This window comes from Canis lupus, chromosome 25 (genome assembly GCF_003254725.2).
Source record: "Canis lupus dingo isolate Sandy chromosome 25, ASM325472v2, whole genome shotgun sequence".
NCBI classification, from domain to species: domain Eukaryota; kingdom Metazoa; phylum Chordata; class Mammalia; order Carnivora; family Canidae; genus Canis; species Canis lupus.
This window is the reverse complement of record NC_064267.1, coordinates 13,168,783-14,322,215: the sequence shown is the minus strand read 5'-3', so window position 1 is coordinate 14,322,215 and position 1,153,433 is coordinate 13,168,783. Positions and strand designations below refer to the sequence as shown.

Sequence of the window (1,153,433 nt, the reverse complement as noted above, 5' to 3'; positions counted from 1 at the left end):
GTGAAGAGGTGGGGAGGGGAGTCCTGACACGAGCTGGGCATCTCCACAGTTGGCCGCAGCTCAGGAGGGGCTTTGCTTCCTTGTCTTTGGGGAGCCCCATCCCAGGCCCTGAGGGGTCCAAGGCCCTAAGCACCCAAAACATTACAGCGCCCCCCCCAAGTGGACGAATAACTCAGCGCATGAGACACAGTTGCACATTTCTTGACACCAAAATAGCTTTCTGTATTTTCATTGCCATATCAAGACTTCAGTGGATGAGATTCATCCCTGCACCCTCCATCCTGCCAATGCCCCTACCGAGAGCCCCATCTGCCTTCTGGAAATCCCAGCCCCTCCAGCCATCCAGGATTCTCATTTTCCTTAAGAGTCTGGTGCTCTCGGCTGAGCGGCTGGGCCCTTCCCTGTTGCCCCAGGCTGCCCTAGGGTCCGGCTTCGTTGTGGCATCTTTCGTTCAATCCAAGGCCATCGGTGCTCACAGAATGCCGGAGCAATCTCAGCATGTGAGAAGGGACAGCAGGCCTGCATCTCTGCGGATGTCACCTGCCTTCTGTGCTATACTTGAGGTGCCACCCTGTGGCACACTTGGCCTCCACTCCCCGCATGCTTGGGAGCCAATTGGCTGGAGCTGTTCGGTCCCCTTGCTCAGTGTGGCCACACCCTGCTCACCCCACTTCCTGCCACCTCGAGAACCAGGCCATGCACACTCCCCTGCACCCCAGTGGGCATTTGTCTTTAAACCACCTGATGAGGCTTCTTGGCCTCAATTACTTCTCAGGAAAGTCTTCCATTCTTTCTTTCTTTTATTATTTCTTTTTAAGTAGGCTCTGCGCCTAGTGTGGAGTCCAATGAGGGGCTTGACCTCATGACTCTGAGATCAAGACCTGAACTGAGATCAAGAGTTAGATGCTGGGCAGCCCCAGTGGCTCAGCGGTTGAGTGCCACCTTCAGCCCAGGGCCTGATCCTGGAGACCTGGGATCGAGTCCCACATCGGGCTCCCTGCATGGAGCCTGCTTCTCCCTCGGCCTGTGTCTCTGCCTCTCTCTCTGTGTCTCTCATGAATAAATAAACAAAATCTTAAAAAAAAAAAAAAAAGTTAGATGCTCAACTGGCTGAGCCACCCAGGTGACCTGAGTTTTCCACTCTTGATTAAATGCTCCAGATGAACTCTCCCCAAACATAAGTTTTAGGTCAGGGTTAAATCCCTTTCAGGAAAGACTGTTCCTATAAAGGACTCTGGTGATCTCATTTCAGCAAAATTTATTAGGTGCAACTTATAAGTAAAACTTAGAAAGCCACAGGTTTATGGGAATGTCTAGATACACATTTAGAAATAACAAAATAAGTATTTTGCTATCCAACTTATTCAGGGAAGCATTAATATGGCAGAAAGAAGCCCAGATTCAGGATTCTAATTCCAGTTCTGCCAGTCAAGGCCCTGGGGCCTTTCCACACCTCTGCTTCATCTGAAAATATGGGGGCTGAACTAGATTTTTCACTAAAGTTCCTTTAAGTTTTATCACGCTGAGATTTTTTCTAATCGCTTACCTTCTTATGTGATATGGTTTAGCAATTAAGAACTCTCAAGCTCCTATTTGACATTGTTGTTTGAGATGTTAATAATGGGAACACTGATTCCCCTCAGATCAGCTTTGCAGATAATCTTGTGTTTTATGGAGATGTCAAAGCAGGAAGTGCTTTGCTGGAACATCTGCAGATAGCTTCATCTCTTTTTGCAAGGTCATGGTGTTCTAGGTGCAACCGTGGCCTCTTATTTCACTCTGGAAGAATTTTATTTTTATTTATTAGCCAAAGGTAATGCGGTCAACTCCACAGTGGCTTAGCCTCACTTCTGAGTTAGCATCTTTTTTAATCCGTGTTTCTTGTTTCCCCAGCAGACTGTCTATGCAGAGTTTGAAAAAGCACTTTTAAGAAGTATAAAAGGCAGGGGCAATTGGGTGGCTCTGATGATTAACCAACTGCCTTCGGTTCAGTTGCTTCCCAGGGTCCTGGGGTAGGAACCCATGTCGGGCTCCCTGCTCAGCTGGGACCCTGCTTCTCCCGCTCCCTTTGCCTTTCCCCCCTGTTTGGGTTCTCTCTGTCTCTCTCTCAAATGAATAAAAAGAAGAGAATGAAGAAAAAGAAGACAGAAGGAGAAGGAGAAGGAGAAGAGGAAGAAAAGGCAGTCCTCTAAGTGAATCCTGGACCAAGGGCAGGGGGTGTCTGCCTCCGACTCACACAATTCAGAGTCCCCAGTGCCGCTGTGAGGTTGAGCCTGGCTCAAAAGCAGCAGTTGGCCTGAGGGTGGGTCTCTGCTATGATGAGCAGGGACTTTTAGATCAAGTGTTGTCCAGAGCTGGGCTGCAGCTTCCCCACAGCAGTCCTGGTTCCCAAGCGGGGCTGTCCCCTGGACCCAACTCTGACACCCAAGAGCTTTCTCAGAACGGGCTCAGGCCTCAATCACCCTCTCCCTCTGTTTCCCGCCCATTCCCCAATTTGGGGCAGCTTCTCCTTTTAGAACCACCCCTGCTTCCTGTGCCATGGAGACACTCATCCACCCTTTAAAAGCTATGTCCCTTCCTCTGAAGGCACCTCCTTCTCCAGGTCAAGAAATAAAATCCACAGGTTGGATTTCCACCTCTTCAGTGTAATTTCTAAATACTCAGAATTTTGGCTCTAGCAATTCAATGGATGAATAGTATCTGAGAACAACGTCAACAAAATACAACAAAGTACATCACAGGTACTGCTTCAGGTCGTATCGTCCTTTATTCCTTTCTCTTTTTCTTCTCATATTCATTTATTTACTCAACAGACATTTACCTGAGCCCTTCCTAGGTGTCAGACATGGAGATCTCAGAGACAGAAGAGTTGGTGATGGTGGGGGAGACAGATGTGTAGACAACGTATACCAGGTACTGCTGGGCAGAAGTTACCGTAATGGTCCCAGAAGACTGGCCCCAGGTCCCCCCTGGCTCCCACAGTCTGCAGTTCTAGAGGATTTATTGACCCATTTTATGGAGGAGAAAACTGAGGTGAAAAGGAGGTTATAATTCACTCAATTCATGCCTTCTAGGGAGGAAGTGGTAATGTGAACTTTGTCCTTTGGGCCATGTCTAACACTGACTCCGACTCTCTGAGGAGCAAAGGTGGTCCTGATCCTGGCATGATGCTGTTAAAAAGGAAACCATGGGCCCCCAGTGGGTGTCACTGAGACCAAGATCCCAAACTGGGGGTTCATCGGGTTGCAGTTTCAAGCTCCCCTAAAGATTCAGGCATAACTAGTCAGTGGGGAGTTGTTGGTCATGCCACTGGGCATTCTCCATCCCACAGAGGAAGACGGGGGAATCTGCTTAGTAAAACCCTTTGCCTCCCTCTCTCCAAAGGAAGGGGGGCTTTGGCTAGAACCATCCTTTTCTTTTGCCAGTAACTTTCTCCCCACATCCTCTTTCCTTTTTTTTTTTTTTTAAGAGGATTCATTCTTTTTTTTTTTTTTAAGATTTTTATTTATTTATTCATGAGAGATAGAGACACAAGCAGAGGGAGAAGCAGGTTCCACGCAAGGAGCCTGATGTGGGACTAGATCCCGGGACCCCAGGATCACACCCTGGGCCAAAGGCAGGCGCCAAACCACTGAGCCACCCAGGGATCCCCCACATCCTCTTTCCAAAAACCTTCTAATTTGTACGACTCCTCATAACTCCCTCTACTTACTATCTGGGATGCTGCCTGATTCGTGAATTGTTTAATAAAACCAGTTTGATCTTTAAAATTTACCCAGTTGGGGGGCACCTGGGTGGCTCAGTGGTTGAGCATCTGGCCTCTGGCTCAGGTCATGATCCCAGGGTCCTCCCTGCAGGGAGCCTGCTTCTCCCTCTGCTTTTGTCTCTGCCGTTCTCTGTGTCTCTCATGAATAAATAAATGAAATCCTAAAAAAGAAAATTTACCCAGTTGGATTTTTGTTATTTAACCCTCACGTCTGCTGGATCCCCTTCATGGGTCCATGAGTCAAAGAAGGGAGAGGAACCCAGTGTGTCAGGGCTGGAACGCAGTATCCCATGGCTCCTGCATCAAGTGTGGGCAAACCACTTGGGCAGTAGATTCCTCAGAAAGTCTGCCCTGTTCTTACACTATTCAAAGTGTAAAAACAAGAAAAACCCCTGAAACTCTTGTAATAAAGTGACCCATTCTCTCATCCCACAAACACTCATTCGTTGAACACAGGCTTTGGGAATAAAGAGGTTGATGAACGTGTCCACCATCAGCTGGAAGACAGTGCAGACCCCCTCCCAATGCAGTGACGGTACTGACCCGGCTTAGCCAGTCCACACTCTGTTCTGCACCTGAAGGCAAGAGCCTGCTCCATTCACCAAACCAGAGGTGTCCCTCCAGGACACATGTTTAGGATCAGCATCCTCTGATAGCACCCCACTACACCCTATATCTCTCCAAGCCTTGGCCCGGCATTTCTGGGGGATGAAGGAAACAGCCTCTTGAACTCAGCATCATCTCCACGAATCTGAGGTGGCATAGGGAGGGGGTGTTTGGAAGGGGCCTGGCAGGAGGAAGGCCTCTGGAGGTACTGACCATCTGAACACATTGTCATCGCCCCCCCTCCCCCTGCCCTGATGCAAACCAAGAATATCATCTCAGAGATAGTATCTCAGAGAATATCAAGTTGATGAACAAGACAGGGAACAGAACGTGTGCTTCCTGGGTCCTAGATCTCCCTTCTCCATTCCATGAGCTGAAGACATGGAGGCGATGGTAGGGAAAGACTTGGCAAGAAAATGAAGGGGATGTGAGACCAGTAGGACCAGAGAACCCCACCTGGATGTTGGCTACACTGTGACGGTGACTGCAGAGTGCTCTGCGGGCGTGAAGGGGAAGCAATGCCGGTTGCATTTTCATGGAAGAGGCTCTAATCAAAGCACGGGTCTTGAAGGACGAATCGGAGTCCACCAGATGAATAATGACGGGAAAGGCATTCCAGATACAGGAACAGCATGAACTGGCTTATAGTTTATAGACTGGGGAGAAGTTAGGTACGATGAGGCCTAAGATATGGGCTGGGAGCAGCAGGAAGGTGATGTTGAGGTTACGTTTTCAGTAAGAGATTGGAACTTTTTTCTATAAAAGTTAGACGCCAACTAAAGCCTTTTAAAGAAAGAATTTATTTTTAGGAAAATTGTTTCGGTAGCAGTGTAAAAGCTAAATCCAAGGGGAGAGAGGGCAGCAGTGAGTTGAGTTAAAGGCTTTTGTCCTCCTGAGAGGTGGTCTGGTAATGACCCAGGATGAGAAGTTGGGGCAGTTTGGGTACAAACCTGAGATTTGGTTGACACAATTTGGAATGAGTTGAATAAGGAAGGTGACAGATGAAAGAGATTAGGGACATTTTTAGGAAGAAGAAAGCAAGTTCCATTTTTAACATGTTCGATTTGAAATACCTAACGATGTCCCTTAGGAAGAAGACATACAGAGTGTAACTGGAGCTCAATTTAGAAATGAAAATGAAGTTTGAGGTATTGATCTTGGAGTTGTCGGTAGACAGTGGTAGTCATAACTGTTTGGTGTGGGTCGGACCTCTCGGAAGGAACGGATAAAAAAAGGAGAGAAAAGGACTCTTTCCCAGATAATAAATGAGAAGGAGGTGACAGTCCTCAGGTTGAGGAGAATAAGAAAAAAGGGGCCATGGAACTCTTTCAAACCACAGATAATAACATGGCGAGGGAGAACTGGTGGCCCCAGTCGGGGGTGGCAGGGCCTGAAGGCAAGCTCCTCAGGGTGTGGGAGGCCGGCTGCCAGCACGTGGATAAGCGTGTGCACGTGCACACTCACGCAGACACACACACAGATACACACATACAGAGACCCACACTCATGCACAGATACAGGGATCCACACAGACATATAGACACATACACACATGTAGACATACTCAGACACACACAGATGCACACATATAGACATACACACACAGACACAGAGATACATACACACAGACACACATAGACACACACATACAGACAAATACACATGGACACACACATGTAGAGACAGACACACACAGACACATAAAGACACACACAGAGACATATACAGACAGACACACAGAGACACACACACAGATACAGAGACACACACCAACACACAGGCATGTGCATACAGGCACAGAGGCATACACACACAAACACACAGACACACACAGGCACATGCATAAACATACAGATACACAATGTGACACACACACACACAAACACATAGACACACGCATACAGACACACACAGACACACACATACAGCATCTAGCCACACAGTAAGGCCACCCTGGACACTCTGAGGAGACGGGCTTCCATCCTCCCGGGCTGCTTTATCGCAGCTGTGGATTGTGGCCCCTCACGACTTACAACCAAAGATGCAACGGTCAAAGTACCCTGACCAGAGCTGGTGCCCACCACGCTGGAAACGTTGGAAGACATTTATTAGGCCAGTGCTGGCAGCAGGGAGGCAGGTGGCAGGGGCCGGGGTTGGCCTTTCCCTGCTTAGGACAGCCTTCCTTTTCCTATATGCAAGTCTCCATTTGATCCACTCTGCAAGGCCAGTTCTTAAAACTTTTCTCTGAACCCTCCAGCTTGATAGGATCTTCCCCCTGATTCCCAAATCCCCCTAATATTTATTGTCATAATTATCCTTTGACCCTTAAAACTTGCTAATCACTCTCTGTCCCTCCTGCTATTATTAATACTTTACGTGCTACTATATTTCCCTAACTAGAGTATACACCTCTCCCACATAATATATGCCATAAAAACTCAGCTATGTGTTTAAATGGATGACTTTCCTGGACATTTGGACAGCCAGGAGCCTCTAGGAGTTTTGAGACTGAAGGAGGAGGCAGTCTTTGAGAATCCAGTAACTCACATCTGGCCTACGTTTGATGTCTCTGGCCCCCCCAGTGGGACTTCAGGCCAAAAGTGACAAAAGCTCCAGAGTCAGGAAAGCAACATAAGGATGTCTGATGCTTCGAAAACTAGGACATAGCACTTGCTTTGATTACGAGTGCGTGAGTGACTCAGCCATTCTTCAGGTACCACAATCGTATCAATACTCCAGTGTTGTGAGTTTGTTAGCAAAATTGGGAGACCACATCAGTTATTAGATTGATGTCCAGTAAAAAAAGTCACAGACAGGCAGGGAAGAGGAAGGAGAGGCAATGAAGACCATTCCCGGGCCACCACAGATGTCCCACTTTACAAAAATCATCCAAACTGTGGTTGTCTCTTGGCCTGAATTCTTGGACTTATTATTATTATTTTTGTATAAGGGCTGTTGCTGTGTGCTCTGCACACAGGAGGGAGGCTTGGGGCTGCCACAATTCTGCTGCCTTGGGAGCAGCACATAATGTAGAAGAACAAGTCTTGCCCAGCTAAATTCCTTAACTATATCCATTAAAGCAGACACATTTGGGGTTCTTGCAAATAACTCAGTGAGGCGAGCTTCTGTTTCCTCTGAGCTCTGGAAAATTTTTAGTGGAAAGAATCAGAAATTCAATCAAATACGGGTAATTCCATTCAAGCAGAGAGTCAGACTGATGGGACAACAGAACGTTACCTTTATTACAGACAAAGCCATTACTGGAGAATGTGGCTTATGCCTATAGAAGAGTGGGCTTCCTTATACCTGACCCCAGAATAGGGGAGCTGGGCCCACCTCGTCCGTCTCCAAGGCAGACCCTGCTAGAACCTACAGCACAAGGAACCCCATGGAATGTGCTCTCCCACCAAGGAGCCAATAATCAAGGGGAGGAGGAGAGAAGGCTGGGCTGCCCCGTCCCACCTCCCCTGTCAGGACACCCTGTAGGTGTGGAGGCTTGCACGAAGGCACCTCCTCCACATCAAGAGCGAGAAGGACTCTCAGTCCAACATATAATGTGCACTCTCATAAGTAAAACAAGAGTTTCACTACAAATACATAGTGAAACATTCTTTGTTTGATGAGCCCCCTTCACTTTGGGGTAAAAGATGGATGGAGGGTCAGGTTCTAAGACACCAAATGATAAAGACTGAAAGGTTGTTCTGAATGAATAATGAGTTCCTTTTAAGAGACGCTCATCTTAGGGTGCCTCAGTGGTGGCTCAGTTGGTTAAGTGTCTGACTCTCTGCCTCTGTCTCTGTGTCTCTCATGAATAAATAAAATCTTAAAAAAAAATAAAAATTAAAATAAAACTCCCCCTAGAGTGCCCTCAATTCTAGTGCAATAAGAAATGACACTGGAGGGAGGGGCTAGTTGCGTTTGAGCTTTGGGAAGACTGTGTAGTATTACCATGTTTTAAGTAATTGTCATTTTTCCATTTTAAAATACATGTTCATAGATCCTTCCTTCTTCTAATAACACTCTTTTCTGTTACTTTGTGTCTGGGATATACACAAGCCAATATACAGAGAAGCCTGGTGGTTCCATTTTCCTGGGTTTTAGGGGAAGTTTGAGCCAAAAGAATTGGGATGTCCTCATAAATTCATAGGATATCTGTGGCATGGGCATCTTGGAACCAAAGTGTGGTATGGAATGTGGTGAAACTGCACATGCAGTGTGGAAATACATTCACAACCTCCCCACACATTCGTTGAGGATTGACTGTATGCAAGGGATCTAACAGAGCGAGGGTGGTAGAAGTCAAGACGTGAACAAGACGTCCTCACCTTCATGAAATTATTGTCTTGAAAGAAGATGAAACCACAGGGAAATATAATACCCTGTAACATAAGCTTCTGTTTTGTTCTGTTTATTCTGGGAAGAAATGATTTTCCTCAGAATGTCATGAGATTGGAGAATGATTTTGAAAACTCTATTCATACTAGACACCTACTAGAACACTCCCACAGGAGGAGGTTCGTTGCTGAGTCACAGAAAACATGAAGAGGCAGATGGAGCTAATAGCAAGAGCTGGAATATTCTATGGGCACCAGGTCCATTTTCCATGGCTGTCATGTAAGAGAGCTGTGAAGTGGGGAGGGAAGGTATCCTTGAATAGGCTAGACCTCAGGACTAAAGGATACTTCAAACTTTAAAAAGCAAGATTTGAGGGGCACCTGGGTGGCTCAATCAGTTAAGCATCCAACTCTTGATTTTGGCTCCGGTCCTGATCCCAGGGTCATGAGATAGAGCCCCACATCAGCCCTGCATCGTGGGGGAGGGGGTGTCTACTTGAGGTTCTCTCTCTCCTTCTGCCCCACTCCAAATAAATAAATATTTAAAAATTAATGAATAAAAAGCAAGCTTTGATATGAAACTTCGTTTGGAAGAGGATGTTGAGGCAGCCTGTTGTTTAGTTTTCTAGCTTCTCAAAGTTGACAAAACCCTCCAGCTTGTTAGAAGTGCAGCATCTCAGGTCCCATTCTAGATGCACAGGATTAGAATATGCATTTTTAGTAAAATCTTCAGGTGATTCACATGCACATCACAGCTTCCATGGTACTGGTCTAGATCTGAAAAGAAGATGCAGCCTAGGATAGATTTGGAAAGTCTAGATCTGAAAAGAAAGTATGATCCAGGACACAGCTGGGAAGAAGATAGAGGGTAAACACAAGGGTTGGTGGGGGTGGAACATGTGAAGATGTTGCTATAAAGGACTGTCTGGAGAGCAAAGCCATCTTGTGTCGAGTAAACCTCTTCACTGCATTTTCTGAGATCCTGACAGGCTGAAATCACCCATCTAAATAACTATAATAATAGCTAACATTTATACGGTGCCAGATACGCTTCCAAGCACTTTATATGTATCGACTAATTTTATCCTCACAACCCATAAGGTGGTGATGAATATTCTCCCAGTTGCACAGATGAGAAAACTGAGGGGTTGGGGTGAAGTGACCCCCCCCCAAGCCCACATGGTGCAAGCCTCAGAACCAGGCTTTACACTCAGGCTATAGCATTCCTGACTTTGTAGGTTTTTTTACTGCCATGCTCTTATGCCTCGTAGGATCTTAAGCTGTTTGTATTTGCTTTTTGTTCATCTTGTTTTCCTTGGAGTATTTTGTTTTGTTTTGCTTATTTAAGATAACCATCCTAACTGTACTATTCCAAGGAGAAATAAAGGAAGGGACTGGTGAGTCCTGGGCCACTTCATCCTCCGGCTTCTTGCCCTCCCACCTGTCACTGTCACGTACAAATTGGCAGGCTCCAAGCTGAATTCAATATGTTTTGCTTCGCCATAAGTGTTTTAAAACTCAGACATTTTCACACAAAAATCTGCATATCCCCATTGCTCTCTCCAGATGGCCACAGTACCCACTCGTCCCCGAGGTCTAATACCTGGCTGCTTCAGCTTTCCCACTGTGCCCCTGTGAAACCATCTTCTCCATCTTGTCCCCTCCTCCAACTGGGAGCTCCATGAGAATGTGTGTCTTGTTTAGGCATCTGTGTTCCTTTCTGAGCCCAGTGCCACGCCTGGGGTGGTAGGAGCTGTCAGCGATGCTTCTCAGCGGGGCCACCCTTGGGCAGGAGCAGAATGGAGAGGAGTGGGGAGCAGGGGCGCCCGAGGAATGACCGGGGAGGGGAGAGCAGAAGACCCCACACGGGAATCCTTGCCTTAGTGTGGGAGGCTTTTGTGCAATGACGGTGAATCTTGGTGATCCAAAAACAAATCCTTACTTTGGAGCAAGCTGTTGGGAAAGCCCTCTCGTCTTTGAGTCAAAGCCCATGCAGCACTCCATGGAAACCTGCCACGTTATACCAAGTAGCTGATTTCTTAATAAGCGAATTCATTTCTACTATAACATTCGCTCCTTCATTCACCATCTGTGCCTTTGAGCGTGCCTTCCCGGAGCCCTTCCAAGACGTTCACAGGTTTTGATGCAGGATAAATGCGCGAAAAAACGCTCCGCTACCAGGAGGGCTGTTCTGTTCCCCACCCTCGTCAGCGCCAGCAAACATGTTCGTACCTGATCGCTGCTTCTCAGAAGCGTGAGTATTCATGACTCATGGGTGCAACACCACAACTGACTTCTTAAAGGAATTTGGTCGTGTTCTCTTTAAGTCTTTTTTTTTTAATTTTTTTTATTTATTTATGATAGTTATAGAGAGAGAGGCAGAGACACAGGCAGAGGGAGGAGCAGGCTCCATGCACCGGGAGCCCGACGTGGGACTCGATCCCGGGTCTCCAGGATCGCGCCCTGGGCCAAAGGCAGGCGCCAAACCGCTGCGCCACCCAGGGATCCGGGTCGTGTTCTCTTTAAAGAAAATACCAGTAAAGCTGGTTCCACTGTGGTTTATTGTTGGAAAGACCAAAGCCTCTGGATCTCCCACTTGTCAATTCTGGAATATAGTTACAATAATAAAGGATTTAACATGATTGGTAACTCACAGCTAAGTTCAAAAAACAAATCTTCACCTTAATGCAAGTGATTATTTTAGTCCACTTAAAGAATTCTGTAAGTATATTAAATATTCTTGGGACGCCTGGGTGGCTCAGTGGTTGAGCATCTGCCTTTGGCTCAGGGTGTGATCCTGGGGTCCTGGGGTCGAGCAGGATCCCAGGCTCCCTGAATGGAGCCTGCTTCTCCCTCTGCCTCTGCCTCTGTCTCTGCCTCTCTCTCTGTCTCATGAATAAATAAATAAAATCTTTTAAAAAAGTAAATATTCTTGCAGTTCATTTTTTTTTCTACTGGGAAAATGTCTAAAGGGAAAAATTAAGAGTCAGGTTATCATTTCTGGAGGGAAGAAAACTGAACCTCCCATAGTTGAACACTTAGACCTCAATTGAGCCTTAGACGTGAAATCTATCATTTTTCTCCATCTCTGATTCTCCTTTGCTCTCTCCCTTTTGCTCTTTCCTCTCTCTCTCTCACTCTCAAATACATCTTGCTAACTAAGCTTTAAACTGTGTATCTGGTACCATTTATGTCATTTAGTTTTATCCTTTTTAGGGTTCCTCTGTTATAGCTGTGCTCATGCTCCTTCCTCTGTCACCCTGGACATGATGGCCCCATCTCACAGTCCCAGCAATTCTGGCCTTCACGAGCTCCCAGCAGGGGCTCGCTCATGAGACACTTGCTTCTGTTCACACTCTGAGTCATTTCAAGGGATTTGTTCTTTGTTTTTTCAAGTGACACATTATGTTAATCTCTCCATAAAGGATGGATATATTTTTTTAAAATAATAATGGCTGCAGACCACCCCACTTTTATAAAATATTTTATTTATTAATTTGAGAGAGAGAGAGAGAGCATTAGCTGGGAGAGGACTGACGGAAGAAGAAGCAGACTCCCCACTGAGCTCAGAGCCAGACGTGTGGCTCGATCCCAGGACCCTGAGATCATGACCAAGACAAAGGCAGATGCTTAACGATTGAGCCACTCAGGCACCCCAAGACTACCCTGTTTTTAAGTAGTCCTCATACTTTTTTTTAAAAAAATATTTTTCTTTATTTATTCATGAGAGACACACAGAGAGAGGCAGAGAGACAGGCAGAGGGAGAAACAGGCCCCATGCAGGGAGCCTGATGTGAGCCTCAATCCCGGGATGAAGGCAGACATTCAACCACTGAGCCACCCAGGCGTCCCTAGTCCTCATACTTGTTCTGGAATCATGTATTATAAACTTTCAAGTTAATTCAACAGGAATGATATTTTGAGATAAGTGAGTTTTTAATCATACAATTCTGAGAAATTAGAGTATTTTAATATCACTTATTTTAATATTCTTTAAGGATACATTTTTCATTATGATTTGCCTTTCCAGCAATCAGCATTCTCTTCTTCTTTATCCCCATCCTTACACACCCACTTGCGAACACCTGTAGTTTCTAAAAAGCTTTCAGATGCTTTATCTCATGTGATCGTCCAAGAACCCTGTGAAGCAGGTACTGTGATTTCCATTTCTTGAAGATGCTGAGATGCAGGAAGAGAAAAGAATTTTTTTTTTTAAGAGAAAGGAATTTATGTGAGACAAGTGGCAGGTGAGCCCTCCTGTGTGCTTCCTTGCATGGTAGCATTGAGATGGGTGCATGGATGCACAAGTATGTGGATAATACCAAAAGCTCTGCACTCAGACTTCCTGGATGTGAATCCTGGCCCTGCCATTTACCATCCAGGTAGACTTGGACCAGTTTCCCAACCTCTTTGTGCCTCCCTCCTCATCTGTAAAATGGAAATTATGATGTCTACATCACCTGGGTGGCACAGTCAGTTGAGTGTCTGACTCCTGATTTCAGGTCAAGTCATGATCTCAGGGTTGTGAGATCAAGCCCTGCGTGGGGTGCTGTGCTCAGTGAGGAGTCTGGCCTTCCCTCTCCCTCTGCTCCTCCCCCTGCCGTGTGCGTGATCTCTCTTTCCAAATTAATAGAAAATAAATAAAATAAAACAAAATAAATAAAAATAATGTCTGCATGGTAGAGTCATTATAAGGATAAAATAAGTTAACACATGTAAAGCACGTAAGACAGCGTGGAAAGCACCATGCGTTTGCCTTTCGTGAACCTATCACTGTGAGTGAAGTTTCAGCATAAAAGTCAGTGTCCACACCAGAATCATATGATCAGGTGTCCATGTCTAAGTGACTAGGAAGAAAGAAATATTCTGCATAGCAGCTATCCTGGATATCAGCTTTCCTCAGCTGTCGTCAAAAGGCCACCCAGGCTAGAAGTGGCAGTGGTATGGGATTCAAATGTTTTAAAAGCTGCTGAGAGCATCCTGTCAATTGTTCATGGAAAGAGCAAATAGGATGTAGAGTAGATGGAAAGAGGGTCCATTACCCAGGGCTCTTATCTCTTGCAAGGTTAAGAAGCTCTCTGTCTCTCCTAGAATCATCATGAGTCAGTGAAATAAAGGGCGACAATAGCTTACAGTTCCACTTCCATCTTCCCACACACACAAAAAACGGTTTAATCTGATAAAGTAAAATGCTAACATATTTCAAAGCTTCCATTACATAATTCAAAGAGAGTTTAGGAGCTTTCTTTATTTCCTTAAATTATTCATAACATAAATCTTTGAAATATTTAAACTCCTTTCTCCGTAGTTAAAGGAGAAGGCTGATGGAAAGCTCTCTGTGCATGTCCCAAAGAGACAGATCCATGCTGGGGGATGGGTCTGGGGGGGTGGGGTAGGACTGGAGCCTGGAGCAGGCGGGAATGACCTCCCCATAGAACCTTCAAAGGCTCTCATTCTGCATGCTCGGCTTTCTGGAACTCGGAATGTTTTCCTTTTGAGATCAAGGTTTTACCAAATGGGATTTATTTTTTCTAATGTTGTTCTCAAGGAAGAGCCTTTAACAAAACACAAGCAGACACGTGAAGAAGGGGAAACGTCCTCCTCCAGCAAATGAAAAGTCGCTCATTAGCAAAACACCGGGGTGCTACTATCTAGACGCTAGTGCAGCTGGCACCAATTCTGAGAGAATGATTCATTACCATGGTTACTGATGCCCGAAATATTACCTTCTGCAATCAGCACACACAAAGATCCTTTAAAGAGAGTGTAAAAATTAGAGCACTGTAAACAATTAGTGAAAATTGCCAACGGGCACGGAGGCTGAACTTACACAATAATGCTTTCAGGGCATAAAAACAGAGGGGATGCACCATTGCTGCACCAGCAAATCTTGCTGGAGGCAAAAAAAAAAAAAAAAAAGAAGAAGAAGAAGAAGACACTCATGTTCAGAGAGTGAGCTGAAGAGCTGAAGGCCCCACCAATTAATATTTCTATATAAATTTGTTATCCGTCACTCGGACAATGTTTGTTTGAAAAAGACCTATCTGATTGGTAATATTTGCATGAACAAGTTCTGGTTCATTAAATCCACGGTAAGTCTTTTTTAAGTTTTTTATTATTTTTTATTAATAAACCTTATTTTTTACACCAGTTTGAAGCTCACAACAAAACTGAGCAGAGAGCAGAGATTTCTAATATACCCGCTCTTCCCACATTTGTACAACCCTCTCACCATGACATCCCCCACCAGAGCACTACATTGTTATAATTGATGCACTTATGAAAAGAATTGGTGAACTTACACTGACACATTGTCACTCAGGGCCATAGTTCACATTAGTGTTCACTCTCCTCCGTGTTGTACATTCTAAGGTTTGGGGCAACTGTATAATGACACGTGTGCACAGAGTATTTTCACTGCCCTAAAATCGCCTGTGATCTGCGTATTCTTTCTACCCCAACCCCACTCCCCCAACCCCTGGCAACCTCTGCTCCCTTCACGGTCTCCACAGGCTTGCTTCTTCCAGAATGTCATATAGTTGGAACCATAAGTATGTAGCCTTTACAGACTGGCCTCTTTCACTCAGTAATACGCATCTAAGTGTCCTCCATGTCTTTTCATGGCCGGATAGCTCATTTCTATTTAGTGCTAAATAATATTCCATTGTCTAGATGTACCATCTTATTTGTCGTTCACCTACCTACTAAAGGACAGCTTGGTTGCTTTCAGTGCCTGGCAACTACGCATAAAGCTGCTATAAACATCTATCTCTGTGTAGGTTTTTGGGTGGACAAGTGTTTGAGATCTTGAAGTGAAAACCAAGGAGTCCAACTGCATCGTATGGTAAGAGTATATTTAGTTTTGTAAGAAGCTTCCAAACTGTCTTCCAAAGTGGTTGCACTATTTTGCATTCCCACCATCAACGAGTGAGAGTCTGGTCAGTTTTTGCAAAATGTCTTGGAAAATGCAGCATGTCCTACTGTGTAATATTACAGTCCAATGCTGTTGCTTCTTAGTAACAAGAAAGGAATAAAGTAGTTCAGAGAAGAAAGCCTGGTTGCTAACTGGCAGCAGTTTCCCTTCCAACTGCAGTGGATTATTTCCCAAATCTTGAAATAGGAAACTAGATTAAGTTCCATAAAAAAACTTTGACTGAGTGGATGAGCCATTGTCATACATATTTGTTCTATTTAAAGAATGTCAACACCTTGAGGCAATCCATGCATTCATAAACTCTAGTCCAAACTCAGCAAATCCCAAAGCCCCACCCTGCTCTGCTGAAAATGGCTGCAGTAAAAACTCGATCGTTGAAAAGTCTGATTTCCGTCATGATATTTGAACACATAATGAACTGAAATGTACCTTCTGCAGCATAATTTCTTCATAAAACCTCGCTAAATCAATTGGTAGTAGAAACAAGATAATAATCTATAAGGAGCAAGTGCTTTTGTGTTTTGCGACATAATGTGCAAAGTCAGTTAAAATGTTCATGTTTATCATCTATTTTTTAAAGAAAGAATGGGGATCCCTGGGTGGCGCAGCAGTTTGGCGCCTGCCTTTGGCCCAGGGCGCGATCCTGGAGACCCGGGATCGAATCCCACATCGGGCTCCCGGTGCATGGAGCCTGCTTCTCCCTCTGCCTGTGTCTCTGTGCCTCTCTCTCTCTCTGTGACTATCATAAATAAATAAAAATTAAAAAAAAATTAAAAAAAAATAAAGAAAGAATGGTGGTTTTCCATACTTTATTAGCCACTAGTATGGTCTCAAGTGGGTAAGACTTAATAAATACATACATGTATACATTCTATACATACATACATACATACACAGAAATAGAGATATAATGTAATCTCCATGTGAGCAAGGATTTTTTTTTTTTTTTTGGTTTATATTGTCCATTGTTTTATCCCACCTGGAAAAGTGCTAGCACATAGAAGACTATATTTACATTAGAGGTTAAAAGAAGTAACCACTATATATAAATATAGTCTTCTAATACCAACATTGTCTTCAAATGCACACATACACACATACTGGTATGAATGACTATGAAGGTTCCCACTCTCTTCTTTTGATTTCAGAGAGTTGTTGATAGATCTTTGTGTTTTCTTTTTCTGAGTGCATGAGCTCCATGAAACTCCATGAAGCCTGGATTGGCTATATTGATAAGCTTACCAACACTGTAGCTCTCCAAGTTGATCTCAGCTGAAGGGACTGATATAGCAGTCACTACACCCTGATTCGTTTCTCTTTAAAAGCATTACATATGTTCCTGGGATTAACAGTGCCCGGGTACAGCCACATGTTTGCCTGAGTGCTGGGGCAGAGAGGTGAAAGACTCGTATAAGAATTACAGCAAGGGGCTTTATGGATACAGGCTGTCTCCCACAAAGTGAGGCTAGAGTTTGGCTGGTGTGGAGTCCCTGTGGAGACCCCATGTCTCTGTCTCAGTAGAGTATCCAGGACACCTCTGCCTAGTGAAGGAATCTACGAACAAAGAAAATTCCCAGTCCTACTCTTCTTCCTCAGTAGATAGCATGATGGAGCAGGCAAAAGCACTGGCTTGCAGCCCATCACAGATGGATTCACATCTCTCCTCTGCTACTTACTACTTGCATCATTTTAACTTCTCTGAGTTTGAGTTTCTGTAACTGTAAAATGGCAAAAGTAATCACCTACATCATAAGGTTCTGATAAGGATTGGCTGCCAGCGAGTATAGAGTGTGGGGTCAACAGGAAACCCCAGGCAATTCTGTCCCAACTGTTCTGTGATGTGTTATAACATGTTCTCCTATAAAATGTTATGATCATCCTAACAACTGGATGGACCAGCGCCACATGGGCTGCCTTTGTTCACTCCACCTGCCCACTCTGAGCTGACCTTAGTACTTTGACCCATCTCCAGCGGCTGATCCAATTCCATGGTGCAAAATGTGAAACACATATTTTAGTGGGGATTTTAGCAGGATTTCTTTTTTTTTTTTAATTTTTATTTATTTATGATAGTCACAGAGAGAGAGAGAGGCAGAGACACAGGCAGAGGGAGAAGCAGGCTCCATGCACTGGGAGCCCGACGTGGGATTCGATCCCGGGTCTCCAGGATCGTGCCCTGGGCCAAAGGCAGGCACCAAACCACTGCGCCACCCAGGGATCCCAATTTTAGCAGGATTTCGTAGAGAGGTCTTGGCCTCCAACATACAGCAGAAACAATAAAATTCCCCATTAAACACCTCAGTACTTTCTTCAAAAGTTTCCCTTGACTGTAATCAATTTCACATCTTCTCCTTCTCTTGAAACACAGATTACACTAGCCAAAAGGCCAAGAAGTGATGAAACACAGATTCCAAAGCCCTGACCTGATACCCTGAGCAATCCAGGCCTACCCTCAGCATCATACTGCCATACACAGGGCTGCAGTCAGCAAATCCCTGCCTGACCCAACAGCTGGGGTGGCTCTGAAGCTCCACAGCTGTGGTCCTGATCAATTCTCTCTGGGATTCTCTTCTCTCCTGGCCTCATGGGAGGAAAAAATACAAGGCAACCCCAAAGTGAGACATGACGAGTTTCATTCACAGTTTTTCCAGGGCTGCTCAAGCTTGCATGGCTGAGGGGTTCAGGGCTACCCATGTGGGCCTATGATTTTAGGGGCTCACCTTTCAGTCCTCTCCCTTTCCCCTGGGCTTTGAGCAGACAATTGGTTTTCTGTTCCCATCCTGCACTGCTACATTTTGAGGAGAATATTGGAGATGCCCAAACCAACTCCCTCCATCAGTCATGATCTAAAGGGCCCCAGAGTACGAGGCTCTTGACTTTCTACAATGAACAAAAGGGGTGGTTTCTAGGCAGACCAGCCCAGACCCCACCTCCTCTTTGGCTTACTTCCCCAGCCATCCCCTGCAGGCCTTGATCACACCTACCACCTTTCTGTGTAAGGGTAGGAGGTGGACTACAAGCTTTACCATCCCCCTGCTCAGCGTCTGAATCTTGAATTCCCCAACTTGCCAGTGGGCAAGTTTACTTAACCTCTCTGAGACTCAGTCTCCCTACCTGTAAAACTTGGATAATACTACCTGCCTCAGAAGACTATGGGTAAAAGCCAGTACCTGAAACAACACACATTCCCAAGAGTGATTATTTGATCCTGATTTGGGCAAAGCTGGATTGGGGGTTCCTGTACCTATCTGACTGGCTCTATTATGAGGGTCAGTTGAAAAGGCCTGCATGCCTTCCTCAGAGGCTGGCACCACCACACAGAAGCCACAGTCCTTCCTGTCTGCCTGGACATGGGATCTCATTCTCAACACACTTTGCTTTCCTCAGACGAGAAAAACAGGACAGTGGTTCTCAACTGGGGCAATCTTATGAAGTCTCCCACCCATCAGGGACATTTGGCAATATTGGGAGACATTTTTGGCTGGTCACAACTACGGGTGGGTGGGGTGAAACTTGTATCTGTTGGGTGAGACCAAGGATGCTGCTAAACATCACACAATGGACAACAGGACAGCCCCCACAACCAAGAATTACCCAACCCAGAATGTTGATAGTGTTGAGGTAGAAAATGTTGAAATAGACCCTGTCTCTGGAGTGTATGTGCTCACAGATAAAATGGTATTTTTAATTAAGTGAGGAAAAAAGTTGTGGGAGGCAACAATGTAAAAAGTATTCTTGTGGACAAATTCTCTGAAACGAAAAACAAGAAATGCTACTGAACGTATGATCTCAGACAATTCTCTTGCATTTTAAATCTCCCTATAATGTGGTTGGGGCCATAAGTAAAGGAAAGAAGTGAATTGTCCCAGAGTGTGGCACAGGATTCAGCTAGTAATTTAAACAAGATAACCAGCCCTTGGAAACCCACTGACCTTCAAACTCTCTCCATTCACCCAGTGGGCCAATTTGTCCACAGCCAATGCACTTTGAAAATGCATGAGATAGAATCACACGAAGAGAAATCAGCATTTAGAGGGGCAAGAAAATCCATCCATGTGAAAATAATTTAAGTAGGGTTTTTAATATTCATTTAATTTTTACTTCATTGTTCACTAAACCAGAAAATGACAGCAATCGCCATGACTGGTTAGGTCAAAAAATTTTCTAGTTTGACTGGCTTTTCCTTTTTTAAGTTTTGTTTTTTTTCCAGAAACTATTTTGACCTGCCAAGTCATGAAAAACTGCCAAAGCAATCTATGTGTAAAACAGAACCGAAGCAGAACAGATCAGAGGGAAAGAAGCAAGCACTTAGGGTACCTTCTACATTATGGGACAGATAGTTTCCATGATGACAAAAGAAAAAAAAATAGGACATTTATAATGAAATGAAGTGGCTGAACATCAGAAGACCTTCTTAAATTGAGGTGGAAAAAGACTCCAACACATAACACAAAAGGCTAATCAGGGCAAGACATTGAAAAGCCCTATTCAGTAAGGGCCAAAGGATGGCTTAGCTCCCAAAATACCATTAAAGAACTTTACAGCCCGCATTTCTTGTTAGCTGAGCATGTGAGACACAATAACTGCTCCTAGTCACTGTCAGCCCAGTGGGGCTAATTTGCAGGTAATTCATACACAACATTTTTGCAGGCAGATTATGGCATTCACAAGTCTGAACTTTTTATTTTATTTTTTCAAAGAGAAAGATCCATTGGCTAACAGTATGGACTTCTTTCAGATGTGTTAGTTATGGCAGCTTTTGTTGTTTCTGTCCCTAACCACTGGATATTTGCAAGGTCACAAATCATCCTTTTGATTTATTTATTAACACTCTGATCCATGCAAGGAAACATGAAAAATCTAACCTTTAATCTTTAAAATGGTTGAGATAGAATGAGCTTAGTTCCCTACTAGAAAATGCCAAAGTTATGAAACTATAAACTACATTATTTATGAAAGAGGAATGTGTCTTGACAAAAAATTAGCTTTCAGGCAGACTTCTGTAATGGGTACAGATTACTTGATCTGCTCATTCCATCCTGTCTAGTCTTGCTGTAATAATCTGTTTATTTATTCATTGATTCATTTATGCTGTACTCCACAAATGTTTCCAGGAAGCACACGCATACATATACTACACACACACACACACACACACACACACAGAATACTTGAGGTAATAAAGCTAAGGAAAAATAATTCCGCTAGGGAAAAATTAGAACATAGAATACATGCCACATAATGCTATGAGTTCACAGGGTGGGCTACAACTTTGGTGCCAGGCTTCTTCATAGCCCAAGCGAAAAGCACACCCCAATTATTACAAGGTTCACAGAAGAAAAAGAGTGTTTCATTTGTTCAGTGTTTCTTAACTATAAAACCTGAGTGAATATTCTCTCTTGTGCCTTGTGATAGCAATTTCTGGAGGGATTGGTTAAACAATTGTAAAACTCTTGTTTTCTTAATTGTAGTGTTTCCAAAATAAGGACTAGAACACAATTTTGCAAAATCACTGCCATAGAGAAACTCACATACGTGTCCAAGGAAGTATGCCTAAGGGCAGCACTGTCATATAGAAACAAAATAAACGTTCATCATTAAGAGAATGGACAGATTTTGATATATCCATACATGGGAATACAGCACAGCAGTTGAAATAAATAGATGAATTAGATCTACACTATTGAGATGGATAAATCCCAAAAACATAGAATTAAAAAGCAAGTTGGAATATGATACATATAATGTTAATTGACATAAATGTTTAAATCTCCTTGAATAATACTATAAAAACAAATAATTAACAAAAACATAGAAACATAGATGGCAAGATAACAGAACAACTTCAGGATGCTGATTCTCTCTAGGACGGTAGAGAGGAATATGGTGGTCATGACATTATTTGAACTCCATATGGGATGCAGGGCGTCAGGGAGCTTCCACTATCTCTAAGACTTTCCTTCCTTCCTTCCTTCCTTCCTTCCTTCCTTCCTTCCTTCCTTCCTTCCTTCCTTCCTTCCTTCCTTCCTTCCTTTCCTCCCTCTCTCCCTCCCTCCCTCCCTCCTTCCTTCCTTCCTTTCTTCCTTCCTTCCTTCCTTCCTTCCTTCCTTCCTTCCTTCCTTCCTTCCTTCCTTCCTTCCCTTCTTCTTTCTTTTTCTTTTTCTTTTTTTTTTTTTGGTGCATAGAAATAATTTTATTTCGTATTGCAGCATAGTAGACATATAATCAATATTATTTCTTAGGGTGTACAAATGTATAAATTATTCACATTAAAAAATTAAGAACAGGGGCAGCCCCCGTGGCTCAGCGGTTTAGTACCTCATACAGCCTGGGGTGTGATCCTGGAGACCCAGGATTGAGTCCCACGTTGGGCTCCCTGCATGGAGCCTGCTTCTCCCTCTGCCCGTGTCTCTGCCTCTCTCTCTCTCTCTCCCTCTCCATGTCTCTCATGAATAAATAAGTAAAATCTTTTTTAAAAAATTAACAACAGGAAGCCTTGTATGCAGGAGATATTAGAATTTGTACTTAATTTTGAATCTGTTTTTTGACAGTACACATAAAGAACTTTATAAATCTGAATGACTATGACATGATACACATTTGGACAAAGTATACATATGGATGCACTCTAGATGCCTAATTCACTACATGGCTAACTCGTTCTTCATTCGGTCATTGGGATTCCAGGAGTTGAAGCATATGTGGATCTGAAAGATACTTCCAGAAGTATATTTGTTACACAGGCATTTTAAGGATTTTTGTTTCCTCTACTTTGCTTTATAGTGAGGAGACTTTGTCTCTTTAAAAGCAAGAAGACCTTCAAGCCTGTTTTTTATTGGAGTAGTCTGAGCATGACAAGCTTCTTCTATGGCTAATCCTGTTACTAAATCAACCTCCATCCCTTGATTAATTGCTAATTTTGCCTCGCATCATAACACGTCCCTGAGGTAAAAACTCTTGCCAGGCCCAAGGCCTTGCAGTGGGCAGCATCCCCCTCCAGGTTCTGTTCTAGAACATGACTGATCAAGGTCACAGCTTTGGCTTCTTGGCCACTGGGCACACGTGCAGAGAAGAAAAGTTCTTTGGCCAGAGACATCCTGTTAGGTGAGTTACTGGGTCCCCACTAATTTCATTAATCACTGCTCTTAATTTGGAGACAAAAGGACCAACTTCACTGGGATTCATGTTGACGCTCTCATTCTCTATAAAATCCACACAGCACAGAATATCCCTGGAACTTCATTCCTGACTATTATTCCTGACTTTCCCTTTTCCTTCCTTTCCTTTCATTTTTTTTCTTTCTCTTCCCTTCCCTTCCCTCCTTCTTTTTAAGGGGGGACTGGAGCAGAGGGAGAAAGAGAATTTTAAGCAGGATCCACTCTCAGTGCCCCAAGCAGGGCTTGATCTCACAACCCTGAGATCGTGACCTGCGGGGAAATCAAGAGTCAGATACTTAACCAACTGAGCCACCCAGGTGCCCACTGACCTCAGTTTCTTATCAGATTTTAAAGCATCCACAGCTTTTGAGAGCATTTTAATCAGATTTTTACTGAATGAGTTTTGGCATTAGCTCTATTTATTCCAAGCACCACTATTCCTCAGTTCTCCTCCTCCAATTACCGCACTCACTGCCCGTCCTCATCTTAGAGCTGTAGCCCCTCCTCCAGCCTACCCTCTGGTGCCCAGCCCAGGGGCGCAGATCGCCAGACAGCCTCCACCAGGGTCCAAGCTGTGCACGGCGAGCAGCCACCAAGCGAGCACAGCCCACCTACAAGGTGCCCAAGGGCCCCGCCCACTGCCCCCATCACCTTATCTGTTTAGGACTTTCTTTACACAAAGATGTGAAACAAATAAGGCAAACCAGCAAACAGTCTAATTTTTGTCATGGGCATTGGGTGTCTATTATCCTCTCTGAACTTTCTGTGCATTGAAATCCTTAATATTTAAACATAAAAAATTAAAATGATGAAAGTTTGAGAGCAGAGGTTGAAGGATCTAGAATACCATGCCTAGGATTCTGAACTTTATTGTTTAGGCATTAAGAACATTTGTGCAGGGGCACCTGGGTGGCTCAGTCAGTTAAGTATCTGCCTTTGTCACAGCCCCTCGTTGGGCTCCTTGCTCAATGAGGAGTCTGCTTCTCCCTCTACTCCCTACTCATGCTCTATTCTTCTCTCTCTCTCTCTCTCTCTCTCTCTCTCAAATAAATAAATAAATAGATAAATAAATAAATGAATGAAATTTTTTTTATTTTTATTTATCTTTTTAAAAGATTTTATTTATTCATTCATGAGAGATACACGTAGAGAGAGAGAGAGAGGCAGAGATACAGGCAGAGGGAAGCAGGCTCCATGCAGGGAGCCTAACGTGGGATTTGATCCTGGGTCTCCAGGATCACGCCCTGGGCTAAAGGCGGTGCTAAACCGCTGAGCTACCTAAGCTGCCCAAAATCTTTTTTAAAAAGAATATTTGTGCAAACTTAATTTGAAAAAAAAAAAAAAAGACTGAGTAGAAGGCAGACTTGTCTGAGCTGTGCTCTAGAAATTACCAGCCACATATAACTTTACTTTCTTGCTCTTCCTATGATACATACTTAACTCCATCCGTAAACTCTGATGTATTCCCTGTTTATTCTCAAAATTGTCCCACAGGGATTATTAGGGAATCCTCACTGTCCCATTTCACCAGTAGGCTCAATGTTTCTTGACTCAACTATAGATCTGTGGTAGAGAAAATTCTGGTTATTGTAAGGAGTGAATGAGAAAAATTGAGACTAAGGGTGGGTATAAGTTCAGGAATCAAGAAACATCACCGCTATTAAGAATACCTTAAGGGGAGCAACATAAAATTAACACGCAGAGTTTATGCAAATGGCACGCCAGTTCCCTAGTGGCCCAGCTATTTTAAGTACTGGCTTAACTACATGTGATTAAGAGGAGCCCATCAAATCAAAAAGGCACACATGTCACAATCCTTTACTTGTTCCTCTTTGTTTGGGGATCATTCCAATGCATGTCATTACATTTCCCCCTACCCACCCCTCCCCGACCCCTGAGAGTAACTTTGCCTGCACAGGAAGCTGTAGGCCACATCTGCTGCTCTCCTGGAGTCTGTGTATGTCCTACAGGAATGCCTTCAAGGCTAAGCCAGGAATTTCCCATGAAACATGCACAGTAGCTGATGTAGAGAGGTCTGCAATGGGTATAACTGTGTAATGCGTGTATTTCTATTAATAGCTCTGCTTCTTCTCCTTAGACTGCAGGGCTGGCTACCAAGTGGAGAGGAGGAAAGAAAGAAAGAGAGAAAGAAGAAAGAGAAAGGAAGGAAGGAAGGAAGGAAGGAAGGAAGGAAGGAAGGAAGGAAGGAAGGAGAAGAAAGAAAGGAAAGAAAGAAGAAAGAAAGAAAGAAAGAAAGAAAGAAAGAAAGAAAGAAAGAAAGAAGAAAGAAAGAAAGAAAGAAAGAGAAGAAAGAAAGAAAGAAAGAAAGAAAGAAAGAAAGAAAGAAAGAAAGAAAGAAAGAAAGAAAGAAGAAAGAAAAAGGAAGGAAGAGGGACGTCTGGGTGGCTTAGTGGTTAAGCCTCTGCCTTTGGCTCAGGGTGTGATCCCAGCTCTACTTAAGAGAGATACAGAGAGAGAGAGAGGCAGGGACAGAGGGAGAGCAGGTGCCTCAGGGATCAGGGAGCTCTAGGTGGGCTCAATCCCAGGACCCAGGGACTATGACCTGAGCCAAAGGCAGACACTTAACCGACTGAGCCACCCAGGAGCCCAGAAATGAAATTCTGATGGCATTGTTGGAACTCTGAGATGCAGCCCTGTCCCTGGACTTTTCACTACATGAACCAGGTGTTCCTTTTCAGTTACAGTCTGTTTGAGCCAGGTTTTCTGTGCCTGCTGTTGGTCAAGACTGACACATCCAGTGTCCTTTCCCATGCTCCATGCAGCTTCTGCAGTTCACCACACAGACCTGGTCACGACCCCACTCCCTTAGCAGGTGGCCTGCCTCCTGCTCCATAGAGAAAGAGAAGCCAACTTGCACAAAGTCCACAGCTTCTCTCTGACTTCTCATGTACCTTCACCTCCATCACTGTTGGAATATCCTCAGAGGAATACTTCCACCTGTCCACAGTGAGCTGGGTTCCCCCTGCTCTGGATCCCGTCCCCCCTTCCCCCCTGCCCTCCTCTGGGACTTAGCTTTACCAATCACTCCCTATTTTATCTCCAATCTCTCTGCTCCAGTGGCTCTTTCTCTTGAGCAGACAAACTAAAAAAGAAAGAAAAGAGAGGAAGAAAAACAATTTTCCTTCCGGAAAATCAATCTATCATCACCATTCTTGACCTCACAATGTGTTCGCTTCAAAAAATATTCTCTACTCCCTGTACTTTCTTATCATTCATTCACTTCTCAGTTCACTACTGCAATTAGAATTCCTTCCCTCTACTTTCCTGGAACTGCCAAGTGCAGTGGCCTAATTTCAACATTTCACTCCTCTGTAACAGTTTATTCTGCTGATTTATTCTCTTCTAAATGGCCCGTTGAGCATTTCCCTCATAGATCTTACAGCTCCTTTTCAGTGGTTCTTCTCCATTTTCCACCCCTCCAGTCAACAAATGTGTTGCCTCTTCTGGATAACAAAACCTGTTGAAAAATTGACAAAGCCTATGGTTTGTTTCCCTAGAAACGTATTTTTTTGCATAGTATCGATCAAGGTTGTTCGTAACACACTGGAGAATATACTCCAGCTAGAAGAACCAGAAAGGGCTTTCCTAAAATCTGCGGTGGTTCACATAAAGGTTTAGGGAATGAGAAACTTCCAGGAACTTTAAACACACAATGGAACTCCTCTGCCGGGTGAGAAAGCTCTCAAAATAAAAGCCACCACCCGAGCTGCTGGCACTAAAACTACAGCAGCTCTAGCAGGGACTGTGCCAGCAAAGTGGTGCCCTGCACCCTGCACTTCTCTCCTCGTGTAACTCCATCCAGAGGGAGTCCCTCACCAGGTCCACTGTCTTCAGTTGACCCAGTTTCCAATCAAGGTCTTTCCCAAGCCCATCTTCTTGGGCAGAGCCTAAGTCTCATGCAGAATCCTGACTTCAAAGGGAGTGGGAAATGTCTTTTCCACATTTCCAGCTCTGCACTGTAACAAGAGGTGAAGCAGGATAGTGTTGGGCTAGTCAATCTACTGCATCGCTGTGTGTGTAAATGTAAAACTCAAAGACTAAATTTTATCTTTCATTTTTAAAAAAATATTTTATTTATTTGTTTGAGAGAGATCACAGAGGGAGAAGGAAAAGCAGACTTGCCACCGAGTGGAGAGCCCAATATGAGGCTCAATCCCAGGACCCTGAGTTCATGTCCTGACCCGAAGGCAGACACTTAACCAATAGAACTACCCAGGCATCCCAAGAAACACATTTTAAATGTTAATGTTAAGTCTTCGGTCTTTTTTTTTGGTCACAAGTGTCAGATCACAGTTGAAATTGCCTTTAATAGGAGAAGGAATTTATTGGCTCAGACAAAAAGTTCAAAAATAGAGCTAGCTTTGTTAAAATGTGTTCATGATCTTGGGCACCAGAATTTGCTCACTTAGGATCTCTCTCATTCTCTTAGTTCTGTTCCCACTGCTTCTCTCTTAGGCAAGATCTCCCTGCACTGATTGGCCAACAGCAATTGCCTATTCATATTCCTACCAGTACAACAACCCCAGCAGACAAAGAGCCTCTTTTCCCAAATAGTTTTAGCAGATCTAGAGTGATGTCTCGTTGGACCAGTGAGTCAGGTGCTTCTCCTTGAATCAACCATTGTGACCTGGGGTTGCAGAGCTCTGATGGACCGTGTTTGAATGGTGTGCCCAGTCCCGAGTCCAGCATGGGAGGTGCATCTCTACATGAACAAGTTGAACTGAGGGATTGGAATAGAGGTGCTCCCCAGAGGAAATAGTATATTGTTTGCCAAAGGAGGGAGAATGGATGCTGGAAAGGCAAATTCAAGAGCTATCCCTTACACCAGAATTCTACTTCCTGCCTTCTGTTCCAGATTCCCTTTGGATAATCTCACTTACTTCTGTGGCTTCAACTACTTCCTTGGCTTAGGACCCTGGTGTCTGGAATAAACCTTACTTTGATTATTTTCATCCAATGAAATGGGAAGATCAAGTCAATAAAAGATATAGCCCACTTGAAAGGAAATTTTTTTAAAGATTTTTATTGGGGATCCCTGGGTGGCTCAGCGGTTTAGCACCTGCCTTTGGTCCAGGGCGTGATCCTGGGGTCCTGAGATCGAGTCCTACATCAGACTCCCTGCATGGAGCCTGCTTCTCCCTCTGCCTGTGTCTCTGCCTCTCTCTCTCTGTGTCTCTCATGAATAAATAAATAAATAAATAAATAAATAAATAAATAAATAAAATTTTATTTATTTATTCATGAGAGACCCAGAGAAAGAGAGGTAGAGACAGGGAGAAGACAGGGAGAAGCAGGCTCCATGCAGGGAGCCTGATGTGGGACTCAATCTTGGGACCCCAGGATCATGCCCTGGGCCAAAGACAGGTGCTAAGCCGCTGAGCCCCTTGGGCTGCCCTGAAAGGAAATTTTTAAAGGGATTTTTTAGAAGGAGGAGGGGCACTATCTTTTTCTTCCCGATCCAAAAACATATTAAACAACATTCTGAAATGACTCACACTCCTTCTGGTCTTCTACTGAAAATGGAATTGTTTGCTGTCATTTTGTCAACATGGTGGACACAGACATTTTTGTTGAGGAATATTTTTAAAAATGTATTTATTTATTCTTCTTCTTTAGGAACAGAATTCTTGATCCTTGGGCTCATCAATTGAGATATCTAATTTAGCTCATCTAAGGAAGTTTCAGTGGTCATATCTCACCTCAATTATCTTATTTCCCAGCAAGCATGATTTTGAGCAATTCTATCAGGGTTATATTTTCTCTTCTGTTAGTGTAGTTTATCTTCTGGGGAAGAGGCATACAGGTCTGAGTAGGTGACTACCTTAAAACAAGCTTCTTTTTTTTTTTAATTTTTATTTATTTATGATAGTCACACAGAGAGAGAGAGGCAGAGACACAGGCAGAGGGAGAAGCAGGCTCCATGCACCGGGAGCCCGACGTGGGATTCGATCCCGGGTCTCCAGGATCGCGCCCTGGGCCAAAGGCAGGCGCCAAACCGCTGCGCCACCCAGGGATCCCAAAACAAGCTTCTTAAAACATGTTCCCAAGATAGAGGAAACAGTGAATTATGACCTAGTGTTATCTGGTGGTATCCAAAAATGTTCCCAAGCACTATCCCCACCCAGACCCAGTTACTTAATATTCATTTTTTGTTCAATATTCCCTATTATAATTACTATCAATCTTTCAACAAATTAGAAATGTCTCAGTCGCCTGTCATCTCTCTCTCAGATCCAATTGGTCATCAAGTATTGTTACTACCTCCTGAATCTCTCTCAAATCTGTATCTTTCCATCCTCCTCTGTGCCTACCTTAATTAAGAAGGCCCTTTCCAGGAATTGTGGACAACTTTCTGGGACTTATAGCAAAAGCCTGAAATGCTTGTGTCCATTCCTTCCATCGCTGGAAAGGAGAACCAGACAAGGATTTGACTTTAGCTCTGGCTTTAAATCTGTCTCCTCCCGCACCATGGAACCGGACTCACCAGGAGGAAATCATTTTTCCTCAGTGTCATCTGTAAAATGAAAGGGTTAGACTACATAATCTCCAAGGTCCTTCCAGCTCAAAAGTTTTGGAATTCTACTTCCAACAACTCTGTCCACACCCCATTTATCTCACGACATTAGTGGGAAAATTAAAATTATTGTACTTTTAGTGCCGGTTGGAAGTGACACTGATGAATTCATAGTAATGAATCCTATCCCTAGAGATTTAAAGCCTCATAAGTCAGAGATTTCAAGCATAGTCACATATATTCAGTCCAGGGAGTAGGGCTTTGGGAACCATTTCTAGTCCCTGGGAAGGACTGGGGGACAGCTTCCAGGTAGGTCTGGAGAGCTAGTTCCAATCAGGCAGGCAGGACTTCAGAGAAGGTTGTGTGTCTGAGTCATTATTAGCCTCAGCACTAGAGCAACAGATTCCCAGGGGACCGGGCCAGGGCTCTTCTAGCATCTGGCACAGCCTCCTTCTCTTCACTCCTTTATCGTTTTCTCTTATTTAATTACTTAGATAGCAGGGGTAGGGAAATTGTTTTAGTAGGCAGCACCAGATTTCTACCAGTGAGACACCTGTTTAAGACAACCCCTGAACCAGACTGTCGGGGGACAGTGAGGGAGCGTGCTCATGTAGGAGGTGGGGAAGCCAAGGGGAAAATAGGAGTAGGTAGTGGAGAGAAAAAGAAACCCAAACAGCCAGCAAATATAGAAAAAGCTGCTTGGATTCCCAGCAAATGGCTGACTGGTGAGGAATACAGAAGCCCTGCTCGCCTCAAGGTGGGATGGACTTCGCAGTGAAATAAATTCTCCTGAGTTCCCTGTGGGATCAGGCTGAGGGAACTTTCCTGAAACTACCTCCTTGCTTAACTAGATTTCCAATTGGAAGGATGGCATTTTTTTTTAAGATTTTATTTATTTATTCATGAGAGACACAGAGAGGCAGAGACATAGGCAGAGGGAGAAGCAGGCTCTCTGCGGGGAATCTGATGTGGGACTCGATCCCAGGACCCCAGGATCACGCCCTGAGCCAAAGGCAGATGTTCAACCACTGAGCCACCCAGGTGCCCTGGAAGGATGGCATTTAGGCTCAGAGGACCAAGTGACCCCAGCTGTCACTTACATTATGTTAGTAACATAACACAACTGTATTGCTTTCTGGCTTTTTAAAATTAAAAATATATTAAGCCTCTGTACTGACCTGTGTTCACTACTACATATCACACTAGAATCCACAGAGATTTATTAGGCTTCTCACAGGGAGCCTGCTTCTCCCTCCGCCTGTGTCTCTGCCTCTCTCTCTGTGTCTCTCATGAATAAATAAATAAAATCTTAAAAATATATATTTAATACTGACTTTCCATAAGACTATTTAATAGAAATTTTTAATTTTCTTAAAGATCTTTATTTATTTGAGAGAGAGCATGTGAGAGAGAGAGAGAGAGCATGAGCAGAGGATGGGGTAGGGGGAGGAGCAGACTCCCCGCTGAGAAGGGAGTCTGACCCTGGGCTGGATCCCAGGACCCCAAGATCATGACCTGAGCCAAAGGCAGACATGCAACTGACTGAACCACCCAGGCATCCCCAATAAAACCTTTTAAAGAATTTTACTGAGGAACCCAACCTAGCTCTCCTTGCACATGGCTTGCCCCTCAGGTTTAAGCCTTAGCAGTCCTTTTCTAAACCTTGAAAGTTACCATGGAGGAGGAAACATGTTCACCCAAATGGGTGATAAAAAATTGAAAGCCATTTTGCAAACCTTTCAAACATTTATAACAGTTGAAATTAAGTTTAAAGAGTCTAACAGCTCCTTCTTTTCTTTGATCAGGGCAAGTGGATGTTGGACCCAATTTGCCTTTTTGACACGAATGACTCCAAAAGTGGAAACTCTCCTTTGTGTAGCTTTCATATATGAGAGCAGTCACTCAGAGGACAGCGAGTCTGCTAAAAGTGCCCTTGGCCAGAAGCATGCTACCCGGAAGGACAGAAATTGGGGCCCAGCCAAGCCCTCCCCTGCCCATGCTCAGCTGTGCCTGGGGCAGAGGAACCCTCCCCTTGCACCTTTCCAGCACAGGCTCCACTCATGTCTCTACTCTTTGTCAAGTGGGCAGCAGTGGTAGAGGTGGATTTCCAGGGGCTGGATCACCTTGCTTGCATTTTCTAGCACTGCAGGGAGTCCCAGGCTTTATTTTCTGTTCTCAGGCCCATGAATACTGTGGGATTCAATACAGTGAATACTGTGGGATAGGCCCTCTACCCTCTGCCCAAGCCACTCTCTGGAACTCCAGACCAGGGTAGTGCCAACCATTCTGGGCCCTGCAGGAGATCAGCTCCTCTAAGCATACCTCTGAGGAATGTCAAGTTAAAGCCACAAGCAGGGAGTAGAAAAGTAATTCTTTAAAGGTTCAGAGAAACAGCCTCATAAAATAAGAAACAAGTGTAGCTGGTAGAGCAATTGGGCATGTAAGTTATGAGACTATAGTATCAATTTTAATTTCTTTACTTTTTTTAAAATAAATTTATTTTTTATTGGTGTTCAATTTGTTAATTTCTTTACTTATAAACACTATAACAAAAATAACTTTTGAAAAGTGTTAGTTGGGCCTGATAAAATTAACCTCCCTCCCCTTCCCCGCATCCCTGAAATACTGCAATCCAATTATGATGCTAGCCACTCTGAGTCAGCATAGAAGATTCCACAGGTTAAGTAAGGGCATGGTCCTCAGCTGTCCTCATCTCAGATGCCTGCCACAGGTTTGGTCACCTGCACTTCTGACTAAATGGCTACCAGTTTGGGGGGTTCCCAAGACCTCTTCAGGGTTAAAGAGTTAATTGATAACTCATTAGAATGACTCAGAGAACTCAGGACTGTACTGTACTTAGAAATTATGAAAAAGGATACAAGTCAGGACCAGCCAAGTGAAGAGTCACATAGGGCAAGTTCTGAACAGTCTTAGGCACAGAGCTTCTGTGTCCTGTCTATTGGAATTGGGGTTGTCACCCCTCCCAGAATAACAATGTACTCATAACAAGGAAGCTACCCTCAGAAGCCTCAGTGTCCAGAGATTTTATTGCGGTTTCATTACTTAGATATGATTGATTAAACCATTGGCTTCAAAGTTGAACTCAATTAATCCCCAGCCCCCTTCTCTTCCCTGGGAATGGAAAGGTCAGACTGCAGTCACAAGGCTTGGGGCCCTAGGCTTCTAATCACATGGTTGGTCTCTCTGGCAAGACCAGTCCCATTCTGAGACACCTCCATAGCATAAACTCACATGTGGATGAGCAGCCCACTAGGAATAACAAAGACATTCCTATCATTCAGGAAATTTCAAAGATTTCCAGGTTATCTTTCAGGAAGCAAGACCAGATAAACTCTATTGTAATCCCTAACAACATTAATTTATTGATACAAGACTCTCAGGATAAATCTCCCAGAAAAAGCAGGTATTTTATGGATTTTTCCACTAAAAGAGAACAAATGAACTGTTGGGAAGATAATTCTGGGCTAAATGTCGTATGAGAGCAGGTCGTTAGGAGAATAAAAGACAAAGATGGCAGGAAGAAGGAAAACAAAACCAAAATGCACAGTCATAAAATAAATGATTAAAAAATGCAAGTGCTTGGGGTGGGGAAACTATAAACCATCAGGAAGAATGGAGCCAAGTAAGGTTTCACTTTTTATTACTATTTAAAGACCTATAGGTTGAGAGGTATCACTATGGGAAGACCAATATTCTTTTGAACAAAATGTAGGATGTGGACTTGCCAGTTGATGGGGCTCTCCTCCAACCACTTAAGAAGAAATCTACCTAACACCCACCGGGCAGGCACAAATTGATGGCTATGGTCATGCATCAGGCTGGTGCATATCTGCCAGATTGAGAAAACAAGATGTGACAAGAATCTTCTGAAATGTAGTCCCATGGGCAAAAGAAAGATTTAGAAGCTTGTTAAAAAACACATTACCATCTGGAAGTAAGTACAAGACATAGATCTATGTGAAATTGGTGTCTTGTGGGAAACACTGAGGTGCTAGCAGAGAAAGATCTTTTTAGATTGTCACTGTATTCTTGCCTGACAACTTGGACAGCCTGGTAAGTGAAGCAAGATTAGAGGCAAAGATGTCAAATGTACAGGCCTTCATTTTCTTCAAAGTGGGAAGTTTGAAAACTAAGCCTGTATATAGTGTGGATTTTTTTATGTTCATTTCATGAAAAGTGCATAAGTCTGTACAAAAAGGAATATACAATTTTCCTAAACATTGAGACCTTAATTGTACCTGTTTAATATGTTCTTCACTAAATATTAGTTGCTTCCAAACATACGGCATTTGGTATACTGTAGACTCCACGTTTAGATAACTATTTTTTCACAGAAACTTTCACTTCCCTGATAAGTGAAGAATACTATTATTAAAACTTTTAACAAATACACCAATATTACATCCTTTCTAAGGTGCATATTTTCATGATTTTACATCTCTAAAACTGGGTACTTATTTGAATCAGTGGTATATCACAATTATAATTGCAAGGATTATTTTTTCTTTATGATACATAAGAGAATATGCATCTATAGAAACTTAGATTGGATGAAATATGGGCAATTGCTTAAAATAATGTTATTGGATAAAACATTTAAAGTTTAAAGAGCCCCATTGTCTTGAACAGCTTGAATGCTTTAAGAACATGACAGGAATTAGCTGTCCAAATTCTAGAATTGTTAAAGAACCTTAAAAAGCACCTTTGGGCATGTAAATCTATAGCTTTAAGATATCATATGCTTCTCATTTAATCTCTTAATGTGCTAAGTTATAGTAATAGACTTTTTTATGTTGAACCATATTTCCATTTCTGGAGTAAACCCAATATGGTAAGATGAGCATTGGTTTTATAGACTACTAGATTCAATTTTCTAATAGCGTATATGGAAATGTTGAATTCCATAATAGAGATGTGGCTTTAATTTTCCTCAGATATATGCAACAAGGAATGGTTCCTCTTTCTCTTAAAGACATTGTGTTACATTGGAATTATCTTATCATTAATTGTTTGTTAGAACGTTGGTTCTGCCACCTGGTTTTACTGGGAGGAAGAGTTTTCCCTACTAATTCCATGTCTTTATAATAGTTTTAGGACTTTCTACGTTATCTATTTCTTCTCAAGTCACTTTTGGCAATTTATATATTTTTTGGAATTTACATATTTTGTCTAAAATTTAAAGTTATTGGCATGGCTTTATAGCTAGCACTCTTTATCTTTTTATCTTTGGCACACAGAAGTCATCTCTTGCCATTCTTTTTTTTTTTTTTTTAATTTTATTTACTTATTCATAGAGACACAGAGAGAGAGAGAGAGGCAGAGACGCGGTGGGAGAAGCAGGCTCTATGCAGGGAGCCCGACGCGGGACTCGATCCTGAGTCCCCAGGATCACACCCCGGGCTGCAGGTGGCGCTAAACCGCCGAGCCACCGGGGCTGCCTGTTTCTTCCCATTCTGAATCTTACTTGTATCATCTCTTTTTCTTAATAAATATTATTAGATGCTTTTCAAAAGAATTGATCTTTTCTTTGTTGATCCACTTTAGAGTATCTTTGTTTCCAATCTCATTACTTTCTGCTAATTTAAATCCTTATTTATACCTTCTAGGGGCTTATTCTGTTATTCTTTTTTCTAACTTCTTAACATTTGATTAAAATGGATTATTAACTCATTAATTCTAGCCTTTTATCTTTTCAGATCGAAGCATTTTAAGCTGTAAAATTCCTTTTAAGTAACCTTTAGCTATATTCCATGTTTTAATATATAATGTTTTCATAATTATGCACTCCTAATTGTTTTCTAGTATCTAGTATCCATTCTCATTTATTCTTTGATCCATAAGTTATTTAAAGGCACATTTAAAACTAAAAAAAAAAAAAAACTTTTTCCAAATGTATGGTGTGGTTTTAGTTATCTTATTTCTACTAATTTCTAGCATATTTATAATAAAAGAACATGTTCTGCATGTAACTGATTTTTTTTTAAAGCTTAAGGCCTACTTCATGGCTTAGGATGTAGCCAAGTTTCATAAATGTTTTGTTTGTGCTTGAAAAGAATGTGGATTCTCTAATTGTTTGATCCAGGATTATATGCATCCAAATATATAAGTGTTTCTCAAATCTTTATCCTTACTGATTTTGTGCCTGCTTGATCTTTCAATTACCAAAAAGGCCCACAAAACTGCTCTTCTGCTCTGATTGTGGATTTAACTGTCTCCTGTATGGTTCCCAGCCCATTCTTGGACCATGGAACTGAAAGTTCTAGGCCTCCAGGAATCAGTAATAACATCCAAGGATTTCTGGTCTCCCTCCTGTAATAATAGCTCAACAATCCATGTAGAGGAAAAAAAATGAACTTTGTCTGTCATCTTTAAGAGTTCTGTACAGGAGATTTTTAAAACTTTTATATTGCCAGAAACACGTAAGATCTCTAAGCCTCACTTTTTCATTGGAAAATGGAAATAATAATATCTGAGGTTGAGGGTCCCCAGGAAATGACACCAGGACAGAGATTTGTATTCAGGGAGTTTGTTGGGAAGTGTAAGTGGCCTTAGCAGAGAGTGTTATACCTCACTCCCTCATACCCATCAAGTTGAGCATGAACTGAACACATTAAGTAGTTGATGGTTCTTGAGCTAAGCCAAATGGCATGAATCTATTTTCTTTTTAAAGTTTTATTTATTTATTTATTCATGAGAGACACAGAAAGAGAGTGGCAGAGACACAGGCAGGGGGAGAAGCAGGCTCCATGCAGGGAGCCCGATGTGGGACCCAATCCCAGGACTCCAGTATCACACCCCGAGCCGAGGACAGATGCTCAACTGCCAAGCCACCCAGGCCTCCCATGAATCTATTTTCTGGCACATATAATGGATATAACTATTTCATGGGATGGAGAGCTGCAACTAGACTGTGACATCGGGCATGGGACCACTGGAGCACCTGGTAAGAGTTGTCCCTGACTGAGAGAACAAGACTCCTCTAAAAAGTGCCTACATCCCTTGGGTAACAAGCCAACATGCAGGCAGCTTCTGGTACTGAGAACAACTATCAAGGATTCTCAGTTACTTCTGAAAGGCCACTTTACACAGAGCATGGGGAATCTAGAGATCTCAGGAGCTGAGAAGGACATTAAGCTTACACACCTAGAAGCTAGAAAAGCATAAAATCTTAAATGATCTTAAGTGGGAACCCTCTTCTTGATGGAACACAAATACACATTTTGCTGCTTCCACCCAGGGAACAAGGAAAAGGGGATGTGTCTACAGCCCTAGGTCCTAGTCTTTGCCCAGACTTCTATTTGTTCTTGGGAATGTCCCTTTCTTCATCTTACTGCTGGTTCATGAGCACCTGACATATCCTGGAGTGTGCAGGAATTTGTGAGTACAAAGCATAGGTGGATAGGAAAATTCAAGGGCAGTTTTCCATTGCTTTGTTCTCTTAGTTTCGATTTATGACATTAAACTCTTCCTTCTGAGACACATGTTTTTAACTCCCCTTTGGCTTGCAGTTGCTTCCTCAGGATTCTATACATTTGGCTTAAAGTTCTGTGAAAACAGCATAAAAGGAGAAAATTGTGTATGCCCTTAAAACTCTCCCGTGAAGGGTCACAATGGAGACCCACGTCTATCAGTATGTTCAGTGTGGCCAACTACTCTCTTCCTGTCAGAAATAGATGAGTTTCTCGGATTGAGTTTGGCTGCCATGTCAATGAAAATGTTATTATCATTAAATCCCAGAATCCCACATCCCCCTGAGGGCAGAGAGATGCTCATTCTGTGAGAAGTGCTTAGGAACTGAGGCTGATTCAGAGCACAGGCCTTGCTCGTCTGTGGCTTGAAATGGTAGAAGCTATTGCCCACTTGCTTAAATTATTTTCTATCTCTTAAACCGATACAGTAACTTTTTTTTTCAGGTTAAGGACATCAATGATCTCTCTCTACTAAGTGGGTGTACTAAACCCCTCAGCTACCTGCCTTCAGTTATGGTTGTGCTATTTCTTACAGCCAGTTGTTTGGTGTCTCAGGGAGTAAGCTCCTTTCCAATTTCAGCACCACTGTGTCTGGTCATTGTTGTTTTAGCTGCCAACTCTCCAACCAGCTCAGCTACTGTCCTTGACTTCTTCCACAAAGACTAGGCTTTCCCCCTTAGTCTCTCCTAATTGTATGTAGGCTTTTCATTTCAAAATAATGTGTCTCAGAATAAGACACTTAAGACCACCTTGACTCCCATTTGTTTCCTTGTTTGTATATAAGCATACTTCACCACTCTACACCTCCACCCCATCCAAGAAGTTCCTATTTATCTCTATGTATATCAAAGCAAGTTCTCTGTTCAAGAAATTTCAACTCCAGCCCATAAAGTTTTAATCTTTATAAATGCTTTTTTTTTTAAAACAAGAAGAACTAAATGAACATAAGCAAAAAACATACTATGTCTTAGACACCTACATTTCTGAAAGTTAATAGTGGTACAATCACTCTTCTAAATTAAATCTTATCATTCTAATGTTATAGAATAGGAAAATGAGTCTCACAGAAGTTAAGGAAATTGCCTGAAGAACAGATAAGTGCCCAAACCATAATTCAAACCCAGATTCTGTTTGGTTTCCAAATTTGGCCTCTTTTTACCACACCTTCCTCCTTCAAAGACTTTAGGGTAAGTCTAGCATCTATGAGCTTTAGCCTCCTCATTGCCTCATTAAAGGGAAATTGAATTCAGTTATTTTGAGGTGCTTCTATGTTGATTCTAGGATAAGAGAAGAAGTGAAAGGGAATTAAAAGAGACTGTGAGAAAGGGGGAGGCACAACACAAAGGGAGTAGAAGCTTTGTGAGTTTCTTCTGCCCTTATTTGTGGTTCTATCGATGTATATTTACCCTGCTTCCTGTGACTAATCAGATCTCCCTTTGGAAGTTTACCCTCACATTCTACAGACAGATATAAAATTTTCTTGTTATTTAAGAGAAATACAAGCCAGCGCAGTGTGAACAAGCCTATTTTAAGGGAAGTATATTTCAAAAAAAATTATGCAGTCATCGATAGGTTTTTTAAAACATAAAAGGGCACAGCCTCATTAGTCTTTACACTGAATTTCAAAATACTCTGGATTTGAACTGCTGGACATATAAAGTGAAAATATAGCCCTGTTAAAAAGAAAGCCACAGTCCAAAATGGCCAACCTAGGCCAAGTCACCAAACCAGGACTTAGTACCTAACCTATGCCTCCCCCAGAAATTGTAAGTTTTAACTGGTCAGTTGGAAATTTTCTCGTCAGCATCAGAGGTTTTCTGCCACATGGGTCCTCTCCATCTCCCAAAGGAAGATGGGGTCAGCCACCTACTAAAACCCACAGCCCTTCCCCCTAAGGGGAGGTGACCTTGCATGAAATAATCTTTTTTATTTCTTTTACTAATAGGTCTTTGCCCCACTCTCCTTCCTTTGAAAACCCTCTATTTCATACAACTCCTTCAGAGCATCTCTCTACTTGCTAGAAGGGATGCTGCCCAATTCATGAACTGTTTAATAAAGCCAATTCGATTTTCAAATTTACTTGGTTAAATTTGCTTTTTAACATCCCCCCCCCCCCATAAAATAGAATAAAACCCAGAAAACAATTCTTTAAAAAAAAAGACTCCAGTTGGCTGCTCCTATCACAGATCAGTTGGCCTCACATGTGCTTATGAGGAATGGAGATTTTCTGAGTAAAAGGCTCAGAAATCAGATCCACATCAGAATAACAAGGCTTTTGAAAGGCAATTACCCAAACCGAACAATAATTTTTCACTTGTTTACAAAGTGTGAAAAGAAATACAAGCCACCATTGGTTTTTCCACCAATTTCATGCACGTACATCAGACTATCATTATCACCATCATTAGTATCAATTCTAAAAATTAAAAAGGTTGGAAATAAAATTCATCCTGGAAAAATAATAACCAAGAGAATTCACTTTAAATGTAAAGGAGCAACAAAATTTATTAACTGAATTAAACACAACAGTTAAAATGGCAGTGTTGTATTTTCATTTTAAGATGTTTGAATGAAACGAGAAAAGTGCTATTAGTCCAAGCTTCTTACATTCATTAAAAGAATGACTATCAAAAACAGCAACATGCACAATGATACATATGCACAAAATGGAGTTATATCAACAAATATACAAAATACCCAAAATAAAAATATTTACAGGTTTAAAAATATAAACATTGGTTCATTTATCCCATTAAATCATTGGAGTGGAGAAAGGAGAAAAGATCCTATTGCTATTTAGAATCCTTTTTTAAAACAAGTTTTAAAAACATAGAGTAGTTCTAGGAGACGATTTTTGATGTTTGGGGGGAATTTAACATTCTATTATAAAAATAATATCTATAAACCTACTAACAATTTTCCTCCTGTGCACAAAAATAATACAGCCAGAAGCTTGTCCTCAAAGACATGCCTGACTTTCAGAAAAACTAATTATAGAAATGGAGTTTTTCATTTGGGTCTTCTTTGTCATTATTTTCAAATAACCTGCAATTAATTCCCTATATTATACTGAGATATTTCATATAAATAACTTGGTCAAAACCTGAAGTTAGTAATGAGCCTGGTAGAGAGCTGGAGTCAAGTAAAAATGACAAAAATTTACTTTGCCTAGAACATCAAAACCATTTTCCCTGATGTTCTTGATAAAACAACTACTCTCCGATCCTTCATGTTCAGTTAAATTTGTCCTAGAAGCAATAACTCTAACTTTGTTAGAGTTTCTCTTCCTTTCTTTAGAAATAACTATAGTGGGAGGATAAATGGTTGCAATGCAGATGTTTGAAAAAGTTCACTAATTCCTTCAGGCTACCTAGGACCATTTCATGTTATGTTACAAGTTTTTACTCTCTGTCCACTCTGTTTATGCAGGCTGACCAGATATTTTTAGTATCTCTTCTTTAGCTTATTAGACATTCCAGGTAGGTATCTAGAAAGTTTAATATGTCTCCGATAACCAGTCACTTCAGCTATATTTTATTAGAAATGTTATGTTCAGGCAGCCTGGGTGGCTCAGCGGTTAGCACTGCCTTCAGCCCAGGGCCTGATTCTGGAGACACAGGATCGGGTCCCACGTTGTCAGGCTCCCTGCATGGAGCCTGCTTCTCCCTCTGTCTGCGCCTCTGACTCTCTCTCTCTCTGGGTCTCTCATGAATAAATAAATAAAATCTTTTTTTTTTTTAAAGAAATGTTATGTTCTCACACAAAGCAGAAAGTCAATCCACCAATTATTGAGTAATTACCACAAATGACCTCAGTTTACATTTCAGTAGAATGACCACCTGTTATTGAAATCTTCTACCGAGTCTCATTAAAATGAGGTCTGAAATTAATTTTAAAAGCATTTTACCAAGTGTAGGCAGGCCATATATTAGGGAAATAGTCTCGTTAATTGTGACCATGATGCAATTTCAAGTGAATTTTCCCTAAATACTGGGAGTACTAACAGAATCAGAATGGGAGAAAATTCAGGTTGCAACCTGCTGGATTCACTACTAAAACTGTGTTTGGTTTTATTATTGACAGAACATATATCAGATCACAAAATCTGTATGTAGACCTGTTTGTTTGCAACTCCAAAGTAATTGATGAATATAGTCCACAACTTTGACTGGCCCAGGTGGGAAGAAAACCTGCTAGTCTCTGACCTCTACCTTTTAGGCTTGCTTTTGAAAAGCCATCAAAGAATCAAAAAAAAAAAAAAATACAAGTTCCTTTTAACTAAAATAATCATCAGTTGGATGGTACCCACAATTATAAAAATTTGGTTTGGCTCTTGCAGTTAAGAACTTTGATCAGTTTCTTAATTAAAACAAGTTTTACAGAAATTGATCATATGGCTTTAAAAAAAGATGTAGAATTAAAGCATAAGGTATATAGTTAGGTTTCTGATTCAAATTTTGTCTGTTACTTATGAAATGGGTGACTTTGGACAAGGTATTTCACCTTTGCGAGCATCATTTTCTTTCTCTGCAGGATGGAGCCAATACCCAGCCTGCATGGTCCCTGTGAACAGTGGTGATAATAGTGTAAAAGAAAGCACAGAGCATCATCCCGGCGCAGGGCAAACACACAGTATATGTCAGTTATTTTACTTTAATATAAAATACTCAAATTTACGATGACTGACTTAATAGGTCTTCAAAAAATATTGAGTGAATTAATGAATCAGAAAATATGACCTAGGATGCAGTGGCCATAGACAGAATGTAGGATGCACTACTTTTTAAAGAGCCAGGAGCTTCTCTCTGAAGTTCAGAATTGTATCAATGCAGGGATCTACTACTCAGCTAGTAGATATTTAAACAAACCACATGGAACACCCAGAGCAAGGCTAGACTGGGCTTATTGTGGAAAAACAAGTGCAACGTGCTTGGAATGACTGACATCCTATAGGGAAGTATCACCATGACAACAGATTTCTGTCTATATTTTTTATGTTAACCTGTCTATATGTTTTATGTTAACCTCAAGGAGGAGAAGATACCATCAAAAGAAAGCAGAGTGTTTGCCTATTAACTGTGCCTGGTTTCTCTGCCAGTGATATGACCACCATTGTCTCCAACACAAAACCAATGTTCGGCTTCATGACATGGGTTAGCTTTGTTCCTATTGGAAGTGAGCTGGTCATGACATTGAGCTTAGCTCTTGTGTTCTTAGCTCTTGTGTCACTCTAAGTTACTGAAGATTTTATATTTCCATCCCAGAGGCTAGAAGAAAAGAGAAAGAAAGAGAAAGAGGGGAGTTGGGAGGTGGGTGGAGATGAGATGGGATGGGACGGAAACAAAAAGCATGAATTAAAGATGGCACACTGGGGAAATAATATTGCCTCAACCCACGCAGCTGCTAAGAGGACCAAGTAAATATTTGTAAAGCTCCTAGCAGTCACTGGCATTTAGCAAGTACTCAACACATGCTCATCATTGTTATAATTACTATTATTGTTTTGAGAGGAGTTTGTGTGGCTTAATCCATTCCATTCATATTCAAGCTCACCCCATTCTGCTCTATCCCACAAACCATAAGCAACAAATGCAAAAAAAAAAAAAAAGTAGGTAAAATAAAAGATGTTTTTAATGACTGTTAAGAAGGTCCAGTCACAGTATGACCATGTGTGAGCTCCAAACTGCACGTGTTTTTATATAGCGTATGCCCCGTAAATACAGGTTGCATCGAATTACAGTAAACATTGGTCATAAGAGTGCGCCCAGTTCCCATTCTGGAGGCTTTGTGACTATTTTAATCTTTGCTTTTTTTCAGTTTGAGAAAGAACGCCTTTCCATAATCATGAAACCATCATTCTGAATCACTCCTTAAAAAGCATTATCTGGAGTGAGATGATAACATTCCTTATAAGCAGCTATAGTTGCAACAAACTATCTCCGCTAAAGCATTAGCACAGGGCAAAGGCTTTAAGAAGCAATTTATGACAGCCATCACAAAATCCTCAGAGGCACTCGGGTGACTGCCCTTGAGGGGAAGCCACGCTTAGGGAGGGGGAGCTACTGACAATGTTACAGACACATCTTTTTATGAAGTAAATGCTTGCCTCTTGCTTTCCCACACAGGGTGTATAAGCCACCAATCTGCCATGCTAGCTTTTGGTCCCAAACTGTCATGAATATTTGTGCATAAGGAATCAGAAGTTCCTTAGGCCCAGTTTCCACAAATAAGAATGTGTGTTGCAGTTCATTGCTCCATCTGGCGAAAAGGGAGGGAAAACAGGTAGCGCCAAGGTATTCAGGTTTCTCCTCTTATTTCATGCAAGTACTTCTAACTGGTCATTCCCAGTGGTGATAAGAGGCAATTGTGGTGCTTTCTCTTTTTAAGAGTATAAAACTCTTGAATTAATTTCTTAAGAAGGATAAGGGAAGCGAAGTCTATGTGGCTAAATTGGAACACGCCTCCACAGAAACCGAGCACAGGGGACCAGTGCCAGATTATCATCGTTCAGGAGAGAAATCTGGAATGACAATCAAGAAATGTGTTCCACTACACCAGTGTCAAAAGATGCCACCATCATGAGAAGCGTCCCCTTATTGCTATCTCAGTAAGCAAACATGGTGGGGACAGGACAGAAACTACCTCAGTCTGTTTCTTCATGCAAAGTTAGTGGCAAAAAGCCTCTGAAACCTAATCTGACAAAGATGTAAATAATGAAAACTCAGAAAGACCAGTCGAAGAAATCTGGATACCTAATATAGTCTTTTACCTTCATAACTGTGTAAGCAAAGGGTTATTTGAATAGTCATCCATGTGCAAATGCTTCAAAACTGCTTCTGAGACTAATGACAAAACCCTTGAAATCCTACAGTAAGTTATCACTCTCATAGACATTAAACACTTTGTATTTAAATAAGCAGATAATTAGTAGAAAATTTATCTTACGGATAAAAGTCTTTAACGTCCCATATGTCGTTGTTGTTAGGTAAAATAATAAGAATCTGTTTTCTCTTGCAATTATTGAAAATGCTATCATAAAATTTCTCCCCGTCAGTGCTAATGGAAGAATAAAAGCCTCCAACTGCCATTAGTACTGACGCCAGAGTAGTTCAAGTAACATTGTCTGTGTAATGTAGATATTAAAGTCAGGCTGTCTTTGTGCAGAGCTATTAAACTCACTGATAAATTCAGGGCCAACGATTGATTTGACTTTTTCCTCTCTAATTTGTCCAGCTCTCTGACTAAAGAGACCTCATCAACCCCATATCTCAGAATCATATACACACACAGCAAAGGGGTCATCAGCCCATACTTAATCCTTCCCATTAAAAAAATCAGCAAGTATGGCCAAATTAGGAAATGCATTAATACTAATTAGAATATAAATATTAAAATGCTCAAAAAAAAAAAACAACACAAACAAACCCAGCAATCTCCAGGAATACGAATGAGAGAAAGTAGCCCTTGGCACAAAAAAAAAAAAAAAAAAAGCAACCACAAAGCCTTATTAGTGGGTGGAAAAGGTTTAGTTGCAGGCTTCCTGCATTGGTCCTGATTTCCCATCTAGCTACTGACGCCACTTAATTAATTGCCTGCATCTTTCATTTGACTTGTGTGGGTGGAATTCTTAAAGATAGAGAGTTTTTTAGAAAATAGAAAGCATATGGAAAAAAGAATAAAAAGAAAATATTTTATATCTTGTATAATGGGTTAATTGACAGGCAAGGGGAAATGAAGGTAAGCTTTGCTGTCATTTTCCTTTACTTACAAAAAGAAGACACAGCCTAGTGGTATAATTGCAGAAATAAGTCCCCAAAGCCATGAAAGCAAAAATAGTTTGTCTCAGCTAACAAAATAGATTTATCAATAGATTGCCTTTACCGTTATAATATTCCCATCAGTACTTCAGGTACCCTTAACTTTCCTGTACAATTGAACAGATGAACAAATATAACTTTGTCGTGGAGTCACACAGAGGAGAATATAATCCTCACAAGAAAATGAACAAGAAGAAAATAAAGATCCTTTGTTTTAGGGCTAGGAATAAAATTTACGTTCTTTACATTCACTAGGGGAAAATGAATGCATTCGGAGTCTAAATAGTACTATCAGCGTGAAATCAAATTTAAATCCCTTTCTCAAGACAGAAATAATTTGTAAAATATTTCCAAGTATACAGTAGATGCCTTTGTCTGTTAGTTTGTGCACAGTTGAGTGCATAAGCACGTGTGTGAGTGGCTTTATGAATTCCTCGTGGTGGGTTCAGAGTGCTTGCTTAAGGCTATGTCTGATTATAGGACCTCATCTATATAAGGAAATTAAATATTAAAACAGTACTTTGAAATAACATCAGGGATCTGATACAATGCAATAAAAGCCGATAATCTGACTAATAAGAAGATCCAACAAATCTCTACCACCTCTTCTAATTGAATCATTGCAAATTTAAAATGGAGAACAATTTATGCTACTGGTTCAAATTTGTTTGTCTTTGAGGTCCGTTTATTTTGTTTCTTTTGTATTCTTAAAATAGATTTCCATATACATAACTTGCCTCTTTCTTTCCCTTATGAAACAGAAAACAAGCTTAGAAAATGTAAAATATCAGTTCATCACTTAGGCAATCTCTCTGGAAAATGGGAGTTATATAGAAGTGTTTGTGCCATTCATATACATGCAGTGTTGCTTGAAAATGTCTAATCTTCCTGATACCATGAATCAACTCCTAGTAGAAGCTCTGGTCTTTTGATTAAGCACACTGAAGTGCATTTCAAAGAGAATATTATATAATCATTAGATGCTAATAGCATTCTAGGAACTGCTTCAGTTAATCGCTCAAACTATTCAGGCATATGGTAACCCGTTCTGAAATAAATGTTTCGTCTAAAAGAATAGAAAACCTATACAATATGGAAACCACTTTTCAAAAAAGAAAATCTTGGCATAGAGTGTTGACGATATGTATGCTTGCCAGTGTCATATTCTGAACATACCTGTCTCAATCATAAGTCTATAAATCAAAAGTCAAATAACATGGGAAACTCTATTTTTCTTTTCTTTTTTTTCCCATATGTTCCTCATTTGGAAATCCCCATGTTGTAGAATGGTTGAATCCAAAATTTTTATAACCAAGGTAAAAAAAAAAAAAATCTCTGAAAACCAGGATTGGGGTGAGAAGTAAATAGTCTCTTACCCAAGACAAGACAGAACCATTTCTCTGGGACATCAACCACAATAGACCCTTTTCTTTTTTTTTTTTTTCTCCTGCATTGAGAGCCAGAGAACCCATATAAAACAAAAACAGAATTTCTTTAGGTTACAGTACATAAAAGAACATCAGTGGTTCGTGGACAGTTATCATAACTAGTTATAAAACCAGATTTTAAATCCGAGGTTACTGACAGATTATAAAATGTTAACAGCTGGATAAACTGTAAAATATGCATTATCTACACATGAAAAGGTTACAGTTTATAAATGCTAGAATACTGTGTCTATTGGCATTTTAGTGGAATCTTTCCCTGATCCTTATTTCTTCACTGGGTGGGAAAGAAAAAGAAAAAGAAGAAACCTGCTCTGCTGAGCTTTTTATTTCTCCCCTAACAAATGGTCTACACCAACCAAACCAAAATGCTCCTTTATTGTCCTAGTGGTAGATATTGACCTATTTGCATACCCATCAACTGAAAGTAGGCAAGTTTTCTGCCAATGAACAACCCCTTCTGCTCATCAGGTAAAATACCTGGCTCTTTCAGCTCTGTAGGTGTTTCCCACACAGTGATACAGCAAAAAGTCTTTTTTCTTTTCTCTCTCTTTCTCTCTTTCTCTTTTTCCTGGAAAGAAAAAGGAAAAGAAGGAAGGAAGGAAAGTGTCATGGAAGAAGGGGGGCTCCTCTGGTGCTGGCAGTGGTTCCTCCAGGCCCTGTCTGGACGCTGGCACCGCCAAACATCATGGCATGATGCTCACTTGGGTTTGGTTAAGTCCTGTTTTCTGCAAAGGCAAGTAAAGGTGACTTCCAGGTGTTCAGTGCATCAAAGGAAAAAAGGAAAAAAAAAAAAGATGTTTTTAAAAGGCAAAAAATTAAAAGTGCTTGGAAATCATTCTCGGGTAGCTTATTTGAGCGGAGAATCCCATGTGTAGCACCCCGTCTCTGGTGTATCCGGGCCCTGCTGGCGTCGCCGAGACCTCCTCGGTGTGGGCTCTGGAGCAGGGATGGCCCTACAAGCCTTTCTTTAGGGGAAGCAAGACCTCTGTTCGTGGTTTCCAGGGCGGGGGGGGCGGGGGGGGAGTTGTATTCCTTGACCAGTGGTCCATCCACCTGGGCTTCGGAGACCTCACAACTTTTTGGCACTGTCGTGGCACGCCGCGGCCCGCAGGGTGGTCCCAGCCAAACCCCGGCTGCTGACCCTGCGGACCAGCACCTTGGAGACTGGGATTTTGGTTCTGGGCATCTCACTCCGGACTGGCTGCTGGTGCACCACGGGATGGCTGGACGGAAGGCCCGCCAGGTGCTTGATGCTGATGGGGATTTTGGAGTCCTTGGGCAAAGTGCCAGGTGTTCGCAGCGGGCAGGTGATGGTGACCGGAGACACAGGCTTCAAGCGGGCCGGGCCGGGCGTCTCGTCGCTGGCGGGGCGGGCGGCGGGGTCGGCGTGGGGGTCGCGGGGCGCGTCCCCGCTGGGGCTCTGCCGGGGGGCGCTGGCCCGCGGGCCGTCCTCCTCGGGCCCGGGCCCGGGCGGGGAAGCCCAGCAGCCCTGGTCGCCGTTGGGGACGGCCGCCGGGGGCTCGCGGCGCGGCTGCGTGGGCTGGTCCGGGGGCTGGTCCGGGGGCGGGGGCGGGGGCTCGGGGGCGCCGCGGTCGAGCCTCGGGTGCCTGCCCGGGGGCGCGTCCCTGGCCCCTTCCGCGCCCCGGGCGTCCCCGCCCGCCCCCGCCCCCGCCCCCGCCCCCGCCTGGGCCGCCTGGGCCGCCTGGGCCGCCTGGGCCGCCGGGCCCTGGTCCTCGGCCTGGGCCAGCATGTCCCAGAACTCCTGGAGGTAGGTGTGGTCCAGCTCGTCCGGGCTCGCCATCTCCTCCCCTCCTCCTTGGTAGGCCACCACGCCGGCGCTCCTTCTAGGGGGGCCCGGCTGCCCGGGCCCGGGGCCATGCTGGGCGCGGCCGGGGCCTGCCTCGTCCTCGGGGTCTGCGATAATATCTCCGCAGCCTGTAAGAGAGTCAAAGCTTTTCAGTGAAGTCACGTCAGAAAACATGAGACAAATAGGCTCTGCCGACGGGTCTGAGGGCGGGTCGACGGAGCCGGGGTCAGGGGCGCGGCCGCCGCCGCCGCCTTCCGAGTCGCCGGGGCGGTCCCCGGGGCTGCGGGGGCTGCGGGCGTCGTCGGCCGGCCGGCCCTCCCCAGGGCGCAGCTCCCGGGCGGCCCGGGGCTCCTGGGCTTCCCCGGCCGGCGCCGGCTGCCCCCCCGCGAGCTCACCTGCTGGCCGCGGCGGCGCGTCCCCGCTGGGCTGCTCCGGCGGGCTGGCGCGGGCGGGCGCGGGCGCGGGCGCGGGCGCGGGCGCGGGCGCGGGCGCCTCCTCCTGGACGCACTCCAGGCTGGCGGTGAGCGAGCCGGGCAGGATGAGGCCGCCCGGGGCCCCCGCGCGCTCGCCCTTGGCCTCCGCCTTGGCGCGCTTGTCCTTCCTGTGCCAGCGCATGCTGCTGAACAGCCCCTTGAGCCCTCGCTTTTGTTTGCCGCCGGCCTTGCCCGCGTCGGCCGGCTCGCCCCTGCCGCTCTCCGGCCGCCCGTTCTTGCGCAGCAGGGAGAAGAAGCTGTGGGACTTGGCCACCGAGCTGCCGCCCAGGGAGCCCGCGCCGGGCCCCGCCGGCCTGGGGGGCCCCGGGTGCGGCCGCCCCCCGCCTCCGCCGCCGCCTCCGCCGCCGCCTCCTCCGCCGCCTCCGCCGCCGCCGCCGCCGCCGCGGTCCCCCCCCCCGCCGCGCGGCTCCTCCTTCCTGCCGCTCTCCAGCACCAGCACCTCGGCCAGGCCGTCGTGCGTCCGGCTGCGCACCATCCCCGCCGGACCCGAGCCTTTCCCGTCCCCTTTGTTTCGGACCCCAAAAATGCTGGGCATGGTGCCACCCGATCTCCTCTTCTTGAACAGTTTGAAGGCGGCTTTGTTAATCCTCCCCGACGGCTGCTCGGCGGCCGGCGGCGTCTCGGCGGCGCAGTCACAGTGCGAGTCCATGTCTGCCGCGAGGGTCCCGGCCCCGGCCCCGGCCCCGGCCTCCGCCTCCGCCTCCGCCTCCGCCTTCCTCCTGCAGCCCCCCGCGGACGCGCCGCCGCCGCCGCGCTCGCTGACAGCCTGGCCGCCGCCGCCGCCGCCGCCGCCGCCGCCGCGGCCCGCGCTCGTCTCCATGGAAACCGAGCGGGCTGAGCCGCTTTCGTCAGCGCGGGCTCGCGCCAGCCCGCTGTCACCCGCGCCCTCCATCAACCTGAGCCGCTCGCGCCGCCGCCGCCGCCGCCGCCGCCGCCGCAGCAGAAGCGCGCATCAAAGAGCGTCTCCCCTCCCGCCCAGGCCTTATATAATACCCTAACCCACTTCGGAGCCGGCTCGGCTTTGTGCTGCACGGTCTGCGCGCGTGGGGCAGGGGCAGGGGCAGGCGGCAGAGCCTCCAGGCGACTGCAGAGATTAGAGCCGTCATGATGGAAGGCAGACTCCCGCCCGCCTCACCCACCTTCGGGTCCCTCCTCCTCTCCAGAAGCCCGGTGGTGGATCGCAAAAACCACCAGCACCCCCCCACCACCACCACCACCAAAATAATAAATGAATGAATGAATGAATGAATGAAAAATAAAAAAGGAAAAGGACAAAGAAATTCACCCCCAACACAAAATGGTCATTGCTCTCAGCGCCTCTCCTGGACTTCACAAGTCTTTGTGTCTTTCCCAAGCCTTTCACCTCTGTCCTTATCACTTGGGCACCAAGCCCAGCAGGCATGGAGCGTGTCTTGTTGACATCTGTGGCTTGTCCACTGCTGAGCCACAGTCTCCAGGTCGATGTTGAATCCTTAGCACTGCGGTTCCAGATTCTTGCTGCAAAAACACCAGCCATCCGCCGAATACCAATTAGCAACTCTCCGCAAGCAAAGAAGTGCAGTTAGTTCTGTAAACTGGAAGGTGACTGGTCCTCAGAGGCAACTGTGGCTTTTATCCCACACTCCAGGTCCTGGGGCTCAGGTCACAGAAGCCACGGCCTAGCCTGCACTTGATCACAATGGATGAGTGGAGGAGAGAGGACACAGTTTGAGAATCTCAGGTCCACTCCACAGGTGGTCCTTGGAGTTCAGGGTCTGCCTTCTTTCCCCTTGGGCAGGACAAGGGCTTTACTCCCGATCCCTACTGCTGCCACCCCCTACCCACTTCCACATCCCCAGGGCTTCCTGCAGCCCCCTCTGGGACAGGGAAAAGCCTGGCAGGGTCCCTGAGTGCCGGGGAGTCTCTGCAATTGCTCTGACCCACATCATCTGGGCAAAAGGGAAACCTTGCCCCAGGGAATGGCCCGATCTGGGGATCTTTTCTGTAATCTGACTTCGATGGTGACTGCTAATATTATAACCTTGACACCTAATTTCCTGACCCTAACTGAAGGTTTATTAGCAATGGAAGAAGAAATTTGGAGAAGCATGCACATATATTCATGTCATATATACATGAAAGAAGAAATTTGGAAAAGCATCTACACATATAATTTATATGTATCTAATATTTAATAATATGTGATAAAGATATAATATTAATATATGATTTATTTTGTTCATTATTATTGTTTAGCAATATGTGATATTTATGTATACGTGAATATCCATCTTTTCCCTAATCATCTTGAGCTTCATTTTTTTATGAGTTACATGCATTATACCTGGAAACTCCATTCTCTATGGGTTGAAGTCAGAGTTTTACTAATAATGTGTTAAGCCACTGCAGCTCCTGTAGCATGGAACACAGTTGGTTCGAATTTAGGACTTGGGGTTGTTAGCTGTATACTTGCCCTTTTCTGTTGATTTTTATCAAGAACATTGTTTTATAAAATTTTTAAAATAAGCGGTTTGGATTCAGGAGAGGTTTTCATTCTCAGCATTTGTTTTTTGTTTGTTTGTTTGGGCTTTTTAAATATTTTATTTATTTATTCATGAGAGACACACAGAGAGGGAGAAAGGCAGAGACATAGGCAGAGGGAGAAGCAGGCTCCATGCAGGGAGCCCAATACGGGACCAGATCCCAAGACCCCCGGATCATGCCCAGAGCCAAAGGCAGATGCTCAACCGCTGAGCCACCCAGGCATCCCTTTTTGTTTTTTGTTTTTTAAGATTTATTTATTTATTCACTTATTTTATAGAGAGAGCATTTATGCAAGTGGGGGGGAGGGGCAGAGGCCGAGGAAGAGGATCTTGAGCAGACTCCCTGCTGAGCTTGGAGTCTGGCAGGGGGCTCCATCCCACAACCCTGAGACCATGATCCTGAGATCACAACTTAAACTGAAACCAAGAGTCAGACACTCAACAACTGAACAACCCGGTGCCCCCATTCTCAGCATTTGAATCTGGCCAGGTCTCTGCCACTCATGCCACACATCCCTCCAGGACAGGGTTTAAACCTGAGACTAGAGAGGCCACTGCTAGTTTTAACTGACCACTTGCCACTGTGAATCAGGGTTCTCATTGCCCTGGGGAGGGAAGAGGTGTGAAAAACTATAAAGAGAAATGCATTTGTTACTTCTTCACAAGCTTTTGAAGGCAGTTGAAAATCTTTTCCAGTTCTTTCACACACACCATACAATTGCTCTGATTGGTAGGTTACTACATAACTGTGTCAGTCTGAAAGAGTTTATGACTGGGGTCAGGAAAAAATAAAGCAGTCTATAAAAAAAATCTCCCCGTCTCCATCCCTGAGGCTGACGTTGGGAGAAGGTGGACTGCTTATCCACTGCAGAGCTCTGACTTCCCAGGACAGGCCAATGTGAGTCTCATTTACATGAGAATCCTTGCCTCTCACCCTCACCCCCACTCCCCACCCCCCTCCAGGAAAAATATGGCCAGGACTTTGGGATGGATATCATTCCTTTGAGACACAGACACTTAAAACAAAGAGAAAGAGACAAAGCAGTCTTTAATCTAGGAAGATGCTGTGGTGGCCAGTCCCTGGCCCTGAGGCAGAAGAAGGCAAGACAGTTAGACTCATCCTCATCTGAAGGCCCTAGGCAAGGGGAGCTTTAGAAGCCATGGTGTGAATGGGGACCTTCAAATATTCTCCAACCCCAGGTCCTTGCTATGGGGACTATCAAAAAAAGGAGAGTGTGGCCAGCCTATGGGGACCTTACCAGAAGAATCAGGCACATGGAGGGAGAGCACCCCCTTTCTAGGGCCCAGGAGCCAGCGAGGGAGGTAGATGGTTGAGTTCCAGCCCAACTGCTGGGGGTGCATTTTGAAGCCAAAGGCCATTGCTATGAATCATTGCAAAGGTTTACAGACACCTTAAATCACTCTTCACTGTCAAGAGTAGGGGAGGCAAAATCTGTATTTGCACAAAATGGCGACTATTGTCCCTGAAAGACAGATCATGACGGTGAGGATGATTTTACCAAAAGTATGCCTGTTTCATTCTCTCTCCCCTACTTCACCAGTGCCCCCACGCACCCCCCAAACCTGCCATCTGAGAGAGCAAACAGAAAATTACAGTAGGAAGGAGCTGAGGAGAAATGTTTCAGAAAAAAAGCTATTCCAGAATGATAAGATGCTTCACAAATGTGAACAGCAAGCGGGTTTTGCTGGAGACATGTGCATGCTTTTCTTTTTTGGCACAAGGGAGTGTTTATTATTCAGTCAGGGCTTTTTTCTCTGGGTAGCAAGCATCTTTGGAGGAGGTTAATCAAAAGAAGAGAAAAAAAGGTAAGAGAAGCCCAGGACGAATCATTTGAGAGCTTACCATCGTCGTCGTCATCATCATCATCATCAATCCCCTCTTCAGGGAGTCTTCTGACCAGCCTAACTCTAGTCTGTGTCCTGAGCTTATTGGGTGGAATTTTCTATCTGAGGGGAAACACCCAGAACATTTTGCAGAAAAGGCTGGGGGCGGAGCTGCCCTTCAAGCCACGGGCTGGCTATACTGTGGATCTCCCCTTATCACGGCATTCCCGCTAAGGAGGCAGCTGGCTTCACCGTATGTCTGCCTGAGGTCTTTAAAAGGATAGTTTCATCAATGACATTCGGAAATGATACTTGAACTGGGATCAACACCTCCCGTCTCCAGACCACTTAGCCTGCTCTGGACCCCGGCCCAATGGCAATGTCGCCTTCCTGCTCTTGGCCATCTCCACCTCCACCCCCCGACCTCCGCCCACCATGATTATCCTCGAAGGCCAGAAGAGTGAAGATCCTCAAACATCTTTGCTATGAGGATGATTGAGGGGAGCTCCAGCCTTGCCAACCTTGACCCTCGTCCTGCAGTTAACTCTGTCCACGTGACCAAGGTCCCTCCTTGCCCTACAAGGGATGCCACGGGCCTCCATAAGCTGAGACTACAAGGTGAAATGTACAGTGGCCAGGGGAGAAATGTGTGAATGCCCCTTGCTAGTGAGCCTGGCCCAGGGGTCCACACTACTGACATATTTCTGTGCCCTCCTTTCCACGGAAGACACGGCTCTAGGTGAGCACTTGGCAGAGGACTACAGAGGTCTAAGCACAGTCGGCTGCGGCTAGACTGAAGTTCTTATGTTCTCGTTTGCATATTTTGATTTTTAATCTGTCCTAATGTGGGGTAATAGCTGTTCTGGGTATATGCTTACACAGAGAAGAAATTCATTTCTAATTAGTAACATGCAATGTAAAAACCGCCCCAACTCTCAATTTTCCATATTAACCCTGGAGCACAGCTGAGGCAGCAGAGGGGAGAGAGCTCATGTCTAGAGGAGAGAGAATCCCATGTTGGCTCTGGAATGGCCCAGAAGCTCAGGGAGTGAGGTGTTCTGGGTTCCACGGGTCACCACTCATAAGGTGTCACCTTGGCCCAGCCCCTGTGGGTTTGTACCTGGATTGTAGAGCAAGAGGGTATGAAGAAAAGACCAAACAAAAGCAAAATGAGCACTTGTCTGTAACTTTGGTGGTTTGAATAAAAGTCATGATAACAAGCATCCTTATCATTAGATTTTTTTTGGGTTACATTAGATACATGGGTTGAAATTATGTTCTCCTACTCTATGGTTTGTCTTTCAGTTTGGTATGTGGCATCTTACATAGATGTGTTTTTAAATTCATGTAGTCAAATGCATTAATCTTTCCCTTTATGATATTTATAATCTATATCCTAAGAAGATTTTTCCCCCTCAAAGTCAAATGATATTCTCCTATCTCAGGGAGCACAGGCCATGCAGAAGCTGTCAATGCTGGCATCGGGGTAGCTCCTAGGCCTCTCTCATACCTTCTGGTTCTTGCTGGTAATCACTGGCATCCCTTGGCTTCTAGACACATCATTCCCAAACACCTCCATCTTCACAGGGTGTTCTCCCTCAAGTGTCATCTGCCTGTGTCTCCTCTCCTTTTATGAGAGCACCAGTTACGTTGCACTAAGGGCTCATCCCACTCCAGCATCACCTCAACTTAATTTTATATCTTAGTCACAATTGCAAAGATCCTATTTCCAAATCAGGTCACATTCGCAGGTATCAAAGGGTTAAGACTGTGATGTGTCTTTGGGGGGTCACAATTCAACCCATGACAAGCATCACCGCCAGTGATGGTGGTGGCATCCACCTCACCTTTACCCTTCAGTGCAGCCGCTAGTGCCCTTGACACAGACAGTAATGTGCTTAGACTCACTTTGGGGGGTTCACATTGGATGTGGGCTTCTCCAGCAAGTGTAGACACTTGGCAGATTTCAAAGTCATTTCAAGGTCATGGAGGGCACTCAGAGGGTTGCCAACTAGTTGTTGGCACACCTACATGAGGCTTCTGGGGTCTGTTGGGACCGTCCAAGAGGAACCTAGATGGCTGTCTGGATGGGATAGAATAAGAGAAACACTGTGGTTATTCTTGTTCTCTGATTTCCTACACATGAGCCAGAGCAGCCTGAGAAGCAGATTACACCATAACCATTAATCTGCTCCTCCCCATAATTCCCCTTTTCCCTGGCCTGGTATTTGGCCAAAGCTACTCTTAGAAAATATTCTGTCTCAGATTGCAGAGTGGCGTGGGGTCCTTCCAGCTGTCAGCACCAAGGTGAGCGCAAGGAAGCCAAAACTGGGCAGAATGAGGTCAGACAGCTGAGGCCATGTGGACAGGATGCCAGGGCTTGGGGCATGGATGAATGCATGCGAGGGAGCGGCCAAACTCAGTGGTGGGAAGCATCTGATCCTACAGAGGGTGTGAACTAAACCAGAGTCCAAGATGAGGCCTGCAGGTGTTAATGAGGCAGAGGAATTCCAGAGTGAGAGCCTAGAGAGGCTATCAAAAGTGAATTAAAGCCCAAGCACCTGCCCCTCCTTGGGTGTACTTGCTCTCACCTTAGAGAAATTCTACTGTGTCTGCTTCTCCGACATAGAGCAGTATCACACACAGGGTTGGTCCAGCCCTCTCAGCAGACAGAGAGTGAGCATGAACCAGTCCATGCAGCTAAGGAAGGCCCTCTGCCCAGGTTTGTCCTTCCCACCTGGTTTCCAGTCACACGAGCAAGCTGCTCTCCACCACAGCATCTCCTCATCACAACCGTCACACCTTCTGGATCGCTGGCTCCCTTTCTCAGCTACTTCAACCTCAATCTCTGAAACATCAAGAGTTTGTTTGCTTTCCCATGCCACTCTGGTTCTGCCCCTGCTCCACGTCATAACATCTGCTCCCCTGGCCCTGCATGATGGCACAGGGGACATACATAAGAGCTCCAGACTGATAGTAGCAGGGTCCTTCCTAGTCTCAGCTCCTGAGCCCATGGTGACATGGGGAAGTGTGTCTCATGCCCACTTCTTTGGAGCTAACTTGGATGGAGCAGAGCCCGTTCTTCTTAAAGACCCTAGCACTCTTTCTTTCTCTTCCATTCCCCAAAGCCTTGGGGTCTTGAGTAGTCTGGGCCAGCGAAACATATACATGTTCTTTTATCACTGAAGTTGGAACCTTGGCTCGTAAAGTTTAAATAACGCTACCTCATGCAAGTAAAAAAACCCTTATACCTGAAGATACTGCCATGGGCTTCAAAAGTTTATTCTGAACTTCAAAAAGAGTTATCTTGTTCTTGTTTTCTTTTTTCTGCATCTCTGCCTACTTTTTCTACTCTAATTTCCCAGCTCTGTCCCATCCTTAAACCCCTATGCACAAGAAACAAACACACTTGCTCTCATGGTTTATATTCCAACAAGCCTGAGCAAATTCCCTGAATGTGTCACTGTCCATCTGCCTGGTCCACACTGTAGCTATCCTTTGGAGTACTCTTGCTTCACCTGTGCAGCTAATGTATCCCATGCGTTCTCTATGTCATGGCTGGAAGCCGGGTTCCTCTGTGGCTCTAGGAGGTGTGGCTGATTCCAATGATACGTCACACACAATCAGGCGTTTTCTGTACAACCTCAATCATTGTGGTGCCCCAGGGCCCACTTCTCATAAATTGACTCTGGCTTGGACGGGCTAAGAATTGTGTTGACAAGGAAGAGCATAGTTCTTCCCTCTGTGACAAGCAGAGCTGCCAACCAGCAGAGCTGCAGGTGAGTTGCTCAGACATCCCAGTCAGAGGCTAATAACTCACTTTCTGGGGCCTCTTCTCCCCTTTTTGAGCTACACGGGATGAGGGCGTTACTTCCCTTGGTATTCTAAGCATTACTTAGGATTGTCTTAGCTTTTGTAACAGATCCCCCCCAAATAATGACTCAAACCAATAGAAGTCTATTTCTTGGTCACCTACCAGTTCTAGGAAGGTATCTAAGTCAATAGGGCAGGGGTCTCTTCCTTGTTCATCCACGGTCTCAGGCTTCATGCCTCACAACTCCCCTGGGGTCTTGTCTCCGTCCACATCTAGTCGGTTGTTGGAAAGAGATCCTAGAAGAAGCTTTGACTCAGACATGGTGTGTATCACTTTCTCTCATATTGCAATGGTGACAAGTAGTCATAGGGCCACATGTAGCCACAAGAAAGGGGGAAATATGGTCTCACCATGTGCCTGGCCACATCCCTATTACTATGGAAGGAGAGAATAGATTACAGCAGACAGCTAGCGGAATTTGCTAGCAAATCAGCCCACTCTACAGCCATTCAGGGAAAGGAAACATCCCACATCCCCCAGTGGGCTCACTTTCCTCTATATGCTTCCCCCTGCCACAGACCGTGCATTAGACCTCCAGACCCCCACATTCCGGTCTCTATCATCCGCTCCTGGCTCTCTCCATTTCCTTTAGCCTTCTCCTTTGGAGAGAATATTTTTTGGTTAAAGCAAATACATTTCGCAAATGTTTGAAATAGACTCAAGTGAATACCTGACTGTGGCTACTGCCGCATCCAGACTGTTTTAGGATGGTTCCCATATTGTCTGAGCTGCATCAGTTAGCATTTATTGAGTGTCTACTGTGTGTTGGGGGATGGCATGAATAAGCTATGACCCTGCCCTTAATGGCAACCGGGAGACGCCCCGCTGTGAGCCTTGGTTCAGTGTGAAACCCCTAGCCGACTGACTGACAGCACCTTTGTTTCCTTCCAGGTGCTAGGCCAGTGTCATCAGGCCTCTCGGCAGCTTAAATGTTCATTTTCTCTCCCTTGCAAAAAAAAAAAAAAAAAAAAAATCTACATTTTCCTCCATGATGGGTTAATCCCCAAATAGCCCAGAGCCTAACCACCTACTGGGTTTTCTGCATGGGCTTTAGGTTCAGTCCCTGATCTGGCTTCATGTGGCTTGCATTTATGTTTCATTTCCAACCATCCCAACAAGGTTACTTCTTTCAAAAGACAGAAATCTCAGCAGATGTATTCATTCTGGGATGTTTCCTGGACACACACCAGTGAGCTCATTAGCCCAAGCTAACCATGAGGCTTTTCTCCCTGTCTTTTCTTCTCTTTCCTCTTTTTTTCTCCCCCCAGTTTGCAGCACAGAGCAAGATCATGTGGTCTCCTAGCAGCTCATTCCTATATGCACAGGGAGCTGGGACTGAAATTACCCTCAAGAAGGAGGGCCGTGCTTTCTAAACATGTGTACTTCTTCAGCGGGTCTGTTTGTATTTAGCGAAGACTGAAGCTCAAATAGGGAAACTTCTAGGTCAGCTATACTTTGCTCTAATAAAGGGAGAATCTAGCCAAAAAGAACAGCAAAACTATGGCCTGAGCTTTTTGGAGTGTCTTGTCTGATTACCCAATTATTATATTACAACTCAGATTAGGAAGGGATTAGCCTCCGAGGTTGGACAGATGGAGAACACTATTAAAATACCCCATGTAGGGTTTCAGAGTGAGTGGCAAAGTGACCACCTGTCCCTGTTTCTTGGGTCAGTCTGTCCTCATTTAGAGCCCTAAGATCGCTGTCTTTGATGCCAGTGGGTGGAGAAACTCAAGAGCACAGGAAGCAAGCTGGGGCCCCTGCCCCCATATCACCCGGAACTTCTGTGCTCCTGTTTCTCTCTCCCTAGCTTGTGCTCTGACCTAGAATGTCCTGGCAAGAAACTGTCAGCTGAATTGCAAGTGACTTGGGGTTGTTATCTCTCAGGGCCCTTGGGATCAGGTCTGGGACGGTTTCTTAGTTCATAACGTTTCCATTCCAGATCTTCTCTTTCTTTGTTAACTTCTGAATGAGCAACTCCTCCTTTCTTGAATTTCTGTAATTCAGGAGCTACACGGGGTGCTTCTTGATTTCAGAGCTGGAGAGGAGTGAAGTTAAGATCTGTACTGTGTCTCTGTGCCTTTTCACCCCTGTGTTTGGGGAGCTCGGGGTGGTCTCTGTACCACTTTGCCGGGCAAGGAAGCTGAATGGCTTGGGCCTCATGTTCTAGTCTTGAATTCACAAGCATAAAGGTGCTCTAAGCAGTTTGTTCAATAATTAATAAGCCACTTAGCTCTTCTGCTTCAAGTCCTTTATCTTACAGGAATGGTGTTGCTAACCTCAGAAGGATATGTACAGGAACATTAAAGGTTGATGAGAAAACATTATGCCAAGTAAAATATGTTGGTAATCTCAAAATTGTAATGATCTAGCCAGATGAACAGGCCTTTCTTACATATCTAGCTCAAGTCAATTCAAGAAAAGCATATTGAACACACTGAGTGCCTCCTCCATCAAAAACTTGGCCCCAACATGACAGGATATAGAATCTTAAGGTTGAAGGAGTCATCAATTTCCAAATTCTACAAACAGCCTCCCATTTATGATTGGAATTCACCAGCCAAGGGGGCTTCACCACATCCAGAAGCAGCTTACACCGTGTTTGGACAATTCCATTAGAGAATTCTTTAAAAATAGAGTTGTGAATTACTGTGTATCTTCATAGTGGGAACCCCTTAGTCCTATTATTACACTAGTACTGATCAGTCTTTATGGACTAGGTATTATTCCAAGGGATTCTCACACGGTATTTAATCCTCACAATAATCATGAGGTTGGTCTTCCCTATTTTACAGAAAAGGAAACTGGGGCAAAGAGGTTAAATGATTTGCTCAAGATCTAACAGCTAGTAAATAGTCTGGTTCCGTAGTCTTCCTTCTTAATCATTATTTTGATTATCTGTTGCTGAATAACATACCACTGCCACGCTAACACTCAGTGGCTTCAAACAATGACCATTTTATTTACTCAGAATTTTGTGGATCGGGTATTTTGTCAGGGCTCAGCGAGGTGGATCTCCTCCTACTCCAACTGGCATCAACTGAGGTCTGTTGTGGATGGCCGTGGAATGGCGGCTAGAACTGGACCCTGAAGCAAGCATTTCAACTGGCAAAGGTAAAAGCTGCATAAGCGAAGGTCCAGCTTCAGAAGTTAAACACCATCACATCTACCAAATTCTACTGGTCAAAGGAAGCCCCAGGGTTGCCTAGGTTCAAGGGGAGGATAACTAAACTCTATGTCTTTGTTGGAGAGTGCAAGATCATAGCATAAAACAACATGTGAATGAGAAAGATGATGATGACCATCAGAGAGAATACCGTCTACCAAAACCACAATTTCTTTTTTTCTAGGAAATAGGTTCATGCGTACTCCCAAATGACACCTCTTCTGGAAACGGCCTCCAGGAGCTCTGCAACTTCAGTCTGTTGGGTTAGCCTTCTTTGCTCCTGAGCTGTTCCTTATCATCGTATCCTTTTCCCGTGATGTACCCCAGAACTTAGTGTCATATTCCAGGGTGTGCCTAGGCTGGTACAGACCAGAATGACCATCACCTCCTGACTTCTAGATATGGATATTGAATCAAATGGGATTTTTAAAAAAGATTTTATTTATTTACTCATGAGACACACAGAGAGAGAGGCAGAGACACAGGCAGAGGGAGAAGCAGGCTCCATGCAGGGAGCCCAACGTGGGACTCGATCCTGGGACTCCAGGATCATGCCCTGGGCTGAAGGCGGCTCTAAACCGCTGAGCCACCGGGGCTGCCCCAAATGGGAATTTATGACTGCCACACAGCGTCACATAGAAATTCTGCCACCTGAAATGTGTTGCCCCTCACTCCACACCTGTGCAATTGTTTCAAGGGACTCAAGTTCCATTTCATTTTATGGAATGTGGCCTGGTACCCTGATTCATCAGGCTTTCCTCGGTCCTGATTTGGTGTCCCGCCGTTTTCACACTCCTCTCCAGGTTTCTATGTGTGATGCATGACTTACCTCTTCCTTCCACATCTTCTTCCAAGTCACTGACAAGACTACGGGCCCACTCAGAGACAAGAAGGAGACTCTGAAAAATACCACTTAAAAAAAATTAAATTAAATTAAATTAAATTAAATAAATAAAAAAATAAAAACCTCTCTCCACATTGACATCTAGCCATTGATCTGCACGTTTGCTAACTGGTAGGGCAGATTTGTTCAGGCATCTGTGGATTTACACCTTGTCCTGCTTTTCATCCAGCCCACTGTTTTACACCCAGTTGGCCTCAGGAGGGTGGGACGATCCACTGCTAGCACTTTCACTGGGTTCTGGAAACTCCCAGCTCTTCGCCTTTCTCTAGTGTGCCACAAGCATAATACTGGCAGCAAAAGAAATTGGGTCAGTCCGAATTTTCTCACCGAGTCCCTGCTGACTCCTGGTGATCACAGCCTCCCCTTCTGAAATCATTCTGCTTGCGCTCCGTGCCAGAATCTGCACCCCCACCCCCACCCCTGCCTGTTTCTGAACACCAGCACACTGTTCACCCATTTGCAGCCTTCTGGTACTTCTCTGTTTTCCAGATTCCCCCAGAGATCACCTCAGTGGTGTAGTCACAGAATTAAATCACAACACCTCTTGGAACCTGATCCTCTTATGAATCTGGGTCAGCAGACACAAAGTCAGTGTCAGGTGCTGCCCATTGTTTTCAAGAAATGCGGGCTTCTGCTTCCCTACAACATTGATTGCACCGCAGGCATAAGGAAGGCACAGTCTACACCCTCAGACCACTTATAGTATAGTTCAAGGAGGAGGTGTGTATGCTAATGACAGTAACATGATCACTGCCTTTAGGGGATGAAAGTGAGGCATTACAAGGTTTATAAGACAAATTATTTCTACTTGGGCAGGAAAAAGTTTCTTGGAGGTAGTGGCATGTGGAGTAGATCCTAAGTAGCAGGTGAATGCTGGCAAGGATGCCAAGAAGTGGCTCTCACATTGCCTGTTCACAGACATTCTTGAAAACAGCCAGGTAGTAGTGTACCAGATTCCTTTAAGATGCTTCTATCATTTGACCAAGTGCTTTCAATGTCCAAGGAATTAACCCAAACACAAAGTTATTCAAAATGTGATTGAAGTGATAGTGCCCTTTAATGGAACACTAGACAGCCATCAAAAGATTGAGAATGTCAACCTGATATCAGCTCAGGGACTGAAGAGGCCCTCCCCTTGTCTCACAGATATCTGATTACCATGCCCTGATTCTCCGCTCCACAGTTCATGACAATGCAATTCTTTCCCACTAATTATTTAGATTAACGAGAGCTTCCTTCCTTCCAAGGACTTTTTTTTCTGTCAACGCTCTGTCCAGGGCTGCCTAATTCAGCTTCCATTCTCCCCACAAGCATTCTGTGATTTGGATGATTTATTGTCGTTGTGAGGAGCCGTCAAGGGGGCTCAGATTAAGCAACCCAGCTCCCCCTCACTCTCACGGGCTTGCTCCCTCAGCTCCCTGGAGCAACTGACAAAGGATGCCCCCTGCTTCTCCCCAGAGCTTTCTTCTCAATAAAGGCACATTTTTCCCTAAAAGGAATTCTCATATCAGTTGCTAATAATATACATTTCCCCCTCACATTACTGTACGAGAATTTTTTATGACATGAGAAAATGCTTATGATAACACGAGCTAAGCAGGAAAAAAGCAAGATACAATCCTACAACGATTCCCAGTATAATCTCAACCATGTAAAACTATATGCATTAAGGAGCAGATTTAATCTAACAATAGCCGTGGCCACCTCTGGTAAGGGGGATCTGAGATTTTTGTTCTTCTATACCTACATTGCTATATTTTCCGAGTCTTTAAAGATAACGAAAATATTTGGAGCCCAAGTACTTCCAAATATCACCATTTGGAAAAATGAAGGCCAGGAAGTGAAGAAAAGCCAGGGCAGGACAGGAAAGGCAGGCTACCACCCCTGCCCTGGCACAGCCGGTGCGCTCCTAAAGGATGCCCGGCCCTCCTTGCCCTTCGAAGATAGCCACCTGCCTCCGAGTGAAAGCTTGATTAGTTATCTGACTTCTTCTCATCCTGTTGCCAGACTGCCTCTGTGACACCTGGCACTTAGGCAGGATTTCTGGGGGGAACAGAGCTTCCTCCCCACTGGACCAAAGGACACCTGTGGCTGTGATGCCCAGGATGCACCTGCCGGTTTCCTCCTGGTGGCACTCAGGTGGCAACTTCCCTCCTCGCTCGGACTTACATGGTCAGGGGTGCTGCTCGGCTTCCATTTTCCTGCAAGACTACGGGAGTTAACCTGGGCAAATTCTCTCTCTCCTCTTTTTTTTTTTTTTTTTTTTTGCCTCTGCTAAACATTTAGCCTCTAACTAATCCACAACCATCACCCAGGATGTAAACAAGGAGGCTCTGTACAGCTCACCGGCCTGTTTCTGGAAGAAACATGAGGATCCATGAGCATAGGGAAGGGCCACTGGTATTTCCATCTGAAGTCATTTCTCTGAATTTTCACAGAACTACCTCACAGCCACACACAATCTCGCTGCCGGGGATGTCTGGGAAGCACAACAGCTATTCACAGCTCGTCCTAGGATATAGACAGTGAGCTTGTGGGTGGGTGGTACTCCAATTCATTTCTCTCTTCTCTCCCTCCCTCCAACAACATGAAGCACTAGAAGAGAATGTTTTCCCCATTAATAATGTGCATGAAATTGCTTGTAGGTGGTGCGAGCAGACACTGTTCTTTTATGTCTTTAAATCATTACGAGAGGTGGGTTCTCTGCATAAGCTGAGAAGGATTTCTTCTTGCACCTGTGAAAATGATAGCACTCTGTCACCCCACTGTCACTCCACTCATTCATGTGTAACACATTGTGTTTACAGAGTTCGGCTCCTCTCACTTTGTACATAGATCTGATCTCCTGAGCTTGCCTCCGTTTCACCCCACTCCCCCTTGCAGGCAAGAAGTCAGGCAAGAAGTCTCTGTTCTTGTACAGACTGAGGGAAGTACTGGAAAAGAAAGGGACCGAGGGTCCACACGCTACCCCAGAAGGAAGAGGGAGGAAGGCCAGCACAACTGAGAGTCAGGAAGGGAACAAACATAAAAGAAGAGAGAGGGAGCAAGAGGAAGAACCCTCTGGTAGATTCCAAGCCATTTTAATTCTTCCCACCTCACACACTCCAGTTGGGAACCAGGTCCCAGCAGCCATATGGTTTGGGGAACACTACCTTTCTCTGTCAGCCATCCTGAAGCAGCCTCAACACTGCTAAAGAAGCAGTGTTCTTGGGGCTCAAATAGGAGCATCTAGACATCTAGTTTCCCTTTCTGACCAGATTAGGACCAAATCCCTTCCTCTATAGAAAGTCTGGAGGATTCTAAACAAGGGGGTGATGAGAACCAACATATTTTCAGAATACCTCCTGGCCAATAGGTAGAGGTTAGATTTGCAGGACAAGGAGGACATGGGGAAGCCAGTTAGGGGATCTTCGGCAATCCAAGTTTGGACTAAGGTGGAGGCAGCAGAGGCAGTGGGGGAGGCAACGTGTGCTGCAACATGTGCTAACCAATGCATTCTTAGCCCTCAATGTTAGTGACAATCCTCCTAAGTTAAACATTAACCATTGCAAAGCTGGAAGTGCCGTCTATGATAACCATTTCTACATTTAATCACTACTATTTCGTCAGTAATGTATTGAGCCCGGTAAAGGAAAATAAGACAAAAGGCCTATCTTTAAGCTGCTTGTAAAAGCTGGAATGGAAGGTTCTGCATCTGACCAGATGCGATGAGCGCCTTGAGAAGTACAACATAGAGGAATTCAGATCCTCCAACGGGGAGACATGATCACTGCCTGGGACAATCTAGGAGTGCTTCCATGGAGCAGGCCCAGATGTGTTGAATTGCGAAGGATGAGGGTCTTAGTGATTGTACGAGGGGAAGAAGCCTCTCTGGGCAGTGTTGGCAAATGGGATAGGAATAGCACAGGGACTGGAAGGTATTAAGTGTATTCAAAAGTCCTAAGCGGTGGTTTGGGCTGGAGGGTAAGATCCACACAAAGGATCATGTGTGACACATTTCTGGAAGAGAAAGTTTGAGGGTAGATTAAGATCAGTTTAAGGAAACTATAAAGACAAGTGAAAGAATTTACTCCCGGGCTGAAGGTTTTGAGCAGAAGAGTATTGCAGCTTGAGAGAGCTTACTGTTTTGTCCATCGCAGGTGGCTAAAGGAGGCAAAGTCAGGACTGGGAGGTCGGTCACAGATGGGTCTGACTCTAGACAGGAAAAGAAACTAGATTGGAGAAATACTTGGGTGTCGAGCTATGATTGTCATTATCTGGTTGAATATGAAGAAGAGAAGAAGAAAGAAAAGGGAACTAAAGCATGGTTTCGTGACCAGAAGGGGTGGGGCTGCCATTGGTTTCTAGCTAGCTGAATTTCAGGTGCACCTGGCACGCAAGGGTGGAGGTACTGCACAGGCAGATGGAGGTGCATAGCTAATGCCCAGGGACACCAGGGCTGGGGTCCCTCCCTGAGCCTCCTCCTTGGAGGTAAGACTCAAAGCAAAGGGGTACATGAAATTGCTGAGAAAGGATAATGTAGAAGCAAGGAGGAGGGACTGAGAAAGGCCGCAGGTAAGGAACAACAAGGAGAGCAGTTATCAAGATAGTTGGTTGACACTTTGCGCCCCTGACCTTTAACTTGCTTGGAACTTAATGCCACCCGGGCACATTGCTGGCTTGATAATGTCCCACGGTGACCTCTGGCTTGCTTGTCTGGGTAGTCTGTCTCTACTTCATTCGACACTATGATGCCCAAGGAATAGAATTTACTGTTGCTAAGAAAAGTCTTTGACAAAATTTCTGTTGTACGATTTGGTCTATGAGCTTGCTAAACCTCAAGTTTTCAAAATCAGATGATAACTCTGCAGTTTAAGGCTTCCAGAACTCTATAAATAGTATTTGTGTCTTCCAGGCTATCTCAAAGTCATTCAATGATATTCAAACTCTAGACTGGTGTACTTTCTGTTTTTTTTTTTTTTTTTTTTGATTTGTGATAGTGCATTGCCATTCATGAATACCACTTTTAGGATTGTATCATGCTGTATTTATGTATACCAAGATTTAAAAAATGGTACCCACCTGGTAAATAATCCAATCGTGTACACATTATGTACAAAATTAAGGACCTCAGCCATCATTTCCTGAGTTTGGATCTTCATTCACTTATGTTTTTATTTTATTTTATTTTATTTTCTAAAAGATTTTATTTATTTATTCATGAGACACACACACACACACACACACACACACAGAGGCAGAGACACAGGCAGAGGGAGAAGCAGGCTCCATGCAGGGAGCCCAGCATGAGACTTGATCCCGGGTCTCCAGGATCAGGCCCTGGGCCAAAGGTGGCACTAAACTGCTGAGCCACCCGCGCTGCCCTTCGTTCACTTATGATGGGATTATGTCCCAATAAATTGAAAATGCATTTAATACACCTAACATATTGAGCATCATAGCTTAGCCTAGCCTATACAAAGGTGCTCAGTACATTTAGATCAGCTTCCAGTTGGGCAAAATCATCTAACACAAAGCCTATTTAATAATAAAGTATTGAAAATCTCATGTAATATATTGGCTTCTGTACTGAAAGTGTCAAATAGCGTGGTGGTCTGGGTTCAGAATGGTTGTCAGTGTATTGGTTGTTTAGTGATGATGTGACTGAACTAGGGGCTGCGGCTGCTGGCCAGCATCAGGAGAGAGGCTCTTGCTGCATTATCACTAGCCCTGGAAAAGATAAAAATTCAAAGTTTTCCTTCTACTAAGTGCATATCAATTTTATACCATGGTGAAGTAAAAAAATCCTAAATTGAACCATCCTAAGTGGGGACCTATGTGTAGAGGGTATGTTGGAGCCAGAGAGAAGGAACCACATCTTAGATGGTAAGTTTATGAACAGTTCAGGCTGCTGGGCAGAGCCAGCTTCTGGGCGTGTCCAGCTGCACAGGGCCCGTGCAGGGCTAATGTCCTGCTGCTGCGTCTTGAAACTGTTAACATTTTTTTTTTTTTGTTAACATTTTTTGAACAGGGAGCCTTGCATTTTTATTTTGCAGTGGGGCCCCACAGATTATGCGGCCAGTTCTGTTGCAGAGCTAAACACATGTCTCAGTAATAATGGAAAAGGTCAGTGGGGTCTTTGCTGGAAACAATGTTTGAAATGGCTCTTTAGGTCAAAGCAACGCAGGACTATAAGGCTGAGGCCCCATGGGCTTCCCACAGTGAGGTCAGCTTTGGGGCTCACCAGCCATGCTGGGAGCTCTACCTTTGAGGTCGGCGCCTGGCAACAGCTGCTCACCCTGAGTGGCTGAAGAATTTAGCTGCAAAAATCTAATTTGGGACTCCCTAATTAAGCTAATGAAGTCAGATCATTTTAATCTGTTCTTGGTCTAGCCCTATGTCTAATCCCAGAATAAATAGATAATTGTGACTTTGTGGCATATGTGCCCTATTTTATGATAGATGAGCCAAGCAACAACTTTCCATAATTTTTTTCTGAAAATTTTAGGAAAGGAACTGATTTTTCTTAGCCAAATTGAATGCTTCAGAGGAGACAAAACTGCAATGCCTTTAAAATAAATCAATCGTGCTCCCATTTTACAACCTTTTACTGACTACTATAAATAAGTGGTGTCCAAATTACCCCTTAGTCCTGAAAGATCCTATATGATCCTCAAATTTTTCTTGTTTTATGAATAATAAACGTTACCATATACAGATGTCTCCTGAGACTGGCTGAAGTTGGTGAACTGGGGACCAAACCATCTCTCTCATTTAGCCTCATAATCTATAAACTAGGGAAATACACTATTTCACCTATAAACTACATCAAATTATTTCCCGTAGATACATATATCTTCATAACAGTAGAAAAACCTTTAAAACCCAGAAACTGAAGGGATCATTCTGTTTAATCTGTCCATCTTCCACCAATCAAGATTGTTCTTTATGAAGTATTTCTACTGCTTTTTCAAATAACTGAAGTAAAGTCATTCTTCCCTTTTAGAGTTTATGGATTCATTTACTGAATCTTTTAAATATTAATCCAAATCTTAGGCTATTTTCAAGTATCATCTATTCCCCTCTTCAGAGGGCTTTTTGTTTCACCCACAGAATTTGACTTCCTCTAAACACATTAGAAAACACAGGCCCCATTTACAAATAGACTGGTTGGTTACCACTAACACTAATAATGATAGGGGATAATGTTAGATGCTTGCTCAGTGCATCAAGCCCTATGCCGAGTCCTTTATTTATTTATTTGTTTGTTTGTTTATTTTTTGGGGGGTACAGTATACTTTATTGATGGTACATGACAAGGTAGGGCTCCCCAAGCCCTTTCCCTTCCTTGGGGTCTGGGATGTAAATTGGAGCTCAGGAAATTCTCAGTGTGTTGGGAGATTAAGTTGGGGCAGGGACTCCCCAGCAGCTGAGGGCCTCTCTCTTCCTCTTGTTCTTGCTGGGGCTGGTGGTCCAGGAGGCTCTTACCCCTTGGAGGCCATGTGGACCATGAGGTCCACCACCCAGTTGCTGTAGCCGAATTCATTGTCATACCAGAAAATGAGCTTGAGAAAGTGGTCATTGAGGGCAATGCCCACCCAGGTGTGGAAGGTGGAAGAGTGGGTGTCACTGTTGAAGTCACAGGAGACAACCTGGTCCTCAATGTAGCCCAGGATGCCCTTGAGGGGGCCCTCTGATGCCTGCTTCACTACCTTCTTAATGTCATCATATTTGGCAGCTTTCTCCAGGCGGCAGGTCAGATCCACAACTGACACGTTGTGGGTGGGGACATGGAAGGCCATGCCAGTGAGCTCCCCATTCAGCTCAGGGATGACCTTGCCCATAGCCTTGGTGGCACCAATGGAAGCAGGGATGATGTTCTGGGCAGCCCCTTGGGCGTCACGCCACAGCTTCCCAGAGGGGCCGTCCACGGTCTTCTGGGTGGCAGTGATGGCATGGACGGTGGTCATGAGGCCCTCCACGATGCCGAAGTGGTCACGGATGACTTTGGCTAGAGGAGCCAAGCAGTTGGTGGTGCAGGAGGCATTGCTGACAATCTTGAGGGAGTGGTCATACTTCTCGTGGTTCACGCCCATCACAGACATGGGGGCATCAGCAGAAGGACAGAGATGATGACCCTTTTGGCCCCACCCTTCAAGTGAGCCCCAGCCTTCCCCATGGTGGTGAAGACTCCAGTGGACTCCACAACATACTCAGCACCAGCATCACCCCATTTGATGTTGGCGGGATCTGGCTCCTGGAAGATGGAGATGGACTTCCCGTTGATGACAAGTTTCCGTTCTCAGCCTTGACCGTGCCGTGGAATTTGCCGTGGGTAGAATCATACTGGAACATGTACACCATGTAGTTGAGGTCAATGAAGGGGTCATTGATGGCGACAATATCCACTTTGCCAGAGTTAAAAACAGCCCTGGTGACCAGGCGCCCAATACGGCCAAATCCATTCACTCCGACCTTCACTATCGCGTCTCGGGGACACAGCTGGTCCTGCACCAGAAGTTGCGGCTGGCTGTCGGACGGGGAGGAGCAGAGAGCCGAGTCCTTTGTTTATATCATCACTTTTAATTCTCACAATCACAAGAGAGAGGGAGCCACTGTTGGACCTGAGGAAATTGAGGCACAGATTGGCCCTGCCTTTGTCCAGTGGGTCCAGCTGGCCAGTGCGGGAGGATCTGAGCCAGGGGGTTCCAGAGCTCGAGGCACCCCTCAGATTCTTTTACATAGGAAAGATCTCAGTCCTCTGGCTTCCAATTTACCCTCACTCAGTTATGTATTATATGCAAGGTTTCCATTTGAGAACACTGCTGAGCCAGCATGATGGTCAGAACATATGGAAATCTTCTAAATTTCCTTTACAGAGATAGCAACCAACCATCTCAGTTCTTCTGAGATTGAAATATGTGTGACTTTCAATTTGAAAATCAGGAAAATCCTTGCCATCCCAGGATGATGGGTCATTCCACTAATAGAAGAGTAAGTAGTATCATGTGTATTTTGAAACAAAAATATATGCACCCCTGTGTGTGCATCCTATGTGAACACACTTGTGTACACCCCAAGACCACAGAGGCTGAGTGAACCACTTCAGTAAGCAGTATGCTCAAGTCTCACATCTTGAACATTGTGAGTCCCTAAGGACCCTAAAGTGAATATGGTCAGACTCAGGGAAAGACAAGCTCAAGGGAGGACCTTCCAGAAGCCCTGTGGATGGGAGTAAGAGGAAAATATGGAGGTGCCTGCATGGGCAGGAGTGCTCTGGGAGGAGCAGGATTGCCCCAGGAGCACCATTTACCTTTTTCTGTCTCTGGACTCACCTCTACCAGCCCCTAATTCTCCCCAGTGACACTTGACTCTTTCAATAGCAGGCAGCAGGGACCAGCGCTCTGCTTGGCCACTCCAGTGCCCTTTCTGCTCCCCATTCTCCTGCTGATGACCGCAGCAGCATTGTTCTTGCAGTCTTGGCCTATCTCCCCACACTCTGCTATCTCATGTTGGGGCAGCTGGACATTTTCAATAGGGCGACATGCTGGAGGGAGTACATTTTCTTCCAAGACAGAGGCTGCTGTCTCTCTCCAAAGAAACCTTTAAGCATTTAGGTGGAAACCAATACGGTGGAGGGTTTTCATGAGGACCTATGAAGGAATCCTGGGGAACTAGAAAAAAGAGAAAGACACAGACTTTTTTCTTTTTCTTTTCTTTTTGATATTTGTTGCTGAATAGCTCCTTGTTTACAATCCTTTGGGCATGCATTCAGTTCCTATGACAATGCCTATGGCGGAGCCAAAATGTGAAATCAGACTTATTGTCAACCACAGATGTGCTGCCAGAGTCTGGGTGGGGCCACGCAATGAAGGAATATGGCATCAGCTGAGCATGCAACAGTGGCACGCTCTGTGCTGTTTGCTATAGTCCAAATGGGGAGCTTTTCACTCAAGGTTTGAAAATCCTCAATAGAGAAGATTCTAGGGAGAGGAGAAGGCAGTTAAATTTGGGTCGCTGAACTTAGTCCAATTTCAGAAAGAAACCACACTTTACTGCTGTTGAGTCATTTGCTGAGCTAAGGATGTGTACTTGAGCTTGACACATAGCACTGTCCTCCAGGAGACAACAGATGCCCAAATCATATTAATACTTAAGCCAATTTAAGATTCATATTAGCTCGGTTCAAGTGTGTCATTAGACTAATGTTTTTTACTTCTATTTTAACTTTGAGGTTGAAATGGGAGCAGTTGAAAACAAGCATGATATTAATTTCCCTATAATCTCTTAGTAGGAATATGACATCAGTATCATCACTTGCATTGAAGGAGTATTTGGCTCAATAAAAATTGAGTGTCAGGTACTACATTAATCCTGTGGAAGGGTGAATCTCCCAGTAAAATAATCACCCCATTTAATTTTTACTCCCCAATCATCTGTGTTCATGGCTGGGCTGCAAATTTCATGAGAATAGGGGCCACGTCTGTCTGTATCTCTCATGCTTCCCACAATGCCCCAAGAGCATATAGTAGCCACTCAATAAATATTAATCAAATGAACGAACATAGTTCAATTGAGGCAGGATCTCCACCCTTAAATTGTGGTAAAGGAAACAAACATAAAACTGACTGAGTTGGCCAGGTGCCCCAGTCTTTTATTAACTAGAATCTGAAAGGATTTTTAATGCTATGAAGAGGAGGGAGAGACAGAGGAGGAGATAAAGGGTGAGACTAAGGAGGAGAGAGGGGAGAACTGTGAGTGGGAAGAGAAGAGGAAGAGAATTTGAGAGGAACAATGAATATAGGGAAATGACAACTGATCAGAAGGAAAGTGTGGAACAAATGGAAGAGCACCAGATTGGCATTTTAGTGGGGTACCAGAGCAGCAGAATGTGGCACAATTATTTGAGTTCCAAGGTTGGAGGTGTTTGACCATCCATGGGTGTTGGGAAGGACACTGGCTTCCACTGCTGGGTGCCAGAGCTGAGGAGAAGCTCCTACTGACATAGACACATGGACACAATTCAGGTAGAGTCGTGATGGCTATTCTCCTTCCTATGTCCTTCCCCCAAACACCTGCCCTGAGGCAGAGCCATAGCAGACCTGTGTAATAGGTGCTGTGTGGGGCTGCTGGAGGGCAGGCTGGGCACTGATGGGCTGGGTCCTGGAAGAAGACAGATTCAGATCGTCAGTCATGGAAAAGACCCATCAAGAGTTCCCTTTTCCCCTCCAGCCTGGCCCTGCTTTTTTTTTTTTAATTGGAGTTCAATTTGCCAACATATAGCATAGCACCCAGTGCTCATTCCGCCAAGTACCCCCCTCAGTGCTCATCACCCAGTCACCCCAACCCCCCGCCCACTTTCCCTTCCACCACCCCTTGTTCATTTCCCAGAGTTAGGTGTCTCTCATGTTTTGTCACCCTCACTGATATTTTCACTCATTTTCTCCCCTTTCCCTTTATTCCGTTTCACTAATTTTTATATTCCCCAAATGAATGAGACCATATAATGTTTGTCCTTCTCCGATTGACTTATTTCACTCAGCACAATACCTTCCAGGTCCCTCCACGTCGAAGCAAATGGTGGGTATTTGTCATTTCTAATGGCTGAGGAATATTCCATTGTATACCTAGACCACATCTTCTTTATCCATTCATCTTTCGATGGACACCGAGGCTCCTTCCACAGTTTGGCTATTGTGGACATTCCTGCTATAAACATCGGGGTGCAGGTGTCCCGGCGTTTCACTGCATCTGTATCTTTGGGGTAAATCCCCAGAGGTGCAATTGCTGGGTCATAGGGCAGGTCTATTTTTAACTCTTTGAGGAACCTCCACACAGTTTTCCAGAGCGGCTGCACCAGTTCACATTCCCACCAACAGTGTAAGAGGGTTCCCTTTTCTCCGCATCCTCTCCAACATTTGTGGTTTCCTACCTCGTTAATGTTCCCCATTCTCACTGGTGTGAGGTGGTATCTCACTCATTGTGGTTTTGATTTGTATTTCCCTGATGGCCAGTGATGCGGAGCATTTTCTCATGTGCTTGTTGCTGGCCCTGCTTTATCTTCTAGAGCTGCTTCCAGGGCTCTCTTTCTATAGGCGAGAGGCTCCAGCACCTGGAAGGGGCTTTCCATCACGGCTTCTGGGCATTTTTTATTCCGGATTACAGAGACAGGTGTAGCTTTCCATTGTAGGCAGCTAATAACTTCACTTGCTTCTCACTTGCCTTGATCTCTCTGGATTTAACTCCTTAGGACTGTCAGGAGGTAGTCAGGAAGCCCCAGGTCCCCTGGGAATGTACACCATTGACCTCAGTTTGTTTGCTTCCTCGGTTCTTTATACTTGGGCTCCTGGTTCCCGAAATCATCCCACCAGGAGCATGAAATGCCTTTAGGACATCTCCGTGCTCTCTCGCTATCCTATCAGAATTCCTGCTACCCCTGTGGAGCTTGGGGGCCTGGGCGCTCATGTCAGCATCACCAGGGCCATTTCTCCTGCGTGACAAACAGCCTTCCTTTAGCAGCTCTGAAAGCTACAACTTCAGGGGTGTTTCTCTAAGTCACAAATCAGAAAATGATTAGCCCCAGGTGTCACAGCTGGTGATGGCCAAGCTGAGGTTCTCCCTGGCGTCCGGAATGTCAGCGCTACCCACTCAGTGGTTGCTCCAATGATCAGACCCTTGCCAAGCCTTTGCATATGTCTAACAAGTAGGTCGTGAGTGAATCATTTTTCTACATGAAATCTTTAATTTCCTTTTTTATGAGGGCTGGATATTTCCTGAATAAAACTCTTTAATCTGGCCTCTGGCCGCTTTCTGTTCCTAGTGTGTTTCGATGATCTGTTGGTGCATGACAAATTGCCCCAAAGCATGGGGGCTGAAGACAACATTTTATTTCTCATGATTTCATGGTCTGACTGGCAGTTCTTCTCACTGCAGATCTCACTTCTCACTTATGTGTCCGTGTGGTGCACGGGCTGGCCTGGGAGGCCCAACAAGGTCTGTCGCATGATGGAGGGCTGGCACCAAGTGTCTGTTAGTGCCTCAGCTCACAGCCCCCCCAAGCCCGCCCTCCACACACGTGCTGTCTCCTGTTCCAGGGCCATCCCATGTGGCCTCTCTCCAGCAGGCCAGCTTGGGCTTCCTCACAGCATGGTGGCTGGGTTCCAAGAGCACAAATGTGAGGCTCTTGGGTTCCCCAAGAAGGGACATGGTGACACATCAGCTGCGTTCCATCAGCCAAGTGAGTTTTAAGGCCAGCAGAGACTCGTGAGCAAGGACTGTCGCCTCTACCCCCAGGCAAGCACAGTGTCAAAGAGGCGGTGGCCCTCTTTAACTGCCCAGCGTGTCACAGTCCTGTCCTCACACTTGCAACCCAGGGGGAAGGACAAACAAGTGATTGTCACTCCAGCACTGCATATGTCCTTGTCAGACACCCCACCTGGCCGCACGAGTGCTCCAGGTGGTGACAGCTGTTAAGAACCCTGAGGGAAGCTCATGAAACAGGCCCTTGCAGATCCCAGCACCTCAGTTACTAGTGAACTCCTCACCTCCTCCCTCACCTCCTCCCTCACCTGCTTCTCAGGTGAGTAACGGTTCCACCTGTTGTCGTCTCCTGCTCAACATGTCTTCAGGCTAGGAGCCACTGACTTGGCATTTGTTACAGGTGTTCTAGCTGGCAGTACAGCCAACCTCTGTTGTGAAGATGATCCCTGCCTTCTCTCATTCTAGGTAAGGCCTGTGGTGGTGAATTTTATGTATCAGCTTATCTGGGCCATGGTACCCCAATATTCGATCAAACACCAGCCTGGATATTTCTGTGAAGACATATTTTAAATGAGATAAACATTTTAAATCAATAAGCTTTGAGTAAAGTGGAATACCCTCTGTAACATGGTGGGCCTCGTGCAGTCAGTTGAAGGAGCTAAGAGAGGATCACTGAAGAAGACTGAATTCTGCCTGGTTTGCCTTCAGATTGAAGCTACAACTTCAACTCAAGCTCTTAGATCAAATGTTGGTGCTTTCTGGACTGGCAGGTATTCAAAGCTGATTTTGAGGGGTGCAGGGATAAACTTTATGTTAATTTTTAGACACTCTTCTTTGTTGGGGCTCTTTCACCCACAGGCCCCTTAGTGTGGGCAATGCCACCTCAGGCTGGCCACTTATCTCCCCCAGCCCCACAGATTCCGACCTCCCAGCAGTGCAACCCCCATGCACACATGCAGACTCTTGCTGCCCCAATGTTTTTGCCTGTGGCTTACTCAGATGAAGTCCTCTTTAAGATGGCTCCAGTCCAGTTCTTTATTCTGTGTAGATCACATCCCATTCTAGCCTGGTGCCCTAGCAACAAGATAGAGGGTGTTCCTTAACTTTGCGGTCCCTTTATTTGTTTCTTTCCCAAATTCTCTCAAGAGAGGCAAGTAGGTACTTTTGACTGAGGTGGTAATCTGGGGATGGGGTGGGGACAACAACGGATGGTGACATTTCTTGGGGCAAGGGCTACTGTTATTTCTTGGCTAACAATGATCAAAAAGGAACCTGTTCCATCTTTTCCTATCATTCTTCCTCTCTGCCATGTATGCAACAAGCTTCTCCTGACCAAATCCACCACTGTGGGCCTCTCCCAGAAGGTCCTAAGGTATGTTGGTGCCTAATATACCAGTCAAAGACCTTTTGGCAGCAAGTAACAAAATATCTAAGAGTGGCTTGAGCAATAAGGGTTTATTATTATGTATAATAAGTATAGAGGTAGAAAGTTCCATGTTGACCTGGTGGTTTGATTATATTAGGGCTCTAGGTCAACTTCTCTGCATTCTCTTGATATCTTTCTTGTGAGCTTCTTGTTCACAAGATGGGTGCCGCAGTTCCATACATCACATCATCCACCATAACAAACAAAGACAGGAAGGGAAGGATAAACTCACTTCATGTACTTCTCTTCTGAATGGAAACTGTTGCCCCAAATTCTCCAACAGGCTTTCCTTTACTCATTGGCCAGAGTAGGATCACATGCCCTCATTCATCCATTGCCCAGACCCAATCACTAACAAAAGGAATAGGGTTAGTCATAGACTTGTCGTGATTCATCCTCTGGAGCTGGTTCCCTCTTCCTCCAGTCAGCCAATCCTAGAACACAACTGAGACTTCATTAGCAGGGGAAAGAAATGACCGGGTGTTGGTAGACCAGCATAGTGTCACTACAGGCACCAAAGACGAATGCCACCTCCTTCTGCTTCATGACTCTGCCTGGGGGACAAATCATGAGACAGCAGATATCAGTCCTTCTTAGAAACAAAACAATCACATGTATGAGTGAGTGTTCTGCAGTTCAAATAGGCTGGTTCCTACATGCAGTGTGCCTCTGAAGTCCCTGAATTGGAGAGCGGGAGCCACTGCAGGTGCCACACCAAGACGCATGCCCTGGGCTGCAGGGTCGGCCACCTCACCTCGGGGTCCATCCTCCCAGGTGCCCTCCCAGGTGCCTCCCCTGGGCAGCGCTGCCAGCCCCCCCTTGACTCTCTCTTCCACTTTCTGGGGTGGGTGCTGCTGAGGACTCGGCGCTGCGATGTAGTAACAGAAACAGGTGCTGTTTAGCGTAAGCCCAGGAGAGAGGGGGAAGCAGGAGGGCTGGGCCACGCTGGGAAAACCAGCCAGAAGCACCGTGAGGGGTGTCGGAGTTCTAATCTTTTTTGTTTTTTTTTTTAAGATTTTATTTATTTATTCATGAGAGATACACAGAGAGAGAGAGAGAGAGAGAGAGAGAGAGGCAGAGACACAGACAGAGGGAGAGGGAGAAGCAGGCTCCATGCAGGGAGCCCGAGGTGGGACTCGAACCAGGGTCTCCAGGATCATGCCCTGGGCTGAAGGCAGGAGCAGAACCGCTGAGCCACCCGGCTGCCCATGGGTGTCGGAGTTCTGACAGCATGTGGCAGGGGCTGCCCAGCCCGGGGACACCTTACAGCCTGTAGCCGGTTAAGTAGATGGAGGCCGGCAGGAGAAGGAGGTGGAGAGCTGGGGCGGGCGGCGTGCTGGGAGAGCTGCAGACCTTACCTCTAGTTCTCTTTCCTGCTGCCTCCTGATGAACACTCTGGCAGGCTAGCGTGTGCCTGGTTTTAATTAGTTTGAATATCCGTGCTCTGGGTTTGGGGGTTAATTTAATTTTCACCACTGTCATAGATTAATCCAATTCCCCTCTTGGGAAGTTTGAATGGGAACACAGGGATGGAGTTAACAGATGAAAGAGGACGCAAAGTGCAGGACAGAAGGCAGGCCGCAGAGACCATCAGAGGGCCGGGAGCCTGCCAAAACAGGGCGGGGAGGGAGCAGTGGCCAAAAGAATCGCTGGAAGAAGTTGTTCTGTGATGGAGATGAGCCTGCTAGCATCAGAAACTGGGAACTGATCACCTGGGTGCCGGGGCAGGGGAATCCAAGCTCAGGATGCTCCCACTGGCAGGGCGGGCTATCCTGTTTCCAGAGCTGTTTTTTCCAAAGAATGAGGAAGTCCACCTCCCACCCTGTCCTCTGAATCCCCTGCCATGGGACACACACCTCCTTTATTTCCTCACACCTCCCCTCCATAAGCCCTCCTTACACAAAGTAACCAGATGAGGACCTTTTTATAGCACTGAAAGAGCTCATTAGGATCATTGTTTAGTACTTGACTATTCTCTAACCTTCTTCAATTATTGCTTCTTAATTTTGACCCCAAATCAATAAGAACATTTTTCTTTTTTTTTTTAAATTTTATTTATTTATTTATTCATGAAAGAGAGAGAGATAATCTGTCCAATTATCTGAATGACACATGGGGGAAAAAAATACCCAACAACTCACAAAATCACAGTTGCTTTAATCCTAGGCTCCATGCAGGGAGCCTAACGTGGGACTCGATCCTGGCACCCCAGGATCATGCCCTGAACTGAAGGCAGGCACTACACTGCTGAGCCACCCAGGGATCCCCAAGAACATTTTTCTGATGGTGAGCTATGTCCCAGGTCTCTGCACATGAATGCCATGAGTGAGGGCTCTGGTACAGATGGTGTGTGCCTGTGTCGCCAAAGTATAGATTCATTCATTCATTCAACATATATATTTAATCTCACTAGGTGCCAGGTTATGCAGTTTCAGGATGAGCAACATGGCATGAATGTGTCACAGTTCTATCTGGAATATTTTATACCTTAGGAAATAGTATAGAAAAACTGAAACCAAAAACAAGTGAATTATAGAGGAAGAAAGGTAACGAAAATGTTCGCTTGCCTTATGGAAGAAGAAAGGACCACAAGGCCCTTCTGAATGGAGACGACTTCCTGGTGGGGGTGGCAGAGAAATGCAGGGATGACCCAGGGATGACCCAGGGATGCACCTTGGGTCTTTGCCGGGCAGATGACAGCACCCGTCTTCAGTGCCACTAGGTCTTCTCCAGACAGGCAGCCTGGCCCCAGGACCACCCAAAACTCTCCTGCCAGCACCCCTAGTGGAGAGCCACCCCTCAGCCCCAGGGCTGCCAGCACATGGAAGCCAACCCGAACCAAGCTCTGTGTGCTCCTCTCAGGGGTGTTGAAAGCCCCAGGCAGCCGGGACAAAGCCTACATTCTGGACATTGGTGGCTGTGTGTTGCCTTTTAAATTTGAAAAATAATAAAGGTGTGTGAGGCCAAGTGTGACTATAACAGGGTCATAAATGATTAATCCAAAAGAGCCATGTAGATGTGAGGGATTTTGTGTGCCAGGGTTTCAGATGCATTCCAAGGAAGGGAAATGTGACTTCTAGAAAGGTGCCAGGACTTTTTAGAATGAATGATTGTGCCGAAGCATTTGCTGGTTATATTTTGAATAATCAAGAAGGATCTGCTGCTGCTAATTGGCTAGCTGATTCATGGCCAAAATCAAAGACTGGATGGTGGGTTCAGGGGGACATCACTTATTTTTTGGGGGAAGTGGCATCATTTGGAATCTAATTGATGCATGAGTTCCATCAGAATCCTTCAACCCTGTTGTGAGAGATATGCTTTTAGCACACTTTCAAAAGGAGGGATGATGTTTCCTACTTTATGCCCTATCTTTTGGACATTACACTCCAAGAATTATTATGTGCCATATTTACTATTTTTATATCACCACTGGACTGTTACACACTGCATGGGAGCCACCCAAAGACAGTGGCGACTGTTATCATCTGTGCAACACCTTTTTCCACACCTCCCTCAACAGCCCATTCTTGGTACAAGTGAGAAGAATTATACCCAGATCGAAATCCCTCATGAAGAAATGTGGATCCAGGATGGAAAACTCCTGACAGGAAACAAAGCCTTTAACTTCAGACTCACGAGCCTTTGAAGAAATCATCCTAATCATCTGGGGGGGGAAATAGAGCACAAAAATAAGGCATTTAGATAAAGACTTTATGAAGAGTTTTGACTCTCCACAATGACAAAATTCTCCTCACCACTCTGGCTGAGTTCACCTGGCCTCAGCTCTGCTTCATTTCCTTCCAGAATGTACTATGCACTTGGAGAGGGATGTTCCATGAGGGGAAGTTGGCCTATAAGTTTCCCTTATAGTTTGTATGTTGACACCCCGGACATTTCTGTCAAGCAGAAACAGCCATTGGTCTGCAAGGACAAAAGTCACCACTGGTCTCTCCGGAAACTCTACTTGGTACCCAGCCCCCCGACACATCCCAAATAGGAAACAGAGGGTGTCCAATTATCTGAATGACACATGGGGAAAAAAAATACCCAACAACTCACAAAATCACCGTTGCTTTAAAAAGAGCTCTTATATCTCACCAAGTAGCAACTGTCATTATGTCATTACCCGCAGGAGGGGCTCAGTAAGTTCTGTCGAATGGACGACTCAGGGTTCCTCACAGATGACTGTCCCGGCCCCATTAGCTGTGCCCGGGCCCCTCTAGGTGAGATCACCTGTACCGGGGGCTGGTGGTGCTACAGGACGGGCGGGCTTCCAAAGCCAGAAGGGGTGACAGTAGCTCCACACAGCCCCACAGGCGGCTCCTCTTCAGAATGGTGAGATTCTGAAAATGAAGCCCTCCCCGCCCCATTACAACCTTCCAGTCATTTCCCAGTTTTCTTAGGACGACCAAGTCTGAAATCCTTAACCTAGCCCACAAGTCCCTGCTGACACAGCCCCTGGTTTTCTATCCTACCCAACTTCCTGCCACTGTCCCCTTGTCCAAGGCTCCAGCCACCTGGCCCCAAGTGCTCACCCGCCCCTACCTCAGTCTCCCCATACTCCAGCTCCTTCCACCCCACCCCCCACTTCCTGCTCCAGGTGAGTTTGGGGCTCAGCTCGTTAATCCCCAGAACCTCCTAGAGAAGGTCCCTTGCTAAAACCCTCATGCACCCTGTACCTTCACAGCATGTCCCTCTGCTGGAAACATGTGCTCATTGATATAATGGTCTCTCCTTTTATTTTTTTTTTAAGATTTTTTAAAAATTTATTCATGAGAGACACAGAGAGGGAAGCAGAGACACAGGCAGAGGGAGAAGCAGGCTCCAAGCAGGGAGCCTGATGTGGGGCTCCATCTGGGGACTCTAGGATCATGCCCTGAGCCAAAGGCAGCTCAACCGCTGAGCCACCCAGACGTCCCAGTCCCTCTTTAGACTAAGTTTTGTGAGGCATGACCTCATCTTTCTCGCTCATCTTCACCCCCAGTAACCAGCACACTAGCTGGCGCCAGCAGGCTCACAAGGAATGGGGTTGGGTGGGTGGGGGGAGGCCGGAAGCTCCCTCTCTCCTACCCACTGACTTACAGACATAAGGACGGGCCAGGAACAAGCTGATGTCTTCAGCAGGTGACTCATTTCATACTCTACAAGGAAATAGTCATTTTAAGAATTTTTCTCATAAAACTATTGGTTTGACCATATTAATTACATTTTAATATTAGTCCATGTCATTAAAGATGAATATTCTCAAAGGCTCTCCACCAGAAAAATGCCCTGATGTGGAGAGCAGTGTGAAGCCTCTTAAAGAAGCCATTTCTAGAAAATAAATTCTTTCCACATACTGAGCATAATGATGTAGATTCTCTGACAAGAGAATCAACGCGAGGTCTGTTGGAACCTGTTTTCTCCTAGATTTACATCCAGAGGCTACCTTACCCCCATGGGACCGGCGGAGGCATGTTCCAGATCTCCTGGTTCTGTGTCACAGATGAGAGCTAAAAAAGATTTTTTTTTTTTAATTCATTAGGGACAGAGAGAAAGAGAGAGAGAGACACAGGCAGAGGGAGAAGCAGACTCCCTGAGGGGAGCCTCATGCAGGACTCGATCCCAGGACCCCAGGATCACAACCTGAGCTGAAGGCAGACACTCAACTGCCGAGCCACCCAGGCACCCCAGATGAGGGCTATAAAAGTGGGCGCTACTACTCTCCCTGCTGGCCTCACCACATGCCGGGCACCCCCAGAGGCAGGACTCACGGTGAAAGGGCAAGTACCACCTTTCCCCGCTTTGCTGACCGGTGACCTCAGGAAGGGACCTTGCCCCCTGCACCCCCACTTTCTCCTTCATAGAGTGAAGACTGTACAACTACCTCCCTCACCGGGTTGTAAGGACCAAAGGACAGGATTCATGTCAAATGTTTAGCCTGTGGGAAAGCTCTCGGTCTGGGTTACCTGGTGTTACTGTTCAGCAAACCATCTCACCACATCCTCACAGCAAACGCAGGGCAGACGTGTGTGTGGCGTGCACACGTGTATTTATTCATTACATCCCCATCGTCCAAGGAGGAAACGGAGTGGGGGGTAAAAAAATCACCTTTCAGGAAGCCAGCCTGACCACAGCAGATTGTGGGGCTAACACTGGGATGCTCACAGAGATCGATCAGTCCGCTAAGCCCCATCCTACATCACTGCCCTGATCTGGAAAGAGAAGAGAAAACAACCCCATTGACGGAGTAGGGCATGAAACTCTGGAACCAGGAGCCCCTCAGCCAACCTTGGTACGACCAGGTGGCACTTCATTCTCCCAGGAACTGGGCACCACAAGGCTGCCAGGATCAAGGGTCAGCACCAGCTTTAAACTGGGAGACTGGTCTTTCTGAGCTTCCCATTCTGTGACTCAAAGGAGAATAATATTTCCTGCTATCCCAAATCTATAGGAACATGGTGAATATGTACCCTGGTACCCACGTAGCAGCCTCACAATAGGACCCTGATCCAAATCTCGGGACCTCTCAGGCTCCTCCTCCTCATTTGCACCATGGGAGTCACCACACCCCCTCCCTGGGGGAGCTCTGTGACCCTAATACTCTACCCAAACATCTCATGTCATCATTCGCTCTGGGGGTGGGGAGCCCAGCTCTGTTCTTCTTCCTTCCATGGAAGGAATTTCCATGGGGAAATTGGTTTGCTGCGTGCTCCCAGGCAGGAGGGAGAACTGGACCCACTGAAGGTCTTTTCCATTTCTGTTTCAGACTTCATCTCTTCTGTGCCCAATACTGGTGCTGATGGCACAGAGTGGAAACCAGTGTTTCCTTTCTGAGGGTGGCTCTCAATACCACAGCTCTAGGGCTGTGCACCGGCTTGCCTGTTGCATGTGTACCCCATAAGGCTACACGCATAACTCCTATCTCATGAGAGAGATTTCAGAGAGAAAATATATGAATGATAATATACTTCCGGAATAGTGATTCTTCAGGCTTTGATATAAAATAATATTTATGAAATCTTCCAGGCTTTGGGTTGAAAGTGAAACATGAAGGTCATAAATCTATCATCTATCTCATTAGGCAAGCCACGGTGCTCGTGTCACATAAAGGATGTCTATAGCTCTGAGCTCCATTCATCACATTATTCGGTGATTATCTTGAAACCAGTGGTGAGTCCCTTCCATAAGAATGATGATTAAAGATGAAATTTATAACTAGGAAGCGCAGAAGTCCATCTAGACTGTTGATGCTTAAGGGAGTGCTGGGCACATGAAACTTAGAACGTGATTTTGGGATCCCTCCCTCCTCCCCTCCCCCCCAGTAGTCATGGCAGAGATGAACACTATACCGGGGGTGTAGGAGGGTCCATGTGTACCCCTGCCCTCAGTTAGGCAGAGAAAGTTGGCCTCTGCCTTTCTCTATTTCTGAGCTGCTCTTCCTCAGGAGCCCCATGCACTGCAGGGAGGGAAGGTGGGGATCGGAATTTCCCCAGACTCAGTAAATTCAGTCTGACGTAATCAATCAAGTGTTACCTTTGCTATATCAGTCCCTTAAGTAAAATGCTGAGGCTCTCAGATATTTCCCCCTCTTCTCACTCTCCTCCAAGATGGTGAATGCGAGGTGGGGGTAGCTAATGATAGTATGTGGTGCTGGGGAATCTTGTCTTCCTTGGCACCTTCCAGGGACTTTCTGGTCATGACTCCAAGAGGGGCTAATGTGGCCAATTCTAGATTTGCTTAGGATCCCAGGACCTGTCTGGATTGGGAATGGGGTGGGGATGTGCTAACACTCTCAACAGGGGTCCTTGTTACTGCCCCTGGTACTAAGTAGGCTTCCACCTGTCAGTGCACTCGCTCGCATTAGCACACTCTCAGGGGGGCTGTCCTGGGCCATGGCCTCATGCCATACCAGAAGGGCTCCCACAGGGGACCAGTAATAATTACAAAGATACCTTCATAGAAAATGCATCTGTTTCTTAGCAATGGCGATGGGAAGATTGACATTATTATAGGCCATATATCCTACGGCAGAAGGTTTATTAAGGATAGTGATGCAAAGGAGAACAAGCAAAGGGGTCATGGTTTGGGCCCCTTTCACTCACAGAGAGAGGTGGGCAAGCAGGTCACTGTCAAAAAGATAAAATAAGAAAAATAAGATGAAAATCCTAGTGATGAGCTCTCCCCTGGCTCAGTCCTGGCTCAGCGGGAACCTGAGGGCTCCCTCCCCGTGCCCGGCCTCCAGCACAGGGCTCATTCTTCCAATACCATCACTCAAGCATCTACACACAGTACCACCTTGGCCACGGCACCGGCTTCCCTGGTGATGACCCCAAATTTCCTTTCCTTGATCCCTCTTTAGAATTCGGTAAAGTGTTGAAGTTATGATTATCTTTTGAGCCGGGTGTCCTCCTGGGGCAGAGGTAAGGGGCCCAGCCCCTGCAGTCACTCCTAAGTCAGGAGCCAGGAGGGTTCAGGGGAAGCTAGACCACCCTCTGCCACGCTTTCCAGCCACCCTCACTCCAGCCCTCCCGTCTCCATTGCTGCACAAGACAAGGACAACCTCCTTGACCAAACTTCAATCAGGCTCCACAGTCCTCTTCTACTCAGCTTCATCCGTGGCCCCTGTCCTTGGTCTAGGGAGTCCAGGTTTACTGACGATGCTTAGTCAGTTTATTGAAAAACCCCCATCCTTGAGATCCAAGCAAACTCCTCTTCCTCACCCTGTCAACCTCCACAGCTAACCATGTAACCCCCTAGTAATTTCCCATCTGCTGCCTCATCCTGCCAATTGGTCAGAAACCCCCACCTGTTCCTATTGTATTCCCAGTTGCATTCAATCTCTCTCCCCTACTGCAATCAATAGTCCCCTCCTTTTGCAATTGTTTTGAATAAACTCTTTATGCCATTTTCACATGTGTCAGAATAATTTCTGTTTAATAGTTCTAAGATGACCCCAACACTTCCTCTCCGGAAATTACCATTTGATTTTGCTCACAGGGCAGGGAAGGCAGAGCTGAGCAATCTGTCTCTGATTCACAGAGCATCAAGTGGGGGGATGGAGATGGAAGGAGCCACTTCCAAGGCAACTTCTTCACACCCGTCTAGTACCAAGGCTTCCAGGCCTCCCCCTCTCTACCTGGCATCTCATCCTTGGGGGACCCTTCCCTGGGCTTGGGGTGGTCTCAGGGTAGTCAGATTTCATACACCCCAACAGAGGAACATCCTACAAAATACCTGACCGGTAGTCTTCAAAGCCATCAAGGTCACAAAAACCAAGGAAAGATAGAGAAATCATCATGGACCAAAGGAGGTCACAAAGACAGGACACTGAAATGTCTTAATTACTATATTAGTAATCTAGATAGGATCCTGAACAGAAAAAGAGCATTAGGAAAAAACTAGTGAAATCTGAGTAAAGTGTACAGTTAAATAGTAATACTCTAATGTTAGTGCCTCAGCTGTGACAGAGGTGCTGTAAGTAATGACAGAAGTTAACGACAGGGGACAGTGGGTTCAGGGTATGGAAGTCTTTGTGCCATCTCTGCGCCTCTTCCATAAACCTGAGACTATTCTGACATCAAACGTTTTCTGAGCCTAAGTTATGGCAATATTAAGTCATGAATGAGACTAAGGAATGGAAGCCTCACGACACCTGGATCCTGCACCTCCAAAACTAGTGAAGGCAACACAAACGGGATCAAAAGAGCATGATGGCATTACCCAACGCTAATTACCTCAGATGTGTGGGACTTATGATTTTTAAATTATCAGTGACAGTACACGGAGTAATTAATTATAAAAAATTAACCAGGCTATGATTCAATTTAAATTTTGAGTTGCAGATTGTGCTCCTTTTTCTTCGGGTAATCCCAGTCGAATACATCTCTGAACTGTGAATTGCATTTGCAATGACACCAAAGGATTGGGAATCAGAATGTTTTCTTCCCTAAGATGACTACTGTTCAGCAAAGGATGGCCAGTCAATACCTCGGCCTCTCTCCTGCCCTCAGGCTACCCGATGAAACTCACCATGGACAGCAACTAATCCTAGGTTATGGGAGCAGAAAAGTGGATTCAGTCTTAGAGCTTTAACCCTGAAAGTGCTGGTGAAGATGATACTGGTGACACTGGCCAGAGCAACAGCATTTTCCCACACTGGCTTCCCAGTGGAGATGGTACCCAGACGGCCTGTCTGGCCATGGCAACGGGGTCACTGACTTCCAGTCACGCTGCCAATTGAGTGGCAGCTCAGTGGGGAACCAAGCTCAGCACAATGGAGGGCCTGCTCTTCCCTGGCCAGCTCAGCCTTACATGTAGCTCTTTTCCCAGGCCTTCGGAGGAGAGGAGAGGCCAGGCCAAGGGCACTATGAAAGTACCCCTTCTTTCCGCCATCCCACTGTTCCATTTCCCATCGCTGTCTTTTTCAATGAGCCAGCATTCATACACCAGCAGCGGTAATATCATGGTTTTGACAGTGTATTTGATTTTGTGTTCCTAAGAAAGGATTCATGGTGAGGACAAAGGTTCTTTTTATCACATTCTCACGCAGCACAGGCCAGCGGGGAAAAGCCTACACATGCAGTGAGGGGTTTAGATTTATTCCAAGTGCACTGGGAAGTCACTAGAAGGTGCTGCCGTTCAAGGACAGTGTGTGCTGGCAAACTTAAGAGACCTGCCTGGAATGGGGGGAAGTTTATTGGCTCTGTCTTCTCCCTCGTAAATTTTAAGGATGTGTTAGAAAATTGGGGTCAAAGGAAACAATTCCCTAAAGTCTTGATTTCCTGAAAGGTTTACCCCACAAGCAAGCTGTTTTCATGGGATCCTACTGTAAGGCAGAATCAAGGCTTAATTCAAGAAAAGGATCTTGGCACGCTGGCCCCATCATACAGCACTTTTTCATTTCATCAATTAGTAAGTACTGATTCAGTACCAGCAACGTGCTGAGCGCTGTGCTAAACGCCAGGAATAATGATGATCAAGACTCAGCCCCTGCCCTTAGGATGCCTACAGCTTAGTGTTGGAGAGAGGCAGGAATGGGTACTGGTTGGGAAAGACTCCTTCTAATTTCATCTAGCTTTTATATGTTTCATAGACTCACCCCAAGTTAGAACACTTATAGACTAATACCCAAATTTTCTCTGGTGTTGAGATCCTGCAGCTTTTCACGTGTGAAAATCTCCTTCAATCATGTTTAAAGTCTGTGCAATTTAAGAATGACTCTTTCGGTTGATGATAGTGAATTTACCAAAGTCAACACTCATCCACTCAGATGCCTGGAAAGTTGGGACACTGACCAATTTTAATTCGGTGATTTCCTGTGCATCTTTCTATATCCTTTCTACTCTCTTTAGAATTCCAAGCTCTCTCATTGTCTCTCCCTCCACTCCAGCCTTTCAGGAGAGAATCTAAAACTTACCCACACTGAAGTTTAAGGAAGTGATGAAGCTCAAAGTGTGTTTCAATAGGGGCAAAGTTGTTTGTTTAAAGATTTTTATTTATTTACTTGAGAGTAAATGAGTAAATTTAAATTTTGAGTTGCATGATGAGGGAACAGGGCAGAGGGAGAAGCAGATTCCCCACTGAGCAGGGAGCCCGATGTGGGTGGGGCTCTATCCCAGGACCCTGAGATCATGACCTGAGCCAAAGGCAGATGCTTAACCAACTAAGCCACCCAGATATCCCAGAAAGCTGTGTTTTGTTTTTGTTTTTGTTTTGTTTTTTAGTTTTGGCCTAAGACCCACTAAATTCCATGATCAATTAATATATGTTGAATAAAGGAATAAATGAATACATAAGCCAACAAAAATAAAATGAAATAAAATAAATAAAAATAAAAATAAAATAAGATGTACTGGAAAAAGTAAAAGGGAAAGTAGCATTAGGCAGACAGGTAAGTAGCATTCCATGACTCCAAGTAGGGTCATTAAGCAATTAGCAAACAAAAGCAAAGAAAAGAGATTATAACAGTTGAAAACGTGGAAATGACATATTCTCAGAAACAAAGATCATCCATCCCAGGAGAAGGCAGTTCACAACCTGATCCAAACACATATGTACACACCACACTGTCCTTCAATCATCTTGTCAAATACCAGGAAAACCTTACCATGTCCTGAAGCCAGCAGCAGCCCATAGGCTAGCTGGTGTTTGGGGCCCCAGGCCAGAAAATGACCCTTCTGACAGAAACTCTCTGACTAGGAGGGATACCGCAATGAGAAAGCAAAAGAAATTTGCACCAAATGTGTGTGCTTCTCTTTTCTTGGAAGCTGAAGCCTCTGATTTGCAATGTCTGCTACAGTAAAAGGTCAAGACTACTAAACTCATAGACTCTTGATGCCTTTGCTTGGAAAGAGGGTGCCACCCCTTTCCTTCCATTCGATTTCACTGCCTCATGGGGTTCATCATTTCCAGAGATCATTTAGCTCTGGATTTCTTGTTCCAAAAAGGAACACTTAAAGGTCTTAAATTATTCAACTTGCACCAATTGATATTGACCCCTTGGGTAATTCTTTTTGCGAGCCACCCTTTACACAGCACGAGGACACTGTGTTGTATGATCATGCCCCCACCCCCACCCCACCCAACACACACACCTCTACTTTATGTAAGTAGCTCTTACCTTTAAGATTTAGAGCTGTTTCCTTAGCCTCCAAACTTCTCTGTAGGGTAGTGGTATGTGGTAGAGTGAGGAAGAAAACAAAACCACAATCAATGAGGAATGATAATATCTCTTAGTGAGGGCAACCCTGGTTACACTTTGGAATTATGTATGACAAACTAATCTGTTTCAGATCAGGTAAAAAAAAAAAAAAAAAAAGCAACATTATGCTGGTATAGAAGCAAGCCATCAATTTTTTGATATTTATCTTGCATTCAGCCACTTTGCTGATTCTTCATCAAATGAAATGTTCTTTAATTGATTGTCTGGCACTTTCTTAAGTAGACAATATTGATTGCAGTTTTTTCCTCCTTTTAAATAATTATATATCCTCTATTTGATATTAATTGTATTGCCCAGAACTTCCAGGTAATGGTGAATAATAGTAATGGTAGAATTTTTGAGGTTCCTCCACAATTTTAATAGAAATACTTCTGGGAGTTCATATTTAAGGGAGCTGTGGTTCAACAGAGTTACATATTCTATCCCAAATGTGCATCTTCATATCCCTAGTGTTTTGAAGATTTTTTTTATCTCAATAGGACAAGAAGAGCCTTGAATTTCACAAATATCTTTTCAGCATCTTACAAGATAAAGTTTTTCCTTTTTAAGTTATTGATTTGGTTTATTAATATATTTTAATGTAGTTATTCTTGCATTTCTATAATAAATCCTATATGATCATAATAAATCGTTCTTTAAATGTGCTGTCAAATTTAATTTATTAGCATTTGATGTAGGATTTCACATCTACCTTAAAAGGTGAGTCTGGGGGTGCCTGGTGGGCTCAGTCGGTTGGGTATTAGACTCTTGGTTTCCACTCAGGTCATGATCTCATGGATCATATTGAGCCCTGCATGGGGCTCTGTGCTGGGCGGGGAGACTGCTTGAAGTTTCTCTCCCTCTGCCTTCCTTCCACTTGAGTGTGCCCTCTCTCTCTCTCTCTCTCTCTCAGAGAAGTGAATAAATCTTTAAAAAAAATAAAGGTGAGTTTTCTATTCTGGAATTTGGGGGAGATACATTTTTAACAAATTTTTAAAATTTATTTTTTATTATAGGTCTTATCCAAGTTTCCCATTTTGTTCAGTTAAAGATTTTTCTTTTTGTTAGCATTTACTGTTTTTTAATAATCTTTCAATATTACTCTATACTTAGTCATTTCTTGCTTCATTCAGTAAATTGAACCTGACTTAATAGATTCTATTCATAATAAGATGTCTGCCACAGAGACTTCACAATTAAGGGATATAATCACTGTGCCTGGTGCTGATTTAGCTGCTGGTGACACAGTCATGAATATGCCGAGAGAAGTCCTTTCTGATGAGAGCTTACATTCTAGTGGGGGAAACCACAGATGAAAGTAAACAGATTGGTTGCGGTGGCAAAAAGATGGTAAGACAAGACCATGTGATGGATGTCAGCCAGCCTCCCTGCCTGGAACACAGTGGCCAGAGGAGCTGAGATTTCATGGGAAGAAGCTTCCAAAGGCCAGGGGGCCAGCACTGCCAAGGCTCCAAAGTCAGAATATGCACAGCAGAATAAAGAGCAAAGATAGGACAGTAAGAAAAAGCAGGTAGGTAATAATAAAAGAGGCCAAAGAGGAAAGCACATGTGAAATCACTCAACCATCACACATCACATGGGAAGATACTAGAGGGTTTTTATCATGGTTGGGCATGATCCAATGCATATCTTCAGGAGATTTGTTTGGCTGATATAGAGAGTGTTGGGGCAGGGAATAAGAGTGGCAGCTGCAGCTGAGAGACTAGTTAGGTGGTTTTGTGTCTGCCCAGGAAGTGGTGTAAAGTGTTGCCATATTCCTTTTTTCAGTATGTTTGAGTTGTCTTTTTCTCCCTTGAGGAGATATTCTGGAAGTTTGCCAATTTGATTGCTTTTGTCTAAGAAACAACTCTTGGGTTTCCTGACTTACTCTTCTGATGTTCTCTTGTCAATAATTCATTAATGGTGTTTTTTTTCTTCTTCTTTCTTTTCTCTTTTTCTTCTTCTCCATTAATGGTGTTTTGACCTGTATGACTTTTTCTACTTTTCTTTTTTACTTTTTGTCCTTTTGCTCTTTTCTGATTCTTAGCTCATTGGTTTGTTGCTTTCTTTAAAATCAAAGTCATTTAGAGACTTCAGCATACCCCCTAAACCTGAGAGGAAGCAAAATCTTAGTTTCAGCAGACATTGCCAGTTGGGAGTACTAATTGCATCACATAAATGACTCAAATTTCAAGGTTCCATGTGGACATTTGTCATTCTTTTTGAAACCTAGTATGTGTGAGGAACTCCTTACCGTATGAAACACAACCTGCCTACCCTATATTACATGGAAATCCCAGATACTTTCCTACCTCCCCTTGCATTAGGACACAGACACTAGGCTTTCAGTTAGAAGCCAGTGCCAGGAAGAACCAGTGGCTGTGAGAGCCCTCCTGAAATGAGGCAACAAGGGCCACAACCACACACAGTAACAGAGGAACTTAACAGAAGCTGAAGCAGAAAAAGTTCCATGAAAAGGAGGGATGACTAAACATATTCAATGTTCCTAGAAAACCAGATGAGGGGAGCAATGAAAGCTGGCCATGGAAGGCAGCAACAGGGAGATTGGGGGTAGTTGGAAGCTAAGGTAGCTCTTTCTGATGGCACCTTAGTGAGTGGAGAGGTCAGGCCATCATCTGGGAGGAAGGAGGCAGAAGGGAATGTTGGAGGTTGGAGGAAAGGTAATGTGTGGGCCCACACTGAAAGGGGGACCATCACCTACTGTTGTTGGCATCTTTTTGAGATTCCTTGAGCATTTGAAATTCCCTCAACATTTCAGAGTTTCTGTAGCAGTAAATCCTCCTAGCATGTGTGTAGTTTTATTTCAGAGGATGTAAGAATGAAAGCTGGATAAACTGCACTCTAAAGCTGGTACTGAGAGAGAACCCCAAGTAGCTAGAGTGGTCTACCAGCTGCCCAGAGTCTATAAAGGGATTGCTCAGATAGACAGGTCGAGCAGGCTGGGCAGTGGGTCACCCAGCAGGGACCATAATCCTGAGTTTCCTAAGCAAAGCAGAACCATCCTCCTAGACATGGCCTCATCTTCTATGAAGAAAATGGACTTAATATGTTTGGAAATTATTTAAATTTGACTGATGTGGACCTCCAATATTTTTTTCTCATAAATATCCTTAAAATTGCAAAACCTAGTGAAGGCTATTTTACATACTTGCTTTTGCTTTTACTGAATAAAACATGCTTTTACTGAATAAAACATGCCTCTTCTTTCCTGAGCACACATTTTTAGCATTCCCCATCAGGGACCTCTATCTTTCTCTGTGGTTTAAATGCTTATCTTTGAATGTACTCCTATTCTATGGATGAATTGAATAGAAGTCAAGTACATAAATATTTGAGATGGCTAAAAGCAAGCTTTCCTTGTCAAAACAACTGTACTTTACCACCGAAAAGTGAATCCCAGGACTTAAAAGGCTTCCTTGTAGCCTGTTTGCCCCGGACATCATCTCTAACCTTTCCTTTGGCTTTCTGATGACTGACTGTCACTCTTGAAAGAGTGAGACATTTTCCTTTTGCACATTTCCTGTAACGCCAAATCTCTATGACAGATACCTAGTTATGAATTGAATCTAAAAAGTGAGTGCCAGAGACTAGAACTCTAGATTAAAGGGTTTCACCACATTACTATTTATGAAAGGACATTTGACCTTCTTTCATTTTCATGTCAATGTTAACTGTGAGTTGTACACTATGATAAAACAGACACAAGAAGTCCGTATTCCAAGAGTGAACTACTGTATTTAACTTTGGATCTGAAGCCACACCATCAAGTGGGGATGTTTGCAATGCTGCATTTGAGCTCTGGGATGGGACTCTTAAAGATAATTCCTTAAATAGCTTATTCCCATCTATTTTCCAAACACACTCGTAAAACCCTTGTGGAGAACAATGGAACATTCTCCACATCAGACCTTGAGACTATAAATAGAAGATGACAAAAATAGATAATTCAAATAAATAAGAAAAAATTCTTCATAGCTTTAATTTTAACAGTGCCCAAGAGACAGAAGCCAGAAGAGATAGACTTTCACAAGTAAATAAGGTGGCCAGAGGAGGATGAAGATGGTTTAATTTTAGAATCACATGGAAAATTTGCCTTATACTCAGAAGTTTCTTTATAGCAACCATCATCATGGAGAGGTTACCAAAGTCAAAGGTTCTTTTCAGGGCATATTTTCTTTCACTGTTCTGTTGCACTTCACATGGTGATCCACTCTCCTTTCCAAACCTTGATGCCTCTTGACTTCCTATATTCACTGTCATTTTACCAATCCCAGAGTGCCCACTTTACACTAAGCCCCTGGGTTATGTCATGAACACCTTTGTCTCTTGGAGCAGATATGTTCAAGGGAGCTACCTGAGAGTTTAAGAGGGCTATGCTGCAACTGGATCAAAAGGATGGGCATAAATGGGGGTGCAGGGAAGCCAGTGTCTGCTCTCACCCACTCTCACCCTTGTTCCTCAGGCCTGCCAGGCAGCTCCTGCTGTGGGGCCTTTCTATTTGATGGCCAACTCCTCATTCCCTGTCCATCTTTGCTCCCATGCCATCTCCTCCTTCCACCATTATCACCCTACGCCACCCACAGCCTTCCCTTCCTCCTAAGCCCTCTTTTTTTTTTTTTTTCCATAATACTTCCAGTTTCTACCATACCATCTAAATCACTTGCAGGGGTTATAGTTTATCAACAGCCTCCTTCCTTCCTAGCAGCCCCTTCTGAGTCTGTTCCAGTATCTCTTGTCCTACTTGTTCCTTACATATTCCCTTGGGTGTCACACTTACTTCTCTTCAACAATGATTTAGTGCCTGTGATATGTTAGATATGTGGGCATTGAGGATATAAAGCTGAAATAAGCCTTGGTCCCTGTCCTCAAGGAGCTTATAATACACTTGAGGCATATAACACACTTGTGAACATTTTCATGATGCCATGCTGAAGATATACACGAATTTATCTAAATTGCTGGGGGTTCCCAGGTAAACCACTCCTGTTTGATCATGAGTTCAAGGATTCACTGGCCTCAGAGGAAGTTTGAAGGATGAGAAGTTAGCCAAGAAGAAAAACAAGGGGGAGTAAAAACAAGGGTTACACTGACAGAGCAAATAAGCGGCCCCACTTCCAGGCAGGTCTCTGCAATGGAGCACACACCATCTTTGGATGGCGGCATTCTCCAATAACTTCCTCGCACACCCGAAATAAAACCCAAGCACCTAACCTGTGAGCCTGCCTGTCTGCCCTCATTTCCCTTCTGCACTGCTCTCAAATGTGATCCAGGGACTTTGCCATAAGTCCCCTCCTTAGGAAGACAAAATTTATTTATTAATTTTTATTTATTTATGATAGTCACAGAGAGAGAGAGAGAGAGGCAGAGACACAGGCAGAGGGAGAAGCAGGCTCCATGCACCGGGAGCCCGAAGTGGGATTCGATCCTGGGTCTCCAGGATCGCACCCTGGACCAAAGGCAGGCGCCAAACTGCTGCGCCACCCAGGGATCCCGGAAGACAAAATTTAAATAGAAAACTATGATGACATAACTTTTAACAAATGAACACTGTCTTAGTAAAAACAAAAACAAAAACCAAAAGCAAAACGGTGAAGGAAATAGGGGGTACTTTCAGGTCACTTGCCTTTTCCTCTCAAAGTCTGGGGAAAGAGCTACATTCAACTGATATTAGACCCTCAATAAATGTAGGTGCCCTCTCCTTCCTATATGCTCATGATTCACAAAAGTGCCAGGTACAACTGACCTCTTTCCTGAGCTCCAGACTCTTGAATCCAACTTCCTCCTAACCATCTTTGCCCATGTTTTCCACAGTGTCTCAAATTCTTCTAATGAGAAGTAGAACCTATACTATCCCCCACATACACTCCTCTTAACAGCTTTATTTCTCAGCTTGATTAATGAATGACATTATCCTTCTCAGCAGTCCAAGAGACATCAGAAATCCCTCCTTCTTCTCCACCCCCCACATTGACCTGGCATCGAGATCTTTCCATTCTCACTCCTACAACCCTCTCCACTCCTTCCCCTATTTGACATCCTGGCAATTAATATTTTGCTTTGGTCCTTTATCATCTTTACATGAACTATTGCAAGAGCTTCTTCTTTGGTACCTTCTGTCACAGCCTGGTGTTTTCCTTCCTCCCCTAAGGCAGAGCTTGATTAGAACCTGCTCAAGGCAGTGGGAATGAGGGAGCTGAGTGATGGGAGCAAAAGCCAATATAAGGATGAGCAACTAAGACCACCTCTGTGGGTAGCTAGGGCTTGATCTCACTCACAGGCACACACAGATTTCCTCTTGGAATTATTCACTGAAGAGAGACCAGAAGAAGCATTTACCCACTGGCTCCTAGTCCTTACTATGAGGGTGTTAAATTGACTACACTTGAGAGCCCAGGTAAAAGGGTATTGGGCCAGGTACCAGAGATATCTGACACCTGCCCTGTTGAACCCACCTTTCTTTATAATGTCTTTCTAGAATATGAATCTGATTATGTAATCCCCCTGCTTAAAATCCTCCAGTTCAGTGAGCTTACAACAAAACACCATATCCATTAGAACACAGTATACAGCCTGCATGAAAGACCACTGTGCGGCAGCCCAGGTGGCTCAGCGGTCTAGCGCTGCCTCCAGCCCAGGGCATGATCCTGGAGATCCGGGATCGAGTCCCACGTTAGGCTCCCTGCATGGAGCCTGCCTCTCTCTCTCTCTCTCTCTCTCTCTCTCTCTCTCTCTCTCTCATGAATAAATAAATAGAATCTTAAAAAAAAAAAAAGACCTCTGTGAGGGGCCTTTTTTCCTATGTTTTCTTCTAGGAGTTTTACAATGTCGGGTCTTACATTTAAGTCTTTAATCCACTTCAAGTTAATTTTTGTGAGTGGTGTACATACATATTTTCTGAAATTTGTGATGATTGCCTTAAGTTACATTCATTAGAGTAGAATAAATAGGCCAAGTGAAATGAACTACAAGGTTCTTGTTTCATATTGTCATACTGTGTTCTAGATTAAAAGGAGGAATCCTGGGCAGCCCAGGTGGCTCAGGGGTTTAGTGCTACCTTCAGCCCAGGGTGTGATCCTGGAGACCCGGGATCGAGTCCCACATTGGGCTCCCTGCATGGAGCCTGCTTCTCCCTCTGCCTGTATCTCTGCCTCTCTCTCTCTCTCTCTCTCTCTCTGTGTCTCTCATGAATAAATAAAATAAAATCTTTAAAAAAAAAAGGAGGAATCCTGACCTCCCCTCCCACCTACCTATTCCTACCAGTGCCCCTGGGCTCCAGCCATACCATCTTGGACTAGTCATGATACTTCTCTGTGATGTTTTCTCATCCTTTCATCTTAAATGTTGTTCTCTTCCTGGTGAATTCTTACTTATCATCTAAAACCCAACCCAACTACCATTTCTCCTGTAGAACCTTCCTGATGCCTACCATGTACCCCCAGCTCGGCCCACAAAGAAAGACTAAAGCTCCCCTCCTTTGCTTTAAAAATAGATAATTACAAGGAAATGTTATAGGGAGAATAATGTACACACTTTGTAATTTCACCTATCCTCTGGTATTACATGTCTGCACCCCTTCCTCGTTGTCTTGTGAGACTCTTGAGGTCAAGGGCCCTATTTAATTTTGTATTTTCAGTGCCTTAACCAGTGTTTGACCCAAAGATCATTCACTTGATATTTATTGAATTACAACACAGACACTTTGCTAAGCATTTAATGCATGTGTCATGTAAGTTCATGGAGGAATCAAAAACTTGCCCAAATAAAGTACACCTGAAACTCTGCCATCATGTGGTCCAAAAAGGATCAAATGAAGAGCTGACGGTTCCATCCCTCTACCGCTTACCTTCTCTACCATAGACAGCAGCTTGCTCTTTCTTCTTATCTGTGATACTTTAAACTATGGTCCTGTGAGAGCAACTGCTGTAAATATTACTAGTTCAGAATCCCCAGAAACGTGAAAATGGACACTGAACCAGAGGCTTCACAGACAGCCCAGGAAAAGTGCAAATGGAGACAATGGCTCAGCAGAGTAAGAAACTGGATTAAAACATTCGGTGGGAACAGCAGGGAATACAGTGCCAAACACAAGGTCTTCACAAAGAGGACAGCATTTTGTAGCAGCTGCATGGGAAGGAGGAGCATTAAACATTTATTAAAATTGCCTATTTTCAGAAACCATTTGGCCAAGAGCCACCTGGCCTGACTCTGGGAGCAGTGGTCCCAGCCCCACCTGCTAGGAGGCTGACTTCAGAGCACAGAAGCCTTCTAAATGGAATCTCTGCCGAAGGGCACAGGACTCTAAGCAGCGTTAGATACATCCCCGATGTTCTCACTGTCCAACAGCAACATACAAATTTTAAAATCCTAACTTACTTCCAAGCTCTATCAGATGCTAAAATATTTAGATTAAATACTAGCATGGAATTACGAGGAAGGGAAGAGAGAGCTTATTAGAAGAGAGAGAGAATAATCCTGGCAAATCCTGGAAAAAAGAGGCTATTTGAAAATTAAAACCATCATTCTTGGTAAGTATCAATATTTTAACATGGTTCCTTTTAATTCCCTTTCTTTTAACTCCATCTGAAATTAGAAAAAATAACCTTAAAAATTCTAGGCCTGTAAAATAAATAAATAAATAAATAAATAAATAAATAAATAAATAAATAAATAAATAAATTCTGGGCCTTTGTGTCCACCGCCCACCCAATCCATAAAGCTATCCTGCACAATTGCTGGATGCCCGGCAACATGCTCACAGGTTGTGGATAAAACGAGGAAGACACTCCTTGCCATCAAAAGGCTTGCAATCCAGGACCAAAATCCCCTTTGAGACATTTTTTTTCTTTTCTTTTTCCATGTACATTCCATAGGATATGTTCATTTGGACTTTTTAAATCAGTCATCTTTAATAATACTTCAATTCTTTCAATAGAAGGGTTTTACAGGTAAGTTAAGAAATTCTTTTCTCCCAATTATAAGTATAGTTTCTAGTCATGGTCTCTATTTGCTCACCTCCCATTCAGCCATAAATTTAATTTCTGCCTCTACAATCTAATTTCTTTTCTTTAAATTATCTCTATAGCATTTGACACAATAAATAGTTTTCTCAGACTCTTCCTTCCTGGAACCTTCTAACTCTGGTTTCCCAGTGCTCTCTCTGTCCTGCAATTTTTTTCTTGGGTATCTCTTCTTCTGCTTCCTTCCTAAGATGTCAGTCTCCAATCTCTCATTCTAAGGACTCCCAATAAATTTTATGCACGCCCGTATCTTAATCCTCTACTAGAAACTGGTGGTTTCCAGAATTTCTTTTTATAACTGAGGACTCTCCTCTTAATACCAGCTCCATGCTTCCATATTTTAAAAAATATCTTTGCTTGGATGTTCCATAGACATCTCTAGTGTAATATAACTAAGCCCAAGGGCATCTTTCCCCCGACATACTTTATTCTCCCCTTCTCTTCCCCACCTAGATGAATGGTAGTCCCACCCAACTCAGTTACCCTTCCAGAGAAATCTGGAAGTCATCATTGACTTGTGCCTATGCACACACTCAGGCACTCAGCAATGTATTGGTCAGCAAACCCAGTCTATTCTAATTCTCTTCCTATTTAGGTTGCACCTTATCTTTCATTAAAATCTTATGTCAGGTCTCCATAGCTTCTCTCTTGGGTAATCTCAGCAACCTCTTTTTGACCCCCTCTGGTCCAGAGCAGTCCTTCCAAAATACAAATCTGGCCTTATTCCACTCTCGTTTAAAACCAAAACTTCAAGCTGCCTTTCCATCTTCTTCAACATAACATCCAATATCAACTCTTACTACTCTCTAGTAACACTTTTCACTGTGATCATATTCTGAACTATTTGGAGTTCCCTGCAAAAGCCATATTCTCCCCTATTTCTGTGCCTTTGTTCTAAATAGAATATATTCCCCTTTTCCTTCCATGGCCAAAGCCTGTACATCCATCCCAAGCCTACCCATTCGTGCAAACAATTTAAAACCAACCTTTTGATGGCCCCTCCCTAAGCTGGGCTAGGATTTCTCTACATTATTATAGTAATAACTCACAGCAGCAGCAAAAGTAATAAAACAACTAATATTTACTGAGGGCTAACCAGTCACAGTGGTTCTCAAATCCAAATGTGTATTAGAATCACCTGGGAATGTTAAAATGATAGTCTCCAAAGCTCATTCCAATATTCAGATTCATCAGATTTGGGACTGGGATCAGGAACCTACATTTTTAACAAAATATTCAAACTGATTCTGACACAGTTGATCTAGGAACCATATTTTGAAAAGTACTTAACATCAAACTGGCTTCCTGTCAATTGAGTCAATACATTGCTCCCAAATTAATATTCATAAAGTATCTTTTATAATTTCAAAACATCAAGTACTTGGCACCAAACACAATTATGTGCCTCACATATACCTGTCAGTTATGTTAAGCTCAGTGAGGTTGGTATTATCTATATAGATAAAGAAATAGAAGCATATGGAGATTAATTTGATCAAATTCACAGACAGGAATGATAGGATTTAAGTTTGGGTCTTGTTCCAGGATATCATATCTTGAATCATTCACTGACATACAAAAGCAATAACCAAAAGTTTCAATCATGTCTCCATGCCATTCAACTAAATTAAATCCTTGGCTTGGGTTTGAAGGCCTTTAAGGGTCCTGCCCCTTGTGATGGCTAATTTTATGTGCCAACTTGACTGAGCTAAGAGATGCCCAGAAAGCTAGTAAAACATTATTTCTGAGTATATCTGTAAGGGTATTTCCAGAAAAAATTAGCATTTCAGTTGATGGACTGAGTAAAGATGTTCCTCCCTCATGTGGGTAGGTATCACCCAGTCCATTGAGGATCCAAATAGAACAAAAAGGCAGAGGAAGGGTGAATTTACCCTCTCTTCTTGACCTGACACATCTCTCTTCTGCTCTTGGACATCAGGTTGAACTTTTACCTGAGTCACATCATCAGCCTACCTTTCCCCTTTTCTCACATCTTTAGACTCAGAATGAATTACAGCACCAGCTTTCCTAGTTCAACAGCTAGAAGACAGCAGACTGAGGGACTTCCTGTCTTCTTCTACTGCATGAGCTGATTCCTATAACAAATTTTCATATTCCATATACATTTTTATGTATATATATATATTTTTAAAGATTTTATTTATTTATTCACGAGAGACACAGAGAGAGAGAAGCAGAGACACAGACAGAGGGAGAAGCAGGCTCCATGCAGGGAGCCTGATGTGGGACTTGGTCTCCGGAACTGCGGGACCATGGACCTGAGACAAGGCAGATGCTCAACTGCTGAGCTACCCAGGCGTCCCATATATGTATATTTTATACACACACACACACACACACACACACACACAAACACATCTCAGAGATATTACAGGTTCAGTTCCAGATGTACTGTATTAAAGTGAATATCACAATGCAAGACAAATGAATATTTTGGTTTCTCAGTGCATATAAAGTTATCTTTACACTATATTATAGTCTTTTAAGTGTACAATAGCATTATATCTTAAAAAATAATGTACATACCTTAGCTTGAAAATATTGCTAAAAAATGTTAACCATCATCTGAGTTTTCAGCTAATCATAATCTTTTTGCTGGAGGAAGGTCTTCCCTCTATGTTGATGGCTGCTGACTGATCAGGATGGTGATTGCTGAAGGCTCAAGTGGTTGTGGCAATTTCTTAGAAGACAACAATGGAGTCTGCAACATTGAGTAACTCTTCCTTTCCTGAATGATTTCCCTGGAGCTTGCAATGCTATTTGACAGCATTTCACCGACAGTAAACTTCTTTCAAAATGGGAATCAATGCTCTCAAATTTGGCTGTTCTTTTATCAGCTAAGTTTGTGTATATTCTAAATCCTTTATTGTCATCTCAAGAGTCTTCACAAAATGTTCACCAGGAGTAGATTCCATCTCAAGAAACCACTTTGCTCATCCATGAGAAGCAGCCCCCCATCCATTCAGGTTTGATCATGAGATGGCAACAATGTGGTCCCATCTTCAGGTCCCGCTTCTAATTCCAGTTCTCTTGCTGTTTCCACCCCATCTGTAGTGACTGCCTCCACTGATGTCCTGAACCCTTCCAAGTCCTCCATGAGGGTGGGAAACAACTTTTTCCAAACTTCTGTGAATGTGGATATGTTGACCTCTTCCTATTGTTCTTAATGGCATCCCATTCCAGGAGGGATTCAATTGATTTTGCCCAGATCCATTGGAGGAATCACTCTCTATGACACCTACAGTCTTATGAAATATATTTTTATTATTTTGTTCATTATTTTTATGATTTTATTTTGAAATGCAGGATGGATATTGTGTTAGCAGGCATAAAGACCACATTCATCTCACTGTACATCTCCATCAGAGCTCTTGGGTGACCAGATGCATTATCAATGAGCAGTAATATTTTGAAAGTAGGTTTCAACAGTGGTCTTAAAATATTCAGCAAACCATGTTGTAAACAGATGTGCTGTCATCCAGGTTTCATTGTGCCATTTATAGAGCACAGGCAGAGCAGATTGAGCATAATTCTTAAGGGCCCAAGGGTTTTGGGAATTGTTGATGAGTTTGGCTTCAACTCAAAATTACCGGCTGCATTAGTCCCTAATGAGACAGGCAGCCTGTCCTTTGAAACTTTGAAATCAGGCATTGGCTTCTTCTGTCTAGGTATGAAGGTCCTCATTGGCATTTTCTTCCAACAGAAGGCTGTTTCATCTACATTGAAGATCTGTTGTTCAGTGTAGCCACCTTCATTACTATCTAAACGAGACCTTCTGGGTAACTCGTAGCAGCTTCTATACCAGCACGATCTGCTCCACTTCGCACTTTCTGTTCTGGAACTGACTTCTTTCCTTAAACCTCAGGAACCAACCTCTGCTAGCTTCAAACTTTTCTTCTATAGTGTCCTCACTTCTCTCAGCCCTCAAAGAATTACAGAGACTTAGGGTCTTGCTCTGGATTAGGCTTTGGCTTAAGGGAACATTGTGACTGGTTTGATCTTTTAGCCAGACCACTCAAACTTTCTCTGTATCAATGATAAAGTTGTGTCACTATCTTATCACTCATGTGTTCACTGGAGTAGCACTTTTCATTTCCCTCAAGAACCTTTTCCTTTGCATTCACAACCTGGCTTACTGTTTGGCACAAGAGGCCACATTTTAGGCCTGCCTTGGCTTTTGACCTGCCTTCCTCACTAAGCTTTATCATTTCTAGCTTTTGATTTAAAGGAGAGGTGTGCTACTCTTCCTTTAACTTGAACACTTAGAGGCCACTGTAGGGCTATTAATTAGCCTAATTTCAATATTACTGTGTCTTGGGCAAAAGGGAGGCCCAAGGAGAGGGAAAGAGATGGAGGAAGGGTCAGTAAGTGAAGCAGTCAGAACATACATACTTATGAATTAAGTTTGCTGTCTTATATGGGCACAGTTCATGGCACCCCCCAAACAAATTACAATAGTAACATCAAAAATCACTGGTCGGTCACAAATCACCATAACAAATATAATAGTGAAAAAGTTTGAGACATTGCAAGAATTACCAAAATGTGAGCCATAGACACCAAGTGAGCAAATGCTCACTGACAGTCCCTGCTATGAACCATCTATGGAAAGATGCAAAATACCATCTGCGTTAGATCTCCTGATTAACCAATTATAAGAAGGCACTAAATGATTCAGTATATAACCTTTGGAACATTTTTGGGAAACTAAGGCATACAACATTGGTGATTGATCCTAATGTCACTGGACAAAGTGCTCAAAGAAAAGGATGAACGACTTAATCCCACCACATGAATGCCTTCTAATAATTTTCTAATCAACATTCCCTCTCCTGTTATATTTTTATAGCTCTTCTCTAATGTCTTCTATAACTGCTGCAGATACTCAGATCTTTCTTAAATAAAATTGTTAGATATTGGAACTATGAGAAGATTCAATAAGTGTTGCCCTTTACATTACATGTGAGGAAAGTGAGACTCTGTGGGGAAGACTCTTGCCTGGGGGTACAGTGGCAAAGCTAGGACTAGGTCTGGCTTCTCCTGGCCCTTGGGTCAGTGTTCCTTCCACATCCTTTCATTTATCAAGGACACAAAAACACTTTGCTCTTAATAAGAAGGATTTTTATGGAGTGATGAATGTATTCTAAAAACTGGATTAAGGTAAGGGTTACACAAGTCTATATATTTATTGAAAATCATTGTACATTTAAAGTGGTTGAATTTTAGAGTATGTCAGTTATGCCTCAATAAAGCTGTTAAACAATGAAATCTTATCCATAGGGAATGGCATTTGTTCAGAGGCATGCACACAGCAGACAGCAGTAAATTGAAGTTATTGCCTATTACTGTTTCCTCTTCCAGCTGAGGTCTCCATCCTTCATTTAGTGTCAGACTTCCTGCTTGCTACTAAAAGGTAAGTTTCTCAAGGGCAGGGGCTTTTTATACCTTGTTGCCTTCTATAACCCCAGGTCCCAGAATAATCCTAGAGTAATCTGTGGTACATGGTACATGTCAAATATTTGCCAAATGGATGAATGAATGAAAAACATGCAAATCTCTATGTTCTTACTATACTCTCTACTGCACTCTCTCTACTGCATAGAATTTGTCTTCTTCCTCCAGGGAAGGGTTGACAACCAGCCCAAAGTATACAGATACTTAAGGGCTTGGGGGCAGAGCTGGGATCAGCCAGGCTCCAAAGTCTGTGCACTTAATCACTGCTCTATACTGCTTTCCATTGCACTGAATAAATGTTAGCTGCTCTTATTACCAAATCTGTAAATACTAGCTTCTCTACATCCCAAGAGATGGCCAAGTTGACTTGTGTAATTTCTTCTTTTAAGAGGGGGATGTTTTTTTCTAAAGAAGAAGAATTTTTGAATAGCAGAAAGAGCATGAATTTTGGAATCATAAAGGTGAAGTGTGAATTGGATCGCTAGCTGTCTGATAGTGGGCATGCCACCTAACTGCTCAAAGTTCGTTCCTTCACAAAATGAGGAAATGCACCATCCTTGCAGGGTTACTGACTTTAATGAAACAATGTGATATACCCAGCATCCTACCTGGCATGCACTAGACACTCAGCTAATGCCAAATGCCTGAAAGAAAAAAAATGGGGAAAAGCACTGAAGTGAGAAAAGCATCAAAGGAAAAGATAATGAGAAGACAGCAGGAGTGAGACAAAGGTAAGAAGAACAGGCAGGAAGAAATACTCAACACACTTACATAAATGTAAAGCACACACAAATTTTAAGCACAAGAATGACACACATTAAACACACTGAATGGATATTTTGGGGAGTGGCATATAAGTGAGGTGAAAGGGAAACAGCTCAAGACAGGGACTTATGTGAGCTGCTGTTGCTACTGTGTACCTGGAATCCAGACACCCATGGTTCTGCAGGGAAGAAAGGCCAACTTCTCTGCCCACTCAACTTTTGTTCCCAATCTCCCTGATGTTTTGTTCCCCTATCTACCAACTGCTCAAAAAATCTACCTCCTGCTGGATCCAGTGAGCCTAAAATCCTCAACAAATTCCCTTAGGCCCTCACCTGCCACAACTACTTAGCCACCAGACCTCCTTTCCCCTCCACAAATGCCAAGATTGCTTGCCAAGGATTTGTTTCTTGACAATCTGTCCAATGTCGGCTATTTCTAAAGAATATGTCATTAGAGAAAGACTTCAGAATTTATACCTTCCTATAGAACTACCTTGTATAAGAGTATACAGTTGTTAAGAACAGAGAGCAGAAAAGCTAACAATTCCATCTGTCAAGCTCTGGAAAATTAACTGTTGAGCAGATCTGGACAAGTGAAATTCCACTTAGATTTTTACTGCCCAATATGGCAGGCACATGTAGCTACTGAGCATGTAAAATGTGGTGAGTCCAAGTTCATATGTGCTGTAAATCTAAAATATACCAGATTTGGAAGACTTAGTACAAAAATATGTTAAATATCACATTCATAAATTTTTATATCAATTACTTGTTGAAATTATTATATTTTAGATGTATTGGGTTAAATGAAATATATCATTAAAGTTAATTTCATCTGTTTCTTTTTACTTTTTTAAATGTGGCTCCTAGAAAGTTTTAAAATTACATATATATATAATTATATATATATACATATATTTCTATATTTCTATAGAAGAGTATTTAAAAATTTTATTATTTATTTATTTATTCATTTATTTTTTAAGATTTTATTTATTTATTCACGATAGACACAGAGAGAGAGAGAGAGAGAGAGAGAGGCAGAGACACAGGCAGAGGGAGAAGCAGGCTCCAGGCAGGGAGCCCGATGTGGGACTCGATTCCTGGTCTCCAGGATTGTGCCCTGGGCCAAAGGCAGGAGCTAAACTGCTGTGCCACCCAGGGGTCCCCTAAAATTTTTTTAAAATATTTATTTATTTATTTATTTTAGAGAGAGAGTGTGTGTGAGCAGGGGGAGGGGCAGAGGAAGAGAGAGAAGAGCATCTCAAGCAGATTCCCCACTGAGCACAGAGCCCACCCTGGGGCTTGACATGCAGCTCCATGCAGGGCTCACCCTGGGATTCAATCCCCCAAACCTGAGATCAAGACCTAAGACAAAATCAACAGCCAGATGCTTAACCAACTGAGCCACTAAGGTGCCCCTCTCTACAAGAGTATTAATCTGGATTTTCCTCACAACTATTTCTCATTCAGGACTTCACCACTGATAATAACATCAGATGATCTTGTAACTTAAATAGCAGCTTCTCATTCACCCAATTTCATACTTGTTTGTGCTATTCAATTTGTCTCCAACTTCTTTACTTTACGATATTCTGTGTTTGCTTTCATATAGTTATGAGTCTAGAATTTCTCATACATTTTGCCTGATCCTTTTGGCCATGTTTCTTATTTTAATTTTCATATTTTTGGTAACCATATCAAAACAAAAATTTAAGATGAGTTGAAGGATGATGGCTCAGTTAATGCAGCTGAGAAATGCTTTTCTCTCTTTTTCCTTGCTGAAGTATCAGCTTTTCATGGTGGTCACTCTTCCTTTAGTTTTTCAACCTATACCATGCCAGCACTAGAGAATAGCTGGGCTAAAGCCAAATATACCATAAGAAAAGAAAACAAGAGAGCAAAATGTTTTATGGACATTGATTCAAAAGTCCTCAGCAAAATACTAGCAAACTGAGTTCAACAACACATTAAAAAGATTATAGACCATGACCAAGTGGGATTTATTCCTGGAATGCAAAGATGGTTCAATATACAAAAATCAATCAATATAATACACCACATTAACAAAAAGGGAAGAAAACCACATGATCATCTCAATGCAGAAAATTCACTGACAAAATTCAAGTCCCTTTCATGATAAAAACACTAAACAAACTAGGAATAGAAGGAAATTTTCTCAATATGATAAAGGCCATTTATGCAAAACCCATAGCTAACACCATACTCGATGGTGAAAGAAAGCTTTTCTCCTAAGATCAAGAACAATGCAAGATGCCTGTTTTCACCATTTCTATGCAACATAGTACTGGAAGTTCTAGCCAGAGCAATTAGGCAAGAAAAAGAAACAAAATGTATCCAAATTGGAAAGAAAGAAGTAAAATTATCTCTGCTCACAGATAACATGATCTTATATGTATAAAACCCTAAAGATTCCACACACACACAACTGTTAGAGCTAATAAATGAATGTAGCAAAGCTGAAGGATGTAAAATCAACACACAAAAATCAGTTAGGTTTCTATATACTGGCAATGAACAGTCTAAAAAGGAAATTAAGAAAACAATTCCATTCATAATAGTATCAAAGAGACAAAAATACTTAGGAATAAACTTAAACCAACAGGTGAAAGTCACTGAAAACTATAAAACATTGCTGAAAGAAATAAAACTCAAATAAATGGAAAGATACCCCTTGTTCATGGATCAGAAGACTTATTACTGTTAGGCCATTTATACTATCAAAAGCAATCTATAGGTTCAATAAAACACCTATCAAAAATCCCACAGCATTTTTGGAGAAATAGAAAAGAACATCCAAAAATTCATGTGGAATTTCAAGGGATCCTAATAACCAAAAACCTTGAAAAAAGAACCAAGTTAGAGGACTCACACTCCCTGATTTCAAAAATTATTTATTTATTTATTTATTTATTTATTTATTTATTTATTTATTTATTAAAGATTTTATTTATTCTTGAGAGACATAGAGAGAGGCAGAGAGACAGGCAGAGGGAGAAGCAGGCTGCCCAAGGGAGCCTGATGCCAGACTTGATCGCTGGACCTGGGATCACAACTCAAGCCCAAGGCAGGCACTCAACCATTGAGCCACCCAGACGTCCCTCAAAAATTATTTCCAATAATCAAATCAGTGTGGTACTAGCATAAAGGCAAATATGTGGACTACTGGGGTAAATTATAGAGCCCAAGAACAAAGAAACAAACCCTCACAAATATGGTCAGTAGATTTTCAATAAGTATGCCAAAGAAAAGAGTTTTTTCAACAATGTTGGAAAAACTGGGTAACCACATGCAAAAGGATGAAGTTGGACACTGATCCTACCATAAAATTCACCAAAAATTTACTCAAAATGGATCAAAATGAAATTATGCTAAATGAAATATACCAGACATAACAGGACATAAACTGCATGATTATAATTACGCAAGGTAACTAAAATAGTCAAATTTATAGAGACAGAAAGTAGAAGAATGGCTTCCAGGAGCATTGGGGAGTTGTTGTTTAATGGCATGTTTGGGATGATTAAAGACTTCTACAAATGGACAGGGTGATGATTTCACAATACTGTGAATGTACTTAATGCCACTGAATTGTACATTTGGACAGGATTGATGATTTCACTATACTGTGAATGTACTTAATGCCACTGAATTGTACATTTAAAAACAACTGAAAGGTAAATTCAATGTTATGTATATTTTACCACAAAAATAACATAAAAAGAGGAAATGGACTTCTGGGTTCCCGTGGGCTAACTGTAGCTACCTCTAATTAGAAACAGAACCGATAGGATATATACAGAGAAAGAGATTTATTATGAGAAATTAGTTCACATAATTATGGAGGCTGAGAAGTCCCATGATCTGCCATCTGCAAACTGGAGACCCAAGGAAAGCCAGTGATATGAGTCAGTCCACATCTGAAGGCCTGAGAATCAGGGGGACCCAATGGTGTAAACCCCAGTCCAGAGGCAGAGAACACCAGTGTCCTAGCTAAATCACTCAGGCATAATAAGAAGGTAAATTTTTCCCCCACTTTTCATTCTACTCAGGCCCTCAGTGAATTGGAAGATCCCTACCCACGTTGAGAGGGCAATCTGCTCTACTAAGTCCACCAATTCAAATGCTAATCTCATCCCAAAACAGCATCACAGAACACTTAGAATAATATTCAGTGAAATGTCTGGGTATCCATGACCCAGTCAAGTTGACATATGAAACTAACCACCACACTCCCTTGTCAACTTGGCACCATACCCATCTCCTTAATCTCTAAATAGAGAAATAACGGGTCATATTCTGCCTCACATGATACAATGCTACCACATACAACTGTAAAAGCACTAACCCGGGCAGCCCGGGTGGCTCAGCGGTTTAGTGCCACCTTCGGTCCAGGGCATGATTCTGGAGACCCAAGATCGAGTCCCATGGAGCCTGCTTCTCCCTCTGCCTGGGTCTCTGCCTCTCATGAATAAATAAATAAAATCTTAAAAAAAAAAAAAAAAAAAAAAAGCACTAACTCCTTCCCCAAAAAAAGGAAATAAAATCCTTGAGTGATGTTTGCTCTTTACTTTGATGTCCTATAACTTAAATACTATGATATAAAATTAACAGTACTTAGATACTAAAATACAGTCAACACATTATATGTTATATAATAAGGGAATAAGACAGGGAAAAAAACAAAAATATTTGCTTCATATGTATTCACACACAGATGTATTCATAACAAAATAAGGAAATACTCATGACAATTATAGTCCTATATCTATAACTGGTCACATGGTCACTACTGGTATACCTAATACTCATTCTGTAGTCCCTTTGCCTTCAGCCAGAACTTCATATGGTCATGGTTCTTTACCTGGTGGAGTGACCCAGACCTATCTATATTCCTGAAGTGTCTGGGCTGTTAGTATTCTCACTGGATTGATTTGTTGCAATTTTCCAATGATCTTAATCACAGGCCATGGTAATATTGAGACATCCCTGAGGATCTCCTATTTTTTTTTTTTTTTTTTAAGATTTTACTTATTTACCCATGAGAGACACACAGAGAGGCAGAGACACAGGCAGAAGGAGACACAGACTCACTGCAGGGAGCCTGATTCAGGATTCAATCCCGGGACTCTGGGCCACACCCTGAGGCCAATGCAGACGCTCAATCACTGAGCCACCCAGGCACCCCGAGGATCTCCTATATTCTAGATATATTTTTCCTTACCTCTCTTGTGTAACAACAACCCAATTTCCTCTTGGTAGTTAGGATCAATCACTCAGCCAGCACAGCAACTCCCTTCTTTGTCTGTATATTCAGAGGCATGAGGAGCCCAAAGTGCTGCTCAAGTAAAAGCAAACTATAGTAATACCAAAATATAATTAAAGGAAGTGCTGATATGATAAGCAACCACTGATCATAAATTCAAAAACTCAGAATGGATATGGACAAAAATATGTAAAGAATTAACGAACTTAAAAAAGAAATTGAAGCAAAAGAAAAAAATTCCAGAAACAAAGATTACATTGTAAGTTTCCAAAAGGAGAATATAATTAAGCAGCATAAAGAAAAAAATGTAAAAATTAAACAAATGAACAAAAATGGTAAAAAAGAGAAACTGATACAGAAAACTTAAAAAGATCCAACACTTTACTGAAGAAGTAAAATCAAACAATAAAACTAACATTTAAAAGACAATTCAAGAAAACTTCACTGTCATAGAAGATCTACATTGGTATGTTGAGCTGGGCCCTAATATACCTGGAAAAAACTGATCTGGAGGAGGTAACTACAAGACATGTTTGTAAAATGACTTGACTTTAAGTAGAAAAAAATGCACTGGACCTTCATATGTATAAAATGAAAGGACCAAGTCACTCATAAAGAAAAGAAATCTGGCTGGCACCAGACTTCTCAATAATAAAGAAACAAAAGGGATGCCTGGGTGGCTCAGTGGTTGAGCATCTGCCTTCAGCTCAGGGTGTGATCCTGGAGTTCTAGGATCAAGTCCCACAACGGGCTTCTTGCAGGGAGCCTGTTTTTCCCCTGCCTCTTTCTCTATGTCTCTCATGAATAAATAAATAAATCTTAAAAAAAAAATAAAGAACATTTTCAAGAAACTTCAGGAAAGTCTGAGCAAAGGATTTTATATTCAGCCATTCAGCCATGCTACCCTTAAAGAATAAAATCTATAGAAAATATTTGAACACACAAGAACTAAAGAAAGATTGTATCTGCAAGCCGTTTTGAAGCATCTTATAGGTGATAAGCTCCACTGGGGGAACTTTGGCAAAAGTCTGGTGTTGAGCATCGAAGATACTTAGTGAAGCATTCTAGAGTACAACATAACTGAGGATAAAGGTGGGAGGTAATGTTGTATGCTCTGACAAAGTGGAAATAACACAGCTGAACCAGGGAGGAGAAGGGAAGAGTAGAATTGGCTCATTGACTGACATGTAAGTAAGATGGGAGCCAAAGGTTATTACAGATAGCAAAATTAGAAACCTAAGTAAGGTAAAAAATGAACTAGATGCATCATATAATGTATCACTAAAAAGGCACCCACTTGAACACAAGTCCAAATGTGTAATTACTAAAAGAAATGTTTAAAACTATTTTTTAAAAGAAGACTACATAGTAAAAACACAGCAAATATAAAAAGTTGTAGCAAAAAAAATTGTAGCAAATGTACACACAATAAAGTAATAAATTATGACAATGCTGACACCAAAGATGAGTCTGTTAATATAAACAAATTAATAAATTGAAAATGAATAAATTTTGATGATAAAAAGGATTGTTTACATAGGCTCAAATTGCTTTTCCACAAAATACTAGTATTACTACTTTTAAAGAGAAAAAGTAATATTACACTGAAGAAATCTGGGACAGACCACGTTTAAAATTTTTTTACTTATTTATTTTTAGAGAGAAAGAGTGGGAGGACAGAGGGAGAGAATTGTTTTTTTAAATTTTATTGAGAGAGTAAAAGCAAGCAGGGGAGAGCAACGGGAGAGGGAGAGTGAGAATCTCAAACAGACACCGCACTCAGTATGGAGTCCAACGTGGGACTCCATCTCACAACCCTAAGATCATGACCTGAGCCAAAATCAAGAATTAGAGGCTCGACCAACTGAGCCATCCAGGTACCCTGGGACATACCACTTTAATCAAAGGATCGTAATAAATACCACCCAGTAGCAGAATAAAATGATTTCACAGTACAAAAGAACTCGTCATGAAATTCAAGGAAACACTGAGAAATGGTTCCCGATTGAAGAAGCTAATGAGAGAACCAAATTCAACATGTGGATTCAATAGTTGGATTGCCTTTTAAAATAAAGGTAATTTATTAATTTATTAATTAGGTAAAGGTATTTATTAATTTATTAAATATTTTATTATTTACTTTTTAAAGATATGGAAAGGACAGCTGGAAAATTTGAACGGTAGTCTGAGGATTATAGCGTGGTTAACTTTCTGGTTTTGATGGCCGCACTGCAGTTATATGAAAATATCTTTGGAAGGAAAATACACTTAAGTGCCTAAAGGAGATGGAGCAACATGTCAGCATCTTACTATCAACAGGGTTCAGGAAAAAAAGTTTCTTCTATCCTTGCAACTTTTCTGAATAGTTGAGATTGTCTCAAAATAAATACTAAAAATATTTAGTAAAGAAAACCCTGAGAAAGAAAAGTGACAAGGCAGGGTTAGCTTTATTATGTAGCCTTGATAAATATAGCTGTATGGCTTTAGTACATGAATAGACACACGAACGCTAAGGAAGAGAATCCAGAAGCACATAAATATGACATCTCAAATCACTGACAAGAAGGTGAATTTACTAACAAATGACTGAAATAACCAGATAACCATTTGGGAAAAGATAAATTTGGAGCCATATTTCTTTTTATATACCAGAACAAACTTCAAATCAGAGTCAAATGAAAAAACAAAATCTTGTAAGTACTAAAAGAGCATAGGTGAAGTCTTTTATAGCCTAGAATCAGAAAGTCTAACTATAACTCAAACGAGAAGCAATGTAAGATTAACATAATTCCATCTCCAAAATATAAAACTCTGTTGCATGGCAAAAAGCACCAGAAGCAAATGACAAATAAGAATATATTTAGCACATTATATCATAGAGAAAGAGTTAGTCTCCCTAAAATATAAAAAGCTCATAAAGATAAAACAGAACCTGTTCAGAAAAAAATGGGCAAAAGAGATAAATAGACAATTCATGGAAAAGTGCAAATGGCCTTAAATATATGAAAAAGAAAAAAATATACTGATACCTTATCCAACCACCTACAGTATCTTTACAATGCCTATCTATCTATCTATCTATCTACACACACACATTTTGAATTATTTGGGTAAAATGGCATTTCTGAAATCTGTTTTAATATATGCCAATAACAAAAAACAAGAGTATCAAATATAATTAGCAAACTGCCATTAATAATTGATTCTACAGAGATACATGGTTTCATTATATTACTCTTAATTTTGAACTTTTGGACATTTGCATGATTAAAAGTTTAAAAAAATAGGAATGACTTAACTAGTATAATAAAATCTATACAATGAAGTACTATGCAGCCATAAAGAAGCAATGAGCAAGCTCTATTTGTAATGATACAAAGTAATCTCCAAGATTCAGTTAAGTGAAAATAAAAAAGCAAAGTATAGAATAGTATATATAGTATGATCTATCCTTTGTTCAAGAAAAAAAGGGAATAAATATATATATGTATATACATAAGTATGCACATATATACATATTTTCAAAAAGAAACATTGAAAGAGCAATAGAAACCAATAAAAATGGCTACCTATGTGGGAAGGATAGAAGGGTAGAGGGAAAAAAAACAGGGTGGAAGGGATGGTAATAAAATAAGACTTCTGCATACACTTTTTAAAAAAAGATTATTTATTCATGAGAGACACAAAGAGAGAGGCAGAGACAGGCAGAGGGAGAAGCAGATTCCCCGTGGGGAGCCTGATGCAGAACTCAACCCCAGGACCCCAGGATCATGCCCTGAGCCAAAGGTAGACGCTCAACCATTAAGCCACCCAGGTGCCGCTGCATTTACCTTTATACATAAGTTTGAATTTTTAACTATGCTTTATCTATTTAAAAATCCACTAAATGAAAAAGAAAATTAGTATATCTTAAGTTTGAAAACAAAATGTCTCAGTTGTATTTCAAATTAGTACAGACATACCTTGTTTTATTGTGCTTAGATTTTTTTTTTTTTTTTTTTACAAGTGGTAAGATACTCTATTGCTGTTCAAGACATCAATGCAAAGGAAAGTAAGGGACTGTTCAAGATAAGAGATTTAAGAGCTACAAGGAAATGCCATGCATGAACCTTCATTGGACAGGAGTTGAAAATTAAGGAAAAAGCCATATGGAGTCAGTGAAAGACTGGATTTTAGATGAAATCAGTGGATTATTAACGTCTTAGGTGTGCTAATGGTTTCATCATTCAGGATAAACTAGGTGATGCTATAGTAACAATGAGCCCAAACACAAGTTTATTTCTCACCCCTCTCGTGTAGCATTTTGGTGTTACGCCAAGCTATTGCTCTTCACCCAAGAGTAATTCTGCATTTCCTTTAAGAATAAGAGATGCTTACTGATCAGGGTCATGGTTTAGAGTGTGATTCTCCTACCATTAGGCAGCAGAATCTCCAAAACATATTTAATGCAAACATATCTGAAAATAGCTTTGTTACACATTCCACTGTCTTACGAAAGTCACTGTGCAGAGATATTTTACTTGCTTAGAAATAACTACAGTAGCACTAATATTGTTTATATAAATAGCAGAAATTAGTGTTTTATTTTCTTAGAATAGTATATATCCTGTTGTTTAGTCAATTATTTTAAATTACAGTCTTTTTCTAGAGACAGATTTCTAAAGCTTAGTCTGTATTTTTAAAAAGAGCTTCTACATTTTAACTAACTAAAACATGTGAACGCCAATTAGACTACTGCATGGAAAAGCCAACAAAATAGCTAAAACTTGGCCAATGAAAATAGATCGATATCACTGATAAAAGTCTACAACTGTTCTAAACAGTTTTGTAAATGAACAGAATTTCACCCAACTTAGAATGCCAATGGAAAATGTTTCAGTACTCTAAAGCTGACCTGGGGAAAAAAAGAAAAAAGGTAGAAAAGGCTATTCGAATAGCCAAAATGCAGAACACTGGAAACACTGAACACTGGTGAGGATGTGTGGCAACTGGTGGGGATGCAAATGGTGCAGACACTTTGGAAGACAGTTTGGCAGTTGCTTACAAAATTAAACATGCTCTTACTATACAACCCAGTAAGTGCACTCCTTGGTATCCACTCAAAGGAGTTGAAAACTTCTGTCCATACAAAAACCTGCACACGGATGTTTAAAGCAAACTTTATTCACAATTGCTGTAACTTGGAAGCAAGCCAGACATCCTACAATAGGTGGATTTATAAACTGTGGTACATCCAGGCAACAGAATATTATTCAGTGCTAAAGAAGTGAGTGAGCTATCAAGACATGAAAAAACACAGAAGCTTTTTCAAATTTCTAAAACTTCAAGTTTTAGAACTTGAAATGCATTAAGTGAAAGAAGTCAATGTGAAAGGCTACACACTGTACAATCCCTACTATGTGACACTCTAGAAATGGTAAAACTATGGAGACAATAGAAAGATCAGTGGTTGCCAGAGGTAGGGGGATAAGGAGGGACGGATAGGAAGAACAGAGGATTTTTTTGGGCCATGAAAAATACGTTGTATGATACTATAAAGGTCATCATACATTTGTCCAAAGCCCACAGAATATACAACAGTAAGGATGAACACTAAGGTAAACTATGGACTTGGGGTAATGATGATGTCAATGCAGGTTCATCAATTGAACAAATGTAGCACTCTGGTGGGGTATATAAAAAATTTCTGGACCTTCCTCTCAATTTTGTTGTGAACCTAAAACTACTCTTAAAAAAATAGTCTTTAAAAAAAAAAAGGGAGGGGTCCTGATACTACCCCCTGCTGCCCTGCTACTCTACCAAATAAAGAGAACTTAAAAAAAAAAAAAAAAATTTCCCTCCATCGCTATTTAGTCAAGATTCCCTGAGCTACTTCTCGCCTAGCTAACCTTTCAAAACACTCTCATATAAACTTTTTCCTGTAAGTCATTTTCCTTGTGTTTATCTCCAGATCTCTAGATCTGCCTTTGGGGAGACATTTTTACTCTGAATGTATATACTCACTAGACACTGCCTTCCACCAAAACTGTGACATTATCAACTCTATCTGCTGAAACTTTTAGCCCACTATACCTGTTTTAAATATTTTGGAAATTATTTTTATATATAAGTTATTATTTATCAAGATCGAACTTTGGGAAAAGGAATTGCTCAAACCCTATACTGTTTAGATTAGTATAATGTGCAGGTCCAATTGCCTACTTGAGCAAAGAAAAAACCAACCACAACTTGATTCCATTTGTTTTTTTCCTCAAAAGAAAAATATCCAAAGTAAAATATGAATATTTAATTACCTTTAAATAATATATCTAATAATTTACATGCTATACATCCCCAAACACACCGAACGTAAATTTTATATGACATATACACAATCTGCTTTCTGCCAACATATACTCTGTAGGTCACTTAAGATGTTAACTAATTTCTCAGTCCATGTGTGAGCACATAAACACACACACACACACACACACACACATATATATACATATGCCTGAAGTTGAAGATAATAAACCAAAAACATGTGAATATAAGAAATCTGCTAAGGAAGATTCTAAAACCACAATCAGTAACTGGAACCAAATAACAAGGCACAAAAGCTTCCCTTTGTGGTCACAAAGATTAAGTTTCCTGTCCCAGTGCTTAAGTATGGAAATAGGCTTGGCTAAATCACAAACTATATTTAATAGTGCATTTCTGTTACTGTTTAAAAAGGAGTATTTTTCTTATTACATAATGCATTACACAAAAGCATTGGAAAAATAAACAGGATAAGTTCTTATACAATAAAGCTTTTTTTTCATTTGAAAAAGATATTTGCTTATGCTCAAAACTAATGTAATAGATATAAGTATAGTAAAGAGAAGCATTAGGGATCCTATCCAGGTTTCCTACTACCCCTACATCATACCTCTTGCCAGTCATGTTACTTCAACCTTCAATTTTAAAGTCAGCTGGATGATACTGTGAATTTTTTTTTTTTTTGTCATTTAAAGATATGTTCCTAGCACACAGAACGGTTAACATAACATTGGAAAATGAAACTTTTCCTAGCATTTAAGTTGTTTTTGCTAAACATTAGCTTTGCACTAGGCTATCCTTAATTTTCCCTTTTTTTTCCCTATGTTAACAGAGAAGAAAAAATGTTCCACATAGAAATGGCTGCTTTAAAATTCATGCAACCAAGCGAAATCTAAACTATTTGTACTTCCCTTTTGTTTAACCCCCAAAATTGGGGGAAACTGAAAGTCTGTCCTAGGAAGAGTAACTCACTGAAAGAAAACCATATACATATATACTCTTCATTGTCTTTTAAGAACAGTGTTACAGTCGCTTTTTAAAGTTTCACAGTTATCAAGGGAATAAAGCCACCACCAAGTAAGAATCAAAAGAATGCAGTAATCTATGCATAAAAGACAGTCAAACATGTTTACACATATTCAAGAAATCAATACTCTAAGCTGTAAATAATGTCATCAAATGTAGCACTGCACAAACTGTCATCAGAATAAAACGTTCAGTTTCATTAATTTTGAATATGGACATGGGACCAGCCAACCATGAACTTAATGGTGCACTTCTACATGTTTGCACAGGAGTATTGTAGCATGCAGCCCCTGCAGTAATGACAGTGTACTTCTTTAAAAATCAAACAAGGCTGACCAAAAGAAAAAAACAAAAAATCCAAAAACGCTCTTGGCTATAAAACTTAAGAGTAAAGGATGAATTGAGATTTTAAGGCTTTCTTAGAATATTTTTCATGGCACTTCTACATTAAACATCACCAATTGGCAAAACATGTAAATATTCATAGTTACATAGTTATGTAATCAAAAGTACATGCCATGTCAATTATTAAGTAAGGGAGAGCTTTGTCAAGTTTTGTTTTCTGGCAATTAAGTTATAGTTAAGGAAAGTTGTTCATGTTTGGCTGTAATTAACATATAAATCATACAGAAATGTCAATTCACTAGTTTATAGTACAAATTGTGTTTTGAATAAATCTGCCAGTACCACTTGTTTCTTAAAGAACTGAAAGTCATTCCTTGCTGGAAATGCAATTAAACTGACTTATTTCTCTCATAGGAGGAGTTATTACCATTTCTCCAACTATTAAACTCTAAGATCGTTATCAGACAAATTCCTTTTGGTCATGCACACTGATCATCTTCGCAATAATCCATTTCTTGCACCACAGTCAGTCCAGAACAGATTTTATGGATCTAACAGGTCATTCTTGCCACACCATACTCTAGGCTGACCACACCGGGTTCTGATTTGGAATACTCTTCAGCATATTCACTGTAACGATTATCTGCTGGGTTGCTGCCCTCTATAGTTCGAAGAGCATGATTCACAGGTAACAGAGTTTGCTCCTTAAAACACAAGGAAGTTTTGAGGGTAGGTGATTCAGGATGAACTGAATGTAACAACTCCTTGGTAAGAATTCCATCTGTTTGCTTACTTTTACGTTGCTTAATTTTCTAGAACAAATCCAAATTTGAAAAAAATTAATTATACATACCACATATTCAATATAGGTTAGAAAAAAAATGATCTCTTTATGAACAATACAAAGTTAAATCTCAAAAAAATTAATAAACCTAGTGCAGAAGAATAAGACATGGTTGAGAATCCTAATTGTGTACAACTTTTACAGTGGAAAATGGTTATTACACTTGACTGCAAAAGATCATTAGGCTTTCATATCTGAAAAGAGCACACATTACCTAGAAAGTATAAAAAGTAAATATCTTATAATAAAAGAAGTATGTATGAGACTTCACCTAGAATCATAACTGTATAATGTAATAAGCACACACTTATTTATTACCTAAAGGTTTTATTGCCTAAATAACTTTCTTACATGGTTCCCCTACAATGACTTGTTAGATAAACACAAAAAGGTAGAATACAACAAAATTTTAAAAAAATTTTTATTTTTTGAAATATTTATATATACATTTTTGAGAGAAAGAGAGAGCAGGGGAGGGAAAGAGAAAGCATTTCAAGCAGACTCTCTGCTGAGTGCAGAGCCTGACAAAGGGCTGTATCTCACAAGCGTGAGATCATGACCTGTGCCAAAAGCAAGAGTTGGCCACTCAGCTGACTGTGGACCACCCCAGCGCCCCAACAGAACTTTTTTAAAACATAAGATTTTAAAAGTATTCTTTGGCAGAGTATCACACTCTCCAAATCCTTGGACTGATCTCTAGCCACTCATGGGCTTGCCTCTCTTTTGACATATTTTCCTACCTTCTCTTCAAGCAGTCATTAATTACCTTCTTATCTGCTTGAGAGACAGACATGACAGTCTGAGTTACAACAACTGTCTAGGATTTTTAAAGTATGTATTTACTGATCCTCTTTGCTTATATATGATGACAGAGAAAAGATTATAAGAAAGTCTAACAGTGGAGAGAGACTTCTTACACAAGATACAAAAGGCACAAAACATAACTTGACTGCATTAAAATTCAAAACATCTATAAAAAACATACCACAAATAAAATGGAGAAGATGAGAACAGACTGAGCAGAGCCACTTGTGAGTTACACACACACACACACACCTCTAATAAAGAATTAATGTCTGGTATACAAAGAACTCTTACAGATCAATAAAGAAAAGGCAGATATGCCAACAGAGAAATGAATAGAATTTGGAATAGGCCATTCAGAGAACAGGAAAAATCAAATGGCCAACTAAATATATGAAAAGTCATTCAACTTCCTTTGTTATCAAGGAAATCCAAAACTGAAAACAATATGCATGTAAGAGATTATATAGTAGATATTAATAAAACATATAAATTAAAGCTACATGTATCAACATGGATAAATTTTAAAAACAATGTTGAGTAAAATAAAGCATCATGGTATAACAACCTTTATACAGTTTTTAAAGCATGCAGTTCCTTAAAAGCTGGGTGAAGGGCACATATGCATTCATGTTGTCTGTTGCTCTTTTATACCTTATAAAAAATATATTCTTTTGTATTTTTTCAATATATAATAAAAATATTTTAAATCACACAAAATAATATTATAAATCGTGGATAAAAACATATATAGAAGTACAAAAATATGCACAGGACCAATTAACACCAAATTCAGCCCAAAGTAGGTGGGGAGGGCTGAGCAGGAGTATACTTCTTCAAATATATCTATCATGTTTCATTTCTTAAAACAAAAACATGAAAAATCTGAAGCAAATATGATAAATGTTAAAATCTCACAAAGCTAGGTGGTAAATACCCTGATATTTATTATGTTCTTATCTCTACTTTTCTATATACAGCTGACCCCTGAACAACACAGGGGTTGGGGGAAGCAACTCTCCATGAAATAAAAAATCCACATATAACTTTTGACTCCCCCAAAACGTAACTACTAATAGCTACTGTTGACTGGAATTCTTACCAATAGCATACACATTGATACAATTGACATATATTCTCTAAGTTATATTAATAATATAACTCTTGACTGGAATTCTTACCAATAGCATACACATTGATACAATTGACATATATTCTCTAAGTTATATTAATATTAATAATATAACTGTTGACTGGATTTCTTACCAATAGCATACACATTGACACAATTGACACATATTCTTTAAGGTATATTAATACCATATTCTCACAATAAAGCTAGAGAAGAAAAAAGTTACTAAGAAAACCATAAGAGAAAATACATTTACAGTATTGTAATTATCGAAAAAAAATCCACTTGTAAGTGGACCTGTGCAGTTCAAACCTATGTTGTTCAAGGGTCAACTGTACTTCAACTACTTCAATTTGAAAATTCAGGGAAAACAATTCAAACTAACCTATTGAAAACAGAGATCTGATTACTTTGAAACAATCATGTATACTTCTGAGGTTTCCATATATACTAATTTACACTAAGAATATAAGTAAGGAAACACATTAATTTAGTATTCCAAATATATTAGATACTTCAGAATACTTACAGATTCTAAGTCTTTAATATCGTTCTCTAACTGTTCATTTTGCTCATTCATATTCATAATTATATTAAACATGGACTGTCTAGGATGCAATGTTCGATCAAACTGGTGGTACATGTTTCTCCAAAACCTTTATGACAAAGACAAAAACAACAACTCAATAAATTGTGTTTGAGAAAAATAAGGTATAGATACCTCAATGATGTCAACTTACTTAAAATTGAAGGAGACTGTATTTGGCTCCAACACGGCAAATTTTGGAGATTTGGAACTATAGAGGGGATTTAAGTACTTCTTTTGGTCATCCAGGAGAAATGGCCACAGGGAGTAAGTCTTCTCCTTTAACCTTAACATAATGAGAAAAACCAAGATGTTTCCCACAGATGCTAATACTCATTTTTATAAACAGGCAATTGTTTCCCAAGTAGATTTCAGTTTTAATTTTTCCTTCTATTTGCAATCTGACCTCACCTTGTCTCTGAATTCTGTATTCTCCCTTTTCTCCTTTATCACATATAATCATGAAATAAATAAAACCAGGTCTCTTTGGACATAACATAGGTCTACCATTTTCTCTCACAACCATACACGTTAAGAGATTCCTTTCAGCTCACATAATTTCATAGACATGGTCTCTGTTATACCTATTTCAAATCAGCAGACGCTTTGAGTAAGACACTTGAATCACTGTATCTGGGTGTAGCAGCATGTATTATAGAGCAGGGACAAATTTAAGTGCAAGTGAATAGCAAAAAAAGGAAGTAGGAAAAATCAGGATGTTATTCAACAGTAAAAAGATGCCAATTATATTGCAACTCTAAAAGTTACATGAAGTAAGTGGATAAAGGGTAGAATGGATTAGGCCAAATAACCATAAAATAGATAGGGGACCAGGGGAAAAATGGAGTCTGCTCATTTCTCTATGACTCCTAAGATGACCGGTAAGTAAATTCTTAGAGAAAGACTATTAGGAAATAAATGTTTTTATTATCATCTTCCTTTGTAAGACGATGTTTGGCACTAACTGAGAAGAATAGTTTTTTTTTTTTTTCTAAAATAGCTCTCTACTTTAAGAGTCACTTGCTCCAAATTATAATAAGCTACTATGAATTACTATAGCACAGAGCTAAAGTCTTAACGCTCTTTGATTTGTTCATCTCTGTCATACTCTTATTTCACTTGTAATTCCCTTTACACATCTTTAGAGTCTTCCAAGTGCTCTCACTTCTGCCTTCAATTCTTTTTTTTTTTTAAATACATTCATGAGAGACAGAGAGAGAGAGAGAGAGAAGCACAGACACAGGCAGAGGAAGAAGCAGGCTCCCCATGGGGAGCCAGATGCAGGACTCAATTCCAGGACCCCGGGATTATGCTCTGAGCCAAAGGCAGAGGCTCAACCACTGAGCCACCCAGGTGCCTTCAATTCTGTTGAGAGTGAGAGAGTATGTGGCTGTCTTCAAACCACTACCAGATTTAGCTTCTCTAATATGTCACTTGGACATTTAAGAATCTACAACTGAAAAAAAAAAAAGAAAAAAGAAAAAAGAATCTACAACTGTTCTTTATTGACTTGTAAGAAATCTAAAAGTTAGAAACCCAACCTAAAAAAAAAAGTATATAAGAACTTTTCGCTGTCTTATCCTGCATCTCCTTTGCAGCAAAATTTAGCGAGAAACCCCTACTCCCAAAGACTGGTTAGGAAAGAAGAGGTTTAAGACCCAACTCAGGGACACACTGCAGCCAACATAGATAGATCTATGTTCCTCAACCTGCCTAGAAGTGTGAGGAGAACTGGCCTCATCTTACCTTAAAGCCTACAGTTTTTAAATCCTTTACCAAACATTAAAGCTTAGTGATTAATACTTTCTAGGAAATGAAATACTGTTAAGATTTTTCTGTTTTACACATATATTCAGACCAGCAAGGAGTAGGAGGGTGGTTTCCAGGGTGTTGGTAAAGGTTTCTTGTTCTAGGTACTGATTACATAAATGAATGAGTTTCAGATTTATTGAGCTTTATACTTATGCTATATTACTTTTCTGTATGTATGTGCTACATTTCAAAACAAATTTTTAAAATGTGTTTTTACTATCAACCTGAGGATGTGAGGGAAAGAGGGCACTTAGCTTCAGAAATACAATAAAATCTTTACATTAAAATTCAGTTTTATTACATACTGTCAAGATATTTTATGTTCAACCATGATTTATGTTAGAACTCAACTAAGTAGGAAAAAAAGAGCCCACTGTATGCAAACTATCTTACTTGAGCTCTTCTCTTTCCTTCTGACAATTTCCAAGGAAGTTTCCAAATTGGCATGAATGAATATGTTCATGGATCTGAAGAAGAAATGCTTCATTGAATTCAAAGGCTTGTGGGAACTGTTCGGTCAAATGCCACACACACTCCAAGAACTGAGTAAACACCGGTGAGACTTCCTTTGGGTCACCATCCAAATGGCCACACCTAGCCCCACAGAAAGTATAAGCTTTTAAAAATGCCTCTGGAAGAAGTCAATTTGTTCAGGTATTATCAAATTTAAACATACACACAGGAACCTAAAACATTCTATCTAAAAAAAAAAAGCATAATGTTTTTACTAAAACAATTTAAATTTAGGAGGTTTTCAACCACAACATTAAAGGGTCTATTACCTTTTAAGTACCACAATCCAGACAAAAAAGAAAGGTAACAAGCTGCCATGAAAATTAACAAAGGAAAAAAAAAAAAAAGAAAATTAACAAAGGTATGAGAATTGAAAGAGATGACAGAAAAAAATTAAATCAATTTTCATACCAAAAAAAAAAAATAAACCTATTGGCACTCTCATCTGCCACTGGACATGCGAATTCATGAAGAACAGAAATATCTTCGCACTCTAAAATGGTCTTATTAGTTTTACAAAATACATAAATGTAAAACTATGACTCACCTTTCTGAAAACTTATGTCCAAAAGAGATCCAATCCTTTTCTATTAAAACCTTAATGACAAAAAGTAAAATCCAATTTACAACTACTTTCCATTTCTTTTGTCTAAAATGGATTCAATTCTATTAACAACATTTATCCTTTTAACTTAAGGTTGTAAACAAAACAAAACAAACTGTTGTTTAATTATAGGTAAAAGACAGTAAGAACCTGGATTAGAGGTTGGTTTAACAAAGAGTAAAAATGACACATAAAAGAAAAATACGGTAGTCTTGGGACTTAAATCATTTTGGTTGTGTTTATTACCTTTTAAGTGAAAACTACATGTTATAAAGCACTAGCACAATTACATTTTTGCATATCTAATGATGATATCTGCATAGAAAAATGGCTAGGAAAATGTAAATCAAAATGTTCACAGTGTTAACTGGGGGTAGTATAAACTGGAGTGTATGCTTTAAACCTTTGGTTTATTTGTACATTACTTATATAATACTTACCAAAAAAAGAATGATAAAGAGACCAATAAAAAGTGTATATTCAAATTCAGATGGTGATAGCTAATCTCTTGAATGGACTATCTTAATCTGTTTTCTCTGAGTAATAGGCTACTGAATATAATTCTACTGAATAACAATAGGCTTCTAATTTTTTTCAGTCTAATTTATACATTGTATCTTCTTAGTATTTAATGTATCTTGTAATTTCATTAAATAATCACCAAGCACATTCTTTTCAGTGTCAAAACTGCCACCTTTAGAGGGGAGCTAAGATGGCAGCAGAATAGGAGGACTCTAGGCTGGTTTTGTCAGTTGAACACAGGTAATTATCAAATCATCCTAACACCCCCAGAAACTGGCCTAAAGACTGATGGAACAAACTCTACAACTATGGGGAGAGAAGAAGCCTCATCGAAGAAGCACTGAGTGGCAACATGATCCTTACTTTCAGCTGAGCACTCTCTGGTACAGGGAGGTTAAATTCCTACCAGTTAAAATGATGAGACAGAGAAATTTACCCCAAAAGAAAGAAGGGAGGTAGTATCCACTGCCAGGGATTTAAAAAAAACAACCACCTTTAGCTTCTCTTTGTTGTAAATCTCTTCAGAAAGCCACATATTGTGACAGGGTAAGATTCAGTTTCTGGGGCCATGTTGCCTAAGCTCAAATCCTAGCTTCACCACTTCCACCTGTGTGACCTCAGGCAAGTGGTTCTCAGGCTGGAGCCCCAGGTTTTACCAAAGGTCCTCTGCTGCTCCTCTACACACCCACATTTAAAACCTAACTCAGTATCTTTCTCACTCAACTTAGACTTCTACTTCTCTCAGTAGTGACCAAGAGAACAGCACAATCCATCCTAGCAACTGAGTCCAGAGACAGGAAATCATCCTGGAAGAGAGCTCCTCTCTTCTCCACATCCAATCCAAGAACAATTCTTACTGATTCTACTTTCTCAGCATCCCTGGAGGCTGAACCTACTACCTCCTCTTGCATTTGTGTGGTACTGCCTTACTCCTGGGACCTCTTTTCTCTCCAGAGCTATTCTACCAGTTTCTACACTGGTCTTCCTGCCTTCATGTCCATGCCCCTCCACTTTGAAGATAGCAAGCCATCATTTTACAAAGCAGATCTAAGCAAGTTACCATTTCTTTTATTTGAAGCTCTTTAATGGCTCTCACTACCCAAAGAGGGTAAAGGCTAAATTCCAGTCTTCATCCTAACATATCCTTCTGCACCTAAGAGCCTTGCTCTAAAACCCTGAATTCCAGCCATCACACATCACCTGCAGTAAGCCTACAGAGCTATGCTTTGGATTGCATTGTTTCTTTTGCCTGGGAAGCTCTCACATTGTCCCTAGGCACTTATTACATGATTTCATCTGAATGTCTAGCAAGCAATTAAAGCCAAACATGGCAGAGAAAGTATTCCTTGTCTTACATTCTTAAGGTAAGCTGTATGTAATTTTATTTAGCAGCACTTTCATTCCGTCTGTCCAAGACTCAATATGCTAGTGCCACCAAATAATGGTGCTGAAAGGCATCTAGTGATATTAAATATTCCCCTGCTTTAAGATGGCACTGCATTTAATTAAATTAATGGAAACTTTTACTTGCCATGAATTAAGATGTAAAATTTGAAAACATAAGTTAATCTGATTGTATATTAAAAGACAAATAAAAAAACAGTAGCCAGGGCTTTAACTTCACAAAGCAGAAAATCTATTCAACTAGAAATTTAATCTTCAGATATAAAACATGCTTCCTAATGTGTAATTACAATTAACAAATGAAGGAGTTTTAAACAGAAAGTTTACTCTAGAGTAAAATTTTTAAGTATTCTTATTTGTGCCTTGTTTTATATCACTCACATGCATTGGATAAAAATGAAGGAGAAAATACTGAATATTTCTACTATAACATTTTAGGGGGAAAAAAACGTTTAAAACTAAAGAGGTGGAAATGGAAATCAGTCTGACTCAGAGTTTTTCAGCCTCAGCACTATATACATTTTGGGCCAGATATATCTTTGTTGGAGGCTAACCTATGCAATATAGAGTACTGGCAGCATGCTGGGCCACTACCAGCTAAGTGCCAGTTGTGTCCTTTTCTTTGTACCAACCCAAACTGTCTCCTAACATTGCCAAATGTCTCCTGGAAGGACAAAAATCACTCCTATTTAAGAATCACTGGTCTAGCCAAATCACTCCTTACCATGAATCCTTTGATTGTTCTGTAGTAGGAATCCAATAAAAGAGAGCCAAGGGAACAAACCTGGGAAGTCCTATCCCAACCATCAGAACAATGTACCAGCACACTTGCATTTTCCACCATTATCGCCTGCAAAGAAAGATCACATACTTCAATTACAGCAGAATACATTTTAGGTAGATCAATTAAGTTCTACTTACTCAAAAACTATACTAGCAAATATTGCATTACAAGGAAGAGCAAGGACTGCAATGATAATGCTGCCACAGTATATTTTTTAAAAAACAAGACAAAACACAAAGCAAAACCAAAACAAAACCAAAACTGCTATTTCCAAGTGTCTAGGGATCTCACGTAAGTCCCTAAAGTGCTACATGATTTTTTAAAGCTCAAATTAAAATAAGCCTTATTAAAGAGGTAAAACATAAAAGTTATCTGACTGGAAAGGGTACCAGCACCCAACAGAATAAATGCAATCCTTCCCAACCATTAAAAATCCCCAATCAAAAATGAGTGAAGAAGAGTTACTTTGGCTAAGAAGATTGCAGCATCCATAACAGCTTTGATGTGGCGAAGCCATCCTGAGCTCTCCAAACCAGAGTAGAAATCACTGACAGAAAGCCCTTTGTTACCATTGACTGAAAGGGGGAAAAAAACATTTCGATTAGAATGCAGCCAGAGCCTCCACTTCTCCTATTCAAGCTCCCTGAGTGAGTGAATTGGGGGGAAGAACACAAAATAAAATGCGAGACTCTATAAATGAAAAGATGCTATTAGAACCTCAATACTGGATTTTCTGGGTACATTTTTTTGGTCATTCCTTGTGCTTAAAAAAAGCTCCAATCTCTTCTTTAAAAAAAGAAAAATCTACAGTACAAAGTACTTAATTTCAAAGTCTGATATTTTGGGACACCTGGGTGGCTCAGTAGTTGAGCATCTGCCTTTGGCCCAGGGCGTGACCCTGGAGTCCCAAGATCGAGTCCCATATCGGGCTGCCTGCATAGTCTGCTTCTCTTTCTGCCTATGTCCCTGCCCCTCTCTCTCTCTCTCTCTCTCTGTGTATCTCATGAAAAAAATAAATAAAAATCTTAAAAAAAAAGTCTGATATTTTAATTTTTAAAATTCCACACTGCAACTGGAAAGATACCTTGATACTTATATGGAGCATTATTATCAATTAAGCTTCATTGTACAGACTAAGCAAGACTATCTATATAATAATAACAATTTTTTTTTGCAAAACTATTAGAAATGTACTAATACATCAGCCACTACCCAAAGTGACATGTGAATAATCTAAACTGAAACATGGTGTAATAGTATCAAGTACACACTAGTCAATTTCCAAGACTTAAAAAAGACCTAAAATGTATCATTACTAATTTTTTATCTGATTACATGTTAACATATTTTTAATGCATTAGGTTAAATATATTATGTTAATTTCAATTTTTTTTTTACTTTTTATGAATGTGAATATAGGAAAAAGTTTTTTTTTAAGATTTTATTTATTTATTCATGAGAGAGACAGAGAGAGAGGCAGAGACACCGGCAGAGGGAGAAGCAGGCTCCCTGTGGGGAGCCCAATGGGGGATTCAATCCTAGGACTCTGGGATCACACCCCAAGCCAAAGGCAGATGCTCAACCACTGAGCCACCCAGGCATCCTGGAAAATGTTTATTTATTTTTACTTTTTATTTATTTTGAAGATTTTATTGACTTATTCATGAGAGACACAGATAGAGAGGCAGAGACATAGGCAGAAGGAGAATGAGGCTTCTCGCAGGGAGCACAATGTGGGGACTCTGGGATCACACTGAGCCAAAGGCAGAACTCAACTGCTGAGCCACCCAGGCGTCCCTGGAAAAAAAATTTTTTTTTTTTAAGATTTTTAAATTTTATTTATTCATGAGAGAGAGAGAGAGAGAGGGGCAGAGACACAGGCAGAGACACAGGCAGAGGGAAAAGCAGGCTCCATGCAGGGAGCCTGACGTAGGACTTGATCCCAGGTCTCCAGGACAAGGCCCTCGGCTGAAGGCAGGCACTAAACCGCTGAGCCACCTGGGCTGCCCCCTGGAAAATTTTTAAATTACCTAATTTTAAATTTTATAATGTGACTAACATATTTCTATTAGACAAAGTTGCCTCAAAGGCAAACAATAATCATACCTTCCAATAATTTCTGAAGGCTGGACCGCATGACATGAATATTTTCAATTCCAACAAACTGAAATCGAATGTTAGAATAGTTGTCTTCATTTTCATAACCTTTTCCAGCTGCTCTGTTGGCCATTGCATTCAGCTAAAATTTAAAATTTTAGAAATTTATGGACAAATTGTTTTTATCTCTTAGTTTACCAAAAACATAATGGAAATAAATACTAAATAAACCACATTTTAGTAGAATTTAAAGAACTCTTCAAAACTGAGTATGTTACTATTTTTTAATAAGTAAAAGTGTCACATGTTATTAAGAGTAATGAAGGACACTTCATATAAATAACAACATGACTGCTATAAAATGAAAGGTCAGACAAGAAGTTTCCCACAAATAATTTATGAAACTAATTCACTTATGGTTTTAGACAGTTTTCCAAATGTTTGTAATATTTCAAAAGTTAAAAGTTAAAAAGGAAAGAAGTATCTCTTATCTGAATCCTAAATAATTCAGAGGTGAACCAAGCAGGGAAGCTTTTCTGTTACATAATGAACCTATTAGATTCACTTCAGAGCAAGCCTGTGGAACACCTGATCATTCAGAGAGCCATGGGGACTCTGAGGAATCATCTGAAATACACGTGAGATTATTCAAGGTCCTCCATATTAGAGATTACTGGAGGCCCACATAGTATATACCGTGGCATATCATCCAATAGCTTGATACAGCTCCAAGACTTGGGCCAATATAAACTGGCCCCTAAGGGAAAAACAGACTGCCAGTAGGCCCATGGTCTTTGGTTACTAGATCACAGGTTCGTTTAAGATTTGGTATGTTTAATTCTTTCAAATAGGATTTCATGTTGCACGTTACTACAGTTTACAGAATATTCTTATGAACCTGGATGTAACAACAGCTAAATTGGAAGAAAAAATAGCTTTTTATTCAGTAGATGGGGTTCCAGGTTGGTAATAAGAACAGTTCAATTCTACCTACTGTCTCACTGGTTAATTCAGCACCTATGATGGCTAAGATGAGTTAGATATTCAAATACTTCTACAATATTACTAATTAGGTTGAAGTTTAAACTAGTACAAACAATCAAAGAAATGCCTATTTGCTGTGTAGAAATCAATTATACAAATAAAAGATACTAGGTCCTGGGAAACAGATCGCCTTAGGGCCTCATATTCAGAAAGTCTCAGATTACAATTATCTTTTATATCTAATATCACCTAACAGTAGTTCTGACCACTGAATTCACCCAGATCGAACAAGGAAGAAAAATAAAATTTGTCTTACAAGAGATATCATCAACATTTCTGACTTCTAAGAAAGTCTTTTCTTGTTAACAAGATAAAAGATTATCAAATTATCAATTTCTAGTTTTTAATGCTTAATTTACTCAATCTCCTCTTCTGTTTCCTCCATTATATTTTATGAGAATGCATAATGATGAGAATAACTTCTAAAACAGTTATCAGTCTTTTCAACAAAGCTGCCTAAAATTGTGCTCTATATCGCTCACTCGCTTTTTCTCATCGCTTTCTCTTATTTTCTCATCATTCCAGATTTTTGAAGAAATCCTCACTATAATTCTGCCAATGTCCTTTTGTGTAGCCCACCAGCTCTGCATTCGATGCTATAATAAAAATCAAAAGTAATGTTAGCTATTACCATTGAGGATTTTAATTACTTTAGTTTCAGGATCCTATATGAATGAGTTGTTTAACCATGTTTATTAAAAGAAAAAGGGATTCTGACATTGGTCTCAATGATAAAAACTGAACCTAACATTACAGATGCCTAACAGAACAACTATTTCTTGTTCACTATTTATAATTCTCTAGTTCAATGCTTCCTACCTCACTATTTTCCTTATTTTCTTGAATATTTCAAATTGAGGCCCATTATTTTAATACAAAGTGTTTTGACAGTTAAAAATTCTACCAAAAAAATTACTAAGATTTTCTAATTTTTCACAACACACACTATTTAATATTTCTTGACAATAATGTAAGACTTATACATCATCAAGAGTTCCCAATATAAAATTCTGTTTTTCTAGATTTACATATAAATCAGAAGACATAAGAAATCACCATCTGGGAAATTGGTCTCCTAAGTTGGTATCCTTTAAAAGATTGCTCTCCTCAGTATCATTAGCCTCAGTTAATTTAAAACTGGGATTCAGATAGGTTAAATACGGGCAAATTGATCAACTCTCATTAATTAAAGTAACAAAGATAATTAAACTAACAGATTGTACTACATTCAAGACACATACTTTGGGCCTGGTATCCATGACATACATATAGCGATTGACCGGATTGGCTTTACTAATGGCTTGAAGCAAATGTTCATCCTCCAGGCATCTGGCACTGAATCCTGATAGTGGTTGACTACATCGACAAATGGCAGCCTAATTTTAAAAGGACAGAAAACAGATTATCCAAAGATGTCTAAAACATGTCTGAAAAATGCTTAAAAGAAAAACAAAAGTTAAAATCAAACATGTAATCTGTTTAAAAGTTGGCAGGACAATTAGAAGATATTAACCCTGAAATCCTATTTGAATTAAACACTATTTGAACATCCTGATGTCACATAAGTTTTCCCAATATTCTCTTCTGAAAAACTGAAATGCCTCCTTATGTAGTTTGATGAAAAAAATCTTAAGTTCTAAGAAGCAACACTTGATAAATTCTCTACCATATAACCTACTAAGATACTCGCATGCTATGTTCTAGATGAGATACTTTCCACTGAAATTCAAGTAAGGGATTAATCAATAAAGATAGAACAGGATTTTTAAAAATAGCAACATTTGAGTTCTTATAATGTATTATTTTAGCTTTCAGATCTCTATTTAGAAATCAGCTATCTTTATATAAAATGAGACTACAATGAAAAAAGTGAACTTCAAATTTGAGTTAAAATATAAATCTAAGTGTGCAAAAATATCTGTAAGAAGTAGTGATTGTTGGATTAGATATTTACTATTGTTCAAAGTCTTAAAAAAAGATTAGAAGATTTAGACCGAAATACTTTTTTTACAATCTCATTCATACCAGCTCCAACTTAACCCTACCCAATCATTCAAACCATAGTATCATAAAGGGAAAAAAGTATACATAAATTCACACATAAAACCATGAAAATTTAAGAAGATAGAAGAAAATGAAGATTGCTTTATAAAATTCTTTTCAGATGTACTTTTTGATTTCTTAAATTGGGCACTGAATATCTATTTTCAGCCCAACATTCCAATAAACAATGTATAAAAATATGGGTGTGTCAAACCGAGGCCATAACCAGTACTACCTCCCTTCCTATGACTTTTTTACGAAGAACAGACTAGGAATTTCTGTTCAAAGTTTCACTTTCCACCTCTGGTTTCCCAAAAACCAAGTAAAATTCTAATAAAGACATCTAAAATGTATAAAATTGGAAGATCAAAAAGGATGGAAAAGGAGAGAAAAATAGAGTAGAGATTTTTTAAAATTTTTTTAAAATTAAAAAAATTTTTTTTGCATCCTGGTGATCACATTTATTGAAAGAGTTGGAAAAAAATTAAAATGCCCTTTAGCTTAAGAATTTTTGAGTTATCTGCAAATCAACTCATTTCAGGAGTGGAAGAATCCTTAGTCATTTCTTAATATCAAAATGAACGCAGGTTTCTCTTTTGGATGTCTTCTACATTTAAAGAGGCAATCATACAAAATCTCCTATATTCCATACATGATAAACTCTGTTTCAGCCAACTCTTAATGGAGGAGCAACTAGTACAACACCATCTCCCCAGACAAAAAGCATTGGAATATTCCGTTTTGTTGATTTATTTATCTCTTCATATGTTTCTTCATCAATTTCTATAGTAGTCACAGTTTCTTCCACATCTCCCAATATCATATTTAAATGCTGATCATATGCATGTAATCTGCCTCGAAGCTCTCGGTCATTTCTCATTTTCACATAAATTCGCTCATCCAGGCTGAGCCTGATGAGATCCAGGGGCTCTTCTATGGTGTTGGTAGTTTGTTGCTCGCCCACGTCGTCCGCCATCTTTCAAACCCTGTGCCGTTTCCCCAGAGTAGAGATTTTAATAAAATTTTAGGAAATGAAAGCAAATAGACAAGTTAGTAATGACCAATTTACCAGGACAAAGAAAGGTGCCAAGTTGTTATGAGTCAACAATAAGCAAGCATCTTGAGCAGCAAAATCCCAGAAAGACTCAGGATTTGGTACCTCTGAAAGCCTGAGCTGGAGTATAACTGAAAATAGAACTGGTTGAATATCCATATAGGGACTAGTAAAGGCTCCCAGATCTTCCCTCGCCCTGAAGACAAAGTTTACTCTATGAAAAGGATTAACCTGAAGACTGGGGACAATATGCATAGTTGTGGGTAGGAGGGAAGCCCTGTACCCCCCAGAACAAGAGGATTAAGTAAAGCCTACAAAACAAAATGTGAGATCCTCCCATCTGCCTTCCCCCGCTTGAATCCTGGACAGAACTAACACACCATATTGGGATGAAAATTAACAGAAAGAATCCAAAGATAGAGATCACTCATGCACACAAACTTCTAAATAGTTTGTGGTACCTCACTCGTTAAGTATGAGAGGCCAGCCAAGAATCAGGTTTTTTTTTTTTTTTTTAACACTGTGTTTTTTGTTTGTTTGTTTGTTTGTTTTCATTTATTTATGATAGTCACACAGAGAGAGAGAGAGAGAGGCAGAGACACAGGCAGAGGGAGAAGCAGGCTCCATGCACCGGGAGCCCGATGTGGGATTCGATCCTGGGTCTCCAGGATCGCGCCCTGGGCCAAAGGCAGGCGCTAAACCGCTGTGCCACCCAGGGTTCCCAAGAATCAGGTATTTGAAAGACATGAAAAACAAAACAAAAAGAAAAAACTCTGAGCAATAGACAACTAATGTGGAAAGCAAAAGAATTCTTTTTAAAAAGTCCTTAACATCTTCAGAGAAACCAGTCATCACGACCATGAATACAAAAGTGTCTAAGAAGTTCAGAAAGTAGGGAGAGTTCTTAGATTTTAAAAACAATATAGAAAAAATAAAGAGATGGGCTGGGAACAAAGTTGAAGTAATCTTCTAAAAACTAGAAAGAGATGGAAAATAGAGAAAATTAAGAAAAATGGAGGTTTACAGAAGCCCATTTGCCAACCAACACACACAAAAACACACAAAAGTGCAAAACAAAGTAACAGAAGAGAGGAAGTCACCACAGAAATAGAGAAGTAACTTCTCAAAAGTGAATTCCCAGAATCTTAAAAAACGTACCAAGGCACTTCATTGTGAAATTTCAGAACTCTGGGGAAAAAAGATTCTAAAAGCTTCCTGAGGAGAAAAAAAATCAGGTCACAAAACACTGGGAGTTAGAACTGGCATGGAACTCCATAACCTACTAGCTGTTAGATTTAGGGAGAGTGATTTACCCTCTCTTCACAAGTTGAAAGTTATAGGTAATTGGCAAAGCCTACCTTATAAAATTAACATGAGATTACATGCATATAAAGCATCTATAACATACTGACTTGTGGCCTATTGTTACAAACTACAAGGGAAAATTTTGCTGTCGTAATACCTATTATAGTACCTCAGTATAAAGATACTTCCTCCTCCACCTCTTCATATTGCAAAATCCTTCTGATTGAGAGAGCTTTCTAGAAAAAGCGAGAGCTGAAATATAGCTGGCTTTCTTCTTTTTCTCAGTAGTTGGTTTGTCTATCTGTTTTTCCCAAATACAAGCAGGATCAAAAGAGAACCACAGGAAAGAAGCAGCTATATCTGTTCACTAATCTCAGTATTTCAAGTCCCTACCAGAAGCAGGACAAGACTGAAGGAGGGTAAGGGAGGAAACAAACAGGACAAGTATGAGAATCTCTACATTTCAGGGTAATTTTAAAATTTCAAAAACATACTCAAGAGAAAAGCCAACACTCTCTATCAGCAATATTATAATAATGACCTCCCTATATAAAAATGAGTGTTTAATTGGATACTTAAACCTGAAGAGAGGTTATACCACATTTGTAAAAGAAAAAAGGAAACCTTCTTTTCTTACCTCTTTATTTTGATGATAATAGGAAAGAACCGGGAATCTTCCCTTGCTCCGGAACTTGGAACTACCAACAATTATTGGTTTGCTTGCTATTCGGGGAACATAAAGTTCTCTGGGATAAGTTTCACAAATCTGTAAAAATCAAATAAAACATAGCCATTCTATCCACAGTTCAAAAATCATGAGGTTAAAAATCACCTTTAAAAAACTTTACAATTTCTTAAATGCAACAACAGTACATAGCAATATTGAGACAACATGCTACTATGACACTCTATCTCAGTACTAATATCTGAATTTCTCCAAAAGGTTGCTAACTCAAAATATGTCAGTCATACAAACACAAATACCATATGATTTCATTCATATGTGGAACTGAAGAAACAAAACAAATAAGGGTTTGGAAAAAATAGGGAGACAAACCAAGATACAGACTCTTAACTGTAAAGAATAAACTGATGGTGACCAGAAGGGAAGTGGGTGGGAGGATGGGGGGAATAGGTGATGGGGATTAAAGAGGGCATGCACTTGCTGTCATGAGGACTGGGTGCTGTGTAGAAGTACTGAATCACTATATTGTACACCTGAAATTAATATTATATTGTATGGTAGCTAACTGGAATTTAAATAAAAACTTAAAAAAGACTGCTAAGTTACCTTGTATTCTCGGTTGGCATCAGACAGCTGCCAGTTTGAATTTGGCACTCCCATCCTCTTATATTCCTCAGCAAGGTCAATGAGCTGCCAACCTTGTAGTCGTTCCGAATCATTTTGTTTGGGATTATAAGAGAATGCATAGAGATCTTCATATTTTGCTATAGTTTACAAAATACACAAATGTTACAATCCAACTTCTAGGACTTAAAACTCTACAAATAATAGTAACTTTTCAGTTTTATCCCTCCATTATTTCTTTAAAATTTTCAGAGATAACTAATACCTGAACATATTTGAACTTATTTTCTCAGTTATTTCAAATGATTGTATCTAAAGGCATGCATATCAATCTGAGATTCACCTATATAATCAGCAAAAGCTAATAAACAATACTTTTATATTAAATACTCTAGTGTAATAATTCCTTTTCTTAAAAAGTAAATTTTAATGACAAAGACAGACACAGACACTTCTCACCCACCACACTTCCCAAATGAGATATAAAATGGAAATACTAATGCTGTGATAAAAAACTAGAGGTGGCATATAGAACATGAAATTTCATATACATTCTTATAGGACAGTGTTGACCAAAAATGGCAATAGTTGCACAGAGTTCCAGAAACAACGTGGTAAATGCTATAGGCTTTATGTATTAGGAGAGAAGGGTGTACATACACCTGCTCCTAGACCACTGCAGTCTAGGTGTTCAACAAAAAAAAGTAACATTCAGTCACCAGTGTGGTTTGTCTCCTGGAGAGATCTACATACTTCAAATCATGCTGGGGGAAGGAAGTCTCCAGATCTCAAAGGCATAAATAATGATGGGTTCCTTTTTCGGAACTACACGACTTTCACTTCTACCTCTAGTCAAGTAGGATTCAACCTCTACTTTCCCTCTGGTCATCTCCCTTATGCTCCACTCTGATCAATTAAATTCATTGGTCTCACTGCTACCAGAGGAACCTGTCCTTCCTTAACTTTTCTTTTAGCAATCAATTTCCAAGTCATTCCCCCTGGTTTGTGGATACCCATGTGAAAAAAATAAAAAATAAAAATAAAAAGCTGTGCTGTTGGCTACCAACAAACTTTAAAAACATTAATATAGGGCAGCCCCAGTGGTGCAGTGGTTTAGTGCCGCCTGCAGCCTGGGGTGTGATCCTGGACACCCGGGATCGAGTCCCACATCGGGCTTCCTGCATGGAGCCTGCTTCTCTCTCTCTCTCTCTCTCTGAATAAATAAATAAATATTTTTAAAAATTAATATAAATCTATAGTTTCTAAAAACTGTACTCTGAATGTTTATTAACCTTCTCCTTACTCTAACCATTCTTACAATTCAGATCAGAAGCATCTAATTATTTCCAAACCAAATTTTTGGAAATAGAGTGCATAAGAACTTAAGGGTTACTTCAAGTATAAAGTAACAATGGCATATTAAGTATCTTAGATAACCCATCTTAAAATTAAGTAAGTTTGTCTCTAAAAACAGTACCTTGTTTTGAGAGTTGTAGCAAAGAATTGTAAATATCATGGCAATCTCTTTCTCTGGGAACAATGAAATGCACAATCCTGAAGTTTTTGCACTGAATCACAAGTGGGCATCCAGAAGTAGTCAAAGCTAGTTTCTCTACTAAGGCAATATGGTGGTGCAATATCTACAGCATGAAAAAAACATGTGATCATCATCATAAAAAAGTGCTCAGTATCGTATTCTCTTCCAGAGCATATATTAGAAATGCCCTCTTCATATAAAGTATTCAAAACCTGTCTACATTAGAACTATGCTCTGATACCTCTTCCATCACTCCACATATTCACTACATCATCAAACCCCAAGAACTGCATCTCCTACATATCTGTAACCTGTCTACTTCTCTCTTTGTCCGCTGTCACTCCCCCAGCTGCAATGCTGCCATCGTTTCTCACCTAATTAATTGTAAGTAGTCTTACAAAAGCTCTCCCTGTATCTACCCTTGACCCCCTCTAATCCATTTTCTAAAAGGCAGGTGAGTGACTATTAAAAAAACAATAAAAAAAAAAAAAAACAATATAGGGATGCCTGGGTGGCTCAGTGGTTGAGCATCTGCCTTCTGCTCTGGGGATGATCTCGAGGTCCTGGGATCGAGTCCTACAACAGGTTTCCCTCAGGAAGCCTGCTTCTCCCTCTGCCTATGCCTCTGCCTCTGTGTCTCTCATGAATAAATAAATAAAATCTTTCAAAAAATAAATAAAGATTAAAAAAGCAATATAGTTTATGTCATTTCCCAGACTCTAGGCTCAAACTCATCTCAAGTACCTCTTCACATCAAGTGCAAGTGACAGTTCTCTTTTGGCTCCGCAAATTCACCAGTCTCCTTTACATATACTGACATTTCCTACTAACTAGGAAATTATAGATCTACCTCTTCACCTAGGAACTTCTATTATTTCTGTCTGGCCTTTATTTAACCCTCATCACCAAGTAGAACACCCTGACAACTCTCATGGCCTTTCCCAAGTAAGTTAGGTCCCCCTCCATTTTCTTATGCCTTATCAACTATATTTTTCCTTCACAGCACTTAGAACATGAATAATTCCTTGTATAGTGAATGTCTATTTTTCCAGCCAGATGTTGGGAACTTTGTAAGGAGCAATACCACAGCTAAGTTGAGCATCATTCTATCTGTAGCACCTAACACAATATCTGAAGCATTATAATGACCCTCCTCAAAAAAAAAAAAAAAAAAAAGTTTAAAATGTTGTATCTCATAAATCCAAACTTAAAATTTGACCAGACCAATAATACAGGTGTCATTGCTTCTACCTCCATCACAATAAATGTTTACTGAATGAATGAAGAAAGTCCTACTAAAAACTCAACCCATAATGGCAGTTTAAATATATGATTATCATTCATAGCAGTTCTGATATTCTCTTTGCTACTAAAAAAGTTTTTTTTCTCAGTATCATTCCTATGAATTTAAAATATTTATGGAAAGTTTTTCTAGAAAGTAAAAGATCCTAGAGTTCCTGAATAAAACTGAATCATGGCAAGAAATTCATTCCAAATTAATCTAAAACTTTAACATAAGTTTGATAAAAAGTTCCAAACTGCTTTTTGCCTTTTTCTGTGGCAGGGTAAGAGATTATTTATATCATACATCATACATATATATCATACAATTATAATATTAAATGCTAATACTAATCATATAAATTATATATAGTGACTAATGTTCACATGTAAGATTAAATGTACAAAATAATCAAGAAAAACTTTAAAAAGACTAATTAGAACTTGTTCTACAGACATTAAAAGTATACACTACACAGATATTTAACACACATTGCACATATATAGCCCAAACTTATGGCCAAGATTTAGCACTATTAACATTTATATTAGCAGGCCTGTGCCAAGTTACTCAAAATGATCTAATAGTAACATCTAAAGAGAGTAAGAGACAATAAGCTACTATAATATCACTATTATGATTCTAATTAAGATCCAAAATTATTTATAAGAAGAAAATGTTGAAGAGACCTGACTGTGCCACTAACTAGTTATGTGATCTTGAAAAAATAATTATCTGTAAAATGAGAAAAAAGATAAAGTTAGTAAGTCCACTACTAGATCTAAAATATTTATTTCTATAGATCTAGGTTACTAAACATTTAATTCAGGAGAGACATATGGGAATATACTGATAAAAAGGCATTTTAAACACAGTAATAGGAGAGAATAAAATAGATGCTTTTCCACTGCCCCTCAAACTATTTTCCCAACATCTGCAAGAAGAGATCTATGGGAAACTTCCCTGTGTATCTCAGGAGATGAAAAACATACTGAGAAGATATTAAAGCAGACGGACAAAGGAAGGGTGGACAGAGTGGATGATAATATGACTAATCATTTTATAAGGCCCTGCTAGGTGAAATCCTTAACAGTTTCCGGGCCAACACTAGATGGGGATAAGCTTCAGTGTCTCAAGGGAATACAAATTCTCTGAGATCAACATCTCAGGTAAGTATCTTGACTTACTTATTGCAATCACATATCAACTGGATGGCCTTCCTGGGAAAATCAAGAGAGTACAATAAAAGAGAGATTGTATTAAAAAGCTAGAATCAATAAAACAGTGTGCTATTATACAGTGGAATCAATATATCAAAAGAACAGAATAGAGAGCTCAAAAACAAACCCTTACTTTGTTTGACAGAGTTGATACTACACATTAATGCATTGAAACCATCAATAAACAATGCCAGTATCCATATGAAAATAATGAAAAGGATAAAAGTTAAAATGAATCCCTAAGTTATATCATCCGAGAAAATATCTTCCATATGTATTAACTAACAACTTATCCTGAAATACAAAATGTAAGCTTTTAGAAAAAAATACAGGAGAATCTTTATGACTTTAAGAATCCCTTAAGTAAGAAAACAGCATAAACCATAAAAGAAAAAATGAAAAATCTAATACACTAAATTAAATTTCTAATACACTAAATTTGAAACTTTAATTCAAAGATGTATATACACACAAGACAAGCCACACACTGGGAGAAGTTATCTACAACACACATACCTGACGAAACATTAAAAACCAGACTCATAAAGCCAATAAAAGGACAAACAGCCCAACAGAAAAAGAAAGCTAAAGGCCAAAATATCCGAAAGGATGATTTCCTTGTAATCAGCAAATTAAAATCACAACTGCATATCCACCAGAGAGGCAAAAATTTTAAAGCTGATAATATCAATGTTGCTAATGATGGCAGACAACACATCACACTCTACTGAGAATAAACATTTTGAAACAACTATTTTGGCAAGGGCCACATTTAGTGAAGGAAAATATGCACTTTTCTAAGACCTAGCAATTTTACTCGCAGGCAGATACCTCTGAGAAATTCTGGTGCATATACAGGAAGAAATATATACAAAATATCCATTACTGTATTGTTTGATCTACAATCAATCAATTAAAAAATACCATAATTGCAAGTTGGTATAAAAATACCATGGATAGGGTGTATGTGTGTGCTTTCTCTCTCAAATAAATAAATAAAATCTTTAAAAAAATAGCATGACTGTCACTTAAACTGTTAAATATTAAACACGTACATATACTATTTATATTTTTAAAAATTAAAAGGAACAAGTAGGTATTTTATAATTATTAATGCAGATAAAAAATTCTTGCTATAACCTATAAAAGAGTTCCACATTCCACATGGTATCCTTGTTTTATTAAAAGGGAGGGTAGAAGTGATGAGGCGACTGAAATAATTTTTGTTGAAACGGGTAACCAATGATTAATTTTTTTTTACATGATCAAAATGAAATACAGCAATAGGCCAAATCCATTATTCTAAGTATGGTAAGCAGTATAGCAGATGCCCTTCTTACCCAGGTTTCTTTCTGATGAGAGTCTATAAATAATAGATGTGTGGCCGTAAGATAGAGTGTTCCTGTTAGTGACTTGTTGCTGGTACTGAATCGGTCAAGTAATTTCACTTGTTCAACCTAAAAAAAAAAAAAAAAAAGTTATTTTTCATTTCAAAAGTAATGCAAATTCTTTATTATTATTCTTTTAAATGGTACATTTAAATCCTGGGATAACATTTTCTTCTTTCTATTAAAAAACATGAGTTTATTTAATGTTGAACATTAAAGTTCATGTATCTTGGGGAGTATATAAACCACAAGTAACACAAGTACTATTTAGAGTTATAAATACAACCAATAAAGGAACTCTGTAAAAAAACAACATAAATATTAAGGAGAACGGGAAGGAGACCCACGGTATAAACAAACAAATGGTTTTCATATCCAAGAGTCCATATATATTTTTTATTTCAATATTATTTAGTTAACATATAGTACAATATTGATTTCTGGAGAAAATTCTGTAATGATCGCTTACTTATTAACACCCAGTGCTCATCACAAGTGCCTTCTTTAATATCCACCACCCATCTACCCCATTCCCCACCCACCGCCCTCCTGTTCATTCTCTATTGTTAAGAGTCTCTTATGGCTGGTTTCTCTCTCTACTTTTCTTTTCCCCTTCCCATATGTCCATCTGTTTTCTTTCTTAAATTCCACATATGAGTGAGGTCATATGGTATTTGTCTTTCTCTGACTGACTTATTTCACTTGGCATAATACCCTCTAGCTCCATCCACATCATTGCAATTGGCAAGATTTCACACACATCACCTTCTTTATCCATTCATCAGTTGATGGACACTTGGGTTCTCTCCATAGTTTAGCTATTGTTGATAATTCTGCTATAAACATTTAGGATGCTTGTACCCCCTTTGAATCTGTATTTTTTAATCCTTTGGGTAAATACCTAATAGTGAATTTGCTGGATCATAGGGTAGTTCTATTTTTAACTTTTTGAGTAATCTCCATATTGTTTTCCATCCTATTCTCCAGGCTGCATCAGTTTGCATGCTGTTTTTTGAGGAGCCTCCATACTGTTCTCCAGGCTACACCAATTTGCATTCCCACCAATGTGCAAGAGAGAATTCCCCTTTCTCCATATTCTCATCAAATCTTGTTTCTTGTGTTAATTTTAGCCATGCTGACAGATGCAAGAGTCCATACATTTAAGTTGGCAAAACAAGTAATAAATATATAAGGTTATTATCTAGCATCATGGAGTAAACTACCAGAAAAATTAAATCAACAGTTAAATGGTTGCAAACTCCAACTTAATCTCTATATTCTCCTCACCACTCCACCCAAGACATTGTTTTGTGGTCTGCTCTATGCTTTTACTCATACCATTCTCCCTTCCTAAAATGGTCTCTTCTGCTTAGCTAAGTGCTAAGTAAGCATTCTCTGGGGCTCACTGATACCCTATCTCCTAACTGGAATCCTTTCTCAGAAAACTGACTGACTTACTTAAATGTCTCAGTTTTGGGATCCCTGGGTGGCGCAGCGGTTTGGCGCCTGCCTTTGGCCCAGGGCGCGATCCTGGAGACCCGGGATCGAATCCCACGTCGGGCTCCTGGTGCATGGAGCCTGCTTCTCCCTCTGCCTATGTCTCTGCCTCTGTGTGTGTGTGTGTGTGTGTGTGTGTATGTGTGTGACTATCATAAATAAAAAAAAAAAGTCTCAGTTTCATCGTTCCTTCTGGCTCTGAATTCCCTATCACAGATTATATCACATGTTGCCTCTGTGTCCTGTAGTGGCTGAGGCAGTAAGGTACCTAGTACTCCTTTATTAATAAACACACATACACACACACAGAGCTGCCACTGGAGAGTGGGGTTAGAGTTGGCCACTACTACTGTGGGGTTACTACTGAGTTGGTCACTCCTACTGTGTAGGAGACTACTGTTTTGAAAACATAGTTATTTATTGCTGTACATTCTTTTTGGAAGGGGGGAAAAAAGGTAAAACAACCATTTCCCACTAAAAAATTTTAATCCTGGGCAGCCCCGGTGGCGCAGCGGTTTAGCGCTGCCTGCAGCCCAGGGTGTGACCCTGGATTGAGTCCCACGTCAGGCTCCCTGCATGGAGCCTGCTTCTCCCTCTGCCTGTGTCTCTGCTTCTCTGTCTCTATGAATAAATAAATAAGTAATCTTAAAAAAAATAAATAAAATTTTTAATCCATAGCCGTAACAGGAGGTTGCAGATAGTTCTTTAACTTCTATGTCTAACAATTATCTCACTAATTCTGTACTTTTCCCCCACATATATTTCCTTTTCCCTTACTAAAATTGAAGAAACAAATGCCCCTAATTATGAAATTATGATTTCCACAATAATAACTACCACGTAAAAAGCTAATTAGCTCCCTTTGAAGAAATTTAATTCCAAAAGTTTTTTTTCTTTTAACAGCAGCTGTTCAAATAAGTTAAAATTTAACTGTAAAATTGAAATACCTGTTGTTGACACAAAATTTTATTTGTATGGGTAAGGCAATGAACTGAGTTTTAACATTTTCTTCTGGAAACTTAGATACGATCTAATTTATACAGCTCAGATCTGACAGTTGATTTGACATGTAAAAGCTATCAGATAATTATACACACTATCCTTTAAGACAATAGGAAAAGACTATATGAAGATTTCTCTTGGAGATCTGCATTTATTTCATTGTTTAGGACCATTTCTTCCTTTTAAAACATAACTCAATTATATAACTCACATTGAATTAAAATTTAAAATTTTTAAAACAATGAAATCAACTACTGTTTACTCTCCTTCAATTGTGCTAGACTTAGTTGTAAGGACACTACAGCCAACCAACAGTAATACCGTAATATAAACCTCACCTGCCTTATCTCCAAAGCAATTAAAGCAAAGTGTTAATGTTTCTAAAGAGAATTAATGAATACATATAGAAATAAAGGTTACTACAAAGTATTAACCCTACTCAAGCAATTAATGCCAATATCATTTTGCAGCACTTCACATACTACTCAAAAAATTAAAAAAAAAAAAGGATATTGGTAAGTAATTTAAAGGGAGTAGGAGCTGATGTCATTACTACTTATTTAACTGAACAGTTTTTTTTTTATTTCTAAGTCCATATGAAGTTTAATCTGTGGACTTTCAAAAGATCATAAATATTTCTTATTAATCATATATTATGTATTAATCATCATAAATAATTTCTTTTTTTAAGACTTTATTTATCCACAGAGACAGAGAGAGAGAGAGAGAGAGAGAGAGAGAGAGAGAGATTGAGAGGCACAGACACAGGCAGAGAGAGAAGCAGGCACTATGCAGAGAGCCTGACATGGGACTCGATCCAGGGTCTCCAGGATCACGCCCTGGGCTGCAGGCGGCGCTAAACCGCTGCGCTACCGCGGCTGCCCCATAAATAATTTCTTGACAAAGCACAAATTCTCTACATGCACTTATCTACATGCAAAACAATCACACTACTTTCATTTGGATTTTAACTCTCTTCGGTCCATCTCCTATTTGTTACCCTTCTTCCTCAGGGGCCCCATTCTCTATAGGCAGCTTATCCACTGTCATTATTTTAACCTGTATGTGAATGACTCTCCAAACTAAATGCCCAACTCTGAGCTCTCCTGAGTTCATATTGCCTGCTATACATATAATGACTACAATCATTCCTGACATAGTACTCAAGTCTCATTATATACGGAGTACTTTGGTAAGTGCTTAACATACAGTATTTCTTTTAATTTTCACAATTCCTATCTAGTTAAGTACTATTAATCTCTGCATAGAAACTGAGACTTAGAGAAGTTAGTTAAATGTCCCAACACCAAAGCTAGAAACAGTAAGTGGAACAGCAGAGTAATAACCCTATGTCATAGGTCTGATTCCTTCCCACCATGCTATACTGCTCTACTTGGATGTCTTAAGACTCATGTTAAGCATACTGAAAATGAAATGGATCTTTCCTCACTCCTCACAAATAGGTTCCTAATCCTGTATTTCTGATGTGAATTAATATAGGACTCCATCCTCATCTAGTCACCCACATTAGAAATTCAGGAATCATCCTATGACTTCCTCTTGACTCCCAATATTCTTTTTTTAAAAAGATTTTATTTATTTATTCATGAGAGACACAAAGAGAGGCAGAGACACAGGCAGAGGGAGAAGCAGGCTCTATGCAGGGAGCCTGATGTGGGACTCGATCCCAGAACCCCAGGATCACACCTTGAGCCAAAGGCAGACGCTCAATTGCTGAGCTACCCAGGTGTCCCAACTCCCAATATTCAATTAAATCACCAATTCCTACCAATTTTATAGCCTAAATATTTTAAAAATCTGCACCTTTCACTACTGTTAGAGTAGTTTCTACATTATAAAACATCTGTTCATGTCCATCTCTCCCACTAAAGCTATGACATACCCCAGGGCAAGAACTGTCTCTTATTTATGTCTGACTACCTGATGACTAGTATAGCATCTGATACAATAAGTATTTGTTGGACTAGGGTGATCAGCCATAGACACATTTTCCACAGGGTGAAAACAGAAGATGCCCACAGTTTACCAGTGGTCTCTTTTGCTGACATCACCCAAGAGATTTATTATATAAAATTCTACTTTGTAACATTATACTGTCCTTCATTTCTCTCTGCCACTTCTTCCTTACATAAAGGGTAAACAGTAAATAGTCATTCAGTAATTTACAAATAGATGAACTTAAAATAAGTAGAAAAATTACTAATAGTGTACAGTTATAGATCAGCTTTTTTGTTTTTAAAGCCACATGTGGACACTCAGTCTGCTATTCCCACCCCAACACCCAATTAAGTCACTCTTCCTCTAGAACTGCCTAACACTACACAGTTCTTTTGGGCTTGTCATCTATCAAGATTGGAAATTCAGGTTAAAAATACTCTCCCTAACACTCTAACCCTATTCCTTGATTCTCCCTAATTTCTATATCCAAAATTAACTTGAGATTCCATTTATTAAATCTTTAATTCTTCTTACCTACATAAAAGTCCCAAAGTCTAGCTGTTCATCTGAATCACCTCTGAAACTGCATAAATACAAATCTTAAGCCCCACTCAATTTCACTCAGTCGTCTCAGCAGACAGGACACCAAGAATCTGAATTTTTAAGAAGCTCACCAGGTCATTTTTATGCAAATAGTATTCCTTCTAACTTTAATTAATTAAAATTAATTAAATTCCAAATTAATCCCTCTTGCTTTTTTTTTTTTTTAAGATTTTATTTATTTATTCATGAGAGAGACACACACACACAGAGAGGCAGAAACACAGGCAGAGGGAGAAGCAGGCTCCATGCAGGAAGCCCAATGTAGGACTCAATCCCGGGTCTCCAGGATCACACCCTGGGCTGAAGCTGGCGCTAAACCGCTGAGCCACCCGGGCTGTCCCCCTCTTGCTCTTAACTCTTAACCAGGCTAGGTTCCTTCTCTATCTTTATGCTCTTTTCCTGAATATTTAAGGTCCCAGCTTGTATCCTCCCACTTTTTAAAAGAGCTTCTTATAACTTATGGCCCTTTAAAATATACAACCACATTATTGGCATATGCATACACCCTCCCACACACACACATCTTTGAAGAACATCCACATAAGTATACATTTTCAGAAAGAGTTTACTAATTCACTCCATAAAAATTCACTGGCTATCAACTAACCAAATTGTCTGGGTCTCACTTTCTTTATCTGTGAAATAAGGACAACAATCTCTTCCTTGAAAGCTGCAGTAAGACTGGATAAGACATGTAGGTACTTTACCCCAAGTTTGCTTGACAAACAGTAAGCAATAAAATGCTCATGTTTGCAAAAATGACTGTTAGTAAGTTAGTAACCTGATGAGGTAAGTTGAGCCCTGACAGTCCTCTGTATTAAACTAATGCCAAGTTCAAATGGAGAAAGGAAGGAGAAGGCACACGGACTTTAAAAGCAAATTCAAGGAATGTCTGGGTGGCTCAGTGGTTGAGCATCCGCCTCTGGCTCAGACTGTGATCCTGGGGTCCCGGGAGGGCTCCTCGCAGGAAGCCTGCTTCGTCCTCCGCCTATGTGTCTCTGCCTCTCTCTGTGTGTCTCTCATGAATAAATAAATAAAATCTTAAAAAAAAAAAGCAAATTCAATATTCTAATGTGTGATAGAGCTGGAAAAACCTGTTTTTTCTAATATAATACTAGAAGCAAAGCTCAGCAAAATTTTTCTTAATACACAGAAAATACAGAATTCCCAATAGAAGAGCTAGAACACAAAAGGGGAGAGGCAATAACATTTGGTGAAAAAGAAACACCTGCTAGGGTAGAGCATCTGCATTGTAGATAAAAGGATACAGAGGACTTTTAAGCACAGTAGCCCATGACCAGATATGGTTTTTAAGAAGATCTTTCCAATGATAATGTGGAGAAAATGTTGAGTAAAGAAGACACAGGAGGTGAGTAACCAGGTAAAAAGCTAATAATCTAGGAGTGCCTGGGAGAGATGTGATAAGAGCCTGGATTAAGCTGCCATAGACAGGTTAAAGAGGAAGCCTATCTTGAGATGACAAAACCAAGCCCATCTTGAGATGACAAAACCTATGTGAGAAGGAAGGAAAAACAGAGGCTAGCTGCCATTCAGTAGGATAAAGTATAAAAGGAAATGTAAGTCTGAGAGAAAAGAGACTATATAAGACTTTAATAAATTGAGGATTATTACCATAGTAATCATATTCAAGAAAACATAATAGAAAACTCATTACATGATTGCTTCAATATGCCACTGTTATATGGATATGACTGATAATAAAAGTAATCTGAACATTATTCCAAAACATTTATTTATTTAGCACTTTAGGTTCTGGAGAAACTTTAGGTTCTGAGAAAATTTACTGACTATTCTGTTCTAAACTGAAAATCCTAAGATAAATGTAAAAAAAACAAAGGAAAATAGGTCTTTTTCTTTGCTAAAATTATCAGCATACAAATTTCAAACCAGAGACTTAGTCAACTTCTAAGCGCCAACTGCTGCCTCATATTTCCCTTTCACACCAAGGAATAGAGTATTTTACAGATGTTGCTACAGATTTTTCCATGTGTTCCTGGAAATGTTTTAAGCAGGTATTTAGAAAGCAATCACAACTCTTTCAGGTCATGGACACTGACGCATTACAGAAAGAGTGTCAAGACCCTTTAATTCTAGGTATTACCAGAGGGCCCCCCCCCCCGCCCCAGAAAAAAAAAGAATGGGGAAGAAGTAAAAGGTTTTGGGAAAAGAAGAAACAGAGTAGGGAGAACAGAACTGCAGTGTGGTCACTATGGTAAGGATGGGAAATGCCAACATATTACTTTGAGGGCCATTTAGTTGAATTGTTGCCAACCTTGGGCCTGCACTAAAGGTACCCTAATGGTCTCTCAACAGAAGTTCATATTTCAGCTGATTACAAAGCTAGAAATGAAAAACACAGGAAATCACGCATACTCAGCATTTATATCCAGAAAATTCAGACACCAAGTAGACTCTGGGACAAGAAAGGACCAATGCCCCATCCTCAACCAAAGCCCTGCAGCTAACAGTTATATTTGACAACTACATGACAAGGGCTACTGAAGCAGAAAACACACGGTCAGGGCTTCTCTGATTTGCTGTGAGCAACCCCTATAACAAGACACCCATTCAGGACTCTTAGTACCATTATTCCACACTCCATAGCATGGATCTCTTTCAAAAAGAAAGAGCATCAAGTTGCCTTTGCGAAGGGGAAGGTAAACCTCAAAAGGGCAGAGATTTTAATCTTTCTTTGTTCATGTATTTCCAAGTTCTACAACAGCGTCTGGCTGCATAAATCATCAAACAAAACAGATCATAAATCCAAGGACATTTTTCAGTCTTCTCTCACTTTGCTTTTCTGCAGCATTGGCACAGGTGACTTTCCATGAATGGCTTCCTGTCTCACTCAGTAAAAGCCAAGATTTCACATTAGCCTGCAAAGGCTTGCCCCTGTTTCCAACTTTTCATTTCCTACTGTGCTCTCTCCTTCACTCACTCTCCTCTAGCCACACTGGTCTTCTTGCTAGTTTTTACTAACCAGGTATGACCAACATAGGGATGTTGCCCCTGCTGTGCCTTCTGTTGAGACTCTCCCAGCCACCCCTCCCCAACCCCTACTGCTGTGAAGATGGCTTGCTCCCTCACCACTTTCACTCTCTACTCAAGTATCATGAGTAAGGGCTCCCCAAACTACCACATTGACAGCTGTTCTCCCCCAACCTCACCCTGGCACCCTCCATAGCACTCCCATCTACTGTATTATGTATTTGGCTTATTAACTTTGTTTACTGTCATGTCTCCCTCAACTAGAAAAGATGTTTTGGAATGGCAGGGGCTTTTGTCTGGAAACTACCATTTCCCCAGTACCTAGAATAATACCAGGCCCTAAAAAAGGAGAGAGAAGAGGAAGAAGGAGCAAAGAAGGAAATTAGAATAGGGAAGCCTTCTTTTCTTGTGATTCGTCTCTTCCCATTTTATCCCTAACACTCTTTCTCTGACTCCTCTTCCTCTGCTTGCCCCTTGTAAGTACTCCTGGGGCTCTAACATTCACTCTTCTCCACCACAGAGCCTCTACATGTACCTTGCACAAAATCATCCAGAAAATACCGTGATTACATCAATAGATTACTCCCAAATCTATTCTTCTGGACCACACCTTTTCCCTAACCCTACACCTTCCTAATCAGCTACCTACTGGACAAAATCCTACCATCTCAGTTCTTCTCCTCCATCCCCTGCCTTTCTTCCAGTCCCAATAACACTGACTTACCTCACTATTCAAATCTCTTTATTTTAAAAATATTTTATTTATTTATGTGAGCAAAAAAGAGTGTGCAGAGGGAGGGGGCACAGAAGGAGAGGGAGAAGCAAGCTCCCCAGTGAACAGGGAGCCCAGATCACACAGGGTTCGATCCCAGTACCCTGGGATCATGACCTGAGCTTAAGGCAGACACTTAACTGGCTAAGTCACCCAGGCACCACTCAAATCTCTTGATTAGACAATTACTCTGAGGAGAGGAGTGTTATGGTTAAGAGAATAAGACTAGTATCAGAAAGATCAGGATTCAAGTTCCCAGCTCCACCTCTTCCTTAATAGAACTATCTGTTTGAGTCAGGACACATTATTTAGTTTCTGCAAATTTCAGTCTTCTCACTTGTATAATGGGATAATATTAATAAGTCAAAATAGTGCTTTACGTGAGGAAAAGCACTCAGATACTCCCCACAATCTACTGGCTCTTATTCTTAGTTTGCACCTCTTTCCCTCTTTGTAACTGATTACACATACTTGTATACATACACATGACCGCACATCCTAATGACAAAAATGAGTAGCAGCTAGGCATTTTGCAATAATTCAACTTGAGCCCCAATGGGGTCAGATTTTCATGGGACATTCCATTCTTTAACAAACTCTAGAAAGCAGTCTACCATATATAGTTTAGGAAAACATTCTTCCATTACATTCTGTAAAGTTCCATTCACAAACAGCACATCATTCGACATCAACAGATGATGTCAGCCAAAGCACTAGAGCCTGGCAGGGAAAGGAGAAAGACTGCATAAAGAAGAACTGTCTCTGCATATTTCCCATTGTTTCTTGGCAAGACTACCTCATTATGGAAAAATTAGAGCTCAAAGTGATAGGCAGAGCTTGGAAATAGTCTTTTGGAAATTCAAATTCAGTCTTGACATCTTTGGCGATGCTATACAGTTAGTAAACCAAATATGACCAATTAGGATGGTGTATCTGCTCCTGAATTTTATAACTATAAAGTCATTTAATCAGTACTCAGCTAAAACAGTTTATCTTATAAACCTCAGGTTCATAAACAATAAAAAAACCCCACAATGATCATAAACAATACAAAAATAATGCCACATAAATATTTACTTACGTCAAGAAGAGGTTTGGGGAGGAAAAAAAGCTCTCAGAATTATTATTAGGATTCATTTCTGAATATTAATACATTTTAACAATTAGATTAAAACCAGAGAAGTAATGAAAAAAAATTATGACAAACCTTGGTTTAAATCTTAACTCTAGGGACACCTGGGTGGCTCAGTGGTTGAGCATCTGCCTTTGGCTCAGGGCGTGATCCCAGGGTCCCAGGTTGCACCCCACATCAGGCTCCCTGCATGGAGCCTGCTTCTCTGAACTCTGCCTGTGTTTCTGCCTCTCTCTCTCCATGTCTCTCAAGAATAAATAAATAAAATCTTAAAAAAAAAAAAAAAAAAAACACCTTAACTCTAAGGGCGCTTGGGTGGCTTAGTGAGTTAAGCATCTGCCTTTGGGTTAGGTCATGACCCCAGCCAGGGTCCTGGGATCAAACGCCACCCCCACCCCCCACAGTTGGGCCCCTTGCTCAGTGGGAAGTCTGCTTCTCCCTCTCTCTCTGCCCTTCTCCCCACTGTGTGCTCACTCATTTTCTCGCTCTATCTCAAATTAATAAACTTTTTTTTATTAAAAAAAAACTTCAATCCACCCCTCATGAGATAATTTGCAGATTATTTCAGCTCTCCAAGCCTATTTCCTTCTCATCTGCAAATGCTGATAATATACCCAACTGCAAGGTTATTTAAGAAATTAGTGACAATTTTGTATAGATTAGCATAATTGTGAAATTTTAAGTATTGTAAAGTAATACTGCACAGTTGGCTACACTGACATAGAGTTCTTAGGAAATATAATTATTACTTTTCAAATAAACCTGTCTCAGCACAGAACAAACCAATAGTTACACAGGATACTCTACAGTCAATTTTTTATCATAGTGACTAAACTGTATAGTTCACAACAGCTAAGTAAAGTTAAAGCAACTCATTTTTAGTGTTGAAATACAAGCATCTTTGCAGTAAATTAACTACATCCAAGTTAGGTTATGCAAAGTAGTATAATTATGCAATAGGCTATATTCATGTTAATCTTTTAAAAAGTCATAATTTTATTGTTTGAAGATTTTATTTATTCATTCATGACAGAGAGAGAGAGAGAGGGAGAGAGAGAGAGAGAGATACAGACACAGGCAGAGGGAGAAGCAGGCTCCATGCAGGGAGCCTGACGCGGAACTTGATCCTGGGTCTCCAGGATCACACCCTGGGCTGAAGGTGGCGCTAAACCGCTGGGCCACTGGGGCTGCCCAAAAGTCATAATTTTAGAAAATATTATAGTTCGCACAATTATCAGAACGTACAGTGAAGTCCAAGTCTATTATGCTCACTGCTCTATAGCCAGTGCTGGTCTGTGCCTAGCACATAACTGGGACCTAGTAAGTATCAGTTTAATTGCAGCCTACCTACAGCCACTTAGGATTATTCCAGAGTACTGGTGGTCCTATGTTAGAAGAATAACTCAAAGTACACAACTTGAAAAGTAATTTTAATAGAAAATTATTCAGAAATTTCCTGCTCCTTAAAAAGTCATAAAAGGACCTTACTAAACCATCAGGACAGGCCCATTGTGAAAAGCTACTATGGTAATACACATTTGGAACCTCCCAATCAGGACAAAAATCTGGTCTGATGCATCCTCTAGGCTGCTCTTCCACCTCTGCATTTTCTACTAGTTGGGTTATTTACTTAACTGCCCTTCCATTTTCAAACTTAAAGTGTCAGCAGCTTGAATTATACAGTTAATTTAACATTCTCTTTAAAAAAAAAAAGGACATTTTTAAAACAAGGATTAGTTTTTAGCATCTTCAATTTTATTATAGTATGTGCAGTGTCATAAACAAGTTCTAACAAAAAAATCCGCGGCACCTTAAAAAGGCTTGTGAAACATTTTAATGAGTAGACCTCAAATTCTCCATGGAACAAATGGGGATAACGTATGTCTGCTATTTTTTTTTTTTCTTTTCTAAATTAAGGGTGACTTTAGGATTCGTGGCAACTGAGAGATGGTTTCAGCAAGACCTGAAGAGTCAAGATTCACAGTGGGTCCTCTTCCGGAGTCTGCTAGGCTCCGGGCGATCCCAACATCGTGTTATTCGATTCTTCTTGATTTATGTTTTTCTCCCTCCCTCAAATTTGAGGCCGAACTTAACTGTTGGTAACGTAATTCGGCAATATTTTGACGCCACTTCCCTCGGTTTCAACATTTGTAATGGAGTTATACGAACGCTTGTTCGTCCTTAGAAATCAGTGCCTTTTGCAGGCAAAAATTAAGCATGAGATTTAACAAGATTAAGCGAAAAAGCGTTGCGTCAGACACTTTACGGTGTGGGATGCCGCGCTCTCCTTGTCCCTAACCCCTCTCAACTACTGACACGGACAAGGAAGTGCTGAGCCCTGAGCCGGCGGGCCCCGTTCAAACCACCGGGCGCCGAGACCGAGGCTGACCTACCTCGGCGCCTCCAAAACTCGCATCAAGGCTGTCACGCGGGACAGTGCAACGTGAACAAGGAAAAGCTTACACAGTATCAGGTGCTAATCTGAGCGCTCGGCCGTTTTCCGGTCTTGGGGCGGCGAAAGCAGCCGGAGGAGCCTGAGAGCAGCCGGAGCTAAAGCAGCCCCAATTCTGCCCAAGAAGGTGCAGCGCTCAGAGGGCAGCGACCAGTTTCATGGGACTCGACCTCCAGCAGCCCAAATCACCCACATCCCAGCCATCCCAGGCTCCCGTAGGTCCCCACCCGGGCCCGAACTGCCCCGGCCCTCCCGGACAGGGCCCCGCAGGCCCGCAGCCCCGGTCCAGCCAGCCGAGCTCCCGTCGCCTCCCAGCCCTGCCGGGTCACGCCACGGCGAGCGGCGGGCTACCTTGGTCGTACGGATGTGCTCCATCCCCAGGACGAGTCCGCCGGCGACGGGGCTCACAGGCGTACCATGGAGCGGGAGAACCGGGGCGGGTACACCGACCCGGGCACAGCAGACACCGCCAGCCAGCCAGCGCCGCGGCCCCTTAGCCCGCCCTCCCCGCCCGGCAGCGTCGACCGCGCAGGCGCCGTCTCCTAGAAACACTTCCTCAAACCGGCGGCCGCGGAGGGAGCGGAAACCCGCGGGGCAGAGGGTCCTGCGAGGGAGAGCGGCGTCCAGTTTTTCCCGGGCCGCCGTCGATCCTAGAGCGCCCCCTGCTTGTGGAGGCTCGCCATCACCACTTCTCCCCCCACAGCAAGAATCTTTTCTAAGGATGATCAGATACATTTCCTGCAGCCTTATTTGAAACAATCAGAATTCCCAGTACTACATACACACTAGTTATCCATTAAAAAAAAAAAATCATGGAGCAAATCTTTTTTTTTGGAGCAAATCTTAAATAAATAAATAGATAAATAAATAAATGTTCAATGGGAAAACATTTTTTTATGCAGTAGATCCTAACAAGTAAAAGCTGAGCAAACGGAAAAATCATCAACCTTTCCTAGATTTGCAAGAGAACCGAGGTCACAGAGCAAACTGCTACCCCCAGAATTAGAGAGGAGTCAGGCAAATACAGAGAATCACGACTTAAGGGAATACAAACCCACAAGCAGCAACTTTACTGGGCACCGGTGCTGGGCAGTTTCTTTTACCCAGTATATCAGTTCCAACAATCCAGAAAAACTTAGAAGCCATACTAAAGGGCATAAAACACTGTGAAGAGACAGAGCAAGCATCAAAACCACATATGGGTATGACAAGGATGTTGGGATTATCAAATTGAAATTTTTAAACTGGATTAATATGCTGAAGGCTCTAATTTATCCAGATAAAGGCAACAACAGGCAAGAACCAATGGACAACATAAACAGAGACTCCTAAGAAAGAACTGAAGAGAAATGCTAGAGATAAAAAAAACACTGCAACAGAAAAGAAGAATGTATTTGATGGGGTTATTAGTCATTGGGACATAACTGAAGAAAGAGATCTCTGTCCTCAGAGAGCTTGAAGATACCTCAACAGAAATCTCCAAAACTGGAGAACAAGGAAAACAAAAAACTGAAACAAACAAACAAACAAACAGAGCAGAATATCCAGGATCTACAAAAGATGTAATATACATGTAATGTATATCCCAGGAATAAAGGAACACACAAGTATTTGGAACAATAATGTTGAAATATTCCCTCGAATTAATGTCATACACCAAAGTCAGACCCAGTAAGATCATAGAACACCGAGCAGAATAGATATGAGGAAAACTGCATATCATTCTCAAACTATAGAAAGTCAAAGATAAAGAAAAAATTCTGAAAAAGCCAGAGGGAAAAAAAATCGTCTACCAATAGAGGAGCAAAGATAAGAATCACGTTTGACTTCTTTTCAGATGTGATGAGGCTGCAAAAGGAAGAAAAGAGTAAAGTGAAATACTTTCTCAGATTAAAAAAAAAAAAATGAGCAAATTCGTTGCCAGTAGAGCTGCCTTGGAAAAAAAATGTTAAGTCTTTAGAAAGACGGAAAATGATAGAGGTTGGAAACTTGGATCTACACAAAGAAAGGAAGTGCATTGGAAAAGGAAAGTAAATGAAAGTAAAATAAAAACATTTCCTCACTTTTAATTGATCTGGTAAGAAACATTTGGTCTAAAAGAATAATAGCAATAATGTATCTGATTATATATGAGTGTGCACACTTATGTATAAGTGAAATGAAGGGAAGGACAAAGGATGGGAGGGAGGAAGGAGGAATTAGGATTATTTGGTTATGAAGTACTCACACGACCAAAAAAATTATGCTGTAGAGGAATATAATATAGCAAAAAAATATTGATGCTGTATTACTGAGTGAAAATTAAGCTGGCTATAGAATGATAAGATCAATGTGACTCTCATAATTTTTATTTATATAACAAAAAGTTTGCATTTCTAGATGGGAGGATTGTAATTTTTGTAATTCTTCTATTTCAGTGGTTCTCCATCTGAAGTGATTTCGCCCCTTCGGGGATATTCGGCAACATCTGGAGATGTTTTTGGTGGTCACAACGGGTGCATGTGTGGAGAGTGCTACTGGCATCTAGCGGGTAGAGGCTAGGTCTGCTGCTGAATGTCCGTCCTATAGTGCACCAAACACACTTTTCAAAGAATTATCCAGACCAACATGTCAATTTTGAAAAGGTGGCAAAACCCAGCTTTATGTTTCCCAGGTGTTCTGCACCTAGCAGTTCCACTTATAACTAGAAAATGCTATTTGTAAAACATCATCATCATTTTTACATCATCTCTCTCACTGTGTTTGGTGCTGTAAAGGCCTAACATCTAGCTTTTATTTTCTAATTAAAATTTTGCCAGCATTTCATTCACTTATTTTATTCAACTTGTCTTGCTGTTGGTTTGTTTTGGTTTGGTTTTTTTGAGTGCCTGCTATGCTTCAGACAGATTGCCAAAGCAAGGGCTTATTAAATACAGCAGTCTTTGTGATGAAATTACTGACTCCTGTAGGTAAATAGGAAATGAGAATAAGACAGAGTCTCCTACAAACCAGTCTTGATACAGTATCAAGGATGCACAGTCTTGATACATCCAGAAGAAACACAAATCCTGCTTCCAAGAAAACAAAACAAAACAGAAACCATATTGAAAGCCAATATAGGGAGACACCTGGGTGGATCAGCGGTTGAGCTTCTGCCTTTGGCTCAAGGCATGATCCCAGGGTTCGGGGTCGAGTCCTGCATTGGGCTCCTTGCATGGAACCTGCTTCATCCCTCTGCCTAGGTTTCTGCACCCCCCGCCCAGCCATGAATAAATAAATAAAAATAAAATATTTTTTTAAAAATGAAACTAAGGTAGGTCGTTACTGAAGATCTTTTGAGAAAACAGAAGAGAGTGAATTATATTGGATAGCAACATCAAGACTTCCTTAATAAAACTTCTTTGTATACTGTTTCTCCCACATTTTTGTCATTTCTCCCTCTTCCTGTTCCCATACTGTTTAACCCTCACATACCAGGTTATCCTTTCCTTTTTTTTTCTTGTCATTTCTCACTTTTTCTCTCTCACCAATTTTCATAGAGAGGTAATAACAATAACTAATAGTGATTATCAAGAGGCAGAAAGTGTACCAAATGTTTCACCTGTGTTATGAGGAAAATACTATTCCTTTCCTCAATTTAAAGATGAAGAAAGTGAAATACATGAAGTTAAGTAACTTGCCCAATATTGCAGAGCAGGTAAAGCCTAGATCCATGATGCAAAGCGAGCCAGTCTGACTTCAGAGTCTGTACTCTTAACAACTATTCTATACTGGTTTGTTTTTCAAAATCTATATAGAAGTTCCATTTATGATAATAAAATAGGCTAGGAAATGACCTTGCCTTAAAAAATTTAGAATAATAGGCAAAGTAGAAATGAAGCTCTGTAAAGCATCAGGTAACTGACAAGTTAGTGAGACCATACCAATGCAAACTATAAGGGAAAGTGCATACCCAGAGAGGTAAGCAGGATACTAATATTGTGGCAAGAGGGCCATTTCCATTTCTTGCAGGGCACAAAATTCAAAAGTCAAAATCCAGGGCCCACCCCAGGTAGGGAGTCTAATAAGGTACTCTTGCCACATAAAGCCAGGGCCATATGGAAGCACAACCAACCCAATCTCTAGAATATTTCAGGAAATTTGCATTGACCTGAGAAAAGAAGGGCGTGTAATAATTGCCTGTCTTGGAAATATTGCAACCACAAAAAAAAAGTTAATAGATGGATTTACAGCCTAGATTCATACCACCTAAAAAACTTCCCCCAAATGCCAGGCTGTGAATATAGTTGAAAATGTTTGCAATTAGCGGTGCCTAGGAATCTTATTATAGCAAATACAAATCCTCGTTGGTTGCACCGTACCTGTATGATATAGGTTTCAAATAATTCTTACAATTAGTTTTCAAAGGAAAATAATTCATCACAATAAAAAAAATTGCACACAAGGAAACAGTGCTCAAGAGATTATTGGCAGTTACAACACAATGGCAATATGGCTTTATAATTATCGGGCTTTGTTTATAAAGCAACTGTTTTGTTTAAAGAAATGAAAGACATTTAAATTACTTGCAATATACGGGATTTTTTAATGATATAGTAAATATGAAGAAGAACCAAACGTAACTTCTACAAATGAAATACAAGAATTGGAATGGGAAGCCCATTGGATTAGACAAGTTAAAAGAAAGAATTAGAGATGCCTGGGTGGCTCACCGGTTGAGCACCTGTCTTTGACTCAGGGCATGATCCCGGGATATGGAATCCAGGATCAAGTCCCACATCGGGTTCCCCGTGGGGAGCCTGCTTCTCCCTCTGCCTATGTCTCTGCTTCTCTATCTATCTACCTATCTATCTATCATCTATCTATCTATCTCTCTATCTCATAAATAAATAAAATCTTTAAAAATAACAAAGGATAAAAAAATAAAGGATTAGAAAACCATAAATTAATAAAAGAAAATTATCGACAAACGAAAGGAATACAAAGAGACAAAAAGATTATATAAAAGAGGTTAAGAAAAATGAAGGATAGAGTTAAATATCTAATATAAACCTAATATAAAAATCTAATATAAACCTAATAGTTTCATAAGAATAAGAGACAGAGCGAAAGAGAGTGGGGCAAAGATAATATTTGAAGAGATAATGCCTGAAGATTTTTTCAGAATGCATAGAAGACACCAATTCACGGAATAAAGCAGCCAACAAATTCCAAGTATGATAAATAAAAAGAAATCCATCTCTAGACACGTGATAGTGAACTATAGATTCACTATGGTGAATTCATTATGGCAACACCAAAGACAAAAATGAGGCTCTTAAAAGCATCCAAAGTAGAAGTACAAATTATCTCCAGTAGATCAACAATTAAATTTACAGCTGACTTCTTATTAGTAATTGTAGAAGTCATGGTAACTCCCATATACAGAAAGAAACAGCTGGCAATCTAAAATACTTGTCCCTGGGGCACTTGGCTGGCTCATCAAATAGAGAATGTGACACTTGATCTCAGGATTGTAAATTTGAGTGCCATATTGGGTGCAGAGATTACTTAGAAAAAATATTTTAAAAATTAATTTAAAAAATAAAGCACTTTTCCCAGGAGAAAAAAATCTTTCAAGAAATGAGAGTAAGGGGAAAAAACCCTCAGACATCTTCCAAAAAACAAAAAGACTGAATTTGCCATGACCCATATTAAAGCAAGTTCTAAATAATACTTCAGGATAAGGAATATGATCACAGATGGAAGATCTAAGACACAAAAGAAATGAAGGGTTTTTTTTAAATGTAAAGAAATGAGTAAATGTAAATCAACACTAACTGCATAAGACAACAATAATAAAGTTTTGTAAAGTTGAAAAACAATTCAAATATATGACTGAGGAGTGAAATAAAGTATTTTAGAATCCTTGCATCACCTTAGAAAAGAGTAGTAGTGCTGGTTAACTTTAGCTTTAACAAGTTGTGCTTAGGGGCGCCTGGGTAGCTCAGTCAGTTAACTATCTGACTTTTGATTTTGGCTCAGGTCATGTTCTCACGGTTGTGAGATCAAGCCTGTTTAAGATTCTCTCTCTCTCTCTCTCTCTCTTTCTCACTCCCTCTGCCCCTTCCCCTTACACCCTCCATTCCTCGCTCCCTCTCTCTGTCTCAAAAAAAAAAAAAAAAAAAGAGTTATGTTTGTATGTTTTAATTGCTAGGGTAACTGATACAATAATAGAAACAGCATATAAGTTCCAATTTAGTAGAAGATGAAAATGGCATTTTAAAATGATATATTTGCCACAGCATGAAAAGAATATTAAATGTCAATGAAAAAAATTAACAAAATATATGTAAGATATTTATAGGGAATGTTATAAACTCCACAAATGGAGAGATGGATAGATATACAGAGATAGATGAATCACAATTTCTCTCTCCCTCCAACACACACACACAAGAAGACCTAAATAAATGGAAAGATGCATTATGTTAATGGAAAAGAGACTCAATTTTAAAATATTTCAATTCTTTCCAAACTAATCTATCTATAAATTCAATGCACTCCCAATCACTATCCTAACAGGCTTGGTATATGCATTGCATATATTGTGGGAGCGTGGGAGAACTGTCAGTACGTATGTGTGATAAGCTGACTCTACAACATATATGATAATGTAAAGGACTAAGAATAATTCTGGGGAAGAACAAGAAGGCAAGATTTTCCCAAAGGAATTTTCAAGCCATTTTAAATTTATAGTAATTAAATTGGTATGTTGCAAGAATAGGCAGTCTTGTGGAACAGAATGAGAATCCAGAAATAAAGCCACATATATATATATAGATACTTATGAAAAATGTGATATTGCAGAACAGTGTGGGAAAAGGGACTTTTCAGTAAATGGGGCTGGGAAAATTTGATTTCTATATGGGTCAAAAGATGAAATTTGATCCTTACGCCAAGACCCAAATGTGAAAAGCAGCATAATAAACTTTCAGAGGGTAGGTAAGGATATTCTCATGACTTTATTTTAGAGAAAAATATTTAAAATAGACCATAAAAACATTGTAGATAGTAAATTGAACAATATTTAAATGCACATTTCTATTCCTAAAAAAAATGATAAGGCAGTACAAAGACCAACTGGAGTGTAACACATAATATATAAAGGAATCATGTTCAGAAAATATAAAGAATTCCTACAAATAAATTAGAAAAAGACAGAGGCTCCACAGAAAAATGAGAAAAACATTTGAACAGGACTTCACAAAATAGGATAGCCGAAAGTTCAATAAATATATGAGGGCAACTGTGTGGCTCAGTTGGTTAGCCATCTGCCTTCGACTCAGGTCATGATCTCAAAGTCCCTGGATCGAGCTCCATGTCAGGCTCCCTGCTCAGTAAGGAGTCTGCTTCTACCTCTCCCTCTGCTCCTCTTCCGGCTCAAGCTCTCTCTCACTTGCTCATTCCCTGTCTCTCAAATAAATAGATATTTTTAAAGATATGTAAAAGTATTTAACTTTGTTATTAATCAGGAAAATTAAAAAATGTGGACAGCGACATGTTTTGGCAAGGATATGTAGCAGCATGGACTCTCTGACCATGGTTGCTGTGGGAATATAATTTGTTACAAAGCCTTTTGAAAACAGTTTTTCATCCCCTTATACAGTGGAACATTACATAGCCTAGGAATCATCAACTCATTCCTAAATGTGGACTGTAGAGAACCTTAAGCATAAGAAATAGGATACACATATAATAATGTTTATAGCAGTTCCATTCTAATAGCCTAAAACTACAAACAATAGCAACAATAAAATAGAGGGGTAAATGGTGATATAGTCATAAAATGGAATACTATGCAGCAATGGAAAGGAATAATCTTCGGTCACATGTAACAAGGATGAAACTCACAAACATAAGCTTGAGCAAAAGATGCAAGGGATGCCTTGCATCTGGGTCAGTTAATCATCTGATGCTGGATCTCAGGGTAGTGAGTTCAAGCCCTGCTTTGGGCCCTACACTAGGTTTTTGTTCTTCAAAAAATAATTTAAAAAAAAGATACAAGGCACAAAATGATGCATATGGTATGATTTCATTTGTATTATAGTTCAAAAATAGGCAAAACTCAACTATGTTTAGGGGTGAACATGTAGATGCTGAAACTATAAAGAAAAATAAAGAACATATTCCTATAATAGGATAATGGTTACTATTGGAAGGGCATAAGAACTTCTAAGTTGCTTGCAGAACTCAGTTTCTTGGTATGAATGGTAGTTACAGTCTGGTGTTTAAAGAAATGAGAATTTTTAGTTTATAAACAGTACTTACATACTTTATGCATTCTTCTCTAAGTATAACATTTTGACAATTGGGAAAAGTCTATGAAGTGGAAAATTTTAACTTTTTTCCAAAACAATATATAAGGGTTTTAAAAGTTCAAGAGTAGCAATAAGCTTATAACAAAATTTGGTTATCCCATGCTTCATCACCATTTCCACTTCCTAAAGCATTCATTTTGATTTTTGTCTTTTTCCTGTTTTTAACTCCATGTGTCTAAGTAACATAGTTATGGGACTCCTTCTTGACATTTTTTTCAGATTTAGACAATCTCTGTTTACTTCCTTCCCTGAAGGTCAGAATTTCGCTATTTTGCAACTTCCCTGCTCTCAGACTCACATTTCTCCCACCTCTTGTCCTCCTAGAGTTTTAACACATTAAAAAATTTAAATGTGGGATGCCTGGATGGCTCAGAGGTTAAGCTCTGCTTTCGGGTCAGAGCATGATTCTGGAGTTCAGGTATTGAGTCCCACATCGGGCTACCTGAGGGGACTCTGCTTCTCCCTCTGCCTATGTCTCTGCTGCTTGCTCTGTGTCTCATGAATAAATAAATAAAATATAAAAAATAAAATAAAAATTAAAAATTAAATACACATTCACGTTGTCATTATTATTCTTTTATACTGCTCCCTGTTAATACAAATTAAGTACTCACATTTCCTTTATTATATAATTAAAATTTTTTTCCTGGCTCAATTGCCTCTTGGAGTCATTTACTTAGCCTACTTTGACACTTGTATTAACTAGTCTCACACCAGATTCAGTATTCCTCATGGTTAACACTGGCCGATAATCTCAGTTCCATTGTGTTTCCTTGAGACATCCTTCCAGAGGTACCTAGATATCTCCAGGAGCCTCTTCTCTTCTTCCAGTCTGCTCTAGTTCTCTGGGCCTACCAAACGGGTATTATCTTTGGGACTCCCTTTCATCCTCCACTAGGGAAATGTCCTAATTAGTATTTATGTTGAATTCCTAGATCTTATGTTTTATTCTTCTTTATTTGCTTACTTTGCTATGTTTTGTTTTGGTGGAGTATACTCTTTATTGACTTCCTGAAATAAAGTGAAGGGCATCTTTGATGGATAGTTTAGTTAAGTCTAAGATCCTGTGCTGAAAAAAAATTTTCTCTTAGGAGAAAATTTGAGCTTTGAGAGCTCCCAGAAACACATCCTAACTCCCAAGGTACTTGTTTGGAAATCTGATCATTTCCTGGTGTCCCTTTGGGTGTCCTTGCTTTATTTTCTCAGGAAGCTTTTTGGTCTGAAATTTTAAAATAAGAAAACTTGGTTTTCTTTTTTATTTACATCCAGTGTATTTCGCACATGCTATCTCTTTTAATCTAAAAACACTATTTTCTTTGATTCTGGGAAATTTTCTTGTATTATTTCTAAGATAATTACTCTTTTTTCCTTTTCTGTATTTTTTTCTTCTTCCTTCTTTTGTTCCTCATTGCTCTTCCTTCCTATTTTTCTTTTTCTTTTATCAGATATTGAAACTGCTGGTCTGATTCTAATTTTATTATCCTTTTATTCCTATTCTCTAGGCCTTTGTCTTTCTAATATACTTTCAGGGAAATTTTTGCAACTTTATAGTCCATTGTTTTTGATATTTTTTAATTGCTGCAGTTATATTTTTAATGCCCAAGACCTCTTTTTAAATTTTAAATAGGCCTTATTTTTAGAACACTTGCAGATTTACAGAATAATTGAAAAGGTAAGGTGACAGTTCCCACTCATTTATCCTTTCATATCTCATTTCTTCTATTACTAGAATAATGTGTATTTGTCACAATTATTGAACCAATATGGATGTTATTGTTAGCTAAAGTTCATATTTTATTCAGATTTCTTTAGTTTTTATCTAATGTCCTATTTCTGTGCCAGAATTCCATCCAGGATACCACATTACTTTAGGAGTCATGTTTATCTTGACTGTCATAGTTTTTTATTTTGTCTTTTTATTTATTTATTTTTAAATTTATTTTTTTAAAAAAGATTTCACTTATTTATTCAAGAGAGCCACACAGAGAGAGGGTGAGAGAGAGGCAGAGACGCAGGCAGAGAGAGAGGCAGAGATGCAGGCAGAGGGAGAAGCAGGCTCCATGCGAGGAGCCCGACGCGGGACTGGATTCCAGGTCTCCAGGATCAGGCCTTGGGCCGAAGGTGGTATTAAACCGCTGAGCCACGGGGCTGCCCCTTCTTTGTCTTTTTATAACCTTAACAGCTTTGTAAAGTACTGGTCAGGTATTTTGTAGAATGCCCTCGTGTTGGAATTTGCCTAATGTTTTTCTCATAGTTAAACTAGGGTTAAGGATTTGGGGGAGGAAGATCCCAGAGATAAAATGTCATTTCTATTACATCATATCAAGGGTACATACCCCCAACATAATTAATCACTGTTCATGTTCACCTTAATCATTTGACTGAGGTAATGTTTGTCAAGTTTCTCCTCCATAAAGGTACTATTTCCCCTATTTCTGTAGTGTCCTCTTTTGAAAGAGATTGCTATTCACATTATACACTTTACAGAGTAGGGAGTTAATTCTTCTCTTGTAGGGCAGTATTTCTACATATAAACTATTGAGAATTCTTCACGCAAGATACTTTTCTATTCTCATTCATTCATTCCATCTTTTGTTTATATCATTATGGACTCATGGATGTTCATTTTATACTTTTGGTTATAATCTGAGAGTTCCTTATTTTCTTGCTTGAGTTGTTCCAGCTTTGGCCATCAGGAAACCTTTCCCTGGGCTCCTATGTCCCTTTGACATACCTTATAGGTGGGGCTTTTTTTTGTTTTTATTTTTAGCACTTCCTTACTTTCTGGCACTAAAATATGTCCCAGTCTCATCTTGCATCTTTTCTACCCCAGCTCTTAGAATTAACAGTTTCTCCAAGGAGATCCAGTCCTTTTCATTGCAATAATAATAGAATCCAAGATCTGAGCACTAGGTGTGCCTACTGCTATGGAACATTGTTCCTTCCAGACTGAGTTCATTTGGTTACATACATTTTTCTTTTTCCATTGTTTTTTTTTTTTTTGGTAGCACTTAGTTCTGATTTTGTGAATCTCATATCTCTAGGTATTAATTTATTTTTGTTCCTCAAATTATCTTTATTCCCTCTAGATTCCTTCTAGGTTTGTTGTTTTGGTTTCTAACTTTCATGTCACAACTGTTCTCTAATATCTGATGGTCTTTGACCATCCTTTCAATAAATAAAATGTCAATTAGGAGGAATCTTTGTAGGAGAGTTTGACAATTGGCAAGCCAAACTATAGGATGATAAGCATTTTGTTGGGGATCCCTTGTATCACGATTTGAAGGGATTGTGAAATTTTTTTTGAATTTTTTTTCTCATTAAAATTTGTTTCAATGGGTCTCAAAATTCTGTGACAGATTTCTGGTCAAGTTGTTTCCATTAAAAAGTACTGATTTTAAAAAACCAATAACTTAAAACTGTCACACACGCAAAAAAAAAAAAAAAAAAACCAAACAAACAAACCCCACAAATGGTCCACAAAACATTCTCCTTTCCTTCTGAAGTTTTTACGATGCATTGCTCTCATTAACCAGTCTTTTACTATTAAACTTAAATGGCCAATTGACACAAACAGTTCTGAGACCGTTCTTCCACCACTGATTAAGACTGGGGTGGCAGGTATTGGGGATAATATTCATTTAGCCTTCTGAGCTTTCTGGGCAGACTTGGTGACTTTGCCAGCTCCAGCTACCTTCTTGTCCACTGCTTTGATGACACCCACAGCAACCTTCTGTCTCATGTCACGAACAGCAAAATGGCCCAGAGGAAGATAGTCAGAGAAGCTCTCAACACACATAGGTTTGCCAGCAACCATATCAACAATGGAAGCATCCCCAGATTTTAAGAACTTGGGGCCATCTTCCAGCTTCTTTCCAGAATGACGATCTATCTTTTCCTTCAGCTCAGCACACTTGCAAGCAATGTGAGCTGCGTGACAATCCAGCACAGGTGCATATCCAGCACTGATTTTGCCTGGATGGTTCAGGATAATCACCTGAGCTGTGAAGCCAGCTGCTTCCATTGGTGGGTCATTTTTGCTTTCACCAGCCACGTTGCCACGGCGAACATCTTTGACAGATACGTTCTTGACATTGAAGCCCACATTGTCCCCAGGAAGAGCCTCACTCAAAGCTTCATGGTGCATTTCAACAGACTTTACTTCAGTTGTAACATTGACTGCAGCAAAGGTGACCACCATGCCAGGCTTAAGAACACCAGTCTCCACTCGACGCACTGGGATAGTACCAATACCACCAATTTTGTAGACGTCTTGGAGAGGCAGACGCAAGGGCTTATCAGTTGGATGAGTTGGTGGCAGAAGGCAATACAGGGCTTCAAGCAGTGTGGTTCCGCTGGCATTCCCATCTTTACGGGTGACTTTCCATCCCTTGAACCAAGGCATGTTAGCACTTGGCTCCAGCATGTTGTCACCATTCCAACCAGAAATTGGCACAAATGCTACTGAGTCAGGTTGTAGCCAATTTTCTTAATGTAGGTGCTGACTTCCTTAACAATTTCCTCGTATCTCTTCTGGCTGTAGGGTGGTTCAGTGGAATCCATTCTGTTAACACCAACAATTAGTTGTTTTACACCCAGTGTGTAAGCCAGAAGGGCATGCTCACGGGTCTGTCCATTCTTGGAGATACCTGCTTCAAATTCACCAACACCAGCAGCAACAATCAGGACAGCACAGTCAGCCTGAGTTGTACCTGTAATCATGTTTTTGATATAGTCTCTGTGTCCTGGGGCATCAATGATGGTCACATAATACTTGCTGGTCTCGAATTTCCACAAGGAGATATCAATGGTGATACCACATTCACGTTCAGCTTTCAGTTTATCCAAGATCCAGGCATACTTGAAGGAGTCTTTTCCCATCTCAGCAGCCTCCTTCTCAAAATTTTCAATAGTTCTTTTGTCGATCCCACCACATTTGTAGATCAGATGGCCAGTAGTGGTAGACTTGCCCAAATCTACGTGTCCAATGACGATGATGTTGATGTGAGTCTTTTCCTTTCCCATTTTGGTTTAGGTTTAGCGGTTTAGGTTTGGTTTAGGTTTCACCTGTGTTCTGGTGGCAAACCCATTGCAAAAAAGGGGGATTGTGTATTTAAATGGGCTCAAGGAAGTCTGGGAACAGATATCTTGTTAGCAGCAGCAGAGATTGAGTACAAGCCCCGGTTAGGCAGCACACACAGATCCAAGGGATCCAGGCCATTAGCTTCTCTGTCAGTAGTTCTACCCCTGGTGATTACTGCAAGAAACAAAGAGCCTCAGTTCCTGTGTCACTACAAAAGGGCAGTTCACTCAAGGGAAATAAAGAGACACTAGAAAGAAGAAGAGTTTCATTCATTTAGATGTGTTTTATTTTTATTAATGTTCATCAAGCATATGGTCCAGTTTAAGAAAATTTCAATGTGTACCAGTGGTCTTAAATCCTTTCCTTCTTTAAAAAGTGGAAGCACAATAAAATTAATCAGACTAAGTATTTCCTACTGTTTTCATCTCATCACTTATGCAAACAGGGGTCTTATAATAGTTGTAGTTTTCAATGAAGGGGCCCACTGAGGCTAGTCTGAAGGAAGACCAGACAGCCAACAAGAGATCTGTTTCTTAGGGTTAGGCTGGTAAATATCAAAATATCAACTTAATCACTGACAATGAGAAATAGAAGTTTAAAGTAAACAGTAATGAGTATCTGCATGTTCTCTTCCTATAAAGCTATGCAGACATTTTACATTTGAGAAGTTTACTTAGCATGAATTCAGAGCAAGGAAAAAAATGTTATAGATTGTCGTCATTCAGGCAAAATCTTGATGTATCTGTAAATCCTATTGAGATGTACCAATATAGTGGTGTTTCTGGGCCAGGGAAGCCCCTTGAGGCAGCCCTAAAGGTTCATTATTATAGGAATATATCAAGTAACCCTAATTTAGGCTTTATTGCTGGAAAAGCCCCCTTATGAGGGCCCTGTTGTTTCTTTATGCCAACTAAGTTCCTATCAAGACATGGTGTAGAAGCCATGCTGTCTTTCTATGGAGTCTTTAAGTATTTGTGCTTTGATTAGTTTTGTTTTGATGTGTAAAGCTATAACTTCATCATCCAAGTGGGTTTTGCATTAAAAGTAACAAATATGCAAAAAGCATTAAACAATCATGATGCTTTGAAATAATAAGGAATCAGTCTCCTAGATTCATTTCTCCCTAATGTTTAATGTTTGTTTTTACACTGTTAAAAAGAAAACACTTAATTCCCCTACAAAATGTGTAAGAGGTGTCTGATACTATGTTTGTCATGTGAGATAACATTTCATATTTTTAAAATGTTGTTGCTTTTGTAATTATGTTTACTATTTGCCATCTAATGGGATGTTGTAAAAGCAATTATACTTCTTAATTTGGGTGCTTCTTAAATAAACATAAGCCACTAATAGAGCAAGAATATTTCGTTTGACTACAGCTTTTCATTTTTCTCAGCTTTTATTTTTAGGCATATTATTGCAGAAGATGAAATCTATGATCAGAATTCTTTCTGGAATCAAAGCTATGTAAATTCAAATCTCCTTTTTGCTATTCACTATCTGTGTGAGTTTAGTAAAATTACTTAATTCCTCTCTTAGTTTATCTATCTGTAAGTAGTAGTACTTACCATCACCTTCTCCATTGAGTTATTTGTTTTAGTTATGTGAAGTAATGAGAAGAAATGTTCAAGCTTGTAGCTGGTCTCAATGAATGCTCAAAAAATAATAGGTGTGTGCATGTGTGTTTTAAGAAGAATGCATCCCTGGGATCCCTGGGTGGTGCAGCAGTTTAGCACCTGCCTTTGGCCCAGGGTGTGATCCTGGAGACCCGGGATCGAATCCCACGTCGGGCTCCCGGAGCATTGAGCCTGTTTCTCCCTCTGCCTATGTCTCTGCCTCTCTCTCTCACTGTGTGCCTATCATAAATAAATAAAAATAAAAAAATAAAGTTGTTTTAAAAAAAAGAAGACTGCATTCCTAAAGATGTTTGCATACCTGCTATCCTCATTCTAACTCTTTATCACTGAGTTCAGAAATTTAAGGGGAATGGATGATAGATGAAACATTTGTTCTTATCTGAGTGAATTATACACTGTATGCAAGTGATCACATTATATATTCTAGAACTCTGCAGTTGAGGACATGTACCTGGCCCAGCAAAGTGCCCATAGCCAAGTTAGCCAATATGCCTCCGTCTCATACTAGGTGGGAGGGTGAAATACTATGTTTGCAGGTTAGTGTGGTTCTCATTCCCTCAGGAGTTGGGGATTTGGAGGCTTGCTCCTCATTCTATCTTAAAGAAAAGTACTCATCATTTTTCAGTGTATCCTGATTGTGTGACTTTCTGAGTCCTTTACATAAGTGAATCTTGATGATTTACCCAAATTGTATCCATGTCTGGTCTTTCTGTCCATTCACTCTGGTTGATACAATGGTCGGTTGTGTTCTATTCTTTTTATTTTTTATTTTTTTTTTCAATTTTCATTTATTTATGATAGAGAGAGAGAGAGAGAGAGAGAGAGGCAGAGACACAGGCAGAGGGATAAGCAGGCTCCATGCACCGGGATGCCCGATGTGGGATTCGATCCCGGGTCTCCAGGATCGCGCCCTGGGCCAAAGGCAGGCGCCAAACCGCTGCGCCACCCAGGGATCCCGGTTGTGTTCTATTCTTTGTAATCCCTTCATTGAACACTGGATTCTTATGAGGTGAAATAGATAGCACTTTTTTCTTCACAGTTACCCTTCTAGGTGGCTTTGTTGGCTTTCCCTTTACCTCTTGACAACTTTGTACCTATTACTCTGGGTTTTAGAAAAATAAGATTTTTAGGAATCTGAGTTCAATCTCACATAAATTTACCCCTTAATCCTATTCAAAGCTTCTTTTTCCCCATACCCCCCAGGTTTGATAATAGTGGGTTTGGAGGTGGGGACAGAAGTGAGGGGAATCTGTTTTGCCAAGTTTGTTTCACTTTCTCCCTGCTTGCTTACTAGCCTTTGCTCCTTGGAAGTCGGGTCTCAGATTCTTGTGTGGCAGATTCCCAAATGCCCCTCTGTCTCCCTTGGGCACTCAGGGAGTTAACCATTCCTCCATCCTCTGGGACTTCCAGATCTTCTCAGTTCTCTGAAATAAGTGTAACCCTCTCCAGTTCATTTCTTATGAGCTAGCTGTTGCTTTCTGATATACTTGAGGTCTGGCTATTCCTTTTCTTCTAGACTTACTTCAAACTTCTCTGTATTCCAGGCTTGTCTCCCATGTCTCAATAACAAGACTACCAACTCTGTCTTCCCGTGTCTCCCCCACATACATACACACTTGTGCTTAACCTACTTTGAGAGGGTTTCTATTCTTTGTAACCAAAAGAGGTCTAACCAGGCTATGGGAAAACTGATCAAACAGAATTGGAGAGGTTGAGGGAAATTTTGTCCTTGTTATGGAACAGTCATATGAATGTATTACTGCTTCATAACAGTGGACACTGGGTCCTTCAGATATAGTGACTTGTTTCCTTAAAATATGAGAATAAGTGCAGTCACATTCTCCCTCTTTGGCTCCCGTGTTTTTGAAACTAGAACCTGACTGTGCCCTCAGCTAATCTAATCAATTAAATAATGATTAGATAACAAGTTATTTTGTTGTTGCCTTTATCACTATATTCTGGTCCTATAGATAGTCCTTTGGTCTTGGTTCATTTTGGATATTTCCTGTTTCTTCAGTAGCACATATAACATTTATCTTTTAGTGTGGGTTCCTACTTAAATTGGTATATTAAATTTAGCTATGAATAACAGAGACCCAACTATGATGACTTAACACAGAAGATGATTTTTCTTTAATTTAAAAGAAGTCTGAAGGGGCGCCTGGGTGGCTTAGTTGGTTTAGCGTCTGCCTTTAGCTCAGATTGTGATCCTAGGGTCCTGGGATGAAGCCCCACGTGGGCTCTCTGCTCAGTGTGGAATCTGCTTCTCCTTCTCCCCCTGCCCCTCCCTCCTCTTGTGCTCAGTCTGTCTGTTTGTCTCTCAAATAAATAAATAAATAAAATCTTTTAAAAAAATTAAAAGAAGTCTAAAGGCAAGCAAACCATGGCTGGTATGGTGACTCTATACTATTTTTCTGCTATACCTTCCCACTCACCCTTCTGCTACACCCAACACCCACCTCCTAAGACTTTCATTCTTAAGGTCTTCACAGACCAGGATGGCTATCCATGACCTAGCCATGTGTCTAAGTCCCAGGCAGCAGGAAAGAAGGAGGAGAATGGTAAAAGGGATATATGGTAGCTACTCCTTTAAATGAGTCATACTCATACCTGGGGTGAATCTCAAGTCTTCCTCTACACTCAACTGGCCACAGGTAAATAAATGTATGCCACTTTGAACAAAATTGGGATTTTTTTTTTAAGGGAAAAGGGAAGCATGAAAATTAATGACAACAAGGTAGCTTCCCTTATTTATTTTATGCCGACATTGCCAAGATTCTTTTCCTGACCTTATTCTTATACAATATCATTATCAGGTCATGAAAACAACCTTTTCGAGTCCCATAACCCACACTCACCAAAAGGAAGGACATAATTTCAAAACAAATGACCATATTTAAAATTAAATATAATTAGCTTCAGGCTGCCTGGTTATTAGTTCAGTCAATAATAGGTCATGTGGGAAAAAAAAATAGGTCATGTGACTCTTGATCTTGGGTTTGGGAGTTCGAGGTCCATGTCAGTATAGAGATTACTTAAAAAAAATAAAATCTTGGGACACCTGGGTGGCTCAGTGGTTGAGCGTCTGCTTTCGGCTCAGGACGTGATCCCAGAATCCGGGATCAGGTCCTGCATCAGGCTCCTGCATGGAGTCGGCTTCTCTTCCCTCTGCCTATGTCTCTGCCTCTCTCTGTATCTCTCATGAATAAATAAAATCTTTAAAAAAATAAAATCCTTAAAATAAATACATATAATTAGCTTCATGTAAAACTTCCTGTATTGCTTTTTTTTTTTTTTTTTGATTTTTTGGGTGATAGGTAAAAGCTATATCAGGAAACAGATCATTGCTGTTCTGATCTACTGTTGGAAACTTTTGTTTTAGCTTTGGACTCCGACTTATTTTGAAAAATTTCAAACCTGTAGAGTAGTTGAGAGAGCAGTACAATGAACACCCATATATCTTTCTTGTAGAGTCACCATTTATTGACATTTTGTCACAGTTTCATTGATCTATCTCTCCATAAATTTTGTTGTTATTAGATCTTTTGAAAATTTAATAGGATTTTTAAAAAGGAAGGACACTACCTAAATCTTTAAAGTTAATAGATTCCCAGGAATCTATTATTCAAGATAGGAATCTATAAATTCAAGACAGAGGTCAACTGCTTATACATAGGCTCTAAATTATAAATTCTCTCTTAGTTATTTCAGAGGATCAGACCATAAATATTGCAGATCCTCTTAAACAGACTTACAATTCCAACTTCCTTTCTATGTTAGAGCCTCTCAAATGATACTTCTCAAAGAGTTATCCTGATCTGAACATACCATGGAAACAAACCTTTTTAGACATTTTAATGCAAGTCGAAATTAAATTGTTTTTTACAGGGCAGCCCCGGTGGCTCAGAGGTTTAGTGCCTCCTTCAGTCCAGGGCATGATCCTGGACACCCAGGATCGAGTCCCAAGTCAGGCTCCCTGCATGGAGCCTGCTTCTCCCTCTGCCTGTGTCTCTGCCTCTCTCTCTCTGTGTCTCTCTCATGAATAAATTAATAAAATCTTTTTAAAAAAAGTTTTTACAGTGCTATTGCCTTTCAGATAATTCAGTTTATGACATCAACAATGTCACCATACAGCCAGTAAATCAGCAAAAGATGGGGTTTCTTAGCATGATTCTCGTAATATAAAAAACAAGGGGAAGCAAGATGATTTGCTATGTAATTTAGAATCTGAATCATTTGCTTCATCTATGGAAAGCAGTAATTCACATAGAATTGATACATGGGTTCAGGTCCCACAATGTCAAAGAGGAATATTTGAAACATCCTTTAGAATAGGATATGTACGCTAAATAAGAATGGTTAAGCCAAATTCCAGTGCTCTATGGTTTTGCCTGGCTGCATAGGCTTTCGGCTTAAATAGGCATGAAGCTTATATCGACATTTTACTATCAGGCTTCCCATTGAATAAACAAACAACTGGCTTATAGAAACTGCTTTCTTTGGAGATTTATTTCTGTAGAAGAAAGGATGAAAAGTGTTTTCTTTTTTGCTAATAGGACAAACAGAAGAAGGTATATGAAAAAAGGTCTTTCAGGTCCAGTCTCGCACTCAGTGTATCTAGGGCCATGTAATAGATGGTAACACTACTATTTGTTAAGTGGTCCACTATCTATCTCAGTAGTGCTCCTCTCTGTAGCATCTTGGAGGTTACTGCTGCATAATTTAAACTTGTATCTGCCAGGTGGCTCAGTGGTTGAGTGCCTGCCTTTGGCTCAGGTCATGATCCCAGGGTCTTAGGATTAAGTCCTGCAACAGGATCCCCATGGGGAACCTGCTTCTCCCTCTGCCTATGTCTCTGCCTCCCTCTCTGTGTCTCTCATGAATAAATAAATAAAATCTTTAAAATAAACAAACTTGTATCTGCCAGATACAAGACAAGAAACGCTGTACTAAAACTTTTGTAAAGTTAAAAGAATGATTTGCTTGTCAATTTGAGTGGCTTCCCCAAAACTTAAACTTTTATCTACATCATATTTCTCACTATTTTCCTTTATAAACTTACTTTTATTTTATTCACTTAGTTTTTTGAAGGTAGACTCCACACCCAACATGGGGCTTGAATTCAAACTGTGAGATCAAGAGTTGCATGCTCTACCAACTAAGCCAGTCAGGGGTCCCATATAAACTTATTTTTAAAACTGTTTTTTAAGCAGGGGTTGTTGGGAAGATGTCAGAGTAGGAGGATCTTGGGCTTACCTAGTGTGGCATGGCCACCTAGAGAACACCTGCATTGACACAAATGACCCAGAAAGCAACCCAAAGACTGGAAGAACAGACTCTCCACAGACACAGACAAGAGGCCACAAGAAACAGATCCATCTCCTCTGACACACTCTTGGCAAAATCCCATCAAAGCAGTGCCACAAGCCTGGCAGTGTGCAGGCATCCCAGACAAAGGCCAACACCACTCCAAAGTGAGTCTTGCTCTAGGGAGAAGGGAAGATAACAAAACACCAGTCTTTCTGCGACCCCAGCAGTGGGTTAGGGGCAGGCAGCTACTCTAACTGCACACCCTATCTACTAATAAAAGCTTCTCAGGGGACAACACAGGGAAAGTGCCCTGCAGTTTGGTGCTACTTTACCTCTGGCAAACATCTGGTCTGACTTAACTCATCCAAGGCAGCCCCAGACGGCACCGGACTCCACCCACAATAGGCAGAGAGCCATCACAGATTGTACGGACAGCAAAAAAAAGCTTGGCCACAACAATAGGACACCCCTGTAGCAACATACATAGGAGACATCCCCAAAGCACCATTTCTGGTAAAAAGGAGACATTGCACTGTGGGGCACTACAGGACCTCTTTTTCATAAAGCCACTACTTTCAAGTGCAGGAGACATAGCTGACTTTCCTAACACATAGAGACACAGAAACAGACAAAATGAGGAGACAGAGGAATATGTCCCAAATGAAAGAGCAGAACAAAATCACAGCAAAAGATCTAAACAAAATGGAGATAAGTAATAAGTCTGATATTTATTTATTTATTTATTTATTTATTTATTTATGATAGTGGATTTAAAGTAATTCTCATAAAGACACTTGGTAGAATTGAGAAAGGAATACAGGATCTCCATGAGACCCTCCACAAAGAGATAGGAGACCTAAAAAAGAACCAATTAGAGATAATGAACTCATTAAGTGAAATTAAAAATAGACTACCTGGAATAAATAGTGAACTAGAGGAAGTAGAAGAATGGATCAGCAACCTGGAAGACAGAGTAATGGAAAGTAATCAAGCTGAGCAGATGAGGGGAAAAAATATGCAAAATGAGAACAGACCCAGGGAACTCAGTGACAATGTCAGACACAATAGTCACATGATAGGGAGAGAGAGAAGGGGGGGGGGAGAGAGAGAGAGAGAGAGAGAGAGAGAGAGAGAGAAAGTAAAGGGGGCAGAATATTTATTTGAATAAATAATAGCTGAAAACTTCCTGAATCTGGGGAAGGAAAGAGAAATCTGGATCCAGGAGGCACAGAGAGCCCACAAACAAAACCAAATCAAAGAGGTCTGCACCAAGACATAAAGTAAATAAGATGGCAAAAAGTAGTGATAAAGAAAGAATTTTAAAAGCAGCAAGAGAAAGGAAAGCAGTTACTTACAAGGGAAACCCCATAAGAGTATCAGTGGATTTTTCAGCAGAAACTTTATAGGCCAGAAGAGAGCGGCATGATATATTGAAAGTGCTAAAAGGAAAAAAATCTGCAGCAAAGAATACTCTATCCAGTAAGGTTTTCATTCAGAATAGAAAGATAAACTTTCTCAGAAAAACAAAAGTTAAAGGGATTCATGATCAGGAACAAAAACAGCCACATCCTGGTCACACATGATGCCATTGGTCTGTGGGTCCCAAAGTCACAGTCCAGCTGCCCTCCTGCCTGAGTCAGCATGCACTGCCAGCTAGCTACCTGCTCAATGTCAAGTCAACACATCTTCACCTCAAATCAATACGGACTCAAACTGACACTCTTTCCCTCAAATTCCAGCCCTGGTGCTCAAATCTGTCCACAAAAGTGGCCATAATGATGACAGTATAGAATGAAGCAACTGGAATAGTGACACTAATTCTGTGGAATATATAACAGATAAAAGGAGTGTTCTAGGCTGAGAACATCTCCAACAAACACATCAAAGAACATAGAGCGTGATCTTGGTTACGAAAAAAAACGAGCCTGGGGAAAATAAAACAAGATGAAATCAGAGAGACAAACCATACGAGACTTAAACATAGGAAACAAACTGAGGGTTTCTGGAGGGGAAGTGGTGGGGAATGAGGTAACTGGGTGATGGGCATTAAGGAGGGCAGGTGATGTACTGAGCACTGGGTGTTACAGAAGACTGATGAATCACTCAACTCTACCTCTGAAACAATACACTACATGTTAATTAATTGAATTTAAATTAAAAAAAGAAATCTCCCCACCCAAAATAAATAAAACTGTTTTAGATTTACAGAATGATTACAAAGATAATTCCTATATAGCCCACATCAGTTTCCCCTATTTTTTTTTAATATTTTATTTATTTATTTGAGAGAGTGAGAACTAGAGAGATCACAGAGGGAGAGGCAGAAGCTCACTCACCACTGAGCAGAGAGCCCAATGTGAGGCTTGATCCCCAGAACCCTGAGATCATGACCCCAGCTCAAGGCAGCCACCCAACCAACTGAGCCTCCCAGGTGCCCCTAGTTTCCCCTATTATGAACAAAAGTAGTCCCTACTACATTTTTGCACACTCTTTCCATCCAGATAATCTTACGCGTTTTGTTAATAATATATAAATTGCACGTGCCAGGCATTTTGATCTTACAAATTTTATGCTGGTCTGGTATTCTTCAAAAGTTTTGGAAAGAATGGAATTAAAAGATGTAGGGAGCCATATTTTACCTTCCTCCAAAACTCATCTGGTTCTTTTTTTTTCCCCCAGGCAAAAGTACCCTAGATTTCCTCTCTAGTCCTCTTATTGACCATCTTATTAGTAATCACTAATAGCATTCTCTAGATCATTGAAGATCTAAAACCCTCAATATTTTTTTTCTCCTCCTGTTCAATCATTATGAAATTTTTTTCTACCATAGTTCAAATGTCTCCTTTTAAATTATTCTTATGGTAACCTCCATATTTAAAATGCTAATTAGTTTCTTAATTAAACAAATACAGAGGTGATGTATAAGTGCTTAGACTGCCATAACAAAATACCACAGACCGGGTGGCTTAAACAACAAAAATTTACTTCTCACGATTTTGGAAGCTAAGAAGTTCGAGATCAAGGTGCCCATCAGCTCTTTTCTTAAGAAGGATGCCTTTGGGATCCCTGGGTGGCGCAGCGGTTTGGCGCCTGCCTTTGGCCCAGCGCGCGATCCTGGAGACCCGGGATCGAATCCCACATCGGGCTTCCGGTGCATGGAGCCTGCTTCTCCCTCTGCCTATGTCTCTGCCTCTCTCTCTTTCTCTCTCTGTGACTATCATATTTAATAAATAAATAAATAAATAAATAAATAAATAAATAAATAAATAAAAAGAAGGATGCCTTTTAGCTGTCTCCTCGGAAGTGGAGAAACAAAGAGTTCTCTGATGTCTCTTCTCACAAGGGAATTAATCCCATCATGGGGACCCCACCCTCATGACCTCATCTAAACCTGTTTACCTCCCACAGGCCCTACTTTCAAATACCATCACATTGGCGGTTAAGGCTTTAACACAGGCATTTTGGAGGGATACAGTTCAGCCTACGGAGGCAGCAATGCCTGTCCAACCTCAACGCCGGAGAAAGAGCTGCATTACGAGGCGTCGTGAGAGGTGAGCTTAGAAATGTTTGCCATATGGAGGGTGAGTGCCAGAATACAGTGTTCCATCAAGGCAGTGCAATGGTGAGAGTTATGTTTTAGGAAAGCAACTCTGGTGGTTGCTTAGGGGATGAATTTTATTGGAAGAAATCACAGACCGGAAAACCCATTTGCGGGAGAAATGTAATAATCCCTGAAGGAAAAACAAAGACCCACATTATCACAGTACCTCAAGTGCACCACTGACACGGGAATCTCTTCCTTAAATCTACATTTTTCTTATCTTTAAGGGTTGCTCACGGAACCCTTGAATTCCACACTATCCTGTGCTTGTTTCTGTACTTCTCCCTTCCACCTTGCAGCTGCTCTAGCAGGTAGCAGAGAGGTGTCAGCAACGCCAAGCCCAAGGCCAGAAGACAGCCACGACGGGGGGCGGGGGGACACCTCCCGCGACCGGCCGGGCTCCCCAACACTACCCCGCGGGACACGCCGCAGCACCTCGAGCTTGAGCACGTCCTCGGACTTCCAGGGGTTTGCGCAGCACCCCGCCCCCCAGAGGCCGCTCTTTGAGCCTTCCTGTGCCTAACGGGCTCCGAACACCGCGGAGCGCGTGAATGAATGATTATCGATCGGTTTCCGGACCGTCAGGGCGCAGACAGCTCCCCGTCCGTCTCCGGGAAGAGACTGGGCTCGGACTGCTCAATCGGGCCTTCCCCGCTCTGGGATTCCGCGCATCCCCGGTAGCAGTAAGGACAGAGGCAACAGAGGTCCAGCAGCCATAAAGTACAGATTGCGCCAACGCATATGCAATTCAGAGCTGAAGGAAACGGCTGGGCTCGTGTCTAACGCGGAGCGCCCACCTTGGCCGGGAGCCGGCGGCGCGCCCGGAAGGCGGCGTCCCGGGATGCCCCGCGCGGCGCGCCGGCCCTCCCAGAACGCCCTGCGCGGCGCGCCCACCCGCTCCCATCCCAGGGTGCCTTGCGCGGCGGGCTCGCTCCCGGCGGGCTCCGCGCGCGCGGCGGGCGCCGAACGTGCTCTCGGGTGGTTGCCCCACCCACTTGGGCCTTGTCTCGTCCGCGGCCGGGGCTTGAAGTTCCCGCCAGGTCGCGCCTGGGCCAGAGCGATGCTGCCCGGCCGGCCTCGGCTTTGAGAGAGGAGCGTCCCGCACCCCTTGCCGCTCGCCGACGGCGCCGAGCCTCCGCAGCCATGTCCACGGGCTTCTCCTTCGGGACCGGCACGCTGGGCTCCGGTACCGTAGCCGCCGGCGGGAGCGGCGCAGGCGGCGGGTTCTCCTTCGGGACCGGGGCGTCTAGGTAACCGCCCTTCCTCAGCTTCCCGGCCCGGGGTGGGCGGGCCCGTCCCTCTCCCCTCCCGCTGGCTTCCGTGCGGCGGCCCGGGCGGGCTCCGGGCTGGGAGGCCCCCGCGTCCACGCGCGTCCCCGCGGGTCCCCGCCGCATCCGCACCCGGTGTCCACCGCCCGGGCTCTGGCTGCGGGAAGGGCCTGGGGTCTCCCGCCGAGCCCGCGCCGCGCGGTCCGGCAGTCTGAGGCAGAGGCGTGTGAACGGCATCCTGGCTTACTCGGGGCGTGCGGCACACGACGATTCCTAGAACATTTCAAGGAGGGCAGTTAGAAGTTTACCTCTGGTGATTCAGTTCCCGAAGCGGGGTGTAGGTAGGGTCTTGGACATCCCAGCGCTTTAATGATTTCGTGGTATTTTAAACGAGCTCGAACCTTCGTACCTCACGAAGGTACGAAGGTTCCTTTCTTGCTGTTCTTTCCTGTTTTAAGTAAGTCTTGCAGCATTCACTGGTGGTAATTTGGGACATTTTGTGCAAATTAGCATACGTGAGAGCCGTGTCGTGATGACTCCCATGGTCTTCTGCTGATACCGAAAAAAATGTCGGTAGCATATTTATCGTTTTTGTGCAACCTGCTGAACCACCGCTTCGGGCGGTGCCGACGTACGTACAGCTAGCGGAGGTCCAGAAAGAGTCCGTGAGAAGAGCTGAAAGTCAGCTTTGTGGTGAGAGATTGCATCTTTAGAATTCAGTCTTTTAGAGATAGAGGTGGAGCTCATTAAATCAAGAGGTGTGCACAGAAAGTGTTTCAAGGTATCGCCTGAAGCTTAAGGGATATGATTGCAGATTAAAAAGGCAAAAATACCTTTGTTGTTTTAAGGCGGGGGGGCAGAGACTACATAGTCAAGTAAAAAATCTGGGGATTTCCTTTAACATCCACTTGTGGATCCCTCTGCACCCTAATTAACAAGGCCTGATAATTGACTTCCCATTGGTTTTGCTCCCAGGGCCACCACCCTGTTTCAAGCTTGTGTCATTCATGGACAGATATTTATTGAACACACTCCTGTGTGCTAGACTCTGTCTTAGGTGATGAGATAAATTAGGGTCCTGCTCTCCTTAAGCTTACATTCTTATGAAAACACTTAGGATATCTTCCAGGTTTTCATCCAGTAACCCTTCTCGTATTTGATGACAACTGTTTCTCATCTCCTGCTTTGATTAATTCAGTGGAGATGTCAGTCTTTTTTTTTTTTTTTTTTTTTACCACATTATAGTCAGAGTCACTTTTTAAAATTCCCATTGCCTACCTTTCATGATTTTTCATTATCCTTGGAATGAAGTAAAAATACATCTTACCATTACACATAAAACCCAAATATTCTGGAATCTCTTCAGACTCACTCTAAGCCCATCTCCTCCTTTCAGTTTGCTCCAATTCAGTAATACAGAGCTTCTATGAAAAAAATAAGTTTACATCATTATCCAGTACAAAGAAATAACTGAAACAGAGTTTCAAAGAAAGATATTTACCCTTACTTTATGTGATGCACCTTGATATTTCCTGTTCTGTTCCATTTTATTTTTTAAAATGCTGATTGTGATTGGCTACATTGATCTTATATTCCTAATGGCTCTTAATCTTAGGTTGAAAAATGCTGCTGTAGCAACTAGTGCATTTTCTCAGTTTCTCAGCTGGGCTTGGCCAAACCGCTTCCCATTTGGGGGCAGGTCCCACTGATTGGAATTCTCCTCCCACCTCCTGCCTTACATACCAAGCTGGTGTATACTTCTGGGACTCACATGTTGACATCTCCAGAGAGGTCTCTAGATCTGCAAATGTAGAGGAGGTTTCCATCCTCATTGTACCTTGTAACATAGTACCTATCACAGTTGTATCAGTTTACTGTGTTTTTTGTAGACTTACTTTCTGATCCCAGCGATAGAATGGAAGCTCCATGACAGCGAATACCTTTTCGTACTGTTTTTTTCTGGAGACACAGTGGAGCTCAGTACACATTTTTTGAGAGAATGAATGATTGGTTAATCTCTTTCTCTCTGACTGGAAACTTCCTGACGTCAGAATCTGAGTCTTATTTACCACTCCATTCTCAATCCCTATGACAGCTCCTGTGGAGAGGACTTTAATAAATATTTGTTGAATGAGTAAAAGATTTATTAGTGATCAGCTATAAACATGTACATAGTCTTCGGAAGGGCTTAGATAAGGGGTGCCTGCTTCAGTCAGAACAACATGCAACTCTTGATCTCTGGATGGTGAGTTCAAGCCCCATGCCGGGTGTAGAGGTTACTTAAATAAAATTTAAAAAACAAAAATTTGGGCAGCCCTGATGGCGCAGCGGTTTAGTGCCGTCTGCGGCTCAGGGTGTGATCCTGGGGACCTGGGGTCGAGTTCCACATCGGGCTCCTTGCAGGGAGCCTGCTTCTCCCTCTGCCTGTGTCTCTGCTTCTCTCTCTCTTTATGTGTCTCTCATGAATAAATAAATAAAAAATCTAAAAAATAAAAAAATAAAAATAAATAAACAAAAATTTTAGAAGGGCTTAGATAAATGAAAGGAAAGACAGTCTAACACTTGTCTGGTGGAATACTGGTTTGGAGACCTAACTGCCCCAAGTGCCATCTGGTGATTTGGTCTCTTAAGTAAATCATTTTAGCGAAGTTACTCCCCATGCCTCAGTTCCCACATCTGGAAAAGGGATATATTTATCTCACTGAGTTGTTGAATGAGGTAAAGCGTATAGAGTACTTAGCATCATATCTGGCACTTGGTAAGTGTTCAATAAATGTTACTTTTTAAGTCCACATTAGGGCATGCTGGAGAAGTTAAAACCTTATTCCTGACCTGCTGGAGTCAACTTGGCTTTTCTGTAACACATTCTGATGAGTTATTGGCAGATAATAGTGGGTTGAGGCAAAAATTGTTCCTGTCTGGGGGTACCTTTTGTTAAAATAAGTAAATTTCTCTGCCACAGAGGAAGTTCTCTTTTGCTTTTCTAATACCACTTTGATGTATTTCTTTGGTAATGTTTTCACCTTTAGTTATGAAACACTTCATAGTGTCTTCAGTTATCTTAAGTTGTCAAGAAATTTTAGGTATTTTAATTGTCTAAAAATACATAATTTAACTGTACATCTTTTGTATATTTGTGGAATAGCAGTAAAACCAAATGGGATCAGTGAATTATTTGGGAGGAAGGAGAGCATAATAAACATTTTCTTAATTTGGGGTCTTCAGAATTTGCCAGTGTTTATTAAAATACCCTTTTAATTCAGTTGATTAAGTGTTTAAAGATTTGTGCTTTGTTGGTGAGACCTTGTAGCCTTGTCCTGCTAACCCTCTGTACTTCACACACCTATTATGCTCATAGAGCTTGTTTTAAAATAAGTGATAAACTTAGGGTATGCTCCCTTTTTTCCCCTCCTACTCAGTTTTGATGACTGATTCAGGTTCTGTTCTCACAGTGCTTGGCTGGCATAATACCTTGTATATAATGTGTTTAATTGAATTTATAAGTGTTCCTAATGACGAAAGTAGTAACAACATTTATTAAGTGAATTCATCATGCATAATCTCTTAATCTATTGCAAAACATCTGTTAAGTGGGCACTATTATTCCCATTTTGCACACGAGGAATTAGAGGATGAAAAAGGCTAAGTGATGTAACACAGGACCCAGGACATTGGGGAGCTGGTACTGGAACACTGCTGCCTCCTTAAGTTGAAATGTCTCAGACTTTTAAGCTTTTTAAAATTGATCTTGGCTTCTCTTATGGAGATTGTGTCTGTATGGAAGAGCAGGCCGACCTAATAAAGAAACCTATGTAGGATGAATGGATCTCCCATTATGTTATGTGTTGTTATAATCTCTCTTGACTCTTCCACACAATTTTTGGAGTGTCAAATTGTCAAGAATTTTTATTTTTATAATTTGCTCTCCCACTGTAGATAGCAAATATGAGTCCCTGAGTTTTGATGAGAACAGTTGAAAGTTGTGAACTTTGTTCACATCAGTTGTTATTATCAGCTGTTCTTTTTAAGCTTTCAAAAACTCTAAAGTGTATTTCTGCTGATGAACACATAATCTGGATAGAGGGTAATCTTACTTTGCATTTTACTCTTGCCAGGTTATGTTTAGTCGTCTTCCTCTTCCCACCCCTACTCCAGTTCTTATTGCTGTTTTGGTGGCAAGAAAAGTAACTGCAACCCCCTCTTCCCCCACCCTACTCCATGAATATGGTGATAAGTAACAGAGAGGTGGCAAAGGGAATTTAGGATAACTTTTCTATTTCTGAGTATGTTTTATTTTTCCTCATATCATTAGTAGTTGGGGAAGAACAGGTGAATTTAGAGATATAAACTGTACATGAGTCATTTAAGGGGAAAATGACCTACATTCATAGGATTTCCTTGTGGCCATATTAAAGTATGCTAGCTTTCAATAAAACTTATGAAAGCAGTATATGTGTGATGCTGTTTATGATTATTTGGGACCTGAAATCTTAATTGTTATGGATTATGCTTTTTTTGAAGACCAGTCTCATATTTTTTGAGACTAATTTTGTGTGTACTTATTTTAAAAGAGAACAGGAAAATATTTGAATTTGATTGCTTAAAAATAGTTAATCCCTTTTGTATTCTATGGAGATATATTAAATATGTTAAATGAAAGAAGGTACTTAATGGCTCTAGTAGACTTTTTTTGTGTTTTTTATAAACAAGCAACACTTCTGTGGGGCTCAATTTTGGAACTCTTGGAAGCACTGCAACTCCTGCAACTACATCTGCTCCTTCAGGTGGTTTTGGAACTGGGCTCTTTGGATCAAAACCTACCACTGGGTTCACTCTAGGAGGAACAAATACAGGTAAGGAGGATTGTCCCACTTGCAGGGAGTTGGTATGGGTATTCTTTTTTAAGTTCTCTTTTATAACTCTTTCCTTTACAAGGATTGTCATTGGCGACAGATCTAAAAAATGGTAAATAGTACGATGAAAAAATATAGAGGGATGTGGAATTAAGGGCCAGTGATAGGCCTAACATTGGTTATAATCTATTTTAATGTAAAGAAGGAAAGCACACATTTAGGGGTGCCTGGGTAGGTCAGTTGGTTAAGCATCCAACTCTTGATTTCTGCTCAGGTCATGATCTCATGGTCTTAGAATGAGCCCTGTTCAGGCTCAGTGGAAAGTCTCCTTAGATTCTATCTCTTCTCCTAGACCTCTGCCCTCCTCGCTTGTACACTCAAGCTCTCCCTCTAAAATAAATAAATAGGGTATCTAGGTGGCTCAGTTGGTTAAACATCTACCTTCTTCTCTGGGCATGATCCCAGGGTCCTCGGGGAGCCTGCTTCTCTCTCTCTGCTTCTGCTTCTCTCTCTTTCTCTCATGAAAAAAGAAATAAAATCTTAAAAAAAAATCTGAAAAAGGAAAATATATTTAAAGAAATAAGATCTCTCTTTGTTTAATAACTTTTTTTGGAGTATACTTTGACAAAAGACATACCTCTTTAAATATAGTAAATTAATTTTTATGTTAGATTATATAATGCGGTGTTTTACCTTAGTGACGATAAGTTTACCAATTTGGACATTGATTAATTTGCATATGTAGGACCAGCAGATCCTGTCTTGCTATAACATAATTTACCTTCCTTAGAGATGTGTTAAGTTTTTGTATTATTAAAACAATTGTTTCAATGAGAAAAGGGCAAGAGGTCAAGTTTTCTGGTAGACGTTTCAATAATAAAATCCTGTTTGTTTTTTAATACTTGAAGATATTTTGTTACTAAAAATACCTTTCACTGGTGCTGCCGTTTAAAAAGTTTACTTCCTTGTTTACTCTTTTGTTCTCTACCCTCAGGGCCTCTTGGTCTCTGTTACTGCTTTTTGCATTGACCCTCTAGCTTTGAGTTGCATCTTTTCACAGCCACACATAGAAAATGAAAGAACTGCAGGAGTAAATAGACCAGCCAGTGAACTACTTGATACAATTCTGTGTGCCAGTGTTTGCTTGGAGTAGCTTTTTTTCCTCCTTGCCTAATGTTGTTATAAGCAGGAGTTGTTTGCATTTATAAATATTCCCTAATTTATCAAATTATATACAGCCTGTAATATTGAAAGCCAGTGCTATAGGAAGAACATTTGTATTAGTGGTTATGGTGGAGGATACTGGTTGTTGTAGTGTTATTACACTCTGAGGATGACTCCAAGTCTTGCCATTGTGATAAACCCCAAAATATGCCATCTTCCATTGACGATTAAATTTTATTTCTTTTTGTCCCCAGGAATAGCAACAACTATAACTACAGGATTAACTCTGGGTAAGAATTTTTGAGGAAAGATCCCAGAAAACCACAGGGTTTTCTACTCTTCTCTTAAATCTCACAGAGCTGGGGTATAGATCACAGACACTGACTCACCACAGAACCTTTTGATATTGGAGTTTTTTTTAAAAAGTCCATTACTTTTTAATTCAGAAAGAAACCTTAAATACAGAAATGGTTTTTCTGTAGAGATTTATTTCACATTGTATTTTGTAGTCATTGCGTCCTTTTGGGAGGGGGGGGGAAGCAACAAACTATGGGCCAGAAGTCTTGGAATTAAACCCTGCTTGTACCTCAAATCATTGTGAGGTCTTAGGTAGTCATGTATCTGGCAGCTTTTAGTTATCTATAAAATGAATGTATTGGACTAAAAAGTTTTTGGATTCCCTTCCAGCCCCAAAACATCATTGTTCGCTGTAGTGATATGCCAAAGAGGATGTGAGTGAGTAGGATGGCAGTTAATAATGTCAAAGGAAATGAATGAATGAAAGGACAGTGAGGAAACTCAGTTACAATTAAGTAAAATTAAGTAAAAAATTTAAATAAACTAAAGATGGTAGCCTTTCTTCATTTGGATGATACTCACCTGTTATTAGCAGAAAGCGTAACACATCTATTTACTACTAGAGATTTGGACAGGATTGGCTTCAGGGGGAAGCATTTGGATTCTCTTATTTTTCTGAGATTGTAGAACCTCTACAGGATTTTAAAGCACTGTATCCTGGCAGGAACTTCTGGTTGTGGTAAGGGCAATCCAGAAGTTTTAATTTCTGGCAGCTGCTTAGTGCTTTGAAGAGAAGCCAAAATGCAGGTCTATATATATATATATATATATATATATATATATATATATATATATATATATATATATAATTCTTTTAAGCAGCTACTACTTCCTGATTCTTGCCTTAGGTATACATAATACTTTGAACATTTCCTATTAGCTGTAGGTGTGGTGATGGTACTGATGGTGAGGATTGTACTGATAATGTCAAGAACTGCTGAGTTGCATGAACAAGGCATTGTTCATGGTTATGAGGTGAAGGTGATTTGCAGGTATAGTAATATGTTCTTATATGCTCTAACAGATAAATGAAAGGCATCAAGGAAGGCAGAGGAAGAAAAAAGCAGGAATTTATTTTGGGGACAGGAAACATTGCTGATGGAGGAGTGGAAAGGCCTAATCATAAAGGGATCCAGGGGAATAGGAAAAGTACTTGGTTCTTGGAGTTAGGATTCAGAAGTGGGAATAGTAGGGAGAGGGGAAGTGAGGAGTATGTTAGGACTAGATAGGAAAGGTGGTTGTGTGCCAGGCCTTTAGATGCTACTGTAGAGATAGTATAGAGCTAGTGAGAGCTTTCAGTCAGGGAGAATCACCAGGGTATTATTTTTTTTGTGTGTGTTTTCTTGTTTTCAAAGTAACTGAACTAATTCCAAGAACATATGTATTAAAGGTTAGGCTGATAGCACAGAAACAAATTAAGAGGTTATTATAATAGTTCTTGAGAGGGAGATGACCTGAGCTAAGGATTTTTGTTTTTGTTTTTAAAGATTTTATTATTCATGAGAGACATACAGAGAGAGACAGAGACACAGGCAGAGGGAGAAGCAGGCTCCCTACAGGGAGCCTGGTGTGACACTTGATCCCAGGACTCCCAGATCATGACCTGAGCCAAAGGCAGATACTCAACCACTGAGCATCCCGGTGCCCCTGAGCTAGTGTTTTTGCGGATGCTTGTACTCCAGGGATATTTCTGCAGTAGAATTGACACGATTTGTGACTAATAGAATACAGGAGGAAGGGACCTCGGGGTCATATGGTTTCTGGCTTGAGCAACTGAGTGGACCATGGCAGGGGATTCAGGAAAGTATTTGTATAGAGAGATGTAGAGGTGCAGAGGGAAGAGATATCCAAGTAAAGCTAACCAATGGAGGCTCTGATAGGTGTACATTTAGACTCATGTTCCTGTAGTTGGAAATCTGCAGTTAGGAAGTATGGGAGCAGGCCTGGAGCTGTAGGCAGTATCATTTAAGAAGTGGATGGAAGAAGGAGATGGACAAAAGCAGTCTGAAAGGTGTGGTAGCAGGAGCTGACAGAAACAGAAGGAAGAGGAAGCAGTGGAGAATGGTTCAAATATTTTTGGAGGGGAGGAATATCTTTCTGCTAAGTATAGAGAAAGGAAGGATAAATGCTGTTTTGGGTAAATCCAGGGGTAGAACTAAAATTGGATTTTAATATTACCACATTGATTGGACTGATTTTTGCCTTTCTTAAATCACAGGGTCCTGTTTTAAGTATTCAGTATGATCTGGTCCCAACTTTTATGTTTTCCTCTTTCATACATATACAAATACATAAATCTTTCTTTTATCTACAAAAGTAGAATCACAAACTTTTAGGGATCCTAATCGAAACTGGTATAATACATACACAGTTATGGTAAAATAGGATTTGTCTGTTTGTTTGACCTAGGAACACCAGCCACTACGTCTACGTCTACAACAGGTTTCAGTTTAGGATTCACTAAACCTGCCGCATCTGCCACACCATTTGCTCTACCTATTACTTCTACCTCAGCTAGTGGTCTTACTCTTTCGTCTGCTCTGACATCAACTCCATCAGGTGAGGCAGAATGCAAAAAGTGACATTTTATGGTTGAATTTTATTTTGTTTTTGGCTCATGTATATAGATATCCACCTTTATTAAAGATAACTGATTTTGGAAAGTTTTTATTTCAATCATTCAGCAATTTTGACCTACTAAATGGCAGCTGGGGCCATCTTGGAAGTTGGTCTCTATTTACAGAGCAAAGCAGGGACCAGGTGAGAGGTAAAATGTAAAACTATTAATATCCACTTTGTTTTCAAGGAGTATTTTGATGACAAGAAAGGATAAGGAGTCTGTATAAACCTTGCCTGGCTTAGGATTCATTCCATTTTGAAGGCGAAATTGGTATCCTGGGTTGAAAACTCTTTATGACAATCCAGAATCAGTTACCTGATACCAGTCTAGTATTACCCAGAACTCTTACTCCTTTCACTAGCTTTTGCTTTGAAGGTACTATTTTTCTTTATTCTTAAGTATATATAATTTTATCTTTAGTGAGTAGTTTTTCCCAAGTGTGAATTTTATCATGGATATGAGGTTGGCTGATTTGTTTGTTTTTGGTTTTTTGTTGTTGTTGGACATGTTTTGTAGTTTTTCTGGTGTTCTTAGAAATGTTGTTTCCTTCTAAAGCCTTAAAATTTCACTTTTTATAGCATCTACAGGATTTACCCTAAATAATTTGGGTGGAACAACAGCCACAACTACTAGCTCCTCAACAAGCCTTTCCTTAGGTGGAGCCTTAGCTGGTTTGGGAGGTTCGCTTTTCCAGAGTTCAAATACAGCAACATCAGGTAATTGATGATATTCATTTTCCGAAATTGTAAATATTTATTTTAAAATTTACTTTGTATTTTGACCTTTTGAACAGATCACTTTGTCTCTTTAACCTGTATGTTTTTCGTTTAGTATGAAAACTGAATTATAAAATGTTTTCCATACATAATTGGACATCTTACACATTGTAGAATTGAATTTTTCTGCTTCCCAATATTGACTGACTAGATAAAGAAGCAAAGAAGGGCCTGTTGAAGGAGACTGTAGTAAACTATTCTAGAGAAACTTGTCTTTTTAAAAATGGCAGTTGCATAGTCTTGGATCATTGAGTATCTAAGTTCATTGTAAAACAACTTGACCTTGTAAGTCCTGGTTTTAAGAATGGCTTTCCATTACAGATAGACTGAAAGGGTATTAGCATGCTTTGAAGGCAAGGTTTTAGAACACCTGTATTAAATTCATTACAGTCAGGCAAAAAAGCCTAAAGTATCAGTTCTCTAGGCAGAGAATCTTTAATATTTTCTATCTTGGATTGATTTTTCATTTCATGCTTATTTTGAAATTAGTTTCATGTTAAGGATTCTCCAGATGTTTTGAATATTGGAAATAAATAATAGATTAAACATGATAGAATATATATAATGTAATACAATAATATAATGTAGCAGTGAGAAAAGCTTTCCTCTGCTATGAAAACATTGTGTAATGATCTCAGATAGCAATATAACATCAAGAATTTCTGTTTAACGATTTAGTTAGGAAAAATTAGTAAGATGTTGAAATCACAGAATTTCCAATAATACATATGTTTATTTGCAACAGCTATTTACTTTCAGAAGTTTTACTGAACACCTAATAGATGTCTAATACTTGGTTGTGTGGGAGAAATGGAGTATGGCCTGGTGTTTTAAACATAGGGTTCTTGCAGGTGCTCTATTCAGATACTAAATTTAATGAAGGAACTCTGGGCCAGTGAATGGGGAAAAAAGTTGGTGAAGATAACCTGTAAAAATTTGTAGTGTTCAAGTTTACATTGATCTTTCAAATATTTATCTTTGTCACTATTGTCTAACCTTGTAGGTATTCAAAATGTCCCTAACAACCAAATCTTTGGATGACTGTAACATACATTTCTTTGCAGGATAAGTACTTAAACATCCTTCCCAAAGATTCCTATGAGAGCAGAACATAAAATTAATAGAAAGGGGAGGTAGAGGATTGTTTTTGCTCTGCTAATGAGTTTTTAGGTCTGTTCTAATTTTTGTTAGGCTCTAGACACACGTCAGTATTTAATTTATGGCTTTTCTAACCTAAAGATGCCGTTGACTTTTTAAAAAAATTAACGGTAAGCTGTATTTTTTTCACACATTGCCAGTATTTAATCTAGTTTTCAGTTATCCGATGCTCTTACCCAGTACATCCTACTGCTTCCTCTGTTTTAAAAGGGATCCCTGGGTGGCGCAGCGGTTTGGCGCCTGCCTTTGGCCTAGGGCGTGATCCTGGAGACCCAGGATCGAATCCCACGTCGGGCTCCTGGTGCATGGAGCCTGCTTCTCCCTCTGCCTATGTCTCTGCCTCTCTCTCTCTCTCTCTCTGTGACTATCATAAATAAATAAAATTAAAAAAAAAATAAAATAAAAGTAGATAGCATCTTGTCCAAAAGAGCCACAGTTGTGTCAGCTTGGGTGTGCATGGACTTAGATGATTTACCAATGCATGGTTTTTAAAATTTTGCAACTTGATTCACAAACATACATTATTGACTTAAGATTAACTATATAGTCTAGCGCCTTCAATTCCTTTTGTCAGTGAGGTAGGATTTAAATAAATGAAGTCTACTTTGTTCATTAAAGTTTTGTTAAAAATGCTTGGAGTATGAAATTTGATGATATTTGAACTGTAAGGCTTCCACCAATCAGTTTAAAATTTAATAGTAAAACTATTTGCTTTATGTTATACTGAAGTCTTACAGATCATTATTATATTATTTAATTTATCCATCACCAGCTTTATTGCGGTATAATTGAGAAGTGAAAATTATAAAGTGTAGAGCATGATGATTTCATATATACATGCACATTGTAAATGCCCATCAAATGAATTAACACATCCAATTCTAGATTATTTTAAAAGTATGTAATTCCAAAGCCTGATTGGAAGACAAGAAGTATTCATCTGAAAATAAACAAACTAAAACTGCTTTTTTAAGAGAGGGTTTAAAAAAACAAGTAAATTAACATGTCCACATATATTGAATTAACAGATACACTCTGACCTTTTTAGTAAAGAAAAATTGATAGACCCATCAATATATAGATCAAACTGATGTTTACCAGATAGGGTAGGTTTGGAGGATAGGCAGAATGGGCAAAGGTGAGTGGGTGGGGAGCACGGGGTACAGGTTTCCAGTTACGGAGTAAGTCAGAAGCATGAAAGGTATAGCCTAGGGAATATAGTTGGTGGTATTGTAAAAAGGTTGTATGGGGTAGTGACACTCGTGGTGAACATAGCATAGTGTATAGACTTGTCAAATCACTGCTCTATACTCATGTGACGTTGTGCATCTACTACACTTAAAAAAATTACCTAAAAAGTAATTAAAATTACATTATCCAAACTACATATACTATTGAATCCAGCTCCAGACTTACTCCTTGTTATTTGCTTAAATCCAGTAAGAAGAAAAATAGGATCCAACTTAAAACTATTTGAGAGCTTTGGTCTCTAAGGAAAAATCAATATAAAGACTTCCAATGAACTTTGTAAATTATATTTGGCTTATTTGTAGGACTTGGACAGAATGCGTTAGGATTGACTTTGGGAACCACAGCGGCTACTTCAACTACAGGCAATGAAGGCCTTGGTGGTATTGATTTTAGTAGTTCATCAGATAAAAAAAGTAAGTAATGTTACGTTCTAACAGTAACTTAAATTCCTATGTCAGGAAGATTTTTAGTTATATTCACTAATAAAGTTTTTACTTTTAAATTTGCTTTATATTCCACAGATTTTGTGTGTTTAAGATTTTATTTTTGTAGAAAATTGAGTTTTGTACGTGCATCTCTTATGTAGCTGTCTTAATATGTGTATTAATATATATTCTTAAGTTGAGATGCACAAATATACGGTATACAAGTTGACCCTTGAATACACACTTTGAACTGTGCAGATCCAGTTGCATGTGGATTTTTTCCAATAAATAACAGTGGAGTACTATAAATGTGTTTTCCTTATGATTTTCTTAATATTTTCTTTTCTCTATCTTATTTTATTGTAAGAATACAGTATATAGTACATATAACATACAAAATGTGTGTTAATTGTTTATATTATCAGTAAAATTTCTGGTCAACAGTAAGCAACTATTAAGATTTGGGGGGGGTCAAAAATTATGTGTGGATTTTCAGCTCCCTGGGGAATTGGGACCCCTAATACCTACATTGTTCAAAGGTCAACTGTATTGCTTTTTAACCTGTTCTTTCTCATGTGTTACAGCATTATTTCCTAAGTATTTGTCAATTCCGTAATTCTTTAGAAATATTTTACTGCTGCTTAAACTTTTTTTTTTTTTAATTTTTTATTTATTTATGATAGTCACAGAGAGAGAGAGAGAGAGAGAGAGAGGCAGAGACATAGGCAGAGGGAGAAGCAGGCTCCATGCACCGGGAGCCTGATGTGGGATTCGATCCTGGGTCTCCAGGATCGTGCCCTGGGCCAAAGGCAGGCGCCAAACTGCTGCGCCACCCAGGGATCCCTTACTGCTGCTTAATGTCAGCTCTGTGAATGGATAGATATTTCAGTCTACCATCATTCTATTATTAGTGTTCATTTTCATTTTTAATTCTAGCAAGTATCAACATATTGAGCATCTTTATAGGGAGAGGCAACATGGTATTGTAGTTTAAGGGTGTAGACTTGAGCTGAAATTGCCAGTCTTCAAATCCTATTTACAAGCTCTGTGACCTTGTTATTTATCCCTCTGGTTTAGTTTCTTTATCTGTAAAGTGCAAGAAAATAACAGTACCTACTTCAGTGTTGGTCTGAGGATTACTATTTATAAAACCTCAGAGCCAGGCACATAGTAAATACTCTCTAGGTGTTTGCTTTTCTTATAAATTTCCATTCATATTTTTGGTGAGTTTTTTTTTTTTTTTAATACCTAGAAACTGAATCATTGGCTTAAAGAGAAGGACGGTCTTGGAGATTCTTGGCATATATTGTCAAATTACTTTCCAGAAATGTTTTACCAATTTATTTCCCACCAACCAGTATGAAAATACCCTTCTTGTTGCGCTCTTGCCATGCTGAATATTCTTTTTAAAAATTACCAATCCAGGGGATCCCTGGGTGGCTCAGTGGTTTAGCATCTGCCTTTGGCCCAGGGCGCGATCCTGGAGTCCCGAGATCGAGTCCCACATCAGGCTCCCAGCATGGGCCTGCTTCTCCCTCCTCCTGTGTCTCTGCCTCTCTCTCTCTCTCTATGTCTATCATAAGTAAATAAATCTTAAAAAAATAATAATAAAAATAAAATAAATAAAATAAAAATTATCAATCCAGGTTCATTTTGAAAAGTTTTTTAGTTTTGTTGAGTCTCTGCTTGATTTTTTGTTTTGTTTTGCAATATCTCTTCTGCCTCTGATGAAAGCCTGTTTCACTAGGGTATATTCATGCATATTGTATTAAACTCTTATGGAGAACTTAGAATGAGGTAATAGATGAAGGTGTAAAAATGCTGTGTTTATATGTCTATGTAAGAATTTTTTTATTTGGATGTGGATTTTATTATATAGAGATACTATTCTAGGGTGAAGTACTGTTTTAAAAGTTAGCAATCCTAAAATCCTTTTAAATTTTGAAAATTTGGGATTATTTTTCTTTGGAAATTGATTTTTAAACATAGGGGTTTCTCTCTTGTTTTACTTAGTTTTCTTTGTAGCAACTCCAAAATTAGAAGAATAATCTTAGGTGTTTTAGCAGCTTATTTGTTACTCTGCTGGAGCAGTCTGGGTACTGTCCAACTACTTTTATTTTAATTATGAAACTGTTTCTTTATTGTAATCGCTTTTAACCTTCATGTTAAAAGAACCAATTGAGGCAAAAGAGTAAGAGAAATGGAAAGAGTTAATTTCTCTTCTTTTCCCCCTGCCTCCTCCCCAATTGTCTTCCTCTTCTGTTGTGCCTTAGAGTTGAACAAAAGGAATATGAAGAATAAGTGCATGTGACTTGAAACTGATGTATTATGTCCAGTTCCCTTTAACCTCCTCTGTGTATCAAGGGATTCTTTTTTAATCTCAAGGATTTCTTGGTTTCTCTAGCAGCTATATCAGTTAGTCTTGACCTGCAATATTGGGTTTGATCAGATAAAGAGTAGTAGGAAACAATGATCTGTGAGTGGCAGCATGGAGCAAGACCTAGAAATGAGGATGATCTTTGCTCTTTTGAAGAACTGCTGGAAGACCAGCAAGCTACAACAGAAAGATCAGATTCCAGAGGTCGGCAAAGGGCCGTAGGGCCATGTGTGCCACATTAAGCAGTTTTGGAATTACACTGAGGACAGTTGAGACCCACTAGAGTTTTGATATGAGATACATATTTGAAGAAGAGCATTGTGGTAGCCATGTGGAAGATAATGTGCAGGAAAGCAAGAACAGATACGGAGTGCTGTTACGGAGCTTTTATAGCAGTCCAGGTATTATAGACACAGAGCGAGACAGACTAGTCAGGGCCCATGGTAAGCTAAAAATAAGCCTAAATTTTATATACTCAGGTCTATCTGTATATAAACTTCTGTAAATACAATGAAACAGAATATCAAAGAAAGAGCAAAATAGTACATTAATCAGTAAAAAAGTTGAACTATTTGGAAAAAAAAATGAAATCCCTACTTTATATAACTGTGTCTTATCCAGTCGAAGACACCCATCTATAGAACATGGGTCCAATTTCAGAAATGTTTAACTATGAGTGAGAAAGATCTTAGAATCAGTGAAATACAAAATACGGAAAAATAAATTGTAGTTGGACTAAAGAGGCAAACAAAACAAAGCTGATGGACAAAGGCAAACGGTAAATGGCAAATCAGAAGTAAAATACTTGATTTCTAGGTGCTCAATTTTTTACATTTTAACATCTGAAATTGAGATGTATCTTAAAATTAGTGTCTGATTCTAGAAATAGACACGTAATATACATATATATATATGAGATATGTATATGATATATATCTCATATATATATATGACAATTCATATGCTTAATGTTGAAATAGCTCTTAGAAGTCAGTAAGAAACATATCTCAAAGATATACAAATACCCTGATTGGCCATTCACTAAAGGAGAAATAGACTTGTCTAACATTTGAAATGTTTTGCTTAGTGCTGTCAGAAGTGTGAATTTAGGTTATAATGAAGTGGCATTTTTCATTTATATACTGGCAGGAATTGTTTTAAAAAAATATGTTCATTGTTGAGGGTGTGATGGAAAAGGTACACTTATAGTAGATGGGAAGATAAATTGGAACAATTGTTTTAAAGGATCAGTTTGATAATATATCAAAGGCTTTCCCTGATATAATCTTTGACCTATAAATTCCTCTTTTTTGGAATATAAATAAAGTCATGACAAGTATTTGGAGATTTAAAGACATTGACTCTAGCACTATTGTTTATATAGTGAATGCTCATATGTTAAGAAGAAGGTTGTGCATAAAGGTTCTGATACAGCTATGTTATCAGTATCCTGTGATCACTTAAAATCATGTTAAGTGACATGGAAAAGACTTAATGCAGCATGCTGAGAAAATATGTTAACATAACTTACAGTCATCCTGATTGCTTTTAAAAATGTGTGCATAGGGGCACCTAGGTAGCTCAGTGGTTGAGTGTGTGCCTTTGGCTCAGGTTGTGATCCTGGGGTCCTGGGATTGAGTCCTGCATTGGGCCCCCCACAGGGAGTCTGCTTCTCCCTCTGCCTATGTCTCTGCCTCTCTTTCTGTGTCTCTCATGAATAAATAAATAAAATCTTAAAAAAAATGTGTGTATAAGTGCAGAAATAGGTTGTAAGAGGATCATTGAAATTTTCTGGTGGGATGAAATTTTGTGTGTTCCTGTATTTTCTTAATTAAGCAGGTTTTATTTTGTAACATGAAATACATTTTTGAAAAGCAGAAAGTGAATCACTGCATTTTGCTGATGGAGCATTTTTACTTTTCTACTTTTAGATATATACTATTAATGAACTATTAAACAGATGTTAGAAAGTTGATATATCTACACACATTAAAAACTTCAACTTTAAAAAAATTGCTTTTGTTAAATATTTAGAGACATCCAGTAATCTGACATCTTTTAGTGTTCTAAACTGATAGAGAACCTCACTCTGAACAGTTAAACTGCGCTACACAAGAATATTTTTCATCAGAGTTGAAAGAGGAAGATTCTTGCCCTTGAAAGAAATAGATACAAATCAGCTATGTAATTATCTATATGTACACAAACATATCTCCATGACATCATGACCTCACATATATGTAAGAGGCAGTCTAAGAAATACTTAGCAGTTTTTATATTTATACCTTAGTTTGTATTAAATTAAAACTTGAATTGGGAGTACATTGTTAAATGACCTGTTTTTACATGAAACTTCTTAAATTTTCTAGGTGATAAAACAGGAACAAGACCAGAGTAAGTTTACAATTTAACTTTTAAAACATTTTCATTGAAGAATTTTATATATTAAATTATAGGCAAATGGTATGGTTGTAAGTAAATGAAACTTTATAGTCATTTAGAAGAAAAAATATTTGAATCAGTTTTTGTCTAAACTAAAATAAACATAAGCTCTGGAAAGATTTTGGAAGGTTAAATCTGTAGTTTTTAATCATTAGGAAAATTTATAACCAGTTCTTTCTAGAATGTTTTCTACCTAATTTTACATATATATACCTTTTATAAATAACTATACTAGTACCATTTATTTTCTGATGGAGAAAAAGCCTCCATATACATCATATGTGTAAAGATCACTATTTTTACTACTACTTATATTTTCTCACCTAATTTATATTACATTAAATACAACATATATAAATAAATGATCCAGTTCATACCTCCAAAACAACTTGTTTAACTCTATTATATGAATGAGGAAGCTGGAAGAGACTGAGGTTTGCCAAGTAGCAAATCTGTGACTGAAATTTATTTCATAATTACATTACAACATGTCAAGTTTCACTTATTCCTATCTCATTAAATATTTATGATTCTGTTAAGCTATTCCTAGGTTTCATTTTGTTGAACAAATTGAATTTATTAAAATAAAGTAAAATATAGTGAGCATCTTGTTACAAGAAATTTTATAGACCTTCTTTAATGAATGCTTTGATTTTTTTAACTAAATATGTCAGTCATAGAATTTTTGAGAGGGAATATTTGCTTTATTTTCTTTTCAACATATGCTCTAGTGAAACTCAGCTGTCAGCTTTTTATACTGTTAATGCCTTTAATACATCTGTGGCTTTTTTCTTAGGGATAGTAAAGCACTGAAGGATGAAAATCTACCTCCTGTCATCTGCCAGGATGTTGAAAATCTCCAGTAAGTGTGAAATATAATTAGATAAGTCATATTGAAGAATAGTAGAATATATTTTAGGGGGAAAATCGCTTCTTCCTCTTAAATATTTTAAGTTGGATAAAAATTTCAATATTCCTATAAACTCAAGAGAAAACAGAATAACAGGAATTAAAATTTTGTTACTGTCATTCTGAAAAAAGCATGTGAACCGTAGATGGATTTTTAATATTTCCTTCTGAAACACTAGGACTCTGACCAACCTATCATAAATGTACTTTTTTCCTGTGGGAAACCAATGGTGTATTTTTTTCTTAAAGTTCAATTTTATGTATCTTTTTAGGAAATTTGTGAAGGAGCAAAAACAGGTACAAGAAGAAATTAGTAGAATGTCTTCAAAAGCCATGCTTAAAGTACAAGAAGATATTAAAGCTCTGAAGCAGCTTCTGTCACTGGCTGCCAGTGGATTACAGAGAAACACCCTCAATATTGACAAGTTGAAAATAGAAACTGCTCAGGTAAACTAACTTAGAATAATTTTATCATAGAGTTTCATTTTGTTTTGTTTTATTCAAGTGGAAATCAGTCTTTTGTCAATTATAAGACAATACAGATAATGCTGTAAGAAAACTGTATAGCTTGTGTAGTTTTAAGTTGCTGTAATAGTAATAGTTACTGGTTTGTATTGAGTGCTTACTATTTATGAGGCAGTATTTTAAACAATTTATATTTATTAGTCCAGTTAATAGACTAATAGCTGTCCTGAAAACAGCTCTATGAAGTAGGCACTCTTTTCTTTGTTATATAAATAAGAAAATGGGCAGAGAACTTTGTTAGTAAATGGAAGAGCTTGGATTCAGACCCTGGTAATCCAGCTCTAGAGTTGATGCTCTTAACTGGTTTGCTTCCTAAAAGTGCTTGTTGGCTAAATTGCTATATTACACAAGCTAGGCAGAAAAAGAGGTTTTTAAAATCTCTCAGCAATTAAATAAAAACTGTTTTGTGCTTTATAAATATTAAGTTCTGATGACTTGCTGGTATTAGATCTTAGTTAAAAATGTTAATGAGGCTCATGTTTTTTGTCACTTATGTCTGTTTTTTTTTGTTTCCATTATGGTATAATATATGTATAATATATAGTTTTAATCTACATTGTTGGGAAAGAATGATGGTAGAAGATTTATTTTTGTTTTGTGTTTCACAATTATAAAATATACTTGATCTGATCATGGCAGGTTAGAAATCTTTCCTTAAGTTTCCCTTCATCTGTTAATGAACTATGTGATATACCTTTTTCTTGTTTAAAGGTTTTACTTATTTATTAATGAGAGTCACAGAGAGAGAGGCAGTGACATAGGCAGAAGGAGAAGCAGGTTCCATGCAGGGAGCCGGATGTGGGACTTGATCCCAGGACTCCAGGATCACACCCTGAGCTGAAGGCAGACACTTAACCACTGAGCCACCCAGGAGTCCCTGTGATATACCTTATTAAAGATATATTTGTTTATTTTAGAGAGAGAGAGAGATAGCACCAGTGGGAGAGAAGAGGCAGAGGCAGAGGGAGACAGAGAGAGAATCTCCAGCAGACTCCACACTCAGCAGGGAGCCCAATGCAGGGCTCTTTGTCTTGACTCTGAGGTCTTGACCTGAGCCAAAACCAAGAGTTGGGCACTTAACGAACTGTGCCACCTAGGCACTTCTATGATATATGCCTTTTTAAAACATGGGCTTATGAGAGTGCTATGCTCTTCATAAATGAAGTGATAATAATTTAAATAAAAATTTTAAAGGTGCTTATATGTCCTTTTTTATTGAAATATGAATGACATATAAAACTATGTTAGTTTCAGATGTGCAGTGTTATGATACAATATTTGTATATATTGGAAAATGACCACAACTAATCTGGTTAACATCCACCACCATACTTATTTGGTTCCCCCTGAGATGAGAACTTTAAAGATCTACTGTTTTAGCAACTTGCAAATACACAATACAGTATTATTAACCATAGTCACCATGCTATACATTTCATCCCCAGGACTTACTTGATTTTAAATTAGACATTTACCTGTGCTTATGAAAAGTCAACTATTAGAGAACACTTTGTGATATTTTTAATAAAAACATGTTCACTGAAGGAGCTATTCTAAACTCTGATGTTTCAACGGAATTAAAAGTCTTTATTGTCTACTCTCAGATTTCCTGGTTGCCTACGAACTCTTTAGTTAAATATGATTAAGATATTCTCCCATATTTCTTTTCCACTTATTTCTTCTGTATGCATCATCAGATATGTATGTATCATCTTTTTCGGAGGAAGGAAATGTTATGATTTTAGACAGTGAAGAATGCCAAGACTGATTAAACATTACACAGAATTATATAAATTATATGGGAAGGGTCATTAGCACACTAATAGAGGAGGCAAATTCAAGAAAAAGAGTAATGTATGCTATAATGTGGTCCACTATAACTAGCGGTGGATGATTCTATTTATAAATATTTGTGGAATAACTTTTGTGTATCAGACTTGATACACAAACCCAACTCCAAAGACACTAAAAGACTAGGGTACAAATGAAATAATAAAAGATTGAGTGTAGTATAAAGATGGCAAATGAAGAAGAGGATGAGTCAAAGAAAGTTTCCTTAAGAAAGAAGTCATCAAGGGACACCTGGGTGGCTCAGTGGTTGAGTGTCTGTCTTTGGCTCAGGGCATGATCCCAGGTCTGGGGATCAAGTTCCACATTGGGCTCCCTGCGAGGAGCCTGCTTATCCCTTTGCCTGTGTCTCTGCCTCTCTCTCTCTCTGTGTCTCTCATGAATAAATAAATAAAATCTTAAAAAAAAAAAAAAAGAAAAGAAAAAGTCATCTCAGTTTAGAAAATGTTATAGGTGATATCAAAGAAATTTGATCTAAGATTATTCTTATTTCTAATTCCAGGAATTAGTGCTCTACCCACAGTTTAGGGAATCATCAGTTCTGACTCCTTTAGTGAAGTAGTTATCAGTCTTCTTTTCATCTTGAAAACCTTTTAGGGCCACCTGGGTGGCTCAGTGGTTGAGCATCATCTACCTTGGCTCAGGTAGTGACCCCCCGGGGTCCTGGGATTGAGTCCAATATTAGACTACCCATAGGGAGTCTGCTTCTTTCTCTGCCTGTGTCTCTGCCTCTCTCTGTGTCTCTCATGAATAAATAAATAAAATTTTTTAAAAAACAACTTCTTTTTGGGAAATACAGGCAATTCTGAGGAGCAGTGTTGTGACTGCAAAAACCAGAACTTTATGGAAGCAAAGTCTTTTAAATCGTTTTTTGGTTACATGACTCGAGTTTAAATAAGAAGGGCATTTAAACTTCTTCTTTTTTTGGGTAGGGCAGGTGCCAGTAGTTTGTTGAGGTTATATTGCTGAGTCCTTGTAGTCAGTGAACATTTTTAAGGATCTGTTATACACAGAGCATTTGAACAGAAGTGTTTGGATCAAAAGACTTAAAATATACCGTAGAGAGAGTTATATTGGTTGGGTAACATGTTCCCGGGTACAAGGTATGATGATAGAGGCACAAAGGGCCAAGTGGGCACTTTTATCATCCATCCATAGTAGGATACCTTTGTGCTGAATCTTGAACATAATGAGTGTTCACCAGGCTGGTAGAAAGAATACCAAGCAGAGGCATGGAGCCGTGAAATAGGCATGTTTGAGGATCTATAAGCAGTTTGGTATCATAGGAACACTGTTTATGAGTGTGGGCCTGGCAAGAGGTAGGCAGAGTTCAGAGTTAATAGTTCAGATCTTTTTGGGGCATTTGTCCTGAAGTCAGGTAGGCTGGAAGACTGAGATGCTGAATGAAAAGGAAGCGGAAAAACAGAGACTGTTAGAGACTTAGTTTGGCAGTAAAATGAAGGTAAGAGGTTGCTGCAGGAAATATAAAGTAAGGTACTTTTTTTCCCCCCTCTAAATAAAAGAACTTAAACAGAGGTTGAAAATCACTGAGGTAATAGGAACGTGGGATGTAAGGTAGTAAAACCAGAGTATTGGTCTTGAAAAACCACTGTCTAAAAGATAGGGTTGGCATTGAGGAATGATAGAAGGCAATATAAGAATGGTTAAGTTTGTAAGTTTTAAAATTCTGTGTAATCTCAGGTCTTCCAGCTACATGAGTCTGGACAAGTTACCTCATGTCCTTGTAAGATGCCCTCTTCATTGGTTAAAAGGGAGACATGTACCTTATAAGTTTGCTATTGAAGATGAACCTTGATACAGTACACATAATGCCTTAAGTATAGTGCTTGATACCTAGTGAGTTACAGAATGTTAACTGCTGCTGCATTGCTTTTTTAAAATAGCATTTTCTATATTTGTGTATTAAAGATTTTTAAATGATAGCATCTTTTGCTATAGATGAATTCATAAATTTCACAGAAGTCCATTGTTCTTACAATAGATCAGCTCATTATAAATTTATCATAAAGTTTGTTAAAGGTTTGCTTTGTCTTCTTGGAGAGAGATTTTAGCAACTTGTAAAGCAGGTTAAATATAGCATGTTCTTCTAATAGCATAAGAGTGGCATTGAAGTTTCAGTCCAGAGAAAATTGGTATTTTTAAACTAATATTTAACCCGTCTTTTTTTTTTTTCCTTCTTTTTTTTAAACCTCTGATCTATTAGGAGTTAAAGAATGCTGAAATCGCTTTAAGAACCCAGAAAACACCACCTGGACTCCAACATGAAAACACAGCTCCTGCTGAGTAAGTTACTGGATTTTCTCACTTTAATAAAGCAAAACAGTACAGTACACTGGCTAAGAATTTTTAGTTTACTCTGTAGCAAGCCTGGGTTGAGTAGCACTTGACCTGGATTCCTCCATTTAATTCTCATAATAACCATAAGAAGACAGTTCATTACCTTCATTTTATTGGAGGGTAAGTGACAGCTAAAATTTGGGCTTTTAATCACTATTATGCAGTTGTACCTTATTTACCTGTTATGTACAGGGCCTATTCCACTGTATGAGATTCTGCACGTAGTAGAAACTTATGTTTTTATCAATAAGGATTTTTTAATTGAAAATTTTTTTTATAATGGTCTCTTTCTTAAATAGGGCGTTCTAGAAATAGCTTAACACTTATTGCATAGTTTTAGTCACATAGATAATAAATTTTCAGAAAGAGTAATCAGAAAATGTAGGTAAGTTGAAATTTTAAAAAATCCACCTGCATTCTTGTCACTTAGATTGTGTATTTGTACGGTTGCCATGTGATCTCTGTCTTGTCTCTTTTCTTTATACCCTTTTTGTGTTGCTAGAGCTGATAATAGCTCATATTTATCAGATGCTTACCATATGCCAAGCAATGTGCTTAGCACTTTATGTGCTTTATCTCATTTTCCACAAAACCTCTACAGCTGTTACTATTCCAGTCTTACAGATGAGGAGCCTGAGGCATGAAGAGGTGAAACTCTGAGCTTGTGAGTGATACGGGTCTGACTCCTGGTCCCTCACGTTCTTTTTTCTTATAACTTTTTTATTATGCTATAATTTCAGTTTTATAGAGAAGTTTCGAGAATAAAACAAAGAAGGGGTACCTGGGTGGCTCAGTGGTTAAGTGTCTACCTTTGGCTCAGGTCGTGACCCTGGGGTCCTAGGATGGAGTCCCACATCAGGCTCCCTGCAGGGACCGACCCTGCTTCTCCCTCTGCCTATGTCTCTGCCTTTCTCTCTGTCTCTCGTGAATAAATAAATAAAACATTTTTTTTAAAAAAAGTATAAAACAAAGAATTCCCGTATATCTTTTATCCAGTTTCCTTACATGTTAATAATATTTTTACAATACTTATTTTGTTCTCTGCTCTCTATATGTATATACATATTTTCTCCCTAAACAGTTTGAGTTATTTGCAGACATGATGCCTTTTATGCTAAAGTGCTTCAGTGTGTATTTCTTAAATATAATAATCTGTTACATAACCACAGTTGATCAAAATCAGGAAATTGACAAGGACAGTGATACTCTTATCTTTTTCAGATTAGCACAGTCTGTGCTTCCTCACTGGACTTCCTCTAGTATTTTATCCCTCTGTCTTGTTCTCCATGCTATCATCAGAGCTAGTTTTGAAATGGGATGAATTGTTTGATTTTCCACTACAAGAAGCTTTCATAGTTCTCCATTTCTTATAGGATAACATTCAGCATACTTTGCATGCTATTCAAGGTTTCTTTTCTTTCTGGCATTCTCTGGTTACATTTATCAGAATAGTGTAATAGTATTGCATCCTCTTTCTATAGACACTATAGTGTTTTCAGAATATAAGAACCGTAAGTAATTGCTTGTAAAATCTGGTTGACAATTGCACTTTTTAAAAATACTTTTTATTTTGAACTTATTTTAGACTTACAGGAAATTTGAAAAATTGTAGTACAAAGAATTTCCTTATATCCCTTCCCTTAATGTTAACAAACTGTGTAACCACAGTATAATTATCAAAGATAGGAAATTAACATAGGTGTGATATTATTAACCAAGTTACAGAACTTATTTGAATTTTATTGATTTTTTTCATTAACGTGCTTTTTCTTTTCCAGGATCCAATCTTTTTCACTACTGTACTTCTTCCATTCCAGAATCCTATTCACTTTGCATTTAGTTGTTATTTCTCCTTTATCTCTCCCAGTTTCTTTTTTTTTTTCTCTCCCAGTTTCTTTTTTTTTTTTTTTTTCTCTCCCAGTTTCTAATAGTTATTTGGTCTTTGTCTTTCATGACCCTGATATCTTGAAGAGTATCAAGTTACTTTGTAGATTATCTCTTCATAGATATTTTTCGCAATTGAGATAAGGATGTGCGTTTTTTTTGATACCTTGATAATTTACAAGTTTTCGTTTTGGTATTTGGAATGTAAGGAAAATACTAGTTTTAAAACTTTGATCTGACTTTGTAAATGTTTTCGTATAGCTACTTCAGAATCTTGGTTCAGCAGTTTGAGGTACAGCTTCAGCAGTACAGACAGCAGATTGAAGAACTAGAAAACCATCTTGCCACTCAAGCAAATAACTCACATATAACCCCTCAAGGTAACGTGCTTTCTGTGGTGATTTTTTTTTTTTCTTTTTTTGGATAGCATTATTTTTTGGTGAGAGAGGTTAAGGTGTTATTAATAATAGATATTATACATAACTATTAGTTGTCTTAAGCTGCCATAAGAAAATTTCCTTAAGGCCTTGAATAGATCTTTATTCTCTAAATAGAAAATGCTTTATTATGAACTGTTACAGAAGTCTCAGGGCCTTCTCCCTCCCTTTCCCTGATAACTGATGCAGGCACACTGCTCTCCGTCTGCTCACTGTTCTGTCTTCTCTTATTCATGCAAATATTTATTTAGTTTTTTTCCTCTTATACTTTAAACTATACCAAAAATTTGACTCAAGTAATAGAAAAATAATACTGATTGTTACATATATATATTTGTGTGATAATATAATTTTCTTTTATAGATTTGTCAATGGCTATGCAGAAAATTTATCAAACATTTGTAGCTTTAGCTGCACAACTTCAGTCTATTCATGAAAATGTAAAGGTAAGTTCATTACCAGTTCACATATCTGTATATCTAGACCCAAGTGAAGTATTTATTTGTGGGGCACAGCATTCATGCTTATTATGGAACAGCTGAAATTACATATAAGTGAAAAAGACTAAAAGTAAAATAATCTGCAATCATGCTCAGGCACAATCACAGATTTTTTTTTTTTTTTTTTTTTTTTAAAGATCCAGGTGTTATATGCATTCGGCTCTTTTAACTTTTTTCAGTTTATTGTTGTAAATAGTTTTCTGTGTTAATACACATGTTTCTTCAACATTTTTAGTAGTTAATGTAGCATTTCATTGTATATGTGCATAGATAGTTTATTTAACCCATCCTCTTTTTTTTGGCCATTTAGGTTTCCATCTCTACCACTGTAAGCAGCACTACAGAAAATAAACATTCTTAGTAGCAAAAGCATTTTGCACTGCTCTAATTTTACATATGTTTTAAATACGTATTAGTCATCAAATGCTTACAAGCATTTTTATCAAATTTTCCTGAAATGTAAAGGTCTATAATAAATATTACTTTAGTTTTTTTAAAGGGATAAAGATGATTCCCTGTTGTCTCACAGACTCACATTTATCCCTTCTAAATAACAGGGAACTATTTGTGTTTATTAAATAATATAAATAAAATAATTTGTCACTGAACATTTTGAACCTTATTTAAAGCTTTTAAAATTTAAGTGAAATATTAAATGTAAGTATGCTTTTTCCAGCTAGTCAGGCAAATACAATTAAATGCTTTCTTGGAGTTATATAGTCTTAAAAACTTAAAATTCAAAGTGTTCAAACCTGAGTCTAAGTGAATTATTAATTGCATAGAATAGAGTTTGAGATTACTATTACTTTCATTTTTATTTTATTTTATTTTTTATTTTTTAAAATATTTTATTTATTTATTCATGAGAGACTGAGAGAGAGAGGCAGAGACACAGGCAGTAGTGAAGCAGGCTCCATGCAGGGAGCCCAGTGTGAGACTCAATCCCAGATCTCGGGATCATGCATTGGGCCAAAGGCAGACACTCAACCACTGAGCCACCCAGGCATCTCTTCATTTTATTTTAATCTGGCATATTGTAATGCATTTTTTAAAAAGTTGACCACTTAAATTATACAGTGTTTGGAATGAGCATAGTTTGGACCTTTTGCTTTAATATGTTTAAAAGTCTAAACCAAATTTTTAAAATAAGTTAGTATTAAAGGAGGAATTTTTATCAAATTTTCCTGAAATGTAAAGGTCTATAATAAATATTACTTTAGTTTTTTTAAAGGGATAAAGATGATTCCCTGTTGTCTCACAGACTCACAGATGAGTCTTGCGTTGTACAGATTTTTTTTCTCAATTACTATTATGAAAATTTTCAAATATACATTCACAAAAAAGTAGGGCACTATTATAATGAATGCCCACATACTCATCACTCAGCTTCAACCATTATCAAGACCCTGCTGGTCTTAACTTTATCCATCTTCTACACAGAGATGCTAGAATATCTTAAAGCAAATTCCAGACATGTCATTTGTAAGTACCCATGCTATTTTTTAATTTTTTTTAAAGACTTTATTTATTTATTCATGAGAGACCGAGAGAGAGGCAGAGACATAGGAGAAGAGGTAGGTGCAGAGGACTTGATCGATGACCGATGCAGGACTTGATCCCCGGGATCATGCCCTGAGCCGAAGGCAGACACTCAACTACTGAGCCACCCAGGCATCCTATACATGTTTTTTTAATGGCAGTTTCTCCTCTCTGATTTGAAAACTACCTTTTTCAGTAACATGACCATAAAACAGTGGGACAGATTCACACAAAATCACCTCTGATCATGTTGGATAAGCTTTACATGACAATTTGACCTACTCTTTTTTTTTTTTTTGGAATTTACATTCCTGAGAACCAAAGGATGTTTTGTGATCAGATTGACTATGTTGCCAATTATTTTCAGCTGCTTTTAGTGAGCAAACTAATTTCTGGACTCAATCGCTAATAAAAATCTTACAAGAGGTGGTTTTTTATTTTTGTTTCTTGTGTATTGTTTTTCATGAGATAATCTCCTAAAATTGGCTTAAACTACCTGAGCCAGCCTGTCTTTAGTGACATTAACAAAATTGGACATTTTATCAGTAATTATACAAATTGTGGCTGAGGTCAGTTTTTTGTTTTGTTTTGTTTTCCCTTAAACCAGTTGTGTTTCAAGTCTCTTGGGCAGGTCATTATTTTCTAGTATCCGAAGTAGAACGGATATTTATAGGCTGTTATGTCACATTGCATGGGTATGTGCATTTAATTGTACAGAGAAAAGGGAGGATGGATTAGGGGGAGATCAATTTTAATATAATTCATTCTTGTGATATCACATTCCCTACTTCTGACTGCATATCCCACGGTTTTCAGTTCTTGGCAGGCCTGCTTCAATATGTTAGGAAAGTTTGGAACCGGAAATCAAATACACACAAAAGGGGTTGATAACATTTAAATATTGTAAATAACAGTAAGATTTCTAAATGTTCTACCTGTTAAGACCAAAAAGATTAATGTTTATTAATTTCTGTTGAGAATGGTAGGGAGTCTGAGAATTCTACATCTCTTTAAAAATTTGTTTAAAACTGATCTAAATTAGATTAAACCTTTAATGAAAGTTATTTAGTAATTCTGATATGAGGTAGAATCATTCCTATTAATTGCCTTAATCAAGGCAGATGTTGCACTAGGTGAACCAGCCCACCTTATGAACTTGGTACTTTTTCTTTCTTACTCTGAAATTATAAACTCACTCACTTCCCCTCTATATCCCCCCCTCCCCCCGGTTTGGTTACACAAGCTCAACATGAGTCATTCTCGTTGTAAAATAGGCAGATCATATTGATAAAGTAAAAGCTGTCTTTATACCCCCCAAGCCCTCTCTACTAAGGTAACCTCTTGTTTTAACCTGTGTCACCCAGGCCTTTTAAAGAAGACATTTAACAAATATAGATTTAGTACATGTTTTCAGCTTTTTGAATCTGAAAGTTTCCAAAAGGTCGAATACTGGAGGAGGAAATGTGAAAAACTGGAATATTGAAACTGGAATTTTATTTATTATTTATTATTTTTTATTTTTTTTGAAACTGGAATTTTAGATACTACTTTGCTTGATTAAAAGCTGAACTAACTCATTTTAAAGAGGGCCTCATGAGTGGGGCACTTGATGGGATGAGCACTGGGTGTTATTCTGTATGTTGGCAAATTGAACACCAATAAAAGATAAATTTATTATTAAAAAAAAAAATAAAGAGGGCCTCATGAAGCCAGAATATATTAGGCAATTTATTGTAAAGACATGACAAAAATAGGGAAGAAAATACTCAAAGAGTAATAGAGCTTGCACACATCATTTCCCACACCACGCATCACTAGCACTTTGATTTGCACTTTAGGGAGAATGTTTAATATGGCAATATTGGCAGTGTCTTTCATCTGTCTGCTTACCTCCTTACTTCCTAGTTAGATTATTCATATATTACCAAAGTCAACAGAACTTCTTAACCTCTTTTTTCTCTCCTTTAGGTGCTAAAGGAACAGTACCTTGGCTACAGGAAAATGTTCTTAGGAGATGCTGTAGATGTATTTGAAGCCAGGCGAGCAGAAGCCAAGAAGTGGCAGAATGCGCCCAGAGTTACTACTGGGCCCACCCCTTTCAGCAACATGCCAAATGCAGCAGCCGTTGCCATGGCTGCAACACTTACACAGCAGCAACAGCCTGCTACAGGTCTGAATGCATTCAAGTTATAGCTTCTTACTGTTCAAATGCAGAACATTGATGTGCATTTTTAAAAGTCTTCCTTTTGTGTTAGCACTAAAGAAATTTCTATGAGTAGCTGTTCCAATACAATCTAAAAATTGTGATGGACACAATTATAAACATACCTGATAAAAAATGCAGGGTAGTCTTAGCAATAATTATACATCAAGTAGATACTGAATATTGTGAATTACTTAATGTTATTTGCTGTATTGCTATAAATGCCCTTTAGAACATGGTGTTTCACTACCGAATTACATTTAAGAATATTAGATTCTAAAATTGTGATTGTATCATTTATTGTTTTAAAAGTCAGAGATAATGCAGCCATACATTGCATTTTTCATATAATACTGATAGATGGTGCATTCTCCTTTCCTCATACATAGTGATTACAGAGTACCCCACATCTAGGATGAAGTACATTGTTATGACTGAAGGCGTGTTGAAGATGAGTTGGTTGTTTTTATGCATCATGACTGAAATCAGAGGGCAGGTCCTTTTAACCAAATTTGGAAGAAAGTACATACTAGAATTCTTTGTACCTTTTCAGAATGAACAGAACAGTAGCAAGAGCAGGAAAAAGATGTTTTGAGATGTTCTGGATTGCATATTAAGAAGTATGAACTGGGAAGCTGGGCAGATGATGAAAATAATTAATGAGATATGGGAAAGCAGATAATTTCAGTCCTTGGTTTAATTCCACTTCTAATGGGAGAAACATTTTTATGGTCTAGTTCTGCAGTGTGGAGTTTGGTCCTATGTCTTTTGAAGATTATTGTCTTTACTCCTCCAGTCTCTTTTTTTGTCAGGCTTGAAGTAGGATGTAGAAAATATAATCTTAATGGATATTGACTTTTTTTTTTTTACTCGTTCATAATTTTTGAGTAATGCTTATTATTATCCTATAGCATGTGTCTTTCTGAAAGTTCCATATAGTCCAATAGTAAATTATAGTACAAAAAGAGTATTGTATTCAGGCTGCCTCTACTAGGGAAGCATTCTCTGGTTTTCATTACTGGCAGTTTAAAAATTGTTCTTCACATTTGGAGATGACAGAATTGACTTACCATCAGTGAATGGCTGATGATTGGTTTATGCCAAACCATCCACATTCCATGGCTGGACCCATGTGAATAGTGGCTCACAGTGGCACTATATAATAGTTCTCTAGCTGGCTGGAGTGTAGGATTCATTCTCAAGTTATGGAGGGGAAAAAGTCAGTATGTGGCTGATTGCTGTCAAGTCAGTATAGGAATCAGCCCCGTGATAATTAGGATTATCAGTTCTCATGATTATTTAGCTAATGAAACCAACATAGTACTGATTTACTTTCTGGAGCCAGTATTAATCCTAAAATAGATCAAATAAGCATGGGTTTTGGTAGTGTGTTCTTTAAAACTTAAGAGATTTCCGTTTTAATAAATACAACTTGAGAAAGGTCAGTTACGTAAAATGTCATAGTATAAATGAATTATCTTCTGTGGTGTATAACTAAATTTAAAGCCAAACCACTTGTCAGGGTTGTTCTTAATTCTTTTATGTAGAGAGTTTTGAGAGGTCATGCATTTTGGACTCATGAACATATGAAGATATATGTTCATTCTATAAATACAAGTGAGTGCTTACTATGTGCTAGGCTCCAAGGATACAGAGGTAAACAATACGAGTGGAGTATGGTGTTTGCTTTCTGTGGTGGTGGTGAATGTTAGCTTAATTTTGAGGAATCATCTTGAGGAGGCTTTGTTCATTTAATTTTATTTGTGACTTTTGCCAGGCTCCAGGGAAACTTGACTGCTTTCTAATGTTCCCCATAATTTTGAAGCCTACAATAAGGCTTCCTGATTGGCTGGCAGGGATTATAATTTATCAGGCTAAACAGTCTTACAGTGTTTTCATTTTGTGTTGTGTGGATTTTTAGAACTGAGAAGCTAAACAATAATAATAACAGTTTTGTATTATGTCTTCTCTTTTTCCTTTTATTTCTTTGAGGTCCTCCCCAGTTCCATAGTGCATTCCTTTATGCATCTGATAGGATGTTAGTTATTCCAGTCATGTCACCACTACAGTGAGATGGATGAGGTCTCTTAGATACATTCTGATTTCATGAGTTACAGCCTGTTGAGAAATTACTGCATTGTGCTCAGTGATTGTTTAGGTCCTGCAACTTTGAGGACATTTTTTCTTTTTAAGTGTCAGTAACAAATTTTAAAGACCATCTAGATTTAGTTAGGTAAAGCATATGTGCTGTTATACATCGCTGTTGATCTGTGCAAGATTTGAGTTGTCAGGGGTTTTTTCTTTAGGTTGCGTATGGGTTCTTCACTAATGTAAAAAGTGCAGATAGCTTCTTAGGCTGCTACCTTCTGAAGGTGGTTTCTGCGTAGTCTTGAAGGTGGAAGTATGGATTGAAGTGACTTCTTAACTTTTCTTTGGTGTTTTTTAATGAAAAAAAAATAATAGAGATTAGGCCTGCATGATTTATCATTATTGCTTCTGAAGGCTGAAGAGAATTGATGAAAAATCAGCAGGCTAATTACATATCAAATAAGCATCAGTACATGGGTAAATGACATATTAGTAGATCTTGAGTATACTTGTCCATCAGTGCTTTTGAAGCCTCTTAAAAAGCTTAAGACAATTACATTAGGATTATCAATATAATTTTAATTTAGGATAGATTGTTTTAAGCTAATGTACTGGGATTAAGTTTTGCTGTTGTGTTTTGACACTTTTAAAAGTTCTTAATGTTTACATAATAAGACTATTCTCATGTGACTTAGCTGCTATTTTTAAGGAGAGCTGAGACATTTTGTTAGGAATTTCTAATTTCTAGCTTTTAGTGTAGGTTTGAACATTTAAGATGTAGTGTTAAGTAGGAAATTTTAAGTATTTCATTTTAGTTTCTTGTAGTTTTGTTGTATTAAACAACCAAAGGAACATTCCCCATTAAATCAGTAAGTAAAAATTTTCAAATTGGGGAAAAAAGGCATTTTTTTGTTTCTAAGAAAAATTATTTTTAAAATATGACTTAGGAATAATCATACTAATTACATTAGGTATTTTGAGTAATTATTGAAAATTATTTAAAAATTTTAGCACTTTAGTCCTTTTCCTGTGAATGCAGTTTTACTTTTAAGAAAGTAGAATTTATTCTGGAAAATATGAATTACAGTGCTAAACTTGATTTTGTTGTGTGTGAATATATTATACGGTAACTTTTGTAAAATGTTACTCTACATGAAGATTTCACTTTAGGCAATTATTGGGATATATTACTACTAACTAGGTTTTATTTATGGAACTAAGCCTCTCATTGAATGACTATTCAGATTCTGAAACAGATTTCTTGAATTGTTTACGTGACTTTTGCCTGAAGGATTTAGATTCTGCTTTCTAATAGTGAAACTAATTTATATGGTGGCCAGAGTGTAATATATGCTAATACTTTGGCATGGGAGATATTTATCATGAGTTTTTAATATTAAAAAATGTTATACATTTGCCTACTAGTTTTATAAATGATGTTGCCTTCAGAATTTGTGTGAAGGTACAAAACTCAAAGTAATCATGTACCTGTTGTGCAATGGAAAGTCTTGTCATTGTCAGAGTTCTTGATTACCTATATCCTGAATATTGATGATTAGGGTTACTCTTAAAAACAGACCCACACACAACAAAAAAAGCATGTTATTTGAGTAACTCTTACGACTTGTAGGGTTGAGGGCTGTGGTGTGCATTATTCTTTAGGGTCTTCCACCAGCAGTGCCTCCTATTAACATGTGACACTTAAGTCTCTCAGTGTTAAAGAAACTGGACGTGTGTTTTCTATGTATTATTTTTGTTCAAAATAAGAGAGTAATATGCTTAGTTTCTTTTTCCTATAGTAACATTTTACAAAAGAGCTGCTAGGCAGGTATTTTATTCTCAAATTAATCTCAAACTGGATGTAAAAATTTAAATCCTTTTTTAATTTATTTTTTAATAATAGTATAAGAACTCCGGCTGCTATTAGTTCTTATTCTTTATTTTCTGGGTAGAAGCTATTTGAAAAGTCCAGTTTCTGTCCCAGTGTAGCAAAATGCAGTTTCCTCAGTTTTCTTTTTTTTTTTTTTTTAATGCTTTATAATTTTACACTACCTTTTGAATATACAAACCTCATTCTTCATTAAACAACTTGAAGGCTTTGATTTTTTTTTTTTGAAAAGTTTAAATTTCAATCTGTATATTACTTTGGCTGGTCCCTCAACTTTGAGATGCACTGATCACTGTGCTTGAAAAAGACAAGACTGAAGATTGTACTATGAAATTTATTGAATAATTTTCATAAATTATTTATCAAATGAGAGATTTTTAGATTTTTGTATTCTGCTTAAAGAAAAAAAAGTAGTTAAAAAGAGAGGCTAGTAAGTTTGATGCTATTCTTGCCAAACAAACTCAGCCAAAATCTTTAAAGTAACAAACGGGAAAAGGATGACTAATTGTTCTGCATCTGAGTACGTTTTCCAAAATGTTGGAAAGAAACTTCTGAATTGAAATCTTGAATGTATTGAATCTGTCAAGGTACACAGCGGTGCCTTTGTAAATGTTCATTATCTATCTTATTTAATCAGGTGATAAGTGGTGTAATGTAGCAGAGCTTAATAATAGAACTCAATTATCACTTTTTGTGAACAAGTTGGAATTGTCATGTTACTGTGTAATTGATTTGCTTTAAAATGAACAATAAATTTAATAAAATAAAACATTGTCTTGTTTTTTATCTATTTATTGTATATATCATTTATATTTCATATAAAAAAGTGATGCCTAGTTTTTTGGTACTTACTCTTATGAAGTAACATGATAGTTTTGCCATGTTAGTGTCAGTCTCTTTGATCAGTTGAGACTTGACTCTAACGGTAAGGAGCTTGTTTTAAAAAGAGAAAAAAAAAACCTTTACTAATTACACCAAGTAATTTTATCAGAAAACAAGTGGGGAGAGCTAAAACCATCCTAGAAATAAAATTAAAAGAATTATAATTTACAATACATTAAAGATTTCAAATTATTTAGTAGGTTAAACTAACAATCATTTTTCAATGTGGTAAGCCTCTTAATTGTATGGCGTGAACAAGTCACTTAAAAACAATTTTTTTTTTTGATAGGTAAATCCATTGGGATAGATAAATCAGGCTGGGGAGACATCCTGAAAACTGAATTTTAGCAAATAGAATTTGTCAAAATTAATCACTGTTTATTTAAAAAATAATTTCATAAAGAAACTTTAATCTTGAAAGAGTAAGGCAAATTTGTTTTTTTTTCCCCCCCGTTTTGTTTTGTTTTGTTTTTGTTTTTGTTTTGTTTTGTTTTGTTTTTTTGTTATACCAGGGCCACAGCCATCTCTGGGAGTTAGTTTTGGAACGCCATTCGGCTCAGGTATTGGCACTGGCTTGCAATCAAGTGGCTTAGGTTCTTCAAACCTTGGAGGTACACTTTCATTTTTCTAATATTGCATTGGACTATTATACATTTGAATTGATACTAGCCTGTAAAAAATTTCTAAGAAGCTCTGCTACTTTGGAAGTTAAGGTTCCACCTGACAAAAGCAGTTCTACAAACATAATCCATGCTTTCTAGTATTAGATTTAGAACTTAAAAAAAATCATTTCATCTTCGGTGAATAGTAAATATAAAAGAGTAGTAAGATTAACCGGTAGGGATGTTCATATTTTCAGAGCAATATGCTAAAATGTGAACTTGAAAATTACTTAGTTTTAATAAATTTAATTAACTTTAAAAAATCAGTGGTCTTAATATCAGTTTGGAGTCCAAACGACTTCTGGACATACATCCTAATCATTATCTTCTTTTTCTGTAAATGAACACTTTAAATGGGGAAATAATTTTATTATAATTGAACAGCTCAGCTTCTGTCTTTTCCTGAGCATTTTGGGCATATTTGCCTTTATGCATACTTGTATATATAGTGATGAATAGTTTTATAAGTTAATTCTAACTAGTAAGGTAAGTGTTCTGTAAGTCGTCATGTTAAGTAAAAACATATTCACAATTCTCTGCTATGGGTATTTGAAAGAGTGTACTGTGGCAAGTGTATTGTCATATAATGAATTAAAGTTCCTTTATTTCCACTAAAATGTATCATCATAAGAGAGAAGCCTGCGAGCAATCAAGATTACTTAATGTAGTAAATTCTATTGGAATTACTAGAATTATGGCAGACAGCATATTTCCTATGATCTATAATCCAATTTGCTATTACATATCTTAGCTTTATAGGCCATCATACTATCAAACTCCTTATTTTAGATAATCTGTTGCAGAGTAGCCTAAGAAGAGTTGAATTTTATTTTTAGAGCACCTGACTTTTAAGAGAATGGAAACAGGTCTTTCCTTATTAGAATCACCTCTTTTATATAATGAAATATATTTATTTAAATTGTGGACTATAGTATTAGAAAAATCATGATGATCCCACTCTAATTTTCTCAATTGTAATATCAGCTGGTATATGATAGAAGTCTACCGTTAACTGAGTATATTTAACATGATTGTGTTGTAATGATGCAGTTTTTCAATGGTAAAGGTTTGTAAGTGAAAATGTTTTGGTAAAAAGCAGAATAAAGTTTTACCTTATGGTACTTGGTGTTTAAGTTGTTGTGCATGTCATACTTTTTTTTATAAATTTAGTCAGCTTTTTTTTTTCCCCAAAATGAAATATACCTAAGTAGATATGTTTATACCTGTTTGACTAACATCATATTCGAATGATCACTAACATTTCTAGTCCATTTGGGAGAGAAAATACTAATATGATCTTGTTTCTCTATGGCTTTGTTCTTTAAAAATTGCTGATGGGTCATAAATTTAGTCTAAATACATAAAAATGTTTATTTCAGATTAACCTGATTCTTCGAAAAGTCTGTGAAAGAGTAAATAGATTTCTGTAATAGCACTATATTTATTAGACCTTTGATAATTTTAGGTTTTACTTGTCAGTATCCTTTAACCTGTGTTTTACATACCATTGTATATTTCTCTATTACCCTTCCACTAGGATTTGGAACTAGCTCTGGTTTTGGATGCAGCACCACAGGGGCCTCCACATTTGGATTTGGAACAACAAATAAACCCTCAGGAAGTCTTAGTGCAGGTTTGTGTGTTTTTGGCCTGAATTTCAGGCAAATTTAAAGATGCAAATTATTTAATTTAAAAATATAAGTATTGTTATTTCCAGTATCCAAAAACAATCCCTGATTCAGTTTCTATCCCCTGAATGAAGCATGCAAGCCTAACAAATCATACAGTTTTCTCTCTCTTATAAACTAAAAAGTCAGATTTGTGAAATATTTCTAACAAGACTTATTAGTTTGATATAATAAGTTATCATTTAAGTAGAGATTCTTTTAAACCCAGACTAGTGTCATGGTTAAACAAGTCTCTTCATTATTACAAAAATGAACCCATCATAAAGGTTTTAACCCAGCCTTTACCGTTTTTTATTTAGGAAAATAATTTCTCTCCCAAAGAGATGTTCTTTAGTTATCAGTTCCTTTGGTTTTTAAGAATGCCAGTATTAGAGATGATGATTGATTGGATTCTTTGTTCATTTGGAATAGATATGTAATCTTTTGTTCTAGTAGAAAATTCTAAATTTCTTCTCCATTTTTCTCTATATGTATAAATAATGGCTTTTTTTTTTAACATGCAGTGCTTAGAGATAAATAGCATGTCTAAAATAATGACATATAATACATTTAAAATTATGTTTAAATTGAGGGAGTTTTAAGGAAATTCCATTTAATATTAAGTGGTATTTAAAATCAACAGTTCCAAAAGAGTAAGATAAGAGCATTCACTGGTATGAGGAAGTAGGCAGTGATAGTACTTGATCTTAGTGATGCAGGGGTTCTTACAAAATCAGAACAATTGGTACTACTCTTTCATGTGTTCATTGACCTGAAAATTGTGGGTTAAGGCCTTCTTAGAGGATTTAGGATTATAGGAATGGGTCCAAAGGTTGTGAAGTCTCTCTTCTAACTGTTAATATGTTTTAGAGGGGCTGAAGGAGGAAGGCACCGTGACATATTTAATTAACAGGAAAGTATCTGGCAACTTGAATTTTTCTGTAGAGTTCAGATATTTGTGCTCAGGCTCTTTGGGCCTGGATCACTAAACTTCTGTCTTTAAAGGTGCCTCTTAGTTGTTTGCTAAATTATTTTCCTGTAAAATTCCATGTTACAAATTTAGGGTTCTAAGATATTTGCTATTTTTATAAATTATATATTCTTTTAGCTAGAAATTTACCTCTCTTCCCCATTTTTTATATTTGTTTTTGTGATTTAATTTCTGATATGAATATTTTCTTCCCTAAACATAAGGCTTTGGCAGCTCAAGTACATCTGGGTTTAACTTCAGCAATCCTGGCATCACGGCGTCAGCTGGTTTGACATTTGGGGTGTCCAATCCTGCCTCTGCAGGTTTTGGAACAGGAGGACAACTCCTTCAGTTGAAGAAACCTCCAGCTGGAAACAAAAGAGGAAAAAGATAAACATATGGGTGGATGTGGTTGAGAGAATTCATAGCAGCATCGTTCATTCTATGAGTCTATTTTTCTAAAATCGATGCAGTAATTAAATTGCATCCCAGGAGATTTATAAAGTTTTGATATTTTTCCCTACTCTGGAATCTGAACTTTGTTCTTATTTGCCATGCTAAACATCTTTTTTCTTGTGAATTTGAAACCCAGTTGTGTATTTTTCATTATTTTGATTGTCAGTGTAAGAATTGTTCTGATTACATCACTAATTAGTAAAACCTATTTAACCTAGTGTCATAGCAATGTTTTTGTTGATAAGGTTTACATGATGTGAATTATATGCACATTTGTTTCTTATACAGATGGTATAAACTTTAAGTCCTATACTAGAATCAGTTTGTTCCTTGATAAAGGCCTTTTGAACTACACTGCAGGGCATCTTGTGAATACATATGTAAATATATACAGAATAATACACACAGTTGTGTGTTCATATAAAATATATATTTACAGACCTACAACTTTTGCCTCAGAATTTTTTCCCTTTTCTAAGGGTATTCTATTTTTCACCTTTTAAGCTTCAAATCCTCAGTGCTTGTAGAATGATGAGCTAGAGGTATCAGGTCATTGCAGTTATTTGCTTAAAGACTTAATGAAATAATTACTGGTGTAAATATTTGACCAACTCTGCTTCATTGCCCCCGGTCTTTTTCATTTTTGTTTCCACCTTAACCTTTAGCAGCTACTCTGAAGGAAGAGTGCTGTAAGAATCATCAAATAGACTTTAACAACTTTTATTATCCATATACCCTCATTACACCTATATGAGATGTTTTCTCATATTGAGCTGAACCTTCAAGAGCATATTTGAACTCCAGACTAGTGTCTGGAGGCAAAGAGCTATAAAGCCAAATTGATTCTATGCAGGTGAAGGATGCACTATTACCTTAGTGGAAACTTTTCTAGCTGTTCCAATACAGAGTTCTTTCTTACAGGGCTATTGATATTGACACCAAATGGAGTGGTTTATCAGCCTCTTAAATGTCTTAAGTAAGTGCTTAATGCTTAATTTGGAATAGAGAAACAATATATTTTAAGAAAAAAAGTATTCTTTGTAGCAACTATAAACTATCCCATTTTAACAGTGAACAGAACTCCAGGTAGTGACACATAGGCATGTCAGATTGCATCTGTGTAATATTTGTCTATATTAGTATTAGTGACAGAGTGGGTGAAAAAGAGGGCCCTTGGAAAGAGAACTGCCTTAGCCATGATTTCAGTCAGAAACCGTTAGGTAGACCTACTTATCTTTCAAGTACAGTTTTAAATGGGATATGAACATGGAATTTCATTGAAAATAGTTTAATTTTTTATATAGAAGGTTTTGTACATAATGTGCATCAAGTGAATATTTTCAGAATCATTTTCACCAAGGCACCTTTTTTTCTAAAATAGGTATTGCATATATATATATATATATACACACACATGCACACACACACACATATATATTTTTAGTATAATGTTAGTTGGGTTTGATTTATTAAAGTGTTGTTAAATCTTTTATTTATCTGCATATAGCACTGATTGGCTTTTTGGGATTGAAACTTTTGCGCCTTGATGCATTAAAATAAGGAAAATGCTTTGTTTCTGAGCACTGAAGTTGTTTTTATTTTTGCATACTTCTCTAATACTGCTATCCCCAGATCCAGATTTTGGGGAAGGGTAGGAAAATGCGAGGTTTTGTGTTTTGAATTACTGTCAGAATTAAATACCCAATTACAGCAAACTTTTTTTTAAAAGGACGTTGCATTGTGCTGCAAAAATCTAAATATTTATATTTCTTATTTTTTTCTTTATATATTTTACATTTTAATATGTTGAACCACTGGAAATTTGTTACAGATCAATTTGTGATAGGAGTTTAAATGTGTTGTCATTGTCGCCATTGTCTTCACTCTGTCCAGAGCCTATCATTATGTAAACAATAAAATTTATTGTGTCAGTTGCTTTGAATCTTATAGGTGTCAATAGTTGTTCTTAATATGTAAGTTTCTTTTTACTGGTCTTTTATTCTCTTTGGTCAGTTTTTAGTGTTTTCTTTTTACCAGTTTATGTATCTTGCTTCTTTTTGTAGAGTGAACACAAGATAGTAAGTTGTCCCTTGCTTTTGTCCTTTCAAGGTTACAAAAACATAGTTATATAGAAGAATATTGAGTAGAATGTGAAAGTCCCCTTCAATTCCCAAGCCCTGATTCTACTTTCTTTCCCTGAGTATCTACTCGTCATAGTTTGGTGTGTATCCTTTTGAACCCCTTTAAAAAATGCAGTTTTCCACATACGTGTACATATGTTCATTTTTTCTTTTTTTCTCTTTCTCACATTTTATCATTCTCAGATCCTTCTTTTTCTAACAAATGAGTTAAAAATCTGTATACTCTGATTTGCCTTTTTTCCCCTTTAATGATAGATCGCCAATGTTTTTCCATGTCAGTCCATGAAATTTGCTTTTATGTGCCATCCCATAGCATATTTTCTGTGGTTGGGCAATTCGATTCTTTCCAGTATTTCAGTTTTACAGAAAAAGCAGTGAATATCCTTGTACTTGGCTCTTTGTGCTTATGTTTAATGTTTCTTTGGAATTGATCCTTGAAGAGGAATTGCTGAAAAGGCATACAAATTGTATTTCTTAATATTGGATTGCCTTCTAAAATTGCTGTGTAAGTAATGCACTTCTGCAGCGTGTATGAGTACCCATTTCCTAGTATTCTCTGTCACCCTATATATGATCAATCCTAATAATAAGTAGTAGTGAGGTTGAGCTTTTTAATATATAGTTAGCCATTTGCATGTTATTGTAATTGTATGTTGATATCCTTTGTCCATTTTTATACCAGTTTATTTAGTAGTGTTTTTTTCTTGATCTCTGTAGGTAGTGGACATTAATATTTTTCTTGTGAGGTAGTTTGGACTCCTCAGCTGGGTTCAGACCCTTGCCTTGAGCCTATGTGATCTTGGGCAAATTAACCACTTTTCTAGACCTTAATTAAGCTTTATCATCTGAAAAGTGGGGATGATAAAGATGGGTAGTCCTATTAATTATAGAATCTATTATTAATCTATTAAAGCACTTGAATGGCATGAACTCCTGATACTTCTTAAGCATCAGTGTTGCACCACACCAGTACCTCACTGCTGTTAATCAGTATAACTGGGAGCTTTATTTTGGTACGTGATAGGGAAGATACCTGTTTTTACTCGTGTGTGTGTGTGTGTGTGTGTGTGTAGGGTGGCTATTTTAAGACACCTATTCTTTAAGATAAACTTGATACCTATATTTTCCTTTAAAAGATCTTATTGGGATTTTGATTGGGTTTATACAAGTAAAATACATTATGATCTGGGGAGAGTTGACAATATACATAGCATGATGTATGCGTATATTAGGTCTCATTCTTTCAGCAAGGTTTTACAGTGTTTATTTGATATTTGGTTAATTGCTTTTCCTAACAGCATCTTGATTTTATTTCTGAGTGGATTTTTATCCTGCACTTGGTACAAGGTCATTCACATTATTACAGAAGCAGATTAACTGTTCTTTTGTGTTGGTACAGTAAACCTAAGTTAATGTCTTACTAGTCTCAGATAGTGTTTTTTGGCTACAAGGGAATTTGAATAGTCCCTTTAGAAATACTGTAATGGGTTTTTTTTTTTTTTTTTGTAATGGGTTTTTTTACATATGAAATATTTGGGTTTGAATGATTTATCACATTTACTTCAGCATCCCCTCCGTGCCTTGTTCCAGTCTCACCGTTTGTAAACCTGACTGCACTGTAGTTTTGGGGGCTTACACCACCAAGTTATTAGAGGATGCGTCCTTAGGACTCTGTAACCCAGGGTCAGTGTCCTGAAAGTCTGAGCTGGAGGGGCTAATTTGTTTATTTAATTTTTAGATTTTATTTATTCATGAGAGACACAGCGAGAGAGAGAGAGAGAGAGGCAGAGGGAGAAGCAGGCTCCACGCAGGGAGCCCGACACGGGACTCGATCCCGGTTCTCCAGGACCACAACCTGGGCCAAAGTCGGAGCTAAACCGCTGAGCCACCCGGGCTGCCCTGGAGGGGCTAATTTAAATCTCTTTCACAAAGCCCCCTTTGCCTATGGGGACCTCCATTTATTGAGTGTATAGTCTGTTCTGGGCACCACACTCACAACTTTATATACTTGATGATGTTTAATCTCACTATCATCCTATAAAGCAGAAAACTCCAGTTTCTAGATGAAGAAACTGCAGTTGAACTTTGTTTACTGGAGGTCGTGTGGCTGTCAAGTCATAGAGCTAGGTTTATTTGTGATAACAGGAATAGCACACTGATTTTCATGGCTAGCCTCTCAAAGGCACCAAAGGTAATGATATTGCATGATTTACATGAGGGACATTCCAAGTATACAATAAAGTATAGATGAAGGCAAGGTAAGTACAAAGGGCTATGGGACTTGAAGGTGAATAACCCTATCATGGGTGGAAGGAGGAAAAAGCAGGGCTACTATTAGCCACTATTCCCCGCTGCTTCCCTATGAAGAGGCTCAGAGCGGAGCCAGTCATTCCAGCATGAGGGGTGCTCTGCTCATCCTGAAAATGGTAAGGGGGAGTAATTTGGGCTATTGGGATCCTAGGAAGGTAAGTTTAACAAGAAAGCCTTTCCAAGAAGGCTTCCCTGACTCCTGTTCCCCCAGAGAGCACTGCGTGCTCAGATGGCATGAGACTAGATCCTTTTCCTGCCTTACAGAGCGATGAACCTCATCTGGCCCAAGGAGACCATGAAAATAGGCAAGAAGCTCAGGTGCTAAGAGCACATAGAGGAAGGAGTAGGAATTACTGGAAGAATTGGTCACGGTCCAAGTTGTTTGCCTTTTCCTACTCAATCTAACACACGTTTTCTCTCTATGTAATCTGCCAATTAAGTGCAACAAATACCCAGTTCACAAAGGCTGCCATGCTGAAGAGTAGGCTGTAAGTTTAACTTGCAGAGACCTTTTTTATTTTTTTTAAAGATTTTATTTATTCATGAGAGCCCAGAGAGAGAGAGGCAGACACACAGATAGAGGGAGAAGCAGGCTCCATGCAGGGGGCCCAACGTGGGACTCGGGGATCCGGCCCTGGGCTGAAGGTGGCACTAAACCGCTGAGCCACCTAGGCTGCCCAGAGACCTTGTCTTTGTCATCCTCACCCCTCTGAATCCCTTGGTAGCAAGTCATTTTAATTCATTTCATTTAATTCAGCAAACATTTGTTACTATTTGCCATATTTCAGTCACTGCTGGGAGTTGAGAGGAATATTACTATGAATAGGGTATTTTCTATGCTCAATAATACCAGCTGACATCCAGTGCTAAGTGGAGGCTATGGTCTACCTTTGAGAGCTTTACACGTATGAACTTATTCCTCAGTCCTCTTGAGATGGATATTATTATTTCCTTTTTACAAATGAGCAAACAGGCACAAAAGAGTTCAATAACTTCTAATGGTCACTAGTAAGTAGATGGGCCAGCATTTTAGGCCAGGCTATTTTTCTAGAGTCTAAGATCCTAATTCTGACTATATGTAAGTAGTATAATACAATTTGAACTTCTTACTAAGTGATAGGATAAAGGTACAAAGAAAATTGTTGAGAGCACAGAGATGTTAACTGGCTTGAGGAAGCCCACCTCCCAAATTATAATAGGTGGTTTTGAGCAATGCATAAATATAAGATTTTATTTATTTACTTGAGAGAGAGCATGAGAGCAGGGTGGTGGTGGTGGGGAAGGCAGCAAAGGGAGGAAGAACCTTGGGGCAGACTCCGTGCCGAGCGTGGAGCCCTACTTAAGGCTGGATCTCCTGACCCTGAGATGACCAGAGGAGAAACCAGGAGTTGGACACTTAACAACTGAGCCAATTCTGGGGCCCCAAATTATGATTTATTTTCAATGAAGTATTAGCAATTTGAATTTAAAGAACCACATTGTTTAAAGATAAATTTTGCATTTGAGCAACATAAAGGAATAAAGGCAACTAATACTTCCCAGAATAAGTTTCTGTTAAATCTCTTTTTATTCTAATACCTACTGTTTTTCTTCATAGCTGCATAGCATGTATGTCCACACTGTGTTTGATAACCTATGTGTTTGGGTGAATATTTAGATTGTTTGTCTCTTTTCCTTTTCCTTTTTTTTTTTTTTCTATATTAGAAATAATTCTAGTAGGATAGGTAAAAATGGTATCCAGTTTTATTGACATTTCCTTAATTATGAGGGGGTTTGAACATTTTTGTGTATTATTAGCCATCTTTAAAAAAAATTATTTGTAAGAGCTCTTTGGATGGAATCACTTTTTGTCGAGATGTCAAGATAATTAATTTTGGAAAAATTAATAATTTTAAACCTTTAGTCTTGGATCCATGTTACTTTTAAAAATGAAAATTATATCATCATCTCCTCTTCATATTGCTTTCAAACTTTCTTTTTTTTTTTTTTAAAGATTTATTTATTTATTTATGATAGACATAGAGAGAGAGAGAGAGAGAGGCAGAGACACAGGCAGAGGGAGAAGCAGGATCCATGCACCGGGAGCCCGACGTGGGACTCGATCCCGACACTCCAGGATCGCGCCCTGGGCCAAAGGCAGGCGCTAAACCGCTGAGCCATCTAGGGATCCCTCAAACTTTTTTAATATTTTATATTATTTCTCATATATTGCAAATGTTTTGCAGCTAACCTTTTCACCTGTTTATGGTTATTCTTTTTGCTGTGTAAAAATTTAATTTTACCAAAATTTACTAGTCTTTTTTTAATGACTTCTGGGAATGAGTGAGAGGTCAATGAGAAGACAAAAGAGATTAAGACATTTTAACTTCTACAATTTATAGTCTTTTTTTTACCACTACAACTTCGTAATTGTATGAAGTGGTCTTTAGAAGATTCAGCTAGCTGGCTGGTGCCAGGTTGTAATTAGAGGATGGCAGAACTGAAAGGAGACTTCATGCACACCACTTTCCAGAGTGCATTGACAGTAATGGAGTTTCTGAGCATTGCAGTAACACTAAGGTAGGTGATATCATCATTTATTTCTCTTTAGAGATGAGAGACGAACCTAAGGAATTTGCTCAAAGTCCTAAAGTCCTAAGTGAGGATTCTAAAAACTCAAACTCCAGTATCACAGGTGCTATTCTAATGAAGTCTTTTAGAAATCGATTATCAAATAATGGCACTTCCAGCTCAGTGTCATTTCCAAAGATAATGCCTTCTATATTGTTATATATTGAGAAGGCAGAAGAAAAGTTAAATGTTGTGGCCAATGCATTTTTCTTCTAAAAAATTTTTCTCCTAAATGGACATGAGAACTTAATTGAAGGACATCAACTCTTAACACGAGTGACAAGTTCTATTTTTTTTTCTCTTGCAAACTGTATAGATGCCACTATGAAAACTGAAATAAACTATCTTTTAATTGGACCTTCTAGACTGAGCCCTTGTTTGATGTAATGATTTTATCATATTTTTGAAATAATCTATTAGGTTTCTAAAAACTGCCACTTTTAGATTCCTTATGTAGTGTTGAGCCTATGTGATCTTATTTGTATTTTTTTCCCTAAAACTGTAATTGTGTATGAGGTGCATGTATCTGTGTCTGTGTGTATACAAATATAATTAAAATCATTTGTATATAAGATGGAAAATATATCATTGAAAGTTATCCCTGTTTTTGATGACATATAAACATTCAAAGATATATTTTAATATATTTTTGTATATCAATATTATGCCCTTCTGACTTAATAGTTTAGTGAATTTCTTACTCTTGAAAACAGAATTTTATTTTTTAATTTTAATAATCCTTATTTTTTATCAAAATCACATTACACAGTTTAAAGAGACAACTGTTTAGATAGCCTTGTTACAAAAGCAGCAGTCTCCCTTTTCTCCATTTGGAAGTGACTAATGAAATTAAGTGACCCCTTAAAGCTTTTAGTCAATTCTGTTTTTAGTCCCACCTTCACCCCTACTTACAAAAAAGTATCAGTAGCTTCCTGCTCAGCTTTCCCCACCATAAGTAAAAGCTTTCTCAGGGCACTTGGGTGGCTCAAGCATCCAACTCTTGATTTCGGCCCAGTCATGACCTCAGGTTGTGAGATTGAGCTGGGGCTCCATGCTGGGCCTGGAGCCTGCTTACAATTTTCCCTCTCCCTTTACCCCTCCCTTCTTCTCTAAAAAAAAAGAAAAAAGAAAAAAAAAAGAAAATTAGCCTTCTTGATCTGCTAAGTCAGTTCATTTTCCACTCCAGTTCCTAGAATTTCTTTGCTATTAGCTTTTTTCCTATTCTCATTGTCTTTGTGGTTTTAGACTACCTTTTAAAAATGTTGATCCTTTTTGGTAATTTTATTGAAAATTCATTTAATTTTACATTTTGATTTTATTTTGTGGAAATTCTCACTAGTCCTTTAAAAACTATGCCTGGTCATTTGATAATCTCTTATCCTTACTTAAACTTTCTTTTCTTTATGCATTTAATATACTCATTTTATATTTGTCATTGACAAGTCCAATATCTAAAGTCAATAGAATCTGATTTTTTTTCTGTTGATTTGTTCAACATGACTTGTCTTTCTCCTTGTGTGTTTTATAATTTTTATCCTTGATAGGAACTTATCTTTGGGAATTATCTGAGGCTGAAGATGTGTTCCTCCAAAGAGGATTTGCATTTGCTTCTGTTAGGCACCTGACCCAGGTCCACTTCAAAATAACATCTCACTCAGGATTATTTAGGTGACATATATAGTGTAAATTGAAACCATAGTCCCTTCTGAGAGTCAGCTCTAAGTAATGAATTCTCAGCAGAATTTTCTTTCATTTCAGAGAGCCAAGGCTACAACAGGCAAATTTTATTTATCAGACACTTTCTTATTATTTATGTAGTAGTATGTTGACAAGGGGTTGGCAAACTATAGCCTGTGGGCCAAATCAAGCTCACTTCCTGTTTTTGTACATTTATTTTAAAAAAAGCAACCATAGCCATTTGTTTACTTATTGTCTATGGCTGCTTCTGGTATGCAATAGCAGAATTAACTCATTGGGACAGAGGCTAAAAAAAAGCCTAAAATAATCACTGTCTTCTGGTCCATTAGATAAAAAGGATGGCTCCTAGTATGGACATTTGGTGTCCCTGTTCTACAGATGTGTTTGTGTTGAGGGGGGAGGGGTTCCTCTTACTCCTTAATTTGCATGGCTCATATTAATTTGGATATAGGCAAAACTGCTTAATTAAGAGACCTCAAAATGCAGTGGCTTGAACAAGATAGCTTCTTTCTCTTTCATATGGTCCAAGTAGCAGTCCAGGGTGATTTGGCTGCTCAGCAGACTCAGAGGTCCAGACTCCTAATAGTGTTGTTTGCTATTTGGACAGTGATGTTCTTGTCTACACAATGGAATATATTTGCATTCCAGCTCATGAGAAGAGGGAAAATGTGGCGAGAACACCTCTTTTCCTTTTAAGAGTGTGATCTGGAAGTTGCACATGTCACTTCTGCTCACATCACAGTGGCCAGAATGAGGCCACATAGCTACAAGTGAGGCTGGGATATGTCTTTTTCTTTTCTTTTTCTTTTTTTTTTTTAAGATTTAAGAGGACTTGCAGTCTGTTTTTTGTTTTGTTTTTTTAAGATTTTATTTTTTATTCATGAGAGACAGAGAGAGAGGCAGAGACACAGGCAGAGGGAGAAGCAGGCTCCATGCAGGGAGCCTGATGTGGGGCTTGATCCCGGGTCTCCAGGATCATGCCCATTGGTAAAGAAGAAGGGGACAGTGTTTTCTGGGGGAAAACTGTTAGACTGCACGGGGTCCTGGGCCTTGGCCTATCTCCTGAACAGCTGCTAAAACCTTTAGATCATTGGTAGCTGCCAGACTCTGTGCTTCTCCTTCCTCAAACTTTCACTTCAATTGTTTGACTTCTAAGACTTTGCCTTTCCTAGCTAGTTCAGCTATGAGTCTACAAGGTGTTTTTAGGGGCACCTGGTGGGCTCAGTCAGTAGAGCATGAAACTCTTTATCTTGGGTGTTGTGAGTTCAAGCTCTACATTAAGCATATAGCCTACTTTTAAAAAAAGTGTTAAAAAATTCTACCCATCATTTTCAGTTGTTTTGTAGTGGGAGTATATTTTAGGAGATCTAATCCAAATATAGTTCCTTTTTTTTTTTTTTTAAGATTTATTCACTTATTTGAGAGAGAGAGAGCATGAACGGGAGAGGCACAGGGAGAGGGAGAAAGAATCTCAAGCAGGCATGGCACAGAGCATAGAGCCCCATGTGTAGGGCTTGATCTCACAACCCTGAGATCACGACCTGAGCCAAAACTAAGAGTCAAACACTTAGCCAACTGCGCTACCTAGGCACTCCCAAATAGAGTTCTAAAGAGAGGCCCTTTACTTAATTGTTACAGGTACATATTCTATTGAATCTATCTTATTCCTGATATGGATGTAAGCTGACCTACATTGCATCTATCCCAGCAGTGATTTTACTTTTTTGTCTATGATCTAGTTTGTATTATCCTTTCTTCAAAATAACTATTCTTGACTAGCTTTTACTTTAACTCTGTTTCTGGTGTTGCTCTTTATTTTGACCTTTTTTTTTTTTTTTTTTTAAAGATTGATTGATTGATTCAGAGAAAAAGCATGAGCAGGGGGAGGGGTAAAGGGAGACAGAGAAAAGCAGACTTCCCACTGACCATGGAGCCCAACACGGGACCAATTCCACAACCTTGAGATCATGACCTGAGCTGAAATCAAGAGTTCAACACTCAACTGACTGAGTCACCCAGGCACCCTATTTTGACCTTCTGTAACTTTATGTTCAGAGGGTGCAAACTAGAGACATGTAACTTGATCTGTTTGGTCCACAGAATGTTTGCTGACTTTTAAAAATCAGACTTTACATGAAATCCCACATCTCTTTCTTGTAAACAGACTGTGGACAGATTTGGCAGCAGTGACTGGCCACCCCACCTACTCAGGGAGCTGCACCTTTCAGAGCTGTCATTGACCTTCCAATTTACCCCAGTCTCCCTGCTCCCTGCTATCTCCTGCATTCACATCACTTGTTGAATCACCTGCTGTACCAATATAATCATTTGCTCTGTTGTACACTGGCTTTGTCCACTCTTCTGTCTCCTTTAACTATCATAGGAGTCTTCTCTACATTCTCCTTCACTAGTGCCATGACTGGTGGGGAAATTAACTCACAGAGATCCATGCCCCAGCCTTCCCTATTCAGAGAGATGTGAGAGTGATGATGGTTAGCCTTTTCTCAAATAATCCTTAGGAAGGAAAATGTATTCACCACCTGGCAAATTTCTCAGAGCTGTGGAAAGCCCCAGGCCATCCATCATCACTGAATGCAGTGAATCCAAAACTGGAGCTCTGCAGTGCAGGGCAGCTGACAGCACGGGGCAGGGGAAATGATTTTCCTTCTGCCGGAGGAGAGCTAGTTAGATATTTCATGTACTATTATTCAAGGCACAGTGTGTTTCCTGGCCTGTGAGAATTGTTTTTTGTCTTTTACTATTTTGTAGGTAATTAATAACAAAGAATAATTCTTTCTAATCATTGTTTACATTTTCTATGTAGCTGAACAAAAGATTGGTCTGAAGAAAAGTTCTTTTAAATAATAGGCAAAATCAATAACGTGCTGAGCATTATTCCTTTTGGTTTCCAAAAGAATTCCTCTCATACACTGTTTTATTTGTATTTGATTTAGAATTAGTGATTCTCTATTTTTTTTAACCATATGCTTCCTGATAGTAACAAACACATTTAGTGAACACCTATGGTAAGCCAAGCAGGAGTATGTGGAAAGTCATCCTGCCTTCATTCAGAATTAGTACTTCAATCTGCTCTGTATAAAATGGTAGCCACTCACCATATGTGAGTACTGAGCACTTGAAATATGGCTAGTGTGATTGAAAAATTGTGAAAAATTGAATTTAAAAATTTCATTTGGGGAGCACCTGAGTTTGAACAGTCAGTTAAGCCTTGGATTCTTGGTTTTGGCTCAGGTTGTGATCTGAGGGCCATGAGATCTTGCCCAGTGTCAGGCTCCATCAGCTTGAGATTCTTTCTCCTTCTCCCTCTGGCCCTCCTGTTTGTGTTCTCTCTCTCTCTAAAAAATAAATTAAGTAAATATTTTTTAAAAATTTCATTTGAATCAATTTAAATTTGAAATGGACATTTAATTTAAATATTGGGCAACATTATAAGTGTGTTTGGAGCAACCTGGATACACGAGTCTACTTTTTGATTGTAAATGTTATTTAATCTACATGCAGATCAAGTAGTTCCAAGCAAATTTAGCACTTGAGAAGCTTTTAGTTGTAAAATCAACACTGGATTTTGAAGTCTTGGCATGAAAAAAGAATAAAATACTTCATTAAAATTTTTATGTCAACTTCATGTTGAGATGATAATATATTGGGTTAAATAAAACATTAATTTCATGTGTTTGTCTTACTTGTTTTAATGGAGCTCCTAAGTTTTAATTTAATTTAATTTAAATTTTAAATTATATATGTGACTTGACTTGCATTATATTTCTTGGACAGTACTGCTTGAGATAGTACTCATCATGGTCCTGGGACCACAAATGGCTTATCATAGACCTAAAAAGAGAAATAAATTGCAAAATTTTAATGTGTTTCTTTAAAAAAAATCTATGTCTATTGCTATAAGGCCTCCCAACTGCCACCTGTTTCATTGTCTGTACCTTTGAAAGTGATCGGAATTCTTTTTTTTTTTTTTTAAGATTTTATTTATTCATGAAAGACATACACAGAGAGGCAGAGATGCAGGCAGAGGGAGAATCAGGCTCCCTGAGGGGAGTATGATGTGGGACTCGATCCCAGGAACCAGGGATAATGACCTGAGTCAAAGGCAGACACTCAACCACTGAGCAACCTAGGCATCCCAGTAATTGGAATTCTTAGTTACCTCCTCAAAATGCAAATAGGGTTATGTAAACCCCATACACTTTGGTGCATGTGTGCCAAAAGACTAACTCAAACACGTTAGTCTAACACACATGGTTCCTCACACTCGGGCGTCTACTTTACCAGCACTCTACTGGGGCTCTCACATACCAAGGCCATTCCAGGACACTATGTTCTTTCATACCACTTTGCATTTGCATCCTGTACTTCCTTTGGAATAAATGGCCTCTTAATGCTATCTTTCCTCATCCGTCCCCATATCCTCCAGCAAAATTAATATGCACCTCTTCACTCTGGTTGGACTTTGGACCTTATGATACAGGCTTACCACATTATATTTTTGTTGCTCAAGAATATATTTGTCTCCCACATTAGATTATGTAATTCCAGAACAAGAGCCCTGTTTTATTTTGGTTTGTTTTTGTACCTTCATTTGATCGGACTCCATTAATATTTATGAATTGAGTGATTACTGCCATAGGAAAATGGTTAAGTCAGTGACCCACTGCTGATCTTTCTCTGTATAGGTGTTGGAACCATGCTGCCAGGGTTAGAATCTCTGCTCTACCACTTAGTAGGTATATGATCGTGGCCAAGTTATTTCCTGTCTTTTAAGTATCCCATTAATGAAATAGAGACAATAATACCTATCTTATAGGTTGACTGTAAGGATTAAGATGATCTAACACACATAAGATGCTTCAGTGTGAAGCGTGCAATAAATATTAACAATTTTAAGTGTCACAATACAGTCTAAACTATTTTTCTTTTTCTCTCAGGCAACAAATCACAGGTTTTAACTGGATTTCGAAAACCCAGTGTTACAGAAACCAATGAAGTAGGAAGAAAAATCCAGTTCTGAGCAGTCTTTGAATCGACAAATATCTACTTTGCAAGGAACTTCTGATTATTATTCTATGAGTCTCACTATTTAAGAATAGAACTATAAGGCTTAGGGTGAGTGTGGTCAAGATGTTTTGAATTCAGTAAAGAAAACTTGCCCTTTGATGTTTAAGGATGATCTAATGGATCATATACCAGCTACTGAGAATGTTTTTAAAAACTAGGAAGTTGGCCACTAATTCAGTGTATATAAGGAACTGTGGAAAATTTACAGAAGGAGCTGACCAAGTATAGTGAATTAAATATTTATCAACTTTAATTATGCAACTCATTTTTTTAAAAAAACAGCTTTACTGAAATATAATTTATATACCATACAATTCACCCATTTGAAGAATACATTCAATGGTTTTTAGTGTATTCACAAAGTTATGCAATACAACAATTTAATTTTTGAATATTTTTGACCCCTCAAAAGGAAACCCCTTACATATGAGAACTCACTCCTTCTTCCTCCTCACCTTCCTTCCGCCCCAAGTCCTAGGGAAACTTTAATTTCCTTCCTGTATATGTGTATGTATATATACACACTTGCCTATTCTGGACATTTCATGTAAATGTGACTGGGATCTTTCACTTAGCATAATGTGTTCAAGGATCAACTGTATTGTCGGATATATCAGTACTTCATTCCTTTTTTACTGCTGAACAGTATTCTTTTGCATGGATATAACACATTTTGCTTATTCACTCATTAATTAATGGAATTTGAGTTGTTTCCACTATTTGGCTATTATGAATAATGCTACTATGAACATTTATGTACAGGTTTTTGTGTGGATGTATGTTTTCAATTCTCATGGACATGTACCTAGGAAAGGAATTGGTGGGTCACATGGTGATGCTAACATTTTGAGGTATTACCAAACTTTTCCAAACATTTTACATTCTCACCAGCAATATATGAAGGTTTCAATTTCTTTATATCCAGTTATTGTCTTGAAAAAATTATAGCCATCCTGGTGGGTGTGAAGTAGTTATCTCATTGTGGGTTTTATTTTTTGAAAAATATTTTATTTATTTATTTATTTGACAGAGAGAGAGCACAAGCAGGGGGAACAGGCAGGCAGAGGGAGAGGGAAAGGCAGGCTCCCTGATGAGCAGGGAGCCTGATGCAGGACTCAATCCCAGGACCCTAGGATCATGACCTGAGCCAAAGGCAGACACTTAATCAACTGAGCCACCCAGGCACCTCTCATTGTGGGTTTGATTTGAATTTCCCTAATGACAGATAACACTGACCATCTTTTCATATACTTATTGGCCATTTGTATATTATGCACTTCATTCTTTTTTTTTTTTAAGATTTTATTTAGTTATTCATGAGAGACATGGAAAGAGAGAGACAGAAAGGCAGAGACACAGGCAGAGGGAGAAGCAGGCTCCATGCAGGGAGCCCGACATGGGACTTGATCCCGGGTCTCCTGAATCAGGCCCTGGGCCGAAGGCAGGTGCTAAACCACTGAACCACCTGGGCTGCCCTATGCACTTCATTCTTATGAAGCATACACCGTTCCCATGTTCATTCTATTAACAAATATTTGTTGAGCAACTATTATGTGCTGGACACCTTTCTAAATGTCAGAATAGGTAAATGAATACATCAAACAAAATATCCAGCCCTCGTGGAACATATATATTCTAGTTGGAAGATACAGACTATGTAAATAATAATAAGGTAAATATGTAGAATGTGAGGTGGTGATAAGTACATGGAAGAAATAAAGAGGGAAAGAGAGATAGTTCTGGGGGTAAGGCTTATGATGCTAGATGAAGTAGCTGCAGAAGGCCTCACCTAGAAGATGGGGTCTAAGTAAACCTAAGAGATGATGGTTGGGGGCCATGCGGAGACATGGGCAAAAACAGGCTGGGGAAAAAGCATGAATGTATCAAAGGCAGGAGGGTTCAGTGGCTCACTCAAAGAGCATCGGTATGGCAGGGATGAAGAGAGGGAGGAGAGTAGAAACCTATGGGAAAATCAGAGGTAAAAAGCCATCAGATTGTGTAGGGCTCTGTAGGCCGTGATACCGGCTTTGGCTGTCAGTCTGAGTGAGATGGTAAGTCTTTGGAGGATTTGTACAGAGGAGTATATGATCTGATCTCTATCTTTTTTTAAATATTGATTTTATAATATTTAGAGAACACTGATAAAATCAGAAATGTTTAATAGTTATACTTTTGGTCTTGGGAAAAAATAACACTGAAGTTTATTTGACTTAAATTTAAAAAGAACATAAAGCTTGGAAGCATAAAATTTGGCTGTGAGATATAGCTGCATGTCATAAAGCATGAAATATGTAAAACATTTAGCAATTTACAGGAAGAAGATAAATTTGAGAGATTTCCTTATTTATCAGAAAACTTTAGTAAGTTCAAGGATCAATAGTTTTTTTAATTGAGATATAGTTCACATATTAATTTTTGGTGTACAATGTAATGATTTAGTAGCAGTATATGTTGTGAATTGATCACCACAGTAAATGTAGTTAGCATCCATCACTACATATAGTTACAACTTTTTTCTTGTGATGAGAACCTTAAAGATCTATCCTTACCAATTTTCACATTAATGTTGCACATTACATTTCCATGACTCATTTATTTTATAACTGAAAGTCTGTGCTTTTTGATCAACTACACTAATTTTGCCTACCCTCCCACACCCACTTTTGGGAAAAACTACTCTGTTCTCTGTATCCATCAGGTTTTGTTTGTTCATTTAAAAAATTTCATGTAGAAAATAGCATTTGCCTTTCTCTGACTTAATTTCACTTAGCATAATGCCCTCAACTTACATCCATATTATCACAAATGGCAAAATTTGCTTCTTTCTTTGTGGATGAATAACATTCGATTACAAACATATACACATTTTCTTCTTCATTGATGGACACTAAAGTTGCTTTCATCTCTTGGCTATTGTAAATAATGCTGCAATGAACATGGGTTGTCGCATATCATTTCAAATTACTGTTTTCATTTCCTTTGGATAAATACCCAAGTGGGATTGCCAGGTCATCTGGTATTTCTATATTTAATTTCTTAAAAATCTCAAAAATTTCCATAGTGGCTGCATCAATTTATATTCCCACCAACAGTGCATAAGAGTTCCTTTCTCTCCACATCCTCACCAACCTTGTTATTTCTTGTCTTTTTGATACTAGCCATTCTAACAGGTATAAGTTAATATCTCCTTGTGGTTTTGATTTTCATTTCCCTGATGGTGAGTGACCTTGAACACATTTTCATATACCTGTTGGTCATCTCCTTGTCTTCTCTGAAAAATATCTATTCAGATTCTCTGCCCGTTTTTAAGTTGATTTGTTTGCTTGCTATTGAGTAGTATGATCTTTTTAAAATACATTTTGGATATTAATCCCTTAACAGATATATGATTTGCAAATATTTTCTCTCAATCAGTAGATTACCTTTTCACTTTGTTAGTGGGTTTCTTTGTTGTGCAGAAGCTTTTTGGTTTGAGGTAGTCTCACCTGTTTATTTTTTATTTTTTTGCTTTTTGCTGCCTTTGCCTTTGCATGTTGAATTCAAAACAATTCATCACCAAGACCAACGTCAAGGAGCTTGCTACCTGTGCTTCATTCTAGGAGTTTTATGTTTTCAGGTCTTACATTTCAATGTTTAATCCACTTTGATTTAATTTTTGTGTGTGATATAAGATAGTGATCTAATTTTGTTTTTTTGCACGTGGTTGTCCAGTTTTCCCAATACCATTTAATGAAGAGACCATCCTTTCCCTATTGTATATTTTTGGCTTTTTTGTCATATATTAATTCATCATATATGTATAGGTTTATTTCGTTTCTGTTCCATTGAGCTATGTATCTATTCTATGCCAATATTATACTGTTTTGATTACTATAGCTTGGTAATAGAGTTTGAAATCAGGAATCATGATGCCTTCAGCTTTGTTCTTGTTTCTCAAGGTAACTTTGGCTATTCAGGATCTTCTGTGGTTCCATACAAATTTTAGAATTGTTTTTTCTATTTCTATGAAAAATGCCATTGAAGTTTTGATAGAGATTGCATTGAATCTATAGATAGCTTTGGGAAATATGGACATTTTAACAATATTAATTCTTGCAATTCATGAGTGTGAAATATCTTTCTTTGACCTCCATCTTAACAGGATGTTTAGAGATGCATTTGTGCATGCATCCTTGGGTGAGAGGGTATTAGTTGTCACAGTGACTGGGGACCAGAGGTACTAAACATTGCAATGCACTAAATGTCAATAGGAGCAGTGCTAGAAAACACTGGTGCAAAGAAACAGGAGGTTAGTGGAGAGACTATTCCTGCAATATAATTAAGTAATGAGGGTGACTTAAATCAGGCTGAGGCAGTGTGAGTGATAAGCTCGATGATTTCGAATGTATTTTGAAGTTGGAGTTGACAGGACTTGCTGACAGATGGAATATGAGGTAAAATTAAGAGAAAAATCGAAGGTGACTTCAAGGATTTTGGAAAAAGTGAAGTTAGCTTTCACTGGGAGGGTCCGACTGAGGAGGAGGAGGGGAAGGGGAGCTGAATTATGGGTACAGCCAGATATTTTAAGTTTGAGATGCCTTCAGACATACAAGTGGACACGGTAAGTAGGCAGTTGGTAAGTCTGCATTTAAAAAGAATCTTGAGGGGTGATATAAATTTTGGAAGTTTTTTCTTTAAAAGATTTATTTATTTTAGAGAGATAAAGAGCATGAAATATGAGCCGGGTTTGGGGTAGAGAGAGAAGGGGATAAGCAGACTCCCCTCTGAGCAGAGGACCCAATGTGGACCTGGTTCCCAGGACCCTGAGATCATGACCTGAGCTAAAACCAAGAGTCAGATGCTTAGCCAACTTAACCACCAGGTGCCCCTAAATTTTGGGATTTTACTAGGCCAGGTGATTAACAAAAGAGTGAGTTAGAAAGGGGACAAGCTATGGGCTTTCCAACATAAAAAAGTCAGAGTAATGAGCAGGAACCAGTCAAGGAGACTAGAAAAAAATGCCTGGTGAGGTAGAAGGAAAAAGGAGTTAGCTGTCAAGTAAGAGGCAATCTCTGGTCACCTTTAGCAGCACAGTTGGGTGCAGTGGTGAGGAGGAAGACCTGCCTGAGGTGGGGTCAAAGGGAAGTGGGAGATTCCTATTCTGGTTACTATGTTCTTTCCCCTGATAGCACATTCCTCATGCTGACTACGCATATAAACTCTGTACAGAACACAAAAACACTACACAAGGATGTTGAAAAATATGCAACAGAAGGCAGATTGTTGAACAGAGGCCAGTTTCCTTTTTTTTCCCCTCAATGTTTTGCCTCCAGGGGCAGGCCATAGTAGCATATCAGTGCATTTTAGGAAGCTGACATTCCAGGCAAAACTCCCCAGTCTTTCTGGCCAGAGGATTCATGTAAAGGAGCCCCATGAACTGGAAAGAGTATGTGTGTAGTCTGTTGAGGGGTGGTGGTGGTGGAGGGTTGGACAGATCTGAGAAGGAAAAAAGTAGAGAAGGAGATTCCTTAACTCTGTATATGAACCTGCATAAGTCTCAGATCAACCCTGAACCACACGTGTGCAGGGCAGACCCAAGTCAGGGTTCCAAACACTTAGATAACAGAACTCAGACTGAAATCACTGAAGGCAAAATGGAGCTATGGTCTGAGGTTAACCAGTACAGAAATAAAGTAAAAAATAAAAACATCAACATTCTCTAGAGCATTAGAACAGAACTCAGAAGCTGTATGCATTAATATTGACACTGTCCAAGACACAATACAAAATTACATGACATTCAAAGAACCAAGAAAATGTGACTCATTCCTAATGGAAGAGACAATACTGAGATGCTTCACAGAGTAAAAGAAAATTCACTTGAGATGATTAAAAGATAAGAAACCTCAATAGAGAAACAAAAACTATAATGAAAAACCAAATGAAAATTTATAACTAAAAAATACATTTGAAGTAAAAAATATGTGGGATAACTGTTGAAATTAACAATAAAATAAAATGATAAAGGAAAGACAGTGAACTCAGAGATCAATAAAAATGATCAAATGTGAAGAACAGAGAAAAACAATTAAAAAAAAAAAGATGAACAGAGCTTAGGAACATGTGGCACTATCTTAAAAAAATTTAATATATGTCTTGTCTGGGACAAGAGTCCCAGAAGGAGAGAAGATAAATGGTAGAGTAGAGATAACATTTAAAGAAATAATAGGAACTTTCTAACTTTGATGAAAAGCATACATTCATAGACTCAAAAGGCTCACCAAACTCCAAGCAGAACAAGTTAAAATATGCTATGCCTAGGTATATCATAATTAAACTGCATATGATTAAAGATAAAGAAAGGTTTAAAGTAACTACAGAAGAATGACAGTTTAAATAATCATGAATTTCTCATCAGAAACCAAGGATGCCAACATTCACTGGAAGAACAGCCTTAAACAGTCTAAAGAAAATATATGGAGATGTAATACTTATAATAACTGTAACACAAAGTGCATTGTGGGGAGAATAACAGGATCTCTATAGTTGCAAGATTTCTACGATTAATAGATTTGAAAGTTTAAGTATGTAAATTGTAATCCCTAGAGCAACCACCACAACCAACAACAAAAATACAGAGATATAACCAAAATGTCAATAGATGAATTAAAATAGAATGCTAAATATGCTCAAATATTTAAGAGAAGTTACACAAGGGGAACAGAACAAAGCTTATGGGATTGAAGAAAATATTAATTTGGTTGTGCACAAGTGAATACATATGCCCAGCTTTTTCAAATTGTGCACTTTAAGTATATGTGATTTATAGTACACCAATTTTACTTCAAAAAAGTAAAAGAGTATAGGAAGAGAGAGACTCAGACATTCAGAATTTCAGCAAGTAAAGGCAACACTTTGGAGGAGACTGTTGAAAAGCAGGGTAAGAATTCAAGGGAAAATTAGAATCAAGAATTCTCTAAGATGTCAGAAATAATGGTATGTAGGTATGCTGACAGAAAACCCAATGGACAGGGAAAAATTGGTGATGCCAGGGATAGAGGAGAGAATGCTGGAATGAGGTCCTTAGTTAAGTGAGGGGAGATGGGACCTGTCTCAAGAGCAGATGATCCATTATAACTCAAACGAATGCAGAGCTAAGGGGAGTAGATGTAGAATGGGGTGTCATGGTAGAACTTGTGAAAGCTGAGTGTGCTGATGCAGGTAAGGTGGAGAGGTTTGAGAAGAAAGAAGATATAAAATATTTACCCTGTGATAGAAAGTGAATAAATTAGATTGCAAGACAATACTTACTGAGTACCCTTTTGAAGTTGGCATTCAACAAGCCCAGTCTGGAAAGTTGGGCATTTTTCTTTTCCACATTCAGATAGTCAAATTTTGATGTGTAGAACGCAGAGACTTGGATTGAATCAGGTAAAATGAAGCTGGGGAATCATAAGGCATTTAGGATTATAGAATTCCAATTGTGTAAAGAGGGAAATTATGCAATGAAATAATTGTAGAGTCAGTAGGTTTTTAGCTCCTATGGTGATGAAAAAATTATCATAGATGATGTTCAAAAAAATGTGCTGGAAAATAGCTGGTAGGAAAATGTGATGATTGAAATTAAAGTTGTAGAGTAGCTTTCCAGTTACTGGTATTGACAGTCTAGAGCTGTGCTTTCAAATAGGCTTGGCTGGCTATTTAAATTTAAAATAACTAAAAGTAAACAAAGTTAAAAATTCAATTCTTCAGTCATGCTAACCCCATTTGAAAAGCCACATGAGACAGAGGACCACCATATTAAACTGTACAGATACAGAAATTTCCGTCATCACAGACAGATGTACTGGGTGGTGCTGGGCTTGTGACCATGAGGATGAATGCTAATTAATGTTGGTGAAGATAAACATCACTGGAGGAAAGGAAGTTAAGGAACTCTGAGGCTAGCGTACTGGATAGATCATCTACATGGACATTGGAGTCACTAAGAATCACAGCAGGAGTAGCACTGGAGAGAGTAGGGAATCAGGAGCTAAAGTCTTCAAAGAAAGGTAAAGAGGAATGATCTAGGGTAGCCAGTGGTGTAGTCAAACGGCCTGAGTTTTGAAGTTCAGGGATTTTTTGGAGAAGGAGAGAGAATGGCCTGGAAACAGCAATGAAGAAAGGACACTTTCACCATCTCCTGGCCAGGTGTATGGGGGATGTGAGAGAAGGCAGCAACCCTACATGAAGGCTGCTGGGAAGAAGTATCCCCAGGAGAGAGATGAATATTCCTGACAGGAATATTCAGAGTTTGAGGCCATAAGGGATTTTGCTGATGATTGACCTAGCCTTGCAGACGACATGGGATCTAAGAATTGAGGAAAGGAGGGTGATGAGATTGCATCTTTATGCAAAGTTATATAGAGTTTGAATGTGGGAATTGAGGGGTAAATGGGAAATCCTAGGATCGTGTGGATCCTAGGGCATTATAAACCTAGTTCTGATGGTGTCAAAGCTGTGGGGTTGAGTGTTAGATGAACTGGGAATCTTGCCTGGAGCATGCAGAGTTCCAGTGCCCCTCTTAGGGACTGTTAGTGGAGATTTAGGGCCTGGGGCAAAGCTGTTCTTACTCTGAGCATATGGTACACACTCTTGACTCTTGTACAGGGCAACTTGGACCAAACCCACAGGGTTTTTTCATTTCAAAAGTGCATTATATGCTATCTGATACATATTAAAAAAGGAAGTATGAGTTATGTGGGATAACAAGATAAGGCATAATATAACAAGCACATAATAAAACAAATAAGTATATTAATATAGATATACATTATGAGTAGTAATGATAAACCCTCATGAAATCATCATCCAATTTAGAATCAGAACATGATCAATAATGAAGTTACCTATGTGTTCTTCTTACCCAATCCCATCTTCCTGGCTCCCTGTAGAAGTAACTACTACTCTAAATTTTCTAAAATTTCTAAATTTTCCCTTGATGTTTTAAAAATAGTTTTTTAATCACATATGTACATTTCCCTAAGCATTGTATTTTGCTTGTTTTGAATATTACAAAAATGGTATTTATATGTAGTCTGCAAACTGCTTATTTTCACTTAACATATTTCCAAGATTTATCCGTGTTGTATCTAGGTGTATCTAGACTCATGAATGTTCCCGACTACACAAACACTCATTGTGTAAAATTAAATATCCCTTCTCCTGAGAGTGGGCACTTTCTACATTGTTTTCTACTATGAACAAATGGTTGTGATGTGTACTTCTGCATGTGTTTCCTGACACACCAAATAAGAAGTCCTCTAAGGCAGTGTTTTTCAAAAAGTGGGTTACAATTCATTAGTAAGTCATGAAAACAAATTTTTAGAATGCCACCAGCATCTACAGATTTCAACCAGAGGTGCGATATATCTTTTAGGGGTTCCCAGAATGGTGAATAGGGGAAAAGAGGAGGGACTTTGTACAAGTTCCCCGGCCTTTGTTAAAAACATGGAGTTGCTCCTTTGGCTGCATACATGGGAATCCATGAAAACGTTTATATTGTAGACATGAAGGGGATAGAGCTTATTCTAAAAGGAAGGCCCTGCAAATGTTATTGTGACAAACCTGGAAAGAATCTAGAATGTCAAATACCACACTCTGAAATTATTGGATCAAAGAAGATACTTGCCAAAACTAATGTGATGTGTGCATATTATAAGCACTCTAATGAACTGAGGGAGTTTACTGAAATGTGAAGAAAAATGCTCAGACAAAAATGGAAGTCAACAGAAAAAAGCGTGGGGTTTAACTGGGACACCAGCTTGATCTATGTAAAAATAATGCTTTTATGAAGGCCCAAGGTCAGAGGTTTAAACTGCTGGGACTGATTATATAAACTCATGGCAGGGGCACCGGGGTGGCTCAGTGGTTGAGTGTCTGCCTCTGGTTCAGGTCGTGATCCCGGGTCCTGGGATCGAGTCCTGCATTGGGCTCCCCAGAGGGAGCCTGCTTCTCCTTCTGCCTATGTCTCTGCCACTCTCTCTGTGTCTCTCATGAATAAATGAATAAAATCTTAAAAAAATAAATTCATGACAGGATTAGTATAAAAGAAATGAAGACTTTTGTATGAAAAAATAGAAAATATCAGTATATTAGGTAGAGCAATTATTGCTTTCTTACACTATTTTCACTTGTGTTGTTATACTGGTTTGGGATATAAAATACATGATTGCAGCTCACAGTCACAGATTTAAAGTCATTCTTCTATAGAGTATTTGAGTATGCAAATATTCAAATAGTCTTTCACATGAGTTGTTTAAATTTACATTCCTACCAGCAGTGTTTGTGACTATCTTTTTCTGAGTCCTCATTAGCAATAATAATGAGAAATTCCTTAATTTTTGCCAATCTAATTAGTATTAAATGGTATCTCCTGGTGGTTTTAGAATTTAATTACTAACTGACTAATAGGGTTGAGAATATTTTCATGTATATGGACCATTCATATTTTTCTTTCCAATTAAATATCAGTGATATCTTTTGCCCCTTGTTTTTCTATTGGGTTATCATTTTCTTATTAACCCATAATTCTAGCTGTCCATCCTTTAAAGTGAGTACTATCATCACCTTCATTTTACTGATGAGGAAACTGGCAGGAATTAAGTAATTTGTCAGATCACACAGCTAGTCGGTACCCGAGTAAGGAATCACACATGACACTCTGCTTGCAGGATGCATGTTCTTAACTGCTATATGATATGACATGTCAATAACTCAGGGAATTGAAATCTCCTCCAGGCCTGACGTATCTGTCGATTTCACACTGATGTTCTAGCAAGTTTTCATTATACACATTAAGGCTATTATATTAGGTGAATTGAATCTTTTATCTTTAGGCAGAACCTTTTTACCTTTAGCAATATTACTATTATCTGTTTTGTCTCATTAACAGTCCCTCTTGCTTTCTTTTTGTTAATATGAACAATGTAACCTTTCCCTTCTTTTGCTTTCAAAGTTTCAGTGTCCTTATATTTTTGGCATGTCTCTTATAAATACCACTTAGCTTAATAATTGAAAGTGAAAATTTTATCATTATCTTTAAAAGTATCTCATAAATTCTGATACTAAGGGCATTTCAATAACTTTATTTGGTAGGAATTTTGTAATTTAAAAAATTCCCCTTTCACCTGAGAGTTGTTAAATACAAGGTTTCAAATTTCCACGGAAGAAAACTTTTTTTTTTTTTTTTTTTTATTGGTGTTCAATTTACTAACATACAGAATAACACCCAGTGCCCGTCACCCATTCACTCCCACCCCCCGCCCTCCTCCCCTTCTACCACCCCTAGTTCGTTTCCCAGAGTTAGCAGTCTTTACGTTCTGTCTCCCTTTCTGATATTTCCCACACAATTCTTCTCCCTTCCCTTATTTTCCCTTTCACTATTATTTATATTCCCCAAATGAATGAGAACATATAATGTTTGTCCTTCTCCGACTGACTTACTTCACTCAGCATAATACCCTCCAGTTCCATCCACGTTGAAGCAAATGGTGGGTATTTGTCATTTCTAATAGCTGAGTAATATTCCATTGTATACATAAACCACATCTTCTTTATCCATTCATCTTTCGTTGGACACCGAGGCTCCTTCCACAGTTTGGCTATAGTGGCCATTGCTGCTAGAAACATCGGGGTGCAGGTGTCCTGGCGTTTCATTGCATTTGTATCTTTGGGGTAAATCCCCAACAGTGCAATTGCTGGGTCGTAGGGCAGGTATATTTTTAACTGTTTGAGGAACCTCCACACAGTTTTCCAGAGTGGCTGCACCAGTTCACATTCCCACCAACAGTGTAAGAGGGTTCCCTTTTCTCCGCATCCTCTCCAACATTTGTTGTTTCCTGCCTTGTTAATTTTCCCCATTCTCACTGGTGTGAGGTGGTATCTCATTGTAGTTTTGATTTGTATTTCCCTGATGGCAAGTGATGCAGAGCATTTTCTCATATGCATGTTGGCCATGTCTATGTCTTCCTCTGTGAGATTTCTGTTCATGTCTTTTGCCCATTTCATGATTGGATTGTTTGTTTCTTTGGTGTTGAGTTTAATAAGTTCTTTATAGATCTTGGAAACTAGCCCTTTATCTGATATGTCATTTGCAAATATCTTCTCCCATTCTGTAGGTTGTCTTTGAGTTTTGTTGACTGTATCCTTTGCTGTGCAAAAGCTTCTTATCTTGATGAAGTCCCAATAGTTCATTTTTGCTTTTGTTTCTTTTGCCTTTGTGGATGTATCTTGCAAGAAGTTACTATGGCCGAGTTCAAAAAGGGTGTTGCCTGTGTTCTTCTCTAGGATTTTGATGGAATCTTGTCTCACATTTAGATCTTTCATCCATTTTGAGTTTATCTTTGTGTATGGTGAAAGAGAGTGGTCTAGTTTCATTCTTCTGCATGTGGATGTCCAATTTTCCCAGCACCATTTATTGAAGAGACTGTCTTTCTTCCAATGGATAGTCTTTCCTCCTTTATCGAATATTAGTTGCCCATAAAGTTCAGGGTCCACTTCTGGATTCTCTATTCTGTTCCACTGATCTATGTGTCTGTTTTTGTGCCAGTACCACACTGTCTTGATGACCACAGCTTTGTAGTACAACCTGAAATCTGGCATTGTGATGCCCCCAGATATGGTTTTCTTTTTTAAAATTCCCCTGGCTATTCGGGGTCTTTTCTGATTCCACACAAATCTTAAAATAATTTGTTCTAACTCTCTGAAGAAAGTCCATGGTATTTTGATAGGGATTGCATTAAACGTGTAAATTGCCCTGGGTAACATTGACATTTTCACAATATTAATTCTGCCAATCCATGAGCATGGAATATTTTTCCATCTCTTTGTGTCTTCCTCAATTTCTTTCAGAAGTGTTCTATAGTTTTGAGGGTATAGATCCTTTACATCTTTGGTGAGGTTTATTCCTAGGTATCTTATGCTTTTGGGTGCAATTGTAAATGGGATTGACTCCTTAATTTCTCTTTCTTCAGTCTCATTGTTAGTGTATAGAAATGCCACTGACTTCTGGGCATTGATTTTGTATCCTGCCACGCTACCGAATTGCTGTATGAGTTCTAGCAATCTTGGGGTGGAGTCTTTTGGGTTTTCTATGTAGAGTATCATGTCATCGGCGAAGAGAGAGAGTTTGACTTCTTCTTTGCCAATTTGAATGCCTTTAATGTCTTTTTGTTGTCTGATTGCTGAGGCTAGGACTTCCAGTACTATGTTGAATAGCAGTGGTGAGAGTGGACATCCCTGTCTTGTTCCTGATCTTAGGGGAAAGGCTCCCAGTGCTTCCCCATTGAGAATGATATTTGCTGTGGGCTTTTCATAGATGGCTTTTAAGATGTCGAGGAATGTTCCCTCTATCCCTACACTCTGAAGAGTTTTAATCAGGAATGGATGCTGTATTTTGTCAAATGCTTTCTCTGCATCCAATGAGAGGATCATATGGTTCTTGGTTTTTCTCTTGCTGATATGATGAATCACATTGATTGTTTTACGGGTGTTGAACCAGCCTTGTGTCCCAGGGATAAATCCTACTTGGTCATGGTGAATAATTTTCTTAATGTACTGTTGGATCCTATTGGCCAGTATCTTGTTGAGAATTTTTGCATCCATGTTCATCAGGGATATTGGTCTGTAATTCTCCTTTTTGGCGGGGTCTTTGTCTGGCTTTGGAATTAAGGTGATGCTGGCTTCATAGAACGAATTTGGAAGTACTCCATCTCTTTCTATCTTTCCAAACAGCTTTAGGAGAATAGGTATGATTTCTTCTTTAAACGTTTGATAAAATTCTCCTGGGAAGCCATCTGGCCCTGGACTCTTGTGTCTTGGGAGGTTTTTGATGACTGCTTCAATTTCCTCCCTGGTTATTGGCCTGTTCAGGTTTTCTATTTCTTCCTGTTCCAGTTTTGGTAGTTTGTGGCTTTCCAGGAATGCGTCCATTTCTTCTAGATTGCCTAATTTATTGGCGTATAGCTGTTCATAATATGTTTTTAAAATCGTTTGTATTTCCTTGGTGTTGGTAGTGATCTCTCCTTTCTCATTCATGATTTTATTAATTTGAGTCTTCTCTCTCTTCTTTTTAATAAGGCTGGCTAATGGTTTATCTATCTTATTAATTCTTTCAAAGAACCAACTCCTGGTTCTGTTGATCTGTTCCACAGTTCTTCTGGTCTCGATTTCGTTGAGTTCTGCTCGAATCTTTATTAACTCCCTTCTTCTCTTGGGTGTAGGATCTATTTGCTGTTTTTTCTCTAGCTCCTTTATGTGTAAGGTTAGCTTTTGTATTTGAGTTCTTTCCAGTTTTTGAATGGATGCTTGTATTGCGATGTATTTCCCCCTTAGGACTGCTTTTGCTGCATCCCAAAGATTTTGAACGGTTGTATCTTCATTCTCATTAGTTTCCATGAATCTTTTTAATTCTTCCTTAATTTCCTGGTTGACCCTTTTATCTTTTAGCAGGATGGTCCTTAACCTCCATGTGTTTGAGGTCCTTCCAAACTTCTTGTTGTGATTTAGTTCTAATTTCAAGGCATTATGGTCCGAGAATATGCAGGGGACAATCCCAATCTTTTGGTATCGGTTCAGACCCGATTTGTGACCCAATATGTGGTCTATTCTGGAGAAAGTTCCATGTGCGCTTGAGAAGAATGTGTATTCAGTTGAGTTTGGATGTAAAGTTCTGTAGATATCTGTGAAATCCATCTGGTCCAGTGTATCATTTAAAGCTCTCGTTTCTTTGGAGATGTTTTGCTTAGAAGACCTATCGAGTATAGAAAGAGCTAGATTGAAGTCACCAAGTATAAGTGTATTATTATCTAAGTATTTCTTCACTTTGGTTAATAATTGATTTATATATTTGGCAGCTCCCACATTCGGAGCATATATATTGAGGATTGTTAAGTCCTCTTGTTGAATAGATCCTTTAAGTATGATATAGTGTCCCTCTTCATCTCTCACTACAGTCTTTGGGGTAAATTTTAGTTTATCTGATATAAGGATGGCTACCCCTGCTTTCTTTTGAGGACCATTCGAATGGTAAATGGTTCTCCAACCTTTTATTTTCAGGCTGTAGGTGTCCTTCTGTCTAAAATGAGTCTCTTGTAGACAGCAAATAGATGGGTCCTGCTTTTTTATCCAGTCTGAAACCCTGTGCCTTTTGATGGGGTCATTAAGCCCGTTCACATTCAGAGTTACTATTGAGAGATATGAGTTTAGTGTCATCATGATATCTATTCAGTCTTTGTTTTTGTGGACTGTTCCACTGAACTTCTTCTTAAAGGGGAATTTTAAGAGGCCCCCTTAAAATTTCTTGCAGAGCTGGTTTGGAGGTCACATATTCTTTTAGTTGCTGCCTGTCTTGGAAGCTCTTTATCTCTCCTTCCATTTTGAATGAGAGCCTTGCTGGATAAAGTATTCTTGGTTGCATGTTCTTCTCATTTAGGACCCTGAATATATCCTGCCAGCCCTTTCTGGCCTGCCAGGTCTCTGTGGAGAGGTCTGCTGTTACCCTAATACTCCTCCCCATAAAAGTCAGGGATTTCTTGTCTCTTGCTGCTTTAAGGATCTTCTCCTTATCTTTGGAATTTGCAAGCTTCACAATTAAATGTCGAGGTGTTGAACGGTTTTTATTGATTTTAGGGGGGGATCTCTCTATTTCCTGGATCTGAATGCCTGTTTCCCTTCCCAGATTAGGAAAGTTTTTAGCTAGAATTTGTTCAAATACATATTCTGGCCCTCTGTCCCTTTCGGCGCCCTCGGGAACCCCAATTAAACGTAGGTTTTTCTTCCTCAGGCTGTCGTTTATTTCCCTTAATCTATCTTCATGGTCTTTTAATTGTTTGTCTCTTTTTTCCTCAGTTTCCCTCTTTGCTATCAACTTGTCTTCTAGGTCACTCACTCGTTCTTCCACCTCGTTAACCCTCGTCGTTAGGACTTCTAGTTTGGATTGCATCTCATTCAATTGATTTTTAATTTCTGCCTGATTAGCTCTAAATTCTGCAGTCATGAAGTCTCTTGAGTCCTTTATACTTTTTTCTAGAGCCACCAGTAGCTGTATAATAGTGCTTCTGAATTGGCTTTCTGACATTGAATTGTAATCCAGATTTTGTAACTCTGTGGGAGAGAGGACTGTTTCTGATTCTTTCTTTTGAGGTGATGTTTTCCTTCTAGTCATTTTGCTCAGTGCAGAGTGGCCAAAAGCAAGTTGTATTGGGAAAAAGAGAAAAAGAGAGGAGAGAAAGAAGGAAAGAAAAGAGAAAGAGAAAAAAAAAGGGAAGAAAAAGAAAAAAAAAACGAAAAAAAAAAAAAAAAGAAGAAAAAGAGAAAGAAAAAGAAAGGAGAAAAAAAGGGGGTGGGGGAAGGAAACAAATCAAAAAGCAAAACAAAACAAAAACAAAAACAAAAACAAACAAACAAAAAAAGAACCACGGGGGAGTATCTTCTGATTCTGTGTACTTTAAGTCCCTTGGCTTCCTCTGGAAGTTGTCAGTCAGTCTAGCTGGTCTTCTGGGGGAGGGGCCTGTTGTGCTGATTTTCAGGTGTTAGCAGTTGGGGGAGCTGCTGTGCCCCTGCCTGGTGCAGGGCTCAGTGGGGGTTGTTTACCCCGTGAGGCCGCAGGAGGAACAGCCCCAGTGGCGGGGCAGCTCTGGAAACCTGGATTCAGCTCCGGCAGGAACTCCGTCTGCAGGGCCTGGAGGCTCCGGGGCGGGGCCGCTGATCTGCTCAGCTCGGGGCAGGAGCGTCCTCGCTGTCCTGGGCCCTCCCGGCCTCTGCCTGTCCCGGGGGAGGCGGGATCCTGGGCTGTGTCCCGGCGCCCTGTGCTCCGGAGCCTGCGCTGGTGGATTCGCGCTCCCGGGCCGCGCAGCCCCCTCCGCGGAGCCGCCGCCCAAGCCCCTCCGAGCTGCTCCTGGAACCGCGCAGCCCCCTCCGCACGGAGCCTCTTCCTCTGCCCGAGCCCCCCCAGCTGCTCCCGCCCCGCAGCCCCCTCCGCGGAGCCGCCGCCCGAGCCCCTCCGAGCTGCTCCGGGTCCTGCCGTGCGCGCTGCAGCCCTTAGGGAGCTCGGCGCACTCTCCTGGGCGCGCAGTTGCTGTTACTGTCCCCGGGAGCCCGAGGGCATCCTCGCCCTCCTGGGTCCTGCTCCACCTCCCCGCGAGCCCCTTTCCCCCGGGAAGGTCGGTGCAGCTCCTGCGTCTCCGGGACGGGGCTCTCCTGTCCTGGGGACACTCGCCCCGGCCTCAGCCCGGCTCCTCGCGGGCCCCTCCCCCTTGGAGGCCTTTGTTTCTTTATTTCTTTTTTCCCGTCTTCCTACCTTGATAGAAGCGCGAACTCTTCTCACTGTTGCATTCCAGCTGGTCTCTCTTTAAATCTCAGGCCGAATTCATAGATTTTCAGGATAATTTGAAGGTTTTCTAGGTAGTTTGGTGGAGACAGGTGATTTGGGGACCCTACTCTTCCGCCATCTTGCTCCTCCCCAAGAAAACTTTTAAAATATGTTTGTTGTGCCAAGACTTTTAAAGATGAAGAAACATGCAGGTATACACTCAAGCCCACTATCTGACTTTAATTTATTGCGTATGCTACATTTGGTTAAGTTTCATCAAATCTCCCAATAGAATTTTCAGAGGAAAAAAATTTGTACGTTGATCCTACCAGGCTCTGTAAAATATCACCTCACCAGTTTCATTGGTAACCTGTTTGTTCTCCTTATTTAAGACCCTGTTTCTTGGTTTGTCTCCTTCTCTCCCCACCTTGTTTTTCCTTTCCTCATTTGTTTTGTTTCTTAAATTCTGCATATGAATGAGATCATATGGTATTGTCTTTCTCTCACTGGCTTATTTCCCTTAGCATAATACTCTGTAGTTTCATCCATGTCATTGCAGATCACAAAATTTCGCTCTTTTTTATGGTTTTATAATATTCCATTATATATATATTCCATTATATATATCTTTATCCATTCATCAGTTGATGGACACTTGGGCTGCTTCCATAATTTGGGTATTGTAAATAATGCTGTAAACATAAGCGTGCATGTACCCCTTCAAATTAGTGTTTTTGTATTCTTTTGGTAAATATCTAGTAGTGGAATTACTGAATCACATAGTAATTCTGTATTTACTTTATTGAGGAACCTCCATACTGTTTCCCACAGTAACTGTACCAATTTGTATTCCCACCAACAGTGCACAGGGGTTCCTTTTTCTCTACATCCTTACCAACATGTTGCTTGTGTTTTTGATTTTAGCCATTCTGACAGGTATGAGGTGATATCTCATGGTAGTTTTCAGTTTCCCTGGGGGCACATCCATTTTTCACTATGAAGTAGAACTCTGCTAGCCACAGTGTAAATTCTAAAATTCCTAGACTTTAGACTGAGTTCTGTTTTTCAGGGCTTTAGACTGAGTTCTGTATTTCCCTATGCTTAAAAAGATTTGTTAAAGTCCTGATATTATCAGATCTATAATTTTCAATTATTGAGATTTACAGAGCACTATCAACCCCTTATAATGGCTAGAGCTTACAATTAATCACTGAGTGCTCACAGTATGCAGGAAGTAAACTCAGTGATGTACTTAATTTAATTCTCTTTAATTTTGTATTACAGATGAGGGAAAGGAAAGTTATCACAATTGAACAATTGCTTAAGCTCATTGAGCTGATACATGGCAGAGCTTATGCTCTTAACCTCTGTGCATTTACTATCTTGAATAATGAAAATCTTCTGTTTGGGACACCTGGGTGGCTCAGCAGTTGAGCGTCTGCCTTTGGCTCGGGGCATGATCCTGAGGTACCAGGAACAAGTCCCACATCAGTCTCCCTGCATGGAGCCTGCTTCTCCCTCTGCCTGTGTCTCTGCCTCTCTCTCTGTGTCTCTCATGAATAAATAAATAAAATCTTTTAAAAATTCTGTTTGTATATATTAGTTTTCATAGCCATATTTAATATCACAATTAAATGGTGATATTTCTCAAAAAAAGTTTGTTACTAATTAACAGTTTTATTACACTGTAACCAGAGTATCCTTTATGTTATTTCTCTTTTATGGAAGTTCTTGATGTTTCTTTATTACCTAACATAAGATAAACTTTTGTGATTGTTCCACGAACAGTTGAGAAGATATATTCTCTCGTATTAGTGTATGAGGTTCTACATATATCCCAGAAGTTCTACTTTATTGGTGATATTGTTAAGTCTTCATTATTTTTAGCTTTTTATCCACTTGATCTAATTTGTAATAACAGCAGGATCTTAAAATCTCCTATTATTAATGTATTTGTATCTATTTTTTCTTGCATCTCCTGTACCTTGTATGTTTAAAGTTGTTTTTTCTGTAACCCTTTAGCTTCAAAGAGTTTGGCTATATCACTTTTGGTTTACATTTTCTTTATATACTTTGATTCACAGTGTTTTTCCTTGAATTTCTCTAAAATGTTGCTCTCATGTTTATGTTACCTCACACTTGTCAGAATGGCTAAAATAAAAAATACAAGAAACAGCAGGTGTTGGTAAATATGTGGAGTAAAAGGAATCCTTGTACACTGTGGATGGGAATGAAAATTGGTGCAGCCACTGTGGAAAATAGTATGGAAGTTCCTCAAAAAATTAAAAATAGAATCACCATATGATCCAGTAATTTCACTACTGGACATTGACCCAAACAAAATGAAAACACGAATTTGAAAAGATACATGCACCCCTATGTTTATTACAGCATTATTTACAATAGCCAAGATATGGGAGCAACTCAAGTGTCTATTGACAGATGAATGGATAAAGAGGATGTGGCATGTACATATAGTGGACTATTACTCAGCCATATAAAAGGATGAGATCCTGTCATTTGCAGCAAGATGGAAGGATCTAGAAGGTATAATGCTAAACAAACTATGTCAGTCAGGAAAAGACAAATACCATATGATTTTACTTGAGGGTTTCCTTTTCTCCACATCCTCACCAACACTTGTTATTTCTTACCTGTTTGATATAAGCCACTCTGACAGGTGTCAAGTGGTATCTCCTTATGGTTTTGATTTGCATTTCCCTGAGGATGAGTGATACTGAACATCTTTTCATGTGTCCCTTGGACCTCTCCATGTCTTGTTTAGAAAAATATGTATTCAGGTCCTCTACCCATTTTTTATTTTTATTTTTTATTTTATTTATTTATTTTTATTTATTCATGAGAAACACACACACACACACACACACACACACACACACACACACAGAGGTAGAGACACAGGCAGAGGGAGAAGCAGGCTCCATGCAAGGAGCCGGATGTGGGACTCCATCACTGGTCTCCAGGATCACACCCTGGGCTGCAGGTGGCGCTAAACTGCTGTGCCAGTGGGGCTGCCCCTCTACCCATTTTTTAAATTTGGATTGTTTATTTTTTTTGGTATCATAGTTGTAGAAGTTCTTTATATATTTTGGATATTAGCTTTTATCAGAGGTGTCATTTGCAAATATCTTCTTCCATTCAGTAGATTGCCTTTTTTGTTTTGTTGATGTTTTCTTTTGCTCTGCAGAAGCTTTCTATTTTGGTGTGTCCTAATAGTTTATGTTTGCCTTTCTTTCCCTTACCCGAGGAGGAGACATATCTAGAAACATGTTGCTGAGGCCAATGACCAAGAGATACTTCCTGTGTTATTTGTTTTTGTTTGTTTGTTTTTCAGGAGTTTTATGTTTTCAGGTCTCATATTTAGGTCTTTCATCCATTTTGAGTTAAATTTTGTGTCTGGTTTAAGAAAGTGGTCCGCTTTCATTCTTTTGCCTGTGGCTGTGTGGTTTCCCCCTGTATATTGTTTCCATTTATTTACTTATTTATTTATTTATTTATTTAATATTTTTAACATTTTTAAAAATTTAAATTCAATTTGCCAACATATAGTATAACACCCAGTGCTCATCCCATCAAGTGCCTTCCTCATTGTCCGTCCCCTGATAGCAGTCTAATTCTCTTGCCCCTCTAAGTTATTTTTTTGCCTGGAGGCCCTGAGGATTTTTTTCTCTTTATCTTTAAAGTTCTAACAGTTTTATAAGGTTCTCTTAATTTTCCCAGGTATCTGATTGATCCTCTCAGTAAGTATATTTAGCTTTTCTTCTGCCTCATGAGAGTTCTCTTAGAGAACAATCTTCTGTATGAGTTCTGTGAGAGTGCCCTCTTTTTCCTCTTCTTCCTTATCCCTCCTCCACCAACAACTTTCTCTTCTTCTCTGTCCTCTTTACTCCCACGTGTCCTCTTTCTGTTCCAGGGTTTATTTTCCTACTTTCCTCTGTGAGGGGCTCTACTTATAACCATGTTGGATCTTCTCCTGTATGCTGTGTAAACCATTTTCTCCTTTTAAAATCTCATCTCATTTTTTTTTACACTTTTTATACTTCTTTAATGCACTTCTTTAATGCAAAAGAAAGTAGACTTTCTTTTGAGTCTATTCTCTGAAGCACTGTAATTTAGTCTTCATTTCTGATATGATTTTGTCTTTTGCTTTCATTTCTTTCCTCATTTTCATCAAATTTTCCTTTTCCTTCTTTGGTTTTGAATCCATTTAATTCCTTTCTTTTAACAAAAATTTCTCAAGGGTATTTTTTTCATTTTCCTTAATGGTTTTGAGATTATTTAATTCTGTCTAGAGCACTGTGTTAGCTGTTTGCTTTTGCCAAGGAAAAACAGTTCATTGGGCTCACTAATTGAATCCTTTAATTCTTACCTTCTGATTATTTTTTTCCCCATTATGATAGTTTTGTATAGAAGAAGACAGCTTACATCTATTCATTTTAGGGGCAAGTTGTGTGTGTGTGTGTGTGTGTGTGTGTGTGTGTATTGCCAGTTATCTTTTGCTGTAGAACAAATGACTATAATGTTTACAGGCCTCAAATAGTAACTTTAGTGGTTTGCAGGTGTGTATTGGCTACTGGTGATTCTTCAGTTGTCTCACCTGGGCTCATTTATGCAGTCACATTTAGCTGATGGGCTGGCTGGGGTGGGATCAGCTGGGGTGGACCACTGGGACTCTTCTGGAGTCTTTTATCCTGAAGGCAGTATTCTATATGGGTAAGCATGGGAGCTGCAAGGACTCAAGGCCTGGGCTCAGACACCACAGAGTGTCACTTCAGTTGCATCCTACTAATCGAAGCAAATCATGAGCTTAGCCCAGATTCAAGGCAGAGGGGAAATAGAGTGCTAAATCTCTGCAAAGGGCACATACAGATGGATAAGAGGAATTATTGCATCAATTTTTGTGAATAATCTCTACAGAAAATCACTAATTCCAAGAGAAACCTCTTCTATGTAAGTGAATATGTGAGAAACTACTGTTTTTTAATGAATTTTTTTTTTTTTTGAGAAGAACAAAGGAGGCTGAGGGTGTGTGTCCCTCAACTGTTAGTTCACTTTTATCTTTGAGGATCCTAAAATTCCCCCTCTCGTTTATTTTTTCCTTCACTGCTAAATCTCCAAAGGGGCCTTGCTTATCTTTTAAAGCATTTTTTCCAGCAGAAGTGGTGTTTTTATGTGACTGCCACCTTGAGCCTAATGTACTTTTAAGTTCCATCCCTGTGGTTAATACTCTGATGTGCTAGGATACTTTTTTCAATATTTTCATTCTTGAGGTGGAGTTTTTGTGCCTTGGGGAGCTTTTAGGTGAATAGTAAGCCCTTTGTTCCATTAGTTTCTCTTTAGTGGAGACCTTCCTTCCTCTCCACAGTATCTTGAGTTGAGAATTTGAGGTATATCTCTCTGGAAACCATTGTTTATTTTTTCACACACAAGTGATTTAAAGTTTGTAATCTCTATCTTCTAGTTATGCTGACAGCATGGGATTCAGGCTATTTTGTCTTCATGCTGTTTACTTTACTGGAGTATGTGTGGGAATATTCAGCATAGATGACCACCATGACCTCAGTGACCCAGAAGTTTGCTCTTGCTGTGATTCTTAATGATTAATTTGTTCCATCTCCTTGCTCTCTATGCTGTAATTCTGGATAATTTTTTTTTAATTTGTTCATTAATTGCTTTTCTCAGTTTAAATTGTCATTTCAGCTTCAAGTTTAATTTTTCCCTTTGATGGCCTCAGCTAATAGGGTAGGGAGGGCAGGGTTTAAGGTTCAACTCTTTAACTTTGTGGTGGGCTTCAGGAGGTAATGCTGCTTCCAGGGCAAAACTGGTCAAGTTTGTTTGCTTGTTGCCTACTATTCTCATTTCAGCTCCCTGTGTTGTTGTTGTTGTTTTTATCCCAGGCTTCCCCCAATACTACCTTTTTTGATAGCTTTTTAAAAAGATTTTATTTATTTATTTATTTATAGACAGAAAGAGGCAGAGACAGGCAGAGGGAGAAGCAGCTCCCTCCCTACAGGGAGCCCGATGCAGGACTTGATCCCAGAATCTGGGGATCACGACCTAAGCCAAAGGCATATGCTTAACCACTGAGCCACCCAGGTGCCTCTTTTGATAGCTCATGATGCTTACTTGTGAACTCAGTAATACTTTAAAAGGTATGATGATGGCAGTGTCTACATGCTTCCAGCTGAAGGTCCTAAAGTGCTCAGTTAATTGTAGTAGATTTTAACTCTTTATATGAGTGTTTATGTGAGTATTAACCTGTGACATGAGAGAGACCAGATAGGGATTACATGAATGCAGATCTAGAATATGCATAGTATGAGATGTCTCTGTGAAAGTGGCAGCAAAACTTAATTAATTTTTTACATCAGAATCCCATTTGGGAATAAGGGGGAGTTATCCTTGATATGTTCATTTGCTTTCCCAATAAACAAGCTTGATGACAAATACAGAGGCTCATCATCTATTTATATTTCTACCTAGCAATGATTGTGACTTTATTTACTTTGACCCATAAGGGAAGATATTTTAAATTCTTCCTTTGAGCCTCACCTTAGGTTCTAAGAGCCTATTCACTGGGTTGTAGGCATTTTGCTGGGTTAAATTTATAATCTTTCAGTCTTGGGTCTTAACTATCTACCTCTGACTCTCCACATTTCCAAATCACAGACATTTTGTCTTATGTAGACTTGAACTAATCCTTGTTTCCATTGTCCTTTTTTTTTTAAATAAAGATATTATTTATTTAATAGAGAGAGAGAGGGAGCACAAGCAGAGGGAGTGGCAGGCAGAGGGAGAGGGAGTCGCAGTTTCCCCACTGAGCACAGAGCCCCGGGGTCTCAATCCCAGGACCCCAAGATCATGATCTGAGCTGAAGGCAGACGCTTAACTGACTGAGCCACGCAGGAGCCTCACACTGTCCTTGATTTCCAGTTTTATTCACCCTTTTGTTTATATAATTTGCCTTTTAATACTTAACATTACATTCAAAATTTGAACCTTCCAATTTCCCTTCAGGATAGGATGATTAATGTCCTGTGCTGAGAGAGAGAGAGAAATTTGTTACTAGTCTCAGTTCACAAGCTGGGATGTAGCACAGCTAAACAAATCTCTGACAATACTTTACTAGTTGGGCTCATTGCATGGCTACACTGGAAAAGTAAGAGAAATGCCTCAAATGGGTTGGGAAAGGGTCTTTTTTATTTTTATTAAATTTTATTTATTTATTCATGAGAGAGCAAGAGAGAGGCAGAGACACAGAGGGAGAAGCAGGCTCCATGTAGGGAGCCCGACATGGGACTCGATCCCGGGTCTCCAGGGTCATGCCCTAGGCTGAAGACAGGCGCTAAACCACCGAGCCACTGGGGCTGCCCAGATCCTTTTTATGTAAATCTGCTTTTCCCTAAAGATCTTTCACTGAAGGTAAATTGGCTGATCTATGTCTTTAGACTGACTCTGAAAATTTCCATAAAGAATCCTTTCGGAAAAAAAAAAAAAGAATCCTTTCGATGGTACAGGGGAAGAGGGGAGAGAATCTTGTAAAACACAAATCAGATTCTGTACCATAGAGATGGTTCCATAAAAGAGACAGACTGAAAATGCAGAATCAGAATCTTTAAGCTGCCTATTGTGCACCTTCACGCATTCGACCCCCAGGCCAACATTTAATGAGCGCTGCCCACCTTTTCTGCTTGAGTGATCTCCAGCAGGAGGAGGGCCCATTTGTGTAGAAATAGCACTCCGTGTGGAGGGAGTTGCTATAATTCACTTGGCGGTGGCAGCTGCCTTGTTGAGGGTCCTCTTCAATCTTGGTTTAACATTGAAAAACAAGGAGCAGGGCTGTGTGTGCTAGATTGTTTTCCAAGAAGGTCAGACACATCAGGTCTCTGAAAATGCCAAACATCCAGTTTCCAAAAGACAAGATAATGATTGTCAGTGGCGATTGTGTTTCCAAGTTTTAGAGAAAGATGTGACTTTTCTGTGAGCTATTTTTAGTGGAAGAGTACCCTTACATTCTGAAGAACTCTGCCCTTGTGTTAATTTGGGGGCTCCTTAATTATTCTCTGCAAATAGGATGTTATTTAAGGACAAAATCTTTAAAATACCAAGAATGGTCTCTATGTTTCTGCCTTACAAAACCATCACAGGGGTGCCTGGATGGCTCAGGTGGTTGAGCACCCCACTCTGGATTTCAGTTCAGATCATGATCTCAGCATTGTGAGATCGAGACCCGTGTCAGGTTCTGTGCTCAGCAGAGTCTGCTTGAGATTCTCTCTCTCTCCCTCTCCTTTTGCCCCTCCCTCTTCTCAAATAAATAAAGAAGATCTTAAAAAAAATACCATCATGTTTCTTTTGCAGAGTTCATAACATTTCTGGGCATCTTTTATCTTTATTTGGTTTATTTATTTATTTTTTTTCTTTATTTGGTTTAATTAGTAACCCCAACATCCCTGGGAGAAAGGGACATTTTTTTGCAGATGGATTAAGTGAATACATGAAGAAAATTGACCTACAAAATTTGTACATTAAGTGATCAAGTTCCAGAATATAATCATTACTTTTATTTTTTGAAAATATTTATTTATTTGAGAGAAAGAGTAAGGGGGAGGGGAGAGAGAAAGGGAGAGAGAGAATCTCCAGCAGACTCCCACTGAGCCGGACTCGAGACTCAATCCCCGACCCTGAGGTTGTGACCTGAGCTGAAATCAAGAATTGGTTGCTAGCCCCCATCATTATTTTTGGGAATAACTTTTACCAAAAAATATTCAAAAAAGTTTAATATCTCTTAGCTGCTACTTATAGAATTAATACATGCCTATTGTGAACAATTTAAAAACACACACGAAAGCCCAACACTCAGAAATAATACTGTTTAAAATTTCATCATATTTTCTTTTATCCTTTTTTTTTTTTGTGGAAAGAACCCACTTGCTAAAATACATTTTAAAAAGAAACAGAAAGGAAAATGTTACAGCTTTATGTTAAAGTTTTATGTTAAAATGTAAAGAGTCTTCAAATTTGTGCTATCAATCCCAAAGAATGTTAAATCAGACAAAATATAATTTGGTCATATTGGAAGATGATGTGGATCCAACCAATATTTCTTCAGTTCATGACCACAGTAGAGTCAGAAAACACATAACAACACAGAAGGCATATCAACAGAAGGGATTTAATGTGAGGAATTGGTTACAGAGGTGCTGGGAGCAAAAGGAGCAAAAACTGAAGACAGTAAAATCTCCAGGAAGGAGCTACCATGCCTAAATTGAGGGAGTTGAAGAGATAGAAAACAGAAATTTGAAAGGGAGACCCACCAAGTTGGTGCTCAGACCTCTGGGGAGGGTACAGCCAGCTGCCACTTCACCTCAGGAATGTCTCCAGAGTTGAGAGGAGTAAATTGCGCATGTTCTCCTCTTGAAAACTCTACTCATGGACATAATCCAGTCAACGAGATATAAAGTATGGGCAATCATTATGGTGAACAAACCTGAGTTTGTTTCTAATTTGTATGTGTGTGTGTCTCTTACTTTTTTTCCCTTTGCTTGTCTGTTTTGTTTCTTAATTCCACATATGAGTGAAATAATATGGTATTTGCCTTTCAAACTGATGGTTATGGTAGGGGTGTGGGGGAGATGGGTTAAACAGATGATGGGGATTAAGGAGTGTACTTGTGATGAGCACAGGGTGATGATGTGTGGAACTGTTGAATTACTATATTGTACAACTGAAACTAATATAACACTGTACATTAACTAACTAGAATGAAAATAAAAATTTAAATAAAAAGATGTAGACTATACATATATATAGAATATATACATGGAATATATATGGAATAGATGTGGAATATATATACATATTTATGTGTATCTATACATATATACATATATAGAATGTATATATATAAAAGAAAAACTTAAATAAAAATATATGGAATACGTATATATATATATACACACACACACATACATATAAATAGAATATTACTCAGCCGTTAAAAAGAATGAAATCTTGCCATTTGTAATGACATGAATGGAGCTAGAGAGTATAATGGTAAGGAAAATAAATCAAAGACCTATATTTGAATAATTTTTTTAAGTAACCAATATCATTTATATTTTTACCCCTTTGACATTAGTGTGGCAAGGTTTTTATTTTTTATTTTTTAAAATATTTTATTTATTTATTCATGAGAGACACAGAGAGAGGCAGAGACACAGGCAGAGGGAGAAGGAGGCTCTATGCAGGGAGCCCAACGTGGGACTCGATCCGGGGACTCCAGGATCACACCCTGGGCTGAAGGCAGATGCTCAACCACTGAGCCACCCAGGTGTCCCTGTGGCAAGGTTTTTAAACAGATTTCCTAATAATGAATAATCCTCATCTTCTTAGAATAGCTCCATCTACTCAAGTGGTACCATTTATTAATATTCTACTAAATTCTATTTGCTAATATTTTGCTAGAATATCCATTAATATCATGGATGAGATTGTTCTATAGTTTTTTTTTCTGTAGTTTTTCTTTTCTTTATTTATTCATGAGAGGCACAGAGAGAGAGAGGCAGAGACACAGGCAGAGGGAGAAGCTGGCTCCACGCAGGGAGCCGGATGTGGGACTGGATCCCAGGTATCCAGGATCACACCCCGGGCTGAAGGCAGCACTAAACCGCTGGGCCACCAGGACTGCCCTGGATGCCTTTTTTTTTTTTTTTAATCTTTTTCTTGTCTGATGGCTGTGGCTAGGACTTCTGGTACTATGTTGAATAAAAGTGGTAAGACTGGACATCCTTGTCTTGTTCCTAATCTTAGAGGAAAAGCTCTCAGTTTTTCACCATTGAGTATGATGTTAGCTGTTTTTTTCTTTTCATATATGGCCTTTATTATGGTGAGGTACATTCCCTCTAAACCTATTTTGTTGAGAGTTTTTATCATGAATGGATGTACTTTGTCAGATGCTTTTTTTTGCATCTACTGAAATGATCATGTTTTTTTAATCCTTTCTTTTGTTTGTGTTTTATATCATGTTGATTGATTTGCAAATATGTGTCAAATGTGTAATACAGGGGAGTGAGCCATGTGAATTGGCAGCTAGTGTTACATTAGAGTTTTTCATCCAGGGATAATGAGAAGATGAAGAATTTGTTTGAGAGATAGAAGGCTCATGGAAAGACAGAGCAAGTATGTAGGGGAGAGAGATGCAAACCCAAGTGATCATTGGCAACCCAAGTGATCTTCTTACCCCTAGGTCTTAGATAATCTCCTTGACGCATCGTGCAAGGAAAAAAAGACAATTGCCAGACACCAGATGTATTTTGTCAACAACAACCAGTGAGAGCGCTGGCGCACAGGTAGCAGGTGCCTCCCCAGTCTCCGGTTCCAAGATAAAGATTGTCCAGAATAGTTGTAAGGAAGGCTACAATGCCTTGTAATGCTAGAGTTTTGAACCAGGAGACCAATTGGGCCCCAATTTTCTAGCACTGGTCCCTCAAATAATGGATTTTCAGTAAAGCTGGTGCCCCAGATCAAATCAAAGCCTTTTCCAATTTGTACACAAGGATGGGAACATACAGGAAAGTTAGGTTTAGAATAATTTTTTCCCAATTTGATTTTACCCCCTACCCGGGAAGTCCTGATGAATATTGGATATTTTACCATCCTTATACAGTCCGTTCCTGTAAAGATGCAGTTTATAAACCATCGTGGTTGAAAAGGAATACAATAATTACTGGCTGTATTGTACACTACAGCACAGAAAGTAACTGTTCAGTAAAAAAGAAAAAATCATGAGTGAGTTTATGCCATCCACTGTGGTACCCAAGTTTGTTGCAGAATTTTCCACAGCCCTAAAGGGGGCGGGAAGGCGGAGGCCAGTTACCCCCTGTGTAAGTGGTGTTATTGGTGGAAATGGGGAGTTTAGGGTCCCCCAGGAAAGGAGGTCAAAGACTGGGGGGTTCAAGATATGTGTCCAATAGGTGTGATTTCCTATAGAGATAGGAAGCCAAGGAATCCCCATAACATGAACAGCACAGATATCTTGGGAACTTGGGAGTTAATGGTTATGTTTGCAAACATGGAAAAGAGTAAATTTTCAGGGGTCATAGGTATTTCCACGATTTCTAAAGTTTTTTTCTATTTATGTGGTGAGTTTTTTCAGGTCACCCCACATTGGCCCAGAGGACTGCATCGTGGAGGTTACAGATTCCACCCTCCTTTTTTGGTCACCATCCCCAGAGGTGGCTGGACTGCAAACTGCCAAAGTTCTGGGACTGGGTTCTATACCTGTAGATGCCATGGGAGGGTTCCATTTTTTTTCATCGGGGATCTGCTTTAGCGCAGGCCGGTGTCTCTCCAGGTGCTCACCCAGGTTCTCCTTTGTTGCCCACGCCCCACGCGTACCCCTGGGGAGCACTAGATGGCGTGGGCCCTTGGGGCTGCTGCCCTAAATCCACAATAAAGCCTTTCTGATGCCCCTCAAAAAAAGGGGGGGGGGCTTTAGTCTGAATCCAAAGGGGTCCTGAAGGAGACAACAGAGAAGCATACCCTCTTCCCCACATTAACAATCCCACCAGTGCCTGCCATTGGGGTCCTTGTCGGAGATGCCGATACAGGACTAGAGGCTTGGGCGTTTCCTGAGCCGTAACAAAATGTCATTCTATGGCTGTAAGACCTGATGCCTTGGAATTTTTAAAATTTAGAGGATATAGGGATTTATAAAGTTGTTCCTGAGGGGAAGTGTATCTCTCCATATCCCCCCTTTTTTGTCTACATAGCTGTGCTTTTATAAGGCCATTGGCCCATTCAACAATGGCTTGTCTGGTTGGGTTATATGAGATATTGGTTACATACTTAATGTTCCATGTTTTGAAAAAGATTGCAAGGGCAATTGTCAATTTTAATCTGTTCAGGAAGGCCCAGTTGCAGCAGTTGTAGATAGGATATGTTTTTTAACATGTTTACTAGTTTCTCCTGATTGGGCTGTGGCATGGAGTAGGCCAGAGAAAGTATCAATAGTGACACTGAGGTATTTAAGGTACCAAAGGACTCCTAATGGGTGACATCATTTGCCAGATCTCACTTTTTGTTAATCTTTGTGGATTAATCCCTCCTTGTGGAGCAATTTTGGAGTATCGTTGACAGACAGGACAGGTTTTAATGATTTCTTAAGGCTGCCATAAAGGTATCTTATAGGTTAGGGCCAAAGCTCTGGTGTCTGTGTGGAAAAATTGATGAGAAGCGAGTGCCTCCTGAATAGTTGTAGAAAACATCACTAATTTGTCAGCTCTATCCTTACCTTCTCCTAAAGGACCTGGCCGGCCAGAATGAGATCTGATATGAGTGAGATAGACTCACTCTGTCCTGGTCTGTATCAGATGTGGAAGGTGTCTAGACATATCTCATCGTTACTGTCACAGATAAGGGCTGTCTCAATGACCTGAATAGTACCAACTACATAAGCAGAGTCTGCAACAATATTTAAAGGGTGGTCATGAAAATGTTGAAAAGCTGCAATGACAGCACTAAGTTCTGCCCAATGAGTGGAGCTGCAGTGTATAGTAAGAAAATGTCTCCAAGTATTTTGTTTGAGCCAAGTGACAGAGCCCTTACCCGATTTTTTTGACCTTTGACAAAGACTATTAAGGCATCAGGAATAGGAGTGGCAGATGGGACAAGTAAAAGGGTCAAGGGGAAGGATTTGAAAGCCTTGCAAGATTTTGTCTCAAAGCAAAGAAAAATCAATGTTTCCATGATAATCAGCTAATACTATTTGAAAGATTTCAGATTGGCAGGGCACTGCCTAAAAATCCGTCTTATTGATTCCTGGATTAATTATATCTGGGTCTTGCCCAGTATTTGACATTGGTGCCAGCCCTGTTTAATTAGTAAGCCTGTTGTTCAAATTGAGTACATAATTTCTTTTTGGGGTGATGGGCTTGAAATATCCATTCTAGGATCCCAAGATGTGGGGGAAGTTGACAGAGGAAGCCTGTGGGACTGTGAGGCATGTTTAAGATTATTAAATGTATCAGACTATCAAGGGTGACTCGTACTAAGTGACGAGTACTGAGCCATTTAGTTATTTTCTTTAACTCCTCCTTTGCTTGAGAGGACTCCAGGAGAAAGGAGGTCGAGGTCCCCCTTTAAGGTGTCGAAGAGATGCTGCAGGCTATAGGTGGGAATGCCCATAGAGGGGCTGAAGCCAGCTAATAGTCCCTAGCAATTTTTGAAGGTTGTTAAGAGTCATAGTCTCCTTAATTGCCAAAGTGACTCCCTGTGATCAGATGTGTCTTTAAGTAATAATATAACCCAAATATTTCCATGGATCCATCTTCTGTACCTTTTCAAGGGTGATTTGTAAGCCTACCGGCTGGTATGATCTACCAAATGGGCGTATATCTTAGCCAAGGAGATGGTGTCTGGTGCACCAAGAGAATATTATCCATATGGTGATATATCAGAGCTTTAAGGAATGTAGCATGGGTGGGCCATAGAGCACGGTCCCATGAATACTGACAAATACTGAGGCTGTTAACCATTCCTTGAGCTAGGACCTTCCATTAGTACCTTTTTAGTGGGGCTCCTGAATTGATACAAGGCAAAAAGAAAGCAAATTTTTCTCTATCATCCTGGTGCAGAGGAATAGTGAAGAAGCAGTCCTTTAAATCGATTATGAGGAGGTGATGACCTTTGGGAATCCATGCTGGGTTTGGAAGACCTGGTTATAGTGTGCCCATGTGGACTATATGGGCATTTATTTGGTGGAGATCATTCCCAACTTTTTAAGGATACAGAAAATGGATGTGTTCCAGGCACTATGTGAGGGCTCTCTGTGGCCTTTTTAAATTACTCTTTTTTTTTTTTAAATTACTCTTGAACTAAGAATGTTGCTTGTTGCATTTTTTTTTTTCCCTTTTAAAGGCCACTGTTCCACTCAAACTGGTGGGCCAGGGACCCATTGTAGGCGGAGTGGTGGGAGAATTTTTTTTTAATTTATTTTTTATTGGTGTTCAATTTACTAACATACAGAATAACACCCAGTGCCCGTCACCCATTCACTCCCACCCCCCGCCCTCCTCCCCTTCCACCACCCCTAGTTCGTTTCCCAGAGTTAGCAGTCTTTACGTTCTGTCTCCCTTTCTGATATTTCCCACACATTTCTTCTCCCTTCCCTTATATTCCCTTTCACTATTATTTATATTCCCCAAATGAATGAGAACATATAATGTTTGTCCTTCTCCGACTGACTTACTTCACTCAGCTGGTGGGAGAATTACAGTGGCCCTTAGGATAAATTTGAAGGAGTGCTAATGCAAACATTTCGCTAGGTCTCAGCACCATGGAGTTATGGGAAGGTCTAAGACATACGGCACAGTCATGGCAATCTGACCTTCTGGTCTGGTCTATTTGAGTGTTTTTTTTAACTTTGGTGGTCGTGGTGGTGGTGGGTTGTTTGTGCTCCACCCAACTCTGCAACAGTCATAAAAGAGTAACTTCCTTCCATAAAGGAAACCAAGTCTTTGGAAGCAGTGATGGTCATATCAGCTCCTGAGTCTAGGAGTCCAATGTAGATCTCTGTTCGACAGTAAGAGTTAGAAGAGGCCTCCCATGAAAGAGTTTGGTTATCCAGAAAGCCCCAGTGCCCCCAAATTCCTTGGGGCCTTTTGTTTTCTCTTTATGGGCAGGCACTAGAAAAGGAAGCAATGGGGTTGTGTCAATCGTGTCGCAGTGGCAAAGAAATGAAAGTGCTTGTGATCATGACTTTGAATTGACCAGTACAATCACAATCTATTAGTCCTGGAGGGACTGGAATGCCCTGACAGATGACATTTGATCTTCCCAATATGAGGCCAGCACAGCCTTTTAGGGGGCCTCATATTGTGCTAGGAACTACTTTTACTTGATTAGCATCATCTAAAGAAGGTCCTCTGCAAGAGATACGTCCAAACCAGCACTGCCAGAGGTTTCTGTTTGTAGTTCAGCTATTTGTGACCAGAGAGGGTGACCCTGTTTGAAGGGTCTCTGGGTCCCACGAAGGGGCATGCACATTGCAGGCCTGACTCCCAGATTTTATTGGTGCTCGGAAGCTGGCACCCCACTTCCTGTTTCCTGAAATGTTGTTCCCCTCTGAGTCAAACTTTGAATGACATTGATTGGCCCAGTGAAAACCCTTCTTGCATTTAGGCCATTTTTGTTTGGGTTTAGGGGCGCTTTCTATTTTCTTTTTACATTCCTTTTGCAAATGTCCTTCCTGAACACAAATGTAGCATCTCTGAGGCTGGAGAGCTGCTGCAGGACTTGTGCCTTAAAAGTCTCCATACCAACAATTTCATAGGCCTTTATCATTTCCGCAATGTTATGATGGTTGCCTCAAAGTAGGGCAAGGACCTTTTGGCAATCATGATTGGCATTCTCATAAGTCAACTGCAGCCCCGGGACCTCAGCTACTTGGGGTATCGGCTTGCCTTATGGCAGCATTTTGTAGTCTATTAGTAAAGTCAATTTAAGGGTCTGTGGGATTTCGCCTGATTGTGGTGAAGGACCTGGTGGGTATATTGACTTCAGGAATCTTATTCCAGGCTCTTATGGCTTCCTGAGATGTCTGACTAAAAATTTGCCTTTGTAACTGGGCCTGGGCATGAGGATCAACATAAGGGGCCAGACCCAGTGATCATATCAAACCCTATAGGAATTGCATTCTCCAGATTTTTCCAGAGATAGCGGTAGCTACATCTTTTAAGTTTTTGTAACCAAACACTGTATTAGGCTGTGGTTAAAACTGTGTGGACCAAAGTCTTCCAGTCCCAGGCAGTCATCTCATAACCTTGCCCCATGCCTTCTATCATCCCCTTGGTAAGTGAGCTGGGCATCCCATCATCAGCTCTGCTCTTCCTAAATTCCATAAACACTGCAAAGGGTAGGATCTCATGTCTGGGGCCTTGCTTTCCTCCCCTTACTATGGGGAAGGCTCGCAATACCTCACCTTGGGTTTGCAGTCCCTCCGGAAGGCACCATTCCAGGACAGGTTCATAGGCGGTGCTCTGCGGCAGGGGGCGGAGGGCCCGGAAGGGGGGACACGAGACCTCAGAGTCTTTGTCTAAGCACGAGGCATTAGGGTTGGAAGGTGATGACTCAGGGGCGAGAGAGGGAGGGGTGACAAGAGGGGGTCTCTGGAGGGGGAGGAGGCGGCGGGAACAGAGCTGGTGTCTCTACTCTGCAGAGCGGTTCTTCTCTGGTCCTTGGACGGGCCTCAAGGCTGTTCTGCATCCATAGGCTCCAAACCCGGAGATGTGAAACCTTCCCGGGCCCTGGAGCTCGGCGACGCCCACGGCTGATGCTGCCCCGGGGCTGCCGAGCGTGTTTTCCCTCTCTGGGTGCTGGGGGCACTGCCGTCTGACAACTTCACTAATTCAGTCACTTGTTGACCTGAGACTTTACATCCCGCTGCCTTCAGCGGACTAAGCAATTGCGATTTATGTTGTTTATCCCCATGAAAAAGAGAGCCGCGCATTCCGGCGGAGGAAAGGGCTGCAAAGAAGAGGAGATGCGGAGAAAAGTTAGCCAAGAAGACAGTGGGGAAAAAAGAAGCCTCGGGCTGAACAGTCTACCGTGACCTTGGCATAGGCCCTCCACGCCTCACCGGGATGCCAAGCGGTACCCGTTCCCTGCCCAGGCCTGGAGGGGGATGTCGGGGTCCGCACTTGCCGCGGGGGGTCTTCCGATGGGAGACGAAACGACGCCTCCGAGTCCCGTATCTCGGAGCAAAGAGAGGCCCGGAGGGGCTCCACGGGCGGGCGGGCCCCGCCAACAGGTGCAGGTGCGACCTGAACCCCGAGTCCGGGGCCGGGGGGCGGGGAGGGGGGTCTCCACCGTCGGGCCCAGAAGATGAGCAGGTGCGGGATGAAGCCCCGGGTCCGGCAGGCGGGCGGGGGGGGGGGGGGGCTCGGTTTCATTGCCGCGGAATGTAAAGTAGGTGGAAGCAAGGAAGGAACAACCACGCAAGACAGTGATCACGTGAGGGCGCAGGCGGGGGACCGACCCCCTGGGCCCCGCCACCCGCCATCACCACCATCACCTGTTTTCAGCACCGACGGATGGCAGGAGGAATGGGCCTTTGCCACAGGCTAGAGCTGCGCCCATTCCTTTCTTCCTTTTTAAAAAGGCTTGCTTATTGATTTATTGATTTATTGATTTATTGATTTATTGATTTACTTACTTACTTACTTACTTACTTACTTACTTACTTACCTATTTACTCGTAAGAGACACAGGCAGACAGAGGCAGAGGGGGAACAGGCCCCCTGCAGGGAGCCGAGGCGGACTCATCCCAGGACCCCGGGATCACGCCCTGGGCCACGGCAGACGCTCACCCCTGAGCCCGGGCTCCGAGCTGCTCCCTCCGGGGCCTCTGCGGGCCCCCCCCCCGTGTTCTGGTTTCTCTTACCGCAGAGGGCCTGCCCTCCCGCACACGCACCGCGCTCTCCGTCACCAGGGGGTATCTCATAGACTGGTTCTTCAAGGTTCAGCCCCAAACCACCTGGTGTGCCTGCCGCCGTCTAGGACGCTCGCGGGCCCACGCTGCATCTGCTGTGCAGACAGTGCTCGGCGGTCATCACGGGAGGGGGCACGGCGGGGCCGCAGCGCGGTAGGGACGGACGCCTCTGACACCTGCGGCGGAGGCCGCCTGCCGCCCGCCACTCCTGACCCTCCAGAGCCCACAAGGGCGCTCTTCTGTCGGTCCCAGCCTTGCCCTCTGCCTCCTGCCTGGAGCAGACCCCCAGACGCTGGCTCCTCGCCTTCCCTTGCGCTTCTGCCAAAATGCAACCTAAAGCATTCTGGCTGTTAAATAATTCAGAAAACGTCCATCTATCTTTGCCCCTCCTGTTAAATGCAGAGCAAGAAAGTAGAAAGCAGGAGAAAAACGTTGAATGTGATGTGAGCATTAATGTTTCTTTCTTTCTTTCTTTCTTTCTTCTTTCTTTCTTTCTTTCTTTCTTTCTTTCTTTCTTTCTTTCTTTCTTTCTTTTCTTTCTTTCTTTCTTTCTTTCTTTCTTTCTTTCTTTCTTTCTTTCTTTCTTTCTTCTTTTCCTTCCTTCCTTCCTTCCTTCCTTCCTTCCTTCCTTCCTTCCTTCCTTTCTTTCTTTCTTTCTTTCTTTCTTTCTTTCTTTCTTTTTTCTTTCTTTCTCTTTCTTTCTTTCTTCTTTCTTTTCTTTAGCATCAATGTTTCTAAAGTATCTTCAGCCCACAGAGGTGATAAAGCAGATAAGATAGCAAGCCAAGTATTCAATGTTAGCCTCCCAAAACATTGTTTTTGAGTTATGCTCAAGCAACTAATTCTCCAGGATTCTGGAGCCCGTTTGCCAAGAGGGTGTTTTTGACTTTGATCATGTCAGTGAGATCCGTCTATATCATAGCTGTGTTAATACTTATTTCCTTTTCGGGGAGCCTGTGTGGCTCAATCAGTTAAGTATCTGCCTTTGGCTCAGGTCCCAGTCTCAGGGTCCTGGGATCCAGGCCAGTGTAGAGCCCTGCAAGGAGCCGGGCGTGGGCTCCCTGCTCAGCGAAGAGGCTGCTTCTCCCTCCCCCTCCTTCTCCTCCCCTTGAGGACAGGGGCGCTCTCTGTCTCAAATAAATAAATAAAATCCTTTTAAAAAATACTTATTTCCTTTTCATTGCCAAATAGTATTCCAGGTATGGACACACCACTTTTTATTCATCTTTTCAGCTGTCAATGGACATTTCATTTTTTTCCGATTTGAGGCTATTATGAATAATGCTGCTATAAACATTGGGGCACAAGTTTTTGTATGGATGAATGTTTTCATTTTCTTGGTGGATTCCTAGAAGCAAAATTGCTGGGATTATAAATTTATCTTTACCTTTTTAAGGAACTGCTAAAGGGATAGCCTTCTGGTTCTTCCTACTCAGAATCACCTCTCTACCTGGAGAGTAAGCCTCGTTTCCAGGTAGACTTAGTCTGATTTGTCTGTGTGGTTCCTCAGGCCACTCCGGTGGTAGCAGGTGTGGGCTATGATACTGTTAGCTCTTTCCCAATCACTTGTCATGGACAGAGAGCAGGTCATAAAAGATGACAAAGCAACAGATGTTCGTCTGATGAACTTCAGAATTTAGTAAAAGTGAGTTTTTACTCATATTGTATATGAAAGGGCATGTGTTCGAAGCTGTGGCTACCTTTGGTGGTCTTTGGCCAGCAGCTGTGGAAGAAAATCTAGATACTCGATTAAAGCCTTTCATTCTGTTTATATAAAAGTATGCTTTTGGTTCCTGTTATTATGACTGTCTAGAAACACTTTGTTTCTTTTTTTAAAACATTTTAAAAAGATTATTTATTTATTCATGAGGGACACAGAGAGAGAGACAGAGGGAGAAACAGGTTCCATGCAGGGAACCCGATGCGGGACTTGATCCCATGACTCCAGGATCATGCCTTGAGCCAGAGGCAGATGCTTTAACTGCTGAGCCACCCAGGGATCCTGAAACACTTTGTTTCTTTTCTTCTTATTTATTTATTATTATTATTGTCTATTTATTTATTTATTTATTTATTTATTATTTATTTATTTATTTATTTTTTGACTTTTCTGTTGAAAGACCTCTTTGGAGGGTACAATAATTATGAATGTGGCCTAGACACAGAACTGACAACCGCTTGCCTTCTAACTGCACTTACTACCTACCTATGTGACCTTGCGGAAATTACTGCACTATTCTAACCCTGAGTTTTCTCATCCATAAAATGGGGAGAATCATGTAGTTTTTTCTCCATATTGTTTTGGAAATTACATGGTAAAATGTAAGTCAAGCATTTAGCTTATTGCCTGGTGCAGAATAAGCACTTAAAAATGCTAGCTGTTTTTATCATTATGATAAAACTAGTTCATCTGCTTTTTGACTTGTTCACTTGTCATGGACTCACTGTGTTGGCTGTTGAATTCCCCAATACTCTGCAGCTGTGTCGCATTTCCTAGATATGCTTTATTCTGTTATTCTGACATCCCCTCTGGCCCCCAGCTCTGCTTGGCAGCAAACACTTGCTTTAATCACTCTGACATTCATCCTTTGCACATGTTCAGCCAACTGAAATTGTAGCAAAGCAACAATTTTAGGCCAATGGACTCACTATATTCCTACACTTTAAGGAGAATGATTTGTACAAAATTTGAGAGAGTATAAGATGGAAATTAAAAATCATCATCCAGAGATAGTTACAGTTAATATTTTAATACTTCTCTCTCTAGAAAGCTATACAAATATAAATATCTAAATATACTTGTATATATAAATGTATATACATGTACATATGTATATAGAGAGATCACAACATATATACAGTTTTTCATCTCTCCTTTGTTCATTTAACATCATATTCTAAATAGTTTCTCAAAAGTTTCTCAAGCCATTACATATTTTTTGAAAATTTTATTTTTAAAGAGAATTAGTTTTTTTAAAGAATTTTAATTTACTTTCTCATTCTTTTGTCATTGGGCTTGTTTCCCAAGTTCTTACTATTATAAAAGACATCATTATGAGTATCCCAGTGCAAGCATTTAAAAACTCACTTCCTTTTATTAGTATTATAAAAGTTGAGGTATAGTTTATAGTGAAAAGTGTAGATCTTAACTGTATAGTTTGGTGAACTTTGGAAAATGCACACACCCAATGTCCACTCCTTTGTCAAAAAGAAAACAAACAAACAAAAAAACCCCCAAAACAACCTTTTTATTACTCCAGGAAGTTCCCTTGAGTCCCTTTTCAGTGAATCTCTACAACCTGACCCTTAGAAATTTTTTTTTTGCCTTTTCTTAAGCTTCATTTAAAGGGAATTGTGAAAAAGAAAGTTTCCCACAGATGATTTACAATCCACTTACTAGATCAAGTAGGCTTTTATCCAGCAATTCATGAATTAAGGAGTGTTCTGTCTAGCAGGTTAAAAGGCAGCTTTAAAGAGCTGTACAAGGCAAGAGATTTTTTATTGAGGTATAGTTGGTATATAGCATTATATTTGTTTCAGGTGTACAACACAATGAGTCAATATTTGAATACATTGTGAAATGATTAAAAGAAGTCTAACATCTGTCACCATACAGTTACAAATATTTTTTCTTTGATAAAATCTTTTAAGATCTACTCTTTTAGCAACTTCCAAATGTACAATATAGTATTATTAACTATAGTTACTAGGTTGTACATGACATCCCTAGGACTTATTTATTGTATAACTGTTAAGTATGTGCCTCTTGACCACCTCTACTCATACCATTCCCCACTCCACACCCCCATATATAGGTTTACCTTGTCTATTGGCCTTTACTCTGTCCTCCACAGATAATCATGTTTCTTACAAATGAAAAGTGGAGCAAGTCCATTGGCACCATTTTCCCAACAGCATTTGCTCCCTTCAGGTCTTTGTGTCACATTTGGTAATTCTTGCAATGTTTCAGACTTTTTCATTATTATTACATTTGTTACAGTGATCTGTAATCAACAATTACTATTTGCTGAAAGCTCAGATGATGGTTAGCATTTTTTAGCAAGTGTTTTTTAACTAAGGTACACACATTTTTTTTAGACATAATGTGACTGCACATGCAGCAGACTACAGAATAAACAACTTTTATATGTACTGGGGAATCTAAAATTTCACTGGAATCACTTTATTGTGATATTTGCTTTATTATGGTGATCTGGAACCAATCCTGCAATATCTCTGATGTATGCTAGTATGAGTGAGATCATATGGTCTTTCTCTGTCTGACTTATTTCATTTAGCATACTGCCATCAAGGTCCATCCATGCCTAAAACAGCAAGATTTCCTTCTTTATTATGGCTTGGTAATATTCCAGTATATGTATATGTGTATGTATATATATATATAAAATGGTTGTTTCCACATCTTGACTATTGTAAATAACACTGCAATTAACTTGGTCAGATATCTTTTTGAGTAAGTGTTTTTATTTCTTTCAGATGAATACCCAGAAGTGGAATTGCTGGATCATATGGTATTCCTATTTTTTAAAATTATTTCTTTATTTGAGAGAGAGCGTGAGTGGGGAAGGACAAGCAAACTCCCCACTGAGCATGGAGCCCTATATGGGGGCTCATCTCACAACCCTGAGGTCATGACCTAAGCTGAAATCAAGAGTTGGACACTTAACTGACTGAGCCAACCCCAAGCCCCTAGTATTTCTATTTTTAATTTTTTGAGGAACCTCCATACCATTTTCAATAGTAGCTGCACCAATTTACATTCCCACCAACAGTGTACAGGGGTTCCCTTTTCTGTGCATCCTCACCAACACTCGTTGTTTCTGGTCTTTTTGATAATAGCCGTTCTAAAAGGTGGGAGGTGCTATCACACTGTGGTTTTGATTTACATTTCTCGGATCACTAGTGATGTTGAGCACCTGGCAAAAAATTTTATAGGTCGAGGTGAGCAGGAACAAGGAGGTTGTACTGGGCATTTGCTGATTGGTTAAAGCAGGGTTACTTTCCTTGTATGGAGCAAAGGAACATCTTGGAACAACATTAGGTAATTTGTCCTGGACCTTTCTTTTCTGGGGAAGCCAAGCACAGAGCATAGAAACATAGTTAAGTTTTGGGTTGCTTATGTAGGGCTTAGCAGGAGGAATTTCAAGTTGGACCTAATCTAGTTACTCTAATGGAATCAGACCGTCTCCCCCCTTTTGTGTCTTGCTTTCTCTCAGCATAATGTTTTTTAGATTCATGTATGGTGTTATATACATTGGTAATTTATTCCCTTTTATTTCTGAGTCATAGTCCATTATATGGCTATATGACAATTTATCCATTTACCTGGTGATGGATATTTCAGTTATTTCCAGTTTGAGGCTATTATGAATAAAGCTGCTATTAATATTTTTAAAGTCTTTTTGTAAATATGTGTACATTTCTCTTGGGCAAGTACCTCGAAGTAGAATTTCTGGGTCATAGGGAAGGTGTACATTCAACTGCTATAGGAAATTACAAGTTTTTCAAAGTGGTTATAACATTTTACGCTCCCACCAGCAAGTATGGATTCTGGTTGTTCACCATCTTTCTACAGTATTCAGAGCTTGTTAATCTTGATTTCAGCATCCTGGTGTGTAGTGGAATGTTATTGTGTTTTAACTTGCATTTTCCTGATCATTAACAAATTCAATTTGTCTTTTTAGTATTGAGTTGTAGTAGTGACATATATTCTAGAAACAGGCCTTTTGTCAGATGTATGCATTGTGGATGTTTTCTCCTGGTCTGTGGGTTACCTATTTGTTTTCTTGGTGATGTTTTTTGATGAACAGAAGTTTTATTTTATTTTTAAAAGATTTTATTTATTCATGAGAGACAGAGACAGAGAAGAGAGAGAGAGAGAGAGAGGCAGAGACACAGGGATAGGAAGAAGCAGGCTTCCCGAAAGGAGCCTGATATGGGACTTGATCCTAGATCCTGGGATCACACCCTGAGCTGAAGGCAGACGCTCAACCGCTAAGCCACCCAGGTGTCCCCAGAAGTTTTATTTTTGATAATGTCCAATTTATAAGTTTTTTCTTTTATGGTTAGTGCTTTCTATGTCTTGTGTAAGACATATTTTCTCCTAGAAGAGAAAGTTAGTTTTTTTAGACTTTAAGTTTATGATCCATTTTGAATTAATTATTTGGTATGGTTAAGGGATCAAGGCTTATTTTTTTTCATAAGAACATCAAGTTGTTATAGAACTATTTTTTAAAGCTTTTATTTATTTGAGAGAGAGAGAAAGCACAAGTAGGAAGAGGGGCAGAGGAAGAGGGAGAAGCAGACTCCCTGCTGAGCAGGGAGCCCAATGTGGGGATCAATCCCAGGACCTGGAGAACATGACCTGAGCCAAAGGCAGATGCTTAACTGACTGAGCCACCCAGGCATCTCTGTAATAGCACTATTTATTGAAGATACTATATTTTCCCTATTGAGTTGTTTTGGTGTCTTTGTCAAAATTATTTAACCATATATACATGGATCTATTTCTGGACTCTATTTTAGTGATCTGTCTATTCATGTGTCTACACTACACTATGCTGACCAGAATTCACACTACAGTTAAGATTTGAAAACAGGTAATGTATGTCCTTCAATTTTGTTTTTGGGTCCCTTATTTTCAATGTCTTGCGTGTCTTTCATTAATTTCCATAAAAATTTTATTATTTTGGTGCAATTATATTTTATTAAAATTATTTGTTGCTAGTTTTGATAGATTGTACTTTCAAAAATGGCTGCAACAGTGTTTCCAATCCTTACCGTCTAGCAGAATCTTGCCCCTTTTCCATCAAGAGCTAGAGTCTATTTCCTGTCCTCTTGAAGTGACTGGGCCTTTGTGACTGCCTTCACAGGTTGTGGTAGGGGTGATACTGCATGATTTCCCAAGCTAGGTTAGAAAAGATGCCATAGCCTCCACCTGGCTGTCTCCTGGGACTCTTGGAAGCAGCCACCATGCTGTGAGGAAGCCCAGGCTACCTGGAGACGACACGGTGAAGTATACCAGATGACAGCCCCAGCAAAGATTCCAGCTGCAGCCAGCATCAAAAGCCAGACATGAATGCTAATAAGTCATTGAGGGGGAAGGGTTCTAGGGCACTTGCCCCTTTCAGTCCTTATTGACTGTTCTACTGAATATTTCTTCTTTGCTTCAATTTGGGATATGGTGTAAAGCGAAAGGAATCTGGAGTCATCAGAACACATTTACAGGATGTTGTAGAAGCCTGCCATAGAAGAATAAAGTTTTTTATTAAATAATCTTCCTTCCTGGATTCTTTGCCCAATACTATCAGGGTTGCTTTGTAGCCTGTTTGTAAATAACAACAGGGAAAGAGGAAAGAGGCCCTATGAAGAAAGCCTAAAAGGAAATTGATATGGGGACAGAGGGAAAGGGAAGGCGTTAGAGATTAGTAGTGCCTTCCGCTCTGTCTATATTGTTACCTAAACTGGGGACGTAGGTACACGGATGAATGCTATATGCATCTCTGTACCTTTTTATATGGCATAGATATGCAATTTCCTTTTTAAAAATGTTTACCTCTGTATAGACATATATGTACACACATAAAAGGGATATACATATATGTATACATGTATGAATATTTTTTCATGTGTAAACACTTTAAAAAGAAATAGGGTTTTAGTTTGAAGAAAGGAGCTTAAGGAATGGCTCAAAATCTTAATTTATATGAAAGAACTCGAGAAGGATGCAAGCTGATTGCTCTCTAGAACCATGAAGATTAAATAAGAATGGGCTTAAGTTAAAATAGAATTTAAGATGGTCATAGGAAGAACTGCTTGAAAGCCCTAGCTCCTTAGCATCAGACTGTGCTGCCAAGAAAAGTTGTGCAGATTTCCTTCCTTGGAATCTTGAAAACATGCTCAGCCTTTCTGCAGTCACACCACGGTGTGTATGTGTGTATGTTGGTGGGGGGGGGTTCTCTCTCTGGGAGATGGGTGTGTCTTGGCCCATCTCATTGCTTAGCGAGGGGGCAGAGAGTATAGAGAGGATGGAGAAACTCCAATTCCTCCTTTTATTCGACATCATACATTACGACGAAAAGAGCTACTCTGACTTAGCTCAGTGATATTTATCAACCCACAGTGCTAGGGGCTTGGTGTATCCTGGTTGGCCTGTCTTTGGAGGGATTTTCTTCTCCATGCTGCTTCTGTCACCTGACTTGTAAATGCTGGAGGTGGTGACTCTAGAGAATTGAGGCAAATGCTCTTTCTTGAGAAGTTCTTGCTTCTATAGGATAGAGACAAAAAATAAATTTCTCTATCCCTATTGCTCTGATTTTGCATTGCCTTTTTTTTTTTTTTTTTTTTTTACAAGTTTCTTGCATCTCCTTTGGTTCTAGCCTAGGCTGCCTCTGACGCAGATGGATGTATTTCTCCCAGAGGTCACATACCAGTTCCTGAATGATCCATATTGGCATTTGGATTCTAAGACTAATAGTAAATACTGGTCATCGGCTAGCTTTTGTTCTTTGTGCGTGTATGTCTGTAGAAGATCTCAAAGATAGGAGTTTGGTCTGGATTCCATAGTGAAATGCCATCCTTAAGTTCCCAAGAGAGATGCCAGCTAGTCAGATCAGGGAAATTAACCATGGCAGTCAATGAGAGAACACAAATTCAAATGAATTACCCATTTATTGCTCCTTGCACCTACCATGTCATCTTCAAAGTGGGCCCACTGAATCTCAATGCTCTACCAAGTTGTTAGGGAAGTTTTGGTTCTGAGAAGCTACAGAAACAGAAGTGCCCCTATTCATTTCATGATAAGGATGCACAAAATCAGGGCAAGGCACTGGGTCAATCTGTGGTGGTCAAAGCAATGTTCTATATTTAACATATTCAGCTTCTCAAAAATGAAAAATAACTTCTATCTACTCTTTCTTTTTCCATCTGGTTATGATAGGAACATTTTTCATCCTAAAATTTGGGGTTGAAAAAACTCCATTTTTCACTCAAGTCCTTTTCAGTTCTGCTTAGCCTTCAAAGGGTTATCATCAATAGAAAATTGACTGAATTATTAGAGACAAAGTTTTTGACAAAGTCACTGCCAGGATCAAGCGGCTTGAAGTTTACCTTCAGCAGCTATGAGGACCCACTGAGAAAACATCTCCCCATCCTGAAGTTCAGCTCAACAATTTAGAAAATTTTCTTCTTCAACATCCTACTGAAAACTCATTTCTTATTAGAACCACTTTGTTTTGTTTTGTTTTGAGAGCCCAGAAGACACAAGCAGGGAATCCTACTTGGAAGCTAAAGTTGCCAGCCTACTGTCCATCCCTTCTGCTATTTTTTCCTAAGAAAACTCGGAGCAGAGATAGCCAGTAGGAGGTTGAGGGGCTGCATAGGTGTTTTCTCATGGGGCACCAATTCTTTCTGCGGAACTCTGTCCTTCTCATCAGCCCTCCATGTTTATGTTAAATTTAATGTGATGAGCACATCAATAAATGTAAGGTCGGACTCTTCTTGAATCATCTTTGTTTTCATTCTGAGGTCAGAATTTCATCAGATATTAAACAGATTCAGCCTCCCCCCCCCCTTTTTATGGAACTGTGCCCAGAAGGACCAAACGCGGTATAAACACTGATGAGTAAAAACAAAAAATGGATCAAGTGACCTTGGACAATTCACCTCACCTCTCATGGACTTTGTTTCCTACGGAAGGTGTGTCGGGGTGTGTGTGTGCGTGTGCGTGTGTGTGGCGCGAGCTGAGCAGCATTCCTAAGGGCTCCTTACAGTTTTAACATGCCACCAAATTAGAATTCTAAGCGGGTTGGGGGTTAGGAGTCCGGGGGCTCAGGATTTCTTTTAGTTCCAGGCCCTGCGTCTTCGAAATACCTGTCCCTTGAAGAACGGAGACCGAGCGCACCAAAATGGACCCGGGGCAGAAACCGAGAACAGGAAGGACGCTCTGAGCCCTGAAGGGCTCGCACGGGACACCTGCACCGCAGGACGAGTGACAGGTAAAGGGCGCAGCGGACGGGCACAGGCCGAGAAGGGCCGGGAGGCGCGTCGGGTCCGGGCAGAGCCCCCGCCCCGAGGGACGCCCCACGGCCCCCGCGGCCCGCGCCTCCCGCCGCCGGGCCCCTCCGCGCCCCGCCCCGCCCCGCGCCCCCCTCCCGGGCCCGCCGGCCCGCAGCCGTGGCGTCCGCCGGCGCCGCCGCATTGGCCCGAGGCTGCGGCACGGCCGGCGCGGCGTCCTCGGCGGCGGCACAGGCGCGGCCCCCGGGCCCCTTGCCCCCCGCGCCCCGCCGTCCGGCCCGGGAGCGCGCCCACCCATGGCCCTCGGGCCGCCGCCCCTGCGCCCCGCCCAGCGCGCAGCCCCCGCCGAGCGCCCGGGGCCGCCTCGCCCCCGCACGGGGCGCGATGCCCAACGCCTCCGGCCTGGACGCAGCTCTTAAGATGTCCCTGCCCCGAAGGTCGCGGATCCGCTCGTCCGTTGGTGAGCGGGGAGGGGCGCGCGCGGGGAGGGTCGGCCGGGCGGGGGCGCCGCGGGCGGGGGGAGCCGCCCCCGCCCCCGCCCCGCCCTCCGCCCGCCTCCCTGCGCGGGGCCCCCGCGGCGCGGCGCTCTCGGCCCCTGGAGCGCGGGGCTGCCCGACACCTGCGCCGCCGGGAGGGGCGGGGGCGCCAGAGACCCCCGTCCGCCCGCGGGCCCGGGGTGCGTGTGCGCGCTCGGTGTGTGTGCGTGTGTGTGTGTGTACGCGCGCGCGCGTGTGTGTGTGTGTGCGTGTGTGTGTGTGTGGGTGTGTGTGTGCGCGCGCCAGCCGCCGCGCGCATGCCCTGCCGCCCTGCGCGGGGGTGCCGGGCCGCGGCTCGGGGGGCGCTCAGAGCGCGGGGCGTCTGCCCCTGCCCTGCCCCGCCCCGCCCCGCCCGCGCGCGCGCTGCTGCGCAGAGCCCCGGGGAGCCTCGGCGCACAGGCTCGGTCCCCGCACGCCCCGCGCTCGCGCGTCCGCGTCCCGACGCCTGCTGCTCCTCTGGAGCCCGCAGTCCTGGCCTCGCAGCACGGCCCCGGCCGCTCACGGCTGGACTCGTGCATTTCGTTGGTTGCGAACATATTTAGAACCCCGAGCGTGTTAAGCTGGATGCTCCCTGATTATGATCCACGCTGCGTTACCCAGATCCCTCCCTTACATGGTGAACAGTTGAAAGAGAGCTTCAGAGGGGACCAGCTTTCCGACTGTCTTAGGACTCCCCGCAGATTTGCAGGCGGCTCTTTGGTAGGAGGAGGGAACAGGGTTTGCAGTGTGGGGCTGGGGCATTTGTAGTCTCCGTGAGGCTTTTGTTGTTCTGAGAGGATAGGCATATGAAAATTAACGACTTGCCGATTTCTGCAGCTGAGTCATGCGACATGGAAAGCGCTATCTGGTAGTTCAGACCTGTGCTCCTGAGGAACGGGGCACCTTCACATCCACCTGAGGAGAACCCCGGTGTGAGAGGACCATGGGGTTGAGGCTAGATTGCAGGGAGTGCAGGCTGAAGCCAGAGACCAGCTGGGAGGCGACAGCAGTAATCCAGGTGCCAGATGGTACCTGTGGCAGTGCTGGGGGGGGGGGGGGGTTAGTGGGCACATCCTCCATATGTCTGAAGGGAGAGCCCACAACATTTGTTCATGATTTGGATGTGACGCTTCAGTAAAAGGAGAACCAAGGGATGGCTAGAAGGAAAAAGAAAGTGGAAGAACATGCCACTCACTGAGAGGGGGGGAAAGTCCAGAAAGAACAGGGTACTTATTTGTGGAGGGGGAGGTCCATGACTTTGGTTTTGAAGTGCCTGCTAGAGAGAGCAGAGTGGAGATGTTTAAAAGGAGTCTATGAGCTTCTCTGATTTATGAGCCTGGAGTTCAGGGGAGTGGTCTAGACCAGAGATGTAGATTGGGGTCCTCGGCAGGACCAGCTCCCTAGCTGTGTGACAGAAGAGTTGCACAGAGCCCCACTTCTGGACGAATCCTGCGTTTGTTCTAATGCTGTGCTGAGCTGTTGTGGTGTTGGAAGCCTTACTAATTTTTGAGTGAGGGGCCTGCTTTTTCATATTGTCCTGGGCCCTGCATATGATGTAACCAGTGTGTATACATGTGGCCCAGAAGAGAAAGATCCTTGGACAGAGGCCTGGGTACACAGACAAGTTCAGGGAGGTTAAGACAATAGCCAAGGGGCTTAGAGGATGGCCAGCGAGGTCCCAGGCAAAGCCCAGAGTGGCGCTCTGGAGCTCAGTGAGCCAACTGTTCAGAAGGCAGGGGATGCTCAGCTGTGCCCAGTGCTGCTGGGAGCTCAGGAAAGGCGAGGCCTGAGAACAGTCCATCACAGAGTACAGGTGACCTTGCAAAAGCTGTGTTTGTGTAAGCGTGGGCGAGAATGTCTACAGAACAGCCTGAGAGAGAGAGAGAGAGAGACGTAAGAGGACAGATACTGAAAACAGCAAGTCCAGGCGCACCTGGATGGCTCAGCAGTCGAGCGTCTGCCTTCTGCTCAGGTGTGATTCCCAGGTCCTGGGATCAAGTCCTACATCGGGCTCCCTGCGGAGAGCCTGCTTCTCCCTCTGCCTGTGTCTCTCATGAATAAATAAATAAAATCTTTGGGGGGGAAAAAGGAAACAGCAAGTGCAGAATACTCTTTTGGGTGGATTTTGTAGCAAAGGGGCAGAGGTTAAGTTGAGTGGTAGCTGGAGTCGGGAAGATGTGTTTCAGACTGTTTTATTTGAAGGCTAGTATTACAGTCATACAGTTGGATGGAGTGTCAAAGTAAGGCGGTTTTTAGGAAGTAAGGAGGGACAGTGATCTGAAATCAACAATGAGGAGCAGGGTCATCAAAGCAGAGCAGTGAAGGCAAGAAGTCCAGAGGTAGGGGAGATAGGATATTTGCTGATGAAAGGCTGCAAGTTCCAGAAGACGGGAAGGTTCTAAGAGGTGGTGTCTTTGTGAAGAATCTGCATATAGTGTGAGGAAGAAGGGGGCCCTTGGATTGTGTGGGCTCTGTGGGGACACTCCTATAGAAGAGGGTGAAGGGCCTGATAGACTGAGTTTGGATGATGACCAGGGCAAGCAGAAGTGCTAGGGCTGGGGGTGCTGGGAGGTTGGTCTAGGAGTGTCCTGAGCTCTGAAACCACTTCTTTCCATTGACAGAAGTGTGCCGCCATGAATGGGACATTGGCATCAGCACAGCTAGCACTCAGAGCTTTGGGTCCCTTTGTCACCCATTCTGCAGAATGTCTTGACTTCTTTTTTTTAAATAAATTTATTTTTTATTGGTGTTCAATTTACCGACATACAGAATAACACCCAGGGCTCATCCCGTCAAGTGCCCCCCTCAGTGCCCGTCACCCATTCACCCCCCTCCCCCTCCCTCCTCCCCTTCCACCACCCCTAGTTCGTTTCCCAGAGTTAGGAGTCCTTATGTTCTGTCTCCTTTGGGTCCTTTACTCCTCCATGTGTATTTTTTTATTTATTTTAAAAATATTTTTATTTATTTATTCATGAGAAACACACACACACACACAGAGGCAGAGACATAGGCAGAAGGAGAAGCAGGCTCCATGCAGGGAGCCCAACATGGGACTCGATCCTGGTACTCCAGGATCACACCCTGGGCCAAAGGCAGGTGCTCAACCGCTGAACCACCCAGGCTTCCCTCCATGTGTATTTTTAAAAGAACCTTTTCTAAAATGAAGTGAAATAAAACAACATCCTGATAGAATTTGGGTTAAATTTGCATTAAATTTATAGATTAATCTGGAGAGAGTAGACGTTTAAAACAATGTCCTTTTAACCATAAACGTGGTATTTCTCACTATTTAAATGTGTCCTTTAAGTCTTTTGTTAAACTGGTATAATTTTTTCCCTAGATTCCTATGCATTTTAAAAGGTTTATTCAGAGATACTTGTTACTAGAAAAAAATGGGGTTATTCAAAAATTACATTTTTAATTGGATTATTGCTGATGTTAGGAAAGCTATTGAAATTTTTTGGTGATTGTGTATCAACAACCTAGTGAACTATCATAAATTTTGAAAGTTTAGGATTCGTTTAATTTTTTTGTGTAGACATTTGCATTATCTGCAAATAATTTCATTTATTCCTTTATAGTTGTAAGTCGTAATATTTTTCTTATTTGATTATATTTGCTAGTACTGCCAATAAAAACTTTGACCGGAAGTGCTATTCTTGCTTTGCTCTTAGAACATTAAAGGGAATGCTTCCAGAATTTCATGGTGAGGATGATGTTTGCTGTTGGTAGCTGCTCTGTGTTACTCGAAGGAAGCACCCTGCTCTTCCTACCCAGTACTTCATTTAGGGCAGAGGAGGATTTATTATGCCTATTAAGGTAATCACAAGGGATCAGCAAAATACTTAAAGATACCTGGGTGGTTGTGAGGCCTTTCCTTTTCCTCTCTGGATCTTTGTGTTCATTAAAAGTGAATCGCAGCCCACATATCAGAATGGCTATAATAAAAAATAATGACATCAGCAAATCCTGGCAAGGATGCAGAAAACTGGATCACTCCTCCGTTGTTGCTGGGGGCAGAAAATGGCACAGCCACTCAGGGACAGGATTTGGCGACTTCTTTGCTTGCTTGCTTTTTAAAAATTGAAGTAATGTTGACACACGGGGTTACATTGGCTTCGGGTGTACAGCATAGTGATTCGACATCTCTGTATGTTACGCTGTGCTCACCCCAGGTGTCGCTACCAACTGTCACCATTCAGCGCTGTGCACTCTACTCTCCATGCTGTGCTTTTCATCCCCGTGATTATGGGATGACAGACATTCCATCACGGGAAGCCTCTACCTCATCCGTTTTGTCCATCTCCCACTCCCCTCCCCTCTGGCAACCTACCAGTTTGTTCTCTGGATTTATGGGTCTGTTTCTGCTGTTTTTGTTTGTTTTGTTTTTTAGATTTCACATGTAGGTAAAATAATATATTGGTCTTTATCTGACTGCTTCTACTGAGCATAATACCCTCTAGGCCAATCCATATGGTAGCAAATGGCAAGATTTCATTCATTTTATAGTTGAGTATATTGCATTGTGTGTATGTATATCACATCTTCTTTATCCATTTCAATGATCAGTGCACAATTATCAATGGACAATTAGGTTGCTTCCATTTCTTGGCTATTGTAAATAATGCTGCAGTGAACATAGAGGTGCTTATATCTTTTTGAATTAGTAATTTTATTTTCTTTGGGTAAATATGCAGTAGTGAAATTACCGGATCATATGGTATTTATATTTTTAATTTTTTGAGGACCATCCATATTTTTTTTACAGTGCCTGTACCAGTCTTCATTTCTTCCAATAGTGCACAAGGGCTCCTTTTTTTTTTTCCATATCCTCACCAACACTTGTTAGGTCTTGTCTTTTTTGTTTTAGCCATTCTGACAAGTGTGAGGTGGTATCTTATTGTGGTTTTGATTTTCATTTCCCTGATGATGAGTAATGTTGAGCATCTTTTCATGTGTCTGTTGGCCATCTGGATGTCTTCTTTGGAAAAATGTCTATTCAGATCTTCCACCCATTTTTAATTGGATTTTTTTTTTGGTGTTGAGTTGTATAAACTCTTTATGTATTTTGGGTATAGTAGTTTCTTATAAAGCTGAACATGCAGGTGTCCTTTGATATAGCAGTTGTAATCTTGGGCATTGATTATGGAGAAATGGAAACCTTTATTTCCTTCTTTATTTTTTTTTTTTTTTACATTCATATATGTATTATCATGGGCTGTGAACTGGGAGCATAGGGGCTGTGTTAATAAGGGAGAACATTAAACCAGATGTCCAAAGAAAGGGTCTGGGTGCAGGTAGCAATTCTGTTCATCTTTCTAAGGGAATTTTGATGAGGTGATCTCTAAGATCCTTTGCAACTCTAAAATTCACAATTCCCCTTTGGAGTCAGACTCCCGCATTTATCTTTAATTCAGTTAACTTAATTTGCACCATGACTAGCATCCTAGTAGCTGATGCTTATTTTGAATGCAGACTTTCTTGTCAGTAACCTTGTTGTCCTGATTTTGGCATTCCATTGTTCATTAAAACATCGTTCTTTTCCAGACTTACACATGAGTATCCATAGCGGCTCTATTCATAATAGCCAAAATTTGGATGTTGTCGATGGCTGAAAGGATAAACAAGCTTTGGTATATTCACAGCATGGAATACTTTTGAGCACTGAAAAGGAGCCAACCACTTGGATGGGTTTCCAGGAGTTGTGCTGAGTAACAAAAATTTCAATCCCAAAGGCTACATGTTATCTTATTTATATGACATTCATGAAATTGCAAAATTACAAAAATAGAGAACAGATGAGTGGTTGCCAGGAGTGAAGGAAGGTGGTGATGGGAAGGATAAAAGGGTGACCTCAGGGATCCTTGTGGTGATAGAAATGTTTCATATCCTGACTTATCTGCTATCAGTGTCCTGGTTGTGATATTGTGCTATAGTTTTGCAAGATGTTTCCATGGGGGGAAAGCTAGGTAAAGGGCACACAGAATCTCTTTATTTTCTTACAACTGCATGTGGATCTAGAATGATACCAAGATAAAAAGTTTAGTGGAAGAAAGGTAAACTATAGTAATTTTTATCAAAAGAAAATAGTCGTCACGTTTCAGGTCTGGAAATACACTCTCAATTCAAGACATTTGAATGATATCATTGTAATTTCATTGATAGGCTGTTCCCTCAGGGCAATTAAATTGTAAACCACCTGTTTTTGTCCACAGCAGAACCTCTGTGTTTGAGAAGCTTCGTGCTCGGCACATTAGCGCCTGCTTGATGTATCTTGGTAGGGTCTAGGGTAGGGGTGAACTCAGACCTTGGTGTACTACCTTACATTTATTTTCATTTTTAAAAAATAAACTCACGGTGAAATTTGCCTCAAGATTATGTGCTGAGCTGCATACTGTTTATTAAAATAATTCTGAGATTATTATTTTTTGCTTATGAGATATCTTTGACTCCTTCCTTAATCTGGGTATTCAGGGGCACATTTGCCAATTCTACTTTTCTCCAGTTAGATACTTTGTGTTAGTGTGTCTCAGTCATTTTACCAGATGATGGGAATACAAAGGCTAATAAGGGGTGGTCCCCCTGCCCATATGAAGCTTACAGTTGGCTCAAGATTGAGCCTTTTGGTCCGGTAAGGGAGACAGTTGGAATTGGAATTATTGATTTGAACAAACGAATGTTGAGTGCCTACTATGTGCTGGGTACTACTCTTGGGGCTAGAGATGGAGTGGTGAGCAGAACAGGTGTGCTCTCATGAAGCTTGTCGCACTGTGGATGGTTACAACCCACGGGTTCAGTGTTCTCAACTCCTATCCTGACTTGCTGTGACACTCATGAACAGTGACACTCATGGATGGTGCACACAGTTGAATAGTGAAGTGGGGGTGTGTGTGTATGGGTGTGCGGAGGGGGGTGGAGGTGAACGGTGAGGACAGAAAGGAAGAGGAGTTGTTTTTTAGAGATATGATGTCAGCAGTTTCTAGGGAAGAAGCTTCCTCCCTATTTTATTAGGTTTAGGGATTTGGCTTAAATGACACCTATTAGCAATGAAGAGCTAGTGGGCAGTAAGCATACAGGCCAAATACAGAACCTGGAGGAGTATGGATCTTCCAGAAGCTGCCCCTAGTGTCCTCGTCCAAATCCCGTGTTGGACCTATCCATCTCTTCTGTCCTCTCCTGGTCAGCAAAGGTGCTTTTTTGCTGTGTTTTATTTAAAAAGTGTTCCCACCTGGACTTAGTTTTCCCATAACAACCTGCCCCAAGTTTCAAGGGGGTGTTGGAAAATTAGGGTGGATGAAAGTAGAAAGAGCTCTGATACTAGAACATGAGGGTGTGTTGGAAGCTAGAGCTGGTCTATTGGGTCTAGAGTATGCAGCTCATGACCTGCTGAGAGAGGCCCAAGGTGCCCACCTGCGGTCGGCAGGCAGCTGCTCAACACTCGAGCGCCCGCTTTGGGAAAGCGAAGACCCTCAGGCTCATTTTGATCGAAGTGCAGTTTCAGTACACTTAACCAGGGAAGTGGTCACAAGACTTATTACTTACAAAGCCCAGAAATGGGATGGGGGTGCAGTGAGCTGCAGGAAGGGCAGCCCTCCAGCCCAGGTCAGGAGTGAACAGGAGAGAGAACAGGGTAGCAGGCACCTATTACTTAAAAGGCCATCGGGCAGAGGGTACTAACTTTTCCCCAACCTTAACTCTAAGCGCTTATTTTAAAAGGCACCTGGGGAAAAGCAAAATTTAGTAGTGCCCTCCTAAACTCAGGCCTGTATCCACCTGCCCAGACCCCAGCTATGAGTCGGGTTGTCAGACTGTAAAATACTTAAGTGGTGACTCTGAAACACAGATGTGGTCTTTCATCGTAAAGGGCTGGATGGCATCTCAGAAATGGCTTCATCCTCTGGTTTCACAGAGGAAAAAAATAATTCAGAGACACTCCTTGCTTGTTGGTTAGTTTCCAGCAGGACCAGGTAATCCCCAAACCCAGCGCACTGTCGACTCCTCCAGTGCGCCTGGTTCAATATGACACCCAGGTTGAACAGAACAAGTTCTGTTTCTGTGTTCTGTTCCTCAAATGGAAACACATAAAGAGCTGGGCCTAATTGGCTCTGCTTCGGTTTTCTGTACTGTCTACCCTGTGAGTACTCAATAAAAAACGCTCTGACTGAGCTCTGTCATGGATTAATTTTCGAACTTGGCCTAACGGTCTAGATTATGTTTGGAGGGTTCTTTATGGCAGTCATATATCAGGGTTAAAACACCTCGCTTTGGGATTGGAGAGAATTGGATTCAGTTCTGTATGATATTGGAAAGCTTCCTTTATTTCGATTACAGATGCAGATGAAAATAAATTTTGTACCCCACAGGGTAGTTGTGATGAGTGAGCAATGTGGATAAAAGTACGCACGGTAATTATTTGATGCATTTAGAGAACTTTGTGATATAATCAAGTTTATATTGGCAGCATGTCAGATCTTACTCAGGCTGCCCATCACTATTCAAGGTAAACTCCTGCACCCAGATACTTACCCTTCATGCCATCAGGATGGGAGGAAACTTCACCTGTCATTATTCCCCCTCTAAATCTCACCATGGAGGCCTGACAAGGAGTCACTGTTGGAGCATTTAGGTATCCTTCGTGTGCCATTGTCTAGGTGTGTGTGATCACCCACTAAGCACTCAGATTAGGGATACATAATTCATCCACCAGTGTCTCTGGAGGCTTTCACCTTCTGTCCACTTGTCCTGGCTTCAAGGCCATTCTTTTCACCCTACAGTGGCCAATAAGCACCTCAGTTGATGGCTTAAGTTGCTTAATAATTGATTTTCCTTTCACAGCGGATATTTTATCTTAAACCCTTCTCTGACAGAGGTGCCAGCTAGATCAAAGGGTTAAATTAAATTATTCTAAAAAAAGTTTTCAGACATTATGGGAGGATGTCTACAGAACACCTTTAAAGATGAGTTTCTGCCTTTCCTCCTCAGATCTTTGCGTTTACCAAATATAACCTCTGGTCAATACCATCCTGGATATAAGATATTATTTACATCCATTTAGGCCAATAAAAGTGCTCGGGACGAATGTTAATAACCATTAAGACTAAAAATAAAAGTGACCTCATATCTATGCCCAGGGAGTTTTTCTCCATCATTAAGGGCAAACTCAGGAACGAGACCTGGGAGAGAGCCCTTGCCAGGACAGAGCACAGAGGCCATGGGGATGGCCAGTCACCCATGCAGAATACCTTGACAGCCCATGGGGACGCAGTCACGCGTGGATGCTGGGTCTGCCTGCAAAGCTGTGTTCATAAGAGTGCATGAATAATATTGTTCATTCATCAGCAGGGATTGTGGAGGGCTCACTATGTCAACACATTACCGTAGGTGGTGTATGTGTGTGTGTATGTGCACACGTGCTATTTATGTGTGTCTCTTGCTCAGACACTACATGTCTTACCTTGCTCACTGCCTGTCTGTAAGAATCAGAATCTGATATAACATCACATTTCACCCTAAAAAGTGATCTAATCCTGATTAATTTTGATGTAGAGGTTTTACATTTGCAAGTAAGCTTTCCAGTCTTTTATAATCTTATGCCAAATAATAAGCAAATGTTACATTTCACACATTTTGGTGAAGTGTTTGGGGGCTGCTTCTCCCTCTTCTGTCTCTAGAGATACTGTGTTAGCTGCAATCAGCGCTGAGGCTCCCAGGATTACTGTAAACATTTTAAGTACATTACTGAGATTGGTCATATGGGAAATGGGGCTAAGTGAATACTACATAGAGCAAGGACCTCTCTACTCTGACATTTAGAATCTCATTCCAGATCTTAAGTTCAGGGAGCATTGCTTTTTTCACCAGCCTTAAATGATGCATGCATATCATGGAGAAGCTCATTCACATTCAGAGGGAGAAAACCGTGGCCTGCTGGTGAGCTGTTCAGCTTCGTGCTCCATGGGATCAGCCTCTTATGAACTATTTTTAGCTACATAACGATTATCCTTATTTAAGACTCGTTTCCATTTTCTTTCTGTTTTCTTTATTCCAATGCACTGAGGCGACAGAACTTTGGTTTTGAAACTACACAGTTTTTATCTTTGGACCCCCAAAGAGGTAGTTACTGTTTATCTAGCAAACACACAAATGGATCTTTTGTCCTCTGGGATCTTGGGAGCCTGGCTCAGCAGCTGAATTTAACTGACCGAATTGCTAAGAGTGTGAGGTGGTGTGCGGTGTTTCTGTTCTGTCCTCAGTCCCCACAGTCCTTCCCCCAGATTCCCTGCGCTGTTCATTGGTGCTGGCAAGAAAATTACAGATACTGCTCTCTGGATCCACCCCACATTCATGTTCCTGTTGACCCTGATGCTTGAAAATACGTCTATTCAACTCTGTTTGACTCTTCTACTGACTGGGTTTCAGATGTTAGGGTGTAGGCAAATGTTCTGGGAGGGAAGACACCAGTGTGGGCAAGTGATTGAGGGGGCCCCAGGTAAAAATAAATTGGGCTGGGTGTAAACACAAGGGATCAGTAAAGATCGCAAATGAAGTGCACGGTAAGGGGCTATTACAGTATTCCAGGTGAGAAATAATGAGGGCCTGGTCCAGGGCAACACCAGAGATGCAAAGAGGGGAGTAACTGTGGGAAGCAAGGCTGAGTTGTAATCAACAAGGTGTAGAGATGGAACCAGGCAGATAGAAAAATCTGTCCATCCTTGCCTGATCTTTATTTGTCCTTTGAGAGCGTACTTTGCAGAGCATCAGCAGTACTTGGAGAGTCAGACATTATCAAAGTCAAAGGTGACTTTCTAGATCTGTGCGGTCCCAGATGGTGGCCACTAGCCACAGTGGCTACTGAACACTTGAGGAGTGAGTCAGAATTGAGCTGTGCTCAAAGTATTGAAAGTATCATGGAGTTTGAATACTTACTATGGGAAAAGAATCTAAGCCATCTCATTAGTATGTTTTATATTTACTACATATTGAAGTAATATTTTGGATAGGTCAAGTTAAATAAAATATTCCAATTTTTTAAAAAAAGATTTATTTATTCATGAGAGACACACACACACACACACACACAGAGAGAGAGAGAGAGAGAGAGAGAGAGACAGGCAGAGGGAGAAACAGGCTCCCCATGGAGGATCACGCCCTGAGCTGAAGGTAGACACTCAACCACTGAGCCACTCAGACAGCCCTAAAATATTCTGATTATTTTGTTTCTTTTTACTTTTTTCAGTGTGCTTACTAAAAAATTTAAGATGCTCTATGTAACTTGGACAACACTGTCATGAATGGTCTTGTGCCAACATTTGTGATTTGCTGTTCGTGGAATTGCAGACTTTCAGAAATAAAATTGTCTGGGAGCCCAACACCCTCCTTCCTTGGGGAGGAAACCAGGCTATGGAGGGTTACATTCTGGAATTTGCCCAGCATTCCAGGGGTAGTGACAGCCTGGAGCCCATGTCTTTCCACTCCTCCAATATTCTTTTCAGGGTTACTTTGTCTTTCTCTTACATGGAGTGAAAATCTTTCTTGGGCACCATCTAGGCAATCCATCTTAAGTTTATTCTGAAAATTAATTGGTTCGTGGTACAGTAGTGCCCTTCCCATGTCTTCAGTTTTGCTTTCCACAATTTCAGTCACCGCAGTCAAAATGCCATCTGGAACCAGGTGATCCTCTTTCTGGACAATCAGCAGAGGATCCATAGTAGCCTAAGAATACATCACAATGCCCGTGTCACTGACCTCATGTCATCTCATCACATGGGCATTTTATCATCTCACATCACAAGAAGAAGGGTGAGTGCAGTGTAATAAGATATTTTGACGGAGAGGCCACATTCATATCATTTTTATTATCATATATTGTTATATTTGGTCTGTTTATTAGTAGTTATTAATCTCTTACTGTACCTAATTTATAAATTTGACTTTATCATAAGTACGTATGTATAGGAAAAACATAGGATTTATGGGGCTCGGTACTATCCAATGGGGGTGTTGGAACATGTCTTTGTGGAGAAGTGGGGGGCTACTGACTATTATATTTCTTTGAACCTAACATCTAATAAGACCTACTTGAGTGTTTGTAATCTGAGTTTATCAGTCAATATTTGCAGAGAGGATCTTCAAATATTATGCACCTGCAATTTATGATTAAACAAACTTTTGACCACGTGCTGCACAGTCTAGAGCAAGCAGCTGGCAAATCTTAGCCACCTAGATGAGAATCTCCTTTATAACCAGCAGGCATCTTGGTATATAGATCTCGTCTTCCCAAAGGCCAGTCAGTAATTGGAGTTGAGTTTTTTAAAGAAACACATTTTAAAAATAATTCCCTCTTAGTGAATATTTTCTTCACAACTTTCTCAAAAGTATATCCCCCAGAAATGGAGAAAGTAAACAAAAAAGAGAAAATAATCCAAGGGCTGTGTTCAGACTGTGTCAGTGGCAGCCTGGCATTTTATTGAGAAGACAAGTAGGTTTTATTACCAGGGGATGGGGATCCCTGGGTGGTGCAGCGGTTTGGCGCCTGCCTTTGGCCCAGGGCGCGATCCTGGAGACCCGGGATCGAATCCCACATCGGGCTCCCGGTGCATGGAGCCTGCTTCTCCCTCTGCCTGTGTCTCTGCCTCTCTCTCTCTCTCTGTGACTATCATGAATAAAAAAAAAAAAAAAAAAAAAAAAAAAAAATTATATTACCAGGGGATGAAGCTGGGCTTTTTAGACTGTTCCTGTACTTTAAGTTTTTAGGAATTCCTTTTAACATTGGTGAGATTATGGGCTGTGGTACTCAATACAGGCTTGGCAACCGAGATGATACTTGTGTTGTTGTTAGCAGTCTGATATCTTGTATCAGTGGCATGGAGTTGGTTTGCTTTAGGGATATGATTTGACTCAGTCTGTGAGTCTGTATAATGGAGAGCTGTGTTGTCTGTTGTCTAGGATATATTTCAGTAGAGGTCTTGGCTTTATGAGCATGGCTGTAGAGAATGGCTGAAGATACCCAGGGTAGGGGAGACAGTCCATAGTTGCAGTCTACCATCCAGGCTCTTTTATGCAGAATGGTATGTTGACAGGATATACCAGGGCAATGCCAGCAGTATCGTGCCTAGGCAGGGAAGATGCCATCGTGGATGTGGTGACGTCTCTGTCAACACTGAACTCAGTGCTGTGGTGTCATACCCTGAGGCTGGCACTGCAGTGTTGCACCGTGACAAATGTATCATGACATGCATCCAACATTAGAGTATCACACAGTATTTTCACTGCTTTGCAAATCCTCTGGGCTTTACCTATTCACCTCCTCTGTCCCCAACCCCTGGCTACATTTTTAGTGTCATCATATTTTACCTTTTCCAGAATATCATTTGATTGGAATCCTACAGGGTGTAGCCTTTTCAGATTGGCTTCTTTCACTTAGTGATAATGCGTGTAAGGTTCATCCATACCTTTTCATGGTGTGATACCTTTTCATGGACTATTTTTTTTAGTCCCTGAATAATATTCTGTTGTCTGGATGTACTACAGATTATTTATCCATTAAGCTACTGAAGGACATCTTAGTTGTTTCCAAGTTTTGGCAATTATGAATAAATATGCTATAAACATCTGTGTGCACGTTTGTGTGTGGACATAAGTTTTCAACTCCTTTGAGTAAACTAGATTGTATAGAGTATATTTAATTTTGTAAGAAACTACCAAACTGTCTCCCAGAGTGGCGGTAGCATTTTACATTTTTACCAACAGTGAGTAAGAATGGCTGTTGCCCCGCATCCTCACCAGCACTTGGTGTCCTCGGTGTTTTGGATTTTAGCCATTCTAATAGTTGTTTTAACTTGCAGTTCCTTAATGACACTTGATATGGAGCACCTTTGCACATGCTGATCTGACTCTCTGTGTGTTTTCTTTGGTGAAGCCCCTATTCAAATCTTTTGCTCATTTGTAAATCAGGTTAGGTGTTTTATTATTGTTTGAAGAATTCTTTCTATATTTTAGAGACAAGTTCTTTACCAGATATGTTTTGCAAATATCTTCTCCCAGTCTGTGGCTTGTCTTTCATTCTCTGAGTGTCTCTCCCAGAGCATGTTTTTAATTTTTAACAAAATCCAACTTACCAACATTTACTTTCATGGATTATGCTATTTCAAGTTATTTCAAGTTTTTCTATCATAATATTTTTCCTTAGCTTTTTGAACCTTTTATGTGTAAACTTCTTATTCTAGAGGGCACTTTTAAATTGCAAATTACATATATTTTTTTCTGCTAACAGAGGCGAGAATTAATCAGTATGTGTATCATTTTCCTCTCCACAACTGAGCCCTGCAGACAAAAAGAAGACAAAAACGTTGGCCGTTTGCCTCCCTCCCTGTTCTCTTCTCTGCTGAAATCCCCAGAGTGCAGTGCTTATGTGTCATTCCTCTTGTTGGAGTGGATCCCTCAGGATCGCCCAGTGACCATCTGTGACTAAAAACTGATTCTTCATGTCCCTGAAAATGTTTTTATGTCATCCTCCCCATTAAGCAATAGTTTTGCTGAATACAGAATTCTAGACTCAAAAACTCTTTTCCTTAAGCACTTTAAGGAGATTGCTTCATTATTTTCCCATACCCAGATTTGCTGATGAGAATCTATGTCCATCTGATTCTTGTTCCTTTGCCACAAAACTGTTTTCTTTTTTGATCAGTTTTTAAATTTTTTTTTAAAGATTTTACTTATTTATTCATGAGAGACACAGAGAGAAAGAGAGGCAGAGACACAGGCAGAAGGAGAAGCAGGCTCCATGCAGGGAGCCCGATATGGGAGGCAGGCGCTAAAACCGGTGAGCCACCCAGGGATCCCCCGTTTTGATCAGTTTTTAATGATAAATGTGTCCTTGATGTTCTTGAGTTCCAACGTGATTGATGGTCTAAGTATTTTCTTTTCCCCATCAAATGCTCAGTGCTGGAGGGCCCTTTCAAATCTGAGAATACGGTCTTTACTTTTGGGGGAATTTTTCATCTTTTCTCCGCCTTCCTGCCTGCAACCTCCTCCACATGGCTGTTGGCACGTCTGTCTCTCCCTGAAGGTTCCTTAATTGGTTTTATACTCGTTATCCCCTAATGCTCCATTTTGGTGTCATTGCTTGGTGTTACCTTTCAGTTCACTAATGCACTCTTCAGCTTTGGCTTTCTTTTCTTTTTTCCTCCTTAGTTTGAAATATCTGTTGAGTTGTTATTTCAACAGCTATGTGATTTCTTTCCATGGTCTTGGATTCTTTTTTCAGAGCAGTCTAGAGTTGCCTAAGGTATGGGACACTCTCCTTTCCTGGGGGGTGTGAATTTCACGTTTCAAAGTCTTTTTCTGATGGTTTCATCATCTGAGCATTGAGTTCTGTTTGTTTTCTCCTTTGCATGCTGTTCATGTACTTTAAGTACCTTGTGATTCCAGAAATCATTTTTTTTCCCCTCAGTTGAGGGTCCCCGGAGAGGGCAGAGTAGAGCTGCAGGAGTGTCTGCACCGTCTTCAGTGAGCACACGGGGGTGGGGGTGGGAGTGGGGGTGGGGTGGGTGGGTGAGGGTGGTGGTCAGGACATGCTACCAGGTGGGCTGCCTCCACTGATAGTCTGCTGAGCCTGTTGGCTTCTCATTCCTTCCACACGACCAGCTCTGGGTCCCATGAACAGGGAAGCTGTCTCCAAAGGAAAAGGGCTGGTCACTTTCCAAAGGGCCAGTGTGGCTGTGGTTTAACCCTTGCCAGGTGTCCTGTGGGACCACAGTAGCCATGCAAGGTGTTCCTATTGCTCTTTCTTTTGCTTAACTGCATGCCTGCTGGCTGCAGAGGGAAGCCACCCACAGTTCTCTATTTTCATTTGATCTGTGCTGTGGTTTAGGCTGAACTCAAAGTCCTGACTTCAGGCAGGGATACAGCCCAGATGACTCCAATCAGAGCTGCTTTAGAGTTGATAATATCCTACCTCGCTGATTGCTGAGAGTTCTTACACAGGATACCATATGGAGCACCTACTGCTACCAGAAACTTCATGTTATTCATTAATTATTATAAAATTAATAATTAAAAACATTAAGGCATAAAATGCTACTGTAATTATTTCAAGAGTAATATGCTAGGGATATAGGGCTCTGACCTTCTCCCATTTTCTTTTGTCCATAGGTCGACTGTTAACTTTTCTCCATTTAATGTCAATTTCATATAGATACCAAAGTCTGTCTGGAAAGTCAAATGACAATTGTAATGGGCTTAATTTTTTTCTTTTCAAAGATTTATTTCTTTTAGAGAGAGAAAGAGGGTGAGCATGGGGAGGGGCAGAGGGAGAGGGAGAGAGAGCGCCTCAAGCAGACTCCCTGATAAGCCCAGAGCCTGATGTGGGGCTCAGTCCCATGACCCTGAGATCACGAGTTGGGCTGAAATCAACAGTCAGATGCCTAACCGACTGAGCCACCCCGGCTCCCCTGTAGTGAGCTTAATTTTTAAAGAGCATGACAGTTTCTCCTTGTATCAGCAAATGCATGGGGGAATCTGTCTCTTCTTGAGAAAACAAGCCAGTTTTTTGCCTGATGAGGGTGCTTTTAGAGGAATACCGTGACCCTGCAGAGCCCTGCTACCCAACCTCCCTGTGCCCACGCCGGCCACCGGGAGGGATATGGGGCACGCCTCACTGGCACCATTGCAGACTTGCACTTTTTAATCGAAACTATGTTAAGCCAAATAGTAGTTTGAGCATTAATAGGGATGGGGTTTTTTTCCCTCTTGGAATCCAAATTGTCATTTCCTCTCACCACTAAACATGTAAGGTGTGACCACTTCATACATTCCAGATTCTGAAACAATCTAATGGCGTCTCTCTCTCTCTCTCTCTCTTTTTTTTTTTTTTTTTCAGTTTTGATTTCCACCACAGAGCACATATTTCAGGGGCCTTCTGGCTTCTCAGCTGATTGTATAAACGCAGGATTAAATCACTTTCTCTGGACCCTCAGGGAGAAATGTTCCTACTCTTTTAGCATCAGAAATATAAAGAACAGGCTCATTCTGTGCTTGGACCGAAGGCACTAAGTACCCCAAGAAGACATTGCTGAGGTGGTCAGAACCTTGAGAGCCATTGAGAATTTCTCAGGGCAGCATGAGCAGCCACGAACCTCCATCTGTGTGTTTTAGCAGGAATTCAAACTGTGCAGACGGTTCTGTGTGACAGGGTCTTAAACAAACATGTTGTTTCCACATCTTAAACTTTTCCCTTTTTATGGAAAATTTTATATGTTTATATGTACTTATTTCTAAATACTTGCTTCTGCTGCTTTTGTAGGTCACACTGAGGTGGGCTGTGGGTCAGATGCACATTGTACATTGGCTTTAGCACTTTTCTGCCTGGGAGGTGAAGCTCTGAGCAGCTGGAGAGAGACCTTGGGCCAAGCCCTGGAGGTGTTCACCTCGTAGAGTCCATGCTTCAGGTTGGTGGGCACTGGGTGTTTATGCAGGCTCCTTCAAGCAGACTTGCACAACCTCACTTCACTGCTCTCTGAAATGGGAATAAATAAAAACCTTTTCACCAAGTTACTATTGAAGTACCTGAAACATTACTTTGAGCTGTAACTTCCTAAAACTCGAACAGTAATTTTGTAATTATAAGAGTTTCTGTAAATGAGAAAAATAGGTGTTTCTTTTCTTTAACCTGAAAGTATTTATATATATGTGTATATACGTATATATTTAAAGATTTTATTTATTTATTCATGAGAGACACAGAGAGAGGCAGAGACATAGGCAGAGGGAGAAGCAGACTCCCTGTGGGGAGCCTGACATGGACTCGATCTCAGGACCCCAGGATCATGACCTGAGCCAAAGTCAGACACTCAGTCACTGAGCTACCTAGGTGTCCCAGTATTTTTATATATAAAATGCAATGTAAATATTTCTATACATTGATTTTTTTCTCTTTATTAATATTTTAAAGTATTTTTGTGGTCACGGTTGTTTGTGCCTAAAGGAAATGTTGCTCTACCTGTTTAATGGAAAACAGATTCACCAAGGTGGCCAGGAAAGATCTGAGAGGAAACCCATTAAAGGTGAGGTCAAAGCCCTGCAATGTCAAAGAACAGCATTCTGCTGCTAACATGGGGTTAATGAGCACAGGAAAAACTACTCTCCTTCTCCCCTCGCCCCAGACTAATGAAGATTAAATTTCCTTTTAAAATGATGTGGTAAGACAGCAATTTAATTAGGATAGTGTCTCTTCATGAAATTTGAGGGAATATAGGGAGAGAAGTGGCCATTGTTTTATTTTCAGGAACTGACAATAGGCACGTTTGGAAATTGGAAATCTCAGCATTTTAGACGTAAGGAGAATGAAATAGAAATTGTTGGATTTTGTAATGTTCAAACAGGAATGTGATTCTGTTGTGTCTGATAAGCTCTGGGCTTAATTGAGGTCAATAATCTTGGGAAAGGAGGTAGCAGCACTTAGTCTAAGCACTTTCTGGGAAGCGTCCTCACCTTGATTCAGGTTCATTTGGAAATCTTTGGTGTCATATCTTATACCAGTGATGGATCAACCAGAGAGCTCCTGGGGGTGAAACATATGAATGATGTAGAGAATCCAGGAGGCTGCAGGAAAAAGTGTGTTTGGTAATTAGCAGAGAAAGACACTGTGCAGCCTGTTTATCATGGTCAAGTTTGAATTGAAGATGTATGCAAAATAACTTCATACATTCCAGATTCTGGAATGTATGGTTTTTGCTGGTTTTTGCTGAAATCAACGAATTATTATTCAACCTTGGGAATCCCTGGGTGGCTCAGCGGTTTAGCACCTGCCTTCGGCTCAGAGCGTGATCCTGGAGTCCAGGATCGAGTCCCACGTCGGGCTCCCTGCATGGGGCCTGCTTCTCCCTCTGCCTGTGTCTCTGCCTCTCTCTCTCTCTCTCTCTCTGTGTGTGTGTGTCTGTGTGTGTGTCTCTCATGAATAAATAAATAAAAATCTTTAAAATAAAAAAAATAATTATTCAACCTTTCACTTGTGTAATGTGTCAAGCAGTGACCTGGATACTTTGTGGCTAAAGGAGGCACAATACTACCAGGTTCTTGTTTCCAAGGGATTTGCCATCTGGTTGGGGAGATAAGACCTAGACATGTAAAGAGGAGGTAATAAAAATAAAAAGTATTTCAAGATGATAACAGAAGAGGTGCCCACAGGGCATGATTAATTGCTGAGTGAGTTACAAGGATGATAAATGAACACTTGAAGCAGAGCCTGGTCATGGGATGCTTTTCAGAGTTGGACTTGTGTGAGATTTTTGTTTTTTGGCTTTTTAAAAAGTCAGGGTAATTAAGGTATAATTTCCCTACAGTGAAATTCACCCTTTTTATGTGGGTAGTATGGCTTGATGATTTTGACAGATTAATACAGCTGCATACCATCTCGACACAGACCAATTTCATCACCCCTGGGTTTCCCCCTCTGTCCTTTTGTGGCCAGTTCCCTCCCCTCTACCAGCTCCTGATAACACTCGTCCGATTTCTGTTCCCACAGTTTTGTTTTTTCCAGAATGTCAGACAAATGGAATCATTTGTATTGCTTTCTTTTATGTTTGGCTTCTTTTGCATTCTGCTTTTGAGCTTTATCCATGTCTTTTGTATGGCTGATGAGTGCTTTTTGTACGGAGGTACCACAATTTGTTTATCCTTTTATTCATTTCCTTGAGTTAGATTTCAAGGATGGACAGATCTAAGTGGAGGTGTGGTGATGGGGAGGAGATGGGGAGACTCAGAGGTAGAGTGGCACAAGTTAGAATAGGATGAATTTCTGAGATATAACCAGTAAATCAGAGAGGCTTTATCTGCATTTTTATTATAAGTCCGGCTTAAGTCTTTCCTCCATCTTCATTACCAACTAGCAGTAATTTCTCCCTACCCTGGACTCCCATTATTTTATCCATTCTTTGCTCATCTATTTGTCCATCCATCCATCATCCATCTATCATTTTATCTATCCATTCTTCTATCATCTGTTTACTTATTCTGTTCATTCATCACCGAGCCTTCTAAGTGCTAGGCACTGAGTTTTGATCAGGTTAAACAAATTAAAAATCATACTCTCTGCCCCCAAGAAGTTCTTAATCTAGTGGAGGACATAACAGGAACATCAACAGTTAGCAAAAACACTTATCACATAATAATTTGAATTGTTACTTAACTTCCAATCTGGGTCCCCTTAGGGCAGGAAGATCACCTTACCCTCCATTTTGGTGCCTTGAATGTCCTGATATCTCTCAAGTATAAAAGGTGGTTGAGAAAAAAAAAAAAAAAAGGATGGTTGAGGCTGTTTAGATTACTTTTGGTCTTTGGGAAAGAGATGAAACCTACTTGTATCAATGTTTATGTTTTTGCCCTGTAGGTGCATTACAGAAGAAACTTTGGTCAAGATGGGGACCTTTGAGCAGGCTATTTTAGCAGGTGTGGGGCTCAGGGAAAGTCACAGCTTGTAGCAGTTACATTTTACTTGATACCTATCTGTGGTTGAGAAAACCGTTTGAAAATGCCAATAAGCCAGTCTATCGTAATGTACAATAGTTAAGTCCATGAATTAAAAAAAAAATAAAACTATCAAATTCCATTATACAAGGCATTGGACAAAGGCGACCAAGATGCCCTTGGGTCACATGTTTAGTGCTGAGCCAAGGCGATGTGAAGTGTGGTCAGGCTTAGGCCCCTGCCATGGTGAAAGTTGGTGTGGCACTAGTGATTGATGGTGAGTCCTATACTGGCAAGTGTCTGACACTCCAATTGAAAGAAAATTCTCTTCCTTTTACACATACTGTGCTTTTCCTTTCCATATCTGCACAGGTCCATCCAGATGCCAATGTCTCCTCCATGGAGCCCTTCATGGCTGATCAAAATTAATGAGCTTTTCTTTCCCTGAGCCACCCTGGCATTTTATTTGCACTACTTTTGAATTCTTTTTTTTTTTTTCTTTTATTTACTCGTGAGAGACACACACACAGAGAGAGGCAGAGACACAGGCAGAGGGAGAAGCAGGGTCCATGCAGGGAGCCTGATGTGGGACTCGATATTGGGACTCCAGGATCACACCCTGAGCTGAAGGTGGCGCTAAACCGCTGAGCCACCCGCGCTGCCCTACTTTTGAATTTTTGTATATATATTTTTAACCTTCTCAGAATTATTTACATACTTTATATATATATATATTATTTTTAAGATTTTATCTATTTATGAGAGAGGGAGAGAGAGGGGAGAGAGAGAGTTAGTGAGAGCACGAGCCAGGGGGGCGGGGTGGGGAGAGAGGGAAGTAGGCCTCCCCCTGAGCAGGGAGCCCCATACGGGGCTCAGTCTCAGGACACCCGGGATCAAGACCTGAGCTGGAGGCAGATACTCAACCAACTGAGCCACCCAGGTGCCCCCCTACATACTGTTTTTTATATTAGACACCTTCATGGGTGTATTTCTAACTGCAGGGTTTCTTTTCTTTTTTTCTCTTTTTAAAGATTTTTAAAAAATTTTTGCGTAATCTCTACACCTAAAAAGGGGGCTTGAATTTACAACCCCGACCTGAGATCAAGAGCTGCACGTTCTACTGACTGAGCCAGCCAGGTGCCTCCGGGGTTTCTTAATAAATTATTTCCTTTGAATAATTCTGGAATTACAGAAAAGTTGCAAAGATAAAGAGGGTTTTGGTATGTCCACAGGAAAAAAAAAGTCAACCTCAAAGTAGGTTAGAAAATGCTATATCCGCTATCTTAGTGAGGACAGTAGCCCAGGAGACAGTATGTTGGATCGCTCTGCAAGAACTGCTCCAACGCTTGTTGATTTACAGTGGATTGTATGCAAAACGGGGAAGGGGTGTGCGTGCTTGCCAGCGGTTCTCCAGAGTGTAGTTACCCCGCACAAGGTGTGTTGGGTTGTAAAATTAAGACTTACTGATTTCCACCTAGACATGTGGAAGACTCTTAGGCCGTCGTAACAGTACCTTTCTGCCATATCCGATTGTTCAAAAATATTGCCTGCTTGCCTCCCCTCAACTGATTTTCTGATTCTTCTTGTTTTTGGTTTCTCCTTGAGGTCACTGGAGACGGTCACAGGAGGCTGACAGCAGTCACCTGCTGCAGTGGGTGTGTTCTTCCCCCAGCTTCCCTTATTTTAGTATCTTACGTAACTGTGATGCATTCGACAAAATACTAATTAATTAAACTACACATTTTATTTGGATTTCACCAGTTTTTTTCCCTAATGTCCTTTTTCTGCCCCAGGATCTTGCCCAGGATCCCATGTTGTGTTTAGTGACTGTCGCTCTTTCATCATCTCTCATCTGTGACAATTTCTGTCTTTCCTTATTTTTTTTTAAGATTTTATTTATTTATTTATTCATGAAAGACACAGAGAGAGAGAGGCAGAGACACAGGCAGAGGGAGAAGCAGGCTCCATGCAGGGAGCCTGATGTGGGTCTCGATCCCGGGACTCCAGGATCACGCCTTGGGCTGAAGGCGGCGCTAAACTGCTGAGTGACCCAGGGATTCCCTGTCTTTCCTTATTTTGTAATGACCTTAGCACGTTTGAAGAGTACTAATTAGTTATTTTATACAGTGTCCTTCTATTTGAGTTTGTCTGTTGTTTTCCCATGATCAGAAACTGCCAAACTGTCTTCCAGTGTGACTGGTATTAGCATTTTGCATTTCCACCAGCAGTGAGAGTTCCTGTTGTACTCGGTTTTGTTGTTGACTTGAGCCATTCCAGTAGGTGAGCAGTGGTACCTCCTTGTGCATTTGACTTGCGTTTTTCTAATGACAAATGATATTAAGCATCTTTTCATAGGCTTATTTGTCATCCATATACCTTATTTGCTGGGGTGTCTTTTTAGATTTTTGGCCCATTTTTAAATTGGGTCATTTGTTTTCTTCAGTTTTTTTAAATTGGAACATGGTTGATATATATTAGTTTCATGTGTACAACATATTGATTCAGTAATTCCGTACATTACTCAGTGCTCACCATGATAAGTGTAGTCACCATCTGTCACCATACGATGTTGTTGCAATACAATGGTCTGTATTCCCCATGCTGTACTTTTCATCTCATGACTTAATTTATTTTGTAACTGGAAATTTGTACCTCTTAATCCCCTTGATCTATTTCACCCATCCTCAACCCTCTGGCAACCATCAGTTCTCTGCTTTTAGGAGTCTGTTTCTGTTTTTTTTGTTTGTTTGTTTGTGTTTTAGATTCCACATGTAAGTGAAATCATGTGTTTGTCTTTATCTGATACGTTTTGAGCTTGCTGTTTGACTTCATCATCTTGAAGGAGTTCATCTGGGATTCATTACATTTTGTATGGGCCCTGACTACAATAGGTGCTCAGTACACATTTATTAAAAATCTCATCTTGAAAAAATAAAAATAAAAGTCTCATCTTGGAGTGCCTGGATGTCTCAGTTGCTTGAGCGTTCAACTCTTGATTTTGGCTTGGATCGTGATCTCAGGGTCATGATCTCAAGGTCATGAGATCAAGCCCCATGTTGGGCTCCATGCTCAGCACAGTCTGCTTCTATCGCTCTGCCTCTGCCACTTCCTCTGTTCACATTCTCTCTGTCTCTCAAATCAACCAATTTTTTTTTTTCAAAGAAAAATCTCATCTACAAGAAAATAATTTCCCCTCCACCCTTTTAGGTTCCTCCCCTTGTGATAAAAGATCAAATAACAGAAGTAAATAATGAATTTTAATTACATGTGCATGTGTACACAGGAAGTCCACAGAGATGGGAGACTCAGAAGGCAGCCAGATGACTAGTTCCTAAACTAAGGAAAGATCTAGGGCTTCAAAGAGGGGAGCCAGTTCACAGGAAGGTGAGAAGAGGAAATATTTGACAAACAGAGGTTACCCCTCAGGTGATGAAGTTATTTCTGGTGGTAGCTCTCTTCCTGGCACCACCCAATTTCTAATGTAAGTTTCCCTTCCAAAAGGGTCACTGCTATTCTGTTTTCAGAGATTTTCCTGTCTCTGCAGTTTCTCAAAATAATCAACTCAAAATAATTCTTATGCCAACAAGGCATATTCTGGGGTGGCGTATTCTGCTGCCCTTCACTAGCAAGGCAGTGGAGTTAAACAGGAAGAGTCTAAGCTTCCATATCTGGCGGACTGAGCCTGAGATCCCAGAGTCTGGTCATGAGACCTTGGGAAAACTATGAAACTTTTCACACTCAGGCCACCAACTTAAAACATGTGAATACTGTCTCAAGATCAGTGAGAGCAACTAGGCTATCTGCACAGCACCTGGCTTTTGGTAGTTACTCCATAAATAACTGCTTTTATTGTTTTGGTTGTTGTCAACTAGTTCAGCAAGTGATCAGTATAGTTGTCATCACTTTGTAAGTTATATCTTAACAGGTTGGAAAGATTCTAGTGTGGGTGGTTTTGGTTTTCTGGGTCTCCTTTCTGGGCTGCAGGTGGGTGGGTGTGTCCTCTGCACTGTGATTAGTCATGGCCTAATCTGGCCACAAGTAGGCTTGAGAGAAGGGGGGACAGTCTGGGGGATGGGGGCTCCTAGCTCATTAGAAATTTGTGATGATGTAGGGAACTGGACTTCAGGCAGACATCAACAAGGGCGTTGCTTTCAGATAAGTCACTAAGCCATCCATTTGCTTTGTGTGGTTTTTGGTATCTGTGTTTTATGTTACAATAGAAAACAAAAGCCAAAAAAAAAAAAAAAAAAAAAAAGAAAGAAAGAAAAGAAAAGAAAAGAAATATAAAGGAACAAAAGAAAAAAGAAAACTGAAAAAGGCAAGACAAAAGAAGACTGCAAGTCTGACCGACCTGCAGCAGGCTTACCCTGTGCCCCTGCCCCCACCCCAGCCCCCAGCAGCCTGAGGGGCAGACCCAGGTGGAAGCAGGTCAGCAGAAAGCAGGAGATTGCACAGACCAGTTGCTGGCCAGGTGATGACACAGGTAAGATCTAGGCTTCATAGGCTTGACATTTCTTCGAGCCACCTCTCAGTAGACCACTGGTCCCCTCCACAGTGTGTCCACCCCAGAAGCTAGGTACCAAAGCCAAAAATCTTATCTCCAGCCTGAGGGAATCTCTCTTTTAGAGGAAGGCCACAGGGTTCCGCTTGTCATCCTCACCCTTGGCTCTGTGGCTTCTGTCTTGGCCTGGACATCTAGTAACGTGAGCTAATGTGTCCTTGACCTCAGATAGCCTGTGACAGTGTGAGTGCTCTCAGATGCATTAATGTCTTCGTGTTCATACTAGCGCAGGATTTCTAATCTTTTCGTGCCTGTGGTTCTTGGTCATGCTGCTTCAAAGAATGAAGAAGTAGACCAGATGAAGATTGGTGGGCAGCAAAGCAGAACCATTGATCAATAGTACAAAGCTCCCCGGGACAGAGGGGACCTAAGAAGATTGCCCTTGGAGTTTCTAAGTTTAGGGGTTTTTATGAGCTCTTTTTCGGAACAATCTTAAGCAACCAGGGTGTGCTGAGTCGTGCCTGCCAATCAGGGCTTTGACCACGCATTTGTCTAGCTTTAAGGTTAATATTTATATTCAGATGGTCTTCTGGAGCTGACATCTGGGGGGCTTATGTCTTAACTGCCCCTAACTTGTGATAGTGACAAATACTTTGTGGTTAATTGCTTTATTTTGGGATGTTTTACAGAACTCATTTCTGCAAAGGCTGCAAAACAGAATGCTGGTGGGCCCTGTCTGAGCTGCAAAACAGGATGTCAGTGCTGTTTGATCTTAGCCCTCCTGACTCCATATTTTCTTGTTGGGGACCCTGGCCTTGACTACCTAACTGTCCCACTAACTCCTAACAGTAGTAATATTACCATGGTTTTTAACACTGAGCCCCAGCTATCGTTGGAAAGCCTGCTTCTAGCAAGTGTGCATTTCCTTTCCTTTCTACTTTCAGACCAGGAAACTGAGAAAAAAGCTTGTCTGTTGCTTATAGGACCTTCCTGAAATCTGCTAAAGGATTCCAACACCACTAACATCCTGATACTTTTTTTTTCCCCGAGTCTTAAAGCGCCAACCTCTCTGGACAGGTGGTAGAAATCCAGAGATGCACAGGGACCTTTCAACCTGCTTGCTTTGCTGCCGTTCAGGATGATTGCAATTTCCTGATTGGGCATTGGAGAAGGGGGGGTCCTCACTTCTCCTTGGCTCAACTCATGGCTCACACTTTAGGACTGGCAGCTTATTTTTTAAAAAAGATTTATTTATTTATTTTAGGAAGAGAGAAATTGCTCATGCACGGGGGAGGGGCCGAGGGAGAGGGGGTGAGAGAGTCTTGAGCAGACCTCCTGGCTGAGCATGGAGCCCTATGCACAGCTCCAGATCATGAGCCTGAGATCACGACCTGAGCTGAAACCCAAGAGGTGGATGCTCGACCGACAGCACCACCCAGCACTCCTCGGACTAGCAACTTATAATATTGCACTTCTGGGAATCAATATCTCTCTTCACTGGTATTCATTCTTCAGTTTGGACTGCTATAACAAAATATCATAGATTGGATGGATGAAGTGCAATAGGTATGTATTTCTCTCAGTTCTGGGAGCTGAGAAGTCCAAGATCAAGGTACTTGGTACTGACTGACTTGGTTCTCCAGTGAGGATCTGCTTCTTGATTGGCAGACAACTGTCTTCTTGCAGTGTCTTTACATAGGTGGAGAGAGAGCGAGCTCCGGTCTTTCTTTTAAATTCACACCCCCCTTCACCTTATCCCCCTTCTACCCTATGCCCCCTCTTCCTCTTCTTATAAGGATACTAGTCCTATCACAAAAGCACCATCCTTAAGACCTCCTTAAACCTAATCACCCCAAAGGTCTCACTTTCAAATACCATTGTAATGGAAGGTAGGGCTTCAGGATATGGATACTGGGGGGACACAGACATTTCAATCCATAACAATCCGGAATCTTTTTTATAACCTGCTGGAATTTTCTTTATAATTAGCCACTCCATGTGTAGGATTTCTGATTGCCACCACTACAGGCCGTAGGTCCACGAGAACAGCCTGTGTCTCCTCTGCCTCACCGTTGTGTCCCTGGTGCTTGGTAGATGCTCAGTAAACATCATTGACCGAAAGCCCTGTGCTGAAAGCTGTGGAAATACCAATTTAAATTGACTTGTTCAAGTCAAGAACAATTGAGTTGTTCTCGAGAACAAGAGGAGGAAGATCTTTCTAGAGTACTTTCCATACAATGTGATAAATTTTATTAAAAGATATGTGTGATTTTGAGGGGTGACAGGGAAGAGAAGAGTGTTCATTCTGCCGGGAGTGGGAGAGATCAAGAAAACTTCGCAAGAGAAAGTGATACTATTATAAAGTGTCCTCATGTAACTGAAGTAATGAATGTGGAAAGAAGGCGGGGACAGACATTATACGCCTAAGGCTCTGTGGATTTGTATAAATATGTATAATAAGATATCATTACTTTAGAAGTCTTTACCTCTGCTTGAAAAGTTTGCTGCAGTTTACAGCAGTGACCACCAAATGCCAATTTCTTTTTTAAGATTTTTATTTATTCATGAGAGACACAAAGAGAGGCAGAGACATAGCCAGAGGGAGAAGCAGGCTGTCTGTGGGGAGCCCGATGTGGGACTTGATCCCAGGACCCAGGGTCACGACCTGAGCTGAGGCAGATGCTCAACCACTGAGCCACCAGGAGTCCTCCAAATGCCAGTTTGAAGACTGGCTGAGTCACAGTCCCAGGAGATGGAAGCTGGGTAGTTAATCTGCACTTTTGATGGGCTCCCTGGGGGATCTGACATACGGCCAAGGATGGGGACTGCTGGGGATGAGCAGTGATCCTCAAACTGAAGCAGGCACCAGAATCACTTGGGAGTTTGTCGAAATGCACATGGCTGCTCCCTCCCCCACAAAAAGTTCTGATTCGGCAGGTCTGGGGTGGGGTTAAGAAGTTATATTTCTAACAAATCCCAGGTGATGCTGCTGCTGCTGGTGGTGGTCTGTGACCCACTTGGAGAATCACTGGTGTGTAAGATCCCCCCTGATTTATGGCTCTTCTGAGGAACAGAGTGATTGGTCTCCACAGGAGTGGTCCACAGGAACGACTTACCCAGGTAATGAAAACTTATCCCTCCAAATGCCAATCCTTAATTTTTTTTAGTCATGTTAGGAGAACACTTTCCAAAATGAATTCTGCATTCCTTTATTTCCTTAATGAATGGTTTCTGAACACCACTGGACTCTGTCTGGATGACTCCGGATTATCATCATGAACATTTATCCTGGTTCTGTTCAGTAACGCAAAGGGGTGATATTTGAACCGATTAACAAAACAGCAGACGCCCTGCTGGTCAGCACAAGATCCTGTCTTCCAGTGGAGATGCATCCTGGAGGCCTGCATTTTGGCAGGCACTTATCTTGCAGTCCTGGTCCATGGGGTGGCCCTGGGGTCCCGAGAGTGTCAGAGGAGACCAGGGCTCAGAGGCCCCCTCAGGAGGTTGGGATGGTGGCATTTTACTGTTGGTATGGGAACATTTCCATATTTTAACAACAGTAGTGTTGTATTACACATAGCAACCCTGAACACATCGGTTCTGTGACTGCCCAGCTCAATACTGGGCAGGTTTTATTTAGTGTTTTCTTCTTATTAGGCAAATCCTTAGCTATCATTAATTGTTAACTTTGATTCATTCATTAAACAACTGCCAAGCACTTTGGGTTCATACAAAGATGAATTGGGCATATAGTGAGTGTGCTGCTCAGCTGGGAAATTGCTCCGGGCCCACCACTTCTCTGAGACTCAGTGTTTTCATGGCAAAATTTGGTTGTGTTCTTGGCCTTCTGATATTCCAGAGTAGTGAGGATAAAACGAAAAATATATGCAAAAGTGCTTTTTATTTTTAAGGATTTATATTTTTTAGAGTGTGTGAGCAGGGGAAGGAGTGGAGAGAGAGGGAGAGAGAGGGTCTCAAGAGACTCCCAATAAACATGGAGCCTGACTCGGGGCTTGATCTCATGACTCTGAGATCATAACCTGAGTGGAAATTGAGTCAGATGCTTAACTGACTGAGCCACCCAGGTGCCCTGCAAAAGCTCTTTAAAATGGTTAAGTATGATACAAATGAAAAATATCTTTTTTTTTTTTTTGGTATTGGATGCGTTAAAAATAGGAAGTCCAGATCAGTGGCATCATGCTGTCATGGAAGTGGCACTTTCTCAAAAATGTTCAGCCTGGTGCCCTATAGCAAATGCTCTTATTTATCAAGCTATAAAATGAAGGACCAGAAGCAATATTATTAATAAACGCTTGCTCAAGATGTCATAAGAGGGCTCTTGTTTTCTCTAAGTGGCAGCCAAAAGCTTTATTCTCCCAAAATAACCACTTTTTCATTGCTATTCTCTTGCTTCCAGCTGTTCTTTATTTAGTGATGAATACAGTTTAGGCTAGATTGTGAGTGACAAAGATAAGTGCTTTTTGGTTGGGGGTGGATATGAGGGCAAGGTATATCAGCCACAAACTGGCCTTATGGCCACTGGTCCTCTGTATGTGACAGTCAGTGTGTCTTTCTGCATGGGCGAAAGGACAGGATTGATATCTTTCTCTAAAATATATATATCTTACATATATATATATGCATATATGTTATATTTAATATATGTATTTAAATATAATATATATATTTAAAAGTTTTATTTAAGTAATTCCTGCACCCACTGTAGGGCTCAAAATCATGACCCTGAGACCAAGACTTGCATGCTCTTCCAACTGAGCCAGCCAGGTGCCCCAGGACAGGATTAACTTAAAAGTGTCCTTTAAAAATAGCTTTTCTGGGGCGCCAGAGTGGCTGAGTTGGTTAAGCATCTGCTTTCAGCTCAGGTCATGATCCTGGAGTCCTGCTCAGTGGGGAGCCTGCTTCTTCCTCCCCTTCTGCCCCTCTGCCCTGCTTGTGCCCTCTCTTGTGTACTCTCTCTCAAATAAATAAATAAAGTAATTTAAAAAATAAAAATAGCCTTTTTTCTGTGCTGCTTTGCTATGGTGCTGGGTCCTGAGTCTTTGTCCCAGCAAGCATGTGGTTTATGGTCTAATCTCATATTTTCTTTGCCTTTCAGGAGGGTGTAACTGAATCAGGCTGGGCACCAGTTAGAAGGACAATAGAGGGGCTTCCTTGGTGAGCTGGTTCTTGCTCTGTGGAGTGGTCCATCTTGGCTGGTAATATTGAGTTAGAAGACACTGGTTGAATGCAGCTATGAAAGTAGAGCATCAGTTGCATGAGAGAATATATGGGCAGAAACCTCTAAACAGAATTCAGGCTGGTTTGTAAATTCTATCTCTACCTTTGCCAGGAACTCACTGGGTGATCTCAAATAAGTTTTCAGCTACTCTGCATCCAGAGTTTTCAGTCCGAGCCAGCCTTTTTTGTACAGAGAGATTGGAGAGCTAGCTCTGTATGTGTGGCAACCACATTTCCCCAGAACCCAATAGGAACGTGGGTCTGGAAATTGTTTTTTTCTCGCCTCGATTTCTTTTGAATTGAGTATGGTCTCCTGATTTGATTCATTTGGTTGCTAGTTGCAGCCACACTTTGAAGTTTAAGGGTTTAGAAGAGTGGAGAGCTTGAAATTGAGTTGGTCAAGAAAAACCTGTGGTATGATTGCTCTCATCGGCATGAAAGTTATCAGTGTGCTTTATTTGTCACAGGTAAGACATCCTAACAGCATGAGGGATGGGGGGGGCTGCTGAAAGGAATCCATTTATTTATCCATCTGTTTGAATGTTTGTTTACTGGTTACTTGGAATGTGCAAGGCACTGAGTTAGGTGCCGGTAATGTCCTGACTGGGGCGGGGTGGGGGCGGGGGTGGGTGTGGTGAACTTCTGGCCCAGTGGAAGACACAGACAGGTAGATAGGCTTTTCTGGAACAGTGGGAAAGATTACCACAGGGAAGGTAGAACACATGCGAACTGCCACCCCCCAACCCCAGACCAGGAAGACAGAGAAGGCTTCCTGGAGGGAGCGGTGTCCGGGACCAAATGAAGTCTGAGTCATGCATACAAGGGTGCTGGGGGCGTCAGGGTGTTTGGGGCAAAGGGGACTGTGTGGGCAGAAGCCAGGAGAGGACTGAAGCCTGCAAGGAGGGCATGGGGCATTCCACACTGGCTGGCACTGGAGAAGGGAGACAGAATGTGCTGGAAAGCCTGGCCTTGTTAAGTAATTTGAACTTCATGACAAGATGGTGGAGAGTCCTCTCCAGCATTCTGAAGTGCTGCAGTGAGATCTGCACTAGAGAGCTTTGACTCCGGTTTCGCCGTGGAGAGTGGCTTGGAGAGGAGAGTGATTACCAAAGAAACATCGATGGGAGAAGAGTGGAGGGGAACGCAGGAGGGTGGCAGAAAGGGTGAGGGAGGTGGCTCTCACGGGGGAAACTTGACGGAAGGTGACACTGAGGGAGAAAGAAAGGCCAGCGTGTTGCTCAGCCTCCTTGTTGGGCAACTGGGTGGATGAGGAATAGGGGAGGGGAGAGATAAGTGCTTTTGTTTGTTGGCCACATTGGTTTGACGTGGCTTTGAGACAATAAAGGGCAGGTGTCCAGTGGGCAGTTGGATCTGAGCATGTGGCCCTGGGATGTGACAGATGCACGTCATTGACTGGTGCTCATGGGACCTGCGGCTTCAGCGAAAGATGAGGAGCCCCTGGGAGGTGACAAAAATGTGTCCCGGAGAGAACTTTCCTGAACCACAGCATGGCAGGAACAGGCAAGGGAGGAGAAAGCTATAAATGCGCAGAGAAGTGACCAGGGACGTTGAGGGAAAGCGGCGGTGTGGTCTCCCAGAGGCACAGGGAGGGATGCTCCGGAGGGGAGCAGTCAGCAGGGCCGGGTGCGGCCAGGCCCGAGGAAGGCAGGGGCCGAGAAGGTTGGTTTCCGCCGCCCGAGGCCCGGAGGCCATGAGGGGAGCTGCTGTGTGGAGCTGGATAGCGGGGCTCAGGGGCCGGGGAGAGGGGAGAAGCCAGCGGCCCAGCATAGCCAGAGCTTTCAGAAACTCACTTTCCGGGGGGCGGGGGGGGCGGAGAAGAAGCTGTTGAAAAATGAGTCAAAGTACAGAAAATGGAGTCTCAAAGAGGAGCGCTGCCTGCCACACAAGACTGGTCATGTCTTGTAGGCCAAGTTAGAATACAGACCTTCGTAAAATCCGTGTGCCTCTTTCATTCTCCCTCAGCCCACTTCTGAGCTTTCTTCCAGAAGGTCCCCTTAGCTCAGAGCTCTGGCAGCCCGCAGCCTCTGCTTCCCATCCCTGCACACCCCACTCTTGAGCTGCTCCCCCGGGCCTTTGGGGTCTGAGTGGGACTCTCTGCACTGAGGCCCTGCCCAGGCCTCACATTGCACCGCTTTTTCCTGGAGAGCCTGGCATGCCCACAGATAGGGCTGGTTCAGGGCCACACCTTCTGGATCATGAGTTTTGAATACATGGACAGAATCCTAAACATCATATACTAAAACAGACTCAGGATATAATGTTCTGTGCACTGTTTTGTTGTATTTTTTAGGTTTGGTAGCTACGTGTACTTCCAAGTGCACATTCTGTGTGGGGAAGATTCTGGGGAAATTGAAAAGATGAGTTAGATACAGGTACACAGCCTTCCTTCCCTCTGTCCTTTAGCCACACTCTGATTCCCCTGACCTAGCTTCTTTTTTGCCCTAGCTTCTCTCAGCCGGCTCCTGGCCTATTGGGTCATGACTCATTCATTCATTCATTCATTCATTCATTCTCTCCTTCAACAAAAAGTATTTTAAGGATCTGTGTGCCTGGTGGTGATTAGCGCTAAGGATTCAAAGATGAACAAAATGGGACTTTTGCCCCGTGAGGGCAATGTGACAAATCCTCTAAGGAGACCAAGCACATACTTCAGTGGGAACCTGCTAGGAGGCCTGGGAGCACACAAAGGTCAGGGATGGCCTCTCGGAGGAGGCAAAGTTTGAGTCTAGCCTGGAGAGGAAAGTTGAATTTCTCCAGGTGGTTTGAGCTGAGCCCGTGCTTGGAATCCCCTTCTGCCTTTCCAAATCCATCTCTCTGCTCTGCACCCATTTCATCCTTGGATGGTCAGATTCTAGGTTATGGAGTTGATGAGACGGTTTTGTCCCCCTTCCTAGAAACTGTGTTATATCCTCCAGGTAAGATATTTTTATTTTAACAATGCTGCTGTATGGCTAATGCCTCCATCTAAGCAGTGGCTATAACAGGGGTTGTGTTTTCAGGCTGCCAGGTAGTCGTGCCTCTCAGAAGGTCATGCCACAGGCAGAGGCACCCTCTTGATTGGTCTCAGCCTGTTACTCCTGCTGCCAGATTGTGGCCAAAGCGATGGCATTATTGAGAAGGGACCATTTGCCTGGTAGCAGAGATCTGTAAGGGCCCTTATAGACCCCGTGACTGGGTTGAATTCAGAACCACAGAAGAGTGTCTCAAGTGTAATGCTAACATTCTGTCAATTCAGTTTCGCTACAGAAAAGCTGCTATCTTTAAATCTAATCAAAGTGGGGAAATTGATAACTTTAGAAGATAATTGATGTCCCATAATCCTGACTGCATGATATTTTTTTTTGTGTGATTGTTTACTTTTATTTTTTGGGGGGAGAGGGAGTATGTGTGCAAGTGGGGTGGAGGTGGAGGGAGAGGGAGAGACTTCTAAGTAGGCTCTACAGCTAGCAATGGAGCCTGATGTGGGGTTCGATCTCACGACCCCAAGATCTTGACCTGAGCTGAAACCATGAGTCCGATGCTTAACTCGCTGAGCTACCCAGGCGCCTGTTGGTGAGATAATTTAAAGGGTAATTTACAAGAAAAAACCTTGGGATCCTTTCTGGGCAGTCTTCTTAGATAAAAAGAAGAATGTCTTTGAATTCTGATGCAAGGTTTCTGGAATTGTTTCTAGACTACTTCAGACAAATTGGTCTCAGTGAGATAGGAAACCGGACTTTGCAAAGGATAATGTGTAAGGCTACACATTCTGGGATATAGCAGACTCATGATAAACCTTTGTTAAGCAAATGAGAGAATGAGTGAAGGGAGTTTCCTCTGATTGGGGTGGTCAGACTGTCCTGAAAGTTGAAGGTAGCACTTTTCTGCTTTTCATTAACCCCAGACTCTGTCTCTAGTTAGTACCTACAGACGTACTATCAGTAAGCAGAGTGGGTGCAGCTGGTTTCCTCTCTTCTTCAGAGCTGAGTCTTTTCATCTTAGGACTTGGCCAAATCTGTCTTTATGGGGAGACTTAAATTAGTTTCTGCTACCTGGAACTCTCTGGAAATCATACATCCTCAAGTAATTGCAAGACAGTGTGTGGTGAGAAGTCCATGATATCTTTCTCTTCTGGCATTTTCTGGCTCTTTCTTGCAGGCTTTATTTGTCTGGTTGCACCCTGGTGGTTTAGGAACTGGTCCTTGTGTAAGGAGGTAACAAATAATCTTCTTCCCCAGAAGCTTTGGGGAGCCCTGATGTCCAGACATGGCTGATGTCATGATCAGGTGGTAGGTGTGGGTAGAGGAGAGACTATGGTTCATCTCATCATTCTTTTAGATCTGAGGTCCCCTATGAAACGTAAACACCTGGAAAGAGTCCCCATTTAGCAGAGATGCCCTAAGAGGAAGGTGCGGGAATGAAAGTAGAGCAGTCTTCTGTCAAATAGAGATCCAAAAAAAAAAAAAAAAAAAAAAAAGAAAAAACAAAACAAAACAAAACAAAAAAACAAATAGAGATCCAGATTTTCAAGTAGCTGCTTTTGGAAACTACTACGATGGAAGACTTGCTGTGTTGCCTTCAGATGTTAAGCCTGACTGCCTGATGCTTCACCAAACTGTTCCGAGATGCCTTCCTTCGAAGTCAGCCTTTCTAATTCCTTCTGATAGCTATGCTGGTATTCCAGATATTTTATGTTCCTCTTCTGTTTACCCACGAACCTTTTCAGGAATTCTAAGAGATCAGTTTCATTCTTCTGAGAAGCCAAGTTCTGCAGGTCTTGCAGGAGCTTGTGTAACCCATTTTCCAACTCCAGAGCCATCACTATAGCTTGCACGTTCGTTCCCCAGTACTCTTTGTCAAGCCTCTTAACCACTGGAAGGCAGACTTTACTCTTACGCTCCTTCAGGTATCTTATGAACTGCCTTGCGTGTCCTTTCTTCACCTCAGCTTGGTCTTGGAAAAAGGGGACATAAACAGGTGCATAAACAGGACATAAACATGTTACTTCTTCATTGAAGTAACAGACCATAGATAAATAACCATCACTGACGTTCAGCTCATAAGATGCTATACGGCACGTGGGCCGCAGGGAAGGAGGGAAGCTGTGCTGTCTGGGGCAGGCCAAGGCCTCAGGGCTTTGCTTCTCTCCCCTGTGCCCCGATGCTCGAGTAGAAGGCTAGTTGACTTTTGTGTTTCCTGTAAGGACCCTTACTCATTATTAAGTGTTAAAGTCCACCTAATGAGGAACAAATTTAAGGAACCAGACTCTTCCAACTTTGCCTGTTTTGGAAAATGCAATTAGAGCTAGTGATGGTAATACCGAAATGTCATCTGAGTCAGCAACTTGTACTCCAAATATCCCATGAAGTTAGTGAGGAGTGAGGGAAAAGGCATCTTTACCTTCACCTCTACCTCATATTGAGGTCCAGGGAAATGGGTGTGGGATTGGAAAGTGTGGATGATTTGATTCAGGGGAGGAACAGACAGGTGCATTAAGAGGAAAATAATAAGCAGATCTTAAGAAATTTCACAGCAGGGAACAACCAAAAACAACCAAAAGGCTTGAAGAAAGCAGATTGAAATCAAAGAGGATGTTTGGGAAGGCTTCCTGCCTTTGCAACCCCTGGGAGGCTCCAGGTGGGTTTCCAAGAAAATTGGCTGTCTCTCCTTCTGCAAATAATGTGGATACATATTTGGTGGACGGCATCATGCCAGTGCTGTGGGGCGACCATAGGCAGGGTCTCTGACCTGTGGGAACCACAAAAGCATGCCGTGTGGAATGGCTTGAGTCGAGGGGCATAGACTAATCCTCTCTCAATGCCATTCAGTCGAGAGGAGTTACTCTTATATAAAACAGTTTTCAAAAATCAATACGGCAAGGAACACTTTGACTACATGGTTTGTAGTTGGCCCAGCTAACATTAACCACACCAGTCTCTCTTCCCTCCAGCTGTCTGCATAACCTTTTCCTGTATTCTCTGGGCTCTGGATCTGGCCCGATCCCACTTCTCTATCTCTGTCAGTAGACTTTATTTTTCAAGTTTACAACAAAATTGGTCACCAGTATAGAGTTCCTTGCCCCAGCCCCTGCCCCAGCCATCCCCACCATCAACCTCTTACACCATAGTAGTATGTGTTTTACAGTCAGTGACCCAGCACTGACACCTGAGTATTTGGCCAAAGTCCCCAGGTTAGTTACATTAGGGTTCTTTGTGGTGTACATTCTGTGGATTTTGACAAACATGTAGTGATATATATCTCCCATTATGGTATCAATAGAATAGTGTCCCAGGGGGATCCCTGGGTGCTGCAGTGGTTTGGCGACCTGCCTTTGGCCCAGGGCGCGATCCTGGAGACCCGGGATCGAATCTCACGTCAGGCTCCCGGTGCATGGAGCCTGCTTCTCCCTCTGCCTGTGTCCCTGCCTCTCTCTCTCTCTGTGTGACTATCATAAATAAATAAAAATTTAAAAAAAAAGAAAAAGAATAGTGTCCCAGGGGACGCCTGGGTGACTCAGTGGTTAAGCATTGGCCTTTGGCTCAGGTCATAATCCCGGGGTCCTGGGATCGAGTCCCACATTGGGCTCTCCACAGGAAGCCTGCTTCTCCCTCTGCCTGTGTCTCTGCCTCTCTCTCTCTCTCTCTCTCTGTGTGTGTTTTTCATGAATAAGTAAATGAAATCTTAAAAAAAATAGTGTCCCTGCCCTAAAATCCCTGTGTGCTTCCTATTCATTCCTCCCGCCTCCCAACCCTGGTACCCACCCATGTTTTTATTCTCTGCAGTCTTACCTGTTCCAGAATGTCATATAGTTGGATTAAGACATCGTGCAGCCTTTTCAGATTGGCTTCTTTCATTTAGTGATATGTGTGTAAAGTTCAGCATGTCTTTTCCATGGCCTGATAGCTCATTTCTTTTTATGGCTAAGTAGTATCTCAGCTTCTTTTTCAGACCCTTCTGAGCTCCCTCAAGCTGCCTCGAGGCCCAGAGTGAGAAGTGAAGGAGAGAGAGACATTGAGGGAGTCAGTGTCTTCTGGATCCTCAATTTGATAGTCACTCCTGGAGAAAAGCTTCATCCCTTTAAAGCTCCACCCATTATGAAATTTTTGGATTTTTCAAATCCTGTTTGAATGGACAGGTGAATTTCCTGTTAACTGGAGGGCCATATCATCCTACCTTCGTAGCAGCCTGGCACAGTTCTCCCTGGTTTCAGGCTCTGAGTGCCCACGAGCAGAATGCCTGGAACTCATTCCCACTCCTGCCTCCCCCATTCAGACTCCTCCCTCCTCGGCCCTGCTTTCCGTGTTGGCTGCTCAGATCCCACCTTTGTTTCTGCTGCTGTTGGGTACCACGCTGCCACTTTGTGGCCTCTGTTCCAGGAGATGAGCTGTTGCAGCAGATGACGTGAGCTGGCCTGGATGCACTCTGGTTTTGCTGTCACACAATTGGTGTAACTTGTCTAATTTGACTGTTGTAGAGCTCGTGTCTCTTGTGGCCAAAGATACTCCCACTGGAGTCAGAGAGGGCCCTCTCTTCTCTGGTGTTAAAATGGTTGATCAAGTTCCCAGAATAAGTTGGCCCTGCCCTCTGGGGTGCTAATGGGACAGGATAGGGGGCTCTGGAGATGCTTGCTGTGAAGATGCTGTTTCCTGTGACAGGATCACCATGTGCTATGTAATCTTGGTAAAAGACATTTTTTCCTAGTCTGCAGTCAGTGGATATCTACTCGGTACTAGGTTTGTAGAATAGCAGGTAAAAATTTTCAAAGTATACTGTTGATGTCTTGAGTTGTTAATTTTAGCCATTCTGCCCAGTGTGAGGTGGTATCTCATTATGGTTTTGATCTGTATTTTCCTGATGGTGAGAGATGTGGAGCATTTTTTCATGTGTCTGTTGGCCATTTGTATATCTTCCTTTGGAGCAGTGTCTATTCATGTCTTCTACCCATTTCTTGACTGGATTTTTTGTTTTTTTGGGTGTTGAGTTTGAAGAGTTCTTTGTAGATTTTGGATACTAGCCCTTTATCTAAAGAGGCATTTGCAAATATCTTCTTCCACTCCATAGGCTGCCTTTTAGTTTTGTTGACTGTTTCCTTTGCTGTGCAGGAATTTAAGAGATAAAACAGATGAACCTTGGGCAAGAGAAGGAAAAATAAAATAAGATGAAAACAGAGGGAAGCAAACCACCAGAGACTCTTAATCATAGGAAACAAACAGGGTCACTGGAGGGGTGGTGGGTGGAGGGATGGGGTAATGGGTGATAGGCATTAAGGAGGGCACTTGATAGAAGGAGCGCTGGGTGCAACTGAAGAATCACTACCTCTGAAACTAATAATATAGTATATGTTAATTAAATTAAATTTAAATAAAAAATTTAAAAAGTATATTAGTGTCTTATTAATGACTTCTACTTATGGGTTATCTAGACTAAGCCATTACCTTAAGCTCTTGTCTCTCCCAGAATAATCTTGGCCTTATTTTAAAAGACTGTTTAATTAGGGAATCCTCCTATCTCTTATGTTTTGGGACAGCCTGCATGGCTCCTTGCTTTGATAGTTCAAGGAAAATAATTTTACATCTAATAATTTTAATTTCTGATTATAAATGCAGAACGATACTGTGATTCTCTTGGACTATTGCAAATGGAGCGGCTCAAATATAGAATTAATGGGTTTTCTGCAAACATGCAAAGAATTATAACAACACTTGGAGAAATAAAGCATCATCTTGATGCTGGATTTTAGTACCCTCAGTTATAGTTTGCAGATTCACAGACCAGCTCATGGAATTGTTATTCAAAACTCTTTCTTCTTTATTTTTCTGCTCCTAGACTCTACTGGTATAATATATGCCCTTTTCTATTTTGATCTTCCTGTAAAACTCTCTTTTTATGTAAACAGTTTCTGGAAACGTCACTACTGGCTAGCCCAGCAGGTTGGCTTTCATCCCTTTTCTGCCATGATAGGCTCTGTCTACTGAAGTATTGACTTAAAGTCTGTAGGCTTGGTAATAATGTCTATTGTGTCTATTTAAAGAAAAGGAATTTGCTGGGGCTTCATTTCCTTTCAGGGAGGAAGGAGATGGTTATGGACATTTGTATATCACTCTCAGCATGATTTTTATGAAGCATGACGACGTAAAACAAAAAGATAAGATCTTGGACACCCGGGGCTCAGAATCTAAGATTAAAGAATCCAAATGCCATAGCAAATAGGTAAGCTGAACTGGGACAGAGATGGTAAAATTGATAACCTGGAAGAGTACATGGAAAAAGTGACTCAAAAGAATGATCAGGTTTTATTTCAGGTTCTTTTAAGGAAGAATCATGACCTTCAAAGAGACAAAGCACTAAGCCAGGCCCCATGAAATTTGGGTCAAATGTGGTATTGCCTTTGAATCAGCTAGGATAACCAGGGAAAAAGATGGAAAAAGTAGAAAAAAACCCCCACTAACATATGGCCACAAAACAGGATGTATTGCCTGACGGTTAGGATGCTATAGGGGGATGCCTGGGTGGCTCAGTGGTTGAGTGCCTGCCTTTGGCTCAGGGCGTGATCCCGGAGACCCAGGATTGAGTCCTGCATCAGGCTCCCTGCATTGAGCCTGCTTCTCCCTCTGCCTGTGTCTCTCCCTCTCTCTGTGTGTCTCTCATGAATAAATAAATAAAAATCTTAAAAAAAAAAAAAGGAAGAGTGATAGGCTCTTAGGTTTTGCCAGTAGAGATAATAGAATTTTCATATTGTGCTGACACCTGGTTATTTTTACAGCAAGTCACAGAGGTTAGGGCACTTTCTGACTCTAAATGGCCAAAGAGGCTGACCCCATTAGCACAGTGCTTTTCCAAAATTAATGAAATACGAAGTGTAGTCAGTCTTGCGGGTGGCTCCTGCTGCCGTGGTTTAGTTCACAACACAAACACTCCTGGCTTCGAAAATCAGGCACAACGCTTACAAGGGTGAGTGGATTTATACAGACAGGGCTGAAGGGTAGGTTTCTCCTTCCAGTTTCTGGTTATTGAATTCACGTTTGTGTTCAAGACCTTGGTCAAATGCTATTTCCTCTGTGGAGCTGTTTCTCTTTGTCTTGTCAGAAAGGATTTAACTCTTCCTAAAAGTCCTGCTGCACTGTTGTCTGTTTCTATGCAGAAGTCAAAGTCACTGTCATGTATTTTCACTTATATACCTGTCTCTCCCATTGGATTTTAACTTACCTGAACTCAAAGAGTGTATCTTGTTCTTATTTGTATCCTCAATGATCTACACACCATAAGGCACCTCCTGGGCCCTCAGAGAGTGTTTGCTAGAGAAATAAATTAATTTTAAATGAAGTAAAGTCTTAATACCTAGGTGGAGCAGATCATGTTAAATCAAAACATAGATTATCTTGTGTGTATGTGTGTGTGTGTGTGTGTGTGTGTGTTTTGCAAGAATGGTGCAGGGAATTCAGAATGCTTTATTCATGTTCACCAACTTTTAACAGTTTATGTATTCATTTTCTCAGCCTATCTATGTATATATTATAGGCATATATATATATATGCATCTGTACACATAAATACACATATTTTTATTTTTTTTTAAAAGGTTTTATTTATTCATGAGAGACACAGACAGAGGCAGAGACATAGGCAGAGGGAGGAGCAGGCTCCCTACAGGGAACCCAATCCAGGAGTCGATCACAAACCCCAGGATCTGGCCTGAGCTGAAGGCAGACGCTCACAACCACTGAGCCACCCAGGCGTCCCACACACAATATTTTTCTAAACAATTTGAGAGGAAGTTGCATACATCATATTCCTTTATACTCTTAAATACATCACTGTGTATTTACTAAATAACACATAGATTTTTACTACCCCTTGTGAAGAAGACACTGTGTGAGGGTCATGTGTTCTGCTCAGCCTTGCAGTAAAGACGAGAAGTGTTTTACCACCAATGGGCCATACTGCAGGCCCTTCCCCTTGGCGTCCACTGACCTAACACCATTCCAGGAATTCCACTTTGGGAAGTTTCCTGAACTGGCTTTGGCTTCCTTCTGGACTTGCAGCTGTTCCAAGGTTTCATGATCACTCCTTTGATCATTATCCTTGTTCTTGCTGTTAGCACTCTCATATATACACCCATGATCCTGCAAGGCTCAGCCAGTTCTGCTCTGTTCTTAACATCCCTGGTTCTTCTAGTGACTATCTTCCTGGTGTTCTGGGCTCCCGACCGCCTGAGCTAGATTATTCCCTTACCATTTGTCATCAGCGCTGTCCATTAGGACAATGTTAAAAACAGGGGCTTCTTTATAATGCTGTCAAGCTTATAAATTAAAAAAAAATCCTCTTACTGGCTTCATACTACTCATACATTTTAAGGAGGGAGACTGTTTTTGCAAAGACTGAGGTTTTCCCTGATGCAGCTGATGAGGAGTCCTGGTTGGAAGGAAAATGTCAGATGCATGTTTCCACATGGCAAGTGGTTAGTGAGAGGAGCCAGGACTATAGGAGGAGGCCTGGATTAATAGGGAGCATCTTATGTCGGTGCCCTGTGCAGCCGTGTGATTTGTGACTTCTGACAAGTCACTTAACCACTTCAGCCCTAGTTTTCTGACACATAAAGCAGGGCTAATGGTCCTTGTCTCCCTCAGAAGGTGTCATCTATTTGTCAGCAAAAATGTCTTTTACCATTGTTAGGAGACCGGGGAGAAACTAATTTAACAAATTATGTGTATCCACATAATAAGGTTTCAAGTTGTAGCTTTCTAGTTATGGCTCAGTGAGGATGCTAAAAAGAGTTACCTCAGCGCCTGGGTGGCTCAGTGGTTGAGTGTTTGCTTTTGGCACAGGGCGTGATTCCAGTGTTCTGGGATGGAGTCCCACATCGTGCTTCCTGAAGGGAGCCTGCTTCTCTCTCTGCCTGTGTCTTTGCCTTTTTCTCTGTGTGTCCCTCATGAATAAATAAAATCTTTTAAAAAAATAAAAAGTTACCCTATTATTCTATTTTACGTCAAAGAAGCATGTATGTGTCTGTACACATGCACCTGTGTATATACACACATCTGTAAAGTGGGGCAGGCCCTGGAAGGGGGTACGATGCTGTGAGTACAGCATGAGGATGGAGGCTTGGTATCATTTCGTATCATTTTGGTATCAACATTTCTGCAAAATGCTGGGATTCTGGGTGACTTTTGCTTTCTCTTTTGCAGCACTTAAAACAAATGGATAAAACGGACTCTAAATCTTCCCACCTAAACTCTTGTCCTCCTCATGCTATATAAATAAAATTCGCTTTTTGTCTGTCTGCAATTTTTTCTTTTCTTGGGTTAGGCCAAAATACCATACAGATACCTTTTTTAGCAAAATTTGCAGGGAATGTTGGGAAGCTTAAAATAGAGGCAACTTTGGAAACCGAAAATGCACATTAGCAGGGTTGGGGGCGGGGGTGCCCCTCCCACAGACAGATGGCCACCTGCAGGGCAGGTACAGGTGTGGGTCAGGTGGAGCTGCTTGGAACATGAGGAAGGACAACTTCAGGGCTGTAGCGCCGGGGCTGTTTCATGGTGGTGGTAGTCTACCTGACAGCTCTTGTAGGACAGTATGCATAAAGCAATACTGAAGATGAAGAAACTGTTTACTATCCAAGAACTATAGCTTAAGCCACAATGTTTGGGGACTGGTAGCTAAAAGGATCTATCTATCAAGCAATGTCTTTATTTCCCATGGAGACATGATTTGATTGTTTAGAGACCATCTGCCTTCCACAGCCGCAGGCTGTGCTCAACATGTATTAGGTGCCAAAGTAATCCACTTAAGGGAAGCAAAGACCCAAACTTCTTACTGTGCATATTCACTACTGGCCAGGTGAGAGCAGCCTCCATGGCTTCTTGAGGCCTTGGGACTTGAGCAAAAGACAGAGATGGTCCACTTCAGGTGTCGTGTATCTAGTTATACCAGCAAGAAGGAGCCAGAGGTCTGGAGAATGAGGCCTCTAGACCCCCAGGGGACCAGCAGAGCTGACCGGTCACCCACCAGCCTGTCTTCTCTTGGACCCCCATAGTGCTAGGGCAGGACATAACGTGGGTATACCCTCAGAATGTCAGATGGATCTATTTGTTCATTCAGTAAGCGAAGACAAAATCTAACTTTATGCTTGATTTAATGTGAAGTACTTGAGTACATCAATCACATAGTTCTTGTGAGAATATCTTCTACACCTGTAGTCAGATTTATTTTTCAAAAGATTTACAAACTGATTTGGTAATGTGATAATCTCAGTTCAAAATTAAGTGAGCCTGGTTACTATTTCTGATTCTGATTTAAGCTAAACTTGCATGGAGTTCAACTCACTCTTTTTTTTTTTTTTTTTTTTAATTGAGGAAATGGAGCCCAGAAGTGTTCTGTGACTGGCCCAGAATCAGCAGTGGTATGGAGGCTGATAGGATTGGATTAAAAAACTTCTCACCTAGGAATGTCTTCCTTGTCCTTCACTAACCAAAGAACTCGTCACCATTTCAGAATAAAGTCTCTTCATGTCCCTGAAGGATGCTCTGTTTTTATTCCTCAATATCTGTGTATTTTAATTGGTATTTCCTTGATCACTGATGAAGTTTATCATTTTCCCACAAGTTGATCAAAAATCTTTTTAAAAGCGGGTGGCTCTTCCTTGTTGACACAGTGATGTGAGCAAGAGGATGAGTTCAGGGCTGTCTATGTGGGGTGATCACAGCAGCCAGTGGAACCATGGATGGTTAGAACCAGAGGAGCCTTGGTGATCACTGGGCCTGACTTTCAGTTTCAGAGTGGGAAACGGAGACCCATAAAGACCAAACCAGACCTCGACTGGCACCTGAGACTCTTGACTCTATGATTTTTATCACAAGGACTGTGTCTCTAAACAGAAGTATCAATTGTATTAAACTTTAGAGCTAAATAGAATAAGTTTTAGGAGATGAAGCTGCCTGGTCTTTGGCCAAGGACATAATGTGAAATGTCCTTGCCAGTCCCTGGATCATCTTATGTATGCCTCTTTTCCATAAATCGAGTGCTTCCATCTAGGTAACTAAGGCTTCCTACATATTAATAACCCTAGTTGTAATATTAATTCCGTGCCCCAGAACCATACATGGTGCAGAATTTCATTGCCTGGTTTGTGGCTAATTACCTAATGTACCTTTTGTTCTGAGCGCTGCCCTTCGTTCCTTTTGTCTGTTCCCTCCTTTTGTGCCCTCGCCACTACCCAGCTGTTCTCCCATCTCATCAGCTCCTGGCGGCACAGGGTCGTGGCAAGCAGGTACTGCATAAATAATTAACCAGGAGAGTGCACCTACTTGAAATTTGCCAGGGAAGAAACAAAAGAGTGTGGTGCTTCTGCACATCAAGGAGATGCTCAAGATGGACAGCTGCTGTTAAAGCTGATGCTCTAAGCAAACAGAATATAGCAGCTGTAACAGTTTATAAGCTTTTTCAGTAGATTCACATTTCCACCATCATAGATCTTATACCACAGGATGTTATTCATGGTCACGTTTACCCGTGAACATGATGAACTCATTGGAAGTCTTGTGTATATATTAAATGGAGTGCTTCCCACTTCTGCATGTGCTCTCCTTCCTGACAAATGGCACCACCATTTATCCAGTTATGGGGCACAAATCCTTGGAGCATTCTTTGACTGCTCTCTCTCACACCCCCATCAAACCCATCCTTAAGTCCTGTGGTTTCTACTTTAGAAATATTGTCCCAAATAGAGCCACTTCTCACCACCTCTACGACTAAGGATAAGGTTCTGTCCAAGGCAGCATCATTCAAGTGGAGTCTGCACTGGTCTCCTGACTCGCTCCCTTTCCCAGCCACGTATCCTCTGACCGACATCCTTCTATGATCGAATCAGATCATACCACGTTCTGGGATGCCTGGGTGGCTCAGTGATTGAGCATCTGCCTTCAGCTCAGGTCATGATCTCAGTCCTGGAATCGAGTCCTGCATCAGGCTCCCCATGGGAGCTTCTCCCTCTGCCTGTGTCTCTGCCTCTCTCTCTGTGTCTCTCATGAATAATAAATAAAATCTTTAAAAAAATAAGATCATATCATGTTCCTGCTCGAATAGGAAGGTGTTTTCTAGTCCTACTTAGAATATAGAGTAAAATGTACCAGGGGAGGGGTCCTCATGACCAGACCCTAGGCCTGCTCTTACCAATCTCCCCGTCTTGACCTGCACTCCAGATGTACTGCGTTTGCTGCTGTTTTTCAAATGCAGGAAACAAGTCCTTGTCTTGGGCCTTTGCACTTGCTCTTTTCTTCATTGTGGGTGTGCTTTTCTCACTGGACTTCTCATTTCCTACATTTGAACTTGAACTCCTTGGTCACTGTCTCTGCCCTTACCTTTTATTTTGCTTTATTGCCTATATTATATATGTATGTGTTTGTTATTTACACCCCCACCCCCAAATGCATTGCAGGATCTATGAGATAGGGTTTGGGTTTTGTTCATTGAGTTTGTTTGTTTTTTTTTGTTTTGTTTTGTTTTTTGTTTTTTGCAGAATACAAATATTTGTTAAATGAATAATTGGGACCATCTGAGAACTATATGACAGTTATCAGCTCTTGTCCTACTAAAGCCAAGAGCTTTCCTGTGGGTTAGGACTGAAAGGGCACTGGCAACATGCAAATGGGAAAATACTGTTTTTTGTTTTTTTTCCCTCACTGTCATTGGGTTTATTTGTGCTGCTGTTGCATCCCACCCTACCCCCATTTATTTTATATAAGTTTATCTCTAGATTTTATATGAAAGTCTCTTGGAAGTTCTGGCATGAGTTAGAAGGTGAGAGCCTTGTGGGTATTCTCTTGTGTTCCAGCATCTATCAACAGCAAGCCTAGACAGTGTGCATTGATTCTGGGCAGCTTTCATGTCTATGTGTTTACCTCCTTTACAGAAATTTTAGAGTCTGTATCACTCTTCCGGACTCCTCTCAAGATGAAGAGATTAGAAACCCCTCTGGAAGCATTAGCTGTAGACCATTACTGTCATTATTTATTTCATTTGATACATCACAAGACTTCATAAACTGCCAGGGAGAAGCATAAATTGTCAATAGTTCTTCCAGAATGACCAACTTTATTAATATTATTTAATATTTAATCTCTGAATGGTTTCTTTTAGTTTTTCTTTATGATTTTCAGGTTATAAATATTGAGGCATATGTGAATTAAAGTCATTTGAATGAAACAGTAGGCACACTCATGGTGTGTACTCACAGACTGTGTCCCAGAAATGTGATGTGAGGTCTTGTACATCTTTGCTGCTTGGGATTGCCTTGTGGCTTAGAATGTAGACCACCTTGGGGGGCAGTGTGGGAACTAGATTCCAGATTAAGTGATAACATTAATCGGTACTTTAATTATGAAGTGTTAGGATATCCAGTTTATTTCTCGTTGTCTGAAAGCATGCCTTTATCCCTTGGGACCTTTTGTCCCCAGTTTTCCATAAATTTGCAGCTGTTTCTAAAGGCAGGTATGATCCAGTTTTTCCCAGTGTAGGTTGAAGCAAACATTTTGTTCCATCTTTATTTAGCCTGTTGGTATAACTGAGTCTTCACCTTCTATGAAGCTGTGTCCTAAATACACAGTAACCTTTACTTTATTTTACTCTCTTTTCTTCCATTTCTCCAGATGCATGGCCTCTGTATCCTGTCTTTTTGGCCTATGCAGGATTTTGTCATGGTCTAACTCTGTGGTCTCGGCCAAGTTACTTTGATACTTTGGCACTCAGTTTCTTCTTCTATGAGATGGTAAGTGAATTCTGTAAGTGAATTCATTTATCAACAAATATTCTATCTTCTACCATCTTCTCAGATACTGGAGAATTTTGTGCTGATTAATTCACTTACTCATTGACTGATATTCTACTTGTTTCAGAACGAATTGAAGGAAGTGGAGTAATAATCTTTGCTTTCACAGCATACAGAGCACCTTCACATATATTACCCGTTTGATTATTGTAATAGTCCTGTGAGGCAGGTAGTATAGCTCCGTGGTACAGATGGGATGAAAGACCCTTCCAGCAATCCAGATTTGATGATTGTTGCAAAAGGGGCATCAGGAGGACACGACCACTGGTGGACCAGTGAGCTGGGCCTGGGCACTCAGGGGCTCCTCACTCCTCCTCCCCTGTCCTTGGAATATGGCTGCCACTTGCCTTCCCTGCTCCCAGAAGGTGCCCCAAGGACCTCGCCTTGAGATAGTGACATGATGTTGAGAACATTTGCACTGTACACCGATGGGACTGCATTGAGGCCTCTACATAATCTGAAGATTTGTTGGGCAGGTGCAGGGATCTATTTGTCCTAACAAGCTTTGTGTGTAGGTTCTCTTGCTCACGAGGCCTGCTGCCTCCCAATCTGCAAGGTCTGCCTCCTCCTCCTGTGTCTCTTTGCCTTTCTTGTATGGGGGCCAGTTTCAGATTTCGTCTGGGAAGTTTCTGAGGTTTCAAATCCACGATTCCTTAGGCACAATGATTCCTTAGCTTAAGCTAGTTAGTGTATAAGTATTCTGTTTCAGTGATTCTCAGACTTGAGTGTGTACAAGTAAGTTTATCCAAAGTGGAGTTTTCTGACTCACTGACCCCAAGAATCTTCATTTCTCACAAGGGATGGCAGCATTTCTGATCGGGGATCTTCTGACTGCACTTGGAGGGGCACTGCCTGCTGCGCCGACACAGTAACAGTGCTCACACAGTGTAGATGGTCATCGGATGTTCGTTGGCTCAGTCTGTGGACAACACAACTGTCCAGAATAACCAGCAAAAATAGAATGAAAGCTTGCCAGCATAGGTAACCAGGTGGCAGCCTACCCACTGATACAGCGGGAAACTTGGTTTTCCAGTGGACTCAGTTATCTACCTGAAAGTAAAATTAGCTGGTGCTCTGTGCACCGTGCTCCCAGGACTCCCTCCTCCTGCCCTCCCAGTGCTTTCAGATTTTTACTGCACACACCTTTCATGCCACCCACACTCCTAATAAGCTGTCATTTCCCTGGTTAATGAACAGCTATTTCTAACCCTCTTTTTCCTCTGATGGCCTGGTGTAGGAAGCCACCAGCATCTCCCTGCTGGTGGCCTATGGAGACAGACCCTTAAATGTGGAAGAAGGGGAACTGTATAAAGAGATCCCAATATATCTCACATTTGCATAGAACCAGGGGAAACTCTGTGTTGCAGAGGGGTCAGCAGTCTTTTAAAAGCCTCTGCAGAAATGGCAGCTCTATAGCAGTTAATGATCAGGGCTGTTGCCTTCCAGCTGCCAGCCCTCCACTTGGGAGCTCTCCTCTCCTGGGGACAAGGCTGCTCTGCCTGCCTCCTCACCTATTACTTTGCTGTATTAAAGGATTTTTGTTTGCTTTTAAATGAAATCATGACTCTCATGCAGATAGTGTTAAAGAGGGAACAGGGAAGACATTACAGTCCATTCAAAGCCTAATCCAACAAAGACACATTTATAGATTGGGAATATAGAAGTGTATGTAGGGAGGGATACGTTTTGCATAGAGGCAAAAGGAGGATTTTCTGCAGAAGTGGGGAGCAGGGAACGGCCTGCTGAACTCCCTGCCTCCTGGCAGCATTTTCATGCCTGCAGACAAGAATTACCTTGAATTGCCTTCAGTTATCTACAATTTACAGAACTCAAAGACAATGAAAAGGGAAAATCAAATAACCTTGAAGGACATGAGCTCAACAGTTCATAGTTTTCTGTTGAAGCACAAATGGTGCCTACTTTGGCTTTATTTGCTTATGTTGAACAGTCAATTTGCTGAAGAGAATTTCAGCTAAATTGGGCTGCTCTCAGATTCCTCACCTAAGCCCTTGTGTTAAAACAGGAGCAAGTCAGCTAACGGAAGGAGGGGTCCTTGAGGTAGCTGACTTGGCAGGGAGGGGGAGGAGGAGAATGCAAGTGGGAGATGGCTGTATCAGAATCACCTATAGGGCTGCGTATGTGAGCGTTTGTGCATGCGTGTGTGTGTGTGTGTGTGTGTGTGTGTGTTGGAAAAGCTCTCCGCTACCTCGTTGAGATACAGGACTGCTCTAACGCTTTAGGTCTCCATCAATTCTGATCAATCAAAGCAATGACTCATGGCCTGGCCCTAGAGACCCAAAGTCTAGTCCTACTGAATTACTTACACCCCTTGGGGGCTTTGGACCAATCACTTAACTTTAGATACCTTAATCTAAAATGTGGGGAAATGCGATGTGCATGTTGTACAATGTTTGAGGATCGGCTCATGTAACACATGCTGGAACATTCTACATGTGATAATATGCAGCGTGACTGTTCTTCTGCTCATGATTTTGTGGGTTATTCCTCAGTCCTTGCTGTTGGTTTTGGTCCTTCACTACTGAGAGCAGACAGAGCAAAGGTCTAGAGTCACACCCTTCTAGCTTTCCTTGCTTGTAGGACTGACAGGTTGCTGCACTTCTCTGAGCCCTAGATGTCTCCTCTTTCAAGAGATAATAAGTCTTTCCTCCTAGGATCTCAGAGAGTTTAAATGAAAGGACGTGGAAAGTACCTGGCACTTAGCAGGTGCTCTCCAAAGGTGAGTTTGCTGCCAATTCTGCTGCCTGTTCTGGATCCACTGACTTTATCCTCCTCAACCACCAAGGGGTGGGGGCTAAAGAAGAGGTGTGAACCTGACATCATCCAAATCACAAAACTACCAGAAAGTTTAACCAACACCCTGGGTGCTCTCTCACTAGGCTCCCTGAGTTTGCAATAATAGAGGAAGTGCTGGGATTCAAATAGGGAAGAGTAACGGGAACTGTCGGTAAGTTTGTTTTTTTCCCCACCAGCTACAGTGTATTTAGTACAAACACTGATCCCGTGCAGACCTCTACAGAACTATTAACACATGATCCCATGCTTTACGAAACTTATATTTATTATATTTAACTGGAAACATAAGCTTAACAGGTAGGAAATAGTACAAAAGTAAAGCAGGATCCAGTGCTGTGAACCAGTGTCAGTAAATGATAAATGCCATTTCTAGAAAGGACTATCGTAGATTACTCATGGACAAGTGCGCCAGTGCGTGCGGGCATGTGCGCAGGTGCATCGACTGAGTGAATCACGTCATCTCCGAGGTCTCAGCTTTTTTTTAAAAAAAGATTTTATTTATTTGATAAATATTTGAGAGAGCAAGTGAGCGAGAGAGCACATGAGTGAGTGAGAGAGCAGGGGCAGAGGGAAAAGGAGAAGCAGACTCCCCGCTGGGTAGGGAGCCCAACATGGGACTCAATCCCAGGACCCTGGGATCACTAGCTGAGCCAAAGGCAGATGCTTAACCGACTGAGTCACCCAGGCAACCCTCAGCTTTTTTATTAAAGAGCCTCTGGAAAACCCAGCCACAGGAACAGCCTTTCAACCAAAGCTTCGAGAACATCTCAGAATTTCATCTTCAGGGTGGCGGAGGGCTGAATGGGACTCTTCCTTTCAGGCCCAGTCTCTTTCTTTGTGTAATTTGTTTATTTTTGCTTTGTGTTTAGAGCCATTTGTGAAGAGCCACTTTAGAATTAACTGGCTGGAAGAGGGTCAGCATGGGCAGGGCCCCAGCTAGGCGCAGTGGCAGTCCTCTTGTGACGTCCCCATACACATTCCTACCAGTCGTAAAATGGTGATAATGAGCAATTATTGGCAAGTTATTGAAACAGGCCTGCAGGTGTAGGGCTCAAACTTTGCTTTCTGGTTCTTAGGAAAGTGTAACTGTTCATTTTCTGGCTTATTCCTTAATTCTATAGTATTAAAGAGACAAAATACTTCTGAGAATCAAGAACAATATAAAGAATTCCTTAAGGACTTAAGAAATACCTACAAAGGCTCTTTGAAGGTGTGTACTGTTTATCTGCATATTTTGGCAAAAGCATTTGCTCTGTAGACTGAGATGCTTATTTGAAAAGCATTGACTTGTTTTTCATGCCTCACGTGAGGGCAGAGCCGAGGTTTGAGAGTGCATATGTGTGGTCAGCTATACACTCCACCTAGAGAGTTGTCCCTAAAGCAGGGGCAGAGGTAAAAGGAGAAGGAGACTCCCCGCTGGATAGGGAGCTCAACATGAGACTCAATCCCAGGACCCTGGGATCACTAGCTGAGCCAAAGGCAGATGCTTAACTGACTGAGTTTTTCAATGGGGGAGGGATCATTTAGTTATCTTGGCCCACACATACCATGGCATATATAAAAACGCCATTAAAAAATAGACAAGACAGGATCACTAGGTGGCTCAGTCACTGAAGTGTCTGCCTTCAGCTAAGGTCATGATCTCAGGGTCCTGGGATGGAGCCCCAAGTCGGGCTCCCTGCTCAGCGGGGAGTCTGCTTCTTACTCTTCCTCTGCCCCTTTACTGCTTGTTCTCTCCCTCTCTCAAATAAATAAAAATAAAATATTTTTTAAAAATAGACTAGACATACAAATAAGTGAAGATATCAAGGATAAATTCAGTTGCAAATATGTAGAACCTGACCTGATTCATGTTAAAAAAAAGGGCTTAGTATTTTTGAAACACCATAGAAAAAGCCCTAAAAACAAAGCTCAGCCCACCCAAGGCACTCCCCTCTCCCAGAACCAGAGTGCGGAAGTCCATGCTCATTGGCCCTCCAGATGGGGACAGAGGTGTGAGTGAAGTTGGCAGGAGGGGAAGCATGGACAGGGGTGTCAGGAGAGTGTGAAGACTTCTCAGGTGGGAAACAGTAGGGCCATGGGCAGGGCCCCCCTAACGGCAGGACATTGTCATCACATGGGGCCTCAGAAAGGTGCTTTGTCCTGTGGCACTTGGGAAAGCTCAGGAGTGGGGAGGGGTGGGAAATGCAGCAGGAAGGCGTTGGGGGTCACCTGTCCCAGGCCTGGGAGAAGAGGCTTCTTCTGAGAGGCCCAGCAAATCTGTTCTCCTAGAAGTAATTTTTATCTTGTAATAATATGTGTTGACTATGTGATTCTGTCTTTGGTCACTAGCCTCACCTGCCATTCCCTCTTCCTATATTTGTGGTATTTCTTCTATAGTTGATGGTTTTTTATTTTTTTAAAAGATGTTATTTATTGATGAGAGATACAGAGACATAGGCAGAGAGAGAAGCAGGCTCCCTTTGGGGAGCCTGATGCAGGACTTGATCCCAGGACCCCAGGATCATGACCTGAGCCAAAGGCAGACGCTCAACCACTGTGCCACCCAGGTGTCCTTGAAGCCAGTGGTTCTAAAAGCAGTTTGAATCTTACGGTCTCTATAACCACATCATCAAACAAGGTGGTGTTTGATTTTAGCGATGTTCCGATTTAGGAGTGACTTGATTGGTGGTGACCTTCTTCTGTCCCCTGTACACTGCTGGGTCCCCGCAGGAACTTCTGGGCAGAATGTTCCAGTCGTATGCACACACTTAGGTTTAACTGCTACTTCTCTTAATGTAAAGTGTATAGCAAAGCAGATTAAAGAGCTTACAGGATTTCTTTGAAACTTAATTGTAAAATACTCAGTGAAAGCTCTTTTTGGGAAACAAGTTCACTTAAACCAAGTCATTTTGTTGAGTGGCTTATGTATTTAAAAATGCATCCTGAGTTTTTTACTTGTAGACCTTGTGCATTTCAGTGATGATCGTTGCCCTGTAGCTTGTTTTCTAGCTATGGATGGTTTTTGATAGTTTCAAATACAACCCATCTCTTAAATTAAGGGCCTGACTAAAGCATACGCCCTGAAGCACATGCTCTGTGAAAGTCTCTGCAAATGGGCTTCTCTTTGCTTCCGCTACCATTAGCACATTCATGTATGTGTACCATTACTGCTGTATTTTGAATATACATTTTTCCCATTTGCTTTTCCTTACATTCTTGCCCAAGATGATCTTTCTGCTTTAAAGCTAGAAACTTCCAAAAAGAAAAAAAAAAAAAGTCTGTGGAGGACACACAGAGTGCTTTCCTGCTGAGATCTATTGAGATGTGGTTTAATAGAGGGTGAGAAGCTGGACAGACTCCTAGGACCGAAGTCAAAGTTAATAGTGTTTTGTTATTGTACCCCCAGCCCCACCCTATTTGAGCATTATTTTTCTTTTTAAAGATTTTATTTTTTTATTTGAAAGAGAGAGAGAGAGACAGAGAGAGAGAGAGCATGAGCAGAGAGAAGAGTGCAGTCGAGCCCCTGTTGGCTGGGGAGCCTAATGCAGGGCGCAATCCCAGGACCCTGAGATCATGACGTGAGCCAAAGGCAGATGCTTAACTGACTGAGCCACCCAGGTGTCTCCCTTTTTGAGCTTTATTACTGAACCTGAATAAAATGGATCTCTTGTTGTTTTTAATCTTTTACTAAGAAATCTCCTGTATGTCTTAAATTTGGGGTGTGTGTAGAGGATATAACTTGACTCTTTTTTGCTTGTTGCTTCCCTGACCCCCAAAGGTCGTCCTTCTTATTGGAGATATTAGTGAGAATTTACTCTTCAGATTTCCTTGGAAGGCAAGTGTTTGATGGAGTATGGGACATTTGAAATGGTACTGGCAACCACCAGTTTGTTCTCTGTATTTGAGTCTAGTTTGTTTGCACATATACGCAAAATTCCATGGTATTTTTTTTCTGTGACTTATTTTACTTAGCATAATAATGTTCTAGGTCCACCCATGTTGTCATGAATGAGAAGATTTCATTCTTTTTCGTGGCTACATAATCGTGTGTGTTTGTGTGTGTGTGTGTGCATGCGCATGTGACATCATCTTTATCCATGTATCCATCAGTGAATACTTCGGTTACTTCCTTGTCTTAGCTCTTGTAAATAATGCTGCAATAAACATGGGGGTGCATATTTCTTTTCGAATTAGCATTTTCATTTTCTTTGGGTAAATGTCCAGAAGTAGAAATACTGGGTCATATAGTATTTCTATTTTTAATTTGTTTAGGTTCCAGCGGAAGTAGGCAGTTAGAATCTAGAGAAGACATCAAGCGTGTTCATTCTTTGGAAGGATTCCTCCAAACTTGGTTGTTGTTGGCAAGGAGGAAAACCAGATGGTTGAATGGTTGGGCTATTCTCTATGCTGCAGCCATTTGTACCCCTTGAGTGTTTCCATTTTAAGTGTATTAATTATTGAAGAAATTGGTAAACGTAACAAACTGCCAGATGTTGTGTGAAAAGCTGGGGTCATGTAGGAACTTGGTGCCTTCAGGATTCACTCACTGCTTACGTGCCAGGTGGAATGGCAGCCGAGGCAGGAGACGTCACTTTGCCTTATGTGTTTCACACCAGTGTTCAGGTTCCTCCTGTAGCCCAGGAGGACCCAGGTAGGTGGGAGGTTCGATCACAAGCCTGGAGTGAAGGGTCAGGTGTTTGTGACCAGGGATGTGGTCTGAGCAGGACTCAGCAGGTGTGTGATGGCCCAGACTGGGAGGATGAGACCCTGGGGATGAATGACCTCAAGGTCTGTGAGGAGGAACAGGGCTTGGAGATAAAACCATTGAGTCGCCTCCCAGGCAGGAAATCAGTGATGGTTCTGATGTGTGCGGTTTGAGAGCTTGGATAAACAACACATTTAATGAGGTTTTAGAGTTGGTTTTAGAGAGTTGGAGAAGTATGTGGGACCTCTAGGTAGAGACGTCTGATCAGCAGCTGGAAATGTGGGCTCATGTCCGCGGGAGTGGTCTGGCACCTAGACCAGCTTGGAAAAGGAGGCCATAACCTCAGGTGAATCTGCAGCACGGGAGGGAGCTGTGTGGAACCTCACATGTGGAGGATCATTGGGGCGGGACTTTTAAGGATAGTTGAGCACATAGATTCCTAGAAGCCCAAACAGGGATTGTTGCCACATGGGGTAGGGGGCAGGGAGTGCTTTATAAGACTGAATGCTGCAGAGGGATTTGTGGGAACGAGCATGTGGACAGCTGGATTTGGTAGGTAAGGGGCTGCCCTTGACCTTAGAAGAGTGATTCAAGAAAGGTGGTAGCCGGAAGCCACTATAGTGGATTGAGGAATGGTGGTTAGACATGAGGATTGTTTGGGATGTTCTGAGAGATGAATAAGACAGAAGGTTATGGTATAGACTGGAGCATGTTTAACAGGAATGGAATAGTTGGTAGTGTGTCTCCTTGTGTAAGTGTATATTCTCTCCTAAAATGTATTTTACAAATAGGCATTCATTGTATATGTAATACACATGTAATACATATATATATTTATTTATATACACATTTATAACATATAAATTACACATATGATGTATGCATATACATGTAACCTGTCTCCTGACTCTTTTGATTTAAAAAAAAGTATTTGAATGGACTGGAAAACCTCAGACTTAATTTTATTTTATTTTATTTATTTATTTTTTTTTACTTCAGTGCAGGGAAATCCTGTGTAGTCACAGTGCAATGGGAAGTGATTCCATCCTCTACCCCCAAGCCCCCAGCTCCAGAAGACAACCTGAGGTTATTTGAGATCTAGTTTTTAGTACTAACTTGATTTCTTCTAATTAAGCAAAAATCTTGCTTTAGTATGAGGTGCTTCTTAGTGAAATGTGAACCTGTAGCATTTTTTAAAGTTTAATTCTTCATTGAGTTATAACCTACATACTGAGAAGTGCACGATTGTTTTTTACTGAGCTATCAATCATACATCAAATGTACTCCTTTAAAATGTACACTTCAGTGAGTTTTTAATACTTTCCCAAAGCAGCTACACCCACTAATAACAGAGCATTTTGCCCCTGCTCCAAAGCACCCCTACTACCCATTAGCAGTTACTGCTGATTCCTGACTTTTCCAGAGCAATCACTAACCTATTTTCTGTGTCTATGGATTTGCCTATTGTGGAAATTTCCTATAAGTAGAATCATCTAATATGTGGTGTTTTGTGTATCTGACTTGTTTTACTTGGCATGATGTCTTCAAGGATTATCCGTGTTGTAGCATAAATTAGATTGTTACTTACTTATGGTCAAATAATATTCCATTGTATGGATATACCACGTTTTGTTTATCCATGCATGTGATTGACTTTTTAAAAATATTTTATTTATTTATTCATGAGAGACACAGAGGGAGGAAAAGATATAGGCAGAGGGAGAAGCAGGCTCCCTGTGGGGAGCTCGATGCGGGACTCGATCCCAGGACCCCACGATCACACCTGAGCCAAAGGTAGACCATCAACCGCTGAGCCACCCATGTGCCCCTGATTTTTAATGTTTTAATTTTTGAAGCTTTGGCATTTGCTCTGTGCATGAAGGGCCACATAGGGGCCTGCACAGAAGCTATGCTATCAGCTTTGCCCACATCACTTGGCACTTGAGGTTCCTTTGCTGATGGATTTCTGAGGCCCTTATGTGTCTGCACACTTGTGTGCTCATAGCCTGGGACAGCTTGGGGTTTTATCTGCAGTGGATCCCAGGCTGGGGTGTTTATGGGGTCCCTAGGATGGAGAAGAAACCCCAGCAAAGTGTCAGTTGACTTTCATCATTGGGGATCTTTAGATTTGCATAAACATGAAGTGAGCTTTTTTTCCTGCTGGTGTGAATATTGACTAGTTTGGGAGCTTTCATGATTCCTAGCAAAATCTTGGGGCTGTATCTGATCTCATGTAGGTGACCTGATCGGGGAGGGGCTCTTGGAGGTGTGGTGAAGCCTCCTGGCAGGGATACTTCAACTAGGAGCCAGGCTTCTGTCAACCAAGGTCATGTTCCTGGGGTTTGCACAAGTAGAACCTGCTCATTTTCTTCCTGTCCACTTTTTCTGTGGATGACATGACCAACCATGTTTGCCTTTCTCAAAAGGGAGCTCTCCCAGAAATTCCTTTAAGATTCATAACCAGGAGGGCTTCTAGGTATATATGTGTTCTTACATGGGTAAATGTTCTTTCATAGAGCTTAACACTCTTGATTTTATATCTTTTTTCCCTAAACACACACATTTTACTTCTCAGTGAATGTCCCTCAGTGAGGGACAGTCGGTGATCAGAGTCCTCCAGTAGTCATGTTACGTAAAGAGGTACAGCCAACCATTGGATTTTCATGGTACTATGTGGAGTGGGGTGTAGTCGCTGTAGTGAAGCTCCTTGTGTTCTTCCTCAATTCAGGAGAAATCTAAACTAGTCTGGAGAATGTCTTCTAATTCTTCTTTCCTTTTGTTTTTAATCTGTGAGTTGTTGCAAGGTCTGAGTTCCTACCTAAGCCTTGGCCCCATGCCTTTCTGTGATTATGTGGAAAAGCATTTTGTAATATGTTTATTCCTGGATTTGGTTATGTATGGCTAGAGAAAGGAGGAAGGAGTGGTGTGGACTTCCTCTGACAATCTCAGGTATGTCCTGCGGTTCACATTGTTTCTAGCCTGTTCTTAAAATGTTCCTTATATATATGACAGTACAGTGCGTATGCTTGATCCTTGAGTTTTGGCTGCAGTGCTTATTTGCACACAGAATGCTCATGCATTAGAAATGGGAAATACAGTGTAAACCACTAATTTTTGGAACACCATTTGGCCAGAATCTTATTTATTCTTCCCCTAATTTTATCTTAAATTACAGGCTACACTAATCTCATGAAAATTTTTGCACAGTTAAAAAAATACTCTGTGCATGTATGTGTGTTCACATGCTTTTTCTGACTAAATTTAAGCTGTTGGCTATCTTTTTTATTGGTTCAAGGCCATAAACCTTAGCACTGGAGGTTTCAAATTTACCTTCAGTCACGGTGCAATAATTCGACTTAGAAGGTGTGTTCATAACCTTCCAATGAGGATCAGAATTAGTCATTTCGATTCAGAGTAATATTTTGACCATCTAGACATCATTGCTAATAACTGCTTTAACTTTAAAACTCAGATGTTTACATATTTTGGTATTTTTTTTCCTCCCAGGGATATGTTTATGCTAAGAAATTTGATGGCTTTTCAACAGATCAAAGCCCTATAAAATTAGTCTTCAAAGCTTTAGAAGCTGTGATATTTCAGGAAATAGTGTAAGTAAAATCAATAGCACTCTTTTTTAAATAAAGCTTTTCCTGGTATACTGGGGATTTGTATTTAGCATTTCTAACAGTTTCTTTCTTTTTTGTTTTTTTTTTTTTAAAGATTTTACTTATTTATTCATGACAAAAAACACACACACACACACAGAGAGAGAGAGAGAGAGAGAGGCAGAGACATAGGCAGAGGGAGAAGCAGGCTCCATGCAGGGAGCCCAATGTGGGACTCGATCCCGGGATCATGCCCCAAGCCAAAGGCAGACACTCAACTGCTGAGCCACCCAGGCATCCCTCTAACAGTTTCTTGAGGGTGAAAGCCTCACCATTAAACAGAATTAGAGAGCTACATAGCTCTAAAATACATATTTTTCAGTCAGGATTACAAATGGAATTTGAAGAAAGTACATTTTATAAAGGAAGCTCCTACTTTATCTGAAGTCTCAAAGAATGGATAGGAGAGAAGGTGTTGAAGGAGTGTTTACTCTGATTTACAGGGAAAGTGAGACAAATTTTAAACAAGTGGACACTCAGGTCTTCAAAATTCCCAAAAGGATTCTTTGCCATTGGGCAACCTCCAATTTAGATACAGAATACTATATGTTGATAAGATAAGACAGCCTTGATTTATCAATCCAATGTGAAGAAGGCAGTTTTTAAAAAATAAGAAAATCATAAGGAAAACAACCTTCCTGTTTTAATCTTTTTCTGATTATAAAATATTTTCATTTTAGAAAATGAGACTAAGAACAGGAATAAAGAAGAGGCACCTGGGTGGCTCAGTCAGTTAAGCATCTGATTCTTGATCTTAGCTCAGATGTCGATCTCAGGGTCGTGAGTTCAAGCCCTGAGTTGGGTGCCATGCTGAGCTTGGAGCCTACTTAAAAACAAAATACAAAACAGAAATAAAGAAGAAACAAGTCCTGTATATTCTTAAAGTCCAAAGAAGAGAACTGCTATTAACATTTTGGTGTATATCCTCTTAGGAAATATGAAGAGTCTTAATTCTTTTCCCAGTTTGTTATATTTGTTATTTTTCAGACTCACAATTTTAAAATCTTAAATCTGTGAATGTCTCTAAGGCATTCTGTGATCCTTAGTGGATTTTTACCTGTGAGACAGTTCAACTCTGAGGACAGATGAGAAATAAAGGAGGTTCTGGGTTGGAGATTTGCAACCTAGCAGAGTTCAGGAAATCTTTAAGAAAGATGTCCATCCATCTCTAAAATACCATATTTTCAAGAGCTTTTAAAGGTGTTATCAACTTTTTTGGATGACTTCTATAGAGGGATTTTTATCTTTTATAAATAATCTAAGACCATAAGAGATGAATTAGAAAATATAGTCTCCCAGTTTTGAACCAAATTTGTTAACAAACTCAGACTCATTTATGATGGGCTTTTATTTCTCTGTTGCTAATTATATTTCATTAGACCTTTTATGGAAGACTTATTTATCCCACAAAGCAACATAGCTTGGTATATTATTGGAAATAATTCCACAATTGGAAATAAGTGCGAAAATGGGGGATAAAAGGAAATAGGAGTAAGAGAAAGACAAAATCAGAAGTAAAAATATATTTGGTTCTCATCCTCAAAGTGGCCAAAGCAAACAGGAGGCATGCTCAGTCATGAGAATTAGTGTCCATTGGAGGAGAAATTCTGCTCTGGAGACACTGAGCTATTTCCAATAAAGAGTCCAGGTTTGGATTTCTCTTAGGAATCCCAAAAGGTGCTGTGATAAGGGACCACAGCCTTTACACCATCTCTAAAGAAAATGTAATGATGTGTTGCCTGAGGGTGCACCAGTCAGTCTGAGCTCTCCCAGCACCAGCTGTGAGCTGGGACAGAGCAAGGGCAATTCTGGCAAACAGTCTGGGCACTGTTAGCAGGCCTGGGCACTGCTACAGGGTCTCTCTAATGGGGGAGACAGTGTTAAATCTTCCAAGGAGGTGGAAGTTGCTTCAGGATGGAAAAAAATTACAAAATGGAACTCTACTCACAGTCTTGTTGATTTCTGTAAGTGTTATCCATGTGGGGCTCTAGAATCTGGTCAGGGCATTTTATAGAAGAAAGTCTTATTTTGCCATCCACTCAAGGATAACCTTGCCATTGCCTCTGCCCATCCTTTGCTACTTGGTAGGCTTTTCAAATGTCACACGATTCTCAAATACATACATACATACATACATACAAAATCATAAAATTTTAACTTTTATCAGTGAGGGTGACAAAACAGAGAGACACCTAACTCTGGGAAACGAACAAGGGGTAGTGGAAAGGGAGGTGGGCGGGGGGTTCGGGTGACTGGCTGATGGGCACTGAGGGGGGCACTTGGCGGGATAAACACTGGGTGTTATGATATATGTTGGCAAATTGAACTCCAATTAAAATTTTTTTTAAAAAAGATTTTAACTTTTCTTCCCCCACCTATTTTTAGATTTTTACTATCCTGCAGAGGGTTTTGTTATGTGTACTGAGTTTTGGGTCTTGCATACATTTTCTTCCATACAAATATCCACCCAAAGCCATCATGTTGAGAAATCTTTGCAGTCTGGAGTTTCAGGATTAAAATCCAAGAGCCATGCTATGAGCGGTGGTAACCAGGGAAAAGTTTTGTGAGGTGCTTGGGTCACCCATCTGCCCCTTCTTAAATGATGTGATGATGCTGTTTGCCTTGGTGGAGCTGAGTTCTGGGTGGAGATGGAGTGAACTGGAAGGAGCTCTGGCATGGTGCTGGGGCAGCCTGGGTCTTGGTTGTGGTTCTCCTCATAACTTGCTCCCAGGCTCAAAGATGAATCCTCAGATGTGACTTAAAGCAAGAATTAAAGCAAGCCAAGAAGCTTCTATTCATCTAGAAGTTTTACTGCAATCTAGCAAGATAGACTGATGAGTGTTCTTCAGTATTTTCTTTTGCTAATTTGGTAGGCCACATGTTACGAAAATTTTTTTTAAGATTTTATTTATTTATTCATGAGAGAGAGAGAGAGAGAGAGAGAGAGAGGCAGAGACACAGGCAGAGGGAGAAGCAGGCTCCATGTAGGGAGCCTGACGTGGGACTCGATCCTGGGACTCCAGGATCACGCCCTGGGCTGAAGGTGGCACTAAACTGCTGAACCACCTGGGCTTCCCAAGAAAATTTTTTTCATTAAAAATTGCTCCCATCTCTAACTTTCTGCTATCCCTCCTAAATTTCTTGTGCTCCAGAGCGATATTTCATGCCAGGTGAATTAGAACAGGACATTTGCAGGGCATAATATAATTCTCTCAGATTATCTTGGGGATCAGCTTTGAGCTCTTAATACCTAGACACATACGAACAGTTACGGCTGCTTTTGTCTTCGTGCACCCCATGTAAGGACTGAACGCCATGCCCCTGACCTGCGGCTGGAAGAGATGCTGTGCCATAGGTAACACATTCCATCTACAAAGCTGTTCTAATGTAGATGCAGCCTCCCCAAGGCATGAGTGACAGAGGACAACGAATGGAGCAGCAATGCTTTGAGCAGATGGTTAGCCTGTAGCTAGCATTTCTTCAATTCTCTGCCTTGAAGATAAGGATTATTCGTCCTATAGCTTAAAAAGAAGTAAAAACAGCCTAGGCGATTCAAGGAATTCTTTTTTTCTCTTTGTAAATGTTAGCCAAATATATTTTAAATATGTTCAGGACCTTAAAATAGTTTTTTTTGCAATAAAAATATTTAGGTGAAACCTTAAGATGAATTAGATGGTATATAGGAAGCCAGAAGCCCAGAAGTTACACGTGAGAATGGTCTAATAATATTCCATCTTAGAATAGGTTGTTTACCTCACTGGGCACCAAAAAGGAAAACCATGAGCTCAAAACTAATAAGCTTCTGACTGGGATGTGTGTGTATCATGATATTAACATTATTTTAAAATTACTTTTTCTTAATTTGTTCTTGGTCTAGGAGTTTTAAATATCATCCCAAATGGCCAGGTATTTAATTTGCTTTTGCAACCCTAGAATAGTGATGTAATGGCTACTGAAATACATAAATCCAGAGAACATGGATTGGATTTGGACTTTTTAGACCACTTCTTTTCACTGGTAAAAGTTGCAGCTGCTGAAAACTATAGTAGGGAGAAGAATCCAAAGCATTGTTTGCCAAGATCTGTTGCTTTTGGCAATTGAATGGTTTTGTCCCAACCTGACAATTGGAACAACGGTGGTAGGGCCCGGAGTACAGAACTGACCTCTGGATGCCAAGTGTGTGTGATGAGGAAGTCCATGCGGGCTGTGCTTCAAAGTATTCTGGGAGCTTTGCTGCTTAACTTGTCTGGTCTTCTCATTCATGACCCGTCTCCTCATTCATGTTTTCAACCTGGCTACAACATGGGGACTCAGGGTTTTGCAACTTCGACACCAATTATGATCCTCTCATACTTACTTTATATAAATAGTATTGGATGATGGGAAAATTGCCATAGTCAACAAATACTCAACACTAGAAAATGCCCGTAGGTATAATTTTTTTTCAATGGTTAGATTAATTTTTTCAGTTTTATTTTCCCCTTATAACTCTGAGGTAGATATTTTTCTTGTACTATTATGCATAACAAATGAAACCTACTGAGTAGAAATGAAAAATTTCAAGCTACAAAGACCAGGATTAATTCTAAATGCAGGTGGATATTTATTTTTACATTAAAATTATCTTGAGCAGAAATATTGTCATTTCCTTGAGATCCGTTGAAGGGCAATAGGACCTTTATTGGATTTTTCCCCCCTTGAAACCTTTGCAGACAATAGAAACTCTAATAAAAGTCAGAGGGATAGTAAATTTCAGGTAAGCTAACTTGGGAGGACAGACTGCTGCCATTTCCAGAAATGTGAGTCTGTACTTCACAACGATGGCGTGGAAATGCAATTAAAGAAAAAAAGTGCCTCACATCCTTTAAGATGGCTACTATAACATATTTTTTTAAAAAACCCAGAAAAGAACAAATGTTGGCAAGGATGTGGAGAAATTGGAGCCCACATGAACTGTTGGTAGGAGGGTAAAAGCACACTGCTGTGTGGAAAGCAGGCTGAGCTTCCTCACAATTTGTTTATTTATTTATTCATGAGACACAGAGAGAGAGAGAGAGGCAGAGACACAGGCAGAGGGAGAAGCAGGCTCCCTGTGGGGAGCCTGATGTGGGACTCCATCCTGGGACTCCAAGGTCATGACTTGAGAGCCAAAGGCAGACGCTCAACCACTGAGCCACCCAGGTGCCTGTTCCTCATGGTTTTAAATGTGAAATTATCACATGAGCCACCGATTCTGCATCTGGGTATAGACCCCAAAGAATTAAAAGCAGGGCCTTTGAGATGCTTGCACACACATTGACAATAGCCAAAAGGTGGAAACAACCAAGGTGTCCATCTGTGGATAAACAAATGTGGTATTTCCATAATGGGATGTTATTCAGCCTCAAAAAGGAAGGGAATTCTGACAGCCTGCAGCCTGGATGAACCTTGAGGACATTGTACTAAGTGAAATAGGCAGTCACAAAAGACAAGCACTATAGGGATTCTGTTTGTAAGAGGTGCCTGCAGTCAAATTCGTAGAGACAGACAGTAGAAGGGTGGTGGCCAGGGGCTTGGGAAGGGGACTGGGACTTAGTATTTAATGGGTACAGGGGGCACCTGGGTGGCTCAGCAGTTGAGTGTCTGCCTTTGGCTCAGGGCATGATCCTGGAGTCCTGGGATCGAGTCCCACATCGGGCTTCCTTCAAAGAGCCTGCTTCTCCCTCTGCTTATGTCTCTGCCTCTCTCTGTGTGTCTCTCATGAATAAATAAATAAATAATCTTCAAAAAAAATAATGGGTACAGGGTTCCAGTTCTGCAATATGGCTGTACAACAGTGTGGATGTCCTTAATGTTGCTGAACTATACACTTACAAATGATTAAGATAAATGTTTACCATAATTAAGAAACTATACGTGTAAGTTATTGCATGTGCCTGTCCTTCATGGTTTGATTTAAACAGCACTTTAGTGAGGTCAATGCCTAGACTGTAATCTGCTTGCCCCCATTCCCTATCCTCATCCCCTTTTAGAATTTTTTTTGCTATTTACTTATAAATACTATACAACTTTTTTTCTTTGTTGTCTCCTTTCCCTCTAGAGTGTAAGCTCCACGAGGGCATGAACTTCTGTTTGTTTTGCTCATTGCTCTAGTGCCAAGAAGGGTGACTGGCATATAGTAGGTGATCAGATCAGCAAATATCTGTGGAGTGATAAAATATTATAAGTAAAATAAGTCACTTGAAGGATAAATGCATTTGGGATATTTTATGTTAATGGCTTTTTGAGATTTAACATAAAGCATACAAATCTAGAGTATATAATTCAGTGAATACTTATGTATCTACATGCTTGTGGTCCATAACCAAATAAAAATGTAGACTATTTCCACCTTAGAAGATCCCTTGTGCCCCTCTGCAGACAGTCCTCTCCCTGCCAGATGTAATCACTGTTCTAATTTTTATGACCCATAGATTTATTTGCCTTCAAACTTCAATTAAATGAAATTTTATAGGATATACTCTTTTGTCTGGCTTCTTTCAGCCAGAGTAATGTCTGTGAGATTTAGTAATGTGAGTGTTTTACTGTATGATAGATCACCATTTGTTTATCTGCTTCCTTGCTTATGGACATCTGAGGGTTTTTTTTTAAGATGTTATTTATTTATTCATGAGAGACCCAGAGAGAGAGAGAGAGAGGCAGAGACATAGGCAGAGGGAGAAGCAGGCTCCATGCAGGGAGCCTGATGTGGGACTTGATCCCTGGACTCCAGGATCACACTCTGGGCCGAAAGCAGGCACTAAACTGATGAGCCACTCAGGGATCCCCCTGAAGGTTTTTTGTTTGTTTGTTTGTTTTGTTTTTGTTACTATGAATAAGATTCTTGTATGTATTTTCTGTGGCTATAACTTGGATAAAATACACAAGAGTAACTCATGGAATAGATACATACTTTAGAAGCTGCCAAATACTTTTCTAGGGTGGTGAAAGTGATTTATATTCTCCTAGCAATTTACTCTTGTCCTGTGAACATGAGGAGTATATCTCTCTCTTTTTAAAAATATTTTATTTATTTATTTGAGAGAGAGCGAGCGCGTGCGCATGGGGAAGGACAGAGAGAGAGGAAGAGAGAATCCATGCTGAGCATGGAGCCCGACTCAGGGTTGGATCTCATGACCCATGAGACCATGACCCAAGCTGAAATCAAGAGTCAGACCTTAACCAACTGAGCCACCCAGGCACCCCGCCTCTCTTTTTAATCCACACGTGTGGATGTCTAGTGCATCCTCTGTGGTTTTAATTTGCATTCCTCTAATAAGTGAGATTGAGCATCTGCTCGTGTGCTTATTGGCCATTTGGGTATTCTCTGTGAATAAGTCTTTAGCTCATCTTGTCTTTACTTCTTGTTGTTTTGTATGCATTCTTTATTTTGGGCAAAAGTCTGTTGTCAGATATACATATTGCAAATATCCTTTTCCAGTCTGTGTCTTGCCTCTTCCATTTTGTACTATCTTTTAATGAATCAAAGTTCTTAATTTTAATGAAGTCAAATTGATCAAGGTTACTTCAAAGATTATTGTTTGTGTTCTGTTTAGAAAAATGTTGCCTATCTGGAATGATTTAAAGCCATTAATACAGTTAGCACAATAAAGTGAGCTCAAATTAGAGACTCATTTGAAACGGGGCAAAGAATTAAGTTTAAACAAGTGCAGAATCCAAATATCTCTTTTAAGGGTGAGACCAAGACACAAGGCCTCTTTTTATACAGCCTTTTGCATACACAGACTTTTTTAAATTGAACTCTGTATTGCCTAATGTTAAGAGAAGATGGTCTGTTGGCCCCAGTAAGGGGACAGTGATTTGGGAGTAAGTTGTTGAACTTGGACTTGGAAACGTTGTCTTCTGTCTCCTTCACAAATTTTGGGCATAACTTTTCCTGTTTGCCCCTCCCCTTTCCCTTGTGTACTTTTTTTTTTTAAGATTTTATTTATTTATTCATGAGAGACACAGAGAGAGACAGAGACACAGAGACACAGGCAGAGGGAGAAGCAGGCTCCATGCAGGGAGCCCGATGTGGGACTCGATCCCAGGACTCCAGGATCACACCCTGGGCCAGAGGCAGGCACTAAACCTGAGCCATCCAGGGATCCCCTAGTGAACTTTTTTCTATCAGCTTTAATTATTTTGTTTTTCTAATTGTGCTAACCCAGCATCCAAAGGAGGCAGCAGCTGTGGCCTTCATGCCAGAGCCCATCAGGGTGTTGGAATGTAGCACCTGGGTGCAAGATTAATGGCTGGCAAAATTTGAGGTTGCTGTATATACCTGAGAACAAAATCTTTGTATATACCTGAATATAAGAAAGATAAAATTAAATATGACCTAGGAAAATAGAAACCTTTCCCCAGCCACCCCTTCAAAAAGACATTGTACCAGGTAATTCACTTGAATTCAGGTATATGCAAAGATATACAAAGTGCCTCAATGTAAACATTTTCTTTTTGTTATTACTTTGTAAGCATTTTTACTCTATTCACAATTGCAGATGTATGTATTATAAATCTTTTGTCAGTCAGTTGTTAGGATTTATTTTGTTCCTGTTTTTTCCCCCCTTCCGTATTTCTCTACTTTGTGTTTAATTTGCTCTTTCTAGGTTCTGAGGGTAAAAGCTTTATTAGCTCATTTATTTTAGACATTTTTTCTTTTTTAATATAAGCATTTAAAGCTTGCATTCCCTCTAAGCCACAGCACTCTATGCATCCAATGCCGGTCTTGTTTTTCTCATTTACTAGTCTCTCCTTCTACCCTGGTGGCCACCACTGCCAGGCTTCGGATCCTTTATCCATGCTCAGGATTCCTGAAGCTCTAGTTCAGATCGACTTCAGCCTCTGTGCACAAATGCCTAAATGTATACTGAATATTTCCGCTTGAAGGTAGAAACCACAAACTTAACATGTCTAAACAACAAACTCCCTCTTTCTGTTTCTTTCACGCTTTCCTCCCTTGGCATCCTTTCACCCATTCAGACACCCCAACATTATTCTTTCCACTGTGGTTGATGGTCTCCCCATCGATTGCTCAGGCCCCAAACCAGTGTCCTTCCTGGCGCTGCTTTTTCTCTTTCAGATGGTAACCCTATTGAGTCTAGTGACTTAGTGATTTTCCAGAATTCTCTGCTGCCTTCAGTTCTTCCACTGTCTCTTCCATGGTTGACCACTGTGATGATTTAACCTGTCTATCATCCTCCTCATCCTCCACAGGCTTTATTCTTCTCCCTCTCTGACTGAGCAGGGTGACTTTGCTCAGTACTGACAAGCTGATTACATCTTTTTTCCCCTCTTCAATTTTTACCTCTCAGGTGGCTTATGATATCTAGATGACCTCATATGGATTTCGAGGCCCTTCAGATTTGGGTTTCTACTTTCTGCTCTTCTCTCCCATCAATGCATGACACATACTTTGTGTTCTAGCCATGTGGATCTTCTTGCAGCCTCCAGAACATAATGTTGCATATTTGTTATCACGTTGGAGAAATTACACATATTGCTGCTTTTATCCAGAATGTCCTGTTGCACCCTGTCTTTAAATATGGGCCTAGCTATTTACCCCCTTTGAGAACTCCTTTGACTTGGTTAGGAGGCCACCTGGCGTGTTTCCAGGGACCCTGGTACTTGAGTTCCTTGTAGCACTTGATATTCTCTTTGGAAACCACTTGTTTATAGAGTTCCTTTACCCCTGCACTGGGGTATCCATGAAGGGCAGTGTCATCTCCGTCTTTGCGCCACATTATCCTGAGCACAAGTGGACACTGGTTATATTGATGGAATTGAGGTATGCTGACTTTAGTCAAGCATTTACAAAATTTCTTTGACCTAAAATATCTTTTATATCATCTTCACATATTGATATATTCTCACTATGCTCCTTAGATAGAGACAGTATAAGAGAAAGACAATTTAAATTCTAAACAGGCCATGAAAAGGTTATAGAGGAGGACTCTTTGGTCTCAGTGAGGAAGGCTCATGTAGAGCACGGCTTGGGAGGGAAGCATTTGGGCAGAGCAGGAGCAAAAGCGTGAGTGTGGCTGGTGGATTTGTGGGAAGACCAAGTGAACTTGATGGGACAAGACTGTGGGATGCCCGGAGATGTACACTCATAGAAGAACCATCTGTGGGTTCTCAAGTAGGCAGTGATGAGGCACTTGGATTCTGACTCTTTTCCCAGCTCTTACAGCTACTGTGAACTTGAACAAGGTAACCAGCTTACAAGATTCCTATATAGAAAATGAAGTTAATGTCTACCTCCTGGAGTTGCTATAAATGAGAGGATATGAATATAAAGCACAATATGTGCTCCAGATGTCAGTGTTGGTATTGCTTATACTTTGGTTTCACTTCTGTCTTGCTGGACTGCCTCCTCTGCCTGTTTCTTCCCTTATCCACATGTCCACGGCTGCCTCGTCTGGTCCTGACACGTGCAGAAGGCCAGGGTGTACAACTGCTGAAGGCATTCTTCATAACTCTTGGTGCTTGCAACACGACCCAGAATGTATTTTTATATATCTCACTTACCTCTCTCCTAAATAATCCCAAGAAAAGCAAAGAACGTTGTCATTTTAAATATTTTCATGTGTCTACTTCTCAGACTGCTGCCTTGCCTCCTGGCCCCAAACTAGAGCTGTATTTTTATTCAGTTCAAAATATTTCCTGATTTCTCTTTTAAAATATTCTTTTACCTACAATTTAGAAGTGTGTTTAATTTTCAAACATTTTTAGAGAGCTCTCTTATTTTTAATTGTGGTCAGGACACATTTTATATCATTTCAGCTCTTTTAAATGTGTTGAGACTTGTATAGATTGTAGTTCATTTTGTTGAATGGCCTGTGTGTGTTTCTCATATGTTGGGTAGAGTGTTCTAGAAGTGTTGTCAGGTTGCTTTATAGTGTTGTTCACATCTTGTTTTTCACTATTGATTTCTTTCTTTGTTGTATCAACTACTGAGAAGTATTGTAGTCTCTCAAGTATACCTGTGGCTTTGCCTATTTCTCCTTGCAGATCTAATGGTTTTGCTTCATAGATCTGTTATTAGATACATGAGTGTTTAGGATTAAATCCTCTTGGTATATTGCCATTTTTATAATTATGAAATGTACTTTTTTACCCTGAAAAATCTGTTTTGTCTGATGCTGTGATACTGTAGCTTTCTTTTGATGGTCTGTGTGATGACTTTTTCCAATTCCCATTTAACCTGTTTTATATTTAAGGTGGATTTCTTGCAGATTGCCTACAGTTAGATCTTTTTATTCAATCTGACAATTGAATAAATTGGAGTATGTCGAACATTTATAATTAATGTAGCTATCATTGTGGTTAGATTTAAGTCTGTCATCTTGCTACTTGTATCCAGTCTCTTCTTTGCTCTTTACTTTTCTACTGCTTTTTAAAACAGTATTAATTGTGCATTTTAGGTGTTCTATTTATCTTCACTCTAGGCTTATTAACTGTAGCTTTTTGTTTTATATTTTTAGGGGTTGCTCCAGGATTTCCTATGTGTATCTTTTCACTTGTTGCTTTCTATTAAATAACAATAGTGTTTTATGTCTATAAATGCCTTATTATACTATGTTTTTATTCACTCCCCCTTTATCTGTTGCACTATCCTTTTTAGTTCTTTTTTTTTTTTTAAGATTTTATTTATTTATTCATGAGAGACGCAGAGAGGAAAGAGAGAGGCAGAGACACAGGCAGAGGGAGAAGTAGGCTCCATGCAGGGAGCTTGACGTGGGACTTGATCCTGGGTCTCCAGGATCACGCCCTGGGCTGAAGGTGGTGCTAAACTGCTGAGCCACCCGGGCTTCCTCCATTTTAGTTCTAAGTATAATTCCCGCAATACACTATTATACTCTCAAATAATTTTTAGAAATTTGTAGAGGAAATATTTCACTTACCTATATTTCCAGCTTTAGGCCTTCCTTGTTTTTGTATGGGATCAATTTCCATCTGATAGACTTCTTTAGACTACAGGATTTCCTTTAACTCGTAGTACCTAAGTTCTATAAGCTTTCGCTTGTGTGAAAAAAAATCTTTATTTCACCTTCATTATTGAAAGATATTGATTGATAGGAAATTCAAAATTAACATTTAAAAAAACTGAAATACTCCATTTTCTTTAGACTTTCATAGTTTCTGATGAGAAGTATGAGAAAGTTCTTCTGTTCTTCAGTATGCACTTTCTTGGCTAAGATATTTCTCTTTATTTCTGGTTTTGTTATTTTAATATGATATGCCTTGTTGTGTTTTAGTTTATCCTGCTTGGGGTTCATTGAGATTCTGGACCTTTGGGTTTATAGTTTTTATTAAATCTGAAATATTTTTCCAAATTATGTCTTCACCTGTTTCTGTCCTTTCCTTCCTTGCCACCCCCTGACCCTTTTTTGTGCCTGGAACTCCATCTGTATATACTGTAGACCCCTGTTACTGCCTCACATGTCGTCGATATTCTGTTGATATATTTTTCTCAGTGCTTCAGTTTGGATAGGTCCGTGGCTATGTCCTCAAATTCACGAATTTTTTTTTGGATTTTAACCCTACCCAGCATCATCTCATTTCAGATATTCTAGTTTTCATCTCTAGAAGTTCTGTTTATTATATCTCATTTCTTATCTCATATTCTTTTTTCCCTTTAAATCCTTGAACATGGAATGCCTGGGTGGCTCAGTGGTTGAGCATCGGCTTTCAGCTCAGGGCGTGATCCCAGAATGCCTGGATCGAGTCCCACATCGGGCTCCCTGCATGGAGCCTGCTTCTCCTTCTGCCTATGTCTCTGCCTCTCTCTGTGTGTCTCTCATGAATAAATAAATACAATCTTGAAAAAAAATCCTTGAGCATATTGCATCTACTTATATGAGTTGTTTTAATGTCTTTGTGTTGTAATTCCACATTGTTCTCACTTACGGGCCTGTTTCTGTGACTGAATTATCTTTTGATTATGAATCATTTGTTTCATATGGGTTTTCTGTTTCTTTGCATGTCTAGTAATTTTGATTTAATACCATACATGAAAAAAAATACCATACATGATGAAGTGAGTGCTAGATTTTAGTTCCTATCAGGACTTTTGGACTTTGTTCTGCTTAGTTATTTGTAGATTAATTTGATCCTATTTAAGCTAGTTTTTAAGCTATATACAATGGGCCTAGGGTAGCTTTTCTTAGAGGCATATTCTAGTCTCACAGTTCAAACATGATTCCCAGTGTAGTCAATGAGGCCTCTCCACCGTGGTTCCTGGCACCTCTAACAATTTCCTGGCTTTGTGTGACCTCTTAAAATTATTCTTCTGACAGTTCCTTGGTAATTATTCTTTCCCTGGCCTTGATGAGTTCTGCCATATGTATGTCCAGATTGGAATTTAGCTGAAGATTCAAGATGAACCTTTTTTTTTTTTTTTAAAGATTTTATTTATTTATTCATGAGAGACAGAGAAAGAGAGAGAGGCAGAGACATAGGCAGAAGGAGAAGCAGGCTCCCTGGGAAGCCCTATGGAGGACTTGATCTCCAGACCCAGATCATGCCCTGAGCCAAAGGCAGACACTCAACCTCTGAGCCACCCACGTGTCCCAAAACTGTAAGGTTTTTTTGGGGTTCTCTGCTCACTGCACTTTGGCCTGGAAATTGTTTTTAGGTAGAAAGCTATGATCATAGTGCTCACCTTGTTTGTTTCTCTTCTCTCAAGGATTACTTATACCACCCACCTGTCACTTGATATCAGAAAATAGTTGTTTCCTATGTTTTCTCTAGTTTTCTAATCATTAGTGGAAGGGTGCTAGTCTGGACCTTTTTATACTCCTAAGAGTCAGAAACAGAAATCCAATTGGTGTATTTTAAACTATCAATTTGTGAGATAAGATTTCATTTTAACTTATATTTCATTGTTGATGTATATTTGTTGTCTTCTAAATTAGCTTACACTTCTTCGGCTTACCATGGAATAGTTTGAGGGAGCCAGTTGCTTGGCCATCATCTCACTGGATGGTTCTTACAGTAGCAGGAAGTCACACACTACCCAAAACACAGACATCATGCTGGGTTCAGGTTTTAAAATCTCAATATAGAGTTTAAAAAAGGAAGAGCTGTCCTCTTCTGTAAGCAAATACATCTTCATGAATTTAAGAAGTCCACAAGTTTTAGAGAACTTAGTGGAAGCACACAGCCTAGCTCAAGTGGTAGTCACACAAGTGACAGCTGTGACACAAGGTTTGGAAAAGTAGGTGACTGCTGCACACTTAGCTCTGGCATCGTCCCTTTTGAAGGTAGAAAAAGGATGTTACATTCTATTCTTTGTATGCCATAGAATATTATCTTGATTTTTTTCTACTAAATTTTATTTAGGTGCTTTTCTTCCCTTATAATCTTATGACTGGTTTTTATGTCCACTATGACTTTTTGTATAAATCAAATATCCATATAGTATGCTTGAGGTATTAAAGATGCTAATTATTAAATAATTAAATAAATACTTATTAATTATTAAAGATAAGAGGTATTGAAGATTGATATGCTACTTAAGTTTGTATAAGTACTAAGTAGTAATTCACTGGCTATAAATGTATTTATAGACATGGATGTCTTTATAAGGTATACTATTGTATATTGTTTTAAAAACTTTATATTTTTAGGAAGATCTTAAATATTTAAAACAGCAAATATTTTCTTTAGCTTTACCAGAGATACTAAATTAAGTTTTTAAAGTTGTTTAAAAATGTAGTTTTGGGGCACCTGGGTGGCTCAGTGGTTGAATGTCTGGGATCAAGTCCCTCATCTGGCTCCTTGCTTGGTGGGGAGCCTGCTTTTCTGTCTCCCTCTGCCTGCTGCTTCCCCGCTTGTGCTCTTTCTCTCTCTGTTAAGGAAATAAATAATATCTTTTAAAAAATGTAGTTTTGATAAATTAACATTGTTTTGAAAAAATATTTATCCACACGTAATAGGAAGCTTTCGAATTAAAAATAACTTTGGGCAAAGCATCAGGACTCCTAGGAAAGTGTTGCACAGACTTTTCTTTTCTTTTTTTTTTTTTTAAGATTTTATTTATTTATTCCTGAAAGAGAGAGAGAGAGAGAGAGAGAGAGAGAGAGAGAAGCAGGCTCCATGCAGGGAGCCCTATGTGGGACTTGATCGCGGGTCTCCAGGATCAGGCCCTGGACGGAAAGCAGGCGCTAAACCACTGAACCACCCAGGGATCCCCTACACAGACTTTTCTTAAGGACTCAAATGGTCATTGTGAAAATAAGTGTTTATTGGGTGTTTACTTAGGGGTTGTCTTTGTGGCTGGGGTTTTAGGGCTACATACTCTCTCTAACGTATGGCCTAAGGATTGCTGTGTGTGGTACACCTGTGGGGCCTGTGAAGTTCTGTGCCCTTCCTCGCTGTGGACAGTCACTTCTAACTGATGTGTGGTTGACTATAATGATCTTTTTTCCTCTAATTGTCTCTAATCTGAGTTATAGGGAACGTCTAATTTGTTAATCTTCCTAGAAACAAGAATAAACAAAATATGGGCTTACCTCTAAGGCAGAACTAAAGTTTTTGTATAAGAAAACTGTTAAAAAAAAAAAAGGAAAAGAAAAAAAAACCTGTTTTGATATTAGTTAAAAACTCTTACATCAACTTGGGTTTCTCCACAGACAGGCATTTTGGTGTCTGAATCACCGCTAGCGGGGTATTTACCAGTAGGCTAAGTTGTAGCTAGAGAAAGTGCTGGTACTCAGCATTAGGCAGTGATTCTGGGTATAGATCTATCTTCCCTGTTAAGTTTTCCTGAAGCTGGTATTAAAATTACTTTTCCGGGGTGCCTGGGTGGCTCAGTGGTTGAGCGTCTGCCTTCAGCTGAGGGTGTGATCTCAGGGTCCTGGGATCGAATACCCCATTGGGGAGCCTGCTTCTCCTTCTGCCTATGTCTGTCTCTCTCTCTGTGTCTCTCATAAATAAATAAAATCTTTAAGAAAAAAATAAGTAAAATTACTTTTCCTCCTTTAGATACATGTTGTGAGTTTGAGGGGTGAGGCGGGCTATGCACTGTGTTGACAGGTAAGATAATAATGAAGTTACAACTGCCAAGCCAGTGTTGTGAAATAAAAATCTAATATGAGCAATTTGTACTTTAACAGTGTATTTCTTTTAAGTCCATATATCCCAAATGTTATTTCAGTGTGTAGTCAATATGAAAAATTGAGACATTTTACTTCCTTTTTAAACATAAAAATAATCAAAATCTGCTGTGTATGGCTGTTGTGATGAGATTGTTGTATTAACAACATCAGTGTCAGGTGTGTGGGCTTTCTGTAGAGTTGAGTAGCTTTGTATTTACTGTAAGACTGTGCTTCTGGGGATCCTTGGGTGGCTCAGTGGTTTAGCACCTGCCTTCGGCCCGGGGTGTGATCCTGGGGTCCCGGTATTAAGTCCCACATTGGGTTCCCTGCATGGATCCTGCTTCTCCCTCTCTTTCTGGGTCTCTTGTGAATAAATAAAATTAAAAAAAAAAAAAGACTGTGTTTCTAACCTACGGGAGCAGCCACTTGGCAGATGAGTGCTCCACACAATAGTAGGGACAGTGAGAAAGAGAAAGAGCACTGACTCGGGCAAACACATATGTGGAGCGAGGCCTTTGTGACGATGAGTCATTGTATGTTTCATGTATAAAATGTAATTCTATATCTTCTTCAAAGAATTCTCTTTTGGGGTTGGCTATAGTATTTTTTATTTTCCTATAAAGCAGTCTAATTTGCTTATTAGATCATTAGCTTTTGACTTTGAACTTTTGCTTAATGTTTCTTCAAATCTCTGATTTCAAGTTGTCCTCAAGGTAATCACAAAATTCAAAATGGGAAGTAAATAAGCCTCATTTTGAACGTTACATAGGCCAACTAAGAAGCCAAAAAGAACTGTTCTAGCACGTTTATTTTCAGAAATTATGTTTGGGTAAATTGTTTGACATAACTGACCAAGTAACTTGAAACATGTGCAGCTTTGTCTCAATGTGGCTGCTTTTTCAAACCCTGTCTTCTTATTTAGCATATTTCTTCATGTTGCCAGAACTTTTTGTTGCCCTTTATTCTTACATTTGGACCACATTTGGACACAGGTGTTTGTTTTATGTTCTCCATGGCGTTGATGGGTAATGCATGGGCTTCTGCCTATTTCAGAAATGCAGGTGGGCACCACGGGGACACTCGGAACACCAGAAGAACTCCCCTGGCTGCCTTGTGTGACTTGATCACTCTCTCACTGTGTCATTGTGTTTACATTAAAAATTCTTCCATTTGCTCCTGCCAATAATATTATATAGATTCTTGGATGACTTTTTTATTATTATGTAACATCTTTATAAAACAATATTGTCTAATTTCAAAGCCTGATCAATGAAATCAGGCAGAACTAGATCTGAACTTTGGATATTATCACCTATGAGTTAAATGACCTTGATCAGCTCTTAAACCTCACAGGTCCTCAATTTTCTCATCTGTTAAAGGGTGACGATAACTCTCAGAGGGTGGTTGTGAATTAAATATGGATTTATATGGGCAGCATCTGGCAGTTGGTAGGGAGGTCTTAGGAAATGGAAGTTTAATTATTAGCACACAGTCACTAATGACTGTATTCTGCGATTTTATAATAACTTCCTTATTTTATTACAGAACTTTGTAGTTTACTTACCTTTTTCAAACTCAAGGTCTCAGCCTTAGCATTATACAATTATTAGGCAAAGTAGGTATTATTTTCATCACTCAGATAAAGGGGTCAAATCTTATATATTAAGCTTTAAATTATAGATAAAACATTATGGGTTTGGGAAACTAGTAAAGCAAGGCCCAAAGCCTGGCCTACCAAGTGACAATATGTCTACTTACGGTGATAGTGAAAAGAAGTGATGATAGGGGTAATGTTGATATATGCCAGGTGATTGATGAACCTTAGCAACAGAGTTGGGTAGATTTGCTAAGACTTGTTCAAAGCAGACTGAATTCATCGAATCATTCAAAAGGCAAGTACCAAACACATGTATCAGGCACCAGAGGGAGAGCAGAGAACAAGAAAAGCTCAGCTAATGCAGCTTAAATTCTAGAGGGGTAGACAGATGACACGTGGATAAATGATACTTATAAGGGTTATCACTACTCTAAAGAAAGCCTGGATAACAAATGACCAAAGGAGAGAACTACTGTAGACAGCATGATTAAAGAAGAATTCTTTAAAGATGTGACATTTGAGCAGAGACCCAAGCAATAAGAAACCAGAGAAGTGAAGTTGTAGAAGAAGGGAGTCCCACCTCTGGAACTGTGTGTCTGGGATAGAGCCTTGCTAGCCCATGGTGGGGAGTTTGCTTGCTACTCAAAACGTAGTGGAAAACTGGTTCACCAGATCTGGGGTTGCATTTAAAAATATGAGTCTGCCTCCTGTGTGGAAGGCAGGAGGAGGATGGGTTAAGAAGTTACTGCAGTGCCCAGGTGAGGAATGGTGACAGGATGATCTGGGGCAGCAGGAGCCTACGGGAAGAGAAGTAGTCTTAATTCAGGATCCTTTCAGGTTAGGAGTGGGGGTAGAACTGATGGTATTTCCTGACTGCCTGGATGTGGGATTGAAAGATAAACCAAAATATTTGGGAAGTAATTGCAAGGGAGGATGCTGAACTACTTCTAATTCAGGCCAGTCATTCCTGGAGGGATTTCCTGCCCTCCACAATATAAAGACAATCCATTTATTCAATTTGAGCACATGGTAAATGCCAGAGAGTTCTAGGGAAATAAGACAGTCCTTGACTTTAAGGACCCCAAAGCAAGACTTTCCCTGAAAGTTCAAGTTGTCCTCTAGGAGGAAGAGAGAATTAAAGCCAACAGAGGAGAAAGTTCTGGCAGAGAAAATATCCAGGGGGAGGTATGGTTTGAGAATGGAGAGGAATAGGAAACACCATGGGTGCCATTGGCTTTTATGAATGTGTTCCCCTATAATCCATGGAGTGAAGACTAAAGTTACTTTTTATCATCTTTGTCAAACATTACATGTTTGAATTATGTGGCTTCTTTTTTACATCATATGCTTATATTTTTGTTCTCTGTACACATTGGCAATGATAAAGCTTAGAGATGCATGTCCTATGAAATGTACAAAAAGAAGGAATTTACATAAATAATATTTCAGAAAATTAAAGTTGAGAAATATTTTCCACATCATTAAAGTTCACACTATTTAAAGTAAATCAAGCTTTCCCCCTTGGATTTCATACTATATTGTTTCAGCAGAAAGTGGTAAAAATCTAATCAGGAATAAAATGATCAGGTTTCTTTTTATTCAGTACATGAGTATGATACATTGTTTTGGTATCTGGCTGGCTGCTTGTGTGCTGAGGTTACTGCACTGCTTCCACCTTAGCCCTGGACTACGTAAGGCCATGATCGCCCTAAAATAGGTTTTCAATAGAGAGAAAGGTATTACCAGCCATAATAGAATTTTAGTATATATGCTGTGGCCAGGATGATGCCTCCAGTCAACTGCTTGGCCACCTGACATCTTCTGTGCACTCTGCCTCAATGCCTGGAAGTCTCTGGGTCAAGATTTGTCTGTCTTCTGAAAGCACAGATCAAGGTGGACCTAGCAATCTGTTGAGAGATTAATGCAACCAGCGGGGAAGAGAAGCAAGAGTGGGAAGGGTAAAGGTGCATAGGAAGGTGTGCTACAAATGCAGGAGCTGGGGAAACATGGGGAGGCAGGGTCCCAGCACGGGCCCTTCTGTGGCTACTGTGTCCTATATGTCGCTTCCCAAGTGAAGAAAGAATTAGGAGCCACGGGCGTCACACTGTGATAAAGAGAACTGACCTCATTCAGCTGCTGCTAATGGTCCAAGAAGTCCCAAGATTGAGTGATCGCTGCAGCAGTGAGAGATGAGGCTGGACAAGGGGATGTTTGAATCTAAGCAACACCTGATATATTCTGGGGAATGAGGTTAAATAAAGCATCTCTACTTACAAAGATTTGAGGCAATACATTTCAAACCATGCACTTGAAAAGCATTTGTGCTTTATTTGCATTTTTCTTAAGAAATATGTCTTATGGGGCACCTGGGTGGCTCAGTGGTTGAGCATCTGCCTTCCGCTCAGGATGTGATCCTGGTGGCCTGGGATCAAGTCCTGCATTGGGTTCCCAGCGGAGAGCCTGCTTCTCCCTCTGCCTATGTCTCTGCCTCTGTGTGTCGCTCATGAGTAAATAAATAAAATCCTAAAAAAAAGAGAAATATGTCTTAAGAAAATAAGTTCCAATAACCTTATCCCTTGCTCTGCCAGCTAGCTTTGAGGGCCTTCCATGTGTGTCAGGGCTGAAGATCGAAATTGAATTATTTCCTCACGGAATGTGTACTTCTGATATTGGCCTCGTTAAACACTTGGAGAGCTTCACTGGTGATTTGTCTTTCTATTCCTGGATCCTCTGGATTGTGCCTCTCTAGGGTAAATGGGATGGTCTTTTTATTACTGGTGCTCGATCCTTTGTTGCCTGGCTATCTCTTTGCAAGTACTGTGTGTTTCACTTTGCTGTTGGTACATCTGTCAATCCACTATATAGCAGTTCAACCATTGCTGTGATTATTCACATGAAAGTAGAAACTGCTCTTTCTGTGAATGGAAAAATGGAAGTTGCAACTAGGGCACACTAGATCTAGGGACCATGGACACTGAGATGGGGTTAGGAGTAGAAGAGGTTTCTAAGGGGCAATGCCTCTGAAAGATGAAAGTAGAGGTGGGGTTGCATGGGATTGAGCTGAGAGAGCCTTCTTACAGCAGTGTTGATCTGCTGCCTGTCACAGAAAAGAAGGAAGGCAGCAGAGTTGGTATGGAAGAGCCTTGAGCTGTGATGCTGGTCCAGTGGGAACCTCTAGAACTAGGCTTGGCAAGTTCCAGCCTGTGGGCCTGTCACCATCTTACTGGCTTGGACTAATTGCAGAATTTTAAGAGCTATTCAGGTCTTAGTCACATCATATTTACTGATCTTTTGGAGAGCTATTTTTTTGTGTGTGTGGGCCTTTCCTCCCATTTTATAAGTCCACTTATCTCCTTCCAAGAGGTCTATTTCAGAGGAGGTCCCTAAATTCTTTAGTGGTATGGTCCCTTGAATAGTGTTCTCTCCCTCTCCCCAACGTCTTCAGCCACAGGTATATATAGAACTGAGTTGGATTGTCAGCAGAGTAAAAGGTAATAAAAGGAAAGCCCTGGAAACAATATAGGATTCTGGTTGTGACCACCTTTGCTGCTAATGCATCGGCAAAGGATTTGCAAGCGGAGTATGCCACAGAAACAGTTATGATCCAGGATTGTATGTCAGATGTTAGTGAGAACTTGGGATAATTCTGGCAGGTTTTTGTAATACTCAGTCTATTTAAATAATGCTTTTGGTAGGTTGAACTCTTGTCCAAGAGTGGTATGTAATGCTTTTATTACTTGGGCCTCAAATTCTCATCTTTATAGATTTATTGGTCATAAGGATATCCTACTACAAAGGTAGTGTATTTGATTGCATTAACTTTACAATTTAATAGTCAATTGTGAAAATCTTTTCATTCAAGGGGAAACTAATTGCTTAAATGGTCAGAAATCCATAGGTAAAAAGGAAGAGCATCAGAAATTGGCAAGCCTCTGCTCTTTCCTTCTTCTGTCATCCAGTCACTTGCAAGGCTTTGTTATTAATTTATTTAATCTGCTTCTAAAATCAGCTGTTGTCCTTCTGGTGCCCAAGGCTCACTAACTGACAGCTAGAGACCCTTCCTCTGTGTGAATACCTTCCCCAATGTGTAGCTCTATTACAGCATTTTTTACTCTCCACCTGTGTACTTTTGTACATGTTTTCACCACTTGGTCATTGAGCCTCTTACACCTTGTCTATCAAAATGGTCTTTCCAGGGATCCCTAGGTGGCTCAGCGGTTTAGCCTTGCCTTCGGCCCAGGGCATGATCCTGGAGTCCCGGGGTCAAGTCCCTCATCAGGCTCTGGGCATGGAGCCTGCTTCTCCCTCTGCCTGCAGTCTCTGCTTCTCTCTGTGTGTGTGTGTCTCTCATGAAGAAATAAATAAAATCTTTAAAAAAAAAAACCCCAAAAAACAAAATGGTCTTTCCATTCCCTACTCTTTGCTCTGGTCTTCAGAGACAGTGTTGTATAGGGAAGCAAAACTAAATGCTGTTGTTGTTCTTCTGTATCTGTCCAGGTATGGAGGGGAGTAGAACATATTCCTAAGAGGACATCCCAGAAGGCTGCATGAGAGCTGCTCACATCACATATTTACCCATGGCTTTGTCTTACTCTGTGGACGTCCTTCTCCATTGTTTTACCCTTTAGAGTCCTTTATATAGAGCTCAGTTGCTAGCTTTTCAGTGAGAGACCTCCTAAATCTCTCCAACCAATACCACCCCCCTTTCTACTCCACTTGGAAGTACTAGTCTTTCTCTTAGGCCCCACATACCCATAGTGTTCACTGTTCCTTCTTTCCCTCCCAAAGATGCTGAGGATAGTAATATCAACAAGGCACAGCCTATACTTTTCCAATTGGAGACCTTTCAATCAGAAAGATCCATAAACAGTGACTATAACATGGAAAATGCACAAACTAAACAGTTGCATATCGTTATATAGGTTATGTAAAACAGAAAAATGCCCTCCTGGAGGAACTGAATTCACTGCCTGTCTGTATCTGAGGAGGGGCATCTTATCCAACCTGGGGATGTGTGAAGAGCAAAGACTTCTCAGAGGAGAGAGACCCTGAGCTACAGCTTAAGGATGAGTTGTTGGCAGGTGGAGAACACCCCAAAAGGAAGAAAATCCAGGAGAAAGGAAACCGTTCACATCGTGCACTGTGTTACTCTGCATCCATTTGTTTTCATCAGATTACAAGTTCTCTGAATGCAGGGAGAGAGTTTTGACATTGGCATTGTGCACATAGAATATTCTGAACCTTGGATGTATGAATGACTTCCTGTCTGCCTCAATCTTTTTTGCTTGCCTGCTTGATTTACTGCTTTCTTGTATATATGTTCCTGCCTTTGGGGCACTTGAATCTCTAGAGACTTGGCTTTCCTAGTTTAAGCACCCAATCTCATAATCACTATTGTCACCTCCATGCTACCTGTGAACTTGGCATTTGGGGGAGTTTTGTTTTGCTTTGTTTTATGCATAGACTCTGGGGATGTACTTTCAGTTAAATAAAAAAAATAATAAACCAAAATCTATTCAGGTTAAAGAAGTCAACAAATATTTGTCTATTTTAGGAAACTCCTTGAAGCCCTCCCCCCCCAAATTATTTACAAGGTAGGTCCTATAAATGACTCGTATAGTAGGGAACAAAATTCAACTCATAGATACTGAGCTAGTTGGTAAATTACCTCATTCTCATTATTTCCAAAAGAAACATGCTCCTCATGATTGTTTTGAGAATTATATGGGTTAATACATACGGAGTGCTTAGACCAGGCTCAACAAGATATTGTTGTGCTTCTTACCATAACTATTTATGACCTCTCAGTGACATGGCAAAGACAGCTGATTGGTTTGGCAACACAAATTGGTGGAGGATGCTGGGGATTTAACGGACTCCATCTGTATTTCTTTGGCATTACTCCTCCTTTTTAAAGATTTTTCTGTATTTGGAACTTTCTCACTTCTGTGTCTGAGAAGAAACGTGATACACAAAATGTCACATCAATAAGAAAGTCAGGAAAAGCCATCACACTGGAAAAGAATGTTGTTTTAGTGGAAATAGGAATTAAGTTGCCCTCTTTGTTGGCTCTTCCAAATCTGATTGCGTGTAATTTTGAAGGTTACATTAAGATTGTTGATAGAAGTAAAAGGTGTGGGGTTCACATGACCAGTGGAGAGAAGCAACATGACAGGCAGTTATACATGTGAAGCAGGATAATAGTTGGAGCAAATGAATGTGCCTTTCTCTTGTTCTTGACATTTGATTTCCATGCATTTGGAGCCTCCACCACCAAGAGAAATATCAAGGTGTCTTCACTTTGTGCCTTTCAGAAATGGCAGTGATAAGCAAGCTAGCCTTTTGTTTATAGAGACTAAACACATTTTTAAAAAAATATTTTATTTAAATTCAATTTGCCAACTTATAACACCCAGTGCCCATCCCGTCAAGTGCCCTCCTTAGTACACATCACCCAGTTACCCCATCCACCCAACCTCCTCCCCTCTGCAACCCTTTGCTTGTTTCCTAGAGTTAGGAGTCTCTCATGGTTTGTCTTGCTCTGTAGTTTTTCCCCACTCAATTTCCCTCCTTTTCCTTATAGTCCCTTTCACTATTTCTTATATTCCACAAGAGTGAAACCATATGATAATTGTCTTTCTCTGATTGGCTTATTTCACTCAGCATAATACCCTCCAGTTCCATCCACGTTGGTGTAAATGGTGGGTATTCATCCTTTCTGATGGCTGAGTAATATTCCATTGTGTATTTAGACCACATCTTCTTTATCTATTCATTTGTCTAAGGACATCATGGCTGCTTTCACAGTTTGCCTATTGTGGACATTGCTGCTATGAACACTGAGGGCGCAGGTGTCCCATAGTTTTTCTGCATCTGTATCTTTGGGGCAAATACTCAGCAGTGCAATTGCTGGGTCATAGGGTAGCTCTATTTTTAAATTCTTGAGGTTTTGTAGATTAATTTTTCCTCCTTTTATAGTATTTAAAATAGAACTTAGAGGGCTTGACTTTCAGCATTTTCTTCATTGAAGAAGAGCTATCTCAGTGGGTTTGTAAAGGATTGTTTAGAATCCAGAAAGAGAATGATGTCAGAGATGTACACTAAAAAGCTTGCCTGTCCTTTTGATCTTTAGGAGGTGAAAGGACGAAAGGTGGAGAGAGAAGAAATCAATCCGAGAAGAAACTTCTTAATTTTTTCCTCTCTGAGGGAAGTTTCCCCCAATCAAAGGGGAGACATATGACATTCATGAGGATAAAACAGGAGTAATACGAGCTCTCATTTTCCTGAATTGGCCACCTATACTTCTCATGTGGTCTGGGAGCAGATTTAAAAGCCATTGGGCCTTCCAGGGGCTGATCCTGTCAGGGCTTCTGAGGTGGCTGATGACCTCAAGCAAGAAAGAGGTTGGTCACTGATGACACCGGACAGGTGAGCTGGCTGTGAGACAATGTTCAGTGAATCTAAACACCCCTGGCCAAGGTGTTGTGTGTCTTCCAAATGCTGTGGAGAGGCGAAGCAACTTCAGAGAAAACTGCACCTCTCCTAGGATTCACTGTTCAAAATCTGCATTCATGCATACTGAATTGTGATTTTTAAGGTTGGTGTCCTTAATTTGCACCCTATTTCCTGGCCCCAGGAGTAACGAATATCTATCCTAGCAACACAGGATGCTGCTACAGAGAACCCACTGGGCTTGTATTTTTAAGCCGTAGCCAATCCAGTCCATACAGAAAAATCCTCTGAATTGAGTATTGTAAAACCTAGGATGTCTTGTGGGTTGTTTATGCTTTTAGATATTAAAGATATTTCCTTAAAAACACATTTGCCTTCACTACATTAAAATTCCTCATTTGTGAATTATCTAAGGTATAGAATGGGTTTTGAGGAACAGAAGGCTGATTTGTTCTCCTGTACTTACTGGAAACAAAACCTCAAATTACTGTGGCTCCACTTTCACCCATGGTGCTGAAGCCAATGAGGTTGTAAATAAAGTATCGCTGGCACGTGTTTTTGCTCACATGCCATTATTCCTGGAACACTCTTTTTCCACACAACCAAATTATACCATCATACTCGTTTTTGTAAGCCTAGTTCAAGTGCTTCATCCATGAAGTCACCCAGTTCTTTGGCCCTAGATGGGACTGGCAGTCATCTCTGTCCCCTGGATTCTCCTATTTCTTGGTCTCTCTTGTTTCTTTTGCTTCTACCAAAGTGTAAGTCCATGGCTATGCTGTGCACCTTTCCCTCCCACTACCTGGCAAAATGCCCTAGATCTAGGAAGGGCCCAATATGTGCTTACATAAATGTAGCAGCCAACAATATTTCAAATCCTAAGTAATTCAGGGCCAGTTACTTCCCTCTCTCACTTTCTTTATCCCTGAAAAAGAGAAAAGAGAAGCCAATAAGTATTGGCAGTAAAAAGTGTCCCTCTCTCTTTGTTTTTCTTTTCAATTCTTGGGTGGAAATGGATCACAGATGCTATATTTGGAGAGATGTAGTTTGTTCAAAGTGGTGTCTAGAAAAGACCTTTGAAATGTGTCCGCCAGGGCTAGAATAATCACATCTTGCCTTTGCACTGCATTTTCATTTTGTTCGTTTGATTAGGAGAAATAACCAGCTCAAGTGCTTCCCCAGCTGCTGGACTGCTTTGTGTCTGTGTTCTGAAGGATTATGAAGCATCTTTGTAAATATAGAGTAGAGGCCAGAGTTGAACTTGAAACCCTTTTGGGAAAAGGAGGTGTGTGTGTGTGTGTGTGTGTGTGTGCATACACGCACACCTGTGCACACACACATGCTTCTTGTTATGAAGCTCTATGATGATCGTACTGTTTTTCTGGAAATTTTTCTGGAGGCAAAGAGAATAACCTTTTACATACTTTTAAAGTACATGCAAAATTAGGAGATAATGCATAATCAACTTAACTCCAGTAACCAAAGTCCGAAGAACCTGTTTACTAGGAGTTTTATGCTCTGTTTTGTTGATAGGGGAGATATTTAATATTTCCTTAAGGTAGCAGTTAGGATATAATCGTGTTGTTAACTGTGAAGAACTTAGTTTATGTGAAGGTTCAGCAAACTATGGCCTGTGGGCCAAGTCTGGCCTGTGAGTGAAGAATGGTTTTTATATTTTTAAGATTTTTGTGTCTAAAAAAGAGAGGCTGTATGTAGCTCAAAGCCTAAAATATTTACTGTCTGACCCTTTATAGAAAATTTACCAACCCTTGATTTATATCATTGATTTCTGTTTATGGATGAAGAAGCCAGGGCTCAGATGGTGTCCTGACTTGCCAAAGCTCATAGAGGCAGCGTGTCCTAATGGAAGGAGCATTGGATTCAAGTTTCTGCAGATCTGGCTTTTAATCCTATCTTGTGTTTGACCTGATATACTTCTGTGATTATTCGTAAAGTTTCCCTTTTGGTTCTGTCATTCTAGAGTTCACAGAGTAATGTCTGCAGTTCAGTTGTAATACTAAGTACCCAGAGTTAGCTCAGACTTCACAGGTTAAGGGCATAATTTTCTAGAAGACCTCCTTCACTTCGGACAGCAGCTTCAAGCTCTGGGATGCCTAGACTTTTTGTACTTGTGGCCAAATAGTTACAAATTCAAGGATTCCCATTACCTCTTCAGTTTGAATAATAAGCTAGAATAACTGAGAACTCAGAAAAGCACTATATTCAGGATTACAGTCTTTATCCTAAGGATACAAATCAGGACCAGCCAGATGAAGAGAGACACGCAGGATGAGGTCTGGGAGGATCCCACATAGGAAGCTTCTGTGTCCTTAGAGCATCTCACCTGAGCTTTGGTGTCCATAGTTTTTATTGGGGTTTCATTACATAGCATTATTAATCAGATCATTGGCCACATGGTTGAATTCCAGTCTCCAGCCCTCCTTCTCCACAGAATTGGGAGGTCAGACCCCAACCCTCTAATCACATGGTTGGTTTTTCCATGGCATGGTCACCCCCCATTCTAAAATGGTCTAGGGGCCCACCAGCGTCACCTTATTAGCATAAAACTGAGTGTGGTCCCAGGGCCTCACCACAAATAACAAAGACACTCTTGTCACTGGGGCATTTCTAAGGGTTTAGAAGCCTCCCCAGAAAGCAGGACAGAGACCAGCCAAATTCTCTATTCTACAACAATGTCTAGCCAAGGTCTGACTTCCCACAGAGCTAGTTATAGAAGTTCTGGGGAAAGCCTCCACACTTTAATGGGTTTCTCATTTAGGAAGCCTAGAGCATTTCTTTCCCAAGAGTTTCTACTGTGAGATAGTGAGACTTCTTTGCAAGGGATGTGGACTAGATAAGTCACCAGTATATTCTGAGTTAGAGAAAAATATGGCAGCTCAGAGTAAAGGATTTTATTTCTATGTTGCTTAAGGCAATGAAATGCTTAGTAAAAATTGACCTTATATTAACTCCCCTTTTGTGTTTGACCCTCTGAGGTTCTTAACTCCCTGGACCAATTTCATTCACACTAATATGTATAATATATAAATAATCATAAAATAACATATAATTAATTAGATAGGAACAAATTTCAGAAACCTGTTAAGATTTTTCCTTCTCTTTCCAGAACGCTCTCCATGGAATTAATTTATGTAATGAGTAGACATGAGGCATTGTCCTCACTTTTGTCTGCTGCCTGCCCGTGGGAGGCCTAGCATTGCCCTCCTTCCTAGCTAGTGACTGCCCATCCCTATGTTATGTGAATGAAATGAGAAATTTGGGCCATTTAGTAAAATGAAAATACTCTAAGGACATGAACAGAGTGAGTAGGAAGAGATTAATAGGCAAGCTAGAGCCACAGTGTGGCTGGGGCCTGTGCAAGAGTTGTTGGTGTCAGTGGCCTATGTATTAGAACTAGTCTGGTTTTCTCTTTCCCTTCCCTATTCTTTATCCATCCTCCTTGAGAATGCCCTCCACCAGGAGACATGCCTGTCATCTATGTCTGTTTCTTAGAATTGTTTCTCCTATCTTGGCAGAAAGTCTGAAGGGAGGAGGGTCTTCTTTATTTATCCAGTCACCTTCCAACAATTTCTGGGCCTTCTCCAAACCAACCAACTTAAATGTTGCCATGAAGATGTTCCACTGTTGGGTCTGGCTTCCCTGAGTGTGGGTTGTGGCATCTAATGGCACCTGTGCTAGAGGCACCTAAAACCCAGGGTGATCTATAAGTGAATACATATTTATTCTTCCTCTTTAACCTTACTCACTCATCTGTCTTAAAGGGAAAACATAGGTTCTCTGTGAGCTCCCTTACAGTATTGGTTGGCATTTATGGTTATTCAGGGGTGAGTCATGGAACCCCTGGCTAGGGTCTAGGAGGGGACTTTACCCAGAACCCAGGGAGTTGTTGGGATAGTTTCTGTTGCTCTCCATGAAATTGCTTCATCTTTATTCCAAAAGAAGGCCTTTATTTCCCTGCCTACTCCATGGGTAGAAGATGGCAATTAGAGACCCAGAGTGTATATATTAATAGAGCAGCCACATGTAGAAACCATCTTTCTTAAGTCCCCCTTCAAAGTTTCCAGAAGACTCCTAATGGTCTAGCTTGGGCCAAATAATTGTCCCCCGTGCAAAGAGCTGTGAATGGATGAAAGGGACTGCATTTTTAGACCTGTCTGGGGGCTCCCTGGCCTGTATGTAGGAGGGTAAAGGTTCAGTGACCAGACAAGGGAGTCTGAGGTTCATTAGCTGGGTAGGCAACCTCAAAAGGCACCTGCTACATTAGCCCTTTATTTATCTGTGTTTACAGACTGCCTACTGTGTGCCTGGTATTTTATTCAGGATGATGGTGCTAGAACCATGAGCAAGGCAATATTCCTGCCCTCGTGCCCTTGGCCAGCAGCTGTCTTGTCTGCATTTCTATTTTGTAATAGGCAAGCTTAGTGCTTGTCCATTTGCCTACTCTTGTTTCTCTTTATCCTTTTTTCTTTGGTTTCTTTCTCGACAGATATTTATTGAACTCCCACTGTCTGCTGACACTGTGCTTGTTTATATGGGGGAGTTGTAAGCATCTCCTCTAATTTTGCATGGTGGTATTTTCAAAATGCATTAGCTCAGAATTCATCTCATGAGTCTGAATTTGAAACCTTAGTCATAACGTGCTTCACTATATATGGTATAGTGTTTTCTTTAGGCGATACATTTTCAACAGATGTGTGATATTTTGAAAAGATTAATGTTTTTCTCCAAAGCAGGATTGGGTCAAGATGAGGCCACTGAGGTAGAAGACAGTTATCACAGTCTTAGGGAGGGGGGAACTATAACAATTGCTACCTAGAATAAAACTCTAGGGCTGGCCCTGTTGTAGTGTAGAAAGGTGAGCTGGCCTCATGCATGGTAGGTGCTTGGGAGATATCATTTCATGTAATTCTATCACTAATTGTGTAATTATTTTGCACCCCAATATTTGTTATCCAACACTTAAATTCTTGTTTGGGAAAACTGTTTCCATTCTCATTTCTATCAGAAATGCTTTTTTTTTTTTTTTTGTCCCAATCTTCTTTTATTCAAATCCCAATTACCCAATGGTTTTTTTTTTTTTTTTTTTTTTTTTTTCTGGCCCACACATTCAATCCAAAAAAAGTCTTGCAGGGTTTTCTTTTGAGATGGTTCTCCTGTCTATTTTCTTTTTCTTTTTACCCATTCTCCATTTAATTTTTGCTTTTTAATGTCTTGCTTCTAGATGTAGAATTAATTTCCTACCTGGATCTCCTTATCTGCAAATTCTCCCCTCTTTCTGCTCCTACTTGTATATCCCTGCCAGGTGCACTTGTTCCCTGCTTGGAGACTGTCTGGGGCTTCATATGACCTTCAGGATGGAGTTGAAGCTTCTTTGCCTGGCATTGAAGTCCTTCCCAGTCTTTCCCCCCTCCCTGTCCCTCAATGGCCCTCCCCTCTCCTCCCTGCCAACCTGAGCTTTCCTTCTATTTCCCACTCTGGACCTTCAGTGCTGATTTTAAGTTTGTTTATTTTAATTGGCTTCTTATACATCTTGTCTACTTGGGATTTTGCTGAAGCTCTTTCTTGTTCTCACCCCAACTGTCTTTGTCCTCCTCTTTCCTAATAGAAACCTTACCCATACATTAAGGCTTTTATATCCATCCTCAAACTCTGTTCTGATCAGCTCCCCTCAAGCACAAACAGGCTGCTGACTCCTGACCCTCCTTAGCGTCTTCAAGCCTGATCTTAGTCACTTATCATAAACCGTGGCTTACTGGTAACCATGGTTATACTTTAGCACCTTAAAGTTTTTGAGAGCAGGAGCCAGGTATTTTATTTTATTTTATTTATTTTATTTTATTTTATTTTATTTTATTTTATTTTATTTTATTTTAATTAATTAATTAATTAATTTTTTTTTGCGTTCCCAGCAGCATTTAACAAGTGATTCTCAACTGTGGCTGCCCACTTATAAGCCTTAAGTAACATTATTATTATTATTATTATTATTATTATTATTACTATTTTTAAGTAGGCTCCATGCTTTTAAGTAGGCTCCAGTGTGGGGCTTGAACTTGCAACCCTGAGATCAAGACCTGCGTTGAGACTAAGAGTCAGCTAAACCGAGGGAGTGACCCAGGCCCCCACCTCTTAAGTTACTTTATTTTATTTTATTATTTTTTAAAAGATTTTATGTATTTATTCATGAGAGACACACACAGAGAGAGGCAGAGACATAGGTAGAGAGAGAAGCAGGCTCCATGCAGGGAGCCCAAGATCACACCGTGGGCCCAAGGGAGGTGCTCAACCACTGAGCCACCCAGGCATCCCTTAGGTTACTATAAAACAGAGTAAAAAAAGTCGGAATCTGTGGGGGTTGGGCCCAGGATCTATTCATTATGGGAGCTCTCTTGGTGGTGATAATGTGCAGCCAGGATCGAGAGCCACTGAGTGAACACAGTCTAAGCAATGAACTCTTCTGACCCATACGAGTATGTGGCATTTGAGCCCTCTGTGCATATCACTGCATCTCTGCCTGGAGAATTCAAAGTGACCCTTGATAAGACTTGGGTGCAAATGGTTTATTCAACTAGCAAACATAAATGCCCATTATGTGTCAGGCACTGTTGTAGGTGCCGATATGACTGTAGTGAACAAAACATGTCCTGTTGTCCTGGAGCCATGGGAAGACAGACCGTAAATAAATAATGTCAAGTAATGATGATAAATGCTGGAGATAAACAAAGAGGGATAAGTGGGCAGGGAGAAGAGCAATATTTTTATATAAGGAATATTTTGAAACTAGCCTATCTGCCTTAAATCAGAAAATGCTTTAAAACCTAACCTTAAAAACAAAAACAAAAACAAAAACCTAACCTTCTCTGACTGAAGTGAGCTCTCAGGCCAGCCAGTCTTGAAGTGAGGACTTCTGCTCCCTGCTGCCCCTTGTCACTAAGCAGAGGGCAGAGTAGTCCCCTGTGGAGCCAGAGGAGCCTGGGAGAGTGGAGGCTGGAGGAAGGGAGTGAGGATCTGAGGTTGGAGTCCCTAAATGGAGAACAGCCAGGGTGCTGTGACCAGGGACCTAGCTATGAATACTCTCCAGGCTACTATGTCAGCTCTCAACCGATTTCATGTTTTGGTTGTCCCTCTCTTGTGATAAGGATTATAATAGGATTATAATCTCTTTAAAACGATGACATACTTGAGTAGCCAAGACATTCTATTCCAAGATTTTTCTCTGTCAGTGAATATTCCTTGTAGCTGTGAAGTAGATGTTTATTGAAATGAGATGTCCAATATCAGAGTGAAAATACACGCAAGGAAAAGGAGAGAAGGCTGCCTCTGCAGGCGATTTATTTTTCTGTGATCCTGTACTTCAGACACCCTCCCCCCCCCCCCCCCCCCCCCCCCCCCCGCCCCAAGGTCCCTTCTAGAGGTGGGTTGCCTCTTGTGAGGAGGGACAGAAGTTGTAGCTGAAGCATGTGTGTCCTCCGGTGTGGTAGTGTGAGTAATGGGTGTGTCATTATTCTCCATGCAGACACCTCCCTACCTGAAGGTTGTGGGGAGGTTGAGCTCACAGAAAGCCTTGACTATAGAACTGAAATCAACTCTTAAGGAGACAGACTTGCTTGTATCTTAACCACAGACGCCTCACCGGAGCCATAAGTGAAAGATCCCGCATCGCCCCCAGAGCTGGGATTGGTAGCGCTACCGCTCGCTCGCAGGTGGCCGCGCGCCCCTGGGGAGGGAGGAGCTGGGCGCTCCGGCCGCGGTGGAGCCGAGCCCATCACCCTGAGGGTCGGGCAGCTCTCGTTTGTGGGGCGCGGCGATGTGCTTTCTCCATCCTTTTATGCGGCGACTGAAATGCAGGGCGCATCCCCTCTGCTGGTATCTTTGTCCTAAGCGCAGTCGAAGCCGCCCGAGAACCGGGCCCCGGAGCGCAGTCCCTGGACCCAAAGGGGGGAGCCCGCCCGGGCAGGTGGGGCGTGGGGGGAGGCCCCAGCCCGCGGCCCCGCCGCCCCCCGCCCCCCAGCCGGGCCTCGCGCCGCAGCCGGGCGGGGGGGTGCGGGGCGGAGTCGGCGGCGGGAGCGCTCCCGGCTCGGCGCCCCGGGGACCCGGGCGGGGGCGGGGCGAGCCGCGAGCAGCTGCGGCGGCGGGTCTCCAGGGGGAGCCACGGTACAGAGGCGGCCCGGCCTCGCGCGGAGCATCCTTCCCCGGGGCCCCGCCCGCTAGCCCGTCGCCCGCGTTCGCCGCTCCCGCCCGGCCTGACTTCTTTGTGTTTGGTTCTCTGCCCGCGCCCCGTCTCTGCAGGACCTGTTCGTCCTTCTTCGGGCTACAGGAAGGCAGAGGATGAGATGTCCCGGGCCACGTCTGTTGGAGACCAGCTGGAGGCGCCGGCCCGCACCATTTACCTCAACCAACCGCATCTCAACAAATTCCGTGACAACCAGATCAGGTAGACGCGGGGCAGGTGGCGGGCAGGTGGCCGGCAGGTGGCCGGCAGGTGGCCGTGGCCCTCCCCCGCCGCGCGGCCCCGCGCCCCTGCCCGCAGCCCCTCCCCTCCCCCGCCCTCTGGCGCCCGCGGTCCCTCTGCCTGCGCCCCGGTGGGGTCGGGCGGGTACAGCCTTTATCTGGTCTCCGTGGGATCCCTTCTGGGCTCGGGCTCGCCGTGAGCCCCGAGGAAGTTTTTATTCTCGTGTTCCTGACAAAAAATGAGGTCTCTCCTTATCTTTTCATCCCTGGGCTCCCTTCCAAGAATTTCTCCTAGACCTGTTTTAAGCCAGATGATAGCTCTCCTTATCAATTTGCAGACCATAATATGGGGGAATGCTTTATTTTTATTTATTATTTTTTTGGTGCTGGTGGTGGTGGTGGTGGTGGTGGGGAATGCTTTATAAAGGAATCCCATAGGTCACGGGGACTCGCATTCAGCCCTAAATGGTCCCCAACATTGGTTATGAGGTCTCTGTTTGCTGGGAAACTTTGCCCAGAGTTACCTTCCATCCATCTTTCTGTTAACATGCAAGTGTCTGCTTTTTGCTGGCTACTGTGTCCAATGCTTTAGTTTTACTAGATCAAGGAATCCTCGTAACCTCTCGAAGGCATTACCTTCAGATCAGGAAACTGAGGTAGAAAGATGTTCAATAATGTACTGGTCATGTGGTCATGTGGCTACTAACTAGCAAGCTGTGAGTAGCAACCACCTTTTCTGACTACTATAGCTAAAATTCTTTCTGCTGTGCAAAGCTAGATCTTTAGGCATGGGTGTTAGTGCTTTTTCAAATTTCATTAAACTTTCTGACTTAGACAACTTTATGTGAGTGACTTCAGAGGATATACTTCTGTGAGTGGCTCAGAGCATCATGCTCAGGTGTAAAGAAGTTAAATGATCAGGTTACACGTAGATTATTGACAGGCTTGAATTTCAATCCAGTGTTTCTTGAAAGCCCTGATTAAAACTTCATTGCATGTTTAAGTATTGCACTACAGCATTAGCGCTTACATAGGCTGCTTAGGCTGATATCTTTATTGAAAAAGGATTGGCTACTGGGCATGACTGTAGCTTGACAGAATTTATGGTAGAATAATGATGCATTTTATATGGAGATGATACCTTCATTTATTAAGGGAGTATTAGATTATCTTGGCTTTATTTTGGGTTTTAGGAATGACCATTAGGGCACATTCTTCACCTAAAAGTGTAGCCTAGAAGAGTAGCTGAGGTCCCATTCAAGAATGTGTGGGCTTGGTTTAAAATACAGAGCAGCACCCACAATGAGTTACTACTTCACACACTCACATGGCTCTAATAAAAAAAGATAACAGGCATTGGGTGTTGGCGAAGATATGGAGAAATTGGAGCCCTCCATATCTTGATAATGGGAATGGATAATGGTGCAGCTGCTTTGGAACACAGTTTGGCAGTTTCTCAAAAGGTTAAATGTAAAATTACCATGTGACCCACCAACCCAAGATCAAGGAGAACCTATGTGCATACAAAAACATGTACACAAATGATCAGAGCAACATTATTCACAATAGTCCTGAAGTGGAACAACCCAAATATCTATCAACTGATGAATGAATAAATAAAATGTGGCCTATCCATGCAATGAAATACTATTGGCCATAAAAAGGAATGAAATACAGATACATGCTACAATAGGGGTGAGACTTAAACATTTATAAAATGAAAGAAGCCAGTCATAGAAGGCCTCACTCATTCCACCTACGGGAAATGTCTAGAGGCAAATCCATTGAGACATATATTAGTGACTTTTAGGGCTAGGAAAGTGGGAAGAGGTTGAGAAATGGGAGTGACTGCTAATGTACATGGGGTTTCATTCTGGGCTGGTGATTGCACAACTCTGTGAATACACTTAAAACCATTTGGAATCCTGCATTGCCAATACAGTTCCATTTCTTCATACCTTATATATGTTTCAATTACTTTTAAAAAGATGGAAAGGTTACTTTAAAAAGGATCTGATCTTGTCTCTTTTTTGCTCGATTTTGGGATTCAAGAGATTTATATGTAGTACTGCCTTTTTCACTATATTATGTGCTTTATAAACAGTAAATGTATTAGGCCAATATATATATGTATGCATATATGTATTTATGTACACACTACATAAGAAGGATATAGAATTGAAGATTTTTTAAAAATCTTAGGATATTTTCAAGTAGTACTTTATCTTAGTTCTTAATGTCTTTGACTTTGGTATTCATTTAAGCATGCTTAAAGTTGGGAAAATAAGGGTCTTTGTTTTGTTTGAATTATATGGAAGATAAAGATTTTTAAAAGTCTTGATAATGTGGCTGCACTATACTAGTGCAAAGCTGACTTTTGAGGCTGATTTTATTATCTGAATTTTTCAACTGGCTACCTGTTGTATAGTTTCAGTTGTACTTTTTTGGAGTCAGGGGAGGAATAAGTATGGAAATAGACATACAGTGGGGTTGGCCACGAGTAAAATAGGTAGACACCAACTATTCTATTTAAAGTCTTGTATAGGAATATAATTCCATTAGTTAAAATATATCATTAAATATTAAAATTCATATAGTTTCTAAGTTCTTGGCTTATAATGTGAACATGACATACTCAGACCCACTGAATAGGGTCTACAAAATTAAAATGTGGCCCTTGCTATTTTGTAAAATGGCTTTTGAGTATTCACTTCACCTCAACTCTATATTTAGGGGAATTACTAATGGTAATGTGAATTCTAGTTCATTAAGGAACTGATTATAAAACTTCTTGACATTAAAGCTTAAGGATTTTGCAAAATGTTGAGCCACATTATTTTTGTACTTTAATATTGCTGAGGTCAAGTCTTATAAAAATATTGTCTTCTTAAAAAAATTTATTTATTTATTTGACAGAAAGAGTAAGAGAGCACAGCAGAGGGAGCAGCAGAAGCAGAGGGAGAAGTGGACTCTCTGCTGAGCAGGGAGCCCAATGTGGGGGCTCAATCCCAGGATCCTGAGATCATGACCGGAGCCTAAGGCTCAGCCACCCAGACACCCCAAAACATTAATTCTTTTAATAACACTTTTAGGGATCCCTGGGTGGCTCAGGGGTTTAGCACCTGCCTTCGGCCCCGGGGCGTGATCCTGGAGGCCTGGTCTGAGTCGCGCTCCCTGCAGGGAGCCTGCTTCTCCCTCTGCCTATGTCTCTGCCTCTCTCTGTGTCTCTCATGAATGAATGAATAAGATCTTAAACAAACAAACAAACAAACAAACAAACAAACAAAAAACCACTTTTAGTCTTGGCCATGAAAATTTGCTAAAAGTTGATAAAGCTATACAAAGGACTATTTTCATAAAAGGAAGTTGATAAATTATTTTTTTTCTTAATTTTTCTTGAGAAAGGGTTAAGGTTTTGTTTTTTGTTTTTTGTTTTTGAGGCAGGGACATGGAGTATGTATCCTGGATTTTTTGCTTCTAAATCAGTTTTTGAAAAGAAGGGAACAGGGGGACAGATTAGATTCATTCTAGTCGAGGAGTCAAGGGTGCTGACTTTGTGGCTGCTCTACACCTCAGGAGGCTGGTGTTCTTACTTCCGCACTCCAGGCCCTTTATGGCTCAGAGCCTTGGATCATGGCAGTTGCTCTGTGACTGCATTTACGGGCACCTGGCACTTTGACTTCAGAAAAGAGATCAGAGTTTGCTAAGGAGGGATGTGGTTGTCCAGCATTGGGGGAAGGTTGGTGAGGGGCTGAATGGTACAATTTAGGACAGGCAGTGAAAATTTGGGCTGTTGTTTCAACTAATGTATCCAATAAAGAGGCTGGGTCTGGTGAGGAGGAGTAAGGTCACTGCTGGAGTTGACTGTGGCCTTGGCCCCCTGGGGGAATATCAGACATGGTAACTCCAAATCCCAAGCAATTCCTTGAAATTCCAGGAGGATCTGCCCTATGTCAGTAAATGTCTCTTTAAACCCTGTTCTTGTTTTTGACACTGAAAATAATAACACTAGTGATTGATTTAAAGCTGTGGTAGGTGTAAGTCAATTTTAGAATTATTGAAGCCAGTGAATTTTGATTATTGTAATCATGAGAAAATAGGTCTTTTTCTCCTAAGCATTGATTTTTCTAGGGCCTTAATTATGAGTAGTAATTAATGGAATATTATAATGTACATACAAACATGTGTAAGATTCTGTATATACCCACCTAACAAGATCTCTTTTTTTTTCTGGTGTACAATCTCCTTATAAATATTTATAATAGCTTTATTGAGATATGGTTTACATACCATATAATTAATTTACTAAAGTATATGGTTCATTGCTTTTTAGTGTTTTTCAGAGTTATACAACCATCACTACAGTCAATTTTAGAACATTCTCATCACTTCCAGAAGAAATCCCATACCCTTTAGCTGCCCTCTTCCTACCTCTTCTTCCAGCCCTGAGCAACCACTCATTTCCTTTCTATATCTGTAGATTTCTCTATTCTGGACATTTCATATGAATGCTATTATTTCATCTTAAGTGTTTTAACTTAAATATTAAATGCTTATGGAAAGCTTATTATTTAGAGCAACCTGGTGGTGAATCTTTAATTTCGTATATCTAAATTTTAAATAATGATTAAAATTAATTTTTTTTCTGGAAAATACCTTGAAACTTACTGATCAAGAAACAAGGATTGAAAATTGTTTCAATCAAGATCAGGTGTATGCAGTCCTTTTATGTGACTATCAGCATGTCATTTGAAATAGTTCCAAGGCTGTGAGGCAGTTTGAAGTGAGGTCTTCATAGCAAGTTAGGAATGTTTACAGATACTCTATTTCAAATGAATCATTTAAGGTGGGAGTTCTAGCTAACAAAAATCTTCATTAAAGCAATAATTTGAGCTTTGTCAAGCTTTGCATTTCTTCTTGGTTTGTCTTTTTTTTTTTAAATTTATTTATTTATGATAGTCACACTCCGAGAGAGAGAGAGAGAGGCAGAGACACAGGCAGAGAGAGAAGCAGGCTCCATGCACCGGGAGCCCAACGTGGGATTCGATCCCGGGTCTCCAGGATCGCGCCCTGAGCCAAAGGCAGGCGCTAAACCACTGTGCCACCCAGGGATCCCTCTTCTTGGTTTGTCTTAAAGGAAAATTGCTTAATATTGTTTTTGCTAAGATAAGTTTAAAATGGAATTTTGCCTTTCTAGAAAAAGGAATTGAGCATTGTGTGGTAGGTTTGAGAGTATCAAAGTTTTATGGTATTGTGCTGGGATCCTAATGTTTGAGGGTGCGTGTTTGTCAAAGGAACGAGGGGCACAGAATCTTGAGATGCCAGTTTGTGCTGGAATAGCCATGATAGATGACATACATTATTCTAGATCTAATATTACTGAGTGCTGAAAGGATGGAGGATTCTCTTCCAAAGCTTGAAGAATTTAGGTAGCATCTGGTTGCAACACTTAAGCTTGGCAAAAATAAAATATGTAAAATATTCATCAAGAGTAATTTGTGGGGCACCTGGGGGCTCAGTCGGTTAAGCATCTGCCTTTGGCTCAGGTCATGATCTCGGGGTCCTGGGATCAAGCCCCATATCAAGCTCCCTGCTTGGCGGGGTGTCTGCTTCTCCCTCCCCCTTTGCCCCTCTCCCGACTCATGTTCTCTCTCAAATAAATAAATAAAATCTCTTTAAAAAAAGAGTAATTTCTGTTGAGAGCATTCTTGTTACCTGCCTCAAAACAGCTTCAAGGTGTTCTATGTACACTGTTTATGTACACTGTTTTTATTGACTTATTTATGTATTTTTAATTTGTATATATTGAAAATGTACAACATGATTTGATGTGTGTATACATAGTGAGATGTTTAGTCAAGCTAATCTCATCTCCTCACTTAGTGACCATTTACTCATTTCTTCACTTTTTAGTTTAGAGGTAGATACACTTGGTTAATCTCCAAACCAGGCGGTGTATTTTCTGCACATGAATGTCACTGCATGTTGGGAGTTCTTAATTTGTACATACCAGCAGCAACTAATGCCGTAGAAGATTCTTGCTATTAGAACGTTATCAAGTTTACACCCTTGGACGAGGCTTTTGAGGCATGGTACAGATAAAAATATTCAAATTGAGGAAACTTTAGCACTGTATTTCAGGTAACCATTGAAAGCATGGGCTTTCCTGAAGTGTATTTTTAGAGACAGAAATGCGTGTCAGCCTTGGGCCAGTTTTGTATTTGATGTTTGTACAGAAGCAGCACGTGTCTAGGAAAACAGACTCAAGTGATAATTTCTTTATCAAGCTGACCCTTGTATGGATGGATCGGGAGCATACCTTGAATTCGGTCCAAGACACGTCTATGCCATTCTTATTGATGAAAGTAGGTAAAGGCATTTGGCTTGAGAGTTTCAGTTAGTAACTTATTTCCCTTATCCTCTACTCTCAAATTTTATTAAGTCTTACTGCCTTCTGTGAGCTTGTGAGCATTTCTGATTCTTACCAATACAAAGAATTGAATATCAGAATTTGTGAAAAAAAAACAAGTTAAAATTGAACCAGAAGTAGAGGAGACTAAGGACCTAGGGCAACTAAATGTAGTGTGAGTTCTGAATCAGATCTTGGAGCAGAAGAAGTACATTAGTGGAGAAACTGAACTTTGAATAAATGGTGTAGCTGGATTAGTATTGTGCCAGTGTTATTTTCATATTTGTCTTAGTAATTTTTTTGAGGTAGGTGACATCCAGTGTTATTAGTTTTGATCCTTATGCTTATGGTCATATTAACCTTGTGGGGAACCTGGGTGAAGGATATATGGCAACTCTTTTATTATTTTTGTGACTCTTCTGTAAAGACAGTTACCTCAAAATATTTGAAAAACTAACCAGAAGTGTCTGGGGGAATAGGAACTGAATACTATAGTCCTGTCTTTGTGTTGGTGCTTTGGGACATGTTTGGGTCCTCTATTGGAGACAGACATAGCTTTGAAGGGTTGATGGTCATGTATACTGGACCCATCTCTTGACATGTTTGTTATGCTAATTAGATGGGAGAATACTTACTCCTTGGGTGTCAAACAACATTCCTTAGATGACAACACTGAGAGTCTGTTTGCATAGCATCTGACCTACTTGTACAGAAGTTGAAATTTACAGCAAAGTAAATGCAGAAAAGTCTGTGGTCAGAGTTTAGTCACGTGAGCCTTTGTATAGTTCTCTAGAAAGTAGCATCTAAGTGCTTATTCCACTTAGTGGCTGAGTCACTCAACAGACAGCAAAAGCTTACTCAGAAATGCTAATCAGCATCCCTTTCAAGAGAGACAATGCTTACAGAGAACAAAAGGAGAGGTCTGACCATTGTTGGGGTCAGACATGCAGGGCTGTTTTACAAAGAAATTTCCTGAAATCCATGAGGTTGGGTTTGATCATTTAAATGCTGATCGGAAAAAAAAATAAATGCTGATCGAACCTTTTCTCTTAAAGCAGCTCTTGAATTCTATATTTTTAGCTACCCTTACTGATTTATATTACATACAGTTAAAAAAGGATTTGGGGTTGAATTTGGGATGTTGCTGGTCATTTTGAGAATTATTCTATATATCTTTGGTATTTGTTACATAAACTATCACTCCAAAGGAGTGTTGGCCAGTTTTAGTTTCAGGACTGCCTGAGAAAAGACATCCACTTGAGAGTGGGCTTAGTGTTCTCATCGAAGTTCTAGGTTTAGGTCCATGGTCTCCAGACTGTTTCGATCACATGTCCCATTAGTAAAACACTTACCATGAAACTTTAATATGTATATTAAGTATCTGTACATATATTACTATCATTAGTTTTTATCTCAAGACTTAACATGTATTTACGAAGGTTCTCAGTTAAGAATTAGATGTAAATCTATGTTAATAATTTTGATTATTTTGAATACTTTTGGGTGACTTAATCAGATTTCATTAAATTGTCCCAATATTTAACCTGGTAGAATGGATTTGAAGAGCTTTTATTAGAAAGGGGACTATCAGGTCAGTTTTTGTGTTTTTGTTTGTTTGTCATTTGCTTATTTTCAATCTGTGGTTAGTTTCATTGCATGATTCTTAAGCCACTTTTCCTTGCGAGGGTTAGTTGAGCTGAAGTTAGCTAAATTACTCCATATACACACCTAACTGGACACAGAAATGGAACTATGTAGTAATAAGTGGAGCGAACAGACAGGAGAGGGTACCACTGTCACTCCCTCGTTAGTCCTCTGAGGTTGCCGTGAGAATGTCTTCTGAGGTTGCCGTGAGTATACATAGCCTAGGTGGCTTGAACAACATTCTCTCATGATAATAAGCACTGTTTTCCCTGCAGTTCTAGAGGCTTGAAGTCCAAGACCATGAGTGGCAACATGGCCAGGTTCTGGTGCATGCCCTCTTCCTGGTTTGTAGATAGCTGCTGCCTTGCCATGTGCTCATGTGGTGAAGTGAGAGACCTGGCTCTCTGGTGTCCCTTCTGATAAGTGCATGAAGCGCATCATGGGGCCCCATGCTCATGACCTCAGCTCCACTTCATCACCTCACAGAGACCCCATCTCCAAGTTCTATCACATTGGGGGGCAGGGCTTCAACATATCAATTTTCAAGGGACACAGTTTAGTTCATTGCACCACCAACTCCCTCTCTCCTCCTTTGAGAGCTTTCCCTCAAACCACATTACATAGGACCATGTTGGGGCACCAGTGCCAATCCCTTCAATAAACGTTAAATCTTACTTGTTTGGAAGTGCATATACACATAAAGCTGATGACCTCTTCCTGCCTTCTACTTAGGAACCACCAGTTTTAGGTTATCTCCAAAGAAGATAGTCTATCTGGTCTGACCCATTCTGGTTTTGACTTCAGACCCCAGCAGCACTGAGACTGATCACAGCAGTGAGACTTAGCACCATATCTGGCCCTGCATTTGATATATACTAGAAATGCACCTCAGTCCCTTTTACCAAGCATACTTAATTGGGGCTGGGTGCCTGGCTGTGCTGCAGGGAGAGGCAGGAAGCAGAATTGGGGGAAGCTTGCAGGTGGGTGATTGGTGAGCTGGGCTGGAAGAGAAGTTTGAGGTCAGCCTGAAAGACAAGGTGTGGTTCATGTGGGGAGGGTGTCCTTGGCATGGGGCACAGCACATGTGAAGGTGCAGAGAAGTAGAAAAGCCGAGTGTGTGTCTTTCCAGCAAGGATGTGGAAGCAGTCAGAGATGATGGATGATATGCTTTGAGAAGCCTGGCTACTAGAGATGGGTTAGGTGTAGCCAGGAAAAGCTTTGAAAAGCACAGTAAAGTATTGTGTTTGTGTTTGAGAACCTTCTAGCACGCTGTGGTATTTAGAGCAGAGTTTAGTGTTGTAATTGTCCGAGGTGAGGTGTGGGGCTGTAGTGTTTTAGAAGCACAAGTCACTAGGGGTGGTCAGATGGGAGGTCATGAGTGTGTGGAGGAATAGATAGGCATGGTCCTCAGGGTTCCGGTTTGGCGACAGAGAAAGTGCTAACAATGTTTCTCATATTCCTGAGGGTTTTTTTTTTTTTTTTCTAAACTCTACTGAACTGAGTTAGGGACAAGGTCAGTGACTTCAAAATAGCACAAACTTCCCTTTTGCTTAGTTACTCCACTCCAGGGGATCAGAGGTATATGTGGTGACCTCTGTTAGCTGAGTCATCAAGGCATAGAGCTATCATTTTGTCTCCCTCTTTCAGCAAGGTGGGAGTGGCATCAGCTCAACAGAGTCACTTCAGCTTCTGACAGATCTTTCTCTACCTTGAGATAATGTTTGATTCCAAGATATTTGACTCAGTAACCAGAAAGTATAGTGCTGTACCTCATAGACTGGTAGGAATTTGATGAGAATATGTGTGTGTGTGTGTGTGTGTGTGTGTGTGTGTGTAAAACCCAAAGTGTATATAGATATACTGTGGTGGTAACCAAGGTGGTATTAGGTATACTGTGTGCAAAGAGTAGCTGAAAATCTTAGTTATCACTAATGTTCTTTTATACAACTTACGTTGCTCACTATCCAATTATTTGAGAGCCAGAACATAACTGGGGGGGAAGGGGAAGGAAGGTGTACTTGAGTACTACCCTACGTAAGGGACTAAGGGTACTTGAGGAGTGAACATGCAAGTTAAAGAATAACAAGGTGGATTTGGGGTGTGAGGGGCTTCTGTGTATGTTTCCTGGTCTGCAACTTCTAAGGCAGGCATGCTGTACTGAGAGCATAAGACAGGGCTGAGATGTGTTCGTGTGTATGTGCATGTGCGTGCGCGTGTATATCATCATTACATTAAGAAATGACAGCTGCTTTTGGCTGTATGGAGAGAACAGAGTCAGGTTCTCACTAAACTCATTGAAGCATCCACCTGCAACCAAACACCAATGAAGATTGGTGACCACAGAATGGCGAAAATCATATTCCTGGTCCAAATGGAGAACTAGAATGTTATGGAGTTATGAACATAGAGTCTGTATCTTTCTCTCCCTCCCTTTCCTTCCTTCTTTCCTTCCTTGTTCTGGACAGTCAGCTTTTCAGCCATTTGGACTCTGCTTCGAGTCTCCCTAAGGAATGCTGTGTATCATATTTAATTTGAACACTTCATTGTTATTCAATTATATAAAGGAGTATTCTTATCCAATCAAAAATATTACTCCTTTGTTTGTATTCCAGGAAAGGTGGAGGTCTTGAAAGTATTACTGTCTCACATATGAAATGCGTTTCCAAAGCCCTGACAATTTAAAAATAGAGCTCTTTATTTTGAGACAGTAAGGTTGTTTGCTGAGTAGTATTGCAATTACTTACCTAGTATTCTGTCTTTGTTAAAACTGCCTCATATTAATTTTTAATGTTACCTTTATAAATTAGAGTTCCTTAATCACTCTATTGTTGATGTATCAGTTTAATTATTTCATATAATGACTATGCCAAGGGCAGACAGAGACATTCACTTCTCTCAGTATTACTGTTTTGCCTGCTACCAGTTGTCGGTTTCATTGCCATTTATATTTTTATAAAGTTTTGTTTACTACATAAGCCGAGACATTATGAGAGAAATAATTTTAAATACAGGATGGAGTGTGTGTACCATATCACTGGTATTCTCGATATGGAGATCTTGACCTGGGTTAACCATATTTGTAAACCAAGCATTGTAGAGATTATAAAGTCGTAGAACTACAAAGCAAAAATAAACTAATGAGAGGTTCCTACTAATTCTTTGACCAGTTTTCTTCCACCACTTTGTTTAAATGTATTCCCACATATACATACCCTGAAATTCTTAATGCTCATAATTCATTTGTCCTGCAACATGAACATGTGTCTATTTTGGGAATGCATTAATTCACCTGGTAAACCAGTCTAGACCATGCTCAGCTGATGGGGAAGTTCTTCCTTTACAGTGAGGCTTCTTGTGATTCCCACGTGTAAAAAGCAGCAACTGGCCCATAAGCAGCCATAAATAGTTTTAGTCACTATAATAAAATATTCTAATATTACATCTGAATTAGTATTGATGAACTGTCATGCATTTAATAGTGCCCTTAATGTTTAGTTAATAGTCATAGACTCATCTGTAGAGATAAGGTTTTTAGTATCGTTTGAATTTTGGGAAAATGCTGAGACAGCTGGATATGGTCAGTCAGCAACTGACAGTATTTTCATGTGTTTCTCTTCTAGTTTCTCAGGACCTCGTATTTCTAGTTTTGGGTCCATTTGCTAGTATTTTCTTTGGGTGGTACAAGGGCACAGCACAATGTTTCAAAAAATACTTTATCATATGTCATATACTTAATTAGACAAGCTGTTTTTAATACAGTGTTAGCATTTGCTTGAGAGTAAAGTAAGTGTCATATAGAAATCAGCCCATCATATTTAAGGATTTTGGAATAGTAGACTGCTTTAGAAGGAACTTAACAGACTTTGATTTTAAATCCTAATACTTACATAAATAGTTGGAAAATATTGATTTAACATTCTTCACAGTCCAATGTTTTCTCACACAGCAGTTGAAGATAAGTTGGTTTTTGAACTATTGTGCCAAGGGACCTCACTGATTTTTGATATTTTGAGATATTACCAGTAGAAAAAAAATATAATAACTGGGGTACTTGGCTCGCCCAGTTGGTGGAGTGTGCAATCTTGATCTTGGGGTTGTGAGTTTGAGTCCCATGTTGGGTATTGTGATTACTAAGATCTTTAAAATATATAATATCTGGCCTTTTAAAGAAACTCCTATGCTATTTATTTTCTGAAAATACACTGAGTATTTAAAGAAATTAGAACAGCCTACAAGTGAGTCCATATACATTCATGGAATAATTTTTATGAGATAATAGAGCTGTGGTTGAGTTCTATAAGAGTGCTGTAGCTATGTAGTAACTTCTAAGATGTACTCTCTGCTTGTTGAGGTTAAAGATAGTATCTGATAAAAAGTGCATTGTCTTAAAATCTTTTTGCCAAGGTTTATGTACCTAAAAACTATCAAGTGTATTTTTGTGGAATCCTCATAAAATACTATCCGTGCTGATTATTCACTTTTGCCCTCAATTTGTCATTCTTGTCATGTTTGCACGCCACAGGCTGTGCTGTGCTTCTCCTTTCCTGTTGCATGAATGTAAAAGTCACTCGGTTGGTGAGACCCCAATTGATGGTTCACTTTTTCTAAACCTTGCATTGCATAAGAAAAATCTAAGTTTATTTGGTCTGGGGCAAGGCTGATTTCTAGGGGAAATTAACACTCTAGGGGATTTTGTTAAAGATGGTCCTCATTTCTAGTCATCTCCGTCCTACAGTGCATATTTCATAGGATTATTGTGAAGATTAGTTAAGTGAGTTAATATGTATAAAGCACTTTAAACAGTGCCTGGCTGAGTGCTCTGTAGCTTTTGAAGTTACTGTCATTTGTATTTTAGATTACATGTTTGGCAATAACTCTCTCACCAAACTTGTTACATATCACTTGAGTTAAAGACAACCAGGTTTTGAATTGCATTCATAGGGATTAAAAAATAATGTGCAAATTGAGTAGAAGGAGTGTATTTAAGGAACAAACACATTCTCTTTTTGCAGCAGCCGGATTAACTTTAGTATTTGCCTGAGGTTATCATGGATAATTTTAAATTGTTCAGTATTTACTGGAAAAACAGCAATGGAATAAACTAGCAGTGTAAACTGTTTTGTTTGTTTCTTTTTTTTAATTGCCAGAGGGGGAAGGTAATTGGGTTAAGTAAAAGGGTAAAGGAAAATTGGTGTAGAAGTCTTAACTCTACCGGTGACTAGCTGAATGACTTTTCACTTGTAATTTCTCTGAGCTGTGTTTTCTCACCTGTTGAGTGGGAAGCAGACTTTCTTTGATGGCTTGTCATGTAGTGAAATGAGGTTATAAATGTGAAAATGTCTAGAATGTACTGTACCACGGATATTGTATATCCCATCTTCCATAACCTGGCAGATAGGCTTATTGCTCTTTTTAATGGTGGTAAATACATACGACATGAAAGTTACTATCTTAACCATTTATGAGTATAGAGCTCAATAGTATTAAGGACATTCGCACTGTTGAGTTACCAATCTTCAGAACCCTCTTCATCTTCTCACAGTGAGACTTAATGTCCTTGAAACAAGTCCCCATTCCCCCATTTAGCTAGCTGCTGGTGACCACCATTCTCCTTTTGGTTTCTATGAACCTGATACTCTGGGTACCTCATGCAGTAGTCCTGTTGCTTTTTAAGATCGCAATTCTCCACCACTATGGGGAGTTCTGGTTCTCTAGCAAGTGGTCAGTTTCTGTCCTTTAATTCTTGTTTGATTTATCTCCTTGCTTGCTGTGTACCACAGTAAACACCATTAAAAAGACAGATCTAAAGGTTTAATGGAAATTCATATTATTTTTTTCCCTCTCCACTTCAGCAGTGTGGTTGATTTTATCATGCCCATCCTTCCCACCCTCCTGGGAAAGGTGAGAGATTCTGGGACCAGGAGAACCAGAGGGCTGAGGAGGGAACGTGGTGGTAGGGATGGGCAGGGGGTTGGCATGGGGTTTTAAGCCAGATCTGCTTTGTCAAGTAGGTGATTTCTATGGCACTGCTTCAGGCTCTGACTTCTTCACTCCTACCATGATCACTGGCCTCCACACCCTTTTCCCTTCCATCTAGATTGTTGGAGGTTACGGGTCTGCAAGTGGTCAAGGTGCTATGCTTGTCCCTGTTCAGTGACCATTGCTACTTATTCTTTTGTCTTTGGTAAGACACATGAGGCTGGGATGCCTGGGTGGCTCAGTGGTTGAATGTCTGCCTTTGGCTCAGGTCATGATCCCGGCATCCAGGGATCGAGTCCCGTATTGGGCTTTCTGCATGGAGCCTGCTTCTCCCTCTGCCTATGTCTCTGCCTCTCTCTCTCTGTGTCTCTTATGAATAAATAAATAAAATCTTTATTTTAAAAAAAGGCATGTGAGGCTGTTCTCCTTCTATCCACATTGACTGTCCCATGTCCCCATATCCCTGCTCATCTGGCATTCTGGCAGCAGGGAGTACTCCTGGGCCTTGACTCACAGTAATTTCCCTAGAGTGCTGTCTTCTTCTACAAAGCTTTTCCACCTAGTAAGATCTGTCTTTTAAGGCTCAGGTCTCCTATCTTGTAAGCATTTTCTTCTTGCCCTGTGTCCAGATCCTTTACAGGTTGAGCAGCTCCTATACAGCTGCACACAGCTTTGCACAGACTCTTGTTGTGGAACTTAGCAAGGTGCATTGTATCTATTTTTATGTCTCTGACTCGCCAGCTCTGCTGTATCATCCTTGATGGCAAAGTCTGTCTGTTTTATGTTGTGTTCTCCCAGCACTGAGCACAGTTCTGGCCAATAGGAAATGGAAAATCTTGGCTAAATGACTTTGCCCTATAGGTGAAGGTCAGAATTGCACAGAAAATAGGACTTGGCTTAATGTGTTGTTCTAAGATTTCCCTTCACACTTAATTGCTTATTGAACAAAGCAGAACCCCCAAAGCAGTTACTTAAGCCTCAAAAAATTGATGTATTGTGTGGTTTGGATGTGCTTTTATAAATAAAGTACTCTTGCAAGGGGGCTGCTGAGTTAAATGCTTTTAATGTCATTTCTTCAGATTTAACAGATTGATGTCTGCCCTCAAATGCAGGTGCCTTTGGGACTTAATGTGATTGCTGGCATCCTTAGTCATTTGTATCAGTTGAAGTTTAAGATTTGTTCATTCATCAAATTTATTTTTAGTACCTAGTACACACCAGTCACTGTGTTTGGTCTTGGGGATATGGTAGCGGGAATGCAAGGCAGCTGTATTTATGATCCTAATTCTCTTGTTACTATTTTTTCTCCTCTTTCCCCATAGTTCTCTTTAGCTTTTTGGGTAGGTTTGAGAAAGAGAACTTAGAGAATACATGTGTAGCCGCCCCCCCCCCCCCCCCCCCCCCCCCGGCTTTTGAGCCCAGGCCCTTAGCCTCTTAAAAGAGGAGTTACAGGACAGAAAGTCAGAGCAATGTTCAGGCATGTTCTCCTCAGCCATAGGTGGGGTGTGCCATTCCTCAAGGGCTTGCCCTGTTTGTACTTTCATTCCCATGGCACTTTCTCTTAGGCTCACTTTGAGATGCAGACAGATCCCAGGCTAGAGAGACAGGGCTCCCGCACCTGAACCTGCACCCCCCTAACAATAGGTCAGAAGGGAGGAGTGGGCTAGGCTGAGCTACTCTTGCCAGCTGGTGTTCTCACCTCACAGCTGGGGAAACTAAGAAGAAGAGGTTACATGACTTGCCCAAGACCCCACAGGCTGCCCAGGACTTGGGAGTGACCTACCTGAAGTGTAAACAATGAAACTGCCTGAAAGTCAGCATGCCTTTTATTATCCTTGTGCACCAGATACTGTAAGCAAGGTTGGCATTAAAAATACTCTCCCTCAAAACGTCTTCAGTTGAACTGAGTTCTAAACCATTGCCCTGTTTTTTTTTGTTTTTTGTTTTTTGTTTTTTTTACAGATTTTATTTATTTATTTATGAGAGACACAGGGAGAGATAGAGACATAGGCAGAGGGAGAAGCAGACTCCCTGTGAGGAGCCCGATGTAAGACTCAATTCTGGGACCTTGGATCACTACCTAAGCCAAAGACAGAGACACTCAACCACTGACCCACCCAGGTGCCCCAATTTCCCTGGTTACTGTTAATCTGGAAGATTTTATATGTAGATGTATAGTATATACATATATATGCTTCAAATGAGTATATTTTTATTTTAAATAGGTTTTGTACTCTAGATAGAAGTCATTTAGCAAATCCAGGTAACCCTCTGGCCCCCAGTATACCTAGACTATGTGTAATAATCTTAAAATTGGGGCACTTGGGTGGCTCAGTCAGTTAAGTGTCTGCCTTCAGCTGAGGTCACGATCCTGGGGTCCTAAGATCAAACTCCATGTCAGGCTCCCTGCTCAGTGGAGAGTCTGCTTTCCCTCTGCCCCTCCCCATACCCAGTCTTGTGCTCTGTTTCTCTCTCAAATAAATAAAGTCTTTTAAAAAAATCTTAAAATTGAACTTTTTTTCGTAATTGTTCATGGTTTTGTTTCATTTCATTTTTATTTTTTTAGAGAGGGGAAGTGGGGCAGGGGAAGAGAGAATCTCAAGCAGGCTCCATGCTCAGTGTAGAGCCCGATGCAGGGCTCAGTCTCCCAATCCTGAAATCAAGATCTGAGCTGAAATCAAGAGTCGGATGCTTAACTACCAAGCAGCCCTATTCATGGTTTTAAAATAAAAAACTCAACAAGGGCAGTAAAATGTAACATTAGTGGTATTATATAGTAGTTGTCTAAATTACACCTTTTGTAGACATTTTGGTTTTGTTAAATTTCATTTTTCTTGATAGTTATTGACATAAATATCCCAGTAGCCTATGACCAAAGGATTAAAGTTTGAACATTTATGGTAGAAAAAAGATCTAATAAATAGTTTTGCTTTTTTTTTGTGCTACAATAAAAATTTATTGATATGATTACATAAAATTTAATATAGACAATGTGTGATATCTGTTTTTTTTCCTGGTAAAGTTTTGTTTTTATTTCATGATTGTTACTGAAAGTAATTTTGTGTATTAAGGAAGGGAGTGTTTTAAAAGAAAAACAAACCAAACCATTCTCCTCCAGGTGTCAGACACATTGGTAGGTGGATCACTGCCTGCAGCTGACATCATGGTGAGCCAGCCTTGAGCCTTGACCTGGCTCTGGACTTTCATTAACCATGGAGCTGCAATTCCCCCTGCCCCTGTGTATGTATATTTAGATGTAGCACCCTATCTTCCAGGCCTTGGTTTCCTCCAGACCTCTTCAAGGCCTCTTCCAGTTTTGAAATCCTGTGGCTGAATGGATCCTAAGCTGGGGGACGTGGCATGAGTGGAACAGTGTTTAGGTTGACCTGTTGGCCAGCTCTTGCTATGACACCTTCCACTCCTGCTGATCCCCAGTGTCCAATGCAGTGGCAGCCAGTTTCTCTTGCCCGTTGGCAAAAGTTCAACTTAGTTCATGGATGTGGTCATCTCTTCTCTGCTGCTTTAATCTCTGAGACTAAGCATGAGGGAGTTATTCTAGGTTTCCCTCTGCACTTGGCAGGAAGATGTATTCTCTATAGGATCCAAAGTTCATTTGTCGAGGCTTCTTAATTACATTTTCCAAGTCTATATTCTTAGTCTATTCAATTAGTCTAGTAATAACATTAGTCTCTCGTTACAAGGTTTTTGGTCAATTTGCTTATCATTTTTGTTTTACATGCTTTTCCTGCTGCATAATTTAATACATAGAATTTGTCCTGCTGGTGGTAACATGGCTATAATTAGTATTTTGGCCTTTGCTTGTTATTTTGGTCTTAAATTTGATTGTATGTTAATATTACTATTGTAGCCTTTGCTTGCTTTTTTTTCACATTTGTGTTGTATGGTTTTGCTAATAAATATTTCTGTATTGAATAACAGAATCCCTTCAGAGATCCTTTTTCCATTCAGGAGGGGCACTTGACTTATTTTCATAACTTCTTGACCATTCTGTTATTTTTGTTTGCTTACTTTTTCCTTGACTCTTGGGCTTGGTTGATGGAATTCATTGTGGGATTACTAAACCAAGAAACTGGGGGCAGAGCCATCCATTTTGGCCACATTGACCTTGCAGTCTGTGAGCTAGGACTCAGGCAGCTGTGTCCAGAGAGGCCTTGTGGTAGAGGTTGAGATTGGAAGTGGATTCAGTGACCGTGGGCATAATAGTGGTAATTTGAACTGTGGAAGTGGAAAAGATGGGTTGGGATGTTGAATAAAGCCAAGGGCAGAGCCTTAGGGAAGATCCCTGTTCAGGGATCCAGCAGTGAAAGAAAAGGAGCCATCCAGGATGGAGATGGAGAAAAAGAGGGCTGCAGAAGCCCAGGATGGCCCCTCAAGATGGGAAGTAATGGTGTCAGATGTGGGCAAGAATCCCTCCATTGTGACATTCTGGTCATTGAGTGATTTCTGTTAACAAGAGTGTCAGAAGCCAGGTCGTGGTAGGTTAAAGGTTAAATGCTAAGTGGAGAGATGGCAAGGTAGAATTGTCTTCTTGGATGAAGTTGGTAATAAAGGGAGATGTGGAAAAGCTGAAAGAAGCAGAGAAAGGGAGATATTTTAAGAACTGTCTTTTTAAAAAAAGAACTGTCTTGCTGAGAGTGGTGGAGAAGGGAGGTAGGATGGACTAAGGATATTGGGCCTGGGATGTCAGATCCAGAGCTTGGGTACAGAGTGGATTTGTTCCCTTTCAAAGATAGGAGAAGGGCTCCTGGGTGGCTCAGTGGGTCAAGCATCCAACTCTTGGTTTTGGTTCAGGTCATGATCTCAGGGTTGTGAAATTGAGCTCCATGTTGGGCTCCGCACTCAGTGTGAAGTCTGCTTGTGATTCTTTCCCTCTGTCCCTCACCCTTGCTTGTGCTTTTTCTCTCTCTCAAATAAAATAAATGAAATCTTAAAAAAAGGGGGGGCACCTGAGTGGCTCAGTGGTTGAACGTCTGCCTTGGGCTCAGGTCACAATCCCAGGATCCTGGGATCAAGTCCCACATTGGGCTTCCTGCAGGGAGCCTGCTTCTCCTTCTGTCTATGTCTCTGCCTCTCTCTGTGTGTCTCTCATGAATAAATGAATAAAACTTAAAAAAAAAAAAAGATAAGATGGAAGGGGCTAAGGCGGGACATGCAGGCAGGTTGCATATATTATGGGGATCCAGGTGGATCAAGTTCAGTTGACAGGTTTCTGTATACACCAGACATGGGAGGGGGTACAGACTCTAAGTGAGGGGGTGAGGGTAGGGTGAAGAGTTTGAGGAGGTGGAAGGGTTGGATCAGTGATTAGTGATTGAGAGAGGGAGCTATCCAGGCTCTTTGGCACAGAAAACTTAGGTGATGTTGGAAAATACACATAGGTTACTCTATGTGAAGGGGCCCACTTAATTTTGCTTTGTTGAATAATATACTTTAGTTTTTAATCTTTTGGTGGGAGGAAAATACCAAATGTAATCAGTTGGAATCTGTTGCTTTTTTGTGTATTGTAGGTATAATCTCCAAATGGGGACTTTGTGTATATTGGGGTATGAGTGAAAGCTTTGACCTTTCTGCCATTGAAGAGAATTCTTGCTGCCAATATTGAATCATTTATAAATATTTTACTAGGTTTCCTAGGAGCAAAACCACGCTGCAAAGGGTATAAAAGCTTGTTTGGCAGAGATGAATACAGGATGGATTTATGATAAGAGGGGGAGAATGTAGGGAACACAGCCGATTGTTTTTTTTATTATTATTTGTTTTTAATTTTTCTGTTTTGTTTTTAAGGGGCAGGAATGAAAAAAAAAATAAGGGGCAGGAATGCTTGGTATCTGCTGGTTTTTAGAAGAGCTGTTCTGGGACTCACTGGTCCTTCATCTGTGTTTAAAAAACTGAAAACTTAAGGCTAAAAATTGATCTCAAGTTTCTGACACTTTTATAATTGTTCTTAAGCGCAGTTCACTTTTATCCTATTATCTTCTCAGACGTCTTCTGCCTGAATCCTTCTAGCAGTAAGGTTGACGATGATAATTTCGATAGTGATGTCAGCAAACACACAGACCTATGGGTTTAGCCGTAAGTGCTACCATGTTCTACCAGTCCCCTAATGGGTCTTTGCTAAGTGGCATCCCTGGGGTCAGTCTTCCTTTTCTTCAGAGCTTTACCTCTCCTATCTGTTTACTGTTTTCTTTTACAAAGTGAGTTAGGTGTTTCCTCAGATGTCTCTTGAGCTAACTGTCATCCACATGTAACACCAATGTGGGCCTACATGTTAATGAAATATTATTGTTTATATTCTCTATGCTGTGCCTGGCATCCTCATGACTTATTTATTTAATAACTGGAAGTTTGTACCTCTTGATCCCTTTTACTTATTTTGCCATCGCCTTCCCCGCCATCTCTGGCAACTACCAATTTATTCTGAGGAGAATAAAAGCATCTGAGTCTTGATTTTGTTTTAAGATTCCAAATAGCAGTGAAACCATATGGTATTTGTTTTTCTCCGACCTATTTCACTTAGCATAATATATCCTCTAGGATCATCCATGTTGTTGCAAATGGCAGGATTTCCTTTTTTATGACTGAGTAAAACTCCATGATAAATAAATAAATATATATATATGAAATATATATATATATCTCACATCTTTTTAATCCATTCACTTATCGATGGACACTTATCTCCATATCTTGCTTATTGTAAATATTGCTTCAATGAAAATTTCAGCTTTTTTTTTCTTAAAAAAACTAGACTTTTTCTTAAAAAAAGTTTTAAGTTTTATTGTAAAAGGCTAATTCTACAATTAAAGACAATGCAATTGCATGATGTCCTCCAAATGAAAAGTTGTTGAAGAGAAGACTATATGGGGGAAAAAATTGAGGGTATCTTTGAACATGGAACCACCTTGAATATGTTATGCAGTCCAGTTGACCTCTGTTTCTCTGGACCTGCTAATTCTTTGCCATCTCCCACTTGATTGTTAGACAAATGAATAGTTTTTCTATTGATTCTGACTTATTTCAAATCCCTGCATGGGGGGATCCCTGAGTCGCTCAGCGGTTTAGTGCCTGCCTTTGGCCCAGGGCGCGATCCTGGAGTCCTGGGATCGAGTCCCACATCGGGCTCCCGGCATGGAGCCTGCTTCTCCTTCCTCCTGTGTCTCTGCCTCTCTCTCTCTCTCTCTCTCTACGTCTATCATAAATAAATAAATAAATAAATAAATAAATAAATAAATAAATCTTAAAAAAAAAAAAACACAAAACAAATCCCTGCATGAAATCTGTATTAAAAAGGAAAAAATATTTTGTTCTCACATTAGTTAGCCCCTGACAGGAACAGTTTTTAGTTAAAGAAATTTGAAAAAAAAAATAAAGGCAGCTTAATCTGAATGGACTTCCTCACTAGAGAAAATGAAGTTGATTTCATTTGTGAAGGGATTTTTAAAGACTAAATACATGATGTAAAAAACATACACATGCAAACATGCACAGAGAATAGTCCCTGGGACACTTGGAATCTTCTGTCAATGCTGTTGTTACTAGTAAAATGGAAGGTGATGGGAGCTTGATAATTGCCATGTGATAGGATCTCTGACAGTCCTTTGAACAAAATTCCATTTTTGAGAGATGTTTCTGTCAACCTTTAAGACAAAATAGTTATTTTATTAGCAAAATGAGTTTATTTGGGAATAGCAGAGGAATTGCAATTCGGGACAAGCAAACCATAGGCAAGAGACAAAGGGAGGGTCAGCTTTTATTAGATGTTAGAGATAAACCAACCCAGATTAATTGCCTGCTTTGAGAAATTCTTTGAACTCCAAGGCAGACCATTAGTATCAGAAAAAGATGGAGGGAATATTATGTGGTGATTAGAGACATTGAATGATCTTTTATTTCTTGTGAAGAGTACAGGCTTCACATTTCAATGTAACACCTATTTAGATTGAATTAAACATAGAGTAACTAAAGTTACCACTTTCTAGGTTTGGTTTAGCCATTCAAAATAATGGTTAGTGTTAAGATGAATCATTGCCTACTCAATTTCTGCCTAGGGAAAGAAGTTTTAACAGCTGAATGAAAATTGAATTTATAATGCCTAATTTGGTTTGGACAAATGTTTATTCAGATTTAAGGGAAGAATAAACTTTTCTTTCCAGATAAATTCTTAGGAATGTTTTTAATTTTATTATATTTTTTCCTTTAATGGGAGAACTTGTGGGTGTGCTAAGCCAATGAAAATGAGTATCTGTAGTTTAGACATTGGTTTTTCCTGGTCTACTCTCCCTCTTGATGATAGTGATATAAAAATAAAACTTTCATTCTCTGGTACTTGTTCTTCATAATTGTTTCCTATTTTACCTGACTAAAGCTGTATACCCACACACACAAATATGCACGGTGAATACAAGTTGAACATGGTGGGTGCCCACTATGGCCAAGCATCGTGCTCTGCACTGGGGATCCAAAGGTCAATAGGTTGAGACTGGCATGATAGGAGGGAGAAGCAGAAGCTTCAGCCATGGTGTGATGGATGCTTGTGAGAAGAGTGTCAGTAGGAGTCAGCAAACTTAGCAGTGATATTTGTATGCCTGACTGGAATTTTAGATGGCAGACTTTCATTAATAGAATTTGAAATTTTATCTTTAGAATTTCCCATCATAGAAATCAGTAAGCTTCATAATTTGTAAAAGACTCTCTTTCTTCAATAATCATCCTTCTCAAAAAGATGTTCTTTTTATACACATGAGTGTTTCTGGTAATCACAAATTCTCAAATGATACTACAGATTCACTCTCTCAGACATGGGCTCTACGTTTTTCTCGTATTGATGATGTGCTTGACAGTTAAGCTTCTCTATAAAACTTTCCTTTTTGGTTATGGGATTAGCTATGTGGATAATGGTGGCTTTGTCAATAATATACCTTAGCCAAGCTCAGAAGATGATGTTAGGTAAATGAAGCTAGTTTCAAAAGGTTTTTTTTTTTCTTTCCCTCTAGGTGTGTTTGAGTCAAAATTTGAAGGTAGAGGTTTTGGAGAATAATAGTAATAATAGTTAACATTTGTTGAGAACTTACTGCATGCCAAACATGATTTCTATTGAATCCATATTTAACTATGCTATTTTATAGATGATGAAACTGAGGCACAGAGTGATCAAATGATGGGCTCATGGTTCTTTTAGTGTTGTGGAGGAAAAAATTTTCTTCTGCTCTCTTAGATACTTTGGCTGGTCTAGTTAAGTTGACATAATTAGATTAACAGGAAAAAAAAACAAATTTAATTTTGTACTTATCGAATACCCATAAAATATGGTGTCCAAGTGTAAGTCAGGCAATTGAGGCTTATATCCCATCCTGAGGTGAGGAATGGGATAGGGGCTTGGGGCTTCAAAGGAAAAGAGGGTAATCCATAGGACAATAAGAGCAGATGTTCGGTAATTAGATATTTGCCCTGCATACAAATAGGTCATTCAGATAAAAATTATCTCTAGTAATAGTTCTCTCTCTGAGCCAGGCCCCCTACCTAAGTTCTTTTAGTTAAGGGAGAGAGAAAGGTTTGATTGGTTTCAGCTCAAAATAATCTGTATGCCCAAATGGCATATTTTGGGTTCATATCTTCTGCTTTCCTTCACAGCAAACCCAGCTGTCTGGCTCCAGAGCTCATGCTTTTAGCCACTATGCTGGATCCATTACTAGAATAATACTGAGTCCTGTATCCAGAGATAATTCATATATAGGCAATGCTGATATTTCATTCAAATCAGAACATGAGAACATGGACACTTTGTTTAAGGAAAATCAGGAATAAAATAATAGTACCACATGGGAGGGGATAAATGTACCTCAAGATCCATTCATCATTGCTCATCCCCATGCTAACTGCAGCTCCCATATTTGGCCTAGGTAGGTGGTATTACTCAGTCCAGCTAGGAACACAGACCCTAAAATATAGTAACTGCCATAGATTAAATGCTTATTTCCTTCAAAATTTACATGTTGAAACCTAATCCCCAATGTGATGGCATTTGGGGGTGGGGCCTTTGGGAAGTCATGAGGGCCTTAGGGATTTGTGCCACCTTATAAAAGTGGCCCCAGAGAGCTCCCTCATCCCTTGTGCCCTGTGCAGATATAGCTGGAAGATAGCTATCTATGAACTAGGAATCTGGCTGTCTTCAGACAATGGATCTGTGAGCATCTGAGTCTGTGGTATTTTTGTTACAGCAGCCTAAGTGGAATACGATAGTGTTGCATCACTGAATTGCTTCCATAATGTTTAAGGAAGTCTTGGTGCAAAGGCCAGTGTATTACAATACAGCAAAAACAAACAAACAAACAAAAAACCCACAAAGGAATATGGACCTTGGTTGTGGCTTGAGAAGGTGTAGGTTTTCGACCCTACTACAGACGTAGTTCCTAGTTCTTTTTTTTTTTTTTTTAAAGATTTATTTATTTTTTCATGAGAGAGAGAGAGAGAGAGAGAGAGAGAGAGAGCGTGTGCATGAGCAGGGGCAAAGGGAAAGGGAGAGGGAGAGAATCTCAAGTAGACTTCCCATTCGGTGTGGAGCCTGGTGCTGTGATCAGTTCCATGACCTCATGAGATCATGACCTGAGCTGCAACCAAGAGTCAGATGTTTAACTGACTGAGCCACCCAGGCACCCCTGTAGTTCCTACTTTTTAATCCTTGTCTATGTATTGTTTCAGAATATGAGATTTGGAACTAAACATACTTGGTTTGAATCTTAGGTGTTGACTAGCTATGTGATCTCAGGCAAGGCCAGTACCTTCTTTGAGAGTATTTCTATCTTAAAAGTTAGCACCCAGAGAATAGATTTGTTCTAAAGGTTAATTACTTGGCATATGTTAATTACTGATGGCAACAATTTCTCATATGGGCATTGTCTTCTATTATTCAGGAACTACATAGCTACTTTCTCACCCTGCCAGAAAAGGCACCCATTCTCCTCTCTGGGGTATTCTTTAATATTTGCTGAATACTTAAGTGTCTGATTTGGTTAGAAATATACAGTAAGTGGTAAGCTTCAGATTGAAACAGAGGCTATCAGGAAAATAAGGGAACGTAAGGAACAGTGAGGATAGGGTGGGGGATGATCAACCAGTGTCTCTCTGGAGGCAAAGTGTTTGTCAACATACCAGGAAGAGAAAGGACCAACCACCTAGAGAAGAGGGGTGGGGAGGATACTGATCAGAGGGTAGGAACAGAAAATGAAATAACTGAGCATGGTGAGAGTGGGTGAAGGGCAGGAAACTGGGGAGCCTCTGTCACCTTCAGGGTTACCCCAGCTGTTCACAGCAATGTGTTCTTGCCCCCATGGTCCTAGTGCAGGAGAGCCAGCACTCCCGAGTATGACCACCCCTTGGTCCACCAACATGTATGTATCCTGGTGGGGAAGAGTAAATTATTTCCTTACAAACCTATCCTTTTAAAGATATCCAAGTGCCCTCCAAAAGTGCTTTTCCTAATGCTATATTACTTTGCAGTATGGTAAAGATAAGATTTCCTTTTCTTTGAACTTGAAAAGAAGACACAGCATAGTGAATGAGATGAGTTATTAAAAGTTACTGGAGTGTCCAAGCCCCTTATTCCTGTAGAGAAGCCAAATGAACTCAATTATATTATGATAGAGCTTTCCTGAAGGTGTAATTGAAATACTTAGGTGTAACATGAGAGGACACGCATAGAAGTTTTATATCATTTTAAAAAAACACTGTTAGACTTGCCAAAGAGATTTAAATGGCTCAAACAAACAAAAAAAATTCCTTGGTGTTACACTGGGTGCATAGATCAGCTCTGAGAGATTGTTTCTGCAGAGGGCTCGTGCGGCTCTAGAGAAGAAAACTAGAGTGGAATTAAAGCAGAAATAGACTCTGAGACTAACACAAGGTACTTGAGGTCCAATATAAAATATTGGCTTGAAATCTTTATATTTTGATTCTTTTGAGGCATAGATATATTCCATGTCATCCTTGATTTGTATCCTTTAGGTATATGTTCACATCTGAAAACTTAAACCTTCAGATCTTTTTGCCCCAATCCGTGTTTGTATTCCTTTGACATATTTGACTCCCCCTCTGACACTTTTAGTTGTATGTTTGGGTGGGAAGGGGAAGTCCGTAAAGCGACACAGTTTATGTGTTTTAGTCAGGTATGGTGAGACAGGCAGACACAGAAATGATGTGAGAAGGAAGATGTTTGTGCTCACAGCTCTCAAGAAGCAAGAGATGGGGTGTGCCATGCGGGGCCACACAAGGAAACACCGATGTCATTCTTGTGACAGTCTGGTTGCTCTGTGTAGTGTCCCTGGAACGGGGTACTGGTTGAGGTCAGATTGGTCATATATCCAAGTGGGATAGTCCCCTAGAGAGCTGAATAAAAAGGGAAATAATCTTACCAAGTGTAAGGTTGGAGAAGGAGGTCAGCATATTAATAACAAATGAGCTATGGAATAGTACTCATAAAGAGCTTTCCAGGTTTAGGAGTTGTGTTGAAGTGGACGTTGGCTTTTTGGGTGAAATACTTGGCATTGATTCTGTCCTTAGACAATTGGACCCAAATACATGAGAACTCAGCATCTTTTTACACATGGAGCCAGGGCAAGGTTTCATTTGCTCAGTAGAAAGACATAACTTCCTCTTGGAAGTAGTAAGATGTTCAGAAAAATAATTAAACACTCTGGCTACCTTCTCTTGTGGATCTTTCAGAGTTTGAATGCTTGCCACCCACCCTATAATGCTGAAATGGATAGTCATGCAGTAAATTTTGAAGAAAATTTAAGACCTCAGGTCAAAAAACAAGTCACAAGGATCAAGACTGAATACTTAACTAATTTAGGGTGCCATGTAGCTATGAGCCTGTTGCTAGGACTCAGCAAATAATGGCATGAAGATGAGCAGGTATATGCATACTGGGCACAATAGAATAGCTCATGGCCAAACAAGGTGTGTAGGTCTTTTAAAAATATCTTCTCAAATATGATATTGAGATCATGGATTTGTTGTGCTATAAGAGAAGACGACTCCATAGTGCACACAGGTATACCTCTATACTGGAAAGCATGTTAGGAGCATCTGATGTGGATTTGTGGTCACATTCCTCTACTTCATGCCAATGGAATGTTGTTCAGTGGTATATTTTGTGTGCCTAACCACCTCCCCCATAGTCAGGTTTTGGACTGAATATTGTCACTATTCCATATTGTGTATATGAAAGGTATGAGGATTCAGTATTGGTAGAATTTTTCAAAGATTGGTGTAAGATTTTGAAAGGGCATGACTGAATTGGTACCCTACTCTTTAAAAATTCTTCTTCATCTGACATCTATTCTATATGTTTTTTTTTTAAAGTTGTAGTTACAGGAAATCTCTTGTTAATTAAGTGTACATTTTATTTTCCTGTGCTTTAAAAAAATATTTGCTATTCAGACTGTCACTTTGTGATATGATGAGAAAGGCCACGTGTAATTTATAACCCCCTTGTTAGTAAGTGCATGCTCATAAATTCAGCTGTTCTCATTACTTCTAAAATCTTTGCTTTGGTCGGCAGCCATGAGGCCCTCTGAAGCTATTAACTTTGGCCTATGTTCTTAGAATCACACTGTGATTGAGGACTGATGGTTAGTTATTAAAAACACTTCTCTGTCTTCCCATGTGGGGTAATATCCTGATGGTAGTCACTTCACCAAGAATAGTGTGTGTCAGTTTTAGGATGATCAGATTGATTGTGTCTGAGACTGTCTTGTTTCAGGCCTTGGTCTCAAGCTTGCAGCCAATAAGACTTGTTTTCTTTAGTTTAGCAGGATTTCTCTCTCTCCCTCTCTCTTTTTTTCAGTTTCTTTTGTTAAAGCCAAAACATTGATTTACATTTCCTCATAAGACCATTGTTTTCCAGCACATAACGTTAATGTCTGGAGTTAGTTATAAAGTCAGAATAGTAAAACCACCTTGCACTGTACAGCTAGTAATGTGTGTCAAAGACCCCCTCTCACATCTGATTGTACCTCAGGCTTCTTAAAATACAACCTACTATGAATTTTTTACCTTTTTAGTTCATTCTCCGCTCTTTATATTTCTTACTTTCAGTATATCTAACCTAGAGATACTTTATCTGCAATATATGCTTTTCTGGCTCTTAGCTCCTCAGGTCTGGTGAACCTTGTTCATGATGAGAGCTTGTCCATCTATATCCCAATGGAAGCCAGCCAGCTTCCATTGTTCTTGTTCTACACATCTTATTTTATATGACATATACTACATAAAACTCTTATTTTTCTTTCTCTTTTCCTATACAGGTATTCTTTCTTGCCCTAGAATTATAAAATTAGCCATACCTTCCTAAGGCCTGTGACATAGAAAGGGAAAACAATAGTCTTTATTTTTGTTTTAAAGATTTTATTTATTTGACACAGAGAGAGATAGAGCTATAGAGGGAGAGGGAGAAGCAGATTCCTCGCTGAGCAAGGAAGGAGCCTGATATGAGACTTGATCCCAGGACCTCGGGACCATGACCTGAGCCAAAGACAGATGCTTAACAGACTGAGCCACCCAGGCACCCTCATAAAAGTAGTCTGTGCTTACAGGTGTAGAAAGGTCAAGTGGCTTTTCCTGGCTGGAGATGGGCTTAGAAACCAGCTTTCCATACTCCCTGAATGGGACTTTTCCTCCTTTATTATTCAGAGGAAACTAGATCTAACAAATAAATGCTTGATGACTTTTCAAAATAAAGGACAATGGCTTTTAGTTTTTTAAATCTCTAATTCTGTGCTTATCATAGATAATACCTAATTATTATGTCCAGGAGCTTTTCCTGCTTTCATCACAGAAAGTTGGTTATTTTCTAGCTCAGTGCTCATTTGAGGGGATCAGACATATTATTTTCACCCCTGATTTCATTGTATGGATATGGGCATATGATTTTTGTCATTCCCCAAACCCAAACCACTAATATTTCTACTCTTTGTTAATCTAATCATTATATTGAACAGTCTCAGTTCAATTCCAAACCTCAGTCCATCCTGACTCTCTTATTGGGCTTGGACTGGGGACATGTGCCACCTGGCTAACCTGCCATTTATAAAACCAAGAGGCTACGAAATGTCTCAGACTTTTGCTTTCCTCAGAAAATGGCATTAAGATGGATACCACCTGCCAGTTTTGTTCCAGGTGTGTAAAAATACTTGGAGGTAGGAATGGTTGTGAGATGCAGCTCTGGCCAATAAGACATGGACTGAGGGTGCCTAGGGATGTTCTACTTCTCCATAGAGGTGCAGAGTCTTCTGTGTGGAACACAGATATGAATCTGAAGGGGGAGTAGCTATTTTGTGACAATAGGGTGGCAAAATGTGAGAGGACACCCAGGACGTTGACATTTGTGGAACTGCTGCACCCCTACTGGATTGCTTACCTCTGAAATTTCTGTTCTGAGAGGAACTCCCTCCCCCCAGGTGACTTAGGTGGCTTTGGATAAATCTTTGCTATAAGGAGAATTCAGTTTCTAATTAAGAATATTTTTTATTCCAACCAAAGTATCTGTTCCTTTTCTAAGAATTCACATGCATTCATAGGTTTGCCTTTTAAAAAACTTTTTTTGGCAGTTTTTCTTCTATTTTCCTTCATTTTCAATACAAAGAATTTTCTTAGTAATGGTATATAATGTGGCTTACATTTGAAAATTTGCAAGATTGAGAAATTGGCCATATTATTGTATAAATATTGTGGATCGGTCTTAGATTGACTTTTTGTTTTATGACCATGACCATGTGACTATTTTGCCATTTGCTCATAATAACTTCCATTCTCCAAAATATATTCTATTTATCAAAACATTACTACTAAGTAGAATTATTAATCATGCAAAAAAATTCTAGAGAAATGCAGGTGTATTTCCTTAAATGATGACTTAAAAGATCAAGGAACCAAATCCCCACCTGGGAATTTGTACTACAGCACAATGCATATGTTTGTATGACTTGAAAAAAATAATAAAAGGCACTTAAGATGGAATCACTTTCTCTGTATTATTTCATCAAGTGATCATGTTCAAATCTGCAATAACCATTTAAAAAAAAATAGATTGGGAGGGGCACCTAAGTGGCTCAGTTAGTTAAGTGTCTGCCTTTGGCTCAGGTCATGATCTCAGGGTCCTGGGATCAAGCCCCACATCTGGCTTCCTGCTCTGCAGAGAGTCTGCTTCTCCTTCTACCTCTCCCTCAGTGATCTCTCTCACTCTAGCTCTCTCTCAAATAAATAAATAAAATATTTTTAAAAATTTAAAAAATAAAACAGGAAAACTAATGCTCTTCCTTTTGCATCTTTCCTAATGCATTTCTATTTGTGGTGTTAATTTCCCAAGGACAGCAAGACAATTTTGGGAAAGAAGAATATCAAGGAGGAGTTACCTTAGCAAATATTGGAACATATACAAAACTACTGTGAATCAAAATGGTATTGGTTTGGAACCGATAAATATATCTGGAGAACTAAATACATGCCAGTGTATTACAAAGTGATATTTCCATTAGGTGGAATAAATAATTGTGCTGGTGTCATTTATTAAATAATATGCCCATCTATAGGGATAAAGACAAAATTGAGCTCCTTGCTGTATCATATGTAAAAATAAATTCTGATTACAAAAAGATTGACATTAAAATAATTTAATTTCTTTTCTTTTTTCTTTCTTTCTTTCTTGAAGAATTTCCCAATACTAAACCAAGATGCTATAAATTTTGGGGGAACATTTGCATTGTCCAGTACCTCTTCATATGTTAGAGATTCCTTTAAAAAACTCACCATATAAATGAGTTGTCTGGAAATCTATTTTATATAAATTAGACTTAATTTGTACCAAGAATTATTTCAAATGGACACTGAAAATACTACCAGGCTGATAGGAAAATTGGCAAAGTCTCTGAGGAAATGATAGTGGAGCAAAGCCCCATGGCCCACAATGTATGAAAATATGTTCAACTTTATTATAATCGAGGAAGTGCATGTAATTCTAACAACGATATGTTATTTGACAGAAGACCGATGCTGTAAAATTGACTGTTGATACCTATTATTGGCAGGGATATGAAGATAAAGAATATTACTATATATTGCTGGTAGAAATAATGAACTTTTAAAATGCTTTTGGGAGATAATTTGCCATCTATTGAAATTAAAAATTTATGATTCTCTTGGAACAGAAAAGGCACATTAGGAGCAACTTAGGAAATCTGAAGTGTGGGCTTTGGTTAATAATTTTAAGAGGTACATGATCCTTAGATTCTTGATCTCTCTTAAGGTAACCTATCTCCTAGCAGTAAACTCACCAGCAATCATGGGTATGCAAACATGGCTATTTACCATGACAGTTTTAGGGCATGAAAGTCAAGAAATAAAGTAAATGCTCATCATAGAATGATTAAGTAAATCAAAGAATATTTTATAGTCATTAAAAATGAATTAGAGCAGGGGTGCCTGGTGGCTAGTTGGTTAAGTGTCTGACTCTTGGTTTCAGCTCCAGTTGTGGTCTCAGGGTTATGGGATCAAGTCCTGTGTCTGGCTCTGTGTTCCACAGAGTTAGCTCGGGATTTTCCCTCCCCCTGCTCAGGAGCTCTCTTTCTCTAAAATAAATAAATCAATCTTAAAAAATAGAATTAGAGTTGTACCTTTGACTTTCAGGGATTTTGCCATTTTGAGAAAAGCAAAATTCAGAAAATGGTATATTGTTCCATTTTTGTGGAACATGGGCAACTGTACATGTGTGGCTATGTGTCCATGTCTGTATAGGATTTTATAAACTTGGAGAAAATTATGAAAGGGCATATAGGTTGTTATTTAAGTAACCAAGTGTAGATTGCTTATGTATTTGTATTGTATTATGTATATATCCTCAGAGGCAGATTTACTTAAGCTAATGGAGTTTAAGCTTCAGGACATCTGCTCATTCCCAGGCCTGGGGAGGGAGCATACCACATGTTTACATGGCCAGTGACTTTTGTATAAGACATGGATTTGGGGGCACCTGGGTAGCTTAGTCGGTTAAACGTCTGCCTTCAGCTCAGGTCATGAGCTCAAGGTCTTGGGATCAAGCCCCACATCAGGGTCCCTGCTCAGTGGGGAACCTCTTCTCCCACTCCTTCTGCTGCTCCCCCTGTACAATTGTGGTTGCTCACTTGCTCTCTCTCTCCAATAAATAAATAAAATCTTTAAAAAAATAGATTTGAACTCTGATCAGATAAGACCACTATCTCTTTTTATTTGGACATCACCCTTTATGACACTTCTTTTGTTAGATGGCATTGGAGCGGCATTGTAGGGATCTGGGTAAGGAAAAGTAGGAAATAACATTTTGTGTGGGTTTAGAGATACATTTATGTGGTGTGCGGTCACTTTCGTGAATAAATTATCAACTGTCCTAGCATAGGAGAAGTATCAGAAGTGTTCCTACTGCCACCACCTCACCTGGGGTTGTGGGAGGACAGTGTAAAGTTAGAAGTATCAAATTACACAAAAGTGTGTGGGTCATAGTGCAGGAACAATGTTTGAAATGTACAGGGCCAGAAGCTGGTCTGTATATATAGCTTCCAGATTTTAAATTTCATTCGCAAAATAAGTTTGATAGAAGTTTCTTTGAATTTGACAACAATCATACACATTTTGCGATATTACTATTATTCATGAATAGTGAAATAGAAAGAAACATTATCAAAAGATCAGTGAAAAATAACTTCTAAGCCATAGAGGAAAGAATGAATTATCTTTCTACAAAAACTATTTCAAAATTGTCCTGTAAGAAATTATCTGAGCCAAAAGAAATAAAAGAAATACAAGCAAAAAAGTATTATAGAATGCCAGACAGATAATAAAAGTACTGTGTTTTCTGGATGTTGCAATATAGTATATTTCAGGTTTTATGAATTATGTTGTGATTTTTCCCTCATTCTAAATATTCTTTTTTTTTTTTTTTTAATTTAGGAGAGAGAGAGAGCTAGAGAGAGACAGAGACAGAGATACAGGCAGAGGGAGAAGCAGACTCCATGCAGGGAGCCTAACATGGGACTCGATTCCGGGTCTCCAGGATCACATCCTGGGCCAAAGGCAGGCGCCAAACCGCTGCGCCACCCAGGGATCCCAAGGACCAATTGTTAAGAATGAAATACAGCTTTAATATTCTTCCTTAATCATTGCTTCTCTGACGGTTTGCCTTGGAAAATTGCCGAGGGACTTGATTTTTCTCTGGCCCCGAGGTGCAGCTCCAGTGGTTTTCATTGCAAAAAACATTGCTATGAGGCCTGGCCAGCAGGGGGCACCATGCTGCCAGTCTAGGTGTGCTGTGAGCTCTGCCTGCCAGGCCCATTGAAGTGTTTAAGAGAATAAATATTTGATGGGAATCTCCAGAGCTCTGTGTGCTTGTGTAAGAGGAGAAGAAATGGCTTTCTCTTCCCTCCCCTGCTCCTGCTTTCTCTCTCTTTCTCATGCACACACACTGAGTGTTAAAGCGCATGTATTACAGATCGTGCATTGGGTAGACATGATCAGGGAAAAGCTTGCTGGAGAAGATGACCCCTTGGGCTGTTGGCTTAGAAGTGGAGAAGTGTGTGGTTTGATGAAAAGAGGAAAGAAAGATGTTGTAGGAATTTGGCAGGGGACTAAAGGAGGCAGGAGAGCTTAAAAAGCGAATAGTCTTCACCATAAAGTGATTCCTATTTAATGTGGGGAGGAACTTTACTCTCATTTTTCTGGTGGGCTGAGTTGCAGGGTAAAGACTCGCGTGCTGAAAGCCAGACTGCTCTTTCCAAAGGAACAACTGTGTAGAAAGGTTATACTCTGAGTGTCACACTGATGTTTGTTTCTTGTTAGATTCAAGTAGGATGGATTAGAATTTCCTTGCGTATCGTAGGGCCTGGCTATGGCTGGCAGAAGAAAATGACCGTAGGGATTAATATCAGATATGGGTGGTTACTACAACATTTGTGGCAGGAAGCACTGTAAAAATAAATTAGGGCTTATGCCTAATTTCATGTTCTAAATAAACAGCTCCTTATGTGTGCCATTCCTGAAATTAGCTAAAAACAAAAGAACTAATGGTCGCTTGGCAGTTACATCTAGATGCTACTAATTTTTATTTAAAATATTTAGTTATTAGTAAAGTAATACATGTAAGTTGTTAAAGGTTGAATTAGTGTGGAAGTTTACCATGAAAAGCTGTAGCCTCCCTCCCCATTGCTGCCATTCTGGTTCTGTTCTGCCAAAAGCAACCACTTTGAACTCATTCTGTTTTTAATTCTTTTATGGTTTCCACCATATTTCTAAATGAGGTTTAGAAATGAATTCTAAAGGTGAACTTCTGGGCTTTGGTGCCAAGTAGTGACATGGTATATCGTGTTTGTTTCTTTCCTGGTAGAATGTGCTTTTTCTGCTTCATTTTTCTACTAGAACACTTTTTCACATATCCTTGTTTCTCCTCTCAGATCACTGTCTATTATATAATCTCTCTCTCTCTCTCTCTCTATATATATATATATGAAAAGAAGCTCTCAAAAGAGTGTGTCAGTTCTACTTTTTTTTCCCTGGAGACATCCTTCCCAGGTAAAGTGGCTCTTGTGTGGATGTGTTGCAAAGCTATCATACTAGAACTGTCTTATTCTTTTGTTGAGTTGAATTCCTGTTTTTTTGGATACCATGTGAGAGTGTGTTTTATTTATTGATTAATCTCTAGTATTGTTGAAGCCCATCTTGCAGTAAGCAGTTTCCTAAGAAAGCTTACATGAAAATTAAATTTAAGGATCTGATAGTTTGGCTAGGTATAGAAATATAAAGTATTTCTCTAGCTGTTTGTTAAGTTCAACATGATATTTTCCCCCTTTATAAAGAAGTTCTTTTTATAATCTTGTGTTTTTTTAAAGAAATATTTGGTATTCTGTAATTTCCGATTTTGGTATAAGTCTGTTGTTTTATGTTCTTGGGGAAACTTTTCAGTCAGAAAAAAATCTGAGGAGTTTTCGTGTATGTTTTTAAAAAATGTTTTCTTTCTCTGACTTTTGTAGAGCTCTTAATGGTTGGATATTGACTTTCATATCAATATTATTAGGTCTTCACTTTTCATCTTGTTTTTTTTTGTTCTACTTTTTTGGGGAGGTTTATTTTATTTTTTATTTTATTTATTTTTATTTTTCACTTCTATGGTTGGATTATCTGAGGCTATCACACTTCTAGTTCCTAATAGCTCTTTTATTCTTTTATATTTTAAAAATAGCATCTCGTCCTGGTTTTGTATGAATGTATTAACCCCTGATAACTCTGAAGATGTGAGCATTTTAGGAAATGTTATTTTTAAAGTTTGATGCATTGTGTTTCCTCTTCTTTTTTCCCTGTTTTCATTTTTGAATCTCTTTTTCATTACGAGAACTTTCTGCACTTATCTGATAGTTTTCCACAGAGCATAGAAAACCAAAGGGAGCTCTCTGAGCATGGGTCAGATAGCAAGTTCGATTTTAGGTGAAGGACTTTGAATGTCAGTATGGGGAGGATTTTTTTCCTGTCTTCTTGTGAGGTTTCAGCATTTGCCCAGGGCATGATTTTTGGCTCTGTGGCCACAAGTGTAGAAAGTTTGGCCATGTGAAGTTTCTGTGCAGCCAGAAGAAGGGGGGCTTATGAGAGAAGAACAGTGCTGCTTTTCTTATGCCTTTGCTTTTAGCCCTTCATAGTTTATCTCCTAAATTTTCCGATTCTTAACCTTGATCTCCTGGCTTGGCTCACCTTATTTTCCCTCCGGCCTCCATTCTTTATCGATTGCTGGTGTTTCCACCTCCTGAGCCACCTCTGTTTTGTAGGCGAATGCCTCTCTCTTCCTGTCCACAGGCCCCTCTGACACACCGGGATATGCATACCTCTGCCCTGCCTGCTAAGTGATGACGATTGCTTATTTTATGTATATGCCACGGAATGCCCAGACATTTGGTCAAATATTATTCTGGGGGTTTCTGTGAAGATGATTTTGGATTATATTAACATTTGAATCATAGAGTAAAGCAGGTTTCCCTCTCCAGTGTGGGTCGGCTTCATCTAGTCAGTTGAAGACCTACATAAGAAAAAAAGGCTAAGTGAGAGGGAACCTGCCCTCACAGCCTTTGAACTGGGACAGGGTCCTTTCTCCTGACTTTGGTCTGGAACTATACTACCGGGTCTCCAGCTCACTGACCACGAATCTTGGGACTCGTCAAAATCTATAATTGTTTGAACAATTTATAATCTTACTGTCTCTTTACATATACATTCTGTTAGTTCTGGTTCTCTGGAGAATCCTGACAATTGCAGAGATGCTCTTACTTGTACTGAATTACTCTGGATTAAAAAATGGATTGACTTATCTCTTCAGAAAGGTATTGTCTTTCTGTTCTGAATTTAGACCCTATTCTTCTCTCAGCCTTTCCCCAAGTGAGGAAGTGGGAGTCCCCTCTGGAGATTTCCTCTCACTGCAGGTCCTGTTCAGAGGGTGTCTTAGGGGCATGTGCTCAACTATCTTGCCAAAAGCAGAACGGTGTCTATTTTAGGGGGGAAAATCTCCTTTGCTGATGATTCCATTCCTTGTTTATAAAACTGTGATTGTATATTTTTATATTACTTTCTGCTAATTTATAGTCCCTGAGTGAATGAAGATGATAAATGTGTGTGTCCATCTTACAATTGTGGGTCCGATGCCAGGTACTTTTTAGGTTGGTCCTCTATTGCTATTAGATGCTATTAGAGCCCCATGCATAAAGTCTTATCTTCCTCATGTCTCTATGTGAAATTCCAAGTAGACAACTACATGTCTCTATATGAAATCTTTCACTTTATGTTCACTTTATGAAAATTTAAGCTATATGCTTAGTTCCTCATGCATATGGGAAAGGGCAGAAAACCTAGCAGAAAAACTTGAATTAAAATTAAAAATTTGTGTTGGTGAGGATGTGGAGAAAGGGGAACTGTCTTGCACTGTTGGTGGGAATGAAAGCCAGTGCAGCCACTCTGGAAAACTGTGGAGGTTCCTCAGGAAGTTAAAGATAGAGTTACCCTATGACCCAGCAATTGTACTACTACTACTCTAAAGATACAGATGTAGTGAAATGATGGGACACCTGCACCCCAATGTTCATAGCAGCAATGTCCACAATAGCCAAACTGTGGAAGGAGTCCTTTGGCAGATGAATGGATAAAGATGTACTATATATATTACATATATGTATTATATTACATATATATATTATGTTACATATATATTATATTACATATATATTACTATATATATAACATATAATGGAATATTACTCAGCCATCAGAAAGGATAAATACCCACCATTTGCTTCGACGTGGATAGAACTGGAGGGTATTATGCTGAATGAAGTAAGTCAATCAGAGAAGGACAATCATCATATGGTCTCACTTATACATGGAATATAAGAAATAGTGAAAAGGACCATAAGGGAAGGGGGGACTGAGTGGGGAAAAATTAAGAGGAAGACAAACCATGAGAGATTCCTAACTCTGGGAAACAAAGAGTTTCAGAAGGAGAGGAGGGTGGGAGGATGGGGTGACTGGGTGATGGGCAGGAGGACACTTGATGGGAAGAGCACTAGGTGTTACACTATATGTTGGCAAATTGAATTTAAGTAAAATTTATTTTAAAAAGAATAAAAACTGGTAAAAAAATAAATTAAAAATTTGGGGGTGCCTGGGTGGCTCAGTCAGTTAAATGTTTGCTTTAGCTCAGGTCATGATCTCAGGGTCCTCAGATTGAGCCTCACATTGGGGCTCCCTGCTCAGTGGGGAGTCTGCTTCTCCCTCTCCCTCTGACTTTCCTTTCCATTTGTGCTCCCTGTCTCAAATAAATAAAATCTTTTAAAAATTAAATTAAACATTTGAATAAAGCTTGGCAATTACATGTGATTATAAAAATGACACTGCTTATCTTGGGTTTTGATATCTATAAACTCCTTGGACTCTATATAGCACACGGGACTCACAGATTTTGCTTTATATCCAGACCTGAATGGAATTTCTGTGCATTTCACAGTAGAGAACTCTGTACCTCCTGCTAGTTTCCCAGTTTGTCTGCTTTGGCTAGCATCCCATGTAGATCTGGTTCATCAGTGGTGTTCATCATCAGGCTCTGCCTGCTTGGGAAGTGAGGTTTTTTTTTTTTTGACTAGTTTCAACCTCTGCTTGCAACCAGCTGTATAAGAGCAGCAGCCACTGTGGCGCATGAGCAGGATGTAGGCACTTCTACTTTGATGTCTCTATTTCAGAGTCCTGTCACACTTTGTTTGACTTGTAGTCTGTTAGCCTCCAAGACAGCCTTAAACTTTCCTTTTGATTGGGTTTACTTCCTGTGTACGGAAAGAATATATTGAATTCTGAGTAAAGGACCAGAAGTATAATTAAATGCAATAGATTTTGACCTGTTTTGCTTCTCCTGGGGGCAGTAGCAGGATCGGGCTTCATTTGTGACTCTTATACCTGTGCCTTTAGCCCAGGCATTTTCATAATATTGTTTCTTTTTATTGAAGATAGAATCTCATCAAAAATGGTCCTTTTTGCTTATTTTGAATGAGAGTCTCACAACTCATTTTCATTTGATTTTATATCCTTGAATTCACAAGTTTTCTTAATAAAGCAATTGAACAAAATCTGCTTTTCAGTGGTGCCATATTTAAAGATAGTAGCTATAAAAGTCCAATGTCTTGCATTTTAGAACTTCTTATCTAAGAGTTATGCATGATGGAAGATTTCCCTGGCAGCATGCCTTGCACTCAAAATGTTATTGTATCTTTATTCTCTTATTCCTTGTCTGCATTTTTTTAATGATTTCATTTATTTATTCATGAGAGACAGAGAGAGACAGGCAGAAACATAGGCAGAGGGAGAAGCAGGCTCCCCACAGGGAGCCTGGTGCAGGACTTGATCCCGGATCCTGGGACCACGACCTGAGCTGAAGGCAGGTGCACAATCGATGAGCCACCCAGGCATCCCTCTGTCCTCATTTCCATGAAAGCATTGAAATAAATGCTTGATGTCCAGGGTATTTATTGAATAATACAGTATCTGTAATAGAACAGATTGGAAAATATGATAGGAACAGGACACTCACACTATTTAGTAGGAATTATAGAGAATCTTTAATTGATGCAGTTATGTTCACAGGTGTATTTATAAGTTGATTGATTAGAACTCAGCTCGTTTTTTCTCATTGGATGTGTATTATAAAGAATATGCTAAAAAAGTCTGCGTAAGCTATAATAAAATGCTATAAAGAAGTATATTACTAATAGCACTGGTCTGGTCCAATTATTACATTCTGGGAATAGGCTATTAGATAAGGCAGTATTTTTCACCAGCTATAGACTAAGAAGTAGGAAAAGTGTTGAAAATAGAAGTATCATTGTTTTCAAATGAGCTTCTTAACCTTTATTTGCAACTGGTTAAATTGCAGTAGTTCAGGCAAACAACGTGAAAATTTCTAGCGAAGTGGTCGTATCCCTTTTTATCTGCAGGAATTTCTATATTGGAGAGGATTTCCAGAATATAATTTGGGAGTCCATGCTAGATAGACAGGGAGGGCCACAGGCTTTGCTGTCCATTGGCACGTCCTCCTGGGTGACTCCCAGGTGTTCACTGATGTCCATTGTCAGCAGGCGTGGCTGGGGCTCTGCTGGCCTTTGCATTTAGTGTCTCACTCACTCTTGCTCTTTGCTGTGAATTAGTTTAATACACTAAGTGATAAATGAATGAAGCTATTTATGCAGACATGACCAACCTTCTTAGGACACTGTGTTTTCTTGTCTTCTGTGCAATAACCCAGAACTCCTTGCTGAGTGAATACTTTGAGAGGAGAAAGGTGGATGGCATCTTACAGGGCCTGAGTAGAATGGAAATTTCCAGAACATGATCATGGAGGACTGGCTTAGCTCATAGTCCGCCTTCCATGGAGAGTTATTTAAAAGAGCCCTTGATTCTTTCAGTCAGTATTGAACACTTACTGTGCATTGGGCACGCAAGAAAAGTATTTGCTCGTGTAATGTAGGAGAATAAAAACAATGCTTGCTTTTTGGCTATATGTATATGTCAGGTGGATTTTCCGCTTACATTTCAAAGATGATGTTAAGCTAGTTTATGTTCTGGGTTACGGGAGGCTTGTTTTAGGGGGAGGTTACACTTTGAGCAGTTACTGCATTTTAGGTTTGCCTTTGGAGAACACTTGTCAACTTCAGTTTTTCTCACTACAAGAAAGTCAAGCACAAGCAACATGTCTGGGTTCTTGCTTTGTGCTGCATCCTGGAGATCAGACTTCCACATTGTTTCGTGATTTGTAGCATGCGGAGCCCCAGACCCACATTTTTGCCAGTCCCTATTTTCTACATAGATTGTTTCCCATATTCACCAGATCTTTAGAGTATCCAAGAGGAGCATGCCTACCATACATATAACTGAGTTCCACCCCTGCTGAGCCAAGTTCCCCAGAGGAGGGAGTTTACTGGTTGCTGCTGTTGTCAGGTTTTGTCTTCTTAGAATCTGGAGGCTTCTCGTTCCTGAGAAGAAATGGCCAGCATGTGACCATGCTGGTCTCTTCATACTTCTCCACATAGCTCCATCCACATTGTCCCTTTCCTATCCCTCCCACAGAAGGAACAACTCAAGCTCTCCCACTGCGCACTTTACGGTTGCTGTTCTCTTACTCTGTGACGCTCTTCCCCTGTGTCCCCACGTGGAGGTTCCTGATGATTCACCTCCTTCAGTTCTTAGCACACCCATCACCTTCTCAGTGGAACATTCCCTGATCATGCCATTGAGAATTGTGCTCCTTCCCCCAGCCCCATACCCCCACCCCTGGACCCCTCTGTATCCTCCTTCTCTGATTTATTTTCTTCCACACTACTTATCACATCTATCCTCTAGTATATTTTTTCCAAACCTATTTTTCCTCTAGAATGTAATTCCCTTGAGGATATATATTCTTGACTGGTTGGTTCTCTGCAGTGTCTGGCACAGTGCCTAGTATATAGATGGGGCTTAGTAAATATCTGTTAAAGGCAGGATGGGTGGATTTTGACAAACCCATGGCCATTCCTCATGTCACTCAATTTCAGGAAACACTGGTCTAACATGTTTAGAGGGAACCTGAGTGAACCACAGGAAATGCTTGTTTTCTCCTGATCATTTGTTCCCCTTTCCCAGGCTCTAAGATGTGCTAAATACCAAGGACTGCTTGCACCCAGAGCCTGTCCTTGTTGTTAACAGCCATGCCGGCAGGCTTGCTGACATATGTGGTTTGAGTGGGAATCTTTTGAGGGTGACTCATTCCCTGTGAATATTTCTTTCCCCTGATACAGTGGATGGTAAATGGCTCTTATCCTTTTATGTCTTAATAGTGTTCAGCTGGATTGACTTCAAATAGGAGATTTGGACAGATTTACCTGTTCAAGGATGGTCAGAGTGTGAACCTTGGGCCAGCAGCATTGGCTTCACTTGGAACTTTTTAGAAATCTAATAAAAATCTCAGGCCCACTCAGAATGGGCCTGAATATAGATTTAATGGCTAATTTCATATGCAACTTGACTGGTCATGGTGCCTGGATGTTGGTCAAACATTATTGTAGATGTTTCTGGGAAGGTGTTTTTGAATGAGATTAACATTTAAATTGTTAGACCTTGAATGCAGCAGGTGACCCTCTGATGTGGGCGGACCTCATCCAGTCAGTTGAAAAGCCTGAATAGAACAAAGTCTGACTGTCCTAGACAAGAAGGAATTTTGTCATCAGGCAGCTTTGCTGACATATGAAAGGCAACACTAGATCTTCCCATGGGTCTCCAGTCTGCCAGCCCACCCTGAAGATTTTATACTTGTCAGGCCTCCATAATCGTGTAAACCAACTCCTTAAAATCTCTCTCTCTCTCTCTCAATCTCTCTCTCTCTCTCTCTCTCTCTCTCTGCGTGTATACATTCTTGTTGGTCCTGTTTATCTGAAGAACTCTAATAAATTTTAACAAGATCCCCAGGTGACTTGTATGCATCTTTAAGTTTGAGAAGCACTATCCTAAACTCTTCTGGTAGAATGATGGGTGCTGCCTTTAGCTGATTGTAGTTTTGTGTGTTTTAAACAGGACACATCAGGTTGTATATCAAGATTATTATTTTACTATACAGTAGCCATCTCTTGGATGAATGCCAGTTTCTCTAAATTATTGATTATGCTCATTCTATTTCAGTTTGAAAATATTTTAGACTCATTTTTCTATTTCAACTAGAATAAAAGTTAGTATGCTTTCCTTCCCCATCTTTGGTTTTCTCACATAAATGGGATCTCTTTCTGCTCCAAACCTTTAATTTTATGGCATTTCAGAGACATGTGGGTCCCATTAAACACACTTAAGCACACTTAGTACTTTACTCAAGTCAGAAATGTTCACACATAGATGGGGTCATGTGCCAACTGTATGTGTGCGTGTCTGTTTTGTACAGATGGAATGTAGGGTTCAAATATTATAGTCAAACTGCCATATAAAATGCTTTCTAGTCTTAGAGTGTGTGAATTTTCATGTTTTCTTTATGATAAATGTTGTTTGCTTTATTTCAATGGTCAGTACACCATAAAGGAATGCATAGAACTTTGTACCATGAGCTTATTATGTACATGAATTTGATATATTTTCCCTACACTTTAATAAGCTTGATTTGAGCCAGTTTCTTCTGTCTGGCAAAATTTTACAGTGTTGGGACTCCTGGAGGGCTCAGTGGTTGAGCATCTACCTTCAGGTCAGGTCATGATCCCGGGGTCCTGGGATTGAGTCCCGCATTGGGCTCCCTACAGGAAGCCTGCTTCTCCCTATGCCTGTGTCTCTGCCTTTCCCTCTGTGTGTCTCTCATGAATAAATAAATAAAATCTTTAAAAAATTTTTTTCTACTGACATCTTATACCCCAAAGGCTTCCTAAGTGAGTAGGGGCTCCATGCAAGCACATTTTCTAGCTAGTTAGTGATATCCTTTCAAGTGTCAGAATCTTTAAGTTTAAACTGTCTTAACAGTGGTTTTAATATATTTTTTAATATATATATTTAATACCTTAAGCAAAAGAAGACCCTTTGCTCTTCTATTTTGGTGCTTCTAATTTGTTGTGTATTTGAAACCTGCTAGGTAATCTTGCTACCATCTATTTCAGTTAAGGCTTGGCTCAGAATCATGTCCTCAGAAGGCAAGCTAGGAGTCAAGCAGGTATTTTTATGGATAAATCTTTGAGCAGCCAAAAGACCAATGATTTATTTTGCCCCTTCAGATTCTCAGTTTATGCCTTTGGATTATTTCATTGTTCGTTGATTATCTGATGTGTGGTGGGAACATACAAAGTTGAAGTAAGCATTCTTAATGTTCCCAGAATCTATTCTGGGGATAGATAAATAAAATATAAAACAAAGCAGAGACCAGTTAATGTCTGGTCGTAAATACCACCCTGTGGACTTAGAGGAAGAAGAGTCTTTGTGATTTTATCAAACTTAATGGAAGATATGTTTGAATGGGAGAGTAAAATGGGAAGGGCAGTTTAGTTATGGAGAGACCATGTAGGTGAGAGAGGATGTCCCCAAGCAAAAATGTGAACATCTATAATTCAACATAAGCTCTATCAAGATTCTAACAGCATTTTTTTACAGAGGTAGAAAAAACACTGCTAAAATTATGTGGAACCACTAAAGACCCCAAATAGCTAAAGAAATTCTGAGAAAGAAGAACAAAGTGGGAGGTATTACACTTCCTGATTTCAAATACTATAAAGCCATAGTCATCACAACAGTATGGTATTGGCATAAAAAAAACAGACAAATAGGCCAACAAAACAGAATCAAGAGCCCAGAAATGAACCCAAGCTTATATGGTCCCCTGATACTTGGAGAGGGAGCCAAGAATCCTCAAGGGAGAAAAGACAGTCTCTTCAATAAATGGTGCTGGGATAATTGGATTTTCACGTGTAAAAGCATGAAACTGGATCCTTATTTTACACCATTTACAAAAATTAATTTGAAGTAGATTAAAGACTAAAACAGAGGACTCAAAGCCATGAGACTCTTAGGAAAAAAACATAGGAACAAAGCTCCTTCAATGGGTTTTGGTGATGATTTTTTGGATGTGACATCTAAAGCACGAGCAACAAAATAAAAAGTGGGACTACATACAACTAGAAAGCTTCTGCCCAGCAAAAGAAACCATCAATAAAATGAAAAGAAAACCTTTGGAATGGGAAAAAGTATCTGCAAACCATATATGTGATAGAGGGCTAATATGTAATATATATAAAGAACTCATACAGCTCAATGGCAATAACAACAATCTATTTAAAAAATGGGCAAAGTACTTGCATAGACATTTGTCCAAAGAAGATATATGAAAAGTCAAGAGGCAAATGAAAAGATGCCCAGAATCATTAGTCATTAGAGAAATACAAATTAAAACCGTAGGATCTATCACATCACACCAGTTGAGATAGTCATCATCAAAAAGATAAGAGATAACAAATGCTGGCATTGATGTAGAGAAAAGGGAACACTGTTTGTGGGACTGTAAACTGGTACAGCCACTATGGGAAACAGTAAGCAGTTTCCTCAAAAAATTACATAGAACCACCCTATGATTTAGCGGTTCAATTTTTGGGAATATATTCAAAGGAAATGAAAACACAAACTTAAAAAGATATCTCCACCACCATGTTCATAGCAGCATTGTTTACAATAGCCAAGACATGGAAACGGCCTAAGTGTCCATTGATGGATTGGAGAGGTTGTAATATATTCATAAAGTGGAATAATACTCAGCCATAGAAGATGAGGGAATCCTATCATTTTCAACATGGGCAGACCTTGAAGACATACTAAGGAAATCAGAATGGCAAGACCTGTCTCACACATGGAATCTAAAGAAACAAAACAAAACAAACCCAAATTCATAGAAAAAGATAAGACTTCTGATTCCCAGAAGTGGGAGGTGGGGTGGGGGGTGGGAAGGTGATACAAAGTACAGCTTTGAGTTGTAAGATAAATACGTACAAGGAATGTAATATACAATATGATGCAGTAGCTGCCCCTACTGTATGATATATATGAAAGTTAAATTCCCCCCCCTTTTTTTTGTACCCATGTGAGAAGATGGATATTAGCTGAACCTACTGTGGTAATCATTTCACAGTTATGTAAATCAGATCATCCTGCTCTACACCTGAAATTATGCAATGATGTATGTCAATTATTTCTCAATAAGACTGGAAAAAAATTCCGAACAAGCATGAGCAAAGGGTGTGATAGGAATAGAGTTTATTCAGGGTGTGGTTGAACAAAAAAAACACCCCTGGTAGGTATCTGGAGGGACACATTGACCTGTTATACATATGCCTGGGACCCAGGGCATCCTTTATGGAGTTGACTTGCTATATGGAATCAGTGGCTTTATATTAAGAATTGTTACACATCACAAACCCTAGAATAATTCTACTTGCTTGTGTGAATCACTTAATTGGTGTTTCTATCTCACTCTATTTCAGTGTTCGTGTCTTTTGCTATATTTGGAATGTGTACCTCTTTCTGTTTTGGGATTCTTGAAGCATATCTTCCTTTAACAAATATTCTTTTTTAAAAAAGATTTATTTATTTATTTTAGCGAGATAAAGAGAGCAGGTGCAGGGGGAAGGGCAGAGGGAGGAGAGAGAAAAAAATGTCAATTAGGCTCCTGCTGATCACAAAGCCCCACATGGGGCTTGATCTCACAACCCATGAGATCATGATCTGAGCCAAAACAAGAGTCGGACGCTCAACCGACTGAGCCACCCAGGCACCCTAACAAATATTCTTGATATGCGTACTGTAGCTCCTGGAAGGCGGGTAAATCTCTCTGCTTATACTGTGTGAATAGTAAATATATCTAAGTTTGAAAACTTAGAAGATTTTCTTGTCAGGTGTGTCCTTTTACTAAATCTTTGAGGGACAGGGCCAGCATAGCAATTTTCTTGTCATGATTCTGAAATATTTTATTCTTAAAACCACTTGTAAAACTCTTGAAACTTTTCATTTTCTTTTAAGAATTTACATCTGTAGCTGATAGTAGTATTTTCCTTTATACTTCTAGTACGGCCAAGTACAGTGTGTTGACGTTTCTACCTCGATTCTTGTATGAGCAGATTAGAAGAGCTGCTAATGCCTTCTTCCTCTTCATTGCCTTATTACAGGTAATGTTTTTAAAGAAGTTATTTAAAATTCATAAGGTTAATTACATGCAAAATGAGATTTTGCTAAAAGGTCGCTTAACTGAAAAAGCGTCATAATACTTAAATGTAATTTGTCCCCTTATCCAAACATCGTTTTCGTGCACAGACAGTATCTCTGCATAAAGGCTGACTTCTTTAGATCTTGCCATAAGGATAATTGCAGTTACTAAAAGAGGCATTGAAAAATTACCATACGGTCATAATTTTAACCCCTTTTCAGTTCTAAACAGATATACAATGTTAGATAAAATTTTTAAGATATGTAAAATGTGTAGCTAGTTTTTAAAAAGAAGATAATTACTTTGGTATAACAGAAATGTAACAGAATTTCCAAAAAGTGAGTGGTGTCATATATTTTTTTGTAGGGAGGATTTTGATTGAAAAATTTTAATTTGTCAACTTCCCTCTTTTGGTCTCTTGTCTTACAGCAAATTCCAGATGTATCTCCAACAGGAAGATATACCACCCTGGTGCCATTGATCATTATTTTAACAATTGCAGGCATCAAAGAGATTGTAGAAGATTTTGTAAGTTTTTGCTTTCATATAATAAAAACATTGTATTGAACATAACTTGTAACTTATTTGTTGCTTTGGTTTTTTCATTGAAGTTAAGAAATTGGTCAATAGCTTAACTGACTTCTCAAGGCTCTTGATGGCATTTTAGGGGAAGGGACATGTACACACAGTGTCTTAAATACTTAGATAGTATTTCAGTAGTTCAGACTGTGTTTTCAAATGTTAGCTCTGTGAACCCTCTTTGGTTTTTATTACTGATGTTCCTTATATCCTTCTTTACAGCTTGCTAATTTGGGTAGCAAAAGGATGGTATTGCTGCCTAGTATCACAGCATTGGGCTGGCTGTGCCTGAGGTCATTTTATGAGTCCTGTCTCCCCTCAGACTTATCTTGGTGTATTTCCAGGCTCATTGGCTACAACCATATTCGTGCTTTCTTCCCTTTTTCCTATCTGTGGTCTTGTCTGCAGGGTCTTTCTCTTCCTCCCTACCCCTCCCTCCTTCCACCCTTTCTCTCTCCCTCTTTCTCTCTCTTTCTCCCTCCCCCACCCCTGTGTCTCTCTTTCTCACGCACACACATACACTCACACACTTACATTTTTCTGGGAATAGGTGAATAAATGGAATGCAATTCAAAGGTACTTTACGTCCAAAATTCTTTACCAATAAAATGAATTCAGTTGTTGCTGGGTTTATTATCCTGAATAATTCTTTTAGTCTCATCTTAAACAAATAAGGAGTGAAAAGTTTCATACTTCAGAGTGCTTGTTCCTTGTTGGAGCCAAAATGTCATGGTTGACACTAGCATAGACTGCATCCATGTTTGCTACATTTGTTTGTGGATTAGTGAGGCTGTTGGGTCACAGACCTCTAAGCTGAGTCTTGCAGCCTTACCATTGCTGCTAGTCCGTTTCCTTGAGTCCTGTTTCTTTCCTGATCTGTTGTTGCTATTTCAATTATTCATTTGGAACTTTTGAATCTAAGAACTTTCTTTCTTTTTTTTTTCATAACAGAAGCGGCATAAGGCAGACAATGCAGTGAACAAAAAGAAAACGATAGGTAAGACACCAGGCTGAATCACTTTTTCTGCTAGAAAACTTAAGGCATTTTAAATAAGTAGCTAATGATATTGAGGTAAGTTGAGGGAAATGATCTATAAAATATTTTCAAGAAATAGCAAAAATTACAAACCAGTCCAACAAAATGTGAGTCCTGGCTGTGAAGCTTTGAATAGAATTTGTGTCTTTTAGAAGTTTGGAAAAGGTGGAATTTTCAGGCCTATTTTAGGTCTATAAAAAGTCCATGCATTCACATCCTTGGTCTATAATTGCTCCTTACCTCTATTTTTTATTGTATTGATTTTTAGGTCTGTGTTGTGTGTACGTATTTAATCTTGTAACAATAGGGTGATATTTTTCTTCTGGGATAAATATAGCTAGATTTAACTTATATGCATATACCTATATTTATGTGTATGCATTAATGTATATATGGTACATGGCTTGGGGCTCCATTTTGGGGACTGCTGTGATGTGCCTTTATGTCTCAAGATATGGTATGTTGGAATTAATAAGTGGAATTTTGAAAGGAGCCTTTTAGATTTTGGAAAGCTGATTTATTTTGATTGTTACCAATATTAACTGGTACATTGTTTTTTCTTTTTCAGTGTTAAGAAATGGTATGTGGCATACCATTATGTGGAAAGAGGTAAAAATTAATTTTAAAGATCTGCAGAAAGTACAGGTTTGGGGACTTGTAATTAATTGCTAGTATTGACTGCAATAGATAAAGCTCGAGTTAAGACATTGGTCATCCCTAATGTAAATTTTACATTGTGGAGTTTCCCACGAGATTTAGGTAGAACCACTACATGTTGACTTAGTTTCCCTGCTTCTTCTGGAAAGTGCTTACTGTTTCCGTTTTCAGTTGTGAAATTTGTTGCTCCTTGATGGATATTTCTGAAATATCAAAGCATTCTCTAGTTTCCAATTCCAGTCCAAGAAATCTTTTCCCTGGTCTTCTCTTAGACTAATCTAAATCAAGTTTTTAAAAGATTTTCTAACTTTGGAGAACCTCACTTTTTTTTTTAATTTAAAGATTTTATTCATTTATTCATGAGAGACACACACAGAGAGAAAGAGGGGCAGAGACACAGGCAGAGGGAGAACCAGGCTCCATGCAGGAAGCCCGATGAGGGACTTGATCCTGGGTCTCCAGGATCAGGCCCTGGGCTGAAGGCGGCGCTGATACCACTGAGCCACCCAGGCTGCCCAGAACCTCACTTCTAATGTTTTTGGTGGGAAGAGTTTTGGGTTTAGGATTACTGTGAAATGTAAGCAGGGGTGAAATAGGCTTGGAAACCATCCTGTGTGGAACCTGAAATTGGTTGTCATGACCAGCTGTCACTGCTCTTTACAGTAGTGAGAAGGGTTTGCCTCCACGTCCCTGGAAACATGAGGTTTTGGAGGGCTTGGGGATGGATGAGGGTTTTTTTGTTTTATTTTGAGGTTTTTTTTGGTTGTTTATAGTGATGAGTAGAAAAGGTGGAAGAAATATGCTTGTGACATCTGGGTGTCTTGTATCTGATAAAGTTAGCTTTTTAAGTGAGCCTCTGTTTTACCTGGACTTTCTTAATGGTCACAAGGTTTTTTTGGAGAGTGACTCTAATGACTTCAGTATTTGAAGCTGATTAACGTAATTTTGAAAACAAATTACTTTTTGAAGCCTCACTTAACAATAGTTTCTCTTGCTAACCATTTAATAAGCAGCAATTAAAAATGCTTCTATGATCTTTTACTCTGCAAAATGCCTGTGATACATTAACTACAGCCCTTGGTTTAGTTTTTGTTTTGTTTAAGAGAATTATGAAGTCTCTTTATAGTGTTTCATGATAACACCTTAACCTTGATAGCAGTCTTGAAGTCCTATAAGGCAAATACTTATTGACCTTCCTCTTATTTGGAAGTCTCCGGTTCCTGGTCAGGTGGTTGGAAATTCTTGACCTCACAGAAGTTAGAAATGCTCCCAGTGCTATGAGGGTTCAAGGATTCCCACTGCATTTAGGAATGGCTTCTGTTTCTCTAAGTTCTTCCTGCCACCCTCATGCCTCAGAATGAGTAAGAGTAAAGAATGATTTAGATTTGGGATGTTTGCACTCTTTGAAAGAGTAGAAAATGGAGTGATAATCTCTGAATTCTGGGTTGAGGAGTCGATGGCCTCACAGACTCCTAAGGCTCATTACCACTTCCCACACACATTTGAAGTTAAAAAAATCCCAAACTCAATACCTGTTATATGCTTTGTCATGTATATTTTTATTTCAACTAAAATGCTTTTGTTCATTTAAATAGAACTGTTAGTATGTCCTAGAGATGGTGTTAAGTACTGGAGATGCAGTAAAGCATAACTAAATAAAGCATGGCCCCTGCCCTTCAGAAGCTGCCTACCGTGGTTCTCAGCCTTCGCTGGGCATCCCATCTGCTTGACTAGCCGGTCTAACAATGAATGCTGTGTGGGCTGATTTTGGGAGTTCCATTGGGCCCTAAAATTTGCATTTGTAACAAGTTCCCAGGTGAAGCCGATGTTGCTGGTCCAGGGATTACACCCCTAAACCACTGATGCAGTGGGAGTGGCAGGCGGCTGGAGAGAATGCAGTGCAGGTGCTGAGCTCTGTGTAGGGGCATGCTTCAGGTGCTTCTGGAACATATGGGAAAGATGACCAGCCTAGATCCATCAGTTCAGATGAGCAAAGGCTTCCCTTGTGTGATGTTCTGGTGTTCTTTTGAAGGATGAATGAGGGGTAACTATCTTAAGGGAAATGCTATTCAAAACAGAGGGAAGTGGGTGAAAGTCTGAAGTGTTTGGGAAGGAAAGCCAGGCACATCTGCAGTGTGGCTTGAAACAAGGATGAGAATATGGGAGAAGACAGGCGATGAGAGATATCAAACACCAGAGATGTCAGGCAAGGTGGACCTGGCTATCTTTAAGCTTCCTAAAGTGATACAGCTCTAATCTGAAATGCTAAAGCTTGAGTTGGCAATCCCCTGGGCTATAGCCGGATAGTTAGTGAATGCTGGGAGGCAGTTCTTTGGTGCAGCTCGATAGCTTTGCTTGACTTTGAGAAGACCTTTGAGCTTATTTTTCAAAATGAAGAAGCTTGAGAAATCCTCTGAGGCTAGAGTGGATTCAGGGATCTACAAGGGGCTCCTTCTCACCTTTAAGAATTCTCACTCAAGAAAGTTCACACACTCAAGGGACAACCATGCCCAAGAATGCCAAATAGAAAATCATTTTCAAAAATGTTTCCAGCTAAGTAGTTTTTTATGCACATGAAACTTCTTAGTACTTTGTTACTGGGATGTGAATATTTCTTTATTCAAGTAACTAAGATGGGAGAAAGCCATAATTTCCGTTGTCCTCCCACTGAATTAGCAAAAAATCCACTGCCCTTTTTCTTTGGAAAACATGACCAATTTTCCTTTCTAGTTTTTAATTAACTGCTTCTTCTGATTTTTTCTATGTAATTAAACTATTCACATAAAATATTTCTACATTTAAAAACATTTTCAATTTTCCTAAGCATTCCTTGCTTTTGTACTGGTGGTTGTTAAGATAGCTCTGTAGCTTCTATTCCCTGATATTCTCTTTATTGTAGAATATGGAATATACTTATGTACCTTCTTTTTGCCTTTAAGTTGATACTAAGTTCAAATGTACAGTGGATCTGGAATTTAACACCCCCCCCTTCTAATATCGAGCCTAATTCCTGACTTCCCTACATACATGCTTTGATAAACGATTCAGAGCACTAGCAGGAGATATTTTTAGTAAACCTTCCTTTTTCCTAATAAAAAGTTAAATATAGGCACCTGCCAGGCCCATTCTCCTACCTTACAAGATCCAGTAGTCTTTCATAGATATTACTTTCATAAGTATTTCGTAAGTATTCTGTTTGAAATTCTTGATTTCTGAGAGAATAGTAACTTGTGTTAGAATAAGAAGCAAGGCCTAGATGCCCATTTTGAGTTTTGAACTTACTCATGTGTGGTGAGAACAGCCTTTATTCTTGTGCTGAGAATCATGGCCTCTCTTTCACACTCCTAGTGTCCATTTGGTTACACTCCTGCTGGTAGAGACTAGCAGTTAGCACATGCCTGTTTCATTCCCGGTGCTTGCATATGCTTCCTTTATCACTGCACCAGGCCTACAGGTAAGTATTGATATTTCTCCATTTTATAAGTGAGGATGCTGGAGCTCAGGGAGGTGAAGGGCTTGCCAAGATCCCAAGGCTAGTGTGTCCATGAAGCTTGGATTTGAACCTAAGCCTGCCTGACTTGAAAGCTCATATTCTACCTAACTGGGTGCTTTTGTGATGTCATTTAAAGCATTTACAAACCCTTGGGCACAGTGTTCATGTTCAGCAGGTTAAGGCTTTTTTTTTTTTTTTTTTTTAAGCACCTATGCTGTTTCCCTAGGTGGTCTCTGATTTTGGCTGTGACTCTTTTTTTAGGCAAGTTCTTGATGCTGTACAAATCTTCTCTGTTTTAAGAGGCATATTTCCAGGGGACCTCTTAAATGCACTGTTGTTGGATGAATTTAGTATTGCCGTATAATCGACCACTGGCTAGTTGCTTGGTTTTGAATCTTGGGCCTAACACTCATTGGCTGTGTGACCTTGATCAAATTCTTTCTCTTTGAGTCTCAGTCTCCCCATTTGTAAAATGGAGAAAATATATGTGTTAACTCAGTTGATCCTTGCAATCACTGCATGAAATATGTGATGTCAACCTTTTTTTATATATAGATGAGAAAACTGATGCACACAGAGTTTACATAACTTGCTCTGGGTTACACAGGACTAGCAAAGAGTCCAGCCGGGGTACTTGAGTACCAGTATTCAAGCTGGCTCTGGAGCTGTGCACTTAACCACTCTCCCCTACTGTGGACAGCTGTAGGATTGTTCCAGAGTTCCAGAGTGGAATTTGCAAGTGGATGGAATAACCGTAACAAAATGAAACCTTAATAGTTGTTCTGATTCTCCTCTTTTCTTGCTCTCCTTTTCTGTTTTTGTTTTTTTTTTTTTCTTTTTCATTCAGTGTCATAGTGGAAAGGCAGTGTTACCATTTGTACTGAAATATTTTCCTTCTGTTCTTGTCAAGGAAAATATTTTGGGCTTCTGTCTTAAGCTTCATGACATAATTATATAGAAATTTTTTCTTCAAATATTTAGCCCCCTTAATCACTGTGCATTCTTGTTTTTCATGCTCCTCTGTCCTTGTCCCTGGTTTTCTAGGTGGCCGTGGGAGACATTGTGAAGGTCATCAATGGACAGTACCTCCCAGCAGACATGGCCCTGCTCTCCTCCAGGTCAGGTGTGCGAGCGGCCACAGTGTTTGAAATAAATGTGAAGAACAATTAAGCATTAGATGGTGACTACAGGAATCACAAGCACCTCTTTTCTTTCCAACCCCCAGGCAACAGTTTTCTCTCTCTGGAGGGTTCTTCTGTTACTTGTCATTTGCCTTTTTGTTCCCACCTTTCTTTCTCCCATTCATCCCCTTGTGCTTTGGTAGAACACTTAGATTTATTGATTTATTTTAGTCTCATAGGGCTTCTAGGCTATTCTTCATTCATGTGATGCTCCAGAGCAGTGGCGTGAGTCCATCAGTAACACGAGATTGCATGCAGCTTTTCTGAGGCTTGAGAACCAGTCTCCTGGTGAGTCCAGCTAGGAGACTTCCCATGGAGCCAGGGACTCCTTTACTAACTGCTCAGAGATCCGGGCCATGTTTGTAGGCTAGACATGACCTGCAGTTGGTGTTCTCCCTTCATTCGTCCACTCTGTGTCCCCCTTTATGCCCAAGGGCTATTGCTATGTTCTCCAGGTAATTTTGTGCTGGAAAGGTATCACCAATCACTAAGTGACATGAATAATGGACCATGCAGTCCTTGACTTTTCCTTGGCTTGATATATAAAAGTATATATCAAAGAGGGTATGCTACAATTAGGACATGAATAAACTTCTTTTTATGAGTTCAAAATTAAATTTTATGCTAAGACTAAAACTTCTGTGTTTATATGCTGCTGGGAATCCTAGATACTCATACTGTTGGCATTTTCTTTGAATGCAGACAGTGTTTCTTTCATTGGATTTGATTTTACATTTTTTTTATGCCTTAGCATGAATTTTCTGCTCGAGATAAAAGGTTTAAAAATAGGATCCCAGGCCTATAAAGAAGGAAAAGCACCATATACATACAGCAGGACTCATATTTATCCCTATTGATTGGTAACAACAGAAATAGTGAAATGTGGATCACTTGACAGTTTGGTGTATGAGCTTTCACTGTAACCCTCAGAAAACCTAGTTCTAATATGAGTTTGTTTGAGTGGATAGGGTGTTTTCAGGATGCTTATTAGTGTTTGAGTCTGTACATTGTGCTAAGCACTCTGCTGAGTACATCATCCCATCTAATCTTCCTCCAAACCCTTGCCATCCCTACTTTATGCACAAGAAAATAGAGATTAAACAACTTCCAAGTCCATACAGCCTATAAAGGTAGCAGTAGGGGATTTTTAACTTAGCCAGTGGGTTGCAGACTCCATTCTCTTAACCACTAACTCTGCATCTAACCTCGATGATTGGAGGTAGCAATACACAGTATCTGCCATTATTATTGCTTTTCTTTAAAAAAAAGATTTTGTTTATTTATTTGAGAGAGAAAGAAAGCATGAGCAGAGGAAGTGGCAGAGGGAGAGAGAGAAGCAGACTCCTCGATGAGCAGAGAGCCTGACAACAAGGCTCTATTCCAGGACCCTGAGATCATGACCTGAGCCTAAGGCAGACACTTAACCAACTGAGCCACCCAGGCACCCCTGCCATGTTTATTGTTATTCTTCAAGTGTTCTGTCCTTAAAATTAGGTGTTTTGATTAAAAAGTTACCTGTTGACATAGTAGAAGGTGCCAGGAAGACAAAGCCTGTCAAGCCTGTGTCTTCATTCCTGAACTCTGGCTGTAATGTTTTTCAAAGGATGTGTTTGTACCAGCTGTGTCTAGGGTAGCTATTTTGGTCAGGAGCAGGCCAAGTCTCAGACTCTAAGGGTCACTCAAACACAGTAGTGGGGTCTGAGTTGGCACATACTGTGTTTCCCTTAACCCACCAGTCCTCTTCTCATTCTTTTTCAGTTATTTCTGCTACCTAAGTTCAAGTAGCCATTATATGGGGGCCATAAAGGTGGATCATGGGGCAAATAACTTTGTGTTGGTGTTGAGCCTCAGAGACGAGTGTCTTTCTGGTCACTTACTACAAAGGTTGTTGAAGGCCAGTCAGCAGACACAATTTCCATGGTAGAGACTTTGTGAGCTATGAATTTGTGGAGGAGACATGACTAAACTTTGACTTTTTAAATTTCTCTCTCCATAGTGAACCTCAGGCAATGTGTTATGTTGAAACAGCTAATCTAGATGGAGAGACGAACCTTAAAATACGTCAGGTAAAGTAATCTTTTATGACTTGCGTTGTTATGGAGGTCCAAACTGTGAATTTGGTCTGCTGTACTAGTTAGTCTTTTTCTAGAGAAAAATGGTCTGTTAGAGTTATGCCTTCACTGTAATAGAACCCATGGGAAACATGTGCCTTTAGTATGAAGGGAACCCCTTGAGAGGGACAGCAGAGTTAGAAAAAGTGAGCTTCACTCATGTATGGATTACAAAGGGTATCTTGCCTTAATTTATGTCTTAGATCTGTGTCTGTTAGTGCAGGGGGGAAGAGATCCCATCATCTAGGTTGAGCCATGTGGTGAAAAAGGCATCAGCTATATGGAGAGATGCTCTAGACAAGCTCTGGACACCTTACTTTACATTGTTGTTGTAACTGAGACTTTAATTCTAGAGAGTAATATATTAGACACAAAATTTCTATATAGAAGTACAGCCTTAAAGCTGTTCTTACTATATATTTTAATTCTAGAATGAAAAATGTTCTTTACTATAATATGAATTTTAAGCATTTGGCATTTAAATTTTCTGTTACATAAAGTTGAATTTGATAGTTCTGTCCACCTGTCTTTCTTTTCTACCTTAGATACTTGATTTAGGTAGATTTTGTTTGTTTGTTTAAAGAATTGCTAAGTATTAGAAATAATACTGGTACGAATAAAATACTATATTAAAAGAATGCTTTATTCTGTTTTTATGAATGTTTTTGCGTTTGTATTAAAGTAGAGCTAATAGAGTGCTCTGTGCAAGGTGCTTGAGTACGTGGTTCCTTGAACATGGATGTTCCCAACATAGTGGGAGAATCTTTGCACTTCATTAAATTCTTTGTAAACTTTTGCATTAGGTGCTGTGGCAAAGGCTGCCTGGAAGTCTATATTGAGGCTCTGGGAGCTTGATTTGTTACCTTTCCCAGTTACTCCTGTTTTAGATGATACATTATTTCCTTTGGATTAGCAATGGGGATGCTGAATGTTGTCTTTGACCCTGGAAGATTGTATTCAGTTTCCTCTTTTGGTTTAATGTCTTAGGGTTTAAGTCACACTGCTGACATGCAAACAAGGGAAGTATTGATGAAGTTATCTGGAACTATAGAATGTGAGGGACCCAACCGCCACCTCTATGACTTCACTGGAAACCTGCATGTTGATGGGAAAAGGTAACACTTTAGTTTTTCTTCGTTTTATTTATTTATTTATTTATTTAGTTAGTTAGTTAGTTAGTTCTTAAATGGGACCAGGAATTACTGGAACCTAGGTAAAATATCAGTTTGTTTTTTTGATTTCATAATATTTTAAAACCGTGAAATTTCTTGGTTTAGCTTAGATATGAGAGACTGAGCTTTTCCTGAAGCACAATTTCCATCAATATAAACCTTCTTTCCCTTAAATTTAAGGAAAAAACTGATTTTTGTCAATAAAAACAGCCTGGGTCTGTAATGAGATTATCGGCACTGACTGTTTTTCTGTGTGTATTTACCTACCAGGAAGGAGAGGTGGTTTGGGCTGCGTAAAACTTTCTAGAAAAGCAGAAGAGAAGCATGTCAGGTCTATAAGAGCTAATCTGTTTATTAGAGAAATATCTTTTTTTTTTTCCTTTGGCTAGCATTCTTCTAAGAGCATTTGTTTTTATTGAGTGGAAGGAACAGCAATTACTCTTCCTTTGGAATATTCACTGCCCTGTGGTCTCTATTCTGTTGTCTTCGTCCTCTTGGCATTTGTTTGATTGTTGGAGAGTCATTTTTGTCATTATGTTGGGGTGCAGTTTCTTCCTTCTGCCTGTCTTTAATCTGTATGCTCCTTACCGATTCTTCCCACCTTTATATTTTGAACAGACCCAAAGGGAAGGACCTGACTGTGGGAATCAACCCAAAATAACTATGGCAGTTGTGACTGGTTTCTTGGTTTTCATTTAGCATGCAGAGCCATTTTGAATTTCTAAATTATCACTCAGCCCTTTATTTAACCATTAAGTCATCCTTGACAAATTTGATATTCTAGCTTTATAGTCTAAAAACTAAACTGAGTTTTCTAAATGAATAAGCTTCTGGTTATTTTAGCAATTTCTTTTTTGGGTGTGGAGTTCTATAACTGGGTTATAAAAGAATACAAATCCCTCTAACATTTTCTAAGAAAACAATATATGATAATAATATATACATATATTTTTTTCTTGTAGTGATGAATTGATAGGATAAAATATTTTTTTGGGTCTTTTTTTTTTTTTTTTTTTTTTTTTTGGTAGATGAAGGCAGTGGTAACCTTTATTGCTCCTGTGTCTCAGTGAAACAGTTCAAATTTGACTAAAAGAAATGATCGAATTAATTGGTTAATTGTGGGTTTATGTTTAAGGGGGAAAGCTCATGCTCATTTATCAAACTATCATTAAATATAAATGTTGTTTCTTATTTTTAGCCCTGTTCCCCTTGGGCCTGACCAGATCTTATTAAGAGGTACACAGCTTAGAAATACTCAGTGGGTCTTTGGCATAGTTGTTTATACTGGACACGACACCAAACTCATGCAGGTAAAACATTTCTATGCTGAAAAACAATGCTGATTTCAGTCTTTATTTTTTTCTTTCCATTTTTATGGAGTAGAGCGTGCAAATACAGAAACTGCATTTAGGGAGTTCAACTTTGTCTGTGAACCTAAATTCAGAAAGGAAGTACCTATTATTTCTGATGCTGGGGTAGTTTTTCCTGGATTTCCATTATTGTATCAGATGTTTGTTACCTCTTGCTTGAAATATCAATGGTCTTAATTTTCCAGATTTAGGGGGACAATCAGTTCTAGCTTATCCTCTGGACTTAAGTGGGGATTCATTCTAACTTCTTTATTTCTCTGCTTCTCTTCCTCACTCCACAAATTAGGATTTTATAGTACATTGTTCTTTTAATTGAATCATCGGCAATTTAAAATCAGTTATTTTTGAACTAATGTTTATTGTTCATACACACAAAAAAATTAAGTTAAAATGATTTTGCTCTTTCTCCCTGTTAATGATTTTTAAATGATTTGTGAATTTATAGCAGCCCTCATTTGTATTATTATTATTTTTTTCCTCATTTGTATTATGATATATTTTGCCAGACAACTTTTGAAATTCTGTATAAATCAGTGTCCCAATGTGTCATTTCTTATATTTCTTTGGTATCTTTTGGATCTTATTTTGCTAATGGTTGCTATTCATGAGAATCAGCTTTTGAGCTTGTCTGCTCTTTTTTTTTTTTTTTTAATCACTTCCAAAGCATGTATTTGACTGTGTTGAACCAAGTCTTGAAGTAGGCTGTGTGGATACAGTAGTGAAAGGCTCAGCTCTCAACTTCTGGGAGCCACGCAGACTAAGGAATTGCCATGTAGAATGATTACTGCAGTATGTGTCATGACAAAGTGCTGTAGATGTTTACAGAAGGGCCAAACAACCCAGGGTTGGGGCTGTTAGTTGACTAGATGCTCAAAACCCATTTTAGATGGAGTGTTATAGAGGGAGGTTCTGTGTTGGTACACTGTTTGAGGTAAGATGATGGAGGAGGAGAGAGTTAAATGTTCATTATTTTAGATGAGGTGATAGACCCTATGTTTACCCCAGCTGGGAAATGCAATATAGACAGGGTGGTGGGTGGTGGGGAGTGTGGGAGATGGTGGGCATGAGAAAGCTTCAGAGACCTGTGACATTTAGACTGTTGGAGTTGCCTCACGACAGGTTGATCAGTGTGTAAGGTGCTTGTCTTGGAGTTTCTGGGGGTGAAAAGACCAGGGAGTGAGCCATGGGAGTAGAAGCTAATGGTAGAGCTAATGCTAGGAGGCCATTTCATGCTGGGAAGTAAAGGACTGAGAAGACAATGCATCTGTGCTCAGTGCTGAGATTTTGAAGATGGATAATGGCAGAGCCAAGGCCAAGATGGATACCATAAGCTAACTGCTCACCTCTTCAGAGGGTGAGGGTTGTGGCTGAGAGGTTGGTAGCTTTATTGAGGGAAGAGTCAGAAGGCAGTGTAGCCAAATGGCATGAACTTCATGAGTGAATGTTTTAACACAGCATCAGAGGCATAAAGTGTCAGAAGTACTACCAGCTTCAGATTCCAAGACATGTGAGTCTTCACTGGAGCATCTTCTGCACAAGGGGCTTCAGGGAAAGAGTGCCCTCAGCAGGATGAAAAGCTCCGGAAGGAGGATGAGGACATGGAGAATTTTCGGTCCTGGGATGGGAGGGTGTGTTGCTGCAGAGGGAGTCTGTGCGCCAGGGTGGAGATCCATTGCATCTGGGAGAACAAATTGTTGGTGAATGCTCAGGCCCCTCTTGGTTGGATCAGGATGATTGAGTATATCTGAAATGTGTCTCATCTGTCCTTCCTGCTAGATCCTCACTGGTTCAGAACTGATTGGAAAGTTTAAAGTTTGTTGGTTCTGAGTAGCTTGTATATGGAGGCTTTATCTTGAATGGTTTAGTGCTCTCCATCTAGTAAGAATTCTCTGACTTCCCAGGCCAGTGCCAGCAGCTATGTCTGATAGTTGGAGGTCCACTCACATGTCACTTCAGTTTTTATGATGAAGTGTCCGGCAAAGACTTGGCTTACATTTAAGTGGGCCACAAGACCTGTTTTGAGATTGTGCATATTACAAATTTAACCACTCTCCAAGGTTCCTTGTATACCAGTTGTTTTTTTCAGGATGACACTGGAAGTGCAGCTTTTTAGCTAAGGTGTAAGAGATAATTAAGTCACACCTAAAAATGATCCCATCATCTTTTCAGTGAGCAAGGCATGCACAAAATTACCTCATGGAAGTTTATATCTCGTGAGTGAGATAGGCACTTCTCTTTGCACCTGCATGTGATAAACCTGTGCAAGGCTTATATGTATAGAATTAATAGTATATAGAATGACGGAAAGCCCCAGAAACATCTGCGCTAAACTTGCTGTGCCTTTAGAACTGAAACACGAAGTAAAAATAATGAGCTTTCAAGAGGAATATAATAGAACATGTAGAGCTGGAAGCTATCCTGTTTGTGAAATAATATTTTTTTGTCTGTACTTGTTCTGCTCGACCACAGAGAGGAAGCACCATTACTTTAGGGTTCTTCTACTTTTTTTGTTTGTTCTATAAACTCTTACCTGTCTTCTACTCTTCAAAGTTCCCTTATTTCAAGTTCACTGTAGTTACACTTGGAAATATTTTTAATATTACTGTTTCTACTGGTTGATTTAATGGGGAAAAGGTATCATCACCTTAATTATAGCAAATATTTAGTGCCCACATACCTAGTTCTAAGTAATCTGCATATATTAACTCATTTATTCTTCATAGTGGCCCTGTGAGGAAGATGCTATTATTGTGTTCCTTTTTAGATGAGGACAATGAGACCAGGTGTCTAAGTAAGTTAATGAAGTTATACACCTACCCAGTAAGAGTGATTTGGGATTCAAACCTAGGCAGTCTGACTCTTGAGTACACGTTCTCACTAGTTACTCTACTGACTACTTTCTTAGGAGGGCAAAAGTGTATAGAATTCAGATCTGTTATAAACTTTTCAGACTCTAACATTTTTGGCTTTTCTTTTTTTTTTGTAACTATGAGTAAAGTTTTAATTAAATACACTTATAAGCACTGGTTTAATGGCTGTTTGTAATAGCAAAACATTCTAGGAAACCTAAATGACAATAGGGATGATTCTGGAATTATATATAGCCAATTAATTAAAGTTTTGATTACTTTTATCACTATTAAAATTTTGTTAAATTAACAAACCATGAATTTTAATAGTGATAAAAATAATCAAAACTTTTTTTGGCTATATAACTGTATGTGTTTTAACATGTGTATAGATTCACATAATTACTAACATATTCATGAAAGATGTTATTCGAAAGATGCTTATTTCTATTAAGAACTCCATTACTCAAAAGCAGCAATATTTTCTAAGAATTGTATAGAAGAATTTAAAATGCTAGTCTGAATTTAACATTACCTGCTCATCATTGCATGTTGAAATGTTCAGGGAATGGGAATAAGTAGGCAGAGGTTGACTTTCTACAAAGTGCATGTGATAAAGTTTTGGGCTCTTACATTGGAGGAGTCCTAACCTTGTTAACTGGCCAGAACTCAACCACTGGAAAAGATCAGAAGCCAGTGAACTAATGGAGTCATAGAAATGATGCTTATTATAATTTTTTTTCTGCCTGTGCCTACAGTGAATGTGTGTTAAAAATGATAAGATCATGTGTTTTAAAAGCTTGGGATAGGCACTCTTGGAACTGGTCTGTTGGATTCTTCGGTGAGAGCAGAGGTAGTATGTTGTCCCCATCAGCCTGTAGATGGGATTTGATTGATGGATCAGCCTTCACTAGTAGATTTCCATTTAGAAGTTTAAAGGACTTTTTAAAAAAGTCTGTAAAGGACAAATAATTCAAAGAACTGAAGTGAAAGGGAGAAAAGTGAATATAAAGAAAGATACTGTTGTTCTGTTTAAATGTTGAAACATTTCAAAACTTCCATTAAACGGGTTCTTACATGTCTCTGCCCCTGCAGAAAACTAGGCCAAGATTGTAGTATTTGTGGGTTTGGGGATAGAATTCAGAAAACTGTTTCAGTGATGTGGTATGAGCTTCTTGAAGGAACTTAGGGATGAATTGCTCTCTTTCTTTTTTTTATTTTATTTATTTATTTATTTAAAGATTTTATTTATTCACTCATGAGAGAGACACACACACACACACGCACACACAGAGAGATAGAGAGAGAGATAGAGACAGAGACACAGGCAGAGGGAGAAGCAGGCTCCAGGCAAGGAGCCCAACGTGGGACTCGATCCCAGGACTCCAGGATCATGCCCTGGGCCGAAGGCAGGCACTAAACCTCTGAGCCACCCAGGGATCTCCACTCTCTTTTTATTTGATTTTATTTTCATGTTGTGACTTTATTCATATTCTTAATTTTTGGAGGCAATTTTCATCCTAGCTCTTTTAACGATCAGACAAGTTGAGAACAGTGAAGTGTGCTGACTTAAATTTTGCCCAAGGCACCATTTGTATGGCTAGTTAGTGCCTTTCGAGCTTCCAAATCACCTGATTTTTGCAAATCGGTGTTAGTAGTAGAGAGATCGGTTTGTGATTCCTGCAGACTGAAGCTCCTGTGTCCATCTTCCCCTATCCAGTTCTTGGCTTCTGATCTAATCCAGGCTCTGTTCACCTCTAGGAGTGGATTATTACCATCTTCTGGGTTACTGTGTTAGTTTCCTATTGCTGCTATAACAAATTATACAAATTGATAGCTTAAAATAGCACGAAGTTGTCATGCTATCAGTTCTGTAGGTCAGAAGTCTGATAGGGGTCTCATCCATATCACGATGCCCATAGGGCAGCATTCCTTTCTAGGATACTCTAGGAAGTTCTAGAGGAGAATCTGTTCCTTGCCTCTTCCAGCCTTCTTGAACCGTGCCCGAATTTTTTGGCACATGACTGTCTTTTTCTATTGCCAAAGCTGGCATATTGCATTTCTTGGGCTGTTCTTGTGTAACCACATTTCCCTCTGACTGTAGCCAGGAAAGAATCTCTTCATTTTCTGTTTTTAAAGGTCTATGTGGGTTAAATTGGACCCACTTGCATAATCCAAGATAATTTCCCTAAGTCATATCCTTAATTTTGTTAATTTAAACTTTCTTTTTCTTTTTTTTTTTTAATGAGAGAAAAAGTGACTGGGAGGGAGGAACAGAGGGAGAGGAACAAGCAAACTCCATGCTGAGTGTGGAGCCTGACACATGGCTTGATCCCAGGACCCTGAGATCATGACCTGAGCCAAAACCAAGAGTCAGATGCTCAACCTGAGCCACCCAGGTGCCCCAGTTGTATCCTTAATTTAATCACATATGCAAAACCCCTTTTATCACGTAAAATAATGTATTTACAGGATCCAGGTATTAGGGCATGGCCATCATTTGGGGAACCATTATTTTTCCCACCACGACAATCAGAAAATTTTTAGTAAAGTGACTTCAGGTGCATAACTGTTTAGTGAAACTAGTTCCATTGACTTTTCCAACACTGAGAGGATATAGTTTCAGATTTTCCACCTATGTGCAGAGGTCCTCGAATCTGGCTTTAATGAATCTTTCTGATTTCACTTGCCAATACTGGATTCTCTTCCAGCCGGGATTATCTCCTCATCTGCCATGAGAAATCAGCATGTATTTTTATAGATGGTTAGGCTGTCTTCCATTTTTGTTTTACTTTCCTGTCAACATTCTGTTTATAATTCAAGAATGCACTCATGTTTCTCACATCCACTAGAGCTTTCCTGCTTGTTTCCTGTTCACACACATTTTTCCAAATGAACTTTGTCCATTCATTTATTTTGATACCTATTGATGTCAACACCTATTTTGCATTTTTTATGTGTATGTGTTTGTGTATGTCTTTTTTCTCAATTTTAAGAGGAAACTATACTGCAAAAATAGTTCTTTGTATATTAATTATAGAATTATATTATTTTGAAGATTCAGTCTAGATTTTTATGGTACAGAATCTTTAAGTTTCTAGTGTCTCTTGAATTAATAACATTCTGATATCTTTTAAACTGATTTTAAGTAATTTAGAACTTGTTTTCTATGATTGCAAAAGTAGCTAATTTTAAACTAAAATGTAAATAAGTACAGATTGAATCATGAGGAGTCAAAATGTGTTCTTTATTCAAAACTAGCTGTTCATTCAGAAGTATGGTGCATGTTTTAATTTCATTGGTTATTTGTCAAAAGTACATTCTTTCACTTTTTATTTGTTGAATTTGGTTAACTTACCTCCTTTTCTCTCAACTCTTTAACTCAAGCCTGTTCTATGACTCTTATTCACTTTCAATGCTATTGTACAGAATTCCACAAAGGCACCTCTCAAAAGATCGAATGTTGAGAAAGTGACTAATGTGCAGATCCTGGTATTGTTTGGCATCCTCTTGGTCATGGCCTTGGTGAGCTCAGTGGGGGCCCTGTACTGGAATGGATCTCAAGGTGGAAAGAACTGGTACATCAAGAAGATGGGTAAGTGTGAGGATCGAGTGACTGTTGATGTAGGATAAAAGTAGGACCACTTTTGGAAAAGTATGGTTTATGTGTGGTGGCCATGCCATCCTTCATTATTTTGGCTACTGTATAAAAGGCCAGCCTCCTGAAAGATTAGGAGTTGTGGGATGAAATGAAGATGGACATATGGAGTTGTTTTATATTCAGATGATTGTATTTTTAACAATTTTTAAAATTATTTTCTTCGTAGTTGCTCTTGGGGTTGCAATAAATGTCTTAATTTATCAGCATTTGCTTCAGATGAATACTAACTTAATTACAGTAAAATACAGAAAATTTACTCCAGTATAGATTCATTTCTTCCCTTGCATTATGTTATTGTCATATCTATTACATATATGTTACTACTCCAGTATACGTGTTATAATTATTGCCTTACATTTTATAATGTCTATTTAAGCAAAAAGAAAAAATATCCTTACAAAGTTATTTTATATGAACATACTTATCATTTCTAGTATTTTTCATTTCTTTCTGTAAATTTAAGATACCAGCTTGTGTCATTTCTTTGCTTCATGTAGCTTTGTCCTCTCATTCGTTTGTGCTGTCATTGCTGTCATATATATTACATCTGTATAAAGTCCAATGATGTACTTTTATATTCATTTTTGCCATATTTTTTAAATTCAAAGGAAAGGATAAAAATATGTAATTGTCTTTTATAGGTGATTGTGTTATTACCTTTACTGATATCCTTTGTTTATGTGGATTTAATTCCCATCTAGTGTCATTTCCTTTCATCCTGCAAAATTTCCATTAGTATTTCTTGTAAGGCAGATCAGATAGCAACAAATCCTCTATTTTTATCTTGGGATGTATTAGTTTCTCCTTTTTTTTGAAGCACAGTTTTGCTAAGACAGTGTTCTCAAGAATTGTAGAATTCTTGGTTGATGTTCTTTTCCTTTTGGTACTTTGCATATGCCATCCTACTGCCTTCTGGCCTCCATTTTACTGATGAGAAGTCAGCTGTTAATCTTACTAAGTTTTTACCCTTGTATGTAAGTCGTTTTTCTATTGCTGCTTTCAAACTTGTCCTCAGTTTTCAGTAATTTTGAGTTTGTTTAGAGTTTAGTTGAGCTTTTTGGATATGTACATTAGTATTTTTCACCAAATTTGGGAAGTTTTCAGCAATTATTTATTCAAATATTGTTCCTGCCACATTTTCAAACTCCCTTCTCTTTCTGGTAATTCCATTATGTACACTTTGGTCCACGTGATGTGACCTTAGTTTGTGTTAATTTTTCCTTATTCTGTTTTTTTTTTTTTTTCTGTTCTTGAGATTGAGTAATCTCTTTTGATCTATATTGAAGTTTGTCTGTTTCTCTCTCCTGCTAGCTCACATCTACTCTTCAGTTCCACTAGTGATTTTCTTTTTCTTTTCAATTTCAGAATTTCTGCTAGGCTCTTTCTTTCATCTCTTTATCAGTGTTCTCTGATCAGTCATTGTCATCATAATTTCTTTTAATTCCATAAAAGTTCCTTTTAGTTCTTTTTTTTTTTTAGGATTTATTTATTTATTTATTTATTTATTTATTTATTTATTTCTGAGAGAGAGAGAGAGAGAGAGGCAAAGACACAGGACGAGGGAGAAGCAGGCTCCATGCCAGGAGCCCAATGCGGGACTCGATCCCGGGACTCCAGGATCGCGCCCTGGGCCAAAGGCAGGCGCTAAATCCCTGAGCCACCCAGGGATCCCCTCTTTTAGTTCTTTAAATATATTTATAATAGCTTCTTTGAAGTCTCTGGTCCATCATTTGGGTCCCCCTCAAGGGCAGTTTCTATTGCTTGTTTTTTCCTGGTTCTTTGTATGTTTCATATTTTTTCGTTTTTTTTTTGTTCTTGAAAACTGGGCGCTTTGGATAATATGTTCTGGCAATTCTGGATTCTGTTTCCTCTTCCTCGGGCTTGTTGCTGTTTTTGTTTATCTATTTAGTGACTTGCCTGGAAAAATTCTATGAAGTCTGTTTTCTCCTGCAGTGTATAGCCTCTGCTGTTACTGCTCAGTTTTATTTCCATGTTTTGACTTTTTAATGCCTTTAAAATGTATAGTTTAAAGTATAGAGTGGGTTTTAGTATTTTCACAGATGTGCAACCTTTACCCCTTACATACTTTAGAACATTTTCAGCGCTGTAGAAAGAAACCCTGTCCTCATTAGCATTCTTCTTGATTTTATTTTTTAAGTCTGGATTCCTAAGGGTAAGCATAGCTTAGAGGTTAGCCAGTGATTGGTCAGAGGTTGTTTGATCTATGTATGCATGGCTTGTGTAATGCCTTCAGCTTTTGGGGAATTTAAAGTCTGCTCACATTCATTCAGGGAGTAGTAGTTCATCAGTACCCTGTCTGGTCTCTCCTAAGCAGCTACAGCCTTGTGCATGGACATGACCTTTGGGACTACCAGGATTCGGTGTGATCTTACCAAGGTTTCTTTGACCATTTCTTTCCATGGATATCCCTGTTTAATTTCTGGCTAGTCTCCTCCTTTGTTTGCTCCTACTGATTTTGTAAGATATTTGTCTTCTCTGATTATTAGCCACTGAGATCTCTATTATTTTTGACAGTGCCCCCGGCGTGTCTTTTTTTCATGCTATGTTCCAAATAATGTCATCTTCCTCAGGCTGTTCCTGTCCTAACAACCTGCCTTATTCTGGAGCAGCAGCCTGCCTCACCTTGGGATAGAATTTCTGCAATATGGAGCAGGGGTTGATGGGGTGGGGGATGCGAGCTGCCAGTCACAACCACCCATCCAGAACAGAACTTAAGCATCATGGCTCAAGGGGAAAGGAGAGAAAAATAGCTTCTGACATAAATGCCAAAGGTTTCCACTTACATTAAGTAGATTTTTTTGAATACATGCTTTTGAATTTTTTTGTACGCACTGTGATCAATTCTCAAGCACCTTAACTGCTAGTTTTTGATAATTTTGTTCAGCTTTATTTCTTCCTTTTTTGGAGAGATTTGCCAATCTCCTTACACAGCAATTCCATTTAATGGAATTTATTTAATGACAAAATATTTTGAGAAATAAATTTGAATTTTAAAACTTTGGAATCTTTGAGGTTTCTGTTACTCTTTAAGTATATTTTGGTTAAATCGATCAAAACAGTTTTTCCCTTTTCTATTTATTTCATGCAGAAAAATCAAACACTTTTAATTGCCTGGGAGAACTATTGTTGCCACTTTACAAATATGTCTGGGACTCATAGGTTGGATCAAAACCTTTGGTTTTGGTCCTTAAAATTTGGATTTGGACCATGTTATATGTCTAGCTTCAGATATGCAGACTAATACTTCGTGTACATATATAGTTTCATAGTTTTGACATTAGGCAATTTCAAACTCCAGTATGAACTGCATGATTCATGATGAAAGAATGGTCTTTTTGTCCCACCCATCATGCTGTCTGCTTTGATTTCTCATGGAAAATTTGGAGTCGCTCTGTTATAAAGCCATCAGACTTCACGTTCTCATTGTCACTGTTGGAGCTTTGACTTCAATTTCTATCATATTCTGTCCTCACTCATCTCTACTTGATTGTTCTTATTTAGCTGAATGAACTTATATACATAGGGTCTTTCCTGAATATGCTTTGCTTATTGATCACCTGTATGATGGCACAAAGCTATTTTGGGCCTGTATTCAAACCTGAAATTTTAAATTTCTTAATACATAATTCTAATTGGCAGATACTTGTTCCTAAGCAGATTATACCTCAGGGACATTTGTTAACTGTGGTACTTAGAGATCCTATTTAGCAACCACTTAATTCAAAAGAACAAGATAGCAAAGTAGCATGTCAGAAAGAAAAGAAGCAATCAGCAGGAAGCCTTAGTAGATGAAAAGTAAATGAAAGGATGGTAGGAAAATAAAACTACTGACTAGTTTTTGCCTATTTTACTTTCCCAGCCTCTTATCTTGCCATCACAACTACCCTCCAGAACTCTCAGGCTGTCAAACAACCACCATTTGACTAATTTCCTGGGGGAAAAACTCAACTGTGGTTTGAAAAACTCAATTGTGGTTTGAAATTACTAATTTCCAATCCTTGCCTTTCGCTATCTTGAAATACCAGTTTCCCTCAAGAGGCATCGTTAATACCAGTCAAACCTTTAGTCTTCTGCAGTCCCCCCCTCCTCCTGCCAAGATCCTACTACTTTTTCCCTCAACTAGTGTGTCATGATCATCAGGAAAATAACTTTTCTCTTTCGATATAGACCTTGTACCTCTTTTCCCTCTCCTGGTTCCTGTTCCTGTCTAAGCTGACCCACTTCTGTTTTGGATTCTGCCCCCTAGGGGTCTTGATCCATCCTTAGGGATCCTCTTATATTAAGATTTTCTTCTGTTATCTTCAATAAATAGGCTTCAGTCTTCCTGCCTCCCTCTCCTGCTACCATTGAGACTTTTGGGAGTATCCCAGATAGACTCTGACCTTAGTGAGGTTGTAGATATTCCTCACAGCCATTTGAAATGCCTGTATTCTTTTTATGCTTTTTTTTTTTTTTTTTTTTTTTTGTTAGCTGTCTTTTTCTGCTAAAACTAGACTAAAGCCTCTGTTCTTCTGGCTAGCCTTTGGTGACCATGCTTTCCCATTAAAAAAACCCTCCTGTCCTGGTTTCAGCAATGCCCTATGAACTTCTCTTCAGTAGATGTATGCTGCTGCATGGTCAGTGAGGGGCAGGCTTGCTCCTGCTTACTCCCCTCCCCTACAACCTCCTGTTTGAAGCCAACTCTTTATTAGGAGAGATTGTATTAATAGTCATTGTATTCGCAGGTCATTCCATATAGTAAATAGTCAATAACTGGTTTAATTCAAATCTCTAAATTTCTACATAAGCAACTCAAATCTCTAAAATTTCTATGTAAGCCAGTAGACTTTTTTTGTGAACATCTTTTAGAAAAAGTTCCCAATAATAAAGTAAAAGGAAACCGAATGAGACAAACTGAAGCTATACAGTTACTCTGGTTTTTGTCCACAGACACAACCTCGGATAATTTCGGATATAACTTGTTGACATTCATCATCCTATACAACAATCTTATTCCCATTAGTCTGTTGGTGACTCTTGAGGTTGTGAAATACACTCAAGCTCTTTTTATAAACTGGGTGAGTATCTCAGCAGAGCTTCAAAGCTGAGCTGCCGGAACAATGCCAACCACGTTTTCTCATATTCTCTCAGAGCATCAGTCCTACAGCTGAGCCCCCAGAAAAGGAGGAATATGGATAATTTATGATTGGGTCTAGGACTTGAACTAGCCAGAGAACTGGCAAGGGATCTCTGGCAAAGCTATCATTGAGCTGGTGATGGCAATGACTAGTTACCTGTCACCTCAGCTTTCTGGTCAGTGAGACAAGAGGATATTGGTGCCTGTTTATTCATGGGGTTCTTATGAGGATTAAGTGAGATGATGGAGGCAGAGTGCTTAGCAGATGCATGCCTTCTGGTGAGTGGGGATAAAATGACTGCAAATGCTTCTGCTTTTACAGTCTGATTAGTGCTGCACAAGAGGTCTCATAGGCGTTGTCTGTTTCAGTGTGCATTATATATCAAAGGTTATGAGGACCATAGACTTGGATTTGGTTGCAAGAGTGGAGGTGGAATTTTAAGGGAACTGCCCTGGCCATTAAGCACTGGACCTCAGCAGCCAATATTGGTAGACTGGGCACTTTCATGTGCATTTTTATTTGATCCTCGCAACAATCCCATGAGGGAGATATTGAGCTCAGAAGTATGGGTTAGTGTAGGTCATGCAATAATCATCTAGAAACCAAATCTTCTGTATGTAAATTACATGTTTTCTTCTATTACGGCATTTCTCTATACTAATAGCCACTGTACTATCACCCCCAAATTAAAAATGAGCATTAATATTAAGTTATCTGTTGTAGCTTCTTTTCTGTGTTAGTCTAAATGAAGGATTAATTGTATATATTTTCTGAAGCTCCCTCACCCCTTCTCTCTCTCAGGACACAGACATGTATTATCTAGGAAATGACACTCCCGCAATGGCCAGGACCTCAAACCTTAATGAAGAGCTTGGGCAGGTGAGAGCCTCTTTGGGACCTGTGGCAGTGGTGGGTGACTCTAGCATCAGGGGAGCCCAGTGTTAGAACCACAAAACATTTTGGAAAAATAGTTCTCTATGTAGTTTTGATGTCTAAAGAGCTTTATATATAGCATTTGAAAGTTTTGTGAAATAGAAATGTTAGTTGGCTTTGACCTGCTTTTTGAGGCATTGATGTGTTTTATTATCTAGAAGGTGCCTGCAAAAAAATACGAAAAATAAAGTATAATATTATTTTAGACATTAAAATTGTTTATCAGGAGTAAATGATAGGGAAAACAGTGGTTCAGATCTGTAGGTATTAGGTAATCTTACAAAACATGGAGGAGCTAATTTGAAGGACATAAATCTACTAAATTTCTCACATGTTTTAGATTTTGTTTCTGGAAAATCCCAGGGAATAAGTTTCTTTTTTGTCATCACCCTTGAAACCATGTGTCCTTTAATGAGTTGTTTTGCATTATATCTTCATCTTCTGTTGAAATTACTGTAAGGACTATCCTTTTGAATGCACTGCAATTAGAGATGATAATTTCATTTTATACATCTTATTTAAACCTCCCAACAGCCCTACAGGGGTGGGTGCTATATATGTCAGACTACATTTCTCTTCTCTTTGAACCCTTTTTCAGTTTTTCGGGTAGAGTAAATTTATCTTTCTTCTAGGTCCCCGTACCAGTATCCCCAAATATGAATACTGTAAAATGAGAGACATGATAGTGATGTGGTGTCTATTTTCTCCTGGAGCCTTTTGAGCCCATTTTGAGGGTGTGGTTGTGCCTGGGATAAGGTCTTTGGCTGCCTTGGTCAGTCTAGCATAGTGCTCAGTATACTATTGTTCTCAGGACCCATTCAACTAGATTCCAGTAATTAAAGGATTAAAAGTGCTCCAGTTCAAAAAACAAAACAAAACAAAACAAAACAAAAAGTGCTCCTGTTCTACCCAGGATAATAATTCATCCTAATTGGGAATATGGGAAAACTTTGCTTGCTCCAAAAGTTTTGAATTGGAACTTAAGGATAAGTTAAAATTCAATAGGAGAATGAGAGCAAATCTGGATAATTCTGTATTGGAAATTTTGCATTTTTAAACATTTGATACAATCTTATAATTTTTTCTAAAAAGGGGCAGAAAGACATTGTTTATTGGAAAGCTGAATCTATTGAATTTTTTTGTATCCCTAGACTTACTTCATGTAAAATTCATATAAAAACTTATTTATAGTTGGAGCATTAATGACCCATACTTTTTATATCTATGTATTATTTGACTTCTTTAGGAACATTAATAATTTTCCTTTACCTGACAGCCCTTTGATTGCTTTAAAATACTTCATAGTATATTTGCCTATATTGTCTCATTAAAAAAAAGTACAGAATAAATAATTCACAGTATTAATCCCTCTTCCATAAAACAGTAAAGCATAGCTTCCATTTGTGATTTGTGGAGTACATCCAGCAGCAATCATGGGCTCTCTTTAGAAAACTGTGAAGAAACTGGACATATTTTTCCAGGATGTTACACATAAAATTATGTTCTGTATCTTCTGGCAAAATTCTTTATTTCCTAGATGAGGAAATTGGAGCCAAGAAGGATGAGGTGACTTTTCTAGAGTCCGTCCGTATGATGCCTTAGTATTCGGAACCTACCCTCTTGTGATCTTGAACTCTTCTCCTTCTTCCCTGTCACATGATCCACTGGAGAGAACTTAATTCACACAGCACATAAGCATTTAGATTTCATTTCTTTTGCATTCAGTTAATTATGTCAAAATGCTTAGATTGTTGACCTCTAGAAATTTTGTCTTTTCATCTTTGTATATTGAGAGCTTTGTGTATTAAATTTGTAAACCTTTGAGTTTCAGAAAGTTATATATAATCTATAGCAGTCCTATGTTGTCTTCATGTAATCTTAAATGTTATTGTGACGGGAGAGCTTTGTTTGCTCTGTGTTGTTTTAGGATATGCTTTCTTAATCCAACTAGGAGTGTAGTGATAAAAAATATTTTAAGAGTTGCCAAAGCCTGAGCTTGTTGTCTTGATATATTGAACACTAAGAGTGAGGTATGAGATGGTGGGAATAGCTTGGAGACTGATCTGTGTCTTTGAGCTACCTTGTGGCAGAACTTAGTGCTTATGCTTATAGGTCGACATGGCTCCAGGGCTGTTTCTGGAGCCTCCTTTGCACATTTCCACACAATTCGATTCTAGGCTTGGTTAGTGGAAAAGATTTTTAAGTGGTCTAAGCATTAAAATATATTAATTTTATAATAACATAAAATTGTAACATATATAATTATAAAATTTATTTTACTTTAAAGAAATTTGCCTTTTAAAATTAATAGAAATTTTGAAAAATATAGAAGGAAAGACTGTCTATTGGTCTCTGCATCTTAACTACTTTTTTTTTCTTTTTAACTACATTTTTGATGCATGTTTCTTCCATTCTTTGATGTAGGTAAAATACCTATTTTCTGATAAAACTGGAACGCTTACATGCAATATCATGAACTTCAAGAAGTGTAGCATTGCTGGGGTAACCTATGGGTAAGTATATTCATCACTTACTAAAAATTTGATTTGTATTCTTCTAACAAAATGAGTTTATTTTTAGTTGCTAGCCAAATGCCTTTTTGATATTTTCGAAGGATATTTATAAGAGGTTTAGATATGTAATTACTACTGAATGTATTTAAAATTTAATGGGTCCTGGGGATGCCTGGGTGGCTCAGCAGTTGGGCATCTGCCTTTGGCCCAGGGCATGGTCCTGGAGTTCTGGAATCGAGTCCCACATTGGGCTCTCTGCATGGAGCCTGCTTCTCCCTCTGCCTGTGTCTCTGCCTCTCTTACTGTATCCCTCATGAATGAATAAATAAAATATTTTTTAAAAATTTAAAAAATAAATAAAATTTAATTGGCCCCAACTTTGAACAGTTAGCCAGTTTATTCTGCAAATATTTGCCTAGTGAGAAATCCTTGGATTTAATGCTATAAATTTAATTTTAAAACCTTAATTCTATTAATTTATCTTCTATATATTTATATTTATAATCTAATAATTATAAATGCCTTACTCATATTTTGATCTGAATGCCTGTCTTTTTTATTGATGTTTAATTGATATGTAACATTATTAGTTTCAGATGTACAACATAATGATTCAGTGTTGGTATATACTGTAAAATGGTCACCACAATAAGTCTAGTTAGTATCTGTCACCGCATACAGTTACAAAATTTATTTTTTCTTGCAGTGCAGCTTTTAAGGTCTGTTCTTTTAGCAACTTTCAAATATGCAATAGTATTTATTATTAACTACAGTCTCAATGTTGTTTGTTAAATCCTTGCAACTTACTTATTTTATAAGTGAAAGTTTGTACCTTTTGCCCCTTTCTCCCTATTTGACCACTTCCTACCCTCTGCTTCTGGCAACCACTAACCTATGCTCTGTGGCTATGAGCTGCTGCTGCCTTTTTTTTCTTTTTTGAGTCATGTATTAAGTAAGATTGTATGGTATTTGTCTTTCTCTGTCTGACTTATTTCACTTAGCATAATATCCTATTATGGATATTGTCACAAATGGCAAAGTTTCCTTTTTATGGCTCAATAATAATATTCCATTGTGTGCATGTACCATGTTTTCTTTATCCATTCATCCATTGATTAGAGATTGAGGTTGTTTCTATATCTTGACTATTGTAAATAATGCTACAGTGAACATGAGGTGAGTATATCACATTGAGTTAGTGTTTTCATTTTCTTTGGATAAATACCCAGAATTAGGATTCCTGGGTCATATGGTAGTTCTATTTACAATTTTTTGAGAAAAAAAAGAAAAAAACTATATGGTTTTCCATACCAGCTGCACCACTTTACATTCCCATCAACAGCACACAAAAGTTTCCTTTTCTCCACATCTTTGCCAACACTTGTTAATTCTTCTAACATTTTAACAGGTAGGAGTTGATATCTCATTATGCTTTTGATTTTCATTTCCCTGATGATTAGTGATGTTGAACACATCTTAGTGTACCTGTTGGCCATCTGTATGTCTTCTTTGGAAAAATGCCTACTCAGATCTTCTACTCATTTTTAATCAGATTGGCTTTTCTTTCTTTTTCTTTTGTTTTGTTTTCTTTTTCTTTCTTTCTTTCTTTCTTTCTTTCTTTCTTTCTTTCTTTTTTTTTTTTTTGCTATTGAGTACTATGAGTTTTTTATATATATATTTTGCATATTAATCCCTTATCATGTTATCAGGTATAGGATTTGCAGGTGTTTTCTCCTATAGGTAGGTTGCCTTTTCATTTTGTTGATGATTTCCTTTGCTGTGCAGAAGCTTTTTAATTTGATGTAGTCTCACTTGTTTATATTTGCTTTTGCTGCCTTTGCTTTTGGTGTCAGATCCAAAAAATCATTACAGTGTCTGGGAGTTTACAACCTATGTTTTCTTCTAGGAGTTTTAGGTTTCAGGTCTAACATTCAAATCTTTAGTCCATTTTGAGTTAATTTTTGTATATGGTTAAAGATAGTGGTTCAGTTTGGTTATTTTGCATGTAGCTGTCCAGTTTTCTCATTTATTGAAGAGTTCATGATTTTCCCATTAAAATATTCTTGAGACTTTTGTCAGAAATTATTTGACCGTAAGTACATGGATTTGTTTTTTTTTTTTTTTTTTTTTTTTTTTTTTTTTTTTTTTTTTTTAAGTACATGGATTTGATTTTGGACTCTCTTTTCTGTTCTGCTGATCTATGTGAGTCTGTTTTTATGCCAATACTGTCTGGTTTTGATAACTATAGCTTTGTAATAATAGTCTGAAATCAGACTATGTGATGCCCCTAGCTTTGCTTTTGTTTCCCAAGGTTGCTTTGGCAATTTGGGTCTTACGTAGTTCCATACAAATTAGAGTTATTTATTCTATTTCTGTGAAAAATGCTGTTGGAATTTTGGAAGGGATTGGATTGACTCTGTAGATTGCTTTGGGTAGTATGGACATTTTAACAATATAAATTCTTTTAGTCTAAAAGCATGGAGTATGTTTCCATTTATTTGCATCTTCAATTTCTTTCATGTCTTACAGTTTTCAGTATACAGGTTTTTCACTTTCTTGGTTGAATTTATTCTAGGTATTTTTTTTATACAACTGTAATTGGGATTTTAAACATTTCTTTTCTAATAGTTCAGTATTAATGTATAGAAATACAACAGACCTTTATGTATGGAGTTTGTATCCTGCAGCTTTACTGAATTCACTTATTCTAAGAGTTATTTGGTGGATTCTTTAAGGTTTTCTACATATAGTATCATGTTATCTACAAATAGAGGTAGTTTTACTTCTCACTAGTTTGGGTGCCTTTTATTTTTCCTGCCTGATTGCTGTGGCTAGGACATCCAGTACTGTGTTGAATAAAAGTGGCAAGAGTGAGCATCTTTGTTTTGTTCCTGATCTTAGAGGAAAAGCTTTTAGCTTTTCACTAATGAGTATGATGTTAACTGTGGGCTTGTCGTATATAGCCTTTATTATGTTGAAGTATGTTCCCCCTGTACCCATTTTGTTGAGAGTTTTTATCATAAATGGATGTTGAATTTTGTCAAATACTTTTTCTGCAACTAGTGTAGTGATCATATGATTTTTATCTTTTATTTTGTTAATGTGGTGTGTTACATTGATTGGCTGCAGGTGTTGAACCATCCCTGTATCCCTGGAGTAAATTTCAGTTGATCATGGTGTATGATTTTTTAAATGTATTGTTGAATTCAGTTTGCTAATACTTTGCTGAGAATTTTTGCACCTATGATCAGCAAGGGTATTGGCCTGTAATTTTCTTTTCTTGTGGTATCCTTGTCTGATTTTGGTATCAGGGTAATGCTGACCTTGTAAAACAGATTTGAAGTTTCTCTCCTATTGTTGGGAAGAGTTTGATAAGGATTGGTATCCTTCTTTGACTGTTTGGGAAAATGTCACCCAAATGAAGCTGTCTGGACCTGACTTTTGATTGTTTGGAGGTTATTGATTACTAAATTAATCTTCTTACTAGTAATCAATCTAAGATTTTCTGTTTCATCATCATGATACGGTGTTTGTTGCATATTTCTAGGAATTTATCCATTTCTTATAGGTTGTCCAATTTGTTGGTATATAATTGTTCATAGTAGTGCCTTATGTTCCAGGTATTTCTGTGTTATCAGTTTTAATATCTCTTTTTTCATTTCTAATTTTGAGTTCCCTTTTTTTTTCTTATTTGTGGATCTAGTTAAAGGTTTACCAATTTTATCTTTTCCAAGAACCAGCTCTTAGTTTCATTAATCTTTTCTATTGTTTTTTTCTCTTTTTCATTTATTTCTACTCTAATATTTGCTACTTTTCCCCTTTACTAACTTTGGGTTTCATTTGTTCTTCTTTTCTAATTTTTTAGGTGTAAAATTAGGTTGATATTTTTCTTGATTTTTGGTGTAGGCATTTGTCACTATGAATTTCCTTCTTAGAACTGCTTTTGCCTCATCCCATAAGATTTACTATGTCATATTTCTATTTCCTTTGTCTCAACATATTTTCTGATTTTCCTTTTGATTTCTTCTTTGACCGATTGGTTGTTCAGTAGCATATTATTTAATCCCACATATTTGTGAATTTTTGGTTTCATTCTGGTTGATTTCTAGTTATACTATTATAGTTGGAAATGACGCTTGATAGGACTTCACTTTTCTTAAAATTATGCAGACTGTTTCATGGCCTATGATCAATCCTGGAGAATGTTTTTATGTGAGTGCCTCTTTTGATCACAGTTTTGTGACCACTCTATTTCCCTCTTTCTGGCAGTCATTTTCCAGAATTGACAAGAGAACCATCCTCAGATGATTTTTGGTAAGTAGATTCTAGCACTTCTTGATGTTTTAGTGGAAAAGAACGATTCTGTATTGGCATTTTTACCTGAATATTTTGTAAATAAAATTTCATTTGTTATTCTAAAAGAGAATCAAATTAAAATTTTTAATATGAATGTGGTTTTAAAAGCATAGTGGAACTACAAGAACTAAAAATAGCCAGTCCTTGGTTTATTACTTCCTGCTCACTTCCCATTTCTTAGCATAATATCTTCAAAGTTGTATTGTATGTATTGTAGCATATATCAAAATTTTATCCTCATTAAAGGCTGATTAATATTTCATTTTATGTGTATACCATATTTTGTATATCCGTTCATCTGGTGATGGGCGTTTGCACTTTTTTACTTTTTCTAGTGTGAATACGGCTGTTGTAAACCTAAGTATCTGAGTCTCTGCAAACATAAGTATCTGAGTCTCTGCTTTCAGTTCTTATGGGTATATACCTAGAAGTGGGATTGATGTGTTGTGTGGTAATTTTATGTTTAACTTTTTGAGGAACCACCACATTGTTTTTCACAGTAGCTGTACCATTTACATCCCTGTCAATAACACACAATTTTCCCGTATCCTCATGACACTTGTTAATTTCTGTTTTTTTTTTTTTTTTTTAATAGCCATCCCAGTGGGTGTGAAGTGGTATCTCATTGTGGTTTGGATTCACATTTCTCTTGGGATTAGTGATGTTGTGTGTTCATGTTTTAAGATTTATATACTAACAAAGCTGATTGGTAGGGCTGTGTGTGTAGGGAAGACAGTGTATTGATGACTGACTGGATTCCCTATGGGATGATCAGCCAGGACCTACTGTTTTATTAATGGATCCTTAGATGTCAGCATCTGTCTTTCTTTGTGAACTGATAAGTCTTCTTCTCATGAGAAGAACTCTCCAGGCTATACATCTGGCTGTAGCTGTTATGGGAGCTGAATGGAGGCAGAGGGCTGGTGATCATACTTATCAGAGTATAAAGATTTCACATAAAACTCCTATCTTGGGAGAATTCCCTACCCTAAACCTACTTGTATGCCCAGTGTTGCTGGGTCCAAGGTTACTCTAATTTAACTTCTCTAAACGATAAACCTTCTATGGCTTCCTGGGTGCAAAAGTTTCGGTTACCTGGCTACAAGAGATGAGGGAAGGTTTCTGCGGGCTGAATCTTTCTCAGATGAATCTAGACCCCTCCTGCTTCCCACTTTCCCCTTATCAGACAGGTACCTCAGGCTGCCATTTCCTCAGCATTCTCAAAGTTCGGCTGGGGACATCAGCTTGTGTTCTAGGTGCTTCCTCTCGTAAACTGCTGATTTCTGCTGCACCAAACTCTGACATCCAGAGTTCAGATTGATATCACCTTGACTGTGGTCATTTCTTCCATTGTCTTTGTTCTGAAGAAGGAGTGGAAATATAGGAATATACTTAACTGTTCACATTTTCTCCAGTTTGATAGCTCACAGCAATCATATCAAGTTTCCTTTTCACAGTTATTTGCCTCCTTTTCTCTCCTGCGTATGAACTCTGGCCATAAATCATTGCGCAGATGTGATGCAATCATTCCTCAATTTTTTCCTGCTTTGAGCAGATACTCAGAAATTTTCCCTGGTAGGAGTTACACAGAGACCAACCAAAGTGACAAAGTGTTGACTCCTGAATGTTTCTTCTCCTTGTAACCATGTTGTTGTTTATAATAACTTATAAAATATTTTGCTTATAGTAGGGCTAAATTTTTCTGTCTCATGGTTTGAAAGAATATAGAGTATTCCAAATCTTTAAAAGTTTAATATAAATTGATGGGCTTTTTAGGTTTACTTCTTCTTAAAGACAGATTCTTACAAGGTTTGGGCTAATTTTAAAGGACCTTCTGAACTGAATTCGTATTTCCTGTTCTTTCACAGCCGGATACCTCCTCCCCCCAGTGACTCCTGTGACTTTGATGATCCCAGGCTCTTGAAGAACATCGAAGATCATCACGTAAGGCCATCATTTTGCTTCTAGGACATTACATAGCTTATAATGCACTTTTATTTATGTGTACATGCAGTGTCTTGAAATTTGCAATTTGGGACCTTAGGGAAGATGTGCAGTTTTACTTTTCTAGCGTTAATATTCAGGGAGGTGATCTTAAATAAATGCTGTGTGGTTAATGCTCAGTGTAAGTTAATGAAAAGCTGAATTAAATATGTGGTGAAGATTGAAAGTCTCACCTCAAGATTAAGATGAGTCTTACCATGGAATTCTCTAACATTGTGAATTCTCTAGCTCTTTAAGATTTCTGAAGTACTATTTCTTCACAGTTGTGAATTTAAGAGGTCATGCATTTTGAAAAACAATCACAGTGTGCTTGGATCAGGATAATTTAGGGAAGAAAAATATGGCAGGACATGTAGCATTTATAGCATTCTGTTGTGTGCCAGAAATTTGATGTGTATTTCCTTTAACACTTGGGTCATGCCAGAGAGGTGATAGGAAGCTGCGTGGAAATACTGACTTGGCCAAGAATTACCAGCAGACAAATCTAGAAATGAGACTCAGAACCTTCATCTGTTGGATTCTTAACTAGGACATCACATTATCTCAACTATTCTAACAAACCAGGATTAATTGTAGGATTGCCTAAATTCATTTTAAAGGGTACTTTGAAAAATATTGACTTAGAAGAGTATTTAATGATCAAAATGTTTTGCAACCAGTTTAATCAGTATAAATTAGATCTAATATTTTTTTCTGAAAAAAATTTAAAGTTAGGTACACTTGAGCAAAACTAAAACTTAATCATTCCAAAATTTCATTAAGATACAAATATATATAAGGATTTCTCTGAATTCTCAGCAAGGAAATTTCCTGTTTTCTACTGCAGTTACCCATTTGTTGATGCTAGAACCTTCCCAGCCATGGTTCTCAAATGTGAGCATGTAAGGTACCTATATCCACAGGCCAGGATCCGGACATTCTGTCTCAGCCCCTGGGGATGCTGCTGATGTGGTCCCAGACCACACAGTAGGTGCTGCTGAAGTCATTGTTTTGTGTTGCAGTTACAGGCATCGATGTGGTCTTTTTTTTTTTTTTCGAATTTCAATGTTAGAGGTAGGTTCAGCTATGAGGCTAGAGGTTCTTCAAACAGAAGAGTGGTATCTGAGAAGAAACTTCTGTGGAGGAGGGTAGCTTTAACCAAGGATGTCAGAAGATACTTGGACCTTGTGACAATTTGCTTTTTGAAAAGAGGACTTAGGTATTCTCAAATAGTATTTAGATAGTGTTCAGGTTGACTAAATGTGTCCGTTGAGGTTGGGGTGGTGAATAGGAAGAAGGTGGAAAGGCATCCTAGAGGCTTAGGAAACTGCTCTTAGTCTCCTTTCATGAATTTTGTTTTTTTGGCCCAGATCAGTAGGTGAGAAAGCAGCAGAGGAAGTGAGGTGAGCCTAGTGCACAGCCTAGAGCCTCAGAATCCCAGTGTAAGCTCAGGAACAGTGTATACAAGTGGATCCTTGTTTAAATAAGAGACTCATTTATCTACTCATTCATTTAGTAAACAGTTTAAGGGCCTAGTTTATATCAATCACCTTGCTAGGAAGTAGGGGAAGAGATGAATAAAAAATACTCAAGGGATTTCTACTAATTTGCAAAACAGATGTAAAATCATTAGGAGCCATGGTATACCTTTGCATCATAGGGATAGGTATGATACCACACCCTGAGAAGGCGATTTTGTTTTGTGTAGATAGAGGGGTCTGATCTCTTTTGTGGGTGTTAGGGCTAACATAATTGTTGAAATGTGGGCATTGTGGGCACTGCACTGAATGGTATTTGCATTCACCTAAAATTCGGGTATAGAAAATCAGTGGACAGGGGGCAAATCTCATTTGGAGTAGAGATCTTTGAGAGATACACTATTTGCTCCTGGGATCTCCATTTTTGAAATCTTGAAATACTGATTTACAGTTAATTTATATACACATACAGATGTTCTCTTCAAAGCTGTACCCATGAGTGTGTGCTGGGTTTTTGACCACTGTTCACATGCTCTTCTCGAGCCTGTCCTCTTTTAACCTTTGAATGGAGAGGATCTTCTAATGAGCATTTCTTGCCTATGGCCAATGGCAGGCATTTTAGGAAGGAATGTCACCTTTAGAGAAGTTAGTGAGCTCCTTTCTTCCTTTTCCTTTTCACCTACTACCCTACTGAGCCAAATTTCCTTTTATTCCAGTGGGAAGGCTATCAGGAGTAGGGGCAGATGCAGCCATTATGAAAAGGAAGCCCTGACTTAGGTTATCCTAAGTATTGATGAAAACATGGAAACTTTAAAGGATATTTTGATCATCTGGACACTCACGGTTCATTAAATGCATAATGTGGCTATGGATTGGAGAACTTATTTTCTAATTTTTTAGTAAAAGCCTGCTTGCCTACGTTCAACATTTTTTAAGCTATGCTTGAAGCTTTCTAAGGTGGTCTTCATCTTGGCTACTATGTGAATGATCCCATTGACATTTAGCATTTAGCTCAACTATAAATAATGAAGACTATAGGCTCTAATATTTTTCTTTCAGAAAATGTGAGATTGGATTAAGTGTACCTAATAGATTTTTAAAACACTTTAAATACAGAGCTTGTTAGATCACATGGTTATTTTGCCAAAATATGCTTGAGGAAAGGGAAGAAGCATTTCTGGATTTTAGCCTATGGATATCCCACATTCTTATCTAAACTGTCTTGGGACCATTGACTGAAATTAAAGCATTTGGACCAAGAAAATCTTTACTTTCCTCCCAAGGGAGTACTTCCATCTGCTACAGAATTTTTGTTTTTCATGGGTCATCATTTTTGATACTCTGGGCTCTTTAGGACTATGTTTTAAGCTTTGTGTGAGCCGATAGCCAAGATGGAATTTGCCTATTAAAGAATCAACCTATGGAAAATTTCAAGGAACAGTTCACGTGGTCCTTTGGTTACATTGCTAACCCATGACTTCCTATTTGTGGGATAAGTTCCCAAAGATTTACCAAGGAAGAACATACAACCTTTTTCTTTTTTTAATCGTTATGTCTGGAACTTCTGATGAGTCTTCAAGAATAATTATTTGTATATGTATATATAAATACTTTATAGGTGTAATTTGGTTGCCAATTTTATACATGCCTAGTTTTCTATTTTTTTACATTCATCACATAAAAAGTACTTTTTTTCTAGATATATAAAGCATTTTGTGTAGATTAAAATCTATTAAATGGAAGACAAATATTTTATGATTATGAGGTACCTAAAATAGTAAAATAGGCAAATTCATAGAGACAGAACAGAATAGAAGTTATTAAGGGCTAGGGGAAGCTGAGAACAGGGAGTTACTGTTTGATTGATACAGATTTGTTGGGAAGATGGAAATTTTGGGTATAGATATAGTGGTGGGTACAAAGCAATGTGAATGTTTTTAATACCCCTGAGTCATGCACTTAGAGATGGTTAAATGATAAAATAGTGTATGTATATTTTTCTGCACATAAAAGCTTTAATTTATATACATTCTCCAACAATCAGTTCTTTCAAGTTATAAAAGGTTTTTCTTGTAAGTTATAGAAAACAAAGCTTATTTTCAAACATGGAGCACTTGTTTAAAATAGATTACAAACATCCATAGGCTGCAAATGGAATTTGTCTCCTTTCTGTAATTTATTATAGAATGTCAGATTAACTAGAGAACCAAAGTTAGAATGTTTTTGTCTGAGGGACTTTTTTTAATCTTTAAAGAATGTTGTCTGGCCTACTACTCAAAGTGGAAACTTAATTTGAGAGTGTGTGCAACTCTTCTTTATAACTCTCAGAAATATTTTACTATTTGCTATGAAATCAAAGACTCTCTTTCATGTTTCACTGTGGGATGAGGTGATGTGCTAGCTCCATAGCTCTCAGATGCAGGAGGAAGCAATTCCCCACCCCCTCACATACTACATTTTTATATATGTGTTTTATTTCATTGAATTGTCTGTGGAACTGGTTGTTACTAATTACCATTTATGTCAAAGAAATAAAACAATAAGCCCAGGTCAATTAATTGCCTATGTAAGGCACAGTATGGAAGCCAGAGTCATCTTTGGCAGCCTTTAAAGATTTCCTTCAGCTCCTGCTACTGAGGCCAATACAGCCAAAGACCAGGCCCAAGATCTAATTGTAAAATTGGCAGAACTTCTTAAAAGGCTGAAGTGGCAGCCTCATGAAATCATCTGCACCAAAGTCTAGTAGGAAGGAGACATTGGGACTAGGGTTGGGGTCTCCTGGTAGATGCACTCAAAAACCTGAGAACCTCAGTTTCTTCTGGAACTTTGGAGCCAGTGGGTATGGTCTACTGCCCTTCATAGAAGATGGTAGCTTTCCTTGCTCCCATGACCAGGTCTCATCTAAAGCAGATGTCTGGCCAGAAACTGCTCATCTCCTTCAGGGTCTGTCTCCACCTTAGCCACTAGATCAAGCCTAGGGCACATTCAGCATGGAGACTAGGGTGAGGATGGCCAGTTTGGAAGAGGGATTATTCACTGAAGGAGCTGCAGGTCCTGGTAATTCATACCAGCAAGGACTGGGAGAGTGTGCCTGAGAAAGGGGTGTGATAGCTACACAAGGGAGAGTTTGTCGAAGGTAGAATTCTTCTCTTATTGGCAGTCAACAGAATGTCCCCTCTTCTAGAGCCAGTTCTCTAGGCTGCTGTGATAACTCTCAGAAACTTGGAAGGAGTGGTTGCCTCTACATAAAAAGCAATTTAGTTTCATTGTAGGAAGCTCTGAGAATGAAGAGAAATATACTTTTTAATCCTGTAAATCTCTTTTTATCCTTTGCTGCAAAGTACTGTTAACATTTCAATCTGTCCCTTTCCATATACATGTGAACACTCACAAAAAAACACACTACACATATTGAGATCATACGGCATATAAAGTTTTTTTTTTATCCTGCCTTCTCAAGAAATTAGCATTCTGTTGTAAATATGTCCCCCAAACACTAATAACTAATATTCCTGGAGACTGTCACTTTTAACTTTAGCAAAAGATTCTACTACACAATGTCAGGGTCACCGTGGCTGATTCTCCAGTACCCTGTTGGAAGAGACTTGGGGAGTTGACTCCAGCACCAGTGCTTAGGTCAGGGGTGTGGACGTTGACACAGTTTTGTCCAATGAGATATGAGGAGAGGCTTGCAGGTGGGGAAGGCTCTCTGGAATCAAAGCCCAGGTGCCACAGTGCTTTTGGATAAAATTCCTTGGCATTTTGTAGTGTAGACCTTGGGGAACTTATAAATAAACTTACTTGATTTCACTGAACTGTAATTGTGTATTTCCTTTTCCTGAAAGCTGATGAGAAGTGGCCACATGAGCAGCTGTATTTGCTTCCATACAGCTGCTCATAAATCACATTAATAGGTCAGAGGAGAAACTAGAATGTTGTAAATATTAGTCACCATCCATTTGTGACTAAAAAGCAAAGACAAAAACTCTGCAAAAATTGGAAAACACAGAATTGCTTCCTGAATGTGCAAATACAAAATCGATCTCCAATGCATAGCCAGTTGCCTGTTGAAAAGTGAACTGTTAAAGACTTTGGTGTTAAGATAACCTGAGGACAAGAAAGCATGGTGTCACCCTTGGCTTTGAACATCATCCTGAAAGCATTAGACCAAGTGGACAAGTGAGAACTCAAGTGTATATATTAGAAAAGAAAAGGAAAAACATCCTCATCTGTGGATGATACAATAATTGGCTGCCTTAAAACCCCAGAGAGTCAGCTAAACTTGGGAAACCAGTAAGAGGTTAATTACAATTGGATATGAAATTCATTTATAAAATTCAGTATTTTTACTTACATCTGAATAGACTCTTGTGAAATATAATAGAAATAAGATTCTGTTCATGATATGAAAAGCAATAGATAAAAAGCCTAGTATGATAGATAAAAAGCCTCACGTATGGTAGGCATGTAAATATTTTTTTAATAAAAGATTAAGAAAATATGCCATGACCTATATTTAGAAGTATTAAAAGCTTTTAATAAATAGGAAGGCATTCTGTATTCTTAGATGGGGAAACAGTATTAAGATGTCATATTCTGATCCCAATGAAAACTTACAAGGAATGTGTGTGGAGATGGGAGAAATTTATTAAATACATATCCAGGATGATTCTTTTTAAGTAATAAGTGAGGGATGCACTGCCTTATAGGTTTTAAGCTATTATCAAGTTAAAGGACAGACATGATGTAGAGTAAGTGCCAGGACAATGGAAGAGAAAGCCAGAGACTCACCTGGCTTTTGGTGAATCCGTTCTCGGTATATTGATCCAACATAGATCTGGGTGCCTTCTGTCTGTGGGGCCTGGGGTTACTCTGGTGAGGAAGGCAGATGACCTGCTGGCACTCCTGGAACTCACAGACATGGGAAGAAGCATGTGAGCCCCAAGACTGAAATGTTGGAACAAGTGAGGCCGGTGCTGGAGGAACCCTGGGAAGGGCACATGCCTCTTTGTTCTCACATGACCCCAGGGTTAGCAGGTCAAGAACAGTATTCCAAGATAGGGGTGATAGTGGACTTCTCAGAGGAAGCAACCGTTGAATTGAAGCCTGGAGGATGAGTAAGAATTGACTGCACGCAGGTGGAGGGTGGTGATGGAGCAGTGGGACAGGTCGAGCCTTGTTTGAGGAACTACAGAGCAGAGTGGCTGGTGGAGCATGCAGGAGGGAAGAGGCAGGAGAGCTGGAACTGTGTGGTGAGCAGCTGCCAATCATGGGGAACGTGGAGTGTGTGCTAGGATCTCGACCTTTGTTCTAAAGGGAGGGGGAAGCCAGCACAGGGTTCTAAGCAGATGGTGGCTGAATCTAACTCTGGTTTATGTCAGCCATGTTTTAACAGATGATCTTGCCCTTTTGTCTGTAGCCCACGGCTCCATGCATACAGGAGTTCCTCACCCTTCTGGCTGTGTGCCACACGGTCGTCCCTGAGAAGGATGGAGATAACATCATCTACCAGGCCTCCTCCCCAGGTGAGGGCTCTGGGCTGCGTGTGCCCTGCTGTCCCCTTCTCTGGAGACTTGGATGTTTGCAGTTACTTGTCAGGTGTGCTGGGGAGGCATGCCCCACAAAGACCCCACTGTTTACCTTTGGCCTCATACAGTTTCCAAATGATAAACCCACAGAAAGGTGATGATGAGCCCTCCTGACTCTGTAACACTGGGACCACAGGAGGAGACCCCAGGCCAGCTTGCATCTCCTAGCAGAAGACACTGTTCTAGACAAAACTCTCAGGGGAGGGTGGACTGGCTTCTTTGTTCACTCAGAGAAGATGTTTAGTCAGCAAGTCATGGGAATGTTACTGATATTCCTTAGGGAGAACTTGACCCCAACCGAGAATAGTAGGTATGCCATCACTCTTGTCCAGATGACTTAGTTTTAGGTCCTGTCTTCCCACCTAACAGAGGTGCTGCCCTCAGGACCCTGGTGGTGGGAGTGAGTGAGTGCCTCCTAAATCCTGAATCCTTACCATTGTGCATTTAGGCCAGGCCACTCCAGCTGCTGATCTGGTTGATTTGAAAATAATAATAATACATGCTCAACAGGATTCTACTGTTACCTGTGATTAGTTAATGCTTCATCAACTCTATTGACAGATGAAGCTGCTTTGGTGAAGGGAGCTAGGAAGCTGGGCTTTGTCTTCACAGCCAGAACACCGTACTCCGTCATCATAGAAGCCGTAAGTGACAAGCCTGGGCACCTCTTGATGTGGTACATCACCTGCCTTTTGAAGACTTCTGTGTTTGAAATAGCGTGTCCGATGTAAATACAATAGCCATATTTCTGTGTTTGTTTGTTTTTTTTTTCCTGTGGGAAACCAGATCCATTGCAAAGCTGCAGGTATCACATGATTATATCAGCTTATTCATGTTGTGTTTGTGTTGCAGGCAGTTTTCTCTCTCTCTCAGAGATGCTTCTCCATGAGGCTTTCATATGCTGGTGTGACTTGTAGTAAAGGGCCTAGCAAGCCTGCTCTTTGTTCTGTAACAGGACATGGGAATAACCACATGGCCCACTTGTCTTGAGGGCAGGATCTGCAGCTCTGTCTTTGCAGCCTTAGCACCTGGAGCACTTGCTCAGTGAAGCCCTCAATGCTTTGGCTTCAGTGTCCCCAGCTGGGGGAGAGGTGAGGTGGCACTGAAGATCTTTGTTATCTGTAGGAGTTTTTCTTTTCCCTAAGGTCAAAGGGTTTATTTATCTTATAATTGATTTTTGAGTTTCCCTGCTCAGGAAGCCTGAGAGAGAAATGTGGTGATTGGAAAAAATGTAAATCAAGAATAACATCCAGTAAGAACCACTGAGGTGGGAAGTGGGGGAAATTGCTGGGTTAGGACTGGCAAGGTGTTGGCGTGTTTCGTGCTGGCCAGTTAGAGGGGCTGCATTTTGCTATAGGATGGGTTGATGAGGGCCTGGAGGCTGTTACTGCCTTCCCTCACTCCTGCCTTCCTCTACCTCTCAATTTGGGGAGGATTCATGGATTTTAACAGTTTTTTTACGTTCATGCATCCTTGTGTCTCTAGGCCTTGGTGATGCATTTGAAATTCACTTCTAACTTATGTAAAAGTTGTTACTGTTTCTGACTCGGCACAGTGCTCCATTTTTCTTGTACGTATTTGCAAAACCTGGAAAATATCAGGCCTTATACAGTGTGCCCATTTCTTGGCACTTTCAGGTTCTTGTCTTCTGGAGAACAAAAATCAAATCATAATTGTTTTTACTTGATTTTAAAGTGAAAGAAAGTAACTGAGCATCGAATCTCCCTCTCAGAAGCTTTTCACAAATGAAGTCTTTACCCCCCTTCAGTATGAGGAGACTCATTAACATTTGCTCTGGGATTTTCTGTTGTATGGGTGCTACTGTTTTCTCTGCATTGCAGTGATAGGGACTGGGGGTGGGTGTGGACTGACAGGCCACAGGAGAGTCCGAGATGAGGAGAACATGGCTGTTTCTGCTTTGCTCACAGTACCAGACAAATATGGAGAGCTAGGGAGAGAGCCCACTGGTGTCATTATGGCAGTAAATGCTGACAAAAAGCGAATTGGCATCCCTTTTTGTCATTTTATTAACTTATTAAGGCCATGTTTCTGGGAGTAAATAAGACTACCTGACTAGTTAAGGTTCATAATAATAACTTTAAAATCCTATTTAATCATTAATACCAGAGTATCCTCAAACTATGCATTCTTGAGTTGGTTACCAGCTGTTTACACGGTGTGGCCCTCTTGGTCATCCTAATGGCTGAGTCTGTGGGCTGCATGTGGTTGCCTGGTGGTTGATGGGATGGCAAAGAGGGGTTGGCTCCTGGCAGTCACAGCACTCGTGCCCATTTGTGGGGTGTCAGTGGGCACATTTCTGAATGAGCGTCTGACCAAGTTGAGCCAGGCTGAGGAGAAAGAACTGATGATTGCAGAAAGAGAGGAACAGAAGCCTATGAAGATTGGATGAGGTGGTTCCCTGAGTGTATTTCAGGATGTGAGGAGAAGGGGTGGGGAGTTGTTGACAGAGCAGTAATGGTGACCTGGTGCCGCTGGGTGTCAGTAGTGCACTTGGTAATTTGCGTGTTGCTTCATTCATTACTTCTCTCAAACCCACGGGACAGGGCTACCACCATTCATAAGGAAGGCACATGCTTAGTGGCAGATACAGAATTCGAACTCATATGGAACTCCAAAGCCCATATTCTTTCCACGGTGATGTACTGGGGAAATAGAGAGCAGATTTGATCAAGGAGTTTGAAAATGATACTACACACATAGTCTGGAACCTAATGGAAAAATTGAGGATGATGAGGTTCCAACTTTGAAGAACCTGATGTAACATTAGATTAATTGCCCTAGAATCTTATGCAGATCCATCATCTTTATTTCTAAATCCAAAATCCAAGAAGCTTTGAATTCTAAAAATTTCCCCCCCATATTTGGGGAATTAGGCTTTTTGCAGCAAAATGTAAATGACATGAGGCCGTTTGTGGTCTTAGGAATCTCAGTGTTGCCCCAGACCCCTCTGGATAATTATGGCACATGATGTATGCATATATTTTTATAAAATGTGTAAAATTTGGAATTTAGAAGCATGACCTGTCCCAAGGTTTCAGGTGGACCTGTGTAGCTTGTGTCCTGAGTTTTCCTGTCCTGGAAGGGACTGTGTCAGCCAGCTGTTGTGACGGTCTGGAGAAAAATGAGAAGCTTCTACCAGAAGGGGGAGCTATGACCCCACAGACTGGCTTGTGGGAAAACCATACCTGTTACAAAGGCCTTTGCAGAGGGAAAGAAGATGCAGAGAGAATGAGGTGGAGAGGGAGAGCAGGAGAGAGAATATATGTGTATATATTGGATAGGGAGAGAGTTATATACATGTATCATATACAGAGAAAGAAAGTGCTGGAAGGAGAGGGGGGCAGGGAGATGTATGTATAGAGAGGTTTATGACTGGGGAAACTGTTGTTTTGAGATTTTAATCCTTTGCACCTCAGGTAAGAGCCTGCTTTTCTTCCTTTAGATGGGACAGGAACAGACATTTGGAATCCTTAACGTCCTGGAATTTTCTAGGTATGTTTCTCTTTTGTGCACTTGAAATAAAATACTTCCATATATATTTAACAATGTCATCACCGTGTTTGCAAGATTGTATAATATGGTTAAATATAGTACCTAAGTATTCAATTTAGTAAATATATCTCCACAAGCCATTTCCTCTCTGGAATTTGTGACTTTCATTAAAGAAAGTAAAGTAGGTCATCTTTCTTTTTTCTTTCTTCTTTCTTTCTTTCTTTCTTTCTTTCTTTCTTTCTTTCTTTCTTTCTTTCTTTCTTTCTCTTTTTCTTTTTCTTCCTTCCTCCCTCCCTCCCTCCCTCCCTCTTTTCTTTCTTTCTTTCTTTCTTTCTTTCTTTCTTTCTTTCTTTCTTTCTTTCTTTTTCTTTCTTCTTTCTTTCTTTCTTTCGAAACGTTCCGCATCCATATCCTCCCTTTCCTTAGGTTTCCAGACCCTCTGACATCAGCAGCTACAGACACGTCTGCATAGTTTGGAGTATGTGATGAGGGCCTTATTTCTGTTGTTTTTTCCCATGTCCCATGAGGTTGTGCTCGTGCTCCATTTGAGCGCTCTCATGCCAGGCCTGGGAAACTGACCAGCAGAGGCCGATAAGATCAGTCCATCCCATCAGAGGCTTTGTCCAAGTTGGGCAGTTCTCCTGTATATATTCAAGCTTGTTCTCCCCCAATGTGGTTTATTTAAGGCCCAGGAATATTTGTTGGATTATTTGTTTCCCTTGTCATCAAAAAAATCTTAATGTTTTGTTTCTTTCCTTCTTATCATTGAACTGTCAATACTAGAGCAAGGTTCTGTTGCTACCTCAAAGGCATGTTTCCCCTTGATTAAAATCGGTTTTTCCAATAACCATTGTTAAACAATTCACACATTATTTTTGCCATCTGCTTTATAAACTATCTGAAAAAGATCAACTTTTAACCCTCTTGTGGGAAATGCTTTCCAGCCCTAGTCATTGGTTGTAGGACTGAAAACTTGAAGCTTTGGTGGGTCAAGAGCCCTTGAGGATGGGTGTTGAGATGGAAAACATGATGGTTGATAACAGTAGTGGTTCCTGTAGGGGAGTAGGGCCACTGTCCCTGTGTGTATAGGTAAGGGACATTCTAGACATTTTTCCAGACTTGTGCTCCATCTCTTGTTGATGTCCTGATGACTGTGCTGTTATGTGGCTGTGGCAGCTGGGACCAGCAGTTATTACAGGGAGAAGGAGGTAGATGAAAACAGGTGAATCCAGGTAAAAACATGAGGATGTATTAAAAACTTCTGGGAGAATATGAGGAAGTAGAAAGGTCATTGGTAGTTATAGCTGTGGTTCTACTTCTTTTTAGTTAACTCCACTTTTTCCAGATGCAACCTCATGCTGACAGCACTCCTTCACAGTACTTAGTGGCAGCCTTGCTTTATAGATTCAGGAACTGAGATGCCAGGTGAACAACTGTGTTTGAGAGTACCTGGCTACTAGCTAGCTGAGGGAGGAATTCAAAGCCAGGCCAGACAGAGTGCTATGGGTTAGGATGTGGGAATTTATACAAAGCTGGAGAGAGAATCGTTCAGTCTTGGGAGCGAAGAGTCCATTGGAAATCCTGTGACTGGGGTGGTTGGTCTGGGTCCCACTGTGGTTGGGATGTGTCTCAGGGGGATGAAACGTCTGCAAAAGGCAGGGACAGGATGTAGAGGAGGAGTGTGGTGTGTGTCCTGGTGTGCTGGAAGCCTGCAGATGAATGGGAGGGTAAGTGGGTGGGGGTTGAGGCCAGGCTGAAGAGGTGAGTGGAGGCCAGCAAGAGTTGGAATCTGTAGGCAGTGGGGAGCCATCGAAGGCTCCATGAGTGAGCATGGGTCACAATGAAAGAAGAGTGCAGGAGTGTCCGTGTTGGAGTAGGGAGGGCAGTAATAAGGCACACCTCGGCGCTGAATCAGGAGTGTTCTATGCATTTCTAATTTTTTTTCTACTCCAGTTAAAAGAAGACACAAGGGACTTTTGAACTAAGTGGATTTATATTGAAGCTTCCACTCCACTACTTACTGGGCAGATTACTAACATTTTGAGCTGTAAAATAATACCTGTATAGAGTATTATCAGAAGTAAATTAGATGTGCATAGTAAATGGTCACATTTTCCGTTTCTGCTCTTCTGCTATAAATAACCATACTAGCAAGTTTTCATGGCAGGGAAAAAAATAGGTTTATGTCCATTATATAGAAATAAAAAGAGTAGTAGATATACACTTAAAGTTCAACTTTGAAGGAAAAGGTAAGGAAAATGGAGTTTTGCCATTTTTAGGATGGCCAGATCATCTTTAGATTTGTCTGGTGCTTAATCATAGGGCATGGGTCCTATAATACAGACCAATGACAACTATTCTCTCTCTCTCTCTGTCTCTCTCTCTCTCTTTTCTTTTTAACCCTTACAGTGACAGAAAAAGAATGTCTGTAATTGTTCGAACTCCTTCAGGCCAACTTCGACTCTATTGTAAGGGAGCTGTAAGTACCAGCTCAGTGTTTATTGTAAGGGGGCTGTAAGTACCAGCTCACATAGCAGGACACCCCTGTTGGCTACTTTGTTTATCTGCTACTTCTCCTGACCGCTGTCCTCATTACGCCCTGAGACTTTGCCCAAAGTTGAAAGACTCTTTCAGATTGGCCATAAAATTGACCTGAAGTAAAAGCCCATTGAAGGGTAGTAGTAGTGGTGTTCAGGCCAGTGTAGCGACGATGGCCCATGAAAAGCTTGCTTTTAGCCAATAGTTGGTTTCAGAAATAGCAGTTTTCTGTGTTGTGAGAAATCCTTGGGTCATGACTTCTGATTCTAGTTTCATCACCAGTGTGTTATGACTTTGGAAAGATAGAATAATTCATATTGACCTGTGATAATCTTCAAGTACTTTGAGATTTTACGTATATGTGTGTGTACATGCGTGTGTGTGTGTGTGTGTGTGTGTTCTCTAGCAGCTCTTCTTAGTTGTGGTTTGGTTTTTCATCCTGAGCTGTGTTCCTTAGCTGAATTGTGTTCAGTGGCTAGTGGGTTGTGTACTCCCTGGTTATGAGCTCCTGCAGTGTCAGGAAGCAAGAGTATATTTGAGCAATTTAGAATGTGCATGTTACTCTTCCCATTTCTGCATAAAGATGTTATAAACATAGGCATGTATTATGCAAATTTAGGTAAATGTAGGCACCATTATGTCCCCGATAATTCTCTTGACACTTAAGGTTCTCCCCAAAAAGTTTTTGTTTGGATACATCCCTATCCAGTTTGTTTTCCAAAACTCGACTGAGTCTGGTCAAGGCTATATTTCTACTTGCCCACTCAAGTATTCTCATGCACACTGTATAAGCTCCATTAAAACAAAGCTAGGTTTAGAATACTGACTGGAAGGCTTACTTAAGGGATTGCCAGTCACAATGTTTCTCTATTTTATAGGATAATGTCATTTTTGACAGACTTTCAAAAGACTCAAAATACATGGAGGAAACACTGTGCCACCTGGAATATTTTGCCACAGAAGGTAAGTGAAATTTGGAAATGTTTTTCCATCGAAATTGTACTTTCACGTGTTTGTAGCTGATGCTTGGGGTGAGTAGTCATGTTCTGAATGGATATGTCCCTTTTTTGCAGTACTTGGTTTGCTTCGTAGGAGTATACTTTTCTAGTGCCCCCCCCATGCTCTATGACAGTGACAAGATGTGCACCAGAGTCTACACTCAGCTACCTATATGTGACTCTGCTAACTCTTCATCAGAAGTATGAAAGGAACGGGCAGCCCAGCTCACGATGGGTAGAATCACTTTGTAGTTATTCCTGTTCTCAGAAAACTCATGTGCTTATTTCCCTGTCCTCCTCATGTTATCCTTATGACACTGGCTTATCCATGACTTGAGGAAACAATAATTCATTGAGCCCATAGAGAACAGGAAGGGAGTTCTGTGAAAGGCCTCAAATAACACTGATGTCAGGGTTTCCAGCAAGTGAATATGATGAAAGCTGGAGCCTTGCCTAAGTGCTGACGGCCGCTTTCTCAACTTCGTGCGGTCCTGCGGCTATGTGCGTGTGTGTGTGCATGTGTGTGTGCGTGCACATGTATATATGCTTGAAAGCCTGGATCTTTCACATAATGGCACACTGAGCTTTTATTACTGTCTTGAAATGTACCTCCTGCCTCCTCTACTTGCTGCTACCTGCCCACTGCATGTAAGGGTGCATGTGAATAAGGCTTATGCCCAGCTCCTGTACTTCTCTGCTGTGGGGAATTCACTCTGTGGCTTCTCACATACTCTCAAATTTATGCACGAGGGGCTTTATAACAAAATGAAGTAGAGCTCTTTTCAACTCCCTTTTTAGATGTGTGAAAGTTGAATTAGAGTGACCTAAAAAAGCAGATAGTTTCTTCAATTTTTTTGAGCATGCTGGTATAAAATGGAGCCTCATGATGTCACCTAAGAGGGAAAGTATACTGCTTGCTTCCATTGCTGGATACACTGTGGCTGTTTTTGCAGGCTTGAGGACCCTCTGTGTAGCTTACGCCGACCTCTCTGAGCATGAGTATGAAGAGTGGCTGAAAGTCTATCAAGAAGCCAGCACCATATTGAAAGACAGAGCTCAACGGTTGGAAGAGTGCTATGAGATCATAGAGAAGGTAATTACATGCGATACAGTCATTGCATGCCCAGTGAGGGGCTCCGTCAAGGACTGAACAAAGTCTTTGGACAGGAATCATTTTGCCATATGGCCACACTCCCTTTTCCTGTGCAGATCTTAACCATTGGCTTTTAATGATGTCTTTCTTGCTTTAAGAAACACTTAGTTTTTATGGGCTACCTGAGAGGTCGAAGCACCTTTAGCTAAGCGTTAATGGTGTCTTAAGAAGTATCAGGTCAAAAACAGTGTCAGTGACTTTCAGGGCTTACCTCAGGTTAGGCTTAATGAGATTGCTCACCCTATTGAGTTACAGGAGCCTTCAGAATGTGTAGGCTGGTTGGACATTGTTCGTTCTAAGCATTTTCACACTTACTCTAATAATAGCCACCTTTGCCATAGCTACTCCACATTGCTTACTTTGAATTTCCTTGTTGTTGCTGCTCTTTGCAGTTTATCCCAAGGCATTAGGTAGCTTTCTAGGTATCAGATTCCCTCAAATCTGGCAGCTGGATTTTACCTTTTCCTGTTTCATATCAGCAACCACTGGCCCATTCATCTTCCTTCCAGTTTCTAGAACTCTGAAGTCATTAGCTTTTCTTATTCCTTGTGTTTTTTAAAATTACTCTTGACCTTTTTTATACTACATTTTTAAGTTTTATATTTACTTGTTTGTCACTTTAATGGAATTTGGTAGGAGTAGAGCTGGATTCAAGTGTTCGTTTGCTCCACTTCACTGGAAATAACCAAAATTACTTTTAGAATCAGAAAACGATTGCTTAGGTGATGGTCCCGTGCGGCACCAAGCCTGTGGTGGCTGCTCGGGAGGTACTCTTTACCCACAGTTGGGAAATCAAGCGATGGTGCCCTATCAGAGGAGGACTCGGGAGGTAGGTGAGTGCTTAACAGCCCTCTGTGCAGGGGCTCTGCAACCTGTCAGAGCAGCAGGCAAGGTCAGGGCTGCTGATGCATCTCCATATCCTTGTGAATCCACACCCATCCTCGCTGTGAACTGGCCCTCCATGGGCCTGGAAGAAGTGTAACAGGGGCCACATTTGATGGCTCTTCAATCTTAAGATAATTTGATATTTTCTTCTCTGCTGTTAAATTGTTAGCATCACCTGTCTCTTAGGCTTGTATTGTCAGATAAGTATTATCATCTAGAATCAGTTTTTCTCCTGTGTCAACCAGAATATAATATGTATGTTACTCATTAGTGGAGTGAGAGGGAAGGGCTTACCTACTATGAATGTCCTTGGGATGACTGGCCCATAGTCTTTACTGCTAGGTGATTTCTCTTCTAACATGCCCAGGGACCAAGAAATACATGATGAATGCTGGGTTGCCTATGTGTCTCGAGTGGTTCTAACATTGCAAATAGTTTTGAAATGCCACACATGAAGTTATCAGCAATTAATCAGCAAATTAATTATCTGCAAACAAAGTATTAATATAGAAGAAATAAGAGAACTGTTAGAATATTTTGACTGCCTTTTGGCATCAGTTTTGTCATTCATGTTGCTCTTAAGTATGGACCAGTCATTAATTGAAGTTCTTTTTCTATCTAGAATTTACTGTTACTTGGAGCCACAGCCATAGAAGATCGCCTTCAGGCAGGTGTTCCAGAAACCATAGCAACGCTGTTGAAGGCAGAAATTAAAATCTGGGTGTTGACAGGAGATAAACAAGAAACTGCAATTAATATAGGTAATTAATTTTAAAATTTCCTGATGCTGGTTTCATATTGTTTTGAAAACATCTTTAAAAGTGCCTAAGGTTTCCTCAAATGCATTGACAGATGATGTTTTAAGGCCAAGAAAAGTTTACCTAAATCAAATGAAGATGTTTTAGTGAGCATTATCTGCCTGTAACATTAAAACTATTGTATCTCCCTGAAATGTATTAAACAAATTTATTTATATAGGATACAGAATTCAAGATTTGATGAGTTTTTCTTACCGCTTTCTTCACAAAATTCTAGTCTGAGACTGAGATCATGTTTTTGCTAAGTGTAATATGCATTATAATTTTAAATAATTATAAGCACTTGAATTATTTTACCAGCTAATGGGTCTTCCAAGAATGTTGTATCTTTCCTTCCCTTCCCTGTCTGGATTGGTAACCTCTTTGCTTGCTAAACATCACAGAAATGAGAATTGAAGAAAGGGAATTTTAAGACCAGATAACTTCATTGATGTTAAAGAGGCACATTTTCAGCGTGAAAGGAGTTGAAATGACTAATTTGAAAAGATCTCATTTTTGTTATTTAAGTTACTCAAAAGTTATCTGGTACTTCTAGCACCATCATGGCATGACAAGCCCTGGTGCATATGTGATAAAATGAGTATGTAAGGACCCTACCCTCTGAAGTGAATTTTTTTGTTGTTTGTTTAGTAGACAAGAGTCATTTAGTCATTTCTTCGCAAGGTTGGGCTCATGCAGTTGGGCTCCCATACAACCAAAATTAAAGTCATAGGCAAGTGTTATGTGATTCATAAACAGTCTCTGAAGCTTCAGGTACAGACTTTGTCTATTGATTTGTATTGTCTTTCAAATGCATGTTTCTGGACAAAAGTCCATGTTTCTGTGCAGATCCCTCACTACTACTAGAAAATAAAAACCCAGAGTGTGTAGCCTTTTGGTGATGTCAGTGATGTTTTGTAAAATGAAGGTGAACACCTGCTTTTTGTATAATGGCCCCCTCTCTATGTATATATGTTGTCTCTTCAGGTATGATTTCCCATATAAATTTGGGCTAAAACACCTGCTACTGATATGTGGCTCCTGTTGTTCATATAGGGTACATAAAGTTGGCCGCTGCCCTGAAATGCTGGAAATTTAGGGGAGTGCTTTCTGCTTTCTGAGAACAATATCAAAGAAGTGAGTAATGCCTTGAGTTAAAATTGCACTGTAATGATAAGATCTGGAAAACAGAGCTTGAGTGTTCCTGCTGGACTAACCTTTTTATGCATCTAGCCCCAGATGCCTTCCTTAAGTGCTTTCTTGTGTTTGTTGTAAGAAGCAAATGTGAGGGGCGCCTGGGTGGCTCAGTTGGTTAAGCGGCTGCCTTCGGCTCAGGTCATGATCTCAAAGTCCTTGGATCGAGCCCTGCATTAAGCAGCCTGTGCAGCAGAGAGCTATTTCTCCCTCTGCCTCTCACCCTGTTCTTGCCCCTCTACCAAATAAATTGTTTAAAAATCTTTTTAAAAAAAAGGCGAATGTGAGTGCACTGGCATTGTACTAGCTGGAAAAAGGCCACTGTCTGTCTCATGACCTCTCTGCCCTGGGGCAGCACACACATCCCTTTTCTTGTTTGTTCTTTTTGTCATACCTGAGTGTATCAGAGTCTGGAGGAGTTTGGAATGGACACAAATGAAAGCAAATGAATTCATGGGTTTATAATTCATAAAGGAAAGCTTGACTCGAATGCCATAAGGCTTCTCTGAGCCTTACAAGATAATTGATACCCAACCAAAGACTTTGTAAAAATAATGGTTATATTATTCTGTACTTTTTTTTCAAAGAGAGTATAGCAACATTTGTAGTTTGAGTACTGGAAGCATTCATGGCCATTGGATATTTTAAAATTGAGCTTTCTTAGCAAATACTCTGTGCAAGACCACAAGAAGTTGATGCTTCCTGCTTATATATAATAATATAAAGCTTTATATTATATAAATATAATAAAGCTGATGACTTTGCTGAAGTCTTGTATTCTGAAGGCTTTTTTCTACTCCCATTTTTTTTCTAGTGTATCAGGATTCAGACATATCTTTGGTGTTACTAAGTATGCAGCCAACAGCCAGGGAACTGATATTCTTTGAAAGAGCTTTGCCTGAATTACTTTTTCCCTTTGTATTCAGAATTCATTGGTAATCCTGGGCAGTGTCGAGGAATTAAATGTCATTTTCTGATTTAGGATATCTGTTGAGCCTGCAAATGATGCCGAAGGCTCAGCAAAGTGTAGACATCCAGACGTTGTGTTAGACTTGTCCATGCCAGACCACAGGTGACAGCTATAAGCAGCATGAGGTCATGCTCCAGATACAGTATGGATTGTATGCCTGTTTACTAATCATGTTCCCATATCCTGGGTAATATGAGCCATTATTGATCTGTCTTCCATAATACTGGATATTCTGTACATTGTAGTGCATTCTATCTGCAGTTTTGAGCACTCAGAAGATACTTGGGAGAAAGATCAAGTGTCTGGCAGTTCTACTTCTCCATGAAAGGAGGACAAGAGAGCAAATTCATGGGATGTCTGCTGAGTGCCAGCACTCTGCTAGGAGTGCCTTCTGAATTCCATCTTCAGTCTACATACGAATGGTCTTACAGCTCAAGGGGGGAAATTCAGTGTTTATGAAGGTTATATTCTATTTAATGACCAAGTTGGTATGAGGTCTCAGGACTCTTCACTTCTGCTGCAGGGCTCATTTTAAACAGAATCACATGGCTTTCATATAACTGTTCTCTGAAATTTGAAGACTGGGAGACAATGGTCTTGTGTTTCAGCCCTTCCAGGATGCACATTGTTATCATATGTCAACGTCCCTGAGATAGAAATGTCTTATGACTGTTGACTCTTACAACTCAATCACATTTTCTTAGTGTATGTATAGTAAGAGTTCACCTTTAGAGGTGACAGTATGTTTGTTGTTTGGGGTTGTTGACTGTCTTCAGCATTGCATTTATCTATCACAGTTTAAGAGACATTTATAAAATGTAACTTTTAGTTGTAGCTTGGAAATATTTAGTCAAATTAAGTTCCAGGGTATTTGTGTGTCTCTTAGGAGCCAATGAATACTATGTAGACAGTCCTCTTGCCTGTGGGGTTTAGGTAGTTTGGAACTGGCATGATGCCAGAATCCTGCTGTGCTGGGCTTGAATGTATGCTAACTAGCTGTGTTTCAAGGAGTTGGCAATTTTCTTTTTTAGCTTAAAAATTTGGCATCCGTTAGTCTAAAGTGAAATTTCAGATGTAGCCTTTGTGAATCGTGTCATTTCCTTATTACCACTGAATAAAACATCTATTAAATAGGTATACAATAGATGTGAAGTCTATGGAATCTCTAATTTTTTTCTAATGGATGTAGGATGAATGAGAACAAAATCCTAGTGTGTATTTCATTTTGAAGTCATTAAGTAGGAAAGAGCTTTTATTATAAACCATTTCTAAATTGTTGTTACTCATTTAATACTTTTAAACCACATCTTACAGTCTTAGAAGTTTAATTTTTTAAAAAGTGAATAAATATGGTGCCTGCTCCTCCTATTATTGCCTGTAGCTTGCCTTGCCCACTGAAAGGAAGACAATTCTGTTTTCAGTGAAGCTGGGACATTGGTGGTGGTCTCAATCTGAGTGTTGCTTTTCACAAAAAAGTCAGCCCCGTTATTTCTTGATTACCTGCAGCTGGGGCATTGTTGCCAGATGCTGTACTCTAGGCTCAGGGAACTCACATTCCCTAATTGGGGCAGGAATTAATTCTGAGACAAAGCAGAGAGTCAAGTAGATGAGACAGTACTAATTGTGCAGGATAGATATTAAGTATGACTAGTGTTAATAATAGTGAATGTTGGCTATAATGTGCCAAATACTGTGCTCAGTTCTCTCTGTCAGTTTTATATTTGATTCCTTGGAGATAGCCATCAACCCTTTTTTAAAGATAGAACTGAGGCACAGAAATACCAAGCAACTTAGCCTAGATCACAAAGACTATGAAAGTGCTGAACATCTGAGCATGTACCTGTGACAGTTGATAATCGACTTCCCAGAAGGATAAATATATGAGTCAAAAAAGACCAGGGAAGCTTCATAGATAACATAGGTTTAAAACTTGAGCCTTTAAGAATTTATTTAAAATAAAAGGCATTAAGGAGGAAATGTGATGTGATGAGCACTGGGTGTTATAGGCAACTGGTAAATTATTGAACTCTACATCTGAAACTAGTGATGTACTATGTGGTGGCTAATTTAATTTAAATTGAAAAAAAAATGAAGTAAAAAGTCTGAGCATAGAATGGGTCAGGACAGTCTAGTTTGGTGGGGGGAGAGGGTTCGTGAGGCAAGGCTGAGGACATGTGCTCTTACCTGTGATGCAGCTGTACTGAGAAGGATCTGGAGGGAAAGCTGCCTAGATATGTGGTTCTGTGGATGAGTCCTTAGCTTCCTGGCTCTCTGGATTATGGAGAACTCTGTACTGAGCCTCTTTGACCCCATCTGGAATAGATTAAGAATACCACCTTTTATTACCCATTCCTGATGTCTGGCAATGTGTTTCATACCTTTATCCTCAAATATTGATCAGACTGTCTCTGAAAATATTTAGGACCAACACACTTACTGAAGGTTTAGAACCATGCTGAAGCCTAGCAATTGGTAGCTTTTTTAAACTGACCCTAAGATACATGGTTAGTAAGGACAAACTGTTCCTAACCCTTCCAGAAATGTCTCCAAAGAAGTCTGGATTTGAGTATCTTTGACAATGTGAATTTATCTCAAAAGAGAGAGAGAATGACTGCAAGATCTGAGAGATTTGGTTTGGTGATACTTTCTAGCATGGATGATTATTTTCTTAAAACGAAGTCCTGTTCTAAGTACCATTAAGTCTGTAATGTTTTGATTGCTTTGAATATTGGTTATACTCAGGTAGTAGAAAGACTAAACACTTTTGTAGTATGCTGTTAATTTCAGCTACAGTAAAAAGTGAAATCCCAGAGGTTCTTCTCTCATTGATTTTTATGGTCGTTTTTTTAGATTGCAAGATTAAAGAACTAGACCTCAATTTACAAGTGTGGATTGACATTTCATACCTGGCTCTTCTCCAAGAGTTGATCTCATTTTATCCACAAACATTAGAAATCAAGCACACCAAACTGGGGTTGACATAATTTAATTTGCCACATTAGCTAAGTCACAATTAACTGTGTTTAACTTCCATGTTCTGTCACTGCAGGTGTTCTGTGTGATAATTCTCTAAGCAGAATCTCACTTCATTTTCCAAATTAAAAAAAAAAAAACACAAAACCTATTTCCAGAAACCTTTAGTTTTGTGTTTTTAAATTCATGGATGTGTCAGTGGTTTTATTTCTTGCCTTTCCTGCAATGACTAGAAAAATACTTAGAGTTTTTCCATAATATCTTTGTGCAGCTTCAGTTGTCAAGCAGCATTTTGCTGAAACTGAAAAATAGAAAATAAAGCAACAAGCTAGGGTTTAAAAATTATAGCTCACTTCTGCAGCTGTTGTTCAAATCTAAAACTACTGGCAAATCCTTTTGCATTAGTTATACTAAATTCGTAACAGTCTATGTTGCATGAAGTTGCTTGAGGTCTCTGGGAATATAAAGAAGGAGTAGTCCTCCCATAGTGGGATATAAGTAAAGGTGCAACATCCCCTATTGTAAATGAAAATAAAGTGTAGACCTCCCTTCTGGACCTGATCTAAGAATTGATAGGAAAAAAGAATACATTTGTAAAATTTTAATGGTAGACAAAGACTTCAATTATGTCAGTCCTATCAGGCAGAACTTTGAATGGCATTGTGGGAAAGTCTCATTTTTACTCATCATTTTTGTTAAAATATGGACTTGAACAAGTTTGAAGATGTATAGAAAATTGTTTTGTCTTTCTTCCCTTTATTTTGTCTTAGAGGTTAAACAGGCATTTGCCCATGTGGCATTATGATTTTAAATCATTCAGTTTGTTTTAGTTTTTAAGATAATGTATAGTGGTTTTAACAAGCAAAATAATCTCATTTCCTTGAGGTAACTACTGTTAACGGTCTGGACTATATCTTTATGGTATTGCTTTAAAAAATATTTGAATGAAAAACCGTAAGTTTGTGCTTAAAGACTTGTGTTCTGAGGTGATCTACAAAGTATTCTTCTGAAATGGCAGTTGTTAGTGAAGAATATACTTTGTACATTCCAAAATAAACAAATATTTATTGTCTCTCTCCTTCCTAAACAACAACAGCAAAACAAGTTTTTTCTTGGTCTTAATTTTTGTGTGTCTTGAATCTATTTGGTGCCTTTTAATAGGGTTTCCTCAGCATAGGAAAAGCCCTATTGAGTGGAATTGTCACTTAAATGCAGCAGCTCTGGGACTTGCCATTAGTTAAATGCCTGATTCCTTTTCCACTTAAATATGCCATCTGTGGGAATGGATATTTTAGCTGTTCTGTGGAGGAGGATCCAGGGTCCTACTTGCCTTGGGACAGCACTAGTTGAGCCCCTTCCTTGAGATTGTCACCCAGATAGATACTTGCTCAGAGGTTGTAATTCTCTGTGCTGATGATTCATTTCATGTTTCTGAGAATCATTAATCTTTTATCTTCAGGTGCTGAGGGGGAAAAAAAAAACCTGTGAGTGCCAGTTTTCTAGGTGGAGGGATTCTTTTCTTGCTTTTTCTCAATGATATAAATTGAGATTGGAGGTTGGTGAGAAGTGCCAGCTCTCTCAAGGGACACCGAGGGTAGCTGGAAAGAAAGAGTCCAGTCCTGACAGACATCCCAGGTCTTAGGATTTGCTGGACCTGCTCTTTTCTAGTATGCTACTTTGAGGGGGGGATCTCTCATCCTGGTCTGTGGTATCACACAGTGTCTCTAGGTATTTTGGAGTGGATTGCAAAGCCTGAGTAGGGAAGTGGTTCAGAGGAAATATGTTCACCTTCTGAGAGGAAAAGTAGAAGAGTATCTTCTTTAGCCTATAATGATAATTATTTTTAAATGTGATGGAAATTATTGATAAGAATCAGTTTTGGAATATGTACTTTTGTTCTAAAGCTTTTTTTTTTTTTAACTAAGGTTTAATTCTTGAAGTAGGGACTGCTTTGAACTTGGGTAGGAAAAGTGATTCCCTTGATGTACGTAGTATTCCTTTGAAATCTGTTGTGAGAGTTACCTACTTTTTAAACAAACAAATGAATCTTGATAGTAGGGTAGACTTGTTTATGCTGATTTGGAAGCACCATTAGATTCCATGTATCTTCCTAAAGTGTTAGCTGTTTTTAAAAGATAATTCAAAACTTACACTGATGTTATACAAGCATAAATAAAAATCCACAGAAAATTGACAAATACTTGTTTTAGCCAATAGTTATGAAGACTTCCCCAGCTAGCTCTATTCAAGCTGTCTGCAAGAATCAAAATCTACTTAAAGAACTTATATTTCCTACCCTGCCGCTTGTCCAATTCCTTTGTCTTCCCCAACAGGCTTAAAAAGGTAATAAGAAAGCTGTAAGAAGGGAGGCTGAATTTAAATAGCTATTGAGGGACGCTTGGGTGGCTCAGCAGTTGAGCACCTGCCTTTGGCCCAGGGAGTGATCCTGGAGTTCCTGGATGAAGTCCCACATTGGGCGCCCTGCATGGAGCCTGCTTCTCTCTGTGTGTCTCTGCCTCTCTCTCTTGGTCTCTCATGAATAAATAAATACAATCTTAAAAAAAAAAAAGCTATTGAAAAGTGATGAATTCAAGGAAGGAATGATAAACTAACTCACTTGTGTTGCTCTTTATTCAACTCTAGGATATTCCTGCCGGTTGGTATCACAGAATATGGCCCTTATCCTGTTGAAGGAAGATTCTTTGGATGTAAGTGGTTTTTCAAAAGTAGTGTTTGTTTTTACTGTATTAAACTCTTCGTTTATTTATTTCTATTGTAACTGATAATGAGAGTTTTTCTTTTTTAACTAAAAAACAATTATAAAACTTACTCTCTTTTGTTATTTATGAATAGTTGTCATAAATTCCTATCTTTAAATACCAAAAATAGTAAATTTGGAACACTGCTTCATGATGCTTTCCTTTGTTTATCTAGAATTGTGCATTTAAAATGTGAATGGGACCTATTTTGATTGGCTAAACGGTGATGGTTCACTCCAGAATAGGTTACTAAGGAGACTTGTGGGATTTTCTTTCTAGCACACATTTTAACAAAGGTAATACTCATGTGTCAGGTTGTTTGAATTTATATAGGAGTAGGCTACATATACACTTAATTCCCCTGACATTCCAATGCCACATGGAGGATTGAACAGCATGGTTCTCTGAGCATTTTATAGACCTGTACAGGCCCAGTCATGACCTAAAGCCTCTGATGAGACCAGGGGTGGGAACTGATTTGAGTTTAACCAGTGACCTGGGAAGTAGTTTGATATGGAGAAACCATCTGAGCAATGAGATTCCATTTGTCAGGACTTGTCACAAGGGCTTTACTTCTTGGAACCCAGGACCACCCTTCAGGCAGTATATTTAAAGCCTCTTCTAAGCGCAGATGACAGGGTTAGTGAAAGGAAAGAGATATGGTGCAGGACATTTATACTTGTAGATCTGGGAGGCCCCGAATCCAACTGTGAAGGCCAACACATGCTCTACCTCTTCAGGACTCCAAAGGCAGGAGTCAGGGGGTGAGTCTGTGTACTTTCCAAAGCACCATTGGCAAGATACTGCTCCATGGCTTGGGAGCTTCACCCTTGAATGAATCTACATAGCCTATGAGCACACCCAGAATATCTGTGCCAGGAGCTCCCTTGTTTGCTGATGATCCTCTAGTTCCAAGGCATCCACAATCTTAAATTAAGTCTCATATGGTCATAACTCAGAAGTGAGGCTATAGTTTCCTTTCATGCCAGGGGTTCTATGGAATCCAAGAGATGGACTTTGATGTTACATAGCACTCTAAGGCCATAGGTTCAAATTTGGACTTTTGGTTGACCTAGATCAAGGAGTAATTTGTGAAACCAAATAAGTTTCTTGGGATGTGCCTGGTTTCTCTTGACAACCTGTTAAGAATTCTTCTTCCTAACCAGTGTTAAACATCATCTTTTTGTATAATGACTTTCATGTACTCAGTATATGTTGAACAGAGGCACAATTTCTATGTACTTTTTTCTGTTCCATACTTACATTTTACATATTTCTAACTAGAGTCCTTTGCTTCTTTCCCCTTCCCCTCCTCCCCTTTCATTTTGTTCCCTGCACCTCATTCTTTAGTCAGGGTGAAGGCATTCCTGTTCTCAAAATATTTCATTTGGTAGGAATGGAATAAAAGCAGAATACTAGGGAAATAAATTAGGTATATAGTAGATCCTTGTGAAGCTCCCAAGTTGAGCTTTTTAGGTTGTAGAGCTCTGAGGTTGAAGCAGATGAGAGAGAAACAAAGGAAATGACCCAAGAATTAGAAACATTGGATCTAGCTTCTCTCACTTCATCTCACATATAAGTGCAAGCTCATCTCATTTACTTCACTTCTTAAAAGGATCCTAGTCCTGAGTTTCCTATCCAGTGTTTCATATTTATTGTTTCCAACTTTCTAGCTGTTTACAAGTCTGGTGTCGCAGTTACTTTTTGATGTCTAGAAGCAGAATTTGATAAACCCACTTCCTCCTCTGTCAGGTCATCTTTAATAAATACTAATTTCAAGTTTGAAGGTCTGCACCACTTGACTTTTTCTTTGCTGCTCCTGGAACTTGGCCAGTTGTCTCTGATTTTGAGAACTCTAGGGTAACAGCTGGCTCAGAAAAGAAAAGAAGAGTAGGGTGTTCTAGGGAAGAAGCAAGAGGATGGCTGGAAAAGCAGAGAAAGAAATATCATAGATGATAATTTAAATAACTGCTTTGATGCTGCTTGTCATAGATAACTGGCATTTTTTCCCCACTGGTGGTAAGATCATCTTCTTCCTTGAGGATCCTTCACTGCCTTGAGACCCAAGCAGGTGAGGAAATCACTACTGATATTCCAGCTTACCACACCCATGCAGCTGGTACTGCGGGGGTAGAATGTAGTATACTTCCCCTGGTGAAAAGGAATAGCTCTCTTTTTTCTATCTTCCAAATCTTACACAAGTGTATCTTGTTGATAGAATCCACCCTGAATCCTGTTAATAAGGGAGTCTGGGAAATGCTGTCTTTAGCTTTGCTGTCCTTGCAATATAGAGAAAAACATAGAAGAGGATGGAAAAATAGATCGTGAAAATCCGTCAGCAAACAATATTTAGTACTGGCGAATTTGTAGGCAAGAAGGGGGAGTCAGGAGTACCCAGAATGCTATGGGACCTCACTGATGTGGTTGATTTTATAAAAGGTCTTTAACATACAACAGATCCTTTACTTTGTAATGACATGTAGAGTCACCGTGAACACTTTGTGTGCCACTCAGAAGTTTGTTTCTGTTGTTCTCATGGCAAAGCACAAAACAGTTGTCAGACTTAATAGCATATAGCGGTTAAGGAAGCAGGTTCTGGAATGCCTGACTTCGTTCAAATCCTGATTGATGTCTGTGCTTAGAAAAGTCTTTGACTCACAGCAAATTCTCCTAGTAAGTCATAGTTACTATTTATTTTCTATTTTTCTTTTACAAAAACCCACTTTTCTAGTTTGGTCTCTTTTCTAGTGACAGGTGGCTCCATCGTAAGTTACCTAAAGTACGTTTACAATATGTAAGCACACATTCGTACCCACAGTATATACCCACAGGTATACTGTCATTTGCTGCTTCCAGATGAAGGTGAAATTACATTCTTTTTTTTTGGCCGAGTATGGCCAAAATATTGGTGTGTGTGTGTGTGTGTATGTACCACATCTTCTTTATCCATTTATCTGTTGATGGACACCTGGGTTGTTTCCATGTCTTGGCTATTATAAATAATGCTGCAATAAACATAGGGATGCATTTATCCTTTGAGTTAGTGTTTTTGTTTTCTTTGGGTAAATGCTTAGTAGTGGTTTTATTGAATAATATGGTATTTCAGTTTTTACTTTTTTGAGGAATCTCCATACTGTTTTGTATAGTGATTGCACCAATTTACATCACCACCAATGGTTCACGGGGGTTTGCTTTGCTCCATATCTTTACAAACACCTCTGTCTTTTTGATACTAGCTATTCTGACAGGTGTGCGGTGATATCTCCTTGTGATTTTGATGTACATTTCTCTGATGGTTAGTGATATTGAGCACCTTTTCATATGTCTGTTGACCATCTGTAAATAAGTCATAGAGATGAGAAGTCTGAGAAATAGCATAGGGGATACAGTTAATATTGTAATAATGTTGTTTAGTGACAGATGCTGACTATACTTATCATGGTGAGCTTGGAGTAACGCATAGTATTGTTGAATCAGTGTTACATACTTGAAACCAACACAACATCATATGTCAATTATACTTCAATAATTAAAAAGAAGATGAAGGTAATGTTTTAATGCACGCTATGATGATGGCTTTTTTTTTGGTAGGAAGAAAACACTTGAGAAAGATATGTTTAGAAATGCTTGCATTGCAGAAAATGTGAGTTGTATATCTTAAGCTGTGGACAAAACCGCTTCTCCAATAATTAAAGCTCCTGTGTGTTGAATGCTTCTTTGTGAGTGCCAGATGCTCAGTGTGAGTTCTCGCTCTCAAACTTCCTAGCAATTCTTAAAAGTAGTGAAACTAAAAAAAAATAAAAAATAAAAAAAAAAAGTAGTGAAACTTTCTTCTTTCTAAGGCTGGTAGTAAGATATTTTTTAAAAAATTCCTCTCCCTTTTTTCCCCCTGCCATCCCAATAATACTTATGTACTTGGTAAGATCATTTATAACTATATTTTTTCTTCAACATCTTTTTTGTGGTATACTAGAAATGTTGCATGAGCAAGTTTTTATCTGATTTAATTTAGTCATGTTAAATTAATAATTATTTTAATCCTCCAAAGGTACTTAACATTTAAAGGGCAGAGAGAGGGATGCCTGGGTGGCTCAGTGGTTGAGCATCTGCCTTCAGCACAGGACCTGATCCCGGAGTCCCCGGATCAAGTCCCACATCGGGCTCCCTGCATGGAGCCTGCTTCTCCCTCTGTCTCTCTCTGTGTCTCTCATGAATAAATAAATAAAATTTAAAAAAAATAAAGGGCAGAGAGACTGTTAAGTTTTTGAGGAATATAAATCAGGATGAAGGGAACATGAAAAGCAGAAAGAGCAGACATTACTCTGTTACATAGGTTGGTTGGTAATTCTCTCTGATAGGATGGTATTTGAGCAGAGGTGGAGGGTGGGAGCCTGGGTGCTTGTCTGGACAGGGGACTGCACATCTCCCTTTGCCTGGGATAGTTTCAGTTTATACCTGTTGTCCTGGCATATCATCATCATTCTATATCTAGGGACTAGTGTCCCAGGAAGGTGGTTCACCCAAGTTCCAAGGCTGGTGCCTTCCTACTCTCTTGAGCAGCAAGTTCAGCTGTGGAGTGTGTGAGGGAGTCAGAGAAATGGCAGGAGCTTCACCTTGTAGTTTTGTAGGTTGTTATTATGACTTGGATTTTATTCTGAATGAAATGGGTGGTCATTGGTGGAGTCCGAGCAACAGAGTGATAGGATGTGATTTACTTTTTGACAGTATCTGGCTGCTAGGATGGGTGTAGACCTAAAGGGAGGTGGAAGCAGGAACAGAGTGCCCAGTTAGCAGGCTGTTGTGCCAAGCCAGGTAGGAGGTGATGGGGAAAGTTGGATCAGAACATTGGCAGTGTTGGTGATGGGAGGTGGTGAGGTTCTGGGCATAAAGTATTTTCACAGTAAAACTGACAGGATTTGTTAATATATTGATGTTGGGATTTAAGAAGATAGGACTCTAAGGGTTTAACTCTGAGCAACTAGAAAGATAGAGTTGCCATTTCTGAGATGAAGACTGTAGGAGGAGCAAGTGTAGTTGAGGGAATCAGAAGTCTTTTCTGGGCATGTTAGGATTGCATGGTGATGAGATATTGCCAGGCAGTTGAACATACAAGTCTGGGATTCAGAGAACAGGTCCAGGATGGAAAGAGATTCTTGGGAGTAGTCAATAGTCAATGTACCATTTTAAACTCTAAGACTTGATGGGACCCTCAGTATTGATTAGAGATGGCAGAGAGGTTAAGAATTAAGCTCTGGGGTTGTAGGGAGGCCTGGGTGGCTCAGTTGGTTAAGCATCTGACTCTATTTCAGCTCAGGTTATGATCTCAGAGTGTGGGATCAAGCCCCCCATGAGGCTCCACACTCAGCGGGGAGTCTGCTTGTCCTTCTCCTTCTGCTCCTCCTCACCAATCTAATGCACTTTCTCTGTCTCTTTCAAACAAGCAAACAAATAAATACATTCATTCATTCTTTTTTTTTACATTCATTCATTCTTTTTTTAATATTTTATTTATTCATAAGAGACACAGAGAGAGGCAGAGACATAGGCAGAGGGAGAAGCAGGCTCCCCGCAAGGAGCCCGATGTGGGACTCGATCCTGGATCCCGGGATCAGGACCTGAGCCAAAGGCAGACGCTCAATGGCTGAGCCACCCAGGCATCCCACATTCATTCATTCTTAAAAAAAAAAAAAAAGGATTTAGCTCTGGGGAAGTTTATTGTGTAACAGATTAGGAGATGAGAGCCAGCAAAGGAGGCCAGACGGATGTGGCCATTGAAGTAGGAAGAGAAATAAGAGGTTGGTATCTTGGAAACCAAATATAGAATTAGGGCTTTAAAGGGATCCCTGGGTGGCTCAGTGGTTTAGCGCCTACCTTTGGCCTAGGGCGCGATCCTGGAGCCCCAGGATTGAGTCCCACGTCGGGCTCCTGGCATGGAGCCTGCCTCTCCCTCTGCCTGTGTCTCTGCCTCTCTCTCTCTCTATGTCTATCATAAATAAATAAAATCTTGGAAAAAAAAAGAATTAGGGCTTTAAGAAGGACAAACAACTGTATCAGTTGCTACTTTACAGATCCAGTGATATGAGGTCTGAGAATTTGTTACTGGATTCAGCAAGTGGAGGTCAGCAGTGACCTTTTAAGAGTTGTTTGGGGAAAAAAAAAAAAAAGAGTTGTTTGGGGGGTGTTATAGAGGTAAATGTCTGATTGGAGGGGGTTCAAAGAGTTGGGTGGAGAAGAATGGGAGAAAGAATGTATAGAGATTACTGTGAGTTTTAACGGAACTTTTGACAGAACTCTGGTTGGTATGGTGACCTCTTTCCTTATTCTGATAAGCAAGTTTATGGGTAATTTATTCTTCTATTAATCTATCATAAAATGTGATATAAAAAATAAATTATCAACAAAAAGAATATTCTTTTAACATTTTCTGTTTAAGTGAAAGTGGTGGGTATTTGTCACAAATGGTTTTGAAATAATTGATTCAATCAGAACTTTAAACCTACTTTTTTTTACAAAATAGAGTTGGTAGTACTCTTTTGTTCTACTGTAGCTATGTCAAAAATCATTCCCATCCAATGGGTTTATTTACGGTGATCCATGTCTATGCAATCCAGCCTTGATGGGAGTGAATGAGAAGGCTTTGTCCACCTCTATTGCTAATGGTATCCTTGAAAGCATCAACAGCATAGAGAACAGGAAGGCATAACCTGTCAAGGTCCCTGATGACTCTTAACTACTGCTGACTGCCTAAGTGGAGATAATCGGTAATTGCATGGTGTATCATAAAGGTATATCATGACAACTGCTTAATGATGGCATTCTTAGCCTGAGATAACAACTTTCTTTGCTGTGACAGTGCAGCCAGAGTATCATAGGAGGAAAAATTACATCAGAGGTTTAAGTCTGTCAAATTCCTCCATCAATGAAGTTGATTCTGTGTCTGGTTTCTAAGCATTGTTGTTCCATTATGAGGTAACTTAGATAGACCTGAGCATGTTTTGCTTGGAGTGACTTCCAAGGTGTATCTAAGACAGAACCTTTGATGAAGTTCACTTGATTAGTGGGAGTGTTTATCACCCTTTGTTCTGAGGCTAACTTAGATTTTATGGTAATCTAATAGTTTTAAACCTCATTTACTCCCTTTCTAGAATCAATCCATTAAATGTAGAAAAATAAATATAAACAACAACAAAAAAAATCGCTTGGAATCCCACTACCCAAAGAATTACAATTAAAAATTTGGTCAAGAGTCTAAGAACTTTTCTGAGGCAAGTAGAACATCTATTTTATTTCTGCATACACATATATTTACACCCACATAAATTTTTATTTATTTCTCTGTATAGATATATACTTATATATGTGTGTTTATATATATTGGTAGACTATATCCACATATTTGTATATTAATGTATTTATGATATTTATATTTTTGGTTCTCTTCATTCACAATGCAACATACGTGTTTCCTGATTGTTGTTGATTTTCTAAAACATGTTTTGAAATGTTAAGCATTATGGAAGAAATGGGATCTATGGCTATTTTGGTGAGATACAGAGTTAAAATAACAGATTTCTCTACTATAAGTTTATGCAATCTTTAATAAATTTATTGTACTGTAAATCTTAAAGAATTAGATATAGAATATTTTGTTAACCAAACTTATTTGAATTTCTTTTTTGTTGAGTAACTCTTGTGACAGGAACACAGATTTAAAAATGCTGCTTTTAAAAATAGGGGGTTTTCCTCTTCATTGATATAAAAATAAAAACCACATGAAAGAGAATGCTCAGAAAATAGAGAAATGTATGTTTAATTTCCAAACTTATATCAACAAATATTTGAGTGCTTTTAATAGGCCAGATTGCTGTTATTATAGACATAGTTATAAATGACAGCAGGCAAAATACAAAACTGTCAGCATCAGATTGAAGGAAATAGAAAACCCCCACAACTATTAAAGATGTGGTATCACTACTTAGAATCTTCCCTAGGAAGAGAACACCAGACAGTCTTGCAATGTTTATAGTCTAGTTTTATCAAGCATTAAAAGAAACAGTTGCAATTTTATAGAGAAATCCTCCAGATAAAGAAGATGTGGTTTATGTATACAATGGAATATTACTCAGCCATTAGAAATGACAAATACCCACCATTTGCTTCGACGTGGGTGGAACTGGAGGGTATTATGCTGAGTGAAATAAGTCAATCGGAGAAGGACAAACATTATATGGTCTCATTCATTTGGGGAATATAAAAAATAGTGAAAGGGAATAAAGGGGAAAGGAGAAAAAAATGAGTGGGAAATTTCAGAAAGGGAGACAGAACATGAAAGACTCCTAATTCTGGGAAACGAACTAGGGGTGGTGGAAGGGGAGGTGGGCGGGGGGTGGGGGTGACTGGGTGATGGGCACTGAGGTGGGCATTGACAGGATGAGCACTGGGTGTTATTCTATATGTTGGCAAATTGAACACCAATAAAAAATAAATTTATAAAAATAAAAAAAATTAAAAAAAAAGAAAAATCTTCCAGAAAATAAGTCTCACTACCTTTCAACATAGTTTGATGCTAATGTAACCTTTGAGTCAAAACCAGTAGGCACAGAATGGTAAAGAAAAATTATAGGCCAATCTCAGCTGTGAACTTGAGAGGTAAAATTCTTTAATAAAACAATGGCAAACCCAATCCAGGAATGTAAAAAAAAAAAAAAAAAAAGAAAGAAACAAAAAAAACCGTACATTATGATCTAGCTGGGTTTAATTCCAGAAATGTAAATGTGTTTTCTTAAAAAAAAATCTGATAATATACTTCCATCTCATTAACAGATAAAAGAAAAAAACCCATGCAATTATCTAATTAGATACAGAAAAAAAATTTTAATGAGGATTTATCAGTAAGCAACAAACTTTTCATCCTGAAATAGAAGTAGCCTTTCTTAAACTGATAAGATGTATCTACCAAAACCAATGGTGATAGAATATTCCTTTTAAAGTAAAGATGAGGGCAGCCCTGGTGGCCCAGTGGTTCAGCGCCACCTTTGGCCCAGGGCATGATCCTTGAGACCCGGGATCAAGTCCCGCGTTGGGCTCCCTGCATGGAGCCTGTTTCTCCCTCTGCCTGTGTCTCTGCCTCTCTCTCTCTCTCCCTCTCTCTCTCTCTCTCTGTGTCTCTCATGAATAAATAAAAAAAATCTTAAAAAAAAATAAAGATGAGATAGTCACATTCCTTGCTAACAGTCCTTTTTAACATTATATTAAAGGTGCTATCTCCAATGTGACAGGATAAAGAAACAAAGGATGAAAATAGACAACTTTCATTAATAATATAAAATGATTGTCTACATATAAGATGCAAGAAATCAGCAGATGAATCATAACTAGGAGATAAGAGAGATTGCCAAAATGATTTTAAAAGAAACAAAACATTACAGATAATTGAAGGGCTGTTAGTTCTCTTCCTTTATCCCAATTGCCTGAGAGGAAACCACCCTCTGGAATTTTTTCATACATTTGCCATACTTGTGTATATATCCATATGCTATATGTAAATTTATCTGGCATTTTTCATGTTTATGTAAATGAAATCCTATTGTATGTGTATCTTTGTGCTGTTTGCTTTTTTCACTCATGTTTTTGACACTCACGTTCATATATTTAGTTCTAGTTAGTTGCTATTTGGGATTTAAAACTTGGTGGCAGACATTTTGGATTGCTTTGCATTTTTTATATTATCAGAAATGCTGCCAAAAACATTGTATATACTTGTCTCTTAGATACATGTGTAGGAATCTCTCAGGTATGTGCCTAGAAACAGAAATTGGGCTAGTCAGTATTACATAATTTTTCACCAGGATGGTTCTACCAATTTTATTTTCTGCAGGAGTGTGTACAAATTTTTATTGCTCCATATCCCTGTCAACATAGGTGCTCAGTCCTTAATGCAAAAGGAAGAAAAAGATGTCCATTTTCTCTGCTATCTGTATAAGGACCGAGGGTGAGTTTTTAATGAAACTTACTCCTACTGCTTGTTGGCTACTTGGGAGAAAAATCTGAAGCAGGTTACTTCACCCTGATTTACCAGAAGTTTACTTGCATCTGTATGAAGAATTGATATCAGTGTTTGAAATGTTATTTTCTTCTTATGGGTCTTGAGCCCAGGATGCCTGACATAACTTTTTGTTGGCCTTCCCTCTTCCATTTTTTGTGGGTAAAATTGTTCTAGAGCAACCCTCTTTCCCCAAATACATGAATGTGAATCCTTTCCTTGTTTTCTATTCTTTTTTTTAATTTAAATTCCAGTTAGTTAATATATAGTGTAATATTAGTTTTAGGTGTACAATTTAGTGATTCAGCACTTCCATATATAACCCGGTGCTCATCACAAGTGCCTCCTTAATCCCCATCACCTATTTCACCCAAGCCCCACCCACCTCCCTTCTGGTAACCATCAGTTTGGTTTTGTATTCTATTTTTTAGTGATGACTTAATGAAATATAAATTTTCAGAGCAGTAATATTTGGTACAGCTTATTTGTCAGATTCTCCCAAGTCCCTAAATAGTTACCTGTTTTGGGATTTCAAGAGAAAGTGCTACTTCTAGGATGCCTCACTTCCATAACATTTATTTTGTTTCTGAATCATGAGTACTAGGAATCACCCTTTGTTCCTTGAAAAAAACATTAGCAAAATCTGATAGATTGAATTAGCTCATAGGGTACAAATTGTTGTGGCCGACTGGCACATGTGGCTCCTATTGAACATAATAACCAACCCTTTGACATGTGTGGCAGCTGCTGCCAGAGTCTGCAGCCAGGATCTGAGCTGGAGGGTGGTGCATGTGTAATTTAAGCAATAACATAGAGATTAAATATGTAATTGAAAATGATTTTGCAGAATAAAACTGAAGTCTGGTGTATCTTGAAAAGGAAATCATTGCAGACATATAAATAGCTTACTGTTCAGTTTCATTATAGTTTTAGTAGTAGACAAGACTGAATTGATAAATCTCCACAAAGGGATTCAAGTAGGACTAAGAATCCTACTGCATTTATGTAGAAATAACAAAAGCTATAATGCCAAACTGAATGTAAAAACAGTTTCATTTCATTAAAGCTAATTTTTATTATAATTACATGGTAAATTTTTATTTCATGGCTATATACAACTACTTTAGCATTGTCTGAGTTTGAAGGTCTTCTATTTGTTATTTATGTGGCATTTGCAGAACTTAGATAATAGATTTTAGTTTTAGGGGCTGATTATTTTTATATCTCTATTTAAATTTGGGATTTTCTGTTCCATTGAATCCATGAGTTATAGTTTATGTTATTTCAGTTCTCTCTTTAGAGAATTGACAGGATAGCTTTGTGTGTGGTAAATGATTTGAAAAGTTTAGCAGAATAAAACTAAAATCTGATTTATCTGACAAAAAAACACTTAGGGACAGAGAAGAGAACTTAGATATTGACCTTGCAGACTCAATTCTTAGTCAAAATATGACCTTGACTTTGTTGTTGATGGTGGTTTTCTTAAGAATTTCTTGAATTTATTTTTCTTAGAATTCCATTATGAAACTTACTGAATTGCTTCTATTTATCCATGGTTTCCTTTCATTCCTGCAGAATTGGAAAGATCAGAGCAGTCCTGAGGAGCATGTTAAGAAACACTCTTCCTTTTTTATTCTTCCTTCTGGACTTGCCTTCATCAGTCTCAATATCTACACTTAAAATACACACAACAGATAAGCAAGTCCTAGAGGGAAAGAGAAGAGAGGTCTTCTTACATTTTTGCAAGATAGCAATTGGTGATGTGATATGTGTGTTTAGAATTTAATATGCCAAGCCTTTTTTTAATCCATTCAATCTACCAACTCCTCATGACACGTTGTTTGTATTAGCTAATTTATGGGTTGCCATGTTTATATTGTTAACTTAAATCATACAGAAATTTATTATTGGCTTGTAAGTTATGTGCAAGTCCTCAGCAAATAAGCATGTTAAGTTCATGAGAGCAGTGTTAGAATTTGTGGCAAGGTGCCGACCCTATAAAAATCTCTTTAGAAGCTGAAAGACCACATGAGCATGTATAGATACTTACAGTTTTGTAAGGAGATTTCTCAACATACTCAATATGTGGATGGCATAAGTCCCTATATTTAATTTCACTTAGATTTCTGATTTTGTCCCTCAGTACATGGGCATCAGTGGCACTGCCCTGCTCTCTAGGACTTCAGTAATTTTAAATGTTAAAATAGAACAGGTGAGTTGAAAGTGACTTTGGTACCTGGCCCAGGGTTAGTTAGGAGCATATGCTTTTACATCTTGAGCGTAATCACGTGAGCTTCCCTCTGCACAGTGAGCTGAGGAATCTAGGGGGGAAAATGTTAGAAGACACTGGAGTAGATGGTCCTTTTTTTTTTTAAGATTTTATTTATTCATGAGAGACACAGAGACATAGGCAGAGGGAGAAGCAGGCTCCCTTTAGGGAGCCTGATGCAGGACTTGATCCCAGAACCCCTGGATCATGACCTGAGCCAAAGGCAGACACTCAACCACTGAGCCACCCAGGTGCCCCATGAAGTACATGGTTCTTCATGCAAGATTTGATACTGCTTCCGAGATGACCTTGATGCTATCTGGAAGATTTGTCATCTTGGGGGAGGGAGTGTGCTGGAATGGGTATCAGGCGGGGAAGTGGCATGTGATTGGCAAATGTTGGCTAGCTGTATGTTTATCTTGTAAGTATGCTCATTTAGGATACTGGAAAAACCATCTCGTTAGGAAATTTGTTTGTTTTAAGCTCTAGAGCAATGAATAATTACATTAATAACAATAAAATTTGTCCAAAAGGGAGACCATGTCCTTCTTTAGAGATTGTAGGATTTAAGGTTTTGTTAATAGTTAAAATTTCCTTTTTCTAGCAGGATTCCCTATGTGAGGCAGAGAGATTTCATGCTGGTAAAAAGTTGATGCCTAGTGGTAGTCAGTAGGTGCTTTAAGACCTTGCAGGAACATGTGGAATAGCATTCTCCTGGACTACATCCAACATGCATTTTTATTAGGTTCTTGGATGATGAGAAGGAGCTTGCTTAACCAGCCTCTTAACATTAAAATGGAAAGAACTCCCAATTCTCTAAATGTAAGCCATGTAATTAAAGACTTGCACTCCAGTTTGTTTTCCAGTAATGGTAGGTGAGGTTACCATAACCAGCTCTCCTACTGAAAAAATCCAACAGTTTACTACAAGTAAAACTGTTGGATAAAATATTTTAAAAATATATTTTAAAAAGTACTGAAGAGAAGACAAGATAGTAAGGGATTCTCAGGAAAAACTGAAGGAATTATGGGAGCCCAGAGAGGCATGAGGAGTACTGGAACAATGAAGCTGCTTTGTGTTGGGGCCCTTGGAGGGCTACAGCCCCAGGATGAGAGTGAGGCACAAGTAAAACTGGCTTCCTGTGGATTTGACCCCTGGGTTCTCCTTACAGTGTAGAGAGGAGGAACGAGAGAAAATACAGAAGAGGCTGAGGGATAAAGGACAGAAGGAGAAAGTTTGCCATGTGCTTAATTAGTCCTAGAAGGTAAGAAAAGAAAGAACAGGCCAGAAGAAGTGTCTGAGGAAATAATAACTAGGAATTTTCCAGAAGTGATAAAAACCTCTTTCCATAGATTTGAAAAGCCTAGTAAACCCTAAACAAGATCAGTGAAAACATCCTCACCAGGATACATCATTGGGAAACTACCAAACACCATTTGGTATTTCCAAACACCAAGCACAAAGCAAGATTTTGAAAGCAGGAGAGGGTGTTAGGGGAAGGGTAGAGATTACTTCTTTAGGAGAAACAGGTGACTTTCCACCAGCAACAGTGGGGCTAGAGCATAGTGGGATGGTGTTTTCAATGCTGGAAGGAAATAGCCGCCAACTGAGAGTTGTAAAGGCAAAAATTATTTCAAGAATGATTTAAAAACAAAACAGAAACAAAGCTGAGAGTGTGCTACCAGCTGACCCTTACTAAAGGAAATTGTAAAGGCTGTGTTTTACACAGAGAGAAAATGATTCTGGATGGAACATCTGAGTTAGGCAAAGAAACAAAAAGCAAAGGAAGTGTCAAATATGTGATAAAACCTAGATTAAAATTGAATGTGTTCAACACTATCTGTAGGAGGAAGTGAAGTCAATTTGGAATATAACTATAGCCTACAAGTGGAGAAGAGTGGAAAATAGGTGTTTAAAATCCTCATGTTTAGAAATAACTTTCAAGCACAAACAGCTTTACAGTTGGTAGGAATCGTAAGGCTAAAAGCCATTTACTCCATATTTAATAGAATAATAGAATAAAATGTTAGAAATAAGCACTGTGAAGCCTATTGCTTGATTCCTATTATCAAGGGGAAAGAAAAGGAAATCAGTGAACCAGTTGTGGTCTTTTACTGCTTTCAATAAAGTTGTATGAAACCATAGAAGGAAAAGAGACCTAAAATTAATAGCAAAAACCTCAACAAGTCACGATGATCATAAGCTAGTTTGAGGGAGATTGAGTTGAGAATTGAGCAGTGTGCTTGCCAATGGGAACAGAAGGGTTGTTGACATCACTGTCTGGCATCTGTGTTAGTGTCGCCTTGCTGTTAGAATTCTTGATCCCAGCGTCCTCCCCACTAGATTCAGCATCTAGGAAAGTCCTTTTTCCCTGGTCCTTTTCCATCCTCTTCTCCAGAGCACAAGCAGGTACTTTGAGATGTGTCAGGAGATATTTACCTCATAATTTGGAAAGATATTCTTTGTATAACTTTTATGCATTAAAAACTATGAGATCTTCATAAGCATGTCAAGTGTCAGATTTTTTTATTTACTGGGCCAAGTGTTGGTGGAGACATCAGAGGATAAATTAGCCATGAGATTTGGCCTATTTTTTATTGTCTGTCCATTTCTCTACTTTTATTTTCCTCAACCTTTTCTGCTGCCTAGTGTTTTCTTATCATTTGGGTTTGTGAAAGTTCGATATACTTAAAGTATTATCTGAGGCTGATAATGTCTGTAAATGTTGATCTTGGAAGTTCTTGAGGTACCTTACCAAGCTGACAGATCAGATCCTTTCTCTAAGTACAGTTTTTCTTGGGCTTTATTTAATGCATTCTTATTTTTATTGAAATATAATTCACAAACAGTACATTTACCATTATGCATTTTTATTCTTGTATTATAAGACATGTGCATTTGGAATTTTAGTTTTATGCTTAAAAGTTCCCAAAAAAGGGCAATTATTCTTTCTCTAGTCTTGTAGATTTTGTTTTCAATCGCATGCATGTGGCAAACACTCATTAACTATGAATTCAGTTCATGGAGCAAAATATATTTGCTTCATGTGCTTTCCTATAGGAACCTCACAAGGCATTTCTAATTCTGAGTTTGTATTAGAGTAATGAGTAAATGATCCAAAATATCGTATATATCTTATCTCTGTTTTTTCCAGCCCAAGGGGTTATTTATACATTTTCATAATGTGTGTGTGTGTGTGTGTGTGTGTGTGTGTGTGTGGTCAAAAACCATCCTTTTTAGAGTGAGCCCATTTTTCTTCATTCTGGCTTCATCCTAGCTTGATATTTACCAGATCCAATCTTAATATCACCAAGAAAATTGGCAGTGGTAGAGGGAAGGTAGCTTGCTTATGTGACAGTGGATTCCCTTGTAGGAATGTGGAGGTTGTTTTTGTTTGTTTGTTTTGAAGTATTGAAAGGTTGTAATCAAAATCAGATATGGTAGAAAACAAATTTGCCCTGAATCTTGAGCAAATTTATCCCAAAGTTTGGTATCTTTAATTTCTACCACGGGCCCTGAATTTTGTCCTGTGGATATAATGCAATCACGCATTGAGACATGCATTATTTTTATAAATTAAGACCTTCAGGGAACTTGTATACCAAGTGGGAAGTGTGTAAGTAAAGCAGATTTTTGGCAACTGGCAAGTTTAGTTTCTTAAGAAAAAGAAAGAAAGAAATGGGAATAGAATGAGATAAACACCATGATGAGCAGAAGCAAGGAGAAGGGCTATCACAAGAAAGTAGGAATGTTGAGTTATAAAATTGCTGTGTTTTGAAACCTAGAAAAGTAACAAATCCTGTCTTATCCTGCCTTCTTCCCCCTCCCGTACTTTAGGAAAGAGTAAAATGATCTGAAACAAATATTAACTGTAGAGTCATTACAGATCTAAGTCATCATACTGGTTGAAGAGAAAAATTGTCTTACAAAGTTGTGCTCGTTTAAAATTAGATATCTAAGTCTATTAGAAATCTAAAGCAAGTATCTTTAATGTTTTGTGAAAATTAAGTTATGAGCAACTGAATTATAAATATATTCTAAAATGCTCTGTTCTTCCCTCCCCACCTCCCCACCCCCAAATTAAACTTGAACATAATAGCTGGGACCATGATTTTTTTTTTTTTTTTTGAAGGTTCTTCTCAGTGTCAAATCAGAAGTGATGAAAGAGTTTTTTGGTTTTTGTTTTCCTTAATTTGTTTTTGCTTTTCTTTTAAAGGAAGGATTTGAATGATAAAGGAAAAAATTGTATAAATTCACTAAATATATATTGTGCTATAGAGTTTTTCTAATTAACTAGTTTCATTTTTCTGATTATGTTATTATCTGTTATTCTGTTATTATCCCAATTTCTTTGTTTTGGATTCATCACCTTCATGGATTTTTGGACATTGGTGGTTTTTACCTTGATTGAAATAATATTGCTCTAACTATTCACATAGTGTAGGAAACTTACCAAAAGATGGTTTAAATCTATCTTCCCTTGCTTTTTCTCTACAATTCTGTTTAGATGGTTCATTAAACAGACCCCTCACCATTACATCCTCAGCATCTAGCACACCGCCTAATATGCTGTTAAGTACTCAATAGATTGAAAGCATGAATTTAACACTTTGTAAGTTCTGTTTTCCAATTCCCCTAAAACACCAGCCCTAATCCTGCTCATGGGAAATATTATTTCTTTCTGACTTATTTTGCTTTGTCTACCCATCTCTCCAACTAGATTTAGATCTTCATGTACTTATCTTAGGGGGTATATTCTACCCTCTATTAATGATACAGTGGAGTTTTGCTTCATTCCTTTCCCTGAGCTGAAAGCTTGTTTAAGACATCATTCTTTTTGTATTAGAGAACTTTAAAATAGTTTGCACATAAGTGGTGCTCAAGACACACATTGAGTTGAAATCCTTAAGAAGCATATTGTCTTTTTTCTTTAAAGATTTTATTTATTTATTTATTTATTTATTTATTTATTTATTTATTTATTTATTTATTTATGAGAGAGAGAGAGAGAGAGAAAGATGGGCAGAGAGAGAAACAGGCTCCCTACAGGGAGCCTGATATGGGACTCCATCCTGGACCCTGGGATTACCACCTGAGCCAAAAGCAGACACTCAACCGCTGAACCAACCACCCAGGCATCCCAGAAACATATTGTCTAATGGCAAACTTTCTCTACTTGAGTAGTTCATATATCCTTCATGTTTTTTTCTTCTGCTGGTCCATGTGAGTCCCTAGTATATGGCATTTAAGGCTTTGGAAGAGATCACAGGTTAGGCCAAGAGGCTAGACTTCCTTTACTACCTATTTATAGCTCATGATTTAATAATACAGACAAGGAAAAGGAGAGAAATTTGGAGGAAATTTAATTATTGAAATTGCCTCAGGCTGATTGAGTTATAAACTTAAGCCTCTGATTTTTGTAACTGTAGGCTGGTGCTTTACCTTTTAAATTTCAACTCAGTTTGTGTTTTACTTTGTTGTTAGACCTGGTTAACTTTAACAAGATACTGAATGTTAGTTTTTCAGTGTATTTTCAATGGCACCTGTATTCTGGAATATTGCATGAAGGTTGAATGACATACTTTCCAAGCACAAATTACAATATTTCCCCAATTATATGCACAAAAGGCAATTAGAGTATGTATGCAATTATGTGTTTATCACGTTGCTGATTGGCTATTAGTTGGATAAGTACAAGCTGTGTGAATTATACTTGCCCAGAGGTGGTCTTGCTAATGTGAACTGCTTTCCAGAAATAATCAATTTACCCAAATAAAGTGATGAGTATAATTTTCCTGATGACCACCTCTGTGTTTTTCAGCTCCTGGAAGTTTTACAATGATATCATTTAAAAAAGAAATCCCTTCCATTTGCTTATTTGTACTGCTTATGGCATACTTGAATCAGCTGAGATCCATAAGGTTTTTGCGTTGGAATTGTTTCTAAAAACATGAAAAGGTTATGTTTTTATTTAATGGCCCAAGGAAAATGTACAGCAACAATGGGTTGTGTGCAACCTATTATAGGTCTTACATTTGGGAGGGATAAGAACTCTAAGTAAGCAAGGTGGGTAATGAGACAATAGACATTTAGTGATGGAAGGCAAAAGATTGGTTTTCAATCCAAAGATGGCTCTTGCTTCAACAAGCAGAGAATTGGAGACACTGTACGTCAGGAGGGACACAGTAATCAAGAGATGTGAGACGTGTCCTATAAGAAAAAACTTTTTATTCTATCAGATCCCTTTTTGAGGAAGGACAAAGACAGTCTTTGAAAACATCAAGTGTTCAGAAAAGGGTGCAGAAATGCAGTGGTGCAAATGTGACTTAAAATACATGCTCTTTACATTTGTAGTTTTCTATACAGTGTGAAGTAATTGTCTAAAATTACAAGTGCTACTATAGTGATTGAACTGCAGCTACTAATTGAGCCTTCAAGTTTAAAAATACACAGGCCTCAGCAATTCAAAGATTATTAAATTACACCTTCTTGTGGGAACCCATATTAATGCATTTGAGCAGTGTGTAGTGAAGGTCTTTGGGGAACAGGGGCGATGGGTGTCTCATTACAGCTTTGCTACTGCAGAGTTCTTATGGGTTGTCGCTCCCTCCTACTGGAGATTTTTGTTAGCACTTTATAGGATGCTTAAAAAAGCAGAGATCTCTTGGATCACTTGATAGTATTGTTTTGTGTTCATCTCCGAATAACTAGAAATTAGGTAAAATTACTTATGAGCTGAAGATGTTCATTGGTACATAACTCAGTTGTTTCTAATGCTCACCACAGCTTATGACATGACTGGCTCTGTCTCTGTTGCACACACAGCTCTGTTGGGCTCAGAAATGACTTATCAGAGGTCACACAAATTAATAGAATTGCTGAGACTAGCTCTGCTGGCTCCGAATGTTTTTTTGTTTGTTTGTTTTTTTGTTTTTTACTATATCTGAGCTGTTCTGATGTTTCAGATATTTTATAGTCAAAATTGTATCTGAAGCAATTTTGATTTGCCATTCCAAGCTCAAAGAATAAAGATTGGTCACTCATTAAACAGGAGGTTTTATTCTTTGGTTCAACAAATGTATTGAACACCTGCTGTACTAAGCACACCTACAGGCAACTGGGAGTAAGTGGTTGAAAATGGCATAGACAGTCCTTTAAGTGGAGCTCCAAGTTTCGTTGGATACATGTGGACGAAAAACGAATGAATTAACAAGAATGGCGTAAGTGCCTTGAAGGCTGGTGTGTTAAGGAGTGGTTTGGGGATAAAGGAGAGTGCCTTCTGATCAAGGACTCTCTGTAAGGAGGTGACTTTTGGCCTGAGAACTAGTGGAGATGATATGGGGCAGGGGAGGAGGCTGCGAGACAGAGAAATGGCCAGTGAACCCTCCCTTCTCCAGATAGCACACTGGGTAGAACCCAGAGGCAGTGGTGAAGCAGAGCCTAGTGAGCAAGATCTCCTAGTGCTGGAGGAGGTCAAGAAGCAAGCGAGGGAAGAGCATATAATACAGGTGACTAAAGGACATGGAAGGAGACGAGGCTATTCTAGATGCAGTGTGGCCTCTAATTGTTGGGTACTGCCATGTACTCAGATGGGGAAGTTGCTGGGGTAAGATGAGGAAGTTGCCGGGGTGAGTGAATCTCCTTTGGCCACTCTGGCTGAATGTCTAGATGTCAGTGTTCTGGTTGGGTTCAGACACGGCCATGGCTCACAAGTTCTTCCAGTCAGGATGAAAGTGAAAATTCTTTGTGGAATGAAGAGAAAGAAATCCAAATATATCACTAAAGAAAATCAGCAGAATATGAAGGAGAGACAGAAAGGATGGAGAAAATCTTTAGAAATAACACAAAATAGATAGTAAAATGACATAAAATACATACCTATCAATAATGACTTTGGGGCAGCCCTAGTGGCTCAGCGTTTTAGCGCCACCTTCAGTCCAGGGCGTGATCCTGGTGACTTGGGATTGAGTCCCAGGTTGGACTCCCTGCATGGAGCCTGCTTCTCTTTCTGCCTGTGTCTCTGCCTCTGTGTGTGTGTGTGTGTGTGTGTGTCCCTCATGAATAAATAAAGAAAATCTTTAAAAAATATAGTTACTTTGAATGTAAATGGACTAAATGCTCTAATCAAAAGACATAGGATGACAGAACAGATAAAAATCAAGACCCATCTATATGCTGCCTACAAGAGACACATTTTAGACCTTTAGTTATTTAGACTTGAGGACTCATTTTAGACCTAAACCTGCAGGTTGAGAGTAAAGGGATAGAGAAACATTTATCATGCGAATAGATGTCAGAATAAAACTGGAGTAGTGATAAAAAAAAAAACAAAAAACAAAAAACAAAAAAAAACAAGAGAACAAATCAATGAAACCAGGAGCTGATTCTTTGAAAAAAATCAGTAAAATTGATAAACCTCTGGCCAGACTTATCAAGAAAAAGAGAGAAAGGACTCAAAATCACAAATAAAGTGGGAGAAATAATATCCAACAGCACAGAAATACAATTATAAGAGAAAAATATGAAAAACTACGTCAACAAATTGGACAGCCTAGAAGAAATGGTTGAGTTCCTAGAAACATATAAACCAGCAAAACTGAAACAGAAAGAGATAGAAAATTTGAACAGACCAATGATGAGCAAGGAAATTGAATCAGTGAACAAATAAAAGTCCAGGACCAGATGTCTTCACAGGTAAATTCTACGAAACATTCAAAGAAGAGTTAATACCTATTCTTAAACTATTCAAAAAAAAATACAAAGAGAGGGCTAACTTCCAAATTCATTCTGTGAGGCCAGCATTACCCTGATACCAAAACCAGATAAAGGCAGCACTAAAAAGAGAACTACAGACCAATATCCCTGATGAACACAGATGCAGAAATCCTCAATAAAATACTAGCAAACTGAGTCCAATAATACATTAAAAAAAAAAAAAACAAAAAAAAAAAAAAACCTTTTCCAGGATCAAGTGGAACTTATTCTTGGGTTGCAAGGGTGGTTCAATATTTGCAAATCAAACAATGTGATACATCAATAGGAGAAAGGATTTCAATAGACACAGAAAAAGCATCTGACAGAAAGCATCTGACAACATCCATTCATGATAAAAAGTCTCAATAAAGTAGGTTTAGAGGGAACATATCTCAACATAATAAAGGCCATATATGAAAAACCCACAGCTAACATCCTCAGTGGAGAAAAACTGAGAGATTTTTCTTTAAAGTCAGAAACAAGACAAGGATAGTCAGTTTTCATGTATGGTGTAAGAAAGTGGTCCATTTTTGTTCTTTTGTATGTGGCCATCCAGTCTTCTCAACACTATTTATTGAAGAGACTCTGTTGTTCTGCATTGTGTGTTCTTGGCTCCTTTGTCATAAATTAATTGGCATATGTGCATGGGTTTATTTCTAGGTTCTCTATTCTGTTCCATTGATCTATGTGTCTATTTTTTTGTGCTGTACCATACTATTTTGATTACTGTAGCTGTGTAGTATAGTTTGAAATCAGTTTGTTGTCCAGTTTTGTTCTGGTTTCTTAATACTATTTTGACTATTTGGGAGTCTCTTATGGTTCTATACAAATTTTAGGAATGTACTATTTCTGCAAAACATGCCATTGGAATTTTGGTAGGGATTGCATTGAATCTGTGCACTGTTTGGGGTAGTATGGACATTTTAACAGTATTCTTCCAATCCATGAGCATGGGATATCTTTCCCTTTATTTGTGTCATCTTCAGTTTCTTTATGACTGTCTTGTAGTTTTCAGTGTACAGGTCTTTCTTCTCCTTAGTTACTTTTTTCTAGATATTTTATTCTTTTTGATGTAATTATAAATGGGATTATTTTCTTATTTTCTCTTTCTGATAGTTTGTTATTATTGCATAGAAACATCGTATGTTTTTGTATTTTTCTGTAACTTTTCTGAATTTATTTATTGTAACTTTTTTTTGGTGGAATCTTTAGGGTTCTCTGTATATAGCATCATATCCTCTGCAAATAGTGACAGTTTCACTTCTCCCTTTTTGATATGGATCCTTTTACTTTTTCTTGTTATTTAGTCTTGTACATAGTCTTCAGAAATACCTTTCTTATAATCTTTAGTAATATTTTTTCATTTTGAAATAACTCAAAATATCTTATTTCATCTGATATTTTAAGAGCTGCCAAATATTTTGTATTAGGCTACTTGATCCATATAATATGTTGAAGACCACAATGGGTTTTGGAGAGTGTTTGCTAGTGTTCTAGTGTAAATGAGATGGTATAAACTAGTAAGAGGGCCCATCCAAGTGTTCTCCTATGTTCTTGCCTTTCCTCAATGATCACCCAACCCCTCTCCCACTCACCCACCCATTTTCCCTCTGCTTTATCTCTCTGCTTATGCTGGTGTGGCTTCAATTTTCTCGTATAAAGCCCCTGACCTCAAAGGAACAAATGCTAGATTAACACAGCATAAGTTGGTCTGTTTTCTATGACAACTTTATATTAATACTTTTATTTTGACAATTGAGAGAGAACTTAAGATGTGGGGAAGATGGGGTAATATAATATTGCAGTTCACATGGCAGCCACAGTTTAATTTTATGGCAAAATCAATGACTTTAGAAATGGTGACGTATTTATAATACTGAAAGCTTTGTGTTGGCAACTTCTTTCAAAGAAAGCAATTATTATTCTATCATAGACGTGCACACCACCCTCATGCTGTTAAAGACACTTTTTTTTTTAACCTTCCCTGGGCAGGGGACAGGGAGGGAAAACCAGGCCTGGGGTTTTTTTTTTTGTGCTTGCTTCTAATGTTTTATTTCTAAGTGAATTGAGACCATATGGGCATATAAACCCAAAGCTAGGGGGTTCAGAGATTTAATTTTGTGGCCTTGAAATGTTTCTAGTTTTGCTTGCAATTAGTGGAAAATAATGTGTTCATAGAACAATTTATAACTCACACAGACCCATTGGCAAAAAAGGCCCAGTCCAGGTACAGTCATGTATCCGAGAGAAGTGACTGATCTCCATAGAGATGACTAATCAATTGAGAATAAGCTCGTTCCCTTGTTCATATGACAACATTTATTTGGTGTGACACTTATTTCACAGTGTCAATTTTCCCTGCCAATATGCTCAGCCCTAATCCTCATTTCACATGCATCAGTGTTCATCCCCTCATTGATGAAGCTTGGCTGCAGGCTAACAATTTTAAGTGACGGAGCTGTGGTTTGCTAAATGCAGCTAGCTGCTGCTTATGTTCGCTTATGAATAGAAAGATCTTCCAAATATTTCCTTGAGGGAATGGTTCTACAGGAAATCTTGAGACAGCTCTTATGTTGATACATGTAAAATATGTTTCTTAATAATACATGTTCATGATAATCAGATAAATGGAGTGTTGACTGATAACTTGAGCAATGTGATTGGCTAATGAACAGGATGTTTATTCTCTATTAGTACTCTGGACATACCAAAGCAAACTGCATCATCTATTGAAGAAAAGGTCCTTAGAGTCCTATCTCTCATTCTTCATTTTAATTTACAAAAACAGTGATTGCTTCTGGGACTGACTTTGGAGTATTTTCTGGGGATTATGTCTGATTCAAAGACCTTTGGCTGTGCCAGAGGCTATAGGCTTCACCTGTGAAATGCCAGGGTGCCTCTATTGTCATAGCTTAATTACATTATTTGCATCTTGAACTGTTAACTGTGGGTTTCTGTGACTTTGAGAGACTTTTGGTTTTCAGTTTCTGACCAAGCAAGCACATAACTTTTACCAGTTAAGCAAATAATTGTTAGATAAAAGAAAACTTTACTTGTGTCTTCTGCGTGAGGAGAACTAGTCTTCAGAACTTAACAACAGTGCTATCCAATAGGACATTCTGCAGTGGTAGAAATGATCATTTGTGCTTTAATATGGCAACCTATGGTCAAGTGTGGGTGGTACAACTGAGGAACTCCTATTTTTTTTATTAAATTTAAATTTAAGTATAACTAGTCTCATGTGGCTAGCAGCTACCATATTGGACAGTGTAGATTTAGAGTATTTTCTACCTGGTGGTTCAGAATAAATTTAATGCACTTAGCTCTTCTCCAGGATAAGTTTATATTTGTGGTCTTAAGCTGTTTTGAGAAGAAGCTTATGTTTTCCAAGTCACCTAAACTTTATATTGATGCAACATCATTTTGTCAGTTGCTGGTTGATGATTACATTGACCCTAACAGAAAATGCTGGCTGCTTATATGTGAGAAATAATTTGGTGTTCTCTGGCTTCATTTACAAGGTCAAGAGGACAAATGTATACCTGTGTTAGGCATTATGCTTTCTCAGCTGATGCTAATTTACCTTATAGTGACCCATGGGACATTATCAGTGTTTTTAAAAAGATTTATTTATTTGTTTGAGAAAAGAGAGAGAGAGAGAGAGTACATGAGTGGGAAGAGAGGGGCAGAAGTAGAGGGAGAGAAATCCTGAAGCAGACTCCCCACTGAGTGTAGGACCTCCCCCCCTTGCCCCCTGCAATGTGGGGCTTGATCCCAAGACCCTGAGATCATGACCTGAGCCGAAATCAAAAGCCAGACGCTTAACCAACTGAGCCACCCAGGTGCCCTATTTTTAGTGTTTTTAAAGGTATCTTTAAAATATTGCTACCATCAACATAGGAGTCATTCCTCCACTTTCAGCTTTACATAATATTCTCAACTAACCTGGCTTTTGCCCTAAAGCTCCCATCCTTCACCTCATGCTGTGTTTTGCCTGGTTGGCTTCTGAAGGCTGTGCATGAATCATAGCACAAAAGTAGCTCATTGGGTAGGGTGAGAGTTACATGAAAGGTAGAATCCTGAGCCTCTATGTGGGGTACCTGGTGGGGGGTATCTTTAATTTAACAGAGATTCAGAGGAAGAGTGGGAATTGGTGTCTTCTGTGATGAGGCACCTTATTAATTCTCCACCTCAGCTGGGAAGCTGCTCTTGTCTGTGGAAGAGGTTGTGCTCTGCTCACCTCTCCAAGTTTTTTGTCACTTCCGCAGTGAGAAGACTCTGGAAGGCACCCTCAGAACCACATAGCTTAATTACTACTGGTAGTTTGGTTATGCTGTTATGTCTGAGCGATAAACTGTTTATAATTCAACCGCACTGAGTCATGGGACTATAGTTCTTATCTAAGAATATTTCCCTGGTTCCCAAAGTACTGAAGAAGATCCTGGTGATGTTTTCAAGCCTCTACTTATTCCCATTACCAAAGAAGAATGAAGTTAGATTTCTCTTGAGCCTGGTGATAGCCTTTATAGTAACCTTCAGAGAGTGATGTAGATCTGGCCAAATATGCTCTGTTTTACAGAATCAAGATTTTGCTTCTCGAGTATACCCAGCAAGTAAGTAATCACTGCTCTTTAAGAATGGCATGTAAAGAAATTCCTTCCTTCCTGGAGGATTCATTATATATTCCATATTCACTGTTTGGGAGTATGTTTTTAAGGGGAGTCATCTTATAGTATGATTTCTAAGAATCTAAGGGTAAATAATATACATCATCAGCCTCAGAATACCTCATTTGAATTCCAGCTTTGCTTTTTTTTCCCCCAAAAAGAGAAAGAGAATGCACCCGAGAGTGTGCATGAGATCAACCCTTTGTCTTTTTAGAAGTCTTACATGTGGGCATCAAACTTAATTTCTTACTATGCCCTTTCAACCACAGCAATAAAATAACCATGATGACAATGAATATGATGATGATGTAACAGCCACTTTATGCAGACAAGTCTGTGGGAAATCTCCGTATCCCGCGAATTTAGGTGTGAGAGAAGGTGGATGTAATATAGCCAACTAAATCAAGATGGGAGTGAAATCAAGAGCACTTTGCAAATATTTTTTTTTTGTTCATAGAAAAGCCACCTAAATATTAAAAGTGGGTAGGGGAAAAATGAACTTAAATGCTATATCTACAAATCTACTGAAAATTTCACTAGAAAAATGTAAGAATTTAAAGTCAATTAACTCAGTCAAGCGTGACACACACATGAGCTGTCTCTACGTTTAGGGTTGTTTCAGGAGACAGCATCTCAAAATGAGTTCTCAGAAAAGCCGTCAAGTTCTCCCGAGGGACTCTTGCTACAATCAGGAACTGTGCTCCTGATGGAGGAGGCATCAAATAAATTAGACCCATGAATATTAATGATTTCTTAAAAGTAAGTATCTAGTAACTCAGCATCACTAGCCCTTTAAAATGGGAACATTATGCTCTGTTGTAAGTGCTGTTAGAGTGTGTGTGTTCATCAGGCCCAGAAAGTGATCATTTGCAAGTAAAGTTCTAACAAGCCCTACACTCATCCTAAAACTAAGATACAAAAATTCAAAATGTAATGAGTCATAGTTTGTCTTAAGGCTTTTAAATATGACTGAAATGATCTCTTAAGACTCCCCTAGGAAGTGTGAACTGATGAAGTTTTCTTTTAAATTTTCCTGTGCCAAATGGTGATGTTGAAAATAAGTCTATGCACCTTTGTGATAAGTCTACGCATCTTTGTAATAAGTCTACGCATCCTTGTTCTGCCCTTGCCTCCCGGGGTGGTGGGGTTGGTTGGTTGGTTTTTAGTGAAAGACATCTGAAAGAAGATCTGTACCAAACATTTCTTCCTTTTTCCTCCTCTAATTTGGTTTAAGTTTATTTAGAATTGCCTTTGTAACTCTCTGGTCTCTGACCATGCATAGGCCTCCCAGAAGGTTACGGCCATGAAGGCTAATCGCCTTAACGCTTACCATAGTGGTTAGCAATTGGTTTAGAAGCCATAAAAACCATCATCAGATCATTAGTGAGCACTTTTTTTTTTTTTTTTTAAGGCTGAAGAATATCTCCCGAAATTGTTCTGAGGAATGTTCTTTCTAATTTAAAAGAAGTACAGGAGCAAAACTAGGGGGAAGAAGTGAATCCCCACAGAACATTAGGGAGCATTCTCCTTGTTTAAAGAATCATGCAAATGTATGTGTGCTATTTCAATGTCACTAGTGTCTGACAATTTGTGCTATGTGCCAGGAGCTTTGCTCTGTGCTGGGGGTGCAAAACCAGAATTAGCCCACTTACAGAGTTCAGTTGAAGGGAGGAGGATGCACATAACATTTTAAAAATGAAAACTCATAACCAGATATTTAGAATGCTGCGGGAATAAAGGGGGAATTCAGGACAGGAACCTTAGTTGGGGAAAGTGAAACCTGACAAAATGAATTGGAGAGAGAAGCACACAGGGAAAAATGAGGAACAAGAAGCCATTCCTTAAAGGACATTGAGTAGTTTGGGGGGGTGTTTAGCTGGATATTTGGACTGCAGGCTATAAATATGTGTTCTGTGTGAAAGGGTGGCTGTGGTTAAGTGAGCTTGAGGGTGAAACATCTCAGAGTTCCTTTTTGGAGATGCTCAGAGTACATAACCATTTTAAAGTCTCTGAGGTGTCCGCTTGCCAAGAAACCAGCTTATGTTGATTTAATCCAGCATTTTCTAAATTTAGTTGTACATGGAATCCTTGTAATATTCCACGGAATGGTTTCTGCTCAGTGGCTCAGGAAGTACTGTCTGCTGGTGGTGGAAGAGGGGCTGCAAAACTTGGCCCAGGCCAGACGATAGGAAGTCTTATAGGCCATGCTCCAAGTTTGAATTTTTCCTTTGTGTAAAAATGTTAGTGTCTTCCCATCCCCTATCAGAAAGAGAATTGCTGTAATTACTCTGAGGCTCTCTGCTTTGGGGAGACATAAAAGGAAGTGGCTGGCCTCTTGATTCCCTCCAGGGACTTCCAGCTTAATGGAGAGTCAGCAATGTAAGATATCTTGATACTAGGGTCTGTTTGTTGTAAATGGAGCTTTTGCATGATTCTCTAAGCAAAGAGAGAGCTCCCTAATGTTCTGCTGGGATTTGGTGAAGCTTCCGTGTCCTGATTTGCATATGCCTGGAGGCTGGGTCAGAGCAGGCAGGATGAGGACCAGGTGGTACCAGGATTACCAGATGATGGAGCTCCAGTGCTAAAGCCTCAAGGACTGATGGGAAAGATGTAGAAGGATTGGGGAAATGGATTTGGAGGCTAGAGAAGGAATGTCTTGGAATTCTGAAAGCTTTTTGTCTTGAACAACTTAGTATCAAATATTCTTACTTGGAGCAGGGCCTTTTTAGAAACTCCCTGCCATGTCTCTACCTGGATGCTTGCCTGGCACCAAATAGATATCAAGAAATATGAGTTGACTGATTAAATTATATTTTATAATGTATAAGGACATTTTGCTACCTCATATTAATGACTACTTTCAGTTCACATGAGTAATGTCAGTGTATGGATATGCTTGTGCAAACCTCATGAAAGTCTCATGGTGAATATTATTGTTGCTACCACCAAGCCACATTTAACCTCGCTTATAGGTAGCCATGTTGATTTTACCTCATGTTTTTAGTTTTCCATCTTACTGTTTTTTTAAAATTATGGTATCAGTGGGCACAAAGTAGATATGGCAAGTTGTGAGGTCTAAGCAGCCCTGAACCCAGCACCCAGCTAGGGCTCCTTCTGAATCCACCTGCGTGGTGTTCCCTACCACCATCTCCTCTGTATTTCTACCCCTATCCTGAACTCTGTGTTTGTTTTCAAAAGCCAGAGAATGATAGTTTCACCCACATTATATATGTCTTCCTAAGTAACATATTGTTAGCTTTGCTTGTGTGTGACCTTTACAAAATAAGTTGTATGGGCTCTTCTGGATTTGGCTCATTATCAAAGTTAGGCTGAAAAATGTATCTGTGTTTTAAAATAGGTATAGTTCCTTTTCCCTACTGAATATTATTATTGCATTGTAGGATAATGTTTTCACACTTTCTCCTGTGATGGACATTTGGGGTGCTGTTATGAGCAATGTTTTCCTTGAACATCCTTGTATGCAGTCCTTGCTGTGTACAGGTTTCTCAGCGTAAACCCATGAGTGGAATTGCTGGGTCATCATGTTTGAGTGTATTCAACTTTGTGAGATGATGCCAACGGCTTTTCAGAATAGCGGTAGCAATTTATATGTTTTCCTGTATTAGAGTTTCTGTTGCTTCTTTTCTCCAGCCCTTGGTATTGTAAGATGACTTAATTTTTGCCAGTCTGCATTTGGCAGCGTCCTTTGTGAAGTGCTTGTTACTGTTTTTTTCTGGTTTTTCTCTTGGGTTGTTTGTAATTTTCTTACCAATATGTAGAGATTCTTTTATATATTTTGAATATAAAATTTTATTAATTTGTGCATGTGGCACCTTTTCCATCCTTGTGGCTTGTCTTGTACTCTGTGGTTTCTTTTGATGGAGGAAAGTTTGTAATTTCGATGCAGTCAGAATAATCAATGGTTTTTCCTTTTATGGCTTGTTCTTTCTGTTTCTTAAGAAACCCTTTCCTTGAGATCCTAAAGGTAGTTTTATACGTTGTTTTTGTTGGCTTTGTTTTCCATATCTAAATATTGAATTGATTTTTGCACAGGATGTGAAGATGCAGTCTGATTTTATTCTATGGGCACAAGCAATTGTGTGGAATTGTATGAGCACCATTAATTGAATAGTTATTTGTTCTTTCCCTGATTATCCTAAACACCAGCTTTCTTATCCGTGAAGCGCCCATATGTGTGCATATGTTTCTGACACTTCTGTTCTTTTCATTGACCCTTGTCTTTTCTTTTATATAGGTATTCTATTGAGATTTCACATATAATTACACTTAGTCTATAGATCATTTTCTGAACATCTTTGATATTAAAGTCACATAGTGCATGACATTCATCTAAATATTTAGTATTTCCTTAATGCCTTTCAAATAAAATTTTATGGTTTCTCCTTTTTTAAAATTTTTTTATTGGAGTTCAATTTGCCAACATATAGCATAACACCCAGTGCCCATCCTGTCAAGTACCCCCACTCAATGCCTGTCACCCAGTCACCCCAACCCCCCACCCACCTCCCTTTCCACTACCCCTTGTTCATTTTCCAGAGTTAGGTGTCTCTCATGTTCTGTCATATGGTTTCTCCTTAAAGAGCTCCCATATAGTTTTAGATTTCTTTTTTTTTTTTGTTAGTTTTAGATTTCTTTCTGAGTACTTGCTGTTCATATGCTATGATAGATAATAACTTTTCAAGAATTTTATTTTCTACATGTGCATTGCTGGTATTTCTAAATGGAATTTTACTATTATTTTCTAATCCAGGAAACTTGCTAGACTCAACAATTTTAATATGTAAATTCCTTTGGAATTTTAAAAGTAAATAATAATACAGCCTTTGAATGGTATTTGGGTACATCTTTCCAGCCCTGGTGGTTTATTTTCCTTCCTTGACTTATCTTGCCAACTAGGGCTCTCCTGTGCATTGCCAGGTACAAGCAGTCATGGGGCTACTTTTGCTTTTCTCTGATCTGAATTCTTCTTATGTTTTACTTTTAGAAATGATGCTTATTGTAGATTTTCTATATAATGTTTAAAAAATCTTTTGATATTTGAATTACATTTACTAGTTTTCCAATATTGAACCAATCTGGCATTTTCAGAAATGGTCACCTTGATCACGATGAATTACTTTTTTTATTCATTGTTGACTTCTGTGTGTAAATATTTATTTAGAATTGTATGCCTGTCTCTGGGTATAATTTGTTTATAATTTTTGTTTTCCTGTGTTATCCTTATTGGATTATGACATTGGACTTCTGTAACTCCCAAAGGCTTTGAACTTGTTTTCTGTTTTTGTCTGCTCTGACTTCTTTTGGATAAAGCTGGGATTATTTCTTTCTAGAACTCACCTGGAAATTTCTTTGTGGAAAGATTTAAACTAGAGTCAATTTTCTTAATCGTTATAAGATTATTCAGGTTTCTTTTTCTTTGGAAGTCAGGTTATTAGGCTATACTTGCCCCACCCCCTCTGGGTTTGTTTATATCATTAAATTTTCAACTTTAGTGACTTGAAGTTGTTTGAAGCTATGATCCTCAGCTTTGTGATGGTAGCACCTCTCATTTTCTTTCAATTTATTGTTTATTTGAGATCTTGTTTATTAGAACAGTATTACTGAGAGAATTTGTTAGACTTTTTAAAGAACAAACTTTTGACTTTATTTGAAAGCTGTTTGGGGGCTAAATTATACATGTCTATTTCTCTTTTGCCAATTATGATATAAGTATTTTTCTTATTTCTTACAAGTTATGTCTTTATATATGGAAGATATTCATCATCTAATAGATAACTTGGGTATAAATGATTTTCTCTGGTTATCTTTCATTTTTATTTTAGTTAAAGCTTTTGTTTGTATTTTCTTTCATTGTTTTTAAACTTAGAAAAATCTTCTATCTAGAAATTCAAGATTTAAAAATTTCTTCTAACTTAATTTATTGTATCTCTAATAAAACTCTATTTTGAATTTTAATCTGACCTATAATGTGAAATAAGACTCTAAATAGTGATTCAAAGTTCCAGCTTCCTATAAAGAACTTCACCCAGTCCTTTTCTAGACTTACTGAATCCTACATTTGGAGATAAGGTGGGGTGGTAAGATCTTAGAATGTTTGCTTCTTAAAAATATCACAGATAGTTGTGATATGCAACCAGGGATGGGGATGACTGACTTAAATGTATATTTCTAGATAAAGATGTATTTTGTTGTTCAAGCAACAATTATGAAGCAGTATTTTCCTTCATTGCTGGTATAAGATTCCTCCCTTCCTATGTGTGTTAAACTCCAGGGTATCTAGGGACTATTATAAGGCTCTGTTTACAGTGTGATCTTATACCAGTATCACAGACTAAAAGAGGAGGAGAGCTTTAGAATACATTTGCCTATTTGGTGAGGCTGCACTGCCCTTTTCCTCACTCTTATTTTTAAAAAACATTTCTCATTTCTCCACTCAGAATAGTGTAGTATGTGTTCCCACTTACACATGTCATTCAAGACAGGGTCTGTTATACATTATCACCTTTTTTTGTGTAATTTTCATTCCTTTTTTGTTAAGATTATTTCTTCTCCATGTGGACTTTCATTGTCATGGAATTTTCTTTCATTTTCTCTTTGAGTTTATGAAAAGAATGACATTTTATTGATTTTAACTGTCTATTATTGGTGCATAGGAAAACCATCGATTCTCTTTTAGTAGAACGATGAAAGTACATGCTGCATTTTGGCTCCATTGGAGTCCTTTCAGTTCCTGATCTGTGTCACTTGTCCTTGAATTGTGCTAATGCTCCTTTTATATGTGGTCCTCTCCACTGCTTCCCCTACTCTCATTCCTGATTATTCCTCAAGCTCTAGATTTCAGCTGCACTGTCACTTTCCCTCAGATGTCATCTTGAGCTTTTCACTAAGTTCTGTCTTCTGCCTGTATACTTCCTAACAGCCTATGTTCCATCCTGATGGTTTATTTCAGTGCAAACACTCATCCAGTGTCACTCGTTCCTGCTAGACTGTAGCTCCTTGAGGGCCAGGGAGATTCTGGTCTCTTTGCTGCCATCTCTCAACACATAGTGCCCAGCACACAGTGGGCACTCAATCCGTTGGTTAAATTAGTGCACGAGCCAGTGTCTTTGCAGCATCCATTTGGCAATGTGGAGACCGTGATAGAAGAGGAGAGAGAATGTCAGGAATCCTGGGAAGGTCTGCTGCAGTTTTCCAGGCAGAGGAGAGTGTGAACATTAGGTAGACTTCCTTAGAATGGAGAGTAAGGATTAGATTTCAGAGTGAAGAGGTGTGATTGACATTTTGGTGCCAGTTAGATGCAGGTGTAGGAGAGAGAGCTGAGTGAATCAGGGTAGCTGCAGAGGAACTGGCCATGGGGGACCATAGGAGAAAGGTGGTGATATTTGCTTTTCCCCCATATCCCCTGAAGATAAGGCATGAAGCAACATACTTTAGGAATTGGTATCTACCTCAAAATCTAACAAAATGGTTTTCAGGTGCAAAAAGAGAGTAGTTCTGCTTTGCTCATACTGCTTTTAAAGACTATGACAGTGTTTGGGAAGCCTGGGTGGCTCAATCAGTTGGGTGTCCAGCTCTTGATTTGGCTCAGGTCATGATCTCAGGATCCTGGGACTAAGCACCGAGTTGGGCTCCCCACACAGCAGGGAGTCTGCTTGAGGATTTTCTCTTTCTCCCTCTGCCCCTCCCCATATACTCCCTCTCAAATAAATAAATCTAAAAAAAAAAAAAAGACTGACAGCATTTTGAAAATAGTTCTTATGATGTTAAGCCACTGCACCAAATCATTAGGCTATCCTTTGGCCTTAAGATAGAAAATGGTGGAATTCCATCTTCAGACCCCCGCTAATGTATGGTTTCATCTTGGGTGGACAGATCTTTGAATGGAAGAGTTTGTTTCTGCCCCTCATCTGTGCTCATGGATTGTAGGCATAGAAGGATGTCTCTCTTTTTCTTTTCATTTTCTTTCTCACTGGGATCCACTTTTAAGTCTCTCTGCAAGTGATGTTGTACAGGTGGTTTATTGAAATCCTCATCAGTGGAACGGTTTTGATGATCCTATGACCCTGAGGAATTTTCAATGAACATCTGCCCTATTTAGGGTACCTTTTGGCACCCCACTGTGTTCAAGAGAAGTCCCCAGAATTGGCACCAGTTCAGGGTTACATGAATTGCCTGGTTTATCAACAGTAATGTAAATGGGTGGAAGGAGACTAGGATTAACTGCTCAATGAACCTACATGTTTTATAGGTGATGTCTGAGGTGAGGGAAGAATTGGAAAAGCTTCATATTCTCCATTGGTGAAATGCGCTATCACTGGTGATGCATCTCATTTCCTTGCTTCCTCAACAGAGTTCCCAACGTCATTAGAATATTACTGTTGCAGTTGATACCAGCAGGACTAGAGATGGTGGGAAATAGTGAGGTTCTGCAGTTGGTGAAATCCACGCTCCTCCCTACCTGCCTCCCCCGAAATGATCCCTCATGGTAGACAGGTGAGACACAGCTGGGGAGTGGCTGAGCAGCTCTCAAATAGTTCTGACTGGAAAGAGATCCCTTAGATTCCTTAGAGCTAAACCGGAGCATCAGTATGTTGCTTCCCAACCTCATGGCCCCAAACACATCACTAATAGAAATTGCCAACTATATTAGTAATTATTTGACTACCCATTTTTTATAGTTTAAATGAATCCTTGCCAAACTTCATTATAGTGAATGCGGTATGCACCCTATGTGATTTATATTTTGTTCTAGAACTACTTGTGTACAAATGTGCAGGATGAATTGGGAGTTCCAGCTGTTGTGCCAGCTCATCAGATGTCACTGCTTAGGTCCCTTGATTTCAAGGAATGTTATAAACAGGCCTTTCTTTCCAGGTGCAACACGACTTACTAATTTCTAAGAGTCTTTCAACAAATGAAATAACAAACAGAAGGTAGAGTCAGTGCCTGGATTGAAATTGTGACTCCATGTTCTGTATCTTGGGACCGCAGTAAACATTTTTTTTTTTTTTTTTTGTAAAATGGGAATAATATTGGTACTCTGGGGAAGCTCTGAGGACTAAACAGGTTCATGGAAAAGCTTGAAGAATTGTATCTGATAAAGCATGAATGCTGAAATGTTACAGCTTATGTTATTATGAAGTCGTTCCTAAAATGTAGCTCTCACTTAATGACCAGAATGCTAACTTAAAATAAGTGATTCTTAGTGAATTATACTATTTAGATTTTGATTATTTGTTTCATTAAAAGGCCTGTTGGGTTCAGATCACTGAAATCCATAATCTCTTATTAAAGTATGTTTTATTAGTTAATTCAGGATATTAAGTGTCCAGAGAGGTTGGGAAAAAGCTTTGACATAGGAGCTATATTGCTTTTTAACCCTAGAGAGCCATATAAAGTGAATTGAGAATTGATCATTGGCATTTGGGTCAGGAAAGCAAGGTGTGGACACAAGAAAAAGTGCTTCTCTTCCAGAGGCTTGGTCTGGAGATGTGCAGGGTGCTGAGAACAGGGAAGTCCTAGAAGCAGCAATTTTTAAAGAGTACACAGTAACACTGGAGAATCTTATCCCTCCCATCCTAGAAGCTGACTTTTTGCCTCAGTGTCCTTTTCTGCAAAGTGAGGGGGTTCTCATGCTCAGACAGCTTCCAGAGCAAGACAGGCAAAGTATATGACTACAGTGGTCTGGGACAAGAGAAGACTGAAATCCAGATTTTTACATAAAATCTCAGATTTTGACATGTTGGAAATCAAAGTTTTAAGAGTTCTGCGTGGTCCAAATAAGTCCTGTCTTTGGATTAGGCTTAAGGCTGCTAGCTTTCAGACTCTGAAATGAGAAGAAAATGTTTATGATACATGTAGCACACCAGTATTGAAGGTGGTAGGGAATTTTGCTAGAATCTCTAAGTAAAAAGATATCTGGTGGACTAGTTAAGGTTGTCGTATGATGCTTGGTTTCAGTGATTCAGGGCATACCTACTGTAGGAATCACTACCTACTATAGGTAGCATGTTCTTCGGAGGGAATAGACTTGGCCCAGAAACTATAAGTTATCATTCTGTAAAATATTTGGAATGGTTATCTTTTGCCTCTTAGGTACTATTCGTTTGATAAATGAAACATTACTTCTGGTTCTTCTGTTCTTTCATATTCAGATGATAATGTCATCTCCTAAAGAACATTAGTTTTATGGCTTGGGGGTCTAGAGTTCAGGAAACTTTAGGAACTAATGGAGGTAGCTGAATCTGTTGGATCACTGGCCCCCAGCCTGCTGGTATGGATGTGCCTATTTTCTTCTGCATCAGTGAGAGTCAGTTCAACCACTGAAGCATATTACTTGCAAAAGTTCTAAGAATTTGTGAGTTTACCATATAGGCAGGTATACATCTAGAATCACCTGTGTCCCAACCATAAAAATGACCATTCTCGTTTCCCAGCTGATATGAGTGATTACTACTTCTTTACTCATTAACAATTTAGTTTTTGTTTGGTCTTCCCATCTTCTAGATGAAATTACCAAACACCCAATCACAGGTTTTATTACCCTGTTTTCTGATAGTTCCAGTCCAGAGCAAATGATGCTTCTGTGAATTTTTCCTAAACTCACGTAACAGAACCCAAATCGGTAATAAGCCACCCCACAGGCCCTCACAGCCTGGCTCCCTGATTGCAGCAAGCCAATAAGCCCAGCGTGGTTCTGCCAATCTGTCCTGGTGATCTGTGGATGAAAGGTATTAATACCTATGTAAGATTTCATGATAATATGCAGTTATTTACTTTTTGATACTAAAAGCAGAAGACATGGGAAAGTTTATAAAGGGGGGCTAATGTTAAAGACTGAATGATCCATTGGAATCAAAGCTGTTTCACAAATTGTATTCCTTTCCAAGTTGGGTATATGGTACTGCTAAGGCATGTGGGAAAGCCTGTCAGTGTCTATGGGCAGATATAATGTGATTCACGTTGCAGATTAGGAGGACATGACCCTTTGAAACCTAGTTAGAATAAGCTCTTTCCAAAAGCTATAGATTGTGCTGATTATGATCCTAGCAGGCTTCAACCTGCTGTCCGAGTCTGGAACTTTAGACAAGTTAAGATCAACAAGCATTTTGCGGTCAAGTTTCATTTAATTAGAGTTTGCTGCCAAGTCATGGTTTGGAGCCTAACTTCCAAGCCAGGTGCCTTTCGACAGTCTTCAGTCTGAGCTGTGGAGAACCCGCAAGGAGGCTCTGCTTTTTCTCCAGGCCAGCTTTGTATTAGACCAAATCCCAGGGCTTTGCTCTGGGATAAGCTATCTCTGTGCCACTGGTTATAGATAGAATGCTTTGCTGCTAACGCATGAAGGCAACACAAAGCATATAAGGCCGTAGAAGTTAGGGGTTCCAGTTTAGTAGGTTTTTCCTAAAAGTGAGAGAAAAGCATTTTCAGTCCTTTATCAGGACAGTTAAAAAAACATAACGTAAGCATATTTTTTCAGGTCACTCTTCTAGGAAACATGCAAAGTTCTCAGGCACTGCTCTCGCCTTTTGTGAAGCAGACATGAAGCTTTCCCTTGCCAGCTTTATTATGTCATTGAATTAATAATGTTGTAAAGACTAGATCAGAAGTCAATTTGGCAGCTGTGCCTTTAGGGAAATTTTTGGAAGAGTGACCTTCCATTTTTAATAAGCATGTTATTACATTTAGAATTAAATTACCGAGAGCCAAGCTACCCTCTTGAATTTGCTATTAGCCAGTTTTTCCCTTTTATTTTTAATGAACTAGAACAAGTTGAAGCCAGTTGTTTCACAGTACGCAGTAAGAAAGGAACTCACCATCTTTTACTATCAGGCCCTCTATTTTAGGCCAGTTTTATTGTCCTAAATGTTAGCATTTTAAGCCTTCTCCAAGGTATCAAGTTTTTTGTGTGGTTTTTTTTTTTTTTTTCATGTAGATTGGGAAAATCCATTATGTTCCACTTTTATATGTAGATGCCGCTTCATGCTTGGGTTTTCTTCCCCAAAGTAAAATGTACAGTTTTCATTGAAATTTTGTGATTCTAAAATTTGTGCAGAAAATAAGTAGAACAGGAAGTCCAACATCTAGCAACAGATCTGGGGAACGGGTTGTGTCCATCAAATATTAGAACTCAATGTAAAACATTAATCCTTAAGTGCTGGGGCTGACATAATAGAATCCCAGAGAACAGTAGAGAACAGTAGAGAATCACCAGCTAGCAAATTTGGTCTATTTTATTATCAAATAATACTCTGAGCCAGACCCAAGAATTGTTCACGTATGATGTTGGCATAGATAAATGGCAATTAGGAGCCAAAGTTTGGATCCCACAGTATAAACCTAATACAAACCAAGAGGATGCTCCAGATTGACTAAAGATGACAAATTCGTAAAGTGTAGGAAACATAGTAGAACAATAAAAAAGATACCATGATCTGGTTGAGGCAATAGGTCAAGTCACAAATCCAGAATTATTCCCTTGTTGCAACAAGGCCTCTTTGAGAGTTGAGCCTGTCAGGGTTGTCTTTTGATTTCTGGCACCTAACACAGCCACTTAGTAAAAGCCCACACCTTTGCTAAGGTAGGTTAATGAATGCTATAAATGAAAGTAGCAGTGTATGAACTGGTTTGTGTAGGTGTAAAGAAAAGGTACAATTTTTTTTTTAAATGAGCTAGGGTGATTACATTATGGGTGCTTTTAAAGAAAAATCCCTTTAGCATATTTTCAGCAAATCAGGGCAAATAGTAGACTTCTAATATATGATTATATATGCATTTTAGCTGATAGAAAGTCTTTGACCCCAGCAATAAGTATGTATTTCTATGTATTTCTCAGTTTAATGGTAACAGCCCTGTTATAGTAATGGACATGATTTGTTGAGTGCTTACGACATGCTGGGTGCTTTTAAAAGAATTATCTTTACTCACAGAAAATGTATGAGATGTATTGCATTTTTTAATATATGTTAATAATAAATCTGTAGTGATAGCTAGTTTGTGGGTCTGGGGATATGGGGAGAGTTAACTTTATATGTGTGTATGGTATTTGCATTCCTCTGCTGGAATGTGAGTTCCTGGAAATCTAAGAATATTATGGTACACAGGTTCTCTGACAGAGGAGTGTAATCTGGCCTACCTATCAGATGTTGTCTATAGGAATCATGTGTTTTACTCTGTTTCCGAAAAAACGTGCTGCTGCCTAAGGCTATCCCCACCTAGTTTAAATGTCTATATAAACTGAAAAGAATGCATGGCAGTAAGGGTCAAATTTATTTTTTACTTGTACCTTTCATGATTCAGATGATATTCATTCTTTTTTAATTCATATATATTCTTGTGTTTTAAAATTTCATAATTTTTTAAAGTTTTATTTAAATTCCAATTTGTTAACATATGTTGTTATATTAGTCTCAGGTGTACAATACAGTGATTCGGCACTACCATACATCACTCAGTGCTCATCACAAGTGCCCTCCTTAATCCCCATCACCTATTTCCCCCATCCCCATCCCACCTCCCCTCTGGTAACCATTAGTTTGTTCTCTATAGTTAAGAGTCTGTTTCCTGATTTGCTTTTCTGTCTTTTGTTTTGTTTTGTTTCATTTCCATTAATTAGTCTTTTGGTCCTGGTTAGGATAGATGCACAATTTTTGGTTTTGACTATAGTTACTCATCATTGTGTGGAACCTAAGATTTATCTTTTCTCTCTTGCTCATTAGCTTGTGACAAATCAATTATATACTAAGTAAAGTGAAATTTGCTTAAGAAAACAGTGGGGAAATGATTAGGAACTTAAACAGGATTAAATCAATTTGCATAGTTCTGGAGAGACTATCTTTCCTTGTATTACTTGTGTAAAGCGAAATTTAAAAGATGTGAGACCTAATATCTAAATCATGACTTGTACGGCCTACCTCTAGGTATTTTTAACACCCTGATGGGCACTGAAATTTGAGATTTGAGTAAGCACGTTCTTTAGGGGTGATGAGTCACTTTGTTGTTTGTATAAAGATAATTTAAAAAATATGGCATCAGATTTTAAAGTAAAAAGAAAGGATCAGATGCTAATTGGAGTGATTGTATGAAGCTGTGATTTACATGCAGGGAATCATTTATTTGATGGGTGGTGAGAACAAGTGCAAACAATGAAGATTATTACCTTGAGCATTGTTTCCAGAACTCTTGAGGCAGCACAGGGGAGTGGTTAACACAAGCATTCTAATTTGAATCCTGGTTCTGTTGCTTCCTCTCTCTGTGACCTGGGACAAATCATTTAAATTTTGTGCCTAGACTTTCCTGACTGTGAAACACCTACCTCATAGGATTATTGTGAGGAGTAAAGTGCATTAAAAAGAATGCATAGCATATTGTAAAAACCATAGTTGTTGGTTTCCATTACTCGCTATGATTAATGGACAGAAATTTACTAGGACACAGAGGAGGCTCACAGCCTCAGAGATGAAGTTATTTTGGGGCTACATTCTTGGCAAAGTTTAGAAGGTGCCCCAAGATGGTTCCTCATGTTTTAGAAAGAAAAACTTTAAAGGCTAATCATGTGATTGACTTCAACCTCAATTCAGACCACCCCTGAATGGGATTTTGATTCCCCAATTAACTTCGTTTTTCTCTAGCTTTATCTATAGAATTTTTTCCCCTAATTTTTATTGAGTAGGAGAGAGGTCTTACCAATTTTTAGGTTCTTCTGTATAAAAATAAAAACATTCTTGAGATAGTCTGTGTAACTGACAAACACCTGACTGGAAATTAGCAGTGAGCCACTTCAGACTGAAACAATTATTCTGGGAAACACCATTTCACAATATAAAGTGAATTAGTGATTAATCTAATCTGGAAGAAGAAAATGAGCCCTTGGCAACAAATAAACCTTACACATCAGGGTATTTATGTGTAGTTGTCTTTAGGCTTCGGCTACTGCAAATGTCCCCTTAAAACTATTAGCTAGTGGATCTAACTAGGTGCACTTGAAAGTCTTAAAGAAACCTATGTCTGTGCTAAGGTTGTATCCAGGTGCAACGTAATATTTGCATGCAACATCCTTTCGTTATGGAGAAGAAAATCCTTAGACACAAATATTAACTTATTGCCAAGCGCCCTGTCAGTGAACAGAGGGCAGCAGACCAAATACAAAGGAAAAGAGATAATCTATGAACTTAAATAGCAGGCATGGAGTGAAGTGGACATTTAACTGCTTGCACTGGCCTGTGCTTTGTGCTGGGTGCCATTAGGTGATCATCCCAGTGAACATGCATAGGCATCCAAAATAGGGCGTGGTTTCTTCATTTGGCCCTTTGAAGAAATCGAGACTTAGGGGAGATAAATACCTTGGCCAGGATCACAAACAGTAAATGACGGAGTCAGGATTCAAATTCAACTCCAGAGTTGATGAAGTTCCTGAATATATGGGTTTAATAATAGTCGACTAATGCCTCTAAAAGTTAATTTGGTGCAGATGGACTTTTACATCAATATTAATTCAGTTTTTTATTATGCATTATTTCAGTTTCATTATATTATAAAATTTGGATTGAAGTTTTTTTTTTTTTTTTTTCCATTACTAAGCAAGTCTCATTTATGAGTTTAGGGAGAGGTATTCTTCCAGTCACCTTTGCAATAGAAATGGAGTAACTAGAGTAAGAATGTCTCAATTTAACCTCATTACCTGATGTAATATTCAAATAGCCTTGTAATCCACTTTCTTTTATGTTTCACTGAAAATAAATTGGGCTACTCGCTTTTATCCCTTAATCTCCAGAGTTGTGTCCTAAATTCTCTATTTCAAGGTTGCAGACAAGCTTCTTTTTCAGGACTAGAATCCTCCTTGGTCTAGACCCATTATTTGGTAATGTAAAGAGATAAAGCGTCTTTGACCTGGTTCACATCTGGCAGTAGGACCTTATTGCAACCCATTCTGTGCAGAACTAATATGACTTTTGCCTCTATTGTAGCCCTTTGCTTAAGGTCAAAGACATTTTTGGAGGTCTCTTTAAATAGGAATCTTTGCTAACCACAGATGTTTGAAAACCATCGTCAAACCTCAAACTTTTAGGAATTACCATAGGATGAGAAGGGAAATTCTGAAGTTTAATTAGAAACTACAGAAGTTACAAGATGAATGATTAAAATAGTAATTTACTTTCTTGCATGCTGAGTGAAAGGCCTGAAATGCTGATTAGGTTGTAGGGGAGAACTTGAAATTAAAATGATGCTAATACTTGAGATTGTTTTGTTGCCTTCCCCGCCCCCACCTCTCCAGGGTGACAGTGAATCACATGACTCCTGTCCCAGCAGGATCATGGAAATCACTGTAAGGAAGTGTCTGTAGTCCTGCTTGTAAGGGTTCTGATGTAGAGTGACTCAGATGAGCCATACCATCAAGAGTGCCCTGAGGGTGCCTGGGTGGCTCAGTGGGTTAAGCACATGCCTTCTGCTCAGGTCATGATCTCAGGGTCCTGGGATCCTGAGCCCCACATTGGACTTCCTGCTCAGCAGGGAGCCTGTTTCTCTCTCTCCCCCACCCCCCCACCTTCTCTGCCCCTTCCCACTGCTTATTCCCTTTCTGTCTCTCAAATAAATAAATAAAATATTAAGAAAAAAGAATGCCCAGAGATACAGACTTTCAGTTACAAGAGTAACTTCCTAAGGATCTAATGTACAGCATGACAACTGTAGTTAAGATGGTGTTGTATACTTGAAGGTTGCTGAGATCGTAAGCATTCTGACCATACAAAAATAAAAAAGTTAACTGTGTGAGGTGATGGGTATGTTAGCTATCTTGATCTTGGTATCAAATCATGTTGTGCACTTTAAATATATACAATTATATTTGTCAATTATTTCTCAGTAAAGTTGGGAGAGAAAAAGAATGCCCAGAGAAACTGTTCAAAACCAAGTGCAAATGCCAGGGGCAGGGATTGGTGGAGTTGGAAAGCCAAATAAAGGTTAGATCTGTTTGGCTATGATGGGTCCTGTGAAGCCAAAACTGGGGGGGGGGGGTGGCATGGAGAGGGAACCCCAGTTGATCAAGTAGATATAGAGAGACCCAAAAATATCACCAAAAAGCTGTGAAAGGTTTGTCCACATTCCTGTTGCTGCCTCTAGTTATTGGCTTCCTGAGGTTTGGCATTCATCTTCTCCTGCATATCTAGTGACTGTACACCCTTTACCTTGAGGGAACATGTGACAGCACCCACATGTTCTTGGATGGTAGAGACAGCCTTAATTGTGAGGAGAATGACACTTAAAAAGACATCTGTTCCATGCACTCAAGAAAAAGATCCACACTCTGGTCTAGAATGTTGGAGAATTGAGAAAATAATTTCTTGTGGCATTAGAGATAACCAAAGTCTGAGATCCTGGGAGCAGCATGGTCATGATTGAAAACCAGAGCGCAGCTGTCCAAAGCAGTAGAAACTTCAAAGGCTGTGTCCAGCAGAGTCCTGGGTGATGGAAGTCTCTATGCTCTGTGAGGTGTTTTCCCTCTCAGGACAGGGCAACTGTTTTTGGGTAAGCATTGATTTTTATTTTTTTTAAAGATTTATTTATTCATTTATTTATGATAGACATAGAGATAGATAGATAGAGAGAGAGAGAGAGAGAGAGAGAGGCAGAGACACAGGAGGAGGGAGAAGCAGGCTCCATGCCGGGAGCCCGATGTGGGACTCGATCCCGGGTCTCCAGGATCGCGCCCCAGGCCAAAGGCAGGCACTAAACCACTGAGCCACCCAGGGATCCCTAGCATTGATTTCTCAAGTTAATATCCAGCTCTTCAGGATTATGTCATTATACCCAGAAATTGTGACTGCTCATTCATTCAACTCTTTTGAGGATTTTAGGAAAAATAGATCAGAGTTGGAACAGTTTATTATTTTTATCAATCATAGAGATGCTGCAGGCAAACTTTCATTCACTGGTGCGTGACTTTGATTCTGGCCTCAACAGCATGTGGGAAATGTGGACACATTATGGGGTTCATGGAGAAGAGCACTAATGTGTTTGCACAGTCTTACTGGTGCCAGGTAAGGGCTTAATCTGAATCCATTCATACCTCCTGTCATTCAATCTTGAATTCCAGAAATCATAGATTTTAAAATTGCATACAATAACTACATTGGCTAGGTTCTTTAATCCAGAGCTAGGTTTTTAAGCTTATATATTAATAAAATGTGTGGCAGAGACTTTAAGATTATTAATGGGTGTTTCTATCCTTTTCTTTTTATTGGCCAATGGGAAGGGCATCAGTGAGTTGCAAGCCAAAGTTATAAAATGTTTATCCTGGCCATGGTTGTTTTGCCTTTATGTTTCCAAATACTGGCATGGAATCGCATAGGTTTTAAACTTAATGGGAAGATGCTTTTTCTTGGCACATTTTGATTACTGAGTCTTAAAAACATTAGTTTCTAAATTAATGACTTCAGGTTAAACTTTGCTATCTGAGATATTGGGGTTTATTATAACAATTATTTGAATTTGTAGGCTTAAAAGGAAGTATTTTTGGTATTTTCTCTCTTTTCCTTGTTATTTATGTGAAACTCTTGGCTTGATGACACCAAGCTTCAATATGACAAATGAACATACATTTTAACTTTGCTTTCAGAAAGATGAGGGCAAAGGTGTAAAACTTCCAAATGGATTTGCAACTAACCTTAATCTAAGGTTTTCTGGGTAGAGGCAAGGCTGAGATGATTCTAAAATTACTACTAGTGTCTCATTCTTTAGAAAGACCATTTTGTTCAGTATGTTCTTAAAAGGGATAAGCTTTGGTTGGTTGATTTTTACTACTGGCAGAATGAAAACAAAATTAGAGGTATTTTTCTTTTTCCAGCTGACTTCCCCCCCCCCCCCCCCACCAAGGTTAAATTCACATAAAATTAACAATTTTAAAATGAATAATTCAGTTGTGTTTAGTACATTCACCATGTTGTGCAACCATAACCTCTGTCTAGATCCAAATTATTTTTATCACCCCAAAATAAAACCCTGTGCTTATTAAGGATTTACTACTCTCCCTCATCCCCTGCCCTGTGGGAAGTCCACTTTGTGTCTCTCTTTACTTAGTAACCAGTGCTGCCCTCTTTTGTGCTTGATTTTTTTTTTTTTTCTAGTGTATCTTTTTGATGCCATCCCTGCTCTGGTCTGAAATTTTGTGTCCTCCTTTCTCCCATCCCAGGCCTCCTCACCATTCATAGGTTGAAATCTTAATTCTCAATGTATTGGTATAATGAGGTGGGCCTTTGGGAGATGATTTGGTCCTGAGGGTGGCGTCCTCATCATTGGACCCAGAGGCCCTCAGCCAACCATGTGGGCGCCCCCAGAACTGTGAGAAATAAATTTCTACTTTTTTATAAGCTGCTCAGTCTATGAAATTTTCTTACAGCAACCTGAGAAGACTAAGATATGTCTCATTTACCTTTCCATTTCCATATATTATTTGCTTAGTGACTACTGTGGGGATTACAACCAACATCATAAATTTGTAACAGTCCAATTTAAATTGATAGCAATAACATAAAAATTTCTCCTAGACAGCTCTGTATCCTGTCTATATTGTTCTTATCATAAATTTCATCTCTGGATACTATATACTCATTAATATAGATTAATAATTATTTTTTGGATTTACCTTTTAATAGGAAACAAGAAGAGCTACAAATCAAAAATATGCTAATATTGGATTTTATGTTCTACCTGTGCAGGTAACCTTTATTGGAGACCTTCTTCATAAAGCCTCAAGTGTCCTTTTAGAGCCAGCCTGAAGCATGGCTCTTTAGTAATTCTTGTGGGGCAGGTATAGTGATTAATTCACTTTTGTGAATTTTGTTTTTCTGGGCATGTCTTCATTTTTCTGGTTTAATTTTTAGTTTTTGGTTTTTAGTAATCTCTACACCCAATGTGGGGCTCATACTCACAACCCCAAGATCAAGAGTAGCATGCTCAACCAACTAAGCCAGCCAGGCTCCGCTTTCCTTCATTTTCTTTCCTTCATTTTTTCAATGATAGTTTTGCCGAATACAGGATTCTTGGTTTGTCAGGCTTTATTCTTTCAGTACTTTAAATACAGTTATCCTCCTGCCTTTTGGCATCCATGATTTCCAGTGAACAATTGGCAGTTAGTTTTGTTTTGTTTTTTTTAAGATTTTATTTATGAGAGAGAGAGAGAGAGAGAGAGAGAGAGAGAGAGAGGCAGAGACACAGGCAGAGGGAGAAGCAGGATTCATGCAGGGAGCCCGACGTGGGACTCGATCCCCGGTCTCCAGGATCACGCCCTGGGCTGAAGGCAGCACTAAACCACTGAGCCACCCAGGCTGCCAGGCAGTTAGTTTTATTAAAGATGCCTTATGCATGATGAGTAGCTTCTCTTTTGCAGTTTTCAAGATTCTCTTTGTTTTTGTCTTTGACGGTTTGATTATACTGTGTGTTAATGTAGATCTCTTTGAATTTATCCTGCTTGGAGTTTGTTGAGCTCTATGGACATTAGGATTTTTCAGCCATTATTTCTTCTAATATTTTTTTCTTCTCCTTTATTCCTCTCTTCCCACCCACACCCCCCCCCCCGCCCCCGCCCCGAGACTCTCAAAAGCATATGCTGTTGTGCTTGATGGTTTCCTGCATGTCCTTCTGGCTCTGTTTATTTTTATTCATTTTTTTTCTGTTCCTCAGTCTATATAATTTCAATTGTCCTGTTTTCAGGATTGCTGAATCTTTCTCTGGCTTATTCAAATTGACTATTAAACCCTTTCAGTGAATTTTTATTTATTTAAAAAAATTTTTTTAACAGATTTTATTTATTTATTAATGAGAGACAGAGAGAGAGGGGCAGAGACACAGGCAGAGGGAGAAGCAGGCTCCATGCAGGGAGCCTGACATGGGACTCGATCCCAGGTCTCCAGGATCACACCCTGGGCTGCAGGCGGCGCTAAACCACTGCACCACCGGGGCTGCCCTCAGTGAATTTTTAATTTCAGCAGCTATACTTTTCAGCTCCAGAGTTTGTATTTGGTTTTCTTATTACAGTTTCTACCTCTTTGCTGATATTCTCCATTTGTTATACCTTTTCCTGATTTCCTCCACTTCTTTCTCCATGTTTCCTTTAGCATTTTGAGCATTTTTAAGACAGTTGAATTAAAGTCTTTGTCTAGTAAGTTCAGTGTTTGGGCTCCTCTGGGATGATTTCTTTCCTTCTGAATGTAACACTCTCTCTTGTTTCCTTGTGTGCCTTGTTATTTGTTGTTGTTGTTGTTGAAAACTGGTTATTTTAAATATTGTAATGTGATAGACCTGGAAATCAGTTTCTCTGCATAACTAGGGTTAGTTGTCAACTGTTGAGTGCTGCAATTTGTTTAGTGAGTTTTCTAATCCATCTTGCAAAGACTGTGTTCCTTGTCATGTGTTATCACTGAAGTCTCTTCTGCTGATGTGTAGTTATTTAAGTCTCCACTCTATTTTCTCATTGGTCATCCAGTGACCTGTCAGATTTCCTTAAATGTCTGGATCCAAAAAGAAAATAAATATTTTCTCTGTATTTGCAGCTTAGCTGTGAGCTGGGGTAGTCCTTTAATGTTAAACTAGGTCATCTACAACTCTAACTTTACCTCTTGTTTGTAAAGCACTGACAGAATTGCTAGAAGTACACACTTTGGTCCTCTAACATCTTTTCTGATTGTGCATCTGTCGTGGGTGGCCCTTTAAAGCCCTTACTCATTCAAGAGACTTCCTTCCCAGGCTATTGGATCTATCTGCTGCTTGCCCCCTCTGCTGTTGCTTATCCTAGGTAGACATGGGGAGTATATCTTTAAATCTTGCAACAGATGCCAACACCACCTGGAAAGCCACTCCAGCCCAAGGGAACAGGGTGGTATGAAACAAAGGTCAGCCTATACACCAGTCCCTCCAGGGAACCACAGGACCAGTCAAAATGCACAACTGCAGTATTATATGAATAAGATTCACATGAGCCCCTTGACATCAGCAAGGTGTACTATGAATGTGGGCTATCATCCTCATGGCCACAGCGTGGTGCCAGGGAATGGGGACTGGCAGGCAGGGAAGCAAAAAGGCCACAGTACTCTATTAATGAAATTCAGCCACCTTTATCTTCACTAAGCACTCCCTAGTTACTGTAGGTTTTTAAATTAAATCCTAGAGTTCCAAAAACTTGACCATGTCAGTATTTTCGTCTTAGTCTTTGCTTCAGTGGAGGAACGATTTCTATGAGCACCCTATTCCATGGTTTTCTGGGACATAACTTGGGAATAACTTTCTTCTTTGGTCATTTTTAAAAGCTGATACTTAAAATTTTTTTTAGAGCAGCTTGTGGTTCACAGGTGAATTGAAGGAAAGGTACAGATTTCCTATATATCCCCTATCCCTTCACATGCAGAGCCTCCCCTACTATCACTATCCTTCACCAGAGTGGTGCATTTTGCATTTGTTACAGTCAGTGAACCCACATTGACCCATCCTTGTCACCCAAAGCCCATGGTTATTATAGGGTTCATTCTTGGTGCACGTTCTATGGGTTTGAACCAATATAGAATATCAAGTATCTGCTATTATAGTGTCATATAGTGTCACTGCCCTAAAGATCCTTTGTGTATCATCTGTTCTTCCCTGCCTTCCCCAACCCCTGGTAACCAGTGTGGGTTTTTTTTTCTCTGTCTCGGTAGTTTTCAATGTTTCCAGATGTCATATAGTTGGAATCACACAGTATGTAGGATTCTCAGATTGGCTTCTTTCACTTAGGTAGTACACATTTAAGGTTCCTCCTTGTCTCTTTATGGCCAATAAGTAATTTCTTTTTATCACTGAATAATATTCCTTTGTCTTGAAATATCACAGTTTATCCATTTACCTACTGAAGGACATCTTGGTTTCTTCCAGATCTTAGCAGTTATGAATAAAGCTACTATAAACATCCAGGTGCAGGTTTCTGTGTGGACATAAGTTTTCAACTCCATTGGGTAAATACCCAGGAATGCAATTGCTGGATTTTATGTAAAAGTATGTTTAGTTTTGTAAGAAACTGCCAAACTGTCTTCCAAATTGGCTACACTGTTTTGTATTCCTACCAGCAATAAATGAGAGTTCCTGTTGCTCTAAATCCTCACCAGCAGTTGATGTTGTCAGCATTCCAGATTTTGGCCATTCTAATAAGTGCAGGTAATTACTTTTTGAAGGATGATATTCCCACTTCAAACAAATCTGAGTAATAATATTTTTATCTAAACATGCTGTTATTAAAGCTGCCTTTCAGAGCCTGGGAATCTTTTCCTGCCTAGGAGTTATTAAATAAGCTGTTTTGTACAGCAGCCTCTCACCCCACTGTCAAGGCCCTGCAGCTGTGTGGATTGAGTCAGAGGGGAAATGTGTTCTTTTCCTTCTCTCTTGCTGCTGTGTTCTTAGTTGACTCTCCCTCAGCCTTCTTCCTGTGTTGTCATTATAGCTTCAGGCCCCTTACTTTTCCATTCTTTACTGTTCAGTGTTTTAACCCATCTAATATTTTTAAAGCTACTTTGATCTGGTGACTTTTAAAATACTTTTTAATAATTTTAGAAGGAAGCTTCAACTTCTGGGGCTCACCTTCAGGATGCTCCAATAAGCTAGCCTGGTCTTATTTGCCCACCAATTCCCATTATATTTCTTTCTACTCCCACTAAATGAAGAGAGTGACCATTTCTGGTATAGAAACTGAGGGTGCCCATTTTGTGGTTTCTTTTACTCCAATTTCCCTCTTTTTCATCTTCTTTTCTTCCTGTGCTCATAATCTACCACTCTGATAAAACGTAGCCCAGATGTAAAGGCTTTGTTAAGTTAATATCTACTTTAAAAAATCCTTATTACTTAACTTTACTTCTTTTTGGCTCTTAGTACTTTAGTACTTTGTATTATAGTTATTTTTGGTATATATTCTATCTCTTAGACTTTAAGATATATGAAGATAGCATATATTGGTTGACATTCTTTTTTTTTTAAGATTTTATTTATTCTTGAGAGACAGAGAGAGAGACAGACACATAGGCAGAGGGAGAAGCAGGCTCCCCACAGGGACCTTGATGCAGGACCCTATCTCAGAACCCAAGGATCATGCCCTAAGCTGAAGGCAGACTCTCAACCACTGAGCCACCCAGGCATCCCTGGTTCAATTGACATTCTCTGAAAATCTTGGCATGGTGCCCTACTGTTTTAAATGTTTACTATTATTTGCCAAATAAATGAGTATTTGAGTTTAGCTACATAAAAAGAAACTACTTTTGGAAGAATGTTTTACCATGTTTTAGCTGTCAACTCCGTATTGCCAATGGTGTGATTTTAAATTTAAATAAATTTGCTGAGCCTGACTGGGAGAGCTCTTAGTTTAGTTTGACTTCCTGAGGGGAAAACCTGGTAACTAGCAACTCTCAGTGTCTTTAAGGATGTATGTGTTCCTACTTATACTTTAATGAGAAGCTTATAGATTTCCTTGCAGTCTGTGTGCTTAGATGCATTATTTTATTCAAGTGCTTCACCTGGATTCACAACCTGATGGTTTTCCAACTTGCATTAGGTCCCTAACACTGATGGCTTGGACCATATGTGAAATCATAGTGCTCTTACCTTGTCCATTTCATTACTGAAAGTTGGGTTTTGTTTGTTTGTTTGTTTGTTTGTTTGGTTTTTTACTTCACTTCTTATTCATATTCTATTGTATGTCATGCCTTAGTTGTGCCTCAGCCTCTGGGGAGGTACCAAGGAGCATGGTGCAGTTTTGTTCAACAGGGGACTTTGTTGGCCATAGCACCCATCTTATATGGGCATCTACTAGGAGTTAGTGTCTGCCTGTTTTTCTGTCTCTCATCTCTTTCTTTGCTGCTTTGCGTGGTTTTGTCTTGTTTGAGGATTTTAGTTTTTTCCTAGAAGGGAAACACAAGATATCCAGGGATACTGATTCCATTTCAGCTGTTCTTATAAGGTACCCTAAAAAGGCATCCCAAGTCTTTGTTTTTTCAGACTGTAGCATCATAAACTTTTTTCTTAAGTATTGGATACCTCCTATGGCATCATTTTTATGTGTTGGTGTGCTAGCAAAGTCTTCCCATTTCTCTTTGAGGATGGAATTGAGGGTGGGAAGATCATTTTTTTTCTAGCACATTAAGCAAGGGAAGTTAAATCCAAAACTATAAGAAATTCATTTTTTGAGGTTTATTTATTTATTCATGAGAGACACACAGAGAGAGAGGCAGAGACACAGGCAAAGGGAGAAGCAGGCTCCATGCAGGGAGCTGGACGTGGGACTCGATCCTGGGTCTCCAGGATCACACCCTGGGCCAAAAGTGGCACTAAACCACTGAGCCATCTGGGCTGCCCAAGAAATTCATTTTTTAAATGTATACCTTTTTTTTTTTAAAAAACAAAAGCACTAACTTTTCCTCTTTCCTAACTTTTAATTCTAACTCCCATTTATTTTCTTCATTTTCTAAGTTTGTTTTGTAGAAATTCTGGAGCTGCCTATACTGGTTGGCAGGCACTGGTTTTATTCCTCTTAGAGTAAAGATAAAGTTGACTCTAGGACAGGGTCAAACTCTGTTCCAGTACGTCTCAGTTCTGCTGTTTTGCACTAATATATTCAATCTAATTTCCCTTGCATATGATAGCTATTAAAACATTTCAAGACTGTGAACATGCTTATTTAAGACCGGAAAAGCCCAGGTCACAGAGGAAGAAGGAGGCAATTACAGAGTAGGAGTGGACAGACTTGAGTGGTTTGGGAGACTCTGGGAGACAGAGATAATATAAGGCATTGCTGGAAAAGATGAAAGGAGCAGGACAGAGACAAAAATATTTGTTCATCTGGTAGGTTTTATGATCAGTATTCCCTGAAAATAATTTTTGCAGGTTCCTTCTTCAGAATGAAAATATGAAGTGTGTTTTAGCTTGAAAAAGCCCAGAATTCCTGCATTAGCACTGCCTTTCCATTCCAGCCCTGCCTCTTTCCCACCAGGATGGAAGAGGCAAGGAGAGGAAGGAGCAGAATACATTCTTCTTTACCTCTGGTTGCCCTGTGGCTTCTAGATTGCACTGTTGGCAGAGTTCTATAGGAGCTATTCCCAGTTGCCCACTGATGGCCTTCTATATATTTGTATGGGACTGTACGTGATAATTATTGCTTAACTTCACACAGATTCTGGATGGGTTACAAGATCACCATGATGTGGCAAATGAGACCAATTGCTGTAGCTGCAAAGCAATGACTCTGGTTTCTATATTCCACACAGGAAATCGAGTCTCATTACTGTAATCCTGTCCTACATAAAACCGATGTAATTATAGAGCTAGAAGAAAAAAAAAATCCCAACAAATGTGATACCAGAAGTCCTGCAACCTTACTAATTTACCCTAATTTCGTGATATTTTACAAATTAGCATTTATTGCTCCCAGTCTACCCTGCTGGTTCCTCTAGTAAGTTCACTTCTTACCCCAGACACTAATTTAATTGTGCCTCTCCATCTATCTCATCAAAACAGCTATCAGTGAGTAGTAGAGAGAATGGTTTAGTCTGGTAAAGGATGACTCATGACAATGGAGTTTAAACACCTGGGTGACTTAGTCGTTGAGCATCTGCCTTAGGCTCAGGGCATGATCCTGGAGTCCCAGGATCGAGTCCCACATCCGGGTCCCTGCATGGAGTCTGCTTCTCCTCCCTCTGCCTATGTCTTTGCCTCTCTCTGTCTCTCATGAATGAATAAGTAAATAAAGATCTTTAAAAAAAAAAAAACTGAAAAATAGCTACTGAACTAATGTATAAGAAAAACCCCATTATCCAAAATGTGTATTTATTTGCTTGTGTGGTCCTAGTTATATTGGGTTTCACATAGGGACAGGAGAAAAAGATGAAAAGGATTTTAGGGGAAAAAATGAAAGATGGTACAGAACGTTTAGTTGAAAATTATATAGTCAATGTGCTATTGTGTCATCATTAAGCTTATGTTTCTGAAACACATTGTGGTTTGTTTGTTGTTGTTGTTGTTGCAGTTTAGCAGATCATAGTCAAGAGCTTGACTGCAGTGTGGAATCAATTTGATTCCACTGCAGCTACATCCCCCCAATAGAATGAATCTGTGGAATGGTTTAGCAGTTTTCATGATGTTGATGTCTAATGTTGATGCCCAACCATTAGAGGATCTCCATTTTCTTCCCAAAGTAATGTTTCAGCACTCAGAGAAGCCATCAGACCTCTGTCTCTTTTTGGGTTATTGTGAACAGTTCATCCTGCTCATGGTGTCTTTTCTGGGTTCCCAGTGAGGGTTCAGATGCTTGCCCCCAAGAAACTGTTTGTGAGTATCTAGGGCACTTTCTTCTGTCTTCAGTTGTGCATGGGATAAAGCATGCAAATTCAGCATTTTTATAAATTATGCCCCGCAAATAGTATGTTGTTTCCATTCCAATTAGTTTTAGGCTCCCAAATCAAGGTATTAGGCCTTGAATTATTTGAAAGAAATTGGTATTGAAATGTCTCCGATTCCTGTTGTCCCACATTTTTCAGCACATGAGGGTTAGAATGGGCTCCCTGCCACACTTGTCCTCCCATTTCTTTCTCTGAATAGTTAGTAAATTGTTGCTTTACAATCCCTGCAACAGACTTGAGTTTCTTATTTATTCTGTCTCTAGACTATGAAACTCCCATCAGACTTGGAGAGTAAAATGAGAGTAAAATTTCGTGAGAAAGAGTGTTGATTGACTGTTCTTCCTCACTTTCAAGTCCTGACCAGTACATTTCTTTCCATGTCTTGGCTATCAAGAAAGTAAAACTTGAGTAATTTTTCAAAATTGCAATATGACTACAATAGCAAATAGAATTGAACTGGGAGACATGGTGAAGCTAACAGTTGATTGTGGGCTTTAACCATGTCGTCATTGTTTCCCTCTGGTCTCCAGAAGTTGATCTTATTTTTGAGGTGGGTTTTTTTAAATATTTGATTGCTTGCTTGATTGATTTGGGAACGTGTGTTTGTGTGTATGCGTGCACACATGAGAGCAAGGGGCGTAGGCAGGGGCAGAGGGGGAGAGAGAGAGAGAATCTCAAGCAGACTCTATGCTGAGCATGGAGCTTGATTCCAGGCCCAGTCCCAAAACCCTGAAATCATGACCCGAGCAAAAATCAAGAGCTGGATGCTTAACCAACTGAGCCGCCCAGGTGCCCCACTAACAAGCTCTTGAACATACCAGGTTCACTAATTATTCTTCTGAGTAATTTAAAAGCAAACTGTAGTCACCAAGTGAATATAAGACAGCCTTAAAGGATGCTTTATTTTTTTCTCTTTTCTCTTTACTTCTCTGTTTTTATGGGAGTATTCTGTAACTAGATGGAATAATCCTGTTTTTTCTTACTCCTCTGTCCCTAAATTCTGATCACTTCACCGAAGTGTGCCTTCTAGCTTGTTAGCATTCAGGTTTTATAATAAAGGTGAACATATGAAATAAACACAGCCCTCTTGAGGTGACAGAGAGGCCCTACTGGGACAGAATTTTGGGAATGGCAACAATGTGTACGTCTGTCATGTTGGCTTTGTCCTTAGGATTTGCATCGTGTGACCTGTAATGCCGGGTGGCTGAGCAGGAGCCAAGTTAAATTTCTCTGGGGCCACTGTCCTGCAGTTGTCAAACTCAAATGCTTAAAAATGTCTAACATTCTTCTTTTCCAGAGGGCATCCTGTGTTTACACATTTATGCTGTTGAAATAAAGCCTGGTCGATAGAAGAGTTGTAGAACAGGACAGACAGAAACAAATCAGGCCAGGTGCAGAGCAGTACCTTGGGAAATACCTCCAATTATTTTCAGATGCTGGCAACTCTGTGGAAATTATGTGCTTTCTGAAGTAGCTTTCTTATTTTTATATTTTGGGAAATGTGATGAGACAACATTTTCTAGTTAATATCTTCTGTGTTTCTGATAGAAAGTGAAAACATTCCACTATAAATAGGGAAGAATTATGAAAGAATATCATACACACAAGTTTTAGAAGATGTGGGCAAATAATTTTGTTTTGATGAATATATTTGAGAGAGTGAAGGTGTTTGAAAGTAGTTCCTCAGGCTCTGCTGGAGTTCATGAGCTGGATGAGCTCACCTTTAGAAGGCAGGTGGGCCAGATTGCTTCCAATGGGTTGATACAGAGGCCACAAAAAAGAACATTTTATTTTATTTTGTCATTTATTTTATTTTATTGAAGTGCAGTTGACACACAACTTTACATTAGTTTCAAGTGTACAGTATAGTAACTGGAGAAGTCTACACATTATGCTACACTCACTGCAAGCATAGCTACCATGTGTCATCATACAACACTATTGAAATACCATGGACTCTACTCCCTGTGCTGAACCTTTCATCAAAAAAAGAACATTTTAAATGGAAATTCCCTGATTAGTGTTTTTTCCTTTTGATTTATATTATATAAATCAAATTGATATGATTAATTAACTTATCTATTTGTTTAAAAAATCAGTAGTGCCTTGGAGGATAAGTAATCTGACAAGTAGGTAGTGATTATCAGATAATCTGATTGGCAGTACAGATCAGAGGATTGAAATTTCAAATTAAGGAATATGTTTCTAATTTGAGAGCTTTAAACATATCTTCAAATGTCCTTACATTTCACAGATATCTGAGGAAGGATGAGCTAGATTGTTCTTTTTCCCATCTGGCTTAGATATTTCTAAATTGGCTCTATTCAGTAGCTCTCCCTCTGAGTTGAATTGCATTGGAAAGGTACAGACCACTGTGTGAGGTGGAGGATAGAAAGGAAATAAGCAAGTCATTTCAGGGCTCTGTCGAGAAGTCTGAGATGTAATCTGGTTCGGAGACCACACGTGAATTCTCCCCTAGGACATTCTAATCATTTCCCTGGCAACAGGTTTATTTTTTGTGAGCATATCGTAACACCCTACTATCTCTCCCCAGCCTCACCATGCTTCATCAGATATCTATTGTTTTATATGTGCCTGAACAAAAAGTTTTAATTTTGCCAGAGTGAAAAGGAAAAAGTAGATAGCATATTAAATGATTTTTCATTTTATGCATTTTTCTCCAGAAAATAATTAGTTTGACTTGATGAAACTATGAACTTCTCATTGGTAGATAGATATTCAATAGGAAACTCAATTTGACGAGTTAAAACTTGCAAACAAAAAGATGTCTTCTGTAGTTTTTTTTAAATGGGATTTAGAAGCCTCTTACTCCTTTTTTGTGTATGTGCTTTTCTTTTCCTAGTGCTTTGGTGATGGGGCAGAGTCATGTATTTCTTCTCCTTTCTAGAGAAAGGAAAGTATCCCACCCAGATCACTTCCAGGGATTCCTAGCTAGATAGTTTCCCTTGCTGTGCACCCAGCACACTGTCTTCCTTGCTACTGCATCAGACTCACCTTTTTAAACTCTTCTACCATGGCATCAACTTAATCTAGAAGTCTGCTCACTATGGTTGCCACTAGCCACACGTGACTATTTAAGTTAAATTGAAGTATTTGTTTCTTCATTGTCCAAGCCACATTTCAGGTTCTCAGGGGCCACATGTGGACAGTACAGAAGAATATTTGTATCATTATAGAAAGTTCTATTGGGCAATGCTGGTCTAATACCCCTAAGAGTTTCCTCCTTTTTAAGACCCTCAGCCTGGCTTCCAAGCTTCCCAAAATCTTGCTTATGTGTGTACAGATTGAATATAACTGATTGGAAGGTTGTCACAAAAATCCTTGTGATCAGGGAAGCATTGGTGCAAAAGGAGAGGCATTTTAATCCTTTTGGAAGAATGAATGGTCTTCCAACAGGCAGGAGGTGGTAGAAGAAGGTTTTGGGAAAATATATGAATGTGAAGATCATTTGGAGAGTGTAGAGGATCTCTGTCTTGGTGAAGTATAAAGTGAATAAAGGGAAGCAGGTGAGAGACAGGTGGCCAGTATCTTCTATTAGGGGTTTATATAGGAAAGTGCCTCCACATGGTCTTTTGCCAATGTTTGAAGTGAACCATCTTTAATGATCTTTAATTTCTTCTGTCATCGAAAAGAGAACATGAAAAAGATGATTCAATATTTGCAAAGAATATGGGGACAAGGGTGTTGGTGGATAAACATGTACTTGAAAGGAAGGAAAGATGATGGTGGGAGTTTAGAGGTCCAAAGGTTCTGGAGAAATCACTGGCTGATGTGGTGCAAAGGGGATAAGAAGTGCAGGAGAGACAGAAAATGTTACAGGAGTATGAGGCAAAGTGATATCTTGAGGGAAAGTCAGATTCTAATCATGACCACAATGAAGGGATTTAAGAAGTTTAAGATGAATGGAAGATTATCCATGGTAGCTCAGACCACATAGGTTGCAATGGATAGGGAAATGGAGGTACAGGTAGTTCATGGTTGGCCCTTAACTTTGTGTCCCAAGGACCTGCAAAGCACTTGATGATTACTGGATTGCTATTAAATGTTTGTTGCCTGTTGCCAAACTGAGTAGTCATGGAGTATGGTGTCAAACACATATCCATACCTGGGGTGGCAATTGCAGTTGTGAAATATGGAGGTGGGAGAAGAGTAAAGGTCTTTAGTGATGGGTCTGGTAGCAGGTGGAGTATGTGGCTGGGAGTATTGCTGAGTTTATGGACTTAAAAGGACCCATTGGAGAGTTGCTGAGTTTATTGCATTACCTAGACCCAAGGTGCCAAAGTAAATGTTGCTGGTTCAGCTACAGGCATTTCCCTCCCAGCCCTGGCTCTGGCCTGAGAGCAGCTCCAGTGGATGGGGTTCTTCTGAGGCAGGAGGGCAGGACTGGTGGAACTGAGTAGAGGTGACAGCTGCTGTAGCCATCTCTGGAAGACATCTCCTAGAGGGTGGCTGGCTTGTGAGCTCATGTTTTATGAAGAGAATCAGAAAAACTCTTTGGGAAGATGACTTTGGCAGCAATGGGGCTGGTGGTCTCTGCAGTTGAAATTAGTATTGAATGAATGGTTGCTCTGCTGCTACTTGCTTGGCACTTAATGTCTCAGGTCATTTCTGAGAAGACTAATTCTTACTCTGTCAATCAATGTAGGCTGATGTGGGGATGAAAGAAATTTTTGTGAAAGTATTTTATAAGCTCTAATAACATGCTATAAAAATTTAAGTTATAAATTGTATTGCAGTAGTAGAGATCTGAGCAAAGGAAATTTGGTGAAGATATCTTTATAATAATCACAGTGAATTAATGAGAACATGGATCCAGTCTATGGAGATAAAAAAAAGAAAGAAACAAACAAACAATGAATATAAATTTTTCTAATAAGAATTTAAAACTTGAACTTGGAAGCCAGTTAAGCACTGGGTCAAGGCAGCCAGATGAAAGAGAAGGAGGATACCAGGATTCTGAGTTTGAATGACTGAAAGCATAGTGGTAGTGAGGACAGTAGTGCAGGGAAAGACTGGCAATTGAGGGGATGGTCTTTGTGTTGGGCTTACATGAATTCCAGGTACTGCTAGAACATCCTGCTAGAAATAGCCAGGAGAAATCTAGTTTGAAAGCACAGAGGGAAAATGGAGGCTAGGGTTGAGTGCCAACCATTGGAAACAGCGTTGGCAGTTTTGGAATTGAATGCTATCACTAAGGCAGAAGAATCAAAAGAAGGCCAGGGTCAGACTCTTGGGGGAGATAATTTAAGTTCCTTTGATGTGGGTCTTCCCTACATGCCTGAGGCACTTAACACTACATGTTTACTTGTTCATATTCCTGATACACACTTAATTCTGGGAGGGAGAGTATATTAATCTTGTGTACTATTGATCTTGAACATAAGCTTAAATGCCTAGATGCATGCAGTATTTGTAAATATTCTTTTGAATGAATGAATGCTCTGAAACTAAGGCATGATGATGGAAGATCAAGAGAGGCCTGGCTCAAGGTTACCATACTGGGCCTATTCCAGGTCAAGTGATATTAAGTGGGACCAGTTGGTATTGCTAGTGTCTTTCTCCTTTGATGGTCTGTAGATTGAGAATGAGTTGAGAATATAGATTGTTGATGGTGGATTAGGAAATGTAGAAATATGAAGGTCAAGGGGATTGGGACAGCATCAATATTTGTGAAATCCAGGTTAACTGGAGAACGACCCAAGCCAAGAAAGGCCTAAGAGGAAGTCTTCAGGGGCTTATGGAACAAAACACATGTTAAAAACAAGGCAGGCAGTGTTGAGGTGGGTAGAAGAAATTGAGTAAGAGGGAAGGAAAGGGAAATTTCATGTTATAGTTTCTTGGGTGTGGCTGTGCTAATTGTGTGGCTTTAATGGGTTGAGGTGTGTCTACCCCAAAAGATATGTTGAAATCTTAATCCTCAGGGCCTCAGAATGTGACCTTGTTTGTAAATAGGTTCATTGCAGATGTAATTAGTTAAAATGAGGTCATGTTAGAGTTAAGCAGGTCCTGTGCAATGACTGGTGTCCTTATAAGAAGAGAAGAGATGAATGCATACAAGAAAGGGAGCCATGGCAGAGACAGAAGTCACTGCAGCTACAAGGCTGAAATTTCTGGCAACCCACTAGAAGATAGGAAGGACCTAGGGGCTAAGAAGTATTCTCTCCTACATGTTTTAGAGAGAACATGGCTGTGCTGACACCTTGCATTCAGACTTCTAGCCCTGAGAACTGAGATAATTTTGTTGTTGTTGTTTTCAGTCACCTCATTTATGGTCAGTTATGGCAGCCCTGGGAGACTTATAGTGACTAAAGGGAATTTAAAATGAAGGTCATGGAAACCAGGGTGGTATGAGTTATGGTTGCAGTGTTCAATATTTGGAGAATAGTGGCGAGAGATGGAGCGAAGAAAACAGTGTTGAGTGCTAAAAGCCTCTAGATGAGGGAAGTATTCTGTGGCCTCCATAGCTAACTGGCCATGCCATCATGAGCTCTTCCTACCTCAGTTTTTTTTTTTTTTTTTTTTTTTTAATAAAGCAATGAACTTTCGCCATCCTCATGAAGTTCCTTCTACATTTCAAGTTTTATTCATCTCAGTCTAGGTTTGTCAGTTCCTGGCTATTTGAGTTTGGGTTGCACTCAGTATGGACATTTGGTTTCTTTGAAGGTATTATGAAAGGGGCTCTATGCATCTAAATAGGACTGAAGTCTTCAGGTTGAATGGGTTCAAGGTGCCAATCACTCCCTGCCTAAGTTCTCCTTGCAGAGAACGCAATCTAGCAGTACGCCCTAGTACATATTCTGAAGAGAGGAAAACAGTTGGTATTCAAGTGACTGATTCCTCTTGCAAGGGTATCCACGAAAACTGGGAATTCTAGACTGCTTTCTAGAGAAAAGAGTCTTTGAAGATTGGGAAACGGGAAAATTTTAAAAAGAAAGAAAAAGCTATGCCCAACGTAACCAATATTAAGAGCAGAGCAGTGGCAAAAGGCCCTACGGGGTTCCATTGCCTGTGCTTTCAACACTCCAGACAGTGTGGGTATGAAGAAAATGAATGTCTTTGATCTGTTACCCTAGAGTTCTTGTATCAGAAAATGAACTTGGGATTAGTGCTAATGTTTTAGAATATATTTCCCATGTTGGAGGCAGAATGAAATGTTTGTATGCCCCTCACTTAGTGCTTATTTTGGTATTTCCACACTCCTAATTTTTGCAGATTGACAGGTACATGATTTTAGGTAATGGCATGACCTGTGTGTATTCCTCCAGTCCTGACTGCTGTGGGGTTCAAGATAGTGGTTCCTGTTGCTCAGTCCATTGCCAGGGAAGTAAAGCTGCAGGGAGCCCTTCGTGCAATTTCCAGTGTACTTATAGGAATGGTGGTTGGCTCCTGGTGGAAAAGAGAAATAGTGCCAGTGTGAACTTGTGGACAGGTTTGTTTCCTTCTCCTCCTTAGATACAAGTATTTAATTTTTTGCTTTTTACCTCCCTCCTGCCCCTTATTAAAACAAAGCAAACACATCTTTGAGGACACCTCAAAATGATTTATTTGCTGAAGATATGTGAAAACCGTGATCTAAGAGATTGGAAAAAAGAAACCTCAGTGGTTGCATTTTGTGTATCTTTTTTTTTAATTTAATTTTTTTATTTATGATAGTCACAGAGAGAGAGAGAGAGAGAGAAGCAGAGACATAGGCAGAGGGAGAAGCAGGCTCCATGCACCAGGAGCCCGATGTGGAATTCGATTCCGGGTCTCCAGGATCACGCCCTGGGCCAAAGGCAGGCACCAAACCGCTGTGCCACCCAGGGATCCCTCTTGTGTACCTTTTAAAACAGATGGGAAAAGAGGAAAACTTTGGACTGACTGCTTGGGATGTGATCTGCTTCACCTTCTGATAGAAGAATGAGTCTTTACCAGTGACTGTGTTTGGATATAATCCAGGCCAAAAAAACACTCTGGTCTTTGGCTAGCATGTAGAAGAAAAACGTCAAAATGAAGCAAAATTACTGCATATCAGTTTCCATGTGTAACTATATGTGTGTAACTATAGCTGAAGCAAAGTGAAGTTTGGAAAAAAAATGATTGCCACTCCTTGTAATTTAGACCCTATTAGTAAGAAGTACCATGGAGTATTAGCGAAGATGCTAGAAGATTTAGTGAAGAGTTTGTATCAGCCACACTCCATTTCCAAAGTATGTCTTCTCAACCTTCCCATGGGTTCCTATTGTTAGTTGGATCCTCCCTCTGTATTCCTCTCCAATCACCGTATAGTTTTGAGAGGTGGTAATCAGGCACAAAATCCTTTCCCGTGGTCTGGCTCTGGGACCCTCATCACCTTCCAGACTGAGTGACTGGAGCAGCCTGGCGCACTGGCCCACAGTTGTTTTTCTTAGTTGTATTGCTGCTTTAATTGGCCACAGTTCTCTTCATCTGTCATGAAAACTCTTAAAACTCACACGAGAGTCATTTTCCCCACCTTCTTTATTGCGGGCTCTTTTCTCTCCGTGGGGCATACTGCTGGTGATTAGGCCCGCACCCTCTGGTACACTCCTCTGCTAGCTTTCTTCAGAAAGCAGTCGTTTGTGAGTTTGTGCAGGCTGACTGATTGAGTTACACCCTAAGGAATGTGGAACCTGGTTCTCAGCTGCAGTATGTCTTTCCCAAAAGTTCTTGTACTGCGAAGCCCGCTTTGAGGATTCACATGTGTGTATTGGTTTACAGCAACATTAAAGCTTTCTCCCCACCATAGATGGCTAAGTTACTTAGGGAATATGAGGTAGTGCTCTCCTGGGGCCAGGAGCTCAGGGTTGGCCTGTGGTACAGGCTAGGTCCCTTCTGGCTGGTTTCATATGCATTTATGACTTTCTTTTATATCTAATAGTCTTTCCTTGGATTTGAAGGAGAAATTCTTAATGCAATGAGAGAGATTCTGTGGTTGTTTGCTGTAAAAGGTTGGAAGCTCTAATACGGTAAACCATAAAACAAGAAGAGGAAACATTAAATTGATCTCCAAATATTGCATTTGATAGGACATAAATTGACACCAAAAGACCACAAACAGAAAAATGATGAGCTAATAGTGCAATTTGAGGTTATTTTAGTAACGTGTGTGGGATAAAGTAGACAAAAAGATTAGGAGGAAAACTCTATGTAAACACATTGCCCTGAGGCATGAAGCTTGTGAGCATAGCAATGTCCAAGGTGAGGCTCTGGTTGATAGTGTAGGTGAGTGGTTTTTACTCCGTCTCTACATCAGGCCTGGGTGTATGGGCTACAGTTGGTCCTTTTGCTTGTTGTCTTCTATATACATAAGGTTCTCAAAATGCTTGAATTGGTGGAGAGTAATATTCTTCTATTGGATTCAGTGTGTACTTTTGTGGGTGTGTGTATGTTAGTTCATATGTTTACTCTTTGTTTCAGTCGACAGATTTTTTATTTTTAGATTATTTTTTAAAGATTTTATTTATTCATTAGAAACACACACACACACACACACACACACACAGAGGCGGATACATATAGAGAGAAGCAGGCTCTTTGCAGGAAGCCCAATGTGGGACTGGATCCTAGGACTCTGGGAGAATGCCCTGAGCCAAAGGCAGATGCTCAACTGCTGAGCCACCCAGGCATTCCTAAGTCTACAGATTTGTATTTGATTCTTATCATTAGAGCTCTGAAATGATTGTAGGTATGAGTCCTCATCTCAACTGAATTGTCCAGAAACCATTCCTTTCCTATAACCACTAAGAGGGTGATGTTCCATCATAAGTGGTGGCATCTGGGAAAGCATGTTGTAATGTTTGTTGTTCAGAAAAATTGAGTACACTTATCATGATGAGCACTAAGTAGCATGTGGAATCGTTGAATCATTGTACTGTACACCTGAAACTAATATAACTCTGTGTGTTAACTTTACTAGAATTATTATTTAAAACTTTTTAAAAGATTTTATTTATTTATTCATAAGCAACACAGAGAGAGAGAGGCAGAGGCATAAGCAGAGGGAGAAGCAGGCCCCATACAGGGAGCCCAACGTGGGACTCGATCCTGGGACTCCAGGATCATGCCCTAAGCCGAAGGCAGGTGCTCAACCACTGAGCCACCCAGGCGTCCCTATTATTTAAAACTTAGTAAAAAATAAATAAGATACACTAGCTTGCATAGGAAAAAAAGAAAAAAGAAACTTTCATCATTTTGGAAAAATGCTGTATGAATCATCATTTCCTTTTTTTTAGTTGTGAGTCTCTGATCATGCTTGATTTTTGTGTCAAATTGATAGTGGGCCAAATGCAGCATGTAGTAGTGTTCTGTTTGGATAGCACTGTGAATATTGGTGGGTGGGACAGACATTTCCCAGTTGGCTATAGACCCCACTACTTCTTAACGTTGTAGCTGTTCCTTTATTACCTGTTTGGTGCCCTGAGGTCCTTTATCTACCTGGTACCCAAAGCGCATTTTCAAATTCTTCCTCAAACAGAAGCAAATAGCTTGTAAGGCATACATCTGTTTGATATATATTTGTGTTTTGTCTCTCTGTCTTCTGACAATGGTTTAAAATGAGCAGTGAAACACTCAAAATTGCTAAGAAATAGATTAAGAAGGTTTAGGGCCAGGATTATATATTAACTGCCTAATTAGCCCTTAAATCTGTGGCATTGATCTTAATGACTGCATTTAGCAGAGTGGGAAAGCTTGTGTGTTTCCCATTTCCTGAGTGAACAGTCCTGGTATTGAACAATTCTGGTTTAACCTTTTTCAATCGGACTGGAAACATTTTTGCTCCTAGGTCTCCCTTACTCCTCAAACGTTGCTAAATTAACATGGGCTTTAGAAACCCCCGAAGAGTCATCTCCATTTCACATACTTCTCATATTTGTTCTATTGAAAGTGTTGATCACAAGACAAGCTGAAGTCTGAGCCTGGATGGCATTGATCTGATTGATTCCTCTGTGTGCTCTCTCTGTGGCCATGGGCCTTCTTCTGGAAAGACCATATCGAGTTCGTCCACTGTTGTGAATGAAAATAATCAGCTGGCGAAAGCATAGAATTAGAAACCTCTTGGTATATTTATTTCTGTGTCTCAAGAATTCTGATTTAAAGCAGACTTTATTTCAAGTAATGTGAACAGTAGGTCGTTCAGGAGTCTCCGATGAATCAATGTTTTCTTCCCTCCTCTCCAAGAAAATCTATTTAAAGCAAAGGTCAAATCTGTGCTGGATTTAGAGCCTATTAAATATAAGTCTGGAGAACAGAGCCACTTCTTTTTTATTCTCTACATAGTTTCAAGCACTAGGGACACTCTGGTCTTCTGCAAATCATCATTTCCCACATTTTTCTGGTGTTTGTAATTTTGTTGTTGTTGTTCTGGATGATAGAGTGTTACCTGTAACCTTTATGCCTAGGGAATTTGAGCCCCTGTGAGTCTTTGGGCTTGTGAAATTTAGGAGTAACTTAAACTTTAGCAGTTACTTTGGAGGAGTTTATTAGGCTCTGAGCTGTTTCTAAGAAGGATATATTAGTACATATGTTAACGTGCCTTAATTAACATGCTCAGAAATTGAACTGCTGTGCCCACCCTTCCTCTCCCTTCTCCTTCCCTCATCCCTCTGGCCTTGTCCATCTCCATGAAGGTTGTCAAGCTTTGCCCATGTTACTGACTCCCACCCACACCCCTCACACTATTACCAAACCCTGTACATTCTACTCCTGAAAGGTCCTCAATCCTGTCACTTCCTCAGTCCAGGCCTCACCGTAGGTGTAGGTGTTGGCATGGTGTCTAAACTTGTCCCCCAGTTTCCCATGGCCTTTTACTCAAAGATTTGGACAAATAAGTGCCCTGAGGGAAACAAAGCAGGAGAAAGAAATGTGTGTGCCCAGGAGAGTGTAACTTAAAGTAGGGTCTTTAAGAAGGATCTCATCGGGAAGAGGGGAGGGGCCACTGGAAAGCTCTTGCTTCTGCTAAGCTTTCCAGTATTAAGGGCTGGAAGGTAGCAGCAGGGCATATTGAGTAACACCAAGTTATCAGTAGGTGCTGTGGCCTGAGCCATGGTGAGAGGGGGTGCTTTGCCCTGTGGGGCATGGTAAAGCCCCTGGCTTTTCAGAAGCTTCCAAAGATGGAACAGAGTGACAGGATCTGCCTTGTTACCAGGACTCTGTTACATTAGGAAGAGAGTGCAGGGTGTGCGTGGGGGGTGGACAGCAGAGGGGAGGCAGTTCAGGAGCCTGCTCTGATGGTCTGGGGGTGATGTTAGCCAGGCCCTAGTGGGATGGGGCCAGGTTCTACATGTGTTTCAAAGACACAGGTGGTGTGTTGGCTGATGGATTGATTATTTAGGGTGTGCAAAAAAGAAACAAGAATAACCCCCATATTTTTGGCTTGGGTGCCTAGAAAGTTGGAGTTGTCCCCGCTCTGTCCCCATTTTTTATATTCTCAAAAGAGTTAATGCAGGCTCGGGAAGGAGAGAATCAGGAGCTCAGCCTGGGCATGATCTGTTTTGCAGGGCCTCATAAGACAACCAACTAGAGATACCAACTTAGGTGGTAGATATTCAGGTCTGGAATTTGGGGGAGAGGTTCCACCTGAAGATATAAATTTGTAAGTCTAGGGGCACCTGGGTGGCTCAGTGGTTGAGCATCTGCCTTCAGCTCAGGTCGTAATCCCGGGGTCCTGGGATCGAGTCCCACATCAGGCTTCTCTCAGGGAGCCTGGTTCTCCCTCTGCCTATGCATCTGCCTCTCTCTCTCTTTGTGTCTCTCATGAATAAATAAATAAAATCTTAAATAAAAAAAGAGAAATGTGTGAGTCTAACATATTTAAGGACATAAGACCAGCTGAGATCCCCAAAGATGACAAGTAGGAAAGGTCCTTGGACCTCATGAGCCCTGAATTGTTTATCTTATAGAATTCAGAAATTCAGCTTTCTTACTGCAGGGTTTCCTCCTTGTCCCAAGCCCAGCTTTCTTGAGTGTCTCTAGCTGTTCCTCTTAGATACACTGACAGGTGAGGTCAGTTATCAAGCTGCAGTTCTTTTGCAGAATTGTTTTCCTTGACAGAGTCCCTTTTGTCCAGTTTTCCCTGCTCTTACCCTTCCCCTATTAGAATCTATGTCTTTGTCATGTACATTCTCATTCTTTTCTTCAGTCTTACATAATATAGTACTTAGCCTGGTTTTTCATTCATGTGCACCTGGTGGGAGGTGAGGTGGTTCTCCATCTTTTTGTCCCGTACTTTCACTATCACCTGTATGTCACAGCATAGAGTTTGTAGAATTGAGTTTAACTTCTTAAGATTCACAAAAGTGGTTTCTGCTTTATATTATACGTACACACACACATATGTATGTAATATATACGCATATATACATATATACACATATATTTGGTAGGGTAGATAATATATATTTTATAATGAAGATTTTATATATTTTATGCCTTTTCCACAGTATATCAAATACATAGTGTATGTATGTATATGGGTATATATGTGCGTGTGTGTGTATTCATATGTATTTTTTTTCTCAATAACTTTCATCTCTTCTCTCAAACATTTAGGACTAAGACTTAGGAGCCCAAAAATGTATATATGAATGAAGAAGTTCTCATAGGCAGAGTCAAAGTTATTAACTCCATGCAATATGCCATCTTACTAAAATTTTCAGTACTAAAACTGACACTTTGTTTTTCCCTATAGAAATGCTAGTCATCTGGAAAATTGTGTGTGTGCATGTGTGCCTTTATGTGTTAAAGGTGAAATCTCTGCAGAAAGCAATTTAAGAAGCTTCAGGAAATCCTCATTCCTCCTGATAGCTTTTGGGTTTTAAATCTGGGAATTTGTATGTTCTCTCAGTATTATTTGTTTAATTTTAGGGACTGAACCTTTATCAACTGGATAGAATAAAGGCTCCAGCACCATGCCTGTATTAGCAACTGTCCATGACAACCCTAATGAGAATCTGCACAGAGCCATGGTGGGATCCAAAGTTACGTTCCATTAGAAATTAAAGAACAAGTGCTCACAAACTTGGGAGGCTATGGCACAGGCCCACAGGGCCAGAGACATGGTAGGAATGCTAATGGAGCTCTGTGACCCCTCACCAGGAAGCTCTGGCATGCCCTTGCACTTCTTATTTCCACTTTTGATGGAGGTGTGGGTCAGAGCAACAGAGTAGCACATGCCCGGTGACCAGTGACACTTGGCATTCCAGTACTGGCAAGGCAATAGGGACTGGGGCACTATGGCCAGGGTGTACTTGTTGAATATAGCTGGGTACTGCTTTGTAGGAACATGGGCCAAGGGTCCCAGGTACTGTAATTTTTCAAGAGAAGTTGAGTATCAGAGTTTTCATGTGAAATCACCTGGCTTTTAAATTTTGGCTAAAAAAGTTTTTTTTAAAAAAAAAAAATAGGAGATGAATAACTAACCTAAACTCAACCTATTGATTTTATTTCCTGGCCATTCAGATTGACCGTTGAGACCTTTTGTCCAGTTAAGCATAAACTGTTGTAGTTCTGCCTATAATCCAGTCTTGGCCTTCTTGAGACCCATCCTCCCGAATTCCTGATGGACTCCTGCTTCCTAAACCCTACCTGACTTTCTTCCACGGCATGTACAACATGGCATGTATTAGTTGTCTATTTGCTTCATACCTGTTTCCTCACCAACATGTAAGCTGCTTGAGAGGGGGGTCTTCATAGTTCCATGCATGGCTGTGTCCTCGAAATTGGCATGCATAGCTACTTACCATGTGAGTGGTCCAACAAGCTAAGGTCTCAAATACTTTTAAAAAATATGAATAGAAGGCCATTGTCACAAGGCAAATGCAGTGATGTGCAAAAGGGACCAGCAGAAGCAGAGAAGAGATGATTCACAACAGACAGTGAGCGATTGTTCTGGTCAGGGTCAGGAGTTCAGGAAGCAGCAAATATCTCCCAAACAAGGGGTGGCAAGCATTTTCTCAGCACCTGCTGTATGCTGAGTGATTTGTTTGTTTGCTTTTTTCACCCAGAGGGAGTGGTAAGGAAACTACCCAAATGGTTTCTTTTTCCATTCTTCAACCAGCATTGATTGAGAGGTTATATGATCCACAAAGGACAAGTGATGGCTGCCGGATGTTCGCTCAGAGCTCTGCAGACATTGATGGGGGTGCAGAAGTTGGAGGGACTTCTGAGTAGCAGTGTCCCTAGAGAGCAGTGTTGGGTGGTCCAGGGCCGGAGAGGCTCCATAATCCCCTACTGTCCCTGCAGGCCTTCTCACCAGTTTTGCATGGACTAATAGCTTGCTCTTGAACAAAAGAGCCAACTCTGTACATGAAGTCAAAATGAATTATCTTCTGACCCCCCAGTCATAGTCTCCCACCTTCCCCAATCCTGTTATGTCCCCTTCCCAGCAACTGACCTCTTTTACCTACCAGGCCAGACACTGCTTATCCCCATACCCTCTCTCCGCCCTCTGACCACTCACCAGGCACTGTGTCTCCTTCTGAAATGCATTTCTTGGTGTTGGTCTCTATTATCCCAGTCAAAGCTGAGACTCATCATCTGAAGGCTCCTTGCTGGTCTGTTTCCTATTCCAATCCATCATCTCTACCGTTGGTGGGGAGCTTCCACATAGGAACGTCCGAGTGTGGTATTTTCATATGTAGAAGCCTCTACTGGCTCCCTATGGGCTCTGACAGGATGTGCAAATGCTTCCTGTCCTGTCTCGTGTCTTCCCAGCCTGCCCACCCCCAGCACTTTCCTCACTGTGCCTGTTTCCTCATGCCTTACAGGCCACATCAGTACCTGCTAAGGTATTCACGGATGTCCTGGGCACACAGCAGTCTTTGGCTATTGGGTGCCCTCCTCGGAGGAGTCGCTCCTTCCTTGCCTGTGGGCCTCTCCACTCCTAGAAGTCTGTGCACATTATAGGCTCTCATAGCTAAAGGTTAAGTGAAGGATTTTTTTTTTTCTTTGCTCTATATTTCAATGTAAACTTCTGTCTACCTCTGTAGCCTTGAATCTTTGCCTGGATATGTAGAGAAGAGAATGGTAAGGTGTATTCCAGCCTGACTCTGAGCCTGCCCTCACCTACCCTGTTTGGCTATGGAGTCTGCACAATTAGGGGAACCTTCTGGCCAGGTCCATGTGTTGCAAGTTCCTCCTTGCTCATTCATCATTGTGGTGGTCTCCAGTGAAAATGGGACTTTCTCTGCACTTTCTGGCTTATTTGGTTTCATTTTGAAAATCTGTGTGTGTGTGTGTGTGTGTGTGTGTGTGTGTGTGTGTATATATATATATATATATATATATATATATATATATATAATGTATGCCACTGGCTTTTCCCACTGGAAACTATCATTTAGAAAGTACTCCCAGTTTTAAATGTGCTAACAGTGTTCCACATAAACATGAAATATTTCCTAACACAGCAGAGGATTTGTATACAGCTGTTCTTTCCTCTCACATAACTCTCTCTGTACCCCTAACTCCTACTGATTCAAGGAAAATAGAAGAAGTCACACTGGCAGGTGCTTCTTGGAACCTGCCCATGGTGGCTTAGCTGTAGCCTGGGGAGCTGTGGGTGGTGGCCAGTCTCAGCCCTGTGTGTGCAATCTTTTTGATTTGATAGGTACTAGTGGTGAGCCCAAGAGCCCAAGATCGCGTTTTCTTCACGTGGCTACAGCCTTCAAGATATTCTTTTATTCCCTCCAACAGCTGACAGCTGCCACACATGGATTTGGGAAATTTTTTTTAATGACCTGCCTTCACTGTCTCTTTCAGAATTTTTCTTCCAGTTCTCATTTGTTGTTTGCACAAGTTGAACACAGTCTGGGCACATTGTAATTCCTCTCAGAGTCAAGAAGACTTTAGAAAGTGCAGTGACTGTATTATTGAAATATTAAAGTTAAAACTTTAAGTCCTTAAGGGCAGGAAATTAACTAATTAAGATTATTATATTCATTTTTTTATGGCATCTGTAAGGATTGTTCAGAAAGTGAGCATATGTTTTTTTTTAAGAAACTGGTTTTATCATAAAGCAAATAAGTAGTTCAGGAATTGAAATTACTTTGCATTGCTTATGCTGTGCTTTCTAGGGTGATATAACAGATTCCAGTGTTTGTCACTGTAAGCCAAATGTAGATCTCTGGTTTGCAACTGGTAGTTTTATCTTTCTGTGTGAGACCAATAGCGCTCCATATTCCTTTGCTAAAGTTTATCTGACATATGTAATCACATAGTTCATTAAAAACACTGCAAATTTTAATTGTCTAGAGATTATTTTCTGTAGTCATTTCTTTTTTAATTTATAAACTCGATCACCATTGTGTTTGGTCTGGGCACTTTATAATAACCCCAAGAATCAAGAAGATTTTAAAAATAGTGCAGTGACTATAACATTGATACATCGAAAGTTAAAAATTTAAATCCCCAAAGTCAGGAAATTAATTAAGGTAAAGTGGTTATGTTCATAGTAGAATTATTCCTAGTTAGTGTGATATCAACCGTGGCATTGATTCATTGTTGTCTCTGAAGTATACAGTGACTCCCAAAGATCCAGTCTGGACAAATGTGTGACAAGCATCTATTCCATGAAATTATGGAGGGCCATTTTATACAACAGCTGACTGATCACTTACAAATGCTGATTTTGCATTCTTCTCACAGGAGGGTCACACTTCAAAATTGTTTTCTTATAGGAAAAGGGTTATCTCCTTTAAGAAGAATTCCACATTTTTTTAAAAAATTGCAAAAAAAAGATTCATAGTCAAGATTGGAATAAGAATGCTTCTTAAAGCATATAAATTATTTTTTATTCAAGAATATATTTGTTCAGCATATAAAAGGATTCCTAGTACTAAAATCAAAATCTAGTTTCTTGAAAGAAAATAAAGTAAGCCTAGTAGGTTTGCTATTTAATCTTCTTTGTGAAAAGGAAAATACATATTTTCAGGGATTTTTATGACGTCAATGACTTGAGCTCAGTCACAACTGTTAGTCACATTGTCTTTCAATAAATAGCAGTGATTTCAGGTTTTCAGACTTTCTCTAGGCTTTGAAGATTATGTGAATAAAAAGTCTCTCTCTTTCTCTCTTTCTTCCAATAAATGATACTTGCTCACTAACAGCTGCTGCCAGTTTTCTTCCATATCCCCCACCTCCTGACTCACTCTTCTCATACTGCCTAAGACACCTTTCCAGGGAAATGTGTAGATCTTTTAGAGATGTGAGATGTAAAAAGAAGTTGCAACATAGGGTATCCCAGCTCCCCTGAAGAGAGGTTATTGGGGCTTGTTTGTGAGTTCACAGCGGTTATCACTCTGCACAAGGATGACCCCCATTATACTACCTGCATTATTCCACTTTGCTTACTTGTATGTCTTAAAATCTCAGCAAACAAAATCATTTAATTTGTAAGCATTAGAAAAATATTCCACACCATTCATCATTTGGGAAATGCAAATACAAGCTATTAATTGCATACCCATGGGAATGTCTAGAATTGAAAAGACCAATGTGCCAGTGTTGACAAAGATGAGGAACAACCAAAGCACACACGCAGGACTGGTAAGAAAGCAAAATGCCATAACCACATCTTTTAAAGTTAGAAACAGCCTCACCATCTCTATAAAGTTAGACATACACTTGCTCTGTGTGTCTGTAGAGGTGGCGTAACAGAGTAATTCCAGTCTTAGGTGTCTACTCAGGAGAAATAGGAGCATATGTCCACACAAAGGCTAGTATACTCATATTTATAGAATTATTCACAATATTCTAAAACTGGAAACAACACAGATGGTTAATGGCAAGTGAATGAAATAATTTGTGGTATATTTATACAGTGGACTCAGAAACGAAAAGGAATTGATAAGCACAGAAACACTGGACAGATCTCAGAGCCTTAGGCTAAATGAATAGGCCAGGCAGAAAAGACTGTAAAGTCTGATTCTATTTATATGGCATTCTAGAAAAGGCAAAACTGTAGTGACAGAGTGGATAGGTGATTGCCAGGGGCCGGGTAGGGGAATGGGATTGCCTGCAGGATGGCAAGAGGGAACGTTTTGAGGTGTTGGAAATGTTCTGTGTCTTGGTTATGGAGGAGGTGACGTGACTGCACACCTTTGCCAAAACTCATTGAATTATATGCTTAAAATGGCTCAACTTTATCGTATGTTTAATTATAACTCAATGAAGGTGATTAACCAAAGCATAACTTCTATAGAGGCTTATATATATTACTGAGAATTCAGTAAATTGGGTAATATCAGTAATCTAAGAAGATAAACAATTTTTTTTTTATCAGAAATAGAAACATTTTGTGGGGGGGTGGAGGCAGCCCATGTAGAGAATGCCTGATTGAGGGAGAGGGGGGTTAAAGGTGACCTGAGGGTACCAGCTAGCTATGTGGGTGCTTGGTGACAAGAGGCCAGATTATCTTTTAAGAATGTTTGCTCAATGCCTGTGACATAGCATCCCATCTTCCTTGAAATTATTAGTATTGTAGGAAATCTTGAAATATTACAAACTTAACAGAGATTCCTCTTACTTCCTAATGAACTTTAAGTTTAGAGATATTCATTGATTAGAACAAAGCAATATCTAAAGCGAAAAGGTCGGCAACAGCTGCCAGTAGGGGCCATGAGTAATTTGCTTGTTTTCAGCCTTCACCTTCTTTATTTTCCTATAATGGGTTTGCTAGACTCGTGCTTTGTCTTTAGCTTTACAAAATTCTGTGCCCATTAGGGTTTATAAATGCAAAAGTATTGAGACTGTTAATGCTGTCAGGAAACAGGTGTGATTATATTGGAAATGGAAATGATAGTTAAAAAAAAATGGAAGTGGCAAGAATAAGGAGATTGCCACTGTGGCCCATCTGGGAGGCTGGACGGTGGGAATGACAGGAGTAGTAGTAGAATAGAATACAGTGGTGAGAGAAGGCACACCTAACAGTTGGCCAGGGACAAGAAAAATGGATGATTGGAATGGAAAAAAACAACAAAACCATTTTGAATCCATGGTCTAGAGGGTGAGCATTATGGTTAGATACTCATTAGCCTAAGGTTAATTCAGGAGAAAGGAGTTTGCTCTCCAAGGCGAAGTAAGACTTGGCTGAATTGCTGCTCATGAAACTTGAACCATCCTGGCTTTCAGCATCGTCAGCTCTGAGCCCGTTGGAATTTGCAGAACATCAAAGTGAGGTCTGAGGCAGCTGCTGCTAGCTCAGCGTCTAAGAAATTCCTTATGACACTGCCAAGCTCGTGGAGGGAGAGGGTCACCTGCCTCGACAGATTTCAGTGTTGCTGGAATGGTTTCATTTTGAGGAAAGATTCCTGCTACCTGCAAACTGGTAGACATGCATCCAGATTCTAGAAATCTCCATCTTTCCAGTTTATTAAATCCAGAATGACTGACAGTAGAGCTACCTTTCGGGTCCCATCCACACATAAGTTGGGCAGGCTGAACTTCCAGTAAATCTCTTATCTCTGAGCAGACAGACAGCTGTTTCCTGAACTTAAGTGTGGCACTATCTGTGGTGTTTATGTGACCTTGTTTAAAAAACTGGAAATGCAAAGGCAAATACTGAGCTTGCTGCTAAAAAATGTAGGGTTCCCAGTACGGTACAAGCAAGGGAGAGGTGAGTGTTCGGTGTGGCTTTGGGAACAGTCTGTCATTGCACTTGCTCATTTTGGCTTTAAGTCATGTGTGTTTTTAATCGTGAAGGAAAATAAAATTGTAGAACACGTATGAAAACCTGGAAATAGATTTTTTAATATTTATGCCTAATAGGCACATTCTAATGAAGGATTTTGGAATGCTCTGTATCTTTCTGGGAACGAAACTCCCGGTCCCAACTCCCTATGCCCCTCGTAACAGCTAAGTCCATTGTAACTTTCAGTAATTGGTTTTTTATTAAAATAAGAGACTGCAGTATAAATTTTAGCGACTAGGCTAAGTAGGCATTAACAGGTCCTGGGATCCAACCACAATTTGTAACATCGTTCCTCTGGGAAAATAGATTCTAAGTGCCCAATAACTAACTTACAAATAGACTTTTGAATCATAGTCCATTTGAGAATAAGGAACTGTTTGTGATAGTAATTCCTTCGATTGGCTTGCTTGAGAACTGCACAGAAGGGACCTATATTCTACCACACATGTGCAGGGAACCCAGCTAGTCTGGGTTTGATCAAAGATTATTGCCGAGCGGGCACTGGAATGAAAACCAAAGCAGGGGCTGGAGAAAAGTCAAGGGTGGAGCAAGAGGATGGATCTGGAGAGGTTCTGGTGGTAGGGGAGGTTTCCAATCTCACAGGCAAAGGTGTGATTCTGCACAGACGAAGTGAGAGGAGAACAGGATGGTTCAGGTAGGAGGTGAGGAGCAGAAAACATTGCAGGCAAGAGGAATGAGATATGAGGAACAGGAAGGATCGACCAGGAAACAGACTCTTAATGGTAGAGAAGAAGCTGAAGGTTACTGGAGGGGAGGCGGGTGGGGTTGCGGGATAGAGGAAATAGGTGATGGGGATTAAGGAGGATACTTGTGATGAGCACCCGCTGTTGTAAGTGATGAATCACTGGGCTGTACCCCTGAAATTAATATTATACTGTATGTTAACTAACTGGAATTTAAATAAAAACTTGAGGAGGGGAGGAAAATGTAATGCAAAATGTACCAGGAAGGCTGAATGGCCCACATAGTAACCTAGTAATGTCTGGTGGTTTCTCTGCATCTGGTAGCTTCTTGTAAGGGCACTAATCTCAGGTGAGTGCTTCCCCCTTGTGACCCAGTTACCTTCCAAAGGCCACACCTCCAAATACCACCACACCAGGGATTAGGGTTTCAATATAGGAATTTGGAGGATACAAACATTCAGTCTATAGCATTTTTTGTGGTTCACCCTGAAAATATTTCAACTTAGTATCCTCCATGTTCCCCAGACCACTGTTGGCCTTTGCATATGAGTCTCTCAAGAAGAGGGGCCATGTGTGCAACTCTGTGTCCTGCCTCCCACAGTTGAAACTCCAGTTCCCTCTTGAGGTCCTTCCCTGCACAATTTGTTGGTTGACCAATCGTAGAGGGACAGGGAAGATTGTATATGTCTCAGGAACTTGGTTTCCTCAGTAGCTACATTTCTGCCATTCACATTCCCAGTACTGGGCACCCTCTCTGCTCCTGCCTCAGAGCCTCATAGGTGGTGAGCTGCCAGCACTTGGGCTGAGGAAGAAGGGTCCAGTCTGTCTTCATGATTGGGCCAGAAATAACCCTAAGTGGAGAAAGTACCCTTCATAATATTACTACTGCTGCATATCTTCATTTGTACTGTGCCCCATTACAAAAAAAGCCACAGGCAGGGGTCTCCTCATCTCAGGGATTTGTATTCTTTAACCTTTTCCTCCATAAGTCCATGGGGGAGGGGGTGGCAATGGAAGTGTCCTTCGGACAGTAGGCTAGATTGTGCTTCCATGACAATATTGGCATGTTGTCCACAGACCAGGTCTGCATAGCTTGCCTCATCTCTTTCAGTAAAATATTTCCCAGGGGGTTTTTCTGTCTACCATGACTTGACCCCTGGCAAGTACACTCTTCAGAATTGCCCAGACTTGTCTGAGTTCCCCCGTGAGTACACCCAGGATGCCACACCGGGATTTCCCTGGGTGGGTGGGATTTTCTTCTATCTACCCAGATTCTAAAGGGCAGGCTGTTTGCACAGATAAGGTAAACATAGATGTTTTGTTTGAGATTCAGAATTAGGCAACTAATTAAGAATTCAAAAAGTATAAAGTTACCTGTAGTTTTACTAAAAGTCAACTTTTATTCTTAGGACAGTATTCTATCAATTATGCTTCTGTTATTACATTGACAAAGAAGGCATTGTCAGTGATAGCATTTATTCACTGCCTGAAGTAGCACAACTGTGTATTTTCCTAGATGTAGGAAATTCTTAGTGAATAAATAGTAACCAGAGGAAGAATGAGCTTCATTGAGTGCTTATTATGTCCCGAGACCAGTGTTAAGCAGGTGGCACTGATTAGCTCATTTGTTAGAGACAAAAGTGCTGTGAGGTACCTATTCTTAGCTCTGTTTTACACTTAAGAATTGCTGTTTAAAGAGGTGAAGTAACTTGCCCAAGGTCACAGAGGTAATAAGTACAGAGTTAGGACCAGATCCTGGGCCATCTGACCACAGAACAGGGCTCTAAACCACAGTTATGCCTGAAATACATCTTTCCGATAAGTGTTGTCTCAAGTCTCTTGTTGAGAATGGAAACTGAGCAGTAAGACAAAAGAATCTGTGCCTCACGTTGTGATGGTAGCAGATCCTCAGCTTAACTAGGAATAGAAAGATTCCTGTTCATTCAACATATTTCTTTAAGACAGTAATTCATGTTATCGGGTGGATAAATTATTTGTAAATGTAGCTTAATAGTCAAAGGACAGTTGTCCAAACAGAATAATTTCAGCAGACTTTTGTGCTTCTCAGATTAGCTTAAACCATATTTTTTATTATGATCCAAAAATTTAATTCTTATATTTGAACCAGATATCCTATTCATAGTCATAAATTCACTGGGAAATCAGACATACTTTTTTTTTTAAAATCCAATGATTCTGTGCTTTAATTGCATAAGAGACATCATACCAACATACTTACTTAGGCTGGTAGTAATGTCTTAAAAAGTACTGTTTTAAAATGTTTAATTTTATTAGATATTTTCTGTAACATGGAAAAAATGATCAATTTGGGTCTTCTTCTGGTGACCCATGGGGAGAAGTGGTTTAATCTGTGCATCTCAGCAGAGGACAGAAATTAATTTTTTGTGTTAATTTTATATCCCCTAATACTTCTTGGGGGCTTTTAAAGATTATCTTTAGCAAACTGAGAAATGTTTGCCATTTTTTAGCAACTTTATCTTTTGGAAAAAAAATAACATCACACATTTGTTTATATGGAGTTTCCTGTTCCAGAGACACCATGAAGGGAGAAAAAGAGTCATAAGAACCTTAGCAATTAAAGTTCCAAAGGAGAAGAATTTGGATGCTCTAGTTCAGCCTAGAACTGTAACCAGACTAGGTTATTGTAAATATCAAATGTAAATATCATTAAAGGGGATGTTTTCTTCCATAAAACAGACCTAGCTGAGTGAAGTAAGTAAGTCAGTCAGAGAAGGACAAACATTATATGTTCTCATTCATGTGGGGAATATAAATAATAGTGAAAGGGAATATAAGGGAAGGGAGAAGAAATGTGTGGGAAATATCAGAAAGGGAGACAGAACGTAAAGACTGCTAACTCTGGGAAACGAACTAGGGGTGGTGGAAGGGGAGGAGGGCGGGGGGTGGGAGTGATTGGGTGACGGGCACTGGGGGTTATTCTGTATGTTGGTAAATTGAACACCAATAAAAAAAATAAATAATAAATAAATAAATAAATAAATAAATAAATAAAATAAATAAATAAAATAAATAAATAAAAAAAATAAAACAGACCTAGCAGGCAGTTCAATGGAATTTTAATGTGCATTTATATATACTCACAACAAGTTGAACGCTGTGTGTTTTACATTAGAATGGGCATGTTCTCACTTTAAGGAACTTGTGATTTTTTTCTTAAGTTCTGTTTTTGATATATCAAACACATAAAAACATGACCGCCTCCCCCCTTCCACTCTTGTTTCAGGCGACAAGGGCAGCCATTACCCAGCACTGCACTGACCTCGGGAATCTGTTGGGCAAGGAGAACGATGTGGCCCTCATCATCGATGGCCACACCCTGAAGTATGCTCTCTCCTTTGAAGTCAGGAGAAGCTTCCTGGATTTGGCGCTTTCGTGTAAAGCTGTCATATGCTGCAGGTAGGCATGCACAGGCTTTTCGTGGTTCATGTTCCAATGTGGCTGTATCCTGTGTTTTTATTTTTTAAAAAAATAGTGCATTAAAAGTATAGGGATAAAGTTTCATTTAAAAAAACCAAAATAGGGGATCCTTGGGTGGCTCTGCGGTTTGGCTCCTGCCTTGGGCCCAGGGCATGATCCTGGAGTCCTGGGATCAAGTCCCGTGTTGGGCTCCTTGCATGGAGCCTGCTTCTCCCTCTGCCTGTGTCTCTGCCTCTCTCTCTCTCTCTCTCTTTCTATCTTTCATGAATAAATAAATAAAATCTTTTAAATAAATAAGTAAATAAAATTTAAAAAGCAAAATAAAAATACTAATTTAACCGTCCACAGATTTGGGGGGAAGAAGCAGTTAGTGATTTTTGCAGTTTTGTTTATTGTCATCTGAGAAAAGAAGAGCCAGGGCCTCTCTCCAGGGAGGTTAACTAGAATAAGTCTGCCACGAGCAAGTGTGGAAAGTTAGAAGAGCCCTGCATACTTGGTTCCTTGACTCTGTATATCTGAGCTCAAATTCCAAGATTTATGGGATATACAGTGGATATTTCTATTCAGTCAATAAGGAGCTTTGGTTGGCAATTTTTGTTTTAGGACCTACCCAGACAACTTTGTTGAATTTTTTTTAATGTTTTATTTTAATTCCAGCTACTTGACATATGGTGTTATATTCGTTTCAGGTGAAGGACTTTGTTGTTCTTTTTTTTTTTTTTTTTTTTTCATGAAATCTGGGAAGGTTTTTGAGGGTGGACATTGCAACATTCCATTGACTACTGGCTATGCGAGGTCCAGTTCTCATAGAGATTTGAGTCAGAATTATAAAGAAAATAAACTACTAGAGCAATGAGCAGCATGACCCCGATTATGCAGCAAACAACTTGAAAGGTGAGAAGAGCTCTGTCCATTTCTGAAAATGCTGTGCTTAGGTGGTACCTGGTATGTGATTAAATACACAATCCGTATCGTTGGATTAATAATCTCATTTGTGCTTGCTTTTTTATGTTATAGTTATACATTTTTTCGTACCTTGTTTTCTTGGATATTTTGTCAGAAGTCAGTTATCAGGATGCTTTTAAATTCCTCACTTGGGCATTAATCCTTTTAGAACTCCTCTTTCGGATTCAATCATGGTCTATTCAGAATAATGGTTATTACAATGACAAGATGGTCTTGCTCTTTCTGCTTTACTAAAAGTCCCTTGGCACATCATCTGCCATGCTACTCTACCCAGACCTCTCATGACACTGCTTGTTTGGGATGACCAATAAGTCTAGGGGAGAGCTAACAGGAAAGTCTCTCCTTGTCTCTCTAACCTTGCTTCCCACTCCCAGTTGTTCTTATTTTAGAGCAAACAATTTGTTGCCATTTTTCCATCAATACACCTCCCTACTCAGAGCCCTGAAACTGTTCACATGATGATAGTTCTCTATCATTTTATGCTGCTCTCTTGATCCCTTTCCATAATTTGGCCTCATCAAAGGCCAACGAGAGCTGGAATGGTGGCTGGTGGTGCCCTCATGGTCAAAAGGAGTATAAGGAGTGTAGCTGTTGTGCTTGGTTGTAGGTTGTTCGAGGACCTCAGGGTGAGGAACAAATTCAAATGTGTTTGAAACAATGAATAAGAACTTTGTGTTTCTTCTAAATCAGGAAACTTAGTACAACTAAATGGGACCTGGGATAGTGAGGAATGACCAGAGCAACTAGAAATGAAAGACCATGTTTCCTGGTTTTCTCTCATTCTCTCTCTCTCTTTTTAAAACAATTTTATTGAGATATAATTTACATATCATACAATTAACCCATGTAGAATGTGTAGTTCAATGGTTTTTAGTATATTTAGAGTTTTGTAACCATCACCACAACCAATTTTAGAATATTTTATTCACCCCCAAAAGAAACCCTCTTATCTATTATTAATCAATCCCCATCCTCCTCTACCCTCCCACAGTGTCCCTCAGTACTAAACAACCACAAATTTGCTTTCTTGTCTGTACAGATTTGCCTATTTGGGGCATTTCTTATGAATGCAGTTATATAAGATGTGGTCTTTTTATGATTTCTTTCACTTAGTATGTTGCCAAGGTTCATCCATGTTGTAGAATATATCAGTACTTCATTCCTTTTCACAAGTAAATAATATTCCATTGTATGGATATACCACTGTTATTCATCCATATTGATTAGCATTTGGATTGTTTATAATTTTTGACCATTATGAGTAATGCTGCTATGAGGATTCATGTACAAGTTTTTGTATGGCCATCTGTTTTCAATTCTCTTGGGTATATACTGAGGAGAAAAATGCTGGGTCAGCTAGTAAGTCTATGTTTAATGTTTTGAAGAACCACCAGACTGGTTTCCAAAGTAGCCACACCCTTTTATATTCCCACCAGCAGTTTGTGAGTGTTCTAGCTTGTCCACATCCATCTACTTGTTATTATCTGTCTTTTCATTGTTTAGCCTAGTGGGTGTGAAGTGGTATCTCATAGTTTTGATTGCATTTCCCTAATAGTTAATGATGTTGAATGTCTTTTCATGTGCTTATTGGCCATTTGTATATATTCTTTGGAGAAATGTCTATTCAAGTTCATTTTTAAATTGGATTGCTTGTCTTTTATTATTGAGTTTTAAGAGTTCTTTATATATGCTGGATACAAGTATCTCATCAGAAACATGGTTTACAAATATTTTCTCCTGTTCTGTTGGCTGTCTTTCCATCTTCTTGAAAGTATTATTGGCCGCACAAAAGATCCTAATTTTGATGAAGTCCATTTTATCTGTTTATTCTTTCACTCTCCTTTGTTGTCCTGTCTAATGGCTCCCTTTTTTAAGTAGCTGATACTGTGCTTTCTTTGCTGTGTTCCATTTGGACAGGTTAGCTCAGGGACATGCAAATGGCAAGAAGGGGAGGAACTGTAGTGAAATGCACTTTTCTCCTAATTTCCTCTTTGTGTCTGTGTTGTGAAGCTGCTGAGTAGGTACCTGATTTCTGTGAGGTCCTCAGCACAAGAGGTTGTCTCACTCAGAGCCAGAAGTCATGGGTGAGGGAGTCCCTCTTCCTGCCAACTGCCAGTTGGTCAAGAGGCCGTCACCCTGACTTGGTGAGCAGAAATAAGCAACAAGAAACAACATGGAAAAGTCTGGTAAACTGTAAATCAAAGCAAACGTGCTCCAACTTCATGGTTTTTCAAAGGGAAATCAAAACGAGGCCGTTTGGATTCTCAGGGGAGAGCAGGAATGCCTTCAAGGCTTTACAGGAACACTCTCTTTGCTTGCCAGGTGCTTGATACTAAAGAAAAACATCTTTTTCCCCCTTCTTTCTTTGGCTGCTTTCAGAGGGCTTTGTGTGTCACATAAAGCTGTACACTCAAAGACTTCACAGGAAGGAGTTCAAACTGGAATTGGCACAGAAAGAGGAAATTTCAAATTAAATACTGTTACTGTCTACAAAATAGAAGCGCTAATTGAAAAAAGGAATCTAGGATAGTGTACTACTTTACTGCTCCAGGAGACATTTCTTGGCTGGTCTCACACTCAAGATTTAAAAAAAAAAAAAATCAACACATACTTTTTTTTTTTTTTTTTAATAAAAGCACTCGTGTACTTCAGATGTTGCTTACTATTCATTGAGAATTTAAACCTAAGTTAAATTTAATATGACTTCAAACATAAGGTTGACCTTAATTCTCACTTTTCATCTTTAAAACTCAGTCGTTGTTAAGGTTACCCTTTTCTTTAATAATAGAAGAAAATAATTTCTTTTGGGAAATAAATCAGTGAAATCATGAAGCACTGTCTGCCATCAATATTGATTCAGAGACTGGTGAATGTTTTATAAAAACTGAAAAATACTTGTAAGCTAAAACTATTTTAGGCAGAAAATAGAGGAAATAATGTAAGAATTTGTTAAATATTTTGCTGACATTAGACTCAGACAATTTAGCTAATTATATATTATTATACCCAAATATTTTCCATGTAGTTAAAATCCTAGAAAGGTCATAATATGGTCAGCAAAACAGGTACTGGTCAATACTTTAGTGTGGTTTACTATTGTAGCTGTCAGGAACATTGCCACATGATTTGTTGAGGTATAAACCGGTTGGTCTAATAACATTTTTGTGGTAAGCTTGGTATCTGTACTGTATGTTCCTGAGTGTCATGAGATAGTGAATAAGAGTATATTACAGTTCTCACCTCTCTTCTACTTTGCATCTCATATAGGCCTCAACTCCTTGAAAGCAGGGCCTCAGTAAAGCTAGCAGATCCCCAGACTCTAGTGACCTCCATCTTGCCATATGCAACAAACATATTCTTGATTCCTCCTTAGCAGCTGATGTCAATGGCTCCCCCCACTGGATTCTCATTTATTTCCATGGCACCTCTTTTTCCTCCTATGTATCTTTCTTATGGGATCTTCTCAGCAGCCTTTGAAATGTATTTCCAAGGTTTTTTGCCTTTGGCCTTTTCATATTCCCACCCATATCTTCTCCTTGGTGCATTCCATTTATTTTCATGGCTTCATTCATCTTCAACATTAATGATTCTCAACACCAGATTTACACTTAATCATCTAGAGAACTTAAACAATTTTTTCCTCAAAAATTTAAATGTGGGATTATCATATGACACAGCAATCCCACTGCTGAGGTATGCAACCCACAGAATTAAAATTGGGTAATCAAACAAATATTTGTATTTCATGTTCATAACAGCACTATTCACAGTAGTCTAAAAGCGGAAACAACCCAAGTGTCCACTAGTAGATGAATGGATAAACAAAGTGTAGTATATTCATACAGTGGAATGTTATTTGGACATAAAGAGGAAAAAGCACAGGTACACATGCTACAATATGGATGGACCTCAAACATATACACAGTGAAAGAAGCTGTCAGAAAAGATCACAGATTATGTGTGATCACATATTCCATTCATAAAATATTTCACAATAAGTAAATCCATCCAGACAGAAAGCAGATTAGTGGTTTACAGGGCCTAAGGGATGAGGAATGGGGAATGACTGTTTAATGGGCACAGGGTTTCCTTCTGGGATGATGGAAATGTTTTAGAAGTAGATAAAGGAGGGGATCCCTGGGTGGCTCAGCAGTTTAGTGCCTGCCTTCGGCTCAGGGAGTGATCCTGGTGTCCCAGGACCGAGTCCCGCGTCAGGCTCCCTGCGTGGAGCCTGCTTCTCCCTCTGTCTGTGTCTCTGCCTCTTTCCCTCTCTCTCTCTCTCTCTCTGTGCGTCTCTCATGAATAAATAAAATCTTAAAAAAAAAAGTAGATAAAGGTGATGATTGTACAACATTGTGAATATACTAGATGCCATTGAGCTGATAAACACTTTAAAATGGCTAGTTTTATATTATGTGAACTTTATCTTAAAAAATGAATAAAAGAAAAAAAATTAATAAAAGAATTCATCCATGTAAACGAAATATTTGTTGAATGAACAAAACAGAATGTTGAATGAAATCTGGGTAGAAAGAAATAAAAAAGACACTGATTCCCAGGCCCTACCCCAGGACAATTATTTTTTTAATTAAATTTATTTTTTTACATTTTATTTAAATTCAGTTTGCCAATATATAGTATAACACCCAGTGCTCATCTTGTCACGTGCCCTCCTTTATGCCCATCACCCAGTTACCCATCCCCCCACCCATCTCCCCTTCTGCAACCCTATATTTGTTTCTCAGAGTCAGAAGTCTCTCTTGGTTTGTCTTCCTCTCTAATTTTTCCGCATGCAGTTTTCCTCCTTTCCCCTATGGTCCTCTGCGCTATTTCTTATATTCCATATATGAATGAAACCATATGATAATTGTCTTTCTCCGATTGAGTTCTTTCACTCAACATAAATCCTCTAGTTCCATCCACATTGATGTAAATGGTAGGTATTCATCTTTTCTGATGACTGAGTAATATTCCATTGTGTATATATATATATATGTATGTATGTGTGTGTGTGTATATATATATATATACACACACACACACAATGGAATATATATATACAATGGAGATATATATATACACACACAATGGAGATATATATATATACACAATGGAGATATATATAGATATAGATATAGATATATAGATATATCTCACATCTTTATCCATTCATCTGTCGAAGGACATTGTGGCTCCTTCCACAGTTTGGCTATTGTGGACATTGCTGCTATGAACATTGTACCCCAGGACAATTAAATCAGAACTCTAGGGATTATACAATAGTCCTGGCTGATTCTAATGGGTATTGATATTCAGGGTTGTGAATAGATGGCTTCCCTAGTTCATTGGCATGTCTAGCATGACCCCTGTCTTGAGCTTCACCTGTATCTGAGACTTTTTCACACTGACGTTCTTTTTACATCTTAAATTCAAAATGTATAAACTGAATTAGTCACAATGCCCTCATCTGTGCATCTCCCCATTCTTTCTGATCTTTTCCACTAGTTTACTAGTTTACTGTCTCAGGTGATGGTACCATGCACCTCTCAGCTGCCAGAGCCTTTTGGTAGCTTGATTTTGTATTTAAGGAACCTATCAGAGACTAAATCATATAAGCAAATTATAATATTGAGTCAGAAATTATACTCTCTTAATTTGTTGATCCTTGGTAAAAATTTGTTTTTGTTTTTTATAAATGAATAAATAGAGGCCTCAGAAAAATTACATTGTCTCACCCATGGCTTCACCGAGTAGTAATGGAGGCATTGTCAATTTATCCTAGGTATGAATAGTATGAGGGCCTGTGTTCTTATATTATGTAGCTGGCTGCGGCAGCTAATTTATATAAATATGTGTTTATTACTGTTAGTACTTGAGTTTTATATGAAGTTTTTGCTTTTAACATATTTTTCAAACTGTAGAATTTGTTTGAATGTGTTTTAGCATAAAGTCTTATAGTATCAGAAAGGGAGACAGAACTTCCCAAGACTCCTAACTCTGGGAAATGAACTAGGGGTGGTGGAAGGGGAGGAAGGCGGGGGGTGGGGGTGAATGGCTGATGGGCGCTGAGGGGGGCACTTGACTGGATGAACACTGGGTGTTATTCTGTATGTTGGCAAATTGAACACCAATAAAAAATAAATTTATTATTAAAAAAAGTCTTATAGGATCTGTCTTTCTACAAGAAGTCATGTAGAAAATGTGTAAACCATTTTTTATGTGTTCAAGAAGGGGTTCTCTGTTCTGTCTTCCTTGTGTCCTTGGAAATACCGTCTTTCATGTTTTCTCATTTTTCCTTTTTCTTTGAAGTTCTTTAGTTTTATTAAAATGGAGATAAATTTTATAGGCACAGACTTAGGATGGTGGGGTTGGGAGGCAGTCTTTGACCTCTTGAGAACGTTCAGAAATCTTAAAAGTCAATGTGTATTGTCAGGAAAAGAGTCATGAAAGCATCATCAGGGTTCCCCTTTTGAGGAAGTTGGTTCACGGCTCCGTCACAGTTCCCTGCAAACACAGGTGATGCTCATTGTCCCCAGTGCCGCCATATTAACAGACATGATTTATGGCTGTATGTCTCTGGGCAGGAGATGGAGTAGGAGGAAAACACCACAGCAGGGATTTCCACTGGATGTGCAAATGAAGGGTTTCAGAAGACATCATTTATTTTCTTGGATATATTTCAACTTCTGTCTTTCAGGGTAGATTCATAGATAAATGTATGAACCTTCTGTGATACCATAGAAATAGTCAAGAGAAGAAAAAAGAGTGGGCACAATGAATGTTTCTCTTTTGGGGTTTATTTTTCTAACTTTAATAGTAATTTCTATTATAGAAAAAACTAGAAAATTCAGATAAGAAGAAAGAAAAAAATTCACAAATCCTATCAACCAGAGTTCATCACTGTTAGCAATTTATATTTTAATTTAGATCTCTTTCAGTTAAAATACTTTTTTTTGGAAATAGGTTAGATTATTCACAATATACGAAATGCAAAAGGTTATAGGGGAGCCTGGATAGCTCAGTCAGTTAAGCATTTGACTCTTGATTTTGGCTCAGGTCATGATCTTAGGGTCTAGGGTTGTGGGATTGAGCCTCACAACAGGCTCCATGCTCAACAGGGAGTCTGCTTGAGAATTCTCTCTTCCTCTACCCCTCCCCTTCATGCTCATGCTTTCCTCTCTCTCTCTCTCAAATAAATAAATCTTTTAAAATAGGTTATAAAGGTTTAATTCCTGTGTCAAATAGCATTATAAAATGTTTTTAAAAAGCTTGCTACTATTCTGCTATATGAAAACACAATCAATTAATCTCTTCCTAGTTTTTGGATATTCAGGTTAACAAGTAATTTTTTACTAGTATAAATATCACGGCAATATGATTTTTATAACTTATTCTTTGCAAAGACATTTGATGATTTCCATAAAATAATAATGGATTCAAGAGCAAGCCACAGAGAAATTGGCAGAAGGGTTTGTATCCTTCACCTGAGAAAGTGAAGTTGTTTGATTTGGACTGAGAGAGCTGTGGTCAGTAGCTCACTCCCTGCTGGGACAAATGTGTTCTCCTCCATTTAGTCAGCAAAGGCTGGGGTTTATTATCCTCACTAAGAAAGAGGAGCAGTTAAGAGATTACCTTGTGACAGGATATGTATAGGAGTAGAATCCGAAAAGAAACCAACACAGCATTTTTATACACTGATGGTATATCATTTCCATAGCTGGCTCAATCTTACACTCATTTTCTGGACTCTCTTAAGCCTGTGACTCACTTCTTCTGTGTCCAAAAACCTGCACATCTGTCTTACCTTCAAACTACGTAGGGTAGAAAAGAACTGGCTCTTCCAATTTGTTCTTCACTCCAGCTTAGCTTTTTACATTAATGAGGCTTGATGGATAATAAGAAATCGTAGAACATTGTGCATTTTGTGTGTGGTATCTTTCAGCCTGTGAACCACACACAAGAATGATATCAAAACAGAGTTCAGACACACTAATTAGAATTGTACCACCGATTGTGTTTTGGTTGGCCTCCACATTGGTAAGGGGTCCAGGCATATCCTTGCAAAAATAAAACTTTTCTTTAGTTTCTTTCATGATACGATTTCTCAGCATCATACATGTTTTAGTTATAAGTCAGCTTCCTCCTTTGACACTTTATTCCAGAGAACATTATTAACTTGTCGAGGTTGTAAGCCTATCCTTGGATTGTTTGGATTACAGCTTAGCATGTTTGCCCATTTGTTGATTACATGCAATTAAGGAAGAATTTGTTCTTAGACGAATTCTAAGGGTTGTTTTCTTTTTTTTACCCGTTTAGCTCTAAAATGAATGCTATTATTTGAATGATTGCAGTGATTTCATTTGATACTAACTGGCCCTAATGTTGCACTGCTAAAGGTGAGTGTGCTCAGATGTAACAGCTCCTTAGCATCATGTTGAATAAAAACAATATCCAAGAGCCCACAGTTTAAAAAATGTTCTTCCATCCACAGGTTTGGCCATTATTTATTCAGAATGAAAATTATAATGATGTAAATTCCGTGCTATGTAGAAATAGCTTACTAAATCATTGTATAGACTGGCGTATTTGGAGACTTTGCAGTATTAATACAAAGTAGAACAAGGAATCCCTAAGTAATTCTTTCTAGCTTAGAAAGAAACATTTATTAAACTTTTTGGAATCAAAGCCAATTTTGATGATTACTTATGTTTACAAATGGAGGACTATTTTCATCTTAAATAACTCTTGTAGGAAATAATTTATACCAATCACTCTATAATATCAATGCTTGACTATTAAGAATTTCTGACAGTTTTGATCTTTCTCCAGCCTTTAGAAAGTTACATATCATCACAATTTATATAAAACTCCTTCAGGTGAGAAATAGAAAAATAAATTAACCCGTCACCTTTGTTGCTTGCATCCTGAACTAGCCAAATACTTTGGTGGGGAGATACCGTACATGTTATGAAATGCAGGCACACATTTTAATAAGATTGAGAATACAGAAAGCTCTTCTTTAAGAAAATCTTCTGTTAAGTAATCCACATTAAAAGCTAGCACTTGTTTGTGGCATGTTAACATGACAGAAATCTCTACCAGGGGGCATTTAGTAATATGATTTGATAAATGATGATATGCTGTATAACTGGGAGCACATTTCTTAGGAAACCCCCTTTTTTTTTTTTTGGTTATAAAACTGGTCTTATCATACCACTTTTCTTCTATAGGAGAGCTATCCTTCCTAAGAGTTCTGAGAAGTGATTTCTGTGCTAGAAGTTCCCTTTGGTTGGCCATCCTCACACTAGTGGGTGGTCGGTACAGACACCCAGATACAAAATGGACTTCGGAAGTAGCAAGACCCTCTCTTCTTCTAAGGCAGTAGTCTAAGGATTATGGTAATAAGATCTGTGTGATCTCCCATCTATCCACTCAGATGCTCTCAACACATTGGAAGCCACAGGAGATGCCAGAAGAGCTCGTAGACACATCACTTTTCAAGTTTTTTCCTGTGTTTCTTCCTCTTCCTCTTTTCATGAATGATTAACTCATCAGTGCGTGTCATGTTTGACATCAGTGCCTGCCAAATGAAACAAGGTGATGTTAGGTCAAACCGAGGTCCAAAATTCTGAAGTAGAAGCTCATAATATTTGGCATCTTTCCTACTAAAAAAACAAACCGTGAAAAAAAAGTCAAGAATAGAGCCTAACTAAACATGTGGAATATGTCATGAATATTTATATCGCCATGTCTTGCCTTGTGATAGTATTTGTATTTAAGGTGCCTTTTTTCTTTTTCCTGTGAAGTAGTTCAGAATGTGTTTCATTAGTACAAGTGCCGTGTTAACTTTCATTAGGAAAAAATTCACTTCTTCTGACAACATTGACACCTTTCCGATGGAGAGTATGCAAAGTAGCTCTTATGTTAATTGGTCCCAAAGAAAATTATGTTTTCCAGTTTCCTGTCTATACATCTGACACTTTCCCTCATTTAGTACTTGCTGAATTATGGATGCTTTCCCTTTCCTGATTTTGACAGCTAGTATTCCTCCTATGACTTTGAGAACCATGAGGAAGCTCTAGAAGCCCTGCTGTCCTCTAGTGTGAACAGGAAGCAGCAGGATTATAGTTAGCAACTACACATAGACTGAAGCCTTCTCTGGCTTTGTTTGTTTGTTTTTCTAGCTTTACTGAGGTATAATTGGTATACAAAAATATTGCACATGATCAACATATACAATTTGAGTTTGAATACACACACACACACACACACACACACACACACACTCTTGTTACCATCACCACAGTCCAGGTGATGGGTCCAAGTAATGACCATAGCCATCACCTCCGAAAGTTCCCTTGTGTCCCTTTGGTTTGGGTAGTGTTTGCCTTTTTTTGTTTGGTTTTGTTCTGTTTGTTTTCGGATGCAGTAAGATGCATGAAATCTACCCTCCTAACTTTTTTTTTTTAAGATTTTATTTATTTATTCATGAGAGACACACACACACAGAGATTGGAGAGAGGGAGAGAGAGAGAGAGAGATTGAGAGAGAGGCAGAGACACAGGCAGAGGGAGAAGCAGGCTTCATGCAGGGAGCCTGATGTGGGACTCCATCCTGGGTCTCCAGGATCAGGCCCTGGACCAAAGGTGGCGCTAAACCGCTGAGCCACCCAGACTGCCCCCTACCCTCCTAACTTTTTAGGTGCACAACACCTTAGTGTCAGCCACCGGCCCTATGTTGTACAGCAGATCTCTGGAACTTGCTCTTGTGTAACTGTACCTTTCTACCCATTGAGTAGCAACTCCCCAGATCCCTCTCCCCTACCCCCTGAAGACCATTTGTCTACTTGTATACCTTTGACTATTTTATATTTTAGATGTTTCATGTAAATGGAATCATGCAGGGCAGACCCGGTGGCACAGCGGTTTAGCACCGCCTGCAGCCCAGGGCGTGATCCTGGAGACCCTGGATCAAGTCCCACGTCAGGCTCTCTGTATGATGCCTGCTTCTCCCTCTGCCTGTGTCTCTGCCTCTCTCTCTCTCTGTCTCTATGAATAAATAAATAAAATCTTTAAAATAAATAAATAAATAAATAAATAAATAAATAAATAAATAAATAGAATCATGCAGTATTTGTCCTTGCATGACTGACTCATGTCACTTAGCATAATATCTTCCAGGTCCTCCCGTGCCATCACAATGGTAGGAAGGCCCATCTGCTTGAAGTGTCTCTGATTCAGTCTCTTACTTATTTAACTTTCAAGAAGAAACAAATGACAAGAAAGGAATGTTTCCATCTTTGGTTTGTCAGAGTTTTTAAATAATACATTTAGCCCCATTTTGGGCAACAGGTAAATTGTCAACAGGAAGTATGTCACATTGATGGAGCTAACTTAAGTTGCCAAATTTTGGAAGCTGGACTTGGTTTGAGTTTTATGGTTGGTGATTCTTGAGCTTTATTTCATTGTCATCTGCACAGCTTTGCTGGGTCAGCAGAGACCAAGAGCATCTGCTGAAAGATTTGGTTTCTGTTGTTTCTTGTTAATCAGGTAACTGAGCTCTGTTGGAGTTCCAGGGCCATGCTGGCTTTCGTGGCTTAGTTCCTGATAGGCCAGCAAATGCAAAAGAGGTAGGCAGACAGATGGATGGACAAAAGGACAGCCAACCTCTCTCCCACTATTCCATCAAAATCTTGACACTTGGGTCATTTGAGAAAAACAGAGCCAGCATTTTTCTCCTGCTAAGCAAGTATTCATAGCAGTGTCCTTTCACCACTTGGACATACCAGCCATTAAAGACCAGAGTAAATATACCAGTTTGAAGATAATCCTTTCTCAAATATACAAGTGCCAAGTTAAAACCATCTGTCAATCATTTGTGCATTTTTTTCCTTACTTTTATTTGTTTTAGTGGGTAGGTGTTGTTTGAAAATACTGGAGCTTGAGAAATTAGCAGTCCCATGTTATCACAGTATTTTGCCAGTTCACAGATAACTGAACCTTGAGTTCGTGTTTTCTCTTTGTGAAATCATGACGAATACACATTGAATTTTTTTCCTCACAGGGATTGCTGCTTATTTGTAGATTATTTGAGTATATGGATATAGAGACATATTCAATGGTTTTTCAAACTCTGTACTCACATCGAACTATGAATTTTGAATGATCAAATCTGGAAACAAATATAAGAATATCATAGAAGGTAGTGAAGCCTTTTAAAAATGAAAAACAAATAAGTGCTGAGTGATGTTCATTTACTTGAACAACACTTGGGGTCTGAATTTATATTGTTGTGTAGCTGTAATTGTATGTTAACACATGTAAGTATAAACATAGCTACATAAAGAGTAATAAATGATGGATGCTTTAGTGCTAATACCAACATCTCATCAAGTCTGAAAATATTTATAATCATAGAAGTGAAAGAAATAAGGTAGAAGTTTGCTGGGGTTCTGCTTGTATTTCCTTTGTTTGAAAACCACTTCAAAGAGTCTCGGGTATGATTCAATTGTTGGGGATCTTGCATTTCTACATTTATACTCAAGACTGTCTCAAGTCAAAGATTTCTTTATATTAAGTATTGAGTGTGTTTAAAGTGTGGAGAAAAACAGGACTTTCCCCACATCTTACAGGCCTATTTTTAGATCTCTTTTGCTGTATTTGATCCTGTTATTATTTGGGAATAAGCCGGTATCTGTGTGATGGACCACATAACGGCACCACCCCAGGTCAGCTCATTAGCCTGCCCAGGCTCTGTGCTGTGGCCTGGCGGAGGATGTATCTACTGATAAAGGTGGATGAGTGAATGCAAATGGCACAAACTTTTCCTTCCAAGAGGATTCAGAGTAATAGGAAGGCCAGGCAACCCATCAAAGACAAATGGTAGCACAGATCATAGTGTGAGGTGCTGTAAAAGTCAAATCTAGGAAGACGAGGGGTATCATTAGCACAAGGGCTGGCTTTCTGGTGGGAAATACTGATGTTATTGGCAGTAACACTCAACTTGTCTTTGTGTCCAGACTGTCTAGAAGCATTTAATATCTATTACTTTGGAGAATCCTTAAAGTAGTCCCACAGAGAGGAAACTTAGGATCCTTACCTTATGGTTTGGGGAGCACAGACACAGAAGGCTAAGGACATTACCCTGAGTCCCTTAGCTGTAATGAGTAGGTCCGAGGTGTGAACCCTGGTAACCTAACTCCAGAGTTGATGGTGGAAAACAACTCTAAAGATAATGGGGAGGAGCTGCAGTGTTTTATCCAGATGAGCAGAGCTCACACGTGTTTAGGGAAGACAACAATATGAAGGTCAGCATAGACTGTGTATGTGAGGCATGAGGGCCTTTCAATTCTTCAACTTCGCAACAGTGGGGACATCAAATAGGGTGGTGGTAGCCTGAGTCTCTGACACAAAGTAGGTATTCATCCAACTGTTGGACTGAATTTCCAGATTTTCTGGAGTGGACTGTGATCCAACTTAGCAGCCATTAAGGAGTTAGAATCAATAACTCCTAGTGAGTGAGTGAATGTAGTTGGAGCTGGTAGGATGGGGGAGACGTTAAGACCCACTGTAAGATAGGCCATGTCAGAGGGGATACTAGAAGAGGAATTAATTTATTTCCAGCCTTTCTAGGTGCTGTATAATCTCTAGCAGCTGCCAAGGGTTCAGATCTGGTACAGGTGGGTGACTGCCAAGTCCAGATTCCTCCAGTGACAGGCTCTTGATCTGTATGAAGCTATAGAAAATGCCTTTTTGGCTATTTGCTTTTAGCTAGCATTTATAGAAAGACCATTTTGGATCAGTCCCTATAGTCTGTGCTGCTATGGAAGAAAAATGAGAAAGAGTCAGAGATATGGTTTCCCTTAGCCTGTGGTTCTTGTGGAAGAAAGTAATATGCCTTTAGAAAATACATAAAACCACACATGTAGAAGACAATGATTGAAAATTTACTATAAAGCTGTAAGTTCTAGTACTTATTATTGGAATTTGTCCAATCAGGGAAAGTTTTCCAAATGCAGGTGAGCTTTCTGCCTCTTGCAGATGGTGATGGAAGTTTTCAAACATGGGGAGAGGCCCACACTTGCCTCTGAACCAGGCTGGATGAACCAGGCTGGATTTGAGAAGGGCAAGCCTTTAGAAGGAATATAACTGTCACAATTGGAGCAATCTAGGAGCCTGGATGACGTGTCTTTTGGGGGCACTAGACGAAGTGATCATCTTCATTCATAGAACATATTTGTTACCCTTTTTTTTTTTTTTTTTACAGGCAACGGAAATCTGAATGTTTTGTAGTTGATTTTGAGGAGGCATTTCCTTTCCCATGTTAATTTTCTTGTGATGTGAAATAGCACCTATATGCAGTCACTCAAAATACATGCTCTCCTCTATCAACTTATTTTGATGTTTGACTTTAGGTTCTGAGCCAGGGCTGTGTGAGCAGTTCTCCCATTAGAAAAAGATTCTTGAACCCCCCTTAGTTTGCACAGACTGTGTAGGTCTTCACCTTTGAAGTGTTAAGATGATCTTCACTGGTTAGTGCTGTGGCCTCTAGGACTCCAGAGCCCAAGCAATGGCTTTGTAGGAAATCCCTCTTTCTAGGGACACATTCAGAACAGGAAAAAAAGTTGAGGAAAGAGAAGGTTTTCACATAACTCAGACCCTCTGTCAAGGTGGCTGAGAGGCAGGGCTTTAGGTGAGGTCAGACTTGCTTGAATAAGAAGCCCACTCAGGGTAGAATCCATATGCTGCCATAGCAAGGCCAATCATGTTTGTTTGCCAAAGCTCTGAGGGCTCAAAGGGTCTAGATGATACTAAAAAGGATCTAAGTGACTCCCCTAGTGCTTGCCCAAGACAAAAAACACAGTGAAAGTAAATCTGATACTAAGTGCTGTGAACTTGAGGCACCTGGGTGGCTCAGTGGTTGAGCATCTCTACCTTTGGCTCAGGTCGTGATCCCGGGGTCCTGGGATTAAGTCCCACATTGTGCTCCCTGCAGGGAGCCTGCTTCTCCCTCTGCCTATGTCTCTGCCTTTCTCTGTGTGTTTCTCATGAATAAATAAATAAAATCTTTTAAAAAAAGTGTTATGGACTTAATTGTGTTCCCCCCATATTTCTATGCAGTCTTAATCCCTAATGTGACTGTATTCAGAAATAGAGCCTTTAGGAGGTAATTAAGGTAAAATCCGGTCTTAGTGATGGGGTCCCGATCCTATAGGATCAGTGTCCTTATACTAAGAGACACAGGAGAGCTCCCTGCCATGTGAATACACAGTTAAGAAGGCAGCCATCTGAAAGCCAAGAAGGAGAAACCAGAAACCAAATTGGTTTTTGATCCTTGGACCCCCAGCCTCCAGAGCTGAAAAAATAAATTTCTGTTATATAAGCCTCCCAGTCTATGGTGCTTTGTTATGCCTGCCTGTGCTGACTAATACACAAGCTTGGGTTTGTTTCTACATTGCCTAATCTAATTAATAAAATCCTCACTTCTTTTTAATCAGCTGGAATTACCTTAATGAATTCTGAGTTTGTGAATCTGGAAGGATTGGAAAGGGGGCAGTGAGTGACAGGTGGGAAGAATTGCATGAGCAGATGATAGCCTTAAGAATATTTCCTTGCAGAATAAGCCTGGGAATGCTTTGTATTTAAAATTGTGCCATTCCAATAAAGGTTAAGTCCTTTTACATGATAAAAGCAAAAGTAAGGAATATCTTTATGGGGCTAAAATCTTTAATATTATATTTAGTTTACTACACCCATTTTCCCTTAAAACTATCCTAGGATTAGCCTGGTTGATTTTGTTTTAAAATAAGTTTAGCAACTTAATCCCTAAAAAATATAGATGGTGACCATTGTACAAAATCCCCTTTTCCCAAAATTATGTCTGTTTCTCTTTCATTAAGTTCCCAACTTTGTTCATTCCATATCTCAGTTTTGATGTAAGTTTTAAAAAGCAGACATTGCTTCTTTTTCCAACTTGAAAAGCATTTTTTTTTTTACAATGGCATGTAACAAATTTCATCATTCTCACTAAGTCTGTTGTTTCAGATAGGAGGAAGAGGCAAGTTTTATTGGCTTAGAAATGTTTGCTGGTTTTCATGCATCATACTGTTTAAGCAGGTCTTTCTGTATGGAAGGAGAGTGATTTAGAACATGTGTATTAGCCCGCTTCTGAAAATCCTTAAGTTAACCAGTGTTATAATGAGTGCTACAGCTTTTATTTGGATATTCTATAGAAAAATTTTAAAAGGTCCTCATTTCCCTGAACAGAGATTCTCAGTCCCAATTCTAGAAAAGCCCAACTTGAACCCAGTAGCTGTTAGCGATTTGTTAATTTTCCTGTTTAGACCTTAGTACATTCTCTGCTGCTATTCCAGCAAATGGAAAAGTCTCCTAAGGATTATTTCAAATGTAGGTCACACTGTGCTTCTTGAAATGAAAATCAAAATGAGATCTGCATATATGCTAAATGAATTAAAGGTATGTGTTACAAAAATGTTTCCTCCCAGATACTTCTATGGGCTCCTGGTTTGTCCCGGGGAGATAATTATCCTGTGGGGACCAAGATCAGCATAGCCCCTGTCTCTATGGTACTCATGGTCTGGAGAAGGAAGGGCCAACCATAAAAACTATGTGGATTATATAATTCTGAATTTACTACTTAGTCTCTAGTATTTCAGCATATAGAAGCTTTTGATCTCTGGTAGATAGAATTCTTAACTACACCAGCTTCTCTAATGCTGTAGGCCCATGTCGGTTCTGTGGCTACCCTTAATGATCAGCTTTGATTGGTCCAAAGTTTGGCTAAAAAGAAAAAAGCTATATGCTTCTGCTAAACAAAACAAAAACTCTTCTAGAGGCTCCTCATCTCTCTGAGAATAAAATTAAAAGGCCTTAACAGGATATTGCTTCCCCCTTGCTTCCCATGCCCCAGCCACATTAGACTCTCTCTCTACCTCTGCAATCTAGACAGGCCACCAGCTCAGGACCAATACGGGATCATTCTCTTTGTCTGTAAAGCCCTTACCCCAGATGCCACATGGCAAACACACTCCCTGATTGAGGTGTCTAGTCAAATACTAGCTTTTCAGTAAGAGTGTCCTTGAATTCCTGGTTGGATTAGTGCCCCTTCCTTTTTCAAAACTTAGCTTTATTTTGCTAGATAGCATTTATCGCTACCTGACTTACTCTACTTTTAATTATCAATACTCTCTCTCCCCCCCCAACAGAATGTAAGTTCCATTAAAGCAGGGATTTTATTTTGTCTTTTTCCCCCTGCTCCATCAACAGTGCCTAAAATGATGCCCAGCACATAAGTGAGTACTCAATAAATATTTGTAAATGATTGAATGGTGTGATAGCCTCCCTAAACCTTTATTTTCTGGGAGGCAGCTGACTCCCTTTTTGTGACAATTGCTGAAGTTAATGCTGAGAACATTGATGATGTAACAATGAAAAGAAAATATTTATGGTATCACAGTCAACTCTTTTCTCCTTCCATTAATTTTCCAATTCAGGGCACCTGCTTAGCTGGTTCACCTACCTGCATATAGAAAATAGACATCAGTGTAAGAGAATATAAAAGCTCTTGGAGAAAACATAGCCTTTTATATCTGAATTAGCATGTAGTTCTGAGTTCAGCATGCTTATGGGATCTCCACTTGGGCACTAGAAATAGGAAAAAAAAGCATTGACTGGACATGAATAAATGCTTCTTTGAAGTTACATTATTATTTTTCCCTTCCTCATGTACACATCCCTTCCTAAGGGTAAAGTTAACTTCAATGACAGCTGGTACCACTGAATGCTACCATAAAATTGGTTCATTAAGCTAAAGTTTATGAAGCAGCTGCTAGGTGCCTGCACTGTGTTGAGGAGAGTGAGGCAAGATGAGGCTGGAGAAGCAGGCTGGGGCACAGTCACATGGATCTGTCAATCACAGTGGGATTTGATCCTCAGCACAGTGTACAGCCTTAAAAAATTTTAACCAAAGAATGATGTGATCAGATGCATATATTTTTTTTAGAGAGAGAGAGTGAGAAAGAGGCAGAGGGAGAGGGAGAGAGAGAATCTTAAGCAGGTTCCGAGCCCAGCGTGGAGCCTGAAATGGGGCTTGATCTCACACCGAGATCATGACCTAAGCTGAAATCAGGAATTGGACGCTTAACCAACTAAGCCAACCAGGTGCCCCAATAGGTACTTTTTAATAATGTTCTACTGAGAAATAATTCACATGTGGTACAATTCACACATTTGAAGTGTACAATTCAGTCCTTCTTGGAATATTCAGAGTTGTGCAGCTATCACCAGAATCCATTTTAGAATATTCTCATCACCCCCCAAATTTTCATCACCTGTTAGTCAATCTCAGTTCCCCTCCACCCTCAGCCTTAGGCAACTGCTGGTCCACTTTCTGTCTCTATATATTTACCTATTCTGGATGTTCCATATAAATGGAATTATATAATATGTGGTCTTTTGTGGCTGGTTTCTATCACTAAGCATAATGTTTTCAAGAGTCATCCATACTGTGTCATTTTACTTCTTAGGATGGATAGATCACATGTTGTTTATCCATTCATTAGCTGGTGGACATTTGGGTTATTGACACATTTTGACTGTTATGAATAATGCTTATATGGACATTGATGTTTGTATGAATGTATATTTCCAGTAGTTAGGAGTACGTACCTAAGAGTGGAATTACTGGGTCATTTGGTAAATCTGTTTTCTAAAAATAAAGGAACTGCCAGATTGTTTTCTAAAGTAACTATATCATTTTATATTCCCACTAACAATGTCTGAGGCTTTAATTTCACCACATTTTTGCCCAAACCTATCAGTCGTTTTTATTATAGCCATCCCAGCAGTTGTGAAGTGGCATCTCATTGTGGTTTTTCTTTGCATTTCCGAAATGATTAGTGATGTTGAACATCGTTTTATGTGCTTACTGACCATTTTTATGTCTTCCTTGAGAAATATCTACTTAAATCCTTTGCTCATTTTTAAATTGGGTTGTCTTTTTATTATTGAGTTGTAAGTGTTCTTGATATAGTTTGGATACAAGTATTTTATGAGATACATGATTTGCAGATATTTTCTACCACTCTGTAGATTGTCTGTTCACTTTCTTGATGGCATTGTTCACAAAATAAAAGTTTATAAATTTGATAAAACCCCATTTTTCCACTTTATCTTTTGTCCCTTATGCTTTTGATCATGTCTGAGAAGCTATGGCCTGATCCAGGATCGTGAATATTTACACCTATGTTGTCTAATAAGAGTTACAGTTTAGCTATTACATTTAAGTCTTTGATCCATTTGAGTTAATTTTTGTATATGGTGTGAGGTAAGGTCCAGTTTCTTTCTTTCTCATGTAGCTATCCAGTTGTTCCAGTACCACATGTTGAACAGACTATTCCCTACTGAATGGTCTGGGCCAGATTTCTATTTTTAGAAGTGTACTCAAAATGGCAGCAATGTGGCTTAAAAGATGGTAAGAGTAGAGAAAGGGAGGTCAATTGGACAAATACTTGTTTAGCTTTTATCCTGTGTTAAACAGGTACTGGAACTGTGGTGATAAACAATATGGTCAGAGGTAGCCCAACCTCGTGCTGGTACTGAGGACAAGGGTGCAAATCTAACAGGAAAAAGACCAAAGGAAATGAGATGATTCTAAATTGTGAAAGAAGAAGCAGGGATGTTGTACACAGAAATGATGTGGCTATTGAATTGGTAAAATGTAAACTTTTCGAGTTTTTTTTCCTTTTAATTTCAGATATGTCTCTATACTTTGGTTGAACATGCCAAGTCACATGAGTTGGGTGACTATGGAAAGAAAGATGTCTTTAGTGTCGTTGCGCCCTGTGTGCTACTTTCCCCTCTGAGTTTTACTTAATGTGTGTATCCAACTGCTGGCAGCATTGCCAAACTGACAGATTGAAAGAATGACCACTCTTTCATTCATTCATGTATATTAGATTAAGGAGGTGAAAAGAAACAGATTTGAGGAAGGTCTAGATATAATATGGAGAGGACTTTGTAATCAATTATGAAAGATAAGAGTGAAGAACAGGGAATTGTCAAGAATGGGATCAGGGATTCAGTATTTTCATGGTGATGATAGCTACTTAATGCTGAGTGTGGTCTCTCTGTTGAGCACTTTCCAGGCATTGTGCCATGCAGTGCTCAAAAAATTCCTCTGAAAGTAGGTACCACCACTGCCACTGTAGACTTGCCCTTGATCACAAAACTGTGAAATTTAATAAATAACAGTGCCTTTTACTACTGTCATAATGCTTTTACTTTGTCAAGCTTTTTTCAAAAAGTATCTGAATATTGAAAGAAAAAGTATATAATAGTTCTAATTAAATAGTTAACAAAGAAAATTCCAAGGGAAAACTGATCAAAGCACTTAAATTTCCCATAATCTCACTGACTCTATATAACAAGTGACTATCTATTGGTGGATATGCTTCCTTTTTGAGAGAGAAACCCTCTTCTGAACACACTTTGTGTAATCGATCCTAGTCTTTTTTTTTTAATATTTTATTTATTTATTCATGAGAGACACAGAGAGGGAGAGAGGCAGAGACACAGGCAGAAGGAGAAGCAGGCTCCATGCCAGAAGCCCGATGTGGGACTCGATCCCGGGTCTCCAGGACCACACCCCGAGCTGAAGGTGGCACTAAACCGCTGAGCCACCGGGGCTGCCCTCGATTCTAGTCTTATAGGGTGTGCTCGATGGACAGGTCCTTATGGTGTGGTGAGTGCCTCATGCATACAAGTTGAATTTAAGAAATGAGCTTAACCTTGCTTATCTTTGGCATTTTAATTTCTTTCTCTTACTACATGATGTATGCTTTTTATTACAGTGCTTAAAAGTCTAGGCTAATGAAAAAAAGACGCGATATTATCAGTAATACCTGGGGTTAGGTGGGAGAGGTGACAGGAGGACTCTGGGGTGTGGTGCATGCTGCCTGTTCATAAATTATGTCACATTCATCCTGGCACTTTACTCCCTCGATGTTGGAACTGGTTAGGTCATCAGATTTTAATTTGTGTAGTGGTGTACTTTTTTTAGAGCAGGTAATGACATAGGAAAGTTGGATTGAGATCACTCTTTTGTCATATTAATGAAGTACAGCAACTATTTTAAAACTGACATTTGTATAATTCCTTAAGTTGGAGCCATTCTCTAATTATAAAATGTTTTAAGGAACATTTTAAATCTCTGAGACTAGGAGCAGAAAAAATACAAATGACTAGAAATATAAAAGTCTTTCATTTACTATTTGTTGACTTTTGTTTCCTTTTTATTGCCATATTTTTCTTAATCTTTTGGTTCTTTTTTTTTTTTTAATTTTTTATTGGTGTTCAATTTACTAACATACAGAATAACCCCCAGTACCCGTCACCCATTCACTCCCACTCCCCGCCCTCCTCCCCTTCTACCACCCCTAGTTCGTTTCCCGGAGTTAGCAGTTTTACGTTCTGTCTCCCTTTCTGATATTTCCCACACATTTCTTCTCCCTTCCCTTATATTCCCTTTCACTATTATTTATATTCCCCAAATGAATGAGAACATATAATGTTTGTCCTTCTCCGACTGACTGACTTCACTCAGCATAATACCCTCCAGTTCCATCCACGTTGAAGCAAATGGTGGGTATTTGTCATTTCTAATAGCTGAGTAATATTCCATTGTATACATAAACCACATCTTCTTTATCCATTCATCTTTCGTTGGACACCGAGGCTCCTTCCACAGTTTGGCTATCGTGGCCATTGCTGCTAGAAACATCGGGGTGCAGGTGTCCCGGCGTTTCACTGCATCTGTATCTTTGGGGTAAATCCCCAATAGTGCAATTGCTGGGTCGTAGGGCAGGTATATTTTTAACTCTTTGAGGAACCTCCACACAGTTTTCCAGACTGGCTGCACCAGTTCACATTCCCACCAACAGTGTAAGAGGGTTCCCTTTTCTCCGCATCCTCTCCAACATTTGTTGTTTCCTGCCTTGTTAATTTGCCCCATTCTCACCAGTGTGAGGTGGTATCTCATTGTGGTTTTGATTAATCTTTTGGTTCTTATCTGTTTATCACTTTCGTGGTTGTGGTTGCCAGCTGGTATACAAAACTGAGAGCCTTTTTGTTATCTTTATGCCAATCTGTTGTGTCTGGAGGAATATAGATTTTTTTTTTTTTTTTTTTTGCGCAATGAGCTATGAAAATCAATATGTACTAAAAAAGAGAGAGACAGAGAGAGAGATGCTGCTAAAAGTCTAGCAGCCATCTAGGAAACATCTGCCAAGAACACCAATACATAGACTCAGCCTCCTGAGACAGAATATGAATCAGGAAAAGAAAACTAGGTTGTTTTTTTGTTTTGTTTTTTTGTTTGTTTTTTTTACTGAACCAAGTGGCTTTATTGGGGAGAGCCAGGATTACAACGGACCTAAGAGTTGGCATTGGGGCCCTTCTTCTTGCCAAAGGTGGGCACAACGTTGACAAAGCGTCAGTTGTACTGCATTTGTCGCTTGGCTCGGCCTGTCTTCTTCTTTTTCTCCTGTTTAGCCACCTTGGGAGTCTGCCCTCTTACTTTCCCAGCACGGGCCAGGGAACCATGGACTTCACCTCCAAGCATGTGGCCAGCTACCTCCAGGGTGGTCAGAGCCTCCACTCCGCACTGACTAGGGTAGCCTCATCCTCTAGAGGTGAGCCTGCCAGGAGCAGGACTTGATCTTCCAGGGTGATGCCCTCCAGCGAGGCTACATGAGCCTTGCCTTGATCTGGGCGACTGTCTCCTGGCCGATCACCTCGAGGGTGTGTAGCTCCTGGGCGCAGACAAAGAGCTGCATGTCGGCGACAACCACGGACACCGCAGCAGCTACCACGAAGATGGAGTTGAGCAGTTTGTTTTTATTAAGCCAAAAATTAACAATGAAACATTAAAACATCAGCAAATAGCTTTAAGCTATTTTTAAAAGTTGTTTAAGAGTAAAGGCTTACAAATATGTACCATTTTATATAGTAACAAACGAAATTTGGGATTCTTCTGTTGTAACTGGCTTTTGGCATCGGTCAGAATGAATGAATGGGCAGATGGACAAAGTTGGTGCAAAATGGCAGAGGGACTCAAAGAGAATGGGCCATCATTCATACAAAACGTACCTGCATGCAGTGGATACCCAGTGACATGTTCTGTGGATTGCAGGGTTTCAAAAGACTTTTGCCTTGTTCTGCCTTTTTGAATTTGAACTTGTGTGTGAAGCTCATAGGTCAATTTCTGTGAATGCTTTTCCACATGGACTTCCTCAGCTAAGCACTTAGATTTCATGAATCCGATTCAGTGCCAGGGAAAAGCTTCATGATTTGGCTCTAGGCTTTAATTTTGAATGTCTTCCCATTTCATTTCTTGCAAAATAAAGCAGTTCCACAGCATCACACCCCTGTGCCTGTTGGGCAGCTGCTCGTTCTCCTTCAGAGATTGCCAAAAACATTTTAATTAGTCCATTCACGAAGGAGAGGGAAAATCAGATTAACTGTTTTTTGGCATGATTGACTTTCTCAAACCCAGGGAATGAGTTTCTTTAGGGGGCCCCAGCCTGCCTGGATTTATGTGGACAGTCAGTGAGAGCCACTGGCCTATCAGCTCTGAGAGTGAAGTGAACATTGCCTCTTAAATGGGAAAAACTGATAGATTATGTAGGTACAGGGATGGACAGATGAATGATTCCCAGGAAAGCATTCCAAGAACATTTACTACCTCACTGATTTTAGCTGTTGTAATTTTAAGATGTTGCTGACGACAGTCTCATTTTACCTGCCCACCCCCCATCATATGAGTCCTCAGTGTTTTGTGTTACTCCTTTTTCTTATTCCATTAGCAGTTCTTGATTCTTGTTTTTTTTTTTTCTTTTAGATCTAACTTTTCCTATCCATTCAGTCTTCAGTAAATGTGCTATAGCCTCCTCTAAGAAGTGTATGTACATTCTCTTACTAAGTCCTTGTCCTAACCCCGTGGAGGCAAGTATGGAACAGCGTGTCCCAGGGCTGGAGAGCAGAAGCTCAGCTGTGTCTTCTGTACCAAACAATTCTGCCTTTTTAGGTGTACTGTTCAGTGGATTTTTGTGTATTCACAGATATGAACAACTACCATCACAGCCAATTGGCAAACATTTCCATACCCTCAAAAAGAGATCCTGTATACCTAAAATCCCAGCCGTTAGCCTAAGCAGCCCGGAATCTACTCTCTGTCTCTCTAGATTTGTCTATTCCAGACGTTTCATGTAGATGAAATCATGAAACAATCTTTTGTGACTAGCTTCTCTCACCTAAAATGTTTTCCAGGTTTATCCATGTCACTGTCACTAGGTATGGTGAAGTCATATTCCATTGTATGGAGACAACCCTGTTTGTTTATTCATTGGTTGATGGATATTTGAACTATTTCCACCTTTTTGCTATGACAAATAATGCTGCTGTAAACACCCATGTTCAGGCTCTTATGTGGGCATATGTTGTCACTTCTCTAGAATGTGGAATCACTGTATGCTTCCCTCTTTGAGTACCCATCAGAATGCTTTCCACAGTGGCCACACCGTTTGACACCCCTGCCAGCAGTGGGCAAGGGTCCCACTTACTCCACGTCCTCCCCCACACCTGTTATTATGGGACATGGTCACTGCAGCCATCCTGGCGAGTGTGAGTGGTATGGCCCCATGGGGGCTGTGGGCTCTGAACCCCCACAGCGCTCCCTCCGCCTCTATGTGCCTTCCCCTTCCTCTTCCACAGTCATGGGAGTCCGCATGGCTTCCCAGCACTGCATCAAGATCGCCCTCTCAGAGCCTTACTGACATACTGTGTGGTCCCAAGAGCTTCCCAGAGCAGGATGCTCAGGGGCATCCCCATTTCCTGCAGGGTGCTGTGTATACTTCTTTGGGGTTACAAACACACTGCTGTTGACCTCGGCCTTGCATTCCAGTCTTCTTTTAGGCAGAGTAGAGACTGTCTAACTAATGAGACTGGTATATTTATTATAACCTGCTTGTGCTGAGTATGTTCATACTTCTGGACCTTTGTTCCTGCAATTCTTCTGTTCCATGAGACCCTTTCTGCCTCTGCCAGATGGAATGGATTTCTTCCATGTTCCTTCAGTGTTTATTATTACCAACACTCACTTGGCACCAATTTTTTGCTTGGCGTTTGTTATCTATTTGGGCTTTTGTGTGTACATACCAAAAATGCATATCACATAGAACAGCCACAATAAAGGCCACTATTTGTCACTCCCTGGTTAAGAAGCCAGGCCTTACCAATGCTGTCGAAGACTGCTTTGTACCTAGGATCACATCACCCCTTTTATCCCACAGAGGTGACTATTCTCATCAATTTTTTTGGTCTTTCACTTGCTTTCTTTCGTAGTTTCTACCCATCTATGATTCATATTGTTTTCCTTACATGTATTTGGATATAGAGGAAATGGAATTGCACTGCAGTCTCATTTAGTTTGTTCAAGGTGGTTTAGTTTTAATCCATGTTAATTCATGTGGCCTTAGTGTGTTCATTCTCTCTGCTACATGAAGTTCCATGGTGTGAATGTTACCACAACTTACTTTATTATTCTCTTGTCAGTAGGTATTTGGCTTGTTGCCAGATTTTTATTATTACACACAACATGGCTGAGAAAATAGTAAATGTCTACTTGTGCATATGTGCGAATATTTTTCTAGGGTATAATACTTGGGAGTAGAATTGCTTGGTAGTGGGGAATGTGCATTTTCAACTTTACTAATAATGCAAAATTATATTCTTAAGTGGACTGCCAACAATTTATAAAAGTTTTCCCTAATCCACATCTTGGCCAAGACCTGTATTTTTTAAGTATTTTAATCTTACCAACCTTGCAAGTGTGAAACGGCTTATCTCCTGGTTTCAATTTTATATTTTCTCACTTGTTCATAAGGGGACTTTATTATTAGCCATCCTTTTTTGCCTTAGTCTCATATCTGAATTAACTTGCCTATGATGACTTTTCTTTTAGTTAGCATCCTCCTAGCACATCTTTTCGTGTCTTTTTACTTTTGGCTTTTCTGTATTCTTTTTAAACATCCTAGCTGGATTTTGTTAGTTTTTTGTTTCTAATTCCAGTCGGAGGTTTCTGTGAAGCTGGAGAATTTTGTCCATTACTACAGAGACTCTAGTGATTGATTGTTGTTTGGGATTCATGAATAATGGGAGAAATGAGTTTGCATGTGGCCATAGTACTAGGCAGCATTCCAGGATGATCCTAGGATTCTCTGCCCCTCTGATGGATACTCCCTACATAATCCCCAGGACTGAGAATATAATGGTTTTACTTCCATGATTAGGTTATCCTTTATGGCACAGTCAACTTTAAGAAAGAGAAATTATCTAAGTGGGCCTGACCTATCACATGAGCATTTTAAATCTGGTTCGAAAGGTCAGAGATGGGGCAGTTGAAGAAATTTAAAATGTGATGAGGATTTGATGGGCAGTTGCTTCTTTGTAGCTGGAGGGGAACCACAGAGCAAGGAATATAGGTAACCATCAGAGCTGGGAGTGTCCCCACATGCAGCCAGTGGGGAGATGTGGACCCATTCCCACAACTTCAAGGAACTGAGTTTGCCACAGACATATGAGCTTAGAAGAGATCCTGAGCTCCAGAGGAGAACCCAGCCTGGCCTATCCCTTGATTTTAGTCTAGGAAATGCTGCAAAGAGAATCCAGTTATCCTGGGCCTGGACTTCCGACCTCCAGGGTAGGAAGGATTTGTTATACAACAGTAAAAAACTAATACAATCACGTTGCAGTTGAGAGAGCTTCGGGACACTGTTCAGGCATTTTCAGAAGGTAATTGGGAAAAAAACACCTCTATTTGAGAGGAAGATCTAGTCTGGGATAGATTTACAACTGTTGCTATAGAAACGTGAGGACAAACAAGGTGAATCAGAAAGCAAATAGGTGAAGAGCATCTAAACAGAGCACTTGAACAGCACCCCCATTTCCAACCGTGGAATTGTGAAGAAGGGTCTGATGGGCAAAGAGGTAGAGCTCAGAGCAATGTAAGTTACAAAAACTGTCTAAGCTTTATCTCAATGGCAAATTGTCACTGCCTTATGAGCTGAGCACAGGTTATGTACTAACCACTTTCAGAAATACACAGTGGTCTCACTGTTTTTTCTCCATTTAGAAAATTCACATTTTCTGGTGACTTTGGTGAGAAAACTCACCAGCATATACAGACTGCTGCCTTGTCCACAGGTCGTTTCCTGGGGGGTAGGGAAGAGAAACAAATGTCTATTGATCTCCCTTTTGGTAGGAATACCTTATGTTAGGAGTGGAAAAAATGAAGAAAAGCAGACCCGTATCTGTTGATGTCCTAGGATGGTAACTGGAGGGCGAGTGTGCAAAGGGTCAGGATGGTCAGGTAACCAACATAAGGAGAGTGGATGTAAGGTTCAGATGAATTTCATCCTATACCAAGCCCAGGAAATGATTGACCATCCTGGTTTCCAGGTGTCTTAAATAAACAGGTGTTCTCAGAATGAACAAGTGATTGAAGTACTAATTATTCAGCAACCTTTGTGCTAGCACCTGGATATTAGATGTCACCCAATATAGGTGTTTCCCTGCCCTCCCCCAACCCCCATCCATCTGGCTGGGCAGCAAGCATGCCAGTACCGTATAGAGGCCTTGCAGTGTGCTGGCTTTTCTGTTACATCACCTTTGAGGACCATTGCTCACCTGGAGAAACAATCCTCCTCTACCAATAGGAAAAAACACAGGAACAAAACTAGCCTGGAACTAAAAAACTTTCCCTTAAACCCACAATTTTTCTTAAATATTTTATGCTTTACTTGTCTTCCACAGTCATGTCTGGTACATCAGACCACAGGGATCCCCCCCACCTGTTGCCAAGGAGGATGGACTTAGATGTCTGCAGTAAACTCTGAGTATAGAGCTACATGCTGATCTTGCACACCAGGGTTAGAAGCAATGACAGTTGACCAGGGTGGGATCTTAGGTCCTTTACAGGCCAGTGTTCAATCTGTGCTGATGCTGGCCCTCCAAGGTGGACCTTCCTAGACCTGAAGGACCAAAGACCAGCAGGAAGGATACCAGCAAACTTTCTCTCACATGGGTGTGAGGGTGGAGGGTGGAAAAAGTGAGCCAGGTCTTCTGAACCCCTCTTGTCACTTTGTGCTGTGGGTAGATAATTGAGAGTCTGCCTGAGGTAGCCAGGCTCCTGAGTGTGACTCCCAGACAAATCTGGGTAGACCAGGGCAGCCCCCGGTTGTGCAGTGGTTTAGCGCTGCCTGCAGCCCGGGATGTGATCCTGGAGACCCCAGATGGAGTCCCACATCGGGCTCCCTGCATGGAACCTGCTTCTCCCTCTGCCTGTCTCTGTCTCTCTCTCTCTCTCTCTCTCTCTGTCTCTCATGAATAAATAAAAATAAAAATAAAAACTTTAAAAAACAAAACAAAACAAATCTGGGTAGACCAGCCTGGTGACCCTCTGCTTGACCAGAACTATCAAACACCTTGGTGCATTAGCCAACCCTAGCTGTGTACACTCTGAGCCTGCCTCACTGAATGCTTTTCTGACTTTATTACTGGGACGTTGCACTTTTGCTCGGTTTACTTCTGGACACTGCTCCCAACCTTGCTTTTACTTTCTTTCTCTATATTGTTGACTCTACCCCAGTTTTGCTCCTAATGTCCACAATACCCATAGGTCCTCATTCTTGTTTGGGTTCCTGCATTGTAAATGACATTTTTGTTTCTCATGCAAAAAGAATTAATTATAATAAGCCCAAGGGGAAAAAGAGCCCGAGTCCACATGTGGTAAGACTAGAAAGAAATCAGACTGATTTTCTTTCTGACTTAAGTCCTATCTCCATAAGGAACACAGAAGATCAGTCTGAGGACCTTGTGGCTGAATGTCACCTGCTGTGGCGGTACTGGTACCAGTACATATTGAGCACTTATTATGCGCCAGGAGTTTATACTAGGAGTTTTATATGTGGGGTTTATTTCATTCACATGGCAACACCAATTTTCTGGTAAGAAAACTGAAGTGTAGGAAGAATAAGTAACTTGACAAGCAAATACTGTTGCTAAACATATGTTTCCCCTTGGGGTATAGAGAGAAATACACTTACTAGAAAGCTAAAGGTAAAATAGTGTAGACTTATTTATCTCAAAGTCATCAGTGGTGTTTTTCAGTTAAAGAAATCCTTTAATGAGCATTATTTTCCAAAGAGAATATTTTTCTGATTTGTATAAAATAAACTATAATGTTTTGTGTACATGAGCCGAAGTACCCTTGTGCTTGAGAAGGCAGATGAGAGCAGCAGAGCGTGTCTCTGTAACTAGATGTAAGAAACGTGGTGGGGCTGGGGGCAGGGGTAGGCAGGGCGATGCCTGGGAGGTGAGGGTCCTAGCTGCCAATTGCCACAAGCCCAGTAGCTGAAAACGACACGAATCTATTCTCTTACAGTCCTGGAGGCTCCAAGGGAGAATCTGTTTCCTTGCCTTTTGCAGGTTCCCATAGATGCTGAATTCTAAAGGATTTCTTTAAATAATAAATTCCTTGACTTGTGGCCCCTTCCTCCACCCTTGCAATAAATCATTCCACTCTCTGCTTCTGTCATCACGTCACCTCCTCCTCTTCTGAAGTAAAATCGCCCTCTGTGGACACTTGTGATGACATTTAGAGCCACTCAGATAACCCCAGAAAATCTCTTCATCTCGAAATCCCTAACTTTATCCACAAAATTCCTTTTCACTGGATAAGGTAACATTTACAGGTTCTGAGGGTTCAGACGTGGACATATTTAGGAGGTTGTTCTTCAGCTTGGGAGCACATGGCAATTGATCACTTGCAAGGAGTCCTTTTCATGGGAAGGCAAGAGCTTCAGGGGTCTGGAGGAAATCCCAGCCACTAGGCAGGAGTGCTGGGGGGCTCTACAGGGAAAAGCTTAGAGAATGGCCCTGAGAAGAGGGTGCAATGGCTTCATGTGGCTATCTTGATTTTCTTTTTCTTTGTTGATTTTCAGTGTAGTAATCTGGTATCTTTATCATCCCCATCCTCCTCCTGCTGGGGCACAGTGTGCACATACCTCTGTGCAGAGCTGAGGTAAACAAAACCACAAAATCTGGGGCACATTTCCCCCCCCAGATCTCAGAGTAAAGCTTTTTATATGTAGATCAGCCTAACTCTGTGGTGTGATAGAGAATGTAGAGGTCACTGGAATTTTCAAGATAAATCATTAACCTTGAAAAATATTCAAGCTCAACCCGTGAACAAACTTTGGTAATCTGCGAAACATTGTTTACTGGAACATTACAGAAAGAAGTTTGGAGCTTTTGGGTTTTTTTTTGTTTTTTGTTTTTTGGTGGTGTTTAGTTTCACAGGAACATTAGTCACCACACAGTGCTATGGACAACCAGGGAGGCGATCTTGTCATTGTCATTATTTGTATTCTCTCTTGTCAAAGCCACAGCATCCACCAGACGGTAAGAGCTGTATTTGCAATACTGAAATGCAAATAGCACAGGTCTTTGGACAACTTGAGAACTTGTGTCCTGGCTGATTGGAAATGCTCATGGCTAAAGTCAGCCATCATCCGGAATAAACTTCCCCAGAGGGAATTGTTCAGACTTACGTGGGGACCACTAATAAAACACAAACTAGAAAGTGTCCTCCAGCAACAAAAACACGTGGGATGTTTTTCTATATAATATTTCACATTAAGTGTAATTGTAGATTAACTTTTATAGAGAAAATATTTACCCAAGCCAGATATGCTTAAATCCTTTCATTTCCTCAAGTATGACAAAGCACTGGGAATATGCTCCCCTTTGTAATTTCCTACCGATTTGCCCCAGTTATGGATAGAACATTAACTCTGCAAAGTCTGCATATGGGAAACTACCCCAGACGGAAATCTTAAATTGGCCAGACCCTGACTCTGGAGTTGAGGGCTCTGTGCTGCGGTCCTAGCATTGAGGCCCACCCGTGGTACGTGGGCTGCTCACCAAGCACAGCTTCCCCTACCTTGCAGTTCTGTCCCCAGGGTGTGGTGAGGGCCAGGTCATCCACAAGGCTCTTTCCTGCTTTTAGCTCACATACGGCTTGGCTTCAAAGAACCACATGCTGGCTTTAGTTAAAGCCAAAACCTGTTTTTATAGTCTTTATGAAACGTCAAGACTTGGAATAATAGTCCTTAGTTCCTATTTTATTTAATCTGTTTATTAATAAACAAATTACTAATAATTTCTTATGGAGAATTTAATAATATCTAAATTCCTGCTGTGAATTGACTTTGAAACCATAGCGATAAAAAAAAAAAACAAAAACAAGATTTTGAAGTGAAACACTCCTGGCTTTCAATCTGGCCTCTACCATCTACCAGCTGTGGCCTTCATCCAGGAGTTGGCTAGAATCATGCCTTTTAAATGGTATGAAGTGGGGACATCTACCTCAAGGACACATCCATACAAATGGTCCTTAGTATAGTAGTTGGCTGATAACATTACCTGTTTAATAATGGCAGTAAAAGTAGCATCGAGTTCTTGCCCGCTATTTCATCTATGCTGGGCCTTGCATCTTGAGCAGAAGCCACCAATATGTAAAAGTCATATTGCTTTTCAGGATAACTTAGGATATTTCTTTGATCCATGAGATGGATAGATAAAATGTCTCTGCCTGAGGGAGAAAATAGACATTTTATGTGGTCCAAGACTGCATCACACTATTGCTAGCAGACATGTGAGATGCTCATCTGGAAATTGTGGGTGCAGCATCTGAGCCTCCAAGAAGGGGTCTCCTGTGTCGCAGGCCCTAAGGCTTTGTGTGAACAGAGCCACTTCTGTCCTGTCTTCCCTCTTGTGCTGTCTCCACAACTGTGGGCTTTCAGGTAGACGTCCTCACCACATCCACTGCAACAAATGTGGGGAAACTGTGTAATTAGCACATAAATGTGGGCAGAGAATGGTGTGCCTGAAACTGTTGTCCAGTTAGTTGCAATTGCATTCTCCCTGGGAGGTGACAGCTGTTAATACTGCCTCGGAGAACTCTTTCAGAATGCAAATGTCACTTCATCTCAGATCCTGTCACATGGGTGCCCTTCCTGTTGTGTCCATATACCCTCAGTGCTGACCCTACACAAGATTTTAGTGGGTTTATTCAGTTACCCTTACACAAGACTACGCCCTTGAATTGCCTCTACTGGTTCCACTGTGCTCTTCCTCATTTTCTCCTCTGTTTTAGGACTCTAATCTAAGCATATTCACTTATTACCACATAAGGCAGGATCAAGGTGACCTTGCTTTGATTCCCGCTCTCTCACTTTCCCTGTGCCTCTTGGCGCTTCTGTCCTACAGAGTACTGGGAAGGGAAGGGTGAGATGCCACCCGCAGTGTGGCCAGACCAGATGCTGTGCAGGTGCTTTCAGGTATTCTCATTTGACCCTAATTATCACCCCCTTGACATTCCCACTGAGCTGGAGTAAGTACTTTGTCTGCTGTTTTACAAGTAGGCAGTTTAGGATCAGAATTCGGGTCTGAGTCCAACTTACTACATCATTACTTGGAGTCTGTTGTGACACCTGGATCTTTTTCTTGGCTTGGTATTATTATTACTATTATTAGCATTATTGCCCTAGCAAGGCTTGGATGAAGTTGGTCCTGTCCTATACTTATTTGGCTTCTTTTGTCTGATTTGTTTCTTCCCCTTCACTTTTAGATGATTTTGTTTAACTAAAAAAGTTAGAATTGGTGATAAAAGATCTATAAGAGACTTAGGAACTCATCCTCCTTAAGCATTTCATAAATTACAATTAAGGGAAGATTGTACAAAGTGCTAATAATGGCACTGTGAAAGAAAGTGTTAAATTTGGTGGCTCTTCCAAGACCCTGAGTGTTTAGTATGCTCACATGCCTTGTGTCAAAAGGAAATGCAGTATATAGACACTTCTCGAATTTATTTTTGTCTGTCCATATCTCAATTTATTAGAAAGCAAACATCAGATTAAGGCAGATTTGTCTTCAAGTCCATCAAATTGCTTCTAGTTTGGAAGAACAAAAGGGAATAGTGGTTTGCAAGTCAGGTAGGCTTGCAAGTGTCAGCTGTGTGTCAGGATTACCTGCTATTATATTGGTGTTCTCTGCTTTTACTGCTGGTGTTTAAAATGTAGTAAACGTGTGAAAAAGGGCTCACGTGGTAGCTTCTGCCCTTCTCAGAATTTATAGCCTCTGGTGGTACGCTACTTCACAGACTCACAAGTACTACCCAGTGCTCCTTTCTCTTTATGGGCTGAGCTTTTTCACTTTGCTCTGTATTCTTACTTTGCAGTTTTTTCAGGTTTAATAGACCTAACATGAATGCCATAAAGAAGGCCAACTGTGGACTCCCTGCTCAATTTTCTGATCTGGGAAAAGCTTACTACATAAGGTGGGATTTGACAAGGAGTTCTTGGGTTTTTATGGTTTAATTGGTTAAAGAAAGGACTACAGATAATTGTTAAAGCCATAATAGTTAAAATATTGTCCAGTTAGATTCCTGTGCCTGCGGTTTTCCGCATCCTCTTCCCAGACGTTTTTGGCCATAGGGTGTTTTTTATTTGGAGGGACCCCTGTACTAAGTTACTAAGTTACTAAGTCCTTGAGAGCCAATGTAAGATATTTAGCATCACCCAGATGGTAAGTGGAACATCTCTGTTGGTATAATCAAATTCACAAAAGTATAATGCTCCAGTCGGCTTTTTTTTTTTATTCAGCTTTTTTAAAAAGTGGAGGGATGTGTAGCAGAATCTAACACATGACACACATGAACACGAGAAATGGGGCTCACTAGGTGACTCATATGAAGGTGTCACTTAGAACTGGGAAAACACTTTGTTTCATGTACAGCAAACTTGTTCTTTCTACACAAAACTGTGAGCAACTACATCTGAAACTTGATTTCATTTATATGAAAGGCTGTGAAAAACTTAGGCTCAGAGATAAAAGCGATTGATTTGTAATTGACAACATAAAACAGGAAAATGTCTTCCTTCATTGGTGGGCAGAGTATCCTCCCAGTTCTGGTGTCCCTGAGACATCCCTAGCGCTGTATTCCGCTTCTCTGCGCTACTGACTTTTCACCTTCCAGCCTCTTCCCTTGCCTATCCTCTAACGTTCCTCAGACATATTGCTCTATCTCCCTCAGGTCAGGATAAAACCAAGCTTTTCTCTCCCCAGCCCAAAGAGCTGGGATTTTCCAAGAGGAAAGAAATCCTTACTCCCAATCATTGGGATTAGAGGAAAGAAGCAACTTTTTCCCCAAAAAATAGTGTTTGGAAGTGGAAATACTGATGGTCCCTTGCCAGTTGTTCCTTCCAGTGTCACGGCAGAGGTGAGCAGCATTGCACTATGGGAAAGTATCTGTACCAGAACTCAGAAGATGTGGTGGTGGCCACACAGTGATCCCATCACTAGCCACCTCCAGTGCCTTGAGCAAACTGTTCACACTTCAGGCCTCCACTTCCTGTTTGTGAAATCAGAGGGATAGGCTACATGATCTCTAAGGTATTATTTGTTGTTGTTCCAAAAGTCTAGATACTATTTAAATTTTAATACCTAAGATAAATAAATGAAATGTCTCCTGAATTTATTTTTAATATATTGTTTGTGGCCAAAAATATTCACTGATGTAAATTAATCATTTAAAGAAGTGTTATTTTATTTCCTGTGAGACTATTTTACTTGAAATGTTTTATTTTTCATTGTGTCCTTTCAGTGGATTCCAATGCGTCTATGAGCTGAGTTGGTCTAACAAACTAAGTGATAACAGAATGGATATTATGTTTTATCAAATCAATCAGTCAAGTCTCAAAGGGATAAAAATTGTGAAAAAAAATACATGATTTATTCCAGTAAAAGAAGTAACTTATGGCTGAAAAAATATACCCTGTATTACTGTATTATGCTGATTCATCCCACAGGTGTAAAGAAACCTGGAAAGCATAAACATTTGGAAGTTATTGAAAATTTATTGAAAATGGAGTACAAAACTTCCATCCTTCCTTTGTTCCCATCCCAAATGTAGAATTATTGTAGTTGGCTATGGTTTTTCTTCTATCTCAGAGGTGTGATTTCCCTGCATGTGAGAAAAGTGAATGGGTTGGATCTAAGAATAATAGTACATGCCTTTATGATGAAATATAGACAGTGGGAGATGTGTGTCATGAAAGGCTTCAGTGCCTAATAAGGAAATAATCGGACTAACAGCAGGTGTTTTAATTAACAGAGAAGTTAGTTTATAGCATAATAAAGAATGGCATGAGGGATTATATTGCCCAGAAAACCAAGACAGATTGGGGAGGGGGGAATTTTTTCCTTCCTGCCCCTGTAAAAGTAATAAATATTGTTGATTTTGAAGAAAAAAAGAAGGAAATAAAAGTCACTAATGGTGTCACCATTCTCAGACAACTACTGTTATTTCCTTGTAACTCTTCTTGTTTGCATGTACCTGCATGTGAGTGCACATGTTTTATTTTTCATGGTGTACTTTGTGTATTATGCATTTTTCACAAAGTCTACTAGGTCAGAAATGGCAAGTGGAGATTAGAAACCTAGGGCAAGAGAACTCCAAACTTATATTCTTTTCATGAGGAATCTCTGCCTTTTAATTCATGCTAATTTAATAGTTATTTGTTCTGTTCTTCATACTCTGTTTACCCTCTCACTTACTGGATTTTAATGGTTATTTTTCAAAGGTATGCTGTACAGTACTTGTGAGTGTTGAGTCACTTAATCTATTTTATCCATGGGCCTACTTAAAAAAAAAAAATCAGCTGTGGTCCAAAGAGGTAGCTTGAGAATTTATCCATTCTATCTCCTTTCTTCAGCTACAACTGCCCAGATGCTCTCTATTTAAGGACCTCCTAACAATAAAATTGTAAACCACAAATAGTGTTTAATACCCTTTGATGTCAGCAAATTATTTCTTCTACCTAATTTCAATACCTTATGGCACAGCTTAACCCCTTTCTCTTTTGATTTTTCTCCATTGGAGATGAGGAGCAGCTGGTTACCTCTTTTGTAACATTGCCTTTTCCCAATGAACAAACAAGATCAAGTTACCCTCTAACTTTCTTTTCACGTTAAATTTCTTCTGAGTCCTCTTTTACCACAACAAGTTTGCTATGAAGACTGCAAACAGCACCCAACATGTGGTGCATGTTCAGAAATGAAGTTTAATTGGATAAACTTCAGTATTGATTGTGAGTTGCTGTATACATGAAGCATTGCCTTCCTTTCTAAACCCTTCCCATCCTGGTCCCCATTTCTGTTCCTGGTTAGTACTACTTGGAAAGGCCTCTGTGTCCAACTGGGAATAGGAACCAGGCCCATTGCTGAGATAACACTTGGAAAGCCTGTCTGTAAGGACTTGAAGTTCTTAGCTAAAGGCTTTTCCTCATCTCTAGTCTATGCCTGTAGTATTGGAAGTGGGGAGTAAACTGAACATAAAACATTAGGGAACAGTGGTTTATCTCTTCTGCAACTGATGTTCATGTAGTACTTTGCCATTTATAAACACATAGGATCTTTGCAAGCATTTAGTGAGCACCTCCCATTGGTGGCCCTTTACCAATGGATGAGATACTGGAGCTTCAGGGTTGTTTAAAGCAGCTCTTACCTTCAGAGAGTTCACAGACCCATAGAAGGGACAGAATGTAACAGATCATCATGAGCCATTGTGATAAGCTTTTTAACAGAGGTAAGATAAAGGTGTAGTGGTGGCAGAAAGGAACATGTGATTTGTTCTTTCTGATGGTCAAGGGAGACCCAAGAAAAGGTGGTTGACCTGGGTTCTAGCACGACACCTAAAGTATAACTTCATTTGTTGAATTCCGTGGTTCAATTCCCCCACTAGAAGCTGGGTATTAGATCTTCCCTCTTGGAAATCCTGGGTTGCTGGTTGCTGGCTAGCTAGAGTATTGGATGTGAAAGGAGACATAAGTTTAGATATATCTGAAGAGTTAGGGGCTGTGTCTTAGAGGACACTGAGTGAGAAATAAAAGTCAGAAATTTTTAAGTGAGAAAAATAACTGACAGGAGAGGAAGGATGAATGAGAGGATAGGTGAATCAGGAAAGTAAGGATACCAGGAAACGTTTTTAGCCTTCCAAGGGAGAATAGATGGTAGCCCAGGAGATGGCTGACAATAGTGGGCTGGGGCCAGGACAGGGATTTTGAGAGCAGGAGTAAGGATGACCTAACTATCACAAATGGATGTGATTTAAAGATGGCCCTTTTAGGGATGTGCTGTCATATTTCCAGATGTGAGTTGTGTTTCTGTGAGCCCTGAGTGCAACACAAGACCTATGAGACGTGAGACATGGTCTGCAGGCTGAGCCGGAGCCATAGATACAAGTGTGACTGAGGATACAACCTGCACCAAGGGCTGGCAAATGTGTCCTGGAAGGGCTAGCTTGTAAATACCCCAGACTTCATGGTCTCCCTGCACTCAATTCTGTTGTCTCACAGAAGCAGCTGTGGACAATGCCAGTGGCTGGGTTCCAGTACAACTTAGTAGCAGGAATGGGCAGTGAGCTGGATTAGAACCATGTGTCTTCTGACCCCTGGTCTAGATAGTTCTCAACAGGGAGACTGTAGTTGATCGTAGGAGTGGATCAGAGTGTATGCTGTGTAGATATGCCTGATCTAGAGCTCCAGGGAATGCAGACCAGCAAGTGTAAAGGAAGACAAACCATCAAATGAGATGCCTGTCAAGGAGAGAGGTTTTCAGTGTTTAGGGGGTGTGGGTCAGAGTCCACTGAGATGACCTAAGTGCTGGAGTAGTGATGTCATGGTATCCATCCGGCAGGAGGGTGGCATCGTAGGGACAGAAGCACTTTGAAGAGTAAACAGAGGGTGAGTAAGTAAGGGTGTGGGGTTTTATCCCAAGTTTAAATATGAGGGAACAGACTCTCACAAAGGTAAAGCAGATTACTCAGGCCTAACCCAACACACACACTCAGGAATTTGCATCTTGTTCCTCTGTGCAGTTTCTAAAAACTATCCCCACTGGGGCCTGAGGTAATTCTCTTGGTTATTTTGTAAAATCTCAAGTTAAGAGAATCCTTTCTGGTTTGACCAAGGAGTTACCTGTTGGTCTACCAGTATGCAGGTAGTAGAACCTCCCTTCTAGAAGTAACCCACAGCCTACTCTGCCCCCAGGGACTATCACGTTCACTCGCAGAGACCAGACAACACTTTCAATCAGTAAGGATACCACTTGCTGAGTCTGAGGACTGTCTCCTACCCTGGGCTGAGAGCATCAGGTGTGCTAGCTCATTTAACCTGTGTATCAGCCCTCTGATTTCAGAAGTATTATTTCCATCTTACCCATGAGAAAACCCTAGTAGAGTCCAAGATGACTCCCCCATCCCCGCCCAGAGTAAGTGGTGGGCTGGGATTTAAACACCCCTATCCCAGAGACTTCTCACAAGCAGAGGGACACTGACTGCGAATCTGAAACACAGGTGTGATGTCCCTATAGTCTCTAATCCTAGGGTCTCTGCCCCTCTCCCCCATCTCTTTCTCTGATAGTTACTATGATTTAATCTTTAGAAAGGTTGCAGGGCTGTGGAATTTTTTTATATCCTGTATTTTCATTCTGAGGTCTACCACCATGGCTGGACATGAGAATTTAGCCAGTAGTAAATGATAAAAACGTGTTGTGATGGGAGGAAGGTGGGGAGGCAAAGGGTGTGGGTGTGGGGGGAGAACCCAGAATAGGAAGGAGCAGGGATTTGTGGTGAAGGGTGGGGAGGGGGCCAGGCCTGGAGGGCCCCTCGAATGTGTCTGTGTACCCTAAACACATCTGTTTTTAGCTGGCTTGCTTCTGCTAACAGTTTCTCAATTTACATATGTAAGAACTACAGGCAAAAAGACTGGAATCAAGAAGGCATGCCACTTGGATCCCTGCCAGCTTTTATTTCAAGCTGACAACTTTCTGGATGTAATACAAGATTTATAGTTGTTTGTTTCTCCTAATGAGGTGGCAAGATAAGGCTGCATCTGTTACAGCTGTTCAGCACAGGATATGTGAATATTGGTTTCTTTTTTAGAAAGAAACATAAAAACATAAAACTTTCAAAATCCAAAATAGTGTAAATTAGTGAGCTGGTAATTGGACTAATCTCAAGTAAAAGTCTTTTACCTGGCTGGTGAGTGTGGGAGGGAAAGAGAGATTGACACGTGAAATTGGTGAGTAAAAACTCTCCCTTTTCTCTTGAACTTCTGGAGCAGGAGAGTCACGTCGTTCATTCAAGGAGGGGAAGAGAATTGTCTGGAGTTCTCTCAGATGTCTGAATGATCCCTTCCTGGTCAGGGCCTGAATGCTGGAGTGCCAGCCCTCCACGGTGCTTGTAAGCCTGGGCCTCTGGGCATCTTGGTCATGTGTTAGGGAGGCAATGGGAGCAGCTGCTGCTTACCCATCAGAGGCTTTCACCACATCCCACCTGACTCCTCCTTTACCCTGAATGGAGCTTCTTGGCCTTATGCTCTTACTTGCAAGAGAAATTCTTTTCTCTTTCAGTCAAACTATATTAAAATGGGAACAGAAAGGTTTAAAGAGTGAAACCTATGGCTGTTAACCTTCTTACTCTCTCTCTCTGGGTAAACTGAGAGATGAAAACAGCCTTTGTATAGTGTGGAAGGAGGTTTTCTTTTTCTTATTTTCTTTACAATATATTTTGACCTTGTTCCACTGCAAAATAAGTCCAACTTGGCTTGGAGCAGAGCCCCACAGATGGAAAATAGTAGAGAGACAGTAAATAAAATATAAATGGCAAGGTTACCACTTGTAGCTTGATGTTACTGGGATTGTATGCTGTATCCCATTTTATTTAAGGAGAAATAAACTTCATATTAATGAAGTTGGCAGATGATCCCAAATCAGAGGAGATTTCAAAAACCTGGAAAGACAGAAATATTATAATTATACCTTTAGGAGATTAAAAATATGGGCAGGAAATAACAAAATGAGATACAGCTTGGAAAATGCATACTCATACAACTGGGGAAAAATAATGTGAAATGCAGAATCCAAGTGAATAGAAGAAATGTGTACTAAAATGCCAAAGAATAGCAATCTTTGGAAGTATCCACTGGACCCCCACAATATACTACGGTGGATGGGCCATTAGGGGCCACCTACGTTGCTCATCCTCAATAAAGAGTTGGCTTGTTTTGTAGAAAAGATAACCAGCAGTGTTTATTTTGGTTTCCATAATTTTCCCTGTTGAAGAGCTAAGGAGACTAGAAGGCGGTCATTGGTAGAAAGTGACATAACACCAGGGAGGATAGGAATATAACAGCAGAAGTGAGGAAAATCTAAAATGAGACTATGATAGTGAGGTTGATCAAAATAGATGGACCACAAGGAAACCTAGGAGGCAAAATCAGGTTGAAGATCCAAGGGGGAGGCAAGAGAAGTTGTAGATTGCTTCATCACTGGAGCTTGGCAGAGTGGATGGTCATTGTAATACCCACAAGAGGGATTATAGCAAGCAAGTCCAAGTTGACAGGAGAGACAATGAATCTCCTATTTGTTGATTTGTAGAAGCTAAAGAGATACTCAACTAAAGGAGTTTCTAGTATACAAATAGATGTTTAGTCCAACTGGATTAATCTGTAAGCTAATTTGCTGTGTCAGTGGTTGATATAAAATGTCAATATATCATGTAGACCTTTAGATTTTATTCTAGAAGGCTGAAGAATGTGAGAATCTCAGACACCTTGCCAAAACAAGAAAGCCAATCTTTAAGAATTCCTTTTTGTCCATAAGTCTGTACTTATTCACCTGTCTTATAACTATAGTAAATCTATTTTAAAAATCAGACATTTATAACACATAGTTTTTCAAAACTACATAATAAAATAACTTCTTAAGGATAAAATGAGTTCTCATATTTTAGTTTTTCTGAAAAAAGTTTAAAAATCAACTAATTCTAGAAAACCATGGAAATTTGGATGAGTATTAGATATAATTTTAACGTTCTAAGACTGCTGATGAAGTGTGAAGTTGAAATAGATTGTTGCTTAGTGTCTCAAAATATTGGGAGTGATGGTCTCCCTTGGTAGTACTTAGCAGTTAATGAGCAGAGTATCGAGAATAGGAGTGTCCCCAAGATAGCTGAATCATACACTCAGGCAAAATTTTAGTTCTTAAATTTAAAAGCTTAGAAAAGTTTAATTATTGATTCAACTAAAATGCAACTTCTGTGAAATGCCAGCTCAATGTTGTGACATGTGCAGGAAGGGCACTGGACCCAGGAATCAGGAGAATTGTTTTCTGAGGCTGGATCTGCCCCCTTGGATGTGTGACTCTGACAAGGCTCTGGAGATGCCTGAACCCGAGTCCACCATACCTGAGGACAGGTACCCGCCTTCATTTCATTCTTTGTTGTAAATATTCAAGAGATGTAGATGATTATTGATGGAAATCTCAGCAATCTTTCTTAGAGATATTTCTAAGAGTCAAATTGCTCAACGTGCATATGAGCTATATAAGATGAGGTACATATGTAAAGTACATTGTTAATGTCAGCAATGACTGACCATGTGGCCAAAGCCTATAACAAGGAGGGACACATGTGTTTTGTCACCAGATAAGTTGTATGACAAGGTAGGGACTAATTAGGAACCAAGGCTTTGACTTATTTAAGTACCCCCTACTTTTCTTATTGGTGATGAATCTTTGGACAATTATCCTGAGGAATATGCATTGGGACCTCATAACCTGGGTTTTTTAGAGCAGGTGGAATAAGCAGTGGTTTGGAAATGACCTTTTTAAGAGAAGGCCATTGCTCACTTTCTCTGTCTCAAGTATATGGAATGTGGGGCAATGTGTAGTGCACCCAAGAGTTGTAGGGGGGGCTTTCCTGGGAGAGTCAAGTTCCTTTGGGAGGTGGAGGATTTTTGAAGAGGTGGAAGTTCTAGGGGTATTATGGGTTGAATTGTGTCTCTCATCCAGTAGGACTCCCCTTATATAAAGGGGAAGCTTGAACCCAGATACACAGCAAAAACACTCCAGTAAAGGTGGAGGCAGAAGTTGGGGTAATGTTTCCACAAGCCAAGGAATGCCAAAGATTGCTACCAAACCACCAGGAGCTGAGAGAGAAGCATGGAACAGGTTCTCCCTCACAGTCCTCAAAAGGAGCCTGCCAAGCCCTTGATCTAAGACTTCTAGCCTCCAGAACTGTGAGACAATAAATTTTCCTGTTTTAAGCCAACCAATTTATGGCATTTTGTGGTGGTAGCCCTAGGAGATTAATACAAAAGAAGATGCTGTCACAAAGGAGAAATTCTTATAGGATTCTAACAGAGTGGTAGATGGTCAGGTCACAGGAAAGGAAGGAAGCACAGGGAATAAGCTCGATGTAGAGGAGATAACAGGACTTGCTCCCATTGTGGGTGGCCACAAAGTCTGGGAACATTGCTTTGCTTTTACATATGGAATTTACCAGTCACATTTTTCATTTGTAATGGTGGAAGTTGCATCAGGTTTTGGCAGATGTGGGACTGGAAAGGCTTAGAGAAACATCAGACAAATGTGTCTTGAGGTGTCAAGCAGCACCACTGAAAGAGTTCTGCGGTGATTTGTTCTGAAGCTTTCAACAAGTTGATCAATTTCATCCACTTCACCTGTTGCTGAGTTTTTCTGAACCTTAGCAAGAATGCTAATTAGTTATGAAAACCTATATTGATGAATGAGGTGAAGGTCCTTTGAGGAACGTGTACACCATCAGTTAACAGTTGATTTATTCGTTGGTGGAATGTCCTTGGAAAGCATATTGCAGGTTATGAGGGAAGTTTTTGAAATGTTGTAGGATGTAAGTTAATCCTGTGACTACATCTATTACTTATGAAAGAAAAAGTATACGTTATCTTTTAATATAGGAGAAACTTTTAAAGTCATTAATTATCTTCTATTATGGCTCTGGTTTAGTAATTTTTATAAACCACCATCCTCCAGTATGTGCCTTGATCCTGGGAGTGGGTAAAGACTGCAGTCCATTCACCCCAAGTATGAATTTTCTCGGGCAATTGCCCAATTCTTTCTGGTTCCTCAGCTTATAAAGTGCTATGAAGGCAGTAGATGTTATTTAGCCCTGAAGCTGGAGGTAGATTTTTTTTTTTCATTCTCATCTGTCTTTACCCATAGTAAAATAGATGGTGATACTTGCATTCGCCCTCCTGCTTGCTCTTTCCTGCCTCCGCTCCATGTGTGCATCAGCCAAATATGCAGGTTTGTGGGGTCAGAGATGCTAGTGGGAAATGCATGTTGTACATACAAATGAGGTTTGGGACATTTCATTTAGAATGCACTTTCCTTGGTTCTTTTGAAAGGACTAAGATGGAGAACGGGCAGAGCTTCATTTTATACACATGGTTTCATATTTTGAGAGTATGAGATCATTTCAGTTCCGTCGGTGATATTAACAATTAGGAAATAATAGCAGGCTGATAATTACACTGAGAATCCAGATGTGAATCCAGCTCAGCTGTGTCCTTATTATGTGACCTTGGTTAGAAAACTCAAAAGCCACTGTGGTGACAGTAACCGGTCCCAGACAGTATTTGTAATAACACGCTTCTTACAAGACATGCCGTAAAACTAAAAGTGAGTTCCTCCAGAGGGAAATACTGGAGCGTTCTTATCTTTGCTACGTTGATTTTTCAGAGGAAAGAACCTTAGATGTATTTTTGAAGAATACGGTCCCATGTCCTGCAGGACAACACAAAGGGAAATCATGAAGTCAGAGAAAGACAAATACTGTATGATATCACTTATATATTGAATCTAAGGAAGTTGAACTCCTAGAAAGAGAGATGAAAATGGTGATAACCAGCAGCTGAGAAGTAGGGAAAAGAGGAGATATTGGTCAGAGAGTATAAACTGGCAGTTGTAAGATGAATAAATTGTAGGGATCTAATGTACAGCATGATCATTAGAGTTAACAATACTGTGTTATGTACTTGGAGGTTGCTGAGAGAGTAGATCTTAAAAATTCTCTCCACAGAAAATAGCAATCATGTGACTCATACAATTGTTAGCTAACACACTGGCGGTAATTATTTTGCAATCTATCTGTACCGAATCAGCATGTTGTGTCCCTTAAACTTACTCAGTGTTATATGTCCATTATATCTCAGTAAACCTAGGTGAAGGAAAGGGAAATTAACACCTTTGGAGAAATCTCAAAAGCCACTGTGGTGACAGCAACTGGTCCTAGACAGTATTTGTAATAACACGCTTCTTACAAGGCATGCCGTAAAACTAAAAGTGAGTTCCTCCAGAGGGAAATACTGAAGTGTTCTTATACTTTGGAGAAAAGTATAATGATTTCTGGTTGTATTATATGATTGAGAGGAGTATATGTAGGAGAGCACTAGAGTAAGGGACCCACCTGCTCTGATTTGGCTTTGGAATTGTAGGTATTAGGTGGGAGTATTGATAGTACATAATTCACTTCCCTACTTGTTTTCCTGAGGCGAATGACAAGCCATGTGCCTTATGCTGCAAGCTGATTGATGTCAGTGGGAAGTGTCATACTCAGGTGACAGAGAAGCCAGCCTAGAATTTAAAGTAAACTGTACAATTAACTTGTCTTTCTTTATATTCTGTTCTGGTTCTAAAAACCCTATACAAGATGTTGGCATTTGATATGGCATCATTTTCAGAACTATCTCATGAGCACTTAGAATATCTCATTTGCTTTAGTCCATCTCTGCTCTGAACTCCATATCTGCCCTGTGACTGAGTGTAGAATTTTCCTGGGGACTAGGGATATTCTGGGGAGTATACATATAGGAGTAAATATGAATTCAGCCAAGATACAGTCGATACAAAAATAGCATAATGTGGTCATATTTAAAGAATGAAATTAATATCACATGAATGAAATAAGTGTCAGGATTATGCTAATGCTAGTAGAACTTTATTATTTATGCTTTTTAAAAATAAGATGATTTTTAAGCAGATACACACCTACGTTTCATCCTCTAGTTTAGTTTTCTAGGGTTATCGTGTGTGTCTGTGTGTGTGTGTGTGTGTGTATGTGCACATGCCAAAAATGGTATTTTATTAAAAGAGAAATAGTGTTAGAATAGATTTCCCTGGGTTTGACAGAATGCTAAATATATGGCTGACTAAATCCTACATTTGTGCCCTATATTGTCTTCACCATGCTCTGGATACTTTAGGGGGTGACTTCTCATCCTTCTCCTATGAACCTTTATAAAAATGGCATTCCATACCCACAAGGATCCTCCCTTGCAAATACTCTGGAAAAGACTTTGAAATCCAGATAATGAATTTGTATTCCTTATTTTTCCAGCTGAAATTGGCATGCTCAATAACATTCTCAATGAGCTAATAGTAAAAGCCCACTCAAGACTAAAAACCTAAAAACAAACAAAAACCCCAATGATAACAAGAAGGGCTTGTGCAGAGCATTCAGGCGGTTGGAATTTACATACTGAAAGAAACAGTGCAGAACGGATGATGGGGCTTGGGCAACTTTCTTGGTTATTTAACCTGGGAAATGGGAAGGGGGTAGCACACAGGGAAATAAGTAATGAAGCTTTTAAAAGAATTCGAATTTGAAGTAGGGCTTTTTACGGTCCCTTTTTTTACATGTAATGATCTCTTTTTTAAGGAAACTATTTGAGGTTACTTTGTATACTAGAGTAACACAAGTATCTGTGAAATTTCATTGTAGTCAGAAAAAAAAAATTAACCCAGGTTGAGGCGATAATGTACCCGGCTCATTTGTTGGGGGATCTGATGATCAGGTACTGAAAGGGAACTTTACCAGCACGATCTCTCTCCTGGACAGATGTTATATATGCCTCCATAACATTTCCTCAATAGCTAAAAATCTGACCGAATATTCCAGCTGAAGAGTGTTTAGAGAGAAGTACATTTAACACTGAGCTGTATAAACAGGTCGGAGTGAAAGCGTTTTTTTTTTTTAACAACCAGAGTCAAAATCACTGTGGAGCAATTCATAAGCATTTTTTAATTCTACATTTTGATGTTGTGGTATCATCTCCAGCTTTTCTGCCTGTGCTTTCAAAATACCCCTGTGACCAGAGCTTCCTAGATAGGATGTCTGGTTCCAGCTGGGGGATCCCAGAGCCCACTGAGGCTCGTGTTCACTTTCACTATGGTCCTTTACTTCCCCTGTAAAATGAGACCCTCCTTCCTTGTGTTTTCTGATCCTACCCAGGAGTCTTTCAAGTATTTTTTTTAACAAGGGAAGGTGTTACCATCTTTGAGAGGACTTAGAATTGTGATTTTTGTGTTTCTGTATGTACAGAAGAGATCAGAAATGGGGATCAGTCGAAACATACTCACTTCAACTACAACCCATTTATCCTCTCTATTAGCAGTAATAAGGGATCAGAGCCTATTAGAGCCAGAGTGAGTAGGAAAATATACCTATATGTCTGTGTTCTTTGGGCTCATCTGTCCTCATAAGAGGGAAAGAATTGTGGGAAGGTCAGTAGAAGAGTTGGCTCTCAGGTTTGTATTTCCCAATTTTTGTGGTGTTTTCACATACAAGTTTTAAAAACATTGAAGGGATTCAATTTTCATTTTTTGGCAGAGGTAGTAAAGGGTATCATAATGTCTTCCACATACCAGAGAACCTTTGCTGAACAATATTTGCCCTTAAGGCTGCTTGTGAAGGAGCCCTTAAGATACAGGGAGATCAGTATGAAAATAGAGGAGATGAGCCCCAAACATGGAGGGGGAATTCACCACGTAGGGTTGCATTCTACACAGAGGGAATGCTCTGCAAAAAATCCAGCATAGACTAGAGAGGGAGGTAATATGGTGGTAGTGTTTAAAGATTTATCCTTTATATATACTACACCATTTAGTCTTAAAATCCTACAAGGCATGCACCATCATCCCCATTTTATAGATTAGGAAAGGGTAGTAGGGAATAGCCCCAAACACACCAGTAAATTCATTAAGATAATATTGAATTACCTAAGAAATGTTCCTTGGGGATCTAAAATTAGAAAATTGTGACTTTTCAGCAAGATGACATTTTTAGCTGGGTTGATTCAGTTATTTTTCTACAAGCATATATAAATTAAGTTTTTTGTTTTTTTTTTACAAACTAAAATAGTTTCTTACAAATACATTCATTGGGTTTTTAAAAAACTGATTCAGAAAATCTGAAGGTTAACTACTAACATATTTGTGGTTCATTCTGATTTGAGAGTCAAGTTTTAAATTCCAGTTAAAAAAATCAAGTAAAGATACATTCATATTATATTTTGACTCTGTTTTCAAAACAGTCTGTATAGATATTATTGAACATTGTGAATGGGCTAAATAATTAAGCAAATCTCAGAGAAGGTATTTTTCGATGAAAGGAGTTGTTAAGATTTTTCCCTGTGCTATATTCCATGTGGAAGATTTTTCAACAGACTGGTCAGAGTTCCACCAAACTGTGTTGAGGGTTCTTAAGGACTGACCTGATTTTTCTCCTCACTACACAACTAAATTTTCTTAAGCTTTTGGAACTTTTTTTCTGTCTTAAATGTTATATAAACTCTTCAGTTTGATCATTGAATGAAATGTTATGACATTTAAGGGGAAAAAAATCCTATAAGCATTAATCAATGTAAGATATTTGTTGCTTTTTCATTCGACCCCAACGAGCTTTCATCGTGACATACACCATCCTGGAGGCATCGTCTGCTTGTTTAATTGTTTAGTACAGAACGTGGTTTGATCTCTTTCTTGTGCTTTCAGTACTGGTAAATTAATCAAAAGAAGTTACTGCTCTGCTGGGCATTAGCATGGGTTTAGATGTTTCTGCTTTAGGGCCTGTTCATCAACGAAAATGCTTTTAAGACCCAAATGGAGAGTAAACAGTCGCATTGCGGCTGCTTTGAGGTGAGCCATTACTTGTGACCCGCTTACATTTGGGAAGGGGCCTGTTTGTATTAGCAGCTATGCTGGTTTGGGTTGTAGCATTTTCAAAATGTTTTTTTCTCCTCTTTATTATAATGTTTTTAGCATTCGCAAAGAGCCACCCCTACCAACATTACTGCACATGCACACCACAGGCATTTCCATCTCAATATATGGAAATATGGAAATCAAAATGGGGAAAGCCAGTTTGGTCCTATGCCAAAGTTTCTATGAAGTTTGAAATCTGAAATACATGAAGGAGAACCATTGTTTGTCATTAGAGGACAATGAACTTATAATGCCAACTAAGAGGTTCTAAGAGCAGTTCTTATCAACAGAAAAGTGTCGTTGGGTTTTTGTTTCCATTAGATGTTGACACTGTTATTATCATTGGGACTATTTGTGCTGTGCATTGTACTAGGCACCAAGAATACACAAGAAGATAGTCTTTGGTTTCCAGGAATTAGTCCCTTGACACATAAATGGTCATTTCAGGATGATGAGGTGAGTGTGCTGCTTAAGGGATTAACCAGGGGGCTCCAGAACATAGGGGAGACTGGCTAAGTTAGTTGGTGGGGTTAGGAGAGACCTCTCCCAAGAAGAAAGTGACTTTGAAGCCAGTCTTCAAAATGGAGTAGAAGTTAGCGGAGGGGAGAGATAAAGAGTTGGAGGAGTATTTGTCAGGAGGAAAGGCAGGGCTGTAGGACCATGAATGGTTAGGGGATGGGGCATGGGCATTGTCAGAAAGGCAGAGTCTGGAAAGGAGCCTCGTTAGGCACAGGGTGCTCAGGAAACCTCTTTTTTAAAGAAATGAGTTTGGAGAAATAAAGAGGAAATTATGTGTTTGAATTATTAGTTTACTTTGCAGCCCAAATGTGGAAGAGGCTCAGAAAACCAGAAAATAAAGTTTAGGCATACACAGGAAAACAGACAATTCTAGATATGGACATAGTGCTCCCCTCAGAGTCCATTACTATTAAGTGTTTTTAGCAGCTTTGTTGAGGTATGATGCATATTCTAAAATGGCACATACTTAATGTATACAATTTGATGTTTGGACAAATGCAAACACCCATGAAACCATCACCACGGTAAAAATAATGGACATATACCCATAACCTCCTAAAGTGTGATCAGGAAGCCTCTGGAATGGTATCTACTAAGCTTAGGCTTGTTCCTGAAGGGAGGACCCTGAGGAATTCAAGAAAGTGCAGTAGGAAGAGTGGCCTTATGAGTAGGGCAAGGCTACAGTGTGGACAGGAGTGGAGACCAACAAACCCATGGTATTTCTTCAGATTTTCTTTAATAATGAAAAGGAAATTAAGACAGTTCTGATCATTACTGAAAAGAATGAATTACTTAAGGTAACTGTGATATTGTCTCTTTCGTTTCTGATCAGTGACATCTAAGTTTACTTTTAAAATAATTATTGATGTGTAAAAAGGGCTCCTCCTCATATATATAGAATTTCTTTTTTGAAACAGTTACCCTGGAGAACCATAGAAGTCCTTTTGGGATTATATTGGCAGTCTGGTGGAGTAATGTAGTAGCAACGTAAGGTCTCAAAGGGTATTTAATCAGCTTTTGTTTTTAAGAATTTATTTGCTTTCTCGGTATAATAGCAGTACCTATTTTCAATGTGAAACAGAATAAAAATGAAAGACTAATTCTAAATCCGTTCTTGTCAGAGAAAACTACTTTGAATCATTTTCTCCTGCACTTTTATCTCTGCATGCCCACGTCTATTTAGTGCGTGTCCCACATGGACACCACTGTACGTGCAATCTCTCAGCTTGCTGTCTTCGTTCAGCAGTATACAGTGGATATGCGTCCATGGTCCATGGGGACATATTTTAGATCTATGGCATTCTTAGAGGCATTGTACTTATGGATGGTGCTCTTGGGGCTGCCTTAGGTCTGGCAGTTCATCTGCGGATCTGCTTACTTTCTTAGCATAAATTCTCTCTGTTAAATTGCCTATTCAGAAGTTATATATAGTCATATATATGTGCACAGTAGATTAGGGTGCTCATTTACTCACACATCAAGATGTGTATATTTGGTGTATTTAGTTGTTGTTGGTTTTTTGTTGTTGTTGTTGTTTTGTTTTGTTTTTTGGTATATTTAGTTTTTGACAAACTCTGTTCAAGCTGTTCCTTTCTCCTGAATGCTCTTTTGTCTGGTTGACCCACCATCTCCTTCCATTCTCTTCGAACTAGCTCAGAGAAAGATATCTATGGTTTTTGTTTTGTTTTGTTTTTCTGACTCACCACCTTTCACTGTGTCATTGGCTGCTTGCTTAGGTTCCAGCTGTCTTCATGTAATGTGCAGCTGGTTGGAGTGGTGCATAAATAGGTCTTAGTGCTCTTATGGGAGCACACAGTACCAGTCACAGCATGTGTAAGAACACTGTGTGAGCAACAAAGCAGGTAAATCTGGGAAGTGGCATCATAAACAGACGTGGATGATGCACATTGGGACTTGCAGACTGAGTGATGACACCCAGGGGCATGGCCCCTTGACTGTCTTTGGCTCCACCCATCCACATGTAGAAAACCATTTTTAGCTTATTCAGCCACCCAGCTCAGTACTGATTCATATGAATATGAGCCAGACACTTCCTCTTATCCTTAATGAATACAGTGCTCTGCCTTTTAGAGCACTGTGTTAGCTATAAATTTGGAGACTCATTCTAATGAGGAAAGAGTTTCCACAAATATTGTCTGAGTGCCAGCCATGTGCCAGGTCTTGAGGTGAACATTGGGGTATGTTGCAAATCAACGAATGTGGTGTGCTGACCTTCGTGGGGGGATCACAGAGGAAAAATTATCCTCTGCGTGGAGGAGGGATGGCCTCTGTGATGATGTTTCCCAGCTTCTGTCTCAGAGACATGCTGTCACAAGAACCGGCAGCCCTGCAAGACTCACACAGTAACATTCTGGAGTGAAGCATCTCCCTGACTGTGTGAAGGGTCTCCTTTGCCACTGTGCTTGGTAGCTGGGTGAGAAGAGAAGGAGAGGAGAAGGAGAAGGAGAAGGAGAAGGAGAAGGAGAGAAGGAGAAGGGAAGGGAAGGGAAGGGAAGGGAAGGGAAGGGAAGGGAAAAGGAAGGAAGAGAAAAGAAAAGAAAAGAAAAGAGAAAAGAACAGAAAAGAACCACCTGCATCAACACTTAGCTCTCAAAGTTAAAGAAAAGTCTGTTTCCTTAGTTAACATAGCATCTAGAAGAAATAGGGAATGGCTATTTTTTAATTACCATTAAAGTGTATTAAGCCAGCCTTCGTGCATACTTTTCTCTCCTTCAGTCACTCAAGGACTTGAAAAAAGAAATTGCTTCCCTTGCAGTCAGCATCACGTGTATATGACTTACTCCAAGAACCATTAGACATACTGCCGATACCATTTGACTCCATCAAGATTGAGAGCCTCCAGTTTATCACTGTAGCACCTAAAAAGCATTAGGCTAGTGTTACAAATCTAATTTAATTGCCAATGCATTTATATTGGTTAACTAGTATGCTGCAGTCTATGTGGCTGGATTATTTAATATATTTTTCTTTGTTCTATTAATGACCTGGACTTCATTACCTGCCAATAAAGAGTTCCAGAATATACAAAGAAAGCTGACAAAGAGTATTGGTGGCTTATTAAACTAACTGGCCCTGACCTCTTATCGCTTTACTACTGCTCAGATTATCAGAGAATAAGTCAAACAGAACATGCTCATTGCCATGCTCGCTGCCCAGACCCATCAGACCATTATCTTTTCAGGGAGCAGTGGCCTTCTATTTGCTTCTTAGGCAAGTTTCAACTTTAAACATTTCAAATGGAAAAAACTCTATGTGATTTTTTTTTTTTTTTTTTTTTAGCTTTTACTAATCTGATTGAATGGGCTTACAGCTAGCTTCTTAAAAATCAGCCAAAACAACAACAACAAAAAATCAGCCAAAACTATCTTTTCAATAATGTTGAGAAATACTTTTCTTTGAGTAAAAATTAATATGTACAATTTTAAAAGAACTTTACCTAGAGGTTTGGAGCTCACATAAAGCCCTAGGTAAGTGAATGTCTCAAAGAATTGGCTGATGTCAAAAAGTAGGCAGAGAAATCATAGCTTTAAATTTTGTGCAGATGAAATATAAACAAGTTCAAATTTTAATTTAATTATTTTGTAATATTATCATTTGAGAGATAAAGTGCTTTTTAGATTTTATTTTTTTACTATAACAACAGATCATCTGTGATGTGATGCTGACTGAAAATGGTCATCTGTTGGAAGGGCTAGTTCTGTTTTTGACTTATTCATTGGTGTTATTTTACATGGGTAGGCTTGTTTGAAATTTGTCTTCTATCAATTTCTATACCTTTTCTTTGGGAAGAGTAAAATGGATTATAGACTTCCATTTTATTAATTTTATCCCTATTGGGTTGTTTTCTGTTTTGTTTCACTTCGAGAGACAAGAGGAAGAGGAAAAACTGTTTCTAGCCCATGAATGAGAATCATACTTCCATGTTTGGTACTGTTTTAGGGGGGATCATGCTTGTGGTGGTGGTGTTTGTAACATGTTCTGATAAACAGCTGACATGATTTTACGGTATGAGGGCAGACTAAGCTAATTACACAGTTCTAATTATTCAAAAAAACCCTCTAATATTTTTACAACTCCATCTTCAGAGGTAGGCTTTCCCCAGTTTAACTCCCAACTTTACCTAGGGACAAAGCTTCTGAGAATGATGTGTTGACCATTGTTCTCTGTTCCCATTTGCTTGCTGCTCTAAGCCCCTGTGTGCTCCATTTCCCTCCCAGCATCTAGCAGAACTGCTTCTATTATTTCTGCAATGTGATCCGTGGAGGTAAACTTAGCAGTAGCCATTGTGCACTGAGCACTTTGTTGGATGTATGGACAAGTAAAAACTGAAGACGTAATCTTACCCTGCAAGAACTCACAGTCTCATTTTGTTTACACACATTCATATTCAGTATGTATGAATATTAGTGTGAATCAGTATGCAATTTAACAGTTTTGGATATAAAGAAATTATGTAAAATTATATGTGAAAACAATCTGATACAGGACTTTAAGGGAGTTGGTGGTAAATTCAAATAGGGACATATGAGCCAAAATGTTCTTCTCTGCTGTTTCTCATCCCACCTCCATCCAGAAATCCTGGGAGACTCTGAAGCCAGTAACTTAGGGGAGGACCTTACTAGCCAGCACAGGCATGAAGCCTGGATGGTGTCCTCAATGGGAGAGGTGATGAAGGCTGGTTGGCATTTAGCCAAGAGTCAGGTAGAAGCTAAGATGGGGTTTTTTTTTTTTTCCCCATCTTTCAAAATGCTTCCTCACCTTCAGCATTTATTTGGTCTTCATGACTATCATGTGAGGCATGTGGCAGTGGCAAGACCTTCAAGCTAAAAGCAAGAACCTGATCCTTCAGGTAACTTTGTGGGGCTCTTGAGTGCTGGGTGTAGATGATCCCTTGCCTGTGCTGTGTTCCCCAGCCTGGCCTGGCCCAGTGCCTCAGCAGAACTCTGTGAGCTTCTCTAGTGATGTTTGTACAGTAGCAGAGTGGCTGAGCAGAGAGACCCTGGGTGAGAGAGCTGCGGTTAGGCACTGTCTTGGCCACTTGTTGGGTTCTTTGACCTTGGGCACACTGTGTCAACCTCTTTGAGCCTAGTTTTCTTGCCCTTGAGTTGGTCAGGATGACACCACTGATTTCTCAAAGTGAGAATTAAATTAGCTAGTGCATGAAGGGTGCTTACCTCGGTTACTGATGAATAGGTAATGTGTGTTAAATCAGCACTTGTTGCTGCTGCTCCTTTATTATTATTATTGTTGTTATTATTATTTATTATATTTATTATTTTATTTTATATATTATTTATTATATATATTACTTTATTATATATTATATTTACTATTTTATTTTTATTAATAATAATAATAAAAAAGAAAATATTTTGCTTTCAGCCTAAAAGTATAGGTTTTTTTTTTTTTAAGATTTATTTATTTATTCATGAGAAACACAGGCAGAGGGTTTCCCTCTCCACAGGGAGCCGATGCAGGACTTGATTCTGGATCCCAGGATCACGACCTGAGCCAAAGGCAGACACTCAACTGCTGAGCCCCCCAGGCATCCCAGAAAGTATAGGTTTTAATGCTTGCTTTGGCAGCACATAGACTAAAATTGGAAAAATACAGAGATTAGCATGGTCCCTGCATAAGGATGATACATAAATTTGTGAGGCATTCCATTTAAAAAAAGAAAAAGCAGTATATTTAGAGCTTAAGAAACATTAGAAATCTTCATTGTTGGTCACAGAGGAGAGAAAACAGAACCAGGGAGGGTGAGCAGAGGCAAGGATGCCAGTTCTGCCCTATCTGTGGGTTCCTCTCACTTGAGGAATTCGAGCATTCTCCACCATCCCTCTGATCACACGTGGTCATTGTTCCTCTGATCACAAGTGGTCATCACCTGAATTATGTCCTCCCTTCTCCACAGCTCAAACTTGGAGCACACCGAAAACCTGAAATAGAACTAACTCAGGGAAGGGGAAGATGAGAACTATTATTTTAAGAAGGGTAGAATTTTCTTAGCAACCCACAGGATCATAAAAGCTTTCCCCACGTGTAGGTTAGTATCACCTTGGACCACAGGCCACAGAATCTGGGAGTGGGCTGTATGATTGGGGGGCGGGAAGCAAGCTTTATTGGGCACAGTACATACTTTTATCACCAGTATGTCCCTGGAGCCCAAAGGAAGGCCTGGCATGCCTTTGTCACTTTGCCTTGGAAACTGGGTTACTCTAAGTGGGTGATAGGTCATTTTGTTATATTGTTTAAAAAATTATGACACCAAGGGTATCGCTACTTTAGATTCTTTCTATAGTATATACCAATGCAATTTAATGATGTACTATGCATTCGTGTGTGAGAAATAAAAGGAAAAGAGGATATTCACCCTAACTTTGTCTGCTATGACACTGCTTTAGCCTTTCCTATCATATTCCCTTAGTTGAGGCTCAGTTTGTTGATGACTCCTATTCTCAACTTGAGTGTGGGTATAATTGCAAGATTTAAGTATTTCTCACCTTCTGCATTGCATTTCTAGACTTTTATGCCTTCTGTATAAAGCTGGGAACCCCTGCTAAAAGTGTTCCTGAAATGTCCCCTTGACTTCTCCGGTTTCTTGGCTGGAACTTTCTTCATTCTAAACTCCCCTCTGGTTGTAGATCTAATCCAAGCAGGCATGTGTGTAGCTAGCTCTGGTCTTGAGCTCCTCTACAAGCTCAGGATTGGGCTCTCTGCCCTGACAGCAGTGTGACCTTGCTCTCTTGACCACTGCATGCCATTCAAGGTGAATGGGGCAGGTGTTGGTAGCACTGACCCCACCTACCAAACCACATAATTGGCAAACTTGATTTTTATTTTTTTTTTATTTATGATAGAGAGAGAGAGAGAGAGAGAGAGAGGCAGAGACACAGGCAGAGGGAGAAGCAGGCTCCATACACCGGGAGCCCGATGTGGGATTCGATCCCGGGTCTCCAGGATCGCGCCCTGGGCCAAAGGCAGGCGCCAAACCTCTGCGCCACCCAGGGATCCCCGGCAAACTTGATTTTTAGGTGGTGGCTGTTGCTTATAGGAGGTGGTAACATGGTAAAGGTGGTAGTTAGTGTACTAATTGACTCTGAAAAGTGTAGCTACCAGGTGAACTTGAAGGTTGAGATTTGGGCTTCTCTGAACAGGCATTGTAATGAACAAATACTTTAACCTTTCTTTTTCTTTGATCAAAACTGAAAGATGATCATTATTCATTTAGTATGATAAGTATATTCTTGAACATGAAATACAAACAATTAAAATTAAGAAGGAAGACAAGGAGAGCTATGTTTGAAGTCCAAAACAATCATTGAAAAATTGGTAATTCAACAGACATTTGTTTGTTACCTACCATATTTGATGCTATAGGTTTTAAAGATGAGTAATAGAAATCCCTAAAGCCAGGTAGCTAATAGCCTAATTATGGAGACAGAAATACACAGCCAACCACATTTCAGACCAGACTTTATCCAAAGAAGTGTTACTATGGTAGTCTTAATCAATTAGAAGAGCAAGTTACAAATTAAGCTTGCAATAGATTAAGTTGACTACTCCTATACTTAGCTGTTATCATTAATTTCTCCTGTGGGTAGAGTGTCTTGGGGCTCGTGTTCTCTCCTAACATAGACCTTCATGTGATTGGTCACTGTGCCTATACTCACCCCTTCCTCACCCAGGCCCCACTATCCCATCCACCTGATGTCTGTAGATATTTCTCTGTCACTTTCCAGGACTTCTGGAAAATATATACATCTATAGCTGATGTATAGAACCAGTAGGAGTCATTTGCGTGTTCTTCTGTGGCAATGGTAGAATGCTGATGCTTCCCCCACCCCCAATAGACTTTATTTTTTAGAACAGTTTTAGGTTCACAGCAAAACTGAGTGGAAGGTACAGAGATTTTTACAACATGCACAGAGCTTCCCCCACTATCAACATCCCCCCGTACAGTGGTACATTTGTTACAATCAGCGAACCTACATTGACATATCCTTATCACCCAGAGTCCATAGTTTATATTAGAGTTCACTCTTGGTGTATATTCTATGGGTTTGGACAAATGTACCCCCAGAAAAGCATTCTCATTTCCTGCTCTTGAGATCAAGAATTAGCAGCTTATTAAGTACAGGCTCTAGGTTTGAGTAGGAATATATGATTCTTAGAAGAAGGAGCTTTGTCTAACTTCTCTGCATTTCCACTCAACAAATTCCACTCTCAGATTTTCCAGTTTGAGAGAGTGGGGCACATGGTGTTTGTCACTGCCATCCCTGTGGCTTTTAAGGTTCTTGGTTGCTTGGATTAGGCCTGGGGTAAAAGTCAAGAGGCAGACAGGCTGCCCCACTTTTTCTGGAGTACAGGTAGTTACAATTTTGCTTATTTATTGGATTGGTAACCAGATGACCTTTGTGACAGGTGAAGGGCAGGTCTAATTAAAATCATTCTATTAAGCATCTTGGTCGTCATTTACTTTCAGTGGTGCATGAGCTCATGATGCTTGGTCCTGAAGGAGCCATAAGCTTGCTCTGAAATGTCAAAACTCAAAGCCTTCTCAGGTTTCATCTTGTTCTATTTCCTATTCCCACCATCCCCACAGCAGAGGCCAGGCACGCTGTTTTGAAATACTAGTGAAATTTGCAGTGGAGAACAATAAATGTATGTTAACTCCAAGGAAGGCAGACACTCCTGAGAGAGTTGTTGGGGGCTTTAATAAAGCATTTCAAGGAAGCAGAGTATCGAATTAATGCTTTTTGTGCTAAAAACATTAAGGTATTTAAATGTGTTATTCTAATCCCTGTTTCAGCCTGGGAACAGAAGGATCTAATATCTTTTATTTAAATCCCAGCCTTCCTAGTCTGGGCCCTTCTTTTCAGCCTAGTACAGGAAGAAACCGACTATAGCCAGTTGACTTCAGTGAATATAAACCCGTATGTAATTCACAACATACGACCTATTAAATTTTTACATCAAATGCGGTTGCCCTGATCTTAATATATTCTATATCATTTAGTGGAGATGTTAGATTTTCAGAAGCTAGACTCCTGTCTGAGCGCCACTTTAATTGTTCTGTTTCCTGGACATGCAATAAAATTGTCATGGACACAAGTACAGATGCATAAATTCTGAACCCCCAAGCAGGGGATACTTATTTCAAAGTGAGCCCTTTCTAGTTGTGGAGTAAACTGATCTTGGGCAGACAGGGTGTCCTCCCTTTCTCAGAGAGCCACTCTGAAAGCCTCAGCTGCGCGGGCAGCATTTATGGCCAAAGCGCAGGCAGGATCAGGTTATAAGGTTTTTGTTCAGTGAATAAAGAATATCAAGTTCCCTCACAGCTCACAACAGTATGATGGTTGATCTCTACCTCCTAGGTTGGATAGAAGAGAATGCTCACAGGACAGTGGAGGCAGTCAGCAGTCAAATAGTAATTAAGATCAGTGATAAATATATTGCCTCATCTTCAAATCCGTCATTAGGGTTTTACCCCCTTGAAAATTCTTGTTTGTTGAGATGTTTTCTAGATTTTGAAATCAAGATTTAGGGGCCATATAAAGGTGACTTCAGGTGACTAGAATATCTAATCATAAAATCATTCATATTTAAACTCTGGGTAATGCATCCAACATGAAAGTGTGGAATACTTTGAGTAAGACATTGGCAAGGTTGTTTTTCAAGGCTCGATACTAAAAGATAGGAAAATCAAGACCATATTTTGTGCAATCTGTGTGTGTATGAGTGTGTGTAACACAGATAATTAGTGACCCCTTAAGATTATAGTATTGTTAAATACTGTAGGAGTCAAGCAAACCTTTTAAACAACAAGGAAATTATTACTAGTAATTGTTAATATATTGGTATAGTGGTAATTTTATATAAATCATACTTTTAAGGAGCTCTCACATTCTATCCCACTCCCAGCCTGTCTGGCTACCCCTCCTTTTTCCTCCCCCTTTGTGATAGAGTGTGAAGGAGAGCTCATCTCTTGTTTCTGAAAGTTGAGGTCTCTTCTGGAGTGTGGAAACATTTAACCTTAGTATTTTTTTAAGTGAATTCTTATACCATATTGAAAATAATCTTTATACTTTTAGGACGCTATGGAAATTTTAAGCTTTCTGCAATTTGAATTTAATAGATGCCCAAATATACATGTTAAATTCTAAAATGACTGTGGAATTACACCACCAAGATATAAAGCAAGATGATGACACAGCTACCTATTTGTCACCTCACCTGGCACAGTCAGACTTGTGACATTGTGCCAGCAACATGTATTCAACCTTCAGTACATCTGGGCTCTTCAGTTACTCAGCAGATCTTGTGGCATATTGGCCTGTATTTCTCTAGGATGGTTGGATCGTATCAGAGTTCATAGTTATTTCATGCAGATTTCTATCACCAATAATGAGATATAAGTCCATCATTTTACTCAGCCAGCGAGTTAAATGCCTATTCTCCTAGGCACTATGTTGAAAAGTTATTAGTAGTACAAAGGTATATAGGTATTCAAGATTGTGATAGAAGATAATTTTAGACTGAGTTGCCTGTGCAAGAAGCAAATATGTGGTGAGGTGCTTAAATATAAAGACTTTGTTTGGATGATTTGCATCGCCGGACATCCCTGAGTCCATTTGAAAAGACTTGGTAAGCCAGTATGTGTTAAGCTCTCAAAGTACTTATGCAAGACGATATTCAGGGGCTGTTGGCTTATTTAGTCAAAGCATTAGGATCGAAAGAGGCAGGGGGAAAAAAGTCCAGGCTTATGTAGTAGCCCTTCCCAAGAGAGCCCTATATGAAGCCAAGGATTGTTGCCTGCTACATGTCATTAAGAGCTGTCACAAAAAGCCTATAATAAGCCTATAATGTTTTTAAGGATATTAGAAAACAGAATCAAGACCACTGGCATATTTGATTAGGAAGTTTGCAGTGTCCATCCCCAGACCATGGGAATAGTGGGCTGTTTCTAACTCCTTTCCATGGATGATAACTTTAGATCTCACAGAGGCGCATATTGTTTTTATATTGCTTTCATTGTTTCCATCTGTGAACTGAAGAGATCTCTCAGAATTACACACCAATAGCATTGTTCCCGTTTATATGAAAGTTAATGTATTTTTTTTTTTAAGATTTTGTTTATTTATTCAGGAGAGACACAGAGAGAGAGAAAGACAGAGAGAGAGACAGGCAGAGGGAGAAGCAGACTCCCCTTAGGGAGCCCAGTGCGGGACTCCATCCAGGTCCCCGGGATCACGTCCTGGGCCTAAAGCAGACACTCAACTGCTGGGCCACCCAGGTGTCCCAAAGTTAATGTATTTTTAAGTAGAATTATATTTTTTCCTATTCTTCCTAATTATCATTAGAGATATAATTAGTCTTAGAATCATGACTTTGGGAGTTAGTCACCATTTATTGAACATTTGCCATATAAATTGACTGGTTTAGCATTTAGGTTTAGCATGCTAAACCAGTTGGGAAAGGAGGGGATGTAGATGGGGAGGGAAACAAGCACATCCCCCATAGTGGGTATAATCATCACACTGGACACATTGAGTTTATTGAAAGAGATGTACCTGCTAAATAATTCTGGGATCAATTCCTGAAACGTTGGTGTCCATGATATTCCTGCTTATGGTCTGTCATCTGTCTGCTCTTTTATGAGGCAGCTTTTTTTAATAAGGTAGTGGAAAGAATGGTAACATCAGTCATGAAGCATTTTGTAGGAAACCTCAACTTTTATATTACCAACAAATGTGGTTTAAACTTTTCAAGGATGGAAAGAAATCCTTCCACAGGAGAGCCTCCACAACATCTGAAATTTTGTAGGAAAAGCTGGGGTGGGATAGAACCCTTCACTGCTGAAGCAACCAAAGCCAGAGACGCTCATCCCTGAGAGTCTATATGTTGCTCATTTAGCAACTAGGTGTATGGTGCTACCCTCTCAAACCCATTTATCTCATGGGTGATTTTTTTCTCAGTAAGCACTCAGTCTGTTTTTGAGAAGGTGTTCTGCTCCAGCCACAACCCAATGAGGCCGCCTCTTGGTCAGGAACTGAATTTTTAAAATAAAACCTGAACCACATCTTCAGTTACATCTTTGTGAGGCATTGAGACACTATCTTTTATGGCTTCTTCACATATAAGATAGCTCCTTGCTATGTGTACATTTTTATGAAGGAGCCCTTGAGTCTACTTGAGAACCACTGAGTGAGTGAGTTTAAATTTCACTTCTTTGTGCCTGTGGATTAGCTAGCCTCAGGTACCTATTGGGTTTGCCCAGACACACCCTTCTGCCACCCCCTCTCCCCTGCAACCTCGCATCTGCCACTCTGCTCTAGGGACTGTCCCAAGCTGCCAACATGATCTGCTTTTGGAGCTAAGGCCTATGGTAAGATTCAGTGAGACTGAGACATGAGATTAAATTTGAGAGTCACATATTTTGGGTCAGAGCACAGGGATTGAATGTTCCTGAAGGGCAAACTATCCAGGAGGCCTGGACAACTGGCCCTGCATCAATGCACTAAATGCGTCTAAGGAAAGAACATAGGGTCGGAGTAGGTGTTGGTCAGTTACAGAAGCACTTATTAAACAAATATGTAGGAAGTTTAATTGTTTTTAGATTTTATACCTCTATATTAGGTGTTCATATATCTATAAACTAAGATTTTTTAAGATGTTGCAATCTTTGAAACATCTAGGATTATTTACTGCTATGAAAAAGTATATTTTAATTTTTTTAATGAAAGAATCTCTTTCATAAGGATGCTTTCTTTAAGTTAATGGGAAAATGGAAATTTTCATAAATTAAATCATAGGTATTGGTTTCTGTATCATTAAAAAAATAAAAAATATAAATAAATAAATAAACTTACAAAATCCTGTAGACCATATTTTGGTTAGTACTTTCACCCTCTTATGTGGAACACTTAGATTGGAAGACTTTTATTTTATTTTATTTTATTTTATTTTTATTTTTATTTTTTAAAAGATTTTATTTATTCATGAGAGACACAGAGAGAGCGAGAGAGAGGCAGAGACACAGGCAGAGGTAGAAGCAGGCTCCATGCTGGAAGCCCGACATGGGACTCGATCCCAGGTCTCCAGGATCACACCCCGGACTGAAGGCGGTGCTAAACCGCTGCACCACTGGGGCTGCCCCTTATTTTATTTTTTGAAGGATTGTATTCATCTGACACACGCAGACACACACACACACACACACACACACACATACAGTGCACAAGCAGGGGGAGCAACAGGCAGAGGGAGAGGGAGAAGCAGACTCCCTGCTAAGCAGAGAGCCCACCCTGTCACTGGATCCCAGGACTCTGGGATCATGACCTGAGCTGGAGGCAGACACTTAACCAACTGAGCCACCCAGCCACCCCTGGAAGATTATTTTAAGTGAAATTCCAACCTTATTTTGTACTTCCTAGATGGGAGTTAAAAGCAAAAAATAACCTGTATATACAAAGCTTGAAAGAAGGGGATGAGATTCAGTGTTCCTGCTAATTGTTTGATGTCGCTTTATGAAAATTTTGCATGTACCTTGTGCTATAATAAATGTAAGCCTAGCTAATTAAAACATTTGAACAAGAGAGATCTTGTGATCTTGTCCAAGTCAATGTTGACTACTTCAGCGTTGTCCATAGGCAAGCAGCATTGTTAAATGTGCACTTCTGAATCAGAAGCTATATTTTTACAAGTTCTCTGCTCACTTAAAATTCGAGACTTACTGATTTAGGCGAATGGTCTTCATACTTCCTTTTCTGTCATAAAGACTTTCTATATGGAATAGAGAAGTTTGAGAGTCCAATTAGTAGAAGTATTTAGTGAATCTGGTTAATGAGTAAGTGTTGTGGCTCTAGTTGAAGTTCTCTTGGATAGCCCTGGGTGGAGTTTCTTATGACTCCCTTGACTGAACTGAGTTTAGTCTACAAATCAGTAATAGAAGTCTACCCCTCTTTGACAAATGAGAGCTCTGAGACGGGAAGGGATTTACTTAAGTTTGCTCACATGATATTGCAAATTAGAATTTAGAAACTTATTCTGAGACTAGGGCTTTTGTAGATCAGATAAATTAATGCATGATCGTTAATTCTAGAAGAGTAGTTACCAAAGGTCCTACTTCAGCATTATATTTGAAATAATTTTAGAAAATAAGTTTTAAAATTTCAGGAACACAGGGGTTCCTGAGTAGCTCAGTCAGTTAAGTGTCCAATTCTTGGTTTCAGCTCAGGTCATGATCTCGGGGTTGTGAGATCAAGCCCCACGTGGTGCTCTGCTCTCATTGTGGAGCCTACTTAAGATTCTCTCTGTCTTTCCCTCAGCTCCCCCATCCTCCATGCTTGGTGTCTCTTTCTTTCTCTCTCGAATAAACAAGTAAATCTTTAAAAAATTTCAGGTACACTTATCCCATAAAATTAGATTCTCCAGGACTCTGAATTTTTTCAAGTCTCAAGAGGAAAACTTATTTTTTTGTGTTAGAATCTATTGTAAGCCAAAAAAGTAGGTAGAATATCTCTCCAGTTGATTAGAGATCTTTGATTTTGTGTTTTTATTCATAAAGCACTAAAACAGGTTATAGAACTGTCCCAAGTGCCTAGCTTAACTCAGATGTGGTCTGGAATTCTTATTTTATAGGGTGAATGTATTATATGCTGGGAATATTTAAGTGTGGCATGTGATTCCAGGTTACAAATTAAGATTAAAAAAGAGCTGGTTTGTGCTTCATGGCAACTTGGCATACTAAAATACTATGTATGGTTGAAGCGTAATGATGCCTATTCAGTTCTGTAGAAATTAGCTGTTGGACATCTGTTTTTGAACCCCTCGTGTGTGCTAGAATTATATTTTCTCAAGGCATCACAGCCGAGGGCATAATAAATCCTTGATGAGAATTTCATGCTTCTAAAATGCTAGGATATGACTCAGTTTATATACCCCAGTCAGGTTCTCTCTTTAGTCTTGCTTTTTGGGAAAAGGCAGCTGTTGGACTTTCAGAGATTTTGCTGCAGCAAGCCATCAGAACCATGACTCGATTTGCCAGAGATTCAAAGCCCAGAGTGGTAGATGTATTGAGCATATTTGACTTGCTACTTGCTTGTTGGTTTAGCTTATTGCTAAACCCCTTGACAAAATAGCAACATCTTTAACCTCAGAGAAAACCATGGATTTGTTCAGCAGCTTCTCCATTCTACCACCACAGCTCTTCCAACCTCCCATAGCACCATGTTCCCATGGTTGAACTTTCTGTCCTGTGGACTCCCCTCTTGCCCTGTAGACCTCCTGTTGCTCTACATCACCTCAGGCCACCTGATACAGAGACCAGCTTCCTCAATTACTGAGGTGGCATGTGGGATCTCAAGAAGTCACAGCCACAGGCTACCCAGTGCTATTTAAGTGTCAGTCTACTATGCCCTGTGATATGTCAGTGGACGCAGAATAAGAGTTCAAGATTAAATGGTGGTGAAGTTCTACTTCAGCACATGAATGATTGTACCTGAAGACTGAGCAATGTAACCAGGGAGAGAAGTGATCAACGCAGAGGTTCCCAGATCCTCAGCATTCACAGTACCCCAGTGTCTCAGTAATTCCTTTGCAAAGCCCCCAGGCCAAGAAATAATATGGAATAGTTTCTGTTAGGAAGGGGAGGTCAAACAATTTAAGAATTATTTATGTCCTAACAACTTAGCAGACATTTGAAACAATAATGCACGTAGCTGGAAAGAAATAATACTTTCTTTCATCCTTAAATAGCCATTATAACTTGCCAGTGCTATGGTATGTGCACCTGTTGAGCTTTGCACACCTTCTCAAACCTTGGAGTAAGCATGAATGCTGCATCCCTCATTTCCTGTTCCACGATGATTTTTCACAAGTTATTTGCTTTTTATCATAGCAGCCGTGAAAACTCAGTGTCACAAAGATGTGTCATAAAAAGGAATGTAGTTGGGTGCCTGGGTGGCACAATCAGTTAAGCGTCTGACTCTTCGTTTCAGCTCAGGTCATGATCTCATGGTCATGAGATCGAGCCCTTTTTCCAGGCTCCATGTTCAGCAGGGAGTCTGCTTGAGATTCTCTTTCTCTCTGCCCCTCCCTCTGCTCACTCTCTTTCTCAAATAAATTAATTAATTAAATCTCTTTTAAAAAAGAAATGTAGGGGAATCCCTGGGTGGCTCAGCAGTTTAGCGCCTGCCTTTGGCCCAGGGCGCAATCCTGGAGTCCCGGGATCGAGTCCCGCGTCGGGCTCCCGGCATGGAGCCTGCTTCTTCCTCCTCCTGTGTCTCTGCCTCTCTCTCTCTCTCTATGTCTATCATGAATAAATAAATAACTCTTAAAAAAAAAAAAAGAGGAATGTAGGGGCACCTGGGTGGCTCAGTGATTGAGCATCTGCCTTTGGCTCAGGTCATGATCCTGGGGTCCTGGGATCAAGTCCCATATCATGCTCCCGGCGGGGAGCCTGCCTGTGTCTGCCTGTGCCTCTGCCTGTCTTTCTGTGTCTCTAATGAATAAATAATAAAATCTTAAAAAAAAAAAGAAATGTAGCATGATTTAACATTAAAACTATGAGCTACTTTGAGCTAATATGTTGTACTCCTAGCTGAGAAATGTTGCTGTATTTTGCTTGAATATCAATAATTTCCCCTTGCAGCACCCCAGGGTACTTACTGGATTGCTGGGATGCAGGGGTTAGATGTTATGCAATTTTCAAATGTGTCCAAATTTTTTTTCCAGTAATCGAAGTTTTGCAGGTAGGGCAGGAGATAACATGTGTCTCATACTGGCAAGTTAACAATGATTTCACATAAATACATCAACCATCTCATGAGATTGGTGGTTCTCATTTTTCCAGTTTTATTCATGGAAAGACAAGAACTCAGAATTATTTCCTCTGTTTAAATAGCAGAGGGAACAGGAGAAGGTCATGCTCAGTTATGTCTTCTCCACACCATATTTGGCCTCTGCTTCTGTTGAGCTTAGAGATGAAATGGGAAATCACATTTGTGTAGCAGATTAGAATTGTGAGAGCTGTGTCTGCCAATCAGAAGTTTAATGAGAGCAGAGTGTCAAGGTCAGCCCTTGGCTCTGGTACAAGTAGCCCTGGTACAAATGTGGAAGGAAGAGCTACAGCAGTGTATGTTTAGGTGCCTGGAAGGTCAGTGATGGACAGAGTAAAGCTTTCAGTGATTTCATGTTAGGATACATTACAATAGGTGTAGTAATCTGTTCCAGGGAGATGGGGATTCTGTTCTATTCTGCTCTGCTTGTAGCTGTCTGGAAGATCATACTTGGAAGTTATTTGTAAGTTCTGAAGCATGCCTGTTAAATCATGGGTGAAAGACCTGGGACTATTTAGCTAGCAGACACTGAATTTTTAGAGGAAGGATGTGGTAAGTGTCTTTCTTCCTTCCTTCCTTTCTTTTTAAGATTTTCTTTATTTATTTGAGAGCAAGAGAGAGAAAGAGAACAAGTGGTGGGGAGGGGCAAAGAAAGAGACAAACAGACTCCCTGCTGAGCAGAAAGCTCAATGCAGGACTCTGTCCCAGGACCCTGAGATCATGACCTGAGCTGAAGGCAGATGCTTAACCAACTGACGCACCAGGTGCCCCTAGGTATCTTTCTATTTCAGCCTTTCCAAGAGTTTGAAAAGAAGAGTTATACTTGTTCTAGCCTAACCCAGAGGACGGAATTAGTACTTAGAAGTATGCTTAGTCTATCAACCACAAAAAAGTAATAATAATAATTTTTAGTGGTTGCAATTGCCCCAGGAGGCAGTAAATTCCCATTATTGAATATCACTGTGAAAAGGATAAAAAGAGATAGATCATTCAACATCTATCGTAAAGGCCTTTCAACCTGTAGATTCTGTTTTTCTAACTTGCTAATTTTTATTTCTTTGAGCAAAGGCTTCCAGGGTACCTGTGCTTTAAATTCAGTTTGCCATCTCACCAAACAGATACGTCTGTAGGTTGGTAAAATTAAATAGGTAAAAATTAAGGTAAATTTTCAGTTTTTTTGTTGGAAACCAGTATTTTGAAGGTCAGAGGTCATATAAGAGGTCATAGTTGTACTGAGTCTTTGAATGTCTCTCTTCTAGTTTACAAGTACAGTATCTATATGGGTGCAGCCAGTATACCTCTGGGAAGCCTGGACAGGCCTTTTACTATGAGAGTGCACATGTACACACATGTGGTGTATGTGTATGTGCATGAGTGTGTTTTAGTTCTTCAAGAATTTACCTATAGGGATCCCTGGGTGGCTCAGTGGTTTAGCGCCTACCTTCAGCCCAGGGTGTGATCCTGGAGTCCAGGGATTGAGTCCCACGTCGGGCTCCCTGAATGGAGCCTGCTTCTCCCTCTGCCTGTGTCTCTATCTCTCTCTCTCTCTCTGTGCCTCTCATGAATAAATAAATACAATCTTTAAAAAAAAAAAAAAAAAGAATTTACCTATAAATTTCCCAAAGTGACTGTCAGCTCACTGGTTCAGAATTTAAAACAAATCAGTCCTGAGGTACTAATAGTTTTCTCAAGTCATTGTATTATCATCTTACACTCTAAGCAGACACTTCATTATAATTAATTAACATTGCTAGGACACCTGGGTGGCTCAGTGGTTGAGCATCTGCCTTGAGCCAAGGGGGTCCTGGGATCCAGTCCGGCATTGGGTTCCCTGCAGGGAGCCTGCTTCTCCCTCTGCCTGTGTCTCTGCCTTTCTTTGTGTGTCTCTCATAAATAAATAAATAAAATCTTTAAAAAGAAATAATTAATGTTACTGTGCTTTAGACCCCATAGATATATTGGGCCTTCTTTCCAGATGACTGGAGGACTTATGAAAAATAACCCACATTCTTTGATTCCTTGCAGAAACAACCCCTTTTCAGCAAAAGCAATCTTATCTTCCCCTTTTGGACTGTGCTTTTGCACAGTGGAGCTTGGGTAGACTTTCTGTCCCTGTGACCCTCTCCGGCCCAATTCTTAATTCCTTCTGCCTTGGCTGCCTTCAGACGCTGCCTCCATTTCTGTGGAGAATGGGAAGGCTTTCTTCTTCTCTCTCCCTCTGGTCCTCTTTCTGTATTTCTCAAGCCCTGCCAATTTTCTTTCCCTTTTGTGAAAGCAGATTTTACAGAAAATTCCCTTGCCAGCCCTAGGTTGTGTGTGATGTACAGCAAAGCAACAATAAGGTCTCTGCTCATTTTTTGATTTATTTGGAAGACACTTCCTAAGACCTCTGTAACCAGCTTCCCTCCTTTATCATTAAGGGGGGTGGTGGGGCACACATGCCCCTGAGGAGTTTACATGAATGGTTCCCACTGGGCAGAGCGATTACAAACAGGCTGTGTTTTAAGTTAGTTTTGACTTGGGTATTTCATCTGTGAAGTTGGCAAATACTTGAAAGCCACAAGCTACTGTTTTCTGAAAACTTCTTTGCACATGAGCATAAAATGTATGTATTGGATTTGGAAATTGTCCAATAACTGCCCTTTTAATGCATCTAAATGTAGATTACAGCTGTTTCCTCTGGAAAGATGCATAGAGTTATCATTTCTTTCTTCTCTTACAGGGTGTCTCCTCTGCAGAAATCAGAGATAGTGGACGTGGTTAAGAAGCGGGTAAAGGCCATCACCCTTGCCATTGGAGACGGTGCCAATGACGTTGGGATGATCCAGACAGCTCATGTGGGTGTAGGAATCAGTGGAAATGAAGGCATGCAGGCGACCAATAACTCGGATTATGCCATTGCACAGGTCAGAGGTGTGGTTGACCAGCTGTCCTATCCTGTTGACAGAGATGTCCATTGGGCATGAAGTCCTGATTAATGCTTGACCTTCAGTCCAGCCCTATGAACTCTGCCACCCCTTTTGATGTTGTGTGTAAACACAATCGTCAGAGTATTCAGATTTCTCTGTGGCCTTGATGCTGTGCATTTTGAAGGCCCTGTGGTGCTGGTTGTCATGGTGGTTGTGGGGTTTTTTTGCCGGCTGTGAGTTGGCCAAGCTTTCTGTCCTTTAGGCAGGGCATCATGCCTGACAGATAGGTCTCTGATCCTGCTAATAATAGTCTCTCACTTTCAACTCCCACATCTGCTGCATGTGCTTTTCCTGGTGCCATCCCATGCTAAAGAGTGGCTGTGCTCATTACATCCATTCTCTACCATCCCCAGCCCAGAATCTGTCCTCTTTGAAGAAGGTGCTGGAACATTCTCTCATCAGGCATTTAAGGTTAGGGGAAAGCAGTGGGCTTACAACTGCCACCTTCTCTGTAGCTATAACCCACAGTCAGTAGGAAACAGTGTCCTGCTATTGGGTCAGGTTCAACCTACTCCTCTCTGGATCAGATGTTGCATGCAGAGGCTCCTGATGTGCTTTGTAGTTACTGAACAGATGGCCTGAGGATGAAAGAATTGCCTACTCCTCAATGATGGCCAAAGAGTGAAGGAAAATAGCCAACCTCCTGACCTTAGGTGACATATCTAAATCACTTGGCCTGCTTGATCATCCATAAAATCTAGACCTCACAATGGACACCAATCATTTCCTCCTGTCTACAGATTGCAGTATGTGTTGATAAAATGCCTGCTCATTTGGTGGCTAGCTAGGGTCCCCCCATCATGCTCTTCCAGTGTTTCATCATTTGAAGAATGTGTTAACCCTAATCACATAAGCACAGGTAACAATGGCTTTTTATCCCTTCAAGCTGAAATCAGGGGCTGTGTATAAAATGTGAAAGAGCTTCCAACAACCCCAGGGCTACAAGCTGGTGCTGTGCGACTTTGGGGCTCTGCCTCCCCAGAGGGGGGTTCTGCATTAGATCACCTCTCAAATTCCCTCACAGCTCATGGTTCTGCAAACACAGGGAAGAATTACAAAAATCCTCATGGCTCTGGAAAGTACGTGAAATCAATCTTGTTTCTCTGTTAATTTCAAATAAATAAATCCTCGAGATAATTGATAAAGTAGGTAGGGGAAGGAATTCTGATTTTACAGGCGGGAACGCTGGGGCTCCTTCACATTAGGTGACCTGCCTCGGTTCCGAGCATCCAGGATCAGAGAACGCCAGACCTGTACGTGACCTCGGGGACCAGCCACACACACCTGCCCATTCACTTTCCCAAGTCAACCACTTCGAGGCCTGTGGGACTCATGCTTCCTGTAGTCTGTCAGCAACTGTAGATGTTATACACCCCAGCATTATTAAATACTTGAGTTATAGCATCATGTGGCTGGAAGGGATCTTTAGAGGTTTCCTAGGAGTTCCAGGCAAATATTTGTCTGTCTTTTTCTTTAAAATGTCTGGGGAAGGGAGATTCCATGACCTGCTTTATTGAAACTGCATACTAATAGGCTGTAGAATCTGGAGCAATTGCTCTCTTCAAATTAAAAGCATCAAAGAAATGTAGGGAAGAGAGAGTTAGAGTTAAGGATTTTCTCGCCCCTCCAGTGGAATCGTCTCCACTGCCAAAAGGAGTGATGAATGGCCGCGTGTGTCTGTGGTTCTTCGTTTCTCCTGTCTGTGGTCCCGCCTATGATTACGCAGGGGCCCTGCTGTTTCAGGTAGCATTGCTTCCTGCCTTACACCTTTTCTCCCCGACACTATGCCTCCCCTACTTCAGTGAGAAGCGAGAGATGCCACACTTTCCTGAGTCCCTCTGCCCCAGTGAAATGATAAACGTCTCTGCTTGAAGTCAACATCTTGTGCTTTTGTTGCCTTGTTTCCTGTGGATGAATACACTTTTGATTGGATTGTTGAGGAAGTGCCCTCGAAGGTTATATACAGAAGAAAACAATTGAGCTCACAGTCCTTGGGGAAAATGATGAAATAGGCAAAGCTCCGGTTCTGCTTCTTTCCTGCCTGCGTGTGCTTTTATCCAGCAGGGCAGCCCTGGGACTGCCAGCCGCCCCCTGATCTGCTGCCTTGCCTATGGGCAGCCCGTGCCTGGGGCCATATGACCCTGTGCCTGCAACCCCAGCTGCCTGTTCTCCTCAGGAGGCCATCATTCCCGCCCCCTACCTTCTTAACGTTTTTTTGAACGACGTCATGAAAATAGCATTTTGATTTAGGGTAATATGTATTTTTTTTTCCTGAAAACAAATCATTGTAGCGCTACAGTTGAGTCATTCTGGATGACTCCAGCAGATGTTCTGTGTGCCCACTGAAGTCTAACGTCAGGGGGTCCGGGTCAAACGTAAACTTCCTTTTTATTTGTTTAGTCAGTTATTTTATGATTCCCCATTCCCCTTTGGAATCCTTAATGAGCTTTTATGGGGAGTTTTATTTTTCCATATGCACCTACTCCTGCCATGTTGAAGTGGCCATTCAGCTTTTGGACTATGTAGTTGAGTGACCTGCCTTACCATTATCTGGAAGAACTCATGAAACGTGATGTCATGTCAGATCAAGCTCCCTTCTTCAGGGCTAATGAAAATTATTATGTGGCTGCCTCTTGAAAAAAGAAATTTTTTAAATATTGCATTTCCAATCAGAGTCCTTCTTTCTACTGATAAATGTAATTTCAAAAGTAATCAGAAATTAATAGGAAGTTTGCAACAGCAGAATTTCTAAAGTTTATGGATGTTCTCCATCGGGCCCAATGATCTCTTCTAAGAGAATGAGCCCGAGGACTGTCCTGTGACTTGAAACTGGGAAAGTTATGTTTTAGTTCAAGGAAACCCAGGGGGATGTCAGTGCAGGTACAAGGCTAATCAATGAGTAGAAATCATGAATTTAAACATGATTGGCCTTCATACCGGAGTGCAACACCGTCCATAGAATGAACCACAACCAAATCCCCTCATTTCCTTCCATCCAGCTCATGTTCACACTTTGTGGGGTCCTTTGTTGAAGTAGGACACAGAAAGCCCCAAGAGGATTCAGGGATTTTATTGAATATGGCTCACTATTTCAAACTGCAAGAGCTGTTCCATCACTGTCACTTAGTATCAGTTAGCTGCTTGTTGTTTTTTTGTTTTGTTTTCCTTGACTGCATAGCACTCTAGTAAGAGGTACTCTGTACTAGCTGGAAGCAAAAAAAGGAGAACAAAATTGGTGTATCAGGTAATGCTGTGTATTTGTGCCTGAGTGTCTGTGCATCTCTGTGCATGTGCAGTTGCTTTTAACCTGAGGACTGACAGTGGAAATAGGCCGTGTACATATGTGCATTCCTGTTTTAAAAAGGGGTACTAGTGCATAAGTGTTCCTGTCCCTTGTTTGTGAAGTCATCATCAAAGCTGATTGAATAGAAGTATCTGGGGGCCACTGTGCTTTTCTTTTCTTGCAGTTCAAGCGACCACCTTCTCCTAAGAATTAAGGCCCTAAAAAAGTATTTGTGTAAACAGAATTCGTGAGAATAGCAATGAGAAGCTCACACTTGCATTTGGGAAAAATATTAAGTACATCGATGTAAGAGGAGATTTTAGCTGTCCTCCCTGGACCTAAGGACTCTCTCTGCCTTTAGTTTCCAGAAGTGAATGGTTTTCTTGAATTATCTGCAGAATCTGGTTTCCTCAATGACCTTATCTGTATCCAGAGGAGATTATGTGACTTTGGCTCCTAAATGATGGGCAATCCTGAACTTTGCCATTTTTTCCCCTTCAGTTTTCCTACTTGGAGAAGCTCCTGTTGGTCCACGGTGCTTGGAGCTATAATCGGGTGACCAAGTGCATACTGTACTGTTTCTACAAGAATGTGGTCCTCTACATTATAGAGGTGAGCAAGACCAACTTCTTCCTTCAGGGGGAAGAGGGCATCTTCACATATTTAAGGTAATTTCGAGAAAGGATTTTGTCCTGTAAAATTAAAAGGTGCTGCTGCTGGGACAGACACACATGACCTCTGCGAAGCGAGAGACACTTGCAGATCAAGGCCTCAGGCCAAGTAACCACTCAGGGAGCCTTTGCGTCCTTGGACCGGGTATAATGTTGTCATTTACACCCTGCTCATCCTTGGGAGGTCAGAGCCTGGGCAGCTGACGTTTGTACCTTTCTTGTGGGCACTGAGATGTTTCCAGGCAACCCAGTCATTCTTTTCTGTCCTAGAATGAAAGGTCCTCATTTCTTGCTATATTTCCCATGGAATCTGCAAGTTACCCAAGCATTGATTCGTTGCCTCTGGGATATTTGGATGATACTCTTTAAATGGGGAAGATGTGGGAGTAAGTGGGGAGTAAACAAATAAGGTAATTAAAAATATCTCGGTGAACTTATTGGGTCGTCAAGCTGGTTTTCAAGATGTTGATTCAATTACAAGCACATTTATTTTACTTATTAGAGGGATTAGAAGGGATTTATACACACCTCTCCTTAGAAGGAGAGGGGGCGGGCCCAGGAAAAAGTGGAATGGGTACTTGCTGTTTGAACTCCGTAGAAGTGCCAGCCACCTTTCTGCTCCCCTTTAGGGACCACTCTGCCACAAAGGTGTAGCTTTTGAGGCCAAGGTGGCTATTAGATTTCCATGTGTGTTTAGAAAAGAGGAAGCAGGCAGTCACTCTGTGGAGAAATAGAAAAGCAGGGATAATTGCATATGGGGTTAATATCTCATTCTGTTACACATTATTTTGTGTCTGATTTCTGAAGTTTTGGCAGAAATAATAACCAAGACATAGATCATCTTTATCTGATGTGATCCTTTAAAATACACAGCTTAGGGAATTTAGCAAGTGGTTTGCTAATGTGACTGTGACTAAACATTTCTTTATGTTCAAATTGTCTACTCTTTCCTATCAAATATTCAGGTGAAACATAAAGGTTCACATCATTCAATCTGTAACCAAACTACTAATGAATGTTTTCCTGAGTTGTGCAGGTTGTTTACTGCACAAAGCTGCCCAGCCAAAAGGGTAAATGGGACAGAAATGTAGGAAAACCCAGAAGAAGATATATATTATTCCAATTTACACAAAGAGTAGCCTACTTGCCTTGTCTGCTTGTCTTGTGCTGTAATACTCAGCTCAGTCCACTCTGAGTAAGAACTTCTAGATGTTATTTGTAAAGGATTTTATAGTTTCTACTTTCCTCCTGTCTACATTTTTTAGAGTCTTTTTTGGCACTTAAATATGTTTGTCTTTCTGTTTTTGTGACTTTTTTTGGTCTCCATGATAGCAGTCACTCCTGAATGTCACTTGGGGTCATAGATAATTAGGGCTGTGGACTAAAGGAGTGTGGGAATCCATGCTTCCACGTGCCATTCCATGTTACACATGCATTTTCAGCTCCTGTAGCAGTTGGCTTCACAAGGTTTCTTAATAATCTGGTTTTCCTCAAAAGCAGCAAATTACAGATAGTCTAGACTTCTTTATCAAGACATTTTACATGAAGCTCCCAACCCTCTAGCTTCCCAGAGCTTCCTCTGGGGCCCTTCTTAGTCATTTACACCTCCTATCTTGCCTTTTTTTTTAACTTCAAGAGGGCTAAGGATGAGAAGAGTACAATTTTTGTCTGTCTGGAAAATTCTATTTGGAATGAGGCCCTGAAAATGCCATGTGAGTTCCTTAAATTAATTAAATTAATTTTTCAATTGTAGTTGAGCCATAGTTGTAAACGGTCCTTTGTAAACAGCCTTTAAAAACATTCTTGATAAAATTTAAAAATTAAATAAAGTCCCCACCACTGTGGTCTCAGTTTTCTACTTAGTGTTGCTAGGAGATTTAATTTGGAAACCAAGAAAACAAAATCCTCAACTGAGCCCAGACAGAGCACTGACTCAGTGTCTATCCAACCTCTGTGGCATCAAGATGTACTCCAAATATAATTTTAAAAACAGGAAAGTACACTTGCATGGTATCTTATTGTGTTTTGAACCAAAAGATCAAAGATTTTTGTCATTTAATTTGCTCCTCTGCAGTGAATATTTTGCAATCTAAAGGTTACCTTGTAACTAATTGAGAATAAATTGTATTTTTTTTGGAGAATAAATTGTATTATATATTATTCTTAAATGGTTTTTATTCTTAAACGGTTTTCTTGTAACTCAGGGAGAAACCCAGGATGTTCTCATCTCAGAGGTCCTCTGATATATGTAACTGTCAGTCACTTATAGATGTAGTCTAAAAGCAGTTTGGCAGATTAAAAAAAGATGCACAAATGGGTATGTGCACATACCAATAGTCTTGGCAGTTATGAGGATCAGTATGATTTGAATTACCAAGAAAGATTGTATGGAAGACCTATGAGCCTGTAATATAATCTACTTGCTTGGTTCACTGACCTATGAAACTTGATTTTTCTGCAGAAGGAATACATGGCTCTATCCTCACTGCAATATGGAACACCATCTGAAAGTTCTCTCCACTCTCATCCCTAGCTCCCTTAGGTATATTCCTTTATGACCTTTTCCTGTGTTTATGGAGCTGTTTACATATACAAACAAATCGTTGCTTTTACATAAATGTCCTCATGCTTTGTAATATGTTCTGCCATTCATGATATACCTACCATTGTATTTGGGGGATCATTCCCATGACTACATATAGATTCATTGTGTGATGTTTCACAGTATGGTTTCCTACAATCTATTTAACCATTCCTATATTGACAGATGTTCAAGTCATCTCCCTTCTTACCCACTAAAAGCCGTGTGGAATAACAGCTTTCCCTCTCAGTAGACCATAACTCTTCTACCAGAATGACAGTGATCTAATTCAAGCATTACCACCACAGCACCTTCAGCACCTTGAACATAACACATGATCAGGGTTATGCATTATCATTTGTACCCCTGGTTCCTTGTTGCTGACAGACCTCAGTGCTATTTGATATGTCATAAAATTTGTTCAGACTGAAATAACTGTTGGTTCAAGTGATTAAAATAGGAACAAAATGATGGAATTGGTGATTTCAGGTCACCCTATCAGTAGGCAAAATGAAAAATGCATAAACCTTGACTCTCCATTTCCTTCCACTGCTGCCTTAATTTAGTACTTCTTACCTGCATGATAGCAAAGACTGCTGGCTTCACACTGACCATCATCTATAATGCACCCAGGATGAGGTTCCTGAACAAATACATGAGTGACTTCAGTGGCTGGCACAGCTTCTAGAACTGAAGTGCTCAGACCTGATGGCAGGGAGTGAATGAGTGCCACTGTCCTCTTCAACTCTCCAAGTTCCTATGGCCTCTGATGAAATCCCCATGTACCCCTGCCCATCATGGATCCCAACTGCCATCAGCCTCATCTCCCACTCCATCCCTTATTCTGTTTTCAACCAGTGCTCTGGAAGTGCCACTAATATGCAATTAGATACACCTTTATTAATTATACAGTTCTGTAAATTAAAACTGGATTTTATCATTAGAAACTAACTGGCAGTTGTCTGTTTGCCTCCGGTAGGAGGCACAAAGTGTTTCTGGAGATGGATCACAAATAGGGTTGCCCAACAGTATGAATGTACACTTAAAAATGATGAGAATGGTAAACTTTATGTTATGTGTATTTTACCACAATAAAAAAAAATGCTGAAACAGTTTTTAAAAGAGTATCATAAGTACCTTGGACTTGAATCACTGGAGGGAAACAAAAATGAGTAGCCAGACCACATGCTTTGGAGAGCTCCCTGAAGGTTTGAAAAACAAACTTGACATGTAGTTTTGTTTTGTCACAGCAATTAAATGCTAAGTTTTGTGGCTGTGACTAGATGGACCATATTTCTCAGAAGGTAAAATTCTGTTGTGGGCTAGACCATGCAGAATCTCCAAGTCTTGTGGAGCTGATGGGGTTCCCTGTGTGTCTGAGGTGGGGGGCAGGTAAAGGAATGAAATTAGCAAAGGTAAGGAGATAGGGCTGGGTGGGATATATAAATGGCTAGGGATGGGGACCTAAATAACTAGACAAGAGTTTTCTTGCTATTGGAAGCTGGAATTCCTTTTTCATTCTGAAATAAGCAAGTGACACAGTAAAAGCAATTTCAGAAAATGTGTATGTCAATATGTAGGGCAGATGGTAAGCAGAGACCTTTAATGTAATTTTGTAGTTTTAACCTTTAATTATTTCACAGAATAATTCATAAGCAGAGAGGAATGACTGATTTTTAAAACTCTGATTTTGACAATGGGAGGAATTTATCTTAAATGTAAAGATTGGAGAAATATTTCTATATATTTTTGAGGTCCTCATTTGACTGCTCTGTGATAATTCCCAAAGAGAGAAGGGTCGCTTAAATTCCTTAAAGTTCCTATGCTAATGTCCACAATAGCCAAACGGTGGAATGAGCCTCAGTGTCCATCGAAAGATGAATGGATAAAGAAGCTGTGGTCTATGTACACAATGGAATATTCCTCAGCCATTAGAAACGACAAATACCCACCATTTGCTTCGACGTGGACAGAACTGGAGGGTATTATGCTGAGTGAAGTAAGTCAGTCAGAGAAGGACAAACATTATATGGGTTCACTCACATGGGGAATATAAAAAAATAGTGAAAGGGATTTTAGGGGAAAGGAGAGAAAATGAGTGGGAAATATCAGCAAGGGTGACAGAACATGAGAGACTCCTAACTCTGGGAAACAAATAAGGGGTGGTGGAAAAGAAGGTGGGCGGGGGGTGGGGGTGACTGGGTGACAGGCACTGGGGGGGGGGCACTTGATGGGATGAGCACTGGGTGTTACACTGTATATTGGCAAATCGAACTCCAGTAAAAAAAATATACAAATAAAATAAAATAAAATAACAAGCTCATTAAAAAAATAAAGTTCCTATGCTATTTAACAAACTAGGAGTTTGTTATTCAGAATTTCCTGAATAGCATACAGAACATAACAAGGAGTTTCAAAGCATAACAGCCTCAGCATGTTAAGCATTGTCTAGGTGTGCATTTGTCCAGCTCAGACTTTCTGAACCCCTAGGAAAAGGTTATTTGGAATGGAGAAAATTTTTAGTGATGATAACACAAATAGGAAAACAATAAGGAAGTTACTTGATTTTAACCTGTATTTTAAAAAATTGTGATACAGACCCCTTAAAACTTTGGTTTTAACGTCTTAAGAAACGTAAAAAGATGCCAAATCATCTGTGAAATAGAGATGAGACTTTGAAATTATGATGATTAGTTGGTGGCCATCCTAATAAAGAGAATAATTGTAAAATAATTGTAACATATAGGTATTAATGTGAAAACCTGAGAACTTTATACTATGTAGGGTGTCTACTTATTTTTGGCAACATATATAAGAAATTCTACTGTTTTCATGGGGCCATTAAACTGGTATGGGATGCTGGCCAGGAACTGGGATGCATATTTAGCACGGAGGGCTAGAAATATTATCACTGAATGAGACAGTGCTTTAAGCCACAGCAATTTGAGACCAAATGCAACCCAAACAACAGAATTTTGTTGAAAGCTGCTTAAGACTTCTCAACACCTGACAAGCCTAAAACAAACAAACAAAAATCCTGCACTCTGGACTCCAAAACGTTCACCAGCATTTCGTTTTCTGTCTTAAAACTAAAACAGTAAAATGAACTATGGTTTGCATATAAACTGTCATTCTAATCCAAAGTGTTCTCAGAAAAGAATTTTGAATCTAGTTTTCTGAAAACACATATGCAGTCTTTTCAGTTGTATTACAGTTTTTTGTTGTTGGACCTCTGAGTGGTTTTGAGGTTTTTTTCTCCATTTTTCAGATCACTATTGTTTGAAAATAATTATATCTAAATTACTTGTAGGCAGTAATTTCTGTCTTTACTGTCTGACCAGCTTCTTATTTGTGGAGGCTTAATTTAAATATGTAAATGTGCAAAGATGCTGTGGATTTGCTCAGCTGTGTTCCAAACTGGCTTTCCCCCACACCCCACCCCACCCCCTTGAGAATAACCCAGACTGCATTGTAAATGGAGGGCAGAAAGCACTGGCCTTGGGTAGATTTTGCTTTAAGTGTTAGACTCCATAAAGAATAGATGTTTTAAAACTTTAAAATATTACCCGATAGCTTTTCCCCTTTTTTGCTTATAATGTACAACTTAAATACATCTCAAAAAATGTTTCATTCTTAATACGCAAAAGATCTCTTTATGGTTGAAGACAAAGCTCCTGATAGGTAGGCTTCTTTCTTTCTTTTGTCTTCCTAGCCAGAGTTGGCTTTATGTTTCCTGATAAGGAGTCCTTATTTGAGGGGCTAGATTGGAGTTATAAGGCTAATGGTAGCATGTTAATAAGTGAAGGTGAGTTGAAAAGCACAGTCAACATATGAAGCTATCTGTAGAGATGGTTTCAAACATGAAACCATCTGTTTTTTAGTGAAAGCTTTAAGCAGATGTCGACCCACCTCTTCTGTGGCAGGTGAAACACGAGGGCCAGGAGCCCTGGGATAAGTTCTGCAAAGTTCCCCAGTTGATGTGGGTGGTGGTGGTATGCACAACCCCAGTGGTTGTATGCACAAGTCTGTGCCAAACCCTTTCCAAGAACATCCCAGCACGTAGAGTTAGTAATTACCTAGGGGGTTCCTATTTGGGGCTGATAGTTGTTGAGCAATAATTACAATTTAATACATTGGAAGGGAAACCATTTTTAGAACATCTTTCCAGTGGGCAGTTTGCAAATGGGAATTAACTAGAAGTAGGAATATTCTGAAGAGTACTTTCCCCTTCTCGTGCATCCTCATTCTCCAGGTCAAGTGCTCTGGGGTCATAGGATCCAGATAAAGGAACCAGACCAATCCCTTGCCCTTGGAAGCAAGGAGGGGATACAGATAAGACTCCGTTACAGTACAGCTTGCTGGGTGCTGGCTCACAGGAAGACCGCATGTAGTACACAGTGAGAGCTCTCCAAAGTGGTGTTTTACAGCCGTGGGAGCCTCAGCTTTCCAGGATGAACTGAGCTAAGACCTGAAGGATGAATAGGAGCTGATTAAGTGAGGGGGACTGGAGGAGAGCAGGTTGGTGAGCCAGAGAGAGGCCCACACCTCTCTGCCCCACTTAACCCTCTCTGTTTATTCCAGCTCCGAGATAAATGTCAGAAGTCACCAGGCCCTTGGTAAACAAGAGGGAAGAAGTGTCGTTGCTGGGGTTTATGTTTCAGTAGGAAGATGGCTGCAAAACTGGCTGCACATGGGCTTAGGAATGTTCTCTCAAAGCTGACTTGGTTGCTGCCCATTTATGGAGCTGGAAGTTTATCAGCAAATGGGGAGGGAGGGGTGACAGGGAGGAGTTGTTACAAAGCCAGAGAAATATTCAGTCTGGAGGGAGTCCCCTACAAGATATACCATCACTTTGAACTTTATAAAAATAGACTCTTGCTTGCTCCCTTTTTACATATGACAATATATGCTTTTTTAATGATGTTTTTGCAGCTGTTTTACCTGAAAGGATCATTATAAAGATCCAACATTCTAAAAAAATGTATTTAGGCATTGATGTTTTAAAAATTGAGTCTCTAACTCCATAAAACCTCCCTGAGTGGGGAGAAAAAGTGCAAGTCCAAAAACAAATCAATGCAAAGAACTCGGGGTAATGTGAATTTTGAGAGGTCTATTGTGTCTTATTCTAGGGTGTCCAGTCTTTCCTCCCCTCCTAATGCTGTGGCAGAAACGAAGCAACCCTAGCAAGGGCGGTGGGGGGGGTCAGCTCATCACCATGTGCATTAAAGCCCTCACTTATTCCTTTCCATTAAGTTCTATTTCATTCAGACATTGCACCTGCATAATTTAGCATGTGTGCTTGTCATGGTGAATGTTATTTCTATTTACCAAATTTCTTCTGACTTCCCTAAGGGCAGGAACCCTTTCTTTCTGACTTTGCCCCCAGACAGGACTAAATGCACAATGCTCAATAAGGAGATAATTAGTTGAACACATTTCAGTAGAGGCTGACATGTCAGAATCTATTGGATTGTGTCTGTGTGTGTGTCTGTGTGTGTGTGTGTTTAGAATACAAGAGAAGATTATTTAAGTAGCATATTGTATTTCTGCTTTCTTTTTAGGAAATACCTTTCTGGTCTAACTTAAATCATTCCTGGTGGAATTTTCATACAAAGAACTATACCCTCTAAGTATTAGGAGATTAATTATTTATATTTAGAATTGTTTAACCTCATCCTTTGAGAAAGAATGAAAGATAATTTTGATTGCATTCCTACCTTAGACTACCTTTTATGTAGGTGAAACTTGTAGATTTTCACTCTGGTGAAGTTGATTTTACCAACTAGGTTTTTCTTGCCATTTTGCTCCATTTGTGTTGCTCTTCTATATTTCTTCTTGCCCTTTCTTCTGCTACTAGAGACTAGCTTTCCTAAGACTTTTGAAATCAGTTGTCCTTTAATTCTTAAAATTAATTTTGTGAAAGTGTCTAAGCACAAATCCCCTGATCATGCCTATCTATCCATTTTGATCTCCATGTACAGCCATGAGCACTCTTCTGAGCAGGTAAATATCAGCAACATTTGATTAAGGGTGGTTGAAAGTCCAAAATCAAGAACAGAGACTTCAGTTATAGGCTGTGGAAAAGATAAGGTGACAACAGAAAGAATACCTTCTGTAGCAGATAAGAGGAAGGTAGTGGGAAGAGGCACCTCTTACTACCCTCCCACTACGAATTCATAACGTAGTGCTCCAATGATGGAAAATAATCACATTTTTTGGACAATCCTGCATTTGCTTTGAGAGGATCGGGAGCAGGTGCCTTATCTTCTCCTTTTTTTTTCTAAATTGGTCAGCCTAACTTAAGAAGAGAAATAGATTCTAGCCCATAGTTCTAAAATACTTTTTGGCAAGCAAGTAAAATGTGTTTGTGATCATGAAATTCATCCTTCTTTTTCTTGGATTTAGGAGTCTTTTGGATTTGATCTTCAGTTAAAATAGCTTCTGTGAATAAGTATCACATCAGAGAGCTCATCTCTCCACTAGTAAATGCCTGTACTTTTAAGTGGTAAATAATCTTCATTGCCTTCTGACAACTCACTGGAGCCAGTATATTGGTTTTCATCTGAGCCAACATACTGGTTTTCCAACAGGTGTTCTGGGAGTTTAGAGTGCCCTTCATTCCTTAGTTGCAGTGCCCTGGCAGATTAAGTGAACTATTTAAAGAAGGCTCAGGAAGTGATGTATGTGCTTTCTTGCCTCATCTTTCAAAGTGAGGAGAGGCAAAGTAGGTTAGTGTTATTACATACTGCTTATACCTCTGGAGCATACCGATAAAAGAATATTGATTAAAATGTTGACCTCTTTTATCCAGGGATTATAGGATAAGGTTTATTATTGCTCCTTTAACTAAGCTGCATGTTGCATGTTGTTTTGATGACCTTTTTGTCAATCACTTGTCAATCTGCAACTTACTTCTTTGTAATATTAAGTACTAACAAGAAACTTTTACCTCCTCGTTAGCCTTGCCTTATTGGTTTCCTTTATTCCTTTGAAGGTTTTTATTAGTACAGTATACTGGTATACCACTTCCTTTTTTTGTTAGGTATAATTACTGTAATAAAATAATCCCTTTCTAGTGTACAGTCTGAATCTCAACAGATGCATACATACAATAGCATCATTGCCACTACAGTCACATACAGAGCAGTGCCAGTACTCCAAAAAACTCCCTCAGCCCCTTTTGTAGTCCTGACCCTAGCTCTACATCCTGTCCCTAGCAATGACTGGCCTGTTTTCTGACTGTACAGTTCTGCCTTTCTTAGAAGGCTCTGTGAGTAGAATCATACCAGTATGTGGTCTTCAGTGTAACACATTTGCAATTGTCCACATTGCTATGAGTATCAGTGTTTATTCTTTTTAGTGCCAAGTAGTATTCCATTCTGGAAATAGGGATTCCCATGGTTGGGGAGTTTCTGGAAGCCTAGTCCCAGGGGTTGTGAACCAGGGACCAGGATGTCATTGGACTGCAGATAATATAGTTTAAGGAATAACTTGAGTAAAATTTGACTGGAATAATACTGATCATAATAAGGCAAGATGATGGTGGTGGAGGAGTGAGTTGGCCTGCTGAATACTTTCTGCTAACCTTTCTGGGGAGGAGAAGGGCCAGGCACTCACAGACTTGTTTTCTTACAACCACTCTTCCATCTGCTGTCTCACTGGCAGTAGCCATGAATAGACAGCAGCAGGGTTAGGGTGGGGTGAGGCTCGGCAGTCAGGCCACCTGGGGGCTTTTCCTCTCCTGCAACTCTGCACATGCCTTCTCAGTGTCCACTTCTCTGTAAAGCAAGGACAATAAAGTACATACATCAAAGAGTTTGTGAGGATAAAGTCAAACCATACAGGAAAGCCTTTAGCATGGCGCCAAACCATAGAGTCAAATTAATCCTTTAGCATTATTTTAAGGTATTTAATATTTGACCAATCTTTTGACTATAGTGTTATAGGTTTGAGGCTTTTCTAATTCATCCTTCATCCCAGAATAGGATATCCTACAATAGCAGACAGTCATCCAGTCTACCCTGTACCAGGAACCTTTCAGGATGAGGTAAGTCTCACTTTTGCCACCTCCTTAGACAGTTCTACCTTAAATGTAGCCCCTCTTCTATGCTGTGACTGTCTATAATCATTGTAGAGCAAAATAACCATGATTCAATCTGGTAGATTAATAAAGTTTGCTTGCCTCTTGTCTGTGTATTGCTAACAATTCAGGTGTTAATAAGTGATTGTATTCCAGTCATGTGGTCATCTGTTCATAACTGAGGAGTAAATTTTTCTAACATCATCTGTGGCCGGATATTCTCCCCTGACCCCAGAGTGGCCTTATGGATTTCATTAATTAGCCTAGAATCCTTGATGCTCTCACACTTTACCTGAGTTCTATCAAGAACATTTAAAGGAAACACTGAAACTGATGTACTTGTCCCTTAAAACTCCCCCTAAACAGTACACTCTCTTGGAGTTTGCTGGAAGAAGTCACGTGAGAGAGTATCCTCTGCTACCAGAATAAGAATTTCACCAATTTCTTTCAAAGCCAAGCCATCTCATGTTAACTGAAACTAGTCCTCCAGACTGCGGTGGACTGAGACACATGCCCGTGTTAGTGTCCAGAGAGCACTTTCTCCAGATGCCTGCTGGTTACCTGAAAACACAAGTCCCTCTCTCCATGTGTACAAACAAGGTGGGAACTGTGCTGTCCACAAAGAAAATGTCAGTACTATAGAGGGTAGGTAAAGTGCTGTGCTGATCTTGGATATTTTTTACCTGGGCCAAGTATAGCCTTAAAGTATCCAAGAGTTCTATCAATTACACCAGCCTTCAGGGTGCTTTGAAATCCACCTGCTTTGGAACACTCCACCATAAGAACAAACAACAGTGAAATATATCCAGGCCACTAGCATGTGTTGATATGAAAGTGGAAAATGAGTTTTCCTGGACTCACTGCTGTTTCTGTTCCTGAGGTTATTTGAATCTGTAAAAGCTGGGTGCATTTAATAAATGCTGCCTTTTTTTTTTTTTTATGAGGAAAGTCTTGCCAGAGAAACTTACCCAAAAAGGCAATGCTGTGAAAAATTTCTTTGCTATTTGATAGGTCACAGTAAAGGCTACTGGTATCTCTCTTGTTCTTGATTTGTTCATAGTATCATTAGCTGATGCAAAATATACATTTGGCTTGGTCCTTCTTGCTGGAAATTTTGAAAGCTCACATTAAGTGTTCCTAACACATTATTGCATTAACCCTAAATGCATCTGAAAGGATTGGTGTAAGTAATACTCACTACAGGGAAGTTCTAGAGGAGCTCTGGATTTTTCTTCCCACCTGAATGACACCAAGCAGATGGCCTTTGTTTTTACCCTCATCTCCTGGGCCTATCTTTCTAGTAGTGCTTCCTGGATTAAGCACTGCTGAATACTTACAGGAACCATGTATATATACATGCTTTTGGGGTTTTGTTTTGTTTTCCTCTGTTCGTGTGGTTCGATAGAAATCTGTCTGTGATGGTAATACCTGGGGTGCCTCCCAAGGAAGCTCTCAAAGGATGCCTCTGCCTGCCTCCCTCTCCTTGTCGGCTACTCTTATAACTATAGCCAGCCCCATGGTTCACTTGCCTCTAGCTGGAGTCCACACAAGTAGGAGTCATGATTAATCTTTCTGCTGCTTCTCCTTCCTGCTTCTATAGCATCTGTCACAACATTAATCTCACAAGTGATAACTGCCCATATCAAGAAATGCTAATCCGTGGTTTCAAAACAATAAGCATAAATGGGGGGAGAAAACCCTAAATTCTACTTAAAACAATCAAGTCTTTATTGTTGCTAATTAAGTTGGTAGAATCATTTCAGAACAATAAAAATAATAATTAAAATCAAGCTTTTCTGCCTTCCATAAGTCAGAAATGATTTAATTTGAATATTAATCAAAAGTATAAAATACTTAAAATGAACTTAATCATATTAGAATTATTATAAGAAAAGCCCTATTGTAAAAGTGTGAATAAATAGAAAGACCTACCCCACTCTGGGATAGGAAGAAATATGTACACGTACAAGCATCAGAGTGATTATTTAAGCAAGGAAATGCTGAAGATCCTAAGGAAGTATATGAGAAGATAGCCTGGAAATCTTGAAAATAAATGTATTAATAGGATTTGTCATGCCAGATGTTACACATAGTACAAGGTGTAACAATAAAAGCAGTTTGGGGCTGTACATGGACAGACCAATAGAAACAAGTAGAGAATACAAAAACCAGTCCAAATACAGCTGGCTCTTTGGTTCATGATTAAACTGGTATTTGAAGTAAGTGAGTAAAAGATATTTTACATAAATGGTGAAAGTCATTTGGAGAAGATATTACTTTGGATTCCTAATTCTTGCTTTACTCTTTCCACCAAAATTAACTACAAATGGATTTGAGGTTTGTTTTTATTTGGATGTTTTTTTCTTAAAAAAACAAAAACAACCCTCCATGTTGTAAAAAGGTAATGGATTCACATGGTTCTATACTATAAAACCCAGTGAAAATTAAACATCATAAAATCTCCTGTCTCTAGCCCCATCCACATCATTGCCCCCTTCTCTCTAGAGGTGCCCCTGATACATCCTTTCTACATTTGTTCATGCAGACACCAGCTTGTGTGATTATTCATCATGGGCCTCTTTCGCACACAAAAGGCTGCAGTCTAGACACCTGTTCTTCCCTTTCCTTTTGTGCCCTAACAGTATATCCCAGGGTCTTTCCACATCAATGCTAGAGGGCCTCCTTGTTCTTCTTGCAACTGTAGAGTGTTCAGTTAGGTAAATAGTTTATTTAACCAGTCCCTTATTGATGGACACTTGGGATATTTCCAACTTCAACATTTTCCTTCAACAAATTCTGCTGCACTGTTGGATAAATTCCCAGAAGTGGGACTTCCATGTCAAAGGGTAAATGCATTAATAATTTTGATTAGTGCTAGCATTTTCCCTCTTTTCTTTAAATTTCTTGGAGTTCTTTGTATATTGGAGGAGATCAGCCCATTGTTAGTGGCATGAGTTGCAAGTATTTTACTTTTCCTTGTAGTAAAAGTCTGAAATAGTTCTGGACTGTTCATCACAGCCTGGGAAGGAGACTTAGATGGAGTTTAGCATGAGGGATTTTGTTAAGGAGTGCCCTTGAGATCAATGTGTACCAAGGGGAACACATAGAAGCATGGAGTAACTGGCTCAGGTAAATGAATGAAATCCTAGGTCAGATGACTGGCCTTGGGCCAAAGCCAGGGTGAGAACACAGGTTCCTCCTCTTGGCATTAGCACAGTTACAGGCTGCTTCTTTCAAAGAGAGCATCCTAAGAAGACCATGGCTCAGGATAAGTGGTTTCTAAAGAAATGAGTGAGAGCAAACAAAGACAAGCATGGAAGGAAGTTTTTCCTAGGAAGAGGGTATACAAGTGAGTCTGCAGAATTGCAAGTAGCTCCGAATGCTTGAAGGTTGGATATGGGAAGTGTAGGAGAGAAAATTGGGGTGACATCAGCTAAGCCTTGGGGATGTGTAAGTCATAGCATTTTAAGCACAGTAGTAGTGATGTGATGATACTTGTACTTCTGAAAGATCATTCCTGTAGCTTTTCATCTTGGCAGCTCATTACAGAGCAGCAGATTATATCTTCCAAAGATGGCTACACCAATATACCTTTTTAGTCCCATGCTCATCACACAAAGTTCTTCTGACACTTTTCTACTGAACAGAGAGTCTGTGTTCCCATTTTTTGTGTCTAGGTGGACCTTTGTAACAGCCTCAAGCAGTAGACACCAGATGACTTCCAATGAGTAGGTTCCCTTGGAACCCAGCTGACCTGTTGTAGGAAGACCAGGCCACACGCAGAAGCCACATGAAACTTTGTGGCCAACAGGTTCTCTCTCTAAGGTCTCAGCTGCCAGCTGTGTGAGTGTGCAAACTTCAAAGGACTCCAGCTCCGGTCTTCTAGCTGATACTGATGGATGAAAGATGCATGATCCCTGTTGAGCCCTGCCCAGTTCTAGATCTGTGAGCAGAATCATTCATGTCATTGTTTAGAATCACTAAGTTTGGGGGTGGGGGAAATAACTTGTAAGTCATCATAATCCCTAGAACATTTGGTTATACCAATTTTGATTCAAGTAAATTAATTACTGTCCCATCAGGCTGACAAGTTTCTTTATCTTTTGGGTCATGTACCTTTGAGCCATGCTTTCTTTGTTTTTTGTTTTTGCTTTTGTTTTTTTTTTTTTTTTCATGCTTTCTTTGTACAGATGATAAAGTCATTGAAAGGAAACCTAGTTTCAAGGACCTTGTCACCATGAGGTTTAATGATCAGGCACCAGGCACACTGCTCAATGCTGTGAGCACAATCCACTCTCCCTACACTGGTATCTTTTTCCCCACCTGACCATGACACCAAAACTATTAATTTTCTGGTGAGAGAGAAATATCAGATTTTGCTGTTGCCATGCAAGTATATGCAGTTGTCAAAACTCCTAGAACTGTACACTAAAAAGGGTGAACTTAACTGTATGCTACTTATTTTATTTTATTTTATTTTATTTATTATTTTATTTTATTTTATTTTATTTTATTTATTTTTTTTTTTTTATTTATGATAGTCACATAGAGAGAGAGAAAGGCAGAGACACAGGCAGAGGGAGAAGCAGGCTCCATGCACCAGGAGCCTGATGTGGGATTCGATCCCGGGTCTCCAGGATCGTGCCCTGGGCCAAAGGCAGGCGCCAAACCGCTGTGCCACCCAGGGATCCCCTGTATGCTACTTATATCTTAATTTATATCTTAATAGGCAGAGAGAGATTCTGATCATTGCTCTTAGATATTTGAATCAGGCCTAGTGCCACATCTATCAAAAGAGTCTTGTTTATATTGAACTTCTCCCCTTTCCTTCCCTTCTCTAACTGCCCCCCCCCCCCACACACACACACACATCCTCTCTCTCACAATCTCACAGTTTTTTGTAACTTGGTTTTGGGGTAGGCCTGCTAAAGGTGATTCATACATCTATGCCCAAGTTGGGATTCAACGAATAGAGCTGTGATCAAAATATTGGTTCTCTACTGTAGAGACTTGGGGAACATTTGACAAAACTAAACTTAGTCTCCCTCGAGACACTCCAGCCTGGAAAAGTCACACAGGCACTTTATGTGTGCATATGTGAACAACAGCAAGGAGTCTTCTCCCACTTGGTTTTCTCATTCCTGTGAGGTTAGGTGGCTCAAATGTGTGGGGGCGGGACTTTAGTTATGGATCACTGGGCTGTCAGAGCCTCCTATTCCTCATTATTTCTGAATTGTAAGAGTATAATTAAAATGCTTGTGTTTCTGTACCTTTCCTTAACCTTCAAATATGAATATTAGAGTAAATCATAAACCACAATTCAAAAATGCAAACCCTTTCTGTGCCCACATTTAGTATATTTAGCCAGTTTCTTTTCCGTATCCACTCAATGACAGCTGACAGAATTGCTTTGAGATGACAGATTGTCAGCAGATTGACACAGATTGTGTTAGATGTATATTTTTAGTGAGAATGAATGATTTTTAGCTGAGCTTTTCTCAGAAATATAATAGGGAGAACTCTTATTCCATGTGTCAAACCTATAGAATGTTGTTGGTTAGTGGTCAACCTACTTTGTAATTATTAACAAGTATTTTATAAAACAAAGAGGAAAATTGGAGTTCACTAAAAATATTCTAACATCTATGAAAATAGACATGTTAATAAATAGGAAAGGAAATTATCTCCATCTTCTTGGCTCAAGATAGAGAAAAAAATAATTTAAAGTACTTTAGAATTGCTCCTGGTTCTTAATCATGTTTTATTACTTAGATAATGTTTGGGAAAAGAGACTGATAAAAACTTGGTAGATAGGGCATTTCTCTACATTTATTTGTGAAAGTGAACTAAAATCTGGAGTTCACAGAATAGTATTTCCCTAACATATCTAAGAACTATGATCACTTAATGAGATCCTGGTTTCTTATGAGTACTTTATTGGGATCAGAGGCTAAATTGTGTGCTTATGACCTAGCTGCTACCTGCAGGTACTGGAAATCATTCAGTAAGGAGGCTGTGTGTTGCTTTCTGACTCTGAACATTTGGGACCATCTCTTTACCATATATGAGCCCTGAGGACTTGAGATAGGAGAGTGGGATACATGTTAAATCACTTTTAATGTAAGGAATGCCCACATCGGTTCCCAGGGGATAAAATTAGTCAAGGACTTAATGGGTAATAGAATAGGCCTGGCTTCCTAAGTAACTATCTCTCTTAAATCTTCAGCATTGGCCCAAAGCAATGTATTTCTTCATACTCACTTTGGCCATTGTACCACACAAAAACTGGCCTGCCTTAACTTGATTCCTTTTAAACTGGGAAGATTTTCAAGTAGAAATCTTTAAGAACCTGGAGCCAGGGAGGAGAAAACACTATAAAATTACTGAAGAAAATAAATTTTATTATAAAAGAAAGCAGTTTTAATTTTTCTCTGAAAATAATTAACAGCTGCTAAGGAACCCTCAGTCCTTCCAGTGCCTACAAAGAGTACTGTTTTCTTGGTGTGATCATTAGCGGAGTCTTTTCAAGTGAATCCATAAATGTCCTGTGGGAAGATAAATCTGGTTCTGTAGAACCCTAGCCCTGGGTGGCTGAGGTGCACCCATGAGATTTCAGGTTTCTTTGTCCTGTCCTGCGCCATCCTGAGCCTCACCTGGCTGTCAAACCAGGAGGCTTTTTCCTACTCTTGATGGAAGGAGGCCCCAGGGCATTATTACCACAACCTGCTGCAGGGATAGTATGGTAATATAAATAAAGATGATAATAGCAAATCCAAGAAGAATACATAAATAAAACTACTAAAACATACTTGCAGATACAAGTTCCATTCATAGCTTCACTCAGACCCTAGAAGTGGACCCCTTGGCCAGATTATGCCTTTGGTCGTAGCCTGCGTTGAATCCTTTTTAGGATGGCGAGTAATATGGGTAGGACACATTTAGAAACTTGATTTGCAGTTACTGGGCCACTATAAATCTGTATTTAAAAATCTAATTACCAAACATGTTTAATTACCAAGAAAAAGCTTTGTTGAGATAAATAGAGACAATGTTTTATACCACATAAACTCAGCTATGCAAATATATGGGCATATAAAACAGACCAGAAGGACAAACCCAATATATTCATACTTATATTTGAGTCAGTAAATGTATGGATGATTTTTTCTATGTTTTATAGATATTTTTAAATGTTCCAAAAGGAGTATGTTGATTTTATATGCAGAAAATGTCAATTTATACACATGTGAGTAGATGCCATAAATGATGGGGCTTAGGAAAAAGACAATTGGAAGTTAGAGTTGACATGAATATTAAAAAACAAAATCACCCAGAAAACCCACAGAAACAAAAGTTAGGCCTTTGCAACAAAAAATCAGGATATTATGGGAAAAGCATCACTTATGGAATCTTACATTATTATAACATAATACCTTTTGCAGTCAACATGACGTATTTATTACAAATAGTTCTCCCTGAAAGATAAATAATAGTTTTCCAAAATGCCACTCACTTAGCAGGGCTTCCTGAACTATGTCTTGGAGAGTCTTTGTGAGTTCAGAACACACCCAAATAATAATACAAACTTACCATGATGCAGGAGAAACAAAATAGCGCTGTAGTAAAATCTGTTTCAGTCACAAATTTCATATTGCTCTCTCTGAACTTCAGGTACAGTGCTCATCAGATACGGACATCGCACCCAAAACAGCTTAGTTCCCATTGCAGTCAGAGTTCTATATTAATTTGTTCCTTTCTGGTTTAAAAATGTGTACTGAAAAATTTCTACTTGAGTGGTAATTGATCATCATAATTGGCGTGAAAAAAAGCTTTAATCCAAATAACACTTTGCATTAACTAACCTGAAAGGAACTATTTAATCTATAACGTATATAGACTCTTCTATCAAGTACACATGCACTTTTTTAAAAGGAATTTGTTGTATAGGTTGCCTTATTGCTGTAGGTTTTATTTATGTTCTACTTTCTACTATATCTCTAAGTTTTGGAGGGGCTAGACTAGTTTTATTTGCTGACATGACTGTTCATGGGTGCAGTTTCCAAGGGCCACTAGGTGTTTCAGTGCCACTCATAATGGCACACTTTTGAAGTGTTAAAGTTTTGTAACATCCCATGCTGCATTCATGAGAAAGTAAAGGTCTTGATACTTAAGTGTATTCAAACGGGGAAAACAGTATAGCCTTGGCAAACTGATCCTGTTGAACTGCAAATGGTTGTCCATGGGAAGGGTGCCTTGGTAAATCTGACCCAGATGAGTGAGTTGTAGATGCCTAATTTATGCAGATTGGATCTATATCCAATAATAACAGATCCCTTTTCGTGTTCCATGGTTAATTTTATTTCAAGAATTCCCTAGCACCTGTGTTATTTTTCCTGTTTAATTTTGCCGAGACTACGTTACCCTCAGTACAAGGTACTTTTACCCTTGAGGATCTCCAGTTGACGCACATGACTGCTGGCCACCATGTCTGGCTCATGGAATGAGCTTTCAGATTAATTTCAGATCTTGTTTGTTTCAATAGTAGTCATTCTCTTGTGAAGACACTTATCACAGAATGATCAGCAATTCACATAACTCTGAAACTCCCTCCAGGAAACATCTATTATTTGTGGAAAATGTCACCTGGTTTTCTAAGAACTTCTTCAGCTTTCTCTGTATGTTTTGGGGTGAGGCACAGGAACATGATGGAAGGTATCTACACATTGTGATTTGGTACACACAGCCGTGAAGTAGTCTTGTACTTCGATGTGACTTTTGTCTACTTGGCCCACAGAAGGTAGAGGATTCTTTTTGTAGATTTTTTTTTTAAAGACTGAATGTCCAATCCTCAGTGGAGAAGGAGTATTCAAGCAGCTTTAAATGCTTAGAAAATAATATCAAATGTCTGTGCATTAAGACAGGATTTAGGAGTATTATAAAAGCTAGTTGTTAGAAGGAAGAGACTGGGAAGCGTAACTTCTGACTCAAGTGCCAATTGTGTATGTAATCTCTCTGCCCTTTGGTGTCCTAATTATAAAATGGGACTTAACCAACCTCTTAGGACAGTTGTGGAAGTTCAATTGTAACAGCTCTTTCCAGAGTCTAAGTACTAAATGCACCCCTCTCCTAAACAGAGTCCTATTAGTGGATGATTATATTGGGTATGATGGATGTTCATCACTTGAAAATGATTTTAAACCAGTCTGCCTCCTTGGAGGAAAGATGTGGACAAAAGGGTGCCTGCACAGAGGAATCCATGTGAGTTGCTCCCAACCGCAACTATATGCAGAAGAACAGGGAACTTTCTCTCTGAATGTATTTTTAAGGACTCCTTTCAATGCAAGCTCTCCAGTTAAGGATTCCAGCTGCTCTTACTGATGCCAGATGAAGCCAATTTAGGGCACAAGAATGTTCTTAATGGGAGATTACCACTCCTCTTTTGAGTGGCCCTTCTTCATGAAAACAAAATTTGGACATTTCCGATAGAGAACCCAGATCTTCAGGAAAATGTAATACATTTTCTAAAGGAAGTTAAAAAGGTGAAATATTATCTGATGACTGTACTGTATTCTATAGTAATTATAGTCAAAATAGTAGCTAACATGTACTGAACCTTTTCATGTACCACCCACTGTTTTAAGTGCTTTACACATATTATTTAATACCCACCAATGCCTATTAGATGTTTACTGCCATTGTGCCCATTTTCCATGGGGAAACCAAGGCATGCACAGGTTAAGTAACTTGCTCATGATCAAACAGTGGCCAAGCCAACATTTTAAACCAGGCATTCTGATTCTAGGGCACCAGCTTCTATCTATACCATATATTTCTCAACACAATGGGAATGAGGACTGGACATCTGCACTGACTTGGTCAGAGAAAAACTCAGGTTAATTGTTTACTAAAGGGAAGGGTAATAAGCACAGTTACCAAACACAGGCACATGATAATAAAATCTCAAATTGGATCACAGGTCCATCCTAAGAAGTCAAGCAAAAGATATACTGGAAATTACCACATAGTCACCTGAATCAGGCCCAGTATCTAACATAATCTTCTTTCCAGTGATTTTCAAAAATCTTGCATATGATTTATGGTACAGCTACTTATTTTGACTTTTGAGGTTGTGTAGAAGGTTTCTGATCACCTGGAGACACTATATGGATTTTCTCCCTTAAAAACTTGTCCCCAGGGAGAAGATTGCTCAGTTGTGAAATTGAGCATTTCACAAAGAATGTGTATGTGTCTCAGTGCCAAGCAATAGTGCCCCAACTGTGACTGTTGTTTTGTGTTTTTCTGTCTCTAAGCCATGCTCTGCCTGCCTCCCCATCTCCATTGACGCTGGAAAAACTTAACCTTTGTAAAATTCTCATAAAGCAGCAGCAAGAATAACCATAGAGTGTGATTGGACCATTGTTTCAGCAGCACAGGGACTCAGGATTCTAAGAGTTTTCATAAAAACTGTAAATTGCCCAAATCTGTATTAATCCTGAGCAAAAGCAGCAAAAAAGCATCTTTCAAGGTCCAGAAATTGTTGAGATTTTGACCCTGGGTGAAACTATACTCCCATTCAGCCATGGAACCTAAGTCTGAGCCCTAATCTTGCATTATTTTCCGATGTCTTTCTATAGGAGCATATTGGGCAATTGTTTCATAAGGCACATATAGTTACAACCAGAAAAGGGATCTGCCTTATGGAAGGAGAATTACAATTTGTTGGATGGGGATTTTTCTAGGTTCTTGTGGAATCTGTGCTCTCTCTTCTGGGATGGCTGAGGAGCCCAGAGTATCTCTCTCTAAGATGTCCTCTGTGTCTGGTAGGCTGTCCAGACATGCTTACCTAGAATGGGTTAGTGTCTTGACCCGAATAGAAATCCCCTTGTTTCTCAGTTTCAAGCCAAATTCTTTAAGGCTTCAGTATTGCTCCATCCTTCTAATCTATTGGCCAAACACATAACTCTTTTGGAAGCTCATACAGGTAAACTTTACCCAGTGCTCCTCTTAAAATCTACCTCCCACGTCCCTGCCTGTGGGTGAGACTCTCATGAAGATGGCAAAGAGTTTCAGATCAATCAGAGAGGAATTGCTTCTGGATATTCTTCCTTCCCCTTGCCAGAGTAGTTGGGATAAAAAAAAAAAAAAAAAAAAAAAAAAGCCTTGAAACTTAAGATAATTAAGTACCTGGACACAAATGTTACTTGACTATTAGTAGTGCAATCCCCATTGTGACCTACATTAATGACAGATGAATTATTTAGATAATAGAACTTTTGAAACTAGAGACACTTCCTGTTATTAAAAATAAGCATACATCATCTTAGAACTTGTCTTTACAAATATACATGATGAATAGTTGCAGTGAAAACAAACAAGGGATCAACCAAAGTACTTGAGCACCATTAGCAGCCACTTGCCTGAGACCTTGCAGACCAGTAGCTCCCGTGTTGATCTTCTTCCTCAGGAGTAGGGAGAGGCACAGGAGGACTAATTGTACTTGATAACTTTCTCAAGTCAGACTGAAAACAGCGGACTGAGAATAGAAAATGTAACCACTGGAATTCTGCTTTCTCATTCATTATTTTATTAATTTGAGTCTTTTCTCTCTTCTTTTTAATAAGGCTGGCTCATGGTTTATCTATCTTATTAATTCTTTCAAAGAACCAACTCCTGCTTTTGTTAATCTGTTCCACAGTTCTTCTGGTCTCTATTTCATTGAGTTCTGCTCGAATCTTTATTAATTCTCTTCTGCTAGGTATAGGATCTATTTGCTGTTTTTTTCTCCAGCTCCTTAAGGTGCAACGTTAGCTTTTGTATTTGAGTTCCTTCCAGTTTTTGGATGGATGCTTGTATTGCGATGTATTTCCCCCTCAGGACTGCTTTTGCTGTATCCCAAAGATTTTGAATGGTTGTATCTTCATTTTCATTTGTTTCCATGAATCTCTTTAATTCTTCTCTAATTTCCTGGTTGACCCTTTCATCTTTTAGCAGGATGGTCCTTAACCTCCACATGTTTGAAATCCTTCCAAACTTCTCCTCGTGATTTAGTTCTAATTTCAAAGCATTATGGTCCAAAAATATGCAGGGGACGATCCCAATCTTTTGGTATCGGTTAAGACCTGATTTGTGACCCAGTATGTGGTCTATTCTGGAGAAAGTTCCATGTGCACTTGAGAAGAATGTGTATTCAGTTGTGTTTGGATGTAAAGTTCTATAAATATCTGTGAAATCCGTCTGGTCCAGTGTATCATTTAAAGCTCTTGTTTCTTTGGAGATGTTGTGCTTAAAATACCTGTCGATTGTAGAAAGCACTACATTCAAGTCACCAAGTATAAGTGTATTATTATCTAAGTATGTCTTAACTTTGGTTGTTAATTGATTGATATACTTGGTAGCTCCCACATTCAGGGCATAAATATTGATGATTGTTAGGTCCTCTTGTTGGATAGATCCTTTAAGTATGTATAGTCTCCTTCTTCATCTCTTACTACAGTCTTCAGGATAAACTTTAGTTTAGGGATCCCTGGGTGGCGCAGCGGTTTGGCGCCTGCCTTTGGCCCAGGGCGTGATCCTGGAGGCCCGGGATCGAATCCCACATCAGGCTCCCGGTGCATGGAGCCTGCTTCTCCCTCTGCCTGTGTCTCTGCCTCTCTCTCTCTCTCTGTAACTATCATAAAAAAAATAAATAAATAAATATTTTAAAAAAAATAAAATAAAATAAATAAACTTTAGTTTATCTGATATAAGAATGGCTACCCCTGCTTTCTTTTGAGGACCATTTGAATGGTACATGGTTCTCCAACCTTTTATTTTCAGGCTGTAGGTGTCCTTATGTCTAAAATGAGTCTCTTGTAGACAGCAAATAGATGGGTCTTGCTTTTTTTATCCAGTCCGAAACCCTGTGCCTTTTGATGGGGTCATTAAGCCCATTCACGTTCAGAGTTACTATTGAGAGATATGAATTTAGTGTCATCATGATACCTATTCAGTCCCTGTTTTTGTGGAATGTTCCCTTGGACTTCCTCTATTACAGAATCCCCCTTAGTATTTCTTGCAGAGCTAGCTTCATGGTCACATATTCTTTCAGTTTCTGCCTATCTTGGAAGCTCTTTATCTCTCCTTCTATTCTGAATGAGAGCCTTGCTGGATAAAGTATTCTTGGCTGCATGTTCTTCTCATTTAGGACCCTGACTATATCCTGCCAGCCCTTTCTGGCCTGCCAGGTCTCTATGGAGAGGTCTGCTGTTATCCTAATGCTCTCCCCATAAAAGTTAGGGATTTCTTGTCTCTTGCTGCTTTAAGGATCTTCTCTTTATCTTTGGAATTTGCAAGTTTCACTATTAAATGTCCAGGTGTTGAGCGATTTTTATTGATTTTGGGGGGGGATCTCTCTATCTCCTGGATCTGAATGCCTGTTTCCCTCCCCAAATTAGGGAAGTTCTCAGCTATGATTTGTTAAAATACATATTCTGGACCTCTGTCCCTTTCAGCGCCCTTGGGAACCCCAATTAAATGTAGATTTTTTTCCTTCTGAGGCTGTCATTTATTTCTCTTAACCTATCCTCATGATCTTTTAATTGTTTTTTTCTTTTTTCCTCAGTTTCCCTCCTTGCCGTCAACTTGTCTTCTGTGTCACTCACTCGTTCTTCTACCTCGTTAACCCTCATCATTAGGACCTCTAGTTTGGATTGCATCTCATTCAGTTGATTTTTAATTTCTGCCTGATTAGATCTAAATTCTGCAGTCATGAAGTCTCTTGAATCCTTTATGCTTTTTTCTAGAGCCACCAGTAGCTGTATAATAGTTCTTCTGAATTGGCTTTCTGACATTGAATTGTAATCCAAATTTTGTAACTCTGTGGGAGAGAGGACTGTTTCTGATTCTTTTGAGGTGAGTTTTTCCTTCTAGTCATTTTGCTCAGTGCAGAGTGGCCAAAAACAAGTTGTACTTGATAGAAGTGCGAACTCTTCTCACTGTAGCATTCAAGCTGTTCTCTCTTTAAATCTCAGGCCGAATTCGTAGGTTTTCAGGATGATTTGAAAGTTATTTGGTAATTTGGTGGGGACAGGTGACTTGGGGACCCTATTCTTCTGCCATCTTGCCCCCTCCTCACCACTGGAATTCTGTTATCCAGTGCATGCCAGTAGTAATTTTATTCGTTAAATAGGCTTACATGCTAGATTTTAACTTAGCAATAGATGAATCTGAAACTTGGTTTCTTTGGACTTTTTAAAGATTTTATTCATTTATTTGAGATAGAACAAGTGGGGAGCGGGGAGCAGAGGGAGAAGCAGGATCCCTGCTAAGTGCGGAGCCCAGGCAAATGCTTAACCGACTGATCCACCCAGCCACCCCAAACTTGGTTTGTTTTTAATTTTGACATAAAGATAAACCTCTAATCTTCCACATGGAAATTGTTTCTCTTCCTATTATGAGAAAGAAAAATGACGTTCTGTTTCCCTTTCGTTCCATGTGCCCCTTCAGTGGTACCTTTCTCCAGGAGAAAGTTGTTATCATCATACGGCTATAAACTATTACAGGAAGTGATGAGATACATATGCAGAAAGTCAGGGAGGTGTGTTGTTTTAATGAAAACTAATTTGTATGTTTTGGAAAGACTCACAGGTGAGGGGTTTTGTTTTGTTTTGAAAGCCAGTTAGTAAGACAAATGAAAAACTTGCAAATTTTTTTTTTTATATCATGAATGATTTACATTCAAATTGTCTCTCAAGTCTTCCCCTTTACTAAAAAAACCCCTAAAACTTGGCATTTTGTAATTGAATATTATTGATAGTTTGTGACATTAAAATGTGATGGAAAAAATGGAACTTTGAACCAGGAGAGCCATCATGACTGTGGAATCAAGTTTTGGTGAAGGAATTTACATTTATATATTCAAAGTAAAATATTTATTGATAAGATTTGACTACTTTTTTAATTAACCTACTTCCTGCAAACCTCGGCTAAATCAGATGAGGGGATTGTAATAGATTGCTGAAATGAGCTTCATAATGTAATTGAAACTAAATATCAGAATTACACTTCAGGGGTACCTGGGTGGCTCAGTTAGTTAAGTATCTCTTGATTTCAGCTCAGGTCATGATCTCATGGTCATGGGATCCAGCCCTGCATTGGGTTCCCCTCTCCCTCTGCTCCTCCCCCACACACTCTCTCTCTGGCTCATTCTTGATCTCTCTAAAATAAATAAATAAATAAGATTTTTTTTTTTAGGATTTTATTTATTTATTCACAAGAGACACACACATAGAGAGAGGCAGAGACACAAGCAGAAGGGAGAAGCAGGCTCCATGAAGGGAGCCTGACGTGGGACTTGATCCCAGGTCTCCAGGATCACACCCTGGGCTGAAGGCGGTGCTAAACTACTGGGCCACCAGGGCTGCCCAATACATTTTATTTTTCAAAATTACACTTCAGTGTTTGGGGTACAAGTAAATACATGGCATAGTAATTTTTTTTAAAGATTTTTATTATTTATTTATTCATGAGAGACAGAGAGAGAGGCAGAGACACAGGCAGAGAGAGAAGCAGGCACCATGCAAGGAGCCCGATGTGGGACTCAATCCTGAAACCTCAGGATCATGCGCTGGGCTGAAGGCAGATGGCCAACCACTGAGCCACCCGGGCATCCCGGCATAGTAATTTAATAGAGATTCATGCTGTCATTTTATGGGATATCCTGTACTATATGAATTTGTATATGTATTTACTAAATAATATATTTATGAAGATTTGGCCCAGATATAAGTTTTCTTTAGCGTCAGTCCTTTACTAAATAATTATCACACAGATTATATATGCTATTTTGCTCATGCTTTTGTCTATATCAGCACCTGGAACCAAAATGCTACTTACCTCTTCTATCTTAGTATTGAAATTTTACCATCTTTCAGAAACCAGCTCCATTATTACCTTTTACCAAAAAGCTTTCCTAAAAAAGCGTTTCCTACCAAAAAGCGTTCTCTATGTGAAGCCGCATTAGACTCCTGAAACGTGTTTGTTCATAATACATTGTAGTACTGCCTACTATTTTCCTTAGAATTGGTCCAGGTACTATGATTTTTGGAATCTTATTTAGTGATGATGTACTCGTACTGTGTGTGTGTTTGTCTGTGTGCAGTACAGCATCTCCTCTTGTTCCGAACACAGTCGTTGATACTTTGCCTAACTTAGGTAAGAGCACACACATTGGAATACTGTGAAGAGCCCCAAGAACTTCCATTTATGTATCAGAAGAGATAACAGTTAATTATCACAGCAAACATAAACAGACATTTTTCTGAGGGGAAAAAAATACATTACTAATATTCTCTTGGAAGTGACTGCCTCTACATATGGTGCACTACGTGCTTTGGCAAAATGTTCTGTTTAAACTTAGAGCACCTTTCAGATTTTGTTAGGATATTCAAAAATGCTTATCTTAACTTATGATTATTTCCTGGGAAGCATGAGGAATGGTCACTTGAAGAATATTACCATGGAGAAGATTTTTGTTTCGGAAGAAGTGTTAGTAACAATTGCAATTTATACTAAAAGTGTGAAGATAGAAATAAGTGGTACCTACTTGGGAAGCTATAAAATTCAGAAACGACCTGATCTAACAAGGGATGGAGACACTAATTTTAACATGTGTTTGGGGGTTATTTTTCTATGATATTAACCAATTTCACATGGTGTGTTTTGTAGCTTTGTAACTGTATTGATCTAACAGTGAAATAGAAATGCTTGTGTCTCCATTTATAGGACTGTATGTGGCTAGCTTCTCCATTATTACTGGGTCCCCAAACTACCAAGAACTTCCCGTAAACACATTCTAAAACTAACAATATCTTTAAAAATGAACTTTTCCCTTTTTCCTTTAAGGCAAAATTTCAGTTGGCCCACATTTTTCTTTACTATAAAGGGGAGGCTCCTTAGGGAGAAATACTCTGAATGGAATGTGGCCTTACCACCAAGCTGCCACAGTCTGGATTTGGTGGCCCTGTTAAATGACTTCCTTACTTTGTGTGTAGAAAAATGGATTCCACGACCTTAAAATCAGAGTCTTTACCCAAGGGAACTTCCAGCATAAAGAAAAAGCAGAAGTTAGCTGAGGTTTAAGATGTTTATTTAGGAGAAAAATGAGGTGTTAAACAGTTAGACACTGCCATCAGATTTTTCACATTGATTAATAGTTCCAAAGTATTCAGGTCTTAGGTCCAGAATGTAACAGTTATCCAACTCACAGACATTAAACATTCAGTTGCCAGCTTCTGTTTTCTTGATTGTTAATTTTCAGTCCATATGTTTTAGGTGTTTGACTAAGGATTTTGTTAAATATCTTTTTTGTTTTGTTTGAGTTCATTTTTCTGCAAATTCCAATTTTGCGTTAGAGATAGCTTATGTTTTTCTTATTTACCCTTATTTAAGGATAATGAGGTCATGCCTTTTATTTTGTTATTAAAAAACTGTAATATGTATAATTTATTCAAAAGCCAGGTTGCTTTTGAAATTTCCGCATGCTCGAAATCTTTTTTTCTTTTCCACTTACTTGAAGTCTTAACTTAAGCATGTAGTTAAAGTCTCCACAGGTATTCCACAGTGAAAACCTTAACTGGCATTTCAGAAATTAAGTACAAGTATGTTTATAAAATGGCATGTGGCACTTAATTTGGAAACTGTGGAATTATTAAGTTACTGTCTTTATGAAGGCTACAGCTTTTACAACCCTAAGTTCTTAATGTTGATTTGAAGGCATTCATAGATACTAAGTGATTGGGAATATAAGGATTCATTTTTCTGGACTACTTAATCCATGCATATATATCTTAATACTTAAAAAAATTGCAAAAAGCAGAAACAATACACTCTTAATGTAATATAGCACTTGCTACTTTGGAGAACAGATCACAAGATCAAACTCCTAGTGAATGCCATGGGAGGTCATTTTTCATTTGTTTGAAAACTGAGTTTATTTCAGACTCTAGAGATACCTGCTCTACAAACAGGCAGAGCAAATTCCCTGCTTGAATCAAATCTTATAATTTACAGTAGAATAGAACAACAAAGAAAACTGTAGGTAGAGGAAACAAAAGATACACCACAAAAGAGAAATGAGAAGGGAGCAAGAAGGAGAGACATCTTGAACTCAAGATTTTAAGCCTTCCAGTGGGGACATCTAGAGAGAAATCTGGTTAGATAAAAAGTACCAAGATAAAATTGCAGTGTTGGGTTGGGAATTGGGATGTAATGAAGAGGTAGAGCCCAAGATTTCCAGGGCAATGAAAGTATTCTGCATGAGACTGGAATGTCATGTGGTATCTTGGATTTGTCAAAACCCACAGAACCATGTAATACAAAGAGTGAGCTTTAGTATAAACTGCGGACTGTAGTTAATAATTATACATCAGTATTGACTCATCAATTGGGACAGATGTACCACAGTGATACAAGATAATTAGAGAAACTGTGTGGATGTGTGTGTGCCGTTTTGTGGGTAGTATGGGCCTTTTGTGCCTCCTGCTCTGTTTTTCTGCAATTTTCTGTAATCTCAGTTTTTCTACATCATAAGTCTATTAATTATTTTTTAAAAATACAGTGATATAAGAAGATGGGCAGCAGCCTGGGGGTGGTAAGAGTTGCTGTAGAAACACAGTTTGAAAGACCTCAATATAGAGGGACTTTGGGGGCTTAAGGAGTAGATGAGCTCTAACTGCACTATTCTACACTCTTACCAGCAATGTACAAGGTTTCCAATTTCTCCATATCCTCACCAACACTTACTATCCTTCTTTTGGTCTATAGCCATCCTCATGAGTGTGAAGTAGTACCTCATTGTGATTTGGGTTTACATTTTTCTAATAATTAATGTTGAGCATGTGCTTGTTACCCATTTATCTATATGTCTGTTTAGAGCAATGTCTATTTAGATCCTTTGCCTCATTTTCCTTTGCCAATTGGATTATTTGGGGTTCTTTTATTCTTGTGTTGTAAGGGTTCTTTATGTATTCTGAATACAAATCCCTTACAAGCTCTGTGATTTTCAATTATTTCTTCCTTTCTGTGAGTTGTCTTTTTACTTTCTTGATGGTATCCTTTGAAGCTTAGTTTCTAATTTTCATGTAGTCCAACTTTTTCTTCTTTTGTCTTTTATGTTTTTGAGGTCCTATCTAAAAACTGTTACCTAACCCAAGGTCCCCAAAATGTATTCCTATGTTTGTTTTCTTCTAGGTATTCTGTAGGTTTAGCTCTTAAATTTAGGACTGTTGTCCATTTTGAGTTAATTTTTTATATGGTGTAAGATAGATGTCCAACTTTATTCTTTTGCATGTAGATATCCAGTTGCATCACCATGATTTATTGAAAAAACTCTCCATCATTGAATTATCTTGGTACCTTTGTTGAAAATTAATTGAACATAAGTGAGATGGTTTATTTCTGGACTTTCAATTCTATTCTATTGATCTATATGCTTAAAGTAAAAACTCTTTAAAAATAAATAGTGAGACAATTAATTTAGTCATATTAATAAATCCATGTGGAAAACAGAGAATGGAAAAGTATCTATAACCTCTCACTATAAATGTTTTGCCATATTTCCCTCAAGCGAGACTTAGACCATTTAATTCCTGTATAGTTGTTATTCTTTCCCCCCACCCCCCAAAAAAACAACCCTCTGCTCACAGTGCTCATTTCTTTTCCATATACTGTAGAAGGCAGAAGACAGAAGGAATGGACAAAGCTGCAGGATCCCTAAAATCACTTTACACACACGCACAGAGGAAGGGGTAGAGGTTAAATTTCCTTTTAATATTTTGTATTTTGTTGTTCCTGTTTCTATCATAAGCCACTGATTTACTGAGTGTGGTTCTGAGGCTCTACACCAGCTGTGCACATGAGTGCCCTTTTATAAATACTTTCATGAGAACTTTGAATAACAAGTTACCTTAATTTAAGAGCAAGAAAAGAACATTCTGAACAAAACATAAACCTTTTTTGAACCCAAGTTCACACTGGTTTTTTTGCTCCCCAAAGACTTTTTTATACCTGAAATATCTATTTAAAGCATATTTCTACTTGAAACATATATTTTTTTAAAATCCTACAGATATCTGTCCTTTAATTCCCATGATTTAACTTTTAAAAACCTCTGTGACCTTATAAACAAAGAGATCTCCTGAGAACCAAACTGGGAATCCATATATTCAGAGAACCCAGAGATTTTCCAAAAAGTTGAAAGAGATCTAAGGAATTGAAATCTCAGAAGGAAGGACTGTGTCCTAGGTAAAAGGTAGTCATGAAAAACATGTAATATTTCAAAAATTTATGGTTCCAGTGAATATTCACATGCTACATTATAAATTATCAGATTTGACAATGACTTGGCTTGTATATGAAATAATATTAGCTTAAAAAGTATTAGACAGTGGATGAGACAAAAAACCCAGACTCTTAACTATAGAGCACAAGCTGATGGTTACCAGAGGGGAATGGATGCAATAGGTGATGGGGATTAAGAATACACTTATCATGATGAGCACTGAGTAATGTATAGAATGTTGAATCACTGTATTATACACCTGAAGCTAATATAATACTGTATGTTAACTATACTGGAATTAAAGTCTTAAAAATTATTAGACTGTGAAATACTGCTTTTTAAAATGAAGTTTCTTATTTAAGAATATTTTGAGGGGGGGGGCAGCACCTGGATGGCTCAGTCAGTTTAGCATCTGCCCTCACCTCAAGTCATGATCCCATGATCCTGGGATGGAGCCCTGCATCAGACTCCCAGCTCCTCCCTCTCCTCCCCGCTCATCCTCTCTCACACTCTGTCTCTCTCAAATAATTAAATAATATATTTCTTAAAATTAAAAAATAAAATAAAACTACTTTTTTTCTTTTTTAAGTTTTTATTTAAATTCCAGTTAGTGGGACACCTGGGTAGCTTAGGGGTTAAGCGTCTGCCCTCTGGCTCAGGGCATGATCCTGGAGTCCTGGGATTGAGTCCCAGGTGGGGCTCCCTGCATGGAGTCCACTTCTCCCTCTGCTTATGTCTCTGCCATTCTCTCTCTGTTGTCTCTCATAAGAAATAAAACAATTAATTAATTAATTAATTAATTAAATTCCAGTTAGTAATATTAGTAATATTAGTTTCAGGTGTACAATGTTGTGATTCAACACTTCGTATATCACCCAGCGCTCATCACAAGTGCTCTCCTTAATCTCCATCATCTATTTAAAATCTACATTATCTTACCTTCTCAAACCTGACATGTCCAAAGACAGCTGTTGATTCTTTCTTCTCAGAACCTATTCTTGTCCCCCACATGCCCTTCCCTTGTGATCTGACCTTAAAAATGTTTCAACCTGTTTGTGCTGCTCTGCTGGTTACTTACTAAGCTTCAGCCCAAGTGCCCTCATTACTGTTATGTGAATAGACCAAACTCTCCTTTCTCTCTGAGCCATTCCATTGCCCTTTGAAAGAAAAGCTTGTTGTCCTTACCTCCAGCTCACATCACCCTGCTTATTTTCCTCAGAGCCCTGATGTTCTGATTTGTGGGATTCTTCTACATTACCTGTGTCCCTCACTTGTCCATAATTGCCTTGGAGGCAAAGATCTATCTTTTCCCCTAAATATCCAGTACCTGTGCCTAGAGCACAGGTGGTTCCCCATAAATATGTGTCCAATAAATGATCAAATAGTAGTGAGTTATAGCCCAGAATCAAAACCCTGGAGAATCAGAGAGGACATGCATATGTATAGAGCCATAATTAGTATATTGCCACAGAGTGGGCTCTCTGAACTCACTTCATAAGGGGAGTCCACTTCACAGCATCTTTGACCATTTGAATGCAGTAAAGGAAAAAGTTGTTTTCATTTTCTTTAGTTGCATTTTCACTATGCTTTGAACCCCAGAAAAGTAATTGTAACAGCTTTTGTTCCACTCCTATAGGTTGTGGCCTTCATTCTGCATGGACTGTTGTAGGAAAAGCACTTTCTCTGAATGAGGCTTCCTGTTGTTTCTGAATTCACCCCTATTTTTTATCTTATTGCTAATGAATTTACACAAGATTCTGTTTCTTTAGATAGCAAGTTAAAAATAGCAGTGTGAATGGAGGGTGCTGACCCTATCTACTGATCCTTGCAGCTGACTACTACCTTACCACTCAAACCTCAGCTCAAGCGGTCTTTCCTCAAGGAAGCTTTGTTTGAGGTCATTATCAGCCTTTACTGTCCTTAACAGCATTTATCACATTCCAGATGACAAAGTTAACGGTACATTCTGTTAGGCCCAGGCCTAGTCTAAAAAGTTCTTTGAGGCCAGAGAACATGTCAGCCTTTTTTTAAACACCTGTATCTCTAGAAAGCATTCAATAGAATAAGTTGAATCAATTAATTTTTCCAGCTTTAAAATGCTGATATCTCTGATCCATGAATCTATTTTTCAGCAGCAGTAATATGTGACTTTGTAATATTAAGTAAATTTCCAGAAACCTCAAATACAGGGGTGAATGAAAGGCTCAATGAGAGGAACAGGATAATGCACACTTGCCGGAGAAGCCAGATTTAACCTTAATTGCAGAATTCCAGGCAGGTCATTTGTTTCCTGGGTTGACCATTTGATTTTTTGAAAACAATTACTGAAGTGATTATGGTATATTAATACCATTAAATTGTTGATGAACTTTGCCAAATCTTTGGAAAGTAAATATTAAAGGAGAGAATTATGATCATGTTTACATTTTATTTCATCATTTTGTTTTCAGCTTGTCCTATAAATTTTGTGCATGATGTTATAATTAAGGATCTTAAGGGATGAATTTAATAGAGAGTTACACAAAATTTTTGCCATTTACTTCCCCTAAAAGAAAAAATATCCATACTATATTAAAAGACTCTGTCATCTTAATTAAGAGGCAGCTCTTTTCCTGTTTTTTTTTTTCCCTTTTAATTATATAAGCTACGCTGAGTGGGATGTAATAACATGATTTTAAATTGATAATTAGTGTGTGGAAGGCATTTGGCAGTGAAATACAGAGCCGTATCAGTGGCATAACTTTGGCAATAGGAAAATATAAATATAATCCAAATGTCAGTGCAGAAATAAAACCAGGACCAGATAGTTGATAATTTGATAAAATGTTTTGGGGAAATACAGTTGAATGACATTTAAATTTTTTAATCAAAACAAAATATGTAGTTTATTTAAAAGTTATAGGACCAAAAAAAAAAGTTATAGGACGTGGAGGCATTGTATGTGTGTGTGTGTACATATGTTTATACCTTATATGTATGTATATATTTCATATCATTAAAAGTAGTGATCCTCATCCCTACTTTACCTCTAGTTATAATCCCAAAAGAAAACCTTTTTTAGATGTTTCTTCTGGAAGTTACCTTCTTATCTCTAAAGAGTAATATCCTTGTGCTATCTGTTATTTTTCTATTTCTCTGCTTCAGACGTTCTTTCAACTTCCTGTTTTGACAAGTAAGGATTTCCCTCCTGTACATTACTGTTTAACCTCCCCTCCTATTCCCTTACAGTATAGCTTAAGCTATAGCTTATAGCTATTATTTTAATTAAGCAATTCAGGGATTAATAGATTAATTCAGGAATTAACCTCTTTAACAATATGTAAATAATGTTCACTGAAGAGCCAAAATTATGCTATGATAATTTTTCCTTCCTTACTCAGGTTTCAATTTCTCCTTTCTTTTTGTCTCTTACCCTAACTGAATTCCATGTACCTTTAATACTCTCCAGAAGTTTCATTATATTATGTATTTTCTTAAACTATTCACCTACCACCTCCCCGCTGAAGCCTCCTCTCCCTCTGACCCCATCTGGACTGCCTATTCCCTAGGCCTTCTGCCTGCTACTGAAGTTTGCCTCTTGGATTCCTTGTTATCATTATTCTTGACTTCTTCACTCATGTTCCTGTACCACATATGTTGGTGGATCCTTGAAGTGTTACATAAGAAGTATATTTGAGACATTGGATATCTTTATTTTATGATTATATTTGATTGGTAGATTGGCTGGGTATAAAATTCTAGGCTGAAATTCTTTTTTTCTCTCCAAATGTTCTCTGTCCTTTACCCTCCTTTTGGCTGGCTAAAGACAAACTCAGTGCAATTCTGATTCTCAACCCTTTGTATTTATACTCCAGAATATTATTCTGTCTTCTCTTTGTTTAGTGTTCCAAAATTTGCAAAGGTGTGTGTGTGTGTGTGTGTGTGTGTGTGTGCGTGTGGCTGTGGCTGTCCTTTCCTTTTATGTGCCTTTTCAACCTAAAGACTGGTTTTCTTTAGTCAGGGAAATTATATAATATCCTCCTTTTAATTTTCTGCATTTTGTCTTTCTAAACTAAGTCATGTATTGAACTTTCTGGGTTTATCTCCCAGTCTCCTTATATTTTCTGTAATTTAACTTTTTTGCCCTCTTGGAGAGTCCTCTAGCCCGTCACTGTTGAAACTTCAGGGAATTTTCTAATGTTTTTTCTTTTAAATTCACAAGTCCTTTATTTTTTTCTTCCTATTCTTATAACATTCTGATCTTAGTTTATAGATGTAATAGCTTATTAGATCTCCATGAGGATACAAAATAAAATTGATTTGAAATTTTCTTTTTTTCTCCATATTTATCTCCATTTTCTCTGGGTTTCTTTTTTTGAAAGTTCTTTTTAAATTCTCCAGTATATGCTTTTAGTCCTTCTGTAATTAGGTTTTATTTCTTATTTACATGTTTTAACATTCAACTAATAATGCGAACATTGAAATGCTGAATAGTTAATACATTTCAGATTTTAATAAAATTAATATGTGCTTATAATAATTTGGCCAAGTGATAAAAGGTGACAATTTCTCCCATTGTTTATCACATTTTCTTTTCCTCTCCTAGAAAAATTTCCAAAAAAAATTTGTGAAAATAATAGAAAATTTCTGAGCACATCTAGATAATGACAGGTACTATGCTTGCTTCTTCAGATTCTATTGTAAAAAAGAGCTTTACACCATCCAAATATAAAGAACACATCATTAATACTATATATGTTCAGACAGACTTGTATAATAACTAAGAGGACCTTCTCTGAGATGAATTCTGGAATTTTTCCCAGATGTTAATAATTAATTGTGTTGTATATACCATTCAGGTTAAATTATGTATTAGCTTATTTAGTAGAAGTCTGAGATTGACAAGTATCTGTAACAAGAAAGTATATTTTGAGAACTTAACTCCTCGTAAAACATGTACCATGCAGTAATTAGTGCCTTCAGCAACCACTGGTGTACTGTCTATATTAGTATTCTAGGGCTTTTGGCAAGATTGAAAATATATTTCTGCCAGTAGTTAAACTATTACTCTGAAACCATAAATATATACACTTAAAATGGACAAGTTAGCTGTATCAATACCTTAAAATTACATGAAATAAATAATGTTTTATTCTAAATATTAATAATGCCATAATTGGGCATAAGGCAATAAAATGGCCATTGCAGTAGCTTGATTGCTATGAATTTATTAAGGAAATGCTACTTGTTCATTTTGAAATAAAAGCTGAGTGCAAAGAAAAGGGAGAAAAGAAGGGAAAATGTGTTCAAGGATGGTTTTCCACATGAACCTCTAAGTTTAATTGACCAGCATCATTCTGCCTTATATTGGCAAATTTGTAAGCCTGGGACAGACTGGTGGTACTAGTGGAGAGAAGTGTCACTCCTGACATTGTCTCCCATTTTAATTCATTCAGGGATTGTATAGTTAAGCCTACTGAAGCAGCTCACAATCTGAGGCCTTTGAAGATGCTGCCATTTCTAAGGACCAGAAGTTCATGGCCAGAAGCATTATGTGTAACATCTAGAAAGAAGGGCAGAGTGAGTGGGAGTTTTTCAAAGTATGGCATGGTTTTAGCTTTTATTGTGTCATGTAGTTTTGCTCTGATGGGACAGACAGGGTTGTTGGACTAGCTTGACCTTGAATGTCACCTCATTTCCTGTAGCCACTCTCAGTGATTATTCCGGAGGTGGCTGTGTGACCTGGTTCTGGTCATCATGTATAAATGGAAGTCTCTGGGTGGGACTTGCAGAAGTGCCTGGCCCATGAGGAGATATTTATTTAGGGTTAAAGTAAATGAACTATAAACTTCAAGTATCATTTATAAAATTTAATGCGAAGTGCCCTTTTTTGCTTCTGTCTGTGTCCCCTGACCTATAAATGTTGCTGTCATGCAGAAGCCCATCCATGGATTTCTTCTGTCCTCCTGCATGGTTCTCTCACTGTATAACTTCTATTCTTGTTGATGTGATTATTGTCTATTTACTAATATTACATACATTTCTCTTATCTAAAACTCTCCCCTGAACATCAGCCTTGGACTTTGAATTTCTTCCTGGAAAGCCCACAGGTAATGCACATTTCACATGCCCCCAAAATGACCTCATCTACTGCCCTCTCATCAGCAAGCTTTACCTCTAATCATGATCATGACTGTGGCTCCAGTCTCCCTTCAGGGGACTCTCAGAATCCTCTGTGGCTGCCACTCCATATAAATTCCATCAAACAGGACCTCTCAGGATCTCTAAGATTGTTCCCAACTGATTCCTTCCCTTCATGACTCTCCAGTCTACAGTTTTCTATTAGGTAAACTTTTAGAAAGGTGAGTGGCTTATGCCACATTCCTGCCTGATTGCAGTTGCCAAGCTTCCTAGTTGACCTGAGAAAGCATGTTCTAGAGCAGAAAGTACTCTGGGAGCATATGAAGACTTCCCATGGGAGTCCATTCCCAGAGGTCACTTCCAGGGCACTCTCCTTCCCCACCTCCCTGTCCATAGTTAACATTTCCTAGTTTATGAAAGAAAAACATACATCTCATCTCTTCTGATTTTCACTGTGGGGCATCCACCAAGGTACAAAAAGATTTCAGACACAAACCAACGAGACAGCATTTATTGAAAAAGTAAAACCCTACCTTCTTCTACCCCCCACACAGTGGTCAGTGGCACATAGCTCCTGAGGAACTGTCCAGAGAGAATCTCAGTGTGAAACATAGAAGGCAACTGTCCCATATTTCATGTGGATACCATATTCATGGCAAGGCTCTGTTCATCCCATTGATACGTATCTGTGCCTGGAAGCTCAGAAGTGACATGCTCATCATGGAGATATGAATATTAACATGTATATTTTAGGGCAACCCGGGTGGCTCAGCAGCACTGCCTTCAGCCCAGGGTGTGAGCCTGGAGACCCAGTATCAAGTCCCATGTTGGACTTCCTGCTCTCTGGCTGTGTCTCTGCCTCTCTCTCTCTCTCTCTCTCTGTGTCTCTCATGAATAAATAAATAAAATCTTTTTTTAAAATGTACATTTTAACTGAATATCAAAGCTAGAATTTTTTCTGAGTTAGTTAATTAGTTAAAAAATGAAGATAGGTGTTGCCAGTTAGGTTTTATGGCAAAAATCTTCCAAACCTTGAATCAGCTCAATTTCCAACTCTGAGGTTTGGAAAATACTTAAAGGATGTGATAAAGAGTGACTGTGTCATGTGCTCAGAGGACCTCATGCACAGAAAATGCAATATAAGGTAGCCCCATGTGATAAAAGAAAACTATTTTATCAAACAATAATATAATAGCAATAGTGTATTAAAAATTAAAAATATTTTATTTTTCCCCAAAATAAAATATTGTATCTAAATGAAAACATAGCAAGAATATTAAAAGTTACTTGAAAATTCTTGGTATAGTCTTTAGGTATACTTCCTAGAAATTAAGATAAAGTAAATTATTGTGATGAATAGTTAACAAAATCTTGGGCAAATCAATGTGTTTTGTCTCTTTGCTCTCAGAAAACTTTAAAAAAGGACCTAATCAAAATGTCAGCACATAGATTATTTCCAATAACTTTAGTATTAGAGCATTGTGTTATTTTTTAGCAAATGGCTCAGAGATCCAACGTATTGATGGATATTGCTCTAATAAAACTTTACATTCTCATTTATTATGTGAATTAGATTTCTCAGGACTTAAATCTATAAAATACAAATGATGCTGAACCCTGTCTCAGTCTAGCAATAGGTGATACCCTTCCACAGTTAAATATACTAATGGGTAGAGAGGGTAGGTACTTGGCTCCATCTATCTCATTAAAAGATGTATTTCCAACAAAATTTTTTTATTATTTAATGATTATCAAATGTATATTTTTATCAATTGTATACTCTAGTACTTGTAATGAAAACTGAATCCAGAAGAACACTTAGAGCACTTAGAGCTATATAGCCACAAGAAATTAAAAGAAAATTGATTCTAATTTCTATTCTTATGTAATATTATAGGGTGATCAATGTAAGATTTTAAAACAAAAATACATTAAATTAGGATTAAATTATATCTGAGTCAAGTGGAATGGAAAACAAGTTCAAGACGAAAAGAATGATGTAAACTTTCTGATTGTTAGGTCTTTGTTCATGGCTTTCTTAAAGTGAGTTATAATGGGCATCCACTTGTATGTAGTACTTAGAATCCATTGGATACATTAAAAGAATGATGAAATTTGTTTTAAAATGTCAATATTTACATTATGCCATAAATTATTTTTCAACTGCTTGTCCTTATCATTAAAAATTACATTACCTTAAAAATATATTGAGACCAAAGCACTCTGCAGAGTCAATGCAATCTCTATCAAAATCCTAATGACAGTTTTTACAGAAGCAGAAAAACCCATCCTAAAATTGTTATGGAATCTAACAGGACCTCAAATAGCCAAAGCAACCTTGAAAAAGAAAGACAAAGTTGGAGGAATCACACTTCCTGATTCCATACCTTGCTATAAAGCTACAGTAATCAAAATAGTGTGGTACTGGCATAAAGACAGATGTATAGAGCAATGGACTAGAGAGCCCAGAAATAAACCCTTATGTGTATGACCAAGTGATTTTTTATAAGGATGCCAAAACCTTTCAATGAGGAAAGGGTTGTCTCTTCAACAAATGGTGCTGGGAAAATGAATATCCATATGCAAAATAAAAATAGACCCTTACTTTATACTATATAGGAACATTAACTCGAACTGGATCAAAGACCTAAATATGAGAGTTAAAACTCTAAAACTCTTAGAAGAAAACATAGAGGGGAGCATGAAATTGGATTCAGCTATGTTTTCTTAAATGTGGCACCAAGAGCAGGACAACAGAAGAAAATACAGATAAATTGGACTTACTGAAAACTAAAATTTTTGTGCATCAAAAAATACTACCAATAGAGTGAAAAGACAGCCCACAGGATGGGAGAAAGTATTTGTAAATCATGTGTCTGATAAGGGATTAATATCCAGAATATATAAAGAACTGCTACAACTCAACAACAAGAATACCCAATTAAAAAATCAGTAAAGGACTTGAATAGGCATTTTTTCCAAAGAAAGTATACAAATGGCCGAGAAGCATGAAAACATGTTCACCATTTCTATCCACTAAGGAAATGCAAATCAGAACCACAATGAGATGTCAATTCATACCCACTAGTATGTCTACTATTAAAAAGAAATAAACAAAATAACAAATGTTAGTGAGGATGTAGAGAAATTGAATATTTATGCCTTGCAGGCGGGAAAGATACAGCCTCTGTGGAAGATAATATGGAGCTTCCTCAAAAAGTTAAGCATAGAACTGTGTTATAGTCCAGCAATTCTACCTCTGGATATATATCCAAAAGAATTGAAAACAAGGATTCAAATATATGGACACCAGGGTTCATAGGTACATTATTTACAGTAGCCAAAGGGCAGAAACAACTTAAGTAGCCATCAATGAATAAATAGCTAAGCAAAATGTGGTTAATATGTGCAATGAAGTATTATGTGGCCTTAGAAATTCTAATAATTGCTACAATATGAATAAGTCTTGAGAACATTATGTTGAGAGATAAAAGACAAACACAAAGGACAAATACTGCACAATTCCACTTATATGAAATGACTAGAACAGCTAAATTCACAGAAAAAAAAAGTAGAAGAGTGGTTACCAGAGGTAAGAGGGAGGGAAAATGGGCAGTTGTTTATGGGAACAGATTTTGTTTGGGATGATGAAAAAACTCTAGAGATAGTGGTGATGGTTTTACAACAATGTGAACGTTACCTAATGCCACTGAATTTTACACTTAAAAATGGTTTAAATGATAAATTTTAAGTTATATATATTAACTATATTAACTATAAATTTTAAGTTATATATATTTTGTTACAATAAAGTAAACAAAAATCTATTAAGAGAGTTGTTCAGGTTTGGAAGTACATTTTGGCAATACATGCATAGCTGTTCACATACTTGAAGAACACCTGGTGTCCAGTGTCCTTCACAGTGTGGACCAGCCCTCTCCTCTCACTTCATTTTCTTTGTTCTAGCCACCTGGAAATTCACATCTGCTATAATTATGCACAAGTTGTTCCCTCTACCTGTAACCCATTCACCCCTACCCCCACCAAATTGATTAATGGAATCTGATACTCCAAGTACCCACCACCTTTGGAAAAGCTGTGGTGACTCCTAAAGGAGTGCTCCCTCTGTAGTGTCCCCAAAGAGCATTTTCGTGCCTCTGATTCACCCCAAACCTGTCCTCAACCAAGCTGAATTCTTTAATGGCAAGGATGATATATGCTTCATCTTTGTTACTCCCGATGAATGGCACAGAGTGTAATTTGAAGCAAGATCTTAGTAAATAGGTCAATAACGGAATTTTTAAAAGTACATGAGATTATTTCCTCATAATTCCCTGAGAGAGAAGGCACACCTTTTCCCTACTTTCCAGAGCAAGAAAGTAAGAAAATGTCACACCTTGCTCAGGCTACAGACGTCAGGTGGCTGATGGGGGTGGAGACACAGCATCAAAAATCTGCTTTCTTACAACCCAGGTCTGTGGAGCCAGGCATTAAATCTTATCGCCAATATGTTAAGAGCATTACTTTATTGGTTATAAAACACATGTTTTTGAATTTTTGCCATAGGTTTTGTCCATAAATGAAATGATCTTATACATATTCCTGCTACTCCTTCCATAATAAACCCCCCGCCGCTGTTCCAACACCACGGTTTGGAAACAACTGTGTCATTAATGAACGATACCAGATCCTAACCAATGACCTCCAGATGAAAGGCTCATTATTTCATTACTGGTCTCCAGAGCTATTTTGTTCCCTAACACTGTAGCACAGAATTTAGACTGAAGAGTTTAAGCCTTGAACTATTAAAAAAAAAAAAAAAGTAAGTAGTCCTTGACATAATTTGGAGTGATTACATTCTATTGTGCCAAGAATTCCTTATTAAAAATCAATTTAATTGTGCCTATACCATCTGGTCGGTATTATGGTCTTTTATGGGAGAGAACCATGATTTTGTATTTACCTGGTGCTCTATTGGATAAGCACATCATTTCATAAAAAGGGGGGAGTTTAAAAAAAGGGGGGGGAATTTTGTAGCACTGAAAAGTTAATGATTAAAGAAACTTTAAAAGTGTTTACTAGATTTTCCTTCACTAACTCTTGTGACTTTTGGGTTGTAAGATTTAATATTTTGTATCATTTAGGATTTTAATGGAAAATAAAGTAAGAAATGTGTATGTGTACATCATATGCTAAATTTATTTTCATGAATAGTTTCTGTCTTTGATTTTTGAAACTCTAGTTCAATTAAACAAAACTTAGATCGTCACATTAGTATTTGTGTTGTCTTTTTATTCAAAGACTGAATAATGAAGTGCAAGAAGTTTGCTTTTGATTGTCTACTAGCTTGGTTTCAATAATAACAAAGGATCACAATATTTTAGCTCACAATATTGCAGGAAAATGTTTCAAACCAGAGTGACTGCATTTTATTATGCAAAATGGGGAAGATTTTGCAGCCCTTTTTTCAAAAACACTATATATATATAGTGTTTATACATATAGTGTGTGTATATATATATACATACCCTAATGTAAAAAGGATCCTTTAGCTTCCTTACATGGCATTAGAGGCTTAAGATTTGGATAATTTTCTCAAGTTTTTTGATTTGCTTATATGCTTATAGTTGTGAAATATTGTGTTCATGTTACAATCTTAAAACATCAATGTTGTAAATTAGTAGCCATAAATGTTTGCTCAATTCTAAATTGCCTTAACTTCAATGTTTTTGTTTTTTTTTTTTAAATCACATGTTATACAGGGTCTGGTATTAACAACTACCTATTTGGTACCAGCCCTAATATCTCTTCCCTGTGCCCTGATTTCCTCATTTGTGAAATACAGACAATACTTACTTGTTAAGATTTCTATGAGAGGGGATCCCTGGGTGGCTCAGCGTTTTAGCACCTGCCTTTGGCCCAGGGTGTGATCCTGGGGTCCCAGGATTGAGTCCCCCATCAGGCTTGCTTGCTTCTCCCTCTGCCTGTGTCTCTGCCTCTCTCTCTGTGTGTCTCTCATGAATAAAGAAATAATATCTTTTAAGAAAATTGCTATGAGATTTAAATGAGATATTCATTTGGAATGTTGTGAAAATTCTTGGCACAGAACGTATGTTAGCTTTTATCATCATCAAAAATACCAAACTGACCATTCTGCAGTTTGTGGCCTTTCCATTTGTTCATCAAAAAAATAAAGCTAGGGGATTAAGGAAGTTGCCTGTGCTCATGTAGCAATTAAATGCTCAAACTAGGATGAAATATCCTTGGCCGATTTCATGATCTGTCCTGTGCTCTGTTTGAGTGACCTTACCTTTTTAATGTTAAATGCTAATATTCTGCATGTATTCGTTTAATGAACTCCTGGACTGTACAGATTCTGAGTACATAATAGTAAGCAGAATTTTTATAATTTCTGACCTCATACATCTTACACATGGTGGGACAGACCAGACAGACAGCAAGCAGTGTGACAAAAATTATAGATGTGACAAGCTAACAGAGAAATGTGCATGGTACAGTGATAGACATTAACAAGGTCTTTTTTCCTACATAATTCTTTAATGTAATACTGATTTGTTTAATAATCATAGAGATGTATAAAGAAAAATAATTTCTCATCTGCCTCCATTCCTGTCCAGGTACTCAATAGGAACAGTTTAACTAGGCTACCTTCCTTTGCACTCATACAAAGACATTAAATTTATGGCATCTTTCTTGTGATTCTACAAAAAAAATGGATTTTATACACTGGCTCAGTTCACAGAGCATGTTACTTTTGATCTCATGGTTGTGAGTTCAAGTGCCACATTGGGCATGGAGCTTACTTAAAAAAACAATTTTAAAAAATGGATCCTGTACACATTAAGACTTTCTTTTTGTTTGCTTGCCTTAAAAAGTCCTTATGAGTTTTATAAGTATATAGTGTTGGCTGTTAGCATTGTACATGTCCAGGATCGACTCAGAGAAAACTCCCCAAAGATTTTAGAGCTGAAGCCCTGCCCATTTATTACAGTAGTTACTATTTATTTTTTTAAAGATTTTATTTATTTATTCATGAGACAGACACACACACACACACACACACACACACACACACAGAGGCAGAGGGAGAAGCAGGCTCCACGCAGAGAGCCTGACGTGGGACTCGATCCCGTGTCTCCAGGATCAGGCCATGGGCCGAAAGCAGCACTAAACCACTGAGACACACAGGCTGCCCAGTAGTCACTATTTAATGGGGACCACTCCATCCCATAATTCATTGGACTGAAACACTTGAGGGGGAAGTTTTTAGAGTATCTTGCTGTTACTACTGTTATTATTATTACCATTATTATTTCTGACAACCCTTGCTCTAGAATAGCATCCTTGAATTTTTTCTTTTAATTTCCTTTCTACATACCTACCTACCAACTTACCTATTTATTTTGCCTTTTCTTTTGTCAATCTAATACTATTTCTTTGTCATACATTCCCTCACTTACATACCTATAGATTTAAAATTTTAAAAGATAAGTGCTTAATATTTTACAGACTTGCTACATTCACTCCCTAATAAAGAACTTTCAGGACTTTTTTCCCTGCGCTATTTGCTTTGTTTTATTTTTTGCTTTCCACTATTAATAATACTGAAAAACAAGAAAGGTTTTTATATGGAAGAGCTTTTATTTATGAGAATGAATTTCTAAAACTAGGAACTTTTAGATGAAGTATATGCTTATTCTTTATCCTACTACACGTTGCCAGATCAAATTCCAGAAAGACTGTGGCCCTTTGACTTTTAAACAGGTATCTTTAATGCCAGTTAATCAGCTCAGACCCTGACGTGCAAATCAGTAGATCATGATGTTATTGCCACTTTAGCAAGAAACCATATGGCTAATTTATTTAATTATTCCCTGTAGGGTACTTTCCCACCTCAGTCTTCTACCCTGGGTCTTGGAAGAACAGAGTAAATCGAGGAACAGGTCCTCCCTTTCCCAAATGAGGCAATCATCTAAGTATGTCGACTGTTAGTTGAGAACCTGAGTGGCAGCAGGTACAGCCCACTGAGATTGTGCAATGCGGCCCGGACCTCTAGACGGGAGTCTGTGCAATTAGCCAAGACGGTTACTGCGTTTTTGGCAGTGAAGCAGCAGTTAAAGCAAAGAAGGATCTTTTTCCAAGAAGGAAAAGCCATTTAATAAGTTTGAGTCAGTTTGCTCATAACAGCCCTACATTTGAGGACCAGAAACCCCAGGAGCTTGGCAAGTCAGTGCTTGGCAGGTCTTCCCACCAACTCACCAAGTCTGAGGCCGGCCAGGCAGAACTTGGCTCCCTCTGCTTTGACTGTATTCATTTAATAGCATTCCTAGTTAACAAGAAAGTGAAGGCAGGAATCTTTCTCCCCATTAATCCAGAAGAGCAAAATGTAGTGGCTCTAAGCACAATCCAAGTAACTCCATCAGCAGGGAAACAGGCTGTCTGTTTGCCTTGTGGGGTGTATGCACTGTTGGATGTATGCAGCTTGGAGGTTGTGGTCCACCAAAAATGACATTAATGTTTAGGAATCAGGCAGTGGTTTCTTTTTTATATATGAATTAACATTTGGATATGGCTACCCAGTGTGAAAGTCTGATTTTATAGTGTGTCAGGGAGCCACTGATACCTGTCTCATGAATAAATAAATAAAAACTAAGTACATTTGTATGAATTATTTAAAAATACAGTGTGTTCTCTTTCCTTTTTCCATTTCACCTATGGAACTCTTGCCAAAATGAAATCAAGTTTGAGTGTTTACAATGTAAGAGAAAACCAGTTTGTGGATTTTGAAATTAAGAGATGGATTTTTTGTTTGTTTGTTTCATTTATTTTGGTTTTAATTTCTTTTTTCTCTGCAAATATTTCTGATGAAATAAACAGGTCTTATCGTCTAATGATGGATTATTTGAATGGAGATTGAAATTGAACTGGAAATGTTGAGAACAAGCATGTTTATACTTCTCAAAAAGCTGCAGCACCACCTGCAACTGATAAAAATTAGTACAAACATATCAAAAATCTTTAGAGAGACATGTGGCCAAGCCAGTGCCAACTTGGACAGAATCAGAGCACTGGCTGCTTAGAGGAAATATCCCAACATTCAACTAATCAAGATGTTAATCCAAAGTAAAGATTAAAATGTTTTACATGGTTCAGGATTGCTTGGAGCAAAGATTAATGCTGAGAAAGAAATGGTTGATTTCCTAGGATTTTTTTCCCTTATTGTCTATTTTCCACAACATGAGTGTCTTAGTTACATGGAGTTCACTCAGTCTTTAGAATAATTTATCATTAACAATTTATAAAGATATGTTTCTGGTATAAGGATCTCAATGTGTGAAGTTCTAGATTCGTATCTGGTGCTACCATGGCCTCTACAGAAAAGAGCCTATGGTTCTATGTATGAGATCCGTCCAGGGGGGCAGGAAATGAAGCTTTCTCAACCCACAGCCTGTAAACACAAATATAAGTGTGCCTTTGTGTAATCCGTCACATACCATTATTTTGCTTATAATAAACGTGTTACACTGAGATTTCTAACTTTATCAGGTTGACTTAATAAATTTATTTTTCACCCAGTGGCAGCACTATTGACATTTGAGGCCAGATGATTCTTTGTTGTAGGGAGCTATGCTGGGCATTGGAGGATATTTAGCAAAATCTTCGGCCTCTACCCATGGGATGCTAATAGTACCCTCACGAAGGTGTCCAGCCATTGTCATTGCCTTCAGAGGAAAAATCAATCCTAGTTGAGAATTATTGCTTGAAATAGTTATGTAAATAAAATATGAACATGTTTTGAAAGGTTTAGAACTGTACAAGAAGTATGAGAGTCCATACTACCTCCTGAAGAACACTTCTGCCTAAAAATAATGAATATTATGTTTCTTTTATGTCTTCCGGAAAGTTGCCATGTAAAAGTATGTACAGCTATTCTGCACAGTCATGACCCATTTAACATATACCTTGATATTTTTCATTTTAACATATCTATGAGTTTTATATTACTTTTTGAAATGTCTGCCCAGTGTTGCATTGTTAAGGATGAACCATAATTTGTTAGACTTATTTGTTTCCTTCTTTGATATCTTATACATCTTATTTTAGCTCGTTTCATGAAAAGTCACGTTTTCTTTAGCTCTTCTGTGTTTCTCAGGAGCATTCAAGATATTCTTCTGCCCTATGACCTAGTTCCTTCTGTAGAGATCATTTCATATTATTGTCATTTATCTATCATACTATTTCATATACATATATATTTGTTTTCCTTCTTATTTTCTGATGATGTCGAGGGAAGAGGGGCTGCAGAATTGTCTCAGAACACTTTCTCATCAAATATTTGCCTCTTCCACCCTGGGCAGCTGTCACTTTGCTGCAATAAGTACCTCCCTCACCACCATTTCTTCTCCTTTGGCGAGTTGGAGGGCCCCGTATCTCAGAGTGAATGCCTGTATGTTATGGGTTTTCTGTTGGATGAATTTGCATTTATTTATTTCCAGGTTCCCTCGGTCAGTCACCACCCAGTTGATGGTCATTTAGGCTCCGTACTTTAACTACCATCCTCCTCACTTGCTTCTTGGGGGGAAACGGTGTTTGCGTGTCCATAGCCCTTCACCTTCATTTTGCTTGCTGTGCTGAATAGGGCAAGGGACCTAGGCCATGACTTGTCCCTGCTTCTAGATTTCACCTTTAAATAAGAGTTGGTTCAGCTGTTTCTTGGATTGTTTCCTATTTCCTGGAAAACTTTTTACTCTGTAGGCTTTGTCTATTGGCAGTCCCCCTTGTTTGAGGTAATCTTGTGTTTATTATTTCCGTTCTGTGTCACCTGTATTTTAATAAAGACTGTCCCATAGTTTCATTGAAAATAGCTATTTTCTATTTTCAATTATTTTTGCTTTTTTCAATCGATAGTAGGGGAAGAGGAGAGCTATAGAAATATCACTACTCTACCTTCAACAAAAGATGAATTAACTGAATTAAGCAATAAAATAGTTTGGTGTTCACTAGACATTTATTAGTGTTTGCTCACTTGTTTGAATAGGAGAATATAGAGGTAAAACGTAATTGTGAGGAAATAAGGTTAAAACTCTTGAAACAATTTACAAATATGCTTGAGTCAGATGTAGATTCAGGTTCTCATTGCACCAAAAGTTTGGTTGAAGTGTTGATTGTCAAGGCCTCAAGTGGTTAGAAAGCTGTGTGATTGGAAATGTTGTTTTAGGGGACAGCTAATATTTGAACAGATGTTGTAAAAATATTCTGAATGCAGAATACAGCACAGACTTCTGATTCTTAGTTCCCCATCAGTATTTTTTGACTGAGAACGGCCATGCCTCATGGGGACCTCTTGGGAGAGAGTTGGATTTAAGAGTGAGTTGGCATGTGGACAGATTTTTGAAGGTCAGTAAGGTCAGCAAGCTTATCTTAGGTTTAGGGGAGAACTGTAGTAGTATTTTGAACCAGGGTACAAGATCCTGAAAGCTGTGCTTACGAGAACTTCATCTGGCATTTGAATTGAGGTGTATTTCATTTGATCCCACTGGAACTCGGTGAGTCCTTTATGTTAGGTATCACACTCAGTACAGTTGTACAGTGTAGGGAACAGTTCCTCTTGCAAGAAGGAACTTGCAAGAAGGAACTTAGTCTGGTGGGTTCAAGAAGCTGATTTGAAAAATTCTGACTCAGTAACATTGCAGTAGCAGAGTTGATCTCAACTCTTACTATCATGGTGTAGCTCCTCTGTGTTGTAATTGTAGTTCTACTATAGTAACAGATTCAGTCTGTCATGCTTTTTACCACTAAGGTGGATTCTGTAATTCACATGGGATGCTTTAAAGTCTACCCCCAAATCACTGGAATCCTGTTGTATCCCATAAATTTAGATGACTTTTAAACAGAAGCATTTTGTATTCCATTTTTCCATATTCACTGCCTTCTAAATCACGTTTTCGTTCATCCTCATGATGGCTCGCCCCTCTTCTGTTGCACTCTTACTGCTCCACGTCTTCTCCTAATTATGCCTGCCTGATGGCTCCTTCTCTAAAATATTTTTATTCCCTGGCATTTTGCTCTGCAGTTGTTTTTATGTTGGTCTTGCTTAATCAATTAGAATTATAGTCCACTTGAAGACATAAATAATCGTCTACATTTTATTTATTTATACATCCCATGTTACTCCAGATGATTTGAGCATGTTTCTTCAATATTACCACCTTTTGACCTTTGCTGAAGTGGTGGACATTCGATTAAGGAGGGTCGATATTTTATGAGCTAAACACACAAATGACCAACAAAGGAGTTTTTGTTGTTTTTTATTTATAGTTTTTATCTGTTTGAAAGTCCAACAAAGATAAATCATATTTATCAAGTCAACTTTATAGGGAAAAAGAGCATGAATTTGAGACTCTTCCAATCAATGAGAAAGTGTCGCCACAAAACATATTCAAAATAAATTAAACATAAGTTGCTTTTCCGTAAATGTGTGCACATTAACAAATTGACATATGCCTTAAGATACATTTCCCTTAAAATATCGGTACATGTGATATTGGGAACTTATATTTTATGAAAGAACGACCGCCACGTCCTGTGGCTCTTTATCCCTCAGCAGCTGTGTCCAGCTGGTGGTCCTCATTCCCCCTGCTACTTCTTCAGTGAATGGAAACATTTAGGTCAATATTGATATAAAACTTCTTGAACTTTCTTCTCTTTCAGCTTTGGTTCGCCTTTGTTAATGGATTTTCTGGGCAGATTTTATTTGAACGTTGGTGCATCGGCTTGTACAATGTGGTAAGCATTCTCCATCTCTATCAGATAGCATGCAGAACTTCAGTGACATTCCTTTACTGTTTATGTCTGGGAAGTGTATCTAAGTCAATCATCTGTATACATAGCAGGCAGCACAAATATATCTTTAGAGCCTTTGTTGCTGCGACACATCCTGCAGAAGCCCGTGCTCTCCACACATGGTTTCAATCATAGCAGATCATTCTTGAATAACCCCATGAAATTATTAACCCATATATCTTGATAATAGACCCTTGTTACCTCCTTACTAAATGCCTGCACAACATTTCCATGTTTTTAGCTCAAGTAGAAACTTCTGAGCTACATCTAAACCTATTTCACTTCATAATTTTATTTCTGAACTCTTAAACATAGATACACATATATAGTATGTAATCTAGTGTCCTTTCTGTCCTTCTTAAAAGAGTATCTGTCCTTGTGGAGGAATGTTTTCTTCCACAGCTAGTGCTAAAATAATGAATGCTGACTCCCAGCTCCCATGGTGAATGGTAATCAGCTTATTAGGTATTTTTCATGATTTCACAGTTCTTTTTTCATTGCTTCACTATCATGAATTCAAAAACTGGAAACAAACATAAACGGTAAGCCAAAATGATGAAGTATAGCTACTTAGCTTCTTGTTTGGCAGGGAGAACTAACTGAGGGACTCACAGCTTGGTGCTTTAGAGACCCCAGCATGCAACATTTCAAGTTGTACTTTCTCATGTGTTTTGGACACTAATTCTGACATTGCCTGCCCTGGGGGAGTTTATAGTCAGAAGCAGCTATTATAGGTAGAAGTAGACAGAAGTTACCAGACATACAGTACACATAGTGACACTATAAATATTTACAGCTTGTGTAGACATTTGTGGCTGGATGTGCGAGTCATCTATCCACTCAATCCTTTTTTTTTCTTTTTTTTTTTGGTAGCTACAAGGCTAAGATGCTGTGTATAAGATGCTGCATGTGATAGGTTCCCCAGCCCTGTGGAGTTTGACAAGTTAAGAGGGCCAAATGAATAGACTAAGCTGCCACTGAGCCTGAGTTCAGATTTTAAGCAGCCTGAATTTAGACAGTGTTGGTCAGTTAATAAGTGTGCTACGACCAAGCATTAGTGAGTCTGTTGCTAATACTTAGGCTCAAAAGGCAAAGCTGACCATGGTGAGAGCAGGGCTGAATCAATGCCCATTCATCACCTGTGCTGGAACAGCAACCCTGACTCACCTGCCACATGGATAGAGGCTCCAGGACCTTCCCTCAAACCGATTGTTCACTTTGCAGAACTTAACTGTTTTAGTAGATTAAAATTATGCTCACTGCTCCATAATGATTTAGTGCCAGAAAGGGTCAAATCCATGCTCATAAACATATTTATAGATAGAAAGCTGAGACCTGTGAGACTGTGCTTTAGAGCTCAGGAATGAAATACAAATCACCTGGTCACATGATGCATGGAGGTTAGCCCTACTTTGATGCTCAGCCATGAGAGCTAGATTCTTTTCTTAGCTCTGTGCAGCCTTGGGCAATTCAAATAAATCCAACAAACTTGTATTGAGGACCTGCTCTGCATAAGGCGCTGATAGGCTATAAAACAGTGTTGGTCAAAATATGGTCCACACACCACTTACATTAGAATAACCAGGATTTGTTTGAAGATGCAGATTCCTAAGCCCCATCAGAGTTTCTCAGAGATAGCGAGAAACAACATTTTAAACACATTTTTTTAGTAATGATTGTGCATGTGAAAATTTAGGACCTGCAATGATTTTTGATCCCTGAAGTTGGGAATGTGTTACATGTTCTTTGTGTCCCCCAGACTTTAGAACAGACAATATTGTGGTAGAGAAGTAAATTTCAAGGTGAAATGACCCTCTGTCACTCCAGTCCACAGTACAGGTGTTGGAGTGAGCTGCCAGCAAGTGGTGGCAGAGTTGGCATGATCAAGGATCTGTAAAGTGATGTCAGAAAGGTGCTAGCCTTCAGAAGTTAGTCATGCTGAAAGGGCCGAACCCTTTGAGAACATGGAAGCTTATCCCCACAGAAATGGTTTGGTAACTTTTATTTGAAACTCAAAAATACTGCCAAAAGAGTACGAAGAACTATATTATATTCTTCAGTTATTAGCATTTTGTCCTCATTTGAATTGTCTATCCACGCATGAACATGTGTGTGCACACCTCTCATGGGCAAATATGCATACACCCATAGACATGCATGTGCGTGCACACATAGGCATGCCCCACGGGCACTCATGGTGCACACACACCAACACCGTGATTTCTGAACTGCTTGAAACTAACAAGACATCAGGCCCTTTTACTGCTTAATACTTTGGTGCGTAGATGCTAAGACCATTTACCTATATAACCACAGTAGACTGATGGAAATCTAAAATTTAGCATGGATAAAGTACTATTGTCTGATCCACATTAGTCCATATTCCATTTTTGCCATTGCTGTTCCAATAATACCTATTTAGTAAGTTTTTCGCACTCCAACCTCACGGTACAAGAGACAGTTTGGGACATCCAAGACGTTCACTAGAGCCTACCTCTTCTGGGCTGGATTTCCTCTTGCCATTTTCTCCAGACAATTTTTCAGTCTTGCTTTGTCTTCTCCTGTGCTTGCTCTTTATATTTGATTCCCCAGGCCCACTAAAGTAGCAAGTCATCATTTCTCACAGCAGATTAAATGGCATTAAAACTGACTTGAGGGCAGCCCATGTGGCTCAGCAGTTTAGTGCCGCCTTCAGCCCAGGGTGTGATCCTGGGGATCCGGGATCGAGTCCCATGTCAGGCTTCTGACATGGAGCCTGCTTCTCCCTCTGCCTGTGTCTCTGCCTCTCTCTGTTTCTTGAATAAATAAATAAAACCTTAAAAAAAAAAACTGACTTGAAACTCTTAAATCTCTCAGAATAATGAATGAATGCCATCCCATTGGATTCTCATTGTATCCATAGTCAGATTTCTCCATCATTTTATTTAATGGCTACAAGAATCATAATGATCAGATAGATTTCAGTAAGATTTAAGCTCTTATTTTATTAAGAGATAATTCTTAATGTGTTTTAAGCTGTTTCAAAATTTTATCCCATTTAATCTTATCAAGCCAGCATAATTTGAAGAAAACTGTGAGCCAACCTCACTCATAAACAAAATTATAAAAATTCTAAAAATAGCAGCAAATAGAGTTCATCAGTGTATCAAAAGAGTAAAATATTTGACCAAGTAGGTTTTTTTCAGGAATATAGGAGGTTTAAAATTTTTAAACTTTTTTTATTTTTAAACCTTTCTAAATATCATCATATCAACAGAAGAGAAAAGAAAAACCTCATCTCATCAGTGGATGCTGAGAAAGTATTTGAGGCAAGTCGGCTGCCATTCCCAAAATAAGAACTCTAAGTAAATTAGGAAAGAAAGAAGCCAATTAACTATAATCCTGACTATTTTTATATTTTAAAAAATGGCATATTGCCATAAATGGTAAAATTCTTAAACAATTTCATTTTAAATAAGAAATTAGTCAGGAATGCCTGAAATCACTATATAATTCAGCATTGTTTTTGGAATTTTCAGCAACTCTCAAGAAAATTTAACTATTACAAATACTAGAAAAAATGATATCTGTGCTTATATAAATATGCACACAAAAAGTGGCCTTTTAAATGTGTTCATATATGACTGGATACCTAGAAAACCCAAAAGATACCTGTAAAGAAATACTAGAATTATAAGAGAATTTATAAGGTGACTAGATACACAATAGATATGTAAGAATCAATAGCTTTTTTCTATCCTAGCAATCAATAGCTTATTTTTTTAACTCTAGTTGTGAGCACTTATAAATGCAAAGGTGTAATAATTCCTTTCATATACATCACATAGGAATAATTTTTATAGTACCAAATAGAAAAAAGTCCAAAATTTTATTGAAGTATACAAAATAGAGTTGAATAAATAGAAAGGCATATTATCCTTTTATATGAGAAGATAGTATCATTAAAAAAAACTCCTCTAAATTGATATATAAATTTATGTATTCCAAATAGAATCCCAGTATTGGTAGGGGGAAGGGGAGTTGCATAAAATGATATCAAAGTATAAAGGGAATTAACATGTACCTGTGAATAAATATGTAAAGTACAAAAAAGAACAATTTTAAGGATCAACTTCTCTTTCTGAAGCATCAGGACTATACTACAAACCTGTAGTAACCAAGTTAATGTGGTGCTGACAGGAAATTGGACTAATAAGTTAGAAAATCCAGAAGTAAATTCTAGTTTTGGATTCCAGATCTGTAATATGTGAGAATTTAATAAATGTTCGCAAAATTACAAATCCAAATGTCCAACAAATAAATAAAAACATGCCTGAACACACTGGTAGTCAGGGAAATGTAAATTTTTTTAAAGATTTATTCATTTATTTTAGAGGGAAAGACAGAGAGAGAGAGTGTGTGTGTGTGTGTGTGTGTGTGTGTGTGTGTGTATGAGCAAGTGCAGAGGGTCAAGAGGCAGAGGGGGAATGAAATAGAGAAACTCTTAAGCAGACTCCACACTGAGCACAGAGCCCAACTTGGGGTTTAATCCCAGGACCCTGAGATCATGACCTGAGCTAAAAACCAAAAATCAGACGTTCAACTAACTGTGCCACTCAGGTGCCCCAGGAATGTAAATTTTTTAAACTAAGAGTTAATATCTTTGATTTTTTTTTTTAGTCTGGAGAATATTAAATATAACACCCATTGCTGATAGGGAAGCAGGGACAAGATGATTGTTGTCTTTTGTGAAGAGAAAGGTAAACCTTTTTTGAAAGCAACCAAGCAGCATCTTTTAAAATTTAAAATAAATGTATCTTTTAACTCCACAACCCTGTTTCTGAGAATCCTTCCCATAGAAATAAAAGATAAAGTATATATGTTATAATATATTGTGGATGTTTAATATAATGTTTGTGGAAACAAACGAATGCCTATCTATAGGTGAATGGCTGAAAAAATACAGTGCATCAATTCTTATGTGGGCCTGAAAAAGATTGCATTAGTGTAATCCCAAGGGACTTGAAGCACATCCCATAATGTATTGTTTTGTGAGAAAAATATGATGAAGAAAAATGTATATAATGTCTTGTTTCTGTAAAAACAAAGAACGATCCCCAAACTCTATGTGTACATGATATGTTGTAAGCAGGGTGAAAATATGGTAGATCCTACTGATTGGTTGGCCACTGGTAAAGGGTGAGAAGATTTGAAGTGGGTAGAAAGTCAAGTGGAAAAGGAAAAAAAAAAAGTAAGGATAGCAGTATAAAGTATGCATTATAGCACCTTTAAGCAAAACCACAAGGGTGAGTTGATATACTGAGTGTGCAAAGCTTCTGAGTTGTTTGTTAGGAGCACTTCCTTTAAACAGGTGACTTGTATTCCTATGAGAGAGACAAGTGCCACCACTCTTGATCCTTTTATCCTGGAAATCAAGAGAAGGCTGAAATCCCAGGGCTGTTTTCCTTTCTGCTCTTGGGTGAAAGAGGAGCCTGCAAGTTTTATTGGCCTTTCTCCACCACATCTCTGATTGCTTTATCCTAAGAGATTTAGAAGAGGCTTATTTATCTGGACTCAGGCTCTCTGTAACTGGTGTACACAGAGTTCTCAGAGGCACACATCCAGTTCCCACGGGCTTGAGGGCTTGCTGGGTTTGTGGGTAGGGATTTTCCCGAAGCATCACATGCTAAAAAGTGAGTGACCCAATCTCTGACCCATTCCCAGAACCAAGTAAGAGAATGACCTGCAGGACGGCTGCACCCTGAACTAATGGGCTTATTCTAAACCTCTTCTCCAGGATCTAGCTTTCTTTTTCCAAAACACAAATATAAGCGTGTCAGTCCCTGTAGATTACAGGTAAAGGTAAAAGTCTCAGAAGCCAGCATCTTGGATAGTCAAGAAACTCGTGGTCATGGCAGGTTGCTCTGTCTCCTTCCCAGTCTTGTCTTGTTCCATGGCTCAGCCAGCCACCATCCTGGATGTCTTAGAGGTGCAACCCCCACCCCTAAACGTCCCACAGGTGTTTATACCTGAAGCTTTGTTAGGGGATGCTTGTTTCCCAGGAGTGCTTCCCGCTGCACCCCTCTCCCCAAAGTCCCTTGTTATCCAGTCCCTTACAGGCCAGGCCCTCTTTGGTCCCAGAAGCCTTTCCTGACCCTCCCTTCCCCTTCTCCATCCTCTCCCCCAGGAGTAGTTTTGCAGAGCTCTATGTTTTATGTGTTTATTTATACGGCTGCTGCCGGCTGCCCGTCTCCACCTCTGCAGTAGACCGAGTTCCTGGAGGTCAGAGACCTGCTTCTTTTCCTTCTTCTTCTGTCTTTAAATCTCCGTGCGTGTTCTTGGTGCTTATCGCAGCGTCTGGCGCGTAGTTCATTCCCAATAAATGTCTGTCAAATGAAGAAATGGAAAAAGTACCTCGTGCTTCCTGAAATTTGAGTATAAAATCAGAATGAGAAGGTGTAAAACTGTGCCACAGCAATGCTAAGGGAAAGCAGGTTGCTTCACAAAACCACCTAAATCACCGCTAAAGCCACCTAAATCACCGCTTGTTTGACAAAGGAAGGTACTTGTTAATTAAACGTGATTCATTAGCTAATCGAATATTTACGGTGGTGTTTTTCATGGTCAATGGATTCATTTTATGCTGATGAAGTAACAATTAAAAACAGTCTTTCATGTACTTGCTTTGTGTGAAGGGTGTCTGGGGAATTGTGAATCATTGAATCTCATGTTCGGACTTGACCGAAAATTAAGTCATCACTCCATAGAACGGAAACACCTAAACTTGCATGAATCGGGAAGTCCTCTTTTAATGGCTCATTGTTCTCCACACAGATTTTCACCGCACTACCACCCTTCACTCTGGGAATCTTCGAGAGGTCTTGCACCCAGGAGAGCATGCTCAGGTTCCCACAGCTCTACAAAATCACCCAGAATGCAGAAGGCTTCAATACAAAGGTATATGGTGTTATTGCAAAATTGTCCCCTGAGAAGGGCATAGGCACTGCTTGATGTCTTCCAGCTCAAGTGCACCTCCTGTGAGAGAGCTAATGCATTAGAGAGAACGTTTGAGAAGAGGTGAAACCCCAGCCCTCTCCCAGTAGACCAAGCTGGTGAATTCAAGATGCCCACTTGGAAAGGAAGCTTCCGTGTTGCACGTTCAATTCCTGTGTGTGGACTCCTTTCCTCTTATCCACATGTACCTCTGACACTAGTCTGGCCAGAAGTACCCATGGGCCCATGTACCTTAGGATCAGCTGTCAGAAACTCCCCTTACCCTTCAGAAAGCCCTACATGAGGCGGGCTGGAAGCTTGCCTAACAGAGCCTTCTCACCACCATGGCTTGGTTTTTCATTGAAAAGAAAACATTTCTTTAGCTAGCGAGTAAAATTGGCCAGATGTCAACACAGGAATCAAGTCAGTCATAGGTATTTTCTTTTTCAGACTGGAGAACCAGCAGAGAGAAATCCTCTAGACCTAAAAGGTATAAGCAATCCTACAAAGGGCCAAGCAGAAGCTGGGTTAGGTGTTACCAGGATTCCGCAGTCAGGACTGGTGAAGGGGAATCTCACAGGGTCTGCCAGTCATAGCTAAGTGGCGGAGTTGGTTGAGGGCCACTGGCCAGAAGGGAAGACATGTGCCTGGCTTGGTGCAACATGCCTGTATTGCCATGTTTCTGTCTTAGATTTTTGTGCAGGAGGGGATTAGGAAGTTGAAACAGGTTCATTTAAATATTTTAACATTTTGAGAGAGGTCAATTAAATTACTGGGCATGGGTTGTGTGCAAGATTTGCTTGGTTAGCCACCGTAGCCTTGGTAAGGATGACAAAGGAAGTCCTCAGTAAGAGAACAATCTATGAAGCCATTGTTTTGAGCCAGCTAGTCTCCCTTCAGAGCTGCCTTATTTTGAGGAAAGCGTTAGGCACATCCAAGACAGGAAAAAACAAAATGGATCCTCTTGGTTCTAGTGTCTTCCATACCAGGGAAGACTCGGATGAATAATTAGTCCAAGTATCAGTCCTTGTTTACTATTATTTTATCAGTGGGAAGTATGGCCTGTTGGTTCTGCATTCTTTACATAAATCCATTTTTTACAGAGCTTGAATTCAAAAGCCCTGTAAGATGGGAAGTAGGGAATGGACCCACCTAAAAGGTAGTAGAGGCAAGAATGCTCCAAGACTTATTTACAGATACCTTGGAGATTTTCTTTTCTTTTTTTTGGGGGGTGGAGGGGGGGAGTTAGGAGGTCAGGGAGAAGGAAGAAAAACATGAACATTTAAAATGGGAAAATCCCATTGTCTTATAATTTTTTTCATTACTTTCCATTTCCCCACCACTACTTTAAGATCAAACTATATGACAATCCCAGAACAATCTGTAGATTTTTTAAATAAATTCAAGCTGGCTTTAGTATCGTAGTTCTGTCATCTTAGTATTTAAAAAGATAATTGAAATGCATTTATGAAACTATAATTTAGAAGAAACTAAACTTGTACTCTTTTGTTTGACCTTTCAAGTGTTAAAGAGAATTTTTAAATGTGCATGATATTAACCAAACTTCTAGAAATTAACAAGTTGCTCGGGAGGGATTTTAAAAAGCAAAACAGAGAGAGAGCGCCCTGTAGGGAATCTACACTTAAAGTGTTTTTAATGCTTTCAAAAAGTCCACAGTTTCTGTCTCTTGTTAACAACTTTGACCTAATACCTTTCTGTTTCTAGATGATTGTAAAAGTTTGTTGTCTCTTTTTATGATTCTAAAAAAAATTTTATAATTCATTTTTTGGATGTGGACAGATTACATACTGGTCTGTGTATAAGTGCATATACGTTTAGGTCTTTGCTGCAAGGTAATATTATCTGGATATAGTCCAGTCATTTGTATGTAAAAATGAGGAAATAAGTATTTTTTTAACTTCAAGAATAATACGTTACTTCTGGAGCTACGCAGCACACTGCCAGTATCCTTCACAATGAGGCGTTTGTTGAGTTGCACAGAGGTCAAGAGTTGTGGGCAGCTCCTGACTCCCTTGGTTTGTTTTCCCTTAGGTTTTCTGGGGTCACTGCATCAACGCCTTGGTCCACTCCCTCATCCTCTTCTGGTTTCCCATGAAAGCGCTGGAGCATGGTAACGGCTTCATGATTTCAACTGTCAGCAAGTAGTCCCTCTGGTGCCAGTTGTTCACAATTTTTTTTTTCCCAGTTCTGCAGACTGAGAGATCACAAGAACACATTTTAGAAGGAAAACATACCTAAAATCTAATGAGAGCTAGGGCTCAGGTTTATAGCTTGTAGGTTTCATCCATTCTGGCTCTGAGAGCCTATTTTCTTTCCAGTTGCCTGGAGAGTTTAAATGCTAGGAATTCTAAACTTTATTTTTAATAACTGTTTGAATCTTGGAACTTGAAGCAAAGCACTGTACTGCAATGGAACGTCGATGCCACTTGTCCACGAGCTTGACATTTTCTGTTAATTACTTGGGCTTTCGTTTTCCAACCTCACACCCCTATATGCAGAATAACTCAAATCTTGTGAGTGTCTAAACTTACGCCTAGTTCTTGAAAGAGTCACCCTTATTTGACATACACTTTTCAAGAAAACTTAAAGTTGGAGGACTGATTCAACTGAGAGCTGGACTCTCCTCCAGCTGAAAGACAATGTGTGTGAAATGTGACTGTCTGTATTTGCTCACACTCCATAGTACATCCAAAAGGTTGCCTCCTAAAGAGACACATCTTTGAGTCTTAGAAAAGGAAAATGTATCATGAGAATGCTACTCTTTCATCCCTCTCAAATAGTAATAATCCCCCTGGGAAAAATTACTCTAAATGTTGACTAGACAAGGCCTTTTATTGTTCAGAGAACCGAAGAATATAAAGCTTCCAAGCCTCTTTGTTTCTGTGTCAATGTGTTTTGTGCTTCAAACAGAATGATTCATCCTTACTGATATTCTTTAACCTATTAAATACTGACAGAGAAAATGCATGCATAGCCAATTTATTATACCCTATGATCTGTTCTTCGAGTTTCATCTGACCTCCTTTTCCTTTGAGGGTCCCTAAGTCTCTAGATCAGGAAATAAAATTTTCTGCTTCTAACCCCACCCCTACAAAGGGCATTCTAGCAAAATCGTGTTCTTTGAACTCTAAAGCTTTCTGTGATTCATCTTTACTCAGTGTGGATTTTTCTGTATTTTGACGGAGTAGGGTCTACAAACAGAAGAATGTTGAATGTAGTTTGTTTTAGAAGCTCTGCCAGTTCAGTGATAGAAGCAGCCATCATGGCATTACGATGGACTGGTGATGGGAAGCAGTTTGTCTGATGAGTAAGAACAATTTGGGCAGTTGTCCTCTTGTCCCTGCTCTCATACTTAGGAAGACACAGGGAATAGCATGGACTGATGACAAGTACTCTCTCCAGGCCCCTTACCCTTCTTATCTAGACATTGCACTCTGTTCCTAACTCTGAAGTGCTTGCGTTTGGACTCTCAGATGATTTATTAAATGGTCATTTCTTGCGTGCTTCAAAAAACACTAATGTGGCCCATTTTACAGTAGAGGTGATGGTTTTCCAATCCTGGAGTCAGGATTCTGCACTCCAGAATTATAGCTTGCTGTTTATGGTGGAATTGCTATATAGTCTACTAGATGTCATTATGTAAATCTTCATTCACCTAGAATAGCCTATGCTTAAAAGCAGATAGACTCCCAAAAGTTACTAATTTAGCTGAGAGATAGCCCCAAGTGAATTTCAAGTTCATTTCTTCCACCCTTATCTGCTTCCCTCAAACTTAGCAATTTGCCTAGTAGCCAGCCTATAAGATGAGTTTTTCCAGTTTGTATTATCATCACTATCATCATCGATGCCATTATTTACTAAGCTTTCAGGATAGAGATTTTCTTTTAATTGTGTTGTAAACATTAGCCTCTTAAGTGAAACTATATAAATGAAATAAATTGCAAATATTAAGTATATTTGGCAGAGAATTAATTTGTGTTCTTGTTCATTAGTCTATGTCCTCTAACAAATAAATATTTTAGAATTAATTTCTAAATTCTCACTATTAAGGCATAGCAAAAATGATTGCATCATTGCCCATTAACCTTTTTTGTGTAATATTTATGTCTAAGAAACTATGGTGGATTCTAAGGGTATTAGGTGAATGAATCAATATGGGTCTTAGCATCAAAGAGTTTATAGTTTGGTAAGGGAGACCAGATTCGTGCATGGAAACTTCTAGTACAAAGTAGAAAATAATCGCCTCAAGTAAAATACAGATAATATACTATGGGATTTCAAAGGGCTGAGAGAGAAATGCCTTTCATTTGGGATTATTAATGACTGGTTAGAAGAGATAACATCTAAGCTTAGTGTGGAAGTCCAAGTAGGATCGAGATGTATAGGAATGGAATCAAGAGCTGAACAAAGTGGGGAATTTCAGGGCAGATGTGGAAAGCTGTGAGGAATTGATGCCTTCAAGGGTGGAAGACAAGAAAAGGTTTGATAAGGTGAGTGAAAGCTGGACAGCACAAGCTTTTGAATGTGAGGTTAAGAAGTCAGGACTTAGATGTTCAGTGGAGTCAACCTAGACTTTATTTTTTAAAAAAAGATTTATTTATTTATGATAGACATAGAGAGAGAGAGAGGCAGAGACACAGGCAGAGGGAGAAGCAGGCTCCATGCCGGGAGCCTGACGTGGGACTCGATCCCAGGTCTCCAGGATCACACCCTGAGCCAAAGGCAGGCGCTAAACCGCTGAGCCACCCAGGGATCCCCAGCCTAGACTTTAGATCAAGGAGAGTATCATGATCAGAGCAATTTGGGGGAACAATTGTATCATGTCCGGTAAAGTGAATGGTAGAAGGAGAACTAGTGGCAAGAACATTAAATGTGTCTCCAGGTATTTCAGGGAGTGTGTAAGGAGAGTTACATTCAGGAAATGGGAAAGTGCTTAGATAGGAGGGAACATGTTTGGAGAACTTCTTGATTCAGCAGAATCATGGCGTGTTGGTGATGTGCCAGACCCTGAGAGTGCATACATATAATAGATTCTCTCTCTCACCCCCTGGAAGCTTACAGAAGGTCAGAGCTGATGATCAAGGGGTGCATATATCACTGCTTCATGGCCAGTGTACTCTGTGCTGCAAGGACACAGTCTAGTCTAGTGGGCTAAGGAAGAGGCTTCTCTGAGGAAATGACATGTATGTTCTTGAAAGAGGAGGAGGGTATGATCAAGCAGGGCAGGGGAGGTGTGGGAAAAGGGGGAGAGAGAGCATTTCTGGCCCAACAAGGCAAGCACACAAGAATCCGAAGAGGTCACAGGCAGTATTTCCCAATATAGGGCCAAGGGGACCTGGATTCCAGACTTTGTTCAACCGCTGATGAGCCTTTCAGGATCCTGGACAGTAAATGTCAGTAACCTTCCCTCCTCCTTTCCCTATTCTTGTGCACTGTGATCAATCTAAATATGGCTTCACATATTCCCATCATCCCCTCTGAGGTCAGCAATGGCACCCCTAGGTGAGACAGCTACAGCATAGAAGCGAGAGGAGTAGCTGGAAAAAAGGGCAGAGAGGTTAGGTTTAGGTGAGGGTCAGATCAGGAAAACCTAGGTGTGGACTTTTTTCTCGGGAAGGGGTTGGAGGTAGGAAGACTACTGTGTAGAAAAACACATAATGTTTGGTAAGAGCATGAGTTATTTTGTGAGGGGGTGGGGTGGGAGGAGGAAGTAAGTTAGTGGTGGAAATCAAGAAAGATTGCAAGTTTGAGAAGACAGGGATATGATAGCAGATTGGATTACTTGTTTATGTGTGCTGATTTACTGTCTTACCTATAAATGAGTTCTTATTACACTTTGAATTACCACTTAGAATGATGTATCACCCCACCCTCAAAGAAACATTGGAACATGGTACTGATGTGTGACAGACTTCAGGCTGTCTGCCCCTAAGTCCCACCTGAAGCTGTCCCCCAGACTCCACCCCACACCCAGGGCCCTACAGGAGTTTTGCCTGATGTGCTACAGACCCTAGAGTACTTAATTTCATTTTTCCACACTTTGTGGGTTATGTCACAAAGATGGTGAATTTTACTAGTTGGTTCTCTCTCCACTATCCACGAAGAGAGGCTTTGATACATACCAGTGTTGTTCACTTTGGGCACATAATGACTGGGAAGAAACACTTTTGAGAAGGTGTGAGCCTGCATTCATTCCTTAGAAAGGTTCCAAGAATTCTGCTTTGCTTATTTTTGCATGGTTTTGGATAGACCTTTCAAAGCACTCCTTTGCTGATGGAGTTTGTGATGATTCATTTCAAGTTTCAAAATAAATTTTTCCACTCAAGCAATTCAGCAAATCAGATTTCTTCCAACCATCACAACCTTATGCTCAGTCCCATGGCCTGTCTACAGCTCTCACCCTTTGATCTGAAAGTGATTCCAGGTTAAAACCAGAGATGCCACTGTTGCGGGGACCAAAATTCATCAAGACCCTTGGTGTCAGGCCACACTCGGGTTTTCCACTAGTGGATCCAATCTGCATATTTGAGTAATCCTCCTTGAAGTGGAATGTGGTTATTGGCAAAAGAAAGTAAAATCAATTTTGACTTTAAAAAAAAAAAAAGAAATTTTCAGATTTTTCTTGATGAAATTTAAGAGGAGGGTGATGAGAAAGAAAATATACTTACCAGCAGAGAAAAATTCCTAAAACATTTGTTTCTCAATTCTTCACAGTCCACACCCTGGAAATCATTCCCACCCCTTTTCAGAAGGATATGGATACTCATTCTGTGGGCACTAATTAAGCAGCAAGGGCTTTGGAGAGTTCTGGAAAAGGCCATTTTATACTTTTTAATAAATGTGCTGCCATAAGATATGGTCTCACTCATTTGGGGAATGTAAAAAATAGTGAAAAGGAATAAACGGGAAAGGAGAAAAAAAATGAGTGGGAAATATCAGAAAGGGAGACAGAACACGAAAGACTCCTAACTCTGGGAAACGAACTAGGGGTGGTGGAAGGGGAGGGGGGCAGGGGTGGAGGTGACTGGCTGAGGGGACTGAGGTGGTCACTTGACGGGATGAGCACTGGGTGTCATTCTATATGTTGGCGAATTGAACACCAATAAAAAATAAATTTAAAAAAAGATCAGTTTCATAAACTGTGCACATGTATAAAATGTAGCCTATTCTTCTCTGCTTATGGAATTACTGGATCGTTTTAACTTGAGCTATTTCTGATCTGTACCTGGTCCTGCAAATTTAGCTATTTTATATCATGTAAATCCTGATGACTTGTCTTGCTACACATTCGGCTAAGTTTGGGCAAGGCTGCCATTGTTCTCTGAGATTGCAACTTCTTAAGCTCAGTTATTTATTCTTTAAAAAGGAAAAGCTAAGTGAGTCTATTCTCTGTGCCAGGCCAACACTGGCTTCTGGGCATCCAGTAGGAGCCCAATATTGCATTAGTGAATATTTCCCTAACCTGCCTGATGGTGTGACAGCCTGGACCCACCAGGAGAATGTGCTATTGTAGTCACAACATTTCCCAACCAAAATGCTGTATTTTCAAGGAAGGTATGTGAAACAATAAGCCAACGTTTTGTTCCACTTTAAAAGTCGCTACCACACTGCACAGATTTACAGACAGAGAGAGAGGCAGAGACATAGGCAGAGGGAGAAGCAGGCTCCATGCAGGGAGCCTGATGCGGGGCTCAATCCCAAGACTCCAGGATCCAGCCCTGGGCTGAAGGCAGCACTAAACCACTGAGTCACCTGGGCTGCCCAAACAATTTTATTTATTTATTCATGAGAGACACAGAGAGAGGCAGAGAGAGAGACAGAGAGAGAGAGAGGCAGAGACATAGGCAGAGGGAGAAGCAGGCTCCATGCAAGGAACCCGATGTGGGACTCAATCCTGGGACTCCGGGACCATGCCCTGAGCCAAAGGCAGACACTCAACCACTGAGCCACCCAGGCATCCCGCACAGATTTTAAAAGATCGAAAATTAAAAGATGTAGGGATGAACATTAAATGCTGAATGGGACAGAAAGGGGAGTGGTAAGGCCATGTGGCCTCCACCATCTGGAACTCTTTCTGAAAGGAGAGCCTAGTGGAACATCTTCACAAGACCCTGAAGCATCCCAGTGAGGTAAATAGGACGTGCTCACCAAAAGTTAGAAAGACAAAATACTTTGGAAATGTTTTCCCGGAGCTACCTAATTCCTAGAGAGAGCAAAGGACTCCCCTGCAAGAATGTCTCTGATACTCCTATTGACCAATAGAGACCACACCTCAACCATCTCCTCTGTTAACTCACACACCGGGAACACCTGGGTGGCTCCATGGTTGAGCATCTGCCTTTGGCTCAGGTCATGATCCCAGGGTCCTGGAATTGAGTCCCACATTGAGCTCCCTGTGAGGAGCCTGCTTCTCCCTCTGCCTATGTCTCTGCCTCTCTCTGTGTGTCTCTCCTGTTAACTCAAACACCAATACAATGTTCTCCCTGTCCTAAATCACCTTGGGGCCAGATACCAGACAACTAGGGATCACCTCTATAACCCAGAGCCTGCTGAAATTATTCACACCATCCAATCCATACCTTCTCTGATTTGTCCATTCCATCCCCTGAAAACCCCAGTAAAGGCTCTGGATTGTGTTCTCCCTTTGTCTCTTTTGCCTCCTTACTGACCCTGGTGCTTCCCCTTGTAGCCCTGCATGACATTCATGCCTCCTGTTTCTAGGGATCTATAAGTATAAACTTCTTCCTTCATGACAACTATTTCCACGTCTGCCTACCTTACCACATACCACATTCCACATCCATTTCATGCATGACCCCTGAATGTATATTCAGCCTTAACATTAGTAGGGGAAGAGCCAGGAGAAGGAGTGGTTGCTCTTAACCATCTCTGGCAGGAAGTCATCCCTCACTTCTGCTCATGTCTGATTGGCAAGGACTGGTCACAGGGCCCTACCCAGGAACAGGGAGCTAGGGATACAAGAGCCACACAGGTGGCTGTTTGACTTTAACATTCAAGTTCACTTTTCATCATTTTTACCACCTTTTTTTAAAATTACCTTTCTAAGATCCATTTTTAGTAAACAAAAGTGAAAAAAAAAAACAGATGGAAGTTTAAGTTTCATACCCTTGACTTTCTCCAACAGTAATGGGAGTAGAGAGGAGAAAATCCAGCAAAAGGCTTATATAACCAGGAACTTAACCCAGCACTGGTTATGAATGTAATTATAATCACTAACACTTGTATAAACTCTACCTTCTATAAACTCTTTCCAGTATTTTATACTACTCCTTAACACAGAAAGGAAAAAATAAATTTTCTCTACGTGCATACATAGCTTTGGAAGCAGAAAGAATTGTTTCAGTTACAGTCCAGGCATTTGAGTTGTAAAAATTTGTTTGTAAATTAGTTACTTGAAACTTGGAATATATCTTCACTCTTGATGTTAATCTAATAGTACCCAGTTGGTGTAGTACCTCCTTCAAATGTCTGCAGTCTTGAGAGGCCCAGAGAGCAAGACGGGGAAGAGACACCCTGTTCATATTCTGGAATAAGGGCCACTCTGAACCAAAGCAGCTGAGCATTTTGAGGCCAAAGGGAGGGAAAGGGAAAGCAGGAGAAATTTGGCATATGCTCTCCAGCCAAAATTCTTGGCAGGTGCCTGGATGTCAAGGGAATGGTACCCCTCCACCTCATTGCTCCCTACTGAGTCATATGTGAGTGAGGTGCCTGTGATTTGTAATTCAGGTGTTCCATGGATTTTTACTTCATTAAAAATGCCCACATAAGTTCACCCCATCTGTTTTCTTGATTATTAAATCCTGTCTTCTCTGACTGTACCATACCATGCTATATCTTTTTCTTCAGATTTTGCTTTCTGTCAGAGCCATTTCTGGATGCATTTATGTGGTTTAGCTGGGTCATGATGTAATGCTTTTAATGAGCATTTAATTGAAATGGCATCTTTATAAAATGTCACCAACCTAGCCCGTTGGAATATTCTGAAGTAAGTTCCTTGATCATTCCGTCTGCTCAGAAAATGAGACATACTTTCCTTACAAATCGTGGGTTTTCCCACAAATATTTTCAGAGAGGTTTTTTTCATGCAGCATTTTTGGACTGTCACTACTAATGTGGAGGGTCCGTGTGGTTTTGTCCCAGTTGTTCACAATCATCTGTTTTAGTGACTATTTTTAAACCACATTTGGCTAATCCTGCTTTGTGCTGGCCCCTGTATCCAACCAGATCTTGCAAATAATTTAAGTCTGGAAGAACAGTGTCATCCGCTGCTGTGGGTCAGTGGATTCTGAAACCCTAGCGTTACGTGGGCCTCTAAAAGAATGAGCTGATGACCTGGGACAGTCAATTTAACACTTTTGATGATATAGTAAACACCATCATTATATTGGGTTTTACATCACATGAAGCCACAGTAAAATCATTCTAAATGTGACTCTGTTTTATCAAAGTAGATGGGGAATATTTCCTACTCTTTTAGGTTCTTCACTCTATGGAAACCTTCCTGTAGACTTTGGGAAGATGCATGCCCTCCTCTCTCATCTCATCTTTCATCTGGGTGAATCTGATTCTCAATTTGCAAAAGGCTGACTGGTCCTAGTTCAGTTAAGGGCCAGCTGTTCTAGTGCAATAGGCAGCTTAATCCTTACCTCTCTCCTTGCTTATTTAAGCCTTTGTGTGCTAATGACGGGTTGCTGTTAGGAAGTGCTCAGCATCATGCTGGTTAAGATAGGAAAACAAAGGTTTGGTGAGATCATATCTCTCCACCTGCATTTTTGACGGTTCTCTCTTATGAAGGACCTTTAGAGAGCCTTGCCTGGTTTGGCCCCTGCCCCCTCACCATTCTAGCATACACCACCATGGTCCCACTCCACCTTGCTCACCCCTCCACCTGGCTGGGCGGGGGTCCCCCTCCATGCCTTTATGCAAGCTGATTTCCTCTTTCCGTTCCTCCCAAATAGCTGTCTATACCACCCCATACTGCTTTGTGTGTAGCAATGTTCTCACTCTCATTTAGACAGATGGTGATCAAATAATATTCTGAAAGCTGGCTGAGGGAACTCGACCAATCATCTGGGTTTGAGGGTTACTTTTTCCCTTTCAAAAAAAAATTAAAAAATCACTTGCAATTTTAAATATCTGATTAAAATAAAAACAGCTCAACTATAGAAAAGATGTTTTCCTTAGTGGGTTGTTGGATTCCTAACAGTGCTAGTAAGTTTAGGCAAAGTGGGAAGAAGTCATTTGTCAGCAGCATGCTTCAGGAAAACACTGGACAGTCTAAATGGGCTTTTCCATATTTGAACTACCAGCAAGCTATAGCCCATTGATACATTCATTCACAAATGTTTTCTTAGGACTTTCTCATCTTTTCTTCAGTAGTATGTTATTGGCAAGATTTAACAAAGACGATGCCCACAAGTATTCGCTTTTAACACAGATGAAATATAACCCGCAAGAGAGCAATCCACTCCATGGGTATTTCCCCAACAAGGCGTGCAGAGTGAGGATTTGTGACTTGTATAAGGGATGCTATCTTTTTGAGGCTTTTGGCGGTCCCAAGTTGGTTTAGGGATTTCTCCTTCATGGAATAATTTCTTTCCTGATGGTATTAGTTTGGAGTGGGGCAGGAGGTACTCTTTCCTCAGCAGAAAACAAGAATGCAGTCTGAGTTATCCTTCCAAAACGATGAACAGAAATAAAAGGTTGATCCTGTCTTCTCTAAAAGTTATTTTAAGCGAATTCAGATGACCACAAGTGTAATCATCATATATTAAATACCAGAGTAAAATGCCAGTGAGCATTTTAATTTTACTCTCTTGACAAGGTGGAAATTAATGCATTAGAAAACCCTAGAAGCTACAGTTGGAAAATGTCTTTTAGTCTTCTCTGCTTTCTCTCCACGCCAAGTTGCCTGCAGAGTGTTCAGCAGTCTTAAGGGTCCCTATGGAGGTCCTGTCGTCCTGGGTGAGCTCTCAGAGGCCCACAGGTAATCCCAGAGTTGGCCCACTCCTAAAGGCCATCTGGCCTTGGGGGTTGCCTCACTTTGTGCTAAAGCCTGGTGCTGTTCCATGTGTCCATGGTGGGACAGCTAGGTGTTGCCTCGTCCTCTCCTAGTCTGACCAGAGAGAAGAGGGTTCCCTGGTATGTTAGACACTTTCCCTTCAGGGTGTTTTCTGTATACTTATATATTTCCAGTTCCTCTTTTGTCTTTCTATCATTGCTTTGGTTCTCACACCAGGCAATTTGACCCCTGGGAGACATTTGGCCATGTCTGGAGAAGGTTTTCGTTGTCACACCTGGAGAGTGGGTAGTCCTAGCATCTGCTGGGTGGAGGCAGGGGTGCGCCAAGCATCTGACAATCCGCAGGACAGTCCCTCACAACAAAGAATAATCAGGAAAAGTGTCAGTAGTGACTAAGTTGAGATCCTCAGGACTGATGAAGTGCCCACCCTAACTCAGGTTATGGAGGTTGCTACTGTTTCTCAGGTCTGTGCACTGTACTTATTTCCTCTGTGGTCACAGAAATCTAATTTTCTGACCTCCATAACTCTCACCTCATTAGGTTTTGACATTTCAAAGGAGTACCTTTTTTTTTTTTTTAAGATTTTATTTATTCATGAGAGACACAGAGAGAGAGAGACAGAGACATAGGCAGAGGGAGAAGCAGGCTCCATGCACCAGGAGCCCGACGTGGGATTCGATCCCGGGTCTCCAGGATCGCGCCCTGGGCCAAAGGCAGGCACTAAACCGCTGCGCCACCCAGGGATCCCTGCCCTAGTTTTCTTATCTAAAGTATGCAGGTATGTTTTTGTATGTGCATCAGCCAACATTAGAAATATTAGTACTAAAAAGATATTCAAAAATTGTCAGGTCATGATTGTAAACTTTGATTTTCAGTTTGATCTCATACCCCTTCTAACTCTAACATCTGGTCAGCACTGACTCTAGACTCTGTTGGGGCTTAGTGTACATAGAACTTCAGGGCACTCAGCTCATTGTTCTTCATCTGTGAACATGGGCTGAGACTAGGAAATCCACCCTGAGCTAAAGTGAACAAAAAAAAGATCTGAAACTTTCTGATTTCTACCACTACACACCCTGATGTAGCAGTGAAGAGAGCAGACCTTGTAGTCTTAGAATTTTCTGTCTTAGAGGAACTTTGGTGATAATTTAGTCATTTTACCTAATAAAATCCCCATCTTATAGATGTGGGAAAAGACTTAGAACCAAACATTTTAAGGAACTAAATAATGGCAGAGCTGGAACCAGAGGACAGGGCTGGAATACAGTCTTCTAACGCTCATTGCTGGGATTTTTTCCCCACCAACTTGAGTCCTTCTTACCACCTAATTTTTCTCAGTATACTTTTGTTCCTCTCTTAATAGCATCATGCTTCTTCCTTATCTGTTTTTCCAATTGTGAATTTAAAGTGTTGACCACTCGGTACCAAGTTTTAGTGTCACTCTTTTAATCAGTATTCCTGTATTAATATGACCAGAATCAGGTAAATGCTATCACTGTTGACCTAGGTAGGTACTCAGGAAAAAACTTTAAATTACCATTGATTCCTCATGTTCTTTTCCACCCCACATCCAAATCCTAAATCCTATCATCTCTACCTTCAAAATATGTGCCAATTCCTATCACTTCTTTCCACTTCCAACATAGCCACTCTGGCCTGCAATGTCCAGTAGAACTTTCTGTGACAGTGGAGATGTTCTGTATCGGTGCTGTCCCATACAGTAGTCGCTAGCCACCTGTAGCCATTGAACATTTGAAATGTGACTAAGTGTGACTGAGGAACTGAATTTTTTTATAGCAGTTTTATCAATACATAATTCACATACCCTACAATGCACTCATTTAAAAGGTATGATTCTGTGGTTTTTAATATATTCATGTAATTGTGCAACTGTCACCTTAATCAGTGTTTGAGCATTTTCATTGCCCCCCAAAAGAAACCCCATAACTATGAGCAGTTACTTCCCATTTCCCCCCCACCAAAAAAATTTCCCAGTTCCTGACCATCACAAGTCTACTTTCTTCCTCTGTAGGTTTGCCTATTCTGAACAGCTCAAGAAGTAGAATTCTACAATGGGAATCACAAAAGATGGGCTTTTGTGATTGATTTGTTTCATTTAGCCCAAGTTTCTCAAGGTGCACCCATGTTATAGCATGTTTCAATATTTAATTCTTCTTTATTGCTCAAGAATAGAATAATAGGCATTTTGAACTTTTTCCCTCCTTCCCGTTTAATGACATTCTGCCGGATTTTCAAGTCTCTTCCCTATGCTTCGAGATCATTCCTTTGTAAGTCAGTGGCCATCTCTCTCTGTTCTCCTTGGATAACTCTTATGTTCCCCAACAGCAGTCCCATTAGGTATATAACTAATACAGCCTGTAATGTTCCTTCCTTTGCAGTTCATCTTTCCTTATAGTCACAAATTTACCTACTAGAATCAGGAGAAAGGCCATGCCCTGGAGCTCAGTCTATGGCCCAACAATGACCAGATTCTGCCTATCATGCTACATGGTCATTTTGGTGTTTTAGAAAACTAAACAGATCTTGAATCTTTAGTTAAGAGTCAGATTCTTCAACAAGCAAATGGGTAAATCAGTCAGGCCAAATATGTATGTATGGCAGCTACTGGGTTGGAAATTCGAACACAAAAATCCATATAATTCTTGGCCTGTAGGCCACAAATCTAAATTTGATTATAAAAGGAGATTAGCAGTGTCATCTAAAGAAACCATTCCTGATATCAAAACAGGCTCTGATCCCTCAAGATAATAATCAGACTTTTCACAGCAGGCTAGTTGATGGAAGTTAGGCAATTCTATTAAAGCTCAGCCTTAGTGATTGTTTTATACATTGTAATAATCATCCTTAAAAAGAAAAAAGTGGAAAAGATAAAATTAAAGCTTCAAAATCCTAGTTTGTATTTTCTAGATGTCTCACATTAGATTGTTTGCATTCTCTCAATTTGTAGACTTCAGAAGTTCTTGCAGTTGCATATGAGAACGTGAATAATGAATATCCCCCCGTATTTTGAGTTCAATAATTATGAATTGATTTGTATTCATGTAGTTACCTTCTTTTATTAGCCTGTAGTTCCAGTTTGCAAAATAAATAGTAAATAGTAAAAGAACACTCAGAAAAAGTCTAATATTGTTATTAATAAGGATAGATTATTATGTTCTTACTCTTCTCTTTGTTTAAACTAATCTTTATAAAAATGTAAATTTCAATACAGTTTAAGTGTTTGGTTCAGTTTGTTGGAAACCTGATTTTGTTTGTTTGCTTCATTTAGAGAAAATATAAGATGAAAAAATTCAGTTAGAAAGAAGAGGCATTAGAATGACAGATAATGCAATTTTTGAAATTCCCCTACAATTTGATAAATGTTTCTAAAGTTCTGCTTTCATGTTCTGAACAAAACAGGTTACAGTGCTCTTCCCCAGAAGTTAGTAATAACTTCTTTGTTTTTCAGATACTCCGTTGGCCAGTGGCCATGCCACAGACTATTTATTTGTTGGAAATATTGTTTACACGGTAAGTTTATCTCTCTTTTTACGGAACCATTCTTAAGTGGCATATGTGTGGGCTCTGCCTCTGGAAACCTTTTATATAAGGTCTTCCTTCATATTATTTGTTTTAAATCTTTAAACTATATAGTGTAGATACCTTAAAGCTCAAAATGGTTGTGAAATGCTTACCCTCATTCCCTAGCAGAGATTTTGCAGAGTCCAGATCTCTGGACAGGTGATTGATTACCAGATAGATCACCCCATTCTTCAAATGACAGTTTCACATCTACCTGTGAAAAAAGCAACACTGAAGAAGGTGATTTTCCCCAATTCTTTCCAAGCTAAGAAAAGCACAAAAGTAACTCCCACTGCCTCTGGAGGGAGACTTATGATTTCTCCTGGAAAGTAAAAATAAGTCACCAAGGATAATACATTTTCCCCAATTCCTGTTTGTTTTCACAGTATGTTGTTGTCACTGTGTGTCTGAAAGCTGGTTTGGAGACCACAGCTTGGACTAAAGTAAGTTTTCTCTGGAATCGTTTCTTTATCCACTATAGATATTTTGATAGCATGAATCTTTTTCAGCCTTGGGAAACCAATCAGCACTATGTAGCTATCTCATTTAAATTTTGCATGTAAAAATTGTCATTTGATCTTCATCAGGGCAAATTTGCAATCCAAAACTTTCTGATGATTCATTTGCTTGGCACTTACTAACAGCTCTAAGCTATTAACAGTCCTCTCATTTCAAATGTATACACATGTTGTAAAACACACACACACACACACATACACACGGAAAATACAGAAGGACAAAAGGGAGAATATTTAATTTCCATAACTTGATAGACAAGAGACAGTTACCGTTAATGCTTTTAACATTACAGACTTTGCTCCATGTGTGTATTTTTAAGAAGATAGTGCATTTCAGAACATATAGTTTTGTGATCCTTTTTTCAGTTAAAAATATATCATGAACAACAACAAAAAAATATATCATGAACATTTTCCCATTTTTCCATACCTTAAAGTATACAACTACAAAATCTTTGTTCATGATGAAGGAGTATTAAGTTTGACCAGTATCCCATCATTTAATTATTCCCCAATTTTAGACATTTTGGTGATTTGCCACATTTCAGGGTCATAACCCATGTTTCGTTTTTGTCTATCACTGCTGCTTAAATAGGATCCTAAATCTATGCAGGGAAGGTGAGGGAGAAGGCTGGAGATGAATGTGGAAATAGGGAATCCATTAAGTGACAATGGCAATTAATCCAGAGGAGAGGTGATGGTGGCTTGGCCTGGACTGTTACAGGAGGAGGTAGTGAGAAATGGTCAGAACCCAGAGGTATTATTTTTAAAAAGCTGAAAGACCTTGATGATAGATTATATCATAGAGTGCGAAAGAAAGGAAGAAGTCAAAGGTCATCATATTAAGAGGGCAAAGAAGAAAAAGCCAGCAATTCAGCAGATTTTTAAAGGATTGTTAAGATGTAATATCCAGCCCAGATTTGTAAAAAAAAAGTTCTTTGGAAAATGAAAGTAATAATTAAAGTCTCAATAAGTAAGAACATCTTGTTCTTTCTGTCCATTCAGTGCATTCTTACTGCTTTCAGGAAACATAGCTCCAGGTTAGAGCAAACACTGGTGAGGAACAGCAAGGGGCTGGCTAAAACTGTGGGGTGGATCTAGAAGGTCAGCTGTGGTGAAAGCACCTGGATCTTCAGGGTAGTTTGCAGCCACCAGTTCTTTGAATTCATCGTGTAACATTTTGAGACAAGATAATTACAAGATGGAACCTTCCAATGGCTGGTGACTAGTCAAAATATTCCCATAAAGAAAAGTGGCCTGGCCACAGGGATTCTGCTGCAGGTGGAGTTCAGGTGGCTTTCCTGTACTAGCAGAGAAGCCCCACCTGAGTGTGTGTTTCCTTTGCAGTTCAGTCATCTGGCTGTCTGGGGAAGCATGCTGATCTGGCTGGTGTTTTTTGGCGTCTACTCAACCATCTGGCCCACCATTCCCATTGCTCCAGATATGAAAGGACAGGTCAGTGCTACTAACTGTGAGTGGGCTTTCCCTGTCTCATGACACCAAATGAACTTCAGGAGTGGTTGGTGTGGCCTGCTTCCATCAAAATTCATCAGGAGGGAAACAGACCAAATCAAAACACCTGGAAGAGGTTGTCTTGTCCTCAGACATGGCATTTGAAATTTTAACTATTGGATATTATCAATTTAAATCGTCTGACCTACCTGGTACATCCATATTTCCATAATGAATTATATGTTAATTACACACAGTTCTGTTGCATACAGGTGGTTTCATGGCCCTTGGAAAACTGGAGATGTTTGAATTTTTCACAGTCCAATGACTGTTGACTGTTGATGGTGGTTGTGAGGTTAAGTGTATTATGCTCTGATAATTAGTCACCTATGAAAGATAAATCTAACAACTCTATTAACCAGATCATTAATTAACCAGACTATCTCATTATTTATCACTTGAGCTAGAGAGGCTGAGACTGAAGACCGATATACTCATTTGAATTTTTTTAGTATTTTCTTTTCTTTTGTATTATCTTTATCCAGTGCTTGAGACTGAGCTATCAATAGTGACAAACTGGATCTTTGAAACCCCTATTGGATCTGGGGAGGAGTTTGACAGTCCCAGGTTCCAAACCATCTCAATTTACAAATGAAGCTATGCAGGCCCAAACACTGTAGGCCTACCCCAAAGACCCCTATTTTGGGGTCTGCCCATAGCCAGCACTGTCCTAAGAACCTGGGAAGTGGCTGCCCCAGGCTCTGTGCTTTGGAGGCCCCTGAGCTGGCCATCCTTGGCTGGGTATGTTTCTCTTCACAAGATGAGAAGCCCATGGTACAAAGAGCCAGAACCCTCCTTCTAGTCCCTTTGCTGGATTCTTAGGATCTTAAATTTCCTTCCCCAATAGCCACAAAAGCCCATTTCCCAGGCCTTCCTGGTCCTCTGCCCCAGATTCAGGCCTTTGTGAGCACCCTTGGCCCAAAGGGCAGCTAGTTGCAAGGACATGCATTGGGCCAATTGTATGTTTGTATCTATATACCCACCCCCATTTGCATGAGGACACTCATACTATGGAACAGAACCAAAAATAAGAAGAGAAGGTCTATGGGTCAGGGGCTTCCTATGGTGTTGTTGCTCTAGAAATGCGTATTTTTGGGGGGATGGGCCTGTGCATGGCACATCTGGCTATCACCTTAGCCTCACTTACTCTGCAGAAATAAGCCCAAACTTCTGGGCCTTCCCAACTCTAAATATATGTGCAGCAGCTGTGTCATGTGAGACAATCCAGGGGTGGCACTTCTTGCCTTTTTCCCTTGGCAAATCAGTAGCTGACATAGCCCAGGGTGTCCTGGACCTCCTCAAGCATGGGTGCTGGGCAGGACAGACACACCCATGTCTGCAGAAGCAGACAGGTGTGTCCCCTGATGCATCTACAGTCTGGAAGGAATGAGGACAAACCCATAACACACTTTGCAGTTCCTTTCTAAACGCAGGTGATAGAGGAGATTACAGTGCACTGAATGAGTTGAGAAGATTGTGGAGCATTTAAAGAAATCAGTTCTATTTTAAAGCAATAGTGATTCCCATCAAAGTGGAGAGCCTGCCCTTGGAAGAGTGGCCCTCATCGTGTTGTCCATCAAAGAGGAATCGTCTCATTTCTGGGAGGGCTTGTCCCACTCTCCCACTCCAAGGCCCAAGAGGTCCTACAGCAGGCTACCCAGTGCATCTCGGAAATGCTCGTGATTAAACACGGAGGGAGGGAGGTGAGCCAGTCTTGAAGGAAACAGCACCTCCTGCCTCCTTGCCTGGATGAGCCAGAGCCAGAGCTGCTCTTCTCCGAGGGCCCCGGGGCTTCCCAGCGAGCTACCGAGCTCACTTTGCCCGGAAAAGAAAAAAAAAATCCTACTGCAGTCAGTTTTTTACATGAGAGGAGAGTGACAGCCGGCAGAATGGAATCAGTCCGTGTGTGACTGGCCAACAGGACCCCTCCTGGGGCCCTCAATAGAGAGATGCTCTAGTGTGCACCCTCTGTGTGCATTTGCAGCAGCAGCAGCTCTAATTCAATGGTGCGCGAGCGAGGCAGGTCTCTGACTCTCACTCCAAGTGAGAAGTCACTTGCCAAGTGCAGACAGGCCACATCTGCAAGGCAGACACTACTAAGGTGCCACATATTCACTATCCAGGTTGGATGCCGGTCCGTGGGGTGTTAGGGTTCAGCTTAATGGTGAAGTTTCTGTGGTTGGGGACTTTTTGAACACATTTAACAAGGTATTCCTACCATCCCATCCCAAAGCAAAGAAATGGTAATATCAAGTCATATTTCACTTTGGTATAAAATTTTTTTATTTTTTACATATTCCCTGTCATTCTGACTTTTTTGTTTGGTTGGTTGGTTTGCACGAGGCAAATGGTGTTTTGAAATCGAAAATAGCTGACTGAGACTGAGGTTCTCATTAGACGTTGAATGAGATGATTAATATAGTTAATACTCCCAGGACTTCCAAGTGGGTATTCTGCTGTCTCCGTGTAAAGAGCTGTTTATTATCACTAGTCTTCCTCCAAAGGAGACCTCTTAGTGGGGACAGGATATCAGAAAACAATGTCAGAACCAACCGAACATTCTTTCACCCGGTGTCTGCGGCCCAGTGGTTCATTCATTCTTTAAACATTTTTGAAGAAGTCCTTACATGGAGAATGGCCAAAACTAGCCTGAGGTCTCCCAAAGACTTCCTTCTGCCTTAGGAGGAATTACAGGCTATTGTAAAGAAAGATGGGAGCTGGGCTCAGGTACAGGCAATAACAGGGCTTCTTGGGATACTGTTGAAAACCTGCCCAAGCCATGGTCATCCCTTTGGTTTAGGTTGGCATTATGAACTCAGTGTTTATGTCCTCACCTCAAATTCATGTGTTGAATCCCTAAGCCCCAGTGTGATGGTATTTGGAAGTAGGGCCTTTGAGAAGTAATTAGGTCATCAAGAGGATTTGTGCCCTTATAAGAAGGGGCTAGAGAGCTGGCTCCCTCATTTTTTGCCATGTTGAAGATAACAATGAAAAGTTAGATGTCTGCACCTGAAAGAGGGTCCTTGCCATTACCAGACCATGGCAGCACCCTGATCTCAGATGCCCAGCCTCCAGAACCATGAGAAATGAATGTCCATGACTGATAAGCCACCCAGTCTATGGCATTTTGCTACAGCAGCCCAAGCTGAGACAGTTGGTGAATGCTTAGGAGTGAGGGGTACTCTGGGAAAAGACTATTTTTCTTGTTGTTGTTGTTGTTATTGGATGTTTCCAGTGATTCATATAAATCATTTTTTGTAGTTCACAGAGCAGTAGGATGTTGGCAAATGAACACAGTCCTTAGGAGCTTTAGAATTAAACTAGTGTCTAATGGCAAACGGCATTTCTCACTTGGGAGCCCGAGACAGACTCCCCACACAAAACATTCTGTCTATTCATAACATCTTCAACTGTTAAAAAGATGCATTGTTTCTGCTAGGGTTTCTTAACGGATTTGGTTAAATATGTCTTTTTTTGTCTCATCCATTATATCTGGACTCTTTCTCAAGAAGGAGAAGGCAGGTTTTCCCTCCAGGGCACAGGAGGAGAAGGCTCTAGATGAGAGTGATTTTCCACTGTCAAAGAGTCTTTATCTTCCCTCCAACACCTCATGATATGATACACAAAACCCAACCAGACAGTGAGCCAAGATGTCCCAATGGAAGTTTCTGAAATCAAAGAAGTCTGTGTACTTCCTCTCCTGAAAGTATGCAACATTGGTGGGATTTTAAGGGACACCTGTTTTTTCATTTTTCTAGGTCCAAGCTAGATCTAAAGTGAATTAAAAACTCAAGTTGTGTCAATCCTGGTTAATGCCAAAGTCCCCTACCAGGGAAAATATGTGCTGATGTTTTTCCATAGGGGACCATATATTTTTCTTTCTCCCAATAGCATAACCATGGGTTACAAGGATCTCCATAATGGGTCCCCAGAGCCAATGCTTGAAGGTAGAAAATTAGAAACTTCATTTAGCTTAGAGTTGCCTGCTGAAGGAGAGCTTTCAATTAGAGAGATGAGGAAAACTATCTAAACTAGATCGGGAAACATATTTATATTTTCTTCACATATTTCTCAAGGCTTTTTGACTTGAGTATCTGAAGGGATGCCATCTCATTTGAAGTCTGTGTAAAAGTCTAGAGACCTGACCCAACTAGCTTTGTAACCTTTGGTAAATTGCTTAATCTATGTTAATTTCCTTATCAGCAAAGTCAGGATAATATTACCCCCCCCCCAATTATCTCAGAGGATGTGTTTCAGATATAATAAGAAAACCTGAGGGAAATAGAAAACACGCCTGATCTTTTTCGTGGAGTAACCAATTATTTTTGAACTTTTACAAATAGAAATATTGTGACTTCAATTCCTAATTCTTTTGGCCAAGAATTTTAACATTGTATAGGTTCTAGATATGCTGTTTCTCAGTAAGGTCCAGTGACCTACCTGCATCTGAGTCATCTGGGTTGCTTGTTAGAAAACAACCTTCTCCCCACCCAGAGAATATATTCTTGCAATACACACACACACACACACACACACACACACAGAACCACAGTCCCTGGGTACATAGCCCCAGCCTCTGAAAGTTTAATAAACCTCCAAGCTATTCCTCCCTTTAATGTTTGAGAACCACTGCTCCAAAACACCTAAAATATTACCCTATCGCAGTGTTTGAGTCATGCAGGGTGTTCTAGGAGAAGATGGTATATTGAAAATATTCACAGATGATTTATGTCCTCTGGGCAGTGGTTATGTAAGACATGGCAGGTATCTACACCAGTGACTGCTTGAAGGCACCTAGCTTTCTAAATAGAGAATTCTACTGAAAGACATTACATCGTTCACCATGGAAAAATATTCCTCATCAACTTTGGTGTTTTTCCTTTAACGTTCTTTTCATTGCTAGTAAAAAAGAGAGGAAAAAACTTTCACTTCAAAGCCTACAAACTGCTAACTCAGTCTGCAGTGCCAAGCTCTAGGCTCCAGCCAGTTTCTGGCATATGACAGGCTTTTTTTTTTTTTTTAATCCTAAAGACAGGAATGGGTTTACATTTGAATTTTATACTCACCCTTGTGTATACAGTACAAATCCCAATGGACTAAAAGTACACAGAAAGAGGAGTGGTTGCTGCTTGGCCATCGTTGGTCAAAAGGATCCACTACTTTTCTTCCCTAAGTGACTCCTTGCTCCTGGAATTTATAGCTTGGTAAGATCTCAGGCCCAGATATTTTCCACACCAAATGTAAAAAGAGCAGTTTTTGTTTCCAGGTGGCATATGCTCTGGGAGATGAGAGAGGAGAGTAATGGCCCCATGGATCACCATCTTTGCTCAGCGGGGGTTCCAGGACATCTCTGTAGGATTAAGTCTGACCAGGGTTAGGAGAGGACTTGTGCCCAGGTTAACCTTCCTGGTGTGAGATATGGTTGTTTCGCCCCCAACATCCATCCTCTACCACCCTTTCTGAAGGGGCCTAGGATGTAGTCAAATACCAGACCTTGTATAAGAGACCCAGCACCTTTGGGGAAGTCATTTTCATCTCTGACTCCAGGGGAGAGCTTGATCCCAGTGATTCTGTAGTAAGTGATTCAGAAACCTTTCAGGAGACACAGGAGACATTCACTGGCTTCTATGTCAGAAGTCCATTTGCTCCTGAAAGAAGTCCATCAAAGAGATGGGCTTCTCTTATGTGTAATGTAGTTGCTACTGTGCTGCCCAGAGCTGTTCAATTACATGGAGGGAAGCTACCTCCAGTGTCTTGCTGCTGCCATGAAAGATGTGATCTAAAAACAAAAAACAACCAAAGTCTCTTATGTGATTGTTGAACCACCAAAAGAAAATAGCCTCAAGTCCCCCCCGACCCCACACCCATGCTTCTTGCTGCCTGTCATCTGAGTAGCAAGTACATAGGAAAGATATGCCACCCACACATAGATGTTAAGATGTTTCTTTTATAGTCATCAGCATATAGTCAATCAAGGAAACAGGTGCTTTTAAAAAAAACAAGCTTAAGGGTTAACATTATATTATACTATAGTATTATATTATACTATATTCAAAGTTGGGAACTTACAGATTTATTTAAAGATATGGTTAAAAAAAAAAGTTAGATACCCAGCAATAAACCTAACCAAAGAGGTAAAAGATCTCCAAAAACTTTAGAACACTTGTGAAAGAAATTAAAGAGGACACAAAGAAATGGAAAAACATTCCATGCTCATGGATTGGAAGGACGTATATCATTAAAATGTCTATACGACCCAAAGCAACCTACACATTTAATGCAGTCCCTATCAAAATACCACCAGCATTCTTAACAGAGCTAGAAAAAACAATCCTAAAATTTGTAGGGAACCACAAAAGACCCTGAGTAGCCAAAGCAATCCTGAAAAAGAAACAAAACTTGAGGCATCATGATTCCAGATTTCAAGCTATATTACAAAGCTGTAGTCATCAACAGTATGGTAATGCACAGAAAAAGACACATAGATCAGAACAGAAGAGATAATCCAGAATCAGACCCGCAACTCTATGGTCAACTAATCTTTGACAAGGTAGGAAAGAGTATTCAATGGGAAAAAGACAATCTCTTCAACAAATGGTGCTGGGAAAACTGGATTGCCACATGCAAAAGGATGAAACTGGACCACTTTCTTACACCATACACAAAAATAAATTCAAAATGGATGAAAGACATAAATTTGAGATAGGAAACCATCAAAATCCTAGAGGAGAACATAAGCAGAAACCTCCTTGACCTTGGCTGTAGCAACTTCTTACTAGATACATCATCCCAGGCAAGGGAAACAAAAGCAAAAATGAACTTTTGGGACTATATCAAAATAAAAACTCTACACAGTGAAGGAAATAATCAACAAAACTAAAAGGCAGCCTATGGAATGGGAGAAGATATTTGCAAATGACATATTAGATAAAGGGTTAGTATCCAAAATCTGTAAAGAACTTATCAAACCCAACACCCCCCCCCAAAAAAAAAAAAAACAAATAGCCCAGTTAAGAAATAGGCAGAAGTTATAAACAGACATTTTCCCAAAGAAGACATACAGATGGCTCACAGACATATGAGAAGATCTTCAGCATCACTCATCATCAGGGAAATGCAAATGAAAACCACAATGAGATACCACCTCACCTGTAAGAGAGGCTAAAATTAACCCAGGAAACAACATGCTGGTGAGGGTGCAGAAAAAGGGGAACCCTCACGCACTGCTGGTGGGAATGCAAACTGGTGCAGCCATTGTGGAAAACAGTGTGGAGGTTCCTCAAACAGTTAAAAATAGAACTACCCTGTGACCCAGCAATTGCACTACTATGTATTTAGACCCAAAGGATATAAAAATGCAGATTTGAAGGGATACACGCACCCTGGTGTTTATAGCATCATTATCAACAATAGCCAAACTTGGGAGAGAGCCCAAATGTCCACTGACTAATGAATGGATAGGAAGCTGTGGTTTATATATATATATATATATATGCAATGGAATACTACTTGAGCATCAAAAAGAATGAAACCTTGCCATTTGCAATGGTGTGGATGGAGCTAGAGAGTATTATACCAAGTGTAATAAGATAGAGAAAGACAGTTATTCTATGATCTCACTCATATATAAGATTTAAGAAAGAAAACAGATGAACATAGGAGAAGGGAACCACTGGATTGCCACAGTGGTAGAGAGGGGTAGAGAGGGAAATAAACCATAAGACATTAACGATAAAGAACAAATTGAAGGCTGATGGGGGAAGGTAGATGGGGATTAAGGAGGGCACTTGCTGTGATGAGCACTGAGAGTTCTATGTAAGTGATGAATCACTGAATTCTACTACTGAAACCAATATTGCCCTGTATGTTAACTAAGTAAAATTTAAATTATAAATAAATAAATAAATATTTGGTAAAGAATTACTTTTAATGTCACAGTTACTAGTATTTTAGGTAATAACATCCCAGAAACATCTAACATGAATACCACAAGCTTGTAGGAATTGTCTTATTGGAATAACACAGCAACATTGAATAGAGCAGGTCCTGTTTTCCTCAAATAATGTACACAGGCCTATGGCCTAGCTTGTGTGAAAAGTGGTCAGCCTGATAAGGTAGAAAGTCCCATCAGTAGAGACTTGCCTCTTGGCTTGAAATAACTTTCTGGCATCTTCTTTGTGCAAGCTTTCTTGTTTATTGAATTTGGCCAAATTATTTGCTAAAGCCTGATTTTCATTCTGGCTTTTAAACTCATACATTTTGTGTAATGATAAGATTGACTTGCTGTGTTTCTGGATGCCGTTTTTATCTGAATAAATAACAAAATGAGCAAAATGAAAAACTCTGGTTTCTCCTGTTATCTGTTAACTCTTATCACCTGTGATGACCAGGGCCCCCCCCCCCCCCCCCCACCTCCTCTCATGTTTGCCTTCCTTAAAGGTGCCACACACTAATTCCTGTCAGAGACAATCTCTACACCGGGAAAAATTTGAAACTAAAACCAAAAATTCTTTATCGATAATGAAAAGAAAAACAAACCTTCCCTTGATCAGAGATATCAAGATGAGTTCTCCCAGGCCTATAAATATTTGGGCTCTAAAATCAGAAAATTCAGGCATCGAATAACAGTTCCATCCTGAACATGGCCTTTGTATTTGTTTCATGTCATGCCAAGTTGTTTTTGTTTGCCTTTCCCTGATTTCTGAACAAGGGGGAAAGTATATTTTTAAAGATTCTTTCCACAGGCAGGAATGGGGCCAGCACCACTTTCTCCTGGTTACTTCTGTGCCAAGCCTGACGGGATCTGCAGAAGTAGTCTGAGTTTTGGGGTCACCAGAATCAAACCTCTCTCTTCAGTTCAAATCCTGACATTGAAAGTGGGATTTGAACCCTGTTAACCTAACGCCTAAGAATACATAAAGTTGAGTCCATTGTTTGTACTGTCTGCAACTGTGTTATTTTGAGCCTCCTTTTCATCAAGTATATGGAGTAGATAGTATCTACTTTGGAGTTAATAGGGAGATTGAAGGGCACCTGGATGGCTCAGCTGGTTAGGCATCTGCCTTAGGCTTGGATCATGATCCCAGAGTCCTGGGATGGAGCCCACATGGGGCTTCTTGCTCAGCGGGGAGCCTCCTCCCTCTCCTTCTCTGCCTGAAGCTGCTTGTGCTCTGTCAAATAAATAAAATCTTTTAAACAAATAGGGAGATTGAAGAAACCAAGGCAGGTGAATAATGGTCGGTGATGTTTACTGAGAACTATGTCTCAGACAGATGTACCTTCCTGTAAATACAGGAATAAATTGCTATACATTGGCAATTACACAGTGAATCACGTGTTAGCTCATCGGATAACCTAGCAGCCCTAGGAGAGTACAGAGGCTTGGGAAGAAAGCAGCAGCACTTTGGTCAAGCTATGGAATGGAGTAGCTGAGTCTTGCCAAGTCTGCTAGACTCCGGGGTATAGATGCCCACACGTGGTCACCATAGAGAGCACCCAGGGTGATGCATGGTCCAAGCCAGGTGTCAGTTGAATCCCCTTAAAATTTTACTTTTATTCAGTTGCATCTGAAATCACTTGCCCTGCAGTGTAGTAGAATTTTTAAAACATGATCATAGAGTCAGAAGCATACACGTACACTGAGTTTGAGCTGCAATCTTCTGGCCTTGAACCCCAGGAAAGAAGGTTTCAGACAATGTCTTTTTTTTAAGTACTTCATGGAAAGCCTAATGTTTTAGTTCCTGCCTCCTTCCCCCCCCCCCCCCCCCCCACACACACACATCCACCCACCACAACTGTTCTCTTTCTTTTGGCAGTTTATTTTATTTTGGCCTCTTGTTTCAAGGATGCTGTGTGCTAATTAGAGACCAGGCGGCTTTGATTGTGAGTTATTTTTCTCTTCAGTGAAAGGTTTTGTTGTGGTGTTAGCATTTGCCATTCATTCGGATGTTAATTTTTTTAAATATCTGTCAGCAAATTAAAGTACACATTACATGCTGATTTTGTTTGTTTGTAATATTTATACTCTGTGGTCACAGAGTACATTTGATGTGGTTTTGAACTTTTCCTTTCTCCAAACATGTGGAAATGTGTATGTGGGGCACTGGAGTTGAGAGATTCTATGCAGGGGTTGACTTACCCTGACATCTGCAGAGGAAAATAGCTTTGTCTGGGTGACCATCCTGGGGGTGCGTTGTCCTCCCGCCCAGAGACAACAGGGTTCTTTAGGTTTGTTCTATTTAGGAGGTGGAGAGCTGCCTGACATAATGGATTTGTGCAAGGAAAGATAACCTTGCAAGAAAGGTTAGACTCCATAGAATCACCACGCGCTATTAAGCGCAGGCCAGGACTTTCCTCTTTTGTATAAACAGTGATATAAAGCTGCTGTTGACAGAACCTAAGAAGATGAAAATAGTGAAAAGATTTAAAGTAGGCGAGATCTTCAGTTACGCTTGTGGCCACTGACATCACAAAATATCAGAATTCGGGGCACCTGGGTGGCTCAGTAGTTAAGCGTCTGCCTTCAGCTCAGGTTGCGATCCCGGGGTCCTGGGATGGAGTCCTACATCGAACTCCCTGCAGGGAGCCTGCTTCTCCCTCTGCCTATGTCTCTGCCTCTGTGTGTGTATCATGAATAAATGAATAAAATCTTTAAAAAAAATCAGAATCCATCAAGATTATATGCTTTTTGAACCAAGATTAACCAGCTATACTAAGTGCTTGGCATTCCTTTGGCTAAAGATGAGAAAAGAGAAACATAAGTTTCCTGTGTCTGTGCCTATAGTGCACATTCATTCATGAGTTTTGCTTTAGTTTTTTGATTACCACAACCTGATTGTAATATAGGATAGAAACTGAAAGAAGGACATGTTTAAATATGTAGACTTCTGAGCAAGTCTCACCCACTCGACTCAGCAGCAGCAAACATGCCTTTTGCATCCTAGGTGCCAGAGCATCTTGCCACCAATCCCCTGCCCTACATCCGCTTCCTATTTTTCTGGCCCCTAAATCCCTTCCCCCTTTTCCAGAATGTGTTGTTTAGACAATGCTGGTTCTGCCTCTGCTCCACCTCGGGGTCTGAATCTGCCACCGAGGACGAGCCAACCAGGATATTCATATCATGGACCACGGTGACTGATCCAGGAATGGGCATGATGACCCACACTGGGGGTTTTATTCTACAGAAACTAGTAAGGGAAGAGGAAAGCACCCTTGCTGCTGGGTTTGTTATACAGGGATGATGTCAGGCTGGAACTGCCAGTGGCCACCACAGAAAGAAAGCCTGGCTGGGGATGAACAGGGCACAGAGGAAAGCTGAACTGAGAGAGCATGGCACTGAGTGCACTGCTGAATCTAGCTCTGCTTGAAGCTGTATAAATTGATATATTCCCATTTTTGCTCAAGATCATTGAAGTTTGATTTCTAGTACTTCTGAAAATGAAGAAATTGCTAAGTCACAGACACAAAAGGTAAAACTGACTGAGTCAAGTTAAGATGAAACTCTCATATCCTTCTGGAAAATCGGCAGTCATTCTGCATATGATGCAGAAAAGCAGCTCGTGAACTTTTCTACTTTGTCTCTACATTGAGCACCAAGGGATATTGCCTACGTGTAGCTTCCCTCACCTCCTTCCCCACCAAAAACAAGAAGACAGCCTTGGGTAGAACTAATTGTTTGAGACAGAGATGTTAAGAAATGGAAGTTTTTCTGAGAGAGGTCTTTTCCCCTTGACAGCCAATAATTCAAAATGTCAGAGTCGAATGGTCCTGAGCACTGCCATCCAATAGAAACATAATGGGAGACATATGTATAACATTCAGTTTTCTAGTGGCTCCATTAAAAAAGTAAAAAATCATAAGTTAAATTAGTTTTATTAATATACTTAGCCCAACATTGAAAGAAATTATTAATGAGATAATTTATGTTCTTTTTTTGTACTAAATCTTTGAAATCCCCTGTGTGTGTTAGACGTATGGTACATCTCAAGTCAGATCAGACCTGGAGCCACCTCTGTCCAGTGGCCACTGTACTGGACGGCACAGCTCTTGACCAACTAAGAATTGGAAATACAGCTTTATTTTCCAAAGTTCAATTTTAGTGCAAGTAAGATTAAGATGTAAGGAAACCCAGCCTCAGATAAGATTGGGACCTGGGAGAAGCTTGGTCCATCAAGTCCCTTCCCTACATGCAGGGTAGGGACTACCTAACTTTCATTGTAGCTGCTTGCTCTTAAAAGGGTCTTGGCTCTTACATAATGCTTTCCCTAAAAATTAAATCTCAGACAACCAAGCTCTTAATCTATGCTTATTAATTGCTTTAAGCAGGGTTTATAAACCATGATTTATAAAGTGTGGGTCTGATTTTAAGTAGTTTTTCCAAAGTGTTGGCCAGACATTTCCTCCTGAATGTGGGAGAAAAGGGGTCAGGATCCAGGACTCTGGTCACATTTATGTCACACTGCAACCAGCTGAGCAATAATAATCTATGGCACCAAAAATAAATTAGCTCTGTTACTAATAAATGGTTAATTTGTTCAATACGTGGCAATTTCTAAGTAGGATTAGTATGTCATTTCTTTTTTTTTTTTAAGATTTTATTTATTTATTTGACAGAAAGAGCACACACAAGTACACAGAGTGGTGGCAGAGGGAGAAGCAGGACCCCACCAAGCAGAGGACCTGTTGTGGGGCTCTATCCGAAGACCCTGAGATCATGACTTGAGCCAGAGGCAGCCACTTTACTGACTGACCCACCCAGGCACCCCAGATTATTGTGTCATTTCTAAGATCATGTGAATCCTGTGTCCTTTTTTCCTTATAGAGTTCCAAGCCCCTTTTCTCCATCATGATACTTAATACAAGCCCTCTGTCATTTTAACCTCCTAAATATCTCTTACATATATCTTTCTCTCTCCATTTTTAGCCCATCCAGTTAGTTGGTGCTATAGCATTTTTTGCCTAGACTATTGCAGTAGCCTTCTGACTAGCTATCTAGCATCCAGTCTGTCTGGATCCATTGCTCTACTTATAGTCAAAACAGGCTTTCAGGACACAAATCTGATGTGGTTGTTCCTCTGCTTCTTGTTGCCTTCAGGATAAAGTTCTAGATTGTTTACCTGGTTCCCAAGGCCCTGTGAAGCCCTGACCCGCTCCTGTCCTACGGTTCCTCACTCCTCACTCCATCCCCGCCGGTCTCTCACTTCCTGGAGTGCTTTCACAGTGCTTTTGCACCTACTTCTCTCCTTCTGAATAGCCTGGTCTCTGCCTTCCACCTAGCTAATGTTTATATACTTTTCAGACCACATGAGTCATTACCTCATGAGGGTGCCCTTCCTTGCATTCCTGACCAGAATTAAATCCTCTTAGCACATGTGCCCTTAACATTACTTACCTCTCCTTTTGTTGCACTTAACCACAATGAAAAATTTACACGTGTACACAAAATAATACCTTATACCCATTAGGATGACCACTATTAAAAAAATAATAAGTGTTATGAAAATGTAGAAAAGTGAAATCCTTGTACACAGTTGGTAGGACTGTAAAATGGTGTATCACTGTACACCAGGTACAGTAGGTAGTATGGAAGTTCTTCAAAAAAATTAAACACAGAGAGGCACCTGGCAGCTTAGTAGGTAGAGCATGCAGTTCTTGATCTCAGGGTTGTGAGTTCAAGCCCCACATTGGGTGTAGAAATTGTTTAAATAAATAAACTTTAAAAAATTAAACACATAATTGCCATATGACCCAGCAATTCCACTTCTGGGTATATACCCAAAAGAATTGGAAGTAGGCTCTTGGAGAGATATTTGTACAACCTTGTTCATAGCAGTAGTATTCACAACAGCTAAGAAAGAGGAACAACCCAAATGTCTGCTGACAGGTGAATAGGTAACCAAAAGGCAATCTATGTATACAAAGGAATATTATGCAGCCTTCAAAAAGAAAGAAGTCCTGTCATGTGCTGTAATACATATGAGCCTTGACATTATGATGCTAAATGAAATAAGCCAGGCACAAAAGGGATAATCCATTATGATTCCACTCATATGAACTACCTAAAAAAGTCAAGTTTATAGAAATAGAAGGTAGAATGGCGGTTGCCAGGGGCTAGAAGGCCAGGGGAGAGATGAGGTAGTGTTTAATGGGTATAACAGAGTGTCAGTTTTGCAATATATTAAATATATCTGATATATTAAATATATCTGATATTTTAAATATCTGATATATATTAAATATATCAGTTTTGCAATATATTAAATATATCTCAATATATTTGAGATATATTGCCCAACAGTGTGAACACAGTTAATGCTGCTAAACTACATACTGAAAAAGGGTTAAGATGATAAATTTTGTTATGTGTTTTTTTGCCACAGTTTTTAAAAATATGTTTTAAATACATTGATGTGATTTCATAGTTTATATCAGTTTTTTCCCTCTAAACTGGAAGCTATAAGAGGAAAGTGAGTGCTCTTCAATATAGCCTTGAAACCTGTCTCCTGTCTTTCCTAGCATTCAGTAAATATTTAAATGAGTGAATTAACAAAATTAAATGAAACACCTCTCATATCGAATTGGGGAATGGATTTGGCTTTGTGCAATAGGTTCTTAATATCCATATGCTGAATTGATAATGAAAACAGATGCCACACATTCAAACATTTGGAAATAGCCTAGAAAGGATCTGTGCGTAATGAGTGATGGATAGTTTAATGAATTTAACATTTTTCCTTAAGTGTGCTAAAAAAGCAGTAGGCTAAAAAAATGCATTTTTCCCACCCAAAGAATAATTTCCAGATTATTAGATTTTTAGAACAGGGTGCCCAGGTGACTCAGTCAGTTCAGTGTCTGCCTTTGACTCAGGTTGTGATCTTGGGGTCCTGGGATCAAGCCCCACGTCATCGGGCTCCCTGCTCAGCGGGGAGTCTGCTTCTCCCTCTCCCTCTGTCCCTCCCCACTGCTCATGCTTGCTCTCTTTCTCAAATAAATAAATAAAATCTTTTCAAAAAAAGATCTCTAGAACATCTCCATTTAAAATTGTAGCCAGGAATCCCTGGGTGGCTCAGCGGTTAAGCGCCTGCCTTCAGCCCAGGGCGTGATCCTGGAGACCCGGGATCAAATCCCACGTCGGGCTCCCTGCATGGAGCCTGCTTCTCCCTCTGCCTGTGTCTCTGCCTCTCTCTCTCTCTCTCTCTCTCTCTCTCTCTTTCTCTCTCTCTCTGTGACTATCATGAATAAATAAATAAAATCTTAAAAATAATAATAAATAAATAAATAAAATAAAATAAAATAATAAAATTGTAGCCAGGCTACTTTAGCTACATGGGTGATATCTGGGATATAGTATTTATTGATACTGGTATTTGTAAAGGATTGATAGTAAGGTTAAATTATTTCATGGCAAGTGTTTGTTTTGGAACTGCTAGTAAAGGAACAGCAAGAATGGATAAAGACGAATTCTTGAGTACACAAGTGGAGAAAGTGCTAAGCTAATCATTATCCAGTGGTCTCAATATGGGAGATAAAGCTGAAGATAGTGCATTTGGCAGAAATGTAAGTTCTCTAACCCACTGTATCAGTGGATGGCATTTTCCTTATTATATTGAAGGGACAAATATATATTTGGAGTAATAAATATAAGTTCATAGTTAGGTTTTGGTCAAAAAAAGGTCAAGGTTAGGGAGAATTTAGGTGACAGCTGGCCTCTGATAAATCTGGGATGATTTCATGGAAGAAATTAGACCTTCTCTGTGGGGACTGGACCTCAGCCAGATGGTGGAGCATTCCAGGCTCCTTTATTGCCTTAGAAAAGAGATTTAAAGCATGAGTAGATCTGGAACCAAGAGCCAAGTTGGGGCATAGAATTTTAGTGTCAAGTAAAGTGATATTACAAGAAAAGGAAAAGTTTATGATTTGAAACTTTTTGTCTCTAACAGAGCATCATAAGTAAAGGAAAGAAAAGCAGTAAGTAAAGTGATTCTGTATCCAGTAAAACCAGAAGCAGAAGAAGAGAGGAAGAAAATGAGGGAGGGAAATGTGATTGATAACAGGGAGCACCAGAAGTCTTAATGTGACAGAGAAGGCCAGGTGGGACAAGGCAATCTGGAGAGGGAAGGTTTTCACATTTCACTGAAGGAAATTGCAGAGTTGTTGAGTTTCCCAGTTATAGTATCTAGAAAGAGAAAAATTGACCATGCATAAAAGTCCTATAAGACAGGAAGTCAGGATCTTCCCTTTTTATGATTAATGTGGGAAAATTAATTCTTAGAAACAAAAGAAAATAGAGGACATATGAGTTATTTTGTGTTAACTTACCTGACTACTAAATCATTTAAAGTGAAAAAAAAAAAAAAAAAAAAAAGCCCTTGCCTGGGTGGTAAAACACATACACACATGTACACATTAAATTCTTCCATCGTTCAAAGAGAATTGCATTAGGGCATTATGGTAGTTTTCTGTAATATAAACTTGTTGATTCTAAATGCGATTTTTTAAATATGAGATGACCATGATTTTAGAAAGCAACTTATTATGTCAGAATAGTTTGTTTTGAACAGGAAATATAAAATCAAGAAGCAATTTTAGAAAACTAGCAAATTGTCTACTTGGGGATTTGTTCATTTTGTTAAAAGAAAAACTAATCCTTTTCTTCCCCAGTGTTTTTGATGGTTCAAACATAGTGGAATAACCTAATGAAGGCAGTATTCTCATATACAGCATGAATGTGAATTCTGCTCAAGCTGAAGTCCTTCTAACATAGGTCTTAGTGATAGGCTGCCACCTACCAGATAGATGCCATTTTAGGGCTACTTTCTCCCCAAAACAACCTTTTTTTCTCTTAGAGAAATGGAATTACTCCTTTATTTCTCAATGTTGTTTATGTACCTGAAATACTGGGTAGTTGTTCTAGAAAGTTGCAGTTTGGGTTCGGGTGGTCTCCAGAGCCCACCTCTTCATTCTCTAAACTGGATGGGGTGAGATGAGCTTCCAAAACTCAAAGCTCTAAACATTGAACATCTCACTAATAATATGATGTGTTTGAAGATGTATTATTTCGGAATTTTCCATGTCATTTTGCTTTCAGTTTCATAGAAAGTTGCTTGTCTTCCTTAGTTTTATATGTATTTTGCCTTCTTTGAAGCTAGTTCTTGACTCTTTTTCCCTCTGATGTTCTGTTATTTCCACCCCCTGCTCTTCACTTTCTCTTAACTCAAGATCCCTTTCAGTAGTAGTTTCCTCCAGGATATCTTTTTTTTTTTTAAGATTTTATTTATTTATTCATGAGAGACACACACAGAGAGAGAGAGGCACAGACACAGGCAGAGAGAGAAGCAGGCTCCATGCGTGGAGCCTGACGTGGGACTCGATCCCAGATCTCCAGGATCATGCTCTGGGCTGAAGGCAGGCACTAAACCGCTGAGCCACCCAGGCTGCCCACTTCTCTCGTGTTCTTTAGCACAAGGGTTTTTCTAAGCTTTTGTCCACCACTATAATGGCTTAAGTTTACATTGTAGTTTATTGATCACAGTTTTGCCGAGAAAGCCCTTCTCATGCTGTTTCCATGAATTCTCAAACCATTTTTACAAGCCCTTCAACCCTTCAGACATGGCTTGGAAAGTAGTTTTGTTCATTAAGAGCTCATGAGGACATTACTCATTGCGTGCAGTTGCTATCAAAGGGGAAAATGCTCCTTTTCTAATGGCTTCCTAACAGAGCCCATACTGTACGTGGAAAGACAGCCTTCAAAACCTGAAATACATGTCAATCTTAGAAGATTACATAAGAAAATAATTTGGTAAATAGATTATAAGCAAAAGGTTGATAGTTGAGCCACTCACATCCACTCAACATTGGAGAAAACGAGGTTTTCAGTTCTTCCCGTGGTTTGGAAAACTTTTGAGGAAAACACAGTCATTGGCATGTAGAAGACATTTCAGTAAGCGTTGAAAGAACCAATGACTGAGATGGGAGGAAAGGGCTAGAATATAAGCCAAATGATTATATTCATCCTCCCCAAATCATTGCCAATCAGGCAATCTCAGACATTTTGGGTTGTTATTTGTTGTACAATCGTATAAAAACCAACGAGTAATATTATAGGATGGTACCAACCATATGGTTAATCTAAATAATTTTGACCAGTTCTGTGTCAGCCACTTGCTTAGCCTCTGAAATCTTCATTGTCTTTCTCTGGCTCTCATGCCTTCCCTGGTTCCTCCTCTGCAGGGGTATCACCACCCTCCACAGTCACACAGGCTTCAACCTTGAAGCTACCTTCCCTTCACTCCCACTCATCACCAGAGTTCCACCCAACACATCCAGAGATGCACCTAGCATCATTAATTTTCACTTGTGCTGGTGGGCTTGCATTATAGCATTTATAGCATTGTCCCACCAGTCTCGTGACAGATATTTTATGTTATTTTCTCCAATAGGACACAAGTGGTCTGCACACATACTTGATCTATAGGCCATGTTGAAGTGGCAAAGGAGGAAAAGGTATTTGGCATTGAGGACAAGATTTTAAGTAAACTCAAAGAATCAGGACTCTAGATATTATCTTTTGTTGTGGCTTTATTTCCATGGGAAAAGAAATCTTAAAATTTAAATTTCTTATTCCTTGCTAGTGTCTCTTTCTTCAAAATTCTTTTCACTGAACACCCAGGAAAATATCTCCAGTAGCGGCACTGAATGAAGTCTTCTGAGGGAGAGCAGGCTATTCCATTGGCCAATAGACTTGACCTTGCCTATTTGGGGCTATAAACCAAACATGCTTCACTTTGTTGTTGTTGTTTTGTTGTTGTTGTTGTTGTTAATTACACCAGTCAGGGTCCTTGGTTGCAGTGAACAAAGGAAAAGAAAACTGACTTTGACATGATAAACAGAAAAGGAATATGTGGAAGGAAGTGATGCAACCCACAGAATGTACGGAAAGGCTTAAGAACTAGGCTAAGAAGGCTGGTAGAACCTACGGAAGCCACCCTGGGACCATGTGGTCAGGACACCACCTGGCACCATGGCCATTAGCTATATACCTCTTCTAGTGATGGGCTTGGGACTCAACTTCTCCAAACAATCCTTGAGATACCTGAAGTGCAGGCAGGAACATGTGATGGACCACCCCAGTCTGCTGCTGTGCACCAGCCATTTCCTTTCTGTGGATGGTTTTTCTAGCAGATTTATTATCAGCTGACCCAAATGTATTTTATAATGATCCTGGCAGTGCCCACATTCTCCTGCAAATAACAGGAGGGAAAAACATCTTTTCCATTGGGCTTCCATATGGGAAAGAAGTGAGAAGAATCCTAGACCTTTTCTGGCACAGCTTCTCTTAGTGAGAAGAAAATTTGCTTAACTTAACAGGTAATTGGAGTATTTCTGAGAAGTACAGTCACACTACATCATACTCAGTAATGAGCAGAGACAACGCAAGAGTCCTCCCTGTAAGAAGACTAGAGTTTGGGGAAAGGCAGACCTGAGCTTAGCATGCTTAAAAATGTAGATGGTAGGAGCACCTGGGGGGCTCAGTCAGTTAAGTATCTGCCTTTGGCTCAGATCATGATCTTGAGGTCCTGGGATCGAGCCCCAGGTCGGGGTCCCTGCTCAGTGGGAAAAATGCTTCTCCTTCTCCCTCTATGTGTTCTCTCTCTCTCTCTCTCTCTCTCTCTCTCTGAGACACCACACACACACACACACACACACACACACAAATAATAAATATTTTTTTAAATGCAGATGGTAAAGAGGGGGTGGCATCCAGGACAGAAGCTGCAGGGACTGTCCATGGTGTGGCCTGTTTGGAACAGAGGCCTGTGATGGATAATCAAATCTCAGATAATCCTAAAATCAGAAATTAATGATCTGTAGATAGATAATTACCTAAAACTTATCTATAACTATTCAAATAACAATTTTCCTCTTCCTAGCGCATCAAGAATATCCAGTAGCCGATCCATAGGAGGGTTGCCCCTTGTCACAAGAGCTAAACCTTCCATCAGATTAAAAAGTGTAATTTCTTTGTTTTCTCAGTTACTATCAAGTCAGGAGCAACCAAAAAAAAAAAAAAGAGAGAGAGAGAGAGAGAGAAGAGAAAAAAATGTGATTAGCATTGCTCCGTCATATTAATTAAAACACTGTGGCAGGTTCAGCTTGAGAGACTTAGTTACTAAAACCAAGGGAAGTTGCTACCCCATTTATAATCCTGACAGTGAGGCTGTAAGTGGTAACGAAGTTAAGTTTCAGATGAACTTTGTTTTTGCAGAATTTAGGCATTTTGAAGATTCTTCTGGAATACATTCAGGTGAATACATATGCATCTGCTGGAAGAACCTTTACAGTCAGGAAATAGTATTGATAAGCTACCATTCTTCCCCCTTGCAGTAGCTACTATTTGTCATTACATGTACACTGAAAACACAACCACATGTACCCTTGCATGCCCCCAAAGCTAGTCAGCATAAGTTAATCTTTTCAACAGCAGCAGCCAGCTTTTCTAGCAAAGGAATTTGCAGTCGTTGTGGTTTGGGTAAAAAGGTGGTTCATTTTACTGGTTTCTCAGTGAAAAATGTTTCATGATAAATTCAATCTTTCCTCAGAAAAGAAAATTCCCCAAATCTACTTTTCTGTGCAAAATTCGACGTGAAAGCCTTTCTCTATTGAAGCAGCCAGATATGGAGTTGTGTGGACCTGGACAAACAGTCTGAGGTCCAAGGTTAAGGATATTTATTGCTGGAGGTATTACATGCATTCGTTTCCAGGAAGAATAAAATCCAACCCATCAACAGAGGTTTTCAAATATATTCATTTACCTTCTTTTGTTTTAGGGGGATGTTTTTCTCTTTTCCCTTTTAATCCTTTTCCACACTTGGTAGAATTTGGAAGGATTTTTGCCAGGGATAACTAGCGAAGGTATACAATGTGTGAATACACAGGAGATCTGCTGGTTTCACTGCACAGACTTCAGAGAAAGTTCCTTGCGCTCTGACTTTGGCATAGCATGCAGGAAATTCCTTATTGGTCTGCCCAATGCAATAAACAGACCTCCTGCATCTAACCACATCCACACTGAAGTTTCTTAGGTGGGGTTACTTTTGCTTTTTGGGTAAAAGTTAAAGGTCCCAGGATTCCAATTCTGCACTTTCTTTAGCTCCTAAGTTTGGAATTTGTGTAGGGCTGTGTTTAGGAGTTCATGGGACTTGTGGTTTGACTTACTCTGTTTTCTCTGTACACACATGGGAAAGTAGACAAGGTAAACAGATCCCCTATGGGGAATCTTTTGGTAAACCTCCTCTGACATCAGACTGATGGGAAAGATCAGAAGTTAGCATTTGCCTTTCGATGACTCATTGAGGACATGGCTTGTTATATTCAGTGCAGGTGAGGCCTTCAGTAACCCTGCTACTCCAGGTGTGGCCCCCAGACAGGCAGCCTCAGTATCACTAGAGAGAGGCTTTGTTCAAATGCTGAATCTCAATCCCCAACGTGGAGCTGCCAGACTAGGATCTACATTCTAACCAGTGCCCCACGTGGTTCGTAGGACGTTAAAGGAGAAGTCTGGAGTTTTGTCCATGCTAGCAGAGTGCCTGAATCCATTCCAGTAAGATCTCCATGGGAGGGTGTGAGGGAGAAAACAGGCTGGCCAGTGGAGCAAAGAGGAAGGAGAGCCAGGGAGGACATCGCCTGAGTTAAATTATGCTCATTAATTCAATTTGAGGCAGGAATGTGTGTAAATAAACGCTGGCAGCTGCGGAGGCTCTGTTTCCTGCAGGGCTCAGGCAGGAATGCAGGGGCCAGTGGCCGCCAAAACCTGACTGGGGATCAGTCAGATAGCCCTGCAACCACGAGATAATGACGGAGAAGATGGCATTATCATTATCGTATTAGGGAGGTTTTAAACGCAGAGTTAAGTGCCAAACCAAGGGGAACAGGAGAGGCTGTGCGAGGCATAGATAAAATCTTAATTATTTGAAAAGATTAAGCATGCCTGACTGTTCCCTCCTTTTTTAAAATCAGTACAGATCAGATTTCCAAAGGGGTTAAATGAGAAGGACAGTGCCACAGTCCTATGCAGCCGGTCCGAGTTTCCAAATAAATAACCTATTCAAGTCCACCTTTTCCCTATAAAATCGAGTCCGTGCGAAACAGGGCAGAGAAAATTGAGTTTTCTAGGGCGAGAGCAACTCCTATGTACCCTAAATCTGTAAAATGTTCATAGGTTTGATTTTTGGCACTTTGTGCTTGTTAACTGTTTCGGAGGCTGAGCAATCATCTCTAGTTAATATTTATTAAACCCCATGTGGCATGCTAGGCAAAGATGCTTGCCTAATCATTAAAAGATGGTTTGCATACTGTCACTTTTAGGAACTCATTCAATGTTATTTATTCCGAAGAAACATCTGCTTTACAGCTTAAAAAATCAGCCGCAAGTTCCTCGTCCCTATTCTCTGAAGGAATGGCAATATTGAGAAGAGTCCTCTTCTTTCTGGTCGTGATTCCGGGGTCCTGGGATCGAGACCCGTATTGGGCTCCCCGCAGCGAGCCTGTTTCTCCCTCTGCCTATGTCTCTGCCTCTGTGTCTCTCAGGAATAAATAAAATCTTAAGAAAAAAAAAAAAAGCTAACCAAGTGCTGGGCGCTTTATCGAATGCTTTATATATTTAATTGTCAGTCCAATTCCTATTTTAGAGATGTAAAACCAAGTCCTGGCGAAGTTAAGGAACCTACCTACCATGGTCATATGATCAGAAGGGTACCAGAGATTTGACCTTAGGCTGCAAGGGGGGGCTCCTAACAGCCATTCACCCAATGCACCCACCCAATGCACTCTTTGAATCGCCATCCCCCCTACATGCTGTCCCCCAAGTGCTGTGTGTTTCCTCTGCGCTTAGAGCCTTCTGCATAATTTTGTTATGAAAAAAACATTTTTATTATTATTATTACAAACCAATGTGTACGCAAGTCTCTCATGCACTCGATTGTTAGGAATTTTAGAAGCGACTGGCCTAGACAAGGCTCTCAGTGAATGAGAATTAATTCCTCCTGAATGACAAGCAGTGTCTTCCACCCTGTGCCTTGTTCTGGTCCTGCAGGGGGACTCACAGGTAATTGGGCTTTACCAACTCTGAGTGGCATTCTGGGGAAAAGTGGAGGAGAGCCCTTGCCTCTCAGCTTTATCCCTTCTTTAAAAGGCTTGAGAAAAGTCCTCCCCCTATAGGCCATGGTGGGTAAAACCGGAGACCACCGTGTGGGCTGCAGCACCCACATGGAACTCCCATTAACTCGGATGGATGCAGGCTGCAGGTGTAAGTCAAGGGGACACACAGAAAAATCTGGCAAGTCATTGAGGCCTTGATTGACAGTCTTGGCAGACATACTGCTTTTAGCTCAGGATGGATTTAAACTCTGAGAGGGACAGGAAGTAATGCAAGGAGTTTTTATTTCTGGTTATTTCCTCGCTTTCATACACTGGCCTTTCTCTTGGGGGAGGGGAGAGTGAAGGCAAAAAAGATGAGAAATCAAGTTCTTTGGGCCCATCTGTCTCGCCCACTCTCTGTGTTCTCACTTCCACAAGATTGTGGGAGGCTGGTTAGTGAAAGGACAGTGGGCATCTTGCTCTGCCCTGCTGTGAGTAGCCACCTCTGAGAAGGTGGGTGGCCTTCAGCAAACGGTACAAATTGAAGTCGAGTTGGCCTCTGCTCCCTTGGCCATCACAGCAGTATTACAGAGGGACTCCACAGATTGCCTCTGTCCTTGGGGTTTGGGGATGGCAGTTGAACAGTGTTGGAGGAAAAAAAAATCATCTCAGGATTTCACTCTCTGTCACTCACCACCCACACGCCCAGCTACCCAATATTCAAGGACTGATTTCTTTGTGGAGAAGTGCCATTCCCCTGCTCCTGCTCCCACTCTCTTTGCCTGCCTGTCTCTTCCAGTCTTTCCTGCTCATTAGCAGAATCTCAGAAAGCAGGCTATGGGAGGAAGCAAGAAGATGATTCTAAAGTCAGTGGCTGTGCTGGCTCGCACTTCAAGCCATCTTCCTTGGGAAGGTAGTGGGATCTTGTGTCCTGCTCACCTGAGCTGGGTCCGTGGTGAGCCTCTCCTGTCTGTTGTTGTTTCCTCTGGTGATATGGCTACTCCCACTCGCAAGCTCTTGCTCCTTACCTTGGCCTGAGAAAGTCCTGAGCATGCTTTGAGAAGTCTGATGTTTGAGGAATGAGGCCCAAGTCAATCAGAGCAGTCGGGTCAACAGAACTCAATTGCCCTAAGGCCTCTGCTTCTGTGTCACCTGTTGACCACCACCCTTGAGCCTTCTCAAGTCCCCGGGCCCCTTCTTCATCTCCTCTTATGTCTCCTCATCCCTTTTTCCCTGTCCTGCTGGCTGTTTACTCCGTTGAGACCAAGAGAACTTTCTGAGGAGAGGAAGGGGACTTAGCACTGTGTGGCATTTGCCTGTCTCTCCCAGGCCCTGGTCTTTGCAGCAAGGACATCAGAGAAGGTCAGGCTGTCCCGCTCCTGCTTCTCCCAGGACTGCCTTCCCCACCCCAGCCTATAGCCGGCTTCCTTTCATCGTCATGTTTTCTCCTGTGTCTCTTTCCTGGACCCTGCTCTTCCATCCTTCCATCCTTCTGTCCTTCCATCCTTTTATCTTCCCTCCTTCCATCCTTCCACCCTGCATGAGAGGCATGATCCTTCAAGAGGGGAATGGAGGGGATCCCTGGGTGGCTCAGTGGTTTAGCACCTGCATTTGGCCCTGGGCGTGATCCTTGAGTCCTGGGATTGAGTCCCACATAGGGCTCCCTGCATAGAGCCTGCTTCTCCCTCTGCTGTGTCTCTGCCTCTTTCTCTCTGTGTCTCTCATGAATAAATAAATAAAATCTTAAAAAAAAAAAAAAAGCGGGTAATGGAAAGGCTCATACTGTCTCTGGTAATGGTCTGAGGAACAGAATAGATGGTGGTGGCTGGTGGTAGAGTCACCTACAGCCTGAAGAGAGCAGCCCTGACCCAGAGCCATCTTAGTGGCCTGCTGTTTCCCATGATGCCATTATCTTCCGATTAGTTCTATTAGTCTGGTTTCTCTTACAGTAAAGCAGTCACAATCTGATAGGAGGGGAATTCAATCAGAGCAGGATATTTGTCGAGTCAAGGCATTGTTTTTCTCTTTTAAAATTGACCTTTTACTGAGTCACAGGGATTGTTTCCATGCATTACTCCTTAATGATATGTTTATTTACCTCGACCCACACAATTCACTCTTGCCCTATAATAATCCAGTATTAACTTGTAATAACCAGGATGCCTGTTGAAGGAAAGGATGTTTCAAAGAAAAGCCAAGTGAATTGCAGGTTCAAAATTCCTGAGAGTAACTCTGAATAAAACCCTACCAAAGATGATGTGGGAAAAGAACTAAATTAAGAGGGTAGTCTTCCAAGGTAGCAGCACTATCTCTGCTCACTCACCATTGTTTTAAAGTTACCCTTGGTCTGAAGGAAGTTTTTAAGTCTGAAAATACCACAGTAGCTAGTTCTGAAATTGGCTGGCAAAGTTATATCATCTCTTAGGTAAGGGGTATGTTTTTATGTACCTGTAACTAATCAGTAATGACACTGAGGTTTCCAAATTACCTAATATGGCACTCACTCCCCTACAACAGAAGTTGGGATGTGGGGGTGCTGATGGAGGAATAAAGCATTTCTCACTGGGATTTAGTCATAAATCTAAATTAGCTCTTTTTCTGGAAGATTCTGAGTGTGGAAATGGTGGCATTTGGCTCAAGCTGGATTTGACTGCACATGTTTTGTGTGTTTTTATAATTAGAAGGGGATTCTGTGCTTCTGGTTTATATATAGTGCCTGTCATATGTTGCCTACCCTTTTGGCCTCCCTATTTTTTGTCACATCTGCAAGCGCAGTCTGACTTTTGTAAACAGGTCACTAATTCCAGACTAGTGGCGTGAAATACAGCTGACGTCACACATGGCCTTATATGCTCCACAGGTGCTGAATGCCAATAGTGAGAGAGGGAAGGCCCCAAGGGCTCACCCTCAAGGGGCAGGGTGCCTCCTTGGGCCACTCCAGGGAACTCCATGCCAAGCAGCAGCCCAGAGCCTGTGTGCCATCTGGTAGCTGTTGAGGGCGTTCTGAGACTCAGGACCTTCTCCAGAGGGACTGTCAGAGTTACTGCTGAGAGAGCAGAAAATTATGAGAAAAATATGATGAAGCTTCCAGTTTCTAACCCCTTAGTGTTTCCCAGACCTTGTGTATGTGGTATTGCTGGTTATTCATTCTAGAATCACATTTACAAAGAAAAAGGGAATCAATGAAAAGGGGAATCAAAGAGAAAGGGAATTACACACATTGAGAACATCTAGTCAATGATCAGACACAGAACATTTTTCCATATGCTAGTCAACTATCCATAATGTCTAAGTGATCCCTATAAATGTCCATACTGTATGATTACATCTTAGAAAGTTCAAAAACTTGCAAAACTGATTTATGCTGTTTAGAGGTCAGGATAGTAGTTCCTGAGTACAGGAAGGATAATCAGGAAGTGGAAATGGCATGAGGAGATTTCTGCTAAGCTTCTGGGTAGTTTGGTTTAGATTTGGGTTTAGGTTTTCATCTGAGTGCTGTGTGCAGGTACTGACTGTATGAAATGAAAAATCATTTGAGATGTACACTAATAACGTGTGCACCTTTTTGTTTATATATTTTACTTTGATTAAAGTTTACACTTAAAAATATGACAAGCACATAAGGAAAACTTCCTTCTTCAATCTAGCTTTCATTAATTAATAAATTCCGTCGAAATGAATGAGAAGGCAGCCACAAATCAAAGTGGGTGTTTCCATGGGCAGCCCCCTTTTTAAGATTTTTTAAAATATTTTATTTATTTATTCATGAGAGGCACAGAGAAAGAGAGAGAGGCAGAGACACAGGCAGAGGGAGAAGCAGGCTCCATGCAGGGAGCTCGACGTGGGACTCGGTCCCGGGTCCCTAGGATCACACCTGGGGCTGAAGGCGGCGCTAAACCGCTGAGCCACCGGAGCTGCCCTTAAGATTTTAGTTTTAAGTAATCTCTATGCCTGACGTGGGGGCACAAATTCACAACCCTAAAATCAAGAGTTGCACACCCAACCAACTCAGCCAGCCAAGTGGGTCTTTGCTTTTAATAACTCTTCTCAAGTTTTGCTTTGTCTATTGGGTTTCCCAGTTTGCTTTTTTTAGCTTGCTTTTTTTTTAACAGGATAATGATAAATAAAATATATCACTGTGTTTTTGAATCTCAGAAGAATGCTTTTGAAAAGTGTTTCCATTGCTGCTTATGCATTGAATAAATCTAAAAAAATGTAAAAAAAATTATTTTAGTATACTGAGTTGGAAATTACCACTATTTGGATGGTAGTTAGAGTCACAGGAGTAGATGGTACTGCCCAGGGTAGATGGGCAAAGAGATTAAAAAAAAAAAAAACCCAGAACAGAGCTCCAAGCCCCCGGGAATGCTGGCATCTATAGGGTAGGTAAATAGCCTTCTGCTCACCAGAGGTAGCACAAGTTAAGTACACAGTGTACAGTGATTACTCTATAAAGACTGCCTAAATAATTCAATCTTGTTTTCTCTGTAAAAAGTGAAATAACTTTGGGGTGCCTGGATGGCTCAGTCAGTGAAACATCTGACTTTGGTTCCGGTCATGATCTCAAGGTCCTGGGATCTATTGAGACCTAAGCTGGGTTCCCGGATAGTGGGGAGTATGTTTCTCTCTGCTCCCTCAGCACCTTCCTTGTGTTTTCTCTCTCTCTGTCTCTCTCTCTCTCTAATAAAAAAATAATTCAAAGTGAAATAGCTTTGGGCTGCTATAAAATTCCTTGTCTGAAATTTTAGGTCAGAACCAAAATAGTACCCCGACTAACAATTTAGTACCATTTCAGTTTTCCTCATGAACGGACTTTTATAATGTGCCCATAGATATTTTATATAAACTTCATGAAACTGACAAAAAAAATGTCTCTTTGTTTTCTTTATCAAGCTCAGAAAAAGCTAAAAACAAAAGGGAAGGCAACCACATATGGGCTCTGTGTGCAGCACATAATCGAAAGGATCACTGCTTGGCGAACACAGTGCATTCAAGTGTTGCTACCACACTGTTCACACAGGGCATGTATAGAGTACAGGCTCACCGGCTCTTTCTTTTGGATAAAAATTCTGTTGCAACGGGTGTGTTTCTTTCCACATGTTTATGTGAAAATACTATTTCTGAAGCTTTTTTTCCATCCACTTTAACATGGCATTTTTTTCTATGACCTCTCAAGGATTATTGCCAGGAAGCAAACACTTCAAGTTCCACTACATAATAACTTCCTTCCAACATATAAAAACTTCCTTTTTATAAATAATTGTTATTTGTAGACCATCTTCAGACAATTGTTTTATTGTTTTGTTATTTTTGTCTTATTGTTGCTTCAATTCTTTCTTCTTTCTCATTTCCGTGCTAAGACCAATGTCTATTTGTTGCTGTTAAATTTGTTTTATCATCATTGGCATATATATAAATTAAATTATTTAAAAAAGAGGGGGGGATGCCTTGGTGGCTCAGTGGTTGAGCATCTGCCTTCAGCTCAGAGTGTGATCCTGGGGTCCTGGGATTGAGTCCCACATCAGGCTCCTTGCATGGAGACTGCTTCTCTCTCTGCCTGTGTCTCTGCCTCTCTCCCTGTCTCTCATGAATAAGTAAATAAAATCTTTAAAAAATAATAATAACAAAAGGTCTCATGATTTCAGGAAGTCAGGGGCACCTGGGTGACTTGGTCAGTTAAGCATCTGCCATCAGCTCAGGTCATGATCCCAGGGTCCTGGGGTGGAGCCCCACATCAGGCTCCGTGCTTAGCGGGGAGTCTGCTTCTCTTTCTCCCTCTGCCCCTCTCCCACTTATGCTCTCTCTCGCAAATAAATAAATAAGCTCTTTTAAAAAGAAAAAGATTTCAGGAAGTTGAGAATCCCCTGGCTAGAACATTGTATGAATAAGTTTTGTTTAAATCACGATCCCCCTACCCCCTACCCCATCTTGGCTACAGGACTACAGAAATGACTTCACTTCTCTTAAAAAAGAAAAAACTCTGAGATGTGGTCTGATCATAACTCTCTTCACACTTGCTTAAAGCTCAATGGCAGATTAATAAAATATTCTTTAAGAAGAACTATTATTTTAGGCTCAGCATGGAACCTTAGCTCTTTTCCTATTGGATATTATCAATACCACTTTCACATCCTTCCTCCCTAATGCAGTAACCTCTTCTTCATTTTCATAGTGGTTGATCTTCTGGCAACACTTGACACTCATTGCTTCTAGAAATTCTATCTTTTGGCTTCTGAAACATAATCTTTTCCTATCTCTCCTGACTGTGACCTTAATACATTTCATTGGTCTGTCCTACTCCATGTCCTATCCCTTAAATGTAATTAGTCTGAAGGATTATTTACTCACCTTTTTCTTTTTTTTTTAACTTTATCCCTCTGTTACATCATATGCACCAAAGGCTTTCATTTCTAGCTAAAAATAATCAACTTCCAACTATATATCTTTAGACCAATACTTTATTGTGGCCTACAACTCAATTTACTTTGAAAATGAAGACAGATCTTTTCATCTTCTGTATCTTTTTAAATACTAATAGACTACCTGGTACATAATACATAGTAGATGGATGAAAAGCATGCTCACAACAATAAAGTTTCTAAATTTCTGTGTTCAGTTTTGTGATTTCCTTCTAAGGAAAATAACCCTCAAACAAGGGTTTACCAGCAGAATGAATATAGATATTTCCTTTCCCTGATACTTCTGTCATGGTGATCAGCAGGCCACCATCACCATTGGTGCATTTTTAGCAAAAGACTCTGCCTATCAGACTTCTTGTGGAAGTGTATTTTAGGGACTGAGATGACACTTTGCTGCATTTTTTCCCCCTGATTCTTTTGGGACAGACTGATTTTGAACTGAAGTCCATGGAGCAGAAATGCTAAAACATTTGAGAATCTTTTTTTTTTTCCCCTAGTGGGAGCCTTTTATTGCCAGAAGTGCATATCCCATAGAGCTGAAGAAAGTCCTACGAAAGTTAGCTTTTAAAAACAAAGCTGTGTTTAAGTTCTGTGGAAACAGAAGGTATTGCTTAAAAATGACATGGCAGATGTTATGAAAATTTGTTTTAAAGCATTTCTCTCAGGTTAAGTCATGTTTGCCAAAGTTATAGCCTGGAACCCATTTTGACAACTCAGCAGAGCTCCTTGGTTGAGGGTCTGCAGTGATTGAGAGTGCTGGCATTGTGCAATGGGCTGGGGAAGCGGAAATGGACTCCCATTGCTTGAGAAGTAGCCTGCTTCTCTTCCTGAGTCAATTTAGTAAAGCCAAAGAGCGATGCTGAAAATGCAAGCAGTGTTGTCTTTGAGATTTACTTTCATTTAATGAAAAATGTGTCTTAAAAGATCTTGTATATTGCTGTCACTCAAGAAAACCTGTGGTTTTCTTCAAAGTGTGTTTGAAGTTTCTTTAGGGCAAAGCTGTATCACTCTAAAATGGTCATGTTCAAGCCTACAGAATTCAGAATGGAGTGGAATTGGGTTGCTTCTTAGATCTGAACCATTTTATTCCTGCCACTACCCGCCATTACTCTTATGAGTTAAAAATTATACATGAATATAATTTACATTTGGGACTCTCTGGTGGGTTCTAACTGTGGAGAGGACACACTGTAGTCTCCAGCTCTGTACTTAAGTGTAGAAGTGTTTCTCCGGGTAGAACCAAAGTGTTCCATGCTGGCAAAAGGACAAAAAAAGCAAGAAGACAAAAGTTAAAAAAAAAAAAAAAAATCCCAAGGTAACCTCTCTAACATAGATTTTGATCTGGCATTTTATTGTTGTTTGCTTGATTTTGAGGCTTCACATCCTTTTGAAAAACGGAGGTGTGTGGCCTTTTAAAATATTTCTCTTATTTTTATTAGTAGGGTGTGTTGGTTTGGGTAGCCTACCATGCAGAGCCTATCTTGGCATGGTACAGCATCTCCTTGGTTATGTGATACTCATTTTGGCTTTAGGGGTGGAATTTTCTTGATGCCTGTGGAAAATAAGTTAAAGGCAATGGAAACAACGACAGAAAACTTTGTTTTCACACACGTACCCCTTAGTGACTCCTCTTATTTCTTCCACCTGCGTTACTGAGATACTCAGGCAAATTCTGTGCATGTCTGGTGCAGAGATCTCTCTTCTTAAGGGCTAGAAGCTCACTTCTCCTCTGCAATGGTGTGTTCAGTGCTACAGGAGATTTGTACAGCGTCACAGGCTAAGTTGCCTCTGTGTGAAGCAAATAGGTGTTTTGTGTGCCGGTTGTTTTTTGGCATAGAAATGAGGACTGGATCATTAAGTGACCCCTAATTGAAAGTATTCTTCAAACACTACCCAGGGCTGAAAGCATTCAGTATTAAACACTAAGTATTAAGTGGTAGTTAATATTAGATTGGCCCAGGTTTGGGACTATTTCCATCAAGCTTGTTGGACATCTTAATCAGATATTGACTTCATACAGGTCTGGGGAAGCTTATTACTGGCAAGCATGATGCTCATTTTCCTCAGTTCGTGATGTGAATGCTGGAGCTCCATAGAGCCACAACACCTCTGGGATGGCCCACTAACGTGCCACTGTGAGCCTGTGTAAGGAGGGGCCATTTCAACCCTGCTCAGGAAGCTGCCCCTTGCTGTGTGACATGCCACAACTTACTTAACCTCCTGAGCATGTCTGACAAATAGAGGATTTAGAACCCAAGCTATTATGGATATTATGAGATAACACATGAAAGTGTCTGGTAAAGTCCCTATGATAGTTTCTTGGTACATGGCATTTATTATGAGATTCTTCTGTCTTCACAATATCAACCTGTCAGAAATGGTTTGGGAGTAATTTTTCATCAAAAACTCTGTATGTAGCCATTCAGCACAAATTCATTTATGCCTATGATGTACCAGTTACTGTTGTAGGACCTGTAGATACAACCAGATGAAGACAAGTGCCTCTGTTCTCATGGAGCTTCCATTCTGGTGATGTCAGGCAGAAACTAATGAATAATATATAAACAGGAGGAAAAACTGTATCATAGTTCTATAGAGAATTACAGCAAGTGACTGTGTACTTCCTTCAGATAGGGTAGAAATGGAGACATCTCAGGGGAGCCACCATCTTGCCTGGGATCCGAGTGGGAAGCAGAAGCCCATGGTGCCTAAGGTTGGGAGAGAGGTGCCGATTAGAAGGTGCAGAAAGTGGTATGTTCTAAATACAGAACAGCAGTCAGTTTGGCTGGAGTGGGAATAGAGGAGGGTGGCAGGAAAGGAAAGCATGGTGTGAGTAGTGACCAGACCATGGGGGTCTTTATAAAGGACAAAATAAGAAACTTGGATCTTAGTCTAAATGGAATGAAAAGTCTTTCAAGAGTTTTAAGCAGGAAAATTGGATGGTCTGATGTACATTTTAAAAGGTCAGCTTGTTGCTACGTAGGATGTAGGTGGTTCAATGGAAAGAGTGGAAGCAAGAAGGCCCAGGATCAATAGGAAAAACTTGGAGTAGGGTGGAGGGTGGAGGTGAGAGAAATGTATTCAGGACACATAGAACTTGCACAGGGATTGGATGAGGGGCTTAGAGAAAGGGAAGAATCCAAGATACCCTCTAGGTATTTCATCTGAACAAGGAGGAGACAGTGTGGTGCTGTTTAGCAAAACAGGAAACATTGTGAGAGGAGGGGGTTTATGGGAGAAATCGACTCTTCTCTTGTGTCCAGGTTAGCTGCTAAGACAGGAGGTCTACAGAAGAAGCAAGAGAATCTGGGAGTCTTCCTGGAGTGTGGATCTGGATGGGAGAAAGGGCTAACTCCCTGTTTGATACAGCATTGTGTGGAAGCATGACCCGTCATAGAGTCAGATGAGTAGTACGGCTAGTGTTGCGTTCGGAAGCGGCCCCGCATGTAGTGAAGGAGAAGCAGAGAAGTGAAGGGAGACAGAGAAGTGGGGACAGGGCTGGGAATGCACACAACTGTCTGAGGAGCTGTACTGGAAACACCAGCCCTGAGAGAAGAAACTCTTAGGCATGATTCTGCCAGCCCGGGTAGTTCTGGAAATGGCTGATGAATGGCCCTGGGCCAAGGGATTTCATAAGTAGACTTGGGGTAAGGGAGCCTGGGAGTTGGTTTGAAGAAGAAAAAGGAAATGGCCCAAACTGAAAGGGTCTTGCGAGTTTCCTGGGATTGGAGAATTTTTAAGTAGGGAGCTCCAGCAGCATCTGTGTATGTGCAAAAGAAAAAAAAAAATCCCTCAGTTCTTGGGGTTGAGAAGTGTTACATGATGTGTATGCCTTTAGAGTTAAATTTTATATTCAGTAGATGGCATACTTTAATGTAAAAATTGATCATGGCTATGAATACAAACTCATAGGTATATTATATGCACATAATTTAAAGTGTGCTTTTTAGAAGAAACTAAACTAGAAAGGACAAATTTTAAATTTTCATTATTTTTCCATTATTTTCATATATAAATCTTAGAAGCAAGAACAGGGCAGTTTCAGAAGTCAGTTTCTAGGTGTAAATAGGCATGCTTTAAATTTGCCACTAATACCAAAGATACCTGGCAAGGAGGGCTGAGGTTTCAAAATTAGATTAGATTTCACTCTTGAGCTTATTAGCTAAACTATAGTCATTCCATAGCCTGTTAGCTGGCAAACTATCTCCAACAGGATATGATGATTATTTGTTAATGATCATTGCTCTGCTGACAATAGCTCATCACTGGGTGCTCAGGGGAACCACTCCTTTTAAACATGCATATAAAGACAATTTGAATGAAAATAGCATATGTACAGAGCCTATAAACACCAGCTGATCTACCAAATTGGATGATTCCCAAATAAGGATAATTCACAATAATTTAGTTATAATAATGTAGATTAGGGATCTAATTCAGTAACCAGACTAGTATTTATGGAAAAGGATAACAAAATAAAACATTCTGGGCAATCAAATGAAACAAGAGCATGGGGTTTGAAAAAAGGATAATGAAAAAGTTCACTTAGCAGGAAGGAAAGCTTGCTCAACAGATCTGCAGGAAACCATTTTTCCCACCATCATCTCTGCATTTCAAAAGGCAAACATGATTCTAGCCAGAAGACATCATCTGACTGTAAAGTCAGATGCTAATAGTCTTATCTGGCTTTTTTTTTTTTTTTTTTTTTTTTTTTTTACTTGCAGCAAAGCTTCAGTAATATCCTTACTCCCTTCCCCAAAGCTTTGGGGGATATTGGACATTGTACAAGCAGATTGGATTATTTGTTTGAATCACCAGCATTTTCAAAATAGAAAACCCAGCTTCCACCCATAGGAATCCCCATATCTGGTGGGCAAAGAATAAATACTACGTATGGATACTTACATTTTGGATCATTTGTATTTAAAATAATCATTCGTAACTGTTTGACATGCTTGGCACATCACAACCATAACTATATGAAGTATCCATTAAAAAAAAAAAGATTCTCCAAAGTGTGTGTGTGTGTGTGTGCACACGCGCACACACATCTCTGTAGGCATTTTGCATCAGGCTAATAAAAGGTCCTCTTCCTCCATTTTCCCTTGAATGTTGAAGTCCCAGGTGCTGGTCTTCAATTTCTTCTGTCCCTCTGCTTTTCCCGTGCTTTCTTTTTTTTTTTTTTTAATTTTTTTTTAATTTTTTTTTTATTTATGATAGAGAGAGAGAGAGGCAGAGACACAGGCAGAGGGAGAAGCAGGCTCTATGCACCGGGAGCCTGATGTGGGATTCGATCCTGGGTCTCCAGGATCGCGCCCTGGGCCAAAGGCAGGCGCCAAACCGCTGCGCCACCCAGAGATCCCTTTTCCCGTGCTTTCAACCAGGGTTCTTAGTGACCCTAATCCCATGTCCAGCTCAGACCCCCCCCCACCCCGCAAGCCTCAAGCCCACATTTACAGGATAAATTTCCATCTTTTTGACCATTTCCTCCTAAATGTCTCTTGGTCTCTAGGCCTCTCAAAAGCAACATATCCAATCACTGACTAACTCAATGCACCTCCCAAATAGAGGAGGTTTGCGGTTTGCGTATTCATGTGAGCACCAGAGGTGGGGGAAGGGGAGGAGTTGGTCAGAGCAGAACTGAAACTTGTTTCTCCTGCTATAAATCTGTTCTTGGTTTCAAGTAAATCAAACCAGGAACCCAACACTCATTCTTGACCTCTGTACAAGTGATCCTTAAGCATGGCAGTGTTAACTGTGACACAGCTTTCTGACTAGTCTTCCCCAGCCTACAACCCTTGTCTCTTTCCTCCTCAACCATAGCATTGACCTCATGACTGGTCTGGTTGATGCTTCTCTCTTCCTTCCTCATCTCAGCCCTCCCTGCAGTATGTATCCAGTCTCCATCGCTTCCCACCAATTCCACCGCTACCCACTTGGTCTCCCTACTTCCATCTATTCTCAACACGGCAACCCAAATGATCCTTTAAGAACCTAAATCACTCATGTTATTCCTCTCTTCAGAAGCCTCTGGTGGCTTCTCACCTCATTCAGAGTAAGTCCTCATCATGGTCTATAAGGCCATTCATGATCATCCTTTGCTACTGTCCACCTCACACATTCTTCTCTACTATGCTGGTCTTGTCATTCAACTATCCAAGATAAATTCCAGCTTAAGGTTTATGAACTAGCTGGTCCCTTTGCCAACAGCCCTCTTCCTCAGAAATTAGTGTCCTGGTACTGTCACCCCTTCTAGGTCATTACTCAAATTCTCACCAATGCCCTCCTCAACAACACAGTATACATGTTGTGCTACACACCCACCTTATTCTTCCCATGCTTAATTCCTATTCATGGCTCTGCTCACCTTCTGATATACCTTACAATTTACATATGTCTTTGACTTGACTTCCTATATATATAAGCTCTATGAAGTCTGCAATTTTTGTCTGTTTTATTTGCTATTGGGTTCTCAGCTTAAAATATTAGGAATTAAATAGACAGTTTCAAAATCAATGAATGAGTGTCATCTGGGAAGCATTTAAAAACACTCTTGTGCAAATTCTACCTCTGTCATATTGAATCAGAACTTCAGGATAGGAAGTCCAGAAATTAATATTTGTACCAGGTCCTCAGGTGACCCCATCCCCAGCCTAGATTGGAAGCCATTGCTGCCAGAGAAATTTCTTAAACCATAGATGGCCCCAGCTTCAAACCCTCCACAGCTCTCCATTTTCCTATGGACGCCTGCCCAAACTCCTTAAGGTGCCAGTCAAGACCCTGTGCCAATCAAACCCCTGGGGGACTTTTCAAGTGGAGACATTTGTATCTTCCCTAGCATGTTACATGCTTCATGAATATTTTCTCTGCTGAAGTGTTTTTTTTTCACACTCTCTTTGAGTGAATTGCTTCTGGTTAACATTTTGATTCAAATGTCAGTGGTTAAGTATAATATTCCCTTACACACTCACTTCTCTACAACCATCCCAATAACTATGGGTCACTTTTGTAGCTCATTGTCCACCCTATCAGTATCTTACTCTGTTAGAATTGGACAGCTTCTTGGGGCACCTGGCTGGCTCAGTTGGAGGAAGGCATGACTCTTGGTCTCAGGGTCATGAGTTCAAGCCCCACATTAGGTATAGAGATTACTTAAATGAATTAAAGTTAAAAAAAAAAAAACTGGACTGCTCCTCGTTAGACTCTAAACTCCTAAAAGATTACAGGGATATCCTTTGCTTTATCTTCAATATCTGACAAATTATTAGATACAGTTCTTTTATGTACCCAAACAAAAATAATCTTAATGATGTGAGATATCTATTTTGGGTTTTCTTGGTTATTCAGTAGCTAGATACTTGAACAGATACACAGAGATATCTAGACAGATCTCTGCGTGTCCAGCCCTGGTCTCTTGGTCCTGTTCTGTTACTGCCAATTTTCCACCTTCTCTTGCCCCTAATTTAATCTCTACTCTTTCTTTCAGCAGATGACTTCCTTAGGCACTTAACATTTTTATTTTATTCATTATTTATTATTCATTCATTCATTCATTCATTCAGTTTTTTTTTTAAGTAGGCTCCACACCCAGCATGGAGCCCAATGCAGGCTTGAACCCATGACCCTGAGATTGAGACTCAAGCTGAAATCAAGAGTAAGACACTTAACCAATTGAGCCACCCAAGTACCCCACTTTAAAAAGTTTTCTAAAGGAAGAGTGCCTAAGTCTGTACTCCTTTCTAAACAGATAAGATTTTCTCTTCTCCAGATTTGCTTTCTTCCTGTTCTCTGATTCTGTTGTCCATCACTTCTTGGTAGGCCTTGATTCTGTTTTAATGCCCACTCACCTTCTCTCGTATCTCTGTCTCTCTCATGTCTGTCTCTCTCTCTCCTTTTGTCTTTTAATATTTTGGTCTCTTCTACCATTTAAACAATAAGAACAGTTAAGAAAAAAAAAAAAAAAACGGCCTGCCTGATCCTCTCGCTGAGCTTGGCCTGTTTCTTCCCTTTGCCACTTCACCCTCATCAGCTGGTGAGCTTCTGCTTGCTGCCTCTACTTCCTCATGACCCTGAATGTGGAGGTCACCAGCTGCCATCGCAACCCAGACTCCACACCCATCCCCATCCTGATTCTCCCCTGTCCACTGGCACACAGCCTCAGCCTCTTGCCTTCTGCTTCCCCAGAGGGCACCTGGGAGGCCCTGGTTCCCCTTCCCACCTCTTCCATCACTGTTCCCTCTGCCAGCCCTCCCAGCCCTGCCAGGCTGCTGGACGACGAATGACAGAACTGGCAAGAAAGCCTGCAGCCACCTAAGCATTCAACACACTCCTGTGTCTTGTTCCCAAATCTTGCTCCTCTCCTCCCTTTGTTCCTTGTTGCCCCACCTCAGGAAAACCTGTCTCTTATAAAATAACAGTTACCCCAGCTTTCTGTCTGTACTTTCCAATTGCGTGCCTGATGTGCCTAACTCTCAGCTTTGCATGTCTACACCTTTTCTTCTCTATCCCTCACCCCCTTCCAGATAACATCCTTCCTAATGTCTCTGCTTCTGTCCTTCCTCTCCTGACTCCTGTCACTGTCCCAAGCCTCTGATCATGTCGCTGGCCCCCTCCCCTCTTTGCCCTTCACAGTTGATCGGTCTCTGCACCTCGTTGACTTTCCTTCCCTCCCTGCACTGTAACCTTCAGATCCTTTAGTGCTGCCATCTTCCTGCTTTCAATCTCTCCTTTGCTGGTGCGCACAACGACAGCCATGCCTTTTCTAAGATCCCATTGTCACTCAGTTGCAGAGACTCCCTTATTTTTCTTCTAGTAACTCTACCCAGTTTTAGGCTCTCTACAGCCTGTCCCACTTTAGGGACTCCCCCAGAACCCTGCTGCCCCAGCAGTGGGGTCTCCTTCCTGGCCTTTCTTCTCTGCCTTCCTATGAATGCTTTTGTTCTTCTGGTATAAAATGCTCTCCCTCCTTCTCCCCTCCTTTCTTCTGGTTCATGTTCCTTTGTGAGTACTTTCTCCACAGGTTTTTGCTTTTCTGGTGCTATTTCTACTTCATTATTGAGATGACGAGATGAGAGTCTTAGGACAGGCTCTCTTCTGCAACTTGACAGTCCTGTACACTTTCCTGACCTGGCCTCAGACCTTCGTCTGTTTCTCCCACAGGGTCCTTAATAAATATGTTTTGTTGATGAGCAATCTAAATAGGGCAGGAAACATCCAAGGGACTGGTATTGTTGCATTTCCAACAAATGATAACTTTAAAAGGAGGTAAATTACAATCAGTCTGCCAGTTTGATAACCATTTACTAACAATCATTTGGAATCCTGGCCGTCTCCATGGGTTTCTCCATGACAGAGGTCTTAGATTTCTATCTCTTGCTTTTTTTTTTTTTGTTTAAGATTTTATTTATTTATTCATGAGAGACACAGAGAGAGAGGTAGAGATGTAGTCAGAAGGAGAAGCAGGCTCCATGCAGGGAGCCCAACGTGGGACTTGGTCCCGAGACTCCAGGATCACACCCTGAGCCAAAGGCAGACTGAGCCACCCAGGTGTCCCTATCTCTTGCTTTTTCTTTTGTTTAAGGACTTATTGACTCAGCCAATCAAGCAATCATTTCATGAATCCCTGGGATGGGGACGTGTTGATCTCTAACGACCCTTTCAGCTGCACAGTAGTGATGACATTTTCTTACCACAAAGACATTACTTGATTAGCAGGCCTCTCAGAGATTTTTTTTTTTCCAATTTTCTTTTTGCCATTATAGTCTTTCTTTATCCACCCTTCATGACTTTTTTTAATCCTTACTTTATGTCCAATCCAAGGATAGATAGATCTGTGCTTTCAGCCATCATATATCGTACTATACTCCTAGATAACCACCGTAGAATATAGAGCCAGTGTAGATTTTGTCTGAGTTCTGTGATAGTCCAAAGCATGATATGATAGAGCCAGCTCTTCAAGTAGAAGTAGGATCTCACCTGTTCTTTCCAGGAGTTAAACTATCCTATTGCATTGCTTTTTTAAGTCTAAGCCTTTGACTTTATTTCTATATCCCTGGCAGATTTTTTTTTCAGATAAGATTTTGTGATAACAGATCAGCTCTATGGTCTAGTATCTCCCCTAACAGACTCTCATAATTAAAGTAATTTATATAAATATCGTGATTTGAGATCAACCTTTGAAATCTCATTGAGAAATAACCCCTCAATGCCTAACGGCTGCCTACTGAAATACACCATATTTGTTCCTGTGTCTGTTGCAGCAGATCTTCTAATGTCATGGTTCTGATGATTTCTGAAAGTCAGCCACTGCTGTGCACTGGCAATGTGTGCAACTCTGTTCTGAGCACGTTGGGCTGTGGTAACAGTGACTTAGGTATGTTGAGCATAGTTTCACTCATCACGTTGTCTTGTCCAGACCTGCGCATGGGTACTTTCATCTCTACAACTTCTTTTCTCATGAGGAAGTAATGAAGCAGTGATCTGCCTCCCTATGCAGAATAGACAAGGGTGTCCCTGAGGCCTCAAGTCCCCCGTAGGTGTCTTGTAACAGCATTCCACAACAGCTGTTCTGTTTTAAGGCTGAGCACACTCAACAAATTCCAGACACCCCATGGCTGCTGCAGTTGCTTAATGGTTAGCTTCGGGCTTCACTTGGTTCAGGCCTCAAGGGAACTGAGTCAAAGCTGACATGACTTACTGTTCAGGCAACAATTTCCAAAGAGAGAAAACATTTCAAATGCCAACTGACTGCTGCTTTCTTCTGAAGAAACGGACTTTAGAGGAACAGCTCTTCCAGGCAGTCACAATCTTAGTTCCATTTACTTGAACAGCATTTTAGTTTCCTGGCCCTTTCATAGTGGGGACATTTGGCTCAATGATTTTGATTTTGTGTGTGTGTGATGGTTAACTTTTAAATAACAAGCAATAAAGTAGAAAATATTATTTGGATGATAAAAGGAGCAAACAGTGTTAAGGAGTGTTTTAAAAACTAAATATCTTATTCAGGGCTTGCCTTGAACTTGAAGATATTTCTTTACCAGTAATATCCATAGATTAAATCTTTATTTAAATCTGATACATTTTAGCTGAGTATGAAAGCTTTGCAAATGTACATTAGAGCTGTTGACTTATTTATCTTCTCATTTATTTAGTTTATGTAAAAGAAAACTCTAAATACATGTTGATGTTATGATAGTAATAATTATTCCAGGTAAGTAGTTTCACAAGTTTAATGATGTGAGTTCCCAGAATAATGTAGCTAATAAAAAATATAATTATGACTATCCATGTCATATTTTAGTTTATATTCTAATCATTTCCATTTGTAAGTATACAATTCATTGACATTAGGTATATTCATCATGTTGTACAACCATCACCACTGTCCATCTCCAGAATTTTCTCACCATCCCAATCAGAAAATCTGTACATATTAAATAATAATTCTTTATTCCACCTTGTCCCCAGATCCTATTATACTTTGTGTCTCTCAGAATTTGCCTAGACTAGGCACCTCATATATAAAGTAGAATTTTACAATACTGGTCCTTTGTGTCTTACTGATGATTTCACTTAACATGTCCATCCATGTTGTAGGACGTGTCAGAATTCCTTTCCTTTTTAAGACTGAATAACATTACTCTACTGAATGGTTTGTAAAAGAGGAAACAAGTTTTCCTTGATCTTCTTAGGGTCCCTGGCTAGGTCTGAAAATTAAACTGATTAACAGGATAGAAGCATACAAATTCATTTATGTAAGTTTCATGTCACATGGGAGCAATCATAAGGCCATAAAGACCCAAAGAAATGGTTCAACCTGAGTGTTTCTCTGCTAGGTTTGGGGAAGAGTGAAAGATTAGAAAGATATGATAGGGCCCAGAGTATGAGCCAAGTGTAGTAAACTGGGGGGTGTTTAACAAGGCTGTGTGTTTGAAATCTTTGCAGCGTGTCCATGTTCCTTTACTCTGGACCTAGGGAGGACACTTCTCACATGAGAGTCCTATGACCTGCTTCAGGGGAGAAGGGTAGAAGGAGGTCAGAAAGAACCTCTCTTCTACCATTTTCTCAATCTCCTTCAGCTTAAAATATTTACTATGCCTAGATGCCGTATTTTCCAGCCAGCATTTCTTGAACCCCATGACTGTATGCCACATTTTGTTTATTAACTCATCTGTAGATGAACATTGGTGTTGTTTCCACTTTGGGGCCATGGTGAATAATACTGCCATGAACACTGGTGTGCAAGTTTCTGTTTTAGTGTCAATTTATTTTGAAATGTGCTTTACTCTTTCCCTTATGATAGGAAATACTAAAGATTTCTAAAGTGGTCCAGTATTAGCCTTTTTGTTCTTTTCAAATGAAATCATCATTCAGTGGGCCTAAGCTTCCTATCTGAGGGTTTAGGTTGACTAGTTAAGAGAACTGTGTCTTCGGGCCTCATTGTAAACACCATCTCAACATGATCACAGGACCATTCTCGGCACCCAGGAATGAGTAAGTAAATACGAAGAGCAGACTAATTATCCCCCTTAGATAACACTGGGAGATTTGTGAAGGAGGTGTTTATGTCAATGTGGTGTCTTGCTTGTGGATAAAAGATTCCCCTGTTTTCTGGGAAGTTTGCCTCCCAGGCACTGTCAATCCTGAATCGTCCCGGGGCCTGGGCCCCTTGAATCACTGTGTCCAGGCTGTGATGCTGTAGACCATGTGGCCGCCAAAACGCATGCCCTGGGCTTCTGAGGTTCTGTGCAGAAATTCAGTCTTCTTGAGGCCCGACTATCACATTCCCAGCCACACGTGTGAGCCAAGCCTGAGTTAAGTGGAAAGCTAGTAGAAGGAGTTGGCAGCCTCAGATTTCTCTCCCTCTTAATTCCTGTGTTTGAAAAACATGGAATAAAACATGTTGTCTGGCCTTAGCTTGTGATTAGGTCTGTACTGGGGCCTGATGAATGTGTTTTTGGTGTTGTCTTCCAGTCAGGGAAACATACTGTTTTGCTCCCAAGGCTGAATGAAGGTGGGGGTCTTTACTCAATATCATCGAATATTAATACAGTAATAACAACTGAGCTTATAATAAAGAATTGTGACCTTTCAAATTATCTGGACTGTCTGCTGTATGTCACATTTTACCTTTCTAGAGAAGTGCTAATTCATGTTAAGTCCGCCTGAGAGATTTGTTTAATGAGCAGATTAAACGGATGATTATCCCTCTCTTCATTTTTTTTTTTTTTTTAAAGGAAGGGCTTCTTGTGATGCCCCTCCGCTATTTGGCACAGGAACACAGAGGGGTCTTTTTAAAATTACCCCTGCAGGGTCACTGGGACCCAAGCTGTTTGCTTCATTAAACCCTGGTGGCTTCCTTGGAGCCAGTCCCTTCCAAACAGCCCTGACACAATTGTATCTAAATTAGCATCTGACTGACCCTCCCCCCCAACTCTCCTTTTTTTTAAGCTCCAGCTGACAGGGATTGGCAAAAGATGTTAATTGGTTGGGCCTGGCTCTGAACAATAGACTTGCCAAGATGACAAAAGGACTAATGTTTCTTTCAATATGCACCCAGATTCACATTAAGTACCTCTTTTAATTACCAGGAATTATTGTAATGCCTGGTCAATGGAATAATTGACCCTCAACAGCTAGTGCTTATTCTGTAATAAATAATGGCACAGGCCTCGTCAGAGTAGCAGGTACTAGGGTGATTTGTAGGGACTGAAAAGGGATTTTCTCAGCCAGCGTTCTGTGATGTACCAAGACAGCCCAGTGGGAGTCTGAGACGGGACTAATTTGGGCTTACCCAGGAGGAAATGTGCTGAGAGCCATTAGAATCTATCCTCAGAAACAGAAAGGAACACATAAAGGAATGAGTTAGGAATTTGAAAGAAACTAGTTAGTAGCTTGGCAGTTTAGGACTCATGTGGTCAGTGAGAAGATCTGGGGCAAAAGGCCCCCCCACCTGGCCCAGGTAGAAACGTTCCAAAGCTTCTACACATGAAGGTTCATTTCCAGCCCATACTTCAGTCCTCCCCTCCCCCTCTTTAGAAAAAGGGACATTTGACTTCAAATGTTGGGTCAAATGAGTCCCAAAACTCGGTGTCACCTCCTTCTCTCTTATCATAAATCATAAGCTATCTTACAGGTAATTTTGTATGGTACTGAGGTTGTTAGAGAAGTGTTTTCTTTTTTTAAAAAATTAACTGTTGGGATGGGATGGGATGGGATGGAATGGCAAGGTATATACTACCTCGTAAAATCTACTTTGCAGTTTATGTCCAAATTTTAATCAAGGTTATATTTTAAACTAGCAGCCCTTTATCCCCATCATAAATGCCCACCGGACACTACCTTGTGCTTGGTATTTCACATGGAGCTTCTGTGTAGTGATTGTAACAGCTCAATCTAAGCATGAGTGTTTGTGAGACCCCTGAAAGGCTATAGCTGGGTCCTTTCACCTGTGAGGTCAGTCAGAACCAGGTCCTCATCTTACCTGAGTTACAGTCAACCAATGTGACCTTTAAAGAAGTTCCTATGGGATCCCTGGGTGGCTCAGTGGTTTAGCACCTGCCTTTGGCCCAGGGCTTGATCCCGGAGTCCTGGGATCTATTCTCACATTGGGCTCCCTGCATGGAGCCTGCTTCTCCCTCTGCATGTGTCTCTGCCTCTCTCTCTCTCTCTCTCTCTCTCTCTCTCTGTGTCTTATGGATAAATAAATAAAGTCTTTTTAAAAATTTTTTAAAAATAAAAAAAATAAAGAAGTTCCTAAAACTTAAGTTTCAGCCTTAAAAAGGAAGTAAAATGCCTACCTCATAAATGAGCTCATCTATTATTTTATTCAATATGGCATCAGGTAAGTAGTAGCACACCCTGCGCCATCTGTTATAATTATTGTCCCAGGATTGCAACGCCAGGAAGTGATGGAGATACAGACTGTATGACTGTACTGCTGCTATTTGACTCTTTAAGCCTAAGCTTTTCCAGGATGCTCCATTGTTTGTTAAGCCATCCCTAAAGTTTCAGAGAAAATTTGACAATACTTCAAAAATGGTGAAAAATAAAATAGTAATGCTTACTTTCATCTTTAAAAACAGGAGAAGAGGGCAGCCCAGGTGGCTCAGCAGTTTAGTGCCTCCTTCAGCCCAGGGCCTGGTCCTGGAGACCCGGAATAGAGTCCCACGTCAGGCTCCCTGCATGGAGCCTGCTTCTCCCTCTGCCTGTGTCTCTGCCTCTCTCTCTCTCTCTCTCTCTCTCTCTCTCTCTCATAAATAAATAAATAATCTTTTAAAATAAATAAGTAAAAACAGAAGAAGAGAAAAAATGTCAAATATAATTAAAAATTCAAAAGTACATTCTCATCTTGGTCAGGAAATTATTTTCCTTTCATAAAACTGGAAATTCATTTATTTCTAACAAGTTTCTTTCTTTCTTTTTTTTTTAAGATTTTATTTATTCATGAGAGACATAGAAAGAGACAGAGACAGAGGCAGAGGGAGAAGCAGGCTCCCTGCAGGGAGCCTGATGTGGGACTCAATCCCAGGACTCCAGGATCCATGACCTGAGCCAAAGGCAGATGCTCAACCACTGAGCCACCCAAATGCTCCATCTCTAGCAAGTTTCTATCAGGGAAAGGAAAACATTGAAGCAGAGTATTAATTGCTGGTTCTCAAGGTAGCTGTATGTTTCCCATGAAGAAAAGGTACAATTTTTGAAGAGATTGCATAGGCATATGCTAATGCCTGAACATGATAGAAAGGATCTTTTAATTTCAAATGCCTCAATTAGAGGTTGATATTTGTATTCATTTGGATGTTTGATCTTCAGGTTAATAGGTTCAGTCTTTAAGAATTAAGTTTTCTTAGGTTCTGTGGATAAATATAAAAAATGACTAACAACAACAAAAGCACCTGAATTTCTTGAAGTGACTTGAGTTGGGGAGATGATGTAGAGTACCAAGTCTTTCTGAGATTCTCTATGAGAAACCTTGGTTTTTCTCATGGAGAGCAGACTCTTGGGTGGAAAACATTCTGACTGTTCAGCAAAATCCAAAGTTCTGGTCCAGCTTTATTCAGCAGTTCTGAGTCCTTGGGCAGTTTAGCCAGTCACCCAGGCTCTGTTTCCTCAACTGTAAAATGAAGGGATAGAACAAGATGACCTCCTAAAACTCAAGTTGATGTATAAAGTAAATATCACAGCACCAGACCAAAAGACATTCCAGTCATCATCTCACTTGACATTTATGCTAGTATATATTCATGGTCACCTTCTACTTCTTAAAACTCTTTTCTCTTGACACCCAAGTTATGTCTCTTGCCTAACTTCCTATCCATGTCTTTCCACCTCATTTGCTGGTTCTTCTTTTCCTTTCTGGCCATTATGTGTGGTGTTTTAGTTCAGTTGCATCCTTCATGGGCTTCTTATCACTTCCTGTGACCATTTCTTCAATTGCTGTGCTCCAACCAAATATAAATATTTACATTGCAAATGTAAATCCCCAACCCTTACCTCTTCATGGGTACCAGGCTTACATTTTTAAGGACTTCTCACACTTGCCCTCTATGTGTTCATATGGTCACCTAAGATTCAACATACTCAAAAATCAAACTCATGGCTTACAACCTCTGTGCTTAACACATCATTATTCATCTCTGTGTTTAAACATGGAACATGGGATTTTTCATATACTCTTGCTACTCCCTGACCTACACATCCATCTTTTCCCAATCCCATGCTTCTCTTCACCAACATGTCTTGCAAATCCACCTCTCTTCACATTCTCAACTACTATCATGATGATTGTCCCCCTCATCACCTTCTGTTCAACTCTAGCAGTTACTCAGGATGATCCCCATGTCATAACCTCCTTTACTCCATGCTTTACCCTGGAATGCAAACTTGTCACTGCTTAGAAACTTGTTAATAAGGGTCACAGTTATCTACAGGTTGATCTAAGACTCCTTGGAAGGATTTCCAGGAGCCTCACAGTGGAGCCCTTCTGTACCCTGTTTACTACCTCTTTTTCTCACTATACCCTGTGTAGAAACATGCTATGCATTTCCAAGCTTTGGATTATGCTATTTTCCCTATGGAGTGCCTGTCTTCCTCTTCCCTCAATTGCTAAGGTTTGGCTCACCTTTCAAGGTCCAAACCCTTATCATTAGTGTTTTACCATGACAGGAATTTCTACCTGGGTGGAGTTTTCCAGACTTCCCAGCAAAATTCAGCTTTTTCTCTATGCCAACCCATAGCTCGTAAGTGTTTTTGCTGGAAGAATGTCTGTTATGCGTTGTTATCATTAAGAGGTTGTGTATCAGGGTCTAACCAGGAATACAGAAGCCAGGCTAATTATTTAAAATAGCATATTTTAATTCAAAGAATTGATTGTGGAAGTAATATAGGGTCTGAGAGAGAACCCAGAGGTGAACCACAATAGAAAGTCCCTACCACCGTAGGCTGGAAGACCAAAGGGAAGAGGCCATTAGTATCAGCTTAGGAGCTGGGTCACTCTGCAGAGGGGGATTCCTGATGGGTCTGTCCAGCTGGAGCCATATTCCCAGTGGAAGCATGGCCACTTCTGGAGACCTTCAGGCAGAGAAGAGAAACCCTGACTTATCTATCCCTTCTTCCCACTCTCCGATCTCTTGCCAGAAGCTCCCATTGCAGAACCCAGTTGGAGCTACCAGAACTTGCAGCCTGCAGGGGTCAGGCCTGTGAAAGACAGCAAAGCAAGGCTGTGCAGAGGGGTTTAAGTACAGGAGAGACCAAACACAGGCACAGGTTGTATTTTGTCTCCTTAACATATATAAAGTTGCTTAAAAACAGATTTCAGTTGACTTGCTTTTGTAACCCTAGTGCCTAGCACGAAGAAAGGTTTAATAAATATTTAGTGAATCAAAGTGAACTCTACAGTTTCCTTCCAAGACTAAAATTATGCTTTCACTACCAGTGTATTACCTCCATTTATCATAATGTTGAAACAAAAACATGAAATATTTCCATGAAATTTTTCTTTATAAAATCATAGGTTTTGTGTAATTATTTACTTAAACCCAGGCTTTAGTTCAATCTCAACTCTGTTCCTTTATTAACATTAAGCCCATGCTATTTATCAGCTCTGGGTTGGTTCTGAAAACTTTTCCACCAACTGTGAGTCAGATTAAAATACAGGAAGGGAAATGGAGACATTGATTTAATAAATGCTAACAATGTGAGAGAAAAAGAAAAAAATGTTGTTGTGGGCAATTTTCACATAACTCATCCTAAATATGCCTTTGAACAGGCTCCTACACTGGTCTATGGCCAGGCTCCCCTGTACCCCTCAGGATAGAGCTTCAAAAGGAGTGTAGCATCCTCACGGAGGGAGGTGGAAGGCTGGCTGGCCAGTCCCAGCGTCCCTTTTTAAGTTGTCTTGCTTTCCCTCAGAGAGTCATTCCAAAGAAGAAAGGCCATCACCACAGCACCTGTGGCTGTGGCATTCAGACGCATGTGCCTTCAGAGGTCACACTCCTGCTTAAGAAGCAGCTTCCAGTGTTACTCTTCTGGTGACTCCTGCCTGCTACAAAATCCTATTGATTGGATGGGCTGGACATAGGGTTAGAACTTCAAATGTGTTGCAGGATCGAATATTCGAGGCATATGGCCAAGCAGGGTCAGAGGACATCTTAGTGAACATCCCAAGCCCTTTGTTTCCACAGGAGGAAATGGAAGCTCAGGAGAGGTGAGGGTTACTCACAGCCCATAACTTGATGCAGCATACCAGGCCTGGAAGAGAGCTCATGCCATACCTTGCCCATGGTTGTTTTTCTTTTGCCACACAAGCTTCAGAAGTTGTGTGAAACCCTCACCTTGAACAGAATGTTGCAGTGTTGTCACTGTCCATGTTAGTGAATTAATTTGCTTTTCTCCTTTGTATGTGTCTCCCCTTATTTCTAATCGAGTTGTTTTCTGTCCCTTTTATTAGCTTATTTTAGTTTTGGACTCTGAGACCATATATTGAACACTTGCTGGGCTCCAATGTTCTGTGTCTGTGTTTCCTGTTTTGTTTGTTTTGTTTTGTTTTGTTTTGTTTTTCCCAGCACCATGTCCTTCCCTTTCAGTCCAGTTGCTCTCATCCCCAATTCCTTAAATCCCACACTCCCTCTGACTCCTTACTGCACGAACAGGCTACTAAGCTCAGAAGGGTTGCATCTAGCCACCCTGCCTGGTAGCAACCTCTACATGTAGGTGGAATTTGTGTGTCTTTGAGATTGTCATCCAATTCAACTCTTGGCCAAGAGCAGTGGTCTCCTCTGTCCCAGGAGCAGTATGGGTGGAATTCACCAAAGCTGAGCCCAAATGTTTAACATGACGACATTATAATATCCTTATTTTCTTCCTTCCAGTTTCTTCCCCTCCTTTCCTTTCTTCCCCATGTAAAGATTTCTAAACCTGCCGAGAAACAACTTTAATTCTACAGGTTACATTAGTAGATGTCTAATTCAAGCCAAATACTATACTAGTTGTTTTACATTGATTGTATCTGTTCCTTACAGTAACCCTGAAGTGCCAGTTTTAATTTCTGGACTTTATGAAGAAATTGAGAGAGTGATTAAGTAATTTACCCAGTATCACAGAGATGTTAGATGCACAGCTCTGGTTCAGTCCCAGATCTGACTGACTTCAGACCTGCTCATGACCACACTATGTTATCACTATACAGTGTTATGATACATATGATTAACTGGTAACTATACCAATCAGAATTCATATAAATCACCATAATTTCAGGAACAATCCCTAATTAATGTTGACATCAATTATTTGCTAGAAAATTCTATCTTGGCAAAGCTTAAAAACAGCATGGCTTCTACTGTGCTGGCAAGTATTTAAAGAAACCTGTATTCCGCCCCACACCCCACCCCATAAGTATAAAAATAATTTCTTCATAATGGAGTGTATTTTTGTAAAATGTTAGTTGATATTTCATAACAATGGACTGTAACAGAATAAGATAACTTATTTAATTCTAAAATCTCTTAAATATCACAGGATACATTTTTAATCTTTGAGTATTAGAGGCCCCCCAAAAATTGTGGACCATGAAGAAAGAAGATGAGAGAAAATAAGAAAAGGCGGATGTTTAAAGAGAATAATTATCTGTAGAAGGACATATGTTTTTAGATTCAGTGAATTCATCTTTTATGAAGTGGAAATCCTGGCCAAACCACATAAATGAAGTTGAACTGACTGCCAGATAAGGAGCGTTTTAGAAATGAAAAGTCACTGGTAGAGCCTGAAGGATAGGTTTCCCAATACATTCCGATAAAAACAAAATACTTCAAGATGCTAGAGGTACATGAGTGATAGATAAGAGGTTTTCTTGGGAAGAACATCAATCACTAAAATAGGAGGGAGAGAAATTTGTAACAGGAAATGAAGAAGCCAAAATGTTATATTTGTTGATTGGACTATGTATCCTTCCAGCTATGTGATGTTCCAATTACAAAGTTACTTTGTGGGTGACTACATTGTTGCACAAAGAGCAAGATCCACTGGAGAAAAAGACCAAGGTTGTGTAGACCCTTCAACAGAGTGAAAACTCTGTCTGTGGCATCAAAGGGAAACCTAAAAAGAACCTCCTCTCATATCAGAAGGAAACGTTTACATGATAAAATATTACAATGGCGTATTTTAAAGATTTGTTCTAATTTGTGGAAGTTTGAGTCCTCAACTCCCCTAAAATTGATGAATCAGTACCGAGAAGATTTGGGCACAGTGAAAGCAAGGATAGCATGAATTCCTATATCACGATTGGCACTTGTTTCCTATTAATTCCAGCAGCCTGTCGCTGGACATTTCATTTCACTTTGGATCCCACTTGTAACCTGATGTTAGGGGCTACTGTATTTGTTACTGAGATGATTTTAAATTAACTTCTCCTGTTATCATCTTAAAAGAATTATTTAAGAAAGCAAATTGCTATCTAGGGTTTGGCACTAGAAAGGAAGTTAAGCAGCAGGAAGAAGAGATTTAAAATACTATTCCTTTTAGGCAGGGATATTAATACATATGAATCCTGAAAGTCAGTATGGGTACCTGTGTTGATTGAGACTTTATTGAATTGGAGGACAGAGCTGGTTAAGATCGGAAATAATGATTTTGCTTTTTAAAACTGGACTAAGTGCTGCCTGGAAAGTAAATGAAATTCACATTTAAAGAAATGTATATTTTTCCAGATAATGAAGCCATTCGTGTTTTAAAGTATTCTCTTCCAAAACTATACATTGTCCTTTTTACTGGAAATGTTCAGGTGAGCTCATAGTCAGGACTTAGATGTAGGGACAAAAAACAACACACAAAAAGATCTTGGCTAAGGCATTCAGCATTATGGCAAATGACTCATTCTCCTTTTTTTGATTCCTTGTATTTGATCCTTGAGCTAAGGGGTAGACAAAAAGAGCTTGTGAATACTTTTCAAGAGTAAACTATAGGATCTGAGACTATAGGCACATCATGACATCTAGCTCTTGCTAAATACTCTGAAAGTAATATTTGATGAACGCTGTACATACACACACCCTTTAGTAAAGGACAGGAAAGCTAGAGCTGGTCCATTTCTTGAGAGTATTAATATCTTTACAGGTATTCATAAAAGGCAGCCATCCCCATGAGATTGGCTTCCTGTATCCCCAGGAAGTCTTGCCTGTTGGTCTGACACTAGAAATAGCTTGAGGACTTAGACCTTTGCCCACAATTAAAATGATGTCCTAAAATGCACTTTATTTATTTTTTTTTAAGATTTTATTTATTTATTCATGAGAGACAGAGACACAGGCAGAGGGAGAAGCAGGCTCCATGCAGGGAGCCCAACATGGGACTTGATCCCGGGACTCCAGGATCAGGCCCCAGGCCAAAGGCAGGCGCCAAACCACTGAGCCACCCAGGGATCCCCTAGAATGCACTTTAATAAACATTTATTGCATATCTACTATTTGCAAAGCTCTGTGCTTACAATTTAACTGACCAAGGGTTAATTTTTAAATGTAAAACTTTATTTGGTTATTATTGTGACTATTATCTTGATCACAAACTTCTTAGTATGCTTTAAATTTCAGTTTTAAAATATTTTTCTTTCAAATACTTAAATGTACTTGTTATAATATGTATATCACATATTATAAAAATTACCTAAAGCCATTGGCCAGGAATAACAACTTTTAACATTTGAGGTTGGCGTGATTGGGTGTACCACCTCCTTTTTAACTATATTCTGATCATTATACCCAGGAGATTTGAGATATTTAGATTTTATTTTTGTTTTAGGATATAAAAAATAATAATATATTTCTGTACTGAGAAAAATGGTCCAGTAGAGAGGTGCATTCTCTAAGCTCTAAGTTAGAAAGTGCAGTAAAATGGGTAGCCAGCCCTCTGGATTCTCTATCCCTACCCCTGCTATAGTCCTAATAGACCCCATGCTGTTAGAGGAAATTCGCCTTATTCAACTTTCAATTTAGCCCTTAACCTGTCACATCAGCCTACTCCTCTCATCATTCCTGTGAAACTATTCTCACCAAAGTTTGGAGCCAGTTCTTAATTACAATTTCAAAGAACATTTTCCCTTTCTTATAGACCTCTCTATAGTTTGTTGGGTTTTCTTTTTAAAACTCCTTTCTTTTGGGCTGCCTGGGTGGCTCAGTTGGTTAAGCATCTGACTCTTGATTTCAACTCAGGTTATGATCTCAGGGTTGTGAGATCAAGCCCCGGTGTCAGGCCCATGCTGATCATGAAGCCTGCTTAAGATTCTCTCACTCACTCTCCCTCTGCCCCTCCTGTCTGCCCCCTCCCCACACTTATGTGTGTGCACACATGCTCTCTCTCTCAAAATAATAATAATAATAATAATAAATAATAGAATAAAATATTAAAATAAAATAAAATTCACTTTTTTTTTTTCCTTTAGAACCATTTTCTCTGGAACTCTGTCTATACTTCAGCTAAGCCTTTGCTTCTTCATTCTAGACTTCCTTTCCCCCTTGGTAACTTATGTGCTAAAGTTCCCCAAAGTTCTGTCCTTAGCCACTGGCTCATTCTTAAATGGTCTTATCTACTCATCTCATTTCCTCGAACATCTCACATAATACTTATGTGTTTAGGAGCTCCAAGTCTAAATCTCTGAAAGGTTAAATCACTGATCTAAGTGCCAGACTCTGGGACCCAGAGTCTTCCAGACTTCCCAACTTGGATGACACACCCATACATCCTGAGTTTCGCATGTATGAGACATCTTCATGTTCCCCTGCACACCCCCTCACCTGTCTGTGTTTCTGTCTCTGTAAATGGCACCACCATCTACCAGCTCACATAGCTAGAGACCAGAATCCTCCCTTTTGTCAGGCTCCTCAATCACCAAGTATGGTAATTCCACTTCTGAAACTTGGCCAAGTCTCCCTGCATTCTATTCTGCATGGCCTCATTGGAATCTCACCATCTCTGGCCAATTTGGCCATAGGAGTCCCCGTTCTACAGCTTGGTCACTGGCTCTTCTGAATATTCCTGAATATTCCCAACATTTTCTTATTTTACTTCTACTTATTTCTGCTCAGAACAAAACTATAAGGATCCAGAGGACAGAAACTCTGTGTCTTTCTCTTATATTCCAAGAAGTAACTCTATCCTGTTTTCACTCTCCACATACACCTAAAAGCAATATCTAATGAATAAGATCTAACAAAACTTAACAGAAAGGCTAAAAGACTTTGACTCCAACAGAATAAGCTAGTGTGAGCTTTTTCATGCTTTGAGCTTTTTTCCCCTTTAAAATGTGTAAAAGATTATCAGATATTTGAAAAAAACTGAACTGAAGGCAATTTCATATTTATGTGTTCCGTTTAATTTATTTACCTGTAAAATCTTGTGCTGGCATGAAAGATTTTATTTATTTATTCATGAGAGACAGAAAGGTGTAGAGACATAGGCAGAGGGAGAAACAGGCTCCTTGCAGGGAACCCGATGTGCGACTTGATCCCAGGACCCAGGATCATGACCCAAACCAAACGTAGATGCTCAACCACTGAGCCACCCAGGCACCCTTGGTGTGAAAGATTTAAGCCTAAAAGCCAAGATATGCTATTTTGATTGATTATATATCAAAGAACAGTATAATATTTACAGTTCGAAGTATAGTTTTGGTGTTTATTTGATCAAATGTGTGTAAAAGCAAAAAGTATATTGTAACACTTCTAAGCTAGAAATAAGTTAATAAATTAAATAATTTTTAAAGGATTTATTTATTTATTTGAGAGAGAGAATGCATGAATGGAGGGAGGAGCAGAGGGAGAGAATTACCAAGCAGACTATACTGAGTATAGACTGTGATGCTGGGCTTAGGCTCATGACCCTGAGATCATGACTTGAGCCAAAACCAAGAGTTGGACACCCAACCAATTGGCCACCCAAGTGCCCTAATAAATTAAATAATTTATTGAGGAAAGAATATATTTCCTTCTGCAATTTAATTTCTTAATGCTTTTGAAATCTAAGAAGAGTGACACTTGTCAAGTTCGGAGAGTAAGAATCAACTACATTTAATTTTGAAGAGTAGGAATTAGTTGCATTTTCAGAGTTGTAGAATATACTAGGAAAATCCTGGCACAGCAATTGCATATATGATATAAAACAGGAAAGTAGAAGTGTGCCACATGATCAATAAGAGTTCTTCAACTCTAAAATTCTAATGGGTCCATCATCCTAATCAGTAACATGCAATTTTTTTAAAATCTCAATTCATTGTGCTCCTTAAGAGTTTTTATTCTAAGCATTAAGAATGTTATTCTAGGGGCAGCCCCGGTGGCTCAGCGGTTTAGCGCCACCTAGGGCATGATCCTGGAGACCCAGGATCGAGTCCTGTGTCAGGCTCCATGCAGGAGCCTGTGTCTCTGTGTGTCTCTCATGAATAAATAAATAAAATCTTAAAAAAAAAAAAAAAAAGAATTTTATTCTAGCATTCAGAATCTGGGTATCTCAAGCGAGCCTGAGAAGGGTCGCCAAGTGATTTGTAGGAGTTTAGAATAAAGGGATAATTTTACAAGAATAAGTCTGATTGGTCTTATTATTGCAGCATTGTTTCAGGCACTAATAGCGGCTGGTGACAGGATGACAGGATGATGAGATCTTTAGATTCTGAAGTTTCAGTGAACCACCAATAGAAGGAAATAAGTTGACAACTATCACATTATGGAATTGCAACTATTCCCAAAGGTGACAGAAAGGAGCATGTGTTTCCAGTCAGTGGGCAGGGCAGTTGGTTTCCTGTAGGCAGCTGCTTGCTCTGTCCATGGAAGGCCACCAAGTGTTCAGAGGTTATAAATAAGCAATTATTGGAGCCCCTTCAGAAAGCATTAAGAAGGTTAGCAACTCCTCATATTCTTTTTTTGGCCTGCTATTAGAATTGATATGCCACGTCTAATATGCCTGCATGTGTCCAAATATCCCTGACTGGGGTGTGGTTTCCCAAAAAGGGGGAGGTTTGGTCTGCTACACACATTTGCTGCTCATCTGTTCGCATCATAGGCAACTGCCCGCCAGCCGCACTTTCCGACTGTGACATGCACTAATTCTAATCCTTGTAACCTCATTCCCATAATTGTACACAGAGCCTTGCCTGTTAGAAAGCTCCGGGAACGCCTTCTTTTATAGGGAACCAGTCTTGGGCTCTATGCCGTGTTGGTCTAGATCTGAACTGGAATCTCTTCGTTTTATTATCAACTTGAAGGGAAAGGACAGGTGGGGTTAAACAGATCCAGACTCAACTACCCTGTTTACTTTAGAAAGCAAGGGAACAACCTAGAAACACATGTCTTGGTAGGAACACAGAGTAAAAAGTAATGCCCCTCCTTACATCAGAAAAGGTTGAGCAGTTATCATATTTGGCTGAATAGTATAGTAAAGTTTTCCCATAACCAGATCCACCAGCACAGCCCTGCCAAGAGAAGCAGTGGTGTTCTTGCCAGCTCATGGAGTCTTCTAAAATAGTATTTTATTAAAGTCTTTTATTTCACTTGCTGTGAACGTTTATTCTGTTTGCCTACTATAAGCCAGAGCTTCGCTAGGTGCTGCAGGCAGCAAGGGTAAGCCATGGTCTGCAGCCACTGGGGGCTAGTCCAAGCCCTAAAGAGCATGGAATGCACAATGCATGAAATCTTTTTCTGCTTTTTACCATTACCATTTTTAAGTTAAGAAAAAGGACTCTCAATGTTGATGTACGTCCAGACAACGTTTATTTTAGGAAAATGATTGAGACTGAAGTCCCAGTGATCAGGTCCAGATTCCATCCTACCATCTGCTAATATGGTAGCCTGAGATAACACAACCTCTAGCCTGAACTTTCCTTCAGGGGATGATCCTAAGTCCCCTGGTCCCTAGAAGCTACCATACTAATGACGATGGTGTTCCTGTGCTGTACTCTCATTAATGGCGCTGCCCACAACCACGATAGAGTATTTCCTGAGGGCTTTAATCTTCGTTTTTCTGTACACAGAGGGTTGGACGGTGTAAATCCCCTCTGGTTTTCTTTCTCTAAAAATATCATCTAGTCATGATTATGTAATTTTAGCATTTACCGTGAAGTTGTTCTCTGGCTGCGTAAAACACTATAGAAATTGTTGGTATAGTTTCAGTGTCTGGCTTTTTAATTGATGGATTTGTGTCACTGTCAAAGGGTACTTCTTTTCCAAATAGCTGACATGGACAGGAGAAATAAATACTAGCTAGTAAGGTGCCCTTTAACTTACTTTCCCTTGTCTTTGCAAGACTCAGGTGATAATGCTGATAATATGTACATCCCATAAAATAGTTTCTATCTACCCTCTCTTCCCTGTTTGCTGTGCCTTTCCTCCCATCCAGAACACAGTGACTGAAGGCCTGGTAAAAGCCATTAAACTCTGAACAATTGACCATCTATTAATATCTGTACTCGTTTCGTAGGGCTGCTCTAAGAAAATACCAAAAACTGGATAGCTTAACAAAATTTGTCTCCCAGAGCTGGAGTCTGGAAGTCTGAGATAAAGATGTTGGGTGGGTGGGTTCCTTCTGAGAGCTGTGAAAGAGAATATTTCCATGTGTCTGCCTCCTAGCAGTATCTGACAATCTTTGATTTTCCTTGGCTTGCCCAAGCATCACCCTGATCCCTGCCTTCATGTTCACATGGTGTTCTCCCTGTATTCATGTCTGTGACCAAATTTTTCCTTTTGTGACCAGTCACTGGATTAAGGGCTCACCTTAATGACCTCATCCTAAGTAATTATATCTGCAGTGAACCTATTTCCAAATAAAGTCACATTCTGAGGTAGTAGGTTTTAGGACTTTAACTTAAGAATTTGGGGAGGGAGATAACTCAACCTATAACAGTATCATAAATTGATCTTTCATTGAAGTATTTTGGGTTCCTATGATATATAATTCTCACTAAGAGCTAAGCAGGTAAAGACTGGATTGCACTTGTTTTGTAAATTGTTTAGCTTTCTGTAGCCCAGATGACAGGAGAATCATCTATCATCTAGATTTGGGGAGTCACAAGGACTTTCAAATGCTTGCTGTTTTTACTAAATTCAGGTGGAAAAAAATAACAGGTCTCATTTCTGTCAGGCTTTGAGCTTGGTGCTGAGAATATAAAAATGTGTGGCTATTGTCCTCAAAGGTTTAGTGAAGAAAGCAACTAGTACAATATGTTCTGTGTAATGAATGATGTATGGACTCAAGCTACAAAAGGACAAGATCAGCTTTGAGGTGGAGTCAAAAAAAAAAAAAAACTGTGGGGACTCCTTAGGGATAATCATGACTCCCCTCAACATGTTCCTGAAGAAAAATAGAGATCCCTCCCACCCCTGACCCCTTACCCCCACCCCTCCCACACCCCACACCCCCACACTCAACCACCATTTAAGAAGTGGGAAAGCATTTCAGTGGGAAAGAACTGTTCTGATAAGATATGGGAAGGAGTGGCTTATAGCAAGATAACGAATGGACTCAAAAAGAAAAATGTGGAATTGAGCTTGGGACAAAACAGTGGCTTAGGACAAGAAGAGAAATACCTTGTATCTAAGATTAAAATGAAAATAGTTAATATGGGTGTGGTTACAGATACATTTAACAGTGTAAAAAAGATTTAGAGTTGAAGATTTCAAGCTAAAATGTTCCATTGTTACAGGAAATTTCCATGGTTAAATCATCTTTCTTAAATGTAAATTGGAGTGTGTCATTTTGCTGCTTAAAACCCCGTAATAGCTTCATCTTGACATTTTGATATAGTCCAGGATACTTAACAAGATTTAAAGACCCTCCACAATCTAATTTCTCTTTGCGTCAGCTCTCCCTTGCTCTTTCTGCTCCGCCATATTAGCTCCTGGAATGTTCCAGCTTTCTCCAGCATCTGGGCCTCTGCCCAGGCCTGGAACAGGGCCGTCTGTTCCTTCCAGTGGCATGCCCCACCACCGGCCTGTTACCTGATCCATTCCTCCTCCTTCAAGCTTTTCCAAAAAGTGGGTCATTCGGGGTGGGGGTGGGAGGTTGGGGGGTGAGGTAGTTTCTGAGGGCTCCCTACTCCTGCCGCAGCTGCCATCACCCCACAGCGCATGCTGTTGTCTACTCTGTTCCTTCTGTGGCACTTATTTCCTGAATATCTTTCTTTTTCAATAGACAGGAGGCTCTGGAGGGCATAAACTGTGTCTCCCTTATAGTCTACAATATTTCTGGCATACAATACTATGTCTGGCATATGGCAGGTGTTCAGTGAGTGTTTTGCTAAATGAATGAATGAGAAACATGTAATTGATGGATCATGTCTCAGAAACAAGTTCAAAGTTAGAAAATAAAAATATTTATTACCAGTCACAAAAAAAAAAAAAAAGTTAAATTTTAAATTCTTGCAAAACTAATGCAGTTTGAGAATGCCTGGGTGGCTCAGTGGTTGAGTGTCTGCCTTTGGCTCAGGTCATGATCCCGGGGTCCTGCGATTGAGTCCCACATCAGGTTCCTTACAGGGAGCCTACTTCTCCCTCTGCCTGTGTCTCTGCCTCTCTCTCTGTCTCTCATGAATAAATAAATAAAATCTTTTTTAAAAAAACTGATACAGTTCATATTTAGTTAACTCTCAGAAATATTTGAAAGAGTAAACCAGTAAGCTGAAAGATGAGGTGGTCTGCACCTGCCTTGAAGCCAGGAAGCCATAGAGGACCACAGAATAGCAGCAGATGTGTGCTCCCTAGACTCTCCAGGCTTCTTCTTCTCCTCTCCCATCTCTCCTCTGTGTGCATATTTTGTATTTTCTCTTCCTCCTGCTCTCTCTCCACTCTTTCATCCTCTTCCCTTTCCTGGGGGTCCGCTACACAGTTTGTTCTCATGCACGTGCATAAACCCCACTTCAGTATTACTTCCACCACCCCAAATGTGTGGTGGTCCTTGTGCTGGGGAATCCTATAGGCCCCCTGTACTACTCAACACATTGGGAAAAGCATTTAATTAAAAAAAAAAAAAAACGTTAGAATTCTGCATTTTATCACCTTTGTTGGATGAATTTTAATGGTTCCATTTCAGAAATGACTTAGTGTTTGGTTTTTCTCTTTAAAAAACAAAGACAAAACAAAACAGAAATCTTGACTTTTGCAGAACCTGAATCATTCTCAATCCCAAAATAGGCTGGTAGCTGTCTCTGTCAGCGTTCTCAACTGTTTTTGTCATAATGCCAGTTAGTATCTCTCCAACTGTGGGGCTGCTCTTGTGCCAGCAGAATCGGGAAAGAAATAATATCCTGCACACTGTGGTACACGGGTTCATGTTGAGAAATGTGTATCTTGGCACTGGAAGATTTAAAAGGCTTGAATATTCATAAGGCTTCTTATCTAAGCCACTCACTGGTTATTAGTGCTTCACATTAAATTGAAGATATGTAAATCCTCATGGTATATCCGGGCTGAATAAATCTGAACCTTTGAGAACGAAACAGCGCATGGAGTTTCCAGGAGGCGTCTGTTCACTCTTCTGGGTGGTGCCTTCACGTAACAGCTCCTCTTACTCCGGCTGCCTTCCATCACGGAGTGTGGCAAGAGCCCAGATAAAATTGTGATCACTTCGTCTCCAGAACTATATTTCAATCTAGCTTTATATGTACACCATGTCTCTTCTTTTGCTTCAGACCTTTTACGTGGATGAAGACGACTTTGAAGGCAGAACACCCACATTTGGTATCACTGCATTCGTTTTTCTTACATTTTGGCTTCACTTATGGTGCTTTTAATATTCATGAAGTCTTGAAAAAATAAACATCCTAAGCTATTTCCTCTGAATGGAAATGTTATGGTTTCAAACCCCAGAGAAAACAATTGGTGAGTTCTACAAGGCCACATTTTCTCTGCGTCAGTTAGAAAGGAGCTCCAGCTTGGCGGAGGTAACAACCTGCCCAACACTTCCGGGCTTCCCAGAGCAGATGGCCCGGGGGCCTGCTTGAAAGATGAGGCAAAGAGTCAGCAGACGTGCATTATTTAAAGGTTCCCTTTGGAATAGGAGATATTAGAATCCTTTCAATTGACTCAAAATTACATCATTTCCGTCTTTAAAGAATGTAAAAGAATTATTTATTCCATCTACTTCTCTGTTCAAATGAAAACATTGACCGTTTTCCTCTGTTTTCTCTCCCTACTTTACATTAGGCCCATACTGATTGGTATTTATTTCCTTCTCTAGTAAAGGGGCTCAACCAGTCCCTTAAATATTTTCAGGAATTTTAAATTCTTGCAAACAGGGCAAGAACTGCCCACAAAGTTAAGAGCCAACCTTTTAAGAAAAAACAAAGTGATTGTTCTTAATAATAAAAAGAAAACTGATATCCAGCAGCCGCGTTTCGGTGAGACAACATTGTTCTAGGCTTTGTGTGCTAGAGCTGGGCAGCTCCTGGGGATTCCCCATTTGGCCAAAACTCTGTTTTTTTACCACAGGTGAGATTCTCATGTCAGCAGTTCTCTTCCAACTGTGTAACCCTACTCTTCCTCCCTCCCTCGTGCTCGCTGACAGGACAGTCCCATGTCCCACGGTGATGACCCACCCATCTCACCCACGCCAGGTGCATTGTTCCCTGTCTCAGGACACCTCTGTATCCCCTGTCTTCTCCTTCCTTCTCGGGAACTACACTTTCTCTTTGTGTGTAGGATAACTACCTCTTGCCCAGATCATATTCTGCATCTCTCTTGGTAATTTCAGACTGCCATTAACAAACCTTTCATTTCTACCACTTCCCACTAACGGTGCTGAAAAGACAAATGTTTGAGTCCCCAGCCTCCTTTATACTGCTACATGGCCACGTGAGCCAGAAATGGCCAGCAAGCACTAGGGTGACTTGACCACAGGCTTCCTTCGTGAGAGTGGAGCTGGGTGGGGCTACCTTCTCTTCCTTCCTTGAAGGCAGCTAGAAAGTCTTGCCACAGCAGCCACATTGGGACAGTGAAACCAAAAGCAAGAGGACAGAAAGCCAACACTAAGGGTGGTACTACTACAGGGTGGAAAAAGCCTGGGAACCTGACAGCACAAAGGAGCAAGTACCTACTTCCAGAATTATTTTGGGAGAATAGTCGCAACTGTTTTTGTTGTTTGAGCACTGTTTGTGGAATTTTTAGTTATGCATGGATAAGTACAACTTAGCGGGTACCCCCTTCTCCTCAAAACAAAGCAAGTATAAAAACCTGGCCTAATCCCGGGACTTCATGTACATTTCTAATTTTTCTATGTTTACTAGCTATTTCCCTAACGTGAGCTCGCCAAACACCTTCCCCATCCTTGGTTTTCCCCTTACAGTACTCTGTGCTCTATTTCATTCCCAAGCGTGGTGGAAGAGTGACCTATACTTGTCCTCCTATGTCCCTCACATTCCTTTAGTCCTGGCAGTGGACTTAAGCCCTCACCCCTTAACCTTTTCTCTCATAGGTCATAAATGCCTTTCTAGTCTCTGGAACTATGGGTCTTAGTCTTGCTCTTCCCCAGGCTTTCTGCAACATTTGATACTGCTGTCTTCTCCCGCCATATTGAAGCTCTCTTCTGATCCTCTAGTCTTCCTGTTGTCTTTCTTTGTTCCCTGAAATGTATGGGTACCTCAAGTTTCTGACATGTTTCTCTTCTCTCTCCCCCCACTTTTTTTTTTTTTAAGATTTTACTTATTTATTCATGAGAGACAGAGAGAGAGAGAGAGAAAGGCAGAGACACAGGCAGAAGGAGAAACAGGCTCCATGCAGGGACCCCGAGTTGGGACTCGATCCCCAGTCTCCAGGATCATGCCCTGGGCTGAAGGCAGCGCTAAACCGCTAAGCCACCTGGGCTGCCCTCTCTCCCCTTTTTCTCTGCCAGTCTCATCTATTCTAAACCCAGTTGTGATCATTATTTCTGTAACTGTGTCTCCAGTCTGTCCCACTTTGGCCCAGTGTTGAAAGTGGTCTCTGTTTCCAACTGCTAGATTATATATAGATCTTTACTTCAAGTCACCCTAGCATCTCCCTCATCCTCTTCCCACAACCTCTGCATTGAAACATCAAATCTTGCGCATTTTCCCTCAGCAAAAATTTCTCACACCTTTGCTGCAGTTTATATTTCCAGTGCTATCTGCTGATGGTAGCCTCTAAGTGTAGGAATATCCTAGTTGGCTTTTCTGTGTGAGTCTGTCCTAGTATAGACCACCACCTTGGCACCTCCCTCACCCCAACTCACACTTAATCCATCATTAGTCCTATCCAAATATCTTCCTAGTCCTCCCCTTTATCCTCATTTCCATGCCATCACCCTGGCGCAGGACACCACCTTTGGGCTGGCCCTTTGCTTCTTGTCTTGTTCCTCCCTATTTTCTGCACCAGATCTGGAATGTTCACTCAACAGTATAAAATTGTGCTCCTCCCCTCTTAAAAATCCTTTGATGATTTAGAATTTTATGTAGAACCAAAATCTTTTACATGGCAGACAAGGCCCAGCCTGACCTAGCCCTGTGCATCTTGTCAGCTTCAGCGTAACACACTGTCTGGTTGTACCGCTCATCTTTCAGTGCTTTACATTGACAAGCTTCCTCCTCCCCCTCCCCCTCCCCCTCCCCCTACCACAGGGCCCTTGCATGTGCTGTTCTTTCCATGTACAGTACTCCAAACCTCATTGCCCAAACTCTCCTAGAAATTTCCACCCCCTTGTTTGGGCTCAGCTCAAATGGTACTTCTTAAGAGAAGCCCTAGGCCCCCTCATTATTCTTTGTAATCACATCAGAACACGTTCCTTCATTGCCATGAATGACAAGAAAGTCAGTTGTGCTATTTGTGTAACATTTTATCCCTCCCACCTAGAATGTCAGCACCTTGAGATGAAGAAACTTACGTGGGTTTTTTTTTTTTTTCCTTCATTGTGTGCCCGGCAGCTAGCTCAGTGTCTTACTCATAACCTGGCCTTAAAAATACTCTTTGCATGAATAACAAATGAAGGTGGTCTCACTGTCTATGAAATGAAATCTCAGTTCTTCAGGCTCCTGCTCCAGGGCCTCTAGAGGCTGACTTCCACCAACCTTTCCCACCTCTTCCCTCACAACACCCATACATGATGTGTGATTGAGCAAATGGAGCTCTTCACCACCACCTGCATCCTTTGTTTCTCCCAGCCCTCCACCTGGACGTCCCTCCCACTGCCATTTTTTACATCATAACCCTACCCATCCTTTACTTAGTGAGGGATTACGTGCCACTTTATGAGGGATTTTTTTATTTGTCCCCAACTAGAAGTGATCTCTGCCACTCTTGCTGTCCCACAGTACATTGCTATGTTATCCTTATAGGATAAAGGAAATGGTCTATGTTTTTTTCTCTCAAAGGTGCTAGAGAAGAATGTGACCCATTGGTCTCTGCACCCAGCACGCTGCTAAACACAGGGCCTGGGTGGTCAGACTGCTGGGTAAACAGGTGGGCTGGAGCAGTGGTGCTATGCCTACTATCGAGGCTGGGAGAGCAAGCCAGGCTATCTGTTTGAAACACAGATCCCTAACTGGGGTAAAATTGGGGAATCATCTTGAAGTTCTTGGCCAACCACAGAGAAGATACTTGATAAGAAGCCCCAGGTGTCATTCAAGCTAGGATAGAGCCAGAGAGCTTAGGGTTTTCTAATAAACTTACCCTTAAGGTGTGGGCATGATGTAACTTCATTCCTCTAAAGTAAGAAAAAAGCATTAAGTATCTTGGCTCAGCTGGCTGAGTAGATGTACTGCATACGGATCTCAGAGAGGAACAAAGAGGGAAGAGTCCACTGTGTTCATTGAAAGAAGAGCACCCATCCCCAGTCTCTTGGGATTGGTCAAAGAAGAAACACCCGTCTGCCTGGGGATTCCCTGGTGCCTGTTTTGTTGCAACTTCCCACAAGAAAGAAACCTTTTCATCACTTGAGTAATCACCGCCCCCTCCCCACAAAGAAAAATAAACAGAAAATTCTCCCTTTGGGCCGGCTCTGAACATCAGTTGTAGCTGCTCTAGCACAGATCAAACCAGAATACTTGCACCTTGTGGTCATTGGCATCAAAGGCCGCAGGTTTTTCTTTCCGCCTCATTTTAATATGCTTGTGAGCCTTGGGAGGCTTAATTAAAACTGCAGGGGAGCCAAAGTCAGCATATAAAGGAACTGTTTTGATGCTTCAAAACCCAAGCAAACAGAATCTGGATTATTCAATTAGGTATGCTTATGGGATTTGTCTTGGGTGTTTTGATTGCTCAAAGCCTGCTGGGGAAGTCAGTCATGGGGTTTAGACCTGAAAAGAACCATATTTAATGCCCCCCAAATTTCACTTTTTATCTTATTTGGGTTTCCCATTACCAGTGCGTAATTGTGAGCTGTACAAGAACTATTCTTACTCCCGTTTACTCAGCTTCTTCCCCTGATACCAGATTACACGGCAGAGCCAGCCAGATCTTCCTGCCTGATTTGGCTGGCAGTCATGCTCTTGGATCCCTTTCCTGCCTTTCACTGATGGTCTTTGCTTTAATAAGACCCAGGGTTGCCCAAGAGGCAGTGCAGAGCACAGGGCCTCCCCACTAGACCACTTCCTGTCTATGTGGCCTTAGACAAGTCACTGAAATCTCTTCCTCTGTTTTTATATCATTTACAAAAAGGAGATCAGGGTGGTGGAAACTGCTGTGTTTACTGTACACTGTGTTAATTCGATAAAATAATTCATGGTAATGCACTTAGTACTGTGCCGGGCTCAGGAGGAGTGTTCAATAAATGGCAACGATTATCATGGTTCTCCCAGGACATAGGTAGACATGTCTCCATTAGCTGCAGCCAACAGGTGAGGGAAGACTGGAAGCTTTGTGCGTGTCAGCTACTCCCAGAAACATGCAATAGATAGACTCAGCTTCTATGCTAGGAACAAGCCTGCTCTGAGAAGCCTCGGGTCACGTGAGAGATTGCATACCTTGCTGAGGTCAGTGGAACGTCTGTCATGTGACCAGCTTTCCCAGCAGTCATTGAAGTGACAAGAACTACTACAGTAAGTTAAACCGGAGCCACTTTGTCTACACTATGGGACTTTTGCTCTGAAGTTACCATTCAAAGTCAGGTCTCTGGGGGAATGTATTGCCAGGATCCTGGTGGTGGCAATAAAGGCAAGCAGCCCTATCTCCGAGGGCTGAGGCAGGCCGGCCTGATTGTGGGCATGCTGCACCTCATAGAGTGTATGCTTCTAGCTAATTAGCTTAAAATAGACCCATGTGCTGAGAGCCAGCTCTAATCCCTAACTGTTAGAAAGCCACCCAGGAGGGAAGGTTACCTGGTGTTGATCGAAGAACTCATAAGAATCCAGACAAAAATATTTAGTGTCAGTTGGTAAAGATTTAAAAACAGGTGTTCCCTGGATGGTACTCATGTGCTAGGCTGTAACTTCCTTTCCAGGTGTTTATACCCCAACAAAGCAGGCAGTATCAAATATATAGTATACATGGATAGCCTGTGCAGAAAAAAGGTTCCCCTTCACTGTCTCTAGTGAGTCTGTTAATAACTGGCTGCCTGTGACAAACCAACTGCCCAGATACAGGAATGTATAGAACACATCCCTACCATTAAGAGGCTTTCAGTCTAATGAAGATGGATAAGCAAATAAGCATAATGTTGAACATAATGCAATATCACAGGGTACAGTGGAAAGAGCAGGCACTCTGGGGTTGATGGACCTGAAGCAAACAGTGATTCTTACCTTTGGCCAGCAGCATGACCTTAAAAAGATCGTGTGACCTCTCTGAACCAAACTTTCACATCTATAAGATGGAGGAGTGTTCAATAAATGGAGTGTTCAATAAATTGAATAAATTCAATAGATGGCAGTTCACAATAATGTGAATTTTCTAGGGCCATCCATGTGTATTAAATGAGGGGAGGGCAAGTTACTAGTACAGTGCCTGACAAGTAGTAGCCATGTAAAAAGTGGTGGTAATAAGATTGTTATCATCATAGAGGTACGCAGGGGAGGAAGTATATAATCCTTCTGGAGAAAATGAGGAAGGGATATTTGAACTGAGTCTTGAGGGGAGGAAGAGGAATTTTCAAAGTCAGAGCAATGGCAGAATGGGGCATTGTCAGCTGGGCAAAGAACAAGATGAGCAAAGGCCGAGAAAAAAGGACTGTTGAGGATTTGGAGACATGCAGATGGTTCAACATGGCTAGAGTGCAGGCTTCTGGTGATGAAGGGCCAAGAGCAGAGTCTTGGTGATAGACAGGAGGGGCTGGACCATGAGTAACCTCACATTCCATGCCAGAGTTAGATTTTGCCAGTTTGCAGTGTACTAAAAATTCCAGTGCCAAGTACCAGGATACTTATATATGTTATTGGATGCCCAGCAAACACCTTGCAAGAATAAGATAGCCCCATTTTGTAGATAGCAACATTTTGTAGGAGCAAACTCAGATTCAAGGAGATTGTTACTTAATCATTCAACTCACCATATTAGCTTCCAGTAAGTTAGGTAGTTTGTATATGTGAAGGATGTGTGGTCTCATTTAATATTTCATGTTAAATTGTGTTGCCTTATTTTTCTTTCTGTTCCATTATTCTTTATTATTCTCTTCTGCATATGTCTGGAACAAAGCAACACCACAAATAGGTAGAATGCCTCTACTGATCGTCAGACTTGAGTGAATTTGGTCACTTTTCCCAACTGGGCAGTTGATGGGACTGGGCAGAAACAGAGACATGGTTCATCATACAGTGTAATTCACTAATATACAAAGATCCAGTTTTCCTTTGGGTCATATTGTTCTCCCCACATAAATCAAGCATTCTATTAAGAACAGCACACTATATTTTAATTTTTTTAAATGATAGATGTTAGACTTGAGTCCAAAATAAGGTAATATGGGATATTTGTTTGAGGTTGATGCTATGGATTTCATGAAATTTTGTGTTACCAAAAAAGGAGTAAGATTCATCCTAACTTTAGATGGACCATCCTCACTCCAAATATTGGAGAAATACATGTTAACATCAACCCTAGGGATCTGAGGTACATAATGCACCCAAGTACCCAGAGCTCTGCAATCTGAACTCTTGCTATCAACCCCAACCTCTCCAATGACTCAACACCATTTATTTGGGATGACTTCTAAACAGGTGTTTCCTCTGTGTCACAAATGGTTTAAACTAGAGCCGAGCTTATGTCCAGCATGTTCAGCTGAAATCACAGGGCCAGCTGACGCTCTGTGAGCATGTTTGCTCATCTGTGTCGATGCTGACAGCCAATACTTGCCGATTCCCACGTTGGTCAGTACTGGACATAGAACAGATGTTGGGGATTATGAGCAAGGATTTGGGGAGGCTGTGGGCCTGAGTGTCCACGGAAGTAATTCATTGTGGAAACGCAGACAGGACCTGCTGAACCTTCAGTGAGAAGTTCTATGAAATAAGCCTCGGTGGGCCTGCATATCAGGACTGAAAACAAATGTTTTCCTGGTGTCCTTTAATTAAAAGAAAAATAATAAATCATCTTTAAATGTAGAACGGTGGGAGCCTAATCCCACAAATTTCCATTGAAGTTCTCATCTATGATTACTAGTGGTATCATGACACTGAAGTGTCAGAGCAGAATCCTCTAATGGGTCCCACGGGAAAGCAGTGGAAGACCATTTGTAGAATGCTCCAAGGTTGGCTGTTCCCTCCACCCCCATCCGACCCCACCTTCCAGCAAAATTCCTTCAAGGCTGGACTCAATTTACCCCCATATAACATGAAGCTATTTCTTCCTGGTTGTTTTTGGCTGTCCTGGAGTTTCTTTGTCTAGCCAACCCACCGATGGTACTGTCTGCCCAATGCTCAGCTCACTGTCCAAGACCTTCGGAGTCAGAGGTCCAAACTGTAGAAGGCTGTGGGTTATGACAGTTCATGTGTCTGCTCTGCAGAGTACTGTGATCCTCAGCTCTTACTCTAGCAGTGCTCTGCGGAAAGCTAACCAGAAGGTAACTTCCTTTTTTCTTAAGTGTTTCCAGATAGCATTCCGTAGATTTAGTGAACTTTAGCCTGATCCCTCTCATAGCAATCCAGCTGTATTCGTTGGTACATTGTATTCGTTGGTAAGCATGCTATTGGTTAAAAATCACATTATTTCAAGACCCAAAAAGAAAGGCATGATACAATTAGAACTGTTTCATCCAGGGCACCTGGGTGGCTCAATCGGTTCAGCATCTGCCTTGGGCTCAAGTCCTGATCCAAGGGTCCTGGGATGGAGCCCTGCTTCCGGCTCCCTGCTCAGTGGGGAGCCGGTTTCTCTCTTTCCATCTGCTGCTCTCCTTGCTCATTCATTCTCTCTCTCTCTCTCTCTCTCTTTCCCTCTCTCTCTCTCTCAATAAATAAAATCTTTAAAAAAAAGAACTGTTTCAACCTGTAGGGATCATCAAAGAAAAATGTAGAAATCAGGTGAAGTGTTTAAATAGGGTTTCTAATAATAATAGAATTCAGCATTGTCTCTTTTATTGGTTTCATTGCCAACTTATTTATAACCTGTTAAGGATATCAGTAGTAATAATTACAGACAAAATGGAAGTTCAGCTCTTACTGCCTTAGACTTGATTTGAGTTTTTTGTTTTTTTCCAAGAATGTAGTATATATGTTACTTTCTCTGGGTATAAACATAAAAATGTTTCTGCTAACAAGAAAGCACATTGTTAAAAGGGAGAACAGAGAAACTGAAAATAGGTTACTAGTGAATATTTTTAAATAAAAAAGAGATAAAAGAGACATAAATTTGTGTATCACTGGCTTTAAATACCATAAGCAAGCAAAATATGAGGAAAAACTTAATGGATCCTTGCAATTAATATTCTAAGATTCAAAATCTCAAATGCATTCGAATTTGTTCAGTTAGGAGGGCTTTTGTGTTTGTTTTTTTAATAGCAGCTCAAGGTAACCTCATTGGTTTTGTTTTCAAGAAAATGGAGGAGAAGGCTAATACCTAGATTTTGTTTCTCCTCTGAAAAACATCTTCATTTCTCCCAAATCAAGAGAAATATAAGAAAACAATTCTATAAAAGCAAAGAAATCCCTCAGACGCTTCAAGATTAAGAAGAACAAAGACAAAAAGAAGGTCTGAATAATTTTATGAAGAGCATTATGACATCAAATGTTGTTTACATATTAACCCGTTTTTAACATGGGAGAATGTCTCAAATGTACCAGACTCTCTGTAGAAAGTACAGTCAAAAGTATTCATGTTTGATTGCGTCTAAGAATTTTTAAATGAAGGAAGCTGTACTGAAAAGATAAATTGAGATCTATGGGAAAGGAAAATGTAGCTGAAGTGCTTCTATTAGGGTATGGTGAAAAAAATTGGATCTGTTTTATGTAAATTTTCAACAGTGACCTGGTAAAGAAAGTCAAAGTACATTAATTAAATTTACAGAGCCAAAAAAGGCAAAGACCCAGGAGGTTAGATGTAAAAAAATACAGATGGACTGAGAGAGATGAGGGGAAATAGACAGACTTTTACAACATGATATTCAGCTTGGAAATATGCAAGCTAATACGCTGGGGGATACCAGCCAAAAGACAGATAGCTGGTTTAAAGAAAAAGTTAATAAAATGTCGAGTCTGAAAAACTATACAGACCAAAGCCAGGAAATTACAAAGTTATGGATCCCACAATAACTGTAAATTAACCCCAGTGCACATATGTAGTATTTCATATTACTGTATATGGTGTTAACTTTCACGCCTGAACATGCGGGCGTGTGTGTGTGTTTCGTCTGAATTACGGTTGTAATGGGAACAAAGGTGCAAACAGGACACGTAATGGATTGCCTGCTCCTTTCACAAGTCACCCAGGAGCACTGGAGCCCAGGCCAGTCTAGCATCTTGGAGTCAAGTGGAGGAGGAGTCAGGCTTTGATTCAAAGGCCAGTTGTTCGCCAAAGGCATTGGGAAGATTCGTGCATTTCTTAACAGCTGTAAAGAAGTCATGAGTGTCCTGGGTACATGGAAGGAAGTCTATAGGACGTTCCCAAGACAACACATTGGATTTAAATGTGTCTCCACTCTGATTTCTCCTTTCCTTTCACTCGCCCCATGCAAACTACTTTATATCTCTCTAATAAGCTCCTTGCTCCTTTTATCCCTATTTCTTGCGCAATTACCATCCACTTCTCCCCTCTGTATACCTCTTCTCTTGCTGGGCTCATTACAGGAGCTAAAATGAAATGTTTTCCTTTTAATGTATCCAACCAACCTACTGACCTAGGTTGTCATTTGATATGTTATTGTTGCTATTTGCTTTTTTAAAAAAGTGCAATCAACTTATATGCTGTATATCCCAATATATCTCTCTTCAGACATAGGACCAGGAGGGAGGAATCCACACTCTTCTTCTTGCAACGTTGTACAGGCCATTTCTCTTCAACCTCATGTGTCTCCTTCTACCATCTTCTGCCCTCATCATAGCCACACACTGATTTTTCACTCCTGACTTTGGCTCCATTATTAGTAAGTTTTCTACCTACAAAGATGATTCTTCTGTTTATCTGGTCTTCGTAATCCTTTTATCTACCTCCTCAATGCCTGTGAGGTTCTCTGTGGCCACCTTCCCATTCCTTGGCCTTGCTCCACCTCCATGACTTGGTCACTGAAATCTGTGTTTTCTACAAGATCTTAGTGTCTGATTGCCCTGGACTTATGCAAGCCCTTGTTCTTCTACTGCCTCTAGATGCCTGAATCATTCCCACTGACCCTGTTGTCCACTGTCACTGTCATTACCAGTCTCTTAACCTTGTAGCCAATGTCCAGTAAATACTCTATGAATGCTCTCTTCCCCATTCTCCCAGCCTTCATCTTTCTTTTTCTCAGCTGGACTCCAAAATCAATTATTTAAGTGATTTGTACCTTCTTGTCCTTAATTCCTATGCCCTCTTTTGTTCTGAGAGTTCCACCTGTCTCTTCCCACCATCTGCTTGCTCAGCTCTGTGCTCTTCGGCTTGTCAACAGTTTTAAAGAAAGTCAGATGGTTTGTATCCTCATTAGATTCCTCTGTTTATGCTTATAGTTGACTCTCATTGGTACTGCAAGATCTGTTTATCTGAATTGCATTCTCCAAGCAGCATTTTCTAAGGTTTCTTGCCTCTCTGTGGCCACAGACTGCTTTGTTCTATATGTATGACTCCACCTTCTACTTACAGACATTGAGGTCATTTCCTACCAGTTTCTTCAATCTTCTTGCCACCCAGAAATCATGGGGTTCACCTCTCACGGTGGTACAAGGGACACCTAAATACATAAGACTTTCCCACCTCTCTTGTGACAGAGCCTGGGCTCTGGGGTCAGGCAGCTGGGTTCAAACCCTGGCTGTGCCACATGCCAGCTGTGGGACCCTGGCTGAGTCTCGTGACCGTTCTCACCTGAATTAGTTCACCTGTGTATAAGACAGGAATGAACAACAATGCGCCCCCTGCAGGATGGCCGGGAGGATGGAACGCGCCACTCTGTGGAGAGGGCTGAGAACACTGCCCGGCACAGGGCAAGCACAGAATAAGTGTAGTTCTTCTCTCTTTGTCATGGCCATCCTCATCAGTGGCCCTGTGTTCATCTTACTAAAAGCTCCACAGCCTCATTTCTCAGCCTCCCTCCAAAACCAACTAGAGTCAGTCAGCCTCAGAACCTTTGGTCCTACCTTCCCCTTCATTGCTGGCTCCTGCTGCTTCTCCACACTCCAGAAGCTTCCACCTCCTCTGTTGTGCCTCCTACCCCTGGAGGTTCTCTTTGTCTCCTCAGCTACTTCTGAGGCCCTGTTTTGGTCTTCCAGCTTCTGCCCTCACTCCGATGGCTCCTATAATCCTAGTTTATAGGGAGCCATCAGAGTTTGCTGTGATTAACGTCCCCTGTTCCAAGCACCCTCTTGTGGCTTTTTCTTGTCTCCTGAATTAGATCTAAACCCCTCAGGCCAACATGCAGGCCTCCCTCGCTACACATGGCCCAAACCCACGCACATTTTTCTGTTGCAGAATATACTCCTATCACTCCCAGCTTGACATTTTGTTCCAACTTTTCTGGATGAAGGGTTCTCATTACTTGAAACTAAATAGAACCTATTTATTGAACCTAACACAAACTTCCCTCTTATAAACTACTCTACTTTGCCTTAGATATGGATATCCTCTCCTGCTCTGCCAACCAGAAGCTGCTAGATGACAGGCCCGTTCCCTCTTGCTCCCCATGTGGTCCACGCAGCATCAAACACTGAAATGAACTTTGTGAATTCATACCTGGATACTACCCACCCCCATCTTTAAGTCTAGTGATTTGTACAAGCCACACATAGCTGCACCATATGCTGCTGCCACCACAGCCTAAAAAAATGGAATTTTCAACCTTGTGACAACTTTCCCACATAGAGACAAAGGACATGGAATAAATACCCAGCCTACTTAAATATTAATATGGCACTCGCTTCATCTCTTTCTGAAAAGAAACAAAATGTTATCCATATTGTTGAGTGCCCCTGGTGGCTCTCCCAATCTCATTCATATTGAGCTAGAAATACTCTCATGACTTTAATGTTTACTATTTTCATGCATGTATTATGTATGTATAAACCTATAGGAAATATAAACAATCCATGGTGTTGCATTTTTCAGGGTTTTGAAACTTTAGATATATTGTATCGTATATACCCTTCTTATCAACACTGGGTTGTTTTGGGGTTTCTTTCAAAATTACTTTTGATGTTTATCCACAGTGACATAATTGTAGTCCATTCATTTTAATGCTGTTTACAGTTACATAAATATGCCAAAATTTATTTATTCTCCTATTGATAAACACTTTGCCATTATCAAAAATACGTCAGCAAACTTTCCTGACCATATCTGTGGACATGTATAAGTTTCCCTGGAGTGTATACCCAGGAATGGAATGGTGTACTGGGAATCTCTCACCCTGTGGCTTTTCTTGAAACTTGTGTCTTTTAATGCAGAGGTTTTCATTGTAATGCAGACAAACTTATCTCTTTCCTTCATGGTTTCTACTGTCTTGTATCAAATTTTCTAAAAGCTAGTCAAGGTCATAAAAGTATTCTTCCACATTTTCTTCCACAAGTTTTAAAGTTTTGCTTTTTCACCACTTGAAAGTGACGTGTGCCTTGATATGAAGCAGGTACAATTGGAAGTTTGGCAACCAGACAAACAGGGCCATGCACTAGTGAGCCCTCCTTCCCCTGCTAATGCACAGGACACCCGACGGCTAGGTTTCTAGTATTTTCATATGGGATTCTACATGGCCCGCCTCTCTTGTGTTGCCTCTCAGGGGCAGGATCTGAGCAGAGTGGGGCTGGTGATACCCTGCTAGCCACACTTAGAGGAACATGAGCATGTGCCTCCAGGCAAATGGGTTTGAACCTAGAGAGCATCTGAGATGCTCCATTATCCCTGCACAGGAGACTCTCTCTAGAGAGCCTCAGAGTAATAAGACCTCTAGTATAGTTAAGCCAAAAATAGTACATATAGTATAATATATACTATATAAATATAGTTATTTTTGGAGAACTGCTGGGCCATCAGCTAGAGGCCTGGAAGCCTCCTCTCTTCACTGACATCACTTCCGTTATATAAAAATGATTATTTTCTAATCTTTTAATGCCCTCTGGCATGCTTTGAAGGCCAAGATATTATTTTTGCTTCATAGATATCAACTTTAATAAGACTTGTCCTACTGAGGAATAATGAGGAACCATGAAACCCCAACAGATCCTGAAGCCTACTTATTGTTTGTTTAAGTAATCTCTACACTCAAGGTGGGGCTCTGACTCACAACCCTGAGATCAAGAGTCACATGCTGCACTGACTGAGCCAGCCAAGCTCCTGCAGCCTATTTAGATTGTGGGCCATTCATTAACAGACATTACTTGCAGCATGTTGTTTGGTGCAGCAACACATGGCAGCTTTTACTTTATTGAGTGAAGGTACATAACTGCTTGCTCAGCACAACTGCACTGTGCCAGGGAAATGACAAATTCCCATGAAATAGGTCAATTATGTAAATTATTTAAATGTATTATTTTAAAATGTCACATTTCAAGCAAAATAGAAAAAGATAAGGGTCCAAAATGTGAAAAAGAATTAATTTATGTACTGTAAAGTTAAAGTAGGGTTTCTGAGCTAAAAATGGAAGCTGGATTATACAAACATAAAGGCTTACAATTTATTAAAAGGAAAGTTATTGAAATGTGAACAGATCGTCGCAGGATACTAGTCAATTATGAGTAGATAGCACAGCCAGTGTTTGTCAGGAATATGGCTCTCATACCATGGGACAGCCAGGCCCTGGCTCTGGAGTCAGAGAGACCTGGGTTCAAATTCTGACTTAGACCCTCACCATGTGACCTGGAGTTGGTTGCTTAACCACCAAGTCTTAGCTGCATCATCCGTAAAATGGGAACAATTAGTTTCTCACTTGCAGTGTTTTTGTGGGGCTTGGAAATAATATACATGGGGGTACCCAGGAAGAGGTGTTCCATCAAACAGAGTAAAAGCTCAAATAAAGTCATACTCACCCACTTTTGACCAAGGACCAGTGGTGTCTTTAAGGAAGATAGAAAATGATAGGGAAGGGTTGGGAAGAAGTGAGGGTTGGTTTTAGAGTAATAATGTACATTTCTATTGCTTGGGATACCCTCGCTGGGAGGCTGGAGTTATTGCAGGTTATGCTTGTGAATCCACAAGGGCATCCAGTAGCGTATACATAGAGAAGAATACGTAGCTGAACCAATGCTCTGCATTCTGTCAGTGTGCATAAGATGCCTGTGGATGTAGCCATGACCAGTGCAAAGGTTGACACTAATGAGTGCTCAAAAACTACTGGAGGAAGGAAGGCAGGTTGGTTGCTGCTGTGAAGCTTGTAGTTTTGTGAAAGAAAGAAATCCACTTGAAGAGTAGTAGAAAGCATTATTTTAATTTCTTAATTTGGTACTCAGGATGGGTATTTTGCAATACTCATTTGCTTATCATGAAAGCTTGATTAAACTGAGTCCCTCCCCCACCAAACCCCTCCCCCCAAGAACATTTTTTTCTATTAAAAAAAGGAAATCTGAACTTTGGTGTGGAGGAGCAGTGAAAAGTAACAGCAAGAGTGAACAAGAGAAAGAGAGAGAGAAATATGCAGAAGGCGTCCCTGGGGGGCTACATGCTGCTGCTAAATTTCAGTTGCAGTTGTCAGAGTTAAAGAAAACATTGGAGAAAATGTCTCATCGAGGGGTCACTGGATTGTTCTGCTGTGAGGAGGCCAGCTGAGGGGTGGCCCAAGGCCAGCTGGCAGGGGCTCAGAAGACTGGGTGCCACACACCAGCCACTGAGCTCATTTGCTCCACCTCAGTCATTTTTAGTCATGGAGCCACTTCAAGATCAGCATGAGGCACTGTGCACATGTTTGGGGGTGGGGGAAACAAGGCAGAGTTTAAGAAAGGAAGAATACATACTTAGTTCTGAAGGGTGAACCCAGGCCTCCTTGGGGATTCAGGTGAAATGAAATGTGGATGAACACAGCTAACTAGATGCTGGGCACAATTGCCCTGGGAGGGAGGTGCTGCTGCTCTTTTGATCTACAATGTAGGAAATTGAGGCAAGGAGAGGTTAATTAACCCCATTTCAGTGTCTTGGTCTGAAGCTTAGAGGCACAGTTCCATCCTAGGTCCATCTGAATCTAAAGTCCTCATTCTTCACCTCTGTACTCAGCTGCCGGGAAGGACCCCGCAGAAGCAGTTAGGAGTTAGCCCAAGGCTGCTGCACTGGGTTCTAGAACTCTGCTGCCTCAGTAACTGTGCATTGTGACTTTGTGAGGCAATGGAGCACAGCATCTGTATCCCCAAGAAGACATCGCTCTTTCTGTGAGAATCCTTCTGATTGTGGATCTCCATTCTGGAATATAGATTGAGAAGCACTCCTCAAGGAGGCACTTGGGTGGCTCATCTGCCTTGAACTCAGGTCATGATCCCAGGGACGTTAGGTCGTACATCAGGCTCCTTGCTTAGCGGGGAGTTTGCTTCTCCCTCTGCCCCTCCCCCTGCTCATGCTCATTGTGCTCTCTCTCACACACACATAAAAATAATTAAACTCAGGACGCCTGGGTGGCTCAGCGGTTGAGCACCTACCTTCGGCCTAGGGCGTGATCAGGCTCCCTGCATGGATGGGCCATGTTTCTGCCTCTCTCTCTCTCTCTCTCTCTCTCTCTCTCTTTCTTTCTTTTTTTTTTCAAAGATTTTATTTATTCATGAGACAGACAGAGAGAGAGGCACAGACACAGGCAGATGCAGAGGGAGAAGCAGGCTCCATGCAGGGAGCCCGATGTGGGACTCTATCCCAGGTTTCCAGAATCATGCCCTGGACTGAAGGTGGTGCTAAACTGCTGAGCCACGGGGGCTGCCCTCTCTCTCTTTCTGTGTCTCTCATGAATAAATAAATAGAATATTTAAAAAAATAATTAAACTCTTTTTAAAAAAAAAGATTTAAAAAAAAAAGATTTTTTTTTTAAAAAAGATTTTTTTAAAAAAAGGAGAAGCACCTCAACGACTATCCCAATAGGGTAGGGAACAGAGAAACCTTGATCCACAGCAGAGATCAAGATTCACTGGATCTGAGCAAAAGTGTGATGTAGTGAAAGCTTAATGATTTAAGGGCTTTCCATGTCTGCCCCCACCTCTGCTCCCATCCCCGGTAAGCTCCTGCTTACAACTTCTGGAAATGTCCTATGCCTGCTGATTGGCCTTCTAATGTACAAATTATTTTCAAACCCAGATATGTTTTAGTAACTGCTAATTACACTTTTCCTTAAACTTGTTCATGGAACACCCCTGACAGTGGAGGAGAGAGGAGACATGCATCCCTCAGGGAAGCCTGGGGCTATATCCTCTGGCATTGCATCTCAAATATGATACTGATTTGAAGACTCTGATTTTAGGGAGAAAATCTTTCAAATCTATTGTAAAAATGTTCTTGGTTTTATTTTCTATATCATTTATTTCTGCTCTAATCTTAATTATTTCCTTCCTTCCGCTGGTTGAAAGCTTCATTTGTTGTTGTTCTTTTCCTAGCTCTGTGTTCTGTTTTGTTTTGTTTTTTAAGATTTTATTTATTTATTCATGAGAGACACAGAGAGAGAGAGAGAGAGAGAGGCAGAGACACAGGCAGAGACAAAAGCAGGCTCCATGCAGGAAGCCTGATGTGGGACTCGATCCCAGGACTCCAGGACCATGCCCCGAGCTAAAGGCAGATGCTCAACCGCTGAGCCACCCAGGCATCCCTTTTCCTAGTTCTTTTTTTCTTTTTTAATTTTTTTTTATTTATTTATGATAGTCACAGAGAGAGAGAGAGAGAGAGAGAGGCAGAGACACAGGCAGAGGGAGAAGCAGGCTCCATGCACCAGGAGCCTGACATGGGACTCGATCCCGGGTCTCCAGGATCGCGCCCTGGGCCAAAGGCAGGCGCTAAACCGCTGCGCCACCCAGGGATCCCTTCCTAGTTCTTTTAAGCATAAAGTTAGGTTACTTGAAATTTTTCTTGCCTCTTGAGGTAGGCCTGCATTGCTATAAACTTCCCTCTTAGAACTGCTTTTCCTGCATCCCAAAGGTTTTGCACCATTAAGTTTTCATTTTCCATTTTCATTTGCTTCCATGTACTTTTTAATTTCTTCTTTTATTTTCTGGTTGACCATTCATTGTTTAGTAGCATACTATTTAACCTCCATGTATTTGTGGTCATTCCAGGGCTTTTCTTATGGTTGGCTTCTAGTTTCATAGCATTGTAGTCAGAAAAGATGCATGGTATGATTTCAATCTTCCTGAATTTGTTAAGAATTGTTTTGTGGGCTAATACATGATCTGTTCTAGAGAATGTTCCGTGTGTATTTGAAAATAATGTGTAATCTGCTGTTTGGGGATGGAATGTTCTGAATATATCTGTTAAATTCATTTGGTCCAGTGTGTCATTCAAAGTCGTAATTTCCTTGGTGATTTTCTGTTTAAATAATCTATCAATGCAAGTGGTGGTTAAAGTCTCCTACTAATACTGTATTGATTAGCTCCTTTATGTTTGTTTTTAATTATCTTATAGATTTGGGTGCTCCTATATTGGGAGTGTAAATATTTACAATTGTTACATCTCCTTGTTGGATTGTTCCCTTTATTATTATATAGTGTCCCTCTTTATCTCTTGTTACAGTCTTGTTTTGTGCTGTTTTTAAAAATATTTTATTTATTTGATAGAGAGAAAGAGAGCATGAGCAAAGGGAGGGGCAGAGAGAGAGGGAGAAGAAACTCCCACTGAGCAGGGAGCCCGATTCAGGGCTCGATCCCAGAGCACTGGGATCATGATCTGAGCCGAAGGTAGATGCTTAACCAACTGAGCCACCCAGGCACCCCTACAGTCTTTGTTTTAAAGTCTATTTTGTCCAGGATCCCTGGGTGGCGCAGCGGTTTAGTGCCTGCCTTTGGCCCAGGGTGCGATCCTGGAGATCCGGGATCGAGTCCCACGTCGGGCTCCTGGTGCATGGAGCCTGCTTCTCCCTCTGCCTGTGTCTCTGCCTCTCTCTCTCTCTCTCTCTCTCTGTGACTATCATAAATAAATAAAAATTTAAAAAATTTAAAAAAAAAGTCTATTTTGTCCGATATAAGTATTGCTACTCTTATTCCTTATTATAATTGCTCACATGATTGGTGTTTCTCCATTCCCTAACTCAATCTGCAAGTGTCTTTAGGCCTAAAATGAATCTCTTGTAGGCAGCACATAGATGCATTCTTTTTTTTTTTTTATCCATTCTGACATCCTATGTCTTTTTATTGGAGAATTTAGTCCAATTACATTAGAGTAATTATTGATAGATATGTATTTATTGCCATTTTATTACTTGTTTTGTTGGTGTTTCTGAAGATTTTCTCTGATCCTTTCTCTCTTTCATGATTTGCCAATTTTCTTTAGTGACATATTTAGATTTCTTTCTGTTTATTCTTTGCATATTTATTAGTGGTTTTGATTTGTGGTTACCATTAGGTTTATATACAGCATCTTCTACATATAGCAGGCTATATTGAGTTGATGGTCATTTGAGTTTGAATCCATTCTTTGCTTCTGTCCTTCCTGCACTTTAGGTATATGATGTCATGTTTTATATCTTTTATTTTGTGAGTTCCTTGACTGATTTTTTATGGAAATATTCATTTTTACTACTTTTGTGTTTCCTACATTCATACTGTCATTTTTGGTCTTTCCTTTCTACTCAGAATCCCCTTTTAGTATTTCATGCAGGGCTGGTTTACTGGTCATGAACTCCTTTAGTTTCTGTTTGTCTGGGAAACTCTTTATCTCTCCTTTTTAGAGAGAGAGAGAGAGAGAGAGAGAGAGAGAGGCAGAGATGTAGGCAAAGGGAGAAGCAGGCTCCATGCAGGGAGCCTGACGTGGGACTCAATCCCAGGTCTCCAGGATCAGGCCCTGGGCTGAAGGCAGTGCTAAACCACTGAGCCACCCAGGCTGCCCATTTATCTCTCCTTCTATTCTGAATAATAACCTGGCTGGATTGATTGCTCTTGGCTGCAAGCTTTTCCCATTTAGCACTCTGAATACATCATGCCATGTCTAGCTTGCGAAGTTTATGTTGAAAAATCTGCTAATAGTCTTATGGGGTTTCCTTTGTATGTAACTGTCTTCTTGCTGCTTTTAGTATTTTTTGTCACTATATTTTGCCATTTTAAGTACAATAGGTCTTGTTGGAGGTCTGCTTTCATTGATTCTGTTGGTGGTTCTCTGTGCCTCCTGGATCTGGATTTGTTTCCTTCTATAGATTAAGAAAGTTTTCAGTTATTATTTCTCCAAATAAATTCTCTGGCCCCTTTTCTTTCTTCTTCTTCTTCTGGGACTCCTATAATATGAATGTTAATACATTTGGTGGAGTCAGTCACTTCTGTAAGTCTATTCTCATTTCCATAATTCTATTTTTTTTCTCTTTGGTTCAGCTTGCTTACTTTCCACTACTCTGTCTTCTAGGTCATTAATTGTTCTGCTTCTTCCAGCCTGCTGTTCATTCCATCAAGTGTGTTTCTCATTTCATTATTAAGCCCTTTATCTTCTCTGCTATGTTATTCCTTATCTCTGTGTTAATTGTTTCACTGATGTCCTCCACTTTTTTCTCAAGTCCGGTGCTTTAAGTTCTCTATCAAGCATGTTACTAATATCTGTTTCACTTAGGTCTCCACCCATGGCCTTGTCCTGTTCTTTCATTTGAGACAAATTCCTCTTTCCTATTTCTGTGTTAGGAAAGTCTCTTATTGGGGATTCCTGGGTGGCTCAGCGGTTTAGCGCCTGCCTTTGGCCCAGGGCGTGATTCTGGAGTCCCGGGATCGAGTCCCACATCAGGGCTCCTGGCATGGAGCCTGCTTCTCCTTCTGCCTGTGTTTCTGTGTCTGTCTGTCTGTCTCTCTCTCTCTCTCTATCATGAATAAATAAAATCTTTTAAAAAAATAAATAAATAAAAAGGAAAGTCTCTTATTTTTGAGGGTAGTAGTTTTATGAGGAAGAGGTCTTATAGTGCCCTGCCATGTAGTGTCCCCTGTTCCCCAGGGCCTGGTACTTCTGGAAGTGTCTCCAGTGTATGCTGTGTACATTCTGCTATTGTGTCTTGACCACTTTATCCTTCAAGCTAGCCATTTCCAGAGTCTCTCCCTGCCTACTGTGGGCAGTATTTGGTCCCTGGCCTGAATGTAATACACTTTAACTAGGTGTGCTCTGGTCTGCTTGGGAAGTAAGACCTGTTGTCACTGCCACTGGAACTGAGACCTTGCAAAACTCCCTGGTCAGCAGATGTGTTGGCAGGGGTTTGGACCAGTCTTCTGGGGGAGGGCCCCCCACCATGCTGGGACTGAGGCAATCGTGATTGAAAGGAGGTTTTCCAAGAGAACATTGGGGGCGGGGCTTAGTGTAAGCAAGTTAGTGAGTGTCAGCACTCTGCTGGTTCCCGCAGGTGGCCCTGGGGTGGGGGGAGGAAATTGCACTGGCCAGTTCCTTTGTTCTCTGAGCAGTCTTTCATTAATGCTGTCCTCTGAGATGTGGTCTGAGATGAGCAAATAATCTCCCAACTGTGTGCTCCAGGGGCTCTTCAGATCCATGTTTCCACGCTGTTTGTCTGTGGGCTGTTTGCCCTGCCTTCTGTCCAAGAGCAGTGCAGTGCCCTCTGAGCTCTCCCAGGACCAATCTTGCTGACCTTTAAAACCTCAAGCTTTAAGCCTTGCTGGGTACAAGAACTCATGAAGTTCAGGCCCTCTCACTCTCCAAGCCAGTTGCCAAGGGGGATTCTTTTTCACCATGCACTCGCTCCCGCTCCCGGAGGGGTAGTCTTTCTCTTGACCTTCCCTGCAACTATGGCTCCCTCCCCACCATAGTGGCCACAATCTGTTTCTCTCCTAAGCTAGGTCTCCTCGCTTCCTACCTTCTTCAATTTGGCCTCTTCTCTAGCTTTAGTTGTGGAGTTTGTCCTGTCAACCTTTAGGTTAATTTCTGGGGTATTGAGGATGATTTCATAGTTATTTAGTTGTGTTTGTGAGATGAGACAAGCCCAGGGTCCTCCTACTCTGCCACCATCGACCTCTTATCCTCTTTTCTTGGTTTTAACATGAAGTGATCTATTTTTCAAATCTTTGGGTGAGATTAAAGATCTAGGATGATGTGTCTTGTTTATCTGTGGTTTTTACTATAATTTAGACCACACAAATCTTTCAGCTCATATTAGCATTTTTAAAGGTATTCTAAATGCACAAAGGAGTGATTAATGAGGACTTTTTAGTGAGATAAAATTTCTCACATTTAGGATATGTGTGTGAGAGTGTATACATTCTATTAATTATGCAGTTCCCATTGTCTACCTCTTCATTAATTTCAAGTACAAAAGCTAGAGAGACAGTCTTTCCTAGGATCATTCCCGTCAGGCCATGTGAGTGGCTGCTGGCCTTATGTACTCATAAGGCCATCTCCTGGGGTAGAAGTTTTTATCATCACCCGAAACAGTGATTTTGTGTTTTTAGTTTGTGGTTCCTGCCACCAAGGGGCCTACAGAAAAACCTAAAGGCTGACAGGATCTCCAGGATCTTCCAGCTCTGAATTCCTTTCCATTTATGCTAAGGATAAAGATAGTTGTTGGCTGATTATTCTACAGCAGTTCAATTCTGTATCACTGGGGAGACCTCACTCACTCCTCGGCCCTTTGGAAGCAGCTTAGGCTCTTTGACACAGTCTGGGTTGAGAATTTCCCCCAGCTTCCTGGGCCAAGACTCAAACAGGCACGATAGTTAGCATTCTGACATGCACCCATATGGAGAACATTTTTCCTGAATAATTAGCAGCCATTCTGTTTTCTACTCAGGCATAAAGTTATCAGTGGACATCTTTTATCATTGTAGAATGACAGCTGAGTCTATGCACTGAGTGGTTTTCTATAGAGATAAGAGGAGTGCTTGGCCTGGTATAATGATAGGAAGCTCACCTTGATCAGTTAAAAATAGAAGGCACCCTATCAGCAGTAAGCACAAGTGAGCAATGCTTGTACCTGAGCATAAAGAATAGAGTTTGGCTATTTCACTATTTAGCTGTTCCCACTGTTAACACTTGCTGCCTGTCACCATTAAGCAACCTATTTGCAATATAATTTGGGAATTCTGCATCATTCAGCTCAACCTGTCCACCCACCCGAGGATAGTGGTGGGTAAACCTCCTAACAGTTAGAGCAGAACATCATTACCCAGCTCACCCTCAAAGCTCATTCAAGAATCACTCTGCATCACTATTGTCCACTTTAAGGATGTCCAAGTGAGATTTGGGCTTATAGCAATAGCATTAAAAAAAATCAGTTAAAGGAATGTGTATAGTACTTACCATGTGCCAGGCACTTTTTGTAGTACTTTACATTTATTAATTCATTTAGGCCTCATGGTATCCCTAATAAGGTATTACATTTTTACCATTTTACAGAGGAAGAAACTCAGGCATGGTGGTTAAATAAGAGTAACTGGCAGAACTGGGATTGGTGTCTGGGCAGGCTGTCTGTGCTTGTTATGGACTGAATGTTTGTGTCCTCCCAAAATTCATATATTAAAGCCCTAAGCCCTAATATAGTGATATTTGGAGATGGGATCTTTGAGAGGTGATTAGGTTTAGATGAGGTCATGTGGTAGGGATGGGGGCCCTTATGATGGGAGTAAAGCCTTTGTAAGAGGAGGCATTAGAGATCTTGCTGCCTCTCTTTCCCTCTTCCTCCCCGTCTTTGCATGCGTGCATGCTCATGCACACACACACAGCTCATGTGAACATAGCAGCCTTCTATGAGCCAGAGAGAGTACTTTCATGAGAAACCAGCCATATTGGGACTCTGAGGGCGGATATCCAGCCTCCAGAACTATGAGGATAAATGTCTGTGGCCTACACCCACGGCCGCTGGCATGCTGTTATGGCAGCTCAAGCTGACAAACAATGCTCTTCAAAACTCTGCAATCCAGATGTGCCTGGGTGGCTCAGTGGCTGAGTGTCTGCCTTCGGCTCAGGGCGTGACCCCGGGGTCCTAGGATTGAGTCCCATATCGGGCTCCCCACAGAGAGCCTGCTTCTCCCTCTGCCTATGTCTCTGCCTCTCTTTTTGTCTTTCATGAATAAATAAATAAAATCTTAAAAAAAAAAAAAAAGAAAGAAAAGACTGTGCAATCCAGCCTCCCACAGCCCCTCTCCCTTTCAAGAAACACCTGCTGGTCACTTTCTTTGGTCCTTCTGATGCCTTTCCTCAGCAGTGGCTCCACCAAACTCTTGATTCAAGACCTTGATTTTATCCACCTCTGTGGGAAGAGGAGTGAGTGAAAAACCTCTTTATTCTACCATAGGAAGAGCATGTGCCCCATAGGTTGTGTCACAAAGGTGTATATTCCATTGGCACCATAGCAGCCAATGAATGAATGCAGTGAAAGCAGCACCTGTCTGTTCCAGAGCCCTGGGCTCTGTGGAGGCAAGAGGGCAGTTTTAGCTATACCTGGAGCCAGTCTCTGTGTCTTTATCTGTGATCTTCTAGATTCAGGGCCCAGCTAGTCATAATTATGATGAGGGAAACTTACCTCTCTTCTAGGAGTTCATTACTCAGATGGTGAATAGGTGAGATGAGCCATCTTTATTGATATCTGTCCTAAATACTTTGCTAATATTCTAAATTACCATAGTGGTTGCAACTGTGAGGCATCTGATTTTTCTCTCAGGAAAATGGATAACTTTCTGTGACAGCACAACTCTTTTGGCTTTATGTGCAACCACCTGAGAATCTCAATCTAGAAATAGTGATTGTTGAAATTGTTTAACATGAAAGAAACACTGTGCTGCAGACACTCAGAACCACAGCATAATTTCTGGAAGCCAGCAGGCCCACCTCTATGGAAGGAGAGTCAGAGCTGGTACCGTGGAATCCCTGCGGCCCTCTTCATCCACCCTGCAGGACAACTGCCCCAAGACACAGAAGACAGAGGCTACATGAATGTCTTCAGTGAATGTCACTTCTTTTGTTCTTGAAGGTAGAAGAGTACAGATTACATATTTTAAAAATTATACAGAACCAGTTTTAAACCTGACCTCTTTTCACCTTGGACATGAGTCCCACATTTCTGAGAAGAATAGCCGATTTCCTGCCCTTAATTTCACACACCAGGCCCTTGCAGAGTGGTAAGAACTGTCTTCTCATCCAAAAACCCATCTCAGGAAATTAGTGGTCTCTAAACTGGGGTGCTAAAGAGCAAAATGAGAAATAAAAATGACCCCTACCTGGAAAAGGATAAGTTAATAATCCAAGGGACGTCAAACCTCAGCTTTCTAAGTAAGCGAACTACAGGAACAACACTGCCTGTTTTCAGTGAGTTTGGGAAAATTTGGAGCTGTTGTCTCATCACTGGCTGGGGAATAAATAAGAGTTTAAATTTCACCACAAAATTAAAAAAAAAAAAATCACCCTGTTCTACCTGCCCTGAAATAAGACTTCCTTCCCTTGAATGGAAGTGGAGTGTGGTGAGGGACATCTGTGTTGGCTTCAGAGTTTTCTTTCTGGAACTTTTAACTTTGTCACAACTGCCCTGCCATTCAGTGGGGATAGGCCCCCAAGTCCTGTGCTTCTGTCATAAGTAGTTCAAGTGATGATAATATCAGAGTAGACCCCGCAAGCAAAATGAATGTCATTACCACCCTGAGCCACTAGAACAGCTCAAATACTGACAATACTAAGTGTGGTGAAGATGTGAAACAATAGAAATGCTCATACATTCACTTCACTCCTACAACTGCTTCAGTGAACACTTGGACTATTTCTTTTTTAAGATTATATTCATTTATTTGAGAGAGAGAGAGAGCATAAGCAAGGGGAGAGGCAGACGGAGAAGCAGACTCCCCGCTGAGCAGGGACACCACCACCACCACCTTCCCACTCTGGGCTCGATCCCAGGACATGGGGATCATAACCTGAGCCAAAGGCAGCCACCCAACTTACTGAGCCACCCAGGTACCCCTATGTGGGCCATTTCTTATAAGTTAATCATATAACCCCACCTTGTTTTGTTGTGCTTTTACTGTGTCTTTACAAATTGAAGGTCTGTGGCACCCTTGCCTTGAGCAAATCTACTGGTGCCATTTTTCCAGCAGCATTCACTTACTTTGCATCTGTGTCACATGTTCACAATTCTTGCAATATTTCAAAGTTTTTCATCATTATTATACTTGTTATGGGAATCTGTGATCAGTGATCTTTAATGTTACTATTGTAATTGTTTGGGGGCACCACAAACCGCAACCGTGTAAGACCATGAACTTCATCCATAAATGTATGTGTTCTGACTGCACTGTCAACCAAATGTTCCCCTCTCTCTCTCTCCCTCTCCTTGGGTGTCTCCCTATTTCCCGAGACACAGTATTAAAATTAGGTAAATGAATAACCCTACAATGGTCTCTAAGTGTTCAAGTGAAAGGAAGATTGGTACATCTCTCACTTTAAATCAAAACCTAGAAGTAATTAAACTTTGTGAGGAAGGCAGGCCAACAGCTGAACCAAGCCAAAAGGTAGCCCTTTTGCACCAAACAACCAAGCTGTGGATGCAAAGAAAATGTTCTGGAAGGAAGTTAAAAGTATAACTCCAGTGAACACACAACTGATAAGAAAGTGAAACAGCCTTATTGTAGATATGGAGAAATTTCAAGTGGTCTGGGCAGAAGATTAAACCAGCCACAACATTCTCAAGGCAGAGGCTAATCCAGAGCAAGCCCCTAATTCTCTTCAATTTATGAAGGCTGAGAGAGGTAAGGAAGCTGCCGAAGAGAAATTTGAATTTAGGAGAGGTTGGTTCATGAGGTTTAAGAAAAGAAGCCAGCTGTATAACATAATAGTGGAAGGTGAAGCAGCAAGGGCTGGTATAGAAGCTGCAGCAAGTTACCCAGAAAGTCCAGCTAAGATAGTAATGAAAGTGGCTACACTGATAAACAGATCTTCTATGTAGATGAGAAGGCCTTCTATTGGAAGAAGATGCCATTGAGGTCTTTTAGAGCAACAGAGAAGCCAGTGCTTGGCTTCTTAGCTCCAAAGGACAGACTGACTCTCTTGTTAGGGACTAATATAGCTGGTGACTTAAAGTCAGTAAAGTGCTCACTGACCATTCTGAAAATCTTAGGGCCCTTTGGAATGATGCTCAATATACTGTGCCCATGCTTTATAAATGGAAAACAAAGCCTGGATGATGCATCTTTTTACAGCACATCTGTTTACAACATGGTGTACTGAATATTTGAAGCCCATAGTTGAGATCTACTGCTCAGAAAAAAAAAATTCTATCAAAATATTGCTGCTCATTGACAATGTGCCTGGTCACCTAAGAACTCCAATGATACACAAGATGAGTGTTGTTTTCATGCTTGCTGACATAATATTGATACTTGGAACTCACAGATCAAATAATAATTTCAACTTTCAAGTCTTATTGAAGAAATACATTTTGAGAGGCTCTAGCTGCCATAGAAAGGAATTCCTCTGATGGATCTGGGCAAAATCAATTGAAAACCTTCTGGAAAGGATTCATCATTCTAGATGCCAGTAAGAACATTCATGATTCATGGGAAGAGGTCAAATTATCTACATCCACAGGAGTTTGAAAGAAGTTAGTACCCACCCTCAGGGAGGACTTGGAAGAGTTCAGGATGTCAGTGGAGGCAGTCACTGCAGAGATGGTGGAAACAGCAAGAGAACTAGAAGTGGGGCTTGAAGATGGGACCACATTGCTGCCATCTCATGATCAAACTTGAACAGATGAGGAGCTGCTTCTTATGGATGAACAAACAAAGTTGTTTCTTGAGATGGAATCTACTCTTGGTGAGGATGCTGTAAAGACTGTTGCAATGACAACAAAAGATTTAGGATATTATATCAACTTAGCTCATAAAGCAGCAGCAAGGTTTGACAGGATTGACTCTTGACTCATTTTGAAAGTTCTATTGTGAGTGAAATGCTATCAAACAGCATCACATGCTACAGAGAAATCCTTCATGAAAGGAAGAGTCACTCAGTGCAGCAAACTTCACTGTTGTCTTCTAAGAAACTGCCGCAGCCACCCGGCCTTCAGCAGCCACCACCCTGGTCAGTCAGCAGATCAATATCAAGGTGGGACCCTCCACCAGAAAAAGATTACAACTTGCTGAAAGCTCAGATGATGGTTAGCATTTCTTAGCAATATGGTAATTTTAAATTAAAGTATGTGTAATGCTATTGCTCACTTAACAGACTACAATATAGTATACACCTAACTTTTATATACACTGCGAAACCAAAAAATGCATTTATTACAATAAAGCAATATGTAATTTGCTTTATTGTAATATTCACTTTATTGTGGTGTTCTGGAACCTAACCCATAATACCTCTGAGGTCTGCCTGCACTTTCCATATGACAGAGAAACCCCACTCCCAAGTGTTTACCCCAAAGAAAGAGACATATGCACACAAAAATGACTTGTACAAACATGTGGAGAGCAGCCTTATTCTTAAATATAGGCCCAAACTAGAAATAGCACAAATGCCTATTCATAGGAGACTAGTTAAACAAATTGTGATATATTCACATGGCACAATACTATTCAAAATATTTAAAAAGAGTGAGTTATAGATACATACAAGAACATGGATGAGGGGCAGCCTGGGTGACTCAATGGTTTAGCGCCTGCCTTCGGCCCAGGGTGTGATCCTGGAGACCCGGGATCGAGTCCCACATTGGGCTCCCTGCATGGAGCCTGCTTCTCCCTCTGCCTGTGTCTCTGCCTCTCTCTCTCTCTCTGTGTCTCTCATGAATAAATAAATAAAATCTTAAAAAAAAAAAAAAGAACATGGATGAATCTCAAAGGCATCATGTTGGGTAAAGGAAGCTAGAATCAAAAATATGAATACTTTCCCCTTATATGAAATTCTAAAGTAGGCAAAAACTTAGCTATAGTGAAGAATCAGGGCAGGGATTGCATATTCCTTTTGCACATACAGATGTAGTTATACAGTTGTAGATAATTGTTAAAATTCTTTGAACTAAATCCATAAGATTTGTGTTTTTGAGTTTCTTGAAGTTATAACCCCATCATGAAAGCATTCTTTTATCCTCCTGGAGGGTGAATACACTTTTTTGAGAGCAAAAGGGGATGCTTTTAAAAAAAATCTGTTTCATGTGACTATATGTTAATCATCCAGCAGTCACTTTTCAGGATCTCAAAATAGTAGTGTCCACTGATAAGGCTACCTTATGCTTTGATGACAGAAAAAAAAAAAAAAAAAAAAAAAAGTTAATGAAGTCCACTGTCAGAGAGGATTTGTTATACATTTTGTTTTTAATGACCATACAATTGTAGGAATGATAAATTTAGGTGGCTGCCTATTCTCTCCTACCATCAGGTACAGATCAGAGGGAGGCTGAGGCAGCAGATTTTTGTGCTGGAGGTTATGGTTTCAAATCCCCTTTAGTGCAGGTGGACCTAGACATGCCACGGATTGGCATTTTTTTAAAAAGATTTCATTTATTTATTAGAGAGAAATAGAACAAGCAGGGAGAGCAGTAGCAGGAGAGAGCTCAATACCAGGACCCTGAGATGACTGAGCTGAAGGCACATGCTTAACCGACTGAGCCACCCAGGTGCCCCTGGATTGGCATTTAACTATCAGAATTAGGCGTGTGGGGTAGTTTCTGAGTTAGCACAGGCATGGAGGTGCTTCTGGGATCACTTGGTTGTTTTTCTAAAAATTCATTTGCATTCACAGAGTGCTCAGTAGGGTAATCTTAAAAGAATGTTTTCCATGGAAGACACCTGAGAGATCTCTTCCCCTTCTCAGTAAATCCAAGCTTAAAATTGGCACCAGGCCATAGGCATTTTGTACAGGGGAAGAATGGGCATGCAAAATTACAGGAAAGGAACCCGATTTCACCCTGAAATTGCATCCTCCCTCCTGTGGCAAGTGAATGAGGTCTCGCTCTGTCCTTTATGGGGCCACGGGAAATTCTTTCCTTCTGCACCACAGAATCCACACCTGTCTGTGTTCACGTGCTCCAAGAATTCCCCATGGAGGCTGGATGTGTGCAGCACACCTGCCTCTCAGCCCAGGCTTGGGAGGGGTGAACCGCTCCCAAACATATCACCTGTTGCATGGTCACCCAGAGCGAATGATGTTAGAAGGTACACTGCTGCCCTTCTGAAAAGGGCTCCTGTGAAGAGAAGACTGGATTGAACTTCCTTCATGTACATTCATGGAAAACAAGGTTTTCAAAAAGCCAGAGCTCACAAACAAAACTAGGGCTCCCTTGACTTTGAATGGAAAAAACAAATTAGGAAAGGTGAGGGGTAAGCCAGAGTCGAAAGAGGAGCTAGGGATTACAAACCTGTTCCTACCAGGTCCTTAAAGTTTGGTTAAATTTTGTTGTAGTTGTGGCCAGTTGAGGGTGAAGGGCTCAGGGTAGTTTTTCCTTGTTTCTGTTGTTGTGACATTGCAAGTGTCCAGATTTTTTTACTCACTTTTTGAATTTAGTGTTCTGTGTCTCTGATGTTGAATCGAAGTCAGACTCCTGCCCGGAGCGTGGTGTCACATCTGTACTTGGAGATGTTCTCTCCTGCTCAGGGACGGGTTGGAGTGAGGGGTCGGGGAAGAAGAAAGCTCATCGTACCTCATGCTGAGGAGAGGAAGTGGAATTTGGGGCCAACCAGTGTGTTTGAATCTAGCAGCAGGTCCTGGGCAGGGGGCAAGATTGCAGACTTCACTTTTCTTCTATGAAATGGGAACTGTGAAGGATCAAATGAGAAACCCTGTCACTTAGGGGTGTGCAAAGAAAGCCTAGTTCCTTCTTCTGGCAGGTGAGCTGTTTGTTGGCTTCTCCACTTTCCATTCATTGTTTCCCCTGCGCCCCACACTGGGAGCACAGACTTCCCTTAACTGGCTCTGGTTACTTCTGCTTCCGGTTTTAAACTTCTCGTCTATCATCACGTTCTTGGGTGGCTGGACCTGGGGGTGTGTGTTTTGTGTGTGCGTGTGTGAGTGTGTGTGTGATTAGTAGCACACTGCAGGAGAGGAATGCGCTAATCCCTGATCACTCGCGTAGTGGGTGCCCATGATTAATACTTCTGGTTTAACTCAAGGCTGCCCTGGGCAGCTCATTGCAGTCAGACAAACAAACCTCCAGTCCTGTCGGGGCTCTCACCTCTTCATGCCCTAATGTGTCAACCCGTTTCACCTACCCGAGCCTCCGTTTACCTGCATTTGGGTTCCTCTGCACTTGGCATCTGAATGGTTCAGGTCAGTGCCAGTAAAGATGTGTTAACTGAGGGGTGCACTCTTCCCAATAGAGGGTCAGCACATCAAAAGGATGCTTTTAAAACCCTACTCAGTAGTATTTAGGAGGGGTGAGGGCAGAGGGTAATTTAAATGCCATTTGTTACCCAGCCCAGCTCAATAAACATTTTTTTTGTTATGCTAAGAGAACAAGAAAAATGTAATTAAATTTGAATAACCAAAGCTGTGGCCTTAGGGAAACTCTCAGGACTTTGGGCCTCAGTCATTCTGTAAAAATCTGTAGAAACCTTCCTGGAGACACAGCTTTAGGTTCACATACATGAAATCTTCCCAGCTCCAAGCTTTGAAAACCAACAACAAAACAATATTTCCAAACCTCTTTGTAACTTTTGTTCATTTAGGAAGGGGCTTCATATTGCCAACAGGGCAGTTCAAAGTTCATGGAGTTTCATAATCTGTTTTAAGTAGTACCTTGTTATAAAGTGTAATTTTCAAATGACCCTACTTCTTAATAAATATACCTGGTGGATGATCCAGGATGTATCCCCATAAGTATAGCTCGAAGGAGTCCACCTTCCATGGGCCACTGGCGCACCACCCTAGCCGTGTGTGCATAGGAGAGCCAAACCTAAGATGCCAGCTCAGCTGCCACTGGACTGACCCCAGGGTAGGGGGCTGGGGGTGGAGGGAGGTTGGTGGAAGGTTGGGTTTGCAGAGGGAGCTGGCCAATCAGCTCCTTCCCATGGTGTGCTTGGGGGATGGTGGGCTTGAGTTAAAGGTTTCTTCCATGTGAGGAAGACATGTTTTGTGCAGAAAAAAAAAAAAAAACAGGAAATGGAGATAGCCTCAAAGAGATATGCAAACAACAATCAGCCATCATCCTCCCCCTGATTATTCCTGAACGTGTCAGCATGCACCTGTGAAAGGGGGTGGTGGTCCCAAGTCAGAAGGCGGGGACCACAGACAGTTTTTGAAGTCCCAGAATGTGTCTGTGAAAGGTGAGGAAGTCCTAAAGCAGGACTTAACAAAAATTAGAGTCTGTATTGACATCTACAGACATATGTATAATGCTCAACATTTAATGACATGACTTGACTTGAGACTTGAGACATGGTGTCTCAAGTTCAGTTTTGAGATTTGGCCTAATTATGTCACTTTTCCCACCTCTCCCCCACCCCTCCCCATTGCCACGGTAGGTCTGCTGTAAGAGGTGTCAGGACCTGGAGCTTTCCATAGCAGTATACCCTGACATTTCTCTCTGTTAGCGGATGTAATGCTCTATCACTTGAATTGCTGCTCGGAGGCCCACTGTGTGTAGGCACCCCTCTACAGCTAAGTCCTGTTCTTGGACACTTCTTTCTTTCTTTGGTGGCCGCACTAAATGGAAATTCTCATACTTACCTCTTTTGACATTCTCTTCCTTCCTGAGGATGAATTGACAGGGCACAATGTACTCAAATGGTTTTGAGGTTTAAAACTGTTCTTTTAGGAGGCTGGCTCTCTTGTTTTAGAAAATGAAAGCCAGTCCTCCAATGCCAGGGTGGAGTCCAGCCTTACCCCAGACCTCACTGCTTCTCAGATTCATTGTCATGAAGTTCTGAGTACCACGCAGAGATATGTGACGGACTTCAGAGGCAAGACCAGTGTGGGCAGTTGTGGGCTTTGCCAGGGCCGCTGGGGATTGGGGGTGCAGACAGAGAAGCCGAGATGGCAGAGACAGAAGCCATGCTCAGGTACAAGCAGATGGACAGAGCAGGGCCCCAGTGGGTGTGGCCTGCTCCCAGAAGAGAAGGTAGAAACCAGAGAGTGAGTGGATCCTTGCGTGCCACTGCCACCCTGGGGTCAGGGTGAACCCCACCCTCTCACACTTGAAGAGAGCTGCCCTGAGCCACCCATGTTCTCAGCCCTACCAAGTCCCTGCAGGTGTCCTCACCTTACAAGTGCCCCAGCCCCACTGCCCACCTGCCCTTGGAAAGCCTCATGCTGCTTTGTAATGAGTTTTTGTGGCAAAACAGATCTATTCCAGTGGAATCACCTGGTGAGGCCTCCAGAAAAGCAAACCAACGGATGTAAAGGGTTCTGTCACTTTGGTCCTTTTTGAAAGTAGCCCACCCTTCCAGGCCGGCCTGCCACTTGCCAGCCAGCTCCATGCTCCAGGCCTTGCTCACTAAAACTGAACTCTAAGGACTCTATACTTCCCAGCCCCTGTTTTTGTTCAGAGCAAACTTGTCCCTCCCTCTGCTTTGGCCCTAAATTCTCTTTTCAGTTCCTCACCTGACATTGTAGTTGGCTGTGCAACTCTATTCCTTAAAATCCTCTGCCCGTGACTCAGAATGCCAGGATCGAGTAAATCTCATCAAAAGCTGTGCTCCTCACTACCTATCCCCATCATTCATTCTGACCCTTGGAAAGCTCTCCCTCGACCCCTCTTCAGCTGTGGAAATCCCATTTATCTTTCCAGCCACATCTCACATTCTGACGTCTTTAAGAAGTCTTACTAGCCTTCTAGCCTTGTGAAACCCCGTAGAATATGACCATGATACATATCATACTCCTCTGTCTTGTGTACAGATGGTCCCTGACTTCAGATGGACTTTCAACTTAACGATTTTTCAACTTTGTGATGGCGTCAGAGTGATATACATTCAGTAAAAACCGTACTTTGAGTTTTGAGTTTGGATCTTGTCCCCGGCCAGCAGTATGTGCCATGATTCTCTCTCATGAGGCTGGGCAGTGGCTGCTCCCAGCCAGCCATAGTGCTGTGAGGGTAAATAAACAACACACTGACAACCATTCTTTTTTTTTTTTTAAGATTTTATTTATTTATTCATGAGAGACACAGAAAGAGAGAGAGAGGCAGAGACACAGGCAGAGGGAGAAGCAGGCTCCACGCAGGGAGCCCGACGTGGGACTCGATCCTGGGTCTCCAGGATCACACCCTGGGCCGAAGGCAGACACTAAACCGCTGAGCCACTCGGGGATCCCCTGACAACCATTCTACACCAAGACAGCCATTTGTCACTTTTAGTACAGTATTTAATACATTACACAAGATATTCAACAACTTTATTATATTTTTAATCTTCTTATTTCCTTTTTATTGAAGCATAGATGATACATGTTACATTATTTTCAGGTGTACAGCATAGTGATTTGACAAGTCTATTCATAGTGTAGCTACCACATGTCATTGTACAACATTTACTATACTATTGACGATATTCCCCATGCTGTGCATTTAATTCCCCATGACTTAGTCATTCCATAACTGGTGTTTTTGTTTGTTCATTTCTTTGTTTTTTAGATCTTACTGGTAAGTTTTCACTTAGGCTATTTGTCTTTGTCTGGCTTATTTCACTTGGCATACGTTCTAGGTCCATCCATGTTGTCAGAAATGGCAAGATCTCATTGTTTTTTTATGGCTGAGTAATATTCCATTATGTGTGCATGACTTTGTATATATACACGCGTGCACACATACACACCGTATCTTCTTCGACCATTCATCTATGGACAGATACTTAGGTTGCTTCCATTTCTTAACTATTGTAAACAATGCTATAATAAACATAAGGGTGCATATACCTTTCAAATTAATGTTTTGTTTTCTTTGGGTAAATACCCAGTAGTGAAATTACTGGATCATATGGTATTCCTATTTTTAACTTTTTGAGGAAACTCCATGCAATCTTTCACATTGGTACTATATTATAAAATAGGCAAAAGCAAAAGCCTATTTTATAATAGATGGTTTTGCCCAACTGTCTATGATGTTCAGTAGGTTAGGTGTATTAAACACATTTTTGGCTTAGGATATTTTCAATTTATTATGGGCATATTGGGATGTGACCCCATCATAAGTCATGGAAGACCTGTAGATTGTATTGTACAATGGTGTGTATGCATGTATGTTTGTACTTATAATTTTAAGCTCCTTAAAGGCAAAGACTATAACCATACATTTTCCTCTGAATCACCATGCCTTGGACCAAGGCACCGGTTCCAAGAATGAATGAGCAGTGAAGGAACATGAACTCATGGCTAGGGAAAGTGGACATAAAAAGCCTAGTAGAGAAAAGTTCATTTGATAGGAGTCTGGCTCTAGCTTTCTCCAAAGGAGGGCTTTAGGGTCACCATTCTGATCAGAAGGGGGCTTAAAAGCACTTTATAGACAGAGGGAGACAACACTTGTTAAAATAAAAGGAGGCCAATGCTGATGGAGATCAAGAAAGAGGCATTCACCATGTCAGGTCCCCTTGACATTCTTCCTGGGTGTATGTTTTCACTGTGATTGATTTTAATGCTTTTCTGTTGGTTTTGTGTCATAGAATGTTTCACATTCTATTTAATCAATTCTGGGAGATTAAATTACATCTGTGTTTGAAAGAACAAGTATTCATACAGGTGTCACTTCTGTTTCTTGCAGGCAACTATGGTCCTGAGCTCCGCACACTTCTGGTTGGGATTATTTCTGGTGCCCACAGCATGTTTGATCGAAGATGTAGCATGGAGAGCGTAAGTGAAAAGTGAAATAGTCACCCTAAGTCTTGCTCAGCCGTCCTTGCAATCACCTTTCGTGAACCCTCGCCACAGGGTTATTTCATGATGCTGTGGGAGTTCTGAAGGAACAGGTATCCTGCTTCCTGCCAGCAACAGATGTAAAGAATGTTGGGGGTTTGGGTTTCCCGTGTGTGTGTGTGTGTGTGTGTGTGTGTGTGTGTGTGTTAATTTTAACCTGTGTTTCACCTTGATATGAGAATATAGACAAAAAGGAGTCCTGAGACAGGCTGTGTAGGTCAATAGGTATGGTGCTTCTTGTACATGATTTTTAAGGAGGGTTTCTAGGTACAGATTCATTCCATCAGGTTTAAGAAGCATAACTCAAAATTCATTTCCCCTTATATCTAAAAATCAATACCTAAGCGATCACAAATAAAACCTGGCTTTAAATCCCATATTTAAATGTAAATTGTATATATGTAATTTATAGTAGGAATCTTTCAAATATAATTTAGAGTGTCACTGTACAGATCTATGAGAAGATTAATCACAAAGATGAAATTATAATGTAGGTTAAAGAGGAAATAATTAGGATCATATAGGTTAAATAGGAAATAATTCATGCTCAATTTTTGCTTATATGTTTCAAAATACAATAATATACTGTTTCTGAAATATCTTGTACACAAGGTTAGCTAAGCGACTAAGTTCTAAGGTAATGTTAATTTTAATTTCATCCATGAGAAAGACATGGAATACTCCAAATGAGATAATAATGATTTTTGTTTGGGGTAGGCTGATTACTCCTACAAATAGTTGCCAACTTCCCTGAAAATTGAGACTCCTGGATTGGTTTTACTTTGGGCAAAGCATAATTATTTTGGGGCCCTGAGGTAGAGAATTGCAACTTTAATCCAAACCTTCCAGGAAAAGACATCAGATTTCATTTTTATCTTTCCCCCTTCCTCCCACAGTCAATGTGAACTGTTCTTGCCTGACAGTTAAGGATGCCTTTTGAAAAAGTCTTCATTTTGGCATTATCTTGACAACTGGTGATGCCTAATAGAGAGAGAGGAAGAGAGAGAATTGTATAGCACATATTTTGGGTGTTTTTTTTTTCTCTTAACTAAGTTTTGCAACTATTAGTAAAAATTAAACAATTCTAATTTATTAAATGGCTTGATTTACCACTACTTCCCTTTATCTGCTAAAATTGTGTTCTGTAAATAGCTAGAATCCTGGGAAATAAAATTATTATAGCCCGGAAAGATGTCTTCTTAATCTAATAAATGCTCTGAAACAAAATGCTAGTTCTATTATTTGTTCTTAAAGCACAGAGCCCAGTTGTGGCTCACTGTATTACCTTGCTAAATTTCTTTAATTTTATGTACCAATCAGGTTAGTTTCGGGTAAATACAACATGATACTGGCTATATCAGATCACTTTACAATTTATAGTGATTGAGAATAGGAATGTGATTATAAATTAATCTCAGCCTATTTTAATTCAACTATTTTGATTAATGTCATGAAAAAAAATTTTATTGAGCCTGTGTATTTGCCAAGCAAGACTTGAGCAGAAGTATCTTATCTTTCTACCATTTCAAAAAGTGTCTACAGATTACAATGTCTCTACCTCCTCATCAGTCTTCTGGATCTCTCCCAATCCATGCCAAGTAAAAGTTAGCAGTCACCAATGAAGCAAATTATTCCTTCAAACAGGACTTGTTTCTGGTTTCTCCTGACACTGTAAAATTAGCACCATTTACATTTTTAGCAAGGATAAATCAAAGGACACTGCCTCCAGCTCCACCATATGGAAAGAGTTAAAGTCACTTGTTTCCAAGAAACTTGGCAGCCAGGTGGGAGAAGGGACCATGAGCTAAGAAGAAGGTGCTGGCCCTACCTGCTGCCCCCTGCCCCAGATAGGCCCAGAAAACAGCCCTTCCCAGGAGCAGATGGTGCCTCAGCTCTGGGCTGAGCTGGAAAGGCCGCTACTGAATTCCAGAGGCACTTAGAGAAATGTACTTTTGCCTCTTTTTATTTGGGGAAACCAGGGAGGATTGTATATATTGGCTCTCCCCTGCAGTATTTGCCCAAAGTATAGGCTCAATTTATAATACACGGTTAAAGTCTAAATAACAGTCACCTCTCTCCTCAAAGACAAGCATTTTGCAAGCTGATTTGATCTCCCTGAGATTATGGGGCCCATGTTTTATCTTCTGTTATACTCCTAGCCTGAAAGAGATGTTGTTGAGTCCAGTAAATTCAGAGGCTTCTTCAGGAAGTGAAAGCAGACTAAGAGTTGCCATAGTACGGGACTGTGATTTCTCTTTCTGAGCTTCAGCTTTCCAGAATGTGTTCTGTTTTCCCCTTCCTGCACCCTGAACAAAAAACATGAATCCTGACTGTCCACAACCACCAATTGTCATTTGGTTCCAATTGTCAACGATTTATTGAAACATGATGTGCTGTGGCTCTCCTTGGACTTCCAAGGAGAGTTTTGAATAAAGTGAACCGGATTCCTGGAGCATGTGAAAAGCCTGTGCCGTGACGGTGACATGGGCAATGTTTGGAGTCTTCCATGGTGCAGTTGCATTCTCTCATCTTGCCTAGGACCGATCTTACAGACCTTTTGCTTTGTTTTGCATTTTAGTGGTTAACTCTATTTTCAAAGAGCTTTTAAATCACAGCAGAAGGCAGGCCCGTGTTTTCATGTGTATCTCTATGAGTACTTAAGAAAGTGAGCTGCTCTTTCTGCATTTTCCCCCACTTACTTACAGTCCCTCTCACCCATTTTAGGACCTAGACCGTTCAGAGTCAGAGGGAAAAAAAAAAAAAAACCAGCATGAGGTCATTTAGTCATTTTTTCCATGAAGTCTGTCAGCTTTCTGCTTGAAGATCCATTACTCGACTATCTTAAGTCAGATTTGGATGCCATAAAGTACCTACTCTGTTATCCTGTTAACCACAATTTTCATGAGGGACAAACTAACACATCTTTTACTAAAATAATTGATTGATTATATGTGATACCTGGCTAATGAGTATTTTTATTAGAAGCATGAAGTTTAAATTGCCCAGAACTATTTTAATATCCTTTAGCTTACACACTTCCAAAATGTTTACCCATGACAGCATTCTTAGGTAAGCTGCCACATACTTATTCTCATTTAGGAGAAATCCACTAGTTGCTTTATAAAAATAATATAAAGCTCAAGGCCACTGAACACAGGAACCAGTCTCTTTTTATCTAACTGTATCTCTTATTCTTTACCAGTCAGCACACAATACGTTCAGCAATTCCAGAATGACTTCATTTCCTTATTATAATCCCAGATAGGCAGTTAAAAGGAAATAAAAGGTAATAAGAAATTTCTGTATACAAATGAGTCTTGATTTTTTTTGAAAAAGAAAAACTTTCTAATGAAACTAAGTTCACGTGAAGCACATTGTATTTACGTTTTCATCCATATTTAGAATTTCATGTTTCCTTTCGACTTGCTACTTTTCCATGCAAAAGAAAGAATTGAGGAAAAAAGTTTCCAGGGAAAAAAAGGATGAAAATTTCAAGATTCTAAGCTAAGTCCCTAATAACCTGGAGTTACCCACAACTATACCTGGAGGCTCACAGATGATTCTTAACACTCTGACAGTGGCTAAGCATCCCTATGTTATCCCTTCTGTAATCATCTGGTCTCTGGATGCGGGGTTAGATGGAGCAGCCCTGGACCACCAGGCATAAGCCACTCATGGATAATGGAGCTCACTCCGTCAGCTGTGACTCCAAGCAAGCCAAACCTCAGCTCCTGGTGAGACCTAAATTGCATGCCGGTGGCTAATGCTTAAAGATTGGCTTTTCACAGGTGGACTTTGATGGGGGAGGGATCCTTTATCTAATTAAGGCTTTATTAGTTAAGGTCTCTTGAGAAAGCAGTTTTCCATTGCTATCATTCTACCCCAGTGCCACATTCAGAAAGACTCACAGAATCACCCCCAACACTGGGTGTTGCCACCCGGTGTTCCCAAATAGTGGTTAAGTCCCCAGGCTAGCCCATGGGAGTTAGCCTAGTGGAAAGACTGAAAAATTGCCAAATAACTCTTAGACATAGGAGTTTAATCCACTGAGAACATGTACAGTGCCTGGTAGCATCAGCATACTCAGATGATTTCCTTCTGCAGTGATTTTATGAATGAGCCCAAACCAGCAGCTTTGATGCAGTGGGTCACATTCTCCCTTGGCCTAAGGTATAGACTTCCAGTGTCCTGCACCCACTAGTCCAGCCCTTCCTGTTCTTAGCCTACTTCAAGGGCTGTTCTAGAGGTTGGTGAGCTCTGCTTGCTCTGTGTGGGGAGGAAGTCAGAAGAAGGAGAGGAGGAGGATGGTGGAGGGAAGAGGGTCCTGAAACAGAACACACACTCATCCTCAGGATGCGCAGACAGATTCTCCTGGGGAGAACAAGTTCTCCTTGCTGCTCAGTTGTCTTGTTATCATTCTAGCCCTGTAAGCCCATGGGATGAAAGCTGGAGGCCCACCATATTCAATAATATGGGACAGTGTAAATTTTAACATCCTTTTTGACTGTCTCCAGCAAAATGTTAAATGTTTTCTTATTTCTTGTTTAAAATAAAATTCCACAGCCTCTGCTTTGAACTGCAGCATGTTATCTCTACCGAGTCCTGGGACTCGGCTTGATGTAATTAAGGTATTATGTGTTAAAACCTGTGTGGCTAAGTTCTCCTGTTTACTTTGGGGGAAAGGAATGGCAGGCACATATACGGTGTTTTAGGACTAATACTCCATTATAGATTAACTTGGAGTGTTAGGGGATGCATTATCTTAACAGACTTTCTTCCCTTGATGGTGGGGGGTGGGGGGGTGGGACTATGTGATTCCACTAAAACAGCTTGAGTCCTGTTACATTGTTTTTCACTTCCTTGCAGAGATGCTCCCTTTTTGTTCTTCTGTCTTTGAGTCCTGGTACTTAGCAGGATCTTCACATTTGTTTACTCTTGAAACTAATGAAAAAGCTTTTCATAATAAGGAAAACTGCCCTGGATTGATTGCTAAGCTCAGAGCCTTTTTTCTTTCTTTTTTTCTGTTTTTCTCTTCCCATTTCATTCCTGTGTCTAGTTAAATGCCTCTCTTCAACTATATCATTTCCAGCCGGTAGCTCTGTGTTTAGTCTCAATTTTAGGAAGACCCTGAGATCAACTGTGTATTTGAACGTTGTAAGGTATTCTTAGTTGAACCGGAAAACGGGTGCAGGCAGCTCTTCCTAGAGTTCAAGGGGAGTGACCCAACCAGGCTGACGGTTTAAACTGCAGTGGAGAGTCCAGCATGTTTTTGTTCTTCTATCAGTTGTTTTACACCTGTGGAGGCCCACGATTATGGGCCCTGATGAGAAGTCTGTGCAAGAGAAGGGTGGAAAAGCTGTGTCTGAATATTTGTGTTGACCCTAAAATTCAGGTCTAGGATTTGACTTGAAAGCATGAACTCCAGCATTATAAATCCCATTCCTGCTGTGACAGTGGCTCTTTTCATACTAAACAGAGAACACATTGCTCACCCAGGGCTCTGTGATCACAGCAGCAGCAGGGGCCAAGGGACCTGTACACATCCACTAACGTAAGGATTTAAGCATCTTTTGGGTTCTTAGGTCCGACAGTGAAAAGCTTTAGAGATAGACCCCAGAATATCCACTAACCCCAGTCTTTGGTCTGAATGGCTGGGGTCCTCAGTTAGATCCCCAGGCTTTCGGGAACAAGCAGTGTTCTTTGGAGGAGATGCCAGGTAACTTCCTGGCCCCAATGTGTTCTACAGGACTTGTTTATGTCCTGCTTCCTTGTTTATGAGAGTGGAGCCCTGGCTGTACACAGGGACTGTGAATGTTTATGATGTCTGAAGCTACAGCCACAGCCTCAAAGGGCATCCAGATATGGCCTGAAAGGGAGCAATCAGTCTCTACCGCCATGGAAAGTTCATGTGTCATGTGTTCTTTATCTTTTCCTTGTGACACAGGGCCAAGCATACCTGCAAAAAAACGCTACTGGAGGAGGTACAAGAGCTGGAGACGAAGTCCAGAGTGATGGGGAAGGCGATGCTTCGGGACAGTAATGGAAAAAGGTGGGCCATCTCCAGCCAAATGTGGGGAGTGGGGGCCAGTTCTCCCGGCCCATCTCCCTACCTTTCCCTTCCCTGTTTTCTCTTCTCAACATTCTATGCAAGCAAGGACCACTTAGTTTTACGTGTTTGGGTTATTCTCTAAGAATACAGTCAAAAGGAGATTTAAATGACATTTTGTCAGTGGCCGCATGAAATCTGGCCTGTCCCCAGGGGTTTCTATTGGGTCCAGGCATGGGTAAAAAACAACCCACATGTAGAAAATGGAAATAGTAGCAACACTAGCCTAAGGTGGAAATGTTCTGTTTTAGTAACATTACCAAAGAATTTTTAAAAGCTAGGCCTTTTGATAGCAGGGCCAATATTATACTAAAGGATGAGCATCTACCATGAAGGTTTGCATGCTAAATAATACATGTTATTCATGTAAATCTTGTTACAGTTCACAGCAAGTATACATGGGGTTTTTTGTTTTCCTTTTAATGAATTATGATTTTCTATTGGTGCCGAGAAAACTCATGTCACGTGCAGGCTAGTTCACAGAAACATATGCTGCTGTTCCCTCTCATTATTTGTGGTAGAGCATGAGCTGCCTCTTCCCCATACCTAAAAGTTTGGCATATGAAAAGCTTTTGATTAATCGTGCATGTTATAATGTTACTAGATTGCATCTAGTTAAAGCCCATATACTACCAAAAGAAGTCTACCTGGACCCAAGAACAAATTGCTGTCTTAGACACATGGAATGTCTGGAAAATTATGAGTATAACTCTTCTATAAATGCTTCAAGGAAATCTGTAGCTAAATGCCAGGGCAACAGAAATCTACAATTTGAATACTTTTAGACATTGCTACTATGTGTCTTGTTTATGTTCTGTTTATTCATACCATCTTTCAAAGCAATGAAGACAAAGCATTTTTTTGAAGGAAAGAGAATCCAGATTGTGAGAAGTATTAGGAATATAACTTCAAATAACTGCGTATGTTTTAGGGAAGGGGTTGTAGAGTACGCAGTTGAAGTTGTGGTTTTTGTGTTTATGACATTTTTTAACAAGTGAGTCCATTAGCATCCATTACATGGCAGTTGTGCTCATCACTCTAAAAATAATCTGTCAACAAGACAAAAATCACTGTCTTCAGTAAGCTGAAAGCCATGAGTTTGTGGGGACAGCAGCAGGGCTTAAAGCAGATCTATATATAACTGTTACACAAGGCAGCACATGGCTAAGGCCTGCTCTGTCCGTTAGATGCTTTAGGCACAGTGCTTAGCACCTACTAGATTTTCAAGGACTTACAAAATTCTTAAGACCTGAAAAAAACATGTTCATAGATTCTAAAAATAGGGAGAAACCACTACAAATTGAAATAAATAAACACTTAAAACTCTACAAAATGCCTATCAGTCATAATAACTGCTCAGCTTAAAAAGCACACCAAGTTTTAGCACCACTGAAAACAATTCCCAAGGCATCCTAGATCTCAAGAATACTCACATATACACAGTAACTGCTGAGAGATCACAGGTAGTTTCTAAGTAAAACGAGAGTTTCCTTTTTTTTTTTTTTTTTGCAAGACTTTATTCATGAGATACAGAGGCAGAGACACAGGCAGCGGAGGGAGAAGCCAACAACCTGTGGGGAGCCTGATGTGGGGTTCAATCCTGGGACCCCAGGATAATGACCTGAGCCAAAGGCAGATGCTCACCTAATGAGCCAACCAGGTGTCCCATAAAAGGAGAATTTGAAAGCCAAACTATCAAACTCTTCTCCAGCACTTGAAAGGAAAACCTTGTGTCTAGGGTGGCCTAAGAATGCTCTTTACCATGTTTGATCTGATGCGGGTCAGGGTCTTGTTCTGGCCCGTGAGGTTACAACAGGGCCAGGTCTGGGGTCCATAGCGTGGAGGCATTCAGAGGAGGCAGCAATCCAGGAGGCCATCTGGCTTGAGAGACCAACAGCTTCACATGGGAGACAAGGGTGTGGAGGCAGGGAGTAGACGGAAATGATGGAAATGATGCGTGTGTATTTCCAGCAGAGGGAGCAGCCCGTGCAGAGGCACCATTGGGATTGCCTGCGGTCATGCAGCCCATGGGGATCGGGAGCCTGGGTTTGAATTCTGGCTCAGCTGCTGCTCAGCCACATGACCTTGGACATTCCATTTCGTACAGTGAGCTGGTCCCTTCCTGTGTAAGGGAAGACTAATACGTAGGGGTGGGGGTGGAGCTGGAGCCGGGGCTCCTGCAGCAGTCTGTACACCCAGGCCTGGTGCCTGACACCCCCCACCCCCACTCCCCCTACCCCCCAGCAGGAATGTGGAATGTCAGCTGCTAGTCTTCAGTTTGGCCCCAGGAGGGGTGTGAGCCCTCCTGACCATTGATAAAAAGAATGACATTTTTAAAATTCACTTATCCTGTTCAAAGTTCACTTTTCAACATTCACATGTGTATGGGAAGATGATTAGAGTTTAGATGTGGTTTCCTCCCGTCTGCATTTGAAAATCTGTTTTCTGATCGCCTTGTCCATGTTCCAACTTCTGTAGTTGCGGGGATTGCGCGTGAATGTAAGTGCGCCGCCCCCACTCCAGTCTCCTCCAGGCCTGGTCTCGCCTCCATCTCCGCTTGGTGATCCCTGCCTCCCACCATCCTCAGATCCTCAGAGCACCCTCCTCACCACCACCACCATTTGTTTTTCTGTCTCCTAATTGCTCCCAGATTTTCTGGGTGGTCTATTTGCAAACTAGATAGTGGCGACTGGGCCACTCAGATTTTTGTTCTGCTTGGCCTCACAACTGTTCCTTTATCACCTTTGTGTGCTTCTTTCACACCTGCCCGGATTCCTGTGAGCCTCTGGTGCTCGTGAGGAGTGGGGGGGGGGGGCGCGAGGGGGAAGCCCAGGGTTCGGGTGTGGGTGGTGGGGCGGGGTTTTTTTCAGCTAGGTGCTTCCTTGTAAAGATTTAGGGACACCCTCCTGAGGGACCCGAGTCCTCTCCCCTCTCCTTGCAGCTCCCAGGTCCTTAATCCCAGCCCCCCCACCCCACCCCGTCTAGTATTAAAGTGTGCTTGTGCATCTTGCTTCAGTTGTTAGGCTGGACGTAATAAAAGCTCTGTAAATATTTGTTGACTGACTACAAATGCAAAAGCCCGGTGAGTTGCTGGTGACAAAGGGAGGGTGAGCCTGCATTGTCTGTGGAGACCTGTGGTGCCTGTTGCGTTGGCTCCTGTTGAGAGTGGCCACAGAGAGATACTGGGAAAGGGGCAGGCCGCTGCTAGGCCTGCAGTGAGTGGCCACCTACCTCAGGGCTTCAGAGTAGAGCCAGCAGACTCACAGACGGACAGACACGTGGCCTATTAGCATCGCCCTACCCCGCGAAGAGGAGTAGGCTGGGAGCCCGTCCTCCCACCCACCCTGCCTTCCCCTGCTGGCAGGGCCTCTGCACACCAGGTGTCCTCAACATCCCCAGCCGCAGGAGAGCCCCGCTGCTCCACTCTGAAAGCCTTCCTCCAGGACATCCTGCCAAGTCATAAAACCTGGGTCCAAGTCATTGGCAAATATTCTAGCAGGTTTTCTCAGGAATGTGCTCAGAAGAAATAGAACAAAAATTTTTATGCAGTAATCGAAAAAAAAAAGCACTTTGCTGCCAAATTTACAATTAAAAATTTGAAACGGTAGCTACGAATTCTGAGTGTCCCTCTATGCTCTTTCTCTGTTCAATAAAATACTTCAACTTACCGTTTTATTGATCTTGTCCAAGCCCCAAACTCTTTTTTTTTCCAAGCCCCAAACTCTCTATTATTTTGGTAAACACAATAATGTTATGATAATCTCATTAGCATGCTTCTGCACTTTTGCATTAGGAAGTCTTGTCTTCTGAAATGAAGCTGTGTTATTTATGCATAATTAAGCCTGTGCTCATGACTTAGAGAAAACAAGCTGAGAAGGAGAAAAGATGAGATCTGAGAATAAGATGCCCAGAAACTACAGGGAAGTAAGAAAATGCTTCAACTGGCAAACAGAAATGTTTTTATTTTTTCTTTTCCTAATGTATGTTTTGTCTTTTCCTTGATGTATTGTCTGTGTACCTCACAAACACCAGACACTTGTTAATATTTGTATTGTTCAGAATACCTTTCCCCAAACCATCTTCCCCAGAAGTCTTGACCACGAGATATCCCTGCTGTTCTGTGTGTAGGATAGCACGACAATACTCTGCACGTGTCTTGAACATTAGCTAAAGGGAAGAATTCTTTCTTTCAATCTTTTGGGAGTATTTGCTCCCTCTTTATTCCTAAAGGGTAACTCAGGCAATTTTTGCTTTTCTCTGGTGGAAGAAGATCTACCGGTGGCCACTTACCTTACAAATATAATTTCTAATAGGCCTAAGATGTCACGTAGGAGTGGCAGACTAAATTGTTTTCTCCTTTGGTGCAAGGCAGAGGGTGTTCTGATGTTTGGGTATTAGAGCAGTCGAGAGGTGAATGTATTTGATGAAAACATCTAGTTTCCCAGTTCTGCTTAATCTGAATAAACCACAAGGAGACCCTTGTTTTGTTTGAGAACTTCTTTCTGTTCATCGCAGTGGGTGGGGGAGGGGGTGCAGGGTAGGCCCTGGGCTGATTTTCTCCTCTTGCAAGGTCAGGGAGTTCTGGTTGCTGCTCCTCTCTTTCACCAGCACAGCGGTGGGATTCTCTTTCACTTAAGTGCCTCCCTGGAGTACAGTTTACTCTGTGCCCTTGGTAAAGGTAGCCAGGTGACTGGTCTTCGCCTTATGGTGAGCGATCACTGAATCTCTTACTTGGTTTTCTGTCCTCGTGAATGCTGATACACAGGCTGTGTGACCCCGGGGCCGAGCCAGCGTGCACAGGGTAATCTAGACAGCTGCTCTGCCTTTCGGGAATCCAGGAGGGAAATGTGATTCTCTCCCAAGTCGGGGTGCTGCAGCTTGTGCTCACCAGCTCCCATGTCATTGGGGCCTACCTCTGTGCAGATAGGTGGGGCACTGGTCCAACCTCGCCATCTGGGAATCCGAATGGAGTCTTATCAGTGGAAAAATAGGGGCCAGAGCCTGAGACAGATCAGCCCGATTTTCAAACACGCCAAAGATGATTCCTCCACTCCAGGCAGCACTCACCTGATGCTCTTTTAAAAAACCAACTATACCAAAACACAACTCCCCAGTACATTTTGAGGTGAGTACACAACTCAAAAAATATCCATTATACTTTGGGCTTTAAACAGAGATTCTTTGATCTTTAATGTGTAAAAACTATTTGGTGTTGTCACACCTCCAAGTTAAAATTGTACAACTGCTGAGTCAAAAATGAGTGTAAGCAAGCCTCAAAATAGGAGATACTCCAGCTTGATTGCATATCATTTCCCTAATACATCATTCTATCATTTCAGGAGAACTCCTTTTTCCTCTTCATAGTGGCCGTTGGCAGCACATCCTCTCCATTTTCCTTTGTTTCCCCTTTCTACACTTGTCCTCCCTACAGTATCTACTAGGTTTTTATTAGCTAGAAGGATAGGAAATTATGGCATCATTTTAGCAAATCTCTCCAGGCCAGGTGGCAAATATCTGCTTCCAACACCTGGTTAAGATTTATTTCACTTCCAGCTGCATTTTTTCCATCACTGTGTCATGAAGCAGAGGAAAGAGCACAGAGCAGAGAGGCAGACAGACTGGAGTTGGGCTCTTAGCCCCGCCACTCGCTCAGCTGTGTGACCTTTGCTGGGTTATTAACTTCTCTGGACTTCAGCTTTCTCAAGTTACTTGGAGGTTTAAGTGAAATAATACATATTAAAGCACATGGAGACGTTCGGCAAGTGTGAACACCCATGTTGTCCCCCAGTGTAGAAGCTGAGTAACAGGTTTCTCTGGCCATTTATAACACGCGTGGGTTTTTCCCAGAGCTCTTAGAGTGTGAGCACAGCGTACTCTTCGGTTTGTGTCATCAGGGTACACTCCCGTGACTGGGGGGGAAGGACAAGGAGCTGGCTGGGCCCCAGGCACATGAGAGCAGTGTAAGGAAGCAGTGGTGACTCTTGGGTCAGGAGCATGGGGGAGAGTTCACAGTCCTGACAGTTTCCCAAGCCAACCTTGGATTTTTGTTTTACCTAACTCCACTTTGCAAAGAAGAGTGTGTTCCCAGCCAGGCTGCGTGCCCAGTCCAGACTGTCTGCTCGCAGCACGTCTATACCTGAGTGCGCCATCTCTCCTGAGGACTAGCCCTTCCTTCAGAGTTCCCTGCCCTCATCAGTGACAGGTTGCTGCAGTACTTCACACACAATGCTGGCATCATCCTGTCCCCTCTTTGCTGCCACATGTGGCAGGGTGCCAGGACTCCTAAATAGACCATCTTTCCAGCCCCTGGATTAGCATCCTTCCCGAGGTCAATGGCAGTAGCTTCTTTGCCACTCTGTCTCCCTGGCTGGTCTCCCGGCTGGGGTGTCTTCCTGCCTCGCTCCACCCTACACACAGCCAAGACTATTTCCAAAGCACAGCCCTACTCATGCTGCTCCCTGGTCTAGAATCTTTCCTATTAGCTTGTCCAGGTAAGTGCAGACCAGAGCCACACCATGATTTCTGCCTTCTCTCCCTCTTTTCACCTGCATGGATCTTAGCTTCCCATCTCTCCCCTTGCCCTCCCAGGCTCCTCCTCCCCGAACTTGGTCATACCTTTCTGCAGCTGCTGCTGCCTCTTGGCCCTTCTCGGTTAGTTGGTTTTAGACAACAGTGTCGTACTGGGTCAAGCTCTGGGTGCTCAGGACAAATGAGGCAGAGAGACTGTTGTCCTGGAGGGACCTGCAGCCCTGAGGACAAATGCTGCCACCCCCAGACACACCCCATGACATTACTAAGTTGTCTCTGACTTCTCACCACTGTGATCACATCAGCCTGGGCTGCCCTGAATATATTAATTTGGACAAGTTTTTTCAGTTATTCAAATGTTCAACATACACAACAGTAGAGCAGCTAGGATGAAGAACTCCCATATCCTCACTGCCCGGATTTTTAACATTTACCAACGTTTTGCCACAACTGCTTCATCTGACTCCTTCCTGGCCCCATTTTGGTTTTGCTGAAGCATATAAAGCAAATCTTCGACATCATATTTCACCCTCATGTACTTCAGGATATAATTCTAAATATCACATCCTCCATTTTAACATGTATTATCATTAATACATGTTATACTTGTTTGTGCTATTGCATATAAACATGGTAACTCATGCCTGTTATCAGGTAAAAAAATAATAATTCCTTGGTTTTAGTTGATACCCAGTCCACAAACAGATTTTCTGGGTCCTCCCAACCTTTCTTTTTAGAGATTTATTAGGTTTATATGAGGATCTAGGTAAGGGCCACAGGTAACTGTTGGTTGCTATGTTTTTAAGTTTCTTTTAATCTCAAGAAGCATGTCCCCTTACCCCCACCCTGCCTTGTTTTTAATGCCATGGACTTAATAGGAGTTATGCCCCATTTTCTTTTTCTCACCATGATTATCACCACATGCTGTGAATGAATTGCTCCTCTGCAGAAGAGGGAACTCAGCCTCAAGGTGATGGTGTCACCAGCACCCCCAGCATCACCTAAGCAAAGTCAGAGGCCAGACCCTCATCTTTGACTCCAGGCTTCCTTTTACAAAGGCAAGGTATTGAGAGCCACCCAAATGCTTCCATTTCCAATTGCATCCCAGAACATGTGGAAAGCAGTGGAGCCCCCAGAGAGACCAGGAGGGGTGGCCACCTGAGAGCAGGAATCTGACTGGAGGCCTCAGGAGAAACTCAAAGCCTGCCAGTATGATAAAGTCACTTGCAGAACTCCAAGGAAACCAGAAAATAATAGCTGGATGTTGGTGCCTTATGCATCTCTTAACATAGAGAACATGGAACCCACATGGAGACTCTGCCCTCCCCTACAAGAATACAGAAGCCAAATAGTCTGTCGACTTCAGAGAAAGAAGAACAAGAGTTCACAAAGGCCCCCAGCTGTTTTGATCCGATTCAGAAAAGAAAAGCCTTATTGAGGAAGATGATTTCCAGCTAGAATCACCTTAATGGAGACTAAGATGGTCTATCAAAGAAATTAATTGAGTGGATTTAATCCTGTGTAGGGAAGAACCCACGGTGAGGCCTTAGAGGGCACACACAGTTGAGACCACAGGGAGAGTGTGTTAGAGCAGTGCAGAGTCTATCGCACCCCCATGCAAGCCCAGTGAATCCTGCCCCATTGCTGACAAACACTCAGTACAGGTGAGGAAATGCATTAGTAGAAGAAAGGGAGTAAACGGTCCAGGAAATTACCAAAAGGCTCACTGGATTACCCAAATGGGGATTTCTGGTGATTGTTTGCATCCTGGACACAGGAAAGAGAGAGGATGAAGAAAAGCAACTCCTAAGGAAATAAAACGCCTAATTAGCATTTACCTAATACCTAATCCTCCTGTGTCAACAGAAAATCATTGGTTCTCTGTTATTTTTGTGGGTGGTAAATCCTGAGTGCCTTGATGGTGGTGGTGGTGGGGTTTTTTTTATAAATAGCTTTTGTATTTAATAATTTAAGAATACTTTTATAAATACCTTTTATATTTGTTATGAAGCAAGAAAAGGAAAAGGACTTCCAGTTCCCCTTTTAGTGGCTCGTTAGCCATGCTGGACATCCCAGGAGCTGAGCCCCTGGCCATTGCTGTAATGATAGGATTACTGAATCTTTATGCAATCTCTGAAAGAGGATGAAGAAATCATGGTCTAATTTGTGTTGCAGTTAGGTTAGCTGATAGGCGTGGAGGCAGGTTAGTGTCCAGCTCTGGTGTGCTGGCAGTGCATCCTTAGACTCCGTTTCCAGAATGACTTGAGCAAATTTGTTTTTCCCATCGTGGCTTCCATTAGTTTAATGTCAGCTTTCTCTATTTGCCAACAAGACCCCTTTTCAAAAATTATTTTTACTTGAGAGCTTAATGTCAGTAACTAGTGCTGATGGCTCATCACATGCCCTGGAAAGCAGTATGAAAAACTCTAATCCCCCTTTTTTTTTTTGAAAGTCATTTTATTTAACCCATTTGAACAACAATAGAAACATGCAGAGGTGAATTTTTAAATAAAAAAATTTTTTTCACAGTGTGGTGTAGGTCTTATCATTTGAATAGCGATATTTCACATTCCAAGCAGAGATTAGTTCTTCAGGAGTTTTTTTTAGCAGATCTTGGCTAATCGCTTTTCTACTTCATTATCAGTGAGTGTCTGCCTTTCACTTTGGCTCCCTTTTCCTCCCTGCCTCCAACTGTGATGGTGAAGCATTCCAGCCAGCAGAAAACAGATGACCAGAAGCATCCATCCTGAAATCCAGTAACAATTTAAACATAATCCAGGAACAGCCAGATTCCTCCACTTGCTTCTCAGTGGGGCCACTTCTAAATCCTTAGGGAGGCTGAGGAAAGAAGTGTAGACCTTCTAGCACCCTGGAGGAACAGGTACAAATTTGCTCTTGGAGTACATTTAAGAGAATTACTGGATCTCCTGGATCTATTGGACTTTTAGAGGAAAAAAGAACTTGAGAGGCAGGGTTGGACATTTTTTGTTTATTTTTGGTGGGTTTTTTTCCTCAGTCAGCCCACACAGGTGCCAGGTGTGGTGTTTGTGGTAGGGCGCGGTAGTTGCCATCTCTATGCCTGGCACCTGGGAAGCCCATTAAGGGTCATTTGGCCACAGGTGAATATGACATCACTGACCTTGGAGTTGAGAACTCAGAGAATTTGTAAAAGTTAGTGCTCAGAGATGATCCTTGTAGTGGGAATTGCTGCATTTAGCAATAGATTTGTTGAAATTTGGGGAAGATTTTCTCTACTAATAAGAGCAGAAAAAAAAGTGAATGTGTCTCTCTAGAGCACAGAAGAGTAAATCCCTCTGTAGGACAGGACATAGGAATGCCTGCTTATCTTAGAGCCTTGGTGGTTTAGCCATTCAGTGAGGTGCAATTATGTCGTCCCTTGCTAACAAGGCAGTGATAATATAGTTATTCAGTGTTTATTCTCCTGCCCTAGCAATTAGGATTGGCTCAAGGCACCTTAGGTGGTGGTAATTGGGAATTCACACTTGCTAATGAGTAAACATGTTGGCTTCATAGCAAATAGAATCAGTGATTGGCTTAATACGGGACAAGTCATTTACTCATCATGCAACAGATATTTATTGAAAACCAAGGATGTGCCAGGGCATGGCGTAGGATGAGACAGACAGGTCCCCATCATGTTAGAGCTCCCATTCCAGTGAGGGTAACAGACATTGAACAAACAGCGAATAACAAGAGAATCAGTGATAACTGCTGTGAGGAACATGGAACAGAAGTTTGTCATGGGGGGATGAATGGGTTTGCATGTCAGGAAAGCCTCTCAAGATGTCACTTAGAGACCTAAATAAAACATATAGCCAACCCAACAAAGATCTGGGGAAGATGCATTGCAAATGGCAGAAGAGGTGGTTGTCTGGCTGGTGCCCACAAAGTACAGGGCAAAGTCACCTGAGAGGCCAGCTCACATGAGAATTTGCAGGTAAGGTTAGGGGATCAGGATTTCAGCCACCACAAGCCATAGAGAAGGCTTAAGCAAGAGAAATGCATGACCCAATATTGTAAAATACATGATTGTCATACCGTTTTCAAGCCAAAGAGTCCCATTCTTAAAATGTTAAGTAAAATATATATATATATATGAAAGTACAAAAAAAGTAAAAAAGAAAGTATTTTTAGTATGAATTTATTTTTTTAAAGATTTTATTTATTTATTCATGAGAGAGAGAGAGAGAGAGAGAGGCAGAGACAGGGGCAGAGGGAGAAACAGGCTCTATGCTGGGAGCCTGACGTGGGACTCGATCTGGGGTCTCCAGGATCATGCCCTGGGCTACAGGTGGCGCTAAACCGCTGAGCCACCCAGGCTGCCCATGAATTTATTATAACAGTTAAAATCAACACATTTGTTTTAAAGCTAATTAGTAGTAACAGTGAGATTACTTTTTATTTTTTATTTTTTTATTTTTATTTTTTTTCTGTGCTCCTAGATGATTTTTTAAATGACAGAAATTTGAACTAAGTGTTATAGAGGACAGATGTCTTATCCAAATTTTTTCTATTTTCTTTTGACTGTATTGAGAAAAGCCCTGATGTACGAAGATCAGTTGCCATATTAATAGTGTTTCATGGGGCCCCTGGGTAGCTCAGTCAGTTAAGCATCTGTCTTTGGCTCAGGTCATGATCCTAGGGTCCTGGGATGCAGCTGTGAGTCAGATTTCCTGCCCGGGGGGGGGGGGGGGTCTGCTTCTCCCTCTCCCTCTGTCCTTCTCCCTCTACTTGTGCTCTCTCACTTGTTCTCTCTCAAATAAATAAAAATAAAAGTTTTTTAAAAAGTATTTCTGGGTTCACCTTGTGACCTCAGACTATTTTCTTTGGTTTTTACTTAATGTAATAATATATTTGCTTAATATATAAAACAACATAAATAATAATATATAAGTAGTGTTAAATAATTGTGCAATTATTAAATATAACTACAAATAATATAGAAATAATTTGTATCAATAATATAAATTTGTCTATGTATCTTATAAATGTCCCAGTCACATAAAGAAGCAGCCAATGGTTTGTACAAGCATTAAAATTCTCCAGAATAATGTCATCTGATATTGATCTCTTGTTATATGACTGACTTATGCAGACAGGAATATGGTCAAGCAATGCACTTGGAACAGAATAGATTAATTGTGTATTATTTTACATACAACAGACATATAATGCTTTTTTAAAAATAACAATATATAATTACCACTTTTCTAAGAAGTAACATATTTATAAGATTAAAGATAAAAAAACTTTAATCTGAAATCTTTATAGAAACAGGTTAACTTGAAAACATTTGTGACTTTTAATATATTAAGGTTTGATGTGCATTACATGAAATATTTAAAGGCTCTTAAACAATTTTAAAAATATTTAATGCATACAGAAAACATTTTAAAAACTAATGGTTGAGGAGCACCTGGGTAGCTTGGTCAGTTGAATGTCCAACTCTTGGTTTCAGCTCAGGTCATGATCTCAGGATCCTTGGATCTAGCCAGCCACTGGGCTCTGTGCTCAGCAGGGAGTCTGCTTGTCCCTCTCCCTCTGCTCCTCCCCTAACTCACACACATGCTCACTCTCTTTCAAATGAATGAATGAATGAATGAATGAATGAATAAATAAATAATTTTAAAAATAGAGGTTGAAAATAGTAAACAGTGCCATAACCTTAAAAGCATACATTACCCCTGTATTTCAAGTTAGTCACAATATCCACATGCATACATTCATCAAAACATTTGAAGACTTTGGTAAGAACATATACTTTAGAAAAAGTAAAACACAGGTAGTTATTTTATATCACTTACACATCTAGTTTAAGGAATATAAAATGAATAACAAACTTCTGGCATTTCAATGAAAAAGTATGACAAGAGTTTCACATGCACTCTTTGAATTTATGGATAAATATAACTCTTCAGGAATGGAATAAAATATTTTCAATTCTGCCATATATTTATTTTTTCCAGTTCATCACAAATAGTCAAGATTTCAGGTGGAAAAAATTTTAGATTTTTTATGTATTTTTCTTTTTTTTTATGTATTTCTAAGAATGATAGTTGTTTTGTTTATCAAAGTGTTGGTATGTCACCCAGACCTTCTGTCATCTCGACTATATCCTACCTGTCCAGAAAGCATTTGCTTTTGTGAAAAGAGCTAAGGACAGGAACTTGCTGATAGCACTTTTGCCGTGTGCAACTTTTGGATCATTGTCCATGCTGTTATCATCTTTTTGCCCGGCTCACACATCTATTGAAAACTGAAAATATATCCAAATTGCCACAGGCTGAAGACAAAGTTCTTTGCATGTTTTCAGTTCATGCAGTGTCTTTCACTGGCTGCAGAAGATCAAAGACCCTGAAGTGCTCAGATAGAGCAAAAAGGCATGGGGCCAGATTGTGAGCAAGTCTGGTTGCTGCCATATTGCTGGACAAATTGGTTGTATTCTTTGACCAACCATCCACAGATACCCCGTATGCAGGAGCACTGGAGACACGATGACTTTTCAGAGTAAAAGCCAAGTGAGCTTTTTGTTTGATAACCCGGAGAAATGCTGCAGCCACGTGTTTCTGTTCCATTTTGGCCTTCTCTTTTTTACACCCATAAACCATGTGATCCTAGGTCAACTGGCTGAAGACTACATTGCTGCTGTCCCTCAAAGTTTTTCACTTTAGCTTCTTCAGTACAGGGAAATGAAAATCCACTTAGAGCCTCAAAACAGTTGATTTGTATCTGTGCTGTTTTGTGAGGAATGTCTCTGGGAAAAGTGCACCGTCTGATTCCAGATAAAGAGCTTTCTTGAGGCTCCTTAGGGATTTCTTCCATGAGGCCCAGCATACGTCCTCATTTATGTATTTTAGATGCTTGCTTCTTATTCCTTTAGGCAACTTTTTCTTCTTCCTTTGTATGTAGTATTCTCAAAGGACATAACCACATCATTCCATCAAGTTTACTTCATTGTTCTGTCACTGCTGGATTCCTTGCACTAATTTCTTTCTTGAACACAGCAGCTTATACTCAAACCACACGTAGATTTTGTATTTTCCAACGTTTGTTCTTTTATAGCTCTGTTGGAGCATGTCCAACTTATGACATCATTAGAAATGCTGCACAGGCTCTGAGATGCACCTTCGGTTTACCCATCTTGATTTTCTGTGCTGCTGTTCATGTTAGTGTCCACAGCAAATATTTTCATCTTTCTAACAACTGAGATGTGTGTATATAATGTGTGTATACAGAATTTCTCACCTGCTTCTACCATTTACAACAAAAGAACATCTACCATTTATAAAAATGACAAAAGAAAATGAAGTTGCAACAAAAGAAAAATCTGATCATTGAATTAATTCATAGTGAAGTTTATCATTTGTTCTCCCAAAACTGTCTACCCATCTGTGAGAAGGACAGGACATGGTGCTCCTTTCTTTTTTTTTTTCCTTCTTTTTTTAAAAAGATTATTTTAGAGAGGGAGAGTACACGTGCATATCCGTGCTTACTAGTAGGAAAAGGAGCAGAGGAGAGAGAGAGGGAGAACCTTTAAGCAGACTCCCCACTGAGCACAGAGTCCAAAACAGGGCCTGATCCTGTGACCCTTGAGATCATGACCTGAGCTGAAACCAAGAGTCAGATGCTTAACTGACTGAGCCACCCAAGCGCTTCTGGTTTCTTCTCTTCTATAAACCATTCCCCATTTGTATCCAAACTCTTAAAACATTTTGTACAAAACTCCTGCTAACAAGTAGTATCATGACTTTTTTAAATGTCTGTGAGTGGGCATATCCTGTTGTTGAATGTCTCCTTATAACAGTAGATTCCTCTGACAGAACCTTGGTGTGTTCTCTTCTAAGCTTCAGGGGTCAGCCTAGATAAAAGTGGAGTTTCTGAGAATTTTCCACACATGGTTGCTCATTCATAGTCACTCACCCAGAGATACCAATGTTGTCATCCTTTGTGGTGATGCTAATCCAGGCAAGAGCATGTATTAAGTCTTGCATTTGGCCAGAGATCATGCTAGCTGATGAAGAAATAGGAAAAGAGTAAAGTGATGATGTCAGATGAGCAGATACAGAATGGGAATACAGTGTGAAAAGTGGTTTAAAAGAATGACAGAGACACTGTAGGGAGGGGAGAGCCCAGTGCAAATTAGAATTTGTTAGCAGGGAGCAAAGCAGGGGAAGGGGATTCTGGCTGCAGGGAATAACTCTGCAGAGTTCTCCCAACACAATGAAAAGCTCAATATGACGGGCCGGGAGTCCAGCATGGTGGTGAAAGGTTAGGTTGGACAAGTAGGGAAGGACCAAATCATATGACCCGTGATGAGGCTGAGGTTTTATTCTGTGAACCACAGGGAGCCATTAAAAGCCTCACTAATTAGAAATAGCTGTGGCATAAGATCTCATGAGTAAGGAATATTAAAAAGAACCATTTGGCCTTTCTTCACCAAGGTCTCTACAGTTTGTCCATGCAAAAACGAGGTATAGCTGTCCTCAGAATTCCTCTGTCATACAAAGTTGTGTCAGGACATGCACATTGGATCCCCTGCTCTTGAATGATTTACATTACAAGAAGGCTTTCATATAGTGGTTTCACACCATTTTGAGGAGAAAAGGAAATTGTAGGTTACTAGCCCCCTGGCAGATAAGCACTAAGCAACCAAATAAGCAAATTTAGGATAATGCCCCCTTAGGCTGATCTCCAGCCCTGGGAACTTTCTGGCACTGCTGATGTGGGGAATGTTTTTTCTCACACAAGACCTAATGGGTGGCTGTTTATAAAACATACATGTTTTATATGTCCTTAACAGCTAGAAATAACATATGCTGTTATAAGAATGAAAAAGATGGTAAAACCTATAGATTCCAAAAATAACCACAAGATGCACCTCGAGGTCACAAAGCCAAGAATATATAGCCAAGTCCCATCTCCTCTCCGTACCCTTTCAATTTACTCTCCTAGTCACTGTCCTGGGCATACACTCTTGGTTCCTTAAAGTCTATCCTTGGGCCAGTGGCTCACAATTGTTTTGGAACAAGAAATCTATCACTAGAGGCTGCTTCCAGTTGCAAATCAGAGAGACCCCATTTCAAACCACCCTTCAGGTCATGAGAGGTCCCAGCTTGTACAATTTGAATATCCTGCTGGAGGGCAGTCATGGTTGATGGATCCCTGGCCAGGAATGTCACCAGGACCCAGAATCTTTCCATCTTTTTGCTCCAACACTTTATACAAAATCTGCTCCAGCCCCTGTCATGGTCACAGGGAGGTCATCCTACATGAAACTTGTTCACAACCATTGGAAGGAGAGTTTGCCCCTGAAAAGCAGTTCACAAGTTTCGGTTTTTCTTTTTTTTTTAAGATTTTATTTATTTATTCATGAGAGACACACACAGAGAGAGGCAGAGACACAGGCAGAGGGAGAAGCAGGCTCCACGCAGGGAGCCCAATGCGGGATTTGATCCCTGGTCTCCAGGATCACTCCCCAGGCCAAAGGCAGGTGCTAAACCGCTGAGCCACACGGGCTGCCAAGTTTCTGTTTTTCTGGAAGGGGATGGGGCCATCCTGTGCATATCCTATGGTCAGGGAAATGCCATGGTGGCTTGGTTTAAGTTTGGATTACCCCAATCCATCCATAGGGGAGTGTTGGGGTAGCAGGGTATCACTCTGAGAAGGCATGCCCCTCTGCAGGGGAGGAAAGACGTGGATATTGGTGGAAACAGTAACATGTCCACTTCAGGTCTCTGATAATCTAATGAAAGTTCTGTCCCATCCCTCTACATGGCAATTTTGCATTAGATTTTTAGGGGATTTGCTAACCTTCTGAAGACTATTGTTCTTCATTTCAGAAAAACTATGTCACTTCCAGATGCACCTTCTTAGCTTTTAGCATTGTCTTGTCCTCTTTCTCTATCCTGGAAATACACCATCTGACACTGGAGATACGTTATGGTTATAATTCACAATTTCCCAATTCTTATGGATGACTCAGAGAGAGGCCAAGTAATAACACATGAATAATTAATTGCAAACATCCAATTCATTTTTTAAAAAATTCACAATCCAGAGGTTTTTTTTCTACTGGGAAAGAAAAGGCAAACACATTTTCCCTGTCCTGTGCCCCACGTAGTTTTATTTTCTACCACATCTTTCCTAATGTTATCCCAACACTATTTGCCATGCATCTTTCCACAGACTGCTAGGAACCAAGAATAAGGTAATCTGGCCAGACCTGTCAGGACAGCCACACACTGTGGGATCCAGGTGAACCTTTTCAGTGAGTGCTCTTCTCTAAACTGGAAAACATGAGCAAGCAATGATGTGGACAATCATCTTATTTTGAAATTTGAAAAGAAATGGTTTGCCAGAAATGCCAGGCAGGTTTAGTAGCTATTTTACCTGGGAGAAGGCAAGGACCTAACCTCTGGAGAGCCCCTTCAGCCTTGTCTATCCATGTGCTTATCAGTTTTCAGTAAATCTCGCTTTAAAAGTAGTGAAAGAAGGCCCTGGCAAAGTGTGGTGTTGCCTCACTCCCCACATTCTCCCTGAAGATGCTTCTTTAAAGAGGAGACCCAGAGAGGATTCAATGGGTTGCCAAGACTATCTGTGGCCACCAGCCAAGTGGAGTCGGGGAGTCACATTTCCCAGCCCTCTGCAACCCAGGCTGTAGGTCTGGTTCTCAATCTGGACAGTCTTCAAAGGGCACCAGATAACTGAATGTTAATTTTCCTTTTCTGTTTACCTTAACAGTCAACACACAGATTTGAAAAGGCAGCTGCAGTATGGTTCCTGCTTGTTGCACACAGAATTTTTCAGCAGGTGTGACTTCACTGGAACACTTACTGCACCCCTGTTCTCTTCAAATTGCTGATTTGAAAACCCACTGCTTATAGTCACGTTCTGCTGAAGAGTGTGGGTTTTGTTTTGTTTTTTTGGATGAAACAGACATTTTTCAAGAGATACTTTCAGATACTAGGCCAACTGCTTGACCACAAGAAACAAAATTGTGAGTATCCATACAGGATTATGGAAAATGAGACTTTTAGCTCCAACTCCAAAGCAACTCAGCTGGTTAATGGAGACCTAACTCAGGTTAGTGCCTGCAGAGGGCCCAGCTGACTCTCCTGCATGTCCAGCCCTGGCTAACTAAGTGTGGGTGTCTGCCTCAGGGGGCTGTGTTTGCTGCTTGTCCTGCCATGTCCTATGCCTCAGATGCCTTCTCTGCCCTGAGAAAGAAGAAACTGGACTCCAGCGCTTGCATGTGAAGCTAAGAAAAGGCCTTGACTCACAAGTGATGAGAATGGCAGCCACACACATGTAGGAAGGGTTAGGCTCCGTGCTACATCCTAGTTACAATATATTCATTGGAAAAGGGAAGGAAATTCAGATGCACACAAATTCCTTTTTCCAAAAGCTTTGTCTGAGTCTACCTAGGACTTAATTGATAATATTATATTGCTGCATGAGCGATGAGGTAGAAGGATAGAGGAAAATACTTCCAAAGGTTGGTGGTGGCATGGCTGGACTCCAGAGTACTCACAATCTTGAATTCATTTGCCCTTTATAACATCTTACTTACACACAAGACCCCACCTTGTTCCAGAATGGACTTTAAGCCGCTCAAAAACATGAATCAGTTGTTATAGTTTAAAAGATAATTTGTTGAAGCCCTCTAGTTCTGTCCAAGGGCTGTGCCCCACTTTGAGTGACTTGTGGTCTGAAGTCCTATAAACAAATACCCTAGGCTGAGATCTACACATTTTTCTCCATGTAATTCTCATAAAGAGACTTTATTGTATTCCCCCCATTGGGCTGTGTGTGTTTCCCAGGGAAACCGTATGATGCAGGCACCTGCATCCACTTTATCCTTTCCCTCTCTGCTGAGTCTTACATGGGCCGTCAGACTCTGGTGAATTCTGGGAGGACACAGAGGTCAGGCTGTGCCACGTACCTTGATCCCTCATTATCTTTAATTAGTGCTTAGAAGGTTAATTGGTAGTGAAGCTTACCTTTCCTTATTTCAACAATTGAGTCAGGGACGTTGGGGCCAACTTTGAATTGTTTGTTTGGATTCTTACTTGAATTTGTAAAGTCACATGTTTACTGTCCAGCCCCAGACTGTGTGTGTGTTGAAGGGGTGCTAGGAGAAGAGGACCAATCATATGGGACAGCAATTTTTACTGTAATTAATTTGCAGCTTAACAGGCCTGCTAAAAAGTTTGCTATTTTAAAAGAAATTAACATTCATGAACACTCTCAATGGTTTCAAACTTGACCCAAATCTTTTTAAGCTGAAGTAGGCATATTTGTTTCATTTTACATATAAAGGCAAGTTCACATTCAAGGAATTTAATTGATTAAAATACTATTATTAAGTTGTTACCCCCGTGTCTTTTCCTTCATATATTAGATGCTCTGTCAAGTCACAGCTGATTTTCAATCTTTTACGTGATAAAGCTGCTAACTATATTCTCGCCCAATAGGCTTCATTGTTCAAAAACTGTCCTTAATACCTGGCTAAAATTTCCCTCTGCTTGTTTCCAGCACCCTGTGCTATTTCTCTCCAGATACTCTCTATAAGCACCAAGCCCTTTAAAAATCATCATTAACTTTTTATAAATATTCTTTCCACCCTCCCAAGTGTGCATCTTCCCTCCTTGGCCACATTCACATACTTGCCCCTTGTTAAAAGCTAAACTGAGGCATACTAAAAATGGGAAGAGTTTGAGCAAAAATCAATTTGAATCAGAAGCAGCAGACCTGAAGTGGGTTTAGGAGCGCTCCACCAACAGGAAGGAGCTCAGGGAGAGACTTTTATTTATTTTTTTAAAAGATTTTATTTATTTATTCATGAGAGACACAGAGAGAAAGAGAGAGAGAGAGAGAGAGAGGCAGAGACACAGGCAGAGGGCAAAGCAGGCTCCATGCAGGGAGCCCGATGTGGGACTCCATCTCAGGTCTCCAGGATCACACCCTGGGCTGAAGGTGGCGCTAAACCAGTGAGCCACCTGGGCTGTCCAGGGAGAGAGTTTTATACAGAAGAGTCAGCTGCAAATGAAGGAAATGAAGGATTGGCTATCCCCTAAGCCCAGTTGGGTTTGTGATTGGTTGTCCTTAGGTTTCAATTTCATAACTTTGAGGTATTTACAAGCTTAGATTTTGGTTCGCCTACATAGGCCACGATGGAGTTAAAACCACATCAGTCTAAGGGCCTCCTTGTTTCATTAATTTAACATCCTTAAATGAGGCCATTGTTTCCTGACTTCACGTGAGGAAGAACTTTGGACCTGTGCTAAAATGCTTGGTTTCCATTGTCCAAGAAAGAAACTCTTAGCTGGTCTGTGCGTCTGTCTGAGAAGCGTTGATCTTTCTTTGGCAACATTCGAATGTAGACTTCATAGTCCTGTGGCCCTGGAAACACTCTTCTTTACAAAGAAGCTCCTTGTGACAAGATCCCGGCAGGTCACACCGGCTCCCCTCTTCTTCCAGGACGATGTGCTAGTATGGCCTTTGGAAGGAGAAAGACAGGGCAGCCCTGGTGGTGCAGTGGTTTAGTGCTGCCTACAGCCTGGGGTGTGATCCTAGAGACCTGGGATCGAGTCCCTCATCGGGCTTCCTGCATGGGGCCTGCTTCTCCCTCTGCCTGTGTCTCTGCCTCTCTCTCTCTCTCTGAATGAATAAATAAATAAATCTTAAAAAAAAAAAAAAGGGAAGGAGAAAGACAGAGGGCCCTGTGGCCTGGCGGTTTTCATCTTTGTCTTTGCTTTTGTACTTTGGCCCACCTGCACTTCTTCATCTCTTAATCTTTCCAATCCTTCCACAAAGAGTGCTTAAGCATTTTCCCGTGCTGGGCACTGGTTGTGGTGAACTAAAGCCATAGAACTTACCCTCCGAGAACACACCTTCTGGTGGGGAACTGAAAATAAGCACAAACTCTAGCATGATAAGGGAGATAAAGAGAAATAAAGCAAGGTTTTGGTGTAGGAAGTGAGGAGGCGGGGAGGTTTTACAGCAATCTGCTTTGAGGAGGCTGCTCTGAAAGAGAGAGCCACTGTGGGAAGAATATCCCGGACAGAGAAACAGCCACATGCGAAGACCCTGATGTGGGAAACTGTTTGGTGTTCTGGGAATGGCAAGGTAGGCCATGTGGCTGGAGCAGAGGGAGGGAGGGGAAGTATATAGTAGGGGACTGGGTTTGAGAGGAAGCCAGGGTCTTACATTTAGTGTATGATTTGGAGCAGGGACATGGCATAGTCCAGTGTGTAGAAATAGAACTTGAACAGAACTTTATGCCAGGAAAGCTGCATCTTCCTGGTCAGCATGAGGGTGTACCCCTGAGTTCTTTGGCCTTGTTGTTTCCCAGATGCCCCATCAGGAAATGCACAGAGCCTAAACTATTCCTTACTCACTCTAGCATACCAGGGGCTACCGCACAGCATTTGTCCGAGGCCTCTCTGGGTCAGCCAGGTGCCCTGCTAATTTATCTGTTCCTAACAGCCCCGTGACTCCAACCTGACCTTTTCATAGGCTTTCTGACTGGACCACGGAACTCAGCCTTGTGTAAGGGGTGCCTCACCACCTCGTTACCAGTCCCAGAATGAGGTAATGGTTTCCATATGTGCCGGGCCTGTCATTCAAATTGGACTTTGCCTGCTCTGCTAATGAGGTCAGACGGCTCTGCTGGGGTGGACGGCCTCTCCCTGGGGTAGGCGGCTGCAGGAGATGGATGAGACTCTCCTACCCCCTCTCGAGGAGCTCAGCAATGCAGTATTTCTTCACCCTGCAAAGAAACACAAAATAGAAGGAAATGCATACTTTGGTTTGTTTGAACTTTTTGTTTTGAGATCATTGCAGCCTCAACATGTGGTTGTAAGAAAGAATAAAGAGAGAACCCATGTAGCCTTTACTCAGTTTCCCCTGATGGGGACATCCTGCAAAACTAGAACAGTATCATGGCCGGGGAATTGACATTGATGCAGTTAAAATAGGAAACATTTAGTCACCTTGAGGATCTTCATGTCTTTTTATAGCCACATCTACCTTCTAGATAGCTCCTGGCAGCCTTGAATCTACTCCATTTCCATAATTTTGTCATTTCAAGAATGTTATGTAAATGAGTCATACAAAATATAGTGACCTTTTCTCAGCATAATTCTCTAGGGACTCAACCTGTATATTGAGGTTGAGTATATTGTATATTATCAGTGTATATTATATACATTACATATATTGTATATTATCAGTGCTTTCTTCCTCTTTCTTGCTGAGTAGTATTTCATGGTATGAAACCATTCACCTGTTAAAGGATATCTGGTGGGGGGGCAGGTTCCAGCTTGGGGCTATTATGAGTACAGGTTTCTGTGTGAACATAAGTCCTTGTATTTCTAGGATAAATGTCCAGGAGTGCAAATGCTGGGTTTGTGGTAGTTGCATATTTAGATGTTTTTTTTTTTTTCTTTTGTAGAATAAGAACCATTTTTTAGCTTCCATCTGTGGGTTGGTAATTTGGACTGCACATTAGCTCAGGTTTATCTGATCTTTTTTTCTTTTTACATACAATTCAAATATGTAAACTTTACCTTTTGAAAATATATAGTTCAATGGCTTTTAGTTTATTCACAAAGTTGTGATGTGTTTTTTAAGTAAATGACAGACTTTTTCAGAGTGGCCATACCATTTTATATTTCCACCAGCAATATGTGAATGATCCAGTTTTTCCACATCCTTGCCAGCATTTGTTGTCACTATTTTTTTTATGTTAGCTATTGTGGTAAGTGTGTAGTAAAAGTGTATTGTGGCTTTAATTTGCATTTCCCTAATTGCTAATAATGCTAAACATCTTTTCATGTGTTCATTTGCCATCTGTGTATCCTTTCTTTTTTTTTTTTAAGATTTTTGTTTATTTATTCATGAGAGACACGGAGAGAGGAGCACAGAAATAAGCAGAAAGAGAAGCAGGTTCCTTGCAGGGAGCCTGATGTGGGACTTGATCCCAGAACCCCGGGATCACAACCTGAGCCAAAGGTAGATGCTCAACCACTGAGCCACCGAGGCACCCCTCAAAATTGTTTTAGCTCCTTTGCTTTTCTGTATACTTTTTAGAGTAATCCTTTCTATACCTACAAAATATCTTGTTGGGATTTTGATAGGAATTGTATTAAACCTATATATCGATTTAGGAAGCATTAGTATTTTTATTATATTGATTCTTCCAATCCATGAAAATGACATGCCTCTCCATTTATTTAGACCTTTCTTTTGTCAACATTGTGTAGTTTTTGGTGTGTAAGTCCTATATGTATTTTGCTAGATTTACACCTAAGTATTTCATATTTTTTAGCAGTCATAAATCACATCATATGTTTCCTTTCAGGATTCATGTGTTCATTGCTAGTACATAGAAATACAACTGACTTTTGTATGCTATCTTATAGCGGATTTTTTTATGCATCTTATAACCTTGCCAAGCTCACTTATTCGTTCTGGGAGTTTTATATGCATGTGTATCTGTGTGTCTGTATTTTCTTATTTATATTTCTTGGGATTTTCTAGACCATCACATCATCCATCATCTGCAAATGGAAACACTTTTATTACTTTATTTCTGATCCATATTTCTATTATTTCCTTTTATTGCCGCATTGCACTGGATATAACTTTCAGCACTATGCTGAGTAAGAGTGGTGAGAAGGGACAACCTTGCCTTGCTTCCTGCCTTAGGGGGAAAGTATCAGTATCAGTATCTTTCATCAGCAAGTATGGTGTTAGCTATGGGGTTTTCGTAGATGTTATTTGTCAGGCTGAAAAAGTTCCCCTTTATTCCTAATTTGCTAGGAGGTTTTGTTTTGTTTTTTAAATCATGAATGGGTGTTGAATCTTAAAAAATGTTGTTATCTGTGGCAACTGGTATGCTCATGTGTTTTTTTCCCTTTTTAGCTTATTAATATGGTGAATTACACTGATTGATTTTTGCATATTGAACCAGTGCTGCATCCCTGGATTAAAACCCACTTGTTTATGTGGTGTTATTCTTATTATATATTGCTGAATTATGTTTACTAATATTTTGTTCAGAAGTTTACATCTATATTAATGAGGAGTATTAGCTGTGGTTTCATTTTTTCTTTCTTTTTTTATATCATTAAATGATTTTGGTATCAGAATAATATTGGTTTCATAAGTGATTTGGAAAATGTCCTTTTTCGATTTTCTGGAAAAGATTGTGTAGAATTGGTGTTAAATCTTATTTAAATATATATGGGATCCCTGGGTGGCACAGCGGTTTGGCGCCTGCCTTTGGCCCAGGGCCTATCCTGGAGACCGGGATCGAATCCCACGTCGGGCTCCCGGTGCATGGAGACTGCTCTCCCTCTGCCTATGTCTCTGCCTCTCTCTCTTTCTCTCTCTCTCTCTCTCTCTCTCTCTCTCTCTCTCTCTGTGACTATCATAAATAAATAAAAAATTTTAAAAAAATCTTATTTAAATATATTTGGTAGAATTCTGCAGTGAGAGTAGAATCCAGTAAATTCTCCATTTTATCTTTTGTTCTCTGTTCTGGTTTTCATTTCTCTGTTTTGTTTTTTCTTCCTTTTTGTGGGCTATGTGAACATGTTTTAGAATTCCATTTTAACCAATCGTAGTTTTGAATATGCTTCCCAATGTAGCTTTTTTTTATTGTTGTTCTGTGTATTATATTTACATAACTAATCATAATCTACTGGTGGTGTTATTTTACCAGTCTGAGTGCAGTACAGAAACCTTACTTCCTTTTACATTTCTTTACCCACCCCCACTTATAATATGCTGTTCTTCAATATTTTCTCTATATACATTTAGAACCACATCAGACAGTATATAATTTTTGCTCTAACTTAGTCAAACATAATTTGGGGAAATTGAGAGGAAAGGTAAAGCCCATTGTATTACCCATATTTTTGCTTACCATGTTCTTTCTTTCTTCTTGATGTCCCAAAAGATTCCTTCTTTTATCATTTCCCTTTTGTTTAGCTATTCTTACAGGGTAGTTCCGATGGTGACAAATTCTCTTAGTCCCTTCCATTCGAAAATGTTTTGATTTCTTCATTCCTAAAAGAGCTTTTCACTGAGTGGACAGTTCTTTCAGCACTTGAAAAATATTAGGCCACTTCTTGCCTCAGTAGTTTCTTTTTTTTTTTTTTTAAGATTTTTATTTATTTATTCATGAGAGACACAGGTAGAGGGAGAAGCAGGCTCCACGCAGGGAGCCTGATGTGGGACTTGATCCCAGGTCTCCAGGATCAGACCCTGGGCTGAAGGCAGTGCTAAACCGCTGAGCCACCTGGGCTGCCCGCCTCAGTAGTTTCTGATGAGAAACCCACCATCATTCCATTTGGTTTTCCCTATGGGTAAAGCATCATTTATCTTTGGCTGCTTTTGAGATGTTTTCTTTGTCTTTAGTTTCCAGAAATTTAATTATAATCTATCTTGGGTTGAATTTCTTTGGGCTTATCATATTTAGAATTTGTGCTGCTTCTTGAATCTGTAGGTTTATGTCTCTCACCAAATTTGGAAAGTTTTCAGCCTTTAGTTCTTTGAGTGCTTTTTCAACCTCTTTCTCTTTCTCCTCTCCTTCTGGAACTCTGAAGATGTGAATATTATATCTTTTATTCCTGCAAGTCCCTTGAGACTCTGTTAGTTTTTTCCTCAGTCTATTTTGTCTGTTTCTCAATCATTGAACTGTTCTGTCTTTCTATTTACTGATTGTTTCTTCTGACCTCTCCATCTTGCTATCGAGCCCATCCACTAATCTTTTTATTTGTTATTATATTATTTAGTTCTAAAATTTATAATTCGTTCTTCTTCATATCTTATATTTCTTTTTGAAGCTTTCTTCTTTTATTTTCATTTGTTTTAAGCATATTCCTAACTGCACATTGAAGCATTTTTAATCACAGCTACTTTAACATCTTGCCAGATGATACCACCATCTCTGTCATCTTGTTGGCTTCAGTTGATTTTTCTTTTACATTCATTTGGACATCTTCCTAGTTCTTCTTATGACAAGTCACTTTCAAATGAAACATGGATATCTTAGGTGTTGTGTTATCTGACTCTGGATCCTGCCAAGTAGAAGTCATCCAGATCCTCTGTTTGACCTCCATCGAAACCTACTAGGTGGGGATGTGAGTTTCTGTTGTCCACATGATCTCCACTGACACTGCTATGGGTAGGTAGGTGGGAGACAGGGGAAGAGGCAGGGGTCTGCTCCTGTTACTACTGGGCAGTGATGAAAGTACTAATTCTCTTTTAGACCTCTTCTCATATCACCCCAGTGAGGAGGAGAAGGAATGCCTCCTTTCTCTGGGAAGAACATTCTTCCCATGTTCTCTCTGCAGACACCACAGTGGGCCTGAAACCTCATTATCAGCTGGCAAGGTTGAAAATCCCAGGTCCCTACTTGGCCTCCTCTATCACCACCTCAGTAGGGCCATAAGGTGCCTTTTAGCCTTGTAAGGGTGGAAGTCTAGGCTTATCACTTGGTCTTTGCTGGCATGAGTGGGAGAAGAGCCATGGTTTTTTTTTTGGGGGGGGGGTGTTAGGCTGGAATAGAATGATTATGTTCTAAAAGGGTATTTTTGTCTTGCTAGAATGCCTCTTTCCTGCTCCTTTGGCTAGAGAAAATAGGCTTTTTTCTGGACTTTCTTGGTGGTACCCATGGCATTTCTGGGTTGCCAGGCTTTTCAGCTCCAAGTCTGGGATCTGTGACACCAAAAGAAAACTGAGGCTTCTCATACTCTGAGGTTCCTTCTTCTATTCACTTTTTAATGTCTTCTTCTATTTGTTTTATATATAATGGCAGGGTTGTCAGCTGTCCTTAGCAAGAGGAATGGGGAAGATACAGCTATTCCATCTTCCTGAAAGTAGAAGTCTCTCTGGATAGAAATGTCATTTAAATGGCCTTTTTTACACTAATTGAATGGCAGTGGGATATGGTAATATAGTACTAATTCTCAGGAGAACCCATTTTCACCAGTGTCATCCAAGTTGCTGTTTCAGGTAAAAGGACAATATGGTTGCCAGCTGCTAGTTTCTATTTCTTCTTGATCTTTCCTCCCAACTGCATTGGTTTATTTAAGTTATTACTCCTGCTAGCAGACACATTAGAAAAGATCACGTTACCTGTTTTTGCTTTTAAATCTTTTCAATGTCCTCTGCTCCTCTTTTTGTTAAAGGCTTCCCAGACAGTTCTGTCCAGCAGCAGGGTTGACTTACGTGCAACACCTGTGTTCTGACCCAGAGTGGTTGTCAACAGACTGATCCCATCTATCTTGAGGCTGCAAATCTACTGTTTCCTCTTGCAAATTCACTGCTTAATTTGGTACTACAACTCCTTTGAGGACAAACTTGTCTTTTTGATAGGAAATCATCTAACTTACATTGTAAGAGAGTGACATTTCTTCTAACACCTGGAATAGTCCACTTACCCCTTATCCCATACCCCGTTTCCAAAACTTTGAACAGAAGAAAATAAGTTCCTTGCTAGTATAAGCCTTTCTTTCCTCTAGTTCCTCATTGTGGTGGTCAGAGGAGACTTGAGACCAGGGAAGACAAGACGGATCTATCCTTTTATTTTTTTAACGGAATTTGTATTAAGTTAGTTAACCTTGAGTCCTCAGCCAGACTGTCTTTCAACTGTTCCATGTAATCTGAATTCTTAACAAAACACAATGTCCTATCTCTGTAAAGGCCATGGAGTTGTTTTGTTAGGCTTTGTTTCTCACAGTCTAGAGTTTAGAAGGGGCTTTCCTCTTCTGGAAGAGAATTGGGACGATGTCCCTATTCTGTTAATTGTAAAGAATAATATAGAGGAATTCATCTTGGCTGCTACTGGAAAGCCCACTGTGTGCTAACCCAATGTTGGGCATTGTGACAGATGGAGAGACAAATGATGGCAGGATCAGGCTGTGGAGACACAAGGTAATAAAGACAGAATAAGACATCCCAAATCAGTAAATACAGAGCACAAATGCAACTTTATGTATGTAACCACACTGTTCTCAGCCCAGCGTGGGTACTGTGAAGAATACCAAGACAGTATGACTTGGTCCCTGAGAGAACAGACCCTCTGGCTGAACACTCAGATGGCATGTTGGTGCTTCTAGGAATCACCCCTTATGGTACCTCCTCACCCTGCCTAGTCTTTGTGGGTTTCTACAGGCTGAGGAATCCAAAATGGCATCTCTGGCTTGGATCTCTCTAGATCCCAATATTCCATGGCCTCCTGAATGTGTCAGAGGTAATTTGAAGCCTGACATCCAAAACTGGACTCATTGTCTTTCCCACTAAATCTGTTCTTCTGTGTTTCCATCTGGATGACCGACAAGGAGTTGTCCATTGTTCAGGATGCAGCTTCAGTGTTGATTCTTCTTGAAGCCTTCCTGAACTTTCTCTGAGTTATCACTCCTCAGTTTTACCACTTTTGAGGCCCATATAATCTCCATTACGGCACTCATCACCTTTGCCATAATATACGTCTACATGGCAAGGTCACTTTAGAGACTATGAGCTTCAGGGACAGCACTGGATCTCACACATAACAGGTGCAGCATAATTGCACCATAATTGCTAAATGAAAGGAAGTCATGTTTTAAAGGCAGATGTATATGGACTGGCAGAAAGAAGGAGAATGATTTACTACCACCTAATGGAACAGAATTTATAAAAGCCCCCTAGCTCCAGGGTCATAACTCCTATCTTATTGGAATCTTAAGCTAGAAAACCTATTTTGTTTTTATTCTTGTTATTTCCCTCATTACATTATTCTTACTAAGGTAACGTTTGTAGGTCTGGAATGTACATGAGCCTTTAAGGTTCTTAGTTTTTGATGTTCAGATTATAAGGCGTAAAATAAGTTACCAATTAAGGCTATGAAATCTCATTCTCTAGGGATCCTTAAAAATAGGTTAAAATTTCAGTAGTCTGATAGATTGGTAGATGTTTAGCCTCACCTGAAGGAAAAGGAACTTTGGAGACTAGCTTTTTTCTTGAGGAACCTGTCAGATTTGTTTTGAATATGGTCCAGTAACTTAAAAATAAGTTTCTAAAAATACTTATTTGTTTTTGGTTTTGTATGTCAGCTGTGATTCCTAGCAGCTGTAACTCCTGACAAGATCTAAAAACAGATTTGCAATTATTTGCTATATTCTCCGTGTTCCTGCTCTTTGGCAGTTATGCACGTGTGATTTTTGCAGGAATAGCCTTCTGACAGAAATGTGATATTAAGAGTTTATTATTCCCTGACATAATGCTTCTTAGCTCCCTGCTTCTTCCTAAACTGCTCATTTTGTGAAACAGGAGGACACTACCACCTCTAGGATATGTCGGCTTCTAAACAGAGCCTGTCTGGATGGAGTTGCATGAGGTTGGGTTTCACCATCATTACTGGGGAGGCACCAAGATTGCATATACGTTTGGTGAAAGTACATAATATACAGCTTTTGTATCCATAAGTCACAGTTGGCATGCACACTTCAGCTAGGATAGAACACAATCAAAGAAAACACATTAGCTCCAGCATCCCCCACATCATTAGCAACAGTTCATGGTATGGGAGGGAATTTACTTCAGTTCAGGACTCATTCCTTCTCTTTTCCATTTAATTGAATTTTCTTTTTTAAAAATTGTGATAGAATTCACATAGCTCTATGCATAAAGCTGCAGATTTGACAGGGCTGTTATTTTAATGAAATAGAGACTAGGAACAATTAACCTATTAGATTGACAATGCAGCAATGTGGAGGAAAGATTTATCCACTAGTAACTGGAAGCCTATGCTTATGTATGAGGTCCAATTTTAGACTATTCCCAATGCTATAGGAACTAAGCTAATATAAAAATTGATGTAACCCATAGGATCCTGGCAGAGGCAAAAGAAAATCATTCTGAAGAATGATTTCATAACTAGAACACATATAGTAAATGAACTACAGTGAAGGAGAGTCATGGAATACTGCAGACATTTATTAGCTTCCCCTCTCCACCAAAGCATTGGAGATGCAAGGAATGTCTGAAAGAATCTATAAAATACTGAAGAAAGAAGATACAGAAATCAAAAAGCAAGAGTAAGACCGTATGTAAGAACAGGTGGGTCTGGAAAATAAACATGAAAAGGGTATTAATCTAAATTAAAGCATGCCAGTCAGCTGAATAATAGTTTCAATAAAGTTAAAGAAAGAAAGGAAATGGATAATGTAGAGGAGATACAGTGATGTGGAAGATAGAATTCTATATGTAAGAAGCTCCTGCATAAGAAAAAACAGAGAAATGGGGCACAGTCAGTATTGGGAGTGTTTTGCATACATGAAGATAACTTTTGAGTTATAGTGGCTTTCCAGGTCTGAGCAGCTGAGCAGGATATAAAAACAAATCTACACCTAGTCACACTAAATGTTGTAATGAAACTGCAAAACACCAAAGACAGAGTAATTAGAAAATTATCTAGAAGGAAAAAGATTACCTGCAAAGAACTAGTTCTGTAAATGAGGAGATAATTAAAAAGAATATAAGATAGGAAAAAAGAAGGCACAAAGAAAAATGATACACGAGAAGCATAAAATAAATGACACCAGTTAGACGTATTTTAGAACATAAGTATTAGTTGTGTAGCATATATATGTAAAACAAAAGTATGAAACACAGAATATTATTTCTAACCATATTATAATAGAAGGGAAAAGAATGGGATCTGGGAGGAATATAAGGGACTTCATATTTGATATTTTATTTTTGTTAAAATTTGAAGTAGGGGTGCCTGGCTGGCTCGGTCGGAGGAGTCTGTGACTCTTGATCTCAAGGTCATGAGTTCAAGCTACACATTGGGTGTAGAGATTACTAACAAAATAAATACACTTAGAAAAAAATGTGAAGTAGTTCCCACAACCAGGACAGGACTTGGTGCAAGAGTGCAAATAGAGACCAAGTACCATGTCTGTGTCTGAGTGTGTGAAAGTTACAAGTCAAGCTAACAAATAGCCATATACCTTGATCAATATACCTTCATAAAGAGGGTGGTGCTTTGTGATTCCCAGATCCTTTGGGACTGGAGCCAGAAAGTGGTGGCATGGAGAATAGTTAGCTGTGCTGCTCCCCCCACCCTCTCTTCCAACCCCAGCTCTGTCCTGCACTGAGAGGGGTTTGCGCACATGTGTTTGGACATCTCCATCCATACACACCCCATGCAAAAAAACACTCATTGGCCACCCACAAGCTGAGGAGTGTGTACACTGGCTATAGGATCTGCTCTTATGAGGATAGAGCTAGTGAGGAGGTCAGGTTGGCCTTAGATAACTAACTTGGAGAGGCATCACTCCACAGAGACTTCTGATGTCCCAAATACCTGGGCCAGGTGACAGGCATGGGCTTGGTGAACATGTCTCCTTGACCCTATGGACCCTTTGCCACATGGAAGGAAGGGCTGGAGGAAAGAGTGGGTCCCTTTAAAACAAGGGGTCAAGCAGTGGAACTACCATTTGCTAAATGGACCAGGTCGGTGGACCTTTGCTGTATTAGTTTCTGTGTTTGGAGTGTTTCATTATAAAAAAGAGAGAAAAGCATATAGTATATCACATGGGAATTAGGGACATCTGCCTAGCACAGAGGCAGGGGCAAGAACACAGCCAGCAAAGCATCCTGTGACCTTTGTATTTGGTACAGCTCAGTCTCTGTTTCCTCACCTGCCCACTGAGGGACCAAGATGTGTGACTTCCCACTTGTGTGGTCCTGTGAAGTTCTCATTCGCCCCACAGCAAGGCAGAGCTTCTGGACCTAAGCATGGAGGGATGAGGATGGCCAGGGCAGAGGAGGGGTATGAGAACAGAGCCTAGGCTGCGTCTGTGCACTAGGTTCCTGGGGAGGGAATTCCTTTCCCTTACCACAACCTGGCTGGGAAGTGTGCCCTCCAGAGCTGCGGCTCAGCCCTCAGGAGCCCCCACTTCATGCCCTGGGTAGAGCCTTGGCAGTGCCTGCCATTGAGGAATCCTGGCCAGAGCTGGGTCAGACAGGGAGGACAGCCCTTCATTACCCTCCCCCATGTCCTAAAAGTAGCCAGTGCAGGGGGCACCAGCCTGTTGGGGGGCAGTGAGCTCACAGAGGGTCAGCACAGGGCACGCTAACGGGCTTGTCCTTGTTCATCTGCTCCTCTCTGCCTGCTGTCTGGGGCAGTTGCTCAGCAGGGCCCAGTGAGATTAATCGGCCCATGGAAGAAAAGGCATGAGAGAGAAGGGAAAGCCAGTGTGAATGGATAGAAAAAAGTGTTTTTCCTCATCAGCCATCAAACATTTTGCCAAGCTTAGCTAGTTGAGGCTTACCTCTAATTGGTGATGAATTAAATGTTGTCCTTTCAACCAGCATAATCAGAAAAATGCTCTCTTCTGGCAACGCAAGTGCAAAATGAACTTTAGCTCCAAAACTATTGAGAATACCTTGGGCCCTGTTCTTCTTTCAAGGCCCTTGAGGTTGCTGTGAAGTGGACTCCGGTCAGGGGACCATCCTTCTCAGGCTCAAAGCCCATAAGACAGGTGCTCAGGTCAGCAGACAACCACAGCTTCTGTGCTTTCACGGGCAAACAACCCGTCAGGGGTGGATTTGTCTGCTAAGGCTGCCATCGCAAAGCACCACAGACTGAATGGCTTAGCAGGAGTTTCTTTTCTCACTCTTCTGGAGACTGGCATTCTAAGATCAAGGTGTTGGCAGTGTTGGTTCCTTCTGAGGCTCCTCCCCCAGTAGATGGCTGCCTGCTTTGTCTTCATATGGTCTTCCTTCTGTGGGTGTCTGTGTCCTAATCTCCTCTCCCTAAGAGGGTACCAGTCCTATTAGATGAAGACCCGCCCTAGTGACCTCATTTAACTTAATCACCTTATTAAAGATTTCATCTCTTGGGGTGCCTGGGTGGCTCAGTTGGTTAAGCTTCTGCCTTCAGGTCAGGTCATGATCCCGGGGTCCTGGGATCAAGCCCCACATTGATCTCTCTGCTCATGGGGAACCTGCTTCTTCCTCTTCTCCCTACTTGTCTTCTCTCTCTCTCTCTCTCTCAAATAAATAAATAAATAAACAAACAAACAAACAAACAAACAAACAAATAAAATAAATAAATAAATAAAATATTTTTTAAAAAATAAAGATCCCATCTCCAAATACAGTCCCATTCTAGGTAACTAACTGAGGGTTAAGACTTCAACGTATGAATTGGGGGGGAATACACTTTAGCCCTTATCAGAAGGCATTGGCAAACTCCCACACTCCAGGAATCTCCTGGAACAAGTGACATTGTAATGATAAGAAAACAAAGACCTGTGGCCTACCTGGGCAATTTTAAAGTACACTCCCCCCCCCCCCTTTTGCTATATAGGAATAAACAACAGCTGTGCTCCATAGTTCTTACAGGGACAGCAAACTTGCAGGGAATCATTTCAGGAAAGGCAAGAAGAGCTCCTAATCCTTGTGTTTTCAAAAAAGACTCACCTTGATTTTCACTGTTTCAAAATTAACAATCAGGTTGTGCAGAAAAAAGTCTCTTGCTGGGGACCCAAGGCTCTCACCCTGGTACAGCTGTTGGCTTGGGAAGAGGCAGCTGCAGGTGAAACAGAGGCATTAAGACATTGACCATAGAAAGAGATCACTGCTCACAGAAGTGTTCTGGAAAGCCAAGGGTGTGCCTGGTATAAAAGTGCACTTGTAGTGCACTTCAATTAAGAGGAAGGCAGTGTGGAGAGGCGTTACGTACAGGACAGACTGGAAACAGAGCGCCTCTTAGAAGAGGGAGTAGTGCACTCAAGGTGTCAAGATAGCATCTACCGTAAATAATAGAGCTGTTCACCAAACTGGACATTTTCCTTGACATGAGGAAGCCTTTCTCCCCCTGATTTATTTTGCAAACTAAAGTCACTGGGTGAGGCCCTTTGAGAGGTGTTCACGTGAGCCGGGACTCACTGTGTTTGATCTACCCACAGGATGAATGAACGTGACCGCCTCCTGAAGAGGCTCAGCAGGAAGACACCCCCCACTCTCTTCCGGGGAGGCTCCATCCAGCAGTGTGTTCCCCGTAAGTACCTGCGCCACATTCTGGTTAGCCTGACCCCAGCCACTCAGGGAAGGCGATGGCTTCGTTAAGGCTTGCTGGTGCTGATAGGGATGGAGACCGCTGTCCAGCCAGAGCCCCACACTTGGAGGTGGAATTTGTGTGTTTGGCCCAAGGCAAGTGCGGCTTGAGTGTAGGTAATTCCCTAAGACCCGATCAAATGCCTGAATGACAAAATCCTGAAACTTAAAATCTTGATGTGGTCGAGATCCTTCTGTCAGCCTAGGATTTTGAACTAGGGCCAAAGTGATCTTACTTTTGAATTATTGGCCCCAAAGATAGCAATATGCACTGTCTTACTTAATATTAGCTTATTAATTAAAACAATGACAAACACTGGGGAAAAATCTCTGTACATTTCCCAGGAAGGCTGAGTCCAGCATTGGTGCCCCCACTTGACAGTGGAGGCCAGGCCTGATTTCTGCTGAAGGGTTCAGACCCAAGCCAGGGACAGTGGGAATGCACCAGACCCCAGGGGAGGGGGCAGGAGGCCATGAAAAGAGATGGGTGGCAGAGCTCAGGGGGATTGTGGGGCCATTTCAGCAATTCAGCCACTTGGCTCCCTGCAGAGGGGTGTTGTTAGCACAGGTGTCCTTTGGGAGGCAGTCACCTACCTTCCTTAAGGTGAGGCCTGTTGGCACAACGTCTGTCACCTGCTTCTGCCCCTCCAACTCCTGCTTCTTTTTCCAGCGCCCCCCCTCTCTCACATTGCATCTCTTCTCTTCAACAACACTGCTTCCTGTTTTCTCTTCTTTTCCTGAGGTGTTCAGAAGGAAACAGGGATGGTTTAGGAGAAGTGAAGAATCATTTATCCATAGTACAAGTACTGAGGGGTCTATATCAGGCTCAGTTGAGCTCTACCCATCAATAGATCTTCACAGACTTTCTCACAGAGGAAGGAAAGGGATGGATTCCCTCTCCTCACTTTCCCACGTGGAATATCAACATGACAGAGACCAACTCCATATGGCATCCCACGTGCTTTGTTTCCCGTCCCAGGGAGTAGGTGGTATCAGTGCTGAGAGCACCTGGCAGAGACTCAGGTCAGCATAGTAACTGGCCCCACAAGGCCCAGCAATCTGGGTCATAGCCATGATCTCTCTGATCCAGTGTCCAGGGAGTAAGTCTGTGGGGCCTGCTTCTGGAGCAGGGCTGCCTGGGGGTCTTGCCTCAGCTCTGTCACTTTTTTGTGAACTTAGGTAAGTTAACCTCTCTGTTTCTATATCTGTAAAATGGAGAAGATGTAAGAACTGAGTTTTTTGAGAGAATTAAATTAGAACATTTAGACCAAGTGCCTAGAATAGTACCTGACAATATAGAGTCCAATAAATGTGAGGTATTACTGGTGGGTTTTTTTGCCACTAGTTGAGTAACTTTGGGTGACATACATATTTCTCTAAACTTTCCTCCAGTGCGGGAAAAAGGAAATCTAATAATATACATCTAAAAGGAAAAAAAATGATACACATCTTACACAGTCTTTGTGAGGCTTCAGGATGGTGTGTGTAAAGCACCTTCTCTATAGCAGGCACAGAGAAAATGAGTACCGATTCTGTAAACGGTGGGGTTCATACCATGGAGCCCTGCTGCTTCCCTAACAAATATTTCAGAATAACCCTAGAAAGAATATATAAGGTACATATATTGAGATCAAAGACTGAATAAGAACTTTTGTGAGAGAGTCATAAAATGTCTTGAAACAACTACTAAAAATTTTTTCTTAACTCTTAGGATTTTGAAGGACAAAAGAAATTGATAATGAAGGAGTATAAGAAATAAAAAGCCTCTAAAGTCACACCACATTTTATTTTTTTTAAGATTTCACTTATTTATCTGACAGCAAGAGAGAGAGGGAAGGGAAAGCACAGAGGCAGAGGGAGAGGGAGAAGCAGACTCCTGGCTGAACAGCGAGCCCTGGAACTCGATCCCAGGACCCTGAGATCATGACCTGGTCTGAAGGCAAATGCTTAACCGAGTCACCCAGGAGTCCCTCACCACATTTTAAAAACACCCACCAACTAATAGTAAAAAACCAATCACTAACCAAACATTCTGTCAGAAATAACTAGAGAAGGCCATGGAGCAATGAGAAGTGGCCCTGGCCTATGAGATGTTCTGTGTTCTCCTCTCAGCCTCTGCCTAGCTATCCCTCCCGGGTCTGTCCTCCGCTGTCCTGGGCCTGTCTTCCTAGGAAACTGGAAGGAAAACTTTCATCTTGGCAGCATTTTTGAGTTCCTTACAGGCCACCAACACACAGTATTTATAACTGAGATCAGCATTTCCTATAGTCTCATTTCCTTGTTTTCCTCATGGTCGCCCCATCATTTCTGTTGCTTTTAGGAATCTTTTTCACAGGAAACTTCTACTCTCATGAAGATGTTATCAGAGCTACTTAAGAGGAGTTTTATTAAAAACAAAAAAAAAAAAAAGAGGAGTGTTATTCCAAAATAATGGGGGGAAAATGACATGATTTTATGGACTTCACCAAGTGTTCTCTGGGGAGAACAAAACAACTAAGACACTCAGCTACCCCTCTGCGTCCTTTCACCTACCTCACTCTGCTCCAGGATTCTGGCTACTGCTGAGCATGTAGGAAGCAGATACACTGGGAAGTCAGCCCGGGGAAGTTCAGAAGTTGGGTCCATCCAGGGCTTTCCCTAGGCCCCATCACTACTTTGTGGCTGCCAGGACTTCCTGAAAGACAAATGAAAGTGGGAAAGGCTAAGAGCTGGAGGCTTCCTCTGAGTTCCCCATTTGGATACAAATGGTATCTAAATGTTCACCAGGTAGAAGCTGATGACCTGATGGTGGTTGTCTTTGTCAGGCTGAGGAGTGCTGGCTGGACAGGAGGAGGCTATTTGAGTGGTTATAGTCTGTTGTTGCACTAAAGTTTTCCCATTACAGCCCTAACTTCTAGCAGGCCTGCTTTCTGAAAGGAAAATACTGTATCTGAACCAGTGAGATACCCTGCCCCAGGATAACCCCACCAAGCTATCCTCCTTTTCGTCTTGAGTTGCAGAGTTCACTTTAAGTCTCTGCTGTGGCTAAGAAAGTCTAGTGAAGAAAGTCTTAGTGCATAACATTCTGGAAACATGATGGTAGATGCAACCAATGGGAACTGCTGGCACAAGCCTTTTGGTAGTAACTTCTGGGTGTTCAGCTTATCCCAGGAGAAGAAACTGCTATTTGGAAGGTCCTCTCAGATGGACACCTGCAAGCTCTTCCCAGTCTGGAGTGGCTGAGGAATCCTACCAGAAGGCCCTTGTACCAGTGAGACAAATACAAGCCACAGAAGCCTTACAGCTACATGCTCTATCTGTCCCAGTAGGCAGAGGCAGGATGTGAATGAAAACGACTTTTGCTCCTTCTACTTGAACAAGGAGTAGACTGTTCCAAATGCTAAGATACCTTTCCCCAAAGGACACTCCCAAACGTGTTTTTTTGTGTGTCTCAACAAGTCCCCTGCATTTCTTCCTCTCCACCAGGACCCTCCCTCCAAAAAACCCATCAAAAAAGACAGGTAGCAGTTGTTCTGTTTGGATGGGTTGTTGCACCAATTTCCCTTCTTCACTGGTATGAAGGTAGAGGCTTCCTCCCTTGGTGCTGAGTGTGAATTGGCCCTGAATGAAGGAGAGGGTTCTGTGGCCTGGGTATAGTTAGCCTTGGAAAAGCTGGGCACCCATTTAGGGGGTTGGAGCTCTGAGGGAACTTCGACCTCACCTGGTCCAGGCCCTTTATATTACAGAACAGTGAACTAAGGACACTCAGAGAAATTAAAAAATCCATGGTCCCATGGCCAAGTCACTGCCAAGCAAGGATTAGAACCACCTTTCTTGCCTCAGGCCCTGGGTGCCAGGATCCAAGATGAAAGCAGAGCAGATGGAGAAAGCCGCCTGCAGGGTGGAGAGCTCAATAGTCATGGGTCTGCCACCAGAAAGGCTCATGAAGAGCGCTTGGAGGGCACCCCCACTGGGCCAGAGCCACTTCTGCCGGGCTGAGGAGTGTCCACCCGGGGTGGCACGGTGGGCCACGGACTGCCGCGTGGCCCCCACAGGAAAACATCAGGTGTTTACTGGAAATGTTCCCTTTAGAAGAGCGCAGAATAAAGACTATCCACAGTGACCACAGAGCACAGCCTGCGACTGGAGGAGCCAGTATTGTTTGCTAGATTGTGCTTTGAGACATGCCAGGGAAAGGCGTCTGGCCTAGGACTACAGTAAAAAAAAAACACTTTGTGCTAGAGGGGCACCCACCTCAGAAGGCGGACACAGGACGTCTGCTCGTCTCCCCCTCTCCCTGGGCTTCCCTGATCAGGCACAGGGAAATCTAAAAGCTGTCAGAGGAACAAAGGAGAGAAGAGGCATTTCCTCTTCGGATCCCTCGAAGCCTCTGAAGCCTCGTGGTGTCGGAAAGCCATCAAAAGACGTTCAAGGGCCCTGCACCCAGCACCCCCAGGGCCCCCCTCTATAGGCCTGTGCCCCGCATTCCAGCCCCAGGACATCGGCCTCCGCCAGATGGGGCTCACCCTGGCCAGGGGCTGCTGCGCCATGGCTGCCACATGGTGCCATCTTTTGGTTTGTGGATTTGGTTCTGGTAGAGATGGAGGTGAGCCAGTAGATGAAGATCTCTGGGGAAGATTCCTTTCTGTGCTTATCCTTCCCTAGTTCTTCCTACACTCCCACCCACCCCTGCTACCTAGCCCGTGTCTTCAGTTGCCTTGCAGGCCACCTGTGCTGACAAGCCCTCACCTCCCGGGGTGGCCCTCCTGAGCTATGGGGTTTTCTCAGGCGGTGGCCGGGAGAGCTGGGAAGCCAGCCCAGGGTCAGACACTCTGGTTTACGAGCATATGCAGAGTACAAAATCACCCTGCACATCCTCTGTCGGAGCCTCTTCCTCTTCCAGCCCCACCACAGCTGTGTTATACATTGCTGTTAGATGTCTTTATAGTTCCGAAACTTTCCTTTGTAAGCCAAGTGTCCGAGTAAAATAATTAGCAATCCAGGAGGTGATACGTGGACACAATTTCTGATTTCTTGTTCTCCTTTAAAGAATGTGACAGTGGACTAACACATCCATTGACAAGTCATGTATACACCTGGATGGGATTCACCCTTTTCAGGCATTTTACTGTGTGGTCTTTTGGTCAGAACGTCTAATCCAGCTGTAGGACGTTTTCTTAGCCCTGGCCCAGAAAGATTTGCCAACAGAGAGACAGTCTTGTAAATGCTCCTTTGGTGGGAAGGACCCTTGGGCTTTTGAATGCTAAACCTCTCTTAGAACTAGAGATGCAGAAAGAATGTTGGTCCTACAAAAGCACTGCCTGGATTTGGCTCTCAGTTCTGCGACTCACTAGGTCTGTGACCCAGTGCCTCAGTTTCCCCATCTGTGAAATGGGAAGAATACCATCAGCTGTCTCATAGGGCCATTGTGGGGAATGAATGAGCTGTTTGTGTATAGTACATAGAACAGGCCTGATACACATAGCTTTTACTAATCGTTGGCAGCTGCTGCTAGTATTATTCTTATTATTATTGGAACTGATTGTAAGAGCCAGTCTTTCTGCGGCCCTGTAGCCTCTTGACTTTATCTTGCGATCTTTTCTTTATTTACACAAGAATAAACCCACTGTAATTTCTTATTAGCAGTCCAAATCAGTCCAGCTTAAAAGCAGGAATGCTCCAAGCATCACGTGCACATTGCCAGTTTTCACCACTAGTGTTGTGTGTGTGTTCCCTGGCATGTTTACGGCTTCATAAATTACCCAGCCAGCCTGTAGCTTCAGGCAGCTTGGGACACTTCTGCAGCAGAGCAAGTCGCCTCTCCTCTTGATTGGTGCTGGGAAAGTGCAGACACAGACCAGTGACCCACTGTTTATGCTTCCCGGGCTGAGCTCAGCTGCAGGGAGGCTGCCCCCTGAATCCCTCCCACCCCAGCATCGGGCATCAGCAGCCAGAACCAGTCAGGCCCTGTCTGGTCAGGCCTTGTCCTGCCCGACCCCACACTCTGCCCATGTTTCCCTTCTGAGCCACAGGTCTGTCTGTCCCGGTCCCCACCTCCCCGAGGCTGGTGAGCCCAGCGCACGGCAAAGGTCAGCTGCCTGTCTCCCACAAAAACGTTTTTTCTAAGTGCAGCGTGCTCCTCGATGGTCCTCTTAACCAAGCCCTGTGTGTGCTCCTCTTGCAGATGGGTATGCCTTCTCTCAAGAGGAGCATGGAGCCGTTACTCAGGAAGAGATAGTCCGTGCTTATGACACCACCAAAAAGAAATTGAGGAAGAAATGAGACATGAATTGTCCTGATGGGTCCCAGGAAAGAGATGCAGTTTGTTGCACCCAGTGTTAACACATCTCTGTCGGAAGAGACTGGTGTCAGCAGCCAAAACACCACGAAACACATTTCTGTGGCCTTAGCCAACCGGTTTGTTAGATGCCCCTTCCCTCGCGAACCTGGAGTAGATTCCGCAGGGGAGGCCATTCCGACCCCTCCCAGTTCGTCGGCAGTGCTTGGCCTAACTGCTGTGTATGTTATTATGAAGCATTCAGCTCTGCTCTGTGAGGTGTGAAATTAAAAGCGTTACGTTTCACCAATATTTAACATCAGTACTAGTTGGTCTGGGAGAAAGGTAAGAGTTTTATGTTGCGTGAGAAACCCGCCTTGCGGACTCGGAGCAGGGGCGCTCGCTTCCTGTGCTGCTGACTCGCCGATGGAGTCCGCCAGGCAGCACATGGACCTCACGGCAGGCAGCTTGATGTCTCACTTTGATTCCTGTTTTGTTTGTCTGAAGTTGGCATAAATCTCTTGATTGCGGTGAAATCACAGCCCTGTCTGTCATCGGGGTGAGAGCGCCTATTTGAACCCCGTGGCCCCATCCCCAGCGCGCAGGTGCCTCCGGGGCTGTCCGGGCTGCCCTCATCGCAGACCTTGCGCGTGGCGGACGCTGTGCTCCGTGCATGGCAGCCGGTGGGCAACCTGCCCAGATGTGCTCCACGTCTTGTCCTAGCACAGATTCACATGTGGATGCGAGCAATCGCTTCTGCCACCGCCCTTTCCCCTCCAATTACTAAAGAGAAGAAGCATAGCTATCCCGCCTAGACTCAAGTGTTTACCTGCCTCTTCCCGAGGACAGGGAAGCCTGCAGGACAGTGCACTCCTGCTCTGATCAGGCTCTCAGTTCGCATTTCCCGACCTCCAGACCACTGGACCTTGGGCATCGCTTAAGTCAGACCACACTTGTTTTCTCGGGAATTCAGAGCCCATTTTGGATCTTCACTGTGGGGAAACCAGTGAATTAGTTTAGTGTGTCTCCCCAGCGAAGGGACACGTCTGTCTCTCTGTGACTCTATAGTCAGAGAGGAGGAGGAGTGAACCCGGAGGGAGAGTAGGGGCCCTTGAGGCTGGTGGAGGAAGATGACCATCAAAGGGGAAGGCAAGAGGCAAGGAACACGGAGACCGCGGGAGGAGGACACAGAGGACGCCTTAGCCACATCTCCTCGGTAGAAACGGAAATGAAGCCCAGGCAGTTGTGATCATACGTGCAGGAGGCTAGGCAAGACATTGACATGCAGTTTTAATTGGAAAGAATTCCAAACGTTTCTATATGGATGAGGTGTCCTTCCTTATCGTCAGTGGTAGATACGAGTACCTCTGCAAATAAAGTGTCCCGAGTCTAAGACAGGAGGAGAAGTGCTGCGTCACTGACTTTCCAAACTGTGGAGTCCCACCTTCTAAATTTGGATAGAACTTGTGTGCCCTCAGGCATGAATGTGAGCACCTGGAGCCCTTAATAAATGGCCAGCCTGGAGGCACATTCTCTCCTCTCCGCTTTGGTTGCCAAACCAGATTTTTGGATGGCTTAACATAAATACTTCTGGGCAGCTGTTACTACTTAAAATGGCACAGTTCTTCTGGGGATGGCTGTGCTAAATTGGGAAATAAAACAATAGTGCACTTTGCTTCCTCATCCTTCATTTTTTGGAGCATCCACATCTTATTTGGCATTGTAATAACTTAAAGTATGATTTGCATTGACTGAGAAAACTAATCCTTTACTTATAAAGTGACCACGATCCAGGGAGGGCTTACGGGGAAGCAGAACAATGAATTGAACAGGTGAGGCTTAGAAAATTGCCATTCCTTCCTGCCCGAGGTGGTAAGCCATTTTTAAATACTAGAGCACTCAACAAAATGAATCCCTGAGACTGTCATGCAGGAATTACAACCCCCTCCCCTAAAAAAAATGTGCCTGGAATTACAATACACAGAGGTTTAGGTCTTTATTGGACACCCAGAGAGATGATGTCCTAAATACAGAGGAGAAACAAAAATTTGAATCAACTGTGTGGTAGGCATCCCGACTAAATGGTTTCATTTGGAACTTTTCATTTGGAACTAAGCCTTCTGGAAAGGGGAACTAAAACTCAATCTTTGTCTGACACTTAGCTCTTTCTTAAATTTAAAACCTTCTGATTTAGATTTTCAGATTACAGCATGTATATGTTTTGTTTTGGGCTTTTTGTTTTTTATTTTGTTTTTTTTTATGTTAAATGTGTTTTTTATGTTAAATGCAGTCACATTTTCTGAGACTGGAGTCTATATTCCAATTCTTTTGAGAACCAGACTAAACAGTGTTTGCAATACTGAAATATGTACACAGAAGGAAGCATTAGATGGGATACCTTTCTATTAATTCTCGTATATGATTAAGCTATCTGGTAAATGACTAAATTGGGCTTCAAGGAGGAGCAGCTGTCAATCTGTGCGATGTATGACAGTTAGCTGTGGCCAACTCGGGGGCTGTGTCATTTGTCCTGTCTTCAAATTGAGGTCAGAGTGTCACACAAGCCCCTCCCCAGGGAGCAGGGTGGACTGGAGTAAGTTGCGTACTCTAGCTGTCAGTTCAGTGGAAACGCCACATGGGACTTGTCACTCTGCCACATGGTAAGTGACATGCAGGCTGGCAGGTCATACTTGGTCAGCACTCTAGAGCCGGCCTCTGGATTGGGCTAAAGCAGCAGGATCCACAGAGGCCCAGCCTCGGCCTGGTGTCATACACAGATTGCCGATTCTTGAATGTGTGCTCCGTTCTGGCTGAGTCTGCAGAAGGAAGAGAGCAGCCATCGCATGCACTTCTCTCTGAGTTCCCCTACGTCCTGGCACCCCAGCAAGGATGGCCGTGAAAAGTGCATGTTAAAAAGGCAGGGTAGGGAAACAGAATGGACCAACCATTTCTGCCTGGTTGCCCAGATTAGCACTTCATTGCTAACCAGAATGGGCGTGATCATAATTTGGGGGTGTGGCTGATGTGTCCACCTTTTGTCTCTGCAGAATGTTCAGGACTTCTTGACCAGTGTTATGTTCACCCATCTCCCAGCACACGTGTGATCATCTAGGGAGGGGATCGGTAGAGCATACAAAACCCGTTCTTTGGAGAAGGGAGATGCTGTTGCTTTAATATTCGTGGAGTAATATCCTAAAATATGAACCTGAGTTTTGGCAGAGCATGGCTGGGAACTCTGTTGACGTTTTCTTTTCCTTGACAAGGCTGCAGGTCTTGCTGTAGGGAGCTGGCAGTGAAAATCAGTGATAACTTGTCAAGAAGCAGTGAAATGCAAAAAAAAAAAAAAAAAAGTGAGTATGAGTAACTAATGTCTGAAAATGCATATAGACATATATATTATAGGCTTAACAATTGAATTTTTAAAAGAAAGCTAGAGTCTGTAATCTCCATTTGTTATAACAATGACCCTTTATCTCATTTTTTAAAGAGAATTTTCTATCCTGTTTCCGTTTCTAGAGGTTTATGTTTTAGACCATAAGTTGAATAGGATGTTTGCAAAACTCTGCCAGAGGGCAAGGTAGTCTTTCGTCTTGAACATGTGAAGGAAGTGCACACATTCCAGCTGGCGTTTGGCTTACTACCAAGAGTCATTGTCCCAAGGTAATTCAAGGAGTGATTCAGCCTCAGCATTTGAAATGTAGACTTCATCTCCTGGGGTCCATAAAAAATGGGAACGGGGAAACTGTGGTTAAGTAGAGCCTGAAATAATAACCTGGCAAACAAAGGAGTTTATCAGGTCAAGGTAAAGGATGGCATCCCCTATCACATTCGTGGAATGCTTTCTCCATACCAAATCTTGTATTAGCAAATTTAGTAGTGATGGGGATGGATAGTGAAAGAAAGCGCTCCCTCCTCAAAGGGAAAGCATATACATCACTTGGCTTTGTTGCTGGTTCTCCATTGGCCCAAGACAGTTGCTGGTCTCAGTATAGCCTTGGGGGAGATTATTTAGCCTCATCCTGGCCACTTTCCCATCCTCAGAGGCAACGAGGATGGTGACAAGGGTTTCTAGTGGGTTGTAGAGGTGAGAGTTTGAGGTCCCCAGAAGATATTAATAAGTATCCCCAAAAGGAATAGACATGAAATACTCTACCTTAATGTGTCATACTCTCTGTTTATTTTTTTCTCGGCATCCCACATTGTCCCACAGTACACATTTCCTTTGACATTACAAGAGCTGCATTGACTGCCAAGCCTCCACTAGCAGTCTGTTGAAAGCTCTCTCTTAGCTTGTTGGGTCTGAGTGTGGCAAACCGGCATGCCGTCTTCAACGGGAAGAAAAGGCTATATGGAGCCAACACAGGGTTGAGAAGCTGTGAAACAAAAGGGGGCAGAAAAGAAGGGCGAGCTCACCCTGTTACCCCACCCCAAGCATAATCCAGAGCTGTTAACTCTGACAAACACCTCTGCTCCCCTGACTGAGGGGAGACAAAAGAGTGATTCTTTTACACCCGGGCTGGCTCGTTTTCAATGACAATCTCTTGCCCTAGTTGCCTTAGAGACAACCACTCTGCTCTTTCTCTCAGGCTCCAGACCAAGAAAAACATGCTCACAAGATTAGCCCATCGGCATTTCTTCTGACCTGGCTAAAGAAAGAAAGGAGACCTGTTCCTTTTAAAAGTCAGGAACAAAGTGTCAGGTGGCTTTGATTTATGACAGAAATAGGAAGAAGAAAGTTGAGGTAATAGCGCTATCCAAATAACCCTGCCCAGGAACCCAAGGGGTCGAGAGGGCTTATCAAGAGCCTTTTGTAGGCAAGCTCTTCCGTATGGCAGAGAAGGGGCCAGAAGGAGGGGGACAGCCTGGAGATGAGGCTGTGAACTCACTTCCAATGGCACTGGACCCAGTCATCCCTAAGGACAGCCATGCACCTGCGGGTGGATCAGTAAACACCAATTAAAACGTGGAAAAAAGAAAATCTGCCCTGTCATAGGGTTTCTCTGCTTCCCACAAGATCCCTGCACAAATAGATGCTTTTCGGGTTTTTCATTAATGAAATCAGTGTGTGTGCTGACACGTGCATTCCTCCGCTGTCCTTCTCCCGCGTTGCCAGTGACTGCTGAGTTCGGAAGTGTGCCTGCTGCTTCCCAGGAGCCTCCCTCTGAAGGGCCCCGCTACCAGCTGCAGCCCGGCCAGCTGCAGGGGTGGGGCGCACAGGGCTCTGCCAGGAGCAGCCAGGTCTGCAGCCCAGGTCAGCAGCCGGGTGCCTCATCCTTCCTGCAGGTCACCGAATTGCTGTTTGAATGCAGCATCTTTGTGGTGTCTTTCCCATGCAAGCAAAGCCATGTGCCCTCCTGTCTGCTGTCACATCTGTGCTCAGATTGCTTAAATATTGTTTGCGACAGGGAGGTTTTAATCTGGTTATGCAGAGGGAAGCGGGGCTGTGGGGGCACGTTTAATTGGCTCCCAGCAGAGTAGTGAGCGCGTCTATGGAGTGTGGGGTTTTTTGTTCCCTCTCTCTCGAAGTGTTACCATTTTCACGTCCTATTAATGTCCTCTGGTTGTTAAATTACAGCAGCACATTATAGCGGAGCTGGGTTCCCTCCTGGAGTGAATACAAATGAAGGGCATTTACTTGTATTTTTAGAGGTTTTGGAAAAACGTAGTGATTTGTGGCTTTGATCAATCCTGTTGACTGGTATATGTCTGCACAAATCTGTTTCAAATAAATCTTTTGTTAAAGTAAATGATTGGACCGTGATTTATTTTGGAGTTTTGTCTTGCACTAATAAGCCGTCACTGCCATTGGGACTCGGGACAATAACACAGAGGTTTTGTCAGCAGGTACAGGCCATGTATACGCTCTGCCCCAAGAGCTGATGGCCCAGGAAACGCAGTTCAATGGCAGGAGCGCAGGAGAATCTGAATTGTAGATTAACATGAGCTGTGCAAGCCCCGGTCCCCTTTATGAGAGCAGAGTCCGAGAGGCCACACTGAATTGGATTCATCACACGATGGAAAGAACTGTACAGGAGAAGGGCTTCTCCCACTGATGAGTGGCCTCCCCTTGGTTTATCTCAGCTTCCCTGCAGACGCAGATGTGAAAAGTTCAAATTCTATCGTCAAGCATGAAATTACAAGACCGTCACTGAAGGGGCACAGAACACGGCCCCCCAACGGTGCCACTCTGACATACTGATTCTTTTGAACTGGAGGCCAATGAGGAGCAGCAGATGCAGGGAGAGAGCTCTCTCACCTCCCCCTTCTACATAATGCAGGTCCCAGCACTGCCACCGAGAAAGGTACCCTCCCTGCATGGGGAAGAGAAGAACATTCTTATCACTGAAGACTGGGGCATCCACGCTGGAATGGATCTGTACGAACAAACCTACTAAGATAACCCGACCTTCCATTAAATTACCCCGGATCTCTCCCAAGGACTGTCCTACGGTTTACTGCCCCAGCCCAAGCCCCTCTGTCAGGTCCCATCCCCAGCTTATCTTTGTGTAAAACTGTGTGTAAGCTTCTGGACCTAATGGCTTCTTGGGGTCTTCATCTTCCTGCTGAAGATTCCCATGTACATGTAAAAATGTACTTGTATGCTTTTCTCCTGCTAGTCTGTCTTGTGTCAGTTAAATTCTTAGGCCATCACAGAACCCAAGAGGATAGAAGGAAAGAAGTTCTCCCTTACATTATTTTATAGAGAGCAAGGAGGGGCACCTGGGTGGCTCAGTCAGTTAAGCATGTGCCTTCAGCTCAGGTCATGATCTCAAGGTCCTGGGATCCAGTCCTGCATCAGGCTCCAGCTCAGTGGGGAGTCTGCTTCTCCCTCAACCTCTGCCCCTCCCCTCTGCTCATGCACTCCCTTCTCACTCTCACACATAATAAAATCTTTAAAAATAAAGAGTAAGGAGACACCTGCCTATTCCCTGTAGACACCCTGAGCCACATTTAGAAAATCATCCACTGCCTTGAAGTTCCCTGGGATACACAAATCACATGGCTGAGGCCACACTGAACCTTGGGTAAAGGGGGATCTGGGGGCCCAGACGTTGGCCTGGGAAGTGAGGATGCAGGAGCCTTCCACCCTGCAGTCCACCTCGGGCTGGCTCGGCGTATCACCTGCTTGCCTGGCTTTGTGTGGGCAGTTCTACACTTCAGCCGCTGCAGTGAGGTCAGAGGCTAGGGGTGAAGGACAGAAAAGAATGAAAGCCTGTGAGAGATGGTTCCCTGCACGGACTGAGCCTGCAACCCCCAAACCTCTTAACAGCCCACTTCAGATCCACTACAGATTCCCAGAGCGGACTCTCATTCCTCCCAGACGGTCTTATTATCGCTGAATTTGGCTGGTCTAGGGCAGTCACGACCTTGGTGGCCACATCCTGGGCACGGGCAGGGACGGGAGGCGGGGCCCCTCCCCAGGCAGAGCTCTGCAGCTTGGGGCAGAACGGGGAAGGACCTTGTTCTGCTCTCCACAGGCCCAGCCTTATTTTTCATAAATTGTGCAAAACTGAAAATGATTGGATACAATCAATAGCAAAGTGTTATATTCCAAATCTTTGCCACTTCTCGGTCATATCTACAGTATCTGCCTTTGCTGCTACACTGCTTTTTTTCGAAATGCCATCCCTCACTTGTGCTCACCAGAATGAACTTGCATCTTCGAGAGGCTGCTAGCAGCTGAAGACACTTGTCAGACCCTCCATTTCTGCCCACAGCAATACTCTTTAGAATAGCTTTCCCTGTGAAAAAGACTCCAGCTACTTTGAAAAATCATTCAGATTCTATTTATTTTCCACATGTTTGTGTAAGAGACACATAGAATGTGAGGGATTGAAAATGTCTATCAAAGCCACAGGGCACAGGACAGGCGCCCACCTCAGCCTCTGATCTTCTGCCTACGTTCCGTTCCACGTATGACTCTTTCAAGGGAACTTTCCAGCAATTGTTGAAAAGACCAGCCACTGCTGTAACTGGAACTATGGATGAAGTCTGGGACTTTATGTTTTTCCCCAAAGAGGACAAAATAAAATCCCTCCACCCACCAATGCTAAAAGTACCAGACATGCATAGTCCAGCTCACAAACATTAAGCTTTCATTTATCCGAAGCAGGCCAGACGCATAAATAAAATGACTTATGTTTCTTGGTGGGGGGCCCCAAAGTTCCACCTTCAACTATTGGCCTCTTCTGGCAACTGCACTCGTCCTTGGCTTTCGATTGCAGAGCGATGGAAGTTTAAGGAACGGTGCGTGGGGACTCAGAGCCACAGCCTTGGCCTGAGCCGAGAATTGGCAGGGTCCGTCTCAGGGGCTTCTGTGTAATTGCTGTTAGAGTTGTTGACGTTGAATACTACCTGTACTCTTTCCTCTCCTTTGGAGAAAACATGTTTTGATTTGAAATACTCTAATTGCCTAGAAATTTCCTGATTTTCTCCCGACTTTCAAAATAGCAGCCGTGCCTATATTAAGTTTCATTTGATTTAAAGCTCCTCTGCTGACCTAACACACCTTGCCCGTGGCTCAGGGGCACCCATGGTTGTCGCTGTCGCTTTCCAAAGGGCCTTGGATGGAGGCTGTGGTAGCTGCTGCGAGCCGAACTAGAACAGCCCTTAGCCACCGACAAAGCTGTTCGTGCCACTTTTTCCCCTTCCCGTGTCAAGAGAAGCTGCCTGCAATTACTTACAAAGACAGCTGCAGGAAAGGGCCTGGGATGCGTTCCACGGATACGTTTAAAGTCAGATGGGGGTGGGATGAGTGGGGCTGGGGGAGACCCTTCCTCGGCTATAAAAGAATCCACCTCTGAGCAAATTTCTTGAATACTTCAGCTGGGAATATGTGGGGTTTTTAAAAAATTTATTCACGAGAGGCACAGAGAGAGAGGCAGAGACACAGGCAGAGGGAGAAGCAGGCTCCATGCAGGGAGCCCGATGCGGGACTCGATCCCAGGACCCCAGGATCACACCCTGGGCCGAAGGCAGATGCTCAGCCACGGAGCCACCCAGACACCCCTGGGCAAATGTTTTAATGGGATCCCACTTTCCTGTCAACGCGGTGACAGGCCTGCTGACAGGCACTGAGGGGCTGGGCGCTAAGGGTGCCCCCCAAGGCACCTACCCTGGTGCGTGAGGGAGATTCAGTCACACATGCAGGAGGCCCGTGAAACTGTGTGTGTGTGGGGGCATGTGTGTGTAATCACACATACACACCAGCTCTGTGGAGAAAATGAAGCAGACGCAAATGTTCAAAAACACAACAGAAAAAATTTCTTCTGGAGAACTTTGCGAAGCAGGTTGGACAATGCCGTGGAAAGGGTGGAAAGGCTTACCACGGTCCCTGTGTCAGGAGACAAGAGAAAAGCCACTCCCTGCCACCATATGCTGAAGGGAAAGTTGCAGGGCTCTGTCAGTCCACTGAGCAGACAGCAGGAAGTTTGAGAACCCGGGGCCTTCACGGTAAGATGCTGATGGGGGAGAGCATGGGTGGTGCCACCCGTGTGCGCTCCTGCGCTGGGCTCGAACTCTGCCCGCCCCAGGGCCCGGGCTGGGAGGGTATCAGACACCCCTTCTCGCCGCCCTTTGGAACACAAGCTGTCCTCCAACACAGATGGAAGATGTGTTGAGATGTAGAGCTGAGCCAAAGTCCTGGCCACACGCAGCTTCTATTCTAGAGGGAGAGGCAGACAATAAACAAAAGTATAGGGCAGCCCGGGTGGCTCAGCGGTTTAGCGCCGCCTTCAGCCCAGGGCGTGATCCTGGGGACCCGGGATCGAGTCCCGCATCGGGCGCCCTGCATGGAGCCTGCTTCTCCCTCTGCCTGTGTCTCTGCCTCTCTCTGTGTCACTAATAAATAAATAAATAAAATCTTTAAAAAAACAAAAAACCCCCAAAAGAATATATAAGCCGATACCATGTTGTGCAGGACAGATGGCGTCTTAGCTGGGGCTGCTAGAGCAAAAATGCCGTTGACTGGGTGGCTGACAAACAGCGAACCTTTATTTGGCTAATAAGCAACAAACACCATCTAGAGGCTGGAAGACTGTGATCAGGGTGCCTGCAGATTGGGTCTGGGAAGAGCCCTATTCTTGGTTCCTTAAGGGGCCTGGGCTGCTAACCTGGAAATGATTGCAGCAACATGTGGGGAGGTGCGCACGTGTTTCGGGAAGCACACGCCCTGTGGATGATGTCAAGGGGGCTCCTCATTCTGCATTCTACTCTACGGCAAATCCAGGCCACTGGGTGCACTGAACACCACACGGGCAGTGCTCCAAAGTGAATTGTAGCCATGAGGTTCTCACATAGTTCTAACTCACTTTCTATTAATCATAGGCTGGATGTGGGCTGGACTACTGTTTGCTGAGCACAGTGTTTTCTTATAACTATACTGTGAAAAACAGCAGTCATTGAACTACATGAATTCCTCATACTTCTCAGTAAAGGATTCCTGAATGCATATTGATCCTTAGATAGTCAACAAAGGAGTCCTGTTCTAAAACACCTTTCATTAGATATAAAATTTCTTGGGGCATCTGGGTGGCTCAGTGGTTGAGTGTTTGCTTTTGGCTCAGGTCGTGATCCTGGGGTCCTAGGATCGAGTCCTGCAACAAGGCTCCTCACAGGAGCCTGCTTCTCCCTCTGTTCATGTCTCTGCCTCTCTCTTTGTGTCTCTCATGAATAAATAAATAAAATCTTTGAAAACAAATTTCTTAAAATGAATGCAGAAATATTGTACTGATTAAAAAAAAAGAAGAAAATGAAAACTTAGTAAGAGTGATTAATACATCACTACAGATCACTCTTAGTCCTCCAATTTATTATCAGGAGAAATTGTTTTAAGATGGCTGTAGTGGCTTCAAACTTTTGCCATCCTCACATAGTTCTGTTGGACCAAATGTTGGGAGTCAACCTGTCACAAAAATCTAGATGGGAGCAGCAAGTATTCTTATAGAGTTTGCCACGAGAAGGATCTAAAACAGGACTAAAGTTCTCTTCTGTCTCAGGCATTGTTAACTGAATGGCTATTTGAAAATTTTTGTGAGCAGAGAAAAATCTGTGTTCCAGTCCATAATGTCAAGTTATATTGGATGCTACTTTTCAATAAATATGGCATTGCCTTGGCCTAAGGATGTCTCAATAAATTCCTTTTGAAATGCTTAAAATCTCTATGTCCAAATACATTTTCTACCTCTACCTCCACATGTGCACTGGACGCAGGTATTGTGCTGGGTGCAGAGGCGTCATTTACAGTTGAAGTGTTAGTCTCCATCCTTAAGAAACTCGCCATCTCAGGGGACACCTACATAATTCAATGTGGCACCAAGCAGCGTGACACAAGTGCTGTAGAGAACAAAGGGGAATCACACCCAGTGTGTGTGAAAGGAGCAGAGAGCAGCACTGTGCCCTCCCCGGTCTCTACCTCCCTTAGTTCCCAAAGCCCAATCTCTAAGGTTTACTGGATAACATGAAGACAGAAGAACAACAAAGGATCAACAAAGAATACGGCGAGGTGAGGTTTTAAAGATAGTTTAAAATTCAGCCAAAAGACCCCCACTTACATAAAAGCAGAGCTGCCGAAAGGCAGCCTACAGAACCAGTACCACGATGGAGAAAACTGAGGTAGCCAGCACTGCCATATTATGTCAACCCACATAACTGCCCCCTGAGCAGACGTGATGCTGAGTCCCATTTTGACCAACTGAAGATACAAGAGGCGTCCTGGCTTGCCACACACTTCAGGGATGGAAGAAGAACTTGGATCCAACTCCCACCTCCTCCCAAGTCCGTGCTTTATAAATAAAACAAAGGACTATGCTCAAGCGGGGCCCTCAAAAAGATGCCTGCAAAGTCCCGACCAGTGCAGCTGCCCAAGGAATGCTATTAAACCCAGTTCTGATGGAACATTGAGTTTTTATTTTTGCCTTGAAATGAGACACACTGAGTTCTCCCAGTCACTGACTTGATACACAGCTGTCATAAGTAGATTAATATATTTGCAACATGTACATCAGAAAGAGGAGGAAAATCCTAAGACCCATTCGGGTCACAAAGCCTAGTGTCAGCTAGAAGGACTCCAGTTACTGACTTCCACCCCCACCCTTCCCACCCTACTGTGTGGGACTGCGGTGGGGCAGCTGAGCCCCCGCTGGCCATCTAGGCTCTGCCAACAGGGGGCACTAGAGGGAGAGAGACTGAGGGAACACAAGGGCAAGGTCCTGCCTGTCTCCTGACCTATCCGGGTCCACAGACACAGCCTTCACCTTGGCGGCAGTTGGCACCAGTGTCCAGCTTTGAAAAAAATTTGCATTCCCAGAGCCAACCATGCGGTGTCCCAGTCAGCAGGTGCCCCCTCTCAGCATGACAGGGCCTTTCCTTCAAGCACCTGGATTCTAAGACCCCGCCTGCCCCACACCTCACTTCTTCCCTTTGTTCCTTTGGCCCTAGAGGTAGTAACTGCCTCAAGTCATCACTAGCTCTGCATTGCCTCAGTTTCCCCTTTTGCTGTTTCAGTTCCTTAACACCTGTCTAACCATCTCTTTTTACAAATTCTCTGTCGCAAATAACTGGTGTGACAATGGCCACATCTACTAAAGGCAAACATTCATATACCCCGACACAGCAGTTCCTCTCCTGGAGTTCCACCCAAGAGAGCTGAGTGCTTGTGTTCACCAAAACACGTGTTTAAAAATGTTTGTAACAGCCCAAAACTGGGAGTAACCCAAATGTCCATCAACAGTAGAGAGGACAATTTAGTATATCGATGGCATTTTTTATGCTAGAATACTACACGGCAGTGAAAAGGCACTGCGGCTCCCTCCAACGTCAGTCACAACACAGAGCAAAAGAGGCTGGACATGGAAAAGTATGTGTTGTATGATCCCATATGCATGAAGTTCAAAACCAGGCAAAGCTCACCTATGGTGAGAGACTGCGGCAGAGCCCTTGTCTTTGAAGCAAACTGTCAACAGAATTCTTTCTGCCTCTTGACCTTGATGATGGTTTATTGAGCTGTACGCTGAAGACTGTGTGCTTTACTGTGTGTAGAAAATGATGCAGTGAATGTTCCTGACTGAGCCCCAGCTGGTTCAGAGGGATGCCAACTGGCAGTCTAGAAAGGTTCCATAGGTACAGCCAGAGCTAGTGGAGGTACAGGGAGGAGAGAGATCCTGTGAATTTACACAGCAACAGCACAGAGAAATAAGGCCATTTCGGGCATCACAAAAAGTGGTATTGATTTGAGGGTCACAGGAAGCCACTTCTGTGCAAATCTCTTAGGCAACGCTAGAAATACTAACGCAGGTAAAACTGGTTATTGAAAGAAAAATAAGGAAAACCTCCTAATGCAGTTCTAAGGATCTATCTATTCATCTGTGACATATTTTGTCAATATAAATTATGTATTTCTTTGTATTGAGCAGGTTAAAATTATCTGAAAAGAAATTATATGTGTATTATAAAAATTATAAAAGCCTATCAGATGCCACTAGCATCGTGCTACGCTATGTCCTTTGTCTCCACACCAACCCGAGGAGGTAGGTGTTGCAGATCCCCTTTTCCAGAGACAGGAAAGCCTATGTTGAAGGCACACGGCCGGTGGTGGAGATGGGTTCTAACTAGGGTCCATTCATCTCCAGAGGAAGTGCGACAAAACCAGTTACAGCTGAGACAGGGAGAGATGAGCGCTGCAGACCAGCTCCAGTTTTAAAAAATCAGTCAAGAATTGAGACCAGAGTTGAATGAGATAGCCTCATAGAAGAAGTTACTTCTGTTTCAAATTTTCCTGTGATCATTCTGTACACATATGTATACACATGTGGTAATTTTATATACATGTTGCAGATGGCAATCAGTCTTCTGCAGTTATTATGTCTGAGTAAATAATGTCTTGTGTAACCTATGATTTTTCTAAATGAAAAGACCTACACTTCAAGATAGTTGAAACTGGGATGCAAGGTTTCTGTTTAAAATCAATCTTAAGGCTGCCACCATAAACTTTACCCCTTTTATCATCCCTCATTTAAAAGCTTTTTTTTTAAAGCATTAATTTTAAATTTCTTGTTCTTGATTTGAGTCTAGTTCCTTCAATTTGGTGTAGAAATGTTGAAGGCATGCTAAAGATTTAAACTGTGAACAGCACAGTGACCCTCACTGCCAACTCCCTGCGTAAAACTGTAACGTTATCTCAGAGTTATGCTGTCATGGTGCTGTGGGGTTATAGTCAACAATCAAAAACACTGAACTTCTTGGACAGGAGTAACTGTTTCTCTAGGGTTTTTAATTCTTCCATCTCTCACCGATAAAGGATTCTATCCGGAAGAACAGAGGGCAAAGAAAAGCAAATGCAAATCACACACTAAAAAATGCTTACCTAGCATACCTCTAATTTTTGGTTAAAGAGTTAATAATTTCTAACTCTTTGTCATCTCTCACCGACTCAACCCCTCCAAGGCACTTGAAGCCCAGTAACATTCATGTTTTCAATTAAGAAAAACATTTCAGAAGGCAAAAGAAATTTTCTATATAAGTATTTTGGAATGAATAGGCTGAATGAAAATAGCTGATCTCTGGCTCTTAAAAAAACAGAGAGAAAGGGCGAGGGGTAGCAGGGTGGAAATGTCCTCAAGGCTCTAGCATCTAAGAAGGAAAAGAAAAGGAGGATTAACGTTGAGTGATGAGGAATGGTGTTCTCATTTGTATGCATGATTTATTCCTCCTTGCAATATTTAGGCTGCTCCTTTTAAAAATGAAAGGGGCTCAAAGTTGAACACAAAGGGTGCACCTTCCCCAGTGGCCAGGTCCAGACCTACTGCCGGCCCCCCGGGGAGCCCACGCACTTCCCTGGGTTGTGAAAGCCACTGCCACCACCTCCTCCCTGAGCTTCCTCCACTCAAGATCATACAGCTTGCTCGGACGCTTTGTCTCCTGCTCCAGAGGCAAGGAAAATAAGCAGAATGGGGAAGCGATCACAGGTTTTAAGAATCCTAGAAAGTTCCCTTCGCTGTTACTGCTCATAAATTCTTGGCTTAGCAGTCACTCAGCAGGTCCAGAAGGGCGGGCAAGTTCCTGGGCTGCTCCTTGTCCATCCTAATGACAGGCGGGTTAGTGGACTTTCTCTGTCTGCACGTCATAAGCCTTCTCCCCAAATTCCAACAAGCTTCGCCAAGCACATACCTCCAGCAGAGGTCTGCAGTGGACAGTGTAGGAAAATACAGAGTACACATTTGCGCCAGTTCTGACAGAAGAAGCCCAGGCTAAATTAGTGAGAAGTCTGGGTTCTGAAGTCCCTTCAACAGAAACAAACGTATTCAAGCATTTAAAAAGCATAAGCAATCAAAGGCAAGTAGGCTGCTCTTCCATTTAAATGGCTTTTACTGAATCACTGAGGGTGTGCGTGGTAGAGACAGAATGTGAATTTGCAGGAAACGGGGCCTCTGACGCAGACAGGGAGTACGTGCGAGTGCTGTTACCAGGCAGGGGCCAGACCCTTCCCTGGGGTTCGCACCACTGAAACTTTTCTCCCGTGTCCAGTCCATTTGCGGACATCTGCCCTAACTTTCCTCGCCAACTGGGTTCTGATTGTCACGGTTTCTTCAGGCAGAAGGCACTTCTGAAGGCAACTTAAACCCTAATTTGTATAAAACAAGGAGAAAAGATCAGTCATAGAATTCATGAAATAAAACTGTGCAGTCTTGAGAAAAATGAGCTCGTGGTAAATTTAATATGGGAAATATTAGCCAAGCAGCTAGGAACATAATCAGAAGTGGAACTCTAGCCTGAAACTAGGAGTATTGCAGAGTAAACACGCCAGACCTACGTGCATTTGTCTTAATGGTCTTTTTGCCACTTTGAATGTTGATATTATTGTTAAATTGTAACTTTTTCAGCCACAGCAGGAAGGATAGGAGATAAGCAGCTTCCCCGAGGCCCTTAAATGGAAAGAGCTGGCTAATTTCTTCTTTCAACCAGAGGGTCTTTCTGTCCCACACAGAGGAATACAGAAATCCCCAGAACCATCATGATCCAAGAAAGAAATGTACAGTAACAAACTATTCTATTTGTAACTGCTCCTCCCCCCACCCCCAGCCCCCGACATTGAAATACTTCTCCTGGGTGCAAACTATACTTTACAGATTCTGATTTCATGATAGGATGGAAGGTATCCTTAAACCAACTGTTTGACCTTTTACTTTGAAAGCTCAACTTCTTGAGTGTTTTTACCAAAACTGAAAAGGCCTGAGGGTTCTTCCAATGATGTTATCTATACTTTTGGAAAGACCTGGTTGCCCTCACTCACTAGGTGAAGAACTCGTTAAAATGCACTTTTGCTTTCAGCATATTTAATACCACATAGGAAAGAAATAGTCGCAGAGAAGCCAGCACTCCCCGTCCCTCTATGTTAAGAAAGGCCTGTCAAAGATGTCACAGAGCAACTCCCGCGTCAGCAAAGGGTGGACTAGACTACGAATTGATGAACAAAGACCAATGGCCAAATCTGGTCCACTGCCTAGTTTTTATGGCCCGAGAGTTTAGAATGGTTTTTACATTTTGAAATTGTTGAGAAAAAAACAAAACAAGTATTTTGTGACATTTGAAAATTGTATGGAATTCAAACATCAGTGTCCATCAGTAAGGTGTTAATTGGAACACGGCCATACTCATATGTTTATGTATCCCCATGGCTGCTTTTGTGTGACGATGGCAAAGTCAAATAGTTGGTAGAGACCATCTGGCCTGCAAAACCTAAAATATTTACTCTCTGGCTCCTGCCCAGAAAAAAAAAAAAACAGTTTGCCAATCTCTAGGCTGAGTGATCCCTGAGATCCTTTTCGTCTCCACATTTCTAGGAATTTTACTTTAATAACCCAGAATCCTCCATCAAGGACAAGGTTTAGAACATGCATTAGCCACATACTACAGTAATCCCAAAAGACTGAATCTTTTGTGTTGTCAACACTTCCCATGGAATACGTGAAATAATACTACTAGAATATACATATAAATTTTGCTGATATTGATTACTTTTAAAGGTAGGCTCTTGGTTCTAGAAAGCAATATTTATCATTCTTTAGCCATTTTATTACGTTACTAGTTTTAATAAACCATCTGAAAAGTTACCAAGTAAAACAAAAATGAAAAAAACCCAACTCCCTTGGAATTCATACCATAAAATATTTATTAGTAAGTAAAATGATTTCCCCTGCCTTTGTTGCTTAAAAAATTTTGAGCATCTTCATTGATACCACTTGCCAACAATGGTTTTACATCATTCAGTCATGAGAGAGGGGGATGATAGAGAGGAGAGAATAGGGTAGATAATGAACGGATGGACGGGTAGATAAATAAACGATAGATATAAATGTGTGTAAGACCATACCTTACAACGTTTTTGTTTAATTGCAAATCTCGGTTTTGCCAGCAGTTGGAAATTTGCTTGCACATACTTAGATTTACTTCTTTCAAGTAAACAATACAGAGACTCACTTAAATTTCATAATTCAGAACACTAGTAATGAATATAGTGCTTGTTGAGAACTAGGAGAGGAAAACAAAAACTAACCTCGAGAGGGAAGAAAGGCAGTATCTCTTTGAAAAGCTGTTCTCTTGACTTAACAGTCCTCACTGCCTGAAAAATAAGCCATTTTGATAATAAGACTATAAAAAGCCTTATGATTTGCAAAGTAAATTCTATTTGTGGTTTAAATTTCATCCCAAGTCTCAGGTTATGGCTGAGAAGCTATATGAAGTATCTTTGTAAACCATTTCTTTGAATTTTTATAGGAAAACGAGAATGTTTTTTATCAGATCTAGGCAGAAATGCTGATCTTCATTTATAACAGGAATTACCTGCACACAGTACCATACAGACATGGGGATCCTGAAGCCAAATAGAATGAATGACAAGCCATACCACACGGTAAAATTCAAAGTAACTTGGAGAAGTAGCAGGTGACTGTTTAGGATTTCAATAAAAAAAAAAAAAAAACAAAAAAAAAACATCTAATTACTTATCAGATGTCACTCTAATGCCAGAAAATTAGATGATATGATCAAGAGTGAGATGAATGGTTGTATTACTACGCCACTGGCTACTTCCAAGACTGAAATAATCCCAGAGTTCTGAAATGTCCTTAGTTAAGTAACTATACAATTTCTTTCAGTCTCTTTTTAATGTAGAAAATCACTTTGTAATAAGATCTCTACACAAGGTAAAAAAGCACAAAATAGACCCCCCCCCAAAAGCACAAAAATAGACAAAATATATATATCTTTTTACAATGAAATGAAGATGTGCCTGTGAAACACTGAGATCGAGGACTAATCTCAGGGAGTTCCTACTGGATTTCCCTTTATAATAGTTTTGTTCTTTACATCTTCCCCTGAAACTTGGATGCTTATAAAAATCTTACCCAGGTAAAAGGGAGGGAACAAGTATTCTGATCTTGTACAGGAAAAAACAAAAAGAGACAATAATAAGGATACAGTGAGAACCCTTAGTCTATCCCATCACAAAATTCTTCTGACAGCCAGACCTCAGGAGCATATAAGGCCCAAGCATCTGTCACACAACCACTGGCAACAACATGGGCATCTCCAGATGATGCTTTTTTCCATTGGAAATCAATCATGCGCTGGGAGGAAACATCCAGAAAGGCTAACTTGGAAAGAAATGTTTCATACACTTGGGGGCAAACGAAGCCATCGAGGAGAAGGGGGCTGTCCGCACCAGCAACATGGGCAGACCTCCACTTAGATCCTTTGGTCCAAGTGCATAGCTTCTCCATGCTCCTGTCTCATTAGGAGCCTGGTCGCGCCCCGGGTTACACAGTCACAGCCGGGTACATCTTCTGTTCGCTGTTAGTGTGAGGGAAGGGCGCCTGGATCTGCCTGTAGCCCGTCTGCAGGCTGTCCAGGAAAGGGGGCACAGGAGTCATAGGCACCGAGTCATGCTGTACCGTGTACCCCACATATGGGGGATGTAGGTACTGCCCTTGATGGGGCACAATCTGGGTGGCCTGCTGACAGTTCAGCACAGAGAAATTTGTGGGCATGTTGACATACACGTTGTTCATGGTCCCCTCGGGCAAGCAGCAGTTGGTCTGTGACCTTGTTGGGGGTGCCCTGGCCCCCGAGTTGGCACTAGAACTGGAGCTGGCAGCTGTGCTGGACTGGCGGGAGGACGAGCCCCTTGAAGTGCTGGCACTGGGGATCATGGGGATGGTCTCCATCAGGCGGTTCCCTCCGGGGGCGCGGCTCTGCTGGGGCTCCTGCTTAGGCCGGAGACATCTGCAGCAACAAGCGGCCACCAGGGACCCCAAGATGATGAAGGCGACAAAGACGGACCCAACAATGAGGAATGGCACGTAGATGGGGACTAAAGGATAAAAACACATCATCATGATTTATTCTAAGAATGCAGTAAAAATAGGTGCTTGGCAGCAGAGATACATAAATGAGCAACACCCACACCCGGCACTGAAGGACCAGAGCTGGGCCTCCTTGGCTGGGCCGGTCTGTGTGCTTCTTAGCAGCCCATGGGACGCCCTTGTCCCTTTGTCAGGCACTCAGGGCAGGTGCTAGGGCCCCCTCGGCACCACCCAGAGCAAAATGGTTAACATTTGCAGCTAGGCTGGCCCACCCAACACGGCTGAGACAGATGTCCAATTTAGCAAAAATATGAATTTTATGTCCCGAGACTTCTAAGATTCCTACAATAACTAAACTGCTCAAACTTAAGTCTGCCCTCACAAATAGCTGTAGGACCTGCATAGAAATGAATTACATTGTTTAAGAGTCTTTTTTTTCCCCCCCAGAAAATTACATTCTTTACAAACCTCTGTTGGCACTTTTGAGCTGTTCTTTTAGGGGCACCTGGGTGGCTCAGTCAGTTAAGCGTCTGCCTTCGGCTCAGGTCATGATCCTGGGGTCCTGGGATCGAGCCCCACATTGGGCTCCCTGTTCAGCGGGGAGCCTGCTTCTCCCTCTCCCACTCCCCCTGCTCATGTTTTCTCTCTCCCAAATAAATAAAATCTTTAAAAAATAAATAAATAAAAAATTTAGGTCTAGCCATGACCTAAATTTTGACCAAACCTGTAATGTAAGGCAAGAGGTCAAAGGGTAAAAAACAAAAAAAAACAAAGCACCCTCTACACTCACTTGCCTCTGAGGACTGGTCCTTGGGCCTACCACACACGCTGCATGGTGGAAAGGGGAAGTGAATTCCCAAGAGGGAAGTTATTCCAGGCTACAGGTCAGCACGAAACAATAGACCAAGGATAACAAATGTTGGGAGCAATGAGACCTTTGTTCCAGGAAGAGCCGCCCCCAGTGATCAAGAAGGCACCCAGGTGGGACCAGGGTGGCCGAGGTGGACTGGTGACACCTGGACTTAACAGCATTGGGTTGTGTGTGAAGAGCCACAGGGAAAGCGTGCAGACCATAGAGCAGTAGGCATTATATTTAACAAGTGAGGTTTATTCTGCAAAAACAATGTGAAAGATGAAAATAACATCTTTCCTTAGTTGGTAGCTCCACTTTTACTTAAAACATGCTTTTGGAAGCCATAGGGCTAGCACTCTAGGGCTTCCAGAAGCCAGACACACTGGCTGATGGGGGCAGAGAGGAGGCTGCAGAATGCCTCAGGGCCACTGCTGCAGGCTTCCACCCTATGTTACAAAGAATCAGGGTTTTTAAAAGATTCTATTTATTTGAGGGAGAAGGACGAGGCAGAGGGAGAAGCAGACTCCTTGCTGAGCAGGGAGCCTGATGCCGGGCTTGATCCCAGGACCCCGGGATCATGACCCAAGCCGAAGGCAGACGCTTAGCCCTATGAGCCACCCAGGCGCCGGTGTTTGGGGTGTGCTCCCGCCCACTGCCTTGACTATTTGATCGGAAAATACATAAGGACAGGAACCAGGCTCCCGAGTCCCAGCAAAGCACAGGGCCAGCGCAGTGTACAGGACAGCCAGCACTTGGGGGAAAGGCCCATTTCTCCTGCACCTCTGAGGTCAAATTCATCAAGAACCCTTGAACCATGTCCTAGAGCAGTGGCCTTTCTAATTATCAGCACTCTGATATTCCTGACGGCGGGGTTTTGAGAACATAGGGCCACACGGAGTCCTGGGAGAATAATGCCTCATGAAGTAAAACTCTGCTTGGTATTTCACCAAAGGTATTTCACCAAAGGCTGGCATTTGACGATTTCCTAAACCTTCACTGCTGAGGAATAAACACTGCATTTACACAATGCCCCCCCCCCCTCCCCTTAACAGGGAGAAACACTTGCTCCAGAGCTCGCAGCACAGCAGGTGTTCAGACCATGGTACCGTTCTAACAGGCTAGCAGTAACACACTGGAGCAGGGGACGCAGGTGATAAATATTTCATTCTCCAAATACCTTATTAGGATGTAAACAAATAAAAGTAAAAAAAAAAAAAATGCTCCAAACATAGCAGAAACTAGCTGAAAGCAGCGTAAGTTCACAGAATGAGTTTGGGGCAGAAAGAACTATTTCTCCTTCCAGGATTTTTAACGAGGAAAGTAAATAACTGCACAGAGGTGAAGAATGCAGTGCTCCCCATAAACTCTCTGCACCACTTGATTAGGCATGTTGTCCTTCTGGACTGTAGGAGAGAAGTGAGAATAACAGAATTTTCAGGAAAAAGATTTAAAACTAGAGTGAAGAAGGCACCCACGCACATCATGAAATGTGCCTCATGAAACGTCAGCTGCCTCCTGCTTTGTCCAAAGTCAACCCCAACTTTTTAGAGACTGCTGATGAGCCCAACTTAGCAGATCCATCAAGGGAGCAGTTCTGACTCTGGCTCATTTCTCAAGGTTCTATCCCACCACCACACACCCTGCAACAACGAGCTCGAGCTTTAAGATGCCACCTGTTCTGGAATTACTACTCTCAGTTCTGTACTCTTCAGAGTCAAGGCTGGGGGACAATAGGAGTAACTTGCTCATAAAAAGCCTGACTGCAAAGGGAACAGCACTGAAGAGAGTGGCCTCTTACCAGGCCCAGGAGACAGTTCTGTAAACACGGGGCCACGCAGTGCCAAAGCTCAGGCAGCTTAAACCCTGGCTCAGCGCACTGATAAGAAGTCCTCTCCTTAGCATAACCAGCTGCAGAAGGAGGCATCCATCCATGACGCGTCCGCCATTTGACCTCTACCTCTAGCCCGATGCTAAATCCTCCCTTCTGTCCTCAAGCACACACTAGTGCAGACCCTCGAGGGACACGGTCTGTGAGGTTTCTGAAGAATGAAGGAAGTGCAATCTATCAAATTCGTTCGTGGATTTGTTTAGGTTTCCAGCTCTGGCTTTGGCAACTTGAAAAAATAAAGAATTTTAAAAAGAAAAAAAAAAAAACAACTAAAACCACAAAGAGCAAGCTTGGGCATGGCTCTAATGTCACACCTACTAAGTCTGAGCGGTCAGGAGAACTGCCCAGAAACCAGAGAGGCCGGGGGCCCTGCAGCCAAGCGCTCCAGGGGATGGGAATGCCCCGGGGTCTGGCACAGCGCAGCATCCCACGGGAAGGTCCTGAGGAGCTGCCTGCCATGGACGAGGCGCCCTTGCCATTTCCCCAGGTACCACCACGACGCTCACCCCTACTAGGAGTTAGACCCACGAAGGCAGGAGGGGTGGCAGGGGAAACCGAGGTCCCCGGCCAGGAGGCCTGCGGGGCCGTCTGCACCTCCACGCTGCCTTACGTGGGTGCGTAGTTTTCTTCGCAAAGTCCAAGCCCAGCCAGTCTATGGGTGACAGATGGGGAAACTGAGGCTCGGTGCGCCGCTCAGCACGAGTTAACAGCTGGGCCGGGGTGCCCCCGCCGCCGCCCCCGCCGCGCTCCCCGCCGCGCGCCCTACCTGCCGCGCCGTCCGGGCCGTCCTTGTCCGCCCGGCCCGGCTCGCCCGCGCCCTGCTGCCGGTCGTTGTCGCAGCCGCCCTGGTCCAGGCGCGCCTCGGCGCTGGAGCAGCAGTAGCGCAGCGCGCAGCTGCCGCAGCAGATGGTGGCGTCGCCGCCGTCGAAGCGCTCGGGGCACTGGAAGCCGAGGCGCCAGACGCCCTGCGCGTCCAGCCAGCCGTGGCAGTACTCGCCGCTCGCCCGCGCCCCCGCCGCCAGCAGCGCGGCCAGCAGCAGCTGCAGCAGCGAGGCGGCGCCCCGGGGCGCGGCGGCGGGCGAGCCGCGTCCGCCCCACATGGCACCACCCCGGGCGCGGGCGGCGCGGCTCCAGGGGGCGCGCGGCGGGCTCCGCGGCGGCGCGGTCCCCGCGACCCGGCTCCCGGCGGCGCCGACCCGGCCCCGGCCCCGGCCCCTGCCCCTGCCCCTGCCGCCGAGTCCGGAGCGGAGGACGCCCGAGTCCTAAGCCATCCCTCTCTCGGCCGGGGGCGCTGCCTGGAGGGCGGGCGGGCGGCGGGCGGCGGGCGCTGCTGGGGCTGTCGGGGCGCGCGGTCAGAGCGGCCCCGGAGCGGCCGTGCCGCAGCCCCGGGAGGCGTCACCCGCGGCCGGAGCCTCCCCGCGCATCCCCGAGGGGACGCTCCCTCCCGCTGCCCACCCGAAGCCGGGGCGCTGCCGCGGAGCGGAGGCCTCGGGGTCCCGCGCCCGAGTCGAGTCGGGGAGCGCCTCCCCCGCTTTACGCCCCCCTCGGGCGGCGAGACGGGGCCGCGGAGGCGGGCAGCGCGCGCAGGGCTCCGGGCAGCAAGTGCAGCGGCCGGCGGCGCTCAGCCCGCCCAGCCCCGAGCTCGGTCCGCATGGCTCCGGCCGCGCCGCCGGGGCAGCGCTCCCGTCCGCGGGGCGTCCGCGGGGCGGCGGGCCAGTGCCCTCGGCGCAGCCCCGGGAGCCGGCCGGGCGGCTGCTGCTGGGCGCGGGTCCAGGCGGGCGGCTCGCCCCCGGCCCCCGGCCCCCGGCCCTCGGCCCCGCCTCTCCGGCGGCAGCTCGTTCCCGTGGGAGCCCGGCAGCCTCCGTCCGGCCCGCCCGCCCGGGCCGCCGCTTCCCTCGGGAGGGGCGCACGGGCCGGAGCCTCCCACGAGGTCTCGGCCCTCGCGGCCGCGGGGAAGCGGGAAGCGGGAAGCGGGAAGCGGGAAGCGGGAAGCGGGAAGCGGGAAGCGGGAAGCGGGAAGCGGAGCGCGGCGGCCGCCCGCACAGCCCCGGCGCCCGGCTCCCGGCTCCGCGCCAGCTCCCACTGCGCTCGCCCGGGCGCTGCGCGGCGCTCTTAAGAGGGGCCGGCGGCGGGGGCTGCGCATGCGCCTGCGCGGGCCGCCCTCCTTCCTCCGCCGCCCTCCCCGCCGCCGGCCGCGCCGAGACGCCGCGAGCCCCGGGCCTTCCGACGCCCGCGGGGCCGCGGGAGGGCGCGGAGGAGCCGCCGGGGCAGGGGCGCCGGCCGCACCGGGCTGGGGAAGGGCCCCGGCTTTCGGTCCGATCCTCAAAACTTCCCCTAAAGGAAGGATTAGAATCGCTTCCGTTTCAGGCCCAGCGTCTCCGCCGCCTCCCGCGGCTCGTGCGGGCTCGGCGCGCCCCAGGCCGCCCTCGGGGAGGTGTGCAGGGCGCGCCCCGGGCCTGCGCCAGGGCAACGAGGGGCCTCCAGGGTCAACGCCGCCAACGTGGCCCCCCCTGGCGGGTCTGGTCGGATTCTCCCCTCCCTCCTTCGGCCGCGGCCGCTTACTGCTGGGGTGAGGCCGGGAGGCGCGTCCGTTCGACGCGTGCCTTACGGGAGCAGACAGCTGCAGCGAGGAGGAAAACGGGGTCCACGCCACCCGAGATGCGGCTTTGATGAAGGAGGAATTAATAGCTTCTCCCTTGCGGAAGCTGAACCAACAGGTGCTGATGCTATTAAAGCAGCAGCGACTATTCTTTAAAGAACGAGCGGCCCTTCCGACACGGTCTGGAGAGTCAGCGGACCTGATACTTCGGCCCAGCCCCACCAGGAGGGAAGCACCGCTCCCTGTCGGCCTCGCCCTTAAAGCGGAGCCTGGGATGCGGTGACCACGAAGGCCCCGTCCAAGTCCCAAGGCAGCTTGCGTTCGGCTAGAGACCCCGCTGTGCAAACAGCCCCTGGGCACTGTGCGGGCCGGCTCCAGGCACCGACGCAGCCGTGCTTGGTGCTCTCCTCCTCGGCCCAGCAAAATCAAACCAAAGGAAAAAAACCTACCCTCTTACTCACCCCCAGAGAATACCGCATTCTTTTCACTAAGCCTCTCTCCAAGGATTGCACTTGATTTCATTGTTGGGGGGGAGGGGGCATTTTTAGCTTTGTAAAATTACGTATTTTAAACGCACCCGCCACCAACTTTTCTTAACCCCGTATGTTGACAAAACTTCAGTGACAAATTATTCATCCAACAAACACATGTTAAAGTCTTCCAGTAAGTATACTCTGTTGTGTACTAGGGATTAGAATCCAGACATCATGGATATTCCCTTCAAACAGAGCTCCAAGTCCCTGGGGCAAAACAAATTGGACAGAGAGACAAAAGAGTTGAATAAACAAAGATAATGTATGATAAAGGCTGTGACTGATAGTGTACAGGGTCAATTTAAGCATATAACCTGGGCGTGACCAGGGTGGGAAGGTCAGAAAAATTATCAGAGGAATGGCATTAAGTTTGACCATAAGAGGAGCGCCCGGGTGGCTCAGTTGGTTTAGCAGCTGATGTTGGTTCAGGTCATGGTCCCAGGGCCCTGGGATCCAGCGCAGCATTGCCTCCCCGCTGGATGGGCGGTCTGCTTCTCCCTCTCCAACGCTTGTGCTCTCTCTCTCTCTCTCATAAATAAAATCTTTAAAAAAAAAATTAGACCAGAAGAAAGTGAGGGAAGACCCAATTATTTCAGACTGAGTCATTTTCTTCATAGATCCTATTAGCTAAGTTTACTGAGGGCTTATTCTGCACCAGACACTGAGCTGAGGCTTACCTGCATAGCCTCATGTAATCTGGGCAACACACCTATGAAGACATAGTCACTATCCTCATTTTCCTAGTGAGGATAACTGGCCCAACCCATGCACATAGAAATTGCCCATTTGCCTGGACTGCATCAGAGTTCTAGCCCAGTCCGCCTCACTGCTAGTCTCCACAGTCTCCACCACAGTAAACCCTGGATTAACTATGAACTCTATGCCAATCTCCAGATGCTTAGGTATCATTATTTTCCTATGGCACCATAAATTGATTTGGGTGGAGTTCAGAGGGTTAATACCCTTACCATTTTTTTCCTTTGGGGAAAAAAAAAAGTGAATGCAAAACAATTGTACATTTCTCTAGCCAGTGCCTATACCGTACTCTTCTTCCACTATCCATTATCCTCTTGTCCAAAACATGACAGTTTGTCAGCATTTATTTATGAAGAAAGCAACATTGAACATTTTCATGTTGGAATTGATTCGGTGACCTAGTAGTGCCACAGTTTCAACACAATATATTTTTCCCAAACAGTTCACAGTTTGGTCACCGGTAAGCTTCAAAGTGCAGAGCTATGAACAAATTCATTGTCCTTTTTATTGATATGTTCCTTTGTTCCTTGAAAATTAAAGAGACCTGGGGCACCTAGGTGACTCAGTTGGTTGAGCTTCCAACTCTTGGTTTTGGCTCAGATCATCATCTCAGAGTCCTGAGATCCAGTCCTGTGTCAGGCTCTGCGCTCAGTCAGCAGTCTGTTTGAGATTCTTTCTCCCTCCCTCCCCCTCCTGCTCTGTCCCTCCCCCCGCCACCACCCCTAATCGCGCTCACTCTCTCTCTCTAAAAAAATAAAATAGGAGATCCCTGGGTGGCGCAGCGGTTCGGTGCCTGCCTTTGGCCCAGGGTGCGATCCTGGAGACCGGGACTGAATCCCACATCGGGCTCCCGGTGCATGGAGCCTGCTTCTCCCTCTGCCCCTCTGTCTATGTCTCTGCCCCTCTCTCTCTCTGTATGACTATCATAAAAAAAAAAAAAAATCTTTAAAAAAAATTAAGGCCGGTTTCTTTTTTTTGTTTGTTTTTAAGATTATTCATGAGAGACACACACAGAGAGGTAGAGACAGAGGCAGAGGGAGAAGCAGGCTCCACACAGGTAGCCTGATGCAGGACTCGATTCCAGGACCCCGGGATCACGCCCTGAGCCAAAGGCAGATGCTGAACCACTGTGCCACCTAGGTGCCTCTAAGGCCTGTTTCATAGTTACCTTATGTGGTGTTGATTGTCTTCAAGGCTTGGATCCTTTAAATCACCTGTTCCTCCCTCTGGCTTGTTTTTACTTTTAATTTGTGTCTCCAGTATGTTGTATTAAAATTGTATAAAATAAGTTGTCAAATACTTATTGTGCTTCTGTCTGGGAGGTGCTACTGGGAGATATTAAGTTGGTCTTGCTCCTTCCATAAGAAATAAAAAGAAATTCCCTCACTGTCCTTAACAGAGAGCCTAAACTAATTTTACTAGTCTCTTCTGAGAAACTATAACTAGAAAACATAACATATAGGTAGTTGTAATAATAATTTATTATAATCAAAACTAAATGTCAGGCCGACTGCCAAAATATATTTAAACACATATGAGAGAGTGCCCTCTTCCTTTTCAAAAAGTTTAATTCTATAGACGTTCACTGCAGAAGTATCTTTTCAGGTAACTTTGTCTTTCAGTCTGTGCCTTTATATATGAATAAAATGCAATTGATTTAAATGCAAACTGCTGACATATCTTCAAAAGTACAAGTAGAAAGTCCTATAACTAAAGAAATGATTACTTATACCTTTGCTAACTGGAGTTGACACAAATCATATGGAGGTAATCATATTTCATTTGGCTGGCAGTTCTAAATGCTGCAAGAGCTACAGTGTTGTTCTGGAAGTTTCAGCAAGAGCAGAAGGTTCTTACCATCTGTACACCAGTCAGCAGTCTGTTTAGGAAGAATGGCTTTCACTGGGTTCATTCATTTTTTTCCTTTCTCTTTTATAAATACGAGTAGTATTGAAAATTCACATTTGGTTTGCCAGAAGTTCTTTTAAGTTAAAGTGTTTGTGTTAACAAATGAGACCTCAAACCCAAACAAATATGCTAATTTACATTTCTTTTAATTTTGCCTCATGGTTACCTAACCTCATCTGAAAATAAAAATGGTCATTAAATTTTGAAAAAAAATTCTTTTTTTTAAATTCTTTCTTGCTGCTTTTAAACTTCTCATCTTTCATCCTCCTATTTTTTTCCCTTGTAATTAATATACTGACTTTCGCAAAGTAATTCCTATATTTTAAATTCTTTTTTTTCCTCTGGATGCCTGGGTGGCTCAGTCAGTTAAGTGACAGACTCTTGATTTCGGCTTGGGTCATGATCTCAGGGTTGTGAGGTTGAGCCCCGTCTCCAGACCCTAGTCCAGCTGGACACACAGCAGTGAGTCTGCTTCTCCCTCTCCCTCCACCTCTCCCCCTGCTCATGCCAGTGTGCTCTCTCTCTCAAACAAATAAATAAATAAATCTTAAAAAAATCTTTTTTTTCTCATCTACCATTGACTTTAAACATTTGACATTCTTCTTTCCCTCCCACACCCTTACCCCTAACTCCAGAGTTTTAATGAACCATTTTCATATTGATTTTGATGTTTACTATTGTTATTATTATTTCGGGGGAAAACAGAGTTACAAGCCAGCCAGGATGTCTTCCAGTAATGCAGGAATATCTAAAAGGGTGGCATAAACAAAATCAACCTGGCATCAAAAGCCTACAGCAAATATTTGCCAATTGCATACCTGGTAAGAGTCTAGTATCCAGAGTATGTATATACAAATCAATAACAAAAAGACAAATCACTCAAATAGCAGGCAAAGGGCTTGAATACATATTTCTCCAACAACTAACAAACACATGAAGAGATACTCAACATTGTTAGTCATTAGGAAATGAACATCAAAATCACAATGAGATGCCATGTCACACCTGCTAGGATGGCAATAATAAAAATAATGATAATCAGAAAACAACAAGGATTGGAGAGGATATGGAGAAATGGGAACCCTTACACATTGCCAGTGGGAATAGAAAATGTTGCAACCACTGTGCAAAACAGTTTGACATTTCCTTAAAAAGTTAGACATAGAATTACCATATGAGCCTGCAATTCCACTCCTATGTATATGTACTCAAAAGAATTGAATACATATGATCCTGGGGGCACCTATATGGCTCAGTCAATTAGGCGTCCAACTCTTGATTTTGGCTCAGGTCATGATCTCAGAGTTGTGGGATCGAGCCCCATGTCAGTCTCCACACGCAGAACAGAGTTGGCTTGAGACTCTCCCTCTCCCTCTCCCTCTCCCTCTGCTCCTACTCCCACTAGTGCACACACACACACACTCTCTCTCTCTCAAATAAATAAATAAAATCTTAAAAAATGAAAGCCTATGTCCCTGTATATATTTGTACACAAATGCTCATAATAGCCAAAAATTGGAAACAATCCAATGTCCATCAACTGATGAACAGATAAACAACATGTAGTATATCCATACAATTGGAATATTATTCAGCCACAAAAAGGTAGGAGGAACTGCTACGTGCTACAACATGAATGAATCTGGAAAGTATTATACTAAGTGAAAGAAGCCAGACACAAAAGGCACATATCGCATTATTCCCTTTATAGGAAATATCCAGAATAGGGAAATCCATAGAGATGGAAAGTAGATATGTGGTTACCAGGGGTTAGGTGGAGTGGGGGAAGAAAGGGAGTGACTGCTTCATGGGTATGAGGTTTCTTCCAGGTTTGAAGATGTTCTGGAACTAGATATTAGCTATAGTTGCACAACACTGTGAATGTGCCAAATGTAACTAGTGGCAAAATTTATGTGTGTTTTACCACAATAAGAAAGAATCTGGAACTGAAAGGAGAAGACTGCTCCTGTGAAACTAGTCATCTGCCCATGGTGTCCCACGAAGGTTCTGAAGCAGGTTTACCGATGTCAAGTCTCTATTCTCTTAGAAATGAATAGTAAGGAGGGACAATCAGTTAAGAAGTCCTATGCCACATCCAGGTACTTCTGAGTATAATTCCAAGCCCCTAAATTAATGCTGCGAATCTTCTGTTACCGACTGAATTGCATCCCTACTCCCCACACCCCCAGGTTCATAGGTTGAAGTCCTAATCCCTATACTTAAAGATAGGGCCTCTAGGAAGATGATGAAAGTTCACAAGAGGGGGGCCCTAATCCAATAGGACTGTTGTCCTCATAAGAGGAAGAGACAGCAGGGATAGGTGAGACAGAGGCATGATCCTGTGAAGACATAGCAAGAAGGTGGCCATCTGCAAGCCAAGGAGATTTCAAGCACTTGATTTCAAGCTTCCAGCCCCCAGAACTGTGAGAAATTTCTGTTGTTTAAGCCTCCCAGTCTGTGGTATGCTGTTATGGCATCCAGAGCAGCCTCATATACCCTGCTCCCCCTACTCCCTCCAACTGACTAACCATCAGGAATGCCCTAAGACAACTGTGAGGTCTTCTTTAAAATGCAAGGCAGCCAGGGTCAGAGCTCTATCTATGGACCATAGAGGGATGACTTGAGATGACAGGGATATGTGCTAAAAACAGTTTGAGAAAGTTGCATGTCCATGTGGAATAAGATACAGTAAATGTGTGCTGATTCAAAATGGTTGGCAGATAGAGTATGGCTAACTGATTGCTCAAAGTGGACTATCCCACAGATCCATGTTTGACTTAACCACCAAACATTTTATTCCTGTCTCTGTTGATATAACTGACATTATGATTCCTTTTGTCTTCTTTTCTAGAAATAAATCCCTGAAGGCAGAAATCAAATCTTACTCATCTTTGAGTCCCCTCAGTATGGGACATGGAGTGAGCTTAGTCTGCCCAGTCAATAAACATGCACTGAGCATGTGTATGTGGCAGGCAGAAAAACACTCAATATTGAACTGAAGTGTTAATTGTAAGGAATTTGAAACCAGTAAAACTTACCTAAATATTTAAGCCACTCTGAGTATCAAAGCTTGAATATAAAATATCTGGTAGGCTTAGGCTTTTAAAAAGTGAGGCAGGGCATCTGGGTGGCTCAGTGGTTGAGCATCTGCCTTGGGCTCAGGTCATGATCCCAGGGTCCTGGGATCGAGTCCCACATCAGGCTCTTTGCAGAAAGCCTGCTTCTCCTTCTGCCTGTGTCTCTGCATGTCTCTGTGTGTCTCTCATGAATAAATAAATACATTAAAAAAAAAAAGTGGTGCTTAGGAAAGAATCCTTGGACAATGAGTTCAGAGAAAGGGAATTCCTCACCAGAGACTCCCATGGCCCCACCTGCACAGACCCTTACTTGAGACTTAAGGTGAGAGGTGCTCCACAATGTGGGTAGATGCAAGAGAGGAACAGGCTGTTTCTGGATGTCACCATGTAAAAATCAACACACCAGCCATCCACAGAAACGTGCCAGCAGCTTTCATACGTGGTAGGAGAAGCTCCACTGTGCCACCATTGGTGGTCTTGACTTTGCTTCAGTGTCTGGTTTGGTTGGGGCAGTGTCACCACCAGCACCTTCTGCAGGCACGAGGGGTATCACTTCTGTCCTCAGCATGTGAGGTGGCGCTGCCAAAAGCTAGAGGCGCTACAAGGAAACCACACCAGCCTGTGGTCACTGGAAGGAAGAAGGAGTTTGCCAAGGGGACACTCTAGAGGGATTCCCACAACTAAGAGGAACTGCTGGATGGGGTGGGGCTTCTCCCTGCAGAGCAAGAGAGGGTGGAGAAGTGGCTCATCTTATCATGCAGTAAGGAGTTACATGGTTTCACATCCAGGCTACAAACCTAGGTTCCTTGAATATTATTTCATATTATTTATGAAAATAATTCAGAAGACACTTTAGATCACAGGTTCCTTGGGATTTCACATTATTAAGATCATCATTTTTATGACCTGGTCAGAGGGGGGGAAAAGCCCATTTATCCTGGGTGTTTAGATTTGATGTAAATAGGAATTTCCTTCATCAAAGCTGCCTCACCAGTCTCCTGGTAAAAACATAAAAAGATAAAAGGACCATTGTGCTGCTTATTTTAGCAGAAGCGGAATGCTGGAATTCACAGCGCAGCCTCCCAGTAATTATCCCTGTCCAAAGACTTTAACTTTTCTAAACCGAGCCCTCCCCCGTTTTATGGTTTCAACCTTCTTTTTGTACCTTTTGGATTAGTAAGAGATTTTCTTTGGCTTTTGCAAGAAGTCAATCTCTCAGGAAACAATTGAATTAAACTTCATATTTGTTTAAAAGTCCTTGGGTAGTGCCTCACATCTGCATTTCCTCAAAACGTCTCTACCGAAAGAATAAAGAAAGAAGGTTCTGCATTGCGTAGTATTCAAATGAGCAGAAAAATGTGTAATGAGTTCCATATCCTAAAAATGTTAGCGTCCTGATAACACCTTAAGACTTGTTAAGTATTTCAGGCCACTTCCCAGCTTTACAGTGTTGCTTGATATTGTGAATTCTATACAATGTAACTATTATCTGGAGAGTCTCCAATTTACTAGCTTTCATTACTTAATTAAAAGGAAATTCTTTTTTTTTAATGTTTTCATGTTAGGAAATATGCTTGAATAGCTCTAAGACTGAAGTCCAATCAGTTAATAACTACTATTTATTGAGCGTCTGGTATGTGCCAGGTATTGTGCTGAATTCTTTGATATCATTATAGTGTCTCTTCTAATGAATATGTTATTAATAAGCTAAACACGGTTGAAATTCATCCACTTTTCTAAATTTCCTAATGAGTTAAAAAAAAGAAAGCCTATGCAAAATGTCATCCAATTAATTTTAATACAAGCATTGTTAGTACTCCTTTCCCAGCTTTTCTTCTCAATGAACCCGTTTCTAATGTTACACAAATGAGATGAAATGTCTTAGAAAAAATACACAAATGACTGGCATTCTTAATTTGTTACCAATTTCCTTTTTGGCACATGGTGGCTTGATTTTATAAGGTGCACATATTTTTAGTTATTTTATTTCTGGAAGTAGGTCAGTTTCCTTTGGAGATACAAGGCTGGGAAGAAAATATCAGAAAAATAGAAAGTAGAAAAGTGCAGGAAGGTCTAAGATGATGAGGATATTATGCCTAAAGAAAGTAAGATGAAGGAGGTTGTTTCAAAAATGCTTCAGTATGAGAGATTATTTCAGGAGGGTGCTTAGCCCTCCAGTACAGAGAAGAGAGACGGAGGGAAGTGGAGTTACATTATAGAAAGTGATATTTAAAGAGCACTCTCTAGCCAGTGTGGATGATGAAGGAAAAATGGAAACCCCCAACTCCTATCTCCTTAGAAACCTGTTCAATAAACTGTAGCCTTGGTAGGAGGAGGGGTGTCTCAGGATAACTGGGCCAATGGACATAGCCAGGACTAGTTAAATTCTTGAGATTCCTCACTAGTAGTCCTTGAATGTTACTGTGCCACATAAAACTTTTAGGCTTATAATAAAGGAAACAGCAAACAAGGTTCATATTTGTTCTTTTGACATTGATCAAACTCCCTGACTTCCTCAAGCACATAAAATATTTTAAAACAAGACAAGATTATTGCCTCTATTAATGCATCTGGTATCCACTTCCAATAATATTTTAAGGTTCTGCAATAATGCGCTTTTTAGTGCTTCTGAGAGCAGCAGCAAGGGGAGAGTGGGAGGTGACTTGCTGCCTATGGGGTACCTTGAGACCTGGTCTGGTCTGTGGCAGTCACACAGTTCTAGCTCCCGCACACTCAAAAGCCATCCGGGGTGAGTTTCAGATGTAGGCAATTTACATTTATAGACTGGGTCAAGCAAATTCGACAGTTTAAGTGAGCACCAAATGAATGGGAACATAAATATGTTGGGGCCAATAAATGGTCATATTTATAGAGTGCAGTAAAACCCGTATCTCCTCACTGCACTTGGAGAAATCCTGCCAACTGGATTGAATGCGTGGTCATGATATTGAGTGCTAAAACCACAGGAGAGGTGAACTCAGCCCTTTAAATCGAACTTTCAACTTCTCTAGTACTATTTCAGATGCACTTGAATATTCAATATCCCCCTGGTAGGGAATGAATAATAAGTGCTAAGATACAAGACAAATTAAACAAATAATACAACTGAACAAACAAGCAAAAACAAAACAAAACAAACAAAAAACAGTTCCTTTTAAACTCATTGATACATTTCCAGAATCTACCTGAGGCTGCCAAACCCTGCCTAATTTGGGGGAAAATATAATCCATATGTTGCTTGATAGGAAGAGAAGGATTAAGCCAGCCTCCAAGTAATAAAAAGATTGGTAACTGGTTCCAAGAAACAGCACTCACGGCTGTTTTCTTCATTATGGTGGGTCCTGCTTTGGTAGTGTTGGAGGTGATGCTGAAGATCAGGGCTTGGTCTACTTTGAAGTCTGGGTGTTGGGATAGGTTTAGCCTCCCAAATATAAGGAGCACAGCCCCCCACTTGTTGAGTTCGGTGCGAGGAGCAGAGAGCTCCGACACACACTGAAATTACAGGGGCTGAGTCCTGAATCCAGAGCAAGCTCACTAAACGGAAGATTCCTCCTGAACCACCAGGAGAGAAGCCTCATAGAGGTCTCCTCACCCTTTCCACGTGTCACAGAAAGTGAACATTGCCTCTTCATGGAAGTATTTTGACACTATTTACCATGTCTCTGGCTGACTGGAGATTCCAAGATTCCTCGGATAATAAAAACTTGGAATTCTGATAATCGACACACCAAATCTTCCAACTCCCTTAATTAATGTTCAGTGTGTTTAATTTCAATTGGCTGTAGGTGTCCACAAACTCCGGTATTTGTTTTTTTCCCAAAGAGGTAGGATCAGGGCAATCTATGAGTTGTTGTTTTTAACCAAATGATAAAATCATGCCATGTTCGGTTGACTGAATAAACTGTGAAATCTGGGAGGTTTTTGTTTTTACTTTTGACTGGCAAGTAATTTCAAACTTGGAGAAAAGGTCGTGAGGATAAGTATCATGTAGAGAACTGTGTACTCCTTCACCATATTTGTCATTTGTTAACATTTGAGATATCTGTTTTATGTCCAAACAATGACTCATAAAAATGGCTTAACCTTGCTCCTTCTGATTTGAGACTATCTGTCCTACAGACATGTAGACAAAAGTATCAACAGGACTAATTGTACCTTGCTTGTTAGAACAAAACCAAAACGTGTCTCTTATGCGGGTCTTTGATTTACACATTTTCCTCCTTGTCAACAAATTATTAAATCTAAATGATATGCTTGTTAAAACTCACTTGTTTGGGTAGCCCGCTCCTAACAGCTTGCCTAATTTACATGTATTATGATGCTAAACTTTGGGCTCTAAGTGTCACAGCAAAGAATATAATTTCAAACCTTTCAATATAGAGGAAAGTCTATGACAGCCATAAACGGCCCAAGATTTCCTGTCTTTGGCTCTTGGACTCCATCTTCTGGCTAAAAGTTGGCTGTGAGACAGTTGAGTTGAACACCCAACCGTTACAAACCATTGCCTAACGGAGCCTCAGAGGCACTAGATTTAAACAGAAAAAAGCATTGACATTATGCCAGAAAAAATGTATAAATCCACAGGAAAAAGAGCAATATACAAGAAAGAAGATGACCAAAGGCTGAAACAGCTCTGCTGCTTACCTGGAATGTCAATCCCATAAACCTACTCCAGGTGCTGATGATTCAGTGGATGATGAAGGTGGGAGAGAATGAAGTGCAAATAAAGTCTGGGAGGCCAGGTATGGGGAGCAATCAGCTGGTCATCATGATTTTACTTTGAATTTTAGGTAAGTTTTCTCCAAGTCACTGCTCTGACATCTAAGCCTTTGAAGGCAAGGACTGTGTCCAATTTACCTTTGCGTCATCCATAGACTGTAGACTTTCTTGTTGAAGGAGGGAAGAATGAGAAACTAATGTCTTTGCTTTTGTTTAACACATGCAGGTATTTGAACCTGAAATACAAATATTAAAGAAATAAATTATTATAGTATACAATAGCAAAATCTCTAGGAATTAATACCTTTCCCGTAGCCAAAGTTATACATGCCTATTTATAGTCACATTTTCAATATCAATCCAACCTATTTGCAGAAACTAATTATCTACTTAGAATCCCAAGATTCTAGACTTGGAATGGGCTCTAAGAAGTATATACTTTAATTCAAAGATCAATCAGTTATCCATTTGGTTTTGAAACATTATCATAAGTAATTATACAGATTCCATACTCTTTGAAAGCTTATTCTGGGTTTAATCATATTTGCAACATATCCTTAAAACAGGCAAAATAGGGGCATCTGGGTGGCTCAGTGGTTGAGCATTTGCCTTCGGCTCAGGTCGTGATCCCGGGGTCCTGGGATCGAGTTCCGTATCAGGCTCCCGATAGGGAGCCTGCTTCTCCCTCTGCCTGTGCCTCTGCCTCTCTCTCTGTGTCTCTCATGAATAAATAAATAAAATCTTAAATACAAACATGGTGTGACACTTGCATTAGTTGTTAATAGTGAAATACAGCATTTGCTTTCAAATATAGGTAAGTGCTTCTATGTGAAACTTGACTGAAAATCACTTTTGTGCATTTGGAGTTTGGAATTCTATCAGTCTATCAGTTGAAGTTTAAATCTATATTTATTTTAGTAAGACTATGCTAAGTATGGAAATCATTAAGCTTATGTAAAATAAAGTGTGTCTGCTTCAAGATATATCCTTTTTTGAATTGACAAATGTTCATTTCATGCATATTGAAATGATAATATGAGGCAGAATAATGATTATCAATTTATTATAATTGTAGATTTTGTAGAATTGTCTTTGTGCAGTAGCACTCTTAACATTAAATAAGAATTGTATTTATTTTTTCTTTTTAAAAAAAAAATTCTATGTAAGCCATGGCCCTTTTAAGGAAGAAAACTATTTAGGAATTCTTCAATTTTTTGTATGTTTGCTTTAAAATAGCATGTTAACCTTACCACTAAAAATTTCACAGGAAAACCTCCCACATTACTCTACGGCAACATCCAGGATAAATATCTCTGCTCCAGCCATAATAAGGACTAAAGGAAGAAAAACAGAATATTTACTTAGAAATGAGCTGCTCAAATCCCTGCTTCTCTACCAATCACAGGTGAAAATGAATTCTAGCTAGTATTGTAAAAATGAAGGTAGCTACTAGTAATCTAGAAGCTGACAGTGAAGAAATTGTTTCTTTTCCATAATGTTAAATTTGTAACATTTGGAGTGCCTGGGTGGCTCAGTGGGTCAAGCATCCAACTTTTGGTTTCAGCTCAGGTTATGATCACAAGGTCATGAGATTGAGCCCTCCTTCAACCTCAGCAGAGAGTCTGCTTGAAATTCTCTTTCCATCTCCTTCTGGCCCTCCCTCTACTTGCACATGCTCTCTCTCTCTCTCTCTCTCTCTAGATAAATAAAGTCTTTTTTTCTTTAATTTTTTAAAAAAAGATTTTATTTATTTATTCATTGGAAACACAGAGTGTGGCAGAGACATAGGCAGAGGGAGGCTCCACCCCCAAGGGGAGCCTGATGCAGACTCAATCTCAGGACCCTGGGATCACGACCTGAGCCAAAGGCAGATGCCCAATCACTGAGCCACCCAGGTGCCCTGATAAAGAAAATCTTTAAAAATGGTTTATTACATTTGACTGATAAAATCTTAAAAATAAACCTTATTAATATAGTATGTTGACTGAAAAAAAATGACTCATTCTCTGCCCCAACGTTTATTCATAGCCTTTGCAATGTGACTTTGAAGACCCTCCCTTGAAGAGGTGGAGTCTATTTTCCCACTCTGAATCTAGGCAGCTTTGTGATTTACTTTAGCCAACAGAATGCAGCAGGAGTGACTTCTATGCCAGGTCTAAGCCTAATCTCTAGAGACCTCACTGGTTTGTATGCTTCTGCTCTCACTCTTTGAACTCATGTTGAGCCCTGAGAACAAGCTCAACTGTCTCCTGGAATAGGTAGGAGAGGCCACTCAGAGCAGAGACTGGGTGTCAGAGGGGATGGCAGCCTTGACCAGTCATCCCCCAGCTGACCTGCCAGGTGACTACAGCCGTGTGCATGAGCAGACTCGAACCTAGTTGAGATCCTCTAGCTCTGACCCAGAGCAGCACAACCACCCAGCTGACTAAGAGAATGGTGAAAGATGAATGTTTATGATTGTATGCCACTTTAGTTTGTGGTTGCACTGCAGTATTGTGACAATACATAACTGATACAGTTAATGGTTACATTTTTAGAACAATTCAGGCTTATTCTTTCATTCTAGAAATCTATGTTATGATGGTGATATTTGGCTTTGGCTTCGGTGATTACCACTCGACCATGAAGAATTCAACCAAGGCATGGATTTGGTACTTCTCCATGAGTTAAGAGTTGTTATCTCCAATTTATAACTTAAAATGCATCCACATGCACAGAACAGAGGGTTCAGAAGATTTCTCAGGTCCAAGTCAGATCTGTCTGCCTCCAGATCCAGGTTTTTTGTTGTTGTTGTTGTTTTTCCAGAACCAGGTTCTTAACCACTGAGCTACACAGTCTCTGGGATGGGCTCCAGCAAGAATGGAGATGTTCACTTACAAGAAGTCACCCTATGGCCTGATGGACAATGGGTAGGAAATGAAGAAGTCACCTTCCATTTGGACACTGCTCTTTGTGCATGAAATTGATCTTGATTTTCTGGGTAAAGAGAGTCTGGGTCACAGGAAATGCTGTAATCCCACCACAGACCAGCCACAGATGCTCGGCAAAAGTGTACAGTGTTCATGAAACTTATCAATGAAATATGTTCTGCAGCCTAAGGAGAGGAAATCTGTTAAAATTATGATTCTTTATTACAGTCCTTTCTGTTATTCTCCTGACACATTTACTCTGAAATTAGGCAAGAATGATTATTTGACCACATGCTTGTTAGTCTACCACCCTCCTCTGATTAGTCCAAACTGACATTTGAAGAAATGTGTTGGGAGTGAAGCAGTGTGTTTGTAGGAGAGACACAGCAGAAAACTCTTGTGAGTAAATATTCGAGGGAAAGACAGTAGACTGGGCAGAGAAGAGCAGTGGCTCTCAGGGTGGCTGGCTCCAGGGTCAGCAGCCTCAGCATCATGGGAGGAAGTGTTAGAAGTGCCCATCCTTGGGTCTTTCCTCAGTCCCATGGAATCAGAGCCCTGAAGTGTTTCAACAAACCATTTAGGTGGTTCTGATGTCCACCAAAGGTGAAAACCACCAGAGAAGAGGAAATGTCATTCAAAAGGAGAATCTTTCTTCCTTAGACACTTTAAGTTGGGTCTTGCGCACCTTTCCAGGAGGTGGAACCAAGCAGCAGCTCTGACCCTCCCAGATCTCTGCTCCCAGGGGCCGGTGGAGGACTTGGAGTCTCCTTGTTCCCTGGCTCAGTTTGTGAACAAGGCAAGTGGGGAAGGGAAAGGTACTGAGCAGAGGAGCCCAGCCCACCTATGGCCTCTCTCTGTTCCAGCTACCCTTACTCCTTTGGCTTAACCCTCTGGCTGCCCCACAAGGTCAAAGCACCTTGTCTGTCTTGCAGAAAACATTTCCCAGCCAAGTGCTTTGCCTACAGCTGTGAAAATGATTAGTGGCCTCAAAATTCCTGGGGAAGGGTCTCTCCTGGCAGCTGTAGTTGCTATTTTGAAACTGGAGCAGAAAAGACTGTGGCTCAGGATGAGATTACCTATTATGTACAAGAAAAAAGTTTTAAAGTATCTTTTTCTCTTGAAAGTTAAGGAACGATTTACCCAGTAGAAGAAATGCAACATAATCCTACTTCCTGTACTGGAGTTTTTTGTTGGATTAGCCTAATTTTTAGTTAATTGTTCCAAAGCTACTTCTGGAAGCAGCATCAAGAAATTTAGCTTGTAGGTATTTGAGAGATAGTGGAATTAGGAGACGAAAATTAGCCGGTGAAGATTCTAGGAAGGTGTGCTCCTTGGGGAATGACGAGTGGCTAGAGTGAGCCGCCTGTGTGTACTCAGGAACAGTGTCTGAAATACGGAACAGAAATCAAAAGCACCTTATATAGTAGACATGATAGATTGAAATGATTAGTCAGATCTGGAATTCTCTCCTTTAAATCCATTGCTTTCCATAAGAATGGATTTTGAAGGCCTGGTTAAACTCTTCGAATCACTCATGGGATGTAAGGATACTAAACGTGCAGAAAAGTTCAGCCACAGATGATTCCATTAACCTAGCCATAATTTTATTTACCTAGTAATTGTTGATTTTCTACTATGTGGAAGACCTGCATTAAGCAGTGGGAACAGAGGAGTAAAAGGCAGTCTATAGGATGAAGATAAGTTGTGATGAGCGCTAAAACAGATCTGGTTCAACTGAGCTCAAAAGAGAAAGCCAATGAAGGGAGTGGAGAGGAGGCTTCTAAGCAGAGTGAAGAAGAGGCGGTGGGCATTTCAGGCAGGGAGAGGAGACTCTGAGAGAGCAAACCCACCTGAAAAGGGCCGGTGAGAAGGCCTTGTGACTAGAAGAGCATGGGAGGGGGTGCAGGGGACTGAGGCTGGGAGGAGAAGTCAGGCCAGATGGATTCTGCAGGTGGGGGGATGGAATTCAACGGTCACCCCCGTAGTTTGTAGTTTGCCAAGGTTACGTAGTTGGATGATAGATAACTCTACCAGAAGTCTGAAGACGGCCTGGGCAGGTGGATAAAAAGGGCAGGGAGTTTGATCTGAGATGACAACAGAAGCAAACTCCACATTTGTCATTTGTCTCCTGTCAGTAACGTGATAGAGTCCTGCTGCTCTCAGTACCTAAGCTGATTACTTCCCCAACCAAAACAGACAGACCCTCAGAATCTCTAAGGAGGCAGGTATAAAATTCATTGTTATAAGAACACTGACAATTTGGAAAATGAAACAAATTGCTTTTGAAATTCTCCAATATTATTCAATAAAGGACAGAAAAATTATTTTTAATCCTAGGGTATATGTGGTTCAAAGTGTCGAATATTACTGATCCTAAAGCACCTCTTATAAATGCATCCAGGTTAACTAATATTTATTGAAAACCATATCATGCCTGTCATTTACATTTTGTTTGGGTTACTGGTGGGATTATTTTCCCAGTAAGTATTTTCTAGGAAATACTTCCTACTCCATGCTAAGACTACCATATTTTTTTTCCCCATAAAGCACCTTTTGAACATCCTAATATTCTGAAGTAAAAGGATGCTGTTTGATACAGGAGAGAATGTATGTCCAGGCTTCAGCTACTGCTTTTGGGAGTAAATTATGTGAAGCAGACAAATATTAATCTCCTGGCCCAGATATTTTATTTTTAGGTACTATGTAACTAGTTAGATTTGTACACTGGGCAGGCGGATGGGGGAAAAAACAAGATTCATAATAGGAAAATATATAAACTATGAAAAAAACAGAGGTCTCCAAGGTGGAAAGGTCACAAACATACCATTGGAGGGAAGTGTTTTCTTCATCAACTAGGTGATTGGGCTGGCCAGAGGGGGGAAAAAGTCTCTCACGCCCCCTGGTGTCTTCTCCTTGGACTTGTAGCGTTCCAAATACTTGAATCAGTATTTCAGGAGAAAAGATCCCTGTAGATTTCTTCCTAACTCAGAACAATTCACATCACAGTGAATGAATTTGAATTCCCTGTTCTTATTTATGAGAGATTTTATTAATTATAAAATAATTCAAATATCTATCTAAATATGAGAGACAGGAAGGCCCGGTGTTTGCTGATGACTATCACTGAGTTAACTTTAGCTGTAAAATGGGGCTAATCAAGAATGGTTAGAGCATGAGGTCCTGACCAGATGGCTGCCATCAGCTGAACACATATCTGAAATAATTACTAGGAGGAGACAGGGACAAAGACTCAGTGCCTATAGAAAGCAGTAGTTTGGTAAGCAAAGGAACCACAGCCAAGGAGGAAAATCAAGAGGACAGGAGAAGAACCAGAGGTAGGAATTTCTGGGAAATACATAGACTTGACCATGGGAGGAAGAAAAAAACATTAATGGATTGGAGTTTTTAAAGATTTTATTTATTTATTCATAACGGACACACAGAGAGAGGCAGAGACATAGGCAGAGGGAGAAGCAGGCTTCCCATGGGAAGCCCGACCTGTAGCTGGTCCCAGGACCCCAGGATCAGGATAATCATGAACCGAAGGCAGATGCTCAACCACTGAACTACCCGGGTGCCCTGGATTGGAATTTTATTTTATTTTATTTTTTTGGAAGATTTTAATTATTTATTCATGAGAGACAGAAAGAGAGAGAGGCAGAGACACAGGCAGAGGGAGAAACAGGCTTCATGCAGGAAGCCGGATGTGGGACTTGATCCCAGGTCTCCAGGATCATGCCCTGAGCTGAAGGCAGAGGCTTTAACTGCTGAGCCACCCGGGGTCTCTCCCTTGGACTGGAATTTTAAATGTTGCTCCAATATAGTTTAGATCTAAGATAGACAATCAAATAAGCATCTATCAAAACAAAAAGAGGGAATTTGGGGGGGGAGGGGAAGAAATCTCATTTCAGAGAAATAATCAAAATAATGTGATCAAACAAATGAAGAAAGTGGTTTATATACATTTGCTCATACCAGTTTTACTAGAAGCTTCAGAAATTTATTTTAAAAGTTTAAATATCGGGGCAGCCCAGGTGGCTCAGTGGTTTAGCGCCGCCTTCAGCCCAGGGCCTGATCCTGGAATCCCAGGATCGAGTCCCATGTCAGGCTCCCTGCATGGAGCGTGCTTCTCCCTCTGCCTGTGTCTCTGCCTCTCTCTCTCTAGAATAAATAAAATAAAATAAAATAAAAAATGCCCTAGTTTGGGACGCCTGGGTGGCTCAGTTGTTGAGAATCTGCCTTTGGCTCAGGGCATGATCCCAAAATCCAGGATTGAGTCCCACAGCAGGCTCCCCATAGGGAGCCTATCTCCCCCATAGGGACCCTCTGCCTATCTCGGTGTCTCTCATGAATAAATAAATAAAATCTTTTTAGAAAATAAAAAAATAAAAGTTTAAATATCTAAAAAAAAAAAAACATGAACAAAATAAAGGCCAGACAACGGACTCTGGAAAAATATTTTTTATGCACGTGAGTTTGGGCGGGAAGAGGAAAGAAACACATGGCTCAGTGACTCTACTGGTTTACCTGTGGCTTGAAAGCCAAATCCCCCGTACAGTGTAATGTGCTCTTGTCGAGTTTTTCATCATCCAAGTGTCTGGGAAAAGAATTTCCAGGGCATGGCTATCCACAGTCAGCCCTCCGCGGGATCTGGGCTTCTATCTGAACAGCTGGTTAAACTGGTAAAAAGCGAAACACATGAAGGTGTGACCAGTGTGTGGGTGTGTTTGAAGGTCCTGCGTGTGTGCTCCCCGCATTCAGCGATAAAACCCAACGGAGGGTCCCTGTGGGCGCCAGTGGGCGCTCCTAGCCTGCTGGGAGCCACCTGGAGACCTTGAGGAACCAGAACAGGTGGGGGAGAGTCAACCGCCCAGAGGCTGCCTCCAGGGATGGGGAGGTGGGGCCGAGAACCTGCGTTTCTAGCAAGTTCCCCAGCGACGCTGGCGCCGCGCTGAGAACCACTGCCCCGGGGGAGGTTCATGAGCGGCTGGTCGGGTGGGTGAGGAAGGAGAAGGCTGCATGTGTCCAGAACATTCCCCATGACGCTTCATCCTCCTTTGAGCTCCGAGGGAACCCTCTACACAGAGCCGACCCATCCCCAGGCCGTCTGGCACAAACAGTGCGCCTCGGGGTTTCTGGGGGGCACGCTCCTTCCTTTCGCGGATTAAAATGCTTGGGCAGGCGCGGCTCACAGCCCTAAGCACACCCAGGCGCAAACTCCTCCGCTCACCCCTGCGCCCTACTGTGCACCTGCCACCCGAGATGCCAGGAGACGCCCAGCCAGGGCGCCCGCCCACGCCCTGGTGCCCCGCCCCCAGCCCCGCCCCGCCCCGTCCAAGCCCCGCCCCCAGCCCCGCCCCCACCGCCCCACCTGCGCCGCGTCCCACCTGCGCGCCGCCGCCTCGGCCCGAGCCCCGCTCAGCGCTGCGCAGGTGGGCGGGCACTGCGACCTGTGGTCCCGGGAGGGCGGGAGCGGAGCCCAGGGTGGTTGGAAGGCGGAGTGGCGCTCTCTCTCTCTCTATCATAACTAAATAAATAAATCTTTAAAAAAAAAAAAAAAAAGAAAGAAAGGCGGAGTGGGACCCACGAATTCTGGCGGCCTGGCGGCAGCTGGAGTAACGTCTACCTGCCGGGGCGCCTCAGGAGGCTTGTTCCTTCCCGTGTGTGGTGTTCGGCGTCTGTGGCTGTTTGGCAGGTGGGATGAGTGGAAGACATCGTGAAGGATGCTTCAGCACGGAGGGAATGGTCCTGGGCTCCAGGTACTCACAGGACCCCCTCCCTTCTCCCTCGGCCCAGCTCTCTCTCACACGCACACACACACACACCCTGGGAGGTGCTGCGCGGGCGCCTGGCTGTGTCCCCAGGTTCAGGGGTCCCGTGTCTCTCCAGATCCCCCCCCCCCCCCCCCCCCGTCAGCACAGAAATGAAGATTCCTAGATGTTAAAACTCCAAGACACCCTAGGGGCGGCCTCCTTGTTCTGCAGAGACAAAATTCTCGAAACGAGACTCGTCCAAGGGTATCGTCATCAATTTTTAGTTGCTTTTAGTACTTTTTTAAAGTTTTGTGTAATCCCTACGCCCAACAGAAGACTCGAACTCACGACCTCCCTCCTCCCCCCATAGAGTGGCACACCCTTCCCACCGAGCTAGCCAGGTGAGCTTGTTTTTAGTTTTTCTTTTAGGATTTTATTTATTTATTTATTATTCATGAGAGACACAGAGAGAGGCAGACGCAGGCAGAGGGAGAAGCAGGCTCCCTGTGGGGAACCCGACGCGGGACTTGATCCCAGAACCTTGGGATTACGCCCTGAGTGAAAGGCAGAGATTCAACCACTGAGCCACCCAGGTGGCCCTATTTTTACTTTTCAAAGCATTACGGGTGGCTGGTCTCTCTGGACAAAGTGCATAAATAGAATCTTTAGGATAACGGGACAAAAATCCTGACTTAAGGGATAAAATGAATGCAGGGAAAACCTTATTTATGTGTGATCATCTACTTTTTGGTGAATTTTGCATTTCATTCTGTCTAGATTAGGGGCCAGTAGTGGCCCGAGAGCAGAAGTCAGAGAAATGGATGGAACAGTGGAGGCCACGTGAGGCTGTGGCTGGCCTGTTTAGAGAGGACATGGACAGAACACAGGTTCCACCTAGTGTCCTGTTTCTTAAGAAACCAAACAACCACAGACAGAAAGTCTGAGCAATCGGCCTTGAGAGATGCAGTCTGGCAAGGGACAGCAGATGTTTTTCATAAGTTCCTTTCCATGAGGAAAGATTTCCTGAGTGGAAATGAGATTTTTAACAGGGAGCTTTGGGACAAGAAATCTTCCCAAATGATTTCCATAGGGTGGTCCACAGCTGGGCTAGTTTGTGTGTCAGGAAATCTTTTCTCAATGAGCCTCAATGGCTGGGAAATGCCAGTTTTTAGGGAATAGGCAAGACTCTGTCAAAGTAAATTGTATTTAATCTTTTTCCCCTAACCAGATAGTAACCTGTGTGCTGTCCAGGTAATTAGTTTTTCGTGTTTCATGCTGTCACCCTAAGGCCTAGCAAAATGTGTGTCCGGTTGTGGCTGCATGATAAATATTTACTACAAAGGCATGGAAAAGCATCGATGAATCATAGAATGAGTCCAGCATTCCTGAAAATCCCCTCGTGTAACCTGCAAGGCAGCCAGGGGCACCTTCCTTCTTCGTTGGCATTGAGTTCACATTGACTCGGTCCTCTCCCACCCCCCCTACCTCCTGCTGGGAGCACAACCCCCTTTCAGAGATGTCAGGGAGGTGTTCCTACTGATCTTGAAAAAGTTCTTTTCACTTAAGACACTGTGTGTGCCAACCCCAAGACAGAATCCAGGTATTTTCATCTGATTCCCCCTTTACCAGCATCTGATGCTGGTAAAGTAATAGTGTGTTTTGGACATTTTCTCAAGATTTGGGGGTTAAGACATCAAGTGAGTTAAGACCTCCCTAGGGGTGCACAGCTCGGCTTCCTTCTCATTTCACTCAGCTGTCCTCTAAGCAAGGTCCTCCACGCACCTGGAGACCATGGCCCAGATTAGATCTCCATCTGAAGTTCCTTTTCCCAGTGATCCTTCTGTGTGCTCAGCTGCTTCCCTTATAGCTCCATTTGGTTGTTGTAAAAGGCACCTTGTAGGGTACTTAGTGCATTTTTGGCAAAACGCAAAATAGTAGAGTTAATTGCTGGAATGTGCCCAGACCCTTGCAGGCTCTGGCTGCTGTGTGATGTGGCAACCATTGAGGGAGTTCAGTCAGTTGTGACAAAAGGTGAATCCCTTTTCAATATGTTCTGCAATTTCTTGGTTTCTACTTGGCTCACTTCATACGCATTGTTTTTATAGCATTTTCCAGGAAAAAAAAACACACATATACGGGGGGGGGGGGGTGATCAATATTGGTTAGATTTGTTGTCTATGTTAATGGTGAATACAACTCTGAGGAGTTACCAAGAATGATCGTGGATGGAGTTGAATGATAGGCCTTCTTAACCTGAAGATGATTTGTGTGCTCAGGCACATTGGCATGATGTGCCCATGAGGGTTTTGCATCTGTGGCTTCCCGGCCCTCTTGGGAGCTTTCCTGGTGTAATCTGAGACCTGCCCCCACACACAGAGAGTGGGAGACACCAAAGAGGCAGGCCACTCCAGCGTGGTAGGTAGCAGTTTTAATCATAGCAAAAGGAACAAACATTTGAGGCCTGTCTTTGGTGGCAGCAAGACGAATGGATCCCCACACCTGCCCTCCAGATCTTAAAAGCTCTTAAAAAAAAAAAAAAAAAAAAAAAAAAAAAAAAAAAAAAAAAAAGCTCTTAAAGAGGCCCTAACTGGGCTCAGTCACATATACTGTGCAGGTGTTTTCAATATCACATCATCATCTCGAGGCTCTGCTCATGAAGCAGCCTTTGGCAGTGGGAAAGACGTAGAACCCATGTTCCAAGGACAGGGGATGAGTGGGGAGACTCTGAGTGCCCAGGTCCATCCCATGGGTTAGTCAGTAATCACATTTCCCAACACACCACTTGTTCCTAGTTTTCATCTTTACAATTAGAAAAGGCACCTAGAGATCATGGCTTCAAACTGCTTACGTTAAGTTCAATTTAACAACAGCCATGAGCCTACCTAGAAAGGTGAGGTGGGTCAGTTGGAGAAAGAACTTGAATACCACCCTGAAGAGCTTGGACTAAGTATTTCTGAGTAAGAGAGAATGACACAGGGCAACCCGGATGGCTCTGCGGTCTAGCACTGCCTTTGGCCCAGGGTGTGATCCTGGGGACCCAGGATCGAGTCCCACATCGGGCTCCCTGCATGGAGCCTGCTTCTCCCTCTTCCTGTGTCTCTGCCTCTTCCTGTGTCTCTCATGGATAAATAAATAAAATCTTAAAAAAAAGAGAAAGAATGACACAATACATCTACCAACAGGGTTAGCTGAGGAAATTCAGTGGGACAAAAACTGAAGAGCTAGCACCCATAAAAAAGGAGGCAAATAATATCTTAACAACTTGGTGTAGATGGTGAAGATTTGATGGTTTAGGTGGGAAGAGACTATAAACAAGGAGATGGTTCTGCTCTGCATAAGTGAATAGGAACTTTTGAGCGTGGAAGAGTACAGAGGGAAGTGGGGAGAAAGGAAGGAGGGACTGGACCCTGTGGCTGTGACTGGAAACCCACATAGGGATTTGTATTTAATCCTATATGCAATAGAAGTCGTCAAAGATTTTAAGCAGAGCAGGGCTAATCTAAGTCAAATAGAAATTTAAAAGGTCTTGGGACACGTGGATGGCTCAGTCAAGTGTCTGCCTTCAGTTCAGGTCATGATCCCAGGATCCTGGGATCAAGCCCTGCTTCTTGCCAAGCTCCTTGCTCAGTGGGGAGTCTGCTTCTCCCTCTGTCCCTGCCCCTACCTTCTTTGTGCATGATCTCTCTCAAATAAGTACAATCTTAAAAAATAAATGTAAAAGGTCTTTTGGAATTCCCATGGCTTATCTGAAAACTTCCCTGATAGCATCTGTATTTCCTACTTATCAAATTATTTCCCTAAGGAAACCTAAGTTGAGAGTGGAAGTGGAGTTGCCGTGCTGAAGGTTATATATATGCTATATATACTTAAAGCATAAGATATGTATTGAATAATTTATTGAAATATTTTAATCCTTTATTAAATTATTGGCTAAGGACCATAATGGGTGTCATATCTTGCTACAGTATGCTGAGTCTATTTTCTCTTATACTAAATGCCCTAGAAACATCATGCTTTTTTTAAAATTTTTATTTATGATAGTCACACAGAGAGAGAGAGAGAGAGAGGCAGAGACACAGGCAGAGGGAGAAGCAGGCTCCATGCATCGGGAGCCCGACGTGGGATTCGATCCCAGGTCTCCAGGATCGTGCCCTGGGCCAAAGGCAGGCGCCAAACCGCTGCGCCACCCAGGGATCCCCATGCTTTTTATTATAAACAGGAATTTGTGTAAAATAGAAAATAGGTTTCTTCTGAGATAAATCCTCTTTCATAGGAGATATCAGTAGATACCATGGATCCATTATGTATGGCACAAGGAATGCTTTTAAATGGTGAGCTCAGGTGGCATTACCTATGTCTCAGCAGCCATGCCAAGAACCTGTGTATGACTTAGGAACTAAGTGTGGCTGCAAGTAACTCAAAGCAGACAAACAATGGCTTAACCAAATTAGTGGCTCTATGGTAGTTAGATCAGGGCTAGTATACATTTCCAGGAGGCCATTGCAGATTGGACTCCTGTCTTTCTGCTCATGCTTTTATAGCATGTGCTTGTTGCCTCACAGTACATCGTGGCTGCTGTGGCTCCAGCACTGGGCCCATGTGGGAATGAAGCAAGAAAGGACGAGCAGTAAAGCACATGTGCCAGCTAGGTGTGGTCCTTTTTTCAGGGTCTTTCCTGGATGCCCCTTCCCCCAAACTGCTTTTAGATTGTTTAGCCTAAAGTATATGACATGAGCATCATCAAAGGAAGTGAGGTAAGGTGGTAAATATGAGCAGACTGTGTTAATGGGGAAGATGAGGAGAATGATTATTGGTAGACACGTGGCAGTCTCTCTCATACCCCAGATGTGAGAAGGATGGTGCAGTGACTTTGGCCACAACTCTGAATGAGAAAAGTAAATCATAATTTTTTTTACAAATAAAAAATTATTTCCTATTGCTGTGAAACAATTTACCTCAAACATTAGACTTAAAAACAGCAAACATTTATTATCTCACAGGCAAGAATTCAGATGTGCGTTAGCCATATTAAGGTCTCTCATGAAGAAAATGCTCTGCATCACTTGCCATCAGGGAAATACAAATCAAAACCACAATGAGATACCACCTCACACCAGTGAGAATGGGGACAATTAACAAGGCAGGAAACCACAAATGTTGGAGAGGATGTGGAGAAAAGGGAACCCTCTTACACTGTTGGTGGGAATGTGAACTGGTGCAGCCACTCTGGAAAACTGTGTGGAGGTTCCTCAAAGAGTTAAAAATAGACCTGCCCTACGACCCAGCAATTGCACTGTTGGGGATTTACCCCAAAGATACAAATGCAATGAAACGCCGGGACACCTGCACCCCGATGTTTATAGCAGCAATGGCCACGATAGCCAAACTGTGGAAGGAGCCTCGGTGTCCATCGAAAGATGAATGGATAAAGAAGATGTGGTTTATGTATACAATGGAATATTACTCAGCTATTAGAAATGACAAATACCCACCATTTGCTTCAACGTGGATGGAACTGGAGGGTATTATGCTGAGTGAAGTAAGTCAGTCGGAGAAGGACAAACATTATATGTTCTCATTCATTTGGGGAATATAAATAATAGTGAAAGGGAATATAAGGGAAGGGAGAAGAAATGTGTGGGAAATATCAGAAAGGGAGACAGAACGTAAAGACTGCTAACTCTGAGAAACGAACTAGGGGTGGTAGAAGGGGAGGAGGGCGGGGGGTGGGAGTGAATGGGTGACAGGCACTGGGGGTTATTCTGTATGTTAGTAAATTGTACACCAATAAAAAATAAATTAAAAAAAAAAAGGTCTCTCATGAGGTTGCAATCAAGATGAGTGTCTTCTAGGGTTGCATCCCATCTGAAGGCTCAATTGGAGGATGTCGCCAAGCTCGCTCATGTGCTTGTTGTCTGGATTCAATTCTTCACGTGCCGTCAGACTTAAGGCCAGAAGTCCTTGCTGGCAGTTGGCCAGAGGCCTCCCTTAGCATTTTTCTGGGTGACCTTTCCCTCTGGGTGGCTCACAACTTGGCAGCTGGCATTCACCTGAGCAAGCAAAAGAGAACCAGAAAGATGGCCAGATGAAATTTGGAGTCTTTCTGTCACTTAACCTCATGACATCTCACATGCCTTTGACCATATTCTATTTATTAGAAGCAAGGTGCCAGGTGCAGCCTATACTCAAGGGGATAAATCTACACAAGTGCTCGAATACAGGAGGCAGGGACCACTGCCTAATACCTTAAAGCTGCCAATCACCATGTCTGTCTTGGGCATGGGTGCACAGACCCCATTTCCTTGCAGATCTCTGAGGATGTTGCCCAAGAACAAGACCCATTTATTCTCCTCCCTCCTGATGCCTTTTCTTCTGCCTACTTGAGATAAGCAGTCATTTTGAGAGCATACACATACATACTTATTCCTCTTTTTTGTCTCAATTTTTGATAATTTAAAATTTTTCTTTTAGTTATTGACCTTCATAACTTTATATTTTTATTTTTGCTTTCTATCCCAAAATTTTATTTGAAATTCTAGTTAGATAATATATGTTATATTTATTTTATGAGTAGAATTTAGTGGGTTCATCATACCTTTATATTTTTAAATCTCTACCCTTCTACCATCAACTTTAGTCTCTTGACTCCTGTGTTAGTTGGCTTGAGCCACCATAACCAAATACCACAGCTGGGGAGGCTCAAACAACAGACTAATTTTCTCACTCAGTTGCGGATTCTGGGAGTCCACAATCACGGTTCTGTCAGGTTTGGTGTTTGGTGAAGATTTTCCTTCTGGCTCACTTCCTCACTGTGTCCTCCCATGACTTCTGCACAGAGATCTCTTCCTCTACTTATGGGGACACCAGTCCTAGTAGAGGAAGACCTCACCCTTCTGAACTCCTTTAACATTATCTCCCTAAAAACCTTATCCAGATACAGTCACATCAGGGGTTAGAGATTCAACACATGTATTCGAGAGAAAAAATTCAGTCCATAGCAACTCTGTTATATAAATGGATGCTTCTTTATTTTCCTCCTTCTGTTAACTATACCTTTACCTATACCTAGCTATACCTGTCTACTCTTCTATTAACTACACTTTTGCTTTATATTTTCATAGCTGTTAATATTTGTATTCTAAGCATTGTGTGCTTCATTGCATGTTGAGTCTATGCATTGAAAGCCAATGAACAGTATTTACATTTCTTTTATCCTGCTGAGTCAAGTAATACTCTAGGATTAACTTTCCTTCTCTACAGTTCTCTGTTCAACTTCACTGGCCTTGGATCTTGCTTAATGAAACTATGACAGGCTTTGAGGACAGATGGTTTCTTTCTATTCCTCTTTCCATCTCTTTATATTCCATCAACTGTTCAATGTCATGCAACTTTTTATTTTCCTTCATATTCAGCACATAATTTTCTTTTTTAAAAGATTTTATTTATTTATGAGAGAGAGAGAGAGAGAAGCAGAGACATAGGCAGAGGGAGAAGCAGGTTCCATGCAGGAAGCTCGATGTGGGACTTGATCCTGGGACTCTGGGATCATGCCCCGAGCCAAAGGCAGATGCTCAACTGCTGAGCCACCCAGGCATCCCAGAGCATAATTTTTTTCTATAGCTTTTGGGTTTTCTGGAGACTTCTGATTGCCTTTCTTTTTTGTTTAATAGAAGAAATGCATGCCTTATTCATGTCTTCAGTGTAATCCCACTTCTCAATCATAGTATCTACTGCCAAGCTTTCTCTGATGCCTTGCTCTGCAAAACTGAGGACATTGATAATGAGGACTGGGAGAGCCTTCAGCTCTGCAGTGACTATGTTAAGGATATCTACCAGTATCTACGGCAGCTTGAGGTTCTGCAGTCCATAAATCCACACTTCTTAGATGGAAGAGAGATAAACAGATGCATGCGCGCCATCCTGGTGGGCTGGCTGGTGCAAGTCCACTCCAAGTTTAGGCTGCTGCAGGAGACTCTATATGTGCATCGCCACCATGGACCGAGTTTTACAGGTTTAGCTGGTTTCTCGTAGGAAGCTTCAAGCGGTTGGGATTACAGCTCTGCTCTTGGCTTCCAAGTATGAGGAGATGTTTTCTCCAAATATTGAAGACTTCATTTACATCACAGACAATGCTTATACCAGTTCCCAGATCCAAGAAATGGAAACATTGATTTTGAAAGAACTGAAATTTGAGCTGGGATGACCTTTGCCACACTGCATTTCTTAAAACAGGCATCAAAAGCTGGGAGGTTGATGTGGAACAGCACACTTTAGCCAAATATCTCACGGAGCTGACTCTCATTGACTACGACATGGTGCATTATCACCCTTCAAAGGTGGCAGCGGCTGCTTCCTGCCTGTCCCAAAAGATTCTGGGCCAAGGAAAATGGAACTTAGAGCAGCAGTATTATACTGGATACACAGAGAATGAACTATTGGAAGTCATGCAGCAAGCACATGGCCAAAAATGTAGTGAAAGTTAATGAAAACTTAATGAAATTCATCAAGAATAAGTATGTAAGCAGCAAACTCCTGAAGATCAGCACAATTCCTCAGCTGAACTCAAAAGCCAACCAAGAGCTTGCCTCACCTCTGATGGGACCGGTCCTAGGCTGCCGTGGCCCTGAGGGGAGAATGCTTCATCCGTGCACTTTGTCTTGCTGATTTGGAACTCTTCACTTTGTATATAGTCCTCTGGTCTATTTCATGAAACCTTTTCTTAGACCTATTTTCTAAGTGTATATTGAGGAAAAATAAAGCTATTAATTGAAAAAAAAGTCCTCTTAATTCTTTAAGTCTTAATTTTCAGAACGATATGACCTCCTGCTCCAATCTGTAACTGCTTTGGGAAAGCCAAAGCTATGGGTCCACCAAACTGTTTCAGTTTCATCCTTGTCATATAGGAAGATGATATTTTCCAAGCTGCTGCTGCTTTTTAAATTTCCCGGGCTTTTTGTAGCTGTTTATGCCTAACGTTTTTGAATCTAGTTTTGGCTAGTATGATTAGTTTTTGTAAAATGTGAGCAAATGCAATATGCACTATTTGCACCTATAGTCCAAATGGAATTCCTACACATGGTCTTCTTCCAAAACAGCCTTGGAAGCCCTGTGTTGAAGGTGGGTCACAATATATAAGAGATCTAAATTTTTGAGCTTCAAGAAGCAAGTTGTACAAAAGCTACCCAGGATCATGACCTTTGTGTGACTGAGAAATGAATGTTACAGTTTTAGGAAATTGTTGGATACAGCAGTTGGCCAATCCTGACTAATTTAGAAATTGGTGCTGCAAATTGTAGTCCAGGCTAAAACATGCAGCAACCCTGGCTCAGTGGTGAAGTTGTGGGCTGCAAGAAAACGGATACCAGGCTGTGAGAAGAGGGAGGCTCATGTTGTGTGTGCCTGACAAAAGTGTCACCTGTAATAACTTTGCAAGCAGGTCATGTGCTCAGGGAGCCAATGGCTCCAGAGGATGTGACAGGAAAGAATAATATTATCAGCAGGTGCATTTGGCAAGGTGTTGCCGGAAAGTGAGGAGCTCCAAGTAAATTGGCTATTTTGCAAGCAGATAGGTGAGAGAAGGGAGAATGCCAAGATTAAGGATCTGAAAGGATGGAAAAGCTAACCTTAAGTAGTGAGACATAGGATTTAAAAGGCTTCAATTGGCATATACTTAGATTTTGCAGCTGTACGGAGTGATGGAGCCTCATGGCAAAGATCCAATTAACAGTGTGGTTTTCCCACTTAAACTAATAACTTCAAGTTCCCTAGTATTAAGAGAGACAAGGTCAGGAATGAAAAAAAGCAGATCTGAGGACTGTATCTAGCAAAAAATTTGGGTGTTAAGACATGGCACTGACTAAAGGCAAGTGTATTAGGAACCTCCTAAAATTTTGATGGAGTTATATTGTCAAAGAAACTTTGAAGCAGAATTGTCCACAGATTACTGGCTGAGACCTAAAAGAAGCTTGTTCCTGTAGGAAGCAGGTTATGAAAGTTGTGTTGCCCATAAGAAGGACTTATTCCCCAACCCCCCTTGATCCCAGGATCATGCCCTGAGCCAAAGGCAGATGCTCAACCACTGAGCCACCCAGATATCCCTCCTTTTTTTTTTTTTTTTTAAATGGGAGATTATATTGCAGCTTTCTTGTCAATGTTGCCCCACTCCATTCTGTGTGTTTGGTGGGGAGGGTAGATAACTGGTCTCTTAGATCACAGGTGACTGTAGTAGGATGGGCCATGTTTGGAACTGATGTAGAAAACTGAACATTGTCTACAATACTTATTGTAGTAAGTAGACACTTTGAAAAACTAGTATCAGGGGATGCAGTGCTTGGAAGAAACTTTGGATTATCTCCTCTGGGGATAGGCAAATGTATTCTCTGTATAGGGAAAAGAATAAAATAGTTAAACAGTGTATGTCCACAAAACTGTTTTGTTTTCCTTCTAACCATTGACAAAGACTACATTTCAATAAACTACATAGTCCATTTCGGTAATGGCAAAATTGAACGATGACAGAGGTGATAAACTGATACATAGCAGTGCTTCTGAATGATGTATGCACATAAATGCCCTGGAGATCTTTTTTTTTTTTTTTGAGATCTTTTTTTTTAAGGTTTTATTTGTTTATTCATGAGAGACACAGGCAAAGGGAGGAGAAGCAGACTCTGTGCAAGGAGCCCAATGTGGGACTTGATCCTGGGACTCCGGGATCTGTCCTGAGCCAAAGGCAGAGGCTCAACCACTGAGCCACCCAGGCATTCCTGTCCTGGAGATTTTAATAATCAAGTTCAGATTCAGTAGGTATGGGTGGGGCCTGAGATTTATAATTAATGGACATTTCTTTTTTTTTTTTTTAAGATTTTATTTATTTATTCATGAGAGACACACAGAGAGAGGCAGAGACACAGGCAGACAGAGAAGCAGGCTCCATAGAGTCAGCCTGATGTGGGACTCCATGCTGGAACTCCAGGATCAGGCCCTAAGGCGAAGGCAGACGCTTAACCGCTGAGCCACCCAGGTGTCCCTATAACAGGCATTTCTAACAGGCTCCCAGGTAAGTTAATGCTCCTGGTCTGTAGACCATGCATTTTGAGTAGTAAGAGTATATCCCATTTCCAGGGCTGGATCACAAAAATATCCCCATATCCTCCTCCTTCAAGGACACGGGTGAAGATGGTTTCATTAGATGGAAGGATCCTGGATCTTTGGGTCCCTACTTAGAGAAAATCAATCTGTAAGAGCTCTGACTAGAAGCATGCACATTGGACTTTATTTCACCTTTACCCCTGAAAAGTATTTTCATGGATTGTAGGCTTTGTGTTGACAATTTTCTTTCAGCTCTCAAAAAATACTGTGCTGCTTCACTTAGGACTCCATGGTTTCTGATTTGTCATATTTGCCTCATTCACATTTTTGTTGTGCTTTCGATATACTTAACCAGTTGTTTTTTCTTTTTTCATTGAAGTAAAATTAAAATACAACATTATATTAGTTTCAGTTTCACAATATGATTCAATAATTCTATACACTATTCAGGGCTCATGAAGATAAGTGTACTCTTTTTTCCCCTTTAATTGATTTTTTTTTTTACTTGAGTACAGTTGATTCTAATATTACCTTAGTTTCAGATGTGCAACATAGTGATTTGACAAGTTTACGCATTATGTTATGCTCATTACAAGTGTAGCTACCACGTCACCATACAACACTATTTAATAAGATAGGTGTACTCTTTTTTTTTTTTAAAGATTTTATTTATTCATGAGAGACACACAGAAAGGGAGAGACAAAGGCAGAGGGAGAAGCAGGCTCCCCATAGGGAACCTGATCCAGGACTCAATCCCAGGACCCTGGGATCACAACCTGAGCTGAAGGCAGATGCTCAACCACTGAGCCACCAGGTGCCCCAAGATAGTTGTACTCTTAATTCTCTTTGTTTTACCCATTCCCAACGTACCTTCCCTCTGGAAAACACCAGTTTCTTCTCTATATATAAGAGTCTATTTTTTTTTGTCTTTTTGTTCATTTTTTTGTTTTGTTACTTAAATTCCACATATGAGTGAAAACATATGGTATTTGTCTATATTTGACTCTCTCACTTAGCATTACACCTTCTACATGCATTCACGCAAATGGCAAAATCTCATTCTTTTTTGTGGCTGGGTAGTATCCCACTGCACACATATACCACATCTTCTTTATCCATTCATATATCTATAGATAGTTGGATTGCTTCCATATCTTGGCTATTGTAAATAATGCTGCAATAAATGTAGTGATCCATAGATCTTTTTCAGTTAGTGTTTTTATTTTCTTTGCATAAATACGCAGTGGAATTACTGGATTATATGGTAATCCTATTTTTAATTTTTTGAGGAATCTCTGTACTGTTTTCCACAGTGGTTGCGCCAGTTTGCTTTCCCACCAACAGTGCACAAGAATTTGTTTTTCTCCACATTTTTGCCAACACTTGTTTTGACTTGTATTTTATTTTTTTAGTTGCCTTTTTAAAAGATGTCATTTATTTGTTGTTTATTTATTTATTGAGAGAGTGAAATAGCTAGCTAGAGGAAGGAGGAGTGGGGGTAGGGGAGACGGAGAAGGGAGCTGAGCAGGGAGCCTGATCCCAGGACCCTGAGATCATGACCTGAGCCAAAGGCAGATACTTAACCAACTGAGCCACCCAGGTGCCCTTCTTGGTTTTAATTATACTCATTCTGCCAGATGTAAGGTGATAACTCATTATGGTATTGGTTTGCATTTTTGCTGATGAATAGTGATGGGTCTGTTGACCATCTATATGCTGTTTTTGGAAAAATGTCTATTCAGGTCTTCTGCCATTTTTAATAGGATTATTATTTTTTGGTGTAGAGTTGTATAAGTTTTATGTTTTGGATATTAACATCTTAGATATATTATTTGCAAATATCATCTCCCATTCACTAGGTTGCCTTTTGTTTTGTCAATGGTATCCTTTGCTACACAAAGCTTTTAATTTTGGTGTAGTCCCAATAGTTTGTTTTTGTATGTTTCCCTTGCCTTAGAAGACATATCTAGAAAAATGTTGTTGCGGTTGATGTCAAAGAAATCACTGCTTATGTTTCTTCTAAGAGTTTTATGATTTTAGGTCTCTCACTTAGGTCTTTAATCTACTTTGAGCTTATTTTTGTGTATGGTCTAAGAAAGTGATCCAGTTTCATTCTTTTGCATGTAGCTGTCCAGTTGTCCCAGCATCATTTGTTAAAGAGACTGTCCTTTCCCCATTGTATATTCCTATCTCTTTTGTTGTAGATTAATTGACCATATAAGCTTGTATTTATGCTTTGGTCTATTCTATTCTATGACCTATGTATTTATCTATGTGCTAGTACTATACTGTTTTGATTACTATAGCTTTGTAGTATGTCTTAAAATCTGTGATTACAATATCTCCAGCTTTGTTCTTCTTAAGGTTGTTTTGGCTGTTCAGGGTGTTTTGTGGTTCCATACAAATTTTGGGATTATTTGTCTTAGTTCTGTGAAAAAATTGTTGACATTTTGATAGGGATTACATTAAATCTGTACATCACTTTGGGTAGTATGGACATTTTTTTTCTAGTATGGACATTTTAACAGTATTTGTTCTTCCAGCCCATGAGCATGAAATATCTTTCCATTTGTTTGTGTCGTATTCAGTTGCTTTCATCAATATCTTATAGTTTTCATAGTACAGGTCTTTCACCTCCTTGGTTAAATTTATTCCTAGGTATTCTTTTTGGTGTTTCCTCGCTTCCTCTTTCTACTTCATTATTAGTATATAGAAATGTAACAGATTTCTATATATTAATTTTGTGTCCTGCAACTTTACTGAATTCATTTATCAGTTCTAGTCATGTTTTGGTGTAGTCTTTGGGGTTTTCTTTATATAGTATCATGTCATCTACTTATTGTGAAAGTTCTACTTTTTCCTTATTGCTTTGGATGCCTTTTATTTCTTTTTCTTGTCTGATTGCTGTGATTAGGACTTCCAGTACTATGTTAAATAAAAGTGGTGAGAGTGGACATCCTTGTCTTATTCCTGATCATAGAAGAAAAGCTTCCAATTTTTCACCACTGAGTATGTTAATTATGGGGTTTCCCCATATGGCTTATTATGTTGAGCTATATTCTCTCTAACCTCACTTTGTTGAGAGCCTTTATCATGAATGGATATTGAATATTTTAGTGTTTTATCTACATCTATTGAGATGATCAGTTTTTATTCCTTCTCTTCTTAATGTGATGTATCATGTTGATTTGTGAATGTTAAACCACTTTTCCATCCCTGGTATAAATCCCACTTGATTATGGTGAATGGTTTTTGTTTGCTTTTTTGTTTTTTGTTTTTGTTTTTTTTTAGGCATTGTTGAATTCAGTTTGCTAATATTATGTTGAGGATTTTTGCATCCATGTTCATCAGAGCTATTGGCCTGTATCTTTTATTTTTTGTAGGGTTTTTATCCCCTTTTGGCATCAGAGTAATGCTGGCCTTATATAATGAATTTGGGAGTTTTCTTCCTCTTCTATTTGGAATAGTTTGAGAAGAATAGGTATTAATTCTTCTTTAAATGTTTGGTAGAATCCACTTCTGAAGCTATCTGGTTCCAGACTTTTGTTTCTTGGGAGGTTTTTGATTACTGATTTAATTTCATTACTAGTCCTCAATCTGGTCAGCCTAGCTGTCTGCAATTAGCCTCTCTGCCATAGCTGCCAGTGCACTGAAGGTCAAGGCTCACCCCTTGGATAGCCAGCCAAGAGGCCTAGTTGCGGAAACTGCAGGCATGCTGGCATGTGGGGTTGTATCCCTCCCCCATCTTAAGGCAGGAGTCTCTTTGGAGAGGCACTCGTTCTGGCAGTGGCTCTTGCAGGGTGTGGCAGGGCAGAAGCTGTTTTGGAAGGACACATCTGGAGTCCGGTGGGAATGATGGAGCAGGTCCATAGGGGAAAGTCTGGCAGGCACGTAGTGCTAGCAGGGTAGATGGAGAGCACAGTGTTGTCTCCCACAGATGTCCAGCTACCTAGGCTGGGAGGTGGGGAAGAGAAATGGCACTCACTAGCACGTTTGCTTCTGGAGCAATATCCCATAGATGTTATAAGATTACTTGCCTCTCCAGCACATGTTCAATAAATCTTTCATGTATACTCCAGGCATTTTTAAACTAGTGCTTCTGTGCTGTGTCTCAGGCTGAGTTATTTAGTATCCTGGCTCTTTCAGGGTTGGGATTCCATTTCCTGTTGCCCTCTGGCTTTCCCAGAGTTAAGCCCACTGATATTACAATACCCAGAGTTAAGCCCTGCTGATTTAAAATCTCCCTGAGTTAAGTCTTGGTGTTTTCAAAGCCAGACGTTATGGGGACCTGTCTTTCCAGTGCAGGTGTCCAGTGCTGAGACCCGCACTCTCAAATCTTCATGCTTGTAATGTCCCTCCCATTTCTGTTTAGTCTCCCGGGGGCCGGAGGGGGGTTAAGTCCCACCCATGTCCCTGCCCCTCCTACCCTTTGGGATGTGCTCCTCTCTCTATGATTAGCTGCGGAAGGTCTGTTTTGACAGTCTTCAGAGTTAGTCACCTATTTGTAGCTATTATTTTGGTATTGTTCATGGAATGGGGGGAGGATCCTTCTACTTGGTCATCTTCCCAAAATTCATGCTAATATTCACAACACTCTTTGGAGGTAGATACTATTTTATCCTCCTTTTACAAATCAGGAGACTGAGGCACAGAGAGATGAAGTTAACTAGCCTAGGTCACATGATGGTGCCATTCTAACAGTTATTTCTGGATGACCTCTTTTTCCTCTCTGGGTGCTTTCAGCATCTTTTCTTTATCTTTTGGTGGGTGAGGTAGTGTATACAACTGTCTTTTTTTCTCTTTCATCTTGGTCCCTATTAAGTTGTTTTCTGTGAAGACTGTGCCTTTCTTCAGCTTTGATACTCTTCCAGATGCTCTCCCTAGATTGCTATCTTCATTGTCCTCCCTCCCCCTTCTTGTACTCCTCTTAGTTGGATGTTGGACATTCCATATTGATTCTCTATATTTCCTTTCTCTTCTTTCATAGTTTGTTTCTTCCTTTTTCTCTACATCCTAGGAACTTGCCCAAACTTTATCCTCCAAACCCCCTCTTGGAGGAATGTATTTTATGTTAGCAATATTTTTAATTGTTAAGGACCCTTTCATGTTCTTTGATTTGTCCTTTTCATGCCACTCTTTCCTTGTTTTATGGATGTTTTCTCAAAAATATCTGAATATATAATTACCAGTTTTTTTGTTTAAAAAACTGTTTTCTTTTGCAATGTTTTTCTATATTTTTTGAAGTGATTATATATATATACATCTATGTGTATATATATATATATATATATATATATATATATATATATATATACCAACTTTGTATTCTATGCTGTTGATTTTCCAAAATACTATTTACAAGTGGCAGGATGCCTCTGGAGAGAAGTGCTTGTGAAATAGCCTGATGGGCCATTTTGGAGAGTACAGTGAAATGTGTAAAGCACAGCTTGGAATTCTGACTTCCAAGTCCAACTTGAGTGAACTTGGGAAAATGACTGAACTTCTTTGTTTTACTTTCTTTGTTTGTAAAATGGGGATATTAATACTACCTACTTTGTAACACTGTTGTGGTGATTAAGTATGAAAATATGTGTAAGGAGCTCAGGGCCTGGGGCAGAATAAGGCCTATAGTAAGCATTGCTACTGCCATTCCTGTTGATGTTATAGTAATTATAATGTGAAGAGGAGGAGGAGGATGAAGAGGTGGGACACTGCTTGTGAGAACTTGGAGTAGAGCAAAGTGAATCAAATTGCTTTACAAAGTAAAATATAAAGAATTTTTAGTTTGTGCAGCATGCTGAGGAATAAAAAGGCTAGGAAAACAAGAAAGCTATGTTGGAAATAAGAAATAAAGACAGAAACTGGGCTGAGATTTCAGTAAGGAAGCAAGAGTCCAAGCAGAGGCCAAATGGAAGCTTCCTTTGACAGGAAAAGCCAAAAGACTTATGATTAAAGCACGTACCGTTCTATTTTAAGCCTCTGGTCTTGTTGATCTAATATGAGCAGTGAGGGTTAACTCCAGCAGACCTGGAACTTGACCTGATCTGTGTTACTAAAGTCCATGCAGGGCATTAACCGCTGGTCAGTGTATGTAATGTACCGAGTGATAGCGTTTCTTTGTAACTATGGGTCTGCTAAGTTGGTACCAACTTGTCAGCATTGTTTATCGATAACAGTAAGAATGATGATCTACACCTTGTCCCAATGAGGTCTCCTTGTCCCTAGAGAGCCTTGCCATCTAGATTGGTTATCTAACAAGAAAATGCCTGGAGGATATAAGGAACAGCTGAGATTACATTTTGGACTCTGGTTCTGAGGAATTCCATGCACAAGTCAGTGGTTCTTGATCTGAGATAGAGAAAGGGGTCTGTGTGGGCCCTCATAGAGGGAGGATTCTGGGAGCAGGTGCCTGACCTCGGTGGCCCTATTGCTATGGGGTAGCCTCTGACCCTCATGTATCAGCTTACTTTACTGCTGTTGCTAGACTATATCCTTTTCCTGCAATAAATTGTAAATGGGAATGCATTGTCATGTTGAGTCCTGTCTCTTTAGCAGTCAAACTTTGGATGACCACTTCATCCTACTTCCCCCAAAACTCTCCCAAGGAAAAACCCCTCAGGTAAACTGGGATAGTTGGTCATCCTACCATTTGTGCAAATGTAATTCCCTTTCTTCTTTTCTTCTCCATTTTTACTCCACATTTCAAACACTCACCCGAGGTCCATGAGTAGGGGACTCCCATGGCCATGGCTACAGACATGGACCTCTGGTTAGCAGAAAAGATTGATATCCCTAACGGGGGTGGTCCCCTCCTGGATGCATTGCAGATGCATGGGCTTCGAGGAGTCCCTGTTGCTCATGCCCAGGGCAGATTTGGAAAGTCAAGGTCAGGTGAACCAGCATCTGAGCAGTTTCCCTACCTGGCTCAGCAAGGGAGTTTACACTCCACTTGTTCTCCTTAACAAAGAAAAATTACAATTTTCTAAAGATAAAGGACACATAAAAATGGGAGATAACTCCTTTTTTCTAAGCAGGTTTTGGTGTTGTTTCATCCAATGGCAAACAAATAAAATAGTGACTAAGTTGACTTATCAGGGTGTCCTTTCTGGGTCTAAGTTTATAATTCTGTTTTAGAGGCATAAACTGGTTAGAGTAAGGTTGTTCTTATTTTCAACTTGGAAGTCCAATAAACTTTTCTGTAATGTGAAAATATAGATATTCAAATAACTGGAGACTTCTTTTTTTTTTAACTGGAGACTTCTTAATCCTATTCCTTTTTCAAAGTTGAGACATAATTGACATAACGTATTAGTTTCAAGTGTACAACGTAATGACTCAATATTTATATATATTGTAGAATGATCACCATTATTGTGACTTATTGATCTAGTTAATATCCATCACTACATGGCTACAATTTTTTTGTGTGGGATAAGAACTCTTAAGATCTACTCTCTTAGCAACTTTTAAATATATATAATGTTAAGTATATCATGTTGTACATTATACCCCCAGGACTTTTTTATGAGATTGGTCTTTTTTTAATCACCTATAAAATTCAGTAAGTTTTGAGTAAAATAATCTTTTTTCCAAAAGTAATTTGTAGAAATACAAAAGGGACTGATATGGTAGCCACTTATATAAAAATAATGCCATTCCAGATGGCAAACAAGTAGTTTTGCATTTTTCATAATGATCACTACTTAATGTATCATTTGACACAATGTCATAAAATTTATGATAGGTGGGAGCATTTACACCCCTCTAAAAAACATGATTTCTTCTTCAATTAAAAATAACCCCTCTTTCTTGTCAATTTTTTAAAGTTTTTATTTAAATTCCAGTTAGTTAATATATAGTGTAATATTAACTTCAGGTGTAGAGTTTAGTGATTCAATACTTCCAAACAACACTTGGTGCTTGTCACAAGTGCGTTCCTTAATCCTCATCACCTGTTTAATCTATTGCCTTACCCACCTCCCCTCTGGTGACCATCAGTTCTCTATAGTTAAGAGTCTGTTTCTTGGTTTGTCTCTTCCTCTCTCTTTTTCCTTTGCTTGTTTGTTTTGTTTCTTAAATTCCACATATGAATGAAATCACATGGTATTTGTCTTTCTTTGACTGACTTCTTTGCTTAGCTTAATAATATTTAGCTCCATTCACATCATTGCAAATGGCAAGATTTCATTCTTTTCATGGCATATGTGTGTGTATATATATTATATATATAAGAACTATAGTTACACACCAATACTGAAATGCTCATATTAAAATGTCTTACTAAAAAAAAATAAAATAAAAAAAATAAAATGTCTTACTAACGTGAATCACATTGAACGTGTAGAAATAATGGACAATGCAAGATTTGCTTGTATTTTCAACATCCCAAAGATAATTATTGCTAACATTTCAAAGTTAACATATGGGGCATTATGATTCCAGTTTTGTCAGATGTACCTATAGATGTGTATGTATACTTACATACATATAAACAGGATCATAGTAAACATGCTATTTGGAAGCTTATTTTCTTCCCCTACCTTATAAAGTATGAACACCTTCTCATGTGGGTAAGCATTCTTTTATAACATGATTTTGAAAGATTTCTGAGTATTTAAAATAAGATTATATAAAATTTTTAAACCAGGGATCTATTGTGGGAATTAGATCTTTCTCCAGTTTCTGTTTCTTTACAATATTTTCAACTGAACATCCTCGTACTTGGATTTTTACCTGCAACTTAGGCTATATGCTCAGAATAAACGTCTAACATTAAATTGTTAAAAGGGAAAGTACATCTTTGAAAGTTCTGATATATTTAGACATTTTGCTCTGCTGAATGTTTCATGAGCAGTCAATAAAAGGATTTGGTTTACCACACTCACAAACACTGGTTTTCCTTTCCCAGCCATTTCTAGTTAGATGAAAAGTAGTAGCTCAGTCTTTCTCACTTGTTTTCCCATTGATTACAAGTGAAGTTAACTTTTTAATTTTTCTTTTTTTTTTTTTTTTAAATTTTTCATTTTTAAGGGTCATTTTTGTGTCTTCCTGCATCTGTAAATGGTTCTTTGTCCCCCTCCCTTTTATCTATTAGGTATTTCTTTTCTAATTGTTTATCATAACTGTTATAAATCTTATAACCAACTTTAATTTGCCTTTTAATTTATGGTCTCCCACAAATTTGTTTTCATTTTGCATTAATAGGAAATAAGACCTTGTCAGAAAATGACATCAATCAAATGTTGTGGAGGAAAAATAGACACAAAATCAGTCTTTAGCTTTTTATTGGCCCAGTGACTATGGAATTTCATCACAGCAGGTGCTGGAACTCACTCTAACAGGTGGGTACAACCCTTGAAAATAAGGAAGGAAAGATCATTTAAAAAAAAAAAAAGAAAATAAGGAAGGAAAAATGAACTGCAGTAAGGATTATCAAAAGTTTGATTTATGGATTTATCTTGGTCAGAATCAAGTTCTGAAAATAGCCGAGTATTTGAAAAAGAATTGAATTTTGGCTCAATTTTCAAATGGTTTGGATCCACAAGCAAAATAAAATATTTACAGTGCTAAAAATATCGTCAAAAGTAGACTTTTAAGATCTTTGTTACAATTTTGTTTTCTCCCATAAATATGCTCACAGACAGCTCCAGAATATGAATACTAACATGTTGATTTATGGGGTTGACCATGAATATATTATAATTTCTCCACAAAAGAGTTAACAGGTGTTTCTAAATGATCAGCACTTTGCTTGACCCAACTGCTCTTAATAATTTAGCATTAAGGGATCCCTGGGTGGCGCAGCGGCTTGGCGCCTGCCTTTGGCCCAGGGCGTGATCCTGGAGACCTGGGATCGAATCCCACATCAGGCTCCCGGTGCATGGAGCCTGCTTCTCCCTCTGCCTGTGTCTCTGCCTCTCTCTCTCTCTCTCTCTGTGACTATCATAAAAAATAATAATAATAATAATAATTTAGCATTAAAACCAACCAATAGACCAAACTCTTTTTTTCTAGGATAGGGTGAAAAGGAGGGAAAATTTCTTCAGCCTTACTCATTCATTTCATTTCTCTGCTTTCCTCTGGTGTCTCTTCAAATCCGAATCTAATTTTCTTGAAGAGTTTAAGGTATCTTTTCCTTGTTAATTGCAAATATTACTATAAATCATGTGTTCTTCCTTCTTAAAATTTCTTCTAGAAATTTTGTAGATCAGCCTTTGGCCTTTACGTCTGTCTACCTTTTCAAATTAATTTCACATTTGATGAGGCAGAGGTTGAAGTTCAATTTTTTTTACATATGGGTATTCAGTTGTCTCCGCAAGATTTACTGAAAACATTTAAAGGTTATCCTTGATGGCAAGTGATGCAGAGCATTTTCTCATGTGAATGTTGGCCATGTCTATGTCTTCCTCTGTGAGATTTCTCTTCATGTCTTTTGCCCATTTCATGATTGGATTGTTTGTTTCTTTGCTGTTGAGTTTAATAAGTTCTTTATAGATCTTGGAAACTAGCCCTTTATCTGATATGTCATTTGCAAATATCTTCTCCCATTCTGTAGGTTGTCTTTGAGTTTTGTTGACTGTATCCTTTGCTGTGCAAAAGCTTCTTATCTTGATGAAGTCCCAATAGTTCATTTTGCTTTTGTTTCTTTTGCCTTCGTGGATGTATCTTGCAAGAAGTTACTGTGGCCGAGTTCAAAAAGGGTGTTGCCTGTGTTCTTCTCTAGGATTTTGATGGAATCTTGTCTCACATTTAGATCTTTCATCCATTTTGAGTTTATCTTTGTGTATGGGGCAAGAGAGTGGTCTAGTTTCATTCTTCTGCATGTGGATGTCCAATTTTCCCAGCACCATTTATTGAAGAGACTGTCTTTCTTCCAGTGGATAGTCTTTCCTCCTTTATCGAATATTAGTTGACCATAAAGTTCAGGGTCCACTTCTGGGTTCTCTATTCTGTTCCATTGATCTATGTGTCTGTTTTTGTGCCAGGACCACACTGTCTTGATTACCACAGCTTTGTAGTACAACCTGAAATCTGGCATTGTGATGCCCCCAGCTATGGTTTTCTTTTTTAAAATTCCCCTGGCTATTCGGGGTCTTTTCTGATTCCACACAAATCTTAAAATAATTTGTTCTAACTCTCTGAAGAAAGTCCATGGTATTTTGATAGGGATTGCATTAAACGTGTATATTGCCCTGGGTAACATTGACATTTTCACAATATTAATTCTGCCAATCCATGAGCATGGAATATTTTTCCATCTCTTTGTGTCTTCCTCAATTTCTTTCAGAAGTGTTCTATAGTTTTGAGGGTATAGATCCTTTACATCTTTGGTTAGGTTTATTCCTAGGTATCTTATGCTTTTGGGTGCAATTGTAAATGGGATTGACTCCTTAATTTCTCTTTCTTCAGTCTCATTGTTAGTGTATAGAAATGCCACTGATTTCTGGGCATTGATTTTGTATCCTGCCACGCTACCGAATTGCTGTATGAGTTCTAGCAATCTTGGGGTGGAGACTTTTGGGTTTTCTATGTAGAGTATCATGTCATCGGCGAAGAGGGAGAGTTTGGGGCAAATTAACAAGGCAGGAAACAACAAATGTTGGAGAGGATGCGGAGAAAAGGGAACCCTCTTACACTGTTGGTGGGAATGTGAACTGGTGCAGCCACTCTGGAAAACTGTGTGGAGGTTCCTCAAAGAGTTAAAAATAGACCTGCCCTACGACCCAGCAATTGCACTGTTGGGGATTTACCCCAAAGATACAAATGCAATGAAATGCCGGGACACCTGCACCCCGATGTTTATAGCAGCAATGGCCACGATAGCCAAACTGTGGAAGGAGCCTCGGTGTCCAACGAAAGATGAATGGATGAAGAAGATGTGGTTTATGTATACAATGGAATATTACTCAGCTATTAGAAATGACAAATACCCACCATTTGCTTCAACGTGGATGGAACTGGAGGGTATTATGCTGAGTGAAGTAAGTCAGTCGGAGAAGGACAAACATTATATGTTCTCATTCATTTGGGGAATATAAATAATAGTGAAAGGGAATATAAGGGAAGGGAGAAGAAATGTGTGGGAAATATCAGAAAGGGAGACAGAACGTAAAGACTGCTAACTCTGAGAAACGAACTAGGGGTGGTAGAAGGGGAGGAGGGCGGGGGGTGGGAGTGAATGGGTGACGGGCACTGGGGGTTATTCTGTATGTTAGTAAATTGAACACCAATAAAAAATAAATTAAAAAAAAATAAAGGTTATCCTTAAAGTTTCACTCATTTTTTTGTATGGCAGTACCTCAAAATGTTTGTCTAATTTCAATTGACCTTATATATATATATGTGGGTCTATATTTGGACTCTTCTGTTCCATCGATCCTATACATCTAACCATATACACTATCTATATTTGATTACTGTATTTTCTTTAGAATAAGTCTTGAAATTAGGTCATGTACGTTCTCCAGATTTATTCTTTTTTCCCCAAATTTTTTCACTGTTCTGAGTCTTTGATAGTCCACAAAAATTTTAGAATTAGCCATCAACTTTTCCTAGAAAAAGCCAGCTGGAGTATTATTTAGAATTATAGTGCCTATAGATAAATTTGGAAAGAAATGATATCTTAATGATTTTTAATAAGAATTACCCAGTTCATAAACATGATATATCTATTTAGATCATCTCGAAATTCTCTTAGCAATATAATACGCAATATTCAGTAGCACTTTGTAGAATTTATTCCTAAAGATAAATCTTGATTGTAAGTGGTATTGTTATTTATTATTTTGATTCAGATTGTGTCGAATCTGTTGATGAGTTGGGGTGATTAACATCTTAACAGTAGTAAGCTTTCCAATCTGTGAACAGGATATATTTCTTCATTTATTGTCTTCTTAATATTTTCTCATGAGCATCTTTAAAACTTTCAGCATACAGATCTTGCACATTTTTTAGATTTCTATTTATTTCCTGTCATTTGGTGCTATTGTAATATGTTATCTTAAAATAAATTTCATTTTCTAATTATTGCTACTGTAAAAATACAATTGATTTTTGTATATGGACCCTGTAGCTTCAAATTTTCTGAATTCCCTTATTAAATTTTAGTAAGTGCTTTTTTAAAACTTAGGTTTATTGAGATATAATTCACATACCATAAAACTCACCCTTTTAAAGTGTGCAAATTGGAATCCCAGTGGCTCAGCGGTTTAGCGCCTGTCTTCAGCCCAGGACCTGATCCTGGAGTCCTGGGATTGAGCCCCACATCAGGCTCCCTGCATGGAGCCTGCTTTTCCCTCTGCCTGTGTCTCTGCCTCTCTCTCTCTCTCTCTGTGTCTCTCATGAATAAATAAAGAAAATCTTTAAAAAAATAATAATATGTTAGCTGTGAGGTTTTTATAGACACTCAATCATTTTGAGAAGGTTTTTTTTTCTTTGTTTCTTTAGAGTTTGAGGGGGTCACAAATGTTCTTGAATTTTGTTAACAGCCTTTTCTGCATTTTTAGATGTTCATATGCTTTTTCTCCTTGAGTCTGTTAAAATGATGAACTAGAGTATTGATTTTCAAGTTTGCCTTACTGGATTAAATTTCAGTTGCTCGTGATGTATTATACTTTTTATATATTGCTGAATTTAATCTGTAAATATTTTGTCAAGGATTTTTGTATTTATAATCTTGAGGGATAATAGCCTATAGTTTTATTATAATGTCTTTCTTTGGTTTGAGCATCAGGAAAATACTGTCCTCATAAAATAAGTTGGGAAATGTTCCTTTCTCTTTTATTTTTATTTTTTTAAAGATTCTATGTATTTGAGAGATTAAGAGAGAGCATGAGTGGTGGAGAGGGGCAGAAACAGACTCCACACTGAGCAGGGATCCAGATGTGGGGCTCAATCCAGGACCCTGAGATCACAACCTAAGCCGAAAGCAGATGCTTAACTGACTGGGCCACTCAGGTGCCCCTTCTCTTTTATTTTTGGAAAGGGTTTGGGTAGAATTGATATTTTTCCTTAAATATTTTATATATTTCATCAATAAAACTGCTTGGATTTGAAATTTTCTATAGGCGAAGATTTCAAACTATATATTCAATTTCAAGTTCTTTAATAGGTGAAAGACTATTAGGATTTTTGTTTCTTTTGTGCGAGTTTTGGTAATGTTTTATTCAAGAATTTATCCAATTCATCTAGGTTTTCAGATTTACCAGCTTAATGTTGTTAATACTATTTCTTTTTTTTTATTATTTTTTTATTTTTTTTATTTTTATTTTTATTTTTTTTGATAGTCACATAGAGAGAGAGAGAGAGGCAGAGACACAGGCAGAGGGAGAAGCAGGCTCCATGAACCAGGAGCCCGACGTGGGATTCGATCCTGGGTCTCCAGGATAGCGCCCTGGGCCAAAGGCAGGCGCCTAAACCGCTGCGCCACCCAGGGATCCCAATACTATTTCTTTATTATAAAGTTTGTAGGATCTGTATTGATGTTCCCTCCTTCATTCCTGATACTGATAATTAGTGTTTTCACTTTCTTTTCTTGATTGATCTAGACATACATTAATTTTATTGACGTTTCCAATGATCTAGGTTTTTAGTTTGATTTATTTTTTCTATTGTTTTCTTGTTGTGTCCGGCCTATTGGTAGTGATGCTATCAGCTAGGAATGCCTGAGGCACTTGCCTGGCCTGGAAGACTCACAGTGACCCCCACAGATATTTCCCCAATCCGGCCAGTATTGTGGCTGGATCAGCCCTTGGGTTCTTATTGTGATGTGGGATGCACAACAGCAAAAACCATCAGGGAACTTTGAGGAACAAGATTTATGACTCACAAGTCCTAGAGGGCACACATCATGGCTGAGGGCTATACATTGCAGTCATGTTAAGAGAGGGTTAGAGATAGACAAAGGTAAAAGACCTGATGCTCTAGGTGGCTTGTCTAGTTTTTGAAGGTTTGGTCTTTTTTTTTTTTTTTTTTTTTAAGATTTTATTTATTTATTCATGAGAGACATACACAGAGAGGCAGAGACACAGGCAGAGGGAGAAGCAGTCTCCATGCAAGGAGCTCAATGTGGGACTCGATCCAGGGACTCCAGGATCACGCCCTGAGTCAAAGGCAGACACTCAACCACTGAGCCACCCAGGTGTCCCAGAAGGTTCAGTCTTTGTTGACTAATTTAAAGCATAAGAGTGAAAATAAAATAAAATAAAATAAAATAAAGCATAAGAGTGGGAATTAGAGCACAGGAAGTGAGAAGCGGAATCACTCAAGTAGTCAGTTGTGTAGGTTACCTGGGCTTTCTGAAACAGGGACCTTCATGGACAGCCTAATTCTTTTTCTGGTTGTTTTGCTAGTAGCTGACAATATGCTTACTCAAGATGAATGTCTTTTGAAATGGATGCCTTGTCAATCTAAATCTTAATGTCAGGCACTTATAGTACATTTTTCCATTTTCTATTTTAACTACCTTCGTTTTTTTTAAGATTTTATTTATTCATGATTGAGAGAGAGAGAGAGAGAGAGAGAGGCAGAGACATAGGCAGAGGGAGAAGCAGGTTCCACGCAGGGAGCCGGATGTGGGACTGGATTCTGGGACTCCAGGATCACGCCCTGGGCCAAAGGCAGGCGCACTAAACTGCTGAGCCACCCAGGGATCCCCAATTTGAACTACTTTCTAATAAATTTAAATTTATTTATTTATTTATTTAAAGATTTTATTTATTTATTCATGAGAGACAAGAGACACAGAGACATAGGCAGAGGAAGAAGCAGGCTTCCTGCAAGTAGCCTGATGCGGGACTTGATCTCAGACCCCCAGGATCATGCCCTGAGCCAAAGGCAGATGCTTAACTGCTGAGCAACCTAGGCATCCCTCAATTTAAATTTAATTTGCTCTTTTTTTCCTAGGAAACTTCATTCATGATTTTGAACTTTTCTTATCTATCTTATTTATCTAGATAAGAAAAGCTATAAGTTTAAGTTTAAAGCTCTAAGTTTCCTTCTAAGCACCGCTTAGGCTGCTTCGCACAAAATTTTGATGTGTTGTCTTTTAACAATCATCTTATTAAAACTACATATTTTTTTTCATTTCTTGTTTAACTAATGAATAAGTAATACGAATGTGTATTTAACCTCCAAATATCTAGGGGTATTACAGCTAGCTTAACTGTCTTTCAACTGAGATTGCTAATTTAATACCATTATGTCCAGAGAATATATCCTATATAATTTCAAGCTTTTAAATTTATAGAGGCTTATTTTACAACTTAGTATATATTTTATATTGGTGAATATTCCATGTGCACTTGAAAAGAATATGTGTCCTATTGTTGGTGTGAATAGTGTTCTATGAACTTTAATTAGATCAACTTTAACTGGTAGTGTTGTTCAAATCCTCTATATTCTTCCTAACTTTTTACTTATTTTATCCATAACTGAGAGTAGTGTTGAAGTTTTCAACTATAACTGTGGATTTGTGTATTTCTCCTTTAAGTTTTATCAGTTTTTAATTTATGTATCTTGAAGACTTGTAATTATGTGCATATACATGTAGGATTGTTACACTTTTTTGATAAGGTTGATTAATGTCAATTTAACCCTAAATTTTCTGATATTAATGTAGGTAGTCTACCTTTTCTATTATTAGTGTTTCCATGGTTTATCTGTGGTTTCTATCCTTTTAAACTATTTAATATATGTATTTCTTATTGTGGTAAAAAAAAACCCCACATAACATTAAATTTACTTTTTTTTTTTTTTTTTTTGAGAGAGAGAATGTGTGAGTGGGGGTGGGTAGGTGGGGGCAGAGAGGGATAGGGAAAGAGAAAATGCCAAGCAAGCTTTGTGCTTAGCACAGAGCCCGATGTGGGGCTCAATCTCATGACCCCAAGATCATGATCTGAGGCAAAAGTCAGACACTCAACTGGCTGAGCCATCCAGGTGCCCCAAATTTACCATTTTTAAGTGTACAGTTCAGCAGTGTTAAATATGTTCATATTCAACAAACCTCTAGAAATTTTTCATCTTATATATTGTATTTAAAGTGCATTTCTTGCCAACACCAGATTGTTTTTTTTTTAATTTTTAATTTTTTATTGGAGTTCAATTTGCCAGCATATAGCATAACACCCAGTGTTCATCCCATCAAGTGCCCACCTCAGTGCCTGTCACCCAATCACCCCCACCCCCCGCCCACCTCCCCCTTCTACCACCCTTAGTTCGTTTCCCAGAGTTAGGAGTCTTTCATGTTCTGTCTCCCTTTCTGATATTTCCCACTCATTTTTCTCCTTTCCCCTTTATTCCCTGTCACTATTTTTTATATTCCCCAAATGAATGAGAACATATAACGTTTGTCCTTCTCCGATTGACTTATTTCACTCAGCATAATACCCTCCAGTTCCATCCACCTCGAAGCAAATGGTGGGTATTTGTCGTTTCTAATGGCTGAGGAATATTCCATTGTATACATAGACCACATCTTCTTTATCCATTCATCTTTCGATGGACACCGAGGCTCCTTCCACAGTTTGGCTATTGTGGACATTGCTGCTAGAAACATCGGGGTGCAGGCAACACCAGATTGTTGATCTTGCTTTTTCACTGAGTCTGGTAATCTTTGATTTTATTTAGAGTATTTAAACCATAATGTAATCGTCAGTGTAGTTGGGTTTAAATCTACCAGCTTTCTATTTATCTTTTATTCTTTTTCCCCACTTTTCATGACTTTGTTTTTTGTTTTGTTTTTGTTTTTAAATTCAAGTGAGTTTACATATTGTATTATTTTGGTTTGGTTTGGTTTGGTTTGGTTTGGTTTGGTTTGGTTTGGTTTGGTTTCGGGAGTAGAATTTAGTGATTCATCACTTACATATAACACCCAGTGCTCATCCCAGTAGGTGCTCTCCTTAATGCTCATCCCCCATTTAGCCCATCCCCCAACCCACCTCCCTTCCAGTGACCCTCAGTTTGTTCTCTATATTTAAGAGTCTCTTAAGGTTTGCCTTCCCCTTTATTATTTTTGGTATTCCCTTATCTTCTATAAGCTGTTTTATTAGACATACCATTTTATTTAGTGGTTTCCTACAATTTACAGTATACTTTTAAAATTCACCACAGACTACATTTAAATAACATTAAATCATGTACATATAGTACAAAAACTGTATAATAGTATACTTCCTCTCTTTCTCTGTGCTACTGTTGACAAAATATTTTATTCTACATATGTTATAAACCCTGCAATACATTATTACTAATTTTGCATTAAATAGAAACAAATTTTTAATTAGAAAATAAAATTTTTGGGATCCCTGGGTGGCGCAGCGGTTTGGCGCCTGCCTTTGGCCCAGGGCGCGATCCTGGAGACCCGGGATCGAATCCCACATCGGGCTCCTGGTGCGTGGAGCCTGCTTCTCCCTCTGCCTGTGTCTCTGCCTCTCTCTCTTTCTCTCTGTGTGACTATCATAAATAAATAAAAATTTAAAAAAAAAAATTAGAAAATAAAATTTTTATTCATCCAAGAATTACCCTTTTTGAAATTTTTGTAAATCACATTCCCCATCTCTTAACATGTTCTTTCAGTGTAACCAAATTCCTTTTATACATCTTCTTTTAGTTGAGGATTGTTAGTGGTAAACTGTCTCAATTTTTGTCTGAAAATGCCTTATCTTCCCCTTTCATTTTGAACAATATTGTCATTAGCTATAGAATCCAGTTTGACAATAGTTTTTCTTTTTTCAGCAAATTTCCTTTTGGCTTTTCTGAAAAGTCAGTGGTCATTTTCAATGTGCTTTTCCTTAACTTTAGAGTGTGTGTCTGGCTACTTTAAAGATTTTTCTCCTTATCCTTGATTTGCAGCAAATTGATTATGCTTTGTGTGTGTTTAGCCTGCCATGGGTTGGCTTCTCAGATCAAGCTTGAAAAATGTACTGCCTTTATTTCTTCAATGATTATTTTTCTATCACTTTCTCTATCTGTAACTCTAAAGAATGCATATAAAATTGTTTAGTATTGTCTCCCAGGTAATTGATGCTCTTTTCAGTTTTTGTTCAGCCTTTTTCTTTGTGTTTCAGTTTGGATCATTTCTACTGCTTTGCTCAAGTTTTTATTTTTATTTTTTTATTCTGCAGTGTCTGATCTGCTAAACTGATTCAATAACATTTTCATTGTTTATGTTTTTTTCAGCCCTAGAAGTTTTATTTGTTTCTTTGTTTATGGTTTTCATTTCTTCCCTCATTGTGTTCATGTTGTCCTAAATCCTTAAACATATTTGTAATAGTGTTTTAAAGTTCTTGTCTGTTCATTCCATCATCTCTGTCAGTTCTGGATCATTCCATTGACTTTTATTTTGCTTATGGATTAGGTTTTCCTGCTTTGAAAATCTATTTATTTCATACTAGATGTTGAACATTGTTACTATTATACTGAAGTGTCTGGATTTGTTTTCTTCTCTTAGATGGGTTGGTTGTTTTTTCTTCCAGGCAGCTTAGTTAACTATGGATCCACCTGATGCTTTGGGTGCTTCTTTTCAAGCTTTGCTAAGATAAGCTTTGTTAAAATAAGATTATAGGTCTAGAGTAGTTCTTCCTCTAGTGCTAGCTTAGCCTTATTATTCAGGTCTGGCTCTTTTGGGGTCTCTATGAATATCTCAAATATTCATCAAGCCCTTCCACCCTATTTGCTTGAATATTGTGTCATGTGAAGTTCTGGGAATTGTCCACCCTACAACTGGACAATAGAGGCAACTGTCTCTGGTAGTTGTCTTTGCCCAACTTTGCTGAGTTTCACTCCACATATATATAGGTTGTCATCTAGCTGTTCACTCTGTAATATCCCTAAGGAAATGTCTAGAGCTCTTTCTGAATTCAGTTTCTTTTTCAATAGTACTATACCCAGCAAATATCAGCTGCCTCAGCCTCCCCAAACTTTTAGCTTAGTCTCCCCAATTCACTGAGAGTACTGTGCTTTGCTTGGGTACTACTTTTCTGTACCATGGTCTGGAAAGTGCCTCTAGGAAGAAAGCCTGGGAAACAGTATGGCTTACTTTAATTCTTTTCTCTTAGGGATTATGTTCCTGTGCTGTCATTTGTCCAATGTCTGAAAATACATTTTTCATATCGTTTTCTAATAGTTTTAAGCAGGAGGGCAAAGTACATTATAGTACATTATAATTAGAAGGAGAATTCTCCTGGATAATTTTTGAAAATAGCTTTACTGAGATTTAAATCACCAATTCATCCATTTAAAGTATACAACTCAATGGCTTTTTAAAATATATTCACAAATACGTGCAACTATTACTGCAGTCAATTTTAGAACATATTCATCAGCTCAAAAAGAAACCCTGTTACCCTTTAGATAGTAACCCTTTCCCTCTTCATCTTCCCAGTAGACCTAAGCAATTACTAATCTCCTTTATATTTCTATAGTTCTGCTTACGAACTTCCCAATAGAATCATACTATATGTGGCCTTTAACGACTGGCTTTTTTTTTTACTTAGCATAATGTTTCTAAGTTTCATCCATGTTGTGTGTGTATCAGTATTTCATTACTTGTTATAGTCAGATGATATTCCATCGTGTGGATATGCCATATTTTGTTTTTCCACTCATGAATACATTTTTGAGATACTGGTTAGGTTTTTCTCCCTCTCCTCCCCCTCCCTAATGTTTTTCTTATTGCCTTATCTCTATTCAAATAGTTATTAGACTTTGGGGTTATTTCCTCAGAAAAAAAAACATTTGGATAGAAGAACAGAAAAGAGGGTTTTGCCTTCAAGAATTCCTGGCTTTTGCTTTTAAAAACTAACTAGAATGGGTTTGAGAAATAGGACTTTAGACTACATGGGAAATTTGAAAGCTATCTCCTCATTCCCTCAGTGTGCACTGGAATGATGATGTGTTCCAAGAGAGGAATGGTTTTGCTGGTGATGTTAGACCACAGGTGCAACATTATGATTTATAAGGAATATATATTTGGTCAAGATGGTCATCTGAATGACCAAAACATATTTCTCATATATATTTGGTCTTTGTCCACTCACAGCAACAAACACCCTTGGAATTTCCTGAGTGATAAGAGCAATGAGAACATCTTTTGTTATATTTGGTCTCTTGTCATCAATTCCTGAAAATGCCTCAGACGCATAAAGGTGAAATGCTATCTTTTTATCCCTAAAAAGTTCCTTTCTAAGGCAACTGGGTTTATGTTAATAAGGTAGCTTTTGGAACGCACCTTAGGAGGGGGAGCCAACACTAAATAGAGGGTTGGAACTTTGAGCCCCACCCACTCCTTTCTGGAGAAGATGAAGGAGTGGTTGGATCAATCACCAATGGCCAATGATTTCATCAATAAGGCCTATGCAATGAAGCCTCCATAAAAAACCAAAAGGAAGGGTTTTAGGGAGTTTCTGGGTTGGTGAACCAGAATTTTCCATGTATTACTGTGTAGGCCCAAACTCCACTGGGACAGAAGTTGCTTTGGGTTTGTTTTTTTTTTGTTTTGTTTTTGTTTGTTTTTTGTCTTTTGTTTTAGTTGTGTGTGTGTGTGTTTAAAGATTTTTTTATTTGAGAGAGAGGGAGAGAGAAAGCAGGAGAGAGAATCTGAAGTAGGCTCCACACCAAGGGCAGAGCCTGATGTGGGGCTCGATCCTATAACTGTAAGATCATGACCTGAGCCCAAAACAGATGCTCCACCAACTGAGCCACCCAAGCACCCCCAAAAGCTGCTTTGTGACCTTTGCCCTATGTATCTCTTCATCTGGCTGTTGAATCATATTCTTTCATATTATTTAATATCTTTTGTAAATAATTGGTATCTAATGAGTAAATGGGTTTCCCGAGTTCTATGAGCTGCTCTAGCTAATTAATTGGACCCAAGGAGGGTGTCATGGGAACCTTTGACTTATAAACAGTTGATCAGAAGCATAGGTGACAATCTGAACCTGGGATTGGCATCTGAAGTGTGTTTGTGGGGATGAGGGGCAGACTTGTGAGACTCAGTCCTTAACCTTTGGGCTCTGATGCTATCTTTAGGTAGATAACGTCAGAATTGAGTTGAACTATAGGATACCCAGATGGTGTCTGAGAATTATTTGGATGTATAGGGAATAAACCCTCCCACACATCAGAATTAGTGACCCAGAATCATTCATAGGTCTGGGGATTTCCAACCTCCACAAAGGTTCCAGTTTCACTTGGCACAGAAACCTCGTGAAGTGACCAAAATAAACCATTAGCTTTAGTGGTGACTTAATGTGGGAAGATGACAGAAGAAGAGGGTGCCCCGATGCCGTGCACTGTGTGAAACCCTGGAAAATTAGTATAAGCCTGAGGCACAGTCCCAAGAATAATTGCAGTTGAATTTCCTACTAAGTCCTAATGCATAGGGGAATCAGAATAGAGAGTACATTGATGTCCAGAAAATAAGGAGATATATTGATTTTTGCACAATAATTTTGAAACCTGAGATTACCAGTATATTACACCTATTATATGAATTCATCGAAATCAAGAATACTGTGCAAATGTTATACAAATGTGATTCAAAGTGACAGGACATTCTACTTAAGAAAAATACTTTATATGCTGCCTTCATATGCCAGCCTTAATCTGTTGAGTTTTCAAGATACAAAGTTTCTGTGTGACTCCTTTTCAATTAAGATAGGGTTGTTAAGCATCATGACCTTCTCTACCTTTTCTCCCAAAATAACTTGTACTAAAGCTTACATTTTGGTGAAACAAAATGCTTTTAATTTTATACTTAAGACAACTGATAAATTCTCACAACTACAGAAAAGTAAACAGGTCAGGTGAAACATTGAAGACAAATTAAGGAAAAGCAAATAGGCTTCCCCCATTATTTATATCAAGGGATTGTGATCCATACATAAACCAATACATAAATAACTGGCCAGAGCCACAAGAAAAGAGTGTTCGGGGGTGTTGGCATGTTCTGCGGTTTGGGGGAAGGACATAAGAACACAGGATGTTGTGGTCCAAACCTCACTCATAGTTGGGGCCAGAAGAGGCCTTATTTAAGCTCTTACAGCCTTGGCTTTTAGTAGTGTCATAAGAACAGATTAGTTCTTCCTGAGTAATCACAGCTTGTTCTACTTGAGAAAATGCGTACCCATCTGAAAGAGTAAAGCACAGGGGAATCTGTTAGGAGCACTAATGTACAAGGAACATTCTGACAGAAAGCAAGACCCCTACCTAACTGGCACACATTGGCCACATTAGCCAGGCTAGTAACAGAGGCAAGAAGAATGGCGAGGTGTGGTGAGAGAACAGTAATGGAGCAGCTTGCAGGTTTGGCCATATTAAAGAACCACTTAGAGGAGCCCTTTAAACATACCCATTTCTGGAGTCATCATTGAAAGAAGAAAAGTGACTTATATCCATGTGGCATATACTGAATTATTGGATTAACTGCAGTGCTTCTGTGTGGAAGGAAAGACGAGTGGTCCCAGAATTCTCTCCTCAGTAGAATCACCTGAAAGCTGGTAAAATCCTGGGATCCAGCACTAACACTGGACCAGTGGTTCTCACACTTGAGTGTGTGCCAGGATTCACTTGGCGACCACTGGCCCTACCTCCAGAATTTCTGGTTTAGTGAGCCTGCTGTGTTAGAGCTGATATTTCTAACAGCTTCCCAGCTGATGCACCAGCTGCTGGCCTGAGTGCAAGGTATGGAGAACCACTGTTTAGGGCAATTGAACCACAACTGTCAGGTGGATGCTGGAATCAATAGCTTCCAACCCCGGGGGCGTCCTTCCTCCTCTTTCCTTCCCACTCAGAGGAACTCGATCATAATCTCAAGGTGAAACTTTGGCATTTTTTAGAACCACCCAAGTGTTTCCCGTGTGTATCCATGGGATGTTCTTAGTGGCTATGAAGGACAAGATACCGCAGGACAGGGCCTACAGGTTTGGCAGGAAAACCCACAGGCAGGATTTCTGAGCATTCAGGGGCTGCCTCTTTCTGAGTGTGGGCCCACTTCATGTCAGCCATAGACGACCAAAGGTAGAAAAACAGCTGTCCCTTCATTTTTATATCAAATGTTCTAATCATAACAACAAGGAGGGCTACAAAAATGAATGAAACATCCCCCTTCTCTTACTTATCCCCCTGCCCTTTTTACACAGAAGACATGTTAGCATTTTAAATTGTCTCCTCCCCACTCAAATGGAGACCTCAAACCTTTCTTTCCTGTTTTTTTTTTTTTTTAACTTTTATTTATTTATGATAGTCACACAGAGAGAGAGAGAGAGAGGCAGAGACACAGGCAGAGGGAGAAGCAGGCTCCATGCACTGGGAGCCTGACGTGGGACTCGATCCCAGGTCTCCAGGATCGCGCCCTGGGCCAAAGGCAGGCGCTAAACCGCTGTGCCACCCAGGGATCCCTCTTTCCTGTTTTTAATTCTTGACCTAAGACTTCCAGAGAGCAAGTGGGTCTGAAAAGAATATTTCTCCCTGATTCTTACAAGACACATACACAGAGAAAGATCTTTTGTGAGCTGATGAAATATCAGCCACATTACCCTCATTAAAGGCTCTGGGTGATGTTTTAAATTTTTCTTTTGTACTCTAGTGATATGTTGTGATTTTTTTTTTTACCCATTCTAACTATTTGCATTTAAACCTAATTTTCCTAAAAAAGGTCCCCCCAGTTGTACAAAGATTTGGCCTCAGAAAACCAGAATCTGTGGCTACTCAGAGATTAAATGGTATCTTCTGGAAATCTGGGCTGGTTTTCCTTTCCAAACTGTTCCCAGGGAGGAATGATAGCTGAAAAGCGACAACTGGACCCATGACCCTCAGCTTGTCCAGCCTGCACCCCTCAGCCTGACAAAGACACACCCTCAGGTCACCAGCTTCTACCAGGTGGACATTTAGCCCGTATTTGCATCCAAATGGGGAACTCAGAGGAAGCCTCCAGCAATTAGCCTATCCCACTTTCATTTGTCTTTCAGGAAGTCCTGGCAGCCACAAAGTAGTGATGGGGACTAGGGAAAGCCCTGGATGGACCCAACTTCTGAACTTCCCCGGGCTGACTTCCCAGTGCATCTGCTTCCTACATACTCAGCAGCAGCCAGAATCAGGGGGATGGGGGAGAGAGGCAGGGAAGGGGACTGGAGGCTAGAATGAAGTATGAGGGAATTTTTAAGTCACTTTTTTTCTTCAACCTGGTAAAACATTTAACAGATTTCAGAATCAACCATGTCATTTCTCATTATTTTGGCATAATTGTCTCATTTAATTCACTTTATTATAAATTTAGGAGTCTGATAAAATCTTAAAGTCAGAATTTTCTGGCTCAAGAAAGAGTTGTTAATTGCAATTAATAGAGAACCTACCCGCTTATTTCTTATTTGAAGAGCTCAGAGCACTTTACAAATTAATATTGTGGTGTACAGCAGAAAAACACACAGAACCTAAAAACCTACAAACTGGCTGAGGAATTTCACCTCAAGCAACAAAAGATGATGTCGTAGAGAAAACAACTTAGAACCTCTTGTACTCCTATAAGATTTCTAATCCTCCAATAGGATTCCCTATTTTAATATTTTTACAAAGTGAGTCATGAAAATAATTTCTCCTTATACAGCATTTTTAAAAGTAATTGAAATATATTTTTTCTATTTCTCATATATAGCCAATAATGTTTTAAAGTCATTCATGTTCTCATATATTATTAAAGGTTTTGTAGTGGTTTTAGGACCATCTGATTCTTGTGTAAGGCACTTATCCCTCTATTTGAATCTACATATATGGGTCCTTTAACACTCCATTTTGCTTATGGTAACCCCAATAGCATGAAATACCGAAAAGGTAGAAAAGTACAGCTCAGAGATGGTAACTAACATGCGCAGAGTTCCATAGCAAGTCAAGAGGCAGACCTGGGAGACAATTGCCCATCTGTCTGATTCCTATGTGTCTGCTCTGGAGCTGAACAATGTGGCACTTTAGAATGAGACAGACTGAAGTTCCAGTCTGGCTTCCACCCATTTCTAGTTATATAATCTAAGGCAAGTGACTAAATTTGCTGAACCACCATTTTGTTCTCTGCAAAATGAGGATTCATTCAGTTAACTTGTCATTCAACAATTATTTCATAACTTTCTCCACATGATGGCTCCAAATATTCAGTGTAATAAAGGCCACGTGTCTAACATTGGTCAAGATCACAGTATGTGCTCAGTAAATACTGGTTCCATTTTGTCTGTGTTTAGAGTTGATATTGGACAGATGGAAGAAGGAATGACTATTTGTTAGTATATGTAATTCTGTTTGGATTCTTTATTAGTCAATTAGTTCAGTAAGATTTGTGTTGAGTGTCTACTATGTACATGCATTCTTGGAGTAAATTAGTGAAGCAAAATACTTGTTCTTATAGAGCTTATGTTCTAGCAATAATATATAAGTACATGAAGACAACAATCACATAACAAAAAGTTAATCATATAGTACCCAGGAGTGTATTAAAGAGCTAAGATTGAAAGAAAAAGTAAACTGAAATCAGGGATGCAGTTGTATAGCAATAGACTGGTCAAGGTAGACTTTATTGAGAACATGATATTTGGGCAAAGACTTGAAGGAAGTGAGAATGGACAACACAGATATATGAGGGATTTGCTTTGTAGGCTGACTTCAGGCTAGAAGTGTCAGCCAATGCAAAAGCCCTAGGGCAAGAGCAGTCCTTATATATTACAGAAGATCACAGAGAATGAAGCGGAATGAAGAAGGAAGATCAGATGACACCAGGAAAGTCAGGATCCAGATCAAGTAAGTTTTTCTTGGCCATTGTAAGGCTTTTATATAGAATGTGAGAGATAGTATTGAAGAATTTTGAACAGAAATTTGAGGTGCTTGTGCTGACATGATTTTAAATGCATCACTTTGGCTGCCATATGAAAATCAAGGGTAGAAGCAGGAGACTTGTTAAGAGATTGTTGCAGTAGTGCAGACAGGTGATGGTGGTCCTGACAAGGGTGCCAACAGAGGTATGACTGAGAAGTGGTCAGACTCTGAACACAATGTGATGGCAGAGCCATCTATATGTTAGAGGAATTAGAAGGACTCCAAGGATTTTGACGTGAGCAATTGGAGGCATGTAGTTGTCTTTAAGTGAAGGCTGCCAATGGAACAGGCTCGGTGAGAGAGGAAACCAGGTGCTCAATTTTGGAAATCACTGGTGGCCTTGACTGGAGGAATGTCAGTTAAGTGGTGAGAATGAAGGTTTAATGGAGTGGGTTTAAGAGAGATGGGGAAAAGGGGATTTGGAGAAAATGGATACAGACAATTTGACCAAGAACTGTTGCTGCAAAGGAGAGCAACAAAATGAAGTATGCTCTAATGGGTAATGTGTGGTCCAGATATAGTTCTACTTTTTAAGACAACCTTTTGTGTGCTCATGAGAATGATCTAATAGAGCAGAGTAAAAAAGTGGTGATGTTAGGAGACAGAGGAAAGAATGACCAGAGTGGGGTTCCTGGGTGAACATGAGCAAATGGAGTCAGTGGCCATGCACTGGCATGAGAGCCATCTGTGGAAACAAGTGGGAAGGCAGTGCATGTGGATGGGAGTAGCTGGCAGGTGAGGTGGTGGTGAGAGCCCCTGGAAGTTCATTTCTGGCCCATTTTTCTCGGGGGTGTAGGGATCAAGGTCATCGTTTGGGAAAGAGGATCAGAGGGATATTAACTCATCTAGCAAGAGAGGGGGAAGAAAAGTGCTGGGCACAGGAGAAGAGGAAGTAAGAGTGCATGTGTGCAAAAGAGAAAGAGTGATCAATCCAGAGACAGACAAACCTCAGAGATAAGAAAAACAAAGAAAATAAAAAAATCTAGAATTTTAAAATCCTACAACTCTCAGTGAACACCTTGGTCAGAAAAGAGGGACAGTTGGTTTTCATTCCCCACAAATACCCCACATTCCTTTGTAGTACCTTTCTGTTTGACTTGTTTCCTTTCTCAGAATAGTATTCAGCACTCACATTATCAGACATGAGTCACATAGGAACTAAATCTTTCAACCAGGCACTTCTTGGATGCATTTCTTATTGAAGGAAGGGAAAATGAAATGACTTTTAAAGGTTTTTGTGCCCAACGTGGGCGATGTTAACATCACACTCCCAGAAAGGGTACATAAGCTTCCTATGAGTAAAAATTACTCGGCACCAGATACCACTTTTCCATTTTAAATGGGATGTTGGGAGTCTGTCAAAGGATCTTGAAAACATGAGGATGTTAGGCTTAAGGATGTTATCATTCAAGAATGAAAAATCAGGAATTATGTTCTTTGAAATTGCACTTGCTTTCAAGATCATTAATTTCATGAATCCAGTTGAGCCCTCCTGCCCTATGAGAACTACTTTACCTCTTAAAAAAATGTTTAATACTACAGGTAGTTTTGTTTTTTAAAAAAAAATTGTGGTAAAACACATGTAACATACGATTTACCACCTTGGGGTGTCTGGGTGGTTCAATAAGTTAAGTGTCTGCCTTTGGCTCAGATCATAATCCTGGGGTCAAGTCCTCTGCTCAGCTGGGAGCCTGCTTCTCCCTCTGCCTCTGCCCCTTGCCCCAACTCATGCTCTCTCATTTGCTCTGCTCTTACTCTCTCAAGTAAATAAAATCTTTAAAAAAAGTTTACCATCTTAGTGATATTCAACTATACGATTCCGGGGCATTCACAGTGCTGTGGACGCATGACTAGCAGCCACCTGCACACCTCTTGCCATCTTACCAAACTGAAACTCCATACTGATTAAACACGGAGTCCCCATTCTCCCACATCACCCCCCGCCCTTGGAAACCCCCACCCCCTTTCTGTCTCTATGAATTTGATTACTCTAAGTACCTCATATCAGTGGAGTCATACAGTACTTGTTTTGTGTCTGGCTCATTTCACTTGGCCTAATCTCAAGAAGCACCTGACATTTAATGACTCATCCTTCATGTCTGTAGTCTCTGCTTGTGGCCTACATTAGGGCAGGTTACTTACATGGGGTGCTTTGGTCAACAGATTCATGCCGGAAGACAATCTTGTGTGGTTGGCTGGCTAGGGACATTTGGACATTTTTTGCCTCCACCCTGTGGGTAAATCAATCATAGCCTCGCTTTAGTTAATTGGAACAGATTTCAAAGAACTTTATTGGGGGAAATAACGTTACAAAGTAAAAGAAAAGAGTCTTCCTCGTATTTTAGAGAGTGTTCATATATCTAAAGTAAAAAATTTATATTAACCAGACACTCAGCAAGGTGCTTCTGAAATAGGGGTTTTACTTGTGAGCATTTCTTATATACAGCTCTCCTGACTCTCCCCAGTAATCGAAAGGAATGATGCATGTCCTGTCAGTCTTCTGGCCTCCCAGAGCACCTTACAGATTTTATGGTGTGTATTTTAAAAATCTTTGTCACAACTTCCTGGTTCAAGACTCTGAACAACGCGTATCAGCAAGGATCAGCTCTAGGCATGAGAGGTTGCTTCTCTAGATCCCAAGGCTTTTTGTGGGACCACACTGGAAGCCCCAAGTTCAATACTTTCTAAATTCCAAAGAGTGAGGTCATTGTGTGTAAATATAGCAGTGTAATTAGGGAAGTCCATAGTTTCTTTTTTCTCTATAAGCCTGAAAAATGGGATAAAAGCAAAATACCCATGCAGCCTAAATTTCTCTGTCTTCTCGCTTCTGAGATGTCACCAAACCATAAGAGTCTTTTGCTGTTTTGGCATTTGTCATGTATCCTGGTATTTCTAGAGATTTGAGGGGCTCTAAGCCTGTGTAACAAATTGCAGCTTCTTTCAACAAGCACCTATACCATGCCTCCTGTGGGAAGAGGGCCTTCTCTAGAGCCAGCTTCCCTTTCATGGCTCAGAAGAAAGTTTCTAAGAGCTGCCTGAAGTAGCATCTATTGGGGTGGTGTAGCTCAAAGGTTATCACACAATGGAGGGGCCTTTGGAATAGTTGGCTATTGACTTGCCCCTCTGAATTCCACTCTAGAATGAAAGTGACCTCTCGATAATGTTCTGAATGAGATTTTTAAAAATTAATCATAAAAAAGGTTGAAATTTCCAAAGTAGTTGACTCAGAGTAGGATTTTACTTTTGCTTGTATATCTAGGAGCTGAAGAACATTTTGCTCTGGGCTTTTCAGAATCCACTTACTCATTTGCATTCTCTCCTCTCTCTTTCTCTCTCCTGCTCCTTCCCTTCCTATCTCTGTTAAATTTGTCACAGATAAAGCATTTACCTGGTTAAATTTTTAAAGAGAAAATAGATAATAATTATTCTACTGTCTTTTCCCATCTTCCTGTTTTCCTCTTTTCCTTACTGGTAATCATTCATAGTGGTTTCTTAGCTATTTTATAAGAAAAAGCGTTCATATATTATTATACCTCCCCTTTTACACCAAAGGATGCATATTGTACACAGCGCTTGACATTTGACTTTTTCTATTAATACATCCTGGAACCACTGGCATCTTAGTTCATAGAGAGCTTCCTGACTCCTTTTCACAGCTAGAGAGTGTTTTAAGCATGTGAATGTACCACACAGATATGGTTATTCCTAAATGTTTGCTGTTCCAAATACAGCTGCTGTCCCTAACACTGGGACATATGTGAGTATTTGGGGGATGTAGGGGGGCAGTACATTCCCAGAAATGAAATTACTGAGTCAAAGGCCAAATGCAAATGTATTTCTGATACATACTGCCAAATTAACTATCATAATTCTTTCCTTTCTCATATTTTCACCAACCAAGGGTGGCCAACAATGATAGATGATGAAAAATATTCTATGTACTTAGCATTTTTCACTTCTTACTGTAAGTGAAGTTGAGAATCTTTTCATATGTTTAAGAATCTTTAGTATTTCCTTTTCTGTGAACTGTTTATACTTTGCCTATTTTTCTTTTTCTTTTTCTTTCTTTCTTTTTTTTTTTTTTAGGATTTTATTTATTTATTCATGAGAGACACACAGAGAAAGAGGCAGAGACATAGGCAGGGGGAGAAGCAGGCTCCATGCAGAGAGCCCGACGTGGAACTCGATCCTGGGACTCCAGGATCATGACCTGAGCCGAAGGCAGACGCTCAACCACTGAGCCACCCAGACATCCCTACTTTGCCTATTTTTCTATTGCTTGGGTGTGGTCTTGCTGATTTCTGGAAATAATTTATCTATTTGGGATGTTAGTCCTTTGTTACATGAGCTTTCTTTTTGTACATTTACATTGTGTTTATATTTTTGGTTTGGTTTCTTTATTATTGAGGTTCATTTTGCATGTGATAAATGGATAGATCTTAAAAGTACAGAGTAATGAATTTTAACAAAGCTATTTACCTATGAATCAATCTCCCAGATCTGTTTTTTGTACCAGTAGCATATTGTTTTGACTGCTATAGCAATATACAATAATACTTATAATAATAATAATTTACTTTATTATGATAGCTTCATAACAGTTTGAAATCAGAAATTGTGATGCCTCCAGCTTTTTTCTTCTTCCAGATTGCTTTGGTTCTGTGGGGTGTTTTGTGATTCCATATAAATTTTAGGATTTTTTTCCTATTTCTGTGAAAACTGACATTAGAATTTTGATAGGGAGTACATTGAATCTATAGATGGCATTGGGTGGTATGCACATTTTAACATTGACTCTTCTGATCCATGAATGCAGGATATCTTTCCATTTATTTGTGTTCTCTTTAATATCTTTCATCAATGTATTATAGTTTTTGTTGTATAGGTCTTTCACTTCCTTGGTTAAGTTTATTCCTAGGTATTTTATTGGTTTTGATGCTATTATAAATAGGATTATCTTCTTTATTTCCTTTCAGATAGTTCATTGTTAGTGTATAGGAATGCAACTGATTTTTGCATGTTGATTTTGTATCTTAAAACTTTCCTTAATTTATTAGGTCTAACAGTTTTTTGGTGGAGTCTTAAGGATTTTCTTTTCTTTTTTGGTCTTTTTTTTTTAGGACTTTATTTATTTATTCATGAGCGCCACAGAGAGAGAGAGGCATAGACATAGAGGGAGAAGCAGGCTCCATGCAAGGAACCCGATGCGGGACTCAATCTCAGGACCCCAGGATCACGCCCTGGGCTGAAGGCAGGTGCTAAACTGCTGAGCCACCCAGGGATCCCAAGGATTTTCTATCTACAAGATCGCATCATCAGCAGACACTATTTTACCTCTTCCTTTCCAGTTTGCATTCCTTTTTCTTTTCCCTTGCCTAATTGCTTTGTTTAGGACTTTTAGGACAGTGTTGAATAGGAGTCGTGAGAGTGGGCACCTTTGCCTTTTGGTGATTTTAAAGGAAAAGCTTTCAACCTTTTACCATGAAGTGTGATATTACATGTGGGTTTGTCATATATGGCCTTTATTATGTTGAGGCATGTTTCTTCTGTACCCAGTTTGTTGAGAATTTTTATCATGAAAGAATGAATTTTGTCAAATGCTTTTTCTGCATATATTGAAATCATCATGATTTTTGTCTTTCATTCTGGTAATGTGGTATGTCACATTGTTGGTTTGTGGATGTTGAACCATTTTTGCATTCCTGAGTACATTCCACTTGATAATGATTGTGTGGTCATTTTAATGTGCTATTGAATTTAGATTAGATAGTATTTTTTGAGAATTTTTGCATTTATATTCAACAGGGATATTTTCTTGTAGTATCATTACCTGGCTTTGGTATCGGAGTCATGATGGCTTGGTAAAAGGAGTTTGAAAGTGCTCCTTCCATTTCTGTTTTTTGGAAGTTTGAGACGGACTGGTAAATGTTCAGTAGATTTCACCAGTGAAGCTATCTGGTTCTGGACTTTAATTTGTGGGAGGTTTTTCATTACTGATTAAATTTTCTTACTTGTTTTGGTCTGTTCAGATTTTCTTCATTTTTTAAAAAATTGAGATAAAATTGACTTATAACATTAGTTTCAAGTGTACAAAATAATGATTGTGTGTGTGTGTGTATGTGTGTATACAAAATGATCACCACTAATCTAGTTAGCACCCATCACCACACATAGTATAATATTTTTTTCTGGTGATGAGAATTAAGTTCTACTGTCTTAATATTTTAAAATCTATAATGCGGTACTATTAACTATAGTCACCATGCTGTACATTACATCCTTATGACTTAATTATAACTGGTAGTTTTCATCTTTGACATCCTTCACCAATTTCACCCCATCCCATCCCTAGCTCTGGCAACCACTAGTCTGGTCTCTGTATCTATGAGTTTGGTGTTTTGTTTTGTTTAGATTCCACATATAAGCGAAATCATACAGTATTTGTCTTTCTCTATGTGGTTTATTTCATTTAACATAATGCCCACAGGGTCCATTTATGTTGTCACTAATGGAAGGATTTCCTTGTTTATTATGTTTGATTAGTATTCCATAATATATATATATATATAATATATATAAATATATACACACATATACATTTTCTGTATCCATTCATCCACTGATGGACATTTAAGCTGTTTTCATATCTTGGCTATTGTAAATAATGCTGCAGTGAACATGGGGGTGCAGATATCTCTTTAACATAGTGGTTTTGTTTCCTTCAGCATTTCTAATTAATTTTTAGAAAACTACATACTGTTTTCCATAGTGGCTATGTCAATTTTCATTCCTAACAACCGCACAAAGGTTTCCTTTTTTCCACATCCTTGGCAACATCCTTTATTTCTTGCCTTTTTGGTAATAGCTGTTCTAACAGGTGTGAAGTGATATATTAGTGTGGTTTTGATTTTTATTTCCCTGATGATTAGTGATGTTGAACACTTTTCCATGTACCTGTTGGTCATCCCTATGTCTTTGGAAAACATCTCAGATCTTCTGATCATTTTTTAAATGGAACGTTTGGTTTTTTACCATATTTTTTTTTTTTTTTTTTTTTTTTTTTTTTTTTATTGGTGTTCAATTTACTAACATACAGAATAACACCCAGTGCCCGTCACCCATTCACTCCCACCCCCCCGCCCTCCTCCCCTTCTACCACCCCTAGTTCGTTTCCCAGAGTTAGCAGTCTTTATGTTCTGTCTCCCTTTCTGATATTTCCCACACATTTCTTCTCCCTTCCCTTATTTTCCCTTTCACTATTATTTATATTCCCCAAATGAATGAGAACATATAATGTTTGTCCTTCTCCGACTGACTTACTTCACTCAGCTGTTTTTTACCATATTGAGTTGTAGGAGTTCTTTATATATTTTGGATATTCCCCCTTTATCAGATATGATTTGCAAATATCTTCTTCCATTCTGTAGGTTGCTTTTTCATTTTGTTGATGGTTTCCTTTGCTCTGCAGGAGGTTTTTAGTTTGACATAGTCCTACTTGTTTATTTTTGTTTTTGTTGTTGCCTTTGCTTTTGCTGTCAAATCCAAAAAATCATCACTAAGACCAATATCAACGAACTTACCCCCTATGTTTCCTTCTAGGAGTTTTATGGTTGCAGGCCTTACATCCAATCTTTAATCCATTTCGAGTTAGTTTTTGTGTGTGGTGGAAGACAGTGGTCCCATTTTATTATTTTGCATATGGTTGTCCAGGTTTCCCAACACCATTTATTAAAGAAAATGTTATATATTTCTGGTGCCTTTGTTGTAACTAATTGACCATCTATGTGTGAGTTACTTCTGGATTCTCTATTATTTTTTATTGATCTATATATTTTTATGCCATATCATAGTGTTTTGATTATTATAGCTTTGAAACATAATTTGAAATCAGGGAGTGTGATGCCTGTAGCTTTTTCTTTTTCAAGATTGCTTTGGCTCTTCAGGGTTTTTTGTCATACCATACAAATTTTGGATTGTTCTAATTCTGTGAAAAATGCCATTGGTATTTTGATAAGGATTGTATTGAATCTGTAGTTTGCTTTTAGTGGTGTGGACATTTTAACAATATTAATTCTTCCAATCCATAAGCACAGAACAGTTTTACATTTGATGTATTATCTTCAGTTTCTTTCACCAGTGTCTTATAGTTTTCAGTGTATAGTTCTTTACCTACTTGGTTAAATTTTTCTTAGGTACTCTTATATAATTATTTTATGCAGTAACTTTTTTCAGTGCAATTGTGAATGGGATTATTTTCTTAATTTCCCTTTCAGATACAACTGAATCAGACACAACCCATTTTTTTTCGTATATTGATTTTGTATCCTATGCCTTTACTGAATTCATTTATTAGTTCCAACAGTTTTTTGATGGAGACATTATGGTTTTCTGTGTATAATATGTCATCTGCAAATAATAAGTTCTACTTCTTCCTTTCCAATTTGAGTGAATTCCCCCCCCCTTTTCTTTTTTTTTTTTTTTTGGCTTAATTGCTCTGGTTAGGACATACAATATTATATTGAATAAAAGCAGTGATAATGGGCTTCCTTATCTTGCTCCTAATCTTGGGGGAAAAGGTTTCAGATTTTCACTGTTGAGTATGATGTTACCTGTGAGCTTGTCATATATAACCTTTATTCTGTTGAGGTACATTCTCCTTACACCCAATTTATTGAGTTTTTATCATTTGAAAGGATGTTGAATTTTGTCAAGTGCTTTTTCCATATCTGTTGAGATAATCATATAATTTTTATTCTTCATTTTGCTAATGCGATGTATGGCATTGATTGTGGATGTTGGACCATTATTACATCCCTGAAATGAATCCTACCTGCCTGTGGTGTATGATCCTTTTTAGTTATTGTTGAATTTGGTTTGCTAATATTTTGTTGAGGATTTCTGCATGTATGTTCATCAGGGATATTGGCCTATAATTTTCATTTCTTATACTACCCTTATCTGGTTTTGTATCAAAGCAGTGTTGACCTTGTAAAATGAGTTTAGAAGTGTTCTATTTTTTGAGTGAGTTTGATAAGGATTGGTATTAATTCTTCTTTAAACATTTGATAGAATTCACCAGTAAAGCCATGGTCCTGGGCTTTTGTTTATTGGGAGGTTTTGGATTGCTTATTCAATTTTCATACTGGTAGTTGGTCTGTTCATATTTTCTATTTCTTCATGATTCATCTTGGTAGATTTATGTGTTTCTCAGAATTTATCCATATCTTCTAGATTGTCCAATTGTTGGTGTATAATTGTTCAGAGTAGTGCTTTATGATCCTTTGTTTATCTGTGGTATTGGTTGTAATGTCTCCTCTTTCATTTCTGATTTGAGTTCTCTCTCTTTTTTTTTCATTAGTCTAACCAAAAGTGTTTACTTTGTCTATTTTTTTTAAATACAGCTGTTAATTGATCTTTTCTACTGTTTTAGTATCTATTTCTGCTCTGATCTTAGTTATTTCCTTCCTTCTGCTAACTTGAGGCTTAATTTGTTCTTTTTCTCCCCCTAATTCTTTAATAAAAGTTATGATTACACTATACTATAGTGTCTCTTAAGTATGTCATCGCATTATGTCTAAAAAAACCATACATATCTTAATTAAAAATAATAGATTTTTAATGTATGCTCACCGTCACCTGAACTTTTAGCAAGTCACAATCACTGTTCACAGATCACCATAAAAACATAATAATGAAAAAGTTTACCAAATTGCCAAATTGTGACAGAGATATGAAATGAGCAAATGCTGTTGGAAAAATGATACCAACAGACTTGTAGATACAGTATGACACAAACCTTCAATTTCTAAAAAAGAAAAGAAAAGGGAGGAAACGAGAAAGCACTATTTGTGAAGTGCCGTAAAGAAAAGCACAAAACAAGATATGCCTAGGTGTACTTATTGCCATTGTGTTTGCCTGTTCAGTAATTCCTTTGTTCTTTCATTTCTTATTCTGTTTCTTTGTGATTGGATGATTTTCTCTAGTGGTATGTTTAGATTCCTTTCTATTTATTTATTTATGTATGTGTGTGTTTACTATAGGTTTTTGCTCTGCAGTTACCATGAAGGTTACATAAAATTATTTATATATTTAAAAAATATTTTATTTATTTATTCATGAGAGACACACAGAGAGAAGTAGAGACATAGGTAGAGGGAGAAATAGGCTTCCTATGGGGAGCCCGATGTGGAACTCGATCCCAGAACTCTGGGATCACGACCTGAGCTGAAGGCAGATGCTCAACTGCTGAACCACCCAAGTACCCCTACTGCTTATATTTTTAGGTTTATTTTAAGTTGATAACAACTTAAATCCAAATGAATGCTAAAGGTCTGCATTTTTACCCTCCTTACCACTCTTTGTTTTCGATGTCATAATTTACATTTTTTGTCTTGTGTATCTATTTACAAATGATTGCAACTATAGTTATTTTTACAACTTTTGTCTTTTAACCTTCATATTAATTAGTAATTTATCCACCACCTTTACAATATTAGATTATGCTGAATTTTATTATGTATTTACCTTTACCAATGAGATTTATACTTTCACATTTCTCTGTTACTGATGAGTGCCCTTTCATTTCAGTTTAAAGAAGTCTCTTTAACATTTCTTATAAGGGCAGGTCAGTGGTGATGAACTTCTTTAGTTTTTGTTGGTCTGAAAAACTTTCAATTCTAGCTTTGTTGGATACTGTATTCATGGTTGGTCGTTGTTTTCCCTTCAGCATTTTTAATATAGCATCTTACCCTTTCTTGGCCCATGAGGTTTGTTCTGAGAAATCTGTTCATAGCATTCTTTTGTGTGTGGTTAGTTTCTTTTCTTTTGTTGCTTTCAAGATTGTTTTTGATTTTTGACAGTTTCATTATAATATATCTTGGTAAGGTCTTCTTTGGGTTGTACTGACCAGGGAATCTTTTAACATCATGTAACTGGATGTGTGGAAACATATTTTAAAGTCTTTTGGATAGATACCTAGAAATGGAATTGTTGGGTCATGGGGATAAGCATTTCTTTAAACTGATTAGAAATGGCCAGTTGTTCAGTCTGATTATTCAAGAGTTACAATTGTTCTTCATCATTGCTAACACTTGGTACTGTCAGTGCTGAGTACTCAGTAGGTACTAAATATGTGGATGTTAACTAATCACCCCATTCATTTAATTTAGATTTGCCCATACTTCCAATTTTACTTCTTCCTAAATTAAAAACAAAAGAGTACCTTTGGATCTCTTTACCCAGGTCATACTATCCATTGCTTTTGACCCTTTCCTTCATGGTTAACAAAGTACTCCAAATATAGTAGGCATTCAACATAGTTAAAGACTGATTCTTTGCCTTATAATTCCTGTATAAATATTCCAGATCCAGGGAGAGCCCACTTAAAACCCCAGGATATGCCAGGCTTCATATAAGTGTCTGAAATAGAAGTCTGTTGTTACTGAGAAGGAGCATGGCACTTTCACTCAAAATAATACCCAGGTTATGGCAAACAATTGGTACTGATCTCTCCCTGGAGATAGTTCGGGTATAGAGATTAAAAATGTTAATACACATTATTTTCTAGCAATTGGCCTGTTCTTCTCTCAAGGCCATCAGATCAAGACCAGTGGGAACAAGGCAGCAACTGTGAAAGCCAACACTGTAACATGTTGTCTTCTTCCCAGGCAGTGGGAGAAAGGGAGCAATTCCAAAAGAAGCCCTGGTCCTTTTCTCCTTCAGTGCACTCTCCTGACTTCCTGTAGCCACAGCTTCATCTAGTAGGGAGGATGCAGAGAGAGGAGCTTCTTTCCCTTGCATGTCTAAACCTATTTGCAAGAATCTGCAGGGGAAAGTGGCAGAAATTAGCAGATTCTCTGGCCCAACACAGATATCTGGATGTCTGTCCACCAATTACTAGAAGTTAAAATAAAGTTAGCAAGGAAGGTTGTGAAAAGGGCAAAGTTTTCTTTAAAAACATGTGGGGTAGGGGATCCCTGAGTGGCTCAGAGGTTTAGTGCCTGCCTTCAGCCCAGGGCATGATCCTGGAGTCCCGGGATTGAGTCCCGCAACAGCCTCCCTGCATGGAGCCTGCGTCTCCCTCTGCTTGTGTCTCTGCCTCTCTCTCTCTCTCTCTCTCTCTGTCTCTCTCTGTCTCTCATGAATAAATAAAATATTTAAAAAAAAAAAACATGTGGGGTAAAATGAAACAATTTTTTTTAAAGTTCTGCTGACTTTTTTTTTTTTTTTTTTTTAATATAGATAGCAGTGGGATATCTGTTTAGAGGCTACTGAAATAATCCAGAAGAAAGATGATATGGGCTGGACCTAGGGCAAGATAGTATAGATTGTTAGCAGTGATCTAATTCTCAGTTTACTTTGAGGTAAGAGCAATAGAGTTTTCTGACACAATGGGTGTGGGATAGTAGAAAGAGGAAATGAGAATGACCTCAAGATTTCTGGTCTGAGAAACTGGAATAATGAACTTGCCATCCACTGAAAGGAGGACCTTAGGGGAAGCTAGTGTGACAGAATAGGGGCCTGTGGGGATATGAAGTTCAAGATACCTGTTTGATATGCACCTAATAAGCTTGAGGAAATCATGGAAAATATGGAAGTACCTGGGAAGGAAAACTGGGAGGAACAAGGAGAACAGGGGTGCCTAGGTGGCTTAGTTGATGAAGCATCTGACTCTTGATCTTGGCCAAGGTCATGATCTCATGGATTGTGGGATCAAGTCTAGCATTGGGCTCCATGCTCAGCAGGGGTGGGGTGTTCTGCTTGGGGATTCTCTCCTTCTACCCTCCCCCCACTTGCACATGCTTGCTCACTCACTTTCTCTCTCTGGAATAAATAAATAAATATTTTAAAAAATGAAACAGGAGAACAGGTTTTTAACAAAAATCAGGATAAAGAAAACAGTCTCACCTCATTTTAAACATTGTAGGATTAAGTTCTTGAACTCTGTTACTTTCCATCTCCCGAACCTCCTCTAGTAATGTTCTGTTGCAGGTATTTTTAATCCTGTTTTATGTGGGAAAGATAAAACATAACACATAAGCTTTACACACTCTAAGCAACAATTTCTCCCTTCTTGGATAATACTGGACATCCATTGCCTATGGGCCATATGATGGGATGCAATGTAGCAGTCCCACTCTCCATATGAAACTAGACTTTATTTTCCTAGTAGCTATGAAACATTACCAGAGGCATACTGGACAGAGCTGGATAGTGCCCATTAGCAGCCAGCCACCCCAAACACTGCTGACTTTTCATGCAAGTCTGTAGATCTCAGTGTGTGTCTATGCCATTGAGGGCCCTGACTCTGGAGGAGTCAATCTGTATGAATGCATCCAGACAATTGAAGATTCACAGGACTAACATAATTCTGTATGACTTTTTCTAGCATGGTCAGTATTCTATAATCTTGATTCTCAAATTTTCAGCTGTGTGATACCTCTAATCCTTACTTCAGTCAGAGAGACCTGGGACTAACTTTGCCATTTATGAGTTATAATGGCAGAGTGGATGTGTCAGAGCTTCATGCATCAGGTATACATATTTCACTTGACATATGCAAGGCAGCCTAGACAAGATGCTCTCCGTTTCTGTGGCAGCTTGTTTTCATTGGGTCCTTTCATGCTAATGGACGTCAAAAGAAAGCCAACATAGCCATACTTGTATCAGACAAACTAGATGTTAAACCAAAGACTGTAACAAGAGATGTAGAAGGGAACTCTATCATAATAAAGGGGTCTATCCAAAAAGAAGATCTAACAACTGTAAATATTTATGCCCCCAACTTGGGAACACCCAAATATAGAAATCCATTAATAACAAACATAAAGAAACCATTGATAATAATATAATAATAGTAGGGGACTTTAACACCCCACTTATAGCAATGGACAGATAATCTAAGCATAAAATCAACAAGGAAATAATGGCTTTGAATGATACATTGGACTAGATGGACTTAACAGGTATATTCAACATTTCATTCCAAAGCAGAATACACATGGAACCTTCTCCAGAGTAGATCACATACTGAGTCATAAAGCAGCTGTGAACAAGTACAAAAAGATTGAGATCATACCATGCATATTTTCAGACCATGACATGACACTATGAAACTTGAAGTTAACCACAAGAAAAAATTTGGGAAGACCACAAATACATGAGATTAAAGAACATCCTACTAAAGAATGAATTGGTTAACTAGAACATTAAAGAAATTAAAAAATACATGGAAGCAAATGAAAATACAATAATCCAGAACCTTTGGGATGCAGCAAATGTGGTCATAAGAGGGAAGTACATAGTAATACAGGTCTACTTCAGGAAGCAAGAAAAGTCTCAAAGACACAACCCAACCTTACACCTAAAGGAACTAGAAAAGGAAGAGCAAATAAAGCCTAAAGCCAGCAGAAGAAGGGAAATAAGAAAGATTAGAGCAGAAATAAATGATATAGAAACAAACAAACAAACAAAAAACCCCAGTAAAACAGACCAATGAAACTAAGAGCTGGTTCTTTGAAAGAATTAATCAAATTGATAAACCTCTAGCCAGACTTATCAAAAAGAAAAGAGAAAGGACCCAAATAAATAAAATCACAGATGAAAAAGGAGAGATCACAACCAACACCAGAGAAATAGAAACAATTATAAGAGAATATTATAAATAATTATATGCCAACAAATTGGGCAATCTAGAAGAAATGGATAAGTTCCTAGAAACATTCAAACTACCAAAACAGAAACAGGATAAAATAGAAAATTTGAACAGACCCATAACCATCAAAGAAATTGAATCAGTAATAAAAAATCTCCCAACAAACTAGGGCCAGCGGAATTCTACCAGACAAAGTAAAGAAGAATTAATACTTATTCTTCTCAAATTGTTCCAAAAAATAGAAATGGAAGGAAAACTTCCAAACTCATTTTATGAGACCAGCATTACTTTGATTCTAAAACCAAAGACCTCACTAAAAAAGAGAATTACAGGTCAATATCCCTGATGAACATGGATGCATTAGTTCTCAACAAGATACTAGCATATTGAATCCAACAGTACCTTACAAGAATTATTTACCATGATTAAGTGGGATTTTTTTCCTGGGCAATAGAGGTAATTCAATATTCACAAATCAATCAGTATGATACACCACATTAACAAAAGAAAGGATAAGAACCATATGATCTCCTCAATAGATGCAGAAAAAAATATTTGGCAAAATACAGCAGCCATTCCTGACAAAAATCCTCAATGAAGTAGGACTAGGTGAAATATACTTCAACATTATAAAGCCTATATATATATATATATGTATATATATATATATATATATATACATATATATATATGAAAGAACCACAGCTAATATCCTCAAAGGGGAAAAAACCAAGAGCTTTTCCTCTACTGTCAGGAACAAGACAGGGATGTCTACTCACAGCATTGTTTCTAACACAGTACTAGATAGAAGTCCTAGCCTCAGCAACCAGACAGCAAAAAGAAATAAAAGGTGGGGCGCCTGGGTGGCTTGGTTGGTTAGATGTCTGCCTTTGGCTCAGGTCATGATCTCAGGGTCCTGGGATCAAGCCCCATATTGGGCTCCTTGTTCAGTAGGGGAGTCTGCTTCTCCCTCTCACTCTGCCCCTCCTTGTATTCTCTCTCTTGCTCACTCAAATAAATAAAATCTTTTTTAAAAAATAAAAGGCAGGGATCCCTGGGTGGCGCAGCAGTTTAGCGCCTGCCTTTGGCCCAGGGCGCGATCCTGGAGTCCCGGGATGGAGTCCCGCGTCGGGCTCCTTGCATGGAGCCTGCTTCTCCCTCTGCCTGTGTCTCTGCCCTCTCTGTGTGTGTGTGACTATCATAAATAAATAAAAATTAATAAAAAAAATAAAATAAGAGGCATCCTAATTGTCATGGAAGAAGACAGGATACTCTATGTCGAAAATCTGAAAGACTCCACTGAAAAATTGCTAGAACCAATACACAAATTCAGCAAAGTCCAACATATAAATTCAATGTACAGAAATCTGTTGCATTTCTATACACCAATAATGAAGCAGCAGAAAGAGAAATCAAGGAATTGATTCATTTACAATTGCACCAAAAAACATAAGATACTCAGGAGTAAACCTAACCAAAGAGATAAAAGATCTGTACTCTGTGAACTATAGAACACTTAAAAAAGAAATTGAAAATGACACAAAGAGGGGCGCCTGAGTGGCTCAGTGGTTGAGTGTCTGCCTTGGCTCAGGTCGTGATCCTGGGGTCCTTGGATCAAGTCCCACATCAGACTCCCTGCATGGAGCCTGCTTCTCCCTCTGCCTATATCTCTGCCTCTCTCTCTGTGTCTCTCATGATAATAAATAAATAAAATATTTAAGAAAAAAAAACCGACACAAAGAAATGGAAAAACATTCCATGCTCACGGATTGGAAGAACAAATATTGATAAAATGTCTATACTACCCAAAGCAACTTACACATTTAATGCAATCCCTATCAAAATATCATTTTTTTCACAGAGCTAGAACAATCCTAAAATTTATATAGAACCAGAAAAGACCTCACATAGCCAAAGTAATGTTGAACTGTTTATGTGAGATGACATTTTTAAATGAACTGCCATATACTCATAGCACAACCAAGTTCATTTGTTAAGGTTCCTGTAAAATGCTGCCACTAAAGCCACTGAGCTTTTAGGGGCAGTTCTTTTGGCTCTGTTTTATTTTCAGTTTCAACATATCATTTCCTTTACTAATCTATTTATGTTTTCTGCTTATAAAATATTCTATGATCCAGAATGATTTAAAAATCTTGGTACAATCCCAGGAAGACACTTAAATGAAAATTTAGCAAAAACATGAAATAATTCAAATGTATATATAGTTATATTTTAAAAGACTATATGTACTATTAAAATACTTTTTTTTTTAGCTACGTAGCACTTACACTAAAGTATAAATTTCAAAGATTTCATAGTCCCCTTTTGAATTACGGATTTTCACACTTCTATTTATCATCTAACAAAAACAAAAGTGGTGTGCTAAATTATCTTTACTTACAGGATAAAAGTGGCCTCAAGTAATTAAAAAGACAACAAAAAATTCAGGATAACTATTACTTGCCTTGAAAATGCAGTTAGGAACTTGCAGACAACCTTGGCCATACTTAGTTATATAGAAGATGCTAACATACTGATAAAATGATTTTTTTAAAAGATTTTATTTGACAGAGTGAACATGAAAGAGAGGGTACAAGCAGGGGGGAGAGGTAGAGGGAGAAGCAGACTTCCTGCTGAGCAGGGATCCTGAGATGCAAGACCAGATCCTAGGATCCTGGAATCATGACCTGAGCCAGAAGCAGACGTTTAACTGACTGAGCCACCCAGACGCCAGGATAAGATGATTTTAACATAAGCCCCTCAGTACCCATGTACCCTTATCTCTTTTTGGCAATCTGGAATCTACACCTGGATAAAGACATCACTGGGAAATCAATTCACAGAAGCCAGAGGTTTTAAAAAATCCAAATTAAGACCTACATTCAATATCATGGATCACTTCCCAAAAAATTTTCAAACCACTAATATTAAATTTTAGCCCTCTTGCAGTTACACATTATCAAGAAAGAATTTGGTATCCTTACATAACTATGGAATTTACTAGGCGAAGTTTCCTGGAAAACAGTAGAGACAGATGCATCTCAACCCTCACTTCCACAGGAATTCATTAAATGTATGTAGGTGGTACCCAAATTCCAAACAAATTATGTTCCAAATACTCATTTGCACATCTCCTTGGATCTAAAGGCACATTTTCTCAAATAATTATGTTTGCCTTGATACATAGAAGAATTAGACATTAAAAAGCAAAATAATATTATTCCTTCTAGAATAGTCCTTTCTTTACTTTTTAGTTTGAAGTTTATAATAGTTTAGGGCTCTGTTGTTTACATTGCAGATTATGTACAATGATACTATGTAAGTTATTTCTGGTTTTGAAAGCTTGTAATTTCATGGATTCTTTATCCCATATTAGAGATTTCAGGGAGTTGTAGCACCTTAGTTTAAAGCTCTCCCCCCCCCCACCATGTTGGAGTTGGTAAAAAACGAAAAGGGGGGGAATCTAATACTTACATATTCTGGGAGAACTATATTGGACAGATTCTTACTCCCATTTTTTTAAAAAGTGAAGAATGTCTAATTTGAACATCTCCTTCCTATTTCTTATTTTATTTTTAGCTTTTAATCTGTGATCCTCTGTATCAAGTTTTGGTTCCTCTAAAGTGGATAGAAGTTATATAAGTCCCACTTCTAAAGAATAAACAGATGACCTTTTAGAAAAAAAATCACAGACTAGCTAATATCACTACAAATTCAGCCTCTCATAAATCTTGATGCCATCTTTTTCCCCCCTAAATCAATTGCTGGTAAATCTCCAGTGGCAAAGGCAGTGGGCATTTACTTCCCCTAAAAGTCCCATGACTTTTAATGTTCATAAAATGGGAAATTTCCAAATTTATTTCGAAAACCATATAATTAGCAAAGGACAATTAACCATGACAACATATCTTTTGGTAACTACTTCATTTTTCAACTTACGATTTCCATATTAAATTTAGAATCAGGCACACAATGGGGACTATGAGAAAACCCAGCCAGAAGTATGGACAAACCAGGATCATATTGACCTGCAAATAAACAGAGATAAAGAGTATTTGCATAGGAATCTTTTAGTTTGTCAGTATTGGGTACCAAGTGCAACTTTCAGTTTCCTTTTTTCCTCCACAAAAACCTGGAGATGCAGGCATAGTCTAGAACCACTAAATCAATGTAAATATGTAAAACCTAACTAATAATATTAGCTATAAACAACCAATCAAATATTTTGATCAAATAAGTTTTATTTCAGGAATGCAAGAATGGTTCAACCTTATATTACCTAGCAATACAACTTTAACTTCCAGACATTGTAAGGCAATTATGGCATTATAGTCCCTGGAAAAATTCACTCCTCTCTGTCTGACAGATTAATTGGTAGCTAACTGATCACTTTAATTCAATCTAGACTGTACTGACTTGAGATTAGGTTAGGCTCTGTATTGAATATATTTTTAATTTTCTGTATATTCCAACATTTCAACATCTTAAAAAAATTTCTATCTGAAGACTGCCCCTCCCAGGGCTAGTCTGTTCTTAGAGATAGTAAGATCTCAACTGGGACGATGCCTTTGATCTGGAAACTAAAGGGCTAAATCCACAGCCCCATCTTCTCTAACTGGCCCAGGAGACAATATTCCTCTGCTGTAGTCATCCCAGAATCAGGTACCAGGCAACTAGAAACCACCTCTATCCCAAAGCCTGCAAAAATCATTCAGACTAGCCATTCCTGGGCTATTTGCCCTTCCCTGCCATGCTTTCCCCAGGGAAGTCCCAATAAAGGCAAGGTCTTAGTGCTCCCCAGCTCCTGTGTTCTGCCCACTGACCACCCTGGTATCTTTCCCATGTGGCCCTATATGGTATTCTGTGCTTTATCTTTAGGACCTGTGAGAATAATAAATTTTGTTAAAATGGCAATAGTGAGTTGTTACCTATCAGTAATTTAAGTGTAGATAGATTAAATTATCCAATCAAAAGACACAGACTGGATAAAAAAATCCAATATGCTGCTGCTAAGAGACTCACTTCAGCTTTAAGAAAACAAAGGCACAAAGTAAAGATATTGAAAAAGATATTACAAGTATGGTAACCAAAAGAGAGCAGGAGTGGTTATACTTCTATTAAATAGACATTCTGCCAAATCAGTCATAAGAGACAAAGGAGGTCAAAATATTGTGGGGCTTAATTCATTAAGAAGATAGAAAAATTGTAAATTTATTTGCACCCCGCATTGGAGCACCTAAATATTTAAACAATATTCACAAAACTGAAGAGGGAAAGTCATGGCAATATAATAATAGTAGGGAATTCAATACTCCACTTTCAACATTGGATAGATCATTTGGAGAAAATCAATAAGGAAATAGCTTACCTGAATAAAACAATAGACAAAATGGACCTTATAGACATATACAGAGCATTCAATCCAACAGCACCAGAATACACGTTCCTTTCCAGTACACATGGAACACTACATGATTGATCACAAGTTGGGGCACAAAGCAAAGAGACAACCTACTAAATGGGAGATATTTTCAAATCATATATCCAATCAGAAGTAAACACCCAAAATATTTTGGATAAGAAAGAAGTAAAAAAAAAAAAAAAAAAAAAAAAAGATTTCAACTAAAAATGGGCAGAGGACCTGAACAGACAGTTTTCCAAAGAAGATTTACAGATGGCCAATAGACATGAAAGGATGCCCAACATCACTAATCATCAGAGAAACGCGAATCAAAGCCACACCTTATACTTGTCAGGATAGCTAGAATTAAAATTTTAAAAATAACAAATGTTGGTAAGAATGTGAAGAAAAAGGAATCCTCATGCATTGTTAGGAGTGTAAATTGGTATAGTATCTGTAGAAAACGGTATGAAGATCCTTCCAAAATAAAAAGACATAGTGTAGGGACACCTGGGTGGCTCAGTTGTTAAGCATCTGCCTTTGGCTCAGGGAGTGATCCCAGGGTCCTGGGATTGAGTCTTGCATTAGGTTCCCTGTAGGGAGCCTGCCCCTCCGTCTGCCTATGTTTCTGCCTCCCTCTTGGTCTCTCATGAATAAATAAATAAAATCTTAAAAAAAAAAAAAAAGATATACCTGTATGATCTAGTAATTCCACTACTGGGTATTTACCCTAAGAAAAAGAAAACACTAATTCAAAAAGATATATACACCCCTATATTTATTGCAGCATTGTTTACAATAGCCAAGATATGGATGCAATTTTAGTGTCCATCAATAAAGGATGGACAAAGAAGGGTGTATACATACAATGAACTATTACTCAGCCATAAAAAGAATGATATCTTGCCATTTATGACATCACAGTAGACCTAGAGGGTATTATAAGTGAAACACATCAGAAAGAGAAAGACAAATATGTGATTTGACTTACATATGGAATATAAAAACAAAATCAAATGAATAAACAAAAGAAACAGACCCATAAATACAGAGAACAATCTGGTAGATGCCAGGGGTTGGGGGTGGGAGGATTGGTGAAATGGGTAAAGAGCAATGAAAGGTAAAGGCTTCCAGTTATGGAATGAATAAGTCATGGTATTAAAGGTAGAGCACAGTGAATATAGTCAAGGTTATCATAATAGCATTGTATGGTGATAGATGGTAGTTACACTTGAAGTGAGCATACGTATAGAGTTGTTGAATCACTATGCTATACACTTGAAATTAATATAACACCATAGGTTAATTATACTTTAAAAAAAACAAAGCTCAACAAAAATAGTTCAGAAACAAAAAGGGAAATTGGAAAGTATCTTTAGACAAACAAAAATGAAAACACAATATACCAAAACTTATGGGGTGCGGCAAAAGCAATTTTAAGAAGGAAGTTTATATCAATAAATGTTTATATCAAGAAAAAATAATTTTGGGGCACCTGGGTGGCTCAGTGGTTGAGTGTCTGCCTTTGGCTCAGGTTGTGATCCCGGGGTCCTGGGATCGAGTCCCACATCAGGCTCCCCACAGGGAGCCTGCTTCTCCCTCTGCCTATGTCTCTCCCTCTTTCTCTGTGTCTCTCATGAATAAATAAATAAAATCTTTTTTAAAAAAGAAAAAACCCTCAATCTAACAACCTAAGGAACTAGAAAAACAAGAACAACCAAGCCCACAGCCAAAAGGAAGGAAATAATAAAGATTAGAACAGGATTTTAAGATGATGGCAGAAAAAGAAGCAACAGGGATCTGTCTCCCCACTACACAATGCAATTGCACTCATGGAATAATATCTGATGTAACTGTTCTTGAACTCTGAAAACTGTTGAAGGCTTACATACCCAGGGGATGACTTGCATGATAAATTGTGTTGAATTTTGGTCAATTACAGCTCTCAGCACAGTAGCAGCTACCCATCACGTACTTGCTGTCAAGTGGCGCATATTTCTGGAGCATCCTGCATACCAGTTAGGGAAAACTGACTGGGGGAAAGAAACCTGTTGTCCAAATATTAGAGGTCTTTGCTCTGATCACTGATTGCTGCTTTTGATCACAGAGGTGCAAAGAGGCAGGAAGTTAGTATTGTTATGCATTCCCCCATTGTTCCAAGCTCTCCCCTCTGGCTGAAGTGACTTCAAGGTGCCTTAAAGCACCACCAGAACTCTTTTTCCACTCCATTTTTCCCCTTACTTTTCCCTTTTTAGGATCCAGACATATTTAAAACTAATAAATTAAAAAATAGCTGTATATATAAGTAAAATTATAAAGTGACCACATGTGCCCAGGAGGAGGTCCAGAAAAGACCTAAGAAGATATTAAGTGTATGCCTCATCCTCAGCACAGAGGCAACCTGCAACAATCAATCAATCAATCAATAATCAATAAATAAATAAATAAAACCCAGCAAACCCTGGAGAAGAGGGAAAATCTTATTTCCAGAGTTGCCACATTATTAGATTTAAATTTCCAGTGTTCAGCAAAAAATTCACAAGACATACAAAGAAATAGGAAAGTATGGCCTACTCAAAGGAAAAACACAAATCAACAAATTGCCGAAGAAAAAGGCTTTGGAATGCTTGGGTGGCTCAGTGGTTGAGTGTCTGCCTTTGGCTCAGGGCGTGATCCCCGTCCGGGGATCGAGTCCCATATCGGGCTCCCTGTGAGAAGCTTGCTTCTCCCTCTGTCTATGTCTCTGCTTCTCTCTGTGTCTCTCAGGAATAAATAAATAAAATCTAAAAAAAAAAAATCTAATGGCAGATATATAAGACAAAGACTTTCTTTTTTTTTTTCTTTTTCAAATTCATTATTTAAATTCCGGTTAGCTCTGGGAAACGAACTAGGGGTGGTAGAAGGGGAGGAGGGCAGGGGGTGGGAGTGAATGGGTGACGGGCACTGGGGGTTATTCTGTATGTTAGTACATTGAACACCAATAAAAAATAAATTAAAAAAAATTCCAGTTAGCATACAGTGTAATATTAGTTTCAGGTGTAGAACTTAGTGATTCATCACTTAATTCAAAACCCAGTGCTCATCAAAGAGACTTTAAAACAATTATCTTCAAGATGTTCAAAGAAATAAAGGAAAGTATAAAGTCAATAAAATGATGTGTGAACAAATATCAGTAAAGAGATAGAAAACCTAAAAAGAAATCAACAAGAAATTCTGGGGCTTAAAAGTAGAATATCTGAAATTTAAAATTCAGTAAAGTGAACTAAAGGCAGACTTGAGTATTCAGAAGAACAAACCAGTGAGGTTGAAGATAAGAAATGGAAATTACTGAGACTGAGGACCAGAAGGAAAAAAGACTGAAGAAAAATGAACAGAGGCTAAGGAAGATGCCAGGATAAGGAAGGAAACAGCTTCCCTTCTTTCAAGAATCGTACCCTCAAGTGTTATCTCTCTTGATTTCTAGCCAGTGTCTTCAAACAATTCTTATATCTTCTTCAGTTTTTAGAGTTGTTTTTGTCAGGCGCCTCTAGTACTGGCCGCTTAATTGTGGCTGAAACAGGAAGTCTCTTAAAAGTATTGTTTTCCTGAGAACTGGGTTGACATGGGCCAGGGGTACAGGAGTCATCTCCCATTTCCACAGAGAAAGAGAATATGAAGGATGAAGGATGACTATGTGATAGATAGACAGGGATTGAACTGGGCAACTCTGGACCTGTCTTTAACCATTTGGTAACTAACTTTGGGCCAAGGCTATTTCTAGTTCTATAATCATGTAATTCTGTGATCCATTTTGTAAGCATCATAGGCCTAATTCCCCATTATAAGTATAGACAAAGTAGAATTTAGAAATATGTAAATAATTGTAAAAGTTTAAAAACTATATCACCTCTGAGATTTAACATAAGTGAAATATCAGTTTCATGAAACTTTAAAATATTTAGAAGCTGGAGCTTCTGGAGCTTCAAGGAATGTCTCTTCTGGTTAAACATTTCAAATAAAAATGTTTTCTTAGTTGCCATGCATGCCTTACCAAATACCAAATAGCACATAGCACATTACGTGAAAAATATAATTATAGTATTAGCTATTTTAGATGATTCTGAGGTGATTATAGCTTTCATCAGTGATGCACAAAAGATAAAAACTTTGGAAACCATGGTTAACATATATATTTTAAAGTAATGAGATTTTAGATTAAAATATTATAACTACAACATCAACCATAATTTAGTTGGATCACCAACTATCTAACTGCATTGAATTTATCTTTCCAAATTCCTTTGAAAGTAGATAACATAAGCTTTTCTTATTAACGAACATTGGTTTTCAAGAGGAGTGTAAAGTATACTCACCAATGACAATTAATAAAACTAACCTGTCCTGTCATTTCAGGAGCAACGGGAATGGTGGGCCATACGAAAGAGTAAATTGCAAAAAACACCAGCCATATAATTATGCTTCCCCAAATGGCCAAATGACTAAACTGCAGAAAGAAAAATATTACAGAGGCACTTCAGCCTTTTCTATTTATTTATTTTTGCCTTTTCCATTTAAACGAAAAAAAATTCTTTATGAACTGACAAAATCATTTGTCTAGGCCATGTGTTCTCATATGAGGAAAATTACAATCTTTTGATTTCTTGAGACTTCCTTTCTAACATCCTTCTCCAAATATTTTGCTGCAAACTCAAGGAGCCATTGTTTAAAGGATCCAAAACAACTGTACCTTGTCACCCAAGCCAAATGGTATTCAGTGTCTTCAGTGAAATTGTTAATTCTCAATCAGAAATGGTTCATACAATTGATAGGTTATTCAATGAGACTTCTGCTTCTGCCTACTTATTAAGCCAAAGCTCTCTTCAGAAAAAAAAAAAAAATTGAACAGAAATCATTCAAAAGGGTAAAAATGTGACCCTGTCATATCTGTTCCGGATGAATAATTTTGGGACAACAGCAGACGTTGTGACTCTTAGATTGAAACTGGAGGGGTTTTCTGTGCATATCAAGTATGGATGTTATTAGATTGAGGATGTTGGCTGAAGGATCACTGTCTGTGCATGGGGCTGGAAACTGTGCCAAATTCTTAATGGTAAATGCTAAGAAGGTAGGTCCTTCTGTTGATCTGACCTGTTGCCTTGTATGATTTGTGTTAGCAGAGCAATCATAAGGAAGATGAGTAGGAGACCTGCGTTCTAAACTGTGCTGGGTACCTCAGAGTTACCATCTATGTATATATCAGTGATTTGTGAGATGAGGTGATTTCTTAAGGGTCGAGTGCTCCCATCCTATTAGGTAGGTACTTCTCATTACTTAATCCCACCTGAACAACAAAAATATGGAGGAAAAAACCCTAATTTGCTATTTCTTCAACTATTTGTTTCTTCTTTATGAGTCCTTTTCAAAGGCAGTTTTTTAAACTCTTTAGAAGTAATCTCTTACTCAGAGGATTTCTCTCTCTGATTTAATAGAACTGGTCCCCTAAGGGATCACGCAGGAGATGATGGAGAAAAGAATCAGCTCAAGACTGTGAGCTTTAAACTTTTCAAACACTTTAGTGTATTTTCATGTAACCATTCACGTTTAGTTGGCATTAACACAGGAGTGGCAATGCAAGGCTTTCTTTGTGGCTTAAAGAGTATTTTCAGGTGGGTTTCTGTTGGGATCATCCCCTTGGGGGCAGCAGCAAACTGCCATTGCTGCTCTGAGATATATTTCCTTCTCTCTCCCTGCTGGGCTCACTCTCTGTACCTAAACAGTGGCTGCCAGCATCCTCTACCTCAATGAAGAAGCCTAGGCGTCCTCCTCAACCCTACCAACGGGGCAGAGTAGCCTATAACCAAAAGTGAGAACCAGTCCCTTTTTCTTGCCCCAGCCTGCCGGCTCCTTCCTAACCAACATGTGAGCTGGAGGACAGGCATCTGGTAGCTCGTAGGCCAGAAGAGTTTTGTTAAGTCCACTTTGGCTCTGAAATACTGCCTTATTCATAAATGAGATTCACCACATGCAGATAGTGTAGGTGGTTGTACATTTAAGAAATACTCTTACTGAAGAGAATTTAACAATAATTAAAAGGAGGAATGGAAAATAATCGTTTATTTATATGTTACCTTAATGTGGTACAATACCACACAATTGGTGTACCATTTGAATTACTAATAAAACATCTTTGTTCAGAACACTGCAGTCCCAACTTTGTGTTGATGCTCCCTGCTGGGGACAGTAGCAGTGAGAACTCTATGTTGTTTGCATTAGAGAAGAAATACATGATACGCTAAGTAATTTTAGCTCTCCAAAGGTGACAGGCTGATAAAAATTCATTTTCTCTCATAAATTTTTGAGTACAACTTGGAAAAAAACTTATAAGTGTGTATATGTACATACGTACATATTCACTTAAATTATGGATCAGTTCATAAAAAACATTCTACTTATCAGAAGTTCTACCTTTAATAATATTCTAGGGAAATTATTACTAATGTCTAAGTATACAAGTACATCTGTGTTCATAACAGTACTGATTATATATTATTTATAGCAACAGAAGTTAACACAATTTTTCTAAAAATAATGTAAATAATAAGCATCTAGGTGATAAAATATTATAATACAGTCATTAAATAAAATATAAATATTAAAGACATAGGAAAATGTTAAGGACCTACTATTAAGTGAAAAAAGCAAATTATAAAATATTAGTTACCTTAGAATTCTATTTTTATGAAAAACAAAACAAAACCAATCACATAAAACAAAGACTGAAAAAATAGAACATAAATCAAAATATCCATATCATTGATATTGAAAGGTATGGGCTATTTGTATTTCTTTCTTTTTCTGTATTTGCTAAATTTTCCATTATAATTCTGTGCATTGATAATAATAATGAATTAAGGATCTCAATGTCATGATAAATTGAATCTATTTCTAAGATATAAGGCAGGGAAATGAATCTTTTAAAGACATTAGCTAGCTAACATGCCACCCAGTTTAAATCAACAGTTGAATATGCAAAACAAAAGAAGATAAAATATGAAGACCAGAAAAAAAATGCTTATTACTTTTTGAAAGCTTAAAAAGTTAACCAACATGCAAACAACTGTACAGGATTGAGGAAGTACCCTAAAGAATACTCACTTTAGTCCAAGAGAGTGTGTCCAAACCAGCTTTTAGACAGACAGTAACAACCACGTACTATGCAAGGAGATGAGAAGGGGAAATAGATTGGAAAAAATGTATTAAAATTTCCATTATCATACACGTCATCTCACTCCCTCCCTGATTCCCCCACCCAGTCCCTGTTCTCCACATCCAGTGAACTCTGGTGTCACAGGTCACTGTTTTGGTAGGTTTTAATTGAGGAGAGAATGTAGTACTTTTCAATAAATGTTTTCATATGTAGAAGCCCTTTAACATGACAAAAATCATGCTTATATTTACATTCTTTATAAATCAGAAAGATTTCTTTCTGATTAGAAATCCAACTGCTATTGATAAAAAGCACAGTTGAACAGGGTAAATTGAAATCGTCATAAAGAACATTTTGGCTATTCTTGTCCTTTTGCATTTTGATATATACATACTTTAGAAATAGCCCATCAGGTATCTGGGGCTTTTGATTGGGATTAAAATAAATCTATAAATCATTTTGAGGAGAGCAGACTTCCTTTTAGTATTGAGTATTCCAATTAATGAGCATGGTATATTTCTCCATTTAGATGTTCTTAATATCTCCAATATAGTCTTATAATTTTCCTCTGAGGTCTTGAACATTATTCATTAGATTTGTTCATGTTAAAAACAAAAAGATTTGGGACACCTGGGTGGCTCAGCAGTTGAGTGTCTGTCTTTGGCTCAGGGCGTGATCCTGGGGTTCCGGGATCGAGTCCCACGTCAGGCTCCCTGCATGGAGCCTACTTCTCCCTCTGCCTATGTCTCTGCCTCTCATGAATAAATAAATAAAATCTTAAAAAAAAAAAAAGATTTGTTCATGTTTTTCCTTTGATATTATGGTAAAATAGTATAGAAATTATTTTCTAAAAAAATTCTTTATTTTCTAAATATTTATTGCTATTATGTTGAAATATATATATATATATATATATATATATATATATTTTTTTTTTTTTTGATAGTCACACACAGAGAGAGAGAGAGGCAGGGACACAGGCAGAGAGAGAATCAGGCTCCATGCACCGGGAGCCCAACATGGGATTCAGTCCCGGGTCTCCAGGATCGCGCCCTGGGCCAAAGGCAGGCGCCAAACCGCTGCGCCACCCAGGGATCCCATATAATTGGTTTTTAAACATTGGCCAATATCCAGCAAACTGCCAACCTCTTTTATTAATTATAATATTTGTAGAATTTTTTGTATTTTCTGTATACACAATTATATCATGTATGATTCAATACCAATTTTTCTCCTTTTCCAAGGCTTGTGCTCCTCCTTTTTTTATCCTCTTGTTATGTTAGTTAGTAACTCCTGCACAACGTTAGAGAGAAGTGATAATACTGAGCAGCTTTATTTTTCATCTTATTCTTAATCTCAAAAAAAAAAGCTAAAAAAAAAAAAGCTGTCAGTGTGTCATGGAGTATGATTCTGTCAGTGTGGTTTCCTGTGCAACAACAGATGTGTGGTATACACCGGGTGTGTAACGTCCTACTTTTGAAGCAGACTTTATGTCCACTCTCTCGCTCTAGACTCAGCATTCCAGCTAGCATCCATCATCTCATCTAAACTATTACAAAATCTTAAAGGTGCCAAGCCACTAGCCTCTGCTACTGCAGCAAGTTCACCTTTGCCATCATCCTGAACCTCCCTTGCCCAACATGCAGTTCACACCGTGCTCTAGTTCCATTGGGCTTCTTTAATTCCCTGAAAGCATTAGGGTGGACTCTACCTCCCTGGAGGTTTACTGCATTCCTCCAAGCACTATCTTTGGGCCTATTACTTCCTCCAACCCACTGGCACTGGGAAGAGCATATCAGGAAAGCCGACTTAATGATCTCACCATGCTGACCCTACTAACTCTACAATTTTTTCTTTGGCATGTCATTTTGAGGTATTTAGCATGGATCTAGTCCCCTTTACTTCTTCAATTGCTATGCTAAATTTATTTTGCTGTTGTTTATTGGTGGTGGTTTTACTATACTTTTTTCTTTTTCTTTCTTTTTTTTTTTTTTCCCCTTGGGAGATTGAGATTCCATGAGATCAATTTACTCTGGCATCTTAACAAGGATTATTTTATATGTTTGCATATATACACACATGCCTGTGTGTGGTAAGGTGTGAAAAGAAGGTAACTTGCTGTATGCATATGTCCAAATAAGTAAGAAACTACTACCTAACCACATTTGGTGTTTAGGACTATATAATACAGAATTAAAAGCCACAACCAATAACATGAAATAATAGACAACCAGCTAAAGTGAAAAGAGATAATATGCCCATAAACTGCTTCTTACACAGAAGAAAGCAACATGTGTTGCTAAATGAAAAGGAAAAACATGCAGAGGAGTATGTTTCTACTTGCATACCAACAGGATAACATACAATTAAATACACACCTTTGATTTTTAGAATCACGAGTAAGAAATTAGTGGCAGACACAAAACTCAGAAGCCATAAAGCAAAAATATCAATAAATTTAACTACATAAAACTAATATGCAGAATATATGCCATGATCAAAATGCCATGAAAAGTGAAAATGTAAAACTGGGAGTATATTTTTGTAACAAATATGAGGAAAAAAATTAACATCCTTACCACATAAAAATCTGCTAATAATAATAAAAAAACCAACAAACTAATGGAACTAGTAAGGTAATTCAACAAGCCTTCATAAAAGAAGAAACAGAAGTGTATTTTTACTTCAAGCAAATATGCTTATCTTTGCTTAGGCAAAGGCAATAACTGCAATAGAATACGTTTTACCTACGAGATCAAAAGTATGATAAGACTACTGCCCATAGTGGCTTAGGGAAACTGATATTCTTTTTTTAAATTATTTTATTATTATTATTTTTTATTCAAGTTCAATTTGCTAACGTATAGCATAACACCCAGTGCTCATCCCATCAAGTGCCCCCCCTCAGTGCCTGTCACCCAGACACCTCCACTCCCCGCCCACCTCCCTTTCCACCACCCCTAGTTCGTTTCCCAGAGTTAGGAGTCTCTCATGTTCTGTCTCCCTTTCTGATATTTCCCACTCATTTTTTTCTCCTTTCCTTTTTATTCCCTTTCACTATTTTTATATTCCCCAAATGAATGAGACCATATAATGTTTGTCCTTCTCTGATTGACTTACTTCACTCAGCATAATACCCTCCAGTTCCATCCACATCGAAGCAAATGGTGGGTATTTGCCGTTTCTAATGGCTGAGGAATATTCCATTGTATACATAGACCACATCTTTTTTATCCATTCATCTTTCGATGGACACCGAGGCTCCTTCCACAGTTTGGCTATTGTGGACATTGCTGCTAGAAACATCGGGGTGCAGGTGTCCTGGCGTTTCATTGCATCTGTATCTTTGGGGTAAATCCCCAGCAGTGCAATTGCTGAGTCATAGGGTAGATCTATTTTTAACTCTTTGAGGAATCTCCACACAGTTTTCCAGAGTGGCTGCATCAGTACACATTCCCACCAACAGTGCAAGAGGGTTCCCCTTTCTCCACATCCTCTCCAACATTTGTGGTTTCCTGCCTTGTTACTTTTCCCCATTCTCACTGGTGTGAGGTGGTATCTCATTGTGGTTTTGATTTGTATTTCCATGATGGCAAGTGATGCAGAGCATTTTCTCATGTGCTTGTTGGCCATGTCCATGTCTTCCTCTGTGAGATCTCTGTTCATGTCTTTTGCCCAGGAAACTGATATTCTTGTAACTAAATGTGTGCAACCTCTTTGGGGTATAATTTAGTAATGATTTTAAAAATTCACAGTACCCTCTGATCCAGCAATTACACTTCTAGAGATTTGTCCTACAGACATACTTACTCATGGGTATAAAGGATAATACTTGCAGCATTGCTTACAATGACGACCCAAAACAATTTTAGTGTCCACTAATAGAAGAGTGACTAAATAAATAATGATGAGATAGTCATATAAGCAGCCCTGAAAGAATGAAGTAGATATTTATGGGCTTATTTGAAGTCATCACCAAGGCATACTGTATAGTGAAAAAACAAGATATAGAAGGGCACCTCTCTACCCGTACAAAAAAGGGGAGGATATATATGTTTGTTATATGTATTTCATATTTATAGAAATTATATATGCGTGCGTATATATACACCCACACATATATACACATGCATATGCAACCATTATAATAGTTCGTTCTTGGAAAAGGTACTGAAGCATAAAACTTATGAAATTCTTATAATGCTTGAATTTTTCAATTAAAAACTAGAAAAGGCAATTTAATTATATGGGGGATCTTACCGTATAAATAAAATTTCCAAGAAACAAATAGTCTGTAGTGTGACCCCCTTGTAAGACCATATCTGAAAAATGAAAAAGTCATTTTTAAAAATCTCTTATAGAGTCTGAAACATAGATTTGAATTTATTTTTACCAAAGGGGGATCCCTGGGTGGCGCAGCCGTTTGGCGCCTGCCTTTGGCCCAGGGCGCGATCCTGGAGACCCAGGATCGAATCCCACATCGGGCTCCCGGTGCATGGAGCCTGCTTCTCCCTCTGCCTGTGTCTCTGCCTCTCTCTCTCTCTCTCTCTGTGACTATCATAAATAAATTAAAAAAAAAAAATTTATTTTTACCAAAGGAACCCATACTAGCCACCAAAAATGTTTCTCAATTATTGGTCATATTTCAAAAGTGACAACAATGTTTCCATTGTTGCCTGTCACAATTGTAACATTTTTCCATTTCTTATTCTCTCCAAAGATATATTAAGCAAAAAATGGGTAAATAAATTGCAAGGAATACATGAATGTGATTATGAAAACTAGTTTCAGATGCATAAAGACCATCTGGCAAATTGAAAATCCAAACCATCTCATGAGTGATGTCAGGACACAAGGCTAGGATTTTAAGCATTTTAAAATCATACTTTTCACTTTATTTCTTTCCCAGGATTACTAAAATAATAAACCTAACAGATAATTTAAATTTATAATGGAATTTCATATTCTCTCATTGCTAAGTCTGCTAGAACTTATGAATGTCATTCTGTATGAAGGGTTAAAGCTATCTCAAGATTAGGGTGATTTTTTCACTTATAAAAATTCTCAAATATATAACTGTCCTTTGGCCCTGGTTGATATAGAAATTTGGGGATGTAAGTTCCTGATCCCAACACTGAGTCAGAAGCTCACTTATTCTATTTTCTCCTGATTTATAACCCACTAAAATACACAAGGCTCATAACCCTTTCTTAAAATTATCTAAAGTGGAGTATTAAGGCATCTCATTGACAGAAGCTATAGGTAAATATTCGGGCCAGTTTAGAACAGTTAGAGAAGTGACAATCGAGTCTGGATTGTGTATAGACCTAAGTTGGTGAGTTTTAATGGGAATGGGGTGATAGTATAGATGAGAAAACTGAATAGAATGGCCATATTGAGTTATGTTGTCTAGATGCATATTCACAAAGGGAAGAGAGAAATTATAAGATTTGTTGGGACAAAAGGGAAACTTGCAGTTTGCACATGGTGATGTCATACAGAAATTCTTTTCTTTCTTGATATTGTACAAAATCAATGATGCAAACAGAAAATTTCCACAGAATCTATGTGAGGAAAACCGTGAGACAAAAAAATCCAGTCTCAGAAAGCTTAATGAGGGTTTTTAAGCAGCTATGATGAGCACAGAAGCTATACTTGGTGATAGTAAAAGCACCAGAGCAAAGTAAATATCAAGCTGGCCAAGGGCAGCAGGCCTCAGAAATATCAGCAAAAATACTCTCCTTAAAAGAATCTTCTTCCATTAGCTGGGAAAGAAAAAATCTAATTTCTTGAGGAATGATATAAAAAGAAGCAGGCACAACATCCATAAAAAGAGACTATAGGAAAAAAGGCATGGTATTCTATTCTATGTTATTTGTGTGGTTACCATTCACTATACTAGAAATTTGTCTAATGTATAAAATATGTTTGAAAATGGTTTGAAAGCAGAGGTACCTGGGTAGCTCAGGTGGTTAAGTGTCCCACTCTTGATTTCAGCTCAGGTCATGATCTCAGGGTCATGAGATGGAGCCCCACATTGGGCTCTGCTCTCAATGTGGAGCCTGCTTGAGATTCTCTCTCTCCCTCTCCCTCTGCCCTTCCCCTCATGCTCACTCTTTCTAATAAATAAAATCTTTAAACCAAAAAAAGTGTTTTTTTAAATTCTAAAAAAAGGTTTGAAGGCAAATGAATAGAAGGGCACCAAAACTTATTAAAGTATACTCACCAAGGAATTAAAAACAAAAACACCTATTATAACCAGCCAACAAAGAAATGATTCAGAGAAGCCAGAGCAAAAAGACTTGTTGTGCGAATTTGATATATTTGACCATAGAATTAAAATAAAGCAAAATTAAAAACATAGTGCTAGAATGATCAATCCGATTGTAATTATTCAATGGCCTAGACAATGTGGGGATGATGAAATTTATATAATATCTGAGGATAGGTGAATTCGATGGAAAGTACAGTAAGTTTGCAGACTGTCTCATCTAAAATTGGGAGTTAATAAAGAATATTCAAAGTTAACAAATGATGGAATTATAAGTTTATATCAAGTGTAAAGGCATGCCATATGCAAGATAATGGGTTGCTAGAGGAGAAGGAAGGGAGATGGAAGGATGGGAAACATAATTCTTTTTTTTAAAGATTTTATTTATTTATTCACAAGAAACATTTTTTATGTTAATTCAAACTTTACTATAAAAATGAAAACAACAGAAATGATGATGCACAAGATTATCATACACACGAGTGAACACATGTTGGAGGGAAGTGGGAAAGGCAGTAGGGCAGCCCCTCCCCCTGCCCCATGAGGCAGTACCCACCACAGTCCTAAAAAAAAGGCAGGAAAATATCATCTGCTGACGTAGGAGCTTTAAAGGGAAGCTCTTCTTACAATCCAGATGGGTGTGGTCCGTGGTACTGGCAAGGGTGGCAGGACTTGTCACCTGTTTCCCTGGGCTGTACCAGCAAACCTGTCCTATGATCTGGGCCTCAGTGGGCCAGTGAGACACCGGTGCCCAGAAGAGCTCCTGAAAAGGCTGGGGGATCAAAACCATTTCTAAAAAAAAAGTTGGCCGGGAGACTAAAGAAGAAAAAGAATGGATGCCCCACAAATCTGTAGGGGTGGGAATAGGGGCCGTCAGGGATTAGAAATCATTCCCTTGGTGGAAAGGCAATGAATAAGCCCTGAGGTCAGTTGTGGGAGAGAAAACACACCTCAATTTCCTTTTATTTGAGACACACAAAGCTCTTCCCTGTCTGTGTGCAGCCTGGGGAGGCTTAGGCTACTGATCCCTAATTTTGCTTCAGGGTTTGCTGCTCTAAGGATCTCTCACACCTGTCGAAGGTGCTTGCTGCTGCAGGCCCCCCACCCCAAATAAGAGAGAAGCTCACTTATTTATTTATTCACAATAAACACACACACACACACAGAGAGAGAGAGAGAGAGAGAGAGAGAGGCAGAGACATAGGCAGGGGAGAAGCAGGCTCCATGCAGGAAGCCTGATGTGGGACTTGGTCCTGGGGACTCTGGGATCATGCCCTGAGCCAAAGGCAGATGCTCTACCACTGAGCCATCCAGGTGTCCCAGGGAAACATAATTTTATCATACTTGGAAACCAGTGGATTTGTCCAAAGAAACAGAGCACTATGTAAACTTATAATAAAAGTAATCATAAGAACAAAAATTCAAACCTTCCTGAATACCAGAAGATAACACACAGAAAACCACAAAGAAAGCCAAATATATAAAGATTAGAAAAATCTATTAAAACAGAAATGCAAGGTCAAATGAAAAAAATTTTTAAAAATTTTATTTATTCATGAGAAATACAGAGAAAGGGGCAGAGACATAAGCTGAGGGAGAAGCAGGCTGCCTGCAGGGAGCCGGATGCGGGACTGCATCCCAGGACCCCAGGATCATGACCTGAGCTGAAGGCAGATGCTCAACCGCTGAGCCACCCAGGTGTCTTTCAAACGAGATCTTGTAAACAAAACCTTTTTTTTTTTTTTTTTTAAAGAATGACTCTCCAATTGTGTTCAAAAACAAAACCCAATTCTATGCTATATACAAGCAACAGACCTAAATAGTAAGTAAGTCACAAAGTTGAAAAATAAATTACAGGCAAGGAAAATACAAATTAAAAGCACAAAAATGGTATTAAGAAGAAATTGAGGCTGACAACTAAACAAGAAAAAGAAGAGCACCTTGTAATGCCAAACAGCACAAGTTGCAATGAGTATGAAACAGCTAGAAGTACTGGTGCAACAACAAACATTTGTAAACCGTAAATTATGAGAAATTAAAAGAAAAACAAGTATGTTAGTAGTAGGAGACTTTCAGTGATATTTCTCAGTACATAACAAACTAGTGACAAAAAAAAAAATTAGCAAAACCAGGACTTTTCCTTTCTGACCTATGAAGAAGTAACAGTACTCTCCCTCTTGCTATAATTAATTAGAATATTGAACAAAACATGAAATAATTTTTTCAGACACTGGATAGAAAGCACCACAGGACTGTAATCCCTGAGAGAGGGGCAAACAATTAGGTGAGACCTACCACTGCCCTGGCTTCATACCTGGAGGCAATTTCTGGTCTGTGCAGAGAGGAAAAGGCCAAAGACAGGTCAACATCTTGGCTGAGATGATGAGACAGAGATTGGACTTTAGAGAGGCCAAGATGGCTGGAATTTGCAGAAGTGAATGCTGGAAATGAAGGAACAATGCAGAAAATGAGCTCCAGAAAGCTACATGGGGGTCCTCCTAGGTCTTTGGCTGAATGCCAATCTGCATATGTGTTACTAAGAAATTTCACAAGGCCATCAATGAGCAATTAGCATGGAAAAGCAAATTACCACAGACCTGCAAACTGAAAATTGCCAGATCGAATATAAAGCTGGGATTTACTCAAATTTCCATGGGCCAAAATAAACAGACATCATTCAATATGAAGCATTCAGTAGACACCCAAGAAGAGATAACCTTTGTATAGGAACTAAATTATTTCTATAGTAAAAGATACTCTAGATTCAACTTGAAGAAGAGAAACAGATTTTAGAAGGATCAAACTGTTCATAGGGAATGTAACTACCTGCCAAAACAAAATCCAAGTATTTAAATGTATACAACAAAAAAATTCAGCAGTATAAAATTCACAATGTCCAGCACCCATTATAAAATTATGATATATGAAGAAGCAAAATTATGACCCGTAAGCAGGAGAAAATTGGCAATAGAACCAACACAGAAATAACATACATATTGGAATTAGCAGGAAAAATTCTAAGATAGCTATTATAAGTTTTACAATTACACTCAGACATTTGAAAGAAAGCAATGAGAGAAAGGAAAGATGTAAAGAAGAACTAATTTGAATTTCTAGAGATGAAGAATATTAATACATGGAAGGAAAACATCACTGGGTGTTATTAACTTCAGAGAGACTGCTAAATAAAAGATCAGTGAACTTAAAGACAGGGCAAAAGAAACTAAAAATGAATCAAAAGAGAAAAAGATGGTATAAATAAAGAGGTGGGAAAATATCAAGAGTTCTAACAGGTGTGTAGCTGGAATCCCAGAAGAAGAGGAAAAAGAGTGAGAGAAAAAATATAAAAAGAAATGATGAGTAAATTTTTCCATATTTGAGAAACTATAAACCCCAAACTGAGTGATCTCAAGAAGCATAAATGCAAATAAAACCAGACCAAGGCATATCAAAATCGAATTGTTGAAAATCAGCGATAAAGAGAAAAAACTACAAATCATACAAAAATAGAAAACATAATAAAGAGAAACAAATAGAAGAAATATCAGACTTCTCAACAAAATAATACAAACCAGAAGATACCAAGCATTTTCCAAGTGTTGAAGAAAATGAACTATCAACCTAAAATTCTATATACAGCAAAACTTTTTTTTCAAAATTGAAGGAAAAAATCTTGACAAATAAAATTTGAAAGAATATTAATTTGCTTTAAATTTAAAAAGAATTTAGATTAGCTTTAAATGCTTATGTTAGAGTAGGAGTCTATAAAATCAGTGACCTAATCTTCCAACTTCAACAAGTTGGAAAAGAAGAGCGAATTAAATCTCAGTTAAGTAGAAGGGAAAGAAATAATAAGGGTAGAAATTAATAAAATATTAAAAAAATGGTATATAAAATCAATGAAACCAGAGTTGGTTTTTCGAAACTATCAATAAAGTTATTCAGCTGCACTGATCACCACAAAAAAGATAATTCAAAATTACCAGTATCAGTAAATGAAAGAGAGAATATCAATAAGTTATCAGTATGAGTATCACAGATAATAAGGGAGCATTATAAATAAATGTATGCAAATAAATGTGACAACTTGGGTCAAAATTAAAAATTCCCTGAAAGATACAAATTAACAAAATCGATTCAATTAAAAAACTGAATATCCTTATATCTAGTAATAAGATTAAAGTCATAATTAAAAACTTTCCCATGAAGAAGACTCAATACCCAAATGACTTCATCAGTAAAGTCTATCAAATATTTATGGAAGAAATAATACTAATCTTAATCTTTTTCATAAAACAGAGGGTAACACTGTCCAAGTCAATTTAACAAGCAAGTACTACCATGATTCAAAATCCAGACCAAGAATATTATAGGTAAAGTCAGACAAATATCTCTTACAAATATAGGTGCAAAATCTTTAGCAAATATAAACAAATCAAATCTAGCAATGTGTAAAAAGGATAATAAATCATGACCAACATAGGCTTATTCCAAGAACGCAATATTGGCTTAATATTCAAATATCAGTGAATATAATTAGTCATATTAGCAATAAAGGAGAAAAATATGATCTTAATAGATGCATTTAAAAATAATTTCATCAAATCACAAATCTATTCACAATAAACTAGCAAACTAGAAATAAAAAGAAACGTCCTCGCGATGTCTGGGTGGCTCAGTGGTGGAGCATCTGCCTTCTTTTCAGGTCATGATCCTGGGGTCCTGGGACAGAGTCCCACATTGGCTTCTCCCTCAGCCTAGGTCTCTGCCTCTCTCTGTGTCTCTCATGAATAAATAAATAGAATCTTAAAGAAAGAAAGAAAGAAAGAAAGAAAGAAAGAAAGAAAGAAAGAAAGAAAGAAAGAAAGAAACAAACAAACAAACAAACAAAACTTCCTCGATATGCTAATGGACATCTGTGCTAATATCATAATTTATGGTAAAAAGAATTTTTCCTCTCAAGAGGAAAAAAAGCAAACATGTCTACACTCATCATTTCTATTTAACATAGTTCTAGAGATTATAGACTCTGCATCAGTGCAAGAGGAAAGGAAAAGGAAAGAAAAGGAAGAAAGGAAAAAAGGAAAAAGCAAATCTCTATTCATAGACAACGTGGTCGTATATATAAAAAATCCTAATAAAGCAAAAAATAGCTACTAGAAGAATTAGCAAATTTAGCAAAGACACAGGACGCAAGTTATTGTAAGAAATAAAATGTATTTCTATATAGTAACAATGAAATTTGGAAAATAAGATCTAAAAATACTACTTAGAATACCATTCAAATTTGAATACTGATGGATAAGTTTAACAAAAGATGTGCAAAGACACAAAACATGCCGGAGAGAAATGAAAGACAAGTTATTCAAGAGAGATGTTTATGGATTGGAAGACTCGATAAGGTTAAAATGTCAATTCTCCAATTCTCCTGAAGTTAATCTATAGATAAAATGCAATTACAATCCAAATGCCAGTATTTTTCATTAAAATTTGAAAAGCTGATTTTCAATAATTTATATTGAAATTCAAAGGACCTAAAATAGCCAAAATTTTTTCAGATAAGCTATACTACCTGGTTCAGGATTTAAATATGAAGCATAGTTATTAAGACAATATGGTCCAAGAACAGACATGTAGATCAATGAAACAGATTTCAGATACAGATCCATACATATAGTTTCAAAGATGCCACTTTTCATGGGAAAAGCATAATCTTGTCAACAAATGGTATTAGAAAATTGGATGTCAATATGCAAAACTAAATCTCAACTCCTATCAAATCATAAACAAAAATTAGACCAGAAAACTAAACATGAAACCTAAAAAGAGAAAACTTCTACAAGAAAACAGAATTAAGTCTTTATAACCTTGGGGTGGGAAAAGATTTCTTAGGACAGAAAGAAAAGCACAGACCTTAAAAATGTTTAAATAAATTGGACTTAAAATTGAAAACTTCTCATTTTAATAATGTTAAGAAAAATTGATTAAGGGAAAAAATTACAATGTATACATTTAAAAGGATTCTTATCCAGAAAGAACTCTTGCAACTCTATAAAATGTTGACAATTCAATTAAAAAATGGGCAAAGAACTTGAAAAAAACTCCCTCAGAAAAGGTATATAAATGGCAAACAATCATATGAGGAGATGGTCTATATCATTAGTCATCAGAAAAATGCAAAATAAAATCACAAAGAGCTAGTGTAGAATATTTCAGTGATGTTGCAAACAGTCAGTGATACATGGTAAAATGTTGGGGTGAACTTATTCACACTGAATTTCTAAATTAAGATTGTTTGATAAGAAACCATCATACAAGTAAAATTACAGTCCCTGATTTATACATATCCCGGTTGCAAATGGCCTCCCATACAATGGGCTTCTATGGTCACAAAACCTCTCCAAGACCTTTCTGTGAGGATCTCAGGCCCAGGTCTTGATCCTTGCCCTGTCACCACTCCGACCTTCCTGCCCTAAGAGCCTATATTACCATTGCTGTTGGAGATACCCAGCTGCAGCTTGCACAAGACTACCTCAATCTCTGAGAACTCCCAAGAAGGAAAAATATCATGATATCTGAGCAGGTCAGTAACACCACTGTAAGTAAATTAAAAAGGGAAAATATGTCCCAAATTCTAAATAATTTTTAATGACCTTTTAGAATATAAAATTTTCATTAGTTGTAAATCATCAGAAATATAATTAATATTATAGAATACAAGCACATTAAAGCCTTAAACACAATGCAAACATTTTTAGAATATGGAAAATCACCATTCCTTGCCTGTTTGCACTTGTACTAGAGTAATAATTCCCAAACTTTGTATTTCGGAATCTTCTGGTGAGCTTCATAAGCTACTGATGCCTGTAGCCTAACCAGAGATTGTGATTCCGTTGGTTTGGGGGTGGTCTGGGCTTTGGATTTTTTTTTTTTTAAATCTTCCACTGATTCTAACATACTAGTTTGGGAACTGCTGTCTCTTCTAGAAAATGGTAGGGATGATGATCTTCTCTCTCTCTAATTATTTTTAATGTCTTCCATTAACAGATTTCATGTGATACAAGATAAAACATAAAGAACACTATGTAGATAATGTAAACCTGGTCAGTTACATTTAGTATGACAAATTTAGGCTGAATTTATAAAGTAGGAACCTAGAAAAAACTGGTTGTCATTTCACGTATCTTTGCCATGGTGAGTGAGAGTTTGTGATTATGTAGTTTGCTTGCCTGTTAAATAATTCAGTCCCATTAACTTTTAAGTAAATTTGCAAAGATTAGTTTATTTAAGTTAGTCCTCTGTCCCACCCAGAAAGCACAAATAATTAGTAATTGTTTATTCCTTATAAAGAATGTGAGGGTGTTGTCTCTGCGTGTGTGTGCCCCATTTTAAAAGTTATGAGTTGAAAATTTTAGTGAATCTAAGAGAAAAATGACAAAAAATGAATTTTAAAAAAATTCATTAATTTTTAAAATTAGCTTATTTAATACTTGACATTAACAACATAACTTCTGTAAAATACGAATTTAGTAACTGTGGTATTTCTGGTTCTGGGTTTGCATTCGTCATTACCACAGTGGTTCAGATCCCTTTCTATATTTTAAGAATGATCTATGATCCTTCAAATATATTCTATGTATTGTATAGTTAGCATTATTTTCTCTGGGCTACTTGATATATTATGAAGTTAAGTCTTCATTAACTTTTTTTTATCAGATTTATTTAGATATACTTTACATACCATACATCAACACACTTAAAGTGTACAGTTCAGTGGCTTTCAGTTTATTAACAGAGTCTTGCAACTATCAGCATAATCAATTTTGGAACACTTTCATTTCTCTCAAAAAGAAATCCCAGACCCCTCAGTTGTCACTGTTCATTCCTTCATCCCCTCAGCCTTAGGTGAACACTAATCTACTTTCTGTTTCTATGTATTTTCCAGTTCTGGACATTTCATGTAAATAGACTCACACAATATGTGGTCCTTGTGACTAGCTTCTTTCATTTAGTATAATGTCTTCAAAATTCATCACTGTTGTAGTATGACCAGTACTTCATTCCTTTTTATTAACTAACATTATTCCATTGTATGGATGTAGCACATATCCATTATACATTCATTCATTGATCAATGAACATTTAGGCTGTTATAAATAATGCTATGTGTACACATTTTTCTGTGGGTATAGATTTTACTTTCTCTTGGGCAAATACCTAGCAGTGTAATTGCTGGATGGTATGGTAACTCAATGCTTAACCAATACAGGAAATTCCAGACTGTTTCCCAAGCAGCTGCACCATATTAACATTCCTGCCAGCTGTGTATGATGAGAGTTCCAATCTTCACGTTCTTGCCAATATTCATTGCTATCTGTCATTTTGATTATAGCATCCTAATAGACATGAGGTAGTACCTCATTGTGGTTTTAATTTGTATTTGTTTAATGATTAGTGATGTTGAGAATTTTTCATGTATTTATTAGTTATTTGTATGTCCTTTCAGGGGAAATATTTATTCAAATATTTTGTATATTTAAATAATTGGGTCTTTCTGTCTTTTTACTGTTGAGTTGTAAGCATTCTTTATATATACCAGATAGAAATCTGTGTTATAATGTGCAAATGCTTTTTTTCCATTCCATGTGCTGTATTATCATTTTTTATTGAAGTATAATTGACATACAATGTTATATTAGCTTCAGATGTAGAACATATTGATGAGACAATTCTATTACTCATTGCTCACCATGGAAATGTTAGTCACCATCTGTCACAATAGTAGGTTATTACAATACTATTGGCTACATTCTCTATGCTGTATATTTCATCTTTATAACTTATTTTTTTAAGATTTTATTTATTTATGCATGAGAGATATAGAGAGAGGCAGAGACACAGGCAGAGGGAGAAGCAGGCTCCATGCAGACAGCCCGAGGTGGGACTCGATCCAGGGTCTCCAGGATCACACCTTGGGCTGAAGGCGGCGCTAAACCGCTGAGCCACTGGGGCTGCCCTATAACTTATTTTATAAATAAAAGTTTATGCCTCTTAATCCCCTTTATCTATTTCATGCATCCCCTGTATACCTCCCATCTGGTAACCACCAGTTTATTCTCTGTATTTGTCTGCTTTTTGTTTCTTTATTCAATAGTTTTGTTTTTAGATTCTCCATGTAAGTGAAATTCCCTAGAATTTGTCTTTTTCTGTCTTATTTCACCTAGCATAACACTTTCTAGGTCCATCCATGTGATCACAAATGGCAAGATCTCATTCTTTTTATGGCTAAGTAATATTCCATTGTGTGTGTGTATGTGTACCACGTCTTCTTTATCTATTCATCTATGGGTGGACACTTGGGTTGCTTCTACATCTTGGGTATTATAAGTAATGCTGTAATAATCAAATGGGTACATATATCTTTTCAAATTAGTGTTTTTGTTTTCTCTGGGTAAATACCCAGTAATGGAATAACTGGATCATATGGTATTTATATGTTTAATTTTTAAGAAACCTCCATGTGCTTTCTACAATGTCTGCACTAATTTACATTCCCATCAACAGTGCATGAGGGCTCCCTTTTTACCATATCCACACCAACACTTACTTTTTTGTCTTTTTCAGATTAGACATTCTGATTGGTATGTCTCATTGTGGTTCTGATTTACATTTCCCTGATGATTCGTGACGTTGAGTATCTTTTAATGTGTCAGTTGGCTATTTGTATGTCTTCTTTGGAAAAATGTCTATTTAGTTCCTCTTCCCATTTTTTAATTGGATTGCTTTTTTTTATGTTGAGTTACTTAAAGTTGTTTATAGTTTTTGGATATTAATCACTTACCAGATACATCATTTGCAAATATCTTCTCTCATTCATAGGTTGCCGTTTGTTTTGTTGATGGTTATTATTGTTATGTAAAAGCTTTTTATTTTTAAAATTTTATTTATTTTGGTATAGTCTCAATAGTTTATTTTTGCATGTTTCCTTTGCCTGAGGCGACCTATTGATAAACATGTTGCTAAGCCTGATGTCCAAAGATTACTGCTATATGTTCTTTTAAGAGTTCCATGGTTTCAAGTCTCACATTTAAGTCTTTAATCTATTTTGAGTTTATTTTTATGTATGGTGTAAGAAAGTGGCCCAGTTTCATTCATTTGCATATAGCTGTCCAGTTTTCCCAACACCAATTATTGAAGAGGTTGTCTTTTTCCTATTATATATTCTTGCCTCCTTTGTTGTAAATTAACCATAGAGGCATGGGTTTATTTCTGGAGTCTCTATTCTAATCTATTGTTCTGTGTGTCTATTTTTGTGCCAATGCTGTATTATTTTATTATAGCTGTATAGCATCTTGAATCTAGGATTGTGATACCTATCTCCAGGTTTGTTCTTTTTTAAGATTACTCTGGCTGTTCAGGATCTATTGTGGTTCCATACAAGTTTGAGGACTATTTGTTCTAGTTCTGTGAAAAATGCTATTTGGTATTTTGATCAGTACTACATTGAATCTGTAGATTGCTTTGGATATTATGGACATATTAACAATATTAATTTTTTCAATCCATGAGCATTGTATGTCTTTCCATTTGTGTTGTCTTCAATATCTTTCATCAATGTCTTATAGTCTTTGGAGTATAGGTCTTTTATCTCAATTAATTTTATTTCTAGATATTTTATGCTTTTTTGCACAATTGTAAATGAGATTGCTTTTTAAATTTCTTTTTCATTATTGTTTAGAAATGCAACATATTTTTTTAAATTTTTATTTATTTATTCATGAGAGAAACAGAGACAGAGGCAGAGACATAGGCAGAGAGAGAAGCAGACCCCCTGTGGGGAGCCTGATGTGGAACTCAATTCCAGGACCCTGGGATCATGACCTGGGCCAAAGGCAGATGCTCAACCACTGAGCCACCCAGATGCCCCCAAACAGATTTCTTTATATTACTTTTGTATCCTGCAACTGTATTGAATTCATTTAATACTTCTAATAGTTTTTTGATGGCATCTTTAGGGTTTTCTGTGTATAGTACCATGTCATCCACAAATAGTGACAATCTTACTTCTTCTTTACCACTTTGGATGTCTTTTATTTCTTTATTTCTTTTTTCTTGTCTGATTGCCATGGCTGGGACTTCCAGGACTATGTTGAACAAAAGTGGTGAGAGTGGACATCTTTGTCATGTTCCTTAGAGGAAAAGCTTCCAGTTTTTCACCATTGAGTATGATGTTAGCTGCTGGTTTTGTTACATATGGACTTTGTTATGTTGAGGTTTATTTCTCTAACCATACTTTGTTGAATTTTTACTATGAATGCTGTTGTATTTTGTCATATGCTTTTTCTATATCTACTAAGTGATCAGGCATTTGGTTTTTTGTTGTTGTTTGTTTTGTTTGATTTATTTTATTTTTTAATAATAAATTTATTTTTTATTGGTGTTCAATTTGCCAACATACAGAATAACACCCAGTGCTCATCCTGTCAAGTGCCCCCCTCAGTGCCCGTCACCCATTCACCCCCACCCCCTGCCCTCCTCCCCTTCCACCACTCCTAGTTCGTTTGACAGAGTTAGGAGTCTTTATGTTCTGTCTCCTTTTCTGATATTTCCTACCCATTTCTTCTCCCTTCCCTTCTATTCCCTTTCACTATTATTTATATTCCCCAAATGAATGAAAACATATAATGTTTGTCCTTCTCCTATTGACTTATTTCACTCAGCATAATACCCTCCAGTTCCATCCACGTTGAAGCAAATGGTGGGTATTTGTCATTTCTAATGGCTGAGTAATATTCCATTGTATACATAGACCACATCTTCTTTATCCATTCATCTTTCGATGGACACCGAGGCTCCTTCCACAGTTTGGCTATTGTGGACATTGCTGCTAGAAACATCGGGGTGCAGGTGTCCTGGCATTTCATTGCATCTGTATCTTTGGGGTAAATCCCCAACAGTGCAATTGCTGGGTCGTAAGGCAGGTCTATTTTTAACTCTTTGAGGAACCTCCACACAGTTTTCCAGAGTGGCTGCACCAGTTCACATTCCCACCAACAGTGTAAGAGGGTTCCCCTTTCTCCACATCCTCTCCAACATTTGTGGTTTCCTGCCTTGTAAATTTTCCCCATTCTCCCTGGTGTGAGGTGGTATCTCATTGTGGTTTTAATTTGTATTTCCCTGATGGCAAGTGATGCAGAGCATTTTCTCATGTGCGTGTTGGCCATGTCTATGTCTTCCTCTGTGAGATTTCTCTTCATGTCTTTTGCCCATTTCATGATTGGATTGTTTGTTTCTTTGCTGTTGAGTTTAATAAGTTCTTTATAGATCTTGGAAACTAGCCCTTTATCTGATATGTCATTTGCAAATATCTTCTCCCATTCTGTAGGTTGTCTTTTAGTTTTGTTGACTGTGTCCTTTGCTGTGCAAAAGCTTCTTATCTTGATGAAGTCCCAATAGTTCATTTTTGCTTTTGTTTCTTTTGCCTTCGTGGATGTATCTTGCAAGAAGTTACTGTGGCCGAGTTCAAAAAGGGTGTTCTCCTCTAGGATTTTGATGGAATCTTGTCTCACATTTAGATCTTTCATCCATTTGAGTTTATCTTTGTGTATGGTGAAAGAGAGTGGTCTAGTTTCATTCTTCTGCATGTGGATGTCCAATTTTCCCAGCACCATTTATTGAAGAGACTGTCTTTCTTCCAGTGGATAGTCTTTCCTCCTTTATCGAATATTAGTTGAGGCATTTGGTTTTTATTCATCCTCTTGTTAGTGTGATTTATCACACATTGATTGATTTGTAAATATTGAAAGACACTTGCATCCTTAGAATGAATCCCACCTGATCATGATGAATGACTTTTTTAATGCATTGTTGAATTTAGCTTACTAACATTGTGTTGAGGATATTTGCATTCACGTTCATCAGAGGCCCATAGTTTTCATTTTTTATAGTGCTGGTTTTGGTATCAGGGTAATGCTAGCCTCATAGAATGAATTTGGAAGTTTTATTCCTCTGTTTTTTTAGACTAGTTTGAGAAAAATAGTTATTAACTCTTCTTTAAATGTTGGGTACAATTCACTTGTGAAGCTGTCTGGTCCCGGACGTTTTTGGAGGGTGATTTTTGATTACTAATTTAATTTCATTACTAGTAATTGGTCCGTTTAAGTTTTCTATTTCTTCTTGATTCAGTTTGGAAGATTGTATATTTCTAGGAATTTATCCATTTATTCTAGATTGTCAAATTTGTTGGCATGTAATATTTTATATTATTATATATAATATATATTATATATGTATAATATTATTATACATATATAATAATATTTGTATTTGTATTTGTATGATGGTAGTTGTTTTATCTCCCCCTTCCTTTTGGACTTTGAGTCCTTTCTTTTTTTCTTAAAGAGTGGCTAAAGGTTTATCCATTTTGTTTATCTTTTCAAAAAAGCAGCTCTTGATTTCATTGATCTTTTCTATATTTTTACTTTCTTAATGGTGTCTTCTGATACACAATTTTTAAATTTTGATTAAATCCAATTTATTTATTTTTGTATTGTTTCTGTTGTGGTGTCATACATCTAAGAACCTTTGCCTAACCAAAGTAAAAAATATTTATCCCTATAAATTCTGCTAATTATTTATACTTTAACACTTTCATTTAGTTCTATTTTGAGTTCACTTGTATATTTTGTGTGTGGTATATGTCCAGATTTATACTTTTGTATATGAATATCCACTTGCCTCAGAACTATTTGTCAAAAAGAGTGTTCTTTCCCACCCTTCACTGAATTGCATTGGCACACTTGTTAAATAATCACTTAATAATAAATATGAGGGCTTATTTCTCAATTTTATTCATTGAGCTATATATATCTATGCTTATGTCAATATTGCATTGTCTTGATTAGTAGCTTTGGAGTAAGTTTTGAAATCAAGAAGTATGAGTTCTCCAACTTTGTTTTTCTTTTTAAAGTTCGTTTTGGCTATTCTGAGTCACTTATATTTTCATACACATTTTACAATCAGCTTATCCATTTCTGCAAAGTCAGCTGGTACTTCAAAAAGGATTTAATTGGGTCTTTAGACTGATTGGGAAGTACTGCCAGCTTATCAGTATTACATCTTCTAATCCACAAGCATGGGCTATCTTTACATTCACTTAAGCCTTCTTTAAAGTCTTTCAGCAAAGTTTTGCAATTTTTAAAGTATAAATTTTGCACTTCTGTTAAATTTATTTCTAAGAGTTTTCATTTTTATTCAGTAGTTAATAGAGTTGTTTTCTTAATGTCATTTTCTGTTTCCTTATTTCTGTTGTATAGAAATAAAATGGATTTTTGTATATTAATCTTGCACTCTGAAACCTTAATTTATCGCTTATAATAGTATTTTAATTTTAGCATTTTATCAAAATAACATATAATTTTAGCATCATATATATATGAATTTTATATATAAAATTATATAATATGCAAATAGAGATCATTTTACTTTTACTTTTCTGATCTGGGTAATTTTTATTGCATTTTCTTGCCCAACTGTACTGCTTAAAATTTCCACTACAATAGTGAATAGAAATGTTAGAAATATCTTTGTCCAGTTCTTGATTTTAGGGGAAAGCATTCTGTCTTTCACCATGAGGCAAAATGTTAACTATGGGGTTTTTGTAGATGTTTTTTGTAAGTTGAGGAAGATCCATTCTATTTCTACTTTGTTGATTGTTTTGGGGTTTTTTTGTTGTTGCATTGTTGACTGTTTTTATCCTGAAGATGTATTGGCTTTTATCAAATGCATTTTCTGAATTTATTGAGATGATCATGTAGTTTTTGTCCTTTATTGTTATGATGTATTAGATTAATTTATTGTGGGATGTTAAGTCAGCTTTACATTCTTGGGATAAATCCCATTTGGTGTTTATGTATAACCTTATATATATTTCTAGTTTTGGTATGTGGAAATTTGGATGAAGATTTTGCATCTATACTATTTTATGACATTTCTTTTTAAATCACTTATGAAAAGAAAAGAAGAAAAAATATAGATTTACACTATCATACCTGATTACATAATTACCTTTACCAAGGCTCTTTGTGGATTGAGTTAACTTATTTTTAATCTGAAGAATTTCCTTTATTATTTCTTGAAAAATATGTAGTTGAGTAAAAAAATCATCTCTTTTCCTGTTTATATGGTAATGTCTTTATTTTGCCTTCATTTTTGAAAGATTATTTTGCTCAGCATAACACTCTTGGTTGAAAGGTTTTTTTCAGCACTTTGAATTTGTCATCCTAGTGCCTTCTGGCCTCTATTTTTGTGTGTGTGATGAAAGTCATCTATAATCTTACCCCTTGTACATGAGTAATTTTTCTTTTGTGATTTCAATATTATTATTATTATTATTATTATTATCCCATGGTTTTTGGCTTTCAACATATTTGCTCCAATGTGTCCAGATATAGATCTCTTTGCAGTTATCTCACTTAAAGTTCACTGAGCCCCCTGGATGTGCATATTAATGTTGTTAAGCTAATTTGAAGTTCTTTAGCTATCATTTCCTTGAATATTTTTTCTACTTCATTCTTTTTCTGCTGTTGTTCTAATATTCCCATATGCCTATATTGGTGTGTCTAAAAGCTTCTTACATTTCTGAGTCTGTGTTCATTTTTCCTCATTCTACTTTCTCACTGGTCTTCAAATTGTATACTTTCTATTAATATAAGATCAGGTTTCATAATTCTTTCTTCTTCCAACTCAACTCTACCATTAAGCCACTCTAATGAATTGTTCTTTATTCTTTATTAAAAGTTTTCAACTCCTGAATTTTTATTTGGTTCTTTATTATAATTTCTATCTCATTATTGACATCTGTTTGATGTACCTTCATACCTTCAAACCTTTAAGCATTTTTTTTGGTTCTTTGAACATGTTTATATGGGCTAATTTGAACACTTTGTTAAATCTGGTGTGTAGGCCCTCTCACAGGCAGTTTTTGTTACCTACTTATTTCTTGGTGTATGGGTCATGCAGTCCTATCTTTTTGTGTATTATACTTTTTGTTTATTGTTGAAAATTGGAAATTCTACATAATATACTCTGGATACTAATTCCCCCCTCCCTTCAAGATTTATATTTGTTTTGATGCTTGTTATTTGTTTTGAATTTGGCTGGCTATTTTAGTGGTCTATTTCCCCAGTGTCAAACCTTGATATCACTTAGAAGGTGCAGCTCTGGGAAAGCACAGAGTTACCTTGGTTTTATCTTGTCTGTCTTGACTGTCTTTTTCTCTAATTTCTCCATTAAACTATCTGACTCATTTGGTATTACACCAGTTTTTTAGGCTTCACTAATTACCCATGGATTAGTCTATTGTTTTTGAGAAAGTTATGGGACATAAATTGTACAGCAGTCTGATCCAATTAAATTTAGGCTGAGAAAATTTTGAGACAAATCTTTGAGGTTTGTTCTTACCTCAGGAGAGCTATTTTTATCTGTTTCTGTCCCTGGTTTTCTTCGGTAAATTAGTAGGCCTATGATTTAGTTTATTGGTCTCAATTAGGAACATCCCTAGACTTGAACTCTTCCCCTAGTCTGTTTCAAATAGTCACTTCCTTTGGGAAGAGTTTTGGAGTCCTCTTTTCTTAAGTACTACCTCTCATCATAGGCAAAATCTTATTGCTACTACTCTTGAGGATAGTGAGGTTGTAGTCACTGGTCTTCTTGGCTTGCCTTCCCGACAATCTTTTAGAGATTCTCTGTCCTACAAGCAAGCTTTGGTGAGAGTGATCAGGGACCCAATAATCTTAGCCTGTCATGCCTGTAGTAGAGACTCTGTCCTATGGATATAAATTGATTGGAAAAGGGGACCTCTAACCTCTTGTTCATACTCATCAGGAATTTTGCCTCTGTAACTCAAAATTGTGGGGGATGAGAAATGCTGGTGGCTGCCTTTCCTGTGAAATATAGTAACCCTGATGGGTAATTGAGAAGACTAGTAGTACTACACTCTTGACCACATCTGCTTGCAGTGGAGCTTCCACCAAGCTAGGGTGTGAATAAGAGAGGGAAGGAGTAGATCATAGCTACAATTCCACAGACTCTTGATATTCTTACTGAGTTGCAGTAGACTTGCTTGAATACATATTTCTTCATTTGTCTTTGGGATAATATCCAGAAAATTTGCAGAGCTGTTTTTTTTTTTTATAGTTTTGACCAGTTTAGCATATTTGAGTGGAGAGTAGACCCAAAGAGCCCCTCACACTTCCATCCCAAAAGGAACTTTTTGTAAGCTTGTGACTTTGCTATATTTGTTATCATTTAAAAGTTTTGTCTATTTTGTTTTTACAAGGAAGGCCTTTAGCTATATTAATGGCAGATCCATTCATTTAAATACCAACAAACACAAACACATGCAACTCAAACTCAATGTTTAAAAAATATATCCACAATAAAGGACATATTGCTAGTAATACCCAATGAAAATTAAATCTTGTTAAAGAAAAGTAGTTACATTTTACACCTTAATTTGTGGCTGTGAACCCATTATACAGCAATAGCCTACTTCATAAATGTATCTCCTACATTTAGATGTACTGAACCCAGGTCAGTCTGTAGAAAAACTTCACACATAATGTTTGTTTACAACATTTTTTACATCAGGATGTAAAAAATGTTTTACATCAGGAAAAGGAGACTTGGTCCAATAATGTTTGTTTTGAAAATGTACATCAGGAAAAGAAGACTTGGTCCAATATATTGGTCCAATATATTGAACTTGCGTTAAAGTCTAAACTAAAGCATGAAGTTTGGAAGTGAAACAAAAAATAGACATAAATTTCAAACTTACTAACAGAAGGTGTCTATAATTCATTAGAACTGTTGTGCTTTCTATTGGACCTGCTGACTCAAATATTTATTACAAATTAACAATAAAAGCACTAATTCTCAATTTATATATGTCAAAGACAAAGAAGATGGGTTGTAAAGATCAACTCTTAAATGTCAACCAGATTGTAATATTACTTATAGGGGAATATCTTTAAATTCCATTTTTTTTGCCTTCAGTTCTATCTATGAGGACACACACACACACACACACACACACACACACAGAAATACTGGCTCCAGTGAGAAGAACATGCTTTGTTGAATATATGAAACAATGAAGCCATTACCATGCTCCAACATTTTCATGGGCATCCAGAACAGAATAAAGGAGTGGACCAAAGCATTAATACATTGAAACCAAAACACCTAAAAGAAAGGAAAGCAAGAAAATTATGATAGTGCATTGGTCTAAATCTAAAACGCGACATTATGAAATATGCTTGAAATAGTTATAAAGCCAAAATGTTTTCCTGGATATGGAAAAACTCCATTTCTTCTACTTCTAAGAGAAATGACTGTGAAAATATGAGATATTATTTGAAAAGAAAACTCAAATATAGCATACGTGTTATAAAAAATTATAGAGATCTAAATTATCCAATGAAAAAGAACCGGAAGTAATTTAAAAAAATATTTTCAATACTTAAGATGTGGTATTTTAAATATAATTCCATACTGTATTTTATATGATACATTCTGCACCTTTACATCTACATCCAGACTCTGGTCAAAATACATTTTAATAAACCACATACAATTTTCTTAGAGGAAATCTTAATATAAAATCTCTAGGGTCAAAAAAAAGTGCACGTTGGATTAGGAGATGGTCGAACAACAACAAAAACAAATCTTTGTTCTTTTGATTCTAAATATATCACTTATTTTTATGCTTGCCAGGAAGACTTACAGATAAAGGACTAGAGAAGAAAAAAATGTGGAAAAAAAACATACTTTGTCCTGTGACCTAAATTTCTTGGAGCAAAGCTGTTTTTAGGAAAGAATGTTAGAAACTGGTTTAAAAACAGAGCTAATGCCAAATTGGAAAACCTCAAGACTCATGGAACATTGGGTAGAATACATAGAAGTTTTTGTCTTGGTAGTGGAGAAAAATTATCCTTGGACTTAGCACAACTCCTGTCCTTCCTAATAAATATTAAAATGCAGATCCAAAAGGATTAATTGTTTCCAGTTAACTTTCTTGTTTTCCAGAAAAAAAAAGTCAAGAATAGTCACTGGTAATACAAAATAAAAAGTTTTTGCACACAGCAAAGGAAGCCATCAACAATACAAAAAAGTAACCTATGAATGGGAGAAGATATTTGCAAATGATACATCCTATTTGGAGCAAATATCCAAAGTACATCAAAAAACTTCTACGGGATCCCTGGGTGACGCAGTGGTTTAGCTCCTGCCTTTGGCCCAGGGCTCGATCCTGGAGACCCGGGATTGAATCCCACATCGGGCTCCCGGTGCATGGAGCCTGCTTCTCCCTCTGCCTGTGTCTCTGCCTCTCTCTCTCTCTCTCTCTCTCTCTGTGTGACTATCATAAATAAAAAAAAAAAAAAAAAAAAAAAAAAAAAAACTTCTACAAGTCAACACCAACAAACCAAATAATCTGATTAAAAAATGGGAAGACATTTTTCTAAAGAAGACATACAGGTGGCCAACTAACACATGAGAAGATGCTCAACATCACTAATCACCATGGAAATACAAATTAAAACCATAATATCACCTTATATCTGTCAGAATGGCTAAAATAAAAAACACAAGAAACAACAAGTGTTGGAGAGGATGTGAAGAAAAATGAACCCTTGTGCACTGTTGGTGGCAATGTGAAGTGGTACAGCCACTGTAGAAAACAGTATGGAGATTTCTAAAAAAATTAAACATTGAAATACCATGATCTAGTAATTCCACTACTCAGTATTTACCCACAGAAAACAAACACACTAATTCAAAGAAATATATGCAACTCTATGTTTACTGCATTATTTACAATAGCCAAGACATGGAAGCAACCCAAGTGTCCATTCATAGATGAATGGATAAAGAAGATGTGGTAATATATATACAATGGGATATTACTCAGCCATTAAAAAAAAATGTGATCCCACCATTGGCAACAATATGGAGGGACCTAGAGGGTATTATGCTAAGTGAAATAAATCAGGCATAGAATGACAAATACCATGATTTCATTTATATATGGAATTTAAAAAATACAAAGACAAACAAAAAGTAGAAACAGACTCATCAATACAGACAACATACTGAAGGTTGCCAGAGAAGTGGAGGAAGTGACGGTGGGATGGGGTGGCTAAATGGGTGAAGGGGTGTGAAAGATACAGGCTTCCAGTTGTGGAATGAATAAATTATGGGGATAAAAGATAGGGAATATGGTATTATAATGGTATTGTATGGTGACTGATAGTAGCTACACTTGTGAGCATAGTGTAATGTACAGACTTGTGAATCACTATATTTTACACTTGAAACTAATATAGCATCATGTTCCAACTATACTTCACTAAAATTTTTTCTAAAATAAAGAAAAACTATTCATAGTTATACAAAAATATCCAATACCTAGGTATCTAATGCAGGCATCCAATTCAGAATTACCAGGCATGCCAAAAATCAGAAAAATACTACCTAAAATAAGGAAGTAAATAAATGAATTAAATCTAACCCACAGCCAAAATAGATGTTAGAATTTGCAGGCAAGGATGCTGAAAAAGTATAACTCTATTCTTCATGTTCAAATGGCAAATAGGGAAATAGAAGACATATAAAAAATTTCCAGGTAGAAATTCTACAGATTAAAAGCTACACTTTTTGAGATAATAAATTCACTAGATAGCAGTAATGCAGATTCAACACTGCAGAAAGAAAAATTAATGGCATAGATATTACACAAGTAAATTGAAGACAAAATAATTTTTAAAAATACTCAAAATTCAGCAGAGAGGAGAATATATGAAACAAAGATATAGATTCAATAAGGTTTTGGACAACTTCAAGTATTTTAATATATGTATAATTGGAAGCAAGAGGAGAGAAGATAAGCCAGAAAAAAATATTTGAAAAAATAATGGCTGAAAATTTTCTGTATATGATGTAGACTATAAACTAGGAAACTTTTCTTGTACAAAATGGAAAATATTTTATATTTTTGGGGTCCACATGATCTCCATTATAATTACTCAATTCTGCTATTGTGACTGTAAGGTAATTACAGGGAATTTGTAAATGAATGGGTCTGGCTATTTCCCAATAAAACTTTATAAAAGCAGGCAGGAGACTAGATTTGGCCTATAGACCATGGTTTGCTGATCTTCTTACTATAAATCTACAGATCCAAGAAGCTCAAAGAACCCCAACCACAAAAACGATGAAGAAATGAGACATCACAATCAAATTGCTCAAATTTGGTAATAAAGAAAAAAATCTTCCAAAAATCCATAAAAATCTTAAACATTTACATACCTAATAACAGTACTTCAAAATACATGAAGCAAAACTGATAGAACTTTAAAGGGATATAGATGAATCCATACTTTCAGTTGAAAATTTTAGTTCCTTTCCATAATTGATAGGATAACAAACAAAATTAATAAGAATGTAGAAATTTGAACACTATGAACTTGACCTAATTTAAACATTCTGTTCAAGTAAACATGAAATATTTATAAGATAGACCATATTCTGAGCTGTGAAGCAATATATTTAAAAGGCCTATGTTTTTTCCAAATGTCTATATTTTTTTATTGAAGTATAATTAACATACAATGTTATATTTGTTTCAGGTATACAATGTAAAGATTCAATAATTCTAAACATTACTCAGTGCTTATCATAAGCATACTCTTGATTCTCTTTGTCTATTTCACTATTCTCCTACCCAACTCTCATCTAGCAATCACCAGTTTGTTCTGTTTTTAAGAGTCTATTTTTTTGACTCTTGTTTTTGTTATTTGCTTCTTAAATTCTATGTATAAGTGAAATCATATGGTATTTGTCTTTCTCTAACTTATTTCACTTAGCATTATGTCCTCTAGGTCCATCCATTGTTGCAAATGGTAAGATCTCATTCTTTTTATGGCTAAGTAATATTCCATTTTAATATATATAAATCACATCTTCTTTGTCCATTCATCTTTGATGGACACCTGGGTTGCTTCTCTATTTTGACTATTTCAGATCATGCTGCAATAAATATAGGAGTGCACAGGGATTAATATGTAACCTATGTAAAGAGCTTCTACAACTCAACACCAAAATAATAATAATAATAATAATAATATGATTTAAAATGCACAGAGGACCTGAGTAGACATTTTTCCAAAGAAGACATAACAGATGGCTAACACATCAAAAGATGCTCAACATCACTAATCATGATGGAAATGCAAATTAAAAACACAATGTTATGTCCATTTATACCTGCTAAAATGACTGAAATTAAAAATACAAGAATTAACAAGTGTTGATGAAAATATAGAGATAAAGGAACCCTTGTGTACTATTGGTAGGAATGCAAATTGCTACACCCATGGTGGAAAACAATATGGAAGTTCCTCAAAAAATTAAAAACACAATTATCATTGATCTAGTATAGGTACTACTGGGTATTTGCCCAAAGAAAACAAAAACACTAATTTGAAAAGATACTTGCAGTATCTGTCTATATTTATTTTAAAGCTTCACTAATGATTGAGATATAGTTAGGTTTACTCTTAGGACCTGTAAAATCCCTTTAATTCCCCTGTTAAATCTCAACTCCATGATCCCAGAAAGAAATCATTCCAAAAGAATCACTCGTCTCATGTAAAAATAGGCTTATGTTCCTCTTTTGTATTTTTCCAGGACTGCCCATTACACAACATGCCTCTTGAAGCTGCTCAGTGCAGTTGGTTGGACCATACATGGTGCCTTGCTTCTTTTCCTTAAGGCTTCTCTTCCCCACATACTGTTATTTACCCCTCAATTCCCTGGATAAACTAAACTACAAGGTAAATGATTGCACAGGGCTGCATCCCTCGGTTTGTTAATTATTTGTTTAAGCATCAAAAAAAGAAAAGACCAAAGGTAACTCTGGCATTGAGCTGAGATGAAAGACCTGCAATAAGTCTTCTGTTTACCTTTGTGTTGAAAGTTTTCCCTGTCTGAGAAACTGTGTAGAGTTGTGGATATGTAAGCAGGCTCTTCTGACTGCAACACTGTTCAAAGATCCCCAGAGTAAAAGGTGGTAATGAAGTGAAAATCTACATAGAAAACAAGGATTTATTAAAAAGAACTTTTAGTCTATAACTGAGTTAAATAAAATTGTAGCAATGTCAATTTCATGACTTTGATAATGTATTGCAACTATTAAGATATCATTATGGGAGAAGCTGGTTGAAGGATAAACAGAACTATTTTTGCATCTTCTGGTAAGTCTTAAGCTATTTAAAAATAAAAATTATTTACAAAGAAGATTTAAATCAGTCACATAGATTCAAATATTTAACAAATCATGGCTTCATTTTTCTAATTGATTTGATTCAATGGGTTATAACTATGTGAATATTCCTTTATGAGCTTAAAATGAATAATATTTTCTTCTGTTTAATGACCATAAAAATAAATTGAATATCTAGATATTTAAATAATAGGCATAATACTCATCAATGTATCTACCAACAATGACATCTGTATTCCTCATAAGAACCAACTGTTTTATAAGCTAGTTCACTTGCCAGGACTTGGCATGTAGTAGTTACGCAGTAAATAGTGTTGTGAATATTAGATTAAACAAAAATACATTATATAAAAATTCTCTATCTTGATCATTATCAGAAACAAAGAGATGTTTCCTATTCCCTTACTCTTCAAATATTTTGTTAACAATCATTATGGTAGCAACCATATTATATAAAAAATACACTATCCTTTAAAAAGTTCTGGACCTTGTCAAGGAGAAAACCTTGTACAGTGGATATAATAATATGAGAAAAAGTTTAAAGGGAGAAGTTTAAAAAAGAGAAGGAAGGAAAAAAGGGAAAAGAAAATGAGAGGAGAGGAAAATAGCAGGAGAATAAAGTGACATATTTCTGTTCCATTTGGTTTCTGTTCCTATGGCTGGGACTGATCACAAAGAGCAACGAGATGGTGCAAGCTTCAGTGAGCAATTATTTTTCACACCTCTGCTCTTCTTATGTCTGCTTTTGTCTCATTGGCCAAATCAATCACATGACCAAACCCAGAGTCAGTGTGGGTGGGTAAACCAAAAGTTGTGGATACAGAGGGCATGAACAAATTGGGGGACTTTTATTATACAACGTAACACAACACATGACTTACGTAGATTTTCTAGAATTTTATACAGAATATTGACAACTAAAGCAGGCATTATACTTTGTCAATCCTTTTTTTTTTTTTTTTCTTTCCTTTTTTCTTATTGTACTGGCTAGGACCTACAGATGATGTTGAATTGAAGTGGTAAGAACATACATTCTTCTCCTGTTCTTGATCTTAGGGTAACAGGCTTTGCCATCAGGTATGATGTTAACTGTAGGTTTTTCACTGAAGCACTTTCTCACTGTTCATCAGAAATAAATGGCTGGTGCTGGTGTAGACTAGGGTCCCAGGGCTCATGCAGGTGGTAGGCTGGCTAGGGCACCCAGATGCTGTTCATGAAGGAGAGTTTAAGTCTCTGAATGTAAGAGTCAATTTACTTAACTTGTTGCCATTTAGTTACATCAATGTCTGCTTCATTTCTTTTCTTTTTTTTTTTTAATATTTTATTTATTTATTCATGAAAGCCTCAGGAAGAGAGAGTAGCAGGCTCCATGCAGGGAGCCTGATGCAGGACTCAATCCCAGGACTCCAGGACCACGCCCCGGGGCCAGAGGCAGGGGCTCAACCACTGAGCCACCAGGCATCTCTGCTTCATTTCATTTTTTTTAAAACATATTATTTTATATCCTTCAGTATTATCTTCTATCAAACCCTTCCATTAGAATGGCTATGGAGTAGCAACACTGATTTTTTTTTTTTTTTTTTTTTTAATTCATGAGAGACAGAGAGAGGACAGACACAGGCAGAAGTAGAGGGAGAAGCAGGCTCCATTTCCTGCAGGGAGCCTGACGTGAGACTCAATCCCAGGTCTCCGGGACCACACCCTGGGCAGAAGGCAGCACTAAACCGCTGAGCCACCCGGGCTGCTTGCCCCCTGCTTCATTTCTAATTAGTTTCTAATAAGCTATGTTGTTCTTAAATAGTTAGGATTCTAATGTGTTATTAATAAGTTAATGCTTTGTAATTAAGAAATATTCATCTTCATCACTAGCCATATTTATTTTTCTGAAGGCTATTATTTCTGTTACTGATATAGCCACTTCGCCTTTTTTAAAAATTACTGTTTACATTGTAAATCTTTTTCCATCCTTTTCCTTTTTACCTATCTGTGCCTTTATATTTGAAGTAGGTTTTGATTTTGTTAATCCAAGCTGACAATATCTGCCTTTTAATTGGAAATATTTAGACAACTTGCATTTCGGTGTAATTATAAATGTGGTTGGATTTAAATCTCCCATCTTCCTATTTGTTTCCTATTTGTTGCAGTTAGTCTTACTTTTTACCTTATTTCCTGACTTCTTTTGAAGTAACTTATTATTAAGATTTTATCTCCATTATTGGTTCATTAGCCATAACTTTCAGGGTTTTAGTTGTTCTTTAAGGTTTATAGTATACATATGCAATGTATCACAAAATTAAATTGGACACCCCCAAATCCCTCCTCTCATTCTTTGTGCTATAGTTATCATACATTTCTATATCATACATTTTAATTCTAAATTAATGACAAATCCCAGAATACATTATTAATTTTGCTTTAAACAGTTATTTGTCATCATGATTGAATACGAGGAGAAGAGGGTAAGTCTCTTATTAATTAATTAATTATTAATTCCCACACAGTTAACATTTCTCTTCTTTATTTCTTTGGATAGATCCAAATATTATCCCGGTATATTTTTTTCTTTTGTTTGAGGAGCTTCCTTTAACATTTCAGGTATTACATGTCTTCTGGTGATGAATTTTCTATTTTCTTGGTTTATTTTCCAAAAGACATTTTTGCCAGGACATAGAGTTTTGGGTTAATGGACTTTTTTCTTTCAGATCTTTAAAGACATTCCATTGTCTTCTGTCCTGCAAGGTTTTGAATGAGGAATCTGCTTTTATTCCTACATTTATTTTCCATACATAATATTTATTTGATTGATTTCAAGATTATTCTCTTGGTCACTGATTTTCAGCCATTTGGTTGTGTGTTTTTCTGATTTTTCTCTGTGCTTCTGTAATTGCTGTTTTCATATTTACTGATACTATTTCTGAAGTTTCTAATTTGCTCTTAATCCCATCCAGAAAAACGTCCATTTCCTATTTGTATTTTTCATCATAAGGTTTTATTTGGTTCTTTTCTATATCTTCTGTTTCTCCCCTCATTATGTTCCTTTATATTCTTGCACATTTATAAGATTTAAAATACCTGTTTTAAGTCCTTATCTAATAATTTGATCATCTTTATAATTTATATATCTACTCTCATTGACTTATTTTTCACATTATGGATCTTATTTTCCTATATTTGCATGACTGAGAACTTTTGTTGGATGTACAACTTGGAATTCTGTGTTGTTGAATACTTAATTTTGTTCTTTAAATAGTTTGCCTGTGTCCTGATTTGCAGGTAACTAACTTGCAAATTAGTTTGATTTTTTTTTTAGAGCTGCTTCTAAGTTTTGTTATGATGGGCACAGAATAGTGTTTATTATAGGTCTAATTTATCCCTGTTTTTAAAAGTGTGACTTAAAAAAAAAAAAAGTGTGACTTAAGTTTTCCCAATATTATGTGTAACTAGTTATCCCTAGCCCTGAGTAAGCTCCAATAATTCATCCTACTGCATTCTGGTAGTTCTTTCCCTAGCTTTGGGTAGATTTTTCTCATGTGTATACAGACCAGAACCTATAGATCTCCAGAGTCACTCATTCATTCTCCTCTCTCAGTATGGTTCCTTCTTTGACATTCTAGCTACCATGGCCCACTGAACTCCAACTTCTGTATCTTTAATTCATTAAGACACCTGGGCTTTCTCTTGGATCCATCTTCCTATAACTGTGGCCTGGAAATAGGACTTCTCTCAAGGATCACCGCCATGGGCAGCCTGTTGCTTAATGTTTGAAAACTATTATACTATATATTTTGTCTGACATTGTAGGTATTTCTGGTAGGAGGGTAATTCCTGTAGCAGTTAGTTATCCGTGGGTAGAGCAGAAATAATATATAACCTCCAGAAACAGTATGACAACCTATTTAAATGAGTTATTTTTTTAATAAATTTATTTTGTATTGGTGTTAAATTTGTCAACATACAGAATAACACCCAGTGCTCATCCCGTCAAGTGCCCACCTCAGTGCCCACCACCCAGTCACCCCTACCCCCCGCCCCCCTCCCCTTCCACCACCCCTAGTTCGTTTCCCAGAGTTAGGAGTCTTTCATGTTCTGTCTCCCTTTCTGATATTTCCCACTTATTTTTTCTCCTTTTCCCTTTATTCCCTTTCACTATTTTTATATTCCCCAAATGAATGAGACCATATAATTTTTGTCCTTCTCCGATTGACTTATTTCACTCAGCATAATACCCTCCAGTTCCATCCACGTTGAAGCAAATGGTGGGTATTTGTCGTTTCTAATGGCTGAGTAAATGTAGTTATTAAATAAGCAATCTAGCTCTCTTATTGCCAGTAACTATTTGAAATGTCCTAGGCTCTATCTTTTTCCCATCTGTAAAATATATACATAATGAGATAAGATTTAATAAGTCAATGGATATTAATGTCATCATATACTGTCCTAAAATATCCACAATTTTAAGTTTCCCACTAGCCCTCATTTACTGCTTATTTTAAAAAGCTAGTCTCTGAGCTCCCCTTTATTATAATTTTCAAAGATTTCATTTATCTATTCATGAGAGACACACAGAGAGAGGCAGAGACATAGGCAGAGGGAGAAGCAGGATCCCTGCAGGAAGCCTGATACAGAACTCGATCCCAGGACTCCGGGATCACACCCTGAACTGAAGGCAGATGCTCAACCACTGAGCCACCCAGGTGCTCTCCTTTATTTAAAAGAAAAAAAAAAAAAGGATTCCATTGACCAATATCTGTGGTCTATCCATTCACAGTGAATTTTCTCACACAGAGGAGAGACTCTGCCACCCTAGTCTGTAATGAAACTCTAAAAAAAAATTGAGTATTGTCATCTGTGACCAAAAGCCTGGTAGAGACAAATATGGATATGACCTCAAGTTCACTGGTATAATGCTCTAGCCAAATATGTTTAGAATTGACTTGCACACAACTATAACTATTCATAGCACTAGACATTTTTGTATTATTGGACAGTCAATGACTTCTGTCTGAGGACTTCTGTCTATGCTGTTTCAGAATTCAAGCTCCTAGAAGACAGAATTTTAGAGATTAAAGCACAGGGTATCTAGATTGTAATATGCTATGATAATGGAGTACAAAAGAAAGGCCATGAAATACTCACTGGGAGCCTAATTTTTATGCTAGTTTTCCCTAACCTCTCATTTTTAAGGTAGAATAATAAACAAGAAAAACAAAACAAAAATCTAAAAGGCCACTTAACAATACTGTTATTTTTAGTTTTTTAACTTAAAATGAGTTAAGTGATAGTTTGGGATTGTTTAGTTTCAGAAAATTCTGTTTATTTATTTATTATATTTATTATTTATTATAGGACTTCATACCAAAATTCATCATTTCCTACAAACATAGGGTGAAATATTTACAAAAGGACAAATTTTCCACCAGGAGGTTTAAAAGGCCAGGAAATTACCCACATTTACAGAGGTAGATAAATATTAATTATGTGTATTAAATGGACTGCATAGAGGTAGAGTTCAATAATAATTACTTGGCTTAAAAGCCTGAAAACATTGTACAGGCATATAGTAAGGAGATTTTGGATGTATTATCAAAATACACTGCATACAAATTTATTGTAGTTGCTGTAGAATGATCTCCTATGATTGAAACCATGTGTGGAGAGTATGGGCTTCTGCAAGATGTGTCATAGCAACAAAGGCTCTAAAGATGTATCTGTGCTGCCTGCTGTGTATACAGATGATTGACTTAGATACACGTCCCAGACATAAATAATAAAGAAATGTCACTGAAGTTCTGTATGCTATCAGATAGAGACGGAGAATGCTTACCACATTGTACAAGCTAATGCACCAATGTTCAAATATAATCTGGCCAGAAAATCCATTAACAAAGGCAAACCAAAGCTGAAAGAAAAGAGAGTTCAAGAAGTTTTATATCAATATTGACCTAAATGTTTCCATTCACTGAAGTACTTAAAATATTGTACTTTATCATTCTTTTTTTATGTCATCAAATGGGATTTTGCCAAAATGTAAATAAAATCAAGCTTGAGTATTTGAGCTTAGCAGAAAGCCATCTGTTTATTTTAGAATTTTTATTTCATTCTCTATCAAAAAATAATTTCAATGAAATATTTAGATCTAATTGTCCAATAATGCATTGTATCGTAAAGAATGATATTGAATTGTAAAGGTTCAGAATGATTTTGTCCATGGCTTCAGCAAATTGTACCATCTGCAACTAATAACAGTTGTAACTGACCCAGCCAAAAAAAGGAGAACTCCTAATTCAAAAAGACCTATGCTCCTCTATGTTTATTGTAAGATTATTTACAATAGCAAAAATGTGGAAGCAACCCAAGTGTTCAGAATAGATGAATGGATAAAGAAGAGGTGGTATATATATCCAATGAAATATTGCTCAACCATAAAAAAGCATGTGATTTCGCCATTTGTAACAACATGGATGGATTTAGAGGATATTCCTCTTTGATGTGAGTTTGTGTTATGTAACTTTTTGGGAAGAGTTTGAGAAAGATTAGTGTTAATTCTTCCTTGAACGATTGGTATAATTTGACAGGGAGGTGTTGATTACTGATCTAATTTCTTTCCTATTTATAGTCTGTTCATATTTTCTATTTCTTATTTACCCAATTGATTTTTGACAAATGTGGAAAATCAATTTAATGGAAGGATAACTTTTTCAACAAATAGTACTGAAGTAATCAAATTGCCATGGACAAAATAACTAGATAGTCTAAACCCTCTACTGTACACAAAAATTAACTGAAAATGGATCATGACATTAAGTGTAAAGTACAAGACTTTTAGAAAACTACATGGAGGAAAATCTTTGGAATCTAGAGCTAGGAAAAGAGTTTTTTGACATAGAACCAAAAGCATAATCCACAAAAGGAAAATTTATAAATTGGACCACATCAAAATTAAAAACTTTTGTACTCTGAAAGACTCTATTAAGATGACAAAACAACATGATACAGACTGGAAGAAAATATTTGCAAACTACATTTCTGCCAGAGGACTAACATCTAAAATATGTGAACTCTCAAAAACAATTCAATTAGAAAATGGACAAAAAAATATGAAGACACATTTCAATGAAGAAGATATGAAGATAGCGAATAGGTACATTAGAAGATGTTCATTAGCTCCCATAGAAATGCATTTAAAACCACAATGACATATCACTACCCATCTGTCAGAATGGCTAAAAACATAGTGATAACATCAAATGCTGGTAAAGACCCACAGAAACAAGATTAACAGATGCTTTGCTGATGGGAATTGAAAATGGTAAAGTCATTCTGGAAAATAGTTGGGAGTTTCTTTTAAAACTAAACACGCATTTACCATATGATCCAGCAATTGTACTCTTGGACAGTTGTCCTAAATAAGTGAAAACTTGTGTTTGCACAAAACCTATATACAAATGCTCTTAAACAGGTTGATGCTAAAGGTTATGGTAAGGGAACAAATGATCCAGGGAACAACTTGTATCAATCTCAAGGGAATTATTCTGACCGAAAAAATGCAATCTCAAACGGTTATATACTAGACGATTCTACTTTTATAACATTCCTGAAAGAACAAAATTATAAGGATAGGGAACAGATTAGTCAGTCAGGGATTAAGTGTGGATGTGGATGTGGATGTGGATGTAAGGGGCAGCATGAGTGGGATCCTTGTGATGGAACAGATCTGTATCATTGGGGAAGGATTGGGGAGGGAAACCGGGCTCTGTCTCCATTTCTGTGGTGTTTATATCAACCTACACTTGGATAAAAGTACATAGAATCACACACACAAGTATGTGTAAAGCTGGTGAAATATGAATAAGCTCTGCTGGTTATATCCTGCTGTTGATATTGTCCTGGATTATTCAAGGTGGAGTTTTGGTAAAATTGGGTGAATGTTTCATGGGACCTCCTAAAAATATTTGTTGTAACTTCCTGTGAATCTATAATTATTTCAAAGTAAAATATTTAAACATATATTTCCATAGCCAAATTAAAGGTTTACACAGGTATTTTTTAAGTCAGGCTGGTAGTTAGAAGATTCAAATTTACTGAATAACTTTGGGTGAATACCTAAAGCAGTATTATGTAATTTTAATTTAAATGACACAAAGATGGCCAAAAAACCCCCTAGACCACCAAGCCTGATGTCAAAGAAAGACCTAACTTTTCCATGAAAGAAAGTGTATCTCTTTTCTTACCTCAATAATGTATAACACTACATTTTTGTAGAAACAATACAATATGCATTTTGTTACTCGAAAATAATTCCAAGCTCCATGAACCAACAGAAGCTTCTCCAAGTAGCTAAACTAAAAGAAACAACAGTCAGTGCAAGTTCAAACGAACCTACCATTTAGTAACAAAACCCACAAAACATCATTTTCTCTGCATTTCACACCTTAGAGTTCCCACTCTAGAATAATACAACACAGAAGGAAGCAGAATAAAACCAGTTTTGCAGACAACCTGACATAGCAGTTCTCTATAAAGAAAATTTTTAAAAAGCTTTATGAAATTAACTTCTCTTATCACTAAAAAAACCCCTTTTTTAACATTACATTTTTTTTTTTGCCCAGTAAATACTGCTTGGATTTTCACTTGGAATATTCAAGGCTTTTAGTCTGATAGTCACCTAGGACTTTAATCATAGTAATGGGACAGAATTATTTAATGACAGGAACATCCTATTAAAAACAAAAACCCAGGGCAGCCTGGGTGCTGGGTGGCTCAGAGGTTTAGTGCCACCTTCCTCCCAGGGCGTGATCCTGGAGACCCAGAATCAAGTCCCACATCAGGCTCCCTGCATGGAGCCTGCTTCTACCTCTGCCTGTGTCTCTGCCTCTCTCTCTCTCTCTCTCTCTCTCTCTCTGTGTGTCTCTCATGAATAAATAAATAAAATCTTAAAAAAAAAACCAAAAAAAAAACAACAAGAACTCAGGCTAAATCACTCATCTTCATCTTTTTTTTTTAAATTTCTGATCAAGTATAAGTAATTATGTCTTATAGGTATCAGTTCCCCACTTCCTATAATAAATAGTTAAAAGTGAACGTTACATGCAGCCTCTGCAGTGTAGATGAGCCTTCTTACCCTCATCTACATACATACTTTCATAGCAGTTATCATGTAACAAATGATAGACATTACTGTATATTTTTGTTTCCCACAATGAAAACTCCATGGGAGTAGGTCTCATTATTTATGATGAATCCTAAACACCCAGAAACATGAATAGAATTTGATATTCACTCAATGAACATTTTTTTGAATAAGTGGCTATTTAGGAGTGTCATCCCACAAAATGAAGTAATTCAGTCATTGAAAGACTCCTAGAATTTAGTACTCACTTGAAAATGACACAAATTGATAATATGAAAAAATTTTCAACTTTCAAAAAAGGAGCATTTAAGATTTTGGACCATGAGGGAGCAGAATGTGGAAGAAGATGCTCAATCATAAAATGCAGAGCTAAACAAAAAAACAAGTGAATTAAAGAAAGGAGTCACTAAAGACAACATTCCTCTTGCCTCAGTTTTAGCTTTGTAGCAGTTTAAAGTCAGAGTTCCATTTCTTGGGATGATTCTAAACTATTAAGAAATTTGGGAAGAAGGATGTGAATAATTTGCACTTTTCAGAGAATAAAGTGATCCATAATAAACATTATAGGTAGAATGTCATACTGATATCCTCTGAGAAGGTGAAGTTGTGCATTGCCCAGGAAGAGCAAAAGTAAAAGACATCTGTTTGACCACTGCTGCAGAATGCGTACAAAAGACTGGTAGTACGTGGGGCTGCAATGGGCAAATTTCCACTTACAGTTCTGGGGATAAGATTCGTTCTGGAAAAAGTATAAAATGGCACGCATCATGTCAGAATACCTCTGCCCTCTCTGTGGTCAAAGCTGCTCTTGGGTCAAAGTAAGATGGAGGGAAAAACAAAAAAACCCAATGTGGCTCCAAGTATTATCATTGACATGAAATAGCCTTTTAATGGGGGCCTGAGCATGAATCAAATCAATCTCCTGCATTAGTCTTGGTGTGGCACTTTAGGGTTGGGTGGAAGGAAGAAAAGAAAACTTGGAAGGTCCGATCCAAGATGGTGTCACAGGAAGGCCTTCAACTGACCTGCTTCATAGACACACCATATTTACACTTATTTACATAGGAATTCCTCCTGAGGGCTGACTGAATAGCTACTGCACAACAAAAGATGGAGACTCAGTAACAGAAAGATTCCCCACCCAGGACACTGCAAACTGCGGTAGGGAGGAACAGGAGTTCTTAGGGACAATGAGTAGATTCCTTTGCCTTGGGGCACAGAAAAAAAGGCACAGTCTGAAAGGGCAACTAGAATATAAAAGAACCAACCCTAGAACATTCCCAAATAGCAGAGGAATGCCCTAGAACTCTCTCCAGGTTGGAGGAGCTATGGTTTGTGTTCTCCCTCTACCTTGATAGTTACCAACAGGAACAAGGTCTGGGTGGCATAGGCAGCCTGCCACCTCAGCAAGCCCTAGGCCACTGGCCCATTCCAGCCCCAGATACCAAAAAAATCCCCCCAAATGAACAAAACGCAAACAAACAAACAAACAAGCAAAAACCCCACAGTTTAAAAGAGCAACTAGAATATAAAAGAATCCAACCCTGGAATTCCACCAAATGGCAGGGCAGCTGCTGGAACTCATTTAGGTTGAAGGAGCTGGCAAGCACCACTGTTTGCACTCCTCTCCCCCTTGATGACACAAACAGGAGCAGAGTTCAGGTGCCCTAGCCACCTAGCCAACCTGCCACCTAAGTGAGTCCTGGGCACCTAGCCTAGAGTAGCCCCAGACACTTTGGGCCACCGGATTTTAAAATGAAGATGGGTTAAGGGATCTCTTAGACAATATCAAAGGAAGTAACTGTGGAGGCCGAGAAAAATTAAGGCCATTCCACCTAAAGTTTAGCATTAGCACAAGTACAGCCCTCTTAGGCCCCTGTGAATAAGAGCTGAACTTTAGGGATCCCTGGGTGGCACAGCGGTTTGGCGCCTGCCTTTGGCCCAGGGCGCGATCCTGGAGACCCGGGATCGAATCCCACGTCGGGCTCCCGGTGCATGGAGCCTGCTTCTCCCTCTGCCTGTGTCTCTGCCTCTCTCTCTCTCTCTCTCTCTCTGACTATCATAAATAAATAAAAATTTAAAAAAAAAAAAAAAGAGCTGAACTTTACAGGAAAAAACTGCAGAATGTCCTCAATGTCCTTGGCGGGGAATCCCATATCAGAAAGACAACAGAGCCCATGCAGCCCGCCTGTGGTAGAAAGTCCCATTTTAGAATGAGAACAGAGCTCAATGCCCTTAAGCCCCATATCAGAATGTAAACAGAACTTGAGAAATTCCTCCACCCCTTCTGAAAATCCCCTCGACCAGCTTATAAAAAACCCAGCTGTAACCCACTTCGGGGTCCAAGCCCCTGCTCCCCTGTGTCGGGTATACTTGGACCCAAGCTCAAGCTTGTAAATAAACCCTCGTGTGTTTGCATTAGTGTTGGCTCCTTGGTGGTTTCTCGGATTCGCAATCTTGGGCACAACAGTAACATTCACATTATACAGGTCTCAGAGGGAGAAGAGAGTAAGGGGCAGGTAAGTTTATCTGAAGAAATAATAACTGAAAGCTTCCCTAACATAGGAAGGGAAACATACCCAGATTCAGGAAGCACAGAGAGAGAGAAAAAAAAATCTTTTACACAGCAAAGGAAACCATCAATAAAATGAAAAGGCAGAGAAGACATTTGAAAGTGACACATTTGATAAGGGGTTAATATTCAAAATATATAATGAAGCTATTCAACTAAGTGCCTGAAAACTGCAAGTAATCCAATTAAAAATGGGCAGAGGTGAGAAGGATGAGTTTAATGGGTGATCGGGATTAGGGAGTACACTTGTGATGAACACTGGGTATTGTATGGAAGTGTTGAATTACTATATTGTACACCTGAGACTAATATTATACTAATATTAACTAACTGGAAGTTAAATAAAAACTTAAAAAAAATAAAAATAATAAAAAATAAAAAAATAAAAACTTTTAAAAATGAGGAGAGGACATGAATAGATATTTTTCCAAAGAAGATACATAGATAGCAAGCAAAAATATGAAAAGATTCTTTCTCTCTCTCTCTCTCTCTCTCTCTCTCTCTTTTTTAGTAAAGATTTTATTTATTTGACAGAGAGAGTGAACAAGCAAGCAGGGGAAGAGGTAGGCAGAGAGAGAGGGAGAATGAGGCTCCCTGAGGGAGCCCAATGTGGGGCTAAGCCAAAGGCAGACATCAAGCAACTGAGCCACCCAGGCGCCTCATATAAAAAGATTCTCAGCATCACTAATCAGGGAAATGCAGATAAAAACCACAATGAGATATCACCTCACACCTGTCAGAATGGCTAGAATCAAAAAGATAGATACCACATGTTGGTGAGGCTGTAGAAAAAAGGAACCCTTTTACACTTTTGTGGGAATGCAAACTGGTGCAGCCACTGAGGAAAACAGTGTGGAGGTTCCTTGAGATATTAAAAATAAAAATACCAAATAATCTTGTAATTCCACTGCTGTGTATTTACCCAAAGAAAACAAAAACACTAACTTGAAAAGATATATATATATGCACCTTTATGTTTACTGAGGCATTACTGACAATAGCCAAGACACGCAAGCAACTTCAGTGTCCATCAATAGATGAATGGATAAAGAAGATGTGGTGGAAGGGGGATATATAATGGAATATTAGCCATAAAAAAAGGATGAAATCTTGCCATTTGTGAAAACATAAATGGACCTAATAGGTATTGTGCAAAGTAAAATAAGCCCAAAAGAAAAAGGTAAATGCCATATGATTTCACTTATAATATGGAATCTAAAAAACTAGACCAAAAAATAAAACCCCAGAAATATTTCCCTGGATCCCCAGAACACCTGATACTGGCCAGGGTGATGTGTCTATAATGTTTAATAGTTCAAGACTTACTGTCACATAAAACTGCTGAGATCACTGGAAGCATGTGTCCCAATAGCATGTAGCAGTTTAGGACAGGATCAGGTGAATTTGGTGTGGTCATTTCCTTGTTTACAGACACAGGTGCTTTGTTCATAGTTTACTGACACCCCAACCCAGATACTCTAGCATCCTTAGTTTTCCCTGCTATAAAACCAGAACAGTTCATCTATGAGTGAGAACAAGGTTTTCAGAATGGATCTGATTCAAACACTTGAATCATATGCTCTTCATCTATGCTGTAGAATCCTAGGAATCCATTTTGTTACCACTCTAGCTTCAGGCATCTGTTTACATGTGGACAGGGTACTAAATCACCTATCCTCTCAGAGACAGCCACCATAAGAATAGCCCCAGCAGGAATGACCTATTCAGAGTATGGGATTATACCTCAGGAGCTGTTCAAGAATTACAAGTGGCTCCTGAATTCAGCAAGAGTGAAAAGTGTTATTGTTAGTTTCTCAACTGTGATGAAAATACTATATCCATTAAGAGCTGATCTTAAATTATTGATTAAAATACTATATTCTTCAAAAGTCAAACTGTCAATATGTAGAAGGAGGAGGTATTCTTGTTAAACATCCTAGGATATTATATAAATATGCAGAGGATGTAAATCACAGGCCACACACTCTACTTAAATACCTTCCAATAAATGGTACAGCCACTGTGGAAGGCAGTTTGGAAGTTTCTTACAAAACTGAACATATTTTTATGCTTTCACTATATGATCTAGTGATTACACTCCTTGGTATAAACCCAAAGGAGTTGAAAGCTGATGTCCACACAAAAAACCTGCACGTGGATATTTATAGCAGCTTTATTAATAATTGCCCACACTTGGAAATAACCAAGATGTTTTTCAGTAGGTGAATGGATAAAGTATTGTACATCCAGAAAGTGGAATATTTTTCATCACTAAATAGAAATGAGTTGCCCGGCCATAAAAGACATGGAGGACACTTAGATGCCTATTGCTAAGTGAAGGAAGCCAGTTTGAAAAGTCTACATACTGTATGAATAGGACATTCTGGAAAAGGCAAAACTAAGGAGATAGTACAAAAATTAGTGGTTTCCAAGGCTTTGTGATTGGAGGGAATGATGAATAGGCAGAGTACAAAGAATTTTTAAGGCAGTGAAACTACTCTATATGATACTATGATGGTGGATACTTGTCATTACACATTTCTCCAAACCCTTAGAATGTATAATCCCCTAATGTAAACTGTGGACTTTGGGTGATGATGATAATGTGTCAATGTGGGTTCATCAGTTATAACAAATATACTGCTCTGGTAGGGGATGTTGATAATGGGGGAGTTTTGGGGGAGGGCAGGGAATATATCAGAACTCTATATATTTTCTGCTCAATTTTGTTGTGAAGCTATAACTGCTCTAAAATATACAGTATATTTTTTAAAATGCATGCCAAGAGGCAATGCCTACTTAAAAAACAAAAAAACAAAAACAAAAACAAAACCAAAAACACGGAAATGGGGAGATTACAAGTCCAGGAAATAAATCTTCATTGAGAGACACCATAAAGCAAAGTACATATTACAGTTTGATGAGACTGGAGATTTAGAGATTATATTAGCAGAGCTATAGATTCTTGATGGCATCAGTATGACCAACTCCATAACTGCTCAAGGAAAACTTTTGCTATAAAGTGCATGGGGACAAAACTAAAGAAAATGGCCAACATGCTGGTAGTTTCATATGAAAACAAACAAGTGGGGTAGGTCTCAGGGATGGACTCGCGGTATTCAATGCTCATGCCTGCACTACTGACCTGTGCAATGGAATAATCTGAGTTGTTAGTGGCCTGCATGCCTTCATTCCCACTGATTCCCACACCCACGTGGGCCATCTGGATCATTCCAACATCGTTGGCACCATCCCCAATGGCGAGGGTGATAGCCCCTACATGCTTCTTAACTAGGTACACAATTTCTGCCTTCTGGAGGGGAGATAACCTGAAAAAGAAGACAGAAACCACCACTTTTTTAGTGTTTTGTTTTTGTTCATTTTACTTCACCTTTAATCTACACATAACCACCTTTAAATGGTAGTTACTAGTAAATTTCCCAATGCACTATTTACACTTTTTACATACATAAAAACATTCCACCCACTAATCTGAAAGAACAGATGAATAAACAAGCAAAAAGCAGAATCAGAACTATAAATATGAAGAACAAACTGATGGATGTTGGAGGGGAAGAGGATGGAGGGATGCACAAAATGGGAGAAGAGGACTTGGAGATACAGGCTTCCAGTTATGGAGTGAATAAAACATGGGAATAAAAGGTACTACATAGGGAATATAGTCAATGCTATTATAATAGTGTTGTATGGTGACAGATGGGAGCTACACTTGCAGTGAGCATAGCATAACATATAGAGATGTCCAATCACTATTTTATATTTCTGAAACTGATGTTATGTGTCAACTGTACTCAATTTTTTAAAAAATGTTCCCTCCCACCCTCACCCAAAATAAAAAGAAAAGCAAAGAAACCATGAAGTAACTTCTTAAACATCCCAAAAGAAATATACAATATCAGTTGCCCAGTTTACATGGAGATAAACTCTTCAATTTGCCTTTCTCTCCATCACTTCCTGTTGTCTAACACTGACCTGCTATATTAATTTTTATCATCTACCTAAATGAGAGCAAGAAGTGAAGATTTTTGAAACTATATGAAGGCATTTATCCAAAGGATAGCCTGTAGAGTAGCCTATGAAAATCTAACTACCCTCAAGTGAACTTGAAAAATGCCAAGATATATAAAACCATGAAGATATCAGTCAGGAGAGTCTGTGGTAACAACAAACAAAAGCTAAGTGATGTAACATAACAAATGCTTGTTTCTTTCTGTGGTATGTGTCCAACACAGATGAGGATACTGTTGATCCTTATTTTCCCTCAGATAAGCTACAAAAGCAAATTTTTAAATATTTCAGGCTAGCCAACCCTGTCTACACAAAATATTTACAGATATACTAAGGAAAAAGAACCAAAAGTTTTATCTCTTACTCATCATTTACTAATGAAGCAGTCATTCACTAAATAATTGAATACACACTTCTATCCAAAATGACAAGGGACACACAAAGGTTTTATTTTCTAGATCAAATGATCATCCCCTTCCCACAAAACAGATCCTAAAAACTAAATTTAAGCCTTTCAAATTTTAGGTGAGATTATTAGAAACTGGAGAGGTTTCCTTGACACACTCCAAATTTTAAAACAGAAGCACAGATAGAAAAACTTTTGCTTCATAGTGAAGAAAATATAATGAGTTAACATTACTATATTTTAGTTATAGTATGAAAAGTCATTGCAATAGAGGATGTTCCAGAAACTATTTGTAATTTCATTTCAATCAAGAGATGTTGGTTGTTTTGCTGGAATGCCCCCAATGACAATAACTTCACCATTTAGTCTGGCAACTACTTTTAAATTCAGACTATGATATTTGTGGAAAAATGAAAAACCATCTCATATTAATCCCAAATTAGACTCTTCATACTTTCAAATCTTAATTCTATCCTCTGGGCGAAACAAGCTCTCCAAATATGAGAAGAGAACTATCAGGTGCCCACTAAACCTTTTTCTCCCCTTGCTAAACATCCTTGGGTGCTTCTGTCCTTTGGTAAATGTGGTTCTGGGCCTTTCACCAAAGCTCCAAATCAGTTCTGACCAGTTAATAATAGAAATGGATCATCACTATACTGATTTTGGATCCTCCCCACCCATATCTGAAAATAAATCCTAAAATATTAGTCTTTTATAACCATCTGTTAACTGAGCTTCAATTAATAAAACACTTTACGTCATGTGTCCATGTGTAGGCATTAAGCCAGATTTCCCTAATCCTGGAATTTTAGGGTTATACCCAATTGATAGTATTTACATTCATGTCTGGCAAAGTTCATCATTTCATTTTATTGGCTGAAACAACACAGAAGTCCCATAGCCATCTATTCACTAAAATTGAAAGGGGAGAAGTCTACTTAGGGTAGGAAAAAAATAAATATGCTCTTTCAAAGCATAAAACTGATAAGAAAACACAGCCCTAAAACACAGTTTTAGGAATTCAAAACAGACATTAAACAGCTAATTTCTATTCTTCTCATCCAAATAGACATTTTTACCTTCCAAAAATAGTATTTCACATGTCAACTCTCATTGTGATTTATAATCTATAACATGGAACCAAATAACAAATTCAATAATAATTTAGAAAGAATACATAATATATTATAATCCTTAAAACTAATTATTGAGTCACATTTGACTTAATGTAAAAATTGCAGTACTCTTGTCATTTATTTTCATGGATTAAAAATATACAAGGATAAGTAACACACAAAGATAAGTAAACCAATTGACTGGAATAATGTCACAGTTTTTCCATGGGCACATACTATTGACTTCCTTATCAATATAATCAGTGTGAGGAATAAAAAATAAAATGGTTTCCACTCAAAATTTGGGTTACATAGGTGATGAATATTAGAGAGTGTACTTGTGATGATCACCAGGTGATGTACAGGACTGTTGAATCACTATGTTGTACATCTGAAACTAATATTACCCTGTATGTTAACAAACTAGAATTTAAATAAAAGCTTTTTAAAAATTATAAAATAAGTTCAACATATAGTATGGCATCGATATATTCTTGGATTTATAAGCAAGCTTTCTTGCTATGTTTGTGTTTTGAATTTGCTGAGTAAGCTACTTAAAGGTAATCTCATATTCATGTATTATTCTTCATTCAAGAAATATTTATGTCCCTAAAATGAGCTAGGCACAATTCTTGAAACAGACGATAGAGCAGAAGATAAAATATATAAACATCCCTGCCTTCATGAAGTTTACATTGCAGTAGAGAGGAGACAGACAATAAACTGAGTAAGTAAAACAAAAATTATGGCATACAGTGATAAGAACTTTGGGGAAAAAAGTCTACAACTTCATAATTGACTTTTAAAAATTAATTTTTCTCTTTTAATTATGTTCCCCCAAGTACCAATGATTAAGCAATTATAACAAATACTATGACACTCTCCAAGTATCTAAACTTTTATTTCTAAATGACATCCAAATTGTCGTCAAAATTTTAAGAAAACTTTCTATACCTTTTAATGGTTATAAGGACATTGGGAAATTTCCTTCAGCGAGAAAACAAGTATAAAACTGGAAAAAAAAATGATTAAAAACAAACATTTCAGCTCACCAGAAAATGACCAAAAGTGGAAAAGAACTAGAGACATGTTCATTCATGAAAACCTGTTACTGTATCAGGTAAGTGCAGCAAGTTTGTGACCTTCTTTCCTGGAGGTGTTCATATTCTCCTAACCTGGGAGTGGGGCAAGAATCTGCAGATTTACTGTAAGGATATGGTTTGGAGCAGATAATGAACACCCACATCTTTACCAACTGGAGTGGCCCTCCCAGTTCAGGGAGGGCAGCAATCAGCTAGAAATTTAACAGGGACATTTTGCAACAGAATAATCATGGGAGGACTGAGATAATAAACTTCCCACATATTCCTCTAGTGGATCACTAAATTAAAGATATGTGCAACTTGTTATACCTCTGAAAGCATTCCTTCAACCACATATAGCACTAGTAGCAGAAGCAGAAGCCTTAGGGTTTGAATTGCTGAGGACAAACTTGTCCAAGTCATAGTCACCCATAGACATTGGGTGATGACTAAAGTTGGCAGGCACAGGAGAAAGCTCTGGGAAAGCAGGCTTTAAAAAAACAAAAACAATAGCTGAGGAAAGATATCAGTAACTGCAAATGAACAGGGAAACAGATTTCACAGTCAAGTTACTAAAATACTGAACCAGTAAAATGCAGAAGAATAAACTAGAATCAGAAGAATTACTATTGTATTTTTCCACAATATCCACTTTTACTTAAAGTAAAACAAAATCACTAGATGTGCCAAGAAGCTTGAGAGCATTGTTTCCATACAAAGTAAACAAATCAGTCAATAGAAGCTGAGAATCAAACTGATGTAGGATTTAGCAAAGATTTCAAAACAGCATTATAAAAATGTTCATAGAATTAAAATACATTCAAAGAATCAAAGAAAATTGTGACAATTATGAGTTAGCAAATGCATATCCCAACAGAAGAATTGAAACTATTAAAAAATAAAAATCTAGGGATGAAGTGAAAAATATACTTCATGAACTTAATATCAGATCTGAGATAGTGGAAAGAAGCAGTCAATTTGAAGTTACATCAATAGAAAATATGCAATTCAAAAAGAAAGGAGGGGAAATTAAAGGAAAATGCAGTGGCAGTTCCACAAGTCTATAGTCAATATCAAGCATTCACTCATATATGTGACTGGAGTCCCAAAAGTAACGGAAATCAAAAATAAGGGGGAAAAAAAGCCCTTGAAAAAAATAATGATTGAAACTTTCCAATCTGGTAAAAACAATACATTAATTTAGGGATCCCATGAATCCAAAATAGAATAAATAACAATAAGAACCACATTTATAGCCAACATAGCCAAACAACTGAAACCCAATTTCAACAACAACAAAAAAGCTGGAAGGCAGGAAGAGGGAAATGATACATCACATACCGAATAACAACAGTGAAAACTTGTCATCATAAACAAGGGAGCCAGAAGACAGCAGAATAACAAAGTATTAAGGGGAAAAAATCAGCCAAGTATTTTCTCTGACAATAGCTTTAAGTTAGAAATCAGTAACAGAAAGGGATATAGGAAATACCCAAATGTGTGAGAATTAAATAACACATTTTTAAATTGCCCATGAGATAAAAAAAGAAATCAAGAGAAATGAGAAAATACTGTCCTTTGAACTGAATGATAATGAAAACACAACATATTAAAATTTGCAAAATGTAATTAAATCATGCTTAGAGACTTATGGCTTGAAACTCTTCTAGTGGAAAATGGATTTTTTTTTTTTTCAGATTTGCTCTTCACAATAATACAGGGCCTTTGTTCTTACTGACAATGTCTTTTATCTGGTCAATACATCAATAAACAATTTATCACTGAAAAATTATAATCTGCTTTCTAGTACATCTTAAGCCTGACAATTAGAATTAAATTCGGACATTTCTCAATTTGAGCATATATTTTACCAATAAGGAACTTTGCTTCTATGAAAACTTGTATTTCCATATCTACATTTTCTTTATATATACAGTGTTAAAGATAGCAGAGAAGAGAAAAAGAACAGTGACTATTTCCTTACCTACAACATAATACTGCTCTACATGAGAGGGCCAAATTGAGGAAACTCCTTTCAACTTCAAAATTGAGGGCATACTTCAATGTTTCACCATCAATGATGAGGGCCAGGTCATTTTCTTTACCTATCAGAGTTCCAAGAGCTTCACAGTTTTGAGTAACTGCTTGTTGTGTTGCCTAAAACAAAGCAAGGGGGCAGAAATCACTTTATGTTTTCTAATTTTATTTATTTTTATTTTTTTAAAAGATTTTATTTTTTTATTCATGAGAGACATACAGAGAGAGAGAGAGAGAGAGAGGCAGAGACACAGGCAGAGGGAGAAGCAGGCTCCATGCAGGGAGCCCGATGTGGGACTCCATCCCTGAACTCCAGGATCATGCCCTGGGCCGAAGGCAGGTGCTAAATCATTGAGTCACCCAGGGATCCCCGTATTTTTTCCCATTTTAATATAAATGAAAAGACTTTCTGAATCAATATAGTAGACTGAGGCACATTTTTACCTCATTCTTCCCTTCAAATAGCTCACTGAAATAAAAAGTAAATAACATGAAAAGAAAATTGACATTATTGGTTATCAGAGAAATGATAATTGAAACCACAATGAGATACTACTTCATACCAATTAGCATGACTAGAATCAGATTAAGTCAGATAATAAGTATTGACCAGGATATTAGAGAAACCTAAAATTCTCATAGAATGCTGCTGGGAATGTAAAATGGTGTAGCCACTTTGGAAAATAGTCTGACAATTCCACAGATGGATAAACATGGAGTTTACCAGATGACTCAGCAATTCCACTCATATAAATATATATATATATGTATTTTTTTTTGACAAATGAAAACATGTGTCTACACAAAACTTGTACTTGAATGTTTATAGCAGCACTATTCACAATTGCCTAAAAGTGAAAAGAACTGGATGAATGGATAAACAAAATATGGCATATACATATAATATTCTTGAGCCATAAAAAGGTTTTGAGGTATGAATGCATGCTATGACATGGACAAACCTTGAAAATATGGTAACTGAAAGAAGCCAGTCACAAAAGACTGTATACTATTATTATTCTACTCACATGAAAGTCGAGAATAAACAAACCCATAGAGACAGAAAATAGATTAGTGGTTGTTTAGAGTGGGGGCAGGAGGATGAGAGAGATAACTAAAGAGTATAGGATTCTTTTAGAAGTGAAGGAAGTGTTCCAAAAGTTGGAACTTCCAACTTCCAAAGGAAGTGTTCCAAAAGTTGACTGTGGGGATGGTTGCATTTATATGTGAATATATTAAAACAGATTGAATTGTACACATTAAAACATTTTTTTAAAGATTGTATTTATTTGAGAGAGAGAGAGAGAAAATGACAGATAGTGAGAGAGAGCATGAGCAGGGAGGAGGGGGAGAAGCAGGTTCCCTGCTGAATAGGGACCCCATGTGGGACTCAATCCCAGGACTGGGATCATGACCTGAGCCGACAGACAGACACTTAACTGACTGAGCCACCCAGGTACCCCAAATGTAAATTTTATGTGATGTGGATTATGTCTCAATAAAGCTGTTTTTTAAATGGTATATGAGTAAGAGTGAATTCATATCAGTTGGAAAATACAAGTGGATGCTAATAGCATACCAGAAAGCTCAGAGAATTTATGAGGAAAATGTCAAAGGTGGGGACAAAATAATGGTATGAACTCTATAAAACTGAGTCTCAGGCTTCTAAGGGAGAAATATAAAAGTTGTAGAGACTCATCACTCAATAGAAGATGTGTGGGAGGCACTCCCTTAGCTTATTTTCCTCATCCCAACCATTTTTTCCTTCATAATTCACATAAACCATTGAAAGCTCAAAATTTTAGAGAAATGACTCCCCATGCCAGTGTCAGAGTGGAAAACTCATGTAGCAGAGTATTTTAAGAAAAATATGTAATAAAATTTTAAGTCATACAGATTAATGCTAAAGACAATTCTTTCATCAAATACAAGTGGAACTTAAAAAATATATCTGTTACCACTTTCTATTGAAAGATTAGTGAACTAATAAGTGTGTCAAAATATTTGATTCTTGCCAACTGTTTCATTTCTATGACTATGTGAAATGAATGCCATAAAATACTAAATCATATTTTAAAACTTATTATTTATTCTATTTAACTATAATTTTCAGTTATATTCAGTGATCTATAGAAATCGGATTTTTTTATGATCTCCCCTAAACATACTAATAAATGAAATTTTAACAAATTTGCCACCTGGGGAGAAATTTTAAAGCATGACTAGTATCAAGCACCAAAAGCTTTAATGAAAAAAATATTCCTCCCTATTTTTCTCAGAAGGCCTTCATTACTCATTACTCAAATGAAATAATTGGCTTTCCTGAAAGAAAAGGTATTTAATAATCCGTGAATTACTGAGGGCTTTATATAAACCTGAAGGTCTAATAATAGATGGGATTCAGGCACTTGAAATTTGATTTCACACTGTATAGGAACTATGATGTATGATATATGTATCATACTAAACATTTCTACTTCTGCTTTTTCCACACAATGGACTGTATATCCCATCAATGATCTCAAGTGACTGTAATTGTTTTGTTGCCCTCAAAATAATCTGCCAAATTGAATTTTTCTTCTATTTTAATCATTCTTCTCACATTTCTTTTAATTAGTGAACACAAAACTTGGTGCTTTTCTATCTAATTAATATATCGTTTTTAATTTTACAGCTTCTTAGAATACGTAAATGCTTGGAGCTAAAGCTATTAGTTTTAATGTCTTCTTTTTTTTCTTCCATTCCTAAATTGTTTCTCTTTACCATTCTTCTGTTGCCAATGTTAACAGTGTTAAGGTAATTCCACCCACATGATTCACTCTAGAACATGACTACCTGCTCATTTCCTAACATTAATTATGTAAAATCCTACAGCACAACCTACAGTACATTATATGAGGAAATTGCACTATATGCTTCATCTATAAAGCAAGTCTATCAGTAGCTAAGTAATAATTATTTAAGAATAATGAGTTTTGAAAATGACATAACACTAAAGTTTACAGGAAATTAAAATATAAGAGAAAATCTTGGAGAAACAATGTACCAAGGTCACTATGTAAATCATAACGTTTAAGTGGCATAGAGTTTTCCATAGCAAACTTCATTAACAAGATTTGCTTCTGGAAAATTCTAACTCATTCATCTAATTACTTAGGCAACTTTATTCCTCTTAAAAACTTGAATGCAGTCCACTGTACAAACTTAAATTGAAGGTCAGAAGTTAGTCTAAGGCACTGAAATTTCAACAATGACACAGAAAGAGCTTGAATTCACCACTGCCATCCTTATAGAAAAAAAGCTGAACAAAGTGAAAACCAATCTTCTTTAGGCCTATCAGAGACAGGTGAGATCACAGGACAAACGTCCACCCAGAAATCTAAAGAGACAAGTGAATACAGAGAATCACAGCTGTTTCACTGGAGCAGAAGGAACTGAGTCACAAACTGATAGGAACACTTAATTGGTAATTTTGAGGAACTGAGGCTGAGTATGGATTACCACAAAAGTGAAACTTCTTGAGTTGCAGTCCTGATGGGCAAAGACTCACATTTTTGTGGATTTATTCTAGAAACCTCACCAGGTTCTCATGGTGAAAAGCCAACAAAACAAAATAAAACAAAACAAAAAAAACAAAAAACAAAACAAAAAAACCTTCCTTCATGGTTCAGGCAGGAGGGGAAAAGTGATCATTTGATATATGCCCAGAGCATTCTCCATAACAAAAGCCTCATCTCCAAAGTTAAAGACTACCAGAGTTTTATCCTATCCAAATGGAAGGGTGTTTGCCCAATTCTAGCCCCCTCTAACCTCCCAGTCTCACCCAAGGGAAGAAATATGCTTAATACTTAAGTAGACAAAGTAGCACAGGTTCACTAAATGACTGAGATTTAATCTTAAGAACATTTCCCTTCCCACACACCTAACCACACACCAACAGGGCCCCAGTATAGTAACAGTGCATTAAACATAAAAGAACTGTGAGGCACAGATCTACCTAAGGAGGAGTTCTTGGGAAAACCCAAAGACAACAAAGGGGAATAAATAAGAACACTAGAGGAATGTGGAGCATCTCATGTATATAGCTGCAGCAAACATTAAATACAGTGAGATTACCATAAAACTTCATATTACAGGCCTCTACAACAATTTCTCTTACCAGATTCATCATATCCAGCTTTCAACAAAAATTTCAAGGCCTGCTAAATGGCAAAAAAAGCACTGTCTGAAGAACTAAAGCAAGCATCAGAACCAGATTCAAAGAAAACAGATTTTGGAAGTATCAGTGAATTTAAAATAAACTATGATTAACATATTAAGGTCTCTAATGGAAAAATAGACAACATAAAAGAACAAATGGGAAGATAACCAGAGAGATGGAAATGCCTAAGAAAGAATAAAAATGAAATAAAAATCACTATAATAGAAATGAAGAATGCCCTTGTTGGGTTCAATGATAGAGTGTGCAAAGTCTAAAAATTAATGAGCTTGAAGATATGTCAACAGAAATTTCCCAAACTGAAATATAAAGGAAAATAAGAATTAGGAAAAAAATAGAATGGAATATCTAAGAACTGTGGGATAATTTAAAAGGTCTAACATATAGCTAATGGGAATACCTGAAGGAGAAGGGAAAGAAAACAGAACAGAAAGAAAATTTTAAGTACTAATGACTAAGAATGTTCCCAAATTAATGGCTAACACATAAGTATAGACCCAGGAAACTTAGAAAACACCAAGCAGGATAAATACCAAAAAATTTATATCTAGGCATACCACATTCAAACCACAAAATCAAAGGCAAAGAAGAAATGTTTAAAAAAAGCCAAAGGGAAGAATAAATAAGAAATATCAGGTTCTCATCAGAAACCATGCAGTCAAGAAGAAAGTGTTAAAAGAACAAGAGACAACAACCAAGAATTCTATATCCAGTGTAATTATCCTTCAAATGTGAAAGAGAAATAAAGACTTTCTCAGACAAAAACTGAGGAAGTTCATTGCCAACTGATCTGCCCCATAAGAAATATTTTTAAAATTTTTCAAGGAGAATAATTATTATATGTGTCAGAAACTCAGATCTACATTTTAAAAAGAAGACTGAAAAGGAATAGATGAAATCTGTTTATATTTTTTAAAATACGTGTAAGTAAATTACACAGTAAAAAAATATTTAACATAAAATAAATGGCTATAGCCATTTAATTTTTAAGGGCAAAGAGGTCCAATATTAGATTATATTCCTTCAATGTAAATGCCACTGATCAACTCAAACTTTTGATAAAGATTGCTATATGCATATATTTTTCTCTCTCTCTCTTCTCTTCTTCTTCTTCTCCTCATTCTTCTTTTTTTACATTTTTAAAATAAAAAATCTGAGAACTGGATTTGGCATAATGCCAGAAGCAGAGGTGTTAAAGGATTAGCCTAAGACTGAGACAAGAAGTGGGGACCAGAGGTAATGTTCTAATGGACCTGAGTGGGAGTTCAAGGCAACTTATGTAGATTTTAGGATGTGGGGGAAACACTCTAGTAAAGTTGATTATATTCATATTAAATCAAATTTTAAAAAATCACTTACCTCAAGTGAGTGTGTATTCAATCGAATACGAGGCATTTGAGCTGATATCAATTTACAGGAATATGCTACCAAAAAAAAAAATAAAGATGTCACATATTTGAAGACTCAATGCCTTCTATGAGTTCATTTTTTTAAATTAAAAAAAAATCTACTTATATTCTTTCTTCATCATACTCTATGCCTTATGACTAGGTCAAAGCCCAGTAGCTCACCACAAATACTGAGCAAGAGATTATAGAGGGAAAAAATTGAAACACTAGTTCATTTAAATCTTAATTGGCAACCTAAATAGAAATGGTTGGGAAGGTGCATATAACTAATGCCTAAATCTGTACTTTCAAATATCTGTGGATTCTTATTTTTATTATCTTTCTATGACACGAGATTCAGTTTGCTTTATAACAATTCCAAGTCTTGAGAAGCCAAGTTTTGTTGTATCAAGCCACTATATCAACAGTATTATGCCTACTATGCTAATAGAATCCTAGGTACAATTAAAGGAAATAAATTCACCCAATGCTCATAATAACGTTCGATGTAATGATCAAGTTAGACACCTCAGGAAGCATTTTCCAATTTTAAAACTTTAAGTCATTCTCACTTTAGAAATTAGACTAAGAATATTTTTGTAAATAGAGGATTTAGCCTATGAGGACCCAAATATACAAAATTATATCTGTATCTACAAGAATGAAACTATCTCTGAGATAGATGAGCCCTTATCAAAAAAAAGTTTGAGTCTTTGTAAAAGCAGTCATTTTAAAGTTCTGTGAAGCAGAAACTGTGTTTCTGAGGAAACATCCACTAACGAATAACAAATCATCCAAAAATAGTTGCTTTCCTTTCGTCCCATAGGCTCACAGGGGCAATTTGAAAGCTGCTAGAGAGGAATGCCTGGGTGGCTCAGTGGTTGAGCATCTGCCTTTGGCTCAAGGTCTTGGGATCAAGTCCTGCATCAGGCTCCTCACAGGTCTCTGCCTTTCTCCGTGTGTCTCTCATGAATAAATAAATAAAATCTTTAAATTCAAAAAAAAAAAAAAAGAAAGAAAAAAGAAAGAAGAAAGCTGCTGGATAAATGAAAGGAATTACCCTTGCTGTGAAAATCATGGGAAGTAGTGATTTGAGTGAGTATAAGAAGAGAACCCTGCAAATATTGAGCAAGTTAGGACAATATTTCTCTTCTTATAGATTCAGTTTTTGTCCCTGGGAACTAAGGGCTGTCCTAAAGAGATGGTGTGCAGGTGTTTAATTCAGCAGCTATACACAAATCTGGGAGACACCCCCTCGCCCCCAATCTCCAGAGTACCCTCCTCTCCCACCAGAATGGTCCTCTCGGCAAAGTGAAAGTATGGGATCTCTCTTGTTCAAAAACGGGGGAGAACACAATGCCACTGCATATTCTAAAATATAAAGCTTTTCTTTAAAAATATTTTGTAATTGTGAAACATAACAGGGGTAATGGTGATACAAAAAAAATTACAAATTGCAAAAAATATATAGTTTTGGTGCCATAATCTTAGATAATGTGATAAAAATAAAACTATTAATGTGATATCTTGTTTGATCATAAGATTTTTCTGCCTTACATTTCTGCAAATTCATTTATTCGATTGTCAAAACTTACACTTTTAGCAACTTTATTTTCAAACAACATATGTAATTAAAAGCAATGTAAGTCACTCTTGGAAAATGCAAGATTGTCAGTAATTTTTGACCATTTCAAATTTTGAACAAGATCTTTCTGATGTAACTATTACTGGAGCTATTAAGATTTTTTTTAGACTGTGAGGACACTGTGATAAATTTCTGATAAATTATTTTGAAAATTAAATTTTTATACATTTGTAACTAATGATTTCTATGGGTCAAATTTTCTAAAACTATTCATATAAATCAGTTTCATTAAATTGGAATTTAAACCTAAATTTATACAATATCATTTTAACATTTCCTTTGAAGTTTCCTGAAACTTGTGGACATCATACAGAAAAGCAAAAGTAGCTTCATGATTTTTACTTAATTCAAAATGCCTACTTATGTATTCTATTGAAAGCCTATCCAATTACAGGAAACAATCATTTTTTAAATGGTCTTCTTCATCAATTATTTGTTCATCTGATGCTTCCTATGTAGACAGTGTTTTCCCCCCACAGAATGTAATGATCTTTAAATTTGATTTCTATTTCAAAATCTGTGGATATTTGTTTTGCCTTATTGCAGCAATATTTCAAAACCAGAGATTCTAAACTTTTCAAAGAATTCTAAAGATTTCCTGATACATTTTATTGCAATGTTCATGTGTCCACTTTTATTTTGTAATAAGTTACTGACAAAGTTAACTGCCTAATGCTGACAGTTTCTGTAGCAGCACCCCGGTTGGAGAGTTAATATTTGTGCCTGACACTGACAAACCAGCCTCCCACTGACCACTGTGGGTTCTGGTGCAGCCCCGACGAGGAATCTTCTTCTCTCCTGAATCTGTTGCTGTTGCTGGCTCTATATAGACAAAGGCTAAAAGTCTCTATATATTATGATGAAATTCAATCAGTATGCAAGTGCTGAGTGCTTACTTGTACCCAGCATCATGGTGGGCGCAAAGGAAGATTTACAATAGATATATGATAAGCCTCTTAAAACCTAAAGAATCAAAGCTAATACAAAAGAAAAAAATAGCATATTGGTAAGTGAAATACATTAACATAAATGCTGCTGAGTTTAGGAAACAGCAGATTATGTTGAATCATATTATCAGAAAGCTTTCAGAAGTTAATAGAACTAGCAGTCTTAGAAAATAGGCCAAAATGAGACAGCAGTCCTTATATAATCACTTGTGGCTATTGTCAAAAACCAGTCTTGACACACTGATTCCTAAAAGTTACCCTCCTGCCAAATCCTTAGTCAAATTTTGTTTGTAACCAGAATCAAGACTATCTTTAGTCTTTTAACTGCAAAAACATTAGCCAACTTGAGCTCCATGAGAGGTGATGGTAATTAGAACTGTCACAACATTCATAAAGGCAGCAGCCAACATTTTCAAAGCCCTCACTGTGCCCAATACTTTGGAAAAAACTTGACATACACATCTCATTTAATCATCACAACCACCAGAGATATCATGGTTATCTCAATTTTACTAATCAGAAAATTAAAGCTGAGAAAACTCTACAAAAGTACAAGCTCATAAATATAGAGGCAAAAGATTCAGGTTCAAAACCCGGTCCTAGTTAACTCCAAAGTCTGTGATTTTCAACCACTATGTTCTACATTCTCTTCTAAAGGTGTAAAGATGTCAGCTCTCAGACATAGCTCAATCTTTTTATTTTTGAATTCATTTCCCAGACATTCAAACCATGAATGTAACACGAGAGCTCTCTAACCAAAGGCTATTGCTTTTCTTGGAAAAAGCTAGAGCTCAGAAAGCCCCTAAGAAACAAATTATGTCAGCACGGTCTTCGGTTTTTACCAAGGTTCACTGATTCCATCTTCTAGCTGGTCTCTACAGGGATGATAATAAAATTCGATCTGGGACCCAGGACTCCAAAGAGGTCAGGGGATTGTAGACTGCTTTCCACTAACAGACGTGTTTTGCTTTGCTCTTGCAAAGTTTTACACATTCGAGGCAACATCTCTGCATCAGGACATTTCACATCAGAAGACAGAATTCTCAACTGTCTTTAAAAAACTAAAAACCTAGGTCACCTGGGACTCATTCAGTTAAGTGTCTGACTCACAATTTTGGCTCAGGGTTGTGAGATGGAACCCCACATCAGGCTCCATGCCGATTGTGGAGCCTGTTTAGGATTCCCTCTCTCCCTCTCTCTGCCCCTCCACCCCCTAAAAATTTTTTTGTAATTAAAAATTTTTTAAAAATAACTTTTTAGTTAGCAGACACTCATTTCCAAAAGGCAAGGATGCACTGGCTGCCCCTTCAGGGGACAGTCCTCCCCCTGTGTCCTCCCCCTCCAACATGTATATATTGCCCTTCCTCCACACATGTGCATTGCCCTTCACTCTTGTCCTGCCTGGTTCTTCCAGGTATTTCCAAGTTCATGCTTTAGGAAACTAGAGAGATTGTTTCCTTTCTTCCTTTAAGTCCACCACAGTTACTAAATAATTACTTTTGGAAATGACTGCAGTTCAATATAGCAGTTATCTAAGAATCCAGTTATTTTGAGCAAAGAATCCTTCAAGTGAATTATAGACTTCTGCTAACAAAAATAAGTCTCATTCAATAAGGATTAAAAATTCCCCTACCAACAATGACTGTGTCTCATCAATATTGGGATTCAGTCCTGAGCTGAGGAGACAGTCAAAGGCTTAGGGAAAATAAACAATCCTCAGGTTGTAGATCTGGAAAAAGTGACTAGGTGCAATTTAGGAAGGTGGTGAGAGAGCAGTTGTCCTCTCCTGTGGGGCTGTCAGCTAAGTCCCTTCACAGGATATACTCTGAGAATATACATCATGTTACTGTGGTCACTGAGTTCATAGTTACCAAGAAACAGCAAGTCACACTAAAGCCAAAATATGGGAGAGCTGGCGAAAGGAGAGTATGTGTGGTATGTTCTCAAAAATTGGCCAGGTGGTTAAATGAATGACTACCTCATGGTTGCATTCCTTTTTGTGAGTCCTTAATAATTATGTTAATATCTAGCATTCATGAAGGACTTGTAAGTGCTTCACACCAAGCTAAGCTCTTCATAGGGATGACCTCAAGGCATCCTCAGAATAACCCTATGAGGTTAAAACTATTATTTTATCCCCATTCTACAGACATGAAAATTGATGCTTACAGAGGGTAAGTAGATCCTTCAAAAATAGCCAACCTTCATTGACTATGTGTTCTCTTCCAGCTATACCCTATTTCTCTGCTCCTCTTCACAACAAAACTCTGACTCACCACACTCCCTCATCAGTGAGGCCTGAGAGATCAATCTACCAAATGTACCCCAAATTTAGTCCCTCCCTCACACTTCCCATTACATGCTAGTACAAGTCACCATCATCTCTTCTCTAGACTTTGATGAAGGCTTCCTACCTCATCTCCTGACTTCCATTTAGTCCAGTCTTCATAAAATAGCCAACAAATATATTTTTTTATTTATTTTTTTAAAAAGATTTTATTTATCTCTTCAGAGAGAGGGAGGCAGAGACACAGGCAGAGGAAGAAGCAGGCTCCATGTAGAGAGCCTGACGTGGGACTTGATCCAGGGTCTCCAGGATCACGCCCTAGGCTGCAGGTGGTGCTAAACCACTGCACCACCGGGGCTGCCCTATTTTTAAAACATAAATTAGATCCTATTACTCTCCTGCTTAAAGCTGTGTACATTTCTTATTGTGACCTGACAAGCTCTCATCTCCTATCTTCTCTGCCTTGCTCCCTGTAATCCAATTACTCTGGTTTTTCATTTGTTACTCTAGTATGCACATCCCCACACCAGGGCCATTATGTTCATTATACTCTTTGGCTGGAACACTTGTACCAGAGATCTTCCCAGCGCTTGCTCCCTCTTTCCACTTGGGTGTCAGGTTCAAAAGTCATCGTCTTAACAGGTGTTCTATTTGATTACCTTGTCTACCTCTTGCTATGTCTTACTGTGTTTTTATTCTTAGCACTGACTGCAATATTACAAAACACAGTGATTGGCTTATTAATTTTATCTTTTCCCCATGGATATAAATTTCATGAGGACAGAGATTATTACTCAAGTTTTCATTCCCAGCTCCTAGATTTTCCTGGTACCTGGCAAGTATTCATTCAATATTTATTAAGTGAATGAAAGTAAACTAAATAGGTGGTGACATTTAAAGGGGGTGTCTGGTGCATCATTTTATCATATACATTAATCTAACTGGAGCTGCTACCATGATGATTATTAAGAAAATAATAATTTCAATTCCTTCTCACTACCAAAATTTGAATATTTGCAGCTAACAACTGATTTTTCAACTCTTATTCTGCACATCTCAACCCTAAGATACAATCATACAGTAAAGTTACAGGGGAAAAAAAACAAAAAAAAAAACCAAAAAAAAACAAAAAAAAAAACAAACCAAAAAGTGACACTGGAGCTTGGAAAAAAACAGCCAAATATTCTCACTAATAATCAAAATTTTTATGAATAAACACATATAATACAAAGATAAGTATATATGTTATAGGGGGAAATATGCCCTACCTTCTTCAAAGGAAAGCAACAAGAAACTACATATTACTCATGTAAGCATTCTCCAGTTTCTATTTCAACAATGTGAAGGAGACAGAACTGTTTGCTTTGCTTAGTTTGTTCAATTTTCCTGCCATGTAAAAAGTGCAAGATTCCATTGCACTCCGTTTTGCCAAAGACATATGAAACAATTACTTGAAGGAAGCTCAATAATTCCTTCTTGATACTAGGATATATATACCTGTCCAATCAGATTTTCTAAAACTTTGTATCAATTACCTATGTTAATTGCAGTTTCTTGTTTATCTCCTGTCAAGACCCATATTCTTATGTTTGCTTTCAGTAAAGTCACTATCGTTTCTGGAACACGTGCTTGAAGACGATCTTCAATGGCTGTGGCTCCAAGCAGCAGAAATTTCTAGATATTTTTTTGAAAAAGATATTTTTAATACTAGTTAAGATTAAAAAATATTTTAGCATGGAATAAATAGGGCAAATTTTGACAAATGATATGTGGTCTACTTCTTATGTGAAATCCCATACATGTTACCCACACACACCTTTTTTTCCTAGTCTCTTCCATTGGTCTATTTGTCCCTATTCTGCTACAACATGAAGCAGTATAACATGACAGAGTAGACTCATGGGAGCACCTAGGTGGCTCAGTTTAGCGTCTGCTTTTGGCCTGGGTCATGATCTCAGGGTCCTGGGATCCAGCCCCACATCAGGCTCCCTGCTCAGTGGGAGCCTACTTCTCCAATGGCCTCTATCTCTCCTCCCCACTTGTGCTCTCTCTCTCTCAAATAAATAAAACCTTAAAAAGAAAAAGAATAATGTCTAACAGATTATAATTAGACAATTAGGTCTAGAGAGGTAAGCCTCTTTCCTTTATTAGTCTTCAAAAAGTATCATAATTCTCTGCCTCCTTCTACTTCTGTATGAATTTTGAAACAAACTGCTCAAGTTCTATAAAAATCCTGTTGGGAATTATATGTATCTCCAAATTATTTCCTGTATTACATTGAATTTAAAAATGACTTTGGGGAGAATTGCCACATTTATTATACTGGGGTTTTCTATATATTTATATTGTATAAACCTATGCATTTATATAAGTCCTTACAAAAAAATTCATATTCTCTCCATAAGCTTCTTAGCACCAGAAAGTTTATAGTTTTTGTTCCTATTTTAAATTATTTCCCTATCACTATAGATATTCCAGCAGAAGCTCTATGGTAGATAAAGAAGTGTATATAAAGCATAATTTGTTTCCCAGAAGCCAACACAAACTAAAGGTTCAAGGGTTTTTTACATTGCTATTTGTCCTTAAAAATGAAATTAAGAAATAAAACAAGCTGATTCTGTGCTGATAATTAGAATTGAAATAATTTGAGATACTATCATATATAAACTATAAATTAAATTTTAAAATAACTATAAAATTTTTAGTCTTCCCAATGACCAACTGAATTTTTAAGTGATAAATATCCAAGTATACCAATCCTATTAGATATTTTTTAATTTTATTATTCTATTTGGGGCCATTTCTACTATAACACTTCCAAGTTATTTCTGTATTAAAACTTTAGATTTTAATGTAAAATTTTCCATAGCTAGCAAAAAAGTATTTTTAGTAATGATTTATGTTTCCATGTATGAAATATGGATTTTTAAAAGAATGCTTTAAACATTTTCATGATAAAAATACATGGCTAATTAGGAATAAAAGGGATCCCCTTCCTGATTATGTTGGAGGGGGAAGCAAACATTTTGAGATACTCCCAGATTATTCTGCTCTCTTCACAAAGGCCTTTACTCAAAGGAAACTATCTTATCAGAGGCTTATCACCTTGGGCTTACCAGAGCCTTCCAAGCTAATGTAGGGGAAATACTCATCTCTAGCACCTTCTAGTTTTTGATGTGGGGGAAGAGAAATAACATAACTCAGGTTCACAGAAGTCTGAGATCTAATCTTAATACTACAAAATAATTCTCCTCTCCTTCACCTTACCACATCACTGTCTCTTTCATGAATATGTGGGACTGCCAATGAAAGAAGTGTAAGACTCAGACTCTATTTAAGAAGGAGTCTCTAGGGAAACCTAAAGACAGCAGGAAGATGAAAACAAGGACACTAGATACAAATTTAACCTCTACTACCACAGCTCCAACAAACAGTAAACAGACTATTTCTAGTCAGAGAAACATGAAACTTCACCCAAAAGCCCTATTTGCCTCATTCCTTTTACCCAATACATCATGTGTGGCTTTCAACAAAAAAATAACAGGGCAGCTCAAGACAAAAATCACAGTCTGAACAGACAGAGCAAGTGTCAGAACCAGACTTAGATAGGACAGATATTTGGAAATTACCAGACTAGAAATTTGAAATAACTATGATTAATATACTAAGGACTCTAATGGTAAAAGTGAACAACATGCAAGAACAGATGGATAATATAAGCAGAAAGATAAAAATGCTAATAAAAAAATCTAAAGGAAATGTTAGCAATAAAAAAAACACTGTATCATAAATAAGGAATGCCTCTGATGGGCTCATCAGTTGCCTGAACAACTGTAAGGAAATAGTAGACATGAATATTTGTCAATAAAAACTTCCCAAACTGAAAAACAAATAGATAAAAGAATGAAAAAATAAAATAAAATGCCAAGAACTGTGGGGCAGAGCAGCCCTGGTGGCTCAATGGTTTAGAACCACCTTCAGCCCGGGATCAAGACCGGGATCAAGGGATCCCGAGACCCGGGATCAAGTACCACGTCAGGCTTCCTGCATGGAGCCTGCTTCTCCCTCTGCCTATGCCTCTGCCTGCTTCTCTCTCTCTCTCTCTGTATGTGTGTGTGTGTGTCTCACAAATAAATAAATAATAAAAACAAAATCTTAAAAAAAAAGAACTGTGGGGCAATTATAAGAGGTATAACATATATGTAACAGGAATACCAGAAGTAGAAGAAAGAGAGAAAGGAACAGAAAATCCTTGAAATAATTATTGGTGAGAATTTTCCAAAATTAATGACATTTATAAATCCTTAGACCCAGACCTCAGAGAACACCAATTATGGTAAATACTAAAAATTGGCATCTACATATTTCATGTGCAAACTGTTTTCCAAAGAAAATCTTGAAAGAAGCCAGAGAAGGGGGGAAAAAACAAGCCTTACCTATACAGGAACAAGAATAGTGACTACATTGGACTTCTCTTTCAAAACTATGAAAGCAAGGACAGAGTGGAGTAAAATACTTAAAGTGTTAAAAGGAAAAATACACCAAGCTAGAACTTGTGTCCAGTGAAATTATTCAAGTGTAAAAGAGAAATATATACTTTCTCAGACAAACAAAAATTGAAGAAATTTGTTGCTCACACACCTGCCTTGCAAGAAATGTTAAAAAACTCTCCAGGGAGGGATCCCTGGATGGCGCAGCAGTTTAGCGCCTGCCTTTGGCCCAGGGCACGATCCTGGAGACCCGGGATTGAATCCTACGTCGGGCTCCCGGTGCATGGAGCCTGCTTCTCCCTCTACCTATGTCTCTGCCTCTCTCTCTCTCCTCTCTCTCTCTCTGTGACTATCATAAATAAATAAAAATTTAAAAAAAACTCTCCAGGGAGAAGTAAAATAATGTAGGTCAAAAATTCAGATATTCATAAAGAAAGCCATAACATCAAAGAGGGAATTGGTAAAGATTAAGTAATATCCTTTTTTTCTTATTGGCTTAACATATATGGTTTAAAATATAATGTAACAATGTATTAGGTGATTAGGGTTATGAACAAATGCAATGTATGAAAGCAATATAAGAGATAGGAGGGAGGGGATCCCTGGGTGGCGCAGCGGTTTGGCGCCTGCCTTTGGCCCGGGGCACGATCCTGGAGACCCGGGATCGAATCCCACGTCGGGCTCCCAGTGCATGGAGCCTGCTTCTCCCTCTGCCTGTGTCTCTGCCTCTCTCTCTCTCTCTCTCTCTCTGTGACTATCATAAATAAATAAAAGTTAAAAAAAATTTTTAAAGAGATAGGAGGGAGGAATTGGAAAAACTATCATAAGGTACCTGCCCTTCCCATGACATGGTATAGTATTATGTAAAAGTGGACAATTTAGTTGTAAAAGTAAATTGTGAACTCTAAGCCAACCATTAAAAACATTTAAAAAATATATAATTGAAATGCTAAGAAAGGGGAGAAAGTAGATCATTAAAACCAGAGAAGGCAAAAAAAAAAAAAAAAAGTGAAGACAAAGAAAGAGTAAGAAAGTGTTATAAATAGAAAATAGTTATGAATATGAAATATATTAACTAGTAATCACTGTAAAAATGTATGGCCTAAATACACTAATTAAAAGACAGAACTGTGTGAGTGGATTTAAAAAAAGACTGTTCTCGGGATCCCTGGGTGGCGCAGCGGTTTGGCGCCTGCCTTTGGCCCAGGGCGCGATCCTGGAGACCTAGAATCGAATCCCACGTCGGGCTCCTGGTGCATGGAGCCTGCTTCTCCCTCTGCCTCTCTCTCTCTCTCTGACTATCATAAATAAATAAAAATTAAAAAAAAAAAAAAGACTGTTCTCTGTAAGAAACGCACATTAAACATGAAGAGACAAATAGATTAATAATAAAGGGATGGAGAAAGATACACTATACTAACACTAATAAAAGAAGCTGAAGGAGCTATATTAATTTCAGACAAAGCTGACTTCAGAATAGGAAAATTGTCAGGAATAAAAAGAGGCACGGCCTAATAATAAAGGAGTCAGTTCTCTAAGAAGACATAGTAATCCTCAGTGCACCTAACAACAGAGCTTCAAAGTATATTAGACAAGAACTCATGGAACAGCAAAGAGATGAATGTACTCTTATAGGTGAAGACTCCAATACCTCTCTGTCAATAATCAACAGATCCAACAGACATAATCTGTAAGGATATAATTGAACAGATCAGAGCCATCAATTCATTACATGTAATTGACATTAAGAGAATGTTTGTTCAACAGCAGAATACACTTTTAACTCAAGCTCACATGAGACACCAAGATAGACCACGTTCTAGGCCATAAAGCACACATTAGCAAGTTTTTTGAAAAATAGAATTGATCAAAGTATGCTATCAGGTCACAATGGAATTAAACTAGAAATCAATAATAGAAAGATAGCTGAAAGAGTCCCAAAATATCTGGAGATTAAGCAAAACTATTTCTAAATAACACATGAGTCAAAGATGAAGTCTCCAAAGAAATTTAAAAATATGAACTAAAATAAAATTAGAATGCAATTTATCAAAATTTGTGGGAACCTAACACTCATTAAGTTTTAAAGTTCCTAAAAAAAAAAAAAAAAAAAAAAACCCTCAGGAAACCTAGAACAGGGGGAGACTTCCTCAACTTGATAAATAACACTTACTAAAAAACCTATACCTAATATACTTAATGGTGAGAAACTAGAGGCTTTTCCTCCTTAAGACAGGGAACAAGGAAATGATGTCCTTCTTAACACTCCAATTCAACATCACACTGGAAGTTCTAGCTAGTATGATAAAATAAGGAAATAAAAGGTAAAAGGATTGGGAAGGAAGAAAAATGACTTTGTTTGCAGATGACATGATTGTTTATGTAGAAAATTCTAAAGAATAAAATGTAACAAGTGATTATAGCAATGTTATAGGATATGTGGTTAATATACAAACATCAATGAACAATTGGAATTTGAAATTAAAAACAATACAATTTACTTTAGCATCCAAAGGGGGTTTATAAGTATAAATCTAACAAAATATTTACAAGTTATATATGAAGACAACTACAAAACTCTGATGAAAAAAATCAAGAGGACCTAAATGAATGGGAAGATACATCATGTTCATAGATAAGAAGACTTAGTATTATTACGATGTCAGTCCATATCAGTCTTAACAATCACAGAAAGTTATTTTGTGGATATCAACAAACTGATTCTAAAGTTTTTATTGAAAGTTAAAAGACTCAGTTTAGCCAAGACAATACTGAAGAAAAGAACAAAATCAGGCAACTGATATTACCCAACTTCAAGAGTTACTATAAAATAATAGTAATCAAAATACTGTAGTATTGGTGAAAGTATAGACAAATAGGTCATTAGAACCTAAAATAGAAAATCCAGACAGAAATAGACCTCTACAAATATAACCAATCTTTGACAAAGGAGCAAAGGCAAGTCAATGGAAAAAATAGCTGAGCATGGAAAAAACAGCTGGGCATGCACATTTAAAATATAAAATTAATCCAGGAGAGTCCAAGATGGTGGAGGAGTAGGAAACCTTAGTTTCACCTGGTCCCAGGAATTCAGCTAGACAGCTATTAAATCATTCTGAACGCTTGTGAACTCAACCAAAGATCTGAGAAAAGAATAGCTACAACACTACAAATAGAAAAGCAACCACTTTCTGCAAGTTACATTCTACCCATTCATTGTATTTAGTTTTACTTTTGTATATATATAAGCTCTTCTTTCTTTACAATTTTGGGATGTCGTTTCTTCTAACAGACCAAATATACCCAGAATATAGTGTATGGCTCTGTTCTCTTCACCTGTCTGATCATATTCACTTTCTTTTCTTCTTCAACCCCCCTTTTTTTTGTTTTTTTTCTATTTTGTTAAAATCTTTTTAAATTTTCATCTTATTACATTCTAGCCTTTCAATGTATTTAATTTTATTTTTGTATATTATATTTTTTTTCTTTCTTTATAATTCTGAGATGTAGTTTCTTCTAACAAACTGACCAAATTACACTCAGAATATGGTATTGCTCTGTTCTGTCCACCTGTCTAGTTACATTTCTTCTCTCTTTTTTATTGTCTTTCAATTTTCATTTTTACAGTTACATTCTATCCTTTCATTATATTTAATTTTTTATATATATCTAAGTTTTTCTTTTGTTACAATTTTGGGATCTAGTTTTCTAACAAACAGGCCAAAATACACCCAGGATCCAGTGTATTGCTCTAATCTGTTCACATGTCTGATATTCTTTTTTGTTTGTTTGTTTCAGGTCTCTTCTAATTTGTTTAGTGTATATTTCTCCGGGGTCATTGTTGCCATCTTAGTAGTTTATCGTCTCATTCATATATTCTTCTCTGAACAGAAAGACAAGATGGAAAAATTCACCTCCAAAAAGAGAACAGGAGGTACTGACTGCCAGGGACCTAATCAGTATGGACATAAGTAAGATATCAGAACTAGAATTCAGAATAATGACTATAAAGATTTTAGCTAGGCTTGAAAAAAGCATAGAAGACACTAGAGAATCCCTTTCTGGAGAATTAAAAGAACTAAAATCTAATCAAATGGAAATCAAAAAGGCCATTAATAAGATGCAACAAAAAATGGATAAATGAGGCAAAAGAGAGAGTTAGTGATAGAGAAGACAAAATGATAGAGAATAAAGAAGCTGAGAAAAAGAGAGATAACTACTAGATCAAAAGGGGAGAATTCAAGAGATAAGTGATACCATTAAGCAAAACAATATTAGAATAATTGGGATCCCAGAGAAAGAGGAAAGAGAGGGGCATAAGGTATGTTGGAGCAAATTATAGCAGAGAACTTCCCTAATCTGGGGAAGGAAACAGTTATCCAAGTCTAGGAGGCACAGAGAAGCACCCCTTAAAATAATTAAGAATGGATCAATAGCCCAATATATAATAGTGAAACTTGCAAATCTCAGAGACAAAGAGAAAATCCTGAAAGCATCTCAGGACCAGAGATCCACAACCCAAGTGAGTAGAAACATTAGACTGGCAGCAGACGTATCCACAGAGACCTGGCAGGGCAGAAAGAATTGGCATGATATATTCAGGGTGCTAAATGAGAAAAATATGCAGCCAAGAATACTTTTCCAACTAGCATGTCACTCATAATAGAAGGAGAGATAAAAATATCCAAGAACAAACAGAAACTAAAAGAATTCTTAATCACTAAACAAGCCCTGCAAGAAATATTAAAAGAGACACTTTAAGTGAAGAGGGAGCCCAAAAGTAACATAGACTAGAAATGAACAAAGACAATATATAGAAACAGTGATTTTACAGAAAATACAATGGCATAAAATTTGTATCTTTCAATAGTTACTCTGAATATTAATGGGCTAAATGCCCCAATCAAAAGACATAGATTATCAGCCTGGATTTAAAAAAGCAAGAACTATTGATATGCTGTCTGCAAGAGATTCATTTTATATCCAAAGACACTTCCAGATTTAAAGTGAGGGGGTGGAAAGCCATTTATCATGCTAATAGACATCAAAAAAAATCTGGGGTAGCAATCCTTATATCAGACAAATTAGATTTTAAACCAAAGACTGTAATAAGAAATGAGGAAAGACACTATATCATAATTAAAGGGTCTATCCAACAAGATCTAACAATGGTAAATATTTATGCCTCTAACATGGGAGCAGCCAATTATATAAGCCAATTAATAACAAAATTAAAGAAACTTTGATAATAATGCAATAATAGTAGGGGACTTTAATACCCCCCAGTCACAGCAATGGACAGATCATCTAAGTAGAAGATTAATGAGAAAACAAGGGCTTTGAATGACCAGATAGACTTTACAGATATATTCAGAATATTCTATCCTAAAGCAAAAAAAATACACATTCTTCTCAAGTGCACATGGAACATTCTCCAGAATAGATCACACATTGGGACATACATCAGGTCTCAACTGGTACCGAAAGATGGAGATCATTCCCAGCATATTTTCAGACCACAATGCTTTGAAACTTGAACTCAGTAAAAAGAGGAAATTTGGAAAGAACCCAAATACATGGAGGCTAAAGTGCATCCTACTAAACAATGAATGGGTCAACAAGGAAATCAAAAAGAAATTTTAAAAAATTCATGGAAACAAATGGAAATGAAAACATAACTGTTCAAAATCTTTGGGATGCAGCAAAGGCAGTCCTAAGAGGGAAGTATATAGCAATATATAAGCCTTTCTCAAGAAATAAGAAAGGTCTCAAATACAAAACCTAACCTTACACCTAAAGAAGCTGGAGAAAGAACAGCAAATAAAGCCTAAACCCAGCAGGAAAAGAGAAATTATAGAGATTAGAGCAGAAACCAATGAAATAGAAACCAAAAGAACAGTAGAACAGATCAACGAAACTAAGATAATTAATAAGGTTGATAAATCCCTGGCCAGATTTATCAAAAAGAAAAGAGAAAGGACCCAAATAAATAAAATCATGAATGAAATAGTAGAGATTACCACCAACACCAAAGAAATATAAACAATTATAAGAACATATTATGAGCAACTATATGCCAACAAATTAGGTGATCTGGAAGAAATGGATGCATTCCTAGAGATGTATAAGCTACCAAACTGGAAACGGGAAGAAATAGAAGATCTGAACAGACCTATAACAAGCAAGGAAAGTGAATCAATAATCAAAAATCACCCAAAAAACAAGAATCCAGGGCCAGATGGCTTCCCAGGGGAATTCTACCAAATATATATATATATATAAATTTTTTTTAATTGGAGTTCAATTTGCCAAAATATAGCATAACACCCAGTGCTCATCCCATCAAGTGCCCCCCTCAGTACCCATCACCCAGTCACCCCAACCCCCCGCCCACCTCCCTTTCAACCACCCCTTGTTTGTTTCCCAGAGTTATCTACCAAATATTTAAAGAAGAATTAATATCTATTTTTCTGAAGCTGCTTCAAAAAATACGAATGGAAGGAAAACTTCCAAACTCTTTTTATGAGGCCAGTATTACCTTGATCCCAAAACCAAAGACCCCAGCACAAAAAAAGAATTACAGACCAATATCTCTGATGAACATGGATGCAAAAATTCCCACCAAAATACTAGCTAATAGGATCCAACAGTACATTAAAAGGGTTATTCACCATGACCAAGTGGGATTTATTCCTGGGCTGCAAAGGCTGTTCAACATTCACAAATCAATCAATGTGATACACTACATTAATAAAACAAAAGACAAAAACCGTATGATCCTCTCAATCAATAGATGCAGGAAAAGCATTTGACAAAGTATAGCATCCTTTCTTGATTAAAACACTTCACAATGCAGGAATAGAGGGAACATATCTCAATATCACAAAAGCCATCTAGAAAAAGCCTACAGCAAATGTCATTCTCAATGGGGAAAACTGAGTTTTTCCCCTAAGGTTAGGAACGTGGCAGGGATGTCCATTACCACCATTGTTGTTCAGCATAGTACTAGAAGTCCTAGCCTCAGCAATCAGACAACAAAAAGAAATAAAAGGCATCTGAATCAGCAAAAAAGAAGTCAAATTCTCACTCTTTGCAGAGAACACTGATACCCTATGTGGAAAACCCAAAAAGACCCCACCTCAAAATTGCTAGAACTCATACAGGAATTCAGCAAAGTGGCAGGATATAAAAAATCAATGCAAGAAATCAGTTGAATATCTATACACAAAGAATGAGACAGAAGAAAGAGAAATTAAGGAGTCAATCCTGTTTACAGCAAAACCTGTAAGATACCTAGGAATAAACCTAACCAAAGAGGTAAAGGATCTGTACTCAGAAAACTATAGAACACTCATGAAAGAAATTAAGGAAGACACAAAGAAATGGTAAAATGTTCTATGCTCATAGACTGGAAGAACAAATATTGTTAAAATGTCTATGCTACCTAAAGTAATCTATACATTCAATGCAATCCCTATCAAAATACCATCAACTTATTTCACATAGTTGGAACAAATAATCTTAAAATTTGCGTGGAACCAGAAAAGATCCCAAGTAGCCAAAGGAATGTTGGAAAAGAAAACCAATGCTGTTGGCATCATAATTCCAGACTTCAAGCTCTATTACAAACCATAATCATCAAGACAGTACGGTACTGGTACAAAAACAGACACATAGATCAATGGAACAGAACAGAGAACCCAGAAATGGATGCTCAACTTTATGGTCAACTAATCTTCGACAAAGTAGGAAGGAGTATCTAATGAAAAAAAAGATAGTCTCTTCAACAAATGGTGGTGTGAAAATTGGACAGCCATATGCAGAAGAATGAAACTGGACCATTTCCTCACCCTGTACACAAAAATAGACTCAAAATGGATGAAAGACCTATGTGAGACAGAAATCCATCAAAATTCTGGAGGAGAACCTAGGCAGGAACCTTTGTGACCTCAGCCACAGCAGCTTCTTATTAGTTATGTCTTCAAAGGCAAAAATGAACTATTGGGACTTCATCAAGATAAAAAGCTTTTGCACAGCAAAGGAACAGTTGAAAAAACCAAAGGACAACTTATGGAATGGGAGAAAACATTTACAAATGACATATCAGAAAAAGGGCCTGTATCCAAAATCTATAAAGAACTGATCAAACTCACCACCCAAAAGATATGAACAGACATTTCTCCAAAGAACCCATACAAATGGCCAACAGACATGTGAAATAAAGCTCCACATCACTCGGCATCCAGGAAATACAAACCAAAACCACAATGAGATACTACCTCCACCAGCGAGAATGGCAAAAACTAACAAGACAGGAAACAATAGATGTTGTTGAGAATTTGGAGAAAGAGGAACCCTCTACACTGCTGGTGGGAATACAAGCTGGCGTAACCACTCTGGAAAACAGTTTCCTCAAAAAGTTGAAAATAGAGCTACCCTATGACCTAGTAATTGCACTACTGGGTATTTACCTCAAAGCTACAAATGTAGTGATCCAAAGGGGCACTTGCACCCCAATGTTTATAGCAATAATGTCCACAAGAGCCAAATTATGCAAAGAGCCTAGATGTCTATTAACAGATGAATGGATAAAGAAGAGATGGTATATATATATATATATATATATATATATATATATATATACACACACACACACACACACACACACACACACAATGGAATACTACTCAGACATCAAAAACTGAAATCTTGCCATTTGCAATGATATGAATGGAACTGAAGGATATTATGCTAAATAAAATAAGTCAATCAGATAAAAGCAATTATCATATGATCTCTCATGTGGAATTTAAGAAACAAAGCAGGATCATAGGGGAAGAGAGGAAAAAATAAAACAAGACAAAATTAAAGAGGGAGACAAACCATGAGAGACTCTTAAGTATAGGAAAAAAGCTGAGGGTCACTGGAGGGGAGGGAGATGGAAGGATGGGGTTACTGGGGATGGACATTAAAGAGGACATGTGATGTAATGAGCACTGGGTATTATATAAGACTGATGAGTCACTAAACTCTACCTCTGAAACCAATAATATTTATTTTAATTAGTTGAATTTAAATTTAAAAATAAAATAAAATAAAATGAATCCAGATACCTGAATATAAAATGCAAAACTATAAAACTATGAGAAGATAAGAAAATCTAGGTAACTTTGGGTTTGTTGGTTATTTCTTAGATACCAAAAGCATGAACCATGAAAGAAAAAAATTGATATTTAGACTTCATTAAAATTAGAAACATGTTCTGTGAAAAATACTGTGAAGTTAATAAGAAGACAAGTTACAAACAAGGAGAAAATAGTTTCAAAACACATATCTGGCAAAGGACTTATAACCAAATATACAAGGAACACTTAAAACTCAACAGTAAGAAAATAAAACAACCTGATTTTAAAAATGGGCAAAAGGTCTAAGCAGACACCTCACCAAAGAAGATGTACACATGTCACCAAGCATATGAAAAGATCATATGTCATCAGAGAAATGCACACTAAAACAACAGTGAGATACTACATGTGCCTATTAGGATGTCCAAAATCCAAAACACTGATAGCACCAAATGCTGGCAAGGGATGTGGAGAAACAAGCACTCTTACTCATGGCTTGTGGGAATGCACACCCATTTTGGAAAACAGTCCAGCAGTTTCTTATAAAGCTAAACATGTTTTACCACATGCTTAGGCAATTATGCTTCTTCATATTTACCCTAATGAGTTGAAGACTTATGTCCACAAAATAAATATAGACTTGAATATTTATACCAGCTTTTTTCAGAATCAACAGAACTTGGAAGCAACCAAGATGCCTTTCAATAGGTGAATGAATAAACAGACAATAAAATATTATTTGAAAAATATTTAAAAAGAAATGAGCTCCAAGTCATTAAAAGACATGAAGGAATTTAAATGCATATTCCTAAGCAAAAGTAGCCAATCTGAAAAGGCTACATACTTAAGATTACAACTCTATGACATGCTGGAAAAGGCGAAACTATAGAGACAGTGCAAAAAAATCAGTGGTTGCCAGTGATCAGTTCAGGAGGAAAGAGAGAATAAATAGGTGAACACAGGAGATTTTGAGGGCAGTGAAACTATTCTATATGGTACTGTAGTAGTGGAGAGTGACATGCATTTGTCAAAGCCCATAGGACTGTACAATAGTGAACTTTAATGTAAACCATAGATAGTTTAGCTAATAATAATATATCGATATTGGTTCCTTAATTGTAACAACAATTAATTGTAACAATTTGGCATTGAAAAGGAATGAAATACTGATACATGCTATAATATAGTTGAATCCTGAAAATGTTAAGCTAAGTAAAAGAAGCAAATCATTAAAGACCACATATTTTATGATTTTTGTTTACATGAAATATCCAGAGGGAGTGAATCTATAGACACTAAAAGTAAATATTAAATTAGTGGCTGCATTGGGCTGGGGGAGAGAGTAGAAGGGTAAAGAAGGGTAACAAAGAGTGAATTCTAATGGATATGGGACTTGCGGAGGGGGGGGGGGCGTTGTTGAAGATTTGTGTTCTTGTGGTAATGGTCTCACAATTCTGTGAATAATCTAAAAACTGTAGATTATATACTTTAAATGGGGGGAATTGTATGGTATCTGAATTATATCTCTGTAAAACTGTTGTACTTAAAAAAAAAAAAAAGACAAGGAATGCTTCAAAGTCTAATTCAATCAGCCAATATGTCAAAATCATATTTTACCAACAGAGTGACAACATTAAAGTTGTCACTGGCAACATTAAAATTAATTACTTTAGCAGTTATGGTCTATTGATACAAATATAGACATTGTCTTTCTTACTCTTACCCAAGAGGAAAGAAATTTATTTATTTATTTATTTATTTATTTATTTATTTATTTTTGAGGCTGAAAAGTATTTGGTTTTTATTGTTATGTATTTGACTGGGTGAAGGAACTGCCTTCGTCACCACTGGCCCTAGAGGAGCAGGCAGCAAGATGGTTCTGGAGATACTGCCAATTTGGGTGTCAGGACTTACAGGTTCATGAGCACAGTGGTTCTTCCTTCTATTGAAGTGCAAACTAATTCACAGCCAGACTTCAGCAGAAGGGAGCAACTGTCATAGCTGAAGGCACTTTAATCAGGGTGCACACCCAATGCCAGAGTTTGTTTTCCTTCTGGTTACTCTGACAAATCTAAATGCCACTCTGCTGGAGAACCAGCACCACAGGCAGCTGGGTTAGTGTGTTAGTCTAGTGAGCAAGGTGAGGGCCTGCTCACTAGTAGAACTTCTTGTTAGCACTGTTCGCGTGGTCAATGAGCAGCTGGCATGGGGTGAACTGTTTTCCATAGGCAGCCTTATACTTCCTGAGCCGGTCCACTATCTTCTGAGCACCATACAGATCCACAAAGCAGAAGGGCCCACCCTCCAAGACATGGGGGAAAGCCAAGTCCAAACACTGCTCTGATGTCTCCCTCTGTGGGTGTGGCCAAGATCCCTTCCTACAGGCACATGATGGCCTCATTCACAAATCTTGTCACCAGGTGGTACTGGATGTCTTCATCCAAGGAGACGCCATACTTAGGGCGCACCTTCAGACTTGCCAAAATACCATCCATGTCAGAATTCACATTCTTAGTCTTCACACCCTCCTGGTAGATGTAAAAGCCCTTCCCAGATTTGTGACGCAGGAAATCCCTGGACACCATCTCCTTCAGCAGTTCTATGTTTCCACCTTCAAACCGTTCCCCAAAGGCTTTGCCCAGATCTTCTGATACATATTTTGCTACATCCACACCAACTTCATTGACCAGTGTGGCAGCACCCACAGGAAAGCCAAAGCTTGTGGTAAGGGAATCCAGCTTCTTAGGCTCAACTCCTTCCTGGAGGATTCTGAGGACTTCAGACATCATGGGTGCAAGGCACCTGGTGGTGTAAAAGCCAGGTCCATCTTTCACCACAGTGATGACCTTCCCCTGCTTGAGCCCAACAGCTACCACTGAAGCAGTGGTGTTCTTAGACGTTTTATCTGTTGTAATAATCTCCAGCAGCAGCATCTTGTCCACAGGAGAGAAGTAGTGCATGCCAATCACCTTCTCAGATCTTTTGCTGGCAGCAGTAATTTCATTGATTGGGAGAGTAGATGTGTTACTGGCAAAGACAGTGATCTGGAATCACCACCTCTACTTCTTTTAACACTCTATGCTTAAGACTCAGGTCCTCAAAAACAGCTTCAATCACCATGTCAGCCTTTTCAAAACCCTGGTAATCAAGCTGCCTAGTCAAGTTGCTAAAAATGGAGTCCCTTTCAAATGATGTTAGAGCTTTCTTCTTCACTGTATCATTCAATCCTTTGAACACCTGCTGCTGTCTTCAGCCCAGCCCAGTTGGCATAGCATCTTTAAGTATGGTCTTCAGGCCCTTATCCACGGAGACCTGGGCAACACCAGCTCCCATCAGCCCTGCATCAAGAATGGCTAGGTCCTTTACTTCTTTCTGCAGAGCTCCAAATTTATTCTTCTTACACAGGACCTGACCGTGATAGTCCCATCAACACCTTTGATTCTTTGGTCATTGCAAGCTCTCCAAATTTCTGAGATTCAGAGAGATAGCCAGCATCGTTCCCTTGCTCAATTCCAATCTTCACCACATCGATTATTTTCAGAGGTGCAGGATAAAGGCCTTTGGTCTGTTTTCATACTTTTTCTTCCACCTTTTTGTAAACCTATTGTCTGACAAATGGAATACTCAGGGCATATGATGTCAATTTTTTTTACTAATCCCTTGTTTCTTTTTATAGAGATTTTCTTATCAGATAGTCCTTTGGCAAAATTAACTGCAACTTCTTCTGAGTATTCAATTGTCCATCCCTCTGGAGGTTTTAATCCTGGTCTCAGGAGTTCCACTAATTGGTCAACCAGATCCATTTTCTTTGCTCTGTCTGCAGTCAACATCATGTCAAAAGCAGAAGGCAGACCCACCATTTTGGGCAGCCTTTGTGTGCCTCATGCTCCTGCTAAGATCTCCAGCAAGACTTCAGGGGCACCTAATACTGTTTTTCTATCTTTGGTTGCTATTCTATATTGGCAGGAAATGGCAAGCTCAAGTCCTCCTCCTAAACAGGCTCCACTGATGGCAGCCACAATAGGCTTTGTGGACTTCTCAGGTTTCTCAAACATTCTCTGTCCTTCCTGTGATATTTGTGTTATCTCTTCATGGGTCTTACAAGAAGCTAACATGTTGATGTCAGCACCTGCAATAAAGCAGCCTGGCTTCATAGAGATAAGGACAGCACTTCTGATTTTATCACTAGCCCAGATTTCATTCATTACTTCCACAAATTCTGTTTAGTTCTTTATTCAGTGTATTTACCTTTGAATTGGGCGAGTTAATTCGAACAACCACCACAAAGTTAATATGGGTTATTGACTCCATAGTTAATATGGGTTCTAGATCACAGAGCAGAGGACCCTGTAAAGTTGCAGCATACATAACCTGGGCAGCGGAACATCCGGGAGGCAGTGGTGCAGCTGAGGCTGCCTATAGCTCAGGAGGGCACCATCTTGAGCTGAAGAGGACGAAAGCGTCAAGAAATTTAAATCTTATAAGTGTCCAAAGGAAAAATACTCAGGAGGCAAAGAAGTGCAACTAGTCTCAAGAGCTAGGAAGATCAGAAAATAACTCCCTATAACTGAAAACAATGAGGATCATAATAATGTACATGGAATTATCTATAAGAATCAATTTCATCAATTTTCATCAATTTCACCCTGATAAGTCTTTGGTGCCAGATTCCAACACTTACCTAAAAATCTGCAGAGAATAGCCATATAACTGTAACTAACGCAAGATCAGAACTGTGGAAATTAACACAAGTCATAAGGCAGAAGATTAGATGCTCTGGTGGCTAATAAAAAATAAGAAAAATGACAATTGAAGGACAAGTTTTTCTAGATGGCATACAGTTGTTGCAAGCCCAGAGTACTAGAACTGATGACATAGATTTCGAAAGAAATTAGAAAGAAAGAGAGAAGAAAGAAAGAAGAAAGAAAGAAAGAAAGAAAGAAAGAAAGAAAGAAAGAAAGAAAGAAAGAAAGGTCAAGAATAAAAATTCTTTTAGGCCATTACATCTTGAAAGATATATCTTTTTTAAAAAATCCAATTTTCTCTGATCAAAATCTATGTACACTTGACAATCCTCTCATGAGTCATTTGCTCTCCTAATGTGTCCATTTTTCATGAAGTACCCTTCAGTGGGCGACCTAGTTCCCAAGACAGGTCTCTCTGGACAGAGATGTAATGAAGAACAAGGTCTAGTCCCCAGTCCCCCAGAAGTTTGGTCCATGTTACTCAATCCCCAGGAGCTCATTGCTCCTGGGTGAACTGGAAAACATCCTGTGTGCAAAAGGGAAGGGATGATAGTAAAACACAAATGAATACATTTGACAATTTTCACTGTGATTTTAGCATCTCAGAGCCTGTCATTTGTATAAGTGACTCAGGCTAAAGAGATATCCCAGTCATACTAAACACAGACATTGAGTATTCTGACTCTTGTACTTTTTAGCCTCAGTCGTGGAGAGAAAATTCAGTGTTTTCTTAAAGAGTATGACATTGTTTTGTTAAAGTCTCTAAAACTGATTAGATCTCCATTCAGACCTTCCAAGCACTGCATGCTACTCATTGCTAGCTCTGAGTATACAGACAATCTTTAAAATGTAATATGACACTCACCTAGGTCAAAAACCACCAAGATCAGAAAGGAAAAACTGGGCCATTTATTACTGCCCTTTGAAGTTTAAAGAAAAGAATAAAAGCCGTTAACACCAAGCCCTACCAATTATACATAGTTATCTACCTTACTGGGAAAGCAGAGAAACTTAAAATATTCAACTCCCAATATTTCATTCGTTTATTCAACTAATATTCGTTGAATACTGACTACGTGCCATTCACTGTGTAGTGTGCACTGTGTACACTGGAGACTAGCATTCAACTGATGAATGAACCAGTCAATATAAGGCCATGACACTCACCACCCATCTCACATACCTGGCCAAGGCAAACTTACTTATTCTTTTTCTTTTCCTCTGACTTCCTTACTCTTTGACTTTGTTACCATGACTTCCAGGTTAAAACTTAAAATTAAAATATAAAATATATCAGTTTAATTGAAAAAGAATTGTACAATCTTTCAAGTTCAAGAAGCCAATTTTCCATTTTTTTTTAAAGATTTTATTTATGAGAGACAGAGTGCATGTGGCATAGGGTTGGGGGCAGGGGAGACCAGGGGGAAGGGTACAATCAGGCTTGCCACTGAGCATGGAGCCTTATGTGGAGCTCGATCTCAGAACCCTGAGATCATTACCTGAGCTGAAACCAAGAGTCAGAATCTTAACCCACTGAGCCACCCAGGCGCTCCTAGAGGTCAATTTTCAATTGCCCAGATTTCTTCCTAGTATGGGAGAGCAATAGACAACCTGGTGGGAACATAAGGAATAGGAGGGTTACATAAATCGGTTAGTCTCTTCATGTGCTGTGTCAACAGATGCTGAATAATTATCCACGAGGGCTGCTGCAGCACATTCATGCACTTGGTGTGAAGCAAGGTTAGGTTCCTAATTTTTCAATACATGACTTTGAAAAGAAGATGGACCCAATGATGTAAAAAAAAAAAAAATCCTCCAGTCTAAATCTGTTCTGGCTCCTGCAGGAACGAAATGCGGAGTTCATGGAACCCAATGACAAAAGAACTCAAGCCAAGAAACTAAGATAGCAATTGGTTCAGGAGCTACAGAGCCTGAGGCCCCAACAAGCAAATTCACAATGACCCTCTGGTGACGCTCAGGAGTCCAAGGTGCATGAGATCCCTCTGAACAGTAACCACCAAAGAATAGCACAATAGAAGTGTACTCTTCCATGTAATAGAATACCATGGATTAATCTAAGAAAATAACAGAAGAATAATCAGTGCTATGGAAAAATATTTCCAGTTTATTACGTGAAAAATTTCATGATTTGAGCAATATTTTTAAAAGATTTTATTTATTTATTCATGAGAGAAACAGAGAGAGAGGCAGAGACATAGGCAGAAGGAGACTTGATCCCAGGACCTCAGGATCACATCCTGAGCCAAAGGCAGACAACCACTGAGCCACCAAGGCATCCCTGAACTACATTTTTTGGGGAAAATTTGACAGAGATTTTGGATGGGGGAGATCTTTACATTTAACTTCTATGGGAAAAATTCATGTATGTGTATTAAAAACCTACAGTGGAATACTACGTATGTGAAGAAAGACATTGGAGGATTATACACCAGAACTTAGTCATTAGTCCAACATTAAAGATGATTATTATACTATTTAGCTTAATTTTCTGTGATAAACATGTATTTCTTTTAGATGGGAAAAATTATAAAAAGGTGTAACAAAATTGAAGGGATTAGGATATAATTCAGAAATGAAAGAAATACTTCGAATATTTTAAAAGATGTATTTTATAAATTTTCAGTATAAGACAGATTTATTCTTTTTTAAAGATTTTCTTTTGTCAAGATTATTTATTTCTTTTACAGAGAGAGCAGCACAGGCAGGGGGAGCAGCAGAGGGAGAGGGAGAAGCAGGTTCCCCATTGAGCAAGGAGCTCAATGTGGGGCTGGATCTCAGGTCATGACCTGAGCCATAGGCAGCCACTTAACCAATGAGCCACTCAGATGCCCCAAATTTATACTTCTGAAGGAAAAAAATATTTAACTGAGCTTTTATAATTTCATCAGGATATGAAAACACTAGTAAGTCTATATTTTCACATATTTCACTGGGCAAGTAGAGTACATATCAGGTATGTTACCTTTTCAATTTTATCATAACATTCTTCCAAACTTTGCATCCTGTCTTGTATAACTGAACTAGCTTTTTTATACTCTGTCAACCACTGCTGATATTCTTCCTCAGTTAAATCTGTATAGGCAACACAGAGAGTTCTCAGCCCTGTAAGAGAGAATGAAATTATAAACAGATCAAGCCACCAACAATCAGGGAGATCGGGGAGGAGTACAGAAATCGAAAACAAAATCCAAAAGTATTTTAGAGGTCATGGGAACTCCTTCACATGGCCTTACCTGATCTGTCCCTGGCTACCTTGCTGATCTTATTTCCTCCTCTCCTCATTGCCTATGGTCCTATCCCTGCTGATCCTCTCACTCTGGACACTTGAACTTGTTCCACCCTTGACCTGGAATACCCTCCCCAAGAGAGCCATGTGGTTCTCTTTCCCTTCCTTCAGTCTCTACCTAACTCACCCTATAGAGATAGCACCCCACACTCTGTTCCACGGACCCTGTGTAATTTTTTTCCATAGCACTTACCACCCCCTGACATTATCTATTGGCTAATTCCTTCAGGGGATGAGCTATGTTTTGTTCACTTCTGTACTGGAAGCTTAGAACAGTGCACAGAATTCAATAAATAATCAGTAACTATTTGTTGAAGGAAGGAAAGAATGAATGTGGCTCTAGTTTTCCAATTTCAAAGGAAGCCAAATAATTGTTAAAATAACAAAAAATTAATCTGGATCTCATTTTGCAAAGAAAAGACTTTAGAAATCATATGGTACTTTAATATTTTAGGCTGACTTCTACAAAACATTCAGATAGTTGAGGATCCCCTAGAAATTAACTCTCCACAGATAAGCTATAGAAGTTGTTATCCTGTTTTGAGCTCCATTATAATACAGTTCCTATATGCTTCTACCTGTTTTAACCTGCCTATATCTCACATATTTTAAGATGGCAGCAAAAGGCCCAAAGTGTAACCTTGCAAAATATCGACACTTTCAGGCAAGACACACATAACTATAGGAAGCAGTAGTTTATAAATAGAAGGACAAAGTGAGATACAGCTTCCAGGTATTATTAGCTTTACTTTTACATTAGCTTTTTTACTTTTACTTTACTATTACACCTCACTTCTTCAAAAGTTCTGTAAACCTTTTAGTGAGTATTGTTCTTATTCAAAACTCACTCATGGAATTTTATTTCTTGAGAGATAGATGACAAGTCAAAATCAGGAGGATAATAAGAGAATGGCAGGAAAACATCAACTGTCAGGTTTCTGAGTTATATAAACAAAGTAATTAACTTCGAAATATATAACAGGTCATTTCCATTATGGGCCAAGTTCCTAGTACAACAAATAGAGATGGCAGAGGTCTTTGAATACACTGCTTTTGGAGTAAAGGAAGAACTGCACAGTAAAAATGTATTTTTCAGTGTTTGCTCATAAACATAAAACACTGGTGGAGAGAGGAAGAAAGGAAAAATAATATCTCAACAGGGTTTGTTTGAAGAACTATTTTTTTTAATTTTTATTTATTTATGATAGTCACAGAGAGAGAGAGAGAGAGAGAGAGAGAGAGAGGCAGAGACACAGGCAGAGGGAGAAGCAGGCTCCATGCACCAGGAGCTCGACGTGGGATTCGATCCCGGGTCTCCAGGATCGCGCCCTGGGCCAAAGGCAGGCGCCAAACCACTGCGCCACCCAGGGATCCCCGAACTATTTATTTTTAAGCAGACAGAAGGCATTACAAAGTCACATATAGAAATGGGTTCCCACATATGGGCCATGCATCAGTGGCATGCGTTCAGGTTTAATTTCAATATTTAAGAACAGCATTTCAAAAGGAAACAAGATTCTGAACTATTGTCATTTACCTCCTTTGGCAAAATGTTCCAGATGGGTTAATGTCTCCTTCATAAAGAGAGAATCTTCTGAAAGTCTCTCATAAATCACTGTATCCTATCAAAAAAAAAAAAAATTATCATGACCAACATCTTACCTAAGCCTGAAAATCTAACTTCTAAATACTGTGTTATAATTTTATATTTATATCTAATACATGTGAAGGAACACAAGCAGCCCCACAGAAGGCTTAATTCCAAAAATGATACATTACATAACAGAGCAACAGAGATAACAGATTTCTCACTGAGACAATCAAAATAAGCCAGTAAAGCACAATCTCTAGAGAACTGAAAGAAAAAATTGTCAACCTAGCATCCTATATTGAGCAAAAATTTATTTCAAAATGAAGGTGAGAGAAAATAAAGATGAAATAAAAATCTTTTCAGACATGAACATATCACCAACAGATCCATGCTATACGATATGGTAAAGGGAATCTATCAGACAGATTATAGTTAATGGAAATATGAGTCTGAAGAGCCCTGAAAAATGATAATGAGTAGTCTGTGTAGTGTGTGAATGAATGTGGCTCTCTCTATATGTGTGTATATATATATATAATATTTTTCTTATATATTTTATTTAAAATAAATTATTTTTATTTTATATACTTATATAAACATATATATTTATATTTTATTTAATATAAATTTAATATTAAATATTAAAATATATATAATTGCTTGAACAGTGTGAAGTTGATAACATTTGTAAAATTAAAATGTCTGACGAGAATGCAAAGATGGGGAAGAGAGAGATTGAAGTTCAGAATTGTAATTCTTATATTACACATGAAATAATATATTATCACTTGAAAATAGAATGTAATAAATTGAAAATGTCTATTATAAGACCTAAAACAACCACTAAATTTTTTTTATAAAGGAAATAAATTGGAATTAAAAATACTCAAGTAATTATTGGAATAAAGAAAAAAAGAACTGGGACACATAGAAAATAAATGGCAAGATGATGTATTTAAACTAGCTATATCCATAAGCACACAGGTAAATGGTCTAAACATGTAGTTAAAAGGGAGAGATTTCCAGGATAAGTATGAAGTGCATGAACCAACTACATGCCCTCTAGAAATCACACTTTAAATATACAGACACAAATGGATTAAAAAGAAAGAAAAAGATACTCCCTACCAACACTAATCAAAAGAAGCGTGGAATGGCTATATTATAATGACAATAGAGATTTCAGAGTAAAGAAAATTGCCAGGGATAAGGAAAATCATTTTGCAATGACAAAAGGGTTGATTTATCAAGAGGAATTAGCAATTCTGAATGTTTATGCATCTAATAACATCGTTTTAAAGTGAAGATAAAATAGAAGCAAATGCAATGAAGTAAAAACTAACAGAACTTCAAGATGAAAAACACAAATCAACAATGACAGTTGGGGGTTTCAATATCCCCCTTTCAATAATTGATAGAACAAGTAGACAAAAAATCATTAAGGATATGGAAGATTTGAATAACACTATCAATAAACTTGACTTAACTGATAGTTAATAAACTACTTTACCCCAAAACAGCAGAATACTCAGGTTTTTTAAGTGCATACAAAACATTTCCCATTAGATAGGTCAGTCTGAGCCATAAAACAAGTTCCAACAAAATTAAAAGGAGTCAAGTCATATAAAGTATGTTCTGTAATAAAATGGAATTATGTCATAAGTCAATTAAAGGAATATTTCTGGAAAATTCCTAAATATTTCAAAACTGACCCACTTCAAAATAACTCATGAGTCAAGAAATCAAAAGAAAACTTAGAATATTAGAATATTTTGAACTGACTGAAGATGAAAATGCAGCACAAATCAAAATTTGTGGCATGCTACTAAAGCAATAATTTGGAGGATATTTATAGCACTAAACATTGGTATTAAAAATAAATCAAAAAAAATAAAAATAAAAAATAAATCAAGTTTTGCCTTATGAAGCTAGAGAAAGAGGAGGAAATCAAACCACAAGTAAGCAAAGAATGGAAATAATAGAGAGTAGAAACAGATGAAACAGAAAACAGGGAAACATTCAGAAAAATCAAATCTGAAAGCAATTTCTTCAGGAAGATCAATTAAACCAAATAACTGAAAAAATGAATAAATAAAACCAATAACTGTCTAGCTAGCCTGCCCTCAGGTTCAGGTGGCTTTCTGGTAAATTTTAGCAAAGATTTTAAGAACAAATATTATCAATTCCACACACACTTTTCCAGAAAACTGAAATGGAAAGAGTACTCCCCATTAATTTTACAGGGCTAGAAGTGAAGAAAGAATAAACAGTTTAATAAATGGTGCTGGAGGGCAGCCTGGGTGGCTCAGCGGTTTAGCGCTGCCTTCGGCCCGGGGCGTGATCCTGAAGACCTGGGATCGAGTCCCATGTCAGGCTCCCTAAATGCAGTCTGCTTCTCCCTCTGCCTGTGTCTCTGCCTCTCTCTCTCCTTTCTCATGAATAAGTAAATAAAATCTTTTAAAAATAAAAAAATGGTGCTGGAAAATTAAATATTCATCTGTAAAACATGAACTTATATCTCATACTATATCCACAAATCACTCAAGTTGGTTTCCAGAGGTAAACATAAACCCTAAAACTATAAAAGGAGGAGAAAACAAGCAGAAATCTTTGTGACCTTTAATTAGACAAAGATTTGTTAGATGGGTTGCTAAAAGCATGACCCATAAAGGAACAAACTGTTGAATTGGACTTCATCAAAATTACAAATGTCTGTTCTTCAAAGATGCTGTTAAGAGAATGAAAAGATAAGCCACAGATATTTGCAGATCATGTATTTGATAAGGGACCTATATCCAAAAGTTAAAAAAGAATTCTCAAAACTCAATAAAAAGAAAAGCAAACAGTTATAAAAATAGGGCCAAATATTTAAACAGATGTTTCACCAAAGAAAATAATTGGGTAATGTGCAGAAAAGAGTTATCATCATAGGTCAGAGAAGGCTATCCTTAGAAAGACCTACTTATAAGGTTGGCTCTTGGCTGGTGTCTAAGGAATTTGGCTTGTATTCAATTCTCTGAACAGATATGAACTTCCCATGTGAAGCCTGCACATGGATTCCTCCAGACTCTGCTTATGACTTTTCCCTAATAATCTGGTTGTGTATCCTTGCTACATTACTGTAATACATCTTAGCCATGCATATAATCATGCATCCTTTTAGAGATTCACTAAAAAGATATGGGTAGTCTTGGGAACCCCAGCACAGATAGAAAACAAGCACATGAAAAGATGCTCACTGTCATCAGTCATGGCATGGAAATGTAAATTAAATTCACAATGATATACACACCTATTATAATGGCTAAAATTAAAGAGAATAACCATGTCAAGTGTTGGTGACAACTGCTGGTAGGAATGTGACCACAGTTTGGTGGTTTCTTAAAAGTTAAAATACACCTTCCATTGACCTAGCCATTTTACTGCTAGATATTTACCAAAGAGAAAGGAAACTATATGTTCATACAAGGACTGTACACAAATGTTTATAGGAACATTGTTTGTAGTAGACAAAACTGCAAACAAAAATTCCATTAACAGGTGATGGATGAACAAACTGCTATATCCACACAATGGAACACCACTCAGCAAAATGAAGAAATGAACTACAATGTTTATGAATTTTAAAGTAATTATGAGTAGAAGAAGCCAGAGAAAAAGCCATACAACCTATATGACTTTATATAAAATTTAGTAAATGCAAATAAATGTATAGTGACAAAAAGCAGATTGGTGTCAAAACTTACCAAACTGTACATTTCAAATATGTGCAGTCTATTTTATGTCCCTTTTACCTGAATAAAGCTGTTTTTCTTTTAAGTACTTATGTCTGTGAACATATACACAAGTCTTAAAAAAAAGAAAAAAGGATTTATACAGGTAAAGCCATTTCCTGAGATTCACCAAATCTAAGCACTTTGGGCTTGAAACTGGGATCAAAATTCCTGTTTTAAACCCTTAGCATCAACAAGTTAATCATTTGTTTTCCACAAAGCAACTTAATAACAAATATTTCACTAACATTAAAGCTTAATAAACACTCTGGTGTGGGGGCAGCCTGGGTGGCTCAGCGGTTTAGCACTGCAATCAGCCCAGGGCCTGATTCTGGAGACCCGGGATCCAGTCCCACGATGGGCTCCCTGCATAGAGCCTGTTTCTCCCCTCTGCCTGTGTCTCTTCCTCTCTCTGTCTCTCATGAATAAATAAATAAAATCTTAAAAAAAAAAAAAAACTCTGGTGTGAACCACCATAAATTTCAATGCACTTGACTCTTAGGGAAGCTTTGAGGCTACTCTATTTCACTCTTGGATGATGCTGTCAACAACCAGTGGCAACAGCAGACACAAAGTAACAACATTTTAAAATATTCTGAAGTCATAAAAGGCTTCCTACAAGTTGTTGAAACAGTGGGAAGGAGTTAAGATGAATAATGAATCCCTATACTTACAGCCCCTTTACAGTAGAGCCGGAGATTTCCTGTAGGAGTTCGCACAATTACAGACATCCTTTTTCTATTACTAAAACAATATGAAATGTATTATTAACTTCTATGTTCCTCAGTACATGGTGCTCACACACACACTCAAAATCAAAGTTACAAGAATTCTCAAAGTCCTCAGCTGACCATTAGTGAAAAGGTCAATGTGTTTCTTGCTAGTCTCCGTTTCTTAAACTACTTTCTACCGACTTTCTACCTACTTTCTCAAACTGAGATTCTAATACAAATGTCCACCTTCTACTACTATTTCCCAGTGACTCTCCTTTTCCTCCAGGGAAATGTATTGGCACAATACATTTGTCTCTATCAGGTAGACCTTCCTGTCCTCACCCTGCTGCATAGAGATATTAACCTGCTGGCTTGTAACTTTATGTATAGTTATTTTTATGTATAGTTCTGTCTCAAAGTCCTTTGGATTTTTTTCGTTTTGTTCTTGTTTTTTTTCTGATGGTAGAACCTAAACTCATGGATTTTATTCCTGATTTAGCAGGCCAGATAGGCTTGAAGATCTACCCTCTCCACCTTACCCCACACACTGCCAAAGTAAACTGGTCAAAATTGGTTGTTGTTTTTTTTCCTTCTTCCTCATCTTGTCATTCCCTGACCATCACCCTGGATGGCTCTCCATAGCCTATAACCACTTTTCAAGAGACCCAAACAAACTACCAGCAACTCAGCACCTTCTCAGGTATTTATCATATCTCGCGACCCTAAGTATTACACAATCCAAGGAGGGTTCCAGTGAGTAGTTCTACAGCTGAACATGTGAGCTAGAAAGTACTTGTCAAAAAGATAGGGACTAGCAATTGCTTTAACTACTTAGCTGTCAGAATACTACTAAAGACAACTGAGTCATTTAAGTGTCACCTAGCCAGAAGCTTATCTTTTAAGGACAGGAAATGAGTGCTCCAATAATAGTGATAATCAGATATTAAGTAAGGGGAAAGCTAGAATGAACATCAAAATACATTTTCTTAAAATAAAGTTTTTAGAAAAACCTTTCCTAGAGAGAGGAAAAATTGGTAACAACTTTTCTGAGATTTAAAGCTTTTTTTAAAAAGATGTCATTGGCTAACAAGCCTTTTAAAAAATATGATTTTAAAAAATCATCTGGCCTTGAAAAGAATGAATTATTCTTTTTCTAATTTTCTAGAATTTCCTTTTCTAATTTTTCAGATTCCACATTAGAAATGCTCAGATAGTCTAAGCGATAAGACTTCCTGAGTATTCAAAACAGTACAAAGAAAATAAAATCATCGCCAATATCCTCACAATAGGCTTTGGGGATCAGGCCATAGTGGCTGAACCAGGAGGCCTTCTGAAGTCTCAGGGAAAAGAAGGATTTGGACATACATTGTTTCCTTTGGGGGAAAAAATGAATTAATACACTATTTTTAAAGAAATAGTTTTGGGTTTATTGGTTAAAATAATGTTCACTATTCATCCATTCACCAAATGTTTATCAAGCACTTACTAGATACCAGATTCCATAGAAGGTGACTCTGGCCCTCCTGGAACTTAGGATCTAGTTGGCAACATAGTCAATAAGTAGTAACCCAGATGTAAAATCTCAAGTGTGACTCTGACAAGTGCTAGGAAGGAGAGGCGTGGGAACCCTTCTCAGTTACAAAAAGGGATTTGGCCTAATGATGAGCAAGCACCACGCTCAGATAAAGGGTGGAGGAAAGCTAACTAGAATTTTTGTGATTCTGTATTCAAGTTTTGATTTGCATTATCAAATCTCAACTGAAGAGCCACAGAAGGAACCCTGGAGGATATGTGAACAGAACGAAAAGGTATCTTACCTAGAAAATTCCAGAATATTAAGAATTTCAAATGTGAAGTTTTCTCCCATCTACAGGAAGATAAGACAACGTCTTCTTACCCAAGGAAAAAACTACTCATCCTGCAAAATAGTTCACTCTCCCAGTCAGAAACAAATTTTACCCTACAACTACACATCTTTTTCAAAATAGAAATTTTCTTGCAAACCTGATGAGATAATGGTGCCCTCTTCTGGCAAGAACATTGTTTGCAAACTGGAATATGCAAAGATGCTTCTCACAGTACAAATTTAAAACTAAAACACTCTTTTCAACATTTTATGAACTCTAATGTTGCAAGGGCATATGGAGCCAATGAAACAGTCAACAGACAGAAATTGGAAAATAAATCTTTTCATAAGATCGTACCAATCAAAAAAAATCCTTAACCCTTAGAGAATTTGAAGAGGTGTACATAAAGAGATGACATGCTGTAAAATGTTATATCAATAAAACTTGCATTCCTTTCTAAATTGTTCCAGCTACAGCCTCTTGACTTCCTATAGCCAGGATCAATTCACTAATAAGGTAATGCAGAATTTCAAATAATTTGAGAGTTCTCCATGTGGCATATACTATGGCTATAAGGATGAATAATAGTGAAAGGGAATATAAGGGAAGGGAGAAGAAATGTGTGGGAAATATCAGAAAGGGAGACAGAACATAAAGACTCCTAACTCTGGGAAACGAACTAGGGGTGGTGGAAGGGGAGGAGGGCGGGGGGTGGGGGTGAATGGGTGATGGGCACTGAGGGGGGCACTTGACGGGATGAGCAGTGGGTGTTATTCTGTATGTTAGTAAATTGAACACCAATAAAAAATAAATTTATTTTAAAAAACCTAAAAAAAAAAAGATGAATCAATCAGTCCATTCTGCTCAGGACTGACTGTCCAGTAAACATCCTTAATGACTGCATTATTACTAGAAAAAAATTAGTATGTTGGGCATCATGTTTACATTGCTTCACTTCTTCCCCATAATATCAAAAGCTGTGATAAATGGTCATCAAGACAAAACAAGAAAAATATATACATAATATACATTACATTACATGAAATGAAAAATTTAACATAATAACAACTCACCAAAAAATAGCTTGAAAATTTTTAATTTTTCATTAAAAATAGTATCTCTCTTGATGACCTGTTGATTGTAATTCTTTGGAATAGCTCACTTTTATTGAGTACTTTCTCTGCTCAAAGCACTAATTCTGATTACTTTACATATATTAACTCCTTTAATCCTCACATAAACCCTATGACATGCATGTTAAGAAAACTGGGGCAAGCAGAGAAGTTAAGGAATATGCCTGAGAACAATGGTTGAGAAGGTGAGGGAATCCCAGGTACTGTGATTCTAGAGCTCCCCCATTCAACTACTCTATTTGTGTCTCTCTGGAAGGGGTGTGTAAACCATGAGAAAGTGTTTAAGATACTACTTACAGCTTCTATGGTGACAGAGGTTGGTGTTCTTGTAGTAAAAACAAAACCAAGTTTCTTCACCCATTTCACTAAAGCTGCTTCATCTGTGAATAAAAAGTCTGTATTAATGGAGATTGACCAAATACATTAACACCAAATTTAATTTAAAACAGATTTCCATTCTCCAGCACTAAAATACCATGACTTTTTTTTTTTTAATTTGGCTTTTTTTTTTTAATTTTAATTCCAATGCCCTTATCTAGGGACCAGAAAATATTCATGAAAGAGGAAATTTGGCTAATAGGCCTCTTTCATCAGGAATAAGATATATTTACCAGTTTAAAATCCTTTCTTAGTACTCATTATAATTTTGTTCTATTAGCCATTAATAGAATCATCACAAGATGTTGCAATGCCTTAACCTTACTCCTGCTTAGTGACTGGTTTTAACTAAATGTTCTATTGAACCCCAGCTCAGAGAGTGCCCCCCACCAGCCTCCTTATGGCAGCCTTTGAGGGTATAGGAAGCAGGAGCCCCAGAGCTACAGAGCAGCTCAAAACTGCACAGTACCATGAATAGCCCTGACCCATGAGAACTCTAGGGAAGGAGCAACACAGAAACAATCCAGAGATCAGGGGCAGCATCACCTCTTCTCAGGGTGCACCACAGGCCGGGTGCTTTAGGAACACACAGTACCTACCTACCTGGGGAGGAAGCCTGGTAGATTATTTTATCTTCATCTCTCTCAGGAATAACAGTGTGGCACATGCATAATAGGGTAAGAAATTCCTTTATATAATCTTTTGTGGGCTACAAAAAAGGCACAAAGCTAATGAGTCTCTGCCAACACCAGTGACATAAGCGTTATATATAGTCTGCGATTAGTATCGACAGTGGGTTTTCACTTCAGGCACCCACAGAATCAGGCAATGACTAAAAACCATGTCATGCATTCAAAATGTGTTTGTAGAGTGGCCACCAAGGCAGGGACAGTGCAGGGCTGGGGAGGCCTCAGTGAATAAGATGATCCTGCTCTCTTGGAGCCTCTGTGCTCACTGGGGCAATGGGTTTTCTCAAAACTGAAAGAAACAAAGAGGGCTTGTCACAGAGAAAAGAGGGGCATATTTGAGGTAGGTGACCAGGAAAACAAAAAACAACACATCGAAGAGATCATATTTAACTTCAGACCTAAATGGAAAGGTTAGTTGGCAGTGTTCATTGACATGTGACTGTGGCACACACAGTCAAAGGGAAGAGCACTTCAAAGGCCCCAAGGCAAGAAAACTGAGTCATGGGTTTGTGAGCTTCAAGACAAGTGTGACTCCAGCATCTTGAGCAAAGGAACAATGACACAGAATGAGGTTGGAGAGAAAGTCACAGTAATGAGATAGGATTTAATCTGTAGGGGGTGGGGGTGCCAGTTCTCTGAAGGTTTTTAAGCAAAGGGAGGACATGTACACCTTTATGTTTTAAAAGATCACTTCTATTTTTGAGAAGATTTCAAATCAAGTGGATAAGTATCTTAAAATTGGTTAAGTGAAGATCTTGGTGACATACAATAGTACCCAATAGCTTAGAAACATTTAGAGACTTTCTTACAGAGATTGCTACATGGTAAAATAAAATGTTCTTGTATAATGTTTGGATTCATTCCCACTAAGTTTAGCAACGCACGCCCCCCACCCCCATGATAGCAGTACAAAATCCGATGTTTATGATATTAACATCAAAAAAATTTTTCAAGACTCCTTCCTGGCTCAGAAAATTATACCTTATGATAAACCATATAGATGTGTTAAAGTTGTGCAGCATTACCATTACCGTGTCAACTTTGAGTGAAAATAGCAGACTTACATGACCATTCTCAAAGTTCTGCAGTAATGTTGGGTCATTAAATTCGTAGGACTCTGTGAGGACAGAGGGTGACAGACTGAGGAAGAACAGAGAAGATTTGCTGTAAATAAAAGTTCCTGATGGTACCAGTCGGCAATCACATGGATCTTAAGCAAACACACAGCCCCTTGTCCTGTTTTCAGTAAGTTACACTACACAGTATATAGAGCTACTGCTGACCCTTGAACAACATGGGTAGGAACTGGGTGGGTCCACTAATACAGATTTTTCTTGTACAGTAAATGTATTTTGTCTTCTTTGTAATTGTCTTAATAACATTTCCTTTTCTCTAGCTTTATTGTAAGAGACAGTATAATATATATATATACACACAAAATATGTGTTAATCAACTGTTTATATTATAATCAGTAAGGCTTCTGGTCCAACAGGTAGCCTCTTAGTAGTTAATTGTGGAGTTAAAAGCTATACATAGATTTTTCAACTGCATGGGAAAAGTCAGTATCCCTAACCTGTGTGTTATTCAGGGGTGAACTGTATAATAAATATTTTAAGTTCTGTCCATTTATAATCCTCTCAGGCCTCAAGTTGCAAAATGGCACTAGAAAATGCCTAAATTAAAAAAAAAAGAAAATGTCTAAATCTGTGTTGAATATCATGTAGTTTAAGACACAGAGTTTAAGACAGAGTAACTAAAAAAGCAATAAATCAAAGTCTGAATTTTGGGTTCTTTGAATATCACATGGGGAGATTTCTGGGAACTGCCTTTGGAGGTCTGGGACAAGGGACAGCTGTGTTATACATCAGAACTCTAGTACTGATTTTTTTAAAAAGTCCATTGTGGGGGGGAAAGGAACATGGGCAAAGTAGAAAAGAATGTTGTCTAGTTACCTTAATTTTTTTGTATCGATATCACTTTTGTCTGACTGATTCCTGAGGAAAAATGAAAGAGGAAATATAATGGTTTTAAGACTGTAGCTATAAAATGCCTTAGGGATCCTAGCCACATATAAAAGCAGATATAAGCCATATATTTTTAACAACTGCAAATTTTCATTTAGGTTTAAGTTTTAATTTCATTCAGTTATAGCTATGTTATTAGAAATTCATATAAGTTTTGAAGTAAATAAAGGCTAATTAATTTGTTAAGAAAAAATGAGAATTTTCAACATGAGCATGGCAATAAAAACACTTACCCATATATTATACCTGCAATGGAACATTTCTTAAATTTCATAATATTGCAAGTGAGGGTTCCTGTTTTATCAGAAAATAAGTATTTTACCTAAATAAGGAAAAAATAAACATGATAAACAACATAAATATAAAATATATTTAGAGAGCAAAGACAAAACTAAGTTCTTTCTCTTGAAATCCTCAAAATATTTGAACTTTAAGGAAACAAGAAGTTCAATCTATAAGAATTCTACCTTTAAGAATTACACTTCTTTTAGAGATTCTATTCTCTGTTTTATACTACAGGTGAAATTCTATGTTAATATGCAAAGTAAATTTCAAGCCATCAAACCTAAGAAAATCAGAAGTTCAAGTTCATTTTTTTTGCCACAAGAAATTTCATCAAATGTCTCTTGAAAAAATTGAGATTTATAGACAGACAGATACACACATCCACACCCCAAAACCAAAGACACCATAAGAAAAAAATTACAAGCCAATATCCCTGATGAACATAGATGCAAAAATACTTGACGAAATATTAGCCAATCAAATTCAACAGTACATTGAAAGGGTCACACAACATAATCAAGTAGAATTCATTCCAGGGATACAAGAACAGTTCAATAAATCAGTCAATGGGATATACCACATTAACAAAATAAAGAATATAAATCATATGACCATATCAATAGGCACAGAAAAAGCACTTCACAATATTCAACAAAAACTCACAATGAAGTGGGACTAAGGGAAACAAACCTCAGCATAATAAAGGCCAGTATAACAAGCTTGCAGCTAACACTAAAGGTCAATGGCGAAAAGCTGAAAGCTTTTGCTCTAAGATTAGAAACAAGAAAGATCATCTACTCTCACCACTTTGTTCAACATAGCCTGTCCAGAGCAATTAGGCAAGAAATTTAATTTCTTCCAAATTAAAAAGGCATTCAAATTTAAAAGGAAGAAGTAAAACTGTCACTATCTACGGATGACATTTTACATATAGAAAATCTTAAAGAGGGCAGCCCGGGTGGCTCAGCGGTTTAGCAGCGCCGTCAGCCCAGAGCGTGATTCTGGAGACTCGGGATCAAGTCCCATGTTGGGCTCCCTGCATGGAGCCTGCTTCTCGCTCTGCCTGTGTCTCTGCCTCTCTCTGTGTGTGTCTCTTATGAATAAATAAATAAAATCTTAAAAAAAGAAAAAGAAAAAGAAAATCTTAAAGATTGCAACAAAACCCCATTTGAATTAATGGATTCAATAAAGTTGCAGGGGGCAGCCCCGGTGGCCCAGCGATTTAGTGCCACCTTCAGCCCGGGGTGTGATCCTGGAGACCCAGGATCAAGTCCCACATCAGGCTCCCTGCATGGAGCCTGCTTCTCCCTCTGCTTGTGTCTCTGCCTCTCTCTCTCTGTGTCTGTCATGAATAAATAAATAAAATCTTTTAAAAAAATAATAAAGTTGCAGGATATAAAGTCAACATAGAGAAATCTATTGTATTTTGTTTTCTTTTTTAAAAATTATTTATGAATTTTTTAAATAGACTTTTTTATAGCAGTTTTAGGTTCATACTAAAATTGAGTAGAAAATACAGAGTTATCTTCTGCACCCACACATGCACAGCCTCCCTTACTATTGATATCCTGCCCCAGAGTGGTACATCTGTTATAATGAATGAACTTACACTGCCTTATCATTATTACTGAAGTCGATAGTTTACATTATGGTTAACTCTATTTTTATTTCAATTTTTACTTTTATTTATTTTTCAAATTTTATTTAAATTCTAGTCAGTCAACATATAGCATAATATTGCATTTCTATACATTAATAATGAATACCAGAAAAAATGAATTAACAATTTCATTGACAGTTACATCAAAAAGAACAAAAAACCTAAGAATAAATTTAATCAAGAAAATGAAAGACCTATACACTGATGAGAGAAAGTGAGAAAGACACAAATAAATGGAAAGATATTCCACATTCATGCATTGGAGGAATTAACATTGTTAAAATATCCATACTACCCAAAGCAAACTACAGATTCAATGTAATCCCTATCAAGATTCCAATGGTATTTTTCACAGATTTAGAACAAAATGTATATGGAATCATGAAAGACCCCAAATAACCAAGGCAGTCTTGAGAAAGAAGAACTAAGCTGGAGGCATCATGCTTCTTAATTTCAAACTACATTACAAAACTATAGAAATCCAAATGTATGCTATTGGCATGAGAACAGACACATAGATCAATGGAACAGAATAAAGAACTCAGAAATAAGCAATGCACCTCTTATCAATTAATTTAAAATAAATGATAGGGACAGTACAGTTTCTTCAATAAATGGTTTTCAATAAATAAATGACAGTCTCTTAAATAAACTAGGCAACCATATGCAAAAGAATAAAACTGGACAACTTTCTTACACAATATACAAATTAACTCAAAATTGATGAAAGACTTGAACAGAAGAACCTGAAACCATGAAACTAGAAGAAAACACAGGTAGTAGCTCTTCGACATCAGTATTGGTGATGATGTCTTGGATTTGACACTAAAAACTAAGGCAATATGGAGCGCCTAGGTGGTTCAGTTGGTTAGGCAACTGCCTTCAGCTCAGGTCATGATCCTAGGGTTCTGGAATTGAGCCCCGCACCTTGTGCTCCCTGCTCAGCTAGGAGCCCATTATTTCCCTCTTCCTCTGCCTCTACCTCTCCCCCCAGTTCGTGTACTCTCTGTTGCTCTGCTCTCTCTCTCAAATAAGTAAATAAAATCTTTAATAAATAAAAAGCTTCTGCAAAGCAAACCACCAACAAAATGACAAGGTAACACAATGAATGGAAAAGAAAATATTTGCAAATCATATATTTGATGAGAGGGGTTAATATTCAAAATATATAAGAACTTCTACAACTCCACTACAAAATAACAATCCAATTTAAAAAATAAGAGAACGTCAATAGACATTTTTCCAAAGAAGACATACAAATAGCCAACAGACACATGAAAAGATGCTCAGCATCACTAATCATCAGGGAAATGCAAATCAGAACAGATAACCATCAGAACCATAATGAGACATCACTTCACACCTATTAGAATGGTTATTAACCAAAAGACAAAAAATAACAAGGAGCACCTGGGTGGCTCATTCAGTTAAGCATCTGTCTTCAGCTCAGGTCATGATCCCAGAGTCTCAGCATGGAGCCTGCTTGTCCTTCTCTCTCTGCACCACCCCTACCTCACTTGTGCTCTCTTGCTTGCTCTCTCTCTCTCTCTCAAATAAATAAATACAACCTTTAAAAAAAAAAAAAGACAAAAAATAACAAGTATTGGCAAGGATGTAGAGAAAAAAAGAACACTTATATACTGTTGGTGGGAATGTAAATTGGGGCAACCACCATGGAAAACAGCTTGGAGACTCCTCAAAAAATTAAAAATAGAACTACCATATGATCCAGCAATTCCACTTCTGGGTATTTATCGGAAGAAAATGAAAACACTAACTCAAAAAGATATATGCACCCCCATGTTCATGGCAGCATATGTACAATAGCAAGATGTCTGTCGATGGATGAATGGATAAAGAAAATGGTATATATATGATACATAATTATATACACACATACACACTTACACAAAAATTTAGCCATGAGAAAAAAAGAAATCTTGCCATTTGTATAACAGAAAAAAGACTTTGAGGGCATTATGCTACCTGAAATAAATCAGACAAAGAAAGACAAATACCACATGTGTGATCTGAAAAAGAAAAATAACTAAACTCATAATTACAGAGAACAAATTGGTGGTTATCACAGGCAAGGAGTGGTAGATAAGCAAAATGGGTGAGGGGGGGTCAAAAGGTACAAATTTCCAGTTATAAAATATGGAAATCCTGAGGATCTAACGTATAGCATGGTGATTATAGTTAATAATACTATATTGCAAGTTCAAAAAAAAATACTATATTGCATATTCAAAAGTTCTCATCACTAGAACTCTGTAAGTAATGTATGGTGATGGATGTTAATCAGATGTATCATGATGGTTATTTTCCAATATTTATAAATATCAAACCATTACATTTTCTTTTGTCTTCTTCAAACCATTATGTTGTATACCTGAAACTAATATAATCATAAATGTCAATTATACCTCAATAAAAAAGGAAAAGAGGCAGTGTTAAAGCATTTTTTATTATTGTAGAAAAATGTACTTGGATAGAATTTACCATTTTAACCATTGTTTAAGTGTTATTGAGCACATTCACATACAATCATCACCACCATCCATCTCCAGAACTTTTTCATCATCCCAAACTGAAACCTCCTACCAACTCAACAATACAGTAACTCTCCATTCTCTCCTGTCCCCATAGCCCCAGGTAACCACTATACTGCTTCCTGACTCTATAAGTCTATTTCAGGTACATATAAGTGGAATCATATACTGTTTGTCCTTTTGTGTCTGGCATGTTTCATTTAGTGTGATAGGCACAGTCTATCTATGTTGTAGCATGTTTCTGAATTTCATTCATTTTCAGGGCTGAATAATATTCTATTGGTATGTATTTAACATATTTTGTTTACTCATTTATCTATTGATGGACATCTTGGTTGTTTCCACCTTTTAGCTATTGTGAATAATGCTGCTAAGAACGTTTGTGTACAATACCTGTTTGAGTCCCTACGTTCAATTCTTTCATGAAAATATCCAAAAGTAGAATTGTTGTAACATGTGGAGTCCTTGGTTTAATTTTTTGAGGTTTCACCATACTGTTTTCCACAGTGACTGCATCATTCTACATTTTCACCAGTTTTACACAAGGGTTCTGCTTTCTCCATGTCCTCTTGAACACTTTTTGTTCTCTGTTGTTATTATTGGGTTTTTGTTTTTTTTTTTTTAATTGTTTTATAGTAGCCATCCTTTTGGGCATGAAGTGGTGTCTCAGAGTGGTTTTCATTTGCATTTCCTTAAAGATTAGTGATGTTGACCATCTTTTCATGTGCTTATTGTCCATTTACATATATTCTTTAGAGAAATGTCTTTTAAAATCCCTTGCCAATTCTTGAATTGGGTTATTTGTGGTTTTGCTGTTGAATTGTAGGTGATTTTAAATATATTCTGAATATTAAACTCTATTGTCTTCTGTTTTCAATATCACTGATTTCTGCTCTTACCTTTGTATATTACCTACATACACAACATAATTAATTTTTAAAGCTTGAGTTCCACAGGCAGTTTTATTATATTTAATTACTACCCTAAAAAGGCTAGAGTCAACTGACTAGGCAAGGTGGATAAAGTGATCTTTTTCCAACTGTCAACAGAAATCATATGTTCTATAGAATTAGTAAATAATCAGATTTTCATGAGCAGAAAAGTTGCTAGAAAGCTGATGGTTCCATCCTCCTTCATCTTTAGTTGTCCAAGGTAAAAAGGCTGTTCATGTTCTCAGATCAGTTATTTCCAGGTGTCAGAAACCTTCTAAAATAAATATTTCCTGAAAACTCACTATTCAAATGATACTACACAATGTAATCATAAGTTAGAAATCATATATGCAAATTACTGGTTATACTTATTAGTATTAATTAAACCCCTTCTTCATACCAGGTACTGTGCTGAGTGTATCACAAATATATTATGTCATGAAATCCTCCAGGAGCATGGCCACCAGTGCCAGGTCCCCAAGCTCCTGTGACTCCTGAAAGCTAACTGAAAATTTGAGAGCCAACTGAAGGCTTCCCTGCCTGCCTCTCCAGCTCCTCTATTCTTTCATAAGTACATGAATAATCTGCATTACTTCCATTCTACTTGCAACCCATGTTGCATTATCAATGTTTTTAACAAACCACACTTTTGAAGCTCCATATGGATATCATATTAACTATAGCCTATGGCTGAATTCAGCACTTTGACCTTGCACATGCTCTTCCTAGATCCACCTTCTTCAAAGTTCTTGTCACATACTCAGTCCCTGAAGAGACCCTCACCTGCCCAAGCTCTTCATTAAGGTTGGATGTTCTAGCAATGGCATAGATATTATTTTCTTTGTAATGCATATCTTCATCCTGCAAGAAATGAAACAAAATAGCAAAGCCACAGTCAGAACAAGGTTCAAAATTTCTTCAGGTGGACTGTACTACCACTGGTTTTCTGACATGACTGACACAAGAAAATTCAAAATGGCAAGTCTAGAATACCTAGAGAGTCTTGGGTGCTAGTTTCTCATATACACTGGCAGAGCTAATTCAGAGAGACAATGCTATGTAAAAACAAATGTCAGTATGTTGTTGGTTTGGTATTAGAAGACTTGGCTTCCAAATCCTGGCTCTAACTCAGATACTCTGTGGGATCCTGAGTGTGATTTGCAGCTACTACATCTACAAAATCAGAGCAATAGCACAGATCTCATAGCACTACCGTGAAAATTGAATGAGAATACACTTAAAAGCACTCTGTCTCATTTTGCGGTTGTTAAAAATAACAGTACCCTTCAAGTGATGGTAATTCATTGACATATGGAGATCATTTTAATGAGACATCTAGAAAAATTTTATTTCCAAGAAAAGTCTTTTAAAATATAACAAAATTGCAAACATACATTCAAATTGGAAAATTCAGTCACATGTTACTAAGTATTAAGTGAATGCATGGTTTTCACTTAAGAAATCTTTTCCTTAATTTGAAATGATTCTGGAATAGCTGTTTCTGTCACTCTTGCCAAGATAAATAAATCTATTATAAGTCTACTGGACCCTCCTCCTCTAGAGTATCTTAAATTTTAAGGAGCTATCTCTTTACAGTTGCTGCTAAGCCACTAGTTCTTAAATCTTTCCTCTCAGCTAGAAAAATATATTTTAAAAAATGGTGTCTTCAAGAGTGACAGAGAGAGGTACAAGGCATGGCTGAGTTAGGCTGACGCCAATGTTTGGCTTTCCTGTCAAAAGCACAACTGTCCCAAGGACTAGCATCGTGGTAAGATTATACTGATTTTTAAAACCGAAGCCACAGACCAACAAGAGAGAACTGTTTGTTAAACTTTCCGATTTCAATACTCACCCAGTTTATAAACATGGCCTGAACATATTTCACAATTTCCAGAGTGACCAGTAGACTAATGGGAATGAGATTGTGGTATAGGATGATGAACACCAATAAGTCAAACCCTAAGCTGTGGGAGCTGTAATCTGTGGGAGAAGATCAGAGGAAACATGTCACAGCTTCAGGCAATATCTTTATTCATCTTTGTTTGCATTATTACTTTTTAAAATTGTGAAAATTTCTCCATGAAAATTATTAGAAGCGTAATTAAATGGATACATCAAAATAGGTTTTTAAAGTATCAGTTAAGCACCAACTATGTAAAGGATGTTTGACACGTATCAACATACAAGATCTAATAAGAGTAGACCCTGCCCTCAAGGAGCACTGGATGCAGCTTGAGAAAGTAAGATGAGTCAATAATTACGGCACAATGAATTCCACAATAGCCTTGAACATGGAGAGTAGCAACAATAACACAAAGTGGAGGGCCAAGAGAGAGGGCACAGCAAAGTTTTGAAGAAGGGAGTTTGTTAAATGGAGACAATGAAGTGAAGAGAATTATGAAGATCTTTTATTTAGCTGGAACTATGTAGCTTGAAGACAGAAATAATTAATGATTTTGAAAACTCAGGGAATGAAGGAAAATGAAACCAAAAGGAAAAGAAAAAAAAAAAAGAATATACTTTGTAAAACCTAGTGATAAAAGCTCTTCATTAAGGTTGGATTTTAAAGAGATAAATATGTTTGAGAGAGTAGTTTTTCAATAAAAATTCATTCTAACTTCACAGAAATTTACTGAAAAATACCTAGAAGGTATTCAGGGGACATATACCTACTGCTTTATATATGTCATTCTGAAAACTTACATCTCAATCGTAAATATTAAATTTATATGTTGAGTTATGGGAGAAGGAGTAATAACTGAAAAGATTCCAGTTATAAAAACACAAATTGATTTGTAAAAGTTAATTAATTAAACACAAATGTGTACATATGGGGACAAAATTAAGTAATAATTTAAGTTAAAATTTTATATTCATTTTTCCTAAAAAGGGGGCACACTTGTGATTTAGAACAACAGTAGTTAAATACAGATTTCTAAATTCCATCAATTTAAAAGTCGAATTTAATTCACTACAATTTCTATTCAAATTGTTATCACTGTGAGTTTTCTAGCTTTCCCTTACTTGCCATGATTATACTTTTATACTTACTGTATAATTTTAAGATCATGAATTATTCTTCTAGGCATACTAGAGGCAGATATTATTATGACTGTTTTAATAATAAACAGTCATGAGACAGAGAAGCAGACAGGAGATCTTTAGTGCTTTCCTACATTTTATTAATTACTGAAAATAAGGTTATACTTTAGTTACCCAATACCATTTTCTTCTTTTGGATTAGAATATCCTGGGTAGAGAAATATAGTCCAGAGCCAATTACGGGTTCTCATTCCAAACAAACCACTAAGTTCCTCTATACTTTTTGGTAAAAATACAGAGTCTATTTTACTTTCACAAAACAAGGGACTGGACTAGAAAACTATACAGTTCTGCTTCTAAATATAAAATTATTTATTTTAGCCAAAAAATTACTGAGTTTCTATTATGAAACGGCACTGTTCTTGGAGTTAAAGATTACAATGCTTCCTGTCTTCAAAAATTCACAATCTAGCTGGGGGCAGGAGACACAAGCAATAATAATAAAACATGGAAATGGAATGATATCTATTAAGGATATTACAGAAGCCAAGAGGGTTCCTAATTAAATTAAGAGAGAAAGATAAGATATGGGAAATGCTACAGGAGAAGGTAATATCTCATCTTGGACTGAAATGAGAAATGACAGGTATCCAGTCAAGAAGGGACCAGAGACACTTTTGAGGCAGAAGGAAGGAACACATGATAAAAGGCGTAGAGATGCTGAAGCAACTGGTAGATGGAAGGATCATGAAAGAGAACAAAAGTTAGTCTTCTGTGAATAGAGACTAAGTATTCAGGAAGGGGTGGTAGGATATCAGGTGATAGAGTTAGGACCAGGTTATAAAAGTCCTGAGTGCCATGCTATGTAGATTTATCTTGACCCTGTAGGCCAGGAATCTACAGCCAGAGTGTAAATATTTTAGGTTTTTCAGGACATACAGTCTCTGTTTTTAACTACTCAACCTTGCTATTGTAGCGTTAAAAGCAATCACAGATAATACATAAATGAATAAGTACAGCCATGTTCCAATAAAACTTTATTTACAAAAGCAAGCAGTGGGGCATCAGGCAGTAGTCTACCAAGCCATTATAGACAATAGGATACACTGAAGCTACTGCATGTATTCTTAACTACTTTTTATCTACATCTTTCTAGAAACTGTATGAAGAATGAATTTGAGTGGAATTTGACTGAGGGCTGGAAAACCAGTTGGAGAATTGTAGCAGTAGTCCAGGGATGAAAAAGAGGGTGCACACAGAGAAAATATTGAAAAGATGAAATGAACAAGACTTTGGGACTGATTGGATGATGAAGACCACGGGGGTATGAGTGGAGAAAAGAGGAGGAAGCTGAGAAGGAGGGGTAAGAGTGACCTTTATGTTTCAGCTTGGATGATGGTTGGATAGCAGTACCTACAATTTACATAGAGAATACTGAAAATAGACACTGGTTTGGGGGGAAAAAGATGAATTTAGTTTTGTACATGCTGAGTTAAGAAGTCTACATGATACCTGGAAAGCAATATCCAGGAAACAATAAGTTAGTAATTCATAGAGTGATCTGAGCTGGAGGCAAACAGGTAGAAGACATCAACTGATGGATGGCAGTTGAGATTATTAGAGCGAGTGAGCTCTGTTAGAAGGATCTAGTTGGACAAGATAATCCCTAAGAAGCTGGTGAAGGTCCTTCTGCAGGAAAAAAACAATGCAAACATACATAAATGAATGAAATTTTCACAAAATTCTCAAGATTTATGGACCCAAGTTGAGACATTCTTGGTTAACCTAGGATCCTGAAAAGCACTAGTATTTAAAAGGTGGATCAATGTTTCTACGAATCAAATAGAGAAGAGTGGTTTTTTTTTTTAAAAAAAAAAAAAGACGGTGGCGTAGGTCCAAATGGATTCCACTTAAAAAATGACCATTGGGTTTGGCAATTACAAATTGATTCCTACCCTTGAGCCACAATTCCGGTAGACTGATTGAAGTGGCTTGCAGATGGAAATGGACACAAGAGTGACCAGGATGTAAGAAAATAGAAACAGTGAGGGTTGTGTCTTCTTTCAAGAAGTCTGATCAGAAGGTAAGTACAGGTCATTTGTAGGGTATGCAGAACTTGACACATTTTATCGACATCAAAATATCAGTATGGCTGTGTTTCAATAAAACTTTATTTTTGTAAGACTTTTGTAAGAATTTATATCTGTTTCTAAATAAGATAATATTCACAGCCCTGGGCTAGGGCAAATTAAATAAGCATATTTAAATTGAGATTACTTTTTTGGAATCACTGAAAATCTAAAAGCTTGAGATAGAAACTGAACAGGTACCATTTAGAAACCCAAACTGCATAAGAATGAATCTTTTATTTTTTTTATCCAACCTACAAAGTATTTATCTTAGCTTCTTTATTTTTAAGATGCTCCCAGACAGATCCTCTCAAGGGAAGTTAGAACAATAAAATCTCCAGTTGATAGATGAGAAAAGGCAGAAAGATGCATGATGGTTAATTCTGAAAACATGGAAAGACAGAAGTGGAAAAAAAAAAAAAAAGACAACTTTGAATGCCAAGTATCAGTTTACCTTTAAGTCTTTTGCTGACCTTCTGGTCAATTTAACCACTGAATCCCCTGTGGGGCCCCTTGTCCTCATTTTCTTGGCATCATTCATTGTATGCAGAGCACTGTACTAACCCAGTGAGGTGGGTATTATCCCCATTTTCGAATGAGGGAAGCCAAGCTCAAAGAAATAAAAAGCTTTGTCCAAGTTCTCCTGTTGATGAAGAAGTGGGCCTTGTCTGTCTGGCTCCCATCTCTTTCCTCTGCCTGTATCCTCCCTCTCCTTTATTCTGGAAAGCCAAGATTATGTGGAACTGGCAGAACAATGTCAAGAAGGAAACACTCGGTTTCTAAATTCATTAATCCTCAGCATCTCAGAAAACAAACAATAACAATAACAACAACAATAACAACAAAAAACCACCACCAGTTAAAACAAGGGCCTTCCCTTTCAAATAAAAACATGGAAACAAGTGTTTAAAGTCATTTTAGAAGCATTACAACTCCCCAAATGGTAGCTCCTTACCACCCCCAGACACTTACCTTTTGTCCCGAAGTACCAAGTGCCTTCTACATTCCAGAGTATGGCTCCCACGCAGCTCACCAGGGACATGGCCAGAAGCAGCACGAACAACACCAGGATCTGCACATTGGTCACCTTCTCAACACGTGATTTCTTGAGAGGCGATTTGATAGAATTCTGCAAAATAACACATGCACATGCACCAAAGAGAATGAAAAGCCATCAGAGGAATTATCATGCATGAATATTTTGGTGGCAGGAAGAAGTAAAAAATCCCAACAGGTGAAAAGGAGAACATATATTTTGCCAAATAACTGCCACGACTAAAAGTGTGCCACAGCGTTGAATGACATGGCTTCTCCACATTCAGTCCTTAAAGCATCTGTTACTAATTCACAAAGAACATATTCATGCAAGCAATCTATCAACTGAGAGTTCTAGGATATAAAAAAAAAAAATCAAATGTATTAAATCAGACAGTCTAGGTGATCTTTGGTACAGAACCCCCCCACCAAAAAAAAAAAAAAAAAAAAAAAGACAGTACTAATTTATTGGCTTTGGTATTTATAGTTTTTGAATTATTTCTGGTTTAAAAAGCATAGAAAGATACCTTTCAAAATATTCGAGATTTTACCAGTACAATAATTGCTCTGACACACGCATATTTTAGGGAAACCAAAGCTTTGGGTTAGGGCTGCATTGAGGGTTTCAAATAATAATTTTCTATTACCATTTCAAGTTTGCCCATAAATTCCTGATAACTGCCTGTAGAAGTCTACTGAAATGTTGGCAAATAAATGTACATTTAGTTTTTTAATATATAACACATAATTGGCAAGCATATAGATATATACAGATAAAGAGATATTTAACTTTTCAAACGCACTTTGCCAGATTGTTTGCCATTTCTACATTTTTTTAAGGTAGAAGCATAAATCTTCAAAATCTACAAGCTATGAAAATATGAGTTAGTAATCTAAATTACTCAACTTTTTTTTACAAAGCATAGGAATAAGATTTTTATGATCCTAGGTTTAACTTCATTAAGCATATTATTAGTGAATGTCTGTGCATGTGTGTGCACATAATTTAAAATATATATACTTATGTATATCATCTCCAAAGCAATCATGTCATTCCTCCTCTTTTGTTAACCTATATAAGTAATGTCTTCAAATGTTACACAATATAGAACAGATTCCAGCTAAGTGGGTTCTACTTAAAATCTTTCAGTAAGGAAATATTGACATTTACTAGTTCTTTCTTTCCTAAAGTCATGAAAAAGCCCTCTTTGAGATTTCCGCTATTCTGAAATGACACAATCAACATGTATAATACACATTTGCAATGATTTACACCCATAGAATAATGTGTTAGAGAAGGATGCACTTTCTCACGAGCTGCAGCACAGACAAGCCACACTGGGAGGATAATGGAGCGGTCTTCTTAAATTAACAGGAGGACATTGAAACCTAAGATGCAATGTTGTATAACCAGGTGTACAATTAAGTAATACAGCATAATAATTTGAAGTGTACTGTTGGAGGGTTGTCCATTTTACAACTGAATCATGGGTCATGATTATGTGGGTTCTATGTTGCCCTTGGTTCCCTGTCCAAATACAAACTTCTGTTTGTAGATAGTGTTTATATCATTTCTTAGTCTGGGGTTCTCAGTATACAGAGGACAAGGAAAATGTACATGTTAATGCATCATTGTGGGGTACAATCCAGGGCAGGAAGAATGGAGGAAAAAGAAAAGTGAGACAAGAAATCAGGAAGCAAACAGAGTGGGATGTCACTGACTGGTCATAGTTTTGCAAGAAAATGTATCCAGGTCCTCAGTCATGCAGCTCCCCAACTTTTCCCAGACTAGTCTGTCACCATTCCATACCTTTTTCTCTGCCATTTACAAGACAGTCACACTAAATTGCATTCCTCAATTGGATACATGCCAATTCTTGGTCTACTGCTCTCCTATCTGCCTCCCTTTTTTTTCTGAACCTCACCATGCCCTTGACACTTCCATGTATTCTATTCAGCCTTCAGGTCTTGCTTTACATGTTACTTCCCCACAAGAGCCTCAACATCAGGTCAGATGGAGCTCCTATGTAGACACAGAGCATCTTATACTTACCCCTCCTGAGTGACCTCTTGCTATTATTATCTTGACTATCTTTCTTCACACACTGCAAGTAACTCAAGGGCAGGCAAGTGCCCTTGAGCCAACTATACCCCCAAGTTCTTAGTACAGTGTCTGGCATTATATAGGTACTAAAGAGATATTTGTAGAATGAACAGTCCAAACCAAATGTTTTATTTTAGTGGATGGCATAATGGGTAGACTTATTGTCAAGTTACTTCTCATTAACAATAAACATGCAAAAAAGTTCCTACTCCAAAACAAAGTTGTCTTAAGGGATTCTTGAAACACAATGATTGATTTTTAGGCACACAATTTAGTGATTCAACACTTCCATACAACACCTGGAATACATCACAACAAGTACACTCTTTAATCCCCATCATCTATTTAATCCATCCCCTCACCCATCTCTCCCTAACGGGACTTTAAATAAAAACTTGAAAAAAATATGCTGCCTTTTTTATTTTCAATACTGTCAATGCTAGAGATATATCTTGTATTAAAAAAAGCAGCTATCCATGTTCACTGCAGCGATATTTATAATAGTTTCTCTCCCCTAGACTTTTTAATGTACCTATGTCATTTCCAACATTAAAGATTGGTTGATTATTGATTTCAGAGAGAGAGAGGAAGAGAGAGAGTGCATGCATGCACATGAGCAGGGAGAGGGGCAAAGGGATAGAGAGAGAGAATCTCAAGCAAACTCTGCTCTGAGAATGAAGCCAGGTGTGGAGCTCGATCCTACTACCCTGTGATCATGACCTGAACCAAAATCAAGAGTCAGAAGCTCAACCAACTGAGCCACCCAGGTGTCCCTCCACATGTTTATATAGAATGTAATTTTAAGTCTTCAATAGCAATTCACATAATATTCTGTACAGATTGATGATACTATTTTTGCCAACACAAAATGTTTTCCATACATTTATGTGTCTATATACATATTATTAAATATTTGTTCATTATGCAATAAAAAAGAAAGAAAGAGAGAGAGAGAGAAAAAGAAAGAAAAAGAAAGAAAGAAAGAAAGAAAGAAAGAAAGAAAGAAAGAAAAGAAAGAAAGAAAGAAAGAAAGAAAGAAAGAAAGAAAGAAAGAAAGAAGAAGAAAGAAAGAAAGAAAGAAAGAAAGAAAGAAAGAAAGAAAGAAAGAAAGAAAGAAGGAAGGAAGGAAGGAAGGAAGGAAGGAAGGGAAAGAAAGAAAGAAAGAAAAGAAAGAAAGAAAGAAAGAAAGAAAGAAAGAAAGAAAGAAAGAAAGAAAGAAAGAAAGAAAGACAATTGAGAGGAATGGTACATGATGGTAAGAATTTACACAGAACTTCTAATGTCATTTTGGCCAAAATAATCTTATCACAAATGGGAGGCATATAGACTGAAATGAAATATGGATCTCCCTTCAAACTTCAGGTTAGTAAACAGAAATAAGCTTCCTAAATTTAAGAGATAAATGCTAAACCCCTCACTTCATGAAAAAAGAAAAAATGTAGAGGTAATACTGTCATCACAAATTATTTTACCTGCATGAATTTGGTTTCAAATCCAGTGTAAACAACTATGCCAAGGACCCACTGAGTATTTTTAAGTTGTGTACCTCTTAGCAAGACCTGATCAGGCCCAATTGGAACAGGGCTAAAAATAAAGAAGAACATTTATAAATTACCAAAAATAGTTTTTTTCCTTTTTTTTTTTTCACAATGCATAGCAAGCCTAAGCTTTCATCTTATATATATTTCCTTTTGTCAAGTCCAACTGTAAGGGGAAGTAGCAATAAAACAAATGTGTTTTCATAGAAAGTACCTCCTTATAAAAGAGGATGGAAAAAATTGTGTTATCATCCATTTCTCACTAACCCAAAGTTATGTCGATTAAAATTTGAGAAAGAAAATATCTCTTATACCTAGAGAGACTACAAAACTTATTGTCAAGTAAGAAGAAGAATAAACACCTGTGTGCCAACTTGGTAACCTATAGAAAAGATTACACGTGGTCATTCAGAGCACACAAAACAAGCTCAGTCTGCCATATTTACCTGTCCTCCTCTGCTCCCGCACAGGCTGACTCATTATATAAAAGATGTTTCTATAAAAGTCTTAGGTGGAAGCTAAGTAGAAGTGGAGCAGAAATTAGGAAAAATCCTTCATCATTGTCAAACTGAATCCTTAGTGGGTTCTCTTCTTAGATGACTTTCAAAACCTTATTCTTCCCACTAATTGACCCCAAGAGATGTGCTAAGTGCTTGTATACAAAAGGAACTTGGACCAGACTTCTCAAGCCCTTCCATTTGCAGGTACACTGATTAAGAAAATGCCATACATTTTCCTCTTCCACTTAAGAACTCCTTTTTTTTCTTTTTATATCAATATACTGATGCCTCAAGTAAAAAAAAAAATGAAAAAGTATAAAGGTTTAGAATGTTACCAACCAAGAGAACAAAAACTTCCATATTTTCTGTTCCATTAAAAAAAAAATGTTTGGGGCAGCCTGAGTGGTTCAGTGGTTTAGCACCACCTTCAGCCCAGGGCCTGATCCTGGGGGCCCAGGATCGAGTCCCATGTCGGACTCCCTGCATGGAGCCTGCTTCTCCCTCTGCCTGTGTCTCTACCTCTCTCTCTCTCTCTCTCTCTGTGTGTGTCTCTCATGAATAAATAAATAAAATCTTAAAATAAAATGTTTGAGGAGAGAAAGATGATACCTTTCATCATTTAGATACAAGGTTCCAATGAAGGTATTGAAATGACGATTAGGTCCTTCACATTCTATTTTTCCAGATAGGCTTGACAATTGCCTTTCTGTTTGCATTTGAGCTGTTTCTAACAAAGCCTGTAAAATAAAGTCAAAGTTAAAAAAATGAAAATAAAAATTTAATGGCAAATTTCAATGTCTCTAGTAGTTAATAAAATAAAATTATGAAAATCAGGATCTAAAAATGTATTGCACTTAACAGATAATAAATAATGTATATCAAACTTTAACATAAACTTTGTTAGAAAACTGCCATACCAGAATTTTGCAAATAACTTTAATAAGGTTGAAAGGAGTAGAAAAGTTAAGTTTTCATCACCTCTGTATGAAAATAACACTTTTGAAAGTGAAGTCACTATAACCAAACATCATATCACATTTGATACATTTATGCCTTTAGTTGATGATGCTGAACTCTGGACCACGCTAAGAGCAGCAAGGATCTAGAATAGCGATTCCAGATTTTTGCATGCATCAGATTCACCTGGAAGTCTTGTTAAAATACAGATTGCTGAGATGTACACCCAAGGTTTTTATTCAGTAGGTCTGGGGCAGGGCACTAGAATTCACATTTCCAAAAGGATGGTGATGCTGCTGGTCCAGGGATCACTTGGAGAAACACTGACCTAAGGAATTTCTCATTGCAATAAGATGATCCCAACTTTCCAGAGAGAAAAAGTAGATCATCTTTGGGAAAACAAGAATCAAATTGTCATCAGTCTTTTTAACAGCAATATGAGATACAGGAAGACAGTGAATTTTTATTTTTAATTATCTAAATAAAAGACCCTTTAAATTTAAATGTTATATCTTCCCAAATATCAAACAAAGGCGAATATATAATGCAAATATTCTCAGGCATGCAAACAATGTCTTAGAGGTTTCGATGCTCAGAAACCAACATTGAAACAGTCTGGGATGAACTTCTGTTAATCAAAAGATGCCTTAAAGAAAACATAAGAGCAAGTTACCAACTGGGTAAGTGTCTTCTAGACGTTTGTAACACATATAACTGACAAAGAATTGGTATGAAAAATATGTAAAGAAATTATATAAACCAATAAAAATTACAAATATCTCAATATATAAGTGAACAAACCACATGAACAAGTACTTCCTAAAGAAAATTTGTATTGCCAGTAAGCTCAAAAACAGATGTTCAAGTGATATATTAATGAATTTAAAAAGAAAAAGCATTATTACGTCGGTAGAGGCTGAAAAAATTAGTAAAAGGCGTAAGATGTATTCTGGAAAAATAAAACTCTTAGCAAAACTTCACAAATTTGATAAAAAGCAAACAAAAAGCAACTATTCACACTTAGCTATAAAATGTTAAAGCATTTCCATGTTCGTTAGGATCAAGAAGAGACTAGGTTCTATCACCAAATATCTGCAACTGCTCAGGAATTTCTGGGTAATGTCAAAAGATAGGGGGGATTCTTTTACCCAAAAAAATCCTATCTCCTTGACTTAAAAATCATAAACATGTGTAATAGAATGGAAGGTGGTTGGCTTCAAGATCAATAAACAAAAATAAGTAGATGTATCACAGTTAAACATTCACCCACTAGAGTGTCCTCTAGGAAAGCTGCTATGAACATTTGCATGTTTATTGTTGTCACGTGAACCTAGGTTTTCATCTCTCTGGGATAGTACAATTACAGGTTATATGATAGTTGCATGTTTAATTTTACACAAAACTGCCAAAATGTTTCCCCAAGTGGCTGTGTCATTTATATTCCCGTATTATATATATGTCATTTATATATTGAATATAAATATATATTTATATTCAAACCCATAGTGTTTGAATGATCCAGTTTCTCCACATCCTTACCTACATTCAGTGTTGGAACTATTTTCAACTTTGGCCATTCTGATAGGTGTGTAGTGACATTTCACTTTGATTTTAATTTGCATTTCCCAAATGGCTAATGATGTAGAAAATGTCTTCGTGTGCTTATTTGCCATTTTTATACCCTGTTCTATGAAATATCGCTTGTGCTCAATTTCTAATTGAATTGTTTTGTTTGGCCTTTTTTTTTTTTTTTCTGTAGAGTTGGAGAGTTCTTTACATATTCCAGATACCAGTCCTTTGTCAAACATGTGGTTTGCAAATATTTTCTCCCAGTTTTCAGCTTGTCTTTTCATCCTCTTCAAAAGTGAAAGCCTTTCATTTTGATAAGGTCCAACTTCTCAATTTTTCCTTTTCTGGACCATATTTTTAGTATCGATTTTGAGAAATCTTGGCCTACTTACTCTAAATTCTGAAGATTTTTTTTTCCAATTTTTTTTCCTAAAAGTTTTATATTTTATATTTAAGTCATGATAAATTATTATTTAGCTTTTATATAAAGTATGAGACTTAGGTCAACAGTTTATTTATTTTGCCTATGAATGTACAATTACTCCAGCACCATTTGTTGAAAGGATGATCTTTTCTCCAGTGAACTGCTTTTCCTCTTTTGACAAAATCATTTGGGCACATTTGTGTAGATTTGTTTCTGGGTTTTCTATCTGTGGCTTTGAGCTATGTGACCATCCTTTTACCAAAACTATACACTCTTGATTACTGTAGTCACAGAATGTCTTGAAGTCAGATAGAGTTAGTCCTTCCATTTTATGCTGCTCTTTCAAAGTTGTTTTAGCTAAAGTTTTTTTGCCTTTATGTACATATTTTAGGATAAATTTATCTGTCTCTACAAAAAGTCTTGCTGGTATTTTCATAGGAGCTGCATTAAACCTATATGTCAATTTGGGGAGAATTAACATCCTTACTGTGTTGAGTCTTTCAATCCATGAACACTGTTTATCTCTCCATTTATCTAGATCTTCTTTCATTTCTCTCATCAACATTGTAATGAAATTTTTGGCATTCAGGTCCTGTCAGTATTGTTAGATTTATATCTAATTTATATTTTGAGCACTTATAAATGAAACTATATTTTCAAGATTGTATTTACTTATTTGAGAGAGAATGAGTCGGGGAGGGGCAGGGAGAGAGGGAGGCAGATTCCCCACTGAGCAGGGAGTCAGGGGCTCAACCCCAGGACCCTGGGATCTCGACCTGAGCGGAAGGCAGATGCTTAACCAGCTGAGCCACCCATGCGCCCTGACCCTGTATTTCTAATTTCAGGGTCCACATGTTTATTGCCACTATAAGAAATAAAGTGGTTTTTGTATGTTTATCTGGTATCCTGCATCCTTGCCAAAAACACATTATTTCATTTTATTTTAGATCTCTCAGGAATCTAAGTAAACAACTTTCCTATGTAGACAACTATGTCAAATCAAATAGACAGTTTTATTACTTCCCTTCCAATCTGTAGGCCTGTTTTCTTCTTATTGTACTTCCTACCTCTTCCAATGCTATGTGAACAAAAGTAGTGAGAGCAGATATCCTTGCCTGTTTCCCATCCGGGGGGATGCATTTAGTCTCTACCACTTATATTTTACCACTTATTTTTAATATTAGCTTTAAGTTTTTTTGTAGATGTTCTTTACCAAGTAGAGAATATTCTCCTTTATTTCTACATTCTCTAAGTTTTTATCATGAATTGACACTGAATTTTGTCAGATGCTTTTCCTGCATGTATTGATATTATTATGTGATTTTTCTTCTTTAGCCTAAAATGGTGGATTACATGAATTGATTTTCAATTATTAAACAAGCCGTGACTACATGGAATTAACCTTTATAATTCTTTCCATATATTGCTGAATTCTACTTACTAATATTTTTAAAGAGTCTGAGTGTTTATTCCCACAAAGGATATTGGACTGTTTTCTTTTTTTCCAGTCTCTGTCTGATTTGAGTATCAGGGTAAAAATAACAGCTTCATGAAATGAGTTGGGAAGTGCTCCCTCCTCTTCTGTTTTCTGGAGAAGACTGTGTATAATTGATGTTAATTTTTCTTTGTATGTTGTTAGAATTCTCCAGTGAAACCATGTAGGTCTTGAGATTTCTTTTGGGGGAGTTTTTAAATTATAAATTCAATTTCCTTAGTAGTTATTGGGCTATTCAATTTACCTTTCTCTAGCATTTGTAGGTTCTGTTATCTTCATCACTGATTTCCAGCTTTATTCCATTGTGGTTGGAGAACACGTCCTCCATGGTTTCAATTTTTTTAATTTTATGAGGTTTGTTTTATGACAAAGGTATTGTCTATCTTGGTGTATATTCCTTGTACACTGAAAAGACTGTGTGTCTTTCTTTTGTTGGGTATTGTTGAATGTTATATAAATATAAATCAACAGATCCTGTGGATTAATGGCACATTGTTCTGTATCTTTGACAATGTTCAATCCAGTTGTTCTGTCAATTAATGAGGGTAGCTGAAGTCTCCAAGTGTAAATGTGGATTTGTATATTCATCCTTTAAATTCTATCACTCTTAGCTTCACATATTTGCAGTTCTGTTTTTTGATGTATACACACATCAGCATTGCTATGTCTTATTGGTGGATTGACTCCCTTATCATTGTATAATGATAAAAAATGTTCCTTTCTGTCTCTAGCAATTTCATCTGCTCTGATGTTTATTTGACCTGATATTAATCTAGCTATTCCTGATTTCTTTTAATTAATCTTTACATGATATATCTTTTCCATTTTTTTACTTTTAACCTGACTACACCATTATAAATAAAAATGTTTTTTTAATAAATAGCATATAGTTGGATCATGTTTCTAACCCATTAGATGATACTTTAACTCAATACTTAATGGCATATTAATACCATTTATATTCAATATAATTATCGATATTTTTATTTTTCCTTTCTGGTTTTGCTTTTTGCTTTTTCCTGCCTTCCTTTGGATTACTTGAACATTTTTTAGAATTCCATTTTGGTTTATTTGTTTTAAAATATGTTCCTTTGATATAACTATTGCAGTGGTTGCTCCAGGAATTATGTTATTAATAAGCAACTTCTCATAGTTTATTTGTATCATCATTTTACAAGTTTAAATATAGAAGCCTTGCTTCCTTTTGTCTCTTTACCCTCATCATTATATATCTTAAATTTCTCCCACACATTTAGAACCATATCAGATAATTTTATGATTTTTGCTTCAACCATCAAACATAATTTAGAAAACTCAAGAGGGAAAAAAAAGCTTATTGTATTTAGCTTTATTTTTGCTTATCATGTTCTTTCTTCCTTCTTCCTTATGTTCCTTTTTTATGGTTTCCTTTCTGTTTCAAAACCTTCCTTTAGCCATTCTTTTACAGTGAGTCTTGTAGCAACAAATTCTGTTATTTTTCCTTCGATCGGGAGTGTATTAATTCTCTCTTCATTCTTGAAAAGTATTTTTGCTGGATACATGATTCTGGGCTGACAGTTCTTCCCTATCACCATTTTAAAAATGTTATGCCATTTTTTTTCTGATCTCCACGGGTTTTAAAGAGAAATTTTCTGCTATATGAGGGGTCTTTTCCCTATAGGTAGGATCCTTTTTCTCTCACTGCTTTAAAATATTTTTTCTTTGTTTCCAAAAGTTTTTAGTTGTATAGATTCTTTGGGTCTATCCTTTTCGGCTTGCTCAGCTTCTTAAATTTGTAGTTTATGTCTTTTGGCAAATTTGTGAAGTTTTAGTCATCGTTTCTTCTAGTAGTTTTTCAGCTCTACCCTCTCTTCACCTTCCAGAATCTCATGCCATAAATGTACTGGCTTCCTACTTGGTTTTTCTGACACATTCTTGTGGGGGAGTTGGGTGCCTTATTACAGCTGGGTAAGGGTGAAGGTCTAAGGCTCCACACTTAACTTTTGCTGGCATAGGTGGGAGTGGGGCCAAATACTCTGGTGTTTTGCTGGAGTAGAGTGGTCATTGTCTCAAAACTTCTATCCTGCTGGCTGCCCCTTTTCTGGTCCTTTGACTAAAGAATGGAGGTTTTATTTTGTTTTGTTTTTTGTCTGTGCCATTGGTTTTTCTGGGTTTTTGGTTTCTTCAGTTCTAAGCTTGGTATATACGAGGCAAAAAGAAAACCCAGGGAACTCGCCACTCTGTTGTTCCCTGGGTTCCATGGTCCCATAATATGTTGTCTTCAACCACTCTTTCAGTGTTTTCTCATATTTGCTTTCTATATAATGTCCAAAGGCTTTAGTTGTCCTCAGCAGGAAAAATAAAAGAAACTATGTTAACTTCATTTCCCCTGAAACAGAAATCTGTAATTGCATTTTTAAAAATCAGGAAGGTACCACTAAACTATTACAATAATTAGTACTGGGAATAAAGATGGGATTTGGAAGGAGGAGATAAAGTTTAACAGACAGCCAAAGTTTCTATATTATTTATATTATTTTTACAAAGATGATATATTACTTTAATAAATTCTAAATATGTTTCTTTCATTTTTCATTTTTTTCATTAAATCAAGTTAAAGTTTGCATAAAAGATTAGCAGACATGTAAATAGTCAAATGTAAATTCAGGGACTTCCTTGCTGAAGCAAAGTGATAAAGCAGACTCAATTATCTTAAAGATTGTCTCTTTCCATTAATAGGAAGTTAATTGGAAAACTATCTCTTTTATAATCACAAGTTACTCTGAAATGCAAATAATAGTTTAAAAAGCAGTGGTTATATGCTCAGAGCTCATTTATACCCCTTTAATCTAGTTATGATGTTTATCATGACGGTTGTTTTATCACCAAAGCATTAACAAAAATATCCTCAAAATAATATGCACAAAGGCATGTCATCCTTTATATGATCTGAATTTTATAGGACATTTTTTTTCTTGCACTAGTGACATATCACCTAGTTCCTACTTAACTTTTTAAAAGAACCCCTCTAAATAATTAGTAAGAATGAATTACCTCTATACAACAGCAGAGAAATACTTTTCTTCATGAGAAAAATAATAACTGGTACCTGGAAAAAATTGGCATTGTGAGCTTAGACACAGAATTAGGATTTAAAAAGGTGTCTTGGGATGCCTGGGTGGCTCAGCGGTTGAGCATCTGACTTCAGTTCAGGGTGTGATCTCAGGATCTGGGATTGAGTCCCACATTGAGCTCCCTGTGAAGAGCCTGCTTCTCCCTCTGCCTATGTCTCTCCCTCTCTCTCTCTCTCTCTCTCTGTGTGTGTCTCTTATGGATAAATAAATAAATCTTAAAAAAAAAAGTGTCTTTACCTGCCGTAATTTTAGGTTTGTCTCCCCATCCAGATTAGATGTTGCAACATAGCATGTTACTTGAGGTTCACTAAGGAGGATAAAGCAAATAACATTGAATTAATATCTCTCTAAAAATTAATTTCCCAATAATGTTAACAATGAAATAAGACCTACATCAACAGCTGAAAGGACTGTTGAAAGCTGAAAGAATGGGACACCTGGGTGGCTCAGCAGTTTAGCACCTGCCTTCAGCCCAGGGCATGATCCTGCAGTTGCAGGATCAAGTCCCACATCGGGCTCCCTGCATAGAGCCTGCTTCTCCCTCTGTCTGTGTCTCTGCCTCTCTTTCTGTGTCTCTCATTAATAAATAAATAAAATATTTTAAAAAATAATAAAGCTGAAAGAATTACAATTACTTTTTCAGGAGACATTAGCAGTCTGATACTACAAGTCTAAAATTCATCTTATGTAGAAAACTTTCTACCCCTACAAAGCCCTTTAATCCCAAAAAGAGAAATGGCTGAGGGTGAACAGAAGAGGTTATATAGCTCAGAACAGACCAGTGTCACAGCTAAGGTCAAATCTAAAATTCTGTTGTTTTCTAAAATAGGTCCATTGTAGTTCCCAATGGCTCAGGCTCTATGGTCTTTATATAATGAGGGTAAAATCTTTAGGATAACTCTGGACAGAGCAGAGGCTCTCAAACACTACACTTGGGCTTCTCTATTTCTACCTAACCTCATCATTTAAGAAGTCAAGACACTAAAGTAACGAACATTTGCCTTGCCAGATTCTACTCCATGTCAAATGCAATTCATTCATGAAAATTAATTGTTTTGGGGGGAAATGCCACAAAGAATAACAAAAACTGTCATTAAAGTTTACTTAGTTTTGATTTCAGTCTTAACTCTTTTGACTGTATTTCACTTACTGATTATCAAGTTTAAAGTAAAACAATCTGTATCAATTTTGCCCGATAAGACCATATACCTCCAAAATAAAAATATATCTTTATTAAAGATATCAGTGATATAACAAAGTAAGAACTTCTAAAAATTTTCTCTTCTATAAAACAGTGAGATAACTGACAAAAACTATGAGAATCAACTTTCTTAGAACTTGGAAAATTAATTAAATACTTAAATCAACCCAGGGAGATTTTACTCAAGAAAAAAAAAAAAAGCCAAATATTGGTTTTGAAAAAGTTCCACTTCTTCCTTTTGACTGCTTTAAATATAATAGTCCACATTCCTGGTAATGAGGGAGCATAAAACAGCAAGACTTCTTTTAAAGTATGCTCCCATAAAGTCATTATTTTACCTATATGATGGATCTCTGAAAGGTTCCCCTTGAAGGGCTTGTTTTTATTTGACCTGACCCAGAGTTTACCCAGTGCTAAAATCCTGGGTAAACAGTGGCGGGGATGGGGAAAACATTTGTTGAGAACATCATGAAAGTGTTTTAATATTGCAGTGTCTGAGGTGATATATAACAGGGGAAACAATAGACTAATCAAAGGGCCTATAAGAAAAATTTGTACTAAGAAGCAACACAAATAAATCCTGGGTGGGGTGACTGGGTGGCTTAGTCGGTTAGGTATCCAAATCTTGATCTCAGCTCAGGTCTTCATCTCAAGGTCATGAATTCAAGCCTGCTTTGGGCTCCACACTGGGCAGGGATCCCTTAAAATTTTTTTTTAAAATAAATCCTAGGTAAGAGAAAGAATCTGATTGCCAGAGATGCCACATTATATTACTTAAAATGTCCCACTTTCAATAAAAAACCACGAGACATGAAAACCATGAGAAGTAAGTATGATCCATACACAGATTAAAAAGCAATCAATAGAAAGCGTCCCTGAGCAAAACCAGACATTGAACTTACTACACAAAGATGTAAATCAGACATGCTAAATATGTTCAAATAGCTAAAAGAAATTATGTTGAAAGAAATAACATATTAGAATATGTCCCATCAAATAAAGATTATCAAGAAAGAAAGAAAAATGATAAAAATGAGACCAAATAAAAATTCTAAGTTGAAAAGTAAAATAAGTGAAGTGAAAAATTCATTGCTTAGATTTGAGCAAGCAGAAAAAGACTCAAACCTGAAGATAGATCAATTGAGATAACTCAGTCTAAGAAACAAAAATTTTAAAGAATAAAGAAAAATAAACAAAGCCTCAGAAACATGTGGAATACAAACAAACATACCAACAAATGCATAATGGGAGTCCCAAAAGGAGAAAACTAAGGGACAGAAAAAAATATTAAAGAAATGCTGTTCCAAAACCTCCCAAAGTTGATGAAGAGCATTAATCTATACATCCAAGAAGCTCAACAAAATAAGCCTTCAAGTAAAATATTCTCAAAGAAACCACACCTAGACAAATAATAATCACACTGTTAAAAGTTAAAGCCAAAGAGAAAATCTTGAAAGTAACAAGGGGAAAGCTACTCACCACTTTCAAGAGATGCCAAATAAGGCTATAAATCATTTCTCAGCAGAAACTTTGGAGGATTGGGGCACCTGGGTGGCACATGTCGGTTAAGCATCCAACTCTTGGCTTTGGCTAAGATCATGAACTCAGGGTCATAAGATCTAGCCTTTCATTGGGTTTTGCACTCAGCATAGAGTCTGCTTGAGATTCTCTCTCCCTCTCCCTGCCCCTCCCCCTCTCTCTGTCTCTCTTTCATATTAATAAATCTGAAAGAAAGAAAGAAACAAACAAACAAACCTTGGAGGATAGAAGGCACTAGGATGACATATTCAAAGCAGTGAAAAAAAATACACATTCTTTGAATATTCTCCAAGATTGATCACATGCTAGACCATACAACAAGCCTCAATAAATTTAAAGGGTTGAAATCATACAAAGTACATTCTTAGATCACAATAGGATGAAGTTGGAAATTAATAGGGAAATAAATTTGGGGAATTCCCAAATAAGTGGAATTTAAAGAACACACTACTAAATAACCAATGGGTCAAAGAGAGATCAAAAAAGGAAGTTAAAAAAATACTTTGAAGTGAATGAGAGTTAAATTTATACCTGTAAATGACTACATTTTAAAAAGTTAAAAAGAAAAATCTCAAATTAATAACCTTGACACCTTAAAAAAACTAAAAAAAAAGAAGATATTTTAGATACATTTATAAATGAAAACATAAAGCTTGCAAAATACAAGGGGGGGATGTATATAGATGTATTTGTCTATAAACATAAAAGATCCCTGGAAGTATACACAGGAACATAATAGCATTGCGTATCTGATGGCAGGGAAACAGAAGGGAGGGAGACATCACTGGATGTCTTTTCCTAACTTTTAAAACTTGAAACACATGTGTGAATTAGCTATTCTAAAAAATTAAAACATTTAAAAGCCCCTTGAAACTCCTCTTTCAAATTTGAAATACTCTAATGTACTCAGTCTAGCAATCATATAACCATGATTTTGTTCAAGCCCTGACTGGCTTAGAGCATTGTATTGGTGTTTCTCCTTTCAAATCCATTGCTAATAAATGTCTTATTATCTTTCTATTTTTACAACTCCCACATGGAAAACATAAAACAAACTATTCTTTTTTCTGAGAGAAGTGAGAACCAAGAATACAAATAGAAAAGATCTGTTCCAAATGATAAAGCTTTTCCATTAGACCAATAGCCCTTATTTAAAAAAAATTTTGTCTCTAAATTTGATCATGAGATATGCATATCTATGGCCAATAAAGTGGTACCTGCTTTTAAAATATTTTTAATACAGAAGACAAATGTTTCAAAGAAAGTGAATTTTAGCAAATTTTTATATGTATCTCTTACAAATTTGAAAGATAGAAAAAATTAAATTTTATTTTTTGTGTGAAATATATCATACATCCAAAAGTTTATAGAATGTTTACAGTGTGAGAACAACAAAATACTGTTTTATTGCTATATATATTGCCAGATAAGAAATTGACCAGAAAGGCCTCCCAATTGCATTTTCCTCTCTTTCTCCTAGAGATAGCTACTATATTAATATTTGTGATAATTATTTCCTTTTCTTTATAATTTTATTACTACATTTGTGTGTATCATTAAGCAATATATTGGTAACTTATTATCTATAACAATTTGGGGGGGTTATGTACACAATAATATCATCTACAAATAATGAGAATCTTGTTCTTTTATTCTACTCCATATATACCAGTTTTTTCCTTTGATTGGGTTAAAATAGTTTCCTTTTATTGGTAGTTTTCTAGGAGTTTTTATCACAAATGAATGTTGCATATTTTGAAATGCTCCTATTGATATAATCATGTTTTTTACCTTTTAATCTACTAAAATGAAAATGCATTAAAGTGCGTTATTTGGTTTCCTAATAATGAAACTGCTGTGGTCACTCTTCAGTAGTAGGATCAAGCCCCTACCCAAGATTTGGTTTGAGTGTCAAAACTGATAATGCCACAAACATACCAAAATGGTGGGAAGGTTATTATTTATAAGGTGCCAAAGGAGGGTGCACACAGGCTTTCCTGTTAGGCAGCCCAGACGTGCACGAAGGGGAAGAGGAAGAGAGGCTTAAAAGTTGTCAGCAAACATCCAAAAATGGAATCAGACTCATTATAAAAATAAATTGCATTCCTGTGATGAACCCCATCTGATCATTACATATTACCATCTTTAATATTGTCAAGTTTTAGTATTTTTATATTATAATTAACAAAACACACCTGTAAATTTACTTTATCATCCCATCTTTGTTCATTTTTTGTATGAAGGTTATATATATCAGCCTCAGAAAATTAACTAGAGAGTATTCTTTCTTTCTATCTCTTTGAACAGTTTATTGGAAGATTGGTATTTCCTCTACATTGATCATGTGACAGAATTTTACGATTACAATGTCTGGTCCTGAGAGTCTCTGTGGGTTTTTTTTTTTTTTTTTTACTACTTTCATAGTATTTTTAATGATTATATGACCATTCAGGTTCCATATCCTTTCTAAAACAACTTTTGGTAAGTTATATTTTTCTATGGATTTATGCATTTTATTTAAATGCTAAAACATGATTATAAACTTTCATAAGATCCTCTCTTTAATCTCTGATGCATTTTTAATTATATCAACTTCTCAATTTTTTCATATTGTGTACTTGTGCCTTTTTTTCTTCCCTGATTAATCTTACCAGAATTTTATTAGTCTTTTTCTAAGAAATAACAGTAAGCTCTTTTGTCCAATAGGTTAAAGCACTGGTGGCAAAAACAAATTACATCTGGTAGGAATAAGAGTTAGCATTGGTATTTCTGCTTTTCCAGAAGCTTTGATAATGGCTGTGGAACAAATCTCTCTTCCTAATAAATCTCTCCATGCTGCAAGATGATCTGTGTCTAGAAGGCGAGGAACATGTTTTTATCACTTTGAGATGATTATGACTTGATCTAGGGAAACATTTTACCCAACATATCAAATGCAGCTGTGTTCATAACTATAGCCACTCTTACCTAGAGATGCTCCAAACTATGTTCTCCTTAGAGGGAACACGAGGACAGAGCTGAGCTCTCCAAGGGGCCCAATATAGAAACAGATGAGGAGGTGGTCAGACATGACCTAATGGGAAGGAAATACTGATTGTAGGGAGTCTCTGTATGTTTCCTCCAAAACAGCCAATGAATAGTTCTACATAAAGAACAGAGACTATGTTTTTAAATTTGAGCCTCACACGAGCCCACTAAATGGTGGTACTGAAAAATCACTTACTCTCGCGTGAGTCACTGTTGATAGAATAGAAACATCTCAGTATTAGCATGAGATTAAAATATGATAATAAGTGTAAATATTTTAAAGTTTTCTGAATGTCTGTAAAAATTACAGAAAGGATGGAATTAATCTAAAAATTAGGATGGAAGAATATATGTCCAGGGAATTAAAGAAAAGATAATAAAAGGATAGAAAAGCAGTCAGCAAACTATGGCCCACAGGCTATAAAGAGGTTCTGACTCTTTTTATAAATAAAGTTTTATAGGAACACGGCCACACCTATTTGTTTACATATTGCCTATGGCTGCTTCTGATGCTACAACAGAGTTTGCATGGCCCTCAAAGCTGAAAATATTTACTATCAGTCCTTTCACAGTAAAAGGTTTTGCAACTTGACTTTGCAGTAAGACTTTGCTGGTCTATCATATAGAAAGAGATGGAGAAAGGGGTGAAAGGGAAGGCCTTTGGTTTTCTTAAAATTTCTAATTCAGAATAAGAATTCCTTAAATGGGGGTGCCTAGGTGGCTCAGTCTGTTAAGAATGTGGCTCTTGGGTTTGGCTCAGATTTTGATCTCAGGGTCGTGAGATCAAGCCTTGTGTCAGGCTCCATGCTCAGCACAGAGTTTGCTTGAAATTCTCTTTCCCAGTCTGCCCCTTCCCCTCCAAAATAATAAGTAAATAAATCTTAAAAAAAAAAAAGGTTCCTTCAATGCCCACTATCATAACCAACCTGGAAGAAATCAGAACCATGTCTGCAGGAAGGAACTGTCCATTTGAGGCCTTCACAATATCGCCCACAATTACCTTTGAAACCATGAGAGAAATCACAGATGCATCAATTTTAAAAGCAAACACAGAGTCAAAATGTATCAAATATTTTTAAGAAAAAAGTATGATCTGAAAATTCTGGAACCATGCTAAGAAACTCTAGATATTTTAGAACAATTTTATTCTTTGAGGGATTCATTCCTCTAACACAGTTGTTCTTAACCAGGAGCTATTTGCCCTGCTCTTCCATCAGGGATGGAAGTGTCTGGATGGAAATGTCTGGAGACATTTTGAGTTGACACAACTTTAGGGGTTTTAGGAGATGATGCTATTGGCATCAAGGGGATAGAAGCCAGGGACAGCCCCCCACCTCAACAAATGATTTTCTGACCCAAAATGTAAATAGTGCCAAAGTTGAGAAATTCAAGCAACTGTTTTTGCAGTGATGTGCAGTTCATACACTATCACACTGTAATTGCTTGCCTAATGGTGCGGTTTCTCTCTGCTGGTCTGGAGCTTCACGTAGAACAGAAAAAAAAGCCCATCTCAATCAATCAATCAATCAATCAATCAATATTTGTTTACTGAATGTATGAGTGAATTCTAACTTGTAAGAAAGAGAGATCTAAATACTAGGAACAATACATGAAGAAAGCAGTATGAGTTTTCGATGCTTCCTTCCTGTGTGCTTTTCTTGAACAAACGCCTTAAGCATTTACACTGTGCTAAGCTATTGAGGACACAACTCTCAAAATTCACAGGCCCTTCCTGGGCAGCTAGAAAAGCTGAGGGAGGAGGGAGGATTGAAATTCTATCCTAAACTAATTCTGGACCTATACTGAAAAAAATAATAATTTCTTTCTGAAGAGGAAAAGAACAAGGAGACTCTATTTTTCTTTTTATAGTATGATTATATAGATCATTTCTATCTTCATTAATTGAGCAAAGATTAATTAAATATTTCAAATCAAAGTGAGAAGAGAATCTTAAAAGCTGTGTCTATAAATGCTGAGAACACATGTAATAGTAGGGAAGAAAAAAGAATTGTTAATTAAACATTCACAACTTATATCAAGTTCACAGTGCAGTGAACAAGGCATTTGTAGCTTATATAAACAACTAACTTACAGCACAATCTAGCAATGGCTAGAATGAGACAAGCTGAGACTTTGTGATTAAAACTAGATTTCCCCCCAGAAACAATATTAAGGCAGAAGATTATGTACCCAGGGAACTGACAGTAAGCAGTCATCACCCTAAGGGAGGTCATGAAAAGCACGTCTCTTACAAACTCTTATTTCTATTTTGCCCACAGGACCCCAAATCAGCTCCCTTTTCCTTTTGTAAGCACCTGTGTAAAGTGCTCCATTTGGTTAGACAGGTGTAAAAGGAGTCAAGAAGGATAAGAATTCCTGGTCCTTGGCTCTAGTTGTTTCACTTGTTCTTTCAGTGGAAGGCACTGGAGGTAAATTAAACTCAATCATACAATTACCTCTGCTCAGAAAGAAGCCTGCCATCCCCCAACCTCCTGCAACCTCACTCCTCTCCCCTTGTCTCTCACCAACCCTCTCCCCTGAGACTCTGCCACCAGGGATGGAGTGGATCTCTCAGGGACTTCTTTCTCTTGGTCCAATGAGAGGAGCAAAATTGCAATCATGACTGACTCATCTGTTTTATCTCTCTCAGGGCAAGAAATGCTGACAATACTTAGAAATGAAAACACTTTTATAATTAGTCCTCAAAGGAATTTTACACTGGTCAGCAATGAATTATTGAGGAAGACAAAGTATCTAGCCCCACTATGCCTTTAACTTCTATCATAGGGCAAATATTTATGAAAACATTCCCTGATGTAGTCTCCATATAACGATTGTCTTGTACCCTGATCAACAGTTTGTGAAGCATCATCCTTAAAAATTCCAGACAATGACACAGAGGTTAACACAGAAGCACATTAGAAAGGATGTAGTCTTCCAACCAAATAGACTTAAATTCAAAGCCTTTCAGTACTTTCACGCTGTGTAACTTTAAGCAAAATACTTATTCTCTTTGATCCTCTACTTCCTTACTCATCTACAAAACAGGATAATATGACAGTTCTTAAAGGCATGTTTCATGGATAAAAATCTGTTTAAATATGGTAGGTGTTTATTACTAAGTGAAAACTTATAATACATTCTTACCTCTTTCCACATAATGATTTTCCACACATTCTCTCTTAACACTGGAAAACATATAGCTACGTATTAACTGTAACAATTGCATTAGGTAAAGTCCAAAATCATAAAAGATACTTTTCCAAAAAAACCCAAAAGTGTTTCTTTATAAAGTACTGTCTTTATTAATTTAACTTTGATATAAACTGGAAAAATATGGAAACTCTGTTCACATGCACTGCACCAAAATAGAGTGATATGCATCATACAATGCAACCTAAACTAACTTAATGATAGAGAGATGACCCATAGGTAAAGCTACATTAAATTACTTCTTTTTTAAAAAATATTTTATTTATTGATTTGACAGACTGAGAGAGAGCGAGAGAGAGAGAGAGCACAAGGAGGCACGGTGGCAAGTAGTAGGAGAAGCATACTTCCCACTGAGCAGGGAGCTCAAAGCAGACTCAATACCAGGACTCTGGAATCAAGACCTGAGCCAAAGGTAGATGCTTAATCAACTGAGCTACCCAAGTGACCCTACATTAAGTTACTTCTGATTCTAAAGAGAAAACCATTTGCTATTACATGCTAAAATACTGGCTGATAGCCTGAAAAGCAACATTATACATTTCTAATCAATTACAAAGAATAGCACATTTCAAAGCTAGGACTGAGAGAGACTATGTAACACCCAGATTGTTTTTATCAATATAAGAATTGCTCATATCCCAAATATTCCAGCTTCCCATCTTTTTTCTTTTCTTTTATTCTAATTAGCAAAACTGACAATTTTCACATATAAGAAACAGTTTCCTTATGGTTGTTGTTCTTTGTTCCTATATTTCTTTAAATAATAAAACATTATGAAACAAAGTACATGTATCTATTTGGTCAATTTGGGCATTTTTTTTTAATAGTAAAGAGGGATAAAAACTTAATCTAGTATCTTACCTATTATATCCTTTGTGTTAACTAATTTGTCTGCTATATGTCGTTTCTGTTATAGAAAAAAAAATCCATTATGTCAAAAGTTCAAAGTGAATAATTCACATCATAATACAAGTCATAGGTTTAAAGAATAGAGGCAGCAAACCTACTTGTAAAGGGTGGGTTTTTTGTTTTGTTTTGTTTTGTTTTGTTTTGTTTACTATAATTGATTACAATTTTGTTTTGCCCTTATCTGACTTTCTACACTGAAATGTGATCTAAGGGAGGGAGTATAGCAAAGTGGTTAAGTGTGTGGCCTATGGCAACAGCTTCCTTGGTTGACATTCCAGCTCTGCCTCTTACGAATACAGCCGTGTCAGGTCACTAACCTGTCTGAGCCTCAGTTTAAATGGATACACGCACACACACACACACACACACAAAACATACAGACATATAAATACAGAAAATACAGGGTCTCCTACATAGTGAAGCGCTACTTGAAATGCCAGTATATTATATGCTGCTTTAAACACTAATTAGCAATCTTGAATTTTGCCCCAATTCAGCCCAGGGCTTTTGATTAAGTTTGAAAATTTTCTTTCATATTATAAACCAATCAAAAGACCAGCAACCAAAGAGATTTTACTGATGATCTATCTTTATAAAATAGGAATGAGGCAGAAACATAGGAACAACAATAGCAAGCAATTTTTGGAAAATGAGCATTAGGATTGTGAGTGAGGAGGAAGGGGACTCTATTAGAGTGACCTCAGCTATATCTGGGAGGGTCAGAACAAACAGAAAACAAATAAGGTTGAATAAACAGGAAAAAAATAAATTATATCTCTCTTCTTTTCCTTCACTGCTAAAATCTGTAGGCTCATGTGAAACTGTATCTGTGATAAGGTTAAAGAAGAAATGAAGTCACTGCACAATTTCTGAACTTTCTAGCCAGTTAGGACTTTCTAATTGCATTATATCCTCCAAGATACATCTTATGGTCACTATTAAGTGCCACTGATTTCTCAAACATACACACACACACACATACACACACACAAAATTTAAAATCTGAAACCTTAAAACCTTAATGTGCTTTTCACATCAACTACAGATTTAAAGAATTATACCAGCTCCAACTAGAAGCTTGAAAGAAAAAAAACAAAAAACAAAAAACATACCCCTTCTACTCATGACAGTAGTTTTGAGAACATTTCACTAACAGTAAACTTACGTAATCTTCTACAATCTCTTTGATGCCTGAAATTGTAAGAATAATCATCAAAGGCAAGAGAGTTGTATATTTTCCTGTTGGAGACACATCTGGAATTTGCTGCAAAAAGAGTTACACTATGAATCTTATGATAAATCTTTCTTACATTTTGCTAACACTAAAAGTCAGGCAGCTAGTGACATACTCAGGACATAAGAACAACACACGGTGTTAAATGAGGCTCTTAGAACATCAAAATCCACCCTTAAGCATGATACTAAACATCACATTATGGAAAAGTCACCAGTGTGACTGCTTAACACTTCAGTCCTTATGTCACCTTTCCAATAGAATACTTTTATTACATTTCGAAGAGACTAGTTCAGAACTTAAGTGTCTAAAATAGCATCCTTTCAAAAGAGTTAAATCCAGAAGGTCAGTTAACTGAAACTTACTTCTTTTTTGAGGCAGAAGAGAAATTTTTTGGGGGCACATGAGAACAACATTTGTTGTAATAACAAATTACCTGTGGAGAGTGCTTGCTATAGGTCTACCTGCCACTCCTTAAAATATGAGAAATACAGTGGGGTGCCTGGGTAGCTCAGTCAGTTAAGTGTCCGACTCTTGATTTTTTTCTCAGGTCATGATCTTGAGGTTGTGAGATCAAGCTCTGTGTGGGAGCCTGCCTAAGATTCTCTCTCTCTCCCTCTGCCCCTTCCAACTCCTCCCCACCCTGCTCACACTCAATAATTAATTAATTAATTAAGAGAAATAAAGTGATAAACAGGCTGTGGCAGTTTCCTGATGGATGGAAGGGTAGGTAAGGTCCTAGATTGGACCCTTTAAGTTTTCCAGATTTAGACCAGTTTTTAGGCTTGTATTTCCAGGCGTGGGCCTGTGTGTACTCTCTATGCTGCCTTATTTCCTGCTGGCTTATTATTTCTTTGTGGAGCAAAACAGTGTCTATTGTGAAGTTCTTGATAATTCTTGCAACTACTTTTAAAGCAATCTGAGAACCAGAGGAAGAAGAGGAGAAATTTTAAGATCACTTAGGCTATCAATTAAATCTGTCTTTCAAATAACTTCTATCTGTCCCTCTTCTCTATCTCTCTGCAATGCACCTCCAAGCCAGTCTTGCTGCTCACAGGCCTCTCTCTGTCTTTCCCTCAGTTAAGCCCAGCCAGAGCTGGTCACTTCACTTTCGCTCCTGTCATTACCTTCTCACTGTCCCTAGAATACAGTCTGAGCTTCTGAATGTAACATGCTAAGTTTCTTATAACCTGATCTCAGATGACATCTTCAGCCTCTTTTCTACTTTATGCTCCAAACAAATTTTTTCCTGTTTCCAGAACATTTCAGACACTAGAAAAAAAATTTAATACTTTAAATTTTCACAATTCAAAATCTATAAAAGCTTCCCAGAGAAATTTTTACCTCTTTCCTTTCCCCCCTTGGTCAACCAGCGTTTCCCATTTCTGTGCCTATATTCACAGTCTCCTGAGCCCAAAAGACCTTCTCTTCTTCCACTGCCCCTCTGCTTACTGTTAAACTCCTCCTCCTCTATTCTTTGGCTCAAATGTCATCTTCATTTTCAGCAGCTTTTCCTGAACCATTCACCCTCAAACCCAAAGTAGTCTCTGTTTCTCTAGCATTTTATAAATAGGTCTTAAAGTACTTGTATGTTAAGACTACCAGCTCTCCAAAGGTAGGAACTATGTCTGATAATTCATCCTTGAATTCTTAATTCCATGCACAGACTTTGGTACATACTATGGGACCTCTATAAATGTTTACTAATGCCATCTTCTGTTTAAGTTCAATTCAACCGATATATTAAATTCTTATCTCAAAAGTTGGCCGTTTTGAAGGCATTTTTTCTATTCTCTAGGAACTTAGAGTTTGCCAGGAAAAATAAAGCCAATTATAATGTATAGAATAGATCACTGCTACAGAAGAGAAAGATGGGGGAAATCAGCATGGAGTATGGCATTTGGTGAAGTTGAGAGGAGGGTGATTTTGAGTTGTGCTTTTAAGAAAATGTGTAAAGTATAGCCAGATGAGTGCCTTCTAGGTTAGGTAATAGAATGAACCAAGGTCTAGAGATAGGAAGAAAATTAGGGAATTGTGAGAGGACTTGCCTCTTGGATTGCATTGGATTGTAGGGTTCATGATGAAAATAAGGTTGAATAAACAGGAAAAAAATAAATTATAGAAAGCCTTGAATTTAACTGTTTTGAAAAGATGTTATTCCTAAAAGAAAACATAGAGGGAAAGCTTCTAGACATTGGTCTTGGCAATGATTTCCTGGATATGACGCCAAAAGCACAGGCAACAAAAGCAAAAATAGACAAGTGGGACTACATCAAACTGAAAAGCTTCTGCACAGCAAGAGGAACCATCAACAAAATGAAAAGGCAACCTACATAATAGGAGAAAATATATGAAAATCCTCCATCTGATAAGGATATTTAAGGTACTCCAACCCAACAGGAAAAAAATAATAATAATCCAATCAAAATGGGCAAAGGACCTGAATAGAATTTCTCCAAAGACAACATGTAAATGGCCAAGAGGTACATTTTGAAATGTATGAAAAGGTGCTCAGTATCACACATCAAGCAAATGAAATTCAAGACCACATTGAGATATCACCTCATACATGCATGTCAGGATGGCTATTAGCAAAACACGAAAAATTAACGAGTGCTGGTGAGGATGTGAAAAGACTGGAACCCTTGTACACTTCTGGTGGGAATAGAAAATGGTGCTGAAATTACAGAAAATAATATGAAGCTTTTTCAAAAACTTAAAAATAGAACTACCATATGGTTCAGCAATCCTACTTCTGGGTATTTATCCAAAAGAGTTGAAATCAGGATCTTGGAGAGATAGCAGCACTCCCATATTCATAGCAGCATTTTTCACCATAGCCAAGATATGGGAACAATCTTAATGTCTATCAATGGATGGACTGGATAAAGAAAATGTGGCATACATATAATAGAATATTATTCAGACTTTAAAAAGATGGAAGTCTTGCCACACGTAACAACATGGATAAACCTTGAGGACATTATACTAAGTGAAATAAGCTAGCCACAGATTGATAAATCTGCATAAGTCCACTTCTATGACACATCTAATATAGATTCATGGAATCAGAGAGTAAAATGGTGATGTCAGGGGATGGAGAGAGGGAGAGATGAGGAGTTGTTATTCAACAAGCATAAAGTTTCAGTTATACATGATTAATAAATCCTAGAGATCTGCTGGACAACAGATGTCCATGGTTAACATTGCTGTATTATACAGTTAAAATTGTTAAGGAGGTAAATCTCACATTAAGTATTCTTACTGAAATACAAAAAAAAAAAAAGATAGAAAACAAAATTAGTTATTTTCAACTGGCATTTGGACTTTCTTCAAACTATTCCTTTAAAAATATTAAAATTATCCTATCATGGAGGTGGCATAAATTATAAAAGTCAGTCCAATAATAATTAATTAGTGATATAAATCAGGAAGAACTGTGGACCAGTTCATATATTGGGCATCAACATGTTTTTCAGGCCAAAAATGGGAGTTTGGATGTCTTACTGAATAACTTAATAATTGTAAGAAGAGAGTTCTCTTCTTACAGTGTTTGAATTTATTCTCTATATCAAATTCTTATTTCAGCTAAGTGAGCTTTTTATATTTTCTTTTTTAGAAAGCTTATTCTAGTAATGTGTTCAGAAATATTACCTGTAATATAGTAATGAACAGGAAGAAAGCATTAGCAGCTTTGCTAAACTGCAGATACAAATATCGAGGGAGGAATGACCACATGTTGTACTTGGCTGTGCTGTAGATAAAAAGAAAAATACCACTGTCAATTAACACTGTGAACTCTAAAAACATCAAAGAAAAACCCAGAAGTGGATAAAATATTGTTGTAAAATACTGACTCTTTTCTAAAGATTTTTTTTCATTTTTAAAAACATTCATTGTTATCTGAAAACAATGTTAGGATAAAGAATTTTCCCCATTTCAGAAACAGTAGATACAGTAGATAAGCAAGATGTATTCCACATTTTCTAATGGCCTATAATTCTTTTTTTTTTTTAAGATTTTATTCACGAAAGACAGAGAGAGAGAGAGAGAGAGAGGAGAGAGGAGAGGGAGAGGGAGAGGCAGAGATATAGGCAGAGGGAGAAGCGGGCTCCTCACAAGGAGCCTAATGAGGGACTCAATCTGGGATCCCGGGATCACACCCTGAGCCGAAGGTAGATGCTCAACACTGAGCCACCCAGGTGTCCTGAGTGGCCTATAATTCTTGTAACAAAACTTCTAAGTAACATTTCTCTTATAGTTCAAGGATGGTAAGAGCCACCAATTTTTCTCCTTTCTCTCCCTCATGGGCTCGTTATCACTAAAAGTTATCTTAAATGCCTAAGCCATGTCATGGACAAAGAAAATCATCACCAGTGTGTTTCGTGTTTTCTAATTAATCTACTATATTTTTAAATCAGAAAGACCAGGAGTTTTGGGAAGCCAGCAGAATAGGAGGATCCTGAATTCAACTTGTCCCACAAAGACACTGAGATAACAGCTCCATCCCAGAGAAGCCACACCAAAAAGGGCAGGAAGGGCAGAGTTGTAATTGGAAACCAAATTCCCTGCACAAGTAGCCACAAACAGGAGAGACAGCATAAGCCCCAAGAAGTGAGGGAGTCTGACCCTACACAGGGCACCCCCAGACCTAGGGACCCACACTGATGAGTCCCCAAAAATCTGGCTTTGAAAACCAGGAGGGCTTCAATCCAAGGGCTGTAAAACTCAGCAGACAAAACTGTGGGAGAGCCAGAGAGTGAGAAAAAACGGAGTCCCTGCCCTTAAAGAGCCAGTATACTAAAAAACTCAGTCCAAGACCTAACACAGAAGCATCAGTTTCAAAAGCACAGGGAGTATACAGGAAGGATACTTATTTACTAATGTTAGAAGGTATGCTGCAGGAACAGGAATCTGCATGAGAGTTTTCTGGGAATAAGAGTGCTGGAGGAGGCCATTTCTCTTTCTAGCCTAGGTAGCCAGATGTTTGTGGGAGCCAGAAATACTGTTCGTCTACCTTACTAGCATTTGGTGCCCCAACCCAGCATTCCCCTGTGAACCCACCCTATCCAGCCAGCCTGATTCCTCAGCAGGCATCCCACCAAAACAACTCCTGCCCCACCACACTCTGCAAGCAACTCCCACAGGGAACAGCAACACTTCAAAGTGACTCCTACCCTGGAGAGAGGGAGAGATAACCCCACATACTAACATACCCACAGTTTCTGCAGTCAGGCCTCTTAGTTGGTTACACAGAAAGATGTACTGTACATCTGCAGCTGTGGCAAAGAGGCTATTTGCAGACAGCTAGGCTGACTTCTGGCCTCGCTCACCAACAAGCCCACAGTAGCCACAGATAGGCCTCTCCACAGTGCAGGGAGCAAATCCTATCCAGTACACAAACAGAAGGAAAAGTGGGTCATTGCAGCTGGCTGAATTAAGGGTAATTGAGGCCCAACCATAAGAGGAGGGTGCAAGCAGCCCAGTCAGGAGACACTCCTGGAGGATATGGCTCTGGTGACCAAGGGAGATTGCACTATAGGGCAACTCTTCTACAGAAGGCCATTATATTTAAGTCTAGGAGACATAAGTAGCCTACCTAGTACACAAAATTAGACACAGAGAGCTAGACAAAATGGAGACAGAAGAATATGTCACAAATGAAAGAACAAGATGAAATCACAGGAAAAAAAAACAAAATGAAACAAAATAATATGCCCAACAAAAAAAAAATTTCAGGGATGCCTGGGTGGCTCAGGGGTTAAGTGTCTGCCTTTGGCTCAGGGAGTGATCCCGCAGTGCTGGGATCAAGTCCAACATCAGGCTCCCCATGGGGAGCCCATTTCTCTCCCTACCTCTCTCTGTATGTCTCTCATGAATAAATAAATAAACCTTTTTTAAAAATTTTCAAAATAATTGTCATAAAGATACTCATGGAACTTGAGGAAAGAGTGGATGAACTCAATGAGAACTTCAACAAAGAGACAAAAAATCTAAAAAAAACAGTGGGATTTGAAGAATTCAATAACAGAAATAAATACACTAGAGGAAACAACAAGCAGATTAGAGGATGCAGAAGAACAGATTAGCAATCCCAAATACAGGGTAGTAGAAAGCAACCAAGCGGAACAGCAAAAAGAAAACCCAATAATGAAAAATGAGAATAGGTTAAGGGAACTCGTGACATCATCAAGTATAATAACATTCACATTATAGAGATCCTAGAAGAAGAAAAAGAGAAGAGGGCAAAAAATTTATTTGAAGAAATAATAGCTGAAAATGTCTCTAATCTGGGGAAGGAAATAGACATCAAGATACAGGAAGCAGATATAGTCCCTAACAAGATGAACCCAATGATATCGACACCAAGACATATAAAATAAAATGGCAAAGAGTAATGATAAAGATAGAATTTTTTAAAAAGCAAGAGACAAGCAGAGAGTTCATACAAGGAAAACTCCCATAAAGCTATCAGGTGATTTTTCAGCAGAAACTGTAGACCAAAAGGAAATATGATATATTCAGAATACAAAACCCTGGGTGGCTCAGCAGTTTAGCACCTGCCTTCTTCGGCCCAGGGCGTGATCCTGGAGTCCTGGGATTGAGTCCCGCATCAGCCTCCCTTCATGGAGCCTGCTTCTTCCTCTGCCTGTGTCTCTGCCTCTCTCTCTCTCTCTCTCTCATGAAGAAATAAATCTTAAAAAAAAAAAAAAAAAAAATATATATATATATATATATATATATATATATATATGTATATATAAAAGAAAGCCTACAATTAAGAATATTCTATCCAGCAAGATTACCATTCAGAATAGAAAAAGGGGTAAGGAGTTTCCCAGACAAAAGTTAAAGGAATTCATCACCACTAAAGCAGTCCTATAGGAAATGTGTAAGGAAATTCTTTAAATGGAAAGAAAAGGCCGTAATTGGAAGTATGAATATTATGAAAGGAAAAAATTTCACAGGAAAATACAAACATATAGTAGAGGTAGTAGATTAATGACTTATAGTGAGTATGAAGATTAAAAGACCAAAGTAGTGGGGTGCCTGGGTGGCTCAGTTGGTTAAGTGTCAGACTTAGGCTCAGATCATGAACTCTGGGTCCTGAGATCAAGCCCTGCATCAGGCTCCCCAGTCAGGGGGAGCCTGCTTCTCCTTCTCCCTCTTCTGCTCTCTCTGTCTCTGTCTCTGTCTCTCTCTCTCTCTGTGTCTCTCAAATAAATAAAATCTTTATTAAAAAAAGACAAAAGTAGTAAGATTACCTACAAAAAAGTAGTCAAAATAAAAAGACATAAAATATGACATCATAGGCATAAAACATAGAGAGAAAAGTAAAAATGTGGTGCTTTTAGAATGTATTTGAACTTAAGCAACTATCAACTTAACATAGAGTGCCACATACATAAGATGTCATATATAGGTTCCTGATGGTAACCATACATCAAAAACCTATAATAGTTACACAAAAAATAAAGAGAAAGAAATGCAAGCATAACACTAAAGGAAGCCATCAAACCACAAGGAAAGAGAGTAAGAAAAGAAAGCTAACAGAGAAGTACAAAAACAATCAGAAACTGACAAAATGGCAGTAAGTAAATACCTATCAACAATTAAACGTAAATGGATTAAATGCTCAAATCAAAATACATAGGGTACTGAATAGATAAAAATAAAATAAGACTTATCTATAAGCTGCTTTTAAGAGACTCATTTCAGATCTGAGAACATATACAGACTGAAAGTGAAGAGAAGAAAAAATATACCAAGCAAATGGAAACCAAAATAATAATAATAGTAGTAGTAATAATAATAATAATAATAAAAGCATGGGTACCAATACTTATATAAAACTAAATAGACCTTAAAACAAAGACTGTAGAAAGACACAAAGAAGGTCTACATAATAATACATAATAATACACTACATAATACACTACATAATAATAAAGGGATTAATCCAACAAGAGGATAGAACAATTGTAAATATCTATGCATCCAACATAGGAGCACCTAAACACAAAAAGCAAACATTAGCAGTAATAAAGGAAGAAACTGACAGTAATACAGTTAATAGTAGGGGACTTTAGCACTCCACCTACATCAATGGTTGGATGATCTAGACAGAAAATCAGCAAGGAAACAGCAGCTGTGAATGGCAGCTGCTGGACCAGGTGGACCTAACAGATATAAACAAAATATTCCATCCAAAACAGCAAAATATACATTCTTTTCAAGTACACATAGAATATTCTCTAGAGGGATCCCTGGGTGGCGCAGCGGTTTGGCGCCTGCCTTTGGCCCAGGGGATGATCTTGGAGACCCGGGATCGAATCCCATGTCGGGCTCCCGGTGCATGGAGCCTGCTTCTCCCTCTGCCTGTGTCTCTGCCTCTCTCTCTCTCTCTCTCTCTCTGTATGACTATCATAAATTAAAAAAAAAAAAAAAAAGAATATTCTCTAGAATAGATCATGTTAGGCCACATAAACAAGTCTTGATAAATTTAGAAGATTAAAATATCAAGCATCTTTTCTGACCAAAATGATAGGAAATTAGAAATCAATTACAAAAACAAAACAAAACAAACAAACAAACAAAAAACACCTGGAAAAAATACAAACACATGGAGGCTAAATAAAGTGCACCTAAACAACCAATGAATCAATGAAGAAATCAAAACATACATGGAGACAAATGCAATTGAAAACACAATGATCCAAAAATCTTTGGAACAAAGTAAAATCTGTTCTAAGAAGGAAGTTTATAGTGATATAGATCTACTTCACAAAATTTTAAAAAAAAAGAAATCCCAAATAAACAACCTTACACTTAACAGAGCTAGAAAAAGAAGAATGAATAAAGCCCAAAGCTAGTAGAAGGAAAGAGACAATAAAGATTAGAGTGAAAAATAAATAAAATGAGACTAAAACATTAGAAAAAGATAAATGAAACCAAGAACTGATTCTTTAAAAAGATGAAATTGAAAAAAAAAAGATAAAATTGATAAATGCTTACCAGAGTCATCAAGGAAAAAAATGACTCAAATAAATAAAATCAGAAAGAAGGAGGAGAAATAACCAACACCATGGAAATAAAAGGATTATAAGATAATATTATAAAAAATTATATGCCGGGATCCCTGGGCGGCTCAGTGGTTTGGCGCCTGCCTTTGGCCCAGGGCGCGGTCCTAGAGTCCCGGGATCGAGTCCCGCATCGGGCTCCCGGCATGGAGCCTGTTTCTCCCTCTGCCTGTGTCTCTGCCTCTCTCTGCCTGCCTCTCTCTCTCTCTCTCTCTCTCTCTCTCTCTGTCTATCATAAATAAATAAATAAATAAATAAATAAATAAATAAATAAATCTTTAAAAAAAATTATATGCCAAAAACTAGACAACCTAGAAGAAATGGATAAATTCCTAGAAACACATAACCTTCCAAAATTGAAGCAGGAAGAAATAGAAAATTTGAACACATAGATTGCTAGTATTAAAATTGAATTGGTAACCAAAAAACTCCAAAGAAACAAAAGTCCAGGGCCAGATAGCTTCACAGGTGAATTCTGCCAAACTTTTGAAAAAAGTTAATACATTGTCTTCTCAAACTATTCCAAGAAATAGAAAAAGGAAAACTTCCAAATTCATTCTACAAGGCCAACATTACCCTAAAGCTAAAACCAGGCAAACATTGCTAAAAAAGAAAATGACAGACCAATATCCCTGATGAGAATAGATTCACAAATCCTCAACAAAGTATTACCAAACTGAATCCAACAATACATTAAAAGAATCATTCACCATGATCAAGTAAGATTTATTCTAGAGAAACAACTGTGGTTCAATATTTGCAAATCAGTATGATACATCGCATTCATAAGTATAAGGATAAAAGCCATATGATCATCCCAACAGATGCAGAAAAAGCAGTTGATAAAATATAATATCCATTCTTGATAAAAAAAACGCTAAATAAAATAGGTTTAGAGGAAACATACCTCAACATACTAACGGTTTTATATGAAAAACCCACAGCTAACATATTCAACAGTGAAAAACTGACAGCTTTCCCTCTAAGATAAAGAACAAGAAAAGCTGTCCATTCTCATGAATTTTATTCAAAATAGTACTGCAAGTCTTAGTCACAGCAATCAGACAAAAAAAGAAAAAGAAAAGGCATACAAATTGGTAAGGAAAAAGTAAAGCTGTCACTATTAGCAGATGACATACCATATATGAAAAACCTCTTAAAGCTCCACTCTTAAAGCCCATTACTAGAATTGAGAAATGAATTTAGTAAAGTCGCAGAATACACAATTAACATATAGAAATCTGTTATTTCTACACACTAATAACAGAGTTACAGAAAGAGAAGTCAAGAAAAAAATCCCAGTTACTGAAAATAATTAAATACCTGGGAATAAACTTAACCAAGGAGGTGAAAGAGCTTACTCTGAACACTATAAAACACTGATGAAAGAAACTGAAACAAATGGCATGATATTTCATGTTTATGGATTGGAAGAATCAATATTTCTTAAATGTCCCTACTACCCAAAGTAATTTACAGATTTAGTGCAATCCCTATCACAATACCAACATTTTCCACAGAACTAGAACAAATAGTTTTTAGATTTGTATGAAGCCACCACAAAAGATCCCAAATAGCCAAAGCAATCTTGAGAAGGAAGAACAAAGCTAGACATGTCACGGTCCCAGATTTCAAGATTTACAATAAAGCTATAGTAATCAAAACAGTATGGTACTGGCACAAAAACAGATTAAAGAACATAACAGAGAGCCCAGGAATAAATTCACACTTAAATGGTCATTTAATCTATGACATAGGAGGCAAGAATACACCATGGGAAAAAGACAGTTCCTTTAGTAAATGGTACTGGGTAAACTGGACAGCTAAATGCAAAAGAATGGAACTGAGCCACTTTCTTACACCATACACAAAAATAAACTCAAAATTGATTAAAGATGTAAGCCTGAGACCTGAAATCATAAAACTCCTAAAAGAACACATAAGCAGTAATTTCTTTGGCACCGGATGTAGAAACATCTTTCTAGAAATGTCTTCTCTAGCAAGAGAAACAAAAGTAAAATTAAAGTATCAGGACTACACCAAAATAACAAGCTTTTGCACAGTGAGGGAAACCATAAACAAAACAAATAGGCACCCCACTGAATGGGAGAAGATATTTGCAAATGACATATCCAATAAGAAGTTAACATCCAGAATATATAAAGAACTTATTTAACTTAACACCTCCCCCAAATTAATCTGATTAAAAATAGGCAGAGGACCTAAATAGACACTTTTCCAAAGAAGACATACAGACGGCCAACAGACACATGAAAAGTGCTCAACATCACTCATCATCAGGGAAATGCAAATTAAAGCCACAATGAAATACCACTTTACACCTGTCAGAATAGCTAAAATATAAAACACAAGAAATAATAAAAATGTGGAGAAAAAAGAACCTGGGTACCCAGTTGGTAGAAATGCAGATTGGTGCAGCCACTATGGAAAACAGCATGGAGGTTCCTTGAAAAATTAAAAATACAAATACCATATGATCTAATAATTCACTACCGGATATTTACCCAAAGAAAGCAAAAACACAAATACACAAAGATATATGCACCCTTATATTTACTGCAGCATTATTTATAATAGTCCAGATATAGAAGCAAGCCAAGTGTCCATCCATAGTTGAATGGGTAAAGATGTGGTGTATAAATACAACAGATTATTACACAGTCATAAAAAAGAATAAAATCTTGCTATTTGCAAAAGCATGGATAGAACTAGAGGGTATAATGCTAAGTAAAATAAGTCAGTCAAAGAAAGACAAATACTATATGATTGTAGTCATATAGGGATTTAAGAAACAAAGAAAAAAAGAGACAAACAGACTCAAATACAGAGAATGAACTGGTGGCTATCAGAGAGGCACGAGTGGGGGGACAGGTGAAATAGGTAAAGGGGATTAAGAGTTACAGTTATCTTGATGAGCACTGAATAATGTATAGAACTGTTGAATCATCGCATTTTAATTCTGAAATTAATATAACACAGTTTTATTTATACTTCAATTTAAAAAAAGCCTAATGCTCAATTCTCCAATATAGGATATTGGTGGGAGCTCAGCAGATCTGTGAGGTTCCACTGGAAAGCACTTTCCCTCATAGGTAGGTATTACTAAACAAAGCTCTCAAATGGCAGAGGGCTGCATAATATTGCTATGAGCAGGAACCAGTGAGAGGAGAAACCAACTCAGAGATAGAAACCTTGAAGGTGAGGTGAAAACACAGCCTATTCTTGGTAGTGAACTTGAGAATTCAGTTTCTCAAGGTTTGAGACAATTATTATAGCCTGAAACATCCACATCCACAAGTGTTTTTTGCAAGTGAGGACCACATCTTCTTCCTCCTTCTCTCCTCCCAGCTACACACACTTCTCACCTGATCGAGTTTTTGCAGAAATTGTTCTTAAGGGGTTCATTGAGGTAAATGGTGCGGGCTTTGGACACTTCTGATCCTTGCAGAGACTTTTGCCAGCCCATCTTTTCCTCCACCTTCTGACAGCCCACAGAGAAATCAGCAGGTCCTGCAGCAAGAAGGCACTGGGATGTTACACAGAAATGCAAATGAAGCCAGGCTCCAGAGAAAGTAGGAAATGCACTGTGTGTTCTGGTTCAGCACTTTAGTCTCTGTGAGTCCCCTGGAGTCAGATTGCTTCCTAGCCCCAGGCCCTCATCTGCCGGATCCACTTCTCCAGAAATCACACACCCTAGGTCTCCACTGCCACCCTGCATTGGAGGGGCAGTTCCAGTTCCTTCACAGTTCCCACACCCCCACTCTCCCCAGCCCCAGAGGCTCTGGGTAGGCATGGACATTCTGCCCCAGGAGGAGACAGTGGACCAAACAGTGATATAGGTCCCAGCAGCTGGGTTCAGAAAGAAGAGAGAGGAGGGGAGAAAGTAGAGAGGGCTGGGGGAGGGGAGGGGCTGGGGAGAGTATCTTGGCTGAAGAGCAATAGTTCCCTGACCAGAAAGCAGCCCCCAGGCCATGATGGCCTTAACATTCCCCTCACTTTGACTAAATTTTAAACAGAGGTCTTATCTATAGACCCTTAAATTCCCTACTTTTTTGCTAACATAAAACATTTACTTTATAAAACATAATTGTAAATTTTTACTCTACTCTCTTTGGAATGTATATAAACATCCTTAAAAGCCCCTTGCCAGCTTTAAGATCCAGGGAATGCCTTTCTCAAGGACCTGGGATATCTCTGAAATGTAATCATCAAAGATCTCCATGGTAAGGTGGGAGCCTAACTTCAGGGGGTGCCTTGCTCTAAGTGTAAAACCCCCTCCTGTCATGAAGATAAGAGAAAATGTACTTATTCTTTGGGTGAAGTCAGTTTTCAGACACAAGGGGCCAATGACAATCCCCATCTTCCCCACCCCATCTCTTATAAATTCTCCCATCTTTTGTTTCAGCTGAGGTGAATTCATTTTCTCTCCCCTATTGCAATAGGCTTGAATAAAGTCTTCCTTGTCTGGTTAACTTTGCCCAGGCAATGTTTACTTTGATATCTCTTAAGACAAAATTGAATGAGATTTTTGACCAAGGGGCCAAGGAAAGTCTCATTTGTTTTTGATGAGAAATAGAGGCTAGTATGTCCTCAACAGTAAAAAGCATCTTTGTGCTAGAGTCCATGTGCTCAAATTTCCTCAGATCCTTGAGTAAAAGAACTTTCTGACCATTATTGTATGTTTAGCTTAGCTATTTTCTCTTCAAGCACCTCCCTAACAACACATCCATGTGTGAGGGTGAAGAAACAAAAGGTGAGTGTTAGTTAACTAAGGAGATGCTGATGAATATAATGCTCAAATCACCTCACTAAAGACCTAGAATCTTCAAGGCTATCTGCTGACCTGCTACCTGAGAGAAGGATGCTGGTGGCCAAGTATCCTAGTTGAAAGGCCTAAGCTGATGTCCCAGCTCAAATACTCAGTGCTTTTTGCCACACTAACATGTCTCTTCAACAAATAACTGGTCTGTTAGAGTGGCCCCTTTAAATTTAGTAATAGTAAAAAATGAGCCAGCATAGAATCTATGAAAAAATAATGCTGCCATTTGCCAAAAAAAAAAAAAAAAAAAGACAAAGTATAAGGAACAAAAGACAAAGGAAATTCTTGTTTGCACATCAAAAGAATTCTTACAAAACTCACAGAAAATGCATTTCCTGTAAAAGATATTAAATATGTCCATTATGAAACAAGAGGTCAAAAAAAGAAATACAAAATTATTTTTTAAAGTGATAATGAAACTGCAGAAGAATTTTTAACGTGACCTGAAAGAGCTCAGAAGAGAAATGAAAGAGAAATATCTTAAGAAAAAAGAAAGCCACATTAGAAGCAACTACAATAACAAACAGCTGGAAAGAGGGATGTCCTGCCCAGACCACAGAAAACTAAGCAAAATGAAATGAAAAAGAGCACAGAAGATAAAGAACTGAAGAGAAATTATAGATGTGGGACAACGGATATTTAATGTATGCATATCCTTAAACAAGAAATAAAAAATAAAACAAAAATATTGGTGAAATAGACCTTTCTTTAATGAGAACATAACTAAGAAAGATCTGACACAAAATAAATGCCAAGACACTTCTTGGCAAAGTTTATTAGACTTTAACCATAATGAAAAAAATCATTATAAGACAAATCAAATCATTTATGAAGGTTGGAAAGAGAGGGAATATTGGGGCCATACTCAGACATCACCATTGAAACATTCAAGCTAGAAGCAGGAGACTCAGATATCCTGTCAAGAAATGAATGAAAAGCTGATAAACAAGATGTAGAAACCAGTGATTTATTTGTATATATAAACAAGGCTTTAGATAATGGTACGCCATCGTATTGTGACCAAACTTTCTGTTGAAACAGCTTCAAATGCTGACTTTAAAGGATGAAGAAAAGCTTTTTAAATTCATTAGGCAAGATAGTTATTATCAAGTCAAATTTTAATCAAAAACAAAAACCAAGAGAAGTAAGCAAAAAATTCAAAAGGCACTTTCCTCCTGAAGAAATCTGCCAATTAATACTAAAGTTAGCTGTGAGGAAATGGGGGGAATGTAAGTCAAAGCTCAGGTTGTGCCCAAGTGGAGGAGACTCTGAGAAAACCCCATAGTCACACAGATTCATCTCAGGATTAAAGTGAAGTAGAGGGCAGCCCAGGTGGCTCAGAGATTTAGCACCGCCTTCAGCCCAGGGTGTGATCCTGGGGACCCGGAATCGAGTCCCAAGTCAGGCTCCCTGCATGGAGTCTGCTTCTCCCTCTGCCTGTGTCTCTGCCTATCTCTCTCTCTCTCTCTCTCTTTCTCTCTCTCTGTCTCCCTCTCTGCCACCCCCCTCCCTGCTCACATTCTCTCTCTCTCTCTCTCTCTTCTCCCTCTCTCAAATAAATAAATAAAATAAAATAACACATTTCAGATAGGCTAAATGTCTAAGTATGAAAAGTAAAATTTCAAATATTCAAAAGAAAATATTAATTAAATCAGTGTGATATCAAGGTATGGAAAAGATTACTTCAAAAAGGTTCAGGGATCCCTGGGTGGCGCAGCAGGTTTAGCGCCTGCCTTTGGCCCAGGGCGTGATCCTGGAGACCCGGGATCGAATCCCACCTCGGGCTCCCAGTGCATGGAGCCTGCTTCTCCCTCTGCCTGTGTCTCTGCCTCTCTCTCTCTCACTCTGTGCCTATCATAAATAAATAAAAAATTTAAAAAAAAAGGTTCAAAAGCACAAATCATAAAGGAAAATACTAATTAATCTGACTTACCTCATGAAAATAAAGAACCTTTGGTACATTAAAAAGTGAAATAGAATTAAAAACAAACTACATAAAAAAAAAACTACATACCTCCAGAATATATTTTAATGTATATAACTGACACAGGTTTTCTACCCAGATGATTTAAAGAATTCCTACAAATCAATAAAAAATATAAAAACATGATCAATATACAAATTGGTGATTAACTTATAGAAAGAAAAAAGCAAAATGGCCTATCAATACATGAAAATATGCTCAAGTTCAATCAAGCTAAAGCTAAATACTAAAGAGTATGACAAAGCCAAGGCTGGTGAGGACATGGGGAATTAGAAACTAGTAGAGGACAGGTGGGAGTACAAATTAATTCAACCATTTCGGAGTCTAAGTTTAGACTTCAGTGTCCCACAATCCAGTACAGTAGTCATTCCTCATCCATGGGTGATATATTCCAAGACCCCCAGTCAATGCATGGAAACACAGAGTACCGAGCCTTATGAACACTATGTTATTTCCTATACCTACACATTTATGATGAAGTTTAATATATATAAATTAGTCATGCTAAGAGAACAACAGCAATAATAATAAAATAGGCCAATTATAACAATATACTGTAACAGAAGTTATGTGAATGTGGTTGCTTTCTCAAAATATCTTGACAGTATTGTAATTCACCCTCTTGTGATGATGTGAGATGATAAAATGCCTGTGTGAGAAGACAAAGTGTAGTGAATGATGTGGGCATTGTGAGCTAGTGTTAGGCTACTATTGGCCTTCTGACCATATGCCAGAAGGAGGATCATCTGCTTCTGGACCGTGAGTGACCCCCCGGGGGTGACTGAGACTGTGGAGAGCAAAACCGTGGTTAATAGTGGACTACTGTACTTCTGCTTCTAATTATAGCTTTTAAAAAAATCTCGTGCATGTATACAAGGAGGTGTGAACAAGAATGTGCATTTCCACTGTTTGTAACCATGAAAAAAAAAAGGATAAACCTAAATACTTATCAGTAGAGGAACAATTAAATAAAACCCATCTTAATCATATGATGAAATATTGTGGAGACATTTAAAAGAGTGACTATGGCTAGGTGATCAATATGATAGAGCTCAGAAATCTAAGAATGATGTGAAAATGATATATGTACTCTATTAAATCATTTATGTAAACTTTTCAGAAACAAAACTACAATATTGTATCTTGCTTATGGCTCTATATTTGTAAATGTAAATGTATTATAAATGTAAGTATATAAATGTATTTTTAAGCCACTGAAATCATACACAACATAGAATAATAATTGCCTGGAGCAGAGGCAGAGGGAAGAGAACAGGAGGACTGAGCCTTGAGATAATGGTTAAAGGTGATTTTTGCTTTGCCTTATCTCCAATGATTTCTTTAAAAATTTAAATTTAAAAACAAAAATTACTATATATATAAGGTTGTTTATATACTATATATAGTTATACAGTATATGCTATGTATAGTTATATATATATATATGATATAAATATATAGGTTTGTTTATTTTGTGTGGTGAAAATACACGTTTGTTGAATTTCATTCACGTGCATTGACATACATCACACAGCCTGACTGCATTGGCATCTGCCAAACAGTGACAGTCCAAACCACTAGAGCGTTTTTAAGCAATAAGTAAATGACATATGAATCTATCATCTCAGTTTACTGCCTCTCTGGCCATTTAGGGTATGGGACACCTGTTCCACAAAATTTCAAGGGCAAGACCCTAGAATGAAAGGGAAGGAACAGCTCCCTGGATGAGCCTGGGACATCCGAGAATGGAGCTGAGTTCAGTTACTGGAACAGTTGCACAGCTGCTGCTTAAAGGGGCCACACCCTGAAATAGAGGGCTTCCTAGTTACTCACCAGTCAGGCTGGCGACACCACCTTTGACCAGAAAACTGGCCTTTTAGGGTTAATATCCTGAATGTCTTCACTTAGCACCAACAGCCCTAATCCTGACGGACCTGGCCCCAGTCTTGGCCCAGAATGAGCTGTAACCTTCCCAGCTTGCCTCTGGAAATTCTGACAGTTGGCTCAGCACTGCCCTTGCACGGTGCTCCTGAGACAATGCTGAGCTGCGGCACTTCTTGTCCTTCTGACTCACCAAGGCTGCTAAGTATGAGTAGAGGGAAAGATGAGCTATGGTATGTGAATGCAATAGAATATACACCAGTCAGAAGCATATTCTATAAAGTAACATGAATAGGTCCTGAAGACCTAACATTTTATAAAAGTTAGCAGAATGAGATTCATAGCACAATATCCTTCACATAAAAAAAATTAAAATGTATACAAAATAAATTCCAATATGTAGTTTTTCAAGGAAATATATTGGAAATGCTGAAGATGGCTTGGGGGTAGGGGACAAACATTAAATATACAAGCAAGTGAGGAGTATGGACATGCAGTCAGGAGATGAAGAAAAATTACTCATGAGAGGAAAAAAAAATCAAAAGACAGATTACTTGGTAAAGCTATCTGCCATAGATGGACAGGAGAAGTTTTATAGCTCTTTTATTTATTTATTTTTTTAAAAAAGGTGATTTAGGTTTCATCCTCTTCCTGTGCCCCATCATTTCCAGGTAAATTCCACACATGTGCATGTACACTTTTCATGTCTTCTTACCACAGCATTTAAGTTATTAGAGTATCAGTTGGTGAAGTGATGCCCATGCTTCATGTGCCATGAAACAGCTTGTTTCTGATTCACTATCATCCTCTCAACTGTAGGTTTGCTTCCCTGGATGAATCTGAAAAGGGAACATTTCATGAGTTCAATTGCACTTGGAAATCAGCACATGAACCAGAGTTAGCCTTCTTCCCCTATTTCTATTTTTAAAGTGAAGCATCACTTGTGGCAAATATGTTAACTGGATGAATAGTAACATAAACCCAGGTAGCAGAGACCAAGAACTAAATCTGCTCAACTTTCTATGTTTCTCCATATCATACCCAGCTTAGAGCCCCTTATCAGCTTTCCATAGGATGCTATGACCATATGATGGGTTACAGTCTAGGGAAACTGTGGGGCAGGCCATGCTTCTAGACTGTCCACCAGGAGACTTAATAACACCCATTCTCATATCAGTTTGGTAGGACTGCCATAACAAAATGCCACAAACTACATGACGACATGATATAAATCCATTTTTTCATAGTTCTGGAGGTTAGAAGAGCAAGGTGCCGGCAGGTTAGATTTCCTGAGACCTCTTTCCTTGCCTTGCAGATGGCCACCTTCTTGCTGTGTTCTCATGTGGTCTTTCCTGTATGAACACATATCCCTGGAGGCTCTCTGTGGATTCTAATCTCTTCTTGTAAGGATACCAATCATACTGGATTAAGGTCCACTCTAAAGGCCCCATTTTCACATAATTACCTCTTTAAAGGCCCTATTTCCAAATACAGTCACATCCTGAGGCACTAGGGATTCATATGAATTTTTTGAGGGGACATAATTCAATCCATAACAATTTCCAAAGAGTCTTGCTCACAATGAGGTGCCTCTTGATGCTTTAGTAGCCAAGGAGTTCAGTATTAACCAAGGTGTTCATTTTCTAAATCAGGTGTATTTTTAAGAGAATACCCTAACCCAAAGAATAAGGAGCTTCCTTCTCCAGCCCCCAAGTCCTCAGGCACATTCATCATCCCCTCTTCTCTAAGATAACCCCTAGTGAGTAACTGTGGGATATCCTTAGGGCTTATCACATTGCCCTCCCTAAGATAAAGCTTGGCTTATTAGTCTTTGGTGCCTGGTTACCATAACAGCTCCTGGCATCCTAAGAAATATTGTACGGATGTACCTTGTTTGCAGGTCATGAGCAGCCTGAAAGTGAGGAACACTGGGGAGGGCGGGAGAACCAGAAGAAAGTGCCAGGGAGTCAGAGAGGGTGGGCCAGAAAATAAACCATCACCCCTTCACTTTTGCAGTGACCACCCCTTCACTTTTGCAGTGATGTCCCTGTACAGAAGCATGCACTTCCAAGTTATAGCAAGATGCAACACAATTTCTATTTGAAAATGTGCATGGAAAACAAAAATGCTAGATTTCTTATGGTTCTCTCATACTTATTTAAAACTTATGATACTCAAGGCACAGTGGCTATGTGTTTGATCAGGGAAAGGTAGAACACAGTATTCTCACATTCCAGGGAAAGCCAGCAGTGGACTTTCTCTGGACAAACCTAACACTTTGTGTTCTAAGAAGTGAAACCTTAGATCTGACCAAGAGGAGGTGAAATCACTGAACGGCAATGATGGTTGTCTGGGTTGTGAGGCCTGATGTGAAACAGAAAGAAGGGTTGGCTGATAAACCCTGAACTGAAATTCCACCTTTCTGGTCAAGACAGGCCATTGTTGGGGCACCTGAGTGTCTCAGTCAGTAAAGCTCCTGAATGTTGATTTAGGCTCAGATCATGATCTCAGGGTCGTGAGATCAAGCCCCATGTTGGGCTTTGCACTGGGCATGGAGCCTGCTTGGGATTCTCTCTCCCCCTCTCCCTCTCCCTCTGCCCCATCTCTCACCCCCCACCCCTCTCTCCCTCTTTAAAAATAATTTAAAATAAAAAAAAAAGACTGGCTATTGTTATATAGGGAAATTTGTCTTCAGTTCATTTCCTGGATTATCTAGTCTATATTTTTACTTTAAGCACACTCTTCCCTGCCTCCCTTTAAAGACTGCTATGGATTAGACTGTGCCCCCTAAAAAGATATGTTGATATCCTAACCTATAATATTTAAGAACATGCTCTTATTTGGAAGTAGGGTCTTTGCAGACGTAACCAAGTTGAGAAGATATCGTTGAGTAGATCCTAATCCAACAGGACTGGTGTCCTTATAAGAAGAAAATGCCATGTGAAGACAGAAACACACAAAGAGAATGCCATGGGATGATGGACAGAGAGAGATTGGAGTGATGTGTCTACCAGCAAGGAAACACCAAGAATTGACAGCCACTGCCAAAAACTAGGAAGAGGCAAGATAGGGGATCCCTGGGTGGCTCAGTGGTTTAGCGCCTGCCTTCAGCCGGGGCGTGATCCTGGAGATCCTGGGATCAAGTCCCACATCGGGCTCCCTGCATGGAGCCTGCTTCTCTCTCTGCCTGTGTCTCTGCCTCTCTCTCTCTCTCTCTCTCTCTCTCTCTGTGTGTATGTGTGTGTGTCTCTCATGAATGAATAAATAAATCTTTAAAAAAAAAAAAGGAAGAGGCAAGATAGGATTTCTACTCAAGATCTGAGATAGAGCATAGCTTCATAGATAACCTTGATCTGAGACTGTGAGAATACACTTCTGTTGTTTTAAGCCACCTGGTTTGTTGTGCTCTCAGAAACTGACACAAAACTTCTGGATACAGCAGTTCTAAGGAGCTGATACAAAGACAAACCTCTTGGAAGTAATGTCTATACCAGCTGACCCTGCTTCATCAACTCCCATTAACCACTCAACTTAATGAAATCTGGCTACTACCACTCCATGGAAACTACTCACAAAGATCACCAATGTCCTGTTTGTCAACAGCTCCAACAGATTCTTCTTAGACCCCCGTGTCACTTCCTGGCAGCATCCTCTTCCTCTGCCTACCTCCTAAACATCAGTGGGCAGTAGAACTCTAATCTTTTCTTGTTTGAAGCCCTGTCCGTGTGAAAGTCTATTCATTCTTCAACACCCAGGTGATAATCATAACTATGAAAGGCCCAAATTCAAGTCACCCCAAACCCATTCCATCTTACATTTTCTATAAGTTGAGAAATAGTTGTACAATCTATCCTGCTGCCAGAAACTTAACTAAAACCCTTCAGCTTACTCTCTGACTTTCCACATCCAACTAAAAAGCAACCTCCACTTAAATACCTTCCCCCTCCACCACCATTGCCAGAAGTTAGCCACTTGTTTCTCACCTGCACTGTTGCAAGATCCTCCTGCCTCTAGTTATGTCTACTCTACAATGCTTATTTCTTTCCAAAATACAAATATGATGATGTCACTCTCTGCTTAAAAACACAACTGCCCTCAAAATGGAGCCAAAGCTCCTTAACAAGAGTGTTCTATTACCTGACCCCTGGTTACTTAGTCTAGTCCCTCACCCTCTATGTTCCAATTACATTGAACACTGAATAATTTCCAGATCCCTACACACTCAAAAGTCATTTCCTTGCCTATAAACTCTAGCATGTGATACCCCACTAGACCGCAATTTCCATAAGGAAAAGAACTTGCACTAAATGAGAAATTAAATAAGAAATTATAATGTATCGGGGTGCCTGGGTGGCTCAGTAGGTTAAGCAGCCGAGTCTTGATTTTGGCTCAGGTCATAATCTCTGGGTTCTAGGATCCCGCCCTGGAACCACTGGCTCCCTGCTCAGCAGGGAGTCTGCTTGAGATTCTTTCTCTCCCTCTGCCCCTCCCCCCGTCGGCCCCCACCTGCACACTCTTACACTGTAACATAAATAAAATTTTTAAAAAGAAAAAAAAAAAATCAAGGTATCCGCAAAGCACCGCTTTGCTCCCTTTGGAGGCTCTGATGAAGAATCTAGTCCTCAGCCCATCCAGCTTCTGATGGCTGCCAACATTCCTTGGCTTGTGGCCATAAAACTCCAATCTCTGCTTTCATCTTCACATGGCCTCCTTCTCTATTTCCTGTGTCCAATCTCCCTTTGCCTCTCTCTATTTAAGGACACCTGTGATTGCATTTAGGGCCCACTCTGCTACTCCAAGATAAACTCTCCATCTAGAGATCCTTATTTAATCACAGCTGCAAACTCACTTTTTTTTTTCCAATTGAGGTGACATTCACAGGTTCCAGGACTTAGGATGTGGGTATATTGGGGGTTGGTACATTTTCAGCCTACTACAATGGGCTCATACTTCCTAAAACATAACTAGGTAGTCCATCAGTCTTCTTCCTAAGATGTAAAATGGGCCCCTCTATTCACAAATACATCTTTACCATAACTTAACAGAAAAAGCCTGACAACCCAACCATGATCCCTAAGAGTCTAATGTTTGCTCCCACGGTTCTTCATGCAATAATGCTGGCTGTCTGGTGAGTTGCCTTCTCCCCAACCATTTAATACTTCTCCGAAGAGTCTCTTCATACATATACCTTAGACTACTTTCTTTCCTCTAGCAGGGGAACTAGTGAATATAATACAATATAAGGAATATACAGCCGTATCAAGAAACGTTTTTGCGGGATCCCCAGGTGGCACAGTGGTTTACCACCTGCCTTTGGCTCGGAGCGTGGTCCTGGTAGACCCGGGATCGAGTCCCACGTCGGGCTCCCTGCAGGGAGCCTGCTTCTCCCTCTGCCTGTGTCCCTGCCTCTCTATTTCTCTCTCTATGAATAAATAAATTTTAAAATGTTTTGCAACGTGTAGCTTAAAAGAACAGCGCAAATGTCGTAAATGACCGGTCTCTGGGCAAGTAAAGCTGTCCCCAGCACAGCCTTCCAGAAGCTGATCCTCCAGAGGGAGAGGAGGAGGGAGCACAAGCACAACAACCGGAGCTGCCACCGCAGCGCAGGGGTTGCTCTTCGCAGTCGCGGGTGATGGGGAAGGACATCCTCCCCTCTCGCTCTTCGTCCCGCCCTCGCCACCCCTGCACCCCTCGGTGACGGAAGCGCCGGCAGCGCGCGTACAGGCGAGGGGCGCGCCAGAGACCAAGTCGGCAGCCAGTCACTCGGCCCGACGCGGTCCTGCCAGCCCACTTTCTCCGCGGGGCGCTCGCAGCTGGCCCCGGCGCGGGTGCGCCACGGCAGGGGCTGAGTCGGCCCCGCAGCCCGGCTTCGCCCCGCACCGCAGGCCCGCGGACCGCGCACCACACGCGGCTTCCGGCCTCGGCGTCCCGAGGCGCGCACGCGCACAGCCGTCGGGGGGGGGGGGGCGGGGCGCTGATCCGCCCGGGCCCCGCGCGTGGGCCTCCTCGGCCGCCGTCGCGGAGTCCTGGCCCCTTGCTCCCGGGCGCGGGCCGCGGGGTGTGCCGACGGCGGGGACGCGGCCGAGGCTCAGGTTCCAAGCCTCCAGCGCTCCTCCGTCGCCCGCGCACGGGCAGGACTTCTCCAGAGCCTCGCCTGGTCTGCAGCTGCGGGCGGCGCCCCCCCCCCCCCCCCTCCCGCAGCGTGCGGGCCCCGCGGGCTCCTCTGGCCCTGGCGATGCCGGAGGTCCCATCCTTCGGCTGGAAACCCGGCGGGAGACAATAGGACGGAAACTTTTCAATTTTTTTTTTATTGGAGTTTAATTTGCCAACATATAGCATATACCCAGTGCTCATCCCGTCAGGTGCCCCCCGAGTGCCCGTCACCCAGTCACCCCCACCCCCGCCCTCCTCCCCTTCCACCTCCCCTTGTTCCTTTCCCAGTTAGGAGTCTCTCATGTTCTGTCTCCCTTTCTGATATTTCCCACTCATTTTCTCTCCTTTCCCCTTTATTCCCTTTCACTATTTTTTATATTCCCCAAATGAATGAGACCATGTAAAGATACATCCATGAAGGCAAGAGAAACCAAAGCAAAAATGAACTATTGGGACTTAAGATAAAAAATCTTCTGCACAGCAAAAGAAACAGTCAACAAAACTGAAAGACAACCTACAGAATGGGAGAAGATGTTTGCAAATGACCTATCAGATAAAGGGCTAGTTTCCAAGATCTATAAAGAACTTATCAAACTCAACACCAAAGAAACAAACAATCCAATCATGAAATGGGCAAAAGACATGAACAGAAATCTCACAGAGGAAGACATAGACACGGCCACCACGCACATGAGAAAATGCTCTGCATCACTTGCCATCAGGGAAATACAAATCAAAACCACAATGAGATACCACCTCACACCAGTGAGAATGGGGAAAATTAACAAGGCAGGAAACAACAAATGTTGGAGAGGATGCGGAGAAAAGGGAACCCTCTTACACTCTTGGTGGGAATGTGAACTGGTGCAGCCACTCTGGAAAACTGTGTGGAGGATCCTCAAATAATTAAAAATAGACCTGCCCTATGACCCAGCAATTGCACTTCTGGGGATTTACCCCAAAGATACAGATGCAGTGAAACGCCAGGGACACCTGCACCCCGATGTTTCTAGCAGCAATGTCCACGATAGCCAAACTGTGGAAGGAGCCTCGGTGTCCATCGACAGATGAATGGATGAAGAAGCTGTGGTCTATGTACACAATGGAATATTACTCAGCCATTAGAAATGACAAATACCCACCATTTTCTTCAACATGAATAAGTCAATAAGACGGACACTTAATGCTGTCTCAAGAAGGGTGAATGTGGACACCTGGGTGGCTCAGCGGTTGAGCATCTGCCTTTGGCTCAGGGTGTGACCCTGGGGTCCTAGGATCTAGTCCTGTGTTGGCCTTCCCCCCCCGGGGAGCCTGCTTCTCCCTCTGCCTCTGCCTGCCTCTCTGTGTCTCTCATGAAACAAAAAGAAAAAAAAAGGTGAATGTTTGGTGGTAGGACAGGGTAATAGCCTTGGGGATAGCAGGAATATAAGAGTTCTTGGGGTGTCTATGTAGCCGGTAAGAATATCAACTCTGGCGAGCAAGAAAGGTCACCCCTCTTCATTCTCTGGGTCTCAGTTAATTTCTGACTCCTCTGAACCACATCCACCTACTCTTCCCTGCTCCCATCTGATAGGCTGGTTAAAAAATAAAAATTACCCCAGTCTTTGGAGTCCCCTTGCCAGGGATTAGGCCAGATTCTGACTTGCTGGGTAAATTAATGGTTTAGTAACTTATGCAAGGTCACATTACCAGTGACAGGATTCACACCCCGATCTCCTGGACTCCAGAGGCTGTGCTCTCAACCCAGATGCTACATCTCTTTATGAAATGTTTAGCCTCAGCCCTGTTTGAACCCAGTTTGGATCGCGGTGCTCTGAAGCATAAAACACCCTGGACTAGAAGTCAAACAACAGAACCAGAAGTCAGGAGGTGACCAAAAACGTGACTCTACAGTTCTCTCATCTTCAGTTTCCTCTGGACAAAATGGGGTTAATGTCCCACGTCTGGGAATTGTAGGGGGTGTAACTGGTCATTTGAAGGCCACTATCCAGCCCATCATAATGTCTTCTTGCTGACAGATTTTCAAGAACAGATGCAGCATCTAGGTAAAGTGGCCTCATCATCACTGATGCAAAACTAGATTCTATACCACTAAACTGGTTGGTGGCAGATGAGACATGATGACGGTGCAAAGGAGGTAATTATGACACTATCCACCCCCTACATCCACTCCCTCTTCACCTCCCGGTAAACAGACTCCAACAGGAACTATGCCACATGGAGAAGGAAGACTGACTTTGAGACAGTAAATCTGTTGTCAAAATGCCACTGGTCAGTTTGAGAGAGATACCTCACATCACATAGGGCTGAGTAGCTCCTGGAATTATCAACAGTCCTGCTGAATTCACATATCACTTTCCCAAACAAGTGTAATCCTCCCAAAAAAAAGCAGGAACCTCCAGACGTTGCTTAAGTCACATTTGCAGACTTCCTTGAAGCCAGAGGCTAGTGACACATGAATGCGTAGACTAGGGGGAGTTTTTTTTTTTTTTTTAAGATTTTATTTATTTATTCATGAGAGACACAGAGAAAGAGGCAAAGACATAGGCAGAGGAAGAAGCAGGCTCATAGCAGGGAGCCCGATGTGGGACTCAATCCCCAGACTGGGATCACACGCTGAGCCAAAGGCAGATGCCCAACCACTGAGCCACCCAGGCGGAGTTTTAAGTGAAATCTGCAGCAATTCTCTCCCTCTCTGAGGAGGACTTTAGTTGGCAAGTCAGAACAGATTCCTGAAGAGGGTTCTAGTTGTATGAAAATTGATTTTCGGGCTCAAAGGCTTGCATTTCCCTGAGATAAAAGGGAGTTTTCTTAAATTTAAGATGTAATAAAAATGGTTCCTATTGTAACATACCTTTGTATGGAAATAAGCAGCCTTGCTCACTCATTCAAAATCATATGGCAGGCTCATTTGAACATAATATCAGTGGCTGTGTTATTTATGTACATGTTCATGTGATATTTTATATTTCATTCCAAAAAGGAAATTTTAAATTGCTTCAATTTGGACATTTTCACCTAAAACCCAAAGCAGTCAGAAGACAAATTCCATTTAAAGGCCATCTGAATGAATGAATGAATGAATGAATGAATCAGTGAGCGAATGAATGCAGTTTGTCCCAATCTTATAGAGACGCTACCTTTTCTGAGCTCTTTTATAGACTCCAGGGAATAGGAATTCATCTAGCTTATTATCCCCAGAACTCGGGTAATGGAACTTTAGACTGAGTTCTTGACAGATCACATTCACTCACTTTGATCTTTAAGCTTCTGGGAGATAGGGATTTCATAATCTACTTGATAAACCACCTCCAAGTTTAAAAACTCTCACCTTTGGAATTGTTTTCCTGTTATTAATCCAGTCCCTCCTCTAACAATTTAGTATTATGGAAACTTAGATCTGGAAAACAGCCTTAAAGGTTGTTGTATTAGTTTTCCAACAAACTTGATTAAAATACAAACTTATTACTTTACAGTTCTGTACCTTAGAGTCCAACAGAAGTCAAAACAGAAGTCAAAATCAAAGTGATAGCAGGGCTGTGTTCCTTCTTTGGGGGCTATGTGTGGAGGCAAGGGGACTCTTGCCTTTTCTACCTTTTAAAATCCAGCTGTAGTCCTTGGTTTGTAGCCCCCTTCCTCTTTCTTCAAAGCCAGCATTTCTCTGACTGTTCCTCACATCATCCTTTGACTGTGATATCAGCCAGAAACATTGTCTGATTTTAAGGACACATAATTAGATTATTCCCCCCATAACCCAGAAAAATCTCCCTATTTTAAGGTCCTTACCTTCATCACATGTATAAAACACCTTCTGCCACATAAAGTAACACTGAAAGGTTCCAGGGATTAAGATGTAGACGTCGTTGGGGGCCATTATTCCACCACAGCCTAGCCACATTTGTAAAAAGTATTTTTAATATTGCATCTGTCCTGGCTCCCTGGGTATTTCACTTTTCTGACTCAGGTTAGACCTTGGCTAAGTCTCTAACATCCTCAGTAGCTCCCTGATTTTAACTACATTAGTTGAATGCACTTGATACATCAGTGGCCTCGTTTCTACAAAGGGCACCCCCAGCACCGTGAGGACGGGACACGCCCACGTGGTATATCCAGCTATTAACGCGGAAGCTGTGATGTGTGGCTGTGGAATATTTCTAATAAATATATTGTTTCCAAAAAAAACTTTTTTTTCAAATCCTCTCTTCAAACTCCTTTCATCTCTTCAAACTCCTTTGTATTAGAAGGAATTCCTTAATAGATGCTTCTCTAATCTGAGTACTTCCACTGATGGGAATGTTATTATTTTACAAAACCACAAAAGGCAATGTTGACCAACACTAAATGTCACAAAATTCTTATGTTCAGTCCCAGTAGCCCCCATGCATAGGTCCTTGTCTTAAAAAGCACAGGAGAAAACCAGTATCCCCACCTACACATCCCCCACATGAAGTTCTTTATATGCAGACAGCCAGAAGATTTCCTTTTTTTCCTTTAGTTGAACAAATTGAACACCTATTGTATGTGGATTCTATTCTAGGTTTCAGAGATACAGTGATTAATCAGCTAGAAAAGTCCCCAGTCTCATAATGCATTTCTTCCACTGAAGGAAACAGGTGGATAATCCAATAGACAGCCTTAGCATCACCTTAAATACCACCAAACCAGGGGTACCAAAATAATTTTTGAAAGAATTTTATATATATATATATTTTTTTTTTTTTTTGAAAAATCACCTGCTGGGGCACATAGGGGGCTCATTCTTTATTTCAGTTCAGGTCATGATCTCACCACATCAGGCTCTGCGCTGGGCATGGAGCCTGCTTAAGATTTTCTCTCTCTCCCCCTGCCCCTCCCTGCCACTAAAATAATCTCCGATCTAGCAATTATGGAGGGGGTGGGTAGAACCAGTTAGATCTTTGTACACATATTTTATATTTTAGAAATGTTTACATTTTGAATAATGGAATAATACCAAAGCCTTTTCAGAGCCATGGTCCTCTGAAGATCTTACTCTGGTCTTGAGGGAAAAACAATTTTAGGGCAGCCCAGGTGGCTCAGTGGTTTAGTGTCTGCCTTCGGCCTGTGGCGTGATCCTGGAGACCCACATCGGGCTCCCTGCATGGAGCCTGTTTCTCCCTCTGCCTGTGTTTCTGCCTCCCTCTCTCTCTCTGTGGGTCTTTCATGAATGGATGAATAAAATCTTAAAAAAAAAAAAAGAAAGAAAAACAATTTTAAGTGAGGTAGAACAGTTTCTATTAGAGTAAGCAAAGATGACTTCCTAGGAAAAGTAGAGCCTTCCAAGATGACTTTCCAGGATTTCAATAAGACTAGCAGGGAGAGGGATGCCTGGGTGGCTCAGTGGTTGAGCGTCTGCCTTCGGCTCAGAGCATGATCCTGAGGTTCCGAGATCGAATCCCACACTGGGCTCCCCACGGGGAGCCTGCTTCTCCCTCTGCCTATGTCTCTGCCTCTCTATTTCTGTGTTTCTCATGAATAAATAAATAAAGAAAAATTAAATCAAATTTTAAAAACAGGGAGATATTCTATAGATTCGTATTGACCTAGGCAGCCAGGTGAGAGGGAGAATCAGGGCAGATAAGCCTTTTAGTTTGGGCATATGGTTGAGGATAGGGCATAATCTGATGTTTTACTTTAGTTATTAAATAGAAGTCTTCTCAGAGGCACAGAGAAGACTAGGAATTCAGGGATAGAAGACTAGGGATAAGACAGTTCTGGCAGCAACCCCTGCTATCTGCAAACATCCTGTAAAGCAAGAAGGAACCAAAGGTCAGACATAGAGGATAAGCAAGGCACTTGGGAAGTTAGTCTCCCCAGTCCAAGGATAATTTCTCACATGATTGGCAACACATCAGAATGGGGAAGTCTGACTCTGTAATGCTCAAAAGGTAACATGAGCCCACCAATGAGCTCTTTAGAAACAACATGAAGGTATTTGGAGCACAAGGGCCACTTCATGCGGTTTCCATCTCTACAGGCTACAAAATCCAGACCTAAGCACGTTCAACTTGCTGTGGTTGAGTTTACCAGAGTCACTTGAAACTCCAGGTTGTGACAACCTGTAAAGCAAAAGCTAGAGGATGCTCCAATGAATAAGGTCATCAAGGCATTTGTTCTTATTCATTCAACTTAAATTTTCTCTTTTTCTTGTGGTCTAAATTCAGCCTCTCCACATGCATTCTCAGAGCTGGCAATAGGAACATGTCATTTCCACTCAAATTCTGTGCTGCTGTTTCTGAAATATAGATGTAACTGAAATAGGGGCAACTGGGTGGCTTAGTCAGTTAAGTGTCTTGACTTTGGCTCAGGTCATGATCCCGGGGTCCTGGGATAGAGCCCTGCATCAGGCTCTCTGCTCAGCAAGGAGCCTGCTTTTCTCTCTCCCTCTGCCCTCCTCCCACCCCCCGCTTGTACTCTCCCTCTCTCTGTCAAATAGATAAAATAAAATCTTTAAAAAAAATAGATGTAAGTGAAATAATGTAAGTAAATCTAACCAATTTTTATTCAAATTTCCTGACATAGAAAATGAAAAAAATGTTTATTTTCAATTCAACTTTTCCAGAGGCTCTGCTGTTGACATTATAATATTGAAAGTTCATTGGACTAAGTTATCTGATGACACAACTTCTCCATTGTTGGGAAAGTGATGCATTTTGTAATTAACATTTGAGGTATCTCCTTCGATTTAGCTTTCTTATTAGAAGGCTTTGTTGTAAAGTGATTGTTTAAGTTTGTGTATTTATTTTAGGCATGTTTGCCTTTAAGACTCAGAAGAATTCTGACTTTTGTTTGGCTACAGATTGACATTAGTCATAGTTTTGAAGACCTTAAATGATTGCTGGAAGTGTTTCAGGCATTGTTTTTATTGGGACCAAATTTGTATCCTGTGATGATACTCTCATTCTCAGTGTTTCTTATTTTTAAATTTTGTTGGGTCCCTATGTGGGTATGCTTACTTGAAACTAGAAATTCCACTATAAGTGGGCAAAGTGTAAAATGAGAACAAAAGAGTAGTACAGTGCTGGCTGTCTGAGTAAATAATGGTATGACATTGGTATCTTATCCTTTTTTGGTTCCCCACAAGGTTCTGGATAACTCTGATCACTCCCTTCTATTACTACCTGTATCCTCCCAGAGAACTTGGGCATGACTGGTAGTAAAGATCAGTGGTTCCCATTCCTGTGAAGCAAAGTATAATCTTTCTTACTGGGGCAGCCAACTATGACTTGGCTTCTTTCCTTATTCATACAGAGGGTTAGCTGTTTAAAGATATAACATGATTGAGACAATTTGAGTGAACCAAGCTCTGCTCCCTTAATGTCTACAAATACAATGGAAAATATTCCAAACCTCAACATCTACTCTTAAACAGGAAGTTGTCTCTTGGTAGCTCCAGGGTTGACAGATCTAAGATATGACCTTTATAATATCAGATCCTTACTGACATGTAGACTTAGACAGTGGTGGGTGGGAGCTGAGAGAACTTGCCTTCAAGCACACATGAAATAGTCTGAGGAGTCTCACAGAAAGAAACAGGAAGACTGAGAGGAGATGGAGATCATACACTAGCTGGTGAAAGTTAGGGCTGTAAAAAATGGCTTACTACTGTCCATTTTATCTTATTTGTCATTATTCACCACTTCTCTTACCCAAAAGATGTCATGGCTGGTGGATTCATGGGTTCTTCTTCATCATCACCATCATCACCAATGTTCTGATGCATTGTTCATTTAGCATGAAACAGAAAAATCCAGAAATCCAAAGGGGGACTGAGTCAAATGAAAGGTCAGAGAACTAGAGTGAAAAATCAACAAATTCTTTTTGAGAATACATAATCATTACCCAGCTCCAGTGTTCATGAGGCCAAGCCTCATTAAAGCTTGCCATAAAGCTAGAATATTAAAAAGCTGGTAGAGAAATGGATAATGTTCTATGGAACATTACTCTCTATTTAGACTATTTCATTCAAGTCAGTGGGGGAAGGGTGGTGTGTCAGATAGATTATTAAGTAAAAGGTGCTGGAATAATTGGTCCTGTTTATGGGTGGGGGGAGTGATTAGGGTTCATTCTTCTCTCCAACCATTCATAAGAATTAATTCCAGATGGATTAAATATGAAATACATTTACTCACTAAACAAATATATATTAAAATATTATCATGTTTAAATTACTATAGATACAGCAGTAAACCAAACAAGAATCTCAGTTCTTGGGGCACCTGGGTGGCTCGGTTAGTTGAACATTGATCTCAAGGTCTTGGGATCAAGCCCCATATTGGACACTGGGCGTGGAGCATCCTTGAGTTTCTCTCCCTTTCCCTCTTCCTTTGCTCCTCCCCAACTTGTGCATACTCTCTTTCTCTCTGTCTCACTAAAATAAATAAATCTTAAAAAAAAAAAAAAAAAAGAATCTTGGTTCTCAGGGAGGCTACATACTAGTGCAGAGTGACAAACAGTAAGTTTATTAGTAGGAATATGTGTTATGGAGAAAAACAAAGCAAGCAATGGGAATAGGGTATAGGAGTTTGCAATTTCAAATAGGATATTTAGAGAAAGCTATACTACGAAGATGACATTTGGGTAAAGACTTAAATAAGGTGAGAAAGTTGCCATGTTGTTCTGGAGCAAGGACATTTCAGGCAGAGGTAGCATTTAATACAAAGCCCTAAAATGGGAACATACTTGTTTCAGAAATAGCAAGGAGTGGCTGATGTGCAGTGAGCACAGGGGAGAATAATAGGAAATGAGGCCAGAGAGGTAGCCAGGGGTAGAAAGCTGATGGCCATTATAAAAACTTTGGCTTTTTCAGGTCAAATAGGAAATAACAGGATCTAATTTTTTTTAAGATTTTTATTTACTCATAGAGACACAGAGAGAGAGACACACAGGCAGAGGGAGAAGCAAGCTCCATGCAGAGCGCCCTGGCGTGGGACTCAGTCCCGGGTCTCCAGGATCACGCCCTGGGCTGCAGGCGGCGCTAAACCGCTGCGCCACTGGGGCTGCCCAACAGGATCTAATTTTAATGGAATCTTTTCTAGTGTTTGTTTTGAAAATAGTCAGTGAAGGCTAATTCAGGAACAAGGAGACCTATTAGGAGGCTATTGCAATACTCTAGCTGAAAGAGAGCAATGGCTCGGACCAGGGTGGTAGCGGTGAACGTGGTGAGAAGTGCTTGTTTCTGAATATACGGAAGGTAGAGCCAATAGGATTTGCTGGTGGGTTGAGTGTGCTGGCAAAAGGAAAAGAGGAGAGTACCTCTGCCTCCCGATAATCATGTCGTTTTGTAATCCCCTCCTCTGGAGGGTGAACTGGACCCGTAGCCTGCTTCTAATCAATAGAAGACGACAAAGATAATGGGATGTTACTTCCATGAGTAGATTACATAATATTGTGACTTCTGTCTTATTAGCAAACTCTATTACCTTCTTAGCTTGCATGCTTTGATGAACTGAGCCGCTATCTTCTAGAGGCCCATGTAGCAAGGGACTGAGGGTGGCCTCTGGCCAATTGCCTGCTGGGAATGGAGGCCTCAGTCTGACAGCTATAAAGAGAAATATTGTCAGATTTTATTTCATAATAATTGTAAATTTCTTTAGAAAAAAATAAAGTTTTTAAAAGTTCAGTCTGGAATAAGAATTTATAACATATATATAATCAACAAAATAGCAATATGAGTAAAATACAGTTGCAATAATACATACTAATATTTTAACTTCATAATATAATCTAAAGTAATAAGAAAAATCTTATAACCCAACGAGTATTAACTCAACGAATAAATGTAAATGCACAACAATACAAGCAGGTAATTCACAGGGGAAAATATGATATATAAATACATTAAAAGATACTTAACCTCACTAATTTTTAAAAAATGCTAATTCAAACAACAAAATACCATTTTTCCTTCTTACAACTCCATAAAGTAGGTACAAGCATACCTCATTTTATTATACTTTGTAGATATTGCAATTTTTATAAATTGAAGGTTTGTGGCAGTCTTGCATCAAGTAAGTATGTCAGTGTCACTTTCCAACAGTATTTGCTCATTCTGTGTCTGTGTCACATTTTGGTAATTCCTGCAATATTTCAACTTTTTTCATTATTATATTTGTTATGATAATCTGTGATTAGTGATTACTACTCGCTGAAAGAGGATGGTTAGCATTTTTTAGCAACAAAGTATTTTTAATTGAAGTCTGTACTTTGGGTTTTTTTTAGACACATGCTATTACACACTTACTAGACTTCAGTATAGTATAAATATAATTTTTATATGCACTGTGAAACCAAAGAATTCATTTGACTCATTGCAATATTATACTTATTGCAATATTAGCTTTATTGCAATGGTCTGGAACTGAACCTACAATATATGCCTCTGAGGTATGCCTGTACTAACACTGTCCTCATTTTATAGATGAAGAAACTGAGGCTTCAAGAAGCTAAGTAACTTGCTCAAGGTCACACAATTACTCAGCTGCAAAACCAGAATTTGAAACCAGTATGTCTCTCTCCAGAGCTAGTAGTCCTAACCACTGTACCATCAGGGGGTGAAATGCAAACTCTCATTATCTCCCCTCTTATACGCACACCCCCTACACACACACACACACACACACACACACACACACACAAAACACACACACACACAAACTCATATACAGGACCATCTTTGTCATTTCTCTAAAGATGATGTTATTATTTATTTGAACCTAATCTTCCTTGGACATGTTATATGGGTTATTCTTTTCAGTCAAATCCTAATAAGGTAAACCCAGAATCCTGTGGGAGGAAATACCAAACAGATTAACAGACATATAGTAGGAGACCCAGAAGAAGAAGAGAATTAGAATGAGGCATTAAAAATATTTAAAGATATAACGACCAAAATTTTCCAAAATTTGACGAGATCTCACAGATCCAAAAGTTTATTGAACCCAAATAAAATAAATTCAAATGTTCCTACCTAGGAACATTGTAGTCAAACTGCTGAGAACCAAAGATAAAAAAAATGTCTTGAAAGCAGCAAGAGAAAGAAGATGTCACAAACATACATTGTTTCTGATGAGAAACAATATAGGGCCAGAAGTCAAAGACAGAAAATCTCCAAAGTGCTGAAAGGGAAACATTACCCAGAATGTTATGTCCAGAGAAAGGATCCTTCAGAAATAGGAGAGAAATAAAATATTTTTATTTTTATTTTTAAAGTAATGAAGGTCCCAGACAATGTTACAAGTCAAGAAAAAAAAAAGAGGCATACATATTGGGAAAAAAAATAAAAGAAGAAAACTTTTATTTGCATTTGAAATGATCGGTATACAAAATATAATTAAGAATCTTTTTTTTAAAGATTTTATTTATTTATTCATGAGAGACACAGAGAGAGAGAGAGGCAGAGACACAGGCAGAGGGAGAAGCAGGCTCCATGCAGGGAGCTCGATGTGGGACTCAATCCCAGGTCTCTAGGATCATGCCTGGGGCTGAAGGCAGGTGCCAAACGGCCGAGCCACCCAGGGATCCCTATAATTAGGAATCTTTAAAAAAGCTACTAGAATAAGTGAGTTTAGAAAAATCAGAGAATATAAGCTTAAAATACAAAAACCAATTGTATTTCTATACACTAGTAATAAAGAGCTAGAAATTAAAATTGTACAAAAATAACACAATAACTTCAAACAATGTGAAAAACTTAGGCATAAATTTAACAAAATATGCAAAATACAAGTACACTAAAAAAGTACAAATCATTGCTGAAATTAAAGAAAACCTAAATTAATGGAGATATATATAATATTGATAGATTGAAAGATTCAGTATTTTTAAGATGTCATTTCTCCCCAAATTGATCTATTGATTCAATGCACTCCCAACCAAAATTCCAGCATTCTTAGGGCGAGGCTTAATAGTTTTTTATTTAAGTAATCTTTACAACCAGCTTGGGCCTTGAACTCATGACCCTGAGGATCAAGAGTCAGATACTCTTCCGATTGAGCCAGCAGGCACTGCCCCCCACCCCACAATATTCTTTTACATAGAAATTAACAAGCTGATTATAAAATCTATACAGTGACACAAAGGATCTGAAATAGCCAAAAGAGTGTGGAATGGCACAAAAATAGATATATAGAACAACAACACAAGAGAATAGAAAATATAGCAGTAGACTCACACATACACATTCAACTAATTTTCAACAGAATTCAATGGAAAGGATAGTCTTTTTAGCTTATGGTGTTGAAACAAGAGAGAGTATCCATATTCAAAAACAAAAAAAATAATCTGGATTCTTACCTTCCACCACACCAAAAAGTAACCTCAAAACGGGTCATGTATTTAAATATAACAGCTAAAGAAGACAAAGAGAAGGGGGTGGGGGGGAGACAAATTACAAGAGGAGGAGAAGGAGGAAAGAAATCTCTGTGACCTTGGATTAGGTAAAGATTCTTAGGTAAGACACAAAAAGCATAAACAATAATAAACAAACACTGATAATTTGGACTTCATCAAAATTAAAAACATTCTTCTTCAGCGATGCCATTAAGAAAATGAAAAGGGAAAAAAAAAGAAAATGAAAAGGGGCCACCTGGGTGGCTCAGTGGTTGAGTGTCTGCCTTTGGCTTGGTCATGACCCCGGGGTCTGGGATCGAGTCCCACATCGGGTTCCCTGCAGGAAGCCTGCTTCTCTCTCTGCCTATGTCTCTGCCTCTCTGCGTCTCTTATGAATAAATAAATAACATCTTTGAAAAAAAAAAAAAAGAAAGAAAATGAAAAGGCAAGTCAGACATTGGGAGGAAAAAACATCAATAATGTGTATATAACTATATATAGTGTGTATATATATCGATACATATATAGTATAGATAACTACATAGATACACACATAGCATCTATGTATCCAGTATCTCATATCACATAGATGTAGATCACAAATGACTGATACTCATAATACATAAAGAACTCTTACAACTCAATAATAAAATAAATCAATAGGGGGATGGGCAAACATACAATTATATAAAGACAGAATTAAAAGAAGATGTAAAAGAGCCAACAAATACAAAGATAGTCAACATCATTAATCACAATGGAATTCAAATTAAAACTACAATGTGATACCATTTCACAACTATACAATGGCTAACATCAAAGAGCCTGGCAATAGTGATGTTAGTTAGGGAGAATGTGCAGCAACTGGAAGTCTCAAGTAAGGCTGGTTTCCTAGGCACCATGCTCAGAAGGTCTCCTCACTTGAATTAATGCTCTGCTGTCACTGTCCTGAAATTCTCAACAATGTTAGCTTTGAACTAGTGTTTTCTAAGTCCAATGAAACAATGGAAAATGTATGTGAGCAGAGGAGATGCTAACATACATGCCTGTTTGTTCCTTGCTGCCTCATTCAGGTATGGTGTTTGCAGGGTCCCATGAGCACAGAATTCCAGTGAACACAATGTATCGGGGTTCAGGAAGACTCAGAGCGAATAAAAACTAATCATGTTGTTCCTCAGAAAATTAAAAATAGGATTATCATATGATCTAACAATCCCATTTCTGGGTATATATACCCCATAAGAAATGAAAGCAGAGACTTTGTACACCCGTGTTCATAGCAGCATTATTTGCAATACCTAAAATGTAGAAGAAATGCCACTATCAATCAATGGATGACTGGCTAAACAAACTGTGGCATGTATGTACAATGGAATATTATTCAGCCTTAAAAAGGAAGGAAATTCTGCCACATGGTACAACACGGATGAACCTTAAAGACATTATGCTAAGTGAAATAGCCAATTGCAAAAGGACTTTGAAATGCTGCAAAAAAAATACTATATGATCCCACTGATTTGAAGTACTTAATGCAGCTAATTTTATAGAGGCAGAGAGTAGAATGATGGTTGCCAAGGGACTGGAGTCAAGGCAGAAATGAAGGAGTTTGCGTTTAATGGGTATAGAGTTTCCATTTTGCAAGATGAAAAGAGTTCTGTAGGTGATGGCTGCATAACAATATAAGTGTACTTATAGCCCCTGAATGGATATTTTAAATGGTCAGTGGTCATATGTATTTTACCGCAGTTTTTAAAAAAGTAATTATATTACATCTATGATTGAGGGAGAAGGGGGCAGTGACAGCCCTAAGATATAGAGTTGTTGGATAAAATAAAATGTGTCCCATGCAGTATTTGGGATGTACTTTTACTAAAGAAATGACAGTGGTTTGCCTGAGGCCTAGCTTTAATTGTTCATCTCCTAATTTTATTTGCTAACACTGGCAATCCTACTCAAGAAGCCACACTTTCCATTTGAACCAGAACTTGCTTTGGATGAAGAAAGTGGCGATAGCCTTCTAAGAAACACAAAACTCCAAAGAATGCTATTGTTTCCTTGTTCACTTGGGTTATCCCCTGTGTGAGCCAACCACTTACACTGAGAACGAAGCTCTAAGACATTAAAGGAACAAAAAGGGTCAGGAAGCCTAGAGTTCCTTTTCCTTTCGCTCTTCCTTACTCATCAGTAAGCCTAAGGGGAGTCTCACTACAAAGTGCATGTGTCGAGAAGAGAAATAGAGACAGCTGAATCAGTTTTCTGCAGTGTTCGTACTGTCTTCCTAAGAGTTAAATACATGAGCTATGAAACCTAAACTGTGTAATTTCAGTGATTCCTCATACAAGCTAAAAGCTCTTGTATTTGCACCCAAAACTGGCTGTTTTGGATTCTTTTATGAGACCATTAGTCAGGTGGAGACACAAGAGGAGAGAGACAAAAGGCTCAAAACAAAACAAAGGTAATTATACTTACAGGTCCTAGAGACAGGAGGCACACAAGGCCCTATGAGAAAGATACCAGAGTGGTCAAGAGGCAGAAAACAGGAGTCGGGGCAGTTATGTGCGCTGCCAGGAGTGGAGCTGGGGCTGGGAGCGGTGCACGCAGACCATGGTCTTTATTGGTGTTTCCTTGGAAAAGTCAAGACAGGGCAAGAGAACAACATAGGATAGAATAATTTGAATAAAAAAAAAAAAAAAGAATAATTTGAATAATTTCTGTGGGCCTTAGACTACAGGGCTGGTCCCTAGTTTCCTGGGATGATAAAGTCAGAGGAATGAATATAGCCTACGAGGGATGCATGGGCAAGAAAGAGGAGGTAATTCCTTGCTGTCTTTAAGAATCGGCTAGCCCAGGAAGGCATGCTCTCCCCAGTCAGACAGGATTTTTAAGATTTCAAAACATGATAAGGTATAGGAGGAAAAATACATACACACACACAATGCAATTGGTGCTCTGATGTTTTAACATCATATTAAGGAAAGTTTGGGATGATAGTAGTGGAGGTTTTTAGACTGGGCATAAGTTGCCTTAAACAGCATAGAAAACATTTTATTTTGAGTAGAGAGGAAGAATAGAAGTCAAACTACAAGGAGACTGGTCCACAGGCTGGTCCATAACTACATTTCCTATCTCCATGGCAGGAAAAATAGAGCTGAAATTTTGAGGACTTTAACAATATCTTGGTGGAATTGCAAAGTTTGTTAGAAATATGTTCAGTCAAGGTGGCAGGTCTGGCAGTTATGTTGTTGAAGGGTATGAAATATAAGTTAGTAAAATATATATTAAGACGAGTGGTTCTGTGTGTAACCAAGGAGAAACAGTGGTTTGGTGGTCATGGTCTGAGATGCAAGGTGGAAGATCATGGCAGAAAGCTGGAAGTGGATAGTAGGAGAAGGCAGTGGGAGGGTCAAGTGTTGACTAATATGGAGCAGGTGCCTCCTGGGGAAAACAATAATTTCCATTAATTCTTAGAATGGTACAGATAGTAGTAACTTCTACCAGATTCCTCATTAGGAATGGGAATGTAGGGATGTACATTTGAGAAGCAAGGAATATACAAGGATCATAAGCTCAGAAACAAAATAGAATCCCTAATGTCAAAAGAAGAAAAGCAAACATGCCTTGTGTCCAATTTCTGCCTAAGGAGAGGCAGACCTGGAACATGGTTTGGGTGAAGAGCTTAATATCCAGGGCAAAGTATCTGACACAGTGGCCAAAGTCCTCTCCAATGGCTAGTCTTGGGCAGAGACCATGTCATCTGAGGTGATACCATCTCCAGCAGTGAGCTCCTGGGTCAGGGATGTTGAACTGGGGTATTCTTATCAAGTGAGTACTTACTGGAATTGATGTGGGTCTCAGCATTTGCCATGTTTGGTCGAAACAAATGTTTACTGGAGTGTAAATGAGTGAAAGCACCCAGACCAGGAGTAATGAGATCAAGACTTAACAGAGTTTTGTGGGGCTTTTTTGTTTTTGTGGAAGTTGAGATTCAAATGGGTCCCATGTCAGATGGCAGGTGCCTGGCCCAGGGGACATTCTATGACTAATTGGTCCTAAAAGAGTATAAATTGGCTAGCCTAGGAGGGAGCAGTCTCTCCCCAGCCAGGAAGGCTTTTGAGATATCTAAACATCATAATACAAAGAACATTTTCCATATACATATTAAATCCCTTGACATTAAATCATATAAAGATGAAATAGCAGTGAACTTTATGCTCATAATTAATAACATGAACAAGTAAAAATCACCATGACAAGTCAAGAGAGATTACAGAAGAAAAGAGCTTTATATTTCCTGCTTTTTGAACAGTGAACCACTCATTTATTTTGCACTAGATTTAGCAAATTATGCAGCTGGCTCTGGCTTATACATTTCTGGTAGGAATGTAGATGGTATGACCATTTTGGAAAATAATTTGGTGACTTCTTGTAAAGTTAGCCATGCATTTACCACATGGTCTGGAAAGAAGCTAACTGAGCTAACTTGGTCATATTTGTACCCTTCTGAAGAAAAGTGAAAGAGATCTTATGATCAGCAGCCCTACCAGTAACACATAGAATGGAGGAAAACTAATTCCCCTAAAAGAATGGAGAAAGGGATGCTAAGCAAGCAAAAATAATGGAGGCAGAAAATGAATAAAGAGAGAAGCAAGAATATTCTATTACAGATGGGAGGGCTCCAATTTCAGGTTGCTGCTTTGATTCAATTCCTTCTTTGATTCAAGCCTATATTAAGACATTATCTAGGAAAATGGCTGGTTTCTGCAAATAAGTGTTTGTAAATTACACCTGAGGCAACCAAACAGATTAAATATATTGAAACACATATGGGCTACTGATCCCTAAGGAGCATATGTTTGCTTAAAAGTAGTGTAACTAAGAAGCAGGCTTCAGCTCAGATTCCTAAAATAGTAATTCATAATTCATATGAGGCCCATCAAGGGCCTGAAATTTTATGTTGCTACCCAGAAGTTTGGTTTCATACCTTGAAAGCCAGTTGACTGATACCCTGTGACCCAGCTGTGGGACCAGTCTAGAAGCTTTGGGGACTGACTACTTACTACTGGGAGGACAAAGACAAGCTGCCTGTGAAGGTCTAGTAGTACTAGACCCCAGCATGGTGGAGGAAAGAATGCCATTCTGCCCTTATTCAGAAGGTATAGGTCTATCCTGTCATGGGTAGCAGTCTGGCCCAAACTGAAGAGCCTCCACTGTAAATCTGGAGAACCAAGGTCTGTTTTTGGCACCGCCATTGGCCTTTTGGTTGACTTGGGCAAATTATTCACTTCTCCATACTTTAGTTTCTTCCAAAATAAGCATAAGTTATTCTTAACCAACCTACTCTCTTTGTGTATAAAATGAGATAAGCAGGGATCCCTGGGTGGCGCAGCGGTTTGGCGCCTGCCTTTGGCCCAGGGCGCGATCCTGGAGATCCGGGATCGAATCCCACATCAGGCTCCCGGTGCATGGAGCCTGCTTCTCCCTCTGCCTGTGTCTCTGCCTCTCTCTCTCTCACTGTGTGCCTATTATGAATAAATAAAAATTAAAAAAAATAAAATAAAATGAGATAAGCAGCACAAAATCTCTTTGGGCAAATGAAATTTCATTGAGAATTAAGACGACTTGTTAGTTATTAGTAACACTAGAGAACGGAGCTGGCACCCTCCCCTTCCCTTCCAGATTATTGGCAATGGGAGAGGATCAAATAAGGATCATGTTTGGATTTGGAAAATGACCTTTCAATATTTTGCTATTCATGAAACAAGGATCAAAGAGTTTTGTGGCTATGCCAACTTCCTGAAAACCGAAGGACTGCTATGAATCCAGAAGAGGCATTAGTTGTTAAAACTCAGAGATGGAATAGTCTAACAGTGATACAAGGCAGCTTCTTATCTCTTGCCTCACAGCATCACTAAAACAAAACAAAAACAAAAACAGAAATGAAAACCTTTAATGGATTCCCCAAAGCACAGACTTTACAGAAAAGCTGAAGGAGAGAGAGAGTCAGTGAGCAAGAATAAAAACAGTCTGGTACATTCAGGAAGGAAAAATAGAGACATTATCACACTGGCAGATACTGAGAATAAATAATGAACAAAAGTACCTCAAGGCTTAGCCAAATGGATCACAAAGTGGATATGAGTCAGCAACACAAGTCCTTTTATTAGTAAAGGTCAAGACTGAATACAATGCTAATATTTTATGATGTTTATGAAGCACTTAGTATGTGCCATGGACATTTAGTATATACATGCTTTAATCCCACTGTGTAGGTGTGACGTTATTCAATTTCACGAATGAGGAAAATGATGATCAGAAAGTTAGCCTTCAGCCCAGGGCATGATCCTGGAGAACCCAGATGGAGTCCCATGTCACGCTCCCAGCATGGAGCCTGCTTCTCCCTCTGCCTGTGTCCCTGCCTCTCTCTCTCTCTCTCTCTCTCTCTCGAGAATAAATAAAATCTTAAAAAAGAAAGAAAGAAAGTTAAAGTACTTCCACAAGTTCCCGTAGCCCATATTGTGGCAAATCGGAGACCCACGCTGATATCTCTGGTCACCAAAGTCTGTGTTCCTAATCCCAATATTGTAAATGGACTCCAAAAGAGCTCTCTGCCCACAGAGAACATGGGTTGCAGTTCTGGGCTTTGGCAAAGGGGCTTGGCAAACCTGATTCAAAGGATAGCAGTGAAAGAAATAAGATTATTTAATCTGGAGAAAAGAAAGCTAAGATCTGAAGCAAGGTTAACTTATCTGATAGCAATTGGAATAAAGGAATGGAAAACCATACAGGTTTCCAGGAGTCAAAGTAAACCACGATCAAATCGTGATTGTTTCTAGAAATGAAGAGTGCTAAATATCTGTTGCAGTCATGAAGATGCACCCCTCAAGAGAACCTTGACAAGGAGAGCATAAGTGACTGAGCCTTCAGGTGTCACAGCTTTTGGGTCTGCCCTGACACTCAGGCCCAGGACATGCTCCCCCAGGCTACCCCTACCAGTGACTGAGCCGGAGGAGGTACAAGAGCTGGGCCATTCCTCCCCAGTGAGGGACTCCTCTATCAGCCTTGACTTCCCACCTGACAGTCATACAACTCCACTGCAATCTGAAGCTTCTACCCAAGCTTCCTTCTACCCACCTCCTTTCTTAGGTAGCATACCTACATCCTAGCCTAAAAGTTCTCCTTACCTACTCCTGCTCCCTCCCCATTCTCCTTAACAGGTCTTTCCGCAGTAAATCCCTTGCATATAATCCCGTGTTGGTTTTCACTACTCAGAGACCCAAACTGATACAATATTGAGTGTGTAGTGAAAGACAAATAATACCTTTGTCTTTAAAAGCAGGTGTGGCAATTAGTGATTGAGAAATTTTAAGTAAGGCTCTCAGGGCCCATAGAGAATGTGCTTAGAAGATGGCCCATCTTCCCTTAGACCTGAAATTCTAGGAGTCTGTATTTGGGGCATAAATATAACAGGTTGAATGTTCTTAGCTTTTTAAATTAAAAAAAAATTCACCGCATTATTTAAGTAAGAATTATGACCTTAAGGTGTTATCTGAATGATAATGAGAAATGCCTGAAATGATACCTTCATTGCACCTGTCACCATCTGTGATTTGAACCTGCACTGCTCTAACAGATGCTTTTAAAATTATTGCAAAAGTGAATAGGAACCAATACTCTTAAGTAACAGACAGCTGCAGATCTGAGGCTTGAGCCCTCACAAACCAGCTTTGGAACTCTACTGAAGCCCTGGAGCAGCATGACTCAGCTCAAACTTCCCCAAAGTCTTAGAGTCAGAGCCCACAGCTCAGCATTTGTCCTGACTAGGTTAGAAGAGGTCTTTCCCTATATTGAGTCATCAGCCTTATAAGACCAATAGACATATTTTGGCAGTGAATACATGGTGTCAGAGCTTTGAATAATTCTTCGTAATAAAGACATCTAAAAAATTACAAGGCTATTATTATGTCTTGCTTTAAAAAAATAATTCTTCGTAATAAAGACATCTAAAAAAATTACAAGGCTATTATTATGTCTTGCTTTAAAAAAAATTATTTATTCATGAGAGGAACATAGAGAGGGGGGGTGGGGTAGCAGAGACAAAGGCAGAAGGAGAAGCAGGCTCCCCACAGGGAGCTGGATGCAGGACTCAATCCCAGGTTCCAGGATCACAACCTGACCCGAAGGCAGGGGCCCAAGCACTGAGCCACCCAGGCGTCTCTTATGTCTTGCTTCTAACCAACTGTGTGACCTTGAATTATTGAAGCTATCCAGATTCTCTCTCTCTCTCTCTCTCTCTCTCACACACACACACACACACACGCACACGCACGCATGCGCACATGCATGTATGTGCACACACACACTGCAAGTTAAGGGGGTCAGCATTTTAAGATCAGTGAAATTATAATCCTCACCCCCTATTAAGGGGTTAAAGTTATTCTTTGTTTCCCATGAGGACTGAACATTTAAGAAAATACCTTTTCATTGGGATATTGTACACTTCCTTTAGATGTATGTGGTAATTATCCCTCTCTGTATACTTAGTCAAGAAGGCTAAACCTCTGTTCTCACCTGAACAAACTGTTTAAAGAGCTTCATGATAATATTACATTGAATAAGGCATTTGCTATCATCAGCTCCAAAGACATAAACAACTCTATCAAACAGTCACACAAAATAAACATTTTAAGACTAAACCTAAAATCTTTTCTTTGCAAGAAAAAAAAATCTGAGTACAGTTTTGGGTGAGACACATTCAGAATTAAGCTATAAAAGGGCTAACCTGTTCTGCACTTGCAACCACCAAATTCCTCTCCCACTTGGCTATGTGGTTCTTCCCACAATCAAAATGACCAGCCTGTCTGCTTACTCTTTGGCTGCTTTACCCTTTGCCCCCTCCTGGTTGTTAGGGATGGGAGTCAGGAGAGAAGATGGAAGCTGGGAGAGACAAGAAAAGCAGAGTACACACAGCCAAAGCAACATTTTACCAAGCAGGGTGGCCCAAGGCAGAAATTCCATCCAGTTTAGCCACTGTGGTAAGTGAACAAAGCAGCAGCAACAGGCCAATGAGGAAAGGGCAATTTGAAATTTGAGAAAGGCATCCTAAGGGCACCTGGCTGGCCCAATTAGTAGACTTGTAACTCCTGATCTTGGGGTCATGCGTTCAAGCCCCACTTACATTAAAAAAAAGGTGGGGGGGGGGGGAGGAAAAAAAAAGAAAGGCATCCTTTTTAGAGTCTCAAACACTACTATTTGAGATAAATTTTTAAAATATTTCTTCACTTTCATTTTTGTTCTGTTAACTTGCAGGAATATTAGGTTTTTCTGCTCTTGCCGGCACTTATATTTCAGAAACATTCTAGGTAAGGTAGATTTTATCTGGGCTGGCTTGGGAGCCTTTCCCCTCTTGCCTAGTCACAAACATGGCATTGTATCTATAGTAAATGTGTTCTGAGTTAAAAAAAAAAAAAAAAATCTTACAAACAAGCTTTTAATGTAAAAGCTATTTGCAAACCAAGGCCTACCTATATATGGAACTTTTATTCATTTACTTATTAAATATATACTGAGTGACCTACTATAGGTACCAGGCATCATGCCAGGTGCTGAGGATAACTTCAAGGAACTCTCAGTTCTTTGCAGAAGATATAGTGTAGCTGAAGGACATAATGGGGAGATGAGAAGGGCCACATCGTTACTTTCATGGGCTCTCAGCACTTTTGCCTTGCTGGGGTCGGGAAGTTTGGCACATGCCAGACAGAGGTGCCTATGTGACCAATCCCCAGTAAAAACCTTGGGCACTGAGCCTGTAATGAGCTTTCCTAGTAGACAACACTTCCCTCATGTCCCATTTGGTGCTGGAAGAATCTAAGTGTGTCTTGTGTAACTCCCCTGGGATAGGACTCTGGAAGCTTGCCTGGTTTCCTCCAGACTTAATCCCATGTGCCTTTTCCCTTTGTCTCCTTTCCTTATAATAAATCTTAGCTGTGAGCTATAGGCTGAGTCCTGTGAGTCCTCACCAACCACTAACCTGGGGGTGGTCTTGGGATCTTCCAACACAGAGTTATCAGAAACACTGGGCACTTCAATGCTGGGACTCAGAACAGAATTAACCCCTCCCAAGCTACATGCTTGCGGTGGATGGGCATGTGACCTGAACCCACTGATCAGAATGGAATGGTCACTCTGCCTCATCCTACAGACAAAAATGAACACATCTCCTTCCTATTGTAAAGCACACTGAAATGCAGCAAAGGGACATGGGGGGATTAAAGAAAAGCTCCCAACTACAACATAAGCAAAATCTATTTAGCTAAGAATTAGAGATAGGAGTCTAAAAAAATGCTTAAAAAAAAATCCCTAAAGGTGTTATAAGGGCCAGGACTATTTCTGTTAGCAAATCAAGAATAAAAGATTTCTGGCATGTGATACAAAAACCCAAATGAAATTGTTAAGATGCTAATTAAAGTTTTAATTAGATAAAAAAGCCCCTAACCTGTTGTACAGAGACTTACAACTGTTCAACATTAGGGCAGTCCCCTAACATCAAAATGCTAAGATCAAAGCTGGTCACTAACATTTCTTCCAACCTTTGAGCCCCTACCTACCACCTACTCCCACCCCTACCACCAATAGGGAAATTCTCCATGGAGGTCTTTCTGAAAGTGGCCCCAATTCAGGATCGGGGCCAGCCAAATTGGCTGACCAAATAACTTATTCTACATTCAGATAAGAGTGTCAACAAAGAGATGCTAACAAGACTCATTATTTCTATCATTCATCCTACTAAGCTTGTTCAGCAAGATGTGTGTACATTCCCTACCAGTAATGAACTGTAATCAAGGACACTTGCTTCCCCCTTTTTTGTTTGACCTTTATTCTACTTCACTCTATCAGGTAGGTAGAAGCTACATTTATCATTTATCCCATAAACTGGATGGTAAGGGGTCACAATTAAACCTGGTCAAATCCAAGCTAATGGAAGGATGGATACCATCCGGAGAAGCTGAACTCTTTTAAGAGTTGCTGAATAGTGTCACTTCACAATATAGAGGCTATATATAAATTTAGATTATTTCCCATGGGGGGGGGAGAATGTGAAAACATTTCGCAATTGCACAGAAGACAGTTTGATTAAGTAGGGGTAGTTTTGCAGTGAGAAGAGTGTGTGTGTGTGTGTATATATATATATACATATATGTATATATATATATACTGGGCAACGAAGAGCTTTCTTGGTCTTCAAATGAGACATTAATACAATAGAGGAAAAATACACCTAAAAGCTTTTTTTTCATTTTGGAGAAGATAAAGGATTGTATTTAAAAAAAAAAAAAAAAAGAGGAAAAGAAAAGTATAGGGGCCAACTCAAGGGTCTTCAGAGATTTAATGCTCAAAATAAAATAAAAACCTTGCTGAGAATAATTATTGCTCCCTAATTATCCTAAGGGCAGCTAGTCAAGGCCTAATACATCCATAGTAACTGAAAAGAACTTACAATCTGCCTGTAGAGATGGAGGAAACAATCACCACTGACACTTGCAGTCATGTCCTCTGGAACATGGGGCATTTGGCCTTCTCAGTGATGGATGGCTCTGGCTTGCTGGGAAATCATCTTCTGTCCTAACAGATAAACCAGCGCTCTGACTTCCAGTGTTATAAAGGATTGTGGAAGTGACCCCAAATGAGCTTACCGGCACTGCAAAGGGAATAATTACCGCCCCCCCCTTCACTTGGAGCACTATTTCTACATAATTTCTTGCTCCTCTGACCAGACATTAGTCTGAAGATTAGAAATCCATTAGAACTTCTCATGTAGGAGTGATATTTGTGAAAATGCCTCAGACTCCGCTTACAAATTATGATCCTTAACACAGGTTCTTCAGATGCCTTATTCATCTCTGTTCTGGTTACATCCTTACAACACAGATTCTGCTTTATAACTTTCAGGAGCAGTCTGCTCATCATTTGTGAGACAGAAAGTATGTATTTGCATAGGAAGATTAGGGTAATCACAAAGACATGCCATCACAAAGTCACAAAACTAGAAAAACATCTTTAGGAAGGAGTAAATTAGACTGAAAACTTCCCAAAGCATTTCTGCTTTTCCAGAACACAGTTGAGTGGGAAAAGCACAAGCTCTGTAGGCAAATGGTCCCATGATTGACTCTAAACTCTGCTGCTTATTATGTTAAATGGCAGTAATACTTCAGCAAGATCTTGGGAGGCTTAAATTATAAATTCACTTTAAATACTGAAAGGAAAATAACCTCAGAACGAATAAAAGATATTCAAGTACGGGCCAGTGCTAGGTGAAACTACACAAAACTGGGATACAAGAGGGAAAGCAGCTGGGAACCTGATGGTTTTGAAATAGAAGTTTGCAAGACAGCCACACAATAAAAACAAGCTCTAATGACATGACCTGGAACATAATATTCAAATGAAGAGTTTTAAGCCATTGTTCCTTTCTATATTGGAACCGTAAGGGGTACAATCATTGCTAAATAGAGGCTATAAATAAAGAGCCTTTGTATTTGTCATCAGCCTCATTTACTGGGAAATGAGTGAAAATATGATAGAATACATTTCTTTGTTCCCAACAAGGGTACCAATTTACAAAACATATTAAGCCTTCCCGCTGTTTTCAGGGAACTTTCCATATAGTATAGAATCTGGTATTATTTCAAATGCCTATTTGGGATCCCTGTACATGCCGGTGCTACCACATCTTACAAAGGACTAAATCAAACAAAGAAGCAATGTGCTTTTATTTTTCTTCTTTATCCCTACTTTTTTCATTTCCCCCTTTGTTCTTCTCTTGATCTTCCTAACTGACCAAACCAGGGGAGGTAGAACTTCCTGAAGAATATTCCATATGAGCAATAAATGCTGGATTTAGTCTCTTATACTGGGAACAAATGGTAACACTGAAATGAGTGCAATACACAAATAAGGCTATGTTCAAGATAAATGTCTCTTCTTCTATTCAGGTGATTCTCCATCTGTGAATATATCACTCTCCCACTTCTTCATACTGAACAAGAAACCAAATAATGTCCTTTTTTCCAACATTTTTACTTCCTTCTCTTTCCAGTTTCACTGCCATCACTCTAGGATAGAAAACAACTTAGGATGATGGTAACTGATAATTAAATGATCACAATAGTTCTTTTATTCGTTTCTTTTCACTCTCCTCAGCCCCCATTCCACTGAGTACTACACTACACCAATTTTCCTGAAACATGAAAGATGATCTTATCATTCGCCACTAAAATTCATCAAGAGACATCTAAAACCTGTAAGGTAAAGTAAAATTTCTTAGTGGGGTATTGAAAGCCTTCAAATGTTCCAGTCCCATGTCCCATAACTGAACTATATAAACCATTTACTCCAAGTCATGACTCATATTAAAACCTTTCACTCCAGGTGTTAAATGCACTCCCTAAAAATTTCTGTGTTGTATCTTACCTGGTGAATTGAATATAGTTACTCATCAGAAAGAAAAACTAAATCTTGAGATACATGTAAATCTTACAGAACCTGGTCTTGACATATTTGTTCTTGTGATTTTGCTCAAGCAGTATCACCACAGGAAAACTGTGTCATATTTTCATAAACACAAAAGTCATGTAATTCATTAATTCATTTTATCAACTGATTTTCAGTTTCTAAGAGCAAATATCCTCTTGCCTATGAAGATAGAGACTGTCCTCAATAAATCCTCAACACCTGTAACACTGCCTGGGCACCTTGTAGGTGCAAAAAAAAAAAAAAATTATTTTTTAGTAAATAAACCACAGGGGACCAAAAGAAAAGAATAGTTCACATACAGCTTTGTTTTAATATTTATTGGTAGAAATAGATCTTCAATGCATACTTTTTGTGTTTATATAAATTCTACATTCTCTTAAGGGTTTTTTGTTTTGTGTTATTTGGAGTTTTTTCACCTCCAAGAGAACTTAACATATTATCTATGCATTTGAGATTCTTCATAGACATTTTTTTTTTAGATTTTAAAAGTAAATTTAAGAAACCATGCATATTGTATACCTTACTTAATATAATCCAAAGAATTGTCTGCACGTTCAAAAAATTCACAAAAAGGCTGAACTCAAGTTAAATAATCTATATGTACTAAAATGTCCACGTTCCGTTTCTGAGTAAAGAAATACTTGTTCAGTATTACATATTGCTTGCTGTCTAGTAAGATTGTCAGAGACGCTTCAGTAAATTATCTCTATTTTTAAATATCTTAATCTACTTCCTCCCAGAGATGATCCTGTAAATGTTAAACATTGTGCCATATGCAGTAATAACCCAAAAACTTAAATAAGAACCAAACTGGTAGTTTTTTAGATTGAATATTTTAACCTTAAAATTATATATCTATATATACATATATGGTATGTGGCATATTAAATTTAACATTTCAAGTAACTTAAATATATTTAGCAAACATTCAGCAAAACACTCTTTCGTGAAAAGATATTGTCCTTAGAACAAAAAGTGAAAGGCTTATTTAAACACCGATGTCTGGACATGGTACTAAGCCTATGGAACATGAAAGTCCAAGTAAAGTCTGCTGTGCTATTAAGAAAAGGAAGATTTATTTTTAACCGACTGACTTGTGCAGATACAAAAGTGCTTAGCATGACAAAATTACCAAAATAAAAACATTTTAAAGATTATTTGGTTCTAGCAATATTAACTATTCTGTACTTGTGGGTAATTTAACATTTGCCATTTTAAGTTTTATATAAATTTTCTTTTTACCAAGTTAAAAAAGCACACAAAAAATAGTTCAAACTATAATAATCTGTTCTTTTTCATCCTGGTTAAGCTCATCACAAATAATTCAACAAAAGAGCGCTTAAATACTCAGCTCTACTAAAGTGTAATATTTGAATAGACCCAACACCTCACCCATTGTTTGCTATGCTGGACCCTAAAACAGGCTGCCGACAGATGGGGCAAGTGCAATTCTCTGAGAGCCATCGGTCAATACAATGAATGTGAAATTCATGCATGCAAGGTAATTGCCTGAGCTTGTTTCCAGTTACATAGTCACTGATACAAACACTACAGATTTTACCTAGTTCACTATCAATACTGTTATGCTCATAGTTCCGGGTGGAAAGATTGTCAATCTGCTCTTTGGTTAAACCACGTATGTGATCATCATCATCACCTTCATTTAGTAAAAAGAAATGAGCAAGGCGAAGGATAGGTAGTGTTCCAGTTTCAACTAAGTTATTTGAATTTCGCAACTGCCTGCCACCTCTAGTATCACTGTTTCGGGCAGGAGGCTGGGTAGTCTCATTTTCACCATGCATTGCAGTGCTGTCTTCTTGTGCCCGCCTGTTTTGAGAGGTACCTTCACTGTGCTGGCTGATGTCATTAACTGCACCTATGTTACTCAGACCTGAGTGCCTCTCTGGAAAATGCTGACCATGTCTCTGAATCTCTGACTCAGATTCAGCCTCCATTAAAGAACTCAATTCTCCAAAACCAGTCATGATCTGCCTTAAAATTGACCGAAGAGCCACTGATGACGGTTCAACAAGCTCATTCTCAGAAATCCTACGAAGAGGAACTGTGATAGTACTAACATAGGTTTGAATACCTGATCGCTCTAAACGAGAGATAGTTCGGCGAAAGCCCCCACTATTGCTTTCAATAGTGACTGTATTTTCTGCTAGCCCTACCCTAGATCGAGTTCTGCTTGCAATACTATCCCGATCTCTGTTTTCTCCAGGACGAATCCTTCTCACTTGGAGGTCCAGTGTGATTGTTGGATGTCGTCGTGCAGCAGTTGAGGATCTGCTGGATTCTTCTCCTTCTTCTACTGTTATTCTTGACACAAGTCTTGAGTTAGAGAATGGAGCATAGGCAGTACCTCTACGTTCCCTATCTTGCTCTAAAAAGACACGCGTTATACCTCTCCGCCTAACAGACCTTCTAATGTTTTGCTGTAAAGGTCTACTTTCCCTCTGTGAATTACGATAAACAGTGGTGCCACTTTGTCTCTGAATTGGTGAACGGCTTCGACTACTGAAAGTAGACCGTAATCTTATTGGCTCTAATCTTTGGTTTGTATTTCTCACTGTAACATTAGTTCTAGCCCCATTTTCCCACACATGTGCTGCTCCAAACCGTTGCCCCTCCCTTTGCCTGAGTTCACTACCACCTGACTGGTTTGTGTGACCACTGAAATTGTGTGGACCACTAGTTCTAGTAATGCCAACTGCTCCCCCGATTCCATTTCTTAATCTTCCTAATGTTGAGAAAGATCCTTCTACTGAATTCTGCCCCCTTGAGCCAAGCCTAGTCCTTGGGATGTTGGAACTACTATCACTGAAATTCACTGAGGTTTGGCTTCTTGTTCGCCTAGCCACAGGACTAGCCGATCTTTGTTGCCTACTTGTAGTATGATCCCTGCTAATATCTGAGAGTGGAATGCCTGTATGATCTTCACCATGAATTTCAATTCCTCTATTCTCATGATTTATGTGTATTTCCAGACTAAACCGAAACTCTCCACTGTTTGGGTTTGTTCGACTCACAGCTCTCCAAGTTTGGTTCCCATTTTGTCCACTTCGAGTTGCGTTTCCTGTGCGTCGAAAGGTGTTCAACCATTCTAGCAGAGAATCTTCATTTGAATTTTCTCTAGGGACTTCTGAGTCTGGAAAGCAAACCAAGTTAACTTAAGATCAATTCCAAAAATCTACGCTTGGACTTTTATTGAAAACTTACAAGATAAAATTTTTATCAAATTAAGTTATATTTAAGAGCATCTGTGCATTTTAATGAATGAAAAATGGGAAAAAACTGAACTTTCTAAAAGGTGTATACTGTAAGCATATTATAATACATTCCCATGTATTATAAAAATATACTCTTTGCAAAGCCATGGAGAAATCCTTACTCTTACTTTCTATATGCCTATTACTGGGAAAATATTAAGGCAAATGAGAAATAGATCCAATACTAAAATTATATATTTAAATTGCTTTACTTTAAAGTCAGTAAAATATAGTGGCAAAACTTATATATAATTCATCTTGAATTTGTGGAATCCTTCTAGTAAAAGTAACTCAGCATTTTTGCAATTACATATTTTTGTAACCTCAGGAATTTTATCCTATTTCTCAGGAACTGCCAAAAATGTTTATCTCAAGAAATATGGCTTTCTGAATACAATATTAGAACTACATAGGTCTTTATGTAAAGCTGGGAAACTTTAGGCATGTTATGTAATGACTGTATCCTTATCTGTAAACTGGAGATAATAAAAGCATAAACGTCAGAGTTATCATGAAAATAAGATACTGTATATAAAATGATTAACATCACCTGGCACATAGGAAGCATTTGATAAATGTTAGCCATTACAAAAAAAAAAAACAAAAATGTTAGCCATTACATAACATATTTTCTGTTCATTTAGAATGTAAGCTCCATGAAGATGAAGGGTTTTGTCTTGTTTTATTTACTGTTAAATCCCCAACTTCTACAACAGTATCTGGTAGAAATCAGACTCTCAATATTGTTGAATTAATCAATTTAGAAATAAATGTGCCCCTGATATACTTTTTTGACTATAATTCTGCCTCTATGGGAATTTTTAACCAGTGGATTATATATATAAAGGAAAAAACTCAACAAAAAGCATTCTAATGCACATGAACTATACAGACTTTAACCTCAACATTTATTCTACGCAAAAATGGCTGTTAAATGAGATTGCTTTGGTTTCACGTCATTACTGTAATCTTTTATAAAAAACTATTTTTTTTTTTTTTTTTTTTTTTACATGTTAAAGCTATTAATCAGCTTCTGGTGTCAATAACATAAAGAGCAACTTTAACCATATCTAAAGATACAAGCTATTTTATGTATGGTTATGTACATTTTCCATTAAAACATAGTATAGTAAAAGGACCAGTTTTACCAGCTATAGCAATATAGTACAACTCTCATACCTACATATACAGAAAAAAACGACCCCCTCATACCAGGGGTCTCATACCTACATATACAGAAAAAAAAAGAATTAATATCCAATTTCCATTTTAATTTGGAAAGAGACAGGAATAAAAGGCAGGTAAAAAGCATTCTAAAGGTTATTTCCTTCTTTAATTCCTAGAACATTGTGATGATATGTATATGTAAAAGAGTTCACTAATTATCTAACAAAACCTGTCCTGCCCTTCTCCCATTGTATGCATTATAATGGTCACATGGGCAGCTGGGCAGCTGGTGTGGCCATGTGACTAAACTCTCATCAGGGAAATGGGAGTGGAAGTGATATATCTCACTTTCGGGCTGGTGCCTGACTCTCCTTCTGCAACCTAGACCTGCCAGGTAGAATCTGTGTTGTGACTGAGCTTGGTCATGCAAACAATACTATGGAGCAGCAGTGTCCAGTGAAACTTTCTGTCGTAGTGGAGATGTTCTACATCTGTGATAATATAGAAGTCACTAACCACATGCAGTGACTATTGAGCACTTGAATGTGGCTAATATGAGTGAAGAAGTGAATTTTAAATGCTATTTAATTTTACTTAATTTAAGTTTAAATGGTCACCTGTGGCCAGTAGCTCTGCACTGGATGGCACATTTGTAGAACTACTCTGCTGGCTTCTGGAGTCAAGTTTGCCTATGTTCCCTGGACTATTAACATGAAAGAGAAATAAACTTCTATCTTATTAAACCATTGCATTTTTGAATTTTTAACAGTCTTTGCCCATCTAATACAATAATCTTGATATAATATGTGAAACACCAAAAAAAAAAAAAAAAAGTGAAACTACCAATAATAAATACCTCTAGGGAAGGAAATGGAACTGGTAAAAGCTACATTAGATTGACTCTATTTTTAATTCTTCATACTTTTGTTTAGTTTGGGTTTTTTTTTTTTTTACACTTTATTTTTCGTAAGGACATCTATTATGACTTAGTGTTTGTTCAATAAAATGACAAAACAAACACAAAAACAGTAAAAACAGTAGACAGGTTTCCTCACTTAGTCTTTCTGGTATTGCTCTGTATAAATTTTCAGAAGCTAAGTTTAGTTCTACTACATTAAAATAAGTAGTGTGTACATTCTAAGATTAAAAAGAACTATGCTGGTAATTAACTTAATTGTATACTAAGAGCTCCCTAAAGGCAACCTGTGTGTAAAATATTTGTATTCAAACCCTGTCCTATATTGCCTAACTATGCTGTTTTGCATATTATGGGTAAATACTATCTGAGTATCACATTAAAATTGGAAGACATGAAGAACAAACATACAAAAGATCCAGTAAGTTCATATCCACAATTGCTCCAATCAAACCTGCTTCTATTGGAAAGGGGTCCACAGTACCTCTGGTATTTGTCCCATTTCTCAAGTCAGGCTGATTTGCTAGTTGTTCCTTGACTCCATCTAACCGCTGTTGTAGTTCTTCTGACGTTATTTCTCCTAAAACAATAAAAAATTGCTCACTGAAAGTAACTATTGTAACCTATTGTTTTATGAGAATTCATGAAGGGTAAGACTAATCCTCAGCAATCTATTAGAAGACACTCTATTATTTTCATGTTCTATTAAACTGAAAACAGTTAAAAATATTTAAGTGATACAAGCATATATCATTTTGGTTGTGTTTCATTTATTGTTTTATTAAAATGAAAAAAAAAAGATTTAATTTGATTAATTTAAAAAGTCCTCTCAGCTGATACACTTAGGAATCTATAAGCTTGATTCATCGATTCTTGTCAGAGTTAAAAAGAAATTTAAAGGGAATATTTTGAGAAAAAACTTTGAATCTTTATTTGCTTGAATTTTACTTCAATAGTTCATTATATGGGTTATCAATATACAATGTGCAAATATGCAATTACAAATATATTCTCTGCAAACATACAAGTTTCAATTAGTTCATTTGTGAGATGAACTTATAAAAAATTCATGGAGCACATCTGACTCTTGGAGTGTTATTAATTCAGCTGAATAAGTTATAAAACCTCAAATGAGTTAGAATTCGGTTTTAAATATTTTATCTGTACAAGTATCACTTAAAAGAGAAAGAGGACCCTATATGTAAACATTTGACACCATTATGTATAATAAGCTATTTGTTAGGTTGGCATTGTATGAGGCATTGTGCCTCATGTCTAAGATTCATACTTACTTATAAAATATAGAAGTAAGCCAGTGATGTTCTATTTTGTTAAACAGTCCTTAAATTAAAAAAATAGTGCATTATATTTTGGGAGAGGGAAGAAGGGGGAAAACTCTCCTTATTTTGAAACTCCTTTCTACAATGATAACAAAGGTGTCTCCTCTTTTACCCATTTCTTACCAGGGGTGCCTAAAAGATTGTGGTCTCTCATTAGCCTATAATCTTCATCATTGAGTTCATTAATAAACTGATAATAGGCTTCTTCTCTGTGGAGACGCTCTTGCTGCCATCTTCTCTCACCTTCACGATGATTATGGTCTTGAGATGAGGCTTCTTCACTACCATCATGCGATCTAGATCTAGACGGATTCATACTGAGATTCCTGGCTTTCTTTTCAAACAATATATATGAGATTCAAACTGTTAGTCAGGGACTACACATGGCTTCATATTTTTAACTTACATCTATTTTCATTTTTAAATTTCATCCTCTACCCATATATCTCATATGCCAAACCTTGCAGTGAAGAATACATGTAAAATGAAAAACAGCTTCTGGGCAATAGAATTCAACTGGACCTACTTCTTTGCTCAAAGCCATTGTTTAAGTCAGACTGGATCTATTTTATCACTCATTTCTAATATCTGAAGACCAAAGTGATTATCCTTTTTTTTTTTTTTTTTTTTTTTTAACCTCTTTCACTCTGGTAAAGTTGATCTAAAAGCCCTCACATTGATGTTTCAAATATCTGGGTACTTCATGTTAGCATACAAATTTTAAGCTGAATTATACACTTTAAGCCTAATTTTAAATTATCCTCTTTACTCCGTAAGCAAAGAGCTATTGGGAGGCTATCATCTACATTTATTTCCAGCAAAGGTATTCTTCCTAAAATAAAACTCATGTTTGTAATATTATACTCCACTGTACTTTGTTGAGGTAAAAATAATTTAGCCTACTGTATCTACTGAACAGATTGGGAGTTGGTCTCTTACACCTAACAGGACACAGTACTCAATGCATGGCTCTGAGGGCTGGAAATGTACAGCAGAGCACCCTGTGTCTCCCCACAGCAAATCTCATCCCTGGGCCTCGAATTGTTAGTCCCAGAGGTTTTTGAGGGCCCATGAAACTTCCTGGCCTTGCCTAGGCAAACCTTGTATTTGGATTATACTTCAATGCCACTCCTTAGGGGCTTAAACTATAAAGAAACTGATGGGGAAAATTATATTTGTTTCATAAATACTTTAGAATTTCTTAAACATGTGTATTTAGTGAGTCAACAGTTCTCACCTGGTAACGCACAAGCAAACTTACTTGAGGGAATTTTTGAAAATACAGATGCCCAGATCTCATCTCTAACCCTAAATCAGAATTTTCCAAGCTAGGGCCCAGGTCTACCTGTAAGAGCTAATTTGAGTTTTCTGTGGATGAAACAATCTATTCCTTGACAATGTCTGGGTGTTAATAAAGGGTATGTGTAATATGGCACACGACTTAATCGAGGCTGGAGAATCAAATAGCTAGGTGGCCAGTGAAGCAATTGTTGCAGCTCTGACTCACTGCTGAAGCAAATCACTTTACATATAAAGTAAATTGGTCTACACGTCTAAACTACACCTGAGTAAGCAACTCTCCAACTTCACTTACGTTCTAACATTTGATTACAAATTCAAGGATTTTATTACATGATTTATATACAAATACTAGGACTTATTGAATGATTTTATTACGTGATTATTATATATTTTTAAAGGAAAGATCTAGTAGCACTACACCATCGTTTAACGCCAATTAACATGTTTTAAAACTCAAGATTTCTTTCCATTTTCAGAACAAACAAGATTAGGCCATCACGAGCAAAGACCACACTCGATAGGAACAGCAGTAATAGGATTTTTGTACTCAACAACCCAAACATTTGAAACCTGTTCTAAAATCAAGCTGGCCGAATATTATTCAAAACTTTAAGAGCTGCTCCTCGAAATGGTAATTTTCTTGCACGATGAACCACAACGAAAGAAAAGGAATACCTTATTTTCCTTTCGACATGCTTTTAATATATGGCATGGTATCCGTCCTTCAATTGTTTGTGCTTTTTTTGAGAGCTGCCCATCTGAAGCAATAAGAGAGAACTGAATTATTCGAGAATTGTGGTCTCTCTGAAGGACAGGAATGGCTAGCAAAGTCAAAGCTCTGCTGCAAAGTCAAAGCAAAATCTTCAGTGGATTGAGAGACACTCACCTAGAAAATTAGATCCCCAAACAATTAGGTCATCCGCACCTCCCACAAGGCCCCCTTCTCCCACAACGGAAACTAGGCCTTCCCTCCTGCGAGTCACAGCTCCCGGACCGCGGCCGCCGCCGCCGCCGCCGCCGCGCCAGGGCCTGCCTGCCTTCCTAGCCTGCTCCCATTCAGACGTTACCAGGCTTAGGGGTCTCCAGCTTCCTCCTGAACCTTCACTTTCTCGCCACCCCCGCCCTCCGTCCCGCTACTGGTTCCTTCCCCGGCCGTTGCGACGGAAGCTCGCGCCAGTGCACGGTTCGCACTACAATAAACAAACCGGGCTCCGGGGCCCAACCAACCTCTTCCCAACCGAGCCTCAAGTAACGCTTCCCTTAGCGACCTGGATGCCCACAGGGAGCAGGTGACGGACGGCGCAGCTGAGCCAATCAGCGGTGCGGGGAGCGCATGAAGGGCGCAGCTAACCAATCGGAAGAGAGACGGGGGGGTCGAGCGGGGCGTGCTTTCCTCGGCGTCTCCCGGAAGTAGTGGCCGGGCCCCGAGCCTCTCCCCGCCCCCCACCCCCCGCCCCCCGCCCCAGCCCACCTCGTCCGGCGCCGGGCGGTCTTGCTCCGGCCCACAGGAGAGTCGGCGGCGGGCGGCACTCCGCCGGGGGTCCTGGGAGGCTGTGACCGAGAGGCCAGAGGGGCGCGCCGCCGGAGGCCGCTGCGCCCCGTAATCGTCTACTGAAAGGAGAAGCCGGAAGTCCGTGTGGCAACTGGGGGTCGTCCAGCTGGCGGGGCGGCTCCGGAGGAAGGACGCGGGCCCCAGCCCTTCTGCCCCCGCCGCCAGGGCCCCCCTCGGACCAGCAGAGACGCTGCACCGCCGGCTGGGCGCTCGCCGGCGCTACTGAAAATTGCGTCCGGCGGGGTGTAGGACGCTGGCGTTCCGCGTTCCGTCCGGTCAGTGCTCGAGGCCCGGCGGGTGGTCCCAGGGCCTCGTGGAGAGCCAAATGCCGGGCGGCTCAGCGCTCCTGCAGCTGCTTTCCACCCTTGGGAAGGCATAGCTCCTACCCTGCGCTATGTTGTGGCCAGTTTGTCGAGCCTGGCTACGGAGTGCCCCCCCAGCCATCTGTTCCACCTCCCTCCTGCCCGGGTACCACGTAACTCATCAGCCAGGCTCTTCTCTTGATTGCTCACGGGCACCTGGAAACTGCAAATCCCAGCCATTCCAAAGTGCTTTTGTGTTTCTTCACTTTCCCGCTAGGAATGCACTTGGAAACTCCTCGCGTTCATGGCCCTCGTTTTGTTTGCTTAGATGTGCCACTTAACCAAACTCACTTCACCATTAAGGAAGCCCTTGAGAAGGACTGCCCGGCCTGGTGCACGCTCCTTTCCTGACAGCCCTACCATCCAGAGGCTTGATGTGTGCACAGGGCGAGCGCACGCTACTGTTGTTCGTCATTCACTCGTTCATTAACCCGTTCATTCATTTCTGTCTTAACTTTTGAGGAGCTAGTCTATCCCCACCATTATGCTGAACGGCTGGACAAATGATGTAGTCTTTTTTCTTTTTTTTTAAGATTTTATTCATTCATAAGATACACAGAGAGAGGCAGAGACACAGGCAGAGGGAGAAGCAGGCTCCCTATAGAGAGCCCCACGCAGGACTCCATCCCAGGACCCTGGGATCACGACCTGAGCAGAAGGCAGACGTCTACTCAACCACTGAGCCACCAGGTTGCCCCAGATGATGTAGTCTTAAGCATGGATGAACTATGGCTTTAGTAGGGATATATAGACAAATTTTTTTAAAAAATCATATCATTATAGATACTAAAATGGAAATATATGAATAATGCAGTCTGCAAGGACCTTTGGGACATCTCTACTGCATACCTCTATAGACTGATCTCTTCTTGAACTACTTGAAATTCCTCAACAATCATATAGGAACTCCTAAGCAACACCCAACCCCACTTTTACCTAATTTCTTTGAAATTTCTTTGATCTCTCAAGACCCAGCTCATTCCTCATCTTCAAGGAACTTTTTCTGATACCTCTGAAGTGACACCCTCACTCCACCCTCCAGCCCTATATTTACACATAAAACTAGGCAGATGTCCCTTTGGGGGCTCCCATAGCTCCCTCTGTATAACTATTCAAGCATATATTTATTTATTTGTCCAATACGGGGTGCCACTACATATTAGGTGCTAGTAATAATAGCAAAGAATAAGACAAAAAAGGTCCTTGCCCTCCTTTTCAATGGAAAAAGATAGCCACTGAGCAAATACAAGGATTTTCTGTTAATTTATACATCTCCTCCAACTAAAAGTCTAAAATCTATAAATTTGAACAAATGGTTTTATTCATTTTCATAGTCCCAGAATCTAGCATAGCTCCTGGCACACTACTCTTGGCTTACTGCATGGGTGAGCAGAGAAAAATGCAAACTTTCTGCACACAGGATTGAAGCAATGACCTCAGAAATTGTGAGTACAAGTCAGAGAAAGCCACAGGTGAGATAGCCAAAATTCAAGCAGAAGTCATTTGAAATAGTCTACACAAGTTTTTTATTTTATTTTTTTAAAAAAACTTTATTTATTCATGAGAGACACAGAGAGAGAGAGAGAGAGGCAGAGACACAGGCAGAGGGAGAAGCAGACTCCATGCACGGAGCCTGATGTGGGACTCGATCCCGGGACTCCAAGATCATGCCCTGAGCCAAAGGCCTACATTCAACCGCTGAGCCATCCAGGCATCCCTACACAATTTTTTAAAGAGTACTAGTCCATCGAGTACAAATACCTTTAAATGTTCAACTGAAAGACATGTATATATCCTAAGAGTCAAAAAATGTAAAATCCAGTCAAGTGATTTAGCTGGTGAGAAGCTGCAGATTTTTGTGAGTAAATAGATAATGTATGTAACTTGAATCCAACAGTTTTTGTAGTTAACTATAAAATGAGTTAATTCTCAAGGGAAATGAGATCTGGTAATTAGGACAGACAGATAAATCATGGATATTTGTATTTCAAGTCTCATAACCTGCCAAAATCTCTGGTCTGATGAATCTGAGATTACTGGAATGGTACCTGACCTCTTTTAACTTCAGGGCTTTTTACAATTAAGAATAAAAAGGTGTTAAGAGAATTTAAACCATGACCTTAAAAAGATGCTCTGTGTATTTGGTTTTTTGTGTACTTAAAATGTTTAAATAATTTGGGCTTCTTACAATGGTAGCCTTAATTAAAACTTAAAATGCAAAATTGAATAGTTGATTTAGACATCTAAGTTTTGGTTGAAATCTTACTGAGTTTGTAGCCAGTATAGGAACAGCTGAGAGAAATTCAGGTTCATCATAGAAATGTTTATGATTAATTTCAACATTATTATTTAAGGATTCACGAACGCATTAAATCCAACCCTTGAAGTACTTGTGGAAGGAGCATCTCTTACAGAACTGACCGAAGAGGAGAGCTACCACCCCTAAGGTGGCACCTGGAAGTCCTGCGTCAAGGAGGTAACTGCATCAGCTGCTGTAGTACAGTGATCTGGAACCCAACCTCTGAGAATCTCTGCCACCACAGCCTTCAGTTGTCTCTTAACACCATCAAAGCTGATAACTGGGTGCTGCATCCTACTGCAGAAAATCCTCCCCTCTCTATAACCTCACTTACCATCAGAGAAATAGCCTCAAATGGGTAGAAATACAGCCTCTGTGTTGGCTCCATTTTCCACATCTTGGTGAATACATTTTAATTGGCAGAATCTAATTTGCATTAGAACTGTAGTTGCAGAAAAGTCTGGGTCAGGTCACTTTTAGTGTTCCAGCCTTTCTACAAGATGGCACACTAGAAGAAGGAAGGAGTGGAGGTTGAACAAGGAAATCCAAAGTATCCAAAACTGGTCTCATCAATTTTCACCCACCCATCAATTTCACCATCCATCCAGTAGGCCAGAGACTGTCTTGGTTCAGGTTCTCTAGAAATAGAGCCTGGGGGATCCCTGGGTGGCACAGTGGTTTGGCGCCTGCCTTTGGCCCAGGGCGCGATCCTGGAGACCCGGGATCGAATCCCACATTGGGCTCCCGGTGCATGGAGCCTGCTTCTCCCTCTGCCTGTGTCTCTGCCTCTCTCTCTCTCTCTCTCTTTGTGACTATCATAAATAAATAAATAAATAAATAAATAAATAAATAAATAAATAAATAAATAAAAATTAAAAAAAAAAAAAGAAATAGAGCCTGGGACAAGGATGCATATTCAAGTGATTTATTAGGGAAGTGCTCTCTGGAGAAGGGGAATGAAGGAAGCAGGATTGGCCAGGAAGACAAAGAAATAAGAATGAACCTCAGCTGATCCCACAAAATTGACAGCAAGTGTTATCCAAGAAGACCAATGGTTTTGTACCCCAATGCCATTGGTACAATGGTTTTGTACCCCAATGCCATTGCAGGGGCAGGAGTATAATTCTCTAGGAAGGTGGCAACCTGAATTGTTATCCAACACTCAGAGCAGCTGAAATATAAATGAAATAGCTTGTCAAGTAGATTTGGGCAGAGCACACACAGAATTCACTCTAGTCTGCCCTTTGTAATGCTTAGAGCACTTACTTTGCACATTGTTACTCCATACAAGCACAATTTTTCCAGAATTTGTATTAGTCACAATCTCTGGGAAATTTTTTATAAGAGGAAGGTAATGGGACAAACTACAGTCCCTACTACTACAGTCGACCTCAAGGCCATAACTGATAGTTGTTATCTCCCTCCTCCAGCACCCTCCTAGATTCCCCTCCACTTGGGCTATCGCTTCTGCTAGCATAGGTTGGTTGACTGATGGATTAACCCAGGTACTATTCCCTAAGGGGTTTCATGCCTTGGTTATCATGTTCTTATCAGGCTGCAGATGCTGTATTTAACTGTTCAGAGTTACAACCAGGCATGTGAATACCAAGAAATGTTCCTAGAGGACCTCCTGAGCGACAAGCACATTCCTCTCTGTCTCCATGATGTAGCAGTAGCCCCAACTCCCAATGATTTGTAGTCTTCTGGCATTAGGAGCCCAAAGTGACCAGAGAGCAACCATAGCTTTAAGTTTAGTGGGACTCTCACAGGAGGAAGCATCCCATGTCTGAGTATCAGGATCTCTAGGTTAGCAGGGCCTGAAGTTGCAGACAAGAAACATAAAGTCTCTGAATGGATCCTTGGGAGTGATGGGAAGCAGCCCACTCCTACTTTTGTCCCTTGATCTCTGGATCCATATATTCTACCTACTAGGGACACTGGCCCCTATTACAGCCATTGCTTCGCGAAGTATACTGCATCCTGAAGGATAATGCTCCAACCTTACAAGGGGTCATTTCAAACCTGGAGCCTCAGCTATGCCTTCCATAGGGCCATAGTTTCACCCCATCAATCTGACAGCTCTCTAGCAATGTGGTGTATGGTATGTGTTATGGTCAGTGGAGCCTCTGGTCAAGTGCCCGCCACCACACCCACTTGCTGTAAAGTCTGAATGTCTTCCTTCCTCAGTCAGAGGCAGGGTTATGTGAGATCCCATATCAGAATATCAGACTTTGATCTGAGGCAGTATTATGTGAGATTCCCTGTCAGTATCCTTGGATAGTGGTGCTGGATGAAGTGCTGCGGGCAGACCCATACTTGGAATACATGTCAAACCCAGTCAGGATGAAATGTTACTCTTTCCAAGTTAGGAAGGTCTGATGTAATCACCTTGCCACACAGCAGCTGTTTGGCTTCCTTAAAAGCTCAGCGTTGGTGTCTGCTGCTGACAGATCAGACATTTAGTAGCAGCAGTGGTTATGTTGGCTTTGGAGAGACAGTACAAGATGTAAGGTCCACACATCCCTTCATCTCTGCCACCATGGCTACTCCATCCATAAGCCCGCTGCATAAGAACTTGGGTGGCCACCTACCTAGGCTGACATCTGCTGGCCTACACATCCTATCTGCTTGGTTGTTTAGTGCCTCTTCTACAGTGGACACTCTAATGGGCATTATGTGCTATAAAAGATCTTCACACTCTATGCTCTCCCACAAATCCAACTCTCTGTCTCTTCTGCAACCTTCCCCAATCTTTCTTCTTCCACCTCCTGAAAAACAAGCTAAGCTAACATTCCTCACTATAGAATACACCCTTGCCCTGGCCACTTCTATCTCCAAAGTTAATGACTAAATGCACTGCCTAAAGCTCTGCCAACTGGGAAGATTTGCCTTCACCACTCTTTCAGAACCACCCCCAAGTGGGGCTAAATCACAGTAGCAGATATTTTCAGCTTGTATCCATACCAAGGTGACCCATCCATGCATGAGCCAAGCTTAGGTGTGTCAACTGGTCACAGGGACCCTCCACCCCTGCCATATGTGTTGTGGGAGAAGCATTGATACAACAGTGGTGGGTGACATGGGGGTCTCAGCCACCTGCTATACAGCTCGCTTGTTCTCTCTGGACTTGCTTGAGCCTAATCCCAGATGTGTGAAATATACTTACAGCACATTGCTGCTACAACCATCTGGCCCTCTGACACTGTAAGTCTGGCAGAACCCAACTTAGGATCACTTGGGGTCTCATGTTAGATGCTTAGTTTCTGCCGGGGCCCAGTAGCATGACAGGAGCTGCTTTTCAAATGCTGAATAGTTCTGTGCTGCAGATGGCATGGCCTTGCTCCAGAACCCTGGGGCCTGTGCTATGTCTTGCCTATTGGGGCTTGCCAGAAACACCAAACAGCATCTTTCTCTACAACAGATACCTTTACCACCAGAGAATCTTCTGGCTCAACTGGCCCAGGGGCAGGGCTGCTTGTGCCATAGGATGCACCTACCATAGAAACCTTTACTGCCCTGGGCCTTACTAAAAGATAGCAACCTTTTAAATCACTTGATAAATATATTCCCAAGTGCAGTTAATATGCAGCCTCCCAAGTCCAAAGAGACCTCTGAGCATGCTGCTGTTTTCCTAGCAGTAGGAATGCACAGTCCAATACCTTGCCCCATACTTTAGAGATGTTCTAGCATGCCCAGACCACTGGACCCCTAAAACCTTCACTGATGTGGCAGGCCCCTGACTCTCTGTTGGCTTTATCTCCCACTTTCTAGAGCAAAAATATATTACCAAGGCATGCAGAGTACTTGGCTAAGTTTGTGGTACTCCACTGTCATATGTCATGATCCATCAAGTTTTTGCAAGGTCAGAGTCACAAATTAAATAGGACTATGACAAGGAGCAACATATCTTCATTTTTAAAGACTTTGGGGATGGTACTAATCTCTGCCATCCCCTCTGGCCTGCAATACAGTTTTTTTATTCACTATCTTGGTGAAGAGGGATGGCTTTAGGGACTACTTCTTGGAGTTTCCTACTATAGTAGTTCAAGGAACCAGTGTGAGAATTCTACCAACAGCTAAGCATTCTAATTCTGAGGATACATTTGAGAACCAGGGAAATCACTGAGGCCATGGACTCAGTTGACCCCTTCAGGACAGTGGCCAGAACTCCAGTTATTACCTGACTTGCTATTGGTCCCTCCTTATAAGAATGCAACTTTCCTTTCAGCTGGTTGGTTCCCAACCTAAGAAATTAGTCTAGTCCAGAAATTGCACAAGATCATGACTTTCCATTGTGAGGCCTGACCTTAACATTCTACTAGCCCATTATTAATTAAGAATCATATTCTATTTACTTACTTTTAGCACTAATCTTCCTACCTGCCCATCTCGCTCTCTGTGGAATCCTCTCCATGGATCCTCATGGTCCATGGATCCTGTTGGTCCATGGATCCTCCATGGATCCTCATGGCTGAGGTCAGGCCCCTCAGCCAGCATTCTGACTTGGCCACCCATTCCAGTAATTAAGTGATTCTAATATTTAAGTGCTTCTGATGGCTAAATGCTGTCACCTGGCCTCTGCTGTTCTGATATTCTCTAAGCCCCTTTGCTACCAGGAAGCCCATTTTTGTAACACCATCTCTTATCAGCCTCAGCCTACAGGGAACAATCTCAATGATGTTGGTAGCCCTTTCACCTGTGAATTTCTTATTGCCTTAGTTTTTTCTGGGACCTCTTAAGAAAGATAATCAGCTGGTGGGCTTTCTGACCTTCCATAGTAGATCCATTCTATCATGGTGTTATGGACTATTTGTATTCTCCTCAAATTCATATGTTGAAGTCAAACCCCCATTGTGGGAGTATTAGGAGGTGGGGCCCTTTGGAAGATGATTAGGTCACAAGGGTGGGGCCCTCATGAGTGGGATTAGTGCCCTAATAAGAAAAGGCTATAGAGCTTGTTTGCTCTCTTTCTGCCATGTGTAGATATAACAAGTCAGCATTCTGGGGCACCTGGGTGGCTCAGTCGGTTAAGCATCTGCCTTAGGCTCAGGTCTGGGATTGAGCCCTGAATCCGGCTCCCTACTCAGTGGGGAACCTGCTTCTCCCTCTGCCCCTTGCTTGTGCTCTGTCAATAAATAGAATCTTTTAAAAAAAACAAAACAAAACAAAAAAAAAAAGTTGGTATTCTGCAACCCACAAGAAGATCCTCACTAGAACCCAACTATGCTGGCACTGTAATCTCAGACTTTCAGTCTCCAGAACTCTAATATCTGTTGTTCCAAAATCACCTAGTCTATGGTGTTTTGCTAAAGTCCAAGCTGACTGAGACACATGCTCACTTCTAGCCTTTTGATCTCTTCCTCCATAGTTCTGGCATCTCTACTTCATTTAATGTATGTAAGCCACTGTTCCTTCCAACCTTCTAAGAGCCATTAGCAGCATAACATAAACATTCTTGAGGTGCTTTCCAGGGAATTAAATCCTGTTTCATGGGGAAATGCCTCTATACTGACAAATTCTCTTTTCTCCAGCTTTTTGGTCTACCTGCCTTGCTCCAGGACAACTGTGGTCCTGTCTCAGAAATTTTCTCCCTATAGTTGCTGATGAAAAGTTATTTAGAGACAATTGCTCTTTGGCTTATAAACCCTCTCTACTTACAGCACAACAAGCACATCTGTAATTGAATCACGGTGAAATGCAACCCCAGGTTTTTGGTTTGGTATCCAGAAGTAGGTGGTGGAAAATCCTTGTCTTCATCTAAGAGTTCTGCATGGCAAGGGAGGGAAGATTCTATCTTCTAGCAAGGGACGAGGAACACTTCTGCGTGATGATTAATTCAGGGGAGGATGGGAGTTTATATGCTGTATCTACTCAACAATGAGATCTGTATACCTCAGGGTCCCACTCCCTCCCTCTCAGGGTTCTGCCTTTGGCAGAGCAGATCTACCTTGACTGAGCATTGAACCTTCCTGCAGTTCTGCTGCTCTGGCAAAGTTATACCTGGACCAGCTGTCAGGAATGCTCTCTGACTCTCACATTTCACTTTTAATTCATGATTAAGTGACTTGAGCCTGCCATTTTCTTTCCTCAGTACATCAATGGTGCCCGGCAGTAGCCATCCAACTCTATTGCCCTTATAGTAACTACTTCCTCCATATCTCTCAAATCCCAGACAAGCAGCCAGGGCATTCTCTTTCACTTGCAATACATACCAACTCTCCACAAGTGAAAACCTTAGCAGCTGCGCTTTTCATGTGCCAGGACTGTCAAAACTCCACTAAAGGCTTTATGGCCAGTCACCTAGCAGATGATTCAGCTCCAAAAGGTCATCCTTGCTTCCTTGGATTTCTCTAGGTATCAGGCCAATCTTATATCTTAGAAACAGAACATGAGTCAGTGATTTATAGAGTATTCTTCAGGAAAAACCTTTTGGTAGTGAAGGAGGACAGGAAAGGGAGAAGAGTGGAGCAAGATTGGCTAATGTCTAGCCTAGCTTGGTTCTTTTATTTGGGAAAGTCAATCCTATCACTCTCTGCCAAGATAACTCTTAGGACTCATAAGCTCTAGCATCTCCACTTCCGGAGAAGATTCACTGACTTGTTGACCTTGATTATGTTTTCCTTCTATGTGATCTTATAGGAACCCATAATAATTTATGTCTCCCACTTATCATATAATTGTCTTCCCACTTGTTTGAGGAAAAGAGAAGCATTTTCCAAAACACCTGTGGTACTCCTCTCTCTTGAGGGTTTTAATATGCCTTAGGGTGAGGGAAGGGGTAAGTAAGTAAGGTATAGGTATATAATATGCAAATTTCATATCATACATACATACATTTAACTCTCTAAAGTGATTAGGTTATATTTATAGCTCTACCCTCCAGGTGAATAGGATATATTTTATAGCTCTATCCTAAATCCCCTAATATCCGCTAGCCCAGTGGTTCTCAATTCTGGCTAAATTTAGAATCTAAGGCGCTATTAAAAATTTTGGAATGTGGGCCTGATTGCCAAAACATTCAGATTTAATTAGTCTAGGATTGGACCTGGGCATCAGTGATTTTTTTTATAGCTCTCAGATTATTCTAATGTGGAATTAGGATTGAGAAACACTGAGCTAGACTGTGATGTGCATGGGGCAGGCATCTGGCCCTATTCCTCTAGTATATTTCCAGGGTTTACCTCAGTATCTATGGAAGATAAACAGTAATGTTGAATAAATGAATGATTAAAAGAAGTAGAGAGATAAGTGCAATTTCTTCCCTATTTATGACACAAACTGACATTTAACAATATTAAATCACATTTATAAATAAAGTTGACCTAAGCAGACTTTCCATTCCTATGGTCACAAATATCCCCAGAAGAGGTTAAAAGTCACCAAGTTCTACTCAGGCTTATAAAAAGACAGCTTTGGCATACAAGGGGAAGATTAAAGAATATCTTACTGGAAGAGGCAAGAGGACAGGGATGGACAAGTTCATAAGAAGGTCAATGTCAGTGGGAAAGGAAATAAACATTTATGAATACCCACTATGTTCCAGACACCATACCAGCTGTTTTCATAGCAGTCAGAAGGACATAGCATACAATAGTAGCTCAGTAAGCAATGTCAGAAGAATAACGGAGTGAGGATGGAGCAGATGATGGATGAGAGGGGGAATGACTGCTGTGTAAGTCCACACATGCCCTGCTGAGAACTGTTTTTAAAATATGAAGGGAGCACCTAGGTGACTCGGTCAGTTAAGCGTCAGACCCTTGATTTTGGTGCAGGTCATGATCTCAGGGTTGTAAGACTGAGCCCTGCATTGGACTCTGAGCTCAGCAGGGAGTGTGCTCAAAATTGTCTCCCTCGTGGGATCCTGGGTGGCTCAGCGGTGCCCCTGCCTTTGGCCCGGGGCATGATTCTGGGGTCCTGGGATCGGGTGCCACATCGGGCTCCCTGCATGGGGCCTGCTTCTCCCTCTGCCTGTGTCTCTGCCTCTCTCTCTCTCTCTCTCTCTCTGTCTCTCATGAATGAATAAATAAAATCTTAAAAAAAAAAAAATCTCTCCCTCTCACTCCCAACTCATCCTGCCAGTCTTTAAAACAAATAAGTCTTTAAAATATGAAGGATGTCATATCTGGAAAGAACTACAATGAACTGGGCTGGGAATGAGAATAGGAGACAAGAAGTTAAATCTGGAGGTGCTAGAAATTCATTTCAAAAAGCATTGTTGGGCAGCCCGGTGGCTCAGCGGTTTAGCGCCGCCTTCAGCCCAGGGCGTGAGGCTCAGCGGTGCCCCTGCCTTAGGCCCGTGATTCTGGGGTCCTGGGATCTCGGGTGCTACATCAGGCTCCCTGCAGGGAGTCGGCTTCTCCCTCTGCCTGTGTCTCTGCCTCTCTCTGTGTGTGTGTCTCTCATAAATAAATAAAATCTTAAAAAAACAAAAACAAAAAAGCATTGTTTATGATTCAGAATGCATATTCTAGAGGAAGCATGCATGGTAATTCCCAGCCTAGTCCAAAAATACACATTTAATCAGTCGTGGATCTAAATTATTAATTGTCCAAATATGAGTTTTACTTCCTGTGATCAGATGTGCATACTATAAAGTATTGCAGGGAGAGAAGGGGGGAGGAGAGGAAGAGTATTTTCTGATAGTTACAGAAATGAAGTTTCTGATCTAAAAATCAATTGCATTTGAAAATTTGTAAATTGTTTATCAGGAATCAGAATTCATTTCATTAAAAAAAGTATACATGGTGGTTTAGTTTCTAACTAGCCCAAAAGCTTAACTGGTAAATTGCTTGAAATTAATTTTTTAAAATTTGATTTGATTCTCCTACTGTACTTGACCTGGAAGTTTATTCATCTCTTTTTTCAGTTCCTTCTCTTATTATCTGTGACCTTGGGCCAATTACTCAATCTCTATATGCCTTCATGTCCTAAATTGTAAAATGAGGATAACCATAGGACCTACCTAATTCTGAGGATTGAATGACTTAATACTTTGCACATAGAAAATATTCAATTAAATAATAGCTGTTATTTCCATTATCACATTATTGTCTGTCAATGCTTGGCTCTCCACCCTTTACCCCCTGCAGAAAAGCAAAATCACAGACAGGGATTTGTGTAAAAATACTTTATTTAGGAAGTATTTCCTGGAAAAACCAGAAAGGGAATAGGGGAGTGGAACTGCAAAGGAAAAGAGCTTAGGTAAATGATGCTAAGTCACCTTTCACCTAAATTCATAGAGGACACAGGAGACAATGCAAGTCACCCCAGTGTGGTCCCAATCAGAGGTTATGAGAGCTAGAGCATTCATACTTGCACCTATAGTTGTTAAGGTGGGGTGGCTTAATTCCCAGGTACATCAGCTTTGCATGTGAGAAGGAAGATGGGTTCCAGTAGCCTAAGGGTAGCGCTACATGTAGCCCCACGTCAGCGCTCTGAAAGGTTATGGTCATCTGCTTGACTTGGCATCTGCTACAACATCTTCCTCATCATCAAAATCATCATCATCACCACCTCCCAGAAAACACACCATGGCAGATAGTATAAAAGGCATAGCGAATTCTAGACTAATTAAATCTGAATGTTTTGGCATATGTCCCTCCACACATTAGAATTCTTCTGAAAACACAGGATAAATACACAAAAGCAGAAGTATATGCTAAATAAGTGTAGACAAGGTACTTGCTATGAGTGTATAATATCGGCTTGGAGTGACAAGGAAAGTTGCTAGTAGTATCTGAGTTGGATCTCAAAGAATGGGTAGGATATAGAAGAGTGAAGAAAAAAAAGTGGGAGGTGTTAATGGGGAAAGGAGTGGAATGATGAATGCTTTAGGGAGAATCAATAAACTTGTTCTAATGTGGTGGTTCTCAACCTTGAATGCTCATTAGAATCACCGGGGAGCTTTAAAGGTCCAGATGCCCAGCTGTAGCCCGGATCAATTACGTCGGAATTGCTGGAGTGATTCCCCAGGTATTTCCAATGAACACCCAAGGCTGAGGACCACTGTTTTAAGTGGGATAGGATACAGCTTATGAGAAACTGGCTAGGAGCTACACTAGAGATACAGAAGAGCTCAGATTGTGGAGGCATTAGCTATGCAGGGCTAATGATTTTAATCTCCTTCTGACATTTCCATGTGAGCTGCCTTAAAGCATTTTCCTATGTCAGGCAAAAGTAAATACAGCTCCTGGAATATTAGATGAAGGAGTTTGAACTTCATGCTGTCAGCAATGAAAGGTCACACAGGGTCCTTGAAGATTTTTGAGCACAAGAATGATATAAATAAAACAACATTTTAAAATTTAAACAGGATGTAGCGTTTTAGAGCAAGAAGGACAATATCTGATGGAACTTGACCTTGGGTGGGAGGGGGAAGGGCTACTAAAGGAAAAAAGTTCCAGAGGTTCTGGAAGCATGAAGTTGCATGGAAACAAAGAGCCCCAGGTGTCAAGTATCAGGTGGTTGCAGAGGTGACCTAACCATGTTTATGTGTGAGAAAGTGAGGTCTGTGGCTCACAGGAGATCCATGTTTGTACAGGAACCAGCCAGAAAAAACTTGGCTTTTCTGGTGATTGGGACTGAGTAACAGTCCAGCTAGCTAAAGGGTGAAGCATAGTAGAATGAGAAGCCAGAATAATATTTTAAGTCTTGAAAAACCGAACACAGAACTAAACTGTGTTCCTATAGATTACTTGCTACACGGTTGTGTAGTGAAATTTATTTCAAACTGAAAAACAGTACTATGCTTATTCCAAGACAAAAAAGGCATCCAATAGAAGAAAAAGGGACATGATTATAATACTGTTTATCAACTTAAAGAGGTAAATTTTCCTTAATACTTAGAGAACACAGAGCAGAATTCATAATTGATAAATGGGAGACATTCTCAGTTTGGGATGCCCCTATCAGTCACTGTAATGGGAATCTATTAGATAAGAGAAAAACAAATTCTTAACCTGTTATTTATATTATTTTTTCAGCTGTCTGTTTTACTTAGTATTTGATGGGGTCTTGCTCTCATACTGCTTCTCATTAAAGAAGCAAGGAATGAGTATAATTATTTTTTTAAATATCCTACAAAAAATTAAGTTAAAAATTCCAAGCTAGTGTTATGCTATAAAAGGGAAATCCTGTTCTCATTTTCCTCCTTTCCCAGCTTAAATGTCATGGTCTGTCATTTTAACTACTCTATTGCCAATAATTCTAACCTCTGTCGCCTCATCTTCTTTTCATTAAACCCAGCTGGCAAGTCTCTAACCCTGGATGAATCTAACATCTGTCTTTGCCAGGCCTCCACCTGGGCTGTTGAGTGCTGGTGATGAAAATCTCACAACAGGGCAGATGGATATTGATATAAATGCATGGCTGCACCTGCAAATGGACCCGTGACATTGGCTAGAAGTCCCACGATGATATCCTTGCCAGCTATCTCTCTCATTCTGCCCAAAGCTTGTTTTAAACCTGAGTCTTCATAGGCATGAAAAGATATCACTGCTTTCTCCTTCCACTCCTGTCTCCTCACTCAGAGAGGTAAGCTTTTTTTGTACTTATGGAGAAAACTGAAGCCATTTGAAGAGGAACTGCTTCAACTTTCACCAAATCCACAGATTCATGTGTATCCATGAAAGAATTGAAAAACATGGCCACAATATTTCACACTTCCTATCACTGAGAAGTGGAGTCTACTTGCTCACTCTTTTTTTTTTTTTTGGTCTTGCATTTTGCTTTAACCTAAACTTGTTCCTCTCAAAGTCTTTCTCATTTCAGGAACTGTCAACCTCTTCAGGAATCATTTCAATTCCTTCCTTAACTTTACTTCCCATCCAACTGAGCAGCAAGTCCCACACCTACTTGTCTGTCTGCCAATCTATCTTTCAATATTGTCTCCTGTGATCCATTGTTAACATAGCAGCCAGGATATTCTTTTTAAACTATAAATCACATCTCGCTGCTCCCTTACAACTTTCCAATGACTCCTTATTGCCCTAAAAGTAAAATCCAAACCCCCAACTATGGTCTGAAAGGCCCTATTATAATCTTATCCCTGCCTACCTCTTTATCTTCACGTCACACAACTTCCACCCTTACTCGTGACACTCCTATCGTGCTCCTATCCTTTCTCAGCTTAAGCCTTTGCACTTGAGGCACACCATTCATGTGGATTACCCTGATCTTTCATTTTTGCAGGCTTTTTTCCTTATCTATCAGGTCTCACTTAAGCATCACCTCAGAGAATCCTTGACCATCCGTCCAATTTGAAGCAATCTCCTCCCAGTTCACTTTCCATCACATTGCTTTGTTTCAGAGACTTCATGGTATTTAGAGTTTTTTTCTCCCTTTTCTTGTGAGCTCCTCACCCCATCTTCCTCATCCTTCTGAACAAAGGAGCCCCTGTGGGGTATTCTTATCCACCCCTGCCCCTGTGGGCACACTTCATGGGCCACTGACCTAGCTGGACCCAGAGCCCTTCCTGTGATTTTTAGAACTGGAGTTGAGAAACAGAGTCAGTTCTTCTCTAACTATAGGCATCTGATATCAAATTCAGCAACTGTTAGTGGTCATCTTTCCAGTCATGTGGAAATGAGTCTATAAGAACAAATGACATTCACATGATGAAGGGGAGAAAGAAAGTTATTTTTGAAGTGCTTTTTGGTTCTGGTTGTTTCCAAGTTTTAAATGATATTCTGGGTGCATATAGGGTTAATTGAGAAATTTTGCATTAGTATTTTCTTTGAAAAAATTTAAAAGGCAGAGTGTTGATTGACCTAACTTGTTCTTTCTTGTGCCTAACACTACTCAAATGTAGATGTTTAGTATGTGCTTTTTGATGAAGATGAACATTCCACCTGCAGAATGGAAGATTTAGATACTTTCTGCTTAAAGCATATTTTAATATTGAACAAGAAAACAAGCTGTAGAGATGAGAAGTGATCAACCTGGAGATTAATCTCTCTTCCCCCCCACCCCGCCGCCTTAAAGTCCATTTCAACCTTTACAGAAATCAATCCAATTAAACACATTCTAATTAAATATAATTATGCAAACTATGTTCTGGGCACTTTAAGAGATACAGAGATGAATAAGTCAGACTCAGTCATTAAGGTGTTCATTAACGGACAGATTTTTTTTTTTAAGTATATAAAAATAAATGACTAAAACACAAAGTAGCTGTGATGTTTCCACATGAGTTACAAATTAAGTATAATGGTGCCAGGGCTGAGGTAAAAAAAAAGGGGGGAGGTCATATTCAGTTGTAAGAACCAGGAAACGCTTCATGACTAAGTTAAGCATTTGAGCTGTACCTTGGAGGATGGGTAGGACTACAAAGGTCAGAGATGGTATGAGGAAGCATCCAGACTTTGAGAACAGGCCAGACAAAGGCATATTTGGCATGAGTATGAAGGACAATGTGCTGCTAATGAAGCCCTGAACTCGTAGGATTGGCAGTAAAACAACAGAATGTCTGTCTCCTGGCATTGTTCTTCACTGGATTTGGGAGTTTTGGGGGCACTGTATGATCATTTTCAGAAATTTTAAGTTTGAGATGACAGCAGAATATCCTCTTAGGTTTAACAGGAGGCAGTTGAATTGTGGGGCTCGTGTTTGGGAGGCATGTTAAGACTGGAGATATGAAATTTATAATGTAAATAAAACCATATTTATGAAAAGCATGAGCATTATTTGCACACTTTTTGGAATATGAACTAGTGAAGGTCATAGACTTTGCACTCTCATGACCTCCAGTGACCACATAAAGAGACATGTGATACCAGTAGAACCTGAAATTGAAAATAAAATTGAAACACCAGCTCCATGTTCCTGATATGCTCAATTCATTTAAATAACAATTAAGTATGAACTATCATCCTTGACCTATAGGAAATCCATTCTAAAAACAGATTCCATTCCTCAAGTTTTTGGAAACCTAA

The 1,153,433-nt window shown here is 39.7% G+C and overlaps 8 protein-coding genes, 3 long non-coding RNA genes and 5 pseudogenes across 58 annotated transcripts; 6 read left to right on the top strand and 10 right to left on the bottom strand.

Annotated features, from left to right (window-relative positions):
* Positions 1 to 22,197: 22,197 nt before the first annotated feature.
* On the bottom strand, positions 22,198 to 23,188 carry LOC112670104 (methylglutaconyl-CoA hydratase, mitochondrial-like; annotated as a pseudogene).
* Positions 23,189 to 32,008: 8,820 nt separating this feature from the next.
* Positions 32,009 to 34,817, top strand: LOC118354937 (uncharacterized). The gene is made up of 3 exons (XR_004816409.2): positions 32,009 to 32,063; positions 33,066 to 33,287; positions 34,648 to 34,817. It is a non-coding gene; the product is annotated as an uncharacterized LOC118354937 (long non-coding RNA).
* A 4,484-nt stretch (positions 34,818 to 39,301) lies between these two features.
* On the bottom strand, positions 39,302 to 49,208 carry AMER2 (APC membrane recruitment protein 2). Of its 2 annotated transcripts, XM_025462693.3 has the most exons (3): positions 48,791 to 49,208; positions 48,290 to 48,739; positions 39,302 to 48,022 (listed from the first exon to the last, which is right to left on the bottom strand). In XM_025462693.3, the coding sequence occupies exons 1-3, from the start codon at positions 49,206 to 49,208 to the stop codon at positions 47,157 to 47,159; spliced, it is 1,734 nt and encodes a 577-aa protein (XP_025318478.3). In that variant the 3' UTR covers positions 39,302 to 47,156. The 2 variants fall into 2 exon arrangements, with proteins under 2 accessions (XP_025318478.3, XP_025318477.3); XM_025462692.3 differs by having other exon boundaries at positions 39,302 to 48,739.
* Positions 49,209 to 113,753: 64,545 nt separating this feature from the next.
* Positions 113,754 to 152,540, bottom strand: MTMR6 (myotubularin related protein 6). 3 transcript variants are annotated; one of them, XM_025462688.3, is made up of 15 exons: positions 152,343 to 152,511; positions 139,518 to 139,634; positions 135,616 to 135,778; positions 134,121 to 134,278; positions 133,467 to 133,595; positions 129,669 to 129,803; positions 128,910 to 129,023; positions 127,393 to 127,525; positions 125,752 to 125,861; positions 125,227 to 125,352; positions 122,520 to 122,569; positions 121,853 to 122,053; positions 119,802 to 119,933; positions 119,591 to 119,717; positions 113,754 to 117,093 (listed from the first exon to the last, which is right to left on the bottom strand). In XM_025462688.3, exons 1-15 carry the CDS (start codon positions 152,364 to 152,366, stop codon positions 116,833 to 116,835), a joined length of 1,980 nt encoding a protein of 659 aa, XP_025318473.1. In that variant the 5' UTR covers positions 152,367 to 152,511; the 3' UTR covers positions 113,754 to 116,832. The 3 variants fall into 3 exon arrangements, with proteins under 3 accessions (XP_025318473.1, XP_025318474.1, XP_025318476.1); XM_025462689.3 differs by lacking the exon at positions 128,910 to 129,023 and having other exon boundaries at positions 152,343 to 152,540; XM_025462691.3 differs by lacking the exons at positions 133,467 to 133,595; positions 134,121 to 134,278; positions 135,616 to 135,778; positions 139,518 to 139,634; positions 152,343 to 152,511 and adding an exon at positions 131,540 to 131,794.
* LOC112669520 (U6 snRNA-associated Sm-like protein LSm3) lies at positions 130,917 to 131,485 on the bottom strand. Its single transcript, XM_035719194.2, has one exon. It carries the CDS (start codon positions 131,444 to 131,446, stop codon positions 131,138 to 131,140), a length of 309 nt encoding a protein of 102 aa, XP_035575087.1. The 5' UTR covers positions 131,447 to 131,485; the 3' UTR covers positions 130,917 to 131,137.
* A 24,322-nt stretch (positions 152,541 to 176,862) lies between the features above and the next one.
* NUP58 (nucleoporin 58) lies at positions 176,863 to 229,568 on the top strand. 3 transcript variants are annotated; one of them, XM_025462687.3, is made up of 16 exons: positions 176,906 to 177,211; positions 181,940 to 182,082; positions 183,501 to 183,536; positions 186,013 to 186,162; positions 186,802 to 186,939; positions 189,711 to 189,821; positions 194,580 to 194,604; positions 195,449 to 195,514; positions 195,834 to 196,008; positions 200,159 to 200,238; positions 202,438 to 202,556; positions 202,977 to 203,059; positions 206,621 to 206,822; positions 212,226 to 212,324; positions 213,913 to 214,008; positions 229,186 to 229,568. In XM_025462687.3, exons 1-16 carry the CDS (start codon positions 177,105 to 177,107, stop codon positions 229,266 to 229,268), a joined length of 1,713 nt encoding a protein of 570 aa, XP_025318472.1. In that variant the 5' UTR covers positions 176,906 to 177,104; the 3' UTR covers positions 229,269 to 229,568. The 3 variants fall into 3 exon arrangements, with proteins under 3 accessions (XP_025318471.1, XP_025318472.1, XP_025318469.1); XM_025462684.3 differs by lacking the exon at positions 229,186 to 229,568 and adding an exon at positions 215,237 to 217,410; XM_025462686.3 differs by lacking the exons at positions 183,501 to 183,536; positions 229,186 to 229,568 and adding an exon at positions 215,237 to 217,410 and having other exon boundaries at positions 176,863 to 177,211.
* A 40,078-nt stretch (positions 229,569 to 269,646) lies between these two features.
* LOC112669517 (uncharacterized) lies at positions 269,647 to 272,417 on the top strand. Its single transcript, XR_003142318.3, has 3 exons — positions 269,647 to 269,684; positions 271,699 to 271,772; positions 272,046 to 272,417. It is a non-coding gene; the product is annotated as an uncharacterized LOC112669517 (long non-coding RNA).
* Positions 272,418 to 274,958: 2,541 nt separating this feature from the next.
* ATP8A2 (ATPase phospholipid transporting 8A2) lies at positions 274,959 to 844,945 on the top strand. 16 transcript variants are annotated; one of them, XM_025462671.3, is made up of 42 exons: positions 274,959 to 275,168; positions 279,377 to 279,521; positions 287,342 to 287,501; positions 293,005 to 293,149; positions 303,647 to 303,786; positions 305,783 to 305,841; positions 367,376 to 367,520; positions 413,731 to 413,830; positions 414,298 to 414,396; positions 415,399 to 415,444; positions 416,052 to 416,092; positions 420,678 to 420,751; positions 422,811 to 422,880; positions 423,913 to 424,040; positions 425,296 to 425,407; positions 431,746 to 431,911; positions 436,928 to 437,055; positions 437,917 to 437,994; positions 440,473 to 440,561; positions 444,831 to 444,875; positions 446,786 to 446,861; positions 453,798 to 453,903; positions 454,528 to 454,610; positions 457,430 to 457,479; positions 459,889 to 459,958; positions 460,896 to 460,980; positions 461,969 to 462,108; positions 463,676 to 463,814; positions 471,631 to 471,695; positions 549,571 to 549,743; positions 618,893 to 619,076; positions 622,924 to 623,034; positions 672,924 to 672,998; positions 679,869 to 679,991; positions 682,080 to 682,158; positions 695,561 to 695,622; positions 696,060 to 696,116; positions 697,539 to 697,646; positions 793,013 to 793,101; positions 799,109 to 799,213; positions 832,795 to 832,886; positions 839,106 to 844,945. In XM_025462671.3, the coding sequence occupies exons 7-42, from the start codon at positions 367,420 to 367,422 to the stop codon at positions 839,201 to 839,203; spliced, it is 3,447 nt and encodes a 1,148-aa protein (XP_025318456.1). In that variant the 5' UTR covers positions 274,959 to 275,168; positions 279,377 to 279,521; positions 287,342 to 287,501; positions 293,005 to 293,149; positions 303,647 to 303,786; positions 305,783 to 305,841; positions 367,376 to 367,419; the 3' UTR covers positions 839,204 to 844,945. The 16 variants fall into 16 exon arrangements, with proteins under 16 accessions (XP_025318456.1, XP_048956859.1, XP_025318460.1 ...); XM_049100902.1 differs by lacking the exon at positions 279,377 to 279,521; XM_025462675.3 differs by lacking the exon at positions 287,342 to 287,501.
* On the bottom strand, positions 573,109 to 573,588 carry LOC112669515 (FAU ubiquitin-like and ribosomal protein S30; annotated as a pseudogene).
* On the top strand, positions 604,903 to 605,002 carry LOC112670242 (U6 spliceosomal RNA; annotated as a pseudogene).
* Positions 729,591 to 774,158, bottom strand: LOC112669516 (uncharacterized). Of its 2 annotated transcripts, XR_004816534.2 has the most exons (4): positions 773,214 to 774,158; positions 764,213 to 764,347; positions 743,152 to 743,369; positions 729,591 to 729,963 (listed from the first exon to the last, which is right to left on the bottom strand). It is a non-coding gene; the product is annotated as an uncharacterized LOC112669516 (long non-coding RNA). The 2 variants fall into 2 exon arrangements; XR_003142317.3 differs by lacking the exon at positions 729,591 to 729,963 and having other exon boundaries at positions 742,943 to 743,369; positions 773,214 to 774,156.
* Positions 844,946 to 856,347: 11,402 nt separating the features above from the next.
* On the bottom strand, positions 856,348 to 862,397 carry SHISA2 (shisa family member 2). The gene is made up of 2 exons (XM_025462668.3): positions 862,064 to 862,397; positions 856,348 to 858,564 (listed from the first exon to the last, which is right to left on the bottom strand). The coding sequence occupies exons 1-2, from the start codon at positions 862,395 to 862,397 to the stop codon at positions 858,011 to 858,013; spliced, it is 888 nt and encodes a 295-aa protein (XP_025318453.1). The 3' UTR covers positions 856,348 to 858,010.
* Positions 862,398 to 877,748: 15,351 nt separating this feature from the next.
* On the top strand, positions 877,749 to 892,215 carry LOC125753586 (G2/mitotic-specific cyclin-B2-like; annotated as a pseudogene).
* Positions 892,216 to 917,360: 25,145 nt separating this feature from the next.
* LOC112669509 (phospholipid-transporting ATPase IB-like) lies at positions 917,361 to 1,095,411 on the bottom strand. 6 transcript variants are annotated; one of them, XM_049100840.1, is made up of 38 exons: positions 1,095,214 to 1,095,404; positions 1,093,411 to 1,093,475; positions 1,089,943 to 1,090,087; positions 1,081,131 to 1,081,230; positions 1,077,408 to 1,077,506; positions 1,076,195 to 1,076,240; positions 1,075,268 to 1,075,308; positions 1,073,047 to 1,073,120; positions 1,066,591 to 1,066,660; positions 1,059,405 to 1,059,532; positions 1,058,230 to 1,058,341; positions 1,054,591 to 1,054,747; positions 1,050,300 to 1,050,427; positions 1,049,231 to 1,049,308; positions 1,043,252 to 1,043,340; positions 1,042,947 to 1,042,988; positions 1,042,058 to 1,042,133; positions 1,040,908 to 1,041,013; positions 1,040,224 to 1,040,306; positions 1,038,764 to 1,038,813; positions 1,036,908 to 1,036,977; positions 1,032,407 to 1,032,491; positions 1,030,546 to 1,030,685; positions 1,010,738 to 1,010,876; positions 1,004,295 to 1,004,359; positions 998,664 to 998,836; positions 993,193 to 993,376; positions 986,577 to 986,687; positions 984,170 to 984,244; positions 978,026 to 978,148; positions 973,169 to 973,247; positions 952,994 to 953,055; positions 948,682 to 948,738; positions 945,923 to 946,030; positions 940,086 to 940,174; positions 934,400 to 934,495; positions 923,636 to 923,724; positions 917,361 to 917,766 (listed from the first exon to the last, which is right to left on the bottom strand). In XM_049100840.1, the coding sequence occupies exons 3-38, from the start codon at positions 1,090,041 to 1,090,043 to the stop codon at positions 917,636 to 917,638; spliced, it is 3,456 nt and encodes a 1,151-aa protein (XP_048956797.1). In that variant the 5' UTR covers positions 1,090,044 to 1,090,087; positions 1,093,411 to 1,093,475; positions 1,095,214 to 1,095,404; the 3' UTR covers positions 917,361 to 917,635. The 6 variants fall into 6 exon arrangements, with proteins under 6 accessions (XP_048956797.1, XP_048956801.1, XP_048956799.1 ...); XM_049100844.1 differs by lacking the exon at positions 978,026 to 978,148 and having other exon boundaries at positions 1,095,214 to 1,095,411; XM_049100842.1 differs by lacking the exon at positions 1,089,943 to 1,090,087.
* LOC112669510 (trifunctional enzyme subunit alpha, mitochondrial-like) lies at positions 1,024,973 to 1,027,255 on the bottom strand (annotated as a pseudogene).
* Positions 1,095,412 to 1,095,908: 497 nt separating the features above from the next.
* On the bottom strand, positions 1,095,909 to 1,137,060 carry RNF6 (ring finger protein 6). Of its 22 annotated transcripts, none has more exons than XR_007405727.1 (9): positions 1,136,761 to 1,137,057; positions 1,135,965 to 1,136,047; positions 1,134,111 to 1,134,321; positions 1,133,132 to 1,133,227; positions 1,130,325 to 1,130,443; positions 1,110,855 to 1,110,973; positions 1,110,688 to 1,110,759; positions 1,109,082 to 1,109,226; positions 1,095,909 to 1,096,100 (listed from the first exon to the last, which is right to left on the bottom strand). XR_007405727.1 is itself a non-coding variant. In XM_049100846.1 (6 exons), the coding sequence occupies exons 3-6, from the start codon at positions 1,134,301 to 1,134,303 to the stop codon at positions 1,126,836 to 1,126,838; spliced, it is 444 nt and encodes a 147-aa protein (XP_048956803.1). In that variant the 5' UTR covers positions 1,134,304 to 1,134,321; positions 1,135,965 to 1,136,047; positions 1,136,761 to 1,137,057; the 3' UTR covers positions 1,126,557 to 1,126,835. The 22 variants fall into 22 exon arrangements, 9 of the variants coding, with proteins under 9 accessions (XP_048956803.1, XP_025318446.3, XP_035573370.2 ...); XR_007405726.1 differs by lacking the exon at positions 1,095,909 to 1,096,100 and adding an exon at positions 1,103,886 to 1,107,177; XR_007405729.1 differs by lacking the exon at positions 1,095,909 to 1,096,100 and adding an exon at positions 1,103,886 to 1,106,614.
* Between the last annotated feature and the right edge of the window lie 16,373 nt (positions 1,137,061 to 1,153,433).

What these genes read in the sequence shown, in the direction of transcription:
- AMER2 (XM_025462692.3), bottom strand. Translation starts at nt 49,208, where the DNA reads ATGGAGACGAGCGCGGGCCGCGGCGGCGGCGGCGGCGGCGGCGGCGGC. An exon ending in CGGCAGGAAGGAGGAGCCGC is followed by an intron (nt 48,740 to 48,790) that starts GCGGCGGGGGGG and finishes GAGGCGGCGGAG; the next exon opens with GAGGCGGCGGCGGAGGCGGC.
- LOC112669520 (XM_035719194.2), bottom strand. Translation starts at nt 131,446, where the DNA reads ATGGCGGACGACGTGGGCGAGCAACAAACTACCAACACCATAGAAGAG.
- MTMR6 (XM_025462688.3), bottom strand. Translation starts at nt 152,366, where the DNA reads ATGGAGCACATCCGTACGACCAAG. An exon ending in CTGCAATCTTCTTAGCCAAA is followed by an intron (nt 125,353 to 125,751) that starts GTAACTCTTCTT and finishes CTTTCTTTGCAG; the next exon opens with GCGATAATGGTGGAAAATGC. An exon ending in ATATTAAAGACTTAGAATCT is followed by an intron (nt 117,094 to 119,590) that starts GTAAGTATTCTG and finishes GATTTGTTCTAG; the next exon opens with AAAATTAAGCAACGTAAAAG.
- NUP58 (XM_025462684.3), top strand. Translation starts at nt 177,105, where the DNA reads ATGTCCACGGGCTTCTCCTTCGGGACCGGCACGCTGGGCTCCGGTACC. An exon ending in TCTAGGAGGAACAAATACAG is followed by an intron (nt 182,083 to 183,500) that starts GTAAGGAGGATT and finishes TTTTGTCCCCAG; the next exon opens with GAATAGCAACAACTATAACT. An exon ending in CTCAGGAAGTCTTAGTGCAG is followed by an intron (nt 214,009 to 215,236) that starts GTTTGTGTGTTT and finishes CCTAAACATAAG; the next exon opens with GCTTTGGCAGCTCAAGTACA.
- ATP8A2 (XM_025462669.3), top strand. Translation starts at nt 275,572, where the DNA reads ATGCCCAACGCCTCCGGCCTGGACGCAGCTCTTAAGATGTCCCTGCCC. An exon ending in AAGAGATTGTAGAAGATTTT is followed by an intron (nt 414,397 to 415,398) that starts GTAAGTTTTTGC and finishes TTTTCATAACAG; the next exon opens with AAGCGGCATAAGGCAGACAA. An exon ending in CTACCAGGCCTCCTCCCCAG is followed by an intron (nt 453,904 to 454,527) that starts GTGAGGGCTCTG and finishes CTCTATTGACAG; the next exon opens with ATGAAGCTGCTTTGGTGAAG.
- SHISA2 (XM_025462668.3), bottom strand. Translation starts at nt 862,397, where the DNA reads ATGTGGGGCGGACGCGGCTCGCCCGCCGCCGCGCCCCGGGGCGCCGCC. An exon ending in CGGCCCGGACGGCGCGGCAG is followed by an intron (nt 858,565 to 862,063) that starts GTAGGGCGCGCG and finishes TTTATCCTTTAG; the next exon opens with TCCCCATCTACGTGCCATTC.
- LOC112669509 (XM_049100840.1), bottom strand. Translation starts at nt 1,090,043, where the DNA reads ATGGGCTGGCAAAAGTCTCTGCAAGGATCAGAAGTGTCCAAAGCCCGC. An exon ending in AGGCCATGTTTATAAACTGG is followed by an intron (nt 1,049,309 to 1,050,299) that starts GTGAGTATTGAA and finishes CATTTCTTGCAG; the next exon opens with GATGAAGATATGCATTACAA. An exon ending in CTACCAGGCTTCCTCCCCAG is followed by an intron (nt 1,040,307 to 1,040,907) that starts GTAGGTAGGTAC and finishes TTTTATTCACAG; the next exon opens with ATGAAGCAGCTTTAGTGAAA.
- RNF6 (XM_025462661.3), bottom strand. Translation starts at nt 1,134,303, where the DNA reads ATGAATCCGTCTAGATCTAGATCGCATGATGGTAGTGAAGAAGCCTCA. An exon ending in CAATCTTTTAGGCACCCCTG is followed by an intron (nt 1,133,228 to 1,134,110) that starts GTAAGAAATGGG and finishes TTATTGTTTTAG; the next exon opens with GAGAAATAACGTCAGAAGAA. An exon ending in AAATGGGACAAATACCAGAG is followed by an intron (nt 1,130,444 to 1,133,131) that starts GTACTGTGGACC and finishes TTTGCTTTCCAG; the next exon opens with ACTCAGAAGTCCCTAGAGAA.